The sequence below is a fragment of the Rhinatrema bivittatum genome, chromosome 7, assembly GCF_901001135.1.
Source record: "Rhinatrema bivittatum chromosome 7, aRhiBiv1.1, whole genome shotgun sequence".
In the NCBI taxonomy this organism is placed as follows: Eukaryota; Metazoa; Chordata; class Amphibia; order Gymnophiona; family Rhinatrematidae; genus Rhinatrema; species Rhinatrema bivittatum.
The window spans coordinates 269,413,794-270,567,226 of record NC_042621.1 but is presented as its reverse complement, the minus strand read 5'-3'; the positions used below and the strand labels follow the sequence as shown (position 1 = coordinate 270,567,226).

Sequence of the window (1,153,433 nt, the reverse complement as noted above, 5' to 3'; positions counted from 1 at the left end):
TCCATTGAGCATAGACTTTTATGTGCATCCGTACACTGCTGTGGATATCCAGCAGCATATTAGAAATGATTATTAGTGGTAGCAGGACATACTCAGCCTAGCCTAACATTTGGAAAGTGGAGTATTACCTCTTCAAAGTGAAAAGGGTATTCTGCCAGCTGAGCTGCCAGTGTTACACCTTTATGGGCAGGAGAACTGCTCATCAGTTATACTACTCACAAGGAAAAAGGGCTTGATTAGATTTTCCATACATGCTGCCTTTCCATAAGTGCATTTTTTTTTTTCATGTTTTGTACCATCCTACGGCATTGTGTTTTTGGCTGACAAATTTACTTTCCCTGTGTGTCTCTTGATGTTGATTTTACCCCCATTATTTCTTTCGGACCTGGGCTATGTGAGCATTTCAAAAGATATTTAAACGAGGCAGTTGAAGCGTAGGCAGCTGTTTTTGGGCTTCTTGCCCTTAGATCGATGCAGAGGTCACTCTCGGGGAGGGGGGGGGGCAGGGATCAAACTGTCCGGCGACGTTTCAGGGTCACAGTTGTTTTGTGCTTGCAGGCCTGAATGCTCAGTTTCAAAGGGGCAACCCCCTCCCACCGCGGAGAATCCCTGTGAAAATCTGGGCCAGTGCACGGGTCGCGGGTACAAAGAACCTGTGGGCTTTGCACCTGCATTGAAACAAGTGCAAAGTCCAGAGTACCCAGGAGGATTTTAAAATGAAACCACCGCCCACAGATGCTTTCCCTCCCTCACCTAATCCCATCCACTTTTTAATGCAGGTAAAACTGGAGCTGCTAGGAGAGGGGGAGGGCAATACTCCGACCATGGTTTCATGCGGGCAAGCAAAATGTTTACCTGCATCAAAATCTTTTGATTATCGGCCTCTCCGTGTGCCTGCTCCAGGCACCTCTTCTGCCCTATTCCAGATGTTAGTCACATCAGGAGCACAATTTTATATACCTGAAAAGGGGTAATGAGCTTCATGTGCACTGAAATGAAGTTGGCAGTAAGCTATGTTGCCAGGGAACAGGGACCAGACTAGAACCCCGCAGAAAGGAGAATTATTTGTCTTTCAGTGCTACATGGGACCTCTCAGCAGCCTGTTCAACACAAAGGATGCAGTCGTGTTTATACATCTGAGTGAATAGATTTTCACCAGAAACATTTCCAAGTCCCCAGGGGAGCAAAAGGGAGGTGTATCGGCCCCATATTTCTCAAGTATATGTCAATGTAAAGTTTGGTACCGGTGCTGTAAGTACAGGTTGTTGGGGTTTTTTTGCTTATGTCTGTTTAAAATTAGAAGCCTAGCTCCTTCTCAGGCTGTGACACCTTTGGGGAAGGGCAATTTTGAAAAGCCATTTAGCCATGTCAATGCCTGCTTACCCAGGTAAGAGGGATGTGCAAATATTGCCTACCCTACATGCGAGTAAACATACGTGCAGGGATCAATAACACGGGTAACTTTCACCCGTGCGAAAGGTAGATGGAATTGGAGGTGGGGCCAGGTCAAGGGAGACAGAAACGTACGCAGTGGTTCAGGGGAAAAGCATAGACACAAAAAGGAAGATGCAAATCTCAGTGGGTGCTTTTGCCATAGGTAATTTTCAAGGGGAAAGAACGTGTTTATTTTCCCTTAATGAACTGGTACAAAGTCCACGGGGAGGGGGGAGGGGGGAGGGGCGGAAGCACCCATGAGCTTTGCAATTACCCACCTAGTTTGGAAGCTTGCCCCCCCTCCCCCCCTAAATAGACCAACGTGAGAATTTTCCAAAGATGTGGGTATGCCTGAGCTGCAGAAACCACCTGGGACCCTTCTTCGGATGCCAAGATGATGATTCTGGCTCCCAAGCAGGGGGAACTCTCGAGTCATCGGCAAAGGCTCCATGTTCTGGCGTAGCTTGAATAGACTTGCTGACAAATTCATGTGGAAAAAAAACCCTCAAGAAATGTCTCCCAGTATCTGAACCCCCTACAAAATACTGTGCATAAAACGAAGGCCTTCATTTTAACCAGTCAGCCAATTCGATCTCTAAGCATCGTGCATTTAATGCGGTTGGTGAGAGCAGTCTTACAGAATGGCAGCAATGAGAGACATGCCATGCTGGGTCAGACCAAGGGTCCATCAAGCCCAGCATCCTGTATCCAACAGAGGCCAATCCAGGCCACAAGAACCTGGCAATTATCCAAACACTAAGAAGATCTTATGTTACTGATGCAATTAATAGCAGTGGCTATTCCCTAAGTAAACTTGATTAATAGCCGTTAATGGACTTCTCCTCCAAGAACTTATCCAAACCTTTTTTGAACCCAGCTACTCATCATTGAAGAAAACCTTCTGTCTTAGTGGGCGCATTTAGTGACAAAGTACACACTGGTACTTTTATACCCATGTACCCAGCTAGTTGTCCCTTGAAAATCTGCTAACATTGATATGGGTACAAAAGTAGCACATACTTTCCCCTGCCAGTATCTGTGAATGGGGTTAGGAGAGGAAAACTATGACCATCTGTTTAAATATAAAATAGGCAGGCATGCCTTTCTCCCCCAGCCGAGTTACATTTCTGCCAGTGGCTACGTTTAGAGTAGCTAAATCTGGGTTGCTTAGTAGTACTGGGCAGCTAGATTAAAGCTGCTCCGTGTAGTGCAATTTTCAGCTCAGGGGATCCAGCCAGTTACCTCCTTAGTTAGCCAGCTAGACCCCTTTGGAAACCGCACTCTGTTGGATTAATTTTCAAAAGTGCCCCTATCGATGCAAAGTCTGCCAGTACTGTATACCTCAAGGTTTCCCACCGGTTCTCAAAGCGAAAACTTCCCTGGGGAAAATGTCCCCGCATGTACCTGCTTTTATCTGCATGCACTTTATCCAGACAAATAAATACACAGAGATCTGAAAATGTCATCTACATGCGTTATTTCCCTCCTCCAATCTAACACCCCCCCCAGCTACAAGCACATGCATTGTTCATCCCGGGCCTACTTGTAGCTAGGAACTGGGTAGCCAACTGTCAGACAACCAAGTGACCTGAGCATTTTCCCAGGTAAATGGCTTCTGAAAATTGCTTTTTTCCATTCTTAGAAGGCAGGAACCTTGCACCAAATCTGATAAGGATAGTCCAAATTCATCTTGCATGTTGAGCGCAGTGGGCTTGGTTTATGAAGGAGACTGCCCCCTGGATAAAGTGGGTCCAGTGTTGTCAACCTACATGACCTAGCCAAGTATTTTTTTTTCCCTCCAGTTTTGGCCATATTAACATCTATTTTCATTATTCTTGTCCAGTTATTTATATAAGCACATTAAAAATAAAACTAGTCCGTAGCTAGTTATGGGCCTTCTTTACTAAGCATTGTTCCCATAGACGCTGAATGGGAGTAAAAGCTTTGTAAAATAGGCCCTATACATTTAAAGCTATAGGGAACTTTGCATGCACAGCAAACAGATGTTTAAACTGGTTGCAAGGATTTATAATATCAGATAAGAAACATTTACAACTGTGACCTGAAAAAGCACCCACACACACAAAAAAAGATTTAAACTGATATTATGATTATTATGTTTGCCCCTCTGGAGACGGGGATGAGATATTGGATGCAGAGGTAGGCACAATTGATACTGGAAGGGTGTAGGAGTGGACTGGGGGTACTGGTGGACAGTGGCTGCAGTGTGGAAGAGAGGAGGGGAAGGGTTAACACGATCAGGTGTGTGAGTTACTTTTACGGGAAAGCCTGGCGCTGTCACCGCTCCAGCTTGGAAGCCTCATCTTTCTGTAATTTATCAAACTGATGTTATTCGTCAGCAGACGAAACTGCAGTGTGCGCCAAAAGATGACCTCCAGCGGGATGGGGAGGGGGGGGATTGTGTCTGTTCTTTTGCTTTTGTTTATTACTGCAAAAAATCTGAATGTTTTCATTAAATTCAAACTTGTTGGAGATTTGTCAGAGCACAGCAGCATTTCCTCTCCCCCCCCCCCAGTCCGTCCCCCCCCCAGTCCCAACCTACCCCAGTCATTCTCTGTGATCAAGATATATCTTGGATATAAAAAGTGCTGCCTACAATAGGTGAATCTAAAGCCTAAATAGCTTTGATGTCCAACACAAGAATTCCTCCATCACAAATACTGCACGGTTATATTTAAAAGGCACAGTGGGAGAGGGGAAAGCTGTTCTTGGCTGAGTTCTCTGATATTTTGCCAAGGTTTCTGATAAAAAGGTCAGATAGCACCAGATCCCATTCCACACCCAAGAACAGGCCGTTCCGCTTGTCCCATCTCCAGCGATGATAGAGTTAGGTATCTCCTTCACCCTTCACTGCCCCCCACCCCCCCAGTTCCCTCGTTCCTTCATCGTCCTTCTTTAACACTTGCCCATTCATTTATTTTGTTGAGTGAAGACGGAGGCATATCCCCTCCACCACCATCACCACCACCACCCCCACACTTGAAATGAATCAGCTACCAATAAGATAACTATCAAAACCGCTATATTTTCACCTCCAAATGGAGATCTGTCTCTTGCACGTGTTGCACTCGCCAAGGATCCAATATAGCCTCACCAGCAAAGCCGCGGGCCGATTTTTTTTGTAATCTGTTTTGTTTTTTTCTGTGACATAAGTGAGTCAGAAGAAATGGGGGTCAGGCAGATTTAAAAATGTTCAAATCCTTTAAGTGTCTGTACCCTGTTACTGGCTGGTATAATGCTATATCTAATGCCCAAGCCACCATGAACTGCTAGAAAGCTTTGAGGAACAGCAACATGCCTTCAATTAAAAATGGACCATCAAATACGCTTTGCGTCTGCAACAGCTTCTCATGTGGACCTCACTAGGATCTTGCACTGGAGCAGCAGTTTGACAGTTTTGGGAAGTTCCAGCTTTCCACGCCATTCCAAATCTGAGAACTGTGATGGGTCGGAAAACCAAAGCCAAACTAAGCATCGGCGCCTCCAGCTCGACATTCATCTGCTCTTCTGCTCTTTTTGGATAGATTTCTTCACTCAAACTCCAAACCGAATTTCATAAACAAAGTAATCCCTAAAGAAGAAGGGGTTGAGGGAGATGGTCCATAGAGAAATAAAGTATGGGCAAAGGAGAGAAAATGAGTGAATGTAAAAAGACAAGACAAAAAACAACCAACACCTGATGCCATCGTGTTTCGACAAAAGAGGGTCTGTTTCTGGAGAACTTCCTGCAATAATGTAAGAAATAAGGAGCACTGATAACATTAAGGGAGACACATGATATAGTCCAAAAATAATAGTAAATCATAGAGCATGTGATCCACCTTTGCTATGCTTTAGGCAGTTGGCCTTCAGCATGAAAATGATATCATAGCCCCTTCAATTTTTTTTTTATCTCTTTCGCTTCTCAAATGTCATCCTATTCAGCATACAGATTACTTTTTTCTACATATTCTTTTCTCTCTCTCAAAATAAAAGGTGCACACCTTTTATTTCTTCCCCCACCCCCCCCCCCCCAAAAAAAAGTATTGAAATATTAAGCACTAATTTGTGACAATAACAGACCTAGATCCAAGATCAAAGGTGGAGACGCATGCTTACTCCATGTTTTTCTACCTCAATAGTATTTATTTCATTTTTCACTTTTGTACTCACATTTTCTTTCAATTTTTTTCCATACCTTGTTCTCTCTATGCAATAGTCCTGACAAGTGGCTAGCATAAGGCATGACTCTTTTTTGTAAATATAGATTTGAATAGATTTTTGCATACAAATACAAGAACATATTTAAGAGGTGGGTACAACCAGAACAAAATATATTCATTGAAAGTAAAATAGCAAGCAGACCACACTGCACACCTTTTTAAACACAACTCTCCTGTGATGGCGCCAGACGGGATACATCCAAGGGAACATAGTCTTTTCAGGCATCTTTAGAGTCTGGCTGGACTCCAGAGGACTGGTGTTGGGTGGATGCGATTCCTCTTCACAAAAATGGAAGTAAGGAGGAAGCTGAGAAGTACAGGCCAATCAGTCTGACCTCTGTGGTGAGTAAATTAATGGAATCGCTGCCAAAACAGAGCACGGTGCAGACTCTGGAATGCAGCAAATTACAAGATCCAAGGCAGCATTCTTTTATCAGAGGTAGGGCTTGTCAGACAAATCCGATCAAGGTGACCAGGGAATTGGATGGGGGACAGTGTTAGATGTATTATACTTGGAATTCAGTAAATAAACTGAATCCCCTTGGTATGGGCCCTAAAGTGACTGATTGGATTAGAAAGTGGTTGCAGGGGAGGCAACAAAGAGTAGTGGTAAATGGAGTTCACTCCGAGGAGAGGAGGTGTCACTAATGGTGAGCCACAGGGATCAGTCCCTGGACTGCTTCTGTTCAACATTTTCGTAAGTGATATTGCGGAAGCACTATAGGGCAGTGGATCCCAACCTGTGGTCGATGGCCACTTAGTAGTCCGCCAAACCATAACAGGGGGTCTGTGGGAAGTGAGAAGAAATAGAAGAAAGTCTGTGCCACGAAAGAAGAGGCCTGATAGGCTGCCAGTGCACCGCAGCCAGAGAAGACTGAAGGAGGCAGCAGGGCCGCTGGCACACCCATCCCACCGGCGGCTGAAGATTAAGAGAAGCCCGACAGGCCACCAGCTCACCCATCCCGCCATCGGTTGAAGATTAAAGGAGGCCCACAGACTGCCAGAACACTCATCCTGCTGATGGCTGAAGTTTAAAGGAGGCCAACAGGCCGCTGGCACACCCATCCCATTGGCGGCTGAAGATTAAAGGAGGCCCACAGGCCACCCAGTTTGAAGGAGGCCAACAAGCCGCTGGCACACCCATCTTGCCAGTGGCTGAAGATTTAAAGAGGCCCACAGGCCGCCGGTGCACCCATCCTGCTAGCGGCTGAACACTGAAAAATGGTATGGGGCTGCTGCCACTGCATCCCAACCTGCTGGCAACCTGAGAGAGGAAGAGGCCACGGGTCACCCCTCACCACCCTACCCAGGAAATAAAGAGGAAGAGGCCCAGGTGAGAGTGAGGATGTTAGAGCCTATATGGATGAGAGAGAAGAAGCATGTGTGTCTGTGAGAGCAGGTATATATGAGAGAGAGGGATCATGTATGTGTGTGAGAGAGGGACTATGTGTATATGAGTGAAATTGAATGTGAGCATGTATGTGTGTGTGTGTATATGAGAGAGAGAAATCATGTGTGTATGAGTGAGAATAAATGTGAGTATGTGTGTGTGTGTATGTATGAGACAGAGGGAGCATGTGTGTGTGTGTGTGTGAGTGTGTGTATGAGAGAGAGGAACCATGTGTGTATGAGTGAGAATGAATGTGAGCATGTGTGTGTATGTATGAGACAGAGGGAGCATGTGTGTGTGTGTGTGTGTGTGTGTGTGTGTCTGTCTGTCTGTGTGTCTGTGAGAGAGAGAGGGACCATGTGTGTATGAGTGAGAATGAATGTGAGCAAGTGTGTGTGTGTGTATGAGAGAGAGAGGGATCATGTATGTTTGTGAGAGAGAGACCATATGGGTGAAGGTAAGAATGAACATGAACATGTGTGTATGAGTGAGAATGAATGTGAGCATGTGTGTGTATGTATGAGACAGAGGGAGCATGTGTGTGTGTGTGTGAGAGAGAGAGAGAGAGGGACCACGTATGTATCAGTGAGAATGAATGTGAGTAAGTGTGTGTGTATGAGAGAGAGGGATCATGTATGTTTATGAAAGAGGGCCCATGTGAGTGAGAGTAAGAATGAACATGAGCATGTGTGTATGAGTGAGAATGAATTTGTGTATGTGTGTATATGAGAGAGAGAGGAGAAAGACTGTGTGCCTCCTTCCTAATCAACAGGAATCTCAGGGTGACTAGAAATCAAAAGTTCCCAGGTAGGGAGAGTAGAGATTTTTTAATCCTATAGGTTTTAATTGTTGGCTATTATTTGATGTATCTGATTTTTGAAATATTTTATTAGTACTTGGGAAATTTAAAAATAATTTATTAGTTTTAATTATTGGATGTTTTATATATGAGTTGTTTTTAAATATTATTTTTATTACGATGGTTTTACTATTATTGAAATTTTATATTTCTTGATTGTATTGTTTGATGTTTTATGAAGAATGTGATATTTTTGTTTTTCCATTGTTGCACTGCAGTTTGCAGTTCAGTTTTTGTCTGCGTGTTTATGTTTATACTTTATGGTCTCCTTATTTTGTATTTGGCAAGGGTCTGTCTGTGTTTTGCATGTGTGACTTAGGTGAGGTATTCTGCTAGCATGTAATTTTTATATAGGGACCTAAAGCAGCTGGACTTTATTTGTTTTCCTAACAGAAGATATATTGCTGTTTTATTGTCTGTTGTAATATTTGCAGTATTGCCTTTTCATAAGAACATAAGAACATGCCATACTGGATCAGACCAAGGGTCCATCAAGCCCAGCATCCTGTCTCCAACAGTGGCCAATCCAGGCCATAAGAACCTGGCCAGTACCCAAAAACTAAGTCTATTCCATGTTACAATTGCTAGTAATAGCAGTGGCTATTTTCTAAGTCAACTTAATTAATACCAGGTAATGGACTTCTTCAAGAACTTATCCAATCCTCTTTTAAACACAGTATACTAACTGCACTAACCACATCCTCTGGCAACAGATTCCAGAGTTTAATTGTGCTTTGAGTAAAAAAGAACTTTCTCTGATTAGTTTTAAATGTGCCACATGCTAACTTCATGGAGTGCCCCCTAGTCTTTCTATTATCCGAAAGAGTAAATAACTGATTCACATCTACCCGTTCTAGACCTCTCATGATTTTAAACACCTCTATCATATCTCCCCTCAGCCGTCTCTTCTCCAAGCTGAAAAGTCCTAACCTCTTTAGTCTTTCCTCATAGGGGAGCTGTTACTATTTGTTACTATTTGAGTCAGATAGTGAGGTTGTTATGGTATTGCAGGCTTCCTATTGGTCCCAAGTACACTTTTTGCAGGATTTTGTATTATACAGTGTTCCTGGTAGTGGAGGGAGTTTGAGTTGCTGTTAATGAGGTGACACCAGAATTTGATTTTTTTTTTTATGGTGAGTGATAAGGGAAAGTGCCTTTCTTCTGCTCTGCACCCTTTGTTGGGGGAGTTTCCATGAATGCAGGGTATTGTAGAACTTGAAGTGCAGGTTTTATATCAGGATTCTGTCCCACTCCTATACAGAAGAATTTTTATTGATTAATGCACTTGAATAAGTTTGGTGGTAGTTTTCTTAGATGGTGGAAACTGGAAAGGGGTTTGTTTGTTACTTAGAAGGTTCTTCTGTCTAGAGATGCCCTGCACTTTGTGACAATGGTGCATAATGTTTGTAGTGATGTCTCTTGCTTTAGACATGGGGGTGTCCTGTTTCTGCATGTATGGAATTTTGCTAACAGGCAGATGTGGAGAGAGCACTGGACCCTCACCAAGATCGAACTAACAGCATGGTTTCCCTGGCACAGATGATTTTCTTTAAAAATAAAAAATAGCATGTGGGGGTGGGGTTTTGGGAGGGAAATATGTGCACCAAATTTCTCTCCACATCTCCCTTTTAGTGATATGCGTCTGTTTCAAACATCCCTCCTTCCCCCTTCCCCACCAGTCTCTCACTCTGTCTCTGCTCCACAGGCCAACCCAACCAGACTCCCTCTCTCCCTCCACCTGTCCATCCTGCAAATCTCTCTCACTCCACCAGTCCAGCCCACAAGTCACTCTCTCTCGCTTTCTCTCGCTCCACCAGTCCAGCCCACAAGTCACTCTCTCTTGCTTTCTCTCGCTCCACCAGTCCAGCCCACAAGCCACTCTCTCTCTCTTTCTCTCACTTCACCAGATCATCCCTGCCAGTTGCTCTCTTTCTCCCATCAGTCCATCCCCACTACTCTCTCTCTCCCCCTTTACCAGTGCATCACTACCAGTCTCTTCACCCCCTCCACCAGTCCATCCTCATCAATCTCTCTCCTTCTCTACCAGTCCATCCCCACCAATCTTTCTTTCTCTCCCTCCACCAGTCTCTCTCTGTCTCCTTCCACCTGTCCATCTCCTCCAATGTGTCTCTCTCTCTCCCCTTCCATCAGTCCCTCTTTCTATCTGCATCCATCAGTTTATCTCCCTCCATCAGTCCCTCTTTCTATCTGCATCCATCAGTTTATCTCCCTCCACCAGTCCATCCCCACCAATTTGTCCTTCTCTCTCTCCTTCCCTCTGCCAGGCCATTTCCACCAAGCTTCTATTTCTCTCTTTGTACATTTCTACCAGTCTATCTTTCTCTCCCTTCACCAGTCTTTCTCCTTCCACCAGTCCATCCCCACCAGTCTCTCACTCTCTGTCTCTGCTCCATAGTCCAAACCAACCAGACTCCCTCTCTCCCTCCAACTGTCCATCCTGCAAGTCTCTCTCTCAATCCACCAGTCCAACCCACCAGTCACTCTCTCTCTCTCCTTCCACCATCCCTGCCAGTTTCTCTCTCTCTTTTCACTCCACTTTCCATCCCCACCCATCTATCTCTGCTCCCTTCACCAGTCCATTGCCAGCAGTCTCTTTATCCCCCTCCACCAGTCCATCCCCACCAATCTCTGTCTCTCCCTCCACCAGTCTCTCCCTATCTCCTTCCACGAGTCCATCCCCACCAGTTTCTCACTCTCTCTCTCCACCAGGCCATTTCCACAAAGTTTGTCTCTCTCTCTCTCAGTACATTTCTACCAGTCTATCTTTCTTTTCTTTTACCAGTTTCTCCTTCCACCTGTCCAGCTCCATCAGTCTCTCACTCTTTTCTTCCACCAATCTCTTTCTTGCTAATCTCTCATTCTCTCTCTCCAACAGTCCATCCTGGTCAGTCTCTCAAACCCCCTCCACCAGTCCATCCCCATCAATCTCTCTTCCTCTCCTCCAGTCTATCTCGCTAGTCTGTCTCTCTCCCTCCCACCCTGCCAATCTCTCCCTTCCCCAGTCCACTCCCCCCAGCTGATCCAGATCCAGCTGTGTGGTGCTTGTAGTTTCACTACGTAAGTTATTGAATATAAGTACATTCTTGCCCATTTACCGCTGTGCTTTGCAATTATATGTATTTCATTTATATCAGTGAGCATTATTTAATATTTTATATATTATGAATAAGTCTGGTGTGCATATAATTATTTCTTTATTACATTAATAATTTTTCTACATATGGCATATAACTGAAGGTAAAAATGAAAGGGAAGCATGTGGGTGGGGGGTCTACAAAAGGTTTGGAGGTTGGAAAGGGGTTCATGATCTCAAAAAGGTTGGGAATCCCTGCTACAGGGAAAGATTTGTCTTTTTACAGATGATTCCAAAATCTACAACTGTGTAGACAACCAGGAAGGTGTGGAAAACATAAGGTGTGATCCAGCAAACTATAGGAATGGTTTAGAGTCTGGCAGCTAAGATTTAATGCTAAAAAATGCAGTGGTGCAAAAACCCAATGTTGCGTCCGTCGTTCTCAGATGGCTTCGAACTTTGTGCCTCACCTTTTTCTCTGCTCTCCCCACTAGCCTTGGGAAGATAGCTACTGCCGTGTCTGCATGACGCTCTCTCCGGCGTCCCTGGAACAGCTATGGCAAAGCCTCACGCCATGTTTCTCCTAAGAGCCTCCTAGGGTGTGCACCCGCACACCACCCACATCTTTATCCATGTTATGGCGGGAACCTCGGGGGCGTCCCCTACGAGTGACGTCATGCCATCCGGGTATTTAGCCTGCCCATGTTTGCTAGTTCATTGAGTTAGCAAGGATCAGTCTGCCCTGGTCTGAGCTACTCTGCCACTTCCTTGCTGCCACTGGAAGCTCTCTTTGCCCTTCGGGGTAATTCACTAACCTTGGGTACCCGCTCCTCGGGGGCCTTTGCTCTCTTTCAGGTGCCTATCTGGGATCAGGTACTCGCTCCTCGAGGGCCTGCTCTCCTTGGTACAGTGCCTTTATTCAACTACTTCTGCCTGCTGGAATCTTCACCCATACAGCCACCAACTAGTGAGTAATCTAACTTCTCAGTCTGTCTCATCTTATAGCTCTGCTGTGCTGGGAACCTACACCTGGATTTCCCTATACCATCTCATGAGATGGGTCCCTCCTGCCGAGGGTCCCTGGACTGCTACCTCTGGATCACCTTATTACTGCCATATCTGGTGGTATACCTCAGCTGTACAATAAAAGACATAACTCTGTGTTTGTGCGTCTCGAGTCTAGCCTAGTACTGTGGCTTCTCATGGGGCTCCTCCCCATGGGCGTAGTCATCCCCACAGTACCCAAGAATCCACTCAAACACCTCAGAACCATAACAGATTGCTAACTCATGGATTCAGCTCAGCTCACCGCATTGCAGGCCATTCCAGGCCTGGCCCAGCAAATCTCCGAACAGCAGAACGCGCTGGAGAACTTGACTGATGCATTTAACCAGCTGCACACACAGATGAATTCACCAACCACTACAGGTAAAGAAATTACACCGTGAGAAGTGACGGTCAAAACAATTGTACCTCTATCTGCTCCAACACGCTTTGCAGGGGAAGTTTGGAAATGTAGAGGATTTATCAACCAATGTTGCATGCACCTTTCTCTGCAATCTAATCATTTTCCTACTTCCTATGCCAAGACCACCTATATCTTGTCTTATCTGGATGGAGGAGCGTTGGCTTGGGCCTCTTCACTGTGGGAGCGCGATGATCCTATCCTACAGGATCTTGCCGGGTTCCTTGAACTGTTCAGGTCAGTTTTTTATGACCCTGCCCGGCACACGACTGCAGGATCTTCGTTGGTTCACCTGAAGCAAGGTAATAAATCTTTATCAGACTTCGCCATAGAATTCAAGACCCTGGCATCAGAATTACATTGGGACTCTAAATGCCTGAGGACCCTCTTCTTTGAAGGACTGAACTCTCGTTTGAAAGACGAACTGGCAGCTTTTGAGATGCCTGAGACCTTGGTGAACTGGTAAAGTTGGCAACAAGGATTGATTGCCGACTTCGTGACAAGGTTCAAGAGACCAAGACTCCCAGAAGACCCCTTCAGGGTGAAACTCAAGTTAAGTCAACACCCAGGCTTGTTCCCACGGGTCCAGTTGTGGGCAAAGAAGATCCAATGCAATTAGGCCGCAGTCACCTGACTTCAAAAGAGAGAAGACCACGAAAAGGTTGGGAATATGCATGTATTGTGGACAAGCTGGTCATGCAGTACAAACATGCCCTATATGTCCGGGAAACTGGCAGACCTAATTCCTGCAGGAGGTCTAACTGCACCCTCTCCTCCACTCTCTCTCCCTATATCTTTAATCTGCGGACCCTTAGAGTACCAGACTGTTGCCCTAGTGGACTCTGGGGCAGGAAGTAACTTCATTTTGAAACGATTAGTGGAGCACTTGCAGATCCGCACCACAACCATGACGTCTCCACTACTCCTATCTTCTATTCATGGGGAGCCCTTACTAGGCGAAGTAACCCAGCTCACCGAATTAGTGAGTTTACGAACCGGTGCTCTCCATTCAGAGACTATTTCCTTCTTTGTACTAGAGAAGGCCATGCACCCATTAGTACTGGGGCTACCGTGGCTGCAGCAGCATATGCCTAAATTCAGTTGGGCCACTCTGGAACTTTCATGGGGTCCAGATTGCCCTGGTAAATGTCTGATGGAGGTTTCTCCAATACCCTGCATGCCAATTACCCTGTTGATGCCTGGGTTGCTGCCTCAGTATGCATCTTTTCAAGATGTATTTTCCAAAGGTGCCGTGGACGTTCTACCTCCACACAGATCCTACGACTACGCCATCAATTTAAAGCTTAACACTGAACCACGCAAAGGAAGGATTTACCCTCTCTCCGTAGTAGAAAATAAAACTATGTGTGAGTACATACAGGAGAACCTTCAGAAAGGCTTCATAAGACCCTCCAAGTCTCCTTCCGGTGCAGGCTTCTTCTTTGTGGGGAAGAAGGATGGAACTTTGCATCCATGCATTGACTACAGAGATCTAAATGAGATCACTGTGAAAGACCGCTATCCCTTACCACTCATCTTGGAGCTATTCGATAGACTACAGGGAGCCAAGATATTCTCCAAGCTTGATCTCAAGGGAGCCTACAACCTAGTTCGCATCCGCTCTGGCGATGAATGGAAGACAGCCTTCAACACCCGGGATGGGCACTTTGAATATCTAGTGAAGCCCTTCGGTTTGTGCAACTCCCCGGCTGTCTTCCAAAACATGATGAAAGACAATCTGCGTGATCTACTCTACAAATGTCTTGATATTTTCCCAGGACATGAACACTCATCTGGAAGATGTCAAATGAGTGCTGCAAAGACTCCGTGAAAATCGCCTATACGACAAGTTGTCTAAATGCAAGTTCCACAAGGAATCAGTGCCTTTCTTAGGGTACACTGTTTCCAACCAAGGTTTCCAGATGGACCCACAGAAGCTGGAGAGCATTCAAAAATGGACACAACTCACAGGTCTAAAGGCTCTTAGACCATTTCTGGGATTTACCAACTACTACAGAACATTCATCAAGAATTACTCCTCACTAACTATTCCACTAACAGCAATGACTAAGAAAAGTGCCAATGTCTCCAATTGGTCTACGGAAGCTGTGACAGCATTTCAGAAACTGAAAGACACCTTCTCAAGTTAGCCATGCCTTTGACATCCGGATCCGACCCGTCCCTTCATCGTTGAGGTCGATGCCTCGGACGTAGGCGGAGGGGCCGTATTAAGCCAGTCCAGTGACACTAAGATCTTGCATCCATGTTCCTTTTTCTCCTGGCGCTTCTCACAAGTGGAGAAGAACTACGGCATTGGGGATAAAGAGCTACTGGCGATAAAGATGGCGTTCGAAGAGTGGTGCCCCTGGCTTGAAGGTGCCCAACATCAGATCACTGTTTTCACGGATCACAAAAATCTGGAGTACCTCCATCACGCTTAGCGCCTAAACCATAGGCAGGTGAGATGGTCCCTGTTCTTCAACAGATTTGACTTTGTACTGAAATACCGCCCTGGAGATAAGAATGTTAGAGCAGATGCCCTATCTTGCTCATTTCTCTCTGAGGACATACCAGCTCGTTTTGATCCACGCTTTGATGGACCCTTTTCCATTCTCCGACAATTGGGTACTGTCACGTCTAGCAGCGATGAAGATTCATAATGCGTTCCATGTCTGACTTCTGAAACCGCTAGTCCTTAACGAGTTCTTCACCAAGACACCTGAACCTACACCTATTGATGCAGAAGAAGACATTGAATACAAGGTAGATGCTATCCTTGATGTGAGAAAGAGAGGCAAAGTAAGGGAATACCTCCTGTCATGGGAGGGTTACAGACCTGAAGAAAACTCTTGGGAACCTTTGGCTAATATCATGGATAAAAAGATGCTTCAGCAATGCCACAGAATGTATCCTCAGAAACCAAGACCAGGTAGGAGGTCTGGAGAGGGCCCTTTGAAGGGGGGGTACCTTTGCGTCCGTCAATCTCAGATGGCTTCGACCTTTGTGCCTCACCTTTTTCTCTGCTCTTCTCGCTAGCCTTGGGAAGATGGCTACTGCCGCGTCCGCATGCTGCTCTCTCCGGCGTCCCTGGAATGGCTATGGCAAAGCCTCATGCCATGTTTCTCCTAAGAGCCTCCTAGGGTGCGCACACGCACACCACCCACGTCTTTATCCATGTTATGGCGGGAACCTCGGGGGCGTCCCCTACGAGTGACGTCACGCCATCTGAGTATTTAGCCTGCCCGTGTTTGCTAGTTCATTGAGTTAGCAAGGATCAGTCTGTCCTGGTCTGAGCTACTCTGCCACTTCCTTGCTGCCACTGGAAGCTCTCTCTGCCCTTCGGGGTAATTCACTAACCTTGGGTACCCGCTCCTCGGGGGCCTTTGCTCTCTTTCAGGTGCCTATCTGGGATCAGTTACTCACTCCTAAGGGCCTGCTCTCCCTGGTACAGTGCCTTTATTCAACTACTTCTACCTACTGGAATCTTCACCCATACAGCCACCAACTTAGTGAGTAATCTAACTTCTCAGTCTGTCTCATCTTATAGTTCTGCTGAGCTGGGAACCTACTCCTGGATTTCCCTATACCATCTCGTGAGACGGGTCCCTCCTGGCGAGGGTCAATGGACTGCTAATTCTGGATCTCCTCACTACTGCCACCTCTGGTGGTATACATCAGCTGTACAATAAAAGACATAACTCTGTGTTTGTGCGTCTCGAGTCTAGCCTAGAACTATGGCTCCTCACGGGGCTCCTCCCTGTGGGTGTGGTCATCCCCACAGTACTCAAGAATCCATTCAAACACCTCAAAACCATAACACCCAAAGGAGCAGAATAGTATAGGAGGAGAAACTCTTCTATGCAGGGCTTGGGGATGATCATATGTGATGATAAAAGTGGCCAAATGGTGGATAAGGCAATGGCAAAAAAACAAAAAGATGCTCGGGTGTATAGGGAAAGGAAAGGTCAGTAGAAAAAAAGAAGGAGGTGATATTTCCTCTTTATAAGACTCTGGTGAGACCTCATGTGGTATACTCTGTACAGGGTACAGGTGTGGAAACCACACCTTCAAAGGATATAAATTGGATGAAGTCGGTCTGGGGAGAGCTAGTAAAATGGTCAGTGGTCTTCACTGCAAAGTGTATGGGGACAGCCTTAAAGATCTCAACACATTTGACAAATTTCCTCATGAGAGGCTTCTAGGAAAAGTAAAAAGTCATGGGATAGGTGGTGATGTCCTTTCGTGGATTACAAACTGGCTAAAAGATAGGAAACAGAGAGTAGAATTAAATGGACAATTTTCTCAGTGGAAGGGAGTGGGCAGTGGAGTGCCTCAGGGAGCTGTATTGGGACCCTTACTTTTCAATATATTTATAAATGATCTGGAAAGAAATACGACGAGTGAGGTAATCAAATTTGCAGATGATACAAAATTGTTCAGAGTAGTTAAATCACAAGCAGATTGTGGTAAATTGCAGGAGGACCTTGTGAGACTGGAAAATTGGGCATCGAAATGGCAGATGAAATTTAATGTGGATAAGTGCAAAGTGATGCATATAGGGAAAAATAATCCATGCTATAGTTACACAATGTTAGTTTCCTTATTAGGAGCTACCAACGAAGAAAGAGATCTAGGCATCATAGTGGATAACACATTGAAATCATCAGTTCAGTGTGCTGTAGCAGTCAAAAAAGCAAACAGAATGTTGGGCATTATTAGAAAGGGAAAGGTGAATAAAACGGAAAATGTTATAATGCCTCTGTATCACTTCATGGTGAGACTGCAGCTTGAATACTGTGTACAATTCTGGTCGCCACATCTCAAAAAAGATATAGTTGCGATGGAGAAGGTACAGAGAAGGGCGACCAAAATGATAAAGGGAATGGAACAGCTCCCCTGTGAGGAAAGACTGAAGAGGTTAGGACTTTTCAGCTTGGAGAAGAGACGGCTGAGGGGAGATATGATAGAGGTGTTTAAAATCATGAGAGGTCTAGAACGGGTAAATGTGAATCGGTTATTTACTCTTTCGGATAATAGAAAGACTAGGGGGCACTCCATGAAGTTAGCATGTGGCACATTTAAAACTAATCGGAGAAAGTTCTTTTTCACTCAATGCACAATTAAACTCTGGAATGTGTTGCCAGAGGATGTGGTTAGTGCAGTTAGTGTAGCTGTGTTTAAGAAAGGATTGGATAAGTTCTTGGAGGAGAAGCCCATTACCTGCTATTATTTAAGTAGACTTAGAAAATAGCCACTGCTATTACTAGCAACGGTAACATGGAATAGACTTAGTTTTTGGGTTCTTGACAGGTTCTTGTGGCCTGGTTTGGCCTCAGTTGGAAACAGGATGCTGGGCTTGATGGACCTTTGGTCTGACCCAGTATGGCATGTTCTTATGTTGTTATGTATACCCTAGAAAAAGGAGGGATAGGGCAATATGATAGAGATATTTAAATACATCCAACAGGAGGCAGGCTTCTTTCAGTGGAAAGGAGGTTCTGGAACAAGGGGTCATGGGATGACAGTGAAAAGGGGTGGACTAAGGAGTAATCTAAGAATACATTACTTTACAGAAAAGGTGGTGGATGTATGCAACAGCCTCCCAGTGGAGGAAGTGGACAGTATCTGATTTCAAGAAAGTATGGGGAAAGTGGTGACAATTGTAGAGCTGAGTCTTTGGTGTGAGTGAGCAAACTAGATAGTTTACATGGTCTGTTTCTATGTTTCTACCAATATTGTATCCAATAGGACACTTAAATGGCTGGTTGCTAGGCCAAAACAAACGTTTTACAATCCTACCCTACTGCTCCCCCTCTCTGCCCGCTAATCCTCACACAAGAGATAGGAGCTGTCCACTGTAGTCCAAGTAAAGGGAAGTAAATGTAGCACAGTGCACAGTTAAGACAGTTTTCATTAAGACTTAATTCGGATCTAGTTCAAGACTGGGTCAGAAGGGCAAAACTACGATATAGAGCAATTGGCATCAGAAAGCTCCTCTCTCACTGCTGAGTTTAAATAATAATAGAAAAAAAAGTATTTCATATGAAATTAAATTTTTGTCAGGAACTGGCATTTTCCATTAAGATGTGACTTATTCAAACTCAGTCTTCTAAATTCGACAGGCATTGGTTAATTAGTGAAGCAGTTGATTGTTCCATGCTCCAAAACAAAACTGTGTGAAATGATGATTTATTTTAATATTCTAAACCTCTGATTTGTGTATAGATGGTGAAGCCTAACACCACCACCACATACATAAGTAGGAAACTCAAGTTAGGGTCTTCGCTACTTAAATTTATGATGCAAAATGTTATTTATAGAGGCTGAAGCTAGCAGCTCCCAACGCATGTCGCCCTGTCCCGGGACTCCTCATGGCAGCAGGGCCGCTGCCGACCTTCATGTCTCCTCTGGGCCTTCCCAGGCGCAAGCGCGCGCGCTACTCGGCCCACCTTTAAGGACGCTAGGGCGGGAACCTCAGGGGCGTCTCCTCTTGATGACATCATTAGCCCTGGACTCTTAAGCCTGGCTCTAATCACCAGGGCCTGGTTCTAATCGACTTGGCAATGAGATCCCTCATTGCTGATTCCTGCTGCAGTCTCCTCGAATCCGTGGTTCCCGTAACCTGTACTTCCAGGCGTGAGACACTCTCTGGGTACCTGCTCCTCGGGGGGTAACTTCTATCTCTGGCTATCCCGCTCCTCGGGAAGGCCTTGCGCCTCTGAAGCCCTGCCTGCTGGCTTCCCCGCTCCTCTGGGTTGCTCCTGGAACTACACTGCTTCTTTGGAGACTCAGCGTTGGTGTACCCTGCTCTGCAGGCCATTGCCTTCTGCTTCAGTGACTGTGCCATGCTCACCCACTCCTCGGGGCAGCGCCTTGTGTTCTTCAGTGACTGTGCCACGCTCCCCTGCTCCTCGGGGCAGCGCCTTGTGTTCTTCAGTGACTGTGCCACGCTCCCCTGCTCCTCGGGGCAGCTCCTTGTGTTCTTCAGTGACTGTGCCACGCTCCCCCGCTTCTCAGGGCAGCGCCTTGTGTGTTTCAGTGACTGTGCCACGCTCCCCTGCTCCTCGGGCCAGCGCCTTGTGTTCTTCAGTGACTGTGCCATGCTCCCCTGCTCCTCGGGGCAGCGCCTTGTGTACTTTAGTGACTATGCCACGCTCTTCCGCTCCTCGGGTAAACCTACGTCATTTCTCCTGTGCTGACTCACCACGTGGCTCCACTCCTCGGGGTCTGCTCTGCACTCCACTACAGTTAGTTCATACTCTGGCACTTGCACCCACATCCCAGGCTCTCTCTCTCCATACTTTCTGGGCTGTGTCATCTGCTGCTACAGACCTCGCCTCCTGACGGTGAGGCCCAGTGGGACTCCTCCCCGCGGGCAGTACCAAATCTCACCTTGGGGCAAGGGCCCACTAACCCACGGATCCTAACACTATGGGGTCAATTTTCAGACTCCCTGTGCATCTTGCAGGCCCTTAGGACCTGCAAGCTCATTTTCAAGGGGAAGATTCACGGGCATCTACTATGCACCTGCTATAATGCAGATGCCAAGACCACAGATACTTTTGTACCCATTAGGTGTGAAAGTTGTGGAGTTTCCCTTTGCAAATCCACTGATCAAAGACATCAAAAAGATGGGGAAGAAGGGAGAAGTGTTGCTCGATGGAGATTTTAATCAGCTGGATGTAGACTGGAGTATCCCTTCTGCGGAACCTATGAGAAGCAGAGAGATAGTGGATGACCTGCAAGGGGCTCTGCTCAAACAAATGGTAATGGAACCCATGAGGGAGAGTGTGATACTTGAGCTAGTGCTCACAAATGGGGATATTGTCTCTAATGTCCAAACAGGTGCCCACCTGAGTACAAGTAATCATCAGATATTATGATTTGATGCAATAAGATGCAAAGAAGTCATACGAAGACCTGGGTTTTGAATTTCAAAAACACGGACTTTGACAAAATGGGGATGTACCTGGAGGAAGAACTAGAAGACTGGGAGAAAATGGGCATGGTGGAACAACAGTGGGCCAAATTAAAAGGAGCTATTACAAAGGCAAGAAATCTACATGTTAGAAAAGTAAACAAAAGTACAAGTAAAAAGAAACCAGTTTGGAGATGGCTGCAAAAATAAAGGCAAAAAGATCAGCGTTCAAGAGGTATAAAGGATCCCAAAAAGAAGAACACAGGGAACAATACCTGGTGAAACTGAGGGAGATGAAGAAAGAAATCAGAAAAGCAAAAGGTCAAGCAGAAGAAAGGATTGCCAAAGAGATAAAGAGAGGTGACAAAACATTTTTCAGATAAATAAGAGAAAGAAGGAAAGCCAAGAGTGCTATAGTGAAAATGAAAGGTGACAAAGAGCAGTGTCGAGAGAGACAAGGAAATGCGGAAATATTAAACAAATACTTCAGTTCGGTGTTCACTAAAGAATATCTGGAAGAAGGACTATTGCTGGTTGACAAGACCATAGAAGGAAATGGGCTAGATACAACTCCTTTTGCAGAAGATTATGTATGGGAAGAGCTAGGAAAGCTGAATGTGGAAACGTCCATAGGGCCAGATGAAGTACATCCCAGGATACTACGAGAACTCAGAGATGTCCTGGCGGGTCTGCTAAATGACCTGTTCAGCAGGTCCCTGGAAACGGGACTGGTGCCATGAGATTGGAGAAGAGTGGTTGTGGTCCCGCTTCATAAGAATGATAGCAGAGAGGAGGCTGGAAACTACAGGCTATTTAGCCTCACCTTGGTAGCATGAAAATTAATGGAGATGCTGCTGAAAGAAAGGATACAGAAATATCTACAAACCAGTAAGTTGCTGGACCCGAAGCAGCATGGATTCACCAGAGGAAGGTCCTGTTAGACAAATGTCTTCGATTTTTTGATTAGGTGACTAGAGAATTGGATCGAGGAAGAGCGCTCGATGACATCTACTTGGATTTCAGCAAACCTTTTGATACCGACCCACATAGGAGGCTTGTGAACAAAATGAGAAGTTTGGGAGTGTGTGCCAAGGTGGTGGCATTGATCACACATTGATTGACTGATAGAAGAAACATGCAATGGTAAATCGAACTTACTCTGAAGAGAGAGCGTGTTAAATGGAGTGCCAAAGGGATTGGTATTGGGAACAGTTCTGTTTAGTATCTTTGTGAGCAACATTGCAGAAGGGATAGAAGGTAAAGTTTGTCTATTTGCAGATGATACCAAGATCTGCAACAGAGTGGACATGCCTGAAGGAGTAGAGAGCATGAAAAACTGATTTACGAAAGCTTGAAGAGTGGTCAAAGATTTGGCAGCTGGGATTCAATGCCAAGAAGTGCAGAGTCATGCATCTGGGATGTGGTAATCCAAAAGAGCTGCATGGGATGAGGGGAAAGACTGATGCGCACAGACCAAGAGGGGGATCTTGGGGTGATAGTGTCTGGCGATCTGAAGATAGTGAAGTAATGTGACAAGGCAATAGCTAAAGCCAGAAGAATGCTGGGCTGCACAGAAGAAGAACCAGTAAAAAAAAGGAGGTGGTGATGCCCTTGAACAGGTCCTTGGTGAGGCCTCACTGGAGTATTATGTTTAGTTATGGAACCCTTATCTCAAAAGACAGGATGGAGGCAGTCCAGAGAAGAGCTACCAAAATGGTGTGAGGTCAGTATCAGAAAACCTATGAAGAGAGACTGAAGGATATGAATATGTATACCCTGGATGAGAGGAGGCGTAGAACTGATATGATACAGGCCTTCAGATACATGAAAGGTTTTAATGATGTACAAACATCAAACCTTTTCCATTGGAAAGAAATTAGTATAACTAGGGGGTCACGAAATGAAACTCCAGGGAGGACATCTCAGAATCAGTGTTAAAAAATATTTCTTCACAGAGAGAGTGGTAGATGCTTGGAATGCCCTTCTGGAGGAGGTCTTGAAAAACAAATCAGTGAAAGAATTCAAAGGGGCATGGAATAAATACTGTGGATCCCTAAAGGCTAGAGGACGGAAATGAAGAAAAGAGTGTATGGGGTAACTTGCTGGTGCGGTGGTTACTACCCTTAACCAATAAACCTGATACTTTGATGCAACTCCAACATTGCTCTCTGCTTCATCGGCAAAACGTTAATGGGGAATTGGATTCAAACAGCTACCAACGAGGGCCCTGACTTTTACAGTGTGAGAAACTGATAAGCATGGGGGTAACAGAGAACTGGATTCAAACAGCTACCATTGAGGGCTCTGACTTTTATGGTCTGGGAAACTGATAAGCATGGGGTTAACCTGCATGGTGCGGCAGTTACTACCGTAAGAAATATACTGGGCAGACTGGATAGACCATTTGGTTCTTTTCTGCCGTCATTTTTATGTTTCTATGGATATTGCCCCTAAATTGTAGCAGGTACCAAGTAGGAGCTATAAAGTGCATCCAATGACTTCAAAATGAAATGACCCTGCTTGCTTTCCCTGCCCTGGCCTATCACTGCCCCCTTTTCTCCATTTGTACTTTTATAGGCACCAGAAGAGGGCAGTTTGGAAAAGACCATGTTATATGGCGGCTAAACATGTAAAAATCTCTGGCAATTGTCCTTCATCTGTACTAAATTTATAATTGTGATTTCCAATGGCAACCTTCAGCTTTTTATTTGTCTTCCTTTTTTTTTGAAACTTTATGAATCTTAGGGACCTTGAAATTGAGTACCTCAACATGCCAGGCATAGTACAGGCTAGCACTGTGCAATAATTAAAGACATTTCCATAGGTAATAACATTTTTTACTGGTGGAACCAGTCTCTTTGAATGTTGCCCACTCTCAATGTGGGTAAAACTCCTCAAGTTGTCCAACAATGCCCCTGATCTTACTCAGATGTGCTTCTAAGGGTGGGTTAGATCAGAGATGTTATGTTTGGCGGTCCACGGGCTAACCCCAAGAATCACCACCCTCACTTCTCGGGTCAGGCCCCGGTCACGGCAATGCACTATTGCGTCAGGACGCTGCTCCTCTCCATGGCAGGCCCTGCTCCTCTTCACTCAATGCACAATTAAACTCTGGAATTTGTTGCCAGAGGATGTGGTTAGTGCAGTTAGTATAGCTGTGTTTAAAAAAGGATTGGATAGGTTTTGGACGAGAAGTCAATTACCTGCTATTAATTAAGTTGACTTAGAAAATAGCCACTGCTTTACTAGCAAGAGTAACATGGAATAGACTTAGTTTTTTTGTACTTGCCAGGTTCTTATGGCCTGAATTGGCCACTGTTGGAAACAGGATGCTGGGCTTGATGGACCCTTGGTCTGACTCAGTATGGCATGTTCTTATGTTCTTATGTTCTCTTCGCGGCAATGTGCCGCCAGCCTGCCACATGATCAAATGCAGTTGATGCCCTGCTTCCATGCTTCCCCTTAGGTGCACGTACAACCGACAGTACTGAATTTAAAGAGCCCACAGTGGGAAAAGCCCCATGGCGCGGCTTGATGACCTCATGCAGTTAGGCCTATAACAGGCCCTCCAGACCTTCACACCCTTGCCTCAGCAACAGATCTCCCTACTCTTGCAGTAGTGTCCTGTCTCCTGTTTCAGTGTTCCTGTCTTCAGTTCCAGCATCTTTGTCTTCCTTTCCTCAGTTCTCTATGTCTCCCCCGCTGCCCACCTGTTCCTCTTCTCCTTGCCTTCCTGCCCTGCCTATCTGTCCCGCCGTTCCCTTTGCGCTGATACCTGGTATTGACCTCGGCCTAACTTCTGGATACACTTGACCGCCACCTGCCATTGACCACCACTACCTGCCTCTGGATACTCTTGACCTCTGCCTGTCACTAGATACGCTTTACCTACGTCTACTCTGACCCAGCTACAGCAATGGATCTCTCTGCCATCAGCAGAGGCTCCCACCTAAGATCTGCCGGCCCTGGCACTCAAAGGCTCAACCCAAGGGGAATGTGGGCTGGTAAAGGTGAAGCTCCAGCTGGGCCTGCGCTTCATTCAAATCAGCCTGCCGATGATGGGGACCTGTAGGACTCAACCCTGCCTCAGCCTAAGGGTCCACGAACACAAGAGGGGGAAACGACACACTTAGTTTTGAAGTTTCAGAACTATGTGCACTGTTTTGGACGGAAAAATGATCCCCATTAATAATAGCAGGCACAAATCTCTGCGTGTGCTATATCCCTTGGCAATAATCAAATCTGAACTGCTTATTGATGCAAATCCCACAGGTAAAAAAAACTGTCCACAGAGTTTTGCACCCATGTGAGTTTGATTTTTGTCCCCCTATACCTTCTGTTCAAGCCCTAATCTTTCCTAAAGCACTGCTGAATTGCATTTTCACCCTAAGCCGCTCTCATTTCTGCTATGGTCCATGGCGCCTCCCAAACACAAGGACATGCGATTGTGTCCTGAGAACGCCGCCCGTGGCTGAGGCACGCATCTTCTGCTGTTGGGACGCATCTCCTGGCACTGCCTGCTGCAGAGACATGTCTCCTGATTAGTCTGCTTCTGAGATACATGTGGTGAACAGGGCCCTGCTGCAGAGACACATCTACTGAACGCTGCCTACTGCTTCAACACATTTCCCGAATACTGCCCGCTGCCGAGATGCATCTCATGAATATTACTTGCTACTCAGACACGTCTCCAGAATCCTGCCTGGCGCTGAGACACATTTCCTGCATGCTGTCTGCTACTGAAACACGTTTCTCCATTACTGCATGCTTCTGAGACGCATCTACCGAATGCCATCTGCTGCTAAGACATCTCCTGAACATTTCCTGCTGCTGTGGTATGCATTACATGTATTCTATATGGTTCTGATATGCTGATATTTAATGTTTCGTGCTGACACTCTTATTTCCTGATCATGGTTTGCTGCTAACACATGCAGTACCTTTACTGGCATGCCTACTGCTGCCTGCATGTTTCTTAAATGTGCTCTGCTGTTGCCTGCTCTCTAGTTCACTCTGGGTTTCTTCGAGTACTTCCCTGGCCTAGACAATTGGTAAAGGAAAATGTAATAAATTGGCTTAAAGGGATATTTTTTTTTTGTACCTCTTAGCAACTACAAATTTGAAAACACTAAGATCTACTGCAAAACTCTGAGTGGAAGAGAGCTGAACAATTGCACTTTGCTGGTCTTTCTTGGACACAATAAAATTCCTATGCTTTCTATAATCCACACAATATTATTTGGCTTTTGCTATAAAAATAAGCTCCAAATCATCTATGAAAATACACTGTACTCCTATTATATATATATATATATATATATATATATATATACTTGAAGAAGCCCATCAAAAATGATGGGAGAGAAGCTTGCTCCTCTCGCTCCTCCCCCTCTCAGGACTGCATTTCAATAACACCCCCCCACCACCACCACCATCAGTTGCCAGAAAGCACTGCGATCCCACATCAGCTCCCAGTGGCCTTTCAAATCCCTCTGAGCTGCCCTCCCCCTCTTTACCCTAGTGCATGGCACTGCTCAGGGGCAGGAGCAATGCCTAATCGATCCTACCCCTCTAGCTTGTTCTCCTCGATGTACAAACTGCATAGCCCAGCTTTGATGAAACATACAAACATCAAAGCCAGGACACCCAATTTATCTATTTTACATAAATATATATATATATATATATAGAGAGAGAGAGAGAGAGAGAGAGAGAGAGAGAGAGACAGACAAAGAGAGATAGAGAGAGAGTGTGTGTCTATGTATGTATGTATGTACCTACAAATGCATATATTGAGATATAAATATATGGATATCTATCTTTGGGAGCCAAGTATCCTGAGTGTTTCAAACAGGTGCTGATGCTGAAAAGTGTAATTACAGAGAGCCTTCATGTAATTGAGAGCTAAGCTAGTGGTTTTCTCTCAGAAAGAGAATGAGGGAGGTGATGCAATCAGAAGCCCAGGAAATAAACTGAGTTTGTTTTTTTTTAAATTTCTGTAAAGTCTTCTGCGGTGCCAGGTGCCGGCGAGCAGCTTTGGGCCACTCAGTGTGGCATGGCACCAGGGTGTCACGCACAGGCTCCGGGTGAAGAGCAGTGGGGCCCAGCTGACTGTAGATTGGCCGGGACACTCAGGAACAGGGGCCAATCCACGGGAGGAGCGAGAAGAGGGGGGCAGCCATCCCAATCCCTTGCACGCTCTTGGCGAGCATGGAAACTTCTCCCGCAAAGCGGCGCCGTCAGTTGCATCCCAGCATCGCTACCCAAAGTCAGACCGGTGCGCAGTTGCACCCTGCAAGCGGTGTGCCTCCCCTCCCCCCCCCCCCCCGCGCCCCCAGTGACAGACCCACCCCCGCGCAGTCATATTCCAGCTACGAGCGGCGCAGGCGGCAAACCACTCATAAATCTAGTGGGGTTGCCTGTACGCTAGCAAGAACTTAGTGCTTTGGCCCCCCACCCCTGTCTTGTTTTATTTTTCCAAGTTAGATCGGTTGCACTGAGATATAATCCTTAGCAGGGGGTGAACCTGATCCTAGCTCTCGGCATAATGAAGTACGGATCTAGGAAATAATGATAAATGACTCCCCTCCCTTCCCATGGTCTGCTTCTCCAGAATCAAAGAATTCTTGAACTGATCAAATTTAGCAAAAGTAACACACACATATGGCTCTTCCGTGGCAACAGCTGGGAACAGAGCTAAATATGATTAATTAACACAGTAAAAAAAATCCATGGACGCAATTAAGATTTATGTGCGCAAGAGGGTGGGAAGGATTCAGGGTGGAGGAAGAGGGGCCTGGATTAGAAGCTAATGCTACTTTGTGCTAAAGGGGGATAAACAAAAGGCTTTTGCCAACCGCGTTCAGGCTGGAGGAAGGGGGGGGGGGGGATGCCTTGCACTGTTTGGGATCGCACGTTGAGCACGGAGCTTTCTGAAATTCACGGACATGATTTACGGCGGAGAGTTTGCCTGACAGGCTGCAGGCATGCAAACACTGTCATTTATTTCAATACCAGCCTCCAACAGGGCAGGGAAGCATTGAAGAGAGATAGATGGATGGTGTTATACCTTTATGATTATTTTATTTCGGTATGGCTGGGACTTAACCTGTTACTGGATTGAAAAGATTATTCCACTGGCTACATCTTTCCCCCCCTCCCACCTCGCAGATGCAGAGTGGATAAATGGGTCACCTTCAGTAAGTGCAGCGGGGAGTGAATAACGCCCTCTGGCCTACAGAGCGAACACGTTTCTTGGTAAACAGCAAATGTCTAATCCCCACTGGTTACTTGGGGTGGGGCTGAAGTAGGGACAACAAGGCTCCCCTTAAATCTGAAACTGTTTGGCCAGCCTGGGCAGAATTGCAATATAGTTTTAACCAATTTGATTAGTAACTTGAGATTAACATTATGCCTTTTACTGAACCAGCATTGCAGTCACTACGAATAAATCTGGCTCTCCCTGATCATAGCCTTGTTGATTTTAGTCCTGTTTTCTGTAATAAATACATTTCCGGAAGTTTTCGTTCCTCAGAAAATCTAAAATGAAATTATTTCTCATTTCTTTAGTGCTGCTAGATGCATGCAGCGCTGTGCACATATACATAAGAGAGAGTCATTGCTGCATGGAGCTTACAGACAAGATAAATGTAATGATTCACCGGCTGCAGTGCTTATGCTGCGGCCGGTGCCCCCCTTACCGCTCCTGCGCAGGCCCACATGGCTCCGGAGCTTCACACGCCATCCAGCATCTGACGACGGTGTGCTTCCCTAGGCGCGCGCGTGCGTCTGATCCTGGCACTTGTAAAAGACCCAACCGTGGAACGACTTTCCCTGGCGCACACCAACGGCATCACCAACTCCACGTATTTAAGAACCAGCTCTGCGGTTGTTCTCCAATGCCTCAGCAACAGGTCTTCCAGCATTTAGTCATCGGTGTTGGTTGCTTTATTCCTGTATTTCCAGCCTTATCTTGCCTTGCTCCTGTACCTGCGAGCTTGCCTTGCCTCCCTGCCTTTCCTCTGCGGACTGACTCCTCTGTTGCTGACCCAGATTGCCTGGATTCTGACCTAGCTCTAGCCACCCGGCCAGATCATTGTCTGGATGCTGGCCTTGCCTCTAGCCACCCGGCCTGATCATTGTCTGGATGCTGGCCTTGCCTCTAGCCACCCGGCCTGATCATTGTCTGGATGCTGGCCTTGCCTCTAGCCACCCGACCTGATCACTGTCTGGATGCTGACCTTGCCTCTAGCCACCCGGCCTGGACTCCTGTCTCTGCCTGCCGCCCACTTCGTCCTTGGCCAGGGTCCCTCCAAGTCCTGCTGGCCCTGAGAACCCAAAGGCTCAACCTGCAAGGAAGGGGGTTAGTACAGGTGAAGACCCCAGACTCCTGGATCTTGCTGTGGGTGCGTCTGCCACCACCTGCTGGGGGCCTGAGCCATGTGCTCAGGGCTCAGGTTGTACCAACTCAACAGAGGCCTAAGGGCTCACATTCCCTGGATCATGACAATAAATAAAATACTTCAAGAAATTTATTTATTACACAATAGGAATACAGTTGAATTAGTTGGCATTAACCTCCTTGCAGCTTATGAGTGCTCTACATGGAGCTGGGTCCTTCTGGAGCTGCATTCTAGAGAGAGAAATCTTGCCTGAGCTAAAGATGGAGCATGCTCAGATAAAACAATCACAAAATATTAACAATATTAGCACAAAGGGGTGCTAGAGTACCATTCTAATTAGTAATCTCTGCATTACAAAATCAACAAGGCAAGGATCAGGGAAAGCCAGGGTTAAAAATTTAAAAGCAGCTTCGAAAAGATGGGATTTTAGGTGGGATTTGAATATGGCCAGGGAGGGATCAGGAAACACCAAGTCAGGAAAGCTATTCCAGACCTTCAGCGCCACAAGGTGGAAAGAGCAAGAGATAGGAGTTGACAATGGAGGAGAAAGGCACAGATAGGAGCAGCTAATGCAGGGCGTCCCAAATCTGTCCTGGGGACCCCACGGCCAGTCGGGTTTTCAGGATATCCACAACGAATATGCAAGAGAGAAATCTGCATATACCGAGTCTTTGTGGCATGCAAATTTATCTCATGCATATTCGTTGTGGATATCCTGAAAACCCGACTGGCCATGGGGTCCCCAGGAACAGGGTTTGGGAAGCTCTGAGCTAAGGAATGGAATTCACAAGGGCAGATAAGAGAGGTAATGGGGAGCTGCAGAATGTGTGCACTTGTGGGTAAGAAGGAAAAGCTTGAAATGCATGTGGAAGTGGATGAGGAACTGATGTAGTGATATGAGCTGAGGCAGGGCTGACCTTAGGAAGGTGCAGGGCTTGGGGGTGAATCAACTGCAGTGGGGCCCCGGCATGCGGATGGGGACCGGAAATTATAGTGTTGGGAATGGGTTACCAAGGCAGTGTGGAGGCCCCTCCCACAGTGCAGGGCCTATGATGGTCGCCCCTTTTTGCCCCCCCCCCCCCCCCCCCCCCCCCCAATACGAACGGCCCTGAGAAGTGGGGTTAGGTGTTTGCAGAGGTGACTCGAGGCAATCTGCTCTCCGAGGCGAGGAATAAGACGGCGCTCTCCCCCCCAAGGTGCAGCACATGTCAAATCACAGAAATGGCCGGGGGGGGGGGGGGGGCAGTTGCCCTTGGAGTTTTTCTGACCAGAAATCCCTTGGAATTTGGCTCTTTAGGTGATTTCAAATGCTAGGGTAGGAGGAAGGCAGGGGACAGGGTTCCCAGAGAAGTGGCAGATAGAGTGTCAGTGATAATATTTCTAGGAAGCTGGACACCCTGCCACCCTCCCAGGAGCCCTACCACCTGCCTCCATCCGTTCCCCAGCATCAGAGCCCTTGAGAAATGCTGGGGGTCTGCGTGTGGTGCTCACTCTCTCACTCACGCACCCCCGTACAGTCCTGCTCCCTCTCTACTTATGTTTACGTTTAGTAAAAAATTTACCAATCGCCTGCATGCAATGGAGTAAGTAATGTGCATTTTCAACACACATAAAATAAAACACATAGCGTCAAAGACGAAGTTCTTGATTCCAAGTCTATCTCAGGAAAAAGGGAACTGAACTCCAATGTTGGACACTCTTAGATGGAAAAATAGGCTTGAGGGAAAAGAAATGTTTTGAGGGCTGCCTTAAATGATTTGGTACTTCCTTTCCTTTTACCTCTATCACTCTCCCTTTTCCTCTCACCCTGCCCCCTTCTACCTCACACCCCATTCCCTTCTCCTTTCCTTCCCTCCCCCTCACATCCTCTTCCCTTTCCTTTTCTTCCCTCTCACTCAAATTCCCCTCCTTCCCTACACACTCATACTCTCCCTTCCTTTCTTCTTTTCTCCCCTCCCATCTCACTCATACTCCTCTTTCCCTTCCCTTCACACTCCCCCTTTCCCTTCCACTTTCCTGACCTCCTCACTCTTCCCCCTTCCCTTTTCTTGCCTCCCCTCTCACTCCCCTCTCCCCTTTCCCTTCCCCTCTTTCTCAATGACCACCCTTCTCACCCCCTTCCCTCCACCCCCCTTTCACTCATACACCCCTCATCCTCTTCCTCCTGCCAGTGAAGGGTTAAGAACCCTACCAGCATATTGCTTACCATGTTGCTGCTCAGGGTTATCCTCCTGCCAGCGGAGATGGAAACCCCACCAGCACTTTACTATACCATGCCACTGTGCAGGCCTTCCTCCTGCTGGCAAGAGGTGGGAACCCCCCTCAGGTATGTCCTTAAACCATGCTTCCATGTGCACCTTTCTCCTATGAGCGACAGACTGGAACATGAGGCATCCGCTGCAGGGATGTTTTAGGGAACTTGCTGCCACCTGAGGTGAATGCCTCATTCTGCTTAATGATAGAATTGCCCCTGTGTGGTTGTAATGACTCTGAAGCAAGCTGAAATTAGACTGTAGTGGAGAAAGATTGTTCAATGGTATCCCTCTAAGCCTGGAGTAGGTTACTGTGGTCTAAGTGGGAGGTGGTGTGAGAGTGGATAAGGACTTTGCTACTGTAAGCCCTGGGTGGGACGGATCCCTCAGACTGCACCTACGGGGAACATAGGAAGAGAGATGAACCCTCTCTGCTCTCAGTGTCTTTCAGTTTCTCCATGGAGAGCCTTTTACATCTGAGTCCCAGGACTCCCTGTGGGGAGAAGGGTAGTGCCAAGCCCCTTTTCCTTCTCTGTAAACAGCACTGATAATAGTCACAGTCTTTGCAGCCAAAAATCACACCAAGAAGGCATGTGGGGCCTATATTGAACGTGCTGGCTAGCCGGATAAGTAGGACTTATTCAGCTATATAGCAGGCCAATTTGTGGGCAGGCAGTGAGCAAATCTGGGCAGCACTACTTATCTGGTTAACTTACGCTGAACTAACCTAGCTGGATTTAACTTATCCAGCTAAGTAGTGACTTGAATGTAGATATTCAATGGCATAGCCATGTCGCTGAATATCCCTTGTAACTTAGCCAGATAAGTCATATCTGGCTATGGGCCTCATTTTCCAAGCCGCTCGCACATGATAAGGGACCTTTCGCATGCAAAACGTCCCTTATCACGTGCGATACCAGGATGGGGGCGGAGTCGCCCCGGAAGAGGAGGAGTCGGGGCGTCACCGGGGCCGACTCTGCGCCGACGCCGCGGACAGCGAAAAGGTAAGTGCCTTTTCGCTGCCTATTTCGCTCCCAATAGCTACACCTCCTATGGTGGCGCTATTGGGTGCGAAACCGGCAGCGATCGCTGCCGGCTAGCTCAGGCTCGCCCCCCCCCCCGTTTCGGCCCCCCGCCCCTCATCTTCTAAAGTATCTTAGGCCTGCGATACTTTAGAAAATGAGGCCTTAAGTTACTTGAACGGCCAGTGCTGAATACTGAACTTGTGGTTTCCAACTTTTTTACTGATAGTGGATGAGATGACTGAAGAATATTTACATTCAGATTTTTAATAAAGTCAACGATTACCTAGTCAGAAGAAAGCTTAATAAATTTGTGACCTCACTCTTTTAGTAAAGACAATTCCTTAGAAATCATACTCTGCTTACGAAGAAAGCTTACTCCTCCTTCCAACTTCCCATTTTATCCCAGCTTTTACCCACCGTGGAGTGGTTAGAATAAAACCCCAATCTTTATCAGAACATAAATTCCAATTTTCATACCTTTTCTGAAGTCTTCTTACTTATTTTAGATCTCCTTTTGATGCTACCATTGAGCACAATCCTCTCAAGTGCAACTCCCTTGAATCAGCAGTGAACACAGTTCTCAAACACCTTCAGCTCCTTCCCTGCAGCAAGGGACAGGCTCTTCCTAGGTGAAAAACACCTCGACCCCAATAGAATGGAAACTGATTCCCTGGTACCTAGGGCATTCAGTTCCAGGTGGAAAAAAAAACCAATGACGGGGGAATTTTAAATCTCTGGTGCGTGGAAATCCCAGGAGATATGCACATGGCCGGACCACACATGTGCCGAGCACATTTTCAAAACAGTCCGGCCTTGTGTGTATCTCTCGGTACACCTGGAAGTGCTGGGGAGGGCCAGGGGTGGGGTCTGGGTGGGGCAGGCTGGGACAGGGCCATTCTGTTAGTTAGGGTGCCCCTCCCCTGCGCGTGTGAGGGGGCACCCGTGCGCAGACGCTCACGCCAATGCAGAATCAGGTGCACGTGTGCGGACAGGCATCGGATTTTATAACATGCCTGCGGCGTTTACCCATAATCTTTTACTCCAAAAACAGGGAAAATAAACCCGAGATAAGAAGGGGGTGGAAAAAACTTCCTTGCCTCAAAATGAGGAAATGGTTACTGATAGAATCGAAACTCCTCTGCATCGGGTCACTGACAGGCCTGTACACCGGAGGAGTCTTAGATCACTGCCAGAGCCTTCTCTACCCCTTGATCGAACCTCACACAGGGATGCCCCAGTCCTCTATAAAGGGGTACCGAGGCTGTCACAGGGAAAGTCTCAAAACACAGCTTCAAATAAGTCAGTCTGTCTGACTGGCTTTAAAGGGAAAGACCCATTAGCTTCTCTCTTCATGAAGTTACAAAAATTAAAAGACAGAAGGCAGAGAGCTCCTGCCTCCAGGAAATCCAACTACAATTCCATGCTCCTTGGATGGTGCCTGGCGGTGAAAAAGGATAAGGCTACACCATATCAGTCTCAGATATGGGGGGAGTAAAATCCATCCCCTCTTCAATAAATCTCTCTGCAGCTCCCCAGGAGGTTAGTATACTCCTTCTGGTAAGGGAACCAGAGGATTCTTATCCCAGTATATCCAGAAAGGGAGGGACAGAATTTGGTGGTGTTATAAACCACCCGGGAGGGAGCTTCACTTTTTACTCACTGTCACATTTATGGTAGATGGCTAGGACTTCTGGATTTCCAATTATTGTACACAGAAATTCCCAGGTGGCATAACCCAGAAAGGATTTACATCAGTGAAATAAACACTTATCTGCTATAAAGAATATGATTTTATTCAAATGAGAATTTAAGCTGGCAAAAGAGATTAGATTACTGTGGTCAATAAGGAATAGCATTCAGTTCTTATTAAAGTTTGCTTATAAGCTCATTAGATTTAACAAATTATTGCTTCTGCACTCCTTCAAAAGTGAAGTTATCATTCTTACATAAAGCAAACGCTAGAATATCTGTAATCTGTATAATATATAAACTACGATCTTTTGTTTCCCCCTTAGAATGAACAAGTACTGAAAACAGCTTCACTGTGGAAATGGCCAAATGTCAGTAAGTATTTCTACAAAATTGTCTTTACTAACTTCAAAATTCCAAAAAATGAGATAAACCTTTGGAATTGATTCTTTGCAGATAAGTCCAATGTATTCAATTAAGTGGTTGCCAGCTATACCACATATCCGGATAAGTCACTTATCCAGCTAAATAGTTAGCCGGATAGTCAGTAAGCAGGCAGTGGGCATAATTGGGCAGTGCTACCTATCTGGCTAACTTAGGGGGTCATTTTCATAGCGTATCGCATGCGTAAGAATCCTTTTCGCTGCCAGTAGCGCGCCCAATAGCGCCACCTTTTACGATGGCGCTATTGGATGCGAAAGCCGGCAGCGATCGCACCGCGGAGGTGCGATCGCTGCCGGCTTTCGCAGGCCCGCCCCCCGCTTCCCCCCCCCCCCCCCGCCCCCCATTACCACCGGATTCTCTACGGTCTGCGACCTTAGAAAATCCAGGCTTTAGGGGGTTATTTTCTAAACGTTTATCGCGTGCGTTAGGGCCTTATCAATAAGGCCCTAACGCACGCGATAAACCCCTATCGCATGTGAAAAGGGCCTTTTCGCATGTGATAGGATGCAAATAAGCTGGAGGGGAGGAGTCGGGGAGGGGGAGGAGTCGGCTGCGGCAGCTTTGCCGGCAATAATGTGAAGGACATTATCGCTGGCAGTAGCGCAGCGAATAGCATCACCTTTTACGGTGGCGCTATTTGTGTGAAAGGCTGCAGCCAGCCGCACCGCGGCCGACGAAATTGCATCACTGTGGTGCGAACGGCTGCGGCCTTTCGCAGGCCTGCCCCCCCTTCGCCCCGCCCCCTTTTTTGCTGGATTCATCATTCTGCAAAGAATGATGAATCTAGCCCTTAGATAACAATATTCAGCCTTATCGGGTTAAATTAACCTGATAAGTTAGATGTGGCCCATAGCCGGTCTAAAGTTAACCAGAAAAGCTTATCCGGCTAACTTTAATACTTATCCGGACATTTCCGTGCCTCTGAATATCTCACATTAGCCAGATAAGTCTTATCCAGCTAGTTGAATATATTTTTCACATTGTCCCCTTTGTGTATTTTTTATTTTTTAGAAGCTTCAATTAGGAAGTCATTCTGGTAAGTGAAATTTCCAATTACTTTATGTGTGTATTTCCTTGCACTTTTCCTTCCTCTCTCTCTCTCTCTCTCCTTGTGACTCTGTATTATATTCTTTTCTCTCTTTTGTATCTGTATTTTTCTGTGAAGTGATGGGTTTTGACATTGTCTCTCTCCTTTTGATCTGTAGCTGGGAATGCTGGTGTGTGCATAAACCTAGCTCAATTTATTAGAGGTTTGTGAAAGCTCTTGGGGTTCAAAGCTAGCTTTTGATGACTGGAGTTCTGGCCACAAAGGCCTATCTTCCTCTTACTCCTTATCTTTAAAAGCTCAGAAAGAGAGACTAACTACCTGTCACCATAAATCTTCTCTTATCTAAAATGTTCCCTCAGTGTTGTCTAGACATCTTATTGAACTCAGATAACTAGCTATAAGAAAAGAAAGGATAATTGACACACCCCTAACATTTTGAGAAGAGAAGCAGTAGCCATTATGGGAAAGAATTACAACCATATAGTAATAGGTTCATCACTCTTTTCTGAATATCTTATCTTGGGTGATGCTAATGATAGCTTTGTTTTCTTAATTGTTTGCTCAATACTGTTTTACTCTAATATGAGCTCCTGAACCTCTGATTGGCAGTCTAATTGCTATACAATAATGAGGAAGAACTTGGATTTTTATTATAGACACCTCTAAAAGAAATTTCTATGGAGCTTTTCTTAGGCCACTATAAGCTGTTGCACTGCCAGTGCCTGAAAATAGCACTGTGCCTTGATACCTTACAAGAAGCATTTAGGGATCACAAAAATGAAGTGTTAGCCCAAAAAGACGCAAGAACCTCCTCAGACTCCGATAAGTTCATTGATGCCTACTTCTTAAAGGTTTTAATTTTATTTAACATCATCAACTTTGTGTATTTTGTTGCTTTAGAGGTTTATTTTTAAAGAATTTTATGGAATTTTTTTTTTCCAAAAGTTTTTTCCAAATTAACACAAGAGAAAATCTTGTAGAAATAATAGTGCAAAATAGGTATTCCAAATACAGGTAATACAAATTTTCAGTTTTCAAATAAACATGCACTAAAATAAAGGAAAAGTGGGAGGACTCAGAAATGTGAGCGAATTATCAATCAAGAAAGCATTACAAAAAGAAAAAGCAGAGCGAGGGTCACGACAGCTATACCCTTATACCAAACCAGCTAGGGGTGCCTCTAGGTGTGTGTATCTAAGAATGTCCTGAGTTGTAAAGGCTCAAAAAAGATATAATTTACATTTTGATACCTAACATATCATTTGCATGGATATCGAAGCGTGAACTGTGCTCCTCTTTGAAGTACATCCGGACGCATGGATAGAAACTTTTTTCTGTGAGTTTGGGTAATTTTAGTAAGGTCTGGATAAATCCAGACCTTTTGTCCATAGAATAGAGACTGTCTATTACGAAAGAAGAACCTGAAAATATTGTTCCTGTCCAAAAGAAAGGTGAAGGAAACCAAGAGTGCTCTTCTTCTAACTATCTCAGTCTCTTGGGACATTTCAAGGATCCCTGAGATATCCAGCAAAGGTGATTGTCTAGGCACATTAGCTCCGCGCTCAAAGGCTTGGGGTAGATAGTATGGGGTAGATTTTAAAAGGAGCATGTGCGGTGTTCATGTGCACATGCTACCCGGCGTGCACACATGTACACCCGATTTTCTAACTTGCGCGCACAAGTTATAAAATCAGGGGTCAGCACATGCAAAGGGGTGCACAATTGTGCACCTTGCGTGCACCGAGCCGAGCTGCCTTCCCCATTCCCTCCCCCTAACCTAACCTTCCCACCCTTTCCCCTAACCTTCCCCCCCTAGCCCTACTCTAACCTCCCCAAATTCTTATCTTACCTTTTGCGCCTGCCGGCAGCCTGCCAACACACAATCCTTTGACACAGCGGCAATGGCCGCTGTATTCGGAGGCCTCTGGCCCCGCCCCATCCCCGGACCGCCCTTTTAGTAAAGCCCCAGGACTTACATGCGTACCGGGGCTTTACGCGGATCACCGGGCCTTTTTAAAATAGGCCCAGTGCGCGTAACCCCCCCTACAGAGGTATGGAGCCAATCTCCATACCTCTGTAGATGGAAAAACAACATCCGAGGGATCTGCCACTCCAAGGGATCCTTGGCCCTCATTGCCATTCCGGCTCCCGGGCATAGTACTCTCGGCGGCTGAAATCATCTGAGCCACCATTAAAACTTCTCGCCATTGCTCTGCTCCCGCGTCTCCTCGGCATATCTCAGAGGAGATCGTTGCAGGGACCAGATTGCCAGGAGGTTCATGGTAGGGTGGGGAAGGCATGTTCAGAGCGCCGGGACCCAATGAGATGTTGGTGGTCAAAGGGGATGGTGTTTTCAGCTTGGAGAAAAGACGGCTGAGGGGGGATATGATAGAGGTCTTTAAGATCATGAGAGGTCTTGAACGAGTAGATGTGACTCGGTTATTTACACTTTCGAATAATAGAAGGACTAGGGGGCATTCCATGAAGTTAGCAAGTAGCACATTTAAGACTAATCGGAGAAAATTCTTTTTCACTCAACGCACAATAAAGCTCTGGAATTTGTTGCCAGAGAATGTGGTTAGTGCAGTTAGTGTAGCTGGGTTCAAAAAAGGTTTGGATAAGTTCTTGGAGGAGAAGTCCATTAATGGCTATTAATCAATTTTACTTAGGGAATAGCCACTGCTATTAATTGCATCAGTAGCATGGGATCTTCTAGGTGTTTGGGTAATTGCCAGGTTCTTGTGGCCTGGTTTGGCCTCTGTTGGAAACAGGATACTGGGCTGGATGGACCCTTGGTCTGACCCAGCATGGCAATTTCTTATGTTCTTATGTTTTTATGTGTTTGCTCCCCCATCGGCCCCACAGTAACCAAAACTCCGGGCGTTGCTGTCGGAATTCTGAAAAAGCCCTCAATACGAGGCTGAGATGTTTCCAGAGAGATATAATCCCTCTCAGTTTAGCCTTTCTTTTGGTATGAGGCATTTTAAAGCGAGGAAATTTGAGGGAAAAGGTAATCGAGTTGAGAGCCCTCTAACAGCGTTCCTCACTCGGCGGTCATCTTGGGGTCCTCCATCATGGACCCAAATTTTATGGTGTTTTATTGTACCTCGGCCCAATCTTTGCAGAGTACAAATAATAAGTAATTTAAATAAATACAGTAAATAAATAGCTCTCTCTTGACTTTGCACTCCTTTCACCCAATGGCACATGTACAGCACAACGTTCTTACTTGTAGAAAGGGCCTCTCCTCTAGGCTGGAACTCAGGGCCTTGCATTAGTGAGGGAGCATCTCGCTTTCTTAAGCAGTTTATTGGTGAATTCACAATTCCTTTCTCATTCAGCATTCGCTCACAAAATCTAACTACAAAAGCTGACATTTGCTATTCCATGGGTCACCTAAAAATAAATTAACCTTGACAAAGCTATATCCTGCTTGCTTTCAGGGTTTTCTTCCCTTGAAACAACTCACAGTCATATCCACAAACACTCTTTTTTTGTGTGTTTTACTACTGCTTTCTTTTCATAATTCAGTTTATTTTCTTCTAAAGATCCTCAGAGAGGAGTCAACTAATAACTCTCCCTCTCTGTTTACTTTTCCGCTCTGCTCTATTCTGTGTTCTCAAATTGTCGCACATTCTCCAGTGTACAAGAGATCCTTGAGCTAGGGTTAACTCGTGCAAGGTTCCCGTCTTGACTGAGACAGTACGCGAGGAACTCAAGATCAGCTTTCTTTCCCTTTTGCCATTACTGTACTGAACAGTAAAAGAATTTTAAAAACCTAATCGAAAGATTTCTGAGTCTTTATCAGGCCAAATGAAATTGTGCTTTGACTAAATTTTTGTAACACTACCCGTCCCCATCCCCATGCTTCTGAGTTTCCATGGTGATGGCTTCAAAACGTTGCAGTTTTGAAACTTGTCCTCAACTGACGAAGCTTATTTTTAACAGTTAAAAATTACAGTAAATTTTAAATCCAAAATTATTCCTAATTTATTCCCGCAGTAATAAAATACTGCTCAATAGTGTCTAATGTCATTTTGGGATTTATTTAACACCCCAACCCCTCCCCCCCCCTCCCCAGGTATCCTGAAGTCAATATTCAAAAGTCATTTAGACGGATAATTTACTAGTTATCTGTCTAAATTGCAAATATGGCATATTCAGCTGCTCATCCAATTAAACTATAGCTTGATAACTACTTATCCATCTATAATTTAGCTGGATTAAAAGAAGGGCGTTCTGGGGAGGAACCGAGTTTTCCAGCTAACGTAGGTAAGTATAGCGTATATCTGCCTACGTTAGCTGAATAACTTCAGACCTGCTTCCTACCCTTATAGCGCTGGAAGCATAAACTGAGTGTAGGTTACGCTTCCAGTGCAGCTCTGACAGAGGCTGCGCTGGACATCTCCGGGAGTGGGCACGTTCAGACCCCGCTCCTGGTAGGGCTTTTACGGGCTTGGGGGATGGTCTGGGGTAGGGGTGCGATGGGGAGTTTATCAAGGTGCTGGGGGGAGGGGGAGGGTCTGGTGGAGTACTTACAAATCCCGGGGGGGTGGGGGGGGAGAGGCTTACAGAGGGAAAGGTTAACTTGATAAATATAGGAGGCGTTGTGGGGTGGAGATTGCAAAGCAGCTATGGCCTCTTTGCTGTTTGATGATGGGGGTGGGAGGAAATCAGGCCACTGGGCCATGTACTTCTTTATTTATTTATTTATTTACATTTCCTGCACAGCTCCGCCCTCCCTCGTTCTCATCTGGCCCTTTCCAGGCGCTCCTGTGGCTGCCACAGCATCGTGGCTCACAGCCGCTTTGGCCCCACACTGCTCCTGTATGCCTCATTAATGCCCCGGGTAGCTTCTCACTGCTCCCGTGGTTCTCCCCGCCAACTACGGCATCATCTCCCCGCCTACATCTGTGCTGGAGCAGCTCCTGCCACCCCGGGACTCAGGTAATTATCAATAGCATGGCTGTGACACTATAGGCGAAACATGAACAATTTCTAAATAAAATAAATAAATAAAAATTTATCTCCCCCTCCCCCTATTCACAGTGTTAAAGAGAAAGGAATGATGTGTTTTTTCCCAGTGCTTTCTTTTTCCAGAAAGAAAGGAGCCAGTATTCAAATGTAGCACCATCCTGGGCAAACACCTTACTCCCTGGAACCGGATGCATGGTAAAGTCACAGCATGCTAGCCCCTTCCTCATCTTTCTCCACTTACTGCTTTTACTGTGCTTTTGATTTGCTAGTGCTGCCTCTGCCACTGTGATGATATGGGAATCAGTGGAGGAAGGAGGTTAAAAGACAGAGAGGCACCGCTGTTGCTTTTCTCTCTCTCTATCCTCTCCTTCCCCCTTCGGGTGTTTTCCTCAGCTTTAATAACATACCTAACATAGTAACATAGTAAGGAGGGCAGAAAAACACCAAAAAGTCCATCCAGTCTGCCCAGCAAGTTTCTTATGGTAGTAACTGCTGCTTCGTGCAGGTTACCTCCATGTCAGGACTAGGGGGCACTCCATGAAGTTAGCATGTAGCACATTTAAAACTAATCAGAGATTGTTCTTTTTCACTCAACGCACAATTAACTCTGGAATTTGTTGCCAAGGGATGTGGTTAGTGCAGTTAATGTAGCTGGGTTTAAAAAAGGATTGGATAAGTTCTTGGAGGAGAAGTCCATTAATGGCTATTAATCAAGATGACTTAGGGAATAGCCACTGCTATTAATTGCATCAGTAGCATGGGATCTTCTTAGTGTTTGGGTAATTGCCTGGTTCTTGTGGCCTGGTTTTGGCCTCTGTTGGAAACAGGATGCTGGGCTTGATGGACCCTTGGTCTGACCCAGTATGGCATGTTCTTAAGTTCAGTAACTGCTGCTCCTTGCAGGTTATGTTAAGGGTAGTTATATTTACAATCAAAACCATCAATTTTCAAACCCATAACAAAATCACCGCTAACAACATTTTTATGGGTTGCACAGCCTTCTTGATATGTTAGACAATGCTGCTTGAACATGCTCTGCTTTTGGACTTGGCCGTAGAAGCATCCCTGGGCTTTTTTCCTAATGTTTGTCTATCAGTAGCCTGGAACATAAAAGTCGGGACCCAGCGTTGGCTGTCATCTGAATCCAATTCCCCTTTTGCCCCCGCCATCAAAGTAGAGAGCAATGTTGCAGTTGCATCAAGCATCAAGACTAATTGGTTAAGGGTAGTTAGCCCCATGCCTTCTGTTAAGGATAGCAACTGCCGCTCTGTGCGGTTTTACCCCCATGCACTTTTTATTGTCATGTCAAAATTTCTACATGTGTTGCCAAAGTGATATATAAAGTAGTTAAAGGGAGAAAAAGAATTAAAAATTCATAGCTTGCTAATAACAATATTTAAAATTCTAGAGTACAGAATGATTAATAGTATGGGCAGTTACCAAGTTCTGGGGCTGGTCAGGGTGAACAGTGCTGGTATCCTAACTCTACTGGCTGGCCAGTATCCTGCAGAAAACAGTGCTCTGCTTCCTGCTCTACCCAATCCCTCCTATCCTAGGCAGCAGCCTGCAGAGATCAGAGGGGAGGGTTGAGCCTGGTGCAGACAGAACACAGCAGAGAGAAGCTACTGTGCTCTCTAAATCAGCCCTTCCCTCCTACCACTTCTCAGAGGCTGATGCAGAGAGAAAATAAAGATACCAGTACTAAGTGCCAGCAAAAAATAAAAGCCCTGGTTTTATCACTGTTTTGGATATGTGCAAAGGAGAGAAAGGAAGCAAAGACTTAATGTTATCTACAAAGATAGAAAAAGAGAGGGAGGTGGCTAAGTGGGTTTTGGTGGAACGATAGGTATTGTTTTCGCTATGTTAAGTTTAGTGTAGCAGTGGCACAAACAGGCAGCAATATCAGACAAACAGAGTGAGATTTGGAAATGGATTATTTGTGAAGTTTTTGGTGAAGAACAGAAGATCCTGAAGTCATCAGCATAAAGATGATACTGAAAGCCATCATAGGAGATGAAAGCACCAAGGAAAGGAGGGTAGAGAGAGAAGAAACCCCAGGGACAGGACTCTAAGGTACACTAACTGATAATTGGATAGCGAGAGAAAAGGGTACACCAGAGGATACATTAAAAGTGCAAAAGGAGAAGTAAGGAAGAGCAAAATTACTTGACTTTCTGAAAACACTTCAAGGCATGGCTGCTCCCATCAGATACCTAAAACTGATCATTTGGTTGAGCCTCAAAAGTCTTTCTGTTTTATGGGTCTCCTGTAACCTATGCTCAGTAAGATGCTTATTTCCAGCTTTTGTTTATTTGTACTGTTGAACTAGTGATTTTATTGCTCACCACTTTGGGTGAACCGTACAGGTCAGGGGGGTGGCCTAGAAATGTTTTAAATAAACAAATAGCAGAAACAGGATAGAATGAAGTCCTGAAATCCAAGTGAGAACAGAGTGTCAAGGAATAGGTGGTGGTGATCAATCGTGTCTGATACGGAGAATAGATCAAGGAGGATAAAGCTAAATGGCCTGGCCCTGGCCATGAAATCGTCACTAGAGACTCTGGCAAGTTCTCTCTCCATGGAATATGGTGGGTGAAAGCCAGGTCGGAGGGGATCAAGAATGGCTTAAGACGCATGGGAGCCAAGGCAGTGGAGGTAAATGGCTGTAAAAGTGAAGGGGGGAATGGGTAGGGTGCAGAAAAGGATTTTTGAGAAGTCATGTCAACTCAAGACATTTGAAGGCCAGTGGAAATGTTAGCAATAGAAAGTGATAGATTGAGGATACGACACATGAAAGATAGAGATGACTGCAGTGACTGAAGATACAACTGAGGAGCTGTTATGATCGGTGAAGTGGACCCTTAGTCCAACAATGACTGATTAGGCCACCGTCGGTAGGCGAGGCCGGTCCTCGGAGTTGCAGGTAGAAACAATGAAGATCTGGATGCAGGCGCCTCCTGCAGGTCGTGTAATCCAGATGCTGGCGCCTCCAGCAGGTCGAGGAGCAAACCCCAAGGATCTCTTAAGGAAGTTCAGTCCAATAGTCGAGAGCCAGAGGTGTCCGCAGCCAGTCCCAGGGTCAAGTGCCAGAGACGTCCGCAGCCTTGGCCAAGGGTCGAGAGCCAGAGGTGTCCACAGCCAGTCCAAGGGTCGAAAGCCAGAAGGGTTCACAGCCAGTCCAGGGGTCAAGAGCCAGAGGTATCCGCAGCCAGTCCAAGGGTTGAAAGCCAGAAGGGTTCACAGCCAGTCCAGGGGTCAAGAGCCAGAGAAGGTACGTTGCCAAGCCAGGGATCGAGGAACCAGGAGGAACGTCAGCCGGTCCAGGAATCAGCGCAGACAGACGAACAGGAATCAGGAACCAAGCAACTCAGGAGCCAAGAAGTCAAGGCAAGGTCTGAGGGCACAGACCTTGCTTAAATAGTCCCAGCCAATCAGGAAGCCGCAGGAAGACGCTGACTCACATCCTGTGAGTATCCCTTTAAGGCAGAGCCAGAGCCGCCCGCGCGGCCCTAGCAGCAGGTCAGGGGGCGGAGCCAAGCCGCGCGGAGAAGACGCCGCGGCCATGTTGGGGAAGCTGCTGCTGACGAGCCCCGTCAGTGTCGATGCTCCGTTCGGCCCCTGGGGACAGCGGTAGGTCCCGGTCGCGGCGAGCCGCGGCCGGTATTCATAACAGGAGCTGAGTGGAAATGGGGGGGCGGGGGGGTCAAAAGAACAAGAATTGAGTTTGGAAGCGGAAAGAAGATGGGCAGTTTTCTCATCTGTGATTTTAGAAAAGGAAGAACGGGACTAAAGGAAGGAAAGAGAGAACTGATGTGGGAAAGGTGAAGAGGACCTGGAAGAGGAATCAAGATTAGTTATGGGAAACTTGTCATGGAAGAAATCAGCCATATATTCTGGGTATAGGGTAAAGGAGGGAGTGGAAAACAGAGGAAGCTAGAGAAGGGAGATGATGACAAACAAGGGTGTCTGGGGCTTTCTATTTTGTAAGGGGATCTAAGGATCCATTACCAGTGATATGTATATCCTCACAGACGTTAAAGGTCATAGAGGAGGCGCAGTGGTCTTTCAGATACTCCCCAGTGGAAGGTGTCGAGGGTTGAGGAGATTTAACATAGTGAAGGAGACAATAATTCTTTGTGTTCCTTCTCCTTAGGCAGTCCAGGACTCGGGTTTGGAGTCTCTGGAGCTGCAGGAGAGACAGAAGCATCCATGAAGGGCTCAAAGCAGGAATCTGGTGTCGATTCTCCATACTCCTTGTTCCAGTGGAAATTGCTCCCCAAATCTTTGAGAAAAGTGGATTTTTATTCCAGGCAGAAGAAACTCCCATGACGTTTCATCTGCAGCTCAGGGAGTTGCACTAGGAGTTTTTCTAGGGTGACTTGCCGGAGGTTTTCAGTGAAGAGCTGCAGGAGTGAGAAGGATCTCATTCTTGTGCAAAGGATCTACCCTGTGATTTCAGAGGAGGATGAAAAAGCTACAAGCTTGATTCAGGTGCAAAAGAGGAAGTCCCACAGCCTGGGAGGTTTCCAGGGGTTATCCCGAGAGGGATTTTAGGAATCAGAGGAAGCCCTTACCTTTATGTTCATGTATTTTGTGACCGTTTGGATTTTTATTCTGAATGTAACACGCAGGAAGATTATTTTGTGCTAATTGACCACCCTTCACAAATATTTTCTGTAAACATTTAACTTTTGGAACAGCACTTGGTGGTGTGGACAGTGGATGTTTTCCTACATGGTTTATTTGTGCTAATGCTGTGTGCTCTGAAGCTATTTCTTCTTCCTTCTGAAGAACCCCAGGGACTACAGCAAGCTAGCTGATACCTTGAAGCACCAAAAGTGACCCTACATCGTAGAAAAGGAGGACAAGGGGATTACAAGGATTACATACAAAAAAAAACCAAAAAAGAGCTATTAATATCATAATATTGGTAACCCGAAATCTCATACTACATTAAAACAGTTCATCAGGGGGGCGCTAGCGAGCAGCGCTGCAAGATGGTCGCCTGATCCGCCTGCTCCGCTCCCGATATTCATCAAAGTGGCATTTTATAATTATAAAACTTGCCCGGTGCTATAAAGCAGCCAAATATATCTGGGGGAAAGCAGCAAGATGGCTTCCCGCAAACGAGTAACCGACTTGAAGCAATTCTCTTTCAGTAAAGCTGCAGAGGAGCTCTCTCCCACGAGTGAGGAGCAGGCCGAGGAGCCCCACGAGGCTGCTGATAATGCTGGCGAATTGATTAATGCTTCTGACTCCGGGGAACCACATACACCAGGCCCCGACCTGGATTTCCCAACCCGGATTTCCCAACCCGGGCTGAAATTCGAAATTGGATCCTGGAGCTGCGGACCGATCTTAAAGCCCAAGGTCGAACTGCTGGCATCTATCTCTGAAATGTGGGAAGATCTGACCGCGATGGGCCATCGCGTAGGTGAAATCGACCTGAGAGCTGACAATCACAGTGCAGCCATTGATGCCCTGGTCTTACAAAATAAATCACTTTCTACTGAACTTGAAGCCCTGGCGGAAAAATTAGAAGATCAGGAGAACCGCTCGCGACGTGCAAATCTCCGCCTGTGGGGAATTCCAGAAATGGAGAACTATCAAGACTGTATGCGGACAGCAGAGGACATTTGCAAATCTATACTCATTAGCAGCGACTCCCAGCTGCATGCTGGAGACGGTGCACGAGAGGTTGATTTGGAGCAGGCACATCGGGCGTTGGGCCCCCGCCGGGACAATCAGCCACGGGACATAATTATCAAATTTCATCACTATCGGGTCAAAGAGGAAATACTTAAATTTGCCAGATCTCACCCCCAGTGGAAGTGGCAAGATCATGAAATCTCAATTTATAATGACCTGGCTCCATCAACTTTACAAAAAAGATTCAAGCTGAGAGAAGTAACTATTGCTCTGCGAAATGAGGAGATCCGCTACCGGTGGGCATTTCCTTTTGCCCTCATATTCCAGCGCAAGGGAGTCACTTACAAGATGAAAACGTTGGAAGAAGCAGCTGACTGCTTCCGACAAGCAGGTCTTGATGTCACTTTCAAAGCTGACTCTTCGCAGCAACGTGTTCCACCTGCAGATAACACTCCAAGATGGCAGAGACCAGGCCCAGGCCATGGCCGTCTTCACAGGCAGCAAACATGGAAGGGCGACCTGCCAGCTGAGAAGGGATGATGGACTAGAAACAGGGAATGGACCTTCCTTCTGCATTAGTATGGAAGACTGGTATATTAGCTCTGGCTTACTATGTTTAATATTGTAAAGCAGATGTTCTTTAGCTTCTGTTACTTTAAAGAGCCTTAATTGCTTTCTAATGTGAATAACTGGGCAGTCACGTTATATGCAAATGAATGCCTATTAGCTATATTACATTACTGTTTTTCAGGGATGGGGAGCGGTTGATTGGAGGCTTCAAGCGTTGCACACCATGCACCCCCAGGGAGACGATTCGAGAAGGGTGGTTAGCGAATCCAGTATATATGGGGATGGGATTGGGGTTAAGTTAGAAATCATCTTTCTTGCCATTCTACAGATTCTTGCCAGTATGTTATGCCTTTATGTTCACGAAAGTGATATCTTTTCAATGCCTTTGTCTCCATCTCTCCTACTAGAAATAAGCAAGTCTCACAGTGGGGAAATCCTTCTCTTTTCTGTACACCATGGCTACATTAGAAGTAAGCGGGTCTCACAGTGGGGAAATCCTTTTCTCTTCTGAACACTATGGTTAATCGATTCTTGTTAAATGTTAAAGGTCTAAATACCTTTAGGAAGCGCTTCTTACTTAGAAAAGAATTACAACAACATAAAGCTTATATACTGTTTATCCGGGAGACCCACTTAAAGAGGAAGCATGAGCACGTTGTAGCCTGCTGGGAATACCCTCATGTTTATCTAGAGGCAGGCGGGACTCACACTAAGTATGCAGGCACCGGTATTTTGATCTCATCCCAACTAGTGTTTGAGTGCTTATCTCACTTGTTGGACCCCTCCGGGAGGTATGTTTTGTTAAAACTTCGGATGAACTCTCATGTCTATACATTAGTCTCACTTTATGCCCCTAACAGGGACCAAGAAGCTTTCTTGAAGGGGATCCAAGACCTATTGCTGAAACATGCTGAGGACTCAATAATTCTAGGCGGGGATTTTAATATCACACTTTGCTGGGAATTGGATAACTCTACTGTCTCAGCGACCGTCTCACCCAGTGCTAAGGGTTATTTAAAGAGGCTTATGGAGGCCTGGTGCCTCGTTGACATCTGGCGGAACCAGATCCCGCTCCTACACCTTTTACTCTACACCCCATAATAGTTACTCCTGTATTGATTATTTCCTGATAGACAGTTTGATGAGTAATCAGGTCCGTGCAGCCGAAATAGAGACCATCACTTGGTCCGATCATGCTCCCATCAGGCTGGAGATAAATATGGGTAATAGATACGCGGGAGAACGATTTTGGAAATTGAATGAGTCTTTACTGCAAGATGTTCACTTTGTCAGGGAATTAGACATGCAACTTCAGGAATATTTTTCATTAAACACACACCCTACTATTACTCCTGGTACTCTTTGGGAGTGTTCAAAGGCCATAGCACGTGGATTATTGATTTCTAGAGCAGCGCTGTGCAAGCGTAAACGGCTACAGGCTAGAACAGATTTACTGACTCAGATTAACCAGCTAACTAAAGATCATATGTGAACCCAATCACAACGAAGCTACCAAAAGTTATTAGCGCTGAAAACTATTTTAAACCAGTTGGATAATACCCAAGTGCTGCATGCATTGGACATCACTAAGCAGGCGCATTATGAGGGAGGAGACAAGGCTGGCCACCTATTGGTGAGGCAATTGAAAACTAAAATGTCCCACAATAATATTTCTAAAATTAAAGACAATAAAGGGAAAATTTTTACAAAATCCTTGGAGATTAGGGAGATTTTTTCTGACTTTTATCGCACGCTATATAGCGCCCAGACGAATATCCAGCAGTCTGATATCACAGATTATCTGCGAGATCTGGCCTTGCCTTCCCTAACCTCAGAACAACAATAGTCTTTGGAGGCCCCTATTACAGCAGAGGAAGTAGCCTCTGTTATCAAATCACTTAAGCTAGGTAAAGCACCAGGCCTCGATGGGTTCTCAGGGGCTTATTACAAAAAATGCGCTACCACGATGGCAGAACCGCTTGCTCAATATTACAATAGCCTTACGGAAGATGGGAATATCGGATTGCAGGCAACTGTGGCTGGTATTACAGTGCTTGCAAAGCCTGGGAGGGACCCTACACTATGTAGCTCCTTTAGGCCAATATCCCTCATTAATGTTGATCTTAAGATCTTGGCTCGGCTTCTAGCTTTACGACTTAATAAATACCTACCTTGTCTGGTGCATTACGACCAAGTAGGTTTTGTGCCACAGCGCATGGTGGCAGATAATATCCGCAAGGTAATTGACTTAATCTGGTGGGTCCGCAGGGAGCGGGAACCGACGGTATTACTAGCCATTGATGCTGAAAAAGCGTTTGACTTAGTTCATTGGCCATTCTTGTTCCTTACACTGCAAAAACTGGCATTTGTGCCCTACTTCATTAACTGGATACAAAAGTTATATAACCATCCCAAAGCGAGGGTTAAAGTAAACAATGGGTACAGTTCAGCATTTGACATTGGTCGTGGCACCAGACAGGGGTGTCCCCTTTCACCCTTTCTCTTTGCTTTGTATCTCGAACCCCTGACTACCAGGATTAGACTTTCCACTGATATTCTGGGGGGTCAATCTTGGAGGGACTCATTATAAACTGTCATTATTCGCTGATGATGTGTTGCTAACCTTAACGGACCACATTCAATCGCTACAGGGAGTAATGCGGGAGCTAAAGCAGTTCAGCAAGGTTACAGATCTCAAAGTGAACTTTGATAAATCGGAGCTACTTAACATTAACCTGGATTCCACCTTAGTTCAGACTTTAAAAGAGCTCTATCCATTTAAGTGGGCCAAATCTCATATCAAATAACTGGGAGTACAATTATCAGATAAGCTGCCGGACCTATACTCTTTAAACCATCTTCCCCTTATTGATAAACTAACTCTGGACATGAGCAGATGGAATAAGAGAAGCTTTTCATGGTTGGGCATGATTGCAATTGCCAAAATGAATATTCTACCGAAATTGCTTTATCTTTTCTCATCTCTACCACTGTATATCCCTTCCCCGATTCTGCTCAATTGGCAGAAAAAAATCTTTGATTTCATTTGGAGACGTCGCCCACCTTGATTAACGTGCCAGGTATTGTACCTACCAAAATCACAGGGGGGCTTGGGTGTCCCCAATTTATTAGGATATTATGCAGCTTCGCAACTACAAGCTGTCCTAGATATACACCGCCAGATAGCTCCAAAGCAGTGGGCGCTCATGGAACAGCAGGTAGTGGGACCTATGGCACTGTCTGCAATGCCATGGCAACCTCGAGCTACCTGGAGGTCAGTACGGGCTATCCCCTGGTCGTTAGCTGTTACCCTACATGTTTGGGCTAACAACCATCGCTGCTTAGTTGGGGACCACAAATATTTCTATCAGACATCTCTACTACATAACATCTGTTTGCCTATAGGTTACCAAACTCAACACCTACAATGTTGGCGAGAGTTAGGGATCACCACAATTGGTCACCTATTATCCCAAGGTTCCATTATTCCCAGGGACAGATTCTTTGTTCAATTTCAGCTTGACATCACGATTGTCTGGCGTATGCACAAGAGTAGCAAAGTACACACAGTGCAGAGAAATGTTCAATCCTGCTAGTGAATCTAAGATTCACTAGCAGGGTAGGCTGGTCCATGTTACTGTTACGGTGCACTACAGAAATGGGAACCAATGAATGGAGTCGTTTGACTCACGTGGTTGATTCTCCTGTAGGTTTTGGCGCCTCTGTCTCCTTTAAATACCTGTCAACTATGAAGGGCATTGCGCTCCAGAATAAATTCTGCTGTCAGGTATGTTATACTGTTTGTACTTTATTCTGGTCGGTTGTAAGTCCTTTCACAATCCTGATATTTGTTAATTTCTTTATGTTACAGCTTTTCTGTGAATTCCTGCGGTGGCGATCCCCCCTGATGCAGCCCGCGGCGAAACACGGGACCGTGTCGGGGGACGCCATTAAGCCGGTGCTTGTATAAACTTGTGGAGTTGCCATATTGAAATAATAAAACACTTCATGTTTTACATGATTTTCAGAGCATTCTATCAGGATTGAACATTTCTCTGCACTGTGTGTACTTTGCGATATTGCCTGAGGTGCAGTACTTGCTCATATTGGTTTCTTGGTCTTGGTATGCACAAGTGTCCCATTATGTGCTGGGTTTACAAAGGGACGGATCCCTACGTGTGGGACGGTCGCAGCTGGAGACTTATTGCTTATACCGTGATAGGATCCCGGGCTCGATATCTAAATTATGTCAATTGTTCTTTCCTACCTTGCCAGAACCATGTAAGTTTATTTCACGTTGGAAGTCTGATTTGGGCAGACAATTGGGAATGAAGACCTGGGGTGAGGTTTTTAACAATGCTCGGAAGTGTTCTATATCTGCCCGCGTGCAAGAAAATTGCTACAAGATAATATACAGATGGTACCTTACTCCAGATAAGCTTCACCGATTCTACCCCTCAGTCCCGGATTCCTGCTGGCGGGCTTGTGGGGAACAGGGCACGTTGCTGCATATATGGTGGGCGTGCCTTTTGATTAAGAAGTTGTGGGATGAAGTGTTTGCTTGGTTGAATACCATTTTGGGAACGCTATTGGTATCCTCTGTTGACGCAGCACTTTTGCAAATATTCCCTGACAATGTCAATAAATATCAACAACAGTTTTGTATCCAAATGTTTATTGCTGTACGTAGTCCGATAGCTCTTCGATGGAAATCGTCTCAGATCCCACGACTCCAGGATATTATTGACACACTACATCACTACCATAAGTTGGCATCTTTAACAGCAACCAAATACAACAGACTGACATAATTTACGAAGGTTGGAGACCCTTCATGGATTATGTCGCAGGCTTATAATCTTTATGACTTGGCACCTGTGGGGCCCACCTGTAGGGGTTCCTATTTCATATTTCCCTAGGTCTAATATAATGGGAACCTAGGAACAGTACCTGTCAGACTTGTGTATCCATGATCAACTGTGGGAGATCTAAGGATATGAAAGGCAGCACTGCTGTGCTGTACTGGCTTCTATCTTGAGATTCTGTGGACTATATATGGATATACCTGAATCTGAACTGATACTTTTCTACCAAGAGGGGGGGAGGGAGGAAGGGTGGGGAAGGGACATGTACCCTACCTTATGTCGACTGTTTATTTGTATTTTCACATGCTTACAAAGTCTGTTCTGTTTAAAACCATAATAAAAATGTAAATTTGAAAAAAAACAGTTCATCAAAGCATTTATCCAGTTTTCAGTAATAATAATAAAGAGATCCAATCTCAATGATTTATCTCACAAAGTAGTGTAAGGATAATAAATACAGCCACTCTACTGTCAACATATTTTTATGAGCTACCAACAGAATTCAACCCTTCCACTATGATGTTGTTGGAAACTTCTATATGGTCCATATTAGGTGGGACAGCCCTGCGAGCCGCATCTTTTACCTTTGCCGCAGATCTGAGGGTGCAGCTCATGATATTGCTGTCTCCTCCTCATGGTGGGATGCCGCCATCAACATTGCTCCTTGGTCCCTCCTAGGCATGCGTGCACCTGACACCCCCAGCCTTAAAGGGCCTGCGGCAGGAAGGAGCCACAATGCCCACCGATGATGTCATGGACCTTTGGACTCCACTGCCTTGTCTCAGCAACAGGTGCCCTGGCATTCCGTGTGGTCCCAGTGCGTGGTGCTTCTGTGCCTTCCTTGTTTTGTCCCTTCCTGCCTTGTCTGTTCTCGCCTCCTTTGTTCTGTATTCTCTGCTCCCTTTGGACTGACTTTCTGGTGCTGACCCTGGCCTGCTTCTCATCTCTTCTGCCTGCCCCGACCACTGGCCTGCTTCTTGTCTCTGCTGTCTGCCCTGACCACTGGCCTGCTTCTTGTCGCTGCCATTTGCTGCCTGCCCTAACCCTAGCATGAACTCTGACACTTATACTTCTGGTAACTACAACAGGGGTACTCTACCTGTCCTTAACCCAAAACTATCTATCAACACATAAGGACATACATATGTTTATTCTCACAAATATCTCATATCCTCTTGTACTAATTATTTTTTCATTTTTTATATAATTAGTTATATTTATGGAATTACTTAATCCTATTTCTTAATGCATCATATTCAATTCTCAAAATAGCATAAATTAATTTAAACAATATTCCAAAAATTGTAACTGCAATAGCCATTGAACACAGCGGGATTTTTTAACACTCAATGTGTTATAAAAAGATAATAACATTGAAAATGTATGAAATTGATGTCTGAAGTTGTATTTTTGTAATACTCGTGTACTATATTTTCTCATTATAAATGTATATGGGAAATGTGCAATATGATGGGTGGGTATTTTAAGTGAGTGTGTATGGTATGAATGAATGGATACATGTATTTTATGGGTATATGTCATGTATATTTAAAAATGTTTTTTGGGGATGTTTAGGGTATCCACATGTTAAGATAGTTGCTTGCAAATGAAGATAAATAAATTTGAAATTATTTAATTCAAATGGTTAATATATCATTTTTTAGCAAACATTATTTTTGGAATATTGTTTAAATTAATTTATGCTATTTTGAGAATTGAATATGATGCATTAAGAAATAGGATTAAGTAATTCCATAAATATAACTAATTATATAAAAAATGAAAAAATAATTAGTACAAGAGGATATGAGATATTTGTGAGAATAAACATATGTATGTCCTTATGTGTTGATAGATACTTATACTTCTGGGCCACCCCAGGGACCCACCTAAGACCTGCCAGCTGCTAGACCCCAAGGGCTCAACCTGCGGGCGAGGCAGCTGGTATAGAATAAGCTTCAGCCGGTCCCTCCCAAGGACGTCTCTGCCAGCTGTTGGCGCAAGCCCGGTGGGTTCACTCACTAGGCAGCACCAATTGCACCACAGCACAAAGGGTCCACAACCCTGGGCAGTGTTACATAAAGTATCTAGAATGGTCTTCTTTTCTAGTAAAGCCTCTAGCTGATCAGGTGACACAAAAATATATTGGTTTCCATGCAATGTGATCAAGCATTTACAGGGGATTTCAAGAAAAACTTCCCAACCAGAGATAGCACTTTTAAGCTTACTATACTAAGCTTGAGTAACTTGATGCATGCCTGAAACATCCAAGCATAACATCCAAGAAGAATCTAAGTTCTGAGATGAAAAACATTTTCAGAATCAGTTCCTTGTCAGACTGTAATACATATGTCACCAGAAGAGTAACCTTCCTAAATTCCTCCTCTATAGCTATTTCCAAAAACTGGGTCTGATCCAGGCTATCTATTGTTCCTTGTCATTCTTCCCCCCTACCTGATACTACAAGCAGCATTTATCTACTCCAGATTTCGGTAAATGGAGGAATACCTTCCTCTGAGAGGCCCAAGAACAATCTCCCTTGAAGAAATAAGTGAAATTTTGGTAAAGTTAATCAAAAGCAGGTTATTCCTCCTACTAATATTCTCGGATTACTCAGCTTTAGCAGGCAAAACATTGATGTCATGGAAAAAAAAAAAGATACTTCATCAACCATAGAAACATAGAAATGACGGCAGAAGAAGACCAAACGGCCCATTTTCATTTCATTTCATTTTTCATTTATTAAAATTTATTAATCGCCTAATACTGAAAGGCCTAGGCGATATACATAATTTACATACATAATAAAAACAAAATTAACAAAATACTAACAATACATTTGGTTTCACAGAAACTAAATAGCAAAATACCATAAGTAATGGTAATTACATGTCATAATAATATCCAAGTACCATGAACAATAATTAAAGTTTTTAGACATCATAACATTTTCTCCATCCAGTCTGCCCAGCAAGCTTCGCACTTTTTTTTTTCTCATACTTATCTGTTACTCTTGGCTCTTAGTAACCTTTTGGTTCTATTTCCCTTCCACCCCCACCATTAATGTAGAGAGCAGTGTTGGAACTGCATCTAAGTGAAATATCTAGCTTAGTTAGGGGTAGTAACCGCCGCAATAAGCAAGCTACGCCCATGCTTATTTGTTTACCCAGACTATGTAATTCAGTCCTTGTTGGTTGTTGTCTGTTTTTAGATCCACTTTTCTTCATTCCCCCTACTGTTGAAGCAGAGAGCTATGCTGGATATGCATTGAAAGTGAAGTATCAGACTTTCTCACCTGCCGTTGAAGCAGAGAGTTATGCTGGATATGCATTGATAGTGAAGTATCTGGCTTATTTGGTTTGGGGTAGTAACCGCTGTAACAAGCAAGCTACTCCCCGCTTTCTTGTGAATGCAAATCCTTTTTTCCACATTTCCAGGGAGAACATGTCTGCAATGGACTCTATATTAGTTCTGGGAAAACCTAACTTCTACAACACACCCGTTAAAAAACCAAAGTCTGTACTAACTGATGATACAGCAAAGTTGCACACTTCACACACAATCCAAGGAAGGCAACATTCATTGCAGAGTGAAAGTACAACCAAAACAAGCATAAATGATATTGGCTGTTCACACAGATTTTTGTGCTTATGGGGTGTTTTAGCAGAAGGTTTAATAGTTTTGATTTGTCAATAGTCCTAATGTTATCACCTCCCTGGTGGGGTTGGGTAGCCAATCATTAACCGCCCCCCCACCCTTATTGTACAAGTTTTCAATAATAGCAAAAAGGCCAAGGAACCATTCTCATGTCGTGGCTTGGACATAGGCTTGGATCTTAGCCAAAACGTTATGAAGTCAAGTTACACAGGATAAATAAAGCTGTCAAGGGGACTGGAAGGTAATCAACATAATGACAATTTTTTAAAAGCGCTCTGGGGCTATCCCAGAAACTACAGACAAGTGAACTTGATATCAGTGCTGGACAAATTGGTGGAATCTATTGTTAAGAATAGGGATGTGCAGTGAAAATGTTTTCATTTTGTTTTTTGCTGTTTATTATTTTTATTTTCTGTTTTTATTTTGTTTCGTTTTTCATTTAGCGTGCACTAAACCATTTAATGTGCTAATTTAACGCACGTGTGTACCATTGCTTTGTTTTAATTTTTCTGCAGCAAAGTTTTTACAAACATGGTGTTCTTTTTAGCACATGCTAAAACAAGACACGAAATGACATTTATTTGTTTTTTTGTGTTGCTTCAGAATAGAACTTACACAAAATGAAACAGAAAATTTCATTGTGTTTTTGTATGTTGATTTTTAAATGACAACACAGCACTAGTTAAGAACAGAATTGCTGGGCATACGGATAAATATAGCTTAATGGCAATGAGCCAGGATGGATTCAACCAAGTGAAGTCCTTCCTTACTAATCTATTAGAATTCTTTGAGATTGTAAATAAGCACATAGATAAGGGTGAGCCCGTCCATATGGTATATTTGGATTTTCAGAAAACATTTGATAAGATTCCTCATGAGAGACCCCTCAGGAAATTAAAGTCATGGAATATGAAGTTATGTCCTATAGTGGATGGTTCTCTGTTTTTAAATTGTGACCAGTCGGTTTGGAGCATAATGTAGAAGACCAGTCAAGATAGTACAAGAAAGAAATACTATAAATAACTAATTATAGGGTAGTAAACAAATAGTCACTTTTACAAAGGGAGACAAATGAATAGTGGAATGCAACAGGAATCTATACTGTTTAACATATTCATAAATAATCTTGAAAAGGAAGCAAGCTGTGAAGTGATCAAACCTACAAGTAACATACAACTATTCAAAGTAGTTACAACATGAGCAGACTATGAGGAATTGCAGGAGGACCTTGCAAGACAGGGAAACTGGATTTCTAAATAAATGTAATTTAATGTGGGCAAGTGCAAAACGATGCACATAGGAAAAAAATCCTAATTATACGTATACAATGTTTCACCTTAGGAATTATTACTCAGGGACTGTCTTTTTGTATGTTTGTACAGTGCTGTGTATGTCGTGTAGCACTATAGATATGTTAAGTAGTAGTAGCAGTAGTAAGAAATGGACCATGGAGTCATTGTGGCAAATATATGGAAATTCTCAGCTCAGTGTGCAGAAGTAGTCAGAGAAAGCAAATAGAATGTCAGGAATTATTTGGGGGGAAAAATTAACATGTGATAACGGCCCATGCTAATCACATATAAGTGACTTTGGAGACAATTTAAGTGTGTTAAAATCCTTGCAATAATGCTGTGATTTGAATAATGTGACCCTGTCAGCTCAGGGCAACACAGGAGTTCCCCACTTGTCATGGTGCCAAGGAGTAAGATATTAATAGTGATGTAACTGGTCCTCTGTGAACCTGAGATAACCTGGACACGATAGACGAAAGGCCTTCCCAGCTTTCCCTGCAATCCCCCTGCCCCTGCAGGGTAAATTAAATAATGGGTAATCCTACCCTGCCAAAGCATCTCCCACAGGTAGAGGTTGGAGGACCGATATGAGAAAATCATCCTCCAGCCCAGACTGCAAGGGGTTAACGTTCCCCAGCTGTGTCACCTGATCCGATATGGGAAGGGGTGGAGCTACAAGGGCATCCAGATAGGCTCTAACTGGTACTAATGACTTAGAGTCTTCATCTTCCTCCCTGTCTATTGTGCTGGTCACACCAGCGCCATCACCTGTGCGGAAGTGTGTAATGGTGTCTAGAACGTTTATTATTTTTCTATTCCAGTTTGCCCACAGAAGAGCTCTGAGTCATTTTTGCCACACAGTAGGTGTCTCTCCTGGAGATATAGCGAGGTCCCTGCTGCATACACCAGGTTCTGACACTGAACAAATAGATTGGGTCACAATGGTGCCAGAGGAGGAGAAAATTCTGTCAGAGAGGAGGGGCCAGGACATGTAAACAAAAAAAAATGTTCTCCCTTGTAGGTAGGAAGATAATATATGTTGCCATGTGCTACTCCTCTCAGGGTCGTGGTGTCCGGTAGTTCCTTTTTCCTAGATGAAAAATTCTGGAAAGTACAAATGCTTTGTCCAGCTTGGACTTCTGATAAAATCACCTCAAAGCTTTCAAGGTAAAGATTTATTACTTCCAAAGATTCCAGTTCAAATTCAAGCACCATAGGATAAATGTAGACTTTATCCAACCTAAGTCCAATCCCAGGGGTATCCCATCCCTGTCAAACTGGTTAACAAGGAAAACCCGCTTCCACATCCTTTGCTCAATTTGATATAACCGAATTGACGTGCAAGGCTTGTCTTCTCTTTAAACAAACTCTCAAGTGTATACTTTGTGATTAACAGACTTTTTCCAAAAAGTTCAATGCACAGATCCAGCAATGATATAATACAATGCTGAGCTCTATTATATTTGCATAGATCTGTTTTCTGCATTATTTCAAACTGGGCGCTCTGCTAGAAAACACCACCTCCCATGGTAGCACAACACATCACAGTGTGTATTTCTATCAAGAACCAGACACTAAAGTAAATACGACAATTTTATTGCTGGAAGAATGGAATGGATTGACAGGAAGAAGAAAGCTTAAAACAAATAACAGAAAAATTATTATTTTTTCTTCTTACTTAGTAATATTTCACAGCAATGCTCTCAGTCAGCACCATTTTCCTTTTTGCAGGTAACAATTCAGACTCTGAATTAAATACCGTAGCAGGTAAGTAATGAACTTTCCCAGCACTTTTATCCCCAGAAATACCTTATTCCTTCTGTCTTCCGAAAGCGCAAAATACACAATGAGAAAAAAGAATTACACATAAAGCCTTTTCAAAACTTAGCAGAATTTTACTGTCCGTAAGTTCTGATCCTTCTACCTTCGTGTTCCTGCCTGTTCTTCTTCCTGGATTCCTGGTGTACTCCAGTTCCTCACTTTGGGGTAGATATTTAAAAAATATACGTGTGCGCATGTTATAAAATCGGGGGCGGTGTGCGCAAGGTGGAAGGGGTCGAATTTGGAAACTTTCACGCAGCGATGCACTAGTGCCTTCCCCAGTTCCCTCCCAGCCCGCTCCAAGCGGACTGGGAGAGAACTTTCCTACCCCCTAACCTCCCTTCTCCTTCCCTCCCTACCCTCTAACCCCCCCCCCTTTTTTTTTTTAACCTTTTAAATCAGCAAGTTACTTCAGGCCCCTTCACAGAGGCCTAGCTCTTGGGCGCATAATGAGGGTTACGCGCGCGGCTGGCCCTCTTCTAAAATGCACATAAGGCCCAGCCGCGCCCATAACCCCCATTTTTTATGCGAAGGGGGTTTTTAAAGTCCGTCCGTTTGATTCTAGGCTTCACACTCTTTGCTGGAGTTGGGGGCTACCCGTGTTTCTCATGCCGCACTTGCCTCTAGCACCTGAGGACTCAACTCAAGGGGAAGATGATTGGCCTAGGGGGGGAAGATACCTAGGTTTCCTGCTTTCACTGTCCTTGGCCAGGATTTGCCTCTCCAAATGCTAGGCCACCTATTCCTGGGCCAACCCATAGACAATAACTGTCCCAGGTTCTCTCACAAGAGTGTCAAAATAGTGAGGTTTCTCCGTGAGTTACCATATCACATATGGCGTTATAATCTCTGTTCAGATTCACAGTCAGGTGCTAACAGAACAATGTCTGTGTCTCCGCCCAGTCAGTTCCTCCTCTCAGCTCAGCCTCCTGATGCTCCTAGCTTTTCCCAGCTGTTTGCTTTGTCACCTTGCTGGCTCTGCACCTGTGCTCGGTTTACTGTCCCCATGCAGCAATCCAGGGAGGGGAACCATTGTGCCTGCCTAAGTATTTCTTTCAGGGATTATTTCCTGTAAATACCAGGTTCTTCTACAGCAGCAACAGGAGCTGCCACCCTAGGAAAAGAGGCAGGGGGGGTAAGTAATTAGTAGTCACAGGCTACAATAAATATGTATCTTATTACCTGATTTTGCACCAATATTTATATTAGCTACATAGCATGCATATAAAATGACAAATAATGCACACATGTTATTTTCCATTTTAGCACACATTAACGCACTTTAGTACATCGGCCTGTAGGTATATTGTGGGGATATAAAATAGGGGAAAAAAATCACTGGGTAGCTGCAAATGAAGGCTTATGGCACTGGGATCTCAGTTCTGGTCCAAAGGAGCAGGAGGCCCAAAGAAGCAAGAGGAAACTGCCAGGTAAAAAGCATAATAGGGATGTGCATTCATTTCTGAAGTTTTATATTTTACACCCATTTATTACATACATAAAATTTGATTTTATGCACATAAGTAAAACTTGCAAGCATAAAATTAAATTATATGCACCTAAAATGGAATGTACACACACAAACTACCGAAATAAATAAAACAAACTGAACAAACATTTTTTTGAACACTTTCTTAATGATAGTCATTTTAAAGGGGGCCTTTGTTAAGTGGCATTGTAGTTAAAAGGGAGCAGTTTCAGGAATAAACATTTAAATAAGATTTAAACCTTAGACAAAAAGACTGAACTACTGGGATTTTGCCCTTTTTTTTTTTTTTTTTACATTTTGCAAAGATTGCAGTTTGATAACTCTAAAAGCAAATTTGTATATTTTCAATTTGTATGCTTTCACTAAGACCATGTCTCGGAACCGATATTGACACAGACACATGCTTTAGTTTTTTTGTTTATAGGTTGATGGGTTTTGAAGGAGAAAAAATAATACTCTGATTTCAGTGTATCTTACTGTTAGATTTGTCTACATAAGAGTAGGTTTTTAAACATACAACTATTTTAGTATCCTCTAGGAAAAGGGTCCCCAAATGTGGCCCACAGACCCAGTTTTTTCTGTCCTGCAGAGTCCCTGCACATTTGATGACATTTGTGGCTTGAATGGACTTGCTTCCTGCTTCCTCCCAGTACTGCCAATCCTCCTGCCTCCTCTTCCTGGCCCCTTTGCCAGTGCCTCTTCAGGTCCTCACTAATGAGCCAGCAAGGGGTGGGGGAGAGAGTAGAGATGAGGAGATGTACAGCAGGGCTGAGGGATCCAGGCCTTTTTATCATCTGCTGCTAGGGGCCTCTTAATCTGGCCCTCTGCAACCAGAATCGTCCTCAGAGGCCCGGACTAGGATCCTCATCTGAGGCCCAGAGCCTTCATAGCCACTGCAGCCAGGCACAATTCTCACTGGAGGCCCAGAGCCTGCTTTGCCAGGAGCCTCTTCCACTACAGCCCCAGGGAGGAATCGCCTCTGAATAAAAGGAAGGGGGAAGGGAAAAGAAACAGTACAGTGGGGACCCTGTGGTGGACCAGCAGCAGAAACTACCTGTAGAGAAGTAGAGGCAGCCTCGGAAGAGGCAGCCACTGGAGGGAGGAGCAGGGTAAAAATCTGCCTGCCTGGGAAAGGAGGAGGCATGAAAAGGGGGACTGCTACTGCTGCCGGGCATGGGCGGATACCAACAGGAGAAGTACATTATTTTAAAAAATATTAAAGAGTTTCCTTTCTCCCGCTGATACTCATTCCTGCCCTGTATCGCCCTCTCTGGCCAACCTTCCCACCTATGTCCAGCAGCGGTAGTAAAACTAAGTAGGCAAAATAAATTGGCCAGTGGCTATTTTGTTTGATTTATTCATCCCCTGGTTCTGGAAACTCCTTGCCCCCCCCCCCCCCCCCCCCCCCGCCTTCAGTAGTTCAAAAGGTCCAATATGGCCCTCATTTCGAAAAGTTTGGGAACCCCTGCTCTGGAATAATGGAAATGCAGAAGATAAATAAATTTGAGTTTTTTTGTTCATGTTTTCAATTTAAAAGACGGTTATTACTGCTGTTACGTTATTATCACTGTGGAGACTATTTAGAAACTCCAAATTCACAACTAACATGTGGGTCATCACTAAAAAAAAAAACAATCTTAATGATGAATGGGAAACGATTGTATATATAAAATAAATTTCCAAAACCCTAAGCTGGAACTGCTGAAAATGCCAAGAAGAAAAAAAAAAAAAAAGATTATATCCCAAGATCATGTCGTCAGGGCTAAATCTGCAGATGTTTAGATAAGTTTTGCCCAGCAAAAATAAATCAATCCACCTAAGTCAGCCACCGCCAGCAGGTAGCATGCACTGACCTTTGGCTGCATGGATAAGGAGATGTTTGGGGAGGGTAGAGAGGCAGGAGAGGAGGACATTTGATAACCATGCACGTACGTTTCATTTTCAAAACTATACCCATGGAGTAGGACATGCCGCAGACATGCGCACTTTACGCCGCCTCTTAAAACTCCTGTTAAATGTAGGCGCTGATTTTCTCCGCACCACAAGCCGGTGATCAAAGACAGTGCAGCTGGGAATCTTGTGCTTGAAAACCAGCCGGGTTTGTGTGTGCTGAAAAGTGCATGTGGGCCTTGCCAGAGGACTCCCTGGTGAACATTTACCCCTACATGGGTTGCATTGGTTTGTCTTAATATTTCTGCTGCAAACTTTTATACAGATCTGGGATTCTTCTTCTTCCAGACTTAATTTTTGTGCCTATTTTTTTTTTTTAATTCATTGTTCCTACAAATTACTCAGATTTTTGTTTTTGGGGGGAGGCAGTTTGTATTATGGGGATTTTTTTTCTTCCCAAATCTTAAATGTAGCTCTCAAAGCATTATAACGGGCTCCATGTCTTTCTTAGAAGCTAACTGTGTCTTGTGGGCCTGGTATGGGCCAAAATGGTTTAGTCCAGCAAGTAGGAAAAAACCCTAGAGCAAAGGAGGTTGTTGGTGTACTTTTTATCTGTGAAAAAAAGAACAGAGATGAAATCTGTTTTACTCTCTAAAGAGCAAAGCTGAAGACAAGAAACTCCCTCTGGGAGCCAAAAGGGAGGGTAAAAAAAATGTCCTTATAGTCACAGGAGAGCGAGAAGTGCAGTCCAGGAGTTCCCTGAATTGATCTGGCTGAGAAACCACTGTCAGAGCAGATTCTCAGTGAGGAGCAAGGGGTGTTCTCTCGGACAGAGATGGTCAAATTATGGGCCTGCAGTGGCTTTCTGTCCAGCCTATTGTACTTAGTTGAGTCTTGGCCTGAGTCAGTGAAGAGAGAAGGCGAGCAGTGAGAGTAGAAGGTGAACACTGTTTTGCATCAGGACACACCATCCAGAGAATGTGGCTCCCAAGCCAAAAGGTTTGCCCAGCTGCTCAAGGGGTTTCTTAGAGAGCTAAGCTGAGAGAACATTGCAAAGCAGAAATGTCGAGGAGGATATTGATTAGTAAAACACTAACTCCTGAATTTCAAGTTGAGAGTAAGATTCCATGGGATATCTGGGGTATTTCCTGCTAGAGTCCTAAGAAACTGAATAAAAAGTGGAGAGATGCATTTGTAATCAAGGCAGCAAGCCAGCTGCTCTGTATGGATACCCAGGCCATCTTATTTTTAATGTGACATCTTTTGTTGGAAAGCATTAGAAGGGGGGTTGTGCAAGTAAGAAGTTCATGTATTATTATCCAGTTCTTACATCACCTACCAGAAGGCAAAATCTTCGATCCCCGAGTTGCCTTCCACTTCATGGATCAGCTGGGGCTGGGAATGCTGTGGAGTCGGGGGTCACTGCTGAAGGTGACACCTGGTGGCTCGATTCACAGCCCATGATTTTGCAAAGTTCTCGAAGGAGCCCTGGTACATGGCCCCCAGCCCAGGACCGTCACTGCAATGACCAGACAGGGAGAAGGGAGAGAGTATAAAATAGGAGAAAAATCCCCAGGTAGTTGCAAATGAAGGCTCATGGTGCCAGATCCCAACCCCGAATCTGAGTGAGCTGGAAATACAAAGGAGCCAGGGGAAACCGCTGGATCCAAAAAGCACTCCAAACTGTTAACGATATTTTTCTGTTTTGGGAATTGTCCTATTCTATGATTTCATCTACTGCAGCCTCATTGCCATTGTTCATTTAACAGTAAAGAAGGTATCTGGGAACACAGCGATTCCTCAGTGTTTTGATTTGCACGTGGAACCTTGAGGTAACATGTAACCACCCAAAAGAAGCCTTACAGAGGCTCTCTCCGTGACCCTGGGAGCTAACGTGTTGCGCTAAGGGAAAAAAATCTTTACCGAATAATGCGCCAAGTCTTTCAAGAATAACCTTCTTCACGTACACTTTTCATGACATCTTCTACATGGAATGCAATGGAGAAAATGTAAAGTGCTAGCTGTTAAATGGCCCAGAAGTACATTAATTTTTGGAATGCATAGGGTGCTTGGCCCAGCTTCCTGCTCCTTCACCGCAGCTGAGTTTTCAATGTCCCATAAGATCACTTTGCTAAAAAATGCACCATGTTTGGATTCTGTCAAATTCGTTTGCTGTTTCTGCACCAATCTGTATTGTATTGCTCCCATCATATTCAAATTCCATGCTGGCAGAAACATTTTCCGCCTTGCTGTTAATCCTTCAGTGTCATATGTACATTAGTATGTCTTCTAACACCATCTCTAACCCTATTATAAAGCCTAAAATTAAGATGATATCATTTTGACCCATCTATAAGTATCCAATTGTCTCTTCCACTACCGCCTCTAATAAATATTTACCTTTTTAACGCATCTAATGAATATTTCAGTCATTCTCTTCATACCTCATTAAGGCAGGGTTTCTCAAACCTGGCCTGGTGACTCCACAGCCAGTCAAAGTTTCAGGTTATCCATGAGGAATATGTATAAGATAAATCTGCATATTCTAGGTCTATACTCGTAAATTATCTCATGCATATTCATTGTGAATATCCTGAAAAGCCATCAAGCTGTAGGTTCACCTGAACAGGTTTTATTAGCCCTGGATTAAATCATTCATTCTATTGTCCAATTCTCTTATTTTCTCAGCTCATTTTGTGATGATGATCAGTCCATATTTTCCATTTTTTAGGAGTGTTTATGAAGTGCCAACAGGCCTATTGTCAACAGCCCTCACATGTTGCAACAGGTGAAGTGCTGAACTGATTTCATTGAAACTCTTGGAGTTTGGTCTATTTTAGGGACCAAATGATGGCCACTCACTTGTCACGCGGGGTTTAAAAGGCCCGCGGCCACCCGAGTATCTCCCAGTACGCGCATAGAATTGTTTGGCAAAAGGGCATGGGGTCACGGGGCACGAGTGGGTTGGGACTGCACCCATGAAGTTGGTTGCGCGCTCTAGCCCGTGCCGAGATCCCACAAGTGCGTCACTTGCTTCTGCTATGGCCAGTGTGTTAAGTAATGAAATTTAAAAAAAGGGTAGTCAGCAGGGTTTTAAGGGTCAGGGCTAGTAGGGTAAAAGAGAGGCAAGTTAGGTTGGGGGTTTAGGAAGTCCATGCCTTTACTGGGGCGAACTGTGAGGGAACTGGGAAATAGGCCTATTGCTTCGCTGTACATACACACTAAAATTCCCCTCCCCTTACGCGCGGCTAGCTGATTTTAGAACAAGCGCGCGCATGTTATAAAATCGGCACTTCCATGTGCTCGTGCCATCAAACGTGTGCACGTTGGCGCTCGCTCCCGGCTCTTAAAATCTACCTTTTAGGTGTTACACAATGCGTCACTTTATCCAGCTTCTGCCTCTCTGTGGCCGTCTCTTTTCCATAGGATACTACTGCTGTCAAGTACTTGCAGATCATTTTCTATGAGCTGTCTGTCATCACCATGTAACCCAAGACCATGGGGAATGTAAAGTCCTGGCTCCACTGTTGTTCATGACCATCACACTTCCCAGGAAGTTTCTGGAAATGTTAAATAAGTTCTGAAATGGTGCCCGGATGGGATTCCCCTATCAGAAGTGTCAGGCATTTAATATCATTGAGAAGATGTCACAGGCCTGAAAGAAAAGAAAAGCTTTACTTAAATACAGCATTTCCTTTGCGGTGGGAGAGTGGGAATGAGAGAACTGTGTAAATCCTGATTACTGCTCTGCTATAATTAATCCCCCTTTTCACAGTCTGTAAGCCTTCTGTGGTTGCAGCTGCTTTTTTGTTTCTTAAAGTGTGGCAGGTCACCCATCCCCCATTCAGTACGACCGACCGGGGTGGGGGGATCAGTGAGAAAAACTAGAAGCAATTCATTTTGCTGCAGAGCTCTGAAATGAATAGTTCAGAGGAAAAGAAAAAAATGCATATATTTCTTTAAAAAAAAAAAAAAAATCAAACCAAAATTGTGTGCCAAACTATAAAGTTAAATAAGCTGCTTGATCAGAAGGTACTGGTGAGGAATTTATTGTGCAAGCTATCTGCACAGAGCAGAAAAACTTTGTGAAGTATCACACAAACGTACCTGAGGGATCCTGAAATAGCACTTGGGGGACTGAGTGGAGTGAATTCTTAAGGGGATGCCAAAGGGACTAGTATAAGTGATTATTCAGAGAGCTTTGTTTGGCTCTATACTCATAGGATAGAGCCAATACAACAAAAACAAACTATGAGACGGGCCTAGTAGCTCAGTAGAAGGTGCTGCTACAGCCACGCGGAAGCATTGGGTTTGATTCCCAGTCCCTGCTTCCTCTCCAGCTGGGGCTAGAAATGCCGTAGAAGGAATCAGAAATGGCCATGGGGATTGGACGATAAGAGGGAGAGGACCCGAGAAGAGACCATGGGAGCAGGGGATGTGGATAGATACTGGCACCCAGGCCTTATAATCCCACTTACATGTGCCAGGGTCTCGAATGTTGCTGTTCTCATGCCAGCCTGTGAGCCCCTGTGCTCTTAGGGGGATCTGATATGCCACTCTCCTTCTTTGAAGGTGCGGGGGTCTGGTGGGCCGGCTCCTCTTTCAAAGGGTATTTCCCTCCCTGCTCCCCTGGGAAGCCACGGGAGCTTCTCTGGGCTTGGGGGACCCAGCATTTGGTCGCAGCAACGATTGGGGTAAGTGAGTTGGAAGGGGGGATATAAAACAGAAGGGGAAAAATGAACCCCCCCCCTCCCCAGGTAAGCTGCACCACAGCCCAGCAAATTCTAGTCCCAGTTGATCTGAAAGACTAAAGGAGCCAGAAGAAAAGCTGCCCGGCCAAAAAATATGAACACATGTAAAAAGTATGAAAAAATAGTAAAGGTTTTGGGCCTTTGGGAGCAATGAATAAGATTTTGAGAAGCACCCTGTAATTTAGAGGAGCTGAAAAGAGATCTTTAACCACGTGAGAGCTATCCTAGCCATACAGCTCCCAGAATCCCCAGTAAGGGCTATCATAGGATACAATTCACAATAGCTGAGCGCTAACAAATATCAGCAAGGACTGGGCCAGGCCATACTGTCTGCACGCAGGATCACCTTACTTAACACGGTGGAGGTCAAGTATGGTCTGTTTACAGAAAGAATAGTGGGATTTAATGTCACAAGCAGATACCTTTGGAAATGTTTGCAGGGCTGCCAAACGTCAGTCCCCCCTGGGCAACGAGCGGGTCTGGTTTTCAGGATATCCATAGCAAATATTTTTGAGATTTATTAATGTTCACTAGCTCCTAGCTATCACTAATTTACACATTTTGGCTGTCCTGTAAACCAGACCTGCTTGTGCCATTTGCAGACTGGAGTTTGATCCCGCTGTCCACCAGAGATGAACATGTGAAGACATTTGAAAAAACCTGGAGCCCCCTCAGGGAACAAAATATAAATGGTGGCAATGGATAGGTTTTTCACTAGTGATTTGTGGCTGTAAACTTCTGGTCATTCCAAATATAGGCCTGGATTTATCAAAATGCACTAAATACCGCATGCGATAGAAAAAGGGGCATGTTTTATGGTAATAGGCAGTTTTATCACAATTTGCACTATTACCTATGCGAGGATCTAAGTTACCGCAAATTGCAATAACTTTTTTGCACTTTGAGATAAGTGCCATTTCCTATATATGACCACTGGGGGGACCATGTTTACTACCAGGGCCACTGAGGGGGGGGGGGGGGGGGGAGAGAGAGAGATAGAACTTAGCCATAATGTCCTCACCCTAGATACGTATTTATATCTCTATGGGAGGCCCACCTAGTAACTCGAGGTGAGGTTTAGGTATTAGTATAGCGGGTTAGGGGCCACTTTGACATTCAATGTGAGACGTACGAACAGAACAGTGCTCTCTTGTGAAGATTTGATGACCCTCGGAGTGAGGAAACTCACAGAAAGATGAGATTTGTGCAATGTTCTCTCAACCTAGCTTGATGGACTCTCTACCTGGGTAGAGAGTCTCTCTCTCCCCCCTACCTACTGAAAAAGGTGTTGCTAAAATTGGGTTTTTCATATTGCATTGCACCATACAATATAGTGCGATCACGTGCTTTTCGCATGCAAAAATGCCTTATAGCATTTTGATAAATGACCCCCATAATGCTAGAAATTTAGTGACGCTTTCTTACTTTGTTAGATAATGTTGTATTGATACTAAAAATTGGGCAAGATTGCCTCTGCATTAGTGTGCTGAACTAGGACTTTCATTAGCTTCTTCTTGCTGTTGGTTTTCAATTCCAGATAGCACCTGCTTCATCCCTATTCACAGCATGATGGGCAGTGCTCCGCAACTGAGGTGTCGGAGGCATTTGTTTGTCGTAGCTGCCTTTTTCTTTCCATTTTAAACCTGCTCCTCTCAGCCGCCCAAGCAGCCCAAGGGCCCTGCTCTGACAGAAGAACAAATCCCTTTGGAAACTCATACAGGTGCATCCTAAGCCATTCTCTAGTGGGTGTTGCTGTAGGGTAGCCAGGCCTGTTGATATTCCTATTTTATAATAGTTTAGCTCAGCAGATTACACTAATTTATATTAAAAAAAACCAAACAAACATCAGTACAAATTTAGTTTGTTACTTATACATAATTGCTGAATCTTCATTGATTACAAAGCTTATTTCTTAAGCTTTCCCTCGGTGATTTATTCCTAAACAAAAGTCATTGTATATTTTTAATTGACACTCGGTCCTACCTATATTTATTTCAATCAGGCTGGAATCCAGAAAACTAAATTATTATGAAGACAGTTTGAAATAGGAGAATTTGACGACAGTAGCGGACAAAGCCTTCCATTTTGAAGAGGAATCATTGTTCTAAAGTAGCAATGCTGCTACATAATCGACCTCTCTCAGGCTCTGCACGTCTGGTAAATGTGCTGTTGTTTAGTTTTGGGGGAAAATGCTAAGCCAGCCAGTTTTGCAGCTGGATTGAGGAGGGCCTGGTGTGCTAGCAATCATAGTTTTCTGTTCTACTGCTAACTTGTGCTGTGGTCAGCAGCTTTGTGAAAACCCAGGAGAGATCCTTGTAACAAGTTAAAGGAATAATTTCTTCTTTAAAAAGCAATCAGACACAGTAGTCTTGCAAAGACAAATGTACACACAACCTTTTTTTCAGCTCAACCTCATCTCAAGGGTGGAACCCCTCATTAGGAGTCAGCCATCATCATTCCAATCAATAAACTTCAGTGGAAAAATCGTACTCATCCATAGAAAAAGTGTTACATTCTAACTTCAAAACAGACAAGATAACAGGCAGAGAAAAAACATTTTGCATCATTTTTTCGTTTCATTATTTTTTTCCCAGTTTGTTTTGTTTTTAGTGCGCACAAATTCACATTCATGCGCGGTAAAAATGAAATGAAAAAAATGTTGTACGTCCTTACAAAATAAATCTTGTTTGTTAATCAGTAGGAGTTAAGGTGTGCTGTTTATGGCTGTTAGTGCTGTTAGGGAAAAGAGAGGCAGAGAGAGAGAGATAAATAGATACAAACATAACATATATATAGACTGATGTCTGTGTGGGAGCCCCTACAGAACTTTCAGCAGTACATAGTGTGCAGCCTTGAACAAGTTACTTGACCTATTTCGCCGATTCTTTCTCCATCACAGGCAGAGATGAATTAAGCCTGGGCTGGCTCATGGAAAGCTGAAGTCTATATATTAACCAACTATCCCAGGGACCAGACTTTTTACGAGTGTTAATAGGAACAGTGGTTCCCAAATGTTTTCATTCAGGGACTGCTTAGAGACGATAACAAAATCAAGATACTTCCCCGAAATATGAAATGTGTGCAGAATTCAAGCCAAAAGCTGGTGCCTTACGGAGCTCCAGCGTTATAAACGTTGTGCCGATTGCTTAAAAAAAAGAATAGAAACTGCAGTCTTGCTGTTCGCATTTGTACTTTTGACTCTTCTGGTTGAGTGCCCATACTGAAGCAGTAGCTCAAGATGCAACTGCATGGCCTCTAGAAACCCACTAGCAGGTCAAGAACCACAGCTTGGGAAGCAATGATCTAGAAAGATAATGCGAAGAGCACGTGCGATCTTACAGAGACCGTTGTGGAGCTTTTAGCAAATGACCATGAGGCAATGTCATTTATGTCCACGTTTACTAATGTCCGATGAGAACAGACTGCAGTGGTATCCCTTAGCCAGCTGATTCAATAAGAAAAACTTTATGATTTTCATGGTACTGATGAAGCAGGGGGTTTTTTTGGTTTTTTTTTACACTTTCAGTCTGGCTTGGCCCAACAGGGGCTGGGTAGTCTCAGCCGGAAGGCCAAGAAGGGACAACCATCAGGCTCACAGCTCGGAGTTTTATGTTACTCTTGAGAGTTTACCTTTATATTGTATGTTCTGCTAACTTTATTATAAGAACCTCACCTCTTACACTATTTAACTTGTATCACATGAACTAACCCATATCCACAATTTGACCACATTACCTATACAAAATCGTTAAAACATGTCAACCAAATGAAAAATTGTGAACCGTTGTGATGGCAAAACCGAACGACGGCACATAAAACTATTTAAATAAATTCTGCACTTGTTTCTTATTGAAAAGGAGGCTGAGCAATTATTTTGTTCTTCTTCTTAGAGGTTTAGTTCTCCGGCTTGGGTCCTGGTTCTAACTCTTTCATCTCTCCCATGGAGTCAGGTAGCAGGACATGAAGTCCCTCATATTGTACAAGTTCTTAATTTTGGTGAAAAGGCCAAGAAGGGGAGCCTCCCCCATTCATGGCTCAGACTTTACCTTTGATCTTAGCAATAAAGAGGCCGAGGAGTGAGAAACTTTAAAAGTTATACGATATTAAAGCCTGGCTAATGGAAATTATGTGGGGAAAGGAAATTGTTGCCAGAGGAGAGCGTCACCCTTCAGATTAGGGTGAGTTGTGAGGCTTGGGGGGGGGGGGGGGGGGCGGGGGTCTGCTTACTTTATAATTATTTGCCCATACTTCTCCCTTAATACAGATTCTGACACTAAATTGCTATTTTATTTGCCTGCCTTAGCTCCCTGTTTAATAATATCAAAGCCCAAGTGGAAGATTTACGGGCGACCCCCATTTGTATCAAAGGATGAGATGCCTGGTTCAACAACGATTTTAGGCACAGGATAGAAACAATGTTCCCTATGAATGAAGCCCAGTTTCTCGGGATACTCATCTGGAGAAATTACAAACCCTGCACTCGTTCTACTTCTCTGTTTTCTAGCGTCATAAGAGCCTGTTTTGATCTAATTACTGTAGGTTAGTAATCTCGTTCAGCCCTCTCATTCAGATACCCTTTTAGCTTCTGTTTTGGTATTTACTAACTTGGGATAGTGCCTTTTACTTTGCTTTCATTTTTTTCTTACCCTCCTCTTGTATATGGTGTTGATTTAATGTTAGGCTGCTCTAGACTTTTGGGAACAGTAAATTTTAGAATTTGTTTAGTGTTCCAATATTTGAAATATTTTTTTTTTATGTGTTGTAAGGCAATGCTATTCTTCACAGTGGGTGGCAAACAGCCTAAGCCATTCAAGAGGAGAGAGAGAGAGAGAGAGTCTTCCATTTCTCTGTCTCCCAGAAGAAGGCTGTTTTTATGTAGGATAAAAAGAAACGAAAAAAACACAACAAAAACCATGGCACATGGTCACCTAAAATAAAGGTTTGCCTTTTTATGTAAAACGTACACCTGTGCTGAGGCACAGAATGCTTCCTGAATGCTGGAGATACCTGTGTCCCATATCATATCATTTAACCAAAGACAAGTGATTTCATCCGTTTTCTGTAGAACTTAGAAAAAGCAGCATGCCTTGCCCTAAATCTTTTCTAATCAATAATCTGCACACCTTCCCTCAAACAACAGATTTAAGGTCCAGGTTTAAAGTTTTAGGCCAAAAAAAAAAACCCAAGTGCAAAATAGTCTGTGAACTTTCCTTCCATGATTTCGTAAGCCTTTACATTTTCCCTATTTATTTGTCATAGAAGGGTTGTCTCAAAAGTCCACATCAGAGTTCATAAGTATTCGCACCAGAAGCTTGTCCAGTTATAAAAACACGTCGTGTGTGTTTTTTTTTATTGTACAGCACGCACACACAGTGCTGATAATTAGATGCTGCTCTTCCCCCCCCCACCCCCCCCTTGCCATCAGAACCGGGTATCCTTACAGATAAGGACACGTTCCATCAGTTCCACCGAAGTCATGCCAAGGGTGCAGGATGTGTGCGCACCCCACTTGCTTTCTTATGGCTCGCACTCCTGGAGAAGTCCCTGGAACACAAGTCTGCGATGCTTGGCCCTACGCCCAGCTCATTCTAAGCAAAGCACCCTTGTTATAACAACGCCTCTGTACGACACTAAAAACGTATATGGTTCCCAGTCATCTTCCTTAGAAAAACGTATCATGCATATCGTGCTCTTCCCAAAGTTCGGCATTAATAATCCTTTTGAGTGCTGAACCCAGAGAGTTAACTAAAAATATTCTAAGGGCTTACTGTTTCATTTTTCTTTCCAGGTGATGAAGAGAGTGCCTGTAATCATTTAGTTTCTTTTTTTTTTAACCCTGATTATGCAGTGTGCAGAAAAAGCCTTTACCAAAAGAGAGAAGGAAAAAAAAGGCAAACAAGATGTGCTCGTACAACAGCAGTGTACCCAAGGGAGCCTTGCTCCAGCTGCACTGGCTGCTCCTCAGCCATAAGCGGAGCACTGAGCGAAGCTCCTCCACTCAACTTCTGCCTGTTTAATCACACATCTGTGGGTTAAAACAGATTTAGTGAACATGACTAAAAACAGGTAGCAGCAGGTGACAGAAGCTGCTGATTCTGGTTAAACCCCAGAAAAGTGACTCCAGAGAGAGCTGCCGCTAACTCCAAACAGAAGGGAGGGGGAGGGGAGGCAGGCGTTGGAAAGGTAAGCTTTCAAAATGCCTGGGCAGGAGCGGAAACTAAGGATGCAGACAAAGGGGGAGAAAAAAAAAGCAGAGTGGAACCTGAGAATATTTGCATAAAATTTGCACCGAGTCAGGACGTTCATTAGGAGTGCTCCACTCGGCAGTTCTGTCGCCCAACCACTGTCCCCGCCTGACACTGCTTCTGTTACCCAGAGGGCTGTAAAAATCTCGTGGAGTTTTTCTGGGAGCGAGAGGTTTCAGAACCACTGTGAGTTTGTAAAACGGCAGCGCTCCTGGAAGGAAGTGACCGGCAGCGCTCAGGTCGGATTAATATCCCCTCAGGAGGTAGTGAGCAAACCTGATTGCCACCTTCCTACCTCAAGACTGGCTTCTGCCACAGTAACTGTGCCTGTACAAAGTAGATGACTATTGCAATCACAGAAGCAGGGGCCGGAAAATCTTCTGAAAACTTAGGCGCCCTTCAAAATCTTTGGACCAAAGGATTAAAAAAAAAAAAAAAAAAAAAAAAAGGGGGGGGGGGTTCTTATTTTTTTTACTTTGATTCTTTTTCTAAATCTTTTGCATTGTATCTTGTATCATTTGTATTGTTTTGAGTTAGTTATTTTAGTCATGTTTTCACCTTTTGCTTTCATTCTCCTCCTTCCCCCTCCTCCCTCATCACCCCAGCTACTGCGCATTTGAACCCCAAACTCTTTCCGGCTTCAGCAGGACCCCTCTCCTTCCAGGCCCAGACCCATGGGGTACTTTGAGTTTATTTTGCCACCCTTACACGTTGCAAAGCGATGGAGCAAGCTAGGTGCTTTAATTTTCAGAAACGCTTCCAAATCGATTCCACTCCCTGAACACTTTTTTCGATGGCATTATGAAAGTACACCTTACTTTCAAGTGGCTACAAATCCACTTACCTGGATATGGCTGACTTAGGTGAATTAACGCTGTTTTTATCTGCGCAAAAGGCACCTAAAGGGCCTGATGAATAAACTTTAATATGCACATTAATGTCCTCTTCTGCATGCTAAATATAGCATGCTGTGCAATAAGGCCTTGACATTCATAATAAAGTGGTCCATAAAACACTGTTCCCTGCAAGCTGGCTCACGGTCCTGAAGCACAATAATAAAAGCTCAAAAAATCAAGTGAAAACAATGTTCTAAAATGATAGGTAATCCATTTTTGGTAAAGTATATCTTTTTCGGTAAAGGCACTGGGCGCACAATTAAGCTCTGGAATTCATTGCCAGAGGATGTGGTTAAGGCAGTTAGTGTAGCTGGGTTTAAAAAAGGTTTGGTTAGGTTCCTGGAGGAGAAGTCCATAAACTGCTATTAAACAATAGGGAATAGCCACTGCTTGTTGCCGGAATTAGTAGGATGGGATCTATTTAATGTTTGGGTACTTGTAACTTTACTTGGTCACTGTTGGAGACAGGATGCTGGTCTGACCCAGTATGGCATATCTTATGTTCTTATGCATAGCTTATTTCCCTCCTGTGCAGAGCCCCGGATTCTCTACGCACTTGCCTGATGTCTGGAGGGAAGAAGAAAGAGTCTGGCAATTGAGCACTTGCCAGAGGTGTAGCTATGGCTATGGCAGTAGGCCATGTCCCATCTGACTCTGCCTCAGGTGCTAGAGTTTAGAAGGCTTGGAGGCGCTGGAATCCCTGCCAGATAATCCCCTGCGTTTTTAAGGAAGCTAATTTGGAGGGATGTGCATTCGTTCTGAATGAAGCGAACCAAAAATGGGCTCTGATAAAAAGAAAAGTTTTTTTCTGGTATTTTCGTGTAACCCCACTCACTGGGTACATAAAATAACAGGAGGATCTATCCCCATATAGTGAGGGTCAGTCTCTCTAATTTATTTTGTGGGTTCAACAATGTGGCTCCTGCCGACGGTGAAGTGTGGGTTGTTAGAAGCAGAGAGGCAGAATACTGTTTGCTGGCTGGTACAGGGAAAGCGTTGCCTATCCTGGTCCCTTATAATTCTCTATTAGTGTTAGCATTCATAAAGCTTTGTATTCAAAATCACACTACACGCAGACTTAAGCAAATTTCTAACTTTATTTTTGTGGATTTTCCAGCCAGCAGCTATGAATAATTTAGAAGACAGTCTGTGCTGAATTCTCAGAGTTCATGGGTTACACAGTCAGAGTAAAACTAAACTATATCAAAAACCATCTGGTACCCCTAAGGTTTGGAATACCGCACTCCCAGTACACACATGAACAGAATTAGGATCCTTCACTCCCAGAATCTCTTCTCCATCCTCCAAGTTTCTCTCTCATGGAACTCCATATTCCTAATTCCCTACTGAGGACATTTGCACCCAGACCCATGAACTGGTCACAACCTCTTGACCTCAGGCACCCCTCTCCCACCATGCAGGGCCTGACCCTCTGGCAATGCACAGGGTTCGCTGGTTTCCATCACACTCCATTGCTCCTTGGATATTTCTCGTTGTGGATCACTCTTCACCTCCTGGTCCAGGTCTTTTTGTTTTTCCTCAGGGGGAGGAAACTGCCTGCTCTCCTTTCCTTAGGCTTGAGGGGAAAAGCCCCTTCAGGACTTATTCCATACTGGAAGGGTTCCCGGGCCCCAGCAGCCCATGGGCAGGCTACTCCAGGACCCTATATCTGGAAGGTTCCTCTCTTCCAAAACTCCAGCTTAGCAAGGGCACTCCTGCCAATTTGACCCAGGATTTATACCTTCCTGGGCCACTTCCCCACCAATCATGTCCTCCTAGCACTCTTAAGAGGTCAATCTCCTTAATTTACATTGTCTTATAGTATCCAAGAAACCACATCCCAAGGATCCATATCACACAAATTACCATCCAGGAGATATTTAGTATGTTCTGCAGGTTCAAACATTTTCAAAGCATTTCAAACAATAACAAATCCCTGGGTCTCCCCCACCCAAAATATCTTGTCCTACTAAACAAGAAAGTCTTTCTACTATCCGAAAGAGTAAATAACCGATTCACATCTACCCGTTCTAGACCTCTCATGATTTTAAACATCTCTATCATATCCCCCCTCAGCCGTCTCTTCTCCAAGCTGAAAAGTCCTAACCTCTTTAGTCTTTCCTCATAGGGGAGCTGTTCCATTCCCCTTATTTTGGTAGCCCTTCTCTGTACCTTCTCCATTGCATTTATATCTTTTTTGAGATGCGGCGACCAGAATTGTACACAGTATTCAAGGTGCGGTCTCACCATGGAGCGATACAGAGGCATTATGACATTCTCCGTTTTATTCACCATTCCCTTCCTAATAATTCCCAACATTCTGTTTGCTTTTTTGACTGCCGCAGCACACTGAACCGACGATTTCAATGTGTTATCCACTATGACGCCTAGAACTCTTTCTTGGGTTGTAGCACCTAATATGGAACCCAACATTGTGCAGTTATAGCATGGGTTATTTTTCACACATTTGTTTTTGTGCAAAAAGTAATGGGCTTCCTGGAGGCCCTATAACTCCCATCCTGCAGGTAAAGTGAAGTCTAGGCTTAAGCCTACCACCTGTGCCTCCATTAACCCTCTGACGCCCCTCCAACCCCCAGTTTCTTTTAATGGCCATACAAGAAAATGGCACTGGCACTGACATGTATGCCAACGTGACAGCTCACTTGCCACCCAGTGGGCCCTGGACCTTATTTCTCTAGTGCTGAGAGCAGGAGCAAATGGGCTTCACTCCAGCCCTTCATGACTGCAGGGCACCAGGAATAAGGTAAGTTGGGGGCCAAAGAGGTTCCCAGCCCCTATAAAAATTCAGTGGGCAGGCGTAGGAGTCGGACAAGTTCAGAGGGGGCCCCAGCTAGCCCAGGGAAACCTGGGTTCTGGGCTAAAGTTTGAACCAGCAGGTTTGGAGTTGGCCTGGTCAGGCCCCAGCTGGACTCAAGCCCCGGGCATCTCTTTCCTGAGCAGGAGAGGGGTTAGAGAACCCCCAGTTGGTCCATTTTGCTTATTTTTTGTTTTGTTGGGGGGGACGGGGGGACGGTGTTGGGCATTTTAATATTTTTTTTTTGTTTGGGAAATGATCCAGCCCTTGTTTGAGTCCAGACTCCAAGTTTCCACCTGTAATACTTGTGCCAAGTTCTAGTTCTAGTTTCAGCTCAGACTTCAGTTTCTGCTCTGACTTCTGGTTCCAGGACAGTTCCCAACTCCACTTCTTGTTCCTGCTCCAGAAAGCTTGACCTCTCTCTCTCTCTCTGCTGCAACTCCAAATTTCTACCCATGAGTTCCAGCATGTCCCATTTAGCGTGCACAAAACCATTTATTGTGTGTTAAAAGATTTTAATATATGCTAAATGGTTTTAGTGAATGTTAAACCCTGAAAATGACCCAAAATAAATAAATTAATAACACAAATCAATATCTTTTTATAAACTTTTAACAGTTTGCAGATATAAACACTAGGGACACTTCCCAAATACAATAATAGCAATCATATTTTTCCCTTTTCCTTCTCAAACATCCGTCAATGCAAGAAATAAGGAAGAAACTCAACCCCATGTTCTGAGTATATAAAATCAGTTAAAACATTTTCATTGCTATCATACTTCAATGTTTATTTCAGATAAAAAGATAACTCTTTTCTGTATATCCTTCCATAATGTTTTAATGTATTCACATCCCACATACTTTAAAGAATTACATTTTCAATTTTATATCTTTCAGCATCTTTGATCTTTACTCCATACACAATAAATTCAACATTTGCACTTTCCATTGCACCTCAATTTCTGTCACATCTTTTTCTAACCAGGACACATCTTTTGACAGTAAGGCACACTTTGTCATAAGAATATCAGAAGTTGCCATACTAGGTCAGACCAGGGGTCTGTCAAGCCCAGCATCTTGTTTCCAACAGTGGCCAATCCAGGTTACAAGTACCTGGCAAGTACCCAAACATTAAATAGATCCCATGCTACTAATGCTAGTAATAGCATGATTAATAGAAGTTTATGGACTTCACCTCCAGGAACTTATCCAAGCCTTTTTTAAATCCAGCTACACTATCTTCCCTAACCACATCCTCCAGCAAAGAATTCTAGAGTTTAATTATGCATTGAGTGAAAAAGAATTTTCTCTGATTTGTTTTAAATATGCTACTTGCTAATTTCATTGAGTGCCCCCCTACTCCTTCTATTATCTGAAACAATAAATAACCCATTCACATTTATCCATTCTAGTCCTCTCATGAATTTATAGACCTCTATCATATCCCCCCTCATTCGTCTTTTCTCCAAGCTGAACAGCCCTAACCTCTTTAGCCTTTCCTCATAGGAGATTAATTTCATCCCCTTTATCATTTTGGTTGCCCTTCTCTGACCATTCTTCAGTTCAACTATATCTTTTTTGAGATTTAGACCAGAGAATTGTACACAGAACTCAAGGTGCGGTCTCACTATGGAGCGATACAGAGGCATTATGACATTTTCTGTTTTATTAACCATTCCTTTCCTAATATTTCCCAACATTCTGTTTGCTTTATTGACCACCACAGCACACTGAGCCGACGATTTCAATGTATTATCCACTATGACGCCTAGATCTCTTTCCTGGGTGGTAACTCCTAATATGGAACCTAACATTTATTTACTTATTTATTTAATTAATTCTTTTTTATACCAGTATTAGTGGTTACATCATACCGGTTTACATCTGAACTGAAGGTAGAAAGTACATCAAACAGCGACAGGGGGTGGGACTACAAGGAACAGGAGAGAAGGGTAGCCGGGAACTGGCAAACAAGAAGTCAGAATAAAGAAATAACATGTTAAACAATGTAACATAACTTAACAAATAAGTTCAAGTAACGTACTGATGCAGCAGCGGGTTAAGGCGCAGGGGATCTAATCTGGGTAAGCCTGTTTGAAAAGCCAGGACTTTAACTTATTTTTGAATTTGATGGTGCAAGGCTCAAGTCGGAGGTTTGTGGGTAGTGAGTTCCAGCGGGTGGGACCAGCAATGGGGAAGGCTCGGTCCCTTGTGGAGGTGAGGTGTGTTTCTTGAGGGATGGGATATGGAGAGTTCCTATATTGTTTGCTCTGGTGGGGTGGTCTGAGAGTGTGAGATGGAACAGCTCATCAAGCCAGTTGGAGTTGTCTGTAGATGGATTTGTGAATAATAGTAAGGGTTTTATAGAGGATACGCGAAGGGATCGGGAGCCAATGTAAATCTTTAAGGATAGGGATGATATGGTCATATTTACGGGCATTTGTGATAGTTCTCGTGACCGCATTCTGGAGCATTTGAAGCGGTTTTATGGTGGAATAGGAGAGGCCTAGGAGTAGGGAGTTGCAGTAGTCCATCTTGGATGAGAGGGTGGCTTGAATGACGGTACGGAAATCATAGGTATGGAGAAAAGGTTTTAGTATTTTCAGGACATTAAGCTTATAGAAACCTTCCTTGACGATAGAATTGATTTATTTTTTCAGGTTCAATTGCTGGTCAATCAGGACACCAAGGTCTCGTACGACGTGCTGAGAGGAGATGGAGCTATATGCCGGGTCGCTTGCAAGGGAGGGTTTAAGGATATGGTGTTGGGAGACGAAGAGCAGTTCAGTTTTAGAGGTATTTAGGGTGATGTGGAGATTCGTGAGTAGGGTGTTAATGGAAGCGAGACATTTCTCCCAGAATTTTAGAGAATCGGAGATTGAGTCGTGAATTGGTATGATGATTTGGACATCATCAGCATATAGGTAGAATTTGAGACGAAAGTCAGATAGGAGCTGGCAGAGGGGGGTGAGGTAAATATTGAATAGGGTGGATGAGAGGGAGGAACCTTGAGGAACTCCTTGGGAGAGGGAGTAATGACTGCATTCGGCATTGCCTATTTTGACAGAGAATTGTCTATTGGACAGGAACGATTTAAACCGAAGAAGGGCTGAGCCTGAGATGCCAGTGTCAGGTGGGAGATGAGGTGATTGTGGCTTATTGTGTCGAACACCGAGGAGATGTCAAGTGGGGCGAGAAAGTAGCAGTGACCTTGGTCCATGCCTCTGATGAGGTGGTCAGAGAGGGTGAGTAGGAGAGTTTCAGTATTAAAGTACTTACAAAAACCGAATTGTGAAGGGTGTAGGATATTGTTGCTTTCGAGGTAATCCATGAGTTGGGAATTTACTACCTTTTCCATGATTTTGGCAATAAAAGGGAGGTTTGAGATAGGACGAAAATTGGTTGGGTCGTTGGGGTCTAGGGAGGGTTTTTTGAGCAGGGGTTTGACAACTGCATGTTTGAGTGTGTCTGGAACTGTGCCAGAGGAGAGGGGGCAATTGATGATGTTGGATAGGGGTTTGGCGATAGTGTTAGGAATGGTGAGGAGTGCTTTGGTGGGGATGGTGTCTGTAGGATGGGATGCAGGTTTAATCTTTTTAAGAATGGATTCAATTTCCTTGGAAGAGGTAAGGTCAAGGGTGGCAGTGGTTGAGCTTGGACCAGGAGGCGTGGGATGTGGGGTGAGGGGGAATCTGAGGAGGATGTTTGCTATTTTTTTGTGGAAGTAGAGTGCTAGTTCTTTACATTTGTTACTAGCTTCATTGTCAGGGATGGGGGGAGTGGAGGATTTAGTGAGATCCGCAACATAGGAGAAAAGGGCTTTGGGGTTGTACTTGTATTCATGTATTTTAGATGCATAAGAGTCACGTTTGGATTTAAGTGAGGAGAGTCTGTAGGAGTGCAGGGCAGATTTGAAGATGGAAGCATGTTGGGGTGAGGGGTTTTTACGCCAGATGCTCTCACTCCGTCTGAGATTATTTTTCATTATTTTTAACTCAGCGGTGACCCTTGCTTTTTATTTTTTGATGCTGGGTGCAAGTCTCGGCTGGTGACTGGTCATAAATCGTTTGCAATGTTATGGGTGAGGTTGCTCCACGAGGCAAGTGCAGCTTCAGGATTGGTACAGTCGAGTTTGGACAGAGAGGTGGAGAAAGCTGAGATTAGGCCCTCGCTGTAGCAGGATTTTCTGAAGACAATGGTGGCACTTTGTGCAGGGTTGCACAAGGTTGGGGCATTTATGGAGAGTAGGGTTTCGATAAGGAAATGGTCTGACCAGGGAACAGGGGTACATGAGGGTGTGTTAGGTGAATGGATGCAGGAATTAATGAAAATAAGGTCTAGAGTGTGCCTGGCTTTATGGGTGGGGGAAGAGATGAGTTGTTTAAAGCCAATGGTGAGGAGTGAATTAAGAAAGGTTTCACAGGACGATGAGAGGGGGGAGGAGTCTACATGGAGATTGAAGTCTCCTAGTATAATGGTCGGGATTTCGATATTGATGTTGTCAGAAAAGAATTCAATCAGGGGGGAAGGGTTGAGGTCTAGAAGGCCAGGAGGGTATAGACAAGGCAGATTTGGAGTTCAGGGGATTTGAACAGGCCAATTTCAAATCTGGGAAAGGTATCAATGTTCACAGGTTTGAGTTTTAGATGCTTTTTAACTACTAAAAGGAGGCCACCGCCTCTTTTCTTAGGGTCTAGGGATGGTGAAAATATCATAGGAGAGCATGGGGAGCTGATTAAGGAGGACAATGTCGGAATCCTTGAGCCAGGTTTCTGTGATGGCGCAGATTTCAAGCTTGCAGTCAAGTTGTAGATCGTTAAGGATTGGGTTTTTTTTTTTTTAGAGAGAGTTTGTGCGTTGAAAAGAACTATGTATAGGGTTCTATGTCCTAGTAGCTGTGTCAGGGGAGAGATGAGGATGGGGAGAAGTGATTTGCGATGAGCGGGTGGGATGATATGAGGGAGGAATGGGGGTCTGTAGGAAGGGTAGTGAATGTGGGGGATTGGATAGGTTGTCATGATAGGACCCGGGAGAGTGAGCAAGGAAACAACTGAGAGCAGAGATAGCAATGAACTACAGCCGAGGGGAAGGGGGGGGGGGGGGGGGGACAGAGGAAGGGCAACGTGATGGGGAGGGTTGGCTTAATAGTGGTCCGGTTAACAATAATTAGCTAGATTACCATAGTGGGGGCAAATACAGTAGTAAAATAGGGGTACAATTAACACTGAGGCTAAGATAAATGTACAGTTAACAAAAGCGGTGCAACAATAGTAAACAGACAACAGTGGTACAGTTAACAATGGATAGCTGGATTAGCTTAGGGATGGCGAATACTGTAGTGAGATAGAGGTAAACAATGGTGGTGCTGTACTTCAGTGAGGGTATATCTGCAGGGGCAGCGAGTTAAAGCAACGGTTCTAGTTACAATGGTTTAATCAGAAAGGCGATGGGAGGTTATAGGGACAGGGAAGGGGGGAGGGAAGGGACTGGGCGATAGGGCATGTGGGGTAGGAGGGAGCAGGAAGGGGAGTACAAAGGGGCAGGCCCCTTGGTCGCGCTCCTTAAGCGCGACGCCTGCGGTCAGGGCCTTCCCTTAAAGGAGCGAGGTAGGCCGGAAAGAGCGTCTGCAGGGGGGCGGTCCTCTCGTGGAGAGAGGGCCGGCCTTGCCTGATGCTGGTCTCGGGTCTGGGCGGTCGCAGTGGATGGATGCAATTTATGAAATTTTACAATAAAAATAACATCCTCTAGTTACCCCAATATGCAGAAGGCTACAGTTGACACTTCTGTATTACTCCACTAACAGAGGATAACTTTTCAAACTGTGTGCAATGGCATACATGCACATTTATGACTGCAATTGCTTTTAACGTAGTATTTTATAACCTGTGCGTATCACATATGTGCATATTATAAAGCACGCTTATCTTTATTCCGAAACATACGCACATATGTATGCTTATGTGCAAATACATGCAATGCATGGAAAACGAGTATTTCAATGCATTGATCACACATACTTTTCCTGTTTTAAAAATGTAGCACATATATTTTACGTGTGAAAATAAAGTGGGACATACTCATGAAAATCAGGATTTAAGCATGTAAGTCGGTATATTTTAAAATACACACACATAAGTCAGTTATCTCTTTTACCAATTACTCCACCAGTTCACCCAGTCGTTCTCCAGGTTATCGAGATCCTCCTGGTTCTCCAGCCTAAGCACTCCCCAGTTCACTCAGACCTACCACTTGGCCAGCAGTACACAATAAACACGTTTAATATCACTTATGCAAAATAATTAGCAGGTGTAAAATTATATGAGTAAGTTGGCAAATTTACGTGCGTGACTTTTAAAATAGCAATTTACGCACATAAATGTTGCTGGCCCCCAGAACACCTTACACTGCCCCAATTTTACGCACCTACATATGCGTGCAAAAGCAAAAATACACATGCATGTTTGAGATTTTTAAAATAGCATGCACGCAGGTAGATGCTACTTATGCACATATATGCTAATATTTACACACCTAAGTAAAACCGTTGAATGTTATTACATGCCCACAAGTGGCGTAGCATTAGATTCATTACACTTAAGCAGCTTCCAGAAGATACAATATGCAAACTGTCCTATGAAGAATTCTTAATTGCAGATATCTTAGGACAACATTCTCTGTAATGCACTTATGCAGATCATTTTCCTGTAATTCCACATTCACTTATTTTCCCCACATGCAGGTTAATGATGCCAGTATCGAGTGTGACTTTAACGTATTAAACAATTTATAAAGGGTAGGTGGGGCTGATCAAGATTTATAAAGGGTAGGTGGGGCTGATCAAGATTTATAGGAACAATAGAAGCTTCTATTGTTCCTATAAATCTTGATCAGCCTCTGAAAACCATATGACATACTGTTTTGTCCTAAACTAATGTCATTGTAACATAATGCTTTATTTGAAAAGAAGCAAAATAATTGCTGTTTTGAAATCCCAAAGTATTCTTACAATACTCCATGAACTGCATACGAACAGTGTTATTGACATGTAAATCATTGCAATATTGTAATTCCCTTAAATCCAATAATCTAAAAATTAGATACAAAGCAATATTTTTTTCCTTGCGCATGCCTAATATTTAGCTTCCCATCAGTAAATAACTTTGTCACACCGTTCAGCTAATGCATTTCCAGAAATTTGTGCATGATAATAGCAGGAGCATGCTAGCAGACATTTTTTGTACCTGGCTCATGCTAATTCTTATTGCATCAATCTTTAAGTGGCATTTTAACAAGCACATTCAAAGGTGAATTTGTAAGCTTGTGCACAGGCGTCTGTGTGCGCGTGGGTCCCGGCGCGCACATGGACGCGCCAGCTTTATGACATGAGCGCATCAACATGCGCATGTTATAAAATCCGCTACCCACGTGCACATGCACTCCCACTTTCATATCGGCATGCGCGTACAAGTGCCAACTCGAGCGTGCAAGGGGGGGGGGGAATTGTAAAGCAAGTGCGCAGTGACACGATAGGGTCTTTCCACAGTTCCCTCCCAGTCCACTCCAATAAACGAGCGGACTGGGAGGGAACTGCTTAAACCCCCCCACCTACCCTTCCTGCCTTTTCCCCATCCTCCCCGACCCCTATTGTTTCAATACCTACCTGACCTCCGGAGCAGTAGTAGGTTGCGCGGGCCGGCCGGCTGCCCCCGGCCCACCCTTTTTTAATTGAGCCGGGCTTCAGCGCATACCAGGAGATACGCACGTAGCTGGGGCCCTCTGAAGATGTGAGCGGCGCACGGCCCAGCCAGGCGCGGATTTCCTGGTTTTAACACGCGCCAGCCTTTTAAACTTTGGCCCTCAATGTTTACCAGCTCACATGCTAAGCCTTTTGTAGCACAAGTTTAATTGCATATGCCTCTGAATCTATGAAAATGCAGAGCTGTAGCTAGCCTATGGCCATAGGCGCCATCCATCCTAAGATGCCACTGCTTGCACACAGTGTTACGGAAAAGCCGCTTCCCCTCCTCCTGATACCGCCGGGAGGGAGAGAATGAAATGCTGCGCCTGTTCTTGTTGTCCCACCCTCCCCTCAGAGCTGTCCTTGAAGGGTGAGGGTGGAAATCGGGACAAAAATATAAACACTGCCGCCCAAAGGAGGCGGCTTGAGCAGGATCCCTTCCCTCTGCAGTCTGGAGCACTGTGGTCCACAGATAGCGAGATGAATCATGGAAGCAGGAAAAGCTCACCGGCTTGAAGATGATGCTTTGGCCTCCCTCCCCCCCCCCTCCCCCTTCCCTATGGTAGTTAGAGCAGTGCGGCCCATAGGGTCGCAAGAAACAGCCTCTTTTGCCCTGGGTACTCAGGAGCAGCACAGCCTGCAGAAAAAGAATCATCTTCCATTCTTTTCCTAGCAGTCAGGCGCAGGAGGAGCAGCACTGCCCACTGGCTAGAAGATACAGCATTGGCCTTCTCTAAGTCTGGAGCAGGAGCAGGTACAGTAGGACCCTGTTACTAGAAAGAGGAGTCTAGTGACCCCTGGGGCCGAAGGAGGAAGCTCCTGCTCCTGCTTCTAGAGGGGGAAACAAGTGAGAGAGAGCGTGTGGGTGTGATTCTGATTGAGCATAGCAGAGAGTGTGGGTGTGGGTGTAATTGAGATGGCAAAGAGTGTGGGTATGAATATAAGAACATGCCATATTGGGTCAGACCAAGGGTCCATCAAGCCCAGCATCCTGTTTCCAACAGTGGCCAATCCAGGCCATAAGAACCTGGCAAGTACCCAAAAACTAAGTCAATTCCATGTTACCGTTGCTAGTAATAGCAGTGGCTATTCTCTAAGTGAACTTAATTAATAGCAGGTAATGGACTTCTCCAAGAACTTATCCAATCCTTTTTTAAACACAGCTATACTTACTGCACTAACCACAATCTCTGGCAACAAATTCCAGAATTTAATTGTGCGTTGAGTAAAAAAGAACTTTCTCCGATTAGTTTTAAATGTGCCACATGCTAACTTCATGGAGTGCCCCCTAGTCTTTCTATTATCCGAAAGAGTAAATAACCGATTCACATCTACCCGTTCTAGACCTCTCATGATTTTAAACACCTCTATCATATCCCCCCTCAGTCGTCTCTTCTCCAAGCTGAAAAGTCCTAACCTCTTTAGTCTTTCCTCATGAGGGAGCTGTTCCATTCCCCTTATCATTTTGGTAGCCCTTCTCTGTACCTTCTCCATCGCAATTATATCTTTTTTGAGATGCGGCAACCAGAATTGTACACAGTATTCAAGGTGCAGTCTCACCATGGAGCGATACAGAGGCATTATGACATTTTCCGTTTTATTCAGCATTCCCTTTCTAATAATTCCCATTTTGTTTGCTTTTTTGACTGCCGCAGCACACTGAATTGACGATTTCAATGTGTTATCCACTATGACGCCTAGCTCTCTTTCTTGGGTTGTAGCACCTAATATGGAACCTAACATTGTGTAACTATAGCATGGGTTATTTTTCCCTATATGCATCACCTTGCACTTATTCACATTAAATTTCATCTGCCATTTGGATGCCCAATTTTCCAGTCTCACAAGGTCTTCCTGCAATTTATCACAATCTGCTTGTGATTTAACTACTCTGAACAATTTTGTATCATCTGCAAATTTGATTATCTCACTCGTATTTCTTTCCAGATCATTTATAAATATATTGAAAAGTAAGGGTCCCAATATAGATCCCTGAGACACTCCACTGCCCACTCCCTTCAATTGAAAAAATTGTCCATTTAATCCTACTCACTGTTTCCTGTCTTTTTGCCAGTTTGCAATCCACGAAAGGACATCGCCACCTATCCCATGACTTTTTACTTTTCCTAGAAGCCTCTCATGAGGAACTTTGTCAAATGCCTTCTGAAAATCCAAGTATACTACATCTACCGGTTCACCTTTATCCACATGTTTATTAAGTCCTTCAAAAAAGTGAAGCAGATTTGTGAGGCAAGACTTGCCTTGGGTAAAGCCATGCTGACTTTGTTCCATTAAACCATGTCTTTCTATGTGTTCTGTGATTTTGATGTTTAGAACAGTTTCCACTATTTTTCCTGGCACTGAAGTCAGGCTAACCGGTCTGTAATTTCCCGGATCGCCCCTGGAGCCCTTTTTAAATATTGGGGTTACATTAGCTATCCTCCAGTCTTCAGGTACAATAGATGATTTTAATGATAGGTTACATATTTTTACTAATAGGTGTGAAATTTCAGTTTTTTAGTTCCTTCAGAACTCTGGGGTGTATACCATCCGGTCCAGGTGATTTACTATTCTTCAGTTTGTCAATCAGGTCTACCACATCTTCTAAGTTCATCGTGATTTGATTCAGTCCATCTGAATCATTACCCATGAGAACCTTCTCCAGTACGGGTACCTCCCCAACATCCTCTTCAGTAAACAACGAAGCAAAGAAATAATTTAATCTTTCTGCGATGGCCTTATCTTCTCTAAGTGCCCCTTTAACCCCTCGATCATCTAACGGTCCAACTGACCCCCTCACAGGCTTTCTGCTTCGGATATATTTTAAAAAGTTTTTACTGTGAGTTTTTGCCTCTACGGCCAACTTCTTTTCAAATTCTCTCTTAGCCTGTCATATCAATGTCTTACATTTAACTTGCCAATGTTTATGCATTATCCTATTTTCTTCTGTTGGATCCTTCTTCCAATTTTTGAATGAAGATCTTTTGGCTAAAATAGCTTCTTTCACCTCCCCTTTTAACCATGTCGGTAATTGTTTTGCCTTCTTTCCACCTTTCTTAATGTGTGGAATACATCTGGACTCTGCTTCTAGAATGGTATTTTTTTAAGAATGACCATGCCTCTTGCACATTTTTTACTTTTGTAGCTGCTCCTTTCAGTTTTTTCTAACAATTTTTCTCATTTTATCAAAGTTTCCCTTTTGAAAGTTTAGCATGAAAGCTGTGGATTTGCATACTGTTCCTCTTCCAGTCATTAATTCAAATTTGATCATATTATGATCACTATTGCAGAGAGTGAGTGTGGCTGAGCATGGCAGAGTATGTGGATGTGATTGAGCATGGCAGAGAGCGTGTTTGTGGGTGTGACTGAGAATTGCAAAGAGCAGATGTGTGGGTGTGATTGAGCATGGGAGAGAGCGAGGATGTGGATGAGATTGACAAAGAATGTGTGCGTAGGTTTGAACATAGAAGATAACAAGGGCAGCGGAAAGTGTGTGTGAGTATGTGTGTGATTGAATATGGGAGAGGAGAAAGTTTGTGCCCAACAATCCCCCTACTCTCCCCCTGTTAATCCACGACAATCTCAGGGCATCTGGAAATCAAAACTTGCCAGGTATGGAAATTAAGGGATTTTTTAAAAATCCTGATTAGTTTTTATTATTGGATGTTATTTGATGAGTCTGCTGTTTTGAAATATTGTATTGGCATCTATTTATTTATTTGTTTAAAGGCATTTATTACCTACCCTTCTTATGTTCAGAGTGGGGTACAACTTGGAAAGTATATAGACAATAGAGAGGAGGGAAGGGAATGCAAAATCTTTGGGGGGGGGAGGACAGGCATCAGGGGATTGAGATCAGTTGTGACAAGGAGTCATCAGAAAGGGGAGTAGAAGGCTAGGTAGCATCCTCTGCTAGGGGACAGGTTGAGGGTTGTCCGTTGTCATCTTGGTTTGGGAATGCTCTCTTGAAGAGGAAAGGTTTTAGGGTTTTTTTGAAGAGTGTTCTTTCTCGGAGACATCTTATTGTCTTTGGTAGGTTGTTCCATAGGGGTGGTCCAGCAGAGAAGAAAGCACGTTCTCTGGTTTCCACTAGGTGTGTGAGTTTTGAGGGTGGAGTATCTAGTAGCATCTGATTAGATGATCTTAGCTTTCTGGTGGGGGTGTGGATTTTTATTCTTGAGAGCCATGGGGAGTTTAAGTTGTGAATCGAGGAGTGGATAATCATTGCCAGTTTATATTGTATACGGAAGGAGATAGGGAGCCAGTGTAGAGATTTTAGAATAGGAGAGAAGTGCTCTTGCATGTGAGTGCCAGTAAGGAGTCTTGCTGTCGCGTTTTGTAGTGGACAAGTGGCATATAAGGGTAGGACTGTCAGGAGAGAGTTGCAGTAATCTGTTCCTGAGGATAGTAGGGATTGGAGGACGGACCTGAAATCTGAGTATTCGAGGAGAGGTTTAAGATGACGTAGTAAGCGCAGTTTGTAGAAGGAGGAGTTGATGATATTTCTTATATGGTTACACATGGAGAGGGAGGGTTCAAAAGTGACTCCTAAGTTCTGTACCCTTTGGGCAAAGGGGATGGGTATCAAAAGTGATATGGTTCGGAGTATTGACGACTGGATGACATGATAGAATGATGATTTCTGTTTTGGATGCGTTGAGCGCTAATTTATTACAGTGTAACCATTTTTGGATTGTTGTAAGGCAGTTGTTGAGGAAAGATTCAGTCATGTTTCCTTGAGTGGGAAAAAAGAATTGAATATCGTCTGCATAGATTTTATAGCGCACTCCAAGATCATTGAGAGTGCGGCATACTGGAGTAGGTAAAGGTTAAAGAGGGCAGCAGAGAAAGCTGATCCTTGGGGCACTCCAGAGCTCAGAGGTATCAATGAGGAGGTTAAAGAGTCAATTTGGACTTGCTGTATCCTGTTGCTAAGGCAAGACGAGAACCAGTTCAGCAGTGTTCCAGTTATTCCGAAGATGCATAACCTTGAGAGTAGGATGGAGTGATTAACTGTGTCGAATGCAGCGGAGATGTCAAGTAGACATAGGAGGAATGAGGAGCCAGGGTCAAATCCACTTCTCACTGTATCAAAGCTAGATAGCAGTAGGAGTTCAGTGCTGTGGTATATCCTGAAAGTGAACTGGTATTAATCAATGAAGTCACAGAGTTGGTGGAGAACTGCAGTTTCTAGTCCTTTGGCTATGAAGGATAAGGTGGATATCGGACGGTAAGTGGAAGTAATAGTTGGATCCACTGTTGGTTTTTTGATTATGAGTTAGACTGAGGCTTGTTTTAGGGTATTTGGAATGGTGCCTTTTTGTAGTGATGAGTTTATGAATTTAGTGATGAACGGAGCAATATCCTAGCTTGATCAGTTTGAGTAAGGATGTATGGCATGGATTAAGAGGGTTGGATGAGGGTTTCAGGTTGTCAATGATTTTTGTGATCTCCAATGTAGTGATGTCTTCAAAATGTTCCCAGGTTGAGCCTTAAAATTTTGGATCGCTATCGGCTTCATTGGGGTTGGGATTATTGACAGTGCCGATGACAGATGCAATTTTGCTAGAAAAGTGGGTGGCAAATGTTTCCAGGGTAGTGGGAGGAAGAGTGGAGAAGTTTGAGCTTGGGTTGATTATATTCTTGACAGAAGTATATAGTTTTCTGGGGTTCCGTGAGGCTTACAGTTTTTTGTAGATGTAGGATTTCCTTGCAGCAGTGATGGTCCGTGTATCATTGTAGAGAGTTTTGTTTGTCTGAGATGGGTCTCTCCTCCATTGTCTTTTATATTTTCTTAGCTCATGTTTTTGGGTTTGGAGTGTAGTGTTTGTTATACCATTGTGCGGCGTTTGTTCTTTTTGTTGAGTGTGGTTTCAGAGCGGCAAGTTTGTAGATATAGGGTGGAATTCCAGTGTATTAAATAGTTCTTCAGGTGAGTTAGAGGAGGTGTTGTCTAGAGTCGGGGTGAGGTTGGACGCAAGTGATATTGGGTCATGGTTGTGGGTAGTGTTGCCATGGGAGATTTGGTTGCAAGATTTGGGTTTGTAGGCTGGCTGCCCTCCCACCTTCGTTATGATCCTAAGTCAGGTAAAAGACAATGTGTATTCTACTCAGAAATAGACTTTTATTTATCAGATTTGGCAGGACATAGCATTAACAAATAAGTCCTATCTTTAACATTCTAGCTAATAAGCATCAGTTTTCTCTAAAGAAAGTGCTATATTATGGGAGGTAACAAAACAAAATTATATATAAGTACATACTGATGAAAAGTCTGAATTATAAGTAGTTAAGATTATTTATTTTGGAGTTTCCTTTTTCTTGGGTCTGGTAACAAAACATGCCATAAACGTTAGCCTGCTTAACATACTACTACTTATGACTAACTTTCAGGCGATTCCTCTGTTCACCTCTGAAGCAGGTTCCAGCTGGAGTGTGGGCAGGGGATAGGCTTGCTTCCAGGATTGGTTGGCAGAGCGGGCAGGGCTGGTTCTCACCCTTCGTGATGGCAGGGAGATCAGGTCGGCTTCAGACCTTGATTTCGCTTCCAGGGACATCTCAGCACAGGTTCTCGCTCTCAGGGTTTTCTCCTCGGTTTAGTGTTTAGGATTTGGGACTCCTCTTCCTCTGGGGGTCCATGCCTGGCCTCACTGCTCCCTTTTTGGCTTCCAGGTCATTCTGCCAGGAGGTTCTTTTCTTTTCTGGAACCGAACCCCCCTCAGACTCCTTGCCCCCCCGCCTTATAATTCTCTGCTAATAAATATGCATAAGCTCATGCATAACCTTGTGATGGGTGGAGGGTCTCTTGCCGCATTGCAGGTCTTTTTTCCCCCTTTTCATTACTTCGGGAGGGGTACTGCCACACTGGCAGGTCCTTCACCCCCTCCCCCCGTTTCATAAGAATATAAGAAATTGCCATGCTGGGTCAGACCAAGGGTCCATCAAGCCCAGCATCCTGTTTCCAACAGAGGCCAAACCAGGCCACAAGATCCTGGCAATTACCCAAACACCATGCAGATCCCATGCTACTGATGCAATTAATAGCAGTGTCTATTCCCTAAGTAAACTTTGATTAATAGCAGTTAATGGACTTCTTTTCCAAAAACCTATCCAAACCTTTTTTTAACCCAGCTACACTAACTGCACTAACCACATCCTCTGGCTACAAATTCCAGAGCTTAATTGTGCATTGAGTGAAATAGAATTTTCCCCGATTAGTCTTAAATGTGCTATTTGCTAACTTCAAGGAATGCCCCCTAGTCTTTCTATTATCCAAAAGTGTAAATAACCCATTCACATCTACTCGTTCAAGTCATCTCATGATCTTAAAGACCTTTATCATATCCCCCCTCAGCCGTCTCTTCTCCAAGCTGAACAGCCCTAACCTCTTCAGCCTTTCCTCATAGGGGAGCTTTTCCATCCCCTTTATCATTTTGGTTGCCCTTCTCTGTACCTTCTCCATCACAACTATATCTTTTTTGAGTTGCAGCGACCAGAATTGTACACAGTATTCAATAGAGATGTGAATCGTGTCCTCGATCGTCTTAACAATCGATTTCGGCTGGGAGGGGGAGGGAATCATATTGTTGCCGTTTGGGTGTTTAAAGTATCGTGAGTATCGTGAAAATCGTGAGCCGGCACACTAAAACCCCCTAAAACCCACCCCCGACCCTTTAAATTAAATCCCCCACCCTCCCGAACCCCCCCCCAAATGCCTTAAATTACCTGGGGGTCCAGCGGCGGTCCGGAACGGCAGCGGTCCGGAACGGCCTCCTGCAATTGAATCGTGTTGTCTTCAGCCGGCGCCATTTTTCAAAATGGCGGCGCAAAATGGCGGCGGCCATAGACCAACACAATTCGACTGCAGGAGGTCGTTCCGGACCCCCGCTGGACTTTTGGCAAGTCTTGTGGGGGTCAGGAGGCCCCCCCAAGCTGGCCAAAAGTCCCTGGGGGTCCAGCGGGGGTCCGGAAAACGATCTCCTGCCGCGAATCGTTTTCCGTATGGAAAATGGCGCCGGCAGGAGATCGACTGCAGGAGGTCGTTCAGCAGGGGTTCCGGACCCCCGCTGAACGACCTCCTGCAGTCGATCTCCTGCCGGAAAATGGCGCCGGCAGGAGATCGACTGCAGGAGGTCGTTCAGCAGGGGTTCCGGACCCCCGCTGAACGACCTCCTGCGGTCGATCTCCTGCCGGCGCCATTTTCCGTACGGAAAACGATTCGCGGCAGGAGAGTTATTACAAAACAAGAGCAGAGGGAGGAGGGACCACCTGCAACAACAACAAAAATGCACAAATCCTTTTGCTTCTGACTTAAAGGAGGCCTCTAAAGACACAAGTCACCCTGGTAAACTGAGATCTGATGGTGTGGACTTTTCTGTGGCTTACAGCTGAAATCTGCACTAGTTAAAAATCTACTTTTTAGTTTTCGTTACGAGTTTAAAGGTGAATTTTAAAAGCCCAACGTGCACATCAGTTAGGGGATCCACGAATATGTCAGGCTGGCATGTGGTGAGTGGATTTTAAAAGCTGCCCGGAAACACGCGTATCTCCCGCAGCATGCACCCTTCGCAAAAAAGGGGTGGGGAATGTGGGTGGTCTGGGCAGAGCATGGGCAGTTCAAGACAAATCAGAAATCTGAGTGAAAATACTTACACGATCCGACGTCTGCCGAGGTCCCCCTGCTGTGTAACGTTACTGCTGCTATGGATGGCGTGTAAGTTAAAAAAAAAAAAAATATATATATATATATATATATGTAACAAGCTATTTCTGAGGGGTGTAAGGGGTCTGGGGTAACGAGGGGGGTGTACAGGCTATCAAACCAGTGGGGTTTGACGGACCTAGCTGATAACTGGGCGAACTGGGGAGGAACTGGTAAAACAGGCAATCCCTTTTAAAATTTCCCCACTTGGGTGGTAGAAGCGGCTTATATGCGAACAGGCGTGTATCTGCTTAAAATTGGGCGCACCTGTGCGCGCAGCCAGGCTATTTTGTAACGTGTGCATACACGCGCTTATGTTATAAAATTGCTGCGCTCTTGGGCGCAGGCTGACGAATGCGTGCAAATGTGCGCCTGCACACCGCTTTGAAAGTTACTGGCCTTGTTTGCAGACACAACTTAGGTATCATGATGATTGCCTTAGTCGGGAGCAGACATGGTTACGTCATTTTTCCGTGGTCTGCTGATGCCAGGGGCTTCTGAAAGAATCACACAGAACTTGGCATTGCATTGCTGTTGTTTTTGTCCACTAGAGGGCCATACTAAGACAGATTCTGACCCAGAGATCCATCAGAGAAACCTTCTATGTAAGAATACACGGCACCAGGTCCAGCACTTCACTGAGATTTTGACGCGCATTAAGACACCGTAATTATTCACTCATCGCGTTTTCTTTCTCTCATATCCAAGCAGTTTGTAGCACCTGATGTTATTACATGACAAGGAGGCTTCACAAAGTCTGTCCTTACTACTACAAAGGAGATTCATCAGCTGAGCTTTCTAATATCACTCTGCGGAGTTTTTGTTTTTGTTTTTTTTTTAAATCTGCTTATCATAGGTTTGCATTTGGTTCCTTCAGTGGGAATTCAATAATGTAATACCAGTGCGAGGAAATGGATGTTGTGTTAATAGCATCTGTTGACTTTTCATCTCAATACATTATAGTTCTGTGCTTTTAACATCGGCGTCTCAGCCGCTGTGGAAAAGGAATGCCATTTAGTCTTTAACTAGCCATCAGGTATTTGTGCCACTCATTTATGCCATTCTGCTTATGATATATATACCTGCATCGTGCGCCCCTCGCATTTGCCCCATATCCACTTTTAACTCCCCGTTATTCACGTCTGGTGCAAAGGGCTTCGGTAGCCAGAGCAAAAATGTCTTCTTGGAATGTTTTTTTTTCTGACCACCTTCCCATGCAGTCACCAACAAGGGGCCAGATGGTGGAAAAGGTGTTCGCTCATTCTATGCCAAGGGCAACCTTCTTCTTCTGGAAGCAGGTCCCATAGGGCCAAATTTCAAAAGCTTGGGGGGTTATTTTCTAAGCACTTATCGCGTGCGTTGGGGCCTAACGCACACGAAAAGGCCCTTACTGCATGCAAAAAGGGCCTTTTCGCGGCGGTAACATTAAAATTAGGGGGAGGGGAGGAGTCGGGGTGGACTTAGGGAGGAGTCGGCGGCACCACTGCCAGCGATAACATTTCGAACATTATCGCCAGCAGTAGCGCGGGGAATAGCACCACCTTTTACGGTGGTGCTATTCCCCGCCCCCTTTAGCGCAGGCTTCATTATTCCGCACGGAATGATGAATCCTGGCCTTGGTTTGGGATGTATGTGTGAAGAATGAGCTACACACATCGCTTGCTTAAGTGGATTTTCAGCTGCGCAAAAACATGTGTGTAACTCCATAATGCCCATCAATTTGGCTACATAAAAAAGGCATTTTGAAGGAATGTTTGTAATTTATGCGCATAATTTAAATGTTCAAACATTAGCTGTAGATCCCTCCCTGATTTGCGGCCTGATCTTTAAATAGTTGCGGCCGAGTAGCCAAGACAAACAAAACTGTAGAAAACAGCTGACCCAGTGGCCTGGCAGGAGGAAACAGCACATCAGCAAGGCCCCACTTACATTATAATTTTGTGGAAACTGCAGAGGCCGCAATGCACAGTAGGGCCTTCTGTATAGCACGAAGGCATTGAATTGGTTTCACCCTTTTCCACCATGGTGTCCAAGTTAAGGTACAGCATTCACATAAAGGTGTAAGCTGTAACAAGATCAGAGTTAAAACCAGAACATATAATAACCATTCAGAAATAAAACACAAGCCATCAATTAAAAAATATAGAATAAGGTATATGAGTTAAAAATCAAGACTTGACCCACAGATTAGAAAAAGTTTAAATATTAATATCTAAAATAAAACCAGAAATATATCAGTTATAGCTCAATTGCCAAAATCCTGATGAAATAACCATGCTTTGATTAGCATGAGTATAATTTAATGCCCCATTTTACATCTGAAAAAATTACGCTTTTATATTTGCCATGTAACAACATGATATTCATATCCAATTTCTGTGAGGCCCTTATGTTTGAAAATTAAGTTGTTTGCAGTTAGGTGCACAAGTGACAAAGTACCACCACCTGCCCCCTTCCAAAAAAAAAAAAAAAAATTCAGAAGTCATTGGAAATTTCTGTTATTGCTTTCAATTAAGTTTTACTTCCCCTCACCCCTGAGACCCTTCTACAATTCTAAAACAGAAACCGTCATTAGATTACAACTGACGCCAACCATTTCTTTCTTTAGAAGGATAAGATAAGCGACGTGATGTTTTGAACTGCAGGCTCGGACTCCAAAAGGGAAGTTCACTGTCTCTGCCAGCATCGCATCACCCTCCCCAGATGGACGTGGCTGGGTGGCCAGGAACGCTTTGCTGTCTCCAGGGGTCCTGTTTGCTGTCAGTAAATACACTGACAGGAAAATAAAAATAAAACATGCAAAAGACAATAATAGGGATTTGCTTTTGTTTCAGACTGCAAGACTATGACAATAGCTTAAATCGTTTCATTTAATTTTTTAAATATGACAATAAAAATCACAAAATTTCATTTTTATTTTCTTTCATTTTAAGTACACATTGTTTCTGAATGGTGTACACTGTTTGCTTTCACAAATACTGCACACTATTTGCAAACAAATAAAACAGTAAAACAAAAGAAACCTCCAATAAAAATAGAAGCTAAATGAAACAAAACAATTTTTGGCCCGCACATCCCTCCAAAACAACAATTATTTATTTATTTCTGAAATTTATTACCCACACTATGATGATTTCTAGGCGATTCACAAAAGTAAACATAATAGCAAAATAAAAGCAGTCAAAGTAAAATAAAACACAAATAATTTTATGTCAGTAAAATTGTCATGAGTGAGGGGGGCCTATCTTCAGTGCTGTGGGCTCAGGCTTTGTGAGCCAGCATTACTCACGAGTCGGGAGCTATATCTCAATACACGGGGAAGATAACTTTCAAAACTGCTTGCATGCATCCACTTACGTGTGTATATAGGTGCACGCTAAGTTGCTACTGTATTTTATAACTTATGTGAATACATTATGTACAGGTTATAAAATACGAGTACATATGCGCTCACAAATGATCGTGTATGTAAAACCCATGAGCCAAGCAAGATCAGATTTATTCAGACAAATAGCGGCATTTATTTCAATAAGTTCTGATTTATCCGGCTAAGTAGTAACACTTACAGGGTTATTCTTCAAAATGCGTTCTGTCATAAACGCCTGCTATAATACCATAACACACGCGATAGTTATCGCAGTGCGGATGTAAATTTGGCAAATTTATTCAAAGGTGTGGGATTAATGAAAATAAGGGGCGCTATTGCATGCTTTTAATGCTGGAAATAACTACACCTTTTTCCCAAGTGTTAAGCTGTGCAGTGTACACCATTCGAAACTCAATTTGTGATAAATATTGCAAATTCCGTTTTGGGCATTTTTGGGGAGAGGGAGTGGAGTGGAATGGAGTGCAGACAGAGAGAGAGAGAGTCCCTGGAATGGCACACATAGTAGTCACCTCTTTATACCACTATAGGAGGGCCAGCCAGTAACTCAAGATGAGATTTTGGTGGGGGTCTAGGGTTTTGGGACCAGTTTTACACACAGAGTGAGACACACAAACAGCATAGTAGACCTAACATTTTTTGTTTGTTTTAATGATTCCTTTTATAAAATTGTTTTTCTGAAAAAAATTTTTGTGGAAAAGGTTGTTTGGCTTCATTAAAAAAAACCAAACAGAAAACCCCCTATAAAATAGATGTTAGGTAGGAAAGTGGTGAGTTTTCTGGTACTATTTAGAGGTATCACCTTTTTGTGGTAGATTTTTTGGGTTTGGTGTATTACGTAAAACATAATTAAGCTATTACTTAGGATGCAGATTTTGTTCTAGCTTACTTGAGAGTCAACTTTATAAATTATGGAGATGAATCTCAGTATTAATAGGAACCATTCAATTAGGTAAATCAGACAAGTGATATTTGGAGAATCTTGGGGGCACTGGCAGACAGCAACTGCTTTGAAAATGATCCCAAAACCAAATATAATATTCAATTTTCATACATAAAATACATCATAAAAAACGATCACAACCACCCTTACCCAAAAAGGATTCACCCACACCATACATATACATTCAAACCCATGCAAACCATCAACATCCATACTTAATTAAAAATAACAATATCCCAACATGTTTAAATGTACAAAGCTTCTTCAGGGGAATACAATATATTTATAAATCTGAGGTGACATCCAAAATCATCTCAATTGTAGAATACAGATTGGCATTGCATACATATATTTTTAAATCAGAGGATCAAGATACAGTCATTGCGCCACTCACATATCGGCTGTATTTCGTCTCTTCACAATTTCTCAGGCACTTCAAAATATCCACCTTAAAAAGTAGAAAAGGAGGACTTTTCACTACATGAGAAATTTACATCTAATCCTTTATATGCAATCAAAGCAATAATCCTTATTATCCACCAAATAAATACATTACAGCATTTCCAGGGACAATCCCTTATATTCTGAACATTCGACTACTGCAACTCACTACTAATAGGCCTACCCAAATCTTGCACCCGCCCCCTTCGACTACTACAGAACGCCACAGCGAGAATACCAATCACAAAAAATCGGAATACATCACCCCAGTATTAAAGGATCTACACTGGCTGCCCATAGCGAAACATGCGGAATACAAATGTGTCCGTCGCTGTCAGACGTCTCTGCTCCACCCACCTTACCTCATTGGCGACTCCCTTTGGGGTTGATGGAAGGCTAGCTGCTGCAGTGTCTCCAGGCCGTACTCCTCCGGCGTTCCCGGACTGGCTCGACGCTGCATGTGCGTGGCCCGACTGATGTACCAGCATTGGTGCGAACCTCAGGGACGTCCCCCTGAGATGACGTCACCAGCTCCAGATATTTAAGGTCTCAGTTTTCGCTAACAAGATGAGTTAGCAAAAGATTGGTTACCTAGCTTCCTCCTGGTCGCTGCGGATGGGATTCGCTCTCCGCAACCCTAGCTACTCTGCCTCCTTGGACTTCACTAGAGGTACCCGCTCCTCAGGGGCCTCGCTCTCTCTTTTTCTTTTCAGGTCGCAGCCGGATCCGGTACTCGCTCCTCGAGGGCCCACGTCCCGGACTTGCTCCTGAATACCACTTCTGCTAAGAAGTCATCGCTGCTTACAACATTGTGAGTTTCCATCTATCTCTCGGAGCTTTCCCTAGGTCCAGGTACTCGCTCCTCGAGGGCCTAATGTATACCATCTCCTGGGCTGCCTTAAGAGACTATTATTGTGAGTGTTACCAAGGACTTGTTCCAGAACTCTGCATATCCTATCTACTCACTGTCTTAGTTTCTCTATAGCCTAGCCACCCTGGGATCGCTGTTCCAATACCTGAGGGACTACAGCCCAGCCGGGAGCTTCCAGCTCACTACTGCCACCTCTGGTGGTTTACTATATTGTCTACTAAAAGAACTAGTGTGTGTCTGTCTCCTACACTAAGCCTGACCAGTGGGCCCTCTCGGAATTTCCCCCGAGGAAGTGGTCACCTGCCACTGGTCCAAGGATCCACCCACAACTATTCTAAATAACTACAGATTGCTTAATACCAGCTTTAACAACAGAGCTTTCTGACAACAAACTACTCACCATAATACACAAAAACATAAACAATGAAAAAGAATGCCTAAACTCTATATTCCAAAAGCATTTATCACAGCACAACACCAGACCTACCAATAAAGCCCTGCTGCTCACCATACCATCAGTATCAACAGCTAACCTTACCACAACTAGAGATAGAGCAGCCTCCATACCAGGCCCTCACCTCTGGAACTCCCTTCCAGAAAAGCTCAGGCTACAACACAACTTGAAATTATTCAAAAAACAACTTAAAACATTCCTATTTAAACAAACTTACAAAGACGGCATCGGTTAACACCACCACCATCCAATTAACACCATCGCAAGAAACCATCACAGTGTAATTTACTTAGACAACTAAATTTGACTCTTACTTCAGCAGAACAAAATTACCTAATCTGCCAATAAATCTACTCCTGCAACTAACCCCCCTTCAAATTTAAATATACAGAATCCACCCCATACAAACTGATATTTAGCTATGTCAATTATAATAAATTGAAATGCTTATCTAAAAGACCTCCTCAAACTTGAGATAACCCTGCTCAATTATGAGGTAACTAGTGGACATGTTTAGCTGTTAGACAACGGACATAATAGAACAGGCACGATACACTTAGTTTAAAGTCGCTTTATTTTCCTATTTATTTTGTTGCTGTTTTCAGTTAATTAATGCATTATTGCTGCTGTTAGTGTTACGAAAATCACTGTATCTAACAACCCTTTCATAATAACGTATTGTTATGAAATTCTTCGTTATTGCATTATTGCCAAAAGTCCCTGGTGGTCCAGCTGGGGTCCTGGAGCGATCTCCTGCACTCGGGCCGTCGGCTGCCAGTATTCAAAATGGCACCGCTAGCCTTTCCCTTACTATGTCACAGGGGCTACCGCTGCCATTGGTCAGCCCCTGTCATATGGTAGGAGCACAAGATGGCGCCGGCCATCCAGTGCTCCTACCACGTGACAGGGGCCTGCCAATGGCACAGATACCCTGTCACATGTTAAGGGCAAAGGGGCATCGGTGCCATTTTCTTTTTAGAACAGCTGATGCCTGGGAACGGGAAATCTTTCCCCGAGGCCCCCCTGGTTCTCTCCCCTCCCCGAGGCCCCCCTGGATCTCTCCCCGAGGCCCCCCTGGACCACCAGGTAACTTTAAAAGGTTTTGGGGGGGTCGGGAGGGGGGGGGGGTCGATTTAAAGGGTCGGGTGGGTTGTTTTTTTTTAGCGGCGCGGGCCTCCCTAAAACAAAAATTAGCGATGTGAATTGGAATCGGAAACGATTCCAATTCACATATCTTAATGATCAGATTCGGGGCCCCCCCCTCCCCCCCCCTCCCCCCCCCCTCCCCAGCCGAATCTGATCGTTAAGACGATCTGGCACACGATTCACATCTCTACTATTTAATGCTCTGGCTGGATTTAGTGTCCATTTGCATAATAGTAGTAAAAAGGTTAATAACTGTTTTATTCTGGTGTGATGTTGTACTCCCCATAATCTGGTCCAGACTATGATTTACCTTATGCTTTGGGTGGGGAGTACCACACGAGAAATTATATTTGCTAATATTATTTATCTTCAGGTTCGTAGCGTGAGTGGGGTATGAGACAGAGTCCTGGTCACCTTGACACCACAATTCTGTGCCCTTTCCAAACAATCTGGCACCACAGACCAGATGAAATCATCACACCAGAATAAAACAATAATTAACCTTTTTACTTGTTAATATCCCTATGAGGCTTTTGGCTATTTTTAAAGGGCGCAATGCAAAAATAATCCCGATTATATATCTCTATCTATCAAAATGTGCCTTTTTCTTTTCTGAGATGCAACTTTTCATTACAGCCTGCATCCCCTGTCTCAGGCACAAGAGAATATGTTTGGCCCTTATTTTAGAGTCTATATGCTCAAATTCACCGTTTCCCCCATAATGTAAAAATGAAGACAAAATATTTGTAAACGGAACCCTACAACTCAAAGCTTTGCTCCAGGGCAAATATTGTTCCAGTTTTGTGCCAGGGTTTTCTGCGGTGTGCTTTCATTGAGAAATCTAGAGCAATTGTTGTATTGGAAGAAGACTGAAGCAAAACTTTGATTCTGTGTTTTTCGCTTTCATGTCATCTCCTGAATTTCTCTTTTCTGGGTGATAACCTTAATTTCATTACTTCCTGTTGATCTATATTACTGTGCACGCTGAAAAGCATCAACTGAACGGTCCATTTTATCCCCCTTCCATCCCACTTTCTCAGAAGTCTTCCTTCCTAGCTCGCTTCCTCTGTGCCTTTTATGTTTCACGGATCCTCCCAGTTTCTCCCTAGTGAAGAATCATGTAGCATGAAGCAGTCTGAGCCAGCCACCATCTTGAACTGACAATGAACTTTGCTTTCTACATATAAATACAGATAGCAATCACACCCCAATCAGCGTGCAGGCTTCAGGGCATCATCTTAGCAACTCTAACTTTCCCATTACGATAATGCGATTTTCCCTCAGTCTATAATATCACCAGCCATGAATAAAAGAACTGCCTATCTCTCTGTCTCACACTCACACTCTCTCTCTCTCCCTCCCTCCAGATCCCATTCTTTCTATGCTAATAACTGCAGACTGTTGCTACTAGGCTGAAAGAGAAGTGGGCGGGAGGAGGGAGTCTCTGTCACAGCCTGCCTTTAGATCCTATACGCCTCTTCCTCTTCACATTGCACATGCTGGACTTTCAGAATTCCTGTAGGGTGTAGACAGGGAAGGTAATTTTCAAAAGGCATTTCCCCTGCTGAAAGCTGCGCTCCTCAAATGCGACGAGAGGTCCGCACGGGTTCCACAGCGCGTGCCTTATCAATCCAGACCGACCTTAAGTTCTTCCCAAGGCTTTAATTTGTCAGTTCCATCATTGAAGGATGCATGCCTTGTGATCACAAGAGAAAGGGCTTTTTTACAGTCTCCTTGGTCCTAGACTATGGAATAGACTTCCGATAGAAATTTGCAGTACGCAGGACTATTAAAGATTTCGTAATGAAGTGAAGACTCATCTTTTCACCGCTGCTTTTAAATAATGGTGACTATTTTTATGGTTTTATCCTCTCCTGAAGACTGGTTACTTACTTACTTACTTATTTATTTAACGTTACACATTTCTTTTATGACGTGGATACAAGTTATTTTATAGTACAGAATGTTTATTTTATTCTGTGCCTTGCTCAGAGCATGTAATAACATTTAAATAAATAAATTAACTTGGAGGGGCCAGTTTTCAAAATAAATGCATTTCCCTGCGGAAAACACTGTTGTATGAAATTGCCGACATGTGCAGGTAAACGTATGTGCATATGTTATGTTCGCACATAACTTTAACAGGATGGTCTGGAGATGTTCCCAGGTCTGGATTTTTCATTTTTGCCCGTATTTTGATTTATTTAATTATGTGCATATTGCATAAGTTTACATGGGAAATTCGTGTACTCCAGATAGCAGGTGTAACTTATGGGGGGGTACTTTTGGAGGGATAAGTTTCAAAGTGAACATACATGTGCATGTATCCTTGGTAATTTGGTATAACTTATGTGCATGTTTGCTGCATCAGTTACCCACGATGTTACAAAATTACTCCCTCTCTTATCAGAAATGTTAGCTAAACAAAGAAATGCCAATCCATATCCAGGGTAATATAGAAATACAACAGCATTGTGCAGTTGGCTACCCTACAGGTTTGACTAAATAAGCACGTATTAAAAAGAGAGAGAGAGAGAAGAATCCTTGGTGAATCAGAAGACGTGATACGCGGTAGTTGATCCCAGTGGAAAGTCGGATACCACAGCACTTGTAATCTCATGAGACAAGTAACACATTTCAGCAGAACGTATATAAGAGGCACTTCCACAAGCCCACACTTCTTTTGCTGCTGCTCTCTGGAATGAACCAAATAACTGGAGGCTGTAAACCAAGACCCCATGGCCAGGGAGACCGAGCAGGCTGCAGCAACCTTGACTTTGGAAGAGCAGCTCATTACATGCATTAACCAAGACCACAGCTAGCCCTGGGGCTCTAGGGGAACAAAAGGATACTATGGCTTCAAAGACCACCAGCAATCCTACTGGCCAAGGACAGAAAGGAGAAGGTGGCCCAGGAGCCCAACTGTCATCCCAGAAATGAGAAGGTTTTGGTGGAATAAGTGGTCTCCTCCTTCCGACAGAAACTTTGAGCAGACTTTTGATTGAAAAGGCAGGGTATAAAACTAATGGGAAATGGAAATATGAGGAGTACTCTTGGACTGATGATAATGCTACCAAACAACCACTATGGAGTTAAATTCATACTGCTGTTAAAAGCACTGCAGGAAATGCAAGGAGGGGGAGGATCTCAAACATAAGTAGAGAGTAGAGATGCACATTCATTTGAAATGTTTGTGTAAAATGGGCCAAATGAGTCTGTTTGTGGTTCATTTCAATGGCACCATAATTGAGGGACAAGAAATTAAAAATTTTCATTTTCATTCATTTTTAGCAAATAGTGCCTGCTATTTGCCAAAAATGAATGAAAAAAAAAAAGAATAATAAACCCACAAAAATGAAAACAACAAAAAACAACAAAAAAAACCTAATAAGCAAATAAAACAACATTTTTGACTGTGCACTTCCTAGTAGAGAGGTGTGAAAGAAGAGGTGGTCCATAAGCTCTGCAAGATCAGAAGAAATGCCAGAGGCCTCAGCGGGGCTGCCCCTCTCCCTGCAACTCATGGAGGAATTAAAGATGGTAAGATTAGAACTAGGGCTGTTCCAGTGCAAAAGGAATTCTGCCCTTTATATAACAGATACTGGAATTCTATTTCAGAAAAATAATTGTATAAATGGGAATTATTATCCTACCTTGTAGACAATCCCATGTAGTTGAATTTCTCAGTCAGAAAATACCATACTGAGTTTGTTTGTATCTATTAGTAAGCCAAGCGAAAACAAAAAGCCTTGGGTGGGAGTGAACATTAGGATTGCCAACAGACTCCATTTTTTTTCGGGATAGTGTGATGCAGTCCTTGGGTTTGCAGGAGAAATTTTTACATATCATTTATGTTTGATTTCATTTCTGGCCTGGTTTTGTTTTTTCTCTGTGTCTTTTTGCTTTCATTTTGTTTAGCTTTAGGGTGTGCTATGTTAAAATAGTGCACACTAAAACCATACTCTGCACATCATTTTTAAAAAGCCCCACTCTGGGACCCCTCAGACTCTCCCTTAATGACCCTTAAAGGATATCTTACTCTGAGGCAGGAGTGATGCCCAGTCACTCTGGCCCTGCCAATTCTGTTTCTCATAATGGCATCAGCCATTCACCATTCAATAAAATGCAGAGAATAAGAAGAGACATGGCAAGGTACAAGAGAAGGGAGGCAACTGCCCCTCCACATTTCATATCCCTCTCTTTTTCATCCTTTATCACCTCTGAGGCAAGAGACAATGTATAAGAAATGTCCCTTCCCCTAGCAATAAAACAGACACCAGCTATGGACTCTGGGGCTGATCTCACCCAGGGTGGCTCTTGTTGAATTGAGATCCTCTGTGGAAGCCTTAAAAGGACTTGGTACCATCTATGTCATGTGTATCCAATCATGATACCTCTGAAGCATCAGCTAGGTGTCATTCCACCTGATGCCTACATCCTGGTGCAGAGGTGCTTCTGCCACATCCTGCTTCTCGTGCCTCTGCTGCACACACCCTTCATGCTGCAGTGGAAATGCCCCCATAATTTTCCTACAACTTACTAACAGTTTCAGCAAGTGTGTTAAGCATCGGATCTCCTCATAGCCCCCATCTTCCACTGCCTGCTCCTACCTCATCCAGCTGCTAACAGTGTGCCATTAGGGAGAGGTAGGCTGGTTCAGATATTGCTGGCGAAATAGATGGTACTCTCCTCCATCTTGGTCAGCTCTACCTGCATCCAAATTTGGCACTGAGTGTACAGGGAGGGGATCACTTGCCTACTAAAAGTTGTCCTGGAGAGGGCACTTTGTAATTGGTGTACTAGAGGTGTAGCGGGCGCTTAAATCCCACATTCTCTTCCACCTGAAGGGGCAAACATTCCCCCAGTGTCACTACTTCCGATGCTGCCTGCATCTTATCCCAGAACAGTGATGTGGATCACCACCCATCTGTTCTGTTCTACGGTGGCTCGCTGCTGAGATGAGCATGGAGGCTGCTTGCTTGTCACCATGGCTTCAGCCTGGGATGTGGAATTCCCCTTTTCTGTGGATTTCCTGTTTCTGCTGATTTGAGTGAAAAAAAACACAGACCCCCAGATTAGTATCGGCAGCCTCTCCTGAAACCAACACTAATGGGTGTTGCAGATTTATGTTACATACCTCTGTTGGTAAGGTGACCCAGTACCTTCCTTCTACTGATGACCTTCTGACAGTGAATGCATTCTGCAAAATGATGATCCTCCAGAACGGTAAAGTGCCTTCACACCTCTGATGTCTTGTAGGATCCCTGCTCCCTCTCTGGATCCTTCGGTACTGCTGCTGAGGCTAAGATTGAGTATGGACCAGTTGGGAAAGGGCCAGGAGTACCTCTCCCACTCTCTACTATCTGCTCTTTCTGGGGGTGGGTGGGTGCTCTTGGATACAGAAATAACACTTGTTGCCTCCTGCGGCTGTTTACTGGATTCCCCAAACCTTCCTTATCTACTCGAAGTTCAATAGTCTAAATGAATAGTTCCACCAATAGTGTTTATATCGTCTCCAAGTTATTATGTAAAAAATAAGAAACTGTCTTATTTAATCGATTGTTCACTGTAAACTGATGTGATATATCTGATCGAATGTCAGTATATAAAAACAAATAAACAAATAAATAAATAATAGTCTCAGAGTCTAAAAATCCCTCACATGATTCCTCTGAATCAGTAGTTTTCCTAAATATTTTTATTTATTTATTTATTTATTTATTTATTTATTTAAGGTTTTTATATACCGGCAATCATGAGCACATATCTTGCTGGTTTACATGAAACGGGAGTGCATTAAATACATCAACTAGAACTGTGGTGATCGAAGGAGCAGTTACAAATAACAAGGGTAGCAGAACTTGGATAAGAAGGAAGAGATAGGAAAGAATAAACGGTTGAACGGTATACAAATAAATTAAATGCTATGTAAAAATGGCATGATTAATGGCTGAATATTTGAAGTCCTTGGTTTGTATCTATGACGTGATATTAGATTGTGTCTGGGAAAGCTTGCTTGAATAACCAAGTCTTAAGTCCTTTCCTGAAAGTTAAGAGGCAAGGTTCCAGTCTGAGATCTGTGGGAATGGAATTCCACAGAGAAGGGCCAGCAGTGGAGGTGGCACGATCTCTTAGAGTGATGTGTTTGGTCATTTTCGAAGGGGGAACTTTGAGGGCGCCTTGGTAGACATTTCTGGTAGGTCTTGTTGAGTTGTATACTTGGAGGGGGATTTGTAGATCGAGGGAGATGCGTTGATGAATAGTTTTGAAGATGACACAAATGGCTTTGTACATGATACGGAAGTGGACGGGTAGCCAATGTAACTCTTTCAGAATGGGGGATATGTGGTCTCTCTTTCTTGCGCCTGTTAGTAATCGAGCTGCTGAATTTTGAACCATCTGTAGTGGTTTGGAGTAGGAAGAGGGCAGACCTAGCAATAGGGAATTGCAGTAGTCTAATTTTGCAAAAATGACTGCTTGGATGATCGTTCTGAAGTCTTGGGCTTGGAAAAGAGGTCTTATCCTCTTCAGAACCTGGAGTTTATAGAAGCAGTCTTTGGTTGTTTTGTTGATATGGGCCTTGAAGTTTAGCCGGTTGTCTATTATCACTCCTAAGTCTCGAACTTGTGTGGTAGGTAGGTTGGTGGGAAGAGTAGTGTTGGAGATGTTGGTTTCCGGAGAAATGAGAAGGATTTCTGTCTTAGAAGAGTTTAAGATGAGGTGTAGGTTGTTTAGTAGTTGTTTGATTTTCAGGTGGCATGATTCCCAGTAGTCAAGAGTTTCAGAATATGTATCTTTGATGGGGATGATGATTTGGATATCGTCTGCATAAAGGAAGTACTTTAGATTGAGGTTGGTGAGAAGTTGGCAGAGAGGAAGAAGATAGATATTAAATAGGGTCGGAGATAATGAAGAACCTTGAGGGACTCCTATGACAGAGTCAAATCTAGAGGATTCCTTGTTTTGGATTTTAACTTTGTAACCTCTGTTATTGAGAAAGGTTTTGAACCAGGATAGGACGGTGCCGCTGATTCCTATAGACGAGAGTTGGTTTAGGAGGATGGCGTGGTTGACCGTGTCGAACGCTGCTGAGAGGTCTAACAAGATCAATAGGAATGAGTTTCCTTTGTCAAGGCCCATTAAGATATAATCTGTCAACGAGGAGAGGAGGGATTCTGTGCCTCGATTTTTTCTGAAGCCGTGTTGTGGGGTGAAGAGAAGATTGTTGTCTTCGATGAAATCTGAGAGTTGAGAGTTCACTAGTTTTTCCATGATCTTGGCGATGAATGGGAGGTTAGCTATGGGGCGGAAGTTGTTGGGTTCCTTCGGGTCAAGGTTAGGTTTCTTTAAGAGCGGTGAGATTGAGGCCATTTTGAGGTCATCAGGGCAGATTCCTTGGGCTAGAGAGCAGTTGATGATATTTGTCAAAGATGTGGCTATTGTGTCTGGAATAGATAGAAGTAATTTGGAGGGGATGTGGTCTGCAGGATGAGATGAAGGTTTCATTTTTCTCAGGATGGCTTGTATCTCAGTGGAGGCTACAGGTTCAAAGGTGTTTAAGCTGGCATTTTTGTGTGCAGGTTGTTGATATGTCTGGAGGGCTGCTGTGTCGGGAGGCAGTTGTGTTAGGAGATTGGAAATTTTATTTTGGAAAAACTGAGCGAGTTCTTCGGCTTTGGACTGAGCCATATTGCCGGGGATTTCTCGCGGTATGGTTTGAGTGAGGCTGGAGACATAGGCGAAGAGGGCTTTAGCGTCAAAGACCAGGTTGTAAATCTTGGATGCGTAAAAATCTTTTTTTGATTTTGAGGTGAGGGATTTGTACTGGTAAAGTGTGGATTTGTATGATGAGATGGTGGTGTCGCAAGGGGTTTTACGCCAGGTCGCTTCTTTTTTTCTTAAAGTTTGTTTAAGTTTTCTGAGTTCGTTGGTGAACCAAGGTTGTCTGTTGGCTGCATTGGTGTGAGATTTTTTTGTAATTGAAGGACAGAGCTTGAAGGAAATATCTGCTGCCAGCCCTTCTTAGAAGGAAACAGTGGGGTGCGCTATGCTGATTTCGGGTGCTCCAAGTGTCCCCCCCCCATTGCCGATGCTATCCCTCCATTAACTCTGCTTTCTAGCCCTGCTCCATGGTACCAGTGGAGATAGGCGCAGGTCGCTGCTGTTCCAGCTTCTAACCCAACCCTGCCTCTGTAGATGGTTTCCCTTTCTTAAAAAAAAAAAAAAAAAAGCTCTCCTCATATCTCGGTCCTATCACTACTATCATTCTTCCCTAGTTGGTTCCATGTCTTCCTTTTGATAGCAGTAGCCTGATGGAATCTGAAACTCTCGGATAACTACCAGTAAGGGGGTGGGGGGTTAGTGTTACAATGTACTATACTGTCCACTTGCTATTAATGTGGACACACACAGAGACAGAAGAACAGTCGCTGTCACTTTTCTTGCAAACAATGCACGCCATGCGCAGCTGTCCGCTTGCTAACTATGTAGACTCACACTGGTAACTGTTAGCGACCCGGTTTGTGGAAGAGTCCACACATACGGTACACTGACTCCGCTTTCCACACACAAAGAAAAAGCTGCTGTACCCGCTGAGAGTCACAGCTGTAAACCACTGCTCACTGTCAAACACTGATCTCTTTCCACCGCGCCACAGAGTGAAGGCAGGCAAAGGCACGCTCTTACCCCTGACGAACGATACAGTAACCCTGTAAAGGTCAACAGAAAGAGATTACAGTGACTCCTCCTAATACAGCGACACTGTGACAACAGGCAACAGCCCACCTTTGCTCTCTCTTTCCTGTATAAATCGTTTTGTAAACCATTTCTTTCACTCTGAGAAAGAGCTTCAGAATCAGAGCCTCTATGACTAACTGACTGAACAAATTAATGAGTGCTCAAAGTTAAGTTTTTCTTTCATTTTCAAGTTAAAAAAAAAAAAAAGAGGAAGTCACTCTGGGATAGGCTGGTTGAAAATGTGCTTCACCTTCATTGGTCTTCATCCTTCTTTGTCCCTTCCCACCCCACCCCAGCTCTGCTCCGTTTGCCTTGAAAAGAAAAAAAAATGCTGTTATCTTTGCACTATAAGCTATAATATGTCTGAAAACAAATGAAGCAAATATTTTCAGAGGCACCGTATATTCATTTTGGAAACAACAAACTGAATTAAAAAGGGACCCACTTATCGTGTTCTCCCCATTTTGTTGTACGACCTCAGATCCAGTCGGCACCTTTTTCAAACCAGAAGCCAGCAGGGCAGGAGCAACTGGGGATCACTCCTGCTCCTTTCTACATGGGAGACCCCTGCGGAAGGGGTAAGCATGCTCTAAGGGACCGGGAAGACATGTTCTTTTTGTTTTAATTTCTTTTGGGGGATTTGATTTAATGTTTATTTCAATTCAGTAAATGAAATGAGCCAAAACAAACATTAAGGGGTAGATTTTAAAAGCCCTACGCACACCAAATTAGGGAGATACGCACGTCTCTCAGCCCGGCAAGTGGCACGCATATTTAAAGAAGCGTCCATGGACGTGCGTAACTCCCGGGACACTCGCAAAAGAAAAAGTCCAAAAAAAGAGGCAGGGCCAGGGGCATTCTGGGAATTTACATGGAAAACCAGCGCATAAGTATTTACACTCACAAGCACGTGCCAGGTCCCCTACCACGTAACTCTACTTCTGCTGTAGATGGCATGTAAGTTATAAAACAAACAAAAAAAAAAGGCTAGTGATTATTTTTAACTTGCATAATAGATTTTACATGAAAAATTATAATTGCGTGTGGGAACGGCGTGACATGGGGGTGGGTGGGTGCAAGACTGTAAGATTTATCTGGGACGCTTAATAGCCCTGCACCAGCCTTAGGCGTTACTGTACACAGAACAGCAGTGAAGGGCCAGAAGCATATTCACTACTGCCCTTCTGCACTTTCTCTCTGTGCCAGCACACCCACCAGCCGATTGAAACCCGGCTGGCCAGCACTTCCCGGTGCTGATCTCGGGATGCACGAGATCAGCAGCAGGGCATGCTTGCCTCCAAGGTCTGAATCCGCTACTTGCTGTGCTGCCGCAGCAGGGGTGCTGCCACATAAATTTAATGAAGGCATGTGAGCAGGACTAGGCAGGGAAGGTGCTAGTGAAGGAGGGAGAGGCAAGGGGTACATTTGAAAAAAGAGGGAGGAGAGACGCAGGGAGCATATACTGTTGAAGGAGGGGGAAGGCAGGCAAGGGTCATATGCTGGAGAAGCAAGGGATAATGCGAAGTGGACAGAGGATTGGGGTGAATGCTGGGGAAGGGGATGAGGCAGGGATCAGATGGGGCAGAGAGGGAGAGAAATGGAGAGTTGGTGGAGGAAAGGGGTAAGAAATGTAGAGGGATATGATGTGTGGTGGAGATGGGATTATATGAGGAAGAGTGCTGGGGAACAGACAGCACGGGAGAGGGTACTAATATAACCCCTGTGATAGCTGAATCCAGATAACAGTTCCAGAGGCCATATCTCACATTTCTATTAAAGGTGGAACACTGTTATTATGCCATAAGATACAGGGTTTCCTGCACAGGGGGGAAGTTTCCTTTCAAGGCTCTCACATTGCTTGGTTTTAAATCCCAATTTTAAGATCCTGTATACAGCACTGATAATCAAAGCATTAGATAATAATGACATCACTGCTCGATGACACAGATGAGAAGATATTTGCTGGTTTCCAACATTTCTCTTTTACTGATCATGTGCAAATGATGATGTAAAGTCTTTACACTTGTGTACTTCATTTTCAGGATGGTACAGATGCTTTTAGTAAGTTTGTAACTTCTGACGACAGTCTTTTGATAAATCAGATGGTAAAGCCAATTGACGTAGTTCCTTAAATAAATGACTTCTCATAGTCTTTCTTAAGATATTGATGTTAAAGCAATTTAAGTTACTACTAATGTTGATTTATATGTTCCCTCCCATTGGATATAGGGCAAGTTAATGGCTTCCCTCCCAATTTAGGCAACGCATCATTTTATGGAATTTATATTACAACATCATCTTATCTCCTACCGCCTTCTTGTAGTATCAAGGGTGATTCCTTTCTCTCCTCATCTCCCAATCTTCAGTAGACGTTCATGGGCCATTGAGATGGTTCATCTCCTCTCCTTTCTCCCTCCTCCTCTCACATAGGATGGATGGAAGTCATCCTCTCTTTGGATCTTGGTGACCTCAGATTCCTCTTGCTGGAAGGGAAACCTCTCTCCCACTGAACTGAAGAACAAACTTAAATAAGCATAAGTGAGTCCAAAAGTATTTAGCACTTCAAACTCAAATACTTAATCAAAGATTAAAGGATGGAATGAGAAGGTGGAAAGAAACTCTCATTCAAAACAAAGAACTCCGTGTAGGTTTAAGTTAAGTCAGAGCTCAGGACCAGACATGCTGTCTCCTCCAAAGCAAAACAGATCCATGTGGGTAAAATGGTGATCTCTCAGCATAACCAACAGGACAGTTCCACTGCAAGCACTCCATAAGGGGGAGCTGCAAAATACTTTATCCCTAAACTGTCTCTCCCAACACCAAATGGTATAACCCTGGGGACTAAGGAAAAGAGTGCTGATGCTGGGAGATAATGGGAGCCTGATGGGATGAGGGAGTGCTGGGATCCAGCAGAAAGGGAGAGAACACTGGAGAGGGAAGGGGAAGTGTTGTAATAATCTGACCTGGAGGGAAAGGGAAGGGGAGAGTGCGGGGAATATCATGCAGAGGAGAGTGGGGAGAGTGCTGGGCTCTTTCTTCCCACTAGTCCATAGGAGGGCGACCAGAACCTTAAAAGGCCCCAGATATGCTGCTTCTGTTTCTAATGTATGGTCCCTTATTCTGTATTTGGTGAGAATCTGTCCATGTTCTGTGTGTGTGACAGAAATGAAGGATTTTGCTGGTGTTTGTTTCTGTGTAGGGACCTCTAGTTCCGCTTGGCCTGTTTTCCCAGTAGAAGGTGTATTACATCTATACAGAGATAAGGGGCATTCTTTTGTGACCAGGATCATACTTATGTCTACTATATATAATATAAAGAATAAGTATGTTTTAAATTGAAAAATCAAACCTTTAACAGAGTCTCCCAACTCATGGTGTTGTGTAATAGGTGAGGGTGAGGGTGCAGTTTTTCACCCACATTGCTTGGCTATAGCTCTAGGGAAGTCTTTTTTTGCCTTCCAGGTGTCTCAGCTTGCAAGGACCGGCAGAAAATCTAAAGATTAGCAAGAGAAATGAGAAAGGGAGATGAACTATACAAATGGTCTAGCAAATGAAGAGTTAGTAAGCATCCAAAAACAGTTAAGGAGTTGGGGAGGGGTGCAGGATAGGTTTCCAAATCTGTGATCTTCACAAAAGTAGTACCTGCCGACAAGGAAATGTCCTCACAAAGATTTCCAATTCATGGCTGAAGAATCGGTGCAAGGAGGAAGGATTTGGGAACACTGGGTGACGAGGGATCTGTACAAATGGGATGGGTTACATCCCTCCAAGAAAGGTATTATGCTCTTAACCTGTCATTTCAACACCTGTTTAGACAGGTGTAACCCCACCCTAGGGTGCATAAAATGACGAGAGGGTTTTCCCTATTGGAGTAATGGTCTCTCCCAAATTTATTTAGTGGGTTCAAATTAATGGCTCTTGCAGATGATGAAGTGGACCTGAATAGAGACAGCAGGGGTAGCTTACAATCTCTGAACTGGTCAGAGAGAATCACTACCATTCTCCCCTGCATGAACTCTGGCCCCTAAAGCTAGTGCTGGCAACAATAAAACATTAATAAGAATCACATCACTTTTAGATAAACACAAACTCTTAACTTTATTTCTGGTTGTAAGTCAGCCACTATGCATAGGAAGACATCTCAAAAAGGATAAGGTTGGAATGGAAGCGGTCCAGAGAAACGCAACCAAAATTGGTGTGGGGTCTGCATGGAAAGGCTTATGAGATGAGACTGATGGACCTTAATATGTATATATACTGGAAGAGAGGAGAGACAGGGGAGATATGATGCACAAAAAACAAATCTCTCCCAATGGAAAGGAATATGTAAAACCAGAGGTCACAATATGAAACTCCAAGGAGACGATTCAGGAACAAGGTCAGGAAATATTTCTTCACGGAAAGGGTGGTGGATGCATGGAATGTCCTCCCGGAAAAAGTGGTGAAGAAAAGAACAGTAATGGAAAAAAAAAAGGGTGTGGGACAAACACAGGGGCTTAAGAATGGAAATTAAGAATTGAGGTAAATTTTCAGCTACACATATATGAGTCAATTTTAAAAGCATTGCTTGCACCATAAAGCCCATATACGTGGGTATTTGGATCACGCGTGAGCAATGCGTATTTTAAAAGCCAGAAATTATGTGCGCATACACGTTTGCATGAGTTTTAAAAAAATGGGGGTGGGGAAGGGGTGGAGTTAGGGGCGGAGCATGGGTGTGCTGGGCAGGGCCAACAGCACAACTTGTTAGCTGCTTATATTTACTGCTATTCCTGATGATCAAGTCTGCAGAAATCATGTTTTAGGGCTTACATGACAGGATAAGGGGGCTGGGTCAACTGGGGGGGGGCATGCAGGATGAAGAACCAGAGGGGTCTGTAGGACCTCGACTGGGCAAGTTGGTGGACAAATTGGGAATGTCCTCACGTGAGCATGTTTTAAAATCTGCTAAAATATGCATGATAAAGTCAGCAAGGTCCTACGGAAGGTATGCAAAGTATATTTGCTTGAGTAACGGCTTAAAATTAGAAGCATACTTTCACGCGGTGGGCTTATTTTAAATCATACATGCACACCTGCATGCATGATTTAAAATTCCAGCGTATCTCCGCTCGCGCCCCGTTATACATGTGTACGGGCACCCGCGCACTCTTTTCAAATTAGTCTGATAGTCTACATATAGGTTTGCCTGCATGGAGCAGCAGTTACTACTATCCTTAACAGAAAGCAAATTCGCTCTCCACGTTGATGGCGGTGGGGTAAAAGGAAATTGGATTCAGATGACAGCCAACACTGGGCCCTGACTTTTACAGAGTGCAGTACTAATAGACAGACGGTTCAAGCAGCATTGTCTGAGTTATCAGGAAGGCTGCACCCACTCCGTAAAAATGTTGCTAGCAGTAATTCTGTTATGGGTTTGACAGTTGCTTTTTTTTTTAATGTAAATATTACTACCCTTAATATAAGACTTGGGGTATTCTGCATGAAGCGGCAGTTACTACCCTTAACAGAAGACATGGAGGTAACCTACACGAAGAGGCAGTTACTACCTTTAACAGAAAGCAATAAGAAGCTTGCTGGGCAGAATGGATGGACTATTTGGTTTCTTTCTGCCGTCATTACTATGTTACAAATAGAATAGGGTAGACATATAAATACTAAATACTCAGAATTCATGGGATACACACAGTCAGTGTAAATCTTCCCCAGAAGTATACCATATGGTACCCGACAGGATAAGAGTATCAATCTCTCAGCCTTCACTTGAATAACAACTAGATCTCTCATTCCAAGCATTTTACAGGAATATAAAGGTTGCATTCCCCACATTACAGATCTCCCATTTTCACACCAGTAGATACTCAGTCTTTTCTCTCCTTATCTCAAATCCCCCACCACATACATTGAGAAGTAAGTTACTCCCAGATTCCTCTTCATTTTAAACTCCAGACTCAAACCCTTGTGGGAAGTGAGGTTCACCCCTTTAAGATTTACTCATGACTCCCTCTTCATTTGACCCTCCACTTGAATCACTTCACCTCTCCCATACTCCACTCAAATCTCTCCACCTTTCCCATCCAGAAGCGTGCAGGCTTCTCACATATCTTTCATATCCTGGATCCTTTTGGGCACTCCTCATCTCAGAAGAACCCCTCATTCCTTCCTGCTGGCCATTTCCTCAAGGGCATGAAATGCCTCTTCACCACCCTTAACTTTGACATTTCCTGGGGGGGAGGAAAGCCTTCTTCTACTCTACAGCCTCAGGTCACTGCCCATGAGGGGAAAAGGCCTTGCAGGGCCCCACTCCATACTGTGGTGGTGCCCGGGTCCACCAACCCGCAGGCTGGCCACTGCAAGCAACTACATCCTGAAGGTCCCTCTCACACCAACTCCAATTTAGGAAAAAAGCAGGCTCCCGCCAACTCCTCCAGGATTTATACCTCCTGTGGACACAGTTTCCATCGGTCATCTATGGTGAATCAGTGTTATTGCACACTGAAAACATTTTAGATTATTGTAACCAGTGAAAATCCCTGGGTCTCCCCCACACAGAATATCTTGTATGACTAGAATGGAAAAGGGAACACAAATTTGGGCTCTCCACATTCTCTCTCATACAAATGTGGTTCTAGTCCTCCAGACCATCAGGTTTATGATGACATAATTAGTATTCATGATCAAGCATTACCTTCAGATACACATCAACAACTGGTCAGAGGTGGCTGGTATGAAATACACAAACCACTACAACCAAGGGACCAGGTCTCCTCCTAGGCCAACCCAATAGCATTTCATCTTGGGCCTCCTTTTCTCCAAAGCCTTGTCAGGGATTCAGGAACTCCTTTAGACCTGTAAGACACCAATAAAAAACAACACTTTCTTTTCCCCAACATTCCCTGAGACATACATCATCTCTCCCCATCTATTAGCAGCAACAACCATAATTATACAAAAATCCATTTCCACATTAGGAAGGAATAACACCCTAAATGCCTTTAATCTATGGAGATACTAGTTTTCTGAGTACTGCATGAGAAACTGTTCTGAAGACTAGGCCATTGGCTCAGTTAAAATCCTTCCTACAGAAGAGTCAGTACTGAAGACTCTTTGAAAAGATCTTGAAGTTCAAATGAACCTGAAGAGGAAACATAGACCATCAGTTTTAAAGGCATCAGCCCAACTGAAGAAGCTGTCATAACTCAGATTTGTTCCATTGGGTCACATGAAGCATGTAATCCTCGAGGTTTCCATTAAAAACAAAACAACAGGCCACAACATTGACCTCAAACAAGGTGTAAAGGAGTCTATAGGAAACTCCCTCAGACTACCTTAAGGGACCGGGCACAGCTGCCTCGCCCAGTCTTCCTTAAGATCCAGACCCATAAGGAATCCTGGGTGAAAGGAGGAGCCCCTCACCAGAGTATAAGAACTCAAGGTCTAGAAGGGTTAAACAGGCCTCAGGGAGAAGGCAGGAAGCCATTGCATGAGAAAACCTGCTATCTGTGATGTCTCTGTGTTACCTGAAATTTAAGGTGAGCTGCATCGTTTGTTTTGCTTTGTACTTCATTTTTCACTGGAAATAAATTGCACAAAAGGAAACAGAGTCTGCCACCTTATTCCTTCTGGCTGTTTCCAAGCCACTATTGCCCAAGTTACCACACAAGAGTAACCAAATTTAAACAATAATAAAAAAAAAAAAAAAAAAATCCACGTGGTGGGAATTATGTCTCTTTTCTGATTAGAAAAGGAGAATGGTGGATCTATCGATTACATTCTGTGCATTTCTATGGTCTCAATAAAGAGATTGATTGGTTTTCATGTTAAGCTCAGTGAGAGCTTCCCTTTTTTTGTTTAGGAATAGACAGCATTATTAATTTTGTATTGTTAGTCTGACCCCTTTATTTTAGTAGTGTTGGCTGGAGCTTTGTGGGATGCTGCATGCAGTTTTTGATTGGTTGCCTCTCTGTTTTAAGGGGTGGGCCAGAGCTTTTCAATTTTTGTTAGTGTCTGCGCTTAAGCTAACTTGGTGGCCATTTTTAAATGTCCTTCGTAGCAGCATTTAGTAGTACGGGAGTATTCAGCTGGCTAGAGAGATGCTAGAAATTATTTTTGATTGGTTAAAAATCAGATTTGTGGGGTGTGTGTACACATAATCTCCTGCAGCGGCATTTTAACAGAGCTGACGTTATGTTTAAATGTTCTTTACAGCAGTAATGGTTATGTAGAGTTTAAATTAAGCTTAACAGCAAGCGCAATAAGGGACTGGCTAGAGCCCTTTGATTTTATTTATTGTTAGCATTTTAGCTGCTTTGGCAGCCATTTTTAAATGTCCTGTGTAGCAGCATTTGGTAACGTGAGTGTATCCCTCTGGTTGGTGGGATGCTGGAAATCCATTCTGATTGATTAAAAATTAGCTTTGTGGGTGGTGTTCTGTATATTTAAACTTCCTGCAGCGGCAGAGTTCTAGTAGAGCCGGTGGCCATTTTTAAATGCCCTTCGGGGCAGCAGTGGTATTGCATTGTTTATATTAAGCTGAGTAGTATAAGTACTTGTTCTGTGGATTGCACTTTATTCTTTTTAATGAGTTATGTGTTCTGTTTATTTTTTAGATTAACTAGTTCCCTACAGGCCGATACAGTACAGTGCGCTCCAGTGGAGCACACTGTTAACCCGCATTTGGACGTGCGTTTTCGACGCGCTAGCTTTACCCCTTATTCAGTAAGGGGTAATAGCGCATCAAAAAAGCGCGTCCAACCCCCTCCCCCCCCCCTCCCGAAATTAATAGCGCCCGCAACATGCAAGTGCATGTTGATGGCCCTATTAGTTATTCCCGTTCGATACAGAAAGTAAAATGTGCATCCAAGCCGCACATTTTACTTTCAGAAATTAACGCCTACCGGCGCCGGGAAAGTGTACATAAAAAGCAGTAAAAACTGCTTTTCTGTGCACCCTCCAACTTAATATCATGGTGATATTAAGTTGGAGGCCCCAAAAGTAAAAAAAAAAAAAAAATGTAAAAAAATCGGCCTGCGGGTCAGAAGACGGACGCTCAATTATGTCGGCGTCCATTTTCAGAACCCGTGGCTGTCAGCGGGTTTGAGAACTGATGCTGGCAAAATTGAGCTTCGGCTCTCAAACCTGCTGACAGCCGTCGCTCCTGTCAAAAAGGCGCTAGGGATGCGCTAGTGTCCCTAGCGCCTCCTTTTACCCGCGGGCCCTAATTTGCATAGGCCACCCTCCTGAATCGTGTGCCCAGGAGAGTGGCCTGTGTGCGCGCCGTTAGAGCGGGCGCTTGCCCCCTCTCCTGCGCGTTTTTCTGAATCGGCCTGATTATGCAGGCGTTGTAATGCCGAAACATGGGCCCATGTTGGTGATTGGGTTCCCTGCATTTAACACAGCGTTTTATATGACTGTGTCACTTCAGCTAAGTATTTTTAGTCTTGGAGATGGGTTTATTTTTTGGAACAGTATTTTTGAGTGATTAAAGTTTTTGTATATCTTTTAGTGTTATTAGTGAATACATGAGGGTTGCACAATTTCCTCTTTGGAGAAAGACCAGCAGATGAATGAAACTTTGGAGCACATATTATCTGATACCATTTTTAGCCCATTGCTTTGCAAGAGACGGTAGATTGCACTTTAGCACTTGTATATGATCTGATGCTGTGTTTTACAAGGTTTTGATAATAATTAATATTCCCATTGTTCATCTGTTATAAATGATGGAAGATATAGTGTCCTGAACCTGTTAGTTGTTTTTTGTGATTATCATTGAGGTTCTTGCTCTATTGGTATAGAGATATACCCATGCCAGAAATTATATTCAAAGTGATGATTCAGAACTGAAACATATACCAGTGAACCTGTAATATAGACTAGGGCAAATTGACAAGCTAAAGAATAGCAAATCACCTGACCAGATGGTATACATCCCAGAGTGCTGAAAGAACTGAGAAATGAAATTGAGGACCTGCTATGGAAATTTGTAAATTATCAACATCATCATCTATGGTACCTGAAGACTGGAAGGTTGCCATTGTAACGCCAATTTTTAAAAAGGGATCATCCAGGAAATTACAGACTACTGAGTCTGATGTCTGTGCCAGGCAAAATAGTAGAAACTATCATGAAGAACAAAAATGTTGAACATATAGATAAGCATGGGACAAAGCCAACATGGATTTAGCCAAGGGAAGTCTTGCCTCACAAATCTGCTACAATTTTTAAGGTGTAAATAAACATGTGAATAAAGGTGAGTCACTTATATAGTGTATGTGGATTTCCAGAAAGCTTTTGACAAATTCCCTCATGAGAGACTTCGTAGAAAATTAGAAAGTCATGGGATAGATGGCAGTGTTCTATTGTGGATTGCCAACTGGTTAAAAGAAAACAGAGAGTAAAGCTAAATGGTAAATTTTCCAAATGGAAAAAGGTGAATAATAGAATGCCCCAGGGATCTGTTCTGGAACTGATGCTTTTTAATATATTTATAAATGTCCTAGAAATGGGAACAACAAATGAGGTGATCAAATTTGCCAATGACACAAAATTAGTCAAAGTTGTCAAATCACTATAGGATTGTGAGAAATTGCAAGAGGACATTGCAAAACTGGGAGACTGGGCATGCAAAAAGCAAATGAAATTGAATGTAGTCAAATGATAAGTGATGCACTTAGGGAAAAGTAACCCAAATTATAGCCTCAAAATGCAAGGTTCCACATTAGGAGTCACCTCTCAGGAAAAGAATCTAGGTGACATCATTGAAAATACGTTGAAATCTTCTGCTCAGTGTGCAGCAGGAATGGAAACTAAAACAGAGAATATCATAATGCCTCTGTATTGCTCCATGGTGTGATCTCATCTTGAGCACTGTGTTCAGTTCTGGTCACTACATCTCAAAAAAGATATAGCAGACTTAGAAAATGTACAGAGAAGGGTGACCAAAATGATAAAGGGGATGGAATAATTCCCCTATGAAGAAAGGCTAAAGAGGTTAGGACTCTTCAGCTTGGGGAAGAGACGGCTGAGGGGAGATATGATAGAGGTCTATAAAATAATGAGTGAAATGGAACGAGTATATGTTAAAAAGTTGTTTACTCTTATGAAAAGTACAAAAGCCAGGGGACATTCAGTGAAATTACTGGGTAATACATTTAAAACTAATAAGAAAAAATGTTTTTTTACTCAGCGCATAATTAAGCTCTGGAATTCGTTGCCAGAGGGTGTGGTGAAAGCTATTAGCATAGCTGCATTTAAAAAAGATTTGGACAAGTTCCTGGAGCAAAAGTCCATTAACAATTATTAATGGAGAGTTGCAGGAATCCACTGCTTATTCTTGGGATAAGCAGCTTGGAATCTATCCAGGTACTTGTGACCTGGCTTGGCCACTGTTGGAAACAGGATACTGGGCTTGATGGACCCTTGGTCTGACCCAGTATGGCAAGCCTTATGTTCTTATGACTCTGTATTAGTATTTTCACACTCCCAAAGAGATTTATTGAAGCAAGTCCAGATTGACTATGACAGAGTAATGACCCTGGCATGCATTCATGGGGCCCAACAGCAGTATCCAACAAGCCGGATACAACTAAAGACCCCGGTCAGCCAAGACAAATTGAGGTGGCATTTCTTCCTTGGCTACCCTACCTCATGGTGAAAGGACGGGACTGTCCAAACTTTTTTTTTTTTTTTTAATTTTATTTTTATAGTAACATAGTCATGATGGCAGAAAAAAGACCAAATGGTCCATCCAGTCTGCCCAGGAAACTTCCCAAGGTAGTAACTGCCGCTCCATGCAGGTTACCCCCAAGCTTTTTTTATTTATTCCCATCCTCTATCCTTTAGGGATCCACGGTGTTTATCCCATGCCCCTTTGAAATCCTTCACAGTTTTAGTCTTGTTAAATTTCAACAATTTAAAGCAAGAATTTAACCTTACTTATAGAAAAAAATGATAATTAGTCTATTACATAAAAAGATAATGAGAAGGGAATACATCCGATAACAAATCATCTTTACAGGAAAATCAATACACAAGTGGGGCAGAAATAATTGGGAGAACAAAGGAAAAAAGAAATTGGAAACTAGCATAATGTGTATCATAACAGCAATAAATTTATGGGATCAATACAGGCCTGTTAATTCCCAGGAGAAGAGGATGAAATACTTTTGGAGTTAATAAAGGATTTAAGTTGTTCAGGCAAGAAGAACACAAAACATTCACTACAAAATCACATCACACATTTCCAGGGATATCTAAGCACAAAAGAACACCCCAAAGATATAGCCTAAGACCTGAGAGCAAGAAAATCTTTCCGCCTCTCTTGGAACGAGCAAAGTCAAGAAAAATACGAATCATCTGACTGTAAAGGAGAGAAGAGATATTCCTAAACTATCTTTTCATCACCTCACTTAACTCTTGTTCAGATATATATCTCTTGGAATCTTCCAAAAACTCAGTTAAATTTCCAAAACCATCAAGCAGTTGAACAGATTGAGCTTCAGGAGATCTTGCTTTATAAACCACCGGAAGAAAAAACATCTTGTTTATTGAAGGAACGTTGTCAGCATCAAACTAAAGAATTTCAAGGAAATATTTCCTCAGGGTAAGATAGGGATCCTCCCCCACTACCTTTGGGAAATTCAGGAAACGAAGATTTAGATGCCGAGTATAGTTCTCAAGAAATTCCAGACTGTGAGTGAAATTATTTGTATCTTTAACTACCTTCGCGTTAAAGAACTAAATTTTGGCAATGTCTCAGAAGCCATAACCTGGGATTTTAAATCACTAAGCTGTTCATCGTACTTATTATCCATAGTGTCAACTTTAGTTGAAAGACAGTCAATTTTTGCATTACATTCCTTCATAGAACAACCAAAGCTTACAATCAGGTACCATATTGCTTCTAAGGTTACCATGGCCGGCTTAGTTGGTAATGTGAAAGACTCACCAAAAGAGCCAGGAAGCAAAGTACCTGGGGCTACACTCACCAATGATACAACAACCTCCAGTGGCTTCTCCTGGGGCTGCGAGCAGGGGAAGAAGTGGCCAAGCACAAAGCCAGGCCAGCATTCCCTGAGTCCTCGAACACAGGAGGAGACAGTGGGAGTTGAAGCAGCGAAGCTTCACTCTGATTCCCCCTCCCCCCTGCCCCCCCCCCCCCCCCGGAGCCAACAAGATGACAAGATGTCATCACATAGCGCCAGGGTCAGCGGTGGAGAAACTGTGGTTCCAGGAGCCAAAGATCCAAGGGACTCAAGGTGACTTCCCCAGGCAAAACAGGTGCTCCTTCACCCGATAACGCAGTGGGGCTAGCTACCCCTACTGTTGCTGCCAGTCCGGACATAAAAGATGGAATTAACTGCTGCCTGGGAAGGAGGTGAGTGTTGGGTGGGAAAACACACACCTTCTCCTTTCGTTTAAAAGGCATAATTCAAGGGGAAAAAAATGAAAACAGAGAGCAGTTTCTAGGATCCGGTTCATGCCACCACTTTGCCCCCTTGGAGAAGCATCCAAGTTGACATGAGATCTATCCAAACTTTAAGAGCCTCTGGAACCAGCTAACAATGGGTTTATCCAGCCACAACAATGAAAAATTGGGGTTTCCAGAACTCTTTCCCTTGGATGATCCAGATTTGAATCATAAAGACTCTAAGACTCCTAAGTACCGGAGCAAACAGGACAAATACAGCTATTAGAGCCAGTTGAGGAGGACGGATTGGAGTCAGGGGAAGAACAGCAGTCCACCCAAATTGTCTTACCTGACCCCTTTGAGTGGGAAAAGGGAGATGACCTGGGAAGCTTCCAGCAGGCCCAGAAGGAGGATGAGTCCTTTAAGTGGGCCCAGGAACATATTCAGAAGGAAAGCTAGTCCCTGGAGCTCAGGTTACAGACCCTATTCTAGGGGTGTGCATTGGTTTTCGCCGTATTGACGATCCGCAACGTATACTGCACTATTCGTAGTATTCGTGGGGAAGCGAAACGTATCGCGATTCCCCACGAATACACGAATCGTCCCCGAATTATACGGCCACCTAAATAAAAATTTAAACAAACCCCCCACCCTCCTGAACCCCCCCAAGACTTACCAAAACTCCCTGGTGGTCCAGCGGGAGGTCCAGAAGCCATCCCCTGCACTCATACCCTCAGTGCCGGTTTCATCATGGCGCCGATAGCCTTTGTCACAGGGGCTACCGGTGCCATTGGTCAGTCCCTGTCACATGGCCATCGGCGCCATCTTGTGCTCCTACCATGTGACAGTGGCTGACCAATGGCACCGGTAACCCCTGTGACATAGTATGGGCAAAGGCTATCGGCGCCATTTTGAGTACTGGCATCGGACGGCCGGAGTGCAGGAGGTCGCTTCGGGACCCTTTGGCCCCTGTGACATAGTGAGGGCAAAGGCGATCGGCGCCATTTTGAGTATTGGCATCGGACGGCTGGCATGCAGGAGGTCACTCCCGGACCCCCGCTGGACTTTTGGCAAGTCTTGTGGGGGTCAGGAGGTCCCCCCAAAGCTGGCCAAAAGTCCCTGAGGGTCCAACGGGGGTCCCGGAGCGACCTCCTGCACTCTGGCCGTCCGATGCCAGTACTCAAAATGGCACCGATAGCCTTTGCCCATACTATGTCACAGGGGCTACCGGTGCCATTGGTCAGCCCCTGTCACATGGTAGGAGCACAAGTTGGCGCCGATGACCATGTGACAGGGGCTGACCAATGGCACCGGTAGCCCCTGTGACAAAGGCTATCGGCGCCATGATGAAACCGGCACCGAGGGTGGGAGAGTGCAGGGGATGGTTCTCGGCCTCCCCGCTGGACCACCAGGGAGTTTTGGTAAGTCTTGGGGGAGTCAGGAGGGTGGGGGGTTGTAGTTAATTTTAGCTGGGACACGAATAGAAATTGCCGTATTAACGCATCGGGGCACCATACGGCCGAATGCAACATATCTGCTGCCCGACGAATCTGAATCACGAATGCAACGTATGGCGTCCCTCTGCACATCCCTACCCTATTCCTCCTTATTTTGTGATGAAAGGGGACCTATTTTACTGAGTCACAAAGGGAAGTGTGGAGGGGGAATTGATTGAATAACTCCTAGTTCTCAACCTTATTGCCAGAAGGCCATGTAATTATCCCACAGCCACCTTCTAGGGGTCACATGGGGGAGGAAAAGACACGAGAGAAAATATTGCACAGTTCTATTGGCCAGACCTATATAAACAGGTCCAGTTGTATTGCCAGTCCTGCTTTACAAAGCCTGCCAGCGTACGAGTGGCACTTCTCATACCCATGCCCATAATCGAGCCCCCTTTGAAAGAGTGGCATGGACCTTGTGGGACCACTAGAGAGAACTACTTAAGGAAATAAGTACATTCTTATCATTCTGGACTATGCCAGAAGATATCCAGAGGCAGTACTGCTACGGAATATGAAGACCCCGACAGTGGCGACCAACCTAATGGAAGTTTTTTCATGACTTGGGCTGCCCAGGAAGATCCTGAAAGATCAGGGAATCCCATTTATGTCCAAGGTATTGAAACAACTCTGCACCTTGCTCAAGGTAAAAACTCTTCATACCTCAGTGTATCACCTGCAGACCAATGGCCTTGTTGAGCGCTTCAATCAGAAGCTCAAACAAATGTTGAGGACATTTGTGGATGAAGATGGCAAGAACTGGGATGAATTGCTAACCTACCTGCTGTTCACAATCTATGAAGTACCACAGAGCTTGATGGGGTTTTACCCTTTTGAGTTACTATATGGAAAAAGACCAAGAGGAATTTTGGACATAGTCGCAAGACTTGGGAAGATGAAGGCAATCCCGGGTAGAATCTCATTGGCTACATTCTCTAAGTGCAGGATTTCCTTAAAAAGTCTGGGGAGGTGGCTCGCCTATGCCTAGAGAAGGCTCAGGCTAACCAAGCCCAAGGTTACAACAGTCTATGATCCAAAGAGTGTTCCAGCCAGGTGACCATACACTTGTCCTCCTCCCATCTTCGGAAAGCAAACTGCTTACCGTTGGTAAGGACCCTATGAAGTTTTGGAGAGAACAGGGCTCATGGATGACAAAATAGCCCAGGCAGGTAAACAAAAGAAAACTCAAATCTACCACGTAAATCTCCTGAAGTAGTGGGTTGCACAGGAGTCCAAAGGTCAGTCCTGAAGTGGACCGAACCAGATTTCTTTTAGAGAGCAGCTATCCATCTCACTGACAGCTGACTTAAAGCAGCTGGTGGAGCAAAACAAGGAGGTCTTCTCAAACCTACCAGATTATACCAACCTTGTGCAGCATGACATCTTAATGTCTCATGAAGTTATGGTACAGAAATGACTTTATCAGATTGCCGAGGCCAGGCGCTGCATCATTGAGACCGAAGTGAAGGAGATGCTCCAGCTTGGACTTATAAATGAGTCGAACAGTTATTGGTTCTCATCCATAATGTTGGTGCCAAAGGTTCATGGGAGCATAAGGTTCTGCATTGATTTTAACAAGCTTAATGAGATCTCAAAACTCGACATGAACCCGATGCCACGAATGGATGAACTGATTGAATGTCTGGGATCTTCCTGGTTCATCTCTTCCCTGGACCTTACAAAATGCTATTGGCTGGTACCTCTCATGCAAGTGGTGAAGGAGAAGACTGCATCCTCAAAGCCAATTGTACTTTTCCAATTCACCGTCCTCCCTTTTGGACTCCATGGCACCCTGGCAACATTTCAATGCTTGTTCAACTATCTCCTCTGCTCACATAAAGGGTATGCAGCTGCTTACTTGGATGACATTGTGGTGTACAGCCCAGATTAGAAGACACATTTGAGTAAAATTTAGGCCATGCTAACCAGTCTGAGGAAAGAAGAAGAAATTAGCCGGAAGCTGATGCAACAGGACAGGTGTAATTCAACAACTGAGAAGGAGGCCTTGGCAGTCAAGTGGGCCTTAGAAGCCTTGCGCTATTATCTGCTGGGATGACAGTTCACACTCAACAGACCACCAACTGCTCCTATGGATGAATAGAAAAAAGGAGTCCAATGCGAGGGTGATGAGATGGTTCTTGGCCCTATAGCCCTTCAACTATAAAATACGACCTAGGGCAGGCAGGGAAAATACAAATGCAGATTTCCTGTCTAGAGAGGTGTCCCTAGTACAGACAGGCACTCACTCCAACAAAGCTGAGCTGAAGGGTAAGGTATTTGAGGGAGTACTCTCTCAAGACTACCTTAAGGGACTGGGCACAGCTGTCTTACTCATTCTTCCTTAAGATCCAGACCCACAAGGAATCCTGGGTGAAGGGAGGGGTCCCTCACCAGAGTATAAGAACTCAAGGCCTAGAAGGGTTAAGCAGGCCCTAGGGAGCAGGCAGGAAACCACTGCATGAGAAAATTTGCTGTGTGTGATGTCTCTATGTTACCTGAACTTTAAAGTGAGCTGCATCATTTGTTTGTTTATTTTGTATTTCACTTTTCACTGGAAATAAATTGCACAAAAGGAAACAGCCAGAGTCTGCCACCTTATTCCTTCTGGCTATTTCCAAGCTGCTATTGCCCAAGTTACCACACAAGTGTAACCAGACTTGGATAAAATGTTAGCTCAATCTTGTTAATCCAGTCAGTCATAATAATCACCTGATGCTGGATGTCTGAAAATCATCCATGTAACTCTCGCTCAGGTGAAGGTGCAAACACCCAACTGAGGTCCACTTCTGCTGTATATAGGATCACTTGCAATAAGTTCCATCATTTTCTTTACATTTACTCTGTAGGCTCCACACTCGATATGAGCATACACTGAAGTGTGTCTCCTATGTCACCCCTTCAGCTCCAAGCCATCAAATAATGGTGTAAATGCCTCCAATTCCCTCAAATAAGAGGACACTTGGAGGGCATGTTGACATTTAGCCTGATGCTCCCACTTACTTAACTCGAGGGTGACCTCTGGCAGCTCCCTTACCAATCAGAGAGCCCACTGCCCACTAATCTTAAGTGGGGTATTCGGTGACTAGTCTCTCTCTCCTGTATGTACCCGGTGGTGCAGCTGTTTGCTCAGCTTCAAGGAGTTCATCTTCCCTTACATCTACATTCCAAACTCCCACCACAGGAGAACAGTAGCCACCTTAAGATCCAAAGACTCCACTAATGAGGCTCCTAGAATTGCTGACGAGGTTGAAGACGTCAACAGGGAGTGGCACCATGTGGTTGTTGGTGGTCAATCCAATTGATGAGTCAATAAGTCCATCACCTCATCCTCCACATCCTTGGTCAACTTCTTCATTGCAACCATGGGCAATGCTCCAGCTCTAGGCCTCAACATGGTCTCTCCTCCAACACTCTCTGCTTGCTCCTGGGTCTGTATCTCTACCCTAGTCACGCCACTTGGAGTATTCACCAGCTCCCATAGGCCTCACTTCTGAAGATGCTAATTTGACCTCTGCTTTCTGCTATACATGGGCCCCGCACACATCTTCATAAGGCGGGGGCCCCTCTGTGGCTCCTCTTGCCAGTACAACTCCAGCTGTCCTCAAACAGCTTGCCTCTGCTGCTTTCAGTGATTTTCATTGCTCAGTCTTCTAGATGTATGTTTCAATGTACTGGCTGCAAGCTAAACCATGGCCAGGAGAGGGACTACATTAACTGCAGTGCCTGCATTGTATCCGAATGGCTCCGCTTCCTCCTTTGACACTAATCACCAATTTACTCCACAGCTCCAGCTCCATGTTCCACTCTTCTTCCATTCAACCAAAGCTGATTGGGGAATCCAAACCTTGGATTCATGCCTGATACTCCAATCGTCATACAGGTAACTCTCCTCAGAATAGGAAACCTGTGAATTCTCCACTCCTTTCTCTAACTCCAGAGGCAACTTTCCAAAGAAGTGCTTTCTTTGAAAACCTCTGCCTTGCTTGCAGTGAGCACCTCCCACTCCTGTCACCAAAACCGCTCACCACACACTCGTCAACACCCACTCCACAAGGACAGATGGTTTTCCCTCCTTTTATGACATTTTCACTCCTCATGCTCTTGACTCATCGATTGGATTGGCCACCAATAACCGCATGGTGCCACTCCTTGGTGACATCTTCAACCACATCAGCAAAGAAGCTCCTCCTTCACTTTCTCCCACCAGGCCTCCAATCTCCGCAAGCCCAGAAGTTCTTCTACTCTTCTTCTGGTGCGAAAGTCTTTGGCATCAAACACCCCAGCCGCCATCTTATTTTCATTTTACACTATGGGAGCTCATACTTCCATGGTGCAAAAAATAACATACACTCTTCAAACTCCACAACAATTCAAAACCATTTCTATTCAAGTACCCATCCTTCCACATTGTCTCCAATGCCCCATATTCCAGCATCAATTTTATATATGTTGCGCTTCCCGGCCGCGTTGGTACCGGGACCGGGCCTGCTCACCTGGCGCACCCGTCTACCAGCTCCTCTTTCAGTCCCAGCGCTGCTTGTCCGCGGCTTCCACGAGTGTCCCCAGGCCCATCGGGGCCTTCCACCTCACAGCGCTCCTCGCGCCGGGGCTCGGCGTCCTCCTCAGCATCGGTCCCACCCCCTAGCGTGTGCACGCGGAGCTCTCTCCACTTTAAAGGGCCAAGCACGGGAAACTCACGGCTAGTGCCCGACTGTGACGTCACCTGAGCCCTGTATAAATAGCAGGGCTCAGCCACTAGCTCATTGCCTTGGCAATCGGGGCATACGGTGTATTTTAGTTTGTCTGTTCCAGTGTCTCCTGGTCCAGCATCTCCTGTTCCTTCGTCTCCTGTTCCTGGTAGTATCCTTTGGACTGATCTCACGGTACTGACCTTTGCTTGCTTTGACCACATCTGACTGCTGCCTGGAACCGACCTCTGCCTGTCCACTGACCACATCTGACCGCTGCATGGAACTGACCTCTGCCTGTCCACTGACCATGTCTGACCGCTGCCTGGAACCGACCTCTGCTTGTCTGCTGACCACGCCTGACCGCTGCCTGGAACTTGACCTTTGCCTGATCTGACTATGCCCGGACTGACTACAGGTACTGACCCCTGCTTCGGCTGACCATTCTGGACTGATACTCTGGCTTTGATCCTTGCTATCCACTCGGACACTCTATTCTGGCCTCCTGAGACCTCTGGACATTCTTGCTTGGACATTGACCACGCACCCTTGTTCATGGTGGGCACTCTCCTGGGCTTCCTCTCTAGGAGACCCTGCGAGGCCCACCTAAGATCAGGCGGCCCGGGTACCCAAGGGCTCAACCTGCGGAAACCCCGGGTTGCTATTGGCGAAGCTCCAGCTAGCCTCTGTCTCCTCCTGTGCTCCGCCTCCTGGTGGCAGGTGCTCTCTGGGTCCGACCAGAGGGCCATACCAATTCTGCACCAGGCCAAGGGTCCACCTCCAGCGCAACAATATAACCCTATTCAAGGGGACATAAAATGATGGACTGTTACTTCAATAGGAAATCCCTCCATCTCCCAAATTCATTTAGTGGGTTTAATTTAATGGCTCATGCAGATGGCAGAGTGGACCCAAATAGAGACCGCAGGGGTAGCTTACAATCTCTGGACTGGTCAAGACCCATCACCATTCTCTTCTCTATGAATTCTGTCCCTAAAGCTATCTCATAGTGATGGTAAGAATAAAAATTTAATCAGTCGCACCACTTTTAAATAAACACAAACTCTTAACTTTATTTCTGATTGTAATCCAGCCATTATGTACACAAATAGAGTAGGGTAGACATATAAAAACTAACTACTCAGAATTCATGAGATACAAACAGTCAGAGTAAATCCTCCCATAAGTTTGCCATATGCTATCACACAGGATAAGAGTATCAATCTCTCAGCATTCACTTGAACATCAACTAGATCTCTCAAATCCACATTCCATCCATTTTACAGTTCTTCCATTTTCATACCAGTAGGTTCTCTTTTCTCTCCTTATCTCACACCCCTTACTACATACCTGATAGGTAAGTTACTCTCAGACTCCTCTTCATTTTAAACTCCAGACTCAAACCCTTGTGGGAAATGAGGTTCACCCCTTAGAATTCTGTTGCGCGGGAGGTGGACCCTTGGGCCGAGGTGGGGTTGAAGCTACCCGTAGGAGGGATCCTACAGGTCCCCACCGTCGGCAGGCAGAGTGGGCTGGCTGATGGAGGCCGGCTGGAGCTTTGCCAATACCAGCCCTCGTCCCCCGCGGATTGAGCCTTTGGGTACCGAGGCCGGCTGGAGTTAGGTGGGCCTCCATGTGTCTTTGAAGAGGAGATGAAGAGGTCAGCCCAGGAGCAGCAACTATGGAACTGAAGAGTCTGTACTGGACGAGGCGGAGTCCCGGGCATCAATAGGAACCAAAGTCTGACAGGGGGCGCCCAAGCAAGAACAGGCCGAAGCCTGAGAGGACCAGTCCAGGATGAAGACAAGGGGTGCGTTGTAGAACAAGCTGAAGTCAGGGCAGGTGGCCATCAAGGAGCGTTGGCAAGGCAAGGCTGAAGTTAAGTCCAGGAGAAAGGCAATAGCATGGTCGGACAAAGCAGAGGTCTGGACTAGGAGATGATCAGTAGCATGGTCAGGCGAAACAGTGGTCGGGTCCAGGAGAAGATCAATAGCGCAGTCAGGCAATGCAGTAGTTGGGTCCAGGAGATCAGTTCGTAAGGAAAGCCAAGTAGCAGGAACACTGGAACGAAGATGACAAACCAGGAACAGGAACTTGCAGATTGGGAACCAGAAACACGAAGGAAACACCAGGAGGCAACGAAGTACACGACCAGTGTTGAGACCTGTTGCAAAGGTGACTAACAGGAGCTGAGCCCAGCCTTATAAACCGGAGCTTCAGCAATGTCATCATCCGGGTCTGCGGCCAAGTTCCCACCGCGGGCCCTTTAAAGGAAGCAGCGATGCGCGTGCGCCTAGGGAGGGGCGTGGCGCTGGATGGCAGCGCCTCTCTGTGGATCATGCGGAGAGGCCCACCACGGAGCACAGGAGTCAGTAGCAGAACCAGGAGTGCCAGGGATGACCCGAGGACGGAGCTGGCGGCCTGCAGCCATGAAGGAAGTGGAGCCAGACGCTGGATTAGGCAGCAGAGGGTAAGAGGGCCTAGCCGCGGGCCTGCTGCGGCCAGCACATGCAACAGATTCATTCAATTCTCCACGCGAATCTCTCCACCTTTTCCATCTAGCAATGTGCAGGTCTCCCACGTATCCTTCATGCCCAGGATCCTTCATTAGCACTCCTTATCTAGACTCAGAATGATCCCTCACTCCTGGCCATTTTCCCAAGGGGAGGAAGCACCTCTTCTCCACCCTTAGTCTTGTGACATTTCCTTGGGAGAAAGGAAGCCTTCTTCCACTCCATGGCCTCAGACCTCTTCCTTTAAGGGGAAGAGGCCCTGCAGGGCCCCAATCCATATTGGGGGTGCTCCCCGGGCCCAACAACCCACAGGCTAGCCACCTCTAACCTAGGAAACAGCAAACTCCCGCCAAATCACCTGGATTTATACCTCCCACGGACACAGTTTCCACCAGTCACCTAAACCCAAAATCTTAAGGGGACCAACACACCACCACATTAAGAAATCATATAGACCCTCCCCCCAACAAATGCCATCCTGTGGTCATTTAGTGGTATTACATACTCAAACCGTTAACATTTTAGATTGCTGAAACCAATGAAAATCCCAGGGTTCCCCCATCCACCCTATTATACAGGGTTAGAACAGAAAAGTGAACACAAATTTGGGTGTCTCCCCATCCAAGCATTTAAACTAAGAGGGCAAAAGCACAGGCTGCTGTCTCCCATAAGCAAAAACAGGTGAGATAAACATGGTCAATCTTAAAGAGATGAAAGTTCAAAATAAATTAGAGAACGTACAGGGGACCACAAACAAAAGTAGAGGAGAGCTAGCTGCCAACATAGCTAAAGGTGAGAGGTAACTAGAGAGGAAGTATAACAGGGTAGAAACTAAAACTACCCTGCATGGAAACTGCATATGTTTTATCCAAGCCGCGATTTGCACCCCTCCTGCTTCTCAGGAGAAAGGTCTGGCGAGAAAGTAAGCAGGCTGCGAGGGAACAGGCTCCCCAGGTACAGATAAACATCATCAGGGGAACCTGAAAGTTCTTGCTAGCAGGTTACGTTTTCAGAGGTTGTCAGGCTCCTGAAGAGCTGCAGGTGCTATGTTAGGGGCCCCAAACTATGGCCTGTGGGCCAGACCCAGCCTGCATAGCTCATTATGGCAGTTGGCCATGCTTTTTCCTTCACATGGCCAGATCCACCCAGCCTCTGTAGGAACTGGATTTGTATGTGCAGCAGCAGAAAGGCTAATGGGGTTTCCCAGGTCCTGCCAGGAAAAAAAGAATCAGCCAGACACTTCTCACTTACCCTTCCCTCCCTCACCCTCTTCATATTCATTCCCCTTCCTTCCTTTCCATTCACCCCCTTCATTTCATCCCCTATCCTCCCTCCACTCACCCTTTCCTCCTCACCCAACCCCTCCCTCTCATTCCCTTCACTCTCTCTGTCTCACTCCTCTCATTCCCTCCCTCCCCTCTCTCATCCTCTCTCCTCCTTTCACTTACACCTCTCATCTCCTACCCTCACTTCCCTTCCCCCTCCTTCCCTTGCCTCCTCCATCACCTGGCATACCTTGGCTGGCTGTTCTGCTGGTGCAGCCTGTCATCCCCGCTGTGATATTTACTGCTGGATCCGGCCAGCCTTTCTTCTGTTGGTGGGTCTAGCTGGCCCTTTTCTTACTGGCAGGGCCCGGGAAACCCCACCAGGCTTTTACCCCATCACATGATAGGACAATTTTCAAAGTAAAAGAACATGCATACTTTTACTCTGAAAACTGGTGTAAAGAGCACAGATAAAGAGTACCCACGGTCTTAGCATCTATGTGTGTAGTATGGAAATTCTCCCCTTAAAGACTGACCAAGGGGTGTCTTGCCCACTCTCAAGACCTCTGGTCTTATGAGGATTAAGTAGAGAAAAGTTGGGTGGGGGAAAGAATAGCCCCTTTGTATCAGAAACATTAGTAGCATCCTCTGAAATAAAGGGGAAGACATAAGAAACTGAATTACCCTGAGAGAAATTCTATGTTCATGAAAGTATTTTACCAGCTTCCAACATAGGGGAAGGAGATGGATTCAGACATGATTAGAAGCATCACCAGGAGAGAGAAGGTCCTTCTTGCCTGTGACTTCAGTCTATCAGATACAGGCTGGAGGAAGGCTGCCCGATGTGATGATAGGTAGGTGTGGAAAAGTCCTGGATGCTACGCAAGGGGTGTTCCTCGGGCAACGAGTGGAAAGGGTCACTCAAAGGAAGGTTACATTAGAACTCTTACTAACAAATAGAGACAATGGCACTGATCTCTTGGTAAAGAAAAACGTAAGCTCTAATGACCACTGTATTGTGTGGTTCAATGTTAAACTCAGACCGGAACTGAGTCATACTGGCACTAGGATTTTGGATTTCAGGAGGGCTGACGTCAAAATGATGAGTCACGGTATCAGCACTGTGCCTGTACCTAGGCAGTAACATTTAGGGGAAGCAGGCTGGCTAAGATTTGCTGCTTTCCAGCTCTGATGACTCTTCATTCAGCAGAAAACAGCTCTCTGCAGCTCTGTAACAAACCCTTACAGGAAGTGTTGGGGAACAGGGAGAAACACCAAAAATGCCTAGGGACAGCAAAATCCTAAATCCATCCCTGGATATCGTTGAGGTTCTATTGAGATTCTTTGAGCTGAAAGATATGGAGGAACTGTGGTTGGCAATAAAAGGGAATACTTGGAAGGCAAGGTAGAGCAGAAAGTGGAATTGCTTAACAAATATTTCTCTTCTATGTTCGTTGAGGAAGGGCTTTGAGCAGGATCAAAGAAAACTGTCATAAATAGGAATTGAAGTAAGGTTGACCTCAAACAATTTTCAGTCCTACCAGTGGTTTGCTTAGAAATGGCACCAGCAGACTGAATCCAAAGCCATGGTTATTTTTCGTGGTACAAAATGGCATTGGCCAGGTGCAGACCCAGACTGAAGCCATTTTGTATGGAAGAAATTAACAATGGTGTCAGCCTCAGCCTGTCGGCACCATTTTTAAGCAGACTACTGGCAGACTACTGGCAGGGAGGATTGCTCCTACCCCATGAAAAAAGAAAACTATGACAGATCGGAGAAGTGGCCCAGGAGGGCTTTTTTGTTGTTGTTGTTGTTGTTGTTATTATAAGGCAGATTAATAAAGGTGAAAGGAGAAAGAGACCAATATGGTTCTCTAAGGAAGGGGTTCTCAAACCAGTCCTCAGGACACTCCTAGTTGGTCAGGTTTTCAGGTTATTCACAATGAATATGCGTGAGTTAGGCCTGCATACACTGCTTCCACTGTATGCAAATCTATCTCATGCATATTTGTGGCAGACCCTTGCCGTCTGGCCACTAAATGCCACTATTCCCTGTCCTTAGAGCACATTTAGAAAAGGGGCCATCCATAGCCTTCAGCCCCACTTAACTAGAGGTTCGGACTGGATGACCCTGTGCTATTTAGCCCAGACATTTTAACAATCGTGGGGGTTCAGTTTGAGGAAGCAGTCAGACAGTAAAGACGTATTTTTCCCACACTCTAGTAGGGCTTCCCGGCTTTGCCCTAAGGAGTTTTCCATCAGAGGAGAGACCTCCTTGTACAATTCCTGCCAGAGGGTCCTTCTTATTTTGAGTCACAGAAAGACAAGAGGGTTGAGCCTTTAGAGGCAAAAGGGCTCTCACCAGAGGACCCAAAGACCTGTGAGCCTGCTCTAAACTCTAGGTAGGCAAGCACCAGTGATGGATCCTGCCGCGAGAGACGGTGAAGACTAGAGGAGTCCTATTTTTGGAAGGAACTGAGTTCACCCTGCTTCTTTGGGGAAAGTCATCCTCGCTGGCCGTACTCAAAGTACAGGGGGCTGAAGACCAGTGAGCCCCTTCACACCCTGAATGTAGCAAGCACCTGCGACAGCATGAACACCAGTTTAGGAAGAAGTATCCAGTTAAACCTTTAGTGTTTTGGACTTTGAGTTAGTGGGGAGGTTTCTGGATCCCCTTCCCCACTGGGATCATAGTGCTGAGGAGTAGCTTGACCCCCTGAGTTTTCCACAACAGAAATCCCCAGATGAAGGAACATCTGAATCAAAGGAAGAAAGCACAAGAGGAGGAGACTCCATCCGGATCTCTGCACATCAAGAGAGGACAGGCTGGGTGTCTAAGGGGAAGGGGATTTTTGCAGTTAATCCTCTCACAAGGATTCCTCGGCACAGCCACTGGGAGAGTGCGCGCATTGAAAATCACCATTGGCTCTACCCAGATGTCTGTAGGAAAGGGCTCCTGCATACTCAAAAGAAACTCTTGTACCATCAGTCAAACGTAATCTCACACTTCTGAATAACAGACTTTGTCTAACCTTATGAATCAGTAAATTATCATTTAACACCCAGTTCCCGGTCCTGCCTGTTCTTTTGCAGCATCTCCCTCCCGGGGATGCCACAGCTTATCATCACACCCCATTGTCTGGGCCATAGACTAGAGCCTCCCCCATAGAAAGAATTCCCACCCCTCCCCGCACGGATCAAGAGTCGAGCTGGGAAGGAGTCGGAGCAGCCCCTGAGGTTATAAATGAGATTGACTGCCCTTGGGACTAAACCCCCCCCCGGGTAAGGCTTACATATTCATTGTGGATATCCTGAACACCTGTCTGGTTCGCTGTTTCCCCGAGGACTGGGCTGAGAACCTCTGCTCTAAGGAGGTAACAGAAATGGTAAGAGCAAAGAGGTTAGCACTAAAAAAAAAAAAAATGTTTTTAAAAACACAGGCCGTGGAAGACAAGCAGAATTATCAGGAAAGCAGCGAGAATGGTTAGAACAGCAAAAGCCCAAAAGGAGGAAAAAAAATTGCTCAATCAATAACAAGACGAGGTAAATGCTTCTTTAAAAATATGAGAGAGAAGCAAATAGGAAAGCGGCAATAGGAACAATAAAGTGGGATTTGGAAAGAAAAGGACCAGCAAAATGTAAAAACTGTAAACAGATTCTTTTACTCGGTATTTACAGAAGAAGGGGAAGGTGATGGATGTAAGAGAGAGGACAGCATTGATAAATGTGAAATGATTACAAACCAAATTACAGATGGAGAGGTGCTTGAAGTACTTACTCAGATGAAAGTGGGTAAGACCATGGGACCAGATGGTGCACAATTCAGGACACTAGAGAAGTTCACGCGGGTGCTGACAGCAGCCCTCCCCTTCGCATTCAACTTGTCCTTGAATGCCAGGGACTCTAAGAAAGCAGATAATAGGTGATGGCAGGAAAAGACTAAGCAAACTATGAGGGAGGACTGGGTAGGAAGAAAGAGAGGAAGGAGGGATGCTATATATATATATAAAAAATAAAAGTAAAGCAATGGAACTGCAGGGCTTATGAGGCAAGGAAGAGGCAGAGGGTTAATCTGGAAAGAGGGAAAGGAACATCTGTTTCTGTGGGTGCAGTAAACAGATCTCCGTAGGAATAAATGGATAGAGATTTAAATTTGAAGACATTCGCAAACTTGTGATGAAAGGGGAGGCGCTATTGCTAAGTGATTTCCATCAGCTAGATGTCGACTGGGCCATCCCAGCTGCAGTGCCACCCAGAAGCGGGGAGATCCTGGAACTGTCTGCAAGGAGAACTTTTCCAGCAACTGGCAGCAGGTTCAACATGTCCTACTGACTTGGTGCTTACAAATGGGAAGAGTGTGTCCAGTGTAACCTGGGATCCAGGGGTCAGCAGATGGTGGGTTTCATTATTAGAGTGCAGGCAGTGGTGCTTCGCTTAGAAGCCAGGGTCCTGAGCTTTGGGAAATCTGTAACTCAAGGAGTCATTAACTGCCTGGGATAAGCTAGGGGACAAAGAAAACTAGTGGGCTGAAGGAAAAAAAAGATTTTTTTCGGAAAGTAAAAGAGACCACTAGGGTTTTCTAAAGAAACGTGTGGAAAGGTGGGGGGGGGGGGGGGGGGGGAAGGTGAGCGTTCACAGGCAACAATATCTGGAAGAGTTAAGAGAAGCTGAGAAAGCAGTCAAGACAGCAAAGGCACAAATGGACGAAAAAATATCTAATACTGTAAAAAGAAAAATATGCTAAAAGAGTTGGAGGGGGTGGGGGAGATCGGAGGGGTGGCCCAGGAGGAGTTTGTTGGCCGCAGTGGTGAAAATGGTTTTATAACAAAACACGAGGGGTTTTTTTCCTTCTTCCACGTAGCTGACATTTTCCTTTGTTTTTTTTTTTTCCCTTCGTTTTTTAAGTTTCATTTGCATGTTATTGTTTTAAATGAGCAGAAAGAAGGAAAACAAAATAAAAGACAAAACGTCCACATCCCTACCGGTTATGGGGAGTCACTAGACTCGGGAAACCCTGGCCAAGAGGAACTTGCTTTCCGCATAAAAGAAACAGAGGTGTGGAAAACCCTGAGAAGAGAGCTCGTGGCCTTATTTAAAGATCATCAATAAATAATTTCACAATTATTCTTTTCCTATTAAATCTGAGCTGCGTGGACGTTAAAGAACCACCCAGACAGCTTAATCATATGGGCAGAAAATCACTGCCTGATTCACTCAGAACAGAGTGTGTATGTGGCACCGTTTATTCTTCACACACACACACACATACATACATACATACACACACATACATACACACATACAAACATACATACACACACATACACACACTCACACATACATACATACATACACATACACATACATACACACTCACATACATACACACACATTCACACACTCACACATACATACATACACACATACATACATACATACACACACACTCACACATACATACATACACACACACACATACAAACATACACACACACACATACACACACTCACACTTACATACATACACACACACACACACACACACACACACACACACACACACAGACAGACAACACGCACATACAGACACACACAGGACACACAGCACACAGACAGACAGAACACAGACAGACACAGACACACACCGCACACAGACAGACAGAACACACACAAGACACAACAGACACACACACACACACACACGCACACACAGACAGACACACACACACACCACACATACACACACACATCAACAACAAACAGGCAAAACACACAGACACACACACTCACACAGACACAGACACACACAGACACCACACACACACATACAGACACATACAGACACACAGACAGACACACACAGACATACAAACAGGCAGAAACACACACACACACACACACTCACACACACATACACACACACACACACACACACACATACACACACACACACACACATACACACACACACACTCACACATACATACATACACACACATTCACACATACATACATACACACACATACATACACACACACACACTCACACATACATACATACACACACATTCACACACTCACACATACATACATACATACATACACACTCACACATACATACATACACACACATTCACACATACATACACACACATACATACAAACATACATACACACACATACACATGTACATACACACATACATACATACATACATACACACACTCACACTGTACATACACACACACTCATACGTACATACACACACACATACACACACACATACATACATACAAACATACAGACACATACATATATACACACACATACATGCACATACACACACACACAGTGAGATCCGGCTTAAGGTCTGCACTGTCACAGGTAAGGAAAACAGTGGGGCACATTTAAAATGAGGCAAATCCCTGCATACCCATTCCTTCCAGGCAGTTTTCCTGACCAGTGTGCTATCTCCTTAAGAATATCTTGCTATAGTGATTGCACATAACAATTGTGTAAAGCAAGCAGGAATCCCATTGAAAGGACCACAACCTCTCCTTTATAATATATTACAAACAAAGAGGTTGGAGGGGGGAGGAGGAGGGGGCTCAAAAGACCAGGCAGCCTTTTTTTTTCACAGCAGCTTTATCTTTTTATCCTTCAGAATGTGCCATTAAAATATGAGTGGAGATTGTCTATTATTTCTTTTTTTAAATGATTGTTAAAGTGCAGCATCATTTTCGCTGGCCTGTCAGCCTATCGGAAACGTCATATATAACCTTCACTGTTTGCAGTTTAATCTCCCCTGCATCCCTGCGGGCTGTGTTTTGACATTTTAAACCCATAAATGACAGCAGCACTATAAGCCATTTTGAAAAAAAACAAAACAAAACAAAACCCAAAGTCAAGTTCTCGGAGGGGCGATCCACAGATGCGCACGTGCACGAACACGCACACGCTGCGAGGATTTTATTTTTCCCCTTGTAAAGTCCAAGCGTTGCAGCTAATGGGAGAGACCTGAATGTGTTCTGCCCGTCTGTACTCTCTCCATATTCTTCACTTTCCTTAACCGTAGAGAGTTGCTTGCACCTTTCAAAATGGGGGGTCATCAAAGGTTTTCTTATTTATTTATTTTTTTGGAACGGCTTTGCCTCTCCCGTTGACGTGCAGGTCAACCGCTCTGCTCTGTTTTTTGGGTTTCTCTTTTGAATTTTTAGATGTAATTTACTCGCTTTTGGCAAATCGGAGCGCAAGGCGCATTACCGTTCGGGTACCGTAATCACTTCCCCGCCCAAGAGGACTTACAATCCAAGGTGCAACCTGGGCCAATTGAGGGTGAGCCCAGCTCCCCCCCCCCAGACTCTCGTCTTCTTCAGACATTTTCTTTCGGAGATGGCGGGCATCTGTGTCCCGAGATTCCATCTCTCCTAATGACATTTCTGCTAATAAGGGACTCGAACCTTCCTGGCCTTGGACGTCTCCATGGTTTTCCTTTCTCCTTCTCCCTTAGTCTTAAGGGATCTCAGCTTGCATCCCTCATGGACAATTATCACGCCCTTTGCAATACCAGCTCTAGCATCCGACCAGGCGCAAACACCTTTCTGGCTATTTTAAAAGGAAAAGTAATTTGCTGGTACATCAGCTTCTCCATTGCTGGGTACAGCCATTTGTCTTGCCCTACAGCAGATGCAGTAGGTGAGGTCTGTTTGTCTAACCCTAGCCTCATTCAATGCCCTTACTGCTAGGCAGAACATAAATACACCCAGCAGCCAAGCTGTAGGATTTTGACATTAATTTGCCAACAGATTCCTATTTTTTAAACTAGCCAGAATGGCACTTACACCTGCTTGAATACTAAGCCCGCGCTAGTATATGGGACATATAAGTTGTCCTTTACACTACCATTAATTTAATGGTAGCCCTAGCCTACAGTCATGACAGATTTGCTCCTTGGCAAATGCTATAAAAAAGACAATTTTTGCTGCTAAATCCATTTGAAAAACCAGCTTCTTAGCTGCTGGGTGCCCAGCACTTGGAGCAGTCAGTGTAGATTACCATCTGACTCTAGACCATCAGGGACTGGCTGAGCCAAACCTGGTTTTGTCTCATGCAACTTATGCATTTGGAGCCCTGCTCAGAGAGATCAGCCCTAGAAGTCTGTAAGGCATACTATGAACATCACGACTGGCTCATTTGTCCTCCATGACTGGGAGTTAAAGTAATGAATATAAATGGCAGCAGCACTCTACCATTAAAATGATCAATAACAGAATTCATTTCACCTTGCCTATTCTGTCTCCTTCTTGTCTTCTGCAGACCGAGCATCAGCAGTGCTTGGAAGTGTCCACGCAGTGGTATCACCAAAGGCAAAGTCATCGCTGGCTGACATTAGAAAAACCCTTGTGTTTTCCTTACAAGTGCAGGAAAAGAGTGGCCTGTCTTTAAAAATACCATGAATGCTAAAAAACGGCCAGTGCTTCAAGTTCAGACACTGGCACCTGATCCAAAAGCAACCAAAGAAGACAAAGCGATTAAGGTATTCAGTAATAAAGGAGACATTCAATCTGAATCACTTTTCTGACTGTAGCACAAAAGGAGTTGTATACAGTGCATTATCGGGACGCGTTACCTTCCAGGGCATAATTTTGGAACTGCCCGCATGTGGGTAATTTCTACCCCCCAAACATTCCACCAGTTTTCAAAAGGAAAATTATCAGCTGAATTTTCAAATGCTGGCGCGCGCAAATCCTGGCAGATATGTGCGTGGCCGAGCCCAGCGCATTTTCTAAATGGCGCGACCACGCGCATATCTGCCGGTTCTGCACGGACGAGCCGGGGTTTAGAAAAGGGGCGGGCCAGAGGGGTGGGGTGGGGGCCAGCCAGGAGAGCGCCATTTTGTTCTGTCCCAGGAAAGCACGCGCTGAACTTACATCATCGCTTCAGATGAAGTGAGGTCGAAAACAAAATAAAAAAGATAAGAAGAGGGATTTTAAGGGTCAGGAAGGAAAGGTTAAAAAGGGAGGCAGAGTAGGGAAGGGGATAGGGAAGTTCCCTCCCAATCCGCTCCTTTAATTTGAGCAGACTGGGAGGGAACTGGGAAGGGGCCGATCACGTCGCCGCGAGTATTTTTTTGAAATTCCCCCCCCTTGCATACGTGAGTCGCGAGCCACCCGCACATGCACTCATCGATATAAAATTAGGCACGCATGTGCATTTGGGTACTGTATTTTATAACATGTGTGCGGCGATGTGTGCCTGTTATAAAATCGGCACGTGTCTTTGAAAATTTTAAGGGCGTTCTTTCCCTTTGAAAATTATCCTAGAAAAAAATTTACCGCATACAGATAGCATTTTATATTTTTTATTGACTTTTTTATTTCCACATATTAGAACGTAAGAAATGCCATTCTGGGTCAGACCAAGGGTCCATCAAGCCAAGTATCCTGTTTCCAACAGTGGCCAATCCAAGTCACAAGTACCAAACATTAGATAGATCACAAGCTACTATTGCTTATTAATTATCATCAGAGCAGTTTATGGATTTATCCTCTAGGAACTTATCCAAACCTTTTTTAAACCCAGTTACACTAACTGCTGTAACCACATCCTCTGGCAATGAATTCCAGAGCTTAACTATGCGCTGAGTGAAAAAGAATTTTCTTCGATTTGTTTTAAATGAGCTACTTGCTAATTTCATGGACTGCCCCCTGGTCCTTCTATTATCTGAGAAAATAAATAACCGATTTACATTCACTTTTTTCAATTCCTTTCATAATTTTGTAGACTTCTATCATATCCCCCCTCAGCCGTCTCTTCTCCAAGCTGAACAGCCCTAGCTTCTTTAGCCTTTCCTCATAGGGGAGTTGTTCCATGCCCCTTATCATTTTGGTCGCCCTTCTCTGCACTCTCTCTAGTGCAGCTATATCATTTTTGAGATGCGGTAACCAGAATTGCTCACAATATTCAAGGTGTGGTCTCACCATGGAGCGCTGCAGAGGCATTATGACATCCTTCGTTTTATTTTCCATTCCCTTCCTAATAATTCCTAACTTGTTTGCTTTTTTGATTGCCACAGCACACTGAGCTGACGATTTCAATGTATTATCCACTATGATGCCTAGATCTTTTTCCTGGGTGGTAGCTCCTAATATGGAACCTAACATCGTGTAACTACAGCAAGGGTTATTTTTCCCTATATGCATCATCTTGCACTTTTCCACATTAAATTTCATCTGCCATTTGGAAGCCCAATCTTCCAGACTTGCAAGATCCTCCTGCAATTCATCACAATCTGCATAATTTTGAGTGATACGCAAATTTGATCACCTCACGTATTGTGGACTAACATGGTGACCAGGCTATTTTAGCCATGTCTTATAAGAGAATAATGGTGCTGATGATTTTTAGGGATGTTTCTATTTCAAATAACAATTCATTCATTTTTCTATTCCTTTACAAAACATACCCCTCCCACCTTGGCTAAATGCACCAAAAACCTAAAAAAAAATATCTCCTTCCCCCTGCCTATCCCCAGCACTCCACCAGTCCCCAACTCCCTAATCCAGTTCCCCCTATCTTCCCTCCATCCTCTGGGATCCTCACAGGACAGGCGCCATCCCCGGTCACTCCTGCCCCACCAGTGCCATATCCAAAATGGTGCTGGCTGCCCTGAGGTCCGTGCCACTTTGGGGTACGGTAATGTCAAAGCAGAAGCAATGGGGATCACTCCTGCTCTGGGAACACACCAGGGGGAGGGAGCTGAAGGGATCTTATTTGGGATGAAGAAATGGGGCAAGTCTGGGTGGGAAAGGGACTTTTTAAAAAGATTTTGGCCTTGTCTACTTGGCAGGGGGGCGGAATGGGCTGGCATGCTAAAAAATAAAAATTCATGAAATGATTGGAGGAGGGGTCTAGTGGTTAGAGCAGCGGCCTACGAACCCAAGGTTCATAAACCCACTACTGCTCCTTGTGACCTTGGATAATCACTTCCCCCACCCATTGCCTCAGGCACAAATTTAGATTTAAAATCTTCTGAGGACAGGGAAATACCTATAGTACCTGCATGTAATCTGCTTTGACATGGCGGGAAACAAAAAATCCATCCAAGCCCAGCCCACCCCTAATGATTCTGAAGTATGAGCAATGGGAGCATTTGTGGTTGAACATTCAGGAAGGCAATGGAGATGTGCTGTTACTACAATGTGAATTATTTTGGAGCCACAAAATGAATTTTCTCCATCTGAGGGGCTTACATATGGCTAGGAGCATCACCATTTCTTTTGAAAGGAGGGGTAAGGCCTGATTTAACTTTTTTTTTTTATAAATCTCCATTCTTAGACCACAGATTGAGCAATGCTGGTCATTAATCAATGGAGAAACATCTTTTTCCACATTGTCATTTCTGGGTGAACAGACTATTTATAGCAAGTTGTGCAGATGCTCTGCTTGCAGCAGTGGGGTTTATTCATTATGCCCAGAAATTGTGCTCTTGGTAAAGCAAGATTGTCGAACTGCAACTCACACTGAGTGCATTTCCATGGACTAAAGTGGGATCCTAACTGAAGTCGTAACAGAAGGGGGCCACCAGAGACTTTTGGGAGGGTGCATTTTACCCTCCCTTGCAGCCCCTTTAACATGGCAGCCCGGGAGTATCTCCAGGCACCTTCAGCCGGATGGTACTCTCTGGGAAAATTCAGCTCCATCTCATGAGGTGTAGCTAACTTTTTCACACTGTGCTACTACTCCTGAGCGTACCAATGAGCTGCTTTGCATGCGTGTGCATGCAAAAGAGCTCATTAGCATATCTGCACTGCACCCGATTTGGGGGCCGGCAAATAAAGAATGGAAGTCTGCAAATTTCCATTTTTCCTGCAATAATGCTGTTTACTGCTTGCAAACATGTTATCGCAGCAAAGAGATGAACTTTCAAAGGATGTACATGTAACATACTATTGTAACAATTTTCAAAAGCCCATTTACATGGGGAAAGTGTATTTACACATGTAAATTCCCCGTTTTTAAGTGTGTAGGTGCTTTTGAAAATCGGGCCCTAAGTGAATAGGCCGCTTTGTGATGCATTTGAAATAGTTCCATGTTGCTTGTAAAACTGTACAAACATTTTCCTAGAACTGGACTGTCCTCTTGTCTCAGGCTTTCTGGTGTACCTTGGGACCTATTTGGCCATAATTAGAACAGTGCAAGGTGTATGAGTTTTGCACCTGTTTGGCTTCCTTCCACCACAGCCTCAGGCATTAGATGGCCTACTCACATATGTCTTTAGTCTGCATAACAGATACGGCTGAAGTGAGAAAGCTGACTACCCTCATCTTCCAGCTCTTTATCGAAATGCACGAGCTGACACTGGGCATGTTCAGTACTCTTCAAAACTAGCACACTCGGTGGCACAACTGCTGCTTTGAACCTCCAGGACACACAACGCTACACGGTTCAAAGCAGTCAGGTCATGAGTGGCAAAGGAAGAGGACACGACCCGAGGCTTCACCGCTGCTCTCCTCCTCCTGCTGGCTCAGATCAGCAGCAGTGATGGGGGGATGAGATGGGAATCAGCTGCGTCGGAGGATGCATGCCGGCAGGCTGCCGACGCGCGCAACCTGCGCCTGCCTCCAGGCAGGCGCAAAAGGTTTGACAAAGGTCGGGGGGGGGGGGGGTTAGAGTAGGGCTAGGGGGGGAAAGGTTAGGGGAAGGGGGGGGAAGGTTAGGTTAGGGGGAAGGGAACGGGGGAAGGCAGTGCGCGCTGACCCCTGATTTTATAACTTGCGTAAATGTGTGCGTGCCGGGTAGCTTTGAAAATCTACCCCTTAATCTTTTCTGCCCCCTTTTTCTCTATCCTTCCAATTGCTCTTTTATATTTTCTAATCCTTTTATTGCCCCCCTTCTGTCTAACCCCATCTCAATCTATCCCTCACCTACTCTACCACTTTTATTATCTCTCCCCTCTCCTACCTTCCATTTCCACCTATCACCTCTCATCAGTATCTGTCTTTCCCCACTGCCCCTTCTCACATAGAAACATTTAAATGTGATGGCAGAAAAAGATCATATGGCTTGTCTAGTTTACCCATCCACCCAACTAATTCATCTTTACAATCCCTATCACTCCCTTAGAAATACCGTACCATGTTTATTCCATACTTTCTTGAATTTAGATATCGTTCTCTCCACCACCTGCATGAGGAGGCAGTTCCATGAGTCCACCTAGACTCTGTAAAAAATAAATATATATATATATATTTCTTTAGATTACTGCTGACTACCCACTTTCACCCTCATCCCATGACCTCTTGTTCTAGAGACTCCTTTCCTTTGAAAGAGGTCTGCCTCCTGTGCATGGAAACTTTGGATGGATTTAAATGTCTCTGTCATATCACCCCTAGCTCGCCTTTCCTCTAGGTTATACATGTTTAGCTTGTTAAAACTGCCCCCCTATGCTTTAAAATGAAGACAACTGTCCAATTTAGTAGTCATGATCTGGAGTGACTCAACTAGCTTATATCCTTTTGAAGGTACAGTTTCTAATATTGTATGCAGTATTCCAAATGAGGTGTCATTAGGGACCTATACAGCGGCAATATCAGTTCCCTTTTTCTGTTGACCATTCCTCTCCCTATGCAGCCAAGCCTCTTTCTGGCTTTTGTTGTCCTCTTATCCACTGTTTGACTACCTTAAAATCATCAGATATGATCATCCCCAGATCATCGTTCTTCTTTCATACTTGGAATTTCACCCCCAATACTGTACCTCTCACTTGCCCCCTCTCCCCCTTGCAGTGAACTCCATTTACCATTAGCCTTTGTTGTCTCCCACCCCTCTGGTTTCTAACCCAGTCAGTCAATTTAGAGCCCATACCAATGCTGCTAAATTTATTTATAAATTGCCTATGCAGAACCATGTCAAAATCCTTAATGAAATACAAGTACACTCATCTAGTATTCTTCCCTGATCCAAATATCTGGTCACCCAATGAAGAAATTAATCAGATTCATCTGACAACACCTACCTCTGGTAAAACCAATACTGCCTCAGATCTTGCTATGCATTGGACTCCAAAAACTGCACTATCCACTGTTTTTGTTGCGGTCCCGGTCGCAACCGGGACCTTACCTCTCCGTTCAGAGTCCCGGCGCCGGGAGGTTCGCTGCAGTCCGTCGGCCCTGGTCCCTGGCGGCAGCCTCTGTGCACGGGCAGGCCGGTATGGCCTGTTTCGCAGCGGCGTCTCCACGAGGGAGACGCCGCCGAACTCAGCCCCTCCCCTCCTAGGCGCGCGCGTGCGCAAGGAGGGTAAATTTAAAGGGACTTTCCCGCCACACCGCGGGCCATCCCCCCCTTATGATGTCAGACGCCGGCAAATACTTAAGGCCGGCGTCTGCACCTGTTAGGTGCCTTGCAACAAGGTTGCTTCGGTGATCCTAGTTGCTGTGTGCCTCAGGAATTCTCGCCTGCTGTGGTTCCAGTCTTGGTTCCTGTTCCAGTTGCCTGCTTCAGTTCCAGCCTTGGTTCTTGGTTCCGGTATCCATTTCCTACTTCAGTTCCGGTCCTGGTTCATGGGATTTGCCTTCGGTTCCAGCCCTGCTCTCGTTCTAGGCTTCCCTGCCTGTCCTGGTTTGCTTCTTCGGTTCCAACCTCTGCCTGCCCCCGACGCCTCCTGACTGCTGCCTGCCTTGACATCGGATCGTCTCTTCAGATTTTGTCCTTTCGCCTAAGTCCCAGCGGTCCGGACTCCTACGGGCGCCTCCCGGGGGAGTCTCGGGCTTCCAGGGTGAAGTCGTCTTTTCTTCTCGCCTAAGTCCCAGCAGCCCGGCTCCTACAGGCTCCTCCTGGGGGAGTGCGGGCTTCCAGGGTGAAGATTCTTCTCCTCGCTCTGCTAGTATCCGCCTCCCGGCCTGTATTCTCTTCACGGAGACTTCTCTTCTACCTTCTACGCTCTCCGTCAGGCCGGTCTAAGGGTCCACCAAAACCCGCACAACAGTTTTAGCAGCAATTCCATTAATTTGTTTACAATAAAGATCAGACCAATTGGCCTGTAGTTCCCTCCTTACTTCCACATTTGTGACTAGAAACCACATTTGCACATCTCCAGTACTCCAAAACTTACTCCTGATTAAAGACACATTGAAAAAGTCAGCCAGTGGAACTGCTAAAATTTGTCTAGGTTCCTTAATATCCTTGGATGTATCCCATTTGGCTTCATTACTTTATCTATTTTAAGTTTAGTCAACTTCTCATGAACACATTTTTCTGAAAATTGATTGAGGTTTACCTCACTTCCAATCTTATTTATTTTCATTTTATGTGGTCCTGCTCCTGGCCCTTCCACAATGAACACCAAACATAAATATTTGTTGAGCAAATTTGTTTTTTCCTCATCAGCCTCTGCATATTTCTCCTCTTCACCCTCTCACAATGTCACTTTTGCACTTCCATCACTAGCTTAAAAAATACTGTACTCCTGTTTTAACCATATTTGCTTTTTTTCCCATTTGAATTTTTGCCTTCCTGACTGCTTTCCCAGCTTTTCCACATTGTCACCTGTCTTCCTCTTTCTGCAATCTCTTTTAGTTATGAATACTAACTTTTTCTCCCTTACCTTTTCAGCTACTTCTTTAGAAAATCATAGTGGCCTCTTTTTCCTCTTTCCTTTATTTACTTTCCTAATAAAAAGGTTAGTTGCTCTTATAATATCTCCTTTTACTTTTCTCCACTGCTCTTCTACTTCCCCTAGATTTTCTTATCCAGCTAATGACTCCTATTGTTACTCCCCCATTTTAACAAAGTTAGTTTTCCAGAAGTCTAGGACCCATACCTTGGAATGAACCTTCTTCACCAGTGCTATAATACTGAACCATACCACCAAGTGATCATTGGATCTCAGATGATCATCCATAACATCAGAAACACTGTCCCTGTTGATAAGTACCAGGTCTAGTATCCTATCTGGGTTCCATTACCAGCTGACAGAACAATTCTCTCTGTGGAGAATCCAGGATTTTTCTGCTTCTAGAAGACACTGCAGCTGGGATGTCCCAATTAACATCCAACAGATTGAAATCCCCTAGCAATAGCACTTCCGCTTTCTTAGCAATTTTGTGAATATCCTCCATTAAATCTCTATTCATTTCTTCTCTTTGTGATGGAGGTCTGTAAATTACACCAATATAAATACTGTATATATTCCATTCCCTCTTTCCTCTTCCTTACATAAAGTGCCATGCATCCTCCCTTCCTTCCTGCTTAGTCCTTCCTGAAAGTTTGTAGCCAGTATAACTATATCCCAGTTATGGTTTTCTGTGTACCACATCTCTATGACAGCCACTACATCCAAAATCAGCTTCTTCCATGGCTGCCTCTAGATCCAGGACTTTATCTCCCATATTATGAGCATTAGTGTACTTAGCTTTCCAGATGTTGACCTTTTTTCCCATTTCTACGCGTGTTTGTTTTACTTACCTTAGGCTTTTGTTCACCCTTCTATCCTATCGCTCCACATCCTCCCCTTCCCATTTCAACCTCTCCTGCACTATACTGCCTCCCTCTCACATTTTCTCCTTCTCCTCCATCTCCCCTTTATTCTCACTTTTCTATCTCCTTTTCTTTCTCCCCACTGTTCCCTCTCACCCCTTCTGTCTCTGTCCCATTAACACCTCCACTTCAATTGCCCTATCTACCCTATAATACTTTCATTCCCTAATGTCCCTCCTTTATGCATCTAACCAACTGCTAAATCATATCTGTATTCCCTCCCCCCCCCCTCAAAAAAAATGTTAACTACAATAGAATCTTCTAAATACTGAGGGGTCAATTTTAAAAGTGTTGCTCATGCAAAAATGCCCACATACGTGTGAGGAACGCGGATATTAAAAGTCGCAATTTACGTGTACGTGCCAAAAATAAGAGAGTAGAAAGGGGCTGGGCATGAGCAGAGCATGGGCATTCCGAGTTATGGCCAATATTTACGCACACAACTCCATATTTTAAAACTAGAAACTGCAGTTTGTGTTGTCTTGTTAGCCACATAACTTTACTGCTGCTCCTGATCAGGAGCAAGTCTGTAGATCTTGTATTTTAGGACTTTCATGACAGGGTGAGGAGTCCGGGTTAACTGGCTAGCATGAAGGATGAAGAACCAGAGAGGTTGACCTCAAGATTGACTGGGCAAACTGGAGGACTAATTGGAAATACCAGTTTAGGGATCCCTTGATTTCCCTCACTACAAGGAATATACCATTTGAATGGGGAGGTTCAGTGTAGGAATTAATGAAGAGAGGTTTGGGTTTTGCTCCCCCATATGGAAGCTGCAGGTGGTGTAACCTAGTTGTTTATCATCCCCAAGCATCATCTTAGGATCCCCTTGGTTCTTAAAAGACTCTCACTCCTGGGTTACCCGAGAGCAACTGTCTTGAGCCTCAGCACGCTCCTAGGACAAAAGATGGAGAGAAGAACACAAGCCAAAGTGGCATTGCAAGTTTTGTTTAATCAGGCTTCTTGACAAGACCCCTCCCACTGGGGAGTGTCCAAGAACCACTGCACTCCACCTTCTGACCTCACGCTCCCAGTGTCTGTAGGGATACTGATGCATACTTGTAAGAGACACGTTGGGGTCACCCTTACATATTTATTAAGCATTCTTTTAATTGTCTTCCTGTTAAGCGTCCAAAGCAATGCACAATATGTATACATCATCTCTCCTCCCTCCCCCAACCAATTTGAGACTTATTCAGTTCAGAAGGTGACAAATAGCTCCAAGCCCTAATGGATAGGCTGATTATGGGTCTGACTGGCCTACACTACATGCACGGAGATGTAGTTCTGCTTTTCCTAAGGAGAATCAAACTATCTCCTGGCATGCAATGGGGTAAAATCAGGACTGACTCCTCCTGTCCTTTTATAACATAAGATCTATCTAGTGACTTTACTAATTCACTAAAGTGAATGCGATGTCACTTGTACTAAACAAATCAGACAGCAGGAGAAACAAACCTGTAGAGTAGATAATTGAGTAATGTCTCTCTTAAATTGCTCCCAAAGATCTTTGGTAATCAGGAAAAACAGTAACAGAATTACAGAAAAGGTACCCAAAAAGCTGAATGGACATTTGATAAGAATTTAAATACACTTGCAGCGATGTCTCCATAAAATAAAATAAACTGAACAAAAAAAATCTGAGGCAGGTATCCAGACACAGGACAAGAACAGGATAAAACACACCCTTGCAAAAGGCTCAAGCCTTCGGTCTCCTCTCCTTTATATGTACGGACACACACACACACACACACACGTCACAATAAGATTAAAAAAAAAAAAAAAGACCTGCCTGAGTTAAGCCAGGCATTTCTAACTGCTGCTCTCCCTGACAGATGCCTCAGAGCCTGGGGCCGCAGTTAAGGTGACGAGATGCGGCAATTCTTCCTGAGCATTCCATTCCCGCTCTCTACACGACGTAAATTAGATGGTTGTGTTACATTCGCGCAGTAAGAGAGATATGTCACCGTCGTGCTGGCCCATTGGATAGGGAAGGGTAATCCTGCCGCGAATTTCATTGCTGCCTCTGATGGAGAGAGAATTAGCTGTTTGACGGTGATTGTGATTGTCTTTCGCTAGGGGTTTTTTTTTTTTGGCTAGGAGCTGGGAGGATCTCCTACTGCTGGAAAGGCTTTACTGCGGAGTAGCCCCTGCACGTGGTGGTCTTCTGATTGCTCGGCCCCCCCTTCAGCATACACCCCCTCCCCACCATAGAGGCCTTTTCACCGTGGCTTTAGTTTTTGTATATCATTACAACGCAATGCTGTGGTGTCATTGATCCTGGATGTCTGGCTCTCTTTTAAGCACTCTTTAATGTACTTCAAAGTTTTTATAATCTGCTTCTATTAGTGTAGTGACACCATCCTAAGTGGAGAACATATTAAAACACATACAATCAGGCAGGGTAACTTTCAAACAGCTGCATGCGCCCCCATATATGCGTATACATGGGCGCGTGAAAATCTACTATATTTTATAACCTGCGCGTATATGATATAAACAGGTTACAAAATATGTGCACATGTAGCCTGTAATCTGCACGCATATTTTATTTATTATTTATTTAGAGATTTTTTATATAGCGCGGCACGTGCAGCACATCACCTCGGTTTACAGCAAACGGTAATGCAGCAACAGGCTTTACAATATGTAAAATATACACATAAATACATATTGCAATTATTCGGATAAGCTCCAATTTATCAAGCTAAGTAGCGGCACATATATCTGGACAAGTTCTGATTTCTCCAGCTAAGTAGCACAAAAGTAAGATAGATGACTTATCCAACTAAGTAGCATTTTTTTCAGACTTATCCAACTGACTTAGCTGGATGAGTAGCGCTTTTAAGACTTATCTGGCTATATAGTGGCTTTGCTGCTACTTAGCCGGATATGTCAGAATTTATCTGGATAAATACTGCTTTCAAGATTTATCCAACTAAGTAGCAGCAAAGCCATTACTTAGCCAGATAAATTGGAATTTGTCCAGATAAGGTGCGTGCAATGCTAAAGTCATGTAGTTTTACATCTAATTTAAAAAAATACCAAAGAAAATGTACTTGTGGAGATTTATCTGCATAATTTACACGTTTTTACCCACCGCAAGTTGGGTTTTCCACATGTAAATTGGGAGATTTGTTTAACATGCGCGCAGCAAAGAAATGACCAGATTTACCAAATAGTCTACCAGTTCGTCTAGACCATCTGCAGATCCTCAAGACTCTCCTGGCTCTTCAGCCTTAAACTCCCCCCATTTCACCCAGACCCTCCATCCAGTCAGTATTTCAAGATGTTTACGATCATTTACTCCAGGTATAGGGCAGGTGTAAATATACATGCATAAGCTGCCTAATCTACAATTGCAAATTGCTTATAAAATAGCAATTTACACAAGTGAATGTTGGCCCCAACCCTTTTTACGTGCGCAAAACTATTTGCGGACCCCTTACTTACACGGATTTTGAGGTTTATAAAATAGCATCAACGTGAATCTTTGAAGATATTCGCATAAGTAGCGAGTTATCCGGCCACATGAGGCCGGATAACTTTAGGCCTGCTGTGAAGCAGGGATTGCAAAGCAGGCCTAAAGTTATCTGGCTAACCTAGCTGGATATGCCCAATATTTAGCTAGGTTGGCTGGATAACTCAATCCCTGCCCAGAATGCTCCTGAAACACCCTTTTTTATCTGGCTAAATTCTAGCCGGATAACTAGATATCCAGCTAGAATTTAGCTAAGTCACTTAGATGAATACCTATTATGTTATCTGCTAAATAACTTTTGACTATGGATCATCTTACACCTTTATTTGGTTTGGTGTCACATTAGCCACCTGAAATTAAATTTTGGTTGAGGATTGAAACTTTTAGAGATAGTAAGGATTTATTTCAATATAAATATAGGGGGTTCATATTCAGCCTCTATGCAGCTGTGCTAATTAGCCGGTTAACTTATCAAGCTAACTCCGCTCCTCTGTAAAATGCCTCCTACCCACCCATGGAACGCCCCAACTCATTATCTGGCTAGAATTTAGCCGGATAAGTCTTTCAGTATTGCAGTTGCCATTTAGATGGATAACTTTTCAGTTATCTGTCTAAATGGTTTTGGAATATCAACCTCTTAGCTTTTATTAAGCCAATGATTAAACCATTAAAGCTGGATAATTACACTTTTACTAGTGCTTTCTGAAGTCTTTCCTCTCCTTTTCTAAGATTATCATTTGTTAGGGAAAGCAGCATGGGGACTGCAAGGCAGGACTCGTGACGGAACATGGGCCAGTCTCCTGCCTAGACAGTCCCCTTCCCCGCAGATTGGGCTCTTGGGTTCTGGGGGCCAGTAGTTCTCCGCGGTGGTAGTACATCATGGTTGTGAGTCCATACAAGCTGGAACCAGACTAGACAGACAAGACCAGACAGGCAAGACTGAAGACAAGGCCAGACAAACACAGCTGAAGGCAAGGCTTGGACAAGACAGACAAGGCAGGCAGGACTTGGCAAGCTGGAAAAGTGAGGCAGGGCTGGACAAGGCAGACGAGGCTTGGCAGGCTGGACAAGGCAGGACAGGCTGGTATTGTGTCTGTCGGTCTTCGACGGCTTCGCCCCGCCTACTTCTCTCTACTTTTGGCTCCTCCTGCTCACCTTGGACTGATGGCCGCCGCGGCATCTGCTTGCCGTTCTCTCTGGCGTCCTCGGACCGGCTTTGGTTCTGCCTCCTGCCATTCTCCTTCGAGGTACCTCTAGGGCGCGTGCACGCCACCCTCAACTTTAACTACGTTGGCGCGAACTTCAGAGGTGTCTCCCTGTCTGACGTCATGTCTTCTGGGTATATCTGCCTACAGTATTTGCTAGCTCGTTGAGTTAGCAACAGGATTCTTACGGATGGGATTCGCTCTCCGTTCCTAAGCTACTCTGCCACTCCAGCACTATCTGGAACTCTTACTACCCTTCGGGGTCTCTAACGGGGTACCCGCTCCTCGGGAGCCTCTCTGCTTCTTTCAGGTGCTATCAGGAAACTGGTATTCGCTCCTTGAGGGCCCATGTTTCCTGAGTCGCTGTCTGCAACCTCTACCCTTCTACTTGGAAGAACTAACTACAGTCATCTGTGAGTACAGAAACATCTCTCTCTACAGTACAGCTTTTCCGGAATCAGGTACTCGCTCCTCGAGGTCCTGCTCTCTGCTCCGGTGCCAGACCTATTGTCTAGTGGAATCTCTGTTACTGCTAAGTGAGTACAATGCTATCGAGTCTCTCTGCTCTAAGGGATCAGGTATTCGCTCCTCGAGGGCCTGCTCTCCCTGTCTTGGAGCTTCTCCTATTTCTACATTGGGACTCTGAATGTTAATCTTATTGTGTGCTCATAACTCTGTCTCTTTCCACTACAACACTGCCTTGCAGAGGATCCACTGTTCCTGCGTTCTGTGGGAGACGCGCCCTGCCGGGATCAACAACCACTACTCACTACTGTCACCTCTGGTGGTCACTTAAACTGTCTAATAAAATATTCAAATCTGTGTTTGTCTGTCCGGAGTCTAGCCTGACACCGTGGTCCCTCACGGGACTGCCCCCCGTGGGCGTGGTCAGCTGCCACAGTGTCTAAGGATCCACCCAAACACCATTAACCATAACAGATTGCTCAGCTTAATGCCTTGCAGGCCATTCCAGGCCTGGTCCGGGATGTTGCTGAACAACAAGACGCATTGGAGAATCTAACTACTGCATTTCATCAGCTGCACGCACAGAAGAATCAAGGTTCTATATCCAGTAATAAAGGTCAGTTACCTGAAGTAACTATAAAGACTATTGTGCCTCTTGCTGCTCCAGTACGTTTCTCTGGGGAGATTCAGAGAACTAGAGGATTCTTAAACCAGTGTTGTATGCATTTTGCATTGCAACCCACTCATTTCCCCACAGCCTACGCCAAGACTACTTATATTCTATCCTATCTGGATGGAAGAGCTTTGACTTGGGCTTCCGCGCTGTGGGAATGCAAAGACCCCATACTTTAGGATATTGATGGATTTATGGACTTGTTTAAATCCGTTTTTGATGATCCCGCCCGGTACACTGTTGCTGGTTCTACATTGGTGGACCTGAAGCAAGGCAACCGACCACTGGCTGATTTCGCTATAGAGTTCAAAACTCTTGCGGCTGAATTATATTGGGACCCTAGATGCCTGAAAACTCTCTTCTTCAAAGGTTTGGATTCCCGCTTGAAGGACGAGCTGGCTGCTCGCGAAACACCTGACTTACTGGATGAACTCCAACACATTCAAAAAATTGGCGCCACCGCGTCCTTTTAGACAAACCTTGCTTTTACCATTTAAATCTTGCCACATCTGCATACGTCAAAATCCCGTTGGACGTATGCAGATGTGGCAAGATTTAAATGGTAAAAGCAAGGTTTGTCTAAAAGGACGCGGTGGCGCCAATTTTTTGAATGTGTTGGAGGAGACGGGGTGTGCTGTCCAGGACTAGAGAATATTGGCCTTTAAAGAAAATTTAAGAGAACCCCCTGAAGAAGATTGTGTATCAATCGAAACATGAATTATGTCGGGAAGAATGAAAAATTTTGAACTGCACTTCATGAGCCTTTTTGGCTACATCTTATTCAGTGGCTAAGTATTCATTTTTCAATGTGGAAATTTTAATGTTTTTGAGGTAGTTTAAATGTGGGAATTATAGCACTTTCTCAAGAGTTTTTTTGGAAAACTTTTTGTGGTGGTTTAAATAATAGGTTAATAATTGGTTTATATAAAAAAACTTTTTGCGATAAATAAAAATTTAGTAAGTATTTCTAGCAATATGACAATAAATGATTAAACATAACACACCACTTTATAGGCTGATTACAGCTTGCGGCCCATTGTGCAGCGAGAGGCTGCAGACTGAAATTTCAAAGCGATCATTTATGATATTGTTATATAATTGGATAGTTATACTTTTCCCTCTCTTTTTGGTTTGTGATATATATTAGAGAGGTGGTTTGCTTTTTCATTTTTTGACTACTTATCATTTGTGCGAAGACACTAATGGATGCCATGACAGCACTAGGGTTTTCACTAATAACCAATAAACCAACACACAGAGCCGGACACTCACTTGATCTAACATTCATAAATAGCAACTATCTAGAACACTTAGCAACAAGCTACACACAAATTCCTTGGTCTGACCTCCTCCTTATGCAGTCCAATATTAATATTCTCAATCCTCAGACCATACAAACTCATAATCCCATAGAATTTAAATATTGACCACCCTATAACAACGATGAACTAACGGACAAATTAAAAGAAGAATTAAAAGACATAACACTTATTGATTGTAACTCAGCCTCGGAACTCTGGTTAGACTCAACCAAAAAAATAGCCGATGAAATAAACCCCATCAAAACAATAACTATCAAAGAAACAAAACAAAATAACCACTGGCATAATGCAAAAATAAAAGATGCAAAAAGAAAGCTCAGAAAATTTGAAAAAAACTGGAGAAAACACAAAATAAATGAAAACCTAACCAAATTCAGGAAACATCTAGCTTTCTACAAACAACTGATCCTTAATACTAAAAAAGAATACTATTCCAATAAAATAGAAAAGTTTTCCAATAACCCAAGAACCTTATTCTCCATAGTAACGAATCTCACAAATGACAAACAAGAATCACCTCAAAGTCTTCCTGAATCAAAATGCAATGAATTAGCTAAATTTTTTACTGACAAAATACCAAACCTAAGAAACAAACTCCCAAAAAACAGCAAACAAGCAATCGTAATGCAAAAAAGAGATGTTAACATATGGTCCTCATTTATAGAAATATCAGAACAAGAAGTTGAATCAATGATAAAAAATATAAACCCTACTCCACACAAAATCGATACAATACCAACAACTGAGATAAAAAAAGATTACCAATGTAGTAACCCCAAACCTATCCCTAACTGAAGGATTAATGCCAGATACACTAAAAGGGGCAATCATTAAGCCAATCATCAAAAAGAAAAACAGTGACCCACTAATCCTCATTAACTACCGCCCAGTCTCAAACCTCCCATTATTAGCTAAATTAATAGAGAAAACAGTACAGAAACAGCTAGCTGAACACCTAGACAATAATAACATACTGTACCCTTCACAACACGGCTTCCGAAAACACTACAGCACTGAGACATTACTTCTCTCACTAACAGACAACATACTAAGAGGTTTTGATAACAGTAAACATTACATCCTTATAATGCTCGACTTATCTGCAGCCTTTGATACAGTAAACCACAAAATACTACTAAAAAGACTTGAAGAAATTGGATTATGTGACAAAACAATAAACTGGTTCAGATCCTACCTAAACAACAGGTTCTTTCAAGTCCAGATAAAAAAACACATTATCAGAAAAATTTAAACTTGAAACAGGAGTACCTCAGGGTTCAGCGCTGTCTGCTACCCTCTTTAACATATATATGCTACCCCTATGTCATCTGCTGGCAGGCCTAGGGATAATACATTACATTTACGCAGACGACATTCAATTAATTCTACCAATAGACGACACAATTGAAAAAACATTAAGTCTAGCTAACATGTTCCTAGACATAATTAAACAACTACTAAACCAAATGGAACTGGTTATCAACATTGACAAAACTGAATTCCTTCACCTTGAGAGAAAACATACTGAAATCATTCATACACCGATAACCCTAAGAAATAACTAAAAAATTGAGCTAGCCGAAAAAGTAAGGAATCTGGGAGTAATAATGGACCCAGAAATCAACCTGAATCAACACATATCTATAAAAGTAAGAGAAGGCTATGCAAAACTTATGGTCCTCAGAAGATTGAAACCATTACTCACACCTGCCCACTTCAGAATAGTATTGCAAACACTTATCTTTTCTAGCACTGACTACTGCAATGCACTCTTACTAGGACTCCCAAGCACATCAATAAGACCACTCCAGATACTTCAAAATACTGCAGCCAGAATACTGACGGGAAAAAAGAGGAGGGACCATATAACCAAAACTCTAGCAGACTTACATTGGTTACCCATCGAATACAGGATAAAATACAAAGCCTTATGCACCATACACAAACTAATATATGATAAAGAAGCAGACTGGCTAAACACAGCCTTACGAGTACACGTTGCACAAAAAAACCTCCGCTCAGCAAACAAAGCACTACTAACAATCCCTTCAGTAAAGTCAGCAAAATTAACCCAAGTGAGAGAAAGGCCTTTATCATTGGCTGGGCCCATACTATGGAACACGATGCCCCCTGTACTCAGATTACAGAATAATCTCAAAACTTTTTAAAGAAAAATTTAAAAACATGGCTCTTTAAAAAAGCCTTCACTAAAGAGTGTGGAGGGTAGAGAATGAAAATACAGGGTAATGCAGATGAGAATGAATTTACTCAATCCTACATTTAAGAAGTAATATCTCAAAGCGATAGTAACTCAATAATATACCTGGACTTGACCAACATTACTCAAATAATGATTTTATTTATGAAATTGTAACCGAACTTTATTGGCACCTGTTAGAATGTACGATATCCTACATTTACTTACCTTAGTCTATGTGCCTATTTGTAAACCGTTGCGATGGTATATAACTTAGCGACGGTATAGAAAAGTTTTAAAATATATAAATAAATAAATAAAAGGGCTAACGCTTCAAAGTGGTCTGCGGAGGTCATTTCCCCATTTGAGAAATTAAAGACTACCGTTTCCACTGAGCCATGTTTGTGTCACCAGGACCCCAACAGACCCTTCATCGTGGAGGTTGACGCTTCAGATGTTGGAGTAGGGGCCATGTTGAGCCAAACTGGAGATTCTAAAGCCTTACATCCCTGCACCTTTTTCTCGTGGTGCTTTTCTCCTGCAGAGAAGAACTATGGGATCGGAGATAAAGAGCTCCTGGCTATTAAGATGGCATTCGAGGAATGGCGGCTTTGGCTCAAAGGCACCCAACATCAAATTACCATATTCTCGGACCACAAGAATCTAGAGTATCTCCGTCATGCGCAACGTCTTAACCACAGACAAGCCAGCTGATCCTTGTTTTTCAATTGCTTTGACTCCGTGCTCAAATACTGTCCCGGAGACAAGAATACCAGAGCAGATGCCCTGTCTCGCTCTTTCCTCTCTGAGGATGTTCCTGAAGAACCTCAGCATATCATCGACCCGAAGAAAGTCATCTTGGCGGCTACCCATTCTGTGCCTGCCGGTAAAATGATTGTACTGAATAACCTCAGAAAGAAACTACTACACTGGGCTCATGATTCCAAGCTGGCTGGCCATCCTGGTCAATGCTGTACCCTGCTGAAATTACAGAAGTACTATTGCTGGCCTACAATCAAGGAAGACATGTACTCCTATGTAGCGTCATGCTCCAACTGTGCTAAACATAAGCCTACTTCTGGTCAGCCTTGGGGATTGCTGCAAACGCTGCCGGTTCCGGAGGAGCCGTGGACTTACATCGCTACAGACTTTGTAGTTGATCTGCCTCTTTCTGGAGGTATGAATACTATCTGGGTGACGGCTGACCGTTTCAGTAAGATGGCCCATTTTGTGGTGCTGCCTGGCTTACCCTCAGCCTTGGAGCTTGCTAAGCTCTTCATCGTACACATCTTTCGCCTACATGGCCTACCGAAGCACATTGTCTCTGATAGAGGATCTCAAGTCACAGCAAAATTCTGGAAGGCTTTGTGCAAGCTATTTGACATCTCTCTGGATTATACATCTGCCTACCATCCTCAATCTAATGGCCAAACTGAGAGGATGAATAGGACCCTAAAACAGATCATTCGTGCCTATGTGAGTTGCCGTCAGAATAACTGGGCCGAACTGCCATGGGCAGAATTCGCCATTAACTCACATCCAGCGTCATCCACTGGATCAACACCATTTGAAATGGTTTATGGATGACTAACTTCACCGCCACTTCCACTGACTCTCTCAGTGTCATCCCCAGCAGCTCAATCCACTGCTGATGATATCCATCAATTATGGACTCAGACTAAAGAAATGCTAATCAAAGCGGGTGAATGAGCAAAGAAATCATACGATGCTCATCACTCTAAAGCGCAGGTATTTCAACCTGGTGACAAAGTCTGGCTGTCAACTAAGCACTTGAGACTAAAGTTACCTTCTACTCGATTTGCTCCATGCTATGTTGGACCATTTCCAATTCTCCGACGTCTTGGCAACATTACATACTGTCTGAAGCTACCACCTAGATTGAAAATCCACAACGCATTCCACGTTTCACTTTTGAAACCACTCATTCTCAGTGAGTTCTCATCCAAGTCTCCAGAACCAACTTCTATTACCACAGAAGAAGACTTCGACTATAAGGATCCACCCAAACACCATTAACCATAAAAGCTGGACAATGATTGGTACTGGACCAGACCTAGAACTAGACTAAACAAGGGTGAGACAAGGCAAAGGCAGAACTCTGATACAGGCAGGTCTGGACAGGATTCAGAAAAAACAAGACTAAGCAAGTATAAGACCAGACAAGGCAGTCTAGGGCAGGGTTTAAACAAGACAGACAAGGATAGCAAGAAACTGAGAACATATAAGCCCGAAGGTCACATGGCAGGATACAGGCAGAGTAGGCCTGAAGGCTTCAAGGCAGGTACAGAGAGAACAGGCCAGAAGGCCTCAAGGCAGGACGCCAGGTAGAATACAAGCTAGAAGGCCTGAAGGCCACAAGGCAGGAAAGTCCAAAGGCCACAAGGTGAGACAGGAAGGCCCATAGGCCACAAGGCAGACAGGAAGGCCCATAGGCCCCAAGGCAAAATAGGAAGGCTCGTAGGCCACAAGGCAGAGCAAAGAAAGAGAGGCAAATGGCGGAGCCAGAAGTAACACCATGAGAAGCCAAGGAGCTTCTGGCAAGGCAGGGTTACATAGGGCTGAGGCTAGGGTGTGACAAGGGCAGAGAGGAGGAGCTTGGATAAGGATAAGGCTGCAAACCAATGGTATTTCAATAGTTATGGAGTAATGTGATAATAAGATGGAATTCATTCTATTATTCTCATGGCAAAATTCTGCACATATTGTAGAGCTCGTATGGCATTTTTTGGAATACCCAGATAAAGGGCACTACAATAATCGAGAGTGGACAGGGCTATTGAATGAATCACCACTTTAAAGTACAGAAACATACAAAAAGGGCTGAATTCTCCTAAGTATCTATAGCTTAAAGTATGAAGTTTGCACTATCTTTTAAATCTGGGGACGAAGCAATAACTTGGTATCCATTATAAAACCCAAATGTCCTTATCATCCTGTGTTATGTCCTCTGGCCAGCAGATGAAGGCAGAGATCAAAAGCTCAACACTGACCTCACTCCCCAGGTAAGGGTCTGGTGCTGCCTTAGCCCCTCAGTATTTTCCTCTGCCTCAGCAGATGTACAGACGTATGGATCGGTGCTGTAGCTACACAGAGCAAACATGGAAAAGTGGCTCCAGGGCAACGGCCTTCCTAGGATAGCCAGGGCCAGGAGGGGCAGTCCTGATTTTCCCTTCCCCAGAGCAACCAGGAGGGTTGGCTCACCAGGGACTCATGGAGCTTATTCACTGAAAAAGGAGAGCTGCACTGATGGCTGCCTCTCCATCCCCTCCCGTGGAACCTACCCGGTGGAGTTCGAGTTTCAGTGCCCAGGAGCAAGCACTGGAAGGGAGTTCCAGATGCTCCCAAGGCGACAGGCCTCAAGTGGCTCTGGTTTCCTTGGTGGAGTGGGACGACAGGGTCAGTTAAAGCACTGTTGCCCTGGTAAGGCAGGAGCCGAAGAGGGATAAGGAAATCCCTGCAGGTAAATCTACCCAACTCCTGTTGCTGCTCCTGTGTCTGGGTGCAAGGCACTTCACCCTCTACTAGCATGATGCATGCATTATACTTTATGTTACGAGCGTGCGCGGGCGCGGTCGTCGTAAGCGGGTGGTGAGCCCTTGGGCCACGGTAGGACTCAAGGAGGAGCCCCAAGCCACACCGTGGGAGGTGAGCTGAGCAGGCATGGTGAGCCAGGCAGGCAGGAACAGAAGCAGGGAGTCCGACCCTCAGCCGGACCTGCATGCCCATGGTAGCCAACACGGGGAAGTTGACTAATGAACGGTCCTCCGACTGTTCCCGGCCCTTTCGGACCTGCCGCTGGGTACGGCAATGGGCAGCAGGCCGGACAGAGGCGAGGGCAGACAGAGTCCTTACACTGAGGACGTGAGACGAGGGCTGAAGCAGACATCCAAGAGAGGCTGAAGCAAGACGTTGGAGACATCAGGGCAAGGGCTGAAGCGAGACATAGGAAAGATCCAGGCGAGCAGGAACTCCGATGCTGGGATACTGACATCCGAAGCCCCTCGGCTGGCAGGAACAGAAGCTCAAGAGCCCGTGGGACGAATCCCTCCTGTTGGCCACTCCAGAGCCCAACAGGACAGAAGGCTCAGGAACCAGACGAGGACGTAGGTCAAGGCAGAGACACGAAGACATCAGGGCACGGTCAGAAACAGACATCGAGACAAGGTACCATCTAGACACGGCAGACCACGGAGGACCTGGATCGGGAAGGGCCACAGACAACTGTGTAACCCAATCCGAAGGCAAACAGGAACTAACAAGCAAGTCCTTATATACTGGAGGTTGTAGGCAACTCCCTGGGAGGAGTTAGACAGGACCGCCCCTTGTTGGCCCTACAACTGGGGAAGAGAGCCGCGGGCCAGCCCCTAGAGAAACGGGCGTGGCTGGAAGCAGGAAGTCCAAACACAGGCACGACGCCACAGGAACAGCTAGGCCTCTCAGGCCCTGGAGCAAGTCCCGGACGGAACACAGGCGAGGCCCTGGCTTCAAAGCGGCCTCTGGAGGAAGGTAAGATACCTCCTGTAGCGCAGCAACAGGGGGGATCGCAACACTTTAAGCAAGGTTGGGTGAGCTCCCCAGTTCATGCTGGAATGAGCAGGGCAGTGGCTAGTTGTGTAAAGCACTAGCCCTAATAGACAGGAGATCCTGGGTTCAGATCCCAGTAGTGTCTATTGCTAAAAAAAAAAAAAAACCCTGAAAAAAGAGGCTCATTGTAGGGTCTGAAGCCATTGATTGGCACCGCTGTGAGAATCTCCTTGATGAGTGCATCACAGCAACAGCAGGCAAGCCCAATTAAGGGTGGAGCAAGTGAATAGCAACCCTAATTATTGGGCTTTGCAACTGGGGGCAAGGGACGCTACCTGCCTTGCAGTCCTGAACAGGTAACTGGAGCCTTGGCTACAACTGATTTTTGGGAACCTGGCTTGGCTTCAAGTCTAGTGCCTTATAGAACGCCAGCCCCCCCCCCCCCCCCCCCCACTAGGGTTCCCAAGGACAGGGAGACATCTGAGGTTCAACAGAGAGCCAAATCTCCAAACCCCTGGCAGGTATATATACACCCAGTTTAACCAGGCTCAACAGTTTCTGTATTGTTTCGTTGAGGCTAACAATAAATACGTGGAGATATGTATATATGTGTGTGGATGTATATATGTATGTATATAATCTACAAAGAATTATATAGAGGTTGTAAGTATGTATTTTCAGGCAATCATTGCACATTCCCTAACTCCCTATTCCCTCCCACACTCTATTGGAGAGGTGCCATCGGGAGGGCGCCAGTCTGGTCTATAAGGACGGAAGCCCTACGGCTCACAGCTGGCGGATGCCAGGCACAAGCGCTCCTCTTACTCTCCTAGTGAAGGAAGCAATTGAGGGAGCTGCCGGTGGAAATTAGCGGTTTATCCCGCTATTTGATGGGGGACTTCCTAAAGGGGCTTATTTCAAGAGCTGTAAAATTAAAGTTGGTTAGGAAATGTGGCAATCCACGTGGAGGGGAGGTTGGTAATTGTGTAAAAAAAAAAAAGTGCACAAATTATGATGAACTTTACTTCAGCAAGGTGACTGAGGGTTTCTTTTTTTCTGACTTTACCGAACTGTTCACCTATGTCTAGCAAGCTAGTATTCTTATTCCCACAGGGAGAAAGTTCCCCAGGGTGAGAAACTGGAGTCAATAAATGAGCAAGGACCTGGAATGGCTGCCTTCAGCTAGGAAGGTAATAGCTGTCAGAGAAGGGTGGAATGCTCATGGATGCCCAGGCCAGATAGGAGACTCCGCTTAACCTGTCTTCCCCCCTCTTATTCTCTCCCCAGGCTACTATGGAGGAGAGTCTTGTGTCATAAATCCTCCTGTATTGGGTCCAACATCCCTCAGGGAAAGCCACAATGAACTTTCCCACAGGTGTTGTTTGACAGAGAGGGGCAGGTTTGGAACCTCTTTATGCAAAGACCCGGATGGGAAGTCTGACAAAGGAGAGGTAAGTGGGGGGGCTTTCCCCTTATCAGATTTTGACAGGCAAAAAAAAGAGTGACCATATTACAGGAACACTTGCTGAACTCCACTGGCTTCCAATGGAACAAAGAATACAATATAAAGCACTTTGTATAATCCATAAACTAATCCACGATGATAAAGCTGACTGGCTTAACACAGCACTGCGCGTGCATGTACCACAAAGAAACCTGAGATCTGCAAATAAAGCTCTACTAACTGTCCCCTCTGTCAAATCAGCACATCTCACGCAAGTAAGGGAAAGAGCACTGTCACTGGCTGGTCCTGTATTCTGGAATACCATGCCACTCGAAATAAGACTACAGACAAATCTGAAATTATTCAAAACTAATCTGAAAACCTGGCTTTTTAAACAAGCATTTTATAAAGATAAAGAAAAGGAGAAAAATAGTTGAGCGATAAGGATGCACCAAGCTAGAAGTTTTTAGTAACCTACATAAGCATATTAATGTTAAAATCAAACTGCCTAATTTGTTCCTAGCAATCAGGTTTAATTTACACACCTAGTTTATTATTTTACATTGTTACTGTACTAGGATGGCACACGAGTAATTTGTAATCTATACCACCCATATTTCTCTTTATCATGCCCTTCTGTAAACCGTTGTGATGGTATTTAACTTAACGACGGTACAGAAACATTTTTAAATAAAAAAATAATAATCAGGGTCCCCCCATCTCTCTCGGTCAGTGGGGACCTCCCTCACTGGGAGACCATTGCTGGTTTTCATGAGAAATGAAAATCCTAGGGTTTGAACCTAAGTAGATGGGGCCCTTATTGGCTGCTCCCTCTGCTTCCCCCAACAACCAAATCCTGGTTGGGGAGAAGAGGGCTGGTCCAAAAGTATTATTTTTTTCTCTTTCTCTCTTCCTTGGAAATTAAGGCATGACATGAGATGGGGCAGGCATCCATCGCCCTTAGCTAGTAAAGATTCTCAGGAACCAGGATATTCAATCACAGAAGCTCAGGGAGCCTTCCCTCTGGGTGAGAGAACACCATAGGGGGAATTCCAGTACCAGGAGAGCCCTATGACAAATGGGGTTCAGATGCCCACTCCTGGAGCTCTCAAGGATAGCAACAAGGGGTAGATGGGACTCCAGATACCTGAGGGGCAAGAAGCAGAGAAGCCTTCCAATAACTGGAGGAAAAATAGTTCTTCATTTAAGTGTCTTAGACTATTTGTTTAAAAGCACTTATAAATTACTTATCTGGAAAATTCAATGCTAAGCAGTGTATAAAATAGGGCTCCATTACAAACAGGGATGAGTGAAGCCCTATGCTTTCAGGTGAGGATCTCAAGAGTAACGAGTTCTTCCTGAGTGTCTGGTTATAGAAGTCCGCACTATTACCTCTAGGAGGGAGTGTATAGAAACTCCCCTTCAGAGTATGGTGGTACCTCAGATATAAATAGAACTAGTCTGGCAGAAGCAGGAATAGCAACACTAGGGGAGAACTGAGGTGGTCGGGTCCAAGGATGGATGAGCCATCCAGAGTTTCCCCCGAAAGACGAAAAAGCCAAAAAAAAATAAAAATAAAAAAAAATATATATATATAGACATAGAAACGATGGCAGAAGAAGACCAACGGCCCATCCAGTCTGCCCAGCAACCATTCACACTCTTTTTTTTCTTTTTCTCATACTTATCTGTTACTCTTGGCCCTTAGTAACCTTTTGGTTCTGTTTCCCTTCCCCCCTCCATTAATGTAGAGAGCAGTATTGGAACTGCTTCTAAGTGAAATAGCTAGCTTAAGTAGTTAGGAATAGTAACCGCCACAATAAGCAAGCTACACCCATGCTTGTTTACCCCGACTATGTAATTCAGTCCTTGTTGGTTGTTGTCTGTATATAGATCCACTTTTCTTCATTCCCTCCTGCCACTGAAGCAGAGAGTAATATGCATTGAAAATGAAGTATCAGACTTTCTCCCCTGCCGTTGAAGCAGAGAGCTGTGCTGGATATGCATGAAGTATGAGTCCTTCTCCCTTGCCATTGAAGCAGAGAGTAATATGCATTGAAAGTGAAGTATCAGGCTTATTTGGTTTGGAGTAGTATCCACTGTAACAAGCAAGCTACTCCCTGCTTTTTTGTGATTGCAAAACCTTCCCCCCCCCCCCCCAACACACACACATTACCTCTTGCCGTTGAAGCTTAGAGCAATGTTGGAGTCACATTACCTTTGTATGTTTATTGAATAAGGGTATTATCTCCGGTAGTAACCGTCATTCCCACGAGCCACCCACTCTTCATACACATCCACTAGACTTTATGGATCCACAGTGTTTATCCCACGCCCCTTTGAAGTCCTTCACAGTTCTGGTCTTCACCACTTCCTCCAGAAGGGCATTCCAGGCATCCACCACCCTTCTCTGTGAAGAAATACTTCCTGACATTGGTTCTGAGTCTTCCTCCCTGGAGTTTTAAATTGTGACCCTTGGTTCTGCTGATTTTTTTCTGACGGAAAAGGTTTGTCGTTATCTTTGGATCATTAAAACCTTTCAAGCATCTGAAAGTCTGTATCATATCACCTCTGCTTTTCCTTTCCTCCAGGGTGTACATATTTAGATTCTTCAATCTCTCCTCATAAGACATTCGATGAAGACCCTCCACCTTTTTGGTCACCCTTCTCTGGACCGCCTCCATCCTGTCTCTGTCCCTTTGTAGATACAGTCTCCAGAACTGAGCACAGTACTCCAGGTGAGGCCTCACCAAAGACTTGTACAAGGGGATAATCACTTCCCTTTTCTTACTCGATATTCCTCTCTCTATGCAGCCCAGCATTCTTCTGGCTTTAGCTATCACCTTGTCACATTGTTTCGCCGACTTCAGATCATTAGACACTATAACCCCTAGGTCTCTCTCCTGCTCTGTGGACATCAGCCCTTCACCCCCCATTGAATACAGTTCTTTTGGATTTCCACACCCCCATATGCATGACTTTGCACTTCTTGGCATTGAATCTCAGCTCAACAATAACTCACGTGAAACCCAAATGTAGCAGATTAAAGTACAGTGGCAGAATACAAATATGACAGAACAGAATGCCAGAAGTACTATGCAATTATAGAAAAGACGCTTATGATATTATTGACCAGTCATAATAGTCTTCATCTTGTAAGCAAGATTGCTGGATGGTAAGCCTTATTTTTAATCATCAGTCAAAGTCCCAAATCATAAATCAATTTTTTTATATTTTCATTTGCTGTGTGTATAGTTCATGCAATTCATGTAATTCCAATAACTTAGCTTGTAAGCATTGCTGAAGCCATGGGTAGTCAACACGCCCTGACATGGGTCCATGTTTTGAACACTCATCGTTCTTTATCAAGGGCTAGAGTTCAGCATCTAAGAAATCAAATCAATGTTATCTCAAAAGGTATGAAAGATTACATAAATCAATTAAAAAATTAACTACAGTGAGCAACACGTCAATGTTCGGTCAAACAGCTTGGCACTTACTGTATTTGTAGTCTGTCTGGATTCAAGAATTCAACAATGGCATTTCCGCGTACATTTCCTGTGCTATCACCGGAAATGTTGTCATTAATATATGCAAGGATGATGTGGAATCGCAATCAGTTGATGACGTAAAAATCATCAAATGAGTGTATACCATTCCACCGCAAGGTTTAGCCCATTAGGGTGAACTGAATTCAATTTAAAAATCCGGCCCTGTGTGCACTAAAATTTGTAAATAACACTCTCTATTTGTCATTGTTTTGCAAGTGCTATCATGTTCACAAAGCCATTCATAATTTAGTACATCAGCCCCAAAAAGAGTGTTATCTTTTTGCTTGAATCTAACTAGCCTAGAAGGCACTAAGATGTAAGTCCATAAACCAGGGCTTCCCAAACCTGTCCTGGAGACCCCACAGCCAGTCGGATTGTCAGGATATCCACAATGAATATGCATGAGATAAATTTTCATATACAGTCTCCATGGTATGCAAATTTATCTCATGCATATTCATTGTGGATATCCTGAAAACCAGACTGGCTGTAGGGTCCCCAGGACAGATTTGGGAAGCCCTGCCATAAACCATTATTAAGGTGGAGTTGCAGAAATCTACTGCTTATTCATGAGATAAGCAAACTGGAATCCTTCCAGGATTGGCCACTGTTGGAAGCAGGATACTGGGCTTGATGGACCTTTGGTATGACGCAGTATGGCATATCTTGTGCTCTTATGAAATGAATGCTTGTTCATTCATAAGATATCTGCACATTTCATGATGTCTGGTTTCCTTCATTGGCACAAAAATTTGCATATGATTACTACTAACCAAAGACAGGGCAGTTTTCAAAAAGCTCAATGACATGACAATGTGCTCTGACCTACCTACAATTTCAAATGAGCTGAGCTGGCCTATTTTGCTACAGGAAACAAAAAGAAGAAATTTTACATGTTGGAGGCATTGAAGGCACATGGTCCATGTGATCCAGGGGTCAAGGGATGTTTTACTATCAGTGGTAGAAATTTGAATGAAATTGGATGAAGAGTTCAAAAGTTTTTAGAGGGGAGCCCTCAGACAGACAGATAGAAAGACACACACACACACATGATGTTTATAAGACCAGTTTCCCTGTAGGAAACTAGGCTAAAAGGGGAATTTGGCAGCTCTGCATGAGCTTCAAAGATCCTGCAAACCATGTCTAGCAACATTAAATGATCACATTCTTTGTATTATATTGTTTGCAGGACCTCAGAGAAATAAAGTCCTTTAAAAAATTGCTTCATTGCCATCTTTTTTTTTTTTTTCAAAATAGGAATAGGTCCTTTCCTGGCACATGTGTGTGATAAAAAGATTGGCTGTCAACTGAAGGATTGTATTTTTTTTTCTCCTATACTCCCTAACACAAACCTTCTCATTTATATGTAAAGCAGCCATTAGTCATAGCTCTGTTCCCTCACACTGCCTGCTGTACAATCACTTTGAACAGAGGATGAATCTTTCAGCACAGCTGCTCTGCTATGAATAATCCGTTCCCTGTCCTATAAATCAGAAAAAAAATCATACACCTCATTTTCTTGATTCTTACATAAAGTCATATATTTTAAATGAGGATGAGATAAATATTCATGAGGCTTTAAAAAGGTTTTGCAGGCATTTGCTTTTATTTTGTGGAGTTTTTTTTTTAATGTTTCTAAAGAAAAGATCCTTTTTTTAGTGATGCTTAGATGCAACTTCCCCTTATCCAATGTGTCTATTTAAATAAAGGGAGGATTATATACTGAGAAGACTTTTATTAAATTGCATTTTCTGGACAACATTATAATCACCTAACATTAAAGGATCTGATCCTGGTATAACATCAAATAACTGAGTTCCCTTTGCATTTACTACAAACATCCTTGTTATATTCTCCTTCCTATAATATGCAATAAAAATAAACTCCAAAATGGTTAAAGGGTTATTGGCAATGGATAGAAATTCAGTGCATACAAGATGAACTGTATTAGAATGCTTTTCCTTAGGGTACAATTTTAATCTCTCTGTGGAGGATACACAGAATAACCCAGAAGTCGTACTTGTACTGGTAGTTCCATAGGAACACCATGGGAGGGTATGAAAAAGGGTAGAATACTTATTTGAAGCAGACATATCATAAAATGAGCTAGTAAAGTAGTACAAATTTCTTCATTTAACTCAAAAAAAAGTTTTCTGTTTTTCATTCTTCAATTTCTTTTTACGGTAATGTGGTTTGGTATCGTCATTGGAGCTCTATGGTGAAAGCTGGGAGTAGCAATCTGTCATCAAAGCTCTGCTGAGAGTTAGCAATATGATGTTACTTAGAATAGTTGTGGGTGGATCCTTAGACCAGTGGCAGGTGACCACGACCTCGGGGGAAATCCTGAGAGGGACCACTGGTCAGGCTTAGTGTAGTAGACAGACACACACTAGTTCTTTTATTAGACAATATAGTAAACCACCAAAGGTGGCAGTAGTGAGCTGGAAGTGCCCGGCTGGGCTGTAGTCCCTCAGGTACTGGAACAGCGATCCCCAGGTGGCTGAGCTGTAGAGAAACTAAGAAAGTGAGTAGGCAGGGTAAGCAGAGTTCTGGAACAAGTCTTTGATGGTAACACTCACACAATAGTCTCTTGAGGCAGCCCAGGAGTTGGTATGCATTAGACCCTTGAGGAGCAAGTACCTGGTTCCAGGGAAAGCTCTGAGAGATAGATAAGCCACACTGATGTTAAGCAACAAGACTTCTTAGAAGCAATATATTAAACCACTAAAGATGGCAGTAGTGAGCTGGAAGCGCCCGGCTGGGCTGTAGTCCCTCAGGTATTGGAACAGCGATCCCAGTGTGGCTGAGCTGTAGAGAAACTAAGAAAGTGCGTAGGTAGTATATGCAAAGTTCTGGAACAAGTCCTTGATGGTAACACTCACACAATAGTCTCTTGAGGCAGCCCAGGAGATGGTATGCACCAGGCCCTCGAGGAGCGAGTACCTGATCCCAGGGAAAGCTCTGAGAGATAGATGGAAACTCACTGATGTTGTAAGCAGCGATGACTTCTTAGCAGAAGTGGTATTCAGGAGCAAGTCCGGGACGTAGGCCCTCAAGAAGCGAGTACCGGTTCCGGACTGCGACCTGAAAAGAGAAAGAGAGAGCGAGGCCCCCGAGGAACGGGTACCTCTAGTGAAGTCCGAGGAGGCGGAATAGCTAGGGTTGCGGAGAGCGAATCCCATCTGCAGCAACCAGGGGAAAGCTAGGTAATCCAATCCCTTGCTAACTCGTCTTGTTAGCGAAAACTGAGACCTTAAATATCTGGAGCTGGTGACGTCATCTCAGGGGGTCGCCCCTGAGGTTCGCGCCAACGCTGGTACATCAGTCGGGCCACGCGCGCCCTTAGGCATCTGGTCAACATGGCCGCTTGCAGCATCGAGCCGGTCTGGGAAAGCCGGAGGAGGACGGCCTGGAGACGCCGCAGCAGCTAGCCTTCCATCAACCCCGAAGGGAGTCGCCAACGAGGTAAGGTGGGCGGAGCAGAGACATCGGACAGCGACGGACACAACATTTGCCTCTTCTTGGTCAATGTTTCTTAGAAATGAGGTTACCATATTTGTTGCTCAAGGATCTGCCCACTGAATGTGAAATTCTGAAATCCTACTTCTGTTTGTTTAGGCCAGTGACATCTGCACATTCCATAATGTGGGAGAAACAATACAGTTACAAATGGGGGAAATCAGAGAAATTAATGTGTGTCTTTGCAGAGAAATTAATGTGAGTCTTTGTAGGGCAGAGGCATTCCCAGGGGTGGGGCTGGAAAGGGATTTCCACTTACACGTACACATTTGCATTTTCAAAAGTATGTTCTGATTTTTCCCAGAAAAAACTATGAGGATAACTTTAAAACAAGCGCGGGTATGCCCATATACGCAGCTATATGGATGCCTGCGCATGCACATGTATTTTATATTGTGTCTGTGCAAATGCATGCACACAATAGAAATACACTTAATTTTACCCAACAACGTTTGTATATATTTTAGATACGCGGCATGTATTTTCAACATAGCCGGATACATTTTGACTTACTGGATAAGTAGCGCTATTTAAGCCTTATCCGGATAAGTAAAGAAAAGTGCTACTTAGCCGGATAAATAAGATAGACAGATAACTAGCATTTGAAGACTTATCTGGCTCTCTTACTTTTATGGCTAAGTAGCGCTTTTGAAGACTTATTCTTAGCCAGATAAGTCAAAATTTATCCAGATAAGTGACAGACATCTGCTATATCTGTGTAATTGTGCTCCTAATTTTAATTATTTGCATGAGAAAATGTAATTTGTATATTTTCCTTAGCACTTGTCAGTTTTCACGCATCTAAATTATCAAATTATATAACATGTGGGCGTGAAGGAAGTTACCAGTTTTACAAATTACTCCTACGGTTCGCCCAGTCTATCTCTAGATCATCAAACTCCTCTGGTTCTTCAGCCTGCACTCCCCCCAGTTCACCCAGACCCCGAAACTGTCAACATTTGGCAATAATGAATTCAATTCTGATTTACACCAGTTAATTAGAAGGTGTAAATATGCACAGGTAACAGCTGTACTTGCGTCACATTCACAGGTTATAAAATAGCACCTTATACGTGTAAATGTTAGCCTGCCCTGGAACATCTCTCTCCCAACCCACTCCTAGCCGGCCCCTTTTTTACATGACCAAATTATTCGCGCACCATTAATTGTGCATGTACGGCCCAATTTTAAATCCCCTGCGCTCGCAAAAACCAGGGATGGTGCACGTGGCCAGGACTTGTGCGCGCCGCGCGCATCTTCAAAGGGGTCCGGCCGCACGCGTAACCCCCGTTACACGCCGAAGTGCCAGGCCCAGTTAAAGGGGCAGTCTGAGGGATGGGGAGGGGGCCATCTGCTGCTGGGCCGGGGAAGGGACGGAAGGCGCGCGCAAGTTGCTACTGCTCCGTTGAAGCAGCAAGCAACAAAATAAAAAAAAAAACTACAAGTAGGAAAAAGGGTTTAGAGGGCAGGGAGGAGAGGGAGGAGAGGGGGAAGGGGAAAGGAGGTTAGGGTAGGTGGTAGGGAAGTTCCCTCCCAGTCCGCGCGCATGTTATAAAATCGGGAAGCGCGCGCGCACACATGGACGCGCGCAGCTTTTAAAATGTACCCCGTATGTTTTAGGTGTATAAAATAGCACTTGCACAAATTATGCACTATGTGATGGTAACTTTTAAACCGGTGCACAGATTTGTCGGCCCACATACAGGGATGCAGCCATTTTATAACATATAAGGAAATATGTTATACGCGCCTGACTGCGCGAACATGTGCATGCAATTTTAGGTGGATGCGTGCCCAAGCACGCAAATGTCGCTTCTACCACCTAAGGGGGTGGATTTTAAAACACATGCTCGCTGATGCCATTGCTAGTTTTCCTAGTACGTTCCCAGTTCAGCCAGGTAAGGGATAGGACTTCCAAACCCTCCCCTCTGCCCTGTTAGCCCTGACCTTTAAAACCCCAGGCTGCCCGGAATTTTTTTTTTTGTTTTGCAACTCACATGTCATCCATTGCAGAAGTAAAAGTTATGCGGCCAGGGACCCTTGTGCGCATTAATTTCAAGTTAAAATCCAGGAGCTCCCATGCCCTGTCCGGGTCACGCCCACCTCCCACCTTTTCTTAAACTTTTCATTTGTGCGCACAGTGGAAGGTACACGCGGGATGTGGTTGGTTTTTAAAATCCTCTCGGCGCGCACCGGCCCGACTTGCGCGTGTATCTCCCGGTTGTGGCACAGGCCGGGCTTTTAAAATTCACCTTTATACGTGTGCATGAGCAGGTATACCCGTGTGCAGGTAGTTTTGGTGGGGTAATTTTCATAGGAAAAGTACCCATCTATTTTCAGTTTGAAAATTGCTATAAAGTCTGGGATTAAAAAGTACCCAGAGACTTTACAGCAATTCAAGTAGTTACAAAATGACCCTCAAAATGTTAATAATGCTGAGTTTCACATTAGAATTTACCATGCGGAGAAAGGACCTTGGACTCATGGTGGACAATACAGTGAAATCCTTAGCTCTGTGTGCAGCAGTGGTCCAAAAAGCAAATAAAACATTAGGATTCATTTAGAAATAAATAGAAAATACAACTGTAAATATAATTTTGTTAACCATTTTGAATCCATGGCATTTGTAGAGAGTGGTCCACTAAAAACTTTTAAATAAATAAATAAATTAATTCAGTCTGAATGGATCCATGGTGTAAGTGACCACACCTTAATATGCTAGTCACCCCATTAAAAAAAAGGATAAAGCAGAACTAGAAAAGCTACGGAAAAGAGAAACAAAAATGATACAGGGTATGAAATTACTCCTTTATTTGTTTGTTTGTTATTCCATCCTTCCAAGATTGTTCAAGGTGGATTCCAGGTTTAACAGGTCAGGACTAAGAATATACGAGCATAAGATAGGTCATGCTGATAGACCACTGGTCCATTGAGCCCAGCAACCTGTCTCCGAGAGTGGCCATAGATCCCAAAGAGCAGATTCAAATCTTTGTTGCTCACTCCCAGGGATAAGAAGCAGTTTTCCTTAAGTACATCTGGCTAATAACTGTTTATGGATTTTTCCTCCAGGAACTTGTCCAAACCCCTTTTAAATGCAGCTATGCTAGATGCCTTGACCACATCCACCAGCAAAAAAATTGTTAGAGTGTTGTGGCACAACGGAGATGTGGCACAACGGAGTTAGTTTAGATGAGAATGCCTTCTAAAAAGACAAACAAGCCAGGGAGGTTTCTTCTTTGCAATAGCAGTAAACAGCACCACCTCAGCCAGCAATTCATCTCACTCAGAAACTCAAAGCAAATGAGGAATCCAAGATGGCACCTGGCTGTTAGATGCCTCTTTTTCTGCTCCCATCCCTTTGTAAAAATATAGTTTTTTTTCCCCTTTACTTTGTTATGGGGAGGAAGAGGAAGGCTAAGGCAAGAGTCAATCCTCCTGAGTCAAGCATCTCTTCATAACCCTGCTCAGTCCTTGTTATGGTTATTGATGTTTGGTTGGATCCTTAGACACTGTGGCAGCTGACTGCGCCCATGGGAGGCAGTCCCGTGAGGGACCACGGTGTCAGGCTAGACTCTGGACACACAAACACTGATTGAATCTTTATTTAAACATTTTTGAAAACCACCAGAGGTGGCAGTAGTGAGTAGTAGATGTTGAGCCCGGCTGGGCGAGTATCCCACAGGACGCTGGAACAGCGAATCCTCTGCTTGGCTGTGCTGTAGTGGAAAGAGACTGAGAGTTATGAGTACACAGTGAAACATACAGAGTCCCAGGTAGAATAGGAGAAGCTCTGAGATAGGGAGAGCAGGCCCTCGAGGAGCAAGTACCTGATCACTTAGAGCAGAGAGACTCAGTGGTATTGTACTCACACAGCAATTTCACTAGACGAGAGGGTAGGCCCTCGAGGAGCGAGTACCTGGTTCCAGGGAAGCAGTACTGTGGAATAGATGGTAGTTGTACTCACAGATGGAAACTGTTAGTGAAGTCTTCCAAGTAGAAAGGGTTGTAGATGCAGGCAACGACTCAGGGAACATGGGCCCTCGAGGAGCAAGTACCGGTTTCCTGATAGCACCTGAAAGAAGCAGAAGAGGCCTCTGAGGAGCGGGTACCCTGTTAGCGATAAGAGTTCCAGATCAACGCTGGAGTGGCAGAGTAGCTTTGGTACGGAGAGCGAATCCCATCCATAGTATTCCGAGAAGTTGCTAACTTGATTAGCTAGCAAAAGTGGTAGGCTTAAATATCCGGGCAGCATGACATCATCTCAGGGGGACGCCCCTGAGTTTCGCACCAACGAGGAAATAAAGATGAGGGCGGCGTGCGCGCGCGTGCCCTATGGTACCTTGGAGGAGCACGGCAGGAAGCAGCACCAAAGCCAGTCTGGCGACGCCGGAGAGGTCGGCAGACAAATGATGCGGCAGCCAGTAGTCCGAGGTGAGTGGGAGGAGCTGCAAGAAGAGTAAGGTAGGCGGGGCGAAGCCATCGCAGACCGGTAGCAACAGTCCTGCCCTTCATGTGGAGCAATGGTGGTTTGTTCTAGGATGGGTTAACTGCTGAAGGCTCAGGAATGGAGCTGGAAAAAGTTTCATTAAGCCCCAAGGAATGGATACATTAACCATCCCCCTTCTGAGCTCTGACATCTGAGCCTGAGAACCTCTTGACAATTTTGATGGTGGTGGCATCCGAGACGCCAGAGGATGAACAGGCTTAGCACTGCTGGAACAAACCCTGGTTGGATCCCAGCCTATGGAGATACCAGGAGGGAAGAAAAGCTGTTGGGAGACCCACAGGGACCTCTGAGTTCAGCTGGGGCCCCTGAGGAAAGTGATCTCGGTAGTGCAATTCGTGTGACGAGGCTACAGTGTTTCTGTGAATGAGATTCTAACTTGGTAAGACCACATGAATTATCCTTGGAGCTAATCTGAATGACAATTGCCTCACTGGAGGAATCTGTAGTTAACAGCACTAAGGATTTAGCTAATTTTTACTTGGACTTGCAGGACAACGTGTGTGATTAATGGGTGAATTTGGACTCTCACACAAGATTGCTGAGTTAGAACAGCAGACGGAAATCTATGAAGTTGATTAACACAGCAACAATTAAGGACTCGGTAGTTGCTCAGGTTAAATTGGAAATGTTAATCATTCAAGGAGACTGAATTTGAGATTTTTTTTAATTTTCCTAAATCATCAACAATCTCTCCTGTCAAGATGTTACAAATTATTTTCTTTAAATTTTGAAGATGTCTGTTGAACTGACTCCTCTCACAGGTTTATTTTCTGCCTTGGAGAAAGCGGAATGAAGAAGGAAAGGGCAGAAGGGAAAGGAAACTTGAGTATGGACAGCCTCAACACTTTCAGTAGTTTTTGGAAGAGGAAGTTACTGGTTTCATTTGCACAGGAGGCAGATTGCAATTAGATTGGTAGACTATTTTTTATTTATTTTTTTAAATTTTATCTTTATTGAATTTTACAATATTAAACAAAGTGATACTTTGTACAGCAATAGAGAGTACAAATTAGGAAAATAAATTCCATAATAAGTAAATTAGAATAAGAAAAAGCAAATCAATCTCTCATCCATCATAGAAGAAATCAAAGGGGGGGAGGAAGGAAATAGAAGAGGAGAATAAAGGTAACATATTACCAGGTAAATCAAATGCAGCGTAAGAAATCCCACCAAATATAACAAAATCCTCTGATACTATTAATTAATAGCAGGAACTGGAACTCTTAACATTCAAAAACTCCCGCAGCTGCTCGGGAATGAAAAAAAATATAGGCATTATCCTGTAACTTCATTATACATTTACAGGGATAACACAAAGAGAAACTAGCGCCTAATGAGAGAAATTCAGGACGCATAGTCAAAAAGGCTTTCTGAGGTTGCTGAAGAACCCGGGTAAGGTCAGGATATACCCGAACTGTACCACCCACAAAGGAAACATTTAAGTTCCTAAAGTAACTTCTCATAACCAAACTTAAATCTTGCTCAGAAAAAAAAAAAAAAGACACTAGCAGAGTAATTCTATCGGAGACTCCAGCGTTAGAGTTTTCTAAATATTCAGTCAAACTAGAACTGTTTCCTTCATTACTAGATTTTTGTTATTAGAATCTTTTTTTTTTGTTTTGGGTCAAAAAATGTGGGTATTTCCTGATGTTGCTCATGCAACACAAAGTAGGAGGAAGACATTTTTGGAGATGTGCCAGGAAGTTTGTGCTGTTAAACATTGACGTTTTGTGTTTTTGTGGGGTTTTTTTTTCATTATCAATGTCAATGCTTCATCAAAAGTGAAGATGCTAGATATAAGAACATAAGATAAGCCATAATGGGTCAGACCCAAGGGTTCCTCAAGCCCAGTATCCTGTTTCCAGCAGTGACCAATCCAAGTCACAAGTACCTGGCAAGTACCCAAACATTAAATAGATCTCAAGCTACTATTGCTTAATAATTAATAGCACTTTATGGATTTTTCCTCTAGGAACTTATCCAAACCTTTTTTAAACCCAGTTATACTAATACCGTAATCACATCCTCTGGAAATGAATTCCAGAGCTTAACTATGCGCTGAGTAAGAGAGAATTTTCTTTGATTTGTTTTAAATGAGCTACTTACTAACCTCATGGGGTGGGCCCTAGTTCTTCTATTATCTGAGAGAGTAAATAACCAATTCACATTAACCTGTTCAAGTCCTTTTATGATTTTGTAGACTTCTGTCATATCCCCCCTCAGTTGTCTCTTCTCCAAACTGAACAGTCCTAACCTCGTTAGCCTTTCCTCATAGGGGAGCCGTTCCCTGCCACTTATCATTTTGGTCACCCTTCTCTGCAGTTTCTCCAGTGCAGCTATATCTTTTTTGAGATGTGGCGACCAGAACTGCACACAGTATTCAAGGTGTGGTCTCACCCAGGGCCGGTGGAAGCACTAGGCGAACTAGGCCTGGGCCTAGGGTGCCGAGCATTAGGGGGCGCCAAGCAGTGGTATACCGAGGGGAGGTCAGGGGGAGCCAATGCGGCCGCTGGTGGACCTCATTCCACTGGTGGCTGAGCAGTGAACTACCGCTGTGCTGTGCTGTGTGCCGGACACACACAGCAGGAAGATCGGCAGGGCCGTGGTGGAGCTCATGTCACCACAGCCCGAAGAAAAAGGTCACGTCCAAACCTGCAGGTGTTCCTCCTCCTTCCTGCCCATGCGGCCCTGGAAGAAAATGTTGCCGGAGCCGCATGGGCAGGAAGGAGGAGGAGCATCAGCCACGTGCAGAAGAGCAGCGTTTATAGTCATCCACGAATCCCAAGTTGTAGCGGGCTGAGAAGATGAGGAGGCCCAGTAGCAGGGCCACCGCTGCAGATCCCACATTGTGGACAGTCTGAGAAGATCAGGGCCGCTGCAGAGCCCATCTTGCGGCGACCCATGAAGCGGAGGCCCAGAGCCAAGAGAGAGGCTGAGGGCCTGTAGAGTGTGTATGTGTATGAGATGAGTTGAGATTGTGTGTGTGTGTGAGTGAATTGAGAGACTGTGTATGGGAGTGAGGACCTAAATGTTTGCAGAGACAGCATGTGAGAGCCTCTGTGTGTGTGAGAGAGACAACATGTGATAGTGAGAGCCTGTGCTTGAGCAAGACAGCATGTGGGAGGGAGAGAGAGCCTGTGTGAGTGAGAGTCAGACAGCATGTGCCAGTGAGAGACTCTGTGTATGAATGATTGTATGAGAGAGAGCATGTGAGAGTGAGAAAGCATGTGAGAATGAGAACCTGACTGAGTGTTTGAGGGAAGAAGATAGATGGATAAAAAAGAAATAGAAAAAAAAAGACAATATAAAAGGAATTGGCAAAAAAATAAGAAAGGGAAGGTGGAAAAAAAAAAAGCCTGTGACCAACCAATTAGAAAACTAAGATCAGACAGCAAAGGTAAAAAAAAATAAATTACTTTTTACTGATTGGCACATGTAATCTTTGGGAATGTGCAAGAGTAGCACTTTCTCTATGCGGATCTCACAATGTACGTGTTGCATCCGTTGGTCTCAGACGGCTTCGCCAGACATGCCTCACCTCTATTTCAGCCTTCTCCACCAGCCTCGGGAGAATGGCGTCCGTAACGTCTCCTTGCTGCATCCTCCGGCTTCCCCGGAGTGGCTCTGGTGCGGCGTTCTGCCGTGTTGACCAAAGGCTTCCTAGGGCGTGCACGCACGCACGCCTCACATCTTGTAGCAGTGCTGGCGCGAACCTCAGGGGCGTCCCCCTCGAGTGATGTCACTGCTTCCGTATTCAAAAGGTTTCCCATTTACTGACTCTCGCTGAGTTAGCAACAGATTGGATTCGCTCCCATCTGAAGCTGCTCTGCTGCTTCTACTCTTCTGGAAGCCACCTTCACCCTCCGGGGTTCTACTAACCTGGGTACCCGCTCCTCGGGGGCCCTTTGCTTATTTCCAGGTGCCTATCCTGAATCCAGGTACTCGCTCCTCGAGAGCCTGTGTGTCTATCCTGGTGCCTGCTACCAATTCTTCAACTTGCTGGAACACTGCCTATCAGCTACAGAGAGTGAGTACACTTTTCCAGCCTACCTACAGCTCCTCGCTGCCATCTGCATCGGGCCCTACACCACCTTTGTGGAACGGGTCTCCTCTGCCGAGGATTACAGACTCTTAATACCTATCCTCTCTCCTCAGCTACCAGGGAGTGTATTATAACATCTGTCAGTCTGTCTCTCCTACAGTGCCTTACTGGACATTTGCATCGGGGCCTTACGCCACCATTGTGGGACGGGTCTCCTACGCCAAGGATCACAGACTGTTGCTATCTAATCTACTCTCTACTGCCACCTCTGGAGATCACACTAGCTGTGTAATAAAAGATATATTCTCTGTGTTTGTGCATCTGAGTCTAGCCCGGTGCTTCAGTTCCCTACGGGGCTCCTCCCTTTAGGAGATACCATCACTGTTGCCCTTGAGAATCCACCAAACACCTTGATATCATAACTGTACGAGAGCAGCATGGAGGAAGTGGAAACCCACTGGGCCTGCACAGAGGAGGCAACAGAATGGGCTTCAGTGCCAGTAGCAGCAATCAGTAGGGATGTGCATCGTTTTTCTGATGGATGAAAATATCTAATCCGTCAAGTATCGGGGGGTCCCCAAAAACGATAGGAAAACCCCACTAAATTTTCGTGTGATTTTCTTATCATTTCGGGGGGGGGGGGGGGGGGAAGAAAGAGCACAGAGAAAAAAAAACCCCCAAACCCACCCTGACCCTTTAAATCTAATTATTTAGAATCCCCCACTCTCCCGACCCCCCAAAAACTTTCCTAAAGTACCTGGTGGTCCAGCAGGGGTCCCGGGAGCGATCTCCTGCTCTCGGGCCGTCGGCTGCCACTAATCAAAATGGCACCGATGGCCCTTTGCCCTTACCATGTGACAGGGGCTATCGATGCCATTGGCCAGCCCCTATCACATGGAGCAATGGATGGCCCGTGCCATTTTTTAAGATGGCGCCGGCTGTCCATTGCTTCTACCATGTGACAAGGGCTGGCCAATGGCACCGATTGCCCCTGTCACATGGTAAGGGCAAAGGGCCATCAGCGCCATTTTGTTTACTGGCAGCCAATGGCCCGAGAGCGGGAGATCGCTCCCGGGAATCCTGCTAGACCACCAGGTACTTTAGGAAAGTTTTTTTTTTGGGGGGGGTCGGGAGGGTGGGGGATTCTAAATAATTAGATTAAAAGGGTCGGGGTGGGGTTTGTTTTTTTTTGGCTCAAGACAGCTGAAAAAAACCAAAAACGGTCAGAACCGCGGGAAACGAAGATTTCCCGCGGTTCTACGAACATGATACCGGAAACGATTCCAGAGCAGATTCACATCTCTAGCAACCAGCGCCTCCCCAATAGCCATGCGGCAGCAGTGACAGTGGCAGCAGAGGAATAAGAGAGGCTCCGAGGTTGCTGGCAAAAGAAAGAGAGGGGGTCTGCCTTTAGTGTGTGCATGTGTATGAATGGGACTCTGCCTGGGGGTGTATGTGTGTGTTGCGACCGTCTGTCTGTGACGGCTTCGCCCTGCCTACATCACACTTCTTGCGGCTCCTCCTGCTCACCTCGGACTACTGGCTGCCGCGGCGTCTGTCTGCCAACCTCTCCGGCATCCCCGGACCGGCTTTGGTGCTGCTTCTCGCCATGCTCCTCCAAGGTACCATAGGGCGTGCGCATGCATGCCGCCCTCATCTTTATTCTCACGTTGGCGCGAACCTCATGGGCGTCCCCCTGAGATGATGTCACGCTGCCTGGATATTTAAGCCTACAACGTTTGCTAGCTAATCGAGTTAGCAACCCGGAATTCTACGAATGGGATTCGCTCTCCATACCGAAGCTGCTCTGCCACTCCAGCCTTGTCTGGAACTCTTATTGCTAACGGGGTACCCACTCCTCGGGGTCCTCTTCTGCTTCTTTCAGGTACTATCAGGAAACCGGTACTCGCTCCTCGAGGGCCCATGTTCCCTGAGTCGCTGCCTGCATCTTCAAACCCTTCTACTTGGAAAACTTCACTAACAGTTTACATCTGTGAGTACAACTACCATCTATTCCACAGTACTGCTACCCTGGAACCAGGTACTCGCTCCTCGAGGGCCTGCCCTCTGTTCCGTTGCCAGACCTCTCGTCTAGTGGAATCACTGTTACTGCTGTGTGAACACAAAACCACTGAGTCTCTCTGCTCTAAGGGATCAGGTACTCACTCCTCGAGGGCCTGCTCTCCCTGTCTCGGAGCTTCTCCTAATTCTACCTGGGGCTCTGAATGTTTCTCTTTGTGTACTTATAACTCTCAGTCTCTTTCCACTACAGCACAGCAGAGCAGAGGATTCTCTGTTCCAGCGTTCTGTGGGAGACCTGCCCAGCTGTGCTCAACATCTACTACTCACTACTGCCACTTCTGGTTTCCAAAACTGTCTAATAAAAGATTAAAATCTGTGTTTGTGTGTCCAGAGTCTAGCCTGACATCGTGGTCCCTCACGGGACTGCCCCCCGTGGGCGTGGTCAGCTGCCACAGTGTCCAAGGATCCACCCGGTAGCCCCTGTGACGTTGTAAGGGCAAAGGGCCATCGGCGCCATTTTGATTCGTAGCAGGCCTGACGGCCTGGAGGGAGAGATCGCTCGCGGGACCCCGCGGGACCACCAGGGCTTTTAGTAAGTCTTGGGGAGGAATCGGGATGGTGTGGGGATTGTAATACAGTAAATCTGAAGAGTTGGGGGTGGGTTTTTTTTTTTTTGATTCGTTTTTCCGGGTTCGGGTTTCAGCTTAGTTTTTGCTGGAAAACGATCCGTGGGAAAACAAGTTTTCTCACGAAGTGCCCGAACTGAAACCCGACCCGACCCAGAACAAATTAAACCCATCTCTATTTGATATATGTGCTGTTTTGAAATATTTTATTGGTGTTTGGAAATTGTAAAAAATGTATATGATTTTAATTAATAGAAATTCTATTTATCAGTAGTTTTAAAATATTCTTTTATTAGTATGGTTTTACTATTATAACTGATGCTTTATGTTTCTTGATTTTATTTGTTTTATGAGGAATAGTGGTTCTGTTTTTCCATTGTTAATACACAGAGGGGTAGATTTTCAGAGCCCTGCTCGCCTAAATCCGCCCAAAACCGGGCGGATTTAGGCGAGCAGGGCCCTGCGCGCCGGGAAGCCTATTTTACATAGGCCTCCCGGCGCGCGCAGAGCCCCGGGACTCGCGTAAGTCCCGGGGTTCTCGGAGGGGGGCGTGTCGGGGGCGTGTCGGGGGCGGGCCCGGTCGTCGCGGCGTTCCGGGGGCATGTCGGCAGCGTTTTGGGGGCGGGTACGGGGCATGGCTACGGCCCGGGGGCGTGGCCGCGCCCTCCGTACCCGCCCCCAGGTCGCGGCCCGGCGCACAGCAGCCCCGCTGGCGCGCGGGGATTTACGTCTCCCTCCGGGAGGCGTAAATCCCCCGACAAAGGTAAGGGGGGGGTCTAGACAGGGCCGGGCGGGTGGGTTAGGTAGGGGAAGGGAGGGGAAGGTGAGGGGAGGGCAAAGGAAAGTTCCCTCCAAGGCCGCTCCGATTTCGGAGCGGCCTTGGAGGGAATGGGGGGAGGCAGCGCGGCTCGGCGCGCGCAGGCTATACAAAATCGATAGCCTTGCGCGCGCCGATCCAGGATTTTAGTGGATACGCGCGGCTCCGCGCGTATCTACTAAAATCCAGCGTACTTTTGCTTGAGTCTGATTCGCAAGCAAAAGTAGGCTGATCGCGCTTCTTTTAAAATCTACCCCAGAGTCTGGCTTCTTGGGGTTTCCATTTCAGTTTTTTTTAATTTGTGCTCCTTTATTTTGTATTCTGTATTTGGTGAGGGTCTGTCTCTGCTCTGTGTGTGTGACCATGATGAGAGATTCTGCTAGCATGTAGTGTCTGTATAGGGATCTATAGCAATCGGGTTTGTTTTGTTTCCTCAGTAGGTGGTGTATTGGTATTCTAGGACCCAGTGTAATATTTACCCTTGCTTTTTCACAGGTAGGGTTATTGTTGTTTGAGTCCTTGGTGTTATTACTGTTATGTTATGATGGGATTGCAGTATAGATTTTGAGTGTCTTTTTTGCGAGGCTTTGTGTTAGTTCACAATGTGCCTGGCAGTGGAAGGTGTTTGTGCTGCTGTTACTGTGAGGTGACACCAGAATTTGAAAATATCTTTTACTATGATGAGCTGTAAGGGAAACATCCAGCTCCATTGTTTGGGGGAATTTCAGTGGATGCACAGAGTTAGAGAACTGGAGGTGCAGGATTTATATTGACATTCTGTCCCTTCCTATATATTCCAGACTTCACTCTCATAGCCATATAGAATTAGTTGAATGAGGCTAACAAATAATTTTATAGTAGTTTTACTAGAAGTGTGAAATTGGCCATCTTTTTTAAATTACGCAGAAGACCCTTTGGACTTTTTTTTATTAACACTTTCTTTTATAACCAATTTTAAAGCAGGATCCATGCTATAGAGGTGGGTGTGATGAAGAAATGTCATGTTGGTTCCCCCCTCCCCCCCCCCAAGAATTCTGTCTAGAGACGCCACTGATTTTCTGTGACCTTAAGCATTAGTACAAGAAGGATTAAGGGGGAGATGCTGGAGAGGCGCACAAATGCATTGGCCCCCGGGTGCCGGAGACCCTTGGTGCGCCACTGGGTGCGAGCCATATGGGGCCAAGAGGAATGGAGATTTGGCGACCCAGAAAACTACACAGTCGGCGGGCGTGATCGAGAATGAGGTAGGAGTCGGGGCTGAGACCGGGGGTTGGGGGCGCGACCCGGTGGGGGGGCGCAAGGGAGAAGGCTCGCCTAGGGCGCCAAATCTCCTTGCACCTGCCCTGGTCTCACCATGGAGCGATACAGAGGCATTATGACTTCCATCATTTTATTTGCCATCCCCTTCTTAATAATTCCTAACATTCTGTTTGCTTTTTGACTGACACAGCACACTGAGCTGACGATTTCCTGGATTGTAACTCTTAAGATAGAACTTAACATTGTGTAACTACAGCACTGGGTATTTTTCCCTGTATGTATCACCTTGCACTTGTCCATATTAAATTTCATCTGCCATTTGGAAGCTCAATCTTCCAGTCTCACAATAACCTCCTGCAATTTATAACAATCCGCTTGAAATTTAACTCTCTGCATAATTTTGTGTCATCTGCAAAATCTGGTCAGCTCACTTGTTGTACCCCTTTCCAGATCATTTATAAATATATATAAAAGCATTGGTCTAAGTTCAGATCCCTGAGGCACTCCACTGTGAAAACAGACCATTTAAGTCTGCTCTCTGTTTCCTGCCTTTTAACCAGTTTGCAATACACAAAAGGACATCGCCTCCTATCCCTTGACTTTTTAGTTTTCTTAGAAGCTTCTCATAAGGGACTTTGTTGAATGCCTTCTGAAAATCCAAATACACCACATCTACTGGTTCACCTTTGTCCACGTTTATTCACCCCTTCAAAAAAATATAGGAGATTTGTGAGGCAACATTTCCCTTGGGTAAATCCATGCTGGCTGTGTCACATTAAAATGTCTATCTAAATGTTTTGTGATTTTATTTTTTTATAAAAGTTTCCACAATTTTTCTCTGCACTGAAGTCAGGCTCACCGGTCTATAGTTTCCCGGATCAACCCTGGAGCCCTTTTTAAATATCAGGCTTACACTAGCCAGCTTCCAGTCTTTAGGTACAGCGGATGATTTTAATGATATGTTACAAATTAATTGAAATAGATCTGAAATTTCATTTTTTAGTTCTTTCAAAACCATTGGGTGTGTACCATCTGGTTCAGGTGATTTACTACTCTTCAGATTGTCAATCTGGCCTACCACATCTTCCAGGTTCACTGTTATTTGGTTCAGTTCATCTGAATCATCAGCCTTGAAAACTGTCAAAGGAACGGGTATCTCCCCAACATCCTCTTCAGTAAACACCAAAGCAAAGAATTCATTTAGTCTTTCCTCCATGGCCTTATCTTCCCTAAGTGCCCCTTTAACCCCTTGATCATCGAACAGTCCAAATGACTCCCTTGCAGGCTTACCGCTTCGAATATATTTGAAAAAGTTTTTATTATGAGTTTTTGCCCCTATGGCCAACTTCTTTTCAAATTCTCTCTTAGCCTGTCTTATCCATGTCTTATGTTTAACTTGCCAATATTTATGCTTTATCCTATTTTCTTCTCATGGATCCTTCTTCCAATTTTTGAATGAAGCTCTTTTGGCTAAAATAGCTTCTTTCACCTCACTTTTTAGCCATGCTGGCAATCGTTTGATCTTCCTTTCACCTTTATTACTGTGTGGAATACTTCTGGACTGCGCTTCTACGATGGTATTTTTTTACAATGTCCATGCCTGTTGCACAATCTTAGGGGTAAATTTTAAAACGTATGCGTGGGGGAGATCACGTGACATCTTGACGGGAGAGGATGTGATCCCCTGTCGCGGAGCTCGGGCCCTTGCTTTCACCCCCCATCCAGCCACATCAGAGGTCTCGTTTACATTGGCTTACCCCAGAAGTGAACGTCTGCAGTCTTAGTTTGCTGGCGGGACCCTGATGGCGGCGCGGGCCGGGAAAAAGGAGAAGGATCGCGAGAAGGCCCGCCCACCGGACACGAACCCGGAAGTGGTGGCAGGGATGTCGGAGCCTGGCGCGGCCGCACAGAGCCCAACAGCCGAATTGACGGCAGTGGTCCTTGCCGCACTTACCCCGGAACTCCAAAAAATTTTGGAACAGCTCAAAGAGCTGAATGCGGGAATGGCAGCCATTGATCGCCGCTTCGATGCCTTGGAAACCCGGGTCTCTGAGAACCAAGATGGCCTCTGATATTGCGGCACTGAAGGCAGAACTCGGGAAGCAGGCCCTCAAAATAGAAGATCTGGAGAACCGTTCGCGGAGGGCCAACATAAGGTTAGTAGGGCTGCCGGAGAGTTTGCCAATTTCAACTGCCCAGCTTTCTTGAGGGCTGGCTCCCGCATGCTCTGAAGCTCACAGGGCTGTCGGGCCCTCTCCGCATGGAGCGGGCCCACCGTCTAGGCCCAAAGCGAGAAGGCCAGGCTAAATCCCGAGTGGTTATCGCCAAAATCTTAAATTATTCCCACAAGGCGGCGATCATCAGGGCCTTCCAACAGGGGAATAAGCTGAGCTATGAAAATCATCCTGTCTTGATATTCCAGGACTTTTCTCAGGCAGTCTCTCAACAACAAATCAGACAGTTTATCCTTAACACGTAAACGTGCTTTCTCAGTAGCTGGACCTACTTTATGGAACTTCCTTCCAGACAATATCCGTTTGACATCAAACCAAAGAGAATTTAAAAAACTGCTAAAAACTTACCTATTCACGCACGCATATAACCTACAATAATGTTTCTACATAACGTACTATATTTCCATCAACAAACATTGCAATGTATTTAATTCTTGTATGCTTTTGTGTATGGTGTATTGTTTTAATTATGAATGTTTTATTTTGTAAATCGCCTAGACGGATAGACTTCTACCCCACTGTGCGGTATATAAAACTTTTAAATAAATATAAAATCACAAAATTTACAAATGGCAGTACTGAATATACTAGAATTAATCTAAGTAACTGTATAACATGTATTAAACTAACTAACTTACTTAAAGAGACCCCTGACACTTATATTGAAGTTTATGCTTCCAGCGCTGCCGTTGTCAGAGCAGTGCTGGAAGCACTGGGGGCAGCGCAGAGGGTCCCTCACTCCAGGCACATATTAAAAAAATATATTGGCTGGGATGGGGAGGGCAGGTGAGATGATTCTTCATTGTGGGTGGGGGAAGGTGAGGAGGCAGCCGGAGTGTCCAGGGACCAGGGGCACTCTTTCAAGTTTTGAAAAAATTTTGGGAGAGGGGATGGGGTAGGAGACTACGAGTTGGAAAGACTTTATTATCTCTCTTTCATGGCGGAGGGAGGGGACTGGCCACCCTCTAGGCTTACCTTTATTTTGTAGGGTCATGGTAGCACTACTTTGCCGGATATCTTTTAAAGATAATCCAGTTAAGTAGCGTGCTATCCAGCACAAGAAGGGAGATAACTTTAGACCTGCTCAGAAGCAGGTCCTAAGTTATCTGGCTAACCTAGCCGGATATACCGGCGATTCAGCTAGGTTAGCTGCATAACTCAACCTCTCCCTGGAATTCCCCTGAAACGCCTCTTTTTTAACCCGCTAAATTCTAGCCAGCCAGGGAACCATTGCCCGGCTAGCTAGAATTAGCTGTATAAGAGCTTCACATATCCTTCCCCTCAGCTCAAACTTCTTAGGTTGAGCACTTGCCCTTGCTAAGGGTATACACCTAACAAGACCTCTGTTTCTCTCTTCATTCCCTGCCCCTTGCTAGGGTTGCTTAATTCATTTAATTTTTCCCCTCCCCAGGTAATTTGGGAAATCACTCCAGGGTTCATGGAGTGCCCTCTGTTCCAAATTGGCTCCACTGCCTATCAGCTAACCCCACAGGGTTTTTAACTGGAGACAATCATGCCCTAAAACTACTGGATAAGGGAGTTCAGGAAGTATCCCTGCTTGTCTTGATAGCGTTGTCAGCAGGATCTGACTGGAAAGGTACTGCTGCCTTGTTCCCATGTACGCAGATCAGCATTGCCTTCTTTTCCTCATTGACATTCTCTGTCTTCATCAAGTCCTTACAAACCAGTGTCTTACTACACCCTGTGTCTACCAGGGCTTAGGTGTGAACTTCACCCAGCTCCACCTGGATCACAGATTCCTTCAGTTCTTGATGTGGGATATCCACCAGGTTCCAGTTCAGAAGTTTTGCAAAAGTGACTGCCCATACACTTTTCCACTTTTTGTTCTCATTCTGGGAGCTGTCCTCCACAATTGGCTCCTTATGCTTTTCCGCCAGATTGTGCTCCCACACTATGTCCTCAAGCCATGGGCATTCTTTGATCCTGTGGCCCTCTACTGTGCATTAGGAGCATGCCTGCAAGGGGGTTCCTGTTTAATTTTCCCTATTCCTCCTACATGCTCTACACTTTTTTCCTTTTCCATTTGGGCAGCTTTCTTCCACATGTCCACTCCCTGGTCAATGGGCCGGAAGGAGAAAGGATCTAAACCCTCATTGCTGGGATGTACAAGTTCCTCCACAATCCCCTTTTTCTTTCAACCTGAGAGTCAACCTTGCTTAGGAGACTTTCCTTTGACCTTATGGACTCGTCTTTAATGCTGGCTGTGTCACCATGTTGAAGTTCGTTTCTTCATTGCATTCATACTGACACTCCCTGGTCAAGTGACCTCTCCTTCCACAGTTGAAGCAAGCAGAAGAGGCTGTAGCCTGTGGCCAGTGCATAAAGCCTGAGCTGGCCACTTCTGGGGACCATGGCTGGGTTTCTCCACCCTCATTGTTGCGCAATGGAGCCTATGCAAGCTGTCTTTCCAGCCTCTGCACCATGTTGGCATTAACTGAGACTGGTAGAAGGCTCTTGTTACCGCTTCCCATGCCGGCGGGGCTGTCCTCCGGGGTCGGCGGGGTTCTGCTTCTGTCCCCGTTGTTCCCGTGGCGCCGGCGGCGCAACTTCCTCCTGCACGGCCCCGACGTTCCCCGAGGACTTCCGTGCTCAGGACCGCCGCCGCGGGCAAATCTCGCGCTAAAGCGCGCCGTGGACACGCCCCCTGACGTCAGACGCCGACCAGCCGCGGTTTGCGCGGGAAAGGATTGACATTTAAACGGAGCTTCCTGCTGAGCTCCTCGCTTCGGCCACAGTGCGCTTGGTGAGTGTTTTGTTTGCTTCCCTGCCTGTCGCTCAGCTCTAGACCCGGACTGAACTTTGATTATTCTGCCTGCTGCCTGCCCAGACCTCGGCCTGCCTCTCTGGATTTCTGTTTGCTGCCTGCTTGAACCCGGACTGACCCAGTGGATTATTTCTGTTTGCTGCCTGCCCTGACCTTGGCCTGCCCCTCTGGATTTCTGTTTGCTGCCTGCCTGGACCCGGACTGAACTTTGATTATTCTGCCTGCTGCCTGCCCAGACCTCGGCCTGCCTCTCTGGATTTCTGTTTGCTGCCTGCCTGAACCCGGACTGACCCAGTGGATTATTTCTGTTTGCTGCCTGCCCTGATCTGGACTCCTTCCCTGGATTATCCTGTTTGCTGCCTGCCTTGACCCGGACCACGGCATTGGATTCTTTTGCCGCCGGTCCCGACCTGGACTGTCGTTTTGGATTCTACTGATCACTGTCTCAGGGGTGTCTCTTCTACATCCAGGAGAGGAGGACTTTCCGTTCCGGTGCTTCCCAGACTCAAGGTAAGCGGTGTCGACCCAGGTTCCACTTAACGAACGTTACAGTTGGCCGAAGCCATGGAACCAGTCGACTTGGCCGCACTCCAGGCAATTCCCGGGATGGCCAATCGAATTCAACAGCAGCAAGGGGTTCTGGACCAAGTCACAGGGGTCTTGGATCGTTTGGTTGCCCGAATGGATGCGTTAGCCCATACCCCGGCTATTCCCATAACCAGTTCTGCCGCAAGTCCTACACCTATTCGGATTCCTCCTCCGCCTCGATTTAATGGAACTGCCACACTGTGTAGAGGATTCATTAATCAGTGTCGAATGCACTTCTCGTTACAGCCCACTTCCTTTCCCAATGACAAGACCAGGACTACCTTTATTCTTTCCTTGTTGGAGGGACCCGCCCTGGCTTGGGCTTCTCCTCTTTGGGAGAGGGATGATCCCCTTCTCTCTAACCTGGACCGATTCTTAAAAGAATTTCGCCTTATTTTTGACGAACCTGGACGTTCTAATTCAGCAGCTACTGAATTACTTCACATTAGGCAGGGATCCCGATCCGTGGGTGAATACGCCATCCAGTTCCGGACATTAGCCTCTGAACTTGCTTGGGGAGAGGATAGTTTGTTGGCAATTTTTCGACAAGGTCTAGCAGAGAACATTAAGGATGAACTTGCTGGCAGAGATCCTCCTGAAACTCTGGAGGGATTAATTCGACTGGCTATCCGCTTAGATTTACGTTTCCAGGAAAGAACACGTGAGCGAGCTGCTTCCCGAAGGATCTTTCGCCTAGCCCCCACTTTTCAGCAGCCTCTTTCGGTTCAATCTGCTGCAGAAGCTTCGAGTGGTACTGATGAACCCATGCAGATTGATAGGGTTCGTCTAACGCCGGAGGAACGTCACAGAAGGAGAACCAAGAATCTCTGTTTATATTGTGCGGGCGCCGGTCATTTCGTCAATAAATGTCCCAACAAGGCGGGAAACTCTCGGACCTAGGACGGGTAGGAGAGGCCTCCCTGGGTCCCACTGGTTCCTCTCCACAACTACTCCTTCCTGTTACCATTTCATTTAAGGAGCAAGTACATTCGGCCCAGGCTTTCATTGATTCAGGCGCTGCCGGTAATTTTATTCAGGAGCAACTGGTTAAGTCATACCAGATTCCGGTCAAACCTCTAGACATTTCCCTCTCTGTTACTTCAGTGTCCGGACATTCTGTAGGTATGCGAATCTGCTACGTCACCGAACCCATCTTGCTTACCACTGGAGTTTTGCACCAAGAACTCATCCAGCTCTATGTGCTTCCATCTTCGGTCAATCAAATCATTTTAGGTCTACCCTGGTTACGGATTCATCAACCCCGGTTGGACTGGGCTTCATTGCAACTCACCTCTTGGAGTCCTTTTTGCTTTCAGAACTGTTTAACGTCTATCCACAGGACCTCCATCCAGTCTACTCAACTCTCTCCTAGTATTCCGGTTCCCTATCAAGACTTCCAGGATGTTTTCAGTAAACAGCGTGCTGAAACCCTGCCACCCCACAGACCGTATGATTGTACTATAGATCTTCTTCCGGACACGATTCCACCCAGGGGGAGGATTTATGCGTTGTCAGAGCCTGAATCCGAGGCGTTACGGCAATACATCAAGGAGAATTTAGCGAATGGGTTTATTCGACCGTCTACATCTCCTGCTGGAGCAGGGTTCTTTTTTGTCAAGAAGAAGGATGGGTCGTTACGACCCTGCATCGACTACCGAGGTCTCAATAGTATCACGAGGAAGAATAAGTACCCCATCCCGCTTATTTCTGAATTGTTCGATCGCATTAAAGGAGCCCAAATCTTTTCTAAACTGGACTTACGCGGAGCTTACAACCTGGTAAGGATCCGGGAAGGGGATGAATGGAAGACGGCGTTTAACACCCATGACGGCCACTACGAATACAGGGTTATGCCGTTTGGCTTATGTAATGCTCCTGCCGTTTTCCAGGATATGATCAATGACATTTTTCGGGATATGTTGTACTCGCATGTCATTGTTTACTTAGATGACATTCTCATTTTTTCGGATACCTTGCCCCAACATTTACTTCATGTTCGACAGGTGCTTCAACGTCTTCGTGAAAACAACTTGTTCGCTAAGTTGGAGAAATGTGTTTTTCATGTATCCAAGTTATCATTTCTGGGATATATTATTTCCGATAAAGGACTATCCATGGATCCCGATAAACTGAAGGCCATTCTGACTTGGCCTCAACCTGTGGGCTTGAAAGCCTTACAACGGTTCTTGGGCTTTTCCAATTATTACAGGCAGTTTATTCCCAACTTTTCTTCGTTGATTGCTCCCCTCACGCTGCTTACCAAAAAGGGAGCCCCGACACATAAATGGCCTGCTGCGGCTGTACAGGCTTTTCTTCAACTCAAGCAAGAATTCACTAAGGATTTATGCCTCCGGCGTCCCGACTCCACCAGGCCCTTCATTCTGGAGGTCGATGCTTCCGCAGTGGGAGTTGGGGCGGTTCTTCTGCAAGAAACAGACGACAACCGCTTGCTGACCTGTGCGTTCTTCTCCAAGAAATTTTCCCCTGCTGAGAAGAACTACACCATCGGAGATCGCGAGCTTCTAGCCATTAAGCTAGCTCTAGAGGAATGGCGTCATCTTCTGGAGGGCGCACGGCACACTGTTACGATCTACACGGATCACAAAAATCTGGCGTATCTGGCTACGGCTCAGCGCCTGAACCCACGACAGGCCAGATGGGCGCTTTTCTTTAGCCGTTTCGATTTTGTACTCCATTTTCGACCAGCTCACAAGAATGTTCGAGCCGACGCCCTCTCCCGCAGTTTTGATCTGGATGAAACTCCGGACCCGCCTCGCTATATCATAGATCCAGCTCGCATTCAGATAGCAGCCACTTTTACAGTTCCGTTGGGGAAAACCGTGGTACCTAAACGCTTGCGTCTCCGGGTTCTTCGCTGGGCTCATGATGCGCGTTTAGCAGGACATCCCGGGATTGCCCGGACCAAGGATCTTCTTTCCAGACGCTATTGGTGGCCCCGCTGGCAACAGGACGTCAAACGGTATGTGGATTCCTGCCCAGTTTGTGCTGCACAGAAGACTCCCCGACGTAAGCCCTTTGGTTTGTTACAACCTCTACCCATTCCTGCTTCCCCGTGGACTCATGTGGCCACGGATTTCATTACGGATCTGCCGCTCTCTGAGGGGAATACCGTTATTTGGGTAGTAGTAGACCGCTTCTCCCGGATGGCACATTTCATTCCTCTACCTGGACTACCCTCTGCCTCCCAGTTAGCCCACCTTTTTATTCAACACATTTTCCGCTTTCACGGTCTCCCCATCAGTATCGTCTCCGACAGGGGGGTCCAGTTTACTGCCTCATTTTGGACTAATTTATGCAAACTTCTTCAGGTCAAGCTTGCCTTTTCATCTGCCTACCATCCTCAATCCAATGGCCTCACTGAAAGGACAAACCAATCTCTAAAGACCTTTCTGCGTACTTACGTTAATCAACGACAGGACAATTGGGCATCTCTTCTGGTTTGGGCCGAAATGTGTCACAACAATCTTCCGTCTCAGGCCACTGGGAAGTCTCCTTTTTTTGTGGTCTTTGGTAGGCATCCTCGTCTTCCCTTGCCAATTGAAGGGTCCTCCAATTGTCCTGCGGTCAATGCCGCTGTTGAATCCATGTCCAGTCTTTGGACGAAGACTAGGGCCTTGTTGCTCCGGAATGCGGCCAAGATGAAGGCTCAAGCGGATAAGGGTCGGTGCATGGCTCCCCTCCTTCGCGCTGGAGATCCTGTCTGGTTGAGCACTCGCAATCTGCGACTACGTTTACCCTCCGCAAAATTTGCTCCTCGCTTCATTGGACCTTTCCCCATTGAGAAACGAATAAACTCTGTCTCCTACAAACTCTGTTTGCCACCCTCCTTACGTATCCACAATGCGTTTCATATCTCTTTATTGAAACCTGCTGTCATGACTTGGCCACATAGGAAGCGTAAGGTCAACTCTACCATAGTTCAGAATGATGATCAATTTGAGGTACAGGACATCCTGGATTCTAGAACAGTGAGGGGGCAGTTACAATATCTAATCTCTTGGAAACACTATGGCCCGGAGGAAAACACGTGGGAATCTGCGACCCATGTGCTTGCCCCCCGATTAATTCAGCGATTTCACCTTCGATTCCCGCTCAAGCCCGGTCCCCAGAGGCGGGGAGGGGGACCTTGCCGGGGGGGTACTGTTACCGCTTCCCATGCCGGCGGGGCTGTCCTCCGGGGTCGGCGGGGTTCTGCTTCTGTCCCCGTTGTTCCCGTGGCGCCGGCGGCGCAACTTCCTCCTGCACGGCCCCGACGTTCCCCGAGGACTTCCGTGCTCAGGACCGCCGCCGCGGGCAAATCTCGCGCTAAAGCGCGCCGTGGACACGCCCCCTGACGTCAGACGCCGACCAGCCGCGGTTTGCGCGGGAAAGGATTGACATTTAAACGGAGCTTCCTGCTGAGCTCCTCGCTTCGGCCACAGTGCGCTTGGTGAGTGTTTTGTTTGCTTCCCTGCCTGTCGCTCAGCTCTAGACCCGGACTGAACTTTGATTATTCTGCCTGCTGCCTGCCCAGACCTCGGCCTGCCTCTCTGGATTTCTGTTTGCTGCCTGCTTGAACCCGGACTGACCCAGTGGATTATTTCTGTTTGCTGCCTGCCCTGACCTTGGCCTGCCCCTCTGGATTTCTGTTTGCTGCCTGCCTGGACCCGGACTGAACTTTGATTATTCTGCCTGCTGCCTGCCCAGACCTCGGCCTGCCTCTCTGGATTTCTGTTTGCTGCCTGCCTGAACCCGGACTGACCCAGTGGATTATTTCTGTTTGCTGCCTGCCCTGATCTGGACTCCTTCCCTGGATTATCCTGTTTGCTGCCTGCCTTGACCCGGACCACGGCATTGGATTCTTTTGCCGCCGGTCCCGACCTGGACTGTCGTTTTGGATTCTACTGATCACTGTCTCAGGGGTGTCTCTTCTACATCCAGGAGAGGAGGACTTTCCGTTCCGGTGCTTCCCAGACTCAAGGTAAGCGGTGTCGACCCAGGTTCCACTTAACGAACGTTACAGCTCTGCCACTTCTAATGCTGTTTCCAAAGTGAGCTAGGTGCTGACAAACCCAACTTCACATGGGCTGGTCGAGCCTATCTAGGAACTGTTCAAGAAATATCTGGTTGGCTACCTGAAGGCTGGTCTTTGTCTCCGGCTGCAGCCACTTCCATCCAGCATCTTTCAATCGATGGAACAGGTTTTGGAGACTTTCCCCTGGCTGTAGAATACCCTTTGGAACTGTATCTTATATGTTTCTGAAGTATGCCCCGCTCTTTTCAAAATAGCAGTTTTCACTTCTACATAGGTGGCCCTTCTCTCTGGACTGAAAGGTCACTTGGCATTTGCCTGTGAGTAAATTTGCCAGATATATGTTACAGTTAGCTTCTGGCCACCCCGTCATGTGGGTAGTCCTTTCAAAGTTTCTTAGAAAAATCTCTGGGTTCTCCCCAACCTTCATCTTAAACAGAATGGGAGGTAGTGGATTCCTCTAGGTTGCATCTGGGTAAGCTGTTCCTACAACCCTTGAACAGCTTTCTGGAGCTGCTGCTGGCCTTCTGCCAGCATTTGTATCATCTGGTCAATGTTGTCATATTGTGCTCCAGTCATGGGTTTTCTTAAAGGATTTGTCCTGTTCCAGAATACTCCAACAAACAAACAAAAATCTGCCTGTTCAGCTCTAACTCACTGACCATAACACTCTGTTTCCAGGCGGAGCTAGCCTCCTTTAAATTATCTCCAGCCGCTGTTGCAGTGCCATCCAAGAAAAGGGGAGAAGAAAAAGATTTTCCTTTTTTTTATTCTGTTGGTATAGTTCCTCTGCATGTGCAAGGCTTAGCGCAAAAATCCACAAACTGACACCATATGTGGAACCATGAGTGGTCTCTGAGTAACCAGAGAACAGATTCAGGCTAGATCTGGTAGAAATCCTTGCATAAACTCTTTTATTAGTGACAAAAATAAAGAAAAGCGGCTCTGCTAGTCTTTGAAGTTTAACACAAAAAGTAGTCTCACAGCTTACAGTTGAGAAATGTGTTCTTTCTTTAGGCTTCTACCTCTCCTGTAGCCCTCCTAGCCTGGCTAGATATATACCTTCCCATGTGCCTCCACCCGGACCAGGATTCCCTGTTACCTGAAGCTTAAGGTGGACCAAGCCAGATCTCTGAATCCGGTCCTTTAAGGTATTCTGGAGTTCTCTTGTGTATATCCCATTACATGCCCACAGTGTTGTGCTACATGGTTGCACTACATGGATAAGTTTACCCACAAGCATTCTTGGGATGGAGTTTGGAAATACGCATGAATGTTTGCAATTTCAAATACATGTGTGTATTTTTAGCTGGAAAAAGTACTTACACAAATAATAGGTGCAGCTAGACTCCCAAGATTGTTCTTGAACCAAGATTATCTACTGTATTCTGGGTACCAAACTCAGCACAAATTAACCTTTTCTGTACACAAAGAGTTTGCTCAAGGTGGGGATGCTCAAGCACCTACTGTACCCATAGAGCTTCGAAGGTCCAACTAGGCAGCTCCACGTGAAATCACTGAGAACTACATCTCCCGTCGGCCCTTGTTTTGGGGGGGGGGGGGGGGGGGTCGGTCCCTTCCAGTGCACATGCGTGCTGATCGGAAAGACGCCGTTTCCCTGTGGCGTCCGTCGGCTTCGCGTTGCTGGGAGGGGGAGGGAGGACGGCGAGCGGCTTGTCCTGTCCGCGCTGGCTGAGGCCTAAAGAGCCGGAGGTGCGGCGGCGAAGACGAGCGGCCCAGGCGGCAGAGCGCGCTCCGAGGGGAGGTGGCTATGGACCCGGAATCGCTGCTGCAGGAGAAAGCGCTGAAGTTTATGGTGAGGGGGCGCTGTGAGGGTGGCTCGGCCTGTCGCTTGCCGGGGATTGGAGGAGGGCCGGAGAAGGAGACGGCGGGAGGTGGGCAGGTTTCCGCGGACGCTTGAGGCCGGTTCCGGGGGGGATTCTCTTGTGGGCGAGGAGCGGGCACCGGCGGCGCCGCCATTATGATGGTTTGGTGCTGTCCGGGGGGTTTAGTGGGCCGCTGACAGTGACGAAGGAGCGGGGCAGACAGATTCCCAGACACCGGCCCCGGTAGAGGGCCGGTGGGACGTGAAGCTCTGCTCATTGCCAGGGGGGCAGCCGCAGAGGACAAGTGTGTCCCCGTAAAACGGCAGTTAGAGATGAAATATTGAGAGACTTATTCTACGTGTGTCGTATTTATAAGATTATAATGCCCGTGTTATTGTGGTGCTTTTGCATGCATAAGGTGCCTCTGTTCATGTTGACATTTTATTTTAATTCCTTTATCTTTATTCTCCCAGGGAGTATGGGGAGGGTAAAAGTAGGCGGGCATTTCTTTGGATGGATGTAAATATTTAATTTTTTTCTCTGCCTTGAAACCAGTTTCTTTGGCATCTTATTATATTATTCTTGGCACTTGTTATAATTACTGTAATATAATTGTAAACATTTTTTGTCATCTTGGATTTTGAGTTGGCCTGTGGCACAGGTAATTTGAAACTCTCAAGCATCAGATTATACCTGCATGTTTTTTCAACATAATTTGTATTCATTGCAGTATCAACAGTTGACCTATAGTTTTTTTTTGAAACTTAATTTGTTTTAGCTAAGATACTAAACAATAGCAAAAAAGTCTAGAAATATATTTAATATTATTTACATTTAATTTTTTGTTTTAAAAAACTTTGAAGTGATGCATAATTAAAACTATCAAGAATATAATTTCTTGCTACACATGGCTAAAATTGAGGTTATTTGCATTCAACTGGATACCTGGAAACATTGTAATTTACTTTAAAAATTAGTTAACATAGTTATATTATTGTGTAATCTGTGCCATTGATCAGTGCTTACTATAAAATGAATTGTATACTACCAGCATTCTCTTTGATAACATATATTTTGGATTAAAGTTAAGGACTTTTGCTGACAAGCTAATAAAACACATGGAGCTGAAAAATATTTTATTAAATGTTTTAGTCGCACAGTTCATAGGAAACAGTTTATTGATATGTATGTTTTAATGACCTTCATAATTGTAGAGGAGGTAACTTTAGGGCAATTTCTATACTTTTATGTCTTTAAGTCTAGCCGGACAAGATGAACTTGTATGTATATATTCACAAAATATCACTGGATATATTGCACAGACTTTGGTTAGATAAGTAATACAAATTGAGGTTGTAAATTCTATAGTTTTCAGAATAGTTTAATTTTTTTTAAGTATAAGAATGTTCTGATCTGTTTAATTACAATGAGAAACCTTTTTATTTAAAGTAACATTCATTTTTATGGTACTGTTACAGTACCATACAGACCTTAAATCTTTCTCAAGTTTGAATATTTTGTTTTTAAGGATCCATTTACATAAAACTGTAATGTTTACACTTAAGAAACTTTTCTTACTAGTTCATCATAGGCACATATTGGGCAGAAAGTAAAATGGATACAGTTAAGAAATAATTGTTGCAAGATTAGTAATGCAATATTGATACCATTTAAGTATAGCTTGCCAATCTGTATTATGCAAGATACAAGGATATGGGTAATGCCAATCAGTAGAAAGGAGAAAACACAGCCAACATTTTCAGTACCAATAGAATTTTATAGTAGAATCCAGAGAAAAGGCAGGACTCTCCTTTATTCATCAGTGCAATTTCTTCACTGACACACAGCTCGATACAGTAAAGTGGGGCCGCGGTTACCCTGCTCCTAACCCACTTTCTACTCACTTTTCGGCCACGTTAGTCCAACCCGCGATACACTATCCCCTTTAACCCATTCTTACCGCCTCTTTAAATCCCCGGGTAACCCCTTCCGCACGCGGCATGTATATCAGATGTAAACGATCAAATTAGCTATTCCCTCCCATACAGTAACGTGCGCCCCGACTATCGCTATTTTACCCTGCCGTGACGTCACGCGCGCCCGTCTATGTGCTTTCATTGGCTGGTGCGCCCAAATTGACGGGCACTCCGGCCAATGAAAGCACGCCCGTCTATGTGCGTTTGGAGGGTATGTGTAGGGGAGGAAATGAATTGCGGGTCTAAAGTACGTTTGGATGATGGAGGTTGAATCGCAGGTGATGGTAGTGTTCGGCGTACTTTGGATAATGGGGACAGTGAGAATTGTTAGATTGGGGTACACTGGGCAGATTTCTAGGTGCTGTGTAGGGGGGGGAGGGCTAGTAAGGTGGGTTTCCAGACTCGTGCTAGATAAATTTTATGGACGCTGTAAGGGGAGGGGAGGCAAGTTGGGTGCCATCTTTTGGCAAAGTCTGGGAGCTGTGCAGAGGTTAGGCTGGAGCGCCCAAATCGACGGGCCGATGGAGCCCTAGCTGTTGCCGAGCCAGGAGAACCGGGACCTGCGCGGGGGGGGACCACTGCGACCCGCTTTCGCCGCCGGCTGCCCCCTCCGGAGGGAAGGGGCTGAAAAGCAACAAAAGGTAAGTTGCCACATGTCAAGCCGCTTCGGGAGGAGGGGATTTTCGGTTTTTAGGTTTTCATGGGTTAAAGTTGGGATCCACTTCCTGGTGCCTGTCATTTTAAATGTCATTTGAAATGACAGGTACCAGCGCACCAAGGATACTGTATAGGCGCTGTATTAAGCGCCTATACAGTAAAATGGGTTGCGTGGGCCTAACGCTTCGCAGACGTGGCTTGCATTTGCAAGCAATTTAAATAGAGTATCGAGCGGTATGTGATCAGAACAGTGCGTGGGGCAAACGAGGGTGCGCCGGGCACTGCCGCACTCTTTGTAACGCGGCCTTACTGTATTGATCTGACAATTAGTTATCACCTTGGTGGGAAAAGGGGAATTTCACACACACAAAATAATCTACTAAAGGTTTTAAACTGGAACCTGTCACCAACTGGATGGGTAAGTATATACCTGCCTTGCATTATTAACAATACAAGGGCAAACATGCTCTTAGTCCATTCGGGCAACCATGTCATTCTGTATATATTCTGCAGTGTGTGGTTGTTTGTATATATTAGTGGAGACTTGGCAGGGCTTGCTTTTCAGACTCAATTACAAAGAGTCGGTGCTGTTTCAAGAATTTACGTGTACGCATTCTACAATGTACTATATCTGATAATTTCTTGATGGTGTCTGACACTGGTGTCTTTATGATGGATTAGAATAACTTTTGCTTAACTTAAACTCTAAGAATTTTAGTACTCTTGCATATCATAACTTTCAAGCTTCACATCTATGTTAAACAGTATCTCCAGATCATTCCTGAACTCAGTTTTTTTTTTCAAATGTATAGTAAGTTTGATTTCTGTTTGTGTGTTAGTCAACTTCTGATGGCAGAGTGATCTTTAAAATAAAAAAAAATATTACTTGAGCTTATTTTCAGTTGGCTATGAATCTTTATCAAAGTCTACATTTGTATTGGGAATGCATCACTAGATGTATTTCCTTACTAGGATTTATCAGGGTTTGACAACAACATAGAAATCTACTTCACCATTCGGCAAGTACCCAACAAATTTTGCCCAGATATCTGTAGCTTCCAAAATATGCCCACATTTGATCCAGTGTAACATATAGGGGCAGATTTTCAAAGGGGTACGCGCGTAACCCCCGAAAAGCTGCCCCTTCCACCCCCTGCTCGCGCCGAGCCTTTGTTGCATAGGCTTGGTGTCGCGCACAAGCCCCGGGGCTTTCCTGGGAGGGGTGTGTGTCGGTGGGCGTGTTGCGGCGGGCGTGTCATTGGGTGGGGGGGGGTGTGGCCACGGCCTCCGGACCGGAACATGGTGCGCCGGCGTAACTTTTGAAATAAAAGTAGGGGAGGAATTAGTTAGGGCTGGGGGGCGGGTTAGTTAAGGGAAGGAAAGGGAAGGTGGGGGGCGCCGGAAAGAAAGTTCCCTCTGAGGCCACTCTGATTTCGGAGCAGCCTCGGAGGGAACGGAGGCAGGCTGTGCGGCTCGGCGTGCGCAGGCTGCCGATTTTGCGCAGTCTTGCGTGCGCCAACCCCGGATTTTAAAAGATACGCGTGGCTACGCGCGTATCTATTAAAATCCGGCGTACTCTTGTTTGCGTGCGCATACTTTTTAAAATCTGTCCCACAATGTAGCTGAAACATTGCAGCAGAGATTGATGGCCTATAGTCCATATCACTATGGCAGAACTGGTACCGCTCAGCCCAGAATCTATAGGGGCCAATTAATAAAAACACATAGAGAACATGATAGTAGATAAAAACCATAGAGGTAGATCTTCAAACATACGCGTGTGCGTACTTGTGTTCGCGCCACCGGTGAGAATAAAAGTACACCAGATTTTATAAGATATGCGCGTATCTTATAAAATCCGGGGTTGGCGCGCGCAAGGCTGCGCAAAATCGGCAGCCTGCGTGTGCCGAGCCGCGCAGCCTGCCTCTGTTCCCTCCGAGGCCGCTCCGATTTCGGAGCGGCCTCGGAGGGAACTTTCTTTCCACGTCCCCCCACCTTCCCCTCCCTTCCCCTATCTACCCCACCCCCCAGCCCTACCTAAATCCCCCCCTACCTTTGTTGGGCAAGTTACGCCTGCTTGAAGCAGGCTTAACTTGCGCGTGCCGCCCCGGCATCCCCCGGCACAGGCTGCAGTGCTGGGGGACTCGGGACCGCCCGCCCCCGGACCCGCCCCAGACTGCCTCCTCCCACCCCTTTTACGAAGCCCCGGAACTTACGCGTGTCCCAGGGCTTTGCGCGCGCCAGCGGCCTATGCAAAATAGACGCGCCGGCGAGCGTAAATCCGGGAGGATTTACGCGTGCAGGGGTTTTAAAATCTGCCCCATATTGCCCATCTAGTCTAACCATCCCCACAGGTTGTTTAGCTTTATAGTCTCTTCCTCTCTCTCTCGGAGATCCTCTGTGCTTGTCTCAACCACCTCCACAAGGAGGCTTTTCCATGCATCCACCACCCTTTTCATAAAGAAATATTTCCTTAGATTATTCCTGAGGCTACCTACCTCTTTTCACCTTCATCTCATCATCCATTTTTCTAGAGTCTCCTTTCTTTTGAAAGAGGCCCATTTTTTTTCTGCATTTATTCCTTGGAGGAATTTAAATATCTCATATTTTCCTTTCCCTTCAGTATATACATGTTTAGATCTTTGTTCCCATATGCCTTATGATGAAGATGTCGCAGTTAATTGTGGTGTGTAATTGTAGCACTAGAAAATTGAGGTGAATGACTGAGTAGACTGGGTGACCACTTGCATATTGCTTCCATCAGACTTACTGACACCTTTTTTAAAGCAAGGCTGTACTACATCTGTGTCCTTTTAAAGTGTTATTAAAAAAACCACAACTTTTGGTTTCTCTTGTTTCACGTTATTTATGAAATTGGTGACCAGAACTGGACTGATTCCTGCAGTACATTATTGGTAACTCCCCTGCCCTCTTTCCTTGGAGTAACTCTGTTTAGCACTACTTTGTTGCTTTCCACTCAACCAGTTTCCATCCCAGTCTGTCACTTTAAGCTCCATATCTAGGACACGCAGTTTATACGTTACCAGTGCAGAACTGTTTCAAAAGCCTTGCTGAAATCCAGCTATACTACATTTAGCACTCTCCCCTGATCTAACTCTCTTTGGTAAAACTATTCTGCCTTGGTCCTGTAATCCATTGTTAGGATAATGGCATAATTAAGTTTACTTGATTTATGAGTTATTGTATTTTTAGTTTTGTGTTGTGCATAGTAGTATTGAATATTTTTATGTTTTTGTTGTAATCCATATTTGGATATGCATGGGCTATAAAATGTTTTTAAATAAATAAAAATAAACTGCACTAGCCTCTGTTTTAGCAGTGATTTCATGAATTTACTCACCACAGAGGTCAGACTATAACCAGCCTGTGCTCAGTCTCCTCTTTCCACTTTGTGAAGAGTTGTCATATCTGCTTGTCTCCAGTCCTACTCCAGACTCTAATAAAGCTTTGAAAATGTCAGAGAGAGGAGCTGCCAGAAGTTCCCTAAGTTCCCTTAAAACTTCGGATGTAATTTTTCCGGCCCCCTTGGTGTATTTACTTTTAGTTTTGCTAGCTCCTTTCAAACACAGTTTTCTCAAATTTGTTTTGAGCTCTTCCTCGCCTCCATTTCTGTTTTACGGCATTTTTGTGATGCCAAGCCTTACCTAAGAGAGCACTGAACAGAAATATTTCTTAAGCAGTGCCACTTTTGCTTCTTTAGCCTCTATATATTCTCCCCTCTTCACCTTTGGGTCATACAATCCCTCTTTTGCATTTCCTCCTGTCACTAAGATACAGTAAAAGAAGAAGAAAAGACTTTTTTATTAGCTATTTTTTTCTTCCATTTGCGCCTCAGCTTTCCCTTCATCTCTTAAATTTTTCAGATATTGTTGCTTTTCATCCTAGTTCTGTAATCTTTAGTAATTGATGAATGCTGATTTTTTTCCTCCTTACTTTTCAGCCACTTCTTTAGAAAACCACAGTGACTGCTTCTTCCTCTACTTTTATTTACTTTCCTAAGTAAAAGTTTTGTTGCCTTCGCAATATTCCAGATGTCTGCGTATCAGGACCTCGGACTGTACTGATAGGCAGACATTAGGGAAAAAGCCCAGAACTGCTTCTATGGCCAAGTCAAAAGCAAAGCAAGTTCAAGCAGCATTGTCTGAATTATTAAGAAGGCTGCTCACCCTGTAAAAATGTTGCTAGCGGTACTTTTCTTATGGGTTTGACAGTTGCTTAGTTCTGATTATAAATATTTCTACCTTTAACCTAAGGCTTGGGGGTAACTGGCATGGAGCAACATTTACTAGCATAAGAAACTTGCTGGGCAGACTGGATGGACCACTATCGCGGCACAGACTGTCTCCGCTCTGATCGCAAGGATTTTAAGGGGACAAGGAGCATGGAGAGGGAGAAGTTTTTATCACCAGTGCAATCAGAGTGGAGACAGTCTGTGCCACGATAGTGATACAAGGAAAGACTATCAGATGTAATTTGGCATACGAGACTGATCCTTAAGATTGACTATTTACAGCCCCTGAGGCAGCCCCAATGTGGGGGCGAAACTCGGCCTGAGTCGGGCTTGCTAGAAAGAAAGACGTCTCCATAAAATAAAAGTTTCCGATGGGGCATTTTGGCTTCTAATCCACTTTGTTGCCCTCACGGCTTTTTTTTTTTTTTAGACAGCCTTCCTTGTTGTTTTGTTGGACCATTTTTAAAAGGGCTTGTGGAGGGGCAGAAAAGAACGGGCATCGCCCCTGCCCTGTGTTTCATCATCTTTCCCCATAGAAAGGGGTAAGTGGGAGCCAGGGAATTCCGGAGTGGGGTCAGAGGGGGGCCAAGGATGCTGTAACTCGGCCCAGCCAAGTAGGCACTAGCTCTGTGGTTCTCTTTGAGGGATGGGAGGGAGGGGTCTGGAGAATTAGCAGGAGGGTTTGGGGGGGGGGGCTGGGGAGGCCAATTTTTACAAAACGAAAGTACCCAAAAATGTTAAGATATTTTCATGCAAGATTAAATTATTGTTGTAAGGACCCAACTATACCTTATGTAAACATGTAATTAACATCTATATACTGTATCTATCACACATGACAAATGTATATAGACCCAAAATTATGAATCAAACATCTTTTATTGAATCATAATATATTTAAAAAAAATAATTAAAATGAGCCTATAACCCAAAACAATATGGGTAGTGCTAGACAAAACCACTCATAACTCCTAAAGATTCTAGTAGTACATGCTAACATAGATCTGCTATCCAGTTTTTAATAAACAGCTGTATAGACATTTACATAACTTACATATAATTAGGAACAGTAAAGATGTAATCTGTCCTTCTAAATTATACTTATATAATAATTAACACTATACTAATTAATCAAAATTCCCCAAACTTCAGGGAAATAGTAACATAGTAATATTGGTAAAAAAGGACCAAATGGTTCATCCAGTCTGCCCAGCAAGCTTCTTATGGTAGTATCTGCCGTGCCTTGCAGCCCACTCCCATGTTTCTCTCAAGGATAGCAACTGCCACTCCGTGCAGTTATTCCCAAGCCTTAGGATAACCCATAAAAAATGTACTGCTAGTAACATTTATTTAAGACCTTTTTTTATACCGATATTAGTAGCGACATCGGTTTACAGCAGAACTACAGGTTGGAAATTATAATAAATATATCTATTGTTTGGATCACACAAATAAAAAAAAAAAAAAAAAAAAGCAAACCTGAAAGGAGATATCTCTACCCCTATAAGGGCCACTTGTTTCATCACAAAAGTGCCTTCTTCGGAGAGTAAAGAGTGGTTTTAAACAATATAACATCTATGTTGTATCATGTCTTGTAATAAAACGCTCATGCTTTATTAAATGAAATAGCGTGTGTCCTGAAATATATTCTACAAAACAATTTTAAGTAATGTCTATATTTTGTCATGTTATGAGATTTTTAATCTAGTTTAATAATAAAATGGCATCTCTACTACAATATAGGCTTTGGTGGAATAATCTTTCCCACTTCACAGTCCCTGACTTCAATCATTGGTTTTAAACATTTGCTTGACAAATCAGTATCTCTCCCTTTACATGTAACTGAGAGAAACTTTCAAATCCTCAAACTGTGACTTCATATACTCTACTGGGTGCAGATCAACCAAATTGTTCGCTAGCTTGATTGCATAATGATGCCATCACATTGCCAGCTACGAAATTTGCACATAAATCAAACCATTATACACCCTAAATATGAGAGCAATGCAGCTTTCTAATAAACCAAAAATATATCCAAAACCACTGCACATGACAATAAGATTATTGAATCACATGTACTATAGAATGGATGGCTTTCTGCGATTTGCATCTCTTCTGATATTAGTCTTAAAGTACTTATGAGAATACATTTAACATTTACAACTTAAAGAGCTACCATGCTCTCTTTCATTTCATATTTACCATTAGTTTAAACTGACCACAATCAGCATAATACTGAACTATCAAAGCTGGACTCAAAAAAGATGTGGTGCATGTGCACTGCCAAAAAACCTACTTGTATATAGGGTAGACAATCTCATGACTCCAATGCTCCAATCAAAGTTATCACTAAGAAAATTTGTATGGCAGAACGCCAACCTATCCAAATTGTAAGAGTAAGACCTCAAATACAAATTATACCTATCAGCATGTTACACATTTTTACATATGGTATAGTTGGGTTCTTACAACAATAATTTAGTGTAGAATTTTGGTACCCTATATTTATTCCTTCGATTGTTTATTTTCGTGCAAGGCCATTTTTGGTTCCGATGTGCATTTGTTTTAAATATAGTAAATCTCTATTACTCTGTTCTTCCTGATTAGATCATAACCTGGTATAACTATACCTGAGTCATGGTTCTCTGTATAGCATCTCTGTGACTGCATTTATATTTGTCGGCCTCTTCCTTGACTGTAGATCAGGAACTTTATTTCCCATATATTATAGTTGCGTGGTAGGTGACAGAGGATAGTGGTAAATGGAGTTCAGTCTGAGGAGGGAGGGACATTATTAGTGGTGTGCCGCAGGGATTGGTCCTTGGACCGTTCTTTTCAACATTTTGTGAGCGACATTGCAGAAGGATTGCAGGAAAGGTTTGTCTTTGCAGATGATTCCAAAATCTGCAATAGGGCAGATGGCCAGGAAAGTGTGAAAAACACATGGGAGAGATCTAGCAAAGTTCAAGGAATGGTGTTGGGTCTGGCAGCTAAGATTTAATGCTAAAAAATGCAGATTTATGCACTTAGGTTGCAAAAATCCAAGGGAGAGGTACAGTATATGAGGCAAAATTCTTCTAAGCATGAAAGAAGAGTGGGATCTGTGGGTGGTAGTATCTGGTGATCTTAAGATGGCCAAACAGGTGGATAAGGTAATAGCAAAAGCCATAAAGAAGCTTGGGTGGTTAGGGAAAGGAATGGTCAGCAGAAAAAGGAAGGTGATATTGCTCTTAAATAGGTTCCTGGTGAGATCTCATTTGGAATAATATGTACAATTCTGGAGGAACAGTTTTAAAAGGAAATAAACAGGTTGGAGTTGGTCCAGAGAGTGGCTACTAAAATGATCAATGGTCTATGTTCTAAAGCATATTGTGACAGACTTAAAGATGTGAACATGTCTACCCTAGACAAAAGATGAGAGAAGGGAGATTTGAGACATACTTTTAAATACCTCCAAGGTGCCTATGCTCAGCAACTCCTTAAGGACCTCATGCTTCGGGACCACCGCAATCTCCTTAGGAAGCTCCACAAACTGGAGGATCTCAAACATTTTGTGCTTGGCATCCTCCTTCATCTACAGCTGGAATGGGATGGCCTCCGCCATCACCCTCACAACACCTGCATAGGTTAAGTCCTCAGACGGAGACTTCCTTTGCTCATCAGAAGGAGAAGGCTTTGTCAGGAGACCATCCAAATTCTCAGAGGAGGACTCTGTCTGATCATCCCCCCATGGGACATAGGGACCCTCATCCTCACTGTATGCCATAGGGGAAGGGGCCCTATGTGCTTAGCCTATGTCCAGAGGTGCAGGCACTGATGGAACTGGACGGGGGACTGTAGGCCTTGGCTTCTCCGGCTTCAGCGGAGCTTCCTTGGAGGAGGAACCAGCAATAACCATATTGGAAGAGGAAGGGCCTCTGTGCCCTGCTGGGCACCGGTGCCATCCCGGAAACTGATGCCAGCTGGGTCGGTCATGCACCAATAAACACATTGAGCTTCTCCAGAAGTGGTACGAGGACAGGCAGTACCAGTTTCGGTGCCACAGGACAGAAGCTCTGCTCCACCCATTCCACCGCCAGCTGGACTTGATGCTCTAGCTCCTCCTCTAACATTGCCGATGCCAGCACCGACTGGGAGGAAGGAGGGGTGGCCAGATCTTACTCAGACCTGTGAGGGGGGGATCGGTGTCTGGTACCAGGCCTGGTGGAGACCATCACAGACTCCAGGCATCGATGGAGGATGAGTGCTCCTTGCCACGGGATCGCTTTGGTGGCATTGCGGCAAAAGCCAGTGCATTCCCATGCCTGGCACCATGCATCAATGGGGACCGGAGCTGATGCTTCTTATGTTTCCATCTATGCTCGGCCCAGTCCTTGCACTTGAGCTTTCGGGTGTTGGAGTCATTAGGATTCATTCTTAGCTACCCAAAGTCCCATCTCATTTCGCCACCTCAATTGAACATTGGAGCCCTGCTGGGGCTGAGGCCTTTGTCACACCAGAGGGCTGTCGCCTTGGCAACTGTTGCGACAGATGTTCAACAGACTCAGCAGGTATCAGCTCGGCACATGTTCAGGCATTTGGGCCACATGGCTGCGACCACCCATGTCACTCCCTTGGCATGCTTGCACATGTGCAGAGCCCAATGGAACCTGAGGTCACAGTGGTGCCAAGCCACTCAGAGCCTCCAGGATTGCATCTGAGTCACCCTGACTCTTAGGGATTCCTTGTCCTGGTGGTGGGTACTTTCCAGTCTTGGACGGGGGATTTCCTTTCAGAGTCCCCCCCCTACTCAAATTGTGCTAACCACAGATGCATCTGCTCGGGGGTTGGGAGCTCATGTAGATAGGCTTGGCACCCAGGGTCTGTGGTCCGCTCAGGAATGTACTTGTTATATCAGCTTCCTGGAGCTCTGGGTGATCAGATATGCGCTATGGGCTTTCAGACAGCTGTCCAACAAAGTTGGCCTGATCCAGACTGACAACCAAGTGGTCATGTAGTATGTCATCAAGCAGGGAGCACGGGATTGTACCTCTTGTGTCAGGAAGCACCCAAGATCTGATTGTGGGTCCTGTCTCAAAGGATGGTGCTCAGTGCCATGTACCTGGCTGAGATGGAGAACGTGGTGGCGGACAGAATGAGTCGAGCCTTCAGACCCCACAAGTGGTTCCTGGATCCAGGGAGTAGCGAATCGGATATTCCATCTCTGGGGAAGCCCCGGAAGTAGATCTGTTTGCATTCCCCTGCAACAGGAAGGTACCTTGGGTTTGCTCTCTGTCCAGGTCAGATGGCAAACCAGCCTCAGATGTCCTGTATCCTCTGATTCCTTTAGTGGCAAAGACTCTCTTGATGTTTTGCAGGACAGTGGGACTGTGATCCTCATAGCCCCTCATTGGTCGAGACAGGACTGGTTTCTACTCCTACGGCAGTTGACATTCTGGAGACTTCCCCAGATCTCATCATGCAAGATCAAGACAGGCTGTGGCATCCCAACCTCCAGGCCCTGTCGCTCACAGCCTGGATGTTGAGAGATTAATCCTGCAGTCATTTGATCTTTCTGAGAATGTGTCTCGGGTCCTAGTAGCTTAGAAAGTAATATGGACTGAAGTGGAGGAGGTTTTCCGTGTGCTGTGAGCAGAAGGCCCTAGGTTCATTATCTTGCCCCCCTATAAAAACTGCTTGATTACCTTCTACACCTTTCGGAGGCTGGCTTAAAACCAATTCCGTCAGAGTTCATCTTAGTGCAGTTGGCACATCCATCTCTGTACAGCCTTTAGTCGTATGTTTCATGCCTGGCCTGTTTCATTTGAACCTCCCCTAAGGTCGCCTGCTGTATCTTGTGACCTCAACATGGTGTTAGCTCAGCTGATGAAAGCTCCATTTGAGCCACTGCACACCTGTGACCTGAAGTACTTGACCTGGAAGATCATATTTTTGTGGTGGTCACTTCAGCGTGCAGGGTCAACGAGCTCCAGACCTTAGTGACTTATCCACCTTATACTAAATTTTATCATGACAGAGTTGTCTTGCAAACACACCCTAAGTTCCTGCCTGCCTAAGTTAATCGTCCTGCTAGTATTCTTTCTCAGACCCCATTTACACCTAGGCGAACAAACACTGCACAGTTCGGCCTGCAAGCTAGGCTTAGCCTTCTATCTGGACTGGACAGAAGCCCAAAGTCAGTCCACCCATTTTTTGTTTCTTTTCATAAGAATAGGTTGGGTGTTGCCATTGCCAAACAAGACAGTATCCAGTTGGCTAACAGATTGCATCTCCTTCTGTTATGCCCAGGCAGAACTGCTTCTTGGGGGTCATGTCAAGGCTCATTTTGTCAGAGCCATGGCAGCGTCGGTGGCCCACTTATGAGTAGTTTCTGTGGAGGAGGTCTGCAATGCTATGACATGGACTTCTCTCTTCACATTCACATCAGGTTACTGTCTGGATAGGGATGGCTGGGACAGTAGGTTTGGTCACTCTGTCCTCTGGAACTTGCTTGAAATGAAGAACCCAACTATCCCAACCTAGGGCCCATTGTTTGGGTTCAGGCTGTTTCCCCCCTCTGTTACCAACAGCACTGGTGGTGTTGTGCCCCTTGGCACCTGCTTCGGTGTCTGTCAGTCCCCTTTTGTGTTAGGGAGTTGCCTGTAGCTAGGGATTCACCCATATGTGAGGACTACCATCCTGCTTGTGCTCTGAGAAAGCAGAGTTGATTACCTGTAACAGGTGTTCTTCGGGGACAGTAGGATTTAGTCCTCATGAAACCGGCCTGCCTCCCTACGGAATTGGGTTTCTCCTATTTTTTTATTTTATCGTAATTCTGTGTTATGATACTGGAGAGGGGACCCCGCATGGACGCATGGTATGGGGCATGCTGGACATGCTCATTGTGCCTAGTCAAAGTTTCCAGTAGTAAAATATACAATCAGAGGTCCTATACAAAATATTATATTCTACAAATAAGTCTTTTTTTATTAAACACATTTCATATGAATCATCCTCCTCTAATACATAGGAACTCCTAGCTAGACAATCTGTAGTAAAAACCACTCACTCATTCGTTACCCCCATTCATACTCATCATACACATGCAGTTTACTAACATAAAAAATACCTCAACATGATTAATATATCAATAAATTTCTTATGACCATTTCATATAGTATACAACGCACTCCCTCTCAGTGTATAACACATATAAAATTGAAATATATTTATATGTTCAATCACCCGACGACGATCTCGTTTCGTCCGCCGTAGCAGACTTCCTCAGGGATATGTTCATGAACGTATTAATTAATCACGTTGAAGTTGGTTATTGCACCTCCCGATCACCATACTCATAATAATCACCCTAATTCTTCTTGTAACCCTACTCCTTAATATGCCTTCCCACGTCTAGCCGAAACTCCTGAATCAATACATAAATAAAACAATTTTATCAATTCAAGCGTATTCATATTTTATAACATAAACTATACAGAGTCAGTAAAACTCCCCCGCCGTACTAAAACATTGACTGACCACATCCGCTAGCAAAATAATCAAATGCTCCGTTCACTTTTGTCTTTTTACATTCCGTCAAAGCTGTTGGTATTCACGGCATTACCAATCTTCTTTACATGTATCTTCCCTTCATCTTCTGTGAACATATAGTGCCATAATATATATTATAAATATCCCTCTACCACAACAACCTTAAAATTTAATACATCTCGACAGGATATGGATATCATCTACCAACTACGGGAGGACACTGATATTATTATACAAGGGGCTGATAAGGGGGGTGCGTTAGTCATAATGGACACCCAGGATTATGAAGCTGAAGCCTGGTCACAGTTGAATAACACGGAGTTTTATAATAAGATAACAGGAGATCCAGGACACGATATTATGAGTAATATCAATCAGATCGTCACTAGAGCGAAGGAACAGAGTGTGATTTCACACAAAGAAGCAAAATATTTACATATCGAGTCATTTACTACTCCATATATATATTTTGTTCCAAAGATACACAAATCTTTAGCGAAACCCCCTGGACGGCCTATTGTTTCAGGCAGAGGTTCCGTGTTTGAAAATGCAGCAAAATTTATTGACCAAATACTTCAACCTTTGGTTAAAGATATTAAGTCTTATGTCAGAGATACTACAGATTTTATAGGCAGTTCAGGTTATATAAGCGAGATTAAATGTGGGTCTAAGATGGTGACAGCTGACATCACGGCACTCTATACAAATATACCCCAACAGGAAGCTCTTTCTATAATCAACATCTCACTAAGTAAAACAGGTATAAGAGCATCTAGAAAAGTAGTGATCAGTCAGTTAGCAGAGATCATTATTACTCAATTCTATTTTCATTTCAAGGAGCATTTGTTTACACAAATCAAAGGGATTCCAATGGGTTCTCCCTTAGCCCCCTCAGTAGCATGTCTCTATGTAGGGATCTTTGAAGACAAATTCATCTATTCATCTCAATATTTCACATATATTCCATTTTTTAAAAGATACATCGACGATGTGTTTTTTATTTGGGAAGGCCTTGAAGAAGTCCTCGGTCAATTCATTCAATATGTAAATCAGTGTGACCCACATTTGCAGTTCACTTTTCAATCAAGTGTAGTGCAGTTGCCATTTTTGGATATGATGATTACAGTAAAGGATGGTATTCTGGTTTTTTCAGTGTATACTAAACCCACGGATCGCAATACTACACTGCATTTCCAGAGCTTTCATCCCAAGAAATTAAAGGAAAGTATACCGATTAGTCAGTTTCTCAGGTACAGACGGATTTGTTCGTCTGTACAGGAATATAAAGTGATGGCTAAAAGGTTAATGAAGAAATTTGAAGAAAGAGGCTACCCACATAAATGCATTAGAGGGGCTTACAAACGAGCATTATATGCCAACCGAGATAATTTATTACAGCCTAGCCCCCGTAGTACAGTGATGAGACCAATTTGCACGTTACCTTTTTCCACCAAGGTATATCAAATTAAAAAGTGCATATTGAAGCATTGGCAGTTGGTGAGAGCATTACCAGGGTTTGAAGAGCCACCGATTTTTGCTATGAAACGCGGTACTAACATCAGATCGTTGTTATCTAGAATGCATTTGACTGAGCCTACATTACAATGGGGTCAACATAAATGTACAGGGTGCTCGGTGTGCGAAAATGTTTTGGAAATCCAAACATTTAAGCCAGCTCTATGGAAACATTCTTTTGTATTGAGAGGGAATTTTTCTTGTGACTCAGCTATGGTAATCTATGGGATAGTGTGCCCATGTGGACTTGTATATATCGGTTATACTACACGAAAAATTAGGTTGCGAATCATAGAACATAAAAGCAGAATAAGAACTGTCAAAGAAGGTGCCCCTTTGGTGGCACATTGGATTGAGGCAGGGCACACCGTAGACCAGGTACGTTATTTCGTGATACAACAATGTGAAATTAAGACTCAGGGAGAAGTGACACAGATTATGCATAAAATTGAACAAAAATACATTTTTCAGTGGAATACTGTACGTCCAGGGGGGCTAAATGATTCATTGGAATGGGAGGCATTTTATTAACAGATGTGGAGATGGTTTTTCATTTTAATTAAACTTCAGGCAAGTGTTGGATAAATATATGTGGTATTTGATGATTGGTTACATTCAAAGAATAGATATTTGAGGATACCCTCCGTTATGTGACATCTGAAGAATCGGGTATATTTTGAATACCGTATTGTACCGGTTTAAAAGGTCTAGTTTGATAGAAGTAGAATCGGTGTAGATATTTCTTATTCTTGTTATACCAGAGAGAGACGGTTCCCGGATGTGGGGAGTGGATGTCAGTTCACAGGTCCAAATAAAGTTGTAGACATTTAAAACGGACTTACAGCGTACGGCTCTGATTGGTAGAGTGATATTTAAAAGAACGTGGCTACTTCCTGGTAGCAGTCCGTTTAAGCAGAGCGTGCTGATGCGGAACAAGTCAAGCCGTCGCTTTTAAGTGATATGTAAGAAGAAGGTCTGCTTGTTGGTCCAAGTATAAGGTATGTTAATTCTAAGGTTGCAGACATGGGGTTGAAGAGCTGAACTTTGATAATCTTAATAAGGTTGTTGTGGTAGAGGGATATTTATAATATATATTATGGCACTATATGTTCACAGAAGATGAAGGGAAGATACATGTAAAGAAGATTGGTAATGCCGTGAATACCAACAGCTTTGACGGAATGTAAGAAGACAAAAGTGAACGGAGCATTTGATTATTTTGCTAGCGGATGTGGTCAGTCAATGTTTTAGTACGGCGGGGGAGTTTTACTGACTCTGTATAGTTTATGTTATAAAATATGAATACGCTTGAATTGATAAAATTGTTTTATTTATGTATTGATTCAGGAGTTTCGGCTAGACGTGGGAAGGCATATTAAGGAGTAGGGTTACAAGAAGAATTAGGGTGATTATTATGAGTATGGTGATCGGGAGGTGCAATAACCAACTTCAACGTGATTAATTAATACGTTCATGAACATATCCCTGAGGAAGTCTGCTACGGCGGACGAAACGAGATCGTCGTCGGGTGATTGAACATATAAATATATTTCAATTTTATATGTGTTATACACTGAGAGGGAGTGCGTTGTATACTATATGAAATGGTCATAAGAAATTTATTGATATATTAATCATGTTGAGGTATTTTTTATGTTAGTAAACTGCATGTGTATGATGAGTATGAATGGGGGTAACGAATGAGTGAGTGGTTTTTACTACAGATTGTCTAGCTAGGAGTTCCTATGTATTAGAGGAGGATGATTCATATGAAATGTGTTTAATAAAAAAAGACTTATTTGTAGAATATAATATTTTGTATAGGACCTCTGATTGTATATTTTACTTCTGACTTAGACAGAGGCACTGCACTATTTTAGTGTACCTATTTAGTCAAAGTTTCCAGCATCGGGGCTCCATCTGATGTCAGTCATGTATGAGGACTAACATCCTGCTGTCCACAGAGAACACCTGTTACAGGTAAGCAACTCTGCGCTCTCCCTTGTGCTTGTCATTTTTCCAAGCATCTTATCCGATGCCAACAATAGATTTGAGATGCAGACACTCATCCCGCATGGCTTAATAAGGAAATTGAGTGGTCTGTTTTTCTATAATGTAATCCCCGTAATCAACATTTTTTTTTTCTGATGCCACTCTTTTTGCTCTGCCCCTTTCCTGTCATTAGTCAATTTTTTGGTGTACATTTTTGTTTTGTTTTAAAACACTTTGCCAACCCGCAGCTCTGCGCTGAAAAGCCATTTCAGCATACAAAGGTTCATCATAATGAATAGTTTGTCATCTCTTGGTTTTTCCTGCTATACTATATCCTCTGCCTTGCATATCTTTACGATCTGTTTTCTTCACTTCTGATTTGCCACATTTTTGCCTAGATTGGAAAACCTTGCCTGGTTAAAAGCCGTCCCTCCGATGCAGCCTTGGGGAAACACGGTCCCTTGTCTAGGGACAGAGTTAAACTTATAACCCGTGTTTGATTACAATTTTCACTGAACATAGTGAGTAAAGTGCTCTGCTGACAAAAGAAAGGCCGTCTGGTCTTTTGTTTATATCTTTACATGACTTTTGTCAAAAACAAATCGCCTAAGTGTTTTTGCAATACATTTCCCTTTTGATAATAAGTGTAGAATCATAATGTTTATCCACAAGCTTTTAAGTAGCACCATCCCATAGATTAATGCCATTCTCCTTGTTTGTTATCCCTGGAGCCTTGCGGTCAGTGGATTGCAGCCTTTAACAGATATACTCTTTTTAAGTGGTTCATTTGGCAGAAGCATGTGAAAAGGCCTTTTCTGTAAGAGGTCCACTTTTATGGAATACATTGCCAGAGTATGCAGGCAAACTTAAAAAAAACCCCAAAATCCAAAACTTTAAAAGCCAGTTTATTTAAAATGACTTTTTGCAGTGATTGAGTCAGGCTCATTATTACTGTAGCTTTGTTATGGATGATTAAATACTGTTAAGCTTGCAGCAGTCCTTTTTAAGTTATTCAAATGTTTTTATTTGTTGTTTTCTTTTTATGTTATGATGCATTGTTCTTATTGTGCTTTTATGATTTGTATGTTGAATATTATGTATGCTTTTTTAAATTATCCATGCACTACGAATATGAGTGTAGTATAAATATTTTAATTTTTCTGAATTATATACAAGCTTACCTTCTATAAAATAATTTTTCAATACTTTCTCAGTGCTCTAATAGTTTTGAAATGGTATTTTTATGGAAGAGAGCATCAGCGTGATGGTATGGTTTATAAATGAAAACTGACATGTTTTATGTTACGTAAAAATAAACAACCGTGGTGCATTATTTTTGTATTCTGTTGAAACTTAATACATTTATGGTAAGTGTTGGTCCTTCTGCTGTTAGTGATTCCCTTTATGGCCAGTCTTGCTTGTTTGTAATTTAGTAGCCCTGATTTCCAAACATTTAGTTTCAGTCACTTGGCTCCATTAAACATATACAATTATCCAATGCAAACAACAGATTTGCTTTTGTCTTATTTTGCTTCCTAGACTAGCCTTTTTGAGAGAAGAATTTTCATCCTCCCCCTCAGCATACAATAAACATCAGAAAGAGTAGGTTGACCTTGGTGTTTCCTTCCTCTCTAAATTACCACCTTGCAGCAGTTATTTCGTACTGAAGAAAAAGTTTAATTTCACGCCCTGATTAGTGCAAGTGTGCAGGTGGATATTTATTTTATACAACTAAACTGATGTGCCTTTGCAAATTACTTGCTAGGCAAGTAAGTGGAGCTGTAATTCCTTATGACTAGTTTGTACTGAATCAGTTATTGTTATTAAAGCAAATAAAAAAGCAACATAGTCACAAAGCTTGGTGTTTTCAACTGGGTTTTAGGAAACAATGGGAGTTAACCATTACGTAGCCCATACATGTAAAAGGCATCAAGTGCCATACAGTAATCATAACAAATGCTTGAAGCCTATCAAATAGTGAAATTGGGAAGAACCTCAAGAATCTCAATTTTAGCTAAACACCTGCAATGTAAAACTGCTGTGTTGTGGGGTTTTTTTTAACCATTTTCCTATGAAAAGCAAAGCAGAATATTTTTTTTAAACCCTAAGAAAAAGCTGAATTAACGTTTAGATTAAATCTGAGGTTGAATCAAATGAGTTGCAGGTAAAAGTCGACATGAGTTACAAATATTTGTGGTGGTAGGGTAAATCCAGTATGTAATAGGCTTGGGTCTCAGTAAATGGCAGTCTCCTGTAGTCGCACAGGCGGGAAGGAGGCTCAGGGATTGGTCTCCAGCTTGTGCAGCCAGAAGAAGGCAGGCAATTAATTAACAGTGAGGGCTGGTGGATACAACAAACAGTTGTGATGGCCGGATTGACCCATGTGAGCTAGAGGAGGAAAGAGCTGACAGGGGGAATAAGGGGCACTAGAGTGGTGACCTCAGGTGGACTGACTGCTGGGAGTTTACAAGGGGAAACAATTGCTCGTTCCCCTCATGTTTTCCAATATATTTACAAGGTTGGAAACACATTGAGAACTTGAGCATCTGCCATCAGCCAACAAGTTTTAGAAGCCAGAGAGCCTTTTCCTTATTGTGTGTTTGCTTTTTCTTTTTCTTTGCTCTTTCCTCCCACTTCCTCTCTCCAGGCGCTCCCCCCCCTCCCCCTTCTTTCAGCACACTAAGTATACTTTACCCTCCATTGCCTCAGGTACAAACTTAGAATATGAGCCCTCTGGGGATAGGGAAATACCTACAGTGCCTGAATGTAATCCTCTCTGAACTACTGAAAAGTAGAATATAAAAAAGTAAGCAAAATCAGTACAGAGTCTAAAAATAAGGGGCAGCTCTGTGCTGCAGCATCTTGTTCAGTGCTCTACTAGTGGCAGCAGATTTTTATCCAGGGCTCCAATGTCATTGGCTTCTTGGACTGGGTCTCAATATTGGCAGAATCTTCTCTACCCAGCTTCAGTGGCATCTAACCAGGATGGTAGCGAAATGCTGGGATAATCTACATGAAACACTGGTTACAACTTAAATAGCAGTGATATGGCTGCATTGGACTTCCAATAAGGCTTGGGTAATCTGCATGGAATGATCATAGATAAAATCCTGACTGTGGCCTGAGAAGTTGGATGTTTTAGATAATAGCTTCATTAATGTTGGTGCCTGTGTGGATTATTACAAAACTTAGTATGAAGACATAAGAGAGGACCTGGGTATTAGATTAAGTTTTGATCTACCAGTGGTGGTATTAGAGGCCTGCACTGTGTCAAAGTTGGCACAGATATGGAGGATAGTGGTGGGAGGAGGGTTGAGAGGTCAGGTGGAAGACATGGGTGGGGGGGATAGTATTGATTTGTGTAAGGGAATTTCATATGTTCATTTCAAGATGGTCGAAACTAGGGAAGAATCTCATTGGGAAGACTGGATGAGTCGCTTGGTCTTCATATGAAGTAACTTACTATATTACCAACGGGCCGATTCAGTAAAAGTCGCGGGAGAGCGGGCGCGCTCATAGGCCACTGTCCTGTGCATGCGATTCAGGGGGGAAGAAGATGCAAATTAGGGCCTGCGGTAAAAAGAGGCGCTAGAGACACTATCACGTCCCTAGCGGCACCGGTTCTCAAGCCTGTTGACAGCCACGGGTTTGGAAAACGGATGCTGGCTAAATTGAGCATCCGTCTTCCGACCCGCGGGCAGCTGACCAATTTAAAATTTAAAAAATTTTTTTTTTTTTTTTTTTTTTTTAAATTTTGGGGCCTCCGACTTAATATCGCTATGATATTAAGTCGGGGGGTGTACAGAAAAGCAGTTTTTTCTTCTTTTCTGTACACTTTCCCGGTGCCGGCAGAAATTAATGCCAGCCTCTGGGCACACGTTAATTTCTGAAAGTAAAATGTGCGGCTTGGCTGCACATTTTACTTTCTGTATCGTGCGGGAATAACTAATAGGGCCATCAACATGCATTTGCATGTTGCGGGCGCTATTAGTTTCGGGGGGGTTGGACGCGCGTTTTCGACGTGCTATTACCCCTTACTGTATAAGGGGTAAAGCTAGCGCGTCAAGAATGCGTGTCCAAACCCGGGCTAACAGTGCGCTCCACTGGAGCGCACTGTACTGTATCAGCCCGCTTGTTAGAAGTCATGGGATGGTCTCCCTCCTTCTAGAAGTCATGGGAAGGTCTACCATCTGGTTCACCACTCATCCCTAAATGAACTGCGAAAAGGCTTACCTTTCACCTTCTTCAGCTCCACCCCGAGGAGCCAACAGGCAGAGACCTATCCTCTCTCGTTCACACTGCCCTATAGAACTGCAGACATTTTTGGCCTTCTTCCTATCCTTCCCTTTCTCTGATACACTGCAGCCAGGAACCCAACTAGCCATGAGTTTATCCATTTACTTTTCTTCCTGTTAGATCAGTCCTCACGTATGGGATTTCCCTCCTCTACAGCTGTTGGAGAGACAGATGGCTCACCTCTTTTGTCTTCGCTCTGGTCTATAAGGAAGGTGGGGTCTGAAGCCATTGCTAGTAGTCTCTTTTTCTGGCAACTGCAAACACATGAAGACTGTACTACTTCCAGAGCTTGTTTTTGACCCTGGCCTGGTTGAGCCTTTGTTGCTCCTGGAACAGCTGCCTTTAAGGACTGATTTCCAGTCAGAGCACTATTTCCAGTGGGAGCTCTGGTTGAGTCCCCTGATTTTAATTAATGTACCCCAAGGAATCTGAGGATTGCCCAGGGAAGGAATCCCAAGCTCCAGGGTGAACTAGAAAAAGAGATCCCTTTAAAATAAAGTGTGTGTGTGTGGGGTGGGTGGAGAAGAAGCAGAGCTGCAAGATTGGTCTCTCTCTCCTTCCTTCTTCCCCTCCCTTTCGTGGTGCCTCTTGCCTGTAAGGTATAGCAATGCCAGAAAAACAGAGGTGGGCCTGCAGAAGCAGACATCAACATGGGCCCTGCAGGTGATGAGTACTGGTTTACAGGGAGGAAAGGGAGTGCTGCTGCAGTTTTCAGGGATGTATAGTTGCTTCTTGGGCAGGCAGACTGAGGGAGAGACGTTTTCACTGCGACCATAAGGAAGAGTTTGTAGCAGCACATGCATGATGGCAAATCCCATGTGTGTTATTGAAGAGTATAGCACTAGGAGTATACTACTGTTCACCTAGCCAAAATAACAAGATGGATGATGAAATGCTAAGAGAAATTAGGGAAGCTAACTAAATTAGTAGGGAGGTAATAATGGGAGATTTCAATTACCCCAGTATTGACTGGGTAAATGTAACACCAGGACATGCTAGTGAGATAACGTTCCTGGATGGAATAATTGCCAGCTTTATGGAGCAGCTGGTTCAGGAACCAACGAGAGAGGGAGGTATATTAAATCTAAATCTTTTTTTTTTTTTTTTTTTTTTACATTTTTATTTACACAATTTTCATAATACCTACAAGCATAAACTTGTACAGAAAAAACAATTGAGAGATTAAAGATAATTTGTCAACTCAAAATCTTAGGTTGCAAGAAGTGTGAGTGAGGATGGGCGGGGTGGGGAGAGAAAATCCAAAAAATATTTTGAGCAGAATTTCCCTAGAAACTCACTGTAAGAGTGTTTCTTCAACCCTCTCTCCCTACTCCCCTGGCCACTTTTGTCCTCTCAGGCCCCAACTCCTCCACCCGCCTCTGTCTCAGTAGTGCCCGTCACATAGACTTCCTTTGTCCCTTTCTTTCTCTTGCACATACACACCCCCTCAAACAGCCTCCCTCTCTTTTTTGCACACTTAGGAAGACATATTCTTCTTTGGTTTTCTCAACAACCTTGGTGTATGTTTCAGTGGGGAATCTTTTTTTTTTTTTTTTTTTTTATAATTTCTGTAAAAAGCTGGGAATATTCCCGTTGATGGCTGACACTGCTTCTATATTGGCCTTTTTTTCAGAGAGTCCTAGATAAGGGTCTAGCACTTAATTCTCTGAAGGTTCAGATTGTGGCTAATTTTTTTTTTTTTTTTGCAACAGAGCCCAAGTTAGAGGGGCTTCCACAGCAGCGTATCCAGATGTTTCTTGTTTTCTTTGGGGCATTAAGTGTATTTGCCCCTCTTTTAGCAACTTGGTTTCTCAGTACTACCTTAATTTGATTTTTAAGGCTCTGAGTTCTCCCTTCGAACCAGTAAAACAGACTTCTCTACAGGATTGTGCCTTGAAAACTTTTTTCTGGTAGCTATTTGTTCACCAGATGTATTATGGAGTTGAAGATGGTATGTTGCAGGGGACCCCTGCCTGGCTTTCCATACTGAACCAGCTACCTTTCGTTCAGTTCCATCAATTTAGTTAAGGTAATAGACTGATTCAAATAAAGGGGTTATATCTCGCTTCCCACTTTTCAGGGAAGCAGATGTGACAGTAAGGATAGCAGCCTCCATCTTTTGCATGTTCACGTGCTTCTCCGATATCTGAAGGTGATAAGTACCTTTGGTAAATGCAGACTATTTGTGTTGTTTGGTGGCTCTTGTAAGTGCAAAGCAGCCTATAAGGCTTCCCTGGCCAGATGGATTAAGGAGGCGATTGTTCGGCGTATTTTCTGAAGGACTGGCGGGTACCAGAGGTGCTTCCTGCTCATTCCACAAGGACCCAGGAATCATTGTCGGCATCATCCCTTGCACTAGCCTCAGAGGATAGCTGTAAGGCAGCTAATTAGTCATCCTTGTGTTCCTTTGTTAAATATTACAGATTGAACATGCAAGCCAAGGCAGAAGCTGTGTTTGGAGCAGGTATTCTCAGAGCAGCCCTTTCAGCTTGGACTCGTTTTGCATGGGTAATTCTTACTTGGCTGGACTAGTCTAACAGGATGATAAGGAAGTAGAAATTTAATTTTACATGGAAATTTCCTTTTCATGAGTTCTAGTAGACCAATTCAGCACTCTCCTGGAAACACAGCAGCTGCTAAATCATACCTCTTTTCTCTCCCGGGCTAAGCTGCCTTAGGGAGGTATAATGATTCTTTGCTCATCCATATGGATGGAGCAGATTTTGCTCTGTCAATTGTCCTATTTTCTTCTCCTTACTCCTTTATCTCTCCACTCTTTAAGGCTTACTGTTAGAGGTGTTCCTCCTTGGTGATATCTATGTGTAGTGCTGAATCCCTACAGTAACTTCAGAAACCAAGTTCCTGCTTTCAGCATATATTATGTTAAAAATATGAAAAGGACATTTTTTCAAATAGATACGGTTTCTAGATTAAGAGCCCCTTGGGTTTAATGTTTGTTTATATTGTTCTTAACAAAATGTTTGTCAGGCCCCTATTAATCATGCACACAAATCCAGTCTAGGGTGGAAAAATGTACTGATGTGACATTTACTCTTTCAATACTGGGTTAATTGAAATCACCTTTTACTGCGTTGCTAATTTAGTTATCTTCCCTAATTTCTGTTAGCATTTCATCCGTTGTCCTTCCATTCTGGCCAGGGTGGACAGTGGTACACCCCCATTGTTATTTTTTTTTCCTTTCTTGCATAGAATTTCTATTCATAAAGATTCTACACTGTATTTAATTTCCTGTTGAATTTTTTTTCTGATTCTCTGTCCTCTTTGACATATAGCATAATCCTTCTACCATTTTAATCCATTCTATCATTGCAATACTATTTTTATCCTGGTATCGCATTGTCACATTTGCTAACTACCTTCCACCAGGTCTCATACCTACCTTTCATTCCGTGCTATGCATTCTAATTCCCCATCTTATTTTTCAGACTTCTAGCATTTGTGTACAGCATATTCATTGTGGATATCCTTAAAATCATGCTTTTTGGAAGATTCCCAAGCAATGAGAGGAGGATCATTGCTTTAGAAGGAAAAGATATTGTAGCAGTTGGCTTTTGCCAGTAGCTAGTGTGAACTGTCTACCATACCATTCACTCTGTAGGGAAATTAGTCTCCAATTAAACCCTTTCATAGTAACATCCATGGTTGCCCAAATCTATGCGTTTGCAATTGTCATGCAAATAAATTCTATATATTAAGGAATATACAGTATGCTATGATATTTGAAAATAATTATGGTCTGTAAAACAGCGGTTCTCAACTGGTGTGTCGCCAAGCACCGGCAGGTGTGTTGCGGCTCCCGGTATCCCACTGCCCCGCTTGTGCTTCCCTTCTCCTTAGGGGCGGGGCTGAAGAATGGAGAGATCTGTGCACCACCGCTGGAGGCTAGCCCGGCGGGGCCAAAGAATGGAGAGATGCTGCGTGCCACCGCCGGAGGCCAGGCCGGTGGCGGCTGAAGAGTGGAGAAACCTGTGTGCCGCCGCCAGTGGCCAGGCCGGCAGGGCCAAAGAGCAGCGAGACCCTGCGCACCGCTGGAGGTCAGGTCAGCGGCGGCTGATAAGTGGAGGCCAGGCTTATTGGGCCAAACAATGAGAAGAGGATCCATGTGAGCTTGTATATGGTAGAATGAGTGGCAGCTTTGTGTGTGTGTGGTAGAATGGGTGCCTGGGTGGTGAGTGGCAGCTTTGTGTGTGTGTGTGGTAGAATGGGTGCCTGGGTGGTGAGTGGCAGCTTTGTGTGTGTGTGTGTGTGTGGTAGAATGGGTGCCTGGGTGGTGAGTGGCAGCTTTGTGTGTGTGTGTGGTAGAATGGGTGCCTGGGTGGTGAGTGGCAGCTTTGTGTTTGTGTGTGTGGTAGAATGGGTGCCTGGGTGGTGAGTGGCAGCTTTGTGTGTGTGTGTGTGTGTGTGTGTGTGTGTGTGTGGTAGAATGGGTGCCTGGGTGCGTGAGTGGCAGCTTTGTGTTTGTGTGTGTGGTAGAATGGGTGCCTGGGTGCGTGAGTGGCAGCTTTGTGTGTGTGTGTGTGTGTGGTAGAATGGGTGCCTGGGTGCGTGAGTGGCAGCTTTGTGTGTGTGTGTGTGTGGTAGAATGGGTGCCTGGGTGCGTGAGTGGCAGCTTTGTGTGTGTGTGTGGTAGAATGGGTGCCTGGGTGCGTGAGTGGCAGCTTTGTGTGTGTGTGTGTGTGGTAGAATGGGTGCCTGGGTGCGTGAGTGGCAGCTTTGTGTGTGTGTGGTAGAATGGGTGCCTGTGTACGTGAGTGGCAGCTGTGTGTGTGTGTGGTAGAATGGGTGCCTGGATGCATGAGTGGCAGCTGTGTGTGTGTGTGTGGTAGAATGGGTGCGTGAGTGGCAGCTTTATGTGTGTGGTAGAATGGGTGCCTGGGTGCGTGAGTGGCAGCTTTGTGTGTGTGTGTGTGTAGTAGAATGGGTGCCTGGGTGCGTGAGTGGCAGCTTTGTGTGTGTGTGTGTGGTAGAATGGGTGCCTGGGTGCGTGAGTGACAGCTTTGTGTGTGTGTGTGAGTGGCAGCTTTGTGTGTGTGTGGTAGAATGTGTGCCTGGGTGCGTGAGTGGCAACTTTGTGTGTGTGTGTGTGTGTGGTAGAATGTGTGCCTGGGTGCGTGAGTGGCAACTTTGTGTGTGTGTGTGGTAGAATGTGTGCCTGGGTGCGTGAGTGGCAACTTTGTGTGTGTGTGTGGTAGAATGTGTGCCTGGGTGCGTGAGTGGCAACTTTGTGTGTGTGTGTGTGGTAGAATGGGTGCCTGGGTGCGTGAGTGGCAGCTTTGTGTGTGGTAGAATGGGTGCCTGGGTGCGTGAGTGGCAGCTGTGTGTGTGTGTGTGGTAGAATGGGTGCCTGGGTGCGTGAGTGGCAGCTGTGTGTGTGTGTGTGGTAGAATGGGTGCCTGGGTGCATGAGTGGCAGCTGTGTGTGTGTGTGTGAGTGGCAGCTTTATGTGTGTGTGTGTGGTAGAATGGGTGCCTGGGTGCGTGAGTGGCAGCTTTGTGTGTGTGTGTGGTAGAATGGGTGCCTGGGTGCGTGAGTGGCAGCTGTGTGTGTGTGTGTGTGTGGTAGAATGGGTGCCTGGGTGCGTGAGTGGCAGCTGTGTGTGTGTGTGTGAGTGGCAGCTTTATGTGTGTGTGTGTGGTAGAATGGGTGCCTGGGTGCGTGAATGGCAGCGCTGTGTGTGTGTGTGGTAGAATGGGTGCTTGGGTGGTGAGTGGCAGCTTTGTGTGTGTGTGTGTGTGTGGTAGAATGGGTGCATGAGTGGCAGCTTTGTGGGTTGTGGTAGAATGGGAGAGAGAGCATTTGTGTGTGATTGAGAGCTTTGTATGTAAGTGACAGAGCATGTGTGTGATTGAGAAAGAGACTGGTCAGAGGTGATGTGTTTCTGTGAGAGACAGACAGACTGGTCAGGAAGATGACGTGTGTGTGTGTGAGAGAGAGAGAGAGAGAGACAGACAGACTGGTCAGCGAGGTGACTGTGTGTGTAAGAGGAAGAGATACTAGTTAGGGAAGTTACAGGTCTGTGTGAGACAGAGACTGGTTGTGACTGATTGTGGGCCCTAAGGAAGAGGACTGTGAGGACAGAGCTTCAGCAGCCACTGCTGCTTCTGGTGAGTGCTATTGGCTGGAAGGGAAAGGAGTAGGAGAGTTGCTGGAGAGGGTAAGTAAAGGCGGCTTTTTAAGTTCATTTTTCTTGATTGACTGCCATTTTAATTATTGGATATTATGTGATGTCTGCTGTTTTGAAATATTTTATTGATATTTGGACAATTTTTAATTTTTATGAGTTTTTAATTGTTGGATGTTATTCTGTTAAGCTGTTTTATAACATTTATTAGTATAGTTTTACAATTAATTCTAAGTGGGTATCTGTCTATGGCAGCTTGGCTTGCTCTGTTTTCCTTATAGGAAGTGTATTAGAGTTTATGGGCTGGTTAAATATTTGTAGTGGTAAATTACTGTCTTTTCATAAGGAAGGCTATTGTGCCTGCCAGTAAAGAGAGTTTGTTTTGCTTTTACGGAGATGTCAGAACCAGAATATCTTTTTTGTATGGTGAGCTGTACGGGTAATGCCCTAGTTCTGCATCCATTTTTGGGGGTTGAGGGGGTTCCTGAGGATGCAGAATGTATATTTACATTTTGCTCCGTGACGGTCACATGTTCAGTGTGTCACACATGTGAGAACCATCTGTCAGGTGTGTCCCGGCCGAAAAAAGGTTGCGAACCACTGCTGTAAAACCAAGAGAGAGGCTACTTTTGCTAGCCTTGATTCTTTTATCACAAATATTTGACAAATTCTGTTGCATGCTAATCAATATGTGATCAGATGTAACATTTAAATTTGAGGTCCCCCTCAGTGTTGCTTTTAAATAAGAAAAAAAAAAAATTACATAGAATCAGTATCGTCAGTTTTTACATTTTAAGATTGAGGCCATTGTATTTTGGTGTGGTGCCTTGTTCCTCTGCTTCTTGCTAATGTGTCTCACTAAGCGATAGAAGTCAAATATAACTGGTATAGCAACTTCCTAATAGGACCTTTTTATGTATTTCCCATTCATTTAGGCAGCTTATTGGAGAAAATTGCTGCAGTTTTATTGACAATATATATTTCTGAAAATTAACACATTTAGATCTGTCATTCTTCCTACAAGTTTATAGTTATACTAGTATTGCTGGCTATTTACTTTATTTATTTATTTATTTATTTGAAACTTTTATATACCGGCATTAGTATGCAGACATCATACCGGTTTACAATGTAACTAATAGGCTGAAAATACAATCAACAGGAAGGGGAAACGAGAGGGATTAAATACATAGTGCAGAAGGCATTGAAAAATACAAGCATTAAATTTAAACTGTAACAGGCTATTTACAAAGGTCTGTATATAAAGTGTTGAGTAGTAACAGGCTAATTACAAGAGTCTATATACAATTGGGTTCCATTTAAGTAGGGGCTGTTGGTGGAATTGAAGGAGGGGAAAAGGGGGATAGTTAATCTTGGTAGGCTTGTCGGAAGAGCCACGTCTTTAGTTTCTTTCTGAACTTAGAGTAGCATGGCTCAAGTCTGAGTGTGGTCGGGATGGAGTTCCATTGTTTAGGGCCTGCAATGGAGAGTGCGCGATCCCTTGTGGCGGAGAGGTGGGCTTTTTTTGTAGGAGGTATTGAGAGGGTGCCTTTGTTGACAGAACGAATGGGTCGTTCAGAGCGTATGGGGCAAAAGGGTTCATCAAGCCAGTTAGAGTTGTAGGAGTAGATGGATTTGTGTACTATGGTAAGGATTTTAAAGAGAATACGGGATGCGATGGGGAGCCAGTGGAGGTCTTTGAGTATGGGGGGTAATGTGATCAGCTTTCCGTGAGTTGGTAATGACCCTGGCGATAGCATTTTGGAACATTTGTAAGGGTTTTGTAGTAGAGGAGGGTAGTCCGAGGAGGAGGGCATTGCAGTAGTCTAGCTTTGAGGATAGGGTAGCTTGGATGACTGTGCGGAAATCATGATAGTGGAGGAGGGGTCTGAGTTTCTTAAGAATACTGAGCTTGAAGAAACCTTCTTTGAGGATGGAGTTGATCTGTTTTTTTAGATTGAGTTGTTGATCTAGAATTACCCCAAGGTCTCTTACAGAGGGTTGGGACGATATGGTGTTGAAAGCAGGGTTGTTGGAGATCAGGGGTTTGGGAGGTAGGTGTGGAGAAAGAAGGAGCAGCTCTGTTTTGGAGGAGTTTAGGGCAAGGTGGATGTTAGTAAGGAAGTCATTTATAGTGGCAAGACATGTGTTCCAGAATGCGAGGGCATCAGTAAGAGAGTTGTGAATGGGTATGAGGATTGATTTGCACATCGTCTGCGTAAAGGTAGAATTTGAGGCCAAGATCTGTGAGGAGTTGACAGAGCTTTGTGGTTAGACATGAGAGAGGTTGAGTGTTGGAAGGGAACTAAAAGGTGATCATGTGAAGTGCAAGGACGAAGACAAAAATGATTAGATTTTTTTTTTTTAATTTATATTCCACCTTTCTACACCTCAAAGCAGATTATGCTCAGGGTTCTGTAGGAGAGGTATCTGTCTTTTCCTGCTGTCAACCACTACATTATCTTATATATTAGTTAAAAGTTTTATTTTAAGCTGTAATTGCTTTTTTTTGATGATTTTAGTAAAAATCCAATGAAGTCTACTTATTTGACCAAATTAGGCATGGAGTATGTAGATTTTATTTTGGTTTCTACAGCGCTGTACCATGTAGAAGGTTAAAATGCAATGATTGTATTCAAATTATGAATTGCTTTTGACAATTTACAGTCATCCACGCTTGATATTCGTATCTTTGTCAGTAAAGCTGAGATTGCAGATATTATGTTAAGTACCTTCCTTATGTAAACACTGCTCCTACTCAGAACTTAATTAGCAGTTCTTGTTTGTGACATTAAAGTTACAAGGCATCTGATCTGTTTTTAAAACAACTTGTGCAATGAAGTGATTGATATTTATCATGTAACTATAGCTCCAGCTGTTCTAACACAGGCTTAAAGATTACAGCCTTTAGGGGTTCATTTGCTTATGATGATCATGAACTTGGCACTGTAATTTTAATGTCCTTTTGTAATTCTGAGCTTGAAAAATACTGTATTATTCCAAAATACAGTCTCTAATTTTGAATTATTTTCATGGTTTTCCTGAACTTCTGTGTTTGAAACTTGGACAGCATCTTGTGTGTTTTAAATATCCTATTTTATACCACAGTGGAAAGAAATGACCGCTGTAATGGTTAAAAAAACCTACAGGAACTTCTACAGTTTCTTCAAATTACTACATATGTAGTTAAATTGCAAATTCTATCATGACCATTGAACTTGTGCTGCAGTTGGAGATAGTTCATATAGGCCTGTATGAGGGGGTGTAAGGAATTTGTCTTATATGATTATCTGACTTATTTAAATCAGATAAAATATGGACCAAGTTCATGTGAGGAGAGTGTAATGTCTACACCTCTCTTGAGGTAGAAAATTTATTATAGTAACATTATTTCTCTTAGGTTAAGCAGGTTGGTGGTACTTGCACGTAGGTGACATCATCGGATGGAGCCCGGCACGGAAAACTTATGTCAAATTTTCTGGAACTTTAACTAGGCACACTGAGCATGCCCAGCACGTCCTATACCATGCATCCATGCATGGTCCCTCTTTAGCCTCTTTTTTTCCGTGGGGCTTTTGCCTTGCCCCACGGTTAAGTGAGCTTGTGGCTTTTCCCTTGGAAATTGCCTTGCAAAACCTTTTTACCGATTTAATTTCAGTTTTTTTCACATTCTTCCGATGCCAGGTCTCTCTCTGCACCTCCCCATAGGCTCCTTAGTATTTTCGGCATTTCCGTAAGTTTATTTTTGCTTCATTTCCCCCCCATGGCGGTGGTGCCTCTGTGCCAGCCGACTTTGACTGCCCGCTGTCACAACTATCGTTTATCCCCTTCTGTTCGTTCATCATGGCCTCATCTTATTTTCATCAGTGCCCCCAGTGCCCGAGGAGCATGTCTATTATGAACTTTCATGAGGTATGTGTCCTTTGCCTGGGGACATCGCATGATGTCTGGGGTTGCTACTTGTGCGCCCAGATGACACCCAAAGGATGTCATGCTTAACTCCATAAGATGGAGAAACTCTTTGGGTCGAAGAAATTAGAGCCATCGACATCTGCATTGGCGGTATTGGCACTGATGGATCATGGAGCCACCCCAATGGACACTGCGCCATCGATATCAGCAGGGCCATCAGTCCCATCATTGCTGCTGGTGGATAGGGGCTCCGAGGACCAGCCCCTGTCTGCTTTTCTAGGTCAAGGATGTCTGGTTCGTCATCATTGACTTCTGCACTGGGGAAAGAAAATGGGCTGAGCACAGAGGGAAGCCGAGGAAGCTTTGGCACTGGCCACTTTTGATGCTTAGTTCCGGGCTTGGGGAGGCGCTGGCGCCTGCAATGATGCCACCGTGACCCCGCGGCGAGGACTGCCAGTCGATTGATGACAAAGGTCCACAATGGTCTCCACCAGTCCTGGTGCCAGTCGCCGATCCACCTTGGGGATCCAAGGAAGATCTAGCCATCCTTCCTGCTTCCCAGTCGGTGTTGGCATCAGCAACTTTCGGGGAGTAGCTGGCATGAAGAGTCCAACTGGCAGTGGAATGAACACTGCAGGGCATCATGCCTGTGGCACTGACTGTACCGATGCCCTCGCTTTCCATTCTGGAACTGCTGCTGGAAGTCTGTGTGCTCATTGGTGCGTTACCGACCCAGCTGGCATCTGTTCTCAGGAGGCTGATGCTTCCCTTGACCGATTTGGTGCTCGTTGCCGGTTCCTCCAAGGAGGAAGCTGCATCGAGGTAAGCAGGGACACCGAGGCCTGCAGCGCCTCCCCCCCCCCCCCCCCCCCCCCCCCACCACAGGGCAGATGAAGTACGCAACCTGGAGATCATCGTATGTGTCACCTTTTGCATTTCCTTTATCACCATTCCAAGCTGGATTATCACTGAGGTTCGGTTCAATTACATTCTGGGGTAATACAAACACAGTGGTCCATAATCAAAGGGGTTGGTCGGGTTTAGTTTGGGACTTAGCCAAACAAATTCCACGTTTTCAATTTCTCGACACTCACGGCAGATAAGTTTTAGCTGGGTAAGTCATTTACCAAGAACACAAACATATAAAAAAAAAAAAAAAGGGCTGAGTTGAGGCTCTCCAGGGGTGTGGCTTAAGTCAGCCAGATAACATCAGTATTCAGTAACTGGTCATGGTGCAGAGCAGGTCTAAACATATCCAGGTTATTTTATACGGTTAATTTTAATCCTATCTAACTTCCCACTGCCCACAACACTCAATACTGACCTCTTAACTTTTACTTTATTTTTAGTCTGGATATCTTGAGCATCCAAGAGATGCAAAGATTTCAGTGAAGTGAGGCAGAAAAATAAGTTCTGGCCCAGTAAAGTTCTCATTGTTGTGCGCAGGGCTTCAGTTCACCTTCATCTGGATTTTTTTTTTCCTCTTGGGAGGAAAGTATTCCAGGGAGCCATGCTTATTGCCCGCATTGCCTCCTACCAGCTGTACGTGAGCTAGTACTCGTGGAACCTCTAGAAGCAAGTGCAGGAGGCGTCCGAACGGCTGCCTCAGCAGCAGCAAGACACCATCATGTCGCTGGTGCAAAAGGGCCTAGAGTGCGGAAAACACAAGGTTTGTATAACCTATGATGTTTTCAAAACTGCATCAAGAGTCGCTGCAGCGGGAATCGGTACCCACAGAATGGCATGGTTGTGGGCCTCAGATCACCAACTAGAGGTACAGGAAAGACTTGCTAACTTGCCATGTACAGGAGAGAATCTCTTTGGAGATAAGGTGAGGGATACAGTAGCCCAGTTGCGGGACCACCATGAAACCCTCCAGCAACTCTCCGTCAGCACTTCAGATCTGCCCTCCTCAGCGAGGAGGACGGCAAGTCAGGGTCAGAGGAAGTATGATCCTCCAGCTCCTTGCTCCTGTTTGCAGAGGGTGAGCTCCCATGGCAGTCCCAGGCAGCAGAGAGCTCCCAAGCCGGCACCCCAGTCAAATCCCGGGACGAAGTTTTGACTGGATGGTAGGGAGCATAAGCCAGCCACCTGTACCTGAGTCTCTGGATTCCCCAGTTGGGGGCAGGCTACAGTTCTTCGTGGATCAGTGGCCTAGTATAACCTCGCACTTGTGGGTTCTGTTAGTCATCTGTCAAGGGTACCAATTAAATCTATTGGGTGTCCTGCCAAATTGTCCTCCGTGTTTATTTTGGGGGCCAGTAGTGCATCAGGAGGTACTGATATGGGAGTTCTCTGCCCTCTTAACGGCCAGAGTGGTCAAGCCTCTTCCACCAAGCAAAGAGGGCAGAGATTCTACTCCAGGTACTTCCTGATTCCAAAGAGAATGGGGGACTCCATCCCATCCTAGATCTGAAGGCCTCTTTATCATCTTACTAGATCAGTCCAGATAAGTAGGTTTACTGCTTGATCCTGGATTTGCTGCTTTTCCCACAGGTAGAGGGAAGAGGGCAATGTGGAGTGGGGTGGTACCTGCTTAGAGGCTCCTCTCCTGCTACTATATGCCCTCCCTCCTAGGGTTTGACTAGGCCAGGGATTTGGGAACTGCCTACAAGAGACAATCAACCATAGCCTCTAGGGAACCTGGGATTAATTTTGAGACCTGCTCCACCAGGGAAAATTTAACCCTGGGAACCAGCACTGCTTGACAAGAAGAATTTATCTATGAGGTCTTTTGTCGAAGGAACAGAACCAGCTCAGCCAGGCCAAGGTCCAAAGCCAAGCTCTGGAAACCTAGAGCTTTGCTGTTCTAATCCAGCACTGGTCCACTATCAGCTGGAGATGGGGACCACTGGCAAGTGACTGGACTGCACCTCTCTCTTTTAAGCAGTGATGTCTCGAAAAAAGGTGTCTCCTCTGTCTCCATCAGCTTAAAAAGTGAAATAAACCCACTGGTCTGCACTAGTCTAGCAGGACTAAGGAAATTAACAGGTAAAATTTCTCTTTCTCTGCCTATAGTTGTACTCATTTTCTGGGACATTGTTACTATACAGTAACAGGAATTTTGGAATGTCACTCAACTATGCTGTGGCCTCTGTGATTGGTTTTACTGATTACTGGCTTTGGCTTATCCTTTGTTCTTTGTTTAATGACTGACAGATTATAGAACAGTGTGAGTCTAATCAGGTTGTGGCTATTGCCTTGGTTTTATAGACTTGCAGTTCAGATGCCTTATATCTAGCATTCTTTACCTACTCCACCCTCAGGGACCAGACATGTTAACTGCTTTTGGAGAGGTCACAACCTTATAGATCTAAACATAGCATGAAAAGTACACACATGATTTACATACTACTGAACAGTGCTAAGTAATTCAGTCCATTTTATAAAATAAGCGCTCATATTTTGTTTGTCCATCTGTCAGTGATGTGGATGTCAGAGGCAGGGAGTAGCTGTGGGCAGGCAGGTAAAGGAAAAGATAAGCACTGATGGGGGGGGAGGGAAGTCTATTGGATGGACGCAGTGAAGCTGTCAGGATTTCCCAGAATCTGCTAGCCAGAAATGACAAAAGCCAACAGTGCATGAAATAGTAGGGTTTGCTGGGATCCCAGGCCCTACCAGTCAACAAAGAAACAGAGCCATCAGCCGTCAGAGTAGTGGAGCTGGGAGGATTTCCCAAGCTCTGCAAACTTAAGAAAGGAAGGAGCTGAGGCCTACCAGATCAGCAGAGCTGTTGGGTTTTCCTAGGCTCTGGCTGCTGAAAATGTTTTGGATCCTTTCGTGCATGAAGCATTGGGGTTGGTGGGGATAATTGGTCTCACCTGCCAAAGATAAACTAGAGCTGCGGGAGAGTTAAGCAGCAGTGCTTTTGAGGTTCCCAGGCCCACCAACTGAAAATGAGGCACAGCTAGCAACTAAAATGGGGAAAGCTAAGGAAGAGAGGAGTTGGGTGAGGAGGGAGGGAAGTATGATAATGGCCCCTACCAAACTCCATCCCAAATAATTACAAGGCGCACATCTAGACCAACTGTGACACACATGTTTTTTTAAATTGCTGTGTAATTCTAAACTTGTTACCAGAAGACTTTGAAAACATGTAAAATGTTTCCTGGCTTTGAAATTTTATAATGAATGTTGATTTTAAAAAAGTTTAAAGATTACCAGTTTATAGAGAATTGCTTTTTTTTGGATTTTGTTACTGTAAAATGATTTTATTTTTTTTAAATTGTGTATGCATATACTATACAATACCTTGCAAAAATCTTCATACCTTTTGTATATACTCTTTCATCATGAAAGAGCCAGTATAGAAATATTCCAAAAATTAAGAATAAAAAACCAGAGTATATAATGGCAGACTGATTTATATTCTGCTTTTTCAGGCACTTCAAAGCAGATTACATTCAGGCACTTAGGGTATGTAGTAGGAACCAGTTAGTATTTCAGATAAGTTCAAAATAAACTCTTACTCAAACTTGGTATGTAGAGTACTGCCCGTTTAGGGTTTTGGAAAATAAATTTATGCATGATAGTAATCAGCTAGTAGCCTCATAAATAAATGCAAAATTAACTGACTGAAATTAAAAGAAGTACTGTAATTATCTTATTATAGATTATAGGAAAACAGATTAAGAAGAATTACTTGTCATTGATGGGGAAAATACTTCTTTGTACCAGGAAAGGGAGAGTAAGGGAGTGATGTAAGTTAGTTTTGTTCTCTGCAAACAGAAAATTAAGTAAATTTATGGGGAACTTGATTGGTAGCAGATCTTGTGGCAATTATTTCTAGCTGGTTTGATTTACCCTAAACAACAAGATTCTTCAAAAGTAACCACACTAAACTACACCTCATAAATATAGCATGCTAAAAGGATAAAATAAACCACTTTGATACTTCAAACCAACGAGTGAGCAAACATGGCTTGTCAGTATAGAGATAGATATAATAAACCAATAGTACTACAAAATTGAAAATAATACAAATGTGAAATAAAAATTAACATAAAATGGTATTTTTTTTTTACAGAAGTAAATGAGGGAAAAAATTATACATAACATAAAATACCAAGAAAAATAATTTAAACACCAAATATGTAAGTAGTGAAGCATACCACTTAGCTAAGTGGAGAAGAGGCTGGCCATTGGACCATAAATGGGATGTTAAAACACAAACTTAAAAACTAAAATACAATAAAATATTTTAAAAATGTACATATCAATATATAAAAATATAGAGAGTTTAAAAGATAATTGAAACAAGGTAATAAAAATATTAATGAAATAACATACCATCTGTGTGAAAAAAAACCAAGGCCCCCATAGAAGGTATCAGATAGAAAAATGAATAAAAATACATACAAATCCAAAGCAAAAACACATTCACAGATGAGGGGAAAAGTGAAAGGGGGTGGGGAACCAGGAAGGAAAAAAAAGTGCAGGGAAGGGAAAGAGGGAAAACAAGGAAAATAAGGGGGACTTGAGAGGCAGGGAAGAGAGGAAAAAAGCAGGGAAGGGGAGGATGAAAAAAAAGGAAATAGAAACAGGACTAAGGAACAAATAAAACACAAGGGAAAACTTTAAAACATTTTAAAAAAGTTATTTAAAAAAAAAATTAAAGATTAAGATGCACTTTGTATGACTACAAAAAGCAAACAAGCAAAATAAACCTCATTAAAACATTTTGTAATTACCTTATTTATAAACAGAAACAGAGCTCTCAATGGACAGCCTGTGTACCACTGCACCATAGAATGAATCAGTGTTACAGATGCAAACCCAGACTGCCCTTTTTAAAGGAGATTTTCCTTCCAAAATCAACTGCTAAAAGTTTTAAACTTTATTTAGACTATTAGAGCTAAATCAGGACAGTATATCTATTCAAATTTACAACTAGACTACATAGAAACATAGAAATTAAGGCAGAAGAAGACCAAACGGCCCATCCAGTCTGCCCAGCAAGCTTTCACACTTATTTTTCTCATTCTTATCTGTTACTCTGACCACTGAGGTTAGGGCCCTTATTGGTAACTTTTGATTCTAATTTCCTTCCACCCCCGCCATTGATGTAGAGAGCAGTGCTGGAGCTTCATCAAAGTGAAGTAACAAGCCTAATTGGTTTGGGGTAGTAACCATCGCAATAAGCAAGCTACTCCCACGTTTATTTGTTTACCCAGCCTGTGCAATTTAGTCCTTGTTGATTGTTGTCTGAATATAAATCCTGTTTTCTTTTTCCCTTGCTATTGAAGCAGAGAGCTGCTTGGATATGCATTGAAAGTGAAGTATCAGGCTTATTTGGTTTGGGGTAGTAACCGCCGCAACAAGCAAGCTACTCCCACACTTTTTTGTGAATGCATATCCTTTTTCCCACATTTCCTCTTGCCGTTGAAGCATAGAGAATGTTGGAGTCGTATTAACTGTGAGAATGTTTATTGAATAATGGTATTAATCACCAGGTAGTAGCTGTCATTCCCGCAAGCCACCTCCATGCCTCTTCTCTTCATTCACATCCTCAAGACTTTATGGATCCACAGTGTTTATCCCACACCCCTTTGAAATCCTTCACAGTTTTGATCTTCACCACTTCCCCCAGAAGGGCATTCCAGGCATCCACCGCCCTCTCCGTGAAGAAATACTTCCTGACATTGATTCTGAGTCTTCCTCCCTGAATTTTTAAATCGTAACACCTGGTTCTGTTGATTTTTTTCCAACTGAAAAGGTTTGTCATTGACCTGTATCATATCACCCCTGCTCCTCCTTTCCTCCTGGTATACATATTTAGATTCTTCAATCTCTCCTAATAAGTCATTCGATGAAGATCCTCCACCTTTTTGTTCGCCCTTCTCTGGACCGACTCCATCCTGTCACTGTCCCTTTGGCGATATGGTCTCCAGATAGCTCAACAGCTATATCAAGTGCACCAAGTGCTGGTAACTAGTGGTTCAAGAGCCACCAGGGCCAGAAAATCAGAAAGCCAAAATAAATAAAACAAAAATTTATATATCTATTTTTTTATAAAGACAAATTTTAATAAAAATAACACCATGTAAAATGTTAAAAATACCTAAAAAAACCAAACCCCCCCCCCCCAAATTGTGAATAAAGTAATAAAGTAAAAAATAATTTAACATTTTAATAGCCAGATAGATGCATGGGTGCATAGGAAGAGGAATAGCCAGGAGGAAACGGAGGTGATAATGTCTTTGTATGTAGTAAGCCTCTAGCGAAGACCACATTTGGTTTACTCTGTTCAGTTTTGGAGACTGTATCTTCAAAAGGATATAAATTGAATAAAGTTATACTTTAGTGCAGCTTCTTGTAAGGTCAGTGGTCTTAATCATCAAGCATATGGGAATGTACTTAAAGATCTAAAAATGTATTCCCTAGCAGAGATGAGGGAAAGGGACATATGATTGAGAAACAAGGCTCTGAAATGAGTTATCAATTGTAGCGCCTTGGACTTCTTGCAATTTGCAGTTGATTATCTTCTGTTTTAATGCGTTGTCTAGATCAGTGGTTCTCAACCTTTTTTCTGTCGGGACACACCTGACAGATGGTTCTCACATGCGTGACACACTGACCCATGATCGTCACAGGGCTAGATGTAAATGTACAGTTTGCATCCACGGGAACCCCCCTGATCCACAATAATGGATGTAAAGCAGAATTATGACATTCCCCGTTCAACTCACTCTACAAAAAAGATATTCTGGTTTTGGTGTCATCTCAGTAACAGCAACTCAAACTCTTTCTACTTTCAGGCTCAATAGCCCTACTTATGAAAAGACAGCAGTTTACCACCAATGCATGTCCTCTTGAGAAAACGCAACAAATAAGACTGATAAAACACTTACATGCTAGTAAAATATCTCTGTAACAGACACAGAACCGACCTAACATACTCCCAGGATCTGTAGTAATGCACATAAACTAATCCACACACAGTTACACCTGTATTATGGAATACACTCAAACAGGAGCAACCCTATCTATGAAAAGGCAACACTACAAATATTAAATCAGGCCCTAAAAACCAATACACCTCTTATTAGGAAAACAGAACTAGCAAGCAGCTATAGATCCCCACACAGAAATAATTGTAAAACTATACTAATAAGCAGAATAAATGTTTCACAACAACTATGAACAGAATAACATCCAACAATTAAAAACTCATAAAAACTATTAAAAATTCTCCAAACACCAATAAAATATTTCAAAAAAAGCAGACACATCACATAATATTAAATAATTAAAATAGCAGTCAATCAAGAAAAATAAACTTAAAAAGCCACCTTTACTTACCCCCTCCAGCAGCTTTCCTACTCCTCTTCCATGCAGGCTGTAGCACACACCAGAAGCAGCAGTAGTGGCTAAGCTCTATACTCATGGTCCTCTTCCTTAGGGCCCATGTCTCTCAGACACACACACACCATACCAGTCATGCCCCCATGACCAGTTTCTGTCTCTCACACACCAATCATCTCCCAGTCTTTGACAAACACACCAGTCACCTTCCTGAACAGTTTCTCTCATGCCATACACACACACACAGGCTTCCCACTCCCGTGTTCACTTACATATATGGGCTTCTCACTCTCATAATCACTTTCTCTTTCTCACATACACTCACCAGTCTCTCACTCCCATGCTTGTTCTCTCCACATGCACAGGCTTCTCATTCCCATAATCACTTTCTTTCTCTCTCTCACATACACGCAAACACACACCAGTCACCTGATCTCTCTCATGCATATACACAAACACATAGGCTTCCCACTCTCATGTTCTCTTTCAGATATACAGGCTTCTCACTCCCATGCTGTGTCTCACACACTCCCAGCTTTCTCACTCCCATGCTCACTCTTCACATGTACAGGCTTCTTATTCCCATAATCACTTTCTTTCTCTCTCTCACATACACGCAAACACACACCAGTCACCTGATCTCTCTCATGCATATACACACACACAGGCTTCCCACTTTCATGTTCTGTCTTACATACACAGGCTTCTCCCTCCCATGCTGTGTCTCACACACACCCAGGTTCTCACTCCCATGCTCACTCTCTTCACATGCACAGACTTCTCATTCCCATAATCACTTTCTCTGTTACACACACACACACACCCAGTCTCTCTCTCATTTCCATGCTCGCTCTCCACGTGCACAGGCTTCTCATTCCCTGAATCACATTCTCTCTCTCACATTCACATACACACCAGTCACACCGTCACCTTACCAACCAGTCTCTCTCATATACATGCACTCACACAGGCTTCCCACTCCCATGCTCTCTCTCACATAATCAGGCTTCTCACTCCCATGCTTTCTTTCACATACACCCCCACAACACCAGGCTTCTTACTCCCATGCTTTCTCACATACCCAGATTTCTCACTTCCATGCTTTTTCTCTCTCTCTCTCTCTCTCTCACACACATCCCTGACTGTCTCACACTCTCACATACACATCAGTCATCTCCTTGAGCAGCCACTTTCATTGTCTCTCACATATACACATACATCAGCTCTCTGACCAGTTTCTCTCAATCACACACATACTCTCGATCAAATACATTCTCTCACTTACACACAGGCTCTCAATCACACACATTCTCTCACTTACACACTGGCTGGCTGGCTGCTTCTCTCTCTTTCTGTCACTCACTTCCTCCCCCCCCCCCCCCCCCCCAGCACAAACGGTAGCTGCTCCTCCAGCCCCCGCAGGCCAAGAAGGAAGAATTCCATCGATCGCGGGAGGCTCATGCTGCTCTCTCCTTTCCCTTCCGCTTTCTCCCCCAGAGCAGGAAGATCAGCTGCCTCTCCTGCTGCCACCGGACTCCTGCTATCTTCGGGCGTCCGAACTTCCTGTCGGGGGGGGGGTAGCGGAAGCGCAGCGCACAACGTCCGCTTCCTCCCTCCCTCCCCCCCCCCCCCCCCAGCAGGAAGATCGGCGGACCATACGGCCCGACGCCCGAAGATAGCAGGAGGCCGGTGGCAACAGGAGAGGCAGCTTATCTTCCTGCATTGGGGGGAGGAAGCGGAAGCTGCACGCGGCGCTTCCGCTCCCCCCCCCCGAACAGGAAGACCGGTTGCCATACGGCCGCAGCAGCGCTTCCCCATGTGTGCCGTGATGGCGCGCGAGGCGTGGGTTCTCTTGCGGCACGGCCTTTCTTCTTCCCGCGCACCACTTCCTGTTCCGGGTCCGGGGGGGGGGGGGGGGGGGGGAATGCAGGCGCGGGAAGAAGAAAAGGCCAGCCGCGGATGCCACAGCTTTTTTTTTTTTTTGCACTGCTGCCGTTCCTGCTGGGCTTGAACGTGCTGATAGCCCAGCGGCAACAGCAGCAGGGAAGGAGGAGCAGCGGGAGGGACCGGGAGCCACGCGACACACCTGCCGGTGCTTGGTGACACACTAGTGTGTCGCGACGCACCGGTTGAGAACCGCTGGTCTAGATGATTGTATTATTGTTGTTGTTTCATTTGTTATATTTTATTATCTTGAAATCAGCTTAGAACAGGTCCTGGTAATTGGCGGAATAGAAATGATTATAAACAAGGTTCATGGGATGAGGGTAAAAGGGGGTAGACTTGGAAGTAATCTAAGGAAATATTTGTTTACAGAAAGGCTGGTGGAGGCATGAAATGGTCTTCCTGTGGAGGTGGTAGAGATGAGAACTGTATCAGAATTAAAAAAAAAAAAAAAAAGAAGGAACAAGTTCAGAGGATTTCTGAGGGGAGAGAAAGGACTATAAAGATGGGCAGACTGGATAGGCTATATGACAGTAACTTTTAAACTGGTGGACAGGCGTACAAGTTCACACGTTTGTCGGCCCAGACCCAGGGATGCAGCCATTTTATAACATATTTATTTATATTTTTCTATACTGATGTTCATCGGACATATCTCACCGGTTTACAGTGTAACAGAGGAGTCTATTAATGTAGACTTCTTGTTTTACATTGAAACATTATAACATTTAGCATTGAACTTCGTAGCATATGCCTGTATATACATACATGTTATAAAATAGCCTGACCATGTGCACGCAATTTTAAGTGGATGCGCTCCTATGCTTGCAAATGCCGCTTCTACTGTGTAAGTGGGGGGATTTTAAAAGACATGCATGCTGACGCCATTACCTGGTTTCCCAGTTTATTCACCCAGGTAGGGAATAGGACTTCCAAAACCCCCTGGTTTACTCGCCTCCCTTCTCCCCTTTTAAAACCCCGCTAATCTGCCAAGAAGTTTTTGTTTTCCAACTTACACATCATCTATAGTAGAAGTAAAGTTATGCGGCGTGCGCCTGTGTGTATAAGTATTTACGTGCTAATTTCAGGTTAAAATCCAGGAATGCCCATGCCCTGCCCCTTTTTTGAACTTTTAATTTGTGCACACAGCGGCAATCATGCACAGACCTGTGTGGCTTTTAAAATCCGCTTGGTGCGTGCCGGCTCAACTTGTGCGCATATTTCTGGGTTTTGGCACGCACTAGGCTTTTAAAATTCACCTTTAAGGTTTTTATCTACTGTCATTTTCCCTGTTTCTATATTTATATTGAGGAGGAAAAGATTTATTTCAGTCGGCACAGAAGCAAAATTAATTTGTATTATTGAGTAGAAAATGTTTTATTCCACAGCAGATAATGTCAGAGAAATTTAAAAGCACCATTCAAAAGAGTTTGTCATTGCATCTAGAGAGGTTTACACTGCTGAATTGGCATACATTTAGTAAATACTGATTATGGTAACACATTTAGTACTAATAAAGGAGTTGGTGTCAAAACATTTTTTTTAAATTATAGAAACTGTAAATTAACTATGTAAATAATTTGAATACAATCCCCCTTTAAATTTAGTATGCCATATCTGAACTGGCACAGAACAGATTCAAGTGGAAAGTGAATATGGGGCCGATGCAATACAGTGTGCTCAGCTGTGCGCACTGTTTAACCCACTGTTGGACACGGGTTAAATAGGCGCTAATCCACCCCCTAATGCAATAGGGGGATTAGTGCCTATTTAACGGGCGTCGCAGAGTGAATGAGTTAGCGCTCATCACATGCCTGGAGCAGGCGTTAGTAGCTGAGCGCACTGAAAAAAGTACAGAAAAGCAGAAAAAACTGGTTTTCTGTACTTTTTTAAAAGTGAAAAAAAAAAGGGAGAAAAATCTCTGCCGGCCGCTTTGAAGACCGATATCTTGGCATCTGTTTCCATGGCTGGCTGCAGTAATGAAAACTGACGCAGAGTTTATCGGTGTTCATAACCGGCAGACCGCTGGTAACCGCGTGACCCGCTAATTTGCGTATTGAATGGCATCCCCCTTGCAGGCGCCATGCTTGCATTAAGAAAGCGGGCGCTGAAAAGTCAGCGCCTGCTTTCCGCGAATAATATTGTATCGACCCCTATACTAGTGACTGTAGAAATAATACAGATCTGTTCATTGTGGTTGTAGATAAGACGCATGTCACGGACAATGTATTTAAATTGGTCCAAAAGCATTTTGTTATAAATAATGTGGAGGAAGGAGTTCTGCAAGACTGGACACTATCCCATAAATATTCATAAACATTACAATTTTATCTGAAAACTTCCATATTTTATACATACTTAATAGAGCACTAGAGATAATAATTGTACATTACCCAACCATGGATCGCCCACATAAAGCCATTACCCTTTGCTCTTTAATAGCAAGTTTTTATATTTTGTGTTGCTGCATTGTACCGTAATTGAAAGCTAAAATATGCCCTGAGTGACTCTGGAAATATGACTGAGCAAATACATATTGATTTTAATTTCAGTCTTTTAAATTAGGAACTACAATTTTATATTAAAAACTTCTAAATACATCTATATGGGCGTAAGGAGTAGATATTTCTTCCTCCCCTGAATATGGTTCTCATTATTTAATACCTGTTGAAATATCCATTTAGATGTTGAGATTAGGTTGCTATTCTGTTACAGTTCTTAGTGATCAGAAATTGTGGGTTACTACTGCTTGGGGAGAGTAGTTGAAACCAGCAGCCAAAATGTAAGCTGCATCAAAATACTTCTATCCCTCCTCCTCCTACAGTGGTTCTTGTTGTCCAGTCCTCTGCCGGTCTCAGGAAAAACTGCAGCAACATAACCTTGAACACTGGTCAGATACGTGGTACTCCCAACAGCAAAAATCCAGCATGTGGGTCCCTAAGGCAACCATCTCAATTGCTCATATGTTGGGGCCTGTGGGTGCTAATTTGTAGCTATTTGTATAATCTATAAAACTGTAAGAAAGGTCCCCGATTCTTTGAATGTAAGTGTTTTAAATCTGTAAATCTTTTGAGCTTTGGATTCTGCCTCAAGTGATCTAGGGCTGTGGAAAAAAAAAATAACTCCAAAGGAGGTTAAATATTTAGACAAACATAGACTATGGTTCTTAATTTAGGCGTTAGTGGGGATATTCCCTCCTTAAACTAGATTCTGTCCAGATCACTCTTTAGGTATGACAGGACACTTGATTTAGGCCCCTCTCATATCCCCCACCATAAACTTGGTACTAGGGGTGTGCATTCGTTTTTGCCGTATTGGCGATCTGCAACGTATATTGCACTATTCGTAGTATTCGTGGGGAAGCGAAACGTATCGCGATTCCCCACGAATACACGAATCTTCGAATTATACGGCCACCTAAATAAAAATTTAAACAAACCCCCCACCCTCCTGAATCCCCCCAAGACTTACCAAAACTCCCTGGTGGTCCAGCAAGGGGTCCAGAAGCCATCCCCTGCACTCACACCCTCGGTGCCGGTTTCATCATGGCGCCGATAGCCTTTGTCATTACCATGTGCGGGCATCGGACGGCCGGAGTGCAGGAGGTCGCTGGACTTTTGGCAAGTCTTGTGGGGGTGAGGAGGCCCCCCCAAGCTGGCCAAAAGTCCCTGGGGGTCCAACAGGGGTCCCGAAGCGACCTCCTGCACTCCGGCCGTCCGATGCCAGTACTCAAAATGGCGCCGATAGCCTTTGCCCATACTATGTCACAGGGGCTACCGGTGCCATTGGTCAGCCCCCGCACATGGTAGGAGCACAAGATGGCGCCGATGGCCATGTGACAGGGGCTGACCAATGGCACCGGTAGCCCCTGTGACAAAGGCTATCGGCACCATGATGAAACCGGCACCGAGGGTGGGAGGGTGCAGGAAATGGTTCTCGGACTCCCCGCTGGACCACCAGGGAGTTTTGGTAAGTTTTGGGGGGTCAGGAGGGTGGGGAGTTGTAGTTAATTTTAATTTTAGCTGGGACACGAATAGAAATCACCGTATTAACGCATCAGGGCGCCATACGGCCGAATGCAACATATCTGCTGCCCGATGAATCCGAATCACGAGTGCAACGTATGGCGTCCCTCTGCACATCCCTACTTGGTACTCTACAGCATAACTCTTTTAATTGAGCCTGGAAGCTGCCTAGGTATTCCAGGACAGGAACTCATCCAGGTTGCACTCTTGTGTATCATCAGACGTTTCCTTACACACAGCTGTCACTTGGGACCAGGAACTGATATAACAATACAATTGATTCATCGGAGGGAGACTGGGCAATGGTTGTAGGCCCAGGATATGAAAAACAGATCTTTTTTTTGCCTGCCTTATGTGATGGGTGATGGGGCACCTGCAAGGTCCACAAAAGCTTACAAACTTAAATGTAATGGATGCAGAGCCAGAATTTTTAGGACCTTCTAATGTCCCTATACGGATACCTTTTGATACTCCTAAAGAATCTTAATATTTTAAAGGTGTCTGCTGGTGAAGCAGGAAAGTGTTTCAAGAAAAGTAACTTGGTTGCCATTTTAATCTATTTGAATGCATGGAAATAAAGGTTAACAAAGCAAATATTTGGTGATACCTTTTTATTGTACTAACATAATGCATTTCTTGACTAACTTTCAGGTGTCCAAATAGAATGATCAATTCTCTTTGATCTGCTTATTTGTTGAACATGAGAAAAGGGGTGTTAACCCCCAAAAGCTAGTAAAGAAATGTATTGTTAGTCCAGTAATAAAGGTATCAACATATATTTATTTTGTTAACATTTTTTCTATGCATTCAATAGCGTAGAGATACTAATGGGTCCACACTTGCCTTCAGCATCAGAAGCACTGAGGAAGCTGATGGAGTCCTCTTTCCTTAGGATTCCTTTGATGACATGGCGTATGAGCCTATGCAGCTATTCACAAAAAGAATTTGACACTTTGAGTCCTGCATGAGTTCCCTCATGAGGTATATTGAAAAGCCACTAACCAATAGCCTCGGTGCTGTGCAGAGGCTCCATAGGGGGATAAGGCATGTAAGGCACTGTCAGTGCTCACTTAATAAATATTGGGCTTTCCTGGATAAAAAAAAACCTGTTGTGCCCAAAGCATTGGCCAAGCTGAACAGGCTTCATAGCGAAAATGGAAAACTGGGTAGAAGCAAACCAATTGATCCTGATTCGTGACCCCAAGATTCTTCAGCAATGGATGCTGAAAATGTCACCTTTATTAGCAACATTACAGCACTATGCTGCAAGATGGTCATGGATCCAGTTCCATATCCCAGTTCTGCTCTATTGCCATCCAGTTGTGACATTTGACAGTATTGTCTCATCTTCTTAAATGCTAATGAATTTTTCTGCATACATTTATAAAGAGGTGGTAGACATAAAACCTAACCCAAAAAACTACAAACAATTCAGCAATTGTTGATGCAATGCACTGCTAGAAAATACATCTCAAAAGGGTACAGAACAAACTGTACACCAGAACTCATGGCTGACCTGACCACCATATGACAATTGCATTTGAATGTATGAAATTGATCCTTTAACAGATGATATCACCATAACAAGAGAAGAGCTTGCTAATAGATTAGCAGATGAATGCAAGTCATGGTAGGAACATATTGAAAACACATATGTGACCCATAGTAGTGATACTTTGGTCCACAGTCAAGAAACAGTGCAATGATCAATGGAAGGCATTACAGATAGCACACTTTTTGAAACAAACTGCATCAACAAGAACACCAAGAAAAGAATAACTTAAGTGACCAGTTCACAGTAGCAGAAATGGAAAAAGTCATGAAGAATAGGAAGATTAGCAAAGTCAAAGGCCTTGACAACATCCTCAATGAACAGATTAAAACATTTGGACCACCAACAAGGGACTGGCTTCTGAAACAATCTCGTTTATTAGAAAGAATAGACCACATAGCCATGGTCTGGAGACATACATTTTTGTGCATTTGAAACTGGGTAAGCACCTCTTGGATCCAATGAGCCATTTTTCTTGCATTTCCACCTCTACAAACTGAGTACCTCCTCTTGAATCAGTTAGTCCCCATATTGGAAAATCAACTGATCCCCGAAGAAGCTGGCTTTTTGGTTGGACATGTCATCTGTAGGTTAGGCTCCGAATCTCACCCAGTATATGAAGATGTTGAGAAATGCCAAATCACTGGCGGCGTTTTTGTCAACCTCTCTGTGTTGTATGTTGAATCTGTATTTAAAAAAAAAAAAAGATTCTCAGGGCCTTTCTTCCTTGCTCCCTTGACCAGCGGCCCCATAGGACTGCATCAGGGGCCGAGATTGCCATGGAGCACCCTGGTCACCCTTGACGCCATCGAGGTGCATGATCACCCTCGATACTGTAAGGGTTAAATGCACCAGAAGCAGACTCCTTGCGCCCCGAGATGGTGGAGCACACCAACTCTAGTGGTGGGGACCAGGTCTGCCATCAAGCGTCATGGTCACTCTTAATGCCGTCGAGGTGCGGGGACACCCTTGATGCCGTAGAGGCCTTCTGAGCCATTGGCATTGGTGGAAGTGAAGTCTCACTGCACCAGCTTGGTCATTGAGGTGGCGAAGCAGCAGCACAAGTCAACATCCTCAATGCCATTGATGCCTCGAGGACACACTGTCCTCTGTGCTCTTGGTGTCCTTGATGCCATGGTGCCCAGGGTACCATTGATGCTGCGTGCCCTTGATGCTTGTGGTACTCGATGCCTGCAGGGCCCTTGACACCTCTGGTGCCATCTATGCCCTTGATCCCATCAAAGTACATGCGTAGCTACCCTTGAGACTGTCGAGGTTGAAGCAGTGGCAGACCCTCGATGCTGTCAAGGTGCGTACCTTTGATGCCGCGGCCATCTACTAGGTCATCGCAGAGCGTGGCCTCTGTAGGTGCAGAACTTGGCCTCAGTGCCATCTCGATGGGGTGCTTCCCTGATACCACTGATGCCCTCGAGGCCATTGAGGTGCGGGGCCACTGATGCCTTTCGTTACCGCCTCGATTACATCGAGCACCACCGTCCAGGCACTGGGCTCACCATTGAGTGCCCTGTTCGTTCCTGGGACTATCGACCACTGGGACGTTTTAAGACCCCCACTTGACCCTGCAGCCCTCGGGTTGCAGGGGTTTTTGGCCTTGAACGGATTGAACGCAGGGGTCACCATCTGCTCGAGACACCCTGATACGCTGGGGAATCCTAGCGCTGTGGTCCCATACCCTCGAGGCTCTTTGGTGTCCTCTATGAGGCACTGAGGAGCTCTGTGCTGTCTTCATGGCTTATGGCTATTGGACCATAGCATTGGAGGCCCCACCAGTATACATATACCATTGGTGTTAATGGGCGCAAGTGATGCTCTCATCAGCCTTAGTACTTGAGAGGCCATCGAGCTCGCAGCATCGACTCCCTCGGGTGAATAAGTGAGCCAGGAGGAATAGTTGATGGCGCTGGCAGTCATTGGCTCCTTTGGGCCACCGGGCGGTCATTGTATATGGGTGTCTGTGGCGTCAGGGATGGCGCTATATGCCATCAAACTGATTATGGTTCGATCAAGTGCCATTGAATCTCTGGGTGCAGAGTCGTTGGGTGCCCTTATTGTGGCTTTGCATGATGTGTGAAAGTGCCATGGGCTAGATGGGCACCGTCGCCACTCTGGGCACCACTGGCTGTGGTTGGAAGCTGCAGGACATGACCGCAAAATCCCATGGGCACCTTTGGTCGCCAGGGACTTCGCTGCTGTCATTCCCTGAGAGAATCGAATGTGAACCATTCCTGATACAGCTTCAAGGGCCCACTTCTTGAAGCGTTATCAGGTGCTGGAGGGAGCGAAACCATAAATCGCCACCCTCCACCATACCTTACCCAGAGTACCAGTGGTTCTGGGAATGCAGTTGTTGCACTGTTCTTGACTCCATTGGGAATTACTGTGACGATGTGCAGCATACGTGGTCAGGGAAGACTAGGCATCTACTCAGAGTGCCTTGGACAATAGTAGGTAGAATTCTCCTTGTCTGTGTAGTCCTTAGCCATGCTGGAGTTGTGCCATCATCCCATCATACAAAGAGCAAAGCGGTAACCGATCCAGTGAGCTGTGTAACAGTGACGACAAGGAGAATCGGATGATAGCAAGCCCTTTATTAAAATGCCCGACTCTGGCCGAGTTTCGCTCCCTTGCACAGAGCTGCCTCAGGGGCAACTAAAAATGGACATACAAATAATTAAAACACATACATATAAAAAATATTACATGTATAAAAAACTGACAATAATCATACATTCACTTAAAATATGTCTCATAAAATAATTTTGTTTAAAAGACATAAAAACAAAATAAATACATATATATGTGTATAAGAATATGTATATACTTATGGATGCAATAAATTAAATGACAACATGAATGTATGACAAACATAAAATTAATATAGAACTAAATGACGAGGTAATACTCAGAAAAATGGAGGTGGTGACTGTGTCATATATATATGAAAATATAAACAATGGAGTCAATATTGGTTGTGAGTTGAATTGCAAAATCATATGTGATGCTTACTTCATTTATCCAGGACTTGATTTGATCAATGTGGAAGATATCAAATTGATTATGCCTAATTGAAAAACAGGTGAGAGAAAAAATGGGTATTCGAACAAAAAATGAAAAAATAAAAAACAAAAAATAAGGAAAATGATACATCCTGAAAGGATACAGATATAAAAAGAAATTAAAGAAAATTAAAAAATAAATGACAAATAAACAAGAAATCAACAATAAAATAAACAATAAAAAATATATAGGGATGACTAATGGGAATGGTATGTGTGTAAAGATAGTATATGGAAACCTTAATGAGGTCTACCTTCGTCGCAGATGAATTCTTTCTCAGACTAATAGACTTTCTCTTATCAACATAGCATTGCTACGTGATACCAGCGTTGGAGTAAAAAATGTTCCGTATATAGCAACTATATTGAACAAGAAATACAATGGTGTTAATAGTCAAGGTTCAGCGCTCTCAAACTGTTTGAAATAATGTCCTGCTATTGCACACGTCAATGTATGTAATGTCACTCATAAGAGACTAGCATACTATGGATGATCGCAATGAACGGCTTATTTCTGTTTTATAACTAATGACTGTGGTTGCAGGTAACTCTCAATACAAAAATACTGACTTACTATGAACTCAATATTTGCAGAGCTGTACAGATGACTTAAAGACTATGACTAGCATAATATGGATGAACACAATGAATGGCTTATTACTGTGTTTTAACTAATGACTGTGGTTGCAGGTAACTCTCAATACAAAATTACTGACTCGCTATGAACTGAAAAATTATAGAGCTGTATAGATGACTTAAAGATTCTTACTGTGGAGAAAACCGCTAATTTTGAAATTGCTGACTCGCTGAAGGCAAAATGTTTGCAGAACTGCATAACTAACTTAAAAGTGCATACTGTGAACAAAAGAAGGGGGTGACTGCAAAAATACATTAAGGAGCTAACTGATTGTGATGTGCAGAAGCGGTACTTACATTCAAACGAACGAGCCGTCTTTCAGCTAGTCAAGAAGAACAGACGCCGCAAATAGCGGTATTTATACAAAATCTCGCGATGTTTAAGCGATTTTTCGCGCCAAAATCGTAACAATCAAACCACTCCCATTTATTTAATTTTAAGCCAAGGATCTGCAAATAAACTGATGTTTGTAAATAATGTGATGCATACTGTATTCACTATTAAGACCAAAAGGTGTCATCATTTATGAATTTAACACGATGACACCTTTTGGTCTTAATAGTGAATTAGATTTGGGAGTGTATCTGTAAGAACTTTGTGTCATTACCTTTATTATTTTTTTATTTTTTTAATTAGGAGTCAATATGGTTATTAACAATCAATTTACAAATTATATTATCTTGATCTATTATCTTTTATCCCTTCATCTTTTAATGTTTTTGTCATTTTTATTTATTTTTTTACAGTTTTGTATCTTGATTTTTTAGTTTTCCATTATATATTGTTGACCAGTTTATATTTATCTATTTATGTAATTATCCATTTTTTCTTAGGGATGACACCATATATTGGTGATTAGTTCACATTTATTTATGTATCTATTTATTTTCAAACATACTGTTATTTTTAAGTCATACATTCTGAGATCATGTTATAAAACACATCGGGATATAATAGAACTCTTGATAGGGTCAGAGCTTCTTTCAACTTCCTTTAGTTTTCTTTAGAAGGTTGTAGTTATTAGTTTTTATTCTTTGTTATGATCGCATTCTTGAACTAAAAATACAGTATGCATCACATTATTTACAAACATCAGTTTATTTGCAGATCCTTGGCTTAAAATTAAATAAATGGGAGTGGTTTGATTGTTACGATTTTGGCGCGAAAAATCGCTTAAACATCGCGAGATTTTGTATAAATACCGCTATTTGCGGCGTCCGTTCTTCTTGACTAGCTGAAAGACGGCTCGTTCGTTTGAATGTAAGTACCGCTTCTGCACATCACAATCAGTTAGCTCCTTAATGTATTTTTGCAGTCACCCCCTTCTTTTGTTCACAGTATGCACTTTTAAGTCAGTTATGCAGTTCTGCAAACATTTTGCCTTCAGCGAGTCAGCAATTTCAAAATTAGCGGTTTTCTCCACAGTAAGAATCTTTAAGTCATCTATACAGCTCTATAATTTTTCAGTTCATAGCGAGTCAGTAATTTTGTATTGAGAGTTACCTGCAACCACAGTCATTAGTTAAAACACAGTAATAAGCCATTCATTGTGTTCATCCATATTATGCTAGTCATAGTCTTTAAGTCATCTGTACAGCTCTGCAAATATTGAGTTCATAGTAAGTCAGTATTTTTGTATTGAGAGTTACCTGCAACCACAGTCATTAGTTATAAAACAGAAATAAGCCGTTCATTGCGATCATCCATAGTATGCTAGTCTCTTATGAGTGACATTACATACATTGACGTGTGCAATAGCAGGACATTATTTCAAACAGTTTGAGAGCGCTGAACCTTGACTATTAACACCATTGTATTTCTTGTTCAATATAGTTGCTATATACGGAACATTTTTTACTCCAACGCTGGTATCACGTAGCAATGCTATGTTGATAAGAGAAAGTCTATTAGTCTGAGAGAGAATTCATCTGCGACGAAGGTAGACCTCATTAAGGTTTCCATATACTATCTTTACACACATACCATTCCCATTAGTCATCCCTATATATTTTTTATTTTTTATTGTTTATTTTATTGTTGATTTCTTGTTTATTTGTCATTTATTTTTTAATTTTCTTTAATTTCTTTTTATATCTGTATCCTTTCAGGATGTATCATTTTCCTTATTTTTTGTTTTTTATTTTTTCATTTTTTGTTCGAATACCCATTTTTTCTCTCACCTGTTTTTCAATTAGGCATAATCAATTTGATATCTTCCACATTGATCAAATCAAGTCCTGGATAAATGAAGTAAGCATCACATATGATTTTGCAATTCAACTCACAACCAATATTGACTCCATTGTTTATATTTTCATATATATATGACACAGTCACCACCTCCATTTTTCTGAGTATTACCTCGTCATTTAGTTCTATATTAATTTTATGTTTGTCATACATTCATGTTGTCATTTAATTTATTGCATCCATAAGTATATACATATTCTTATACACATATATATGTATTTATTTTGTTTTTATGTCTTTTAAACAAAATTATTTTATGAGACATATTTTAAGTGAATGTATGATTATTGTCAGTTTTTTATACATGTAATATTTTTTATATGTATGTGTTTTAATTATTTGTATGTCCATTTTTAGTTGCCCCTGAGGCAGCTCTGTGCAAGGGAGCGAAACTCAGCCAGAGTCGGGCATTTTAATAAAGGGCTTGCTATCATTCGATTCTCCTTGTCGTCACTATCATCCCTTCATAGCCTCAACCTCCTCGTCAGTTCGGAGGAGCATTGGCGGGGGAGGTGTCATACACTCCGTGCTTTGTCATGGGGCAGGGTGTAGCCGCTAACTCTGGCATGTGGTGCTCTTTCCTCGCTGGGGCGTGGGATTCTATCCACAGGCACAGCACATGGTATCATAGGTGTGCCGCTGTCCACAGGATGGGATACCACTGCATGCGTACCGCTAAGCATGCATTTTCAGCAGAGGGCTTGTTCCTCCAGTTGCCATCTGGGCATCTGTGTGCACATGTTTCCCTTTGGGCAGACACAGCAGGTTGTGTTCCGTAGCCATTGGACTGACCTAGGACTACATTCCTGGTCGGACCCTGAGGGGAGTAGACTTCGGGAGAGTGGTCGGGAGTCTTCTTTTTTTCCCTCAGCAGAGGAATGTCTCTTTTGACCCCCTTCCGTATCCAAAACCCCTTCTTTGTGTGGAAGCCTCTGAGGCTCCATCCCTGGCAAGATTTCCTCTGAACCGGGGCCTTGGTTCTTTGAATCGGTGCGTCGTCTTGGAGGCCAGCACTGGGGAAAAACAGCAGCGGTCATTGGACTGTTTTCGCTAGGGCCCCTCTGTGGATTACGGTGCCGACCTCCCCCATCTGAGGCTGGCTGCCTGTGGAGGGTTGGTCGCTTTGGCACCTCAGTGATCAGTGATTGTGCCTCATCTCGGTGCAGCCCTGGTTAAAATACACAAGGGTTTCTCAAGAACTAAGAAACTCATTGACAATTTATACACAGACAGTAATTACAATCAAACAAGACATATTTGTGGATACCTACCCTGCACTGCCATCTCAACCTGTGTGTGTCAACTTGAGTGATGTTAGCTCAAACATTCAAGGATATGTAAACTTTCGCATAGCACCATTTTATCCTTTATTGCTATGGCTTGATTACTGATTGCGCTGTTCTGAGATGCATAATAGTTTGATTTGAACACATTAAAAATAACAGATGTGTGTTTTCTGACCACTCCTGTTTTCTTAAAATGCTGCACATCTTACAAATACTGCCAGGGGTCTGTAAACTTCTAAGCCCATTGTATTTAGTGAATGGAATTTTCTTAAGATTCTTCATTGATAAACCTTTTCATCTTTGTATCCTACGAGTCTGAATGTTTTCATTAGCTGGATTACAATCTCCTAAGATTGATGTGGAATAACTAGGGAAAAGAACTGTTCTTCTAGTAGAAGGTCTGCATCTAAGATCCAGTGTGCACAAGGAATTGATTATACATTGGAGAAAAAATGTTTAAAGTTGCTGGAATGTTGCTGAATGCAATAATTTTTTCTGTCTTGCTCTTGAAAAAAACATACAATCCAGGCTCATTAGTTTCAGTCCATCTCTCCAGAACCAACATTGAAATGATTGTGTTTGCAATCACATCTTACAACTAAGACTTCCAAAATCTAAACTGTTGAAAATGCTTCTAATGATTGTGACCACCAATTACCTAGTTGTAATGCAACTTTGGATTTTACAGCCTTATTAGCAAGATCAAGCACTGCATTTGTGGCAGCCTAAAGAATGGTTAGAATTGGCTGCTGATACTTCCTCGAAGGCACATTTAATTAATATGTCATTCAAAGGAGATTTGTTATTTAGAGGAAATTTAGAGTAATTGGTTAAGAAGCTTGATTTAAAAAATTCCACTTCCCCAGGATAGAAGGTTGATTTTTTTTTCTCTTTATTCAAATTTAGATTTACATGTCAAAATTCACTTGACATTTAAGCAATACACATTCAGTATTCGCCCCAAACATTTTAAGTAAACAACCCAAGAATTAAATTTTACTGCTCAATATACAATTCTAGATTTCTAATTAATAGCTAATAGCAATTCTCTATCTAAAAGAATACCTTCTAACTAGCTATTGTCAAAAAACACAGATTTTTTTTCATTCCATTTAACTTGACATTTACAGGGAAACTTCAAGGCAAAAGTTGCGCCCCGTACTAGCACTCTGTCACAAAGCAAGAAACTTCTTTACATCTAAGTTGAGTGGATCTGGCAATGTCAGGAAAAATAGAATTTTTTTTAGCCTAAAAATAAACAGGAATTTGAATGAAAGTACATTAACTTCCACTCTTTATCAGCTTCTAAAACAAAAACAAGAGTTTGAACTAACTTCAAGCTGTAAATTCTGTGAAACAGCAGTTAAATCTACACTGTCACCTGCATTATATACAGCAATATTATATTCAATATCAACATCTTTATCTTTAGTTTTATTAAGGAGATGATAAACCCTTGACACAGATGGAAAAGGTTCAGTGGGTATTTTGAAAATATCTAGATAAATTTTTTTTTTTTTTTAGCATTTTAAGAGGAGACAAACTTTAGGAAAATTTAAAAATCTTAAGTTAAATTTCCTAGAGTGATTGTCCAGATTTTCAAATTGACAACAAGACCACTCCTGATCTCTTATCAGGGAAACTTGATCAGATCCGAGTTTTTCTCATCATGATTCTTACGTTTTGGATCGTGCACTACTACCTGGTTGTGTATTTTGCCAACCATAATGAGCCCATAGTAATTACTGCAGGCTTTGTAAAATTAAAGTCAGGACAAGTGACCAAAGGCAAAGAGGTAGAGGTGGAAATATTACCAAAATTGCATGGCCCATCCTGACCCCCCCCCCCCAGGTTTTCCCAACACTGGGAGTAGATACAATAATCTCATAGGGTAAAAAAAAAAAAAGACTCTCACTCCCAATCTGGGTGGTCATTTGAGGTCCACGAGGAGTTTTAGCATCTGGGCTGAGGGAGATGGAATCCCCCTTGCTATAAGCACCAAACGTGCTAAGCTGAGAGTCCCCAGATTGCTGGGCATTCTTGGGTATCATACATTCAGAAATGAATGGTTGAGCTGTAAAGGAAGGAGCGCCAGATCCAGATGGGAGACGTCAAAGAATCCCTTTACTTTTCTTTCCCATAGACAGCCAATAAAGAAATCAAACGAGGAGAGGGGCATTAAACCAGCAAGAAGAAAACATTCTATAAGGGGTGCACCCCTTTGGCATGCGGCTTTGGCGACACACACTGGCAGCTACGCACCACAGGCCCAGGTGTTATATGGTCTGGTCAGACGTTGCTGTATGACGTCACCAGCAGCAGCTCTGGAAGACGGAAGGAAGGCTCCCAAATAGGAGCAGATGACATAAACTTCTCGTCTCTCTCCCCCTAGGATAGAAGGTTTTGAAGGGAAATTTTTCCCAGGGAAAAAATTTCTTTCATGACTATCAGGAGTTAAGATTTCTTAGAAAGTGCCACTGCCCCCTCCTTCTCATACTCTTTCCTTTGTCTGTAAGCAAGAGACTCAAGAATGCTATGCAGGAAGAAGTCTTCTGTCTGTGATAGTAGGTGAAGAATTATCCTGTAAGTAGGAAAGGGAGAGTGCAGAGCAGAGGGTATACTAGTCCTAGGTAGATAGTGAGGAAAATGTGTATGTGTATTGGAGAAAAGGTACACCTTGCTAAAGCCATTGCTGCAGGAAGTAATTCTGTGCCAGAGCTGCTGTCGGGAGATGGGGAGGTGCCAATTTGTGTTTGAACAGGGCACCAGTTAGCCTAGAGTTGGTCCTGCTTAGTGCTTTCATCTCTGGTTGAAAAGAAGAAAAGAGTAAAAATGAAAAAAAATACCTGCAGTTTACCTTTAAGAGCTGCTATTTCAATTCTAGATTTAGAGAAAAGGAAAAGTGTATTTCACTCTAGTCCTTGTACCAAAAAGATAACAGAGCAGTTTTGCACTTCTAATTTCTAAACCAGTTTGTGTGCATGTTTCACATTTCAAGGTGGAAATCTTACTCTGTACTGGCTTTAGCAAAATAAATTTTATGACAAAAAAAAATCTAAAAGATACATTTTTATTGTTTGATGGGGGTGGCACATCGGAAATCTTTGATTTGCTAAGACCACCTTTATCAATGTACAGCTTTATTTGCCAGTATTACCCAAGATGTTTACCAGACTAGTAGTAGTATTGACAGCCGTCATAAGAAAAGGAGCGGATATCATCTAGATTAGGCAATTGGTTTAAAGTCATGTTTCAGGGACCTTACAAAATGCCACAAAGTCTTACTGCTGTTGAACAATCATGGTTAATGAATGTGGAAATGCATTTTTTTGGAGATAAGTTTGGTTACACAAATGGCAAAAGCTTATATCATGGAAGCAAGGATACAAAAATCTTGTGAAACAAAAGGGTGGAGAAAGAAAACGATTAGTGATTCAGTGGCCTCAGTAAGTTTACTGAAATTTAGTGTCTGAAATTTAGTGGAATAGATTTCAGTATGAGACAATTTGAAAATTCATTTCTGCTGTTTTGGAACAAAAAGAAGTAACCTAAATCGTTTTCTGTTAAAGCCAGGGGTCACTCAAATGGTGATAGAGCAGAAACAAATTAGCTCAAGAATTATGTTCTCAGCATTGGATATTCTTATTCAGATACTAATCTTGATGGTTAGAGAGCTTGACTTGAGGATCTGTCACTTCAAGAGACAGTCTCTGACAGTCTACAAAAATGAATATAAATAATTGGAAATGAACCTATAAAGTTCTTTCTTACTTCAAAAAGTATATTCTACTGACTCTTAAGAATCAGCACGGATAGCTTGGTTTCAGTAATTTATATAATCAAATAAGTTGGCTCAAAAAGATGGTAGGCTTGATCTGAAAGTTTCACCTTTATATGTTTAAGGAGTGGAAGTAAGGCAAAACGATTACAATAATGGTTAAAAGGTGAGGTGAAAGAGGCTATTTTAGCCAAAAACAATCCTTCAAAAACTGGAAGAAGGATCCATCTGAAGAAAATAGGATAAAATATAAGCATTGTCAAGTTAAGTGTAAAACATTGATAAGACAGGCGAAGAGAGAATTTGAAATGAAGTTGGCCATAGAGGCAAAAACTCAAAATAAAAACTTTTTAAAATATATCTGAAGCAAGAAACCTGTGAGGGAGTCTGTTAGACCATTAGATGACAGTGGGGTTAAAGGGGCTCTTAGGGAAGATAAGGCCATTGCAGAAAGACTAAATTAATTCTTTGCATCCGTGTTTACTAATGAGGATGTTGGGGAGATACCAGTTCCGGAGATGGTTTTCAGGGGTGATGAGTCAGACGAACTGAACAAAATCACTGTGAACCTGGAAGATTTAGTAGGCCAGATTGACAAACTAAAGAGTAGCAAATCACCTGGCCCGGATGGTATGCATCCTAGGGTACGGAAGGAACTCAAAAATGAAATTTCTTATCTATTAGTTAAAATTTGTAACCTATCATTAAAATCATCCATTGTACCTGAAGACTGGAGGGTGGCCAATGTAACCCCAATATTTAAAAAAGGCTCCAGGGGCGATCCGGGTAACTATAGATCAGTGAGCCTGACTTCAGTGCCGGGAAAAATAGTGGAAACTATTCTCAAGATCAAAATCGTAGAGCATATAGAAAGACATGGTTTAATGGAACACAGTCAACATGGATTTACCCAAGAGAAGTCTTGCCTAACAAATCTTCATTTTTCTGAAGGGGTTAGTAAACATGTGGATAAAGGTGAACCGGTAGATGTAGTGTATTTGGATTTTCAGAAGGCGTTTGACAAAGGCCCTCATGAGAGGCTTCTAAGAAAACTAAAAAGTCATGGGATAGGAGGTGATGTCCTTTTGTGGATTACAAACTGGTTAAAAGACAGGAAACAGAGAGTAGGATTAAATGGTCAATTTTCTCAGTGGAAAAGGGTAAACAGTGGAGTGCCTCAGGGATCTGTACTTGGACCGGTGCTTTTCTATATATATATGAATGATCTGGAAAGGAATAAGATGAGTGAGGTTATCAAATTTGTGGATGATGCAAAATTATTCAGAGTAGTTAAATCACAAGCAGACTGTGATACATTACAGGAGGACCTTGCAAGACTGGAAGATTGGGCATCCAAATGGCAGATGAAATTTAATGTGAACAAGTGCAAGGTGTTGCATATAGAGAAAAATAACCCTTGCTGTAGTTACACGATGTTAGGTTCCATATTAGGAGCTACCACCCAGGAAAAAGATCTAGGCATCATAGTGGATAATACTTTAAAATCATCGGCTCAGTGTGCTGCAGCAGTCAAAAAAGCAAACAATGTTAGGAATTATTAGGAAGGGAATAGTTAATAAAACAGAAAATGTGATAATGCCTCTATATCGCTCCATGGTGAGACCACACCTGGAACACTGTGTACAATTCTGGTCGCTGCATCTCAAAAAAGATATAGTTGCGATGGAGAAGGTACAGAGAAGGGTAACCAAAATGATAAAGGAGATGGAAGAGCTCCCCTATGAGGAAAGGCTGAAGAGGTTAGGGCTGTTCAGCTTGGAGAAGAGACGGCTGAGGGGGGATATGATAGAGGTCTTGAACGAGTAGATGTGAATCGGTTATTTACACTTTCAAATAATAGGACAGGGGCATTCCATGAAGTTAGCAAGTAGCACATTTAAGACTAATAGGAGAAAATTCTTTTTCACTCAACACACAATAAAGCTGTGGAATTTGTTGCCAGAGGATGTGGTTAGTGCAGTTAGTGTAGCTGGGTTCAAAAAAGGATTCGGCTAAGTTCTTGGAGGAGAAGTCCATTAACGGCTATTAATCAAGTTTTCTTAGGGAATAGCCATTGATACTAATTGCATCAGTAGCATGGGATTTTCTTAGTGTTTGGGTAATTGCCAGGTTCTTGTGGCCTGGTTTGGCCTCTGTTGGAAACAGGATGCTGGGCTTGATGGGACCCTTGGTCTGACCCAGCATGGCATGTTCTTATGTTCTTATACCTTGTGACTAGACCTTTGTGACTCCTTAGATATCAGGGATAAACACGCATTTCATACTTTGTTTCTTTAAATTGGTTTATTCCAAGGAAACAGGAAAAACAATGGGGGGGGGGGGGGGGGGAAACCCAAAGAGGAAACAAAATAGGTACAATAAAAACAAAATAATAAAAAGAAAACCTGGCTCTCCCCATGTATACTTTTGGCAGTTCTCTTTTTTCAAGAAGGCAAGCTAAGCTAGTTAACTGAAAAAAGAAGACTCAGCATAATTTTAAATTCCCTTCACCTTTCTTTGCTTTATCTTGCAGACATCTCTCTGGTTTCTTCCTTCCAGCCTAATTCTGCCACTTCCCCTTCCTGGTCCATTCTTTATGGTGAATTATAAGTGAGCCCTCTGGTGGTCAGCTACCATTGTCTCATAGACCATATACTTTCTCACAGTTGACAATTCATATATTGGCACTTTAAAAATTAAAGCCAAGTATTTGAGAAGGGACAGAGACTGACCTAGAGAGTGGGCTTTTCCTTCAGAAATATTAATTTGGAGGAGTACCAGAAATAGATGTAATAGAACTAAACACATCTGTTATTTCTTATAACAGATTTCAAGATTCTTGAGCTCGAGCGGTAGATGAATTGGCAGAAAGCTTGTAGTTTCAGTTGGCATATATTCTTTAGTGTATTCCACCAGCTTTGACAGTGTTAAGTTACTTTAGTTTATAATAATGCTATCAAACTGGCCATACATATGCTCCTTCATGACTTGTCATTCAAACGCATGTGGACCCACCTGAAGCCTCTACCAGCATAAACAGACAGGATATATAAGAGCCCCATATTGTACCAGAATCACAAGACATTATTACTGATAGCATTTTGGTTGAAAAATAGAAAATAATGAGCAAGAGATTTTTGGGAAAAGTCATGCAAATATTGCTGTCCATGATTTGAAGAAGATCTTTGTCTTCATGCTTTGATAGATTTCAGATATGCCCTTTTTCAGTTAATATTTCAAATTTTATAAATTTCTTACAGGAACAGTTGTACAATGTCCTGTGCTTATCTATGCTAGGAGTTCAGGTGTCTGCTATTGGATCAAACCTGAGAGAAATTGAAGTTTACCTAAGCTCCCACCCTGGTGTGTTTTGAGTTTCTGAAAACAACATTTAAAACTAATACTCTTTACCTCATATCCACTTTTGGGATTTTAAGTAGTGTGTGAGATGTTATTTAAATAGCTCAATGAAAATTCAATTAAGTGCTTGAGAAGTTATTTCTATGGAATCTTTCCTGTTATAGAAATTACTTTCACTAGAAGGTTCGCTGTGTTAGATCCTCCGTGTTGACAACCATTCTTATTTTTTTATTCTTCTAAAGCTCCTTATTTCCTGCCAGTTTGCAGCTGCTTTTCATATTAATCAGGAAGCTGTTTTATCTTCATTTTACCTGAATCCATTTACAGACAGGGTTGGGAAACTTCATGGTTTATATGCCAGAAAGTCTGTAGAGTAGCAATTAGAATATCATTATATACTACTATAGCTACTCGGCATTTCTCTAATGCCTACTATATGACTTCTTTAGAAACTACAAATTAGCTATAGAAGTATTTGTTGCTAAAACTTACAGAAGGAGGGGTAAGTCTTGTGTTTTACAATAGTAGGTGAACCGTACACTATTTCCTTCTGTAAGAGAAGTGCTTTGGCATATTCCAGAGGTCTGGTCTATTGCAGGTGGAATGTTCAAGCAAGGGGAATTTTCTATGTGCTTTTTGGGTTTCTAGGAGTTGTACTTTAGATAGTCCAGATGAAACCACCCTAATTGTACTTTTTTGTAAAGTTATGGAATAGGTGTTTTAAATCTCTGATAGTCATTAAACCAGAGGTTTGCAACCTTGTCTTCAGGACACACCCAGCCAGTTTGATTTTCAGGATATCCGCAATTAATATGCATGAGATACATTTTCATGCACTGCCTTCATTATATTCATATCTATCCCATGCATATTCATTGCAGATATCATGAAAAAATCGACCGAATTGGTGTGTCTGAAGACTGGATTGAGAACCACCACTATTTCTTTTATTTTAAAAATGTATATGCCGCATCATCCAATATCCTGATCAGCTTCTAAATAAACATTCATTAAATGCAAACTGTTAAAACAATACCAACAAAAACTTACTCAGCTTAGTTACTGTTAGTCATCACATTCTCAGACTAGATAGAATGCCATCTCAAACAAATGAGTTTTTAGCTGTTTTTTAAAAGCTTTACTACACACCTCTTACACAGCGTAGCAGGTAGCTTATTCCACAAGGCTGCTCAAGCAACTGATAGCAATCTCTCATGTGTATCTGCCAGTCTAATCGGAGAATGACTAGGCATATCTAAAAGGCATTGGCCTTCGGACCTCGAGCTTCCCAGAGGGAAATGAATTTTCAAATGAGAATTAATACAGAGTAAATTGTCTTATTTAGGGCATTGTGGATAAGAACAAGTTTTGATTTGAATTCATAATTCCGACAGCCAATGCAAGAATTTTAAAATGGGCAAAATATGGGCATATCTAGTTGTCCCAGTTAAATCCTGGCCATAGAATTTCGAATCATTTGTATGTATTTGAGGATATACTCAGGCAGGTCTAAAAATAAAGAAATGCAGTAATCGATATTTGAAACCACCAGAGTCTAAAACACTGTCCAAAAGTTAGCTATTTCAAGTTAGGATTTCAGCCTGTGAAGCATGTGCAGTTTCCTTTAATATTTCTGAACCAGTTGTTTAATATAAGATCTGAAGGATAAATTGGATTCACTGATGACACCAGGATTCTTAACTTCATGAACTATGGGAATATCATGGCCTTGAAAAGAAAAATTCCATGGAAAATGATTGGATGCCTACTTATATGGAATTTTCTCAGTTTTATCAAGATTTAAAGAGACAGTCTTCACCAATTCCTCCGGAAGGGCATTCCAGGCATCCACCACCCTCTCAGTGAAGAAATATTTCCTGACATTGATTCTAAGTCTTCCTCCCTGGAGTTTCAAATTGTGACCCCTAGTTCCACTAAATTGTTTCCAATGGAAAAGGTTTGTTGACGACCATGGATCATTCAAACCTTTTAAGTATCTGAAGGTCTGTATCATATCTCCCCTGCTTCTCCTCTCCTCCAGGGTATACATATTCAGGTTCTTCAACCTCTCCTCATAAGTCATTCGATGGAGACCACCCACCATTTTAGTCACCCTTCTCTGAACCGCCTCCATCCTGTCTGTCTCCTTTGAGATATGGTCTCCAGAATTGAACACAGTACTCCAGGTGAGGCCTCACCAAGGACCTGTACAAGGGGATTATTACTTCCCTTTTCTTACTAGATATTCCTCTCTCAATGCAGCCCAGCATTCTTCTGGCTTTGGCTATAGTGGTGTCACACTGCTTCGTCGACTTCAGGTCATTAGACACTATCACCCAAAGATCTCTCTCCTGCTCTATGCACATCAGCCCTTCACCCCCCGACACATATAGTTCTTTTGGATTACTACACCCCAGATGCATGACCCTGCATTTCTTGGCATTGAATCCAAGCTGCCATATGTTCGACCACTCTTCCAGCTTCCTTAAATACCGTCTCATTCTCTGTACTCCTTCTGGAGTGTCCACTCTGTTGTAGTGCCTACGGGGTGCTTAGTTGTGCGCACACACTTATTTGTGTCCATATTTGAGAATCCTGGTGGGAGCTCAGTTTGTGTGCTTATCTCAAGACACAGTGATGTGTGCCCGAATTTTGGGGGCCTAGTTTTTTGCATCATGAACACAGCTGAGCACACTATTATTAGACGCTTGTTAAGGTGTATTGACAGAAAGGTGCCCATTGTAAAGAAGCCTAAGCGCCTTGCCATATGTGTTGCTTGTCATATTAGGACATCCCAGCCTGGTGTTCCCTCAAACTTGTGTCAGCACTGCTTGGAGGCTCAGGGAGCGTTGCCTCCGTGTGATTTTACTAAGCCCAGTTCTTCCCAGCCTGGTGTGGAAATGGAGAAAGAGCTTCCAGCGGTGTCGCCTGATTTAAGGACTCCCCTAACTGGTTTGTCAGAGGGGGAGAGTAGTTCATTGGGCGCAGTTCTGATGCCCCCTGGTTTTGGCATGGATCCTTCTGCCTTTTCTTGGGAAGAATTTTTTTCAAGGATTGTGGTCCTTTCTTCAGGCGCAGTCCCCGGCCCCGGTCAATCTGGAAAAGTCAGGATCGCAGGCTGCAGATTCCTGCATGCCTGGTGATGTGGATAAGAGTTGGATTAAGCCTAGATTTGCTGCGAGCCTCCCCAACTGGGGACCTAGATGGCACGGATGATGAAGCTGATCCTTCCTTCCTGGAAGATGGGGAATTTCCTCTGGGTTTAGAGCCGTCTAGAACTATGTTGCGTTTCTTTCATAGAGATGTTACCAGCTCTGATTTCCCAGACATTGAAGGTGATGGGAGTTCCGGGGGCTGAATCTGTCTTAAGCCAATGAGAGATCCCATTTTGATTTTTTTGCATAAAACCTCTTGTTTCTTCTCTATTATGGAAGCCATTCAAGAATTGATTGATCTTGAATGGGGCATCCCAGAAGCTAATTTTAAAGGGGGAATGAATCTTGGAAGGACTGTACACCCTGGATCCAGTTGTGAGAGAGCAAATGCATTTTCTGAAGGTGGATGTGCTTGTGTGTGCTGTTACCAAGCGGATGACTATCTCCGTAGAATGGGGAGCGGCCTTGAAGGATGCACAGGATAGGAGACTTGAGCCTATCCTTACGCAGGCTTTTGAAGCAATAGCAGTGAATTTGCAGATAAATTCCTGTTGTTCCCTGGTGGCTTGCTCTTGTTTATTGCTCTCTCAGGAAATCAATGAATCTGGAGTGAATTCCAGGGCAGTGATGGAAACAGCAGCCGCCATTTTGGCAGAAGCAAGCTGCAATTTGGTCTGTGCTTCAGCCAGAGAGGTGACTTTGGTAATAGCGCTAGGTGTCAGCTATGGCTGAGAAATTGGTCGGCTGATACAACCTTGAAGTCTAACCTTACGAAATTGCCCTTGAAAGGCCCACCCTTGTTGGAGAGTGAGCTGGAGAAAATGACCAATAAGTGGGGTGATTCCCAGGTTCCTTGACTACCAGAGGATAAGAAACAGGCACCATGCTTCAGCACAGCAGGTCGTACTAGGAGGGTTCAAACGTTTTTGACCCTCAGAGGAGTGGCTTTTCAGAAGACTCGACCGTTGGTTGGGTCTTAGTCCTTTCGTCTCAGGGAGCCCAGACATGACACAGGCTCGGGTAGTGGTGTACCGAGCCTCCCAACGAGGGTGTGCCAACCCACCCCCGGGAACAGGAGATAGGTCACCTCTCTCTTTTATTGGAGGAAGGTCAAGATCACGTCAGACTAGAGGGTTCTGGAGGTGATAAAAGATGGCTCTGCGCTGGAGTTTCACAGTGTTTCATGTGACATGTTCATGGTGTCTCCCTGCAACTCTCTGCAGGAGAGAGAGGCAGTGGAGTGTACATTGTCAAGACTCCTCAGCCTGCGGGCTGTGGTTCCAGTGTCCACATGTCAAGAAAATATGGGCTGATATTCCATTTATTTCATTGTGCCCAAGAAGGAGGGCTCTTTTCGTCCCATCCTGGTCTCAAAGGGGTCAACTGTCATTTGCATGTTACTCATTTTCACATGGAAACCTTGCACTCATTGATAATGGCAGTACAGTTGGGGGAGTTTGACGACTCAGGGATTTGTCTGAGGTATACCTGCATATTCCCTTCTGGCTAGAGCACCAACAAATTCTGTGTTTCACGGTTTTGGGGCATCATCAGTTTTGAGCACTACCTTTTGGTTTGGCCACTGCATCCCAGAGCTTTTTCCAAGGTTGAGGTGATACCAGTGGTGGAGTTGAGAGATGATGGGATCCTAGTACACCTGTACTTGGACGACTGGCTGATTCGGGCCAAGAGTCTGGAAGATAGTCTTTGGGTCTCGCGCAAGGTGTTCTCCTTGTTGCAAGAGCTAGACTGGGTGCTGAACCTGGCCAAGAGCAATTTTCAGCCATCACAGTCGCTAGAGTATGTTGGTGTTAAGTTCAACATGAATCAGGGGTGTTCCTGCCAGAGGGCCGTATTCAGAAACTGATCACACAGGTGCATCTATTGACGAACACAATACACACCTGACAGTGTGGTCCTATCTACAGGTGCGAGGATTGATGGCGGTGACCTTAGAGGTGGTACTGTGAGCGAGGGCACATTTGCGTCCTCTTCATCAGTGTACTCTGCTGTCTCAGGACTATTTGATTCTGCTTTACCTGCCAGTGGAGGTCTGCACTTAATTATAGTGGTGATTAAAAGCGGATCATCTAAGAAAGGGGGTTTCCCTAAGATCACCAGACTGGCAAGTACTCACGACAGATGTGAGCCTCCAGGGTTGGGGAGCTCACTGTTAGGAGGTGACAGTGCAAGGATGCTGGAGTGCAGAAGAGTCTCTCTGGGACATCAGACGGCTGGAAGCCTGTGCGATCTGGTTGGCATGCTTGCGGTTCAGCGACAGATTGCAGGGTGGAGAGGTCTGGATAATGACGGACAATGCAACGACAGTGGCTTACATCAATTGGCAGGGAGGAACCAAGAGCCAGCAAGTGTTGCAGGAGATAGCCCAACCTTATGGAATTAGTGGAAGTGCATCTTCAGGAGATCTCGGTCTTGCACATTGCAGGAAAAGACAATGTAAGAGCAGACTTTCTCAGCAGACAGGGTCTGGATCCAGGAGAATGGGAATTGTCAAATGTGGCGTTTCAGATAATAGTGGATCGCTGTGGGCTTCCTTTTATGGACCTACTGGCGACTGATTGCTTGGAGTGCGAAAATTCCTTGCTTCATCAGTCACAGGAGAGATCCAAAGTCTTTTGGGCATCGATGCCCTTGTGCTGGAGTGGCCGGAGGACAAGCTGCTGTATGCCTTTCCCCTGTGGTCCATATTGGGCAGAATGATTTGTAAGATCTAGAGTCACTGGGGGATGGTGCTTCTGCTGGCACCAGATTGGCCCAGAAGACCGTGTTATGCAGATTTGCAAAGGCTCCTGGTGGTCAATCCCGTCTGGTTTCCGGTGCACAGGGATCTATTTCGGTAGGGAACTGTTCTTCATGAAGATCAGACTTGATTTTGTCTTACGATATTGCCCTTGAGAGGGCTCGGTTGCTGAAGCATGGATATTCTACTGCGGTGATTGCCACTTTGCTATGAGTGAGAAAGTTCTTCATGTCCTTAGCCTATGTGTGGGTTTGGCAAGTGAGGCTTGGTATGAAGATCAAGGGGGTTCTTCCTCGTTCAGTTAAGATCCCGTTCATTTTGGAATTTTTGCAGGATGGATTGTGTAAAGGGTTGACCCTTAATTTGTAAAAGGTACAGGTGGTGGCTCTTGCCTGTTTCCAAGGTCAGATGAACGGTGGACCCTTGTCGGCTCATCCAGATGTGGCCTATTTCTTGAAAGGAATGAAGCATCTTCATTCTTCCTTGCGGTTACTAGTGCCCTTGTGGAGTCTTAATCTAGTTTTGGATTTTTTAGCGGGCTCTACTTTTTAGCCGATGTGAAACGTTTCCTTGAGGTTAATGGCCTTGCAAATTGTGTTTCTTTTGGCAATTTGTTCTGCTCATTGAGTATCTGAACTACAGGCCTTGTTTTGCCGGGAGTCCATTTCTACTAGTGACTCTGGGGGCGATACAGCTGTGTGATGTTCCTTCCTTTTTTCCAAAAGTGGCCTCGGATTTTCACTTGAATCAATCCATTTCCTTGCTGTTTCTGGACAGGGAAAAAGATGTAGAGGAATATTTCCTGTTACAGCCCTTGGATGTCAAGAGGCATATCTTGAGGTATTTGGAGATTATTAAAACTCTCAGGAAGATAGATCGCCTGTTTCTTGTCCATGGTGGAAGTAAACAGGGTGAGCCGGTGTTGCCGGCTACAATAGCCGCCCGCTGGATAAGGAGTTAGTCATAGCTGCGTATGTGGATGCTGAGCTGCCTCTGCCTAGTCAGGTTGGGGCTCATTCCACTAGGGCTCAGTCAGTGTCATGGATGGAGATCAGATTGTCTCCCATTGACGCTTGTCGAGCTGTGATGTGGTCCTCTATACCACATCACCTCTTTTCCAGGCATTATCACCTGGATATGCAGGCCCAGGGGAACATAGCCTTTGCATGTGCATTTTGACTGGACCGCAGGCAGCCGCCCGTTTTGTTCGGGAATAGCTTTGGTATATCCCACTGGTTCTGGATTCACCTATCTGAACGCTAAGAGAAGAAATTACTACTTACCTGATAATTTCCATTTCTTTAATACAGACAGATGAATCCACCTTCCTGCCCTTGGCTGCTGACCAGTTGTGCTATGGTCCTTCTGCGTGGCTGCGTGTTCCAGAGAGTACTGGTAAGTATCAATCTATTCCCTAGACTAGTGTTATTGCTTTTCCTGTCTGAGTTCAGTGGTTTCCTGTTAGCTGAGTGCTGGAGTAGTTGCCTGTTAATAATCAAGTTTTTGTTAGTTTGTCCACAGTTGGCTTTTGCAGAGAATACTGCAGGCTAATGTCACTACAGGCGTATTTATACTGTGATGTCAGCTTTGCTCCGTCTCCATCTACTGGTAGAAGTGCATAACCCACTGGTTCTGGATCCACCAGTCTGTACTAAAGAAAAGGAAATTATCAGGTAAGTAGTAATTTCTCCTTATTAATGTACTGCTGATTTTATTAGTTTCCCTAATTTCTTTCTGCATTTTATTGTTTGTTCATTCTGGCTAGGTGGATGTTATGCACCCCACTACTAATTTATTCCCTTTTTCACATTGAATTTCTAAGCATAAAGATTCAATATTGCATTTTGTTTCCTGCAGAACTTTTATACTGTATGACTCAATGCTCTCTTTAACATATAATGCCACCCCTCCACTAATTTGATCCATCCTATCATTTCGATATAATTTCACCCTGGTATCACAGTGACCCATTGGTTATCCTCCTTCCATTTAGGTCTCTAGATGGCAATTATATCTTCCTCTTCATCTAATGCTATACACTGATTCTCCCATCTTATTTTTTAGACTTCCAGCATTTCTATACAGACATTCCAAAGTAAATTTTTTGTTTGTATTAATCTGTTGACAGGGTTAATTTGGAATCTTTCTGCGATTTACTTAGACACCTGATCCACTTTGGCATTTATTGTAACCTCTCTACTGGGATGCCCTATTTTCCCTGTTCTCAAAGATACATAATTCTGAACCATGTGCTTCTGAGCCACTGTTGGCTTTCCCCCATCATCTAGTTTAAAAGCAATGCTATCTCCTTTTTAAAGGTTATTGCCAGCAGCCTGGTTCTACTCTGCTTAAGGTAGAGCCCATCCTTTTGGAAAAGGCTCTTCCCTTTCCCAAAATGAAGCCCAATTCCTAACAAATCTAAAACCCTCTTCCCTGCACCATCATCTCATTCACGCATTGACACTCTTGAGCTCTGCCTGCCTCTGGGGTCCTGCACATGGAACAGGGAACATTTCTGGGAATGCTAACCTGGAGGTTCTGGATTTCAGCTTTCTTCCTAAAACCCTGAATTTGGCTTCCAGAACCTCCCTCCTGCACTTTGCTATGTCATTGGTACCCACGTGTACCAAGATAGCCAGCTCCTTTCCAGCACTATTTAAAGTCCTATCCTCACGTCCACCAGCCATCCAGGTAGCAACCTTCCTAATAATTGAATCACCAATTCAATTGTCCTAATCCTTCCCTCTTGGGCACATGCCCCTGAAGACCTATTCATCTTGAAGGCAGGTCCTAGCTACAGGATTGCGTCTTACGTCATCAAGGTGAAACTCTCTCCTTCTAGGTGACCTTTCTCCTCCAAGGCAGCCCAGGGGCTACTAGATTGGAAGTGGGATTTCTCTACTATGTCCCTAAAGGTTGTCTCTATATACCTCTGGGTCTCCCTTAGCTCCTCCAAATCTGCCACGCTCGCCTCCAGAGATTGGACTCGTTCTCTGAGGGCCAGTAGCTCTTTGCACACAGTGCGCACACAAACCTCTCGCCAGCTGGGAGATAATGGCACTCGGTGCAAAAGACTGGTTAACCTCCCTCTCACTTCTGGACTTCTGTGTCATAATTTTGTTGACTTTTTATCGAGTTAAAATTTCTAAGAGATGTAAAGGTATCCTAAAGTACTTTTAGTCTACAGATTTATTTTATATCTGTCTGGCAATGACCGTCAAACATGAGAATTAATCTACCTGTATCTTCCTAGTTACCTTATTGAATCTTGTTTTGAATTTAATTCTTTCTGTAGCAAATTACTACTACCAAACACAATTACCATGCAAAATTTAAAACATAAAACCAAATAAAAACATATAAGGCATAATAAACAGATAGGTAAACGAATAGAATATAGTAAGGAGGTTTGAGTTGCTTCCGGTCCTCTTCGCTGCAAGGGATGTCTGAGGCTTCTGGAAGCTGTGACCTCTGGAGTCCTCTCCTGGAAGCTGCTGGAAATGATATACTGTTAGTTAACCTAGTGATTATGTAAAAAAGTTCCTTTGTATTATTACATGCAGCTTGAAGAAAATTAGAAATGTGGACCACCTTAGCATTGGTGACAGCAGTCCAATAATTATCCAAGGCTAGATTTTATTTCCTTAGATCATGATCATGGTGGCTCTTGCACCATCAGTTTTCAAGTTTCCAGAGCTCTGATTTATTTATTTATATTCTGCATTTTTCAAAAGATTGTCCAATGCAGATTTCAGGATATATTTATTTGTTTATTTATTTTTATATACCGTCATTCAGTTCAGCCATCATAACGGTTTACAAAGTCAAACAAAAACAGATAAATTATACATAGTTACAAAAAAGTAACAATGGGGGGCGGGGGGGGGGGGAATGGAAGGAAGGGGAAGATGGTATATATACAACCAGAATTAAAAACATACAATAAACATTCAAAAGCATTCACTTATTCATACATTGAAATGTCCCTTTAAAATATTATGTCACTTAAAAGCCTCAGAAAAATAAAAAGTTTTAATCTTCTTTTGAAATATCTTCAACTCCTTTTCCTCCCGAATCTCAACATATGGAGAGCATGCCGAAGAACAGTTCCTATAAATGAAAATATCGGATCCTCTGTAGATTGCAACAAGAGAGAATAGTGAGATTTGTTCCCTCGGAATTTAAAGGCCAAGGTGGCATATAAAACAATATCTTTATCCATCAATGAGTAAGTAGACTAAGCATAAAGAAGCTTGTGGATTAGCACCAACAACTTAAACTAAATCTTCATCTTATTGGTAGCTAGTGAAGTCCTGTCAATATAGAGGTTATGAAGATGATATGCTCAGAAGCCCAGACTCCCATTAATAATCTAGCAGCAGAATATTGGATCAATTGTAACACCCAAGTACACATTTTAGGAAAAACCACATACAAGCTGTTAAAGTAATTGAGCTGTCCAAATAATAAAGCTTGTAATACAGATCTAAACAGCTGCTGAGACAAATAATTCCTTATAGGTGCAGTAATTTTAATTTATAATATGCTGCTTTAACAAGTGACTTTATCTGTGGTTTCCAAGCTAACTGTTAATCTAATATCACACCAAGATTTCTTACCTTTGAAACAACTGAGAGTGACATGCCGTTATACAAAACAGATACCACACCATTCTGAGGACCTTGCTTTCCCACCCACAACAATGAAGTTTTAGCAATATTTAGGCATAGTACATTACTATGCAACCTCCACAAAATCATTCAAAAAGAGCCTGAAAACTTGGCTATTCCAAAAAGCCTACCAACACACAGACTCCACCCATCCCCCACAGCAGATATAAGTATTCTATCCTCCCAGCAATCAACATCATCAACTTACACGTTTTCAACATTTCAGTGCTACCATACTCCGATTGCTTCAATGTTACCATGTATTTTTCCCATTTTTCAAAGTTACCATGTATCATTACTAAGATACCTCAATCTTAAGTTAAATGCCTATATTTTATAATGTATTAATAAGTCTCCTTAGTTTTATGTTATTAAGTTATTTATGTTTTCTCAATGTTACAATGTATCAATAGTAAGACATCTTAGTCTTACTATTTCTCACAGTTATAATGTAAACCGATGTGATATACTCCAATGAATGTCAGTATATAAAAACAACAAATAAAATAAAAATTCATTTATAGTTCATATATGGTTCTGAAAATGAGTGCCTGGAGAGCCCCCTTGCTTATCACAGGGGATTAGAAAAACTGTTGTTGGCATAAATATAATAATTGTCAAAAGGCTTAATTTTTTTGCAATGAGTGAAAGTAAATATTAAATCCACAGAGTGTGCCATATTACCTTCAAGGAATCTCCAGCACATTGCCTTAGCAGAATCTTTTGACCACATGAATGGTCTGTGCAGCAGTTAACTTCCAACAAATTGTTCAGTTTGTGGAGTCTCCCAGTGATAGACCTTTTCGCATCAGAACAAAACATAAAACTTTAAAAGTTTTGTTTGCGTCTTCCCAGCGAATTTAGGACAGCTCAGGGTGCATTTCTGCTTGACTAGAATGCAGGTCTCATGTATGCTTTTCCACCAATCCCTCTGATATACAGGCACGTCTCCTGTGTGGCCTTGACAAGTTTGTTTCTATATCTAATGTAACTATCCAGAAGTCCTCTGATCCATCTTGGATCAGATCAATCATTGTTAACCCAAGAAGGAGGATGCTTGTTTCATCAAAACCTGCCATCCCTCAATCTGAAGTTGAACACTCAGTAATCGCTGGATTGTCCTTAACAAAGGAAATACCGGTAGTTTCTTTGCAGATATGTCCTCTATGAACTAGAAGAGCATATGGTTTTAAATGGAAAAAGGTTTTCTGCATGGTGTCAGCAAAATGCCTTGGATTCATTCTAATGAAAACCCAAATATTTGCTTAGCTACTTGCTTTCTCTATCTGCTTCAGGAAAACGAGAGTATGTTTCAGCGCTGTAGCTGCTTACCATACTCAGATCAAGAGAAAATCCATTAGTGTCCAGATTCATGAAAGGTTTATGGCAGATAAACAAACCTCCAGTCACAAAACCACCTGTTCATGGGATCTAAACGTGATCCTAGCACAACTCCTGAATCAATCATTTGAGCCACTGGAATCAGCTTCTCTAAAGTTCCTAACATAGAAAGTACTGTTTCTAATAGCAATAACATCAGCTTGAAGGGTCATGAACTTCAAGCTCTAGTTCATTACTCACCCGACATGTAATTCTTCTGCAACAGGGTAAAGCTCCATACCCACCCAAAATTCCTACTGAAAGTAGTATTAGCTTTCCATATTAATCAAGCCATCATACTCCCTATGTTCTTCCCAAGGCAATGTGCACATGAAGGTGAAAAAGCCTTCCACACTGTGGACTGTAAGAGGGTATTATCTTATTACAAAAAAAGAACTCTGTCATATGTCAAGCTTTCCAGTTCTTTGTCTTTTTCGATCCTAATCAACTAGGCATAGTAGTGACCAAACAAACATTATCCATTTGGCTTGCTCTATACCCTAGTAGGCATCCCAATTACTGAGACTATCAAGGCTCATTAGATGAGTCGTGTCTGCATCAGTGGCTCATCTACACGCTGTATCTCTCAAAGACATCTGTAAAGCTGCAGCTTGGTCATCAGTACACATCTTTGTCTTATTACTGTCTGAGAGAATGACAGTCAATTTGGACAGGCAGTTTTGAGTAGCCTGTTCATCTAATAGTCCTCCATGATGGGGTCTGGGTTGCTTTTTTTTTTTTTGCAACCCTCAGCTTGGGACTCCCCAAATGTCATGGCTAATTTAGCCCAGCTTATTGATGGAAAATGTTTACTCACTGAAAACGGTGTTATTTTGTAGATAGAATGAATTGGAATGCTAAATACTGGCCTTCCTCCCTGGAAGGTACTGCCTAGCTAGATTTAGCTCTCAAATTGACTGAGGGGGGCCTATGAGGCAATGCCAGAGCAGAAATTCCCTCACGTGCTCAGTAGAACAAAAGCTGTACTAGCTTGGAGAGGGAGGTCTGTTTGGTGCCGCTGGATGACATCACCCACGTCATGGCTAATTCATCCTAATTATGGAAAACTCTATTTACAGTAAGCAAACTTGCTACATATGTAATATTATTTTTTTTTAATAAAAATGAAAATTTTGTTTGGAGGTTATGGCTTTGCTCCCTGCCTACAATATGTGCTCTTATGCTATGTTATGGTAATTCTAGAGGCTGTACTATTGGAACTGATTTAAATTGTAGCTTTCATATGGTGCTGATCATGCATATTTAAGCATTTAAAACTCTTTTTATGTGGAAGTGTACAGTAGGACTGCGATATGTACGGATTTAAACTTTAAAACAAAAGTATGATTGATGTGAGCAATATTAAACATAAAATCACTGTGTATTGCCATTAATGTAAGAATGGAAAGAGGTGTTTTTCCCTTTGCTTTAGCATGCAGGGTTCCTGAAAAGAGAACCATAATTTTGCAAAACTTTAAAGAGATTGTACTCATCATTATGCCTAGAAAAAAAGAAAGGATAGGAAGTATACATTTTTGAAAGAAGATAAATATTTGACACAGGTGCAGATTGGCATACATAGAATTTAGACAAATAGCAACATTGCTGTTTCCATGAAAATGAAATGTGGACCTAAGAAGCCACCTCCTATCTGCCCTTATAAGGCCTGGTCACTTGATCAGCATATAAAATTACTGCAGGAAAACCCCCCTGAATTCCCAGAGCTGCACCAAAATGATGGCAGAGGAGACAGCTGCCCCATCACTCCCATTCATCTGTCCCTTATTTTTTTTTATTTCTCCAATTTTCTTTCCTCTTTTGCACAATCGGTATTTGAAAACTGGCGTGAGGGTTGGAGGGAGAGGAAAGGGGTATAAACTATTATGTTAAGAACATTAGCATACATTCTACATTTGTAAAAATCTTCTTGGAATTGAACATAAAGCAGCTGTAGTACAAAAAGTACTGCAATAAAGGGACCATTTTGATCATATAAGTCAGATGGACTATCTGTCCTTTTAAATCGTTGACGTGCATGAGTTATGAGATCTAGGCACAATGTCAGAGAGCCTGTCAGGAGATTGTTACTGTTGCTTTCCAAAATAATTACTACCCATCAGCAAATATGAATTTAAATTTAAAAAATACACTGAATATTTAAAGAGAGAGAACCCACTTAATCTGTTGGTGGTGGTCACTTGTTAAAACAGCTGGAATAGGAATCCAGTTCTATTACCAGCTTTATCTATCTATGCACAGATTATGTTTCCTTCTTGTGCCTTAGTAATCTTGCTGATTTTGGGTAGTAGTATTGTTTCTTTTTCTGTTTCTGCTTTATAGGCTCTCATGCACCCTATCACTATAGGGGGAAAAACTATTATGGCCATTCTTCCAGGAGATAAGTGCATGTATAATTGTAAAGTGCCACAGTTGTAAAGCTCATGACAATTGTTTAAAGGAAAAACACAATAGAAAACCCCCAAAATTCTTTTTTTTTTTTTGTTTGCCCCAAACCATGTTTTTTTCAGTGGATAATCCCAATAATAAAACCCCATATTATTTAGGGAGCTCATTCTGGACCATATAAAATGTATTGGATTCTAATAACAGAAATGAAAAATTTTCACAGGGGAGAAAATTGTTTTCTTCTCTTATGTGACTATCAGATTGAAACGTTTTGGTGACTAGTTTTCTTAGGATTGGGCCTTCTGTGTCACCAGTTGAGACTGATTTCTATTGTACTCTTATTATCATTTGTATCCTTCGATATAAGGACAAGATGCCAAGCAGCTTTTTTAAATTTAAGACATTTCAGTCAGTAAGGCCATCTGAAATTGTATTTCTACAGTTGAGTTAACCTTAAAAATGTTCCTATAATCTGTATCATTCTGTCTCATACTATCCCATCTCATAGATGTCCTCTCTCTGCAGTGCTCTATGCCCAGGTCTCTGTGGCTGGGCTGTTCCAGCCTGGCGGACAGCATGCCCTCGCGATGCCTGTATAATCCAGGGACTGGCACATTTACAGCTTTCCAGGTACTTTATCTGTCTCTCTCGCTTACTAGGATCCATTTATTCTTCTTCACTCTGTGTTCTCATTTTCATGTCATTCAGCAATTCTGCCAGTGTCTAACATTAGCATTACTTCATACACATTCAGTCTTCTCTGTTGGGAAAACACTTGCCTTCTTGTGGTGTGCTGAACTGACTGGGTAGATCAATTTGGTTTCAACATCTGTGGAACTAATTCTGACATATTCTTATTGAATTTTTAAGAGACACAGTCACTGCTCTCATGTATACCCATTGTGTTAGTTTTAAGCTAAAATTCAGTCTTGATAATGTTTTGCAATGTACAGTCATCACTCATTATGCAATAGTGTCTGTGTCAGTCTGTTTATGTACACTTAACACGTTACTGATTTAAATAATATATATGCAAAAGATTGCTGGTTAGCACACTTGGTCTTTTAAAAAATCTTTTTACATGCAAAGGCTTGTGTAAAAGTAATTTCCTAATGTTGTATGAAAATGATTAAATAGGGATGAAAAAATATTTAGAACATTTTGGTGCTATTCCAAAATATTTTAAAGCCAGGATCTTTTTTTCTTAAATTATTTTTGCATTTTTGCTTGTTTGGAGCTTTTTGGACTTATTTTAATGTTTTTAACAATTTTCCCTTTTTTTGCTATTTTTTTTAATTTTCTTTACTCCTCCTCTTGTGGCTTCTTTTCTTCTGCTTTCCTCCCTCCAGCTACACTCCTTCTCCTTTCATATGTTTTCTATCCCCACTCCGAGCAAAATCTCTTCTTAAGGCCAAAGCCTATTGCAGTGTCGGTGGTCTCGTTCCTTGGGCCTGCCACAGTGCCTCTCTCTTTCAGTTTAGCTAGTAACAGGCACCTGATTTTAGGTGATCTGGTGCTGGGGGTTTGTTCAGCTCTGTACTTGAATATTTAGTGATTTACAAAAGGGTTTAATTTTGTGTTTTGCTGTTGCAGAGTTTGTTTTGTGTGACTTTGACTGATAGCTCTTCTGCTAGCAGGCTGCTTTGATACATTGAAATAAATGTTTTTCTTTTATATTAACTGTTCAGTAAAGATATGCTTTACTTGAATATGTTTATCAAAATGGAATTTGTGCATTTTATCACAACAATGAAATTGACAAGCAATATAAAACTGAATGTGGCTTTCAAATACTTCCAACAGGAAACTTCAGAGGTTGTCCATTTGTATGCAAGTGTATTCAGAAATTATTTAACATCTGAATCTGAAAAGTAAATGCCTAGAAGTTTCTTTTGAAAGATGTTAGTATAAATAAACATACTGTTAATTACTAACAGTACATTTGTAAACAGTTTGGTTTTCAGTGGAGCAAAGAATTCTAAACTTTACTGCCATCACACTAATTTTTGTGCAGTTTTGCTACTGCAGAATTTTAGTTCCTGCTAGAAATTACACAGATCAATTGATTTTTCATTTGTCAATAAGCATTTGATTTAGGATGGGAATGGGATCCAACCATGACAAAATGTATGCTGCATATGGTCATTCTGCCCTGAATGTGCTGATCTTGTCTCATCTTGGAAGCTAAGCAGGGTTAGGCCTGGTTAGTACTTGAATGAGAGACCAGGTGGGTATAACAGGAGCTGTAAGTTATAAATTGTACTTATATCTGAGACTGTTGTAGATTTTGTTCATACAGAGAGCAATTTACAAAGGTAAAATGTTTTACCTGCATACATCGGCTGGCTGAAAATTGGCCTCCCTCAATGCAGCTAAAAGTATGGCTCAGCAAAACCTGCACTGTTAGACACATCGAGAGTACGCTTGGCGGCGTGTTCAGATTGGGAGAGGTAAAATACATGTGTAGATGTTTTTTTCAGATCTTTTCATTTTTCAAGCAGAAATCTGTGTACAAAAAAGCAGGTGAAAGTGACCATGTACATATTTTTGCTTTGAAACTGGTGCAAAACCTATAGGAAAAAGCCCACTTGCTCTTTGTTTCAGTGCAGATAGTTTGAAAATGTGCAGATTAAATCTTTGTTCTCTTTTTAAAAATGTATTGCAGAATATAGCATTTAGACAGTATGTTGAACAAAAGACTTTGTGCATTATTTTTCATGTATACACTGGATTCGCATAGTAATAAGTTCAAGATTTTAGTTTGACTTGGAAGTGCAACTTGTTGATGTTATATAGAAAACAAACTTGAGTATCATCTCCAACTTCACTGTAATCAAACATAGTTTTTTAGTAGTGTTAAGTTTAGGATTGTGGCACCCTCTTGGGACCCTTCTAAATTCATGTTATAATCTTATTTTAGGTCTTAGGTTAATGTACTGTGAAATTATGTTTTGAACTTGTGGTCTCCCAGCTGTTTCAAGATGATGTCCACATATGTTGGAAAACTGAAAAATTGTGCTAGGTGGAAGATAGCTACAGCATTTTATCATGTTTTAAGGTTTGTACTGTTAATATAAAGGCACATATACCTGTTCTGTTTTTTCACAGTTGGAATGGTTCATTTATATTTATGCAACTCTTCCTCCTGATGAAGCCATTGATTGGCGAAACAGAGGTCCTTTGTCAAGGAGAGACTAAGCTAACAGCTGGCTTTCAAGTGCATTGAAAGCATGTGTTAAGGATCTCACCACCCTTTTAGTGCAAATACATTCAGGTTACTTTACAAACATTTGTTGAAGCATTTTGCATCTGGAGCATCTAAAGATGCTTTCTGGAGAGATATTTAAAGACTGCACTGCTATATGGACTTACGAAAATCTCAAATCTTTCTTTTTTTTTTTTTAATAGTAAGCTCAAGTGTGTATATGTTGACAACTGATATTTAACATTTTCTATTTTTTTCTATTTAAATAAGAATAAAAATGTTTCTAAAAATGTAATTAAATGTGTTGGGATTTTATATGTATATTGTATATAATATGTATATACAAATAAAACAAATTATAGAACATTAATGTAAATTTCAATATACAAAATATTTTTAAAAGTGTAATACAAACACCTTTTTTAAAATTATATTTGATAAACACTTATACAAAAATTATATGGCACAATCATGAATAACTTCACACACAAATTTTAACAAAATAACAGGTCTATCCAGTACCGAGCGGTAGGAAGAGCTGCGTTAGTGCCCGGCGCACCCGCGGTTGCCGCACGCACAGTGCAGCTCACCTACTGCTCAATCCTGAACTATAATGTCATGCAAATGTAAACCGCGTCTAAGAAGGGTCCGTGAAGCGTTAGGCCCGCGCAACCCATTTTACTGGATAGAGCGCCTATACAGTATCCTGGGTGCGCGGGCCTAACGCTTCACGCCACGCTGGTATCTGTCATTTCAAATGTCATTTGAAATGATAGATACCAGGAAGTCGGGACTGCCAGTCCCCCCTCCCCTCCTCCCGAAGCAGGGCGCAAAAAGCAGCCTTGCTCCGGGAGGAGGGGAGAAGGGACTGGCAGTACGAAGCGGCGAAGCGACTTACTTTTTGCAGCCCCCTCCGGACATCGGACGACCTCTCCTGCCTCCAGCTGCTCGCGAAGATGGACGCCTGCAAAAAGTAAGTTGCTTCGCCGCTTCACACTGTCAGTGTCTCTTCTTCCCTCCTCCCGGAGCAAGGCTGCTTTTCGCGCCCTGCTTCGGGAGGAGGGAAGAAGAGACACTGACAGTGTGAAGCGGCAAAGCAACTTACTTTTTGCAGCCCCCTCTGGACATCGGACCTCTCCTGCCTCCCGCTGCGCGACTTACTTTTTTTTGCAGCCCTCCGGCCATCAGCAGGAATGGATCGTGGCTCCCCTGCCTCCCGGCGAAGATGGACGCCTGCACGGGGGAAAGCGGCCCCTGTGCGTGCAATTGGTCGCTCAAGACGTGACGTCACATGCCGTGACGCCAAACGTCGTGACGTCACGTCTTGAGCGGCCAATTGCACGCATAGGGGCCGCTTTCCCCCCGTGCAGGCGTCCATCTTCGCCAGGAGGCAGGGGAGCCACGATCTGTTCCTGCTGATGGCCGGAGGGCTGCAAAAAAAAGTAAGTCGTGCAGCGGGAGGCAGGAGAGGTCCGATGTCCGGAGGGGGCTGCAAAAAGTAAGTTGCTTTGCCGCTTCACACTGTCAGTGTCTCTTCTTCCCTCCTCCCGAAGCAGGGCGCGAAAAGCAGCCTTGCTCCGGGAGGAGGGAAGAAGGGGCTGGCAGTACGAAGCGACTTACTTTTTGCAGCCCCCTCCGGACATCGGAGGGGGCTGCAACGTTTTTTTCGCTTTTTTTTTTTTTTTTTTTGCTTTGGGAGGAGGGGGGAGGACTGAGGCTGCCCCGGAGACCGGCACCCATGATTGCGGCCGGGGCAGGTGAGCGGGGGCTGGGGGAAAGCTTGCCGCCTACCCTTACCTCTGCCTCTACCACAGGGGTAAGGGTAGGCGGTAAGTTAGCAGGTTAAACGCGCGACAAAACGGCAGGGAAAAATAGCGATAGTCGGGGCGTGGGTTACGGGATGCTAGGGAATAGCTAATTCGCTCATTTGCATGCAATATACATGCCGCGTGCGGAAGGGGTTGCCCGGGGATTTTAGGACGCGGTAGGAGTAGGTTAAAGGGGATTCGGGATCGCAGGAAGTGCTAACGCGGCCGGAAAGTGAGTAGAATGCGGGTTAGGAGCGGGGTAAACGCGGCCGCACTTTACTGGATAGACCTGTATATTAGTACATTAAAATCATCATGGGGGCATAACTCATGCTGAAGCGTGCACAGAATTATAGCAGTTTACAAGAATACATTTATTTAAATAACTTGCATGTACATCCACAAGAGTCCTCACTGTATCCCAAGGTGTAATCCTCTATATTCCCTGCTATACTTTGGTATAAAAAAGAACCTAAATAAAATAAATAAATTATATAAAAGACTTTATTTTATTTATTTATTTAGCATTTTTCTATACCGACTTTCCAATAACAGAATTACTGATCAATTCGGTTTACATTCTAAACAATAACAACAATGACAAGTAAATGTCTTACAATGAACAGGTCGAATTAACTTGGATTAAGATATATGGGGGTAATAACTTTGTTAAACAGCCACTCTCTCTCCTGCAGTGCAGTCCTCTATATTTCTCAGCACAAGGTCTTTATTTCACCGGACTGGCTTCCTCCAGGGGAAGAGACTGTATGATGTCAATTTCAAAACATGAGAGGACTTCAAGAAATGTAATATTGCAATAGCTTACATTCTTTTTAAACCTTAAACATGACTCCCATGATTGCTTTCACAACTTGGGGACTTCAAAAGATGAAGTATCATAGTAACCTCTGTTCCTTTTAAACCTCAATCATGGGTTCCATAGCTGCTTTCATATTTTCTCAGCCTTCCTGTTTCTAGTTTTGTTTTGTATATGTTATTTAATATAATAATTTTGCACTGTTTTTGCACACATAAACGTACATGTAAAGAGTATTCACCGCCAGCCGGTGGCTAAAAGCCCCCATTTTATTTATCTTCAAGTTGCTGAAAGCAGTAAGCTCACACACATATATGGGCACAGACAGGCAAACACCCTGTATCCAGACAGAGAAACAGATACCTCATACCTAGACAGACACCCCACACCTAGACTGACAGAGAGCAAAACAGCTACCCAGGCATAGAGAGACCTCATACCTAGACAGACAGAGAGACAATCACCCCACACGTACACACAGACCACACCCACACAGAGACAAAAACATGACACCCAGACAGGCACAGAGATAGACATATCACATGTGGATAGAAAAACAGACACACTATCCCCAGACAGATGCATACCAGATAAACATAGAGACAGATACTCCTCATCACACCCAGACCCACAGGCCACACACCACAATGAAAGGGGAAGAACATCATTTTTTGTTGATTTTTGCCACGCCTCCTCTGTTTTTGACTACTTGACTCTGTATTTGTGGGGCCCTGGAGATGTTTACTACCATTTTGGAAAAGCTTAGTTGATTTAACATGTAGTTCGGAGATGCCAAGCTCTATTAGTTTCTTATTATATTGTCATCAACTAGTTTTGGGATTTTGTCCCTCCCACCAGAGCTGGCGTGGCAAAACACAGTCTGTGTCGGGGGACTGACTTCTGTTTGTTATACAAAATTGACCTATTAAAAGCTGGCATTGCTTGGCATCTTTTGCAGTGATTGAATCGTCTATTTGAACTTTAAAGATCCTTATGCGCTTTATGCTACACCTTATTATTGATTTTGGCTTTACCATTGTGTGTACCGCTCTTCTTCGCCACTCTTAATTTTGATGATTACAATGATGTCTTTGGTGTATTTGGATTTTCAGAAGGCGTTTGACAAAGTCCCTCATGAGAGGCTTCTACGAAAATTAAAAAGTCATGGGATAGGAGGCGATGTCCTTTCGTGGATTACAAACTGGTTAAAAGACAGGAAACAGAGAGTAGGATTAAATGGTCAATATTCTCAGTGGAAAAGGGTAAACAGTGGAGTACCTCAGGGATCTGTATTGGGACCGGTGCTTTTCAATATATATATAAATGATCTGGAAAGGAATACGACTAGTGAGGTCATCAAATTTGCGGATGATACAAAATTATTCAGAGTAGTTAAATCACAGGCAGACTGTGATACATTACAGGAGGACCTTGCAAGACTGGAAGATTGGGCATCCAAATGGCAGATGAAATTCAATGTGGACAAGTGCAAGGTGTTGCACATAGGGAAAAATAACCCTTGCTGTAGTTACACGATGTTAGGTTCCATATTAGGAGCTACCACCCAGGAAAAAGATCTAGGCATCATAGTGGATAATACTTTAAAATCATCGGCTCAGTGTGCTGCAGCAGTCAAAAAAGCAAATAGAATGTTAGGAATTATTAGGAAGGGAATGGTTAATAGAACGGAAAATGTCATAATGCCTCTGTATCGCTCCTTGGTGAGACTGCACCTTGAATACTGTGTACAATACTGGTCACCGCATCTTAAAAAAGATATAGTTGCGATGGAGAAGGTACAGAGAAAGGCAACCAAAATGATAAAGGGGATGGAACAGCTCCCCTATGAGGAAAGGCTGAAGAGGTTAGGGCTGTTCAGCTTGGAGAAGAGACGGCTGAGGGGGGATATGATAGAGGTCTTTAAGATCATGAAAGGTCTTGAACGAGTAGATGTGACTCGGTTATTTACACTTTCAAATAATAGAAGGACTAGGGGGCATTCCATGAAGTTAGCAAGTAACACATTTAAGACTAATCGGAGAAAATTCTTTTTCACTCAACGCACAATAAAGCTCTGGAATTTGTTGCCAGAGGATGTGGTTAGTGCAGTTAGTGTAGCTGGGTTTAAAAAAGGTTTGGATAAGTTCTTGGAGGAGAAGTCCATTAATGGCTATTAATCAATTATACTTAGGCATTAGCCACTGCTATTAATTGCATCAGTAGCATGGGTTCTTCTTAGTGTTTGGGTAATTGCCAGGTTCTTGTGGCCTGGTTTTTGGCCTCTGTTGGAAACAGGATGCTGGGCTTGATGGACCCTTGGTCTGTCCCAGCATGGCAATTTCTTATGTTCTTATGTTCTGGCAGATCCCTCCCTCCTGAGCATGCAGTGCCTCCATGGCACCAAGACTCAACAACACATCCATTTTCTTCTTTCTTGATTGGGGAACCAGTGTGCTCTGCTTCAGGACTGTTCAAGCCCCTCCTGTAGGGTTTGCCCCCCAGTTTGCTCACCCCAGCTATATACCATTGTAATATTTTTTTCAAGTAGGATAATCAAATCAGTCTTCTCCTGAATGACATCTAATGGGAATTCTTCTTGGATAGTGTCATCCTTTCTGACTTTCCACAGGTTGAGAGTAGGTTGTAATATTCCTCAACACAGCCAATGCTTCAATAAACAATTCTCCTGTGCAGGATTATTCTATGTAGCGTGTCAACTTACAGCCCATGATGGAACAGATGCTTTAATCCTGCAGGGAGCTTAAAGACCGGGAGTAAAACACGTCCATCTACCATAGCATTCCAGTTCGTAGCAGGCTTTAAGAAAAGAGGTCAAATTGCAATTCTTGGAGTGAACCGCCTAATGATCAGTCTCTTGCTTTTGCTACCAGGTTTAACCCTGTCTGTTTTAAGCACAGTCTCTGGCTTCTGCCACTGGGTTTAACCCTGTTTTAAGCACAGTCTCTGGCTAAGACCAGAAGAGTCTTTTCAAGCACAGCTTCTAGTGCATGTGGGATTGGTTTGAGGGAAATCAAGCCCTAACTGCCACCACCCAGCGTAGCTTGTAGAGGGAGACATTCACTTTGTCTTGCCCAACTACAGTTACTACCACCCACAGCAGTTCCTTCTACCGGAATATAACCTGTATGGCGTTAGCATCCAGGACTCATTGAGGGGGTTTCTACCATTCATCTCCCACCTCCATCAGCATTGGCTCTGGCCCTGCCTCTGGCTTTGGCTCTGGATTCTCCAATATGTCCACCTCTTTCTCCTCCATGTCTCCCTCTGCCTCTAGTAGTCATCCTTCCTGTTCCTGTCTGGCCACCTCTGCAGGCCACCTCCCCGTCTCCTCCCAGTCCACCTTGGTATTCCTTCCCCCTTGCTGAGGTGAAGGCTATGAATTCCCTTCCTCTTTATTCTCCGACCCTCCCCTCCTCCAATGCTTCTTAATGAAAGAGATTTTCTCCTAACCTGGGGCTTCTTTGGTTCTGAAGGTTCCCCCCAGGTTTACTTTCTTGCTCAGATTCCTCCACTGGTTTCCTCACACAACCTCTCTTAGGGTATATAGTAACCATCACAGTAGTTAAAATCTTATCTTCAAAATGGCAAAACTGTTTGGAATTAAGTATATCAAATTTGGTAAACTTTACATTCATCTTTACAGTCAGAGAGGAAGCAATCTTAAACAGTTTTTTGGCTTATTTTCAGTTTTTTAAAATTGTTTAGGAAAAAAAAATTCTCTTTTAGTCAGTTTAAAGACAGATTTGTAATTTACAATATTGGTTTTCTCAGCCAAAATATTGACGTGATTTTACCTTTTGCCATTTCCTCTTCAAATGAGTACCATTAGCCTTGAATATTCTGCCTTCTTTGTTCTGTACAGAGTGTTTGCTATCATAAAATATCTTTTTCTAGCCTAGCAAATGTTCTAATGTTAGGTTACCAAAAGCATGCTAGAAAGGATCATGAGGAGAATACCATAATTCTTTGCTTGTGGCTATAGGGAGGATGCCATCTGGAAGACCACTTAGTCACTGTTAATTTTGTTTAGTTATTTGCATGCTTAACACTCAAGTTCAAATAAAAATCATGGAACATGAACATTTTGAATTGTTTCATTGTGTTGGAATTTTTAGCTAGAGGAATAAAATTAATCTCCGAACAATCCTAAAATATTTGCCAAAAGGGGAATTCCAAGCTTAAAACTCACAAGAGATAATACATATATCTATTATAGTGCTTTATTTAAAATAAATGATAGCCAATAGCATTTTATTTACTATTAAATTAAATGTTTCTTGCTTGTCACAACACATTAACCACTTGCTGCTTTAAGTTGGGGTTCTGTTCTCAAGATTATATGTTACAGAGCTCACATATGAACAAATATTACAGTACAAGTAGTACTAATAGTTTGCCTGTATCCTGATGTACATTCAGTATTTACATGTCTAGAAAGTGATTCTTCTGAAAACTTATTTTTGAAATGGGAATCAGGTACAAAATGTCAGCCATCCAAATCTAGTTATTTTTCAATTTAGGAAGTTCCTTAATACGATTGCTTTGAGGTGGATGTATTTTGCAGTACCTTGTTCTGTTAGTGTTGCAGCAGTGCCCATTCTGCTCGGTTCAGTGCATCATGAGCCTGGAGTTTTAAACTTTTGTTTTACTTGTAATGATCTGTACTGATCTCTCTGGTAATATTAAATTGGTATAAACAATGGATATCAATCTGGGGAGAGAGAAAATGGGGATGAGGGTATGAAAAAGTCAGTATTATTTTATTGCCATCTGAATGTGGAGGGCAGTGGTGGGAGAGAGTTTGGTAGTTCAGATGGTTGACCAGCTGGGGAGGGGAGTTGCTGTTAGATTACATATGGGGATTTGTGTGCTCATCCTACCCCATATGGAAGAATCTCAACTGGTAGACTGGTTGGGCCAATTTGGTCTTTTTCTGCAATATTTTACTATGTAACTGTGGTTCCCTGTACATACCAGGATCATTCCAGATGGTGGGTTATGTTCCATGTCCAGCAGATGGAGTCAGAACACAAAATTCCCAGGGGAGGACCCATATAACCACGCCTCCCCTGTAACAGCTCTCGTAACGTTCTGACTCCAGCAGATGTGAGCAGGGGACTTGTGGTCCCCATCTTGTTAGCTTAGGGCTACCTCCTCAGGGGGATCAAGTTTAAAAAAAAAAAAATAGGAAGTTTTAAATTTACAGTTTAGGTCACTTTGCTATGGCTCCTCTTACAGCAGGGGGAGAGCTCTCCGCTGGTGCTGGCTCATCGCTCTCTAGCCTGGTGACTTGCTGACAGGCTGTTGCCTGTTTTCTTTCTTTTCTCATTTTCCTCACTGAGGGCTCAGTTGGGGTAAGTGTATTTTTGTTTCATCTTCTTTTTCAGCAGAAGACTGCAATTTTTTGGACTCCATTCGGCTCTCTGAGGTGAAAGTCGGTAGCGCCGGCCTCTCCCTCCTGACCCAGGTTTTCCCCCTCCCTTTTGGGGAGCGACCGACGTCCTGACCTGCGGCCCCGCGAAGCACCATTCCCTGGGGCCGCCTGCTGTCGGGAGGGTAATTCCCCGTCAGTTCTTCTTCAGGTCGGTGGGCAAGTGTCCGTTGCCAGGTCGGCGCTCATTTTAGGCGCGAGCCACCTGTAGAACCTCCCCCCCCCCCCCTCCCTGCGGCGATGCAGTTCGCGGCGCCTTGTGAGGGCTCCGACAGGGCCGGATTATTTTCTGAAGAGGGTCTCTGCTCAGGTTGTTTCCCCGAGGGGGAATGTGCGCCAGCTACTAACAAGGACGTTCGAGCTGCAGACCACGTGGGAAGGAAGCGCCAGGCCCCTTTCCCTCTCAACGCGGGAACGGTGGCTATTTTGTTGCAAGATTCTGATGCCGCGCTTTCTGAGGAGGACACGGATAATCCGTTCCCCACTTCTAGGCCCGTTTTGGACCCTTACTCCGAGTCTAATCCTGGTAGGCAGAGGGGGGATCCCCCGGTGGGTGACCCCTCAGGATGCCAGGCCTTTTCCCCTGAATTCACAGGGCTTTTCTTCAGAGCAGAGACACGACCTTCGGGACCTGGGGACCCTCTCCCCCCAAGATACCATGTCCTGCCCCCTCCTGGGTGGGACCCTCCCTCAGGCTCGCCCCCTTTTAGTAGGTGGGGGAGCGGGGACATCTCGTGGCCCTACCGGGACACCATCAATAATACAGACTTCGTCGGGGGAAGGACAATCCCAGGACCGTGACGTGGACGACTCCACCTTGGCGGCCCAGGTGGAGGGCGTCGACCCTAGGGTCCTCCGCATCTTCCAAGCGGCGGAGTTAGATGACCTCATTCCCTACATCCTCCAGGAAATGGATATTGATCCCCCTCCAGAACCGGTGGGGCCTGACCCGGCTCTCAAGAAGGGGGACCCCCTCCTAGCAGGACTGCGGCCTCTAGCCAAGTCTTTTCCCACTCATCACAAGATCTTGCAGTTGATCACTCTGGAATGGGATTCCCCGGAGGCCAACCTTAGGGTCGGTAGAGCCATGGAAAAATTGTATCCTCTGCCAGCCGATTTTTTGGAAATTCTCAAAGTTCCCGCCGTAGATTCTGTGGTATCAGCGGTCACAAATCATACCACTATTCCTGTCACTGGAGGGACAGCGTTGAAGGATATGCAGGATCGGAAGCTGGAGGTTTACCTCAAGCGTATCTTTGAGGTCTCGGCCTTAGGGATGCGGGCGGCTATCTGCAGTTCCCTCGCACAGCGAGCGGGTCTTCGGTGGGTGCAGCAGCTTCTCACCTCCCAGTCCTTACCAGACGCTGAGGCTCACCAGGCGGACAGACTGGAAGCCGTGGTTGCCTTTGGAGCGGATGCTTTATATGATCTTTTAAGGGTCTTAGCCCGAACCATGGTGGCGGCGGTCTCAGCGCGTCGACTCCTTTGGCTTCGCAATTGGTCGGCTGATGCCTCTTCCAAGACACGTTTGGGGTCCCTTCCTTTTAAGGGAAGGTATCTTTTTGGTGAAGACTTGGATCAGATCATCAAGTCCCTTAATGAGAACGCAGTGCACAAGTTGCCTGAAGATCGACCCCGTTCGTCAAGATCATATAATTACTCCAGAAACCGTTATCGTAACCAGCGGAGAGCGCGTCCTCAGAGGCAACAGCCACCTCGAGCTCCCTCTTCTCGTTCGCACTCCTGGAACCGGCCCTTTCGTGGGCGCCGCCAGGGTAAGGAAGCGCAGGGTGCTGGTACATCCGCTAAATCTACCCAATGATGCCAGACGGACCCGCGAGGTGGTCCCTCAACTGGGGGGTCGCCATGCTCTCTTCTATGAAGTGTGGGTCCAAATCACGTCGGATCAATGGGTTCTGGATATTCTAAGACGCGGTTACGCTTTGGATTTTGTTTGTGCTCCTCTGGACCGGTTCCTGTTTTCCCCTTGCGGGTCCTTAATCAAACAGGGAGCCGTGCGGCAGACCCTCGATCGTCTCCTTCAATTGGGGGCCATAGTGCCAGTGCCAGCCGCCGAACTGGGCCGGGGGCATTATTCAATCTACTTTGTGGTTCCCAAGAAGGAAGGTACTTTTTGTCCTATCCTGGACCTCAAGCAGGTCAACCGGTCCCTCAGAGTCCCTCGTTTCCGCATGGAGACACTCCGTTCAGTGTTAGCGGCAGTTCATCCGGGAGAATTCTTGGCTTCGTTGGATCTCACGGAGGCGTATCTCCACATACCAATTTGTCAAGCTCATCAGCGTTACCCTACGCTTCAAAATTTTGGGTCGACACTTCCAATTTCGCGCTCTTCCCTTTGGCCTGGCCACAGCTCCACGTGTTTTCATGAAGATCATGGTGGTAGTGGCGGCAACCTTGCGCAAGGAAGGCATCCTTGTGCATCCTTACCTAGACGATTGGCTCATCCGTGCAGTCACGAGCACAGTGTATCCTCGCAGTCGACACAGTGGTACAACTTCTCCAATCTCTGCGGTGGAATGTCAACTTCACCAAGAGCAGCCTGGTCCCGTCCCAGTTGTTGGATTTTCTGGGAGCTCACTTTGACACCAAGAATGCCAGGGTTTTTCTGCATCCGGACAGAGCTCATTCTCTGCGTCAGCAGATTCAAGGATTTTTGGCGCTTGAGACACCCACTGCCTGGGATTACCTGTAGGTACTGGGGACCATGGCCTCGACCATCGATCTGGTTCCTTGGGCATTTGCGTATCTGAGGCCTCTGCAGAGATCCCTACTCTCCCGGTGGCAGCCGGTGTCGAGAGATTTCCAGGCAATCCTTCCGATTCAGAGAGGAACCTTCATCAGTCTCCATTGGTGGCTGGAACCGCGGCACCTAGCTCAGGGGGTGTCGCTGGAGGACCCGGATTGGGTGATTATCACCACGGACGCCAGCCTGACAGGCTGGGGAGCGGTCTATCGGGACAGCTCAATCCAGGGTTGATGGACGGAGGAACAGTCGAAGTGGCCCATCAACCGCTTGGAGACCAGGGCGGTCCGTCTGGCGTTACAGGGTTTCTTCCCCATAGTACGCCATCAAGCAGTCAGGGTGCTATCGGACAATGCGACTACAGTGGCGTACATCAATCGCCAGGGAGGCACGAGAAGTCGGTTGGTCTCTCTGGAAACCGACAAATTGATGGAGTGTGCAGAGCTTCACCTCCAACGACTAGCGGCCTCGCATATAGCGGGAGTGGACAACGTACAGGCGGACTTTCTCAGCCGACAAAACTTGGATCCCGGAGAGTTTGAGCTCTCGCAGCAGGCGATGCGGATAATAGTACGGCGATGGGGGACACCGCACGTAGACCTAATGGCAACCGCCGGAAATGCAAAGGCCGCCCGCTTCTTCAGCCGCAGGCGGGAGCGCGGCGCCAAGGGCGTGGACGCGCTGGTCCTGCCCTAGCCGTGCCACTGTCTCTTATATGTTTTCCCACCGTGGCCCCTCGTGGGCAAGGTCATCCGCAGGATAGAGGCACACCAAGGGCCAGTGATCCCTGTGGCGCCAGAGTGGCCCCGAAGACCATGGTTCGCGGATCTGCACAATTTGACGGTGGAGGGTCCCCTTCATCTCGGTCAGCTGCCACGTCTTCTACGCCAGGGACCAATATTTTTCAAGGAGGCAGATCGCTTCTGTCTTGCGGCCTGGCTTTTGAGAGGCGTCAGTTGAGGAGGCGCGGTTATCCGGAGCCGGTTATTTCAATGCTACTGAAAGCACGTAAGATGTCCACCTCTGTTACCTATGTTCGAGTCTGGAAGGTCTTTGAGGATTGGTGTGGCGCGAATGACATTCTTCCCATGCAGGCCTCAGTGCCACAAGTCCTTTCCTTCTTGCAGGCAGGTTTGGATTTGGGTCTTGCTTACAATTCTCTTCGGGTTCAGGTGGCGGCCTTGGGGGCTTTTATTTGCAGTGGAAATAAGGAGTTTCTGTCCTCGCATCCGGACGTCTCCCGTTTCCTTAAAGGAGTGAAACACTTGAAGCCTCCGATTCGCCCACCTTGTCCGTCGTAGAATCTGAATCTGGTGCTCCGAGTCCTCTGTGGCTCGCCGTTCGAACCTCTAAGCTCGGCTACCATCAAGGACGTCACTCTCAAGACCATTTTTCTCGTGGCAATCAGTTCAGCAAGACGTATTTCCGAGCTGCAGGCCCTATCCTGTCGTGAGCCATACCTTCGTTTCACGCCTGAAGGGGTTTCGCTGAGGACGGTTCCTTCTTTTCTCCCCAAAGTGGTTTCGGCATTCCACCTCAACCAATCGGTGGAATTACCATCTTTTTGCCTCTTCTGAGTCTGGAGACCTGGGTAGACTGGATGTATGGCGGTCTCTGCTACGCTATCTGGAGGTGACTAATGATTTTTGGCTCTCCGATCATCTGTTTATCCTCTGGTCCGGACCCCGGAAGGGTTGCATGGCCTCCAAACAATCTATAGCGTGGTGGTTGAAGGGAGCGATCATAGCGGCGTACCTTGGCGTAGGTAAGTCCCCTCCGCTGGTTGTCAAGGCTCATTCTCTTCGAGCCCAGGCGACATCTTGGGCGGAGAGCTCCTCCGTCTCCACTCAGGAGATTTGTAGGGCGGCCACCTGGAAGTCGATCCATACTTTTGCGAGACATTATCGCCTGGACGTTAGTGCTCCGTCGGGCGGTCAGCTTGGAGACAAGGAAATACAAGCAGGGCTGTCTGCGGCCCACCCTTGATGGGAAAGCTTTGGTACATCCCACCATCTGGAATGATCCTGGTATGTACAGGGAAAAGAAAATTATTCCTTACCTGCTAATTTTTGTTCCTGTAATACCATGGATCATTCCAGACACCCTCCCTTGGTTTGGGGGTTTGCTTGTGGGACATCCCTGCCTACCTGTCTTAACAATCTTTTACTCTGTATTTCGAATACTGCGCGTCTTTTTTGTTCACGCACTGCTGTTCGCAAATTCACTGTTCAGAATTTAGTTGCTGTTTATTTGGACAGTGGTTATTTCAATTCCTTCTTTGATTACTTGATCCCTCTGTTTTTAGTCTCTCTCTTTTGGGCTTTGTTAGTCTAGTTACTGAGAGCTGTTACAGGGGAGGCGTGGTTATATGGGTCCTCCCCTGGGAATTTTGTGTTCTGACTCCATCTGCTGGACATGGAACATAACCCACCGTCTGGAATGATCCATGGTATTACAGGAACGAAAATTAGCAGGTAAGGAATAATTTTCTTGTGGTAAACGGGCTCATTGACCATGTGACACTATGGATTGGGTTGGTGAAGGCCTAAGTGTATAGGGTGGGAACCACATATAAACATGCTAAGGATTATTTATTTTAAAAGTTTATAGACAGCACTATCTCAAATACGAGGCAGTTTCCAAAAAACATACATAATATACATAAAACATCAAATAAGCGTTAAAAACATATATCATAAATATGATATAAACACACAATACAATCATAAATAAGAATTCATGTAAATGTCACAAAAACATACTATAAAATCATAAATTGTGTGCTTCCATAATATATATTTTGATGAACATATGTATGCGTTATTGGTATCCATGCTGATGTTCATAACACTGTACTACAAGCAGCATCATTATAGCTTAATGTTTATTCTGATGATAATGTTATTAACATGCAAGCTGTCTTCTAACCACGAAAGACTTAGGCAGCATTTGCTGTTCTGTCTTTGAGGAGTTTGCTTCTTACCAAGAGAACAAAGACTTGTGTGTTTCGCTGATTGCTATTTCTGTTGTTCATATCTAAGGATAACAGAAATATGTATGTGCCATTATAGGCGGAATGTAAATATTTTAAATACATAAAAATAAGATGAGAAATATTTTTATTGGCAATAAAATCTGTTGTTATGGACATGTTCTATATCCATTTTTGCTAATCCTTTCTGAACATGGACATTTTAAATCCCACATTCTTGAAACTTAAGAGATTTTTAAATACTAAAGTTACTATATTATGGCACCTTTTATTGGCATGGGAAAATTAGGCTTTACCATCACTGCTACGACTACTACTGCGACAGCTTACTACTATTACTACTAACCTTTATGGCATTACTAGACGTATGCATCTCCCTCAACTCTCCATCCTTTTTTAATGTCTGACACTAATGCCTTGGAAGAACTGACATATTTAGTGAACTATTCACACCATTCCTCTGTGTTCCAGAAATGAACCAAAAATATCTATAACAAATTGCTTTAGAACAATATTTCAAATTGTCAAATATATATGAAGAGATTGGTAAAATATATATGAAGAGGTTGGTGGTTTCATATAGAAATGAAACTGGTACCGACCCGGTAACCAGTGTCATGCTGTTTTTGTAATCATAAACCACCAACCACCTTCATACTGGAAGGGGCAGTAAGATGAAATGTTCTGATGCCATATAAAAATCCTCACTAGTTTGATGTTTAGAAAGAGATTGATATTGAGCACAGGCAACAGTTAACATTGTAGTATTAAATTTGAAAGAAAAGAAACTTATTTCACTATTGGAATTTTGATTTAAAAAAAAAAATAATAATATGGACAATTCAGGGAAGATGGTGGTTGGTGGTTTATGATTATAAAAACATCATGACACTGGTTACCGGTCAGTACCAGTTTAATTTCTATATGAAACCACCAATCTCTTCATATATATTTGACAATTTGCAATATTGTTCTAAAGCAATTTGTTATAGGTATCATTTTTGGTTCATTTCTGGAACATTGAGGAAGTATGAATAGTTGGTAAGTGAGATTTAACAGTACACCTTCTTGTGGTGAATTTAGTTATTGATTTATAATATTTAGTGAGCCATGGAACCTGTTTCTCCTCAGATCCTATGCAGTTTTGGGCATTTTTCTTCTTCCTACCTACATGTGATAGGTTTTATGAGTGAAAAAAAAAAATTAAAACATTTTTTGCGACACTTGTGTCCTTCCATGTTAGTCAGTGGGGAAAAATGAAAGTATTGCCTACCTATGGTAGATGTGATTTCTTAGACTCCCAAGTATACCAACCTGAAATCAGTTCCAAGCAAACCATTCTGGTCTTTTCCTTTACATGTTATCAGAGTATGAGGGGGCAACCAGATGGTATTTGTTTAGTTGGTATGTCGGTTGTGATTTTTTTTCCTAGTGAAAAGTTATCTGAAAGGATATTGGGTCAGTTAGACTACAAAATGCTTGAACAGGTTTTCTAGTATGAATTTGTTTTTAGCGCTTTTCAACTTCAGGCTGGAAAGCACTAATGTGATAATTCAGTCCATCCAGAGGCATGAAAGTCTGCCTCCAGTGAACTAATCGGGGTGAAATTTGGAGGGGAGGCAGGAAGATTGACCATGAGCTTAGCATTTACTTCATTAAAAATGACCTTGACCTGACAAGTATGAGACCATTTTTAACAAGGCATAAGTTAAATGCTCCAATTCCATGTATATGCATGATTTGATCTTCCTTTGTTTTGATACAGCAATTATAACAATGTAGTATGAATCTTTCAATACTTAGTTTTTTTTCATCATATGGTTAGTGATTCTTATTTTGGAGAAAAAGCATCTGTTGCAATCTGGTTTGTTTACTTTGTGCATAAGCAGTATTATCCAGTATGTTCAATTTATTGGAAGATATGTCAGACTGATGTTCTGGGATTACAGAGTTTTGAGGCTTACTCAGCCAGCAAGAACAGGTGTTCAGTGTGGTAATTTCATGTTGTCAGTACTCATGGATAGTCTAGAGTAAAGGTAAATTTCCTGTCAGTCACTGCCTGGGTCCATCTTGTTCTGGCTAACAGAAATATACCCCGACACTCTTCTCTAATTTATGGTTTAGTATGCTTCTTAGTCTGAGCTAAATGTCTGTCAGACCAATTTCCATTCATCCACTAGTTGATCCTGTTTTGTTTCTGGCCAACACATGCACACTCTGACTAACCAATATCATGTATTTATTTATTAACTCAATTATTATTTATAGCCTGTTTCCTTTAAGGCTTAAGATAGGGTACAACATCATAAAATAGCAACATAACCAGAAAATATACAAAATATACATGGCATAAAAAATCCATCAAAACAGTCAAATAGAATATAAAATAATCTTAAAACAGGAGCAAAGTGTGTTGACTGGGAAAGCCTGATTAAAACAGAAACCTTGGTCTTAATTAGTTCCATCAATTTTAGTGGCACAGAAAATATAAATATCCAAACTTGTGCCTGAAAGTTCTACTTCCTACTGGACTTTTCCTTGGGTAATATTACCAGAAAGGCTGTGTCAGAGGTGGAGCTATATAGAAGTTTTACACATGGTACAGATTCTGACTGAGGATAATTGTTTGCTTTGTATTTTGCCTATTAGAATGTTGCTGCATTTATTTTTTTTATTTGTACTTAGTAACAGTAAATGGCAGCAAATATCAGTTGACCCATCCAGTTTGCCCATTTGCCTTCCTTTAGTGCTCTACCACTTTATGTGGATGAGCATATAAATTCCTATAGTTAAACATGTCAGCTTCCCTTGCATCCCCGTGCCTTTTATCCATCCCAAGCATGTCCGAATACTAGTAGTTATGGCTTTAGCCTACCAGTGGAGGTAGTAATTCCAGGCCTTATCTTTCTTTCATGTTTACAAGAGTGTTGTAAACATGAAAGAAAGCCATGTAGGCCTGTAGGCCTGTTCCATCTTTCTATCAAGTTTTGTAATAATTCACATAGCCACCAAAATTTGAGACTATTGTATAGAAACATTTGGCCTAGCCATTGTCATTGATGTTGGGTTTTAACTATGTTTGCCCCATTTAGGTTACTTCAGTCTTCTTGGAAACCTGATGCGGTCATATCACTACTCTTTGCCCATTGGCTTGTATTTTCCCTTCTTTGGCCCTATCAAGTTTCATATGATTGAGCAAATACTCAAGCTCCCTCCATTTATGTTACCTGTTTCCTCCTCCCTATCTGTACTCTTTCCCAAACATTTTTAAATTATGTCACAGTTTTGGTTTCTACTACCATTCGTATAGTATGCTACTTTTATATGATGAGTTTGAGCTAAGGTCAGTTAGACTTCTTTTCAGTTAGGGGTAGATTTTAAAAGGAGTGAGCGGCCGTCCATGTGCGTGCGATTCCTGGCGCATGTACATGGATGCGCCGATTTTATAACATGCGAGTGCCAGCACGTGCATGCTATAAAATCCGATGGCTGCCCACACATGCGTGCCGGATTTTAAAATCCATGCGCGTGTAAGGGGGCGAATTTTCAGTAAATATGCACGGTAATGTAATCGGGCCTCCCCCAGTTCCCTACCCCCCCCCCCGCCTAATCTTCTATCCCTAATCCTGCCTACCACAAATTTTTTTATTTCACTATGTACTGCTCCTCCGGAGCAGAAGTAGTTTCCTCATGCCGGCAGCCAGCCAGCGCGCACTTCCCCGGAACAGCAGCCGGCCAGCCTCTGTTCCGCCACGCCCCCGCCCGGTCCCTTTTCGGGGCCCGGCCCTTTTGTGCGCACGGGGGTTTACGTGCATGGTCGGGCCTATTTTAAAATGTGCGCAGCACGTGCAAGGCCCAGCCACGTGCGTAAACCCTGGTTTTTACGTACGTGGGCCTTTGCAAATCCAGGCTTTAGTGCTTCTTTAAGGTTATGTTAACAGTTTAATAAGTTTGGAGTTCTATTCATATAATTCATTTGATTTTGAATGTATTTCTTCAAATTTTTGTACAGTAAGTTACTGTAATACCAATTCAAAAATAGCGTGAGTTTTCTTGTGGGAGATAGAGGGTTGAACTAGATGAGTGGAGGAAAAAAAAACCTTTACTTTTAATTTTGATGTGCCATTCCTTAACTCCAGTAGTGCTCCTTTGCCATCATAATCTTATTTTGTAAGTATTTATGGTAATTTTCATTGAGGATTTATGTGAGAATCTTTTGCATGCACATGTTGCATATATTTTTTGATTGATGCTGTGTATGTTTTCTGTATTGATTGTGTTGTATATACAATTGTATTTGATATGTATTATAAATCTGCTATGATGCCTACAGGAATGGTGGTAAATAAAAAATATAAACCTATTTCATATTCCAGTTTTTAAAATAGTTCTTGTACTTGTTCCTACTTCACTGAGATTTTGGGGAACTGAGGTTTACAATTGTGTTGAAAATTCCAATCATTTAACTTAGATTTTTTGGATCTGCTCAAAAGTTTGATGAGAGAAATGTGAATTATACATGCATGAAAACAGCTTCTGTAATGTATCCATTTATATAAGATATAGAGAATAAAAGGAAACAGAACCATGTAGGAAGCACTTAGCAGAAGTGTATTTCATATTGATTCTCTGGTTGCTTTCCAGTGATACTGGAAACGTGTCTGTGTTGTGCTTGACTTGCATGCTCATACCTGCAAGACTGAACACATTTCTATGAATGTTCAGGAGCATGTGGCTGGAGCACCCCATCTTGTATTAAGTCCTCCCCATTTATTAATGTAGTTAGATAGTCCTCAACTGTGTACAAGACAGCAGAGGTGAGATATTTGATTGACAAGTCAGAAATGCATTAGATCATTCCCTCTGCCAGAGTCTCTAGTTCATGCTGTTAAAAATGTCAGCCTCTCCAAGTTTGAATGGCAGCCCGAGGGCCTCAGAAGCCTTTTGTTTTCTGAAATGGAAACACAAATTGGATGTGTGCCTGGAAAGCTTCATCCTGGGCTGTAATTTCATCTTTTAGCTAAGAACCACAGGTACATGAACAAAGTAGCCTGTAAACAATAATACAGAAAAAAAATAAACAAGGTCGTGTTTCTGGTGCGTTGATCCAGAGTGTCCTGACCTCTATCACACTGAACATCTCTGCTCTGATTGCTGTTCCCTTTGGCATCACAATGAGCGGTAGAAGGACTGATATAAGGGGGAGAGATTTAAAGTTAGTCATTGCGCATTCTTTCTATTAGCTATGAAAAATTGCACTGCTAGTATCTTTTTAGTGGCACTAGTTCTTGAGTAAGGTAGGGGTTTTTTTTCTTTGATATATCCATATGAATGAAGCATTCACCTTAAAATAATATAGAGTCCAGGAAAGCCAAATTACATAGAAACAGTACTTTGTAAGGAAGTAAAGCATCAATATCTTACTAAGAAAAGTGTAACAAAATTGAGTATGATGGGCAGTTGACATTTTGTCATGAATAGAAATGAAAGAGAACTATGGATCTTTTATCTAGATTTTGCTAAACAGATGAGGTCTACTAAGAGTGTATTTAGAATTTGTTTTGGTTTGCTTTAGTAGAGATTTCTTTATCAGCTTGTTTTTCCAATATCAAAAAACATGTCAAAACCACAAGTTACCATATTGAATTAATAAGACTAGATATACATCAGATTTTGAAATATTTATTGTCATAAAGCTGCTGCGCCTGAAACCTGCTTTTGGTGTGTCATGCTCCCCTCTCTGGCCATATTCAAATCCAGTCTAAACACTCATCTTTTTTTAGTCTTTTAAATCTTAAACCCTGGTTCCCCATGATTAATCTGTGATTCAGTGTCAGCATGTCTCCAGAGCAGAGTATGCATCTTTGTATATGATCTATTTTAGTTAAGTTTGTTTTGGGTTAATGTATTTTTATGAGTGTTTTATTGTACATCACCTCTGCCTCCAGTGTGAAGTAATTAATGCATTTTATTATTACATGAAATGAAATTAAAATAATCATAGCCTTGTTGATTTTAATCATTTTTCTATAATACATTTCTCTATCAACAAGCAGGATTAAATCAGCCCTAATTAATGGGTGGTGATGTCTGAGGGCGCCTACACAGACCCAGCTCTCAGAGCTCGGAAGTCTTTCTCAGCATGCACAGGAGTTCCCTCACATGGATTGTCTTGTGAGCCCTTTAGTCTTCCTTTGTCCCAGCTGTTGCATGGATGATTTTTCCAGTTTCTCTAAAAATCTTACTACATTTTTTTGTTGTTAATATTTTATTGAGTTTATACAGAACATGACAAAAAAAACAACCATTCTGTGACTTGTAAACTACACAGACAACTGGTATATAAGCGCACTGTTACAATGCTCATTGTCCATACAGTGATAATCAGGCATGTGAATAAATGACATGTTCCTTAGATATCCCAACATTCTATTTGTACCCCCCGCCCCCTCCCTTTTTCCCAGGTATCCCGGTACATTACAGTTTTCAGCAAAGTAAATGCGGACAGCGTGCAAAATACTGTCATAATTAAGCTATGGAATCTACCAAACCAACTAGAAAACTCTGGAAGGACGGTCTATGTGAAATTAGAGTGGGTAGGGCCAGCCCAGGCCACACTGTTAGAAAAGGCAGGATAAGGAACGAGTCCAAAATCACGCATAGTTTGCAGCGTCATAGGGGGGAGAAGAAAGTGCGTAGGTTGTGAAGGGTACCCGTTCATCCGCGAACTACAAGGTAGCAACTAAACGGAGCTGTTAAATTGCTAGTAGGTAGCTCTAGGTTTTCCGGAAGGAATGGAGGTGATTGTGGCGCACCACTGTGAGATAGTCGAGGCGCCTGTGATGCCATAAAAGAGTAATGACTTCTTCCACTGTGGGCAGCTTTTCCAATGCTGAGCTATCAAGAGCCGAGAGGCTATCCTCACGTGCCGACTAAACCTCTGTTGATCCTTGTCAAGCCCCTGGAGGGGTCCATTGAGAAGTACCGCTTTAACGGTCAACCGAAGAGGCGTATGAAGTAACTTAGAGAGCCAGCATTCCACCGCCGTCCAAAGACGTGCCACACTTGGGCACGACCACCAAATATGTAAGAATGTGTCCACTGATCCACACTCTCGCCAGCAGAGGGGGGAGTATTCAGTAGAGATGATATGAAGGCATTCCGGGACCAGATGCCACCTATAGAGCAACTTATAGCAGTTCTCCTGAAGTCGTGCTGTTATGGAGCATCGGCCCACCATCTGAAAATATATCCCTACTCTTTGGGCGGTAAGGATTCTCCCAAGTCATGTTCCCATTTACTGATATGTGGCAGGGGCAGTGGATCAAGGTTGTTTAGTAAGCCATATATCTTGGAGGTGACCTTGGTAAGCTTGTCTGCTCCCACGCAGAAATTTTCAAAGAGGGATCATGTGGGCCTCAGTTCTTGCCTCCTAATGAGAGAATGTATGAAGTGGTGGTCTGTGCATAAGGGAGATAGTTGGTCACTGAAACGTCATATTGAAGGGCAACTTGCGCTAAAGACAGCACTTGTCCCCCTTGGTAAATATGCCTGATAGTCATAATACCAGCTTGAGCCCAAGATGTGAAGGAGGACGAACAATGACCTGCTGGAAAGTGGGATGTTTGGTACAAGGAAGAATGGTAGAAATAGGAATAGTGTCCCAACAGCTTAGTCTTCCAAGTGTTCCATACCAGCAATGTTGTTCGAAGAGCCCAAGGTATGCACGAAGTGGGCCTCCACGTATGACGCGGTTGCCAAAATAAGGCACTAATAGCCATAGGCCTCAGCATAGCTTGTTCTGTTTGGACCCACTGTTTGGGTGTTTCCTGTTTGTTGATATCTACAATGGCTTTCAACTGGGAGGCGACATAGTAGTGAAGAAGATTCGGTACCCCCAAGCCTCCGGCTATTTTCGGCAAGTACATTGTCCGGGCGACACGAGGGGGCCGGCGTCTCCAGATGAAGTCAAAGATTTTTTTTTGTAGCTTTTTCAGCATTGAGGATGTCAAGTAAATTGGTAGTGTAGTAAATAAGTAGAAAAGTCGAGGTAAAATATTCATCTTTATGATGGCAATCCTGCCCAGCCAGGAAAACAGTTTTTGATGCCATTGAAGAACGTCTCGATCGAAAGCTTTTAGGAGAGGAACATAGTTGAGTTGGTAGAGGTCTTCCAGAGAGGAGTTTAGATAAACTCCTAAATATTTAAGAGCCTTCTTTGCCCATTTAAAAGGGAAAGTGCCTCTGATAGTAGCGACGTCTGCCGGGCTGAGAGTAATGTTGAGAAGTTCAGACTTTTCGAGATTCACCTTGAATCCAGAGACTCGGCTAAAGGCTGCCATCTCCTGCTGCACCTCCAACAGGGAGTTCATGGGATCAGCCAGGGTGAACATGATATAATCCGCAAATGAGATGGTATACTGTCGGTCCTGTAGTTCGATGCCCTGAATGTCCTTCGAGTGCCGATTGCGCGTAGCAAAAGACTCTAGGAAGTTGGCAAAAAGCAGGGGTGACAGGGGGCAGCCCTGTCTGGTGCCCCTTCCAATTTCAAAGCTTGGGCCAAATCTCTTGTTAACCTTTACCGTTGCTTTCGGGGAGTTGTAAAGTTGCCGTAATCACTGGAGAAAAGAATCCCCAAAATTCATAGCTGCCAGGGTCTGGAACAAAAAAGGCCAGTGCACAAGGTCAAAGGCCTTTTCCGCATCAACGGCTAATAAGACTGCAGGGATTTGTTCACTCTTCACCCACCACATGAGGTCTAGAATCTTGCGAACGTTGTCTGCCGCCATGCGCTGAGGGATAAAATCCACCTGTCATAGCATATGAATCCGGATAAGTATCGATTCAACCGTAGAGCCAAGACTCGAGCCAGTATCTTCAGATCTTGATTAATGAGCGATATGGGCCGATATGACCCGCAGATGGTGGGGTCTCTTCCCGGTTTAGGAATGATGGCGATACCAGCTGTGTTAGAGTGCGCATGAAAGGAACCACCCTCTCGAATGTGATTGAAGAGGGATACCAGGTGACCCACCAGCTCGTTTGAGAGTGCTTTGTAATATTCACTGGAGAGACCAGTCCTGGTGATTTCCCGTTTTGAAGGTGTTTGATGACATCCCTTACTTCCACTTCTGTGATTGGTGAATTGAGATATTCTTTCTGTTCCACAGTTAATGATGGGAGTGTCACATCTGCTAAGTAGCCTTTTATGTCAGTCTTGTATATTCCCATCTTTGCTGTACAATTGGGCATAAAAATCTACAAAGCTCCTCCGAATCTCTACCGGGTCAGTGGTGAGATTTCCTGTTGAGTCTTTTATCTTCGCGATCATGCTTTGTATTGTTCGGATCTTCAACTGACATGCTAACAGTTTGCCCGCCTTGTCGCTGCCCTCAAAGTAAGTCTGTCTGGTTCTTTCTAGCTGAAAAGCCGGCCTATCCGCATGTAATTGCAGTAATCTTTGACAAGCATCGACTAGTTTGGAGTAAGTTTTAGTTGAAAGGTTCTGCACGTGCAATTTAGCCAGGTGCTCTATCTCGGCCTGTAATATTTTGCTTTTAGCTTCCCGTTCCCTTTTGAGAGCCACCACCCTTGCGATGCATAAGCCTCGTACCACAGCCTTCGAGCACTCCCAGACTGTGCTAACGGGAACTGCAGGATCGCTGTTTAGCTGGAAATATTCTCTCACTTGCGAAGTAAGTCGTTCTTTAAAATTGCCGTCTTTTAGAAGTGAGGAATTCAGCTTACAATATGCCTGGCCCCCTGTTGCGTCCCCATCCGCTAAGTCCAGAGTCACGGTGCCATGGTCAGACCATGTGATAGGATGTAAATCCGTGCCGGTGACTCTAGGGAGGAGGCATTGGTCCAATAAGAAGAGGTCAATTTGCGAGTAAGAACCATGAGGGTTGGAGTAAAATGTGAACAGCGGTGCTGTCGGATTGTGATGCCTCCAGATGTTGGACAACTTCCAGCTGCTCATAATGTGGCGGAGGAGAGATCTCACTTTTAGTCCTGTGCGATGGGAGTGTTGACTGTGATGATGGGAGTTGTCTTTCTCCGGGCATAGTGTGATATTAAAGTCCCCGCCAATGATTAGAAAGCCTTCTACCTCAGTGGTCAATAAGGTTTGAATCTGCCTCCAAAACGCTGATTGCTCCTGGAGTGGTGCATATATAGAAAGCAGTGTGAGTATGGTATTACCCAGTTTGAGCTTAATAAGGACATATCTTTCCAGGGTATCTCGTCTCTGGGCTAACAGTTCGAAGGTGACAGAGGCCGCTATCAAATTCACGTCCCCACATATCTGGAAGAATTATTCGCCGCAGCCAGGAAGGTCTCAGGGTATTCCTTGTATCTCATCAAATGCTCATGCCTCTTGCGGATGTGGGTTTCCTGTATGAAGGCAAAGGAAGCTTTTCTGGCTACTAGTTCCCGGAGTAACATGTCCTTCTTCCTCTGGGTGTTTAGGCCCTTCACATTAAGAGAGAGAAATCTAATCATAGTAGACTAGAATAGAGAGAAATTCATCCTCATCCCCCAAAACATAGAAAATATCAGAGCATAGTGTGACCTGAGAAAAGCCCCAACCCGTGACCATAAAAACCCGTCCAGAGTTGCAAAAGGGGAAAAGTCCGCAAAAGGTTGTTGGACCAGGATAATCGACCCCAAGTTCCGAATCCATACATTCTCCCCTTCGGATTCCCTCCTGTGGGGTGTGATCCCACATACCAAAAAGCCACATGCCCCCCCCTCCCGTTTGAGCATGTCTAACAGTAGTACAGTAACATAGAAAACAGATTATAGCTAAACATGGTACAGCTGCAGGCTCTACAAACAAGTTTCAGAATTAGCAGGTCAGAATATTTCGGTCATACACCACCCCCTATGAGTAAAGGATATTGAAGAGATTTCCTGATCGACAAGTCCAGCAGGGTCACTCCTGATCTGAGAGAGCATCAGTGAGGGGCGCCACGTGGGAGCGGGGCCTGTGGCTCCGCTTCCCTGCCGGCTGCCATTGTGGTCGACTGTCCAGATGAGGAGGTTTCGCTGGTTGTGAGATGGGAAGATGGAGTTCCAAACCCGCTTGGGCAAAGATCTTTACTGCCTCCTCTGCTGTTTTCAGCCGGTGGGTGATGCCTCGATGTTGGAAAGATAGCGCAAAGGGAAATTGCCATCGGTATCTGACATCTGCGTTGCGTAGGGCCTGGGTAACTGCCCGGAGCTCATATCTCTTCTTCAATGTGCTGGGGGCAAGATCTTGATAGAGTGCAATTTTTCCAGGCCCTTCCACGACCAAAACCGTTTATTCCTGGCAATCGCCATTACTTTTTCCTTCTGAGAGAAGCGCTGAAAGTTAATGATAATGTCCCCGGGGCCATTAGGGCGGCGTGGACCGAGGGATCTATGCACCCTTTCTGTTTGGATGTCTGTGTCCGCTACGCTGCATGCCGGTGAATTGTTCCCCGCTTCTTGTGCCAGGATGAAAATACAGATCTCCCTGGTGGTATTCAGTCAGCAAAATAGATAGTCTCTGGTATTCCCTTTATTCTGATATTAGACCTCCGGTTATGGTTCTCTAGATCCTCTATTTTGTCATTCAAAGTGTTCATGTCTTGTTGTACCTCCCGGCTGGATCGGGAGAAGTCTTGAATCGCCATCGCGTGTCCTTCTACTGTGGTGTCTATCTCATCCACTCGTTGTCCTAGGGCTCTCATCTCTTCTCTGGTTTCTGCAAAGGATTTGAGCAATTCATCCTTGTGTTGCTTCATTTCGGCCCTGATTTCCATGAACCAGTCTCTTAACAGGGCTTTAGTGGGAAATTCAGTATCTTTTGGCAGTTTTTCAGTGGTGTGGGGGGGGCGAAAGAATCGGGGCCTCCGTCTCGGAACCATCAGTCTCGTCCGCCATGCTGTCTGTCCGAGGAGGCCCCAGCGCCTGTAGTTCTTGTGCCGCTTTAACAAAGGAGAATCTCTGTAACTTGCCACTTTTTTCTTTAGCCGCCATCCGGTCTGCGTAGCAAGTCCTATAGGTGCACTTAGGGGTGAAACGAGCGCTGAAACTGTGTAAATTTAGTAAACGGGAGAAGGGTGGTCCAGGAGCTCTAAGCACGTGCAGCCATCTTGGATTGCGGTGAAACCACGCCCCCCACTACATTTTTTATTTGCTCAATTTTGTAAATCGCAATTTTATTTTTAGTCATTGCCTTGATAGCCCCTCAACAGAATTTTGTTTAAAAAAAACCAAAACATATAAAGATTGAAGATGAAAAAACTAGAGGTGAAGAAACCTGTGGTTTGTGGGTTCAAGCCCTGCAGGTGAGGGGCTATCAAGGCAATGACAAAAAATAAAATTGTGATTTACAAAATTGAGCAAATAAAAAATGTAGTGGGGTGGCGTGGTATCGTAGACATCCATGTTCTGTGATACCACTACTTGGGCCCTGACCACAGTGTTCCAAATTGTTCTAATTGCAGCTGGATGTCTCCACGGGCTTTTCAGACCCATGCCTGGAAGGTCTCCAAAAGTCTGTTTCGGGTAAGGCCCTAAAGATCTACTCTACTTCTCGCGACAAGGGCTCTTTGGGCTCTTGGCAATGTAAGAAGCATTGGTTGTGCTGGGAGTTGGACTTCACTTTGTCCCTTAATTTGGCAGGGAAGGCTTTCTCTTCTTCTTGTTACCGATATCCAGAGCTGTCACAGGTCAGGGTATGAGCATGACTTGGAACTTCAAGATGTAGGAGATATCAAAAAGAGCTCCTAAGCAATGCAAAGGATCCCCTCCAGGACCACTGTACTTGTGGCAAAGAAAATAGCATCATTGGTATAAAGCTCCGCTGAGGCAGGCTCCATCTTGACACTGAGATTATTCCCTTCAGTCTCCTCAATGAGTTTTTTCTGCAAGTGGCATAGTCTTGCACAGCATAGGAAATCTCTTTGGCACTAGTAGCCTATTCTTCCCAGTTGCTCAAGCCCCCTAGTGTGCAGTTCCTTTGCTGCAGAGCACCAAGGCGTGGGCAGTTTCTTTGCCATAGAGCAAGTTGGCATCCAGAGGTGGTCATTCATTTATGAAGGAAAATAGAGCATTGGCGTGAAGGGAAGGAATACTAGCACTGATGCTGTAGCCTGACTCCAACCAGCAGAGCGCATCTGTGCAGAGTGTCCCATATCCTGGTGCCTGTCACACTGAGCTCTTCTTCAGTGTTGCCTGCTATGGGTATCAGAAGAGGATGAGTCTGAGATGGTGAAGAATTTGTTCCTTACTGCCTGAAGGATGGAGCCTCTCTTGTGCAAGATTTTTCCTACACAGGATTTTAGAAAGTCCCAGAGACATCAAAGTGTTCCCTCGAGAAGCTTTACCATTGGGTGTGAGTCCATTGGATATCATAGCTAGTTTCCTTTCTCTCAGGGTCTCTCTTACTGAGGATTCAGAGGGAGAAGAGGAAGGGTCAGTTTCTTTAGAGTTACTGCCAGTTCTTTCTCCATTGGACTTATGTAGATCCCCTCCTCAGTCATCATCCTCCTCTTTGGAGGCATGGATGTGTACCACTGTATCCTGACAATGAAGGGGACCACAGGCGTGCCTTCTGACCAATCTCTGATCCATCACGATCCTGTCAGGTTGGGAGATTCCCTATCTCTGATCAATAAGATCAGGGACTCTGCTACATTGTCCCAGCATTGTATTCTGCAAAGGCCTTAGCTTCTTTCTCCCTTTTCACATGAAAGCTGCTTGAGTACCTTCTACATATCGCTGAGTCAGTTTGATATCTGACGCAGTTAAGTTTCATCTTGGCGAAACTGGCGCTTTTGCCACCATGTAGAGGTAGATCCATTTTCATATAATTTTGCATTGTATGTCTTTCTGTAGAACTGGATTCACTTCATGGCCCCTATCATGCCTCCCACTGTCAGAATTTCAGCGTGGTGCTCATCTAGTTACTAAAACGTCTTTCAAGCTTCTGGTCTCTTGTAAGTTGAAGCACCTGGCCTACAATGTCATATTTTAGTAGCGGTCACTTTGGCATGCATAGTCTGAGTTCCAGGGCATTAGTGACTACACATATTCCTTAAATTTTTGCCTATGGTTTTGTCTTAAGTCCATGAAGAAGAACTGATCTGGCAATTTGAAATATAAGTGATCTACAGCCTTCTGTCTGGAATGGGCCGAAGCCCTCAGTCACTCATTTTTTTGTTTCGTTTATACCAGTAAACTTGAAATTCTTGTAAACAAGAACTCTACAGCTCCTGACTAGTGAATTGTGTCCCTTTTGTTATGCTCAGTGAGGCATGAGTTTGTTGGAGCAAGTCAAGGCTCACGATGGTGATAAAGCTGCAGCATGAGTTTTTTTTCTTCACAAGTTCATATCTCACTACTCTTTTGAAAAGAACTACCGATACAACAGTACGTTTTTGGGCAATCTTTTTGGGCTGTCATTGTTACGATGGCTTCTGTTTGGAACTTCATGTGGGTGAGACGCAATTTTTTGAAGACTGAATTCGTCATGATAAGAGAGGAGTTTGGAAGAGTTTTATCGGAACATAGATGTTGTGGTACGGTATTCGATCATCTGTTCATTTGAGAGTACTTTTGAGATGGAGCTGTAATTTACCTGTAGGTGTTGGTGTATGCCGTTGACAACAGCGATCTTTTTGGTGTTATGCCAGTTTATGCTTCTCCTGACGAAGCCATTGTGGTGAAACGAGGGTCTCTTGTTGGGAAAGGCAAGGTACTCATTCAGCGTGTTTACTGGGAAGAGCATTGATTTAGTGTGTCCATCATAGGAGGAAGAATATTTGATCTATGGAAGACATCTCATAGCAGATTGGATTTTGTCTGCAGGAGGATGTACATTTAATTAAGTGATTGTAGACACACATGCCATCTTTAGTCTGAGGACTAGGTAGTAGTGCAATTTTGGCCCATTGATTATCATAGGTAATCTGGAATGAATTCACACATCAGATACGATGAAGAAGAGTATGTGAAGCATTGGGTATGCTATGTGATGGTTATGAAGAAGAAAAGAGGTACATTCATGTATAGATTGTATACAAGGGTATAGGGTTCTGTTTGATTGTTATTATCTGTATGGATTTTCTTTGGACCGCAGCACAATAGATAAAAAAAAAAATGGTTAGCCTTTGATTATTGATGTAATATGGTATTTATACAATATTGATGTTACTTGAACTGTTACTTTAGTTTAATAAATATACTCTCATTAATTTTGTTTGTGTTCTGTTTGGAACTGTTAGGAGAAAACTAAAAAAAAATTCAAAATGTTTTGGTAAATAATCTAGCATCAGAAAAATTGTTAATATAGGAAGCTACAAAAATAATTGGTTTCAAGATTTGAAAGATACCAAAAGAAAATAAAACCATCATGAAAGCAGTTCATCGGTTATAAATTCAGACCATGTTTCAATTCCTCATTGCAGATTGTTTCAAAGGACTTACTCCAACATTATCTGAGGTATCTAGGGTTTTAGAAGGTACTTGTACTTGTACCTTGATCAAGAAACCTTGTACATGAAATTACTAAGATACATAATTTGGATCATAAAATCCATAGGGTGTGTTCTGTCCTCTAGATCTTTTTTTTTTTTTTTTTTTTTTTTTAATCTACACAGCCCAGTCCCAATTAAGAATTAGCATTACCAGAATCGGACAATGCCAGTCGCTCTTTTTAGCTAAGTGTGTTTCAAATGTACTAATGATACTGCTTACAAAACAGAAAATATTCACATTTACTCACTTAAATAACATTTTAAGCAGAGCCCTGTCCTTCAATGTGGGCAGTAATATCAATGCAGGTAATATCTATACTGGAAAAACATAAATGCATCTTTAATTGGGCCAAGAGTTGAATCACTCCTTCCTGAGATTTCTGCCATTTGTAAATGAGATTTTTGACCAACGATGGGTGAAATCAATTTGCTTAATGACAAAATATCTAGTTTACTGTAAGTAATAAACAATTTTATGTCAGACAGTGTAGTCATTTTTTTTTGACCTGGTGACAGTCTCAAAAATGGTGCCTTAGGTTTATTCAAAATAAGAACTCTTAAGATCTGATTAATCAAGAATTGCCTCTCCTCAAACAGGTCTTCTATATTTACATTTGCCATCAGAAATGAAAATTTCACTTCACTGCTGGCAAAATGGAAAGAACTTGATAAGAGAATAGTAGAAAATATCCTATGCAACTGGTTCCCAAACCTGTCCTGGAGGACCCTAGCCAGTCGGGTTTTCAGGATATCCACAATGAATATTCATGAGATAAATTTGTGTGCACTGCCTCCATAGCAATCAAATATTCTCATGCATATTATTTGTGGATGTCCTGAAAACCTGACTGGATGAGGGGTCCTCCAGGACGGGTTTGGAAACCTCCGTCCTATGGTTCTATATAACTAGAGATACCAGCCAAAATTATTATAGTCCACAGACCGCCAACACCAATGCTAACTTTAGCACCTTTGAGACTACTACTTCCACAGAAATTGAATCCATTCTAAAAAGAATGAGACCCTCCACCCATTCATCAGACACGATCCCCTCCAAAGTTCTCCTATCTATCCCCAACACAATATCCCAACCCATAGCTGACATCGTTAATAAATCCATGACCCTTGGAAATGTACCCAACCCACTTAAACAAGCTATTGTAAAACCTATACTCAAGAGACCAAAACTTGATCCCTTGGATCTAGCCAACTACTGCCCCATATCTAACTTATTTCTCTTAGCAAAGATTCTTGAAAAGACTGTCAATACTCAACTAACCGACTACCTGGAATAGCACAACCTTCTCTTTTCATCCCAACATGGCTTCCGAAAACATTTCAGTACAGAGACACTCTTGACCTCACTCTCTGACTACATCCTCAAAGGCTTAGACAAGGGCCAAACATTCATATTAGCTCTACTGGATATATCCGCAGCCTTCAATACCATTAGCCACAAGATCCTTATCAACAGGCTATCTGAAATTGGCATCTCAGGGATCCCCCTCCTCTGGTTTAAATCTTATTTCTCACATAGACATTTCAAAGTTAAAATAGCCCTGGATTCATAATTTCCTATCAGCATAACACGAGGTGTCCTGCAAGGCTCCTTGCTATCTTCCACACTTTTTAACATTTACTTCCTGCCTCTCTGCCATCTCCTGTCAGATCTTGGCTTCCCTCACTTCATATACGCCGACGATGTGCAAATCCTCATACCCATTACCAACACCCTCTCCAACGCTATAAAAACATGGGATAGCGCCCTCTTCTCCATCAACAACCTACTTACAAAATTCAACCTAGCTCTAAACACCAACAAAATAGAACTCATCATCGCACCCCCACCCTCTAACACACTGCCCTCCCTTCCTTCCGTCTCACAACAAGTACGGGATTTAGGCGTTACCATTGACACCGAATTTAACTTAAAAAAATTCATTAATTCCACCTTGAGAGATTGCTACTTCAAACTGCATGCACTAAAAGAAACTAAAGCCCCTCCTCCACCTCAACGACTTCGGATCAGTATTGCAGTCCCTCATTCTGTCCAAATTAGACTACTCAAACGCCCTACTCCTAGGCCTTCCTAAAAACTCTATTGCCCCTCTACAACTGCTACAAAATGCCGCAGCAACGCATTTTGACAAGCACCAGAAAAAAAGAGCATATCACACCTATTCTTAAACAACTCCACTGGCTTCCCATAGCCTCCATGATCCACTTCAAGAAACTCTCACTCATACACAAAGCCATCCACAACCCAAATATGTACTGGTTCAATGACTCCTTACGGTTTTGCTCCTCCACCAGACTCACCCAAACGCAGTATCTTGCCACTTTACAAACACCCTCCCCCAAACTCACTCAACTCACTTCCACCAAGGAGCGCTCACTATCCATAGCAGGACCTGAGCTGTGGAACTCCATGCTAACCAACTTACTCCAAGAACTCTGTCCAAAAAAATTTAAGCAGAAACTCAAAACCTGGTTGTTCAAGCAAGCTTACTCCTGAGACCTCCTCAACTGCACATTCCTCTTCCCCTCTTTATCATCCTGTTCCAAGCAAATTCTCTCAACCCACTGATTTAAATGTATAATGCATATTCTCCCTTAAGTAATATGTTTATCCCAGGACAAGCAGGATGCTAGTCCTCACATATGGGTGACGTCACTGACGGAGCCCTAAAGCGGGAAAGCTTTCTGTCAAAGTTTCTAGAAACTTTTGACTGGCCCTGTGAGGGCACTGAGCATGCCCAGCATGCCATGATATTCTCTGCCACAGGTGTCTCTCTTCAGTCTTCGTCTTTCCGCACTGCAGTTCGCATCGCAGTGTAGGAACCATTGAGAACTTCTCAATACTTTGGTGACTTAAAAGTCATATATTCTCAGATATTCTCTATCACAATTCTCTCAAGGGGTTTTTCTTCACCGGCTGGTGAGTACCTCGGTCTCATTTTATTCTCCTTAGGAGAAAATGTTTTCCTCATAAATTCCCGTTTTTGCCTCGACGGCCGTCGATCACAATATGGCTACCGGTTTTAAAAAATGCCCGGTATGCGCCCGTAAGATGTTGCTTACCGATCTGCATCTCGAGTGCGTGATATGTCTCGGAGAAAATCACGACGTAAAATATTGCCCGCAATGTGCCGAGATGACGCCGAAAACAAGAAAGTCTCGACTGGAAAAGATGGAACATTTGTTCCATCTTCAGTTAATACCATTGTCTCCGGCCGGAGCGACAAAGCGCTTGCTGCTTAAAAAATCCACCCCGGGACCGGCTGGGGATCACTCATCGTCCTTGTCCACATCGACGACATCCGTTGACCCGCAAAAGTCAAAACATAGGCATCGACATCAAAGGTCATCGACGACTGAATCCGCGTCCCAGGATCCGTCGACGGCAAAGCGGCCACGCTCGGAGGAAACCTCTGGGTCTGGGCCTCATCCTCCGATCTCGACACCTGATCCCCTGCAGGGCCCTGCAGCGGATCCAACGCCTCAGCCTTCGCCACCGCTTACAACTGCTCTGGTACCATCAGTTGTAACGCCGGAATTGTCTGATATCATCAGACAAGCGATATCACAGGCTTTGAGGGAACAGCTAATTCCGACGGGCTCGTCGATGCCGATGCTTCCAGCATCGATGCCGGCAACCTTGCCGATGCCGGTGGGACCACCGATGCCGGTGTCCGCATTGACACCGAGAACACTAGAGCAATCGACGTCGACACCAAGAATAATAACCACGTCGATGTCCATATATGCACAACTGCCATCGACTACTCCCGTGTCGATGCCTATGCTGCCGCCAATGACAAGGCCACTCTCGACGTCGACGTCGAGACCAATTTCAATTCCATCGAGGCCAACACCGATAGAAGATACTGAAGTTCATGACCTACCATCCTTCCAACTTCTGCTTCAAAGGTACCAAGATGTCATAGACACTTTACCTAAAAAGCCTGAGGAGCATATTTTTCCATCTGCTCCTATTGATGACCCATTACCAGGTCCATCAGGACTACATTTTCCACCGAGATCCACAACAAAACATACTCACAGACAGGAAGAAGAGGATTCCTGGGATAGCCAAGATACAGAATCCTCTTCTGAGGACTTCTTGTCGGATCCCTCACCTCCAGAACCCAGAAAGAAGTCCCCACCTGAAGACCTGTCTTTCTCAAATTTCATCCAAGATATGGCAGACACCATTCCTTTTAAATTGGAAGCAGAACAGGACTCAAGACAACACACTTTAGAAGTCCTGCAGTTTATGGATCCACCCAAACAAGTTTTGGCCATCCCAATACACGAGGTACTCTTAGACCTGCAACACCGTATCTGGGAGCATCCATCCACAGTGTCATCTGTAAACAAAAGGGTGGATTCATCTTACTTGGTACAATCAGCTCCAGGGTACCAAAAGGCACAACTACCACATCAATCTGTGGTAGTTGAATCTGCCCAGAAAAAGTCAAAAAGGATCCGCCCTCATTCCTCCACCCCACCTGGCAAGGATCATCGCTTCCTTGATTCTTTGGGAAGAAAGATCTATCAATCTTCAATGCTAAATTCCAGAATCTCTGCATACCAGCTGTACATGACAAAGTATCAGAGAAATTTATGGAAGCAGATGGAGGAATTTACAAAATCTTTACCTGAACAGCTCCAAGAACCTGACAAGCCATTATACATAAAGGCCTGGAAGCAGGTAAACACGAAGTAAGAGCGGCCTACGACAGTTTCGATACTGCCTCCAGGACTGCAGCTGTGGGCATCGCTGCACACAGATATGCATGGCTCAAGGCCTCTGACCTCAGGCCTGAGGTCCAAGAAAAACTTGTTTATCTTCCATGCAAGGGAGATAACCTATTTGGGGAAAAAGTTCAAGAGACAGTCCAACAACTGAAGGATCACACAGAGACTTTGCGTCAATTGCCCAAATACCTCAGGATCCTTCCACACAGCCTCCTCGTCGACTTCCCCGCAGAGAAACAAGGAGGCCTTACTATAGGCCACGCAGATACTACTCCCAAACATCTAGGGGTAGATCCACTAGGCCTCAACAGCAACGTGCCCAAACTAGACAACCCAGGGCACCTCGTACTCAACCTCCACCTCAGACAAGCCCTGCGTCTGGGTTTTGAGATACAGCCCAGAGAACAAGCCACTCCTTTAAACCCTCACACACAACTTCCAGTGGGCGGAAGAGTATCCCATTTTTACACTCACTGGAAAACAATAACAACAGACCAATGGGTGCTCTCTATAGTTGCTCAAGGATACAAACTAAATTTCCTGTCAATTCCACCAGAATTTCCACCGAGAGCCTTCCCACAACAAGAGTCTCAACTAATTCCTCTACAAGCAGAATTATCCACCCTTCTGAAAATCAGGGCAATACAGTTAGTGCCCCAATCTTAGAAGGGAAGAGGATTCTACTCCCGTTACTTCCTCATTCCAAAGAAAACAGGAGGCCTAAGGCCCATCCTAGACCTAAGAAATCTCAACAAATTTCTAAAGAAAGAAAAATTCAGGATGGCTTCCCTAGGCACCATGCTTCCTCTTCTTCAACAAGGAGATTGGCTTTGTTCTCTGGATCTTCAGGATGCTTATACTCACATCCCAATATACCCTCCTCATCGCAAGTACCTGCACTTCATAGTGGGTCATCAACATTTCCAATACAGAGTACTCCCTTTCGGACTCGCCTCTGCACCCAGAGTGTTCACAAAATGTCTAGCAGTCATAGCAGCACATCTACATAAACAAGGTGCTCATGTCTTCCCATACCTAGACGACTGGCTCATCAGAAGTCAGTCTCTACAAGGAGCTCTCGATTCTCTCAATCAAACAATTGCAACACTACATTCAGTGGGTTTCCTGATCAATTATCAAAAATCCCATCTCACACCATTACAACTGCTTCAATTCATAGGAGCAGATTTGAACACCAACCTTGCAAGAGCTTTTCTACCAGAAGATCGTGCAGAAACAATCTCACTGCTAGCAACATGGCTCAGCCACAGCTCACCAATTTCTAACTTTACTAGGCCACATGGCCTCTACAGTTCACGTTACACCCATGGCACGTTTAGCCATGAGAATAACACAATGGACTTTAAGATCACAATGGATCCAAGCCATTCAACCACTGCATACTCAAATTCAAGTAACCCACCAACTACGTTCTTCTCTACTATGGTGGATGAACAAGGACAATTTGCGCAAGGGCCTACCTTTTCAACAACCAGTTCCACAAGTAACTGTAACTACAGATGCATCCACCTTGGGTTGGGGAGCTCATATAGACAATCTCCAAACACAAGGAACTTGGACAAAACTCGAAGCAACATTTCAAATCAATTTCCTGGAACTTCAAGCTATACGTTATGCTCTACATGCCTTCAAGGACTGCCTTACACACAAGACTGTTCTGATCCAAATGGACAACACAGTAGCCATGTGGTACATAAACAAACAAGGAGGGACAGGCTCGTACCTCCTTTGTCAAGAGGCAGCTCAGATATGGGGTTGGGCCCTGAACAACTCCATGTTTCTCAAGGCCACTTATCTGGCAGGCATTCACAATGTAGTGGCGGACAGACTCAGTCGTCAATTCCAACCACACGAATGGTCCCTGGATCCCTCAGTAGTGACCAGGATATTTCAACGTTGGGGACAGCCAACAGTAGACCTCTTTGCATCACATCTGAATCACAAAGTGGACAACTACTGTTTCCTATACAACTTGAACAACAGGCCAACCAAGGACGCCTTTGCTCGCCCTTGGAACTCAGGCCTACTCTTCGCGTATCCTCCAATACCGCTCATAACCAAAACTCTAGTGAAGCTGCAACAGGACAAGGGGACCATGATACTCATAGCCCCATATTGGCCTCGACAAGTATGGTTTCCCACACTCCTAGACCTCTCAGTCAGGGATCCAATTCGTCTGGGAGTAGCTCCCACTCTCATAACTCAAGATCAGGGTCGATTGCGCCATCCCAACCTCCAATCCCTATCCCTGACAGCATGGATGTTGAAAGCTTGATCTTACAACCACTCAATCTTTCATCCAATATATCTCAAGTGCTTATAGCTTCACGTAAACCTTCCACACGGAAGAACTATGCTTCCAAATGGAAAAGATTCACTTTGTGGTGCAAGCAAAACAACATAAATCCTTTCACTTGCCCTACAAATTCTTTACTAGACTACTTATACCATTTTTCAGAATCTGGTCTCCAGACTTCATCTGTAAGAGTACATTTAAGTGCAATCTCCGCTTACCATAACCAGGTAGCAGATGCACCTATCTCTACACAACCTCTTGTCAGCAGGTTTATGAGAGGTTTAACTCACCTCAAACCACCAATTAGACATCCAGCCACACAATGGGATCTCAATTTGGTTTTATCAAGACTTATGCGTTCTCCTTTTGAACCCATACATTCCAGTGAGCTAAAATTTCTTACATGGAAGACTATTTTCCTCATAGCCATTACATCAGCTAGAAGGGTTAGTGAGTTGCAAGCACTTGTCACATATGAACCTTACACTAAGTTCTTACATGATAGAGTGGTTCTCCATACTCATCCTAAATTCCTCCCCAAGATAGTCACGGAATTCCACTTAAACCAATCCATAGTTTTACCCACATTCTTTCCAAGGCCTCACTCTCATCAAGGAGAAAGGGCCTGCACACCTTGGACTGTAAGCGTGCTTTATCCTTTTATCTCAACCGCACTGCAGCCCACAGGAAATCCAATCAACTCTTTGTTTCCTATGACCCAAACAAACCAGGTAAACCAGTGGGAAAACATACTCTATCCAACTGGCTAGCAGATTGCATACAGTTTTGTTATGAACAAGCAGGCCTTCCTCTCCAAGGGCGAGTAAAAGCACACTCAGTAAGAGCAATGTCAACTTCAGTAGCACACTATCGTTCAGTGCCAATACTTGACATATGTAAAGCAGCAACATGGACTTCTCTTCATACCTTTGCAGCTCATTACTGTTTGGACAAGCAAGGAAGACAAGATTCATCCTATGGACAATCTGTCCTAAAGAACTTGTTCCCAGTCTAATCCCAACTCCTTCTACAACCTACTATGATCTTCGGCTGACTCATTTCAACAACAGTACTTCACTGTTGCCTCAATACAAAATGACTCAGCCTCTAGCTTGCTAATCACCCATATGTGAGGACTAGCATCCTGCTTGTCCTGGGATAAAGCAAAATTGCTTTACCTTGTAATAGGTGTTATCCCAGGACAGCAGGATGTAGTCCTCACAGAACCCACCCGCCTCCCCGCGGAGTTGGGCCTCATACCTTTTATTGTTTTATTTTTGCTAACGCATTTGCTACATACGAGACTGAAGAGAGACACCTGTGGCAGAGAATATCATGGCATGCTGGGCATGCTCAGTGCCCTCACAGGGCCAGTCAAAAGTTTCTAGAAACTTTGACAGAAAGCTTTCCCGCTTTAGGGCTCCGTCAGTGACGTCACCCATATGTGAGGACTACATCCTGCTGTCCTGGGATAACACCTATTACAAGGTAAGCAATTTTGCTTTCTACCTTTCCATCTCTGATCTTGCAGAATTAACTATAAAATGTAACTACTCCCACTTTTATGTCTAATTATGCCAACTAATAATGTACTATAACTTTGTACTATTTCCCTTGTATGTTACCAACGTCTTTAATATCACATATTTATTGAATGTACATAAGTTATAGAAGATTATTGTAATATCCCCATTTTTAAATATAGCACCCCTTCCTAGACCCTGTTAATTATTACGCCCTGTTGCTTAGTATCTCTCCTCCCCAGTTCAAAATCAGTTTGACTGTAAAGCCATTGTCGCTGCATTTATATTCTATGGAAACCGATGTGATGTTATTAACGAATGTTGGTATATAAGAAACGTTAAATAAAAAAATAATAAATAAACTTGAAAGAACTTGAGCAATTTTTGCCAAGAAGAATGGCAAATTGCACCATCCTGCTATGCAAAGTTGGACACTTATCCTTAATGGCTCAGTGGCTGTTCTTGCTACAAAAGGTGCTTCCATCAAGAATTTAGTTTCAAGGAATGTGAAGACTTATGCAGTCAAGATGTCTTATTTTGTTTGTGGTTTTTAAATTAATTTTGAATTATTTCTAGAATTCTTTCATGATAAAAGTGTAGAGTATGTTGTGTAGATCAGTGAAATGAACTACTTTAACGCATGTTGAATTTTATTTTTTAGACAGTAAAATGTGAAAAATGTACAAGGGTATGAAGACTTTTTACAAGGCACTATAGATTATCTTTTCAGTAAGGGTATAGAAAAAGTTGATTTCAAATTCTGATCAATTGCTAGTAAGTGGGTTAAGAAAAACAATAGAATACATTTAGGTATCTGTATGCAAGTGCTAGAAGTCTAAAAAAAAAAAAAAAATTAGAATGTATGGCACTAGATGAAGATATTGATATAATAGGCATCTCAGAGACTTGGTGGATAAAGGGCAATCAATGGGACACGGTAATATGAAGGTACAAAATATATTGAGATGTAAGAGTAGAGAGAAATGAATGGTGGTGATAGCACTACATGTTAGGGATGTGCGGAGGGACGGCATACGTTGCATTCGGTATTCGTCGGGGGCAGATACGTTGCATTCGGCAAGGGGGGCCCCCGATACGTTCATAGCGTTCATTCTTATTTCGTTTCCCGGCTAAAATTGAATTAACTACAACCCCCCCCGTCAAGACTTACCCAAACTGCCTGGTGGTCCAGCGGGAGGACCGGATAACCATGATCAAGTCTGTCTTGAATGAAACTCTAACGCAAGACGCAGACATTTTACAAGCTTTTAGAGATTTCTATGCAAAATTATATCAAACAGAAGTCCACGCATCACCTGATGAGGTCCAATCCTTTCTCTCTACACTATCACATCCCTCACTCACTACTCAACAATATAAGGATCTAGAAGAGCCCATCACTCTCCAAGAAATTGAGTCAGCGATTAAAGCTCTCCCTACTGAAAAGCTCCCGGACCTGACAGATTACTACGGACGTTTACAGAGCTTTCAGCAAGGAACTAATACCTCACTTGAAGGACTATTATACTGCAGCTCCGATTCAACCGCATCTTTATTCCTCTTTCTCTGCAGCCTGTCTTGTAGTGCTTCCAAAGCCTGGCAAAGATGAGACGCAAGTTAGTAATTACAGACCCATATCTCTGTTAAATACGGATTATAAAATTTTTACCAAAATTTTGGCCACTAGATTATCCAGTATATTACCCACATTAATACATCCAGATCAATCTGGTTTTATCAAAAACAGGCTTAATTGCTAACAACACTAGATTATTCCTTCAACATCCATGAAAACATTTTTTCTGCCTCTTACCCAGCAATAGCGGCTCTCTAGACGCAGAAAAAGCTTTTGACCGAGTAGAATGGCCATTCCTCTTCTCTACTCTCCACAAGTTTGGATTTGGCCCCAAATTTATTTCCTGGATTAAGCTCCTATATCACTCTCCATCTGCTTCCTGTATATTAATAATTGTAAATCCTCGACTTTCAACTATACAGAGGAACTCGTCAAGGATGCCCTCTCTCCCCTCTCTTCTTCAACCTGGCTTGGAACCCCTACTTCTAGCGATTCATCAAAATTCTTTGGTTACAGGTGTCGAATTTGGTTCTGAAGAATATAAATTGTCAGCCTATGCGGATGACGTGCTGCTTTTTCTTTCGAATCCAGATATCTCCCTTCCTCATCTTCTCCGTCAGATTAATCTTTACTCCTCCCTCTCTGGGTACAAAATCAATTGGCACAAAACAGAGCTTCTACCCCTTAATTCCATGGGGGCCTTGGTAGATCTCTCCAATACTACTATTAAGAAGGTTTCCCAAGGCCTTAAATATTTAGGCATCCTTCTCTTCTCTGACCCCCAGTTAACTATTACCCATGCTGAATCTCATCTCCTGCAATCCGTCAGAACTTTAATTCTTAATTGGTCCCCACTACATCTTTCATGGTGGGGCAGGCTTGACACTATCAAAATGGTTGTGGCCCTTAAAATTACATATGTATTGTCTATGCTTCCCATATTTTTCTCAAATTCATTTTACCAGCAGATGGATAGAATTCTCTCTGCCTTTCTTTGGAAAAATAAAACCCAAGAATTGCTTTATCCAAACTAAAACGTAACAAAGCAGATGGAGGTGTTAATTTCCCTAACTTCTACGCTTATCATCAAGCATTTATCCTCCAACAAGCTTATCACCTCATTTCAGAGGGGGATTCATGGGAATCTGCTTGGTTAAACTTGGAGTGTTCCCTAGTATCTCCATTTCCTTTATCTTGTCTCCCTGGTATGAAGTTGTCTCCCAAGCAAGCCGCTAATCCGATACTAAAATCCCTGCATAAAGCATACATTCTATTTGACTCAACTCGTCCAAGGCTCCTATGTTCCTGGAATAATTCTAGCCTTTCTCCTCTATGGCACAACCCTTTGATAACTATAAATGGGCACTCTCTAAATTGGCCTATCTGGCAAAAGCAAGGGATTTGGTTTCTATCCTCAGTATTGAAAGATTCTAAATTATTAATCTTTTCACAGCTGCGAGAGCAGTTTGGCCTGCCCCATAGTCAGTTCTATTTCTTGGTTACAATTACGAAGTGCCCCTCTCCTCTAATCCAATTACTACTAAATATGTCAATACTTCCCCCATATCTTCTCCAATTATTCCAGGAATATGGCCTCCAAAGGCCACTTGGCCTCGAGATTGTATAAGATAACTTATTTGCTGCTACCACATGTAAACTTACTACTAACTATATCCTAAATGGGTTAAAGAAACGGATTTACTTTAACATCTGTGGAATGGAAATATTTATGGTCTGTATCCACTCGCATATTGCTATCCTCCAGTTTGACACAATCGTCCTATTTTCTTATGCATAGAGCCCTATGGACCCCATGGAAGTTGCACTGTGCGGGACTCCTCCCCTCTCATAATTGTTGGACATGCTCCGAGAGCAAAGCAACGTTAGAACACATGGTTTTTGCATGCCCTTATATTCATTCATTCTGGCAACAAGTCTGGCACACTATCTCTTCTATTTTATCACTCACACACCCATTGACTTTTTCACTGATATTTCTTAGAGGAGCCAACCCTTCCCTTTCCATGTCCGTCCCTCACAGGAAGTTATTGGATTTCCTCATTGCGGTTGCACTTCACAATATTGTGTCTAACTGGAAGCGTAGTGATCTGCTATCATATTTTCTATGGTGGAACTCTACCTGAATGTATTATAGGTATGAAAAATCCATGGCTGTTAAATTCCATAGACTAGCTTCCTGGGCACAAGTTTGGAAGCCTCTTGAGGATTACGTATCTCATACATTATAAGTAACTCTTAGTGTTTATGCAAGTTTCCACTAATTAAAATTTTGCACACTTTACTCCACCCCCTAATCTCCTTTTTCTCTTTACACGACTCCCAACTCTTCTTACCCTTCTCTTCCTTTTACTTCTTGTTTCTCTCCTCTCTTTCTTTTCTCTTTCTTCCTCTTTTTTCCTTTCTCTCTGCTTCTTCCTTTTTTTTTTTTTTTTTTTGTATTTGCATAAAAAGATAAACACATGATTTATTTCTTTTTCGATGATTCCTCATCCCACACTTGGTTTAGGCAAGGTCAACGATTGTTGATTGCTTTTCACTGGTTATATAACATTTAGTTTGAATGACAAAGAAAGTGTATATTTTTACTCACTTCATGTAAGCTATGTTTTCCAATCTGTTCTATTATGTTTTATTATGTACTAATTTTGCCATTGTGGGATGACTGTTTGGATGTTTAATAAACAAAATTAAAAAAAAAAAAAAGAAGAATAGGTTGGGCATTGCCATTGCCAAACAGACAATATCCAGTTGGCTTCCTTTAGGTCCAGGAGGGACTGTAACTTGGGGGTCCCTGTCAAGACTCATTCTGGCAGTTGAGGCAGTGTCAGTGGCCCACTTGTGAGCAGTTCCTGTGGAGGAGATCTGCAAGGCTGCTATATGGAGTTCTCTCCACACATTCAAATCCCATTACTGTCTGGATAGGGAAGGCCGACATTCAAATCCCATTACTGTCTGGATAGGGAAGGCCGACAGGACAGTAGGTCTTTCCCAGAACACAACTCTCCCAACCTAGAGCCCGTTGTTTGGGTTCAGGCTGTCTCCCCCTCTGTTACCTACAGCACGTGGTTGGTTTCTGTTAGTCCCCTTTTGTGTTGGGGAGCAGCCTGTAGCTAGGGATTCACCCATGTTTTGAGAACTGCCATCCTGCTTTTCCTAGGAGAAAGCAGAGATGCTTACCTGTATCAGATATTCTCCAAGGACAAGCATGATGTTAGTCCTCACATATGGGTGGATCATCAGATGGAGCCTGGCATGAAAAACATATGTCAGAGTTTCCAGAAACTTTGACTAAGAATACTGGGCAAGGCCCTAGCATGCTCTATACTATGAGTCCATGCAGAGTCCCTCTTCAGTCTCTCTTTTTTGCGGAGATTTTGCCTTGTGGGTACTGAACTCGTGCTCTTTCTTGTGTAGAAAGTTTTGGAAAACTTTTTTCTGATCTTTCGGGGTTTTGCTCGTGTGTTTTTGGTGCAGGTCCCTCTCCCGGTTCCCTCTTGAGTTTTAGGTTTTTCGGTGGCTTCGGTAAGTTATCTTTCACTTCCATCCCCCATGGTGGCGGTGCCTCAATGCCCTCTGGTGTCAGTCACCCGCTGCCTCCATTGTCGTCTTTGCCCCTTTCAGTTCGTCTCGTCATGGCCTCCTTGGGTTTTCGTCAATGCCCTCACTGTTTGAGGACAATGTCCATCACAGACTCACACTAGGTGTGTATCCTCTGCCTGGGGGCATTGGAAGATGGGGGGGGGGGGCCCCGCCTGTGTGACCAAATGACCGCAAAGGGACGTTGCGCTTGCCTCAACTAGATGGAGAAGCTCTTTGCGTGAGAAAGTCTGAGCCATCGGCATCGTCGACACCGAAGGACCATAGAGCCACACCGATGGATACCAAGCCACCGACATCAGGCAAGCTGTCCGTTCCATCGATGCCGTCGGCAGATAGGGGCACCAGGGACCAGCCCTTGTCTCCCTTCTAGGTCAAGGACATCAGGTTCATCCTCTTCGACCTGAGCACAGAGGGAAGCCAAGGAAGCATCGGCACCATTCATCTTCTATGCATGGTGCTGGGCTCAGATTAGCACTGGCACTTGCCGTGATGCCCTGAAGCGAATCCATGGAAGGAGTGCCTATCCTCCATCGATGCCGGATGTCCGTGATGGTCTCCACTGCTCCTGGTGTCAGTCACCGATTCACCTCAGGGATCCGAGGAAGATCTGGCCACCCCTCCTGTCTCCCAGTCTGTTTTGGCATCAGCAACTTTTGAGTAGGAGTTGGAGCATAGAGTCCAAGTTGGCGGTCGATCGGGCACTGCAGGGCATTAAGCTGGCTGCACCACCAGTATTGGTGTCTCTGTTCTCCCTGCTGGAACGTCTGTGTGCTCATCGGTGTTTTATTGACTCAGCCGGAGCCAGTTCCTAGGAACCCATTGTTGCCCGAAGGGGCACCGATGCTTCCCTGACCAATGCAGTGCTCATTGTCAGTTCCATTGAGGAGAAAGCTCCATCGAGGTCAGTGGTGCCAACACGGTCTTCAGCCCCCCCATCCAGCTTTCCTGGGGCCAGCACTGGTACCACCTGTGCCTAGATCTCTAGACCAAGGCCAAGCACCCAGAGCCTTATCCCCTGTGGATTTCAGTGAGGATGAAGCCCCTTATGTCCCCTGGGTGGAGGACACTACAGAATCCTTCTCAGAGGACTTAGATGTTCTCCCTTCAGAACAGTCTCCTCCAGAGGAACGAAGCAAGTCTCTGCCTGAGGACTTGACCTCGCAGGGTTGTATGGGTGATGGCAGAAGCCATCCGGTTTCAGTTGGAGTAGGAGGATGCCAGGCACAAGATGCTGAAATCCTCCAGTTTATGGAGGCTTCTAAAGAGATCAAGGTGGTCCCAGTACACGAGATCTTTAAGGAGTTGCTGTTGAGGATTTGGGAGCACCCCCTCACTGTACCTCCTGTTAATAGGAAGGCAGATGGGGTTTACCCTCGTCCAACAGGCTACTGGATTCGGAAGGTGTCAACTGGCACACCAATCAATGGTGATTGAATCCACTTTCAAGATGGCCAAGCACTCTCTGACCCATGCCTTGACGCCTCCAGGGAAGGATCACAGAGCACTGGACGCTCTTGAGGAGGAAAGTCTTTCAGGGCGCTATGCTCATTGCCCACATTCCCTCCTACCAGCTCTATATGAGCCAATATTCTTGCAGCCTCTGGAAGCAGGTCAGGAAGCAGCCGAGCGGCTGCCTCAAGAGCAGCAAGACACCTTTCTGTGGCTGGTGTGTCGGAGCCTGGAGTATGAAAAACACAAGGTGCGCTCCACCTACGATGTTTTCGAAATGGCAGCAAGAGTCTCTGCAGCAGGAATCGGTGCCTACCAGAATGGCATGGCTGCTGGCCTTGGATCTCCGATCAGAGGTGCAGGATAAACTTGCTGACCTGCTGTGCACAGGAGAGAATCTCTTTGGAGACAAGGTGAGGGACGCGGTGGCCCAGCTGCTGGGATCATCAAGAGACATCAAGCATCTCTCCGCCAGCACTTCAGACCCACCCTCCTCAGCCAGGAGGTCTGCGAGGCTGGGTCAGAGGAGGTCTTTCTTTCACAGAGGAAGTATTATCCTCCGGCCCCTCGCTCCCGTTCGCAGAGACTGAGCTCTAGCAGCCAACCCAGGCAAAAGCGAGCTCCCATGCACCAACCGGCGCCCCAGCCAAATCCTGGGATGGGGTATTGTCTGGATCGTAGGGAGCATAAGCCAGCCTCCCATACCCGAAACACTGGCTATGGTTCTTTGCGAAATAAGTGGCCCAGTATAGCTCAGACCAGTGAGTTATGTCCATCATCATCAGGGATACCGATTTAATCTATTGGGTGTCCCGCTAAATTGCTCCCCCCGTACCTATTTTGGGGGACGATTCACATCAGGAGGTACTACGATGGAGCTCTCCTCCCTCTTAACGACCAGAGCGATTGAGCCCGTACCACCAGGGCAAAGAGGGCGGAGATTCTAATCCAGGTACTTCCTGATTCTAAAGAGAGCAGGGGGACTCCGTCCCATCCTAGACCTGAGGGCCTTGAACAGGTTTCCTAAAAAAAAAAAATATAAAAAATTTCAAGTATTTTCCCTGGGCATCCTTATTCCTCTCTTGCAAAAAGGGGACTGGCTATGCCCCCTCAATTTAAAGGACACGTACACCCACATCAAAATCTTTCCAGGTCACAGGAAGTTTCTTAGATTTGTGGTGGGAAAACAGCACTTCCAGTTCAGAATGTTGCCGTTCGGGCTATCGTTGGTACAGCGTGTCTTTGAAAAGTGCCTGGCCATGGTGGGAGCGCACCTCTACAGGCTTGGGAATGCATGTTTTGCCCTATCTGGACAATTGGCTGATCAGGAGCGCCTCTCAGGCAGGGGCAAAACGGTCCCTGCACTTGACCATCTGGGTGTTGGAGTCACTAGGGTTCATCATCAGTTACCCTAAGTCCCATCTCAGCATGTCACCTCAGTTGGACTTAATAAGAGCCATGCTAGACATGGCTCAGGAAAAAGCCTTTCTGCCGCGCACCGAGGCTCTCACCTTGGCATCCATAGCAGAGGTGATTCAACAGAGCCTGCAGGTATCAGCTCGACCAATGTTGAGGTTGTTGGGCCACATGGCCGAAACCGTCCATGTGGGGTGCTCATGTAGAAGGCTTTGCATGCAGGGTAACTGGTTCACCCAAGAAGCACAATATCAAATCAACTTCCTGGAGGTCTAGGCAATCAGATACACACTATGGGCTTTCAGAGATAGACTGGCCAACAAAATCATCCTGATTCAGACAGACAACCAAGTAGCAATGTGGTATGTCAACAAGCAGGAAGGCACAGGAAGTGGCCCAGGTCTGGTCCTGGGCTCTGTCCCCACGGGGTGGTGTTCCGGGCCATGTATCTGGCTGGAATGGAGAACGTGATAGCAGAGTTGAGCCTTCAGGCCCCATGAATGGTCCCTGGACTGGGGTGGTGAATCGGCTCTTCTGTCTCTGGGGAAGTCCAGATGTGGATTTGTTTACATCTTCCTGCAACAGGAAGGTGACTCAGTTTTGCTCCCTATACAGGTCAGATGGCAAGCCAGCCTTGGACACCTTTGCCCACCATTGAGGCAAGGACCATCTGTACAGGTTTCATCAGATTTCTCTAGTAATGAAGACTCTCCTGAAGCTTTGACAGGATCGAGGGACTATGATTCTCATAGACCCTCATTGGCGATTCTCATAGACCCTCATTGGCCAAGACAGGTCTTGATTCCACTCCTTTGGGAGTTGTCTTTCTGGAAACCAGTCACTTTGGGGTCTTCTTCAGACCTCATTATGCAAGATAATGGCAGGCTGCGGCATCCCAATCTCCAGGCCCTATCGTTCACAGCCTGGATGTTGAGAGGTTAATTCTGCAGTCGCTTGATATTTCCAAAGATGTGATAAGGGTCCTTGTAGCTTCTAGAAAGCCTTCCACTAGAAAGTCCTATGGACTGATGTGGAGGAGGTTTTCCCTAGAACCTTTCTCCTGCCCCACACAAAAACTGCTTGATTACCTTCTGCTGGCCTAAACACCACTTCCATTAGAGTTCATCTGAGTGCAATTGGCGCATACCACCAAAGTGTAGATGGTACGCCTATCTCTGTACAGCCTATAGTTGTAAGCTTAATGCGGGGTCTGCTTTGGTTGAAGCCTCCTGCTGTCTTGGGACCTCAATGTGGTACTAGCTCAGCTGATGAAAGCTCCTTTTGAGCCACTGCATACCTGTGACCTAAAGTACCTGACATGGAAGGTCATATTTTTGGTGGTGGTCACTTCAGCGTGCAGGGTCACAGAGCTCCAGGCCTTTGTGACTATCCACCTTATACCAAACTTTATCATGACAAGGTGATCTTGCATATGCACCCTAAGTTCCTGCCTAAGGTGGTGACAGATTTCCATGTAAACCAATCAATCATCCTGCCAACATTCCAGGCCCCATTTGCACCAAGGCGATGAGCATTGCACAGTTTGGATTGCAAGTGAGCCTTTATCTTCTATCTGGAGTGGACAGAAGCCCATAACAGTCCACCCAACTTTTCATTTCTTTTGGCAGGAATAGATTGGGAGTTGCCATTACCAAACAGATATTATTCAGTTGCCTAGCAGATTGCATCTCCTCCTGTTATGCCCAGTCAGGACTGCATCTTGGGGGTAATGACAAGGATCATTATGTCAGAGCCATGGCAATGTTGGTGACTCACTTGCGAGCAGTTCCTGTGGAGGAGATCTGCAAAGCTGCGACATGGAGTTCTCGCCACACATTCACATCTCACTACTGTCTGGATAGGGATAGCAGTCATGACAGTAGGTTCGGCCAGTCTGTCTTCTGGAACCTGTTTGAGATGTAGAACCCAACTCTCCCTACCTAAGGTCTGTTGTTTGGGTTTAGGCTGTCTCTCCCTCTGTTACCAACAGTATGGTGGTTGTTGTACCCGTTGGCAGCTGGTTGATTTCTGTTGGTCCCCTTTTGTGTTGGGGAGCAGCCTGTAGCTAGGGATTCACCCATGTGTGAGGACTACTAACCTGCTTGTCCTAGGAGAAAGAGTTGCTTACTTGTAACAGGTGTTCTCCTAGGACAGTAGGATGGTATTCCTCACAAAATCCACTCACCACCCTGCAGAGTTGGGTTTCTTCTATTTTTATTATTTTATTTTTATTGTAATTGTATGTTACAAGACTGAAGAGGACCCTGCCTGGACGTATGGTATAGAGCAGGGGTCAGGAACCTTTTTGGCTGAGAGAGCCATGAACGCCACATATTTTAAAATGTAATTCCATGAGAGCCATACAATATGTTTAAAACTAAATACAAGTAAATGTGTGTATTTTATGTAAGATCACACTTTTAAAGTTCAATAAGTCTCTGAAAATATTACACCAGGCCTTAAGACACCAATACATCTCCTATTAGGAAAACGGACCAAGTCAGGCTGCTATAGAGCCCTACACAGAAACTACACGCCAGCAGAAAACCTCACCTGAATCACGTGCTGACCCTCACCTAACATAGAATAAAGAGACCAAAACGCATAACTAGAAGCATGTAGAAAAAACTGAATTGGAAACTGCAACAAGCCAGAGTCTCTGTATGCAGTGTAACAAAGGAAAAAAGAAACATCACCCATCCTTATAAAACAAATCAAGAAATATAAAATCATCAGCAGTAAAACTGTACTAACAAAAAGAACATATTTCGAAACAGCTGATGAGTGGAATATCCAATAATTAAAAACTCATATAAAACATTTCCAGATACCAACAAAATATTTCAAAATAGCAGACACAAAGACCCAGTAATGAAAAATAATAAGGATACAAAAAATGTTTTGCTCTGCATATCTGGGAATGTTTGATATCCAGGTGTCCTGAGATTGTTCTGAATTAGCAGGAGGAGGGGTGGTTTGCTTGGAACTTTCTCCTCTCTCAGTCACATACCAGCGCTCTCTCTCACACTGGCTGTCAATTACACACCTATACACACAAGCTCTCAGTCACTCACATATACACATGCTTTTTCTCTCTCACTTATATAGGCTCTTAATTACACATTTACACACATGATGTCTATCTTTTCACGCTTACACACACAGGCTTTCAATCACATAAATACATGCTGTCTTTTTCTCTCACACACAGACTCTCATTCACATGCTTACAAACATGTCCTCTCTTTCTCTCATTTACACACAGGCTCTCAATCACATACTCACATGCTCCATCACCTAAACCAGCTCTCAATCACACACAGACACACATGCTCTCTCTTACTTATACACACAGGCTCTTAATCATACTTACACATGATCTCTCTCACACACAAAGGATCTCAATCATGCACACATACTCTTTCACACAAACAGGTTTTCAATCACAAACTTACACATACAGGTTCCCATTCGTAAACTTACATTCATGCTCTCTCTCTCACAGGCAGGCTCTCAATCACAGACATACTCTCTTTCACATATACAGGCTCTCAATCATTCACATACATGCAATCTCTCACTCACACACACAGGATCTCAAACACACATGCATGCTCGCTCATTCACTCTCTCTCCCCCACCCCGGGAACTCGTGGCAGCAGCAGTCTCCTCCCAACACTAACCTCCTTCATTTTCAGCCCTCGCGGAGGAGTCCCATCGGCCGCGGTTGAAGCTCTTCTTTATTTTCCTCCGAGCCGCGCTGCAGAGTCTTCTTTTCGTCGGACCGACGCTGACCACACTAGCGTGGTCCCTTCTTCCCGCGCACGCACCCGATGCTCACCACTTCCTCTTCCGGGCCGCGGTGGGGGGGGGGGGGGGCGGGAAGAAGAGAGCATGCCGGTGCCACCGACTCCAGCTATTCTGCCGCGTTCCGCCCGGGCTGACAGCATTTTAAGCCCGGGCGGAGGAGGACCGGGGAGCAGCTGGGTCAGCGGGGGACTGGAAAGTGTGGCGACACACTGATTTAGTAGATTTGTCTGCGAGCCAGATGCAGCCATCAAAAGAGCCATATCTGGCTCGTGAGCCATGGGTTCCCGACCCCTGGTATAGAGCATGCTAGGCATGCTCAGTATGCCTAGTCAAAGTTCTGGAAGCTTTGACATAAATTTTCTGTGCCGGGCTCCATCCGATGATGTCACCCATGTGTGAGGACTAACATCCTGCTGTCCTAGGAACACCTGTTACAGGTAAGCAACTCTGCTAAACGCAGAAAGAGACATTTTATGGCTAATTTTAATTCTGAGCAATATGTATTAGCTGCACACCTCTGTCTGAGAACCCTTCTCTTGAGAAATATTCAGTTACTTTTTAAACAAGTTTTCGGATTATATTCATGCAGTGCTCTTTTTCAGTTCTAATAAAACAAGCTTTTAACCTATCTGTTTTCAGATAGGTTAAAAGCTTTTTGACAGTTTGGTTTTGTTGAGTGATTTTGGGATTTGGTAGCTTTAGTTTTACAACTTAAAATGTTTACAATCTGATGAAAACACATTTAAAAATAAGGCACATACGTTTTTCTTCAAATAGCAATTCATGGGTATAAGTTTTAAACATTTTTGTGATCCTGATCTGTTAGTAATTTTTAAATCATAAGCATAAGAACATAAGTGCCATGGTGGGTCAGGCCAAGGTCCATTGTTCTAGCCTTCTGTCTCTGACAGTGGCCAGTCGGGATCACAAGTTCCTATCAGATCCCTAATAGTTGATTTGTTTCTTATATTTCGCTCCCAGGGCTAAATGCTGCGTTTCCCCCTATGTAGCTGTAACTGATTATGGACTTTTCCTTCAGAAACTTGTCCAATACTATTTTGAACCTCACTATTTTTAGCTGCTTTCACCACGTCCTTTGACTTGATTGTGCGCTGAGTGAAAAAATACTCCCTATGATTTGCTTTAAACTTTTTGATTGCTAGTTTCATGGAATGTCCTATTCCTACTGTTTGAAAGGATAAATAACCATTCCCTATTTACCTGTTCACCCTACTCATGATTTTATAAATTTCAATCCTATCCCCTCTGTCTTCTTTTCCAAGCTAAAGTGCTCTAATCTGTTTAACCTTTCTCCATAATGAAGCTTTTCCATTCCCTCTATATCATTTTGTCACCATTCTCTGTACCATTTCCACGTCTGCTTTGTCTTTTTTGAGTTGGAGTGACCAGAACTGCACATAATACTCAGGGTATTTTCGCACCATGGATCTTTACAAGGGCATTATGCTATTGTTTTGTTCCCTATTCCTTTCCAAATAATTCCTAACATTCTATTTGTTTTTTTGACTGCCACTGCACATGGAGCCGAAGATTTCAAAGTATTATCCACAAATGATTCTGAGGTCATTTTCCTGGGTGCTGACTCCTAACACAGAAACCAGCATTGTGTACTTGTAATTGGGATTATTTTTCCTCTACGTTCATTACTTTGCACTTGTCCAGAAAAATTGCATCAGCCATTTAGAAGCCCAGTTTTGTGGGCTCATAATGTCCTTTTGCAGTTCTTTGCAATCCTTTGCTGCTATAATGACTCAAAACAATTTTGTGTCATCTGCAAATTTAAGAACATAAGAAATTGCCATGCCGGGTCAGACCAAGGGTCCATCAAGCCCAGCATCCTGTTTCCAACAGAGGCCAAACCAGGCCACAAGAACCTGGCAATTACCCAAACACTAAGAAGATCCCATGCTACTAATGCAATTAATAGCAGTGGCTATTCCCTAAGTAAAGTTGAATAATAGCTGTCATCTCGCTCATCATTCCTTTCTCTAGATCATTTATAAATATGCTAAATAACACAGGTCCTGATACAGACCCCTGGGGCACTTCACTAACAAACTTTCTCCTTTCAGAAAACTGACCATTTAGTCCTACCCTCTGTTTCCTGTCTTTTATCCAGTTACCAATCCACAACAGGACAGTACCTCCTGTTCTATTGTATGACCTTCCAATTTCCTGAGGAGTCTTTGTGAAATGCCTTCTGAAAATCCAAATATACTATATAAACTGACTCACCTTTGTCTGCATTTTTATTTGCACCCTCAAAAAAAATCTAATTAGTAAGACAAGACTTCCCTTTGCAAAAACCATGTTGTCTCCCCCCCCCCCCCCCGCATCCCCATTAAACTATATCTATTAATGTGATCAGTAATTTTATTTTTAAGAGTAGTTTCAATCATTTTTCCTGGCACTGAAGTCAGGCTTGTTGGTCTACAATTTCCCAGATCATCCCTGGAACTCTGTTTAAAAATTGGTGACATGTCGGCCACTCTCCAGTCTTCTCTTACCATAGCTATTTTAAATGATAGATTGCAAATCACCATAAGCATGTCTGCAGTTTCATTTTGAGTTCCTTCAGAACTCTGGGGTGAATACCATCCAGTTCTGGTGATTTGTTAATCTTTAGTCCATCAATTTGAGTTAATACATCTTCCAGTTTCAAAGTGATTCCATCTAGTCTTTCAGAGTCATCACCATCAAAAAGTATTTCCAGTTGGGTATGACCTCAACGTCCTCCTCAGTAAAGACCGAGGCAAAGAATTAATCTTAGTTTTTCAGCTATTTCCTTGTCCTCCCTGACTACACCTTTTACCCTTCGGTAATTTAGCAGCCCAACTGACTCCCTCACAGACTTTTTACCTCAAATTACTTGAAAAAGCTTTTATTACTTATTTTTATCTTAACAAGCTTCTTTTCAAATTCTTTCCTAGCCTGCTTAGTTACGTTTTTACACCTAACTTGCCACTGCCTATGTTCCTCCCTACTTTCCTCATTTGGGTCTGCTTTCCATTTTTGGAATGATGCCCTTTTGGCTTTAATTGTCTTTCACCTCACTATTAAGCTACACTGGCAATTGTTTGGTTTTCCTTAAACCTTTTGTAATGCATGGAATATATTTTGTCCAGGCCTCAAGTATGGTAATTTTAGACATCCATGCCTCATGCAAGTTTTTAACCTTCTGGATTGCTCCTTTCTATTTCTTTTTAACAAATTTCCTCATTTTATCATAGTCTTCCTTTTTATGGTTAAATGCTAATACAGTCATTTTCGTTAGTATTTACCCTCCAGTGATTGTCAAATTGTTTTATTATGATCACTGTTGCCAAACAGATCCATCAGCTTTATCTCTTGCACCAGGTCCTGTGTGCTGCTGAGAACTAAATCTGATAAGGTTCCCCATCTCATTGGTTCCATGACCAACTGCTGCATGGACCAGTCATTGATGTCATCTAGGAACTTTACCTCCCTGCATATCCTGATGTGACATTTACTCAAACAATATTCAGGCAATTGAAGTCTCCCATTATTATTGTGTTGCTAATTTTATTAGCCTGTCTAATTTTTGTTAAAATTTTGTATTTTGTTTCTTCATCCTGGCCAGGGGGGGCGGTATTATATCCCCACTACTATACTCTTCATTTTTACCCTTGGAATTTCTATCCATACGGATTCCAGAATGCAGTATGTTTTATGTAAAACTTTTATCCTTGACTCTGTCATTCTTCACATATAGTGCTACCCTCCACCAATTTCATGTGCTTTATCATGTTGATATAATTTGTACCCTAGTATCACAGCGTCCCATTGCTTATCCTCCTTCCACCAGGTCTCCGAGATGCCTTTTGAGTTTATATCTTCCGTTATCACCATTCTAACTTTCCAGTCTTAATTTTTAGACTTCTGGCATTTGTACACAGACATTTTAAAGTAGTTTTATTTGTATTTCTATGTTTATATGTACCCACAACCTGTTATCAGATGATACAGGTTGTTTGGAGTCATTTTTATTTGTGTACTCTTTAAATACATCTGAGGGTTTTCAGCTTTTATAACCACGTCTCTATCAGGATATTCTGACTGACTTGGTTTGCCAGTATTCTTAGAAAATACCTCCCTCTGAACCATGTGTTTTTGAACAACTGTTGGCATTTCCCCATGTTCTAGTTTAAAAGCTGCTCTATCACCTTTTTAAAAGTGAGCAGCAGCAGTCTGGTTTCACTCTGATTAAGATGAACTTAAGATATGCTATACTGGGTCAAACTAAGGGTCCATCAAGCCCAGCATCCTGTTTCCAACAGTGGCCAATCCAAGTCACAAGTACCTGGCAAGTACCCAAATATTAAATATATCTCAGGTTACTGTTGTTTATTAATTAATAGCAGTTTATAGATTTTCCTCTAGGAACTTATCCAAACCTTTCTTAAACCCAGTTACAGTCACTGCTGTAACCACATCCTCTGACAATGAATTCCAGAGCTTAACTATGCGCTGAGTGAAAAATAATTTTTTATTTGTTTTAAATGAGCTACTTGCAAACTTCATAGAGTGCCCCCATTCCTTCTATTATCTGAGATAGAAAATAACTGATTTACATTAACCTGTTCAAGTCCTTTCATGATTTTGTAGATCTCTCTGTTGTCTTTTCTCCAAACTGAACAGCCCTAACTTCTTTAGCCTTTCCTCAAAGGGGAGCTGTTCCATGCTCCTTATCATTTTGGTCGCTTTTCTCTGCACTTTTTCCAGTGCAGCTATATCTTTTTGAGATGTAGTGACCAGAATTGCACACAGTATTCAAGGCGTGGTCTCACCATGGAGTGATACAGAGGCATTAGGACATCCACCATTTTATTTTCCACTCCCTTCCTAATAATTCCTAACATTCTCTTTGCTTTTTTTTACTGCCACAGCACATTGAGCTGACTATTTCAATGTATTATCCACTATAATGCCTCAGATAGAACCTAAAATTATGTAACTACCGAGAGTAATTTTTCCCTATATGCATCACCTTGCACTTGTCCACATTAAATTTCATCTGCCATTTGGAAGCCCAATCTTCCAGTCTCACAAGGTCCTTCTGCAATTTATCACAACCCACTTCTAATTTAGCTACGCTGAATAATTTTGTCATCCACAAATTTGATCACCTCACTTATTGTATCCCTTTCCGGATTATTTATAGATACATTAAAAAGCATTTGTCCAAGTACAGATCCCTGAGGCACTCCACTGTTTAGCTTTTTCCATTGTTAAAACAGACTATTTAATCCTACTCTGTTTCCTGTCTTAACCAGTTTGCAGTCCACAAAAGGACCTTGCCTCCTATCCCATTACTTTTTAGCTTTCTTAGAAGCCTCTCATGCGGGACTTTGTCAGACACCTTTTGAAGATCCAAGTACACAACTTCTACCAGTTCACCTTTGTCCACATATTTATTCACCCCTTCAAAAAAATGTAAATTTGTGAGGCAAGACTTCCCTTGGGTAAATCCATGCTGGCTGTTTTCCATTAAACCATGTCTATCTAAATGTTTTATGATTTTATTCTTTATAACATATAGAAACATAGAAATATAGAAGTGACGGCAGAAGAAGACCAAACAGCCCATCCAGTCTGCCCAGCAAGCTTTCACACCTATTTTTCATACTTATCTGTTACTCTGACCGCTGAGGTCAGGGCCCTTATTGGTAACTTTTTGGTTCCAATTCCCTTCCATCCCCACCATCGATGCAGACAGCAGTGCTGGAGCTGCATCGAAGTGAAGTATCTAGCTAATTGGTTTGGGGTAGTAACCGCCGTAATAAACAAGCTACACCCATGCTTATTTGTTTACCCAGACTATGTAATTCATTGCTTGTTGGTTGATGCTGAATATAAATCATCTTTTCTTCATTTTCCCCGCCGTTGAAGCAGAGAGCTATGCTGGATGTGCATTGAAAGTGAAGTATCAGGCTTATTTGGTTTGGGGTAGAAACCACCGTAACAAGCAAGCTACTCCCCTGCTTTTTTGTGGATGCAAATCCTTTATTCCACATTTCCTCTTGCCGTTGAAGCATAGAGCAATATTGAAGTCGCATTAACTGTGTGTATGTTTATTGAATAAGGATATTAATCTCCAGCTAGTAGCCGTCATTCCCGCAAGCAAGCCACCCCCTTGCCTCTTCTCTTTATTCACATCCTCTACACTTTATGGATCCACACGGGTAGATTTTCAAAGCTGTACGCGCAAAAACGGGCACTTATGCGCATAAACGGGAGTGGCGCGCACAACCCGAATTTTGCATAGCGGCATTTGTGCGTGTAAGTGGCCCTGCGCGAGCAACATTACGCAAATACAAAAGGGGCGTGTCGGGGGCGTGTCTGGGGGGAGACCGAACATATGCGCGTAAAACGTATTTTATAAGCGACAAGCATAACTCCACCGGCACGTGCTTCCTAGTTCATGCGCGTATATTTACTACTGCTTTTTGTGTGCGCAAGGTATGAGTGAAGGCTCTGCGGCTGCTGTCTGACATCGCTACAGTTCCAGACATCCGGCAGAAGGCCAGAAGGTGGAAAGGAGAGGCCATGGGGGAGTAACCGCTGTAAACTGGGATAGTGGAACCGTTTTCCATAGACGTTAATGTGCGTATGACCGTAGAAGAGAGAGCCTCAGGAGCGTCTAAAGACAGCCATTCATTGCTCATTCCCTGTCTACACATGTTTACAGCAGCAATATGGCTGCTGCAATCCCTAAGGCTCAGAAGGGAAAGAGAGAGGAGAAGGAGGAGAAGGCAGCTGAGACGGAGGCGGTACTCGTTACACCGAGTCTACAGGACTCGCACCCAATTTCTCGATCTGTCGGAGGAGGAAGTAATGACTCGTTACAGATTTGATAAGGAGACCATACTGTCCCTCTGCCGAATGTTAGAGGGTGACCTGCAACCCCGCACGCAAAGGGCCCATGCCTTGCCTGTACACATCAAGGTGACAACCTTCCTTGCATTTCTGGCTACCGGAACCTTCCAAACCCCGCTGGGCCTGACGTCTGGAATCACTCAGGGTGCCACCTCAAGATGTCTGGAGCAGGCCCTGGCTGCCCTGCTGCGACACACACACAACTTTATCTCCTTCCCCATCGGAAGAGAGGAACAGCATGAAACCATGAGAGACTTCTACCAAATAGCACGCTTCCCCTCGGTCTTGGGAGCTATTGATTGCACCCAAGTGCCCCTAAGGGCACCAGGAGGAGATGAGGCCATCTACCGCAATCGCAAGGGTTTCCACGCACTAAACATGCAGATGGTGTGCAACGCCAGGGACCTCATCACGAATGTGGTGCCTCGCTTTCCTGGATCCAGCCACGATGCCTACATTCTCACCCAATCCAGGATCTATGAAGAATTCCAGCTGCGTCACATCACTGGGGGCTGGCTCCCAGTGATGTGACGCAGCTGGAATTGATAGGTGGGTGCTGCTGTTGGTAGAGCAACCAACAACAGCACCCACCTATTTTAGTACAATCACTAGATATAGGGTGCCACAGTATGCACCCTATATCTAGTGATTGTACTAGTGTAGTTTGTAAGCCCTGTGAGCTGTACCCCAGTGATGCACAGACATTATCTAACCTTCTGGTTTACTCTTATGCTACAGGTGACAGAGGCTATCCCCTCAAATCGTGGCTCATAATTCCCATGGCCTGCCCCAACACTACAGCAGAGACTCTCTACAACAGGGCACACCGTAGGACCAGGGCTGTCATCGAGAGAACATTTGGCATCCTGAAATCACGCTTCCGCTGTCTGGACAGATCCGGTGGGTACCTCTTGTACTCCCCCTCTAAGGTGTGTGAGATTTTCCTAGCCTGCTGTATTCTTCATAATCTGGCACTTAACAGACACATCCCTGTACCTGAGGATGCCCCTGAAGCAAATGAGGAGGATGAGGACATACAGCTGTCTATGGAGGAATTGGAGGAAATACATCGCCTGAGCCAAAGGAACAGTCTCATAGAAAGCCATTTCCGTAGGTGATAAATGTGCATTTATTTACAAGTGTGAAAAATGTGATAATTAAATAAAAGTAATAAGGAACAACTGAACACTTGTCACAGTTCACTTTCTTGCCCGTCCTCTCCTACAAGCCTCAGAAAGCCTAGACTTGCCCCACCCGGGTACTCCGGCGCAGGGGACTCCTCCCACTGCTTACACTACCCTCAGAGGGCAGAGTGCCTGGGGCACATCCGGGGCATGGCTACAGGAAGGAATAGCCAGGGGCAACAGCTCTTCTGGTGCTGGTGGTGGAAGAGGAGGTGGTGGAACAGGAGGTGGGGGTGGGGGTGCCATCCACGGATAGCCTGCAAGAGGCTGAGGCGCTGGTGGCACAGGTGGAGGTACCACCCCAGGCGCCTCTGCACGGGCAGGTGGCATCCATGGGTATGGAGGCCCATAAGGTGGAGGGTAAGGCATGAAAGGCCATGGAGCCACTGGTGGCTGCGGCTGCACGGGAGGCATCCGCTGCAGCAGCTCCCTCCAAACCTCCGTCTGCTGCTCAGTAGCCCGGCAAAGGTCTTGGAGGCGCCCCTGAAGCCGCTCATACCCCTCCCTGACAGTAAGACTGAGGGAAGTGCTTTCCTGCTGCACCACTTCAGACAGGCCAGAGATGGCGTCCAAGAGGCCGGCGCCCTGCTGTAAGAGTCTCTCTGCCTGCTTGGTATACGGGTCGGGCTCGGGCTCAGGCTGGTCGGACGCACTGTTGTCCTGCTGCCGATCAGGTTCCATTTCAGCGAATGGGTCCTCCGGTTCCTCTCCCTGCCGCTGCTGCTCCTCCTCCTCCGCAGGCTGTTCCATGTGTTCACGGGCTTCCCCCTCCTCCTCTTCCGATGAGACACGGACCTCCCGCAGACGCCGGTACAGCCGTTGGGGTCATCTAGGTGCAGGTCCGGGTTGCTCATCATCTGGCTCCCCTAAATTTAAAAGCATATGGTAATTAGCACACTGACAATAGGGGTGTGATGTACTTCGCTCCATATGTGATACATGCTACAGTTGCAGACCTGACTAATACTCCAGTGGTAGTCACACAGGACTTGTCATGACACCCCTGGGGTATCATGTGTGGAATAGTGTGGCTGTCAACCACACCATGTAGCACCTGCCCTACAACCCCTTCTGGACACCAGAGGGTTGTCAGTGTGCTGCATGGAATGTGGTAACTTTCCAGCCAGACCTAGAACAGAGAGCCCTCAATCGGGGCCAGCTGATTAGCAGCTGGCCCCGATTGAGTTGGCCTTCTCAGTAGGCTGCAGAGCTCCCAAGTCTCTGCACATACTACTCGATTGCTGCGGATGGCGGATCCAGAGGGGGAAAATTGTAGGTAAGGTCGCTTTACTGCAGCATTGGAAGGGGTCTTCAGTTTTTATTCGGGGATACTTCACTATACTGTCTGATAACTGGTCACCAGTGTTTGATATGAAGGGGGACCTTCGCTGTCTAACATGTGTAGTCGGCTTCTCAGCAGCCTCTCGGAGGTGCAATGCACTGGCTTTATAGCTGTTCAGGATTGTATGTCAGTGCATTGTGCGCCCACTATAGCAGCCCACCGAACAGCTTGCAGAACCGTCTCATAGACTGTAGCGGCGATGTGCGCTCCACGTTGGCTTCAGTAAAGTGTATGGGCGAGGCGGCCATCTTGAGTACCGTCTATGGGCCCTGCGCACATGTCCGCTAGAGTCTACGGCCCATGCGCACATGTCCGCTAGAGTCTATGGGCTGGCTCTCCAGGCGATTTGGTGTACTGCTAAAGTGGGACTGGATCCTAGTTCTTTCACTATAATGTTGCCTCGCCCATCGACTGTACTGGAGATGGCCGCCTGGCCCATACACTTTACTGAAGCCGATGTGGCACGCACATATCCTCTACAGTGTCTAAGATGGTTCTCCAAGCTGTTCGGTGGGCTGCTCTGCTGGGACTTCAACGTTGCCTCATCCATACTCTCTTCCTTCCCTCCTTTCCCACCTTCCTTCCTTCCCTCCTTCCCTCCTTTCCCACCTTCCCTCCCTCCCTCCCTCCCTCTCCCACCTTCCCTCCCTCCCTCCAACACTCGGACAATACATGGACCCCTTCCACCTGTCCCTGAAATGACCACACCGTTTTGTGTTAGAAAAATTGTATTTGAAACCAAACATATTTGCAATATATACCAAACAAAAAAAGGATGGGGAGGGGCAGTCTAGGGAGCAAAACTATGTACAGAAAACAAAACTCCCGTGAGGTTAGGGAGGCAGGGACCAGAGAATGATCAGCGACGACGGATCAGATCCCCCAGGACCCGTACTGCTGCACCAAGCAGCAGTTAGACCCCTGGTGATCCGATCCGTCGCCCGGATCATCCTCTCCTGGTAGGCATTCATAGCCCTCATGCCCTCTTGGACCCCCCTCACGAAGGCCAGGAATTGACCATATGTAAGAGGCTCATCCTCGGGGGAGCATGCCCCCGGGGATGGGCCTCTTCGCTGGTGCAGTGAGGGGGGCCGATGAGGCACAAGAGGGCCATGAATGCCTCCCTGGGCCAGCAAAGGTTGGCCCCTGCTTGCCCCCGCGTCCCTAACCCCACAGGCAAAATGGGGAGGTTGCCCTACGGGGGGGGAGGGGGGGCGCTAGGGGAAGGCCTGGGGCGCCTCTGTGCCCGGGGAGGGCTCTGCGGCAGGTGAAGTCGTCTTCTCCTCGGGGGTGGGGGGGGGGGGGGAGAATCTGCCTCCCCCACTGGAGCGGCTGCAGCTCCTTCTCCTGCAGCTGGGCCTGGCATGGCCTCCTCAGCATCTGTGAAACAAAAGGAGACGTCTAAATACACTGTACTGGATGAGGGAGGGAAGGTGGGAGAGGAAGGGGGAGGAAAGGTGAGGGGGGGGGGAAGGAGGGAGGGAAGGTGGGAGAGGGAGGGAAGGTGGTTCAGATGGGGATACCACATTCCAGTAGCTTGGAGGGGTCACTTACCGCCAGGCCCAGCCCGCTGTGCCCGCAGCCGCTCCAGCCACCTTGGCCTATGAAGACGCAGCCACCGGGCTTTCTTCTTCAGATCCTCTATCTATTAGAAAGAAAGGAGGGAGAACCATTACTGTACTCTGATAGTCAGAATAGTAACAGGATACTTGGATGTGGGTGTGACAACATTAATGACTGACGACCATGATATTCTTCAGTAATCATAATATTAGTTATCAGCATTGACAATTGAGGCAAAACACAACACAATCCAAACCAGTGTTAAGCACCAGCATGAAAGAACCCACTTTCTACAGTGCAGATAAATATCAGACTACAATAATCTGATTCCTCCGGTGAGGCCTAACCTGACATTGACACTCCCACATTCACCACATCAACTGTTGTACAGTCTACTTACTCCACGGGGGTGGGAAGCTTGCTGGTTAAAGACACGTTGCAGCCTCCTCCAGGACTGCCGGAGCTGCCGGAAGTCCGTTCTCCGTCCCTGCACCGGGAACAGCCACCGTTCTCGCCTCACCACCAGGGACGCCAGCAGTTCGATGTCCCTGGTGGTGAAGTTGGGCTGCCTACCACGCCCTGCCATTTTGTGCTGTGTGCAGAACGGGAGGTCATGCCCTCACGTTTGCATGCGCACGGGCACGCCCGCGCGATTTCGCCACACACACAAAGATCGGCGCGCACAAGTGCGCGTACCACATGCGCACAGTTAATAGAGGTACGCGCACAACTCATCCTCCATATATGCGCGTATTTTGAGTAGCGCGCGCAGATGTGCGCACGCTACACAAAATTACTAACATCCGCTGTATGCGCAGGAACGCGCGCTGTTCTACCGCCGCGCGCGCTCCTTTTAAAATCTACCCCCACAGTGTTTATCCCACGCCCCTTTGAAATCCTTCACAGTTTTGGTCTTCACCACTTCCTCCGGAAGGGCATTCCAGGCATCCACCACCCTCTCCGTGAAGAAATACTTCCTGACATTGGTTCTGAGTCTTCCTCCCTGGAGTTTTAAATCATGACCCCTGGTTCTGCTGATTTTTTTGCAACAGATAAGGTTTGTCATTGCCTTTGGATCATTAAAACCTTTCAAGTATCTGAAAGTTTGAATCATATCACCCCTGCTCCTCCTTTCCTCCAGGGTGTACATATTTAGATTCTTCAATCTCCACAATTTCTCCCAGCACTGAAGTCAGGCTCACAGGTCTACAGTTTCCCGGATCACCCCTGGAGCCCTTTTTAAATATCGGGGTAATATTGGCCATCTTTCAGTCTTCAGGTACAATGGATGATTTTAATGATAGGTTATAAATGAATTGAAATAGGTTCAAAAAAAATGTTTTTAGTTCATTCAGGACTTGAGGGTGTATACCATCCAATCCAGGTGATTTTAGAACACTTCAGTTTGTCAGTCTGGGCTACGACATCTTCTAGGTTCACCGTGATTTGGTTCAGTTCATCCGAATCGTCACCCCATGTCTGGAACAGGTATCTCCCCAACATCCTTTCAGTAAACACCAAAGCAAAGAATTAGTTTAGTCTTTCTGCGATGGCCTTATCTTCCCTAAGTGCCCCTTTAACCCCTCAATCATCTAATGGTCCTGTACCGTTAGATGATAGAGGAGCTCAACCTAGCAGAATAGGCTCCCTCTTCCTCAGAATGTTCCCCAGTTCCTAACAAACCTAAAACCTTCTTCCCTGCACTATTGTCTCATCCATACATTGAGATTGGAGCTTAGTCTGTCTATTACAACTAACAATCCTTCCTTCAAAAGCGGTCTTGATATTTTGTCATAGTAGAATTATTGGTACTGAAACAACATAAACAGATCCAGCTCTTAGTCTAGAAAAGCATTTTGTTCTTATAGGAAGAACAACAATCTTTTATTACAGAAGCAAGGGTGCTAGATTCTAAGCAGAAGCACTTCATTCAGTTCTGGATGTATGAGAAAAATGTGCTTTTGGTATCATTGGGTAATACTATTATATTGATTTAGAAGTAAGATTATAAATCAGGCCAAACAATTTAGTTTGCTCATCCCATAATATGATTGAGTGTAAAGAGCTAATTTAAACTTTTGCAGAAATGCTGTTATTTAATTTATTTATTTACATAGATTTCCATACCACTACTTCCACAACAAGAGTTCAGTGCAGTTCACAATTCAAACATTCATAATACATACAAAACACGATAAAAACATTAACATTAAAATTATCTTTTTAAAGTAGACAAGCATCTTCCACATTACAAAATGTGTTTTGAAACTTACTGGCCCTCACTCGTGAAATGTTTGATCTGATTTTCAAATTCTTCTTTGCATTTTGAATGCATAGCCAGGTGTTGTCTGTCTTGAGGCAAGCTCATTGGTTTTGATGCATAATAGAGCTCTATGTAGCCATGACAAACTTAGCTATGGCAACCCATGCTCTCTTTAAAGTACAGGACATTCCAAAGACATTGTGACCAGCTAGATATATATTCTAGTACCTTCAAGACTTATTATCTGATGTAACCTGCATTATAAAGTTTGCATACATTTCATTTGAACTTGCCATTGATAGGTTAAAAGGAGCTTTATATAGTCCTTTTTGATGTACTACAAGAGATTTTGATACATTTTAGCTAAAAACATTTAAATACACATTGTTTTCATTTATGATACTTCTTTCTGTAATGAAAAATCATGCTAATAAAAAATAAAATGAGAACAGTGAAATGGTGCTTATGGAAAATTTTAGATAGCTTGAAAATATCCACTTTTGCCTTCCATAGTATAATATTGTGATCATTAACAGGAAACCTATGCGGCCCATTGGCTTGCACTACTTCATTTCAGCATTAGCCATTGTCATATCAAATAGCACAGAGAGCAGGAGAGTGAGATCTGTAGCACTGTTTAATCAGTTTGAAAGCATACAGAATTCCTACCTCCTGAATCTTATTCCTGACATACAAATGTTTTAATTTTGAGGTAAGTGAGTAAATTTGTATTTTAATACACTTCTCCCCCCTCCTCCCTGGTCCCCCCAAAAGTAAAGAGGTTACGTTTGATTTGACTTGAAATATTTGATTCAAAGCTGTGTCTAACTTGATGTGGCTTGAAAAAAGTTTCTCTGTGATCCGGTTTGCCAAATTTAAGCCAGTGGCAAATCAACTTATAATTTTTTTTAATTCTCATCAAGCCAGAAAAAATGGTGAGTGATATGGATAATGACATGACAACTCATTGGCGTAAGACTGCTGATAAATGTTACAGGTGAGTGAGCTACTTAGATAGTGAGAGATCTTCCTGTCCTTTCCCTCTTGCATGTACTTAAAATATTCTTGCCCGCACCATCTAGGTTTAGTTATGATATTCAAATAATCATCATACATAGCAAAGCCAAATTAACTTAAACCAAAACTAAAAGTAAAATCTAATTTTGAGAGAAATCTGGACAAATCCATCTGAGTCAGAACTGAAACTTATAGTTGATTTGTCCCTTCCTAATTTCAACTGATGGTGTCAGCAGTGCATATAAAAACTATCCAGGTACTGATCTTTTAAAACCAGCTTTAGCTTCTGATGATTGTGAACATCTGCTTAGAGATATAGTAGAGCCCCACAATGCACTAATTAAATTAGACTTTTTTCTGGAGTTGTGAACTGCACTAATTGAATTAGAATCAGCTGTGTAAGAGTGTATATGTATTGAAATTAGTAGAGCTGAAGCCTTATGGGAGTGAAAGTAGTGAGACATGACTGATCAAGTGTACTGTGCTGCTATCTAATGGTTATAGATGGTATTGCATGGTCTCTAGGGAAGAGAGTCTTGCAGTTTATTCATATTATATAGTACTATATAACCAGGAACTAACTCCATTTAATTTTGTTGTGCTTGTATCAAGACACACAACTGTAAGCAAAGTTAAGAAACATATATTTTGGCAGCAGGAAATTGCATATTTCCTCTTATTACCTGCATCTAAAGATGTTGATAATACAAAGAAAAGTAGAGAGGGTGTTTATTGCATTAGTCTACTGTAAATATTCATTGAAAGAAAACTGGCAAAGTAGTTGGATAGAGATGTTGCCTTTACAGTGCTAATATTTAGAGATGCAAGCTTTTGGTATTACTTCAGTCCGTCTGCTGAGTTACTTCAAAGAAACTAATTACAATTTTAGGAAATCTTAAGATTATTGTAGGCATGAAAACTTAACTCCTGAAAGCCTAAATGGATGTTTCTATGTCATGCCTCAATGACATTTTGCAATGTATATCAACTGGCCATTTTACAGCAAACCACTGCCTTAAATTTCAATAAGAATGGTAGAAGATTTAGATAGATTAGTGAGACTGCATTACATAATTTGGTGTAAAGGGTATTTGTGTATAATTTTTTTTACTTAACCTGCATGTCCAGAGAAGACTACATAAAAATTTAGTGGGCTGCTAATTTATATCTGGAAAATATCAGGAGAGTCTCATAAGATGTAACCTCAGTTATCAAATGGTATATTTGAAAGTGAGACATTGATAACTTTTAACTTCAGTGTATGAGAAAGTGGATAAAGCTTGAGTTGAATTTTATGTTGGTGAAATTAAGAGGCCCCATTCATGGAGTCAAAACTAACATGGGGGAAATGCTCACTTCTCCATCTCCTCTCCCTTTGCCCCTCTTCCTTTGTGTAGTTCATGGTGAGAATGCTACGTGCCACTGAGCATTGAGCCAATGGCATTATGTCTCTGCATGGTGGTAGTATTTGGGGGGAGGTAGAAATGTTGTGACTGTGGGGTTTAAGATAGGCCAAATAAATGGCACATGGCCTCATTTTTTCTATGTCTTGCCACAAGTTCTTCTACCTGGTGGCAACAAAACAATATCTCCTTTTTCTTAGGCTCTGGTGACTTCACTGCACTTCTCTGGAGCAAGTATCACAGCGGCCATTGGACAAATAGGAAGTTGAAGCACATTCTGAACTTTGTTTTTGGCACATGTATTATGTACAGCAAGGAGAAGTTGTTCCGTACCTAATTTTCACCCCAAATTATGCTACTATCTAACTTTTAGCATGAAGGTAATTGGGGATGTAGACCTAACAACAAACAAAACTCAGACAAAATAAGGTAAAAAGCAAACCACAATCCTTGAACTGAAAATTTGCAGCTGAAGCAAGTCATTTACATCATCCAGCAGGCTTAATTGCTCGGCACAGTGATGCCTAAGCATCAATATAGAGGACAGCACTGATCCCATGGCCGTATCTTCAATAGCAGTTACAGCATAGGGAGACATCAATACACATAAGATGCAGGAGGGCGCAACCAAGACACGGCCCCAGTGAGAGAAGCACTGCAAGCCTTAGTCTTGACTGGTGCATCATGATGATGGGAAGGAGAGGGCACTGATGGGCAAAAAAAGAGGGGGGGCAGTGGATAAGTGACCTACGTTCACCTGTTCTACAATATAATAGCATCGCTTTAGTCCATAGCAGTTGTCTTCACTTAGATGGTCCATAGCCAGAGGCAGGACAAGCAGAGCAGATTCCTCTCAGGTGCCTGTGTGGCTGTAAGCATGGACTCCATAGTGGGATCTCCCAGCCAGTCCTAGTATCTCTTATCATGGACAATACACCAGTCTCATGATCCTAGCAGCATAACCTGGGGCCTTAGAGTTGGGTTGACGAAACAATGACTAAGCTATACCCATCTCTGGATCAAACTGCAAAAAGGAGATAGAGCAACTTTTAAACTAGAACAAAGGAGAAAGCAGACAGTCGCTCAGCAGCGCATGGTTTGGAGAGAGGTATCTTCAAAGGATACTAATGATGCAATAGAATTAGGGTATCCCAACAGTGAGGTTCCAATAATAAGAAAAGTAGTCCAAGTGCCTGTAACTAAAAACTCACCTGAGTTAAAAAAAATTCTAACATCCCTATCAATTAAAAAGCAGAAGGAAAATACAAACAAAAAACAAACTTTGAAATGTTTGAATGCTAATGCCAGAAGTCTAAGAAGTAATATGGGAGAATGTATAGCAGTGAATGATGACATAGATTTAATTGGCGTCTCAGAGACATGGTGGAAGGAGGACAACCAATGAGACAGTGCTATACCGGGGTACAAATTATATCACAATGACAGAGGGGAGCACCCGGAAGGCGGTGTGGCGCTTTATGTCCGGGATGGCATAGAGTCCAACAGGATAAACATCCTGCATGAGACTAAATGCACAATTGAATCTTTATGGGTAGAAATCCTTTGTGTGTCGGGGAAGACTATAGTGATAGGAGTATACTATCGTCCACCTGGTCAAGATGGTGAGACTGACAGTGAAATGCTAAGAGAAATTAGGGAAGCTAACCAAATTGGTAGTGCAGTAATAATGGGAGACTTCAGTTACCCCAATATTGACTGGGTAATGTATCTTCGGGACATGCTAGAGAGAGAAAGTTCCTGGATGGAATAAATGATATCTTTGTGGAGTAATTGGTTCAGGAACCGAGGAGAGAGGCAGCAATTTTAGATCTAATACTCAGTGGAGCACAGGATTTGGTGAGAGAGGTAACGGTGGTGGTGGCGCTTGGCAATAGTGATCATAATATGATCAAATTTGAATTAATGACTGGAAGGGGGACAGTAAGCAAATCCATGGCTCTCGTGGTAAACTTTCAAAAGGGAAACTTTGATAAAATGAGAAAAATAGTTAGAAAAAAACTGAAAGGAGCAGCTACAAATGTAAAAAGTGTGCAAGAGGCATGGTCATTGTTAAAAAAAATATCATCCTAGAAGCACAGTCCAGATGTATTCCACACATTAAGAAAGGTGGAAAGAAGGTAAAACGATTACTGGCATGGTTAAAAGGGGAGGTGAAAGAAGCTACTTTAGCCAAAAGATCTTCATTCAAAAATTGGAAGAATTATTCAACAGAAGAAATTAGGATAATGCATAAACGTTGGCAAGTTAAATGTAAGACATTGATAAGACGGGCTAAGAGAGAATTTGAAAAGAAGTTGGCTGTAGAGGCAAAAACTCACAGTAAAAACTTTAAAAAAAATATATCTGAAGCAGAAAGCCTGTGAGGGAGTCAGTTGGACCGTTAGATGGTCAAGGGGTTAAAGGGGCACTTAGAGAAGATAAGGCCATCGTGGAAAGATTAAATGATTCCTTTGCTTCTGTGTTTACTGAAGAGGATGTTGGAGAGGTACCCGTACTGGAGAAGGTTTCATGGGTAATGATTCAGATGGACTGAACCAAATCACGGTGAACCTAGAAGATGTGGTGTAGGACCTGATTGACAAACTGAAGAGTAGTAAATCACCTGGACCGGATGGTATACACCCCAGAGTTCTGAAGGAACTAAAAAATGAAATTTCAGACCTATTAGCAAAAATTTGTAACATCATTAAAATCATCCATTGTACCTGAAGACTGGAGGGATAGCTAATATAATCCCAATATTTAAAAAGGACTCCAGGGGCGATCCGGGAAACTACAGACCGGTTAGCCTGACTTCAGTGCCAGGAAAAATAGTGGAAAGTGTTCTAAGCATCAAAATCACAGAACATATAGAAAGACATGGTTTAATGGAACGAAGTCAGCATGGCTTTACCCAAGCTGTGTCTTGCCTCACAAATCTGCTTCACTTTTTTGAAGGAGTTAATAAACATGTGGATAAAGGTGAATCGGTAGATGTAGTGTACTTGGATTTTCAGAAGGCGTTTGACAAAGTTCCTCATGAGAGGCTTCTAGGAAAAGTAAAAAGTCATGGGATAGGTGGCGATGTCCTTTCGTGGATTGCAAACTGGCTAAAAGACAGGAAACAGAGAGTAGGATTAAATGGACAATTTTCTCAGTGGAAGGGAATGGGCAGTGGAGTGCCTCAGGGAATCTGTATTGGGACCCTTACTTTTCAATATATTTATAAATGATTTGGAAAGAAATATGACGAGTGAGGTAATCAGATTTGCAGATGATACAAAATTGTTCAGAGTAGTTAAATCACAAGCAGATTGTGATAAATTGCAGGAAGACCTTGTGAGACTAGAACATTGGGCATCAAAATGGCAGATGAAATTTAATGTGGATATGTGCAAGGTGATGCATATAGGGAAAAATAACCCATGCCATAGTTACACAATGTTAGGTTCCATATTAGGTGCTACTACCCAAGAAAGAGATCTAGGCGACATAGTGGATAACACATTGAAATCGTCGGTTCAGTGTGCTGCAGCAGTCAAAAAAGCAAAGAGAATGTTGGGAATTATTAGAAAGGGAATGGTGAATAAAACAGAAAATGTCATAATGCCTCTATCGCTCCATGGTGAGACCGCACCTTGAATACTGAGTACAATTCTGGTCACCGCATCTCAAAAAAGATATAATTGCAATGGAGAAGGTACAGAGAAGGGCTACCAAAATAAGGGGAATGGAACAGCTCCCCTATGAGAAAAGAGTAAAGAGGTTAGGACTTTTCAGCTTGGAGACGAGACGGCTAAGGGGGGGATATGATAGAGGTGTTTAAAATCATGAGAGGTCTAGAACGGGTAGATGTGAATCGGTTATTTACGCTTTCGGATAATAGACTAGGGGGCACTCCATGAAGTTGGCATGTGGCACATTTAAAACTAATCGGAGAAAGTTCTTTTTCACTCAACACACAATTAAACTCTGGAATTTGTTGCCAGAGGATGTGGTTAGTGCAGTTAGTATAGCTGTGTTTAAAAAAGTATTGGATAAGTTCTTGGAGGAGAAGTCCATTACCTGCTATTAATTAAGTTGACTTAGAAATCAGCCACTGCTATTACTAGCAACAATAGCATGGAATAGACTTAGTTTTTGGGTACTTGCCAGGTTCTTATGGCCTGGATTGGCCATTGTTTGGAACAGGATGCTGGGCTTGATGGACCCTTGGTCTGACCCAGTTTGGCATGTTCTTATGTTCTTAATTCTGATGGAAATATTGATGTGGTTAGGATGATGCGAATAGGTCAACTAAGCTCTAAGAAAACACACAGAGGGTACGAAAAGGGGTATTAATGGCGGTCAATTCCAATTTTGAAGGTTAGTCTAGTGATCACTGAGTCTCATACTAGATTGAATCCAGAATTTAGCTATATTGGTGGAACTTTGGGATGCTCTACCAAGATCTCATAGGAAGAAAGTTTTGAAGCATAAATGCGTGGAAGGCTTCACTTTGACTTTTGTCACTTGTACTATGTGTCTATAGAAACCTGTACTTACAAACCTATACAGACCATGTCTCATTTTAGTGAAATTAAACAAAAGTTTGACAGAATTGTTGGGCTATATGGCCGTATTTGCAAAACGCCTGTTCTAGTGAATGATTTCCCTTAAGGTAGTGTTTCTCAAGGAGGAATCAAGTACGTTTTTGCTCATCCAAAACTTGTTTCCACCCCATGGGTACCTCTGTTAATAGTCCATCCTCAGAAGAGCGCTTTGTACAATATGCTACTTTTGATTCTTATCAGGGACTGTGGCACAATGCATTCATGATCTAAGGAGACACAGAATATGATTTTCACCTTCTGACCATACATTCCAATAGCGTCCCATTGTTTGGGTTTATATATCTCAATTTTAATTAGACAAGAGCATAACCCACTGGCATGCAATTTTAGATGCTTGATTTATGATGTTGAGCTCATTTTTCCAGTGGATCACCTTCAAGGGGTCATGGGGGGGGGAATATAGATAGATATAGATATCTATATTTATACACACACCTCTGGAGCATACCATAACAATGTGGCATGGATTTCAGTTAGTGATTGATAGCTTAGGAGTTCCTTTAGCACAAAACAAAATAGAAGGCCTATCTACAACACTGTCTTTTCTGGGTATTGAGCTGGATTCAGTAAATATGGTCTATTTACTTGAGTCCAAACTGGAAAAGTTGAGTTACTTTCTGTTGGGCAAAGATGCTATGTAGTAACCTTGTCGGGCAGTCATTGATTGGCAGCCTCAGTTTTGCATGTTTTGGTGACATTAGTCTTCTTACATAAGCTCATTGCCTCTTCAGTTGGCATATGCAAGCCCAATTATCACATACATTCTCCTAGGACAAGCAGGATAGTAGTCCTCACACATGGTGACATCATCCGATGGGACCCTACATGGAAATCTTATGCTGAGCATGCCATTATCCACGCAGGGACCCTCTTCAGTCTCTTCTTTTCCGCGAAGCTGTTGTCTCGTGGTTGTGGAGCTCATGCTATTTTTTTTGCTCGGAAAATGTTTTGTTTTTTTTCCTGCACCAGGTCCCTCTCCATTCGTCCTGGGTTTTAGTTAGCAGACGGCACGATAAGTTTCTGCGTTCTGTGTGGTTGATTCCTGGTGATGCCGTCCCTCAGTGTCCGCTAGCCTTTTTTGCATTATAGCATCAGGTTTTCGTCGATGCCCCCAGTGCCCTCGGACTATGGCTCTCATGGATCCGCACAAAGTGTGTATCCTTTGCCTGGGGGTGTCACACATTCGGGGCTGTGGTTTTTTTGCAACCAGGTGACCTCCAAGGACTGGCATACCTGCCTGGACAAAATGGAGAAGCTGTTTGGGTTCAGGAAGTCCAAACCCTTGACACTGGCATTGGGAACATCGACGCTGAAGGGACGAGGGGAAACAATGGACTGTGATTCTTCAGAGTCCACCCCTCTGGTGAAGAGGGGTGCCAGAGAACGCCTTTCATCGGTCTCCTCTCGCTCAAGGACTTCTGGATAGTCTTCTTCATCTTCAGCGCCAGGGAAAGACCGGGCCAAGCACCATGGGAAGTTCCGGAAACATTGCCATTGGTCTCAGTCTTCTCATGATATCAGGCTTGGGCTGGCACCGGCTTCTGCTGTGATGCCTCTGAAGTAACCCCGCGGCGAGGAGGTATCTCTCTCCATCGAGGCTGGGGGTCCGAGGCATTCTCCACCAATTCCGGTGCTGGGTACCAATTCCTCTTGGGGCCCCAAGGGGGATCTGGCTATGCCGCCTCCTCCTCAGGCTGCCCTGTCATTGGCTGCCTTCAAGGAGGAGCTTGAACATAGAATGCAGTTGGTTGATTGAACCCTGCATGGCATTGAGCCGCTGGTGCCTCCACCAGTGCCGGAACCTACATCCTCAATGTTGCCACTGCTGCTGGAGCACCTTGACGTTTTGCTCTGTGTTCTCCCCACACAGCTGATGCTGGTGGCCAGGGAGCCATGGATGCCCCAGCGGCCACCGGTGCCACCTCCTCCCGACGCTCTCCCCATTGTGGTGTCCTCCGAGGAGGAGGGGCTGTCAAGGTCCTGTGTTCCGCGGCTAATACTGCCCTGTCCGGCTTCGGGTCCTTCAAGGCCATCAGTGCCCTCTATGCCCAAGCCATTGGGCCTGGGAAGGCCCCCCCCCCTCTCCTGTCGCCTCCGGGCAATCTTCGCGATGATGGCGCCCCTTTCAACCTCTTGAGTCTTCTTCCAATGACTCTGGTGACCTTCCCTTGGACCCGTCTCCTCTGGATAAGCGCTGCTGGACCCCACCTGAGGACTTAACCTTTGCTGGTTTCGTGTGGGCCATGGCTGAAGACATTCTGTTCCAGCTTCTTACGGAGGAAGATGCCAGACATAAGATGCTGGAGGTTCTCCAATTTGTAGATGCCCCAAAAGGAGGTAGTGGCAGTTCCTGTCCATGAGATTTTCAAGGAGTTGCCCCTTCAGATTTGGGAAAACCTCATCTCCTTGCCTCTGGTGAACAGGAAGGCCGACGCAGTGTACTTAGTCCAGCATGCTATGGAGTTTGAGAAGCATCAATTCTCACACCAGTCTGTGGTGGTGGAGTTTGCCCTTAAGCAGGCCAAGTGCTCTTGCAACCCATGCCTCCACCCCTCCAGAACGGGAGCACAGGGCACTGGATGCGTTGGGAAGGAAGGTGTTTCATGGCGCTTTGTTGATTGCCCAGATCGTTTCCTACCAGCTTTAAATGACGCAGTATTCTCAGAACCTCTGGAAGCATATCCAAGAGCTGACCGAGCACCTGCCTCAGCAGCAGCAGGATGCTTTTTCAGCGGTTGTCCAGCAGGGACTGGAATGCAGCAAGCATGAGGTGCATTCTACCTATGACGATTTTGCAAGGGTGGTGGCCGCAGGGTTTGGTGCCCACTGGATGGCCTGGCTTAGGGACTCTGATACAGGTAAACAGGTACAGGAGAGGCTCGTAGATCTACCCTGTACTGGCGATAACCTCTTTGGTGACAATGTGAGGGATGCTGTGGCTCAGCTAAAGCACTGGTCCCCAACCCTGTCCTGGGGGCCCACCAGCCAGTCAGGTTTTCAGGATATCCACAATGAATATGCAGGAGAGAAAATTTGCATGTTATGGAGGCAGTGCATGCAAATTTTCTCTCATGCATATTCATTGTGAATATCTTGAAAACCCGACTGGCTGGTAGGCCCCCAGGACAGGGTTGGGGACCACTGAGCTAAAGGATCACCATGAGACCCACCCTGCAGCATCTCTTGGCCAGTAGGTCAGACCCGCCGTCCTCTGCCAGGAAGCCCTCGCATCAGGGCCCGAGAAGGCCCTTCTACCACCAGAGGGAATACTACCCTCCTGCTTTCCACGGCTGAGCCCAACGGTTAGGATCCAGGGGCTGCTCTAGACAGAGTTGGACACCCAGACAAGTCCCGGTATGGGGTTTTGACTGGCTGCGAAGGAGCATAAATCAACCGCCTGTACCCTTGATGCAGGACCCTCTGGTCAGTGGCCAGTTACGGTTCTTTCTGGACTGATGGTCCTGCATTACATTGGACCAGTGGGTTCTGTCCAATGTGTGTCAAAGTTACCGGCTGAACTTTCTGGGTGTCCCTCCGGATTCCCCCCGTGCCCCTCTTGGGGTCAGACCTCGCATCAGGAATACTGTGGGTGGAGCTTGCCGCCTTGGTAAGAGCCAGGGCCATAGAGTCCGTTCCGCTGAGACAGCAGGGGCAAGGGTTCTACTCCCACTATTTCCTGATTCAAAAGAGAACAGGGAGACTCTGTCCCATTCAAGTCTTGAGAGCCTTGAACAAGTTTCTAAAATAGAGAAGTTCAAGATGGTCTCTCTGGGCACCCTGATTCCCCTCCTACAAAGAGGAGATTGGCTTTATTCCCTCAATTTAAAAGTCACCTACACCTATATTGCGAACTTCCAAGGTCACAGGAAGTATCTGCAGTTTGGTGGTCAAGCAACATTTTCAGTATAGGGTATTGCCATTCAACCTGGCCTCAGCCCCCTCGTGTCTTCAAGTGCCTGGCCATAGGGGGGGCATACCTCCACAGGTTGGGGGTACATGTGTTCCCCTACCTGGATGATTGTGTCATCAAGAGCCCCACCCAGGAGGGAGCGGCGTGGTCTCTGCCATTCAGGTGTTAGAGTCCCTAGGGTTTATCATCAATTACTCGAAGTCCTATCTCGATCAGTCACTTCAGTTGAACTTCATTGGCATCAGGTTGGACATGGCTCAGGCCTGAGCATATGTTCCCCACGACCAGGCAATCACGTTGGAGCCCATTGTGGGAGTGGTCCACCAGAGCCAGCAGATTTCGGCTCACCGCATGTTGTGACTCTCTTAAGATTCATGGCCACGACCATCCATGTTACTCCCTTAGCTCGCTTACATATGTGCAGAGCTCAATGGGCCACCCAGGACCTCCACGTCCGCATCCGCATTGCTCCGCCTCTCCGGGACTCCCTGTCTCTGTGGCAGAGTCTGGGCAACTTGGAGCAGGTGGTGCCCTTTCAAAATCCCCTTACACAGATATTGCGCATTACGGATGCGCCTAACCTGAGGTGGGGTGCACATGTGGAAAGGCTCTGCATACAGGGCTTATGGTTCGCCCAGGAAACTCAGTGTCGGATCAATTTCCTGGAGCTTTGTGCAATCTGGTATGTGCTCTGGGCATTCAGGGATCAGCTGATCAACAAAGTGGTTCTGATCCAGACCGACAACCAGGTGGCAATATGGTGCCTCAATAAACAGGGAGGTATGAGGTTGTTCTTCCTGAACCAAGAAACCATTCAGGTCTGGTCTTGGGCTCTGTCGCAGGGTGTAGTGCTCCGAGCCGGCCGGGACAGAGAATGTGGTAGCAGACAGGCTGAGTTGAGCCTTCCGATCCCATGAGTGTTCCCTGAATTAGGAAGTGGCAGATCGGATCTTCCGCATCTGGGGGACCCCAGATGTGGTTCTGTTCGCTTCCCCCCTGCAGCAGGAAGGTGGATCATTTCTGCTCCCTGTACAGGAGGGATGGCAAACCAGCCTCAGATACCTTTGCCTGCCACTGGGGCAAGGACCTCCTTGTTACCCACTGGACCGATGTAACGCTGTGCCACTGGTCCAGAAAGAACCATAACTGGCCACAGACCTGAGGGTCCTGCGTCAAGGGAACGGGCAGTTGGCTTATGCTTCTTCCCTCCCCCTGGTGGTGATGATTCTCCTGAAGCTTTGTCAGGACATGGGAACTATGATCCTCATAGCACCTCATTGACAGAGGCAGATCTGGTTCCTGCTCTTGCGGGATATGTCCCCCCGGGAACTGATCAGTCTGGGGACCTCCCCACACATCATCACACAGGATCAGGGGGCGCTGTGCCATCCCAGCGACTGGGCCTTGTCCCTGGCATCCTGGATGTTGAGAGGTTGGTTTCTGCAGCCCCTCAACCTCTGATGATGTCTCAGGTCCTGGTGGCTTCCAGGAAGCCTTCCACTAAGAAGACTTATAACCTGAAGTGGAAGAGGTTTTCCTTGTGGTATGAACACCGCAGCCTGGATAGGTTCTCTTGTTCTACATCGAAGCTGCTGCATTACCTCCTGCACCTTTCGGACATTGGCTTAAAGGCCAACTCAGGGTCCACCTGAGTGCAATCTGTGCTTACCACCAGGGAGTGGATGGTTCACCTATCTCTGTGCAACTCTCTTGTGGGATGCTTTATGAGGGTTCTGCTTCAGCTGAAGCCTCCCCTGCGGCCTCCTGCCATGTCATGGGACCTCAATGTGGTGCTAGCTCAGCTCATGAAAGCTCTTTTTGAGCTGCTATTTTCTTGTGACCTCAAGTACTTGACCTGGAAGGTCATGTTTTTGGTTGCGGTCACCTCAGCACGCAGTCAGTGACGTACCTACCCTACACAAAGTTCTTTCATGATATGGTGGTACTGCACACACACCCTAAGTTCCTGCCTAAGGTGGTGACAGATTTCCATCTTAACCAGTCAATTGTCCTTCCCACCTTTTTTCCCAAGCCTCACTCGCACCAGGGCAAACAAGCTCTGCACAGTCTGGATTGCAAAAGAGCCTTATCCTTCTATTTGGAGCGTACAGTAGGCCATAGGCAGTTTACGCAACTCTTCATCTCTTTTGACAGGAATAAATTAGGAGTTGCGGTTGCTAAGCAGACCCTGTCCAACTGGGTGGCAGATTGGATCTCCTTCTGCTATTCTCAGGCGAGACTGCAGCTTGGGGACCATATGAAGGCTCATTCTGTCAGAGCCATAGCAACTTCAGTGGCTCACTTGAGGGCAATATCTGTGGACGAGATCTGCAAGGCTGCAGTGTGGAGTTCCCTCCACACTTTTGCGCCTCACCTCTGCATGGACAGGGATGGCCGACGTGACAGCAACTTTGGTCAGTCTGTCCTCCGGAATCTTTTAGCTGTGAAACCCAACACTTCCAACCTGTGGCCCCTTTTTCGGGTTCAGTCTGTTCCCCTCTTACCAACAGCATCACTGTTGTGCTTGTTGGCACGTGGTTAGGTGCCTGTTGGTTGCTTTGTCTTTAGGTACAGCCCATAGTTAGGGATTCACCCATATATGAGGACTACCATCTTGCTTGTCCTAGGAGAAAGCAGAGTTGCTTACCTGTAACAGGTGTTCTCCTAGGACTGCAGGATGTTAGTCCTTACGAAACCCGCCCACCACCACATGGAATTGGGTTTCTCCTAAGTTTATCTTATATTTTTCATAATTCTATGTTATGAGATTGAAGAGGGACCCCGCGTGGATAGTGGCATGCTGGGCATGCTCAGTGTGCGAGTCAAAGTTTCTAGAAACTTTTTTACTTAAGTTTTTTGTTCTGGGCTCCATCAGGTGATGATATACATGTGTGAGGACTAACACCCTGCTGTCCTAGGAGAACACCTGTTACAGGTAAGCAATTCTGCTTCTTACCAAGTGGCTGATGGAGGACCTGGTCACATGGCAGATATTTCAGCATGAGTATAATGGCATGGCAGGCACCCTCATTTTTAAGTTGTGACCTTGATGTTCTTTCAGATGCTTCAGGGAATGTAGGCTTTGGGTTGTATTGCCACAAGTCATGACACGAGGTGCCTTAGCCAGATGACTGAGTGCAAGCTGGACTCACTAGAATTATAACATTTCTTGTAGCTGGTTTTCTAGTTGAACTTTATATATAGGGCTCATGTCTTTGGGACAGGTGAGCAATATTTTGGTGTGATAATCTTGCGGTAGTAGAGGCAATCAACCATCAATTCAGCTGCGTGCCCCAGGTTGTCTGAGTTACTGAGGGTGTTAGTGTTGCATTGCCTTCAACTAAACATGACAGTGTAGGGAAAATATCACCGATTTTCTCAATACCAGTGTTCTTGTTTCAAGAGACTGGTATCTGGAATGGATAAATTCGGCACAGATTTGGGTTTTCTTGAAAATTTTAATTGAAACATTTTCCCATTAAATTTTTCTCATTTGTATAAAGAATTTTCTCAATATATGTTACTATACTGATTTTCCTGATGCCTTGATTAGATTTGTGAACTGATTTGGCATGTTATATGATCTGCATATTAAGTTAGAACAATAAGTAACCCATCACATTTCTCATTCTGTATCTCATTTTTTCCAGTAGTCAACTAGTTGAACTGAAATATTTGAATGTGGGTCTGGGGGCAATCATTGGTAATGTGGTTTAAATGTTAAACTGAAACAGATCTAAAGCTTCAAATTGCCAGGCCTGCGCAATATTATAATATCCATTAATTGTTACTAATGAATGTTTAGAAATGAAACATTTTTCACAGAAAAATAAAGCATGTGAAACCACACCATTAGAACTGGGGAACCTGTGGCAGCCGGTCACATGAGAATTCAATCAGCAGTTTGTTTCTGCAGCCTAAAGGAATAATTACATAAAGCAAAGGCAGTTTCTCATATAGAGGAAAGAATTCCAGGTCTTTTGTTGGTACACTTAATCTCAGAATATAACATTTGGGCTAAAGCAGTAGGCGTAACATGGGAATGGTGGTCTAGCCAATTTTTCCTTTGTCTTGCAAAATTATACAGGGAGACATGTGAACATTTGTGGTCAAACATCTGTTGCTAGGTTGGGGCAGGGCATTTGAGCAATTGCTCGATTTAAGGTACTCATGGACCTGCACACCATACAATACCCGTTTGGCCACGTGGCTGCGTGTTTTCTAGGGGCATCTATTAACCCTTATACTGTAAAAGTTAAACGCACCTTGAAATGCACGGCCAAACCCCCTGAAAACTATCACATGCAAATGCATCTTGATGAGCCTATTAGTCATTTACCTGGAATTCAAAAAGTAAAATGTGTGTCCAATCCACAGGCGTTAATTTATGAGCAGCCCGGAAAAGTGTACAGAAAAGCAGAAAATACTGCTTTTCTGGACACCCTCCGACTTAATATCCTAGTGATATTAATTTGGAGGAACCAAAAATATATATAAAAAAAAATTTTAAACAATGTGCTGGCCCGGTGTGGTTAGGAGAACGGACGCTCAGTTTTACCGGCATCCATTTTCCTAACCAATTGCTGTCAGTGGGTTCGAAAACCGATGCACCTAAAATTGAGCGTCTTTTTCCTGAACCCGCTGACAGCGGGTGACAGTGCCACCTCTCCTGGGCCAAGGAGCTAGGGACGCGTAATCATCCCTAGCACCTCCTTTTAGCACAATCCCTTATTTAAATATAGTATCCCGCGCCAGGAGAGGTGGCTGGGCGCGTGTCGGGAGAGCAGGCGCTCAACTCAGAGCGCCCATTCTCCCGCGATATTTATTGAATTGGCCTGTCAGTGACTCGTGCAACACTCTGTAGCATTCCTTTTCATTTGTAATTTGAAGTGAAACTCTTTAGCATGGAATACACACTTGCCACCTTCGGGGCCTTTCAAGTCTTTGAATTAGTCTCTCCTTTGAAGGCATCAGATAACTGGCAATAGGAAAGGAGATGACCATTATTTGAAAAAAGGAAGTAATACCTTGAAATTTAAGGAATAGCACGCATGACAACTTTTCTGCATAACAAAGTATAGCAGGAATGGCCAATTCCAGTCCCCAAGAATCACAAATAGGTCTGGCATTCAGGATATTCACAATGAATATGCATGTGAGAGATTTGTATGCACTGTGTGCAGATGTATCTCATGCATCTTCATTATCGCTATCTTGAAAACCAGGCCTGTTTGTGGCTTTTAAGGACTGAGGTTGGCCACCTTGGAAGTTCCCGTCATATAAACAGAATGCATTTCTCTAAGGACAAGCAGAATGACCAGTGATCTGCAGTGCCGACACAAGGCATCTCCCAGAGTCTGCTGCAAAAGCTTTTCTGAACACATATGGGAATTTTTTTGAAGTCTTTTCAGTCTGTTTTTGTCCTTGGTATGTTTGGATGCATCTCCTTTTGCGGATGGTCTTTTACATGATTGGGCAGGCTCAATCATTTTTTCTACTCCTGTATTAGTTTCTTAAGGATACTTTTTTGGCTCTTGAAAATTTATTTATTTTTTGGCACAAATTCTAGGGCCCAAGTTTTCCTTAGTGAGGCCTTGTTGATTGGCCTCTGCTACCCTTTTTTTTCATACAAATTTTCTTGATTTTGCTTTGGCAGCAACGATCATTGGTGTGCCATCATTGGCACAGAAGACGTTGACTCTGAAGGACCAAGGAGCCCCACCAAGTGCTGGCAGTCTGTGCAAAGGGAACGCCTGATCCTCTGAGTTGAGATCGAAGTATAGGCCTAGGAGCAGGGAAAAACCTCCCTTCTAATCAACTAGAAGGATTCTTTGGGTGTGAAGCCCAGATGTGAAGAATAAGCACTGAATATTGCGCAAAGAAATGCAGCTCAGAGAGCAAGGAAATTGTGGCACTTTTTGTATACGTTCCCAAAAAGCTTCATATGGAGGTGCGCTCAGCCACTCAAATTGATATTCATCTGCAGAGGTATCTAGGGTTCCGAATCACAGCTACTTTCAAGTCGAAACCAAACAATTTTGGAGTGGGAAACCTTTCCAGAAATTCTCAGTCCTGATGTCTGAGGAACCTTCCTTGTGATTGTCTGGTACAATTCTGGGATCCTTTTGAACTCTGATCCACATAATAAATAGTACATATTAACTCTGGAAAAAACATGCTTTATTTTGTTAACATTAAGTTTATTTAGATATAAAAATGTGTTTAATGGGAAATGAGGGTGGTTTTGTTTTTTAATAAATCTAAGAGGACAAAGATTTTCCTCAGGAATACATTTTTTTTTTCAGTGACTCATATAGAAAGTATTAAGTAGTAAGATATATACACACATCAATATGATTTTTTTTTCATTTAATACAGTCAGAACACAGTTTTATAGTAGTTATGTGCTCTCTGCACACAAACCTTTTGCATTCCTCACAACATATTCGTGATTTGCAGTCTGCTGCACTGGGGCAGATAGCACAGTGAGCCTGTGTTCCTGCAGCAAGTACAGTGATGGATACCAGGATTTTGTATCCAATGCTATCAATTCAGTTTTGATTGCCCTATTTAGATTATCGGGGTTTTGTAGACTTGATTTTATCAGTCCATCAATCAGCTGTTCTCCTTAGCTGAGTAAGGAACAGGTGCTATCTTTCTCAAGGTAATCTGCTGTTCCAAACAAGATGATTTTCCATCCAAACAGCAATTGCACCAGAATCAATCAAATTGAAAAACATTGTCATTGGCCACATGTTTGTTTTGCGTTTGCAAATAGTCTTTCATACTAAGTGATCCAGGATGTCCACTCCACCTTTTGATTTTGTTACAGTCCATAATAAGTGGTTTTCTTTCCTGTTAAACTACTGTCATGTCAGTGCGTTGTTGATCTCAAAATTTTTGCTTTAGAGTTCTGGGCACATAAGGTGTGATAGGTGAAATCCCTATCAAAAGCAAAGATGGATGAGAATTCCTCTGTTTTGGGATCGGGCTGCATTTCATTTGCAATGTCAGCTTGGCTTCTCCCGATGGTGATTAGATAGGTCGTTTTCACATAGCAATTTTTTTTTTTTTTTTTTTGCTAGGTCTGTGCTGGTGAAAAAGTTATCATTCAAAACATTACTTCTTTATTTGTTTCAGTACTGAACAAGATTTTGTACTGTTTCAGGTTTTCTCTAACTTGTTTGCTCAAGTAGATATCCCCATTCAGGAGGTACAAGGTTGCCTTGCCATAGAACCACTGAATCATGATGATGAATTTTGAGTGTTTGCAGGGCATATAGAGGTCCGTATTCAGTAAGATGGTGAGCAACAAAGTTATCCATGTAAAGTTACCTGTGTAACTTTAGTTGAAAAAAATTCCCCACGGACTAGCAGCATTCTTATATCCCTGCCCAAAAAAATAATGGGACCTCTATGGCCCTAAAACCTCACCAGCCCAAGCTTTTTAAAAATAAAGTTTCTTCCATTGCCCAAATCCCCCTTTCCCTTTCTTAAAAAGCAAAGGTAAGGCACCTATCTCCTCTCTACCCTGAGCCCCCAAAAGCTTTCCAGTATCCCCTGTGGGAGGAGGAGAAGCTGATACCTCCTCCTGCAGGGTGAATACCTAAATGCTGGTACGACTGAAAGATACCGACATTTTAGATATTCATTTATTCATTTCACTGTGTTTGGGATTGGTCAGCTTCACTTCCCATTCAGAGACTTTTGGGGAGGTAGGGGTACCTCCATTTTTGTAAGAAGGGGCAGGAGTAATCAGACCACAGAGGCAACTTTACTTTTAAAACTGGAGTGGGGGTGACAGGGCCACAGAAGTGCCAAGATTTTTATTTTACAAATTTGGAGGAGGGAGCTACTACAGGCCTGTGAGGGATTTTTTATTTTTTTTTTTAATTTACCAGAAGGCATTAGACCTGCTGGCCACCATCCAGCTAAACTTAGCCAGGTAACACTGAATATCAGTGCTAGCTGGATAAATTTAAGCCCTTCCTCTCCATAATGCTAGGTGTTGCTTTTTTTTTTTTAATCCAGGCAATGGCTAACTTGGCTAGATCTTAGCCAGTCAGCAGGGGTGGATATTTAAAATTCAGGGTTTCTCCGGCTAAGTTATGAACATAGCTGGACAAACCCTTTTGAAAATCTATTTAGAACATAAGATATGCCAACTGTGTCAGACAGTCGCCAATACAAGTCACAAGTACCTGGCAAGTATCCAAACATTAAATAGATCCCAAGCTACTAATCCTTATTGATTAATAGCAGTTTATGGACTTCCTCTATAGCAACTTATCCAAACCATTTTTAAACCCAGTTACCACATCATCTGGCAATGAATTCCAAAGCTTAACTATGCATTGAGAGAAATAATTTTCTACTATTGTTCTGGGTTCAGACTGTGTACACTGGTATTCTGCCCAGGGGCTCTGACCTGGGGGGCTAATCTCACTGAAGTCTACACTGGGAGCTACCTGAGGGGCTTACCCAATATAAACACACACAATTATTGGGATTATACCTGGGGCTTGAACCTAGGAGCTTATTCTCTATACAAAGAATCACACACAAACTTTGATTCAGTACATCATGGTTCCAGGTACTTATTTTTTTTTTAATTTTTTAATTTAGATTTATATTCCACTTTTCGCACTTTTTTCAGCACTATTTCCCTATCCCCAGGGGGCTTACAATCTAACAGGTCAATACAGTAAAGTGCGGCCGCGGTTACCCTGCTTCTAACCCGCCTTCTACTCACAATTTGGCCGCGTTAGTCCAACCCGCGATTCACTATCCCCTTTAACCCATTCTTACCGCCTCTTTAAATCAACGAGTAACCCCTTCCGCCCGCGGCATGTATATGAGATGTAAACGATCGGATTAGCTATTCCCCCCCATTCAGTAACGTGCGCCCCGACTATCGCCTTTTTAACCTGCAGTTTCTGCTAATTTACCGCCTACCCCTACCCCTGCGTTAGAGGCAGGGGTAAGGATAGACGGCAAACTTTCCCCCAAAAGAAAACCTAAAAACCTAAAATCCCCTCCTCCTGAAGCGACTGGACATGTAAAATATGTAAAACCTAAAATCCCTTCCTCCCGAAGCGACTGGACATGTAAAATATGTGAATAAGTGTAACCAACTTACTTTTTGTTTCTTTTTCAGCCCTTTCAGCCTTCTCTGCCGTCCTCCGGAGGGGGCAGCCGGTGGCGAAAGCGGCTTCCAGCGGCCCCTGCCGGCGAAGACGGACGAACGCACGCCCGTAGTGCACGGGCGCTCAAGCTAACGAAAGCACATGGACGGGCGTGCGTGACGTACGCTGTGACGTCACGCACGCGCGTTCATGTGCTTTCGTTGGCTTGAGCGCCCGTCAATTTGGGCGCTCTAGCCAGCGAAGCGCATGACGTCATGCGCTTTGCTGGCTCTAGCCAGCGAAGCGTACGCTGTGACGTCATGCACTTGAAATGACATTTGAAATGACAGCTACCAGCGCACCCAGGATACTGTATAAGCGCTGTATAAAGCGCCTATACAGTAAAATGGGTTGCGCGGGCCTAACGCTTCACGGACGCTTCTTGGACACGGCTTGCATTTGCATGCGATTTTAATACAGTATCGAGCGGTAGGTGAGCCGGACTGTGCATGCGACAAACGCGGGTGCGCCCGGCACTAACGCAGCTGTTCCTACCGCTCCTTACTGTATCGGCCTGTAAGTTTGTACTTAGGAAAGTAAGTTTATTTGAGCAATAGGAGGATAGAACAAATAAAATCAGATCATACAGAAATAGTAATGGTACAAAAGCTTACATGTTTCCAGAGGATCAGCCTGTGCTATCACATCCGGGAACTAGCTCTCCCCCCTTGCTCTCTTTCTCTTATTTCTCCTTACACACTAAAAATGCTTGTGAAAGCAATGATATTCCCTCCCTATGATTTCTTATCAAATTTCATGTGCAGCTGTGTGGCCTTTATTTTCTATTCTTTAGTATAAGTTAATTGCTTGCTTTCTCATCATAGACTGAGTGGAATAACTAAATAGACTCTTGCCTGTTCGTAAACATTTCACAGTGCAAGACAGTAAATAGGAGTTCACTTAGAGGTTGGCCTGTGGCCTTCAAACTAGTCTGTGTCTGGGTGAAAACTCCAAATCTATACAGCCTACCCTCTATATGCATTCTCAGCAAAAGTAACAAAAAATGACTCCCAACACCTATTTGTTTTAAATGAGCTACTTACTAACTTCATGGAGTGCCCTCTAATCCTACTTTCTACTTTTACTTTCTCTTTTTCCTTGTTACATATCCTTGATAATATATCCTTGATACTTGTTCAATTTTCCCATACACCTCCTAGATCCTATTCAATGTTCCCATACATTTCCTAGATCCTATTTTCTTGATACGTATTCAACTTCCCCAAATTCCTCAGTATAATGCAAGCAACCTTGCAAGTATTTGATAACCTTCCCCTAGTATACCTGAAGAATCTTTGTATACATGAAGCTATCTTGTTACTAATTTTTGTGCTGTGTATATAGCTCCCACCTCATGTATTATATTTCCATCTTTAATTAATCTTCCCAACTGAAGGTTTCCCTGTACCTTATATTTCCATGTATAGTTAACTTGAACCTTCACATATCCTTTTATAGTTAATCATTATGTCATATACTTTATTCATGGCACTGCATATATTTGTTCTCCTGTTTCTTGTCAAATGCAACTTGTGTAGTTTGTTTACTGTTAACCGTTGTGATATCATTGATGAATGTTGGTATATAAAACCATTAAATAAATATCTGAGAAAGTAAATAACCAATTTATATTAACCTGTTCAAGTCCTTCCACGATTTTATAGACCTCTCTCATATCCATTCTGTCGACTCTTTTCCAAACTGAACAATCCTAACTTTTTAGCGTTTCCTCATAGGGGGAGCCGTTCCTGACTAAAGGAACAATGACCCATGAAAACTACCTGCTGCTTGTCCACAGTTGGGTGTGTTCATGCCAATATGTCCACTGCGCTAGCAAGGGAAAAACCAAGGATTACCTCAAATCTACATTGCAGGCCATCTAGAACTCTGGGACTCCTTTACATGTGCATATCTCTCCAACTCTAGCAGAGCTTCACTGGTTGCCCATATGCTGGTGTATTATATTTAAAATCCTGACAGTATTTAAATCTATTAAAGGCCTTGTACCTAGTGGTTTTCCCAAACCTGTCATCTACTGCGCCACCTGTTCCTTACATCAGTCTGCTGGTTGTCCCTGATTTTAAAAAGTTTTGATTAGCCCAGTGTCATGATCATGTATTTAGTGTTTCTGGCAATCAACTATGGAATGAATTCCTAAATGATGATAAGGCAGAAAATGACGTATTGCAGTTCAGAAAACTTCTGAAATCCCATCCGTTTTCTTCTGCATTTCCAGTCTCATTTACTCTTTTGGTCACTTCCATGCTTGGCCATTGTGATACATGTGGTTGAGAATAAGCCACCGTGCCTTGTATGTATTTTTTTGTCCTGTCTGTTTAAATGTTACATCTCTATATTGTACTGAGTTATGTTTCTTTTAATACTGTGGTATGCTTATTGCAACCCACCGAGATCTGTGGATTGGTGGAATATAAATGTTATAAATAAATCTTCCAAGGTGTTCAAACATCTAAGGAGAGGTGATAAAAATTTCTGAGCGCAGGGACCGGAGCGAGGAGGGAGGGAGGGAGGAGGTAGGGAATGGGAAGGGAGGTGAGAGAGTCAATATTGGTTAATGGAGGCTCCTTCAACGGTAAGCTTGAGCGAATAGCCAGGCTTTCAGTTTCTTTCTGAAGGATAGATGGCATTGTTCCTGGCATATATCTGGGGGAAGAGAATTCCAATGGAGTGGACCCGCTGTCGAAAGTGCTCGTTTATGAATGGTCTTGTGGACTGAGGATTTGTTCGGGGGAGCCTGGAGAGAGCCTTTGTATGCGGATCTGATCGGCCTTGTGAAAGCATGAAGTTCGAGAGGGATGGAGAGTTGGAGAGAGGATTGCTGGTAGACGGATTTGTGAATGATAGTAAGAGTCTTGAAGAGTATTCGGTAGTGGATGGGTAGCCAGTGTAGGATTTTTAGGATTGGTGTAATGTGGTACTTCCGACGTGTGTTTGTAAGAATCCTGGCCGTTGCGTTTTGCAGCATCTGTAGAGGTTTAGTAGATGAGGCGGGGAGACCGAGTAGTAGTGCGTTGCAGTAGTCAATCTTTGAAAACAGTATGGCTTGAAGAACTGAACGGAAATCGTGGAAGTGTAGGAGTGGTCTTAGCTGTTTTAGGACCTGTAGCTTAAAGAAACATTCTTTTGTTGTGGTATTGATGAACCTTTTGAAGTTCAATCTGGAGTCTAGGGTGGCCCCAAGGTCTCTCACCTGGTTTACTAGTGGTATAGTTGCATTGTTGTCAACGGGGTTATTGTCGCTGGGGGAGATGACGAGGAGTTCTGTTTTGGATGTATTAAGAACCAGGTTGAGACTCGAGAGAAGGAGGTTGATGGAGTGCAGGCAATTGTTCCAGAAGTTTAGTGTAGTGGAGATGGGGTCCGAGATGGGGATTAGTATCTGCACGTCATCAGCTTATACATAGTGGGTGAGGTTGAGGCTATTGAGTAATTGGGTATTGAGTAGTTAGCCAGGGAGTGGCAAAATTAACTTGATAAGTTCCATTTAATATTTAGCTAAAGTTATCTTCTGCTGAACATACTCTGCGCTAAAGTTACTCAGATAAAGTTATCTGGGTAACGTTGCTGCTCACTGGCTTGCTCAATATTGGTTAAACAAATAAATTAGAAGCAGCACATCACAACCCCCTACACTGCTTAATCATTTAAAAAAAGTAGTGTTGCGAGAAAGGCTGGTGTCCCGTCCTTCTCATCACTTCAGGTGATGCTGTGAGTGTGGCCGGTGCCGTGCCCTTCCCTGACTTGACGTGTTTGCGAAAATCCTTATACCTGAACCCACAGAAGGTTTCTCGGTGTGGAGCAGGAGGGATAGACTTTTACTTCCTCCTGCTGGCTTACTTTGTAAGTGCTGTGAACTCTGTCGGCTCCTGGCGCCTTTGTGTTGATTTGTTCACGTCTTACCTGATTGGCCCTCCACTCCTCTACTTGTTCTCAATGGGGAGTGGCCCTTCAACCACATCGCTAATTTTTTTTAAGTGGTTTTGGGGAGGTGGGGGGAAGTGGATCAGGCAGTACAACCTCTACATTTTTTAAATTTATTTAAGGGTAGCGTATGACCACTGCTGGCATGTAAGCATTTTTTTTTTTAAAACCTTCTCGGCTGTATGCTGAATATAGCCGGTTAGGTTTAACACTATCCAGGTAAACATACCCGAATAACTTTAGACCTGCACTGCACGATGACCAGACTTTCCTCGATGAATTTATCAGCGTAGCCCTAAATATTGGTGCTTCCCAACTAAATTTAAGTGCTATTCCCAGAATACCTCTGCATCACTTTTTTTTTTTTTTATTTGTTTGGATAAGTTTTAGCTGAGTAATACATTTTATCCAGGGACAGGAAATTCAAAACCCCAGGATTTATACGGCTGTTCTGAAGTTAGCTGAACAAATCTGTTGAATATTAATTTCTTAACGTTTATTTCATTTTTTAAGGTCATAGCTAGCTCTTTCATAGGCTGTCCTTTGTGCATCTCATATTTTCTCTAGAAAGATCATGACCATATTTTAAATTATTTTTACTCTGTTAATACTGTATGCATCAGCTTCCTTCAGAGACTGATGGTTACACAATTGACCTTGAATTGCCCTTTTTCAATTCTATTAATGACCACTTGTGGTCAGCAATGATCTCATTGCTACAAAAAACTGCAAAAATAAAAAATCTATAGCATATAATAAAGTGTTCCTAATAAACAATCTATTTCTAAATTTTTAATTGTCCTGGGACAAGTTAAGGTTTTAAAATTCATAGAAACCTGTATATTCACATAATGTGGCAACTCCTTTATGTAGTGCTGTAGTGTAACATTCACGTTGGCCAGGTTGTTCTGTAAATTAAACACTGACAGCTACCCTGAGGGGAGCAGCCAATGTATTTATGATGATGTGCTGATTACACAAAATACACTGCAAGAAGAAAACAGCTGCAGAGAACAAACCTCTTAAAAAGAATACAATTACAAATAGCACCCTCAGTATTTCCAGTGGCAAGTGTGAGATACAGCATGCTAATGCAGGTTTGCTATTCTGCTTCCTAGAAAGACAGATTTTTAAGGAGATTTTAACTTACTGTGTGCTGATATTCATATGGTGTCCATACAGAAATACTAAGAGCTGATGTTTGAAGGCAAGGTGCTGACATACACCTTTGGGTACACAAGACTACATTCATCTATGGATAGATTTGTTTTTATTTTTGTCATGATCTGTTCATTACTTTAGTGAACATGGTACATAAACATAGTATATTTAGAACCTCTTTAACCTAAAAGATGTAAGAATTTGATTGGTAGCTGTAGCTAAGTAAGTACGAGAATGGCATTAATGATTTGCATAACAGTATTTGAAATGTATAGTGCTTTATGAATGGTCTTCTACTCCCCACACCTCTACCCCTTCTTACACATTGTTGCTCTTCCTTATTTTGAACCCTGACCACCACCCATAATTTAGCACTTTTATTACTTTGTATTTTACATTTTCTTTCTGCACCAGAAGTGTGATGGTATTATCATATGGGATACTTTAACAAGTTTTTCAAATTAGAGCTTTTGAATGGTCTGTGAGCTACAGTGGTGAACATGCTGTTTGGGCCTTTCATATGACATAAGTAACTACAAAGCCATGTGGAAGGATGTCACCTTGAGCACTATGATTCAGGGAATCAAAACTGGAGAACAAGGTTTCTCCTCCTGAAGGAAAAAGAGCCAAATCTTCAGACAGACCAGTACCTCAGAAAAAGGACGAGGTCTGAGTCACCAAAGTAGCAAAGATACGGTTCTTTATCTTCTTCTTCTGATAATCTGAGCAGGACTAAAGATTGCTCATTCTTGACCCATAAATCAGACCACTGCACTCATAAATCAGTGCAAAAAGCCAGTGTTGAAAAACATCACAAGTCCACGCCATTGTCTTGCTCCTCAGCATGGAAGTAGTCGGTGCTGTCTGCTTCAGATACTTTGGCTCCAATCCTTTCTGTACTGTTATGATTGTCTGCACAGAAAGTAGTGCCAAAACCATTGGTGCTGAAGAAACAAAAATTGCATTTGTCATCGTTTTGTGCTTTTGCAGCCAGAGCATACAAGGCATGTTACAAATGATACAGAAGTACAGTAGTGTAAACATATAATAGATTTATTGTTCGATATGTTCCATGTAAACCGCCATCCCGGCGATAGTTATCTCTGTTATCTGTGAACCGGAGTGATATGTATATTATACAGGAACTTCCGGTATATAAAAACCAAAAATAAATAAATAAATATTTATTATTGGTCAATTGAAATACAGTGGTATAGTGAACGACGGTATATAAAACTCGATAAATAAAAATAAATAAAATATTAGAAGTTATTGATATAGAGGTTATTATGATTAGATGTTAACCTTGGAGCGCCAAACACTTTTTATGTAAACAATAGGAACTGAGAATATAGGCAGTAACTGTGGCTGCCTGATTGGGATGTATAGTTCCATGCCCAGTGATATGAATAAAGTGGTGCCTAAACAGAATTTGCTAGATGAAGTACTTGCTATATGAAGATAGATTAAAATATTGTATACTTGTTGCATCTGTCATGGTCCCTCCTTTTTGTAGAGTATTGAATTTAGGATTCAACAATTAAGGGGCTGTTTACACTGTAAGGAACCATCTACAAAGTTATCAGGAAGAAAATGCAAGATTTGACATGATCTTTTAGCAATACTGTTATGAGTTATAAGTGAAGATTTAATACAATTCCTATCATTTCTATATTGTCAACAGTTCTTGCAGGGTTGTTTAAAGATCTGATCCTAAACTTTAGTAGAGCATTTGTTATTGGCAATGCTTCAAAGAGCAAGGTTTATATTAGCTTCCGGAAGCATAAGAGATCTGGAGCATGTTTGATGTAGAGTGGAAAGTAGTTCCATAGTGTTGGGGCAATGCCAGCAAAGATTTTTTTCCTAGTTCTGGTAAGGCTCATAGTTTTGGGTGATGGCACTATTAGATAGAAACATAGATATAGGAACATAGAAATGATGGCAAAAATTGCAAAATGATCTGATTTATGATTACTGGTACTTAGGTGGGCACCCATCTGGACATTAGAGACATCCCCATTAGTGAGCAATTGGTCAAGTATAATTCCCTTCTTCATTGGTTCCATTACCATTTGTTTGAACAGAGCCCCCTTGCAGAGCATCCACTATCTCTTTACTTCTGGTAGATTCCGCAGAAGGGATTCTACAGTTTACATCCAACAGATTAAAATATCCACAAGCAGCACTTCTCCCTTCTTTCCCACCTTTTAGATCTCTTCAACCAGATCTATCTAGCTCTTCTTTTTGAGTCTGAGGCCTGTAGGCCACTCAGGTAACAATGGATGCACCATAATCTTTTTTTTTTTTTTTTTAAGGACAGCCCATAATGCTTCTTCTCTACCCCACGTTCCATGAAGTTCAGTTGCATGGATACTGTTTTTTACTTTAAGAGCTACTCCTCCCCTTTTTCTGTGCTTTCTGTTCTTGCTTAACAAGTTATAGCCTGGTATGGCCATATCCCAATCATGAGAATCTGTGAACCATGTCTCTGTCACAACAACAATGTTAAAGTCCGCCTCTACCATTAGTGCTTGCAGGTCTGGGATTTTATTGCCCAAACTACGAGCATTTGTGGCCATAGCTTTCCAGTTTTTCTCCTTTGATTTGTTGCACTTCCTAATCACCTTTTCTGCTTTTCTGAGCTGATTTTATTTTCTCTTCCCATTTCTGTATTACTTGGGGGTGACATGCCAATTTCATTGGCCATCTCCTGCCAACCCATTCTTTAGTTTAAATGTCTTGATATATATGATCTGAATTTCTCACTTAGCATCCTCCTTCCTGCTAGAGGCCATCCTTACCATATAGCCTTTTACTGCGCCAATGTATCCAAAACCACTTTCTGTACACCAGGTTTTGAGCCAGGAGTTGAAATTATTTATATGGCTTAGTCTTTTGCCCCTTTCCAGAAAAGGCAATAGTCTTTGCCATGTGGCTTACTTTCTTTCCTAGATTTTTGAAATCTTTCTGTACTTCATGGAAACCATTTCTATTGAAGTCATCTGTCCCCAAATGGATGATACATTGATATCAATACATTGATGATACATTGATTTCAGTTGTCCACTGTTCATTACATCCTACCCTTATGCCTGCTCCCAACTTGGTTCCCACTTGTTTATATTCCTTTTGTTACACTTCTAATATTCCACTGTACTAGTTGCACTTGTTACACCAGCTTCTCCAGTTGTACCAGTTTTTAGTTTTTCTACTATTTTTACCACTGTTCCATGTACTGCCTTTGAGCGAAGTTTTACTGTTTGCTGTAAACCGAGGTGATCTGTATCTCATACAGGAACCGCGGTATATAAAAACTAAAAATAAATAAAATAAATATCAAGGGTGGGACAGTATGTAAGAGGGTTCAGTGATTTCTCAAGATAGGTTGGTGCCATGCCTTTGAGTTCTTTGTGGGTTAGAACTTAAAGCTTGAATTTTGTGTGGTACTGACAACACACCACAAGAGGACTTCTTATTCAGGTTTCATACAAAAAAATGATAGAACCATACTATTTCCATTACAGGAAGAAACAGAGACAGCAAAAGATTTTCTAGGAGTTCTAAAATATATAAAAAGCACCAAAGCAACCTTGCACTGTTCCAGTTCATAACACTTCAAAACCTTCAGTCCAAAATGTATCTTGCCTCTCTATTTTAACAGTAATCAAAAGAATAGAGTTAAAATACAAAGTGAAAAATTGCCCACATCATGAGGTGCAAATACCTCATGATTCAGTGGTGGAATTAACACTAAAAAGTACAAAGAAATTTGATTTGCTCACACTCCTCCAGGAAAGGTGCCTAGGATCCTGGAAAATATGAACAAGATTTTCCAATCCGCCATGCTTCACAACAGAATATCTGCACACCAGTTTCAAATGATGTAGTATTTGTACAGAATTCTATTGAAAAGGTATGTCCACTCGTCTTCCAGTGGACCTTCAAGACAAATTTACGCCACATCTTTTTGAGGCAGATGTATGCTGAAAACATTTAATAAGATCTATTTATGACAGTTTTGATATATCTTCACGACGACCTGCTTTTGCCATAGGGGTAAGAAGATTAGCTTGGTTGAAACTATCAGACTTAAGAGAAGATGCTCTTGACAAATTAGCAGATACTCCATGTTCAGGAGATAATTTGTTCAGAGACAAAATAAAAGAAATGGTCAGTGTTACAAGGGAACATTACTCAATTTTACAAATTTTAATTACAGCAGCCTCGGATCAAATGTATGAAGAACGAAGATATCAAGCACAATCCTATAAGAAATAATTTTATCCTCGCAGCCTCATCTGTATCAAAGGCAGTACTTTCAACAGATTCAATCTCAGCAGCAGCCACCACAGAATAGGCCTTGTCTTAGAGAAAGTGCCTAGCAAAAAGTGCTCCAACAGCAGTTTCAAAAGTCAACACCAAATTTTTTACTCTATATATTCTATTCCACCAGAAATCCTTCCAGTACGAAAAGACATCAGGATTTTCACAACCAATGATCACTTATCACCACAGACTGTTGGGTGTTATACATTATTCTCAAGGGGTAAAACCTAAATTTCCAAACTTTTTTCCCATTGCACACATCAATGGAGCAGCTTCAAATCCTACAGGGCGAACTAACCATTTTCCCCTCATCACCTGTGGTAGAAAAAGTCAAGGAATTTTTCTCAAGATACTAACTAATACCAAAAGTGTCAGGGGATCTATGCCCCATCTTGGACTTGAGTTTAAATACTCAAAGTGAAGTTCAGAATGAATGCACTTAACCATCCTGCCTCATTTAGAAACTGATGATTGGTTAACCACCAGACTTAAAGGATTGGTACACACACAATCTGGATTTCAGTTTTCTACCTAAGAGCCAAAATTTAGCTTCCAGAACTTCCCTCCAACACCTTCTTATGTCATTGGTACCCACATGTACCATGACAATCAGCTGCTGTCCATCACTTTCTAAAATCTGGTGGTATGTGAGGGCTGCTACCTTTGCACCAGGCAGTCAAGTTATCAAGCAATCCTAAGAACATAAGAAAATGCCATACTGGGTCAGACCAAGGGTCCATCAAGCCCAGCATCCTGTTTCCAACAGTGGCCAATCCAGGCCATAAGAACCTGGCAAGTACCCAAAAACTAAGTCTATTCCATGTTACCATTGCTAATGGCAGTGGCTATTCTCTAAGTGAACTTAATAGCAGGTAATGGACTTCTCCAAGAACTTATCCAATCCTTTTTTAAACACAGCTATACTAACTGCACTAACCACATCCTCTGGCAACAAATTCCAGAGTTTAATTGTGCGTAGAGTAAAAAAAGAACTTTCTCTGATTAGTTTTAAATGTGCCCCATGCTAACTTCATGGAATGCCCCCTAATCTTTCTATTATCCGAAAGAGTAAATAACCGATTCACATCTACCCGTTCTAGACCTCTCATGATTTTAAACACCTCTATCATATCCCCCCTCAGTCGTCTCTTCTCCAAGCTGAAAAGTCCTAACCTCTTTAGTCTTTCCTCATAGGGGAGCTGTTCCATTCCCCTTATCATTTTGGTAGCCCTTCTCTGTACCTTCTCCATCGCAATTATATCTTTTTTGAGATGTGGCGACCAGAATTGTACACAGTATTCAAGGTGTGGTCTCACCATGGAGCGATACAGAGGCATTATGATATTTTCCATTTTATTCACCATTCCCTTTCTAATAATTCCCAACATTCTGTTTGCTTTTTTGACTGCCGCAGCACACTGAACCGACGATTTCAATGTGTTATCCACTATGATGCCTAGATCTTTCTTGGGTTGTAGCACCTAATATGGAACCCAACATTGTGTAATTATAGCATGGGTTATTTTTCCCTATATGCATCACCTTGCACTTATCCACATTAAATTTCATCTGCCATTTGGATGCCCAGTTTTCCAGTCTCACAAGGTCTTCCTGCAATTTATCACAATCTGCTTATGATTTAACTACTCTGAACAATTTTGTGTCATCTGCAAATTTGATTCTCACTCGTCGTATTTCTTTCTAGATCATTTATAAATATATTGAAAAGTAAGGGTCACAATACAGATCCCTGAGGCACTCCACTGTCCACTCCCTTCCACTGAGAAAATTGTCCATTTAATCCTACTCTGTTTCCTGTCTTTTAGCCAGTTTGTAATCCCAAAAGGACATTGCCACCTATCCTCATGCCCACCATCTGGAATCACCCATTATAATGGCTGTCCTAACCCTCCCCCCCCCCTTCCCGGCACACAGCCCTGGAGAGATATCATTGATGCATTTTCTTTTCTATTCCTTTCCAGATAATTCTTAACATTTTGTTTTGTGATTGCTGATGTACAGTAAGCTGAAGATTTCAAGGTATAGTCTACAATGAATTCAAGATCCTTTTCCTGAATAGTAATTTCTTTAGTAAAACCCAGGGCATCAAAAGCATCGACATCGAGGGCGGCTCCGATGGCTTCAAGATGGACCATGGCACTTGATGGCAGACCTGGTTCCCGACACTAGAGGTCAGTGCCGCTACTCCGCTACATCGAGGCCCAAGGCACTCGATGACTCTGGAGCATCGAGACTCCACATCCACAGATGCCTATGGCACAGAAGGTCTTTACGGCATTGAGGGTGGTCATACACCTCAGTGGCATCGAGAGTGCACCAGCACCTCAACGGCATCAAGGGTGACCATGGCGCTCAGTGGCATTCTAGGTACCTGACGCGGTCCTGACATTGATTCATCAGATCAGTGGTGCGTTGGTCACAGATGTGCACGGGCAGCCTTTACTGAGCTTGTCCAGGCTCCTTCTCACCCTCTCTCTCAAGCAGACTGCACTACCATCATTGGCAAGCAGGAGGGGAGGAGACGTCATTCAGGGCTTCTGCTCATGGAGACTAGTTCCTTTGAATGTGGGGAGGATGAGCTCCCCCCCCCCCCCCCCCCCCCCCACAGGAACAGTGTAGTCCTCGATCTCTGCACTGTCTGAACTTCCATAAATGCCGTTCGATCGGTGAAACGACATGGAGCTCCTGCCTGGATGGAACTCTTATTGAGTCTCCAGGCTCAGCGGACTACACAGGTCACCCAAGGACTGCATTCAGTCAATCCTGCCAGCACCTGACAAAGATACAAAAAGAGACAGCGCAAGAAGATGGTGCAGATACTAAACTGCCAGTACAGTATTTTTTTTTTTTTTTAAATAAAGGATAGAAATAGACTCTGCCAGACTGCACAGCGACTAAGGCCTGCCATGCGGCTGGCAGACAAAGTAAAGAAGAAGAAAAAGGAAAAGAAATAAAACTACCTTAAGGTAAAGGAAAGAAAACAGATGCAGCTCTAGAAAAAATCACTTAAAACAAATGTGAGAAGAGAGCAAAGCTGAACACCGTGAGGCACACGGCTCCAAGGAAATAAAGAGGCTGAGGGACTCTGCCTAGAAGCAGATTGATTACTGCAGGTGCACGTGCTCAGTAGGGCATGTTTGAAAGTTCTAGATTCTTTGAGATCAAGGTTCCATGCCGGGATCCATCAGATGTCACCCATGTGTGAGGACTACCATTCTGCTTGTCCTCTAAGAACACCTGTTACAGGTAAGCAACTCTGCTTTCCTTAAGTGAATCCCAGCATGCTCTTCTGTATATTAGGATTGTTTTTCCCAGTATGCATCAGTTTACACTTGTCCACATTGCATTCATCTGCCACATAATTGCCTAGTTCCCCAGTCTGGCATGCTTCTCCTGCAATTCCTATCAGTCTGCTCGTGTTCTAACCTCATTGAATAATTTTGATTAACATACAGATTTGATCACCTTTTCCAGATCATTAGCAAATAAGTTAAATATTGGTCCCAATACAAATCCCTGGGGCACACCTTGACCATTTAGACCTACTCCTCAGAGGATGATGGTCCTCATGTATGCGTGATGTCATTAGATGAAGCCCAGTGTGAAAATTTTATGTCAAAGCTTTTAGAAGCTTTGTGCATATCCCACTGGGCATGTGCAGGACTGACAACGCGCCCCCCCCCCCCCCCCCCCCCCAAATGCCTTGCAAGGCACCTTAGCCTCATCTTTTCTGCAAAGCCTGCAGGCCGTGATTCATCTCTTTCACAGCTTCTGTAGTTAAAATTATTCTAGTGCCAATCCTCACAGGCCCCTGAGGGTTGTTTTTATCTCCTAGTACTCTTGGTAGTTTATCTTGTACAGTTTTAAATTCTTACTTTTCTGTTGGCTGCATGGTGCATCGGTTTTGGTGGTCTATGCTGGCATTGCTGGGGATTTTTTGTTTCACCATTGAGTAACATTTTCAACTTACTTTACATCTAATGCCTCAGAAGACCTGTGCCTCCTGTGCATTTGGGTTTGGTCTGTCATGTCCCATAATTGATAGGTGCTTTGCCTGGGAGGCTGACCATGTCTTCTCAGGCTGCTCCCTCAGGTAGGCTATGACTCTTAGAGGACATTGCTACCGGCAGAAACTTCTAAAATTCAGGAGACTAGCCCAGCTAATAGGCATCGGCATCAGTAACATTAAGATCAAGTGACCCAGGAGCTGCACTGGCCATAGATGGTGCATCTACATGGTTGCATAGATGGTGTCAACATTTTGGCTTGCTAGTCTATGGCATGATGTTTTAAGGACTGCTGAGCAGAGATAGGGTTTACCTCTCGCAAAAGATGGGCAGCATCTTCCAACACAGATGGCAAAATTACTGATGAGGGCTTTAAACTAGGATCATCGGGGATGGGTAAACAAAACCCCTAAAGTAAGTAAAACAAATACTTGTTTGAAAATGGGGGAAAAAGGGCAACATCTGGAAAACTATGTACACTAATGCTCATAGTATGGGAAATAAAGTCCTGGATCTGGAAGCAGTCATCGAAACTGATTTGGATGTAGTGTCTGTCATGGAGATATAGTACATAGAAAACCATGACTGGAATATAGTAGCAGGCTACAATCTATTCAGGAAGAGAGCAGGTGTGGCACCACATAAAAAATATTAAATTAACAGAATTGTAAGGCTTCCAAGGTAAGGAGAAAGTGTTATGGGTTAATCTATAAAGCAGAAATAGGATATCTGTTTATATTGTGTAATATATAGACATCACATCCAAAATAAATGGATAGAGATTTAATGGAGGATATTCACAAAATTGCTATGAAAAGGGAAGGGCTATTGCTTGGAGATTTCAATTTGTTGAATACTGATTGGGACATCCTAACTGCAGTATCTTCTAGAAGCAGGGAGATCCTGGATTCTCTGTAAGGAGAACGGTTCTGTCAACTGGTAATAGAACCCACATAGGAGGAGGCAATACTGGACCTGGTGCTTAAGAACATGCCATACTGGGTCAGACCAAGGGTCCATCAAGCCCAGCATCCTGTTTCCAACAGAGGCCAAAACCAGGCCACAAGAGCCTGGCAAGTACCCAAAAACTGTCTATTTCATGTTACCGTTGCTAGTGGACAATCATTTAGGATTCAGCAATCACTGGATAGTGTATTTCAGTATTAGAGTGCAGGAGATGAAGGTTCAGTCCAAGGTAAGAATCCTGGACTTCAGAAAAACTAACTTTGTTTAGAATGAGGAGAGTACCTCAAGGAGTCATTAGCTGAATGATAAAATCTAGGGGAAGAAGAAGAGCAGCAGGCAAAACTAAAAGATGATATAAGGCCAGCTAACCTTTTTGTTAGCAAAGTAAATAGCTGTCTGTTCTCCAAGCTGAACAGCCCTAACCTCTTTAGCCTTTCCTCATGGAGGAACCGTTCCATGCCCCTTTATCATTTTGGTCACCTTTCTCTGTACTTTCTCCAGTGCAACTAAATCTTTTTTGAGATGCAGTGACCAGAACTGCTCACAGTAATCAAGGTGTGGTCTCACCATGGAGCGATACAGAGGCGCATTATGATCTCTAACATTTTGTCAAGCACAACCTTCTAGCTGTTCATGCTGTCTGTTACTGTGCAGCACCTCACGACCTCTCATCTCTCTACTCGCTTCCTCGTGCACTCCGCTCATCAAACAAGTTGCTCTTATCTGTGCCCTTCTCCTCTACTGCCAATTTCCGATTCCATGCTTTCTACCTGGCTGCACCATGTACTTGGAATAGTCTTCCTGAACTGGTGCGTCAAGCTCCCTCTCTTGCTATGTTTAAATTCCATCTAAAGACCAATCTTTTTGAGGCTACTTTAAAATTTTAGGCCTGATTATCTGCTTTTAGCCTCATTTAACTTTCTTTTTCTTTTTAACCATTGTCTTGCTTTATGAAATGCTCCAAGTATGTTTCTCTTACTAGATTGTAAGCTCTATTATGTCATGTAGCATAATAGAAATGTTTCTGGGTAATAGATCCCATTACACTTATTCATGTCATCTTTCATGGGATTAGCATAGGCCACTCTCCTCCCAAAATAATTACAGAGCCTTGAGAGTTCTAATTTAGAGCCTGATTTACTCAGTTTTCCCATAGACACAATAAGAAAAAAAGCCCTAGTAAATCAGATCACTTGTTTGTTTTTGTATCTCTTGTCAATGATCATTGAGGGGAAAACTAAAAAAAAATCCCTAAATCTTATTACTTATGGTATCAGTTTTATTTAGGATCAGACTCTGAATTAGGAAGCTCCTTGAGTTGTCTAAAGTCAGTAATTTCTTTATTAAAGGTTTTCATCAATTAAACATGATTAGGTATTACACATTTCAAATGAATAACACTTCAAACAGTTAATCAGTTATTTCACAATATCTGAATTGACTTAATAGATCAATAAGATAAGTATACATAGATTTCACAAATTTTGCTGGCTAAGTAATCCCGGATTACATAGGACCAATTGTTTAAGTTTCTAAAGTATTATGGCTTAGACATGCTTTTTGTTAGCCTTCTTTGATATGTGTTCTTTTATTAAAGAACTTCCACATAACTGACCCAAAGAGTGACTGCAGTTTGTTGTTTGATGTGTTTGCTATTAATTGTGTGATTTGTGTTTTTACATTGTCCACCATTTTGATAAGTCTTTTGGAATTAGGAAGATGGTCTAAAAGAATGCTAAAGTAAAATACTAAATGCAGACATTTAAATGGAATTTAGAGATTAAAATACCTGAAAGATATTAAAAATGCATAAGAGACAAACCTTTTCTAATGGAAAGAAAGCTATAGAATTAGAGATCATGATATGAAACTTGAGGAGCAGCAACATCAGGAAATGTTTTTCCACAGAAGGGTGGTGGATGCCTGGAATGCCTTCTCATAGGAGGTGGAAAAGACAGAAACTGACGGATTTCAAAAGAGCATCAGATAAACAGAGGATCCCTACTAACAAGAAGATAGAAATGAGGCACTGGGGTAAACTGTGGTATATTTTCTATATGGGATAAATTGCATAGAGCGGCAGTTACAATCCTGAACATCTTACTGGGTAAACTGGATTGACCATTTCAGTCTTTTTCTGTCACTGTTGTAATGAATTTTGGTTTAAAGAACTAGATCATTTGGTTTTATCAAGATATAAATATATGTTGCCAGTCAAATAAGGACTATTTTCCATGGATAAGCAGGTTGAATTAGCCCTTACATTTATGTGACGTCATTCAGCAACACTGACAGCTTCTCCAAGCTGTAGAGCTTTGAGCTCTACTAAGCATGTGCAGAAGTTGTCTCGTGAGCCTCCTCAGCCATTTTTTTCTGAGCTAAAGCACAGATATGAACTTCATCTCTCCTCTATTTTTGTCACTTCAGCTTGTTATAGTCAGAAACCTTTTTTCTGTGTTGCCTTGCTGCTTCTGCAGCCCCACAAAAGCACTTTTAAGTGCTGGCAAAAAAAAGGAAAGAAATTGTTCTGTCTCACAAAAAAAAAGCCTATAGCATGGGGAGCACCCATGTGTGAGGATTGCCATCCTGCTTGTCCTTGGAGAAAGCAGAATTGCTTACCATTAACAGGTGTTCTCCAACCCCCGCCACTCCAAAGAAGTCTGTACAAATCTCGATGATATGGGCAGCTTTTATAGAGTATCTGACCCCGAGAGTGTGAACCTATCCTGATCCTTGGCACCAGGATGACCAAACCCAACCTTGAGCATGACAGGACCACACCAGCAAAAGGACCGTGTTACACGTCGTCTGACCGCCGGAGGCACATTATGATATCTTCTATCCCTTTCGGATGAAATGTCCAGAGGACAAGGAACCAGGGACTGTGGGGGGGGACGGGGACTCCGGGGACGGAAGGTTTTCTAGGGAAATAGACAAAAAACGTTCTCAACCTTCCATGGGGGTAAAGTTGTTACATGGTTCTGGTTCTATGATTGTTCTGTTCTGTTGTGTTTCTAAATGCCAATAAACATATTTTCAAAAAAACAAAACAGGTGTTCTCCAATGATAGCAGTACGTCGGTCCTCACGAAACATGCTCGCCTCCTCTGTGAGTTGGCTGTCCATGTATTAGCTTTATTATGGATGAGGGACTCTGCCTAGGGGACAGGGTAACAACTACAGCTGCACGTGCTTGGTTAGAGCATGTTTGAAAGCTCTAGAATCTTTGAGATCAAAATTCCAGGCCGGGCTCCATCCGATGTCACCCATGTGTGAGGACTGACATCTGTTGTCCTCGGAGAACACTTGTTAAAGGTAAACAACGCTGCTTTCTCCTTCAGTGCAGCCTTGTTTGCCTTCTTAGGAAAAACACTTGAGTCACAGTTGCTCAAAAACTCCCTTATCCACTCAAGCCGAGACTGCAGAGTCAAGTTCAGCTGGCTGTGCACCATCAAAACAAAAAAATCAGCATTATTCCCTAGAGCTGGCCTCACCTGCGTTGAAGAAACAAACATTCCAAGTGAGATGCATTGGCACTGATGCCGTCGGCATGTCTTTTTGGTACCGATGCAGGCATTGATTCATTTGAAGTATGGTGCATTAAAGCACTAGAAGACCAATGCACTTGAAGCACAGCACACTAATGCACTGTGCACTGGTGCATCATACACTAATGCATAGTGCATCTCTTGATACCTAATGCACCAATGCAAACTCTGCTGATGCACTCTATGCACACTGCTATGATGATTTATGACGCAATGATGCTTTCTTGACACAATGCACTGGTGCACCCAATGCACGCCACAAAGCATTCAACACTCGATTCACTCCAGGATATACCTGCACCATACTTGAGCTTTTATACAGAGTAAAATATCAAGAGGAAGTCACGATCCTCTAGAATGCCCATGCATTCCACTTCTCCTTCATGGGACCCAGTGGGATTGTCCATTTAGCAGTATCTATAGGAGAAGGCATTAGGTTACCTTTACCTCCTTCAATAATTAGAACAGCTAGTAACAGTGGATCCTATCAGTTCAATAGTTCAGCTGTTCTCGAATAAACCACCTATTAGAATGCAAGAATCTATACTAGTCTTAGAAAATGTGCCTCTACCTACTTTACACACCCATTTTGCCAGGGGATACAAGTTTTCCCATACCTGGATGATTAGTTGATCACTGAACATTCTTGAGAAGCAGTTCTCCATTCTCTATATGTAATATGTCGTCTTCAGAGCTTAGGGCTTCTCATCAATTTCAAGAAGTCAAATCTAAAACCCACTCAGAGCCTCCAGTTCATAGGGGCATGTATAGACTCCTTGCTTCAGAAGGCATTATTGCTCATGAACAGATATTAACCATGATCTTGCTCATCCAAACGCAGCTATCCAATCCAAGTTCTGCATCCAGGAAACTCCTTGAAGGTTGGGTCATATGGTGGCATACATCCAGGTAGTTCCACTATCCTGCCTTCACATCAATTATGCCCAGTGGGATCTGCAATTTTGGTGGGATCAACTCACTCAGCCCCTCTTTTCAATAGCGCAATTCACACCACCAGTGGCCAAGTGAGTTGCAGTGGTGGTTACATCCCCATGTTGTCTTAAGATGTTGTACTCATCAGCTCATCCTCACAACAGAAGCCCCCAATGGATATTAGGGAGTCCATGTTCAATTATCCATTGTACCTGAAGACCAGAGAGTGGCCAATGTAATGCTGATATTTAAAAAGGGCTCCGGGATGTTATGGGAAACTATAGACCGGTGAGCTTGATTTCAGTGCTGGGAAAAATGAAGGAAACTATTTTAAAGAACAAAACAGAACATATAGATAAATATGGTTTAATGGGACACAGCCAGAATGGATTTACCCAAGGGAAGTCTTGCATCACAAATCTGCTACATTTTTTTGAAGGGGTTAATAATCATGTGGATAAAGGTGAGTCAGTCGAATTAGTGTTTTTGGATTTTCTTGAGCAAGGCTTTTGACAGTCCCCCATGAGAGATTTCTAAGAAAATTAAAAAGTCATGGTATAAGAGGCAATGTCCTTTTGTGGATTGCAAACTGGCTAAAAGATCGGAAACAAAGAGTAGGATTTCTCAGTAAAGGAAGGTAAATAGTGGAATGCTTCACTATTTACTATCTTCACTATCTGTACTGGTACCAGTGCTTTTTAATATATTTATAAATGATCTAGAAAAGGGAATGAGAGAGGTGATCAAATTTGCAGGTAGCACAAAATTATTTAGAGCTGTTAAAACACAAGTGATTGTGATAAATTGATGGAGAACCTTATGAGACTTGGAAGACTAAGTATCCACATGGCAAATTAAATTTAATGTTGACAAGTGCAAACAATTGTGTTGCCAGGGACTATATCAACAAGCAGGGAGGAAAAGGATCACGATTGCTCTGCCAGGAAGCATTAAAAATCTGGAACTTAGCAGAATGACATCAAGCAACCCTGCTTGCAACATATTTATCGAGTGTCTCCAACATCCTAGTAGATTGTGTCAGCTGAGTGTATTGACTTCATGAGTGGTTTCAGTAGCAATCAGTAAACAAACTGTTCTACTTCTGGGGTCTATTGACAGTGGACCTGTTTGCATCAGAGCAAAATACAAAACTAAATCCATTTTGCTCTGTTCTACCAAGCAATCACTGATTAGGACAAGATTCATTCCTTCTTGATTGGGGACAAAGATTTATATAAACTTTTACACAGATACCTCTCATTCCCAAAACAATTCAAAAAGTTCTGCAAGATTGTGCCTGATCCTTATAGTACTAGTGTGGCCCAGATAAATGTATGTGTATCTTCTCAAGCTTTCCAGCAATCCTCCCATACCTCTGGAGTCAGACTCTCACATGTCTGACTCTGGATGTCATGACTCTGGATGTCGAGTGCTCAGTGATTTCAGATCTCCATTTGCCATCAGAGATTGAAGACATACTGGATTTGTCTAGAAAACCTTCAACCAGAAAAAACTATGCCTTCAAATGGAAAAGATTTTTCATCTAGTGCCAGCAGCATGGCTGCACCTTTTACCATCACAGCATACCACAGCTTCTTGGACAACAAACTAATCTTCCTGCATCTACTTATGTCTTGTTTTATGAAAGAACTCTGGCATTTCAAATTCCCGATACAGAAGCCTCCTGTTCTGTGAGATCTCAATGTGGTTCTCTCTCATTTGATGAAGCTTGGAATCTGTTCCTTTAAGGTTTTAGACTTGGAAAGTGATTTTCCTCGTTGAGGTCACCTTAGAAAGAACTTCACGCTCTCATCCACTCCTCCATATCTGAGTTCTATCACAACAGGGTGGTTCTTTGAACTGAACCACAGTTTCTACTGAAAGTAGTCTCAACTTTCCATGTGCATGAATCTGTTGTACTTACCTACCTTCTTCCCAAGGCCCCATACACATGAGGGGCAAAAAAGCCCTTTAAGCAGGCCTTGGCATAATACAAAAGATGTGCTTAGCTTCATTATCAAACTAACCAGCTTTTCATCTCGTTTTACCCTAACCGCCTTGGAATAGCAGTCACCAAATTAATATTATCCAATCGGATAGCCATTTGCATGCATCTCTACTATGACTTATGGGAACTTCAGCTCACCAACTCAGTCAAGACTCATTAGGTATAAGCTTTGACTTCACTATTGCTTATTTTTGAGAAGTACCCAGAGAAGATATCTGCAGAGCTGAGATGTGGTCTTCAGTTTACTCATTCATGACTCATTACTGTTGATTACACGAAACTCACACCAACTGCACATAAAATATTTTCTGAATGAATTTCACTTCAAATATTATGAGTACTTTCACAGTGAGGAAAAATAAACATCACCCGACGCTGGCAGCGTTTCGAGAGCGTACTTCACTGCTTTCTGCTTCAGGAGAACTCGCCGTCTTGACCAATTGATTGTTTGTTAATCGATTGGTCAAGACGACGAGTTCCCCTGAAGCAGAGAGCAGTGACGTACGCTCTCGAAACGCTCCCAGCGTCGGGTGATGTTTATTTTTCCTCACTGTGAAAGTTAAGTACTCATAATATTTGAAGTGAAATTCATTCAGAAAATATTTTATGTGCAGTAAAAAAAACTCTTGAAAAAGTACAATGTTTTAAATAACACAATTCCTGTGATTGTAGTGTTTCCCCGCAGCAACATCAGCTGTTGAGGTGTAATATTTGAGGAATTGTGTTTTGAATTTAGATTGAAGGCTTCTATGCTGTCGTGTTGACAACTTAAAGGATTCATTACTGTTGATAGCATTTCAAAGATTGACTATAGATTTTGACAAACAGTGGAATCTGGGTTGCTTACACTCTGCTGCAATCCTCAGCTTGGGACTCTCCACATGTAATGGCTAATTCAGCCTGCTTATTGATGGAAAAAGCATGTTTGCTTACCATAAATGGTGTTTTCTGTAGATAACAGGATGAATTAGCCATGGAATACCTGCCCACCTCCCTGGAGATTTGACTACATAGCTAAATTCACCTCTTTTACTGAGGCAACACCTGTTCAGGAATTCCCACACATGCTCAATAAAGCTCAGAGCTCTACAGCTTGGGGAGGCAAGCCCAGTGCCATCAGATGATGTCACCCACATGTAATGGATACAACCCTGGTGTTCAAACTTTGTATATAACCTTTGTATATAGTCCCCTTGTTATATAACCACTGTATAAAAATCCACCGTATGTTAAAACCAACGCTTGAACTAACCTCCCTCTCCCTCTAAGTAACCGACTAAATATGGCCCTTAATGACCTTGGGCAAGTCACTTTACCCTCCATTGCCTCAGGTACAAACTTACAGGCCGATTCAGAAAAACGCGCGGGAGAGCTGGCGAGCGCCCGCTCAGGCCACTCTCCTGGGCGCGCGATTCAGGAGAGTGGCCTATGCAAATTAGGGCCCACGGTAAAAGGAGGCACTAGGGACACTAGCGCGTCCCTAGCGCCTCCTTTTTGACAAGAGCGGTGGCTGTCAGCGGGTTTGACAGCCGAAGCTCAATTTTTGCCGGCGTCTGTTCTCAAACCCGCTGACAGCCACGGGTTCGCAAAACTGATGCCGGCAAAATTGAGCGTCTGTTTTCCAACCTGCGGGCCGATTTTTTTTTTTAATTTTTACCTTTTTTTTTTACTTTTGGGGCCTCAGACTTAATATCGCCAAAATATTAAGTCGGAGGGTGCACAGAAAAGCCGTTTTTACTGCTTTTCTGTGCACTTCGTCAGAAATTAAAATGTGCGGATTGGCTGCACATTTTACTTTCTGTATCGCGCGGGAATAACTAATAGGGCCATCAACATGCATTTGCATGTTGTGGGTGCTATTAGTTTCGGGGGGCGGGGGGGGGGGGGTTGGACGTGCGTTTTAGACACACTATTACCCCTTACTGAATAAGGGGTAAAGCTAGCGCGTCAAAAACGCGCATTCAAATGCGGGTTAACAGTTCACTCTACCAGATCGCACTGTACTGTATCGGCCTGTTAGATTGTAAGCCCTCTGGGGATAGGAAAAGACCCACAGTACCTGAATGTAAACCGATGTGATATCTCTGATCGAATGTCTGTATATAAAAATAATAAATTTCATTTTGCTGTCCGTAGAAAACACTGTTTATGGTAAGCAAAGATGTTAATGGTCAGTAATCCAAAGAATTTCAGTTCATCTTCCTAAACTAAATCAGCTATTATGTATGTGGATTACTCTCATGAAACAGTCAAATATTATTGGTCTGCTGGGTCTTAAATCAAGGGAATATTCCTGATTTGTTGGCCAATATTTAACATTTATCCTATGTGACAAAAATAGAATTCTGTATAATCACCCCACTCTAATCAATAGAATAATTGATAAACCAGATAAGATTTAAATTGATTGCTAGCCAGGAGAACTCCCCGAAGGCCTTGGATGCTCTTAATTTTGACATGTATGTAGTATACCCTGCGGATGAAGTGCACTTTGAATTATCTGTTTTTATTTGCTTAATGATGGGGAGGGTGTTAGAGTCAAGTGTTTAATTAACCCAGCAATGGGCTGCGCTGTCACTTACACACACATAGAGCTGATTGAGATATCTTACCAAGAATAGTGAATAGAAATGATAATGTGCCACTGAGACGGAAGATTGCTTTTTCAATCCATTTACAGGGTCACTGCTTTGAATCTCTTATTGGATGAAAGGCATTCAACCTATAGGGGAAAGACAAACAGCTTTTAAATAAATTATTTTCATACCCATAAGGTAACTAAAACATATACACTGTAGACTTAGTAAACCATTAATGCTTTTAAAATACAAAATAAAAACATTGTGAGCAGCCTATGGTTTCAGATGTGGAGTGATGGTTACTAGAAAAGTGTCAAGAGCCACAGAACAGGCAAAACCCAAGCCAATGGCACACCCTCATTGGGATAAGACAAAAGAAAAACGAAAGCCAGCTACAAAGTAATATTGACTACCCACTTGGAAGAGCCACTAAGTAATTATTATTGCAGTGCTTAATTACCTGGCATTTTTTAAGGTGTTTCAGATTTATATGGCTAGCTCATTGTTTCATTTTTTTTTTTGTAATAGAAACTTACATGGAAGCCACTGAATAATAAAATATTTTATTCAGACTCCTAGCTAAGGTGTGCTTTTAAGAAGAGCCATCCAGTCTTTTTAAAACACTACTTCTAAATGCAATTTGATGTAAGTTAGCTGTCAAAAACAGAAATCAGACTATAAATATTAACACATTGTAGCACTGGTGAGCTCTGTTCAAGAAATGCTTTAATGTCTTTGACTAAACAGAATCTTGACAATACAATTGCCATGTAGGATATAAAATTGATAATTTTAGTACAATTGGATGCATATCTTTAGGGTAATTGCATAAAAATGTAGGTGGCATGCATATAATTAGGTTATTTTATTAGACACAAGCTACAACTAAATAAGCTTATTTTTTAAATCCTTTAAATGTTATAGTTTTGTTAATCTCAACATATGCCCTTTCTATCTTGTTTCAGTTTTTCAAGTAAATGCTTTCACTGCTTAATTGAACTCAGTTCTTTTCATAAACCAGAATCTGTTGCACTGATTTCATGCTTGAGCATGCTCAGAATTATTTGGGATACTATACCTTTATACCACATATAAATAGCGCACCCATTTAAAATAACTAGCTATATTGAATTTAAGAAAATGTCAAAAAATAAAAAATAACTTTAATGTAAGGCTTTAGACTTAATTTTTAATATAGCTTTGAAATGATAAAAATTCTGATGGTTGCTTTGATTTGCTTTTTTTTTATTGAAGAAAGATAAGTTAAAAAGTCACTTTTTTTAGTGCAATGGAAAATTCTGGATCCTGATTTACTAATCTGCTTTCCTATAGATAAAGGATAGAAGAAAAGCCTTAGTGAAGCAGACCCTAAATTTTACCAAAAGAAAGAAAAGAGAGTTCATTTTTAGTATGTGTACCTGATTATAAGAAAGAAATGTTAGATCATTTTTAGTGTGTGCGCCTGACTAAAAAAAGGAGGAAAGGTAGGACATTTCTAGTGTATGTGCTTAACTAAAAGAAAAGAAAGTTAGTGTCTCTCTTTTCTTCCTTCCCACCCCAACTCCTACCTATCCCTAAATACATTCTTTGAATTTATAGACTCTTATCCCATTTAAAAGAACAAGAGACATTTTCATACCAAAAATCAATTGTGGATTTATTTAACACAAGGGAGTGACCCAACCCTTATCAATAGATTAATTATTATCCATTTGTAAGTCATTGCTAAATTAACATTAAATACCCCATATACATTTAAAGAACTTTAATTTATACATCCCTACTCCCATAGCAGCCTAAATTAGCTAAGGCTTCAACAACATTAAGATGCAGACAGCAGTCTAGCCTTCCTGTCTTTTGCACTGTGTCACATATATGATAACCTCTCACCAAATGGAAGATAATGTGTGTGTGTGTGTGTGTGTGTGTCTCTGATGCAAAAAGCTCCTGAGTCTCAGAATGGAAACTAGAGTGGCAGACCTGGAGGATTTGAGGCAGACAGAGGTATATGGAGGTAACAAAGTCCCAACTCCAGTCTGGCAGCCACTGAGCTGCCTTGGAAGAGCAAAATCACCTGGACGGAGACCATCACTTTGTTATAGCAAGAAGTGGTCCTGTAGGTAGGACCTGCTCTCCAGGTAATGCATTATCCTCTCACACAGAGGATGGGTCTCCAAGGATTAGTACCCAGACAGGAAAGGTTAGGATGACTATCAAGTTCGTGGTTCGATCATTAGGAATGTAGATAGCTGGGTGGATGGTGGACGAAAGGATCGCTTGGTAACTTGCCTTCTTGTAATAAGGTGTAGCAAAACTCACATATCACCTAGATAGGATTTTAGACAGTGCTGGGGGGGGGGGAGCTGGCTATCGTGGTACATGTGGGATCCAGTGGCATGGGAATGTGTGGGAGGGAGATTCTGGAAGCCAAATTTAGGCTATTAGGTAGAAAATTTAAATCCAGAATTTCCAGGATAGCATTCTCTAAAATGCTTCCTATTCCAAGTGCAGGACCCCAGAGGCAGGACAGAACTCCAGAATCTCAATATGTGAATAACACGATGATGTAGGGAAGAAAACTTTAGTTTTGTAAGGAACTGGGCAATGTTTTGGAGAAGGGGGGGACCCTATTCCAAAAGGATGAGCTCCACCTTAACCACGGTGTAACCAGATTGCAGGCACTAACCTTTAAAAAGGAGACAGAGCAGCTTTTAAATTAGAACAAGGGGGAAAGACAACAATCGCTGAGCAGCAGGTCTTTCGAAAGGAGGTATCTTTTGAAGAGTACTAAAGAAATAGGTAGTTGGCATGTCCTAATAGATTCTAATAAAAGCAAAAGTAGTCCATACATCTATAAGTAAAGAACAGAATGTGTTAAAAGATTTCTAATTATCCCTATTGACTGCTAGGAAAGTTTATATACAAAAAAAAAAAGTGCCTTGAAATGCTAATGCTAGAAGTATAAAAAGTAAGGTAGGACATTTAGAATGTATAATTCTGAATGAAGAAGTATACTTAATTGGCATCTCAAGAGACCTGATGAAAGAAGAATAACCACTGGGATATTGCTAGACCAGAGTACAAATTATATTACAATGATAGGTTGGATCAACTTGGTGGAGTAGGTTGGTGGTTTGTTAGGGATGGCATAAAGTCCAAGATCCTTCAGGAGACTAAATGCACAATAGAATCTTTATGGGTGAAAATTCCATGTGTGATAGGAAGAGTATATTGGCGGAGGTTTTCTACCATCCATCTGGCCAAAATGAACTGATGGGCTATGAAAAGCTAACAGAAACTAGGGAAGCTAACAAATTTGGCAGCACAGTAATAATGGGAGATTTCAGTTTACCCGAATGTTGACCCTGGTAAATGTTACATCAGGACATACTAGGGGAGGTAAAGTTTCTAGGTGAAATAAATGACTGCTTCATAGAGTAGTTGACCTGTGGAATTGACGAGAGGGGGAGCAATTTTAGACCTTAATGGAACATAGGATTTGCTGCGAGAAGTAACTGTAGTGGGGCTGCTCAGCAACAGTGATTATAAAGTGATCAAATTTGACTTAATGACTGGAAAGAGGACATTAAATAAATTTACTGCTTTAGCATTTAACTTTCAAAAGAGGGAGACTTTGATAAAATGAGGAAAATACCTAGGAAAAATCAAAAAGATTCAAATACAAAGGTTAAGAGTTTACATCAAGTGTGGATATTGTTTAAAAATACCATCTTGTAAGCCCAGATCAGATTTATTACATGTATTTTAAAAGGTGGAAAAAAGGCCAAATGAATGCAAGCATGGTTAAAATGTGAGGTGAAAGAAGTTGTTTTAGCCAAAAGAACTTTTCAAAATTTGGAAAAAGGATCCATCTGAAGAAAATAGGAAAAAGCATAAACATTGTCAAGTTAGATGTAAAACATTGATAAGGTAGGCAAAAAGAGAATCTGAAAAGAACCTGGCTGTAGAGGCAAAAACTCATAATAAAAACTTTAAAAAATATATTGGGAGGAAGTCTCTGAGGGAGTCGAGGGGTTAACGAAGCACTTAGAAAAGACAAGGCTATAGACTAAAAACTAAATGAATTCTTTACTTCAGTGTTTACTGAAGAGGATGTTGGGAAATACCCATGCCAGAAATGGTATTCAATTGAGATGTTATGGAAGAACTGAAACAAATCACGGTAAACTGGAAATATATAGTATGGCAAATTGACAAACTAAGGAGTTGCAATCCGCCTGGACCCAGATGGCTTACACACCAGAGTTCTGAAAGAACTAAAAAATGAAATTGCAGATGTGTTACTAATAATTTGTAACCTACTGTTAAAATCATCTATTGAACCTGAAGACTGGAGGGTGGCTAATGTAACATGAATCATTAAAAAGGGCTCTAGGGATGATCCGGGAACCTATAGTCTTGCTTCCGTACTGGGAAAAATCGTAGAAACTATTCTGAAAAACAAAATCATGGAACATGTAAAAAGATATAGCTTAATGGAACATAGCCAGCATGGATTTACACAAGGGAAGTCTTACTTCACCAATATGATACCGGTTTTTTTTGAAGGGGTTAATAAATATGAGGATAATGGTGAGCTGGTGGCTATAGTATATTTGGATTTTCTGAAGTCGTTTGACAAGTCCTCCAAGAGGGAGTCCTGTGAAAGTTAAAAAGTCACGAAATAGGAGGCAATGTCCTTTTGTAGATTGCAAGTTGTTGAAAAGATAGGAAACAGAGTAGGACTAAATGGTCAGCTTTCTCAGTGGAAAAAGATAAACAGTGAAATGCTTCGGAGATCTGTACTCAGACTGGTGTGTTTAATATAATGATCTCAAAAACGGAACAATGAGTGAGATGATCAAATTTGCAGATGACAAATTATTCCGAGTTGTTAAATCACAAGCACATTGTGAGAAATTGCAGGAAGACATCCAAATGGTAGATGAAGTTTAATATGGACAAGTGCAAAGTCAGACCCATTGTGAAAAGTAACCCGCACTGTAATTACATATTAGGTTTCATATTATAAATTACCACCCAGGAAAAGGATCTGGACATCATTGTGGGCAATACTTTGAAATCCTTGGCTCAGTGTGTGGCGGCGGTCAAAAAAGCGAACAATGTTAGGGATTATTAGGAAAGGAATAGAGAATAAAATAGAGGATGTCATAATACCTCTATCTCTCTGTGAAGAGATTGCACCTAGAATATTGTGTGTAATTCTGGTCACTATGTCTCAAAAAAGAATATGTAGTTGAACTGGAAAAGGTACAGTGAAGAGTGACCAAACTGATAAAGGTGATGGAATGGCTATAGAGGTTAGGGCTGTTCAACTTGTTGAAGAGACAACTGAAGGGGCCATGATAGAGGCCTATAAAATCATGAGTAGAATAGAATGGGTAAATATGAATCGGTTATTTACTCTTCAAAAATTACAAAGACTAGGGGACACACCATGAAGTTAGTAGCACATTTAAAACTGGAGTAAATTACTCACTCAACACATAGTTAAGCTCTGTAGTTCATTGTCTGTATTTAGCATTGCTAGGTTTGGACAAGTTCCTGAAAGAGAAGTCCATAAACTGTTATTAACCAGGTAGAAAGCCACCTCTTATCTCTGGGCATTAGCAGCATGGAATCTGTATACTGTTTGGGATCTTTCCAGGTATATATGTTCTGGATTGGCCACGGTTGGAAATAGGGTACTGGGCTTGATGGACCCTCAGTCTGACCCAGTATGGCAGTTCTTATATTCTTGTGCTTGTATAGTTTACTTATGAAATTCGGTTGACATCGCGTATAAATACAAATTTGCAAAATTAGTGTCCCATTTTAAAACTATAAATTTGCAAATTTTGCTCACTTATTGAACATATTTAAATATGTTGTCATAAGTTAGCTTATGTTAATTATCTGTAAACCAATAACTCCAGTTTTGTGCAAATAGCCATGAGACAATATGCTGTCTACGTTATGTTGTGATAGGTGGGCATTTCATTACTACTAAATAGAATATATTTGAATGAATGGTCAAACACATGTTCATATGGAGAGACCCAAGATGGCATCTTAGTGGGAAGACGTGTCGAGTGGAGCTCCAAACACTGAAAGTTTTCCTTGTTTCTCAGTGTGTTGCTTACTGAGCGAAAGGTTAGGGTAAGGGAAGGTTCCTTGGCTCCTTACCCACTCGGTAAGGTACCATAGTGTATCGATGGCTTCCTCATTCCAGGAGATGTTATACCACCGGGAGATGTGTTCGCTGTAGCGGAAGGAGGTGAGCATTCTCCTGCACTCATGGAGTGTCAAACATCTTTGAGTCCCGGTGCATCAGTAATCCTTCCCCTCCTTCTCGCATCATGATCTTGGGACTGGGTCACCCATTATGACGGTCAGGATTGGCGTTGGATACGACGGCAGCTGGGGCTGATTCCATTTCACAAGATGCGAATGTTGAAGAAGGATGTGCCGCAGGTTTCCTGTTACTGTCAATGAGTCAACAAATCTCTCAGTAGAAACAGTAAATTGGGACTTTCTTCCCCTTGCTTCTACTCCTTCAGGAAGGGAAGAACCAGCTTAGTATCATGATGGCATGACAATTAACCGCCAGGAGGATTCAGTAAGCACCATCTTCAGAGCTGAATTGATTAATTCATCAGAAATGACTTTGGATTCTGTCTGGAATGCCATTGTATCTCTAGAAAAATCTATAGCTACATTAGTTTCAATAACAGATATATATCATCGTACTTAGATTTTGGATCCTCTAGTTTCCTCTCACAAATCAAAGATAGAAGACTTAGATCAAAAGATATATCAGTTACAATTGGTTCAGAATGACCAGGTTCAAGGAGAGACAGTTAAAATTGAAAAGTTGGAGAACCTGGAAAATGCTCTCAAATATTTGAATTTGAGAGTCCTGAAATTTCCTAGAATTAACCTTGTATCTCCATGGGACCAGTTTAGGAAATATCTTACTGATGTTTTGAAAATTACCTCTGAAACTTTGCCACCTATTTCTAAGATTTATTTTACTTCCTTTGAAAAGAAAGAAGACACTGGTCAGGGCAACCAAGCCCCAATTGCAATACGTTCAGATATTTCAGCAATCTTGGAGACGTCAGAAGATGACCAGGTAACAGACCGTGGAACGTTTAGTTAATTTTGTTTTTTCTTCTGATCGAGATATGGTTCTTAGATTATTTCTTCAAAATAGAGAGATTTTGTATTTTGGCCAAAAGATTTGGATATATCCCGACATTGCTAGAGCCACTTAACAATGTAGAAAGAAATTTTTAGCTCTGGATCAAGAAGTTATGCAACTAGGGGCACAGATGATAATTCGTTATCCCTGTAAATGTATTATGAAATTTAACACTGTAAGATTTTTTTTTTTTGAACCTTTACAATTGAGAATATTTCTAGACTCTCATAATACATCTGCAGATGCTGCTCGCTGGTATTGTTACCAAATATGAGAAATAGTCTGTTCTCTTCTTTCCCCTTAGATTTTCCTTTTACCATTGCCTGTTAAGTATGCGCTTTGACCCTTGGATCTCCCCTATTACTTTGTATTTGGGTCTAAGGTAATTTTTTCTGTTTTTCCTTATTGACTTTGAAAATGTTACTTTTCAGTGATCCCTGTAAATTAGCATTGCTGTCTAATTTTTGGAAATTTAATAATAAAAAAACCCCATTTATCTCACATATATTGTGGAGAAATTAGGAGAAAATATGATTCTTTGCAGAGGATGCTAAGATCTGCAATGTAATGGACATGCCTGAGGGAATAGATGGAATGATTTAAGAAAGCTTGAAGAGTGGTCAACTGCTTGGCAGCTGAGTTTAATTAATATGATGATTATTTAATAATTATTTACGCTCTCCATTGTTCAAGGTGCTTTATGTAAAACCATACATAAATTAAAATCATGTCATCACACAAAATAACACAAATGATCAGATCAGCCACAGCTAGCACAACAGAAACTAATGTCATTATATTACTGCCCAAATGCTTGTTTAAAGAGAGAACAGATCTTCCTTCCAATTTTTGATGGATTTGTTTTGACTAAAATAGCCTCTTTCACCTCACCTTTTAACCATGGCGATAATTGTTTTACTTTCTACCTTTCTTTATGCATGGAATACATCTGGACTGTGCTTCTAAGACTGTATTTTAAACAGTGTCCATGCCTCTTGTACACTTTTAACCTTTGCAGCTGCAATTTTCAGTTTTTTTCTATTTTCCTCATTTTATCAAAGTTTCCCTTTTGAAAATTTAGTGTTAGAGCTGTAGATTTACATATTGTCCCCCTTCCAGGCCTTTAATTGTTTTTTAAAGATTTTGTGATATGGAATGGAATTGTTACTCTGGGTTTTATGGTCCACACAAGAGTTCCAGAAATCACTTAATATATGTCTGTGCCTTTCCTGCAGGCTAGTGCCGCTAAGAGGTCTCTTCACGTGTCCTTTCATCTACCTCATTTTTGGCATATGTTTGCATGAAAGACACTTTGGTACCTATGTGGAAATTTCTGTTGCTATCTTGAGTACTAAAAATTGGGCAGTGAATTTCTGTTCCCTTCCTGCTAATCTCATAGCAAGCAGTATCATATAACTATGATAGAATGAACAAATTAGTTAGAAAATAACTAAAAGGGAAAGTGGTGAAGGTAAAAAGTTTGCATGAGGCATGCACATTGTTTAAAAATACCATCTTGGAAGCCCAGATAAAATGTATTATATGCATTAAAGTTTGAAGGAATATCCAATGACTATCTGCATGGTTTAATGGTGAAGTGAAAAAAACCAGTTAGTCAAAAGAGCATTGTTCAAAAAATGGATAGCAGACCCAAATGAACAAAATAGGTAAAAACATAAACACTGACAAGTTAAATGTGAAAGAATAGTAAGACAAGCCAAGAGAGAATTTGAGAACAAGCTTACTAGAGAGGCAAAAACTAATAAAAACTTTCAAGTGCTTTTGAAGCAAAAAGTCAGTTAAGGAGACACTTGGGCCACTAGATGACTGAGGTGTAAAAAAGTGCTCAGGGAGTACAAACAAATAGCAGAAAAACAGAATGAATTCTTTGCATCAATCTTTATTGAGGAGGATGTTGGGAACATACCCACGTCTGAAACATTTGCTGATGGTGATGATTCTAGGCATGTAAAACAAATCTCTGTGATAATGGGGGATGTTATAGATCCAACTGATGAATAACAAATCACCAGGACTGGATGGCATCCACCCCATGGTCCTAAAAAAATTAAAATATGCAATTACAATTCTATTACTAGTAATCTGTAACCTATCATTTAAAACGGCTACAATAAGTCTGGAGGATGGCCAATGTGATGCCAATTTTTTAAAAGGGCTCCAGGGGTGATCTGTGAAACTTTAGACCAGTGAGCTTGATGTCTGTACTAAGCAAAATGGTGGAAGCTATTCTTAAAAACAAAATCACCTGCCATATAATAAACATGGCTTAATGGAGAAGAGTCAATGTTTCGGCAAAGGGAAGTCTTGTCTTGCCAGTCTTTTAGATATTTTTGAAAGTGTAAATAAGCATTAAAATAAAAGTGAGCTAGTTGGTATAGTGTATTTGGATTTTCAGAAGGTATTTGACAAAGTCCCCCATAAAGGATGTGTTAGGAAATTAAAAAGTCATGGGATAGGAGGCAGTGTCTTATTACGGATTGGTAACTGGTTAAAAGACAGGAAACAGATGGCAGGAATAAATGGTCAGTTTTCCAAACGGAGAAAGGTAATTAGGGGAGTGCCACAGAAATTGGTACTGGGACCGGTGGTGTTTAATATTCACAAATGACAAGTGAGGTGATCAAATTTGCAGATGGAAAATTAATCAAAGTTGTTAAAACAGTAGAATGCAAGGAACTACTGAAGGACCTTGTGAGACTAGTAGACTGGGCATCTGAAGTGGCAGATGAAATTAATGTGGAAAAATGCAAATGCACATAGGGAATAATAATCCCAACTTCAGGTACACAGTGCTAGGTTCTGTATTGGAAGTCACCACCCAGGAAAAGAACCTTGGAGTCCTTGTTGACAATACTTTGAAATCCTCAGCTCGGTGTGTGGCGCCAGTCAAAATAGCAAATAGAATGTTAGGAATGATCTGAAAAAGAATGGAGAATAAAATGGAGAATATCATATTGCCTCTGTATTCATCTATGGTGCGACCGCACCTTGAATATTGTGTGCAGTTCTGGTTGCCCCATCTCATGAAAGACAAGAAGAAAAGGTGAAAAGCGAGGTCAACAGAAATGATAAATGAGATGGAATGGCTCACTTATGAGATGCTATGCAGGTAGGCCTCTTTAGCTTGCAAAACAAACAACTTAGAAAGGACACGATAAAAGTTTATAAAATCATGAGCTGGGTGAGACAGGTAAATAAAGGACAGTTATTTAACGTTTTGAATAATAGTAAATCAAGGGACACTCCATGAAAGTAACAGCCAGCAGATTAAAAACAAATAGTAGAAAGTACTTTTTCACTCTGCACACAATCAAGCTGTGGAATCTGATGTCAGATGACATGGTCAAGGCAATTAGTGGATTAAAAAAAGTTTGGACAAATTTCCAGAGGAACGGTCCATAAAACATTAGCCCAGGTAGACTAAAGAAAGCTATTGCTATCCCTGGAAGTAATAGGGACTCGATCTGCTCTTTGGAATCTGCTGGGTACTTGCAATCTGGACTGATCATTGTCTAAGACATGATGCTAGGCTTGATTGACCTTGGTCTGACCTAGCATGGCATTTCTCATGCTTTTATGAGCAAACCTCTAAATGTCCCAGGTATAATAGTATGCAAGACTGATAGAAATTGTGATTTACTGATGGTGGTGATGGGATGTGTGTGTATGGGCAGGATGCAGTGCACATGAGAGAGAAAAATCTAGCTTGCTTTTTTTTCTTAAATCGAGTAAAAGAAATAGCTATGTAATGAGGCTGTGTGCATGCTTAGCTATATGAGGGCATCTTTGAGTTTAGGCCATGTGGAGGCTTAAATGGCTGCATGCGTCTGGTTCCCTAGGAAGGCTGTTTGTGACCAAGTTTTGACTTTGTAAGTTTGTCTGCAAGAAAGAGAATACACATTAAAAGAAAAAAATTGAAAGATAATGTAAAATTGATAAGACAACCCCCCTCCCCCCCAATGCTTCACAAAATATCACAGACACAAGAAAGGAATTTAGATGTGCCATGCTGAGTCAGGTCATTAGTCATCGAGCGCAGTTTCCTGTCTTCAACAGTGGCCAGTCCAGTCTCTTGGACGTACCTGGCATATCTTAATAGGAATGGAAGTAAATGAGCCTAACTGCAATACACATCTGATATACTTTATTTGCATGATTAAGTGATGGTGTCTTCAATGTACAGTGCTGACTATGCTTTTGTGGCATATATGTGTGTGTATATATATACAATCATACACAGTATATGTTAAATGCAATTGTGTTGTGTTCACTGCCATAGAATTCATGGTCCAGGAGTTAGTTATATTCTGTGAAAAATTTTCAAAACCACATTTCTGTCCTTGACTGGTAAAATTTGAATATTTCATACAGTAGATTATATCAGCTGTTTTTACCTCGTATCTTTTTTGTTTTTATTTGTTAACCTTTATGATTTTATTTATTTATTTATTTATTTTTATATACCGGTGTTTGGTTTTACACATCACATCGGTTTACATTCCAACAAAAAATGCAGGAAATCAAGCCTTTCCTTTGTCAATACATTGAACAATAATAAACATGGAAATTAACAAGGGAGATAAAAACATGGGAAAGGTTAACAGTAAGGGTTGTGTATTAACATAATTGTAAAGTTTCTTTAATTTCTTTTAATTATCAAATTCATATTCAGACCTTTAACTAAGACATGGCAAAGCTGACTATGTGCAGCCAGCTGGGTAATATATCTGTTAGCTTACAGATCAAGACAGTAAAAGAGAATGCCAGCTCTTCCTGTCCTTCCTTTCTTGTGCTATCAGGGAAATGAGTAACATCAGAGTTTAATCTTTACTTCTGTAGCATGACTGAAAGGAGAGGGGGATGAAGCTGGCTTGTATTCTTTTTGTTTAAAACATTATTTTGTGATCCACTGTTATCCCAGAAATAACTTGTCACTTATGCTGTCTTTTTCTTTCCCCACTTCCTTCACACAACAGCAATTCTCCTATGCCCTAGTAATTTTAAATCTTTCTCATCTTTTCTCTATCAAGAAATATACACAAGTGCTGTATTTCTCTGCTTCATACGTCCTAAGTCTAGGCATTGCTTTCTTTTATTTATTATTTATATATTTCAATTTGATATCCTCTTTATCAGTCCACTCAAAGTTGGTTTCAATTTATAAATCTATAAATTTAATACAGAAGTACAAAGAACCCTCTACACCCAAACTTCATAACCTAGTACCTAATTTTCTATTCATGCTTATTGGTACAAATAGCAAATCCAATACTATTTTTGTCCTTAATGATATACATTGTGTGTGTGTGTATAAATATATGTGTGTGTGTGTGTGTGTATATATATATATATATATATATATATATATATATATACACACACACGCCATAATTTAGACTTGAGTGTAAAAATAACTGTTACCAGGGGAATATACTTACAGCATTGGATGGATTGATGAAATTAGTCTAGTTTTTTAAGATTAAAAAATAGACATTGACTGCAGGTGTTAAAGCAATATGTTATAATGACTTGAGCTTTTGCAGATTACAGTGAATGATGGTGATAAATGTTTTCCCTGCATAGACAATGTAGCCTGGCTGTGTGTGTATATGTATATACAGATATGCAAAATATATATTTCTATATTCTTTCTAAGGTTCACATACCTAGTTTCCCTAGAGCTCATCATCTCTGTCAGGTTAATCAATAGGCACCGTATGGCAGAGGGTCAGTAATCAGTGTCATCATGCCTTTAAATCGTGTTGGAAATTTGCTTAAAGCCTGGGCCAATTAACATCGAGATGATGAATGGATGGGTAGATGAGAAGAGCCTGACGCTCAGGGGCTTTGTGAAAAGGAGATGCTCAGCTGTTGAGCAGCAGACACCAGCGAATAAAATCAGCCATTCATGTGAGTTTAGTCCACCCACTCTTAATGATAATGTCAATCTAGCAAAATATACACACATTGGAGTTGTCATGAGTTAATAAATCAAAGGAGTTTGTCAAAGGCATTCAGATAGATTAACGAGGCAGCAGCAATAACAAGTCAAATTTGCATAGAGAATTGCCCGAATCTCAGTAAATTATGATCGTGTTTTTCATTTGATTATTTGCTAATGTCTCAAGAGGGAGAATGATTATATTAGCATGCAAAATCTACTCTAGCAGTAGAAATTTGAGGTATAGAGGGCCTGGCACACTGTGACAATCAATCAGTTTCTGCGTACTAGCATAAAAACAAGGCTTAGAAATGAACTTTTTTTTTTTTATTTTTGCCCCTTGCTACTCAGCCAAATGGTTCAGCTCGACAGAGATTTTATATCGCTGTAACAGAGTACTGAATTGTGCCTTCAGGCTGAATATAGTTATGCTGCTATAACCAACCTATCCATCTGCCAACCAGATTGGAATTCTTCTATCCAAGGCTTCTATTAACCCCCACTGACAACTCCAAACAGGATTAAGGATTTTGAAGCATGAAAATATTTGTGCAATCAGCATGTGTAGTACCCTGTGTTTTGAAAATGCTGCCGCTGTACTGTTTTCCAGTGTTGGATGAGAGCACGAGAGAGAAAATATTTCTTTATTACCTCTGTAAAGGGAGTGAAAGAAGGTGAGAGAATGTAGAGGGATTAGTGTGCTGCTTTTGTGAATGCTATAAGAAGCCTTGTTCACTGTAACAGTTCAGTTCGTTATTGTTTCTCAGACTATTTGAATCTGTTTGAGATAAATATATTGTCATTTAGTTGATATGTTTTAGCAGTTGGACCATTACGATTAGAAATTAAAGAGCCACTTTAACTTTGCTAAATAAAAAAAAAAAACCCAAAACATATTTAGTGCCATAAAATCTTTCGGAGCATTTTAACTTTTCCAGCTTTTTTGGTCAGGAAAATCGAAATATGGTTTTAAACAGAGATTACCTCAATATGTACTTGATAAATGGGACAGATATGACAAAATAGCAAAAATTGCACTGAATTAAAATTTGCAGAGATGTTTTTCACAGAATAAAATGTATGGGGTAAAAACAGAATTGTTTGTAAGGTCCTTGTAGCTTTGGATGAAATGTTACTACAATATGAAAGGTACAGGGTACGGATGTACTTAGCACTGGTATGTAACTTTTGTTAAGGGATAAGGGCTAAAATTTCATCAAGTGCAACAGTCACACGAGTCAGGTAGCTCATCTGTATAGCTTGCTGCACTGCTATCAGATAACACTGCAAACAGTCAATTTAACTTTCTCTAGTTACAAATAAAAATCCTGAGAATTTACAAAGCATGGATATCAATCTGCAAGTGTGAACTGGGAGAGAGTATGACTTTTGTTTCAGACTTTTTGTTGGGGGGAGGGTGAAAAGTAGCATAGAAACATGGAAAGGTGGTTTGGTGATGAGGCTGTAGTTACTTCAACATGGACTCCTCTGCTATTACACAGAATTCTCCTACCATGCTATCAATCTGTGATATAGTAAATGTCAAAGAATAGCCATAACTCTATTTTATTGACTGTGTTTGGAAAAGGAATTTATCCTCTCAAAAGCTCATGAATTGGATTGGCCCGATGACTTAATGATAGTACTGCGTGTGCTGCCTTGCAGAAGACCTGGTTGGATTCCTAGGTCAGGTCTTCAGTTCCCCAGGACAGATAGAGCTGAGGGTATGGTGTAGGCAGTGTTCACATTCATTGGGGGATGTGAATCTCTGCCATTGGTTAATGGTGACATCTACCAGCTGGATTTCTGGTGAAGGCATAGGTTCTGGAGGGAACCATGATCGGTGGCCCCCAGCCAAGGATTTAGTTTGGCTTGGTGACGGTTATAAAATAAATACCCTAGATAGTTTTAAACAAAGGCTCATGGTGCCATAGAGGCCAATTCAGGTTGAAGTCTATTGTATAGTCACAGTTAGAAACACAAGTTATAAACTATCATTTTGCTCTGGGCAGGGATATTTTTATATTTTATATATCTCTAGCTTTATCATTATCATAGAAACCCTCTCTGCCCCCCTTTCCTGGATGTTATGTTTGGGTAGCCCTGGGGCCCCTCACCATCCCTTAGGGCTGAAAAGACAACATCTCAATAGTATCCCATGAATAAGGTGGTAAAGGTAGTATTGGGCCAACAAGACAGGAGACTTGAACCAACCTGAGCCATGAGCATGGCCGTAGGGAAAATATTTTGACATACTTATGCAATTTCCGATTCAGTTGGATTTTTGGTACTAGCCACTAGCATAAGCATGACCTGGGTAGCAGCGACCATTTGTCACTAAATGGGGGTGGAAGTAGAGGCAGCATTCATGCATTTCAAAGTACCATAGAGACCAGATGTGGGGTGAAATTGGCCATAACTTTTATAACAATATACAACCATAACCATGTCCCAGAGCCATAACATAGAGCTGCCAAAGTATCCCTTTCTTGCAGTTAGCACATCACCTCTGGCCCGGGGCCCATTGCAAACAAGCAAGGCCCTGCCCTCCAGGAGGTAATTATCCTCAGGACATACCCATTTATCTACCTCACCCAAGCAAAGTGACTTCCCAGTCGCAGGCTGGGGGCATGTGGTCTGTTGCCGCTCCAGGGCCAGCGTGCTCTGGCGACAAGCAGCCCCCATCACACCAAAGTAGGGTATACCACGTGCTGTGCACTGCCTCCAACTGGTGACCACCCTCCTGCCTCGGGTACCTCATGCTTGGTGTGTCTGCCATCCTCTCTCTGAAATGCTCGTCATAGTTTAACCAAGCAAATCCCTCTTATTTGGAGTGAGTACTTACACATGTGTCCAGGTACGACCTCATTGCCAAGTGCTGTGAGGGGTCAGCCTGCGCTAGCAGCAGTGGTGTTCCTTGATCCCTCTACTACCAACAACCCTTGCAAACCAGAGGAGGATACTGACGAGGAACTTCTACCGCCCAAAGACTCAGAGCGGCGGGAGTGTCTCCTACTTTTCATTTTATGCCTCTGCTCCACGGCATTATTGCCCTCTACTATTATTATTGCTGCTGCCTCCAACCCTGGCGGTTGAGTAGCATTCTCCCCAGCACCAACCACAGGAATAGCAACGGTAGACTCGCTTTCAGCAGACATGGGCCACACAGGGATCAGAGCGGAATCCACATTGATGGCATTCCGGAGATCCGGCAAGTCAGATGGATTGGCACTCTTGCTGGAAGCTGATACACAGGCAGCAGCTGGGGCTAAGCATCTGCACTGGTGGGCACATAGCGTATCTGGAAGCCCATTGCCCCGTGCCAGGGGGTGCCCCAGGTGGCCATTGTGATTGGGTTCCCTGATGATTAAAAAAAAAAAACCAAAACCCCAGGGGGGCCAGAGTATGGTCACACAGGCCAGGAAGGAGCTACAGCCTCTGTAGCCCTCCAAGCCAACATCTGCACCAATTGTGCGCTGTACAGAACATAAGAACTTGCCATGCTGGGTCAGACCAAGGGTCCATCAAGCCCAGCATCCTGTTTCCAACAGAGGCCAAACCAGGCCACAAGAACCTGGCAATTACCCAAACACTAAGAAGATCCCATGCTACTGATGCAATTAATAGCAGTGGCTATTCCCTAAGTAAATTTCATTAATAGCCGTTAATGGACTTCTCCAAGAACTTATCCAAACCTTTTTTAAACCCAGCTACACTAACTGCACTAACCATATCCTCTGGCAACAAATTCCAGTGCTTTGAGTGAAAAAGCAGGATAGTTGCACGACTGGGCTCCCCCAGCTGAATACCAACCTGTTCCCGAGGGGGTGAAACCGCCTGGATGGCTGGCTGCATAGTCCCCACTCCCACTGGCTGGAGGGCCAATGGGGAGGACTGAGGGATTCAACTACCTCCAGCAGGGTAACTACTCCCAGGAAGCCTCGATTCTATCCCCTTCACTGCGCTGCTGTCTACCGAATTGCTCAAATCGGCAGGTGGGTCCCTAGTAGGGAATTGGGACCTCTGTCTGACTACTCCCCGAGGTGTCTTGCGGCCTCTTGGCCCTGTGCTCCCCCAGAGGTTTTTGGAAGGCAGCACACCCAGAGATTCCTATTCAGGTGGGGCTGCGCTGTTGAGATCCCCCCCCTGTGGGGCTAAGTGGTGAGCAGGGGCTCTCTACTTGCAGCCACGCAGCATGAATACAAAAGAGATTAAATGTTCCTCTTCCTCCTATTTTTTTTTTTAAATTAGCCAAATAGATCTCATCAGGACAGCTGGGGAGAAGATGATCTACTAGAATGGCAGCGAAGGCAGCAGTGTGGGGAGCAGGAGCCGAAAGGGAGGGAGCCAGGGCGTGCTGCCCAGGTAACCCCCCATGCTGCTGCCTCCGCCCCCGTGTTTCAGATGGCCGAATGGGCAGTCCCCGGGTGACCCGACCCGCCCACAAGGCCTCGGGCCATCATCATGCCTTTCTCTCACACTCAACGGCGTCTCTGCGCTCATATGTGAAATCGCACATGGTCGGGATGACGCCAGCATGTCGGAGATATCATCGCGCATCGCCGACACCGCACATTCCTGCAACGATGACTCTGACACTCTGTCCTCCCCCTTCCGCTCCAAGCACGGTGCACCGACCCGGCGCCGTGCCTATAGTGATGTGTTTATGCAACAGTTTGTCTTATTTAAATTACTTACCCACTTATTTAAGCTTATGCTCTTCCATACACATTTCTTGTCCTGGCAATTATCTTTCACCAATAGGAGGTATTCACAGTACTGTCATCAGTCATTGATGAGATATCTATGTGACACTAATGATTTTTATTGCTTCATGTTAAATTAGTGTGGTATTTCTATAAACATTTATTATGCACATGTATAGTATTTCAAAACCATTTGAATTTTTCTAAGCTATGGTTTTGCAATCCTAGAGTGCTGTTTATTTTTAAGAGCAAAAGGTCTAGATGTAAACATCCTTCTGATTAAAGAGGAAATGTGACTTCCAGCTATCCTGTCCTTAGCAAGTTTAACCCAATTGCTAACAGTGGGACATGTGCAGGATACCTTGTAATAGCATGCTATTGACGCTGTTGTTGGTGCTGTATTGGTTTTTCTCAAGCTGTGCAAGACAAAATGCACTTTGCATTTTTCAAATTTGGTTTTTTTCCAGCAACCTTGTCTTCACCACCTCCCTGTCCTTCTCTCTCACCTACATACTTCCAAGAACATATACGGTATAAAAATCATTTCCCATGTTTTCTAAAGTTATTCTTAAAGAGCTTGCCTAATCTTATTTTAACCTTTGGGTAGCTGTTTGTGATTTTCTCAGTGGCCCATTGTATGTGATCAATAGTGTCTTGCTGCCACCTAAGCCTACTTTAATTGAAGTATGTAAGTAATTCTGTCCCTTGATTTCAGTGGTCTGCAAAAATCAGAAACTTTAGCAAGTTTGTTTTTGTTCATGAAAAGATTTTGATGAGCAAAACATTCAGTTAAATCTTTTCTTATTCACAGAATTCTTCAGAGAGAGAAGACTGTATAAATGATGAGCCCCCTAGGAAAATTATACCAGAGAAGAATGCACTTAGACAGGTACTATATTCATTTCTTGGGTTTCTTAATTCTAGTAATACTGAAGCTTTAAAAACAAACACAACTGTAAGGGGCCATTCCTGGTGGCTCAGTGGCAATGAGCAGCAGGACCATGTGAAAGACCGAGGTTTAATTCCCAAGTTAGGTCTCTCCTTGCCAGATGAACTGGGAGTTGCTGCAAAGGGCCTTGTTCACAGCTCCTGGGAGAGAGGGAGGGAGAGGCATCATGTAATGGTGACATCTAGTGGCCAGATTTAGAGTCCATGTTACCTGGGTTCTGGAGGGAACTGTGATTTGTGATCCTGGCCAAGGTGTATCACTACGATAACTGTGCTTGATTGAGGGAGGAGGGAGGTGTGTGGGGAAATTAAAAAAATATGCATGAAAATATCTCCAGGTAATTGCAAATGGAGGCTCTTGGCACCAGTTTGCAGCCTGATTCTGATTGAGCTGGAAGTACAAAATCATACTGTTGGGTCAAAAAAATAAAACAGAAAACAGCTTTGAGTTGTGAAAGATTGTGTTTAGATTTAAACTATTAACCTTATCCTGCCTAAATGGTTTTGCAGAATGTTGCTGCCTAGGTTTCTTTGATTTGGCATTTATCAGAAAAATGTTCTTATGAAATAAGCAATACTCCTTAAATTGATTTTAAAAAATAGTATTTTGTTTCAGTTGTGGCACTTTTATTTATTTTCTAGATGTTCTATATTTATGGATTGTTTTTTAGATTTTCTGTGTATTCATTTTACAATTATACATATTACAGAAAAAAACCTTAAAGAACAGCAAGGATTTAACAAAATAAATAGTACTAGGAAATCTGTGCTTACCCTGCAACAGAAAGTCTCCAGTATTATAGAGGGATCCAAAATGAGGTTAAAAAGATCACAGCTCCTCTGCTCATCAAGTTTCCAAAGACAAAGAATAGAAAAGAAAAAGAAGAGGAGAAATATTTGCATAACAAGTCCATGGATTCTAAATGAATATTAATTCAGGCTAACAGAAAAAGCATCTGAAACCATGTTCTCAACAGGGAGAGATCTGCTACTTTGTGTACACAGGAAAACAACTGATCAGAAAAAAAAATATAATTTAGTAGAAAAGCATAATAAAAATGCACCTCTTTACACAAAGTAAGAAATTTCTGCCTGCAGACTTGGGAGGGTCTAAAAACATTAGGGAACATTTGTACTTTTAACCCTAAAAATATATATATATTTTTTTTTTACTGAAAATTTTTTTCAAAATCCAATCTGTCAGACTGGAAAACTAATTCAACCAGCAGGGTAGCTTTGGGAGAATTTAGTTAAAACTGATTGTCATGTTTAGTTTGTAAATTTGGATTTCTGTTTTCCAAAATACAGCAATATTGCATCACAATTTGTAAAACTGAAAATAAAATTATATATCCCTACAATTTTATTACCTTCAGTAAGAAATTCCAAATACAACTAACTCAGTTTGAGAGTTGTCAACTTGAATGGAGAAAAGAAAAAAAACATAAAATAAGGGAAAGAACAAACTGCCTAAGAAACAGTTTTAACTAAAAAAAAAAAAAAAAAAAAAAAGTAAATATAACATGTGCATTGCTTACATTCAGGCCCATTCAGTACACAAAAAGATACTTAAGGTTGTCTGCAGAATTTTCCCCACTGACTATTTATCCTAAGACAACATTGTTTCCATGGGTGTAAGGCAATTCTATCTCTCCTGACTAGATCTGCTAACCTCTTCAGTTTTCTCCAGAAGTCCAGTTAGTTTTTGATCAGATCTTACTCAGGCTTTATTTTGCCAATATTGTGTAACATTGCATTTTCCTCAGTTGTAGATTCCAGTAGCTTGCTTACAAAACTCCATTTGTTTAAAACTGTAGCTATCTCCAGCTTTAAGATCATAATATCTTTCTTTACTGTATCAGACAATGTAGCAAAGGATTTTAATTTGAATACAGTTAAATCAAATTTTTGATTAATGCTTCTTTCCAATGTCTTTATAGCTAGCAACGTCACTTGGTTTTACACTTTAGAAAATCTCTGTCTCTGCTTAAAACAGAGTCAGCAGACCTGGTGGTTACTCTTTTGAGGCTTGGCCACAACCTCTGCTGAGTGGCTTCCATACATTCAGTGTTTAGGCATATCAGTGTGCTACAATATTGAGTGTGTCTGTGGGTGGAATAGGAAATTTTTATTTAAAAAAATAAAAATAAAAAAATCTTATATTTGGGCATTTGAAAAACATACTTGTTTTTGTTAGTCTTCTTTGATATAAGTACATAATACTTTGTATTAAATGACTTTTACACAACTGATATAGAACATGACTCAATTGAAATGCTGTTTACTTGTTTTTTGATATGCTTGTTATTACTTGTATGATTATTATTTTTTTTTTTACATTGTACACTGCTTTGGATGGTCATTTTGAGATCAGGAAGGCAGTTTATGTTGTGACGGGTGTTTTTGTGTGCCCATGGGCCTCAGCCCGACCCCACATGGATCCAGGACCGAACCGAGGGTTGATGGCGTGTTCCACCTTGGCTAACTGTCTGACCCTCTGCCAGGCCTGCAAGCTCCCAAGGCCAACAACAGATGATGTTGGAATGTGAATGGTCCTCTGACCATTCCGAGCCCTTTCGGACCTGCTGCATGGAACAGCATGGAGCAGCAGTCCTGGCCTGAGGTCAAGGGCAGACGGGCCTTGACACGAAGACATGACAGCATGATCGATGCAACGGCATCGCAGACGAAGACATGACACCAGGATCGATGCAACGGCATCGCGGACGAAGACTTGACACCAAAGCTGATGCGAAGACATCCCGGACCAGTGGTTGATGCGACGGCATACCGGACCAGGGTCGATGCGACGACATCAGGAACAAGACATGATACCAAGAGTGATGCAATGGCATCCAGGACAAGACGAGGAACTGACGAAGTCCAGACGAGATAAGAAGCTGGGCGGAAGGACATTGGCACTGTCTCTCAGGGCACCCTACTCAGGCCACCCATGGGACTGAGTCGCGGACCACCCTTTCCCACTGTGCGCCCTACACAGCCCGAGAAGGCTGGTCACGGACTACGCTGGGAGTGGGATAAGCGCAGGGAAGGATCCAGTCGAAGTAGAACTCCGGAGCCGATGTCGTCCGAAGCTCCACCAACAGCTGGCAGGACATGAAGGCTTAGGAGCACAGGACACCAGTCCACCTGTAGGCTAGTCCACACTAGGGCAACACATCATCTGAGGGACCCCCGGCCTAACAGGTACCAGAAGGCTCAAGAGCGCTGAAGACGAAGACACAGGAGCAGGACATCAAGGAACCTGGAACATCAGGAAACGGAGGATCAAAGCAAGACACCAGGACACCTGGACAGGGACCTCAGGCATGAACATGACTTTGCATGACGAGATGAAGCAACAAGAACTCCATGGAGAAGACAAGGAAGACCTGATGGAGCTCTGGCAGGCAGGAGCCTCCAGAGAGAAGTAACTCCGATGAAAGGCAAAGACTGAATGACGGAGCAGCCCTTTTATAGGGCTGAGCAGGAAGTCTACTCCCTAGGTGGGGCCAGCACACTTCCTGTGCCTGGCCCTTTAAATCTTGCAGAGAGGCACGCGCCGGCGCCTAAGGAGCAGGAAGCAGGGCTGTGCAGAACCAAGGACAGCGGCCTGCACAGCGTCATCACGTACAGCAGGGGTCAGGAACCTATGGCTCGGGAGCCAGATATGGCTCTTTTGATGGCTGCATCTGGCTCGCAGACAAATCTTTAATAAAAAAGTAAAAATCTAACAAAATCCCCCACCCTCCTGACGCCCCCCAAGACCTGCCAAAAGTCCCTGGTGGTCCAGCGGGGGTCCAGGAGCAGTCCGGGAGCGAGTCAAAATGGCGCCGATGGCTCTTTGCCCTCACTATGTCACTGGGGTCGACCAATGGCGGCGGTAGCCCCTGTGACATAGTAAGGGCAAAGGGCCGTCGGCTGCCAGTAATCAAAATGGCATCAACGGCCCTTTGCCCTTACTATGTCACAGGGGCTACCGCCGCCATTGGTCGACCCCAGTGACATAGTGAGGGCAAAGGGCCGTTGGCGCCATTTTGACTACTGGCAGCCGACAGCCCAAGTCCCGGAGATCGTTCCCGGACCCCCGCTGGACCACCAAGGGCTTTTTTGCAGGTCTTGGGGGGGGGGGGGGTCAGGAGGGTGGGGGTTGTAGTAAATTAATTTTGGAGGTCTTGGGGGCGTCAGGAGAGTAAGGGGTTGTCATAAATTAATTTGGTAGGTCTTGGGGGAGTCAGGAGGGTGGGGGGTTGTAGTTAGTATGGCTCTCACGGAATTACATTTTAAAATATGTGGCGTTCATGGCTCTCTCAGCCAAAAAGGTTCCCGACCCCTGACGTACAGTGTTAGAATCGCAGGGCTGGGCCTGAGGAGCAGGCCCGAAGACGGCAGCGGCTCCAGCCGCTGCAGGAAACCCCGGGGGTGGCTCCAGCCGCTACTCTAGCCCGGGGGTGCGGCCTCCAGGCCGCAAAGATCACAAGGACGCTGGCGGCGGCACCCAGCCACGAAAAAGTCAAGCAAAGTCCGCGGTGAAGACAAGACTCCAGGGCGGCCTCCGGGCTGCAGGAGAGATTACAGTCCGCGGCTCCGGCCGCGTGGACAGGCCCGACAGCGGCGTCCATGCCGCGTCAGGTGAAGAAAACAGCATGGTGAGTGAGCCTGCTCGCGGGGAAACCCGCAGGCAGCAGGATTCATAACAGTTTAAAAGAACTTTTAAATAAATACATGCTCAAATATAGTACTAGATACAGACATTTAAATATCTGAAAGGTATTAAAAATGCCTGAAACACAAACCTTTTCTAATGGAAAAGGAAACTCCTGGAATTTCATGACATTCCAGGGCATTAAACTCTGGAGCAATATCAGGGAATATTTGTTCATGGAAAGACTGGTGGATGCCTGGAATGCACTCTCAGAGAAAGTGGTAAAGACAAAAACAGTGACAGAATTCAAACGTCCATGGAATAAACACAGAGGCTCTCTAGTGACAAGAGGATGGAAAATGAAGCACCGGGGTAACATGTGGTCACTTTTCTGCACTGGGGCATTATGATCAGAGTAGCACTTATAATCCTAAATAAGAAGGCGGGGAGGTAACCTGCATGTGAAACAGCAGTTAGGACCCTGAATGTCTTGCTGGGCAGAATGGATGGACTGTTTAGTCTTTATCTGAAGTCAGTGCTCTGGAGCTAGTTAAAGAAAGAAGCTAGGTCAACTGGTAGTCAGCAAATAATAAAGCACCCTATTGTAGCTGGGGCTGAAAGCTGGGATGTTGACATTTTCTGAGGAACCAAAGCCAAGGCATCTCTCAATGTTCAGCAGCCTTTGAGACATCACCAAGGAACAGCCCAAGCATAATAAACAAAACTAAATAATCCAATAATAGTTGCCGTCATGACTGTTACTGTTATCTACTGAACCAGCTGGAACTAAAAAACTTGGCCTGCAGACATAGGGCCTCATTTTCCAAGCACTTTACCGCGTGCGAGAGAGAGAGAGAGAGAGAGCCTTACTATAGTGCCTATGCCCTAGACAGGTATTTTAATCCCTATGGGAGGGCCACCTACTAACTCGGGGTGGGGATTAGGTATCAGCGTCGGGGGTTGGGGGCCACTTTCGCATTCCACATGAGACCTACAGAAAGAACAGTGGTCTCTAGTGAAGATTTGCTGGCCGTCGGAGTGAGGAAACTCACTCCAAGAGGAGATTTGGGCAACGTTCTCTCCACCTAGCTTGCTGGACACTCTACCTGGGCAACAACAAGCTAGGTGGAGAGAACGTTGCCCAAATAGGCACTATAGTAAGTCTCTCTCTCTCTGTCTCTCTCTCACTCTCACTCTCACTCTCACTCTCTCCCCCCCTGAAACGGGCTGTCCGGGACTGCACTGCGATGAAACACCGAAAGAATCATCGCGTGCGGTGCTAATGTTTTCGCGAATGGCAAAAACATCGCCGCACGCGATGTTTCCCCACTGCACGAAAGAAGCCTCATTTGCATTGGTAACGCCCCCTAATGCGTTACCAATGCGATATTGGAAAATGAGGCCCATAGTTAGAAATGTTCAGCATTAAAGGCAGAACATTCAGCAGGAACACCTAGCCACTACAGCAATCGTGACACCTACTTGTATTTATTTTTAAATGACGGTTGTGTTTATCAGATGTTTTGAGTATCAACATTCTTCCCCCTCCTTTTGTCATTTCTGTTATCAGACCGACAGCATGTGCTACCCTCCAGTACTTTGGTTTCTCTCCCACATCCATCTCCTATAAATTAACCAAGTACTACAGTGAGTGGCCAAGAGATTATGATCTAGTTCTTTTGGGTGACTACTACTGTTTTGTTGGCCAGTAATATATAGCTCTCTAAAATGCTAATCTGAACTGCAGAGAATTAAAATGAGAGCTCCTGCTTGGCAATGGAGAGAACTAAGAACTCTAGGTAAACTAGTTTGAATATTTTTTTTCATGTAAACTATTTTATTTAATAAATTAAATCAGAAATGCAGTTTGCAATTAAGAAAATAAAATTCATGCATATTCATGATTGTTATGAATTTGTGTTCTTGGTTCAGTAAAGTGGAAATAATTGCATATGATAAATGGCAGTAGTGATTTTGGCTATTTCACATGCATGGCTTGTAGACCAAATACAGAAATCATTAGCAAAGCAGAATTTGGCTTGGTCAGTGGTAGCTTAAAAACTGGAAAAGATTTTAAATGGCTTAGTAAAAGAATACCCTGGGGTATGTTATGGATATAATATGAATAAAAGCAAAGAAAACAATTATGCATATGCTGCTCATTCCCATACATTGCAAACATGACATCATAAAGAGGCTGATTTACTAAAGTGCACCCCATTAGAATTAATGAGAGCTGAGGTAAATAATGTGCATTATCATACATTGAAACTGTTTGCGGCCATTATATAAATGATGTGAGAGTATATTGCCAAAAGCTCAGTCCAAATCCAGTAAGCTTCCTTGTATGCAAAAAAAGCTTTGCTGTGAGGTCCCTCACATTGTTGTTTGGATATGTGATTTAGAAGATATTCCGATTTGATATTAAAGATTTTTGCATATAAGGAAGCTTAGTGGATTTGGGCTGATCTTTTGGCAATATTGCTCTCACGCCGTTTTTATTTATTTTGTACACAACATGTGTGTTTGTGACTTGTCCACCTTTATTTTTGCGATCATTATATAAAGCCATATTACATTTGAAAGTAAGTTTAATACTATGACAGTTTGGGACCGTTTTTATAAAACGGTCAGAAGGTGGGTTCACTTTAAGAAAAATGGCCCATTCTCAAATATATTAACAGGATTTTTATATTAAGGCCACTTTGGAATTTGATGGCTGAGAATTATGCACTTTGCAGGAAAACTAGATGTCCTCATCCCCCCTCCCTGTTTTCACAAGATGGCATGTCCAGGTGCCACAGGATTCTTTGGCTGAGGACTGGAAGAAAATCCCTGTGAGGTACTAACCATAGGCACCATTTTTGCCCAAGCAAGGATTTAGCAGCATCCTCCATAACATCAACTATGTGCTTTGTTTCACAGTACTCTGGTCAAGCTAAGAGACTGGCCCAGGAGTTAAAATTTGAAGTGAAAAACTAGCTTATGTTAACAACCCTTGAAAACAATGAGAAGCTTTGGCAATTTTAGGCTAACAAACACATTTTTGTAATGTAAGGTCATAAATTAATTTTAATAGGCTAATCCAGATGGTTCATTTGGAAAATGGATTGGTGGATCTGTTGAAAATTAAACTAAATTTATCTATCTCGTACTTCAAAACTGAAGCAGGAGAGAATGGTGCATATTAAGTCCAGCATATACAGATAGAGCAGCATGTCACATGGGACTAATTGGATTCATTTAAAAAATGAATGCATAAGTTATTGGATCAGTTTACAGTTTCAGGTCCTGTTCCGATATGAGATTAGCTGGGACTTGGTGTTGGGCTTTCTCAAATGTTGCCTCTCACCTTTGGAACGCCATTCTGAGAAGAAACTTGTTTAGTAGATAACTGTTTGAGCTCTAGGAAACTGGTTAAAGTCTTATTCTTCCAACAGACTTTTAAATGATGGTATTAGACAATTTTGTCAAATTATTCTTATGTTCCTGTTTTAAATTATTTTATATTCTGTTTATTTTAGATTGTCTTGCTGGTTCTTTTATGCTTTGAATTGTTTGTATATTTTCCAGTTATGTTACTGTTTTGTGGTATTGTAGACCACCTTAAATTTTAAAGGGAAAACAGGCTATAAATAAAATGTGTGCATTCACAGACTTATATCTCCTCACAGAGCATTTCAAATGACTCATTGAGAGTCCAGGATGTCAATGATGCCCAGAGCCCCAGGCCACGTTAAGTCATGGTCTTTGGGACTATGTACCTATATGGAGGTTCTGGACGGAGATTAGGGAATTTTTCCATGATAAGCTGCAAATATCAATCCCAGAGACGGCATCCGTATGTGTCTTAGGAGTAGTGTGTGAGGCTGCAGTTCTGGCTAAGGGGCTTTGTATTGTGAGGGGGGGTGCATCTTGGCCAGATGGGTTAAGGGTGATACTCCCATGCTCTTTTTCTGGGATGTTGAGATGCTAGATCTTTTTTTAATGGATTTTAAAACTTGGTGCATGGGAGTTGGTGGCAAGAGGAGCAGGCGGTTTCCTAGTATTTGGGGTGCGTTCATTATGCAGTTACCTCCTCCTCTCAGGGCTCGCTGTCCCCTGGCTGACTGATCTGCTTCCTTAAGATTCCTCTAACCATGTCACTACAGGGATTACTTCAGTGTAAAGCAACTCCTTTGGTGCTCTTTCTAAGTGGGTTGTTTAGCTTTGGCGTGGATGGCTGGGTAGGGAGGGATTTAGGGGGGTAGGGTAGGGGTGGTAATGTTTTGATGTGACTGTATTATGATTTCTTTCCTTATCTACTTGCATTTAAGAGGGTATTGGTCAGTGGTATTCTACCCTTTTTCTGTGCAGTTGTCTTTTTTAAGAACCTGGTTTGTCTGTATTACCATGCCTGTTTGGTTATATAAAATGAATAAAGATATCATACCCAAAAAAATGGTGTGCAGAATTTTCACTAGGATAGTGCTTTTTTTGTCTTTTTTTTTTTTAACTTAAACCTAGCAGAAATCTGTTTCTCAGTGCAATATTTCATGTAATGTAATGGTCAAGCTGAAAGCTAGATGTATTGAAATGTTTTCTGGTTGGTAAAAAGTCATTTTCCTGTATAATTTCAAAGTCTGTTATATCCTCTGTGGTTTCCTTCCTTCTGGTCTTTGACCTCTGTTGGACCTTATCCCCTAGATGTGCAGGGAACACAGAGTACTTGTTGGAGTATAACAAGGATTGGGGCAAAATAAACAATGCATGTTGTTCAAACTACACAGAAAATATCTTTTAAATTTAGTGGCATATACTTGTATAAATGTATTTTCACATAGATGACTTTTAAGTCAGTTATATTGAGTTGTGACTTTAAGCCTTTTGGAAAGAGTCAGACTTTTTAGACAATTGGTTGGTACCAAAGAGATAAGTGTATGTGTGTTGTAACTTGAAAAATGTGGGTATCTGTCTTAAAGACATAATGGTCTTTAAAAATTGGGAAAATCGTCCTGGGATCTTGGAAACTTTTTGCTATTGAATCTTTATCTACATCATGAACACTGAATTTTAAATTTATTGAAGGGCCACCATCTTTTTATCCTTCAAAAACAAATTATTGTTGGTTTGTATTTACATATTATGGTGGTCACTCCCCAGGAACTTGTCGTCCTAGTCATCTGAAAGGTGATGGATAGTGTGGGTCATCTTGAATAGGTCACAGGGAAGCTATCTGGAGCTGCTCTGAACTTGATTGCTCTGCTTTCTTAAAAAAGGCAATGACAATAAAGGTTGTATAAATCCCTGTTCCTTTATCTCAGAGGAGTAATAAGGAAATTCTTTTTGTCTGTTCTGTTGAAAGGCTGTGTGCTTGAAAGGATGTATCGGGGTATTTGAGAGGAGATGCTGGTGTTACTAGACTTTGTATCACAGGTGGCGCTAGACTGCTGAGGGTGCTGTCAGTTAAAGGTGAGAGTGACACTTGTCCTGGGTGTCAGGAATACATTTTATGTTGTAGAGTGCTTTAACATCTCTTATAAGAAATTCCATGTGAAGCATTCAAGAGTGAGAGGTGCTCAAAGTGAAGTCAGCTGTTTGTCATGCTCAAAATGCAAAAAAATCTTTCATTAAGATATCAGGTTGCATGAACATATGGGTTAATTTTTTATTTTTTTTTTAGCTTTTATACTGTGAAATATGAAATTACTTAAATCACTATACATTTCCTGTTGATTGTGATGCCATGGTTTACATAAGAGGTATTTTCAGATTCTTTCTGTTCAAAATTAGTGAGATGTATCTGACTAATGTTAAAACTTATAGTAGAGACTAATATATTGCTTCCTCTCCAAATATTTGGCGATCTCTTAAATTTCATTGCACCCTCAAATAATTTGCTTATACTATAGCACTATCAGCTGAGTTCACTACTAACAATCTGCCATCCTGCTGAATTTCTGCATTCCCCTGCAATTGAGTAAATGGCAACCTTTGTCTATTCTCCCTGTCCTTTTGTTTCTGTCCACTTACCATCCTAACAGCGTGAGATGCAGTACATAAAGCCTTGAACAGAGCTATCTCATGTCTTTTGAAACAGCATGATCCCGCCCCCACTTCTATTTCTTTATGTTAGTTAAGGTTTTCAGTATTCTTTCTTTTGAGGTTGGAACCCTGGAGATCCAAAGGCATGAGAGAGGCCAAGAAACTAACAAAGTATCTGCCCATTGTTATCTGTTCTGCTCTTAAAAACAAGATGGAAACAATCTGGCCAAGGACATTATATTTTCTTCCCCCCCCCCCATGCACCTCTATAGAGGAAAAGTTCACCTGCCATGATGGGTTCCATTGATTGAGAGGAAGATGTATCTTCAAGCTTTCATTCTCTTTATTGGTACTCTGCAGCCATTAAAGGTGCTGATCCAGATTTGCAAACCAGTGAAGCAACAAATGTAAATTTAACTTGTGATTGATTTTTCTTAATGGTATCACAAAAGTTATATTGTAATTTATTGTGCTAGATGTATAAATAGTACAGATTTAGGTCTCTGGGCTTAACAGCCTCATGGTAAGACATGGATATGGTTCCCTCTTTTTATGGTTTTATTGAAAAATCTAGGATTTAATAAAGTTATAGCCAAGAAGGTTCTGTTTCTATTTCTCCTACTAGACCAGTCCTTTTAATTGTATTGAGTAATTAGAAGGTATACACAGCTAGGGGACCTTTATTGCATTAATTGCTCAATATGGCAACTCACCTTCTTACCTTTTCTTATCTGCCATTATTGCGTGTTGAGATGCTTCCTTCCTCTAGTGGCCACTATAAGGACACTGACTTGGCAGAAGGCAGAGTATAATTATAATATGACAAAGCATGCTTTAGGGAATGCTCTATAAATAGTGTAGCTTCAGTTTTGTTTTTCTCAGAAGCTAATATAGAGATTGTCAGGTGCATTGTGCTTTGGATACATGGAATTTATAGTACTAACCTTTTTAAAAAAAAAAAAAAACAAAAAACCTCTGTACCTCATGGCTGCTGATATATGCTTGATGTAATCAGCTTTAATGACTTAAGTATTTCTAAAGTGTAAATGTCGAACTACAGAAGTCTTGATGAAGCATCATTTGAGTACTAAGGCTATTTTAAGCTGCATCAGAGAAGTAACCATACAAAATTTAACTGTGAATTGTTTTGGAAACCTGTTCGATTTCAGTCTGACATGTATATTTGGCTAGTTTTTCTTTCTATTTTACTCTCCAACAGTCAGAATGTGTAAATTGTTATATCTCAGAAAGCATAATAGATGAGTAGCCAGATAGGGTTCTGCTTTCTTTTCTTTCTCTTTCAGTCATTTCCACTAGTTTATTTGCTGGTCTAGGTGGGAAAGAATCACAATACCATTTGGATCAGACTAGTGTTCTTTCAGAAGTTTTCTGAGTAATTACTTTTAGCCTTCTAGGATTTGTGTGAGTGCTGTTTTTAACTACTTTTGGTTGTGCCTTTATGGGACAAGCTTTTTTTGGCATAGCTTTAGCCAGGGTGTTGTGATCTTAGGGCCATGAATCCATTTGGGTTAGGACCCAAATGGATTCATAGTGAACATCTTCTCATTGGTTCCCTTTGGGTTTGGAAGGTCAGCTAACACTTCAAAGAGGACCTTTGTCAAGCTAGGAGTTCGGAGTTCTGCAGGCCACTGGACACCCAGGTCAGACCCATACCAAATTATTGAACTGTTCTAGTTGTTTCTTCGAGGACAAGCAGGATGGAAGTCCTCTCACATGGCTGACATCATCTGATTGAGCCCAGTACAGAAAACTTACATCAAAATTTCTAGAATTTTGACTTGGCTTCACTGAGCATTCCCACAACATGCAGTACTCCGTGCATCAATGTGGGGTCCTGCCAGTCTCTCTTTTTCTACAGAACCTGTAAGTCATGATCTGAGCCAGCCTCTCTTTTTTTCTATCTGAGAAGTTCTGCACTTTTTTCATGTGGTTTTTCTCTCAATTTTGGGCTGTCCATCACGAGGTCCCATAGTCTTTCCCTCTTAGTCTTAGATAAGGCTTTTTGTCATTTTGTCTTTTTATTTGCATTCATTTCTCCAGGCAGTGGGGCACTCTGTGCTCACCAGCTATTGACTGTCCTCTGCCATCAAGTTCAATTTTGCGTCCCTCTTATTTCGCTTTGACATGTCAGGGTTCCAGTGGTGCCCTCGATACTGGAGGAACATATTTATCACAGATCCTCATGATAGGTGCGTCCTCTGCTTGGGGGCATTGCATGACGTCCAAGTGCACACAGATGACTCCTAAAGGATGCTGGTCCCACTTGGATCCTGTGGAACATGGAACATCTATTTAGACTCCCGAAGACTAATGCATTGGAGGCATAGTCACTGATGCACCATGGAGCCATATCAGTGGTGGAAAAACCATTGACATCAGGGATGCCATCATTCTCCTTGGTGTGGGTGGCACATAGAAAACCCAGAGAAAGACCATGATCTTGCTCCTCCTATTCGAAGAAGGTGTCTAGTTCCACTTCTTTGACCTCTGCATCAAGGAACACCTATGTCAAGCATTGAGGGAAGCTGAAGAAGCATTAGCATTTGCCCCTATCAATGCACTGTGCCAAGAGCAGATGTGGTCTAGCACATGCTGAGGACCCTGTGGTGAGGAGAGCTCATCCTCTAGAAATCCCAGTGGCTTGCTGTAGTCTCCTTCAGTCCAGGTGTCTGTTATTGATCCTCCTCATGGTTCCAAAGAGGATGTGGCCACCACTCCTGCTTCCCAGTCAGTGTTAGCAATGATAGTCTTTGAGGAAGAACTGGAGAGATGTATTCAGAAAGCTGTGGATAAAGGCGCTGCAGAGCCTCTGTGCTGAGATGCCAAGGGCAGCATCTATTATCCGTGAACCACTGCTTGACTCTCTGCAGGTGTCTTTGCCAGTACCTGTTCTGTCACTAGTGACCAGCGGGGCATCCAGGTCGATGGCTGCTGGCCTTGTAGTGATCTCCAGCTCATCAGGAGAGGAAGCTTCCCTGAGGGGCTGCGATTCCATGGGGTCCAGGCCCCAGTGACCAACTGCACTAGTCTGTGACCTGCTGATTGAGGACAGAGTGCCGAGAGACCCTTTCCCTACAGCATGCGGTGACTCAGGTTCTCAGTATTATTGGGGATATGGCTACAACTCAGGAGACGTCTCCAATGAGGAGATGTTTATGGGTTCCCCACCACTGATCCCTCTCCTTTACCAGAAAGAAGAAGTCTCATCCAAAGGACCTCTCCTTTGTAAGCTTTATTAGAGAAATGGCTAAAGCCATTCCATTTACTTTACTTTACTGATGGAGGAGGAATTCAGGAATAAAATGCTGGATATCTTCCAGTCCATGGAGACTCATAAGGAAATCATGGCAATCCCAGTACATGAGATCCTCCTGGAGGTACTAATGAGTATGTGGGAGAACCCCCCTCTCAGTGGCTCTCATTAACAAGAAGGCAGATGCAATCTGTCTAAAAGGCTTCCGGATTTAACAAGCATCAGCTTCCATACCAGTCTGTGGGAGTCAAATCTCTCAGAAAGGCCAAGCGGTTCAGAACCCATTCCTCTGTGCCCCAGGGAGGGATTCTAGAGTTATGAATACTGTTGGGAGGAAAAACTTTCAAGGTGCTATGCTTATTACCCGCATAGCTGCCTGCCAGCTTTTAATGAGCCAATATATGTAAAACATCCTGAACCAGGTGCAGGAAGTGGCTGAGCAGCTCCCTCAAAAGCATTACAACTTCTTCCAGTCACTGGTGAGCAAAAAATTGAAGTGTGGGAAACATGGGTCCGTTCGACCTGTGATGTTTTCAAGGTAGCATTGAGAGTCTATGCCATAGCAATCGGGCCCAACAGACTCACCTGACTACATACCTCTGATCTCCATCCTGGAAGTGCAGGAAAGCCTTGCTGATGTGTTGTGCTCTGAAGAGAATGTCTTCGGAATTAGGGTCAAGTGTTCCCTGAACACTGTGGAAACTCCAATAGCTCTATGGCATCACTTTGCACTTGTCGAAATGACATTCATCTGCTATTTAGATTCCCAATTCTCCAGTCTCATAAGATCTTCCTATAATTCTTCACAGTCTTGGTTTGACAACGTTGAATAATCTTATCTTCAAATTTGACCACCTTGATCTTTGATCCTTTTTACAAGTCTTTAATGAATATATTAAGCAATACTGGTCCCAACAGAGGTCCCTAGGGCACTCACTCTCACAGCCAGATTACACCGCCCCCCCCCCCCCCCCTCAAGGACATCGGCGGCGTCATCCTTGGTGCGGAGAAAGACCGGGCCAAGCGTCGAGGGAAACAACAACACTGGCATGAGTCCCCGACCGTTGCCGGCACAGAGGATGCCTATGAAGAAACTGGGGAAAGGAGCCCCCATCCTCCTCTAGACCCAGGTCACAGAGGCATTCCCCACCAATATCGGTGCTGGGTTCTGAGCCTCCACAGATCCCTGTCGAAGAGTCAGCAATGCCTAGCCTGCCTCCTACCCCCAGGCACAGAGCTAGCTATGCCAGTCTCAAAGGGGGAATTGGACGAAATGGTCCAAGAGGCAGTGCTAAAAGCCCTTCGGGACATCCATTCGCCACCAGTGCCAGCCCCCATACCAGCATCGCAATTGGTGCCCTCGATGTTTGCACCGCTCTTCGAGCGCCTAGATATGCTCATCAGTGCCATATCAACTCATCTATGATGCCTGATTCGCAGACGGGTTATCCATCAAGGCCTCCGCAGGTCCCGATCCCTATACCGGGTTTCTCGGAGGAAGATGATTCCCGGCCAGATCCCTCCTTGGGATCCACCGATGCCGGAACCTACACCAGGACCATCGGGGATATCGAGGCCTAAGAGTAGTACTTCATTTGCTTCCATGCCATCGATGCCTACACCAGTTCCGTCTGTGCTATTTCAGCCTCCATCGAAGCCATTCTACCGTCCATCGAGACCTTCCCGACCTCTTGGATTTGATGTGCTTCCTCCCTCGGGAGGTCCATAGGGAGAAGGGGAAGCCCCATACAATCCTTGGGAAGATGAATCCTCCGATGACTCTTCCCATACTTCCGAGGAATTGCTCTCAGAGGCCTCACCCCTGGAAGAGAGGTGGCGTTCTCCTCCAGAAGACCTCTCCTTTGCCAGTTTTATAAAGGAGATGTCTGAAACAATCCCTTTTCCAATGGTTACGGAGGCAGACGCTCGCCACCAGATGTTGGTTCTACAATTTGTGGATCCTCCAAAAGAAATAATGGTGATACCAGTACAGGAAGTACTACTTGATCTTCTACATAGACTCTGGGACCACCCATGTACTGTACCACTAGTCAATAGAAAGACTAATGCGCGACGTACCTGGTGCAACAAGCCCCAGGCTTTCAGAAGAATCAACTGCCCCACCACTCTAGTGGTAGAGTTGGCACAGAATAAAGCCAAACGGTTGCTTCCACATTCCTCTGCTCCTCCTAGAAAGGACCAAAAAGCATTGGATGCATTAAGACGCAGAGCCTTTCAGGGGTCAATGTTGATAGCCCGAATAGCAGCATATCAATTGTATATGATCCAATACAACAAAAATCTGTGGAAAAAAGTGCAGGAAATTGCCGACACTTTACCTCAGCAGCAACAAGACTCATTGATTTCCATCCTACAGAGAGGACTGGAAGCAGGTAAGCATGAAGTCAGGGCTGCTTATTACTCATTTGAAACAACTTCTCGAGTCTCAGCAGCAGGCATAAGTACTAGATGCTGGGCCTGGCTTAAAGCTTCAGACCTATGCCCTGAGGTGCATGATAAACTTGTGGATCTTCCCTGTGCAGAAGACAACCTGTTCGGGGACAAGATCCAAGACGCAGTGGCTCAATTAAGACTATCATGACACCCTGCATCAGTTGTCTGCTGTTTCCCCAGATGTACCCTCTGCCCACAGGGGAGCACAAAGGGATGTCAGGAGACAATTTTACAGACCACACAGGTACTATCCCCCTGCGTCCCGTACTCAAGGAACTAGAGCTCCTCCGAGAAGAATTATGCAACAAGCAAGGACACCTAGAGCGCAGCCAGCTCCTCAGGCTGCTTCTCCGACTACATTTTAAATTATTCCAGCAAACAGATCCTTTTCTCACTTGAATTCAGTAGGACACCGACAAACATTAATACCTATACCCCGGACTCACCCTTTCATTGTGAAGCCGTGAGTACTGTACCTACGATATCCCAGAACCATAATCTTTTTCCCTAACTGGGGTTATTTCTGCTAAAAAAAAAAAAAAAGACAGTCGGATCAGACTTCTTTCCACCGGTATGCCCTATACACATTTCCTTGCCATGACAAGCTTATGATGGTGTCACTGGCCACCAGGCTTCCTTTCTATATCAGTGAGACTGGATCTGATCTATGGATATGCATACATGCTACTGCTTGTTGGTGTCTCCTCAGGAACCGACCAGTAGTGACTGCACAATTACTCCGAAGTGTTCCCTTCTTCTCCGTATCTGGACAGCTATCTTTTCAAAGCTAGTCCAGATGTATACCTTTCACTCATTAGAGTTCTCTCATAAGGATACTATGCTCAGAGGAGTTTCTACTTATTTATCCGAAATCCCTCTCTGCTCCTCATCTCCTCTTTCGGAGCTGAATTACACCTTATATTACCCAAAGAATTCTCTGGAATAATTGTGCAGTCACACTATCTTCGCCAGCTACTCGCAATTGAATGACAACCTCGATTCAACTATTGCTCTACCTAGAGCATATAATCTCAACAGTTCATGTCACCACACTGGCATAAATGGCCAGCAACTTGACATGTTGAGCTTTCAGTCTGTGTCCTCATTTGTGGACACAAGACAAAGCTGATTGCAAATTTACCATTCAGGCATATAGCACTAAGGTGACCTACACTATGGACATCTCTGGAGTGCCCAGATCGCAAGTTTTCAAACTCCAGACTTATATATAGCCCTCAGTGCCGTATTACGGCTATTTCCTGGAGTTTTCTGAAGAGTCGATACATTCTCTAGACTTTTAAGAACTGCCTTTCCAACCAGCTGGTCTTATTCATAGACCACCAGGTTACATGTTAATACTCGAACAAATATGGCTGTTCAATCTCTTTCCACCTCTGCCAGAAAAGGCAAAGGTTTTACCCTAGTCCATATGGTACTCCATTGTGCTCCGCACCAATCTTGGTAAGCGTATGGAATGTATTAATGTCTCGACTCAGCCGACAATTCCAGCCCCTCTGGTGGTGCTTGGATCTCCTGTTGCGAGCAGAACCATCCACTAGCAGACTTCATCAACCATCCATTCTTGCGTCTCATCTGCACCGCAAGAGGGATGCTTCTACTCCAAACAAACGAACATATGAGCACCATCCAGGGATGCCTTAGCTCTTCTTCGAAATATAGGTCTGCTATAGCTGTCCCATCAGATACCACTTATAGCAAGACTTTCATGAATCTGCAACATAATGCAGACTCCATGATACTCATGGCCCCTTTAGACGGTGCCACTTCTATTCCATCTTTCTGGTACCATTCCTCCACTCCTTGTAGTTTCACAGACGCTTCCATGTGGAATCCTATGTGGCAGAGGTCTGCCTGGTAGTGTACGTGGACAGCTTTATACACCATCCACTTTGTACACTTTATATGGCAATTCTTCAACTCTGGTCTCCAGACTTCCTCTGCCCAATGTTCCTTCAGTGCCATTGCCATACCTCATACAGGTATGAGGGATGTTCCGCATTGGCTCAATCCCTGGTGAGTTGCTTCCAGGCAAGCTTATTTTCACCTCATGCTCTCTACAGCCATCAGTCATGGCATACTACAGTACTGTAGTCTTTGCATTACGACCCTGCAAGTATAGATATCATCCTATGAAATTCTTTCCTAGTAATCATAACATCTACTCGCATTGGTAACTCGAGCCCCTCGTGGCATTCTAGCCATGATCTGATCATTCTCCGCACTCACCTACATACCATCTTCAGGTGATTACTGATTTTCCATGAACTCAGTCCATGCTCTTGAAGGTTCTTACACTCACTCGAGGGCTCAACCTTTACATATCTTGGACTATAGCATACAGCTTGCACGTTTTCTACAAGATCTGCAGTCCAACATGACATCCACCCGACTCAAGTATCTTTACTAAACTAAACTCGAGTTACAATGGATATAACACCCTTCTTTGCCTACTTCAACGAATGCATTGCATTCTGCTATCAGCAAGGGACCTTCCACTTCTAAGATACGTGAAGGCATTCAGAAAGACCATAGCAACAAGAGTAACATACAACTGTATAAAACTGACTACCAACGCTTATGAGACTGCGACATGGACTTACCTCCACTCCTTTGCACTCAGCTAGCTAGTGCCTAGACAAAGCCGAATGACACCATTCTGGCTTTACCCTATAGTTACTTTCTCCCATCTGTACAACCCAACTCGTCCTACCACGACCCGTTGTGAATTTCAGGCTGACTCATAGTTGCCAGCAGCACCCTGTTGTTGTGCCTGTGGCACATATTTGTTGCTGCTTGGCCCTATACATACGACTTCCATCCTGCTTGTCCTGAGAGAAAGCAGAGTTGCTTACCTGTAACAGGTGTTCTCCCAGGACAGCAGGATATAGTCCTCACGAAACCCGCCCGCCACCCTGCGGAGTTGGGTTCAGTTACATTTTATTATTTTATTTTTCCTCGTACTTTTGCTACAAACGAGACTGAGGGGGGACCCCTGGTGTCTGCAGGGTTAGTGGCATGCTGGGCATGCTGAATGTGCCAGTCAGTTCTAGAAACTGACAAAAGTGTTCCGTGACAGGGCTCCATCTGATGATGTCACCCATATGTGAGGACTACATCCTGCTTGTCCTGAGAGAACACCTGTTACAGGTAAGCAACTCTGCTTTCTCCATTTGGAAAACTGATCTGCCCTCTGTTTCCTCTCTTTTAACCAGTTACCAGTCCACAATAGCACATTGTCTTCTACCCCATGACTTTGTTTTCCATTTTCAACTTCTATTAGATTTAAGTAGAAGAGAGATATATAACAAGTAATTACAGAGTAAAAACTACAAAAGGCAAAAGATCTAAGTAGCAATAATATAGAACAAATCAATTTCAACAGCATCAAAATTAACCTCAACAAGATAAAGACCCCCCATCTCCCCCATTTAACAAATAAAACGTCATTTAAAAAAAAGTATCAAAGACTAAACATTATATACCACCTGGAAAACAAATGTTGCAAAGAGAAAAACCAAGGAATACAAGGTAAGAAAAAAAAATCCCACCTACAGAATCATCCCTTTCTATCCAACTGAGCCAGAAAGTCTTCCAAATTTTGGAGACAACAGGATATAAATCTCTAACCTGATGCTTTAACTGTTCCATAGTATAAATAGGTCATAGATTTTGGAACTACAAGGACAAAAGCTTAAGGTGAATTCCAGTGTAACGCAATAAGGTGCCTTGCTGCCAGTAACATATGAACAATCAGCACATTTTGCCTGTTTACATCAGTACAATGGACCTTTAAATTTAGATTGAAGTGCTACCGCTGATCCAGGTAATCTCATGAATCTATGAGATCATTTCTGACCAAAATGTAGGGATAACAGGGCAGTCCCACCAGACATGGAAAAAGGAACCCTGTTCCCCACATCCTCTCCAACACACAATCATTTTTAAATTCCATCTTACACAGTCTGAGGGGTGTGCAATATCAGTGTTTAAAAAAAAAAAGTATCTATTTTTCTGAATACACACACATAGAATTCCCTTTTTGTAGCCTAGGAAAGATGTCTTCCCAATCTTTCTCCAACACACCACACCCCAACTTACCGATTTCTTTTCCCATACTCCCTTAAGATTATCCAGTGCTTTAAAATCTGCTGACAGTATTTGGTAAATAAATTAAACATTTATTTCTTAAAGTATTTAAGACCAGTTTTTCAAAAATTTTTAGTCCTCTATCATAGTGGTCCCCAACCTTTTTTGCACCAGGGACCGGCTTCAAGCAAGACCATTTTTCCATGGCCCGGCAGGGCGGGGTGGGGTAGGGGCGGGGCTTTGGTCATTTGGGGGCAGGGTTATGGAGGGGGTTGGATTTTTAGTGCACAGTTATCATTTAATTGTGACATTTATAATGTGAATGTGACTCAACTCACCATAGGTTCTCACATGCGTGACACACTGACCCATGATCGTCTCGGGGCTAGATGTAAAAGTACAGTTTGTATCCACGGGAACCCCCCCTGACCCACAATAATGGATGTAAAGCAGAATTATGACATTCCCCATACAACTCACCCTACAAAAAAGATGTTCTGGTGACATCTCAGTAACAGCAACTCAAACTCCTTCTACTTCCAGGCTCAATAGCCCTACTTATGAAAAGACAGCAGTTTACCACCAATGCATGACCTCTGAGAAAACACAACAAATAAGACCAATACAAACGCTTACATGCTAGCAAAATATCTCATCTCGGTAACAGACACAGAACCGACCTAACATACTCCCAGGATCTGTAGTAATGCACATAAACTAATCTGCACACAGTTACACCTGTATTATGGAATACACTCAAACAGGAGCAACCCTATCTATGAAAAGGCAACACTACAAATATTAAATCAGGTACTAAAAACCAATACACCTCTTATTAGGAAAACAGAACTAGCAAGCAGCTATAGATCCCCACACAGAAATAATTGTAAAACTATACTAATAAGCAGAATAAATGTTTCAAAACAGCTATGAACAGAATAACATCCAACAATTAAAAACTCATAAAAACTATTAAACATTCTCCAAACACCAATAAAATATTTCAAAAAAGCAGACATCACACAATTAAAATGGCAGTCAAGAAAAATAAACTTAAAAAGCAACCTTTACTTACCCCCTTCAGCAGCTCTCCTACTCCCCTTCCCTGCAGGCCATGGCACACACCAGAAGCAGCAGTAGAAGCTAAGCTCTATACTTATGGTCCTCTTCCTTAGTGCCCATGTCTCTCACACACACACCATAACAGTCATGCCCCCATGACCAGTTTCTGTCTCTCACACACCAATCATCTCCCAAACAGTCTTTGGCGCACACACACCAGTCACCTTCCTGAACAGTTTCTCTCATGCCATACACACACACAGGCTTCCCACTCCCGTGTTCTACTTACATATATGGGCTTCTCACTCTCATAATCACTTTCTTTGTCTCTCTCTCTCTCTCTCACACACACCCCCACACACTCACTCACCAGTCTCTCACTCCCATGCTTGTTCTCTCCACATGCACAGGCTTCTCATTCCCATGATCACTTTCTTTCTCTCTCTCTCACACACACACACTCACACACTCACCAGTCTCTCACTCCCATGTTCTCTTTCAGATATACAGGCTTCTCCCTCCCATGATGTGTCTCACACACACCCAGGTTTCTCACTCCCATGCTCACTCTTCACATGCACAGGCTTCTCATTCCCATAATCACTATTTCTCTCTCTCTCTCTCTCACACACACACACCAGTCACCTGATCTCGCTCATGCATACACACACAGGCTTCCCACTCCCATGTTCTCTTTCAAATATACAGGCTTCTCCCTCCCATGCTGTGTCTCACACACACCCAGATTTCTCACTCTCATGCTCACTCTCTTCACATGCACAGGTTTCTCATTCCCATAATCACTTTCTCTCTGTTACACACACACCAGTCTCTCTCATTTCCATGCTCACTCTCCACGTGCACAGGCTTCTCATTCCCTGAATCACATTCTCTCACATTCACACACACCAGAAAGAAGAATCCCATCGGCCGCGGGAGGCTCATGCTGCTGTCTCGATTACCGGCTGCTTCAATTGCTCGGGGACCGACGCTGCAGCCGCCGCTGCTACTTTATCACGCGGCACGGCTCTTTCTCCTTCCCGCGCACCACTCCGTGTATCACTTCCTGTTCCTGGTCACGGGAGGGGGGGGCAGGCGCGGGAAGAAGAAAAGGCCCAGCCACGGGTGCCACAGCTTCTTCTAGCACCGCTGCCGTTCCCACTGGGCTTGAACGTGCTGACAGCCCGGCGGCAACGGCAGCGGGAGAGACCGGGAGCGCGCGACACACCTGCCTGTGCTTGGCGGCGCCGCGGACCGGCAAAAAGCTCCCATGGCCCGGTCCCGGTCCACGGACCAGTGGTTGGGGACCCCTGCTCTATCATACCTAAATTTTACTGGATTTTTAAGGACTCACCCCTTACGCTGCAAATATTGAAACATGGGAATATTAATAAGATGATATTTCTCCTGAATAGTTTATATTGAAAGAAAAGAGATAATTCTAAAAAGTTGACCAACTCTACATAGGCCACCTGCATACCACAATGGGAAATTAGCCTTGGAAAAACTGACTTGGAAAATCAGGGTTATTCCAAAGTGAGGAGAAAGGAGAGGGAAAGGATGATGAGCTTCTTAGAGACTGAAACACTATACCAAACATCCATTGTAGTAGGGCCAAGCTTATTCAGTTCTTTGCCACCAGATTTAAGGTTTCTTACTGATCTGATTAATTTTCATAAACAGTTAAAGACCTGTCTATTTTGTGAAGCATTTACCTAATTTTCCAAAGTGCTCTGTGTTGTAACAGTGAATTAAACAAATTGATTGAATATTTTATAGTTTGATGTTAAATTGTCTTTTAGGATATGTTCAATATTTTTTTTATTATAAATGTTTTAGTTGTACTCTGTGCAGCACAGATAGTTTCTGCTATGGGTAGAATATAAATATCTTAAGTAAATAAGATAAAATTGGAAAAATAAAAGGGTGAGTGACTCAAGTTGATTTTTTCAACTTTAGTAAAGCCCAAAGAGAAATGGCCGCTTTTGTCAAGGGCAAGCTTCTTGTCTATCAGGATCCAATACTTATCAGGGAAATTATTAAACTAAAAAGCACTCTTCAACAATGTAGCCCAGTAATATGTTCTGAATTATGGGAGCGCAAGTCCATTTTTGTCCCTCAGACCTCTCAGAACCTGAGAACAGACTGTTTTTTTTTTTTAAACCTTGCCATATGCAACCGGAAATCAAGTATTTAAGCTTCTGGATATAAAAAACAAACTGGAGCATGGATTGGCAACATATCAAAAAGAAAAATAAACCTAGAGAGAATATTTAATTTTAAAAGTAGTAATCCTGCCAAACTAGAAGATTTGGAGGGAAGAACAGAATTTTAGCTCATTCCTAACTTTACTGAGCAGAAGTAAATCATTTATCTCATAAAGCTACTCCAAGCTGTTCAGAATAATTACCCCTAAGTATGTAAATGTATTATTGCTTCATTTAAGATTATGCAGCCTCAACTTTCATGCAAATAACTGTACATATCTCAATTCCCAATATCTCCATTTTACCCTCATTTACCTTGTAACCGGACACTCTGTTAAACTGTTTTAATAGTGTGTATGATAACGTGTAGTGTTTGAAAGGGCTTTTAACATAAAGAACATTATCAGCAAATAGCGCTATACTGTTGTCACTGCCATCAGCCCCTGTGATACCCGAGTAGTCAGTACTGCTGAATCTAAACCGCCAATAGTTCCATTGCAAGGGCAGATGAGATGTGAAAGGGGGGCAACCCTGTCTCAAACCCCTGTAAATTGGGAAGCACTAGGACATCATACCATTCATTTTTATCTAGGGCTTCAGATTTCAATAAAGACTTTGAACCCATTTTAAAAAGTTCTCCCTCCAAAACTAAACTTACAAAGAGATAAATACAAATATGACCACTCAACCCTGTCAAGTGCTTTCTCAGCATACAATAATAGTGCATCATCTCCTGAACTCCTGGCATGATGTATCAGATTCAAAGTACATCTTACATTATCCACCCTTTGTCTATCTTTAAAAAAAGCAGTCTGATCCCAATGTATTAATAAAGGCAGCACCCAGTCTACTCTACAAGCCAGAACTTTAGCTAAAATCTTGTTATAATTTCAAAGGGAAATTGGCCTGTAGGAACTACATTCAGCAGTCTTCGTCCTTCTTATATATAACAGAACTAGAGGCTAAGAGAGATGAATAAGAAAGGGAGCCCCCCCCCTCATGCAAGACACTATTATATAATGCTAATGTAGGAGTAAGCGAATCAGAAAAAAGTGTTACAGAGCAGAAAAGAGAAAATATCTTCATCAGGGCACTTACCTGTGTTCAGGATTCCATTCTGAACCTCCTGAATGGAAATTAGGGTATCCAGACCCTCGAAAACTTCTCTTGATAACGTTAGTATGGAAAGATCATTCAAAAAAACATTGATCTCAACTTTGCTATCTGCAAGTTCAGATGAAAACAGGGACATGTAATATTCCCTAAATGCATCACAGATTTCACCATTTAAAGTTCTCTAACCAAATTCGAATTACAAGCAGCATTCGACTTATGGCCAATAGCCTTTCCGCCTTGATGCCTTTATCATAAAATACCTGCTTAACCCTTTTAAGGGTCCTGCCTACTTTTTGAATAACAATAGATTTTAAATAAACTCTCAAGCAGTTCAACCTCCTTGAGAGAACTGGAACAATACCTCTTATTTACACACTGTTTTATGTAACTCAGCTTCCATCTTCTCTTCAAGAGCCCTAATAAAGCGAGTTCTAGTGGCACCCAAAACAATTGGCTTCCCCTTAAGAGTCGCCTTAGCAGCATCACACAAAATGGTGCTAGATACTTCAGTTTTCGTTGATCTCAATAAAATCTCTCTATAGCCTCAACCATAATCATGCATATTAATTGATAACAATCATTTAGTTTCCACTGTCTAGAAGCTTGATCCCAAATGTCTAATGAATATTTTTGCTTGATAGGTGTATGATCACACCATTCAATAAGCCCCACCTCAGCAGAGCATGCAGTCTCCAACTTAATTTTATCAAAAAGAAAGTCTGTTCTCAAATATGAATGGGGAGGAGGAGAATAAAAAGTGAAACATTTTTTGCTCAGGTATAGATAACATTTTACAACTGTTTAAACAGTCAAGCTTTACGTCTCAAGTCCTTAAGAGATCAGGCCAGTTTTATTCAGTGCAGAGGAGAGAACCAAATTTATTTATTTATTTATTTAAGTTTTTTATATACCAATATTCAAGACAATAGTCCCATCATGCTGGTTCACATGAAACAGGAGTGCAAAATAAACTTAAACTTGAACAATAGTGCGGAAATAGCAATTAAAGTGCCTACTAACAAACACTCTGACAAAAGGATCTTGGCATCGTGGATAATATGTTGAAATCCTCTGCTCAGTGTGCAGTAGCACCAAGAAAGCAAATAGAAAGCTAGGAATTTTTAGGAAAGGAATGAGGAATAAAACAGAGAATATCATAATGCCTCTGTATTGCTCTATGATGCGACCGCACCTTGAGTATTATGTGCATTTCTGGTCATCGATTCTCAAAAAGATACATCAAAATTAGAAAATGTACAGAGAACGGCAAACAAAATGATAAAGGGGATGGAATGATTCCCCTATGAGGAAAGGCTAAAAAGGTTAGGGCACTTCAGCTTGAAGAAAAGACGGTGTATAAAATAGAGTGGAGTAAAATGGGTAAATGCAAATCAACTGTTTACTCTTTCAAAGTGCACAAAGATTAGGGGACACACAATGAAATTACTAGATAACATTTAAGACAAACAGAAAATATTTTTTTACTGAACGCATAATTAAACTCTGTTGTTCATTGCCGGAGGATGTGGTAAAAGCTATTAGTATAGCTGGGTTTAAAATAGGTTTGGACAAGTTCCTAGAAGAAAAGTCAATAAACCATCATTAAGGTGGACTTTGAGAAATCTATTGCTTATACCTGGGATAAGCAGCATGGAACCTATCAACCTTTTAGGATCCTGCCAGGTATTTGTGACTTGGAGTAGCTACTATTGGAAAAGGGATAGTGGGCTTGATGGACCTTTGGTCTTACCCAGTATGGCAAATCTTATGTAAAGAATGAAGGATGGAGGAACAAGAAATAAACTCAAGTTGATTAACATTCATGGAGGCAGTGGTCAGAGTAATAGTACACCCAAGCTACCTTACCTCTAATAAAAAAATATAGCATCCACGGGGATCTTTTCGAACTTATAGCAAATTGAAAGTTCCTTGCCAGTAATATTCCTAGCAACCCCCCCCCCCCTTAACTTTAGCTTGAAGCAAAATAAGACAAATCTATATGTTAGTTTTTCCACTAAAACCAATCAATTTTATAATGCGTCTTATATAAAATACACCAAGACCCTTTATTAAAGTGTTTCTCTGAGGACAAGCAGGATGGTAGTCTTCTCACATGGGTGACATCATCAGATGGAGCCTGATGCGGAAAAATGTCAAAGTTTCTAGAACTTTGACTAGGCACACTGAACATGCCCAGCATACCCTATACCACACATCCACATGGGGTCCCTCTTCAGTCTTTTTTTTTTTTTATGTGAAGTTGTGAGCATCAAGATTTGATTGAGCTCTAAAAACTTGGCCTTTTGCCTTATGGAAAACTTTGTTTTTCTCATTTTTTTCGTGATTCTTTTTCTTCAGACCATCACCGGGACCCTATTTGTGCCTCTCAGTAGTATCCCCAGTCAGGGTTTTTGACATTTCAGGTAAGTTTCTTTTCATGGTCAATTTCCCTCCATGTAGGCAGTGCCTTGGTGCCTGCTGGCCATAAATGCCCACCGCTATTGTTCCGGCTTTCGGCTCTTTTATTTTGCCCTGTCATGGCCATGTCTGGTTTTTGCCAATGCTCCCAGTGTTCGAGAACCCTGTCAATAACTGATCCTCATGAGGTATGCATCCTCTGTCTGAGGGCATCACATGATGTCCGGGTTTCATGCTTGTGCACCCAGACGAAGCCCAAAGGGATGTCTACGTAGATTCGACAAGATGGATCAGCTCTTCAGGGCAAGGAAGTTTGAGCCATCTGCATCAAAGAACCTCGGAGCCGCACCGATGGAAACCATGCCATTGACATCGGTGGGACAATAGTTTCCGGACCGAGGATGCTGGGTTCATTGTCTTTGACCTCTGTATGGGGAAAGACCGGCCAAGCTTCAAGGGAAGCAGTCGATGCATTATGTGGGCTGAGAATGAACCAGCTTTTGCCATGATCCCCCCGAAGCAACCCTTTGGCGAGGAGCACCCATCCTCCATCGATGCCCAAGGTCTGCAACAGTCTCCACCAGTCTTGGTGCCAGTTGCCGATCTTCCTCGCGGGTCCAAGGAAGATCTGGCCACCCCTCCTTCCTCCTAGTTGGTGTTGGCATTGGCAACATTTGAGGAGGAGCTGGAGAATAGAGTCCAGCTGGCGGTGGAATGAGCACTGCAGAGCTTTGGTCCTGTGGCACAGGAGCCGGTGCCGCTGTTCCTTGAACCTCTTCTGGAGAAGCTCAATATGCTGATTGATGCATTACTGATCCAGCTGTAGTCTGTTCCCGGTACGGCACTGGTGCCCGGCAGGACAATGAGGCCTCCCTCTACCAATACAGTAGTCGTCTCCGGTTCCTCCAAAGAGGAAGCTCCACCAAGGCCGGCACGTCTAGTTCCATTGGTGCCTGCCCCTCTGGACATCGACCGAGCACCTAGGCCCCCATACCCTGTGGTATACAGTGAGGATGTTGGATCTCTATGACCCCTAGGGGGATGATCAAACTGAATCCTCCAAGTGCTCGGATGGTCTTTCGCAGGGTTTGTGAGGGTGATGGCGGAGGCCATCCCATTGCAGCTTATGACAGAGGAGGATGCCAGGCACAAAATGCTTGAGATCGTGGTGGGCCCCGTGCAACTCCTTAAGGAGTTGCTGCTGAGGTTTTGGGAATACACCCACACAGTGTCTCCCATTAATAAGAAGATGGACGGGGTTAACTCGTCTAAAAGGTTGCCGGATTCGATAAGCATCAGCTGCCTCAGCAGTCGGTGGTGGTCGAATCTGCCCTTGAGGGCCAAGTGCTCTGACTCATTCCTCAGTACCCCCGAGGATGGACCACAGAGTGATGGACACTCTTGGGAGGAAGGTGTTCCAAGGTGCCATGCATTTTGCCCGTATCACTGCTTACCAGTTCTACATGAGCCAATACTCGCGGGACATCTAGAAGCAGTTGCAGGAGGTAGCTGAGCAGTTGTCTCAACAGCAGCAAGCCACCCTCATGTCACTGGTGCACAAGGGTCTGGAGTGCAGGAAACACGAGGTCCATGCAACCTATGATGTTTGAGACAGCAAACGGGAATCAGCACCCACAAAATGGCATGACTGCAGGCCTCTGATCTCCAACTGGAGGTACAAGAACGACTCATTGACTTGCCGTGTATGGCAGAGAATCTTGCATTGTGGTTTTACACTTGTTGACAAGTAACTCAACAAAGACAATATCAGATGTTGTTTGAGACTTGGTATCGAATTTATATATTGAGGAATCTGATGTGTGAATTTATTTTTCCTGATTGTCATTCGAAGTTTTAATTCTGTGAACATTTTTTGGCCTTTATACTAATGAAAATCTAACCAAGTAATTGTCTGACCATAGTACTGGTATTATAAATATGTTTTCATCCATTATACAATCCATGCTTTTGAAGATCAAATCAAGGGTATATGAGTAAGATGCTTAACTAGCTAGCAAAGGCCTAAATCACCTAAATGATGTAAAAAGTTAGCTGGTGCACCATACCCTGGTGCCTCAAGTTTGTATAATAAAATCACCTACCATCAGTAGATTACACTTTGAAATAGTGAATGATGAAATAAAATCATTAGCAAAAAAAAAAAAAAAAGCACTAGTTGTTGACAGGTGATAAATTACTAATAGTCATGGTCTCCTGGCCTCCAAGGCTGTCTATGAGTTGAGAGTTCTGAATCTCCAGTCTGGACAGTACTCGCATATTCTACATAATCTAAAACAATGGTATCTTGGTAAATTATAGCAACTTCTCTGTCCAGACTGTTAGATCACGATTTATGATTGGAAGAGTAAACTTTTAGACAAACTTGATGTAAAAAATTCTCACTCTGTAAAAGCCAGGGCTCAGTAACACACATGAGCTGCATTTTGAGATCATCAACAAAATCATGTATTAAATTCTCTTATTTCTCATAGATTTCACATTTAATAACCCCGCACTTGGCCTTGAGCATTAAGCTTTGAACTATGAACTCTCACAGCGGACCGAGTAGAAGTTAATGAGACATTTAGTGGCAATAAACTTGTACTCCTGGACAAGTCACTCTACCCACTATTGCCTCATGTACAAATTTAGATGGTAACTTTTAAACAGGCACAAAGAAGCACATGTGTGCGCGTTTGTTGGCTCGCGTCCCGTTTATAACATACGCTTGTATATGCTCACATGTTATAAAATAGCCTGGATGCGTGTTCATGTGCACCCAATTTTAAATGAACGCGCACTTATGCACACAAATGCCGCTTCTACCGTATAAATTGGGGAATTTTATAAGGGATGCGCGACGACACCATTCGCCATTTTCCCAGTTTGCCCAGTTAAGGGATATGACTTCCAAAACCCCATAATTTAATAATCGCCCTTCCCATTTGTTAGCCCCATCCCGTAAAACCCCACTAACTAGACTAGATTTTTTTGTTTTATTACTTACATACTATCCATAGCAGTAGTAAAGTTACAAGGCAGGGGACCCTGGTGCGTACCTGTGCGCGTAAGTATTTACGCGCATATCTCTTGGCCTTCCTCCAACATGCCCACTCCCCACCCCTTTTTGCAAATTGTTCTTTGTGCGTGCAGCGGGAGATATGCATGTCCTTGCGCAGCTTTTAAAATCCGCGTGGCATGCGCTGGTCTGATTTGTATGTGTATCTCTCACTTTTGGCATGCACAGCGCTTTTAAAATTCTCCTGTTAAATGTTAAGCCTTCTGGGGACATGGAAAATAACTGCAGTACCTGAATGTAATCTGCTTTGAAGTATCATGAAAGGCGGATTGTAAAAAAAAAAAAAAAAAAAAGCTGTTTTTTTCAATTTGGGGGAAACAATATTGTCTTGGCTCAATAAATCTAATAATGGTACCCCAATATATTATAATTTAATATTCAAACACTTTACAATCAACTGTTACCTCAGGCCCTTAAACATTATTAAACATTGGGATTTAAATTAATAAATCAAATGCATACACAACACCCTCTAACCCTAATAAAAAAAAATACCCATCTAATACCCATCCAATAAAAAAATTGTTCAGTAACCACTCATGGGTCTTATAAACCTACAAAAATGTTGTAAGCACACAATGACATAGTAGACAGGATTCCTTGGATAAAGTAACCATCAATGAAATATAATCCCATACAGAAATCCAAATATCTCACCCAGCTCCCTAATAGTGACTCTTTTGGCTCAACAAGAGGTGATAGACTTTTAAAAAATTAAAAACACCAAGCCTAGCGATAGTAAACTATGATCTCCCAAAAAGAGAATAGGACATATTGTCATTTACTTAAATTCCATAATCCAAAAATGGTTGCACACAAAGCCCATCTCGCTTAAATGTTCCCAGATAAAATAAATACAATTTAAATAGACCAAGCAACAATAAAACATACATACAGAAAACATTTAAAAGCCCTGCTATCCCATACCTCTTCCTTCCACAAGCGCAAAAGTTAGTCAAGGGGGTAACCATATAATAAAAGCCATATACAGTACTGCTGTCCCACCAAAAAAAGGACTAACCACGCTATAGGAATCGCATGAAGAGTCAGTGCAAATAGGTGGCACTACTGACCCTTTGGCGCTGCTTCCTTTGCAGCTGCAGTTGCTTGAAGTACAGTGAAGGGCGAGGGAATAGGCCCAGGATGATGTCAGGCTGGACCCATATCTCCTACTCACTGTACACAGGTCTGGGCTCTCCAGAGCAGGTATGCAAAAAGAAGAAACTTGGAGGAGGGCAAACCAGCAAGGAAACACCCACTCCTCTGTCATTTGCAAAAGGAAGTCTTTGAGCCCTGAAATAGGGGAGTGAAGTGGGATAAGCTCGGGCTGACACCAGGCTGGATCCCACCCCCTATGTCCTGAATGCCTGTCCTCGCTCCCCCAGAGCAGGTTTGTAAAAGCAAAATGGCTCAATACATGACATGGCAGCATTGTGGCTTCAACCGCTGCCATTAGTTTTACTTTTCATGAAGCACATTCTGAAATAGTTTTGTTGAATTTTTCAAGCCTTAGTGTGTTGCATCTTATTATGCTCTTTGTGTATCGCTTTCTAGTTCACGATAAGATTTGATGCACATGGAGGGGGGGAGGGCATGTTTGTTTTTTGATTTTGTTTTTTTTGCCTGAAGGGTTATTTAAGACACTTTCCATGGGACTTTTTTCACGTTAAAAGAATGCAACTTGATAGCAAATTTTTGTCATTTTAAATATATACCTTGTAGAAAATAAGAGGATTTCAACAATCAATCCCTTTTAGTGTGTTATATGTTTCACCTGACAAGTAAACCCTCTATTGATTAGCCATTACTTTGTTAGATAATCTTGTGTCATTGAATCCATTGTAAAAATTAAACTCTTTAAAATGTTCTACCCTAGCAGCAGTGTGAAAATTGAAAACTTGTTCAGAATTATAGCTAGCTTTCAATGTGATGGTTGTTTTCAACAAATAGGCATCTGATGACTTTGTTAGCATACTTGGAATTTTTTTGCACAGGTCTGAAACTAGCATACAAAGGAAATGCAACCTGCTTTTAGTAGATAATGATGCTGTTTATCAAATTACCTATAATGTTTATTTACAAATGTGCTTTTAAAGTGTTATCAACCTTCAATTAAAATCTGAATTTGTGAAATTCACAAATACAGCATATGTTTAAAAAAATCATTAAAACTATGAAAGTATTAATCTGAAAAAAAGCATAAAAGCATGATGCATGGGGATAATTTTCAAAAGGATTTGCATGTGTAAAACTAGGTTTTAAACGTGTAAATGTGCTTTATGCTGGTAAGTGGACTTCTGAAATTTGCTACAATATATACCATTGATTTTTCAGTAGGTTATATAGGTGTACATGCACTTAACATGGGTAAATGGGCTTTTGAAAATTATTTGGATAGTATTTTACATTTACACTAGTAATTCCTTTGAAAATTGTCTTCCCTGGAGGTAATTTTCAAAGGAAAATGTAACATACTATCAGAGCAATTTTCAAAAGCCCATTTACCCATGTTAAGTACACTTAATGCAGGTAAAATCTATTGACAATTCACTAGCATATAGTGTAGCAGTTTTCAAAGGCTTTTGAAAATTGCTACACTATATGCTATTGAGTTGTCAGTTTCATCACTTTACTTATCATTAGCATGCAAGATTCAGGTTAAAATCTCCTGTCTGACAAAGTTAATTGAAGTAATAAACTTGGACTGCAGGTGGGAGAGAACATGATAGAAACATGGTGGAAGAAACAAATCCATATGGCCTATCTAGTCTGCCCATTCACATCAACTGTTCTGCTTAAAAGTCACATGTAGAATGCAATTCTTGGAGAAGGTACGCACCTACCTCCAAAACATCATTAGCGTGCTATTACCAATGGAGGTGGGTTCCTTTTTGTTTGACCTTCGTGAGTATCCGTTTCTGAACATATATGTTAAGAAATGGAGTAGAAAAGTTTTATTGCTAGCTGAAAAAGCTATATTACAGAAATAGTTGGTACTGGAACCGCCTTCGCTAATGCAATTAAGAAACGCAGTGCATCATTTGTGTATTATGGAAAAATATGTGGAAAAGATGGCCATTTTAAAAGAGGTCAGGATTTCATGAGAATATGGGACAGATATATCCAGGCATAGCCACACAGAGTGCAGAGCTTAGTATTGAATGACATAACTTTTATGTGAGGAAACGATAAGGAGAAGATGGAGCAGGTTGTCTCCGTTTTCATATAAGGCTAGCTGGTCTCTGAGGGGAGGGGAGGAGAATTATGTTTCTTGTTTAACATAAAATGTTCTCAGAAGGTACTGGGTAAGGCATAAAATCCCTACCACTTTCTTAGAGAGATCCTTTGTGTTTTCCCCATGCTTTCTTAAATTCAGATACTGGCCTGGTCTCTACCACCTCCACAGGGAAGCTGTTCCATGCATCCACCACCCTGTTCATTACTACAGTGTGATACTGGCTAGTTGGTGGAAGAGGAGGACCTGAGGTTCAGTCTCAGAGAATACCACCTCATTCTGTTGACCAACAAGGCTGTCTTCTGCTGCAAGATGTATAGATGAAGAAGATAATATAGGAATAAAAACAAAATTGCAAGTTGATATTGGCTTATTAAGAAAAAGATTTTAAAAGGGCTATGTGCGCGCCCAGAAACGCAAGTATCTCACCGTGCACAAAACACTTATAAGATTAAAATTCTTTAACAAGGTCAATTTTTCAATGGATACCTCAGTGCCTATGGCAACACCCCCCTAACCCCAACCCACTTACCGAAAACTCACCCCAAATCAAAGTGCCCATGTGTGTTGTGTGCCGGCTGAGGAAAATTAAAGGCTATGCACGTCGGTGCTGGCTCCGCCTGTGGAACGCCCATGCCCTGCCCCTTTTCCACCCACATCGATGTACGCGTGCCCTTCCAGCCCTTCCACATCGATGTACGCGTGCCCTTCCAGCCATTTATGCCTGTAAGTGGCTCAGGCCACTTACAGGCATAAATGGCCATTTTTGCACGTGCAAGGCTTTTAAAATCTACCTTAAAATATTTTACACCAGTGTTTGGTGGGAAAAAATATTCTGAACTTATTTCAGAAATTGATTTTGTTCTCTTGGTTCTAAAGTAAAAACTTCTAGATTACCATCCCTAATTTCATGGAAACATAGTACAAGATTATAAATCTGAAATTACTAGTCTTTTATAGGCCTTTTTTCCAAAGTTCAGTTCAGACACAGTTCACAATTATGAAGAACTTTTTTTTAACTATATCATAAAAAATATTTTAAGGGAGATCTCCCGTTTAACCTACATCAATATGTAGTCTCAGGTCATAATGAAATTGAAATGAAATTAGTTTAATCTGAAAGTTTTCATATTACATTTTATTACCCTTTGCACATGAAAAGGAGTGCCTTTTTGTATGCAGTAGTGTTATCTATCATTTATATCTTCATTTATAAGAAAGAGGAGGGGTCGAGAAGAGAGGCCTGGTCATTGTTCTTCTTGGGGGGAGGGCTTCCTCCTGCCCCCCCTCCTCCTTTCACCCCCCCTCCTTTCACCCTTCCTATCCTTACACATACCCTGACACCTCCCTCCTCAAGAAAAACAACAAAGGCTCAGTAGAGCCGACATAATTTATGGTACTATGTTGTGGCCGCAGAGCCTTCATTGCTTTTCTTGGGGACAGACCTCTCTTCCTGGCCCCCACGCCTCTCGTCTTTCTTTCCTGTTTCCCCTTCAGACCCCTCCTCTTTCTCATCAGCATCCTACCTTTATCCCTGTCCCCCTTCTCTTTAAGCATCCCACCTCTCTCCTTATCCCCACTCCTCCTTGCTTTCTCCCCATTTCCCTCTTCAGCACCCTGTATACTTTATCTTCCCCCATCCTCCCCTCCCCCTTCAGCACCCCACATCCCTCTCCCATCTCCACTCCCTCTTGCTCTCTCCCCTTGTCCCATCCTTCTCTTCTTTTCCCTGCTTCCACTCCCTTCCTCTTGCTCTCCTATCCCTGCTCCCACTCCTGTTCTCTCTGTCCTTCCTGTCCTTACCTCTACGCACTTCCCACAAGACAAATGACAAAGGCTCAGTCACCCTTACTTTCTCAGAAAACCCAAATCATCATAAAAAATAAGCTAGCACAAATTTTAAAACTTAAATTGTTTAGAAGAGGGACAGTCATATGTGAAAAACTCTATGGAAACACCTATAGAGTTTTTCCACATATGATTGTCCCTCTTCTAAACAATTTAAATTTTAAGAAATATAGTGCTTCAGAATTTTTTCCCCCCTGTCCTCACTTTTGTCCACCACACAAAGCTCTGATAGTCATCTGGAAAAATGAGTAATTTTTTTTTCCACTGATCTTCTCTCAGAAAAATTACTTTTTGCCACTGATTTTATTTTCCTATTTTTATTCTTGTGAAAATAAACCCTGATAGATTCCTGGGAAAAATAATTTAAAATAATGAAAATGCAGGTCCTTACTTATAAGCCATTATTTTTTCCCCAACTTTTTTCTTTGCATGTAATTACCACAACCAAGTGAGTCAGCAGATAAACCTTTCCAGAAGCCAGGTTTATACTTATCTTCTCAATGTGTCCCTCTTTTGCTGGCAACCTTGAATGCCGAAAGCATACTGCCATCTACATGTCTTCAATTCACTTTCTGGATTATGCTTCTTTGAGGCATCTGTGTGGTTGAGTAGCAGCAGGAAACTGTGTAGCCCTATTGCTGCTACTTGCTGGAGGTGCCTGCTGTTTCCTCTCTATCATCCTGCTCTTGATGTTCTGATCAGCAGTAGTAATCCTGCCCATCAAGGTGCTTGGTGGTTTCTGCTGCTGATCTTTTCTTCTAGCCTTCAGTTTGTATCCCATCACTAGTATGCATTTTTTGCACCAGGTGACTGGAAGATACCAAATGCTGCTGCTTGATCAAATGGTTGATCAAATGGTATCGAGGATATGTTTTTTTATGCAACTCTATTTGGTGTGGTATTTGCCCCTTCGTTATAAACACTGTGAAATAGCTATATTTTACTTGGTCTTGATTGTGTTACTTCCTTTGAACTATGGGGCTGCTGCAGTATCAAGAGTGAAAAAACATGCGTCCAAACTGAGTGCACATTTTTTCAGTGCACACACATCCCCCTCTCCTGGGCACCCAGTGCAATAGGCAAAGGAGCTGCCACGCCAAAAAGGACGTGCTAGGGATAAATTGTGAGTCCATAGCCGTCCATGGCATTAGGCACCCAGAAGATGTGGCTGTGCACGAGTTAGGAAAACGAACACTTGTAAATTGAGCGTCCGTTTTCCTAATCTGACCGCCGTCAAGATGTTTTTTTCATGCTGCTTCCTGTGGTTCCCCCTAATTTTACACGCATTAATTCTTGGGTGTAAAAACATGCATGTCAGGCGCGCGATGATTTTTTGCATCAAGGGCAACAGTTAACAGTCTCATTTACATGTGATAAGTGCAGTTAGCTAGGAGCCTGTTTGGATGTGCTAATCCCCTTTTTGCATTGGGTGTTAGCCTAGCACCTCCAATCATGTGCTAGCCTGGGCACACGTTATTGCATCGGCCCCCTCGGTGCTGCTCTTTCAATTGGCTTATGCATAAGCAAGAGAAATGCCATCACTGTTGAACAGAAAGCTTTTCTCCATCTTAGTTGACCTATATATTTAACAAATTTTAAACCTTTAAATATGTTTTTAGTTTTATTGCACATTAGTTGATTTTGCCTTCTGCAGCATACATTATTACAGCCTAAGTGGCAGGCAAGTCTACTTTAACCATAAAAAAGCTTTCAAATCTTGAGCATTTGAAAGACTTTTTTCTTTTTTTTAAATATCCAGTCCTAAACTATGGATGTGCATTCATTTGAAATGAAAGTGTAAACATGACAAATAAGCCCATTTTTTTGTTTCATTTCAAGCAAACCAAAAACACTTTTTTTTTTTTGTGATCTAGAGCATCATAGTTCCCAAAATGAAAAAACAAAAGCAAACCTACCCTAAACAAAAAAAACAAACAAAATCTCCAAAAGACATAACTAAGATGTATAAAATTAGTTCGCACATCCCTATCAACATTATACAAATTGCTTGTATCCAAAATAAGCAGTTGGGGAAAAAGGAATGTGAAGGTACCACATTGGAGAGGAAAAAGTCGACATTTTGTTTGATAGATGAAATTAGTAAAATGCATATATAGAAACTTAATTTTGAAATTAAAAAGTAATGAAACCTTGGAAAATTGAAATCTTCATGAGACATGATCATTTTCAAATCTGTTCTCTTTACAGACCTATAACAGTTGTGCAAGATTATGCTTAAACCAGGAAACTATATGTCTAGGAAGCACTGCTATGAAGACTGAAAGTTGTGTGTCCAAAGTATGTACCATCATGGATCAACTTGAAAGTACAGTGATTTACCAACTGCTGTGATTTGAGATATTTTGTGTCAGTTTTGACTTTGGTACCATTAACTATCTACCTGAAAAATGCTGATTCATCAAATCATTTTCCCATAGACATAAAGGGAGAAATGCCTTAGTGAATCCCTTAATTTGTCCAGTTTAGAAATATTTTTCCTAGCATGTAGACAGATGGACTCAAGACCAGTGGGTTATGCACCTCTACAAGCAGATGGAGACGGAGCAAACTGACTTCACAATATATATATACTCCTTCAGTAACATCAGCCTGCCAGTATTCTCCGTCTCCAGCAGATGGTGGACGTGCTTCTCCATTCTGGGGATTGCTTCAGCTTTTAGAAGGAGAATTTTGAAAGGGAAATTGCCCTGCTCTCCTGTGGTGATACCAGATTGTCCCTCCCCCAATTGAAAATTCCTGAAGTGATTTCCGTGGTCTCTCAGATGTATGCCTTGGGTCTGGTAGCTGATTGGCATGGACTTAGCTGATTGTACAGCGTAAAGGCAGTGGGTGCAGGAAGCCAAGCGAGGTGGTGATGGTATATGCCCTCTCCCCCTGCAGCCAGAGACAGTCTCTGTACTCAGCCAGGAAGGGCTGAGCTCACGTAAGTGTTACAAAAAAAAAACTTAGAGACAGTGAAGTTGGGTTGATTTCAGGGATTCCCCTTCTCTGGTCTCCAAGTTCGTTTTGACCCGAGGGATGTTCAGGGATGGGGGGCAGCATGGCGGGTTGAACAGCTTCTTTTGGCTAGGCCCCCACTCTGAGGCTTTTCCACTGTGCTGCGACTGTTTTTGCACACTGTTGCATGTGCATTCGGCTGCCCTCTTCTGGACTTGGTTCAGCGATGTTTCTGGTGCTGTGTGTACAAGTTGTGCATCCAGGTTTCTGGACGCTTAAGTTGGGCGTCCAGGTTGTAGTGACGAACGGTTTGGAGGCACATTTCTTCTGGGTGCACTAATTGGCTTCGTTTGTGTGTGCTTAGGTTGGGACCTAATCTTTGGATGCCCAAAAAAAAAAAAAATGGTATGGCGCCTATAGCTAAGAAACCTAAGCACCTTGCCCTGTGCGCTGGCTATCATATACGGGTATCTCAGCCTGGTGTGCTCTCTAACTTGTGCCAGAACTGTTTCAAGGATCAGGGAGAATTACCTTCCTCTGATTTTACTAAGCCTGGTTCTTCCCAGTCTGATGAGGTTATGGGTATAGATGTGTCAGGAGGAACGCCTAATATTGGAACTTCTTCACTGGTTCCTCAGCAGGGGATGGCAGCTCAGTGGGTGCTGCACAAGTGTCTCCTGGCTTTAGTTTAGATCCTTCTACCTTTTTCTTGGATATCATTTTTTCAGGGACTACGATCCTTCCTTCAGGTGCAGTCCTCAGCCCTATCCAATCCTGTCAGACCAGCTCCTCAGACGGTGACTTCTCCCTTCTCCGGAACTACATTTAAGTGCCGAAGGACCCATCAAGCTTCAGGTATTCCTGACAGGAATCCAGAGGGCACCAATGATAAGGCAGATCCTGACTCTCTGGATGATGGGGAAATCCCCACAGGATTGGAACCATATAGGAATATAAGGTGGTTCTTTCATATAGATGAACTGTTCGCCCCAATCTCCCAGACATTGAAGAATCTGGGAATCCCTGCGGTGGATTCCATGTCTGAACCAAAGTAAAATCCCATTTTGGTTTCTTTGCGTAAAGCCTCTTGTTTTTTCCCTAGTTATGGAGGCCATTCAAGAATTGACTGATCTGAGTGGGACTCCCCGGAAGCAAATTTTAAAGGGGATCAAACCTTGGAAGGGCCTATACCCTCTGGTTCCAGTGGTGAGAGAGCACATGAGTTTTCCGAAAGTGGATGCGCTTGTCTGTGCTGTCTTTAAACGGACTACTATCCCTGTGAAGGGAGCGGCTTTGAAGAATGTGCATGATAGGAGAATTGAGGCCATCCTTAAACAAGCATTTGAAGCAGTGGTAATGACACTGTAGAAAGCTTCCTGTTGTTCCCTGGTGGCTCGCTCTTGTTTGCTTCTCTTTTAGGAGGTTGATGACTCTGGAGTGAATTCCAGGGCAGTTATGGAACCCACCGCCACCTTTTTAGAAGATGCGGGCTGCGATTTGGTCCACACCTCACCAGAAGAATGGCTTCGGTAATAGCGGCCAGATACCAGTTAGGGCTGAGGAATTGGAAGGCCAGTATGATCTCCCAGGCAAATCTAACGAAATTGCCCTTTAAAGACTTGCTCTTTTTTTGAAAACAAGTTAGAGAAGTTGGCCTGAAAGTGTGGCAAATCTCGGTTGCCAGACGATAAGAAACAGTTACAGTGCCCCTTTGGTATGAGGGGTCATCTAAGAGGTTCAAAGCCTTCGTCTCTACAGAGGGAACCACCTTTCAGAGGATTCAGTCTTTTGGCAGGTCTCAGTCCTTTTACCCTAGACAGCACAAGCAAGGCAGGGGCTTGGGTAGCGGAACCTCCCAAGACTCCCAATGAAGGCTTGCTGAACCACCCCCATGAACAGGAGATAGGGGCATGCCTCTTTCTCTTGTATCAGAGGTGGGTCGAGATCACATCGGACCAGTGGCACCTGGAAGTGATATGAGAAAGATCTGCACTGTAATTTCACAGTGCTCCTCTGGATGGGTTCATGGTGTCTCTCTGCCACTCCCTGTAGAAGTTTTTCTGCCAGAAGCTCATATTCATAAGCTAATGTCCCAAGTGCATTTTTTGGTGAACACTATATGCCTGATAGTATGGTCCTGTCCACAGGAAGTGGACAGGACCCTGGAAGTGGTGCTGTGGGTGAGAGCACATATGCGTCCACTTCAATGCTTCCTACTGTCTCGTTGGAACCTGCAGTCTCAGGACCATTTGATTCGGCTTCACCTGCTGGTGGAAGTCTGCTCTCACCTCCAGTGGTGGTTGTAAGTGGATCACCTGAGAAAGGGAGTCTTCCTGACATCGCTGGACTGGTTGATACTCATGACAGATGCGAGCCTCCAAGGTTGGGGAGCTCACTGTCAGGAACTGTCTGCGCAAAGGCGCTGGAATTCAAAGGAGTCTTTCTGGAACATCAATCGCCTGGAAGCCCGGCTGGTCCGGCTGGCATGCTTGCAGCTCAGCGACAGACTGCAGGGTTGAGCGATCTGGGTAATGTTGGATAAAGCAATGACAGTGGCTTACATCAGTTGATAGGGGGGAACCAAGAGCCAGCAAGTGTCGCAAGAAATAAACCAGCTAATGGAATGGGCAGAAATGCATCTTCAGGACATTTTAGCATCTCGCATTGCAGGAAAAGACAATATAAGAGCAGACTTTCTCAACTGAGAATTGGTATTGTCGGAAGAGGCATTTCAGTTGATAATGAATTGCTGGGGCCTTCCCTTTCTAGACCTGCTGGTGACTTCTCGCAATTCGAAAGTTCATCAATTCTTCAGTCGCAGCAGAGATCTGAAGTCCCTGGGTATTGATCCTCTTGTGCAGGCCTGGCCGGAAGACAAGCTGCTGTATGCCTTTCCCTTGTGGCCCACATTGGACAGAATAGTTCGGAGGGTTGAAGGTCACAGGGGGATGGTGCTCTTGGGGGTACCAGATTGGTCTAGGAGACCATAATATGTAGATCTGCGAAGACTCCTGTTGGACTGCCCCCTCCGTCTTCAGCCGCACAGGAATCTGTTGCAGCAGGGTCCTGTCCTTCATGAAGATCTGACTTGGTTTTGTCTTACAGTATGGCCCTTGAGAGAGCTTGCCTGTTGAAGCATGGATATTCTGCTGCAGTGATTGCCACCTTGCTTCGAGCACGAAAATTCTTCACTTCCTTAGCCTGTGTGTGGGTTTGGCGTGTGTTTGAGGCTTGGTGTGAAGATGGAGGTGTGCTTCCTTGTTCAGTTAAGGGCCCGCTCATTTTGGAATTCCTACAGGATGGGTTGAATAAAGGATTGGCCCTTAATTCCTTGAAGGTACAGATAGCGGCTCTTGCCTGGTGAATGGTGAATCCTTGTTGTCTCATCCTGATGTGGCCCGCTTCTTGAGGGGAGTGAAACATCTTTATCCTCCCCTGTGGTTATTGGTTCCTTTATGGAGACTTAATCTGGTGTTGGATTTCTTGGCAGGTCTTACATTTCAGCCACTGGTGAGGCCTTTCATTGTGGCTACTGACCTTGAAAACGTTTTTTCTTATGGCGATATGTTCTGCGTGTCGAATTTCTGAGCTGCAGGCCTTGTCTTGCTGGGAGCTGTTCTTTTGGGTGATTCCAGGAGTAATACAGCTGCGTACTGTTTCATCTTTTTTGCCTAAGGTGGTCTCCGATTTTCACTTGAATCAATCCATTTCCTTGATGTCCTTGGATAAGAAAGAGATGCAGAGGAATATCGCCTGTTGCATTCCTTGGGTGTCAAGAGACATGTCGTGAGGTATCTGGAGGTTTCTAAACCTTTCTGAAAGATAGATTGCCTGTTTGTCCTTCATGGTGGAGGAAAACAGGGTGAACCAACTTCATGGGCTACAATAGCTCACTGGATTAAGGAGGTGATCCAGCCGTGTATGTAGCTGCTAAAAAGCCATTGCCTACTCAGGTTAGGGCTCATTCCACTGGGGCTCAGGCAATGTCATGGGTGGAGCTTAGATTGTTCTCGCCCATCGACATTTGCTGAGCTGCGACGTGGTCTTCCTTACACACCCTTTCTGGGTTTTATCATCTAGATGTTAAGGCCTAGGAGGATGCAGCCTTTTGCACATGCAGTGTTGACTGGACTGTGGGCAGCCTCCCATCCTGTTCGGGAGTAGCTTGGGTACATCCCATTGGTCCTGAGTCCTTGATGTACACAGATGGACTCAGCTTCCCGCCAGTGGCTGCTGAATCGTTGTGTTATGGTCCTCCTGTGTGGTTTCGGGGATTACTGGTAAGAGGTCATCCAGTCCCTAGACTAGACTCACCTAAGATATGACTTGACCGCCTAACCGACTGCCCACCTGACCCTCGCCCTTTCTTTTTTCTCTCCCTACCCAATTGACCCTCACCCTCGCTATCTTCTCTCCCCCCCTCCCAACCTCTTGAGGTCTTCTCCTCATCTTCCCCTTCCATCGTTCACTTCACCCTGCTGATTTTCCTGATTGCTTTATATAACTTTATTGTTGAAACTAACATGTACATTTGTATATATATCTCGTATTATCATCCCCTGCCCTATTAACCGCTACCTGTTAATGTTATTATTGTAAAGCTTGTTCCTAAGTTATTATTATTATTATTATTATTATTGTAAAGCTTGTTGCTAAGTTATGTTACATTGTGAACCGAGGTGATGTTTTGCAAACGTGCCTTGGTATATAAGAAACCATTAAATAAATAAAATAAAATAAATAATAGTATTCATACGTTCTTGCCTGAGTTCAGTGTTTCTTGTTGGTTGAGTACAGAAATGGATGTCTGTTTTTAATCAAGTTTTTGTTAGTCTGTCCACAGTTGCTTTTGAAGAGAATACTGGCAGGCTGATTTCACTGCAGGAGTATATATACTGTGATGTCAGCTTGCTTTGTCTCCATCTGCTGGTAGAGGTGTATAACCCACTGGTCCTGAGTCCATCTGTCTATATTAAGGAAAATGAAATTATCAGGGAAATAGTAATTTCTCCTTTTTTTTAAGTGAACTGTTTGAGACATTCATTGCATCCTGTGGCTAAGCTTCTGTTATATTTCTGTACTTTAAAAGAAGAGTTCATATATGTTAAACTGACACTTCTGCTACATTGACTTCCCGAACATTTGAGCAAATTGTTGCATCTCTGCTAAGCATCAACAGATAAGTAGTGTTATTTAAACAATCTCCTTGAAGAAACTAATATTTGACAAAACAGGTCCTTTGTTGGGCTGCTGTGTTTGAACTATGGCAAACATATTTGAGCTCTTTTTTTCATTAGGAAGCTTATGTTGAAGAATAAGGTTTTTATTTTATTTTGCCTGGGAATTTCAATGCTACAACAAAAGAAAAATCAGTGGAAAACTGACTTTTCCACTGATTTTGTTCCTGTGCATTATCAGTGGAAAAATGACTTATGTTTTTTTTTTGTTATTGTTATAACATTGAAATTCCCAAAACAAAACAAAAAAAAACTGAAAGCACTTACACATCCTTTCTTTTTTTATTTAATTGTTACAAGTGTCGAATTAAAAATTAAAGTTTGAGTTTAGAATGGTTTATTTTTGATATTTTATGATTACAATCTTTATTATACACGAGTGTGGATTTAATGTTATAAGTATGAACACATTTATTTATATTTTGCTTGATTTTTCACTCAGTTTTTTAAATTTAGTTTGTGAAATTTTAAAATTGGTTTGCGTGGTCTGCATCAAGTTTTCTACTTATGTACTTTAAGCTTCAACTTTAAAACTTTATAATGCTTTTTTGTTTAATTTGTCTAACCATAAAGCTTTCTAATGATCTTAATACCTGTCAATACTGGCAAAGACATTTCCCAAACATATGGCCTCCTAGGTCCCTTTCATGGTCTGCTCTGAAGGCCTGGATGGGCTGGATGGTCTTCAGCTTACAACAGCCTCTATTCCCCCTGAGATGAGCCCATGGGTTCAGGCAGCCACCAGGACTTCCAATGGTGGCAGGAGCAAGACTGGGCTAAGTGCGGGATTGGAAATAGGAACAGGCAGTAGCTGAAGACGGAAACAGGCAAAGAAGTGGTTCCAAGAGCAAGAACTGTGATACGAGTTTGGCAAGGGAACACAATGATGGTCAGAGATCAACAGCTAAACAGCTAAGACAGACGCCATTGGACCAGCAGAGGTGTGGTAGATAAGACTTCCTTATATACTACAGTCTATTAGGGCCACACCTATTGCTGGTCCAATAGGGAGTAGACATGGGCAGTTCTTCCTGTCTTTTCTTCTTCTGAACTTAACCATGAGGTCTTTGCAGACTCAGAATCCCTGTGGCCTGTTATCATCCTCCAGCTCTGAACTCCTGAGGCCACAGGTTTGTATCCCGCTGCCCCTGACAGTCCCTTGCAAGGTCTGCCAGGGAGACCCAGTTATTTGAGCACCTGTTTTCTCATTAGGACTTCTGGTTTTTACTGGAATTGTAGCCTACCAGACAGACTCAGCAACTAGTTGAATTCAATCATCCCAGCCTGGTTGGGCTGCTGTCTGAACATATGGCTGCCTAGGGTCCCTTTATAACCTTCCAGGCAAACCAGACAGTGTGAACACACGTGTTTGTTACAGATTCTAATTATTATGATGAGCATACAAGATTCTCTGTTTAATCCAGTGCTTAACTCTCACACTCCACCATGTCTTTCTACTAAGCTTAGTAATATAACTTCTGGGCTATCATCCCATCACAGGACCCCCAAAGACCACACCTTATAAGAACATAAGATATGCCATACTGGGTCAGACCAAGGGTCCAACAAGCCCAGTATCTTGTCTCCAAGAATAGCTAGTCCAAGTCACAAATACCTGGCAAGTACCCAAACATTAAATAGATCCCATGCTACTGATGTCAGCAATAAGCAGTGGCTAGTCCCTCTTGATTAATAGAAGTTTATGGACTTCTTTTCCAAGAACTTATCTAAACCTTTTTTAAACCCAGCTACACTAGCTGCCTTAACCACATCCTCTGGCAACAAATTCCAGAGCTTAATTGTGCATTGAATAAAAAAGAATTTTCTCTGATTAGTTTTAAATGTGCTGCTTGCTAACTTCATGGAGTGCCCCCTAGTCCTTCTGTTATCCGAAAGAGTAAATAACCAATTCACATTTACCCGTTCAAGTCTTTTCATGATTTTGTAGACCTCTATCATATCCCCTCTCATCTGTCTCTTATCCAAGCTGAACAGCCCTAGCTTTTTTAACCTTTCCTCATAGGGGAGCCAACTTTCTCCAGTGCAACTATATCTTTTTTGAGATGTGGCAACCAGAACTGCACACAGTATTCAAAATGCGGTTTCACCATGGAGCAATACAGAGGCATTATCTATCTTGAAGGAATGCTACTTTAAACTGCAAACGATAAAAAAACTTAGACCCCCTTCTACACTTCTCGGATTTTCGTACTGTGCTCCAGTCTATTATATTGTCAAAAATAGACTACTGTAATGCACTCCTCCTTGGCATCCCCACATCACACATCAAGCCGTTACAGCTGCTACAAAACGCCGCCGCCCGGATACTGTCAAATTCTAAAAAAAGAGACCATATTACTCCCACCCTCATCCAATTACACTGGCTCCCAATTCGCTCAAGAATACTTTATAAAGTACTCTCCCTCATACACAAAAGTCTGCTACACTCCAATCTCAATTGGATCAACCCCCCCCCCTCCTCCCACGCACCTCCAACAGACCCACCCGCCCTGCCCTGCAAGGAACCTTACGCACACAACCCATCAAATCTCTCAAACTATCCTCCACCATAAGCAGAGCCTTCTCCCTTGCCGGACCCAAGGTATGGAACTCATTGCCCTATGACATACACATGGAGTCCTACACCCCCAAGTTCAAAAAAAAATTGAAAACCTGGCTTTTCCAGCAAGCCTACCCCCTGACACCATCCAACTCATAATTATTCAGCAACCTACGATTAAGTATGCTCCACGACTTCGACCAAGAATGCCCACGACCACCGATTTATGCCTTGACGTATTTGATGACGACTGATGCTTTGTATATAGTTTTATGTATGTTACATTTATAGTTTCTCCCTATTTATTGACCTATTAATTTGCATTGCCTCCTCCCCCGGTTATTTGTATTGTTATCTGTTATTTGTAAGGGCGCTGCCCATAAGTTTTTTGTTCTTTGTGAACCGATACGATGTGCGAACGGCTATCGGTATATAAGAGACGTTAAATAAATAAATAAAATAAATTATGACATCTAAAATGTTATTCCCTATTCCATTCTTAATAAGAACATAAGAATATGCCATACTGGGTCAGACCAAGGGTCCATCAAGCCCAGCATCCTGTTTCCAACAGTGGCCAATCCAGGCCATAAGAACCTGGCAAGTACCCAAAACCTGTCTATGTCCAGCCCGCTGTCCGAAACCTCGGTGTCCTAATCGACCCCCTCCTGAACCTTAAAACTCACATCAGCTCCGTCCTAAAAGGAGGTTTTTACAAACTTAACATCATCAAAAAGCTCAAGCCACTACTTCACACTCATGATCTTAAAACAGTTGTCCAAGCTACCCTCACATCCCAGCTGGACTACTGCAACTCCCTATTCCTTGGACTCCCTCACTCCTCCATCAAACCCCTCCAGATACTTCAAAATGCCACGGCGAGATTCCTCAGCAACACGTGCAGAACAGACCACATGACCTGCACTGGCTCCCTATCTCATTCTGTATCCTGTTCAAAACCCTCACCATCGTTCATAAATCCATTTACAAGAGTGACTCCTCATGGCTCAGCAAACCACTCCGACTCTCCCAATCAGCACGCCCTACCAGAGCAAACCTTGCCTGCACTTTGCAAGTCCCACCCCTCAAGAAGGCCCGCCTCTCCGCAACCAGGGACCGTGCCCTATCTATCGCCGGTCCAACCCAATGGAATGCCCTACCTGCCCACATCCGTCTTGAGCCATGCCCCATGAAGTTCAGAAAAATGCTCAAAACATGGCTCTTCCACCAGGCCTTCCCGGACTAGCGCCCCCCCCCCCCCCCCCCTATTTTCCCCGACCCTCTTCATTGTTAATATGTTCATTCTCATACACACCCTGAATTTTTGTAAATGTTATGTATTATCTTTTTCAATTTTTGTAAATATGTTCATTTCCTCCTCCTTCCCCCCACCCCCCCTCCTCTCATTGCTTGATTCCTGGCTCCTCGTCATAGCCCCTTTTCTGCTGTTTATTGTTCTCCTGTTTCCCCCCCTCCCCGTTCAATGTAATTTCAACCTTTCGTTATGATGTAAACCGATATGATGTGTATTTTAATGTCGGTATAAAAAAGCTGTTAAATAAATAAATATTCCATGTTACCGTTGCTAATAGTGGTGGTTATTATATAAGTCAACTTAATTAATAGCAGGTAATGGACTTCTCCTCCAAGAACTTATCCAATCCTTTTTTAAATACAGCTATACTAACTGCACTAACCACATCCTCTGGCAACAAATTCCAGAGTTTAATTGTGCATTGAGTGAAAAAGAACTTTCTCCGATTAGTTTTAAATGTGCCACATGCTAACTTCATGGAGTGCCCCCTAGTCTTTCTATTATCTGAAAGAGTAAAAAACCGATTCACATCTACCCGTTCTAGACCTCTCATGATTTTAAACACCCCTATCATATCCCCCCTCAGCCGTCTCTTCTCCAAGCTGAAAAGTCCTAACCTCTTTAGTCTTTCCTCATAGGGGAGCTGTTCCATTCCCTTTATCATTTTGGTAGCCCTTCTCTGAATCTTCTCCATCGCAATTATATCTTTTTTGAGATGCGGTGACCAGAATTGTACACAATATTCAAGGTGCGGTCTCACCATGGAGCGATACAGCGGCATTATGACACTTTCCATTTTATTCACCATTCCCTTTCTAATAGTTCCCAATATTCTGTTTGCTTTTTTGACTGCCGCAGCACACTGAACAGACTGTTTCAATGTGTTATCCACTATGACGCCTAGATCTCTTTCTTGGGTAGTAGCACCTAATATGGAACCTAACATTGTGTAACTATAGCATGGGTTATTTTTCCCTATATGCATCACCTTGCACTTGTCCACATTAAATTTCATCTGCCATTTAGATGCCCAATTTTCCAGCCTCACAAGGTCTTCCTGCAATTTATCACAATCTGCTTGTGATTTAACTACTCTGAATAATTTTGTATCATCTGCAAATTTGATTACCTCACTGGTCGTATTTCTTTCCAGATCATTTATAAATATATTGAAAAGTAAGGGTCCCAATACAGATTTATTTATTTATTTATTTATTTGAGGTTTCTTATATACCGAGGCACGTTTGAAACAAACATCACCTCGGTTCACAATATAACATAACTTAGCAACCAGCTTTACAATATTAACATTAACAGGGAGAGGGTTAACAGGGGACAATACATGAATTATATACAGGAATAATATACAAATGTACATGTTAATTTTAACAAATGAGTTAGATAAGGCAGTGACGGTATTTGGGGGAAAGTAATGGAGGGAGGGGAAGAGGAGGAGAATCCTACAGGGGTGGGGGTAGGGAAGGGGGGGAGAGGTCGGGGATTGGTCAGGCGGTCAAGAAGTATCTTTGGTGAGAGATAGTTCGTTAGTCAGGGAACGCTAGTTTGAAAAGCCATGTTTTAAGGTTGTGTTTAAATTTTTTGTGGCAGTGTTCCTGGCGTAGTTGGGAAGGCATTTTGTTCCAGTGGGCGATTCCTGTGATGATGAAAGATCGATCTCTAAAGGTGGAATGCTTCATGAGTTTAGGAGAGGGTATTTGGAGTTTGGCCTGGTGATGTGTTCTTGTGGGTCTTGTTGGAGTGTGGAGCAGGAGATGTTCTGGGAACCATTGCATGTCTTGGTTATGGATGGCTTTGTGTATGAGCGTGAGTACTTTATATATAATCCTAGAGGCTACGGGGAGCCAGTGTAATGATTGAAGGACGGGTGTGATGTGGTCATGACGGTGAGTGTTTGTAAGGATACGAGCGGCAGCATTTTGTAATAGCTGTAGGGGTTGTAGGGTGCTTTTTGGTAATCCTAAGAGGATGGCGTTACAGTAATCAAGTTTGGATAGCATCATAGCTTGCAGCACTGTGCGGAAGTCAGAGGTGTGAAGGAGAGGTTTGATTCTCTTCAAGGTGTGGAGTTTGAAGAATCCGCTTTTTATGGTCCCTGAAATGAATTTTTTGAGGTTGAATTGGTTGTCTATCATAATGCCTAGGTTGCGGGCTTGTGGGGTGGTAGGGTAACTGTGTAGTGCAGTGGTAGGGGGTGGGGGGGGAGGGTAGTTGGGTAGTGTAGGGGAGAGACTGCCTGCGGGGTTGTTAGGGGGGGAAAGAATGAGTATCTCTGTTTTGTTGGTGTTGAGTGCTAGGAAGTTATCGGAGAGCAACTTATTTATCTCAGAAAGTGCAGATCCCTGAGGCACTCCACTGCCCACTCCCTTCCACTGAGAAAATTGTCCATTTAATCCTACTCTCTGTTTCCTGTCTTTTAGCCAGTTTGTAATCCACGAAAGGACATCGCCACCTATCCCATGACTTTTTACTTTTCCTAGAAGCCTCTCAAGAGGAACCTTGTCAAATGCCTTCTGAAAATCCAAGTACACTACATCTACCGGTTCACCTTTAGCCACATGTTTATTAACTCCTTCAAAAAAGTGAAGCAGATTTGTGAGGCAAGACTTGCCTTGGGTAAAGCCATGCTGACTTTGTTCCATTAAACCATGTCTTTCTATATGTTTTGTGAGTGTGATGTTTAGAACACTTTGCATTATTTTTCCTGGCACTGAAGTCAGGCTAATGGGTCTGTAATTTCCCGGATCTCCCCTGGAGCCCTTTTTAAATATGGGGGTTACATTAGCTATCCTCCAGTCTTCAGGTACAATGGATGATTTTAATGATAGGTTACAAACTTTTACTAATAGGTCTGAAATTTCATTTTTTAGTTCTTTCAGAACTCTGGGGTGTATACCATCCGGTCCAGGTGATTTACTACTCTTCAATTTATCAATCAGGTCTACCACATCTTCTAGGTTCACCGTGTTTTGGTTCAGTCCATCTGAATCATTACCCATGAAAACTTTCTCCAGTACGGGTACCTCCCCAACATCCTCTTCAGTAAACACTGAAGAAAAGAAATCGTAACTTTCTCACATCCAAAATATTGTTATAATATTTGTTAAGTTTCATACTATATTTGTTCTTGTATTGGGAAATGTTCTTTACTTTGTTACTCTCTGCCTTTACTCACATTGTTAATTGTAAACCGGGTTGATGTGATTCCTATCATGAAACTCGGTATAATAAAAATAACAAATAAATAAATAAAATAAATAAATTTAATCTTTCCGCGATGGCCTTATCTTCTCTAAGTGCCCCTTTAACCCCTCGATCATCTAATGGTCCAACTGACACCCTCACAGGCTTTCTGCTTCGGATATATTTTTAAAAGTTTTTACTGTGAGTTTTTGCCTCTACGGCCAACTTCTTTACAAATTCTCTCTTAGCCTGTCTTATCAATGTCTTACATTTAACTTGCCAACGTTTATTATTATTTAACATTTTTATATACCGCAATTCATGTAGCAATGTTACATATCATTTCAGTTTACATTATAACATTAAACACGCATGAAAGAATGCGATTACATCGAACAGGTAGATGAACTTGGATCAAGAAAAAAACTTGATTTATGCATTATCCTATTTTCTTCTGTTGGATCCTTCTTCCAATTTTTGAATGAAGATCTTTTGGCTAAAATAGCTTCTTTCATCTCCCCTTTTAACCATGCCAGTAATTGTTTTGCCTGCTTTCCACCTTTCTTAATGTGTGGAATACATCTGGATTGTGCTTCTTGGATGGTATTTTTTAACAGTAACCACGCCTCTTGCACACTTTTTACTTTTGTAGCTGCTCCTTTCAGTTTTTTTCTATTTTTCTCATTTTATCAAAGTTTCCCTTTTGAAAGTTTAGCACGAGAACCGTGGATTTGCTTACTTTACCCCGTCCAGTCATTAATTCAAATTTGATCATATTATGATCACTATTGCCAAGCAGCCCCACCACTGTTACCTCTCTCATCAAATCCTGTGCTCCACTGAGAATTAGGTCTAAAATTGCTCCCTCTCTCGTCTGTTCCTGAACCAATTGCTCCATAAAGCTATCATTTATTCCATCCAGGAACTTTATCTCTGTAGAGTGTCCCGATGATACATTTACCCAGTCAATATTGGGGTAATTGAAGTCTCGTAATCCAAACTGAGAAGGAGCAGAAAACCTTGCACGTAAGCAAGTATCACAATACACTGGTGCAGGATAATGAATCTTTAATCACCACAATTTCAATAATAGTCATAATCAGTTCCAATGGATAAAGGATCTCAATGTTAATGATGGCGACTCCAAACCGTTCAAAATGACAGCGTTTAAATTGATCCCCCGACACGGTCCCGTGTTTCGCCAGGCTGCGTCGGGGGGGGACCAAGGGTATATTTAAATCTAAGATATAAAAACACAGATATCAGTCAGTATAAAAAAAGGTGAAGAGGGCTACATAGTACTAACCTTTACTGATGTACATACCTTTACAGAGATACCCGGAGCGCGCAAGCCCACACAGGTGTGAACCATTTAAACAAAAAGAGGCGCGAACCCTGGCAGCTCTCGCGAGAGCTGTCAGAGCTAACAGCTGGTCTCGGTGGATCCGTACAGTTAATAGAATAGATTCCACTCAATTTCTTTGTTAAGTCCAGAGGGAGCTACAGTGTCCAAAGTAAAGATCCACCGCTGCTCCCTCCGACCCAGGATCTCGGGGTAGTTACCGCCCCGGGAGGGGCGGCGCACCACCTCGATCACCAGGAAGGAGAGGTCAGCGATGGAATGCTCACACGCCAGCCAGTGGGACACTAGAGGTTCATCAAGTCTATGTAAACGGATATTAGAACAATGTTCTATAATCCGAGTTTTCAACATACGGGTGGTCTTACCTACATAAAGAAGAGGGCATGGGCATTTCACTATGTATACAACCCCTTTAGTAAGACAGTCCGAGGGAGAACGGAGTTTAAATACCCGTCCAGAATTGGGGTGCAAAAACTCAGATATGGTTGTGGTGTGACTGCACATAGTGCAGTGACCACAGAGTCCATGCATGCCTAGACTCTCGGGTTGGTGGCTGGCTGTGTCAGTGTGAACTAACGTGTCACGTAAGTTCCTGCCACGCCTGAAAGTAAAGCGCAGCGGACTGTGTAACAAGTCTGTGAGGGACAGAGGGGACCAGTGTCTCCGTATCGTCTCAGCAACGGATCTACCCATAATCGAGAAAGGCAAAATACAATTGTTGGACTCATCAGAAGGATTGTGGGATGGTAAAAACAGCCATTCCCGATTCGTGTATAGTGCTCTTTTAAAAGCTCTCTTAATTACCCGATACGGATAGCCACGGGCCAAAAACCGGCTCACCATCGCTGACCTCTCCTTCCTGGTGATCGAGGTGGTGCGCCGCCCCTCCCGGGGCGGTAACTACCCCGAGATCCTGGGTCGGAGGGAGCAGCGGTGGATCTTTACTTTGGACACTGTAGCTCCCTCTGGACTTAACAAAGAAATTGAGTGGAATCTATTCTATTAACTGTACGGATCCACCGAGACCAGCTGTTAGCTCTGACAGCTCTCGCGAGAGCTGCCAGGGTTCGCGCCTCTTTTTGTTTAAATGGTTCACACCTGTGTGGGCTTGCGCGCTCCGGGTATCTCTGTAAAGGTATGTACATCAGTAAAGGTTAGTACTATGTAGCCCTCTTCACCTTTTTTTATACTGACTGATATCTGTGTTTTTATATCTTAGATTTAAATATACCCTTGGTCCCCCCCGACGCAGCCTGGCGAAACACGGGACCGTGTCGGGGGATCAATTTAAACGCTGTCATTTTGAACGGTTTGGAGTCGCCATCATTAACATTGAGATCCTTTATCCATTGGAACTGATTATGACTATTATTGAAATTGTGGTGATTAAAGATTCATTATCCTGCACCAGTGTATTGTGGTAATTGAAGTCTCCCATTATTACCACACTACCAATTTGGTTAGCTTCCCTAATTTCTCTTAGCATTTCACTGTCAGTCTCACCATCTTGACCAGGTGGACGGTAGTATACTCCTATTACTATAGTCTTCCCCGACACACAAGGGATTTCTACCCATAAAGATTCAATTGTGCCTTTAGTCTCATGCAGGATGTTTATCCTGTTGGACTCTATGCCATCCCGGACATAAAGTGCCACACCGCCTCCCGGGTGCTCCTCTCTATCATTGCGATATAATTTGTACCCCGGTATAGCACTGTCCCATTGGTTGTCCTCCTTCCTAACATTGTTTTTTTGACTGCCACAGCACACTGAGCCGACAGTTTCAATTTAATATCAACTATGATGCCCAGATCTTTTTTCTGAATGGTAACTCCTAAAATGGAACCTAATATTGTGTAGCTACAGCATGGGTTATTTTTACCTATTTGCATTACCTTGCACTTGTCCAATTAAATTTCTTCTGCCATAGGGGACGCCCAATTTTCCAGTCTCACAAGCTCCTCCTGTAATTATCACAATCCATTTGTTATTTAACTACTCTGAATAATTTTGTATCATCTGCAAATGTGATCACCTCAATCATCAGACCTCTTTCTAGATCATTTATAAATATATGAAAAAGCACCAGTGCAAGTACAGTTTCCTGAGGCATTCCACTGTTTAACTTTTTCCACTGTGAAGACAGACTATTTAATCCTACTCTGTTTCCTGTCTTTTAATCAGATTACAATCCACAAAAGGACATTGCCTCCTATCCCATGACTTTTTAGTTTTCTTAGAAGCCTCTGATAACGGACTTTTTCAAACGCCTTCTGAAAATCCGAATACACCACATTACCAGTTCACATTTATCCATATGCTTTAGTCCTGGGGGAATTCTGCTGTACTTCGCAGCGCAGAATTTGTGCAGAATTCCCCCCCCCCTGCACAGAATTGCCATTTTCTGTGCAAAATAGCCAAATTCTGCGCAGAAAATAGCAGAGATCATCCCGACATGCCGCAAACGGAGCGATCCTGCATGTGCCACAGGATGCGCTCTGTTTGCGGCAAAGATGAAGGCCTCAGTGTGCTGTTCGCGGCGAAGATGGAAGGCCCCCGTGTGCCACAAATGGAGTGTGCTCTGCTCGTGACAAAGATGGAAGGCCCTGGGGAGAGTGAATGTGTGTATGTGAGAGAGGAGAGGGGGAGGGGAGGGTGAGAGAGAGCAGGAGGGTGTGAGAGAGCGCATGGAAGATAAGAGAGTGGGGGGGATGCTCGATTATGGGTTTCAGAGAGAGGGAGCCTATATGAGGAGATTGTGAAGGAGTGTGTGTGTGTGTGAGATTGGGAGCTCTTGTGTATGAAAAAGAGATCGTGTGTATGTGAGGGTGCTAGCCTGTGTGAAAGGATTGTGTATATGTGAGACAGAGCCTGTGTGAACGGGTGTGTGAGAGAGAGACATAGGCAGCCTGTGTGAAGATGTATGTGTGAGAGAGAAAGGGAGCTTGTGTGGGTGTGTATGCAAGAAAGAGGGCCCTGTATGAGGGGATATGTGTGTGTGTGTGCGCGCGAGAGAGTGAGGTAGCCTGTATGAGGGTGTGTGTATGTGTATTATTTATTTATTTATGGTTTTTATATATCGATCTTCTTACATTATATGTAAATCAAATCGGTTTACAGAGAACAGTTGAATAAGCTTGCTTGTGGGCAATTACATATAACAAAGAACTTTTTTGAGTAACATATTGTATAACTTTTTTGAATAACTTTTTTGAGTAACATTTAAAAACATAACATTTAAAACATAAGAGCAAAATATACATGGCACAACAAAGTCTTATATGTCTAAATCTTAATGTTTTAGATTGAGCTTTTCTAAATAGCATTTAAAGGAGAAATAAAAAGCCAAAAAAGACAATGTCTAAAATATGGTATTATGGAATATTCCTAGTTCCTAATTCTACAGATGTCTTACAGGAGTTTGTTAACAGTAGTCTAAGATAATTTACTTCTGCATTGGTAATTCGAAGCGATCAGGGAGGAATGGGGATGGGTAGAGTAAGGGTGAGGGGTCGGGATGGGTGGGCAGGGAGCATGTATGTGAGAGAGGAAGGGACAGAGGGAGCCTGTGTGAGAGGAAGTACTGAGAACGGTGTCAAACTCTGGGACTGGCAATAGAGTGGAAGGGGTTGAGACTAGAGGTGGAGGGGAGAGATACTGGCAGGTGGAGGAGTTGGGGCCTGAGAGGGCAAAGTGGCCAGGGGAGTAGGGAGAGCGAGTGGAAGGGACACTCTTACAGTGAATTTCTAGGGAAATTCTGTTCAAAATATTTAAAATTCTGCATCTTGAAGTAATAACTTTTTTCTGTATTAATTTAATATGTAATTACTTAGACTGTCATGTAAATTGTGTTATTTTGACCAATATAAAGTTTGCAGAATTTTAAGTTTTTGTGCGCATAATTTTACATTTATTTGCGCAGAATTCCCCCAGGAGTAATACTTATTCACCCGTCCAACAAAATGTAACCGATGTGATGCAAGACTTCCCTTGGGTATATCCTTGCTGGCTGTGTTTCATTAAATTATGACTGTCTATATATTGTATGATTTTATTTTTTATAATAGTTTCCACGATTTTTCTCAGCACTGAAGTCTGGCTCACCGGTCTATAGTTTCCCAGATCACCTCTGGAGCCCTTTTTGTATATTGGGGTTACATTGGCCACCTTCCAGTCATCATGTACAATAGATGATTTTAATGATAGATTACAAATTACTTGTAATAGTCTGAAATTTCATTTTTGAATTCTTTCAGAACCCTGGGATGAATACCATCCAGTCTAGGTGATTTGCTACTCTTCAGTTTGTCCGTCTGGCCTATTAGATCTTCCTGGTTCACTGTGATTTGGTTCAGTTTATCTGAATTGTCACCCTTAAAAACTGTCTCTGGAATGAGTATCACCCCACATCCTATTTAGGAAACACCGAAGCAAAGAATTCATTTATTCTTTCAGTGATGGTCTTTTCTTCCTTGAGTGCCCTTTAATCCCTCTATCATCCAACTGTCCAACCTATTTCCTTCGCAGGTTTCCTGCATCGGTTATATTTTTAAAAGTTTTTATTATGAGTTTTTGCATCTATGGCCAACTTTTTTTCAAATTCACTTTTAGCCTATCTTATCAATGTTTTACATTGAACATGCCAATGCTTATGATTTTCCTATTTTCTTCAGGCTATTACCTCTCCTTTACTGATGTTTAGCCAATCTAAAACTCCAAGTTCCCTGTCAAGAGGAAGATTATCTTCTAGGCCCCGAGCATTTGAGAACTGTCAATATTTAAAGTCTAATCTATTCAGCAGTTAATGATTCCAACTGATTAAAGATGTAAATTGATGAAATGGTTCCTTATGGCTGATTATTCACATGTTCAGTTTTATACTTTATATCTTCAATAAATTGGTGACCTTATACTTCCAATACATTTACTCTGATGTTATTCAGTTATTGTCTTTAGTTTAAGCATTGGGATAATTTCTGAGCTTACTCCCAATAGCTAGTGAATAGGAAGATATCATAATTTGGATATGTTGTTAAAATATCCCAATCTTTATACCTTTAATCCAGGTGTTCAGCATTTTTTTCACGTCCTCTTTTGTACCTGGATGGTATGCCCGAACTCCGTTCTACATCCTAGTGATGTGAAAGATACAACTGATAGGTGCCACTAATCTCCTTCCAGCTTCCAGTACCACTCCTCCCTAGGAATTAATGAGATCATTCTGCCACAAGGACATCAGTGGTCCATTGGTTCTTTCAAAATGGTAAAAAAAAAGAGTCCCTGAGCCCTAGGTTACTCAAACACATGACAAAAAGAAAATTATTAGGTAAAAGGGGAAACCAAAATCAGAGGAAGGAAGGATAGAAGAACTTCCTCCTCCAAACACACGTTTTCTGAAAACATGGTAAATTAGGGAAAAGGCACCCTTTCCTCTCTACTCCTCCTAGGTCTCATCCCTAGAGACCCAAGGGACCTTTCCTAAATAAATAAACAAAAAGACATAGCAATGAGACATGCTGCCTATACAAGGAATAATTGAGAAATCCATAACCTAAGATGGTAGCAGGAGTTTATATACTCAGAGCTCACTAACTGAGAGTCCCACATAGGGGAGTTAAAACCCACAATAATACCATTTTTTCCCTCCTAATAATAGACTATTTTCCTCTTAATAGGAACCCACAGGATTCTTTATAGTAACAATCTAAACAGCTACCAAAACTAGTGAGACTGTTGCCCGATCCTCCAGCATTCTAGGTCCCCATGGCCTTGCTGTCTAGTTCCTGGCAGCACTCATCACATTGATTTCTGGAGAGGTGTAGCCTGTTGATACTAATCCATCTACCCCATGGGTTACAGAATCATTAGGTTGTGTTTCCTTTCTCACAGGACAAGCAGGATGGTAGTCCTCACATATGGGTGACATCATCAGGATAGAGCCCAATCACAGAACACTTTTGTCAAAGTTTCTAGAACTTTGACTGGCACCTACTGGGCATGCCCAGCAATGCACTGACCCTGCATCCAGCAGGGGTCCCCCTTCAGTCTTCTTTTTCCGCACAGGAGTAGCCACGCGGGTTAAGGAGCTCTCTGGAGATTCCTGACAGGAATTTTCCTCACGGAACTTCATTCAAAAATTTTCAAAAAATTCTACCCCATAGGGGTCCCCCTATCGATATCCATACTCCACGGTCGAAAGGTAAGGTTTTACCCTTGTTACGGTCGATTCCCGTCGAGTCCTGTCTTTGGGGCCTACCGGCCATGGACCGCACCGCGGCTACATTTTTGTTGCAGCCATGGTGTCGGGTTTTCGTCAGTGCCCTGACTGTTCTCGGACAATGTCCCTCACTGACCCGCATGGGGTCTGTGTCATGTGTTTGGGGTCCGACCACAATGTCCTAACTTGCACCAAATGTGCTCAAATGACACCGAAGGGTCGCAAGGCTCGTTTAGAGAAAATGAACTTTCTTTTTCAGTTAAAAACCCCGACTCCATCGATAGTTTTGACGTCATCAGAGCTGGTGCCATCGACCTCTCACCAGCATCGGGATACCGCTGCTTTTCAATTGGTGTTGACAATTCCAAAAGTTTCGATAGCCTACTTGCCTCCTCAGGAAAAGGACCGAGGAGAACATCGTGAAAAGTGTCGACACCGGCATCGGAAGGCTGTCCGTCGATCCAGGCAAGGCCTCGGCATCGACGTCTATAGAGCCACGGACAAAAAGGCCCCATCCTCTTCTGAGACCGGGTCACCGAGGTGTTCTCCACCTTCAGTGGTGCAGGGATCCGCGATTCCACCTTCACCGGTGGACCCTCCGGCTACGCCAGTGCTGCCTCCTACTCCGGAGCCAGGGCTCCATGCCCCAGGCTTCCAGGAGGAATTGGATCAGATGATCCAAGAGGCCATCGGTAAAGCACTTCAGGGCTTCCATCCTCCATCGACGCCGGTACCGGTCCCTGAGCCGACCACCGATCTGATTCCCATAGCGCTCGCACCGCTACTCGGTAGGCTGGAGGCGTTGATCGGTGCCCTGCCTCCGTTGGAACCGAGACCACCAGTGGTTCCAGTGCCTTCTACACCGATTCCATTGTCATCGGATGATGAAGAAACACCGATTCCCAACCCACCGTCAGATCTTACCACCAACTCGTCCATCGGAATGTCACCGATTCCGTCAGAGCCTCCCTCAATGCCATCGGTGCCGCTTCCAATGCCATCGATGCCTAGGCCTGGTCCTTCAGGATTAGCACCCTTTCTCCCTGCTGGAGACCCACTAGGTGCTAGAGATCAGCCTTATGATCCTTGGACCGATGATACGTCCCAAGATACAGATGATCTACCATCAGAGCCTTCTCCCCCAGATGAAAGACTATGTTCTCCACCTGAAGAACTCTTTTATCAATTTTATCAAGGAAATGTCTGAAACCATTCCTTTCCAACTCCAGACAGAAGAGGACTCTAGGCACAAGAAGCTGGAAGTACTCCATTTTCTTGATGCCCCTAAGGAAATCATGTCCATACCTATTCATGAAATCCTGCTTGATCTCCTGAAAAGAACCTGGAAACACCCAGGTTCAGTTCCTTCTGTCAACTACAATACAGATGCCACCTATCTGGTACAGTCAGCCCCTGGTTTCCAGAAGTCTCAGTTGGATCATCATTCTGTGGTTGTCAGCCCAGAAGAAGGCACGACGCTCAAAACCTCATTCCTCCATACCTCCAGGGAAAGAGCAAAAATCCCTGGATGCTTTTGGTAGGCATGTCTTCCATGGCTCTATGCTCATATCTCACATAGCCTCTTACCAGTTATACATGACCCAGTATAACAGAGACCTCTTTAAAAGGATCCAGGACTTCTCTGATTCATTACCAGAGCAACTCCAGACTCAGCTTCATACTCTAGCTCAGAAGGATCTAGATGCTGGAAAACACGAGGGCCACGCTGCTTATGATATCTTAGATACTGCCTCTAGAATGTCTGCAGTGGGGATTAGTACACGAAGATGGGCCCGGCTTAAATCCTCGGACTTAAGACCAGAAGTCCAAGACAGGTTAGCAGACCTATCCTATGTGGGAGATAATCTCTTCGGGGGAAAAGATCCGAGACACGGTGGCGCTGTTGAAGGACCCAAAACAAATAAAGAACCCAAAATGCACAGTCCTCTTAATAGTAATCCAAACACAACAAAAGGACACTGTATAATATTTCAAATACTGTGACAGATGTTTACAGCCTAAAAAAAAATTTTATGGCGATAGAACCGCATCAGCAAGCCTGGCAACGACAGTATAACAAACTGCCATCCGGTCTGTTCGTCACTTGCGGTATTTTTCATCTCAAAGGTCTTTCACATTTTAGTGTCAAAAGGACTTTCAAATAACAGTTCAAGATTCTGATGATAAATTTTAGTTCGTCTGTTCCCGTCAGCAATATGAACAAGGACCCAACAGCGGCCGGTGTTTCACAACTAACAGTCGCTTCTTCAGGAGTATGTTCTACAGAACAGAAGTTATAAAGAGCATATATATATTGTGAATTTATATCAGAAGCCAAAATAAAATACTTAGCTCATTTTGTCACAGCAAATCCAACCTTTATTCTGGACTCAAGCATCTCATATGATTCCACTGTAATCGGGACAGAGGCAGCCCTGAACCAGTTGTCCCTTTAAAAAGCCCGCGTTTTTCGGCCGTGATGACGTCACACATATTGAGAGAGCTACTGAAACCAAAACAAGGCGTCTCATTACTATGGTAACAATTAAGAAATTGTTCACAAAAAAACTTGTAATTCAAGCGCCAAATTTAAGCCAGCAGGTTCCACCATTCCTAGCCGGTGGATACATCTTTGTTGTGCTTGTAATAGGCGGGTGTTGAAATCGCCACCCCGCCAATTGGTGGTCAATTGTTCCAAAACGCATGCTCTTAAATCGTCGTATGTATGTTGAAATTGAATACAATGAGATGGTAATGATGCTGTGAGAAGACTTGTGGAAATACAAGATCGTCGAATGTATGTTGAAATTGAATACAATGAGATGTTAATGGTGCTGTGAGAAGACTTGTGGAAATACAAGATCGATGTTCAATCAGCCTGGTTTTAAAAGCTCTCTGGGTCTTGCCTATGTACCAAAGATTACATGGTCATTGTATTAAATAGATGACTCCTTCTGAGCGACAATCGGTGAATTTCCTCAAGATGAAGGTAAAATCGTGCCTTGAAAAATATATGGATGAAGTGTGAATCATTACATGGCACACTGTACATGCACCACATGCTGTATGTGCTCCAATGTTGGTTAAAGGAGTGATCTTGGATGTATCTGAATGTACAAGATAATCTTTCAAATTAGAACTCCGTGTAAAGGCAAATCTCGGTTTCTCTTTGAATTCATTATGAATTTGTAGAATGTGCCAATTCCGATAAATAATTTGTTTCATCGTGTGAACCATAGATGTAAAAGTTAAAACACATGTCAGACTTTCAGTAGATTCTGCAGAACGTGGCAGAAACAGCCAGTCTCTGTGTGTAAATTTTGCACGGGTAAAGGCTTGTTTAATACATCGTTTAGGGTAGCCTCTCTTGATGAACCGGTCACTTAAAGTAATAGCTTGATGAGTGAATTCTTCAGAAGATGTACACAGTCATCTCAGCCGGAAAAACTGGCTAACTGGAAGATTTTCTTTAAGTGCACGCGGATGTGCACTGGAGAAATGTAAAAAGGTGTTGGAGGCAACTGCTTCACGGTAGATGGTCATCTCAAAACCATCAGATTTTTTGAGGATCATAATATCCAAAAAATGTATAACTGTAGTATTGATCACAGATGTAAACCGGAGATGGGAGTTACGCCCATTTAGCCAGACCAAAAAATCTTGCAAAACTGTCATGGGGCCAGTCCAAAACATCAGTATATCATTGGTATACCGTTTCCACACTGTTATATGTTGATGAAAGGGATTATTGGCATAAATCCAGTTGTCTTCAAAAAATGCCATATATAAATTGGCCAGATCTGGTGTCATAGTGGCACCCATGGCGGTGCCACAAATTTGTTGATAGAAACATCCTTCGAATGCAAAAAAGTTTTTTGTTAGAGCTATTTCCAACAAGGATAGCAAAAAAGTAGAAGGAATTCTCTGTGGATGCGGTCTGTCTTCAAAAAACTTTACCGCTATCTGTAGCATTTCGTCTTGGGGGATGCTCGTATACAGAGCCTCAACGTCAAGCGTTGCCAAAATAAGTTGAGAAGTATCATCATGTAAAGTATCCAAAAATTGAATAATCTGTTGCGAATCTCTCACATAAGACTGCTGCTTAGGAACAAAGGGAGCAAGAAAAAAATCAATGAATCTGGACAATGGTTCTAGAAGGGATCCTTTGCTAGAAACAATCTGCCTACCTGGCAGATTCAAGATATTTTTCTGTATTTTAGGAAGATGATAAAAAACAGGAACAGTAGGATGTTTGTTTAATAAAAACTATTACAAGCAGAACAAAGATGGATCTACTGGCTAGGAACGGTGGAACCTGCTGGCTTAAATTTGGCGCTTGAATTACAAGTTTTTTTGTGAACAAGTTCTTAATTGTTACCATAGTAATGAGACGCCTTGTTTTGGTTTCAGTAGCTCTCTCAATACGTGACACGTCATCACGGCCGAAAAATGCGGGCTTTTTAAAGGGACAACTAGTTCAGGGCTGCCTCTGTCCCGATTACAGTGGAATCATATGAGACGCTTGAGTCCGGAATAAAGGTTGGATTTGCTGTGACCAAATGAGCTAAGTATTTTGTTATTTTGGCTTCTGATATAAATTCACAATATATATATATATGTTCTTTATAGCTTCTGTTCTGTAGAACATACTCCTGAAGAAGCGACTGTTAGTCGCGAAACACCGGCTGCTGTCGGGTCCTTGTTCAAATTGGTGATGGGAACAGACGAACTAAAATTTAACATCAGAATCTTGAACTGTTACTTGAAAACCCTTTTGACACTAAAATGTGAAAGAACTTTGAGATAAAAAATACCGCAAGTGACGAACAGATCGGACGGCAGTTTGTTATACTGCTGTTGCCAGGCTTGCTGATGCGGTTCTATCGCCATAAAAATATTTTTTAGGCTGTAAACATTGTCACAGTATTTGAAATATTATACAGTGTCCTTTTGTTGTGTTTGGATTACTATTAAGAGGACTGTGCATTTTGGGTTCTTTATTTGTTTTGTGTCATATTTTTGGGAACCATGGCGGGGACGGATGCCCTGAAAACGCTAAGCTTTTCTGAAGCTGAGATACAAGCATTGCTACCGAAACCATCATTTTTCTCCAACACTGCAGGACAATTAGATTTAGATGGCTGGACAACATTTAATAAATTAAGTCGCCATTCCATACGTTCTACATTGGATGCAGACACTCTGCTTGAATATTGTTGATTTCAGAGGATGCCACGGGGATTACGGATTTTAAAAGAACCCCATTTATATAGAGAAGACTCTAATTTTTTGGCCATTGGAATGCAATTCTGAACAAATGTAGTCTAGACCTGATGATTTTGATCATCAAAACTGCACAATCTAAAGATTTAGAAATCCAAGTAGAGTTGCAGTCGCTTAAGGATAAATTCAGTGGCTTCAGATGTGGAAACATATACTGAAAAACTTAAAACCTTTAATGACTCTCTGGATAAATTTAAAGAGGATCTGAAAAAAATGAAATTTGAAAAGCTTCAGAGGGACGAACGTGATTACACTCAAGGCTACGTTTATCCCTGGATGAATGAGAATGCGAAAAACCGGCCCAATAAAGTTACATTTGATTCTGGGAGTGATGACTCCTCAGGGGATGAGCTGCTCCCTGCTGTTCATACAGCACTTCAAAAAGATCTGACCACTAATAATCGTTTTTTAGGCCATGGTCAGGGTCACGGCTACAGGCACCCTACACGGACTCGAGGAGGAAGCTGGACAGAAGGACCCATGTACTCCAAACAGACCCAATCGCAGACTCAGCAGAATCTTTGATTTTGAATCTTTCGTCCCATTCATTGACATCAACACAGAAGCAACTTCTTGAAAAAGGTCTGACATTTATACAGACACCGAAAGCTGATCTATTTCAATTGGAGATTGCTTTATTTAAATTTATTCGGAAATTGTACATTAAACATTTTTTTGTAGATACACCATCTGGCTTTGATCTCTCTATCTTAAGAAATAAATCGAAATGGCTGCCACCGGGCCCTGTGGATCCTGTCATCTATACTTTTTATCAGACAACACTACGGGATTTAAGAAATTCATTCACTTCTGATCGTTCTTTCACTAATTTAACCAGGTCTGAGAGATCAGCCCTTAAATATTTACAAGTGAATCAGGAGTTGATTATAAAACCAGCTGATAAAGGGGGTAAAATTGTACTAATGAACAGGGCCCAATATACAACTGAGATTCATCGTCAACTTTCTGATCATCAATTTTACAAACTTCTTTCAACAGATCCTACAGAAGAGATTTTTCAAATCATTGAACAGACAGTCCAAGTAGGAGCAAATCAAGGGTTTTGACGACACATGAAATTGCTTTTTTTATTAAACAAACATCTTACTGTTCCTGTTTTTTATCATCTTCCTAAAATACACAAAAATATCTTGTATCTGCCAGGTAGGCCGATTGTTTCTAGCAAAGGATCCCTTCTAGAACCATTGTCCAGATTCATTGATTTTTTTCTTGCTCCCTTTGTTCCTATGCAGCAGTCTTATGTGAGAGATTCGCAACAGATTATTCAATTTTTGGATACTTTACATGATGATACTTCTCAACTTATTTTGGCAACGCTTGACGTTGAGGCTCTGTATATGAGCATCCCCCAAGACGAAATGCTACAGATAGCGTTTAAGTTTTTTGAAGACAGACTGCATCCACAGAGAATTCCTTCTACCTTTTTGCTATCCTTGTTGGAGATAGCTCTAACAAAACGTTTTTGCATTCGAAGGATGTTTCTATCAACAAATTTGTGGCAACGCCATGGGTGCCACTATGGCACCAGATCTGGCCAATTTATATATGGCATTTTTTTGAAGACAACTGGATTTATGCCAATAATCCCTTTCATCAACATATAATAGTGTGGAAACGGTATATCGATGATATACTGATGTTTTGGACTGGCCCCATGACAGTTTTGCAAAATTTTTTGGTCTGGCTAAATGGGCGTAACTCCCATCTCCGGTTTACATCTGTGATCAATACTACAGTTATACATTTTTTGGATATTATGATCCTCAAAAAATCTGATGGTTTTGAGACGACCATCTACCGTGAAGCAGTTGCCTCCAACACCTTTTTACATTTCTCCAGTGCACATCCGTGTGCACGTAAAGAAAATCTTCCAGTTAGCCAGTTTTTCCGGCTGAGACGACTGTGTACATCTTCTGAAGAATTCACTCATCAAGCTATTACTTTAAGTGACCGGTTCATCAAGAGAGGCTACCCTAAACGATGTATTAAACAAGCCTTTACCCATGCAAAATTTACACACAGAGTGTTACGACTATCCAATCCGGGAAGTGGATCCTTGGGCCGGCCGGCCAGGAAGGACGACCGGGAGGCAGAACACACACTGGGCTGACGAGCTTCACCTGGAAACCCGTGATTCCTCCAGAGGAGCTGTAGGAACCCGGGTCGCTAGGGCTTAGGCGTCTTCACCCTGGAAGTCCGAGGTCCCCCCAGGAGGAGCCCGTAGGGACCTGGACCGCTGGGACTTAGGCGAAGTACTGATGAACCCAGGAAGAGTGTGAACCGGAGTCAGGACTGGCTGCAAACAGGCAAAGTGAAGTCACGGAGCTGAGTCAGGACTGGAGGCTGGCAGCGGAGTCACGGACCAGAGTCGAGGCGGGCGGCAGTCAAGCAGGGTCGGAGTCACAGGCAGAAATCAGGGCAGGCGGCAAACTGGCAAAGTCAAAGTCACGAGCTGGAATCAAGGCAGGCGGCAAACAGGAACCAACGATTAAGCAAGCAGAATACAAGGCAGGCAGGCAGGAATCAGGAACAGACAGGAGGCAACTAGCACTTCAGAAAGTGACCTGGTTGCTAGGCAAAGATAGAATCCCCGGGCTCGGTTTAAATCCCCCTTACTGGCGTCTGACATCATCAGGAGGCGGATTCTGACATCCGGGGCTGCACCAATAAAACGGCGGTCCTCGCGCGCGCGTGGCACTCCAAGGGGGCGGAGTCTTCGGCGGCGTCTCCCTCGTGGAGACGCCGCTGCCATGCGGATTGGGAGGCCCAGGAACCGGCGGTTTTCAGCCGCTGCCACGTGGCTCGAGAGGCTCGGGGACCGGCGAATCGCGGCGCCTCAGAAGGAGGTAAGGGCCAGTGACCGGAATCGCAACACAGAGACTGGCTGTTTCTGCCACGTTCTGCAGAATCTACTGAAACTCTGACATGTGTTTTACCTTTTACATCTATGGTTCACACGATGAAACAAATTATTTATCGGAATTGGCACATTCTACAAATTCATAATGAATTCAATGAGACACAGAGATTGCCTTTACACGGAGTTCTAATTTGAAAGATTATCTTGTACATTCAGATACATCCAAGATCACTCCTTTAACCAACATTGGAGCACATACAGCATGTGATGCATGTACAGTGTGCCATGTAATGATTCACACTTCATCCATATATTTTTCAAGGCACGATTTTACCTTCATCTTGAGGAAATTCACTGATTGTCGCTCAGAAGGAGTCATCTATTTAATACAATGCCCATGTAATCTTTGGTACATAGGCAAGACCCAGAGAGCTTTTAAAACCAGGCTGATTGAACATCGATCTTATATTTCCACAAGTCTTCTCACAGCACCATTAACATCTCATTGTATTCAATTTCAACATACATTCGACGATTTAAGAGCATGCGTTTTGGAACAATTGACCCCCAATTGGCGGGGTGGCGATTTCAACACCTGCCTATTACAAGCAGAACAAAGAGGATCTACTGGCTAGGAACGGTGGAACCTGCTGGCTTAAATTCGGCGATTGAATTACAAGTTTTTTTGTGAACAAGTTCTTAATTGATACCATAGTAATGAGACGCTTTGTTTTGATTTCAGTAGCTCTCTCAATACGTGTGACGTCATCATGCCCGAAAAACGCGGGCTTTTTAAAGGGACAACTAGTTCAGGGCTCCTCTGTCCCAATTACACTGGAATCATATGAGATGCTTCAGTCCGGAATAAAGGTTGGATTAGCTGTGACAAAATGAGCTAAGTATTTTGTTATTTTGGCTTCTGATATAAATTCACAATATATATATATGTTCTTTATAGCTTCTGTTCTGTAGAACATACTCCTGAAGAAGCGATTGTTAGTCGCGAAACACCGGCCGCTGTCGGGTCCTTGTTCAAATTGCTGTTGAAGGACTACCATGAAACGCTGCGCCAGCTTTCTTCTGTGCCATCTGAGTTCCCTTCCGTACCTAAGAGGACTTTTAGACTAGATTCTAAGAGGCCAACCTACAAGCCAAGAAAATTTTATCCTCTGGCTTCTAGAGGACGCCCTTCTAGACCTTACCAAAAAGGTCAATCCAGGCAGTCTCAGCCAGCTTCTCAGTCGGGACCAGCAACAGGCTTTTGACTCCTTCCTAGAAGGGTGTAAGCCAACCTCCTCTTCCATCCATACCAGTCGGAGGTCGACTATGCCACTTCAACAGCAGTTGGCACACAGTCACCACAGACTAGTGGGTTCTTGCAGTGGTCACCCAAGGTTACCACCTAAATTTCCTGACTGTTCCAGCAAACTCTCCACCTTGGCCGATGTGGGGAAAGTCCGATCACTCCCTCCTGCTCGAGCAGGAGGTCTCATTCCTCCTCCTATCCCGAGCAATAGAACCGGTATCCCTCTCCCAGCAAGGGCAGGGATTTTATTCCTGGTTTTTCCTAATATCAAAAAAGTCAGGTGGCGTACGCCAGATACTGGACCTCCATGCATTAAACAAATTTATTCACAGAGAAAAATTCAAGATGATAATCTTGGGTTCTCTACTTCCTCTTCTGCAAAGAGGAGATTGACTATGCTCTCTAGATCTTCAGGACGCATACATACACATCTCAATCACACCATCTCATCGCAAATTCCTGCGATTCCTGGTCGGCCCTCATCATTTTCAATACCGTGTACTACCATTCAGCCTGGTGTCTGCTCCATGAGTATTCACTAAGTGCCTGGTGGTGGTCGCGGCCTTCCTCAGGAATCAGGGTGTTCATGTCTACCCTTATCTCGACAATTGGCTAATAAGGGCTGCGACTCAGCAGGGCGCGCTAACCTCTCTGCGTCTCACTATCAACACCCTGATCTCCTTAGGGTTTCTAATCAACTATCCGTAATCCGAGATAGCTCCATCCCAAACCCTATCCTTTATAGGGTCCGACCTAAACACTATATTGGCGAAAGCCTTCCTCCCCCAGGATCGAGCTTTCACCATTACATCTCTGGCACATCAACTGCAGTCTTGAGCATCTTCAACTGCTCGGCACTTCCTCATACTGTTGGGTCACATGGCGTCCTCCATGCATGTCACTCCGATGGCTCACCTAGCCATGAGAGTGATACAGTGGACCCTAAAATATCAGTGGATTTAAGCTTGTCAGCCAATGTCCAGCAGTGTCCAGGTTACCAAACAGTTCCATCTATCACTAGCCTGGTGGATGCACCACTCCAATCTCATTCAAGGCCTTCCTTTTCAGACTCCAGATCCTCAAATCACCTTAATAGACACATCCAACCTTGGATGGGGGTGCACATGTAGGCGACCTGCAGACTCAGGGAACCTGGTCTCCAGAGGAAGCCAAACTCCAAATAAATTTCCTGGAGCTCAGATATGCCCTCAAGGCCTTTCAGGATTGCCTATCAAACAAAGCCATCCTGATTCAAACCGACAATCAGGTTGCAATGTGGTACATCAACAAACAAGGGGGAACGGGCTCCTACCCTCCTGTGTCAGGAAGCTGCACAGATATGGGCATGGGCCCTTTCCAGCTCGATGTGCCTCAAAGCAACCTACTTGCTGGGAGTGGACAATGTGTTAGCGGACAAGCTGAGTTGCACTTTCCTTCCACACGAGTGGTCTCTCAACCCCATGGTAGCAGATGCGATATTCCAACACTGGGGTTACCCTCTCATAGACCTCTTTGCGTCGGTACACAACCACAAAGTAGACAACTTCTGCTCTCTCATTCGCAGTCACCACTTCCAACCAAGAGATGCCTTCGCCCTCTCCTGGGCCAGCGGTCTCCTTTATGCGTACCCTCCACTTCCTCTCATTTCAAAGACTCTTGTGAAGCTCCGGCAGGACAGAGGATTAATGATTCTGATAGCTCCCCATTGGCCACGCCACGTGTGGTTTCCAATCCTTCAGGACCTATCGGTACGCTGACACATTCCTCTGAGGAAGGATCCCCTTCTAATCACTCAGAACGAAGGGTATCTCCATCATCCTAACCTCCAAGTTCTGTCTCTGATGGCCTGGATGTTGAAAGGTTAATACTCCGACCTCTTAACCTTTCAGAGTCTGTATCCCGAGTCCTAGTGGCTTCACGAAAGCCTTCAACAAGAAGGTCTTATCGCTCTAAATGGAAGAGGTTTATGGTCTGGTGTACTTCCATGTCTATAGACCCCTTCACTTGTTCCACTGCAATGTTCCTGGACTACCTCTGGCACCTGTCAGAGTTAGACCTAAAAACTTCCTCTATCAGGGTGCATGTTAGTACAGTGTCTGCATACCATAAGGGTGTAGGTAATGTCTCCATTTCAACCCAACCCTTAGTATCACGGTTTATGAGAGGCTTGCTCCATTTAAAACTTCCACTGCGCCCTCCTGCCCCTGCTTGGGACCTTAATGTGGTTTTGGGACAGCTCATGAAACCTCCGTTTGAGCCTCTCCACTCCTATGATCTCCGCTATCTCACCTGGAAGGTACTTTTTCTTCTGGCGATCACGTCCGCTTGCAGAGTTAGTGAATTTACAAGCATTAGTTGCTTACCCGCCTTACACTAAAATTCTGCATGACAGGGTAGTGCTCCGCACTCACCCTAAATTTTTGCCAAAGGTAGTATCGGAATTTCATATTAACCAATCTATTATCCTGCCTACCTTTTTTTCCCAGGCCCCATTCGAACCCAGGAGAACAGGCTCTGCATTCTTTGGACTGCAAACATGCTCTAGCTTTCTATCTGGACCGCATGTCAGCCCACAGGAAATCCACTCAATTGTTTCTTTTGATACCATCAAATTGGGAAATCCTGTGGGAAAGCAGACCCTCTCCTCTTGGTTGGCGGAATGCATTTCTTTTTGCTACTGGCAAGCAGGCATTCCGCTACCAGACCATGTAAAAGCACACTCTGTCAGGACCATGGCGACATCAGTAGCGCACCTTCGTTCGGTGCCGCTTCCTGATATTTGTAAGGCTGCTACCTGGACCTCTCTCCATACTTTTGCAGCCTATTATTGCTTGGATAAGGCTGGCACACAGGATTCCATCTTTGGCCGGTCTGTTCTACGCAATTTGTTTGCTGTTTAACTTCCCAGCATCCTTCCACCAACCCATTAAGGGTTTCAGGATGCCCTCCTAGCCAAATTCCCACCCCTGTTGTGCCTGTTGCACGTCTTTGGGTGCATTTGGTGTATTGCTGAGGCATCCTCAGCTCGGTACTCACCCATATGTGAGGACTATCATCCTGCTTGTCCTGTGAGAAAGCAGAGTTGCTTACCTGTAACAGGTGTTCTCACGGGATAGCAGGATGTTAGTCCTCATGAAACCTACTCACCACCCCGTGGAGTTGGGTTCGTTACATTTTCTTATTTTATTTTTCATACATTTTTTACTATATAAACAGACTGAAGGGGGACCCCTGCTGGATGCAGGGTTAGTGCTATGCTGGGCATGCCCAGTAGGTGCCAGTCAAAGTTCTAGAAACTTTGACAAAAGTGTTCCATGATTGGGCTCCATCCTAATGATGTCATCCATATGTGAGGACTAACATCCTGCTGTCCTGTGAGAACACCTGTTACAGGTAAGCAACTCTGCTTTCTCTGCACTTTTTTTCTTCATCACCTCTCCCCTTGCTTCAATGCTTGAGGAAATGAAGGGTGGGTTGTTTGCAGAACTGCAACTTCCAACTCAGGTCATACAATTTTCAGAGGATATGACAGCAGATAAGGACCATTAGACCTATCTAGTGTGCCCACCCTAACCCCTGATGCAGTGCCACAGACACTAGTGAATCTCTAAAGTCCCCTCACTTCTTTGCCAGCAGGGATCCTCTGTACTAATCTCATTGTTTTATAAAATTGTTAGTTTTTTCTCTCTGTCACCTCCACTGGAAATCCATTACATGTATCCACCACCCTTTCAGTAAACAAACATTTTCTGAATGTGCTCCTGAATCTTAACCCCTTGAACCTTATCTCATGCTCTCTTGTTCTAATGCCTGCTTCTGAAAGATTTACTGTTTGTGTGAGATTTATAATTTTGTGATACATGCTAGTATTCCCAACTAATTTGCTTGGCCACACAATATTTAAATACATAGAAGGCATATTATCTGACCAGAAAGTTGGTTAATTTCATTTTACTTCACAACACAAGTTGAAATCTGTGCATCCTGAAAAAAGCTTTGTCTTAAGGTAGGAAAATAAAATCAACTTAATAGTGCATGATTGTTTGATAGTAATCTGGAATATCCACATTCTGTAGGACTAAACTTCTCATCAGTGAAACCTATCTGACAACTTAACTTCACAGAAATTTCAGCTGTTTTGTATTAAATGTTCTTTTTTCTTGCTGCATGGAAATGACAGTTTGGACATGTTTTAAAAATCATAATATATCTTTAAAGGATATCACTAAATCTATTTGTTGTACCTTATAAATATAAAAGAAAGAATGTAGTAGTCCATGCACTTGAATAACAATATCTTTATACCATTGCTTAAGGAATTATTTTATGAGGGTAATATTTGGTTATACTTTCTGATTTTTGAAAAGTCATGTCTATACCAGAGCATTGCAGACTAGTGAAACACTTGGTTTCAGCTAATGCAAGGTAGTGCAATAGATAGAGTAAGGCAGCCCTCTGGCTGTATGCTACAAAAATTGGAGCTGTAGCAGTATAAACTTATGCTATGACTTAATCAGTCATAAATTAGGTTACAAACCCATCACATTTGAGCATAATTCATTGAGGGAACATATTATAAAAAGAGTTCTCCAGCTGCATCTCTATTCCCCTACTCATCATTATTTCTATAAACTCTCTTCCCTTACCTCCCTTAAAGCACCACTGCTTACATCATTTATCGCCATAGCATCAACATCCTGGTCTTCCCTCCATAGGATTATTTTAAGGAGCACCCAGAAGTGAATGACTCGGAACTGCCTTGTCACATTTGTATACAAAATCCAAAAGTAGAAACACAAAAAATAGGCAACACAATAAAATTCCACCCACTCTTCTTAAAACTCTTTATGAATCTATATGTTTCTATTGTGCCCTATTAACCATAATATATTAACTGTATCAGACAATCAAATATGTAAAGGACCTTACTATAAAGGGCTAATTGTACTGCAAGGTTCATAGCGCAACTAAATTGTTGCCATGCCCACTTGACAGTTGCCTTTGTCCGTCTGTTAATTTTTATATTGAATCCAACAATGATCAACTGGCATAACCAGCATATCCCATACTTTTATAATGGAATAAAGGTAACATCGTGGACCACTGAAAGAAAAGCTTACTTTATTTACATTTAAAAAAATGTATTTGCATAGAAACATTTTATAGAAAGTTAATGAATGTTTATATGAATTAGAGGACCAATGATTATATATAAATGGGCATAGCAACAATTTAGCTGTTCTTTGAGCTTTGTGATACAATTAACCTGTTATATCAAGGTCCTTCAAATGTTTGGTGGTCAGATACAGTGTATATATTCTGATTAAGTTGTTATACATTTATAGATTCATAAAGAGTTTCAAGAAGAGTGGGTGGAATTTTATTGTGTTTCCTAAACTGCCTTTATCATTTGCTAACAATGTCCATATGCAAAATACAGAAGTCTGCGGTATGATAGGTGAGTTAGAATATATGGCATTATTCGAGGATATAAACATTATAGGATTTCAGAGATGTGGTGGAAGGAAAATAACCAATGGGATACTGTGATACCAGGTTATACATTATATCAATGAGATAGGACAAATCGAATTGGATGGGTGGCACTATATATAAAAGCTTGCATAGAGTCAAGCATGATATAAATCCTGGTACCATACAACACCTCTTGGACTCATACAGTGTCCTTAGTATCTCTATACCTCAACCATAGACACCTGGCTCTCTCACAACCGATTGAAATTAAATTAAAAAAAAACAGAAATAGTTCATCTCTCAGCGATTACCGACTCATCTATAGGCCCTCCACCCCAACTTATATTCAATGGAATTACTATTCCTATCTCCAAGGCAGCAAAAAATTTGGGTATAACTATCAATTCAGATCTTTCATTAAAGCAACATATATCCACGATTACTAGAAATTCATTCTACAAACTTCAACTTCTGAAACGTCTCCGTCCTCTACTTTTCTTTCACGATTTCCAGACTATACTCCAATCACTCATCTTTTCAGGACTTGATTACTGTAATTCCTTATACATAGGTCTCCCAGATAACACACTTCATTCACTCCAACTGATCCAAAATGCAGCAGCACTTATTTTAACAAACTCTTCAATAAAAAAGCACATTACTCCAATACTTCAATCATTACACTGGTTACCAGTTAAATATAGAATACAATTCAAGATCCTGACCATCATACATTCTCTCATTCATACCTCTAACTCTGTTACTTTATGTTCCATTCTTTGAATATACAAATCTTCTAGACACCTAAGGTCACTGAATAAAAATCTCCTAGACATCCCATCACCCCGATAGGCTCGTCTTGAAATTTCCAAGAAAAGAGCATTCTCAGTTATTGGTCCGATCCTATGGAACGCATTACCAGACTCATTAAGATCCATATCCAATTCTTTTGTTTTTAGAGATTTCAAAAAATCTCTAAAAACATACTTATTTCAAACTGCATTCAAAACTCCACTTACTAAATAACATAATCTTACCTCTCCCTTTTCTCAAATTTCATGGCACTCTATTATACATTAATATTGGTTTGAGTTATATTAATAATTTTTATTTTTTAATTGTTTTTTATTTTCTATATTTCTTTTTGTAATTTTGTGCTTCATTTTAATTTTATGCTTTTATGAATTTAGTTGTTTTTTTTTAATACATTTATGTAAACCGTTTTGATTAAACATTGTTTGTAAAAGCGGTATACAAACATTTTTAAATAAATAAATAGGAAACGAAATGCACTGTGGAATCCTTATGGATAGAAAATCCATAAGAGTTGAGCAGTGAATATATACTGTCACCTGGCCAAAATGAAGAAATAGACTGTGAAATGCTAGCTAAAATTACATCAAATAAATTTGGCAATGCTAATAATGGGAGATTGCAGTTACCCAGGTATTCATTGGGTCAGTGTCTCATCAGAACATGCTAGAGAAGTTAAGTTTCTAGATGCCATAAATGATTGGTTCATGGAGCAGCTGGTCCTAGAACCAATGAGAGGTGCAACTATTTTAGATCTAGTCCTTAGTGGAACATGCATCCTGATGCAAAGGTTTACTGTGGTGTGGCTACTAAGCAATAAGGATCATAATGTGATCACATTTGACTTAATCACTGGAGGAAAGACAATAAGTAAAACTGCTACAGTAGCATATAACTTTAAAAAGGACTATGATAGAATGAGAAAAGTAGTTACAAAAAACTAAAATGAGTGTTTGCATGAGGCATGGACATTTTATAAAAATACCATTTTGGAAGCCCAGATAAAATGTATTCTATGCATGAAAGATATCTGAAGGAAGACTAAATGATTGCCAGCATAGTTCAGTGGTAAGGTAAAGAAGGCAGTTAAAGCTAAAGGGGTATCATTCAAAAAATGGAAAGCAGACACAATTTCAAAACAGATCTTAGAAAGTACTTTTTCACTTGGTGCACTACCAGTCTGTGGAATCTATTGACAGAGGATGTGATCAAGGTGACTAACATAGTGGGGTTTAAAAGAGATTTGGACAACTTCCTAGAGGAAAAGTCCATAACACATTATTAGCTAGGTAAGACAAAAGAAAGCTATTTATTTATTTATTTTATTTATTTAACACTTTTATACACCAAGGTTCTGGTAACAATGTTACTAATCACTTCGGTTTACATACAACATTGAAATGACTTAATAGTGTCTTACAGAGAACAAGGAATGAAGAACTAGGGTACAACTCATTTTAAATAACTCATTTTGAATAACTCGTTTTAGATAACAGAAATCTAAGATATACGAGACTAGGATCAAACATGTAAACAAGCGAGCTAGAGTTGGTAAGAGAAAATTGTTATTGAATTTAAACTTATTCTGCGGTGGGAGACATAATGAATTGTCCAGGGAGGAAACGTGTGAGTAAAATCAAACTCAGGCGTAAGCTTGGTTGAACAGCCAGGTCTTGAGTCTTTTTTTGAAGGTGATTGGGCATTGTTCGAGCCTAAGGTCTGAAGGGAGAGAGTTCCATAAGAACATAAGAAATTGCCATGCTGGGTCAGTCCAAGGGTCCATCAAGCCCAGCATCCTGTTTCCAACAGAGGCCAAACCAGGCCACAAGAACCTGGCAATTACCCAAATACCTAGAAGATCCCATGCTACTGATGCAATTAATAGCAGTGGCTATTCCCTAAGTAAACTTGATTAATAGCAGTTAATGGACTTCTCTTCCAAGAACTTATCCAAACCTTTTTTGAACCCAGCTACACTAACTGCACTAACCACATCCTCTGGCAACAAATTCCAGAGCTTTATTGTGCGTTGAGTGAAAAAGAATTTTCTCCGATTAGTCTTAAATGTGCTACTTGCTAACTTCATGGAAGTTGTCCAAATCTCTTTTAAACCCCACTATGTTAGTCACCTTGATCACATCCTCTGTCAACAGATTCCACAGACTGGTAGTGCACCAAGTGAAAAAGTACTTTCTAAGATCTGTTTTGAAATTGGGTCTGCTTTCCATTTTTTGAATGATACCCCTTTAGCTTTAACTGCCTTCTGTACCTCACCACTGAACTATGCTGGCAGTCATTTAGTCTTCCTTCAAATATCTTTCATGCATAGAATACATTTTATCTGGGCTTCCAAAATGGTATTTTTACAAAATGTCCATGCCTCATGCAAACTTTTAACCCTTGCAAATACTCATTTTAGTTTTTTGTAACTAATTTTCTCATTCTATCATAGTCCTTTTTAAAGTTATATGCTACTGTAGCAGTTTTACTTATTGTCTTTCCTCCAGTGATTAAGTCAAATGTGATCACATTATGATCCTTATTGCTTAGTAGCCACACCACAGTAAACCTTTGCATCAGGATGCATGCTCCACTAAGAACTAGATCTAAAATAGTTGTACCTCTCATTGGTTCTAGGACTAGCTGCTCCATGAACCAATCATTTATGGCATCTAGAAACTTAACTTCTCTAGCATGTTCTGATGAGACACTGACCCAATGAATACCTGGGTAACTGCAATCTCCGATTATTAGCATTGCCAAATTTATTTGATGTAATTTTAGCTAGCATTTCACAGTCTATTTCTTCATTTTGGCCAGGTGACAGTATATATTCACTGCTCAACTCTTATGGATTTTCTATCCATAAGGATTCCACAGTGCATTTCGTTTCCTATTTATTTATTTAAAAATGTTTGTATACTGCTTTTACAAACAATGTTTAATCAAAACGGTTTACATAAATGAATTTAAAAAAAAGAAACTAAAGTCATAAAAGCATAAAATTAAAATGAAGCACAAAATTACAAAAAAATATAGAAAAAAAAAACAATTAAAAAATAAAAATTATTAATATAACTCAAACCAATATTAATGTATAATAGAGTGCCATGAAATTTGAGAAAACAGAGAGGTAAGATTATGTTATTTAGTAAGTGGAGTTTTGAATGCAGTTTGAAATAAGTATGTTTTTAGAGATTTTTTGAAATGCTTAGAATTGGATATGGATCTTAATGAGTCTGGTAATGCGTTCCATTGGATAGGGCCCGCTGTGGAGAAGGCTCTTTTGCTTGAAGATGTTTTGATTGGAGGGGTTTTTAGAGAGCCTTTTTGTGCAGATCTGATAGGACGGGAGGAGGAATGCAGCTGCAATGGGATCCTGAGGTCAAAAGGAGAGGTGTTGTAGATAGATTTGTGGATGATTGAAAAAGTTTTATAGAGGATTCTATATTTTATAGGGAGCCAGTGGAGATTCTTTAAAATTGGAGTAATGTGGTCCCTTTTGTTTGCTTTAGTTAGAATCCTAGCTGTGGCATTTTGTATATTTTTATTTTTTATATTTTATTTTTTTTTTTATATTTTATTTTTTATTTATATTATATTTATTATATTATATTATATTTATATTTTATATTTTATTTTGCATATTGTTATCCTTGGGATTGATTAAAGGAATTAGATCTTCTTTGAGATATACCAGACACTTCTGACTCTGCTTGGCCACTGTCTGAGACAGGATGACTTGATGGACCTTGATCTGACCCAGCATGGCAGTTTATTTGTTCTTATGTTCCTTTGTGTTCCTGGAATATAATACCAGAATTAATACTTCCCTTCTATTTACCACAGCAACAACACTATAATTTCTGCCTGCACCACTACAGAGTACCATCATCATGACCCCTTTTTCCAAAATGGTAATGTTCCTTCTGTCCCCCGTTTTCTTTCTTTTATTATTTATAATATTTCTAGAACAGATTCACCACAATGAATCAAGAAAGCTTCAGTCTAATAACAGTATTCTCAAAAAAAACAAATCATTAGAAAGTCAGCATGGCTTCAGTCTAATAACAGTATTCTCAAAAAAAACAAATCATTAGAAAGTCAGCATGGCTTTACCCAAGGCAAGTCTTGCCTCACAAATCTGCTTCACTTTTTTGAAGGAGTTAATAAACATGTGGATAAAGGTGAACCGGTAGATATAGTATACTTGGATTTTCAGAAGGCGTTTGACAAAGTTCCTCATGAGAGGCTTCTAGGAAAAGTAAAAGTCATGGGATAGGTGGCGATGTCCTTTCGTGGATTGCAAACTGGCTAAAAGACAGGAAACAGAGAGTAGGATTAAATGGACAATTTTCTCAGTGGAAGGGAGTGGACAGTGGAGTGCCTCAGGGATCTGTATTGGGACCCTTACTTTTCAATATATTTATAAATGATCTGGAAAGAAATACGACGAGTGAGATAATCAGATTTGCAGATGACACAAAATTGTTCAGAGTAGTTAAAGCACAAGCAGATTGTGATAAATTGCAGGAAGACCTTGTGAGGCTGGAAAATTGGGCATCCAAATGGCAGATGAAATTTAATGTGGATAAGTGCAAGGTAATGCATATAGGGAAAAATAACCCATGCTATAATTACACAATGTTAGGTTCCATATTAGGTGCTACAACCCAAGAAAGAGATCTAGGTGTCATAGTGGATAACACATTGAAATCGTCGGTTCAGTGTGCTGCGGCAGTCAAAAAAGCAAACAGAATGTTGGGAATTATTAGAAAAGGAATGGTGAATAAAACGGAAAATGTCATAATGCCTCTGTATCGCTCCATGGTGAGACCACACCTTGAATACTGTGTACAGTTCTGGTCGCCGCATCTCAAAAAAGATATAATTGCGATGGAGAAGGTACAGAGAAGGGCTACCAAAATGATAAGGGGAATGGAACAGCTTCCCTACGAGGAAAGACTAAAGAGGTTAGGACTTTTCAGCTTGGAGAAGAGACGACTGAGGGGGGATATGATAGAGGTGTTTAAAATCATGAGAGGTCTAGAACGGGTAGATGTGAATCGGTTATTTACTCTTTCGGATAGTAGAAAGACTAGGGGGCACTCCATGAAGTTAGCATGGGGCACATTTAAAACTAATCGGAGAAAGTTCTTTTTTACTCAACGCACAATTAAACTCTGGAATTTGTTACCAGGGGATGTGGTCAGTGCAGTTAGTATAGCTGTGTTTAAAAAAGGATTGGATAAGTTCTTGGAGGAGAAGTCCATTACCTGCTATTAAGTTCACTTAGAGAATAGCCACTGCCATTAGCAACAGTAACATGAAATAGACTTAGTTTTTGGTACTTGCCAGGTTCTTATGACCTGGATTGGCCACTGATGGAAACAGGATGCTGGGCTTGATGGACCCTTGGTCTGACCCAGTATGGCATTTTCTTATGTTCTTATGTTCTTATGCCACAATGTGATGGGTGAGAAGAGAACTAGTAAATCACAAAAATAGCCAAAAGGAAAAATAATTAAGTGCCTGTTACATCAGACCTGAATGACCCATTATAAGCTCTTACAAGGACATAGCAACTTAAATATTTCTGTTTTTATCCTGAAGAAATTGTTCTAATTAATGGATGTACAAAATTAAGCTTATTACCTTTAAAGTTAACACACGAAGGAAAATTGTAAATAGACAGTGGTCCCAAGAGTCACCATCTGCTGATGCAGGCCAGGAAAGGCCTTCCTGCACAGCTGGATAGCTCTGGCCAAATTAGGAAACATTCTGATTGTATACCCTCAAAATAGCATTCCGATTAATTTTTTTTTTTTTTTTAGTCTTAGCCTATTCTTGTCTGACTCAAGATATAGAGTGACAGGAGGGTTCATTTTATATATATATATCTCATCTATAGAGCTTTCCAAGAATGCTGATAGATTTAGGATGCCTGGAGATGATATAATATCCAACCCCCTTCCACAGGTTTCTCATGTGTCCCTTTTGGTAGTACATTCGGGAAACATATAGCAATTCCCCCCCCCCACCACCTATGATTTGCATTGCCTTTCCTTCCCCTCTATTGTCTGTAAATGTTTCATATTGTGCCCCACTCTGAATGTAGGAAGGTGGGTAATAAATGCTTTTAAATAAATAAAATCCCCCATTGGAATATGTTTTTTTTTAAAGATATTTTTTTAAAAGCTCCTGCAACATCAACATTCTAGTAAATGGAAAATTTAGCAGCCAGAGATGGTAAGTTTTAAAGTGGCGTGTGGGTGCACAGATACATGCATTTGTTGGCTGGCGCCCAGGAACACAACTGTTTCATAACATACGTGTGTATATGCATGCATGTTATAAAATAGCCTGGCCATGTGCTAAATTTTTAAGTGGGTGCATGCAATTCTTTATTCTACCGTGTAAGTGGAAAGATTTTACCAGTTTGTTCCCTGTTCACTCAGTTAACAGGTCCTCCAACTCTACCCCCAGAAAGCCTGTACAACCCCTAGTTACCCCAGACCCTTTAAACCCGTTGGAAATGGCCCACAATTTTTTTTTTTTTTTTTTGCTTAAATGCCATCCACAGCAGAAGTAAAGTTGCTCAGCAAGGGTCCTTGGTGCACGCCAAATCACGTACATATTTATGCACAGATTTCTGGTTAAAATCCCAAAACGCACATGTACCACCCAGACCATGCCCAAGCCCCACCCCTTTTTGAGAAGTCCTGAGATGTGTGCACAGAGGCATTTACGCATGTATCTGGGTGGCTTTTAAAATCCGCTCAGCATACACGAGCCCGACATATTCGTGCATCCCCTAATTTTGACATGCATTGGGCTTTTAAAATTCAACTTTAAGGGGCAGATTTTAAAACATTGCGCGAGCGCGTACTTTTGTTCGCTGGATTTTATAAGATACGCGCGTAGCCTAAAAAATCCGGGGTCGGCGCACGCAAGGGGGTGCACATTTGTGCAACCTGCGTGCGCCAAGCCCAGCGTGCGCTGCCTATTCCCTCCGAGGCCGCTCCGAAATCGGAGCGGCCTCGGAGGGAACTTTCTTTTGCCCTCCCCCCACCTTCCCCTCCCTTCCCCTCCCTAACCCCCCCCCCCAGCCCTATCTAAACCCCCCCCTTACCTTTGTCGGCAAAGTTACGCCTGCTAAAAGCAGGCGTAACTTTGCGCGCGTTGCCGGCAGCCCAGCTCCATCCTCCGGTCCCAGGGGCGTGGTCCGGAGGCCTCGACCATGCCCCTGGGCCGGCGCCACGCCCCCGGGCCCGCCCCCGAAACGCCGGGGCCCGCCCCGGACACGCCCCTCCCGCCCCTTTTCAAAAGCCCCGGGACTTACGCGCGCCGGCGGCCTATGCAAAATAGGCGCGCGAGGGCCCTGCGCGCGTAAATCCTGAAGGATTTACACGCGCAGCCCTTTTAAAATCCGCCCCTAAGGTTTTTAGTTCTCATATTGTTCTCCAAAGCTTCTATTTTGCCACATAAAGCCAGATTCTTTCATAAAGGCCAATTTGTTTGACTAGCCCAACAACCTGACTCTCCATATTAGCAATATTCCCCTCCACTCTGTCCATCCTCCCATCTTAAGTGTTGACCTTGGCTGTAACATCTGTAAATTTACATAAATCAGAAACAATAGATGAAAAAGTACCTTTCATCTTTGTAATAGTAGCCAAAATGTTTTGCAGGGTAATCTTTCTACCTAACTCACAATCTCCCACTGCCTCTTCCTTCCTGATATCACACATGAATATCATTGTTAATATCAGAGATCCCAAGAAGTGGTCTCATGTTCCTCTAACCCAAGAGCAGCTACCATTCTCTGGAGGCAAGGGGGGAAGACTTGCAGCACAGCATTTCTTCATCCAAACTTTGAGTCCTTGATACAGAATTTGAACCCTGCTCCTGCATCTCTTCTCCCTTTTCTCCTCCATCTAAAGAGGAGGGTGAAAATGCCAGCTCACCTGGAGGCTGTGGTAGAGTCCTGTCGGTAGAGCTGGGAATGATATCCAGCTCTGCATTGGTTCCCCGACTCAATCATGGCTTTTCCAGTATGCCAGTTGACTGGGCAAAGGAATCCATTGGCTCTAGAGGATGAACCAGGTGAGCCCGTGGTTTACTCTTCCTCTTCTCAGGCATTGCATTGTAAATACAGGATCTCAAAATCCATTGTCCTGTCTATACCAGCACCATTTTGACGACGACTCCTCTTGTTTTTTTGACACACAATTATCATAAATGCTGACTAGCCTTCCAGAATATACAAATCAGCCTAAGCTCAGAGTTCGGTCATTCTAATCAGAAAGTGCTGGTGCCCTAAAGATGTTGATTCTCACTCTATTTCAGCTACTAGAACCCAGGACTAAAGCTCTAGAGAGTTAATTCTAAAATAGCTTTTGGGCTTCATATACTAAATATCAGAGTATATGTACTCTTGGACTAATTGTATTTTCTCTCATGGATGTAATAGTTAAAGCAGTAGTAAAAACATTATAGACCTAGAATACTAGAGTACTGTGTAAATACAGATGCATCTCATGGGAGGATGACTTTAGGATCATGGTAACAGGAAAATCAAAAAGAGTGTAATGGGCAAGTAAATTGTTTTATTTGTAAGTATCAATAACTAGTAAACTAATATTAGGTGGCCTATTTATGCATTCATTTATTGAAGTCCTTTTATTTTTTATTCAAGGTAGAAAATAGTTATACTGCATAGAAGGTATTCATTAAAAAACTTAGATTTCAGCACCCTATTTTTTATATTTGATTTGTTAGCTGTAAAATGTACAACTTTTAATTTGTGACATGGAAATTTCAATGCAGCAAGACATGAAAAAGTAAATTTCTAGTTTTCATAAATAGCTGTGTAATCCTGAAGACATTAAACAGCAAGCTAAGGGGGTGATTTACTAAGCAGCATTAGGAATTTACCACAGGTAAATGCCTTAATGCTGAAATAATGCACAATATTTTAAATATTGTGAGTTATTTCACCCCTGATATCACAGGTATGATCTGCTTGCATGCAAAGCAGCTCATTACTAGCCCAAAACATGTAAATCAAGTTAACTTTTCCTCTCATACAATGGAATGCTAACACACATCTGATGCCCCTGGGGCCATAGTTTAAAGGCATGAGCAGCCCAAAAATGTGCCCCCATCCCACCCACCCGCTGCCCCTTGAGGTGACCTCAATGGTGAAACAGCCAAAAAATAAATTAATTAAATTAAAATAAAAAAAATAAATAAATAAAAAATTTTTCCTGGAACCTCCCTGGCCTACAGCCCCCGCTCCCCCTTAACATTGTTAGTGGGTAACTGGGGTCTGGAGTGCCCTTAGGATTCTGGCCCAGTGATGACATTGTCAAAATGGCACCTATTAGCCTCTTTATTTCTTATGCCTCTAACATGATAGGAGAGGAAGGACCAGAGGCCCAGAGGGAATGGATGACATGGAGTGAGGTTTGGTAAGAAGGGGAGGAGCCTGCTCAAAATGCTTCCATTTTTCTTTTTTTTTTCTCTATTTCAGCACTAGGGCTACCTAGGGGGATGGTGTGTCTTTCTACTTTGGAATGGAGGGCACTTTATTGGGCCCTTTAACAAAATGGCCCTGGGCTTTGGGTTTGCCATTGCATGGAACTTAAAGGGGGCAGCCAAGCTGTGATACTTTTCCCAGTGGTATTTTACCATTGGAGAAAATATCACAAGGTTTACTAAGCAGCGTTACGGAGTTAGTAAACCTCACAGTACTGGGGAAAATACCACAGTTTAGAAAATGATCCCCTCTGTCTTTAAGTTTAACTTATGTGGAACACATCTGAGCAGTTTTTGGATATCCCACCGTACATTTAACATTTGTCCATTTCAGCCATAATTTTACATTCAAATTTGTCAAAATTAGAATTTTGCTTAAAGAAAGTACAACTACATACTATTCTAAAATGAAAATGTAGTCTCATTTTTTATCTGCATATATGTATATATATATTTTTTTTTCTTCTTGAACTTGAAAGTTGGATTATCTAAAGATCTAAACCTCGTGTCTGGTAGGATGCTATTCATTTTTATATAATTTGTATATTTCCCTGATAAAATCAATAAAAGTTCATATTAGCCAGGTCGCAGAGATAGTAAACAAATTGTAAATTGGACAAATATATCTTCGCATTTTAGTACCCTAGCACCTGAAGTGATGCCAGAGAATCTATTTTAGATGGATCTAGATTTTTATGAGACCAGTGTGCGTCTTATTAGAAAATATGAAACCACGTTTTTCCAGAATTGACTGCAGCAGCAACTACTGATGCGTGTCAGATCACCCGTACAGAGAAGATCACATGCTTTCTTCAAAAGTCAAACGATCAATTCGCCTCGTTTTGGCACTGTACTTAATGCACAAACAGTGCGATCTGCAGGGCTGTAATTGCATTGTTAGGGCCAAGGAACAAGCCTGTGCCTTTTCAGCAGACAGCTGGCAGGGAGAGAGGCATGTTGTTAGGAAAAAGAGAGGCAAGGCAAATAAAATTACTGCTAACGCTCAGAGATCGGCAGGAGCCCTACTTGCCTAATCTTACCGGTGGGAGCAAGCGGCTGTTGTAATCCAATTATAGCAGCATAAGCAATTTGTTAGACACTCCGCATAATGTAACAATTTCCCAATAAACTCTGACTTGTAATAACGTCGGCAAGAGCCTGCATAAATCTACCCGAATGGTGGGGGCTGAAGTGTTCAGCTGGGGGCTTGTAATTGGCACCATCAGCACATTTTGTGAAGTGCAGTATAGTGCAGTCTTTTAGTGTAGGAATTTTAAGTAGAAAAGTATGGCACATACAGTTAAAAAGAATTTAAAATCGGCTTAGAAGACAACAAAAAAACCACCTGAAAGAATGTATTTTAAAAATGTGATGGAAATGTTTTAGGCTTTGGAAAATAAAAGGAACACTTAGTATTTGTTCCAAGCTGTGTAAGAGAAAAATCGCCTTCAGTTAAAAATACATCCATTTACTGCCCTTGCTTTTTCACACTTTTTTTTTGTAACGAATTCCTATTGTAAAAGTCTGACTAGAAAATATGACCTCTTTTGTGTTTCTGGAAAATACAGGTAAGTTTATGAATGTAGATTTCTTTTCTCATTTTACCTTTAAAATCTATTAAATATTCCCTGCCATCCATTTTGATGGAATAGGTATTGCAACATCAGTTTAGTGTTTTTGTTCAGGATTCTTGAGCTACATCATTTGTTTATGAAATTTTTCATTTTCCTGTTGCCTTGAGGGCATTACTCGTGATACCTTCAGGGCTATCTTTTGTAGCAAACTTTTTTTGTTATTGTAACTATGTTCACTAAAATGTAATAGACTTGTCACTTATTCTCTACTATTACACATGTTCATTCAGAGTCTTTGACTTAATGATGAGAATCAGCTGGACTGTGTATGTGTACTTGGCAAGAAAATGGATGTTGGAAAAGGGCTAGGTTCTAATTTGCAGCAACACAGGTATTCATTTCTGAAGACTGACAGTCGCGCACAATTTTTGTTATCTTGATTAATTTACTGTCTAACTACCATATTTGTATCTTCCAACCACAAATAGAATCATCCGGTGGTTCTTATGTTGCATTAAGTTCTTGGGTGAATAGAAATTCAAGATTAACAAATAAAAACAAAAAAAATATATGTAAGGGGATATCTTTTTATTGCCTAATTAATACATTTCTTGATTAGCTTTCGAGAGCTGCTAATCTCAGTTCAGAATTCAAATGATCAAAAGATAAAGGTAAAGTAAAAGAATACAAAGGTGTAAAAAGATTCCATTCTGAAGATTATTCCAATATTTTCTTTATGCATGAGTTTTTCTGTAACAGAAAGCAAATATTCTCCCAGTTTACATTAAATAAATACATCAATAAACCATGGTGCCCCTAATAAAACCTCTCGCGGTCTGTGTTTAACTAATGGCTGATTTTCATTGCTGTGACAGTGAGCTGTGTGCTTTATTTTCTCCCAATATTGTAATAATAATGAGAGCAAATTAGAACAATCAGTTTACACAGAGAGTTCCTGATTGGAGACGATGGACAATATGGCAGCAGGCAATCCATCTTCAGACTCCTGTCACATTAACTTCACCAGTGTGAAAAGATCAGGCGGGGCAGCAGGATCTTGCCCAATCGAAACACTAAAATTAATGAGAAGACTATTGTTCTGTGATCAACCTTTTAATTAGCAAGACTGGAGATGGAAGGAGTGCTGAATACGGAACCGCAGCTGCTGAATGATTCTGAATTCTCTCTGTTCTAGTATTGTTTGATTTTAATCTGTTTTATGGAATTACTGAACAATGGTTTATCAAGGGGTTTCTTCCAGTCTATGCCTATGGAGAACAGATTTGATAAATCGGGCCTGGTGTAAGCTTTCTGATCAAAATCATAAATATAGTTGGTACTTGTGAGTAGAGTGCTTTATAGCATGAGACATTCAGAGATATTTTTATATCTGCTTAGAAATTCTGGGTTGCATACTGGGTTTGAAGTATCATGTTTCTAATCAGAAAGAAAGATATTTCGATAAATTCTAAAGCAGATCCATGTACTTTAGCTGCTTTTTCCAACTGCTCGTTTCTTAAAAGATCTCAATTCCTGATAAGTTTTGAAAGCCATTTACCCTGATAAATTGGCTGTCTGAAAATTGCTCTTACTCATTCTGGCTAAAAGTGCACACAAGGTTCCATAGCACCTCTACTTTTAACTGGATTTAGATGAGGCATTTCTGGAGACATATTTAGGATGGGATTGGAAACCCCATATAAAGTGATTTTTCAAAATTATGCTCACTATTTTTCAGCAAAAGTCAGCCCGCACAAAAAACTGTTGCGAAGTCCACGAGTGGTCATACCATTAGCTATTTTCATGTGTACTTTCCATTTGAAAATTAGGTACAAGGTCTGTGGGTTCAAAGTGTACACAAACTCTGCACTTAGGGGGGCTGTTGGAAAATTGCCTTCAAAGTGTGCTTTTTCATGCTGCTACTATTTTAATAGCAGAATAAAAATTGATTTAAACTGGGAGTGAGGCAAGGAGAAGTGCTAGACATTGCGTTTTGGACATGCTTCATGTGTGTTAATTTACTTAACATTTTTCTGTTCACGTTTTCATTACAAGTATAAATTGCTAACCCTTTTATCTGACTGAACATGTGCACAATTAACTTGTCTAGAGCCTGCTGACATTTTCATTAAATAATGGTCCACACTGTTTTTTATTTTCTTTTAACAGCTATCATCTCTTTATATTTTTAAGCACATAAATTAGTTGTGTTACTACTTTAAGAGATCTGTTCAGAAATATTTCAGTACATGACTGATTACTAAGCTGTTTAATTTGTTTGAATCAACTAAAAAGTAAAAGGATGTAATCTTCATTGATTCTAAGGCTTTTTGATTCACTCAGAATAAATGTAATTTGTGGAAGGCAAATATCGGGGCCAAAAAAAAAAGCCAAAAAGCAACTGTCATAAAAGCAAACATTCAGTAGATATTCAGCGAACAAAGAAGCTACTTGAAGTGATGGTGAAGAACCACCATAGAAACTGCACTCCATTCACAGACCTGCCTACAAAGACTTATCATGCCTTTTCTTATTTTCTGGGAGCCCTTTGGACTAAATATATTTACTCCCGATTAAGCAGGAGTAACCAAACCAGAGATCTGCCATGAAAGTGTGATGCCCATTTATGTCACTGGTAGTGTGTCACAGTATAATTTTTTTATATTTTTAGTTTAGGGACAAATAGGCGATCTTTCTCACTTGGACTCTTAACTTGGACTCTAGCCAAAAAATGAAATGTCAAAACACAATTTTTTTCTATTTTTGAAAGCTGTCTATGCAAATGATGCTTTTAAAAGAGCAGTATTGCTTTTTTTTGCCAAGGAAAGGGGCACTCATCTTTTAAAAAATACTTTTGTTCTTAATATCTATAAAATGTAATCGAGTCACACCATCTTTTCTTTTGTAATTTAAGGTTACTTTGCCACCTATTCACAATTCTCTTGTCATGCCTATCGCTGTCACATTTGCACACACTACACTTTATACATGAATGCAGACATTTTACATGAGTGAGATATTTGAAATTCAAACATAATCTCATGGGACTGTATATTTCCAGTATACAATATATTAAAATTGCACTACTTTAATACTATGTAGCTGTATTCTCATGATTAACCCACACAGTACTTACAATATTGTTTTCTAGTTTTTTATTTTTTCTGGCTGTACTTCGAAATGTGTTTGGAGAGTATATTTAACAAATTAGGGAGTGGGATTATACCTGTAATTAGTGACAAGGATAAATAGATTATCTGAATTTTTGAAAATCAAAGAAAGAAGAGAATAGATAAAAATCATATGTTATCCCAATAATAGAGAACTTCAGATGATCGATGGAGGAGGAAGGTCTTGACCCTTCTTTGGAGATACTAATAATTTGACATCAGTTAATCAGACATGACATATATTACATGATTTGTTAATAGATCATCAAGCTGATTTTTAATTTATATTTTTTCATCATTTAAATCAGTACCAATGAGATAAAGCACAGTTTATTCATGATTTATTTTGTATGACCAATATATGACTGTATGAAGTAGTGTGTGTAGATCTGACAATGGATCCCACAGGGTTTTTCTGTTTCTTTTCTCCATCGATAAGCAGGATGAATTAGCCATTACATGTGAGTGATGTCATCTGATGGCACCAAACAGACTCATCTCCCCAAGCTTGTTAAAGCTTTGAGCTCCACTGAGCATGTGCAGGTGTTACCACATACCGTAGGTTTTGCCTTGTGAAACTTCTCAGCCAATTTTTTGTCTGAGCAAAGCATGGATGTGAACTCAGTCTCTCCTAATAATTTTTCTTTAAAAATCCTTAATTTTGATATTTTGTTCTTCAGTCTCTTAAGTTGCTTTGCTGCCTGTACAGCTCCACAACAGCACTGTTCAGTGCAACCAAAAAAAAAGAAAAATGACTTTTCGTTCCATCATATCCAGCCAGTAGTAGTAGTCAACAACAGTGAGTGGTGTTAAAAGTTGTATCTGAGGAAAAGATTGTTTCTCACTGATGCATATGAACTGTTACCTATGCCTCTGCCCAGAATATGACCAGCAAACTTCCTATGCCTGTGGATGGATGTTCCCACACTCGCAGAGTTCATGGGTGCTTTGCATTGAGGAACTGTGTAAATCTCTTCAGAATCACAGTAGGTCCTTGTTGTGCAGTACAGCTTTGCTTTTGCCAGGGAATGAGTTGAGCAGGAGCTTCTCTAAAACTCCCTCATCCGCTCAGACCAAAGCCGTGGGATCTAGTTCCACCAGCCACCCTGTGTCAAAAACAAAGTGGTATCAATCATTGGAGCCATCTCAGCCTGCGTTGAAGATGCACAGATTGAGTTCTTCATTGTCTATCACAGCAGATTCTACTAGGTCAGAGGTTTTAGACCAGTCCATGTCTCCTCAGAATATACTGGAAGCCCCTTCACCCTCTTAGTCATTGGAGTCCTGGATATGTATATTTTTTACTATTTACAGTGCATTGAGAAAGTATTCAGGCCCTTTTACTTTTTACATTTTGTTATATTACAGCCTTATTCTAAAATAGATATTAGGCATTTTTCCCTCCTCAGTCTACACACAATGCCCTATAATGACAAAGCAAAATCGGGTTCATAGATATTTATGCAAATTAAAAAAATAATAAAAACTGAAATATCACATTTACATAAGTATTCAGACCCTTTAAAATGAAACTCAAAGTTGAGCTCAGGTGCACACTGCTTCCATTGATCATCCTTTAAATATTTCTCCAACTTGATTGGAGTCCACATGTGGTAAATTCGATTGATTGGACATGATTTGGAAAGGCACATACCTCTCTGTATAAGGTTTCAGTTGTGAGGGCATGTCAGAGCAAAATCAAAGCAATAAAGTCGAAGGAACTGTATATAGATCTCCGGAGCAGGACTGTGTCGAGGCACAGATCTGGGAAAGGGTACAAAAAAATTGCTGCAGCATTGAAAGTTCCAAAGAACACAGTGGCCTCCATCATTCTTAAATGGAAGTTCAGAACCACCAGGACTCTTCCTAGAGCTGGCCTCCTGCCCAAACTGAGCAATTTGGGGAGAAGGTCCTTGGTCAAGGAGGTGACCAAGAACCCAATGGTCACTCTGACAGAGCTCCAGAGTTCTGCTGTAGAGATGAGAGAACCTTCCAGAAGGACAGCTTTCTCTGCAGCACTCCACCAATCAAGCCTTTATGTAGAGTGACCAGACGGAAACCACGCCTCAGTAAAAGGCACATGACAGCCCACTTGGAGTTTGCCAAAAGGCATTTAAATGATTCTCAGATCATAGGAAACAAGATTCTCTAGTCTGATGAAGCAAAGATTGCACTCTGGCCTGAATGCCAAGTGTCATGTCTGGCGGAAACCAGGCACCGCTCACCACCAAGCAAATATCCCTACGGTGAAGCATAATGCTGGCAGCATCATGCTGTGAGGATGTTTTTTAGCTGTAGGAATTAGGAGACTAGTCAGGATTGAGGTATTGATGAATGGAGTAAAGTACAGAGAGATCCTTGATGAAATCCTGCTCCAGAGCACTCTGGACTGGGGTGACAATTCACCGTCCAACATGGCAATGACCCTAAGTACACAGGGAAAACAATGCAAGAGTGGCTTTGGGACAAGTCTGTGGATGTCCTTGAGTGGCCCAACCAGAGTCTGGACTTGAACTCAATCAAACATCTCTGGAGAGACCTGAAAATAGCTGTGCAACAATGTTCCTCATCCAATCTGACAGAGCTTGAAAGGATATGCAGAGAAGAATGGGGGGAAATCCTCAAAACCACGTGTGCCAAGATTGTAGCGTCAAACACAAGAAGACTTGAAGCTATAATCGCTGCAAAAGGTGCCTCAACAAAGTACTGAGTAAAGGGTCTGAATACTTATGTAAATATATTTCAGTTTTGTTTTTAATTAATTTGCATAAATTTCTACAAACCCGGTTTTGCTTTGTCGGGTATTATGTATAGATTGAGGAGGGAAATGCATATTCAATTTAGAATAAGGCTGTAATGTAAAAAAATGTGCAAAAAATGCAGGGGTCTGAATACTTTCTGAATGCACTGTATTTGATTTATATTTTGCTTTTTCAGGCACTTCAAAGCATATTGCATTCAGGTACTATAGATATTTTCCTGTCCCCAGGATAAGGGTACCAGGTACCATTAGGCTCAGATGGAGACTCTACTGGCATACTCTGACCCACTTCCAGATCCTCCAGACCACATCTCACCACCAGAGGATCTTACCTATTCTGTGGAAAAGATGGGTACAGCACAGATTATCCACATCTGCAAAGACAAAGACTCCTGTTCTGAGCTCTTTGGCTTTCTTCAAATATTGGATACTCCAGCTGAACCAGCAGCCTTTCCAATTCACAATGTGCTTAATGTTCTACAGATCACCTTCTCTTCATTGCACGATAGATTAAACCAGTGTCTGAACTCAGCCAGCAACACTGGTTTAATTTATGGTTAATGTTGCTGGCTGAGTTCACATGGTTAATGTGTTCAGAGAGCTTTATCCCTGTGTTTTCAAAAAAGTTATACCATTATTGGAATGCTTGGAAACAATTCTTCTAGTTTAGTAATGGAGAGAAGGTGATCACTTACTGAGAGTTTTGGCAGTTCCTGAAGCACTGAGGAATTCCTTTAAAATTTCCACTTATTTGAGGCTAGTCCACACATTTTATCACTACTGTATCCGATGTTGAATTATATCCCCTGAAGCAGGCATTGCCAAAATATGATCGTCAGCTTTTTTATCTTTAATTTTTTTGACTCTTGTATTTACTGTATTTTTCGCTCAATAAGACGCACCTGTCTATAAAACGCACCTAGGGTTCAGAGGGGGAAAACTTAAAAAATTTTTAAGATGGCGCCAGCCATCCATTTCTCCTATCATGTGACAGGGGCCGACCAATGGCACCATTAGCTCCTGTTACATAGTAAGGGCAAAGTGCCACAGGCGCCATTTTGATTACTGGCAGCCGAATGCCCGAGAGGGGGAGATAGCTCCCAGGATCCCCGCTGGACCACCAGGGACTTTTGACAAATCTTGGGGGGATCAGGAGGGTGGGGGGGTTGTAGTTAATTACATTTTTTAATATTCGCTCCATAAGACGCACAGACATTTTCCTCCCACTTTTGAGGGAAAAAAGTGTCTTATGGAGCGAAAAATACGGTATATATTTTATTAACATTAATTTTACTAAGTGTAGTATTGCATTTATTTGGTGGATGGTTATTTTAATAAGTATGTCTTTTCATTTACTTGAATTCATTCATTTACAGTAGTGTTTATTATTGGTATTCCTAGTTCAATTTTTTATATGTCTTTGAAGTGTGCCAGATTCTTCCCACTACCAGTACAAACTATTCCACATGGCCTCTCATCAGGCCCGAGGGTCTTTTCGAAATACCTTGCAGTAGTGGCAGCTCATCTCTGTCAACAGGGACTACAGCTCTTTCCGTACCAGGACAGTGAAATCACAGCTCCACTCCCTGAGCTCAAAGATAGGACTTCAAAACTCTTAGGTCTTCTGGCCAACTTTGAGAAGTCGAGCATGTAGCCCACTCAGAGACTCAAATGCATCGGGACTTAGAAAAACTCGCTGCAAGAAAAAACATTCTTGTCTCCTGGTCGAGTGAACACCATGATGTCGCTCATTAGCAACCTTATCTCTTCTCGTGCTAGTCAGCCAGAAGTCTTCTCATAGTACTCGATCACATGGGAGCTGCCACCCATGTAATCCCACTGACCCATCTTCATATTTGTTACTTCCAGTGGGAGACCTATGTACCCAGTGGGATCAACTAACTCAACTGCTTTAGTCTTCAGTGCATATCACAGCGACTATGAAATTGGAGTTGCAATGGTACTGCACTCCCCATTTCTCAAAGAAGGAGCCTCTCTTTGCTCATTCCACTATCTTGTGGTACTGGTGACAGATATCTCCACCAAAGGGTGGAGAGCATACACTGGGGACCATTCAAACACAGGCATCTGAATTCTTCAAGGGAACCGCTATCAAATCAGTATACTAAAGTTGTAAGCAATTGGATATGCTCTATCAACCTTTGCACAACTTCAGGGGAAAAGCATCTTGCTTTGAACTGACAATCAGGTTGCCTTGTTTTCTGTCAAAAGGTAAGGAGGAATGGGTTCAAGGCCTCTCTGATAGGAAGCCTTAAAAATCTGGAGTTGGGTGGAAAGAAATTGAGCTTTTCTACAAGCCACCTATCTGCTGGGCATCTCCAACATGTTGGCAGATCAACTTGGTAGAGTGCTTCAACCAAATGAGTGGTGTCTACATCAATCAGTGGCCAGTGAACTCTTCAGTTTATGGGGTTTACCATCGGTGAACCTATTCACATCACAACAAAACACAAAGCTAAATCAGTTTTGCTCAGTTCTCCCAAACAGTCACAAACTAGCTCAAGATGCTTTCCTCCTCGATTGGGGACAAAGCCTCATGTATGTTTTTCTGCCATTACCACTTATCAGAACAATGCACAGGGTTCTTCAGGCCTGCATTCAGTTGACAAGAGAAATAAGGGATATAACTAGTATACAATAAATACAACAAAATTCAACTAGTTAGTGATTGTGATCAGCACCTTATTGAGTCATAAATTCTTGATGTTGCTATTTCTGATAAAATTCTAATTTTATTTAAATCTCAATTTTATTTTTATTTTATTCAAAATTCTATAACATGTTTTTTATCAATTTTTATAAGGAAAGGAGTAGACCTCAGCACCGGCCCAATAATTCTGTTAATTAACAGAAAAGATTTTTTGAAAGCTGTGTTGGTACAGTCACTGGTCTACAACTATCCTATTTTTTTAATTTTTATAAAATTGTAATGCTACTTTTTGAACTAAAATTGTGATGTAACTTTTTCAACTGAAAGTCCTATTTGTATTGGAGATTTCAATACTATAGCGCCAGTTGAATATATTCTGACAGAGAATCAAAGATTCTTAATGCCGCTGATGTGAGACAGACCCGACTATAGAGACGATATTGTCCAACATTAAGCTCGCCCTGATGCAGGTTCCGAAACGTTGCCAACGTCGGCGGCTTCTGTAAAGAAATCGAAGCAGTTGCGGCAGCTTCAGTTAAGGATTTGAAGCGGTCCGTTTAGCCAAAAGACACCTGGGCTACAAGTTTTGAAGATGTTATTGTCAGGACATGAAAGGTTGTTTGCCATCTTATAAACAGGTCTCTGTTTCAATTTCTGTCGGGTGGCACCACTAAAAACTATTGCAGTTTATTGAAGCTACACTTCCGGAAGCCAGTCAGGTTCTGAGTTCAAGTCAACATAATTCAGAAGTTGCTTACCTGAAGTGCTTGTGGTTAGAGTTCGAGTTAAATTCATTGAGAATCAGTAATGATGTTCTTTACCTCTCACCAGAATGCCTTCGGTTAGGAGTTGATGTCATCGCAACGGAAAAGTCAAAATGGAGGTTCAAATCTACATTTAAATCAAGATACTATAGCCTCGGCAATTACCTAGTGTTTTCACATCAGCGGCATTAAGAATCTTTGATTCTCTGTCAGAATATATTCAACTGGCGCTATAGTATTGAAATCTCCAATACAAATAGGACTTTCAGTTGAAAAAGTTACATCACAATTTTAGTTCAAAAAGTAGCATTACAATTTTATAAAAATTAAAAAAATAGAATAGGTTGTAGACTAGTGACTGTACCAACATGGCTTTCAAAAAATCTTTTCTGTTAATTAACAGAATTATTGGGCCAGTGCTGAGGTCTACTCCTTTCCTTATAAAAATTGATAAAAAACATGTTATAGAATCTTGAATAAAATAAAAATAAAATTAATTGAGATTTAAATAAAATTAGAATTTTATCAGAAATAGCAACATCAAGAATTTATGACTCAATAAGGTGCTGATCACAATCACTAACTAGTTGAATTTTGCTGCATTCAGTTAATCCTCATAGCTCTGGTGTGGCCCAGACAAGTGGTATGCATATCTTGTACAGCTTTCCAGCATTCCTCCCATATATCTGGTAACAGATGATGATCCTTGTGTTATTATTCCTTGATCAGACCATGGATTCGTGAGTACTTTGCATTTTCAGAAGGTTAAAGATTACAATTTCTGAGGACTTTTCACATTCTCACCCCCTGCTACCTCCCCCCCCCCCCCCCCCCGCCCCAAGAAAATATCCTCACCAAAATCAAGATTTATTGAAAAAGAAGTCAGCTATAATTGAGAGAAAAGGCATTGAGTATTTTCCATTTCACAAATGAGGGAGTCAATTTTATTCCAAATACTTACTAAACTCAAAGAAAACTAGGTGACTTTATCTTATTTTCGACCTCAGTCCCCTAAACAAATGTATTTTCAAGGTAAAATTCAAGATAGCCACATTATCCTTTTGGACAAGAGAAGACTGATGGCGTTCTCAAGATCTGAAATATGTCAATGATATTTCCAGACTACAGGCAATTTCTCAGATTTGTCTTGGGATTTCTTCACCTTCAGTGTGGGGTACTACCTTTCAACCTGTCGTCAGTTTCACAGGTGCCTAATGCTAATTGCAGTACAGCTCAGAAAACGCCAAATCCATCTCTTTCCATACCTGGATAATTGGATTATCAATAGCAATTTGCTCCGCAAAAAAGTGTAGGCCTTAAAGTTGGTAGTACAGTTCTTAGAACATATAGGATTCATCATCAACTAACAAAAATCCAATGTGGACCAAAGATTACAGTTGAAATTTATAGATGCCCTAATCAGTTCTCAAAAAAGCAACCATTTTTTTCTTTTTTCAGAACTTCTCACAGCCTCCAAGAGTAACATATTCAACATCGAATAGCCACAGCTCAAGATTCCCCAAAATGCTAGACTATATGGCATCAACAGTTCACATTCTCCCTATGGTTAGAATCCACATAAAACAGCTTCAATGGACATTATATTCACAATAGAATCCGTCCTTACAAAATTTACATCACCAGATGTTGGTGGACCCAAGAGCTCAGAACATCCCTGTTTTTGTGACTTTTGAGGAAAAATCTCACAACTAGCCATCCTTTTCAGAGACAAAGAGCTATTGCTTCTCTCCTAGGATGAGGAGCCATGTACCCAAGGCCTTCAAACTCAGGGTCATTGATCTCCCCAAAAGATGCACTACCACATCAACCCGTTATAACTATGAGCTATAAGACTTGCTCTTGTAGCTTTCTATCACCTTATATCCTACAAGATCACTTTAATTCAAATCGGCAGTTAGTTTACAGGATTCAGTATCAACAAATAGTGGTATTGAGTCTTATCCTCTGTGACTAGCAACAATCAGGATATGGAATTGGGCAATAGCTCACTCATCTATCTTCCAAGTCACATATTTCTCAGGCAAAGAGAATATAATATTATACAAACTCAGCCAAGTCCTAGATCTTCAAAAATGGTTTCTGGACCTTTAGGTAGCAAAAATATATTTCTCTGGAGAACCCCAGACATAGACTGATTTGCTACCCATCTCCAAAAGGTTCAGTGGAACAGAGAAGGGAGATCTAATTGATAAAATGGTTGGAACAGCTCCCTTATGAAGAAAGATATTAAACAGGTTAGGGCTCTTCAGCCTGGAGAAAACAGCTGATAGGAGTCCATTAGTCAACAAGTAAGGCTGAATTAGCTGTGACATCTGATACCACCGAATGGACTCTTCTCTCCTAGCTCAAGGAGCTTTTGCTCTACTGAGCATGCACAGGAGTTTCTGCACATGTATTACTGCAGTCTTTTTTTTTTTTTTGTCCTAACTTCTGCAACAGATGTGTACCCTCTCTAAGTTGTTTTGTACTTGGTTTCAGTTTTTTTATCTTAACCTGCTTTGAGCTGCCCCGGCAGCCCCTCAACATGTCCAGCTCCATAAAGGCCCCCTCTAGTGACTTCTAGGATTGTGTGTGGCCAGAAGATGTTGTATCACTGATAGCCATGATATTTGTTATGAATGTTTGGGGCCAGACATTGACACAGCTAATTGTTGTGATTGTGACCAGATGTCACTGAGGTCCCAGAGGAGCAGGGCCTGGAAGATGGAAGAACTTTACAGGTTTCTGAAAAGTCAGTCATTCTTCCTCTTGGAGCAGGGCTTCCTTGGGCTTCCTCTGTGCTAAGTTGAGCAGGAGTTCCTCGAGCAAAGCTCCCCCTTCTGCGGGGCTGGTTTCTAGATCTGCTATTCTGCTGGAGTCAAGCAAAGCATGGAAGCACCATGAACAAGGGACTGTGATTGTGGCTCATCAGTATATAAGAAAAAGAAGTGCCATGTATCAGAGACAGCAGCACAGTTGGCACTGCAGAGGTCAGGATCAATCCCATCAATGCATCAGGCCTGATTAGCTATTTGCTCCATCAACACACATAGTGCTTCGGTGCAATTGGAGCACCAGTCCCCAACTCCATCGATGCACTGAATGAATTCAAAGCAGGAACAATCATTAAGAGATCTTGAGGATGAGTCACTACCCTTGCCTTCTCTATTTTGACATCCTTATCTTTGTTTTGTCTCCTCAAGCAAAGATGCCAAACCCAAAATGCTCCACGGTGCCTCTTGTCTCCATGCATCCACTAATTCAGTTTGCTCAGAAGGAGGCTTTCTTCTGGAGTCCATTAAGAGTTTTCAAGAGGACGAACCTATACTGGTCTCAAGAGGATGTCTCTTCCCCCAACTCCTGGTCAGAGAACGCAACAGCCCATAGACCAGTTGATGGAATTAGTGAAGAATGTATTTGCCTCACTGGCAGAAAGTGACAAGGAGGGCACCTTTCAACTTCTCCTGTCCAGATTGATGGATTTGTTCCCTCAAAGAGGCATCCCTCTTCTTTCCATGCTTCAGAGTCCCTAGCTGAAGTCCCAGTGGCATGATCTAGCCCCCAACCATCCTTTTCTGTAAAGGAATCTAGAGTGGTAGCATGGGATACCACAATCTTGAGCATGCCCTTGGAATATTTGCTTCAGAAGCAACCGAGGGAACCCTCCCTGAATGCCTTCATCATCATTGGGGTTGTGGGTTAGTGTCTCTTTACTTCTCAGTTATGAAGAAGAGTCTATGAGATTCCCTTTGAACTCCTGTCTGATCTGCCAGAGCATTCTGTGCCACCAGAAGACCTCTTTTACCCAAAATTCTTGGACCAGCTGAGTAAGATAATGGTACTCAGTCTGTAAGGACAAGAAGTCGCTACTAATTTGGGATTGGGCTTGCAGCCACAGAGCCTTCCTATAAGTAATCTACCTTCCCAGGATCTCCAACACATTGGCAAATTGCCTCAGCAAAGTATTTCATCTCTGAGTTGTCTCTAGATCAAGCACTGGCAAAGAGGATGTTCAGTATTTGGGAGTTACCTGTCAATCAATTTGTTTGCATCAAAGGCCAACAGTATAGTGCAAAAACTCTGCTCCATTCTTCAAAGCAAGTTCAGATCCACTCCGGATGCTTTTCATCTCAAGTGGGATGCAGATCTGCTGTACCACTTATCCACCAATTCCATTGGTAGTGAGAACAGTGCAAAAAGCACTTAACAACCAAGCTCATCTTATCCTCTTTGCTCCAGCATGGCCCAGACAAGTATGGTTCTATTAACTCATCAAATTACTGATAATCCCTCTGGGATCCAATCTGACTTTGTTCGATATATGAAATGTAAAACAATACCTAATCAAAGCCCTACCCACCCAATAGCCTGTTCAACAACCCCTACCCCCCCCCCCCCCCCCCCACTGAAGAACTGAGCAATAGTTACCTCATGAACCATCCAACCAATTAATTCTCTTCTCTTCACTGCCCTTTGTAAAATCCAAAGTCCCAAAAAACATATAAAACATAACCCACTAAAGCCTCAGCAATTACACGGTAAAACAACCCATAAAGCCTGCTCAAAGGTGAGAACACTTCTGGGTCGCCCCTTCAACTGCAACTTGTCCCCATAACAGGGACAGCTGTTTATCTCATGGATGGCTCAGAAGTCATGGATGGGGTGACATCGTTTGGATACTGCTTTGTGCAAGGGAAATGGCCAGAGATGGAAACAGGCCTTCCTGCTGCTGACTGCCACAACTGATGAACAGGGCCAGTTTTTTAACCCATCAACTGGCTCTAATGTCATAGAGTTTTATAAAATTGTGTGGTAGGGAACAGTTATTTACACTATAGGACTAGGGCTAGTGGATGCTCTCTGAAATTTACAAGTGAGAGATTTAAAACAAATTTGAGAGTATTTTTTCAGTCAACACATAATTAAGGCTAGTAGTATAAGTGAGTTTAAAAAATATTTGGAAAAGTTCTAGAGGACAGATCCATAAATAATTAGCAGCCATCAAACTTTGGTTTCTCAGTCTCTTAATTCTTGAATTCTTGGGCATGAGCATCATGAAACAAACCTTCATATTGGGATTTGCCGGGTACTTCCAGGTAACCCAGACTGGCCTCTGTCTAAGACAGGATGCAGGGCTCAATGGATCATTGTTGTGACCCAGCATTGCACTTCTTATATACTTATAACATCAAATAGAGTTTATGCAATGGAGTGGAAATTACTGCTCTTCGTCCCTATCTTTAATGACTAAAATTTAAGATTAGGCAAAAAGAAAAAAATTAATGGAGTACTGATTTAATGTGCACTGAAATGGGAATTGCACATAAAAGGAATTTACACAGTGTTCTTTGCCACATCTTGAAGCTTCATCTCTTCCATCTATGCTGCTTTTACAGAATTGTTAATATGAGATGAGAGGGTAGAGTTCATGATACTGAGGTACAATGCTTTGGCCATGTCGTATGTCAGGTCATGCTAGTAGCAACTTAACTTTAATGGGTTGACTGTGTTGCAAGTAAAGATACCACTTATTCATGGCTTTGAAAGAAGTGTGCTGAAATTGACAGAACTACAGAATCTCTGAGGATGAAGTGGGGCCCTATATGAGCATTAGAACCACAGAGTATTATAATTTGAAGAGTACTTGATTAGTAATGGTGTGGTGGGGTGAGTGTACAAGCATAACAGAAGCTCTATATCAGAATTAAGATGCATTATCAGAGCTTTATAGTAAGTTTAAGCAGCTGTTTGCATAATGCTTGGCTCTAACTAATGCTTTTAATCTCATTTTCATTCAGCAAATTAACTTGCAATGAAAAAAATGCCACAATTAACTTTTTAAAACATTTTTGGTTGCTTTTGTTAATTGAAAGAGGCTTGGAATTTCTTAGAGGAATTGTCTGATAAAGCTTCTTTTGAGGCTTTGATTGTAAGTAATAAAACCATTCCTTAATTAATGTCAGTATTTTTAAGCTTCTAAGTTTTAGGAAATTGAGGGAAATGTACCATCTGAGGCCCTGAATCCAATTGCTTTTTTATCTTGTTAATTTAGGTCTGTCATTCCCATTTTAAATCATGATTTATAACTCCAGGTAGTTATCAGGTGGATTGTAATGTAAAAGAATTGCTCACATTGAAATTCTTTCTGAGGAAACAATATACTTAGAAGAGTAAGCTGTGTTAATGCATTACTGTACCTTTCAGATCTTGGATTCATATTTGTCCTAGGTCATATAAAATGCATAAGGCAATCTCAGTTGTGTTTTCAATTAACATTTCTATATGGCACAACTGCCAAATGATTTATTATCTCTGTATAGGAATTTTCTCAAGTAGAATAGGAATTTTATTGGACCTCAAGGTGAGAATGCATTGTTAAGAGCTGTCTAGGGAAGATTATGATAGTCATCTGTGGAATAATGCCTAGATCTTACATTCATGAACACATTACTGTTCTTAAATGTTTTGCTGCCACACTGCCACTTTCACAAGTGTTAAAAGTTAAAGCAGTTTTGCTTTGTCTCACCTAGATTGGATAGGATGAGTACAGTGCTGCTTGCACTGGAGAACTTGTTAGCTCCCCTTTCCCTCCTGCCTTAATGTAGATATTTCTTCCTCTGTACCAGTTCAACTGATTTACAAAGAAGCCCTTATCTAGAAGGAAATGTTAAACACTCTGGCAGGTAAGGCTGCTGCTCTAAACTGGTGTAATGCTAATAGAAAGGAGGTATCAAGTATGTAACACTTTATTGACAGAAAATAGTGGCCACTTTATTTTCCATAGTCTGACCTTCTCTACAACAGTTGGAAGCAACATTGGGAAAATATTTAGAAAAATTAAATGCTAGATGAAAACTTTTCAGTCTGTAACATTTTTTCCCCCTGTAGATAAGCAGCATGAATTAGCCATGCTGTCTAAGACGTCCTCCATGCCACTAAGTGGTGGAGCTCTCAAAGCTGAAAACAGATCTTTGCCAGTGGGGAGCGCCTGCTTGCATGATCCCGTGCTGCCCCAAATCTCCCCAGTCCGTTTTTTTTCCACACGACTGAGTGCGCGGAGCTCTCTTTCTCCTCAACATTTTTCAAAAAATAAATAGAGATAAAGAAGACAATATCTTCAAATAAAGGCGACAGAACATCCTCTGCAAGTAAAAGGGATGGAATCAAGAACTGCCCTTGAGAGAAGTAAATAGATCTTCTCCTCAGTGTTTTTAAAAAAGAAAAAAAGCATGAAGAGAAATAAAAGAAAAAGAACATCCCCTGAAAATGACAGGGATAGAATCAAGCACTGCCCTTGGGAGAAGTAAATAGATCTTTTCCGCCCCCCCCCCCCCCCCACGGCTGCTACGGGATCCTTACCATTGGGCCTCCTCAGTAGACCTCCCGGTTCGTCCGGGCTGGCACCAGTGAGAGATCCGGGGGGCAACGACACAGATTCGGAAATTGCATCAACATTGTCAACGCAACGTATTCGTCGACACATGATCGATTCACCACCACATCGGTGCGAAGCATCGAGGCGCCGACACAAAGACTCATCAGCGCAAAGAAGCGCTGAGGCATCCGCTGTCCAGCGCCAATGTTCTGACGTGCCCTCCGGCTGACCGGCGCATTGGGGCGTGCTGGCGAGAGCGCACCGGCGTTGAGCGAATGTCCCCGCGGCGCGATGCCAACATGAGTGCGTCGGAATGCGGGGCCTACTCAATGCCGGTTGCTGATGTATCATTTTCTCGATACCTCTGGACACCCGCGGTGCATGGACACCCACAGGTCCTTCCATCCCCTGGATTGATTAAAAAATTAATTAATTTAAAAAAAAAAAAAAAAAAGGAAAAACCTTCTCTTCAGCCACTGACATGGGTTACGGCTCAACCCGTCCATGAAGGCCAAGTATAGCCTCCAGAACACATCCTATTCCCAGAGGACAGGGACAACGATGTGCCGCTGGCTTCAGTGCACCGGGGGGCTCTACGCCTCGGCCACAATGTAACCTCCAGCGAGTAGGGTACCCCATGCAATGTCTCCAACCACCGGACGTCATGCCTTCTCCAGCCACTACGGGCACTCCTTATCCGCGAGAACTGGGTACCCCTCAGGCTTTGTTGACCTACTAAGTGTCCTGTCTATTCATCGGGAGATCCTTCTCATGAACATCCTGAAGAACTAGGCACACATTCTCGAGGTAGGGACTCGGAAGGTCCATACCCACTCAATGGATGTTTGAGATCCTTAAAAAAAAAAAAATAATAATAATTTCTTTCCGACACTCCAGTGGAACCTACTGTGCGGTACAAGTCCTGGGAATCCCTTCTGAGGGCCGTGGCCTTCCCTTCACATGGATCTCACATTCCATCCACAGAGATTTGATGCTCCAGAGTCCAATTCCCTCAGACATCGGTCGTCAGGGACAAGCAATTAAAAAAAAAAAAAAAAAAAAAAGCACGGAAATCTAGCCTCCATGCAATACACCACTCGGCAAGGGGGGTATATATCTTGACACTTTTGATTGGCGGATACTCCAATCTGCAATATTACACCTTGAAGTTAGAACAGCACATGATTTGTGAGGTATAGCCTTCCATAAATGTTCCCACTCTCTAGAGCCTCTGTCCCAGAACACTCGGCCCTGTGGGCACTGAAGGGCATGAAGAAGCTTCATGATACTTTCTTCGTTTTTATCTATAGAGCCTTGGGCATTACAACAGAATCCACTGCCAATGTGCTTACAGCTAGTCACTAAGCTTCCTTCACTGACATTTGTGACGTTGATAAGCAAACCATCCTTGTCCTCATGACAGGTGGAAAGTGGGGGACATGTCTTGTCAGCCCCCTCAGCGAATGTTTCATCAAAATCATATTTCCAGATGACCTTTTCCTGTCCATGTTATCTTTAACGGCCATTTTTCAGTCCGTAATTCCAACAGGGTCGTCTTCAACCTTCACATTTGAAAGGAAAAGCGGTGGCGTTCCTGCCCCCCCTTGCCATCCTAGCAGCACACAGATCTTTGTCTCTCCTCAGTGACAGGTTTAATCAGAAAATCTCTGTAGTTCAGGTTCTTTACATCTAAACCTGCTACTACATCGAGATTACCTGACACGCCATGACCACCAGGTATTTTCTACCAGTGTGGTAAGATCAAGTCGGTTACAGACAGGCGTACCCAATATTACCTCTACTGGAGTCCCACCCACATCCATGCAGCTGGCAAAGAGCGTCAAAACTCCAAAATTTGAAAGAGACATTTGCCCCCTCAGAGGAGTAGTCACGATCCTCCCAGGGCCCTCCTGAGGCCTCCCACTTCATCCATGTTGACTCCCTCAGCTTCCTTTGTTCCCGCACCTGATATGCCTACACATCTGATCTGCACTACAGACTGCTGTTATGGGAGATCAACCATCTCCTCCCACAATGGTACATTCGGTGCTTCCCCACCCCCTCGCCAGGGGTTGCTCCTCTCACTTCTTCATTCACTTGAAGTACGATAGCCTCCGTCCAACCTTCAATCAATCAGCAGATACCTAACGTAGAATGGATTCTCTGCACCAGGGTTTCTGTGTCACCAGAAGTTCCGCAGTAGAACTGGCATACCTTTGTCGACATGGGATCCAGTTATACTTTCCTTACCTGAACGACTACTTGCGGGTGGCCACTAACCAATCCACCCTGCCAATCAATCCCTCCCATAACCTTATTCTTGACTAGTCAATCTAGGCCTACTAATCACTTACGAAGAATCCCATATGCAATCCACCCAGGTCTTGCAGCTCATCGGGGCTCCTATCGCCCATTCAGGACAGGGCCTGCCTTCTGAACCGCATGCCCGTACAACATGTGCTGGTCGAACCCAAGTGACCACCACTGACTTGAACCCGACAAATCCTCTCCATTCTCAGTCACAGGGCATCCTCAATCTATGTCATACCTCACTCGCGACTACATGTGCATCATCCACAATGGAGCTTAAGGACCCAATAGAGTCAGTTCTTCCATCCTTCCTCCGCTCCTGTCTCACTTCCGCAGGCACAAAGATTGGAGTACTAGCCGGCCACATTGGTGTTACCTGCAGGCTTGCCTCTCCGACCCCCTCTATCCCATATGGTACACTTCTACCAGAGAGTGGAGTTCCCCTTTTTCACCCAACTATGGTTTCAGTGTCTGTCGTCCGCTTGGAAATCAGAGCAATACGTGACTCGCCCGGATCTTCAAGCCCCCCCGACATGCTCTTCGGACATTCGAGCACATCCCACGTGGACATGCTCTAATGGTCCACCCCGACAGCCATATTCCCATGCTCTACTTCACCAATGGAGGTCGGTCAGGTTCCTAGTGCCCTGCAGATCACCTGTAGGAGTCCTCGAATGAGTAGGAAGCAGATCCATCTCCCTGCGCCCTGCTTCCTGGCCATAATTAATAACTTCAGGGCATACAAAAAAAAAAGATTATATATATATATATATTAGCACATGAAATCTTGTTCTCTTCGCAACTGAGCGGGACAGTATACTCGACCTTTTTTGCAAGCAGTGCCTCACTGCACGCCAGCTACCACAGGTCGCATTCCTCATAGACTGAAGGGAAGTCTACTCCCATAAATAGCCTTCCCCACACAGTCCAGTGCTACATCGCAGATAGCTCGAACCTAATTTTCATCGCTCTGGTGTCAGGCCTGGCAGTCGTGGTACACCTCCCTAATTTAGTTATCGATAGCCAACCGATACCCCTGTGAAACAACCCATGTCTCCTCACCCAAGTGCTGATTTCCTGCTCCACCCGCTCACTCATCTCTGAATTGCACGGCTCAGATCCCAGGTCCGAGATTTTCTCCTCAGCTTGGGATTCTTCTGGTTTCATTCCAGTATACACTCCGCTCACATCAACTGCTGGCGGAACGAGAAGTGCTACACCTTCGAGTGCCTCCATCTTCTTTGCCAGAAACCTCTGGCTGGCTCCAGTTCAAGCACACCTCAGGGCCATATCCCTACCATTCTCCTTTCAATCTGGAGCCAATCTCTAGGCCCCCGCTCGCCTCTGGATTCATGTCCGGAGTCCTACGTCTCCGGTCCTGGCCCGAAAGCTATTTCCAAGGCATATAAACAAAGTGCTGGAGCAATTCATGCTCCCATCAGAAGTACCGCTAGACACTTGTCATCCAATGTTCCTCGCCTGGAAGCTGCACGTTTCAGTCGCACTCACCTCCTTCAGATGCAACAGCGAACTACAAGACCTAGCGTGCTATCTGCCCTATCTGGAATTTCACTATGACAAGGTTAAGCTGCGTACGCATCCTGCCTTCTTCACACAAATACCTTTCGGCTTCCACATCAGCCAATCCATCACCCTCCTGTTTTTTTACAAAAACCTCAATTCTACCGAAACAAGCTTAAGCTCCATATGCTGGGTGTAACTGAACACTCGCTTCTTAACGACATCACACTCCTTCTGACTACAGAGCCCTATGGTGCTTGGTCTCCTTTAACCCGAATGCCCAGGACTCCCTGCCTTCAATTGCACGCTCTTGTTCTGGATCTCGAGTTGCATTCTTTTCTGCTACCGACAGTGTTCACAGACCCTGTCCACTGCCTATAACACACTCCATATCCGTACTGTGTCTACTTCACTAGATAATCTCCATGAAGGACCTATCCTGGCACTTTGCAACACAGCCCCAGGGTCCTAGCTATATCTGCTCACCTCCTGCTACTTCTTACACCGGCAGACAGTGGGTGACGCACACATGAGAAACACAATTATCGGGTAACACATCACACGCTCACAACGACAGCAACGTCATAAAAACTGTCCGCCTATTGTCTGTCTTGAGCACATTTCCTCGTTTTTATTATGAACACATGATATGGGCTATATGCGCTCAATACTTTAGCTGGGGACTCCCAGACAGCATGGCTAATTCATGCTGCTTATCTATGGGAAAAGAGCAAGTTTGCTCACCATAAACGGTGTTTTCCGTAGATAGCAGATGAATTAGCCATGCTGACCCTCCCGCCTCCCCGGACAGGTCTTTCATCTTTGCATCTCGTCTTGCTTTGATATGGACTGAGGAGATTTGGGGCAGCGTGGGATCATGCAAGCAAGCGCTCCTCCCTAGCAAAGATCTGTTTTCAGCTTTGAGAGCTTTGCCACCTAGTGGCACGGAGGACGTCCCAGACAGCATGTCTAATTCATCTGCTATCTACAGAATACACCGTTTACGGTGAGCAAACTTCTTTTTTTTTTTTTGAGTACTTTTTGCTTTTTCTTTTATTTGTACTTTAATTAAATTTAAATAATTTTTATTTCACTTTTTCTAGCAATTGCCTGGTACAAGATAGATTACAAATCAAATACGAAAACAATTACTGTTGTGCTCATAAGTTTTTACCCTTGGCAGAATTTGTAAGATGTATAGCATTTTAAGAAAGGAGAAATTACTACTTATCTGATAATGTCCTTTTCTTTAATAAGTATTGGTAGATCCAGAACCCATGGGTTATGCATCTCTACCAGTAGATGGAGATGGGCGCAAAGCTAACATCACAATATATATATATATACCCCTGCAGTGACATCAACCACCAGTATTCTCTGCAAAATCCAACTGTGGACAAACTAACAAAACTTGATAACTAACAGGTAACCATTTCAGCAATCAGCCAACAGGAAAACACTGAACTCAGACAAGGATAGTAATAACACTAGGCTAGATACTGGAGTAACACTTACCTGTAACCCCTGGAACATGCAGCCATGCAGGAGGACAATAATACAACCATCCGGCAACCAAGGGAGGGAAGGTGGAACCACCTGACCTTATTAAAGAAAAGGAAATTATCAGGTAAGTAGTAATTTTCCCATTCTTAGCGTACAAACAGGTGGATCCAGAACCAGTGAGATGTACCAAAGCTACTCTCGAACAGGGCGGGAGGTTGCCCAATCAACACTGCATGCGCAAAGGTTGTGACCTCCCAGGCCTGCACATCTAATGCATGGAAAAGGTCGCGATCTAACCTCTACCCATGACACTTCCTGAGCCCTAGTGGAACGAGGCCTAACCTGACTAGGCAACAGCTGCTCAGCATCTAATATGCTGCTGTGACTATCTCCTTAATCCAGCAGGCTATCGTAACCCGCAATGCCGGCTCGCTTTGTTTACTTCCCCCATGGAGAACAAACAGACTATCTGTCTTCCTAAGAGGTGTAGAAACCTCCAAATACCTCAAGATACGTCTCTTTACATCCAAGGGACATAACAGGCAATATTCCTCTACATCTCCTTCCCTGTCCAGAGACAGGGAAATTGACTGATTCAAATGAAAATCCAAGACCACTTTTGGCAAAAACGAAGGAGCAATACACAGCTGTATCGTCCCCAGAGTAACCCATAGAAAGGGCTCCCAGCAAGGCAAGGCCTGCAGTTTGGAAAACCCTATGTGCCAGACAAATTGCCACAAGAAACACCATTTTCAAGGTCAGTAAATTCAAGGAAAAGCTACGCATCAGTCAAAAAGTAGGGCCTACCAAAAAATCCAAAACTAGATTGACTCAACAAAGGCACCGGCAACCACAAAGGGGAACGAAAATGCTTCACTCCTTTTAAGAAATGGGCCACATCTGGATGAGCTGACAAGGGTCCACCATTCACTTGACCTCAAAAACAAGCAAAGGCGCCACCTGTACCTTTGATGAATTAAGGGCCAACTCTTTACTCAATCCATCCTGCAAAAATTCCAAAATGAGCAGGATGTTAACCGAATGAGAATGAACACCTCAATCTTCACACCAAGCCTCAAACACTCGCCAAACCCACACATAGCCTAAGGAAGCGGAGAATTTTCTAGCTCGTAGCAAGATGGCCTAACCAAAAACCTGTGCAAGGGCATTATCACCTCTTTTTTCTTACTGGCTATTCCTCTCTCTATGCAGCCTAGCATTCTTCTGGCTTTAGCTATCGCCTTGTCACATTGCTTTGCCACCTTCAGATCATCGGACATAATCACCCCAAGGTCCCTCTCCCAGTCTGTGTGCATTAGTCTTTCACCGCCCATCACATACAGCTCTTTTGGATGTCCGCACCCCAGAGGCATGACTCTGCACTTCTTGACATTGAATCCCAACTGCGAAATCTTACACCACTCTTCAAGCTTTCTTATCACTTTTCATTCTCTCTACTCCTTCAGGCAGATCCACTCTGTTGCAGATCTTCGTATCATCCGCAAATAGACAAACTTTACCTTCTTTCCCTTCTGCCAGGTCGCTCACTAAGATATTGAACAGAATCGATCCCAACACTGATCCCTGTGGTACTCCACTTAACACCGTTCTTTTTTCAGAGTAGGTTCCATTCACCATTACATGCTGTCTCCTGACAGTCAACCAGTTTGCAATCCATGCTACTACCTTGGCACCCATTCCCAAGCTTCTCATTTTGTTCACGAGTCTCCTATATGGGGACCATATCAAAAGCTTTACTAAAATCCAAGTAAATCACATCCAGCTTTCTTCCCTGATCAGTTCTCATCACCCAATCAAAAAAATCAGATTTGTCTGATAGGACCTTCCCCTGATGAATACATGCTGCCTCAGGTTGAGCAACCCACTAGATTGTAGATAGTTCACTATCCTTTCCTTCAGAAGAGTCTTCATTAATTTTCCCACCACCAAGGTGAGGCCAGCTGGCCTGTAGTTTCTAGCCTCCTCTCTGCTCCCACTCTTGTGAAGCGGGACCACCACTGCTCTTCTCCAATCTTGTGGCACCACGCCTGTTACCAGGTATCTATTGAACAGGTCATGCAGCGGACCAGCCAGCATATTTCTGAGCTTTCTCAGTATCCTGGGGTGTATCTCATCCGGCCCTATGGCCTTGTCCACTTTGTTTTCCTAGCCTTTCCCATACATTCTCTTCTTTAAATAGAGTATCGTCTGCTCCACCCCCCATCCACAGTCTTGTCAACTAGCGACAGTCCTTCTCCAGGGTCTTCTTTAGTGAACACCGAGCTGAAGTATTTGGTTAATATTTTGGCCATTTCTTCCTCTCTCTTCACACATTGATATTTGTCTCCTTTCAATTTCAGTATACCACTTTCGACCTTTCTTTAATATATCTGAAAAGTGTTTTGACACTTCATTTTACCTCTTTGGCAATCCTTTCTTCTGCTTGACCTTTTGCTTTCTTGATTTCTTTCTTCATCTTTCTGTTTCACCAAATATTCTTCCCTGCGTTCCTCTTTTTGGGATCCTTTTATTTTTTGAATGTTGCTTTTTTTGCCTTTATTTTATCAGCCATGTCCTTTGAGAACTAGATCGGTTTCTTATTTCTTTTACATTTGTTTACTTTTCTAACATATGGATTTGTTGCCTTTGTAATTGCTCTTTTTAGTTTGGCCCACTGTTGTTCCACCTCTCTCATTTTCTCCCAGTCTTCTAGTTCTACCTCCAGATATATCCCCATTTCGACAAAGTCCGTATTTTTGAAATTCAAAGCTTGGGTCTTTGTGTGACCTCTCTGTATCCTATTTGTAGTATCAAACCATACTGTTAGGTGGGCACCCACCCGGACATTAGAGACATTATCCCCATTAGTGAGCACTAGGTTGAGTATAACTCCCTCCCGCTTTCCATTACAATTTGTTTGAACTGAGCCCCTTGAAGGGCATTCACTATGTCTCTACTTCTGCTAGATTCTGTGGAAGGGATTCTCCAGTTTACGTCCAGCAGATTAAAATCTCCAACAATCAACACTTTTTCATTCTTTCCCACCTTATGGATGTCTTCAACCAGACCTCTGTCTAGTTCTTCCATTTGAGTAGGAGACCTGTAAACCACTCCAGTAAAAATGGATGCACCATCTTTTTTTTTTTTTTTTTAGGAAGGCCAATAATGCTTCTTCTCTACCCCACATTCCTTGCAGTTTAGTTGCTTGGATATTGTTTTTGACATAAAGAACTCCTCCCCCTTTTCTGTCCTCTCTGTCCTTCTTAACAAGTTATAGCCCAGTATGGCCGTATCCCAATCATGAGACTCTGAACTAGGTCTCTAACAGCAATTATGTCCATGTCTGCTTCCATCATTAAGGCCTGCAGGTCTGGGATTTTATTGCCCAAACTACGAGCATTTGTAATCATAGCTTTCCAGCTCGTATCCCTAGGATTGCTGCTCTTCTTAGTCATCTTTTCTGCTATTTTGAGTTGATTGTTTTCTTCTCCCAATTCTTGTTTTGCTGGGGGTGACTTGGCAATTTCATTGGGCACCTCCTGCCACCCCCGCCTTCTAGTTTAAATGCCTCAAGGTATATGCTCTGAATTTCTCACTTAATATACTCTTTCTGGCCAAGGAGAAATGTAGGAGAATCCAAAATACTACTGCTGGAGCTAGTATTGCACTCAGCAAATATCAGCACATACACAACAAGCGCAGAAATGTTTCTTGATGGTCAGTTTTTAATTTAAATTAAGCATTTCATATATGGCAACTCCACTGTATATAAAGGGGGACCCTTTAAAAAGGACTGATTTATATACAGTGGCATTGCCATATATGAAATGCTTAATTTAAATTAAAAACTGACCATCAAGAAACTTTTCTGTGCTTGTTGTGTATGTACAAGGAGAAATGTAGACCATATTTACAATATAAACTTTTTCTGTTCCATACTGTTCCAGTGTAACCAAAACCACTTGATTTACACCATGCTTTGAGGCAAACATTGAAGTTATTTATTTATTTATTTAGACATTTTATATGCCGTCGTTCCAAATAAAGATCACAGCGGTTTACAAAAGTAACATTCATACTATACATCAGCAAAACAGGATTAATATAAATCTACTGATATGTTCTTATACATTTTAGCTAAAGTTCTAAGGCATAAGGCTATTAGTTCAGGAATTATAATTTAATAGTTTTTCACATAGAGGGCAGTATGTTGTCTTACATTACTTCCATTCTCTAATTAGTTTTAGTCATTCATAAATTAGTATCCTTTGTCATTCTTGTTATTGTATTTCTCTGCATTCTGATGTTCTCTGTATTCTGATGTTTTAGATTAGGTTATATGCATTTTTTTAATTTTTATTTTAAGCATTTTCAGATATAACAGCAAGAAAATACTTGTACAAATACAGATAAACAGCAAAAGGTCAAATGACATACTAATAATTAGCATTTACAATATTTATCTGATACAGAAACATAGAAATGACGGCAGAAGAAGATCAAATGGCCCATCCAGTCTGTCCAGCAAGCTTTAACAGTTATTTTTCTCATACTTACCTTTTACTCTGACCGCTGAGGTCAGGGCCCTTATTGGTAACGTTTTGGTTCTAATTTCCTTCCACCCCTGCTATTGATGTAGAGAGCAGTGCTGTGGAGCTGCATAAAAGTGAAGTATCAAGCCTAATTGGTTAGGGGTAGTAACCGCCGCAATAAGCAAGCTACTACCATGCTTATTTGTTTACCCAGCCTGTGCAATTTAGTCCTTGTTGGTTGTCTTAATATAAATCCTCTTATCTTCATTCCCCCCCTGCTGTTGAAGCAGTGAGCTGCGCGCTATATGTATTCAAAGAGAAGTATCAGGCTTAATTGGTTCGGGGTAGTATCCGCCGCAACAAGCAAGCTACTCCCACGCTTATTTGTGAATGCAAATCCTTTGTCCCACATTTCCTCTTGCTGTTGAAGCATAGAACAATGTTGGAGTCGCATTAACCGTGTGTATGTTGATTGAATAAGGGTATTAATCACCAGGTAGTAGCAGTCATTCCCGCAAGCCACCCCCATGCCTCTTCCCTTCATTCACATCCTCAAGACTTTTTGGATCCTCAGTGTTTATCCCATGCCCCATTTGAAATCCTTCACAGTTTTAGTCTTCACCACTTCCTCCGGAAGACCATTCCAGGCATCCACCACCCTCTCCGTGAAGAAATACTGACATTGGTTCTGAGTCTTCCTCCCTGGAGTTTTAAATCGTGACCCCTGGTTCTGCTGATTTTTTTGCAACGGAAAAGGTTTGTCGTTGACTTTGGATCGTTAAAACCTTTCAAGTATCTGAAGGTCTGTAACATGAATAAAATGTGAATAAAACGGAAAATGCCATAATGCCTCTGTATCGCTCCATGGTGAGACCGCACCTTGAATACTGTGTACAATTCTGGTCGCCGCATCTCAAAAAAGATATAATTGCGATGGAGAAGATACAGAGAAGGGCTACCAAAATGATATGGGGAATAGAATAACTCCCTGTGAGGAAAGACTAAAGAGGTTAGGACTTTTTAGTTTGGAGAAGAGACAGCTGAGGGGGGATATGATAGAGATGTTTAAAATTATGAGAGGTCTAGAACGGGTAGATGTGAATCGGTTATTTACTCTTTCGGATAGTAGAAAGACTAGGGGGCACTCCATGAAGTTAGCATGGGGCACATTTAAAACTAATCGTAGAAAGTTCTTTTTTACTCAACGCACAATTAAACTCTGGAATGTGTTGCCAGAGGATGTGGTTAGTGCAGTTAATATAGCGGTGTTTAAAAAAGGATTGGATGAGTTCTTGGAGGAGAAGTCCATTACCTGCTATTAAGTTCACTTAGAGAATAGCCACTACCATTAGCAATGGTAACATGGAATAGACTTAGTTTTTGGGTACTTGCCAGGTTCTTATGGCCTGGATTGGCCACTGTTGGAAACAGGATGCTGGGCTTGATGGACCCTTGGTCTGACCCAATATGGCATTTTCTTATGTATCACCCCTGCTCCTCCTTTCCTCCAGGGTATACATATTTAGATTCTTCAATCTCTCCTCATAAGGCATTCGATGAAGACCATACACCTTTTTGGTCGCCCTTTTCAGGACCACAGCCATCCTGTCTCTGTCCCTTTGGAGATACGGTCTCCATAACTGAGCACAGTACTCCAGGTGAGGCCTCACCAAGGACCTGTACAAGGGGATAATCACTTCCCTTTTCTTACTTGATATTTCTCTCTCTATGCAGCCCAGCATTCTTCTGGTTTTAGCTATCGCCTTGTCACATTGTTTCGCTGACTTCAGATCATTAGACACCATCACCCCCAAGGTCTCTCTCGTGCTCCGGGCACATCAGCCCTTCACCCCCCATGAATACATTTCTTTTGGAATAAAGACGTATGTGATAGTTAAGTAAATGTGATAGTTAAATAATGTGGGGAAATGTATAACAAAGTGATATAAAAGGAAAAATATATCAGTTAGAGAATCTACCAGAGAACATAATTAATCCCCCAAACCTACTACAGGAGATTCTTGGGTATGAGTGTCCAGAAAAGCACGGAATTGCGATGGCTCAAAAGAAATGTACTTGAAATTAGAATGATTCACTATACACTTGCATGGATATTTCAGAAGAAACTTATCCCCCTCTGGATAATACCTCTGGACGCATACTCAGAAATGTCTTCCTTCTTTCTTGAGAAACTCTAGATATATCTGGATTCATCCAAACTTTATCACCATGAAACAATAATAAACTATTACACATAAAAAGTCGTAATACCATATCTCTATCTGTTGGAATAGCAAAAGATACTAGAAGAGTTGCCCTTTTTGTTATTGTAGTCTCTATAGATTCCAATATTTCTGTCAGATTTAATGAGACATTCACTGGTTGCTCCCCAGTGCCAATATCCTCCTTAAAAGGAAGGTAATATATCTTAGATATCACAGGTAGCACTTCAGTGGTTATTTTCAGATTGTGTATAAGATAGGTTTTGTAATATCAAACTGATGAATATGATGTGAAAAAATCTTCAATTAAAAAAATAACATCATATGTTTGGAAACTAGATTTATATATTGTTGTGAACGGGAATCTCATAAGTCGCTCACTCGTAGCACCTATAGCTTATTTAAAGCTTTCAACAGTCTTACTCTTTTAGACTGTGAATATACAAATTTTTAATCATTGATTCCTGTTCCTCAAAAGAATATGGGACACAGTGAAAATGTTTTTGAAAATTTTTTTTTGAAGAAATCAGCTGTGTCTGCGTTTATTGCCGCTCCGTTTTATTTTTTCAAGCGATGTTTCGTATGAGAATCGCTGTTTATTCTTATAACAAATTTTGTATGAGAATCGCTGTTTATTCTTATAACAGGTGAAATAAAGGACGGGGTTGTCACTCTCTATTAGAGCTGCCGCCGCTCTGTTTATTGTGCAAGTTGCCGCCGCTCTGTTTAACTTAAGCTGGCAGGTTTTTAAGATAGGTTTTGAACATCTCATAAGGTGATATCAACTTCACATAGGGAAAATTAAGAACCCGTAAATTCAAAGATTTCAGAGAATTTTCAATATTTTCCAATTATTTGCATTCACAACGTCCGAATGAACAAATTTGTGCTGAAGGGACTCTACAGTATCCACTCGAGATTCCAATTGTTCCAACTTGTCGTTTGTGAAGTAATTGTACTTTCAATATTTAAAAAGCGATGAGTTGAATCCAAAGTAATCTTAGTCAAATTGGATATTGCAGTTTCCAAAGACATCAAAGCAGACCATAAAGAATCCATAGTAATCACAGCAGGCTTTACAGAGGGGAACGAACAACTGGGCCTTTCCTGGGCAGTGGAGACTTAACATTCCTCGCTGTGTCTATCCTGCTTCCTTCACCGAGGTTTTCAGTCTGCAGCTCTTCAATTCCCTCCTCTTGGGGTCCGGGGGGGGGGGGGGGGGGCTGCAGAGATGGTCGAGAAAATAGCTTGAGGTAGAGAGGGAGTTCTCGGGGCGCCGGGACTCAAAGATATCCCTTCAGCCAGCAGCGCTGACATCTGCTCCATGTCAGCATCTGCAGTGGCCCTCTCTACTGGCGCAGATTCTGATGGCATCATGAAAAAGGACTCAATCCTAGGTTGATACGATTCTGGTAAGGGAGAAGTAGAGATCTCCCTCACCCTCGCTTTACGCTTAGGATGAGGCATTTTTTGTATCGAGGCAGAGAATAAGAATTGCAATTGGAGAGAGCCTCTTCAGCGTGCGTCTCTAACAGCTGCCATCTCCCCCCCCCCCCCCCAATATGCATTTTTGAATAGCCATGTTTTCAGCTCACGTTTAAATCTCTTTATTTCAGGTATCAAACGTAACGTTTCAGGTAGGGAGTTCCAAAGCTTTGGGCCCGCTATGGAAAAAAAACCGATCTCTTATTTGTGACAGATATGTACTCCATATTGTAGGCGCAGTCAGTAGTCCTTTGTTTTGAGATCTTAGTGTTCGTTGGGGTATGTATGGTTGTAATGTCATGCCTATCAGGCTGGTGTTACTGGCATGAATGATTTTTAATATTAATGTAATACTTTATAATAGATTTGGGATTGCACTGGCATCCAGTGTAGTGATATCAGCGAGGATGTGATGTGATCAAATGTCCTTGACCCTAATAAAAATCTTGCGGAGGCATTTTGTAGTAACTGTAATGGTTTTAAGATACAAGTGGGAAGGCAGAGTAGTAGGGAGTTACAGTAGTCTATGTTTGAGAAAATTAAAGTTTTGCAAAACAATATAGAAGTCCTCGGAAGTTAGTAAAGGTTTCACCAATATACTATATGCTCGCAGCTTGTCATAGCCTGCATTAATTAATTTGTGTTTTTTCATATTGCGGTTTTCATCTATCTGGATACCTAAGTCCCGTACTTGTTCTGAGGGAGTAATGTGAAAATTACCCAGGTCTAGTGGCGGGGATTTAACTGTAGAAGGGTTTCTACTTAACCAAATGATCTGGGGTTTTTTGTATTTAATGTTAGTTTAAGTAGAAATAGTTCTTGTTGTAATGCTTTCATGTAGGTTGAGAGTGTTGCCGAATTTTCAAATGATTTGGGGAATGGGATGTAAAACTGTATATCTTCAGCATAAATGAAGAAAGTAATTCCTAAATCTACTAGTAATTTACAGAGGGAGCATATAAATATTGAATAGTGTTGCTGAGAGTGCTGAACCTTGGGGACACCTGTATCAGATATGTTATTTCCCAGTTTGACTTGGAATGTTATATTAGATAGAAAGTAAGACAACCATCTGAGAATGCTACAGTCAATCCCAATATTGATCCAGCTGTTGGCATAACAGGGTAAGGTCCACAGTGTTGAAGGGGGCTATTAAATCAATTAGTACAAGAAAATAAGATTCTTCAGTATCAAATGCACATAGAACAGGGTCCATTAATGAGATGAGTAAAGTCTTAGTTGAGTGATGTTTCCTAAATCCAAATTGGTTTGAGTAGAGAATATCGTGGACTTCCAAATAGTTTACAAGTTGAGATAACACTGCTTTTTCAAGTATTTTTGAGATAAAACACAAATTTGAAATTGGATGATAGTTGTCCTAGTCATTGATTCTATCAGTTTAATTTTTTTAGGATTGGTTTTATAACAGTTTGTTTTGCCCCATGTGGAACAAATCCTTCTGAGAGAGAATGATTAATTATGGTTGCAATTGTAGGAGTGATCACACTGTGTATTTGTTTCAAGGAGCTAACTGGAATTTGGTCATGTGAGTGTATAGCAGGCTTAATTTTATTGTAGATACCAACCTTTTTTAAATTAGCAAACGCAGATACTTAATTCAGACTAGCAATATCAGTCACCTGATCCAAAGGAGAAAAGCCCAATACTTTTTTGGTTTTTTTGTCTGTCTGTTTTTAAATAAACAGCTACTTAATACAGACTAGCAATATCAAAACTTGGAAAAATAGGAGAGAGATTTCAAAGCATGCAATACAGAAATTCAGAAGAATTATCACGAGGAAAGCAATCTATAATATGACTAACTTTACATTTTTCAACTTAACTGGCCACAAGAAAAGGTAGCAATGTGTGTCTCCTTGCAATCAATTATGACTAAGGTTTAGTGTGCCACATGGATCAAGCAAACTTGAGTGTGCCATAAAAAAAAAGCACTGCATTAGAAGGCTGTTCCATGTGACTACCACACTATCTGGTAAGAAATACTTCTTTACATTACTTTGGAGTCTTTCTTCTTCTGACTTTGTCATGGTACCTTATTCTGGAACTTTTCCACCAAACCCCATTCTAATGGCCTGAGCCATCCAGTTTCTAGTGACACTTAACTTGTCACTACTTTCACATACTAAAAGGCATCTAAATTCCTTCCATATTATCTAATCTAATTTATCATTTGTCTGAGGCCACATTAAAACAGAAGAACACTTTATTTTTAACTATGGAGATTACAGATTTGTCAGGACTCTTGAGCTTTCCAGAACAAGATTGTTGAAATTTTGTAGATAGAATGCTACTGCAGGAGTTCATATTCAGAAAAACTGCAATTGATGAAAGGGTTCATTTTGTGAGCTTAGTGGATGGGAATGTACTCTCATTCTATCCAGAACATAAATTATTCATGCATTTGTTCTCAGCTGAAAATGTTACATTACAGAACTTTATTTTCATGGTGGTGGTTTGTTGTACATGAAATATACACATAAAAAGGGTTGAATTAGCATGTTTGAAACTTGGGAGCAGTAATACCAATCATCACGGTTTCAACTATGGTTACTGTCCATTCGTGCATTTTTTATATAAATTCACAATGGTAAATAAAATGAAAAGAATGGCAGGTATCCCATTAAGATAAATTCTAAAATAGCTGTTTCCTAGCGTGTAGCAGATGGACTCAGGACCAATGGGTATACTGTACTCCTGATAGCAGTTGGAGTCAGATTTCAATCTGACGTCAGCCTACATATACCTGTGCGGGAAGCTCTGCTCTTCAGTATTACTCCATCTCCTTAGCAGTTTGGGACACTACACACGCTTGCACAGCGTTAGAAAATCCAAACCAAAAGAAGAAATAAAATCTTACCTCTACAAGACGAGCCCTGCTTTCCTGCAATGATACCTAAGGGTCCCACCCCCAGTCGAGAATTCCTGAGTTGATTTCCGAGATCCCTCAGAGGTAAGCCTCAGTCTGATAGCTGGTTCCCGGCGTCTACTTAGTCCCCTGAGTGACTAAGAGGCAGCGGGTGCAATACCGAGCACGGCGGTGAAGGTATTCCCCTCTCCCCCTGCAGCCGGAGACCACCAGGCACAAGACCGGGCAATGCCGAGACAAGGTAAGGAAGAAAACTTTGTCTCCGGTCTCCAAGGCTCGGTGAGCCGCACAGATCGCCATCTGGCATCTGTGCCATCAGGTTGAGCAGCCACATCCAGGCTAGGCCCTGATCCGGTGCGAGGGTCCTTCCACACGGAGACCCTCCGGGGGGCTCGCCATCTTGCCCGCGTGGTCGTCGGCGCCATTTCCCCCCCCCACCCAATCGCCGTATTGTCTGCACATCTGAGCCATGCACAAACTACTTGTGCACACACCGGCGTGCGCATCTGTGCTGTGCGCATAGCGACGCGCACAACGGTGCTGGGCGCGCACCAGCATGTTCAACAGTGCCAGGCGCGCGCATCTCCCTAAGCACAGGCCTGCATGCATATCTTCTGCATCTTGCACGCACAGCATCGGCGCACCCGGAACGCACAAATAAGCCTTCCGGTGCACGCACATACGCGCATAGACGAGTTTTGAATCACTCCACGCACACAAATCATGGCACCGCTGGCCCAGAAAGCCAAGGGACAAGCCCTCTGCCCAGCCTGCCACTGGAGAGCTGCGCAACACGAAGTGGCCTCTGCCCTGTGCCTACAGTGCGAAAAGGCTTTGGGGGAACCGAGGCAAGGCCCCCCTCAGCCAGTAGAGGAATCCGGTTCCACCAATGACAGTACACCGAACCTCTCTATCCCCGGCTCAGGCCCTCCTCAGATGGGCTCCTCGCGGAACATCGCTGGATTCAATATAGACCCAGTGACCTTTTTCTGGGTGGAATTCTTCAAAGGACTGCAAACCTTCGTCCAGGCGCAATTGGTGCCACCTGAGACACAGCCACAGTCTCCACTGGAAGAACAAAACCTTACAGGCCAGGCAAAAGCCTCCCCTTAGGGGACACAGACACCTCAGAGGAAGAGCCAGACTCCCTGGACGAAGGGGAAATTCATCTAGGAACGGAACCATACCGAACCAGCTTCAGAGGAGGACGGGCCCTAGAAGCCCAATACCCCCTGGAACCCTCAGCCAAAGAACTCCTGGTGTTCCCCAAAGTGGACGCCATGGTCTGTGCTGTCTCAAAGCGCACTACCATTCCAGTCGAAGGAGGAGCTGCACTCAAGGATGATCAGGACAGATGTCTGGAATCCATCCTTAAACAGTCATTTGATGTCACAGCTATGTCCCTGCAAGATCGCTGCCTGCTGTGCCGTGGTGACCCGTGCCTGCTTATCGCTGTCCAGGGACGCAACCACATCCGTCAAAACATTAGAACCGGCGATATCTTTCCTCACAGATGCGACCTCCGACCTGTGCGCACCTCAGCCAGGGGCGTCTCATCCATAGTGGCAGCCAGAAGGCAACTCTGGCTCTGACGTTGGTCAGCCGACGTGACTTCCAAGATGAAACTCATTAGAATGCCCTTTAAAGGAGCCCTCCTGTTCAGAAGCAAACTGGAGAAATTAGCCGGCAAATGCGGCAAATCCCCAGTACCTCAGTTACCAGAGGACAGGAACAAAAGAAACCAACGCCCCTCTCCCCGAAGATCCAATGGCAGAGGATCCCAGCGTTTTAGACCGTACAAAAACACATACCAAGCACCTCATCCGCAGGCAGGGGCCAGCCCTTTCGGAAGAGACACAAGAGGGAAGCCGGCTCAGGTGCAGGCCCCAGCCGCACCCCACAATGAGAATCAACAGACCCACCCACAGGAAGAAGCCATAGGGGGCAGGCTTGCCCTATTCTACCAAATATGGGTCGAGATAACGTCTGACAAGTGGGTCCTAACCATCATTCGAGAGGGATACTACCTAAACTTCCACAGCATCCCTCCAGACAAATTTGTGAAATCACCGTGCCACTCCCCCTCCAAGCAGATGGCAGTGGACACCACACTGGGGAAACTACTCACCCTGAGGGCGATAACACCAGCGCCCATGCACCAACAAAATACTGGATACTATTCCATCTATTTTATCATCCCTAAGAAAGAGGGAACGTTCCGGCCCATCCTGGACCTCAAGTCTGTCAATCACTACTTGAGGGTACCACACTTCCGCATGGAAACCCTACGCTTGGTCATAAGGGCAGTACAGCCGGGAGAATTTCTGACCTCTCTGGATCTCTCAGAATCCTATCTCCACATCCCAGTCCATCACGACCATCAGCGCTTTCTACGCTGCGCTATACTGGACCATCACTACCAGTTCCGGGTGCTAACCTTCAGACTAGCTACTGCCCATGATTGTAGTGGCAGCGACACTGAGGAAAGAAGGAATCCTCGTACATCCGTATCTGGATGATTGGCTGATCAGGGCAAAATCTCCAAAGGAAAGTCACCAGGTGACCACCAGAATCAAGAATCTACTGCAGAATCTCAGGTGGGTCGTCAACACAACTGCCTGCAGCCCTCCCAATCTCTAGAATACCTGGGAGTCCGGTTCGATACCAAACAAGACAAGGTCATTCTTCCCCCTACAAAGAGAAGGAAACTGGACCAGTTGTGAAACCTTTTGACCTGTTTTTGCCCCAAGGTATGGGACTACCTCCAAGTCCTCGGTCTCATGACATCAACACTAGAAGTCGTCCCATGGGCAAGGGCCCACATGCGACCACTCCAATGTTCCCTACTGTTGCGATGAAACCTGATGTCCCAGAACTACTCCGTTTGCCTCCAGCTACCGGCAGTGGCGCGGACCCAGCTCCAATGGTGGCTACGAGAAGATCATATGAGCAAGGAAGTAAGGCTATCCCTACTGACCTGGGTCTTGCTCACCTCGGATGCGAGCCTAAGAGGATGAGGAGCCCACTGCCAGGAACTGACGGCCCAGGGGCAATGGGACAAGGAAGAGTCGGAATGGAACATCAACCGACTGGAAGCCTGGGCAGTCAGACTAGCCTGCCTTCGATTCAGTCACAGACTCCGGGACAAATCTGTCAGTCATGTGGGACAACACCATAACAGTTGCCTACATCACCGCCAGGGAGGAACCAGAAGCCAACAGGTGTCTCTGGAAATAGACCCCCTAATGGTGTGGGTGGAAGCAAACCCTCAAGGGATCTCAGCCGCCCACATAGGGGGTAAAGACAACTTCATTGCGGATTACCTCAGCAGAGAGAGTATAGATCCAGGGGAATAGATGCTGTTTACCACAGCCTTCCAGTTGATAGTAAACCCTGGGGAACACCAGCCATTGATCTTCTAGCAACCCGGTCCAATACCCAAGTTCCCAGGTTCTTTAGCCGCAGATGAGAACCACAATCCTAGGGAATCAATGCCCTCATCCAGACCTGGCCACAGGAAGACCTGCTGTACGCTTTTCCCCATGGCCACTACTAGGCGGGATCATCTGCAAGATAGAACCCCACAGGGGATAGTACATCTAGTGGCCCCGGTCTGGCCAAGAAGGCCATGATACGCAGACATGCGAAGACTTCTGGTAGGGAACCCTCTGTGTCTACCCCCACACAGGAACCTGCTCCAGCAAGGACCAATCCTCCACGAAGACCCAACTCTATTACGGTCTGGACATTGAGAGGACTCGCCTGAAGAAGAGCGGATACTCAGGGGCAGTGATTGACACCTTGCTCCGAGCACGCAAGTTTCCACGTCTCTAACTTACTTACGAATATGGAGAATATTCGAAGCCTGGTGTGAGGACCGCGACATCCTTCCGCGGACAGTCAAAATCCCCATGATCCTGGAATTTCTGCAAGACGGCTTGAAGAAGGGGTTGTCTCTCAACTCCATCAAGGTTCAGGTGGCTGCGCTGGCCTGCTTCAGAGCCAAAGTGGACGGCATCAGTCTATCATCCCATCCAGACGTTTCCCGTTTCCTGAGAAGGGGTCAAGCAAATCCGGCCACCACTAAAGTGGCTGGTGCCCCTATGGAATCTCAGTCTAGTACTAGACTTCCTGGCGGGAGCTTCCTTCAGACCTACACGTGGTCTGTCACTTCGGCTCCTGACCTTGAAGACTGCATTCCTATTGGCAATATGTTCAGCCTGTCGCATCTCCGAACTTCAAGCACTATACTGTCGGGAACCGTTCCTTAGATTCACACTGGGGTCCATACAACTCTGCACTGTCCCCTCCTTTCTTCCAAAGGTGGCTTCTCATTTCCATCTAAACCAAACCATCTCGCTCCCATCTCCAGACGAGCATAAAGACTCTGAAGACTCACGCCTTCTACGCCATCTTAATGTCGGCAGTCTCCTAATCCCATACCTGGAAAGATCGGAATCCCTACGAAAGACGGACCACCTATTCGTCCTTCACAGCAGAAGAAACGAGGGGAAGCGGCCTCACGGGCAACCATAGCCCACTGGATCAAAGAAGTAATCAAGGTGGCCTACGTATAGGCAGGCAAGCCTCCACCTCTACAAGTCAGGGTCCATTCCACAAGGGCCCAGGCAGTATCCTGGGCAGAAACCAAGATGCTATCACCCGCCGAGATCTGTCGGGCGGCGACGTGGTCCTCCATTCACACCTTCTTGAGGTTCTACCACCTGGATGTTCAGGCCCAGGAGGACACAGCATTTGCAAGGGCAGTTCTAAGTAGGCCACGGGCAGCCTCGCACCCTGTTCGGGAGTAGCTTTTGTATATCCCATTGGTCCTGAGTCCATCTGCTACACGCTAGGAAATGGAGAAATTACTTACCTGATAATTTCGTTTTCCTTAGTGTAGACAGATGGACTCAGCATCCCGCCCACGGCTGCCCCAAAATCTGGAAACCTCGGGTGACAATCCCCAAGAGCAAGACAAGCACGGGTAAGCCAGGCTTTACCTCTAGTTAAGAAACCCATAGTTGCCGGGTGTCGGTGTTTTTCAGTTGCGTGTACTGGCGGTCTCCAGTTGGAAATAAATTCAACCAGTCCAAGTTAATCAAGTTAGCCAAATTAATCAAGTTATTAAAACACACATATATCCACAATTGCTTTTCAAGGAAAATACTGAAGAGCAGAGCTTCCTGCACGGGTATATGTAGGCAGTCTCCCAACTGCTTTCAGGAGTACACTATACCCATTAGTCCTGAGTCCATCCGTCTACACTAAGGAAAACGAAATTATCAGGTAAGTAATTTCTCCAATTTGTTTGCTTAAAAACAAAACTAAAGAAAAGCATTCAACAAAAGAAACATTCCCTCAGTTGAGCAAAAAAACAAATTTTCCCCCAATCTTGTGTTGACAAGCAAAAAAAAAAAAAAAAAACCCAGTGAAATCATTCAGAATTTAGACTACCATGGCAGAGCTTCATTTTGCAACTTCATTCAAATTCGACACCCCAGGGGCATCATATGGGGGATGTTAATAAACAAGGTCAAGATTTCTTGAAAATCTATATCTAATATACATAGTTGAACGCTGGAAAAACCAGGATTAGCGACTCGTAGTATCAAAAGTGCTTCAGAATTGAGTGATACAGGTGAAAAAACAATTTATTTTATTTATTTATTTATTTTAATTCCTTTTCTATACCGACGTTCATGACAAGTCATATCACATCGGTTTACATCGAAACATGGGGGAATTACATCGAACAAGGGGTAAAAACAACCTGGCCAATAAATGGGAAATGATCAGGGTAGGATACCTTGAACGAGTAATAACAAGTGTATAACATGGGTAAAACATGAGCGAAATTCATAGAAACAAGGGGTAAACAAGTTAACTTATACCTTAAGCAGGGAAAAGAAACTAGGTACTTGGTACCTAGAAGTGGTACTTGGATTGTTGTGCCAAGCTTTTCAGCGTGTTCCAGGTATTTCATAACATTTGCCTCCCCCCCCCCCCCCCCCCCCCAAAAAAAAAAAAAAAAGAGCCCCACTGGATTATCCTACTAAAATTTTTGTATCATTTTGTAGGCCATTTAATTTAGAATTTAACAGAACCTTACACATTACTTAAATTTATTTATGGCCAGAACGTATGATAGCAAAAATGTCAGATTGACCTTATTAAGTGTTTGCATTTCATGAGGTGCATGATGCTGGCGCAACCATTACTATGAAAAAGTAGATTGCTAAAAAATTGTCGAAGTGAAAGCTGGGTTCAGAGGACACAGCCAATGAGTATTTTACTGAATTTGGTGATGGGCAACCTCTAAAATGTTTTCAAGAAAGCCAAAAATTATTGAAAATTCCAGCAAAAAGCTGTTACCAGGTGGCACCAACTATTTTGGATGAGAGGAGGAAGACAGTTGTAGAGAACCAGTTTATCATTAGAAAGTCAGGGTGGGTATCCAGGCATTTCATGTTTCAAAACCATTGAAAACCGAAATACATATCCGACATGCTGTGGCTGGCAAATTGGAATGAAGAGGATTTCCTTCTTTTAGCATCTTCCGATGAATTTTTTCATTTGGTCGATTTGAAAACAAGATTTTCAAAATGATCGATTTTGGTCAAAAACTTTGAATGAAATTAGCAACAAAGAACATTATCGCCAAATTGTCAGACTCCGCTTTCATTATTTATTTATTTATTTATTTATTTATTTATTTAAATGCTTTTAAAATATACCGACATTCATAGGACATATCATGCCGGTTCACAATCAACATTGTAAAGGAGGAAGAGGAAATTACAAATAACAGGGAAGGGGGGAGGTGGAGCAGTGAAGGAAAAAGGAGAGGATGGGGGTCAGGTGACAGTAAGCGCAGAAGTTGCGGGAAGGAGAAAGGTAGTGAAGTGCTAGGGGAGAGAGAAATTGATAGGAACTGTTAAAAAAAAAACTGAGAATAAAAAATTAACAAATTTACAAAATCAGGAATTCCCTAGGATGCATCAACGGATTAGAAGGGGTAAGGGAATTGGAAGTGGCAGTGGAGGGGGTTTAGGTCTGATTGGAGTCAGGGTATGCTTGTAAGAAAAGCCAGGTTTTGATGCCTTTTTTGAAGTTGGGTAAGGAAGGTTCAAGGCGGAGATACGTGGGAAGAGAATTCCAGAGGGAAGGGCCGGCTATGGTAAAGGCTCTCTCTCTGGTAGTTGGTATTTATTTATTTAATGAGTTTTATATACCGTCATTCGGAATCGTCAAAATAACACCACCATAACGGTTTACAAAATACAATGTTACAGGGATAAAGGGGGCTAAACAGGGTTTCCAAAGGTTCAAACTGTTGTTAAACATAGGGGATATCATATGCAAGGTTACTGTTCAGTTTTATGTTTCACTTCTTGTTTTATAATACATAGTTGTAATGAATTTCATTTATTCTTCAGGATGGCATGGAAGGCGATGTTGTTGTGGTGTTCATTGGGTGAGTTGGTATGCTTTGTTGAACAAACATGTTTTTAGATCTTTTTTGAAGGTTTTTAGGTTTTCTTGAGTTCTGAGTTCAGTTGGTAGGGAGTTCCAGAGTTTTGGGTTACCAAGGGAGATTGTTCTCTTTTGGGTTGAGGTGAGTTGATCTGAATGCGTTGGAGGTGTTTTTAGAAGTCCCTTATTTGCTGATCCAAGGTTTCTGTTTAGGGTACGCAGTTTTATAGAGGGGCTTCGCCAATTTTCTTGTTTTTCATATATAATTTTATGTAGGATGGATAGTACTTTGTATTCAATCCTGTATCTGATTGGTAGCCAATGAAGTGAAATAAGTGTTGGAGTGATGTGGTCGTGCTTTTTCAATCCAGTGAGGATTCTTGCAGCTGCGTTCTGCAGGATCTGGAGTTTAGTTTATGTTCGCTGTGAAGAAAATGTGAGTAATCAAAGAACATGAAGAATATTTGGATGGTGCCTATTTTCTGAATCTGATTTTAGCTGAAAATGTTATCCCATTTTTGAATGATCTGGAAAACATTTTGGTAGTAGGCAAAGCTACTTTTGTCCATGATAAGGTGCCATGTATGCGAGTCAATGCCACATAACAGCTGCTTAAAGAAAATGGCAATGATTTTTGGGGTAACAATTGGGCCAATTCAGTAAAGTCCACGGGAGAGCGGGCGAACGCCCACTCTCCCGGCGCGCGCAAAGGCCACTTGCCTGTGCGCATGATTCAGTATTTAAATTAGGTCCGGCGGTAGAAACGGGCAAAAGGAGGCGCTAGGGACACTAGCACGTCCCTAGCGCCTCCTTTTGGCCCAGAGCAGCAGCTGTCAGCGGGTTTGACAGCCGACGCTCAATTTTGCCGGCATCGGTTCTCGAGCCCGCTGACAACCATGGACTCGGAAACCGGACGCCGGCAAAATTGAGCATCCGGTTTTCGACCTGACAGCAGCCGGCCGACTTCAAAATTTTTTTTTCTTTTTTACCCTTCGGGACCTCCGACGTAATATCACCATGATATTACGTCGGAGGGTGAGCAGAAAAGCAGTTTTTACTGCTTTTCTGTGCATTTTCCCGGTGCCCAAAGAAATTAGCGTCTACCTTTGGGTAGGCGCTAATTTCTGAAAGTAAAATGTGCGGCTTGGCTGCCCATTTTACTTACTGAATCGCGCGCAAATACCTAATAGGGCCATCAACATGCATTTGCATGTTGATGGCCCTATTAGGTTCGGCGGGTTGGACGCACGTTTTCTGCCCCTTACTGAATAAGGGGTAAGGGAAAATGCGCGTCCAATGGCAGGTTAACAGTGCGCTCCATTGGCACGCACTGTACTGTATCGCCCCGAATGTTTGGCCAGGAAAATCTCCAGACTTGAATACTGCCAAAAACATAGGTGCCATTATTAAGGATGAGGTGGAGAGTTTAATGTTGAAGGAAAGTGGTCAGGGACATTACTCCACCGAAACGCTGCTTCGAAATGGAGATATTACTTACCTGATAATTTCGTTTTCCTTGGTGTAGACAGATGGACTCAGGACCAATGGATATTGTGCTCTCCTGATAGCAGATGGGAGACGGAGTCAGATTTCAAAGCTGACGTAAGTTTACATATACTCGTGCAGCATGCTTAGATCTTCAGTATTCTCTTCGAAAAGCCAGTGTGGATATATGTTGCTTAATACTTGATTACACTTGATTAACCTTGAACTGATTCAACTGATTATATATATATAAAACTTTTGGACCTGGAGACCGCCAGTGCACTCAAACAATAAACGCCGACACCTGTGGGTGTCTTGAACTAGAGGTAGGCTGTGGCTTACCCGTACTTGCTAAGTCTCGAGATTTGATATCCAAGATTCTTGATTTCTGGAGCAGCCATGGGCGAGATGCTGAGTCCATCTGTCTACACTAAGGAAAACGAAATTATCAGGTAAGTAATTTCTCCATTTCCTAGCATGTAGCCAGATGGACTCAGGACCAATGGGATGTACAAAAGCTACTCCCCTACAGGGTGGGAGGCTGCCCATGGCCCACTTAGGACTGTCCTTGCAAAGGCTGTATCCTCCCTGGCCTGAACATCCAGGCGGTAGAACCTGGAGAAGGTGTGTAGGGAGGACCAAGTCACCGCCCGACAGATCTCGGCTGGTGAAAGCAGCTTGGTTTCAGCCCAGGAGACTGCCTTGGCTCTTGTAGAATGCACCCTGACCTGTAGAGGTAATGGTTTTCCTGCCTCGATGTAGGCTGCATTAATTACTTCTTTGAGCCAGCAGGCTATAGTCGCCCGCGGTGCTGTTTCCCCTTGTTTCTTCCGCTGTGCAGGACGAACAGATGATCAGTTTTGCACAAGGGTTCCGATCTTTTCAGGTATCGGACTAGGATTCTGCCGACATTCAGGTGGCAAAGGAGGCGTGAGTCTTCCGAATCCCTGTGCTCATCTGGTGAGGTATGGATATGGTTTGGTTCATATGGAACTGGGAAACCACTTTCGGTAGGATGAATGGTACCGTACTGTTAAGCGCAACCTACGCTTATATCCAAGGATACAAGAACACTTATACTGATCAATAAAAATTATACTTTCTACAAAGTCTAAGTATTCTTGGGAGATGCTGGATGATAGATGCCCTTTCTCTGACAAACTGACCAGCATCTCCCTGTATACAGGAAGTGATCCTTCTTTTATAGATATCATACAGTATCATACTAGGTTAGAAGATTCTAGAGTGCGTGACTACCCAAAGAATAATTTACATTGGTTGACATGTCAACAGCATGATGTGATTATCCCTAAACTGTCCTGATTACTTCTCCTAGGTGGGGCCCATTTACCATCACTCTCTAGATAGTCCTTTGTTCTGTTATTATCTTGTTGGTCAGGGCAATTAACACATCTGAAGTTGTGTTTACAGGTACTCCTGAGAATAGTGCTTCTTATTGTGACAGTATAGCCTGAAGTTCCCTCCGTTGACTTTTCCTTTTATGACCCTATAATTAGGCATCATAACTTGGCGTCAGCTTCAAATGCTGTCCAGGTGTCCCTGGAATGTTTGCAAGTCAGGCTCAATAAGTCACTTAGAGTTCATATAGCCAGGACAGGCTAAGAAAGCAGAGGATTCTGGGTCAGTTGCCTTTCTCCATGTTGGTTTTCTGTTCAGGCACACTCATCAGTACACAGCTGTATGGTGCCCGTGGTGAACCTGAGGAACGGTTCCCGACAAGATAGTGCTTGAGGTTTGGAGATGCGCTGAGCTGAGCATATTGCAATCAAAAAAGCTCTCTTTTAGGTCAAGAGGCATAGAGACAGGCCGCTTGTCGGTCTGAAGGACTCCTCTGCTAGGAAGTCTAGTACTAGATTGAGGTTCCATAGCGGCACTGGCCATTTTATTGGTGGTCGGAGTTGTTTAACTCCTTTCAGGAAGCGAGACGACACAGGATGAGTTGATAGTCTGATACCATCCACTTCAGACCAGAAACAGGCCTGTGCTGAGACTTGGACCTTGAGGGAGTTGAGAGACAACCCCTTCTTCATGCCGTCCTGTAGGAATTCTAGGATCGTGGGAATCTTGGCTGTCCTCTGGAGGAGACCGCGGTCTTCACACCAGGCTTCGAATACACTCCAGATCCATATGTAAGACAGATATGTGGAGAACTTGCATGCCCGGAGCAGGGTGTCAGTCACAGCTTTTGAGTAGCCACGCTTCTTTAGGTTAGTCCTCTCAAGGGCCATACCATAAGAGAGAATCGAGCCGGGTCTTCGTGGAAGATCGGTCCCTGCTGGAGAAGGTCCCTGTATGGCGGTATACGCAGAGGATTCCTCACCAGTAGTCTTCGCATGTCCGCATACCAAGGTCTTCTTGGCCAATCCGGGGCGACTAGTAGAACTAGTCCCCTGTGGTGCTCTATCTTGTGGTTGACCCTGCCCAGTAGTGGCCAGGATGGGAAGGCGTACAGGAAGCCTTCCTCTGGCCAGCTCTGGAAAGAGCATCGATTCTCTGAGATTGTGGTTCTCGTCTGTGGCTGAAGAATCTGGGGACTTGGGCATTGCGACGAGTTGCTAGTAGGTCCATGGCTGGAGGACCCCATCGATTTACTATCAGCTGGAAGGCTGTGTCTGCCAGCAACCATTCTCCCGGGTCTAGGTTCTCTTTGCTGAGGTAGTTCGCTGAGATGTTGTCTTTTCCCGCGATGTGGGAGGCCAAAATCCCTTGCAGGCTTGTTTTCACCCACTCCATGAGGGGGTCTATTTCCAAAGACACCTGCTGGCTCTTGGTTCCTCCCTGGCGGTTGATGTAGGCAACGGTTGTTGCGTTGTCTGACATGCCTCTGACAAACTCGCCTCGGAGTCTATGGCTGAATCGTAGGCAGGCTAGTCTGACCGCTCGAGCTTCCAGATGGTTTATGTTCCATCCCACCTCTTCCTTTTTCCATTGTCCCTGGGCCGTCAGTTCTTGGCAGTGGGCTCCCCACCCTCGCAGGCTCGCGTCCGTGGTGAGCAAGATCCAATTCGGTGGAGATAGGTTTACACCTCTGCCTAGGTGTTCTTCCTGTAGGCACCATTGAAGCTGATCCTAAACCTCTGTTGGTAGCTGGGGGTGAACTGAGTAGTTCTGGGATGCTGGGTTCCATCGTGACAGAGAATGTTGTAGCAGTCGCTTATGGGCCCTTGCCCACAGGACAACTTCCAGAGTTGATGTCATAGGCCGAGGACATGAAGGTAGTCCCATACCTTGGGATGAGCCGAGGTCAACAGTTTTTGTAATTGACCCATCAGCTTCCGTCTCCTTGGAGAAGGGAGGTAGACTTTGTTCTGTTTGGTATCGAACCGGACTACCAGGTATTCTAGTGACTAGGAGGGCTGTAGACAGCTCTTGGCTGTGTTCACGACCCACCTGAGTTCTTGTAGTAGGCTCCTGACTGGTGGTTGCATGGCAACTCTCCTCTGGAGACTTTGCCCTGATCAGCCAATCATCCAAATAAGAATGTACCAGGACTCATTCTTTCCTCAGTGCTGCCGCCACTACCTCCATAATTTTGGTGAAGGTTCTGGGGGTGGTGGCTAGTCCGAAGGGTAATGCTCAGAATTGATAATGCTGGCCCAGTATCGCGAAGCGCTGGTGGTCCTGATGGACCGGGATGTGAAGGTAGGCTTCGGATAGGTCCAGGGAGGTTAGGAATTCTCCAGGTTGTACTGCCATTATAACGGAGTGTAGGGGATATCCATGCGGAAGTGTGGTACCTTTAGGTAACGGTTCATGGCCTTGAGGTCCAGGATGGGCCGAAATCTTCCTTCTTTCTTGGGAATGATAAAGTAGATGGAATAGTGGCCAGTATTTTGTTGAAGCGTAGGCACTGGGGCTACTGCCTTCAGGCTGAGGAGTCTTGCTAGTGTGGTTTCCACTGCCAGTCTCTTGGCATGGGAGTGGCAAGGTGATTTCATAAATTTGTCTGGAGGGAAGCTTTGGAATTCCAGAGAGTACCCCTCTCAAATGAGTTAGGACCCACTTGTCCGATGTTATCTCGACCCATCTTTGGTAGAAGAGGGCAAGCCTGCCCCCTATGTCGTCTTCCTGTGGATGGGTCTGCATCTTCTCATTGTGGGGTACGGCCTAAGCCTGCGCCTGCTCCTCTCTTAATGTGCTTGTTAAGAAAGGGATGAGACCTTCCTGAAGGGCGAGGTGCTTGGGACTGTGTGTGTTCCTGTAAGATTTAAAATGCTGCAATCTTCTACCCTTGGTGGTTCTGAGGGAGGGGCGCTGATATGTTCTTTTGAACCTGTCTTCAGGTAATCGGGATACTGGGGATTCACCCCATTTATTGGCTAACTTCTCCAGTTCACTCCCAAACAGGAGAGATCCTTTAAAGGACATTTTTGTGAGGTTCGCTTTGGACGTTGCATCAGCTGACCAATTCTGGAGCCATAATTGTCTTCTGGCCGACACTGCGGCAGTGGCGACACCCCTGGTTGAGATACGCACGAGGTCTGCGGTAGCATTGGTGAGGAAGGAGACCGCAAGTTCCATCTCTTCTCTGGGCGTGGTTGCGTCTCTGGAGAGGATCAAACAGGAACATGCCAGTAATGTGCAGCAGGAAGCAATTTGTAGCGTCATTGCTGATACATCAAAAGACTGCTTAAGGATGGCTTCCAGCTTTCTGTCCAGGATGTCCTTCAGTGCCGCTCCTCCCTCCACAGGGATCGTAGTGTGTTTTGAGACTGCTCAGATCATAGCGTCCACTTTAGGGAAGCGTAGGAGTTCCTTAGCCGAGGGTTCCAGCGGGTATAAATTCTCTAGGGACCGCCTCCCTTTGAAATTGACCTCTGGAGCATTCCATTCCAGGTCAATCAGTTCCTTTATGTGCTCCAACATAGGAAAGTAGCAGGAGGCCTTATGGAAGTACACCAACAAGAGGTTCTTCTTTGGTTCCGATATAGGCTCTGTGCCTGGAAGACCCAGTGTCTTCCTAGTCTGGGACACAAGGGCTGGTAATTTGTCCTTGTGGAAGAATCAGAGCTTGGTCCAGTATGGCTCCATCCCTGTGAGAATTTCTCCTTCTTCCAGGCAGTCATTTTCCTCATCTGAGGTGTCTGGATCCTCATCAGGGACACTCTTGGTTAGGAGAGGCATGTCTCAAGGAACTCGGGAGGGGCCAGGAAGGGCTTGAGCTTCTGGCAGGGTTTGAGTTAGTGAGTAGTAGGGGCTGGTTGTGCCTGGACAAATGTTTGCAGCCCTTTAAAAAATTCCACCCAGGAGAAGGTTCCTGGGTCTATGTTGATTCCAGGAGGGGACTGTAGTGGGGGCCCCGGAGGTACTTTCCTGTGGGGGTGCCGAGTTGGAAATGCTTAGGTCTGGGGTGCCATCAGTGGTTCTGGATCCCTCTCCTGGCTGCAGGAGGTCTTGTTTCGGTTCTCCCTGAGACTGCGCACACTGTAGGCACAGGAGGGATTCCAATTCAAACTGCGCGGCTCTTAAATGGCAGGCTGCGCAAAGGAAGGTTTCCTTGGCTGTCTTGGATGGCGATGCCATTGTTTTTGTGCGTGAAGGGCTTAAAAACTCGTCCGTGCGTGGAATTATGCGCGCAGATGCGCTTAGTTGTGCGCGTCGGAGACACAGATGTTATGTGCACGACGTGCGCACAAGTTGTGCTTGCGGACAATGGATTTTGTGTGAGTGGCACAGTTGTGTGCGCAGTTAAGCGTATGCCTTTACTGGCGCGCTCAAGTTAGGCGCCTCTGCCTCCGGCCTGCCCCGCTCATACCGTCGGTCGAGGGAGGAAAATGGTGCCGATGGCGACACTCCCTCCCCCCCCCCCCCCCCCCCGGAGGGTCTCCACTTGTGTGGACCCTCGCACCGAATTTTAAACCTCTTCAGAAGAAAGATCGGTACGGCTATTCGAGCCATGAAGACCCGAGACTTAAAAGTAAAGGTTTCTACCTTACCCGGTCTCGGCGCTTACCGGTCACGCGCCGGGCGGTTTCCAGCTGCGGGGGATGAGAGGAATACCTTCACTGCCGCGCTCTAATCTGTACCCGCTGCCTTTCAGCCAGCCTGGGGGCTAAATCCGTGCCTGGAATCGGCTGCCGGACCAAGGCTCACTTCTGAGGGATATCGAAATCACCTCAGGAAAGTCTCGACTGTGGGAGGGACCGTTAGATTTCACCGCAGGAGAAGCGGGGCTCTCTTCTTAACAGGTACATTTTCTTTTCTTTATTGAAAATGATACACTATTCTCTTTTGGATAGTGTCCGCTATGGAAACGGAGAAATACTGAAGAGCTAAGCACACTGCACGGGTATATGTAGGCTGACGTCAGCTTTGAAATCTGACTCCGTCTCCCATCTGCTATCAGGAGAGCACAATACCCATTGGTCCTGAATCCATCTGGCTACATGCTAGGAAATTTGGAATTAGTCTTTTTAAATTTGGAAAATGGTACAGATTGATTTCAAAATTCGTTGTGTTCATACCCTACTCATTTTAAAGCCGTTTTGCAAGCTAACAGTGGGCCCATCAACTATTAATTATATATTTAACTCCATTTTGAATGCTGATTAAAATTGTATATTGCATGTTTCTATCAGATTTCTGGTTGCTGCTGCAATGGGGGAGGCAAAGGTTATGCAACACCAGATAGTATATGCTTTTTCTTTGATAAGTTCTGATGGTGTTATAAACGCTCTGTTCATGGAAATCCTGGTGATTGGATGCAACCTCCCACCACCGCAGGTTTATAACATACAGAGTGAGTTGTGGTATACTTCACTTATTTGTGATTCCAACTCTCCTATCTCATCATTCATTTTTTTTTTGTCCACTGATCTGGCTGAGTTATCCTCTGTTCATACTCTTCAGTTATTTGTGATCCCACTCTCCAGTTGCTTTTACTTTTGCTAACTTCATTATAGATCAGCTTAAGATTAGTTCTGTATTCTTCCCCTCTAGTGTTTTAGTTTAGAAACCAGAATTGTAAGTTTTAATTTGAAATATTTTAAATGTAGAAAAAATGCTTAATGCATTTACAGTGTATAATAAATTGCAGTGTGGCACTAACTTTGTTTTTCTTTCTTTTTTTTTATTACTTCAAAACTTTTCTTACAAATAGAAAATGGGGAAAGTTGCAAACTTCAAAATGTACCAAACAAAAATGATCCTAGGATAGAGATCACTGTCCTTGTTTAATTGTACATTATTTCAACTGTTAAAACAACTTAAGCCTGATTTTTAAAAACACAGGTAAACTGTTTTCTAGTTAATGCTGTTCTTTCTGCATTATTTCCTGCTTATTCACAGCTAAAAAAAATTTCTGGAAAAAGTAATAGCAAAGATCCAAAGTTTGAAGAGTTTTAACTGCCTCAAGTCTGTTAAATATAAGTGACACGTATCCAGTAATAAGCTGTCGGTAGTTTGCTGCCTACAAAGAAACATAAACACAGTGCTCATTTCTGGCAGGTTTTTACTGTCAGAGTTTCTCCTATTATATTTATCTTACAATTTGCCAGGGGGTGAAGTTATTAAGTTTTAGCAGCAACCATCGATCAAGTTCGCAAGTTAACACGATAAAGGCTCTGTGCCGCTCCGAACCGGGAAATGATGAGCCTCACACGGTAATTAACTAAATGAGAAAGTTAAATCTTACTTGAGAGCTCAGAGAGATGGAAGAGAGGTGTTTGTCAGTTTCTCTGTGGAAATTAGAAGCAGTTTTGTGCAATTCCCACTGCTGCTGCTCTGTCATATTTTACATAACCACTGGGAAAACGTCTTGTAATTAGTGCTGTCATGGAGGATTTTTTTTGCTGAAAGATGTTGGAATAATTCATTAGATTATCAAGAAAGGCTTGTGTCCTGAAATGATTAGCATAGTGAAATTCAAACCATTAAGGATAACAAGTTTAGAGCTCGCTGCAGTGCAGAGGCACTGAGGTTTGCGTCTGCCCATTTCAATAATTTCTTATAATTAAACATTGTTCTTTTTCCCTTGCTCCCCTTTGCAGAGATGTAACCGAAAGCTGCTAGATCTTAAGGTAGTCCACCTTAAGATCAGAGAACCATAAGCAGTTGACTGATTTCAGCAATGCTGCTGTAACATAGTCACAAATTATTATGTGCATCATTATGTGGTTAGTTGTGTTGAAAAAGGACCAGAAGGTCCATCAAGTCTAGCTTCCTTTGGATAGCCTTATCTTTGTTGTGATACAGAGAATAATAAAAAAAAAATTGAAAGGCTATATGCTTGGAACATCATGTCTGAAAAGTGAAAGTCTTTATGAACCCTAATTTCCTAGCGTGTAGCAGATGGACTCAGGACCAATGGGGATAGTGTACTCCTGATAGCAGTTGGCGATGGATCAGATTTCAATCTGATGTCAGCTCTAGTACATATACCCCTGCAGAAAGTGCAGCTCTTCAGTATTTTCCATCTCCATAGCAGTTAGGGACTCTATGCACGCTAGCACAGCATTAGAGTAAATTTTACCAAAGAAATCCAAATTTTACCAAAGAAATTCAAGAGTAAGAAGAAATCTTATTCTTCAGACGAGCCCCGCTCTCCTGCAGTGACTCCCGTTGGGTCCCTCCCCCAGTCGAGATTCCCGAGGTGATTTCCGCGATCCCTCGGAGGTAAGCCTTGCTCCGGCGGCCGACCCTCGGTGGAGACCTAGCCCCTGACATCGGGTGAGGCTGAGAGGCAGTGGGTGCAACCTCGAGCACGGCGGTGAAGGTATTTTCCCTCTCCCCCTGCAGCCGGAAACCACCCGGAACGAAACCGGGAAGCGCCGAGACAAGGTAAGGTAGAAATCTATTTAAAAGTCTTCGGTCTCTGAAGCTCGAGGAGACACAGAGGTTGCCAGCCGGGACCAGTGCCACCGGGTTGATCTGCCTTAGCAGGACTAGACCCCGGTCAGATCCGAGGGTCCTCCCACGTGGAGACCCTCCGAGATGGTCGCCATATTGTCCGCGTGGTCACCGTCACTATTTTGGCCCTGTTCGCCGCCCTGTCCGCCATCTCGAGCCATGTGCACAAATCCCTTGTGCGCCAAGTGCTGGGCGCACAAGCGAAGCGCGTAGCCATGCGCTCACTGTGCTGGGCGCATAATTTTGACCCGTGCGCACAACTGCGCGCACATCGCTCTGCATGCGTGCACCAAACCTACGCGCGCATCTTCGCACACCGGAGCGCACAATTGTATTGTATGCGCACAACTTGGTTAACTTGAACCGCCTAAAAATAAGCTCAAAGCTCAGGGCCTTTGCCCAGCATGCCACATAGAGCTGCACAGCATGAGGAGGCCACGGCCCTGTGTATACAGTGTGAAGAAGCCCTAGGGGACCCATCTCATGGCCCTCCCCAGCCGGTACCGGACCCCAGCCTCTCGAGCGGTATGCCGGACCTAGCATCACACAGCAGGACCCCCCCTCAAACGGGGCTCCCCAGGGACATGGCGCCCCCTAGTCTAGACCCAGCTTCTATCTCCTGGGTGGAATTCTTCAAAGGTCTGCATACCTTCGTCCACACGCAACTGGGGCCTCCTACAATGCGGTCACAGGCCCCACCAGAGGACCTTAACATGCCAGGACCCTCTATGCCCAGGGAAGTGATCCCACCACCCAGAAGCCCCACCTTTGGGGACACAGACATCTCAAGATGAGGAGTCAGAACCCCTGGAGGAAGGGGAACTCCCTCCCGGGACAGAACCCCATCGAACCATGAGATGCTTCTTCTCCAAGGATGAACTTCCAGACCTGGTCACACACAGCTTAAAAGAGCTTGCCATCCTGGGCACAAGTGCCTCGGGGGAACCTAAGCTGAACCCACTTTTGGAGGGACTGCGTCAGACCTCCCGCCATTTCCCACTATTACAAGCCATCCAGCAACTAATTGACCTGGAATGGGATGCCCCAGAAACCAAGTTCAAAGGGGGCCGGGCTCAAAGCGCACTACTATCCCGGTGGAAGGAGGAGCAGCACTCAAGGATGCTCAAGACAGACATCTGGAATCTATCCTCAAACAGTCCTTTGACGTCTCCGCTATGTCCGTACAGATCGCGGCCTGCTGTGCCGTAGTGACACACGCCTGCTTAGCACAGACAAGGAAGAACACTCCTGGGGAAGCCCTGGAACCAGCCGTATCAATCTTCGTGGACACCACTTCGGATCTGGTACTCACAGCAGCTAGAGGAGTCTCATCTGCCATGGCAGCCAAAAGACAAATCTGGCTCCGAAACTGGTCAGCCGACGCATCCTCCAAAACGAGATTCACAAGGATGCCTTTCAAGGGAACACTCCTGTTTGGAAGCGAACTAGAGAAACTAGCCAACAAGTGGGGCGAAACCCCACTGCCGCGGTTACCGGAGGACAGGAATAAGAGAAACCAACGATGCTTCCCCCGGACCTCCAGGGGCAGAGGATCACAGCGCTTCAACTCATATAGAAGCTGATATCAAGCGGCCCGCCCCGCAGGCCGGAGCCAGTCCTTTTGGCACAAGCACAATAAAAGGAGAGCCAGCTCAGGCCCCAGCCGCGCCCCACAATGAAGATCAGCCGACACATCAAAAGGAAGAAGCCATAGGGGGCAGACTGGCCCTATTCTACCAAAGATGGGTCGACATAACTTCAGACAAGTGGGTCTTATCCATCATTCGAGAGGGATATTACCTGGATTTCCACCACCTCCCTCCGAACAAGTTTGTGGAATCTCCCTGCCACGACCCTTCCAAGAGAATGGCAGTGGAAACTACACTGACCAGATTACTAGCCTTAGAGGCTATAACACCGGTGCCTCCACAACAAATAAATACTGGCCATTATTCAATCTATTTTATTGTTCCCAAGAAGGAAGGAACGTTCAGACCTTTCCTGGACCTCAAGGTGGTCAACCGTCACCTGAAGATTCCTCACTTCCGCATGGAAACCCTACGCTCGGTAATAAGGGCGATACAACCGGGAGAGTTCGTTACATCCCTAGATCTGTCGGAAGCCTACCTACACATTCCGATCCATCAAGAGCATCAGCGTTTTCTACACTTCTCGATCCTGGACCGTCACTACCAGTTCCGGGCACTACCTTTCGGGTTAGCCCCTGCACCCTAGACGTTCACCAAGATCATAGTGGTGGTGGCAGCAACATTGAGGAAGGAAGGAATCTGCGTGCACCCTTATCTAGACGATTGGCTGATCAGAGTGAAATCCCCAGAGGAAAGCCACCAGGCTACCAACAGAGTCAACTCTACTGGAGAGCCTTGGGTGGGTGGTCAACACAAACAAGAGATGCCTGCAGCCCTCCCAATCTCTAGAATACTTGGGAGTCCGGTTCGACACCAAACAAGACAAGGTCATCCTGACACCAACAAGGAGATCAAAATTGATGACCCAGTTACAAACCCTGTTGAGCGAACTTTGCCCCACAGCATGGGATTACCTACAAGTTCTCAGCCTCATGGTATCCACTCTGGAAGTAATCCCATGGGCATGGGCTCACATGAGACCCCTACAACGCTCTCTACTATTACGATGGGAATCCACTGTCCCAGAACTACACCGTACGGCTTCCGCTCCCGGACAGTGTTCGGGCCCAACTATGATGGTGGCTACAAGAAGCCCGTCTGAGCCAGGGAACAAGACTATCCTCCCCAACCTGGATCCTACTCACCACGTATGCCAGCCTACGAGGATGGGGAGCACACTGCCAGGAGCTAACCGCCCAAGGGCAATGGAACAAAGAAGAGTCGGAATGGAATATCAATCGCCTAGAAGCCCAGGCAGTCAGACCAGCCTGCCTAAGGTTCAGTCACAGACTCCAAGACAAAGCGGTCAGAGTAATGTCGGACAACGCCACAACAGTGGCCTACATCAACCGTCAGGGAGGAACCAGAAGCCAACAGGTGTCTCTGGAAATAGACCCCCTAATGTCATGGGCGGAAGTGAATCTTCAAGAGATCTCGGCCGTCCACATTGCCGGGAAAGACAATGTTGCAGCGGACTACCTCAGCAGAGAAAGTCTAGATCCAGGAGAATGGAAACTGTCAACCACAGCATTCCAATTGATAGTAAACCATTGGGGAAAACTAACCATGGACCTTCTGGCAAACCGGTCCAACACCCAGGTACCCAGTTTCTTCAGCCGCAGGCGGGAACCCCAGTCCTGGTACAGACCTGGCCACAGGAGGCTCTGTTATACGCCTTCCCGCCGTGGCCCCTGTTGGGCGCGATCATCCACAAGATAGAACACCACAGGGGGCCAGTACTTCTAGTGCAGACATGCGAAGACTGCTGGCAGGGAACCCCCCTGCCGCTACCTCCACACAGAGACCTGCTCCAACAGGAACTGATCCTCCATGAGGATCCAGCTAGATTCTCACTTACGGTCTGGCCATTGAGAGGACTCGCCTAAGGAGGAGAGGATACTCGGGGGCAGTAATTGACACCCTACTCCGAGCACGCAAGTTCTCCACATCCCTAACATACATAAGGATTTGGAGAGTATTCGAATCCTGTTGCGAGGACCATGACATCATACCACACTCAGTCAAAATTCCTGCGATTTTGGAATTCCTACAGAACGAACTACAGAAGGGATTGTCCCTCAGCTCCATCAAGGTACAGGTGGCGGCCTTGTCATGCTACGGAACCAAGAGTGAGAGCGGCAGCATAGCCTCTCACCCGGATGTCTCCCGCTTCCTGAAAGGAGTCAAGCACATCCGACCACCTCTAAAGTGGCCGGTGCCTCTTTGGAACCTTAACCTGGTCCTAGATTTCTTAGCAGGAACCTCCTTCAGACCTCTCCGCTACCTGTCTCTCCGACTATTAACACTGAAGACAGCCTTGCTGCTGGCAGTCTGTTCAGCCCATCGTATATCCGGGCTACAAGCACTGTCCTGCTGAGAGCCATTCCTCAAACTCACCCCAAGAACCATCCAGTTACGCACAGTTCCGTCGTTCCTCCCCAAAGTGGTGTCCCACTTCCATCTCAACCAAACCATCTCGCTGCCATCGCCAGATGAGCATAAGAATTCGGAAGAGGCTCGAAGTGTACGCCATCTCAACATCGGCAGACTCCTAGTCTGATACCTGGAAAGGTCGGAATCCGTACGAAAGACGGACCATCTAGTCGACCTTCACAGCGGGAAGAAGCAGGGGGAAACGGCCTTGCGAGCAACCATAGCCCGCTGGATCAAAGAAGTCATCAAGGCGGCCTACGTAGAAGCAGGCAAACTACCTCCTTTACAAGTCAAGGCCCATTCTACAAGAGCCCAGGCAGTGTCTTGGGCGGAAACCAAGATGCTGTCACCCATCGAGATCTCCAGGGCGGCGACATGGTCCTCCATCCACACCTTCTCCAGGTTTTACCGCCTGGATGTTCAGGCTAGGGAGGACACAGCATTTGCAAGGGCAGTACTAAGTGGGTCACGGACAGCCTCCCACTCAGTTCGGGAGTAGCTTTTATACATCCCATTGGTCCTGTGTCAATCTGCTACACGCTAGGAAATGGAGAAATTACTTACCTGATAATTTAGTTTTCCTTAGTGTAGACAGATGGACTCAGCATCCCGTCCACGGCTGCCATTACTCATGGAATTCTCGGGGGACATCCCTGGGAGCGAGTGATTCAAGGGTAAGCCATGCTTTCCTTCATCTAGGACACCCATCCTGCCAGGTGTCGACGTTTCCCAGTTGAGGGCACTGGAGGTCTCCTGCTATAGCCAATTCAACCAGGCCAAGTTAATCAAGTTAACCAAGTTATAAAGTTAATCAAGTTATTCAAATTAGTCAGTCATACATATATCAACAATGCTTTTCGAAGAGAATACTGAAGAGCTGCACTTCCTGCAGGGGTATATGTACTAGGGCTGACGTCAGATTGAAATCTGATCCATCTCCAACTGCTATCAGGAGTACACTATACCCATTGGTCCTGAGTCCATCTGTCTATACTAAGGAAAACGAAATTATCAGGTAAGTAATTTCTCCATTATAAGATGATTAAGATCTTTTAAGACAGTGCTATAGGATTTAGGATAAGAAAGTTGAACTGTAGGAAACAATCTTTTTTCCGTATTAATTTTCTTTTGATGCATTTCTCAGAAGTCCATTAACTGAAAGGTGATGCTTCCTGGATATTTCAATCTCTACCGCCCTATCTGTAGGCATTCCAAAATTTCCTCTTAAAAATATTTAAGTAAACCTCTAGTGCCTTTTACATGAGGCCTAATTGAAAAAAAGAAAAAAGCCAAAAAGGAAGAGGAGAGGGCAGGGACAAGAAAAAAACCCCGACGCCACGCGGTGAGTCAAGCCGCGCCCCCGGAACGGCACTAGGCCTATCAGAGGGCAGCTAGAAGCTCTTTAAATCCCGAATCCTCACGGTGGCGTCCCTCTCTGCGCCCGGAATCGATCCGCTCCCCCCTTCTCCTCTGCTGGGGCTCGCACGGCCGGCGCGGCCCACTCGGGGCAAGAGCCCGCTCACCTTGAACGGTGAGCCGTGCAGAGGAGGCACCAGCGGCAACGCTAAACAAACATTAAAAAAAAAGAAAAAAGCCAAAAAGGAAGAGGAGAGGGCAGGGACAAGAAAAAACCCCGACGCCACGCAGTGAGTCAAGCCGCGCCCCCGGAACGGCACTAGGCCTATCAGAGGGCAGCTAGAAGCCCTTTAAATCCCGAATCCTCACGGCGGCGTCGCGCGCCCGAAGGAGCGCAACCTAAGGGGCCTGCCCCTTAGCGCGCCCCTTGGAGTGCCCCAGGTCCAGGGCCCACCCTTTTAAAATTGGAACAACTTAATATCTTCTTCCTCCGTCGAACCCACCGGCCTTTCACGCGGCGTTACCACTGAAGGATGACCCGCTAAGGGAGCTGAGGGGAAGAGCTTCGCAGCCGACGCTAGGCACATCGGGGTAAGGCGCTCTCACTAGGCTCTTCTACTTTCACCCCAACCCCGACGGGCCACGTTAGCCCCCCTTCTTGCTCCCCAGAAGTACACACACCCTACAACCGACGACCCAGACAACCACTGACTCTGACATCTTACCAGGACTCCAGCATTTCACTCAACTACAGACTCAGACAATCAAACTTCACAGACGACTCCACACTCTGACAAATCACCCGGACTCCAGCATCCACCCAACAACTCCAAACTCACCCGGACTCCTGCATCCATTCAACAACTCCAAACTCACCCGGACTCCAGCATCCACCCAACAACTCCAAACTCACCCGGACTCTTGCATCCTTTCAACAACTCCAAACTCACCCGGACTCCTGCATCCATTCAACAACTCCAAACTCACCCGGACTCTTGCATCCTTTCAACAACCCCAGACTCAGACAATCAAACTTCACAGACGACTCCACATCCTGACAACTCACCCGGACTCCAGCATCCACTCAACAACTCCACACTCAGACAATCAAACTTCTCAGACAAATACAGCATCCTCTCTGATGACGCCAACATTTAAAATTGACCAAGCCTCTAAAATGCTTCCAACCTTCCCAATCCCAATCCTACACCACTGCTTCTCACAGAAAAGAAATCTAACCAGACAAGCATACCATCGCAATCTAAAAACACTCACACCAATCCTAATAGCTCCGATAACCCAGCTACTAGGCCTCACCCTATTTACCCTATCGCTATTCAATGCGCAATCTATAACCAAAAAATCACTAATCCTTAATGACTACCTCTCTGACGCTAAACCAGACATCTGCGCAATAACAGAAACCTGGCTGAAACCCTCAGATTCCGCAATTATAAACCAATTACCGACGACAACTTACGACATCTTCTCCCTTCCTAGACTGAAAAAGAGGGGAGGGGGAATCCTCCTTGCAACGAAAAAAGACCTCAGATTCTCACACCATCCAGTCCAGTCCGATACCAAACTTGAAATTGGCTTCTTCACATCACACCAACTTCAAATCCTTCTCGTCTATGCCCCCCCGGGACTCATAGAATCTGATGTCTCACCCATCATTGAAATAACCACAACTCTCCTCAACCTGGACACACCAGCGATAATATTAGGAGATTTCAATCTACACATAGACAACCCTTCTCTCTCCCCCAGCTGCCAGACACTACTCCTAGCCTTCTCAGCGATGGGTTTCTCCCAAATAGTCAATAATCCTACACATAAAGCAGGTCATACGCTGGACTTGATCTTTATCAACAAAGGCATAAAATTGCCTTCCCCACCGAAAAATATGAAGGTACCCTGGTCGGATCACTCCCTGATCTCCACCTCATTCTCGTTGGAAAAATCTAGTGCCCCTCATACACCCTCTCCTTCCTTTCCCTACAGGAAATCTTGCCACCCGGATGACCTCACCGATCATTTGATCAAACACCTCCCCGCTATAGTTCTCACCGACCCCAATACTGCCATCCGCTTCTGGAATACAATCACAGAAATCATAGCCAACAAGCTCTGCCCTTTAACAACAAAAAAATCCCACCCAGACGCCTCCAAAAAACAACCCTGGTTCACCGACGATCTTAGAAGGCTCAAACAAAATTTAAGACAAAAGGAATCTAACTGGCAGAAAACTCCAAGTGCCAGCACACTCTCAGCCTACAAACTAACGCTACAACACTACAAGGCCTGCACCTCCAAATCAAAAAGAGACTTTTTTGCCTCCAGAATTCACAACTTGGTCTTTGACGCGAAAGCTCTATTCACCTGTTTCCACCCTCACCCAAGTACCCTCACCAGAATGCCCTAGTAATCAAGCCCAAGCTAAAGCAGAAGAACTCGCTACATTTTTTCAAAACAAAATCACGAATCTTCTTACTCAACTTCCCTCTAAGAACGCCCCCCTACCATCGGCTCTAATGCCTCACATCAAAAACACTCACCTCGAAATGTTTGAACCTACCTCCTCCGAAATCCAAACCATCCTTAGAAGAATGAAACCATCTTCACACCCAGCGGACCATATTCCCACAAAACTTCTCCTCTCAATCCCAGACACCATCTCCAAAACATTGGCGGACATCATCAACTGTTCGCTCTCACACGGTTCCTTCCCAGAAGACCTCAAACAGGCCTCACTCAAACCACTTTTAAAAAAACCCAATTTGGAACTAAAAGACCCCAATAATTACCGTCCAATAGCCAATCTCCCTTTCATAGCTAAGATTATGGAAAGGCTTGTGAACTCCCAACTATCGGACTACATTGAAGAAAACAAACTTCTATCCGCCTCACAACATGGATTCCGCAAAAATCTGGGCACAGAATCCCTACTTACCTCCCTAACAGACCTCCTCATCCTAGGTACAGACAAAGGCCAATCCTTTCTATTGGTCCTTCTGGATCTTTCAGCAGCCTTCGATACCGTCAATCACTCTATCCTCATCAACCAATTAGCTGCAATAGGAATCTCTGGACTGGCGCTCTCCTGGTTCAAATCGTTTCTAACCAACAGAGGTTATAAGGTAAAAATCCAGAATAAAGAATCTTCACGCCACGACTCGGTCATTGGAGTCCCACAAGGTTCCTCTTTATCCCCTACACTCTTTAATATTTACCTTCTACCACTCTGCCAACTCCTTAATAACCTCAAATTAATACACTTTCTCTATGCAGACGACATCCAGATCCTGATCCCCATCAAAGAATCATACTCAAAAACCCTCGAATACTGGGAATCCTGTCACCTAGAAATCAAAAATCTCCTCAACAGCCTAAATCTGGTACTAAACTCCTCCAAAACTGAAGTTTTACTCATAACTCCTGACAACAATCTCACTTCTTGTCTTCCAACCAACCTACAAACCACTCATGTGAGGGATCTAGGTGTGCTAATCGACAATAAATGAACTTCAAAGCCCACATCAATAAAACTACCAAAGACTGCTTCTATAAACTGCAAGTTTTAAAAAGGATAAGACCACTCTTCCATGCCAAAGACTTCAGAACCATCCTCCAAGCCCTCATTTTCTCTAAATTAGACTACTGCAACTCTACCTTGCTTGGCCTCCCTTCCTCATATATAAAACCGCTCCAAATGGTTCAAAACTCAGCAGCCCGTCTACTAACAAACTCCAGGAAAAGAGACCACATCTCCCCGGTCCTAAAAGACCTCCACTGGCTACCAATTCATTTGAGTCATTTACAAAGCCATCACCTTGATATACAAAATCATTCACCAACATACCATAATTGACCTACAAATTCCTCTTTGCTTACACAAATCCACAAGACCAACCAGAGAAGCCTACAGAGGATGCCTCCTTGTTCCATCCACCAAAACCACTAAGCACAGCACCTTAAGAGACCGAGCACTTTCCACAGCAGGCCCACAGTTATGGAACACCATCCCCCCAGATCTCAGAAATGAGCCATGCCTCCTAACCTTTAGGAAAAGACTCAAGACATGGCTGTTCAGGCAAGCCTTCCCGAACTCCACCTAACACGCACCACAAATAAATTCTCTACACAGAAGCTGTATATTTTGGACTCCATATATATATTGTACTCTTGTATTTAATTAACCTATCTCTTTTTATTTCCTCCTATCCCAGTTCATCAGCCCTGTTAATTGTAACTGCATCTCTTCATCACGTTTATTTATGTGCTTGGTTGTATTCTTCACACCCCTGTTTTTTATGTAAACCGACATGATGTGAACGAGTTTATGAATGCCGGTATAGAAAAACCTTAAATAAATAAATAAAATAAATAAAATAATTAATGCAAATTATATTTACATTTATTTAGCCATTTTATATACCATCATTCCAAATAAAAGATCACAGCGGTTTACAACATCACTTACATATCATAAATTGACATGTACATTGACTGGAAGAGGTCAGAAACATAAATTTTAAATGACTTTGTCCTTGAGGGTGCATGCTCTGAGTTCAGATGACTTTAAGTTAGGTTATAGGCATTTTACTTAATGAAATAACCATGTTTTTCGGTCACGTTTGAATTTCTGTGTCTGGAGTCAGTCGTAGAGATTTAGGCAGAGAGTTCCATAATTTTGGGCCTGCTATTTAGAACATACTGTCTCTTATTTTAGTTAGGTGAGTGTTCTCTAATGATGTCACAGCTAGTAATCAGCGGCGGATTCCGGAGGAAGACCGGCCCAGGGATTCGCCGCCCAGGACACATCACGTGGTCTGCCGAGTGCGGCTCCATCACGGCAGCACACGGCAGACCACGTGACTGGAGCGACTGGCCACCGGGGGATGCCCGATCCCCTGATAGGCCAATCCGCCTCTGCTAGTAATCCTTCGTTTTGAGATCTTAATGATCTCTTTGGCTTGTATGATTGTAGAGCTACACCTATCAAGCCAGAGTTGTTAGAGTGGATAATGGAGTGTATTAATTGTAGGATTTTGTAGTTAATATGGGATTGAACAGGTATCCAGTGAAGAGCTATCAGAGAATGTGAGATGTGATGGAATTTCCTTGATCCTGTGAAGTCTAACAACGGCTTTTTGTAATTGTAGGTTGGTGGGTTTTTTGGGGGGTTTTGTTGTTTTTTTTTAAGACAGTTGGGTACTCCAAGTAACAGAGTTACAGTAGTCTGTTTGAGAAGATGAGGGTTTGCAGGACCATGCGGAAGTCTGTCAGTTAAGGTTTCAGTCTTTGTAGTAAGCGCAGTTTGGCATAGCCAGTTTTGATTAATTTATTTACATGCTTATCCATTGTTAGGAACACGTCAATCTGAATACAGAAAAAGGCAACCAAAATGATAAAGAGGATGGAACAACTCCCCTATGAGAAAAGGCTGAAGAGGTTAGGGCTGTTCAGCTTGGAGAAGCAACGGCTGAGGGGGGATATAATAGAGGTTTTAAAATCATGAGAGGTCTTGAATGAGTAGATGTGAATTGGTTATTTACACTTTCAGATAATAGAAGGACTAGGGGGCATTCCATGAAGTTAGCAAGTAGCACATTTAAGACTAATTGGAGAAAATTCTTTTTCACTCAACGCACAATTAAGCTCTAGAATTTGTTGCCAGAGGATGTGGTTAGTGCAGTTAGTGTAGCTGGGTTCAAAAAAAGGTTTGGATAAGTTCTTGGAGGAGAAGTCCATTAACTGTTATTAATAAAGTTGACTTAGAAAATAGCCACTGCTATTACTAGCAACAGTAACATGGAATAGACTGTTTTGGGGTACTTGCCAGGTTCTTGTGGCCTGGTTTGGCCACTGTTGGAAACAGGATGCTGGGCTTGATGGACCCTTGGTCTGACACCCAGTATGGCATGTTCTTATGACTTAGGCAATGGCCTCTGCTATTACTGGCATCAGTTCTCCAACATTTGCTGTTTTAAGGGAAAACCTTGCCCGGTGATTTTTGTAGGGAGGTGTGTACCCGCAGTAGGTATAAAAATAGCCAGAATAGATAGGACGCCAAGACAAGAACGGAAGGCGTTGCTCACTTGATACATGGCACATAAAAAAGTAAGTAATTATCTCTTGAGAAGGTGGGAACAGGATTAAATTGAAAGTAAAACTGAAGAAATAATGTGTTTTAAATTAAACACCGTACATTTAAAAATTTTTATTTATTCAAGGCGATACTGACACTGTGAACCCGGTATTGGACACAGTGACAAATTCTCCCGCAGTCCCTGAAGCAGGCAAGCAGTGCCGAAACATGGCCAATGTCGGACCCATGATCCGCACCCATGAAAACCATTAAAGGCGGCGACCTTGATAAGTATACAATAAAAAAAATATAATGGGTCGGATAAGCAGCCGGGGAGAAGGGATTTTAAGAAAAAAGAAAAAATATTAGAAAATTAATAATAAAAAAAGGCAGACACTTTCAGAAATAATAAAGAATAATAGACGGGGGCGAACAAAAAGGATAACTGCAAATCGGTTACCCTTACATTAAACCCCCGTACAAAAACCACCGGGCAAGGTTTTCCCTTAAAACAGCAAATGTTGGAGAATTGAGTAAGAAGGGAAAGAGGTTTGTTGGTGATTACTGGCATCAGTAGCATGGGATCTTGTGGCCTGGTTTGGCCTCTGTTGGAAACAGGATGCTGGGCTTGATGGACCTTTGGTCTGACCCAGCATGGCAATTTCTTATGTTCTTAACTAAGTCTCGTGTTTGGTCTGAGGGTATAACATCGAAGTTACTTAGATCAAGTGTTTGAGGAGTCGCTATAGGTAGATTTCTTAACAGAATGACTTCAGTTATTTTAGTGTTTAGAGTTAGTTTGAGTTTAGACATTTCATGCTGTATAGTCTTCATGTTTGTTTATTTATTTATTTATGTTAAAGTGTTCTTATACCGCTTTTTCAAACAGAATTTAGTCAAAATGGTTTACATAGATATAAAAAAAAACCATAAACATAATAAAATAGCTAAAAAAAATTATACAAATCATATAATAAAAATAAAAGTTAATAAGAATTATAAATAATGTAGTTAAATCAAAACCAAAAATCAAACTGCCATCTTATAACCTCTAAATATATAGAGAAAATTGAGGTAAGGGATGATTTTTTATACAAAATATATACAGAAACTATTGTGTGACGCGAGAGTCAGCCTTGCGTTTTCAACGGATTTGTGGCATTGGATATAAAACTGAATATCATCGGTGTATAGGTAGAAGGCAATACCTGAGTCAGTAATTTACACAGGGGGAGAATGCCCCTCTTTCCAAATATTCAAATATACGAAGTCCCTTCTCAAAAGAGCTTACAATCTCACATTATCTGGGCATTACTATCTCTCATAATTTGGGCTTTAAGAAACTGTACACTGGTTTTTATCTCACATTTTTAACGCCAAGATAACTTAACTCCTGCATCAGGAGTTTAAAAAAATTAACTGGATAAGTAGCGCTGCCAGATCCGCACACTGCCTCCCCACAAATTGGCCGGCTATCTAGTGGCCCCTGATTTTCAGTGGACCGCTGGATAAATTCTATTTATCCGGCTATCCAGTGCTAAACGCACTTTCAATATTGGGCCCTAGGAGTTTAAAAAAAATAACACTTTTAAAAGTAAAATGTGCATTTGGCACAGGTCCAACACACTTTAACTCAGGAAGGGGGGAGGCATCTCTGACAGGTCATAAGTGACGGTGGCAGCCACCGCCACTTAGCTAAATCAATACTGATTTATTGAGCTATTTGGCAGCGGGTAGCTGTCACCAGTATCACTAGATAAATCAGTACTTATTTGGCGTGGGTGAGCGCTACTTAGCCAGAGTTAAATTTCCAGCGCTAAAAAAGTGCACTGTCCAGATGCAGTATCTTTGCAACAGGGAGTACTGCTTAATGCCCTCATTTGCATGGGATTTCCAGGCAAGGACACTAAGCAGTACTCCCATTTAGAAACATGCATTTTCTGTGCGCGAAATTCCTTGCTGAATTGACAGTAAGTTTCACGCACAGAAAATGTGCACTGAAGTACAGGCAGAAAGGTGCGTTTAGCTGAATGCACCTTTCTGCATCAGCCTGTAAGTGGGTATGTGAGGCAACTGGAGATAGTGACTTGCTCAAGGTCACAAGGCATTGTAGGATACTCCTTAAAGTTAGAGGAAGAAAAGGGTCTTTTTTTTCTAAAATGGAATAATAGAGACTACAAATTTTAATTTAATTAACTGGAACTAAGAAAATAGCTTGCAGGATTTCTGGTGGGCTGGAAAATTTCTGGATGTCAGGATAACTGTTCACTTAAAAGTCTGCCCGAGGAGAGAGAATGCTGCTGACAGCAATGAAACTCGAGACAATGCAGCTGTTGACACCTGGGAGAGACATGCTGCCATCAACGGTGAAGCCCAGGAAAGAGATGTTGTGGCTTAGCCATGTAGGAGGGGGGAGGGAAAGATGACTGCTTAGAGGAGATGTGAAAGCATGAGGGAAGTAAAGGGTGAGGGATGAATAGAAGATTGGGGGAGAAAGTGCCTAGAGGAGAAGGGAGAGCAAAAATAAGTAAAAAGAAAAATAATGGAAATTTCATAGCTTCCTCAATATTTTGGACTGGTGCCTAACTCTGTCTTCCTCTGCTGCCTCTTGTGGCCCTTTGCCACCAGTTGAGTACTGTTTCATAAACACCTAATTAGCAATCAAAGGAATGAAGGAGGAGGAGATTGTGGAGGGAGACAGAGCCAGCAGGCCATTTTCATGGTTTTCAGCTCATGCAGCTTATTCTGCTTTTCTTCAAATTGGAGCTGTCTTACAAGAAAATGGACTCAGCCGTTACTCTTATCCAGGCATATTTTAAATTGTGCTGGAAGTAAGCATTTTTGCTTTGAGTGCCATGAGTCAGGGCAGAGACTGTTTTACTGAGTTTTGTTCTCATATGTTTCCTTCCACAAGATCTTAAATACCAAATAGAGATCTTAAAGTAAATACTTATGTCATTGTAAAATTTAAATTAACTGCTAAGGGACTGGTTGGGATTATATATTATATCAAGTCAGATGATGATAGGAGATGGAACTACACAGTAACATATTATAAATATAATTTGCTTGTCCACTTGTGCTAGCTTTTCTCTTAAAATCATCTCTTTAAATATAGATTTTTTTTTTTACTTTGCTTTTTTTAAATGTGCTTCTGATCTGTGTTTCAGTTTACATGCACTGCACACCTGTTTTGGGATTTAAAAGGTATGCAGTGGCACAGTGAATATAGTACTTCAGTAACAAGCTACATTTGTGAATAATCCATATCAAGGTTTCTCAGCTGTCTTTGCAGCCCACCCATCAGGTCTTTTTTTTTTCAGGATATCCACAACAAATATGCACAAGAGAGATTTACATACCTTGAAGACCCATTATATGAAATTGTTTGTTCCTTCACTATAAGGAATGACATTCCTCAGCTTCAGGGTAGCAGTGTAGTAACCTGTAAAGTTAAAAAAGTTTGTGTTCTTTTGTTGAGCTTTTATGGCAAATTGTAATGTGAATTTTAGTGCTTGTGAAAAATGATAGATTGACAACATTGAAAACTGAGATTTTCCATGTAGCCATAGAACAGGTATAGGATGGACAGCAACAGTGCAAGCTTCTTCACACTGCTCTACCAGCATGCCTCAACTCAGCTCCGGAGAGCAGAGAGTTAAGTCCTGTAAGAGTGAATAGATAAGTCAGTCTCCATACCTGTGCAATCGTTGGCTTCTATAGCAAGACTACTAAAACTGGCACCAAACTATAATGGTAGTTTTACTGATGTGAACACATAGAAACATAGAAACATAGAAATGACGGCAGAAGAAGACCGAATGGCCCATCCAGTCTGCCCAGCAAGCCTCACACATTTTTTCTCTCATTCTTATCTGTTACTCTTAGCTCCTTGTTCTATTCCCCTTCCACCCCCACCATTAATGTAGAGAGCAGTGATGGAGCTGCATGCAAGTGAAATATCTAGCTTGATTAGTTAGGGGTAGTAGGGGCAGTAACCGCCGCGATAAGCAAGCTACACCCATGCTTATTTGTTTTACCTAGACTATGTTGTACAGCTCTTGTTGGTTTTTTTTTTTTTTCTTCTCCCCTGCTGTAGAAGCAGAGCGCCATGCTGGATATGCATTGAAAGTGAAGTATCAGGCACATTTGGTTGGGGTAGTAACCGCCGTAACAAGCCAGCTACTCCTCGCTTTGTGATTGCGAATCCCTTTTTTTCTTCACCCCTGTCGTTGAAGCTATGCAGGATATGCGTGAAGCATCAGGTTTTTTTTGTTTGTTTTTTTTCCCCCCTGCCCTTGAAGCAGAGAGCTATGCTGGAAATGCGTGATGTATCAGTCTTTCTCCCATGCCGATGCAGGAGAGAACCATGCTGGATATGCATGGAAAGTGAAGTATCAGGCACATTTGGTTTGGGGTAGTAACTGCCGTAACAAGCCAGCTACTCCCCGCGTTTTGAGTGCGAACCCTTTTTCTTCTCCTTTGCCGTTGTAGCAGAGAGCTCTGCTGGATGTGTGAAGTATCAGTTATTCTTCTCCCCTGTCATTGAAGCAGAGAGCTATGCTGTATATGCATTGAAAGTGAAGTATCAGGCATATTTGGTTTGGGGTAGTAACCGCCGTAACAAGCCAGCTACTCCCCTCTTTATGAGTGCAAATCCTTTTTTCCATTACCTCTTGCTGTTGAAGCTTAGAGCGATGTAGGAGTCACAGTAAGCATGTGTATGTTTATTTAGTAAGGGTATTGTGTCAATAGCCATCATTCTGGCGAGTCACCCACTCTTCATTGGTGGCCTCTTGACTTTATGGATCCGCAGTGTTTATCCCACGCCCCTTTGAAGTCTTTCACAGTTCTGGTCTTCACCACTTCCTCCGGAAGGGCATTCCAGGCATCCACCACCCTCTCCGTGAAGAAATACTTCCTGACATTGGTTCTGAATCTTCCTCCCTGGAGCCTCAAATCGTGACCCCTGGTTCTGCTGATTATTTTCCTACGGAAGAGGTTTGTCGTTGTTTTTGGATCATTAAAACCTTTCAAGTATCTGAAAGTCTGTATCATATCACCTCTGCTCCTCCTCTCCTCCAGGGTGTACATATTTAGATTCTTCAATCTCTCCTCGTACGTCATCCTATGAAGATCCTCCACCTTCCTGGTCGCCCTTCTCTGTACCGCTTCCATCTTGTCTTTGTCTTTTTGTAGATACGGTCTCCAGAACTGAACACAGTACTCCAGGTGAGGCCTCACCAAGGACCTGTACAAGGGAATAATCACTTCCCTTTTCTTACTTGATATTCCTCTCTCTATGCAGCCCAGCATTCTTCTGGCTTTTGCTATCGCCTTGTCGCATTGTTTCGCTGTCTTCACATCATTAGACACTATCACCCCAAGGTCCCTCTCCTGCTCCGTGCTCATCAGCCTTTCCCCCCCCCATCGAGTACAGTTCATTCGGATTTCCACTCCCCATATGCATGACTTTGCACTTCTTGGCATTGAATCTCAGCTGCCATATCTTCGACCACTCTTCCAGTTTCCTTAGATCCCGTCTCATTCTCTCCACTCCTTCCGGCGTGTCCACTCTGTTGCAGATCTTAGTGTCATCCGCAAAAAGACAAACCTTACCTTCTATCCCGTCTGCAATGTCGCTCACAAAGATATTGAACAGGACCGGTCCCAACACCGATCCTTGCGGCACACCACTTAAAACCGCTCTCTCTTCAGAGAAGGCTCCATTTACCATCACACATTGTTTTCTGTCCGTCAACCAATTTGCAATCCAGGTCACCACATCGGCACTCACTCCCAAGCTTCTCGTTTTATTCACCAGTCTCCTGTGCGGAAACCGTATCAAAAGCTTTGCTGAAATCCAAGTAGATGACATCTAGTGCTCTTCCTTGATCCAATTCCTTGGTTACCCAGTCAAAAAAAGTCAATCAAATTTGTCTGACAGGATCTTCCCCTGGTGAATCCATGCTGCCTCTGGTCCATCAATTCTCCAGACTGTAGATAGTTGACTATTCTCTCTTTCAGCAGTGACTCCATTACTTTTCCCACCACCGAAGTGAGGCTAACCGGTCTGTAGTTGCCTGCCTCTTCCCTGTTCCCACTCTTGTGAAGCGGGACCACCACCGCTCTTCTCCAATCACTCGGCACCACTCCCGTTTCTAGGGATCTATTGAACAGGTCACACAGCGGACCCGCCAGAACATCTCTGAGCTCCCTCAATATCCTTGGATGAATCCCATCAGGCCCCATGGCTTTGTCCACTTTCAGGTTCTTTAGTTCTTCCCACACATTTTCTACTGTAAAAGGATTTTCATCTATTCCCCTTCCCTCCAGTTTCTTGTTGTTTAGAGATGGTCCTTCTCCAGGGTCTTCTTTAGTGAACACAGAGCTGAAGTATTCGTTTAATATTTCTGCCATTTCTTCGTCTCTCTCTACACATTGATCATTACCACCTTTCAATTTCACTATACCACTTTGGACCTTTCTCTTTTCGCTGATGTATCTGAAAAATGTTTTGTCACCATTTTTTATCTCCTTGGCAATCCTCTCTTCCGCTTGACTCTTTGCCAACTTGATTAATTTCTTTGTCTCCCTCAGTTGATACAAATATTCTTCTTTGTGCTCCTCTCTTTGGGATCCTTTATATTTCTTGAATGCTGTTCTTTTAGCTTTAATTTTGTCAGCCACCTCCATTGAGAACCAGATAGGTTTCAGTTTTCTTTTGCTTTTCTTTACATTTCTAACATATAGAGCAGTTGCCTTGGTGATTGCTCCTTTTAGATTGGTCCACTGCTGATCCACATCTCTCTCGTTCTCCCATCCTTTAAGTTCTTCCTCCAGGTAGTTCCCCATTTCCTCAAAGTCTGTGTTTTTGAACTGTAAAACTCGGGTCTTTGTGGTTCTTTTCCCTATTATTTTAGTGATATTAAACCATACCATTTGATGATCACTGCTGCTGAGGTGGGCGCCCACCTGGACATCTGAGACATTATCTGCATTAGTGAGCACTAAGTCGAGTATAGCTCCTTCTCTCGTGGGTTCCAACACCATTTGTTTGAACAAAGATACTTGCATGGCATCCACTATCGCTCTACTATTTTTAGTTTCTGCAGATGGGATTTTCCAGTCTACATCTGGCATATTAAAGTCACCCACGATCACCACTTCTCCCTTCTTACCTGTGGTAACTGGCAAAGATCACCATCTCATATCATAGGCTACCTTTTTAAGTCTTTAATGACCTTAAACTAGATTTGAACCAGTGACCTACAGGTGAAAGACTTCATAATACTATGGCAATTCTCTTGAATCATCCAGTCCATCTCAGGTGGTTATTGTTGAGAAGCTAATATAAATGATGAGAATCAATATATTCAAATATCTCATTCCAATTTGTTTTTATTATACTGAAAATCAGACTTACTAGCTAGGATTGGGTTAGGAATCTCTAATCCTTACCATATTACATATCTTTGGGAAGAAAACACTAGAAGCACAATATTCAGCTGGCCATGTGCAGATAAAGTTAACTGAACAACTTTGTCAGGTTAATTTTATCCATATATTCACCCTGAATATGTTGGGGATGAATATCAGGTCTAAAGTTACCGTAACTTGTTCAAATAAACTTTGACCTGTCTACACTGAAAATTGGTGCTGACTGGCCAAACTTTAGCCATGCTGCTCATGGCTGCTGCTTTTTGTTCGGCTAAATTTTGTGAAAGCTAAAGTTTGCCCAGACAGTGTTTAGCGGGTCAGCAGGTGTGAGATGGGGAGGGGTAATTTCAAATAGCAAGGTTTATCTGCCTAACTCCAAAAAATAGCTGGACAAAATCTTTTGATATTGAGTCTCAGGTTTCCTTACTTCTCCTCATTATATTTTGGCCTCAGAGCTAGCATACAGAATTTCATAAGTGTATCAATGAACTGCTTTGTATGAAGCTACATTGGGGGCCAATGCAATACAGTGCGCTCAGTCGAGCGCACTGTTAACCCGCAGTTGGATGTGGGTTGTAGAGGCGCTAACTAATCCCCTTATGCAATAAGGATATTAGCACCTCTACAATGCTTGTCCAACATTGAGCGAATCTAACAGCGCTCATCACATGCAAATGCATGTGAATAAGGCTATTAGCTATTCACTCCCTATGCAATAAAAAAAAAAAATGTGCGTCTAGAACGCGCATTTAGCGATCAGAAATTAACGCCCGTCTGGAGTAGGCACTAATAGCTGAGCACTCCTTAAACTAAAAAGCAGAAAAAAACTGCTTTTCTGTACTGCCTCCTACTTAATATCGTTGCAGTGTTAAGTAGGAGGAAAAACTAAAGTAATTTAACAAAAAAAAAAAAGTTTAAAAAAGTGCCACCAGTCGGGTGCAGGAAATGGACGCTTAATTGAGAAGCGTCAACTTCCTGAACCCCTGGCTGTGTGGTGTTTAGGAAAACCAACACCGATAAACTCTGTGTCTGTTTTCCTAACAGGCGGACGGCCGACGCACTCGGACTCTCCTTGCTAGCGCAACCCCCTAATTTAAATATTGCATGGCACCCCCATGGCGCATTAAGAAAGCGGGCGCTAACTATTCAGCACCTGCTTTCTGTGCCAAAATATTGCATCAGCCCCTTGGGGAGCTAGTTCCAGAGTATGTTGTTCTTTTGGTCAGTAATCAGTTGTAATAAATTGCAAATTCTGATGAAGGCATTTAGACAGATACATACAGTACATTGGCCAAAGTTACATGAAGGACATCATCATTGCTTGTCTTGGGAAAGAGGGATAAATGCTTGTGTATTTCTAATAATTTAATGCCAGAAATAAATACTTTTTTCTCATTACCATAACATACAATATAATCTTCTACATAGAGCAGTCATTTCATTTACCTTCTGAGAGAATGTGAGGCACGATTTCACTTGACAGTTTTCACATCCAAAGAACATAAGTGAAATCACAAGCATAAATTGCTCTTCATGCTTCATTAATGTATAGAAGGAAATTCATCAGTGTAGACTTGAGCCCATCATTTCAGAAAATAGAAAGCATGCTTATGGTTCTTTGCAACATTTAAATTCATACTTCACTAAACTAATTTTCTTTATCAAAATATCAGAATATTCTGTATAAGCATGTTCCTTTGTTATGACTAAATATATTCTATATTCCTGTGTTATTGTCATATAATTACTTGTCCTTAAATGTTACAACAAATAAGGTACCTGCTGAATTTGCATGCTGTGCCAATTTGATATTTATGCAAGTGACCTGAACTGGGGATTTGCATCTCAGGTTGGTTGACATAGTTGTGTTGCATATTTGCTTGAGGTACCTGCAGTAATGTGAAAATGACTGCATATGGCACACGTTTTGTGACTCAGACATAGCAAATTGTATAGAAACATAGTAGATGATGTCAGAAAAAGACAAATGTCTGGGTTTAGCCAAGATGGTAGCTTGCTAGGCAGCAACGCTGTTAGTGTTTTCTTGCTGTTATTTAATTTCCCCATACAATGGCTAGGAAACAAAAAGGGAGGCCCGGACAGTACCCCTCCTCACCTGAACTTCCCTTTGGCCAGCAGACATTGGATTCGATCGTTTGCCAATTGTTGGATTATGGAGATATTTATTTATGTATTTATTTATAACTTTTTCTATACCGAAGTTCAAAAAACAGAGTTAATTATCACTCCGGTTTACATATCAACCTTGAACAAACAGTGACAAAATTGTCTTACATAGAACAGGGGGAGAAACTTGGATACAACATAAGTAAAGGGAAATATAACAAATCGAACTGTTAAGAGCTAAATGAATTGTCTAGATGGGGTGAAAAGGAGAAATCAAAGGGAAAAAGGAGAAATCTAAGGGAAGGGGTGAAGAGATGGGGGATGGAAGGAATGTGGGTTAACACTCCAAGTTAAGGCTTCCTTGTTATAATGTAACTGTATGCTCTGTATCTCTTGTTGATTGGTTAATTGTATATTCTACTTAGTTCATTGTAAACCGAATTGATTTGATTTGTATCAAGAAAGTCGGTATATAAAAGCCTTAATAAATAAAAATAAATAAATTGCTTTAATGAGACAAATGAGATATGAGGTCCATTGTGGAGCCTGCTGAGGGAGTGCAGGCACAGTTGGATGTTAGTCTCAGTCCCCTAGGATAATCTCCTCCTCCTCCTCAGCCAGGCATTTCTGAAGAGGCAACGCTGGAGCCGATGCAGGGAAATGACACAACAGGCTGTCCGGCAGAAGGGGGCTGCAGCAGTTCAGCCCAGCATATATGTCAGCTTACTAGCATGGAATGGAGAGACGCCATTTGCTGGAATTTCCATCTCTGATGCTGTGGATGGTAAAGCTTGTCTGCTTCTCTTCTAAAACCGTTCTTCCCAGCCTCTTGTAAGAGCAACTCCTGTCTCCTTTGACTTATTATGGTCAATTTTCTTCTGTGAGGACTCGGCCATCAGTGGCTGTGCTTCATATATTGGCCTATTAGTGAAATCTATCTGTGAGTTCTGGGAAGTTCATTAGAACATAAGGACATGCCATACTGGGTCAGACCCCAAGGGTCCATCAAGTCCAGCATTCTGTTTCCAACAGTGGCCAATCCAGGCCATAAGAACCTGGCAAGTACCCAAAAACTAAGTCTATTTCATTTTACCTTCGCTAGTAATAGCAGTGGCTATTTTCTAAGTCAACTTAATTAATAGCAGGTAATGGACTTCGTCTCCAAGAACTTATCCAATCCTTTTTTTAAACACAGCTACACTAACTGTACTAACCACATCCTCTGGCAACAAATTCCAGAGTTTACTTGTGTGTTGAGTGAAAAAGAACTTTCTCCGATTAGTTTTAAATGTGCCACATGCTAACTTCATGGAGTGCCCCCTAGTCTTTCTATTATCCGAAAGAGTAAATAACCGATTCACATCTACCCATTCTAGACCTCTCATGATTTTAAACACCTCTATCATATCCCCCCTCAGCCATCTCTTCTCCAAGCTGAAAAGTCCTAACCTCTTTAGTCTTTCCTCATAGGGGAGCTGTTCCATTCCCCTTATCATTTTGGTAGCCCTTCTCTGTACCTCCTCCATCGCAATTATATCTTTTTTGAGATGCGGCGACCAGAATTGTACACAATATTCAAGGTGCGGTCTCACCATGGAGCGATACACAGGCATTATGACATTTTCCGTTTTATTCACCATTCCCTTTCTAATAATTCCCAACATTCTGTTTGCTTTTTTGACTGCCGCAGCACACTGAACCGATGATTTCAATGTGTTATCCACTATGACGCCTAGATCTCTTTCTTGGGTAGTAGCACCTAATATGGAACCTAACATTGTGTAACTATAGCATGGGTTATTTTTCCCTATATGCATCACCTTGCACTTGTCCACATTAAATTTCATCTGCCATTTTGATGCCCAATGTTCTAGTCTCACAAGGTCTTCCTGCAATTTATCACAATCTGCTTGTGATTTAACTACTCTGAACAATTTTGTATCATCTGCAAATTTGATTACCTCACTCGTATTTCTTTCCAGATCATTTATAAATATATTGAAAAGTAAGGGTCCCAGTACAGATCCCTGAGGCACTCCACTGTCCACTCCCTTCCACTGAGAAAATTGGCCATTTAATCCTACTCTCTGTTTCTTGTCTTTTAGCCAGTTTGCAATCCACGAAAGGACATCGCCACCTATCCCATGACTTTTTACTTTTCCTAGAAGCCTCTCAAGAGGAACCTTGTCAAATGCCTTCTGAAAATCCAAGTACACTACATCTACCGGTTCACCTTTATCCATATGTTTATTAACTCCTTCAAAAAAGTGAAGCAGATTTGTGAAGCAAGACTTGCCTTGGGTAAAGCCATGCTGACTTTGTTCCATTAAACCATGTCTTTCTATATGTTCTGTGATTTTGATGTTTAGAACACTTTCCACTATTTTTCCTGGCACTGAAGTCAGGCTAACCGGTCTGTAATTTCCCGGATCTCCCCTGGAGCCCTTTTTAAATATGGGGGTTACATTAGCTATCCTCCAGTCTTCAGGTACAATGGATGATTTTAATGATAGGTTACAAATTTTTACTAATAGGTCTGAAATTTCATTTTTTATTTCCTTCAGAACGCTGGGGTGTATGCTATCCAGTCCAGGGGACTTACTACTCTTCAGTTTGTCAATCAGGTCCTACCACATCTTCTAGGTTCACCGTGATTTGGTTCAGTCCATCAGAGTCATTACCCATGAAAACCTTCTCCAGTACGAGTACCTCCCCAACATCCTCTTCAGTAAACACCGAAGAAAAGAAATCATTTAATCTTTCTGCAATGGCCTTATCTTCTCTAAGTGCCCCTTTAACCCCTCGATCATCTAACGGTCCAACTGACTCCCTCACAGGCTTTCTGCTTCGGATATATTTAAAAATGTTTTTACTGTGAGTTTTTGCTTCTATGGCCAACTTCTTTTCAAATTCTCTCTTAGCTTGTCTTATCTATGTCTTACATTTAATTTGCCAATGTTTATGCATTTTCCTATTTTCATCTGTTGGATCCTTCTTCCAATTTTTGAATGAAGATCTTTTGGCTAAAATAGCTTCTTTCACCTCCCCTTTTAACCATGCCGGTAATCGTTTTGCCTGCTTTCCACCTTTCTTAATGTGTGGAATACATCCGGATTGTGTTTCTAGGATGGTATTTTTTAACAATGACCATGCCTCTTGTACACTTTTTACCTTTGTAGCTGCTCCTTTCAGTTTTTTCTATTTTTCTCATTTTATCAAAGTTTCCCTTTTGAAAGTTTAGCATGAGAGCCGTGGATTTGCTTACTGTCCCCCTTCCAGTCGTTAATTCAAATTTGATCATATTATGATCACTATTGCCAAGCAGCCCCACTACAGTTACCTCTCTCATCAAATCTTGTGCTCCACTGAGAATTAGATCTAAAATTGCTCCCTCTATCATCGGTTCCTGAACCAATTGCTCCATAAAGCTATCATTTATTCCATCCAGGAACTTTATCTCTGTAGCGTGTCCCGATAATACATTTACCCAGTCAATATTGGGGTAATTAAAGTCTCCCATTATTACCGCACTACCAATTTGGTTAGCTTCCCTAATTTCTCTTAGCATTTCACTGTCAGTCTCACCATCTTGACCAGGTGGACGATAGTATACTCCTATCACCTGCCTATAAATTAAAGGATGAGCTAGGGGTGGGTAGGTGAGGGATGGGAAGGTTGGACATGGAAAATAAAGTTCAAGAAATTCAAAAGATGAATACGGCCTTAATTCAAAATAAAAATACCCACAGGAAAATAGAACTGGAAATCTTTTCAAGACATTTGAATTTAAGATTGTTTTCCTAAAAGTCCTGCAATCCCCATTAATTATACATTAAAAAAGTACTTCATTGAAGTTCTGGGTTTGCCTGCTGAAGCCTGTCCAACAATTAATAAGATCTTCTTTCTTCCTACACGTGATGGAAGGGTAAATGGTTGCCCTATTTCTCCTGAGGCATCCTTGGATGTTTCCGCTCTACTTGAGAGTCCTCTTGAAGAGGTTGTTGATAGAGAGATTCTTTTAGTTTCTTTTGTGTTTGAGCTGGACTTAAATATTTTAAGATTAAATTTTTGAAAAGCTCAAAGTTTGTTCTATGGAAATCGGATTTGGATTTATCTAGATATGGTTAGGGCCACCCAAGACAGAAGGAAATTGTTTCTTGTAATGAATAAGGAAGTCCTTTCCTTAGGTGCAACCCAAACTCAGTCTCATCTACCTTCACTGATGCTCGTATTGTAGTGATTCCAAAGGCTGGCCATGATCCTACCTCACCAGCCAATTACAGGCCCATTTCACTCCTCAATGTGGACTATAAAATCTTTACCAAAATCCTGGCTAATCGCTTATCCAAGATTTTGGGATCTCTCATCCACGCTGACCAATCTGGGTTCATTAAGAACCGACTTATTGCTAATAATACGCGGATGTTTCTCCATATTCAAGAATCTCTATTCCCCACCTCGGAACCAGCTATTGCTGTTTCCTTAGACGCTGAGAAAGCTTTCGACCGCATAGAGTGGTCTTTCCTTTTTGAGACCATGTCCAGGTTTGGGATTGGTCCTAAATTCACCAACTGGATCAGATTACTCTATTGCGCGCCTACGGCTTCTCTATATGTCAGTAGTCAGATATCCCCATCCTTCCACCTGTTTAGAGGAACCCGATAAGGTTGCCCTATATCTCCCCTTTTATTTAACCTGGCTTTGGAACCATTACTTATTGCTATCCGTCAGTCTCAAGCAATAACCGGAGTAACCATTGGTTTGGAGGAGTACAAACTCTCCGCATATGCGGACGATGTTTTGCTTTTTATTACCAATCCTGAAAACTCACTTACTCAGCTGTTTGCTTTAATTGATGTATATTCTTCACTATCAGGATATAAAGTGAATTGGAGCAAAACCGAATTTTTACCCTTAAACACCCTCTTTCAAACGTTAGATTTCTCCTCTTTCTCAATTCAAAAAGCCAAGCTTGTTTTAAAATATCTAGGAATTCGATTTTTTTCTGACCCCCAAATTACTCTTAATAGATGTGAACGATCCACATTACAGCAGATTAAAGATATCACCCTTCAGTGGTCCCCATTACACCTCACCTGGTTGGGTAGACTGGATACCATCAAGATGGTCCTCGCTCCAAAAATCACTTTTATACTATCCATGATCCCAATCATTTTTTCTAATGACTTTTACCGCCACATGGACCGTATTTTAACTAAGTTCCTCTGGAATATTAAAGTCCCCAGAATCGCTTTGCGTAAGCTGAAAGCTGCGAAGTCTCAAGGAGGTGTAAACTTTCCTGATTTCCGCTCATATCATCTTGCTTTCATCCTTCAACAAAGTTTCCACTTATTTGGCTCGGAAGTTCATACGGCTGATAAACCTAGCTGGCTTCCCATTGAGCACTCTCTCATTCGCCCATTTCCAATTTTTACCTTTCCGGGTATGCTCCTTTCTACTCACCACTCACGGAACAGAATACTGAGTTCCTTACACAAAGCATTGAAGGAATTTGACGCTTAATGTTACCGTGATAAACCTACTTGGTCAAACTTCCAGTCGTTCCCTATATGGAATAATAATAAGATTAGAATAGATGGCCATCCTATTAACTGGCCTATATGGCAAGCCAGAGGAATTTGGTTTCTCTTCTCCATTATCTCGGATGGCGCCATAATTCCATTCTCCTCCCTACGATCCCGTTTCCAACTCCCCTCCACACAATTTTATGCCTGGCTGCAGCTTCAGGAAGCAATTAAGGCTCTGAGCTTACCAAATCTGAGACTTGACCATCCACCCCTACCTTATCTCATTCTTTGAGGAAGTGGGAACCCGAGGGCACCTCGCCTCTAAACTATATAAGCTTATTAATGGTTTTTCTATCTCCTCTTTCTGTCTCAGCGTTGCTAAAGGTATGGTCCTTTGACCTCCAGTTGCAACTTTCCACTGAGGTATGGACCTATGTCTGGTCTTCCTCAGTGTGCATCTCTTTATCCACCAGCATGTCCCAGACTTCTTTTTTTATTCTACACAGAGCTCTCTGGACCCCTTGGAAACTTCATAGAGCTAAACTCCTCCCCTCCCACACATTTTGGTCCTGCATGACGGAGAAAGCTACTCTAGGTCATATGCTCTTCTTCTGCCCACTGAGTTCTAACTTTTGGCAGCAAATTTGGTCAAAAATATCCTCCATGCTCTCACTTCACATACCTATTTCATATGCCTTGATAATACTAAAAGGGGCCCATCCTGAGCTAAACCTGTCACTCCCACATCGGCGGTTGTTAGATTTTCTTCTCCTTGTAGCCTTACATAATATTACCTCTAACTGGAAGAGAAGTGAATTGCTTTCAGAGCCTTTGTGATGGAACACGGTTTGCTTATTTAGCAAGTACGAAAGAGCAATGGCCATCAAATACAACCGGCTGGCTAAATGGAATCTGATGTGGAAACCCCTTGACAATTACACTTCATAATCCTTACAGTAACATTGCTATCTCTGCACTGTCACTACTGGGGATAACAGCTTTGATGCTCCTCTTTTTCTGACCTTCTCTTTCTCTTTCCCTCCCCTTCTTAGTACTTTCCACCTTTCTCCCTTCTTTCTTTTCTCTAACCTCTCCCTATTTCACATTCTGCCTTTATAATTTTCTTTCTTGTGTCCTCGATTATTCTGGTTAACGATTTGTTGCTCTTTCAAATATAATGTACAGTATCTATGTCAATGATACTTTGTATGTTATTTTATTATGACATGCACTTGATATGCTTAACTGTTTTGTTGTGCAACTTCACTAATAAAAATATTACAACATAAAAAGAAATAGCTTACACTCAGTATGTAAATATTTTTATGACTTATTATTTAAGACAGGATTTCTCAACCCAGTCCTCGGAACACACCAAGCCAGTCAGATTTGCAGCATATCTATAATGGATATGCATGAGATAAATTTGCATACAATGAAGGCTGTGCATGTAAATCTGTCATGCATATTCATTGTGGATATCCTGAAAACCTCACTAACTAGGTGTGTCCCAGTTCAGAGCCGTTAGTTTAAGGTGTGTGTGTAGAAATAGATCATTGCATCCACTTCAACTTCTTATACAAAATTCTACTTCTAGCCGCCTTCTGCCTGGTACTCTAATCAGGAGTGGTGTAAACATTAGCTGGGACTAAGCGGCCGCCTAGCCTGCTAGAAGTGGTTGGGATGCCATCAGTGGATGTGAGGGCACTATTTTTGAAATGCATGAAGGAGACCAGAGATGTGAGTGAGGTCACTGTGCGAAAGGTTTGTCAAGTGGGAGAGAGAGAACCGCCTAGGGTGGCTGCAGAACCTTGCACCAGCACTAACTCTAATGTTGCCAGAACAGGACTTATATAATCAAATTTGTTTACCTTCACAAACTTTTCTAGTTCTGCTTTATCTTTTTCAGATGGGGGCAATCAGAATTGCACACAACAGCCTTTCTCCCCAACTCCCCATTAGGTTTTGTGCTCCGTTTTCAATGCAAATATGGCTTGAAACCTCCCATCCACTCAACTTTCTGCTTTCATCTCTGCTTCTTCTTTTCCTTGCTTATGGTTCTCGCTCACATACCCTCTGCAGTATCCCTCACGCCATCCAAGCTATATCCCATTTCCATGCCTTATCCCTAATTGCATCCTACGTGTAGAATAAATTGCCCTCCTGAAATCTTAAGCTCTCCTCTTCTAATCTTCCAGTCTAGGCTTAAAACCAATTTTTTCATACTTATCTTTCTTGAGCTCTAAATTTTATGCTTCGTGCCCCAGCCCATGCTTTATAATTATGTATCATTTAGCATTTACCATTCTAATTGATTTCTTTTTTAAGGTTCTCTGGTTAGGATGCCAAATATCAAAATAATGTGATTTATAATTTTTAATTAAATGTCTTAGGGCTGGATTTTCTTTCTTTGCATGCCTTACTGAATCGCACGATAACGGGGGGCGAAGCAGGGGGCAGGCCTGCGAAAGCTGGCAGCGATCGCACCACCATGGGGTTATCGCTGCCGGTTTTCACACTCAATAGCGCCATTGTAAAAGGTGGTGCTATTTGGCCCTCTACTGGCAGCGATAAGGGATCTTACCTTATCGCCACCAGCGAAGTTTCTGCAGCGGCTGCCCCGAAGCCGCCCTGACTCCTCCTCTTCCGGTGCCGATGCCGCCCCGATCTAGCTATCACACGCGAAAATAACCCCCTTAGTTTTTAGGAATACTGTGTACCCACACAAAAATCAGATAGCTGTGTATTATAGTCTTAAAGTTACTACAGACTACTAAATTTGATATTTTTCTTCAATAAGTCTGCTGGTTTTAAGCAAGTGTAACATTAGTTTGATGGTAATGATGGTCTTTCAAAATCTACTCCTTTCATTACAGTCCAAGTACTGCCTCCAAGAGAATCTGACTGAACTGCCAGTCGATGTAAGGATGTTTGATGTCAAGGAAGGATGGGGTCATATCAATGCAAGTACTGACTTTTTTTCATGGCAAGGAAAATCTCTGCGGTGCTGACTCACCTATTCTACCTGTGTAAGGATCTGTTCTCTATTTGTGCCGCTTTTCATGCCTTACTGGCCACCAGCTCTGGAGGTCTCAACCCGAAAGAAAGGTAGCTGGTCTAGGCGTGAGTCTGTCTGTGGTGGCCTGGATTTATTTATTTATTTATTTAAAGGCTTTTATATACCGGAGTTCATGTACTAGTACATACCACTTCGGTTTACACAGAACCAATATTGGAAAATTACATCAAACAAGTGGGTATAAAATAACAAGGCTAACTTTGTAGGAACTTAGAACTTGAGGTAAAGGAGAGAGATTTGACTCCTCTGACACTCAGCTACTCATTCCTGGGGCAACTCACAGATGTCAATTGTCACATCAAGTTCTGGCCAATATTGGGCTTCACTGAGCTGACTGTGCATTTTGCAGACTATAATAGGTGTCTGGAGATGATCTGGAAAGAAATACGATGAGTGAGGTAATCAAATTTACAGATGATACAAAATTGTTCAGAGTAATTAAACCACAAGCAGATTATGATAAATTGCAGGAAGACCTTGTGAGACTGGAAAATTGGGCATCGAAATGACAGATGAAATTTAATGTGGGTAAGTGCAAGGTGATGCATATAGGGAAAAATAACCCATGCTATAGTTACACAATGTTAGTTTCCATATTAGGTGCAACCACCCAACAAAGAGATCTGGGCGTCATAGTGGATAACCCATTGAAATTGTCGGTTCAGTGTGCTGCGGCAGTCAAAAAAGCAGACAGAATGTTGGGAATTATTAGAAAGGGAATGGTGAATAAAACGGAAAATGTCATAATGCCTCTGTATCGCTCCATGGTGAGACCGCACCTTGAATATTGTGAACAATTCTGGTTGCCGCATCTCAAAAAAGAAATAATTGCGATGGAGAAGGGCAACCAAAATGATAAGGGGAATGGAACAGCTCCCCTATGAGGAAAGACTAAAGAGGTTAGGGCTTTTCAGCTTGGAGAAGAGACGGCTGAGGGGGGATATGATAGAGGTGTTTAAAATCATGAGAGGTCTAGAAAAGGTAGATATGAATCGGTTATTTACTCTTTCAGATAATAGAAAGACTAGGGGGCACTCCATGAAGTTAGCATGTGGCACATTTAAAACTAATCGGAGAAAGTTCTTTCTCACTCAACGCACAATTAAATTCTGGAATTTGTTGCCAGATGATGTGGTTAGTGCAGTTAGTGTAGCTGTGTTTAAAAAAGGATTGGATAAGTTCTTGGAGGAGAAGTCCATTACCTGCTATTAAGTTCACTTAGAGAATAGCCACTGCCATTAGCAATGGTAACATGGAATAGACTTAGTTTTGGGGTACTTGCCAGGTTCTTATGGCCTGGATTGGCCACTGTTGGAAACGGGATGCTGGGCTTGATGGACCCTTGGTCTGACGCAGTATGGCATTTTCTTATGATATGTTCTTATGGCCTGGATTGGCCATTGTTGGATACAGGATGCTGGGCTTGATGGACCCTTGATCTGACCTAGTATGGCATGTTCTTAATGCCTGGCAAACCTCTAAGGACATGTTGATGTCCTTCTTCAAAATCATCTCCTGGGGCCCTCTGGATCACTATCGCAGCAAATACCGCCTTCAGTTCCTCTATACTATTTGCATCTATTGAATGTATGTACAAGGAATCCTGGGTGGGAACTCTACCACATTTATCTGGAAACCCAAAAGCCTGCCAACGTTTTTTGAATCAGTGCTTCATTGACTTCACCCTGCAGACCTCCCATTTCCCTGACCATAAGTCAAAGGTGGCATATTTATTTATTTTATTTATATTCCGCTTCTCATGCTCTTCAAGGCAGATTACATTCAGGTATTATAGATATTTCCTGATCACCAGTAGGTTTACAATCTGTTTGTGCCTGAAGCAATGGAGGGTAACGTGTCTTGCCCAAGGTCACAAGGAGCAGCAGTGGGATATGAACCCTGACTTTCCTGGTTTGCAGCCTGGCAGCTGTAACCACAGGGCACTCCCTACTACTGACTGGGGAGGCTCTGGCTTGAACTACCCCATTCTGGGAAAAGCACAACCCCTTAATCTCAGATTGTGATGCCTTTGTCTCAGCATTTAAAAGCATTTTTGATGATGCTGGCTATTTAATTTCAGCCTCTATCTCCCTTTTCCGTATGAGGCAAGGGACCTGTGGGGTGGTACGATGTAGAATTCCGCATGGTTGCAGCAGAAACGGGCTGGAATAACGAGGGCCTTGTCATGGTCTTCTTGAATTGATTAGCAGATTGGATCAAGGATGAATTGACCTGCCAGAAATTGCCTTCAGTGTTGGATGCCTTGATCTCCTTGTGCCCTTGTGTGGATGCCTATATTCATAAATGACAGAGCACCAGTTTCCACCATGAGCCCTATGCCCCATGCAGCTCCACAGGCTAATCCTGTTCCACCACCTGTGGAACTGGGCATTCTTTATTTATTTATTTAGAGTTTTTTCTATACCGGCATTCGTGATTAAAAATCAACATCATGCTGGTTTACATATAACAAGGGGGTGTGAACAATAAAACGAAACATTAACAAGTGCAAAGAGTTCATAAAGTTACATTACAACAAGGTTAATATAACTGGGGAGAGAATTAGAGTAAGATAACTGAGCAGTTAGGATTAACTATTTATATTGTGATTATTGGCATTTTTTATATTGTGATTATTGTACATTATTGGCACTTGCCTTTCCCAAATGAAGAAAGAATGAAGAGCGTGGCTGTGCCTTTGCCTCTATTGTGCTGACCCCGGAATTTTAGCCAGAAATTGCCTACGTAAACCCAAGTCTTGTCCACGTTCATCACCAGTCTCAAAGAAACAGATTCCCTTGGACCTTGTTGAGATGTCCCTCAGTCATGTGGCTTAGCATGTCTCAGTTTACTTGTTAGCCTTTCAGGATCAGCAGAGACCCTCACTCTTGTCAACTCCGGGGCAGTGTACAATTTCATTAGCCTGGGTTTTGTCGCCAGCACGAAATTCCTATCCAGCCCAATCCTATATCAAGGAGAAGCACAGTGGGTCATAGTGGATCTGAATCTTCTAGTGGGTATGTAGTACCGTTTCCTTTTGGGTTCTTGAATCACCTTCCTATACAGTGCTTCTAGAGTTACCTTGGCTTCAGTTACATAATCCACTCAGACTGGCTTTCAGTACAGATTGTCTCTTGGTCTCCTTCTTGCTTCTCTTGTGTTCTGGACCTGAAGCTATAGTTCCCACTTTGTGGCCTCTATATAGAAATTCCCCCCAGGCTTTTTTATGCAGTACCATGCTTTTGCAGATGTCTTTAGCAAGATGCAAATGGAGACGTTTCCAAGGCATGGAGCAGCAGCTACCACCCTTAACAAAAGGCATGGGGATTAACTTTCATGATTTGACCAACTGCATCATCACTCTCTACTTTGACAGTGGTGGAAGGAAAAAGGGGAATTGGAGTCAGACTATAGCCAACGCTGGGTCCTGACTTTTACGGTGTAGGATACTGATATGCAGAAAATAGGGAAAAAGCCCAGGACTGCTTCTATGACCAAGTCCAAAAGCAAAGCATGTTCAAGCAGCATTGTCTGAATTATCAAGAAAGCTGCTCACCCTGTCAAATGTTGCTAGCAGTAATTTTGTTATGGGCTTGACAGTAGCTTGATTTTGATTAGTATTACGACCCTTAACATAATGCTTGGGGATAATCTGCATGGAGCAGCAGTTACTACCATAATAAACTTGCTGGGCAGACTGGATGGACCATTTGGGTTTTTTTTCAGCCACCATTACTAAGTCTGTGCCATTGAACTGCTTCCTGGAATTATGCCCTCACATTTCTAGACATATCCCTTTACCCACATACATGTAAGGGTAATTTAAACAGGTATTATCATTACATAGATAATTATCAACAATATACCCGTATGATATCCTTAAAATTTTATTTGTAAGAAACTTTAAAACTATTAATATAGCTTATACATACATTACACCATATTACAAATCTCAAACATTCATACTCCACATTCACACAGACAATGTTAATACCTGTAACAACAAATATTGTACATCAATTAAAATACAAAAAAATAATTACTTTATTATATTTATCAATATTGCACTTCTATATATTGAAGAAATCACTTTATATGTTTCTCTTTATAGAAAAACTTTTTATCTATTACTAGCTGTTATTAGTTGTTGATATAATTATTTGTGCACATTTTTATGAAAAGAATAGGTGGTGAAGATTGGTGTATCCATTGAGAGGTGAAGTTGGAGATTCCCTATATGTGAGAAGAAAGAATAATACAACAGTTTGAACCCCTGGTGAAACCTTCGGGTGAAACAAGAGCTTCTTGTCGGGAGCATAAGAACATGTTGAATTTATAAGCATTGGAAGTGAGAGAATATAGGAGTAGGTTGAATAAATAGTACTCTAAATTAGTCATTTTTTGGAATGAATATAAGGGGAAGTTCTATCAACAACTAATAACAGCTAGTAATAGATAAAAAGTTTTTCTATAAAGAGTAACATATAAAGTGATTTCTTCAATATATAGAAGTGCAATATTGATAAATATAATAAAGTAATTATTTTTTTGTATTTTAATTGATGTACAATATTTGTTGTTACATGTATTAACATTGTCTGTGTGAATGTGGAGTATGAATGTTTGAGATTTGTAATATGGTGTAATGTATGTATAAGCTATATTAATAGTTTTAAAGTTTGTTACAAATAAAATTTTGAGGATATCATACGGGTATGTTGATAATTATCTTAGACATATCCCTTGTCAGGTCCAGAAACTAAGGCCATATCAGAATATATTCAAGAAAACCTAGGTCAAGGCTTCATTTGACCGTTAAAGTCCCCTGCCAGCACAGGATTATTCTTCATGCAAAAGAAGGATAGATCCCTTAGGCCTTGTATCGATTACAGTGGTCTCAATAAGGTCACAGTTAAGATCGAAATCCCCTACTACTAATCTCTGAACTCAATGTCTCTGATGTTCGGGTAATGGCTCACTTGAGCAGTAGTAATCATCGGATAGTATGGTTCAGTATTGCAAATAGGATACAGAAAAGTCACACAAAGAGCCAAGTTTTGAATTTCACAAATATGGACTTTGTCAAAATGGGGATGTACCTGGAGGAAGAACTGTAAGAATGAGAGAAAATGGATGAGGTGGAACAGTGGGCCAAAGTAAAAGGAGCTATTACAAAGGCAACAAATCTATTTGTTAGGAAAGTAAAGAAGAGTAAGAGGAAAAATAAACCAATCTGGTTCTCTAAGGAGATGGCTGAAAAAATTAAGGCAAAAACAGCATTCGAGAAGTATAACTGATCTCAAAAAAAGGAACGGAAGGAAGAATATCTATTAAAAATAAGAGAGACGAAGAAAGAAATCAGGAAAGCAAAAAGTCAAGCGAAAGAAAGAATTGCCAAGGAGGCAAAGAGAGGAGACAAAACATTTTTTAGATATATCAGAGAAAGAAGGGAGGCCTGAAGTGGTATAGTAAAATTGAAAGGTGATAAGGAGCACTGTGTGGAGAGAGATGAAGAAATGGCAGAAATATTAAACAAATACTTCAGTTCGGTGTTAACTAAAGAAGACCCTGGGGAAGGACCGTTGCTGGTTGACAAGCCCATAGATGGAAATGGGGTAGATGAAACTCCGTTTACAGAAAATGTATGGAAAGAGCTAGGAAAACTGAAAATGAACAAGGCCATGGGGTCAGATGAGGTTTATCCCAGGATACTGAGGGAGCTCAGAGATGGTACTGGCAGGTCCACTGCATGACCTGTTCAATAGATCCCTGGAAACGGGTGTGGAGCCAAGTGATTGGAGAAGAGTGGTGGTAGTCCTGCTTCTCAAGAGTGACAGAGAAGATGCTGGAAACTATAGGCTGGTTAGCCTCACCTCAGTGGTGGGAAAATTAATGGGATTCTGCTGAAGGAAAGGATAGTGAACTGTCTATAGTCAAGAGGGTTGCTGGAAACGAGGCAGCATGGATTCACTAGGGAGAGTCCTGTCAGACAATTCTGATTTTGTTGATTGGGTGACTAAAGAATTGGATAGAAGAATAGTGCTTAATGTGATCTACTTGGATTTCAGCAAAGCTTTTGATAAAGTCCCGCATAAGAGGCTTGTGAATAAAATCAGAAGCTTGAGAGTGAGCGCCAAGGTGGTTGCTTGGATTACAGACTTGTTGACGGACAGAAGACAGCATGTAATGATAAATGGAACCTACTCTGACGAGAGAACAGTGTTAAGTGGAATGCCACAAGGATCAGTTTTGGGACCCATTCTGTTCAATATCTTTGTGAGCAACATTGTGAAAGGGATAGAAGGTAAAGTTTGTCTATTTGCAGCTGATACTAAGATCTGCAACAGAGTGTACATGCCGGAAGGAGTAGAGAGAATGACGTGATGTAAGGAAGTTTGAACAATGGTCGAAGATATGGCAGCTGGGATTCAATGCCAAGAAATGCAGTCATGCTTTTGGGGTGTGGTAATCCAAAAGAGCTGTATGTGATGGGGAGTGAAGCGCTGTTGTGCAGGGAACAAGAGAGGGACCTTGGGGTGATAGTGTCTAGCGATCTGAAGACAATGAAATAATGTGACAAGGAGATAACTAAACCAGAAAAATCACTAGTTAATATAACCTGTATTGGCACAGAATTAATTCCCAATATTTGAAGTTGTATAGTAAAATTAAAATATTCTTTTTATTATCATGTAATTAAAATTATCACATTTTACATAGTTTATAGTAATGACTGTAGAAACATTTTTTTATATTGAAAGATAAGATCTCAGCACCGGCATAGAATCTGATATTTAACAGAAACTAATTGACCGGTCGGTACAATCACTGGTCTATTATCTTCCTTTTGTTTTTTTCTTTTTTTGTAAAACCCATCTCTCAATTTTCCATTAAAGTGCTGAAACATGCATTATAGCTGTATATTAAACACATTGCAACTTCAAAATGTTAGACTTGAGCTTTAAACCATGGAGGTTTTGAGCTATCGAACTTGAAGTTAAACTGTAGTAGTTCTATACTGTTCCACCCGACTAAGCATTTGCAAAGCGAGCAAAATTACTTTTAATTTTCTTGTACTCCCACATGGAGGGTTACTGTCCCGACTAGAGTGTACTTATCTTAGCAACTTATTCTATTGCTCATAAATTGGTTGTGTACTGTTAAGCCCAAGTGTGTTTCTTCGGCTAACACAACCGCTAAGTTTTTTCTTTTTAGAACCACCAAACTGCCGATGTTGTCAACGTTTCGTAACCTGCATCAGGGTGGGCATTTTTTGAAATGGACTTGCCGTCTCAATAGTAGGGTTAAAGCGGTAATCCAAAAGAGTTGTATGTGATGGGGAGTGAAGGGCTGTTGTGCATGGAACAAGAGAGGGACCTTGGGGTGATAGTGTCTAGCAATCTGAAGACAATGAAATAATGTGACAAGGAGATAACTAAAACCAGAAGAATGTTGGGCTGCATAGAGAGAGGGATAACCAGTAAGAAAAAGGAGATGATAATCCCCTTGTACAGGTCATTGGTGAAGCCTCACCTGGAGTACTGTGTTCAGTTCTGGAGACCATATGTCAAAACTGCAGAGACAGGATGGAGGCAGTCAAGAGAAGAGCGACCAAAATGGTGGGTGGTCTCCATCAAATGACTTAAGAGGAGAGGTTGAAGGACCTAAATATGTATACCCTGGAGGAGAGGAGGTGCAGGGGAGATAAGATACAGACCTTCAGGTACCTGAAAGGTTTTAATGATGCACAATCAACAACAGACCTTTGCTGTTGGAAAGAAATCAGTAGAACTAGGGGTCACGAAATGAAACTCCAAGGAGGCGACTCAGAACCAACTTCAGGAAATATTTCTTCACGGAGCGGGTGGTGGATGCCTGGAATACCCTTTTAGAGGAGATGAAGACAAAAACAGTGAAAGATTTCAAAGGGGCATGGGATAAACACTGTGGATCCCTAAAGGCTAGATGATGGAAATGAAGAAAAGAGTGCATGGGGGTAACTTGCTGGTGTGGCGGTTTCTACCCTTAACCAATTATCCTTCATACTGTTGATGCAACGCCATCATTGCTCTATGCTTCAACAGCAGGAGGAAAAGGGGAATTAGATTCAGACAGCAACCAACAAGGACATTGAATTTTAAGGTCTGGGAAAACAAGCACGAGGGTAACTAGCAGATGCGGCTGTAACCACCCTTAACCATTAAGCCTGATACTTTTGATGCAACTCCAACATTGCTATCTGCTTCAGTGGCAAGAGGTAACAGGGAATTGGACTCAGACAGCAACCAATAAATGCCCTGACTTTGACGGTCTGGGAAACTAAGTATAGGGGTGTCTTGTACGGCATGGCAGATACTACCATAAACTTGCTGGGCAGACTGAATGGATCGTTTCGTCCTTTTCTGCCATCATTTCTCTGTTTCTATGCTGCCATCTTCATCACTGAGGTCATGACTTAGCATCCCCCCTTACTCAAGTGTAGGGGAGAATTCTAAGGGAATTCCATCAGATCCTTACTTGACTTGCTGCCTCATATTGCCTGAAGACTTCTTCTACTCCAACTTCCTGAACAAGCTAGCGAAAGAATTTAACATAAATGTCTGGAAGGAGACTTACCCAAGGACTGATGTCTTTGGCTGTTGCAGATCATACAACTACCAGCGGACTTTGCAGCGATTCTGGTACACACATTGCTTCAGGATCTCTAAACAAGGAAATGGCAGTCTCCCATCTCGTGTCTGCTGGTGGCCCATAAGCTCGATTTAAGTGCAAGTTACAAGCTGTCCCTGGTTTTGGAGTAGTCCAGCTTCCTCACCACTCAGCTATTAAGAGGGCCAAGAGATCTCAGAATTACTCAAATATGCCCCCAGGGAAAGGCCAAAACTTCCAGATACCTTTTGGCAGGAAAGTATTTCCGAGTTCCATGTTAAGCAACCCAGATTGCAGCCCACTAGTTGTATGTGGTGGTGTATCTACATGAATGCTTTAAGAAGTAAAAGCCCTTGATAGTCATTTGACCCAGAGTAGGCTGACGTTTATAGAATGGTGGAGGATGCAGAAAAGCATGGAAAACACATGATCTGCTTGGTCAATGAAGCATTTGATGCTGCGGCCAGTACTTCAGCAGCAACTGTTGGGGCACAAAGACTGGTGTGGTTATGAGTTAGCAATATGGGTGAAGATGTTTAAGGCGGTCTCGCAGATGTCGTGTGTGCCAGAGACAATTTGGGGACAAAGTCAAGGAGATGGCTCAAATTAAGAAGCACCCAGTCAATGATAGTCATCTGCCAGAAGAAGAGACTAGCCACCTCTGGCCAGATGTCAGTTCTAAGCTTCTGTTCTTTCAGATACTTCCCTTCTTAGCATCATGCCTCCCCACCCCACCACCCCACTCTGCAGCTGCACCTTGTTAGTTGGCTTCAGAGGGAAGAAAGGATTCAAGAGAAGACTCCATAGCTGATGCATTGAAAGCCAGAGCCATGTTTTGACAGAGCTCAAATCAATCCCTTGCTTCCACTGATGGGGGTGGCCTAATCCTTCTTTCTGGAGAAGGGGAAGATTACCAAGGCATGGGGTGCCCTAAAAAAGGGGCAGTGTGGCTACTGCTTGCATTTTTTCTTGTCTCCCTCCAATTCACCATTTTTCAGCCTTCATTTCAGACCCATGTCATTCTGCCCAGCTACTGCTGGAAGTTGAGTCGCTTCCCCTGTAGAGGGCAATTGAACTGATACTTTTCCAAGAGCTTGGTTAGAGATTTTATTACCAGTATTTCCTCATTCCTAAGAAAATGGGGTCATACATTTGCTTATCCCCATTTATCCATCTTACAGGATTTTCCTCAATTTATGGTAAAGGATGTATATTATCAGTAAAGAGTGCTCACCTTTGACCTGTCAGCAGCCCTTTTGGTGTTCATGAAATGCGGTGCATTTTTGACAACCGAGTGTCCATGTATTTCCTTACCTGACAATTGGCTAGTGATGGGCCCAACCCTGTTGAGGATCTGGAGTTCTTTGAGAAGCCCATCCAACTCCTCCATTCCCTGAGTTTTTTGGTTGAGTTTGGTACATATGTAGAGAGGTGTGTAACTTTGCCAGGTCAAGCCAGTTCAGAGGATTCAGTTCATAGGAGCATGGATAGACTCTGTACAAGAGCGAGCATTACCCCCAGGTGAGAGGGCCAAAGACACCAGACTTCAGCAAGAGAGCAATCTTGGTCATCCTTGGTCACATGGTAGTTGCAGTGTGTATACTTTCCACAACTCAGTTGAACATGAGAAACCTTCAGCAGGATCTCCAGTGTCAATGGGACCAATTAATCAACCATTGTCCCATCTGATAATCGCAATTATTGCATGTTCGCGATTATTGCTTGTTTGAAAAAATCTGCTTCCTATTACAGTTAGCTGCTTTGTATGCATAGAATCACATAATGCATATAAAGCAACTAATGCTTAGTAATTTCTAGTAAACTAAATAATGTGGCTGACTTAGAAAATTTTCAGCCATGTTATTTTATCTACATCTTTTCTGACAGTAACTTTGAGCAAGTGGTTTTATGCAGCAGGTTTTCCCGGTAATCCATGCACCACTGGTGGGGCCGGGTTGTTTTTTTCAGTAATTGCTGTACCGTGCAACCACAGCTTAGGACTCCCCTAATTGTTGATGGAGAAAGCAAGCTTGCTCATCTATAAACAGGGTTCTCCATAGACAGCAGGATGAATTAGCCATGCTTATTTACCCACCCATCTCCCTAGAGGGTTGACTACCTAGGTAAAGCTTATGCTCTGCAAATGACTGTGGGGCTCATGAGGCCGTGCACGCAGGAACGCACACACATGCTAAGTTTTGCTGAGCTATAGTAGATAGGTCTGTTCGCCACCATTAAATGACATCACCTACAAGTCATTGCTATTTCATCCTCCTGTCTGTGGAAAACCTTGTTTTCAGGTAAGAAAACTTGCTTTTCGGCTTTGTTAAAAAGGTTACCTGTTGTGATAGCAAATAAATGCACAATCAGTAGGAAATGCAAGAGAGTTGGACTCTATACAGGCCACTTTTTTTTTTTTTTGTATCTGTGATGGGTGCTGTAGGTTATGTAACAGACAGTGATAGATTGTACATGTCTAGAAATTCAGGGACTAGCTATTAATTTATCTACATTTGATGCAATACATATAGTTCTATTTCATACTTATATACCACCCTTTTCTCAAAAAATGGGACCTAAAACAATTTACAACATAAAAACAATCAAATGTATTTAAAAGAACGTTACCCACACATTTACTTCACTGTTCAAGGTAGGTTAAAACATTCATATATCAATACAGCGTAATATAACACATACAATAACAATTAAAAATTCCTAATACAGAGCTACCCGCTCCCATCCCCTCCACTATAGTTCCTGTCTTTGGGAGCGACCCACCTCCATTGACAATCCTGATCTTAATTGGGCTGAATGATGATGTTGCGAAGGAGCATTGAAGAGCCACCCTTATTCAGAAAATAAACAGCAAAAGCATGCAGAGGTGTAGTTTCAGGAATGCTTTATAACATAGATTTGCAGAAGGAGGGCAAAGGGTAGTGGGCTTCTTAGATACTGAGTACATAATCAATATGTGTCTGTGTTTGTAATGCACTTTTCCTTGCTTGCTTTCAAATGTTGAATTTACACCAGAATGGTTTGTGGTAACCTAGCTTCTCCAAGGACAAACAGGATATTCTGTCCTCACAGGTGGGGTGATGTCATTCTGTGGAGCCTAGGTCAGTGCAATGATTGCATAACTCCTAGAGCTTTCATCATGCTCTACTGAATGTGTGTGGGCCATCCTGCAGGCCCCTTCCCTGCAATTTCACTTTTTCATGGAGGCTAATGGGCATGGTTCTAGATGAATACATATTTTGAGTAACTCGCTTCAAAACTACATTTTTCTATATGGCTTCCATCAGTTCAGCCTCTCTCCTACTGACTTAGATCCTTAGGTAGGTTTTTTTTTTCATCGAATTAAAAGTTTGTTTGGAATGTTTTTTTGTTTTCTTTTTTTTTCTTTTTGCATGTCTGGTTGTTGCAAGACATCATCAATGCATTGAGCCACATTGATCAGATTTTTTGTTCAAAATGTAGTCATTTGATTTTGAGGTGGCTATTTTTCACACAATGTCCAGGAGCTTTGCAAGATGCCCCCAGTGCGAACATACCATGTCTGTCAGGGATCCCCATGATAGATGTGTGATTTGCCTGGGAGCCAACTATAATATCTCAGAAAGGTCCACATGCAAAATGATTATTCCCAGAGACTGTTGGTTCTCCTTAGAGCTCATGAAAATCTCTTTTGGACAGATATCAGGGCCATCAGCATCGGAGGCTTTGACATCGAAGGGCCCAAGAGTTGCATCATCAATATTAAGGAAGCATCACTCTTCATTAAGGTCGAGCATCAACTGAAACCATGGAAGTAGGTTATCCTCTAACAACACCTGTACAAGAGAAGTGAACAATTCCATTTCAGAGGCATCAACATTGAGGGAAACTAATGGAGAGCATCAAGAAAAGGCAAAATGCATCGACATTTGTCCTGATCAGTGCACTATGTCGAGACCAGAGAGATACTCTGGCTCCCAGTAACCTCCAGGATAATCTATAAATCCCTCACCCTCATACACAAAGCCATTCACAACCAAGACATGCACTGGTTCCCTGAACATCTCCATCTCCACAACACAACCAGACCAACTAGAAAACAGCACCAAGCCAAACTCCTGACTCCCTCCCCCAAAGTCATCAAACATGCCACGATCAGAGAAAGATCATTCATTATAGCAGGCACTTCCCACTGGAACAAAATGCCACCCCACCTACGCCAGGAACCTTGCCATAAAAAATTCAAACAGAATCTTAAAACCTGGCTCTTCAAACTAGCATACCCCAACTAACCGACTACTCCCAAAGCTACATACCCGACCCTCACGCCCCTCCCGACTGACACGCATCTATTGAACTTAACAACCATGACCCCCCCTCATCCCCGCCCCCTCCTACATCCCTATTCCCCTTCCTCCCACCCTCCCCTCATCCTCCTCCCCTCTCACCCTCCCCTTCATCCTTCTACCTTTCTCTAACCGCCTATATACCCTATCACCTTGTGAATAGTTAAAAAACCTAGTTCTTCTACTCTCCTAAGAGTTAATTATGTAACCACCTGTCTCAAGTTGAATTAGTTGTCTCAATGTTTTTTCCTATTCTAAATTATTGTAAAGCCTGTTGCTATGTTACGTTACATTGTGAACCGGGGTGATGTTTTTTAACGTGCCCCGGTATATAAAAAATCCTTAAATAAATAAATAATACTGACAATAGCCATACAGGCTCCCAAACATCCCTACAGAGAGGGTTGCTCACACTTGATACAATCTGAGAGATTGTAACAGCCTCTCAGGACCCAAATCACAGTTGCTGATTCATCTTAGGTGACCCAGGAAGATGTGACCTCACCTCCTGCTTCCCAAATCGTTAGCATTGGCAGTTTTTGAGGAGGAATTCAGAAAAAAATCAGGAGGTAGTGGACCTCTCTTTGGCTCACATCGATGCAGATGGATGTCCAACCCATTCACTGCTTTGAAAGACCTCATTTGAGGCCAGGAATGTGGTCTAGAAATTTGATAAATAAAATTATAAAAAATTTTGGAGCACTAGCAGCAGTTTCATTAATGCTGTTGCCTGGAGAGTTATCAACATGATACAATCCACCCTAATGTCAATTTTCAGTGCATCAGGAGAGGAAGCTTCCTTAAGGCATTGGGATACATCAAAGTCAAATGAGGGCCTCTCCGAGGTCTTGGCTACCAGACAGATGCAGACTTTGGCTATCTCTCCAACCCAAAGGTGGAAATCAGAGTCAGCATTCAGAGGGTATGAACCACTCTCCTCCACAAGAAAGAAAGTTCCCACCAGAGACTTCTCCTTTGTTGACTTTATTAAAAGAATGTCTGTGAATATTGCTTTTCAGTTAGAGAAGGAAGAATCTAGGGCAAAAGTGTTGGATATCCTCCCATTACTCAGTCCCCTGAAGGTTGTTGTGGCAGTGCCAGTCAGTTATCCTTAAGGATGTTTAAATAATGTAGGAGACACCTCTCCCCATCTCCATCAACAAGGAGATAGACTCAATGTGTACTGTGTTCAGAAGGTTCAGAAGACTTGATTTGACAAACAAAAGCATCCTCATCAGTCTGAGTCAGCTCTCAAGAAGTCTAGGACTCATTCCTTAGTGTCCCTTGGGGAAAGGGGTCCTGCACACTTGACACTCTTGAGAGAGAGATTTATCAAAATGCTCTGCTCACTTCTCACAAGGTATCCTACTAGCTCTTCATGGACTAATATTTGCATAACATTCTGTAAAAAGTTAAGGATATTCTGACTTTCTCTCTCAAGAGAAGTTGGATGATCTGATGTCACTAGGGGGTTAAGGTAAGAAGTGTGGAAAATGGTCAGATCGACCTATGATGTGTTTGAGATAGCATCAAGAGCCACTGCCATACAAATTGGTGCTTGTAGACTTTCATGACCCATTCTAGACCTGAGAGTGTTGAGCAAATTCTTTATAAGAGAAAAGTTCAAGATGGATTTCCTGAGCCCCTTAATTCCCTTCCTTTAAAAATGAGACTAGCTAAGTTCCTTGTTATTAAAGGATACTTACATAACAGAACAGAACATCCAAGCCATAGGAAGTATCTCAGTTTTGCAATAAGGAAGTATCACCTCCAGTATCGCATACTAGCTTTTGGTGTAGTCAGCATTACATGTGTTCAAGTTGTTTCACATTGGTGGCTGCACATCTGTGCACATTGGGGGTACACATATTTCCTTACCTGGATGATTGGCTGGTCAAGAGCATATCTAAGGAGGTGCCATGAGAATCAGTGAGCAAAGCCATCCAGGCATTTAGATTTGCTAGAGCTTGTCATAAATTATCCCAAATCTCATTTGAGCCTATGATCTCAACTGGAATTTATAGGAGCTCTGCTAGACACAAGTAGAAGCCTTTTATCTGCAGTGAAGCATCATCACCTTGAGGTTCACAGTAGAAGAAATAGCAGACATCAGCATGGGACATGTTGAGAATATTGGGCCACATTTTGTGCAGTTTATGCAATTTATTTGGTTTATATTCCACCTTTCAGATACTTCAAAGTGCATTATCTAAGGGTACTGTAGGTATTTTCCTATATCCAAACAGTACACATAACACTCTTGGCAAGTCTCCACATGAAACAAGCCCTACTGGACCTTACAATCACAGTGAACGCAGGCCACTCAGGATCTACAAGATAGCATCCAAATCACTCAAGGACTCACTGTCCTGGTGGCTAATTCAGTCAAACTTGGCAAATGGAATCCCCTTCCAAATTTTGCCAACTAAAACTATCCTCAGATGCTTCCAGTCTGAGTTGGGGAGCCCATGTAGAGCAGCTCTATATCCAGAGCATTTGGTCTGCTCCAGAAAAGTTTCATTAGATAGGCTTTCTAGATCTAAGTGCAATATTGTATGCTGTAAAGGATTTCAGAGAACAGTTGGCCAACAAAATTGTTCTCATCCAGACAGTGAGGTAGCAATGTTCTACATGAACAAGCAGGGAGGCTCAGGATTGTATGTCCTGTGTCAGGAAGCTGTTCAGATGTGCGACTGGGCCATCTTTCAAGGGATGATTCAAAGGCCCATGAACCGGCAGGCAAGGAGAATATCCTGATGCACCGAGTCAAGTCCTGGAACTTCACAAATGGTCCTTAGACAGGGAATTAGCAAGCCAGATATTCTGGGAGTGGGGAACACTAATGATAGATCTTTTTGTGTCTCCTCTGAGCAGAAAGTTCCCAAACCTCTGCTCCAGAAGAGAAATTCAAGGCAAAATAGCCTCAGATGTCTTCTCCCTAGATCAGGGAATGGGTCTTCTCAATGCTTATCCTCCAATTCCTCTAGTGGCAAAAGCCTTGCAAAAACTCAGAAGAGATTCAAAGAGCATGATTCTCATAGCCCCTATTGGCTGAGGCAGATCTGGTTTCACCTTCTCCAGGAGTTATCTATCGGAAAGCCAATCATTCAAAATCAGGAAACACTGCATCATCCTAACATCAGATCCCTAGCCTTCACAGCCTGGATGTTGATAGAGTAGAATTAAATTACCTTAACCTTTTCTGAGGATGCATGTCGGATTCTTCTGGCTTCTAGAAAGAATTACACAAGGAATTCAGATGGTTTCACATGAAGAGGGTTTGTCTTCTGGTCTGAGGGAAAGGTCCTAGATCCTTTCTCTTGCTCCACACAGAATCTGAATACCTTCTACATCTTTCAGAATCTGGACCCACTATGGTTCATCTTAGTTCAGCTGGAGCTTATCACCACTATGAAGAAGATAAACCTATTTCTGTATAGCCTTTAGTTGTCAGATTCATGTGGGGTGTGCTACAGTTGAAGCCTCCCACAGCCTCCTGCTTTGTTTGGAGACCTTCAGTGTGTGCTAAAGTATTTGACCTGGAAGGCAATATTTGGTGAATGAATGCCAGAAGTTTAAAAAATAAGAGTAGAGAAGTTAGAATGTATGGCACTGAATGAAGATACAGATTTAATAGGCATTCCTGACACCTGGTAGAAGATGATAACCAATGGGACAATGTGAAGACCATATTCAGTCACTGGCCAGCTTTCAAAGTTAGCCATATAAACTTATCCAGCTTACTTTAGAGGGATATTCAGTAGTGCAGCTGCACTATTGAATATACACGGCTATCTTAAAAGATAGCCCAGATACATTTATGTGGCTAACATTAGGACAGCTCTACAGCACAACCATAGTTAGCCGAATATGTTATCTGGTAACTCTGAATATCAGTTAGCCAGATAATTTAGCTGGCTAACCTAACTTCTCTCAGAAAAGCCCCCAAAATGCCCTTAAGTTATCCTGCTAAATTTTATCCAGATAGTGAGATAGCCAGCTAAGTGGGGGAAATATTCAAAGTTGGTATTTAGCAGGATAGCTTGTGAGTTATCCAGTTAAATGCCTCTGAATATGGGCCTCCGTGATACCGGAGTACAAATTATATTGAAACCATAGCCTGAGTCAAATTGATGGAGTGGTGCTATTTGCTAAGGATAGCGTAGAATTATATAGGATAAATGTCCTACAGGAAAAAAATGCAATGTGGAATCTTTATGGATAGAATTTCCGTTTGTGATAGGGAAAAGTAGCTCTCTGGAGATATACTGTTGTCTGCCTAGCCATGATAAAGAGACAAACAGTGAAATGCTAACAGACATTAGAAAAGCTAACAAAATAGACAACCCTATAATAATGGGAGATTTCAATTACCTCAATATTGTGTGAGTAAATGTCTCATCAGGACATGCTAAGGAGGTAAAGTTTATAGATGCTATCAAGTATTGGTCCCCAACCCTGTCCTGGGGACCCACCAGTCGGGTTTTCAGGATATCCACAATGAATATGCATGAGAGAAAATTTGCATGTTATGGAGGCAGTGCATGCAAATTTTCTCTCATGCATATTCATTGTGGATATCCTGAAAAACCGACTGGCTGGTGGGCCCCCAGAACAGGGTTGGGGACCACTGCTATAAATGACTTTTTCATTGGAGCAGATGGTCCTGGAACTGATGAGTGAGGAAAATACACTAGATCTGGTACGAGAAGTAACCATATTTTTGTGCTTCAATGAGCCATAAATTGTGCTGCTTTACAAGAGTTTCTTCCAAGTAAATGCTATTGCTTGTAACCTGGTATTGGTCAATTTGTCTGAATTCCTTTTTTCCTGTTGAGCAGCAGATAGCTTCCTAAAATTTAGAAGGCTGCTAGAGATGAATTTCATGTTCTTGTCTTTTTTTCTTTTCTTTTCTTTCCCCAGACGAAACTTGCCAATGGCACCTCAAGTATGATTGTGCCCAAACAGAGGAAACTGTCTGCAAACTATGAGAAGGAAAAGGAATTGTGTGTAAAGTACTTTGAACAGTGGTCAGAGTCTGACCAAGTGGAGTTTGTAGAACATCTCATCTCCCGAATGTGCCATTATCAGCACGGACACATAAACTTGTACCTCAAGCCCATGCTACAGAGAGACTTTATTACTGCACTTCCAGGTATTTTATGGTAACATGAGCAACAGGTTCTTCTGTAAAATGTAAAACACTTGCTGGATGGTTGGAAAGGACTCACAGCAGTTTGGTCAGGCACTAGGCATGCTTATAATTAAGAATGTCTTTGTATGTAAGGTTATTGTAAGTTATAAGAATGCACAGGCAGAATTTTAGCCCATAACTTGAAGAACTCAGAGGATGACCAAAACACATTATCAGGGATGCAGTTCCCCACCAGCAATCCTCCGTACACTCCAGCAGATCATCACTCTCAGCCTCCACCCTAATTAGTCCTCTCTCAATCCCCACTGCCTCCAGAGAACCTCCTTTCTTAACTAACACCGCTCCAGCTGATCCCCTCTTAGATCCCCCAGCTCCTTTCACCTCCCCAGTCCATCCTTTCTCTCTCACCCCTTTAGCGCTTTTTCTGTCTTCCCAGCTGATCTTCTCTTGCCCCCCCCCAACTGATCCTTTGTCATTTTCTCCCCACCACCTCTCTCTCACCTCCCAGCCTCACCACCTCCTCTCACATCCCCTAGTTAATCTTCTTTTATTCACCCTCTCTCACACTCCACAGCCAATCCCTCTCTAGCTGATCCAACCCTCAAACCACTCCTGCATCCAGCTCTCCCCACTTCAAGCAATCCCTTCCTAAACATCGCCCTGGCAAAGGACCAGGAACAAAAAGAGGCAGGCCGATGACAGGGGCGACATTTTTCTCTTGGGTAGGTTCAATGATAGGAGAGGAGAAAGGAGCCATGGCAATCTTCACTGGTCTGTGCACACTGAGCCTTCTTTTTCTCTCATCACTAGTCCCAAGTCAGACAGTGATTTTCAAGTGGTGCAGCCTTAGTAATGAAAGTCAGCATGGGGTTTGTGAGCCAGTGCAAGCACACATGCCCAGCAGTGGCCCCCAAGCCACCTTCCTGCACGGCTTTGTGTTGTCACAGAAACTGTTTGGATGGCTCCCCTGCAGGCCCTATGAGTATATGCTGGCTCGCTGGTGCCATATTGCCTTCCATTGCTAATGCTGCAGCTTCTGGAGCCTGAAGAGCACTACCATTTGAGGCACTCGTGACCCCCTATTTGGTGTCCAAACCCACAGTTTGGGAAGCCCTGACTTGAAGTAAAACCTAGATATGAAAATATCATCTTGTGATAGGTTGCTACGTGATCAAATAGCTACCCTATTTATATTATAGGTTATTTTCCTTCCTCTCATTCTTGGTGGGCCAGAGTACTTGGTTCCTGTTTGAACTCTCTGCTGTGCTTCATAATCAGTATTTAAGTGCTGTCATACTAAAGCCAGTATATAAGAAACTTTCCTGAAAAAGGGAGCTCCACAAAATTGCAGCTTAGTTATCTGAAAGTGTTTAAATATAATTCTGAGCACACAGCGGGATTTCTTAGCATGAGAAATAGAGCCCTTAAAGTTAGTGGATTATTCTTGGAAACTTGAATTTTACAACTGGGCCAGGAATTTGGCTATTCCTGGCCCAGTAGAGAAAGGAGACATGAATGACTACTTTAGTTTTGAGCATAACAAAAAATCAGAGTAGCCCAGTATTATGTGATTGGGTGAAGGTTTGAATGTAGTGGGGATATCTTCTTGTCTTCAGGTTGAAGCTGAAATAATTCAATTGTAAATTTTTTTATTTTTTTTTTATATGCTAGTAGCCAACATCACCAAAGTGGTTGATAACAAGTATCTGTACTGTTTATTTATTATTTTATTTATTTATTATTTTTATATACCGACATTCGATCTCAATTGAGATATCACATTGGTTTACATTCAGGTACTGTAGGTATTTCTCTATCCCCAGAGGGCTTACAATCTAAGTTTTTGTACCTGAGGCAATGGAGGGTAAAGTGACTTGCCCAAGGTCACAAGGAGCAACAGGAGGACTCGAACCCTGGTCTGCTGGTTCATAGCCCACTGCTCTAACCACTAGGCTATTCCTCCCTCCCTGAACTGAAAATAGTTAAAATACCTGCATGCAACCTTGACATTATATCAAGGAGCTGCTTACACAATTTTACTAGTAAACAAGTTCTTAGGCTCTAGGAAAAAATGTAATTTATTTTAATTTATTTACAGATATAAAACTGCTTTGTCTTTTAAGCCCAAGGCAAAATACAGTATAAACATTAGACCTAACGCAAACAAATCAACAGCAATGACAAAACAATGTCTAAACATCCAACTTCAAGTACAATAACATAGATCACAAACAGGATAAAACAAATCATCATAGAATATTTTTTAAAGCTCTTAAACAGAAAGTTAAGCGTAAAGACATATTTAAATATACGGCTCATTTTATTTATTTTAGTCCATTTCACACGTCACATGGTCTGACTGGAAATATGAGATTTTTCATTTATCTTCCATGACCTCTTTAACAGTTCTCATAAAGCTATGGTTTACGAGTTAAAATAAATCAATCACATTTTCTGTTAAGCCATATGATATCCCACAGTTATTAAGTACCTTAGAGAAACTGAGCACAGACCACAAATTGATTTCATTTGACACACAAAACTAATGTGTATGAGCAATGATTAAAGGTTTCAGGAAATTTATAATTACAATGACAGTGTGAGTGGTTTTTTTTTTGTGTTGGGTTTTTTTTTACACTCCCAAGAATGCAAGCGGTAAAATCTCACTTGCTTATTCTCTACTCCCTTTGAATATGTAACACTGAGTTGGGTGCAAGATGTATTATATTATAATTGCTTTCCTTTACTTTTACTTTCATCAATAAAATGCACAGACTTGATTTGTAGAATATGTTGTGAGATGATATTAATGTAGTAATATAGTAGTTGATGGAAAATAAGGAACTTTTAGGTCACATCCTTGTTTAAGGTTTGGACTGTCAAGATTTCCATAGTCATCTGTCCCTTAAACTGCAACAAGCATTACTTTCAGCTCAGTTGTTGCTTATTTCTTTTATTAAATTTGTACCCTCGGGTTCCTAACTGAACTCCCCAAGTGAGGTACATAGTAAAAAGAGAATAAAACAACCCATTCAGTTATGTTAAAAACCAATAAAATATAACAATTGACAACTTCATAACAAAATATGTAACCAAAAGTAAAGTAAAATACGTAATTTCTAAGTTTTCTGTAAGACGACTAATAAAAAGCATATTATTGTATCCTTGGTTCTCGATTACCTTTCATTGTCCTGCTTTCTGGTATTGCGACATAGGTGCCCATGATTAAAAGATCAGTGTTTTTTTTATTCAAGCTACCAATCATACGTTTCTAATCTTTAAGAATTTTTTGATCATGTTACTTTGGCTTTGTATTGTTGCATCAAGTTTGCAGTCTGCAAATCTATCACTATCTCAGCAACCCCTCAAAAGAAATTTTCAGTTCTATTTAAAAAAGAAAAATGAAGTCCAAGGCCAAAAACCTGTAGGTGTGGGCATCACATGTCCATCAGTGACACCCATTCAGTTTTGTATTGCTGCCTGGATTCAGATCATGATCCCCCCACCCCAACTCAAAATTGCCCTCATAAAATCATGCTTAATTTTTTAATATAAATTGCCATGATACAGTGTTATTTATTCTTAGAGTTAGCCTCCAGTTTTTTGTTTGTTTTTTTTTTTTGCTGTGCTTTTGACAGAATTCATGTTTGGTGATCTAGAAAAGTTAGTCCTGAGGTGCACCTATTTATTTGCCAATGCTGCAAATATTTTTGCTGCTGTTCTAATCTGCAATTTACCCTTACTTATTGTAAAGCTGCAAATGACCCCTGTTCATGTGCTGCTATTCTAACTTGTAAACCGCTTTGAGCAAATTTTTGTATTCGTAAAAGTGGATAGTAAATTCAAATAATAAAATTAATGCATAAAGTTCATTAACATAAATTAGCTGGCAGTTAGATTCAAACATGTGACTCTAAATAGACAGGATCCAAGTCCTAAAACTTGTATACTTTGCTCTGATAAATGTGATAAAGTCTTGAGACTACTATAGTGGGATTAAAAAGTTTTTTAAATATGCAGAATATACATATATAATTTTTTATTTTTTTGTGAAAGACATGAGATGCAATTTCCAGAGTGCTTGCTCTTTGGTTTGTAGAACTTTGTTGCCTGAGGAAGGACTCTATTGAACTACAGCTGTGTTAAAAGCATCTAAAATGTGACTAGAAGAGAAATAACCTCCTGACTATTGCTGTCTCACTTGTGAATTAGAACTGCAGCAACAGAGAGGTTATTAGTGCAACCATCTTATTTTATAGGCATCTATTCCTCAGAGGCCTCTGCGTAGATTAGGCTTGAGTGGGTGGTTGAGAATTTTAATGGAAAAGCCCATCTAGTTTAAACAATGTAGAAAGTACCCCCTACTGTAATCTTATGTATATCCAGTAATATATCCACCAGGGTGTTAACCAGGTTATTGGTCCACTGCCCTTTCATTTTTAGCTATCATCTTTTACATTTTCCTGCAGCGCTATTGAAATGCAAGGCAACTGTTCTTGCTATTTACAAACTACATTTTATAACCACTTCACAGCCTAAGCAAACTACTTATAAGAACATTTTCATCATTTTGATTGTCTTTGTTTCTGTTTTGTCCCTTAGTGGATTCTCACATCCAAACATGGAGTCCTTTTGAATATTTACTTTGTTTTTCCTCCATTAAAAGTAGAAGATAGTTGTTTTGCTGCATTGAAAGCGAGGCTGCAGCATTGTTTTTTAACCCTGTACAACTATATTTGTAAGCATAAAGAGCAAGTTAACATTTCTTGGCCTCTTTTTGGTTCAGATCAAATGTAAGGTCTGAGCCAGAAACTGAGGGCAGTTCCTTTTTGGCTGAGATTGTTACTAACTAGCAAATGAGATCAGGGTAATAGTTCCTAAACTAGTCTAGTCTGCCCATTTTCCCTAGCTCCTATAGTAATGCAGACCTAGATTTAATACTTCACTGTTGCTTTCCTTCCTATGCTACTTTGAAATTTGATAACATTTTTGCTTCTACTACTTCTGTTATGAGGCTAATTTTTGCATCTATCACCCTTTGTATCAAGAAATACTTCCTTTTATCACGTCTAGCCTCAGATCATGACCCTTTGCTCTAGAACTTCTGCTCCAAATTGCCGTTTTTGTATATTTATAATTTTCAGGACTTTGCATGTCTTTCATATCCCTTTCTAAAACTCCAGAGGATTCCTATTTAGATTCCTAAGTGTTGGTGTTTGAGGTAGTTGTGGCTGGATCCTTGGGCCGGTGGCAGATGACCACGCCCCCAGGGGAAGATCCCGAGAGGGACCACCGGTCAGGCTCAGAGTATGGAGACAGACACACACTAATTCTTTTATTAAACAGTATATTGAACCACCAGAGGTGGCAGTAGTGAGCTGGAAGTGCCCGGCAGGGCTGTAGTCCCTCAGGTACTGGAACAGCGATCCTGGATAACTGAGCTGTAGAGAAACTGAATATAGTGAGTAGGTAGAGTGTGCAGAGTTCAGGAACAGAACCTTGATGGTAACACTCACACAATAGTCTCTAGAAGTAGTCCAGGTGTTGGAATGAGTTAGGCCCTCGAGGAGCGAGTACCTGATTCCAGGGAAAGCTCTGAGAGAGAGAGAGTAACTCACTGGTGTGTAGTAGGCAGCGATGACTTCCAGGCAGAATAAGTATTCAGCAACCAGTCCGGGAACATGGGCCCTCGAGGAGCGAGTGCCGGTTCCTGACTGTGACCTGAAAAACAAAGAGAGAGTGAGGCCCCCGAGGAGCGGGTACCCCTGGTAAGTCCGAGGAGGCAGAGCAGCTTAGGTAGTGTAACCCTTCCCTGCTAACTCCATTAGTTAGCGATTTCTAAGACCTTATATATCCGGTACTGCTGATGTCATCTCAGGGGGACGCCCCTGAGGTTCGCACCATTGCTGGTACATCAGTCGGGGCCGCGCGCGCGCCCTTAGGCCCTTGTGAAACATGGCAGATTGCAGCGTCGAGCCGCTCCGGAGACACCGGAGAAAGACGGCAGAATGACGCCGCAGCAGCCAACCTTCCACTTGAGCAAGAGGGAGTCGCCTAGGAGGTGAGGATGGCGGAGTGGAGACATCGAGCAGCGATGGTCACAACACTAAGTCTCACTTCATATAGATTATTGGCACCCTTCTGGTAGCCCTCCTCTGGATTGCCTATATTCTCTGTATACCTCCAGAGATGTAACTAAAAAATTTGATACAAATGTTAAGTAGTAATAGGTTTCATCTGTGATTTTATTACCCCTGCTTTTTTCTTTCACCTGTTTCTTTCCTTATATACCCTAGCATTCCACTGACTCACCTCAATATCTTATCACATTGTTTGACAACTTTGAGGTTTCCTGGAATGATTACCCTGATCCTTCTCATCCTTGCTGATTAGTACCTTATCCCCCATTGACTACTACTGTTCTCTAAATGACCGGCTGTACTTTTTTTTCAGTAAATCTTAGCTGCTATATATTTGGCCATTCCTCAGGCTTTCTAAGATCTCTTCTTTTTTCCATGCCCCCTGGATTGTCAACCATATTTCAATTATTAGTATTGTCTGCAAAAAGATATAGCTTCCCTTCTAGAACATTTGATATCACTTATGACAAGAATGAATTGAATCAGTCATAAGATTTATCAACTTCCCTCCTTACAGTGAACTGTTTATAATCAGCCTTTCTTGCCCACCATCTTGTTTCTAATCCAGTCTGCCAACTTGGGATCAACCCCTAGGCTGCTACCTTGTTTGAGTTTCTTGTGTGGCTTTATAATGCCTCTGTATCGCTTCATAGTGAGACTGCACCTTGAATACTGTGTACAGTTCTGGTCGCTGCATCGCAAAAAAGATATAGTTGCACTAGAGAAGATACAGGGAAGGATAACCAAAATGATAAAGGGGATGGAAAGGCTAAAGAGGTTAGCTCTGTTCAACTTGGGGAAGATAGCTGAGGTGAGATATGATAGGTCTATAAAATTATGAAAGGACTTGAATGGGTAAATGTGGTTAGGTTATTTACTCTTTCAAACAATACAAGGAGTAGGGGCACTCCATGAAGTTAGCAAGTAGCACATTTAAAATAAATCAGAGAAAATTCTTTTTCACTCAGTACACAATTAAGTTCTGGAATTCATTACCAGAGATTGTGTTTAAGACAGTGTAACTGGGTTTAAAAAAAGATTTGGACAAGTTCCTAGAGGAGAAGTCTATAAACTGCTATTAATCAAGTTGATTTAGGGAATAGCCACTGCTTATTAACTACATTAGAAGCGTGGAATATATTTAATGTTTAGGTACTTGCCAAGTACCATATATACTTGTGTATAAGTCGAGGGTATTTTTTGGGCCCCAAATCAAGATTTATCTGTCATCTGTGGATAAGTTGAGGGTAAAACCTAGGGGACTTATGAAATGGTGAAATCTTACTAAGAAACAAACCGGTAACTTAAGAAAATCACTTTTATTTATTTTTTAAAAGCAGAATAAAGTTTCTCATAAGAAACATTATCATTTAACAACTTAAGAAAATGTCCCTGCTGTATGAATCCTTGCCTCCCTCCCCCATGGCTGTCCCTGCCGTTTGAAACCTTCTCTTTTATTCAAATCTTTCTAAGTCTGAATCTTTATCATTGGAATGTCTGAATAAATCGTGGAACTGTTCTTTGGTAATGCCATCAGCGTAAATGTCTTCGCTGTCTCCATCTGTTTACTCATCATCCAAAGCTGATTTGTCTTTGTCGTCATAGATGGCATCATCTTCTGATCCATCCATAGCATTGCTAATTCCACATTTCAGGAATGACTTCTTGACGAGTTCTGGTGGAATTGACTCCCATGCATCCTTTACCCATTTTGCTACCAAATCATTGTCTGTTATCAGGTTCCCTCCTTCCGTTAACTTTGGTTGACCAGAGCACATCCATTGTTGCCACAAATGCCGCAATTTGTCCTTGAAAGGCTTGTTAAGACAGACATCTAACCGCTGGAGCATTGATTTCAGACCTCCTGCAATCACTGCTAATGTGGTGACCATTTTCTTTGCATTGTCCTTCACATCCTCTGGTGTGCGTGGAACATGTCCCACACCAATAATTATGGTCGTTTTCTTAGCCCGGCATTTGGTCGCCTACTCCACACATCGCACAAACACCATTTCATTCCCTCCTCATCCATCCAGCCTTTAGGATGAACCCGAACAGTTATGCCTGCTAGAATTTTTAGGTTCTTCGGCATTGTTTTCCTCTTGAATATTACCACCGGACACAGTTTTGTGTCATCTGCCAGGTAAGACAGGACCATCATGAAATGGTTCTTTTCATGACCAGTTGTTTTTACAAGTATGGTCTTCTCACCAATGCCAGCTACAGTGCGATTGCCAAGCATATCAAATGCCATTGGCATTTCATCCATTCGAAATTATTCTTTATTCTCTGCCAAATAATGAATTTGTGTAATGACAGATCTTTTCATCAAGCTGTTTAGGCAGTTTCTGTGACATCTTTGTGCAGTGATAGACATAATCCATATCAGTTCATGAACCATGAACACCAACCAGCCGAAGCTGTGAATTCTTTCAGATCTTCGATCGCTGAATATTTTTCTTCTTTTGCCATTTGAAAGGCACGAATCCTAATGCTTGAGCGAGTCACAATGTAGCCATTCTGTGTGCATTCCATTATCCAATCATTCAAATCCTTTTCCATTCCTTCAGAAGGCGTAATTTTGAAACGAAAGACTTTCTTTGACTTTGGCATTTCTGTCAGCTTTTTTTCATGTATTTCTCCAATCTCTGAGTTTTTCACTAATGTCAAAATCTCTTGCAGCTACATAATTATTGGCCTCCTTTGCACATTCTATAACCTTCAGTTTCAGCAATGCGGAATAAGATTCTCTCTTTTTCTTCTCAGCACTCATTTTCCTGAGGGTAAGATGTCATTATTTTAATGGCTGTCCCTGCTTTCTGAATGCTTCCCTCATGTCAGAATCTTTCCCTCCCTCCTCCATGGCTGCCCCCACTATTTGAATGCTGCCCTCCCTGTTTGAGTCCTTTCCTCCCTCCCCCCTGGCTGCCCTCCTGTCAGTCCTTCCCTCCCTCCCCCATGGCTGCCCCTCCGGTTTGAATCCTTCCCCCCTCCTTATTCTTTAACTCACCCACTGCTATCCAGAAAACGATGGCACTTGCATTTGCTCAGAAACGTCCTTCCTCCTCCCCCACGATGTCCCAGTGTAGCGGTAGGACAGCTTCTATCCCCAAAACTCCTCCGGATCCCTTAACTTGAATGCTCACTCCTGCTATGAGGACAACAAAGAACTTGTGGTCACTCAGGCGTGTCCTCCCCCTTTCCCCACAGGGTCCCAGTGGTGCACTTTGAACCACATGGTTCTAAGTACGCCAATTACATCCTGATTTGGAAAGGGGGTAGGATGTGCTTGTGCATCTGCAAGGGCCAACATTGTCCTCCTAGCAGCAAGTGAGTTAAGGGATCAGGAGGAGGAGCGTGCGAATGATTCAGTTGTGCATCTTGAATTACGATACTGGCATTAATGTGGATTGACCCGTGGATAAGATGACAATGATTTTAAGGATCTATTTTTGGGGTAAAATCTTTCATCTTATACACAAATATATACACAGTACTTGTGACCCAGATTTGCCACTGTTGGAAACAGGATGCTGGGCTTGATGGGAACCTCAGTCTGATGCAGTATGGCAACTTTTTATGTTATATACTGAAATCTGTCACACAGTCGACAAAATCCATCAGATATGTTTGACATGATCTTTTGATCATTCTGCCCCAGAAGTGCTGGATTCAAGATACTTCACAATTTTCCTTTAATTAAGCACATTTTTGCCTCAGAAATTAGGCTAATTGGCTTCTAGGTGTTGGGCTGCTATCTGCTACCACTTTTGTGAACAGATATGTCCCTCTCCTATGTTCTGGAACCCCCTTTGTCTCCAGCAAGTAATTTAAACAGTCTTAGCATTGTTGCTAGAGGCACCTCTGTAAGTTCTTTTAATATATCATGATGTTTCCTAACTTGTATGCCTTATCTATTTTGGCCAGTTCATCCAAACTATTGTCTTCCATAAATGGACCCGGGTCCATTTTGCTTTCATTTGTGCTCCTGTCTCTCAAGTGTAGTCCCTCACAATTTCCTCTTTTAAATACTTTTCAGCTACCTCTTTTGAAAATCATACCAGTCTGTTTTCTTGCATTTTTTTCCTTATATTAAAAGCTTCTTACCTTTTCAGTGGCTCAGTTTAGTTTTGCCTACAGATCTGCTCCCCCTGTGGTTTTGCACTACTGTATCCAGCAACAGTTCCCATTTATACCAGGTCCAACATCAACCCATCATATTTGGATTCTGATTCTAGTTGTCTTTAGACCACCTCTTGAAGGGAGCCCAAAATCTTCCAGCTTCCAATTATAGCTGCTGCTGTGATATTTTAGTCAACATCTTGAGAGTTAAACCAGTTGCATCTTTCTCCTAATTGTTACCTTATAGGTTTGAAAATAAATTGTTGAGTGTTTTTCCTTGTGTTGTTGTTCTGTAGATGACTGTCATTCAGAGATGTTTGTGTGTTCATAATGAATAACAATTACAGAGAGCAGTCATTCTCAAATTAGGGGTATGTGTAAGGTTGGGAGTACTTGGAAGCCTATCATGGGGTAGAGAATCAGTCCACTCACACTTCATAAGAGAGAAGCTCAAACTGCAAGAGACAGCCATTTGCCACTGCTGCAGGAAGAGCCAACTTCATTGTCCTCGGTTATTCATTGCCAGCACCGATCTACTCCCCCCTCCCTCCTGCACCACTACCTATATAACCTACAGTATCACTAAGTCTTGCAGCAGCTAGGGACTAGTATGAGAAGCAGCTGGTCCCAGAACAAAAGCATAGGTAACTGGCAATTCAGGGGACAATGAAATCAATGCTTTTCTTGTCCTCATGGCTGCTGTCTTCACCATCTCTTACCTTTTGCATGGGTTTTCTGATTAGAAATGAAGCTTACACAGGGATAGAAGGAAGTGGAAGCAGCTGTGGAAACAGGAAATGCACTGATTTCACTGAACCCCCATGGTACCTATTGTGTCCCCTGAGACCTTACTCCCCTCCCCTTGCCACAGCACAGTCTGTTCCTCCATGGAATGTCATAAGAACATAAGATTTTCCATACTGGGTCAGACCAAAGGTCTATCGAGTCCAGAATCCTGTTTCCAACGGTGGCCAATCCAGGTCACAAATACCTGGCAGAATCTCTAAAGGTCAATAGATTCCATTCTGCTTTTCCCAGGAATAAGCAGTGGATTTCCCCAAGTTCACGTAAATAATGGTTTATGGATTTAGGAACTTGTCCAAACTTTTTTAAAACCCAGCTATACTAACAGCTTTCACCACATCCTCAGGCAATAAATTCCAAGGTTTCATTATGTGTTGAGTAAAACAATATTTTCTCTTATTTGTCTTAAATATTCCTCCTATTGACTTCATTGAATGTCCCCTAGTCTTTGTACTTTTTGAAAGAGTAAGCAACCGATTCACAGTAGAACATTGCCTCCTATTCCACCTTTTAATTTCCTCAGGAGTCTCTCATGAGGTACTTTGTCAAATGCTTTCAGAAAATCCAGATACACTGTTTCAACTGACTCGCTTTATCCACATGTTTATTCATGCCTTCAAAAACATCTAGCAAATTAGTGAGGCAAAAATTCCCTTGGCTAAATCCATGTTGGCTTTGTCCCATTAAACTTTGTTTATCTATAATGTTCAGTAATTTTGTTCTTTAGAATAGTTTCAACCATTTTTTACAGCACTGATGGTCAGGCTCATCAGTCTGTAGTTTCCCGGATTACCAGTGTTACATTGGCCACTCTCCAATCTTCAGATAACGTAGCAGATTACTAACTGTAGGTTGTCATTTTATTTTTCAGTTCTTTCAGTTCTCTGGGATGTATATTATCTGGTCCAGGAGATTTAATACTCTTTAATTTGTCAGTTTGCGCTAATACATCTTCTGGCATGGGTATCTGATGATTAAATCAATTCTTTGCTTCGGTCTTTACTGAGGAAGTAATCTCTCTGCTATGGCATTGTCCTGCCTTAATGCCCCTCATCATCCAATGATCCAACTAACTTAATGCCCCCTCATCATCCAATGATCCAACTAACAGCCTCACAGGCTTTTTCCATTGAATGTACCTGAAAAAGTTTTTATCAGTTTTTGATTCCACAGCAAGCTTCTTTTCTAAATTCTGTCTTTGCCTTCCTCATCAATGCTTTGCATCTAACTTGCTAGTGCTTATGCTGTTTTCTTCATTCGGATCACTTTTCCATGAAAGATATTCTTTTGGTTCAAATAGCCTGTCTCACCAACAGTTATCACAGGAGATTTCCTTAGTGTCCACCCTCCAGTTATCAAGTTATATTTGATCATGTTATGATCACCATTTCCAATAGCCCTAACACATGATTTGGTGCAAGAGGTAATGGTGTTCCACTAAGAATTAAGTTTAAAATAGCTCCTCCCTTTGTTGGCTCTAGTACCAGCTGCTCCATGAAGCAGTCATTTATTTCATCTAGAAATTTTACCTCCATAGTATGTCCTGATGTGACATTTACAATACTGGAATAATTGAATTTGATCATTATTAGTGTGTTGCTAATTTTGTTAGCATTCCCTAATTTCTGTTCATTCTGGCCAGGTGAATGGTGGTACACCCTCACTGCTAGTCAATTCCCCTTCTCACATGGAATTTCTAACAATAAAGATTCTACAGTGTGTGTTTATTTCCTGTACAACTTTTATCCTGTTTGATTATATGCCCTCTGTAACATATAGCGACACCCCTCCACCACTTTAATCCAACCTCTCATTGTAATATAAGTTGTACCCTGGTATCACAGTGTCCCATTGGTTATTCCCTTTCCACCAGGTCTCTGAGATGTCAATTATATCCACCTCTTCATTCAGTACCATGCATTCTAATCCTCCCATCTTATTTTTTAAACTTCTAGCATTTGTATACAGACATTTTGAAGTATGTAGTTTGTGTTAACCTGCTTATCGGTTGACAAGAGTAACTAGGGATCTTTCTGTTCTCTCTGCTCTTTACTTAAAGGCACCTGGGCTATTTTAGCATTTATTACAACCTCTATTGGGATAAACTCACTTCCCTGTTTTGTTAGTATCTTTCAAGGATACAAAATTCTGAATCATGCATTTCTGAATGACTGTTAGCCACCCCCCCCCCCCCCCCCCATTACCTAGTTTAAAAGCTGCGCTATCTCCTTTACAGTGGTTAGGGCTAGCAGCCTGGTGCTACTCTAGTTAAGGTATAGCCCATCCCACCGGAATAGACTGTCTTCCCCAGAATGTTGCCCAATTCCTAATAAATCTAACACCCTCTTCCCTGCACCATCGTTTCAACCATGCATTGAGACTCTGGAGCTCAGCCTGCCTCTAGGGTCCTGGACATGGAATGAGGAGCATTTCTGAGAAATGTCAAATTGGATTCAATTTGTTAGGAATTAATAATATAGCATTATAAGTAATGTACCCTGCTGCTACCTCAGCAACACTACAACGTCACTGCCTTCTAGACTCTGTTTGAATTTAGCAATATCAATGTCTGGTGTGTGTACTTTTGAAATCCAAATGGACAAGAATGAAAGAAACATTTTAGTGCATGTTTCTGTTCTTTTCAGTGCTATTTAAGGTAGAATCCAAATATTACTCTTGTAACTTCATAGAAAATTAGGTAGCCAGTTAGTTAATCCATGTAAAATTGTAATTCATCTACATTAAAATCATATTCAGGAGATCGATGTCACATAAATTTAGAAGATTGGTTTACACTTAAGTGAGTAATGTATAGCCAGGCATCAGTAATAAAGTATAGGATCTACCTCAGTTTTTCTTTTTGTTGGGTGGCTGTAATTTTTTGTATCCGGAATTAGCATTGCATCTTTAATAATGTACATTTATAACAATTCTAGCAGATTTTACATACATTGAAATGTCACAGTACTCGCGTGTGCTAGGCAATGCTGAAAATATTAGGAAAATGGTGGTGTTGGGTGATGCAGTGCTCTTTGATCTTGTATTTAAAAATATAAATTTGGGAGAGAATGCACCATTTTCTGTAGCCAGTTAAGGGATATGTACTGTAATCATAATCTGTAGCATTGTCGATAGTATATGATATGATATATATCTTTAAGGCAGGGATTAAAAGTCCTTCCTCATTTCCCAGTTCACAAATGCATTTCTTTTCTATCAGCTCGAGGTTTGGACCACATTGCCGAGAACATTCTGTCCTACCTCGATGCCAATTCATTGTGCTCAGCAGAGCTAGTATGCAAGGAGTGGTACCGGGTGACGTCGGATGGCATGTTGTGGAAAAAGCTCATCGAGAGGATGGTCAGGACAGATTCTCTCTGGAGGGGGCTGGCAGAGCGAAGAGGATGGTGAGGAAGCCTGTTTAGCTCTTTCTTGCTGTTCTGGCGCCATCGGCGCTGAATGTTTAGTGCCACTTCAATAGTGGAGATTTGTTGAAATGACCTGCTGAATCAGCCAGTTGGACAGTTCATTATCCTGAAGTATAATTATCTGTGTAGAAGCCTAATAACCCTCAAGGCGAGAGGTTTTACCAGCAAGTTTCAAGTTGCTCTGTTAACATAAAGGTTTCAATTTATTAGAACTTTTTTTGCTCCTCTGGGATAAGTCCTTTTATATGTAATTTTGTTTCTCTTAGTCTCCCAGAGACTGTGCCTTCCAGAAAGCCTTATATGAATATTTCATAAACAAGATTAAGGTGATATCTTGTGCCTTCTAGTTTAGTTGAATGGCTATATTGCTGTTAAAATAAAGATATTCTGTCATAAGAGTGAAAAGCATAGCTATTTGAGTAGCTGAGTTCATCTTAAAATATATGAAACTAATGAACTACATGTGATCAAATTTAAAACCAACAATCGAATTATTTTGTTTTTATTTGTGCTTCAGGATGAATTTAATTGCAATAAATATATGCAAGTGTATTTTGTGTTTTTCTTTGACAAAATAAATTTTACTGTTGAATAAAGGTAAATCACTTATTGCATTAATTTAATTGAAAAAATATTTTGACATAGATTTCAGCAAATCACTTCATAATTGTGTATATCTATATTTTTTCATAATTACAAAGCCACCACAGAATTGAGCAAGGTTGAGACTGTTCCAGAGACACCTAGGATTTTCATAACTGTGAATGGTGATGGTCAGGATTAAGATGCATTCATTAATTAATGGTGTGGGGAATAGCTTTTATCATATTGGCACAGTTTAATCACCTATGCTGTTAGTCCCTTACTGCTGTGGGCAATGAAATGCTGCCAGTGTTTGAAAAGAATTGATAAAAGGTAAATCTATAAATGAGTCTTCACAAACAAACACAGAGAAGAAGAATAAAAATAGTGGCTTACTTGAGTTTGCCTTGGAGGACAAACCATTTTGATCAACATGGAAATTTTCAACTTTAGATACCATATTCTTTTTGTGTGTGCAAATAAAACCTTAGTGTATGAAGACAGGCATTCCATTTCAATAAATATGAATTGGGGAGGACTAGCTAATTTTGACTGAGTGCTTTCAGTGAATGATGGTTACAAGACTATATTCCTCCCTAGAATAATGAACTTCATATTTCTCTATTTCATTAATATTTGTCAAGATTTAAAGCACACATTAAACACCCATGTTATGCTTTTTTTTTTGCAGTTTGATGCATCCTTTAACAATTAATCATTGGGCTTTCACCTATTTTCAGCTTTTTTAAAATGTAGGATGCAGCTTAACTACTTGAATATGAATACAGAATATGCGTAGCATTACATTTCTAATGGAACCTCCTCAAAATTTAGTATGAAGATATACAAAGGAAATCACGTTCATAGACTTTGGGACATTAATTATATTGTAATCAAGAGCTGTGGGAGAAGAGGGAAGAGACGAAAAATATTTCTGATGCCAGGATTGCACTCAAAAGCATTTTCTGCCTGTCTCCAGTTGTCAAGGCAGGTTGCCAGTCAGAATGGTAATTAGTGCACCCATGGTGGGGTTTACTAGCTTACACACCGTGTTGGGTGGTTTCTTAACTTCAGCATGAGGAATTAATTTTTTTACGCAGCATTAAGTGATTGTCATTTACTCAGTTTTGTAGGAAAATATCTAACTTGGGAAATGAATATTTTAACGATGTATTAACCACTTGAAAGTGTTTATCAAAAATGCTTATCCTTGAATTAGCAAAATGATTTATAAAGTCATGTATATTAAATGTTCGGTTGCCGCTGACTTAAAATAAAGCGCTATGCATTGTGTATTTCATAAAGCGCTATGCATTGTGTATACCATAAGCAGTAATGCTTGCCCTTTGGCCTAGAAGTTTTATCACTAAATCATCATTTTGGAAACTATTTAAGCAGCTTCCAATAATTCATCCACCATCCTTGGTATCAGCCAGAACCACAAATTCCTTCACAAGAAAGGGGATCTGATTGGTGCATACAGTAGATGTGATATTCTTTGTGATATCATAGCCAATATGGATCAATCAGATACAGCGAGTATGAAGTAATGTTTTTTAACACGACTGCACCTAGAATTTCTAGGGAATGGCAAGGAGGGTTTCTCAGAGTGACTTGATAGCACGGGGTGCATGTTTTTTACATACATATGTTTTTGAAATATTGAACAATCATGGCATTTATATTTAAATAAGACTAAAAAAGGACCTTAGTTTTCAAGTTTAATTTTCCCTATTTATCAGTCTTTATTACAAGAACAAAAATATTTACCTATAAAAAATAAGTCATTTATTTCAACTAAATTATCCTGTTTTTGTTCCTATTGTCAGACTGAAAACTAAGCTTCCTAAGCATATAGACCATAGGGTTAAATTAATATAGACAGGGAATGAGAAGCCATGCTGAAGTAGATAGGATTCTCCTACTAGCTCAACTAGAGAATCTTCTCCTTTACTCTGGTGTTAGATTGTATGGTTTGGAGCCAGTTCATTGTAGGTTCAGATTTAAAGATTTCTACTTGATGTTGCACCATGGATTTGCATTTCTACAGCTATAAATCATGTGATTCAATGTTTATCCATCCCTCTTTTTTCCTTATGCCACAGCCTGCAGCTCTCCTCCTTTTATAGATTAGGTTCTAGCTAGCTCACTCTTCAACTGCCCTTCCAAGCTAATTGACATCTGCCCTAACCCCACTGTCGCTTAAGATGGAAGAGGGAAGGTCAGAAACTGAAGCAATAAGAATTTTCATTTATCACCAGAGAATTTTCCTTAGCTCCACCATTCCATAACTCAGCTATCACAGTGGCATTCCTGAGTAAGAGGCCACTTACCCTGGCTTCCTTGGGAATTTTATACATACATATTGGAGTTGTGCAATGGCTGGGAGTCTCTCCCAACCAAAAAAGAAACAAAAAATCACCACACTAACCCGAGGAGAGCAGAGGTGTATACCTCCAAAGATGCAAATGGTAAGAGCTAGGTGAGATGAAAGGGATGCTCATAAAATACTGTACAAGTGTACAAAACACTGTAGTGCTCAGTTTTAATTATGGAAAATAGTGTAGCACTCTCTGTTCTCCATGGGAGTCTGTTCCTTCCAAATCCTGTAAATACTGCCTCCATAATATAGGGGTAGATTTTCAAAGGGGTACGCACGTACCCCCCGAAAACCTACCCCAAACCCCCCCTGCGTGCGCCGAGCCTATTTTGCATAGGCTCGGTGGCGCACGCAAGCCCCGGGACGTGTCAGGGGGCGTGACGCGGCCTTTCAGGGGCGGGCCCGGGGGCATGGTCGAGGCCTCCGGACCAGCCCCTGAGTCGGGTGATGGCGCGCGCAGATTTACGCCTGCTTTCCGCAGGCGTAAATCTGCCAACAAAGGTGGGGGGGGGGGGGTTTACAGAGAGCTGGGGGGTGGGTTAGGGAGGGGAAGGTGAGGGGAGGCGGAAGGAAAGTTCCCTCCGAGGCCGCTCCGATTTCGGAGCGGCCTCAGAGGGAACAGGCAGCGCGCGCCAGGCTCAGCGCACGCAGGTTGCACAAGTGTGCACCCCCTTGCGCGCCGACCCCGGATTTTATAAGATACTCCCAGTCTTATAATTAGCCTTTCACACCCCCCCCCCACCCCAAATCACATACAGCGCTTTTGGATTACCACACCCCAGATGCATGATCTTAGTATCATCTGCAAATAAGCAAACTTTACCTTCTATCCCTTCTGCAATATCACTAACAAAAGATATTGAACAGAACTGGTCCCAAAACCAGTCCCTATGCCACTCCACTAAACACCGTTCTCCTAGGACAAGCAGGATGGTAGTCCTCACACATGGGTGATGACATCAGATGGAGCCTGGCATGAAAAACTCAGTTTCTAGAACTTTGACTCGCATACTGAGCATGCCACGATCTGAGTGGCAACAGAGGGTCCCCCTTCAGTCTTTCTTTCCATAGTGCAATTGCCTCATAGTAATGGAGCTTTGCTCTGTTCTTGTTTCGAGGGCTATCCGGTGGGGCCTCCTCCTCCTCCACTCGCCCAACCCGCAACCTCCTTCAAGGAGGAGTTGGATCGGAGGGTTCAATTGGCAATGCTTCGAGCCCTCAGTGGTATCGAACCGCAGGCCCTGTTGGTGCCTCCACAGACGCCGGAACCCACACCCTGTATCCTATAACTGCTGCTGGAGTGCGTCAACATGCTTCTGGGCATGCTCCCTACGCAGCCACTGTCTAGGGGTTCCTCAGTCCCCCGGGGACTATACCTATTGCTGGTTCCTCTGAGGAGGAAGGCTTGGCGTTTCCAGGGCCATCTGTGCCTCTGGAGCCTACGCTGCCATCTTCCGGCTCCAGCATCAGGTTCCTTCGGTGGCCTCTGTGCCATAGATGCCCCGATGCTTCTGGGGCCCGAGCCATGGGCATTCAGCACAGGTCCCCCTACTGACCTCTCCAGGGGATTTCAGTGAGGAGGAAGCCCCAAACAACCCATGGTGGGACGATACTTCTGAGTCGTCCTCAGATCTCTGAGGATGTCCTCTTGGAACCGTACCGTTTCTCCCCCACCACCACCACCACCAAGGAACGGCGACTGTCTCCTCCAGAGGATTTGACCTTCACCGGCTTCGTCCATACCATGGCAGAGTCTATCCCTTTCCAGCTCCTGACAGAAGAGGATGCTAGGCACCTCGTGCTGGAAGTGCTCCAGTTTTTGGATGCACCAAAAGAGGTGGTAGCTGTACCCGTGCATGATATCTTCATGGAGTTGCTCCTGCGTATTTGGGAGCATCCTGTGTCCATGTCTCAAGAAGACTGACTCCATCTACCTCGTTCAGAAGTCCCTCAGGTTTGAGCTGTACCAGCTCCCCCACCAGTCAATGGTGGTAGAATCCGCCCTCAAACAGGCAAAGTGGTAGCGGACCCATGCTTCCGCGCCTCTAGGTCGGAAGAATAGGGAATGGGATGCACTGGGTAGGAAGGTGTTCCAGGGGGCAATGTTGATAGCCCGTATCGCCTCCTTCCAGTTTTATATGGCCCAACATTCCCGGAACCTCTGGAAGAAGGTTCAGGAATTGGTGGAATGCCTCCCTCAGCAGCAGGATGCGTTCCTGGCGCTGGTCCAGCAGGGCTTCGAGTGCAGTTGAGCATGAGGTGCATTCCACATACAATTTCTTTGAGACGTCAGCTCGCGTGGCTACAGCAGGCATCAGAGCCCATACGATGGCCTGGCTCAGAGCTTCAGCTCTCCAGCTGGAGGTCCAGGAGAAACTGATGGACCTCCCTTATACGGAGGATAACCTTTTTGGGGATAAAGTCCTGGATACTGTGGCTCAGCTCAAGGATTATGATGAGACCCTCCCCCACCCTCCCCCGTTGGCCAGAAGGTTGGCGAGGCAAGGGGCACGTAGGTCCTTCTGCCATCAGCAGGAATATTACCCCCCGCCTTCCCACGGGTGTTCTCAGCAGGTGTCCTCTAGAGGCCGCTCCAAGCAGCCACAGACACCTAGACCCCAGTCAGCGCCTCAGCCGAGCCCTGCCATGGGGTTTTGACTGGCAGAGAGGGAGTACAATTCCAGTCACCATGCCCTCTGGCACTGGATCCGCCAGTGGGAGGCTGCCTGTGCCTCTTGCAGGATCGCTGGTTAGCGATCACGTCAGATCGGTGGGTCCTGTCCATCGTTCGCCAAGGGTATCATTTAAACTTCCTGAGTGCGCCCTGGGTTGCTCACCCGTGCCTCTCATGGGGTCAGTCTCACCATCAGAAAATACTGTTGTATTTCCTGATGGTGCTCTTTCGGGCCAGAGCAGTCGAGCCAGTTCCTCTGTAGCGGCAGGGAATAGGATTTTACTCCTGTTATTTCCTGAACCCCAAGAGGACTGGGGTACTCCGTCCCATCCTAGACCTCATAGTTCTGAATCATTTTCTCAAACGAGAGAAGTTTATTTATTTTATTTTATTTTTAACTTTTATATACCGACATTCTTGCATTAAATGCAAATCATGCCGGTTTACAGTGAAACAGAAAAAGCAGGAAAAAATTCCTTAGTCGAATACAATGAAACAGCTTAGTTAACAAAGGAAACATAAAAATAAATTTTTACATATACACAAAGGTTTGCACGAAGGGGTGCACAAAGGGGAGAGCCCCTTTGTCGCGCGACTCCCGGCACGCGACGCCTGGTGTTGAGGCTGTCTTAACTGTCCGATGTTAGTGACGTCATGGGGGGGCGGGTCTAATGATCGCAGCATTCAAGATAGTCTCCCTGGGCACTCTGATTCCTCTCTTGCAGAGGTGGGGGACGGGCTTTGTTCCCTAGATGTCAAGGATGCATATGCTCGCATCGAGATCTCCCGCAGTCACCGCAGATATCTCCGCTTTCTGATGGGCACCAGGCATTATCAGGATAGGGTACTGCCATTTGGCCTCGCTTTGGTGCCTCATGTCTTCACCAAATACCTAGCACCGATGGCAGCACACCTGCGCCGTCTGGGGCGCAAGTGTTCCCTTACCTGGACAACTGGTTAATCAAGAGCAGTTCTCAGGAGGGGTTGCTACGGTCCCTTTGCTTAACCATTCAGGTGTTGGAGTCTCTCGGGCTTGTCATCAACTACCCGAAGTCCCATCTGACTCCGTCACTGCGCCTGGGTTTTATCTGTGCCTGCCTGGACGCGGCAGAGGGAAAGGCCTATCTTCCTCGTGACTGAGCACTCACCCTCACGGCCTTGGCGGGCTTGGTGTGCCAGAGCTGGTGGGTCACGGCCCATCTCATGCTCCTCTTTCTGGGTCACATGGCAGCCGTGGTCCATGTCACACCCTTTGCCCGCCTCCCAGAACCTCAGTGTACAGATATGTCACTCCACCACTCCAGATTTTCATGTCCTGGTGGGAGGACTTAGCCAATCTGGAACAAAGGGTTCTTTTTTCAGTCCCCTTCCTTCCAGGTTGTCCTCACCAACGATGCATCCACATTGGAGTGGGATGCCCACGTGGAAGGGCTCCGCACCCAGGGCCTGTGGTCGGCTCAGAAAGCTCAGTACCATATCAACTTCCTGGAGATCCGAGCGATCCGTTACAGCCTGTGGGCATTCTGGGACTGCTTGGTGACCAAATCGGTCCTCATCCAGACCGATAGGTAGCGATGTGGTACATGATCATTCCTCCTGTGCCAGGAGGCAGTTCAGATTTGGTCCTGGGCCCACTCTCAGAATATTTCACTTTGGGCCGTGTACCTGGCGGGGCAGAGAATGTGGTGGCAGACCATCTAAGTCAGGCTTTTCAGCCCCACGAGTGGTCCCTGGACCCGGTGGTGGCGAACATGATCTTCCATCTGTGGGACATCCCAGACGTGGATCTGTTTGACTCCCCCTGCAACAACAAGATGGTGTCCTTTTGCTCCCTCTACGGGGAGGACGGCAAACTAGCCTCTGATGCCTTTGCACGCCATTGGGGCAAGGGGCTTCTGTATGCATATCCTCTGCTCCCACTGGTGATGAAGACACTCCTGAAGCTCCAGCAGGACAGGGGAACCATGATCCTCATAGCCCCCTATTGGCCACAGCTGCCTTGGGTCCCGCTCCTGCAGGAGCTCTCGGTCCGGAACCCAGTCTGGGCACCTCCCTGCCTCTAGTCTCACAGGACCAAGGCAGGATGCGCCATCCAAACCTCAGTGCATTGTCTCTAATGGCCTGGATAGTGAAAGGCCAGTCTTGCAGCCCCTGGCATTGTCTGACAATGTATCCCGGGTTCTGGTTGCCTTCAGGAAGCCTTTAAATAGAAAGTGGTACAGCCTGAAGTGGAGGAGGTTTGCTGCCTGGTGTGAGTAGCATGTACTTGCTCCACTCCAAAGCTCTTGGACTACCTGTTGTACCTGTCAGAAATTGCTTTAAAGATCAACTCCGTCAGAGTGCATCTCAGTGCCATTGGGGCATATCATCACTGGGTGAATGGTACACCTATCTCAGTGCAAACCTTGGTTGGGCGTTTCATGCGTGGTCTACTTCAGTTAAAGCTTACTCTGCTTCCTCAGCCTGTATCCTGAGACCTTAATGTGGTCTTGGCTCACCTCATGAAGAATCCCTTTGAACCTATGTGCTTGTGTGACCTGAAATATCTGACCTGAAAGGTCATATTCTTGGTTGTGATCACCTCAGCGTGTCGGGTCAGCAAACCTCAAGCATTGGTGATGTTCCCACAATATATGAAGTTCTTCCATGGTAGGGAAGTTATCCTTACTCACCCTAAGTTCTTACCTAAGGAGGTATCGGACTTCCATCTGAACCAATCTTTCGTCTTCCCTACCTTCTTCCTGAAACCTCATTCACACCCAGGCAAACAGGCCTTGCATACTTTGGATTGTAAGAGGGCCTTAGCATTCTACCTTGAGAGGATGGCAGAGCACACAACTCTTCATCTCATTTGATAAGGACAGAATGGGGGGTTGCTGTGGCCAAGCACACCTTGTCTACCTGGCTAGCGGACTGCATATCATTCTGCTGTGCGCAAGCAGGATTGCAGTTTGAGAGCCATATTAAGGCTCACTCCATCCTGGCCATGACAACTTCGGTGGCTAACTTGAAAGCAGTTCCCGTGAAGGAGATCTGCAGAGCTGTGATGTTGAGTTCTCTCCATACATTTGCAGCTCACTATTGCTTGGACAGAGACAGCCACCAGGACAGTAGCTTCAGCCAATGTGTCCTCCATAACTTTTTTCGGGTCTAAACCCAACTCTTCTGCCTAGGGCCCTGTTTTTCGGGTTCAGGCTATCGTCCTCCATTTCCAACAGCACCTAGGTTGTTGTGCCCGATGGCTCCTGTTTTGGTGTCTGTTGGTCCGCTCCGTTCGGAAACAGCCTGCAGCTGGGTATACACCCATATGTGAGGATTACCATCCTGCTTGTCCTAGGAGAAAGCAGAGTTGCTTACCTGTAACCTGAAGTTCCTCAAGAAACCTGCCCGCCACCCTGCGGAGTTGGGTTTCACTTACATTTGTTGTTTTATTTTTGTAATTCTCTGTAACAAGACTGAAAGGGGGGACCCCGCATGGCCGCACAGATAATGACAGACGTTTTTGATGCCGGGCTCCATCTGATGATGTCACCCACGTGTGAGGACTAACATCCTGCTGTCCTAGGAAAACACCTGTTACAGGTAAGCAACTCTGCTTTCTCTCTTCAGAGTAAGTTCCATTTATTACATGCTGTCTCCTGTCAGTCAATTTATAGTCCACTCACTACCCTGGCTCCAAGTCCCAACTTTCTTATTTTATTCATGATCCTCTTATGTGGGACTGTATCAGAAGCTTTGCTGAAAACCAAGTAAATCACATCAAGCAATCTTCCTTGATCCAATTCTCTAGTCACCTAATCAAAAAAAAAAAAAAATCAATCAGATTTGTTTGACAGGACCTTCCCAATGAATCCATGCTGCCCTCAGGTCCAACAGCTCACCGGATTGTAGGTAGTTCACAATGTCAGCGTGAAATCAATCTATATTAAGGCTAGCAAATTAAAATTGAACATCTGGACAGATGGTCAGTGGATATGTGTCTATAGAGGCACCTTTAAATAGTTCTTGATGACCTCCTGGAGTGCCCTGTGACTGGCCCAGAGAACAGCAGCCTTTTTTTTTTTTTTTTTAAATTAACAAACACAATAACTTAAATGCACACTAACAAGGATTCAAAAGACACTATCAAGCTAAGGCAGAGTTCCCATCTCCTGCTGGCCTGAGCATAGAAGCCAATTATCAAATCGAACCCAGGTCACTTACAAAGCAGCACACAGCACTGCCAATAAGTCCTCAGGCTGCCCTCCTGTTTTTATCCTAAAAGGTGAATTAATAATTTTAAACTCCATTAATGAAGAGGCTTTCGCTTGGCTTCTCAGATTTGCATTCAGTAAAATAAATAACTGTTTTTATGTATGTTTAGTGACACTTTCTTTTTTTTGTAGATGAAAGGACGCCCCCTGCTTGACTATGAAATAGGTTGTTTTAGTTTCTTAATATATTCTTAGTTTGGGTAGGATTGGTGAAAATTAACCAGGCCATTAGTTTTCTCTTGTGTAAAATGTCATGACATGTTTCATGCAGCTTTCACAATGGTTGGATTCAGATAAAAACCCCTGCTGCTAGAATTTCAAATGCAAAAACTGATTATAGTCATAAATTCCACATTTATGTGGCATATCAGCACTGCTGTATGTCAATTATTTCATATCTGTAAGTGCTGCAAAAACAAAAAAAAAGCACCTAGACCACAAGTCCCATCAAACAGCCTACCATCGTTTGCATTTCAGCTTTTCCAGTGCATGTCTTCAATGAGCACAAAATAGTAGACATATATCTAACAGTATTACTTCACAGTATTGCATTCTCCATCCTGCTGTGGAAATTGATCTCATTGTCTTCTGTTTTATAGGCAAGGGAGCTGACAACTGATCCTTGCTGACATTAGCTTGCATTGGGGAATAGTTAGGGCAAGGTTTGGTAACTCTGGTCCTCAAACAGGTCTAATTTTTAAGATATCCAGAATATGCATACTAATGGGACTTTTACTCCAAATAATATGTAGGTACAGCTGATAAATATTGTGTGTGAATGTTTGGGAAAATCAAACTTGTTTGTAGCTCTCAGTGACTGCATTTAGTTAGTCTCAAGTTAGGATTTAAGTGGTTGTATGACCAAAACCTGGTAAATTTAATTTTCCTGTCATAGTTCTGAAGCTCCATTTTGTAAAATCTGCCAAAACAAGGGCTGTACTTGATTTCAGTAAAGGCTACATAAGTCACATTTGTTATTTGGTGTAGTTGTAGCATGTTTGGGTGCCATTCCCAACTCACCAAATGCCTATCCTCAGAGACAGAGCAGTGCTAATAGTAAAAGGTTTCTTTTTGAAAATAAGTCCATAGTAGACACCTTTGGTGACATGAAAAACAGTTAATGTACGGCATTGATTTTTAAAAGTGTACTCTTTACTAGCCTGATGGCTCAGTGGCAAGTGCTGTACTTTTCCTTGTAGAAGGTTACTGGTTTGATTCCTGGACTGGGTCTTCCACAACCTAGGATGACTTGGAACAAAGTGGAGGCAACATTAACAGCCAGGGGGAAAGAGAGTCATGGTCATCAAAAAGGGTGACACTTGATAGCTGGATTTAGAGCCTATAATTCAAGAATCTGGAAGGAGCCTTGGTTCATGGCTCCCAGCCTCAGGACCATTGCTGCAATGACCAAACTAAGAACAATGGGAGGGTCTATTAAAATAGGGGGAAAATCCCCATGTAGTTGTGAATGAAGGCTTATAAATAATTTTCTCCTAGGGACAAGCAGGATGGTAGTCCTCACGCATTGGTGACATCATCAGATGGAGCCCAGCACAGAAAACTTCTGTCAAAGTTTCTAGAACTGTGACACACCGAGCATGCCCAGTATGCCACTATCCACGCGTCCATGTGTCCACGTGGGGTGCCTCTTCAGTCTCTCTTTTTCTGTGAGGCTTTTGCATCGCTGCTGTGGAGCTCACAACTAATTTTGCGGAAAACTACTACTTTCCATTTTTCCTGTTCATGCCAGGGCCCTCTGTCTCCTGGGGTTAGTGGCTAGGCGTTGCGGTAAGTTTTTACGTTGTTTGCGGTTGATTACCGATGGGGCTGATTCTCAGTATCCTCTGGCCATCAACCACGCGCCGGAGTTCTTTTTCCCATGGCATCGTCTAGTTTCCGCTGATGTCCCCAGTGCACCCGGACTATCTGTATCACAAACCCCCACGAGGTCTGTATTTTGTGCCTGGGGCATCACATGATGTCTGGGCCTTCTGTGCCCGAATGACTCCGAAGGGCTATCACGTGTCTCGACAAAATGGATAAACTTTTCAGTGCCAAAAAGTCAGGGCTCTCAACTTCAGCATCAGGGGCATCGATGCCCAAGGGACATGAGTTGGTGACCCCTGCTCCCGTGTTGTCTTCTCTACTGCCGAGTTCACTGTTGGAACTGGGTACAGGGGATCATCTGCTTTATATTTCTTCTCATTCCAGGTCTGGATCTTCACTGTCACCCTCTGCTCCAGGGAAGGACCGGGCCGAGCATCAGGAGAAGTCAAGAAAACATCACTATCTTCCCATGGCTCCAAGCTGGGGAAGGCATCCGGCACTGTCCGAGTCACCCCTGAAGCGACCCTGGTCCGAGGAGGCTCCATCCTTTATCGAGACTGAAGGCCCGAGGCGAATCTCCATCAGTTTCGGTGGTGGTCACCGATCCCCAATGAGAATTTGGTTCCAACTCCTTCTCCTCAAGCTGTCCTCTCATTAGCATTTGAGGCGGAGTTGGAGCGCTGTATATGGTTAGCAGTCGGTTGAGCCCTACAAGGCCTTGAATCTCCGGTTCTTTCAGGGCCACCGCCAGAGCCGGCTCCATTGATGCTCACACCATTGCTAGAACGACTGGTTTTACTGCTCAGTGCCTTACCGACGCAGCCAATCCCGGTACCCTGGCCACCCTTGATGCCGCACAGGGCACAGAAGTGGCCTCTACCGGAGGCTATTCCAGTGGCCGATTCCTCTGATGAGGAACGACCAGGTTCGGTGCCAGTGGGCCCTCGATTCCCTTGGTGCTTCTGGTGCCCATGGTGCCACCAATGCCGGCACACCCTTTGGTGCCCGCGGGACCATCGATCCCGGCAACCATACCTTTGGGGCTCCTGGTGCCTTCAGGGTCTAGACCTAAGTCCAGCATAGGGGCTCCACCTCCGGGGTCCCCAGGCACTTTGAGTGAGATGTCCCCAATGACCCTTAGGAGGGGGAGGCATCGCCATCCTTGTCAGAAGACTCCGAGGACCTTCCCTCAGAGCCCTCACTTCCAGAGGAAAGGTATAAGTCTCCACCAGAAGACCTGATGTTTGCCAGTTTTGTGAGGGCTGTCAGAATCAGTGCCCTTCCAGTTTTAGACCGAACAAAACTCCAGGCTCAAAATGCTGGAGATACTGCAATTTGTGGATGCCCCTAAGGAGGTGGTAGCAGTACTGGTGCACAACATTTTCAAGGATCTGTTCGTCCAGTTGTGGGAGGACCCATTTCGGTTCCCCCAGTGAAACGAAAAACTGATGCAGTTTACTTGGTGCAATCTACCATGGGCTTTGAGTGCCGCTATCTTCCACATCAGTCTGTGGTGATGAAATCCACTCTGAAGAAAGCTAAGAGGACACAGACCCATGCTTCGGCTCCTCCAGGTCGCGATCACAGGACCCTGGATGCTCTAGGATGGAAAATCTTCCAAGGGTCCATGCTGATGAGCTCAGATTGCATGCTACCAGTTGTATATGGGTCAGTACTACAGGAATCTCGGGAAACAGGTTCAAGATCTGGTGGAACGCCTCCCGCAACAGCTTCAAGAAGACTTCCTGAAGGTGATTAGCAGAGATTGTAGTGTGACAAGTACGAGGACTGTCCCGCTTATGATGATTTTGAAACGGTGGTGAGGGTGGCTGCTGCAGGCATAGGCGCCTGCCGCATGGACTGGCTTCGGGCCTCGGATCTCCGGCCAGAAGTGCAGAAGTGTATTGCGGACCTCCCTTGTACTGGTGACAATCTCTTTGGAGATAAAATCAAGGAAGCAGTGGCATAGCTGAAGGATTATCACGAAATCTGCCACCAACTCCAACCCTCAGTCCTCTGGCAAGAAGCCATTAAGACAGAGTTCGAGGCGTCCCTTTTACCGCCCAAGAAAATATTCTCCAGCAGGTAGAGGACACACATGCGACAACTGCGCGTCCCTCAGCCACAGCCAGCCCCGCAGCAGAGCCCCACTACAGAGTTTTGACTGGTTGAGAAGGAGTTTAGTCCAGCAGCCTGTCCCCACAATGAAAGACCCTCCGGTCAGAGGCCATCTGCAGTCCTTTGCCAGACTGCTGGTGGGCAATCACTTCAGATCAGTGGGTCCTATCCATCGTTCATCAGGAATACAGACCGAACTTCCGCAGGGTGCCCCTGAAATCACCTCTGTGTCCCTCATGGGGGTTTTCGGCAAACCAGCAAATAGTGCAAGTAGAGCTCTCCATCCTTTTAATGCCTCGAGCTGAGTCTGTACCGCTAAGTCATCGAGGCACTGGATTCTACTCCAGGTATTTTCTAATTCCCAAGAAAACAGGAGGCCTCTGTCCTATCCTGGATCTGAGGGCTTTGAACAGATTCCTTGCAAGGGAACAGTTCAAAATGTTTTTGTTGTGGTCCCTGATCACTCTCCTATGGAAGGGGGAGTAGATTTGCTCCCTCGACTTAAAGAATGCCTACACTCACATTGCCATCTCTCCCAACCATCGGAGGTACCTCCGATTCTTGGTGAGAGATGAACATTTCCAGTATTGGGTACTGCCCTTCGGCTTAGCGTCCGCACCCCATGTTTTCACAAAGTGCGGTGGTGAGTGCTTACCTTAGAAAGCAGCGGGTGCAGGTCTTCCCCTACCTAGATGACTGGCTTACCAAGAGTGACACCAGGCCCGGGACCTTGTAGTCTCTCCAATCCTCCATCCAGATTTTGGAGACCATAGGGTCTTTGATCAACTACCCAAAGTCCCAACTGGTTCCATCCCTACAACTGGACTTCATTGGGGCCAGGTTTGACACGTACCGAGTCAGGGCGTTTTTGCCCTGGGACCCAGGTGCTAACTCTGGTGTCCCTGGCAAGGGCAATCTCTCGGAGCCAGCAGATCTCTGTGCACAAGATGCTGTGCTTGCTGGGCTACATAGTGGTGACAGTACATGTTATGCCCTTTGCTTGGCTGCACATGCACATGGTGTGGTGGACCTTATGGTCCCAGTAGCATCAGGCCACCCAGGACCTTCAGGTATGCATCAGCATCACATCGCCACTTTTGGGAGTCCTTATCGTGGTGGGAGGCCCAATCCAATCTACAGGTGGGGATACCTTTTCAGTCCTGTCCCTGTAGATCACCCTCATTACCAATGCCTCCCACCTGGGTTGGGGAGCTCATGTTGCAGATCTCTGCACCCCAGGGTCAGTGGTTCGCGCAGGAAGGGAAATGTCAGATGAACTTCCTGGAGCTCTGTGTGATCCGGTACACAGTGTGGGCCTTCTGGAATCACCTCACCAACAAGGTAGTTTTGATTCATCCAGACAACCAGGTGGTGATGTGGTACCTTAACAAGCAGGGAGGCATGGGTTCATTCCTCCTCTGTCAGGAAGTGGTCCAGATCTGGTCCTGGACGCTGTCCCAGGGCATAATTCAACTATTTGTTCCCTATAAATCATCTTGGTCTGAGACTTTCTATTTGATTCAACTTTACATCAAAACTATAGAACCAATGGATGGCTCATAATCGTTTAAAATTGAATACAAAAAAACCAGAAATACTATTTCTCAGTTATATAGATAACCCTAGCAACGCCCCTCCTGCAAACATAACTTTAGGCAAAGACGTTATTCCAATTACTAAACTAGCACGAAACTTAGGTGTTTGGATTGATACCAACTTAACATTAACTCAACACATATCTAAAACAGTAAAAAATTTGTTTTTTCAAACTACATGTACTAAAGCGACTTCGCCCTCTTCTGTTCTTTTGCAATTACAGATTAGTATTACAGACACTGATTTTTTCAGGTTTAGACTACTGCAACGGGTTTTATCTGGGTTTACCCGAAATTGTAATCAGACCTCTTCAGCTGATCCAGAACTCGGCAGCAAGGCTTCTTACGGCTACTCCCATGAGACACCACATTTACCCTATTTTATAAAAATTGCATTGGTTACCTGTCAGATTCAGAATCCAGTTCAAAATTCTCATGACAATACACTCTCTATTAAATAACTCAGATTCTATTTGGCTATGTTCTACACTAAGAGTATATAAACCTACCAGAGAACTTAGCGGCAAAAAACTTATTAGAAATTCCATCAATTAAAAAGGCTGCTTTAAGTATTACCAGGCAAAGAGCCTTTTCAGTGGCCGGCCTCATTCTGTGGAATTCATTGCCTGACCCCCTAAGACAAATTTCCAGCAGAAATGAATTTAAGAAAGCACTAAAAAACCTATTTATTTACAGAAGCATTCGGGAAGATCGATCCCACTCAGTAGTTACTAGCCCAGCTTCATTCATGGGTACTTAAACTTCAATTAATATCATGAGACTACCATCTTGATAGCTATGTTTCTGTATTTCTTCTTTTCTTTCTATACTTTTATTTAAAATAATAGTAAATTTTTTTAATGTGCTTCTTTTTTATAATTTTTAAAATGTTTATTTATATTGATCACGAAGTAGATTGTATTTTTATTCTAACTTTGTTTTATTATTTTTATCTTATTTGAATTTTTTTTGTTACTATCATTGTAAACCGCTTTGGTCAATCTTGTATTGGTAAAACGGTATATAAATATTTTAAATAAATAAATAATTCTCTGTGTCATGTACTTGCCGGGAGCAGAGAATGTGACGGTGGATGTTCTGAGTCTCTCGTTTCGCCCCCATGAATGGTCCCTCAAGTAGGAGGTTGCAGATTGAATCTTCTATGTCTGGGGAATCCCAGATTTCAATCTCTTTGCTTCCCCTTGCAATGCAAATGTGGATCGCTTTTGTTCCCTGGTCAAGGGGGACACTGGACCAACATTGATACCTTCACCTACCATTGGGATACCTGCCTCCTGTGTGCGTACCCACCGCTTCCACTACTGTCGAAGAATCTCCTGAAGCTCCAACGGGGTCGGAGAACCATGATCCTAATCGTGCACTATTAGCCGCGGCAGATCTGGTTCCCCCTTCTACAGGATCTCTCCTTCTGGGCACTGATCAGCCTGGGGACCTCCCCAGGCCTGATCATGCAGGATCAGGGCAGGCTACGCCATCCCAGCCTCCGGGCCTTAACTCTCACGGCTGGGATGTTGAAAGGATGACCTTGCAGGCCCTGGACCTTTCAGAAGGGGTATCTCTGATCCTGGTGGAGTCCAGGAAACCTTCCACTAGAAAATCTTACATTCTGAAGTGGAAGTGGTTCTCAGTCTGGTGTGAGGGACATGGGTTTAACCCGTTCTCCTGTTTCACCTCAAAGCTCCTGGTCTCCTGGTCTTCCTGTTGCATCTCTCTGAGACTGGCTTGAAGACTACCTCCGTGAGGGTCCTCTTTAGTGCTATTGGGACCTACCACCGCGGGGTGGATGGCTCACCCATCTCAACATAGCCGCTTGATGGGGCATTTAATGTGAGGCCTATTACATGTCAAGCCTATAATCAGGCCACCAGCTGTATCATGGGCCCTCAATTTGGTCTTGGCCCACTTGATGAGAGCCCCATTTGAGCCCCTGCGATGTTGTGACCTGAAGTATCTGTCCTGGAAGGTTATTTTCTTAGTTGCGGTCATCTCTGCATGCAGGGGCAACGAACTTAAGGCTCTGGTGTCATACCCACCTTATACAAAATATTTTTATAAGGTGGTTCTGCACACGCATCCTAAATTCCTTCCTAAGGTGGTGACGGACTTCCATCTCAATTAGTTTGTAGCTTTTTTTCCAAAGCTGCATTCACAACAGGGCGAGCGGGCTCTGCACACTCTGGACTGCAAGAGGGCCCTAGCCTTTTATCTAGAGCATACGGCGGGTCATAGGCAATCCACACAACTCTTTTTGTCTTGTTTGACAAAAATAGACTCAGAGTTGTAGTGTCCAAGCAGACCTTATCGAATTGGTTGGAGATTGTATTTTTTGTTACGCACAGGCGGGACTGCAGCTTGGCAGCCATGTTAAGGCTCATTCTGTACGAGCCATGGCAGCGTCCGTTGCCCACTTGTGTGCGGTGCCCGTGGGTGAGATCTACAGGGCTGCGACCTGGAGTTTTCTCCATACTTTTGCTGCACACTACTGCCTGGATAAGGATGTTCGACGTAACAGCAGTTTTGGTTAGTCTGTCCTCAATAATCTTTTTCAATTGTGAAACCAAACTCTGCCTACCTAAGGCCCTGGGGTTGGGTTCAGGCTGTCTTCCAGGCTGTAGCAGCACAGCTTGTTGTGCACGTTGGCACCTATTAAGTGCTGGCTCCTTTTAGTTGGGAGCAGCCTGTAGCTTCATATTCACCCATGTGTAAGGACTACCATCCTGCTTGTCCTAGGAGAAAGCAGAGTTGCTTACCTGTAACAGGTTCTCCTAGGACAACAGGATGATAGTCCTCACGAAACCCACCCTCCATCCCGCAGAGTTGGGTTTCTTCGCTGTTTGTTTTATTTTATTTTTCGGGAATTCTATGTTATGAGACTGAAGAGAGCCCCGCGTGGACCCATGGATAGTGGCATGCTCAGTGTGCCAGTAAAGTTCTAGAAACTTTGACAGAAGTGAGGACTAACATCCTACTGTCTTAGGAGAACACCTGTTACAGGTACGCAACTCTATCTCAGCATTGATTTCCAATTGAGATGGATGAGAAAGGAGGAACTAAATAGCCAGAAAAATATGGTACTGTTTATTTTAAGTACTTAAGAGACGTTGATCAGATCCCAAGATTAAATAACAATTCATAATTTTCTCTTGAATAAATAAAGGTGATCTGCACAGTATCTTTGTAATATGCAACCTATCCTTCGTATCTAGTTTCCAATGTTTATTTTAAAACACATTAAATATATATCTGCTCCTTGTATGTATAGACAATTGAGATAGCTTTTTGCTGAACTGTCAAAACACTGACAACAGAGATATTTCCTGCTTTACAGGGGTCAGTATCTATTTAAAAACAAGCCTCCAGATGGGACCAGCCCACCAAATTCCTTTTACAGAGCACTTTATCCTAAAATTATACAAGATATTGAGGTAAGACACAAACATTAATTTTCCATTTTATAGACAACTATTTTTGGCTTTAGAAAATAACTTTTTTTTAACCAGTACCCTATACAAAAATGCTGAACAGAAGCACCCGCATCCATACATGCATCTTCTAGACTAGTTGTATTTTGTTCTCGCCCAATAACCCTAGAATCTGAATTTTTCATTCATAGAACTGTGTAATATTCCTCACATTTCTCCATTGACAAGGCATGAATTAGTAGCCATTATGCATAGGTGACTTCATCCAATGGCACTGACATGGCAGACCCAGCTCTCAGAGCTCAGTAAAGACTTTACTGAGCATGTGTAGGAGTTGCCATGTATGTGTGCTGCCTTGTGAGCCCTCCGTCTTTTTTCTTCCAAGCAACACACGGGCATGTCCCAGTTTCTCTCTCAAATCTTAGGAACTTGTGCCTTGTTTCTTCCTCATTTTTCTGCTTTTTACCGCTGATATCCTGAAAACCTACTGGCTGTGGGGCAACCAGGACGCTTTTTGGGAAGTCCAAGGCTACAGGATGTCTGTCACATTTGTTCATAATTGACCTGGACTAAATTTAAACTGAGACAAAAATACCTGATTTGGGATCACAATTTTAAATTCCCTATACTGTCACAGTATTACTGTGTAGGTGTATTTTTGTAACCACTTTCTCAAATTTCGAAAATATGATGCAAAATTGTCACTACAAAATTTATAAAAAGTTCTAAGAATAAGACATTTTTGGTGATTTTCCTGAATCATATTTTTGTAATTTGAAATGGTGATACAAGTCCCACTCAGGGCTTAATTTGAGGCAGAGCAGCAGGAGATGTGGTGTTCTAGCTCCTCCTCCATCAGGCAGGAAAGAGGAGGAGAGGTGATCTGGAGCTCTCTAATTCAACCTCTCCCTTCTTGTTCTACAGGGAACAGGAGGGGAAGGGATGTTACTGATGCAGAAACTGCAGAGGAAAAAATAGGTTTGAATTAACACAAGTTTGAAACTTATCAGCAATAGTGCCAGTCATCGAGGCTTCAACTGTGGCTTTGGTGATTAGCACAATAGCTCGCAAGTTTCTAATTTGTCCTAATTCAACCCATTTTTGTTTCTGCCACCTTCATTCTGAGATCCAAGGAAAACAAGTAGAGTCAGCAGTGTAATTCAGTTCTGGCTACCTGCAGAAACGGAGCAGAGGTGACTGTGTAAATCAGTTCTCCCCTGCAGAAACGGAGCAAAGCTGGTGATGGCATATATCATTTCTGGCACCCCTCCCCCAGGCTCCAGAGGAATCAGAGCAGAGTGTGTTGGAGCTGCTTACCGTGAGATGGAACAGCCACATGGCCTTGATTGTTGTGCAATTTGCTGTAAAGCAATGGGAGCAGCCCGCAGTATGGGGAGTGTGCTGGAAAACAGAGGGAGTCCCTTCACCAAACTTTTATTAATTCTAACACAAACAAGCAAAAAGGTCTTATTTCAAAAAGTATTTGAAATAAGGATGTAGCAGTTAAACATAAGCAATTTTCTCATAGCTCTTGTGTCCTCTTCCTCTCTGGGGCCTCCTTGTTTCTTCCTGAGCCTGCCTACTTATCCCCCTGCTAAGGGACGCACCCTAGGACAAGGATTCCCTTCCTGTGGGTGGGTTAATGTGGACCAGGCCATTTACCTATAGCTGGATGTTCTGAGGTTCCCTATTTATAATCTTTCACACATCCTCTCTGTAAGCTCAACTTTCTTTGAACACCTGCTTGTACCAGGGACACCTCCCTGGAAAGAAAGTTGGCATTAGCATTTACCTTTTCTGCTCTTTGAAGTTAAACGGGTGAAGTAACAAGAACCACCTCATCACTTGACCATTGGATTCATTGTTCTGTGCAGTCCACATAAGGGGTTGTTGGTCTGTCACCAGTATAAACTTGCACTCCAGCAGGTAGTGTCGAAAAGCCTCTAATGCCTACTTAACAGCTTGAGCCTCTTTCTCGATTGTGGAATACTGTCTCTCTCTGGGCATTGGCTCTCTGCTAATGAAGGCTACCAGGTGTACCTGGCCTTCTTTTGCTTGCACAAGTAGTACTTTCAACCCTATCTCTTATGGCTCAGCAGAACTGGTTCCAAGTAATTTTAGACTCTGGAAAGCCTCTTCAGCTTCTGTGCACTAGTTGTCCTTTTCTGGGGCCTTCTTCAATAGCAGACATCTGAGGAATTCAGCCTTCTCTGAAAAGTTTGGTATGAAATGTCATTAGTATTCAGTGAAGCCTAAAAGGTTTCTCACTTTGCCTTCATCAGTGGAACTGGTACTTAGGTGATCGCTATTATTTTCTGCACCTGGGAGTGGTCCTTTCCTTTCTCAAGTGAGAGACTCAGGTATTGTTCCTCTTGACCTTCTGTTGTGCACTTCTTGGGATTGGCCATAAACCCTGTCTTTCATAGGCTTGTAAGTATTGCCTGTAGCTGGTTTAGATGTGTTTCCCAGTCTCCACTGTAATTGACAGTTGTCAAGATAGGCCAAAGAATAGCCCTGGTGTAGAAGGACTGTGAAGTGGAAGTGCCCTTCTGGTGTAGAGAACACTGTCTTCAATTTGTGACCAGCGTAAGAGAGACTTGCCAGTATTTGTGAAATCAAGTATGGTGATAAACTGGGCCGTTTCCAAGCATTCAAGGAGTTTATCCATACGAGGCATGGGGATAGGCAGCTTTGAGGCCTCATTGACTTTCCTGAAATCGAAACAGAATTGGATGCTACCATCAGATTTAGGCACCAGTACAATAAACAAGGACCAGTCACTATTAGACTCCTCTATTTTACCGAGTTGGAGCATTTTCCTCACCTCAGCCTCTATAGCATGGCATCCATCTTCTGAAATCCAGTATGGCTGCTGTCAAACCATCATCTCTGGAGGGATAATAATGTCATGGCAAGTTTTTCTAGGCATACTAGAAAAGACATCCTTATTCTGGTTTACTAATTATCTAGGTCTGCTTTCTGCATTGCAGAGAGTTGGTTTCTGAATGGGACTGTCAATGGTCTGGAGGCTTGCGTGTCGTCTGGACAAATTCATCTTCTTGGACTAGGCCACAAGTTGGCGCAACCCACTTTTTACACAGGTTCACATGGAAGATCAGGACTGCCTTCCTTTTATCCATTTGTAATTCATGGAACCTATCTTCTCTATTACCTCATACAGACTTTGCCAGTGGGGCAATAACTTAATTTCTGAAGATGATAGTATTACAAAGACCTGGTCTCAAGACTGGAATATCCATTGAACAGCAGATCAGTTATATTCCGAGCTTGGGTAACTGGGCCTTCTCCAGAAACAGTCATGCAGCTTTTTCTGCCCTCCTTAGTCACTTCTGCATCTTGATCACACAGTCGACCAGATTTCATCTGGAGCTGGGTTTCTCCCAGGTCTCTCAAATTGTATCCAGGATCCACTTTGGCCTTTTCACGTACAATAATTTGAACAAGGAAAATCCGGTTGAGCTTTGGAGAACTTCTCAAACAGCAAACAATATATAGGGCAAGAATAAGTCCCAATTCTTACTGTCTTCTGAAATGAACTTCCTCAACATCTGTTTGAGGGTTTTGTTAATGCACTCCACTAGCCCAGTAATTTATGGATGGTAGACTGAGGTTTGCAGGGTTTTCACTTGCAATAAGGCACAAACTTGATTCATCCGTTGAAAGACAAATGAGGTCCCTTGATCAGTTAATATCTCCTTAGATAGCCCAACCTAGGAGAAGATCTCCATAAAGGCCATGGCTACCATTTGAGTCTTCATGTTCTACAAAGGTACAGCTTCTGGATATCTGGTCACATGGTCAAGGATGACTAAAATGTATTTGTTCCCTCAGCTAGACTTCTCCAGGGGTCCTACTGAGTCCATAGAAATTCTTTTGAAGGGGGTTTCTATTATAGGCATTGACACAAGGAGAGCTGCTCTAACTGCCACAGATTTGGTTAACTGACAAGTAGGGCAGGATTGGCAGTAGTCCTGGACTTGCCGGTACAAGCCAGACCAATAGAATTGGACCAATATCTTTTCTTGAGTTTCCTCTTCCCTTATGTCACCCCCTAGGAGGTGGCTGTGGGCTATTTAGAGTACTTGTCGGCAGGACTGCTGGAGCACTAGACACTAATAATCGTTCAAAGGTTTTGCCCTCTATATTCCCCTTTGCTAATCAGTATACTAGAAACGTATTCATTATGAAGGAGGAGGGGCATTGAGTTCCAACTCTCAACTCCAGGGACTAACTCCCCATCTACCATTTATATACATTGTCGGGCAAATTTAAGGGTTTCATCTTCTCTTTGGGTCTGTCTAAAATTACTGTTGTTTCCCTCACTGTCCCACTATAAGGGAACTACTATGGGATCCTGCAGGATTTGGGAACCCTCCTCTAATTTAGGGACATGATACGAGTAGTTAAGTTTTTCTTGTTGGCATTGCCTACGAGGCTTGGGAATCTTCAGGTTTCTAATATACAAGTCTGGGTTTTCTAAAGGGAAGACCTCCAGGAAGGATATCTCATCATTAACAGAGCTAGTCGGACTAGTCTTGGGCTGGTTCCAGAGAGTCCCAAAGTCCGGATAGTCCCATCCCAGTCGATGGGCTATGAAATCCAGGGGAGTACTCGTACTTCTATTTTAACTTGTCCGATAAAGGTCTTCAATAAGACTTGACTGGTTAGATATTGTGGCTGAGTCTGTAAATACATGTGAGAGTCACTGTGTTCTTATAATTTATCTGTATTCTTTTGATCAGTTCCCTCCGAATGAGGGTCTTTACGCTGCCTGAATCCACTACTGCCTGGATAGGGAAATCATCCAGTTCCACAGGACCACAAAAGTTCAAAACTGAGCAAGGAATGTCCATGAAGGCCATCAGGTTCATCCCTGACATGGTAACAGTCATGGGTGAAGTAGCCCCCACTCTCCACAGTTGAAGCAGGCTCCTTGGGGTGACAGTACTTCCATAAGCTTGTTCCTTCTATCCTGATGCCCTACTAGTGAGAGATCAGGGTTTCGGAGGATAGGGGGTTCATCCACTGTTAGGCCACAGAGCTTGTTACGGTCCTGCTCCTCTGGTCTCTCCTCCCCCCCCCCCCCTCTCCTTTTCCATCTGGAATTCTTTGCTAGAGATGACCTGGGGCCTGTGTCCACAGCACTCAAGTAATGCTCTGCTAGGAATACTACTTCCTTCAGGCTCATACCTGGCTATCTTTGCACCCATTCTTGCACTCTGGAGGGGAGGGTTGCTACAACCTGTTCCACCATGACTATCTCCACTCCTTCTAGTCCCGTTTTGCTATTGGGTGCTAGACACTGCCAGCATCTGTCCTTTCTATGAGGACAAGGAGGATGGCAGTCCTCACACATGGGTCACATCATTCGATGGAGCTGGGCATGCCGGGTATTGACAGCACCACTGCCTGGAAGGGAACTAAAAAGGAAACCTGAAGAAACGCTTGAAAAACCTTCCTAGGGAGATTGTATCAGAAAGACCATGGGACCCTGTGACAAATGTGAAGAGAGAAGAAAGAAACAACGGAAAACTGCAAAAATAGAAAAATAAAAAATCCTGCTGAAATGAGACCCTAACTGTGAAAATTTGGCTCTGCGGGAAAAAAAGACTGAAATGACCCTGTGTGGATATGTAGTATAATGCATGCCATGGGCATGCTCAGTGAGTGACAATGTATTACAGCAACAAGCAGGGAGGTACAGGCTCGTACCTCATGTGTCACGAGGCGGTCCAGTTGTGGGCTTGGGCCATCTCTCGGGGAATGGTGCTCAAGGCCATCTATCTAGCTGGTGTAGAGAACAGGTTGGCGAACAGACTGAGTCTGTCCTTAAAACCCCTACACATGGTCCCTGGACAAAACAGTTGCGAATCGGATCTTCTGCCCTTGGGGTACCCCCGGAGTTGGATCTGTTTGCAGCTCCTTGAAACAGAAAAGTCCCACTCTTCTGCTCCACACACACGGCGCACAGCAAGTAAGACTCAGATAATTTCATCCTTCACTGGGGCCAGCAACCTCTGTAAGCATATCCTACAATTCCAATGGTAGCGAATGCTTTGTTGAAGCTCAGGGAAAACAGGGGGACCATGATCCTCGTAGTCCTCCATTGGCCAAACAGACCTGATTTCCACTCCTACGAGAAATGTCCATTCGTAAACTGATCAAAGTGGGAGTTTTCCCTTATCTCATCTCTCAGGTTCAGGGCAGTTGTGCCATCGCAACTTCAAGTCCCTCTTGCTCACCACGTGGATGTTGATTATGCAACCCCTTGACCTTTCAGAGCATGCATCTCAGGTTTTCCTGGCTTCTCCAAGGACAAGCAGGATGGTAGTCTTCACACATGGGTGATATCATCAGATTGGAGCCTGGCATGGAAAACTTTTGTCAAAGGTTCTAGAAACTTTGACAGACATACTGAGCATACCCAGCATGCCACTAACCACGCATCAATGCGGGGGTCCCTTTTCAGTCTTTTTTTCCACAAAGCTGAAGCCTCATGGTTGTGGAGCTCACGTGGTTTTTTTTTCGGTATAATTCACTTCCAGCGTAGGGTCCTTCTGCGTTTTGGACTTTTTCCTTCTTCGCTTTCAGTAAGTTTTTCTTTCAAACTCGCGGTCGATTCCTGACTGTGTCATCCCCAGTGGCCACCAGCCATTGATCGTGCACTGCATGCTTTTCAAGACGGCATCGCTCAGCTTTCGCCAGTGCCCCCAGACTATGTCTATCACAGACCCCCACGAGGTTTGTGTCCTTTGCCTATGGGCATCACACGACATCTGTGGTTGTGATCTTTGCACCCAGATGATCCCTAAGGGCTGTCTGGCACAATTAGACAAAATGTGAAGCTATTCAGCTCTTAAAAAAAAAAAAAAAAAATTGGATCTGTCGTCAGCATCCGGGACTTCTATCTCGTAAGGGAAAGGAGTCTCGATATTAACCCACTCATCTCCCCTCCATTACCGCTCCTCGATCCCAAGGTGGGAACAGGGGCCGAGCGAGATCCACATCCTCTTGGTCAGGTTCCTCGATGTTGCTGGCGGTCCCAGGTAAGGACCAGGGCGAGCACAGACACCACTTGTCCTTGTCAAAGTCTGAATACGGGAAGGGATCAACCATTTCTGTGCCTCCCCCAAGTGGTCTCATCCAGAGGAAGGGATTCCCTCTGATCCTTTTGAGGATGTTCGACTGTCCCTACCGATGTTGGTGGAAGGTTCGGTTCCAACCACTGCCAATGGAATCAATCCAATTCCATTGCTGCCTCCACCTCCTGCTGTTCTATCCTAGGCAGCTTTTGAGGAGGAATTAGAGAGGCGCTTGCGGTTGATGGTCAGCTGGGTCCTGCAGAGCATCGAGCTTCTGATTCCACCGGGACCACCACCGCTGCCCAAGCCGACTCAATTGGTGCTTGCACCTCTGCTGGAGTAACTGGACTTACTGCTCGGTGTCTTACTGACGCAGCCAACTCCAATGCCCTAAGCCCCTTTGTGGCCAAGGGAAGCATCGCTGCTGCCGCCACCGGTTCCCATTCCGGTGAGCAACTCCTCAGATAAGGAGAGTCCTTCAGGGTTTACGGCGCCTCCATTGCGCACGACGCCCCAACAACCTCTGGCTCTTCTGGAGCCTCCGGGGTCGATGCCCTCGGTGCCATCCATGCCACCTGCGCTTCCGAAGCCAAGGGATCTGCCAGTGCCCTCACAGGGCCCAGACCCCACCTGTGCCCTCTGTTCCATTGTCGGTTCCTCTGATGCCTTCGCAGCCCGCTGGTTCAAGGCCTTAAGGCCCAGGTGGTTTATTTATTTATTTGTTGAGTTTTATATACCGTCATTCGGTGAAGCCATCACAACGGTTTACAAGATTCAAAGTGTAATTTTCTTAACAATTGTGAATTAAGGTATAACAGGATACATATTAAACAAAAAGTTACTTTTATAGTCCAGAAGAAAATCATTTTTGAGTGAGGAGGGTTTGTTTGGTGCTGGTTGGAGACAAGTTATTTTTGTGGATTTGGTTGGTAGTTCCTTTGGGTATTAGGATGTTGTGAAGTTTGAATGTTAATGTAGACTTTGTAAAACAACCACGTTTTTAGATCTTTTTTGAAAGTTTTGAGGTTAGGTTGGGTTCTCAAATCTTTTGGGAGGGATTTTTGGTTGCTCCGTGCCCCACGTCTCCGGGTGTTCACAGCGAAGTGGAAGCCCCCTATGATCTCTGGGAGGGTGAAGCGTCCTTTTCCTACACCGGGGAATCAGAGGACTTGCTGTTGGAACTCTCTCCACCAGAGGAGAGGCAAAAATCTACTCCAGAGGATCTTTCTTTAGCAGTATTTGTTAAAGCCATGGTGGAGTCAATGCCATTCCAGCACTTGACAGAACAGGGTTCTCGCCACAAGATGCTGGAAATTCTGCAGTTTCTGGATGCTCCTAAGGAGGTGGTGGCTGTTCCAGTCCATGACATCTTTAAGGAATTGGTCACCCAACTCTGGGAACACCCCATCTCTGTTCCTGCTGTGAACCGAAAGATGGATGCAGTCTATCTGGTCCTATCCACCACGAGGTTTGAGCACCATCAATTCCCTCATCAGTCGGTGATAGTAGAATTGGCCTTTAAGGCAAAGAGGCTTAGGACTCATGCCTCCTCACCCCCGGGTCAGGATCACAGGGCTTTGGACGCTTTTGGTCGCCGAGTGTTCCAGGGTTCAATGTTAACAGCCAGGATTGCTTGTTGTCAGCGCTATATGGGGCAGTACTCCAGGAATCTCTGAAAACAAGCCCAGAAAATGGGAGTCCAGGCCTTGCTGGACTATTTTTTGGATGTTCTCCTGGATTTGCTGTGGAACGTCTTCCACAGCAAATCCAGGAGAACATCCAAAAAATAGTCCAGCAAGGCCTGGACTGTGATAAACACGAGGTCCGTTCTGTGTATGACGTTTTTGAGATAGCTTTGAGGGTTTCCGCCATGGGCATTGGGGTTTCGCTGTATGGCTTGGCTATGCACCTCTGACTTGTGCCCTGAGCTTCAGGACAGTCTGTCAGACCTGCCTTGTGTGCGCAAGAACCTTTGCAAGGCAGTGGCTCAATTGAAGAGCTATCATGAAACCCTTCAACCATTGTCAGCCAGAACTTCAGATACTCAGCCTTCCAGCAAAAAGCCTCCCAGGCAATATCAGAGATGGCTTTTTATCGACCATGGAAGTACTACGCACCGGCCTCTAGATCGAGACCTCAATGGGCCCCGGCGAGACCGAGGGAACGTCAACCTCGTTCAACCCGACTACCAACCACCCCATCGCAAAACCTTCTTGCGGGATTCTGACTGGAGGCCAGGGAGTTTGAGCCAGCCATCCCTGCCCCAGAAGACCGACCCCCCCCCCCGTGGGGGGCCGCCTGTAACTGTTCACAGATCGATGGACGGCAGTCACCTCGAACCACTGGGTCCTGTCCGTCGTAAAGCAGGGATACAAATTGCATTTCCAACAAACTCCACCTCCTTCTCCATGTCCCTGGTGGAGAAACGTAGAGAACCAGCAGATACTACGATTAGAGCTCTCCGCCCTCTTAATGGCTCGAGCGGTTGAACCAGTCCCACCAGGCCAACAAGGAGGCAGGTTCTACCCCAGGTATTTCCTGATTCCCAAGAAAACTGGTGGCCTTCGCCCCATTCTAGATCTGAGATCCTTGAACCGGTTTCTTTTCAGAGAAAAGTTTAAAATGGTCTCGTTGGGTACTTTGATTCCCCTCCTCAGGGCTGGGGGCTGGCTCTGCTCCCTCAGTCTCAGATGTATACGCCCATATCCCCATTTCTGCAGTGGATCGGAGGTACCTACAATTTCTGGTGGAAGAGGACCACTACCAATACCGTGTACTGCCCTTCGGCCTAGCATCAGCACCTTGAGTCTTCACCAAATGCCTGGTGGTAGTGGGGGCCTATCTTCGGAGGCGAGGGGTTCACGTCTTCCCTTATCTTGACGATTGGTTTATCAAGAGCAACTCCAGGCAGGGAGCGCTGTGTTCCCTACAATTCACCATTTGTATCCTGGAAAATCTGGGATTTCTGATCAACTATCCAAAATCCCATCTCCAGCCATTAACTGGACTTTATCGGGGCCAGGCTGGAATCCTCAAGATAGGGCAGAGACTTTGCTGCTCTGACTCGGGTAGTCTCCAGTTGCTTTCATGTCTCGGCACTCCAGTTTCTATGACTTGGGGCATATGGCTGCGACTGCATGTTACCCCGTTTGCTCGGCTTCACATACGCAGGGCTCAGTGGACATTACGGTCCCAATGGTGTCAAGCCACCCAGGATCTTCGGGCATGTCCTGATCACTACTCCCCTCCAGCAATCCCTCGTTTGGTGGGAAACCCTGTCCAATCTAGAGCAAGGGATGCCCTTTATCCTCATCACAGATGCATCTTACACGGGTTGGGGACCCTATGTTGCAGACCTCCACACTCTCAGGGTCTTTGGTCCTTGCAGGAGAAGCAGTCCCAGATAAATTTCCTGGAGTTATGAGCGATCTGTTATGCCCTGAGAGTATTCAGAGACTATCTGTCCAACAGAGTAGTCCTGGTTCAGATCTACAATCAGGTGGCAATATGGTATCTGAACAAACAGGGAGGAACAGGGTCATACGCCCTTTGTCAGGAAGCAGTCCTGATCTGGTTGTGGGCCCTCAAGAACGGCATTCTCCTCCAAGCTGTGAATCTCCCCAGATTGGACAATGTCCTGGCGGACTCCTTGAGTTGGGTCTTCCAACCCCACAAGTAGTCCCTGAATCAAGAGGTAGTGAACTGCCTCTTTCGCTCGTGAGGGACCCCAGACATGGATCTCTTTGCTTCCCCAGAAAACAGGAAAGTGGATTGAATCTGCTCACTGGGAAGGGCAAGCAGGGGATCGGTGTTGGATGACTTTTCACTTCACTGGGGCACCGGTCTGCAGTACGCTTATCCTCCCCTTCCGCTGATCTCAAAAACACTCCAAAAGCTCCAATAGGACAGAGGCACCATGATCCTGGTCGCACCCTTTTGGGCCTCACTGGGTCTGGTTCCTGTTTCTACAGGAGCTAGCCTCGCGCCCTTCGATCTGGTTGGGGACAGATCTAGACCTGATCTCTCAGGACCGAGGCAGGCTTTGCCACCCCAACCTCCAAGCTCTGTCTCAAGTCCTCTTGGAGTCCAGGAAACCGTCCACAAGGAAGTCTTACAATCTCAAGTGGAAGAGGTTTTTGGTGTGGTGTGTTGAGCATGGTCTGGATCCCTTTTCTTGTTCCCCATTGCAGCTTTTGGACTTACCTATTGCACCTCTCCAATTCTGGTCTTCAGACCACTTCGGTGAGAGTTTACCTTACTGCCATCTGAGCACACTATCAGGGGTCAGATGGTGCTTCAATTTCCACCCATCCACTCATGTGGCTTTTCTTGCAAGGTTTGTTGTAGCTGAAGCCGCCTACTGGGGCCCCAGCGGTCTCCTGGGACCTCAACGTGGGCCTGTCCCAGCTCATGAAGGCTCCTTTTGAGCCCTTGCGGTCTTGTAATCTGAAGTACCTATCCTAGAAGGTAATCTTCTTGGTAGCAGTTACTTCAGCACACAGACTCACTGAGCTGCAGGCTCTGGTGTCGTACCCCTCTTATACAAAATTTTGTCATAAGGTGGTTTTATGTACGCACCTGAGATTCCTTCCTATGGTGGTCACGGAGTTCCATCTCAATGAGTCCGTTATGTTGCCCTCTTTTTTCCAAAGCTGCATGCTCACAGGGTGAACAGGCACTGCACACTCTGGATTATAAAAGGGCTCTGGCCTTTTATCTGGAACGGATGGCTCCTCACAGTCTGTCCACTCAGCTTTTTGTCTTCTTCAACAAAAACAGGTTGGGTGTTGCAATCTCTAAAAAGACTTATCCCACTGGCTAGCAGACTGTATTTCCTTTTGTTACGCTCAAGCGGGTCTGTGGCTTGATGGCCACATCAAGGCTGATTCTGTCCAGGCCATGTCTGTTTTGATGGCTGACTTGTGTGCTGTCCCCATTCACGAGATATGCAGGGCGGCAACCTGAAGCTCCCTCCACACGTTCGCCTCTCATTATTGTCTGGACAAGGATGGACAACATGACAGTCATTTTGGTCAGTCGGTCCTCTGTAATCATTTTCAGCCATGAAAACCCATCTCTTCCATCCTTGGATGCAGGCTTCCTCCCCTGGTTCTAGCAGCTCTAATTGTTTTGCATGTTGGCACCATGTATGGCATGTTCTTATGTTCTATGCTGCCTATGTTGGGAGCAGCCTGTAACTATATAATCACCCATGTGTGAGCACTATCATCATGCTTGTCCTTAGAGAAAGCAGAGTTGCTTACCTGTAACAGGTGTTCTCCAATGACAGCAAGATGTTAGTCCTCACGAAACCCGCCCGCCACCCTGCAGAGTTGGGTTTCTTCCGCTTTACTTTATTTTTCGAGAACTCTGTTATAAGACTGAAGAGGGACCCCGCGTGGACGCGTGGTTAGCAGCATACTGGGTATGCTCAGTGTGTCTGTCAAAGTTTCTAGAAACTTTGACAAAAGTTTTCCGTGCTGGGCTCCATCTGATGATGTCACCCATGTGTGAGGACTAACATCCTGCTGTCCTTGGAGAACACCTGTTACAGGTAAGCAACTCTGCTTTTCAGACAGCCTTCCACTAGAGAGTCCTATGGACAGAAGTGGAGGAGGTTTGCTGTGTGGTGAGAGTTCAAGGCCCTTTCTTGCTCCACATAAATGGTTGACTACCTTTTACACCTCTCGGAAGCTGGTTTTAAGACCAACTCTGTTAGGGTTCACCTTTGTGCAATTGGTGCATATCATCACCATGTCAAAGGTAAGCCCATCTCTGCACAGCCTTTAGTTGTATATTTCATGCAGGGTCTGCTTCATTTGAAAACTCCCTTTGAACTGCTACATTCCTGTGACCTAAAATACCTGACTTGGAAGGTCACGTTTTTGGTGGCAGTTAATTTAGTATGCAGAGTAGTGAGCTTCAGGACTTAGTGCTTATCTACCTTACGCTAAGTTTTTTTTATGATAGGGTTCTTGATACGCACCTTAGGTTCCTGCCCATGGTTATGTCGGAATTCCATCTAAACCAGTCAATTGTCATTCAAACCTTTTTCCCCAGGCCTTATTCTCATTAAGGTGAACAAGCTCTGCACAATTTGGACTGTAAGAGAGCCTTTAACTTCTATCTGGAATGGACAGGAACCCATAGAAAGTCTATCCAGCTTTTTGTTTCCTTTGATTAGAACAAGTTGGGGATCCCTATTGCCAAACAGACATATTCCAGTTGGCTGGCAGATTCTATTTCCAAAGTCAAGCCGGGCAGGCTTGACTCTGGTGGGCCATGTCAAGGCTCGCTCTGTTCCGGCCATGGCAGCATTGGTGGCTCATTTACAATCAGTCCCCATAAAGGAGATCTTGAAAGGCTGCGACTTGGAGTTCTCTCCATTCACATCACACTCCTGTTTAGAAAGAGATGGCTGACGTGACAGCAGCTTTTGTCAGTCTGTCCTCTGGAACTTGTTTGAGGTATAGAACCAACTCTGTTCCCACCTAGGGCCCATTTTTGTTCCAGCCTGCCTCCCTTAGGGTATATACATATAAAAAGGCCTGTTGCCAACAAAAAATATTGTTGTGGTTGTGCTCAATGGCATAGTTTTTGTTGTTGCCCCCTTTTTTGTTGGGGTCTAACTGTAGCTAGGGTTTCACCCATATGTGAGGACTGCCATCCTGCATGCCTTCGGATAAAGCAGAGTTGCTTACCTGTAACAAATGTTCTCTGAGGACAGCAGGATGTCGGTCCTCATGAGACCCGTCCACCTCCCCATAGAGGTGGGCCTCCACTTCATGGATTTTCTGTAGCTAAATTATTAGACTGAAGGGGACCCTATGTGGATGCTTGGTATAATGCATGCCGTGGACATGCTCAGTGAGGTTAAGTCATAGTTCTAGAAACTTTGACTTAAGTTTTCCATGCTGGGCTCCATCAGATGACATCACCCATGTGAGGACTAACATCCTGCTGTCTTTGGAGAACACCAGTTACAAGCAAGTGACTCTGCTTTAACTTTTTGGTCAGAACTCATGGCCTTTCACCTGTTGTATATGTTAGGCCCCTAAAATCTTTCCAGTATCACTCCTTGGATAGCTCATGTTTATCAAGTATGGCAGCCTTGATCTCCTGATAGTCTTGGACTTGTTGGTGGTTAAGAGCCTGTTAGGCTGCATGGGCCTCATCAGTTAAATAAAGGGCTAACCACATGGCCGATTGGGACCTGGGCCAGGCCATTGCCTTCGTCACTGTCACAAAGGTAATCAAAAAGGCCTCTGGATCATCCTCTGATCCCATCTTCAGCAACTGTATTTCCAATCTCAGTGGGGGCAGACCCCACTTATTCTCAGTCCCTGCTCCTGTGGTTCTTACAACTTGCGGTTGTTGTATTAACTGGCAGGTGATCTGTGCTTGGGCTTGCAACTGCTGTTATAATTGTGCTGCAATCGCTGGTGTTTGGGACAACTGCTGCAGTATTGCTGGTGGAATTAGTGCTGCCACCATTACTGTTTGGCCATACATGTAAAAAGTTTATCTGCATCTATTCCATCTTCGGGCACTTTGGTATTACAGGAGCTTCTTTAAGGCCCTACCTTGCTCCAGAGCACAAAACAAAATTCTTTCCTTTTTGCCTCAGGGAGAGGAAGGAAAAAAACCCTAACCTGTCCAGCTCTAACTGATTATAACATCCTCTCTTGTCCAGGTGGGGCAAGCCCCCGTTGGCCTTCTGTAGTTTAACTCCGGGTTGCTGCTGCAGCCAGGCCCCAGGAAAAACAAAATTGTCTCACTTTATTTTTTTTTTTTTATCTCTGGCATGGGACCCTATGGGGCCCTGCCTGTGCAGGCGCTTTAGAACAGATATCCCACCACTACCACCATATGTAAAGATGTGGGAGTAGTCCATGGTGTGGGGAATGTGCTGGAGGAAGAAGTCTGAACGCCAACCATTTCTTTACCAAATTTTTATTAATTCCAACTCAAAACAAGCAAAAAGGCCTGCTTACCTCAGCAGTATTTGAAATAAGGTTGTAGCAGTTAAACATAAGCAGTTTTCTCATTGTTTTTGCTTCCTTTTCTTCTCTGAGGCCTCCTTGTTCTTTCCTGGGCATGCCTACTTATCCCCCTGCTAAGGGAAGCACAAGGATTCTCTTCCTTTGGGTGGCTTAAGGTGGACCGGGCCAGAGACCTATTGAATACGTTTTCACAGAGGCCCTGAGGGATAATGGCCAGTCAGACACAAGACCTGTCAGCCCTACTGCTTCTGGCTCTATTGGATGTATCATCTTCCTGGTCAGGTTGCAGCTTTCCATGCTGGTTTCTTGGGCCCTGCTGCCTATGCTGTTAGAGATCACATTAGGGGAAGAGGAAGAAAGTGAGTAAGGGGATGGTGGGGGTGGGGAAAGTGAATGAAAGGATCAAAGGAAAGCAGAATGGGTAGGGGAAAAAGCAAGAACATGAATAAGGAAATGTGTGGGGGAGAGTGAGGAGGTTGGAAGGAGGGGGATTCTGTGGAGGGGGAGACAGTGAGTGATCAACATTGTGGGGTAGAGTGAGGGGATTGGAGGGTCTGTGAGGTATGAGTGAGAAACTAGTTGGTAGTCTGTAAATGAGGTGATTGGAGGATGCAGGGAAAAAGTGAATGAGGGGAGGGAAAGGGATAGGAAGATGTGCGGTAGGGGGAGAGATTGAATGAGAAACAGCCCTTCGTCCTGTGAGGAGGCAAAGTAAAGGATGCACTTTTGAATTACAAACCCTCCCCCACCCTTTCTGAGGAAGCAGAGAAGAGCAGGTGGTACATGCTAGTCTGCCCCCCTCCCCCCCCCCCAAGGCAAAGGATAGCCAGCTGATTCTGGGTTAGAAAGGAGGCTTGTACCTTACTAGCCAAGGAGGCAGAGGAGGGGAGGCAACACTGCTCTCTACATTAATGGCGGGGGTGGAAGGGAAATAGAACCAAAAGGTTACTAAGGGCCAAGAGTAACAGATAAGTATGAGAAAAAAAAAAGTGTGAAAGCTTGCTGGGCAGACTGGATGGGCCGTTTGGTCTTCTTCTGCTGTTTATACTGAAGAAGGATAATTTTCCTGGGAGGAGGGGTGGGGTTTGAAAACCATCAGGGATTAGGGGTGAGATTTAGGAGCTCTAGGACTACTGAGGGGAGATGACTACTGGATGAATCATGGGGGGTTGGGGCAGCATGGGATAGAGAGCCAGAATCACCAGGGAAGAGAGGAGAGTAGACAAAATGGGCTCCATTCTCTCTACAATCCTCTTCCTTACTTCAGTGGCCCTTCATCCGCAACCTTCCAACAGTGTTCAACCCTGAGTTGTCCTTCACGCACCAGTGTTTACTGAGTATTGATGGGTAAAGAAAGGCTAAGGGGTTGAGTTCTAGTGGGGGCTGGGGATGAAGGATTAGATGGAAGAAGGTATGTTTACATATATGTGTACGAGAGTGTTTATGGGGTTAGGAGAGAGAGTTCTCACCTGTTCCTGGCCCCCTCCCCTCCCCTCCCCTCCCCATACAGGTCACATGCTACCCTTCCCATTCTGCCTCCCCCTCCTCTGCTCCATAGTTTCACTTCCAAGTTAAGCCCTGGTTCCACCTATCTATTAACATTGGAAAAATTATCAGAGTTTACCATCTTCATTTGAAATAATCATTCTTCAGCCCATCTCTAATTTAAAATACCAAATTAAGTAATTGGAAGTTCTGTACCTTAGTGGCAGTTCAATAAGCATTAATTTTAATACACTTAGGGGGACCTTTAGTGGACCTACCTGAAGCCATGATAACACTTAAAATGTATTTCTCCATGACATTGTGTGGGTGTATAATTTATTGCAACTAGGCCATGGCATATGTTGCATAATTTAATATAACGAAAGGATGTATTGCTTCCCGATATTCCTGAAATAGAGTTTCTAAAAATAAACGATCCTGTGTTTCCTTTTTGGCCACATACAGACCTTAGAGTGCCTAATCAAGAACAAATTGTCACCCAGTTTTTCTTGTTTATCCCCAATGACAGACAATAGAATCCAACTGGCGATGTGGAAGGCACAGTTTACAGCGAATCCACTGCCGGAGTGAAACCAGCAAAGGTGTTTACTGTTTACAGTATGATGATCAGAAAATAGTAAGTGGCCTCAGAGACAACACTATCAAGGTGAGGAGCAGAGCATTTATTCTTACTGTAATTTAAAGATTGGAAATGGTGCCCCACCTTTGCTCTGTAGAACAGTGCTTCTCAGCTCAGTCCTTGAGGCACACCTAGCCTATAAGGATTTCAGAATATCCTCAGTGAATATGCATGATTTAGATTTGCATACACTGCTTCCATTGCATGCAAATCTATCTCATGTATATTCATTGTAGATATCCTAAAAGCCTGACTGCCTAGGTGTTTTAAAGTTTGGTTTGATGACATTTTAAAGTTTGTGTTAAATGACATGACATCAAAGGTTGTTACATTACCTTTCTCCAGAGACAAGCAGGGCAAATATGGGCCACACAAATAGGTGACATCATCTGATGACACAGAGACTGATAGTGCTGTCAGAGCTCAGAAAGACCAAGAAGGGTTTTCTGAGCATGTGCAAGTGTTCAAATGCAACCACTGCATGAGTCTTCTCAGTTTTTTTCCATTCGTACAAAAAGACATGTTTACTCTGAAAAACTATAGCCACTCCAGCCCTCTCGTAGTCATTTTTTCCCTCAAGGACATTTTCTTTATAGTTTCCGATAATTCTATTATTTTAATTTGTAAATATCCTCAAAAAAGAAAATAAAAAGTAAATGTTTTTCTACAAGATTGAGTTTGAGCATCACTCTTCTTAAAAATGGCGGACACCAAAATGGCGTTCAGAAGATGTCATCGTTGTTTATCTGAAATGACTCTCTTGGATCAGCATAATTGTCTAGTGTCTCTGTCCTTCCCTCAATGTTCCTAGCTACATGACCTGTCTGCATGGATGTCATTAAGGGCCATATGGTTGAAGGAACTTTTAAAATCTTCTTAGGCTTCCATCTCAGCAGTTAAGATGCAGCATTCGTCAGTGCTGAGACCATCATATAAATCAAAAAAGATACAATCCTCTCATGACTGGCACCATCAGGCTGAAGAGTCTCAGAGCAGAAAAGGTGCTGACTAGCACAGTGGTTCTCAATCTTTTTCCCCATCGTGACACACCTGGCAGGCCACGCTCACATCTGTGACACACTGCTCATCACAATTCACGGCGGAAATAAAAAGTAAAGGTCCGGTAATTATTTTTATTGTTTAAAATGACAAGGAAAAGATAAGTATTCTGTCTGAACAGAAACTGCATAAATAGTAAACATCCCACACCAAAACAGCACCAATTTCCAGCACTTAAACAGTAACCATCTTACCTAAGAAAAGGCAACACTGAAAATATTACACCAGGCCTTAAGACACCAATACATCTCCTATTAGGAAAACGGACCAAGTCAGGCTGCTATAGAGCCCTACACAGAAACTACACGTCAGCAGAAAACCTCACCTAAATCACATGTGCTGACCCTCACCTAACAAGGAATAAAGAGACCAAAACGCATAACTAGAAGCATGCAGAAAAAAGTGGAAACTGCAACAAGCCAGAGTCTCTGTTTGCAGTGCAACAAAGGAAAAAAAGAAGCATCACCCATCCTTATAAAACAAATCAAGAAATATAAAATCAGTAGCAGTAAAACCATACTAACTAAAAGAACAGATTATTTCGAAACAGCTGATGAGTGGAATATCCAATAATTAAAAACTCATATAAAAAATTCTAGATACCAATAAAATATTTCAAAATAGCAGACACAAAGACCAAGAAATGAAAAATAAGGATACAATTTTTTTCCTCTGCATACCTGGGAACGTTTGATATCCAGGTCTCCTGAGATTGTTTTGAATTAGCAGGAGGAGGGGTGATTTGCTTGGAACTTTCTCCTCTCTCTCAGTCACATACCAGCGCTCTCTCTCACACTGGCTCTCAATTACACACCTATACACACATGCTCTCAGTCACTCACATATAAACATGTTTTTTCGCTCATTTATATAGGCTCTTAATTACACATTTACACACATGCTATCTTTTCACGCTTACACACACAGGCTTTCAATCACACACATACATGCTGTCTTTTTATCTCACACACAGATTCTCATTCACATGCTTACAAACATGCTCTCTCTCTTTCTCTCATTTACACACAGGCTCTCAATCACATACTAACATGCTCTCTCGCCTAAACCAGCTCTCAATCACACACAGACACACATGCTCTCTCTCTTACTTGTACACACAAGCTCTTAATCATACATAAACATGATCTCTCTCACACACAAAGGATCTCAATCATACACACATACTCTTTCACACAAACAGATTTTCAATCACAAACTTACACATACAGGTTCCCAATCGTAAACTTACATTCATGCTGTCTCTCTCACAGGCAGGCTCTCAATCACAGACATGCTCTCTTTCACATATACAGGCTCTCAATCATTCACATACATGCTGTCTCACTCACACACATACACACACAGGATCCCAAACACACATGCTTGCTTGCTCATTCACTCGCTCTCCCTCCCTCCCTCCCCGGAACTAGCAGCAGCCTCCTCCCAACCCTAGCCTCCTTCATTTTCAGCCCTGGCGGAGCAAGGAGTCCCATCGGCCGCGGGAGTTGACGTTCTTCTTCATTTTTCTGCGCGCCGCATTGCTCATTCCTGAGGCCGTGCCTCTCTTCTGTTCTTCGGGCCGACGCTGACCACACTAGCATGGTCTCTTCTTCACGCACCCGCTGCTCACAACTTCCTCTTCTGGGCTGCGGGGGGGGGCGGGACAATTTTAGATATGTACTTCAGGTGATGTTATTTACAGGTATTGACTACTGCAATTCTACTATGTTAGGCCTACCTAAATCATCGATTCATCCACTACAGATATTACAGAAAGCTGCGGCGCGGGTATTGACTAATACCAAACGGAGAGAACATATTTCTCCTGTCCTTCAAAGTCTGCATTAGTTACCAGTTGAATTTAGAATAAAGCATAAAATGTTGTGCATTATTCATAAAATCTTATACGGAGAAAAGACCGATTGGCTAAATTCAAGTATAATACTACATATCCCCCAACGTGAATTAAGATCTGCCAACAAAGGTCTTCTTACTGTTCCTACAGTAAGATCAGCACATCTCAGCGAGGTTAGAGACCGTGCGATATCTATTGCCGGTCCAAAACTATGGAACACCTTACCACCAGATTTAAGACTGCAGTCAAATTTGAAAACTTTCAAAAAGGATCTAAAACCCTGGTGCTTCAGGCAAGCTTTTTGTGAGTAACACAGAGGATGCAGCATGAATTTTAGATGGAAAGCTACTAACTTGATTTCATTAACTTGATTTTATTTTCTTTTATAGTTTTATTCTTTCTTTTCATAATTTTTTAATGAAAATTTTATTTACTTTTCTAAGTTTTTATTTGTATTAGTCGATTTATTGTAATTTTTATTCTACACTGAGATTTTAGTAATTTATTGTTTTTTCTTAATATGTTGTAAACCGTAGAGATAGAGACATAGTCTCTCAACAACGGTATAAAAAAGCTGTACAAATAAATAAATAAATGCCGGTGCCGCTGACTCCAGCTGTCCTGCCACGTTCCGCCCGGGCAGAGGAGGACTGGGGAGCAGCTGGGTCAGCAGGGGACCAGGAAGTTTGGCGACACACCTGCGTGTTCTTGGCGAGACACCGGTTGAGAACCACTGGTCTAGCATGTCAGTGCCAAAATGCATATGCATCACGCCTTAGTCTCTTATTTTATTTTATATTTTTATATTTCGCTCTTCGGTACTTCAAAGTGGATTACATTCAGGTACTGAGGGTATTTCCTTATCCCCAGAGGGCTTACAATCTTAAGTTTGTATCTGAGGCAAAGGAGGGTAAAGTGACTTGCCCAAGGTCACACGGAGCAACAGTAGAACTTTTGAACCCTTGTCTCCCCGGTTCGTAGCCCCTCTTAATCAGCGCGGGTGATCTCCTTCAGTGTAATCTCTCCTTGACACTAAAAAAATTATCACCACCATCCACAAGCAAAGCTATGGTGCCATCTTCTGCACAGAGACATTGGTGTGGAGAATCTTTTCTTGATGGAGAAAAATCTAAACTAGACCAAAATTCTCCAATCCTTATTTTGCTTCCTGAATCACTGTTCTTCCACTGTTTTTCCTACATCTGACCAACATTCCATAGTTAGGAAGATGTGGATTGAAGTCATAAAAAATTATTTTAATATACCATGGCCTCCTCTTGGAGCAGATGTCGCCATTTTAGAATCAGTGATGCCTAAGATGGAAAGCCAGTCTACTATTCCACCTTTTCGAGCTAGAGAAAGCATATAGTAACATAATGACGGCAGAAAAAGACCAAAATGGTCCATCTAGTTTGCCCAGCAAGCTTCCCAGGGTAGTAACTGCCGCTCCGTGCAGGTTACCCCCATGTTTCTCTTAAGGGTAGTAACTGCCGCTCCGGGCCAGTTAAGCTTTTTTATTTATTCATTTATTTATTTATCAAAAGGGATTTTGTTGTTTCTCTCTGTCAACCTTGTCCTGATTCTCATCTTTGATTATTTGATTTTTAAACAAGGTCCATGCCTAATATAACCAACTTTTGCAGAGCAAAGATGTGATAAGGAAGCTGCTGTAGCCCTGACTCAATGAGCTTTTAAATGAAGAACCCTGTTCCTGTGTACTACACAATGGGCATTTACTTCTTCTCTAGGCACAAGTAGTTTATCCAGCCTAAGTCTCATGATTCACCCTCATCTAGGGAGAGGATGATGACAAAAGAACGGACTATAATACTCTGATTAACAGGAAGACTCTGAATCTTCTATTTCTCCACTGTACATTGAGAAGATGAAGACTCCTTTGGTCTTTCATTGGATCCCTCTCCGTAACCTAGGAGTATGTCTTCTCCTGTGGTGGCTCGTATCAGGTACTAGTTGAAGGCGAGCACCTATTTGTAAGCCCCTTTGTGGTCCTGGGGGCAGTTTTCCTGGTACTAAGAGTGGGTTAAAATTGTATTGTTTTTACATCATATGTTGGGGAAATTGATTAGTATATGGTCAAAACTACCTGTGCCTAGAGAAGAAGTAAATGTCCATTGTGTAGTACACAGGAACAGGTTTCTTCATTTAAAAGCTCATTGAGTAAGGGCTTCAGCAGCTTCCTTATCACATCTTTGCTCTGCAAAAGTTGGTTATATTAGGCATGGACCTTGTTTAAAAATCAAATAGTCAAAGATGAGAATCAGGACAAGTTTGACTGAGAGAGAAACAACAAAAGTACCTTTTGATAAATATTAAGCCATCAACAGTGGCTAGTCATAATAGGCACTTCCAGTAACAGATTAAACCTTAATTTACCTTATGCTTAATCATAGGCCAGCAGATCATAAGTTTTTCTTTTTTTTTTTTTTTTCTTTTTTTTAGATGCAAATAAAATGCACTTATGTGCAGTGGCAACATAATCCCAGACTCGGAGTCGTGTTTCAAAACCTGCATCAGAGGATCATTTCTCTCAATTGGTTAACATGTTCAGTACGAATGTTTTACTGCAGTGCCGAGATTCTGGTGCGAAAATACAAAACTGGGAGACTGGGCATGCAAATGGAATTTAATGTGGACAAGTGCAAAGTGAATCACTTAGAAAAGAGTAATCCAAAATATAGTTACACAATGCAAAGTTCCACATTATTTGTTATTTATTTATTTATTTAGGATTTTTATATACCGCCATTCTCGATACAAATATCGAATCAGGTCTGTTTCCATAGAACAAAACAGTCGCGGTTAAGGCGTTACATTAAACAGAGTTTCTGAACATAAGAACATAAATATTAAATATTAAATAGACAACAATAACTCATCAAAATAACGTGAATAAATGTAGGGAATAGCTAAAAAAGAGGGTAGGCTAAATTGTGATATACAGGTAACAGAGAACAGTGTTGATGGGCATAAACATGAGTAATGCATGAGCTAAAGAACTAATGCATCAACAAAGGAGTCTTTCAAAACAAGTGGGCTGTCCAGATAAGGCGTAGTCGGGCCTTGAGGGGATATGGGCGGTCATGGAACTTATAGTGGACTATTTTGCTCTTTGACCGGTGTCGGAGTGTTCCTGCGATTCTGGATAGGCTTGCCGGAAGAGCCACGTTTTTAGGTTTTTCTTAAAAGTTAGACGACATGTCTCTTGGCGTAGATCCGGCGGTAATGAGTTCCAGAGGGTGGGCCCGGCTGTGGAGAGTGCTCGTTTAGTTAGAGAAGTTTTGATCGGGGGAGCATATAAGGAACCATTAGTAGTAGTTATTCAGGAAAAGGATCTAGGTGTCATTGTTAACAAGTTGAAATCTTCTGCCTAGTGTGCAGCAGCAGCCAAGAATGCAAATAGAATTTATTAGGAAAGAAATGGAGAATAAAACAGAGAATATCATAATGCCTCTGTTTTGCTCTATGGTGTGACGACATCTTGAGTTTTGTTTGCAGTTCTGGTCACATCTCAAAAAAGATATAACAGAATTAGAAAAGGTACAGAGAAGGGTGATCAAAATGATAAAGGAGATGGAACGATTCCCCAATGAGGAAAGGCTAAAGAGGTTAGGACTCTCCAGCTTGGAGAAGAGACTACTGAGGGGGAGATATGATAGAGTAGAGTGGAACGAGTATACATAACTCCATTGTTTACACTTTCAAAAGGTACAAAGACTATGAGATATACACAGTGTTACTAAGTTGTATATTTAAAACTAATAAGATGAAATATTTTTTCTCAAAGCATAATTAAGATCTGGAATTCATTGCCAGAGGATATGATAAAAGCTTTTAGTGTGGCTGCACTTAAAGGTTTGAACAAGTTCCTAGAGGAAAAGTCCATTATTAAGGTGTGGAGCTGCAGAAATCCACTGCTTATCTGTTAGCCCCCCTTTTGGATCCTACCAGGTACTTGTGACCAGGATTGGCCACTGTTGGAAATGGATATTGGGCTTGATGGACACAGTATGTAAATCTTATGTAAAGACTGGGGAGACTCGCACGGCAGTGGCTGCACGAGAACAGCTGCACATACTCAGACTACCTCAGTCTTTCTGAGCTCATAGAGAACTATCAATCTCTGTGCAATGAATGATCTTCCACTTGGAAGCTGATTTGTCCTGCAGTCTATGGAGAACACCTGTTGCATGTGAGCAGCTTTGCTTTCTAGTCAAAAGTGCACAAACTGCAGCACTTTTGAGGATGCGATTGTGAAATACATTAAAGACTCTGGCACTCTTTAGTCACTATGAACAGATAACCTGCTTCGTTCCAGTTATGGTCTTATTGATTTTAACCCCAAAACTTTAATTTTCTTGTCTTTCTTGACTAAATTGTAAGCTGAATGGAAAAGGAACTATTATGTGTTTCTGTACAATACTGCATAGATCTTATAGAGCAGATTACATGTATTAGTAGTAGATACGTGTTTATTTTTCTGCCTTGCCTTTTTGAATTGCTTATCAGGTTGAGTGCATTTTTTTCTCCTCTTTTTTTTTTAACTTAGCAGTTTCCACCTCCTCCTTTGTGTTACCAGCTGATTCAGAATTTAGGACTAGGATCTGGCACCACAAGCCTTTATTTGCAGCTATCCAGGGAATTATTTCCTACTTATATCCCCTCCCAACTTACTTAATCCAATCATTGCATTGACAGTCCTCGGACAGGGGCAGAGGTGGGCAAACTTTTTTACATGGGGCCACATTAGTGGGCCGTACTTGCACTGGGGGCCAGGGAAGGTCCCTCCTTGGAGCTCAAGTTGAGTAATTGGGGGGTCCTCCCATTGTAAACACAACCCACTCAGAGACAAATAGGGCGTGACTGGTAGAAGTGTGGGGTTTTTTTGGTTTTTTTTTTGTAGGCAGTGACAGTTCTCTGGGTACATTAAAAAAAAAAAAGGATTTGTAATGCATAAAAATATTATATTATATATAGCAATACAAACCCTTCCGCCACCCTGTATTTCTCCCAGAACAATCCAAGAACTGAGAAATCTTCCTTATTAAAAAAAACCAAACACTTCTTTCAGGACCCCATTACCATAAAGAAAAATCTCTTATATGGCAATAAATTAGAAATGTGTTTTTCTAACGCATGGAAGCATCAATAGTGATATCTGGTTCACATGTATGACTATCTGCCAGATGGTGAGAAGTTGTATGTGTGCACCCAGTGCAAAGAGCTTCTGGCTCTCAGAGAATAAGTCTGCTATCTGGAGGTTAGAATGACAGACCTGAGGCAGACAGAGGTATGTAGAGGAAACTTCAGAGACATAGTAGCCAAATCACTTCTGTCTGGCAGCCCCAGTGCTGTCTTGGAGGAAGGAGGTCACCTGATCGGAGAGCATCACCCTGCTCTCCAGGTGATGCATTATTTTTTCACACCAAGGACAAGTCTCCTAGGTTGGTGATTCGACTATTAGGAATGTAGATAGCTGGGTGGCTGGTGAAAGTGAGAATTGCTTGGTAACTTGCCTTTCTGGACTGAAGGTGGTGGACCTCACACGTCATCTAAATAGGATTTTAGACATGGTAGGGAGGAGCTGGCTATTGTGGTACATTTGGGCACCAATGACATAGGGTGGCATGGGAGGGCGGTTCTGGAAGCAAAATTTAGGATTGTAGGTAGAAAGTTAAAATCCAGAACCTCTAGAGTACCTTTCTCTGAAATTCTCCCTGTTCTATGTGCAGGAAATCAAAGGCAAGCAGAACTCGAGTATCAATGCGTGGATGAAACAATGGTACAAAGAAGAGGGATTTAGTTTTGTAAGAAATCGGGCAACCGTTTGGGAAAGGCATTCTTTTACAAAAGGATTGGCTCCACCTTAACCAGGGTAGAGCCAGGCTGCAGACACTAACCTTTAAAAAGGAGATAGAGCAGCTTTTAAACTAGAACAAGGGGGAAAGCTGACAGTCTCTCAGCAGCGCCATGGTTCAGAAGGAAGTATGTTTGAAAGGTATAATGAAACAGGAGGATTAGAGCATCCCAACAGAGGTGCCAATAAAAGTAAAAGTAGTCCATGTGCCTATAAGTAAAGAATCACCTGAGTTAAAAGTTCTATATTATCCCTGTCAACTGATAAGCAGGTTGTTAATACAAACAAAAAACACACTTTGAAATGTCTGTATGCCAATGCCAGAAGTCTAAGAAGTCAGATGGGAGAGTTACAATGTATAGCACTGAAAGAAGGGGTAGACATACAGTAATTGTCATCTCAGAGACCTGATGGAAAGAGGATAACCAATGGAACAGAGCTATACCAGGGTAAAATTATATCATAATGATAGGGTGGATCAACTTAGTGGGGGGATGGCACTTGATGTTAGGGATGGCATAGAGTCCAACAGGATAAAGATCCTGTAGGAGACTAAATACAGATTAGAATCTTTTAGGGTAGAAATCCCTTGTGTGATGGCCAAGTGGATGGTAGTATTCCCCCAAAATGACAGATGATGAAACGCTAAGAGAAATTAGGGAAACTAACAAATTTGGCAGCACAATAATAATGGGAGATTTCAATTACCCTAATATTGTCTGAGTAAATATAACATCAAGACTTGCAATGGAGGGCAAGTTCCTAGATGGAATAAATGGCTGCTTCATGGAGCAATTGGTTTAGGAACTGATGAGAGGGGGAACCATTTTAGATCTAATTCTTAATGGAGTGCAAGATTTGCTGCAAGTGGTAATTGTGAGCATAGTGCGATCAAATTTGACTTAATGACCGGAAGGGAGACATTAAGTAAATATACAGCTATAGCATTAAACTTTCAAATGGGACCCTGATAAAATGAGGAAAATAATTTAGAAAAAAACTGAAATGTGCAGCTACAAAAGTTGTGTACAACAGGCGTGGACATTGTTTAAAAATACCATCTTAGAAGTCCAGATCAGATGTATTCCATGCATTAAAAAAGGTGGAAGGAAGACCAAACGACTGCTGGCTTGGTTAAAAGGTAGTATGAAAGACACTATTTTAACCAAAAGAACTTTTTCAAAAACTGGAATAAGGATCCACCTGAAGAAAATAGGAAAAAGCATAAGCATTGGCAAGTTAAAATGTAAAACATTGATAAGACAGGCCAAGAGAGAATTTGAAAAGAGCTGGCTATAGAGGCAAAAAATTATAATAAAAACTTTAAAAATATATTTGAAGCAGGAAGCCTGTGAAGGGAGTCTGTAGGACTGATAGATGATAGCGGGGTTAAACAAACATTTAGAGAAGATAAGGCTATCACAGAAAGATTAAATGAATTCTTTGCTTTGGTCTTTATTAATGAGGATGTTAGAGAAATACCCATCCAGGAAACAATTTTCAAGGGTGAAGATTCTGATGAACTGAACCAAATCACGGTTAAGCTTAGCAATCTGAAGAGTAGCAAATCACCCGGACCAGATGGTATATGCCCCAGGGTTCTAAAAGAACTCAAAATTGAAATTTCAGATCTATTACTAGTAATTTGTAACCTATCATTAAAATCGTCCATTTTACCTGAAGACTGGAAGGTGGCCAATGTAACCCTGAGATTTAAAAAGGACTCCAGGGATGATCCAAGAAACTATAGACTAATGAGCCTGTCGTCCATGCCAAGAAAAATCATGGAAACTATTCTAAAGAACAAAATCACAGAGCATATAGATAGACATGGTTTAATGGTACACAGCCAGCAGGGATTTACACAAGGGAAGTCTTACCTCACAAATCTGCTACATTTTTTTGAGGGGGTTAATAAACGTGGATAAAGGTGAATTGCTAGATACACAATGTATTTGGATTTTCAGAAGGCATTTGACAAATTCCCCCCATGAAAGACTCCTGAGAAAATTAAAAAGTTGTGGATTGCAAACTGGTTAAAAGAAAGGAAACAGAGGGGGGCGTGGCCTGACGCCAATGTGAGCGGACGTGCGGCGACTCGCCTCCTCTCCCCACGGACTCCACAACCCCTAATTTCAGCTATTTTTTGCTCGTTTTTGGACGTAAATTGCCTCCTTACCGTCCGTTTACACAGCGGTGAATCCGGCTATGGCTAATAAAAGAAAACCCACGGATCTTCGCCAGTTCTCGTACAGCAAAACGGCCCTGGAGGGGGAACAAGATGGCGCCGCTGGAGAGAGCCCGGAGCGGGCCGACCTAGAGGACGCTGGCGAAGCTATTCCCGTGCCGGATAACTCGGAGGGGCCAGACGCAGCCCCCCTCCTTACTAGGGAGGAGGCTCGGCGCTGGTTCAGCGAACTTCGAAGCGATTTGAAACAATACAAGGCGGACATTATGGCCTCTGTGGCAGATCTTAGAGAGGACTTAGCAGCCATGGGCAATCGCGTTGATGACGCAGAAAACAGGATCGACGCCCATGGGGACGCGATAAATACGCTGGTGACTCGTCAAGATGCAACAAATACAGATATTAAAGCTTTGCAGGACAAAATCGAGGACATGGACAATAGAAGTAGGAGGAATAATCTAAGAATCAGAGGGGTTCCTGAGTCCTCTGAATTCACTGACGCTAAACAAGTGGCTGTGCAAGTGTGCAGTTTTCTCCTACAAAATGGTGGTGAGGACGGCTCTACAGGGGAGGAGGCACCACTAACAGTGAGTCTGGAATGAGCACATCGTGCCCTGGGCCCACGCAGGGACAATTTCCCTAGGGACATAGTGCTGTGCCTCACCAGTTTCCCAGTGAAGGAACGCATATATGCTAGGGCCCGCCAGTTGAAATCCATCCTATGGCAAAATCATCAGATTTCTATTTTCCAAGATCTGGCGCCCTCCACGTTAAAAAAAACGCTATGAACTGCGAGAGGTCACCGCGGCCCTGCGGGCCAAAGACATTCGGTACCGGTGGACATATCCCTTTGGTCTTATGTTTCAACACCAAGGGGTCTCTCATAGGATCACGTCCGTGGCCGAGGCTGGGGAAGTTCTCGCCAAGGCTCAAATCCCGGTTTCTCTCTCCAGTACGCCAGCGGTGGCCGCAGCTCCACTCCGGGATCAGACACCTCGATGGGAAAGAGCCGGCAAAGGAGGGAAGAGGCTTCGCCGTCAAACTGAAGACAACAGGCCACAAGCGCAGGGCCAGGGCTGATATCCAGACAGCGCTTAGCTCCCCTTACTTTAGCCGGGATGGCCCGGTTTGATCCTGACTCACAAGACGGGTCTGATTGCTTTCCAGGGCAATTACCTGGTTTTCAGGATTTCTCCTTTGTTTGATTGGATGCAGTTTTGGTGTTATATTACTGTTTATGGTTTCTATGCACTTACTATGTTATATAACTCGTTGCATAGGGGGTTTTACACTCATGTTTTCTCTCTCTGATGTTCATGGGGTCCGTGGGGGGGGGGAAGGGGGTTGAAGTCGGATGTGCTTGTCTCGGATTGGGCAGCCACGTGCTCCCTGGCGAGCATTATCCCACAGCGAGTCTGGGGATACCGTAGGACTTCAGGGGATGGGGACTGACCAATTGGGGGTAACTGGGGAAGAGGACATATGGAAGTCTTACACCACATTATATTATGGGGATTATGGCCAACAGAGGACCGGGAACAACGGGTATACTCGCATATGGGAGGGAGAGTGTATCTGGCATCTCTTTCTGATTAACCATGGCGTCTAAATTGTTGTCCCTTAATGTTAAGGGCCTTAACACTCCCAGAAAGCGCCTTTTGCTCAAGAGGGAGCTTCAGCGGCAATCCGCAGGAATTGTTTTCGTTCAAGAAACGCATGTCCGAAAGCATCATGAGCGCCTTCTCCAATTCCAACAGTATCCCACTTCTTATTGGGCAGCCAGTACAGCAGCACATAAATATGCTGGAGTTGGAATCCTGATTTCCTCTTCCTGCATTCATGAGCTGCTCTCCGTTGTGAGTGACCCTAATGGTAGATATCTATTGCTTAAAATCAAACAAGACAAGCGTATTTGTACATTATTAAATGTTTATTTTCCCAATAGTAATCAGGTGCCGTTTATAGATCACCTGCATACCCTCTTGCAGACACATGCGGAGGGGGATTTGATAGTAGGTGGCGATTTTAATTTTGTTCTGGATCCTGTTAGGGACTCTAGTTCGGGCAAGACAACCCAGTCAGCCACACGACAAGCCTGGCGGCACCTTATGGAAGCCTGGTGTCTAGTTGATATCTGGAGGGAGAGACATTTACACTCGAGATCTTACACGTTCTACTCCTGCCCGCATCACTCATATACACGCATTGATTATGTTTTCATCTCCACCACCATGCAAAACAGGGTTCAGAAGGCTGATATAGACCACATTACTTGGTCTGACCATGCGCCAGTTTGGCTACTGTACGGTATGGGAGATGCGAGTGCGGGTCATCGGCCGTGGCGACTTAATGATACCCTCCTTAAAGACCCTTCTTTTGTCTCTATTGTTGACAAGCACTTACGGGATTTTTTTATTGAAAATCAGACGGAGGGTATGTCACCATTGACAGTATGGGAATGCTCTAAGGCGGTCATACGGGGGGTCTGTATCTCCAGGGCGGCCTACTGTAATAGGGAGCGAGAGGCCAGCAGAACCCAATTGCTTTTAGATCTCACTTCTCTCACCCAGCGGCATAGCAGATCCCACTCGGAGAAATTGTACCAGAAGATAATTGCCGTGCGCGGCCAATTACGGTCCCTCGAGGACGTGGCTATTAGCCATCACTTAACCATTTTGAAACAAAACCATTTTGAGGGAGGTAACAAAGCGGGCAAATACTTAGCTCGTCAATTGAGGGTTGCCCACGCCCAAACGGTGGTTGCTAAAGTTACCAATGCTGGTGGTACGCTGGTCACCTCTTCAGAAGAGATACGGCATGCTTTCACTGATTTTTACGCGCATTTATATGCCCAGGGTGGTAGTGCCCCCGTGGAGGCCATACAGGCTTATTTGGAGACTACTGACTTGCCCCATCTGTCCTCCCTCCAGCAACAGTTGTTGGACAAGCCCATCACTCAGATGGAAGTTGAGGCGGCCATCAAAAAAATGAAACCTGGAAAAGCCCCGGGGCTGGATGGCTTTACGGGGTTATATTATAAAAAATTCACTTCCACGTTAGCCAGTCCCCTCACGCAAGCGTTTAACTCTCTACTGGACGGCTCAAAGTTCACCCTTGACGCTAATACTGCAGGGATAACCGTGCTCGCCAAACCGGGTCGTGATCCCACACAATACAGTTCCTATAGGCCTATATCTTTGATTAATTTAGATTTAAAGATATTGGCTAGGGTTTTAGCTGCACGGCTGAATGGGGTGCTTCCAGAACTCATTCATAATGATCAAGTGGGCTTCATACCCGGCCGCTTAGCCGCAGATAATGTCCGCCGTATCGTGGATATTATCGATTTAGTGCACCATGAAGGCTTGCCGGCGATACTTTTAGCATTGGATGCCGAAAAGGCGTTTGACCTGGTGAGGTGGGAGTTCCTATTCCAGGTGCTTCATAAAATTGGATTTGGGGATTCTTTTATCTCTTGGGTTCGCCAAATGTATGCCCGCCCTCGTGCTAGGGTTAAGGTTAATGGTGGGTATGGTCCCTCGTTTGAGATCCAGAGGGGAACTAGACAGGGGTGTCCTTTGTCCCCACTTTTATTTGCCTTATTTTTGGAACCCCTGGCGCAAAGTATTAGACACTCAGATACTGTTCAAGGGGTGGTGAAGGGACACACTCAGTTTAAAATATCTCTTTTCGCGGATGATATCCTTTTTACCCTTACCGATTCCGGCAGGTCCCTTCGGGGAGTGATGGAGGAGCTGGGACGCTTTACGGCTCTCTCCGATATGAAAATTAATTTTGATAAGTCAGAAATACTCAACCTCACCCTCCCTGTCCCTGATGCCACTGCACTGCAGGCGGATTTTCCATTTAAATGGGCCTCTAACTCACTTAAGTATTTGGGGGTACGGCTGGGAGCCCGCACTGACTCCTTGTATGATCTAAACTATAAACCTCTTGCGGATACCATCCAGGCAGATTTAGACAAATGGGCGGAGCTTAGTCACTCCTGGTTGGGCAGGCTGGCAATCGTCAAAATGAATGTCCTTCCCCGTTTTCTGTATTTTTTCACCACTATACCTCTCTTTCTACCAACCAAATTACTTAAAAATTGGCAACAGATGTTGGGTTACTTTATTTGGAGACTGCGTCCTCCTAGGATTGCTCGAGTTATGCTATTTCAGCCTAAAATTAGAGGTGGCCTACAGTTCCCGAACCTGATGTGGTACTATGGGGCAGCGCAATTGCGGGCACTAGTGGCGTTTCATGGTACTAGGGATGTGCCCCAGTGGGTCCATTTGGAACAAGCTTTATTGGGGTCCTTCCCTATTTCTGCTCTCCCCTGGCAGCCCCGTTCCTCATGGGGGGGGATAGTTTACGAACCTTTTGCCTTGCGCACCACTTTGCGCATCTGGAGGCTGTGGGGGCCATTGTTGGTGGGCAGGGAGCACTTCTCTATGATGACTCATGTATTCTCTAATCTTATTTTGCCTCTTCGGGATTGCTCCAAGGCTCACCTGCAATGGTTTCAGGCTGGTGTGCGTACTTTGGGGCATGTTTATAAGCAGGATGCTGTGGTAACACAAGACTATTTACGGCAAGCTCATGCTTTGGATCCTCTTGACTTTCTCCTCTATGCAAAGGTATCTCATTTTTTGAGAAAGGGGGTGCGGGAGGGATCTATCCGGACTAGAGGTACTCTCTTTGAAACAATGTGTAAAAATGAGGGGAGTGATCTCCAAAATTTACGCTCTTATCAATGGCAGAAAATTGGACCGGGTAAGGCACCGGACTTTGTGGGAATTGGACTTTAATCAGACCTTGGACGACGAGGATTGGGAACAGATTTACACCTCCGCCTATAAGTGCTCGATCTCCACAGGTCTACAGGAAAATTGCTACAAAATGATTTATAGGTGGCATTTTACTCCGGTTGCGCTACACAAATTTGCTCCTGACATACCTGACACTTGCTGGCGTGGGTGCACGGATAAAGGCACTTACTTCCATATCTGGTGGACATGTCATAAGATTCGCAAGTGCTGGGGAGCGGTGCTTGATTGGGTGGCCCAGCTCATCAATGTGCGCCTTCCTGTTGAACCCTGGCATGCTCTATTGGGCGCTCCGCTTCCGGATGTCCCCCCTTCTACTCATCGGCTAGTCTTACAAGTGTTTATTGCCACGAGATCCGAAATTGCGCTTCACTGGAAATGGGTGGACGCTCCATCGTTGGCTACCATCCAGCAGCGTCTGTACTCCTATTATCAGTTGTATCGTCTCACGGCTCTCCATCAGGACCGTCTTCTACACTTCCGGAAAATTTGGGACCCTTATACTCGCTGGCTGGAGCAGTTGGGTGACTCCGGGACATAAGTGGTTCGTTTCTGAACTATTAAATGGGGTCCTCCATACGGGGGCCCAGGGCAATCAGGTGCTTGGGTCAAGCTGTCTGGTTCATTATGGGTTAATCTTCCGTTCCATGAAGGTCTCCTTTGGTGGTCTATTGTGAATGTGCTTTCTGGTGACCCCATTAATCCATTATCTTCTCTTTTTGTACCCTTGGCTGTGAGCCCTTTTTCCACATATTTCTGTTAATCTGATTTCTATGTTCCTTTTTTTTTTTTGGTGTTACAGTGGTGTATTACATCCTCTATATTATGCTTTTTGCAGAATTGGTCAGGGGGGTGTGGGGGGGCGGGGGGTTGTGATGTTGGGGTATATCATGGAGCCAATTGATGCTTTTTCTTTCTGTTCCAATGTTACTTGAGGTTTGCCTCACATTATGTTTTTCATTTTGCTCACCATGTATTCTGTTTCATACCTGGTACTGCTTTTTCATGGTTCCTAATAAAAATCGTTTAAATATAAAAAAAAAAAAAAAGAAAGGAAACAGAGAAGAGGATTAAATGGTCATTTTTCTCCAAAGAGAAAGGTAAACAATTGAGTCCCTCAGGGATCTGTACTGGGACTGGTGCTTTTTAATATTTATAAATGATCTGGAAAAGGGAATGACAAGTAAAGTGATCAAAATTGCAGTTGACCCAAAATTATTCAGTTGTTAAATCACAAGTGGATTGTGATAAGTTCCAGGAGGACCTTGCAAGACTGGAAGACTGGGCATCCAAATGACAGATGAAATTTAATGTGGTCAAGTTCAAAGTGATACACATAGGGAAAAGTAACCCATGCTGTAGTTTCATGATGATAGGTTCCATATTAGGAGTTACCACACAAGAAAAAGGTCTAGGCATATTAGTGAACAATACATTGAAATCCTCAGCTCAGTGTGTGGTAGCAGTCAAAAAAACAAGAAGAAGGTTAGAAATTATTAGAAAAGGAATGGTAAATAAAATGGAAAATGACATAATACCTCTGTTTCGCTGTAGGGTGAGACTGCAATTTGATTACTGTGTGCAGTTTTGGTCACCACATCTCAAAAAAGATAAAGTTGCACTGGAAAAGGTACAGAGAAGGGCAACCAGAATGATAAAGGGGATGTAACAGCTCCCCTAGGAGGAAAGACTATAAAGAGGTTAGGGCTGTTAAGTTTGGAGAAGAGACAGCTGAGGGAGGAAAATGATGGAGATCTAGAAAATCATGAAAGGACTAGAACAGTTAAATGTGGATCGGTTATTTCTCCCAGGACAAGAAGGATGTTAGTCCTCTCAGATGGGTGACATCATCAGATGGAGCCCTGTCACGGAATATTTTTGTCAAAGTTTCTAGAACTTTGACTGGCACACTGAGGAAGCCCAGCATGCCACTAACCCTGTGGCCACACGGGGTCCTCCTTCAGTCTCCTTTTTTCCGCGCAGCAGTTGCCTTGTGGTTTTTAGGAGCTCTGTGAGAAATTTCCTCACGTAAAAATGTGAAGTTTATCTTCGTTTCTTCCCCTCACCGGGATCCCCCATCTGCTCAGACACTCGGTAAGTGCGTTCCGCGTTTTGCAGTGGCATACCCTTTGAGGTCCGACAGCCATCGACTGCGCGCCGCTTTTTTCCAACATGGCGACTGGGTTTAGGAAGTGCCCTGAGTGTCCGCAGACTATGTCCTTAAAGGACCTGCACGATGTCTGTGTTTTGTGCCTCGGGCCTTCCCATGACGTCCGTCGCTGTCCGACTGGAAAAGATGGAGCATTTGTTTGCCTCAAAACGCTCTGCTGTATCGACCCCGGTGTAGGGCGCGCCGAGACAAGGAGGCCCATATACCATGGAGTCGACCCGCCAGGAAGACTGTGGAGTGGGTGACCGTCCGTCACCTACGTCGACCCATTCCAAAACCTCTGCGTCCTCATCCTCTGTGCCGGAGAAAGACTGGGCCAAGCACTGTGGGAAACATCGTCAATGGCACCAACGTGCATCCCAGTCCGGTGCCGACACCGCACCAGCATTGGCTTCAACCAAGCCGCCCCCGAAAAGGGCCCGGGGAGAGGAGTCTCCATCCTCCTCTGGACCTGGGACCCTAAGGCGTTCCCCACAGATATTGGTGCCGGGTACCGAGCCTCCACAGACTCCTGTGGAGGCTCTGGTAATACCTAGCCTGTCTCCTACCCCAGGCACAGAGTTATCCACACCAGCCTTTGGGGAGGAATTGGACCAATTACTCCAACAGGCAGTGCTGAATGCTCTTCGGGGCTTCCAATCGCCACTGGTGCTGGCCCCTATACTGGCACCAGAACCGGCGCCCTCGATGTTGGCACCGCTCCTCGAGTGTTTGGACACCCTCATCAGTGCCCTACTGACTCATCCCGCTCCATCGGATCTGCTTGCACTGAGTCAACCACTGATGCCTCCCCGATTCCAATTCTGGGTTCCACGGAGGAGGAAGAGGCAGTCTCTGGCCCAGCCCCTGCCCGGGATCCTCCGATGTCGGAACCTGTTCCTGGGCCATCAGATCTACCGATGCCTCGGCGCACCTCACTAGCCTCTCTGCCCTCGGTGCCGGCACCGCCTCCCTCGATGCCACCTCACCATCCATTGGTGCCGCCTTCCCGCCCTCTCAGGTTTGGTGTTTTCCCTCCATCTGGAGGGCCCGGTTGGTGAAGGGGAGACTCCCTAGGATCCATGGGACGATGCATCCTCTGACCACTCCTCACAAGCTTCTGAGGAATTTCTCTCGGAGCCTTCACCCCCGGAAGAAAGGAGTCGTTCTCCTCTGGAGGACCTCTCCTTTGCCAGTTTTGTCAAAGAGATGTCTGAAACTATTCTATTCCAACTTGTAACGGAGGAGGACGCTCAACATAAAATGTTGGAGGTTTTACAATTTGTAGATGCTCCAAAAGAGGTAATGGCAATACCAGTTCACTAAGTTCTTCTTGACCTCTTGCACAACCTCTGGGAACACCCAGGTACTGTGCCTCCAGTCAATAGAAAAACTGATGCCATGTACTTGGTACAACAAGCCCCGGGATTTCAAAAGAGCCAATTGCCCCACCATTCTGTGGTTGTGGAATCAACCAAAAGAAGGCTAAAAGATCCCATCCACACTCCTCTGCCCCTCCTGGAAAGGAACAGAAAGCGTTGGATGCTTTAGGGCGCAGAGTGTTTCAAGTGTCTATGATAATTGCTTGCATAGCAGCTTACCAACTGTACATGACCCAATATAATAGGAATCTTTGGAAGCAGGTCCAGGAGTTCTCAGAAACCCTACCACAGCAATTCCAAGAGTCCTTAGCATCCATCCTCCAGAGAGGACTGGAGGCGGGAAAACATGAGGTCAGATCAGCCTATGACTACTTCGAGATAGGTCCAGAGTCTCGGCAGCCAGAATTAGTGCCAGACGCTGGGCCTGGCTGAAAGCCTTGGACCTACGCACAGAGGTGCAGGACAAATAGCTGATCTCCCCTGTACAGGAGAAAACCTGTTTGGGGACAAGATCCAGGACGCAGTGGCCCAGCTTAAGGATCATCATGAAACCCTGCGTCAACTATCCACTACCACCTCAGATGCCCCTTCCGGAGCCTGCAGATGCCATTGTAGGGACACCAGGAAACAATTTTACAGGGCACGTAGGTACTACCCTCCTGCATCCCGGGCTCGGATGGCTCAGCCCCTCAGAGAGGCCAGAGAGCAGCAGTCACACCCCCCCCTCCCCCCGAACCCACAGCCCAACTTACCAGTGGGAGGCCGCCTCTGCCACTTTGCCGCCAATTGTCACCCAATTACCACCGTCCGATGGGTATTGTCCATCGTAACCCACAGCTACCGCCTAAATTTTCCGACTGTGCCCCCGGATTCCCCGCCCGTCCCGGCGTGGAGCCTGGACGATCACATAGTATTCTTGAGACAGAACTCTGTGTGCGAGAGCCATAGAACCGGTTCCCTGGACTCAGCGAGGAAGGAGGGTTCTACTCCCGATACTTTCTAATCCCAAAAAAGACTGGCGGCCTCCAACCTATCCTCGACCTTCTGGCATTAAACAAGTTCCTCCTCAAAGAACGGTTCAGAATGGTGTCCTTGGGCATCATGCTCCCTCTCCTACAACAGGGGGGATTAGCTCTGCTCTCTTGATCTATAGGATGCTTATGCCCACATTGCAATCTTTCCTCCTCATCGCAAATACTTGCGATTTGTAATGTGACTCCGGCACTTTCAGTACAGTGTACTGCCATTCGGCCTTGCCTCGGCGCCCCGAGTATTCACCAAGTGCCTGGCAGTCGTGGCAGCACAGTTACGCCACACGAGCGTCCATGTCTTCCCGTATCTGGACGACTTGCTACTCAGAAACCCGTCCAGAGAAGGAGTTCGCCACTCCCTCCACCTCGCTATACGGCTTCTCCAGTCGCTGGGTTTTCTGTTAAATTACCCAAAATCCCACCTGATTCCGTTGCATCAACTGTCCTTTATCGGAGCGGACTTAGACACCACTGTGGCCAGGGCGTTCCTCCCCAATAAACGCATAACCACACTGTCCAACCTAGCCAGCTCGATCCGCTGCCGGCAAACAGCCTCTGCTCACCTGCTGCTCATGTTGCTGGGTCATATGACGTCAACGATCCACTTCACTCCAATGACCCGCCTAGCCATGAGAATCACGCAATGGACCCTGAGATCTCAGTGGAACCAAGCCACTCAGCTTTTCTCATTGATTGTCCGAATAACCAACCAACTTCGTTTATCCCTCACCTGGTGGACACACAAAGCCAACTTTATTTTTATTTATTGTTTTTTTATACTGTCGTTTAGACAAGCCTTCACAATGGTTTACAAGCTTTACATAAAAACAGTAACATTGTTATCTTATAAAATAGTATTAAGATATTAATAAAAACGCATATTAAATCTAAAATAACAAATGTAATACATGTAACTAAAATATCAATCTGAAATTGCAATTTAAATAAAAATATACAAAACTTGTGCAAAGGACTCCCCTTCCAGCCACCGGCTGCTCAGATGACCTTAACCACGGACGCCTCCAACCTAGGTTGAGGAGCCCATGTCAATGGCCTGCAAACCCAAGGAGTTTGGACCAAAGCCGAAGCAGCCTGCCAGATCAATTTCCTGGAGCTCTGGGCGATGGGCTAAGCCCTTTACGCATTCCAGGACTGCCTGTTCAACAAGGTTGTCTTGATTCAAACAGGCAACCAAGTAGCAATGTGGAACCTAAACAAACAGGGGGGCACAGGCTCTTACCTGCTTTGCCAAGAGGCAGCGCAGATTTGGGCCTGGCCCTGTCGGATTCCATACTACTGCGAGCCACTTATCTGGCAGGCACACAGAATGCAGTCGTGGACCGCCTCAGCCAGACTTTCCAGCCCCATGAGTGGTCTCTGGATCCCTCAGTTGCAAGCAGAATCTTCCACGGGTGGGGTCAGCCAGACATCGGCCTCTTTGCATCCAAAAATAACTGCAAAGTGGAACGGTTCTGCTCCCTGCACAGGGACCGAAGAGCACCAACCATGGATGCCTTCACCTACCCCTGGAACACAGGCCTGCTATATGCGTACCCTCCGATTCCGCTAATAAGCAAGACACTTGTGAAGCTACAGCAGGACCGAGGCTCAATAATACTCATAGCCCCCTATTGGCCACACCAAGTCTGATTTCCCATTCTTCATGACCTCTCTGTCCAGGAACCCATTCACCTGGACACATCGCCCAACCTCATTACACAGAATCACAGCAAATTGCGCCACCCGAACCTCCAGACCCTGTCCCCTGACAGCCTGGATGTTGAAAGGTTGATTGATACTGCAACCCCTCGACCTTTCTTCTAATGTCTCGCAAGTCCTAGAAGCTTCGCGAAAGCCTTCTACGCGGAAGTCTTATCGGTCTAAGTGGAAGAGATTCTCCTTGTGGTGCACAAAGAAGGGTTTTGATTCCTTCTCTTGCCCTATGCCGAGACTCCTAGACTACCTCTGGCATCTCTCGGAATCTGGCCTCCAGACTTCTTCCATCCGAGTACACCTGAGTGCCATCTCTGCATACCATCGAGGTGTTGGGGACACCCCGACATTGGCGCAACCCCTTGTAGGGTGCTTCATGAGAAGCTTGCTATAGCTTAAGCCTTCACTACGTCCACCGGTTGTGGCCTGGGACCTCAACGTAGTGCTAGCACGGCTCATGCATCCTCCAGTTGAGCTCCTGCGAACTCAGACACTTCACTTGCGGGCCAATACAGTACAGTGCGCTCCGACGGCGCGCACTGTTAGCCAGCATTTGGACGAGCATTTTCGACATGCTAGCTTTACCCCTTATTCAGTAAGGGGTAATAGCGCGTCCAAAACTCGCGTCCAACCCCCCCCCCCCCCCCCCCGAACCTAATAGCGCCCGCAACATGCAAATGCATGTTGATGGCCCTATTAGGTATTCCCGCGCGATTCAGTAAGTAAAATGTGCAGCCAAGCCGCACATTTTACTTTCAGAAATTAGCGCCTACCCAAAGGTAGGCGCTAATTTCTCCAGGCACCGGGAAAGTGCACAGAAAAGCAGTAAAAACTGCTTTTCTGTGCACCCTCCGACTTAATATCATGGCGATATTAAGTCGGAGGTCCCGAAAGTTTAAAAAAGTAAAAAAAAAAAAAAAAAAATTGAAATAGGCCCGCGCCTCGTGAGTTGAAAACTGGACGCTCAATTTTGCCGGCATCCGGTTTCCGAACCCGTGGCTGTCAGCGGGCTCGAGAACCAATGCCAGCAAAATCGAGCGTCTGCTGTCAAACCCGTTGACAGCAGTCACTTCTGTCTGAAAAGAGGTACTAGGGACGCGATAGTGTCCCTAGCGCCTCTTTTTACCGCCGGGCCTAATTTAAATACATTTTTTTACTGTATCGCGCGCACAGGAGAGTGTCCTGTGCGCGTGCTGGGAGAGCGGGCACTCGCCCGCTCTCCCGCGTTTTTTACTGTATCAGCCCGTTGGAAAGTTATTTTCCTAATGGCAATTACATCTGCTCGCAAGGTCAGTGAGCTCTGCAGGCCCTGGTGACCTATCCACCCTACACAAGATTCCTCCCACCCTAAATTCCTACCTAAGGTGATAACTGACTTCCACTTAAATCAGTCCATCGTGTTGCCCACTTTCTTTCCAAGGCCTCATACTCCACCAGGTGAGCAGCCTTTGCATACGTTGGACTGTAAGCGTGCGCTCACCTTTTTCTTGGACCGCACCGCAGCCCACAAGCCGTCCACCCAGCTCTTCATTTCCTTTGACAAGAACAGACTTGGAGTTGAGGTGGGCAAACAGACCCTATCTAATTGGTTAGCAGACTATATTGCTTTCTGCTACCAGCAAGCAGGCCTTCCGCTTGAGGGACGAGTGAAAGCGCACTCAGTCAGGGCCATGGCAACGTCAATAGCACACTTCCGTTCTGTATCTATTGCCAGTATCTGCAAGGCCACGACGTGGAGCTCTCTCCACACTTTCGCAGCCCATTACTGTCTGGACAAGGCTGGTTGACAAGACAGCATCTTTGGCCAGTCTATCCTACGAAATTTGTTTCCAGTGTAAACCCACTGTGAATTTCAGGCTGCCCCTTCGTTGCCAACAGCACCCCCGTTGCGTCTATTGCGCATTTTTGGGTGCTGGTTGGCCCGCTATGTTCCAAGGCAGCCTGTAGCTTGCTATTCACCTATCTGTGAGGACTACATCCTGCTTGTCCTGGGAGAAAGCAGAGTTGCTTACCCTGTAACAGGTGTTCTTCCAGGAGAGCAGGATGTTAGTCCTCACGAAACCTGCCCGCCATCCCACAGAGTTGGGTTCGATTAAGTTTTCTTATTTTATTTTTTTGCTCATACGTTTTGCTGTAAAACGAGACTGAAGGGGGACCCCGTGTGGCCACAGGGTTAGTGGTATGCTGGGCATGCTTAGTGTGCCAGTCAAAGTTCTAGAAACTTTGACAAAAGTATTCCGTGACAGGGCTCCATCTGATGATGTCACCCTTCTGTGAGGACTAACATCCTGCTGTCCTGGGAGAGCACCTGTTACAGGTAAGCAACTCTGCTTTACTCTTTCAGATAATACAAGGATTAGGGGGCAATCCATGAAGTTAACATATAGCACATTTAAAACAAATCAAAGAAAATTCTTTTTAACTGAATGCACAATTAGGTTCTATACTTCATTGCCAGCAGATGTGGTTAAGGCAGTTAGTGTAGCTGGGTTTAAAGAAAGTTCCTAGAGGAGAAGTCCATAAACTCCTATTAACCAAGTAGACTTAGGAGGTAATTTTCAAAGGAGGTAACACATGTAAAGTGCACTTAGACAAGTAAATCCTATGGACAATTCAGTGGCATATATTGTAGCAATTTTCAAAAGCCCACTTACTTGAGTAAATGCTTTTTAAAATCAGGCCCTTAGGGAATAGCTTCTATTTACCACTTGGTACTATTTCTCTCCTTTACCTCAAACTCTAAGTTCCTACTAAGTTAGCCATGTTATTTATACCCAATCGTTGGATGTAATTGTATATTTGTTTAATTGTTCAATCTGTTTGATGTAATTTTCTGTTCCTTGTTCTGTGTAAACCGAAGTGGTATGCACTAGTGCATGAACTCCGGTATATAAAAGCCTTTAAATAAATAAAATATTTATTACCTGCATAGTAGCAAGGGATTTACTTACTGTTTGGGTACTTGCCAGGAACTTGTAACCTAGATTGGCCACTGTTGGAAACAGGTGCTGGACTTGATGAACCCTCTATCTGACCCAGTATTGCAATTTCGTATGTTCTTAGCAGTAGGGACAGTCTTCGGATGTCCTGATCAGCAGTTGCCTTTTGCTGGCTTGGCATGGTTGGTGGCAAAAGTAGGCAATGAGCCTTGAAGAGCAGGAAACTAAGGATACACTTACTCCACGGTTTTCCCTGTGGATGTCATCATCAAAGACCCGAAATTTTTGCTGTTTGTCACACTGAGAGGCATACAGCGTTAAGTCTTTGATGATGGTGTCAACATGCAAAATCATGAAACTCATCAAGTTTCACTAACGCAGGTTTTTGATTAAGCACCAATGTGGTTGACATGGGTGGCATTTCTTAAACTCTTTCTGATGATGTAAGCAAAGAGCAGAGGATGATCTCAGAGTGTTGATGGGCCAGTAATTAAGCATTTTCAGAAATGCAAAAGGAGCCGGATTTAGTGCACTGGCCGTAGTTTGCCCACCTCTGCACTAGGGCTTTTATTGGGAGCTTTCATTCGTGATCCCTAAATCTGGCCACAAGATGCCACTGTTATACTTTGATGGTGACACTCTCCTGTGGGCTGGGAACACTGCCTCCACAGTATTTCCAGACTTGAACCATCAATCAAAGCCAGGTCCTTCTGTATGGCAGTGGACAGCTCGGACATAGAGCCGCAAGGACAGTCCTATTTTTAACTGTTTTCCATTCTATCTGCTAGCACTTCCGATGTTTTTTTGCTCTATTGCAGTTTTGTTCCTTTGGTTACATTTTTGATAAAATCAGAATACATTTAATTGTACATTAGATTTTTGGGGCTCATAGATTCCCTCTTAAAGTACCTTCAAAAATGTGGTAGAATAGATAGATTTAATAAAACAAAATATACTTTATTTGCCTCCCCCTTTTTTTCAACCTCCATCTTTGAACACTTCTCTCGACATCATACTCATGGCAGCTCTGGGGACCCTCCAGCCCAAGAGCTGAAGGGGTAACTCCTCCTCCAAAGCAGACCATCAATGACATACTTTGGCTGGCAGAGGATGCTACAGCAGCAGCCATCTTCCCTTCTCTCCCTGAGCCTTGACACAGGAGATCCGACCAGCTCCAAAGGACAGGGAATCAAGAATCCCTTGTGTTGCAACCACAGTGCTACAACTTAAGCTATGGTATCAGCCTTAAATATCAGTTTCTAGTTGTCATAAATCTCATGTCTTGGTTTGAGTTCTTTTAAAACTCTTGTTAATGGCACTGATTAGTCTGAGACGTAGTGGTGCAATTTTATTTTTAGTGCTATGCAGTTGGTAAGCACAAATAGTGGTGAAATTGCTCCCAATTTGTTTTTCAGCTAAGTTGTTGCATTAGTTAAGATTGTAATATATTTCAGCTATGTTTCAATTACAATACATGTCTAAAAACTATTGATTATTTTGCTTAAATCCTAGATCTGGGACAAAAATACTTTGGAGTGTAAACGAGTTCTGACTGGACATACAGGTTCAGTTTTATGTCTACAGTATGATGAGAGAGTTATAATTACAGGGTCCTCAGACTCTACAGTCAGGTACATTTGTATATTTTTCAAAAATATGCCATTAAAATATTATAAGAAAACACTGGGCGATAACATACAATAGGAGTCTAGTAGCTACAGTAAATCATTGCTCTCCCTCATCAAGCAGGAATGAATTAGCCATGACATGTGGGTGACATCATCCAGCACAGAACGGACTCATCTCTCTAGCTCAGTAAAGTTTTCCAACTGAGCATGCACTGGAGTTCCCATGTGCATGCTGCCTCATGAGCCCCTCGGTCTCCAAGCTTCCGCAAGGATGTGTACTTTTTTTCTTTTCTCATTTCTTTAAAAGTTTCTTCTCAATCTCACTTCAGGTTGTCTCACTGCCTAGGCAGCCCCTCAAATGCATTTTTTAGTGCTACACAAACAAAAAAATTAATGATCATTATTTCTGCTCCAAGAAGGCTGCCTCTAGTGACTTCAAGGATTTTGTGTGTGGCTACAAGATGTCCATCTCCGATGGCTATATCATCTGCTACAGATGCCTGGGACCAGACTACAACTTAGCCAATTGCTACATCTCTGGTCAATGTCTCTGAGATCCCAGAGGAACAGAGTCTAGAATATGGAAGAACTTCATAGATAGGTAAAGTCAGTTATTTCTCCTCCCTGAGCAGGGCGTCATTGGCTCTCTCTGCGTCAAGTCATGCCGGAGCTCCTAAGTTCCCACAACTGCGGCGGTGGGCAGCAAATCTGCAGTAGTGCAGGGGTTGAGCAAGACATGAAAGCATTGAGAGCAGGGGTCAGCAAGACCTTTGATTCACCTGCAGGCCACTTCTCCCACCTTGTGGGCCTTGTTCAACACAGAAAAAGATGAAGTGCCGTGTGTCAGACCCAACAGGGCAGACGATACCATTGAAGCATGCATTGTTGACTCACCAGGCCTCAGTGAACCAGCAATCTGTGCAATCGATGCCCTCAAGGAAGGAAAAAGCTTTGGGAGACCCAGGAGGAGACTTCTTACACTTAGCTCCCTCCATGTTGGTGTCCTCATTTCCATCTCACTTCCTTGATTATGGATTTCTTTTGGAGACTCCAGATCCAATATACTCCATTGTACCTTTGGTCTCTCTGTGGCCATCAGTGCAGTTAACCCAGTAGGCGGGTCCCCTCCTGGAATCCAGCAGATGGTTTGCAGGAGATTGACACTATACTGGTATCAGAGGAGGATTTCTCTTCCCCAACTCCATGTCAAAGGACACAAAAGTCCATTGACTAGGTGATTGAATTGATGAAGACTTTCTTTACTTTGATGGCGGTGAGTGACAAGGAGGGCACCCTTCAACCTCTTCTGTCCAGAAATTCAGATTTTTTTCCCCAAAGGGAGTCATCCTCATCTCTGTGTCTTGGGAGCTCCCATCAGAGGTTCATATAGTGGGACCTAGCTCTTAGCCTTCCCTCTCTGCAAAGGAATCTGGCCAGTTTGAGGAGAGAGTATAGGACACCACTGTCTGGACTGGAGCATACAATGGGAGTAGTCCCCTCCAAAATGACCAAGGACTTCCCCCACCACCACCACCCCCGCCCCCCGATTGCCTTCATCTTCATTGGGTCGAGGGTTAGTGTCCCTGCATCTCTTTGTTCTGAGGAATGGTCTACAAGGATTCCCTTAGACCCATTACCAGACCTGCCAGATAGGGTTGCCAACTTTTCCACAGACCAGGAATGAACACTCAAGGATTGAGGGGGCGGGGTCCTCCCCTCATTTGCATAAATTTGCATAAAATAAAAATATATAAAACCGTGTGCATGGACTTCTCTGTCTCTCTCTCTCACACACACACACACTCTCTCTTTCTCTAAAACAGGGGTCTCCACACTCAGTCAATCAAGGGCCTTAATCCAGTCAGGTTTTTAGGATTGCCACAATGAATATGCATGAAATCTGCATATACTGCTGCCATTGTATGCAGTAGACCTTATGCCTATTTATTGTGGAAATCCTAAAAATCTTACTGAATTCATCTGAGGATAAAGTTTGGAGACCTCTACTCTCGCACATGATTAATTAGGAAATGCTCACACACATACTTACTGAGACTCTCACACATGTATGCAGACCAACAGGCTGGAAAGGGATGACTTGCTCTAGATGGAGAGGGTGAGAGATAGGTTGCATGCCAAATAGGGGATGGAATTGCTCTAGAGTGTGTGCCTGCCTATAAGATGAAGCCTAGGGAGAGAGGGAGATGGGAGGGAGGGGCATCACGCAAGGGATGTGTGTGCATGAGTTGCTTGAGATGGGGACTTTTTCTGGAATAAGTGGGTTGTTGTAGTACTTGCCCTTGGCAAAATGAAGGAGCAAAGTAAATGATGCTAGTAGAGAGGTGTATGGCAGAGAGGAGACCAAAGGGATGCCAGGAAGAAAGGGATGGAAAGAAGAGCCAGGCAGACAATTATCCAGGATGCACCATGCAAGGCCTAGGGTGGTACCATCAATGTGCCTCATCTGGACACAAGTAAGGGGATGGTGGAAAGGGGGGATAGGTGAGAGAGGTGAAAGCTGATAGGGAGAAATGGCTGGTGTCAAGTGAGAAGGGGGCTGAGGAAAAAGGACAGGGAAGGGGGGGTGTCGAGAGCAAAGGGCAGTGGGAATAAGAGACAGAAGAGGATGGGAAGAGGAGGAGGAGGCTGGAGGGGGGGGGGAATCCCTCAACAGCTGCTTCCTCCTTCAGCAAAATCCTCTTCTCCCTTCAGCCCCTCCCACCCCCATTGCGTTTACCCCATTCTCCTAGGACAAGCAGGATGGTAGTGCTCACATGTGGGTGACATAATCTGATGGAGCCCGGCACGGGAAAACTTTTGTCAAAGTTTCTAGAAGCTTTGACCACACTGAGCATGCCCAGCATGCCGCTATCTGTGCATCCACGAGAGGTTCCCCCCTACAGTCTCTTCTTTTCCGTGGTTTGTGGAGCTCTTACATTTTCTTGTTTTCTCAACAAGTATCTGGTCTTTTCCCGGGTTTTTCCTCATCGGGTCCCCCTTCGCGGTTAGTGCCGTCTCGGTGTGATCGGTGTGATAGGTTTATCACCTTTTTCCAATTTTGCAGTCTATTCCCAACTATTCATCGTGCGCTGGCCGCCAGTCATCGACCGCATGCCGGGATTTTTTCATGGCGACCGGTTTTCGGCAGTGCCCGCAGACCATGTCCATTATAGATCTGCAAGAGGTCTGTATCCTCTGCCTGGGGTCCTCGCACAATGTCCATGGGTGTCCTCTTTGAGACCAAATGACCCCCAAGGGCCATCAGGCGCATCTCGATAAGATGGAGAAACTTTTTGGGGCACCCAAGTCTGCTCCTTCTACTTCTGCTTCGGATCCCTCGATTCCAAGAGGTTGCGGAGAGCCTCTCAGCACGCTTCCCCTTGTTATCCCTCTCCCTGGTCCTTCAAAGGATCGCAGGGATTGTGAGAGAACTTTGATGATCTCACCTCTCTCCCGTACTTCGGGATCCTCTGCTTCCTCGACACCAGGGAAAGACCGGTCCGAGCACTGAGGGAGATCACGTAAGCATCATCACCAATTGCTGTCGACACATGGTTCTGGTGTGGCGCCAGTGGTTGCTGGGCCACCATCAAAGTGACACCAGCCATCGGAGGCCCATCCTCCAGTGTCCCCCGGTAGTCCTATGTGTTCCCCACTGATATTGGTACCGGGCACTGTGCCGCCTCAGGGATCCGAGGAACTGCCGGTGATGCCTTGTCCCCTTTCTTCAGTCCTGGCTACACCAGACTTTCAGGAGGAGTTGGAACGCAGGGTGCAGTCTGCGGTGCTCAAGGCACTTCTAAGTGTTGAGCTGCCGGTGCCCGAGCCCCCGCTGTCAGTTTTAGCACCCCTGCTAGAGCGTCTGGACGTCCTTTTATGCCCCCTACCAACACAACCGGTGCCCGAGGAACCCTCGATTCCTCAACTGCCACTGATGCCCTCCACCTGAGCGATCCCGGTCCTCGAGTCCTCTGAGGAGGAAGAGACAGGTGATGCCGTGATTCCAAGACCACGATTTCCTGAGCCTCTGCCAGGCCCGTCCGGTCTTCTGCAACCAGTCCCCTCAATGCCCGTTGATACCCATGGTTCCTTTGTGGCCTCAGAGGCCATCTGAGCCCAAGATTGATGCCCCTCACGGGCCTTATCCATGTCATGCAGGCCCTAGTGAGGAGGAAGGGCCTTATGACCCTTGGGGAGTTGATTCTACAGAGTTGTCCTCTGAATATTCAGATGACCCCCCCCCCCCCTCCCTGCCATAAGAACGGCATCGTTCACCCCCTGAGGACCTGTCCTTCGTTGGGTTTGTAAGGGCCATGGCTGAAGCCATCCCCTTTCAATTATTCATGGAGGAGGATGCGTGCCACAAAATACTGGAAGTGCTCCAGTTTGTCAGGCAGGCGTTTATTTCTGAGTGCAAAAATGTGCATCTTAGATGCACATTTTTTTTTGCATGCAAAGTGAATAGCTAATAGCCTCATTCACCTGCAATTGCATGTGATGAGCACTGTTAGTTTCACTTCGGTTTGGACGCACGTTGCGGAGATGCTAATCCCCTTATTGCATAAGGGGATTACCTAGCGCCTATACAACCCGCGTCCAACTGCAGGTTGTACAGTGTGCTTGGCCCCTATGAGAGCATCCTGTAACCAATCGTGCTGACATTCTGTACCACTTGCGGTCTGTATGTGAGTCTCTCAGGACGATCCACACATAGGCCATTGCAGTAATCCAGATGACACTTGATTCGCAGTTTTAAATGCTTGAGATTCTCTAGCTACAGTTTTAACACAACAGAGTGGTGCTCTCATTCATTCCAAGTTTCAGCCATTGAATCAAGTCATTGTTTTGCCCATGTTCTTTCCAAAACCTAATGCACATAAAATGTGACGGCCCTCCATTCACTAGACTTGCCATATTATTTAAAGAGAATTCGACTGTGTCTTCAGACTTCTCAACTTGCCATATCTTATGATTCTAACAGATTGGGAATAATTGTTGCCAACCGCACGTTGTCTAACTGGCTAGTAGAGTGTTTCACTCATTGCTATGCTCTGGCTGGCCTCTAGATCTTAGACTCTGCCAAAGCTTATTAAATAAGAGTCATGGCTCTCTCAGTGGCTCACCTAAGAGCCATGTCTATTGAAGACAGCTCCAAAGCTGCAGCTTGGTCATCAGTTCACACCTTCACATCCATTACTACTTTAGACAATCTATCTAGAAGTGTTAGTAACTATGAGCAAGCAGTTTTGCACAGCCTGTTAACCCAGTAGTCTACTCTCCACGAGGGGGGGGGGGGCATCCAAGTTGCTTTTTCAGTAAGTGCTCTGCCATATAACCTTCAGCTAGGGACTTTCTACGTGTTCAATATAAAATGGCATTCCTTGTATTCTCATTATTGAAACTGGACTCTTTCCCATGGGTAAATGTCATGCTGAAAATATATAATCCAATACATCAACTAAGATCTGTGCAGCATGTATTGCTAGATGTTCCCTTCTTGAGACTTGCGCAATTGGGAGAAACAAGAGAGAGCTTTTTCAATTGCTGCATCTGAGGTATGGAATACTTTTCCTGAGAAAATGAGGTTGGAATGCCCAAAGATGTTTAAGACATCACTGAAAACATTTTTATTTAAAAAGGCATTCCCAGATTACTCATTTTAATACTTTTATCTACCGTTTTTATTTTTTTTTTAGTGTTCAAGATCTTCTTAAAATATTTTTACTGAATAAGATACTTTCAGATTGAATAATATTTTTTACTCAGTTTTATTGTTTTATTATTTTAGATTTTTGATTAGTTTCCAATTTTTATGATGTCTATTATGATAAAAGTTATTAGAATTTGATCAAAATGTGGCAAGTCTCATGAATGTTATGCTGTCATTTGTTTTGATTGTGAATGTATAAATTGTAAATCGCCTAGAGCTTTGGCAGTTGGGCAATAAATAAATAAATCCCTGCTCGTTGACTGAAAAAGTAGGTTTGCTTACCATAAGCAGGGTTTCCATAGATAAAAGGATGAATTAGCTATGCTTAATATCTGCCCTGACAATGAAAGGCAGATATTACAGGCAGAATGACAGGCAATTGACTTCCCTGGAAAGTCAATTGACTTCCCTGGAAAGTCAATTGACTTCCCTGGAAAGTCAATTGCCTAACTAAAGCTAAGCTCTATAGAGAGGCTCACAAGGTAGCATATGCATGGGAACTTCTGCACATGCTCAGTAATTAAACTTTACTGAGCTAGAGAGATATATCAATTCGGCGTCATCAGATTGTCACCCACGTGTTAAGCTGGGTAAAATGGACTTGAATTCCATTTTTTCATTTTGGTGTTGTGTATACCAAAAGCCTCGCCCTAGTTCCATGTCATGGACACTGGCCCACAGCATATTGCCTGATTTAAATGAGGGAGCATTAAAAATAACAAACTTTGCCATATCTTGGTTCTTGCCAAATTTTCCATGGTGAATCACTTGCATGGGTAGATTGTTTTACTTTAAATAATTTTACATAATTCTAGTTCTAAATGCCCAAATAATCTCTCAACCAAGGCCAGTGTTAGCTCCAGTGGAACCCTGTGTGGATGAGAGGAATGGCACACTGTCTACCCTGGAAACTAAAGATCCAAGGGGGAGGAGGTGGAGAAAATATCTCCTTTGGTACCCTCCCCAATCCCAAAGTGCCACAGCAGCAGCATTAAGGCCAGCCCTGCCAACACTATGGCAGAAAGAGGCCCTCAGATTTGGCAACAGTATGAAAGACCACAGCACAGGAGAAATGGCCTATTTCACCTTTACTTGCACTGTAAATTTTGAGACTTTCATAATTTCTCCGTAAAATCCCAAAATACAGATTTTTCAGTCTTTATCTGAAGTAAACTGAAGAATCTGACAGTGCAAACCACTATTTTGAAAAGCACACTGGGAACTATTGCAGCTCATGCATTTTGAATAGAAGTGGTACGCCAATAAATTTCTCATATATTCACCTTCTTGTTTCTGCTCTTTGGAAGTTAAACATGCTGCTATTCACTTAACATTCAGAGAGATAAGAGTATCAAGTCCTGTTGCAGCCCCAGCACATAGAGATTACTCTCTGTTGGAATGGGAGGGTTTGAAGCAGTCATCATTCCAAAAAGAAGAAAATATTATGAAGACTTAAACATGCTTTTCATGTATCAGTACCTTTCATCAACATGGTCCATCTGTAGTAAATTTCATAGTTCTGCTATATCTTTTTTGAGATGGAGCAACCAGAGCTACACTCAGTATTCAAGGTGTAGTCATACAGTAGAAATATATTCTTTGTTCCTGGGTCTTCCAGCAAAATGTTTGTTCCCTTATAGTTAATTCAAAATACAGCTGCTGGATTGGTTTTCGGCAGTCCTTTCTAGGAACATATCTCCACAGTTCTGTCTGGCCTACGCTGGTTTCCCATTTCATTCAAAACACAGTTTAAAGTCCTTTGTATAATTTTTAAAGCTCTGCATGATATAGGAGCAGGTTATCTAGTGGATAAATATTGTATAGGCAGGTACATATGAGAGTTCAGACTGTGACAGTTGCTCTCCATTGCTTTGGAACTCTCTTCCAAGAGATATTTGTTTAGAGAATGATTACCTAAGTTTTGCAGATCTTTGAAGATTTCTTTATCACAGGACAAGCAGGATGGTAGTCCTCACATATGGGTGACATCATCCGGATGGAGCCCTCACGGAACTCTCTTTTGTCAAAGTTTCTAGAACTTTGACTTGGCACACTGTGCATGCCCAGCATGCCACCAACCCTGCATCCAGCAGGGGTCCCCCTTCAGTCTTTTTTGTTTTCCGCACAGCAGTAGCCACGCGGTTTGAGGAGCTCTCACAACTATTCCTGACAGGAATTTTTCTCACGGAAATTTTTTCAAAAATTTGACAAACTTCACCCCATCTGGGGTCCCCCTATCGACACTCTCTGTTAGGTAAGGCTTTACCTTGTTTTCGCGGTCGGTTACCGAAGGTTCCCTTTTCAGGCCTGATGGCCACCGACCACACCGCAGTTACATTTTTCCTTAGTAAGCATGGCGATGGGTTTTTGACAGTGCCCCGACTGTCCAAGGACAATATCCATCATGGACCCGCATCAGTTATGTGTCCTGTGCTTGGGGGTTACCCGTGACATGGCAACTTGTACCAAATGCGCCCAAATGACACCTAAGGGCCACCGGGCCCGCTTAGAGAAAATGGAGTTTCTGTTCCAGAACAGCCAACTCCATCTAAAACCTTGATGTCATTGATGCCGTCGCCTTCAACTCCTCGGCACTGACCGGCCACCGGCAAGTCTCGGCCCGCTGGATCTCTGCCGAAGAAGTCCACCTCTTCGTCCTCGGCGCTGGAGAAGGACCAGGCCGAGCACCGGAAAAAGCATCGGCATCGGAAGTCTTCGTCCGCAGATCCAGGCAAGGCAATCGAGTGAGCCACCGAAGAAGACCCGCGCTGAGGAGCCCCCATCCTTCTCCATGTCCAGGTCACCAAGGCGTTCCCTACCTTCAGTGGTGCCAGGAGCTGAGACTCCACTTTCACCGGTGGACCCTCCGGTGATGCCTGTGCAGCCTCCAACTCCAGAACTGGTTTTCCAAACACCAGCTTTCCGTGAGGAATTGAACCGGATGGTTCAAGAAGCAGTCATCCAAGCACTGCAAGGTCTTCCGCCTCCATCGGCACCGACTCCGATTCCGGTCCGATCCAATGCCGACGGTGCTGGCTTCATTACTGGACAGGTTGGACACCCTTATCGGGGCGCTTCCATCGGTGCCCCCGAAGACACAGATATATCCATCGACACAGATTCCCCTGTCATCGGAAGATGAGGAATCATCTATGCCAGATCCGGTTCCAGGACCATCGGGAGTTCTTCCACCGAAGAGTTCATCGATGTCACCGATTCCATTGGTGCCTGTCCCGTCTTCGGTGCCGCATCGACCCTTATCGGTGCCTCCTCCAATTTCCTCAGTGCCACGATCGGATCCAGCTGGAATAGGCCTTTTCCTACCATCCGGAGGCCCACCAGATGCAGGAGATCAACCATACCAGCCCTGGTCTGATGATACCTCAGATACCTGGATACGGATGACATTCCCTCAGAGCCTTCTCCTCCTGATGAGAGAAGACGTTCACCTCCAGAGGATCTGTTCTTCATTAGCTTTATAAAGGGAATGTTAGAAACTATTCCCTTTAAGCTACAGACAGATGAAGACTCCAGACACAAGATGCTTGAAGTCCTCCAGTTTGTAGATGCCCCCAAGGAGGTGATGTCTATACCGGTTCATGAAGTCCTTCTGGAGCTTCTACAACAAACCTGGGAACATCCAGGTACGGTGCCACCAGTGAATCGTAAGACAGATGCTATCTACTTGATTCAAGCAGCTCCTGGGTTCCAAAAGACCCAGCTGTCTCACCATTCTGTCGTGGTGGTCTGCTCAGAAGAAGGCACGAAGACCTAGGCCACATTCTTCTACACCTCCTGGGAAGGAACATAGGTTTCTTGATGCCCTGGGATGCAGAGTATTTCATGGCTCCATGCTAATTTCATGTATTGCAGCTTACCAACTTTACATGACACAATACACAAGGAACCTTTTTAAACTTCTTCAAGACTTCTCGGAGTCCCTTCCAGAAGAATTCCAGGACCAACTCAACTCAATCCTCAAGAAGGGCCTCGATGCTGGAAAGCACGAGGTCCGTGCTGCATACAACATCTTTGACACAGCTTCTAGAGTGTCTGCAGCGGGGATAAGTGCCAGAAGATGAGCATGGCTGAAATCATCAGATTTACAGCTGGAAGTTCAGGAAAGGTTGGCGGACCTCCCCTGTACCAGGTAATAATCTCTTCGGAGATAAGATTCAGGAAACTGTTACGCAGCTCAAGGACCACCACGTGACATTGCGCCAGCTCTCGTCTGTACCATCTAATCTTCCCTCTATTTCAAAACGTCTGTTCAGAAGAGAGGCTAAGAGGTCAACCTATAAAGCTCGTAGGTATTATCCTCCCCCATCTCACAGCTGCCCAACCAGACCATACCAAAAGGGTCAAGCTTGTCAGTCCAGGCCTCAGAAAGCCCAACCAGCTCCACAGCCTGGCCCTGCTTCGGGGTTTTGACTCCCAGCTAGAGAGCAAGTGTCAACCTCCACTACCATCTCTGCCAGTGGGCGGCCGCTTGTGCCACTTTACCGCCATTTGGCACACAATCACTACGGATCAATTGGTCCTCTCGGTAGATTCTCAAGGTTACCATCTCATTCCTTTCAGTGCCATTGGACTCCCCACCTCAGCTGTTGTGGGGTTTATCCGACCACTCCTGGAGAAGGAACTAACCACCCTCCTCCGATCCAACACCATAGAATCAGTACCCCCTTTACAGTGGGGAGAAGGGTTCTATTCTCGATATTTCCTAATATCAAAAAAATCAGGAGGCATTCGTCCAATTTTGGCCTTCGTGCCTTAAACAAACATCTACAAAAGGAAAAGTTTAGAATGGTAACCTTGGGCTCCCTACTCCCTCTTCTCCAAACGGGAGATTGGCTTTGCTCTCTAGACCTACAAGTCTCATACACGCATATAGCAATCACCCCGTCTCATCGAAAATGCCTCAGTTTCCTAGTCGGAGGCCAACACTTCAAGTACCGGGTACTATCTTTCGGCCTAGCTTCCGTACCTCAAGTCTTTACGAAGTGACTGGCAGTAGTAGCAGCATACCTAAGATGGCAGAGCATCCATGTCTACCTCCTACCTAGACAATTGGTTACTAAGGGCTCCTCCATCCGAGAAGGACGTCCTAAACTCCCTCCATCGAACCCTACAGCTACTACTGTCACTGGGATTTCTAGTAAACTACCCAAAATCCAATCTGGTTCCATCACAGATCCTCTCCTTCATTGGAGCGGACTTAGACACCATACAGGCAAAAGCTTTTCTCCCGAGGGATCATGTGCACAATCTTACGACACTAGTGCTGATCCGTCGATCTACGACGACTCGTCACTTACTAACCTTGTTGGGTCACATGGCGTCCTTGGTTCATGTGACTCTAATGGCTCGTCTAGCCATGAGGGTAACACAATGGACCCTAAAGTCCCAGTGGTCTCAGGCCTATCATCCAATGTCCAGCATTGTCCACATCACCAGGCAGCTCTGGCTGTTGCTAACCTGGTAGATTCAAGAGTCCAATCTTCTCAGAGGACTGCCTCTTCAGTCTCCAGAACCTCAAATAACACTGACAACGGATGCTTCCAACCTCGGTTGGGGAACCCATGTCAACAACCTGCAAACTCAGGGAACCTGGTCTGCAGCAGAATCACAACATCAGATAAATTTTCTGGAGCTCAGGGCAATAAGGTATGCCCTAATGGCTTTCCGGGATTGCCTATCCAACAAGTCAGTCCTAGTCCAAACAGACAACCAGGTAGCGATGTGGTACATCAACAAACAGGGTGGAACGGGCTCATACCTGCTATGTCAGGAAGTAGCGCAGATATGGGCCTGGTCTCTCTCTCACTACATATTTCTCAGAGCAACCTACCTGGCAGGCGTGGACAATGTACTTGCTAACAAGTTGAGTCGGACCTTTCATCTCCATGAATGGTCCCTAAATCCCACTGTAGCAGAGAAAATCTTCCAGCATTGAGGCTATCTGCACATAAACCTGTTAGCATCAATTCACAACTGCAAAGTGAAAAACTTCTGCTCTCTACATCACAGTTACAGGACACCACCAAGGGATGCTTTCGCCCTCTCGTGGTCACAGGGTCTCCTATATGAGTACCCTCCACTTCCACTCATCAGCAAGACTCTCGTGAATTTACGGCAGGACAAGGGCTTAATGATTCTCATAGCCCCTTACTGGCCGCATCAAGTGTGGTTTCCCATCCTTCGCGATCTCTCAGTCCATCCTTACATTTGCCTGGGAGTAGATCAGTCTCTGATAACACAGAACAATGGACAGCTGCGTCATCCGAACCTCCAGGCCCTGTTGCTGACTGAATGGATGTTGAAAGGCTAATTCTACAACCTTTAAACCTCTCAGACACTGTATCCCAAGTCCTCATAGCGTCACGAAAGTCTTCTACTAGGAAATCTTATCGTTCCAAATGGAAAAGGTTTTCCTCATGGTGCATATCAAAGGAAATAGATCCCTTTACCTGCCCTACAGTGAAGTTCCTAGACTACCTCTGGTACCTCTCGGAATCTGGTCTACAAACTTCCACCATCAGAGTCCATGTCAGTGCCGTAGCTGCTTACCATAACGGCATAGGGAATATCTCAATATCGACACAACCCTTAGTAGCGTACTTCATGAGGGGCTTACTACATCTAAAGCCCCCGCTACGTCCTCCGGCCGCTGCTTGGGACCTCAATATGGTATTAGCACAGCTCATGGAACCTCCGATTGAGCCTCTCCACTCATGCAAATTACGTTATCTCACGTGGAAAATACTATTTCTCCTAGCTATAACGTCGGCTCGCAGAGTTAGTGAGCTACAGGCGCTGGTAACATACCCACCTTACACACAAATTCTCCATGATCGAGTGGTGCCTCGCACTCATCCTAAAGTTTTACCAAAGGTAGTATCTGAATTTCACTTAAATCAATCCATTATTCTGCCTACTTTCTTTCCAAGACCCCACTCACACCCAGGTGAGTGAGCGCTGCATTCCTTGGACTGCAAACGGGCCCTAGCCTTTTATTTGGAATGCACTGCAGCCCATAGGAAGTCCACCCAGCTGTTTCTCTCCTTCGATAAAACCAAACTGGGAGTTCCAGTGGGCAAACAGACCCTATCCTCCTGGCTAGTGGACTGTATTTCCTTCTGCTACCAGCAAGCAGGTCTTCCGCTACAGGAACACATGAAAGCGCACTCTATAAGAGCTATGGCAACATCAGTAGCTCACCTCCATTTGGTGCCTTTTACTGACATCTGTGAGGCTGCCACATGGAGTTCTCGCCATATCTTTGCAGCTCATTATTGCCTTGATAAGGCTGGCAAGCAAGATTCCATTTTTGGCCAGTCTGTTCTGTGCAATTTATTCTCAGCTTAATAACCCAACTTCCTTCCAGTGACCCACTGGATTTTCAGGATGCCCTCCTAACCAAACCCATCCCCGTTGTTGTGCCTGTTGTACTTCTTTGGGTGCTTTTGGTACATATACTCTGGCATCCTTAGCTCGCTATTCACCCATATGTGAGGACTACCATTCTGCTTGTCCTGTGAGAAAGCAGAGTTGCTTACCTATAACAGGTGTTCTCACAGGACAGCAGGAACCCGCCCGCCATCCCGCAGAGTTGGGTTCGCTTGCGATGTATTATTTTATTTTTCGCTCGTATTTTTACTATAAACGAGACTGAAGGGGAACCTCTGCTGGATGCAGGGTTGGTGGCATGCTGGGCATGCTCAGTGTGCCAAGTCAAAGTTCTAGAAACTTTGACAAAAGTGTTCCGTGATTGGGCTCCATCCTGATGATGTCACCCATCTGTGAGGACTAACATCCTGCTGTCCTAATTAGTACACCTGTTACAGGTAAGCAACTCTGCTTTTTAGTCAGGCCTTTTCATAGCTTTTGATTTAAGTTCTATTAAACGTGATTTGGTAATTAGTGTTGTATGTATTGAATGACTAATATTTATTGGATTTGTTATAGTTTTCCAATTTTAATTTTTAGATTACTTATTCTAGTACTTTGTGACCTGATATTTTAGCCTGAAATGGTAGTGGTTGTTTTGTTTATATATACTTATTAAATGAAATAACAATGAAATGGTTCCAAGTTGGTGACCATCTGAGATGCTAGAGCATGAAAACTTCTCTAAAGAAGTCCACCCCCATTCCAGTAAGGAGGGGGGGCCACAACAGTGGAGGTGCTCCCCCTCTGAGGAGGAGCTGTGAGGTTGGTGAGAATGCCAGTGAGCTTAATTTAAACTGGGTGCCGTCCTCCCACCAGCATCTTCTTCCTGCAGTATTTTTCTTCAGTAAGATCTTGCTCCCTATGAATCCTTTACCCTGTTCATCCTCTCCTCTTCACTTTTGCAGCCTACCAAGGCTTCTCAGCCTTGAGATCACAGTTCTGGAAGGTGTTTCCCAAGAGCAAGGGGCTGGCATGCTTTTCCTTGCGGTGGGACAGGTATGGTAGGCTGTGATCCATGCAATGTGGAGTGCCCCTTTCAGTTGCAGAAAGCACCATGCTGGTCCCTGGTTACTGAGGCCGGTAGCCTCTGCAGGGTGGAGCGGGAAGGCTGCGGCTCCTTTTGGTAGAGCAGAAGCCTGGCTGCGATCCTGTGATAATGTCTTATTTCCCGGCTCTTCCAGGGAATCGACTGGTTGGTCCTCCCTCCCCCATCTCCAATTGGTGGTGATGCAGGGCAGCCACAAGGTTGAGCCACCAGTCGTTTCCGCTCCCCTACTTGAGTGTAGCGCTGGGGAAGCAGGCCTCAGTGCAAACTGGCTTCCAAGAGGCACATTGGGCAGGTGAGTCGGGGAGGGGCATCCATGTGGGGCAGGCAGGTCTGCAAAGGCCAAGTTTGGCCGATGGCTGGCTGGAGGAAGTTTCCGTGTGGATGGTTCGAGCAGGATAACCATAGATAGGACAAGCAACAGGAGCGGCAATATGAAGCGTTTGGTTTGGGATGTGTGGTGCTCTTTTTGCGGGAGACTTGTGGGGTGGCTGTGCGGGGTAGGTATGATGGATGTACCTGATGGAGATGCAATGTTTAAAAATAAAAAAAAAATGTGGTTGCTCACAGGGATGGAGTGCAGCTCCAGGAACGAGAGGAAGTTTGACCAGGTATACAGTTCACTTTTTCTCGAATTCCCCTTCCTCCCAGCAAAGGTAGCAGATGGTTTAGGCCTCAGATTCCCATGGCAGGATTGAGGCCTGATCAGAAAGCCACAGAGAAACCGGCGCACCTGTAGGCTCAAAGGGACCTCGAGTATCTCTCCTGCGGGTCTCCAGGTTTGGTAGGTAGTGGCCACAGCTCAGATAGTGCTCCCAGGGTCAGGAAAAGGGCTCCTTGTTCCAAGCAGATGTGCAAGTAGCAGCACTCCTATTGTCTTGAATCCTGCACTTAAGTTTCTCCTTTCTTGCGTGAGATTGGCTGCTGACGCCTGCAGCCTCTTCAAGACATGGGGCCCTATATAGCATGGTGATTGGGAGCTAGGGTGGTGATAGCCAATTTTTGGTGGGGCAGAAGGGTTGGCTTGTCTTGAGTGGCACATTTGGGTTGCAAAACCCAAGGGAGAGATGTAGTATTTAATTAAAAAAAAAAAAAATATTCTAAGTAAAAAGATACAGCCTGGCAGTGATTGTATCTAATGACCTTGGGGTGACCTAACAGGTGTAAAGAGTAATGGCACAAGCCAGAGAGTTGACATGGGGTTTGGAATAGTTAGCAGAAAAAAGGAAGCAATATTCCCCTCTGCTTATTTCCCTGGTGAGACCTAATGTGGAAAGCTGAGTACAATGCGTCATTACCGCTGGATTTTGTAGGCCAGTTGCCTTTGGGGTTATAGCTGAAAAGAGAAGTGCACACAGGTTTCTCCTCTCTTCTCCATGCCTTGGGTTTACTTAGCTGCATAGGCTCAGATCCAGCCAGCTGCTTTGGTGTTTGGCAAGGAAAACAGAATGCCTTTGTGTGCCAATAGGCCCTGTGGGTGGTAGGGATTCCCTGGACAGGGTCTCGGGGGGGGGGGGGGGGGAGAGAAGGGCAGTTATGGGCCCAGTGGGTCTTTCCAGACCTTGTTATTCCCCAGTGGTGCAAATTTCAATTCAGTTGCAATTTTGTGTGTTGGTAGCTATTAACATTGCACAGGTGGGGCGGTACAGGCTAAGTCCACAGTTCACTGCAATACAGAACTGATGATTTTGTATTTTACATAGTAATGGTGGCAGAAAAAGACCAATGGTCTATCCAGTCTGTCTAGCAAGCTTCTAATGGTAGTGACTGCTCCATGCAGGTTACTCCCAAGCCTTATTTTAAGGGTAGTAACTGCGCAGGCTACCTCCGTGCCCTCCATTAAGGGCAGCTTCTGCTGTGCCATGCAGACCACCCAATGCTCTTATCTTTATTGCCATCTTCTAGCCACCAGAGATCCTCTGTTTATTGCAAGCCCTTCTGACTTTTTTTTACAGCTCTCATCTTAAGTACCTCTACCGTGAGATTAGACCTTATGATCTTTAGGGTCAAAACAGAGGATAGAGTGATGGAATAAGTCATAAGATCCTTAGCCGCCTAGAAAAAGGAATTGTCAGTGGAAATATGGAGGTTATATACTCCTCCTGGGTGAGACCTCATTTGAAATGGGTACAGCCCTGGAGACTCCATATTCAGAGTATATAAACTGGCGGTAGCCTGTTCAGAGCATCGATTAAAAAATAAAAAGGCAGTGGCAGCTGCCAATAGGGAGTAGTACATGTGATCCTTTATGGAAGTCGCAATATTAAGAGGCATCGTTACGGCAGGCATGCCACTGAAATCACCGTTCACCGATGCGCAGATACAGGCCAGCACCCAAGAGCCACAAGAGGATGTGTGTAATCATTAAGGGCTTTTCCTAGTTACAGCATGAGCACTGGCGTGTGGTAATTTCTGGGTGGCATTCATGGCTTGGACAACTAGGGCCCATCTAGCACAACACATCTTCAACAAGTCCTCTCAGCCTCCATCTTATACCTAGGCTAAAAAAGACAAGGGCAATGCCCAGGATGTGGCAAAGCCAGGGTGTGGCTCACATTGAATTTTGAGCTCAGGCAACCATATGTAGCAGCCAAGGTAACTAATTGAACCAGCTGCCTGCACCACTGCAGCTTCCCCCCATCTCCTTTATTTGTATGTAGTCTGTTTGTATATGGTCTTATTTTCAGATTTATAGCATTTGCGTTCAGACGGATTAAGTATGTTTATTAGTTTGTATTTTATATGTATCCACCCCCTGCTTTTCTGTTGATACAGGTGGTTTGGAATTAGACGTACCCAATTGTCTTATTTCACATGGCAGCCAACAGTGATGAGACGAGTTAAAACAGCTACTATTCACCGAACAATTCTTTGCATACTGTCTTGCCTTGCACAGATGATTAAGTTATTATTTGGACTTCAGTACCGGAGGCCCAGAGTTTTATTAGCACAGCAGGCAGTACATCAGTCTCATAACCTGAAGGTCCTGAATCAATACTCTGAGAAAGCAGCGGTCAGCTTTTATCACCCCTAGCATTTGCTTGTCTGCATTTTTTGAGTGTCTTCCTTTTCTCTTACTTTAGTGGACATTTATGATATCCAGGCCTTCATCACCTTTGGGGATTCCCCCTCCCCTCCCCCCAAGCTGGGTAGCACATGTGTTCCTCTGCCTCAGGCAGCACGCACAGGTCGGGTCTCATTGCACTGAGATTTGGAAATTTACTGTCAGCTTTTATAAGTTATGTGCCATCAAGTTGACTGGCTACAAGGCTTATCATATCTTCAAAGAAGATTGCTGAATCCGCTTGCACCTCAGTTTGTGTAGGTATTCCTATGAATGAGGACTGTGAATGGCTAGCCTGTCAGATGTGTCTATTGATACTTTCTACTAGTTCAAGGCCGTTACATATAACAGACCTCTGTAGGTGTGTTCTGGGGTGGCCCACAGTTGCCCATTTCAGTTACCTTTCTATGAGCTGTCATCTCAAACAATGGCAGTTAATTTTAAGAAACGACAATTCTTCAAGTGTTCGACAAGGCAAAATTATAGCTTACGCGATATTGGTGAACTATGGTGGTTAATTTCCCTTCTGGCCAGAAAATTTTAAGCGTGATTTGTACCCATGCCAAGTCTAGTCTATATGTGCAGGTAGGCAAGCTTTAGAGGAACCTGGCGAAGTGACCCTGTAGTCATGAGATGTCACCATCTCTGTTTCCAGCGCATTTCAATCTCACTGAGTTTGCCAATATGGCTATGAGTTCTTTGCAAGATCCTGTGGCTCTTACAACCTGGAACTATATACTAGTTGTTAATTCTTACTGCAATACTGCAGACCCATCCCTATGTGATTTGACAGATCTGTTTGTGAGAACTGCTTAACCTAGGAATCTCGCACTTCCTTACCCAAATGGATTTTGTTCCCATTCCAAATGCCTATGCCAGGCTGGAATAGATAATTACTAAAGTGGTTCTGTCAGCGACAGAGGCTTCTATTCACATGCCAGTGAAGGGATGGTAAAGGTACTATTTCGCTGGGGGATGATTCCCTGGAGCATTGTTGCTTCTTTCTGTCCCTATGCCATATTGTTCATGCCTTGCTGTGTCCAGGTATCTGGGGGTGCCAGTCTCAAATATGAATCTCTCTCACATTCAGTTTTAAGAGTGATTTTATCAGGTACCTGGAGCAGGAGGGGCAAGCCTTGGAAATTGTAAAGAAGCAATGCAGGAATATGGCAGCCATGCCACCGTATCTTTGGCCTGCCATCAGGCAGTACAGACCCTCTGCTGAGGGTATCATAAGCTGGTCTCATAACTCTGCACTCAGGGAGGTGGACATGCTATCACATAGTGTATGGATCCATTGTTTTCTGCATGAGTTCCTAATTTCATATCTCCGTGCTTATATATCCTCTTCTCTGAACTTGTTCTGTTAATGTGGGCGCTATTTCTGCATGTAGTTTGCACAAGTTTGCTTCCCCTTATGTGTGTTGTGTTCATCTGTGTTTGAGAAAGTTACATGTTTGGACCCATCGGCATCAGGTAATTCGTAAGAACATAACATACCATATTCTCCTTCTGTTATTACAGCATGTAACACACCCAGATAATAACCCTCATGGGGTTTTTTGGAATGGGGTTTTGACAGGTGCTTTCATTACATAGATTGTGCCAACCTGCAAGATCCTCCTTTGGCTTTGAACAGCAATGTGCAGTATGTTTACAGCATTACTTGTGGCTGGTGGCCTACCAAGTTGAATGGACATAATTGCATCTGTGGGTGCCCGCCTGCAATATCCTCTTTGAATTGCAGAAGAGCTGTGCTAGCTAAGCAGAAATATGCAGTATCATGTGGAATTGTCATGGTATACCAAGTTGTGAACAAGAGCCTCAATGGAAGTGGTAGTTGAAGGCATTGTTAGTGATGCAGTGGGCTCTGCCTTGTTGGGACATTGGATTAGAAAATGTTTCTTGCTCTTCAGCAGCATTGAAGCTATTGGAATATGGCTGTAGCTAGGTTGGTGGGGAGCCCACAGCAAGAAAGGTGTTGCTACCATGGACTTGTGGTGGGGTTTAACCACACCCTAAGGGTGCACAGCAAGTGCTATTTTAAAGATTGTTTAGGCAGAGAATACCAAGTGGGTACTCCTGCTACGTTGCGCATGGCATGTACGATGTGAAAGCTGGTCAGGCAGTGGATACCAAGCAGTTATCGCCTGCCAATGTGGCAGATGGGTGGGTGAAAGTGTAGACGAGCTGCCTGTCAAGTCTTTGGCTTTGACGGCAAAGATTGGCCTGATCACCCCCCAATACTTCTGCTGAACCAAGTGAGTCCTGCACTTGCTACGGACCAAGACATCATTGGAGGGGCAAGGCTTCAATGGCCCTGCACCTCCAACACCAGAATATTGCATTAGCACAATATGTGATGAGTTTTTATGAATTGCAACTCAGGCAAGGGCATGGTCACCCTATAGGGATTGCTAATTAATGGTTGCAGTTTGACCTATGCTGCGGCCATATTTATCCAATAAAGATCTTTGTTTTTGGATAATGTTGTGCCAGAGATTCATTCACAGTTAAACTAACTGAAATTAGAAAGATATGACAAAGCCGGTGCTAGCTGTTTTGCTGCCCTGTGCAAACTATTATTGTGCTGCCCCTCCCTCCCCAATCCCCCCACCACACTTCATTCTCTGTCTCGGGCCTGCCAAACAAAAGCCCAGCTCCTTCCAGCAATCTAAACTTTAAAAACTGTCACCCTCTTCCCTCCGGATCTTCACCCCCCTCCCCCAGAATCCATTGCTGGTGAAAGAGTAAAGCTCTGTTACGCTGCATAACCTGTTCTCTGGAAACCGATGTGGTGTTCCCAATGAATGTCGGTATATAAAGATGTTAAATAAGAGTATTAGGTGCCCTAAGCAAATCTTATAGCCTTGCACCCCCACCTCCTGCTCTCTGCATGTACAGTTAAAAATTATGCATTTATAATAGTTTGCATGAAAAACAAAGGACAGCTTTGTGAGGTAAAAAAAAAAAAAAAGTATTTGCAATCACTTCTTTGGGGCCAACCAGAAAATCCTGCAAAGAAAACACTCTTGGAACCATATGACATTGAGGCTACTGTAATGCATGTTCGGTGTGAGTTTGACCCTTAGAAAGCAATGAGTAAATTACAATATAATAAACCTCCCACACCAAAACAGCACTTGACCTGTGCTGCGGCCATATTTATCCAATAAAGATCTTTGTTTTTGGATAATGTTGTGCCAGTCTCTCAGCCCGTAACCTCGGCGTTATTTTCGATGCCTCTTTCCCTATGCACATTCAAAACACTGTTAAAGTATGTCTGTTTTTCCTCTATAACATCGCTAAAACCCATCCCTTCATTTCTCATCCACTCTCTTATCACTTCCCACTTAGACTACTGCAATTAAAGTAACAACCCTACACCAGTCTCTAAAACACCAATATATCTCCTATTAGGAAAATAGAAGAAACCAAGCTGCTATAGATTCCTACACACTAGCAGAATACCCCTCCACATCACACATGCAGAACACAGGCAGACCCTCACCAAATACAGGAAAAAGAAACCAGAAAATATAATTAGAAACATGCAGGCAAAAACTGAATAGGAAAACTGCAACAAGTCAGAGTCTATGCAATGCAGCAATGGAAAAACAGAAATCACCAATCCTCAGCCATTAAACATTAAAATCAAGAAATATAGGGTCAGATATTCAAACCTACGCCCGATTTTATAACATGCGCACGCGCAGCCGTGCGCATGTTATAAAATCCGGAGTCGGTGTGCACAAGGGGGTGCACACTTGTGCACCTTGCGCGCGCTGAGCCCTAGGGGAGCCCCGAAGGCTTTCCCCATTCCCTCCGCTCCCCCCCCCCCACCTTCCCCTCCCTTCCCCTATCTAACCCGCCTCCCAGCCCTACCTAAATCCCCCCACCTTTGTTTTCGATTTTACGCCTGCCGGCCACTGTACCAGAGGCCTTGGTCCCGCCCCTGGGCCGCCCCAGATCACCACGCCCATGACCCCACCCCCTTCCCGCCCCTTTTTCAAAGCCCTGGGACATAATGCGCGATGCGGGGCTTGCGCGCACCACCGAGCCTATGCAAAATAGGCTCGGCACACGCAGGGGCAGGTTTTCAGGGTTACACATGTAATTGAAAATCTACCCCATAATAAATACATTAATCATAGTAGCATAAACATACTAATAAAAATAATATTCCAAAACAGCTGGTGAATGGAAGATGCAATAAGTCAAAACTCAAACAATTTGATTTAAATTTCTCAAACACCAATAAAATATTTCAGAACAGCAGACATATCAAACAGCATTCAAAAATGAAAACTATTAAGGATAAAATAATTCACACTCGCCATATCTGGAAACTTTTGATTTCTAGTCACTTGGATTGACGTGGATTAGTGAGAGAGAGATACATAAACTTTCTCCTCTCTCTCTCTGTCTCATAGATATAAATCTATACATACACATGCTCTCTCCCTCATACACACACATGTTCCGTCTTATATACACATGCTCACATGCACATGCTTCCTCTCTCTCTAACACATTCTCACAGATGCTCCCTCCTTACATATACATGTTCACACACTCACACGTTCCCTCTTACATACACACAAGATCCCTCTCGCATAGACATGCTCAGACACACACATTCACAAATGCACACATGCTCACACATGAAGAGAACACCCTATGCTTCAATACCTCAACCTTTCCTGATATAAACTGAAGAATTTCCTGCTCAAAAAGAACTTACTACTATTTAGACCATCATCCCTAGAGCTTGCATCTGTCTCAGTGTTCTCTCTCTCACACATACACACATGCTCCTTCTTTCACACACATGCCTCCTCTCACATGCTCAGACACCCACACACGCACGCTTAGATACACACAGGTTTCCTCCTGCTCATACATACACTGAAGAACCAAGGCCTCTCCCAGCAGCCCTGGCCTTTCACTTCTTCAGCGGGGGCAGGTTGGGAGCTGCCTTGTGGCTTGTTTTTTCCTTCTGGCCGCCTAGCACATGGTCCTGCAGCTCATCCTGACTTTGCAGCCCTGCAGCTCTTCACCATGTGGCAGGTTGAGAACTGCCACGTGGCCCTATGGCTCCTGCTGTTCTTCGCAACATGGCAGGTTGGGAACTGCCATGCGGCCCTATGGCTCCTCCTTTTCTTTGCCACCCAGCAGGTTGGGAACCGCCGTGCAGTCCTAGAGCTCCTCTTGTTCATCATGTGGCACCACGGCTCCTCCTCTGCTTCACCGCACAGCCCTGCAAATCGCTCATCTTTGCCGCACGGCGAGTTGCAAACCACCGCGCAGGCCTAGGGTGGTTCATCACCATGCAGCAAAGAAGAGGAGGAGCTGTAGGCGCCACACAATCCTCTGCCACCACCTCATCTTCACTGCATCGTGGGTTGGGAACTGCCATGGGGCCCTGCAAGTTCCTCCTCTTCGCCACTGTGGTCTGCAGCTCCTCCTTTTCTTTGCAAGCTGGCAGCGCCAGCGGCTGACTCAACTTGGTCCCAGCCCTGAGGCTACCGCCCTGTTCAAGTGCACGGCTTGCACATTGGATTGCACCAGCCCTGGGTATGGGGCGTGGAACGGGAGGGGGAAGTTGGAGATCATATGGAGTTGTAGGAAGAGGCGAGTACGCACCTGACACAATTGTGCATTGCTGTGATGTAACTTCAGAGCTAAAGAGAGCACAGTTGACTTCCATTCCCAGAATGGAGCAGCACTAGAGACACTAATTGTTTTGGTGCAGTAATTATAGGAAAGGCTGAAATCTTAGACATTGATGACTGTAGCTGCCTAGTAAGAATGGAAATAGTTTACAAAGCTGAGAAATACTGTGATGATGTATGTTTATTCTATATTGCAGCTAGTGAGAATAGTAATTGCCTTGAAATATGCAGAGTCACATCAAATAGCTCTCCAGTCATCATGTGTGGGATTGATTGTTGTTGGATACTCAAGGTTAAGATTTTCTGTAAAAGCAGATTAATGTTTTATATCAAAATGCAAAATATAAGGGACAATTTTTCAAACTATGCATTTTGGGACAAATTCCATGAGGTAATTGTTACCTGCAGACTTTTCAAAGCAAAAGTACGCTATAATTTGCTGTGGTAATAAAGTGCCCATGCTTTTTCTGTAGGTACCTTTTCCTTGGGAAAACAACATACACAGATTTGAAAATGCAATTTGTGTTATTTTCCTCCGCTAACCAAAACACATCCCCAGGAATGCTGCCCTTAAATGTAGCTATAATTACATGTGTTGTGGAACAACGTGTACACTTTTTAAGCGCATTGAGGGAGAGCCATATTCAGATAGCCAATTTGCACCTGTAAATCACTATTACTCATGCAAATGGTTTTGAAAATTGTCTTTGGCGTGTTTTTAGCATGCATAGTAGAGGCATGGATTTTACAAAGTAACTGTTTAACTCTTTCTTTCCAAATCCAATTTTCCAGAGTGTGGGATATAAATACAGGTGAAATGCTAAACACACTAATTCACCACTGCGAAGCAGTACTACATTTGCGCTTTAATAACGGGATGATGGTGACCTGTTCCAAAGACCGTTCCATTGCAGTGTGGGACATGGCTTCTCCTACAGACATCACTCTGCGAAGGGTGTTGGTTGGGCATAGAGCCGCTGTCAATGTAGTGGATTTTGATGACAAATACATTGTTTCAGCATCAGGTGATAGAACTATAAAGGTGAGAAACGGTAAGGGTCATAATTTTAGGTTAGTAGGCATTATTGTATTTTATGGAAAATCATCACTCCCTCACTGTTGAAGGACTGGAGCAACATTTTCTTGCCAGCAAGGTTTACTTAAATTAGCAGCTGTTGCCATCCTTGTCATTGATTGATAGACTGAGTGCATTGTTTTGTTTATTTAATTTAACTAACATATCCTGCACTACTCCAATGTTCAAGGTGGGGGGTACAAAGAAAATGGTCACAAAAATTCAGAAACATAAAAACCTCAAAAACAATGTTTTTAAAAAATCCAGTATCGAGACAAACTGAATGATTTCCCTAAATCGATCATAATCCATAAAATATATAAATCCTATTTAGAACTCTGCAGTCAAACACAGAAAATTGCATACATCAGATTAATATAGGACCAGGGGTGACTGGCAATACTACATTGCTCTTAAGAATGCTGACTTGCCTGAGTCCCATCATTTAGCATTATGACCAAATTACTGGGCCATCCTAGAACCAGATTATGTAGGTCTTTTTCAAGTTAATTGTTAGCACTTGAAATGAATAAGATCCTACTCTTTTCTTCTGAGATTTATATTAATTCCTAAGGGCATATTGGTGTTTGAAGATTTTGAAAGCTCCTTCTACTTACCTATTCCTACTATTATGAATCTAAATAAACTGGAATGCAGGATAGTGCAGAACACTAATTCTTGTAAACCATTAATAAGTCATAAATAGCATAAGTTTAACAAGTGGTCTTGCATTGATAAATTGTATATACCTTTTATTCACAAAATATGTAAAAATATTAGTCACATAGTAGAAAGGAAAGGAGGCCTAGAACTCTTATCTTAAAGGGAAAGCTAAAGAGCAAAGAAACAGGCAGTTGATATTTTAGAAGAATTTCACTTGTAAAATGGCTTTATTAAAACCAAGAACCGAATCACATGCACATTTCAAATCTTTTCATCTGAGAACTTTTCTTAATAATATAGCAACATTAACCTCCTTTCTCACTCCTTCCCGTTTCCAAATAACAGGTATGGAACACTAGCACATGTGAGTTTGTACGGACCTTAAATGGCCATAAACGGGGCATTGCTTGCCTGCAATACAGAGATAGACTGGTGGTGAGTGGTTCTTCAGATAACACTATCAGGTGAGAAGCGCATTTTGTTTGTGGGGACCTGAACCAACTCCAGACATTCAGGTTGTTTTCAGGATTGACACAGTATGCAAGTTGCATGTGAATTAATCTATTTCAGTAAATACAATGATGGGCTTTTATTTCAAAAATCTAAGTTTCTGTCAAAATTGTATGGTTATTGTAGAATTAGGTTTTCTCTGGGTTTTTGTTTTTTTAAGATATTTTGTTAATGTAGCTCAAGCAATAATACTTTATTTTTACTTTGTGAATTTATTTTCTTTGGTTGATTTTTAGCTATTTTGTTATATATCCTATTTATAGCCCAAGTATTTTATTGCATGATAATGCATTTTCCTTTTTATTTTAGCTGTTTTATTTTGTGCTTTTTAAATCACATACTTTTATATGTTTATCTGGTTTGTTTTTTATGGTAATTTATTATTTTAATATATTGTGGTATTTTACATTGTAACAGACTTGTTTTATTGTATTTTTCACTTTGAGCTTATGGAAATGCAGATTAAAAATCAATTAAATTACTATTTGTTCTAGAGGTTTTGAAATACAGACCTGTTTACAGCCCCCACTGCATCAGTGTTGTCCCTATTTCAGTGCAATCCTTTAATCTGTAAAAGGGTGTAAAAAGAACTAGCCAGTGTCCACACCTTTTTGGGTGTTTTCTGAGGTAGAAAGTGCTTCATATATTACATTTCCTAAAGAAATATTTTCTCTAACCAAGAAGAATCTGTTGACAAGATACCAGAAGAAGTTACTAATCAACTAAAACAGACACCAAGTATCTTACCAAAGCTGATAGAACCAGTCTGTGTGGCTAAGCATTTAGCAGAACACAAGTCTTCCTTAGCCCATACTTGATTACAATTATACAGATTAGACATAGGTATATAAATTAAAATATTTACAAATCTTTTCAAAATTTAAAAAGCAACCAGAAACAAAGCTAACTTAATGTGTCCATGCTATAAGCATCTTATTCCAAAAAATATTTCAAATGACAGGAAGATAGGTGGTTCAGATTACACCAAAAGATATCTTACCCGTGCTTCCATAGTTCAGAGCGGGGTACAATAAAACATATATATTGTTACATTCAGGAAGACAAAAATACAGGTAAAAACAGATACATTTAACAGCTGTCAATGCAATACACAATTTTAAATTGGAATAACAAATGGCATTAAATGATCATGACTTAGTTCTGCATTATCATTTGGGTACATATGGTGGTGATGTCACAGTAAGCAAAATGTTGTTTTTTTTATATTGTAAATGTACATAATGTTGGAATATGCAAAATAATTTTAAACTCGTGTTTAAAACCTGTCAAGTCAAGGTTGAAATGGCCATTTCAGATATGTAAAATCTACTGCTAGTGTTAAATTAAGCCAGATGCAACAAGGTTATTTAAAAGCCATGACTTCACTGGAAAACTGGTGCTTTGTGAGCTTACAGTATCCTAACTTAAAAATGTCATCTTCAGTTTGTCGAAACTATTTTTTACAAAGTCATGTCTTCTTCATCCTTATGTAGATACTCATGGATGTTTATAAAAAATGGAGGAAAAAAGACCTCAGGACCTCGTATTATGTTCTACATAGAACTTATATCGTGGATGAGGTAATTTATAATCATTGGTCTTTTAAAAAATAACCTCCAACCTCCAAAACCTTTTTTTATTTCAATACAAAAAATTTTTCTTCTTTATTCATTTTTTCACAATTTTCTTAAAAAATATGCTTAAATATTGCATGAAAATTGACAATTCAAAAATTGGCAATGAACGTTGCTCAATGTTGAAAACGTTTTTGAAACATAAATTGCTTCCGGACATGATAAAGATTCAACTTATCTGTGTAGTGCATTGAAACAATGCTATCATTCTGCCGGGTGCATATTTATTCTGTTCATTGTTCTTAAACCAACATTAGCTGATGTTTCACCATGAGGCTTCTTCAAGGCAGTTACTGTATAAACAGAAAATCCATGTTGAACAACACAGATTCATGACAACTTGCTCAAATATTGCTTTTTAAATCTTTACATACCTCCTAGATCACGACATTTTCAACATTGAGCAACATTCATTGCCAATTTTTGAATTGTCAATTTTCATGCAATATTTAAGCATATTTTTAAAGAAAATTTTGAAAAAATGAATAAAGAGAGAATTTTTGGATTGAAATAAAAAGTTTGAGGTTTTTTTTAAAAGACCAATGATTATAAATTACCTCTTCCACGATATAAGTTCTATGTAGAACATAATACGAGCTCCTGAGGTCTTTTTTTTCCTCCATTTTTTATAAACATCCATGAGTATCTACATAATAAGGATGAAGAAGACATGACTTTGTGAAGTTTTATGTCTTTTTGTTGGTTTTCAATTGCTTCACCTAAATACCTTGTCATTTGGAGAAACTATTTTTTTAAAAATTTCTATGTTTCTTAATTCTCGTTTATATGAAGCTTTGTAGGTGGTTTTATATTTAAAAAAAAATTTTTTAATTTTTTTTGTTTTTACAGTCAAGGTCAAATTTCTTTAAATAAATTGGCCCTCATTTTTCTTATTCATCATCCTTTCCAGGTTATGGGATATAGAATGTGGGGCATGCCTACGAGTTCTGGAAGGTCATGAAGAATTGGTACGATGTATACGCTTCGATAACAAGAGAATAGTCAGCGGGGCATATGATGGGTGAGGTTTTGATAAGACGCATATCCTTTTTCTTGTTTGTAAAACACCAAAATTCTTGCATTTTGCAGATCAAGCTCATGGCGTAGATGATATGCATATATCTTTCCCTTTGGAGTTGGGTCATTTTGTCTTTTCCCCATTTTTTTTTCCACTGATTACTTTCCATATCCCTGCTTAAACCATAAACATAACTTAAATCTATGAGATGTGCTTTCCGTGATGTATTGGAGAGAGGAGGCTTCTCCAATATCTAAGCCTATGTAACTCTTTTGTGCTGCAAGGAATTAAGACAGGATTACGAAACAAGTTATACAGTGTGTTTCAATATCAAATCATACAGTTTCATCTCAACTAAGAGGGTTTTCCAAGTTTTGTTCTTGAGGTCCTCATCTATGTCTTGTTTTCAGGAGAACCAAAATGTGCCAATCAATCTGTTTCTTACACCAGACCAAACCAGATTTAGTTTCTGTCTTCCACAGAGGCTAATGGTATTGCAATTCTTGTAATAATACAAGAACAAAGCAAGAGGTCATGGTACAAAACAGTAGGTTGGGGCTCCAGGATGGTGCCCCAAAGTAGCCATTTAACATAAAGGCCAAGTATAACTATATAAATGAAACCAAAGTACTTATAATTGGATCCAAAATAAGCTTCTACTGAAGAAACTTATATGAAATATACATCATTTTTATTTTATACCACCTGTAATGTATGTCCATGAAAACATCTTGATTTTCATTTTATGTGAAGCTCTCCTGTTTTGATATGAAGAAATAGTAGAAGAAGCTCCCTATCCCCATTAAACCTCACTTTTTGTCCTTTGAGGGTATTGAACATTTAGTCTGTCATAGAAACTGCTGCTAAGCCCAGGACACATCAAGATAATGGGCTGCTGCCAAGCCATGGAGACAGCCAAATATCAGAATTGTCTAACAGGACCAATGATTGTTCTAACACTGTAGATTTAAAATAATTCAGGAAGAAAAATCTGTAGCAAACAGTGAGAATAATACAGTGTCTGAGTATACTATCTTAAAAAATAAACTTTGTAGAGAAAACCCATTTTTATTTCTGTTGGCCATTCCACCAGAAACCAAAAGTTTTAAACCTTCTTTCACCTGGGTTTTTTTTTATGTAATTCATTTTTGTTAACCATATACTTTTTCCCCATTAAGATCTGCAAGCTCTACACAAGAGAAAATGCGAGAGCCAAGTCTCAAGAGCATAAAGGTTTATATATTTTTCCATGAACTGGTTTTATAATATAAAGTTGTCTTACAGTTGTTTTGTAAACTTTATAAATCTCCTCTGGTCTTTCTCTCTAAGGAATGCTGTCTCTGTGTTTCTTAGAAAAATTAAAGTATGGGATCTAGTTGCTGCGCTCGACCCTCGTGCACCAGCAGGAACCCTGTGTTTGCGAACCTTGGTGGTAAGTGCTTTTAATAATACAACCATGACTAACAGAATCTTGACATTTTGTATTTTGGTCTACTGAGTTCATTATATAAATTTAAAAACAATCTGCCTTGCTTCTTCCTGAACTTAAGGGAAAGTTTCAGTCCCACATTTTAGAAGCAGTTGAATGTTTAAAACACCTTATAAAATCATATATGGTAATTTTGACACTTCTTCTACATCCTCAACTGGCCTATGAGAAGATATCCATGATAAATTAGCAGATACTTCATGTACAAGGTAGTCTCTGGAGCTATGTGAAAGAGATGGTTAACATTATAGAGGAACAATGCACGATTCTACAAACTCTAATCACAGCTACTACAGATCCGGCAGCCTCCCAAAGAAAGTACTAACCTTACAGGAAATAGTACTATTATACTCACAGGCGATATACTCCTTACTCATTCCAAAGGCCATTTTACCAGCAACAACAGCAGCCATCATCTAGACCACTTGATAGAGATAGACCTCAGTCCAAGTCAGCTCAACAGTCAACCCAAAAACAGGCACCAGATGTTTTACTACAATTAACTTCAAGTGGGGGAAAGCTTCAGTTCTTCTACCACCAGTTTGTGCCTTATCAACATAGACTGGGTTCTCAATATCATAAAAAAAAAAAAAGTTAAAAATTAAATTTTAAAACTCCTCTACCAATGTCGTCTCACTTGTCACATCACATTACCAAGGAATAGTTGCCCATGGTAAGATGACAGCCAACATCTTTCTTCTCATGCAATAGAGCTAGTTCCATTAACAGAAAGGGGAAAGAGAGCTAGGCATCATAGTGGATAATACATTGAAATTGTCAACTCTGTGCTGCGGCGGTCAAAAAAGCAAACAAAATGTTAGAAATTATTAAGAAGGGAATGGCAAATAAAACATTGGATGTCATAGTAACTCTGTATAGCTCCAAGGTGAGACTGCACCTAGAATATTGTGTGTAGTTCTGGTCGCCGTATCTCAAAAAAAGATATAGTTGCACTGGAAAAAGTGCAGCAAAGGGCGACGAAAATAAGGAGCATGGAACGGCTCCCCTATGAGGAAAGGCTAAAGAAGTTAGGGCTGTTCAGTTTGGAGAAGAGACAACTGAGGTGGGATATGATAAAGGTTTACAAAATCACAAAAGGACTTGAACAGGTAAATGTAAATCTATTTAATCTCAGATAAAAGGACTAGGGGACACTCCATGAAGTTAGCAAGTAGCTCATTTAAAACAAACTGAAGAAAATTCTTTTTAAGTCAGTGCAGGGTTAAGCTCTGGAATTCATTGCCAGAGGATGTAGTTATGGCAGTTAGTGTAACTAGGTTTAAAAAAAAAGGTTTGGATAAGTTCCTAGAGGAAAAATCCATAAACTGCTATTAATTAATAAACAATAGTAGCTTGAGATCTATTTAATGTTTGGGTACTTGCCAGGTACTTGTGACTTGGATTGGCCACTGTTGGAAACAGAATGCTGGGCTTGATGGATCCTTGGTCTGACCCAGTATGGCATATCTTATGTACCCTAAAAGGGTAAAAGCTGATCAGAAATATGCAACTACAGCTTCAGTAGCTTTTCTTTAATCCACTTCTGTTCAAAACATTTTTGTAACCTAGTCCTTGGTTTTACACCTTTGTCAAGCATTATTGTCTGAAACAGGACTTTCACACTAATAGTGCCTTTAGTCAAGCAGTGGTCAAAAATCTCTTCAGATAATATCTTCAGCTCCCCTCACCTTTCAATTTTTTTCCCTGGGTTGCATATTTTGAACAAAATAAGGGAGCTTTATGCAACCCTCAGCTTGGGAGTCCTCAGTTTTATGGCTGTATTGTACATGGAGAAAACAAGGTTGCTGACCTGTTACAGCTGTTCTCCATAGAAAACAGGACAAATTGGCCACATGCTCCCATCCTCTTCCCCTTAGAGTTGAAGCTTAGCTAAGGAAAGGTTGAGGAGACTTGCGCGGGCTGGTACATGGGAACTCCCGCCCATACTCATAAAGACTTTCTTTCTAAGCTCTGAGAGCAGGTCCGTAATGGCAGATGATGTCACCCTACGTGTGCAGCCAATTTGTCCTGCTGTCTATGGAGAACATCTCTTATAGGTACACAACTTAGTTTTCTCTGGGGTACATTCTGCAGCAAGAATTATAAAATTCTGATGCACATTTGCAAACATTTCCATCTTTTATATTACATTCTAAAAATAGTTTTCCAAACTTGCTTGGGTCATATAATTTATTTTGGCTTTATTTAAAGGGCGCTGAAGTATTAGTACAGGGAAGAGATTTGGGGATGAGGAGGGCTAAGGATGGAAGGAGAGGACAGTAAGAAGAGAGGGATGGGGAAAATAAGAGGAGAATCAGAAATCTGGGTTAAGGGGAAGAAGAGGAAGGAAGATTTGGGGATTGAGAGAGGGCAGGAAATAGGGGGGGGATCAGAGAAGGGAGGATCTGGAATCAGGATTTGGGGTTGGATTGGATTGGATAGGAAAGAAGGAAGGTTCCAGGATCTGGGGGATTGACCTTGGATTCTAAGGAGAGAAAATCCAAATTGTGGGGGAAGGGATATGTCCCTAGCCTGCTACAGTCAAGTTCTGTCTTGCATCACATTCCCTTTTCTAATCCCACCCATTCTGGTGCATACACACAAACACTGTCCTCCAGCCCTTCTTCCCTGCACTTATCTATGGTAATAAGATACAAGAAATAGATTAACTATTTGGGATCCGCCAGGTACTTGTGAGCTGGACTGGCCACTGTTGGAGACAGGATGCTTAGACTTGATGGGCCTTGGTCTGACCCAGCATGTCACTAATTGTCATGTGTCCAACGTGGGCTGAGTAGCTCAAGTACAGAGGCTCAACACTCAGGTCCTTTGGTCTGCTCAGGAAAAATTTCACATACATTTCCCAGAGCTAAGAGGAATCCTGAGCACTCTAAAAGCTTTCAGAGATCAGCTGGCAAACAAAATTGTCCTAGTCCTTGATAAGGTTACTTGGTTTTATTTTTCCTGATATGCCAATGGATTCACCCAGGGGACTTGAGTTAGAAAATTGTTTTTTTCTGATTGTATTACTATATGGTTGCTTTTTTTCCTCTTTTTATAGTACCACCTATTTGATTTTCTGTAATATTTTCTAACTTTTTTTTAATTGCATGGACTTTGTCATTGAAAAAAAATGTGCTTATAAATTTAAAAAAAATCATCCTAGTCCAAATGGACAAGCAGGTATTTGTGTTCTACCTAAATCAGTAGGGAGGATCAGAATCATACCTTATGTGTCAGGAAGCGGTAAGGATATAGAATGGCCATCTCTCAAAGGATGACCCTCAGACTGGCATACCTGCTAGGAAAGGAGAATGTCCTTGTGGATAAACTGAGCAAGTACCTGGCACCAGATTTTCCGTGAGTGATTAACTGCCAACGTAGATCTGTTTGGGTCTCTGCTAAATAAGAAAGTCCTTCATTATTGTTCAATAAGAGGATTGAAAGGCAAACTAGCCTTGGATACCTTTTCCTTCGATTGGGGAGGGGGACTTTTGTATGCATATCCTCCAGTGCCTCTAGTGACAGACTCTCCTGAAACTCAGAAGGGACAGAGCAGCCAAGATCCTCATGACCCCTTATTGACTGAAACAGGTTTGGTTCTCGCTTCTTTGTGACTTGTTGTCATGCCGCCTCTGGTCGATAGACTCCAAACCTCAGCCTCTCCGGGGTCCACTCTTGGAGAGGGCTCTCTTGGACACTTGGAAACTCAAGTAGAAATTATTTACAAATGTTTTCCCACAAGTCCCCAGACAGGATTTGAACTGGCTTGGACCTGGGTGTAAGGCAGATGCCCTCCCTGTTGAGCCAGCCACCCCAACCAGCAAAGGTTGGCTTCGAAAGTGAACCTTAAGTCTCTAGCTTTTGCCTGCCAGTTCTCTGTGACAATGCAAAACAAAAACTAATTTCAATCAGTTCTCCAAAGTCAAAAGTCTGGCCCAATGGGCCTAACTGCCACCTCTCACTGTATCTCTGGGATATTCAGCTTGTCCCAATAGATACAACCACGCAGTTTTCCTGAAAAATGTCCTTTAAGTATGTAAATCCAAACAACAAAAGAAAGTCTTTATCCAACGGCTCACCTTCTTTGAAAATCACAATGGCCGTCCTTCTTTCCACAATAGCAGGAGCATCCAGAGTCCAAGTCTTTTAGAGCAACCGGCAGCAAGGTCCTTCTTCCTCAGTCCCCAACAGGAGACTGAGACTGTTCTGTTATGGAGTCCTTTTTATACTCGGTCAGCTCCTCCTCCTCTAGTAAGAGATTGGCTCGTGCAGTCCCACCCTCGATCTGGCCATCCTCCTGAGGCCAAGGAATGGCTTCTGGAGCTCCACCCTTTGTTTCCCACACCTGTGGTTTTTCTGTCTCTATAGTTAACGGAAGAATGAACCAGGGTACTTCCTTGGCTTGGTGTCGCTGTGTTTTCCTTCCCCCCTTTTCTATGACTTTTGGTTCCGGGGTTTTTAGCCTATATCTCTGGGTTGGGACATAGACCCCGTCACACTTGTCTGTTTAGTTGGAGAATTCTCCCACACTCACCGCATAGAATCAAGGAAGGTTACTCCATTCCAACATGGAGTAACCTTCACTCCATGGATGTTGAGAGGATTATATTCAGTACCCTGAATCTATTGAATGAGCTATTTGTGTTTTTTTTAGTTTCAAGAAGAAACTCCACTAGAAGGTCTTATGGTTTTAAATAGAGGAGGTTTACCCTTTGTGAGGAAAAGGCCCTAAATCCTTTCTCCTGGTACACACAAAAATTGCTTGAATACTCTGTATCTCTCTCAGCTCTGGTCTCAAGAATTCTTTGTCAGAATTCACCTCAATACAATTGGCACTTATTACTACTATGTAGAAAGTAAATCCATTTCTTTGCAGCCTTTGTTATCAGGGTCATATGATGTTTGCTTCTATTAAAGCCCTCCTATCAAACCTCCTGCTGTATCTTGTACCCTTCAGTGTGGTACTGCACCAGCGCTGAAAGCTTCCTTTGAGCCTTTAGACTCCTGTGAGCTGACGTACCTGACCTTGAAGGTCATAATTTTGGAGGTGATCACTTGGGCGTGCAGTGTTAGTGAGTCCAAGGTCCTAGTAACTTATATACTTTATACAAAGTTTTTTTTCACAATAGATTGGTTCTGTGCATGCATCCCAAGTTCCTACCTAAGGTAGTGTCTGTCTTCCACTTTAATCAATCAGTTGTACTTCCATTACTTTTTCCCAAGCCACATGTCCCCAAAAGTGAACAGGCCTTACATAGTTGGACTGCAAGAGAGCATTAGTGTTCTGTCTGGAGCAAACTAAAGACCTTAGAAAGTCTATCCAACTTTTTATTTCTTTCACTTATCTCAGGCAGGCTTGACTTTGGGAAGGGTATGTTAAGGCTCATAATGTTAGTCATGGCTGCATTGTGGCCCACCTAAAATCAGCCTCCATGGGAGTAATTTGCAAAGCTGCAACAGGGAATTCAGTCCACTCATTCAAATCTTGTTTCTGTTTGGGCAGGGATTCTGATGCTGTAGTAGGATTGAGCAGTCTGTCTTCAAAGGTTTATTTGAGTTTTAGAATCCAACTCTGTCTCCCCCCTGAGACCTATTCTTTTATTTCTGGGTTTCTTTTAAAAATAAATAAATAATAATAAAATATTTTCAAAATGGCCTTTTGCCAACAAACAAATTTCTGTGCCCGTTGGTACTTTTCATCTTGCATTTTCCCTTTTCTCTGAGTACAAGCCAGATGACACTCCTCATAATTTGATGACATCATCCAATGGAGCCAGACCAGGAACTTTTATGTCAAAGTTTCTAGAACTTCAGCTGTGCCTCACTGGGCATGTACAACATGCCATTATGCCACATGTCCATGTGGCATAATGGTATGTTACACATGCATAGTGTGGAGGCCCCTGCAGCTTCTTCTCTTCCACGGAGCCCACCAGTTGCGGATCTTCACTCTCCTGCATTTTATTATTTTGTTTATGGCTATGGTTTGTTTAATGATTGTGCTATTCTGTGATGTATATTAAAAATAACACTTGTTTTATCTGATCACTCATGTTTTCTTAAAATGCTACACATTTTACAAATTCTGCCAGGTGTATGTAAAATTATGAGCACAACTGTACTGTATCAACTAGTTCACCTTTATCCATAAGTTTAGTCATACCTTCAAAAAAATATAGCAAATTGGTGAGGCAAGACTTCCCTTGGCTAAATCCTTGTTGACTTTGACCCATATCTATATGTTCAGTAATCTTGTCTTTATGATAGTTTCAGTCATTTTATCTATTCAGGGTCAATGACATCTGCACTGATGGTGATCTCCAGTCTGTTGGGGAAGGAAACTTCCCCAAGGCGCAGGAGCTCTAGTCCCCAACATATAAGCACTCCCCTCTCTGAGGCCTTGTCTGCGGTACAGGTACCATCTGGGTCTTCACCAGTAGTTTCTGACTCTGAGTACTCATGGGGGTGCAGCTACAGATCTGGTGATGTCTCTGAAGAAGATACCTTTCCTCCACCAGAGAAAAGGGAATTCTCTCCAGAGAACATTTCTTTTGCTGGGTTAGTGCAGAGAATAGTGGAGGCCATTCCATTTCCTTCATTGAAGGTTGAGACCAGAAACAAGATGGACATTCTTCAATTCATGGAGCTTCCTAAGTAGATCAGGAAGTCCCGTGGTGCAGATGAGGATATGGGAAAACCCCCTCTCTGTGACTAGAAAGCAGAAGCAATTTATCTCATCCCACAGGCTCTCAGATTTGAAAAGAGGCAGCTACTGTGCCAATCTGTGGTTGTTGAATCTGCTCTCAAGAGCCATGAGGACTATAACCTATTCCTTGATGCCTCCGGTGAAAAGGCAGGGGAAGGATTCCAGAACCCTGGGCATTCTTGGGAGGTAAGTATTTCAGGGAGTTATGCTGAATGCCTGCATAGTCTCTTACCAGCTCTTTATGGGCCAATAAATATAGGACCTGCTAAAGCAAATGGTGGAGGTGGCCAAGTAGCTTTCTCAGAAGCAGCATAACAACTTCTGTCACTGATGCAGAAGGGAATGGAGTATGGAAAATACATGGTTCAATCAACCTTTGTTGTTTTCAAGATCATATCAAGCATCTCTGCTGTAGGGATTGAAGCTCATAGACTCACCTGGATCAGACCTCTGCCTGGAAAGACTCACTGATATGCCGAGCACTGGAGAGAATCTCTTCAGAGATAGGGTGAAGGAAACAGTGGCACAAATCTGTGACCACTGTAGAACACTTCATTAGCTCTCCACAGCCATTCCAGATCTGCCATCCTCTGTCAGCAGGTATCAGAGTATAGTACTGAGGAGGCACTTCTTCCAGCCTAGGAGATGTTATCCTCAGTCCCATGTAAAACAAGCCACCTTGTATCTACCCAAGGCAACAGAAGTCCTTTAAGCCACAGTTAAAATCTGGGATGGGGTTTTGACTGGATTGCAGAATGAAGCCCAGATCCTGGTACCCATGCTGGTGGACCTCCTGTCCAAGGCAGGCTGAAGTTTTACATAAACCGTTGGCCCAATGTAATGTCAGACTTGTGAGTTCTCAGCATAATAAAAAAAGGGTACAAATTGTCTATCAGGTGGCCCTTCAAATTGGCCTCCAGTCATCGCTTGGGAGGGAAGTCTCCACATCAAGAATTTCTTCAGAAGGAGCTCTCATCCCTCTTGGAGACCAATGCGGTCGAGCCTATGCTACCAAGGAAAAGAAGGCAGGGATTTTTCTCCAAGTACTTGATCCAAAGTAAACAGGGGAACTTCATCTTATCCTAGATCTAAAGGCCTTAAACACATTTTAAAAAAAAGTTTAAGATGGTATCCCTGGAACCCTTAATTCCCTTCTTGCAAAAAGGAGACTGGCTATGCTTTCTTGATTCCAAGGATGCTTACACCCACATAAATATATTTCCAGGTCACAGAAAATATTTCAGATTTGTAGGAGCAGACTGTCCTTTCCAGTATCACATGCTGCCTTTCAGTATAGTGTCAGCTCCATGTGTCTTTACCAAATATTTCGCCATAGTGGTGGTGCATCTATGCAATCTGGGGGTGGATGTGTTCCCCTATCTAGATGATTAGATAGTCAAGAGCACATCTCAGGTGGATGCCACAGAGCCAGTGTGCAAAACCATCCAGATACTGGAGTTACTAGGATTGTCAACTACGCCAAGTCCTAGTTGAGCCTGTCATCTCAATTGGAATTTATTGGAGCACTGCTGTACACAACTCTGGCAAGAGCCTTCCTTCTACAACAGAAAGGTTGTCATGTTGATATCTGCAGTAGAAAGATTCCAAATGAGTCATCAGATGACAGCAATGGACATATTGAGGATGTTGAGCCACATGGCATCAATAGTCTGTTACTCCCTTAGCACATCTTCATATGAGGAGAGCCCAATGGACCCTCAGTTCACAGTGGCTACAGCTCACTCAGGATCTTAGAGACAGCATCCACATTAGGCGGCCGCATAGTGGCCTAGTGTCCTAGTGGCAGTGCAATTCCAATATGACCAGAGGCATACCTTTCCAAATTCCTCCAGTCTAAATTGTCCTGGCCATGGATGTGGTAGCCCTGGAGTGGAGAGCTCATGTAGAGGGGCTCCACATTCAAGGCTCTTGGTCTGTTAGGGAAAAGCTTCATCAGCTATACTTCCTGGAGCTAAAGGCAATTTGGTACGCTTTGAAGGCTTTCAGAGATCAGTTGTCCTATAAAGTGATCCTGGTCCATATGGACAACCAAGTAGGAATGCATTACATCAACAAGCAAGGAGGCATATAATTGTGCTTCCTGTGTAAGGATACTTTCTAGATCTGGAACTGGGCCATAAGAACATAAGAAATTGCCATACTGGGTCAAACCAAGAGTCCATCAAGCCCAGCATTCTGTTTTCAAAAGTGGCCAATCCAGGCTACAAGTACCTGCCAAGTACCAAAACACTAAGTAGATCCCATTCTACTGATGTTAGTAATAGCAGTGGCTATTCTCTAAGACAACTTGATTAATAGCAGTTAATGGACTTCACCTCCAAGAACTTATCCAAACCTTTTTAAAACCCAGCTAAACTAACTGCATCCTCTGGCAACAAATTCAAGAGCTTAATTATGCGTTGAGTGAAAAATATTTTTTTCCAATTAGTTTTAAATGTGCTACTTGCTGACTTAATGGAGTGCCCCCTAGTCCTCCTATTATCCGAAAGAGTAAATAACCGATTCACATTTACCCATTTTAGACCTCTCATGATTTTAAAGATCTCCATCATATCCCCCCTCAGCCGTCTCACATTTGATGGTCCTCGGGGTCATGATTGGAAGGTGAAGAGTATGCCTTGTGGACAAATTGAGTTGGGTCGGGTCCTGGAACCCTACAAAATAATCCCTGGATTGGGGGGGGGGGGGGAATTAGTAAACCAGATATTCTGTGAGTGGGGCATACCTGTTGGTAGATCTGTTTGTTTCTCTCAGAACAGGAAAGTCCTGCTGTTCTGTTCCTGGAAATGGATGCAAGGCAAACTAGCCTTGGACGCCTTTGCTCTTGATTGGAGTAAGGGCCTGCTGTACGCATATCCTCTGATTCCACTCATTGTGAAGACTTTGTTGAAGCTAAGAAGGGAACCATGATTCTCATCACCTCCTTTTGGCCAAGACCGATTTTATTCCTACTCCTGCATGAGTGTCTGTCAGGGTTCCAGTCAGGCTGGGGAATTCCTCAACTCTCATTACTCAGGATCGGGGGGCAATTGCACTAGGCCAGTGTCAGGTCCCTGGATTTCTCAGCCTGGATATTGAGAGAGTAACTCTGCAACCTCCCTGGATCTTTCAGGGGATGAGTCTTGTGTTCTGTTAGCTTCAAGGAAAGAATTCATGAGGAAGTCCTATGGACTAAAATGAAGGAGGTTTCCCGTGTAGTGTGGGTGAAAGGCTTTAGATCTTTTTCCTCTTTACAGAAATACTTCTACATTTGTCTTTACCTTTTACCTTTGTCCAAATCGGGACTTAAGACTCAGTAAAAGTGCATTTCAGTGCAATTGGCACCTATCACCAGCACCTCTGTACAGCCTTTAGTTATCTGATTGAAGCTGAACTTGCTTTATTTGAAGACTCCCATCAGTCTCTCACTATGTCTTAGGACCACAACCTGGTACTGACCCAACTGACGAAAGCGCCCTTTGAGCCACTGTGCTGTTGCAACCTGAAGTACCTGACCTGGAAGGTCAAATTTTTTGTGGCAGTGACTTCAGCACATAGTCAGTGAGCTCCAGGCTCTTGGAACTTATCCAACTTACACTAAGTTTTATCATGATAGGGTGGTTCTGTGTACCCATCCTAAGTTTCTGCCTAAGCTGGTGTCTGAATTTTATTAACTAGTCAGTTGTCCTTCCAACATTTTTTCCCAATCCACATGTCCACCCAGGTGAGTGAGCAGTAAAAGGTTTGGACTACAAGAGCCTCTTGGCCTTCTACCTGGAGCAGATTGAAGCCCATAGAAGGCCCACCCAGCTTTTTGTTTCTTTTGATACCAACAAACTGAGGATTACCATCACCAAATGCACTTTATCCTATTGGCTGGCAGATTTCATCTCCTATAATGCCCAGGTGGGTCTAAATCTGGTGGGCCATGTCAGTGCTCATAAGGACAGCGCCTTGGCAGCTTTCATAGCCCACCCAAGATGAATCTTCATGGAGAAAATCTGCAAACAGTGATGTGGAATTCTTGCCACACATTCACATCTCAATACTGTTTGGACAGGGGCTTCTAACATGACAGGTTCAGCCAGTCTGTCCTGTGGAATCTCTCTGAAGTACAAAACCCAACTCCATTCCCTCCTAGGGTCTGTTATTTTTGTTGCAATCTGTCCCTCATATAAGAAAAATGTAGAAGATAAAAGGGTAGTAATATTTACAATCAAAGCCAATCAATTATAAAACCCATAAAGAAATTTCTGCTAGCAACATTTATACTGAATGATGAACCTTCTTGAAAATTCAGATGATGCTACTTGAATATTCTTTGCTTTTGGGCCTTACCGTAGAAGCAGTCTTGTGCTTTTCCTCTAATGTTGCATATCAGTACTCTAGACCATAAAAGTCAGGGCCCGTATTGATTATTGCCTAAATCCAATTCTCGTTTTCCCCCACTGGTAAATTTGGGGAAGACTTGTAAATATTAAATTGATTAGCAAAGGTGTTGCTTTTGAATTTAGCATTTAGGGATGCGGTTTCTGTAGCCTTTTAAACTGAGGATTAGCAGTCTGTTCTGCCACTCCTGCATAAATCCTGAACTTTCTCTGCTTATAACTGCACTTCCTAGTGCTTTGTTTTGGTTATTCTTTTGAGTTAGTAGATGACTGCAGGCCAATTGGCCAACATGACAGCATGTTTGTGCTGAGTTCCTTTTCCCTTAGACTTTGCAAAGGTAATCAGACCTAGAACTCTGTGCTGGAATATAGCAAAACCCAAACTAAAAAAAAAAAAAAGCTGTTCCTGCTGACCAGTAGCCATATTGCCTATATTGCTTACATATGCCTATATTGTTGCGTCTTGGACTTTTGAAATAGGCTGTGAAGGAACCTGTTGGTTGCACACAGGGGTTCTGGTTCCTCAGGGCTTTGAATGACATCTCCCTTACAGAAAAAAGCTTCCTTGCCTTGGACACTGTATAGTGGGCTAGCATTTGTGGGAAATCTGAGGCCTAAGTCCAGATTCTGCAGATATGAAACAATTCTGTTTTACAGAAAATGTTGAATAGCTGGAACTAAGTGATGTCTTATTATAATCAGAACTGCTTCTAGCCCTCATTTTATAGTTCAAGTTGTACATGGAGGCTTTTGAAATTTTTTTTAACGTAATTTTTATTGAAGCAACACATTAGGAAGCTTTTGAAATTTTGATGCACGGATATCAAATATGAAATATTTGTGTGAATTAGACTACTTATTTATTGAACTTAATATACCTTGAGGCAGTCCAGTAGTAGTTTCAGGCCCTTGAGAATACTCATTATTAAACTCAATGCACTGATAGTGGTTTACCTCTTGCGTGAACCATTAACACAGTTCCAGAGCTACCACATTCATGAAGGTGATGTAATAAAAGCCTTCACAGTCCTCCCCTATTTAATTTCCTTGCTTTTCGCCCAAGTTATACAAACCCTATTCTCTATACTTGCTTCACCCATTTTATGTTTTCCAGGTTATTTCTTCCCTGTTCTTTGTTTTATCCAGGTTATTATTCCCTGTTCATTGTAAAACAAAACTTTGTCTATGTTATTTTGCTGGTTGTAATGTAAACCGAAGTGATAATTAATCTTGTTAATTGAACCTCGGTATATAAAAGTTATAAATAAATAAATAAAATAAATATACCGCCTGTAAAAACATATCCAAGTAGTTTTCAATAAAAATAATTACAGTACATCAGAACAGGCATAATTAAACATATAGCAAACGGCAAACAATATTTTGTTCTTATGTTCAATATTTTGTTCTTATGTTCAATATTATGTTCTTATGTTCAATATTATGTTCTTATTAGGCTCTTTAGAAGCTTTTGTCACATATAGAAATATAGACATAACACCAAAAAATGGAATTATGGATGTCTAGATTGTGGATGTCACAATGCTTGCTTTATTCTTCCACATGTTTATTTTAGAAATATGCCAAAACGTGCTGTTTAGGGATGTAAATGGATTCTGCAAAACTTCTCCCATTGTATAGTTTTCTGTGATTTAATTAGTGGCACATTATCAGGCCCATGTAATAATCTTGGCTAATAAAACGCATGCTAGTTTTCAGCACACATCTTTAATGCCAAGACTATAATATTTTTTTTAAACTTCCGATGCTAATGCATTGGGAGTTAAAAAAATAAAAAAAGTGAAATCCTGTAAAATGTACAAAAACATTTGTACCTGTTAGCACTGTGGTGTTCCCCCTTTTTCATTTGGGCATTCTGTAGGTAGGGATGCCCCTCTTGCGGGACTGCCATCCTGGTTGTTCTGGGAGAAAGCATCCTTGTTACAGATAGTTTTTGAGGACAGCAGGATGTCAGTCCTCATAAAACCCACCTGATTTACTTTGGAGTTGGCTTCTCCTTAGATAAGGAGAGCCTCTTCAGCCTAATTTTTTAGCTTAAATGCTGAAGGGAGGGCCCCCCCCCCCCTTGTTGGACACCTGGCATGCTGCACATACCAGTGAGACAACCAAAGTTCTAGAAACTTTTCACATTAAAGTTCTGGGCTAGGCTTCATCAGATTTCATCACCCACTTGTGAGCACTGACATATTGCTATCCTCAGAGAACACTTGTTACAAGTAAGCAACTCAGCATTTTGTTAAAGGTAGCCTATAGTTAGGGATTTCCTCACCTTTGACAACTTAACATCCTGTTTCTTTGGAAAAAGCATAAGTTACTTACCTGTTTCAAGTGTTCTCAACTGGATGTAAAGCCTTATAGTACCTAGGAGATGGCTTCTATTAACTAAATTAAAGAGTTGAGTAGAGTCCTGTGTAACAGCTGCAATTTGGGATAGTCCCACACATGTTTGGAAGAGCTTTTAAAATCTCTAGAAGCTGTGAACTCAAGCTATCGAATGTTGCTCTGCCCGATGACACCTGCTAAAGGTAAGTAACTGCTGCTTTACTGCATCATGGATGTTTGCATGTGTGTGATTGTGAAATGCTTTAGTAGAGCTCTGTAGTGGCAGAAAAAGTTACCATACATTTTCTGTAATGATCATACCCTCTACTCACACTTACATAGGCTATAGGATACATAGAAATAGTGCAGAAAGTAAACATCTGGTATCAGTCTCCTATGCAGGGGTTTTCAATATCATTTAGTGATCAGAAGCAGTATTTCCCCACGTTTTCCTGCCTTCAGAAAGTTTCCATTAGCACCTGTTTGTGTTGGCAATTAGAATGGTTTCCTTCTCCCTTGTTTTTATTCTTATATTTAAAACAGCAAATTAAAGATTTGTGGAGGTTTAATGAACCGGAAACACAATCCCTTATATATATATTTGTGTTATATATTTATTTTTCCAATTTAGAACTTCTTTCCATTGATGTGTTCAAAGTGAGAAACAGATAAAATAAATTAAGAATTATCAAAACAATCCCAAGATGGCATAGGATAAAAGAAAAATATCAAAGATAGATTAAAATCATGCAGCATAATGTTACCTTAGTATTCTTGACTATCCTCAGAGTCAACTCTTATATATCATCTCCATCTATATTCTCCAAATACTTGCTGTTAGCTGAACCCTTTACTTAGTATGTGCGCCTAAAAGTTATTATGTCCAAAGTGGATGCTACATTTTTGGTTTTCTGGAGTGTAAGGTAAATGGCATGTGTTGAAGAGCATGCCGTGCTATTGAACTACCTCCTAATTTGCATATGACATTCCATCATTTACATGCTAGTATGCTCTAATTTAGTGCCTACTTGCTATCATATTCTGACCCCAGCTCGACACATTTGCTTGGGCTTTAATGCATATCCCTCTGTTGTGGGTGCATAATATATGGCCTTAGCATGCACACTAAACTTTAGAGTATAGGCCCCCAAATCTTGAAAATAGGAAATATTTAGTTTACATAGTTATATCAGTATTGCTCTCCAAATCCCACATTACCATCTGAGTTTATGGCAGTTCTCCTTGAGCACTCGCTGTATTAATAATTCAAGCTTTGTACTACTACTCTATTTGTCTAATTTCTTTCCATGTCAGCATCGTTGATTTTAGATACACTGGGCCCAGGACTGAAACTGGGTCTCTCCCACCCCACTTTTTATGGATTCTCTCTCCTCCGTTCTCCTCCCTACCCCATCCCCACGGCCAATTCCAGAGTCATCTTCCTCTAGGGATCTAGATTCTGAAAAAGAAAAACAGTGACCTAACAGTCTTAAGTAACTATAGACCTGTTTCAAACTTGCCCATGATCTGCTTCGATGACAAAGAAATGCACCACACTGAAGGTGGAAGGAGGAGAAAAGAGAAATCAGGACAGGTTAGGTACTTTGCTGTTAGATGCACTATGCTTCTAAGACAAATTAATTATATATTCATTTCTTGCATTTTACTAATAAATATTATTCATTAAGATAAGAAGTTGTGAGTTATTACAGAAGGGCAGGCCTTCTGCCCGATCCTTTGAAATCCCGGAGTATGGCAGCGCTCTGGTAATGAACAGATCGCAAAATTAATAGAAAAAGCAGTACAAAAGCAACTAGCAGAACATCTAGACAACAATAACATACTCTTCCCATCACAACATGGCTTCAGAAAACACTATAGCACCGAAACGTTACTAATCTCTCTAACAGATACCGTACTTTGTGGATTTGACAGCGGAAAACACTACATCATGATACTGCTAGATCTGTCCGCAGCATTTGACACAGTAAACCATGACATACTATTGAAAAGACTAGAAGAAATTGGATTACAAAACAAAACAATTAAATGGTTCACATCCTACCTTAACAATAGATCTTATCAGGTACAGATAAAAAAACTCAATATCAGACAAAATCACACTAAAGACAGGAGTTCCCCAGGGTTCAGCACTCTCAGCAACTCTATTTAACATTTACATGCTCTCCCTCTGCCACCTACTGGTTGGGCTAGGGATCATACACTACATATATGCTGATGACATTCAATTCTACCAGTTGAAGAATCAATTGAAAAAACACTAAACTTTGCAATGTTATACCTAGACATAATTAAACAACTATTAAACCAAATGGAACTAGTAATCAACATTGAAAAAACAGAATTTATACATCTTGAATGAAAAAACATCGAAAGAATTCAAAATTTCATTCGATTTAAAAATGACAAATCAGTAGAGTTAACTGATAAAGCTAGAAACCTAGGAGTAATTATAGACACGGAACTGAGCCTTAAGCAACACATATCAATAAAAGCAAGAGAAGGCTACGCCAAACTAATGGTCCTTAAAAGACTAAAACCCTTATTAAATCAGGAACATTTTCATACAGTACTACAAGCATTAATATTTGCCAGCACGGACTACTGTAACACACTTTTCCTAGGATTACCATACACCGCTGCAAATACTACAGAACTCGGCTGCCAGAATACTTACTGGTAAAGGCAGAAGAGATCATATCACCCAGACACTTGCAGATTTACACTGGCTCCCAATAGAACAAAGAGTACAATTTAAAACACTATGCACAGTGCATAAACTAATAAATGACGAACATGCTGACTGGCTAAACACCGCATTACGATTACACGTTCCTCAAAGAAATCTCAGATCGGCCAATAAAGCTCTGCTAACCATACCCTCAGTCAAAACAGCAAAGTTGACCCAAGTTAGAGAAAGAGCACTATCTTTGGCAGGACCATTATTATGGAACTCATTACCCCTGGAATTAAGACTAATGAAGGAATTAAAACTCTTCAAAAAAGGCTTAAAAACATGGCTCTTCAAAAAAGCATTTCACAGTAAGGTAGCGGAATAACACATACACAAAGCAGGAAGTCACCAAGAAAAAGCTGAACTGCTTATTTTTTATTATTTTCTCACAATTAAGTATTAAATTAGAAAGACAGTTAATCGTAAATGGTAACCACACCCATTCCCCATTTAGAGTATATTATTGAACTATGTAACTGTATAATAATGGCACCCTATGGATAATTGAGAAACCACATATTTGTGCCTAACTGTAAACCGTTGTGATGGTGCACTACTAAACGACGGTATAGAAAAGTTTTAAATAAATAAATAAATCTTCATTTTCCATTTTTATTTTATTTTTCATGGAAATTTATCAGTTTATTATATCAATTGTTTGCCCATAAAAATGAGTCATTTATTTCCACTGATTTCTTCCGTTTTTGTTCTTGTTGTAATAAAGACTGATACATTCCTGGGAAAAATAAAGTAAAAAGTGAAAACAAAGGTCCCTGTCTTCAGCCTGCCTACTCCATGTCTACAGTCCTTGGGGTTTGTCTCCCTCCTACACCTCCCTTTCCAGTACTTTTCTCCCCACATCCATGACTTCATCCTCCTAACTTTTCCCATGGCCCCATGTACATTTACAGTATAACATTTTGTATACTCTGGGAATTTGTAAAAGATTTCATTCGAGGGATGCTTGCATTCCATTCTTGATGTTTAATACAGCTTTGACACAATTTGCTTGTAACTTGTAGACACATTTTAATAATGCAGTTTCACTTGCATTTGTACATTAATGGAGTATTCAGAGGTGACATTAACTAAATTTGTTTGATGGCAGTAGATTGTGCAGGAAGGGAGTTAGTCATATAGCAAGGTGAATATATACAAATGTGAATTAAATAAAAGCCTGCTACAAAGTTACTGGGAACATCGCTTGTGGGTCTGTTTTATAGATGTAACTACGGGATGTCAAATATCAGCTTGCCACACTGCTCTGTTACCATTGTTGTCCAAAATTAAACCTTGCTCAGCATTAGAGATAAGTAACCTCCTGCTGCTTGTCTTCAATTTGCAAGCAGTAGGAGAAAGTTCACAGATAGTAAATGTTCACTGCAGGCCAGTGTACTTCCATTTTGCAGTTGGCAAAGCAGCTACATGAATTGACAGCAGTTTTCTAAGCAGAAAAATAAATATAGCACAGCTTTACAATTTTGTCAACAGGGAGCATCATTAACACTTGACACTGCAGAGTCAGAATTTTCTGGGTTCTACATGTAAAACACATTAATGTTCAAAACAAGAGTTCTAAACCTTGCCGGTCTTATATACAACAAAGATATATCATGTTGCCATGTCCATAACAGAGAAAGGCTAAATGATATGCCAATTTCTCATAAACCTTCAGGTGATCACCATGGCCTCAGTCTTAGCTTTCACCAAGGTGCCATCTACTTTGACGTGTTTGTCTTATCATTTCCTACCCATATATACATGGTATAAAGCTTTTACAATGAAGCACATAAAATGTTTTTTTAAACACTATTGTACTAATTCCTGTTATGCAGTTACTTCTGATTTGACTTCTCTATATTTCTTGAATGTTTCCTTTCGTACACTAGAATGAGCTTGTTTACTTTCCTTTTTTTTTTTGGAAGGGTCATGTGTGTACTTGTGGATCAGATCACAAGCCTTGTATTTTTTCTAAAGCTAAACAGATGTTTAGGGAGATTAACACTCAACCCCTTCTTCCTACCCTGACTATTAGCTTCCAGAGTTAGTACTTAATCCTTTCAGTAACCATTTTTTTTTCACTTTGGTAGTATCCATATTGGAATTCCAGAAAAGATACCACATCATAATAAAGGAATTGTTTTAATTCTTGCTATCTAGTAAACCACCATCCCTTGTTAGTAACACAGTGTCCCAATTAAGGAACCCACTGAAATGTATTGTATGGAATTGTTTCCTAAAGAAGTATTTGTATGTTTTGTTTGTTTTTGTTTTGTTTTTTTTAAATCATTTTTATTGTGCAAGACAGAACACTGCCATAATCAGAATAGGAGAACACAATATGCAATCCAGTCATTTACAGACAATTGAAAACCATATTCAACATAAACACAAAATAAAAGTAAAATATTCCTCGGTCGCAGGTTAAAGACATATTGTATCATAGATCCCTTACAACCTTGCAGCTTCCCATGTGACCATGCTGAGTTTTAATATAAATGTCTACCATATCAGCATATCAACATTACCCCTCTTCCTCTATACTATCTGTCTCCAAACCCCTAGGGGTTTCTCCATCCCTGGACATCCACTCACCAACACATTATACATACCTGTGTCAACCTACACTTTCACACCTCCATGCATATTGCATCTCTCTCATTCCCCACCCCCCAACATTGTATCCAAAAGCATTGCCCCTTCCCAGTTAAGTATCAACAAGTACACCCATCTTTATGTCCATGTGCCAAAACTGAGTCTTTCAATTTAGCTGGCAAATATTTGAGAAAATTGGACTATGAGCATTTATGTTCCTCAGAAATCTTAAGTTTATCAAATTTTACATTAATCCAGTCCACCATTTTACATTACCATGTGTAGATGGTAAGCAGAAGATCCTTAATCCAGGTTACCAAAATACTTTTGCATGCTACCACCAATGCTAAAGCGATGAAGCACTCCATCCCTACTGTCATTCCTGGTATCTTAGAAATATTTCCCAAAAGCATTATTTCAGCTCTTAGTGGTAATGAGCATGAATGACCTGCCGAATCTGATCCCAAAATTGTTGGATCTTATAACAGAAAAAGAAACTATGCAGCATAGTCTCATTATAATGACATCTAGAACAAATAGATGAGGAGACCAGTTTCATATATCATCTCCATAATTCTCCCCAATATATATTATGCAAGATCTTGAGCTGCATTTCCCACAAAGTCATCTCAGTATATACTTTGTGTAGCCCCTGACAAATCTTTCCCATCTCCTCCGGAGCAATGACAGTTCACAACTCTGTACTCCAAAAACTGCTCAGTTAATATCATTTGTTCATTTGGCATTGTTGCTTACATAGCAATGTCCATTGAGAGATTTAATTTTTGGATTCTCCTATACTTTGTATCGTGTCTGCTAACACAGTTTCATATTGAAAATCTTCTAAGAACCATTTACATGAATCCTAATAGTGTCACACTTGAAGAAATGCAAAATGTTGAGTATGGGGAATCCCAAATCAAGTCTGCAGATCTTGAAAGGAGCACCAGACCAATTGATCATCATCTGTTTTGTGCACCAGCACACAGTACAGCTTGCTGCTGCCCATTTCTGAAAGATAGCTTTATATTCTATTCCCAGCTGGAAAGCCTTATTACCTTAGCAAAAATTTTGATTCAAATTTTGTCCCCCACTTTCTAAACCATCACCATGCTTTGACTGCCCACATTAAGACATTATGACTTCCAAGCTTTTTCATTGATAGCATCTTATCATAAGGAATATACAGTGGTGCCTATGGGGTCATCAAAGAAGTAATCATACCTTTTTCACAAAATTTGTATTTATTAGTAAGCCATTCCCCAATAAAGTGCAACTGGTGTGCTGCATTACAAAGTTGAAAATTAGGGAAATCAATCCCTCCATTCTCCTTGTTATGCATCAGCTTCTGAAAGCCAATTCTGGCCCTTTTACCCCACCATATATAGAAACATAGAAATGACGGCAGAAAAAGACCAATCGGCCCATCCACACATAATTTTCCATACTTAGCTGTTTCACCGACCACCAAGTTCAGGGCCTTTGTTGGTAACTGATTCAAATTTCCTGCCACCCCCTGCCATTGATGCAGAGAGAGTAATGTTGGAGTTGCATCAAAGGTGAGATAAGGCTTAATGGTTAAGGGTAGTAACCGCCACATCAAGCAAGTTACCCCGATGTTTGTTATTTGTCATATATTTGTCATATATATAAAATGTATAATTGCTGATTTGATAATCGCTAAATCTTTCGAGTGAAGCCAGCATGGCACCATATGCAGTCTATACAGTATTTTCGGTAAAATCATCATCTTTAGGAGTGCCATAAGAAAAAGAGGCAAATCCTTCCAAGTTTGCAGTTGAGTATGCATTGCCACAATAGCCTCAGACTTTTCACAAGTGATTTTTAGCTCAGCAATTTTTTGAAATTGTTGAAATATTTCTCTAATTTTGGGAATACTCATATATATCATTGCCAATCAGCAAAATATCATCTGCAAACATTGTAATTTTCATCTCTATCTCTGCGACCCATAAACCTCAAAAGATGGTTTCCTTATGTAATGCGGGGAAAGGTAGCCTTGCCAAATACCCCTCCCCACCTGAAAACTCCTGGACATAGAGCCATTAATAAGTATTCTAGCTGATGAATTGCTGTAAAGTGCTCTAAGCCAGTGCACAATAAGCCCATGAAAACCCATGTTTCCCAAAGCCCAAAACATATAATACCATATTAAGGAATCAAAGGCCTCCTTTGTATCTAGACTTAAAACTATATCTTTCTTATTGTGACTCTGTGACAATGCTGCTTTCAGCCTACATACATTTTTTTATACCATCTACCACGTACAAAACTGTTTGATCCTCCACTACAAGCAGCGGGAGCACCTCACTAATACATGATGCTAAAATAGAGGCTAGCCACTTACGATTCTCATTAATTAAGGAGATGGGTCTATACGATTTAACCTCAGATGGGTCTTTACCTTTTTTTTGGAAGGACAGTTATCAAAGACTGATTCATATCAGCCACTATTGTTCCTGTCTCCAGTATTGAATTATAAAATCTTGCCAAGATTTTTAGAAGTCCATACTGCAGGATTTTATAGTACTCAGAACCCAGGCCATCCATGCCAGCAGTTTTCCCTAGTTTTAACGTACTAATCGCCCCAGCAACTTCAAAGCCCATAATAGATCTAGTCAAGGCTTCCAGATGTAGCTGTGAAAGTGCTGGCCAGTCAAATGCTTCGAAAAATGCCTACCTGGCCTGCAAATCCAGCTCCTGCTAACTATCGGGCCAATACAGTAAAAATCGCGGGAGAGCGGACGCTCGCCCACTCTCCTGTGCACGCGATTTAGTAAATTAATTCATTTAAATTAGGGCCCAAGGTAAAAAGAGGCGCTAGGGACACTAGCACGTCCCTAGCGCCTCTTTTTGGACAGGAGCAGCGGCTGTCAGCGGGTTTGACTGCCAATGCTCAATTTTGCCGGCGTCTGTTCTCAAACCCGCTGACAGCCACGAGTTCGGAAACCGGACACCGGCAAAATTGAGCGTCTGGTTTTCAAGCCGTGGACCCATTTAAAATTTTTTTTTTTTTAAATTTTTAACTGCTTGTAACTTTTGGGACCTCCGACTTAATATCGCCATGATATTAAGTCGGAGGGTGTACAGAAATGTACACTTTCCCGGTGCCGAGAGAAATTAATGCTAATTTCTGAAAGTAAAATGTGTGGCTTGGCTGCACATTTTACTTTCTGAATCGCACGGACATAACTAATAGGGCCATCATCATGCATTTGCATGTTGCGGGCGCTTTTAGTTACGGGGGGGGTTGGACGCGCATTTTCGGCGCGCTATTACCCCTTACTGAATAAGGGGTAAAGCTAGCGCGTCGAAAACGCGGATTAAAGTGCGCTCCGCCAGAGCGCACTGTACTGTATCGGCATGTTTATAATGACTGAAAAAAGAATAGGAAACATCCTTCTATATCTTTAGCAGTGCACTTTTGCTGACCTGCATCATCCTTTACACCTGCAATTTTCACCAAGTTGACAAGAGATTTACTAGCTTTGTCGTATTTGTACAACTTGTATTAGAAAAATGTAAGAGATTTCCTTGCTCTCTGAAATAAATTATTCAAAGCGTCACGAGTTTGCACCCACACTTGATTGTCGTCTTCGAGTAAGGAATTGGCAAATTTACCCTGAGCTACCTGAACAAGACGTGATAAGCGAAGAATTTCTGCAACCCTAATTTTATTTTTCTTGGCAACATTTATTTATTTATTTATTTAGAATTTTTATATACCGACATTCTTGATACAATATCAAATCAAATCGGTTTCCAATATAACAAAAACAGTCGCTGTTGAGGCGTTACATTTAACATAAGCTATACTATGTCCTCTTATGACTGCCTTATTAGCTTCCCACACTATGGCAGGCCTTTTTTGGTCATTATTTTATTTATTTATTTATTTAAAGCTTTTCTATACCGGCATTCATGATGCAATCATATCATGCCGGTTTACATATAACAAGGGGTGCAATAACTTTCTTTTAACCAGTGTCGAGGAAGTAAAAAGTTACAATATAACAAGGTTGTTGAAACTGGGAAGGAAAGAGACAGGGAAAGACAAGAATTATATAATCTTTACAGAGGTAGCTTATTTACATTGTGCCGTAATGTCCCTTAATGGAAATTATTTACATTGTGCAGAAGTGTCTCTCAATTGTGCAGTAAGGTCTCTCCATGGGTGTTACCGTAGGTTCTCTCCTTGCCGTAGGATCTCCCCCTGGCTATTATCATTATCATTAAAAGCTAATATATTATCATTAAAATATTAAAATATTAAATATAAATATTAAAATATATTATCATTAAAAGCTACATAATCTGCCCAGTTAGCATGCAAATAGTCATGGAAATTTTGATCCTGAAATAAACCAGGACTCATTCTCCAATTCCTTGCCCTACCATCCCTATCCCCTATCTTCAGACCCAGCATTATGGAAGCATGATCAATATGGAAATTGCCTCAATTACCACTGAAAAAGAGTCTTCTGAGATCAATAGGTAATCCAATAGTTAAAAACATTAATGGGGATTTGAATAAAACATAAATCATACTCCCCACGATGTAGGGTTTATGAGATACCCACTAACCCCAGTTCCGCATTCATAAAATTAACATCCATTTTTCCTTAGGTAAGTTTGTACTCCTTTGGAGGTTTACAATCTATCTTGCGATTTGCAACTGTATTGGAATCCCCTCCCACAATCAGTTTATAGACAGAAAAACGCAGCAATGCAGTCACCAATTCTTAAAAAAACAAAAAACCATGAGAATAGGCATTAGATAGATATTACAGAAACCCAATTTTTGTCCAGAGTTCCAGAAATCATATCATCTGCCTCCTTATTCTATAAGTTGATGATCTAATTGAAAATGTCTGTCTCTGGATAAAAATTGCTACCCCCCTTTGCCTGTGTGTGTATGATGAAAAATAACACTGCCCCACCCAATCTCTCTTTAATTTAGTGTGTTTCTGAAGCATGACCACGTGTGATTTTTGCCTTTTAAACATATCCAGCAATTTTTTCTAATTAATTGGGGAATGGATCCCATCTAAGTTTAAAGTATATACATTCACATTAACCATAATCACCTGGACTCCAAAAAATATGACATCTCCGTTAACACGGAACCGAGTGAATAGCAAAATAGAATACCCGAGTACTGCATAAACCGTCCAAACCTAAGTTTCCAGTGGCCTGTACTGTGAGCAATACCTGGGAATGCATATTCAACTCTCAGTCCCCCTCAAGATCCACAACACCCACAGAAGCATATTGACTCATAAACGCCATTCACAACTCCCCCCCCCCCCCCCCCAATCATATCTCATATTCCCCCTTGCTCTCCAAGGGATCACACCCCCAACCACTCTCTTGCCTGTTCAGGGGTATATCTGTGCTAATTCCCTCCATTATAGTACAGTGCAATTATTTTTTCCAGTTATAACTGACATGAAGCCATAATCCTGTACCTCCAGGCACTGCGAGTGATCTTGTAAAAACTATAACTGTTATTGCCAAGTTGTTGAGCCATGGCGCTGAGAGAGAAAAAAAAACCTCACAGAAAATAACATAACTCTCAAACAAAGAATAATAATCAGCCAACAGCTTAAAGACTCAGATCCATTTCAGTCTTCATGATAACATTGGTATGATATAAAACTACATCAAAAGAGCCACTCGGCTTGTTAATGTGCCCCTTCGTCACATCGTTGTCCAATATTGCCCTGTAGCTAAAAGATGAAAAGAAAAAAAATCAGAGGCAAAAATATCAGAAAATCCTTAACTTTCACAGCATTAACTAACATCCAACACTGCAGAACTTGAACAGTGTCCTCTATCGACCTGGCAGTCATCCTCCATGTCCCATGTTCATCCGGCCACGTTAATTTGCTGCAAAAACTCCAGCACTGCTGCTATCTCCGTGGAAAAACTGTGTGACACCTTCATGATGGACCCTCAATTTTGCTGGTTATAATAAATCAAATCATATGCTCTTTTGATGACATACAGAGCAAACTTGTGCCATACTTTTGTGCAGCGAATACTACATGCTGTGAGAAATCATTAAACAGCAGTAACCTATGGCCATTATATTCCAGGACACCTCACTTATGATATGCCTGCAGCAGTCGGACCTTACGTGTCCAATTGAGGATACGCCCGATAACCAGCCTTGGCATTGCATTTTGATCTCTCTGCAGGCCGATTCTATGAGCATATTCACACTAAAGAGAAATCATGGCCACTGAGGCTTAATTCACGTAGCAACCACACTTCAAAAATATCAGTGAGCTCCGACTCCTTTATTGTCTCTGGCAGCCCAAGTACATGGAGATTATTTCTGCAGCCACGATTCTCTTACTCCTCTATTTGCTCTGTCAGGTGACAATTATGAGTCTGTAGTGCTGCAACTTGCTGTTCCATCTGTGCCATCCGATCCTCATGGTCAGATAGTGTCTGCTCAGCCACATCCAGCTGCCGAACTTGAGTCTCAATATTCCTTTTAATCTCATCCATTTCAGACTGCAGCTTAACTAACCTCTCCGCTAGGGCCACAGATATTGTGTTAGAAATTTTCAACAGCATGTCTTCCTACATCACCACCACCGGTTTCTCACTGTTGTTTGGAGTGGCCTGTGTCACTTCTCCCACGCGTGGCTTTTCTCGGATGTTGCGCTGCAGTTTATTTTTTTTATTTAAAAATTTTTCTATACCGTCGTTTAGTAATATACCATCACAAAGGTTTACATTTCGGCACGAAATAGGTTGGTTTGGTTTCTGTTATCCATGGTGTGCCAATATTTTACGGTTACATAGTTCAGTTTGGATCTCATAGCCTTGTAAATACTCTTACAAGAATAATGAAATCCCCTTCTTCAAAAGCTCACATCAAGTCACCACTTGCTGCACTTTAAAATTTAGAACCCCAGTTAAATGTTTAGAATGGAGGGAATCAGCCAGGAGCGCTCTCCCTGTGCGACCAGTCAGCCGGCGGCCATAACCGGAAATCAGACATATTTGTATTGAGCAGCAATTAAAATGAATTATTAAGCAGAGTATATTCCATATAAATACAGATCCAATGCAAGGTTATTAGGAGCTGTAGGTGAACCTTACAGGTTTGTGCCTCCCCAATGACCCTCACCACACACAATTAAACATTATGCATTTACAATAACAGATTTTGTATGAAAAGGACATTAAAAGGACAGTCTTCTGAGATATAAATATCACTTACAGCATGATATATACTTATATTTACATGCACTGCTGTGGTGCCAACCAGAAAATCCTACAAAACAGCACTTGAAACTTAGATGGTATTAGGCCCATTGTAATGTGTGGTGTATGTAGGCTTGGTCCTCAGAAAGCAATGAGTAATCTGAATTGCAACTACAATATAGTAAACCTCTTATACCAAAACAGCATTAACTGCCAACACTCAAATAACAACAGCCCTGCCTATGAAAAGACAACTCTGCAAATATTACACCAGGCCCTAAAATAATAATACATCTCCTGTTAGGAAAACAGAACAAGCCAGGTTACTGTGATGACGGTCATCCATAGATTGAATCTTCTGCCTATACCAGCCATCCTCCCCTTGGGTTGAGCCCTCAGGAACTGTTGGCCAGGGTAATGGGTAACAAGGGGCTGAAGTACACCAGGAAACTAGGAACAAGAAAGTAGTCAAGAAATGCTGAAGGTAAGGCCAGAAAGTAGTGATGTCTTCTGAAGAAAAGGAACTGGAAAAGAGCCAGAATAAGAGGACCACAAATTAGGACCATGCTCTGGCAATGACTGACACAAACTTGAGTACAAAAGCATATCTAGGCAGATAATAAGATGGCCATTGGAAGGAAGTGACTGAATAGATACTCCATGTGGCAAGCTACCCTACGAATGTAAGACCATACAGGTCCGCAAACCATGTTCTAAAGATGACCTCACTAATGCCCTCAATAGAGAACTGCACAACCTCGATCTGTCAGACACTAACAAAGCAATCGCATCTTGGAACTCACTAACCAACAACATTGCCAGCGAAATATGCCCATTACGCACAAAGAAAATCAACCACCACAGCTTAACAAAAAAACCATGGTACACACCTGAATTGAAAATGATGAAACGTGCCCTCAGAAAATTAGAGAGGGAATGGCGCAATGACCCCTCACTCACACGTCTCAATGCTTATAGAGTATCCCTTTGCAAATACCGTGAGCAAACCCACAACACAAAAAAAAGACTATCATGCAAAAAGAATACATGACCTACAATTTAACTCAAACGCTGTCTTTGCATATGTAGCTGAAATGACTAAAATCAATACCTCACCCAATAATGACAATGACGCCGGAAATAAAAGTGACGAACTAGCCAAATACTTTCATGAAAAAATAGCTAAAATCATGACACGTTTCCCATGCAACAACCTTCCAACTAAACCCATTCCTCAAAACCCACTTGCTACCTTCAACTCTTTTGAACCCACTGCCTCCTTAGAAATTGAAAATACTATTAAGAAAATGAAACCTGCCAAACACCCCAGTGACACCATACCTACAAAACATCTATTGTCTATCCCAGAAATTATAGCACCTCACATTGCTAACATTCAGGTCGATACTCTAAGGCCGCGGTAGAAACAGTGCGGCAGTGCCGGGTGCACCCGCGGTTGCCGCACGCACAGTGCAGCTCGCCTACCGCTCGATCCCGTATGCAAATAGCTTGCAAATGCAAGCTGCGTCTAGGAAGCATCCCTGAAGCGTTAGACCCGCGCAACCCATTTTACTGTATAGAGCGCCTATACAGTGTCCTGGGTGCGCGGGCCTAACGCTTCACGGCCACGCTGGTATCTGTCATTTCAAATGACATCTGAAATGACAGGTACCAGGAAGTGGACGGTTCTTCTACGCTCGGGATTGCCAGTTCTATCTCCCCTCCTCCTGAATCAAGGCGCGTAAAGCAGCCTTGCTTCGGGAGGAGGAGAGAGAGAACTGGCAATGTAAATGTATGTATTTATTTATTTAACAGTTTTATATACCGACCTTCATAGTAAATAACCATATCGGATCGGTTTACAATTAACAAGAATAAAACTGGGGTAACTATTCAAGTAAACGAAAGATAAACAGTAGGTAGGAATGAGTCAAAGCTACAATCAACAGGGAAGAGAACTTGGAAGCTTGCAACAAGCTGGAAAGAAGATAAGGCAGGAAATAAATATGAAGTGATACCATAGGGCGTACGGGTTAAAGCTTAATGGTGCTTTAACCTGGGAGAGTCAGAGTCCATTCGTGAGTATAATCACCGTAACGGGTAAGCGTGAAGGACAACTAGTGATTGTCTGGTGGGTCGGCGAAGGCTTGGTGAAAGAGCCAGGTTTTAAGTCTTTTTCTAAAAGTTAACAGGCAAGGCTCCACTCTGAGACTTGAAGGGATGCTATTCCAGATAGATGGGCCAGCTATCGAAAAAGCTCTGTCTTTGGTCATCGAGAGGCGTGAAGCTTTAGTAGGGGGAAATTTCAGGGTGCCTTTGAGAATATCTCTATTTATTTTATTTATTTAAAAACTTTTATATACCGGTATTAGTATGCATACATCATACCGGTTTACAATGTAACTTTAAAGGTAGAAATTACAATGAACAGGGAGGGCGAACAAGGAGGAGTATACAAAGAGCAGGAGGTGGAGGAATTAAAGCAATAAATAAAAACTGCAACGGACTATTTACAGGAATATACAAGGCGTAGGCAAGATACTTGCAGAAGTCTGTGTACTCTCTAGTTGGTCTGTTAGAGGAATGGAGTTTGAATGGGATTTCCAGGTCGAGTTGAAGATGATGATGGATAGTTTTATGAATTACGGTGATTGATTTGTATAGAATTCTGAAATTAACTGGTAACCAGTGTAGGTTCCTGAGGATGGGAGAGATGTGTTCGCTGCGGCTGGTACTGGTCAGCAATCTCGCAGCCGCATTTTGTAACATCTGCAGTGGTTTGGTAGTGGATTTGTGAAGGCCTAGGAAAAGGGCACTGCAGTAGTCTATTTTGGCGAACAGTAGCACTTGGAGGATTGTCCTGAAGTCGTGGAAGAATGAGTGGTTTAAGTCATTTTAGAATCTGTAATCTGAAGAAACAGTCTTTGGAGGTTGTGTTGACCATTTTCTTAAGGTTTAGACGATTGTCTAGTATTACCCCAAGGTCTCTAACCTGCTTGCAAGTAATGTGAGAGATGTGTGGAGATGGTGGGGAGATATTGATTTCGTTTGAGGATATGTGGAGCAGCTCTGTCTTGGAGGCATTAAGAACCAGGTTTAAACTGTTGAGTAGATTAGTGATGGATAGAAGGCAGTTGTTCCAATGGGCGAGCGCTTTTGAGATGTAAAGCATCGGCGAGACGAACTGCGGCCCCCCATCTTCTTGCAGCCCCCCTTCGGCAGCCCCCCTTCGTCCCCCCATCGGCGGAGACGGCAGTGTAAAACGAGACGGACCGCGACGCAAGGAGAGGAGGAGAGAGAATGCGCAACTTACTCCAGCCAGCCCTCCTCCGGACAGAGACTCCTCTGCCTCCCAACTGCCGACGAAGATGGACGCCTGAATGGGTAGGCCCCTTGTGCAATTTGACCTCAAGGCGTGACGTCACGACGTTTGGCGTCACGGCATGCGATGTCACGCCTTGAGGTCAAATTGCACGAGGGGCCTACCCGTTCGGGCGTCCATCTTCGCCGGCAGCTGAGAGGCAGAGGAGCCGCTGTCCGGAGGAGGGCTGGCTGGAGTAAGTTGCATCTTCTCTCCTCCTCTCCTTGCGCCGCGGTCCGTCTCGCTTACAGTGCCGTCTCCGCCGAAGGTCCGCCGCTGTCAAATTGCACGAGGGGCCTACCCGTTCGGGCGTCCATCTTCGGAGGCAGCTGGGAGGCAGAGGAGCCGCTGTCCTGAGGAGGGCTGGCTGGAGTAAATTGCGTCTTCTCTCCTCCTCTCCTTGCGCCGCGGTCCGTCTCGCTTTACACTGCCGTCTCCGCCGAAGGGGGGCTGCCAAAGTGGGGCCGCATTGGATTTTTTTTTTCGCTTTTTTTTGCTTCGGGAGGAGAGAGAGGACTGGGGCTACCCCGGAGACCGGCACCCATGGACGCGGCCAGGGCAGGTGAGCGGGGGTTGGGGGAAAGTTTGCCGCCTACCCTTACTCCTGCCTCTAACGCAGGGGTAGGGGTAGGCGGTAAACTAACAGGTTAAACGCGCGGCAAATCGGCAGGGTAAAAAAGCAATAGTCGGGGCACGCGTTACTGTATGGGGAGGGAATAGCTAATCAATCGTTTGCATGTAATATACATGCCGTGTGCGGAAGGGGTTACCCAGTGAGTTAAGAATGGGTTAAAGGGGGATACTGTATCGCGGGAAGGGCTAACGCAGCCGAAAAGTAAGTAGAAAGCGGGTTAGGAGCAGGGTAACCGTGGCCGCACTTTACTGTATCGACCTGTTAGTCAACTGCTTCCTTGCCGCTGGTGAAGTCCCAACAGTGCTTAAACAAGCCATCATCAAACCTATCCTAAAAAAGCCCAAAGCCGATGCCAATAACCTGGCCAACTACCGACCCATTTCCAACCTACCTTTCTTGGCAAAAATTCTTGAAAAAATTGTCAACACGCAGCTCACTGACCATTTAGAAAAACATGAATTCCTCTTACCTGCACAATTTGGTTTTCGTAAGCACTGAAACCCTACTTATCTCCCTCACTAATCACTTCCTCACTGGGATTGACAAAGGACAATCTTACCTCCTAGCCATGCTTGACATATCGGCCGCATTTGACACCATTAATCACAATATTCTCATCACCAGACTTAAAGAAATAGGCATAACTGATACCCCTCTACATTGGTTTGAATCTTACCTGCATGGTAGACAATATAAAGTCAACTTTGGAAATAATGATTCACAACTATATAATATAAGCCACAGAGTACCGCAAGGATCCGCCCTGTCCTCCACACTCTTTAATATATACATCCTTCCCCTCTGTCACCTCCTGACGGAACTTGGCCTCATGTACTTCATTTACGCTGATGATGTATAAATCATCATCCCCATCGCTGACACCCTTAGCAATGCCCTCAAGATATGGGACACAGCTCTTGCAACTATCAGCTCATTCCTTACAAGCATCAACCTTGCCATAAACCCTGATAAAACGGAAATCATTTATTTATTTTTTATTTATTTTAATTTTTTCTATACCAGCATTCGTGATAATATCACATCAAGCCGGTTTACAATAAACAATGGGTGATAACCGGAACAGAGAACGAAATAATATGAACTATAAATAATATAGATGCAGTTACAATAAACAAGGAGACGTACAACTAGGAGCAAGAAGAAGACAAGATAGAAACTTTAACAAAGTGTATAAACCTGTAGAATGGAGGAATTTCCAAAAATGGATGTTTGAGATTTACAATGAATTGTTCAGTACAAGTATGTAGTTTAACAATAAAGACGAAATCATAAGTAATGAAGATTCTGGATGATTATAATGCTTAGGGGTAGGATACCAGGATGGTTATAATAATAAAAGATGTTGATTGGAGGTTGAATATCGGATAGAATAGTTTTTAATCTGCGTCTGGGAAGGCTTGTTTGAAAAGCCATGTTTTAAGTCTTTTTCTGAATGTCAGTAAGCAGGGTTCCTGTCTAAGTTCCGTTGGTATGGAGTTCCAAAGCGTGGGTCCTGCTGTGGAGAAAGCCCTATCTCTGTAAGTTATGTGGAGGGAAGTTTTGGAAGGCGGTACTTGCAGAGACTCTTTGTAGTACTCTCTTATGGGTCTGGAGGAAGTATGCTTTATGAAAGGGATTTGTAGGTTGAGAGGAGCGATTTGTTGGATGGATTTGTAGATTATGGTGATTGACTTATAAAGAATTCTGAAATGAATTGGTAGCCAGTGTAATTCTTTAAGGATTGGGGAAATGTGCTCTCTTCTCTTTGTATTAAATCAGGATCATCTCCCCCCAGAAAGGCAATAACCCCAACTCCTCTGATCACACGCTATTCCCTACAGTTGCCTCTATGCAAAACGTTAAAAATCTCGGAGTCAATCCCTTGCGGAGGAACTAAGATGGCCGCGGGTGTGGTCGCATATTGAGCAACTCCGTGCCCTCGTTCCCTAAAAATTTCCTTTAAGCCTTTTTTCTTCGATTTTTTACAATGCCACATAAGAGAAAAGGGAAAATCCGGATATATCCTCCCTTACCGGATAATTTGGAAGGGCAGCGGCTGATCTATCAGTATGCAACCCCGACATCAGTAACGAGGACGTCTACCCCCATTGGTGAGTCAGGGGAAGGAGCCCAGTACTCACCCGGGGAACTATCGCTGACGCCTCCGGATCCCAAAACGCTGGTTCAAGCAGCTCTACTGCTCGACTCTGTGCCTGCTGAGACGCCGGCAGGAACTTCCTTCGAGCATGCTCAGTTGGGAGGCAAGCCCAGGGACGAAGCAGACGTGGGGGGTGCAGCCAGTGCTCGTGTCTCCGCTGAGGCTACAGGAGGGGAGGAGTATGAAGCCAGCGGAGAAGGAACAGCAGAGCCGGTTTCTCCACTTATCCCACAGAGATTAACAAAACCAGCGATTGTAACGCTCGACGCCCTTTGGGATCTGGTAGCAGGGAACGCTGCGAAGCTCGACAGACAGGCTTGTAAACTAGAGGAAGTTTCCAAGAGAATGACTAAGATCGAAACTGACCACACGAATCTGGAAAAGGCTTTGACAAAGGTAACTGTGGATGTAAAAAAATTGCAAGATTTAAGTGCAGTTTCTGTTAATGAAAGACTATTGTCTTTGAGAAGATTGGAGTCAGTAGAGAATTACTTAAGGCACTTAAATATAAGACTCTTGAATTTCCCCAAAGTTATGGGTGAGTTGCCTTTGCAGACTTTCAAGAAATTTGCTATTGAAATTCTAAAGATACCACCAGAGAATGTTCCGCCTGTTAAAAAAATATTCTTTTTAAGACAGAGAGGAGCCTTAATATCGCCTGGTATGGGGATAGATATGGAAAATCTAACCAATTTTCTGGAAACAACAACGGAAGAAATTACAGAAAGGTCTGCCTTGTTTGTGACTCTTTATTCAGAAATTGATGTTGGAATAATTATGAAGAATTATTTCAAAAATTTAAATGTTTCTTTTATGGGTGGTCAAGTTCGTATCTTTCCAGATTTGGCAAAACCAACGCAAATGCGAAGGAAAAAGTTTATTTCACTGCGCCCAAAAGTGCTTGCACTAGGAGGTACCTATATTTTAAGGTACCCCTGTAGGTGCATAGTCAAACTTTTGGGGAATACTTATGTGTTCTTTAGTCCGGAACAACTTCAAGCCTTTCTAGAGGCACGAGAACAGACCCCGCAGCCCATAGAGCTGGATCCAGTAAATGAATCTGATGTTTAAACCCAGCCTTACTTCTAAATTGTTTCTTATGTTCTCCTTTTATTCTTTTCCTCCTCAGTTACCTACGAAAGGTAGAGATTGTGAAATTTTGTCATGTTTCAATATTTAATTTTTAAATTTCAAATAAGAATTTCATGTAAAGAACAATTTCTCAATCTCTTGTGATTCTATGCAAATTACTTTGTATTTTGTTTTGAAAAGTTGATAAATAAAGAATAAAAAAAAAAAAAAAAAAAAAAATCTCGGAGTCACAATTGACAACCACCTTAACTTTAAAAAACACATTAATAACACTATAAAAGATGGTTATTTTAAATTGCACACCCTAAAAAAATTAAAACCCCTTCTATACCAATGTGACTTCCGTACCGTACTGCAATCCCTCATTTCTGCAAAAGTGGACTACTGTAACGCCCTTCTTCTAGGCCTACCCAAATCCACCATCCTGCCATTACAAATGCTGCAAAATGCAGCAGCACGCATACTCACCAACACACGTAAGTCTGAACACATCACACCCATTCTCAAAGATCTGCACTGGCTACCCATTGCGCAAAGGATTATGTACAAAACACTATCTCTGATACATAAGACCCTTCACACTGAAGATATGACCTGGCTTAACAATGCCCTGCACTTCTACAAACACTCCAGACCCCCTAGAACTCAGCATGCTGCCATGCTATTCACACCCTCCCACAAAGCAACTCTACTCCACGCAACCAAAAAGCGTGCCATGACCATAGCTGGGCCTTCATACTGGAACAGCATGCCACCCGATCTCCGTCAAGAAATATGCCCAAAGAAATTCAAACAAAAACTCAAAACTTGGCTTTTCATACAAGCCTTTACATAAAATAGTCGCAGCCAACCTTCATCACTGCTAACCTCCTCTGATCTCTCATCCCCCTTCACGTATCTTGCATCTCTGCACCCTCCTCACAGATGCGCCCCTTCATTCCTTTCGTGTCTTCCCCCCCCCCAGTGCTTTACCCTCCACGCCCCCCCCCTGCTTTCTGTAGGCTCTTCCCTGAATTTCACCCCTTAGACAGGGATATATTCTTGCAAGCAATTATACATATTAGTTTAATTATTCCACTCTTCCTGAGGTACCCCTCTCCTCAATTCGCAGATAACAGGTTTTCAAGTTCTGAGTACCGCAGTCCTTCTGTTATGCCCTCTTGATGTACAATTATCTATTCCCCTAGAGATGTACCTAGAGATATTAGTCCATTAATGCAATCTCATCTCATAAGAATTTTTACGCTGGTTAATATATCACTGCCTTTTATTTGGCAGATTTCTTGTATATAGCTTTCTTGTATAAAGTTACCTTCCGCATTGTTTTCCCCTTGCATTTATATGGATTTGCCATTGTTTTATTAAGTTTAAATGTTTTAAGTAAAACACTGCTGCTAATATCTATATTTATATAGCGCTGTTGTGAATTATTGTTTAATGTGACCCGATGTGATGTTACTAAACGAATGTCGGTATATAAAAACCACAAATAAATAAATAAAAATAGAAATAAGCTGGAGATGAATTCGACAATGGATCCTCACAGTGCACATTGTTATGCGCCACGCCATTTTTTATGACGCTTATAGGTTATGAAAGTACATCCCCCTTCCTTTTCAGGGAAGAAATGTCTTCAAAAGATGGGGCACATGGAAGTCAAATGCAGCAACCCAAGATCTTTCTTCAAGATCTTCCAATGGACCAAGTACTGTACTGTCTTATGGGAAAATCTAGAGTTCAAAACCTCCTCAGCCTCGAACTCAGGCTGGCCATCAACCAGAAACCAAATATGGAGGCATTCCTTGCCTATTGAAAAGATCAGGCATACTTGGCTTCAACAAGGAAACAAGAAATTAGGGCAGTATCTTGAGAAAATTGGGAAACTGATGCTGCATGGTTGCTGGATTCATTTTCTCAATAATGGGATTTGACCCAATGTCCTTGGGACCAAATTTAGTTCAGGGAAGCTTCAAAGTTGATTCTTTGTAGACAGCCAGACTTTATCACTAACCTAAAACTGGGGTTCACACATCACAATGATGGTTAGTGAATTTCTTATTTTGCATAAATGTTTGTGATCGGTAAGGATTATAATTGGGAAGATAGTTCCTTCCAACAGGTTTCTCCACTCTTCCAAACCCTACTTAGATGGCAAAGAGTTCTATGTTTCCCAATTCATAATTCAATTCAGCAGGTGAGAACAGTCATTAAAGGTGATCACAAGGATCACAAGGATAGAGTTATGTCTTTTTGACATAACTGCACCTGCATCAACCTTGGAGGCATCCATTTCTATGATGAAAGAGTTGGCTGCATCAGGGTGACACAGGATTGGAGCTGACAAAATGTGTTGCTTCAGTTCTTCAAAAGCCTAGTGACCTTGGGAATTCTAAGAATTCATTTGTGTCCTCTTGCATGTAAGTGCCATAAGTGAAGCAGCCACCCTGGAAAATTTCTGGATAAAGTACAGATAATAGCGAAACCTAGAAAATGTTGGAGCACCTTGAGCTTCAAACATACCAGTCAATTAAGTACTGCAGTCATATTTTCTGGGTCCATCTCAAAACCCTGAGTCGAGATTGCATATCCAAAGAAGTGGGTAATTGCCAGGTTCTTGTGGCCTGGTTTGGCCTCTGTTGGAAACAGCATGCTGGGCTTGATGGACCCTTGGTCTGACCCAGCATGGCAATTTCTTATGTTCTTATGGATTAGCTTCTTAGACTTGGTGAAAAGCTAGTGCTGGCAATGACAAGAATGTATCTCCATTAAATGCTGCCTGTGGGGGAGAAGATCAAGATATATCATTAAGGTTGGTTACTACATACTGAGAAAGGAAGTCTCGAAAAACATCATTGACAAAGACTTGGAATATGGTAGGAGCATTACAGAGTCCAAAGAGCATGATCATATACTCATAGTGACCATCTCTGGTATTGAAGGCATATGTCAGTCATTTCCCGGTCGGATCCAAATGAAGTTATAGGTGCCACTCACAAGCCCAGCTTGGTAAAACTCTGGGCACCTGGAAGTCTATTGAAGAGTTCAGAGATTAGCAGCAGGGGATAATCCTTAGTTATGATCTTATTAAGACCCTGATAGTCAATACTGAGCCTAAGGGAGCCCCTCCTTTTTTTGGACAGAAAAAATACTGTGCCAACAGAGAACTTTGATAGTTGAATGAAACCTCGAACCAGATTATCCTGAATATTCAGAAATGGTCTTTTTTTCTGGGCCTGACAAGGGGTATGTCTGGCCACATGGCGGCATGATTCCAGGAAGAGATTTGATGGCATAATCATACTCCTGATGTCTAGGGAGCGTATCCACTTGCTTTTTGCTGAAAACATCTACAAAAACATGGTATTGTGTCAGACATCCTAGGTATATTTCCATTATGGAAGCCACAAAGGTAGAAAATGTAGCTCCCCAGTCCAGAACACAGGAAGAGAAGCAAGGAGATCAAGATATGATCTGTCCTAACCTCTAGTCGAGTGGGTTATGTAGTTGAAATCATTGTAACACCTGGACAATTGTACAGGAAGATGATTCAAGGACTCAATAAAATAGCTTAAGTGCCATATATCCACTAGTAAATTCAGGTCCATTGCACCCTCCCTCCCCCTTTATTCAAGGGTAGACCATCAATAACTGTAGGATTAGTTCAGGTAAGACTTCCATGCAGATAGATAAAATCCAGGCTGATGAAATTGCCCGGTAACCTGGAGTCAATGAGGGTAAGGGTCTCTGCCAAGCTTGATGGCCAATGCAAGGACACTGAGATGCTGGGCCATGTAATTGAGAGAAACTCTAACAAGGTCCAAAGGAACCTGCTCCTGTGACACCTATAATGAATGTTGACCAGACCTGAGATTACATGGACAATTTTTAACCAAGTGTCCGAGGCCAGCACAATAGAAACAAAGTCCCAGCCACTTCCTACTGTCTTTCTCCATTTGAGAAAGGTAACTGCAATAAGATCCAGTTCCATAGGCTCCTTGAGTTGGCAGAGCAAGGTTGACCTTCAGAACTGCATGGGACGGAAGGCTGGCCCTCCAATTGTCATTCTCAGATGCAGGCATTCAGGCACAGTCACAAGACAAGGCAACTATTTTTAAAGGCAATTCCTGGCAGACTGGCTCATCTTTGTTCCAATATACTAATCCATTGCAGAAGGCCTCAACAAGGGCTTCATTATTCCAGCACGCCTCTGCTGCAACAAAGACAAATTCTGCAGTGTAATGCCCAACAGTATTGGGTCACTTGTTTCATACAGAGAAGGGAGATAGAGACTGAAGTCAAGCAGCCTGAGTCATTAAAAACATGTTTAAATGCTGAGACAAAAGCATCACAGTCTAAAATCAAGGGGTCCTGTTTTTCCCAGAGTAGGAAAGTCCAGGCCAGAGCCTCCCCAGTTAGTGGTGAAATTATGTACGCCATTCTTGATTTGTGATCAGGAAAATGGAAGACCTGCAATATAAAGACTCAGCAGGATTTTCAATCTCCAGTGAATTTCAGGGGGGTTTCTACCTGGGGTACCGTAAGTGGATTCTCCACAACTTAGGAGGTATGGAATGGAAAGAGGCACTTGCTGTGACTGCAGTCCCGAGACCCCAGGTTGGAGGTTCTGGGCAATCGCATTGACTTGATCCTGAAGGCTTACCAAGTATTGATTCATCTCTCCCAGGAACTTAACTTGGGTTGCCAAACCCATGGCCAACTCTGTAGGCTCCATATTGGTGAGAGCTTGATGTGACAGTTGTCTGTGGTTTGCCCCAGAAATAAGCGCCCAGACATCTAGAGTGTCAAAACCAGACAAATGTTTAAAATAGAGAAACCTGAGTATCTTCTTCCTATACCAGCCATCTTTCCCTCAGGTTGAATGCTCATATGCTGGAGGCCAGTGAGATATGGGTAACAGGGTTAGCCGCCCCCCTCCCCCCCAAGGCAAGGCACAGAGCTAAGAGTCAGGAAATAAGCAAGAGGTTAGAACTTATCAGGAAACCAGGAATATGAAAGGGGTCAAGCAGGAATACCCTAAGGCAAGGCTAGGAAGCAATGAAGTCTTCTGAGGCCAAGTAACCAGAAGAGAGCCAGATTAAGGACCAAGCTCTGTCAAGTGACTGAAAAACACTGGAGTATAAATGTATAGGCAGGAAACAAAATGGCCACTGGAGGAAGTGAGGGGCGCACAGCTGAGAGGACTGGATAGTCCATGTGGCTCACAGCACCACCTGCAGGCCGGAGGTGAATTCAGCAATGGACATGCTAGCAGAATATTTCACCTCGGTCAGACATGCAGAACACAGACCAGTCCCCACCAAATCTAAAATAAAGAGACCATAAAGTATAAATAGAAATTTGCAAATACTGAACTGGAAACTGCAACAAGCAAGATTCTGTATGTAATGCATCTGTGGAAAAATAGAATCACCATTCCTCTTAAAACATCAAAATTAATTATAATTGTAATACCATGCTAATAAAATGAATCAATATTTCAAAACAGCTGACAAGTAGAACATCCAATAATTAAAAAAAAAAATATATTTTTTTTTTGAGTGGAGACAAGATGGCGCTTGAATGAAAGAGATTACGAGGAACGCTCTGGTTTTCAGTTTGAAATTTTCATTTCTTCTTGCTTACCGGACAGAATGCCACATACCAAAAGGAAAGCCAAGCTCCGGGAGAGCTTGGCGGTTTCTGAAGCAACTTTTTCTCCGGGTCAGACAATACCAAGCTTCTTTGCCTCAACTCCGACTTTGCCGGGAGCGAGCGCCAAGAACGGAGGTGACGCGGAGCGAACGCCGCCACCTTCACTGGCCGAGATATTGCTAGCCCCAGTGCGCCTAAGACTCCGTCCCCCCCTCATGGGAATATTGCTGCGGATTTTCTACAACTTGTTGATTCACCTGACGGTTTGAAAGGGGAACAAGAAAAAGTTACCTCTTTAGAATTCCCAAGAGGAGTGTCCACTGAGATGAAGGGAACCACTGGTGAGAACCTGGCTCTTCAGCTAGAAGAAAAACAGGTTTCTTATCAACAGCCTGCCGCGGAGGCCGCCCTAGTGGAAAGGATTTGAGACACCGACGGAGCAGCTGAAAGTCTGGATGAGCAGGAAATGAACTTAAAGCCTTTTCATGTTAAACCTCCTATAATAACTCTTGAATCGCTATGGGAAGCTTCGGCTTCAATTGAAAACGCTATACTTACCTTAGCAAATATTGTACTGGCTACGAATAAACGGAGTATGGCTTTGGAGAAAAAGACCGTGGAACAAGATCTGAAGATTAAGGAAGTTGAAAGTAGGCTTGAAAATGTAGAGAAGATTCAGCAAAGATTGATATTATCTGAGCAAACTCAAGCAAAGAAAATGGAATATATATGGAGAACTCTTTAAGAAATCTGAATATACGTGTTCTGAATTTTCCTGTGGTAAAACTAATGCCTCCAGTAGATTTGTTCAAAAAGTATTTAACTGAAGTGTTAAAAATGCCAAATGAAATTATGCCTGTTATAACTAAAGCACATTTCCTATTTCAGAATACTATAAATAAAGGTTCAGATAAAGATAAAGAAAAACAAGAATCTCAATTAAATATTACAGAAATGCTAGAGCTATCTCAGGAAAATGAAATATCTGTGAGAGGGATACTCCTTGTGAGAGCTTTGCATTCCTACAGGATAAAAACACCGTCCTCAGATTCTTTTTTAGGGATAGGAATCTTCTGTACTATGGCCAGAAATTATGGCTTTTTCCTGACATAATATGCATAACTCAGGAAAGGAGGAAGAAATTCTTCTTAATGAGGACAGAAGCTTTGGGAATATGTTCAAAATTCACACTCCGTTATCCCTGCAAGTGTGTATTAAAATATCAGAATTCTACATTTGTATTTGTTGAACCAGTACAATTAAGGGCATTTTTGGACGCTCATCCTAGATAAACAGCTATGTACTCTCTCGGTAGGCATATGATTAAGGAGTTCTATCTCTGATATTTTATATTATATTACATAGTAATTTTGCTTCAGTTAGGTTACTGGTCTCTTGTCTCCTTATTTTCCAAAAATTAGGAGGATTGCCTATTATAATGTATAATTCAAGATGTGTAAATTGTAATTAGTATATTTTTTTTGAGAGAATCTCTTATTTCTGTCACAAGTATTTATTTGTGTTTATGTAAAATTATATAAAAATAAAAAATATTTTTTTTATTTTACTTTCCCAAACACCAATAAAATATTTCAAAACAGGTACATTAAATAACACCCAATAATTAAAATTAATCAGGATAAAAAAAATCCCCTTCTCCATATCTAGGAACTTTTGATTTCCAGATACCCTGAGATTATCGTGTTTTAGTGGGCATAGGGGTGCACATAAACTTTGCCCTCTCTGATATATACACTCTCAAAACATGTTCATTCTCTCACACACACACACTGTCACACTTTCACACACTCCCTTGCTCATGCCGGGCCTCTCCCTCTCTTCTTTGGCTGCCAGCAGGATGGGCTTTGCTGGTGTCCCCACCGGACCTCTCCCTGTCATGTTCAATCATTGGCAGGATGGACTCCACTGGCAGCCAGGGTCTCATGCTATTTTTCTGCTTCCCCTCCTCCCAAGTTTGGACACTTTAGGGAACTGCCTTGTTTGCCTAATGGATGCACCAGCCCTGTAGAAGTAGCATTTATCTGCAATGGAGGCATCACATTCCATTTTGGTGTTAAATATCAAACTAGTGGCACTGCTTGGCGCATCCTCCTAGTTCTGCAGCATTTCCTGTCTCTTCCAGCTTAGGAAGCTAGATCTTGAGATCAAAACTAAATGCATTTGGCTTCAAACAGTACTGATCACTGGGTCACTAGACTAGTTCCTGGCATACATTTGTATGGTTTGTTAATGTGCATGTTTACTTATCTAAGAAAATCACAACCATTCTGAAAAATCACACACAAATATCTTCATACTCAATTTACCAAGGGACTGATTAAGACACAGGTTTGCAGCTATGCAGTTGAAAATTCATTATTGCCAAACCGAATGGTTTAGGTATTAGTTGTTATAGACAGAGATATATAGCCCATGGGTTGTCTATATTTCATAGGCACATTATGGCCTGAAAACTTTGGAAAACAGGCTCATAGTAATTGAAGATGATGGTAATAAAAATATTTCTTAACCACCCTAACACAGGATATATTTATAATAAATTGGTATACCCAAGCTCTCCAGTATCCCATGTTTCCATGGTTGTGGTAAGGGTTGTAGGATCTAGCTCTTGCTATTTGTTAGGATTTGTGTGTATGTGGGCCCTGGGCCGAGGTGAGAGATGGTACCGCCCATGGGGAGGAGCCCCATGAGCCTCATTGTCGGGTGGCGAGGTCTCAGCTGAATGAAGTGTAGAGCAACAAGTGCTGGAGAGAGAGGGCAGAGACGAGGCAGAGGAAGCTAGAGAAAGTGACCCCTGGTGGTGAAGTCACGGAATGTCAGCGCAGGGAGTTGACACTAGTTCTAGCTAGAGAGTCCTTGAATCTTTATTAGAGAAGTAGAGTAACACTGCCCGTGGAGCGGGGCGTGTGAGAGAAGATACACAGGCGCTGGGGAGCCCCCAGGGTCTGTGAAGTGGGGTACACCCACGGAGTAGTCCTCTGTAGATGATGGTACGGCAATGGTCCACAGAGCGGGGTACACCGGTGAGGTTCCTTGGCAGCAATGGTATGGCAAGGGTCCGCGGAGCGGGGTACACCGATGAGGGTTCCTCAGTAGCAGTGGTACGGCAATGGTCTGCAGAGTGGGGTACACCGACGAGGGTTCCTCAGCAGCAATGGTACGGCAATGGTCCACAGAGCGGGGTACACGATGAGGGTTCCTCAGCAGCAATGGTACGGCAATGGTCTGCAGAGCGGGGTACATGATGAGGGTTCCTCAGCAGCAATGGTCCACAGAGCAGGGTACACCGATGAGGGTTCCTCAGTAGCAATGATACGGCAGTGGTCTGCAGAACGGGGGGGTACTCACTGTAGCAGAGTGAAAGTTCCAGAGAAGGCCCAGGGGAACGGAGCAGGCAGAAGCCCTAGGCGGAAGGCCATCCGAGGAGCGGATAGCCAGAGACAGGAAGGGCCCCCGAGAACAGGTACCCAGAACGTCTAACGCCACAGAAGCAGGAGCTGGAACAAGAGTCTGTAGCGAGCGAAGCGGATTCAGCAGTGAGGGAAGTCGTTGCCAAGTCGTAGGTAGGCAGGGCCAGCCGGCTTCAGAGTCTTTGAGGAATGACATCATCCGAGGGGGATGCCCCCGAGGTTCCCGCCATGACGTGCATAAGACTGGCCAGGTAGCGTGCGTTCGCGCCTAAGGGACTCCGAGGACAAGATGGCAATCGGCAGCGTCCACGCCGTCCAGGTGGGCCTGGGAACCAAAGCGTGTAGGTCGGCGACAGCTGGCGGAGGCCGCGAGTCGACCCAGAGGAGTCAGTGTAGTCAAGCAAGAGGTGAGCAACAGCGGTCGCAGCCATCTGCGACAGATGGGTGTAACACTATTGAATTGTGGAAAATGGTCAATCTGCTTCTGCTGGCCCTCCTTTGGGTAGCCTCCATCTCTGTCGTGCTGCTGCCGCACATTTGTCTGCTGCCATACACATAAGGCCTGCCGCATCTTCCAGGCCACCTACATCTTCTTACATAGAACAAAAAGGGAGGGTGGGAATGGGGTAAGGATGATGGGGTGAGAAGGAAGCAGAAGTAGGGACCATGAGAGAAAGAGGGAAGCAGGTGAGAAGTGACTGCATGGAAGGGAGGTAAGAGGAGGTACAATGAAGGAAAAGAATGTGTGTGGAGGATTAAAACTTGCAAATGGGAAGGAGGAGATATGCCAAAAAGGAGATGGGGTAGCAGAGGCATCAGAAAAAGAAAACCAAATGGAGAAAAAACGTAAAAGTAAATTAACAAGATGTATACAAGATAGATTCAAAAGCATTATTTTTAAACAATTGAAATGTGTTTCACTAAAAATATCCACTTTATAATTATGTAAATTATATGCAAATGTTTGTAAAATTGCCACAGAATTTTGTTACCTTTACTGCACAATCTATGCCATGCTAGCAAAAAAAAAAAAAAAAAAACTGTGGACAGTGGTTATACTTAATATCTAACTGATGTATTTCTGTACTATTCAGTGGTCTTTGAGAGCATAATAAAGCCATTCATAGAGTCTTTCTGTTTCCTTTTATCAGGAGCATTCTGGCAGAGTCTTCCGCCTTCAGTTCGATGAGTTCCAGATTGTAAGCAGTTCACATGATGACACAATTCTCATCTGGGATTTCCTCAATGATCCAAGTGGGCAAGCAGAATCAACCCGTTCACCATCCAGGACATACACTTATATCTCAAGATAAATAACACTACATTGTACCTCAGAATTGCACAGGTAAACTGCACAAAATCTGTACAGAATTCCTGTCTGTGTTGAATCTTCCACCGCATTTGACCATTTTATCAGTTTCACTATATTCTGCAAGGTCTTTTCACTAAGTATCTTCAAACAGCAGACGTCTCAGTAGGTGCTGCAGTGCCTGGGATTTGATGCCATCATTGCAAATAGTTAAATTAATGATATAGCCCCACTTCTACATTGATTCCTTGTGGCAGTCAAGACTTTTACTAAAAATGTATTGTATGAGAGTGTACAATAAGCACCCTAAAACCCAGTTCCCTGACTTTGCTATAAACAATACAGTTGGATGTATTGAAGGTGGGTACTTTCTAACTTGGTGGTATTCCAGTCCTCAAGGGCTGCAGACTGATCAGGTTTTCAGGATATCCCAAATAAATATTCATGAGATAGACTTGCATACAACTGAGGCAGTGCCCTTGCACATCTCATGCATATTCATTAGAGAGATCCTGAAAACCAAACTGGACTGGAAGTGAATACCACTGCCCTAATTCATTAGTTGCCATTACTTAATTTTTAATGGGGTGTTTAAAGAGAAGTAAATGTGAAAGAGACCCTAGACAACGTTTGCATTATGTTTCAGTTAAAACTTGGTATTTGTTCTTTCTTTTCTTGCAGGACTCATTAAAGCTATGGTATTTAACTTATTTGCCAATGCCAGAAAAAGTATTTACTCAACCAGTAATTGCTGAGAAGATGAGCATTGTGACCCATTTTGCAACAAAGTTGGCAGGCGATGGAACTTGAACAGGGTCTAGTCAGCTAATCGGACTGTTGAACTGCTGCTATCGGAAGATGTCTTTTACCTTTTAACGGACCATAGAAAAGTGGTATAAGGCAAAAACGCTCCTTTTGTCCCAGTCAGAGATGAGATATAAATATTTTTCAGTGTGTTACCAGAATTTCAGTTGGTTTGCCGTTAACAAGAACTATTTCTACTGTGCACTGTGCTGAGAAATCACTTAAAAGTGGGACTACTGCAAGCAGAATGACAGCCGGACCATTCTGGTAGTGTTTATAATGTCAGATTATTATGGGATGGAGGAGACATTTAGGTACAAGCCTACTGCCCTTGGCTGTTTTGAAGAAAATGTGTTTGTGTCGAACTACTGTGTAACATGGGAAGTGAATGGTTTTCCTCCCTTTTGTTTTTTTTTAATTTTTTGCAATTTCTCTCTACCAATCTCCTATCAAGTATAGTATTGCTAATTTTCATGTCCTCCGGGAATCATTAAAACAAAAAGCCCACACTGTTAAACAGATTGCCAACAGTACGTACCGTCGACTCACCAAACGTACGCTGCATGTATGTAGGTGATGTACGTGTGGGTTTGCCCTTTATTCCACCTTTGAAATGGTAGCTGGATTCTTAAGGTCCACTATACCTGGCTAGTGGATGAAGAGACATATTTTTTTATGAGTACTTTATTCATGTCACCTTTGTTGTTAGTCGTTATTTACATTGTATTAACTTTAAAAAGCAGGAAAAACGTTACAGCTAAAAACTAGACTTCTTTCCTTCCATGGTTTTTCAGTGTCCCTCACCCTCCCTTGCTAATTCACACTGGAAAAAGCCAGCAAGTGACTCCCCAACGGTTATAGAGGTTCTTGATATTTAGCCAAGTCTTTAAGATACAGCATGACAAATTCGCCTTGTAAATAATGAGATGAAGAAGCAAATAGTTTGTTGTAGACCTTAATAGCAAGCTTTATAATATCCAACCTGCAGCTTGCCAGCCATTCCAATATAATATTTGCATCAGTTCATCTGTAAGGGGTCTGCTATTATAGGCTTCTATTCCAAGCCTGTTGCTACTGTCCAGATTTTATATTGTGCCACTAATATGTGACCAGGATGATAAAAAGAAGTTTGAAAATTGCAAGTAACTGCTACAATCCTTTTTATATATGGTTGAGCTGTTTGGGTTTTAAGTAGAATTTGCTTGGCAAATAAATACATAGGACTGTATTAAGCAAAAAAACAAACAAATGTTGAGGTGATTGAATAATGAAATAAGAAAAGGAGGGTTAAACTTGCAAATAATCTCAAGTGGTTTTCATTTAAAACCTGTTGGAAAATATATTGAAGATTTAAATGGAAAAGACTGACCAAATTCCTAGTCAAGTCCCAAGAAAGGAATTTTGTTAGCAGCAATGTTTTTCTGAACTGAAAGAAAAGCAAAAATTGAGTTCTGTAATTGCTTCTTACTTAGAGGAATATATGAGCAGTTGTGGACTTCAGTGCTTTGCCATGTATTGAGTTGCTATACCCCCTTGGCGATTAATCAAACCCAACTAAACTTTTGCACAAATATCTTTCATCATCTCTCATACAGTTGGCAGCTTGATACAGTACATGAGATTCTGAGCATGACTGAGAAAAATTGAGAATGCTGGTATTCTGATTGAAATGCTGCACAGTCTTTTAAATCATACTCCAGATCCCTTGTTGCATGTATGCATTTTTTATGCGCAACCAGTTCCCTTGAAATATGCAACTAGACTGGGTGACAGATTGTGAAAGGGTAAAACTTTGCATCTGTCTTTGAAGGAGCTCTTTCTAATGTGTCTCTACTTCACGGACAAACTCTGGAAACTGACATTTTTAACAGGAAATATTAAGTCTGTGACCAGTGTCAAGTAAAGTGTTTTTAATTTTGTGAACTGGAAAAACAGTGCATCATCTCATTCCTCAAGATGGTTCATATTGTTTTATTAGGATTTCATTTTTTAATTTGCGCGGTTGAAAAATTGGAAAGAGAGCACTCACTTTTCCCTCTGTCTGAACAGAAAGTACAACTGAGCTGAAGTAGAAACTGTTTCTCCTTGCTGGCTGATACGTCTTCTGCTTAGCATCCTTGTACGTGCACATTGTTTTAGAATGCAAAAAGATGTCTTTCTACTTTTGCTGAAATATAAAAGCTTTAAAAAAAAAAAATCAGCTCTCTGAATGAATACTTGATTTGAGAGAGAGACGTTTGCCACTAAATCAGTTTGAAAGTTTAGGCTATGCATGTTGTACCCACCAGACGAAGTAGTCTGAGGTCAGCTCATGCTCCATTCTGGTGAATGGGGCAAAAGAACTTGGCAGGCTGTTCCAACTGCTAAGCACAGCCTGGATGCATCCAACAGCTCCAGAGCTGGTCTTTAAGCAGGTTTACCAGAGAGCTGCCCTTTTTGTTTTGTTTTTTAAGCATTCATTCCTTTCTAAAGCACAATTTTGTTTAAAGTCAAGTATAAGAAAATGAGCAGCATAAAGCATTCTACATCTTAAACCAGCAAGACAGACAGACAAGGGGGTTGCACTTCAGATCCATTTAAGAGAAGTAAACTTTTTGCTTTGTATTACTCGTAAGAAAGCACAGACCTCCTCCTAAGTTAACTATGACATTTGTTTCAAAATGAATGAATCTGTTCACTGGATCCTGTGCTATAAAACTAACTTCAGCCAACGTAAAGGTTTTAAGTTTTCCTTTCCACAAGTTGCTGTGAACTTTCATTGAAAACTTCAGAGTATATTTTACTGTGGGATTTTCTAACTCCACAAAATATCTGATCTGTCTGATCTTATCTAGAAAGCACATATAAATAAATAAATAATTAGACCTACAACACCTAAATGGGCATTTCTTCACATACATATATATTCCAATTTTATTTATCACTTTCAAATTACCACAGCAATAACATTATATATTTTTCCTTTTATTGGCCCTAGATGTAAATCAAAGCTTTGAAAATATTTTTTAAGAAAACTCTGCCCCATGGTCTAAAAGTATTAATTAATTAAAAAAATATGCATTAATTTGGATATCCACATTCTTTATCTGCACCTGTATTAATAACTAGCGAAGTGATCAAAGCAACAGAACCCTATGATTATAGAGAAACTTAATTAGCTATTTTGAACAATAAGTGACTGCATAACCTAAGTTTTTCAGTCTGCTTCCAGCTTATGAGAGAATCGTCCTAAACATGGAAGGGTGGGAAATAAAGTTGAATAATTTCATCAGTGAACAAGCACAAATGGTTTAAAACATCACTGAGCTTTATATCTATTACCCTTTTATCTCCAAGAGAGAAAGCAAAGGGGCCGAGATGTACCTGAAATGAAAATGTATCCAGAATACCACACCTCTGACAGTTCTATAATCCTGGTGCTCTTCTGCTAGTTTGTAAACTAAGAGCAGCATTGATTTTTATATACAATACAAAAATGTTACTGATTTAAAAATGTAGCCCCATTTTGTCTTTTGCTGTATTTGCTTTACAACTTTTGAACTGTTCAAAGAGCCTTGTTTGAATTGAGAAACCTCTGCGGTCAGAGCTGCACATGTACAAGGCAATAGTTTTTCATCACCTGCTACCTCTATATATATGTGTGTGTGTGTATGTGTATGCATGCAGACGCATATACATATATAAACACACAGCTGCATGCATATATTGGTTCATGTTTGTGTTTAATTCTGACTAGGAATCTTCGTGAATTACCAATAGGAAATATCAAAACACATTTGTGAGCAGGCTCAATTTTCTTAGTAAGAAGTGGAAAAAATGCACGTTTGCCCTGATCCTATAAAATACTTAGCAATTCAGCATCATTCAACGATTCAGCTCAAGTTGTATACGAAAATTGTTCAGACGGGAGAAAGTGTGTGCTGTCTCAAGTATTTTGTCCATTCCTCTGCTCTGTTCGTTCTCTAGAACCTTAAGTAACAAGTGCTTGGAATCTTGTGATTACATTACCGTGATGTGTAGTAAATGTACTAATATGTTCACTTGAACTCCAATCATGGTATTACTGTGGTTTTCTTTTTTCTTTTTTTTTTAAACTGTTCAGAAAATAGCTTAAATACAAATATAAGATTAAACTGTGTATCATCTGAGTGGTGTATTTATTTATATTTATTTGATTTTACAATACATATGCAATATACAATGAAGATACAAAGTATACCTGACCAAAAGCCAGACTCAAACCACAACAAATACTAAGAGAAAAGAAAATATAAAGAAAGGAATAATCAATTATCCAAATCCATTAAATTCTGGCAAGTGTAAGCCCCTCAAAAATAAAAGGAGAGAGCAAGGTATTTCTCAGTTTTATATTCTGCAAAATCCAATTTCATGATCAATGCGGATCAAAATTGTACACATGTAATTATTAAAAACATCACAATACAAATCAAAGGTGACCTGCAAAAATGTTTGTCCAAGAAGTTCAACTACAGACGGCCACAAATGAATGCAAAAGAAATCCAGAAAATATTGTTTAAAATTTTCTTTTCTTCCTGGAGTAAAGCAGACAATTGCTCTAGGTCCCATAATGATTAAGATACATCTTGAATTTTAATTTTACATTTGCAAGGATAATTCAAAGATAAATTTGCACCTAGCAATGTCACCTCTTGCTTCAAAGGAAGGCCACAATCGTGGAGGTGCTCTGCCTCCAGGTGGGGGAAAGGTGCAGAGACTGGTGGGGAGCCAGTAAACTCAATTTAAACCAGGGCTGGTCTGCCCACCAGCTCCTCCTTTCGGTGGTTTTAATTCCACATCATCTTCACCGTCCCCTGCTTGCAGCCTACCTGGTTCCAGCCACCCATCTTTTTTTGAAGGGCTGGCTGCAGCCTTGCAGGTCCTATTTCTGGGGGCTTCCTTCTAGTGGGATGCCTCTTCTGTGCTTGGCTGGTAATCCTAGTTTCAAAAAAAAAAAAAAAAGAAGCTATAGCATGTTTCTCTTTTAAGATGGCCTTCTGAAACAGCTCAGATCCGGAGGGGAGCACAGCCGCTTTTCAGCAGTAAGTTGGCACCCGGGCCAGGAGAGCATATTATTGGGAGTTGGTTGAACAGTGCACGCAGGCGATTGCAACCAGGACCAGTCTGAAAAATTCCCCTCCTATTTGGCGGGCTGCCTGTGAGTGCCTGACATGTTTAAAAAGAAAAAAAAAAGTGTTGAGTACGTGGGCATGGGATGGCATAGCTTGTGGTCGAGGGGTCTGGGAATTGTGCTTTTTGTTAGCCAGTCACTGCATGCCTCATGTGCAGCTCTGGTTGCTGCGTCTAGAGGAGCTGAAATCGGTGGTGGGGGGGGGGGGGGGTTGGCAACGTGTGCAATGTCTGGCAACTTGAAGGCCGGGGTAATCAGGCAGCTTCTGTTCCTCCCCCCTCCCCCCTCCCCCCTCCCCCCACCTTCACCCCCAGAGTGGTCTCCAGTTTTTCAAGATCTTCCCTCACCTCCCTGCTTCTGGCAGCCGTTGTGGCAGCATATAGCAACTGCACATACGAGAGGGCAGGAAGGCAGCCTGCTTAGCTTGTGCGTATGGTGATGGGATGGATGGCGTCTCAAGAGAACTGGATCATTTAGAGGTGGCCTGGACCTGCGGACAGCGATTTGGGGAGGGGGCCGGCTCCCTGGAGGTGATCCCATGTGGGCCACTATCAAATGGTCTCCAGCTTCATCCATGCACTGAGCCTCCAAGATAGAAGTGGAGTAGCAGCACTCCTCCCTTATCAAGACTGCCGGGCCAAGCTCCTGTGCTTCCAAAGTGAGGGGACAAGCTCATGCGGCAAGGTTGGACAGGCTAGGACCTCTACTGGGACATGCTGCCTGTCTGCCACTAGGGCCATGCAGGTGAGTCAAAAGAGAGGCATTCTTGTGGGACAGGCAGGTATGTGGCTCTCCCACTAAGGGAGAGCCAGCTGGCTCGGCATTTTGTCCAAGGCTCTACTGGTGCCGGGCTAGTCCTTGTGTATTATACAAACAAAAGGCTTGAGTGGCGAGGGGGTCCTCAACCAGAGGTTTATAGGCCATCAGCCTTCTGTGGTATTGGCTGCAGGGGAGTTTGTAGGCCATGCATTTTTCCTGGCTGGTGAAGTGATTGACAGTGGCAGTACTGACTATGGCAGTTGTGCAGAGTGCAAAAGGGGTCTTTTGCTTGTGCCTGATCACTATATAAAAAAAACATGGCATGGCCATGGCTTCTATATGGGCTCAAGGCAGAGAGCCAACAACACTCCTGTTAGGAGGCCAGGTCACCATACTGGATGCCTGAGCAGTAATCAGTTCAGGTATGGCTACCAGATCATGATCAGGACATGTGAAGGCTGTCGAAAGCTATGGTTTTTGGAAGAACCAGTGCCCGATTCTAGTGGTGAGAGGCACAAACTTCTCTCCCTTGCTCTAAAAGTATCGACTGCCATTCCAAACAGGGCTACCCCTTGCCATCCTGGCAGCAAAATGGTCAGCCTTGTTGATGACGGGCATGTATGCTCGATAAGGAAGTGGACAGGTTAATGAAGGGTAGCCAGCATTGTTTGGCAGGCTGTTTTTTCTAGGGCACCTTCTGAAGGAGGGTGCTTATAACATAACCCTGTGTTGCCAATTCCTGATTCCACCTCTGATTTGGTGGATAACAGAAGCAAGATGTGACTGTTCCATCGCTTCAGTATTGCGGGTGCTAGGGAGGGCATCCAGGAGGAAGCATTGTGCTTATGAAATTTAATGACAAAAGAGGCATATTTTATTTCTTTTTATTTTATTTTAGAGTCTTTTTTTATACCGAAGTATAACATATTGCCTTCACTCCGGTTTACATTATAAACAACTTAGTACATATAACACTTCCGTTTGCTAACATATTGACAAGTTTACAAAAACTAGATACATTTTGGCCTCAGTTAAAAGATTATGAACAGGTATACAAGAATATAACGTAAGTTATATGTCCTGCCAATCCTTCTTTCCTCAGATGCAAACCTGTTGCTCCTCAGGCATATATCCAAATTATATCTGTGATCCAGTCTTAGGGAGGGGGGAGGCATTAGCAGCTGTGGTCCTCCATGTGGGTAAATATGCAAGTTTGACATCAGCTTTTCCATATTAGTTTGCGTGTCAGGAGTGAGTTGGTCAACTAACTCTAGCTCTTCCTCCTTTACCAGAGGCTCTTGCATCTCTCTATCCCAGCGAACTTGCCCCATCCCGAGTTATGCCAGAATTCTTGCAGAAGGGTATAGTATAGTCCTAGCTGGTCTGCTGTCGCTGACAGCACAATTCTTGTCCATAACTATCGGTGGTTAGCATATCTTTAACAGGTATTTAGATGATGGCCTCCAGCAATAATAGCTTACACAAGCCTTTTCTTTTCACATCATGGTACATGCTTACATTGCAAAATGTGGGTGGAATTACACAGGACTCTCATATGTTACTAAATACCGAATCACATGAATGAGTCAATTTTTATTTACCAAAATATCACTTAAAAAATACACCAACAAATCACCTCATACACACAACACTCATACCCACTCATACATTAAAAACATCCCATCACCAATAAAAGTGAAACAGTAATCATCATATACATTATAAGTCACACAGTTTTGTGCAATATTCAACATGTAATAAATGGTTAATGACACTGCTCCAACAAATGGTTCTCCCAAATATTTTTCATAGAATGTTTTTTTACATAATTTTCACATTCAAAAAGTCCATTCCTTCACTATCATTTTATAACAATATGTTGATCAATTAGCAGTTTCATATTGTCATCATTGCACAGCTTAAATATCCCATCACTTGAAAGATCCACTTTTTCACGATTCTTCTATAATAGTGAAGACATCAATTGGCAATGATGACAGGAGTCTCCAGGTATGGTAGTTCAATATCTCAGCCTGGGTGGCAACAGCACTACTTGTGGTTAACTCTCTTAAGTGGAACTCTTTTCTCATTCCTTCAATTACTGATCTTCGCTTCAGTCCCTTAAGTGACATGCATTATTCATTTATGCTTGAGAAATGTACTTAGTGAATCCCTTGTTGGTCAGGTAATTCAGGGATGGCATATTTCCCCTTGGTTATTACTGCATACCACATAATAAATCCCATGGGTGTTTTGGGGAGGGGGGCCTTGAAGGAGCACATGACAATTTCCAAATGGAGGCAATAACATATTTTGATACCAATTTGCAATACCGCCCCCCCCCCCTACCCCCTGGGGTCGCAATATCTCTGCAGCAATATGCAGTATGTTTACAGCATTTTTATTGCTTGACTAAGTTGAACAAGGGACTCAATAGTCCTTGCAGGAATGGAGCAATGACATATGTTGACATATCTGCTTCCTTCTCCTAGGGCTTGGGGGAACTCTGCTAGCTCTGCAGCAATTATGCAGTATGTTTACAGTATTACTTTAACAATCGGAATAGGGGCCTCAACGGCCTTTACAGCTTTATGCAGCATTAGGGGTTAGAATATGGTTGTAGGTGGGGGAGCTCATTAATTTATTTATTTTTAATTTTTTTTCTATACCGATGTTCCTGTATACAATACATATTGGCAAACAAGGTGTCACTAACTTAATTAAACTTGCACAGGACGACCAAATCTTGTAGCGATGAAACGATTGACCTGCCAATTATAAATATCAACAATATCCCCAACAATCTTGACAATCAACTAGACGCAATAAAGATTGAATTTTAGCATGTTGACCTTCATAATAGGCATCATTGTATAGTACTTTTGACTTTAGTACTCTGCCTTATATATAATCATTGGTCAATAGAAACTTTTTTTTAGACCTTTACATTGCTATAAGTGAAAGTCCAACACCATTTAAAATGTATATGCTGTTATTATATCAATACATTTGTGTAATTATACTCAAATGTTTGACTCATCTTAAACTCGTGAAAATCAATTCATGCCTGAAAATTTTCAAGGTAAGATTACCAACGCCCGACACGGGGCCGTGTTTCGGACAGCAAAAGTCCTTTGTCAAGGGCTCATACACTGCGTCAAAAAGAAACAACAATCCTTGTTAGATATCTTTTCAAACGAGTCTGAAGTCAGATCGCGGGAGAAAAATATAAAGATAGCCAGTTGGATATCGAGCTGATGGAACGCTGTAAAGACTCTAAAACAAATTCCCACTGAAGCAGGACCTGTCGGTTCGAAACATGATCATGTCGGGGCTGGACTATTGTAGATATACAGAGATGAGTACTTTTCCAGTTGCAAATGAAAATTGATATCTAAATAGGGTTGGATTTATTGTTAGTAGTACTTCTATGAGTATTCACCTAATTGCATATGAAGATTGATATTGAAGTTTGTCAGCGTAAGAAAGATATTTAAAATATTTTTAAGAAAATTCAGAAAAAAATTGAAATATAAAAATATGTTGAAAATAAAGTAAAGAGACCTATTACCATTTTGAGTTTGATTGATACACAAACTCTGAGAGTGTGGGTCCTACATAAACAATACATTATATATATTTATATTTCGAATGTGGCTATTTGAAATGTTTTGAAAGATACACCAGTAAATCAATTGAGTTGTGCTTGAGTTAATATTGACACATCCAGATACAAGCATACTTTAACAGCTGATCAACTACCTTGACAAACTCAACCTTGCTATCATAATCCACATGGTATCACTACACAAATTAACTCCTCCAACGCTTACAGAATACTGTAGCCAGAATTCTGGTAGAGAACAAAATAATAGATTACAAAAGCCCCATCCTATGCCAGCTGCAGTGGCTCCCAGTTGAAGCCAAAATAAATTCTAAACCCTTTGCTTCATTTTTAAATGTGTGAATAAACAAGCCCCTGAGAATCTCTTCCTCCTTTTTGCCTCCTTCATCTCCAGATAACTCCTATCCTCTTTTGACCCTTCTTTCGACCTCTCCTCTGTCTTCTGCAAAATTGACCAGTGAAAGATGCTGAGCATTCAACTGCTTTGCACCTATCATCTAGAACGAGATACCCTTCCTCCTTGAGACATCCTATCTCATATTCTGAAAAAATGCAAAAGTTTGGCTGTTCAACAAGGGGCTTTCCCTAGATTCTTCCCAAGAGAAGTAGAAGAAAGAACCACTTTAACTGGACACATGCTTCACTATTAACTACATATGACTTCCAACAAAAAATTGTTATCCAGTGGAATCACTGAGAAGAGAGGATCACCTTGCTGGTGGCTGGAAAGAATTATTAAATTCTGCTTGGAGAAATTTTAAAACTTAAAAGTATTGGAGAAGTAAACTATTGGGGTATATTATTTAGTGTGTTTTGTTTTAAATAGGTAGTCACAAAGTCAGGCAACAAACAAGTTTGTGTGTTTGATTTTAAATAGGTAGTCACAAAGTCAGGCAACAAACAGACATTTGTGTGTTTTAAATAGAAAGGCAACAAACGGAAGTTTGTGTGTTTGTATTTCCCAACCCTCTCCCACCCACCCCAACTCATCCTTCAATTTATAGGCAGGTATCACTTTCTCACTTAAAAAAAAAAAACAGCCTTTTAACTTACTCAGAATTTCTCCACACCTTATCAAGAGTTTGATCATTCCCTACCAGATATATAGTGAATACACTAATACATTTAAAGGACCCTAATTTGTATGTAATCCTACACCCATAGCAACCTAAAACTTAACTAGAAACTGAACAAATTTAAGATGAAGTCAGCAGTACAGCAGCAAGAGGGGGCCCTCCCAGTCTTTTGCATCGAGTGTCACATGTATGATTTTTTTACCTGACAGTGAGAAATTGTAAGTGTGCGTCCGATGCAAAGAGCTCCTGTCTCTCAGAGAACATGTCTGAACTCTGGAGGCTAGAGTGGCAGATCTGGATGTACTGAGGCAGACAGAGAGTTATATAGATGAGACCTTCAGGGACATAGTAGCCAAGTCCCAACTGCAGTCTGGCATTCCTGGTGCTGCCTTGGAGGAGGAAGGTCTCATGGGTCAGAGAGCAACAACCTGGTACAGCAGGAAATAATCCTGTAGCAAGGACCTGCTCTCCAGATGGTGCATTATCCTCTTGCACAGAGGATGTCTCCCCCAGGGCTTCTGCTAAGGAAGGAAGGGTCAGGTCGGCTGTCATAGTTGGTGATTCGATTATTAGGAATGTAGACAGCTGGGTGACTTGTGGGCGTGAGGATCACCTGGTATCATGCCTACCTGGTGCGAAGGTGGCGGACCTCACGCGTCACCTAGATAGGATTTTAGACAGTGCTGGGGAGGAGCCGGCTGTCGTGGTACATGTAGGCACCAATGACATAGGAAAATGTGGGAGGGAGGTTCTGGAAGCCAAATTTAGGCTCTTAGGTAGAAAGCTGAAATCCAGAAGCTCCAGGGTGACATTCTCTGAAATGCTCTCTGTTCCATGCGCAGGTCCCCAGAGGCAGGCAGAGCTCCGGAGTCTCAATGCGTGGATGAGACAATGGTGCAAGGAAGAGGGATTCAGTTTTGTAAGGAACTGAGGAACCTTTTGAGGAAGGGGGTGTCTTATCAGAAGGGATGGGCTCCACCTAAACTAGGGTGGAATCAGGCTGCTGGCACTAACCTTTAAAAAGGAGATAGAGCAGCTTTTAAACTAGAACAAAGGGGAAAACCGACAGTCACTCAGCAGCACATGGTTCAGAAGGAGGTATCTTTGAAAGATACTAATGAAGCATTAGAGTTAGGGCATCCCAACAGAGAGCTTCCAATAATAAGAAAAGAAGTCCAAGTGTCTTTAATTAAAAATTCACCTGAGCTAAAAGATTCCAATTTATCCGTCAACTGAAAAGCAGAATGAAAATACAAAACAAAAAACAAACTTTGAAATGTTTGTATGCTAATGCCAAAAGTCTACGAAGTACAATGGGAGAATTAGAATGTATAGCAGTGAATGATGACATAGACTTAATTGGCATCTCAAAGACATGGTAGAAGGAGGATAACCAACGGGTCAGTGCTAAACTGGGGTACAAATTTATATCACAGTGACAGAGGAGCATCTTGGTGGTGGGGTGGAACTTTATGTCCGGGATACCATAGAGTCCAACAGGATAAAGATCCTGCATGAGATTAAATGTACAATCGAATCTTTATGGGTAGAAGTCCCTTGTGTGTTGGGGAAGAGTATAGTGATAGGAGTTTACTACCATCCACCTGGCCAAAATGATGAGACACAGTGAAATGCTAGGAGAAATTAGGGAAGCTAACCAAACTGGTAGTGCAGTAATAATGGGAGATTTCAATTACCCCAATATTGACTGGGTAAGTGAAACATTAGGGCATGCTAGAGAGATAAAGTTCCTGGATGGAATAAAAGACAGTTTGATGGGGCAATTGGTTCAGGAACCAATGAGAGAGGGAGCAATTTTAGATCTAATTCTCAGTGGAGCACAGGATTTGGTGAGAGAGGTAATAGTGGTGGGTCCACTTGGCAATAGTGATCATAACACTCAACCTTTATATTTAGCAGCTAATGCTATGTTTTTTACCCTGGTTTAAGTTTTAATGTTCTTTTCATCCTTTAGGGCCCGTTTACGCCCGATTTGGATGGTTCACAGGTTCTTAGCGATACCATATTAGACGCTTTATTTTTATGTAACGCCTATTAACTCTGTTTTGCTGTTCTATTTATTTTTATTTTTTCAGACGCCTTGTTTAATGTAACGCCATAGCCGCGATTGTTCTGTTATTATGGAAACCGATATGATTTGATTTTTTTTCAAGAATGTCGGTATATAAAAATTCTAAATAAATAAATAAATAATATGATCAAATTTGAATTAATGACTGGAAGGGGGACAGTATGTAAGTCCAAGGCTCTAGCGCTAAACTTTCAAAAGGGAAACTTTGATAAAATGAGAAAAATAGTTAGAAAAAAAGAGAGAGGTGCAGCTACAAAGGTAAAAAGTGTGCAACCGGCGTGGACATTGTTAAAAAAAAAAAAAAAAAAATACCATCCTACAAGCACAGACTAGATGTATTCCATGCAAAGAAAGGTGGAAGAAAGGAAAACGATTACTGGCATGGTTAAAAGGTGAGGTGAAAGAGGCTATTTTAGCCAAAAGATCTACATTCAAAAACTGGAAGAAGGATCCTTGAGAAGAAAATAAGATAAAGCATTATCACTGGCAAGTTAAATGTAAGACATTGATAAGACAAGCTAAGAGAAAATTTGAAAAGAAGTTGGCCATAGAGGCAAAATCTCACAATAAAAACATTATTAAAATATATCTGAAGCAGAAAGACCTACAAGGAAGTCTGTTGGACCATTGGATGATCAAGGGGTTAAAGAGGCACTTAGAGAAGATAAGGCCTTCGTGGAAAGATTAAATGATTTCTTTGCTTCAGTGTTTACTGAAGAGGATGTTGGAAAGATACCTGTTGCAGAGAAGATTTTCATGAGTGATGATTCAGATCAACTGAACCAAATCACGGTGAACCTGGAAGATGTGTTAGACCTGATTGACAAACTGAAGAGTAGTAAATCACCTGGACCGGATGGTATACACTCCAGAGTTCTGAAAGAACTAAAAAATGAAATTTCAGTTCTATTAGTAAAAATGTGTAACCTATCATTAAAATTGTCAATGTACCTGAAGATTGGAAGATGGCCAATGTAACCCCTATATTTAAAAAGGGATTCAGGGGTGATCCAGGAAACTATAGACTGGTGAACCTGATTTCAGTGCTGGGAAAAATCGTGGAAACTGTTATAAAAATAAAATCACAAAACATTTAGATAGAAATGGTTTGATGGGACCCAGCCAACATGAATTTACCCAAGGGAAGTCTTGCCTCACAAATCTACATTTTTTTGAAGGTGTGAATAAACATGTGGACAAAGGTGAACCGTTAGATGTAGTATATTTGGATTTTCAGAAGACATTTGACAAAGTCCCACATGAGAGGCTTCTAAAAAAAACCTAAAAATTCATGGGATAGGAGGCAATGTCCTTTTGTGGATTGCAAGTTGGTTAAAAGACAGAAAACAGAGTAGAATTAAATGGTCAGTTTTCACAGAGGAAAAAGGTGAAAAGTGGAGTGCCTCAGGGATCTGTACTTGGATCGGTGCTTTTTAATATAGTGATAAATGATCTGGAAAGGGGTACGACAAGTGAGGTGATCAAATTTTCAGATGACACAAAATTATGCAGAGTAGTTAAATCTCAAGTGCATTGTGATGAATTGCAGGATGACCTTGTGAGACTGGAAGATTGGGCTTCCAAATTGCAGATGAAATTTAATGTGGACAAGTACAAAGTGATGCATATAAGGAAAAATAACCCTTGCTGTAGTTACACAATGTTAGGTTCTATCTTAGGAGTTGCCACCCAGGAAAGAGATCTAGGCGTCATAGTGGATAATACATTGAAATCGTCAGCACAGTGTGCTATGGCGATCAAAAAAGCAAACAGAATGTTAGGAATTATTAGGAAGGGAATGGAAAATAAAACAAAGGATATCATAAGACATCCATATCGCTCCACGGTGAGACCACACCTTGAATACTGTGTGCAATTCTAGTCACTGCATCTCAAAAAAGATATAGTTGCACTGGAGAAAGTACAGAGAAGGGTGACGAAAATAAAGGGCATGGAACAGCATCCCTATGAGGAAAGGCTAAAGAAGTTAGAGCTGTTCAGTTTGGAGAAAAGATGACTGAGGGTGGGATATGATAGAGGACTCTAAAATCATGAAAGGACTTGAACAGGTTAATGTAAATTGGTTATTTACTTTCTCAGGTAATAGGAGGACCAGGAGGCACTCCATGAAGTTAGCAATTAGCTCATTTAAAACAAATCGAAGAAAATGTTTTCACTCACACCCAAATTTTAAAAACCCCTGCGCATGTAAAATTTGGGGGTTGCGCGCAGGACCGGGCCCTGTGCATAACCCCTGATATGCGAAGTGCCAGCCAGCTAACAGGGGCAGGCCAGAGGGTGAAAAAAGGTAGGGAAAGGAGGTTTTTTTAGGGGTCAGGGGAAAAAGGCAGGGTAGGAAGGGGTATAGGGAACTGGGAATCAGCCAATTGCATCGCTGTGTTCATTTTTCGAAAATACACCCCCCCCCCCCCCCCCCCATGCACGTGCGCACGAAGACATTCAAATCTGGTGCGCATGTGCCGTGCGGGAGCCATATTTTTAACATGCCTGCGCCAACTCGCACATGTTATAATAGCGCGGCCATATATTTTAAAATCGACCCCTTTTAGTGCATAGTTAAGCTCTGCAATTCGTTGCCAGAGGATATGGTTATGGCAGCTATTGTAACTGGGTTTAAAAAAGGTTTGGATAAGATCCTAAAGGAAAAATCTGTAAACTGCTATTAATTAATAAGCAATAGTAGTTTGAGTTCTATTTAATGCTTGGGTACTTGTGACTTGGATTGGAAACAGGATGCTGGGCTTGATGGATCCTTGGTCTGACCTAGCATGGCTTTTCATAACTAATCCTAGATCTTCCACCTCTCCATAAGAATCGAGTGAGCATTGATTTTAACAGCACCAATTCTTTACCAGGTAACCAGCTAGGTATCATCTGTAGCCTACACAATAGTTTTGGGAGGAGAATAATTTTGAAAAGTGTTTCTACCCAGGAAAGACACTGGCAGCTCGTGCCATACCTTCAATTGCACCTGAAAGCCCTCAAGTAGGTCCTTAAAATTTTGTATAAAGCATTTAAATCACATGGCATCCATTCTCTCAAATATTTTAACAGGAGATTGTTTAAAGGGAAAAGTCACTGTCCACCTTTCCATCGGTGAAGAATGCAACGGCATAGTCTCAGGTTTCTCAGAACTGATCTTCAAACCTGCAAAAGTTTCAAAGGCAGCAAATGTCTGCAAAACATAAGGGATATCATGTTTCGTATCTGCCAAGAAGAGCAAGATGTCATCTGCAAACATACATAATTTAAGTGGGTAATTTCTAGGGATGTGAATCGTTTTTTGACGATTTAAAATATCGTCCGATATATTTTAAATCGTCAAAAATCGTTAGAGGCAATATACACTAGGAATTCCCCCGATTTATCGTCAAAAATCATAAATCGGGGGGAGGGGGAGGGGAAGGGCGGGAAAACCGGCACACTAAAACAACCCTAAAACCCACCCGACCCTTTAAAATAAATCCCCCACCCTCCCGAACCCCCCCAAATGTCTTAAATTACCTGGGGTCCAGTGGGGGGGTCCCGCTGTGATCTTCCACTCTCGGGCCACGGCTGCGTTAATAGAAATGGCCATTTTGGTTCCTGTCCCCCCGACGTCACGAGCGCAGGAGATCGCTCCCGGACCCCCCGCTGGACCCCCAGGGACTTTTGGCCAGCTTGGGGGGGCCTCCTGACCCCCACAAGACTTGCCAAAAGTCCAGCGGGGGTCCGGGAGCGATCTCCTGCGCTCGTGACGTCGGGGGACAGGAACCAAAATGGCCATTTCTATTAACGCAGCCGTGGCCCGAGAGTGGAAGATCACAGCGGGACCCCCCCACTGGACCCCAGGTAATTTAAGACATTTGGGGGGGTTCGGGAGGGTGGGGGATTTATTTTAAAGAGTCGGGGTGGGTTTTAGGGATGTTTTAGTGTGCCGGTTTTCCCGCCCTCCCCCGATTTACAATTTACACGATATTTAAAAAAACAAAACCGCGACGATCCGATTCCCTCCCCCCCCCCCCCCCCAGCCAAAATTGATTGTTAAGACGATCGATCACACGATTCACATCTCTAGTAATTTCTACTCTTTATTGCTTGTAATGGAATCCGTCTCCCTGATTTTAATTGCTAGAGGTTCTAACATTAACAAATGTAACAGTGGAGCCCTGGCGTGTACCACCTTCAGGTGAAAATGGGAAGACATTGTTCCATTTATAACCAGTCTGGCTCTGGACTTATGATATAAAAGTTGAATCCAGGTTACAAATGCTCCATGGAGTCCCCACTTAGCCAACACCCAAAACATGATCCCAAATTACCTTGTCAAAAGCTTTTTCTCACAGGACAAGCAGGATGGTTGTCCTCACAAATGGGTGACATCGAGGATGGAGCCCACCACGGAAAACTTCTGTCAAAGTTTAACAGAACTTTGACTGGCCCCTACTGGGCATGCCCAGCAAGGCACTGACCCTGCAGCCAGCAGGGGTCTCCCTTCAGTCTTCTTTTTTCCGCGCAGCAGTTGCCACGCGGTGAAAGGAGCTCTCTAACCACGTTCCTGACAGGAATTTGGAAATTAATTTCCTAAGAAAATTTGCCCCTCAGGGGTCTCCCTTCGACAAATTTTTTAGTCATCTTTCGGAACCCGGTAAGTTTTTTGCCTTCTTCCATCGACTGCCGTCGATTTTGGCCCTTGAGGCCTGTTGGCACTTACCGATCCCCAGCCTAAATTTTGGCTTCCAGCCATGGCAACGGGGTTCCGCCGTTGTCCGGATTGTACCCGGACTATGTCCATCACAGACCCCCATAGGGTTTGTGTAATGTGTTTGGGTAGTGAGCATGATGTCCTGACTTGCACCAAATGTGCCTTAATGACACCCAAGGGTCGCAAAGCCAGGATGGAGAAGATGGGGCTCCTCTTCCATGCACCCACCCCAACGCCATCGATAGCATCGACGTCATCGGAACCGGCACCGTCGAAGTTGTACCATCATCGCCAACCCTCCGGTGACCGTCCGCCATCGATTGCTTCTCGGCCATCGACTCCCGTTCCTTCCCTGGATGGGCGAGGGGACCGGACAGAAAAGCATCGCCATCGACGGCACAAGTCTCGGCCTGTCGAGGATCCACAGCCATCGACCTCTGTTCAAGCCGAGCCACCGACAAAGAAGCCGTGAACAGACCGGACATCCTCCACGTCTTGTTCGTTGGCATCGAGGAAACCCTCACCCTCCCGGGGTGCGGGGGCCGTGATCCCACCGGTTACGGTGGTACTTCCGGCCCTGCCTCAGCCTCCCTCTCCCGTCGAGCCGGGTATGGTTACCCCTGGTCTCCGGGCAGAACTGGACCGACTGGTCCAGGAGGCCATCGAGAAAGCGATGAAGAAATTACAACCTCCATCGGCACCGTCTCCGGCACCGGTTCCAGTGCCGCCCCCAGCACCGACACCGGCACCGGCTTCGCCACCGAGGAGGGAACCGACCACCGAGCCGTTGATACAAGCGTTAGCACCGCTACTCAGCCGTATGGAGGCGCTCATGATGGCCCTTCCATCGGTGATTCCAGTGCCATCGACAACACCACCGTCTCCGACTGGATTCTCATCGGCAGGAGAAACACCGTTTCGGATTCCCCCTTCCGGGGTGGTTCCATCGGTACCTCCTGGCATATCTCCACCGATATATCCTTCGGCTCCATCGATTCCGCGCCAGACACCGATTCCATCGGCAGCACCGAAGCCATCGATGCCATTTCTGATTCCACCTATGGCACCGATTCCACCTCGGTTTCCATCGGTGCCCTCAGAACCTCAGCCAGGTCCATCAGGGCTACAAGCCCCACATGATCCCTACGATACCTGGGGTGATGATGATGATACATCTTCTGACACAGATTTGCCGTCGCCGCCATCTCCTACAGAGAGTAGAAAAAGATCTCCTCCTGAGGATCTCTCTTTTATTAATTTTGTAAAAGAGATGTCAGAAGTTGTACCTTTTCAGTTACAATCTGAAGCCGATGATAGACACCAAATGATGGAACTCCTTCAATTTCTGGATGCGCCAAAAATCATCGCTTCCATCCCTATACACCAGGTGTTTTTGGATCTGCTCAAGAAAAACTGGGAATCTCCTTCATCGGTGTCTCCAGTTAATAAGAAAGCTGACTCCACATACCTTGTCCAGTCAGCACCAGGTTTCCAAAAGCCTCAACTGGATCATCGCTCTGTTGTAGTTGAGTCTGCACAAAAGAAGGCCAAGCGTCTTAAGCCGCACTCTTCTACCCCACCTACCAGGGACAACAAATTCCTGGATAGTGTGGGACGAAAAGTGTACCATGGAGCTATGTTGATTTCACGCATAGCTTCATATCAACTCTATATGACTCAATACAACAGAGCTATCCTTAAGCAGATGCAAGACTACGCTGACACGTTGCCGGACCAGTACCAACCGCAACTTCAAGCCCTTCTTCACAAGGGATTTGAGGCAGGGAAGCACGAGATTAGGATTGCCTACGATATATTCGATGCTTCCACGAAGGTTTCAGCCACAGCCATCTCAGCTAGACGTTGGGCTTGGTTAAAGTCATCCAACCTTCGCCCAGAGGTCCAAGATCGTCTTGCTGATTTACCCTGCTTAGGCGACAATTTGTTTGGAGAACAAATTCAACAGATTGTGGCAGAGTTAAAAGACCACCACGAGACGTTGAAACAACTCTCGTCTATCCCACCTGAGGTGATCTCCAAGCAACCGCAAAAGAAGGACTCTAAAAAGTCGTTCTTTCGACCACGCCGCTACTACCCTCCGTCAACTAGGGCTCGTCCTGCACGGTCCTTTAACAGGCCTCAGACTCGTCAGCCGAGAAAGCAAAGGCCTACTGTAGCCCCACCTCCTGGGCCTGCGGCGGGCCTTTGACTTCCCTGTATTGAGCACAAGCCAACTCCCTCTTCCACACATCCCTGTGGGAGGTCGTCTGTACCACTTCTTACACCGTTGGAAACAGATCACCTCAGATCAGTGGGTGCTAGCAATTATCGCACAGGGTTACCACCTCAACTTTATAACACTTCCGCCAGACTCCCCGCCTCTTCAGGCATGGAGTCTAACCAGCCATTTGACTCAATTACAACAAGAAGTATTCCTTCTTCTACAATCAAATGCTATAGAACCCGTCCCTCCTTGTCAACAAGGGAAAGGATTCTATTCCAGGTACTTCCTAATACCAAAGAAATCAGGGGGGCTTCGTCCAATTCTGGACCTTCGGGCCCTCAACAAGTATCTGCAAAAAGAAAAGTTCAAGATGGTAACCCTGGGCGCCTTGCTCCCTCTGTTGCAAAAGGGGGATTGGCTGTGCTCTCTCGACCTCAAGGACGCTTATACCCACATTGCGATAACACAATCTCATCGCAAGTATCTGCGTTTTCTGATAGGCCACGACCATTATCAATACCGGGTACTACCTTTCGGTCTGGCATCTGCTCCACGAGTCTTTACCAAGTGTCTCATAGTAGTAGCAGCATTTCTCAGGAAGGAAGGTGTCCACGTCTACCCCTATCTGGACGATTGGCTCATCAGGGCCTCTACCCCTCAGTTTGCTCAATCCTCCCTAAAATTAACAATTCACACACTCCTTTCCTTAGGGTTTCTTGTCAATTACGAGAAATCCTGCTTGGTCCCATCTCAGACCTTATCCTTCATTGGGGCAGACTTGGACACCTTACAGGCAAAAGCCTACCTTCCAATTCAACGAGTCCACACTCTCATGTCCTTAGCTCGCCAGCTCCAGTCGCAACACACTGCCACGGCTCGCCAGTTCCTCATTCTCCTAGGACACATGGCATCCTCGGTTCAAGTCACTCCCATGACCCGACTAGCCATGAGAGTAACACAATGGACTCTACGACACCAATGGATTCAAGCTTTTCAGCCTCTGTCCTCCATTATCACAGTCACACAGGCGCTACGCCTATCCTTAACCTGGTGGACGACTCAGGTCAACCTCCTTCAGGGCTTACCCTTTCTTCCACCGGATCCGCAAGTAATCCTAACCACCGACGCTTCTCACATCGGTTGGGGAGCCCATGTGGACGACTTCCAAACCCAAGGCTTATGGTCCAAAGAGGAAGCCGAACACCAGATCAATTTCCTGGAACTTCGAGCAATCTGCTATGCGCTCCGAACTTTCAAAGATCATCTATTCCATCAGATAATCTTAATCCAGACGGACAACCAAGTGGCCATGTGGTACATAAACAAGCAGGGAGGCACAGGCTCCTTCCTTCTGTGTCAGGAAGCTGCGCAGATCTGGGCGGAAGCCCTCTCCCACTCCATGTACCTCAGGGCCACTTACCTGCCGGGAGTAGACAATGTATTGGCAGACCAGCTGAGCCGTGTCTTCCAACCACACGAGTGGTCACTCGATCCTCTGGTAGCGACCACTCTGTTTCACAAGTGGGGTTCTCCCCGCATAGACCTCTTTGCGTCCCCTCAGAACCACAAAGTGGACAATTACTGCTCTCTCATTCGGAGCCAGCACTCTCGGCCGAGGGATGCATTCTCCCTCAAGTGGACAACCGGTCTGCTCTATGCATTCCCTCCACTTCCTCTTGTGTCAAAGACTCTCGTGAAGCTACGCCAGGACGGAGGAACCATGATCCTGATAGCACCTTACTGGCCACGCCAAGTATGGTTTCCAATACTCCAGGATCTCTCCATCCGCAGGCACATTCCTCTGGGAATGGACCCGCATCTTCTCACTCAAAACGACGGATGCCTCCTCCATCCCAACCTCCAAGCCTTGTCCCTGACGGCATGGATGTTGAAAGGTTAGTCCTTCAACCATTTAACCTTTCAGATTCAGTTTCTCGGGTCCTGATAGCTTCACGAAAGCCTTCCACAAGAAAGTCTTACTCATACAAATGGAAAAGGTACACATCATGGTGCACTTCTCAGTCCCTTGATCCCCTTTCCTGTCCAATCTCTAAGTTCTTGGACTATTTATGGCACCTATCAGAATCCGGTCTAAAGACCTCTTCCATTAGGATGCATGTCAGTGCGGTAGCCGCCTTCCATAAAGGTATAGAGGGTGTCCCTATTTCAGTACAACCCCTGGTGACACGCTTTCTTAAAGGCTTGCTCCATCTGAAGCCACCCTTACGTCCTCCGGCCCCATCTTGGGACCTTAATCTGGTTCTTGGTCGTCTTATGAAACCTCCTTTCGAACCTCTGCACTCCTGTGAATTGAAGTATCTCACATGGAAAGTATTATTCCTGTTGGCTATTACTTCAGCTCGCAGGGTTAGTGAGTTACAGGCCTTAGTCACCTATCCGCCTTACACTAAACTCCTGCAGGACAGGGCGGTACTCCGCACTCACCCTAAATTTTTACCCAAGGTAGTTTCTGAATTTCATATCAATCAATCCATCATACTACCTATCTTTTTTCCCAGGCCCCATTCCAACTCTGGGGAACAGACTCTGCATACCCTAGACTGTAAACGAGCTCTAGCGTTTTATCTAGACCGTACAGTTGCTCACAGAAAGAGTACTCAATTGTTTGTCAGCTTCCATCCTAACAAGTTAGGACAACCTGTGGGTAAGCAGGCTCTTTCCTCCTGGTTGGCGGACTGCATTTCCTTCTGTTATCAGCAAGCTGGCATTCCTTTCCAAGACCGTGTCAAAGCACACTCTGTGAGGGCCATGGCGACTTCAGTAGCACACCTTCGATCGGTGCCGCTTCCTGACATCTGTAAGGCTGCAACCTGGAGTTCTCTCCATACCTTTGCAGCCCACTATTGTTTGGACAAAGCTGGAAGACAAGACTCCATCTTCGGCCAATCTGTCTTGCGTAACCTTTTTCCAACATGATGTACCAACACCCTTCCACCTTCCCAGTAGGGTGCGGATGCCCTTTCCCAAATTCCACCCCAGTTGTTGTGCCTGTTGCACATCGTTGGGTACATTTGGTGCAGGTCAGGACATCCTCAGCTCGGTACTCACCCATTTGTGAGGACAACCATCCTGCTTGTCCTGTGAGAAAGCAAATGTTGCTTACCTGATGTAACAGGTGTTCTCACAGGACAGCAGGATGTTAGTCCTCACGAAACCCGCCCGCCACCCCGCGGTGTTGGGTTCGTTTTCTTTTTACTTTCTAGGCACTGCCTGTAGCTTTGAAAATCAGACTGAAGGGAGACCCCTGCTGGCTGCAGGGTCAGTGCCTTGCTGGGCATGCCCAGTAGGGGCCAGTCAAAGTTCTGTTAAACTTTGACAGAAGTTTTCCGTGGTGGGCTCCATCCTCGATGTCACCCATTTGTGAGGACTAACATCCTGCTGTCCTGTGAGAACACCTGTTACATCAGGTAAGCAACATTTGCTTTCTGCATCTAAGCTTGGGACGAGACTTCCTTTCTGTCTAGAAGGTGTATGTCCCAAAATAGTTAGTAGTTTGCACCCATTGGTAACTCCATATCTTCCATTCACAAATCCAGTTTGATCTGGTGCCACCAAGTCTAGAATGACTTTACTTAATCGGGCCGTCAGTATAGAGGCTAATAACTTGGCATCTACATTCAAAAGAGGAACTGGGCAGTATGAGGATTGTAAAATCATCTTGAGGTCATTTTTGGAAAAAGGCAGAATATCAAATGTTTGGAAATAAATAATGTGGGAACCTAACTTCTTAAAAACAAATTTCAGTATCCAATCCCTGTCAAAATGTGTGTAAAAAAAAAAAAAAAAAAGTCACCAAAAAGATTCTCTTGTTCAACACCTGGAATTCAGCTAATTCTAACACTTTGGGCAAATGTAAAGCAGCTTCTGCATCATTCACCTTCGCCTGCACTTCTTTGATTGAAAGATAATAAATTTTTAATATAGGCAGAAATGCTCCTTTAGAGATTTGCAAGCATTCATTCATATATTTCCTAAATAAGTCCAAAGATGAAATATTCCTAACAGGGAAATTTATAGCTCTAATATTATGACACTTTAATGTATTTTTCATGTTTTCCAACCTCCTCCTGATTCCCAAATTACCTTGCACCAATCTCAAGTTAATTTCTTTAATAGCCTCAGTCTGTTTCTTAAGCTCCAAACAGTCTTGTTGATTTTTCTCCCCCACCATACTCTGTGCTGACACCTGTCCCTTTAAATCATCAACAATCTCTTCCAAAGCCTTCGCGTTAGGCAGCAAGGCTTACTTTAATTTTTAATATAGCATGCAAAATTACAATGTTACTTCATCAGCTAATGTTGAGGCCTGGCCCCATTGCCCAGAATAGTCAGGAAGACTTCCAGGATCTCAGCTCCTAATATTCTCCCATTATTTCTTTAAGCAAACTTTGTCCGACAGAAAGTGTATGTGTGTCCCCGTACTATTTTACCATTCAAAACAGTACAGAACAAGTGACACCAAAAGCCGCATGGAAGCAGCGCAGCTCCTATGTGGCACAGAAAATTGCATCTTTTTATATATTTAAAAGTCATTTCTCTCCTGCTTCTAAAAATGCCGGCAAAGCTGCTCACGTTAAATTCAGTCCATTGCTACTCTAATGCATCAGTTTCTATCAGTGCTCCAGCAGGTATAGCTGGTTGCAGTCACGTTTCAGGACGTTAAGTAAGCTGCCTTACATTAACGGGCAAGCTTTTCAAATCTTTAAACTACAATCAGAAAAATGAAATAAAAAGCAAAGATTTGCTGCTGTAAATGGAAGTAACGTGCAGTTAGTCTTTGGGATGGAAGCTTAATTCATAGGAGAAAAAGTGTAAAATATTAGACGGTAACATTCAAAGTGCCGCAGCGTTTGCCAGCTCACGCCCAGGGACACGGCTATTTTTTATAACACATGCGCGTATATGAGTGCATGTTATAAAGCAGCCTGACCGCGCACAGATGTGCACTCAATTTTAAGTGGGCGCGAGCTTGTGCACACAAATCCCGCTTCTACCGCGTAAGTGGGGGAATTTTAAAAGATGCGCTGACATCATTGCTCATTTTCCCAGTTATAGGTTAAGATTTCCAAACACACCCCCCCCCCCCAATTTAATAGCCCTCCTTATCCCCTGTTTGCCCCGACCCGTAAAACTCTGCTGATCTGTTAGTTTATTTTGTTTGTTTGTTTTATGACTGACTTCTGCTATGGATGGTGTGTTAAGTTACATGGCAGGGGGACATCGGCACAAGCCTGGGTATATTAGTATTTATGTGCGACCCCGCCTTGACCATGCACATGCCCTGTCTCTCTTCACAAACTTTTCATTTGTGCGTATGGTGGGAGATGCGCGTATATTCAGGTGGCTTTTAAAATCTGCTCGGTGCATGCCAGCCCAACGCATTCATGCATTCTTAATTGATGCGCGCATTTGGGCTTCTAAATTTCACCTATTAGTGCACAAACATTATATTACTGATATGCCATACATTAGCAGTCACTGTGCAACTTTTAAGTCAACAGCACATGCCACTCTGTCTACTTGCTGCTGTGATCTCCTCTGTTTCTATCCCAAAGTCTATTACAAATTACTTCTTCCATTCTTCCTTAGGCTTGAAATAACTGCAAAAGTTTCCTGTTCTGTCCATTGTTACCTCTAAGCTGTGCATGCACACACAAGTCATGAACCCTGTGCTCAAGAAATACCAAAATTATTGGCATTATACTGGCATGTAGCGTACAAATTTGAACTCAGCTTATAAAAAGTTGCACAAAAGAAAATTTTGCACGTGTAGCCTTTTTAAAAATTAGAAGGAACATTGGTTCTGTCCTCTACAGAATCCTCAATGATAAGATTATTTTGTTTGGGCTTAAGAATGGCAGAGAAAAATATACTATGTGCCAAGCTGTGTTGTGCCATATCATGTAGTTTAAGTGAAAACCAATAATAAAATGGAATGGGGAGAGAATGAGAAACTTAAAAAATGAGAAATGTGACATAGAGATCCCCTTGACCATTATATATTGTTTGTTTTTGAGAACTGCACTCTGGACAAAGGTATTTTTATAAATTTAATAAATGAAATAAATGTACAACACAAGCATTGAAATAACTGTGACTCAGATTAATGCATAAGGCCATTCTCCCAGCTTCACAAACCCATTCATGGAGGATTTTATTACAGTAACTTAAACATCCATTTTTAGCCTACTCTTTGATGGAAAAGAAGGCTTATGAAATTGCTATTTCCATGTTGTGTCCCTTAATTTTTTTTTTGTCTGGTGTCCTATCCATACCAAATTTTCAAGTCGTGTCATATGTGACTTGAGGATTCTAACAGGTGGGGTTTGTTTTTTTTTCCCAGGATAAGCAGGATGTAGTCCTCACATGTGGGTGATGTCACTGGACTGAGCCCTATCATGGAAACTTTTCTGTCAAAGTTTCTAGAACTTTTGACTGGCACACTGAGTATGCCCAGCATGCCATGATCCCTGCAGCCACAGGGGGTCTCCCTTCAGTCACTTTTTTTCCGTGCTGCAGTTTGCCTCGCGGTTAGGAGCTCTATGATAATTTCTCACACAATTTTCCTCACGGAATAAACTTAAATTTTACTTCAAAAAAGATTCCCTCATAGGGGTCTCCCATCGTGATAGTGTTTTCCATCGCTCGGTGAGTAACGTTCTCTATCCCCGGTCGGTTCCCGCTCCCATCTCTTTCGGTGTTCGCAGGCCATCGACTGTTTTTGGGCCTCAACCTCTGCCATTATGGCAACAGGTTTCAGAAAATGTCCGGAGTGCCCCCAAACCATGTTGATTATAATTACTGACCCACATGATGTCTGTGTGCTGTGCCTCGGCTCATCACACGACGTGTCTCACTGCCCAAAGTTGTGCCCAGATGACTCAAGGGTAGGCGGGCTCACCTCAACAAGATGGAGACTCTGTTTAAAATCAAGTTGACTCCATCGACGTCCACCCAATTGTCACCGGAAGGAGCATTGAAGAAATTAGTCATCAAACCTCGCCGGGAGCACCAGGGCAGCAGTGACCATCCTTCTAAGGTATCTATATCATCTAACTTGGTGCTGGAGAAAGACCGGACCGAGCACCGAGGGAAACACCGGCACTGATGCGAGTCGACTCCCGGTGCCAGTACAGACACCGCATCGGCCTCGATGGCTATCAAGCCACTTGCGAAGAAGACACAGGTAGAGGAGCCCTTAACACCCTCTCCACCCGAAAAACCAAGGCGATCCCCACCAATATCAATGCCAGGTACTGAGCCCCCACAAGTTCCTGTGGAGGTGCCAGTAGCACCTAGCCTGCCACCCCCTATAGCTGCGATATCTACACCAGCTTTCAGGGAGGAACTGGACGATTTCATCCGCCAGGCAGTGCTCGATGCTCTCTGAGACCTACAGCCATTGACGCCGGCCCCCATACCAACAACGGAGCCATTAATATTTGCACTGATGCTAACCAGGCTGGATACACTCATTGGTGCCCTTCCAACACAACCCGGGCCACTGATGCCAAAGCAACCCGCAAAGCCTCTGAAAGCCCCAATTCCGGGGTCCTCAGATGTCGAAGGCATGGATTCCAGTCCTCTGTCACCGATGCCTGGTCCATCAGGGCTCTCAGGACCAAGAGGCCCTCGTTTTCCACCGAAACTCGCATCAGTGCCACCGCATCTTCCATTGAGGCCATCGAAGGATACATCGGTGCCAACCCGTCCTACCGTACCAACCTTCTTCCCTCCTTCAGGATCTCGACAAAAGACCTTTTCTGACACATGGGGAGATGTTGACACCGACACATCCACGGAGGATATCTTATCAGAACCATCTCCTCCAGAAAAAAGAAGAAAATCTCCCTGAGGATCTCTCCTTTACAATTTTGTTAGGGAAACGTCAGACACAATTCCCTTTGAACTCATTTCAGAGGAGGACACACGCCACAAAACAGAGGTTCTCCAGTTTGTGGATGCACCAAAAGAAGTGATGGCTATCCCAGAACATTAGTAGATCTGCAACATTGTCTCTGGGAGCATCCTTGTGCTGTTCAGCCAGTGAATAAGAGGACAGATGCAACTTATCTGGTCCAACATATTCCTGGATTCCAAAAACCACAACTGCTCTATCAGTCAGTGGTAGTTGAGTCTGCACAAAAGAAGGCCAGAAGACACCTCCTGGCAAGGACCAAAAATTCCTTGATATCTTGGGTCGCAAGATGTTTCAAGGTTCTATGCTAGTGTCACGCATAGCTGCATACCAACTTTACATGACACAGTATCAAGGGAATCTTTGGAAGCAGGTTCAGGGAATAGCCGACTCTCTTCCCCAACAGCAGCAAGATAGTCTCAACACCATACTATAAAAAGGCCTTGAGGCTGGGAAATAAGAGGTTCGTGCTGCTTACGACTCCTTTGAAACAGGTTCTCGCATGTCAGCGACAAGAATCGGCACCAGGAGTGCTAAAAGCCTTTGATCTGAGATCTGAAATCCAAGACAAACTTGCCGATTTGCCTTGCACCGGTGAAAACCTATTCAGCGACAAGATACAAGACACAGTGGCTCAATTAAAAGACCACAATGAGACCTTGCGGCAATTATGAATGGTAGCTACCAAGGCCCCTTCTGCAAGAAGATCCACTAGAAGGGACCTTAGGAAAAAATGTTATTGCCCACACAGATACTATACACCTGTATATCGCGTGAGACCAACTAGGCCGTCTCAGAGAGCACATCCTCGACAGCCCAAGACATCCAGGCCTCAGCCACCACCACCACGAACAGGCCAAGCCTCTGGATTTTGAAATATCCAGAGAACAGCATCCGTTCCACAAATCCAGATCCACTTTTGCCAGTAGGAGGTCGAATTCACCATTTTATAACCAACTGGCTCAACATTACCACAGACCATTGGTTGATATCCATCATAACCCACGGATACCATCTAAATTTTCTCATGGTACCCCCAGATTCACCACCCAATCCGCTGTGGATACACAAAGATCACATAAGTCTTCTAGAGTCAGAACTGTCCACCCTTCTGGACGCCAGAGCTGTGGAACCTGTGCCCCAGGCACAGCAGGGCAGAGGGTTCTACTCCCACTATTTTCTCATTCCAAAGAAATCAGGCGGCCTCCGCCCCATCTTAGACCTCCACAATCTCAACAAATTTCTACAAAAAGAAAAGTTCAGGATGGTGTCCTTGGGCACCATGCTTCCCCTTCTGCAAAAAGGAGATTGGCTCTGTTCTCTGAATCTTCAAAATGCTTACGCTCACATTCCAGTATCCCCACATCACCGCAAGTACTTGCGTTTCCTCATGGGAAATCAACACTTTCAGTACCGGGTCCTGCCTTTCGGACTTGCCTCGGCACCCCGTGTATTTACGAAGTGCCTAGCAGTGGCTGCAGCCCATCTACGCAAGAAAAGCATACACGTGTTTCCTTACCTGGATGACTGGCTCATCAAGAGCCTCCAAGCAAGGAGCTTTCGACATTCTCAAGCTCACTATCAATCTGCTACACTCTCTGGGATTTCTCATCAACTACCAAAAATCCCAGCTGATTCCATCTCACCTCCTGACTTTCATCGGAGCAGATTTGGACACCACAGTAGCAAAGGCCTTCCTGCCCAATGACCACGCAGACACACTCTCCAGACTAGCTGTATCTCTGCGCACAAAGAAAACAGCAACAGCCCATCAATTCTTAAAGTTGCTGGGACACATTGCTTCCACAATCCACGTCACTCCTATGGCCAGCCTGGCCATGAGAATAACTCAATGGACTTTGAAATCTCAATGGCTCCAAGCCATTCAACCACTTTCATTCCAGATTCAATTAAACCACCAGTTACGTTTGTTGCTTCTCCGGTGGACGAACAAAGTCAACTTGCTAACAGGTCTACCCTTTCAGCAACCAGTTCCGCAAATAACTTAGATTACAGACGCATCCAACTTGGGGGTGGGGAGCTCATATAAACAATCTTCAAACTTAAGGTACTTGGACACAGCCCGAAGCAACGTTTCAGATCAACTTCCTAGAGCTTCGAGCTATGCGCTATGCTCTATATGCGTTCAAGGACTGCCTTTCACACAAGACTGTACTCATACAAACAGACAACACAGTTGCAATGTAGTACTTGAACAAGCAGGGAGGCACAGGCTCTTATCTCTTCTGCCAAGAAGCCATGCAAAGCTGGGCCAGGACCCTTGCACACTCCATATATCTACGGACCACTTATCTGGCAGGTATGCAGAATGTAGTAGTAGATCGCATTAGCCAACAGTTTCGTCCCCACGAGTGGTCTCTGGATCCTATGGTAACGACCAGAATCTTCCAACACTGGGGTCAACCAACACTGAATCACAAAGTGGACAGATTCTGCTCCCTGCACAGGCAACAAAACAAGTTATCCATGGACGCCTTTGCTCGCCCCTGGAACACAGGCCTCCTATATGCATATCCCCCGATACCGCTGATAGCCAAAACTCTTGTGAAGCTACAACAGGACAAAAGGTCACTGAATCTCATAGCCCCGTATTGGCCTTGACAAGTATGGTTTCCCATGCTTCTCGACCTCTCGATCAGAGAACTCAATTGCCTGGGCACAGCACCCACTCTCATAACTCAGAACCAAGGCATGTTGTGCCATCCGAACCTTCAGACCCTATCCCTCATAGCCTGGACGTTGAAAGCTTGATCCTACAACCACTCAACCTTTCAAGTGCTTGTAGCCTCATGAAAGCCTTCCACACAAAAATCCTATTGTTCTAAGTGGAAAAGATTCACCACGTGGTGCAAGCAAAAAGGTATCGACCCCTTTTACTGCCCCACACTATCTCTGGCACCTTTCAGACTCTGGTCACCAGACGTCTTCAGTGAGGATACACCTGAGTGCTATATCAGCGTACCACAAAGGAGTTGGGGATGCCCCGGTAACAGTGCAACCCCTTGTGAGTAGATTTATGAGGGGCCTCTACAGTACTTACAAGGCTCATGTGCTCCCCATTTGAGACTTTGCATGCCTGCGATGTTAGATTTCTTACATGGAAAGTTCTCTTCCTAGTAGCCATTACATCTGCTTGAAGGGTTAGTGAGTTACAAGCACTTGTCACATACTCACCCTATACAAGGTTCCTACATGACCAAGTGGTCCTACGAACTCATCCTAAATTCCTTCCCACGGTGGTTACTGATTTCCAGATGAATCAGTCTATAGTCTTGCCCACCTTTTTCCCAAAGCCTCACTCTCACCAGGGCGAGAGAGTTTTGCACACCTTGGATTGTAAACGTGCACTTGCATTTTACCTAGACCGCACTGCAGTCCACAGGAAATCCACCCAGCTTTTTGTTTCCTTTGACAAAAACAGACTAGGAATTGCAGTGGGCAAACAAACTCTCTCCAACTGGCTAGCAGACAATTGAATTCTGCTATGAAAAAGCAGGCCTTCCTCTCCAGGGATAAGTGAAGGCGCACTCAGTAAGAGCCATGGCAGCCTCAGTAGCACACTTATCTTTCAGTACCGATTGCTGACATCTGCAAAGCTGCAACATGGAGCTCTCTTCAAACATTTGCAGCACATTACTGCCTGGACAAGGAAGGATGTCAAGACTCTGCATTTGGCCAATCTATCTTGAAGATCTTATTTCCAGTATAATCCCAACTCCTTCCACATCCAATCTGCTGTGGTTTTCAGGCTGCCTCATTTTTACCACCAGAACACAAGTTGTATGCTGTTGGTCCACACAAATATGAGTCAGCCTGTAGCTTGCTAATCACCCACATGTGAGGACTACCATCCTGCTTGACCTGGGAGAAAGCAGAGTTGCTTACCTGTAACAGGTGTTCTCCCAGGACAGCAAGATGTAGTCCTCAGGAAACCCACCCGCTACCCCATGGAGTTGGGTCTGAAACGTTTTATTATTTTATTTTTTCACTCGCACCTTTTGCTACAAACGAGACCGAAGGGAGACCCCTGTGACTGCAGGGATCATGGCATACTTGGCATGCTCAGTGTGCCAGTCAAAAGTTCTAGAAACTGACAAAGTTTTCCGTGATAGGGCTCCGTCCAGTGACATCACCCACATGTGAGGACACTACATCCTGCTGTCCTGGGAGAACACCTGTTACAGGTAAGCCACTCTGCTTTTTCAGAACCACATATGCATGCATGGGACAGGGATCCCTACATTCCCTTTTCCTGGAAAGTAGCTCCTTTAGTTCAGGGTGGAACGTCTTGGATTCTATTGACCCAGCAGTTTCCTCCTGCTCCTTTGGACCCCCAGTCGGCTGGGATCTTGGACCGTGAGCCTTCATTAGCAGATATCCAGAGATTTTTTTCCCTCTATTTTATAATTCCTCTCCTCCCAAAATACTTAGTCCGGTCATGACAGTCCTTCTGCCAGGAGTCATTCACTTAGGCTCCTTCCAGAACCATGCAAACATGGGTCCTGAGTCTGGCCACTAGGTGCCAACATTAAGCAGAAGTCCTGACTCTGGGATCAAACCGGGGGCTTCACATATGGCAGTGGACAGCACTGCCACTGAGCCAGCAGGCAGGCTCAAAACATCTTGTCTAGAATAATTTAGGCACTGAGGTATGCTAAAGCAGATTTGAAAAGATGAATTCTATGATTCCATGCAGGAAAGGTGGCACGGGTCCTTGAAAAGCAGCTTGTCTATGGGAATAATTGTTAGGCCATGACAAATATTTTCTTTTCTTTTTGGCCAAGTGTTACTGAACATTTACTTTTGACACTTACTAGTCAGCAAAACCCAAACATTTTTCACTATTCACACTGCAAAGGGCCAAGCTGAATTTGTGTAACTCAAGCTTCTTGCTTCATACCTATAAGTGTAGGACTTTGCTGCACATTCCAGTAACGATACAACAACATGCTGAGCATTTAAAACCATTCCACTGCTGACTGTTATACTCCACAATACACAAGTGGGAAGGAGAAAACCTGAAATATGTAAATTGTTCAGATTACTTCAGTGATTCAGAAGGCTGTTACCACTACTACTACTACTACTACTACTACTACTACTACTACTAATTTCTATAGCGCTACTAGACATATGCAGCACTCTAATTATCTGCTAGTTGTCTCTTACAATGTAAAGCGTATACTGTTTTGCATCCTAAACTGCTCGTTTGGCTTTGCCATCCAAGTTGCTTGGCATGCCCTCATGCTACAACTGACACTCTACCTAACTTATCTTCTGATTGGTTCCTTCTCAAGAAGCAAGTAGGTTTAAAACCTGCATCTCAAATGGCGGATCCTGCTGTCCGGCGATAGCTATACCCTGGTAGCAGAAGCAACCTTCGCACAGACGGTGAAATCGTATGTATAACATTGTATAACAGGTCTTGTGAAGTCAGCTCCTGGCAACATCAAGGTAAACTTTGTCTCTTTAAATTTAGACTTGGCAACTGCTGGCCCCTGAGGAAGCATAACAGAAACACGAATCGTGTCGGGCCGTGGCCGTTTTCAGAGCTGTCCTTTTCCTGCTACACTAGCTCACCGCACTACCTGGACATTGCAAACACAATTCTCGCAGAGTAACCAATGATTACAAACTCTTGGTGACGAATGTATGTACCACCTCTATACTGATGGCATAAAGGCTTAATAACATGAGCCCGCCATAAAATGATATGAGGTTAACTCTGTAAGAGAAAATTTCAGACTACATGGGACTAGCGCGTTTATTCCGTTCTCACATATGATGTTGTTTTGAATACACATCTGACACCTCAGCATAATATTGCATAGTGTCTGGAGTGCAGTTGATCCATCGGGATTGCATTCCTTCCTCTCCCTCCTCCCCCACAAGGATTAGTGAAATACTGTGCAGTACCTAGCCTGTAATCTCATTTATGGAAAACAAACTTATGGAACTCATTCTTCTCTGTTCTTTTTTCATTCTTACATCTGCCAAGCCTGTGATTGATCAAAGGGTCAGACAGTCAAATGCATTAGTTACGGTGAGTCAGTTTTACTTTGTTGCCTTATCGTTCTATTACTTACAGGTCTGAGAAAAAAATTGTGAACCCCAAAATCTGAGAATTACAAGTTCTTATCATGATATCCTTGTTTAATTCAAACCAGTCTTTTCTAATGCAATGAAAGGGGTATGAATTAAACAATCCCATGTTTCTTGATACTCAATGAACAAAATAGGAACAACCAAACTAATTCAGAATCAGTGTGTGTGAAATAGTTTCCTTAGCACAATTAATTGACAAATTAGAATCAAGTGCTTAAATGGGTAACAAATAAACCACCCTGCAGAGTAAATCTGCACAATTTGAGTTTGGGCATCTTGTCCTATGTAAAAGTTCAAAAGGTACTGAGTTTGGTCTTCACCATAAAAGCTATGGACATTTATCATGCATGATCAATAGAAATTTCAGAGGACCTGTGAAAGAGTAGTTGATGTTCATCTATCTGGACAGAGTTATAAGACTATATCCAAACATTTAAGGCTCCATCTATCCACTGTCAGACACTGTCAGCAGCTCCACTCAGGAACAGTCATCCTGCCAAGGTCACCTCAATAGCAAACTAGAAAATCATCCATGAAATCACAAAGAACCCCAGAATAACATCTAAAGATCTGCAAGTCTTTCTCAGTGCGACTGAAGTGAGGTTTCATCTGTCAACAGTCAGGAATTACATGGGAGGATAGTTAGGAAAAAACGCACTGCTTTAAAAAAAAAAAAATTACTACCCACTTCAGCTTTGCCAAAGAGTATCTGGATGATTTAGATTTATATTCTGCTTTTCGCACTTTTTCAGCGCTTCAGAGTGGCTAACATTTAGATAGGGAAATACCTCTGTCCCCAGAGGGCTTACAATCTAATAGGGTCATTTATCAAAATTCTATAAGGTGTTTTCGCATGCGTTAAGGGCTTATCGCATGCGAAAACCCCTTAACACATGTGATAGCACCATTAACGTATGGTGCGATGCAAATCAGAAAAAGAGGAGGAGTTAGGGGCGGGAGTGGGCTGGATTTACCGTTTTGTGAAGCCCTATCGCATGGCTTTAATGCCGATGTTAGCTACACCTTTTTCAGTAGCGTTAAGCCGTGTGATAGCTTGTGTTAAAGCTTTATTGCATGTTACAATGTTTTTGCCCATGCCGGTTTTAGTTGTTTTGAAGCTCCTGGCGAGCCAGCCGAGCTATCAGAGAGAGAGAGCACATGCCTAGCCATAATGCCCTCACCCTAGATAGGTATTTATATCTCTATGGGAGGCCTACCTAGCAATTTGAGGTGAGGTTTAGGTATTAGTGTAGGGGGTTAGGGGCCACTTTGACATTCAAAGTGAGACATACGAACAGAACAGTGCTCTGTTGTGAAGATTTGATGACCTTCGGAGTGAGGAAACTCACTCCAACATGAGATTTGGGCAATGTTCTCTCAACCTAGCTTGATGTACTCTCTACCTGGGTAACATCAAGCTAGGTTGCGAGAACATTGCACAAATCTCATCTTGGAGTGAGTTTCCTCACTCCGAAGGTCATCAAATCTTCACAAGAGAGCACTGTTCTGTTCATACTTCTCACTTTGAATGTCAAAGTGGCCCCTAACCCCCTACACTAATACCTAAACCTCACCTCGAGTTACTAAGTGGGCTTCCCATAGAGGTAGGTATTTATAGCTAGGGTGAGGGCATTATGGCTACTCTCTCTCTCTCTCTGTCTGATACTAAACATGGTCCCCCCAGTGATTGTATGTAGGAAATACATCAATTCTGGCACTTATCTCAAAGTGCAAAAATGTTATTGCAATTTGTGGTGACTTAGCTCTTCACATACGGGCTGATACAGTACAGTGCGCTCCGACAGAGTGCACTGTTAATCCGCCATTGAAGGTGCGTTTTCGATGCACTAGTGTTACCTCTTATTCAGTAAGGGGCCAAAAACACGCATCCAAACCCCTGAACTTAATAGCGCCCGCAACATGCAAATGCATGTTGATTGGCCCTATTAGGTGTTCCCGTGCGATTCAGAAAATAAAATGTGCAGCCAAGCTGCACATTTTGGGGTAGATTTTAAAAGAAGCGCGATCAGCCTACTTTTGCTTGCGCATCAGACTCAAGCAAAAGTACGCTGGATTTTAGTAGATACGCGCGGAGCCGCGCGTATCCACTAAAATCCTGGATCGGCGCGCGCAAGGCTATCGATTTTGTATAGCCTGCGCGCGCCGAGCCGCGCTGCCTCCCCCCGTTCCCTCCAAGGCCGCTCCGAAATCGGAGCGGCCTTGGAGGGAACTTTCCTTTGCCCTCCCCTCACCTTCCCCTCCCTTCCCCTACCTAACCCACCCGCCCGGCCCTGTCTACACCCCCCCCTTACCTTTGTCGGGGGATTTACGCCTCCCGGAGGGAGACGTAAATCCCCGCGCGCCAGCGGGCCTGCTGCGCGCCGGGCCGCGACCTGGGGGCGGGTACGGAGGGCGCGGCCACGCCCCCGGGCCGTAGCCACGCCCCGTACCCGCCCCCAAAACGCTGCCGACACGCCCCCGGAACGCCGCGACGACCGGGCCCGCCCCCCGACACGCCCCCGACACGCCCCCCTCCGAGAACCCCGGGACTTACGCGAGTCCCGGGGCTCTGCGCGCGCCGGGAGGCCTATGTAAAATAGGCTTCCCGGCGCGCAGGGCCCTGCTCGCCTAAATCCGCCCGGTTTTGGGCGGATTTAGGCGAGCAGGGCTCTGAAAATCTACCCCTTTGCTTTCAGAAATTAGCGCCTACCCAAAGGTAGGCGCTAATTTCTTCGGGTACCGGGAAAGTGCACAGAAAAGCAGTAAAAACTGTTTTTATGTGCACCCTCCAACTTAATATCATGGTGATATTAAGTCGGAGATCCCGAAGCGTAAAAAAAAAGAAAAAAAAAATTGAAGTCGGCCCGCGGCTGTCTGGTCGAAAACCGGATGCTCAATTTTGGCAGCGTCCGTTTCCAAGCCCGTGGCTGTCAGCGGGCTTGAGAACAGATGCCGGCAAAATTGAGCTTCGGCTGTCAAACCCGCTGACAGCTGCCACTCCGATCCAAAAGGAGGTGCTAGGGATGCACTAATGTCCCTAGCGCCTCCTTTTGCCTGTTTTTACCGCCGGGCCTCATTTAAATACAGAATCGTGCGCACAGGAGAGTGGCCTGTGCGCCCGCTCTCCCACAGACTTTACTGTATCAGCCCGATAGGTATTAGTGCAAATTGCGATAAACTGCCTACTACCATAAAACACACCCCTTTTTCTATCGCATGCGAAGTTTAGTGCATTTTCATAAATCCAGGCCTAAGTTTGTACCTGAGGCAATGGATGGTAAAGTGACTTGCCCAATGTCACAAAGTGTGACAGCAGGACTCAAACCCTGGTCTACTGGTTCATAGCCCACTGCTCTAACCACTAGGTACTCTTCCACTCCAAGACTTTTGGAATAATGTTCTCTGGAGAGATGAGTAAAATATTGAACTTTTCGGTCGCAGTAACAAACATTTGTCAAAAACCAAACACTGTCTACCAAAGTATGAACCGCATGAAGTATGGTATCGGAGATATCAATGCATGGGACTGCTTTGCTCCATCAGGACTTGAATATCTTACCATCATTAATGGAACCACGATTTCTGCTTGATATCAGAAAAATGAAGAGGAGAACATTGGCCATCGTCCATGAGCTGAAGATGAGGCAAAAGTGGATCATGCAGCATGTAAATTTATGGGACAATTTTCAAACAAAACCCCAAAAGTATAATATCATCAATCAAAATAATATGCAAATTTCACTTAAATTATCTAGATGTGTGAAAAAAGTGACATCTATTAGAGAAGAATGACCATCATATGATACTACTAGAAGCACAATATGCAGTCTATAGTCCATTATTCCCCCTTTTTTTGAAAACTATTTTGTATTGCAAATAAAATATGAATTCTCTTATGCAGTCTATAATAAATAATAAACTCATCTTAAAGGTTATCACATCAGGACAGCGAATTTCTCTCCAAGTAAAGGCCTCATAAAGAGAAGAGGGACGCTGTGTTGCAGCAGTTCTAAAATGTATGATGAATGCCTGACATTGCAATGTTTTGGAAGTAAATGTTTCTTCCTTCTTCAGGGGGGTAACTGTAACATTACCAAAGATGGAGGTAGCAGAGCCCAAAAATCTAAAACATAATACAAAAAAATTATGGGGAAATGTGTATATGAGGAGAGAATACAGGAGATTATATTCAGGAGATCAATAGCCAGTTGGCCGATGAAAGATTTTATACCAAAATAGATATGGATCCTACAACAGAAATACAACATAAAATGTCAACATTGCTTCAAATGACCAAACAATCTGGCTTTTTAACATCAAAAGAGATCTCTTTTTTACAAGTTATCTCTCAATGCATTCCTGTTATTTATGGGGTTCCTAAAATCCATAAGACTCTGATCAGCCCACCACTTAGGCCAATTGTTGCAGCCGATGGATCTCTTCTTGAAACCTTAGCCCATTTTGTGGATCTATTTCTACAACCATTTGTTAATCAAGCCATGTCATATATTCAGGAGATTGCACACATGTTGAAGAAACTTTCAAATTGTGATCATCTTACATCAGACATGTTCTTAGTCAGTTTGGACATAGAAGCATTGTACCCAAATATTTCCCAACAATCAGCTATGCAGATCATATCGTATATGTTGATATCACGGGAACGTCCAGAGCGAGTTCCTTCTGGCTTTCTCATCGCATTAACAGAGATAGTTTTGTGCAACAATTTTTTCCAATTTGGAACAGATTTTTACCTACAAATACGCAGGGTAGCTATGGGTTCCCCAGTTCCACCTGATGTCGCCAACTTGTTTATTATTAAATTTGAAGAAATGTATGTTGATACATCTACATTTTTTCAGCATGTCAGACTATGGTCAAGATACATAAATGATATTTTCTTCATTTAGGATCATATTGAGGAACAGCTCATTCAGTTTCATCATTGGTTAAATCAGCAAGATCCGAACTTGCAATTTACTATTACATGTGATTAATCTCAGTTATCTTTTTTGTATATTTTGATTTCTAAATCTGGTATGTCCTTACATACCATCTGATAGAAATAACGGGTTGCGTTTTAAAAACTTTCATCCGCAACCCTTCAAGTGTGGTTTACCTGTGGGACAATTTTTCCGTTTATGATGTCTCTGCTCTGAAAATGAAGAGTTTCAGAAACAATCGTCTGATTTAATGTCCCGATTTCGTGCTCAAGATTATCCTAACAAGGCCTTAAAAAGAGCTTTTACCTGAGCCTGTTTTTCGGATAGACAGCAGTTATTGGAATATAAAGTAAAATCTAAATTTGAACAATTGGTTTGTGTTCTAAGATATTCCAACATGGCAGACACAATTATAAAGATCATTAATAAGAACATAAGAGCATGCCATACTGGGTCAGACCAAGGGTCAATCAAGCCCAGCATCCTGTTTCCAACAGTGGCCAATCCAGGCCATAAGAACCTGGCAAGTACCCAAAAACTAAGTCTATCCCATGTTAACATTGCTAGTAATAGCAGTGGCTAATTTCTAAGTCAACTTAATTAATAGCAGATAATGGACTTCTCCTCCAAGAATTTATCCAATCCTTTTTTAAACACAGCTATACTACTAACTGCACTAACCACATCCTCTGGCAACAAATTCCAGAGTTTGTGCGTTGAGTGAAAAAGAACTTTCTCCAATTAGTTTTAAATGTGCCACATACTAACTTCATGGAGTGCCCCCTAGTCTTTCTACTATCAGAAAGATTAAATAACCGATTCAGATCTTCTAGAAGGCTCATATGAGGGTCACATTTTTCACACATCTAGATAGTTTAAGTCAGATTTGCATATTATTTTGAAAGTAAATTTATTAAGAGAATGGCTGGAGAAGAGGTTTCAGGTTTTGGATGGATCAAGTCAAAGTCCCAATCTAAATCCTACTGAAATGTTGTGGGAAGACCTGAAGCAATCTCTTCATGCAAGGAAGTCCTCAAATGTCCCGGAAGTCTGCATGGAGGAATAGGCCAAAATTCCTCCCAGGCAATTTAAGAGATTGCCAATAAAAAAAAAACTGAGGCTAGTGAAGGGATGATGAACAATACCACAAGGAAACCTTTACCCAAAAAATGAGTTGTTTCCGAAAACAAAAAAATGGCTAATAGCAAAAGGAAGAAAAACCTCAGAGGTCGGGTGTGCATGTGATAAACACTTATAGCTTACTGACTTTATTCAATCATGAATCAAAAAACCTCCACTTCCCTTTTTTTTTTTTTTTTAAATCTAATGAACATTTTTTAAAGGATTTTTTTTTTGTTTTGCTTTCTTTAAAATTCATATATGAATGATCACATGCATACCCAACATCTGAGGGTTTTTTTTTCCTTATTTTGCTATAAGCCATTTTTTTGTTTTTGAAAAAAATTGTAACTTTTTGGGTGAATTACCAGTTAATTCCATTATCTTTATTTATAAAACCTGTTACTGTTAAATGTAAAACCTGTTCTGATATTTGTTATGCTATAATATCTGTTATCTGTAAAGCCTGTTGCTAATTTATTGTTTCCCTGTAAACCGAAGTGATGTATAACTATACGTACCTCGGTATAGAAGAATCTATAAATAAAATAAATAAAATAAACAGTTACAGTTTAGTTGAAGTATTGCTGCTCAAGGAGTTACTGAATGAAGGATTCACATACTTTTTCACATGATATTTATTGCTGAATCTCTTTGTTGAAGAAATAATCAAAATATATCCTATTTGTCTGACTTATTTATTAAATGGGGTTATCATTCTCTCTTATCTGGGTTTAGATTCACATCTAATCATGCTTTAAGTATACATTTTGCTACAATACAGACCATGTTAGAGGGTTTGTGAACTCTCAACACTGTAAGTAGTGAACATAATGTTTTATGCAAGCATTAGTTAGTTTCATGCTACATATATGTGATGAGCTTTAAACATCAATTTCATGACTGCTGCTAAAAGAAACCTCCCCAAACTACAAAATGTCTGAAGGGATGGATTTACTGTTCCCACTTTTGGAAACCAAACAAATGCTTGACACCTGAAGGTGTCAAGGGGGATGGTTTCCTACTATTGGGGCTGAAAATAAGGTAAAAGTACCCTAGATAAAGAAATGTTGAAAGTTTTGACAAAACTCCCTTAAATGCCAAACTTAGTCACAGCAGTATTACTGTTTCCACAGGGAAAGTATCATGCATAAAACTTGAGGGAACAGTCTAGTAATGAATACGCATGCCATACTTAGAATCAAATCCTGTCAAAATAGCAACTGATAACATTTCAGTGTGATGATTTCTGAATAAAATATTTGAAGAAAATGAGATTAGCAGTGATGAAGATGGCTGCTTTGTGTATCTGAAGCTGTGCTTCCTTCAGCACTGGTTGTGTGCTGCCTTAAAAGTTAAGTAGGATTAGGCATTCTTGCCTTGGATGCGAGGAGATTGGCAAATGCTGGGCGTTGCTAGAAAAGTGTGCCACAGCATTGTGTTAAGAAGTAAAATGTACTTTGGATAAGGCCTAAAAGTAAAGTTTGATGGAAGTCATAAACCATCCTGTTCCTTTAAGCTCATCCAAGATCCCGTGGTGTGGTTTCCCTGTCGAGTTCTGAAAGAAAAGCAGGACTGCATCTTTCTGCATTCAATGGAGTAAAACCAGGGCTGGCTCAGCTTATCCTCTGGATTTTTTTTTTTCAGTTGTTAAGCACTGAATGCACAGAGTGTGGTTAAGTTTAGTGGCTCCAACAGTATTTACAACCATGAAGCTATAAAGTCACTTTGCACATAAAGCATGTCTACGACACAGACCACTGAAGAATGCACTTGGTACTTTATAAAAGCGTGTCAAACGAAAACACATCTTTTGGACAAAAGTGTAAAAATACAAGAAATAAAATGTGTGAAAGATATCTAAAAGAAGCAAGAAACAGGCAAGTTAATATTCCAAGATGTTAAGATAGTATTGTTGCTTTAACGAGCAGACTTTATCAAAATCTATATACAGAGATAACGTGCTTAAGAGGAAATGGCATCTGTCTGCAGCAGAAGATTCATCTACATACGTCTCCCGACAAAGGACACTGTGAGCCATTTAGGTTTTATCTTTCACAGTTCCCACACTGTTTCCAACACCAGAGGACTTGAAGGCTCATTTGCATACTTTACCCAGTAGCTCCAAATAGGACTCCAGAGGACACTGCAAGACTTCTAGGTTCAGCCTTCACAGCCTCTGCAGTCTAATAGTAGAGGATCTGAAGCCTCATTTGCATAGTTCTCCCAGCAGCCCTACCAGAGGGCTCAGCTTCCTCACTGTTTCTAGTACCAGAGAACTGGAAGGCTCATTTGCATACTTCAGCAGAGGACACTGTGAGCATCTAAGGTTTGAGCAGGGTTTGAGCAGGGTCAGTGCAAGCGTATTTGGCATCCTAGGTGAACCTTCGGTCGTGCACCCCCTCTCCAACTTACCTAATGGTCAGGCCGATACAGTAAGGACGCGGTAGAAAAAGTACGGCAGTGCCGGGTGCCCGCTCGTTTGCCGCGCGCACAGTTCGGATCACATACTGCTCGATACAGTATTTAAATGGCATGCAAATGCAAGCCGCGTCCAAGAAGCGTCCATGAAGCGCAATCCATTTTACTGTATAGGCGCTATACAGCGCCTATACAGTATCCTGGGTGCGCTGGTACCTGTCATTTCAAATGTCATTTGAAATGACAGGTACCAGGAAGTGGATCCCAACTTTAAGCAAAAGAAAAGGATCAGAGAAGTATCAGCGGCCATTAACAGCAAGGGTCATGATTTAGCAAGACAATTTCCTTAGGGGAAAAAAAATACAATCAAATCAGACCAAAAGAAAAACTTATTAGGAAGGACCTGTTGTTTCCAAGCAAAACCTAAACTCTTGCCTGCCCAACCTAAAATCCAACGCACCGGGAAAGCCACTCTTCAGATCGCGACTAATCCCATCACTGGAAGTACGAAAGATTTTTTTTTAAGCGTCCCAGTTCCTCTCTCCGCTATATCAATGCATTCTCCTTTCCACTGCAATGCGAACAGTATTCTGAAAAATAACTTTCAAACCCAGGGTGGTGGAGCATTGTTGTGCTTGATAAAACCTGCACTCAACAGGATCGGGCAAACTTTCCCCCAGCCCCCGCTCACCTGCCCTGGCCGCGTCCATGGGTGCCGGTCTCCCGTGCGGGCACGCTGACAGCTCCATCACGGATTGTCTTCTGTCCGTCAACCAGTTTTGAATCCAGGTCACCACCTCGGCATTCACTCCTAAGCTTCTCGTTTTATTCACCAGTCTCCTGTGCGGAACCGTATCAAAAGCTTTGCTGAAATCCAAGTAGATGACATCGAGCGCTCTTCCTCGATCCAATTCCTTGGTTACCCAGTCAAAAAAGTCAATCAGATTTGTCTGACAGGATCTTCCCCTGGTGAATCCATGCTGCCTCTGGTCCATCAGTTCTCTGGACTGTAGATAGTTCACTATTCTCTCTTTCAACAGTGACTCCATTACTTTTCCCACCACCAAAGTGAGGCTAAATATAAAGTTAAAAAAGTGGGAATGTAAATAATGATGTGAGGTGATGTTCAGAGATGTTTAGGCATCAAATGGAAGAGGGAGGGATGTTGGTAGACCTCTAGACACAGTGCACTCTGGAAAGAAAATATTCTTTATACATCTCTGCGCTTGATTTCTACTCACTTATTGATTTGATATATGAGAGTAAACATTTTAATGTAGCAGTTCAGTCAGCAAGAACAGGACTTATATAACATTGGATCATGAACATAAGAACATGCCATACTGGGTCAGACAAGGGTCCATGAAGCCCAGTATCCTGTTTCCAACAGTGGCCAATCCAAGTCACAAGTACCTGGCTATTCCCTATTGATTAATAGCAGTTTATGGACTTCTCCTCCAGGAACTTATGCAGACCCAGCTACACAAAATGCCTTAAACACATCCTCTGTCAATGAATTCCAGAGCTTAATTCTGCATAGAGTGAAATAGAATTTTCTCCAATTAATTTTAAATGTGCTACTTGCTAACTTTAAGGTGTGCCCCTAATTATTTGAAAGACTAAATAACTGATTCACCTTTCATGATTTTGTAGAACTCTCATATCGATCCTCAGCTATTTCTTCCCCAAGCTGAAAAGCCCTAACTACTTTAGCCTTTCCTAATAAGGGAGCCATTCCATGCCCTTTATCATTTTGATCACCCTTCTCTGTACTTTCTCCAATGGAACTATATCTTTTTTTGAAATGTGGCAACCAGAATTGCCCACAGTATTCTCACCATGGAGTGATACAGAGGCATTATGGCATTCTCCATTTTATTCACCATTCCCTTCCTAATAATTCCTAACATTCTGTTTTTTTGACTGCCACAGCACACTGAGCCAACAATTTCAATGTAATTACTACGACACCCAGATCATTTTGCTGGGTGGTAACTACTAAAATGGAACCTAACATCGGATAACTCCAGCATGGGTTATTTTTCCCTATATGCATCACCTTACACTTGTCCACATTATATCTCATCTGCCATATGGTTGCCTATCTTCCAGGTGGGTCTTTGCTTAAGAATTTGCTTTACTTTAAGGAATTCAATTCTTAATATAACTGAATATTTCAAGCATAACGAAGGAACTGAGGTACCAGTTGGAACGGTTTGGGACACAGCTAATCAGTAATAAAAGGGCAGTTCGAATCCTTAAAGGCAGTATATAAATCAATAGGAAAGCAAGAGACCAAATTAAGGCAAATTTGTATATTTGGGAAGCAAAAAAAACCAAAAAACCACACCCCTCAGAAGCCTTAAAAGATAAAGTATTTCATAAGCAATTTTAGACATATGTTGTGTAATCTGAGGAGAACACGGCAAAAATGTAATGACAAAGGGGAATAAATTGGGTAAACTCTTTGCCCACAAACTTAAATCTCTTCAGTGTAATACTATTATAATAGCTATAAAGACAGGGCAAGGGAAAGTGATTTCAGGTTCTAGTGAAATCTGTGAGACACTTACTGTATACTAAAATAAATTATACAACTTCAAATCAGAAAACCAACTAAACGTAATAGTGTAACTCTGCTGACTTTAACACCTGAGGATACCCACTTCTTAGCTGCAAGAATGACACATCAAGAGGTCCTGAAGGCTATGGCCTTCACTTAACTTGAGGAGGAGCCTGGGAAAGGTGGCCGCACGCTAGTACTTTACAGAACATTCTCTCATGTAGGGACCTCAAAACTGGTAGAGGTTTACAGCAATGTATTGGAGGGCGAATCCTTACCCAAAACAATGATGTTCCCTACTATCATAGATGTGTACCAATGGAGGGAAAAGACCTGGCAAAATGTGGCTCCTTTCAACTTCTTTATTAAATGGGGACATAAAATATTACCTAGAATTCTGGGAAAGAGGTTGGAGGTTGACAGGCTAAAGCTGATCCATAACTTGGTATAATCAGCCAGAGGGGGAAGAGTGAGAGCTGATTCTGCTTGCTTTGGATGCTGAAAATGCATTTAACTGGAGAGGAGATACTTCTTTGTAGTGTCAGAAGTGACAGTCTTGGCTGGGAAACTTTCTGAGGTGGAATCAGAAGTGGTGAAGTAACTGAAGGAAAGCTGAGTGGTGGTTAATAATCAAAAAGCAGAAGTTCGGTGCATGGGAAAGCTGGACTGGCAGATTCTACAGGAGAAGCAAAGGATGTTGGCGCCTACCTTTTCATTAGCCTCCCAGATTTTGTTGGTAGTAGAGGGAGAATACTTGAAGCTGAAACTAGTGAGGTAAATGAGGTCATTTTTTAGAACCTTCCCCAGTAAGAGAGGTGATGCATGTTTTGCTAATGAGCACAGACGACTACTATATAATGCTCTCCATGCTGGACTGCCCGGGAAGTTGGTGCACAGGTTACAAATCCTGCAAAATATCATGGCGAGAGAGCGGTAGTTGGAAGTGGGAGGAAAGCAAGTGTGCGACTGTTATTCCACAGGCTGCCAATAGCAGACGGGACAGAATTCAAGTTTCTTGATCCTGCATTTTGGGTTATGAGGGTGTAGGGAGCAGTCTACTGCTAGAACCGTTTCAGCTGACAGCTACCCCCAAGCCAAGGATATCTGCTTCACGTTCTCAGGTTATGAGACTGGCCTACAGCAGGGGTTGCCAACCTTTCTGGGAGCATGGACTTCTTTTCAGCTTCTAAAGGTTTAGCAGATCCCCACACACTTCTTTTAAATTTTTGCATGCAGTTGTATGCCACAACAAAAGAATAGATATTATGATTGATTCGGAGTGCATATCATTAAATTAAATAATGCTTATTCATCTCTACTGAATACATATGGAGGGCAGTTTCCAAAGCTGTTTCAAATTTGCCTTCATAAATGCCAGCAGTGACATCCACCTTTCACTCCAGCTGCAGTGGGGAAAAGGAAGAAACTTGCTGCAGGTCCAAAAGGTCCTGTGCTGAGAACCCGGTCCGAAAATGAATATTTTTCTTTTGCACATTCCTACTGGACTGAGGTTTACTCAGTTTTGCATTCCTGTATATCTGTGCTTCTAAAGCAATTATTTCATACAAAAGTACTACATAAGACAATCTCCTCTAAGGGATTCATACTGCAAGCAGATTAACATTTGGCCTTTGTACCTAATCTCCCTCTCTTTTTCTAATAACACTTCTCTTTACCAGCTTTACTATCCAGTGGGCTGAGTCAAACCCAACCAGGACCTCCCTGGGCCCTTCTGATTTCCCCCAACTCCCATCCTCTGGTGGTCTTTAAGGAAGAAAGAAAAAGGAGCAATCCCCACTTGTTCCTGCTCCAGTACATTGATGTCATTTTGGATCTGGTTTCAAGGTGATACCATTTTTTTTTAAGAGACTTGGCAGGCAGGAGGCAAGTGGGGATTGCTTTTGCCTCTTTCTTCCTTCAAGACCCTCATGGAATGGGTAAGTAGAGGCTTGGGAGATTCCCATCTCTGGCTCATTTGTGGAGAGATTCCCATCTCTGGCTCATTTGTGGAGAGCAGGAGGTGGGGAGGATTTTGACTGGGTTTGGCTCAGCCCAGCTTGGTAGGCCCTGGTCCTAGCTTACTGGTAGGGGAGTCCAGGGGAGGTCTTGGAAAAGTGGCAGCAGTGGTCCAGAGGGACCCAAGAAGGCCCTATTTTGTTTTGGGGGGGCTTGTTATTTCAGTTCATTAAACAAACATGAAAACCAATTGAAAAATTAATACTCTACTCCCCCTCTCAAAACAAAAAAAATGAGGCAAAACAAAAGTTTGAGGCTGTACTTTTTTATTTATTTATGCATTCTATATACAATCATTCCAAAAGATCACAATGGTTTACAAAAGCAACATTCACATCAAAGGTCCACACAACATAAGAACATATGGTATTGGGAGTAGAGGAGTAGCCTAGTGGTTAGAGCAGTGGTCTACAACCCAGGAGACCAGGGATCAAATCCCACTGTCACTCCTTGTGACCTTAGGCAAGTCACTTTACCCTCCATTGCCTCAGGTATATTTACAGTCATCAGAACATGTTAGCTGTATTGTTAATAAATAGTAACTCATGATGATTTTGTTCCTTTTAGGTAATCTTCTAGAGGTAGTCAGTGAGATGTCTGCACATTCATTAGGTTTCTTAGTAACTGTCAATTGTTCACCAGTCCATATCTATGTAATTTACTACAGTTGTTAATTTTTTATGATAGATCATAAAGAAGTAAAATATCATCTGTCTGATCCTGATGGTGAAACAAACTGAGCAATACTGAGAGAATAGGCAAGCTAATAACTTTGGTAACACAGTAATAATGGGGGATTTCAATTACCCTGGATGAACATCTCATCAGGGCATACAAGGGAGGTAAAACATTTAGATGCCATAAACGACTACTTAACGAAGCAGCTTATCCTGCAACCAACGAGAGGGAGAACTACTTTAGACTTAGTTTTCAGTGGATAACAGATCTGATATAAGGGGCAATGGTGTTGAAGCTGCTTGAAAAACGTATGTTAAGAACACGTACAACTTCAGTTCCCTTGAGGGATATATTAAATACTTCCTGGGAGAAACATAGTTGTATACTGTATTACTTTCCTTTAATATTCATAACATTTCACATCAAAAAGTGTGTACTCCCATATTGAAGCAATCTTCTTCATCTTCTATCATCGTCAGTCCAACAGCAACAAGACCCAGAGTTCAGGTGCTGCAAGACAAAACAAAAAACTCTTAAAATACCAATTACAAAAAAAAAAACAAAAAAACTCTTCCTCTAACCAGTATTTTTGTGAGAAATAATTTTATTTATTTGAATTAAATGAATTATACATCATTAAGGGTCATTGACCATTACTATCTTCTTCACACTTTCCTCTATTGCATTCTTAGTTGATTTGCTATACTGAAGCATTCGAAGTAGCCTAATTTTTCCATTTCTCTCTGAGTATTCATTCTTGGTAGGCATGATACCTTCAAGAACCCATCACAATAATCTCCCATCTCCAAGGTGGAAACTCCTGTGGAGTAACACTAAATTACCAAACCCACATTACCCTTAAAGGTTAGTTATCCCTTAGTAGCTCTACTCAAGTTAAACTATAACCATTTACAAGTACATTCCCACTTTAGGAAGAGTATCTGGGTCCCAAGTTACAACCCAATCACTTTTATGAGGAAATGTTTTCATGTCCATCATAGGCGAAATAGAAAAAAATGCCAGTAAATAAATAAAGGCTGCTTTTGCAGGTATGCATTCTCTGAAGATCTAGTTGCTGGCTCAGTTCAGATCCAAGGCCTGCAACAGGTTCAGTTCTGAAGAAATATTTGCTTTAGAAAACCTGAAAGAGAAACACAGAACATAGGGTTTTACAGGCTTGAACCCAATTGAGGTTGCTGGCATTACTCAGATTTCAGCCATCAGGTCCCATGAGGTAGGTGGGCCTTAGGGTCTCAAGCTCTCATCAGACATAGGGCCAGATTTTAAATCTTATGCCCGGGCGTAGATTTGTTCGTGCAACCCACCGCGAACAAATCTATGCCCAATTTTATAACATGCACACACATGTTACAAAATCCGGAGTCGGCGCACGCAAGGGGGTGCACATATGTGCACCTTGCGTGCGCCGAGCCCGAGGGGAGCCTCGATGGCTTTCCCTGTTCCCCATTCCCTCCTTGGAGGGAACCTTTTTTCCACCCCCCCCCCACCTTCCCCTCCCTTCCCCTATCTAACCCACCCCCCATCCCTAACTAAATCCCCCCCCCTACCTTTGCAGCAAAAGTTACACCTACCGGCCGGTTGCCAGCACACTGTTCTGGAGCACTCAACCCCGCCCCGGGACATACACGCGTCCCGGGGCTTGCGCGCACCGCCGAGCCTATGCAAAATAGGCTTGGCGCGCGCAGGGGCAGATTTTCTCAGGTTACGTGCATAGCCTTTGAAAATTTGCCCCTTAACTTCTTACTCCTCAATCACAATATTCAGTAGTAACTGTTAATATTAGTCAGGATTAGGCTTTTTAACCACCTCCCGTGAAGCAGGATGTCTCAGGTCAGATGGCTGTACTCTACATAATGCATCCAGAAGTTCTGACCATAGGTCCATTTCTGTATCACAACATCCATGGCTGTTTTAACAGAACATCCTCTGCATCCAGGTGCTGATATTTAGGGTCCTTTTTTAGTATGGAAACTACTTCTTTCCTCATCCATTCATCCAGGCTCCACTTGACAATTTCCAGTACCAAATGGCTGCATATGGATAATGGACTTTTCAGCTCTCCTACTCTAATCTCCTTATGATGCATTTGACCTTGCGGATCTTTGTGATGCCTTCCTCCTAGACAACCAACCTGGCAGAACCAACAGTTTTGTCCCAGATGTCACTCAGGTATTCATTGCTGAACAGGTCATCAATGTACTGGTCGTCCCCAGCATCAATGAAAACACCAATGATTGAATCTTCCTTAAGGGGTTTTCCTCGACTTCTTTCCCCCACAAGCAAAACAGGACCAGGTAGTCTCCAGGCTGTCTTCTGCAACTAGTCAATAGAATTATCTCTGAAAAACCTGGTTCCTTAGAAGGTACTTCCATTGAGCTTCCTCTTAAAATGTCCAACAACACTGGTGCGACCTCAGTAGCATACAGCAACAGCTGTATGACCTCTTGGTGAAACCACTTCACAGGCATAAACATATGACCCATTTGAAGATAATGGGTCTTTAGCAATTGCTTTACTTGTCCTGGAGAGCTTCCCATGCCTTCTTGGTGTTTGGATCACAATGGCCCATTGCCATTGGCACACCAGTAATCACCATTATGACAACATAGACCACTCATCAGGATGCAGTGGCGCACTCCTCCCTTCTAGCATGCTTGCTGGCCATCACCCCACTTTAGGCTGTACTCACATGCTCTCAACTGTCCCTATGTCAGCTATTGGCTTCATCACAAAGTAAGGCCAAACCTAAGACCTTTCAAACGACTCCACTGTAGGCCTCACTCTTAGGCCTTCCAGAATACCTTCTCCTCTTAACTAGGCTCTGATCCCATCCTTGATTTTTCCCCGCTGGCCGACCGGAATCCTGTGATGGTCTGATGGTGGCAGAATGATAAGCAGAGTCAGCTCCAGCATGGGTGACAACTCCAGAAGGATCAAGGATCTGGTGGAGAACTGGAGTAGCTGACTCACTGAAAGGAGATCCAGGAGCCCCTACCCTCAGCATGGCTGCCTCTCTTCTCTGGAGCAGCAGGGCCCCAAGAGCCGGAAAGAAGCAATGTTGAACTGCTGTTGCTCCTACCCCTCCCATAGCTGGTTGATTGATTTCCTGGAGCCCAATGAGTTAATCGGCTGCAAAACTTGAGGAAGCAGCAGTTACATCCTGGCTTTCTAGCTGTAACAAGATAGATGAGACAGCCAGAAAGAGAGAGTGTGAGAGTTGTGAGAGCTAAATGCAAGAAAGAGTGTAAAAGGAAGAGGTGAAAGCAAGGAAGTAATGGTGGGGATGGGGTGAGATGCATACCTGCTATAGTAAGGAAATTAGGGGCCCTGAATTTCCTTACTGTACCAGGCCCCAATTTAGCTTCATGTCAGCTCTGGGTAACAGTTGGAGAGAGAGGTGTAGGGTGACTACTGAAGTTGGTGGTGCATCAGAAAATTTGATGCTGCAGATGCCCTAGAATAGATAGAGTATACCCTCCTACATTACCTTGTGAGCACTACTTTCTTTGATGCAAAAAGTCTATTGACTTTATGCTCACAGCAACCCAATCCTTAGAGGGAAAATGTTTCTAAGTCCAACCCTTAAAATAATTGCCTAATCTACTAAAAGCAGTTACAATAAAATAATGAATGAAAAAATATTTTCTGCAAGAATATTTAAAAGCACTTTCTGCATGCAAATGAAACTAATAAAAAGCAAACTTCTGTTTAAAATAGAAATGGGGAAGAGAGGACCATAATCCCGTAAAAGCCATTGATGATAAGTACCATCATTTTCACAGCAAGAATTCAAGTTACATAAGAGCTGGATCTTTAAAATACAGACAAACCCTCACCAAATACAAAATAGAAACATGCCAACTAAAACTGTACTGGAAACCATAAGCCCAACTGATTTATGCAGTGCAACAGTGGAAAAACAGAAACGTCATCATTCCTTGCAAAACATCAAACAAAATCAAGAGATATAAAATATCATAATATTAAAACCATACTAATAAAAAGAATAAATGTCAAAACAGCGGACAAACATCCAATAATTTTATAAAAAACTTGCATAAATTTGTTCTAATATTTACCAGACAACAAAATATTTCAAAACATCTGATGAATAAAACATCCAATAATTACAAAATGCTCTATTTTCCCCCAAAAGATATTTCAAAACAGAAATATCAAATTACACCCAATAATTAAAACGAAGGATTAAAAAATCTCCTGCTCTCCATACCTGAGATCTTTTGATTTTCACTCACCCTTGGATTATAGTAGATTGGGGGAGGCAGGACCACACAAACTATGTCTTCTGTCTCTCATTCACTCACACACACACACACACACACAAAAACATTCTTTCACACACTCCCTCTCTCATATACATGCCAATGCTCTCAAACACACACTCCTCCTCTCTCTCACACACACAGTCTCTCTCTCTCTCTCCCACATATACACATTATGCATGTGAGCGTGTACACTTAGGGGTAGATTTTCAAATAGCGCGAATTGGCCTACTTTTGCTGGCGCATCAGGCGCAAGCAAAAGTAAGCTGGATTTTAGTAGATATGCGCGGAGCCGCGCGTATCTGCTAAAAACCTGGATCGGCGCGCGCAAGGCTATTGATTTTGTATAGCCGGCGCGCGCCGAGCCGCGCAGCCTACCCCCGTTCCCTCCGAGGCCGCTCCGAAATCGGAGCGGCCTCGGAGGGAACTTCCTTTTGCCCTCCCCTCACCTTCCCCTCCCTTCCTCTACCTAACCCACCCACCCGGCCCTGTCTAAGCCCCCCCCTTACCTTTGTCGGGGGATTTACGCCTCCCAGAGGGAGGCGTAAATCCCAGCGCGCCAGCGGGCCTCTTGCGCGCCGGGACGCGACCTGGGGGCGGGTACGGAGGGCGCGGCCACGCCCCCGGACCGCCCTGGGCCGTAGCCATGCCCCCGTACCCTCCCCAAAACGCTGCCAACACGCCCCCTAAACGCCGCGATGATCGGGCCCGCCCCCGACACGCCCCCCTCGGAGAACCCCGGGACTTACGCGAGTCCCGGGGCTCTGCGCGCGCCGGTAGGCCTATGTAAAATAGGCTCACCGGCGCGCAGGGCCCTGCTCGCCTAAATCCGCCCGGATTTGGGCGGATTTAGGCGAGCAGGGCTCTGAAAATCCGCCCCTTACTGTGTGTGACGCATCAGGCCGTAGAACACTAATACACCACCTACTGGACAAACAGAACACGTCAAACTGCTACAAATCTCTTCAGAGAAACGACATGCTAATCAAAATACTGTAACTTTGTCACACATGTGCATCACAGACAGACCCTTACATAATACAGAATAAGGGACTACAAATTAGAAACAGAAACATGCAGGTAAAACTGAAATGGAAAGCCAGAGAAACAGACTCTGTGAAAAAGCAAAATACAAATATGTAAGAAATGCACATTCCCAAAGAATGGCATATTCCAATTGCTGAAAGGCAAAATATTTTTCTTTTATCTTTGTTGTCTGATCTTATTTTTCTAATCGATTGGTCCCAGTCTCGTTTTTTCCCCTTGTCTGTCTTTTACTTATTCCTTTTTCAGGGTCTCTCTTATTCTTTGTTTCTTCTCTCTCCAACTGTCTTCATTCCTTCTTCCTTCATACACACACAGGCTCTCTCACATGCACAGTCTCAGACTTTCTCTCACACAGGATTCCATTATAGCATGCTCTCTCTCACTCTCCCACTGGCATACATACATACATACATAGACTCTCCCTTTCACATGCAGACTGCCACTTTCTCACAGACACATACAGGCTCCCACTCTCGCATGTTTTCTTTCACTCCCACACACACATCCTTCACTCTCACACACATACAGATTCTCATACCCAGATGAGTTCTCTCTCTCTCTCACATACATACACACACCCAGGCAGGCTACCATTCTCACACACACACACACACACACACACACACACACACTCAGGCAGGCTACCATTTTCACACACACACAATACACACACGCACAACACACACCCAGGCAGGCTATCATTCACACAAACACACACAACACACACCCAGGCAGGCTATCATTCACACAAACACACACACACACAACACACACCCAGGCAGGCTATCATTCACACAAACACACACACACACAACACACACCCAGGCAGGCTATCATTCACACACACACCCACGCAGGCTATCATTCACACACCCACACAGGCAATCTCCCCATTGGTAGCAGAAGAGGGAACCTGTTCTGCTGCTGTTCCTCATGTGCTTGCCCGTGGTATTCAAAACTTGCGGGGTTAGCATTTTCTCTATGCTGATCTCACGATGCACGGGATCAGCATAGAACACCTATTGGCCACATGTGGTTTGAATGCCAGAGAGCAGGCACACTTAGATACTCCTAGGGAATTCTGTGTACAAAAATTAAAAATTCTGCACCAAAAATGTAAAATTCTGCAAAATTTATATTGGTCAAAATAACATAATATATAATCACAGGGGTAGATTTTCAAATAGCGCGAATTGGCCTACTTTTGCTGGCGCATCAGGCGCAAGCAAAAGTAAGCTGGATTTTAGTAGATACGCGCGGAGCCGCACATATCTGCTAAAAACCTGGATCGGCGCGCGCAAGGCTATTGATTTTGTATAGCCGGCGCGCGCCGAGCCGCGCAGCCTACCCCCGTTCCCTCCGAGGCCGCTCTGAAATCGGAGCGGCCTCGGAGGGAACTTCCTTTTGCCCTCCCCTCACCTTCCCCTCCCTTCCCCTACCTAACCCACCCACCCGGCCCTGTCTAAGCCCCCCACTTACCTTTGTCGGGGGATTTACGCCTCCCTCTGGGAGGCGTAAATCCCCGCGCGCCAGCGGGCCTCTTGCACGCCGGGACGCGACCTGGGGACGGGTACGGAGGGCGCGGCCACGCCCCCGGACCGCCCCGGGCCGTAGCCACGCCCCCGTACCCGCCCCCAAAATGCTGCCGACACGCCCCCTAAACGCCGCAACGACCAGGCCCGCCCCCGACACGCCCCCTCTGAGAACCCCGGGACTTACGCGAGTCCCGGGGCTCTGCGCGCGCCGGTAGGCCTATGTAAAATAGGCTCACCGGCGCGCAGGGCCCTGCTCGCCTAAATCCGCCCGGATTTGGGCGGATTTAGGCGAGCAGGGCTCTGAAAATCCGCCCCACAGTGTTTAAATAATTAATTTAAAATGTAATACAGAAAAGTTATTATTCAAGGATACAGAGTTTTAAATATTTTGATCAGAATTCCCCTAGAAGTGCAGTTTCTTTTTACTCCCCTGACCAGACTTCTTTCACTCTGCCCTCTTAGACCCCAATTCCTCTGCTCTCCACTATCTCTCCCCTCCCCCTCCAGGCTCAACTCCTTACAATCTATTTCCACTCCCCCCCCCCCCCCCCCAGCCCTTCACTTCCACAGTTTGATGGCTATCTCATACAGCCCTTCACACCAGCTCCCATTGACCTCATAAACCCACACACCCTCTCACACAGGCTTCCTCTGTACCTCTGTCAAACACAACATCACATAAGCTCCCTCTCTCTGTCACACACACACACCATCACACAAGTAGCTTCTCTCTATCCCACTATCTCACACAAACTCCCTCACACGGCTCTCTCTCTCTCAAACACACACACTCCATAACACATGTTCCTTCTCTCTCCCGCACACATACACTGTACACTATGGACACAATGCCCATGGCTGGACATAATGTAACCTACAACTGGAATTCCCGAAGCAAAACATGGATAGCAGCTTGGTTTCAGTATGTTTGGTGTGCCTATCCAATGGAAATTTTCATGTATTATTTGAGACCAATATCATTATGTGAAAAAGAGAGATCTGGAGGCAGTTTAGAAATAAAGTAGAGAGAGAAAATGTGTACCCAACTGTAAGGATGCTCAGACCAGTGACTCGATTTATTAAATTCCCCGTCTAAATGAGTTATATGCAGTGTACACACAATAGGAAGTGCCTACTATATCTGGTTATATGGAAAAAAAATTAGGCTTTTGATGTTTGATGATGAAAAAATGCAAAGACTATCCGTCACAACTTATAAAAAAAAATTCATTGTATTTTAATTTTTCTATCTATAAAAAATAAGGTGATACAAATCCTACACATCATAGATGACATGAGTTGTAATTGTAATATCATGAAAAACACTTACTAATTAATTTTTTTGTATTTTGCAACTTCCAATAACATTTTTAATATACTGTATAGAAAATTTATTTTGTTGCTATAGATCCATAAGGAGCTCAGATGTGCCGGCGGGCGCTCTGCATGACCTGGAAATGGTAGTGGTTTCGTGAGATTGGAGAAGAGTGGAGGTGGTCCCGCTTCACAAGAGTGGGAGCAGAGAGGAGGCTGGAAACTACAGACCGGTTAGCCTCAACTCGCTGGTGGGAAAATTAATGGGGTCCCTGCTGAAGGAAAGGTTAATGAACTATCTACAATCCAGTGGGTTGCTGGACCCGAAGCAGCATGGATTCACCAGAGGAAGGTCCTGTCAGACAAATCTGGTAAATGGAACCTATTCTGAATAGAAAATGGTGTTAAGTGGTGAACCACAGAGATCTGTTTTGGGACCAGTTCTGTTCAATATCTTTATAATCAACACTGCAGAAGAGATAGAAGGTAAAGGTTTCTCTATTTGCGGATGGTACTAAGATCTGCAACAGTTTCTGGTGATCTGAAGATGGCAAAGCAGTGTGACAAGGTAATAGCTAAAGCCAGGAGAAAGCTGGGCTGCATAGAGAGAGGAATAACCAGTAAGAAAAAGGAGGTGATAATTCCCTTGTACAGGTCCTTGGTGAGGCCTCATCTGGAGTACTGTGTTCAGTTCTACAACCCTTATCTCAAAAAGGATAGAGACAGGACAGAGGTGGTCTAGAGAGAGGCAACCAAAGTGGTGTGGGATCTGTATCCAAAGACTTATGAGGAGAGGCTGAAGGATCTGAATATGTACACCCTGCAAGAGAGGAGGTGCAGGGGAGATGTGATACAGACCTTCAGATACCTGAAAGGTTTTAATGATGCTCGATCTTCAAATGTTTTCTGTTGGAAAGGAAACTGTAGAACTAGAGGTCATGAAATGAAACTCCAGGGGTGACAACTCAGAATCAACATCCAGGGCCGGTGCAAGAGTATAAGGCACCCTAGGTGCCTTCTGCCTTGAACCAGCAGACCCCCCCCCCCCCGTAATTGTGCCATCTCACCCCGCCTCACCCCGCCTTGCATACTCTCTCCCACTCCTCCATGTGGAGGAAGCTGGAGCAGGATGGCAGGAGGCGATGCGATGTGAGCTGGGGTCCAGCCTGAGGGAGCCGCCGCACAGCTGAGAGAAGCACTGGGTTGGGTGAGGACAGACGGGTTGCAGGCTCTTGCTGCCGTGGCTGCTGCCCCTGGGACCCTGGTGCCCTACATCCCCGCCTAGTTTGCCTAGTGGTTCCGCTGGTCCTGCCAACATAAAAAAAAATACTTCTTCACGGAGAGGGTTGTGGATTCCTGGAATGTCCTTCTAAAAGAGGTGGTGAAGACAAAAGCAGTAAGTAAATTCAAAAGGGCATGGGATAAACACTGTGGATCCCTAAAGACGAGAGGTTGGAAATGAAGAAAAGGATATAGGGGGGTAACCTGCATGGAGCGGCAGATACTACCCTAAACAGAAGGCACAGTGATTATTAATTTAAGCAAGTAGCCTAATGTTTGTTACACAACTGCATAATTACTCTCTGCTTCGATAGCAGGAGGAAAAAGTGGAAATTAGATTCAGCCAACGCTAGGTCCTGACTTTTACAGTCTGGATTTACTGATAAGAACATAAGAAATTGCCATGCTGGGTCAGACCAAGTGTCCATCAAGCCCAGCATCCTATTTCCAACAGAGGCCAAACCAGGCCACAAGAACCTGGCAATTACCCAAACACTAAGAAGATCCCATGCTGCTGATGCAATTAATAGCAGTGGCTATTCCTTAAGTAAACTTGATTAATAGCCGTTAATGGACTTCTCATCCAAGAACTTATCCAAACCTATTTTAAACCCAGCTACACTAACTGCACTAACCACATCCTTTGGCAACAAATTCCAGAGCTTTATTGTGTGTTGAGTGAAAAAGAATTTTCTCCGATTAGTCTTAAATGTGCTACTTGCTAACTTCATGGAATGCCCCCTAGTCCTTCTATTATTTGAAAGTGTAAATAACCGATTCGCATCTACTCGTTCAAGACCTCTCATGATCTTAAAGACCTCTATCATATCCCTTCTCAACCGTTTCTTCTCCAAGCTGAACAGCCCTAACCTCTTCAGCCTTTCCTCATAGGGGAGTTGTTCCATCCCCTTTATCATTTTGGTTGCCCTTCTCTGTATCTTCTCCATCACAACTATATCTTTTTTTGAGATGCGGCGACCAGAATTGTACACAGTATTCAAGGTGCGGTCTCACCATGGAGCGATATAGAGGTATTATGACATTTTCTGTTTTATTAACCTTTCCCTTCCTAATAATTCCTAACATTCTGTTTGCTTTTTTGACTGCTGCAGCACACTGAGCCGACGATTTTAAAGTATTATCCACTATGATGCCTAGATCTTTTTCCTGAGTGGGTAGCTCCTAATATGGAACCTAACATTGTGTAACTACAGCAAAGGTTATTTTTCCCTATATGCAACACCTTGTACTTGTCCACATTAAATTTCATCTGCCATTTGGATGCCCAATCTTCCAGTCTTGCAAGGTCCTCCTGAATTGTATCACAATCCGCTTGTGATTTAACTACTCTGAATAATTTTGTATCATCCGCAAATTTGATAACCTCACTCGTCGTATTCCTTTCCAGATCATTTATATATATATATATACGTATATATATATATATTGAAAAGCACCGGTCCAAGTACAGATCCCTGAGGCACTCCACTGTTTACCCTTTTCCACTGAGAAAATTGACCATTTAATCCTACTCTCTGTTTTCTGTCTTTTAACCAGTTTGTAATCCATGAAAGGACATCGCCTCCTATCCCATGACTTTTTAGTTTTCTTAGAAGCCTCTCATGATGGACTTTGTCAAACGCCTTCTGAAAATCCAAATACACTACATCTACCGGTTCACCTTTATCCACATGTTTATTAACCCCTTCAAAAAAATGAAGCAGATTTGTTAGGCAAGACTTCCCTTGGGTAAATCCATGTTGACTGTGTTCCATTAAACCATGTCTTTCTATATGCTCTACGATTTTGATCTTGAGAATAGTTTCCATTATTTTTCCCGGCACTGAAGTCAGACTCACTGGTCTATAGTTATGCAGACACAGTAGGGATAAAGCACAGGACTGCTTCTGCAGCCAAGTCTAAAAAGCAAAGCATTTTCAAGCAGCATTGTCTGAATTATCAAGAAGGCTGTTCACCCTGGAACAAACAATTTTGTAATGGGTTTGACATTTGCTTGGCTTGACTGTAAATATTGTTCTCACAGGACAAGCAGGATGGTAGTCCTCACGTATGGGTGACATCACAGGATGGAGCCCAATCATGGAACACTTTTGTCAAAGTTTCTAGAACTTTGACTGACTCCTCCCCTTCCGGTGCAGACGCCACCCAGAACCTGCCCCGATCTAGGTATCGCACGTAGGACTTTTCGCGTGCGATCCCTTTAGAAAATGACCCCCTTAGTTGGGGATGCTTGCTAGGGTAGCAGAAATATTTTGATTTTTTCTTGACCTAAAGTCTCTTCCAAGTTCTTGAACACACATACAGTTAAAGGAAAAAAAAAACCCTCCAAAAAACCCCAGTAACTGAAAAAACAATATCCTAAATATTTTATGCCATAATACACTGAAATGCTAAATTCTCCAATTTCCTATATGTGCAAACAGATGCAAATGCCTTGTTGAAGGACTTGTTCACTGTATCTGTCCACAGAGTGAATAGGGCAAAAGGACAACAGTACCTCAGTGGAAATGACCCCCTTCTAAGATTCTCTCGTGCCCCTTTTTAGCTTCAGGTGCCATGCACAAGCTGCTAGGGTCAGGACTTTCGAGTGACCACAGAACTCGCAGCAGACTCAAATGAAGCCATCTGCATAAATTTGCCAGATGAGCAGAGGAGAAGGCAAAAGAATGCTCATGTGTGCAAGCACTGCCCCGCACACACACACACACACACACACACACACACACACACCTGCTTGTCGCACACCTACTTGCCTCGGGTTTATAAAACCTTGTTATGTGGCTGGGGTTCTGAATAGGAGTTGCTCGGGGCTGTAACTTTTTATCTTATTTACATGACCTGTAATCACAGCCGACAACATTATCCTTCTTCTCCAGGTGAAAAATGGATGCACTTAAGATGTAGAAAAGATAAAGTAAGAGAACTGTCCAAGACCTCTGGGGACTTTCTGTAACTTAGGAGCTTCAGCTGAAATAATGCATCTTTGCTCTCCTGGAAAGAAAACATCTATCAGTTTCAGCAAAGGGACAGACAGTCATCTTACCCTCCAAAGCTGAATTAGTACTTGTGTGGTGCCAGCAGAGAGAAAATCATATCATGTTAAAAAAAAAAAGCATTTCCATGGACGATGGGGGGAAGGAGGCTGCCAAGAAAAACGATCAATAAAACCCCTTTGATTTCCTGCCATGTGCTGAGGGCGCTTTTGTGCCTTTCCCTTAGAAATCTTTCCAAAACGGCAGGATCTGCTAAATGTATTCCAAAATGTGAACTTTCCTACTATTTTTAATACTTTTGTTCTTTTCATCCCGTTTCTTTTCTTGTTTCACCCAATATCTTTTATTGTTCCTCCCCCCTGGAGATAGTTCTTCAGTCAAATATTCATCTGTCAGCGGAGACAGCAGGGAAATGTTCCTATATTTACTGAAAGGAGAATTATAAGAGCTGTGCGAGCACACGTTGGCAGATGCGCGCGCAGATGGCCCGCGCGCGTTTCCGTCCTCTTGCAAACCTTGCACACATGCGCTCAAGTACTGGAGAAGCGAATCAATTGTCACGCTTCAATAATGGGCGGGTTGGGGGCGAGGCCAGCAGTTACACGCATAAATTGCTATTTTATAACCAGCACGAGCGGCTGTTACCTGCACCCATTTACTACTTCTTATCAGGAGTAAGTCAGAATAACACTACCAATAACCAATTAGTGACTGGGGGGCGTGCTGGCTGAATAACCAGGGGAGGGGGGGGGGGGGTTTGATGACCTAGAGAGAGACTGGGAAAACTGGTGGACTAATTACTAATTGGCTTAAGTGCTAATTTCTAGGGATGTGGGTTCGTCCAGAACGAATTAGGCAATTTCAACAAAATTTCCTAATTCGCCCTGGTTTGGCCACCCCGAAAAAAGAAGCGGATTTTCCCGAAATTTCAGGAAAATTCGTTTTTTCGGGACGGCCGAAAAAAAATCGGCCCGAACCGTGGGAAAATGAAATTTCCCACGGCGGGCCGATAACGAAGGCCAAACCTGCGAATCACATCTCTACTAATTCCCTGCATGCGCGCATGTTAACAAAAAAAAAACTTGCTCACTCGCGCTTGTAAAAGCCAACAAATGCTAAGGAACATACACAAATATCTTTCCCTCGTGCAGCTGCTTAAAATTAGCAGCACACATTCGCACGACGAGGTGTGTTGTGTATAATGTTGCATGCATTTGTGCAAACGATACAAAATACTAATGCGTGTGCACTAGGGCCATGTATGCGTACATATGGGCGTGCAAGCACTCATTTTAGAGTTAGCCTACCTGCCTTTAATGTGCCCAAGCATGCTCAGGAACGTAATACCTTATCATTAATTGCTAAAGCATAAAAATAGGTGGAATCCAAAACAGTTTGATACATGTGATAATATCTATCTTCTCTATTTTCGGTTTCCCACTTTGAGCGATGTAGGAAAACAGGCTATAAATATTTTATTTATTTATTTATTTATTTATTTATTTAAGGACTCTTTTATACCGGTATTAGTGTGGACATCATACCGGTTTACATACAACAAAAGGTTTGAGAAAATACATATCAGGGGCTGCATAACGGGAAGGGATCAAACCAAGAAAGCGAGGAAATACAGCGCAAATGCAACGTGTCGAGTAAATAACTTAGTTCAAAAAAAGGGTGACAAAAGTCAAAGTAAAAAACTGTGTCAGGAATATACAGGTCAATAATACTATGTTAAATAAACAGAAGGAAATGGTTGCATTTATTCAAGGCAGAAAACGACCCCTCCCTCTCCCCCACCAAATAAAATTCTGATGGTGTTCTCTGCCCCTCCTCTTCCTCCCAAATAGGACTAGGCACGTAATGTCATTGGGGCATCCAGCCTTACAGCTTCAGCATCAGGGCTTTTAGCCTTATAACTTCTGGGAATGTAGCCAAGCGGCTGAACGTTTGAGCTGATATGTTGTGACAACAAGATAAGTCTTTTTTGAAAATGTATATCTGTGCTTCAATATTCAACATTCAGCCTTTACAGCATCAGGCTAACCAGCTACATAAGTTAGTTTCACAAGCTAAATTTGAGAACATACACAATGACCTTATAATAATTGATTTTATATGTAAAACATTTTTTATTAATAGTAAAAATGAAAAAAATATTTTTTATGTTTTTGAATTACAATAAAAGAATTAAAAATGGAGGTTTTCTAAGACTTGTGATTGAATTACCTATTGATAAGCGTATGTGTTCCACAAAGAACTTTGCATATGTGGTTCTGAGGTCTTTTTCCTCCTCATGTGAAGTATTCTTTCATTAACGTTGGTTAATTTTTTTGCAAAATTTAGTATAAACATTTTTGTGAACGCTCATTCTGATTTTGACTTTCTGTTTCATGCTTTCACTTACCTGTTATTGTTGGGGTTCATTTATATGCCATGTTTGATAGAGCATGGCTTAGAAATGTCACTTAAATTAAAATCTTCTAAGTCAGAGGCTTTATGTGCAAGCACAAGAGAGGAGCTGCTTACAGCTTCACCACTTTCAGCTAAAAGTATGGTTTCCAGCTTAGGTGTCAAATTGAACTATCAACTCACCATGAAAGCTCAATTGTCTACAGTAATTATACTACTTTCTGCTACCTATGCCAAATGCACGTTCCTGGATAAGAGAGATCTGGCCACACTAGTTCATTCAATGATACTGAGTCAGTTGGACTAATATAATGCCCTGTATCGGGATCTTACTAATATACCCATATGTCGCTTACAATTACTTCAAAATAAGACTACAACATTGCTGACGGGGGCAAATGGATGGGACCATGTTATGTCAATGTTAGCTGATTTACATTGGCTCCCTATAGAATTGAAAGTCCAATTCAAAGTACTAATAATGGTCTATAGCTGCTTAAAATTAGGCTGCCTATATACCTGTCCAATTGCATACCCCTGAGCTCCATGCGCTGGTCACAGCTGGATCTGTTATCAAGTAACATGGCTCTCAACCTTTAGTTATAAACTTCCCCATGAAATTCGGAGTAAAACTATCAGTAGTTGTGGAACAGAGTCAATGTGTGGCTCTGCAAGCAGACTTTTGTATCTTGATCAGGAACGGACTAGGTTAGGGTAGTGGGGGTCAACAGATGCTGAGGGGAAAGGAAAAAGAATATATTAAGTTGGAATTGTAATGTTTTATTTTGTATATCTTTTTATAGATTCTGTGCTTTTTAAAATTGTAATCCATCTTGTGGGCAATGAAAGGCAGAGAATCATATTTAAATAAATGTTTATGATTTCTGCATCTACATTGTGTTCCCTGGGTTCAGCTAGCGTTATCATTCTGGTATTTATCTAGCAGTTTATATGGGGGCTCTTAACAGCAAATTACATACAGGTGCAGAGAGTCCCTGCCTCAGAGAGCTAAGTGGGGGGTACCTGAGGCAATGGGAGATAAAATGACTTGCATATGTGAGTTCACAAGTGTAACTGTCAACTGGCATTTCCATCCAGGTCTCCTGGTTTTAGTTCATTTCCCTAACACTAAGCCACCCACACTTGAAAGGGACTTATGTTCTGGTTGGTTGATGCATCTGAAATCCATTGAATTCAGGAGCTATTATGAACATTTTTCTGTTTGGGGGCAAGGAGTATTAACTTTGCCTTCAGGAAGGAAGATTCTGTATTGATTAAAATCTCTTTAAGGGGCAACCTGTCACCAGTATAGCAAAACATGTTTCTGGGGACTACCAGATAGCTCTCTATTCCATATATCTTCTTAAAAAGTATATAATGTTCTTAGCACATTTTTCTGTCTGTCAGCACTGAGGGGGTACGCATATGATCCCCTGTCGTTCCTGCCCCACTGCTCTGGTTCTATGGAAACATGCTTGTTCATCCATGCCTTTACTAGTGATGTTTATGTAGCTCAGGCACCCACCAAATCTAGGGCAGCCCTGCAGCATCTGAAAAAAAGCATTGCATGAATCTCCACTCTAGATCATTCAGAAGTGTACATCCATATTCCCATTAGGGAAGAACAAGCAAAAGTTTCTCCATTTCTGCATACTGAAGAAACATTTTCAATTCAGAGCACTGCCTTTCAATCTCACTATAGCTCCAAGAACCTTCACAAAGATAATGGTAGCAATGGCAGCCTTTTTACGGAAGAAAGGAATTATGGTTCATCCTTATCTCAACAACTGGTTAATTAGGACCAGATCCCACCAGGAAGGTCGTTCAGTGCCCAACAGAGTTGGGACAAGATTGAGCATCAGGTGCAGAACTGCTCTCTACATTTAATGGTGGGGGTGAAAGGGAAATAGAACCAAAGGTTACTAAGAGCCAAGAGAAACAGATAAGTATGAGAAAAAAGAAGTGTGAAGCTTGCTGGGCAGACTGGATGGACCGTTTGGTCTTCTTCTGCCGTCATTTCTATATATGTTTCTATTTCATTCTCAGGAGCTCCCAGAGCTTGGCATTAATATCTACAGCTTCTTGGTTCAATGGAAACTACTCTAGAACTGGTTCTGTGGGACAAAGCCCACATTGCCTACTTTAGGTTTCTCTTCTCTCTCATTGGTCCCATTAATCTCAAGACTACGAAGCTCACCCGTTTCTCCCAAACTCTATGAGACAGTCTCTCACATGGTGGTTGTTGCCTCTGAACCTGCGGAAGGATGTAAGTCCAGAACCATCTCTGTAGGTACTCCTCATGACAGTTGTGAGTTTGACAGGTGGGGAGCTCACTGCCATGACCAGGTAGTGCAGGGTCTTTGTTTTCGGGATGGGCCTCATGGGCCATCAACAGATTGGAAACTAGGGCCAGCAGATTAGCATTGATTTATTTTCTGTCTTTGTTGAAAGGAGTGCAGTCCAGTTTCTCTCCTACAATGCCACTGTGGTAGCATATGTAATCAGGAAAGGAGGGACCCAAAGTCAAAGGTTGTTCAAGAAAATGAGTCTCCTTTTTTTTTTTCTTCTTCTCGACTAGTAGGCCAGAGGTAAAGATGCTGACCATACCTATTCCGCAGACAAAGCCTCAGAGCGGGGTAGACTAGTCTGCTTGGGCCTGTAACCTGAGGCACGTCAGTGCCTCAGGGAAGCTTCCTCTCCTGATGGACTGAAGATCACCATCTGGGAGGCCTGCATCAACTGTTTCCCCTCCAGGAACTGGAACAGGCATTTGCACTGATGCTAGTGCTAGGCAGCTGGAGGGACACATGCAGCAGCTCAATTTTGGTCTGCGCTAGTCCCAATGCTGAAGCACCGAGGTCTCACAGTGCATAGTCCAAGGCTTGCTGGATTTTTTTGTTCAACTCCTGTTCAAAGATAGCTAATGCCAAAACCAGATGGGAGGCAGGAGGGATGGCCACATCTTCCTGGAAACTGAAAAGTGTATTGGTAGCTGACACCTGGATCTCTGGAGACTGAAGTGATTCCTGGGCCATCAGTAAGGAAAAGGTTTCCTCTCCACAGGAGCACTTTGGTAGGTTCTTGGCTACTGCCAGACCATCCCCAATCCTGGCATCAAGCACCAACAGAGACCAATGCTGGTGTTTTAGTCTTCACTCGATGTCCAGCATCAAAACTCCTTGATGCTGGTGTCATAGTGGTGGAACCCATCGCCTTCTTCAATCAGAAAAAATCAGGCAAGGGCCTGGCCCTCGGGTCCAGGGGCGGATTAGTCTATTGGGGCTTCAGGCATGCCCCAGTGGGCCGGTCAGGCCAGTCACATGACTAGTGTTGATCGCAGAAGCCCATACCTGCGGAGCCGCTGCGATCAATATCAATCCCTGCAGTTCTTCTGATAGAAAGGGAGTCTACTCTGAGGCTCTATACTCAGTACTTTACTTTTGTGTTTTGTGTGGCTGGAGCCATGGCTCAATGGGCCTGTACCTCTGATTTTTTTTTTTTCCCCCGCAGCTACATTGGCCTACTCTTTTTTTTTAATCCCATGGCTCACCAGTGTAGTATGTGACTGATCCCCTCCTCCCCTCATCATCGAGGTGGCGGGAAATGCTCCTTCCACCTTCCTTCACACCAGCCTTACCCCTGTCTATGACTCAGCTATGGGAGGCTTCTCCTTGATCTCTGCCGCTGGCTGGGCCAGCCCCCTTTACATAGGGGCTGTTGCAAAACATAATAACCTTTCCCCAACCCCCTCCCTGCATTGGGGTCTTCCTGTCCACCTCTTCCCATACCATGACCATCAGCAGGCATCCCTGCCTAGATTCCCCTTGACCACCAATGTAATTTAAAATGTTTTGTTATATATTTAGAAGCAGCGGGGGGGGGGGGGGGGGAGAGTGAGTGTGTATGTGTGTGTGCACATGTGCATGTGTAAATGAGAGAGCCATGTGTGCGTGGGAGCATGAATGTGTGCTAGGGAGCATGTGTGTCACCATCAATGTGTGTGAAGGAGCATGTGTGTGTGTGTTAACCAGTGTGTGTGAGGGAGAGTGTATGTGTATCAGCATGTGCAAGGGAATTTGTGTCAACGTGTGAATGAAGCGTATCTGTGTTTCAGCTGGATGTGTGTGTCAGCTTGTGCAATTGACTCATGTATATGTGTTTCAGCTGGGTGTACATATCAGTATGAGTGAGTGAGCATGTTTGTGTCAGCATGTGTAATGGGAGTGTGTTTGTTTCAGCTGGGTGTGTGTGTGTTAGAGACCCTGAGGAAGGGTGTGTGTGCCAGAACATGCATGTCAGAGACTGTATGTGAGGGAGAAGAAAGTTTGTGCACCCTCTACCTCTAGTAATAGAGTACAATCTCAGAATAATTGAAATTAAAAGTTCCCAATTATATAAAGAGGAGGATTTTTAATTGTTATTGATTTTAATTATTAGGAGTTACTTGATGTGTCTGCTGTTTTAAAATATGTTGTTTTTGTTTTGGGAAATTTAAATTGTTTTGTATTATTGGATATTCTATTCGTCAGCTGTTTTGAAATATTTGTTTTTATTATTATGGTTTCACTATTACTGATAATTTATATTTCTTGATTTCATTGTTTGATGTTTTATAAGGAATGGTGATATTTTTGGTTTTCCATTGGGTACAACATATGGAGTCTGACTTGTTGAGGTCTCCAGTTCAGTTTTTGTCTACACATTTCTATTTATATTTTCTGGTCTCTTTATTCTGTATTTAGTGAAGGTCTACCTGTGTTTTGCATGTGTGACCAAGGTGAGGTATTCTGATTAGCATGGTGATTCTATATAGGGATTTATAAAAGCCTGACTTGTTCTGTTTTCCAAATAGGAGGTGTATTAGTGTTTTAGGGCCTTGTGTAATATTTGCAATGTTGCCTTTACATAGGTAGGGTTATCACTTTTTGAATTTTGGCATTCAGTGCTGGGTTGGTATGGGAGGTTTACTATATTATAATTGTAATTCAGTTTACCCAAGAGTTTGTGAGAGCTGAGCTCACACCCAACATGTTACAATAGACCTAATGCAAGTTTTATTTTTATTTATTTATTTTTTTACAGGTTTTTCTGGTTGACTCTACAACAGTTCATGTATACATGGTGAATGTTATAAATGATATTTCTTTTCCTGTAACTTTTATCACTCCCCCTGTTTATTGTAAACCGGCATGATGTGATACTCTCACGAATGCTGGTATAGAAAAAACTAAAATAAATAAATACATATTTCTTCCTCCTAAGGCTGTATTTTGAATGTCCTTTTTGATATAAACTCTGTTGTCATAAATGCATAATATTAAATTATGTGTGGGGAGAGAGGGGCTGGGGGAGGTATGAGGCTGTAAGGGTTCACCTATGGCACCTAATATCTTTGCATCAGCCCTGGCTGCAGTGGATCCATGTGGGGAAGGCAGGGTTCTGGAGCTGTGCTGCTTTGGGTCCCGTGGCTATTCCCAGTGTCGACCCATGACTTAATTTATTCTCTCTTTTTTAAGCCCTGGAGGAACGGCATGAATCATTTCTGGTTCCCCTTCCCCAAGAGTAGGTGGGCAGTGCAGAGCTGCAGCAGCCTCTGTACCACACAGTCAATGGGAATATGATGAAATGGAGGCAAGCAACCGAAAGGGATGGAGGTGAGCCAAGAGGAAGTGCCTGTGCAGTTTTGGGGAGGCTTCTGGCAGCAAAACCAGTGAGTCTCTCCTGGAGAGAGTGGGGTTGCCAAGAAAGCATGGGAATTGGAAAGGGAGAGGGCTGCTACAGTCTAGGGAAGAGCTGACAACAAGCAAAAAACTTGACATAATGATATGGCAGACACTCAATGAGTGGAGGCACTCACTGTGTAAACATGAGCAGCAGCAGCAGAGTGACAGAATGTGTATGTCTGAGAGAAGGTGTGGGCGGGTGTCTTTCTGACACAGGCACCCACACACTCACTCACTCAGTGTGTAGATGTGCCTTTCCTGTGTCACAGAGAGAGTGTTTGTGTGGGTGCCTGCTCAGGTCCCTATTGATGCCTGATATCGACAGAATGAATTGCCCCCTCAATGCCGATGCATCACCTTCGTCCAATATAGCTCCACGATCCATAGATGTCAGTCCAATATAACTCCACGGTCCATAGATGTCAGTGTCCATGAGTTCTAGTCCATAGATGTCAGTGTCCACGAGTTCTAGTCAGGACCACCATTCCCTCGAGGTCATGGTCATGCAATGCCCCCAGGCAAAGGATGCATCTATCATGGAGGTCTGTGTCAGAGAAAAAGACACCGGCACACAAAATGGGTATCTGAAAGAATATGTGTGAGTGTATCTGACACTAGATGGCAGTATGTTTGTCTCATTACTTGGCAACTGGTTCAAGAGCTGATTGGTTGGCAAAAGACTTTAATACTAAACAAGGAATCCAGGAGATATAAATGTACATATATACACACTGTATGTATATATATATATATATATATATATATATATATATATATATATATAATATGAGAGATGTAACCAAACTGGAGGGAGGAAGGGCAGTACCGTAGCTGATTGCTTGGAAGGAAGGGGGCCTGTAGCAATGTTGGCTCACTCCTGGTTTGGGATGTGCTCTCCTATTTAGTTATTTAGACATATGTGAAATTTATGTTGGAGTTTTTCTTGGCTGAGTTCTGCCAGGTGCCAGGTCACATGATATACCTCTGAAGGGTCAGCTTGGCATGCTTTTTGGAACTGTTGAAACACATGCTGCAGGGTACACAAGGGACTTAGATACCTCAAGGGCTAGTTTTAAAAAAAAAAAATCCCCCAGGAAATTTTCCTGCAATCCACCCCTGCTCGGGTCCCTATCGATGCCTGATATCGACAGAATGAATTGCCCCCTCAATACCAATGCATCACCTTCATCCAATATAACTCCACGGTCCCTAGATGTCAATGCATCAGTCTTCCAGTACCTGAAATGCTTTTCCATGAGTTCTAGTCAGGACCACCATTCCCTCTAGGTCATGGTCATGCAATGCCCCCAGGCAAAGGATGCATCTATCATGGAGGTCTGTGACAGACACCACCTTGATGCACGGAGGCATTGCTGGAAACTGCTAGACATTGCCAACTGGAAAACAAGCGAGGCAAAGTCAAACTCAATGGCTTGGTGAAGGAAGGAAGCAAAAAGTAAACCTCTGGTTGCCTCTTAATATCTGTAAACCAAAGTACACCACTTCAAAGACTGCGCAAGCCCATCTCATTTCTCTCCCTCTTCCCCAACACACATACAATCTCACAAATATTCACTCATTATCTCTCACTCATTCCTTTCACCAGTACAACAACTTCCTCCTTCAGGTCCTTGTGGTAGACACGACTCCTTCTCCTCCTCCTCCTCCATCTTCTGGCTGCATGGAGCAATGGGACTCTTCTTTGTTCTTCCTGCCCATGTGGCGGACAGGACTTCTCCTCCTTTCTGTTTGTGCAGCTGGCATCCCTTCATCTTTCTGTCTGCACAGGCCCAGGTAATTTCCTTTCCAAGGTCCAACCAGGCACTTCCCTGCCACACCCAGAGTTTTCTGATGTTGACCTGGAGATCCAGAAATTTCTTTAGAATTCCGGAGTCTCCAGACCAAATCTTGAGAGTTCCCAGGTTAAGGGCATTTGCTTAAGCAGATTTTCTGGTCGGGGAGAGGGTGTGCTTTCATTTATTTTGTTTCTGCAAGGTATTTTTGTGCTTATTTTGTTGTGCTAATAGGAGTTTGCTAGGGTCAGGCTGGGGGGAGCAGAGGGCCCTGTGATTGGCTTGGGGAGGGAAATCAGAATTGTGCTCTCATTAGGCAAATGAAGAAGGAGTGTTAGGATTGGTCTAGGGCAGGGGAGCAAAGTGTGCTGGGGTCAGGATGGAGCGAAGGTCAGAGTCTGTAGGAGTCATGCTGGGGCAGGATGGAGATGTGGGGGGGGTGGGTCAAGGTCTGCTGAGTCAAGCTAGGGCAGGGGGGTCAGGATGTGCTGGGGGCAGGCTGGACAGAGTGTGCCTGGGATGGGCCGAGGAGAAGGGAAAAAAGTGCTGGGGTAAAGCTGAGGAAGGTAGAAGGGAGTTCTGGCCTTGGACTGACAAAAAGGAGACTGAATATGGGTTTCCAAGGCTTCAGCTAGTACAAGAACAATATGCTATATAGCACTCATAATAAATTAAATGAAACAACATTTAAAAAAAAAATAATCCAGTGCTAAAAACCTAAATAACCCCACCAGAATAATCAACAAAATAAAATACACACTAACTTTAAATTCCAGAAATAAAAACTTAGAACAGTTGTACATCCCGAACGAGAACAATCTCCACAAAAACTTGCATAAACTCCGACCATCCTGGCTGCAGGCAGTAAAAGTATAATTAAAGTACATTAATTAAAAGCCTGATTACAAAGCCAGGATTTAATCAATTTACAGAAACACAACCAGGATTCTATCATGCACATAGTTCAGGCGTGCAGTTCCAGAGAGCACAAGCTAAACAACAAAGAGAGGCTGTTTTCCTGGGTACTGTAAGTATAACTGCAGATAAAGCCACAGATTTTACATGCAGACACTGTCCATGCACATGAAAAAGGACGCACAGGTGGACACCACTGGCAGGAGCACAAGGCGTCCCTACAGTCAGGAATATAGCCAGGGTAAACAGAGCCCTGAAGAGCTGGGGCGAGGAAGGTCTCCCTTCAATGTTGCGGTCTCCAAGGGCGGGTCCTCCTGTTTCAGAAGCTCAATTCCCTTCTGATAGTTGTAGGCAGAAAATTCAGATCCTGATTCAGGGAAAGAACCTACACAAGGGATCCCATGGGCCCCCAAGGACCTATGGTGGTGGCAGCAGGAGGGGCGCCAATTTTAATACTGGCTATGTTAAAAATAAGTCACAGCGGCCCAAATCACGCTTTACTGGCGATTCAGTGTCTAGAGTGAGGCTCTGGATGCTTGTCAAGGGAACTCGTGTCTCTGGGCCCATGGTAACATATTTTGCACAGGCCTACATTCAAAGAGACAGAAAATGGTAGGGAAGAAAGCTAGTGCTGATCCACGTTTTAGTTACAATGAATCTCCCAACCCCTGGAAAACACTTCCCAGAAACAAGCGAAACACTCAAAGCTGTGCTGGCCTCTTTAAGACATCGAAAATTTTAATACTGGCTATGTTAAAAATATCCAAAGACAATGACAAAATGATCCAAAGACAATGACAAACCTTTTCCGTCAGAAAAAAATCAGCAGCACCAGAGGTCACGAGCTGAGGCTCCAGGGAGGAAGACTAAGAACCAATGTCAGGAAATATTTCTTCACGGAGAGAGTGGTGGATGCCTGGAATGCCCTTCCGGAGGAAGTGGTGAAGTCCAAAACTGTGAAGGACTTCAAAGGGGCGTGGGATAAACACTGTGGATCCATCAGGTCTAGAGGACGTGTATAAAGAGGAGGCAGCAAAACACTGCACGGAGCAGCAGTAGCCAAAGAGGCATTCACGGAGCGGGATGCTAGTGGCCAGTGGTTGGTGTTCCACCTACACGGAGCGGAAGGATGGAGGCCTGCCATCTCCATATTTTAAAAAAACAAAACAAAAATCAGGGGTGGGCAAGAGTATGTAAAATAAACGAAGAGTTCATAAGCTATAGGTATTACCAATTATTAGGCTTATTCAATATTTGTTGATAGATAATGTGGCTTTCAATGCATACTTCACTTTCAATACATATCCAACATAGCTCTCTGCTTCAACAGCAGGGGAGAAGTAAAACTAATAGTTCACGCATATCCAGCACAGCTCTCTGCTTCAACGGCAGGTGAGAAGAAAAACTGATACTCCATGCATATCCAGCATAGCTCTCTGCTACAATGGCAGGGGAGAAGAAAAACTGATACTTCACGCATATCCAGCATAGCTCTCTGCTTCAACGGCAGGGGAGAAGAAAAACTGATACTTCACGCATATCCAGCATAGCTCTCTGCTTCAATGGCAGGGGAGAAGAAAAACTGATACTTCACGCATATCCAGCATAGCTCTCTGCTTCAACGGCAGGGGAGAAGAAAAACTGATACTTCACGCATATCCAGCATAGCTCTCTGCTTCAACGGCAGGAGAGAAGAAAAACTGATACTTCACGCATATCCAGCATAGCTCTCTGCTTCAACGGCAGGGGAGAAGAAAAACTGATACTTCACGCATATCCAGCATAGCTCTCTGCTTCAACGGCAGGGGAGAAGAAAAACTGATACTTCACGCATATCCAGCATAGCTCTCTGCTTCAACGGCAGGGGAGAAGAAAAACTGATACTTCACGCATATCCAGCATAGCTCTCTGCTTCAACGGCAGGAGAGAAGAAAAACTGATACTTCACGCATATCCAGCATAGCTCTCTGCTTCAACGGCAGGGGAGAAGAAAAACTGATACTTCACGCATATCCAGCACAGCTCTCTGCTTCAGCGGCAGGGGAGAAGAAAAACTGATACTTCACGCATATCCAGCATAGCTCCCTGCTACAACGGCAGGGGAGAAGAAAAACAACCAATAAGGGCTGAATAACATAGTCTGGGTAAATAAATATGTGTGTAGCTTGCTTATTGCGGTGGTTACTACCCCTAACTAATCAAGCTAGATATTTCACTTGGATGCAGCTCCATCACCGCTCTCTGCATAATGGTGGGGGTGAAAGGGAAATAGAACCAAAGAGCTAAGAGAAACAGATAAGTATGAGAAAAAAAGAAGTGTGAGGCTTGCTGGGCAGACTGGATGGGCCGATTGGTCGTCTTCTGCCGTCATTTCTATGTTTCTATGTTTCATTTCTATGAAAACGCCCTTTGCAATGACTTTAGTGGCTGTTTGGCTTCTGATTGGCTGTTTTAGCATTATCAGGATTACCGAGTAAAAGTTGATTGCTTGGTTAGAAAAACCTCTCCTTCGTTGCTATAAAGGGAGGCTGCATTCTGATGCAGTAAACCAGACACAGATGCAGCTTTTCAGGATAAATGTTAAAACTGCATTCACCACTCATCCAATGTTTTAATTCCTCTGGATTCTGTTGAATATGAAAGGCTATTGTGGACGGATATTCTGTCGTTTTGTTGCATCTTTATGTTCAGTGGAGTATTGCTGTTTGGCCAGTTGGCTTGGAATATTTGATTTATTTAATTTAGACTTTCTGCAGTGAGGACGGCCAATTTTCAGATCTGGGTAAAACTTGTTAAACTGTTGTAGACCCCGATGCAGTGAAAGATGTTGAGCTAAATTTTAACTCGCATTTTCCTTACTCCTACAGTAAAAAACCTGGGTCAATTCCCAATACAGTGTGTTAATGGTATGCTAATGTATCAGGAGAATTTAAAAAAGCACATCAGTTAAAAACTGTGCACATAAAATATGATGCATGTGCATAAAACATTTTCTGCACATTTTTTTGGGCACAAAACTCCTTAAAGCGCGAATAACGTTTGTGCAGAACCCAGCACTAACAGGTGCTCGCATTTTAGCGCACCTTATTGCATCAAAGTGGAAAATTGCTTTGAAAATTGCCTTCTAATCGGCCAAGAGGGGAAGTGCACTCCTTTTAAAAGTCCACGAGTTGTCCCAGTCTGCGGTGGTGGAGAGGAGTCCCCAGCCTGTTCAGACTTTGCTGTCAGTCTGTGTACCATCGCCAGGACTCGGATTGCAAGTCGGCCTGTGCAGGATCCTCAGGAGTTAAACACGAACAATCTGGGACTATCTTGTGACTCCCAAGGCACATCTGTCTTGTGATCTTTGGCTACATCAAGCTGTTCCATAGTCGAAATAATGCCAGTTTGGAGGTGGTATAAATATGTACTATTTTATAAAGCAAGCCTGTTAACAACTTTGTAAACAAAAGCAGTAAAGTGGGAACACCAACTCAGAGCGCTTGAGCCATCCTTGAAAATAATATAACGGGTTTTACATGCAATTTATGCCTACGGAAACTGCCAACTGAATTATCATAGCCAGCCAAGGTACACTATATCATCTGATCAAATTAATAATAATAGAACGTGCATAGCCGTGTCCAAAGTTTCTACAGATGGGTGGCTACACTTACTTATCTGAGTCCCCCTATCCATGCCATCTCGATGAAAAGCATTGTGATCACAATAAGAAAGAGGAGAATTCAGTAAACTAATGCTGCTCCCACTGCCTTATCATTCCAGTCCACCATTTCCCTAAACGCAAAAGTCACAGTCATATAAAACACTGAACTCTGTAAGCTGGTTCACGCATTGGGGAAAATCCATGTGACTGTCTTGAGTGGAGAAGGCTTAACTTAGACTTTAGTTCTGTTCTACCCCCTCTGGAACTGTGAAAACTACTAACAGTACTAATCCTTGTGTTACTGCTTCGGTCTAGCAACAAGATATTAGCAGGGTAATGCAAGAGAGAGAGAGAGAATTAGAAATCTCGAAAACAACATGGCCAAACCGACAGGCCGATGTAATGAGGTGCACCGTTTTACCTACGGTGGTGCGCAAACATGCAGCAAGGAATTTTGTGCACCAAAAATGGTGCGTAGAAAACTCTGCATCCCGCTTAGCACCCTCGCATGGAAATCCCCTGCAAATGAAGGCAATATCCATTACCCTCCCCAATGCAGAGAGCTGCACCGGCTTACCTTAGGTTTTACTCCGAGTCTGAAGTGGGGTAAGGGTTTTCAGGGCTAATTTAGTCTATGGGCAGAAGCAGGACCTCCGGTGCTAGGACCTGTGGTCAGGATTTATGTTCGGAAAACGTGCTTTGTGCACACAAGCTTGTTTTCCACGCATAAATATGATTTATGTGCACAAAAAATGTTTCCTGTGCTGAAAGCATTTTTGCGCACATAAATCATATTTTATGTGCACAAAACAAGCAGAAAATATTCCAGACAATCTTTCTATAAAAATAAACTGTCTAGAAGTGCCTCTTACTCAGATTTATTAGCTGACTCAATGTCGTCTAGGATGGCAAGCTCTAGGTAAATCCCAACACACCTGAGTATAGAGAGCAGGCTCCTAGTGGGGCTCGGATCTCCTCTCTCGTTCTTTGATGATAAAAGCTGAATTTCCGGTGGTAGAAAGTCCAAAAAAACCTCTCCTCTTTCTCAATGGACAGGAACTGGTGGCAAAAATTCCTCCCAAAACAAACAGGAAGAAAGCTCTGCTTTCTTCTTCTCTGTCAGGTCACTGCGGAAGGAATCCCAGCACCTTATCCTGACCTCTCAAGGCAGGGGTGACAACCCTCCTCGGGCAGGAGCAGGGTCTCCAATGAAACACTCAGGAAAAACAAACCAACAGCTCCTCTCAAAAAAAACTCCTCTTCCACTCCTCCAAGACGCAATCCCTTCCAGACCACGGGCTACTGGCCAGGGCAGAGACCCTTCCCCATGTTCCAGGCTGAGGGCACCCGGTATGGGAAAAAAATCTCTTGCCAAACTCTCCTTCCCTCTAACAAAACACCACTTCCCCCTGCATCAGGTCGCGGGGCCCAGCTGATGGGGAGAACTCCAAAACTGCAACTCAAAGCCAAGCCAAAACCTCCAGAAAGTCACACACTGCTCCTCGTGCACCGCTGACCAGTCCAGACAAGACTCTGTGGAGGTGCCTGCAGGGATGATAGGAGAATGCTAAATCCTAGCCTAGGTCTTACGCTAGGGACAATTTTAGTTAGGGCCGGATTTTAAAAGCCCTATGCTTACGGACCTATTTTTTTTATAAAGGCCCGGCGACGCACGTAAAGCCCCGGGACACGTCTAAGTCCCAGGGCTTTAAAAAAGGGGAGTGGGCGGGGCAGTCCAGGGGGGATGACAGCAGCAGAGCTGGGGCTAGGGGGAGCGGCTGCCCTGGGTGACGAGCCCAGAGGGGCATCATCAGCGAGGCTGCTTTTTACCTATGGGCATAAGCACACAAGGCTGTGCCCTGATGTCTCTACTGCCCAGTCCCTGAAATCTCAGGCAGCAGAGATCAGCCCTCTGCTTTACCCCAGCCTCCCCCCTCCCAGGCAGCATGCAGGGAACAGGGTGTGGGAATGGTTGTGAGGCTGGAGTAGACCGCGTACAGTGCAAAGCAGAGAAGAACCATTCCTAATCCAGCCCCTTCTCCTCTCTAGTCTCCCCCCCCCGGCCTTCCTTTCTGTAAGGAACAGGAAAGGGGGGAGGTGAACTGGAAAGGGATAGCAGAACAAAGAAGAATTCAGTTATCTGCATATTTCTACATCTAATTTGAGATCCCTTATTCTGTATTTGGTGAGAGTCTGCCTCTATTCTATATGAGTGATGTCTGTGAAATATTCTGCTAGCATGAAGGTTCTGCGTAGGGATCTATCTGTATTAGTCCAGCTTGGTCTATTTTCCCACTGGAGGGTGTTTTAGACCCAGGTGGAATAGTTACGGTGTTCAGCCTTTTCTTGAAACGCTGCTGCTGTTGTTGTTTGGGTTCTGGGTGTTAATGCTGTGTTGGTGCGGCAGGCTTGCTATACAGGTTCTGAGTGGTTTTTGCAGGGTATGTGTCTGTTACTTCACAAAGTGCCCGGTAATGGAGGGACTTTGTTTCACTGTAACTGAACTGACACAATAATTTGAATGTTTTTCCTAAGGTGAGTAGAAAAGGGAAAAAATTCCATTCAGCAGTAGTTAAACAGATACATTTATCCGGTTAACTAATAGAACCGCACAACGATTGAATATATGGACCTCTTAATTGATAAATTTAGGTATTCCTTGGGATTTTTGTTTTTTTGCAGTCTGTTTCCAAATATCACAGAACACACATTCATCAGACACTGTGACATGATTTCTGAAACATATATTTTGCAGAATGAAGCTGAATGTAATATATTATGTAAACACCCTGAGCTGAGCTCTACACACACGTGGTGGGGATTAAGCTAAAAGTGCCAAGAAAATAGTAACTTCAGCCGGATGCCCTTGAAGCAGCCATGAGCGAAACATAGTGCTACGTCGGGCCGGCATTCTGTCTGTGTGAAGTGAAGAGTTTGTAAAAACATCAACTAAGAATCAGGACCTAAAGGGGAGAGTATTACTCTCTCTATTTTTATTTGCAGACCTCAAAAATTTAAAAAAAATATAGGGCATGGAGGGGTGGAAAGAACCATAATGATTATAATCGACCCAAGGCAAAACAAGTCAAGTAAAGCACAGGCATTATGAATGGTTCTACCTCCGTTTACAAATATTTCATATATTTTGCATATTGAGGATTGTAGATCTCAGCTCAAGTTGTTTAAGCAATAAATTACATTTAGAAGACATTGTTGAAATTGGATGTGTGAATGCTATCTGCTTGTATTGTTAATTGTTGCACTTTGATTTTTTGACCCCCATACATTGCGTAATTACACAGTTGTGTGATTTTACAGGATTGTTCTGGGAAGGGTTGTGGTGGGGCCATAATGATAGCAGTTTAAAACACTCAGGGGGAGCCTAAGAGACTGAAAATTAATTGAAGAGGGGTCGCAAGGCTGAAGGATCTAGGAAGTAGTTCCCAAATTTGTTCTGGGGATCCCCCAGCCACTCCTGTTTTCAGGTACTGCAATGAACAAGCTTGTGTAGGAGAAAGCTAGGGGCTGCCTCATGGCTCACTGGCCCTGTGTTGATTTTAAGTTTCTTCAGCTATTGCTGCTGCCACTGCGGAAAGATGGACAGCATTGCAGCCCAAAGAGCATAGGAGGGAGGAGAGACAGGAAGAGGGGAGGGGGCTGCCACTTGGCAGGGGTAAACAGCGGAGCCAAAGAAAGGACTGCTGGGGGAGAAAAAGAGAGAGGGGGCTGTTGTGCAGGAGACTGGGGGAGAAAAAGAGAGAGGAGGCTGCTGTGCAGGAGACTGGGGGAGAAAAAGAGAGAGGGGGCGGCTGTGCAGGAGACTGGGGGAGAAAAAGAGAGAGGGGGCTGTTGTGCAGGAGACTGGGGGAGAAAAAGAGAGAGGAGGCTGCTGTGCAGGAGACTGGGGGAGAAAAAGAGAGAGGGGGCGGCTGTGCAGGAGACTGGGGGAGAAAAAGAGAGAGGGGGCTGCTGTGTAGGAGACTGGGGGAGAAAAAGAGAGAGGGGGCGGCTGTGCAGGAGACTGGGGGAGAAAAAGAGAGAGGGGGCGGCTGTGCAGGAGACTGGGGGAGAAAAAGAGAGAGGGGGCTGCTGTGCAGGAGACTGGGGGAGAAAAAGAGAGGGGGGGCTGCTGTGCAGGAGACTGGGGGAGAAAAAGAGAGGGGGGGCTGCTGTGCAGGAGACTGGGGGAGAAAAAGAGAGTGGGGGCTGCTGTGCAGGAGACTGGGGGAGAAAAAGAGAGGGGGGGGCTGCTGTGCAGGAGACTGGGGGAGAAAAAGAGAGAGGGGGCGGCTGTGCAGGAGACTGGGGGAGAAAAAGAGAGGGGGGGCTGCTGTGCAGGAGACTGGGGGAGAAAAAGAGAGAGGGGGCTGCTGTGCAGGAGACTGGGGGAGAAAAAGAGAGAGGGGGCTGCTGTGCAGGAGACTGGGGGAGAAAAAGAGAGAGGGGGCGGCTGTGCAGGAGACTGGGGGAGAAAAAGAGAGAGGGGGCGGCTGTGCAGGAGACTGGGGGAGAAAAAGAGAGGGGGGGCTGCTGTGCAGGAGACTGGGGGGAGAAAAAGAGAGGGGGGGCTGCTGTGCAGGAGACTGGGGGAGAAAAAGAGAGAGGGGGCTGTTGCCGGCCCAAATGCTGGAGGAGAGGGGGGGGGCTGCTGCCGGGCCCGAGAGATGGAGGAGAGGGGGCTGCTGCTGGGCCCAAATGCTGGAGGAGAGGGGGGGGCTGCTGCTGGGCCCAAGAGATGGAGGAGAGGGGGGGGCTGCTGCTGGGCCCAAGAGATGGAGGAGAGGGGGCTGCTACTGCCGGGCCGAGTGCTGGAGGAGAGGGGGCTGCTGCCAGGCCCGAGTGCTGGAGGAGAGGGGGCTGCTGCTGCCGGGGCCGAGAGGTGGGGCAGAGGGGGCTGCTGCTGCCAGGCCCGAGTGCTGGAGGAGAGGGGGCTGCTACTGCCGGGCCGAGTGGTGGAGGAGAGGGGGCTGCTGCTGCCAGGCCCGAGTGCTGGAGGAGAGGGGGCTGCTGCCAGGCCCGAGTGCTGGAGGAGAGGGGGCTGCTGCTGCCGGGGCCGAGAGGTGGGGCAGAGGGGGCTGCTGCTGCCGGGCCCGAGTGCTGGAGGAGAGGGGGCTGCTGCTGCCGGGCCCGAGAGATGGAGGAGAGGGGGCTGCTGCTGCCAGGCCCGAGTGCTGGAGGAGAGGGGGCTACTGCCGGGCCGAGTGGTGGAGGAGAGGGGGCTGCTGCTGCCAGGCCCGAGTGCTGGAGGAGAGGGGGCTGCTGCTGCCGGGCCCGACTGCTGGAGGAGAGGGGGCTGCTACTGCCAGGCCCGAGTGCTGGAGGAGAGGGGGCTGCTGCTGCTGGGCCCGAGTGCTGGAGGAGAGGGGGCTGCTGCTGCTGGGCCCGAGTGCTGGAGGAGAGGGGGCTACTGCCGGGCCGAGTGCTGGAGGAGAGGGGGCTGCTGCTGCCAGGCCCGAGTGCTGGAGGAGAGGGGGCTGCTGCCAGGCCCGAGTGCTGGAGGAGAGGGGGCTGCTACTGCCAGGCCCGAGTGCTGGAGGAGAGAGGGCTGCTGCTGCCAGGCCCGAGTGCTGGAGGAGAGGGGGCTGCTGCTGCCAGGCCCGAGAGGTGGAGGAGAGAGGGCTGCTGCTGCCAGGCCCGAGTGCTGGAGGAGAGGGGGCTGCTGCTGCCAGGCCCGAGTGCTGGAGGATAGGGGGCTGCTGCTGCCAGGCCCGAGTGCTGGAGGAGAGGGGGCTACTGCCGGGCCGAGTGGTGGAGGAGAGGGGGCTGCTGCTGCCAGGCCCGAGTGCTGGAGGATAGGGGGCTGCTGCTGCCAGGCCCGAGTGCTGGAGGAGAGGGGGCTACTGCCGGCCCGAGTGCTGGAGGAGAGGGGGCTGCTGCTGCCAGGCCCGAGTGCTGGAGGAGAGGGGGCTGCTGCTGCCAGGCCCGAGTGGTGGAGGAGAGGGGGCTGCTGCTGCTGGGCCGAGAGGTGGGGCAGAGGGGGCTGCTGCTGCCGGGCCCGAGAGGTGGAGGAGAGGGGGCTGCTGCTGGGCTGAGTGGTGGGGGAGAAGGTACGCCTACTGCTGGGAGAGGGTGAAATGGGGATGCAAGACAAGTAGTGGGTGGGGGAGAAAGAGGAAGACCCAGGGCACGTGGTGGGGGGGATGCAGGGTAAGAAGTGGATGGAGAAGGAGGGCGACTCAGGGCACAGAGTGGATTCAGGGGATTCAGGGCAAGAAGTGGGAGAGAAATAGTTGGATTCAGGGCACTGAGTGGAGTAGGGGTAGGGAGGATATAGGGGAAGGAGGAAAGGGGAACAGAGAGGGATTGCTGGGCATGGGATAGGGGAAGAGGAGGGACGCTAGGTAGGAGGAGAGAGAGAGGGGGGTGCTTTGCTGAAGCTGCCACCACTATAAGGACACTGCTGCTAAAGGAGAAAGCCGTGTGCCAGAGCAGACACTGGTAAGTGAAAGGGGAGGGAGAGGCATAGGCATGTAATTCTGTATATTTGCTTCCGGTGTAGGAAAAGCCGGGCCCAGCTCTGGGCAGCAGTATGAGCGCCTCAGCTGAAGGAAGAGAGTATTTGGGCTTGCAGACCTCTGGGAAGAAAGTGGGATTGCTGATTGTATTTGATACCACCCTTTAGCCCTATGTCTTCAGGACATTCAAGCTGGACCCCCTCCCCAAATTAGGGATCAGCCCGGTCCGTTTATCACTGCCTCAGTTTCTCGGGGGCTCTAACCTGCAAATGTGATTAAGGGCAACACGCTCCTTTTTTCCGCGAGACTCTGCCATTTTCTTTCTGCTTGGCTTTTTCCTGGGGTGTCTAGCACTTTAAAACAGTGCAGAAATAGAGCTACAGCAAGGGGCTAAGAGGCAGCAGGAAGCTGCTTGTGTAGAAAGCGCCAATGGCAGATACATCGGCGGTGGGGAGGGTGTATATTTATTTTGAGAGGATGCAATTTCTCTTTTCACCTCTAAAATGTACATCCATACAGTTTCAGTGAGAACTTTTGCAATGCATACTAGAAATTTTATTCCGCCTCTGATAAAAAGTAAAGTTTCCAGCATTAAGGAAAATGTGAGCTAAGCCGCTCTGCACATTGGGAGGAAATAGCTAATGCCCTCTTTTGCATGGAGTTTCCATGCGAAGGGCACTAAGCTGACTGCACATTTCTGAACGCACATTATGTGAGTGTTAAACTCCTTCCTGCATTGGCAGTAAGGTTTACTTGCATAAAATGTGCGTTCAAGTGCAGGTAAAATTGGGCATTCTGCTGAATGCATCTTATTGCATCGTTCTGAGAAGGCAGCCTGTGTGTTTTTTAATTAATTGCTTGCTGACCTGTAGAGCCTGCTGCAGGAAGGAAATGTAAACACTTAGTAACTTTCAAAGTGGTGCGTGGGTGCACGTGCGCACATTCGGACTGCGCCCAGGGACGCGGCTATTTTATAACATATGTACGAATATGCTAAGGATATGCATTCATTAGTTTTCGAAAGCGCATATATAACGAACGGATGAGTATAAAAATAAAATGAATGGTACGCACGTCCATCTAAAGTACGTCCATTAGGTGCCCACCATTCATTGTACGTACATTCGTTCATTCATTAGATATGCAATAGGTGTCCAAACGAATGGATGCACAAATACACATCCCTAGTATATGTACGCATGTTATAAAATATCCTGGCTGTGTGCACATGTGCGCTTAATTTTAAGTGGGCGTGTGCTTGGGCTCGCTAATCCCACTTCTACTGCATAAGTTTTTTGTTTTTTTTTTAAAGGATGCGTGGCAATGCAATTGCCACTAAAACCAGTTTGTTCCCAATTTGCCCAGTTAAGGGATAGCTCTTCCAAACCCCACTAATTTAATAGCCTTCCCTTTCCCCTGTTAGCCCTGACATTTAAAACCCTACTGATCTGTTTAGATTTTTCGGTTTTATCACTCACACGTTATCCATAGGAGAAGTACAGTCACATGGCAGGGGACCTCGGCATGCAGCAGTGCGTGTAAGTATTTACATGAAAATTTCATATTAAAATATCAGAATGCCCACACCACACCCCTTTTTTGAAAACTTTTCACACACATCCAGGCGGCTTTTATAATCCACTCGGCATGCACCACCACCCCAACATATTCATGCATCTCCTGACTGATGCGTGTGTCAAGCTTTTAAAATTCACCTCAAAGACCACTTGGATAGGAAAGAAAAGTAACTAAGCTGAGCAATGCTTGCATTTATTGCTTCTGCACAAGGGAAAAGAAACAATTTGGAACCAGACTGCAGAGAGTTGAAGAGGATCAGAAGCTGCAGCTAGTGAGGGAAAAAAAAGTAATTATTTTTGGGTTAGAGAGCAAAAGAAATTGGCCCAATTTTTCCTGCAACAGTGGGAGAGGAGGGCAAATAATGCACTCACATAAAGAATGCACTGTGGCTGAAGAAGCAGGAAGAAAAAAGAAAATGAGTGCATCTGTGAGCCTGTCTATGAACTGTTTTGTGCTCAGGCCCTGCTGTGATCCTGTTCCCAAAAGATTTCCTAGATAATAGAAAACCTCATCACATTTTATTTATTTTTATTTATATTCTACCTTTCAGCCACTTCAAAGAGGATTATATTCAGATGGAGGGTGAAGGTCTGCAGCAGGGCCTCCTCCTCCAGTCCCAGGCTTCTCCTGGATCAGTCAACCAGGTGAGAGGCAACAAATCCTTATACATTTTTATTCAAATACATTCAAAGCAGGAAGCTTGTGAAGGAATAAGTTGGACTGTTAGATGAGTGAGGGGTATAAAGTGGCACTTAGAGAAGGCAAGGCCTTCGTGGAAAGACTAAATTAATTCTGTGCTTCAGTGTTTACAGAAGAGGATGTTGGGGAGATACCCATACCAGAAATGGTATTTAATGGTGATGATTCAGAGAAAGTGAAACAAATCATAGTGAACCTGGAAGATGTAATAAGGCAAATTGACAAATTAAAAAGTAGCAAATCATCTGAACCAGATGGTAACACTTCAGAGTTCTCAAAGAACTAAAAAATGAAATTTCAGACCTATTACTACTAATTTCTAACCTATTATTATAATTGTCTACTATACCTGAAGCCTAGAGGGTGACCAATGTAATGGCAATCTTTAAAAAAAAAAAAAAAAAAGGTTCCAGGGGTGTTCTGGGAAACAATAGACCATTGAGCCTATTGTCGGTGCTGGTAAAAATCATAGAAACTATCTAAAGAACAAAATTACAGAATATATAGCTAGACATGGTTTAATGGGATACAGCTAACATGGATTTACCCAAGGGAAGTCTTGCCTCACCAATCTGCTACATATTTTGAAGGGGTTAATAAACATGTGGATATGGTGTGTCTTGGTTTTCAGAAGATGTGTGACAAAGTCCCTTATGAGAGACTCCTGAGAAAATTAAAAAGTAATGGATTAAGAGGCAATGTTCTAGTGTGGATTGCAAACTCATTCAAAGAAAGAAAACAGAAAGTAGATCAGTTTTCTCAATGAAGGAAGGTAAATAGTGGAGAGCCCCAGAGATCGGCACTTGGACTGGTGCTTTTTATTATATTTATAAATAATCTGGAAAAGGGAACAATGAGTAATTTAGGGAATAGCCACTGCTATTACTGGCATCGGTTGCATGGGATCTACCTATTGTTGGGGTACTTGGCAGGTTCTTATGGCCTGGTTTGGCCTCTGTTGGAAACAGGATGCTGGGCTTGATGGACCCTTGGTCTGACCCAGTATGGCAATTTTTTATGTTCTTAGTGAGGTGATCGTTTGCAGAGGACACCAAATTATTCAGAGTTGTTAAATCACAAGTGAACTGTGATAAATTGCAGGAGGATCTTTCCAGACTGGGCATCCAAACGGCAGATTAAATAAAATGTGGCAAGTACAAAGGGATAAACATAGGGAAAAGTAATGCAAACTGTAGCTACATGATGTTAGGTTCCATACTAGGAGTTTTCCATCCAGGAAAAAGATCTGGGCATCATCATAGACAATACATTGAAATATTCAGCTCAGTGTGCAGCAGCACTCAAAAAAGCAAACAGAATGTTAGGAATTATTTGGAAAGGAATGTAAAATAATATGAAGGATATCATAATACCTCTCTATCGCTCCATGGTGTGACCACATCTTGAGTATTATGTGCAATTCTGTTCACCATAACTCTAAAAGGATATAGTGGAACCCGCAAAGGTTCAGATAAGAGTGGCCAAAAAATAAAGGGAATGGAACGGTTCTGCTATGAGGAAGGGCTAAAGAGGTTAAGACCAGCTTGGAGAAGAGATGGCTGAGAGGAATGTGATAGGTATAAAATCATGAGAGGATTAGAATGGGTAAATGTGAATCAATTCTTGATAATACAAGGACTAGGGGCACACCATGAAGTTACTAAGTAGCACATTTAAAACAAATTGGAAAAAAAATATTTTTTCACTCAACACACAATTAAGCTCTGGAATTCATTGCCAGAGGATGTGGTAAAGACAGTTGGCATAGCTGGATTTAAAAAAGATTTGGACAAGTTCCTGGAAGAAAAGTCCATAAACCATTATTAATCAGGTAGACTTGAGGAAAGCCACTACTTATCCCTGGGTATACGTAACATAGAATCTATCTATTATCCAGGCTCCTTCCAGTTACTTGGGCCCTGGATTGGCTACTTTTGGAAACAGGATACTGGGCTTAATGGACCCTTGTTGTGAACCCAGTTTGGCAGTTCTTATGCTTTTATGTAGAAAGGACACTTTGATGGGGCCATGAAGATGTGGTGAAGAGAGTGAGGGGAGATGCTGAAGGAGGAAGGAGGCCAAGAATGATGGGGAGATGCTGGGCAGGGGGGACAGAGGGAAGGAGACTACTGGGCAGGAGATGGGATAATGGAGGAAGATACGTGAGGAAGGGAGAGAATGGAATGCAAGGCATGGGGAGAAAGAGGGGTATCTATATCCCAAAGCTTCATAACACCTTCCAAAAGAGCCAGTGAATTTCCCCTATCTCCACTCCAATCTAGGCATTCCCTCTTTTTGCAAGTCCCATTTCTTAACAAGGTCAAGATTACTAAGCAGTTAAGTAGGAGCTGTGGATCACATCCATACAGACATAATAGTCATTCTTGTAGGACCAAGGTCACACTTCTGTCTACTGATAGATTATAAATAATAAGTGTCATGTTTAATATTTTTAAAATGTATGAATTTCACAGCTTGTGGTGTCATGTGTTGGGTACAGGGTGAGGACACGCCTTCTCACACTGCCTGGCTATGACTGTGTGACTTCCTTGCCTTTCACTCTAGCAGCCTGAGTAAAATTGGAGTCGGACTTACAGTAGCTGCCAATATGAAATGAAGTGTTCTAGTCTTATCCAAAGGAGAGAGTTTTTCACCCTATCCATTCTCAAATAAAATTCAAAGCAAGGAGATTGGGTTGTACATTTTGGAAACTGTTGTTTGATGTGCTATTGTAAAACAGCAGCCATGATCCAACCCAGAGGTGGCTACATTTCAGGATGAAAAGTGCCATGGAAAAGGCAACTTTTATTCATTTAACTTTCCATCAGCCTCAAGCTGAAAAAACCAAGTGCTTCCAAATTCTGCGTCTGTGGCATAGTGACAGAAAGAGCTACTGCTGTATTACCAGACTGCCCTCTTCTCTTAAATTGATTGACATTTCATGTGATGCTGACAAGCTGCAGTAAATCCTTCAAAGGTTATAGCACCATAATACAAAACAGCCATTCATCCTGTTTAAGGTTGAATGAACGGGGCATAGCAGTTCAGTTCTCCTGCTTAGTATAACTCTGTATGTCTGTTGTTTTACAGGAAGGACACAATTTTGAAGAGTGCACCCTTGGTCTTCCTAGCGGGTGGCCTAATAGGGCTCAATCGGATTCTACAATCTCCAGAGATGGTCATCATTGGGAAGTTCATCACTAGTATTCATTTTGATAGGACGTCTCAATGTTTTGAAGGACATATAAAGTGTACACCTGTAGATGATAACCTGATACATTACTATGTCTCACATTTCATATTTCCTATAAATTAATCTGGCGCAATTGTTAGAATTCTTCAAAGGAGAAGTCCAATGGTCTCTTCTGTGATAAGTCGCCTTATATCCCAAGAAAAAGAAGGTCATTGCTATTTATGGGAGGGGTACCAACTTCAACTGAAGGTGATATGAGTCCTGGTGAAGTTCCTACTGCTGTTTGAAAGAGCCAAAAGTGTTTATACCTTATCAAAAAGTGAAGACACTAAATTCTAGTTGCTGCATATCAAATTGAGGTTGAGGACATATTTATCTATACATTCTTATAACTTGCCTATCTGAGCACACAGCCACGTAAACATAATTAAAATACAAATAAACAAAACAGTTTCACCCAGCTAATCATGAATATCTTGCAAGCATTTTAACAATCTTTCAATTCAATTATTAGCACCCTTAGGCACCTGATAGATAATCTGTGTCATCTGTGTAAATCCATTTCAAATTTTATTTGCCATAATATGTCTACTTTTATATATTTTTTTTTACATATGTGTGAAACTGTTTATGCATGTGATACATATAAATAAATACAATCTTGTAGAGGGAGTGGGGTCACCTGGTATAAAGAGGAGTGCATAAGATTTTGACTGTTTTTTTGGTTGCCAACATGGATTAGGAAAGTCAGTGAAAGAAACCCATCTGGGGAGTGGGTTCAGCTCAAGATGGCCTCTAATAGGAGACGGCCCTGTGGGGGTTTTTCCCCCTTCAAGGGCTGAAAGGCTTGGAGAAACTAAAGGAGAGAGATTTGGATATGTGATCTGAGTCCTGAAAGAGGAGTTCCAGGGAGAAGTCTTCGGAGAGAGAAGAGTTTGAAGTAGAAGGATCAGAGCCTGGGCAGCAGGGAAGTTCATAACTATGGACTGGACAGGAGCTGGAGAAAGACTCTGAGTTTTTCTGGCCTCAGGAGAAGAGATGCTGTGGGAGAAGTAGCAAGAGTTTGTTGATGTATATTTAGAGGTTGGGGGCTATGATGTTCATGGCCTCTCAGAAAAAAGGGAGAATAGTGGAGGTTGAGAAATGATGAGAATTGTGAAAATGTGGTATCTTGCTGCTAATACTTCAAGCTATGGCATGGCGGAGTGGAGAAGGAAACACTATAAAGGATTCCCCTAGCATATCTATTTCCTGCATATTTTCTGTGGATATCCTGAAAGCCAGAACAGTTTGTGGCTCTTGAGGACCAGAGTTGGTCTTAACCAGACCTGGATTTGTCAATAGGCACACTAGCCTATGCCTAGGGCAGCAGAAATCTGGGGGGGGGCAGCAGACTGTCTGAATATTTGCTGCCTTTCAGCTGTGCTGAATCTCATTCAGCAGAGAACAGCTTTCGGTTTCCTGATCCAGCCTCTCCCCTCCAGGCAGCATGCAGAGAACTGGAGCGCCTGTAGCAGAAAGAGCAAAGGGAGATCAATTTGGGGAGATTAGGAGGGGCTGAGTAGAGATCATTGGAGGGCGGGAAGAAAGGCTAGAGGATGAGAGGAGGATCGGCTTGGGGGGGGGGGGACAAGGATAGGGGGCAGTATGTGTGAGACAGAATGGATTGGTGCCAAATGTGTGTGTGTATGTATATGTCATATTGAGTAGGATGTTGGAGAGGGGATGCAAGGAGGAGCAGGACCAGAGCATGGTAGGGATACCTCCCTCTTCTCCCCACCCAATGCAATCCAAATCTTCCCTCCCTTGACCTTGGATTCTATCCACTAGATCCTGGAACCTCTTTTCCTTGCTTCCTACCTCTCCCTTATCCACAGATCCTGGAACCTCTTTTCCTTGCTTCCTACCTCTCCCTTCTCCACAGATCCTGGAACCCACTCCCCAATCCTTCCTACTCCCTTCCTTCCACATCCCAGATTCCTTATCTTCCCCATATCCCATCCTCTCCATCCCTAGTCCTCTTTCATTCTCGCTCTCCTCCCCCTTTCTCCTCACTCCATTCCTGATCCTCCTCCCTTCCTCTACCCATCCATGAGGCTTCCTTGCTGTTCTGATACTTGAGATCACTTTTTTTTACCCAATAAAAATAAAATAATTATAGTTTGACAATTTTTTAATTTAATGTAAAAGATGGAAATGTTTGCTAATTTGCTTCAAAATGTTTTAATTTTTTCCACAGGATCTACCTCTGAGCTGCCACAGAAAACTAGGGGACTGACCCTTAGACCAGTGGTCCCCAACCCTGTCCTGAGGACCCACCAGCCATTCGGGTTTTCAGGATATCCACAATTAATATGCATGAGAGAAAATTTGCATGTTATGGAGGCAGTGCATGCAAATTTTCTCTCATGCATATTCATTGTGGATATCTTGAAAACCCGACTGGCTGGTGGGCCCCCAGGACAGGGTTGGAGACCACTGCCTTAGACCTTCTGCTCCCTGTTGCCCAGTTTCAGGGGGTGGGAGAAGAGAAGAGGGGGGCAGCAAAATCCTATATCCATCATTGGTCCTAACTATCTATATCTTCACCCAGTGCTGTACATTCTAACTCTCCAATCTTATTTTTTTAAACTTCTAGAGTTGACTATAGACACTTAAGAGTGGTCAAAGATTTGGAAGCTGGGATTCAATGCCAAGAAGTACAGAGTCATGCATCTGGGATATGGTAATTCAAAAGAAGTGATGAGGAGTGAAAGACTAATGTGCACGGACTGGGAGAGAGAACTTGGAGTGATAGTGTTTGGCGATCTGAAGATGGTGAAGCAATGTGATAAGACAATAGCTAAAGCCAGAAGAATGCTGGGCTGCATAGAGAAATGAATATCCAGTAAGAAAAAGGAGATGATTATGCCCTTGTACAGATCCTTGATGAGGCCTCATCTGGTGTACTGTGTTCAGTTCTGGAGACCTTATCTCAAAAAAGAGAGAGACAGGATAGAGATGGTCCAGAGAAGGGTGACTAAAATGGTGTGGGGCCAGCATGGGAAGACTTATGAAGAGAGGCTGAATGATCTAAATATGTATACCCTGGAAGAGAGGTGAATCAGGGGAGATATAATACAGACCTTCAGATACCTGAAAGGTTTTAATGATGCACAAAATTTGAACCTTTTCTATTGGAAAGGAAACTGTAGAACTAGGGGTCATGAAATGAAACCCCAGAGGGGACAGCTCAGAACCAACATCAGGAATATTTCTTCAGGGAGAGGAGGGTGGATGCCAGGAATGCCCTTCTGGAAGAGGTGGTGGGGATAAACACTGTGGATCCCTAAAGGCTAGAGCATGGAAATGAAGAAAAGGGTGCATGGGGTTAACCTATAGCAAGTTTACAACACTTACTTTATGACAGTGATTTCTTGACAGTGGTACGGGCGATCATATTCCCGCATATTGACTATTGCAATAGCCTTTATATTGGTTTACCTAAAGGTTTGATTCATTCAATACAGCTTTTATTGAATTCAGCCGCCAGGTTAGTTTCTCATTCTAAGCATTTCGAGCGGATCTCTCCTACTTTATGTAGGCTTAATTGGCTGCCAGTTACTGAGCGGATTGTGTTTAAAATTGGCATGATAGTTTATAAGCTTCTTGCCTCAGATTCTTCATACTGGCTTAATGCATTATTATGGATTTATAAACCTGTAAGATGTTTGAGATCTTCTCAACTGAATCTTTTAGAGATCCCTTCAGTTCGACATGCTCAGTTATTTAGTACAAGGGAGACCTATTTTCCATAGCAGCTCCTACTCAGTGGAATCTCATTCCTGTGGAATTGAGGTCTTTGGATGATGTTAAAAGATTTAAATTAGAATTTAAAGAGTTTTTTAACAGCCTGAAGTATGTGTAATTCAGTTATCTGAGAAAAGAATGTGAGAACATGGTTATTAGAAAAATGAGAATAATGTGAGTAGAGTAATTGCTATAAGTTCTCATTAATGTCAACTGACAAATAATAAATAACATGATCTAGGGACATAGATACCAGTATTTGGTAGAACTTTTCTCCAGTTTCTGTGAAACAAAAATTTTTGTTTTTACTATGTATATATTTTTGTTCATCGCCTAGGCCTACTTTGTGTTAGGCGATCAATAAATTTTATGAAATGAAATGAAAATGAAATGAAATGTACATTTGTTTAAAACTAATGGCCAATCCACGATGAATATGCACCATGTGTTTGATTCATTGGCCCCCAAAAATTAATGAGCATGTCCCAAGAATGAAACATTTGTCATTAGTTTCATTAGTTTTTGTTTTTCCATAGAAAACCATTGGCTGCATTGTAAAGAATAGAGTGTGCCTTTCTGAGGATCAGGCTGGTCATGTGGGAGTCTCCATAGTGACAAGCTATAATGCCTATGACTCGTGTGAAGTCAGAGAATAGTGAATTGTGAAATCAATTAAGGGAACCACTGGTTTACAATAAAGCAACTCGAATAATTAACCAGTGCTCTTCTCAAGGCTTACTTCTGCCAATAGAAACACCAATTCTATAAATTATGTATATCGAAGTTTATTTTGAGAGGAAAAGAACTCAGTATTGATGAGAACCGGGATCTGTTGTCAAGGAAAACAGACTCACAAAGTAAGGGAACATATCAGAGTGAAGCATTTTTCTAAAAAAGTGAATCACTGCTCTGTCTATTCTTCTTTTAGTATGCGCAGACTGTTTCATCTTGCATTTGAATCTGTCTTTTGTGGGAGAGACACTTTATGCTCTTAGCTGTTGAACTGAGCTCTGTGTATTACATTGAGTGTTCTGAATCAACAGTGTGCCTTTGTTCAAGATTAGAAACATTCCATCCTTTCTAATCATTTTGGCTGCTGTCAGCTGTGTTCATTGGTACAGGTTTTTCATTTTTATTTAACATCTCATTGTCACATCCACTGACCAAGAGGGAAGGTTTGTGTTTTCTAGCCCCTTCTCCTCTCCTGGGGAAAGGCAAGCTGCTGGCTGGAATGATTTAATTTAATTTTAAACCTTTTGCTGTGAACCAGTGTAGTATCAGTGTTAGTAGCTAGCTGGGCCACAGTAACCAAGATAGAGAGGCAGTTTTCAGCTCTCTCTGCCTGGGTCTGTGTGTATCAATCAGAGTAAGTGCATCCTTAAAGAAAGCAGTCTGTGCCAGTCACCACCATAGGTACTGCCAGCCACTTTATAGATTTAATTTTGTTACTGTGTTTAATGAATGGCTGTGCTATATACTACTCATGCACATAATCATATTAAAGCATTATGCCATTCTTTGCTTTTTCTGTGTTTGTGTGTGTGTGCACTATGCAATGCACTAGTCAGCAGATCAAAACATTAAAATAGTACTGTAGTGCATTCTCTGTGTTGTTCAATGTTATACACAGAATGATCACTTTAGTCAGTGTTACACACACATCTACTTCATTGAAAATAATAAAGATAAAAACATCTTTTGTCCATCATTTCAATCCTAATAAGCAGGTACTACAGCTGATAAAATCCCATCATGTCAGGGAAAAGTACTAGAGGCCATGGCAAGTCTGCAGTTGTTGGTAGGGGATTTGTTTGCAAGACAACAGTGAGTCCCCAACCGAAATAAAGAGGGATTTTTCAAATCCACAATGTCAGCAGGATAGGCAGGCATGTCAAGCCACAAGAAATTGAAATTTGGGGAGGATATGCTAGCACCAGCTGTGGTACCAGTGCTTTTGGAAGTAGGAGTGCAAGTGGTAAAATCTAAAGCACCAGCAGTGCCAATCCATTAGTACAGCAGAGGCCATAAAAGCAGCTTTGTCATCCTCTTCTTCTGAATCAGAGTGTGAAGAATCTCACCTGAAAGGATTTCCTGAATCAAAGATGGGAGAGGCATTAGCTGAAGACCCTGCATTAGGAGGATTAGTCAGTATCATGCTAGCCTCCACTTCACTGATGGAGGAGAGAGAGAGGCAGGAGCTGATATTGGTGAGGGAGAGCAGGCCACAATGATGGTGCAGGAACAGAGGATGAGTGAATCGTCTGCCCCAGTTTCTCAGGCTCCATCTGCCTCCAGTGCCAGCATTATCCACTTCCAAGGATGCAAACAGAGGCAAAGGATCACAAAATAAATCTGTGATCTGGAGTTATTTTCAAATGAGGGAGGACCCACGCTTTGCGCGTTGTAACTATTGCACAAAGGACATCAGCTGAGGGAGATAACTGGCCATTTTTAGTAATTCTGGGTTGGAGGATCACCTGAAGAAGCAGCATCCCCTTCAATATGCACCTGGGGATGGTAGCAGCAGTATGCAGGGGGGCCCTTTGTGCAAGCCATGGGACACTTTTTGAAAAAGGGAAGAGTATTCCTCAAGCTGCTTACATAACTTCGGCTCTTCTATCAGCCAGGTGGCAGGCCAGCTGCAGCTGACTCCAGCTATACCTAAGAAGCGATAGCCCACATTGGAGAAAATGGGGTGGTGTTTGGTGGCAATGTCACGGGGAAAGAGGCAGGCAGCATCCAAAGTGGTGACTAGTACTATTGGTGAGATGATCACATTATACGATCAGCTCCTGCAGGTAGTACAGAACGTGGGTCTCAGGCATTTGCTGCAGCTGCTAGCACCAAACTATAAAGTGCCCTCCAGGACTACTTTCAGCAGAAAGGTCATCGCCAGTTTGTACAAGCATTGCCATAGTCGCCTGCAGGCGCTGCTGGCGAAGGCACAGAGGAGCAGTGTGCATTTCAGAAGCAACATCTGGACATCCACAAATGCCTCACACTCCTTCCTCTCTCTCTGACAGCACATTAGTGGGACCAGGCTGAGGTAGTGGCAAGCAGCAGCTCCACAGGAGCAGAAGCAACAGGACGCAGGTGGGCTTTGCTGCACCCTCACCTAGTGGACGGTGCCCATATCTCTGCCAATATTTTAGCAGCTCTTAGAGAAATGCTGGAACTGGCAACTGGATGAGAGAGCTAGAAGTCTTAATGCACGGTTCTTTGTCACCAACAATGGCTCTAATATGGTAGAGGCAGTATCTGATGGGGGATATCAGGGTGTACAATGCATTGCTCACAACCTGCACCTAACAGTGAAGGAGGCCCTGGGGCTGGGATTCAGGGACCCAGAGCATGTGTACCTGCATGGTTTACTAGAGAAGTGTAGGAAAATAGCTGGTCATTTGCACCAAAGTGTGAAGGCAGGGGACCTTCTCTGTGAAAAGCAGGTGAATTAGAGATGCCTCACAAGCATCTAATTCAAGATGTGAGCACTCACTGGAATTCTACCTACATGAAGCTGTGGAGGCTAGTGGAGCAGCAGACACTAGGGATGTGCAGAGGGACGCCATACGTTGCATTCGTGATTCGGATTCATCGGGGAGCAGATACGTTGCATTCAGCCGTATGGCGCCCCGATGCGTTAATATGGTGATTTCTATTCGTGTCCCAGCTAAAATTAAAATTAACTACAACCCCCCACCCTCCTGACCCCCCCAAGACTTACCAAAACTCCCTGGTGGTCCAGCGGGAAGTCCAGGAACAATCCCCTGCACTTACACACCCTCGGTGCCGGTTTCATCATGGCGCCAATAGCCTTTGTCACAGAGGCTACCGGTGCCATTGGTCAGCCCCTGTCACATGGTCATTGGCGCCATCTTGTGCTCCTACCATGTGACAGAGGCTGACCAATGGCACCGGTAGCCCCTGTGACATAGTATGGGCAAAGGCTATCAGCGCCATTTTGAGTACTGGCATCGGACGGCCGGAGTGCAGGAGGTCGCTCCGGGACCCCCGTTGGACCCCTAGGGACTTTTGGCCAGCTTGGGGGGGGCCTCCTGACCCCCACAAGGCTTGCCAAAAGTCCAGCGGGGGTCCGGGAGTGACCTCCTGCACGCCGGCCGTCCGATGCCAGTACTCAAAATGGCGCCAATCACCTTTGCCCTCACTATGTGACAGGTACCGACGGTCGGCCCCTGTGACATAGTGAGGGCAAAGGCGATCTGCTGCCAGTATTCAAAATGGCCCCACCAACCTTAGAACATAAGAAGTTGCCATACTGGGTCAAAAGAATCCATCAAGCCAAGCATCCTGTTTCCAACAATGACCAATCCAAGTCATAAATACCTGGCAAGTACCCAAACATTAGATAGATCACAAGCTATTATTCCTTACTGATTAATAGCAGTTTATGGACTTCTCCTTTAGGAACTTATCCAAACCTTTTTTAAACCCAGTTACCACATCCTCTGGCAATGAATTCCAGAGCTTAACTCTGTGCTGAGTGAAAAAGAATTGTCTCCAATTTGTTTTAAATGAGCTGCTTGCTTCATGGAGTGCTCCCTAGTCCTTCTATTATCTGAGAGAGTAAATAACCGATTTACATTAACCTGTTTAAGTCCTTTCATAATTTAGTAGACCTATGTCATATCCCCCCTCAGCCGTCTCTTCTCCAAGCTGAACAGCCCTAATCTACCATTTCAGTTCTTAAGATACACCAGAACCATTGCTGCTGCTGCCATTCCAGCTGTGTTCAAAAGTTCTTGCCAAATCCCCCTTTCCTATTGTACCTGCCCACTTTTCATTGTGCCCTAAACATATGTTGCTTTGCAAACTTACCGAAACACTCCTAAGGATTTTTATACAATTCTTCATCTATGGAACTCACATTCTTGCCATCTCCTTGCCCCATCTCCTTCAAGAAAAAACTAAAAACTTGGTTATTCAACCTTACCTTCCCAGAACCCTCTTTTTAGCTAACATATGCTTTCCATTTCTCGCAACATATCCCCCCTAATTTCTCTTCACAATTATGATATTGTTTGTTATAAGTTCTCTTTCATTTTTCACTTTTTCTCTAACTCATGCTACCTTGAAGAGACCCTCAGATACCCTTTAGTCTTTTTCTTCCTGATGATCCATGCACAATCAATGGATCGACCGTTTATTGTGACCTATATTACTATGTAATGCTAATTGTTTTCCTGGTCAGTTTACTTTCTGACTATGTTACCCAGAGTTTTTTTTTTTTTCTTTTCTTAATACGTTCATGGTTCCATGTATCACCTAAAGGCAAGTTCTTTGTTCTTTGTAAACCGGTTTGATTTGTATCTAATGCAAGAAGATTGGTATATAAAAACTAAAAATAAATAAATAAAATAAATAAATAAATCTCTTGCCACAGCTATCCATTCTTTTGCATACTTGCTACACCACTTCATGAACCATAATTGATTTCATGGCCCTCTCACAGTTCCACTTTACTGCGCACTTGGGTACCTACCTATCTGTGACAGTGCGTGGCTTACTCCATGACACGAACTATCCTACTAGTCTGGTGGATCAGCCAGCCCATACTTCGACAGGGAGCGGCATCCTCCTCTACGGTTATCTGTATGATCCATCTGAATGACTGGCATCTCCCATGCCACTCTGCCTTAATGCTATGCCCCTCATCCTACACTTTCGGATCCTTGAGTCGCTCGGCCTTGCTGCCATGCACAAATTTTACACCTTAGGGTTCTTAACTTCTTTCTGCTACTGTACCCTTCCTGCCATACTCCAGCTCTTACACTTGAGATGTCTTCTTGCCAATCTGAGGTGCTGCCGTGTACCTCTCCTATGCTTTTGAAATCTTGATATCACTCTTTCTGTTTCTTGATCCCTTTATCTGTACCTTGGGATTTTTCCTGCCATGTTTTCTGCTTCGTTCCCCCTTCTTGGTGCCTTAGGCTGCCGATGCCACTTTTGGTGCCACTTTGCCTATTGTAATGCCATCAAGTGTTCATGTCACTATTGCTGGTGACCTCTTTTTGCACCGTCTATGCTCCTTTCACGGTGCTTTGGAGAACTCCTGCCAATGCTGGAAGCCTGGTACATCTTTGCCCCTTTGCGGAGCCTCAGGCTAGCATATTTGTGCCACTTTGCCACAGTCTATCTTACAGTTCTTTCCCCCTTCTGATGATTTCTTCTCACAAGTTTCATTAGAATTGATAGGGAAAACACTATTCTTGAGCCCAGAACAGACTACAAAGCTTCCCCCATAGCTTTTAATGGCAAACAAATTAACTTAATGGAACGAATAAAAACATTTTTTTTTATTTGTTTGGAAACTAATGAAATGAAATTGGGTACCAATGAAACGAATTAACGAACCAAAACCAAATTTTTTTCTTCTGCACATCCCTAGTAACCTGCATGGAACGGCAGTTACTACCCTTAGCAGAGGGCATGGGTATTACCAACCTTAACCAATTAGCCTTGATTCTTTTGACGCAACTGCAGCATCACTCTCCACTTCGACAGAGGTGGAAGGAAAAAGGGGAATTGGATTTACTCAGCCGAGGCCAGACCAAGACTTTTACAGTCCGGGGTACTAGGACATAGACATTAGGAAAAAAAAAGCTCAGGACTGCTTCTACGGTCAAGTCCAAAAGCAAAGCACATTCAAGCAGCATTGTCTCAATTATCAGGAAAGCTGTTCATCCCGTAAAAATATTGCTAGCAGTAATTATGTTATGGGTTTCACAGTTGCTTGGTTTTTCATTGTAAATATTTCTATCCTTAATATAAGGCTTGGGGGTAATCGGCACGGAGCAGCAGTTACTACTGAAACATGGGGGTGACCTGCACGGTGCAGCGGTTACTACCATGAGAAGCTTGCTGGGAAAACTGGATACACCATTTGGTCTTTTCTGCTGTCATTACTATGTGTTATGTTTGTGTATTATTAGCATTTCATTCAGGTAATTTGTACTCATTCATATGTGACTGCTCTTAATTTAAATACACCTGAGCTACCTTAGAGGGTTTTTTTCCACATCTTATCAAGATATTTCTCATTTTCCTGTTTTAAGAAGATACTGAAAAATCTAACGTGAACTTTCATTCCAAAATTATTATTTGGAAATCAGTTGTAATAGTGGAAGATATTTCTGCCCATAACAAGAAACTGATAAATATTTTACTATCCTTGGCCTTAAAACTCATCCTTAACATATAGAAAGGTATTTCCTTCCTAGAGATCCATACTTGGTGGAATATAAGAATGCTTGACTTACAGACACATAGCTGAAAAATAGAACAGATCTGGAACATTTCAGGAAATCTGGAAAGCTGTAGACCATGATACTTCCTTTTTTGTTGCATCATTAAATAGACTGTGTCGTACAGTAGGGTAACGGTAACCTCCCAGGCGAGCTAATGTTATGTTCACTAAATGGCAATTATGTATAAAAAGCCTTATGAATTCATTAAAAATATATGAACAAAAAACATAATGAAGGCAGGCGCTTCTCTGGCTTTACCATGTTTTAATATATAAACTACTTATCTGAATCTTTACACTCTTAGCACTTTCTTTTGTCCTGTTTTCATCTTTGTTCCTGTCCTCTGCCAGCCTTACCCTGCTCCCTGTTCATTTGTAGTCTCCTCCTTTGTGCTCTCTCTCATGCAGGCCGAAGCAATACTGTGCACTACAGCTACTGTACTGGTGAACCTGCAGTTGGACGTGCATTTTGGATGCACGTCCATAACCCCTTATGCAATAAGGGGATTAGCGCATCCAAACCAGTATGCAGCTAATAGCGCTCATCACATGTACATAATGCTATTAGCTATTACACTACTTACATACAAAAAAAATAACCGTGCAACTGACGCGTATATTTTTACTCTCAAAAATTAACGTCTGCCTCGGCGCAGATGTTAAGTCTTGAGGAGCCCCTAAAATTAACAGAAAAGCAGAAAATACTGTTTTTCTGTAGTTCCTCTGACTTAATATTGTGGCGATATTAAGTCAAAGGAACCGAAAAAAAGAGTAAGATAAAAAAATAAAAAGTCTTGCCGGCAGTCAGGTTAGGAAAACGGACGCTCAATTAACATGCGTCCCTTTTCCTAACCCGTGGCTGTGCACAGGTTAGGAAAAACGAGCACTTGTAAGATTGCGCATCTGTTTTCCTAACCAGCGCACATCCATTTCTCCTGAGTGCCCGATGGCGAGGAGGTGCTAGGGACGCATAATTTCCCCTAGCGCCTCCTTTTTAACGCAGCGGCTCATTTGCCTACTGCATCGCGTGCCTGGGAGAGGTGGATAGGCGCGCGTTAGGAAAGCCGGCCCTCAATCATGAGCACCCGTATTTCGCGCGCCGTTATTGCATCGGCCCTGATGGCGTGTGATTTACCTCGTGGGCATTTTTCTCGGTGCAGCCCATGCGCGGCTTCTTGGGCTTTGATGCCGAGTATCTTCATCTACCTTGGAGTGTTTGCAGCCCAAGTGCTGGGACCCCCCCTGAACTGCTAGGAGAGGTGAGAAATCCACCCTGAGAAGCAGAAGGGGGGTAGGGAATGGACCAAAACTTAAGAAGAAATGGTATCCTGGTGGCACAACTACTGGGGTAAAGTGTCAGGGAGGGAACAGGGAGTCGTCAACAGTGAGAGCCACCTTTTTAAAAATCTCATTTGAACCTTATTGAATTCAGAGGTCTTGGAGAATCGTGTGAAGGGAAAGACAGACAAACGGACAGAGTCATTGAAATTATGCATAGGCTTGTGCTTTCATTTCATTTCATTTTGTTTTAGAAACAAAGTGAAGGAAAAACAAAATGTAGTTTGTGTTTCATTAAAGGGCCCTCCCAGCTGATGAAATGTGCCACCATTTTTAAAAGAGCGAACCGCCTGCTTAAAAGAAAATCCCACGGGCTTTCTCCCCACTGCCCAACTTACCTGTGATTTTCATGGTCCAACGATGGGCCTCATGGGCAGGAGAGATCCCCAGTCATTCCTGCCTCGCTGGTGCGAGGCCAGCACCATTTTGAAGTCTGGCCATACTTCAAGATAGCACCGGCCCTGGGCCAACCAACGTCACTTTGAAATACGGGACTGGAGTGACCGGGGATCTCTCCTGCCCTTCTCTGGACCCCAGGACATTGTGGGCAAGTTGTGGGAGAAGGTCGGGTGGGGATGGGGGGGACTCCAGGAGGGGAGGAGGAGAAAGCTCAGTGGGGGCCGGAGGACTTGGGATTTAAAAAATGGCAGCCCTTTGCACTGGCTGAGGAGGGGAAGGGGCCTTCATCGAAACAAAACTTAAACATAACAAAGCCAAAATGGGAATGAAATGAAAACCCTCACACCAATAAAATGTAAAAAAAACCCAACAACCCCTGTGCACACCCTGTTAATGTGGCTTTCTCCGTATCCCTGTCTTTGAGATGCTCCTGCTCTTTAACGCATGGTAAAAACTATAAAGCAGATAAATTTAGGCTTAATACATTTATGATATTCTGCATTCTTCTCATTATGGTTAGAGCATCTCATTATGAGTCAAAAATGATTCAATTTTATACATACTGTGCATATCCTTTATATAGCTAGATAGATATAGATATATGTGACTTGTAGAAAGGGAGCACCATGTAGCCTCAAAAATAAACCAACAAAGTAGTTAGGTAAGCATCATACTTTCATAAGAACATAAGAAATTGCCATACTGGGTCAGACCAGGAGTCCATCAAGCCCAGCATCCTGTTTCCAACAGTGGCCAAACCAGGCTACAAGTAGCCGGCATGTACCCAAAGTTTAAATAGATCCCATGCTACTAATGCTGGCAACAAGCAGTGGCTAGGGATGTGAATCGTTTTTTGACGATTTAAAATATCGTCCGATATATTTTAAATCGTCAAAAATCGTTAGAGGCGATATTTAATAGGAATTCCCCGATTTATCGTCAAAAATCGTAAATCGGGGGAAGGGGGAGGGCGGGAAAACCGGCACACTAAAAAATCCCTAAAACCCACCCCGACCCTTTAAAATAAATCCCCCACCCTCCCGAACCCCCCCAAAATGTCTTAAATTACCTGGGGTCCAGTGGGGGGGTCCCATTGTGATCTTCCACTCTCGGGCGTCGGGTGCGTTGATAGAAAATGGCGCCGGCGCCATTTTGGTTCCTGTTCCCCGACGTCACGAGCGTAGGAGATCGCTCCCGGACCCCCGCTGGACCCCCAGGGACTTTTGGCCAGCTTGGGGGGGCCTCCTGACCCCCACAAGATTTTGCCAAAAGTCCAGCGGGGGTCCGGGAACGACCTCCTGCACTCGAATCGTGTTGCAGTACGGCCGGCGCCATTTTGCTGTACGGCAATTTGGCCGGCGCCATTTAAGCATTTTAAGCATTTTCTATCAACGCGCCCGACGCCCGAGAGTGGAAGATCACAACGGGACCCCCCCACTGGACCCCAGGTAATTTAAGACATTTTGGGGGGGTTCGGGAGGGTGGAGGATTTATTTTAAAGGGTCGGGGTGGGTTTTAGGGATGTTTTAGTGTGCCGGTTTTCCCGCCCTCCCCGGATTTACGATTTACACGATATTTAAAAACACAAAACCGCGACGATCCGATTCCCTCCCCCCCGAGCCGAAATCGATCGTTAAGACGATCGATCACACGATACACATCTCTAGTGGCTATTCCCGATTGATTAATGGCAGTTTATGGACTTCTCCTTAGTAACATAGTATTGTCAGCAGAAAAAGACTAAATGGTCCATCCAGTCTGCCCAGCAAGCTTCCCACAGCTACAACTGCTGCTCTCTGCAGGTTACCACCAAGTGTCTGCCAAGGGAGGGGGGGGGTGGTCCACCCTGGGTGGCAACAGGGGGAGGGGTGCCATTGCCGCCAGCAGGAAGGGCCTGTGGCAGCGCAAACAGTGATGTGGTGGGGGAAACCCACCAGCAGAACAAGGAGCTGCCGGCTTTTCTTGGAGCTGGCGCAACGACGCTCTGGGAGCTGGCGGCAGAAGAAGAGGCCCAGCGTTGCCGCCGGTGGCCAAAAAAGGGAGAGACTGTCCATGTGAGAGTAGGTGCCAGTGTATGAGGGTGGAGGGTGGGGGGGGGGGGGGGTGTGCACGTGTATGAGGGGTGTGTGTGTGTGTGTGCATCTATGAGGGTGTGTGTGTGGATGAGGGTGTCTGGTTATGTGTGTGAGGGTGTGTGTGTGTGAGGGTGGGTGTGGGTGTGTATTATCTGAAAGAGTAAAAAACCGATTCACATTTACCTGTTCAAGACCTCTCATGATCTTAAAGACCTCTATCATATCCCCCCTCAGCCCTCTCTTCTCCAAGCTGAAAAGCCCTAATCTCTCTAGTCTTTCCTCATAGGGGAGCTGTTTCATCCCCTTTATCATTTTGGTCGCCCTTCTCTGTACCTTCTCCATAGGGCTAACAAAAGTTTAACAAATGCATTAGAGATGCGTTTAAACATCTTTAACTTAATGAAAGCATAGTCTCTAGTCAGTTGCTTTGTTTTTTTCTTTTAAATAATTTTATAGACAAATTGAGACACATTGCAATAGCTATGATCATCTATCTCGTTCTCGCTCCTGTTCTCTTTTTCCCTTTCATATTATCCTAATTCTAACCCTGCGGAGCTCTCTGCTTTTTGATCTGTTAGATCCTCTTTTCTGCTTTCTCTTTCAGCTCAATCGGAACCAAGGCTCAGATTGTATAACTTAATTTGCAACTTCTTGGGGATTTTCCCCTTATTTTAATAGATCCATCTTTCCACTCTCCCTGGTCTGACCATTGCAGGAGAGCGGAGAGTGGAAGAACGAGGGTGATTGCCCTGCATGTTCAAGGGCCTCCTGCTGCTGTCTTAGCCGTTCCCTCCCCCCCCCCCCCCCCACACACACACACATACACACAAACACATCAATATCACATCCTCAGGCTGTGCACACTTCCTTGCAGCTGAAGGCTGCTACTGCTGCTCCTACTCTCTGCATAGCCCGTGCTGGACAAGGAACTGCTAAGTGCACTGCACTGGGGTCCAGGAGGTGAAGAGATATGCCCTTCTGCAGCCCAGCCAGGACACTGGGGGCCAACATTGCTTCAAACCTTCTGCTGCTTCTACTGGTTTATCTCCTCCCCCCACCACTCAATCAGCTCATCTGACTGGCGGGAGAGGGAGAGGAGTGGTCAGGAGCAGGAGTGGCCTCACCCTCTCGCTGTCAGGGCCATGGTGATGGGAGGGAGGTGAGGGAGGGAGAAGACCCTGGGAGGCGGAGGAACAGCAATCAACCAAGGGATTAGGTGTATGATGGGGGGGGGGGGAGGGGGGAGGAGATGGGACTCAGGAATGTGCCATGGTGTATGCACTAAGAAATGATTCAGGAGAGGGGGTTGAGGGAATTTTAGCCAAGCCTTAATCACTGGGCAAAGAAGGTATTGTAAGTATGGAAAGGATCCCCTTCTTCTATCTCCTCTTATAGAGCAGCTTTAACCCTTTACCCCTTCCCAGAGATTGAGATAGGGGGGGGGCTCTCCATACCCACAATACCTCCCTCCCCCCTGCTCTTCAAGCTCAAGGTGGGGGGCTCTGACCCCTGCCCTCCCCATTTCCAAGGTCAGCCCTGCATTGCACCAGCAGGAGTCCTGTACCATGAGCTCTAAGTTCGGCTACCATAGATGACCATGGCTCCCTCCCAGGGCCTGTGAACACTGCCTTTGTAGAATCTCCAACCCCAGGCAACCCACAGCTCAGAAGACCTAATCAGGGAATCCAAACAGGAACACACAAAGCTGGCCCCAACATAGAGCTTTAATAGATCTAGTCATCTCGCAGAAACCCACAGTCTCTGAAACTTTTGATACCTTTTCTTGAACCATCGAAAAAGGTGGTAAATGAGCTATCGAGACCTTGCTAACCTCTTCTCCAGAGGATATCGGAAGAAGAATCCTTTCTTCCAGAAAGTGTTTTCAACTCAGTTTGCAATCTAATGATTTGTAAAACAATTTTTTAGACTGATCACAAACTAGAAGATGATTAGCAGTCCAAATTGCTTGTTAAATTGCAATTTTTTTAAATTTCCCATTGCGAAAAGTGGATCAGCCCATTTCTTATAGAGAAAGGGTTTGAAAACCAACAGAGCTGTGAGAAGACGGGCATATGGATCATGATTAGGGAGAATATGGACAGGGTACTTGAGCTGCTATAATAAATAGTTTAGCTTTTTTTTTTTTTATCAAGTATCAGACACATTTAGGAATGAAGAGCATTGATAAGTGTCCAATAATTCAACAATAAAGATAGGAAAGCATGGCAGGGACCTTGATGAGATGAGTAAAAATTAAATTTATCTCAATACAAATAAACAAAAAGCTAATCTTTAATAAGTGAATAAAATGTAATATTTTCTGTTTCATGTAATCTAGACATAGCTATTCGTGCACATTCAGTGTCTGAAGATAATGAAACATAATCGTTAGGACTGTGGACCCTTGTGTTTGGGTGAGGTTGACATAACCTGTAGGTTTTCACCACTAATTGGTGGTGCAGAGACTGAACAGGAGCTTCACCTATACCAGTCCCTTTCCCCTTGGGTTGAGCCTTTGAGTTCTGGGGGCTGGCAAGTCTTAGAGGCAGTTTCTGGGGCATAGGGAGAAGAGTAGATCTAGGGATAGGCCAAGGTCGGAGTCGGGCAGCAAGCACGAATAATGAGAGTCCAGACTGAGGTCAGTCCAAAGGGGAGAATATGGACTGGGCAAGGTGGAGAGACAAAGGCTTGGGCAAGGCATCAACTTGCACTACCAGCATAGTTGACCTGTTGCTGAGGTGAAGAGGAAGTTTCCGAAGAGCCCTTTTATAGGACAGCCAAGGTTGACGTCATCTATGGGCGCCGCAGCCTTTTCCCACTATGGGTCTTTTAAATGTGGTCAAGTTCAGCGAATATGCGCCTAAGAAGAAAGATGGCGGTGGTCTCTGGCAGTGTCTTGCCACACTTATGAACATAGTGGTGGCCGTGAGAGATGGATATGGGCCTCGGCGTCGTGGTGAGTGTGCCGGCTCGCAGGGGTAGCCCGCAAGCCAGTAAGCGTAACAAAAATGAGGGCAATTTTCATCTTACTATGAGAGCTAGCTGGTTAGACCTCTACTTTTAAAGATTATCCCCCAATGAGTGCCTAAATTTAACCTTCTAAATTCACTAAACAGGTAAATGTGGCCAGTTGAAAAATGGGTGGCTCCAGAGGCATTTGCTGGCACAAATGTATGACATAGCCAGTTAATGCTGATTTTTAGCTCTAGCCTGCTAAATTTAGGGATCCATCCCCAGGGAAACAAATAGCATTCCTAAATCTAACATGACAAATTTTGATTGGCTATGTTTAGGGAAAAAACCCAAATATATTCAGCCATAAACTGTTGCAGCTTAAAAAGTGTGTAAGATCACCCGTTAATGTCAGCAATTGCTCTGCAGGTGCAGGGAGCAGTTTTAAATAGCCAGCTCTGTTTTCATGCTGTGCATGTACACTGCGGCCAAGTTTTGGTCCCTCTGAAATTTAGCAGTTGCCGAATTTGCGTGCTAAAAGCACCCGCATGCTTTGCATCCGTTTTTTGTGCAAACAGGCAGAGTGGGGTCAAAAGAGCAAGTCCACATTAGAAGATCAAATGTTCATGCTCTGTTATAGTGGCTGACTGCCTGGGGAGATCTCTTTTTAACCCAGTTAGAAAGTGCATGAGCAATGGAAAAACCACCCGTGCTTTTACCAGGCCGATGAGGGCAGACGGGTCATTTTACCCAGAAAAATAGCTACTTATCCAAGTAACAGGCTTTGAAAATTGCCCTCCCTAGGGTAGATTTGTAGACAGGCTGGGAGCACCCGAGATTACCAGCTAAAAATAGTGATTTTCCTTGAATGAACTGGCCTGTCTAAACATTGCCCACCTCTGTCTGGCTAAAAGCGCATGTGGGTTTCCGTAGTATTCCCTATGGCTTGTGTAGGTCAGGGAAGTAAATTGGAACACGTACAATTCAATTTTGCCCCCAACTGGCCTTCCAAACAAATAGCAGGTGAAAAGTAAAGGGGTGCTTTTAGGGTGAATATTCTGGGTGGTTTCCCTTTGAAAATTTGACTGTAATGTATGTACCTAAAAGTGTCCACCTACTTTGCAAACAAATTGGGCTATTCAAAATTGCCCTCCCACCGAAGAACTGCAGGACAATTGTTGTCAACGTAGGCGCATCTTGCAGCTCTAATGAATGGGGAGAGAGCTTGAGATAGAGTAGAGCCCTGTAAAAGTCTGCTTGGACCAGCTAGTGTTACACTCCAGATAAATAAAACCTTAAAATAAAGAGATCCATATTGAGTAAGCCAACAAGTTATCTGGCTAAAGTTAGCCGTATAACCTGACCCAGATATGCAGTGGGATAAATGTCCTTCTGAATATATTCACCTCAAGTTATCTGGCTGCATGTAGCCGGATGACTAGAAAACCTAACCAGCTATCGGTTAGATTTTTAGTTATCCAGCCTTATGTGGCCAGATAACTTGCTGCTTATCGGTATCTTCAAAAGATATTCGGTTAAATAGCTCTGTTTAGACAAATAAAAAAAATAGAGATATAAACAGGCCTCTGGCCCAATCCCCTCCCTCCCAATCAGGCCTTGCACCCTCCACCATCCAAACCCCTCCAATATTTCCCAATCATGTTCCAAGTCCAGAGGTCGGGCCCCTTCCCTTTTCCGGTTCTGTAAATCAATTTAAAAACATGCCGCTCCCCCTGCCTCTCACCCACCCGCAGTGCCAGTCCCAGCTATAGAGTTCGTCTTGTTCCTTATTTAGGTGCAGAACTACAAAGGGAACAAAAAATAGCTCCATGTGAACCTGTTGTGCTGAATATGTTTCTTACCGTATAGCTGTAATGTGACGGGACCGTATGATATCTTTTGTCTTGAAGGATGAAGACTGCCCTCCCTTCCTTTAGTTTGCTCTTGCTGTCGCCCTGGTTCCCAGGGAGCCCCCAGTACCTGCTCATAGAAAAGGACAATATTAATGTAACAATCAATGGTGAGGGGTGAAACTGGAGGTAAACTGTTGCACAAGGAAGCAATATAGGGAAGGTAACTCTAGAGAGATATCATGAAAAAGCATTTTAGCACATTTCATAATCTATGAGAGCTCTTATTAGTTTCAGTTCTTTATCTGTCTCTCTGTCCATTCTTAGCCATGGTTGTGGTCATTCTGCTTCAATAGATTACACCCATTTTTGTAAGATAAACCACCAGGGAAGTGGGAAACCAATATGAGACCGTTCATTTTAACGAAAATGTATCTGAAACAATTATTTACCCGTTTATATTTTGCCTATTATAGAGGAGTGTTTTGTACACCGTCATTCGTTTCGCCATCATAACGGTTTACATGGACATGCAACAGATTACAATATCATCATTACGGAGACTTGACTTGTAGAAATGACTTGTTGATGTCAGAGTGCTGTTAGATCTTCCCACTGTCAGCTGTAGTTATGCAGATTTCTCTCATGCATATTGATTGTGGATATCCTGAAACCCCAACTAGTTATGGGGTCCACAGGGCAGGTTTGGGAAACCATGGCCTATACTTTCCACTTTCGAGCTCTTCTCCATCTCTGCTGTCACCCACAATTAGCATTTCACCCTTTGGATGCACAGGTTTTATTTGCCTCACAGAATTTTTACTCCCATACAGAATCATGGGAGCCAGTCACACTATTTGTTTCTTTACTCAGTTCCATTGGAATGAAAGACAAAAAAAAGGTTTGGAAAAATTGAAAAATAAGACCCATTTTCAGTCCTTTTTGGTTGCTTTTTAAGAGATAATATCATGATCTCTAAAGCACCTAGCCTAGTATTGATCTGAGAGGGCCAGCTGGAGGAAGGGAGTAGACACTTGGCACAGCTGAAATGCATCCCATATTCAGTTGTAGATATACATTCATTTTTTTTCCATTTCCTTTTGATTTAGTGCACACTAATTTCCGTAGTGTGCATTGAATCGAAATATGAGATTTAGTGCATAATAAATCAAAATAAAATGAAAAAAACACAATGAATCAAAAACAAAATGTAAAATAAAATGTTTTGGCTGCACACTTCTTCTGTAGTCTCAGGAATAACAGTAGTCTGTTTAAAGGAGGTACAAAGAGGGGGGGTGCTTCCCTTCCACTTGGTATAAGATGGATATGCAATTGAGACACATATCAGGAGCTCTATGAGTGCATCTATTCTTTTAAATCCATTGCAGGAGATGCCAGCCTTCCCACAGCAGAATTATTTCATCCCAGAGTGGATTAAGAGGAGCTAACAAAGAGAGTAGACTCTGGCTGACCAAAGCTTCATCTCCCAGCTCTATGAGATTTTTCATGGTTATATTGACTCCCTTGAAGGCCACCCTCATAGTTTTCTCTTGAGATGAAAGTGATTCTGCTCTGAGCTATTTAGTTAATGGCTACTTCCAGAAGATCGCAGGTGACACAAAGAGCATCAGTCAGTGCTCTGTCTCCAGACAGGTCAACTCTTTTCTGGAAGCCATGCTTACCTACATACTATTTGTTTATTGATTTATTAACTGCCATTCCAGAGATCATGGTGATGTACAATATCACTTTCATAATTCTAAATTACAACATATTATATAAAATAATGAAAAAAAAATGTTTTCATTGTCCCGGTACTGAGCAGGAGAGGAGGGAGTTACAAAGGGGCTTCTTTGACATTGTTCACTTCCTGAATATCATCAGGTTTCTTATTTGAATGAATATGAGTTTGGTTCCGCCAAAGAGTCAGAAAGACATCTACCAGAATAAAAAGCCTTAAGGCACTCTGAATATCTAGGTCTACTGTGGCCATCACTTACTGGTGATGGATGTGTTTGCCAAGTTTCTTTGCTTCTGCCATGATGCCAACACATCCAGGCAGAGTCTCTTCTATTACTACATGTGTGATTGGAATCCGAGAGAGGGAATTCTACTGGGTAGATCATCAGAGAATGCTTACTTGACTTGAGATGAGTGGTATGGATACCTATCTTTGTCTCCCTCCTCCTCGTCCCACTTTGATTATTTAATGCAGATCATTTCCATCAGGTTCCAAACTGAAGACTTAGGTGCTGCTGTCTTGTCTGCATAAGTTCCCTTGATAGGACTGGCATTATTTCTGGCTTTGCAGAGGCTCACACCAGGAGCCTGGAAGAAGCACATTGAAAGATAAATGGGTAGTTTCTCCAGCAGTCTTGTTCTTCACCTTGATTGTCTCCTTCAGGGAGAAAACCACTGCCAGAGCCCAGCATTCAACTTTTCCCAGCCTCCCTTCTCTCCTTTCTGTCTACTTGTTGAATTACCCTGTGCTTTCAAAGCAATGATCATTTAATATCGAGACACTGCTCTTGCCCTTTGCCAGGACTCATAATTGAAAGACTAAAGAAAAGAAAAGGGGAACAGGGTGATAGATATGTAGTCTGTCTGCTAGAACTGGATATAATACATGGGATCAGAAAAGCAGATTATCTTGAGTCAGCGAAAGGAGGTGAATCAGAAGCCAAGGGCATGCTGTCTGAATTGAACCTATTTCCCACAACTTTCTAAAAAATCTGTTATTTTTCTTAACTATTCGTGACCGATGTCAAAATGTTTAGACTGATGAAATATGTTTGAATTAATAGTAAAAAAAACCCAAACCTTAGAATCCAGAGATTCCAAATCCAGGAATCTCACAGCAGATTGAGCACCCCACTTAGCTGTCTTAAGTTATTTTCCAACTGCAATTCATTTGGCTGGCTTGTAGTGCTGCTTTCTGGTCAGATATATTTATGCCAGCTATCCCTGTGCAAGGGAATAGCCACTTAACTTAGCTGGCCAGCACTGCAAATTAACACCAGCCGACTAAGTTCACTCCCATGACTTCACCCCACTCGGGAACACTCACAAATTGAGTGGCTAAATGTAGCCACCTACTGAAAACATAGGAGACTAAATCCCTTTGAACATCTACCTCTCAGTCACTATTAGAAAGTATAACTTTAAATTGTTTATCTTTGCTGACCTCTTATGATCTGCGTTTCCTGATTTGATAGGTTTTCAGAATAGCATCCAAGCAGCAACATGTACATAGGGGTTACATTTTCAAAACCTTAGATGGGACCTGCACATAAAAAAAATATGGTGATGTGTGTAGGCTGGCCAAATGAATATTTAGGTGCCGAAAACTATGCACATAAGTTCATTGTGGGGTTAATTTTCAAAATGTTTCCATGCAAAAAAATCAGCTTACTCACGTGTCTGTAGTGGGTATGCGCATACATGAAATATTGGAAGCATCATGGGTAGGCGTGTACTTGCGGTGTCAGGCGTTAATGTTAAAGGGGAGAAAGGAGCAGTTTAAGGTTGTTCTGGGGAGGGATTCAGAAGTACACGCAGAGGTTGCTATTTTGCAAGCAGCAAACGAGCATACATTAACAAACTTGTCCATGCACTTCTACACCTGCTATGTATGCTTTCCCTTTGAAAATTATTCCATCAAAACTACCTGCATACAATTACACCTGCTAACAAATTTCCCATGTATACTTATGAACATGCTTTTGAAAATCCAAAATAATGCACGTAAATGCAAACCTCTCTTCAACCCCACCCCTGGGAATGGCTCAGCAAAGTCTGGGTAACGTTACGCGCTGGTCATTTTCAGAGAAATGCTTTGAAAATTACCCATCCTATTCAAACAATCACAGTGAGCTCCCCCCTTCCCTGAACGATCCAGTAAAAACACAGGACACTAGGGTTGCTGAGATTCTGCCAGCATTATGGGAGCAGTTTCAAAATTCATCAACTACACTGGAAGAGCCAAGGGGATACACCGTTTTGATTGAGTTTCACACTGTCAGTGTTGAGCTGCCAGTTTATCATCAAGGGGTTCTCACCTGCTCTGTTCCACTTGGTGAGACACTCCTTACTATTTAATTCTCTACCACAGCTCTCCATAGAGCAAACAATAAATTGCAGATTGAAAATGCAGGGGCCAATTTTCAAAATACCTACTAAGGTTAGCCAGATAAGTTATCAGGGATATTCAGTAGGATAAACATCCCACTGAATATTCTTGAACAAATTATTTGGATGTACTTTCCTGGATAACTCTGAAACCTCAGAAGAAGGGCGGAGCAGACAGCACACACATATAGAGAAATTGCAACAAAAATAATGTGTGGCAAATAATATGCTGGTTAATAACAGTTGACAGCGGAAACTTTTTATTTTGCATATGCACACATCAGTTGTGCATAATACTCAACTCATAAATAAATTGTAATATGTATTCAAAGGACCCCGACATGATCGTGTTTCGCATCAGGGCTGCGTCAAGGGGACCATAGTATCCACATCTATAATAACAAAATTATTACTAGGTTATTGCACAGGTAGGCAAGCACAAAGGTAAAATAGTACATAAAACTGGGAGGGAAGGAGAACTAGGATAATGCATAAAAGAAAGAGCATATAGAGAGCATATAAATAATATATACATAAATATAGTTAACCACCAGAGGAGGTAGAGAAATAAGTAGGTATCCAGATATGGGACCCCTTAATGCCAAATTACTGGGTAAAGCAAGAAACCATGATGATGAGAAAGTTCACAAAGTGATTGTAGTGTATAAACAACCCTGTATCGATGGACGATTGAATACATGAGTGAATATGTGGCAGAAAGTTTAACAGACAAGACTAAGAAGACGGCAAAAGCCCCAAGGCTAAGGACACTTACCTAATATGGAACCTAACATTGTGTAATTATAGCATGGGTTATTTTTCTCTATATGCATCACCTTGCACTTATCCACATTAAATTTCATCTGCCATTTCGATGCCCAATTTTCCAGTCTCACAAGTTCTTCCTGCAATTTATCACAATCTGCTTGGGATTTAACTACTCTGAACAATTTTGTGTCATCTGCAAATTTGATTACCTCACTCGTTGTATTTCTTTCCAGCTCATTTATAAATATATTGAAAAGTAAGAGTCCCAATACAGATCCCTGAGGCACTCTACTGCCCACTCCCTTCCACTGAGAAAATTGTCCATTTAATCCTACTCTCTGTTTCCTGTCTTTTAACCAGTTTGTAATCCACGAAAGGACATCGCCACCTATCCCATGACTTTTTACTTTTCCTAGAAGCCTCTCATGAGGAACTTTGTCAAACACCTTCTGAAAATCCAAGTACACTACATCTACCGGTTCACCTTTATCCACATGTTTATTAACTCCTTCAAAAAAGTGAAGCAGATTTGTGAGGCAAGACTTGCCTTGGGTAAAGCCATGTTGATTTTGTTCCATTAAACCATGTCTTTCTATATGTTCTGAGATTTTGATATTTAGAACACTTTACACTATTTTTCCTGGCACTGAAGTCAGGCTACCGGTCTGTAGTTTCCTGGATCGCCCCTGGAGCCCTTTTTAAATATTGGGACTACATTATTCACTCTTGAACCTCCACTCTTCAGGTACAATGGATGATTTTAATGATAGGTTACAAATTTTTACTAATAGGTCTGAAATTTCATTTTTGAGTTCCTTCAGAACTCTGGGGTGTATACCATCCGGTCCAGGTGATTTACTACTCTTCAGTTTGTCAATCAGGCCTACCACATTTTCTAGGTTCACCGTGATTTGGTTCAGTCCATCCGAATCATTACCCATGAAAACCTTCTCCAGTACGGTTACCTCCCCAACATCCTCTTCAGTAAACACCGAAGCAAAGAAATCATTTAATCTTTCCGCAATTATCTTCTCTAAGTGCCCCTTTAACCCCTCGATCATCTAACGGTCCAACTGACTCCCTCACAGTCTTTCTGCTTCGGATATATTTTAAAACGTTTTTACTGTGAGTTTTTGCCTCTATGGCCAACTTCATTTCAAATTCTCTATTAGCCTGTCTTATCCATGTCTTACATTTAACTTGCCAACGCTTATGCATTATCCTATTTTCTCCTGTTGGATCCTTCTTCCAATTTTTGAATGAAGATCTTTTGGCTAAAATAGCTTCTTTCACCTCCCATTTTAACCATGCCGGAAAACGTTTTGCCTTTTTTCCACCTTTCTTAATGTGTGGAATACATCTGGACTGTGCTTCTAGGATGGTATTTTTTTAATAATGACCATCTTCGCACCAGGTAGGCATGTTACCAGGCGATCCTTACGCCCACCAGCCACCCAGCTGTCTACATTCCTAATAATCGAATCGCCAGCTATGATGGCCAACCTAACCCTTCCCTCCTGGGCAGTAGGCCTTGGGGAGATATCCTCAGTGCGAAAGGACAATGCATCACCTGGAGAGCAGGTCCTTGCTACAGGATCCTTTCCTGCTTCACCTGGTTGGTGCTCTCCCATCATGAGACCTTCTTCTTCCAAGGCAGTACCAGGGCTGCCAGTCTGAAGTTGGGACTTGACTACTATGTCCCTGAAGGTCTCATCTATATACCTCTCTGTCTTCCTCAGCTCCTCCAGGTCTGCCACTCTAGCCTCCAGAGATCGGACTCGTTCTCTGAGAGCCAGGAGCTCTTTGCATCACATGCACATGTACAATTTCTCACCGGCGGATAAAAAATCATACATGTGACACTCGATGCAAAAGACTGGGAAGCCCCCTCTTGCTGCTGGACTGCTGCTTTCATCTCAAATTTGTTCAGATCATACTTAAGTTTTAGGTTGCTATAGGAGTAGGATTGTGTCTAATTAATGTCCTCAAAATGTATTAGTGAATTCACTATGGGGCGGATTTTCAGAGCCCTGCTCGCCTAAATCCGCCCAAAACCGGGCGGATTTAGGCGAGCAGGGCCCTGTGCGCCGGTAAGCCTATTTTACATAGGCCTACCGGCGCGTGCAGAGCCCCAGGACTCGCGTAAGTCCCGGGGTTCTCCGAGGGGGGCGTGTCGGGGGCGTGTCGGGGGCGGTCCCGGTCGTCGCGGCGTTTTCGGGGCGTGTCAGCAGCGTTTTGGGGGCGGGTACGGGGGCGTGGCTACGGCCCGGGGCGGTCCGGGGGCATGGCCGCGCCCTCCGTACCCGCCCCCAGGTTGCGGCCCAGCGCGCAGGAGGCCCGCTGGCGCGCGGGGATTTACGCCTCCCTCCGGGAGGCGTAAATCCCCCAACAAAGGTAAGGGGGGGGTATAGACAGGGCCGGGCGGGTGGGTTAGGGAGGGGAAGGTGAGGGGAGGGTGTTAGAGGATTCCCTCCGAGGCCGCTTCGATTTCGGAGCGGCCTCTGAGGGAACAGGGGTAGGCTGCGCGGCTCGGCGCGCGCCGGCTATACAAAATCCATAGCCTTGCGCGCGCCGATCCAGGTTTTTTAGTAGATACGTGCGGCTCCGCGCGTATCTACTAAAATCCAGCGTACTTTTGTTTGCGCCTGAGCGCAAACAAAAGTAGGCCTATTCGCGCTCCTTTTAAAATCCGCCCCTATATGTCTAGCAGTGGCCTAAAGGGAAATGATCAAACTCTCGATAAGGGTTATTTTTTTTTGGGGTTTTTTTTTAAGTGGCACCTGCCCAGCAAGCTTCCATGGTAGTATCTGCTATGCCGTGCAGGTTACTCCCATGTATCAGTCAATGCTGCTTCATATGATTTTCTTATGGACTTGACCTTAGAAGCAGACTTTTGTTAGTGTAGCTGGGTTAAAAAAAGGTTTGGATAAGTTCTTGGAGGAGAAGTTCATTAACTACTATTAATCAAGTTTACTTAGGGAATAGCCACTGCTATTAATTGCATCAGTAGCATGGGATCTTTTTGGTGTTTGGGTAATTGTCAGGTTCTTGTGGCCTGGTTTGACCTCTGTTGGAAACAGGATGCTGGCTTGATGGACCCGTGGTCTGACCTAGCATGGAAATTTCTTATGTTCTTATTATGTTCTTATGTCTGCGCATCAGTACCCTAGACTGTAAACAAAATCATGGCTCATGTTGGTTGCCTCTGAATCCAAATTCCTCGTTTTCTCTATTTCCCCCCCCCCCCCCCCCCTTCGAAGCAAAGAGCGATGTTGTGGTTGCATCAAAAACAACAAGGCTTATTGGTTAAGGGCAGTAATTTCATGCCTTCTGTTAAAGGAAGTAACTGCTGCTTTGTGCAGGTTACCCCCATGCTCATCAGTTTCCCAGAACGTAAAAGTCGGAGCCCTTGTTGGTTGCTGTTTATATCCAATTCCTCTTTTCTCTTGCTGTTGAAGAAGAGAGCAGTATTGGAGTTGCATCAAAAGTATCAAGGATTATTGATTAAAGGTGGTAACCACCACACCAGCAAGTTATCCCCATGCACACTTTCTTTAGTTCCTTTAGGACTTGGCCGAAGAAGCAGTCCTGTGCTTTTTCTCTTATGTCTACATATCAGTATCCCAGACTTTGAAAGTCGGGGCCCTCAGTTGTTATCTGAATCCAATTCCTCTTTTCCCCCCTGCCAATTAAGCAGAGAGCAATGTTGCAGTTGTATTGAAAGCATCAAAGCATATTGATTAAGGGTAGTAATCTCCATGCCTTTTGCTAAGGGCAGTAACCACCGTACGAGCAAGTTACCCCCATGCATGCTCTCTTTATTTCCGTCCTCTAGCCTTTAGAGATCCACAGTGTTTATCCCATGCCCCTTTGAATTCTTTGATTGTTTTTTTTCTCCACCACCTCCTTCAGAAGGGCAATCCAGGCCTCCACTACCCTCTCCATGAAGAAATATTTCCTGACATTGGTTCTGAGTCTTCCCCCTGAAGTTTCATTTCGTGACCCCCTAGTTCTATTGTTTTCTTTTCAATGGAAAGAAACCTTTTAAGTATCTGAAGGTCTGTATCATATCTCCCCTGTACCTCCTCTCTTCCAAGGTATACATATTCAGATCCTTCAGTCTCTCCTCATAGATCTTCTCATGCAGACCCCACACCATTTTCATCGCTCTTCTCTGAACCACCTCCATCCTGTCTCTATCCTTTTTGAGAAATGGGCTCTAGAACCAAACACAATACTTCAGGTGAGGCCTCACCAAGGATCTGTACAAGGGCATCATCACCTCCTTTTTCTTACTGGTTAGTTATTCCTCTCTCTATGCAGCCCAGCATTCTTCTGGCTTTAGCTATTGCCTTGTCACATTGCTTTGCCATCTTCAGATCCCCAGACACTATCACCCCAAGTTCCCTCTCTTGGGGAAGAGATGGCTGAGGGGGGATGTGATAGAGGTCTTTAAGATCATGAGAGGTCTTGAACGAGTAGATGTGACTCGGTTATTTACACTTTCAAATAATAGAAGAACTAGGGGGCATTCCATGAAGTTAGCAAGTAACACATTTAAGACTAATCGGAGAAAATTCTTTTTCACTCAACGCACAATAAAGCTCTGGAATTTGTTGCCTGAGGAGGTGGTTAGTGCAGTTAGTGTAGCTGGGTTCAAAAAAGGTTTGGATAAGTTCTTGGAGGAGAAGTCCATTAATGGCTATTAATCAAGTTTGCTTAGGGAATAGCCACTGCTATTAATTGCATCAGTAGCATGGGTTTTTCTTAGTGTTTGGGTAATTGCCAGGTTCTTGTGGCCTGGTTTTGGCCTCTGTTGGAAACAGGATGCTGGGCTTGGTGGACCCTTGGTTTGACCCAGCATGGCAATTTCTTATGTTCTTATGGTCTGTGCACATCAGTTTTTCATCCTCCATCACATACAGCTCTTTTGGATTACCACATCCCAGATGCAGGACTCTGCACTTCTTGACACTGAATCCCAGCTGCCAAATCTTTGACCACTATTCAAGCTTTCTTAAATCACTTTTCATTCTTTCTATTCCTTCAGGTGTGTCCATGCTGTTGCAGATCTTAGATTTATCCACAAATAAACAAACTTTACCTTCTATCCTTTCCGCAATGTCGCTCACAAAAATATTGAACATTAACCGGTCCCAGTACTGATCCTTGTGGCACTGGGCTTAACACGGCTCTCTCTTCAGGGTAGGTTCCATTTTCCATTACACGCTGTCTCCTATCGGTCACCGTTAAGCCACCTTTAGAGGAGTCGTTCCCTGGGAGATTCTCTAGCAAATCACTACTTTTTCTCCCGGATACATTACCACACATTGCTTTGCAAAACGCACAAAGATCTTTCTAAGAATCCCTGTGACTGCTTTCCCTTTGGTTTTTGCCATGTCTTTCAAACGTTGACTCTTTCTATCTCTGATTTTCCTCCACTTGTTTTGAGGTGCCTTCATTATCTTTTCCAATATCCAGACCATAAAAAATAAAATTGTTCTTTGCTATGGTGTGTGACTTAGGGGAAAAATAGTGCTTTATCAGGATAATCTGCAGACTAGCGAGCCCTGTGCTATGAAGCACCTTCGACTACATAGTTTCTCTCTCCTGGCAAATGAACAAAAAAAACAGCAAGGCCCTTGGACCCATTAAAAATTACTTTTGTATTCTTTATTAGACATTCATTATTCAAAGATTGTGATGGTATGTAATTACTGACATAAAATGGGCTGAGCATCGCCTGCAGTCATAGTTGTCAGACCTGCTTCCAAATCAGATATATTTGGCATTATCAAATTCTGAGGTAGTGCTAAGATATTAAAGCAAATTTCATCTCTAGTCTGTACCATACAGCATAGGACTATAATAATTCAGTTTTGATTATTATTTCAAGTTCTTATCTGCCTTCTCTGCTCTACCTACCCTCTAATTTAAAATCTGTAGTTCCTTTCATCTATCATCCAGCTTTAAATGCTGAATTCATTGAATAAGTTGCTTGTAATTCACATCTGTAATCTATTGTACCAACATTCTACAATGCATGCAGTCGGTCTGTATTGTAATGCTTTCTATTTCTAATGCTTCCTAATCCATGTAATGCTCTAATCTGACTTAGCCATCCATTATGAAGTGGCTGTCCAGCCACGAAAGGCAGAATAAAATGACTAAATTAAATGAAATGCCTAACCAGATTTGTTTCCTTCACAGTCTTTCCTGTCCTTCACTCACAAACATATGTGCACGCACACACACACACGCACCTCCTTCCAGCATATACATCTACCAACAGCCGAAGAGTTAAACTGAGCTCTGAGAGTTTTATGCCCACACAATTGGTTTTCTTATAGAAGGGTATTTCTCTGTTAAATGGATCAGAAGGCCTTGACTGCAGGCAGTCCATTCTTCTTTTTTTTGTTGTTGTCTTGTCTTTCTATAAACCAGTATTTCAACTTAGCTGACCCACAAGTCAACAATGATGAAATGCTTCTCACAGTTGTATAGCACTATTTGACAATAATTTACACTTTTTGGAAGAAAAATGAATGTTTAAAGAAAGCCATGTCATTCCTTGTTCATAACGTAGCACATCTGAGGTATTATTAATTCCTTTCCTGGTAGTGATGTCAAAATACTGGGGGTTTTTCTGCATATCAGTCCATACCTTCTTGCAGAATGGGAGAAGATAAGATGCGCTCTGCCTTTCTAACAAAGAGCTGCACCTAGCCCCTCTATGCTAATGTACTAACTCAAAGAGTCCCCCGTATTACCAGAATGTAACAACAAGGGAGGAGGAAGAAGAGAATCTATGTGGGAAAATAAGCAGGCAAGCGTCCCACAGTTGTCACTTGAGTCATTCACTAATTATTTATCTCATTGTACTTATGTGAAATCATCGATGGTGTTTTCTGTTTACACTGTGCTCAGCGTCAAGACTGAACTCTTCTAACAGCAGGGCTGTGCCTTCATTTTGAATCAATGTGAAAAACACTAGAAGAAAACCTTTCATTGCATGTCATTCTGAAACAAAACGAAACGGAAACCCCAAAGAAATTTGTTGCATTTTTCGTTTCATTTAAAATATACCAGGTACCCATCCTGACCCGGTCTCCTGCCACTGCCACAAATAAAAATCTGCATTGCTGAAATTTAAAATTTAAATTCCTCTCCCCCTTTCTCCCCAACCTTTCTGTATGCCCCCCCCCCCCCATCAGTCTGCACCTGGAAGCTTCTTACCCCTTCTGTGGGGTCTCTGAAGTCCAAACGGTGCAGAAACGGCCTCAGGACCAGCTGGTGCCATTTTCAAATTGGGACCTGGTAGGGCAGGAGCAATGGGGGATCATTTCTGCCCCATTTGATTTTCAGAGAGCCCATGGAAGGGGCAAGAAGGCTCCTGTGGAGTAAGGAGGCATAGGTAAGTCTGGGAAGAGTTTTTAAATTTCAGAAGAGCAGAGTTTTGTTTCACTTGGGGGAGGGGAAACCCCTGGCCTTTATTTTTTTCTTTTGTTTTTCTGTTAGATTTTTCTGTTTTTATTGTTTTGGCTGTTCCTTTTTGATATTTGTTTTATTTCAAAGAAACAAACATCAAATGAAACAAAAAAAAACAAAACCCTGCAAAAACAAGTATGAAAGAAAGCAAAAATTTGAGTGCATGCCCCTATCCATTAGTCGTCTTTGTACCATTTGCTCCATGAATGTAATTTACTTACTTGTAATCTTGCAGATTTGGTTTTATATGAATGTCATCTTTACAAATGCTGGAGTTGCTCCATCAGAGATTCTATACGCAATGGTGAGAACTGGTTCCATCGAAATCAGCACAGGGTTGCTTGGTATAAGTATAAGTTATTCCTAAATATGTTCAGAAAAGAGGTGAACTGAGTTGGTTGTCCCTGATGACATGATATATTGATAGAATAAACTATGCTACAGAGAAGGAAGTTCCTATACTGGAAAATAAATGTCTTTAGCTTCTGGGCACAAAAAAGACAAGCTACCTTGTCAGTAAGTATCAAGAAAGAAGTATTTATAGCATGATTCCCTTTTTTAGTTTCCATAATTAGATTTCCTCATGTCTGATTGTGAATAGCATAAGTATGCATCTCCTGCATCATCAGGGTTGATGCAATGTTTCTTGTGGTAAGGTTTTCCTGCCCAAATAGACATGTGCAGAAGGAGGGGGAAGGAGTCACTCATGGGCTGTGAGCAAGCTCCAGCTCACAGCCCCCCACATTCAGATATTTTGTGATGCGGCTGCAGCCCATCTCAGGCGCATCCAATGTAGTAAGACCTCTTCAAGAAAAGGTTGCTAAGGAGGTAGGGAGTGAGATGAGCAGAGCTCAGGGAGTAGGATGTGGCAGAGGATCAATTGGGGGCCTGGCACTCACACTGACCACCGGCCCTACACTCAGAAGCCTCCTTTAGCGCTGGACTTGATTTTCAGGGTAGAAGAAAGGGGAAGGAGTGGGTGGCAGCTGTGGTCTTGAGGCCTTGAAGCCTAGGCTTCAAACAAGGCTAGTCTAATACATGAGGTGCTGTCCCTTTGAGTTTTCCACTATAGGTAGTTGCCTACTTTACCTATGCCTTGAATTAGTCCATATTATCAAAGCACAAAGATAGGGAGACCAATATCCAAAAAAAAAAAAAATCATCCAATGGATAACTTATCCATCTAAAGATAGCTGGATAAGTTATTCTAGATAGTCAATGGTTAAAACATTTCTCTGAATATCCCTGATTAAAGTTATCCTGCTACCTATAGCCGGACAACTTTAAACCTAACGGTCTTTTGAATATTGCTAGTTAGGTTTAAGGTTACCCAGCCTCCTGTGGCATAGCAATTCTGAAAGTGCTGCTCGCTCGGGATCGCAGTAACAGTGTGCCGGGAGCCCAGCTGAAGAGAGACAGTAGAAGATGTGCCAGGAGGGTGGAAAGGTTAGAGCTGGGTTAGAGGGAGGAAGTAGGAACAGGAGGGCTCATTCAGGAAACAGTTTTGCAAAACCAGGGAGCAAGCAGGGGGAGGCTAGCAGCAGCCCTTGACATTTTGTATTAAAAGTCCTTTGAAGGGTTTGGGGGGGGATAGGAGCTCAGCAGCAAGATACGTTTTGCCATTGAGTGGAGGGCTTGGGAATAGGGACGTCAGGCTCACAATAAACTCATTTTTTTACTTATACAACCGGTTAGGTCTAAAGTTATCCAGCCACAGGAGACTAGATAGTAGGGATGTGCAGCAGAAAAAAAATGTTTTGGTTTGTTCATTCATTTCATTGGGACCCAAATTTGTTTCATTAGTTTCAAAACACACACACAAAAAATTGTTTCATTAGTTAATTCGTTCTGTATTAAAATCAATGGCAGAAGAGTCTATTTTGTGCTCTACAATTTTGGTTTTCTTATCAATTCTCATGAAACTTGTGGGGAAAAAAAATCATCAGAAGAGGAAGGTACCTAGACTGTGGCAAAGTGGCACCAAAAGTGGCATGAATAGCCTAAGGCTCCACAAAGGGACAAAGGGGTACCAGCATTGGCAGGAGTTCTCCAAGGCACCGTGAGAGCAGCAAAGAAGCTGCGAGAAGGGGAAGATAACACTCCGAGTCTCCAAAAGAGGGCACCAACAACAGTGGCATGAATGCTTGATGGCATCTCGAGTGGCAACTTGGCATGAAAAGTGTCATCTGCATCCAAAGGCATCATGGAAGGGAAATGAAGCAGAAAAGGTGGCAGAGAAAAAAAAAACTGAGGCAGGCCCTGGTAAACGGGCCAAGCAGCACAAAGAGTGGCTTCAAGACTCCAAAGCAACATGAGAGGTGCAAAACAGCTCCCCCAGACTGGCAAGAACAACGCAAGGTGCAATGTCTGGGATACAACAGCAAGGCACAGTAGCAAAGAGTGTAAGGTCTGGGCACAGAAGCAAGAGTCCTCAAAGTGCTAGGTAGCATTTTGAATTTCTTGTAAAATTGGCTTTCCGAATAAAAATATCATCACATTCTCAGCATATAAATGATTTTACAAATTATTGTAAGTAGATTTTATAGTAAATTGTGAGGCTTGTATTTTTAGAGAATGTTTCCTATATTCTGTAGCTCAACTCTGGATGTTCCTTTTCCTGATTTCTGGTTTTGCATGAGTTTCCTCTGCCTGACTTGTACTTTTAAGACACCCAGAATTTGTAAATAGCTATTCTAATGAATTTAATTAGGTTTTATAGAAAGTTGTGACATTTTTCTTTTAGAAACTTGTTCCCATATTCTGGATCTAAACTCTGGCTGTTCCATTTTCTGACTTTCTAGTTTTGCATGAGTTCCCACTGCTTGACTGCCTATATAAAAGGTTTCTCTCATTTATGTTTTCTGTTCTGCAGGTACGTCTTCCTTAATTCTGAGGGCTTTTATGCACAAACCACCCCTGTATCATCAACAAGCAAACAGGGTGAGAGAACCAGGCTGGGATCATTGCAGAGGGTTTAGAACAAATCAAAGAACCGAAAAATAGGTAGAAGGAGGAGAATGTTTTGTTTCTAAATTTTTCACTTTTTTTTTCTGAGAAAAAGCAAAAAACCTAGTACAATAAAGAAACAAGCAACTGCAAACAACATGGAGACTCCAAAATTCCAATGCCAATACATATTAGGCAGGCATAGCAGATAGGTGGAACAGTAGTACTAAGACCTTTGTGGTGGTCTAAGGGGCATGGCAGGCAGATAAGTGGTAACAATCAGCCCCTATGGTAGTATAAGGGGCATGACAAGTAGGCTTGTGGCAGCAAGTCTCCAATTATGGCATAAAGGACATGGCAAGTAGACATGTGTTAGCACATCCTCTATGGTAGAATTAGGGAAATGGCAGCTAGGCAACAGGCAGCAAGTCCCCTATAGTGGTTCTATAGAGGTATGGCAGCTGGGCATCGGGCAGTAAGCCCCTTATGCTGCTACTAGAGGCATGGCAGTCCAGAAAGACATCAGGCAGCAAGTCTGCTATGGTGGAACTAGGGAATGTGGCTAACAAGTTCCCTATGGAGGAATTAGGGGCATGGTAGATAGGCTTGTGCCACTGACAGCAAGTCCTTTATAGTGGAATTAAGGTATGGCAGGTAAACATGTGCCACCAAGTCCCCCATAGTTGTATTAGGGGTGTGGCAGCTAAACATGAGGCAGCAATTCCCCTATGGTACTACTAATGTTATGGCAGGTAGGCATCAAGCAACAAGCTCCCTGTGGTGGTACTAGGGGTATGGCAGCTGGGCATGAAGCAGCAGACAGTCATGTCAAAGACTACAGAAGGAATGCACACATTGCACAGTACATCTCAGACATGTTCAAACTTCAAGATCAGTGTCCTTGGATCCGCAGAGCAGTGATAGGTTGGTTTAGAAAAATGATTCACCGCAATACTTTGTCTCTGTGACAACATGTCCTGCCATGCCAGCAAGGCACACATGACTCACTGGGCTGGCTGATAATAGCTATACCATAACAATTCCTAATTGACTGTATTGTACCCTTTTCTTCTCCATACACTATAATGGCCATTGAAATAAATGGGGGGGGGGGGGAATAAAACAAATGAAACAAATAGGATTCTTTTAATTCAGGGGTCCCTCTCAATTAATTTCAAGGACCCACGAAAGAAATAAATTAGACCTAATTAATTTCAGAATGTCCATTCATTCTAAACAAATGCACATCCCTTTCAGATAACTTAAAATATGCTCTCAACCACACCTGAAGTTAGGTGATTAACTTAATTGATTAACTCCAAATATCAGAATTAGCTGAATGAGTCATTCAGCTAACTCAACCCCACACTGGAATGCCCCAAAACACCTCATACTTATTCAGTTAAATGTTAGCTAGATAATGTCTTATCTGGCTAACATTTATTTGGATAAGTTGCGAGGATATTCAGAACTCAACATTTAGCTGGCTAACGTAGATATTATCCAGCTAAATTATTTTGAATATTGGCCTCATAGAGTATAACCCAATTATAAGTAACAGAAAGCTAGATAGCTAGATGTACTAAGCATTTTTCCTTTGGTAAGTAAAGAGAGACCACTCAAAATAAGACTGTGGAGATATTTAAGATTCCTGACCTGTTCCAACAACAGAGCATGCTGTTTAAACAATCAGCATTAGAGTGAATCTTAAAGGACAAGAGATGGGGATTTTTGCTCTATTGGTTGAAATTAGTCACCTTTTAGGAATTTGATCATTAAGTAGAATACTTTATAATAAGGAATTCATCCTACCAATGTGAAAACAGGTACCTACAAAGTCACACAATGGCTCCCAAAACACAAAACCAAATCATTCTAAATGTGGAGCTTTTAAATTTTATTTCCCCACAATGTCCTATTTTTAATATTTTACCAGACTTCCCCTGCTTCTAAAATCTGAGCTGCTGAATTCTTGCCCAGGCATAGGGCGATTTTAAAAAGAATGCGCATGCAGAGAGACAATTCAGTTTTAAATTGTGCTCGTAAGTAGGCGCATGTCATTTAAAGTACCCCTCCCGTGCGTATTTTGGGTAGGGCTTTAGCGGCTTTTTTGTGCGTATGCAGGCGGATTTTAAAATTTGCTTACAGGAGGGAAAAGGTTTTTCAAAGTAGACCATCAGTTTGCCTAGTTCATATTGAGGCCTTCAGGACCCCTCTGGTTCTTCATCCTGCAAGGCGCTCACTGACCCTGAACCCTCATGCCCTAAAGCTCGAGATCTCCAGTCTTGCTCCTCATCAGGACCAGAAGTAAGGTTACATGGATAACAAGCTGGCGCACACCATGGGCTGCTTTTTCAAAATGCCTACTTACGCACGTAAGCCTTGGTCCTGCCCCGGAACGCCCATGCCTCTCCCGTTTTCTGCCGCCACCTTCTTGACGCACGCATGGGTTTGCACATGTGTACTCTGCGGCTTCTCAAAATGCTTGTGCGAGGCCCGCACACTCACATTGTGAGGCTGTTTTATTGTGAGCAATGCTTTTAAAATCGACCTGAAAGGAAAGCTTTCACTCGCAGGTTGAAAAACCACAAATGAGGTAAATCTCAAATTTAGAAAAGGGTAGCTCTTTTATTGCAGTGATAAAGAATGGAACAATAAATAACTATAAGCTCCCCTGGGCCACTGCCTCTTCCAGATCTCCTTCACCACTCTGAAAACACAGTCCACAGCTCTCAGTAGGTATTGTGTTCGTGCCTCTTCTCGCCCCTCGCTCCACCCTCTCTACCTTGGGAGTGACTGCCTTCGGCTCTGATGGACAGATGCAGCCATGGCTTCTCTCTGCCTCTTGGTCCCGGTGTCCCTAGGCTGGCTTGACGCTACGGATCCGCCATGTTCCTGATGATATAAGGGCGCGTGCTCCAGACTTTGTACCAGCAAGGGCGCAAACCTCGGGGGCGTCCCTCCAAGTGACGTCATCCATTTCCACTTTAAAAGGTCTTTGTTTGCTAACCTCTAATAAGTTAGCAAGGAACTCCAACAGGACTTGCTTCGGCAGTCCACAATACTTGCAACAACGATCTGAGTCAGCTAGGGGAATCCTTCTCCACTGCTCGGCCTTTTCAAACTTACCAGGAGTACCCGCTCCACAGGGGCTCCATTCTCTCTTCTTGATTTCAGATTGCCAAGACAGGATCCGGTACTCGCTCCTCGAGGGCCTGAGTCCCTGAATACTCAAAAGACTCCTCATTGCCTGGAAGCGATCGCAGACGTGAACACAGTGAGTTCTATTGTAGATAGGAATCGGTTCTCGCTCCACGAGGGCCTACATTCCTATACCTCTGAAGACTCCCTTCCGTCCAAGACGTTATCTCAGGTAACGGAGATCGAGAGTTCTATTGGCAAGATTGCAGATAGGAACCGGTACTCGCTCCATGAGGGCCCATGTTCCTAGAATCCTTTACAGACTCTCTTCTACTCTAGAAGCCATTCCATATACAACTATTGTGAGTTCTTATTACAGACTGTTTGCAGGAACCAATGCTCGCCTACGGCTCCTGTTGCTAAATATACTGAAGACTCTCTGTGGCATAGAGACCATTGCAGACATCTATTATTGTGAGTGTACCATCTTGTATCCAGTATACCCTGTCTACTCACTACTTCGAGTCTCTGTCTACAACTCAGCGACCCAGAGATTATATTCCAGTATCAGAGGGACTTCAGCCCTGCCGAACACATCGACTCACTACTGCCACCTCTGGTGATCCAGCTTCCAGCCTAATAAAGAACTATTGTGTTTATCTCATATTCTAGCCTAGCCGGTGGTTCCTCTCAGGATCTCCTCCTGGAGGCGCTGTCATCTGCCATCGGCCCAGAGATTCACCATTTCCTCCAAGTGGTCATTCCTTACATTACTATCACTCTGTGGGAGCCAACCACTATCGACCACTAACCCCGCTTATGGAAGTATTATATAGATAGTTACCTTCTCTTTCAATGGGACTTACCAGCAGCCTATATATAACAGATTGCTTCTCCGTAGCGGAGGCATGATAGATTGCTATCTTTGTAGTGAAGTACAATATATCTAATGTTAGCTCCTCTCCTCAGAAGAGTATCATTAAACAGATTGCCAACTCCTCTTTCTGGGGAGTTGATCCATAACAGATTGCCATCTCCTTCCTTACAGGAGCATCTAACAGCAGTTCGCTAACAGATTACTAATTCCGCCCTCCTGGCAGGGTAAGCATTACAGATAGCTAACTCCTCCCTTCTGGAGGAGCAGATCACGACATATTGCTAACTCCTCCTCCTTTCAGGAGAAAAGCAGAATAGATTGCTAACTCCGCCCTCCTGGCGGGGTGAGCGATAACAGATTGTTACTTCCTCCCCTCTGGAGTAGGAGAGCGTAATAGTAGGCCACTGGGGTGCAAGGGGTTCTTCCGGCGGGAAGGAGGATAAACCTCTGGAGCCTTAGGCTCACAGGGTGGGAGGGAGCTTTGAACAGTCTCTCACACTCCCCTCAGTTGCACCCATAGTAGGTACTCACTCACTGCTGAGCTTCTCTGTGCAAAAAAACAACAACAAAAAACCCAAGTTAGACCCAGGAAGTTGGTGTTCAAAATAATAAAGTTTTGCTGCAGCCAAAGAAAAAAAAATGTTTCAAAGTCCAATTCACAAAAAATAAACTCTAAATAATCTTGATACAAAACAAAACAAAATCCCAGGTGCCTTTTCTTCTCTGGCTGCAGTTACACTGAGTCAGAGTCCCTTTCTAGTGGCAGACACTCCAGAACTCCCCTCCTTCCTTAGGTGGATAGGAATGTGATGGCAAAATATTCCTCCCAAAACAAGTGGAAAAATAATCTTCAGAAATAAGTTTTTCTTCTGTACAGGACACTGCTGACAAATGTTCTCTTTAATTTTGGAAAGGCTACGTGGGCAAAAATTGTCTTTTGTGCAGTTTTTTATAAGCGGAGTCTAAATTTGTGCAATACCGAGCCAGGATAATGCAGATATCATCAGGATTTCTTCTGGACGCCGTGCTTTGCCGTATGTACAGGGTTCACAACCTGCGTGCACACGGATACCCACACGGCATAGAGGGAACAAGTGCTGCCTGGGGTGAGGTTTGCAGCAGGGGAAAACTGTTGCTTATCCTGCCCTTCTTCAGGCAGGGGCGACTTTCCTGCTGAGTAGTAACAGATCTCATATATAAACTCAGTCCTAAAGGGCAGAACTCTTTCAAGATCTCTTCTTGTTCTTCCTCCAAAAAACAGTCCCTCCCAGGTCCATGAGGGCAATGGCAAGAGCAAAACCCCAACCCACTGAATAGGCCGTGACATCTAATGGGTCCGCTGGTCCTCTCTCCTTCTCTTCCACAGCTAAAAAACAACCACCCCTACACCCAGGCACGTCCCACATTTATAGAGAAGGGCTGACCAATCCACACTATCCTCTTCAGAAGGAGTCCTTAGGGATGATCTGCCAAGTCCTGAAATTCAGCCCCTAACCTTAACAAAGGGCAGTCCTATAAGTAAGGGATCGGAGCATCCCACATTCAAACTACAGCTCCTCAGAATGAGCACAATTTTGAAATCATCTTACAGGTAAATTTTCAAAAATGTTACACACACAAAGGTAACAAACTACCATAGCAATGTTCAAAAGCCATTTATGTGTGTAAAGTGCACGACGTGGGGTACATCCTACGGACAATTCAATGGCGCACATTGCAGCAATTTTCAAAAGCCTACTTACTTGGGTAAATTGCACTTACACATGTAAAACCCAATTTTAAGCGTGTAAATGCTTTATAAAACCAGGCTCTTGGTTATTTTTACAGAAGATGCACCCCACAATCTTACACAACCGTCTGCTCGACTGGTGAGCTAGTCTCTCCTCAGAAATGTGGTTTGCTGTCACCTGGTTCTAGGGTTCGCTTCTCCTCTTGGCTACAAACTCCTTGCCTATTTTCTAGTGTGAAACTCTGTTCCTCAGAGTCGTAATTCCTGGTGTCCTAAAACCACCTTGGGTTCTTTCCCCTAACCCTATATGCCAGACTGTAAGTCATGGGGGGTCCCCCATTCCTATTTTCTAAACACTTCTTTGGGCCTACTTGGGTCCTCAAGTTTAGTACTGGCGCTCTGAAATGGTCTACCCACCCCCACCTGCAACCCCACCGCACACACACACACACACACACACACACACACACAAACCACCTGTGCCAGATCCAGAGTATTGAAATGGCTCCTCCTTTCTTGCCGCTCATGCTGTAACTCATCACTGATTTCGCTCTTCCTCTCAACTCTTACTTCCTAATTTCGGATGACAAACTCCTCCCTCCCACTTTGGCCTTAAAACATTTTTTTTTTTTTTTTGCAGAGCCAAGAAAGTGTGGACAGTACTGAGGGCCAGAATAGCCCATCTCATCAGACAGTTGGTTTGCCAGCCTAGCCAGCAGAGATCTCGCAATCAGCCTTTCACCTGATTATTAGCGTTCCATTGGTCCGCAAAGGACACATGGAGTCCACTACAACAATGTAAAAACAAAACTCCTTAGATTTTTAGGTATTCTGAAGAGCAGAGTCTCTTCTGATTTTAAACAGAATACCTGGACATGCTATCCGTCATCTCACTTTTGATTGGAGCAGGATATAAAATTCTGCTCTTCACTTAACCTCTGCCAGGACTTTAACCTCTTCTTGCATTGTGCAAGACCCACTGCTGGAATAGGAAGAAAGGGAGGTGACCCTAAATGGACTGAGGAAACTGTCCCTTATTCGGATTTGGGATGCCAGCTATTAGGACAAGTCTATTAAAATATATCATAAATGAGGCTGCCTTGGGTTTGGATGTACTGTGTTTGTGTGCTTGAAATATGTCTGCTCCAGGACGGAAGAAAACCAGCACACACAAGGTTAGTTTGCTAAAGGGCCGGTGATGCAATACAAACTCAGCATGCTGCAGTTTTGGTACTCCTGTTGGACCAATGGAAGCACCAATAGGAAGTGTACTTTCTGGTTCTGTTGTCCCTCTGGAGTTGTAAGTTAATTACAACTTTTGCACCAAAAAAGTTAATTTAGGAAGCTCAACCGTTTGGAGAGAGACCAGGGGTTGCTATCTTCTGATAGAAGGACCAGAAGAACAGAGAAGCCAAGCAGCAGCAGTGAACGGAGAGGTCTCTTTGATCCAAGGGTTGGACAGTGTTTGCTTCCAGGAAACATCAGCTCCCAGAGAGAGAGAGAGAGAATTTGAGCTCTAGCAGTGCTTCAGCAGTGCTTCAGCTACCCAGAGAAGGAGAGGATCTGCACATCAAAGTGCAGAGAGATTCCAGTACAGCTCACTTACAAGAAGCAGTGAGTTTGGGGGCCTTCTGAGGTCCTTTTTTTTTTTCTTTTGGAAAGAAAGTAAAACTGCTACATAAACTCACAGACTAATCTTTCTTGGGGTTCTACTGCCAGTTCGTTTTGGAAAAACAGATCCTGCTGCTTCCCCCTACAGTTCTGCCAGGAGTTAATCCATTCGGTTATCTACTAGAAGGATATTTATCTCCACGGCACAGCGCATACTATGTTTTTTTTTATTTGTGAGCATGGCTGAACACAGTCCTTATTTTGAATTCTTCCTATGTTGAAGATTAAAGTTTTTCTACAACCTACTATTTTACCTTTCCTGAGAAGGATGAAAGTTTTGCATGGCAAACTATTCTGAGTGCTGACTGGACTATGGGTCTTCATTTATTGATACTTAGAACTATCGGCTTTCTGAAGCAAGCAAATTGGTAGAGGGAAGGGGTGTGTGTGTGTGTGTTTAAATATCTCCTTATCTGTTCCATTCTATCTTTAATTTCCACATCACTTGGGGAGGATTTTACGTGGGTTGGTTAGGTTAAGTACTTTGCTTACTACACAATTTGTAAATAAATATTCTTTCTTTTTTGCCAATTAACTGTGAGACCTTACTGTTATAGATCTATATATCCTGTTTATCTGTTTTCTGCTGATTTTATTTCCATTTAAATAAAATACAACACCCCCCCCCCCCCCCCCCCACTGTGTGCAATTTGGTGTTCTCAAATAATAGGAGTGGGGTTCGGGGGCTGAGGTTATTTGGAACATTCCAGAAAGAAGCTAAGAATCTGCCCCCCCCAAGCGTGGCATCTGGGTTCATTTATTTATTTACTTATTTACTTGCAGGCTTTTCTATACCACCTAAAGCAGAATAATCTGTGCTAAGCGGTGAGCAAAAACTTTCTAACAATACATTACCATGTTGAAACAAAAACACATTTCATAATACAACATCAAGTAAAAGCCATAGGAAAAGGATACACTTTCTCTTGTTTCCTGAAAGATTTATTATCAGAAAGCGTTCTCAGGTCGCTGCTGCCCTCATCTCCCTCCTCGACAGGTAAAGTGAATCTGCAGCTTATCCATTTTGTTCCCTGTTTAGTGACACCGGGGGACCTGGGTGGTTGTTTTCTTCTAGCGTCTTGCCCCCTCCCTGGGGTGGGGGGTGTTAAGACTCCTAAAACCCAAAAGCAGCGTCACCTGACTTTCCTGATAGGCCTTGATCCTGTGACCCACTTACAAGTTGCTCATGATTTAATTTTGGATCTCGATTCTGTGCTGATGTTTACCGATGGTTAGCGAAGAGCTCCAGCGGAGCGGGTTCGGCTAAAATGTGCGGGCACCGCTGATCACTCTGGTCTCACTGGAGTCAGCGGTTATTATGGTTTCTGATTTAGAACCTGCAATTAAACGTTTTTTTTTTTTGTTGTTGTTGTTTTGTTTTCCAACAGCAAAAAAAAAAAAAACCCATAAAGGAATAGAAAATGTATCTTTATTATAGAGAAAAATATGACGCTTTCTCTCCCATAAACACTAATAAAGATTGCACTTTAATCAGCAGGTTCTCTCCAATCCCCCGCTGTCCTCCCCCCTCCATGCCATCCCAGACCGACCCCCCCTACTTTAACAGCTCTCACAGACTCACTTAGCTGGAGAGTTACCACAGTGGAGCATAGATTTATAACCCAACGTAGCTTCCATATTTTTAACCCAGGGCTGGCCTGAGCTATATAACACTAAATTAGATTTTTGACAATTAGAGAGACTAATGTGAGCCATCGGATCCCAGGAGCAAAATTTCACAGCACGGCCTTTCTTTAATAAACATAACAGACTGCAGACACGAGAACTTGTGCTCTCTCTCTCTCTCTCTCTCTCACTTACTGGACCAACCCCCCCCCCCCCCCACCTCTCTCCTTCTTTCTCTACCTCACTCACTCTCCCTGATCCAGCCTGTTAAGTGGGCCATAGCTTTAGCTACCTCCTTGCTAGAAGCAATAAGACTGTTTGAAATGGTGGAGAAGGGAAGATTTTTACAGCAAGCGGCTCACATTCACTCAGGCAGACTCATAGCTCTGTCAGTCTGATTGGTCCTGAGTGGAGGCAGGAATGGCACCCAATGGACACCATGAGATTGGTTATAAAATTACAAGCATTTGTTCTGCTGTCAATATTTTTTGCTGCTTTTGCTCAAAGCTTTTTTTTTTTTTTTTTTTTTTTTTTTTCCAGTGGGGGAAGAAAAGTTAGTGCTAAACTAGTGCTTTTTTCCCTTATGCTCCCTTCCCGATGCACTTCCTGAATTCTTATTTTACTGAATCTGCTATTATATTTGCAGGGTTAATGGGACATTGCCTTACCCCCTTGTAGTCTCAAAACCTATTGCCTGTTAGAGCAATTGAGAAAAAAAATATGGGTATGTTTTGAAGGTGATGAGAAAGGAAGAGTAACAGCGATCAATGCAATACCTTCTGGATATGAAATTCTTTTTGCACAGTTTATTGGGAGATACTATAAAAAGCATTAAACCTTCAGATGCTACAAAGAGAGGTCAAATTTCAAATTACTCAGTCTTTTTTTTTTTTTTTTTTACAAAATAATCTTCTTATATTCATAAGGTCTTGATTTAAATTTTTCTCACCAAAGGGTTAAATGTTGACAATGTTCCAAAGTAAGTCATTGAAAGAATATCCTAGTGTTTCCCAACCTTCTCCTGGAGGCACATCCAGCCCGTCGGGTTTTCAAGGGATCTGTAATGAATATGCATGAGAGAGATTTGTGGCTTTCCTGAAAACCCGATGGGCTGGGGTGTCTCCTGGAGAAGGTTGGGAAACACTTAAATATACAATAAAGAGAATCTAGCCTTCCAGAGCATAGAACTGTAGGAGGAGAGATCATGAAGAGCATTACTTTCATACAAGTTTTATTTTAAGTCTATGGAAGATGTACAAAAGCATATTTCTCAGCTGGTGGTTTCTAGTTGAAGAACACTATTCTTCCAACTAAATGTTCTTAGAGCTGTATCTTGTTATGCATCAGCCACTGGAAAGGATTTGCTATATATTCCTCAGGCTTTAACAAGTACTCTACTCAAGCATTCACACTCTCACCATCTGTGCGCATAATTCCTATTTTTGCACATCTGTTTGAGGTTTTGTAGAACAAACTGAGTATGATTCCACCTCAGTGCAACTGAGCATCCAGGCAGTATTCTGGGCAGGATTAGGACTCGTAATCTTTGGCTCACAAGGAGCTGCCCTCATTAAACTCACAGAAACATAGAAACTCCGGCTCATTAGAAATTGGTGAGACTAGTTTTACAGGCTAAAAACTGGTGCCCTTATGTTTCTATTTGAACCAACCAAAATAAACTGGATAGTAGAGGATGAAATATTCTGCCTATCCTAGTATCCATCAGGTCAATACAGCAAAGACAACGGGCATAATTTATCTAGTGCTTCCTTAGCGTTTGGGTAGGTCACTCCCAACGAGTGTGTTATGCATCTCTGCCAGCAGATAGAGATGGAGCAAAAGCTGGGGGTCATGGCCATATAGTCCCGTCCTGACATCAGCTTGCCAGTATTCTCCGTCTCCAGCAGATGGTGAACATACATTTCCCTTCGGGGGATTGCCTGTGAGTAAAAAAAAAAAGAGAAGAAAAGAAGAAAGCAGTTGGAAAGGAAATATCTATGTAGCACCACTTGCCTCTTGAAGTGATACCATGCAGTCCCTCCCTCAGTAGAGTGCCTTCAGTCCTAAAGTCTTAACTGGCATGGACCTAAATTTCCAATTAGCGGTTGCAGTCTGAGAGAGTCTCAGCACTGAAGGCTTTAGCCCTCTCCCCACTAGCCGGGTCCCATTCTTGCTCTCAGGGAGGGCTGAGCTTAGGTAAAAAATTTTAACTTTAAAATAATAAAAAGAGTCAATGACAGGAAGACAGCAGAAAAAGGACCTGTTTCCTCAGTGTTCAGCTACCCCACTCATGACTGGGGAGTTCTGTGAGGTGAGGAGAGAGTGCAAGCATGGCAGGCCCCACTCCTAGGCTTCTCCCATTTTGGCGATTGGAGGCCATGGGGCACTTTCACGTGCTTTTTGCTGCAGGCTGTCAGCCCATACTTGTGCATCCATACGCACATCCATTCTCATTTGTGCGTTCAGTTTGAGTGTTTTTCCTTTTGGACACATATCTTGTGCATCCAGTTTAGGCATCGGTTCTGGGCATCCAGTCTGGGAATTTAGTTGGATGATTGGCCTAGGTGCATGGGCTTGGATGCACATTTTTTGTGGGTCCATTTTGGGTGCGCTTGTAAGCGCGGGAAAGCTAGGCATTGGGCTGTATGCTTAAAGCATGGCACTGTAAGACGTGTGGTGAAGAAACCTAAGTGCCTATCTATCTGTGCTGCATGGCACATCATGGCCATTCAGCTGGAGCTTTCTTTAAGCCTGTGTCAGCGCTGCCTGGATTTTCGAGGAGATTTGCCTCCTTCCAGTTTTGCCAATGATGGTCCATCTCCTCTGTCTGAGGGGAGTGAGACCGAGGGAGACACTGCAGGGGTGTCCCCTCCCATGATTGGTCCATGGGTTGAATCCTCAGGGGACACTGACTCGCAGGAAGTCAGGTTCGGGCATATGGGGCCTGGAATGGACCTCGCCTCCTTTTCCTGGGTGGAATTCTTTCAGGGATTGCAGACATTTTTACAGGGCTGTTCTGCTGAAGCAGCAGTTCCTACTAAGGTAAATCTGGGCACTCCAAGTGCTCCCCCACCTGTCTCCATGATCAAGCACCGAGGCACAGTGCGGTCTGACAGAGCTTGAATGCAGGTGGATCAGGATGATACCAATGATGATGGTGGTGGCTCTCCTGGTGAGGAAGGGGACATTCCCCCAGATTTGAAGCCATATAGAACTTTTCTACATTTCTTTCAGAGAGATGAGTTGCCAGGTCTGATATCTCAAACCCTGAAGACACTTGGGGTAAATGGGCCTGACTCTTTTGGTCAAGGATCCTATTTTGGTCACTGTGCGCAAGGCTTGTTGTTTGTTTCACCTCTTGGACGCCATCCAGGAATTGATTGATCTGGAATAGAGTGTACCAGAGGTATCTTTTAGGTGCGGCTCTGAAGAATGCTCAGGATAGGAGGATTGAGGCTATCCTGAATTAAGACTTTGAGGCAGTGACAATGAAGAGAAGAGATGGCTGAGGTCTTTAAAATCATGAGAGGTCTTGAATGAGTGGATGTGAATCGGTTATTTACACTTTCAGATAATAGAAAGACTAGAGAGCACTCCATGAAGTTAGCAAGTAGCACATTCTAGACTAATCGGAGAACATTCTTTTTCACTCAATCCACAATTAAGCTCTGGAATTTGTTGCCAGAGGATGTGGTTAGTGCAGTTAGTGTAGCTGGGTTTAAAAAAGGGTTGGATAATTTCTTGGAGGAGAAGTCCATTAACTGCTATTAATCAAGTTGACTTAGGGAATAGCCTCTCCTATTACTGTCATCAGTAGCATGGGATCTTCTTAGTGTTTGGGTACTTGCCAGGTTCTTGTAGCCTGTTTGGCCTCAGTTAGAAACAGGATGTTGGGCTTGATGGACCCTTGGTCTGATCCGGCAGGGCAATTTCTTATGTTCTTATGTTCTTTACTTACAAATTCCATCTTGTTGTGCCTTGGTAGCTTGGGCTATCTTTCATCTTTGTCAAGAATCTGGTGGTGCTGGGTCTGATCTGGAACCTATGGTAGAACCGGGAGCTGCTTTCTTGGCTGATGTGCACTGTGACTTGGTACACACAGCTGCCAGAGGAGCTGCTTCAGTTCTTGCGGCCAGGTGGCAGTTGTGGCTATGCAACTGGTCTGCAGATACAATTTCAAAGTCCAATCTGACTAAGCTGCTCTTCAAAGGCTCACTTTTGTTTGGCAGTGAATTGGAAAAAATGGCAAGTAAATGGGGAGAGACCCAGGTCCTTCATTTTCTGGAAGATGATAAGCCAGTTTCCCAGATTTTTCAGACAATGGCCGCTCTCGAGACTACTAGTGTTTTCAGCCTTATAGGAGAGGTTCTTTCCAGAGATCCCATTGCTTCCACAAGTCTCAGTCCTTTCACTCCCAAGGTCCTTGAAAGGATGTCTGCTCCTGATGCAGAGCCCCTTGGACTTCCCAATGAAGGTTTGTGAGCTCACCTGATCGTGCAGGAGATAGGTGGTCATCTATCTGGTTTTATTATAGGTGGGTCCAAATTACTTCAGATCAATGGGTTCTCAAAGTGGTTCGGAATGGATATGCTCTAGAATTTCTTCTCATTCCTCCAGATGCCTTCATGGTCTCTCCATGCAACTGCCCTCAGAAGAGGGTAGAAGTGGAAGTGACATTACAAAGGCTGTTGAATCCGAAAGCAGTGATTCCTGTTCCCAAATTGTAGCAAAATATGGGCCAATATTCCATTTATTTTGTCATGTCCAAGAAGGAAGGGTCATTTCATCCCATACTGGATCTCAAAGGCTTCTACCAACATCTATGAATCATGCATTTCAGGATGGAAACAGTGCACTCTGTCATGATGGCGGTTCAAGTAGGGCAGTACCTCATGTCTCTGGATCTCACAGAGGCGTATCTGCATATTCCCATCTGGCAGAAACTTCAGTAGTTCCTCTGATTTGCCATCCTGGATCATCATTACGAGTTTCAGACCTTGCCTTTAGGACTAGCCACAGTGCCCAGGACCTTTTCCAAGGCCATGGTAATGGTAGCAGTGGCTCTTTGCAAAGAGAGCATTCTAGTTCATCCCATCTGAATGACTGGTTGATTCATGCCAAGACATTGAAAGAGAGTCTTCGTGCTTCCCGCAGGGTCATTTCCTTGCTACAGGAGCTAGGCTGGGTGGTGAATCTGGCCAAGAGCAATTTGTAGTGATCTCAGAAAATGGAGTATCTCAGGGTTCGTTTTGATACAAGCCATGGCAGAGTGTTCTCAGATCCACACATTGATGCTGTGAGTTTGGTCCCTCCGGAACTCTGTTCATCCAACAGTGTGGTCTTATCTTCAGGTCCTGGGGTGGATGGTGCCATATTAGAAGTGGCTCCCTGGGCAAGGGAACATATGCGCCCTCTTCAGCACACCTTGCTCTCCTGATAGAATCTGCAGTTGCAGAACTATGCGGTGAGGCTGCTCCTTCCTGTTTCGTCCGTCAGTGCTAGACGGCTTCGCCCCATTTTCCTCACCTTATTCACGGGTCCTCCCGCTTACCTAGGAAAGATGGCTACCACCATGTCTACAAGCCGACCTCTCCGGCGTCCCCAGAGTGGCTATGGTGCTGCCTCCGCCATGCTCCTCCCAGGTACCTACTAGGGTGCGCACACGCGTGTGTCACCCACGTCTTTATGCAACCCTTGGCACGAACCTCGGGGGCATTCCCTCTTACTGACGTCACGCCATCCGGGTATATAACATCTACTATTTTGCTAGCTCATTGAGTTAGCAAGGACTTGGACTTGACTCCGGATATGTTCCGTTCCTGTCTACGCTACTCTGCTGCTTCCGTACTGCCACTGGAAGCTCTCTCTCTGCCCTTCGGGGTAACTGCTAACCTGGGTACCAGCTCCTCGGGGGCCCTCTGCTTTATTTCAGGTGTCTTACAGGGAACAGGTACTCGCTCCTTGAGAGCCTGCTCTCCCTGCCTCAGTGCCTGCACTTACTTCTACAACCTGGTGGAATCACCTGTCTACGGCAAATACTCTCAGTCTATCTCATCCACAGTACTTCCTTGCTGGGAAACCTACTTCGGAACCTCCCATTACTAATGGGTGGGAAAGGCTCCCTCTGCCAAGGTCCCTGAGACTGCAACTACCAGACTGCCTCATTACTGCCACCTCTGGTGGTACTCTTCAAAGTTGTTTAATAAAGAACTAACTGTGTTTGTGAGTTCTGAGTCTAGCCTAGTATTGTGGCTCCTCACGGGGCTCCTCCCCATGGGTGTGGTCATCTGCCACAGTACCCAAGGATCCACTCAAACACCGCTCATTCATAACACTTCCATTAGAGGTGAGAACCCAGTTGAACTGGTGGTTACACGCAGACCATCTCAGGAAGGGAATTTCCCTGATTATACTGGATTAGTTGATACTCACAACAGATGTGAGCATCCGGGGTTGGGGGGCTCACTGTCAGGAGATAGTGATGCAAGAGTGCTGAAATGAAGCAGACCGGCAGTGGAACATCAACAGATTGGAGGCATGAGCGGTTCGGTTGGCATGCCTGTGGTTCGCAGAGTGATTAAAGGCTTGGGTGGTCCAGGTAATGTCCAACAATGCAACAACAGTGGCTTACATCAATCATCAGGGTAGAATCAAGAGTCGACAGATGTCGGGGGAGATAGATGCGCTCATGGTAAGGGCAGAGCAGCATCTCCTAAGCATCTCCACCTCTCACAATGCCGGAAAGGACAATATCAGAGTCAATTTCCTCAGCAGGAGAAGCTTGGACCCAGGAGATTGGAAATTGGAGGACAAGGATTTTTAGTTCCTGGTGAACTGCTGGGGCCTACCAGATCTAGACCTGTTGGCAAACTTCAACAACGTTAAGGTCCCACACTTCTTCAGCCTTGGGTGAGACCCAGAAGCGATGGGCATAGACACTGTCATTCAGGAATGGCCATATGCGCCCTGCTGTATGCATTCCGGCCCTGGCCTTTGTTAGGCAGGCTGGTACAGAAGATTGCAAGTTAAACCAACACCGTCCTTTTGGTGGCTCCAGATTGAGCTTGAAGGCTGTGGTATGCAATCTCCAGAGACTTCTGGTGGGCAGTCCCCTCCAGCTACCATCTTGGACAGATCTGTTACGTCAGGGGCCCATTCTGCATGAGGATCCAGGTTGGTTCTTTCTTATTGTTTGGCCATTGAAAGAGCTTGGTTGTTGGAGCACAGTTATTCACCTGCTGTAATTTACACTCTTCTGTAGGCCTGGAAATTTTCTACTCCTCTAGCTTATTTTAGAGTTTGGAGAGTCTTTGAGGCCTGGTGATCTGAGTGAGGTACTCAACTGCTCAAGGTTGATATTCCTTTGATTTTGGACAGGACAGCTTGCTTAAGGGTTTGGCCCTTAACATCTTGAAGGTTCAAGTTGCAGCATTGGTTTGTTACAGGGGAAGAGTCAATAGATGGCCTTGGTTTTCCCATCCGGACGTGTCCATTTCTTGCAGGGAGTTAATCATCTTTGCCCCCTTTGTGGCTTCCGGTGCCTTTGTGGGATCTTAACTTGGTCCTAGAGTTCTTGGCAGGTCCGACTTTTTAACTGCTGCTTACTCTTTTCTTGTAGCTGCTTATCTTGAAGACAGTTTTCTGGTAACAATCTGTTCAGCACATCGCGTCTCTGAGCTGCAGGCTCCTTTCTGCCCGGAGCCTTTTCTCTATATGACTCCGGGTGCAGTTCAGCCTTGGATTGTGCCCTCTTTTTTGCTCAAAGTGGTTTTGGACTTTCATTTGAATCAGTCCATTTCTCTGCTTGCCTTGGACAGGACAGAAATGAAGCTGAGTACCGCCTTTTGCGTTCCTTGGATATCGAGTGTCATTTACTGTGGTACTTGAAGATTAATAAGATTGTTCGGAAGTCTGATCGCCTGTTTGTGCTCCATGGTGGAGGTAAGCAGGGAGCACTAGCGACGCGGGCAACAATTGCCCACTGGTTGAGGGAAGTCATTACAGCAGCCTATGTTGCTGCTGAGGTTGCCTTCCTGAAACAAATTAGACCCCATTCCATGAGGGCTCAGGCAGTATCATGGGTGGAACTTTGTTTGTTGTTGCATGCTAAAATTTGCTGAGTGGGGATATGGTCATCTTTGCACACCTTCTCCAAACATTACCGCTTGGATGTTAGGGCTAGGAAGGATGCCGCTTTTGCGCTGGCAGTTTTGACTGGACCGCTGGCAGCCTCCCACCCTTTTCATGATTAACTTTTGTAAATCCCACTCTTTGGGATTGACCTACCCAAACACTAAGGAAGGAGAAATTACTACTTACCTGATAATTTAGTTTCCTTTAGTGAAAGGTAGGTCAATCTCAGACCCGCCCTCGGCTGCCGGAGTTTGAATTTGTGGTTAGCCTTCTTAGGGCGAGCTATGCAGAGTATGATTCCTGCTCTTCTTTGATGCTTAGTAAGTGGCTTCTCTAACTCTTAGTTTGCTAAATATGTTCCTTCTTTTGGTTGAGCTCAGTGTTCCTGTTGGTTGAAAAAATGAATGGTTGTCTGCTGCTAATAATGTTCAAGTATAATCAGTTTTGTTCACAGTTTGGCTTTTCCAGAGAATACTGGTGGGCTGATGTCAGGATGGGACCATATGGCCATGACATCAGCTTTTGCTCCATCTCCATCTGCTGGCAGAGGTGCATAACCCACTCATTAGGACTGAATTACCCTTCACTAAAGGAAAGGAAATTATCAGATAAGTAGTCATTTCTCCTTTCCTCGTAGGCACCAAATGACAAAAAAACATTTAATCAATGAAACCCAAAGTGTCAGAGGACTTTATAGCAAGGACTTTATTTCTCTTTACAATGCCTTTCTATTGAGAGGTTGGGAAGATGTCCCCTAATAATTGTTGGATTCACCATCATGGGCAAATGCTGTGCTGGAATCACATTAGCTTTGGAATTACAGGTATGCCCTTCATCCTTTACATGGGTCACACTCTTTTTTTGCATGCAGTTCAACTTCTGGCGCAGAGCATTGAAAACAATCATAGTCCAAACAGAAATGTAACCAAAGCAGGAATGGCAGTGAAGCACAAATCACTGTTAATCTGGAAACACTATTCAGTTCCCCTAATCCATCACTCTCTCATTTTGAGCAAGTCACTTAATCTCCCAGGGTTAAAACTTAGGAGTTCGTTTACTAAGTCATGGTATTTTTCCTAAAGAAAAAATTATCATGGAATTCACTAATCAGCAACTCAATACCTCAGGTTAGTGAATCCTGCTGGATTTTTTCCTGGCGGTAAAATACTGCAGTGAAGAGGCCCTACATACCGGGTTCACCATCTTTTAAAAAGCCCATGTATCCTGTAGAATTCCCAACCCAGTCATAGCACCAAAATCAGTTGAGATCTGGTGTGACTCCTCTCCCATCCCTCCTTTGTCCCTCCTGAAGTGGCCAAAATGTTCCAAAATGATAATTTTGGCCCATACCCAACCCACAGTTCCAAACTCCATCCCCTATGTGAGCACAAAGTGATCTCTCCACATCCCTCCAGACCTCCTCTTCCTCCAACAGCACATCCAATTCCTCCAGACTATCTCTTTCCAATCCCTGGTGGTCCAGTGAATCCCAAATTCCCGCTGGTCTTGACCTTCCAATCCTTGCAGGTCAGCCAGAGCGATGGTCAAAATGGCACCAGCTAATTGCAGTCTCACTTTTGCCCAATCACATGATCAGGGCAAAAATGAGGCTGAGTCTGGCCAGCACCATGTTCAAGATGGAGCTAGATGATCAGTAGCCCGAGGGGACTATTGGGGAGCTATTGGACCACCAGGAATTGGAAAATAATATTCCAGACGGGTCAAGTGAGTTAGGGGGAAGAGGAGGTCTGAGTTGGGCGGAAGGTAACTTTGTGCTCACATAGGGCAGGTTTTGGAACTGGGGATGGAGCCAGGTCAAAAGTATCTTTTTTTAACATTTTGGCTGCCTCATGGGGTGGCATGAGAGGATGGGAGAGGGGATCTCACCAATTTCGGCACTATGACTTAAGAGAGGAAGTAGATGTAGCTAACTTTTCATAAAAAAGCATAGTTGTGGACTTTGCAGCAAGCTGCCTTATTTTGTTACCATATTAATAAGCTGATTTGCATGTATTTGCATGCATAAGAACATAAGACTTGCCATACTGGGTCAGTCCAAGGTCAATTAAGCCCAGTATCCTGTTTCCAATAGTGGCAAATTCAGATCACAAGCATCTGGCAGGATCCTAAGGGGTAGATAGATTTCAAGCTGTTTATCCCAAGAATAAGCAGTAGATCTGGTATATGGACTTTTCCTCCAGTAAATTGTCCAAACAATTTTTAAAAATAACTATATACTTATAGCTTTCACCACATCCTCTGGCAACGTATTCCAGAGCTTAATTATGTGTTGAGTAAAAATATATTTTCTCTTATTAGTTTTAACTAACTTCATTGTCTGTCCCCTGGTCTTTGTACTTTTTGAAAGAGCAAACAACATATTAACGCTTATTCATTCCATTCCACTCATTATTTTATAAATCTTTATCATATCTCCCCTCAACCATCTTTTCTCCAAGAGGAAGAGTCCTAACCTCGTCAGCCTTTCCTCATAGGGGAATTGTTCCATTTTGGTTACCCTTCTCGCTACCTTTTCCTAACTCTGCTATATCTTTTTTGAGATGTGGTGACCAGAACTGCACATGATACTCAAGATGAAGTCACACCATGGACTGATACAGAAGCATTGTGATATTCTCTATTTTATTCTCCATTCCTCTCCTAATAATCCCTAGCATTCAATTTACTTTGTGGCTGTTGCTACTCACTGAGCAGAAGATTTTAATGTATTATTATCAATGATGACGCCTAGATCCTTTTCCTGAATAGTGATTCCTAATGTGCAACCTTGCACTGTATAGTGATAATTTGAGTTACTATTCCCTAAGTGCATCAATTTGCACTTGTCTACATTAAATTTCATTTGCCATTTGCATGCCCAGTCTCCCAGTTTTACAAGGTCCTCTTGCAATCTCTCACAATCCTCTTGTGATTTAACAACTTTAAATAATTTTGTGTCATCAGCAAATTTGATCAACTCACTTGTTGTCCCCATTTCCAGGTCGTTTATAAATATATTAAAAAGCAGTGGTCCCAGAACAGATCCCTGGAGCACTCCACTGTTCACCTTTCTCTATTGGGAAAATTTACTATTTGGGAAAATCAGCTCATTTTAATACCCACATTGCTCCATCTTTTTGGGGGATGGATTATTTATTTATTTATTTATTTATTTATTTATTTAAAGGCTTTTATATACCGGAGTTCATGCACTAGTGCATACCACTTCGGTTTACACAGAACAAGGAACAGAAAGTTACATCAAACAGACTGAACAATTAAACAAATATACAATTACATCCAACGATTGGGTATAAATAACATGGCTAACTTAGTAGGAACTTAGAGTTTGAGGTAAAGGAGAGAAATAGTACCAAGTGGTAACAGAACAATGTTAATAGCTAAATAATAAATATAAATAGTAAATACAAATTCTTATAATAAATACAGGTGCTTACAGATTACAGTCTTCATGAAAAGTTTACGTCTACAGAATAGGGTTAAGTAAATAAGAACTGGCGGTTATTTCTATAGGAGTGAAAAATTATATGCAAAAAAATTTCTATAGGAGTGAAAAATTATATGCAAAATTTATAATTCCATGTGTTATCCCTACAGTAATGCATTTACCATGCAGTAAACACTATTTATCACGCTGTAAAACCTTAACCAAGCTTAGTAAATGAATCCCATAGGTTGTAGGCTCCATCAGGGAGAAACACTGAATTCATATGAATTATATTATCCTGTGCTGTAGGCAGTGAGGGCAGTGTATAATAAATAATGTTAAATATTTGACATTTACAGATTTTAGCACCTAAAGATAACCAATATTTTTATTTTTGTTATGTTTGTTTTCATTCCAAGTTTAGTATGATGAGGATGAACAGATGACACCATATTATTATGGACAGGCAGAGTCAGTCCTGATTCTTTCCCACTGTTTATGGGTGCAGACTCGCAGCTCCAGTTTATCTGAGAAAAGTTGGATTTTAAATCCATAGATGCAGTGGGGCAAAATGAAAACTAATTTATTCTGTCCTTGTTAACCTGAAACCATCTGGTAACTCTAGTTGCAGTACTGCTAATTCTGAATCATTTTCATGAAAATGGCTTGTTTCTCCCACATGAACTAAAAAAGTAACATTTATTTTTCAGCATGCCATATGGTTGCCAATGAGACTTCTTACTAGTGCACACCAGTTTGAAAAGGCCAAAGCAGGGGTGAAGCTAGTGATCTGGAACATACATACCGAAATTTGCTTTCTTGATCGTACTGTGCTTCCAATTGAGTATGATGCAGTGTAAATACTTAGGGGCAGATTTTAAAACCTGCACGTGGGCGCAGATTTGTTCGCGCAACCCAGCGTGAACAAATCTATGCCCGATTTTCTGCGCGCGCATGTTATAAAATCCAGGGTCGGCGCGCGCAAGGGGGTGCACAATTATGCAACTTGTGAGCGCCGAGCCGCGCAACCTGCCTCGGAGGGAACTTTCCTTCTGCCCTCCCCCCCCCCCCCCCCGCACCTTCCCCTCATTTCCCCTACCTAACCCGCCCCCCAGCCCTACCTAGAACCCCCCCTTACCTTTGTTTAAGAAGTTACGCCGGCCTCCTGGCCAGCACAATTTATGCTCGCCGGCCAATGGCAGGCCCGCGATCCCGGGCACAGCAGCAAATGGCCGCTGCGCCTGGAGGCTCAGGCCACGCCCCACTGCCCTGGAATGCCCACGCTCCGCCCCTTTTTGCAAGCTCCGGGACATACGCGCATCCAGGGGCTTGCTCAGCGCGCACAGGTGCAGGCAGGGGCAGCTTTTCGGGGGTTACGCACGTAACCCTTTGAAAATCTGCCCCTTATTGTCCTGCAACTTTATGAAGTCAAAGCTAGACTCTTTTTGTTTTTGTTTGTTTTTTGTTTTTTAAACTCAGATGAAGTTTGGTTTATGAACGCCACCATACGTTTCAATTAATATAAGCAGTTCCATTAAAAAAAAACAATCCACACACACACACACACACTCACATTTTAGCTCATCTCTACTACTGCTACTACTCTGCAGTAGCTCCAGGGTAGCAATTTTTTTCTGAAAGTTGAATAGAACCTCCTGGAAATTCTTAGAATGAGTTTGTGCATTCCCTGAAAATTTTGACTTCTCCTCTATGCTTCTGTAACACAAAGGCAAAAAATAAGGTATTGTGCTGTTCTCACAAACACGTTCTGCCATCCTTTGTGATGCTAAAGAGCCAGTCAAACTTTTCCCCAGCTTCAGATACCAAATAAACTCAGTTCTTGATTACTCTTGGTGCACTTTTCATTCACAGTGCATGTTGAAGAACAATTCAACATGCACTGTGAATGAAAAGGCACCAAGAGTAACTGCATAGATTGAAGAGACTGAAACAACTGTGAGAAGTTCTGTCTGGAAGCCAGAAGTCTGAGGAGGAGAACTGCAACTGAAGCAGAAGCTGTGAGTTAATAAGTGGTGAAAAAATGATGCTTCTTAGGAACTTGTAGAAGGATCCAGGAAGAGCTCATAGCTTTCCACGTCCTTTTCTTACTGAAAGTCCCGTCTAGGCAATAAACTGTCCAAACCTGCTTTTGGAGGAAGGGGAGAGGAACCCAGAGCGAGAGAGAGAGCAAAACAGGAACAGACCCAATAGGAAGTTCAGAAACATTCAAACACTAACCAATCAGGGTAAAGAATGTAAACCCTACAAAACTCTCAACTACACTATATCACAAGATGACACAAGGTGGCAGTATAATAAAGAAACAGAACAGGTATAGTTTGGAACAAAGTTGAACTTTTGTTACATCTCTAAATCCTCACCATCCATAGACTTTATTGTTAATGCAATTCTACTGTTCTGGTAGATTCTGCATATGACATAGATTTTACTGAGTCACTTTCTTTCATTCATTTTTAAAATGTCTGCTTATTATCTACCTCCCCTACTACATTATCCATAAACATTAGTTCTGGCAGATGTTGCAGGGAGGCCCAGGTGTGCTCAACAAGAGAATGGAAAATTTTATTTATATCAACCCTGTATCCTGATAGTACTATTAGCCCAAAAGCTCTGCTAACAGAAGTGATAGCACATATGACTAGATTATTTATGTGCAGTGAACAAAATTGCCTGAAATTTAACAGGATGTTTGAGATGGGATAACTACATCGAATTGGATAGAAACCATTATCCCCTTCAGTTCCTCTACCTTAAACTTCATGGTAAAGCTTTATTCACTCTATACCTAATTTAATTTAGATCATTCCTTCAATGCACATTTTAAATGTTGAAACTCCAACTGGAGAGAGTAGAGAGGTACAAACAATTCAAAGTCAAATTCAAGCCAAGCGGATTTTCTGCTTGGTTTCAGTTTGGCAGGAAAATCAGATTTTCCCTGGATCCTCTTTATTTCCTGGTGGATGTAAAGAAAATCCAAAGTGCATCTGCAAATATCTAAAACATCAAAAATAGATCTCAAAATTAGTACTAATCTACTTGTAATTTTCTGAAAATTTGACTAAAAAAATGCATTCAAATTCACCAGCCATTTCAAAATCTGATCAAATTTGGGTCAGATGCACTAAAGAAGTTTTTCCATTTTGTATACATGGGGAAAATACTTGGCACACCTGGGCCTTAAATAGCTAATTTGAAAATTTGAGAATTTTTTTCAGATGTATGGGAAGTTCATGGATTTTCCATCAAGCCTACTTTTTGAGAACTTGCACATCTCCACTGGAGAAAACCCATTTTCAGTAAAAGAGATTTTAGTCCTGCAGCTTATTTTAATATATTTCTTGTCTTTCCTTTGGATGAGCTATGCTAATGCTGCCTGTGTCATTGGAATAATTCCAGGTTTTTGTATTAGACCAGGTGAGGCTACTTCCTTTTCCTTTTTGAGAAACACCAAGATTTTATTTCCAGCTGTACTAAGACCATTCCTGCAGAATTAAAACCGCAGAAAGCCGAAATAAAGCCTGTCCTGCCTGAGGCAGAGATTCACTGAGCAGGAATACAGACAGAACTAGTTTTGAGGGAGGTGAGGACCAAGCAAGGCAGTGGCCCAAGGCTCCAGCACCACAAGGGACCCTTCTTGGCAACGGAAATGATGTGGGCGAAGCAAAGCTTCAGCATGCCTAGCATTGGCTGGGCCCACTCCTTAGCTTCATGCCCTGGGGCCCCCCAGTGTCTCTAAGACTGGCCCTAAATACAGAGAAAAGTGAGAGCCCCAAATCCATGAGCAGCTGGGCAGGACTGACAGAGGGCAAAATGCCATTCTGGTCAAGAGTTGCTTTCAGCACAGCCCTTCTCTTTTGGGCTTGCATCCTTGTAGACAGACTGAAAAGGGTGACATGGCGCTCCCCTCTCTGGCTGGGTTCCCAGAGCAATCACCCTGCTTTCCCACTGCTATTACTGGCATCAGTAGCCTGGGATCTTCTTAGTGTTTGGGTGTTTGCCAGGTGCTTCTAACCTGGATTGGCCACTGTTGGAAACAGGATGTTGGGCTTGACGGACCCTTGGTCTGACCCAGTATGGCATGTTCTTATTTTCTTATTTGTAATCTTGCATCTGAGGGACAGGGGGCACTGTTGTGAGATGGCTTCTGTCAATGCTAAGACTGTAGGTTTTGAGTTCTGTAGAGACGATAATTAAGAAAGAGGATAGGGCAACGTTCTAGCGGAAGGAGACGTGTAAGAATGTCATGCTGCTATTGTTGTGCCTCGGGCCCAAGGTTTTCTTTGAAGCAGACTAAGGACTTTTATTCTTTAAGGTTTTAGAGTGTGTGTGAGCTGTGGCTGGGGACTCACTTCAAATACAGTAATAGTCCGGTTTTATATGCAGTCACATCCTTCATCCAAACAGGATTGCCATGCGCTTTAAAGTCGTAACACTGCAGAAAGTGGAATTCAGCCACCTCTAGAGTAGACGCTGCGCTAAACTTTTCAGTGTTTGGAAACAGCCTGACATCTTCCAAAGAGGAGAAAGAATGATCCACTTTGTGACTATGGAAACTGAACATCAACAGTTCAAGCAAGGAATCGTGACAACATTCCTATACAAAACAACCAGTGCACAGGCTAACAAACAACACAGAATTGTACTGGTACTTCAGCCATTTAAACAAAATAGCATGTGAGCCAAACCGGTGACTCAATGGTAAGTGCTTGCACTGTCATGTGGAGGACCTGGATTTGGTTCCCCAGGCCGGCCGGGGTTGGGGATGCACCAGTGGTAGCGCGCACAGACCCTGGGGAGGAAGGGAGGAGCATTTCGGCCATTGCACAGTGGTGACACCTAGTGGTCTGAATTAAGGTTCCCATTACCCAGGTTCTGGAGGGAGGCCTGGTTCATGGGCCTCTGTGTGAGGACCCCTGCTGCGACTGCTGGGCTGAGTTAATATAAAATCAGGGAAGTGGGGAAACTCCAGGTAATTGCAAATAAGGCTCATGGCAACGTAGCGCAATAGAAAATGGTTCCGGCTGAGCTGGAAACCCAGAAAAAACTGTCAGGCCAAAACAAAAAAAAAATTACATGCCATGAATTAAATAAGTGAAATTTTGGCTTAGCTCGGTACAGATTTTTGAATGCCTTTTTTTTTTGTGGGTGTGTTTGTGACTACTTTATGACTTCCAGAAATTGTAGCTGGATGTAAAGTGTAAAGACAGAACCCAGGAAATCTTAGGTGCTGTCCACTGGATTGCCCATCCTTCCTATGCCAGGATCCAGTTCTAGGACACTGGACTCGGAAAGAGATACTGAATGAGCAAGCAGAGAGAGGGGAACGTGGAAATGCCAAGAGCACTGAAGATGTTCCTGTGGCCCGCTGCACCTGTTTAGACTTTTTAGGGGAGGAAGGTTACGCCGAGCTCGGGCAGGGTCAGAATGTCAGTTCATCCCACTAAAACGTGCGGTTTCTTCCTCCCTCATCCCTTGTGCTTGCAAGTTGCATCATCATCATCTGATAGCTTGAAAAGCAATTGTTGCCATCCTGCCGAGAAAAGCTAAATACCAGAACAGCAGTTTTAGAAGAATGGGGGGAGAAAATATTAACAGAAGATTAAAAAAAAAAAAAGAAGAAGAAGAAGAAGACATATAATTCAGCATAGACCAAGGGATAAATATATTAAGGCTCCACCAGTAGCAACAGAAACTTTTCACATTTCTCTTCTAGTCCTTTAATGTCCTTTTGCTAAAATGAGCTCGGCAGCTTCAGGACAATTGGATCTAATGAATCTTTTAACAGCTAATTGGCTTAATTCTATCTTCTTCCCCTCTACTCCCCCTTTTAGCTTTATCCGGAAAGGAAGAGCCTAAGAGAGGAATAAGGTGGGAGGAGGAGAAGGGGGGGGAGGGGGCTGAGAAGAGCTCTACCTGCTGAGGTTGTTTTGCAGGAAGGATTAGGGTGGGGAGATCTGGGAGGAGGGGCCCAGTGATGGCTCGAGATCTGATGGTAAAAACCCCACTGAAATTACAGCTGTATTGCTAGCTTTGCCAACTCCATCTAAAAATGATGGATGAGGGCCAGAGTGGTTTATCCAATTGATGTATTAGCAGCGCCTCCAACAAATCTATAATTCATTTTCAGCCGAGAATTTATTCAGTGTAATTACATCTTTAATTAGGATTTTTATGGCTCATTGTTCATAAACAATGATGAATATGACTTTTAAAGCAACTAGGAAAAAAAAAAATTTCTGGGTGAACTGTGAACACCATTTCATATTTTGTTCTGCATGAATTTTTCTGCATTAAGTGTCCTCTCTCTGGCGTGATGTGGAAATAATGAACTGCTGCCTTAACTTCCTTCTAAACTCATTAAATTTGTTACATTGAAACAAAGAGAAGAAATAAAGAGCCCCTCTGTATTTTAGTTCAAACAACTGGCAATCTCGGCTGGAGTCACTTGAAGACCCATGCGCACTAGAAATGGGTTACTAGAGGGCTGTGGGGTCACCAGGGACTGACTGGACCGGACTGTGGGCTCAGTCCTGCTTTTCTTACACAAACTGGAACTCCAGGTACTTCCATACAACTGGACCATAGTAAAGTCTTTCTGGTGGCCTGGAGTCGTCTGGTAAACCTATTCCAGTGCTGCTATAGTGGATTGCAGGATAGTATTGATAACAGTGTAAAGGGTGCATGGTTCCTTTCACTAAGGTCTACTCTTTTCTCAGCGGAGGACGCATTGTGGTTGTCAGAGAAGCGGCTGCAAATGAAGCGTCTGCAATGGCCCTGCCCTCTAGGAGTGGCCACCATGGTGCAGTCCAGGGTGTTGGTCAGTGAAGCCCAAGAATGTTCTGGACAGAAGGGTTTGGACGAGAGAGAGAGAGGTCCAATCTCTCTGCAGGATTTTGGAGTTTGTGGAAAAAGGTAATCCTGCCACTGTCCTACAGTGGGTCTAGAAAAACCACACAGAAAAGTCCTTGTGGTGATGTTGCCGATAATTTACCCTAGGTGACTATTCCCGAGGGATCCTGCAGCGACGTTGGAGAGAATCATCACCGGCTCTGAGGGAGCAGATCTCTTGCACCGAGGAAAAGAAGACCCTGGTGAACAAAGATCTATGCAGGAGGAGGAGAGAGAAATGCCAAGGTGCCTGCCCAGAAGTACTCAGCAGTGTGGAAAGGAGAAGAGGAGAGAACTGCCCATCTAGTGCTCTGATCCAGGAGGCCAAAGGTGTCCAGAGGAGGATGGAGAGGAGAGTAACAGAAGAGATTCAGGTACCAAAAAGGGTCCTTGGGAGTAGGGGAGCCCAACATCTGTCCAAGGAAGCCTTAAACGCCAGGAAAAAAAGAGTGAGGGCATCCCAGGCGTCTGCAACAGCAAAGCTTAGCAAACCCCTTTCCAAATCTCAGTACTCAGTGGATATTTCCTGCTGAAGAGCTGTAGCTGGAGTTCTGTTTTGAACTTGCTTGGTAAAGGCTTTAGATTTTGGAATGCCACAGCGTTGTGTCGAGTGTTTCCTTGGTGCTAAACCATCTGAACTCCTTGGGCCTTTGGATGTAATCCTTCCCTCTGTCAGAAGATTCATGCCAGGGTTTGCAGGACTGAGTGAGGACTAAGCCCTGGTATCAAGTGTGCTCCCCAGCTTAAAGGTGTAACCAAAGGAGGGGGGAGGGGGCTATGGTAGCAACCAATGGATGCCGCTGAATTTAATGTTTTCTTGTTTTTTATTTGCTAAACTCCCACGCGACTGTATAGCGGTGCAGTGAAATGTGTGCCTAAAAAGCGCCCTGCCAATCAGGAGAATCCAGTGGCGTAGCCACGGGTGGGCCTGGGTGGGCAGGTGCCCACCCAACTTAGACCCAGGCCCACCCAACTGGAACCGGAACTGCAAGGCTGTCGCGGGATCCCATCCCCGCGACAGCGAACAAGAGAACCCACGCCTCGCGCGCCATCACGGCACACATGGGGAAGCGCGGCTGCGGCCATATGGCCAACCGATCTTCCTGTTCGGGGGTGGGGGGGAAGCGCCGCGCGCAGCTTCCGCTTCCTCCCCCCCAATGCAGGAAGATCAGCTGCCTCTCCTGCTGCCACGGCCTCCTGCTATCTTCGGGCGTCGGGCCGTACTGCCCGCCGATCTTCCTGCTTGGGGGGGAGGGAGGAAGCGGACGTTGTGCGCTGCGCTTCCGCTCCCCCCCCCCTCCGACAGGAAGTTCGGCGGGCAGTACGGCCCGACGCCCGAAGATAGCAGGAGGCCGTGGCAGCAGGAGAGGCAGCTGATCTTCCTGCTCTGGGGGAGAAAGCGGAAGCTGTGCACGTGCTTGAATGTGTATGTGTGGATGAGAATGGGAGTGTGTGTGGGTGAAAACTGGAGCCTGGGTGTGTATGTGGGTGAGAATGGAAGCTTGAATATGTGGGTGAATGGGAGCTCGAATGTGTGTATGTGTGGTTGAGAATGGGAGCCTGGGTTTGTGGGTGGGTGAGAATGGGAGCTTGAATGTGTGTATATATGGGTGAGAATGAGAGCCTGGGTTTGTGTGGGTGGGTGAGAATGGAAGCTTGAATATGTGGATAAGAATGGGTGCTTGAATGTGTGTATGTGTGGGTGAGAATAGTACCTTAAATGTGTATATGTATGGATGAGAATGGGAGCTTGAATATGTGTGGGTGAGACTGGGAGCATGGGTTTGTGGGTGAGAATGGGTGCCTGGATGTGCGTCTGTGTGTGCATAAGAATATAAGCCTGGGGAGGGGTGAGAAAGTGAGAACTTGAATGTGAGCTTGGGGGGGGGGAGAGCATATGAGAGTGACAGCTTGAGTGTGTGAGAGGGAGTCTGTGAGAGAAAGCGTGTGTGTGTGTGGAAGGGAAGAAGACAGTAATAGAAGAAAGACACTGAAAAGGAATTAGGAAATGAGCTATAAGGGAAAAAATGGGAAAAAGAGACCAGGACCAACTGATTAGAAAAATACAAAGATCAGACAACAAAGGTAAAAATATATATCTATATTTTGAGATATTAGCAATTTAAATATAAGCAACACAACCGCTCTCTCAAAATTTATGGACAGGTAGGAGCCGTGTATAAAATCGTAATAATAAGAAGGCTAAAGTACCACAAATCACCGTGAATTATGTTTGTATTATTAAGTAAACCTCATACTTAGGCGTAGATGTGAATGCTATGCTGCATAATTTGGCATTATTTATCAGTAAAAAAACAACTAGTAGATCTGCATGCCTACAGCCCACCCATGTTAACCTTGTGCCCACCCAAAAAATCAATTCTGGCTACGCCACTGGGAGAATCACGCAGGGATTCCAAGATAGACCTTGGTTTGAACCAGAATGGGCCTGATGGACCTTGGCTTGTCTTATGTTCTTGTGACTTTCTTCCAAACGACTCGTCTTGCTTTGGAAACATCCACGCAGCCACCCCTGTCGTAGATGTCACAGCACGCTTATTTTATTCTGTTTTTAGCTCTTGGAAAGCACGCAAGAGAGAGCAATATTAGGGACTTTCATTATTACCCGATTGCAGTTAGGAAAAGGCAAGCTGCAAGAAGCAACTTGCTTAAGACGACACCCCCAGCTGCTGGCAGAGAAGGACTCCGACTGGTGACTTTAGCCGCATGCATGAGAAAAGAGCTGCAGGTGCTGTCGGAATCACCTGACACACCGGTGATCACCTGACGCACGGCTCCTGTCCCACCACACTAGTACCACTTTCACTTCTCAGCCTTGCCAAACATGACACATTGTCAATATTTTCTTTATTTTATCCCCCGTTCTCTATTTTGTAACATTTTATTTTTCTAAGTGGAAATTCCTTAACTGGAATCCTAAAAATATTCTTGTTTCTGACCTGCGAACTGTAGATTATTTTTCCTTTAAGCTTTTAGAATGTCTCTCCCTCGTGTCCATAAATTCTTTCCTCAGCCTCTGTTCGAATAATTGTTTCTGTTCCCTGCCCAGATGTGTCTTGTGCTGTGTGTACTGCAGCCCTAATCTGAGTAACCCATTATCCTACGACTATTTTTAGAGACTTGGAGCTGAGAACACTAGCTAAGTCTGAATATGGCTTTTTGGCTAAGATCAAACGTGCTGTCTGAGCCATGAGCTAAGGGCAGTCCTTGTTTGGCCTTTTGGCTGAGACTGAGAACCTGTACAACACAGGAGTTAATGTCCTGCCACTGCACCCCATTGGAGACACTCCCACATTATGACCCTGGTCCAAAGAAGGAAGATTAAACTTTTTAAAACAAAAAAACACCTAATTATCCTACACTTGGAAGGGGCATCTCACATTTTGGTTAAAAATGGCCAATTTGTTTTTTGGTTGTGCCTTGTCTCGATGTATTACCTCCAGACTCAGGCACCCTCTGCCAGTTCCAGTCTGCAGTACAGGACTCCAGAGCACCTCCTACTGGCTTCTTCTGGTGTAATCCTGTAAGCCTGTAGTATCCCCAGTATCCTCCCAGCGGTAGTAGGGACTCCCAGAAGCCTCTCTCTTCTGGGTTGCGCTGGTGTTAGTCTGAGGACTCCTCCAAGGCAGCACATTCAATTCCATTTCCTCTGGCATTCCTGTAAGATCTGCGTGTGGTTTGAACTCCTCACTGACAGAGTGTAGCTCTTCCTGGTCCACCTGCATTTCCCCGTCCCTGACCTCCCTTGATTCCCATTGGTCACTGCCTGCCTCTAGCCACCTGGGAGATGTAGTCTCCTCCTGATCCTCTCTGCCCTAGGAACTCTTAGCCTGTATCTGGCTGTCTCCTTAACAAGCTGTTTCTTGTTTTAAGACAAAAGTGAGGTCTTGTCTCAATCCAGTCTCATATAAAAGAGATATAATAGATCCAGCTGAATCTGTGCCAGTGGGGCTTTGATATCTTTCTCTTTTCTTTATCACACACACGGTGTATTCCAAAATAATATTTGAAAGTTTGCCAGAGGGTGTGAGGTCTTTGGTTCCTCTCGGAACATTTACAGTGGTCCGTGACTGTGTTCTGACGCTTCTCCACACCAATTGCAATTGGCCTATGATTCCACCTCTGTGCTAGCAGACTCATGTTCTTATACAAAAGCTGAAAAGGTAGGGACGAAGAGAGATTTTTATAAGTATTTTACTGGTATTAAGTAGTTCTGTAATCTGCACATAGCTGAACGTGTTAATGTTCCCAGAACAAAGTTATCCTGACCATAAAGCCCTGAAAAGACTTCATAGCTTCCATATGTCCACTGTCAGTCACTGGGAGGTTTGTTTGGTTTTTTTTTCTTGACTTTTGTTCTGGTGAAAGTTGAAAAAGTCAAGAGGTGCCTGCCATCTCCTGGCCAAGAGAAATATAGGAGCATAGACTCCAGGAACTAAAGCAGAGAGAATTGAAAGGAAGAGTGCCAGCGTTTGCAATGTAGAAGGTGAGGGTTCTCAGTTCCTCGCTGTTGGTAGTTTAGCAGACAAGCTTGCTGAGTTTCAGCTAGCCAAGACCTACTGGCAGGGATAAAGTCCCCTGAAGCATAAAATAGAAACTTGTCACACAACAAGAAGTAATACAGGAAGAAATCTGCAATGAGATTTTCATCATTCTTGTAGTGATACATTTTTCATAACCTCCATAGTGTGCTTATTGAACTCATCCAAAACCCTATCATACTCAAAAACAACCAAACAATTAAACTCTCAGAAAAAGTGAGAAACCTCGGAGTAATAATTGACACTGAACTTAACCTAAAACAACACATATCGCTAAAAGTACGTGAAGGATACGCCAAACTCATGACCCTTAGAAGACTAAAACCCTTACTTACAACAAACAATTTCCGATCAGTGTTACAGGCTCTAATTTTCGCTAGCACTGACTACTGTAACTCCCTCCTACTTGGATTACCACACACAACGACTAGACCACTCCAAATAATGCAGAACACGGCTGCCAGAATTCTGACTGGTAAAAATAAAAGAGACCACATCACCGAAACCCTAATAGAATTGCACTGGTTACCCATCGAGCAAAGAATACATTACAAAACCCTATGTACCATATATAAATTAATACATGACGAAAAAGCCGAATGGCTGAATACAGCCCTTCGCCTACACGTCCCTAACAGGAACCTAAGATCAGCAAATAAAGCCTTACTGACCATCCCCTCAGTTAAAACAGCTAAACTAACCCAAGTAAGGGAAAGAGCGCTTTCCTTAGCAGGTCCTATGCTATGGAATGCCATGCCTGTCGAGATCCGCTTACAAACAGACATCAAAACCTTCAGAAAACACTTGAAAACATGGTTATTTAAACAAGCCTACAGCATTGAGAAAGGAGAGTAGTATACAGGGATAAAGAGAAAAACAAGAAACGATCTGCAGAACACTCTTGCACACTACCCCAACCTAAACGGGTAGATATTCCACTTTTATTTTTAAATACGTTTGCTCACATTTGAAATATGAGACAATAAAGAATGGACATGATAGAACATGATAACACTTACAATTATGAGTAATTATAAACGAACTATGTTACCGTATATTCGTGGCACTTGTTTAGTGATAGATTTTATCTGTTTTCCAATATTAATATTGGTGCCTTCCTGTAAACCGTTATGATGGTACTTAACTTAATGACGGTATAAAAAAGTTTTTAAATAAATAAATCAATAAAAAGAAGTTAACAGTCTGTGTGGGAAGATGGGTTAATTTGGATTCCGAATGAAGACATTTCTTCTCCTAATTGTTAAGTGATATTTTTGTCCTGGTAATGTTACAGAATTGTTTTATTTATATATACAGTGTATCTGTAATGTGGCATGTGATCCCTTCACTAAGAACTATGCTCCTTCCACCAGAGGACATTTTGAGATTGTCAGGGTAGTGAGTGGATTAAACCATTTGCTATGGCTTTGCCCTCTAGCTGTGGCCCCAGTGGTGCATCCAAGGTGTTGGTCAGTGCAGTCCAGAATATTTTAGTCAGAAGGTTGGTGGGTGGTGGCGTTTTATGTTAGGGATGACATAGAATCTAAGATAAAGATCCGGCAGGAGACTAAATGCACAGTAGAATCCTTGTGGGTGGAAATTCTATGTATGGTGGGAGCAAGATCCCAAACAGTAAATAGATACCATGCTGTTATCGTGCAGTGATAAGTAGTGGCTATTTCTTAATTCTCCAAGGACGAGCAGGATGGGTGACATCATCAGATAGAGCCCGATGCGGAAAACGTAGGCACACTGAGCATGTCCAGCATGGCCTATACCACACGTCCACGAGGGGTCCCTCTTCAGTCTCTTTTTTTTCCATAGAGCTGTGAGCCTCGCAGTTTGATTGAGCTCTAAAAACTTGTCTTTTGCCTCGTAGAGAACTTTGTTTTTTCATGGTTTTCACAATCCTTTTCTTCGGTCCATCGCTGAGTCCCTTTCGGTGCCTCCCTGTAGTGACCCCAGTTAGGGTTTTCAGTGTTTTGGGTACTTTTATTTTCGCAGTCATTCCCCCCATCCCCCTGTGGTGGGGTTGCCTTGGTGCCTGCTGACCATCTGTTCCCACCACCATCGTTCCGTCCTTCTGCCCTTTTGTTTCGCCCCGTCATGGCCATGTCCGGTTTTCGCTGATGCCCCCAATGCCTGAAGACCACGTCGATCACTGATGTTCATGACATATGCATCCTCTGTCTGGGGGCATCGCATGACAAATGGGGTTGCCAATTGTGCGCCCAGATGACCCCAAAGGGATGTCAGCTTCAACTTGACAAGGTGGATCAGCTCTTTGGGTCGAAGAAGTCCGAGCCATTGGGATTAGCTTTGGCAACATCGGCATCGAAGGACCTTGGAGCCGCACCAATGGATACCTCACCATCGACATCGTCGAGACCGTAGGTTCCATTGAGGTCGCCAGTGGATAGGGGTACCAGAGAGAGACCATTGTCGATCTCTTGCAGGCCAAGGACACCGGGTTCGTCGTCCTCGGCACTGGGGAAGGAGCGAGCTGAGCATCGAGGGAAGCGTAAGAAGCATTGGCACTTGTCCTCAGTGGTGCATGGTACTGGGCACAGGAATGCACTAGCTTTTGCCATGATGCCCCCAAAGTGACCCCGTGGTGAGGAGCACCCATCCTCCATAGATGCTCAGTGTCTGCTACAGTCTCCACTGGTCCTGGTGCCAGTCGCCGATCCGCCTCATGGGTCCAAGGAAGATCTGGCTACCCCTCCTTCCTCCCAGTCAGTGTTGGCATTGGCAACATTCAAGGAGGAGCTAGAGCATTGAGTCCAGCTGGCGGTGGAGCAGGTGCTGCAGGGCTTCGGTCCTGTGGCACCAATGGCACCAGAGCTGATGCCGCCCATCTTCATACCGCTTCTGGAGAAGCTCAATGTGCTCATTGGTACGTTACTGACCCAGTTGGTGTCGGTTCCTGGGGTCCGATATGGCACCAAGGCCTCCCCCTACCGATACGGAGGTCATCTCCGGTTCCTCCTCCGAGGAAGCTCAGCTAAGGCTGGTGGAGATGCTGAGGCCTATAGTACCCCATCCAGTTTCATTGGTGCCTGCACCTCTAGATGTAGGCCGAGCACCTAGAGCCCATCCCCTGTGGCATACAGTGAGGATGAGGTCCCTATGACCCAGGCTGGGATGATCAAACGGAGTCCACCTCTGAGGATTCAGATGGTATCCCATCAGATCCTTCTCCTCCAGATGAGTAAAGGAAGTCTTCACCTGAGGACTTAACATTCTCATGATTTGTGAGGCTGATGGTGAAGGCAATGCCATTCCAGCTTTTGACAGAGGAGGATGCCAGGCACAAAAATGCTTGAGATCCTTCAGTTTGTAGAGTCTCCTAAGGAGATCATGGCAATCCCAGTACACGAGATCCTTAAGGAGTTGCTGCTGAGGATTTGGGAACACCCCCTGATAGTGCCTCCCATTAATAAGATGGCAGAAGGGGTTTGCCTCGTCCATAAGGCTGCCAGATTCGATAAGCATCAGTTGCCTCACCAGTTGCTGGTGGTCAAATCTGATCTCAAGATGGCCAAGCACCATTGGACCTATTCCTTGGTGCCCCTGGGGAAGGATCACACAGTGATGGTCACTCTTGGGAGGAAGATATTCCAAGGAGCCATGCTTATTGCTTGTATTGCTGCCTACCAACTCTACATGATCCATTACTGTGGGACATCTGGAAGCAGGTGCAGGAGGTGCTCAGCAGCTGCTTCAACATCAGCAAAACACCTTCATGTCACTGGTGCACAAGGGTTTGGAATGCGGGAAACATGAGGTCCGTGCGACCTACAATGTTTTTGAGATGGCATGGAGGGTATCTGCAGAGGGAATTGGCACCCACAAAATGGCATGGCTGCAGGCCTCGGATCTCCGACCAGAGATACAGGGTCGACTCGCTGATGTGTCGTGTACTGGAGAGGATTTCTTTGGAGAAAGGGTGAGGGATGCTGTGGCCCAACTCCAAGACCATCATGAAACCCTCAAACAATCCTCCACCAGTACTCCAGACCTGTATGCCTCCTCTAGGAGGCTGTTGAGGCCAGGGCCAAGGAAATCTTTCTTTCACCAGAGGAAGTACTATCCTCCACCTCCTTGATCCTGTCCACACTATCCGAGCTTGTGCGGCCATCTGAGACAGCAGAGCACTCCCAAGCCCAGCCAGCTCCTCAGTCAACTCCAGAGATGGGGTTTTGACTGGGCTATAGAAAGTGTAAGCCAGTTGCATGTACCCAGGACAATGGACTCTCCAGTTAGGGACAGGCTGTGGTTCTTTGTGAACCAGTGGCCCAGTGTAACCTCGGACCAGTGGGTTTTGTCCATCATCTGCCAAGGGAACCAATTAAATCTATTGGGTGTGTCACCAAATTGCCCTTCATGCCTCTTTTGGGGGCCAGTAGCACATCTTAATGGCCAGAGTGGTTGAGCCCGTACCACCAGGGCAAAAAGGTGGGGATTCTACCATGCTGAGTCAGAGCAAGCAAACTCTGTCAAGCCCAGCATACTGTCTCCAACAATGGCCAATCCAGGTCTCAAGTACCTGGCAGATCCCATAAAATAGATATAATTTCAGTTATTCACTCCCAGGTGTTGCATCTGTGGACCCTTGAGTCGAGGTGGGATCAAGGCAACCTGCAGAGAAGAGCCCTGCAGGCCCTCACAGATGGCAGGCAGATCCAGGCGAAGAAAAGACCCAGTGGGAGCTTCGCCTATACCAGCCTTCCTTCCCCTCGGGCTGAGCCTTTGGGTGCCAGGGCCAGTAGATCTTAGGTGGGGTCTCTCCTGAAGGCAGAAGTAGTGATCCTTGGATAATGTGGGTCATGGGTATGTGGAGGTCAGATGGGTCCAAGGTCCGGGCAATGGTCAGAGCCGGGCAATGGTCAAGCATGTCAGAGATCAAGCTGAAGTCAAAACCAGGTATCTGTCTGAGGGAGAAAACAAGGGATGGATCGGCAGAGAGGTTAGGCAAGGATCACCGCATCTCAAAAAAGATATAGTTGTGATGGAGAAGGTACAGAGAAGGGCCATCAAAATGATAAAGGGGATGGAACAGCTCTCCTATAAGAAAAGACTAAAGAGGTTAGGGCTGTTCAGCTTGGAGAAGAGATGGCTGAGGGGGGATATGATAGAGGTGTTTAAAATCATGAGAGGTCTAGAATGGGTAAATGTGAATTGGTTATTTACTCTTTCAGATAATAGAAGGAATAGGGGGCACTCCATGAAGTTAGCATGTAGCACATTTAAAACTAATCGGAGAAAGTTCTTTTTCACTCAATGCACAATTAAATTCTGGAATTTGTTGCCAGGGGATGTGGTTAGTACAGTTAGTGTAGCTGGGTTTAAAAAAAGATTGGATAAGTTCTTGGAGAAGTCCATTACCTGCTATTAATCAAGTTGACTTTGAAAATAGCCACTACTATTACTAGCATCAGTAGCATGGGATAACCTTAGGGGTAGATTTTAAAAGGATGTGTGCGGGTGTACATGTGCACAGCAAATGGCTGCTGTGCCTGGAGCCTCTGCCCCGTCCCCGCCCCCGCCCCCGGACCGCCCCTTTTTGCAAGCCCCAGGACTTACACGCGTCCTGGGGCTTTACGCACGTCACCAGGCCTTTTGAAAATAGGCCCGGCACGCATAACCCTTTGAAAATCCAGCCCTTAGTGTTTGGGTACTTGCCAGGTACATGTAGCCTGGATTGGCCACTGTTGGAAACAGGATGCTGGGCTTGATGGACCCTTGGTCTGACCCAGTATGGAAATTTCTTATGTTCTCATGAGATGAACAGGCGGGCAATGAAGAAAGATGAAGACAGAAGGCAAAACGGAGACTACTGGACAAAGACTGAAGACAAGGCTCTAACTTAAGACAAGGCAGGGATGAAGACAAAATGCTGGAGCAACACGCACTAAGTCAAGTTGCTGGACTTGTTGCTGAGGTAAGTTGTATCTGGAGTGTTGCCCTTTTATAGAACCTTGGTGTTGATGTCATCAAGAGTGACTGCAGGGGATTTCTTGCCACAGTCCCTTTAAATATTTGCAAGAGGTGCGGAACTCAGAGGCCAGCAACGTCCTGCCGCATGGATGATTATCGGCGGTCTCTGCCCATGAGGCGGGAGGCTGGGGGAAAGTTTGCCGCCTACCCTTACCCCTGCCTCTAACGTAGAGGTAAGGGTAGGCGGTAAGTTAGCAGGTTAAACGCGCAGCAAAACAGCAGGGTAAAAAAGCGATAATCGGGGCGCACGTTACTGTATGGGAGGGAATAGCTAATTCGATCGTTTACATGTAATATACATGCCACGGGCGGAAGGGGTTACCCGGTGATTTAAGGACGTGGTAAGAGTAGGTTAAAGGGGATTGTGTATCGCAGGAAGGGCTAACGCGGCCGAAAAGTGAGTAGGAAGCGGGTTAGGAGCAAGGTAACCGCGGCCGCACTTTACTGTATTGACCTGTTAGTAAGGAGATTAGCGCTTCCAAAACGCATGCTCTAACAAATAGCATCCATCACATGTAAATTCCATGTAGATGAGGACATTAACTATTACCTCCCAATGCAGGAAAGTGCGTCCAATGTACGCTTTTTAATGCGGGGAATTTAACTCCAGCTCCAGAGGTGGAGTAAAGTTAACTCTCAGTCAAGGGCTCATGAGAAGTATTTAAAAATATGGTCCTCTGTGTTGCAATAAATGTGACCTCCTCCTTCTTAGCATCTTGACTCTTGAATTTACTGCGTGTGGTGGAGAAAAATATGTGTATATTGATTTGATCAAAAAGAAACCACTTTTCTTAAGAGCACACAATTTAGAAGCCCCTAGCAATAGCAGCAGATATATTGTAATACACTTCAGCAACCTCAGCAAAATAACCAAAAAGAAGCGCGATCAAAATGGACACTCGTATTGAGTGCCTGTTGCAGTTGTGGGCGCCTGATGCAATAAACTACTTTGAGTGTTATAGACACTAGAAACTCACAATTCTCCCTTAGCGCACCCTTTTTTACGCTGGCCCAATTTCCCTCTCATTTAAATACTGCATCAGGCGCACAGGAGATATGGATGTGCATGCGATAGGACAATGGAAGCTCAATTTTATTTATTTATTTATTTAGATATTTTATATACCGTCGTTCCATTTGTAGATCACAATGGTTTACAACGAGACATTCATAATTATAACACATTAACAGATAAATATGGATTGGTTACAGAGGTGGTATACAAAGGATGGCAATTTATCTATCAAATCTATCAAATCCAATTTTTTAGTACATATTCACGTTGATCTAGTACAAAAAGCACAGAGTTTGGATAGTGAAAATATGAAGTTATGGTTTTCATATCTTCATCAGTGAGTTTTTTTGAGGATCTTACATTCTGTTGTGTGATTTATACTTCATGGTTCGATTAATACCTTTTTTTGTCCTTCTTATTTTGTGGTTCTGCATATTCTGATGTCTCTAGGTTAAATTATATGTGTTCCTAAACAGCCACGTTTTTAGTTCATTTTTTAAACTCTTTCTGTCTGGCAAAATACGCAATGCCTCAGGCAGAGAATTCCAGAGCTTTGGACCCATTATGGAAAACACTTGATCTCTTATTTGCATCAGATGTGTGTGCCGCATTGTGGGAATGGACAATAGTCCTTTACTTTGAGATCTTAGTGTTAGTTGAGGATTGTAAGGTTGTAGTGTCACTCCTAATAATCCAGTGAATGATGTTGAATATTATCGTTAATACTTTAAAGTAGATTCTGGAATTTACTGGTAGCCAATGCAGTGATAGTGAAAATATGAAGTTATGGTTTTCATATCTTCGTCAGTGAGTTGTTTTGAGGATTTTACATTCTGTTGTGTGATTTATACTTCATGGTTCGATTAATACATTTTTTTGTCCTTCTTATTTTGTGATTCTGCATATTAACTATTACTGCCCAATGCAGGAAAGTGCGTCCAACATACGCTTTTTAATGCGGGGAATTTAACTCCAGCTCCAGAGGTGGAATAAAGTTAACTCGCAGTCAGGGGCTCATGAGAAGTATTTAAAAACATGGTCCTCTCTGTTGCAAAAAAAATGCGTCCTTCTCCTTATTAGCATCCTGACATCCTGGTGTAATGTGATCACATTTCCTAGTTCCTATTAATAGTCTTGTTGCAGCATTTTGCAATAGTTGTAGTGGTTTTAAGTGACTTGATGGAAGATCTAGTAGTAGGGAGTTGCAGTAGTCAAGGTTTGAGAAGATTAGAGTTTGCAGTACAGTAAGGAAGTCTACAAGCGTTAATAGTGGTTTCAACTGATGTAGAGTACGTAACTTGGAACATCTGTCTTGATTAATTTCTTAATGTGCATTTTCATTGTGAGGTTCTCATCTAACTGTTTACCTTAATCCCATACTTGTTCTGAGGGATTCATTTGAAAATTACCCAGGTCTAGGGCAGGCGGTTTAACTGTCTATGAGGTTCTGCCCAGCCAGATGATTTCTGTCTTTTTTTGGGTTTAATGTCAGTCAGTTTAAGTTGCGCTAGTTCTTGTTGTATAGGTTTCATATATGTAGAGAGTATTGAGGCTGTGTATTCAAAAGATCTAGAGAATGGGTATGTAAAATTGTAAGTCGTCAGCACATAAGAAGACATTTATTCCTAGATTTGTTAGTAATTTACACAGTGTAGATGTTGAACAGTGTTGCTGAGAGGGCTGAGCCTTGAGGGACTCCTGTATCACACTGGAAGATGTTAGATTGTGATTGCCAGTTTGACTTGGAAAGTTCTGTTGGATAAAAATGAGGTGAACCATGCCATCAATCCCTATGTTCCTCATCTGATGGCATAGCAGGGTATGGTCTACAGTGTCAAATGAGGCTGTTAAGTCAATTAGCACAAGGCAAGAGGATTCATCTGTTTCAAGCCCTTTTAATACTGAGTCTATTAAGGAGAGTAGTAATACGAGCGCCCATTGTGAGAACGCGTCATACTGCATTGGCCTGTCTATGAAGTATTAACACTACCACAAGAACTGTGTGTATGGCTCTCTATACTCACTCTAGAAGAAGACCCTGGAGACAGAAAGGTGGCTTTTCCAACTCCAAACTCCTGCAGAGAGAATTTATTTATTTATTTGAAAACTCTTCTATACCGTCATTAATTCACCATCACAACAGTTTACAGAAAGGCACAATAAGAAAAAAAAACTGTAATTGGTATAGATTACAAATTAAACATGTGCCAACATAGAATGGTAACATCTTTTAATAATAGAAACTGTGTGTTAAATAAAGCTTATATGTCGGTTAGGAAACTGTAAAGTGGTTCAAATCTACGTTAATATGTATTTGGAGATGTAAAAGAAAAAAAGCTGATTGCTTGGTGCGTCCTTAAGAGGCTGGACTTCTCGCTCAGTTACAAATACTTCTGACCAGAATATTCTTGGGCTTCTTTAATCAAACTCTGGATGCACAACTGTGGCTGCTCCTAGAAGGAAGTGACCTAGAAAATGGTTCAGTCCACTCACTACACTGACAGGCACAATATGACCCCAGCTGGGAGAAGCATAAACCTTAGTGAAGGAACCACAGGCCCATTTTGACAGATCTGCATCTCATTGACTCATTAGCATAGTGCTTACATTTAAACTCTCACAAGCTGTTAATGCACGTTCACACTTGCACTTTGGTAGATTGGCCCTTCAATAATGTCTACTATTCTCAAAATGAAATTTGTGTCTTTCTTGCTTGTTAGTTCAGATGACAGCATTAAAAAAGGAACCATATTCATCAGAAACCAAGTTAAATGTAAGTGAGGATTCTGCTCTCCTCCTAAGGGTTTGTTTTTCAGTAGCTGCTGTTGGGTTCATGTTTTCTCTATAGTTGGCGTTCCATTCATACTAACCACAAGCTCTTTAAGCAATCCCACCAGCCTGCTGCATACATTGTGGGTGGGTCTCTCATCTGGCTGTCCAACTTTACAGTAGGGCTCATCTTCCCCTTTCTTCAAGTAAATGCCCTCCTACCTGCCTACACACATGCACATGTCTGCTTGTGTGCATAACTCTTATTGATTTCATGGTCTTAACAGCATCCTGGAATGTCAAATTCACACACATTCTTTTTGTATTAGAAGGGACTAACACGACAACCACACTATGTTGTATTAGTAGGGAGGAGGAAAGTAGAATGAGACTACTTTAGCCTTTAGAATGAAAGTTGCTGGAGCAGAAGCAGCAATATGAAAGTCCACTTGAAACGGAGCCGGTGAGAATTCCCCCCTCCCCCACTCAAATGCCTAAAAATGTGGCTGTGCCTGTGCTTTTCGTAGAAGAAAATAATTTTTTGAAGATAAAGTTATTTTCTGACAGAATGATAAAGTTAACATGTGTGGGAAACTATTTACAAAGTCTATGACATCCTTTAAATTTAATTCATTAAATTAAATTCATTAAATGTGATTTAATTCATTGTTGGTACCATTTGATTGTTAAAGCTAAATTTTATTCCTCATTTATACTAAATTCCTTTGTTTCTATTCCTATGCTAATCTAAATTTACCTTCTAAGTTGTCCCAAATTCATCACCTTTGTTATATGTAACTTATTTATTCTCTTTCTCTCTGGTTTTCCCCCTGGTTTGATGTAAACCGTTACGATAAGACCTGTGTCTTGAGTATCGGTATAGTAAAAAGAAGTAAAGTCTGATAGTAAACTGACGTAAATTCCATAACATTGTAAATAAATGCTCTTTCTGTTAAATTCCTATCACCTTTTTCTTTTTCTGCTCCCAGTTGTGTACATCCTTGTTTTATTGTAACTGCAACATTTTTAGCTCCGCACTTGTTAAAGTTTTATTGTATTTTCTCATTTTTTTATCCCTTGTTAAATGTAAACCAGCATGATGAGATGCCTATCGTGAATGCCGGTATAAAAAAACACTAAATAAATAAAATAAATAAATTTAAGTAAAAAAAACGTTGCAGGGGATTTCCTTTATACTTTAAGAATTTAACCAACAATAATGAGAGAGAATACCTCAACATATATGTTGGACCATCATAACACCCCGCGGTTGCTGAATTTTTTCATTCAGTATTTTCACCACTGCGGGTCATATATAATCATCGGTCCTCGAGGGTTAATCCCTTTTATTAAGCAATTCAATTTTTTTTTTTTTTAACATTTTTTTTTGTATACACAGACAAGGACTGCTTTATGGCTAGCAGCGGCTGCCACAGTAGCTGTCTACCCTCCCTAGGCTCAAGCATGCCGGCATCCTAGCAGCTATCCTGACAAATACAAGCCTTGTAAATGCAGGACTACTGTAATTAAAAATGCAGCGACTTCTTCCAAACAAAGAATCCAAAAAACATGTGTACTTAGCTGAACACGATTAATTTTCCAAACCGACACTATGTGCTAATTTCACATCATCACAATATCAAAACATTAACTGGCACAGGCCCATGTTTCGGCAACTGCTGCCTGCCTCAGGGGTCCTTTATTAATTAATATTAAGTGCCAAAGAGATTGTTTGACTATCATGGAGGTGCTCCGGTAAGTCATGCTTTTAAGACCCAAAAAGGGTACATTCAGCAGATAACTACTATCATACACCATTGAAGTACATACGATCTAGCCTTGCTAACCTATAAGCCCTTGACACTAGGGATGTGAATCGTTTTTCAACGATTAAAATTATCGTCCGATAATTTTAATATCGTCTTAAATCGTTATAGAACACAATACAATAGAAATTCTAACGATTTATCGTTAAAAATCGTTAAATCGTGTTAGTGCGCACTAACTCCCGTTAGTGCGCACTAACAGAAAATGATACAAATTGACACTTTCCAGGTCAGTAAAGGTCAGTTAGGAATGAATATGTATTCCTATTGGCTGGCTGCCCTCTTATCTATTGATGTTACCAAGGTTCCCACTGAGGTGATGGTTGGGGGGATGGGAAATGGAAATGGAAACTCAGGAACACTAACAGAAAATGATACAAATTATTGACACTTTCCAAGTCAGTAAAGGTCAGTTAGGAATGAATATGTATTCCTATTGGCTGGCTGCCCTCTTATCTATTGATGTTACCAAGGTTCCAACTGAGGTGATGGTTGGGGGGATGGGAAATGGAAACTGTTGGTAGTTGGCAAAAAAAGTAATGTGATCAGTCAATATGACTAGAACTTGTGCCCTATTCCTGATACCAGGGGTGTTGTGATCTTCCTGCACTCAGTGCCCTATCCCTGATACCAGGGGTGTTGTGATCTTCCTGCACACAGTGCCCTAACCCTGACACCAGGGGTGTTGTGATCTTCCTGAACACAGTGCCCTATCCCTATTAATACCAGGAGTGTTGTGATCTTCCTGCACACAGTGCCCTATCCCTATTAATACCAGGAGTGTTGTGATCTTCCTGCACACAGTGCCCTAACCCTGATGCCAGGGGTGTTGTGATCTTCCTGCACACAGTGCCCTATCCCTATTAATACCAGGAGTGTTGTGATCTTCCTTCACACAGTGCCCTAACCCTGATACCAGGGGTGTTGTGGTCTTCCTGCACACAGTGCCCTAACCCTGATACCAGGGGTGTTGTGATCTTCCTGCATGCAGTGCCCTATCCCACCTGCATTACTAGTGTGTGCAGAAAGATCACAACACCCCTGGTATCAGGGTTAGGGCACTGTGTGCAGGAAGATCACAACACTCCTGGTATTAATAGGGATAGGGCACTGTGTGCAGGAAGATCACAACACCCCTGGTATCAGGGTTAGGGCACTGTGTGCAGGAAGATCACAACACCCCTGGTATCAGGGTTAGGGCACTGTGTGCAGGAAGATCACAACACTCCTGGTATTAATAGAGATAGGGCACTGTGTACAGGAAGATCACAACACCCCTGGTATCAGGGTTAGGGCACTGTGTGCAGGAAGATCACAACACCCCTGGTATCAGGGTTAGGGCACTGTGTGCAGGAAGATCACAACACCCCTGGTATCAGGGTTAGGGCACAAGTTCTAGTCACATTGACTGATCACATTACTTTTTTTGTCAAGCTACCAACTGTTTCCATTTCCCATCCCCCATATATTGTCAGTGGGAACCTTGGTAACATGAATAAATAAGAGGGCAGCCAATAGGAATACATATTCATTCCTAAACTGACCTTAACTGACCTGAAAAGTGTCAAATTGTATCATTTTCTGTTAGTGCGCACTAACGGGAGTTAGTGCGCACTAACTCCCGTTAGTGTGCACTAATCGGAAAAAACGATTTTTTAACTAAAAAATCGTGCCAAACACGATTTTCTTCTCCTGCTAGACGATTTCAATCGTTAAGACGATAGGGCACATGATTCACATCCCTACTTGACACAGCCTTTTTTAGGGTAAAACTCGGCCAGAGTCAGGTGTTTTATGGGCATCTTATCCCTGTATTATAAATAAAGGATTCCCCTCACCTTTGGTGACTCGTTCTCTTCCAGGGTATACATATTTAAGTCTTTCAGCCTCTCCTCATATAGTACTTTTCAAGATTCCAGCCTAAGAACAAGATGCCAGCCTACATTTTAACTTAGGACCCAGCAGCTAATTTTTCAAAATGACTGGGATTGCTAAATGCAACACAAAGACAGTGAAGGAGTTTGCTCAATACTGGGGGTGATCCAGCACCTACTGCACCCACAGAGCTGGTACCTATGATTTAGGATGTCAAGAACATAAATTTTATTTTATTTAGGTCATGTATAGATCACTTACCCTGTATTTTCTATAAAAATTGCTCACGGCAGTTGTACAATATAAAGAATGAACATACAAAATAGCAATGTACAATATCAGAATATGCATCCACAATAAAAATAAACTACAAAAACAAACACAAAACAATTAAGATCAAACTAGCAAAAAGAACATCAGCAGACCCTACCATACTCAAAGCAGGCAAGAACTAGCAACTCCAGTAAGCCAAGTTAATACGTCTATCAGCCCAAAAATCTTTCCTCACCATCTCTCAACTGGCTCCCATAATTCCCAACAATCTCAAATATCACCCTTAGGAAACAGAAAATAGCAATGTCTTCATTTTTTCCTTAAAACTGAAGTAATTTAACTTAGCCCTAATCTCTGCTGGGAGACAATTTCACAGCAAAAGAGTTGTCAAGGAAAATGCTCTGACTCTAACCCTAGAACCCTAGCCTTTCATATTTCCCATTGATAGGGAACCTGTGAAAGGGCACCCTGGCTAGAATGTAATGGGCAGCCCAGTGTATATCATTTTAATGTATTAATCAGCTAATGGGGGGCCATTCCCCCTCATGGCCTTGAAAGTAAAAGTCTAAAGTTTAAACTTAATTGCAGTTGAATAGGGAGCCAGTGTGAAATGTGCACTGGTTCTCCTTGAGTACTCTAAAACCATCCTGGCTATCCTGTTCTGTACTGCTACATGCACCTCGGGCATCAGTCGTCTGATAGCATATATCTGACGTCTGAACTGTGCCGCAAAGTTTTCAAAGGGATTAGGGAACAAAAACCTATGTTATTTCTCATGTACAGTTGAATACATTTTGGTTCAGAGAAATAAAGTGTCCTGTCCAAGGTCATACAAAAAGTATCTCAAGAGCCAACTCTGCTCATTGCTTCAGTTAGTTAGGTAGGAAAGATCTGTATATGAGATCCATTCCAGTCTCTTCCTCCCATGTCGCCTTCCAAGCCCTTGGGAATATATTAACTCTTGCTGTTTTATGTGTCACAGATGTCAGCAGGAGCCTTTGGCCATCTAGTGTTCTCTGGGTTTTGCCTGCTGGTAGCAATGTATGTTTACTTAATTGTCCCAGAAACCAAGAACAAGGCTTTCATGGAGATCAGTCTAAAGTTTGCTTCTCATGAGCCACACACCAGCTTCTGCTTCCCCACCGATGAAATGAAAATAAATATTGTTCTCTGCAAATCAACTCAATAGAGATTTCCAAAGCTGGTTGATAAAATGCATGGCGTGTGCCAACATGGTGCACTGCATCCGAGACTCCCAAGAAAGTGAAGAATATGCTTGATCAGACAACCAATATTGAGAAGGAAAATACCCAGACGCCTCTGCTGTTCTGTGGCCTGTCAGAGCTGAATGAATTCTGAGTGACTTGAGCATGACTTGCAAAATGTCTCTGAGCAGGTAGACATACTGGCACCAACAAGGGAGGCCTATTCAATGGCAATGTTTAACTCATACTACAAGGAAGCTTGGTTCTCACGACAAGCTTGTGTCTCATAGATGACTATCTCAACTGCAGGAGCCAGGTGAACAAAGACAGCTTTAATTAAAGTTCTTGCACCAGCAACAGAATTCAGGCCTACTGTCTATTCAGAACACAGACCTACTACCTGTTTACACAACACAGAAGATCAAAGGAAGATCAGAAGAAACCAACAGCGGTAGCTTCAGGCACTATTCTGTTGAACCCTCACTGGACAAGATCATCTACAGGACAGAAGGAGTATCTGGAAAGTGATGGCAAATGAGCTACACCTGAAAAACCTGTCAGGGCAGTTCAGGGATAGGTTGTCATGTGAACAGCATGATGTGTCTCTTGTAAATGAGTCTTTGGGCAGTCACGTAATTCTAGAAGGTTCGGCAATACTGTATGTTTAACTATAAAAGAAGGTTCACTTCCTGTATTAGATGAGATGCTGGTGATTTTGAAAGACAAAGGGCACCGGCACCCAATATACAGCATCTCCCAAGAACACTTTTATAATGCCAAATAAAATTTACTTTATACCTTTTACTGAGTCTAAGTGTTCTTGTTGCCCTGGCCCTGAGTACAGAAATTATGTACAAAAGAGAGTGAACTGCTTGCTAAGAATAATTATCTGGTGGCCACCAGGATGTGAGGCTGGAGGAGAGAGTGCAGCACAGAGAGACTATCCTGCAGAAAAAGGCGAATTAAAAAGTCTAGCAACGTCTTGTATTAATGATAAATTATTAAGGTCAAAAGGCAGGTCAGCCAGTGTTGTTATCCCATGAAACCAACAGCAGCCACTTTTTAGTGCTCTTCCAAGGATGCTAAGTCTTTATTTCTGTATGCATAAGGATTTACATGTGTAAAATATGAGTGTGCGACAGTATACATTCATTTCTCAAATTTACTGATTCCCCTACATTTTTTAAACAATGTGAAGATATCTGAAAAAAAATGCAAACTCTTCTTGTTTCTGATGTCTGTGATAGTGCAAAAAGTAGAAATGATGTCTTTATGGGGACGCCAAACTTGGACTCACAGCTACAATGCCTGCATAATCCAAAAATGCAGTACATGATCCCACGGTCCCATCTTCAGCTGGCATCAATAGAAGAGACCTATAGAAAGCTCTTGCATGACAACGCCTTTGGATAATTCTTAAATTGGCCCAATACAAGGCATCACAATCCACAGATATTCCTGTTCTCCAGAGCCAATATGCTGACTAAAACATATCTTTTTATTTTTCTGTTGCTATTTAGTCTCTTCCTTTGTTGTCATTTTCCTTCAGAACTAAATATTGTAATTAAGAACATAAGAACATGCCATACTGGGTGAAACCAAGGGTCCATAAAGCCCAGTATCCCCATAAATCCAATCCAGGCCATAAGAACCTGGCAAGTACCCAAAAACTAAGTCTATTCCATGTTACCGTTGCTAGTAATAGCAGTGGCTATTTTCTAAGTCAACTTAATTAGCAGGTAATGGACTTCTCCTCCAAGAACTTAACTAATCCTTTTTTAAACACAGCTATACTAACTGCACTAACCACATCCTCTAGCAACAAATTCCAGAGTTTAATTGTGCGTTGAGTGAAAAAGCACATTCTCCGATTAGTTTTAAATGTGCCACATGCTAACTTTATGGAGTGCCCCCTAGTCTTTCTATTATCTGAAAGAGTAAATAACCGATTCACATCTACCCGTTCCAGACATCTCATGATTTTAAACACCTTTATCATATCCCCCCTCAGCCATCTCTTCTCCAAGCTGAAAAGTCCTAACCTCTTTAGTCTTTCCTCATAGGGGAGCTGTTCCATTCCCCTTATCATTTTGGTAGCCCTTCTCTGTACCTTCTCCATTGCAATTATATCTTTTTTGATATTCGGCGACCAGAATTGTACACAGTATTCAAGGTGCGGTCTCACCATGGAGCGATACAGAGGCATTATGACATTTTCGTTTTATTCACCATTCCTTTCTAATAATTCCCAACATTCTGTTTGCTTTCTTGACTGCCGCAGCACATTGAACCGACCATTTCAATGTGTTATCCACTATGACGCCTAGATCTCTTTCTTGGGTAGTAGCACCTAATATGGAACCTAACTTTGTGTAACTATGGCATAGGTTATTTTTCCCTATATGCATCACCTTGCACTTATCCACATTAAATTTCATCTGCCATTTCGATGCCCAATTTTCCAGTCTTCCTACATTTTATCACAATCTGCTTGTGATTTAACTACTCTGAACAATTTTGTATCATCTGCAAATTTGATTACTCACTCGTTGTATTTCTTTCCAGATCATTTATAAATATATTGAAAAGTAAGGGTCCCAATACAGATCCCTGAAGCACTCCACTGCTCACTCCCTTCCACTGAGAAAATTGTCCATTTAATCCTACTCTCTGTTTCCTGTCTTTTAGTCAGTTTGTAATCCACAAAAGGACATTGCCACCTATCCCATGACTTTTTACTTTTCCTAGAAGCCTCTCATGAGGAACTTTGTCAAACGCCTTCTGAAAATCCAAGTACACTACATCTACCAGTTCACCTTTATCCACATGTTTATTAACTCATTCAAAAAAGTGTTGGATCCTTCTTCCAATTTTTGAATGAAGATCTTTTGGCTAAAATAGCTTCTTTCACCTCCCCTTTTAACCATGCCGGTAATCGTTTTGCCTTCTTTCCACCTTTTTTAATGTGTGGAATACATCTGGACTGTGCCTCTAGGATGGTATTTTTAAAAAATGACCATGCCTCTTGTACACATTTTACCTTTGTAGCTACTCCTTTCAGTTTTTTCCTAACAATTTTTCTCATTTTATCAAAGTTTCTCTTTTGAAAGTTTAGCACGAGAGCCGTGGATTTGCTTACTGTCCCCCTTCCAGTCATTAATTCGAATTTGATCATATTATGATCACTATTGCCAAGCGGTCCCACTATCGTTACCTCTCTCACCAAATCCTGTGCTCCACTGAGAATTAGATCTAAAATGGCTCCCTCTCTTGTTGGTTCCTGAACCAATTGCTCCATAAAAATGTCATTTATTCCATCCAAGAACTTTATATCTCTAGCATGTACCAATGATACATTTACCCAGTCAATATTGGGATAATTGAAATCTCCCATTATTACCACACTACCAATTTGGTTAGCTTCCCTAATTTCTCTTATCAGAAGAGTATAGACGGTAGACGGTAGTATACTCCTATCACTATACTCTTCCCCAATACACAAGGGATTTCTACCCTTACAGATTCAATTGTGCATTTAGTCTCATGCAGGATGTCTCTCTCCTGCTTCAGTACTTTGTTCTTTTTCTCTGTCTCTTCTTCCTATGTTCTGTCTACTCTCCTTTCCCCATTTTTCCTCCTTTTTTTTCTCCTTTCCTCACCCACTCCCTCCTACATCATCTTCCTGAATTCCTTTTCCCACCCCCTCTCTCCCAAATTTAGGGTCCTGTCTCTTTCACACACCCCTTCATTCTCTCTCACTTATCTTTAGATGTCTCTGCTTCCCCACTGGAAGAGAAGATCTGGACTTCCTGGAACTGGAGACAGGTCCCATGTCCAGTGTCTACCAGCACTCCTGATATCTCATTTTAGAACTTTCTTCCAACTAAACATGGCTTGCTTTTTGTGCATTATTCATAACTTTGAGGTATTTAAATGATTCTATCATAAACCCTCCTCTCTTCTAGGGTAAAATTATGTAGATCCTTAAGCCTCATTTGAAAAGGATTTGCTGCAGCTTGTTGTAATTAGTTTCAATAGCCAATCAGTCTTTGGTCTATCTGTTGGCTGCTAATTGTGATGGGAGTTTTTATGAAATATACCCGTCCATTCCCACCCCTAGCTCCTCAAGTCAATTGAGAACTCAGGCCATCAAATATTTAGGTAAGGTTCAGGAACTCAGTGCTAGGGATCCCTTCAGTTATCTGGTGTCTGTTTAATCATCTTGACTTTTTAATAAGTGATTTTTCTAGTTTCATAATAGCAAATGCAGGGGAATAAAAGAAAACTGAAGTATATTGTGAGCAGACGATGCTGTTCTTAAAAGGAAGGTCTATTGGGAAGCAGGAGTAATGCAGGAAAATATTCTTCAGAAGCTCCATTATCCTGTGAGATTGGACAGAGGATAGTTTTATCAGAAATATTGTGGTGGGGGAGGGGGGAAGGGGTTTCCTATGGAATCTTAGGACACTAATCAATATGTTGGAGTTATTCTCGAATATGTGAAAATGTGACTATTTCTTCATGATAAGATGAGAGCCAATTGGAGTGGACTGGGAGGGAACTGGGGAAGGCCCGATTATGTCGCTGCGCATACTTTGCAAAAATTCGCGCCCCCCCCCCCCTTGCGCCCGCCGCCCGCACATGCGTGTGTGGATTATAAAATCCGGTGACCATGTGCGCACATCCAACAGATTTTCTAACGTGCGCGCACATGTGCACAGTTGTGCTTTGTGGCTGGAAGAGGGTGTGGCCCAAGCAGAAAGTGAAACTGCTAGCAAGTACAGCTACCAGAGGTCTGGGCAGTACCTCGGAAAAACTGGTCTGGATCCAGTGGGCATTACTGCATTGCAAGTGAAAGAAGGGGAAGCCAGTGGGCTTATTTCAAGTGAGTAACCATGTGCTTCTGCGTAGTGGAAATCTCCCAGTGCCAAGAGCCAGCTGAAAGGGAGAACCTGAGACGGGCGGTCTGGAGCCAGCAGAGCCACTCCCAGATGGCATAGATACCCAAAGATGGAAGGCAGAATTAAATGGCGGCAGCTGGTCACTGAAGAACAAGAAATTGCAGCAGAGGTGTCCCAAATGGAGAGGGAGCTAAGGCAACTCGCTATAGAGAAGACTATGCTAGTGAACGACTTCAGAAAAACTCCCAGAAATGGAGCCAGGCAAGGCGGAAGGGTTCCTGGAAGCTGAATAAGCACAGCAGCTGTTTGTAGCAGGAAGTCGTTAAGCACCCGCTTTAAATTGAATATTATTTTGTAGATCACATTTGCCTTCCCCGCAAGTAAGGTAACATCTATTAAACCACGGATGTCATTGAAATTATTGGGACTTTAATGTTAATACATTGCAAAAAAATTATTTTTTTTTTAAACTTGCTTTTGGAGGTGGTAGGAGGTTGATGATTATAACCAACAGTATATTGGTGCTGGGACACCTATACTATATATGAAACCTTCTACTCTTCCTATAAAAATATTTTTTCTTTAGGTTTTTTTCAATAATTAGAAAACCAATAGATCCACAGGGTGTAGGTACATTGAGTAATAATTGAGATCATACAAAGAAAACTCCTTGAGCAATTCAATTTAAAAAAAAAAAATTCTTTCACACAGCGATAGAGCAGTTTTTCTGCTTTTGATTTGTTCTAACTCAGAAGTTAGACAGCTAAATGAATATTTGGGTACTTATCAGACTAAATTGTAGCTGCCGTGTTAGTTTTATTGTGAGTTATCATCCTGTGGCTAGTGATACTTATTTTATCTTGTTTTATTATGTTTATTTTCCTATGTTTTATTGTGCATGTTTTGTTCTGAGCTGCCCCAGATAGGGGTGGCATACAAATACATTTTAACCATAAGGGCATTTCGGGGATGTAACTGGGAGGAGCTGATTTAGCTGGATATGTTAACCATCTAAGTCTGATATTCAGAGTCTGGTCGAGCCAAAAAGCTTTCCTAAACTCGCCAGTATATTTAGCTGGCTTATTTTAAAATAGCCGATTATATATTATTCAATAGTGCAGCTGCACTACTGAATACTTCCAAAGTTAGCCAGCTAAGTTTATCAGGCTAACTTTGCTATCCGGACTGTGTCTGCATATGAACCTCCTAGACCTCTCTCATATCACCCCTGAGCTGTCTCTTCTTCAAGTTGAACAGCCCTAACATCTTTAGCCTTTACTCATAGAAGAGCCATTCTATCCTCTTTACCATTTTGGTCACTCTTCTCTGTACTTTTTCCAGTTCAGCTATATCTTTTATGAGATGCAGTGCCCAGAATTGCACACATAGTACTATAGGTGCAGTCACACTATGGAGCAGAGCCGGTGCAAGGGTATTTGGTGCCCTAGGCAAACCTTCTGCCTTGCACCCCCTCCCCCCGATCCAGGCACCAACCTCATTCACTCAGACAGGCCCCCTCTCTTACACACACTTAGGTTCCTTGTCTCATTCATACATGCACCGTTACACAGGATGCCTCCCTCTCTCTCTCTAACACCATTGAGTATCTACTCCTCTTGGCCATGAGTGGGATGGGCTCTGCTTGCAGCCCCATATGGCTGCTCTTTGCCACCCCCTAATGGCCCTAGTTCGCCTATTGGGATGCGCCGGCCCTGCTATAGAGCGATACGGAGATATGATGACATTCTCCATTTTATTCTCCATTCCTTTCCTAATAATTCCTATCATTGTTTGCTTTTTTGACCACTGCCGCACACTGAAATGAGGATTTAAAACTATTGTCCACAATGACGCCTAGATCCTTTTCCTGGGTGGTAACTCCTAAAATGGATCTGACATCATGTAATTATAGTGGTGGGTTACTTTTCCCTATGTGCTTGCACTTGTCCACATTAAATTTCATCAGCCATTTGTATGTCCAGTCTCCTAATCTTGCAAGGTCTTCTTGCAATTTCTCACAATCCACTTGCGATTTCACTACTCAGAATAATTTTGTGTAATCTGCAAACTTGATCATCTCACTCACCATTCCCTTTTCCAGCTCATTTAAAAATTAAAAAGCACTGGTCCCATTAGAGATCCCTGAGACACTCCACTGTTTTACATTCCTAATGATCATTTCATGGACTATGACGGCCAACCTAACCCTTCCCTCCTGGGCACATGCCCTTGGAGATCCATCCTCATTGCAAGAGGATAATGTATCTATCTGCAGGATCACTTCATGCTACACCAAGTTGATGCTCTCCATCCAGGTGACCATGCTCTCCTTCAAGGCAGCACCAGAGCTGCCAGACTGGAGTTGGGACTCTGCAGGCCTCTATATACTAGGGTGTACAGGAAGAAAAATTGTGTTTATTTTTTGTTTTATTTTTCTTTTGTTTAATGTTTATTTCTTTTAAAATATGAAATAAACATTTAAAAAAATGGGGGAAAAAAATAGAGATCCTCTTAAGCCACCAGCAAAATCTTCTGCTGTCAATGTTCCCTCAGGATAGAGAGTTACTGAGCTCTTACCCTGCTATATTTCTTGAGTTTCAAAGACAAATTACTATTACTACATTTCAAGTAGTTTGCCAGAATGACCCCCTGCTGTTGTACCTGTTTAACAACTTTGGCACCCAATCAAGTCAATCACATTTCACTCACACCTTTTCAAAGCAAGTTACCTATCTTTCTCATCCTTTTTATCAAGCAACACACTTAAAATTATCTACCTTTCTTTTCCTTTTATCAAGCAAACAGAAACACATTTCCACATGTAAAATCCAGTTTTAAGTGTGTAAATGCTTTTGAAAATCAGGCCCTTAGAACCACCTACCTTTCTTTTCTTTTTATCAAGCAAACACTCTTAGAATTACCTACCTTTCCTTTTTAATGAAGTACATAATAATTAGTTTATCCCACTGTCTCAATCTCATACTTTAAGTCCCAAAATTACCCAGTAAAGTGATACCCATCGATCCTTTGAAGCCCACCAGCAAAACCTTCTGCTCTCAATGCTCCCTCAGGAGTGGAATAGGAAAACAACATGCACAAATTGTATTTTCAAATCTACTTGCATTATTTTCCTTGCAAAACAAAAAGCAGGTGCAAAATTCCATGGCTACATTGAATCCATGGCAAGTTTGAAAAGGAAAGCATGTGGGCACTTTCTCTTTGACACTTGGTGTAAAGGTTTTGGATAAAAGTACCTAAGGACCTTGACCCAAAGCAGTCTAAAACTTGCTTGTTTTGTGCTACATTTGGAAAAGTGGTTGATAAATCTAAGAATAGATAATAATGAATTCCACAAATTATCTATGCATTGTATGAAACATACTTTTGCTTGTTTAAATCCTCCTGGCTAATAATTTCATTAGGTGTCTCCTAATTCTTCTACTTTGAGACATTTATTTATTTTTTTATTTTATTTTTTTTTAATTTAACGTATTTATATACCGTTTACCAATACAAATATCGATCAAAACGGTTTACAACAATGTACTTATAATCAAGGATATCTAAAAATAAAATTGAAATAAAATAAACTAAATAAAATATAAAATAAAATAAAAATAAAGTAAAGTGAACATCTAAACAAAATTTGAATAAAAATAAAATTAATGACATGATCAATAACCTAAATTTTTTTTTTTTTTATGAACTAGGATAGTAATTAATTGGCTGCTACGTTACAAAACTAAAAGAAAGAAAAAGAAGCAACTATGGTATTAAGGGTAGTAATTAGGAAGAGCTAATTTCATGGCTATAAGATTATTAATTCATAGTTTCTATGCTCACAAATGCTTCCGTAGATGACATAGATGACAATCGATTACTCTAGGAGTATTATCGGTTTTTCTGCACCACTAATGATTTCACTTATCTCTATATTATCATATCCCCTTACTCCTCCTTGTTCCAAGCTGAAGAGACCTAGTCTCCAGTCTCTTCTCATGTTAAAACTGTTTCATACACATAATCGTCTTTATTACTTTTCTGTATACATTTCCTAGGTCCCCTGGCTTCATGAGTCTCTGCTTTGTCCCAGTTAACAGTTTGCAGCCTTTGGACAGTGGGGAGGCAGTATCAAATGGAAGAGTAGTGTCCGCAAAACGTTAGTGTCTTGGGCAGTATTAGATCCCTGGAGAGTCTGTACCAGGTTCAGTGTGGCGTCAGTATCAGAAGATATCATTGACGAAAGAAAGGTGGCTTACTGAAGAAAGTAAAGGTACATAGGGAGCAAGCATGTCCGAAATTAGGGGTGTGCAGACCAAAAAAAAAACAAAAACTGGTTTCATTTCCTCAGGGAAAGGGTGGGCTTTTTTTTTTTTTTTAATTTTTGGGGGGTTTTGGCATATATTGCATGCTCTTTCAAAATAATGTACACAATTTACAAAAAACACTGTTTCTTGAAACAAAAAAAATGTGAATTTTGGACCTGATTTTTTTTACATTTTATATGAAAACTAAACCAAACAAGGATATTTCATTGTGTTTTTCATCTACTTTTCAATCGAAAGCTTATCTCTATCAGACATTTACAGGATCAGTAGGAAGACAATCTCTACGAGTGCTACTAGTTTCTGAGGAGGAATTAGTGATAACAGTGCTAAGAAGACTTATAAATTAAACCAAATAATTCTTGAAGACCTGTAAGTCATGCAAATAAACTAAATTATTAAATTACTACTGTAAACACAAACTATCTTGGGCACTGTCACGTGGGTAGCCAGATGGTAAGGCAATTGGGGTTTCTGCTTTTAAAGATGGTATGGGGATAGTTCACACACCCATAATATCTGCCTCAGAAAATAAATCAAAATAGAAAAATGATTTCAGAAGCACTTTTTAATAATGAAATGAAAGGATCTTATTTTGCTGGCAATTGGATAATTTTCTAAGTTCTTCACCTCTAGAAACAAGTGTAATTATTGAACAAACAAACCTTTCAATAATGTCAATAATTTCAATGAGAAATAATTTACTTTGGTGCACAAAAACCAATTTTTCTTATGTGACTTTCATTCCAATTCTTAACACAGTTTGGAATAGAAACCGGTTCCTGTACAAAGATTACTTCTTAAGGAGGACAAATGTTGAATTTCAACTTCAATTTAAAAAAAATCTGATTCTTTGTGTTAACTTGTTATTACAAGCTCTTTAGGAAATTCTGGAAATCTTCATGTAACAACTTTTATCTTTAACCTGTTTTAACTCAATGACTTCTTGTATGTCCATGTGTGTTGCACTAGTGCAATTTACCAAAATTGTTTCATTGGTGTGCACTTATCTTTGATTTCTGGGTAATAATTTTTGAGAGCACTGCTTGTGAACGCTGGGTAGAGAGCGCTGACCCAGGAATGATGTGAAGCGTTGGTGGCTTGTGAACGAGGAATAGCTCACGCTGCTTGATGGCACAGACTGGACCTGATCTACCACTCTTGACCATGAAGTCTCAGGATATAGTGGTTCATCTACTACGCTATCTCATACCAAATCAATAACAAAGACTAACTGCCTCACACTACCAATCTTCTGCAGTCTATAACGATGCTGCCGCGTGTGTGTGTAAATAACACTGGAGTTCTTGCTAATAGAAATCAAAAAACTAATTATTTCAACCCTGTCTAAGGATGCTTGATTTGAGAGAACACACAAAGTAAAGAAAAAATGTAATCACGCTCTCTTTCACATTCCACGCTTATTTGCCAATAAAGACAGGAACAAGTTGTAGGGCTTCTATATTCCAAGTTATATCAAAAGATTTTTTTTTCCCTCTAAGAAAACAACTCGGATACCTTTATTTACAAGTCCTGTGATTAAACTCTGCAGCATCTTTATCTACAGGTGGAGCGTACACAAACTAAAGTCTGTAGGACTTAATGACAATTTTTCTTTCTGAGGCAGTATGCACTTCAAATAAATCAGCTCAGAATCAGACCATCAATCGTCCATTTTTCTCAATCCACTTATCTTTCAAAGCTGGCAAAAAAAAAAAAAATACCATGGACCAGCTATAGGAAGTTATCCTTAATTTTAACTAATTTCCTACCTCAGAAAGGATTAGAATTACAATAATTACCACTTTCACACACAGCCACAAACAGCTCTGCTTGCCTGCAGCTTGTAACACACAACTTTCTCTGCTTCAGGCTCCAGCCAGCTCTCTCAGCAGTTTCCACGTGCTTTTTCTCTGCAGCTTCAAACACAGCCTCTCTGCCTCTGTCTCCACATGCATTCTGAAAAAATCCTCAGAAGAGATCCTTACTCCTCTGAAGTCTCTCAAGAAATAGTTCTCATCTACTTTAACAAACTTTCTTATCCACCAAGAAACCTTTTAAAAACACCTTGACTAAGGAACACAGCTTTCAAAATAATTTTAAGTATGTTCAGGACATTCTTTTAAGGCAAATAACTTCTTAAATTTTTTTGTGCTTTGCCTCAATTTGCTATTATTATGCAGACCTAATCACCCAGCTGCCTTGCATAGGCCCTGGAGTGGGCTAGCATTACCATGGCGATACCATGTCTATGCACATTTTGTTTGTCCATTTGGACTTTAACTGATGACATTATTACTGTGTTAACTCTTTTGTGTGCACGCATTCAAGTTTCTATTTTAAAATCAGCAAGCTGAGAGTCCATGGAACATAAATGGAGGTGACCTTGTAGGCTGACTTTATGTTCTTGTTGGGGGGGTGTTGTCCTAACATATTACACACGACCCCTTAAGCTTTTGATTAAGCTAGTTTGTTATCCATGTTGGTGAGTGATTTGTGGGTGTTGTCTGGTACAGAGGGGGAGATGGGGGGGGGGAGGATCTTGAGAGGGAGAAGGGAGGGATGGAAAGGCTTCACGATAGGGTCTGGGTTCAGGGTTTTGGGGACCGGTACATTGTGGTGGAATGGTTGGAACCTAGGCTGGGGGTCCTGACCAGCTGTAAGAGTCCCACCATGGCGTCTTGCTTTCTATCAATCGATGTATTGCAATGACTAATATAGATATCGTTGTATGACTTGGAATGATGGGGGCCTGTGCTGTGTTACTGTGTATGCTATAGATGCGGGGTGGGGTGCGCATGCTGCAATGTTGCAAGGAATGCGTCTAGATATGATTGCAACCATCGCAAACCGAAGCGGCAGTGGGTGGGCACAGGGCACTCCTCCCAGCAGGGTACAAGGAAAGCAGGTGCCATTCCAGGAATTGGAGGTGGTTACTGATGTGCGTCTTGGAAAAATACGTTGAAAAAGTGGATTTCCTGAAGACGAGAGAGACTTTCCTACGAACTTTGGGACCTTTATTTTCAGTCGTTACCCCACGAAGTTCGAATTGAGATTTTGAACGTTCTTTTAAGGGGGCGCTCTGAACCCTTTCCTACGTAGGTTAACGTGCGTATTTTTTTTTTAGGGGGTCTTGTGGTGGATGGGGGGAGGGCTGCTGTTGGGGGAATGGGAAAGACACTTACAAGGTAATAGGGTCACTGGTAAGAGTCCATCAGTGTTCCCGAGTTGTACATTTTGACTCTGGTTGTGTCTCTTTATCTGTTTATTTGAAAACTAATTAAAAACGATTTAAATATATAAAACCACTTAGGAGCAGACCAAAACTGACAGTCCGTAAGAATAAGAGCAGACTGGCTAGCCACGGCCCATGCATGTGGGAGCTATCCATTCGCCAGAGGGTCAGCGTTTCCACCCCATCTTTCAACGAGCGAGAACATGGACGAGCCCAAATTTTGAAACACTTATTTTTTGAGGATGTACTTTCTTCTCCTGTGAAAGATGTACTTTTCTTTCTCTCGCGTTTACCATTTACCCTGTAACTTTAATTGTAATTCATGAATTGATGCTTATTAGCATCGAGCTGTTTATTTAACATTCCCTTTGTATTCTTCCCCGTTTACCAGTTCCCCGCCCCCCCTCCACGTGTGAATGTCACCACTTGCACCACAGTCCAACAAAGGGGGAAAACGAACACCCCCTCTCCTACCAGGTGACACGAGGGCACTACTGGAGAAGCACAACATGAAGGGGTGCCTGGTTCACACTCATCCACTGCAGAAGGGTGAGCACAGTTTTGTGCATCTACCCGCATCAGAAGACTCCCCTGCTACATACTCCCTGTGCACTAGGTCACCTGCGCATGTGTTCCTCTACCTTGGAAACCCAATTGTGGGGATGGTGGAATTATGCACAGAGTCAGCCTACTGCAGTCCCAGAGGAACTCTTGAATTTCCTGTACTTCACTGGCAATATGGTATGAGTGCATATTACACATGTATAATGGAATGTAAATAACCAAAAAAGTCTGTTGTAAATAGACTCCAAGTTTATCCTTTATTAATGAGGCACTGAGTGCCCTGCTGTTTTAGAGCAGTGAGAGCTTCATAATATCCAGACCTAAATTACACTTGTGTTTCTTTGGAAAAGCCCAGGGAATATAAGAGAATAATTTAATTCAGGGGTTTGTGTGTGTGCTTTTTTTCTTTATCAATATATAGTTAAACATCTTGCTTCTTCCTTCCACAATGCAGTGCTTCTCACAATAATGCAGCACCATAACATGTGCACAATAATCGCTACCTTGCTAGCACATTAAAATTGCAAGACATTGCACTATACTTATAAGCGCAAAGTAGTTACACGTACTTAAGAATTTATTATTTGCTAAGTATGTAAAGTATTTCTTGCATGTGTATTAGATGATTATTGCATTTCCATATCAAATGTATGGAAGATTACACATGTGCCGAACCATGAGAGTGAATAGGTAACAATCACACTGACATATCTACAGCAATATAAGATATTACTAAGTTAACCAATGGCAGCTACTGCCATTTGCATAATGTATATAATCCTTAGGAAGCAAAGCAACTAAACCAGTCCTGACATTAAGGAAATCCCTGCACTAGGGGATACATTTTGGATTAGATGACTCTGCGGAAGGTAGAAGTTCAGCAGATGAAAGTCACGGGAGGTTGTATGAGGATTTCGAATGGGCTGACAACAAAGTGCATCGCTTGCTTAAGCCCCAGCAGTGGCCCTTCCCAGAATGCCCACCTCTTTCTGCTTTGGTTCACACATGCTAAGCGCTTGTCAATTGCTGGAGGGAGTAGTGTCAGCAGTTGCCCTTAAATCTCTGATGGAAGGGTATTTACATAAAAGAATTGCCTTTGCTGCATCCCCAAGGTTGTGTACCAGCAGACGGCATTAAAAAATTTATTGCTACAGCAAGCTGCCTCTCGGAGCTCACTCATGTAGTGGATGTCCTATTATATGGACAGTTGAGTTTAATAGTCATTGTGTACTTAAGCACAGCAAAACAACAGTGGGGAAAAAAAAAATCCTACACTCCACTTTGAAGGCCTTTTCCCCAGCCTGCCAGTCTATTTGTACAGTAAATTAAAAATATGAATCACATCTTTGTAGCCTCCCAAAACACTCATGTTGTCAAGCTCTGTGTTGTCTTCATTTGTATTACCTTAATTTAATGTTAATTATGTTCTTCATTTACAAAGAACAAGCATTAAATTCCATGTCTAGGGATTTTCCCTCTCTTTCTCTCTCTCTCTCTCTCTCTCTTTGCACAGACATAAGGGGTGATGCAGGGCCTGGGGGCTCATTAGTAAAACGTCAGTCATGGACATAAAAGCAGAGCATTTAAAGATTATAGTGCACGATACAGTCCCAACAAACCAGCTTTGAAAGTCCAGTGGCCACATACAATGCGTTCCCCCTTCCTTTCTTTCTTTAACGTGCCTTTTGTAAATATCAGCCTTAACAAACACCAATGGTAAAATTCATTGCTTGATTGGGCTTTTAATAAATGTCACCTCTCTGTGTAAAACGTTTCTTAGGAAGGAAAATAATGTTACTTTAATCGCAGTATCGTTTTTTACAGCTGCTGGGAATAGCTGTATTGAACCCCTCACTCCACCTCAATAAAAGCCATTGACAATATTCCACGGTATTTACACGTTTACAAATCCCCCTTTTCCAGCAGGATTTATCCGGAGTATAAATGACAGGATGTTGCTATCCGTGCCATGCATTTTGTCACCCTCAAGGTCAAAACCCATAAGTGCACAAACTGGTGATTCACATGCCTGGGGGACTCATTCTCCTACGGAGCACAGCTTGAACCAATACCCAGATAGTAAGGGATGTGCATTGAAGTGCGGGGGAGGAGAGAATATGCCAGCGATTTAAGGGTAAGAATAGCCATTCCTCCTGCCCTGCTATTTCTGAGAGGATGAAAAAAATTAATCACCATACATAAAAATTAAACACCATACATAAAAAAAAAAAAATTGTAGTTGAATATCCCAAGAAACTTTAGCTGTGGAGAATGAAGTAAAGCCAGAGATCAAGCAGAGTTTGCAGAACCGGACCCTGGGCTTGATGGACCTTTGGTCTGACCCAGCGTGGCACTTCTTATGTTCTTATTTATTTAGGAACCGTTGATATTCTTCCTTTTCTCAAAGTTGGACTCAAGGTGTATTACAAGAAATGTAAATGAACAGAGGCAATAGAACAACTTAGGGTCAAATCAGAATTTGCAATTAATGAAACATTGAGATCCAGTATAGGAAATCCCATCTGTAAATAATTTCAAGACCCAGTTGTGTCTCTGCTGTGTATGGCACAACGTTTCATCATGTCAGTAAGGGGACATGTGCAAACTGGTTAAACCTCATGATCTTTATCTTCAGTCATATTTTCTGTTTCTATGCAAAATGCTGAAAGAGATGGAAATAGGTAAGAAAAATTTGATAAGGTCAAAATAAAAGCTCTTATTTCATCAGTTAACTATTATAAGCAAAGCAGAATGGGCCGGATTTTAAGAGGTATGCGCGGGCGTACATTTGTGCGCGCAATCCGGCGTGCACAAATGTACGCCCGATTTTATAACATGCGTGCAACCACGTGCATGTTATAAAATCCGGGGTGAGCATGCGCTGAGCCCTAGGAGAGGCCCGATGGCTTTCCCCGTTCCCTCCAAGGCTGCTCCACCTTCCCCTCCCTTCCCCTACCTAACCCGCCCCCCAGCCCTATCTAAAAAAAAACCCCTCACCTTTGTTTAATAAGTTGCGCCTGCCTCTGGGCAAGCTTAGGTTGTGCGCGCCGGCCGAGTGCCAGCGCACGATCCCCCGGCTGTGCCGGAGGCCTCGGTCCCGCCCCGCCCCTTTCACAAAGCCCCAGGACATACGCGCATCGCCGAGCCTATGCAAAATAGGCTCGGCGTGCGCAGGAGCGGTTACGAGCGTAAATCCCATGTACGCGCATATCTCCCGGTCCACGCACAAGTGAGAAAGCCCCAAAAATGGGTGGGGCAAGGGCAGGACATGGGCAATACCAGGTCTTTGACATGAAATGTGCGCGTAAGTCTCCCGCTGTGCAACTTTACTACTGCTACGGAGGGCGTGTAAGTAATAAAACAAAAAAAAAAACCTGGGCTAATCAGCGGGGTTTTAAGGGTTGGGGGCTAAGATGGGGAAAGGGAAGCTAATAACCTAAGGAGGTTTGGAAGTCCTATCCCTTAACTGGGAAAACTAGCAATGGTGTCAGTGCACATCCGATATAAAATTCCCTCACAGGGTAGAGGCATCATTTGCATGCCCATGCGTGCATCCATATAAAATCGTGCACATGTATGTGGGTTCAGCCTGTTTTATACCATGCACGCATATACACATCTTTGTTATAAAATGCCCATGTCCTTTGGCGTTAGCCGGCATACGTGTGTATATGTGTGCCCGCGCAGCAGCTTAAAAGTTACAGTTCCTGAGAATAAGGTTATAGAGAGAAGAGGCAACAGGCTATTAAAACGAGACTGTGTCAAACCATTGAGAGACTATTTGTATTGCATCTGTTGCGCTTGGAGGTGAACCCTTGTTCTGGAGCAGTGTAGGGCGGCTCCCTGGTCGGACCCAGGAAGCACCTGCCCCCAGGAGGCGGAGCACAGGAGGAGACAGAGGCTAGGATGAGCTTCACCACTGGAAGCCCGAGGTCCCCCCGGGTGGAGCCCTTGGGGACCCGACCGCTTGGACTTAGGTGGGCCTCGCAGGGTCTCCCAGAAAGGAAGTTCAAAGGTGTACCCACCAGGATCAAGGGTGCGCGGTCGATGTCTGGACTGGAGGCCTGAGGAATCAAGGAAGGCCTGAGGAATCAGTGTCTGTGATGACAAGGCTAGGAGCAGGGCCAGAATCCAGGAGGTGTGGTCAGTAGTCGCAGAGGTCAAGTTCCAAAGATCAGTCCGAGAGTAGTCAGTCAAAGCAGGGGTCAGGTTCCAGAGATCAGACGTGATCGAGGAGGCAGGCAGAGATCAGTATCCGAGCAGCGATCAGCATGGTCAAGAGCAGGCAGAGGTCAGTATCCGGGCAGTGATCAGCGTGGTCAAGAGCAGGCAGAAGTCAGTACCAGAGAGATAGTCCAAAAGGTACTACCTGGGGGAACGCAGGAACAGACAGACGCTGGAACAGGAAGACGCTAGAACAGAAGGACGCTGGAACAGGACTGGAACAAGACTGGAACAGGCGATGAGACACGGAGGCAAACTAGTACACACACGGTATCGACTCAATTGCCAAGGCAAGGAAGTGCAGGCAGGCACTTCCTCTTGTACTACGTTCAATCAGGGCGCGCCGCAGAGCTTGGACCCGCCCCTGGCCCTAAAAGGGACCGTGTGGTCCACGCACACGCGCCTAGGGGACAGGGCCAACGCCACAGAGGACGCCGAGCCCTGCCGTGAGGCCTGGCACTCTGAGGAAGGCCCGGTGACCGCCGTCGCAGGACGCTGAGGCCTGGAGGAGCTTGCGGCTGCTGCTGGGGAGGCCAAGCCGGGACCTGCAGAGGTGTTGGAGAGGTGAGCAGGCCTGTGTGCGGGCAGAGCGCAGACGGGGCACGCAACAGCATCCCTATTAATAATTCTTAACCTAACCTCTAAGATCACACAGTCTAGTATTTATGGGATTTAAAGTTTTGTTAAGTATTCCCCACTCCTTTTAATAACTATATATTAAGAAAGAGAATAGATGCAGGCAGCAGATGGGCTATCACATCTTTTTGAGTGAATTCTACCTGTATGATTAACTGCCTTATGGGAAGAGGTCATGTGTGTGCACCTACTGCAAAGAGCTCCTAGCTCACAGAGAACAAGTACAGTCTCTAGAGGCTCCTGCGACAGGCCTGGAGAAGTTGAGTCAGAAAGAGAGGTATATTGAGGAAACCTTAAGAAACATAGTAGAACTCTGTGCTGTTTGGCAGGAGTAAGGTCCCAGGAAGGAAATAATCACCCTGGACTGGCAGGGACATATCTTTGGGACAGATGATGTCTTGAGGGGGGCGTGCCCAGAAGGGAAGGGATAGGACTGCCATTGTTATTGGTGATTTGATCATTAGGAATGCAGGTAACTGGGTGCTGGTGGCCTAGCTGTTTCACCAATAGTCTTTGACTGAGGAGTATGGGCCATCATTCCCTTTAGAACCCAGAACAAGTATACTCTATATCAGCCAGAAGGTGTCACTGTCAAGTAACAGGCAGGCACCTTTCCCTTCTGGGGCCTGAAACTGATGCCTTTGCAGTATCTTGTGGCGCCCCCTAACTGTAACTGGTGGAAATGGCAACTCTCTTCCACTACAGTGGTTTGAGTTTCCGAGTGGCAGTGGGGTAGGTCGATGGTACTGGAGTCAATTTGCAAATAAAAGGGTTCCACACGTCCTCTTCCCAATTGGATAATTTAAAAGAAATGGGAAATCCCACTCAGCCAATGGAGCTCCCAAAGGTTGGGAGGGGAAGCAGGGAGTAAGAAAAATATTATGTAGGAAAGAATTGTTTAAAATTAACAAAAGCTTTATTGTGGTAACAATTATGAAATGCCAATAAAAAAATTTAACCAGCTGGCAATGATGTTAAAAACCAGGTTCAACAGCTATTGTGTACCAGCAGTAAATGCAATTCACTTTAAATCTTTTGCAATTGAGATATCAGAATAGTTATCAGAATAATCTTTACCAACTATGGGGCAGATTTTCAAAGGGGTACGCGCATAAGATACGGGCGTAACCCCCAAAAAGCTGCCCCTTCCACCCCCTGCGTGCGCCGAGCCTATGTTGCATAGGCTCGGCGGCGCGCGCAAGCCCTGGGATGCGCGTAAGTCCTGGGGCTTTCCTGGGGGGACATGTCAGGGGGGCGTGTCGCGGCCGGCGCGTCATCGGGGGCGTTCCTGGGGCATGGCCGGGGCGTGGCCCGTGCACACGCAAGTTACGCCTGCCTTGGGCAGGCGTAACTTTTGAAATAAAGGTAGGGGGGGAATTAGTTAGGGTCGGGGGGCGGGTTAGTTAGGGGAAGGAAAGGGAAGGTGGGGGGCGCTGGAATGGAGGCAGGCTGCGTGGCTCGGTGCGCGCAGGCTGCCGATTTTGCGCAGCCTTGCGTGCGCCGACCCCGGATTTTAAAAGATATGCGCAGCTACGCGCGTATCTATTAATTCCGGCATACTCTTGTTTGTGCCGGGTGCGCGAACAAAAGTATGCGCGCGCGTACTTTTTTAAAATCTGCCCCTAAGTCACTATGGTAATTAGCATTTCCTTCTAAGACTCTCTCAAAAGAAGTAAGATGCATTCAAACAGTTATTTAGACAAGTCACAATATTGTCCACTCTTGTTCTTTATACTGTATTTTACTTAACACCAATGCATTCTTTGAAATTGATACTGCTCTCTAACTTGCAGTATCTTTGAACATTTTCTCTTATTTAAGTATAATTTTCTTCCTGTAATTCTGTTATGTATTTATTTTGCTTTTGAATGAATGTCACTAGTATCTAGCCAGACCTAGGCTGTTGTGAGAGTGCAAACTTAGCTGTAGGATGCAGGATGTCGCTGATGCTCCAAATAGGTGCTCATAGCACTGATTGAGAGTAAAGCACTCCTGGTTTTGTGACTCTGGTCCTCTTCTCTTTGGTCGCCATCCAAGAACCACAGGAACAACCTATTGGACTGACTTTAAAAAAATCAAAAAGAGAAACTATCTGTCTATCTTCTCACAATCTAACAATGTGGCCTTATTATGTGTGCAACAGGAGCAGGATATTGCGTCGGGCTGTGCTTATACGGGGAAGTATCTCAATTTTATTTTATAATTAAAAAATTACTAAAAACTACTAAAAATATTATGTTGATGTGAAAATAAGGACCGATGATTAAAGGAGACCCTGGAGTGAACTAAATGGGTATCCAATGAAAGTGGCCCCACGATTTGCAGAGGGTGGTATGATGGTCCATTAAGATATGCTTAAAATATACATTTTCTCTTTGCGCATTATTAATACTTAAAAACAAATATTGCGGCTATGTCTAATTGTTTATATAGAAGAATCATCTGCACAATCTAGACTGGTTTTTGTGAGCAACAGGAGCCTACCATGTACTGGAATTCTAACTAATAAAATAAAAGGATAAACAACTGTCCATAACTACTGGTACTTTCTCTTCCTTGACAGTGGATTTTCTTATTTTCACAATCTCCTCCACTCTTTGACTTGCTCAGGTTTTAACAATGATAGATTTTTCTCTCTCTGTTCCCACTATTTCAGTCTCAAACAAACAGGGTATTCTCCTTTTTCCCTGATCCAAGGCAGAGCTCCAGCGGTAAGCCCCTGCCTCTGAACAAGACCAGTCTCTTTCTGCAGGTGGTGTTTTTTTTTTCCACAAGGAGGGTTACTGCCCTGGGTGATATCACAATAGTTCCTTACACAGCGTTAATATATCATTAAACACTTCTTACTGGACTCCTTTATAACCTCCTTAAGACAGAAGAAGTCTGACAATTAAAATCATCCAGTTAGAACTTTTGTTAAACACAATCAGCTCACAGCACCTTGATTTCTTCCACAGCCTTTTTACAAAAAAAAAAACTAAGCATAAGGCTTTCCTGCAGCTAACGTCATCATCTATGCAAATTAGCCTGTCACAGGGGAACTAATGATACACGGAACCTTATGGTGCCAGCTGAACGGTGCAGCTCCTTGTCTCCAACTGCTTCCTGTGAAACACCATCCAACTTTATCTTCTAAACCTTTTCAAAGTTTTGTTTTGAAATAAAAAATTATATGAAGGGATTTCTCAATGCTTGCTCACATCTAGGCTGGCACTGGTTTTAATACTTTTGTTCTGGTTTTCTCAAACTGATTCACATTACTGAAGGTCTATGCTGGTGTCGGTCACTTCCTTTCTCCCTTCCCTGCAGACCCGGCTGATTCAAAAGGTACAACTGCAACATCCTCAGTGCACTTTTTGTGGTTGGTTGTTTTTCTGTGAGTCCTGCTTCCTCTGTAATAACAGGATCTGAAGCCTTTCTGTTCTGACTTCTGACATGGCTGAAGCCTAATTTTTGCTGTCCTTTCAGGACCATAGGAGGTAATCACACATGGATGAGATAAAAACACAGGCTGGCTCTCTCAGCCTGCCTTTCCCTGTTTTTAACCACTGCAGCATTTCTGGGATTTCTTTCAACCAGGCATACACAATGCAAGTATTTTTTTTTTCCACTTATTTACAATCCTAAACCTCAGCTAGTCTGAGATCTGGTTCAGACCTGGGAATCAAACCCGGATATCCTATGCCGTAGCACACACTGCTGCCCCTGGACCACTGGGCTATCTCTATTGGACTGATAGTAAAGAGCATTACAAATCTCCTGATGACGATTCTATGCTTAGCAACACAACTAATAAGATTCAGCATATCATTTTGTTAATAAATGTAATTTTTTTTCATATTATTAAGGTTTGCATATATACTGCACTCTTACGTCCATTTTTCGAAGTCCGGCATGTAAAATCCGGGAGATACGCGCATGGCCAGGCCGTGTGCATGCTGAGAGCATTTTAAAAACATCCCGGCCAGGTGTGTATCTCCTGATACGTGCAGAAGTGCCAGGCTCTATGAAAGAGGCGGGGCGAGGCGGGGCGAGGCGGGGCGAGGCAGAGGCCAGCGGAGGCAGCAGCCATTAGGCCTTGTCCCGGGGAAGTGCGCACCGGCAGCCGGCTGGTGTGCACAACTTACACCTGCTGGGAGAAGCAGGTAAGTTTTAAAACAAAAAATGTTTAGGATAGGTAAGGTTAGTTTTAGGGGTTGGGGAGAAGAGGGTAGGTAGGGGGAAAGGGAAATTCCCTCCCAGCCGCTCCTGAATTGGACACCTGCCCGCGCATGCACGCGCAAATATTAAAATCCAGGGGGGACACTGAAAAGTCGCTTTGCCGTTGCAGTCTCCGTGGCAGCCCCAGTCCGGACATCGGAGGGGGGCTGCAACGTTTTTTTTCGCTTTTTTTTTTTTTTTTGGCTTCGGGAGCAGGGGAGAGGCCTGGGGCTGCCACGGAGACCGGCACCCATGATCGCGGCGGGGGCAGGTGAGCGGGGGCTGGGGGAAAGCTTTCCACCTACCCTTACCCATGCCTCTACCGCCCGGGTCAGGGTAGGCGGTAAGTTTGCAGGTTAAACGCGCGACAAAACGGCAGGGAAAGGTAGCGTTAGTCGGGGCGTGGGTTACGGGATGCTAGGTGAATAGCTAATTCGCTCGTTTGCATGCAATATCGCGCTAATTCGCTCATTTGCATGCAATATGCATGCCGCGGGCGGAAGGGGTTGCCCAGGGAATTTAGGCCGTGGTAGGAGTAGGTTAAAGGGGATTCGGGATCGCAGGAAGGGCTAACGCGGCCGAAAACGAAGTTAAAAACGGCTTAGGAGCAGGGTAAACGCGGCCGCACTTTACAGGATAGGCCTGAGTGTTAGGCATGCATCAGGTTGTAGGCAATTTACCTCCGCAGGTAACCCCTGAAAAGAATCGGGGCAGTGTCACTTGGATCCAGGTGCCTGAGGAGCTCCACTCTAATGATGTCATATTCAGCAGCAGTGCCTGACTTCATGTTTTGTTTAGGGCAAGGTCTGAAATGTTGCTGCTTTTGGAAGGGTTTCCCTTTGCATCAGTTTTATTTATTCATGTCTTTGTATCCGCCCAGAACAGACAGACAGTCTAGTAAGTGGGCGGAACAGAAATTTCTATAGATAAATAAGTAATTTGACCCAGCAGATTCCTCCTGTTCTTTTGGGCTTCCAGCTCAATCGGAACAGGGACTGAAACCTGGTACTGTAAGCCTTCGTTCACAAATAACTGGGGAACTTTTCCCATATTTTATATCCTCTCCCAGTTTACCTTGGTCCAGTTATCGAAGTGGCAGTCCTCAGCTGGGGCCATGCCCCAAGGCTCCTTCAGGAATTCTGCACTTCTGGACCCTGAATCTGGCTACCGGGAATGACCACCGTGTGAGGACAACCCAAGGGTCGTGAATGCTACATCACAGCATCTGCAGTTCCTGCTGACCTAGGAAGTGAACCCAAGTCCATTGTACATTACTGCCACTGAACCGCAGGGATGACCCACTTCTTTAACTATGGGTGCCTTGTCCAGCTGGTTGGCAGCAGGAGATGAATGGGGTTGAATAGGTGGTCCCTGCTTTGCTCCAAGGTGGGGGTAGTAGTTCCAGCATTTCCAACTCGTGTGGGTGAAGGCTTTGTGGTCTCTTCACATATAATTCGGCAAGCATCGTTCAGAAATTTGATTAAGTGATCTGCCACATCTCGGTGGCCAGTTGGCTGGTATTGTTGAAGGAGGAAGGCATTCCCAAGTTCAAGGCAGGATATATACATGGAGTGGTGACAACCCCGTGGATTAGTCCTGTTTGCTGCTTTGTAAATGGCTCAGCAAACGTAGCTGTATGGATGCTGTATTGGAATATTGTAAGAGTTCATCATTATGCCACTTTGGTCCAGCATCTCACTGAATTTCTCCCAGATGGCTTTCCACAGGATCCATCATTTCTTCTTTGAACTTTGTGACAGGTGGTAGTTGATGGCCAGCATGGACCACAAATGGTCCGTGCTGCCTGTGTGGAATTTTGCATCCCATGGCTCGGCAGGAAGAAACACAGGAATGCAGAGCGCTCCTCCCCTGAGGTGCGGCCTGGGGCCTTGCCGTTTGACACCAGCTAAAGCTGGACAAAGGGAAACAGACAAACTTCTTTTACAGGCAGTTCAGCTGTGCTTTAACAAATGGGTTTTCATCCTTGTCCCCTGGTCTTCATTTGGTGATATGTCAGTAGCCCTGCCAACGCCAGATTTTCTATTTGGTTAAAGACTATGGCATGCCTTGATTGCCCCAGCGTTACATTACGCATGCTAAGAAGCATGAAAGACTTCTTGTTAGTGCATTACATCTGCGTTGTCTTTCCATATGTTTCTAAGGCAGGGCTTCCCAAACCTGTCCTGGGGACCCCACGGCCAGTCGGGTTTTCAGGATAGCCACAAGGAATATGCATGCGATAAATTTGCATATACTGAGGCTCCATGGCAAGCCAATGTATCTCACGCATATTCATTGTGGCTATCCTGAAAACCCGACTGGCTGAGGGGTCCCCCAGGACAGGTTTGGGAAACCCTGCTCTAAGGATTTCTCTTACATTGCATGATTTTCCTTCCAGGTTCAAACCTGCACAATTCTGTGACACAATACATCAATCCAGATAACTGGGAAAAAGGACCAGGAGGAGGGATTATTGTGGAATGGATAAGAGGGAATCTTAACTGCTGTTTTTTGCAACAGATAATGAGCCATGAAAAGCAGACAAGGCTTTTCTTTCAGTGGGTCATAAGCAGGCAGCCAATAAACCTAAACAGCAATACATTTTTTTCTAAAATACTATTGCTTAGAACACCATGCTCATCCCTTTCCCATGCCCTTTTACAAAGTTATTTAAAGTAGTCTTATGAACAGCATACAACACAAGGGGAAGTTGAAATATTAACACATTCTGTACCTTGCTGGATGATGTGTTGGTCCTGCAGGAAATGCAAATTGAAATTTGTGATAATTAGTATGGATAACCCTCAATTCCCTCTTCTCCCCTCCCTCCCCCCTAAAGTTTGATCCAAATTGTGGTTAGAAGGGGTCTCAAATAATAATACTGAGAGGTTTGTTCCATCCCTGCATAGAACTTTGGAAATTGTTAAGGACAAGGTAAGCAGGGTAGTAAAAAAAAGTGCCAAAAGTACAAATAATAAGGGCAATTTTCAAAAGCCATTTATCTGGCTCAGTAGTGATTTACCTGGCTAAGGGCCACCCCTAACCCGCCTATAGCACGTGCAAGTTTCTACAACATTAGGCGGAGGCATAGCTGTGGGTGTCTTTAGTTTGGGGGAGGGAAAATAACGCACATGAAAAAAGCACCCGCAGAATAAGCAGGTGCATGTGCCCAGAGGTATACTCTGTAGCCACAGCAATTTTCAAAGCAAAAGGAAGTGTGCACTTTAGCTTTGAAAATTGGTGCAAAGAACTGAGGGTAAAAAGTACCCGCAGACATAGCAGCAATGCGGGCAGATTGGAAACTGCTCCCCCCCCCCCCCCCCCAAAAGTGAAAAGAGAACATTGAAAATCTTTCAGGTTCTACTCTCGGAACAGCAAAGGCTGCAGCCGTCACACGGTCCTGTTGTGCGGGGCTGTGCCATGCTAAGTGGGGCGTTACCGACCGACAGCAATATCTATTTCAAGGTGAATCGCTGTTCACCGTGTGAATAAATGCCCCTAAAGCAGTTCCGAGCTAGCTCTGCCTTCCACGCGCCTTGTAACTTTCTTCTTCCGTGCTCCCTCTCAGTCCCACACAAGCGCAAACACAATCATGCGCCCTGCCACCTGCAGAGGGTGGAGTGCCACGTTCAGCCCTGGGCAGATTGGGCACGGGGTGGCCCACTGGTTTCTTTTCTGCTGATCCACCCGGTCCAGTCCTTGTTTAGCCCATAGTGTGGGAAGTTGTAGCTCTGATTGCTGCAGGAAGGATTGTGAGTGCGTAAAATACTGGATTCATCAGGGCAGCAGAAATAGTGCCAGGAAGTAACCATGGAGTGGCACCTAAATTGGGCTCAGTAATACTTTATTTATTTATTTAGCATTTGTTTATATACCGATGTACAGCTGACATAGCCTTCACTCCGGTTTACATTATAACAAACCAGTTACATTTAAATTCATAACAGTATGACAGAGAATGAATCAGAACATTAACTTAAAAATTCAAAATACATTGAACAATACATTGAACAATAGTTATGAGTGTAAGCAACACTTGAAGTAGACGGTTGAAACCGTTAAAGAGACAAAAGGTTTCTGCAAAACAGGACGAAAGACAGAAGGAGGGGATTGCTGGCATAAAAAGGAACGTGAAGGTGGATATGAAAGACATTATGTTCAGTTGTCATTGGGATAAAGATAAAGAGGCCATAACATTTGTCTGCATATATATATATAGTACCCTCCCCCCCCCCCCCCAAAAAAAAATAAAACTAAAAGCCAAAGAGATCTGCAGAGATGCAAACTATAATGGGAAATCCTGAATTGTTACACTTTTATCCATTGTTACAAAAGTTGCTTTGCAAAAGTAAGGTGAGAATTATTAAATGTAACTTGATATGCTGACAAAGTACTGAGAACACAAAGCTACAATCACCGTTTGGCTTGATACAGGTTCACTTGAAAATTAATTTTTGTTACCCCCCCAGGTCAGTCCTTTTATCCAAAGACCAAAATTTACCACACAAACAAAACATGCTTCAGGCATTCTGCACCCGTAAAATAAAGAAACATGCACCCAGTATTCTCATTAACAGATTGGGATGTGCGAGACGTCTTTAAAAAGGCCAACTCGCATTTTTGTAAACAAAAACAAAACCCTGACACATTGGATATGTATATGCGATCCCCTCTCTGGCGGAGGGTCCATGAGGCAGAGGTGCAGTTTAAGTCCCAGAGATGCCTCTACTCTCCCAGCCTTCTATCGCTCTCAGACACCAGACTTCAGCCCTGGGGACCTGGCTTCTCAGGCAGGCAGGAGGCCTAAGTCTCCGGGACATTAGGTGCTGCAGTGGGGTAACCAGGCCGCACAGTTGCTCAGAATTCAACAGTTAATCACTGATCCAAAAGGGCACATTTGAATAACGGCTCAGAGTCCAATGTTGATGTTCAAATAATTAAAAAAAAAAGTTTACGTATGCTTGAAAAATAATATCCAGGCAATGATTCCCAAAAATCATGAATAAAATGAGTAAAAGACAAATCAAGAAATAATAAGATTTCTCTGTCCCTAGAGCCTCTTTTGATGACCCTACTTCTCTCAACTGTACTGGTCCAAAACGCCTTCCCCAATAAGCAGGCCGATACAGAAAAACGGGCGGGAGAGCGGGCGAGCGCCCGCTCTCCCGGCGCGCGCACAGGCCACTCAACTGGGCGCGCGATTCAGGAGGGTGGCCTATGCAAATTAGGGCCCGCAGTAAAAGGAGGCGCTAGGGACACTAGCACGTCCCTAGCGCCTCCTTTTTAACAGGAGCGGCGGCTGTCAGCGGGTTTGACAGCCGATGCTTAATTTTGCCGGCGTCGGTTCTCAAACCCGCTGACAGCCACGGGTTTGGAAAATGGACGCCAGCATAATTGAGCATCTGTCTTCCGACCCAGGGGCTGCGGGCACATTTAAAATTTTTTTTTTAATTTTTACTTCTTTTTTTTTACTTTTGGGGCCTCCAACTTAATATCACCATGATATTAAGTCGGAGGGTGCACAGAAAAGCAGAATAACATAGGGCCATCAACATGCATTTGCATGTTGCATGCGCTATTAGTTTTGAGGGGGTTTGGACGCACTTTTTGACGCTCTATTACCCCTTACTGAATAATGGGTAAAGCTAGCGCGTCGAAAACACGCGTCCAAATGCAGGTTAACAGTGCGCTTCACCGGAGCGCACTGTACTGTATCGGCCTGAAGGGTAGGTAAGTTCTCCTCTAGTTCCAACATGTACAGTGGTAATAGGAAAATCTTTCCCTAGCCTTAAAAACAGAGGAATCTCCAAAGTACTTCTCAGAATTCTCAAAAGCCCTCAAACATCCAATCTGTCTTCTGTTATGTTGTTAACTGGATGCAAGATGCAAAAACAGGGATCCTGTCCTTCCTTCCCAGGCAGTCCTCACTTCCAGAAGGGAGGGAGGAAAAAATTCTACATCCTGCTTCTCTGGTGTCTGCTCTAAAATGAAACTAGCCCCGGTGTCCTAAAATGGCTGGGCTAAATAGCAATGAGTCATCCAATCCAAACCTCCATGTGAGAGGGACTGAAGGGTATGGATGGCTCCCTTTCTAAGGGCCTGATTTTAAAAAGCATTTACTCGAGCAAAACTGGTTTTTGCTCGAGTAAATACACTTTACTCAAGTAAGTGGGCTTTTCAAAATTGCTACAATATATGCCATTGAATTGTCCATAGGATTTACTCAAGTAAGTGCACTTTACTCGAGTAAATAGCTTTTGAAAATTGCTACGATAGTATGTCACATTTACATGCGTAACTCCTTTGAAAATTACCCCCTAAGTGTATTATAAGGACAGGAATAGTGGCATCTAGTGGCCAGACTGGGAGGGTCTGCCACATTTAACTATTTAGATTCCTCAAAATCTGAAATCTTTTCAATGTGTTCTGTCCTCCCTGAGATTACAGCCGAATTGAACTGGCCTGTTTCTCGGAAATAAAAAAAAAAAGAGAAGAGATTCCAAAAATCAGTGGTACAAGAGACCTGTGTGCCAGTGGTCCCCAGGCACTCTACTATCTGTGGCATAAATGTACATGAAATTGAAAGAATGGTGCAAAATTTATTAGGGGAGACATACATACTGATCTTATAAGGCAGTACCCCTGGATTCTGCAGCCACAGGAAAAAAAACACATAATTAGCTGGTGCTGCATAATTTAAAACCTGCCACACAATCGACAAACCTGCAACTCTCTCATTTCTTAATTCAGTCAACTGAAGAAAGTGAAATGATGTCTGCTTTCTGTCTCAGCTTCCTGCTTCAGCATCTCCCCTCACAAGCAGTTGCAGGAAACAGGAAGAGAAACATGTGAGACGGAGACTGGAGCAAATGGAACAGACAGAAGAAGCACTGTACTCCAGTCCTTCTCCCTCCTGTCCTGAAAAGAACAGGAGGAGAGGGGTGAAGTTGGACATAAGAATATAAGAAAATGCGATACTGGGTCAGACCAAGGGTCCATCAAGCCCAGCATCCTGTTTCCAACAGTGACCAATCCAGGCCATAAGAACCTGGCAAGTACCCAAAAACTAAGTCTATTCCATGTTACCATTGCTAATGACAGTGGCTATTCTCTAAGTGAACTTAATAGCAGGTAATGGACTTCTCCTCCAAGAACTTATCCAATCCTTTTTTAAACACAATTATACTAACTGCACTAACCACATCCTCTGGCAACAAATTCCAGAGTTTAATTGTGCACTGAGTAAAAAAGAACTTTCTCCAATTAGTTTTAAATGTGCCACATGCTAACTTCACGGAGTGCCCCCTAGTCTTTCTACTATCCGAAAGAGTAAATAACCGATTCACATCTACCCGTTCTAGACCTCTCATGATTTTAAACATCTCTATCATAATCCCCCCTCAGTCGTCTCTTCTCCAAGCTGAAAAGTCCTAACCTCTTTAGTCTTTCCTCATAGGGGAGCTGTTCCATTCCCCTTATCATTTTGGTAGCCCTTCTCTGTACCTTCTCCATCGCAATTAGGACAGAGAAAGTTTACAAAATACCTATTCCCACAAAGATCTCTTAAATCAAACCAAAGATGATTTTGGTATAATTCCTGGATGGAGTGAGGAAATTCTTCTAAAGCAGTGGTTCTCAACCCTGTCCTGGGGACCCCCCCCAGCCAGTCAGGTTTTCAGGATATCCACAATGAATATGCATGAGAGAAAATTTGCATACACTGTCTCCATAACATGCAAATTTTCTCTCATGCATATTCATTGTGGATATCATGAAAACCCGATTGGCTGGGGGGGTCCCCAGGACAGGGTTGAGAACCACTGTTCTAAAGGGACATCTTTATTTAAATGTTCTTGTACCTGAATGTGCGGCCAACTATTCACCAGCTGTGTTCTACAGCTGGCAGAGCGGGCATTAGTTTTTAGGGATGTGCAGCAAAAAAAAAGTTTGTTTCATTTTTTATTTCATTTTTTGGAGATTTTCTTCCCACAGACTGAGATTCATTTAATGTTTATTTCATTGTCTGAAGTTTACAAGAATGAAATAAACAATTAAAAACAAAAAAAATCCAAAAAAAGATTAAAATAAGAAAAGAAAAGAGGCCTCCCAAGGCTACCCTGCACCCATCCCTCCCACCCTGCAAAACCTGCCAGGGCCAGGCTTCTCCCCGGCCCCTACCTACCCGATCCAGGGGCAAATCGGATATAGAACCCTAGACCTAGGCCAAAGCCTTGGCTTTGCATAGGCCTAGCCCTGGGAGAACGCCGTAATTTCAGCCTAGGCCCAGGACTGATGCCAAGGCCTGGCCAGGAGGCCTATTCCCAAATCCTAGGCCAAGGCCCAGACTCTATTTCGGGACCTTGGCCTAGGCCCTGGCCAGATGATGGGGCTCAGCCGGGAGGCCGGGTCCTGATACCTAGGCGTTGACCTATGCCAAGGCCCAGACCCAATGCCGTATGCCAAAGACCAGATACCTGGCTGCAGAGCTCATCCTCTGTCTTCTGTCTTCTTAAAATGAAGTCCTCCGCTTGAGGAATACACGTTTCTTATGGTAGTAACTGCCGCTCTGTGCAGGTTACCCCAAGCCTTATGTTAAGGGTAGTAATATTTACAATCCAAACTGTCAAACCCATAACAGAATTACTGCTAGCAACATTTTTATGGGGTGAGCAGCCACCTTGATTATTCAAACGATCCTGCTTGAAAACAAGTGGCGAGGCCAGAATTGATTTTGTGGGTGGGCACAAGGTTAACATGGGTGGGCTGTAGGCATGCAGGTCTACTAGTTGTTTTCTTACTGATAAATAATGTCATACACTGCACCCTAGAATGGCTTTCTAAGTAATCTGCAACAGCCATTATGCATCATGTATGAAACTTTAAAATAATTTACTTCAATTATTTCAAGCACTTACCAGCATTAAAAATTCCTTATTAATCAGAATTTATTTTATATTTATTGCAGTTTATAAATTCACAAGTATAGAAAACAATCAGATCCAATCATGTAATAAAACAAAAATTAATGTATTCTTTCATGAACCATCTTTGCAGAAAACCAGAAATCTTCCTAAATACAATAAAATATAATTAATCATCAGAACAAGTGCAGCACAGAGCTAGGGCAACTCACATTACAACTAACATGAAACAAAATTTCAAATTCTGGTGTCACCTCAGCAAAAAATAACCCTCCACTGCTATTTTGTGAAGTAACACAAACTCTTGCAAAGAAAGAGGCATCTAGAACCTTGCCATACAGTCACAGCACTGACTCTCAGGATTCAAATAACAGCAACCTTATGAAAAAGCAGCAGTGCAAATACTACACCAGGCCCTAGAACATTAATACATCACCTACGGGAATAGCAGAACAAGCTGGACTACTACAGAGAAACTACACGCTAGCAGAAAATACTACACTTTAGTCACACACACAGGCAAAACAGAATCCAACCCTTACCTAATATAGAAATAAAAGACTATAAATAAATTAGAAACAGAAACATGCAGATAAAACCAAAATAGAAAACCTGAGAAACTAAAATTTCTGAACAGTGGAATACTTAAGAAAGACAAAAATATAAGAAATGCACATTCCCAAAGATGACATATTTAAATTGCTCATAATAATAAGGCTAAAGTACCACAGATTATCAACAAAACAAATCACCGTGAATTATGTTTTTTTGTATCATTAAGTAGTCCTCATACATAGGCGTAGATGTGAATGCTATTCAGCATAATGTTTTACACCAGTAGTATAATCATGGGTCAGAAAAGAATTTTATATGCTGAGGGGTAGATTTTCAAATACCGCGAATAGGCGTACTTTTGCTGGCACATCAGGCGCCAGCAAAAGTACGCGGGATTTTAGTAGATACGCGCGTAGCCGCGCGTATCCACTAAAATCCTGGATCGGCGCGCGCAAGGCTATCGATTTCGTATAGCCAGCGCGCGCCGAGCCGCGCAGCATACCCCCGTTCCCTCCAAGGCCGCTCCGAAATCGGAGCAGCCTCGGAGGGAATCCTCTAACGCCCTCCCCTCACCTTCCCCTCCCTTCCTCTACCTAACCCACCCGCCCGGCCCTGTCTAAACCTCCCCCTTACCTTTGTCGGGGGATTTACGCCTCCCAGAGGGAGGCGTAAATCCCCGCGCGCCAGCAGGCCTCTTGCGCGCCGGGACGCGACCTGGGGGCGGGTACGGAGGGCGCGGCCATGCCCCCGGACCGCCCCGGGCTGTAACCACGCCCCCGGGCCCGCCCCCGGAACGCTCCGGACACGCCCCGAAAACACCACGCGGTTCGGGCCCACCCCCGACACGCCCCCCTCAGAAAACCCCGGGACTTACGCGAGTCCCGGGGCTCTGCGCGCGCCGGTAGGCCTATGTAAAATAGGCTCACCGGCGAGCAGGGCTCTTAAAATCCGCCCCTTAGTGAGTCCAAAGTGAAAAGAATTCAAAGTTGATGTAGCATGACATTTCTTAACGCAGAATTTCTTAACACATCATAGTATTGACTACATTCAATTTCTTAAGATAATGTAGAAATGTGAGGAAACGCATTACTTCCATGTTGGTGAAAATGCTGCGAAAATCATCTCACATACATTTGGCCCCTTGATGAAGGCAGACGCCGAAACACGGTCCATGTCGGGCTAGTACACCTCGAGCCTTGTAACATCTTTAACTCTCAGGCATTTCTTCACATGCAAAAAAAGCTAAGTAGCTACATTATCTTAAGAAATTGAATGTTGTCAATACTATGATGAGTTAAGAAATTCTGCAACAATGAATACAATGGGAAATGTAATGCTACATCAACTTTGAATTCTTTTCACTTTGGACTCACTAAGCATATAAAATTATTTTCTGACCCATGATTATACTACTAGTGTAAAACTTTATGCTGAATAGCATTCACATCTACGCCTATGTATGAGGTCTACTTAATGATACAAAAAAAAACATAATTCACAGTGATTTGTGGTACTTTAGCCTTCTTATTATTACAATTTTATACACAGCTACACCTGTCCATAAATTTTGAGAGAGCGGTTGTGTTGCTTATATTTAAATTGCTAACATCTCAAAATAATTTTTTTTTTTTCCTTTGTTATCTGATCTTTGTATTTTTCTAATCAGTTGGTCCTGGTCTCTTTTTCCCATTTTTTCCCTTGTCGCTCATTTCCTAATTCCTTTTCAGTGTCTTTCTTCTATTACTGTCTTCTTTCCTTCCACACACACACATGCTTTCTCTCACAGACTCCCCCTCACACACTCACGCTCTCACTCTCATATGCTCGCCCACCCCCCGACCCCCCCACACACACACGCAAGCTCACATTCTCTGCAGACACACATACAAGCTCTCACTTTCTCACCCCTCCCCAGGCTTACATTCTTATGCACACACATAAACCCAGACTCCCATTCTCACCCACAAACCCATGCTCCCAGTCTCACCCATACATACACATATTCAAGCTCCCATTCTCACCCATACATACACACATTTAAGATCCCATTCTCACCCACACATACACACATTCAAGCACCCATTCTTTTTTTTTTTTTTTAATTCTTTATTTATCATTTTTCAATACAATAAGAAGGCATTTCTTTAGGTATAGTTACAACCCTCTGGATATAAAGTAAAATACATTGAAATTAACTCAATTATCCATTACAAGAAACAAGATTTAATATCCAGTTTCCTCTATTGAAACTTTATATATAGAAGGAAATATGTGATGTAATTTCTACCTGTTGATTATTTAAATACAGTTTACAAGATATTCAAGCAACAACAATTAAAGGGCAATGGAAAACAAAGTGAGAGCTTCTTAAGAATCAAATAATCGCAGTACTGACATTAACATAGGACTTGCTGGAACTATTCCTTAAATGACCCTTACTAGTCAGCTGGGGAAGATGTGGTAGGTCTACGAGCATCTAAGAATTGACGAAGCTGATCTATTTGGAAAAAAATAAAAGATTCATCTCCTTTTCTCAAACTACACTTACACGGGTAACGAAGTATAAAGGCATATCCTAGGGATACAACATCCTGCCTTAAAGAAAGAAATTCTCTCCTTCTAATTTGTGTAATCTGGGCCAGATCCGGATAGATTCTAATTGCTTGACCATAAAACATTAAGGGAAATTTTCTAAAGAAATTACGCATCACACCATTTAGATCTTGCACAGTAATAAACGCAACAAGTAAAGTATTCCGTTCTAATACATCCATTTTGGAATTTTCTAGAAAGCTGGTCAGATTCATTGGAATAGATGAAACTGGAACAGTCCCCGTAGTGGAAGGTCTGTTATTCAAAAATCTACAGAAATTTATAGACGGCATATTTTCATCAGTGTATCCCAGACCTTCCCTAAAGAGTCTCTTCAATGTAATGAAAAGAATTTCTCCAGCTACTTTGGGAAAGTTCAAAAAACGTAGGTTAAGATGCCTTATGTTGTTCTCTAGGATTTCCAAACGTCTAGAACAGGCCACCTGTTCTCTCACAACTGCGGCATTTACAGCCTGAAGAGACTGAATTTTACTTTCAGCCTCTGAAACCTTATTAATAGTCTCTGTGGCCTGTTCTTGAATGCCAAGTATTTTTTGCTGGAAATTATAATTTAAGGAGTCCATTTTTCTTTCCAGTCTTTTCATAGGCTGTCCCTGACCTGCCATCAGGTCCCACAGTGACTCAAGTGTCACTGCCTCCGGTCTAATAGGTGGATTTGGGGACTCACCGTTGACGCTGGATGCTGTTATCGCTGGGACTCCATCCACCAGAGCCTCCTCCTCTCCCTCTCCTAAGGAGGCCTCCAGACTCGAAATCCCCGAGGCTCCCGGACCGGCACCACTCACTCCTGCCCGGGGGGGCTCCTCTGTTCTCAGCATTCTTCCCGAGTCACCTTCCACCACCCCCCCCCCTTCGCGCAGGCCACGTCATCAGCCTGCTGCCTAGGGAGTGACTCGGTCGGGGTCACGCTGTGCCAGAGGCGGTCTGACATCAGGGCTGAGAGACGCCTCGTCCATTGGAGCTCCCTGCTCTCCCCCGCAGGGGCTCAGATTGGGTTCATCGGTTCCCTCCTCCAATTCCAGCTGGCGCATGAACCGCACGATGTCAAGTTTGCCCTGGGGAAGGTAAGGAATCCGGTGGAAAAATCCTTACCTTTCCTTTTCTTTTAGAAGGCATAGCTGCTGTGGGAAAGTCCAAAATAGGAAAAACTCGGAGGAACAGTGTTCAGCAACCTGCCTGTGCCGCCATCTTGCCCTCAGCACCCATTCTTACCCACATATTCAAGCTTCCATTCTCACCCACACACACAAACCCAGACTCCCATTCTCACCCACACACCCAGGGCTCCCATTCTCACCCATATATACACACATTCAAGCTCCCATTCTCACCCATACACAAACCCAGACTCCCATTCTCACCCACACATACACATATTCAAGCTCCCATTTTCACCCACACACAAACCCAGGCTCCCATTCTCACCCATATATACATACATTCAAGCTCCCATTCTCACCCACACACACACATTCAAGATTCCAATCTCACTCCCACACACACCCAGGCTCCAATTTTCACCCACACACACACACTCAGGCTCCCATTCTCATCCACACATACACATTCAAGCGCGTGCACAGCTTCTGCTTCCTCCCCCCAAAGCAGGAAGATCAGCTGACCTCTCCAGCTGCCGCTGGCCTCCTGCTATCTTCGGGCCATATGGCCCAGCGATCTTCCTGCTTGGGGGGGGAGGGGGAGGAAGCACAAGTTTTGCGCTGCGCTTCCGCTCCCCCCTCCAAACAGGAAGATCGGTAGGCCGTATGCCCAAAGATAGCAGGAGGCCAGCGGCAGCAGGAGAGGCCAGCGATCTTCCTGCTTTGGGAGGAGGAAGCAGAAGCTGTGTGCGGCGCTTCCCCTCCCCCCCAAACAGGAAGATCAGTCGGCCATATGGTTGCAGCACCGCTTCCCAATCTGTGCCGTGATGGCGCGCCAGGCGTGGGTCCTCCTGTTCGCTGTCGCGGGGATGGGATCCCGCGACAGCCTTGCAGTTCTGGTGCCAGTTGGGTGGCCCTGGGTCTAAATTGGGTGGGCAGCTGCCCACCCAGGCCCACCCGTGGCTACCCCACTGCTTGAAACTGCTTTGCTTTTGGACTTGGCCCTAGAAGCAGTCCTGCTCTTTTTCCATTATGTCTGTGTAACAGTGCCCCGGATGATAAAAGTCAGGGCCTAGCTTTGGCTGTCATCTGAATCCAATTCCTCTTTTTTCCTCCTATGCTGTCAAAGCAGAGAGCGATGCTGCAGTTGTGTCAAAATCATATAAGCTAATTGATTAAGGGTAATAATCCCCATGCCTTCTATTAGGGTAATAGCTGCCGTTCCATTCTGGTTACCTCCCATCTACCCTTTTCTTAATTTCCAACTCTAGCCTTTAGGGATGCACATCCCTATTAGCTTCAGTTCACAGAAGCCTAGATGACTGGAACCACCACTGACAAGTTTCAAACTTGTGCTAATTAATTCAGCGTAGCCCCTTCATTTATTATTTATTTGTTTTTAAATCTTTGATTCTGCCTCCTCCAAATGGCTCCGTTCAGCACTTGTTTCTGTTACCATGTGTTCACTATATGTGCACATATCTTTTTGTGTAATTAACAGCCTGATAAACTGCTGATACTGAAGGCATTTTCAGCATTCATAAGCTCATATACTCAGAAAGACAAAGGCTTTCTCATGAAAATATGAAAAGGATGGTTGCTCTGCATTTCATTTAAAATCAAAAGTAACATTTCACAGTTACAAGTCTTACTTATATGTCGTGTGCTCGTTGCTCGTCCTCGTTCCTGGTTCCTGTTCCTGACTTTGTTCCTGGTTCCTGTTCCTGGGCCCAGTTCCTGAATCCTTTCATGGTTCCTCCCTAGCCTTGCTTGGACTGACTATTGGCTTTGACTCCTGCTCCATTTGGACCACGCTCAGGACTGATTACTGGCTTTGACCCTTGCTTCATTGGAATGACGCTCAAAACTGATTACTGGCTTTCACCCTTGCTTCGTCGGAACTACGCTCAGGACTGATTACTGGCTTTGACCCTTGCTTCATTGGAACGACGCTCAAGACTGATTACTGGCTTTGACCCTTGCTTCGTCGGAACTACGCTCAGGACTGATTACTGGCTTTGACCCTTGCTTCGTCAGAACTATGCTCAGGACTGATTACTGGCTTTGACCCTTGCTTCGACGGAACTACACTCAGGACTGATTATTGGCTTTGACCCTCACTTCATTGGAACTACGTGCTGGACTGATTCCAATCATTGGCCCTCGTCTTGACTAGCTCTGCCGCCTGCCTCGACTCCAGCCTGTTCCCGACTATGCCTGCAGTATCTCTTTGGACTTGACCCTCTCAGGCTCCAGCCTTCTGATGTCTGGGCATCATCTGCTCCTCCGTTTGGCCCTCCTTTGGTGCCCGGGCCTCTGGACCCCTGCCTCGTCTGGACCTGCTTCGGTCCCTCTGATACCTCTGCTGGACTTCCACTGGGAGTCGTCTCTCAGAGGTCCGCCTAAGACCAGCTGGCCCCAGCATCCAAGGGCTCAACCTGCGGGGAACGTGGTATGGTATTGGCGAAGCTCCAGTCTCCTAGTCTGCTCCGCCTCCCGATGGTGGGGACCCGTGGGGCTTACCCTACGGGTAGCATCAACCCCACCTCAGCCCAAGGGTCCACTAATAGCACAACAGAAACATTCTCCTAGGTTTACCCCGCCCACTGCCTGTCGAGGCAGCCCACAATAAAACAAAATGAAATGTAAAAGATGACACCCTGCCCCCTACCTAAACATCTCCCCTTTAAAAGAAAAACCTTCTCTGGGGTTGTACCCCCCCCCCCCCCCCTCCACATCATCCAAACTCCCTTTCCCAAGACCACCACCAATACAGAAAACCCAGTCCCCTCAACTTCTCTTCCATGAAATAAATCTCTGGTGGTCTAGGGTGGTGCCCCCTGCACCCTAGCCCAATCCCTCAGACCATCATTCCTTAACTTGCAATCTCTGGTGATCCAGGGGTGGCCTGTGTTTCTCCCTAGGCCCCAAGCAAGTTGATGCCATATTTCAAAATGGCGCTGACCAGACTTTGTTCCTATCATGTGATAGGAGCAAAGGCTGATTGTCTCCAGACTGCCACTGGACCACCAAAGACTTGAAGGGATGGGGGCACTGACCCTAGGGACTAGATAATGTTCTTTACATGGGGGCAGAGAGGTCAGATGATGGGAGGGTTAGAACCATAAAGGGTTTTTTCTTTAAAGGGAAGGGGTTTTGCTGGGGGTGGGGCTTCACTGTGCATCACTGCCATCATTTCTCTTTCACTTTTTTTGTTTTAATGTGGGCCGTCTTGACAGGTGGTGGGAGTCTCCCAAGACCCCCAGGAGATGATTTTGTCACTTTGAATTGGGGGGGGTTCATTTTGGGCCACTGCAGACCCTTTAAGATGATGACGGCCCATGCGAAGGGGGGCCATCATCACACATTTTTCACATTTCCTGCAATATTTTCTCTTGTGGAGTATTTCATGGCCAAAAATCATTACAGGAAACCCACTACAATATTTTCTCCTGGGAGGGGTGAAATAGCACAGCAATGTCCCATGCATACACATGATATTTTGCTCCTTCCGCAATAAAATATTGTCGCTTAGTAAATAGACCCCTAAACTTGCAGGTGCAGTTATAGTTATCTAGACTGAAAAGTTATTAGTTACATTACTTAGGGCCAGTTGTAAACACATAGGGGGTCTATACACTCAAGGTTAGCATAAAGAATAAGACCATTTAGCATGCACAAAAAAATAGTGTACTATGCAGTAAGGCCCTAGTGTGCACATTAAAGCAGGGTCAGATAGATGCTAAAATTAGTTCTTAATCACATGTAAATAAAGGAATATCACATGCAAATCACAATTTAGCGGCCACATGGGAAATATCATGGCATGTTCTCCTCCATGTGTTATTTGGAGAAATCCCACTAAGGTACAAATATGAATACCTGATCTGGTCTGAGGCAAATGTTATCTTGTCACCATGTGCACTATTGAAAGGGATCAATTATCAGCATGCATTGTGGTTGAAAGATGAAGGTAATGTACAAGAAAGGACACTGTAAAGTTTAACCTCAGGCCTTTCAGCTATAACATATCTTCTCACACGCATACTTCTGTTTATATATTCTTAGGGGAAAAAAATACATTTATTTACAGCATGAAAATGTCTTTCCAAACAAATGGTTAATACATGATAACTATCGTTCAAGCATTGTTGCACACACACCACTGGGTACAAGTCCACTTTGAAAATTCCTAGCTAGTGCCAGCATATTCAAGGACGTATGGACAACAAGTTATTCCTGTTCCTGAGCAGGTAATAACTCGCCACTTGTACATTTACATGCAGACTTGCAAATATCGCTACGTATGTGGGTAAATGTTCTCCCCCATCTAAACTCCACTCCTCGAACACCTTTTGCTAATCCAGGGAAAAGTACACATGAAATTGTGCTCCGCACAGACTTTTCCCTAGACTGCCCCCCTGGATAAGTTTCAAAATCAAATTTATGCAAGCAACCCAAGGTTTGGGCATGTAAATTCTTTGAAACTTAGCCCTTCACTGTCTTCGATAAAGGGCCATGCCATAATTGACTGGTATGGGTGTCAGGGGCCAGTGCAAAGTTTCTGGCTGCCCTGAGTGAGTTCACAATGGGTGCGCTCCCCTGCCCCCCCCCCCCCAACTCCTGATGGGGTCTTATATGCTGCTGCCCCATCCCCTCGACCCCCTGCAGCTGATGGTTTCCTGCCAAACCTCCAACCCTGCTCACAAACCTGCTCAGCTCCTCAGATAGGCACAGAGCAGATGCACAGGAGCCTGCATGTCAGGATTCTGAGCTGCTGCATGCTCACCGTTCCTGTGATGGTGTGGTCCCACCTCCTCCTCTTACTTAACATAGCAACATAGTGCAGATGGCAGAAAAAGACCAAATGATCCATCTAGTCTGCCCAGCAAGTTTCCTATGATAGCAACTGCCACTCCATGTAGGTTACCACCATGTTCCTGTTAAGGATAACAACTGCCACTCCGTGTAGGTTACCACCATGTTCCTGTTAAGGATAACAACTGCCGCTCCGTGTAGGTTACCACCATGTTCCTGTTAAGGATAACAACTGCCGCTCCGTGTAGGTTACCAGTAGGTTACCATCATGTTCCTTTTAAGGATAGTAACTGCCGCTCCGTGTAGGTTACCACCATGTTCCTGTTAAGGATAGTAACTGCCGCTCCATGTAGGTTACCATCATGTTCCTTTTAAGGATAGTAACTGCCACTCCGTGTAGGTTACCACCATGTTCCTGTTAAGGATAGCAACTGCCGCTCCGTGTAGGTTACTACCATGTTCCTGTTAAGGATAGTAACTGCCACTCCGTGCAGTTTACCCCCAAGCCTTATATATTAACAAAGCAACATTTTTACTGGGTGAGGAGCTGTCTTGAAAATTCAGATAATGCTGCTTGTCGGGCTTTGGTTTTGAACTTGGCCGTAGAAGCAGTCCTGTTCTTTTTCCTTTATGTCTGCATATTAGTATCTCAGAGTGTAAAAGTCGGGGCCTATGTTGGTTGTCCTCTGAATCCAATTCCCCGTTTCCCCCACACCATCAAAGCAGAGAGCAGTTGATTCAAAAGCATCAAGGCTTATTAGTTAAGGTTAATAATCACCATACATATTGTTAAGGGTAGTAACAACAAGGTAACAACAAGTAACAACAAGGGTTGTAACAAAGCCGCCATTTTCATCCCCTTCTCACCCCTTTAACCAACCCCGCCATACCGGTTTTTTCACCCTTCGAGTACATCTCACCACGCTTTCACTTCAACTTCTCCCATATGTTGTTTTTACAAGTTTTATCTCCACTCTGTTCAATGTAATTCAAAACACTTTCACTGTTTTATCCCAAGTTATGTTTATCCAGGTTTCTCCACCTTGTTCAATGTAAGACAAGACTATGTCATTGTTGTCGTTTGCTGGTTGTAATGTAAACCGAAGTGATAATTAATTCTGTTAATTGAACCTCGGTATATAAAAGTTATAAATAAATAAATAAATAAATAAATAAATAGTAACCGCTACCGAACATGTTATCTCCATCCACCCTTTTCTTCATTTCCTTCCTTCAGCCTTTAGGGATCCACAGTATTTATCCCATGCCCCTGTGACTGTTTGTGTGTTCACCACCTCGTCCTCCACCACCCTGTCCATGAAGGAGTATTTCCTGTCATTGATTCTGGGTCTCCCCCCCTAGCAGTTTCATTTCGTGACCCCTAGTTCTACTGTTTCCTTCCCAATGGAAAAGTTTGAAGGACGTGCATCATTAAAACCTTTCAGGTATCTGAAGGTCTGTATCATATCTCCTCTGCACCTCCTCTCTTCCAGGGTATACATATTCAGATCCTTAAGCCTTTCTCAACAGTCTTCCAAAACAGATTCCACAGCATTTTGGTCACCCTTCTCTAGACCGTCTTTATCCTGTCTCTATCCTTTTTGAGATACGGGCTCGAGAACTGTTGCAGATGTGGACCCTTAGACTGAGGGGGTTACATAAGAACATAAGAACATGCATACTGGGTCAGACCAAGGGTCAATCAAGCCCAGCATCCTGTTTCCAACAGTGGCCAATCCCGGCCATAAGAACCTGGCAAGTACCCAAAAAATAAGTCTATTTAACGCTACTGTTGCTAGTAATAGCAGTGGCTATTTTCTAAGTCAACTTAATTAATAGCAGGTAATGGACATCTCCTCCAGGAACGTATCCAATCTTTTTTTAAACACAGCTACACTAACTGCACTAACCACATCTTCTGGCAACAAATTCCAGAGTTTAATTGTGCCTTGAGTAAAAAAGAACTTTCTCTGATTAGTTTTAAATGTGCCACAGGCCAACTTCATGGAGTGCCCCCTAGTCTTTCTATTATCCGAAAGAGTAAATAACTGATTCACATTAACCCGTTCTAGACCTCTCATGATTTTAAACACCTCTATCATATCCCCCCCCCCTCAGCCATCTCTTCTCCAAGCTGAAAAGTCCTAACCTCTTTAGTCTTTCCTCATAGGGGAGCTGTTCTATTTCCCTTATCATTTTGGTCGCCCTTCGCTGTACCTTCTCCATCGCAACTATATCTTTTTTGAGATGTGGCAAACAGAATTGTACATAATATTCAAGGTGCAGTCTCACCATGGAGCGATACAGAGGCATTATGACATTTTCGTTTTATTCACCATTCCCTTTCTAATAATTCCCAACATTCTGTTTGCTTTCTTGACTGCCGCAGCACACTGAACCGATGATTTCAATGTGTTATCCACTATGACGCCTAGATCTTTCTTGGATGGTAGCTCCTAATATGGAACCTAACATTGTGTAACTATAGCATGGGTTATTTTTCCCTATATGCATCACCTTGCACTTATCCACATTAAATTTCATTTGCCATTTGGATGCCCAATTTTCCAATCTCACAAGGTCTTCCTGCAATTTATCACAATCCCCTTGTGATTTAACTACTCTGAACAATTTTGTATCATCTGCAAATTTGATTACCTCACTTGTCGTATTCCTTTCCAGATCATTTATAAATATATTGAAAAGTACGGGTCCCAATACAGATCCCTGAGGCACTCCACTGTCCACTCCCTTTCACTGAGAAAATTGTCCATTTAATCCTACTCTGTTTCCTGATTGTTAATCAGTTTGTAATCCACAAAAGGACATCGTCACCTATCCCATGACTTTTTACTTTTCCTAGAAGCTTCTCATGAGGAACTTTGTCAAGCGCCTTCTGAAAATCCAAGTACACTACATCTACAGGTTCACCTTTATCTACATGTTTATTAACTCCTTCAAAAAAGTGAAGCAGATTTGTGAGGCAAGACTTGCCTTGGGTAAAGCCATGCTGACGTTGTTCCATTAAACCATGTCTTTCTATATGTTCTGTGATTTTGATATTTACCTGTGGAAAGGAACTTCGCGGGTCCCCACCTTTGGCAGGCGATGCTGGCAGGAGCAGAGACCAAATTGAAGCTTCAAAAATACCACCACACTTTCCCCTTAGGTTGAGCCCTCGGATGCCGGGGTTGGCTGGTCTTAGGTGCAGGCCAGCACATAGGAAGAAGTGGCGATGGGAAAAGCCGCGGACACCCAGACCAGGTTCAGGCTGTGATTTGAGGCAGACAGCGTTCGATCAGGCGGAGGACGAGCAACTTTGAGGTCCAAACCAAGATAAAGCCAGAAGTTCAATCCAAATACTGCAGAACTCCAAGGTCAAGCCAGAAATCAAATCCAAGGAGACAAGGGACCAGGATGAGGAGGAGGAGTAGAATGAGGAACCACCAGGGCAAGATGAGACACTGAAAGTAGAAGACGGAGAGTCTGACCATGAAGACACAAACTCGGGAGATGACCAGCTTGCCAGGTGACTATGAACAGGACACAGGAACAACACTCAGTGGATACCAGGAAGCAGGGAATAGGAACACAGGCAAAGCATTTCTCCAGGAGGAATTGACCTATTGCCGAGGCACTGGATGGGAGTCAGGATCAGCCCTTTATAGGGGTGGCTAGGTGATGTCATCAAGGAATGCCTCCGGCATTTTCCTGCTACTGGCCCTTTAAGTAAAGGGCAGTCACTGGGCGTGCACCCTGTGGAAGGGACTGTTCCTGAGATCTAGTGGCATCCTGCTGCGCTAAGGAGGAGTGGCTGCGGCATGGCTCTTTGCTGCACACGGGAGGGTACTTCACGTTGGGGAGCCAAGAGAGGAGATGGCAGACATGGAGGATGACTGTGCCTGACCAGAAGGCTGCAGCAGTGGGTGGAGGCACAGACAGGACCGATCTGGAGGTAAAAGCAACGGGCAGCAGTACCCTCTCCTTTAAACTCCTCCCTGAGGGTTTAGGTTTCTGAGGTTACCTGGCATGAAACTCTCTTAGAACATTCTTATCCAAGATATTTGAGATAGGCTCCCACGTGTTCTCTTCTGGGCTGTATCCTTCCCAGGAATATAGGAATTCCAATTTTTTACCCCTCTGCCTGACATTCAGGACTTCTTTTAATTGGTAGGTAATGTCCTCCTCTGAGGTAATCTCTTCACGTTCCAGGGTTTTCCTGGAAGGCCATGAGAGGATTAAAGGTTTTAGGAGGGAGACGTGGAAGATGTTGTGGATTCCTAAAAATGTGGGCAACCGTAGCTGATAGGTTACTAGTCCGAGTTGTTGAATAACTGCAAATAGCCTGATGTACTGGGGGCGAGTTGCATAGAAGGAACCCGAAGTCTAATGTGGCAGGTACTCAACCATACCTTCTCCCCTGCTTTAAATTGTGGTCCGGGTCTCCGATGAAAGTCTGTGAATTATTTGGCCCCCTGGCCTGCCTTCAGGAGCATTTGTTGAGTATAAATCTACAGTTCTTGGAGCTCCTGTGCAGAGAGTTGAGCTTCCGGTGAAGGGACTGTTAAGGGCAGAGATAGAGAAGACAGAGACTGTCTTCCGTACACAAATTGTAAGGGTGATGAGCCTGTGACAGCACGTGTGTGAGTTGTGGGAGAACTCTGCCCAGGGCAAGAGATAGGCCCAATTATCCTGTTGCTCATTGGCATATGCCCTCAGAAACGTTTTGAGGGTATAGTTGGTCCATTTGGATTGGTTATTCCCCTGGGGGTGATATGCCATCGTGAAGTTCGGGGAAACGCCAAATTTTTTGCATAAGTCATGCCAGTATCTGGCAGTGAATTCAGTTCCTCAGTCTGAGACGATATGTTTGGGCAGACCATGCAGACGAAAAATGTGGTGCGTGAAGGAGGCCAGGCAGAGGAACAAAGTGAGCCTTCTTAGAGAAACAGTCACTTACAACCCAATAATGGTGCAGCCATTAGAGAGAGAGAGGTCCACTATGAAATCAGTGGACAAATGGGTCCAGGGTTCCTGGGACACTGGCACGGCTGTAACAGCCCCCAGGGTTGTCCTGACAAAGATTTCTGCTGTGCGCAGGTAGAACAGGAGTCCACGTATGTTGTATTTATAGAGGAGTCTGCCCAAGGAGGAGTTGACGCTACCTGCGAGAGCGGACCCCTGCAGGTCCCTACTGTTGGGAGGCAAGGCTGAACTGATGTAGGGGCCAGCTGGAGCTTCACCAATACCAACGCTGTTCCCCGCAGTTTGAGCCTTTGGGTGCATGGGGCTGGCTGGACTTAGGTGGGCACCTGTGAGGACGGTGGAACCACGGTCGGAAGAATTGATGATAGTCAGTCCAGGGTCAGAAGCCAGAGATTCATCGCCAGTCCAGAGTCAGAAGCCAGAGAGTCACCGATAGCCGGTCCAGAGTCGAAAGCCAGAGATCCAGCCGTGAGAACCAAGGGCAGGAAGCAGGAACAGGAACAGAGGAATGAAGGCTGGAATAGGACTCGGAAGGCAGGAACAGGACTCGGAAGGCAGGAACAGGAACCGAAGCACCAAGAAGCACAGAAGACCTCACTGAAGTGAAGCAGACTCGTTGCCATGTCAAGGAACAGAAAGAGGAGGCTCCAATAAATAGTTCCTGGCTCCTGACGTCATCCAGGAGGCTGAGCTGCAGCAATTGGTGCTGGCTCCTTTAAAGGAGGGCCCTGCCTGACGTGGGCTGCTGGGAGAGGAGACCTGCAGCCTGGTGCCGCGAAGAGGGCCCGGGAATCTCCGCGGAGTGCAGCATAGATCCCGTAGCGGGGTCCGCAGGAGTGTGAAGGAGGCCCGAGGTTTGCGATGGAAGAGACTCCCTGCCGCCGCGAGGGTGCCGACGCCCGGAGCGGAGATAAGGAGGGCCGGCTGCGGCTACCCACGGCATCTAACAACGTAGACTCTGACGTCTCATTGCATTTGAGGCCACCGGTAGTATTGTTGGAGGAGGGCAAGTGTCTGAGCCCGACAAGGATGTCCTGCTGCACGGGAGTCATGGGACCACTTTAATAGCTTTTTGCAGAGTCTGTGTGGGACGACTGTCTTCCCTACTGGAACGAAAGGAGGGTGGACAAGAGGACTCTGGCCGGATCAATGATGTGCTTGAGAGGTTCTGGGGTGTCCTCTGTCTGGAAGAAACAGGAAATGGCATCTGCCTGAGTATTCTTGAGTGCCGGATAATACCTCAGCTCGAAATCAAAACAGGGAAAGAATAGAGACCAGCGAGCTTGTCAAGCGTTCAAACATTGGGCTTGCTGGAGGTGCTCCAGATTTTTATGATCAGTGTAAATGGTTATGCGTTGTTGAGCACCCTCAAGCCAGTGGCACCATTCCTCTAAGGCTAACTTAATTGTGAGGAGTTTTCTAATGCCAATTCCATAATTGCATTCGGTGGGGGTGAATTTTTTCGAGAAGAAGAAACATGGGTACAGGGTGCCTTTGGTAGAGTGCTAACTTAAGATGGCCTCTACTCCCATTTAGGAGACATCCATTTCAATCATGAAGAGGTGTGTAGATGATGGAGACATGGTTCTCACAGGAAGGGTCTTTTAGGTTTTGGAAGGCAATGACGGCCTCAGGTAGCCAGATCTTGGAGTTAGCCTCTTTTCACATGAGAGCAATGTAGAGAACGGAGATCTTGAAGTAGTTAGCGATAAAATGACTGTAATAGTGGCCCTGTCACCTTTGTAGGGCTCATAATCCACTTGGCTAGGGCCAATCACGGATGCTTTTGAGTTATCTGGGTCCATGGTGAACCCTTTACTGGTGACAATGTACCCTAGGAAGGGAAGGCTCTCATTCTCAAACACTTCTCCAGTTTGGTGTATAACTGGTTGGACATCACGGCAATGGGGGATGAGATCATTAGAAAAATGCGGATGTCATTGAGGTACACCATGACACAGGTGTATAGAAGGTCTTTGAAGATTTTGTTCATCATCTTTTGGATCACTGCCAGGGCATTACACAATCCAAATGGCTTCACGAGGTACTCGTAATGCCCATCTCTCATGTTGAAGGCCATCTCCCATTTGTCATTGGCAGGGATGTGGATTAGATTGTAAGATTCTCAAAGATCCAACTTAGTAAAAATTCTCACCCCTTGCAGGCTATCGAACAATTTTGAGATTAAGGGCAGTGGGTAGCAGTCCTTTTTGGTAACTGCATTGAGGCCCCGATAATCAATGCAGAGGTGGAGTGTCCCATCTTTTTTTGGAGATGAATAAGAATCCTCCATCGGCTGTAGATGTGGAGCGGTGGATGAACCCCCTGTCAAGATTCTCACTGATGTACTCCATCGACTTCATCTCTGGAAGTGACAATGGGTATACCCTGCCATGAGGTGGGTTGGCTTTGGGTAACAGCTGAATTGCACAATCAAACTCGCTAGGAGGGGATGGAGACTCTGCCTTCTTCTTGGAGAAGACGTCCGAGAAATCAGCAAATGGCGGAGGAATGCCGGGCACCGTGACTGCCATAGGAAGATATGGTGGAACCTCGACTTTTTCTTAGCAAGAACTGTGGCAGTCGGGGCCCCATTTGGAGAGCTGCAGTGAGGTCCAATCAAACTGTGGGGAATGGAGTTGAAGCCAAGGTAGCCCCAGAACCATGGAGTGAATTGCTTTGTCAGTGATGTGGAACATGATATGCTCAACGTGTACAGCAATAATGCATAGGGTCACCGGTACTGGAGTAAGTGTAATTCTACCAGGTAACGGGTCTCCATGAATGGAGTAAAATACTAGTGGAATCTTTTTGGGGATGGTCGGAATGTGCAGGTGGTCCACCAAGGCCTTCATAAGGAAGTTCCCACTTGCATTGGAGTCCACAAGAGCCAGGTTGGAGAAACTCAGATCAACCATGGAGATAGTTATGGGGAAAATCAATCGGGGAGCCAGAGTCGTGAAGCCTAGGGTCAGTTCCCCACTGGACCCTACACTTGGAAGTTTACCAGTCTGATCAGGCACTGTGCTATATGGTGCCCGGGCCATCACAGTAGAGGCATAGTACTGACTGACAGTGCCATAGGCATTTCCTCCAGGGTTAGGCGTCCTTGACCTTGTTGCATAGGTTTCTCAGTGCGCACCACTGGATGCGGGTTTGCAGTGGGTGGAGAAGGTGGTAGTGGTGACTGGAAGACTGCGGTGATGGGCCTCCAAGGTGGATGGAGCTCCTGAGTATGCTGCTGGAGGCGGCAATCTATCCTGCTGGCCAGGTGAAATGAGACCCTCCAAGGATTCCAGGAAGTCCCAAGCTTCCAGCTCATCCTTTATTCAAGACGAAAGCCCCTCGAGGAAGATGGGGCACAGGCAGTCCTCCCTCCAATTGATTTCCATCGCCAAGGTCTGGAATTCTATTACATAGTCTGTTCGGGACAGGTTCCCCTGACATAGATGGAAGAGATCTGTGCTGGGTGTAGCCTGACAGCCAGGGTCATCAAAGACCATTTTGAAGGTGGTGACAAATTCCTGGAGATCTTGGAGAATCAGGTTGGAATGTTCCCAGAGTGGAGATGCCCATGCGAGGGCCTTCCCATCAAGACGGGAGAGAATGAAGGTGGTGTTGATAGCGTCTTCTTGAAACAGAGCTGGCTGGAGTGAGAAATGCATGTAGCACTGATTAATAAAGCTTCCACATTGCTTTAGGTCCCTTGCATAATGGGAGGTGCCAGTAGAGGAATAGAGGGACAACTTGGAGCCACTGGAGTGGCTGGAATTGCCGCAGACAGTGGCGGTGTGGTGGGAATCTCCATAGACTCTAGATGAGCATTGAGATGCTCCATGGAAGTTCCCAGGACCTCGAAGAAGTGCTGTTGTTCCTGGATCTTGTGGGCCAAGCCTGAAATGGCCTGAAGGGCAGTGGCCGCTGCCGGGTCCATGGCCTCAGCAATCTGTTGCAGATATGGACCCTTAGGCCGAGGAGGAGTTGGTGCTACCTACAGGAAGAGCTCTGCAAGTCCCCACCATCAATAGATGGAGCTGGTGGGAGCAGAGGCCCAACTGGATCTTTGCCAATACCAGCCCACTTTCCCCTTAGGTTGAGCCCTCAGGTGCTGGGGCAGGCTGGTCTTAGGTGCGGACCTCTGTGGAGACGAAGATCTGTTGGGTGGAAATTGTTGCAGGCCAGCATGAGGGAAGAAGTAGCAACAGGACAGCCATGGACAACCGGATCAGGTTCAAGCTGTGGTGCACACTCAGATGATGGGGAAGAGCTTTACCTCAATCAGTATCCTAGATGTGGTCAGGGGATTGTGGAGGGATGAGAAGGCTAGGGAGACAGGAATATTCCTATTTTTCATTAGGAAAATGGCAGCAACATGATCAGGGCAATAGTCAATGGGGCTACAAGGAGATCCAATCCTTTACATTTGCTGCTCCTGAGATGTTTTTGCCTCAATAACAAATCCATAAACAAAAAGAAATGAAAAGAACAAATGACTTCTTCCAAGCAAAGAACAAACTTCTCCTCCCCTACCCCTCTCTAAAAGTCTTTGGGATTTGTCACCACTGCTACTGCTTCTGCCCTGCCTCTTGGTTCAATGCCTTGCTGTGTTGATGCCTCTGTATTTTCCTGCCTCTCTTTGCACTCATCACCTTGGGGTGCTGATGCCACTGTACTTGCCGCTTTACCCCTCATTTAATGTCTGAAAGTGTTGATGCCATTGTTTGTACTGCTTTTGTCCCCTTCACCGTGCCTTGGGGTGTTCCTGCCATCACTGTTTGGATTGCTTTGCTCCTCGTAGTACGTTGGAGGTGTTCATGCCACTGTTCATGCTGCTTTACCCTTGTCTTGGTGCCTTGGGGTGCTGTTGCCTCCTCTGCTGCCTGCCTGCAAGTTTCGTACAACTGGGATGGAAAACCTAATGTTGCTTCCCCCGTAGACTTTAATGGAAACAAAATAAATCACTTCACTTGTGAAACAAAATGAACAAAATGAAAAATAAAACAAAATATTGTTCCATGCACACCCCTATTTTTCAGTCTGCAGTGTTCCCCTTCTAATTTTTGAAACACTGTATTAATTTTCTCAGAATTACAGACAATAGGATTAAAGCCTTTGCCTTTGTTTAAATAAAGAGAACAGAAAAAAAAGGGGGTTCTCAATCTGTTTTGTAGTATCACCACCTCCCAAGGAAGTTTAGAAGGGGTTCTGTGCTTTAAATAATTACATTTTGACACACTAACCTAAGCCACAAATGAAAATGTAAAAGAAAATTCTTATATTCATAGTACTCAACCCTCTGGAGAGGGAGTATCTTATTCCCGTCATTGCAAGAGAGATATCTACTCTAGATTTATGTCAGTCCATATGGTAGAGAGGGTTGGTGCATGATAAAAGAGCAAATGCGAGTTAGAAAATGCTATATGAAATCTAAATTTATATTAAGAAAAGGCCAATTATTGAATTTTTTGCCTTTCCTTTTCCACCATTAAGAACTCTCTCCTTCATAATTACTGCTTGACCTGTAAAGAATTACTGATAGAATCACTGCTACAACTTTAGTACAGAAATATTAATATATGATTATTGTTAAAGCTTTACAAGTTTCTAAGAGCATTTTTGTACAATGTATTATATTTTACACTGCTTATCCAAGGGAATGTACCATAGGCAGTTGTCCTAGTGTTGCGCTGGAGGAGGACCCTTGGCCTGGTGCAGGATTGGCCTGGTGCAGGTCGGACCCAGAGAGCACCTGCCACCAGGAGGCAGAGCACACAAGGAAACAGAGGCTTGCTGGAGTTTCACCAATAGCAATCCGGGTTTCCGCAGGTTGAGCCCTTGGGTACCCGGACCATCTTGACTTAGGTGGGCCTCCGAGGGTCTCCCGCAGAGGTAGCGGAGAGGTGTGCCCACCACGAGCAAAGGTGCGCAGCTGGTGAAGAAAGGAGAGACTAGACCTGAACTAGGATCACCAGAGACCTCAGGAAGGCAACATGAAATGAAAGTCCTCCGGGCAAGATAGGCAGCGCCTATTGGTCTAGTCTGAGGTAGGCCGCGGGCAGCGTCCAAGCAGGCTAGTCTGGTGGTCACAGGAGCAAATAGAGTATCCGAGTGAAGCAGAAGGGTCAAAGCCAGGATATCCATCTGAGGGTGGTCAGCCAAAGCAAGGGTCAGTTCCGAGATCAGTCCGAGGGTAGTCAAGGCGAGCAGAGGTCAGTTCCAGGTGGCGGTCAACATAGTCAGGCAAGCAGAGGTCAGTTCCAGGTGGCAGTCAAACATGGTCAAAGGCAGGCAGTGGTCAGTTCCAGGCAACGGTCAAATGTGCTCAAGCAAGCAGAGGTCAGTACCGTGAATCAGTCCGAGAAGGTACGACAAGAGGAGGAACGTGGAGCAGGAATCAGGACAGACACTGGAACACAGAGAGGACCACGGGAACACAGGAATGCAGGAGCACTGGAACAAGACAGAAACACAGGAACACTGGAACAGAGACTGGATCAAGGAAGCAGGAAGAACATAGGAACGTAGGACAGCAAACTAGCTACACTGAAGGTGTCGACCCGATTGCCAAGGCGAGGTTCTGGGGACAGAGCCTCGCCTTAAGTAGGAGCCTTATGTGATGTCATCGGGCGTCTGAGACGAACTTCCCGCCCTGGGCCCTTTAAATGTACTGATGTTGGCCACGCGTGCTCCTACAGGCGGGGCCAAGGAGGCCGAAGACACAGAGCCCCTACAGGAGCTCCACTGAGAGGCCTGTGGCGTAGAGGAAGCCGGAGAGGCCCGAGGAGAGCGTTGGGGACATTGGGAGCTGGCAGCCGCGGCAAGGGAAGAGGAGCCGGAGCTAGTGGAAGGAAGTGAGAGGTGAGCAGGCCCGGTTGCGGCACCAATGCGGCCGGGACACGCCGGGACATCACCTTCTAGAAGATGAATAGAATTCATCTTCTAGAATAAAATTATGGAAAACCAGGAGAAAATTGAATGTTGTGCCAAGAGAACTCCAGCCAAACTAACAGGGGTTAAACTAGAGTAATAGGATTTCTCAAATTGGGAAATGTAGGATAGATCAGAGTTGATAATGGCAAGACCCTGACAGGGACAGTCCATGGAGGTAAAGAGGAGCCTTAACCAACAGGGCCGGTGCTAGCTTTCTTGCTGCCCTGTGCAAACAATTACTGTGCTGCCCCCCCTCCCCCCCCCCCATTCATTCAGTCTTTATCCCGGGCCCATTAAAAAAAAAAGCCCAGCTTCCTCTAGCGATAATTACAAAGGCAACCATCTATATGTTAGAAAAGTAAACAAAAGTTCAAGGAAAAAGAAACCAATTTGATTCTCAAAGGAGGTGGCTGCAAAAGTAAAGGCAAAAAGATCAGCGTTCAAGAGGTATAAAGAATCCCAAAAAGAGGAAAACAGGGATCAATACCTGGTAAAAATGAGGGCAATGAAGAAAGAAGTTAGAAAAGCAAAAGGTCAAGCGGAAGAAAGGATTGCCCTCGAGATAAAAAGAGGTGACAAACCATTTTTCAGACATATAAGAGAAAGAAGGAAAGCCCAGAGTGCTATAGTGAAATTGAAAGGTGACGAGGAGCAATGGGTCGAGAGAGACGAGGAAATGGTGGAAATATTAAACACATTCTTCAGTTCTGTGTTCACTAAAGAAGACCCTGAAGAAGGACCGTTGGTGGTTGATAAGACAAGGCCGTAAAAGGGAATGGGCTAGACACAACTCCTTTTATGGAAGAGTATGTATGGAAGAGCTAGGAAAGCTGAATGTGGACAAGTGTTTTGTTTTGTTTTGTTTTGTTTTAAAGTAATTAATTTACTTTAGTTTTTCTTTTCAAATGTTTCATGGGGTGGTTGGGTTTGGGACTTATATTGGAAAATTTTGGGATGACTGTTCACTACTGTCTTTGGCTATTGTATTAATTTTATATTGATATCCAATAAAAAAAAACCTTTCAATATAAAAAAAAGGGATAGAGACAGGATGGAGGTGGTCCAGAGAAGAGCTACCAAAATGGTGTGGGGTCAGTATCAGAAAACCTATGAAGAGAGACTGAAGGATACGAATATGTATACACTGGATGAGAGGAGGCATAGAACTGATATGATACAGATCTTCAGATACCTAAAAGGTTTTAATGATGTGCAAATATCAAACCTTTTCTGTTGGCAAGAAATCAGTAGAACTAGAAGTCATGAATTGAAACTCCAAGGAGTAGGCCTCAGAACCATCATCAAAAACTATTTCTTCACGGAGAGTTTAGTGGATGCCCGGAATGCCCATCCGGAGGAGGTGGTGAAAACCAAAACAGTGAAAGAATTCAAAAGGGCATGGGATAAACACTGTGGATCCCTAAAGGCTAGAGCAGTGGTTCTCAACCTTTTTTCTGTCGGGACACACCTGACAGATGGTTCTCACATGCATGACACACTGAACCCATGATCATCATGGGGCTAGATGTAAAAGTACAGTTTGCATCCACTGGAACCCCTCCTGACCCACAATAATGGATGTAAAGCAGAATTATGACATTCCCCATACAACTCACCCTACAAAAAAGATATTCTGGTTCTGGTGTGTCATCTCAGTAACAGCAACTCAAACTCCTTCTACTTCCAGGCTCAATAGCCCTACTTATGAAAAGACAGCAGTTTACCACCAATGCATGTCCTCTGAGAAAACACAACAAATAAGACTGATACAAACTTTACATGCTAGTAAAATATCTCACCTCAGTAACACACACAGAACCAACCTAACATATTCCTAGGATCTGCAGTTATGTACATAAACTAATCCGCACACAGTTACACCTGCATTATGGAATGCACTCAACCAGAAACAACCCTATCTATGAAAAGGCAACACTACAAATATTAAATCAGGCCCTAAACAACAATACACCTCCTATTAGGAAAACAGAACTAGCAAGCAGCTATAGATCCCCACACAGAAATAATTGTAAAACTATACTAATAAGCAGAATAAATGTTTCAAAACAGCTATGAACAGAATAACATCCAACAATTAAAAACTCATAAAACTATTACAAATTCTCCAAACACCAATAAAATATTTCAAAAAAGCAGACATATCACATAATATTAAATAATTAAAATGGCAGTCAATCAAGAAAGATAAACTTAAAAAGCCACCTTTACTTACCCCTTCCAGCAGCTCTCCTACTCTTGTCCTCTTCCATGCAGGTCGTAGCACACACCAGAAGCAGCAGAAGTGGCTAAGCTCAATACTCATGGTCTTCTTCCTTAGGGCCCATGACCAGTCTCTCTGACTCTCACATACACACCATACCATAATGGGTTCAGTGTGTCATGCATGTGAGAACCATCTGTCAGGTGTGTCCTGACAGAAAAAAGGTTGATTAGTTTCTGTCTCTCACACACCAATCATCTCCTAGCCAGTCTTTGACACACACATCAGTCACCTTCCTGAACAGTTCCTCTCATGCCATACACACACATAGGCTTCCCACTCCCGTGTTCTATCTTACATATATGGGCTTCTCACTCCTATACTGTATCTCACACACACCCAGGTTTCTCACTCCCATGCTCACTCTCTCCACATGCACAGGCTTCTCATTCCCATAATCACTTTCTCTCTTTTACACACACACGCACAGTCTCTCTCTCATTCCCATGCTCGCTCTCTCTACATGCACAGGCTTCTCATTCCCTTAATCAATTTCTTTCACATACACACACCCCAGTCTCTCTCTCTCACACACCGTCACCTTATCAACCAGTCTCTCTCTCATGCATGCACACACACACAGGCTTCTCACTCCCATGCTCTCCCTCACATATACAGGCTTCTCAGTCCCATGCTCTCTTTCACACACACACCCACAACACCAGGCTTCTTACTCCTATGCTTTCTCACATACCCAGATTTCTCTCTCACACACACACACACATCAGTCACCTCCCTGACCACTCTCACACACACTTCAGTCATCTCCCTGACCAGTCACTTTTATTGTCTCTCATATATACACACATCACCTCTCTGACCAGTTTCTCTCAATCACACACATGCTCTCTCTCACACACTTACACACATGCTCTCAATCAAATGCATGCTCTCAATCACACACAGGCTGGCTGTCTTCTCTCTCTCTCTCTCACTCACTTCCTCCCCCCCACCCCCCCGAGGCACAAATGGTAGCTGCAGCAGCCTCCTCCAGCCCCTGCAGGCCAAGAAAGAAGAATCCCATCGGCCGCAGGAGGCTTATACTGCTGTCTCCTTTGCCGATTGCCGGCTGCTTCAATTGCTCCGGGCCACGCTACTGCTCGGGGGCCGATACTGCTGCCGCCGCCGCCACTACTTTTCCACGCAGCACGGCTCTTTCTCCTTCCTGCACACTGCACTGCGTATCACTTCCTGTTCCGGGGCAGGTGCGGAAAAAAGAAAAGGCCAGCCGTGGGTGCCACAGCTTCCTCTAACAACGCTGCTGTTCCCATTGGGCTTGAACGTGCTATTAGCCCGGTGGCAACGGCATCAGGGAAGGAAGAGCAGTGGGAGAGACCAAGAGCATGCGACACACCTGCCGGTGCTTGGCGACACACTGGTGTGTCACGACACACCGGTTGAGAAGCGCTGGGCTAGAGGATAGAAATGAAAAAAAGAGTGCATGGAGTAACATGATGGTGTGGCGGTTATTACACTTAACCAATAAGCCTTGATACTGTTGTTGCACCTCTATCATTGCTCTCTGCTTCAATGGCAGCAGGAAAAGGGGAATTGGATTTGTTCAGCAACCGATGGCTCTGACTTTTATAGTCTGGGGAAACAAGTTTTCGGGTAACTTGCTGATGCAGTGGTTACTACTCTTAACCATTAAGACTGTTACTTTGATGCAACTCAAACATTGCTCTCTGCTTCAACAGCAAGGCATATCAGGGAATTGGATTCAACAGCAATCAACGAGGGCTAGTATGGGGGGAGGGATAACGGGGGATAACGGGGGATAACGGGGAACTGGATTCAAACAGCAACCAGTCTGGGAAACATATAAACATGTGGTAACCTACACAGCACGGCACAAATTACCATAATTACCATATTACTGGGAAAACTGGATGGACCATTTGGTCCTTTTCTGCTGTTATTTATTTATTTATTTATTTACAAGTTTTGTATACCGTCATTCGGAAAAGGATCCATCACAACAGTTTACAACAAATTATAAAAAACTAATACAATATCAATTCCTACAAGATATAACTTATCAGCAATAAAATTTAATATAGCTAAAATAACATAATCATCTATTCTCAGTACATAATTAAAATACTAAAATGAAATAAACAAAGAGTAAAATATCATAATTCCTAGAACATGAATAAACTAAAAATATGGTAAAATCATTTTAACAGAAATTATGGGAGTAAAACTGAATAAAAGAGTAGAGATGTGAATCGGAACTGGAATCGGTTTCGGTTTCGTGGACCATCAGGAAATTCTGTTTCCCGCGGTCCTAACGTTTTTTTTTTTTTAATTGGCTGCGCCCAAGCCAATAAACAAAAAACCCACCCCGACCCTTTAAATCTAATTCTTTAGAATCCCCCACCCTCCCAACCCCCCAAAAACTTTCTTAAAGTATCTGGTGGTCCAGCAGGGGTCCCGGGAGCGATCTCCTGCTCTCGGGCCGTTGGCTGCCAGTAAACAAAATGGCACTGATGGCCCTTTGCCCTTACCATGTGACAGGGGCTATCGGTGCCATTGGCCGGCCCCTCTCACATGGTAGGAGCAATGGATGGCCGGCTCCAAAATGGCACCGATAGCCCCTGTTACATGGTAAGGGAAAAGGGCCATCGGCGCCATTTTGATTAGTGGCAGCCGACGGCCCGAGAGCAGGAGATCGCTCCCGGGACCCCCGCTGGACCACCAGATACTTTAAGAAAGTTTGGGGGGGTCGGGAGGGTGGGGGATTCTAAAGAATTAGATTTAAAGGGTCGGGTGGGTTTGGGGGTTGTTTTTGTGTGCCCTTTCTTCCCCCCCCCCCCCCCCAAAATGATAAGAGAAACCCACAAAACTTTCGTGGGGTTTTCCTATCGCTTTCGGGGACCCCCCAATTTTTGACGAGTTTGAAAATATCGTACGATATTTTCAATCATCAGAAAAACGATTCACATCCCTATAAAAGAGTAGTAAAATAAAAGTTACTGTGTTTTGTCAAACGCTTGCCTGAAAAGCCAAGTTTTAAGTTCTTTTTTGAATGTTCTTAAGTTTTATTGTAGCCTTATTTCTGTTGATAATGAGTTCCATAAATTGGCACTTGCTAATGATATAGCTCTTTCTCTTACCTGGTCAAATGGGCTGTTTTTTAATGATGGGATAGGGAGAAGTCCTTTATTTGTCGATCTGAAGTTTCGCTGCGGAGTATGTAATTTTATTGCTGTATTGAACCAGTCTGTTTTTTCTCCATAAAGAATTTTATGCACTGTAGTTAGAATTTTGTAATTGACTCTGTATTTTATCTGTAGCCAATGTAATGATATAAGAACTGGTGTAATAGGATCCTATTTTTTTGGTGTCCATAAGAATCCTAGCTGCTGTGTTCTGTAGAAGTTGTAGTGGCCGTACTGTTGTTTGAGGTAATCCTAATAATAATCCGTTGCAATAATCTAAGTTCGCAAAGATAAGCAGTTGTAGTCCTGAAATGATTTCGAGTAAGATAAGGTTTCTGTTTCTATGTCATGGATGAGATTGTCTCTTCTCTTTCTTATATACTATATAGGCACACACATGTTCACACACATGCGTGTCCTCTCTCACATACACTTAGGTGTCTCCAGATGTTCTTTGATTGAGATCTGCCAGCAGCCCTGGGCCCTCCTCTTCATTTCGCCTGCTGGCAGGTTGGGATCCACCTGCAGCCCCAATCTCTCTCTCTCTCTGTCTCTCACACACACACACACACACACACACATGCAAAACTCTGGCAAGCTCCCATTCACAGCTATAACCCCAGTCAGGCTCCCAATCATAACCCTTCACCATTCAAATTCCAGGCAGAGTCCCATTCACATACACTTAAATCCCAGCCAGGCTCCCATTCAGAGACACTCACTCATCTCAGGCAGTCTCCCATTCTCACACACACACCCCACCCACCCCCAGGAAGGCTCCCATGCATGCATACACACACAACCATCCCAGGCAGGCTCCCATTCACATCCACCCATCCATCCCAGGCAGGCTTTCATTCACACACACCCACCCATCCCAGGCATTCACACACACCCACCCATCCCAGGCAGCTTCCCATTCTTACACACACCTCACCCATCCCAGGAAGGCTCCCAGGCATGCATGCACCTGCACGCACACACACACACACACATGCGCGCGTGCCGTGCACCAACCTATACATCCCAGACTCCCATTCATATACACATATATGCATCAATTTGATCTTTATTTGCAACCTTTCTTGCAACTGATTCCCGATCATAAAATAAAGTGTTTTTCTACTTTCCCATCTTCACTTTTGATTGTTTCTGAATTATTCAGAACAATGTCAATCTCACATTGACATTGTTCTGAATAACCCCCCAAAAAATTCATCTTGTGTCTTTTCCCCAGGTAGGCAGAGTCCATGGGGTCTCTTATTCTTCCTCCGCTGCTGCATGGAGATGTATCTCATTCATTAGGGAGAGCAACTATTCAGTGTCTTGTCCTGCATGCCAGCACCACAGTATTCAACACTCGCTGTGCTAGCACTTCCTCTATGCTCATCTCGTGCATCGCGAGATGAGCATAGAGTAAGTGATAGTACCACAAGTGTTGAATGCCGGAGGGGCTGGCACATGAGAAGTTGCAGGACAGGCTTCTTCTTGTGCACTGGGATGTGTTGTGCGAACCTCCTGGTTTTTCTGCTGCTGGTGGGATGGGATTCACCAGCGGCCGTTGCAGGCCTTCTGCTTCTGTCACTGGTGGGATCGGGTTCACCAGCAGCTATACAAGTCTCTCCCTGCTCCTGACACACACACACACACACCCCGGGGTGTGCTGCCCTGTGCATTTGCACAGTTTGCACAACCGGTGGCGCCGGGCCTGTTAACCAATGGTCTAGCCAGCAGTTTAAGTGGAGCTGGGGCAACTGGAAAAAAAAAGACTGACTTGGGTGACTTTGTTGCCTTACCTCTGGGCACCAGAATTGACTGGGACTCAGTTCAAAGAAGTTGCTGGAAACCAGAAAGCTGTTCCCAGCAATTTGAAAGCTGCCTAGATTTTGAGGGATGGAATCTGAACCTGGTTTACCTGAACCGGGACCTATCTGTTGGATTTTGATCCTTACTGACTTAACTGTTGGAGATCTATATGTAAGCCCTTCTTGATTTAGAGGTCCCTTGGTTTAAGGGTCACAACAGATGTCCCTGGGGCCACTGTCTCCTGGATTATTCTTCTCTCACCCACACAGTCCACAACACTACAGTAAGCCACCAAGGGGCCTGGGGTTCAATCAGTGGGGAGGCCTCCAGGGTCCTAAGCTCCTGGGGATAGGTACCTTTTATGGTCTCTCACAGCCAAACAATATCTCTGCAATTTGTACTCACATAGACTAACTTCTTCAGTTCAGCAGGCTGGTTCTTGGGGTGGCAAAAACAACAGGCAGAGGCTTGGCGTAGTTTTCAAATAAAAATAGATTACTGCAGATTCTAAAAATGGATTCTAGGCAAAACGATGAAATTATCAAATGAAAAACACAGAAAGGTAGCTCCAAGCCACAAAGTCTCTCCCTTCAGGCTCAGCCTCTAAATTGTGTCCAAGTCTCCACAGCTCTTTCCAGTGATGGGAAAGAAAACTTTCTTCTCAAAATTCTATTCAGGGAGATGGTGGTGAAAAAAAACCCCCAATCTCCCACCTTCATAAAGATGGCACAGCCGCGGCGTCCCCAACGTGTCAGGACCGCCGAGGGGGAAGCAGTGCGGAAGCCGTTCCCTCCACATCGCAGAGGACCCGGCTCATGCTCCAGCAATGGCAGCAGGAAGCGGTAAGGATGGCCAGTTGCGGGTCCTGCGGCCGGCCGCCGCAACAGGTCAATTTTGGGATGATGAATAGTACATTGAACCGTTGACATCGGACAAGTCATGACTTGAGTTTCAGTATGGTGGATTTCGCTAGCAACGTATATTTGAGATACGCTTTCATGATTGTGGTTAGTGTAAGTCTCTTTTTCTTTTAATTTTGAGAATTATTTTGGATTTCTCTAAATATTTTTATCTTATATTATAGAGATGCCATTTGAGTAATCACTGGATTGTGATGGAACCAGTGTGAGAACTTGGGCTTACCGATAATTTAAAATGAATGTGCACCATAGGAAGAATAGATTTAAAAATGGTGTTGTGAGATTCATTAGTTAATCATATTGGGGGTGGTTCATTTCCAAGTGAATAACTTATTCCAGAGAAAACTGAATAATTTACTCAAGAGACAATGGGGTAGATCATTCCGTGTGAATAATAAAGTCCAGAGAAAATACATACATGGAGGAAATTTTCAAGAAGAACCATTTGAATATGTGAAGACACACTGTATATGAATATTCATAGAAACTTTTGTAGAGATGCATGATATTTATTTTATTTATTTATTTTATTTAGAATTTTTATATACCGGCAATCATGAAAACATATCTTGCTGGTTTACATAAAACAGGGGTGCATTATATACATAAAAACTAGAACTGTGGTGACCGAAGGTACAGTTACATTTAACAAGGGTAGCCGAACTTGGAGAGGAAGAAATAGGAGAGAATAGAAATAGTTAAACAATATACAATTTAAGTATAGTATACAAAATAAATGAGATAGTATGTTAGTACTTCATTGATGTGGGTGTCTTTATCAACATGTGAGTTTGTATGGAGATATGTTGCTATATTGTCCACTCTGTATGTAATTTTTATTGTATTTGGTAATATTGTCCATTGGGTTTTACTATTGAACTCATATTTGATGGCATATATGCTTATGTATTGGTAATGAACTTATACAATTTTGTATGGTGTAAAGATTTTCAGTGATTACCATGTTTTTGTAAAAACTGAGTATTCATATTAGCAATAATATACATTTTTTGTATAAAGAATTTGATAAATTGTATGTATATAAATCATCCTCTCATCTGGAGAGAGTTAGTTTTCCTTCTTTTGTTCACATATCATTAAAAACATTACAGAAAAAAAAGTGACAGACAGATTTCTAATGTGACTCAAATTCAGTCAAGAACCCAGCTAAGCAACCATCCATTTTACTGAAAGAAATGCTTGCCGAAAAAAAGAATGTCTTTGCCATGGTCTTAAAAGTTTTGGTACATTCCACCAGTTGTAATTGCCATGGTAGAAGTATTCCCCAATGAGGGAGTGGCAATGGGAAAGGCTCGTTCTCTAGTATCCATCAATCTTGCATGACAGATCGAAGGTACATCAAGCAGGCCTTTACACAGAACGAAGGGGTCTGCTGGGATTATAGATCCAAAGATGGGCATTAATCCAGAGCAGGGCATCGAAGGCCAACAGTTTATACACCAGGAGAGCAGTTTTATATTGTATCCTCCATTGTACAGGCAACCAGTTGAGGTCAGCCAAAACTGGTGTTATAATGGGCCCTCATGAAGTGAACATAAATCAGGTGAACAGCTGCGTTCTGTAGTAGCTTTTATCATTGATATCGGTATTCCTAAGTAAAGTGAATTTCAGTAGTGCACTATGGGTACTATCATGGCTTGGACAACTGAACAGAAGTCAGCAGGCTATAACAAAGGTTTAATACCATGCAATAGACGTAGTTTATAAAAGCCAGCTCTGATCATGGATTTGACATGAGGAGCCATCCCCTCTGCCAGTCTTAATCTGAAGGGGGAGAGAAAGTTTGTGCTCCACCTTCTTCTCTCCCTCCACTAAGCTATGCTAATCTTAGGGTAACTGAACTCAAAAGGCTCCAAGTATGCTGCATCAGCTTTGGGGAGCCCAGGCCCTGGAAGAGCCACCACCATTGTAGAAGGCCCAGGCCTAGGAGGAGCCACTGCAGCCCAGGGTAGCTCCCTTCAAACATAGGAAAGAGAATAATATAAAAACAAATTTAGGTAAGCAAAAAAAAAAAACCCCAAAACTAAACAAAACCAAAACACAAAGAAATCCAAGCAAAAAAATAAATACAAAAAGACTGAAAAGGTGTACTTTATAGACTACTCAAATTGCTCTTTATATTCAACCTGTATATTCAAGGTTATCAACTGTCAATAAATTTTACTGACACTCAATAAAAAAAATTGACATGTACAAGTAATTTCATGTAAGTAAAAATATGAGTGACTAGGCCTGTCTCCAATGCTGTGGGCTCAGGTTCTGTGAGGCTGCATTACTCTGGAGCAAGGGACCACACCTTTCTGCATTAATAAAATGACTCTCAGCACAATCCAGTTGCGCACAAAATAAAGAAGGTAAAACATGCAGCCATAAAAACAGGCATTTATTTATTTATTTACAGGACTTTTCTCCCGCACAATCCAAAGTTCTTAGTGGACTATGGAAGGGTACATAAATAGGAAACCTTAATATACATAAAATACAATACTACAAAAGTACTACACTTTAAAAGTATTCCAAACTAAATTAAAATCAAACATACATACACCACGCTGTCAGTAAAATTCTGGCATACTTTTTGCCTTGGCAAAAGTGAAAGCACTTCTTGTCGAGATTGTGTCCATCTGTCCCTCCGTCCCTACATACACACGGAAGGACAAATGGACACAATCTCGACAAGAAGTGCTTTCACTTTTGCCAAGGCCAAAGGAAGAAAGTTTATAAGTAAAGCTAAATTTTTGCCCTGGGCCCAAAATCATTTCAGCTGGTGTGCTCCACATGCCATAAAAGAATTATATTTTGCTTAAATAGTTCATTTAAAGTGTAGACATAATTAACCTTTTTGCAAATCAGCAAGATGCACGTCATATAATTTCATAAGAAAATGCTTTCTGACAAAACCTGAATTCTACCATTTACAATCCTGTAAAGCCTCTAAAAAAAATTCCCTTTCTTCCTATGAATGTCTGTTAACATCAAAATCAGTTTCTTGGATGCATGAGGTGTGCTAGGTAATAATACTCACTTCCAGTCTGCTCTGGTTCTCTTCCAATCAGGGCCAGTGCTAGCTTCTTTGTTACCCTGTAAGAAAAATTACTGTTCTCCCACCTCCGCCCCAATTCATTCAGTGCCTGTCCTGGGTCCATCAAATAAAGCCCAGCTCCCTCCTACAATCTATGTTTTTAAAAACTGACACACACCCCCACCCCAGAATCCATGGATAGGGAAGGGTATTAGGTACCCTACACAAACCTTACAGCCTTGCACACAAGCCAACTCCCCACCCACACACACACAGACACACACACCCTTTACAGACACACATAATTTCATGATTAATTATTAATTAATTTTACGTGAAAAAGAACATTCAAAAGTACAGTCTGAGGCAAAAATAACACGTATAATATGAATTGGGGAAATTACTAACTTGATAATTTCATTTTCCTTAGTGTAGACAGATGGACTCAGAAGAGTGGCTTTATGCTCCCCTGCCAGCAGATAGAGATGGAGCAAGCTGACTCCACAGTATACATAACACGGCAGTGACCCCCAGCCTACCAATATTCTCTTAAAAAGTAACTTTGGACAGACTAGCAAAAAACTTGATTAAAAACATGGGGGTAGATTTTCAGACGAGCGCGAACAGCCTACTTTTGTTTGCGCTCCAGGCGCAAACAAAAGTACGCTGGATTTTAGTAGATACGCGCGTAGTCGCGCGTATCGGCTAAAATCCTGGATCGGCGCGCGCGCGGCTATCGATTTCGTATAGCCTGCGCGCGCCGAGCCGCACAGCCTACCCCCGTTCCCTCCTAGGCCGCTCCGAAATCGGAGCGGCCTAGAAGGGAACTTTCCTTTGCCCTCCCCTCACCTTCCCCTCCCTTCCCCTACCTAACCCACCCGCCCGGCCCTGTCTAAACCCCCATCCTACCTTTGTCGGGGGATTTACGCCTCCCGGAGGGAGGCGTAAATCCCCGCGCGCCAGCGGGCCTCCTGCGCGCCGGGCCGCGACCTGGGGGCGGGTACGGAGGGCGCGGCCACGCCCTCGGGCCGTAGCCACGCCCCCGTACCCGCCCCCAAAACGCTGCCGACACGCCCCCGCAACGCCGCGCGCTCCGGCCCCGCCCCCCGACACGCCTCCCGACACGCCCACTCCGAAAACCCCGGGACTTACGCGAGTCCCGGGGTTCTGCGCGCGCCGGTGAGCCTATGTAAAATAGGCTCACCGGCGCGCAGGGCCCTGATCGCGTAAATCCACCCGGTTTTGGGCGGATTTACGCGAGCAGGGTTCTGAAAATCCGCCCCATGATTAATAACAGGTAACCGGAACTGTACTCAACCAACCATAAACACTGAACTCATATTAGACTATAGGTACCCCAAGCTAGGGACTGGATGAACCCTTACCAGTAATCCCTTGGGACCCAGAGCCCCTCAGAAGGACTATTTACATACTCAAGCAGCAGCCGAGGGCGGAAAGCTGAGTCCATCTGGCTACACTAAGGAAAATGAAATTATCAGGTAAGTAATTTCTCCATTTCCTAGCATGTAGACAGATGGACTCAGGACCAGTGGGATGTACCAAAGGTACTCACCAACAGGGTGGGAGGCTGTCCGCACGTGCAAAGGCTGCATCCTCCCAGGCCTATACATCCAGACAATAAAACCTGGAAAAGGTGTGTAAGGAGGACCATGTCGCAGCTTGGCATATATCGACTGGAGACAACAGACTAACCTCCGCCCATGACAACACCTGAGCCCTAGTGGAATGAGCCCTAACCTGAGTAGGCAACAGCTTTCTAGCATCTACATATGTGGCCAAGACAATCTCCTTAATTTAGCAAGCTATGGTAGCCCGCAAAGCTGGAGCACCCTGCTTACTCCCACCATGGAGAACAAACAAGTGATCCTTCTGTCGAAAAGACTCAGAGACCTCCAGATACCGCACGACAAGACGCTTAAAGTCTAAGGAGTAAAGTGGAAATCACCACAGAGGAATAAGCAGATAAGATCTCACCACTAGGGTGCAACAAGAAGCCATCTGTAAATTCATCACCACTGCTTCAAAGGCTTGCTTAAGAATAACCTCAATCCTTCTATCATGTACATCCTTCAAGGCCACTCCTCCCTCTATGGGGAGAGTTGTCCACTTAGACATGGCACATACCAGAGCATCTACTTTGGGAAAATGCAAACGCTCTCTCACAGCCAGATCCAGGGGGTACAGGCCTTCCAATGTCCAATGTCCAACCTCCTTTAAAATTTGCCTCTGGGGCATCCCATTCTAGATCAATCAATTCCTGGATGGCATCTATTTCCGGGAAAAAACAAGAGGCTTTACATAAGGAAACCAAATTGGGATTCTTCCTCAGCTCTGACATAGCATCTGAACCAGGAACATCCAGCTGTTTCAAGGTCTGGGAAATCAGGGTCGGCAGTTCATCTCTATGAAAGAACCACAACATGGTTCCAGCCCTGGAGGAATTTCCCCATCTCAACCTCATCATCAGTGCCATTCAAATTTCTGTCAGGAATACCCGCAGGGAGCTGGGGTGAGCCCAGCGCTTAAGCATAGGACTGGAAGAGGGAAGAGCCACCGGCTGATGGGGGAAGCGGAGGACTGTGCCTGAAGAAAGGGTTGTAAGCCTTGAAAAAATTCCACCCAAGAAAAAGCAGCTGGGTCTAGACCAAGCCCAGAAGGAACTGGAGCTGGTCCCACAGAACTACCCTCGCCAGCAGAGGAGCCAGTCAAGGGAGAACCAAAACCTGGCGTCCCCCAGTCAAGGCCATGACCAACCCATCATCAAGATGGGAAGAGCCAGGCTTAGCAAAATCTGAGGAAGACAACTCTCCCTGAGCATCTGAACAGCGCTGACACAGGTTAAAAGCCAGGTCAGGCTGAGAAGCCCTAATATGACAGGCAACACAAATAGGAAGATGTTTAGGCTTCTTGCTTACCGGCACCATCACTGCGGTAAACGTGCGTTGGAATAGCTTGCACTAAAAAATGAAATGCGTCCAAAAAATAAGCGCCTACAAGAAAGCCTGGCAAGGCACACCCACAACCTGTGCACCAAGTTAAGCACATAAAAAAGTTTGTGCACATAAAAATCACGTCCAAAAACCAAGCATACTCAGAGCTGACACACTGCACACACGGATGGCCTATAGAGAGCAGCAGAACATGCACAAAAGCGCATGAAAATGGTCACCACGGCCTACCAAGTGGCGTGCAAGAAATATTCCTAGCCCACAGGGGGCCGCTCAACCTGCCAGGCTGCTCAGGTCCCCAATGCCAACAGGAGTGGGAATGAACATCGGCACGGCACACCGAGAAAAGAGACCGCAGGAAGTCCTGAAACCCCTCTGTCTCTGATTCAGGTAAAACTTTCTCTTTTTTTCTTTTTTTTCAAACCTTACCTGAGCTGAGCGCTTACCAGCTGAGTACAGAGATGGTCTCCGGCTGTAGGGGGGGGGGGGGGGGAGAAGGCATCTGTCATCACCGTGCACTCGGCCTCCTGTACCCGCTGCCTTTCAACTCGAACTAGCAGCTAAGTCCATGCCAGGAAACCCAGCTATTGGATCAAGGTACACCTCTGAAGGACCATGGAAATCGCCTCAGAAATTCTCAACTGGAGGAGAGACCTTTAGGTATCACCACAGGACAGCGGGGCTTTCTTTTCCTGAATTTAGAATTTCAAATTTCTCCTTTCAAAAAGCTCAAAGCAATCCCCATAGGGAGATGCACATCCACCATCTGCTGGAGACAGAGAATACTGGCAGGCTGGGGTCACTGCAGGATTATGTATACTGTGATGTCGGCTTATTCCATCTCCATCTGCTGGTAGGGGAGCATAAACCCATTGGTCCTGAGTCGACCTGTCTACATGCTGTTACGTAGGGAATGTTTTAGTGTGCCCTTGGGCCTCAGCCTGCCCCCAGCGGATCCAGGACCGAACCGAGGGTTGACGGCATGTTCCAGCACGGCGGGACTACGGTCTTACCCTCTGCCAGGCCTGCAAGCTCCCAGCGCCAACAACAAGATGATGTTGGTAGGGGAACGGTCCTCCGACCATTCCAAGCCCTTTCGGACCTGCCGCTTGGATCGGCATGGAGCAGCAGGCCGGCCTGAGGATGAGGGCAGACGGAAGCCTTGACATGAAGACATGACACCAAGGTTGATGTGAGTTGAAGACAGGACACCAGGACTGATGCAACAGCATCAGGGATGAGGGTTGACATGAAGACATGACACCAGGGCTGTTGAACACACATGACACCAAGGCTGTTGAAGACATGACACCAAGGCTGATGCAACAGCATCAGAGATGGGGAACTTGACGAAGTCCAGACGAGATGAGAAGCTGGGCAGGAGGACATTGGCACTGTCTCTCAGGGCGCCCTACTCAGCCCACCTTCACAGGCAGACCCAATGGGATTGTCATGGACCACCCTGTCCCACTGCACGCCCTACACAGTCTGAGGAGGCTGGTCACGGACCACACGAAGTGCAGGACAAGCGCAGGGAAGAATCCAGTCGAGGTGGGACTCCGACGATGAAGCCAGATGTCATCCGGAGCTCCACAAAGGCTGGCAGGACAAGACGGCTCAGGAGTGCTGAAGACACAGGAGCAGGACACCAAGGAACCAGGAACATCAGGAAGGGGGTCATCCAAAGACAAGACACTAAGACACCTGGACGGGGACCTCAGGCAATCAAGACATGACATGACAAGAAGACCAGACGATGAGGAGCTCCACGAAGAAGACCTGACGGAGCTCTGCCAGGCAGGAGCCTCCAGAGTGAAGTAACTTTGATGCAAGGCAAGGAACAATGGCAAGACCAGCCCTTTTATAGGGCTGCAGCAGGAAATCGTCCATAGGTGGGGCCCAGGGCATATCTGGCCGTAGGCCCTTTAAATTCTGAAGCGAGGCGCGGCCGCGCGCCTAGGAGGAAGGAAGGAAGCTGTGCAGGACCGTGGACAGCGGCCTGCACAGACATCGACGACATGAGGCAGCAGGGCTGGGCCTGAAAGCAGGCCCCGATGACGGCAGCGGCTCCAGCCGCTGTAGGAAGCACCGGGGGCGGCTCCAACCGCCAATCGAGCCTGGGGATGCGGTCTCCTGCCGTGAAGATCATGAAGGTGGCGGCGGCGGTTTCCAGCCGCGAAGAGAACAGAAAGTCCGCGGCTCCAGCCGCGGTGAAGCAGGATACCAAGGGTGGCCTCCAGGCCGTGTGAGGGAGGAAAGTCCACGGCTCCGGCCGTGGAAGAAGGCCCGACTCCGGCGGCAACCAGCCGCATCAGGAACAGCATGGGGGGAAGGTGAGTGCCTGCTCGTGGGGATTAGCTCCACGGGCAGGGTTCATAACACATGCTAGGAAAATATTTATATACATTGCTGTGGTGCCAACCAAAAAACTCTGCAAAAAAAAAAAACAACCCACTTGAAACTCCTATGGAATTAGACATTTTGTAATTGTGCTGTGTGAGGGCTTGGCCCTCAGAAAGCCAAAAACAAACAGAATTACCATTACAATACAGTAAACCTCCCATACCAAAACAACCCTAACAATCTTATCTATGAAAAGGCAACACTGCACATATTACACCAGGCCCTAGAACACCAATAAAACTCTTATTAGGAAAATAGACTGCTATATAGATCCCTACACAGAAATTACATGCCAGCACAATACCTCACCTCGGTTACATATGCAGAACACAGACAGACCCTCACCAAACATAAAATAAAGAGATCAGAAAGTATAAACAGAAATGTACTGTTTACAGCTGTTCTGGGGAAGCTCGTGCCGGCAGGTGGAAATTACTGCTGCTCAAGAGGAGGGGTAAGTAATAAAATAAAAAATGTGGGAAAGATAGGGAGGGAACTGGTGAAGGCCCGATTGCGTTGCCCGCACGTATTTAATGAAAATCCCCCACACACACACACACGCGCACCGCCCGCACAGATTTTAAAATCCGACACACATGTATGTGTACCAGGAACCGTGTGCACATGGACGGCCACGCGCTCCTTTTAAATTTGATCCCTTACAGAATAGCCACTGCTATTACTGGCATCAGTAGCATGGGATCTACTTAGTGTTTGGGTTCTTGCCAGGTACTTTTGACTTGGAAACAGGATGCTGGGCTTGATGGACCCTTGGTCTGACCCAGTATGGCAATTTCTTATGTTCTAAAAGGAGTATTTCAAAACAGTTGACCAAGAGAATAACATCCAATAATTTAAAACTCAAATAAATTTTCCAAAAACCAATAAAATATTTCAAAACAGCAGACACAAACACCACTTAATATTAAAAACTTAAAAAGAATTTTAAAATCCTCTGCTGTCCATACCCGGCATCTTTTGATTTCCAGATGCCCTGGGATTGTTGTGACTTAGCAGGGGAGAGGAGTTGTTATTCACAGTCTTTGTACTCTCTCTCATACATACATACATGCTCAATCACAGAACGTGCTCTCTCTCTCACACACACACACACACAGACATGCTCTCTCTCTCTCACACACACACACAGACAGGCTCATGCACAAACATGCTCTCACAGACAGACACACATAAATTCTCTAACACGTACACACAGACAGGCTCTAACACATACATAGAAAAGCTCTCACAAACACACACACAGAAAAGCCCTCATAGACACACACACAGAAAAGCTCTCAGACATACACACACACACACAGACATGCTTAGATGCTCTCACAGAGAGATACACATAAATGCTCTAACACACACACACACACACACACACACACACTCACAGACAGGCTCCAACACACACATAGAAATGCTCTCACAGACACACACACAGAAAAGCTCTCATAAACAGACATACACACACAGGCTCTAAGACACAGAAAGACGCAGACGTGCTCTTACAGACACACTCCTCACTTCCTCGCCCTCCCCATCAAAAGCACAATGGCAGTCTCCTCCTTTAGCCCCCATGGCAGACAGGCATCTTTTTTTTTTTTGAGGCCGCAGAGGCTGATGCCGCTCTGTTTCCTGTGCCTGCGGACGGGGGGGGGCACTGTTGCTACTGCTGTTCTTAGGAATATTGTGTGGGCCGGGATCGATGCTGCCGCTTCCTGCCGTTTTCCTCCTCCTTCTGGCTGCGACTGCATGGACCCACCACTTCCTCTTCCGGGCTGCGCAGCTGGGAAGGAGGAAAAGCCATGCTGTCGCTCTTCCCAAACCGGTGGCCCTCTAGGTGGCTACTTAGGGGCCGATGCAATACAGTGTACTCAGCCGAGCGCACTGAATAACCCACAGTTGGACACGGGTTGTACAGGCGCTAATTAATCCCCTTATGCGCCTCTACAACAAGCATCCAACGCGGAGTGAAACTAATAAGGCTCATCACATGCAAATGCATTTGAGGTCTGGAAAAAGTTTTACATTTTCGTTCATAAAGGAGGTTGAAAACTTCCTGAAATAGTTTTTCATTATGATTTGAACATCCGCCAATGATATTAATGACACCAGAAGGGTAGCTCTGTCCAGTACCTCTAATGTTGAATTTTCTAATATTTCAGTAAGGTTATCTTGCAAATTTAATCTGTTTGGTACTGCCACAGATTTAGGTAGAAAATAGCACTTATTTATTGCCGGTAAATTCTCTTCTTCAAAACCAAGCACCTCGTGGAGGAACCTTTTCAGGGAAACATAAGGGATTTCTCCCAATATTCTAGGGAAATTGAAAATCCTGATGTTTAAATGTCTAGAGGCATTTTCTAGAGATTCTACTCTTCAGGTGAGAAATTCCTTGTCTTTCACCACTGCTACTTTAAATTTTATATTTTCTCGCTCCTTCCCCTCCAAGGTCAAAACATTCGTAGAAATTTGGTCAATTTTACTTTGTAAGTCATATGAAGTTTGAGTGTTTTGTTGAGCCAAACACTCAACTTTCATATTGAGATTGTTCATTGTGGTAGCCATACCCGCCATTAGATCCCATAATGCAGCCATAGTGACGACCTCAGGGCGTTCTGGAATCATTAGGGGTTTAAACTCTGGGAAAGCCTCTTGTGGTAGTTGTAGGGCATTTCCAATGAGACTAACCCCAGTTGCCCCTTCTACCAGTCCAGTTTCTGCTGTCTCCATGATGATCGTCTCTACCGGGGCGACCACGGTAGCTGGTATTGCCTGAATGGCTGCGGTGAGACTCGGATTCACTGCAAGCAACCCGGAAGTTTTGTCGTTCAGCGCGCTGGGTTGTAACAACAGCCCTGTTCTCTACGTCGGAGCTGGTCTTTGATCGGGACTCAGTGTCGTCTCCTCCGGTGCCGGGACTTCTCTCTCCGTCCCCGGCACCAAGGGCTCCTCGACTCCTGGCGCTGAAACTGGCGAGGTTAGGAAACGGATAATTTCCTGCTGCATAGCTGGCGATGGTGGGGGAATAGAGGGATACACCTAATCTTCCCCTTTCTTTTCGGAGGCATTGAGATTCAGGGAAACAGGTAATTTGCAAACTAGCAGCAGAGTAACACTCCGCTCCTACTCATGGCGTGCCGCCATTTTGGATCCCCTCTGAGCGTATTCTGTTCTCACAAATGCATTTGAATGAGCCTATTAGCTATTCACTCCTGATGCAAGAAAAAAAATGGGCATCCAGGACACACATTTTTGCGATCAGAAATTAATGCCTGCCTGGAGCAGGCGTTAATTGCTGAGCACTCCTTAAACTAGTACAGAAAAACTGAAAAAACTGCTTTTCTGTACTGCCTCCTACTTAATATCGTTGCAAAACTAAATAAACTTAAAAAAAAAGTTTAAAAATAAAACGCCGGCAGTTGGGTGCAGGAAACGGACGCTAAACTGACAAGCGTCCATTTCCAGAACCCCCCTGGCTGTACGGTGTTTAGGAAAACCAGCACCAATAAACTCAGCGCCGGTTTTCCTAACCAGCGGATGACCATTGCGGATCAGGTTCTCATTAGCAAGGAGGCACTAGGGGCGTGCAAGTGACCCTAGCACCTCCTTGCTAACACGACCCCCCTAATTTAAATATCGCATGGTGACCCCAGGGGGGCGCGTTAAGAAAGTGGGAGCTGACTGTTCAGCGCCCTCTTTCTGCGCATAATTATTGCATCGGCCCCTTAGTGCTTCCACCGGCCCGGCCCATGGGCAGGGTTTATCGGATTCCCATTGCCGATCAGGAAAACCAGAATGCAGGGAAATTGTGTGAAAATCCTGGATTGTGTCTAGGCAACTTTTAGGCCAATATTGAAGCCTTGTCTCCTGGGTTTGAATCAAAGTCCAATCAACCACACCCACAAGCAAAACAAGCCCCAATGATGGGAGGAGTTGCCCCCACCTCCAGTTCTGCGTGATCCTGCTCCTCCTGCAAACAAGGCCAGCAGGGCTGTATCCGAGCCTCATGCTCCCCTTCCGGGATGCTTTCCCTCCTCTGCTGCAGCATATGGTGCCTCTGTAACAGGAAACCCGGAAGCTGCCAAACTGGTGCCGCCTATGGTTTCTTCAAACTGTCCGAAAAATGCTTCTCCCCCCCCCCCCCCCCCCCCCCCCATTAGAAGAAAGAGCAGATGCACAGCAAGGAAATTATTGGGCAGGATAGAAGGAAAAAGCCCAGAACACATATCGACTTGGTCTGTAGCCTTCTTTTCCCCAACCCGCCCACCTCTGATTAACAACATTCACCTTTACAACTGCTCTCATTCTGGTCACCTCAGACCCAGGCACCTCTAAATGGATTTTTTTTTAGAAAATGATATTTCAGGCGGAAACCAGCAGGCTTCCTCACACACATTCACACGCACCCACGCCCGCTACACACACACACACATCCAGACGCGTGCTCGCACTAACATTTTAATTAATGACAACAGATCCTTCCCCCTCCCCCCCCCTCCTCCATAAGTGCTTTAATGTGTGTTCATTGCCGCGCCGGTCCCCACAGCCACGGAAATATTATGTTGACGGATGTGCTCTGTCGCCAGTGCTCCCTCGACGGGGCCAGCTGTCAGCCCAAGATGATGACATTAACACGGAGAGAAAGTGATGACAAATGCCCGTTATCAGCGAACGAGGCCGGTGACAAATCGAATCGAGGCTGCCGAGCAGCCCCATTACGCTGTAATAAAAAAAAGATGGATGGCTCTCTTTGGCGGGGCCCCTGCCTTAATGCGATTTCGGCTGGTCTCTCTGGGTTCCAATTAAGGAAGAAAACAGAGAGAGAACAGGAGCTTTAGAAAGAGCAAAAAAAAAAAACAAGAGAAAAAAAACCAAAACCCTTGCCACGCAAGCTACACTAATTGAGTCTGAACAGCCAAAGGCAATCCCTCACCTATAAGCTCCAGTAAAGATGCTCTGTCTAGTAACCTCCCCCCCTTTTCTCCCCCATAACACATTCACACACACACACACACACACACACGCTGTGTGTGTATAATGTATAAATACAGAGAGAGAGAGAGAAAGGGAATCCTTTGATGGGACAGCTAGGGCTGAGACTGTGGTCCATGGGGCAGGGAGCTGCTGCTGCTGCTGCTGCTGCTTCTCATCTCCTCGGTGGATGGAAGGACGAGACAGATGTTAAAAAAAAATAAAAATACAAGCAGAAATCAGCTGTTGCACAAACAGATCTTGTTTGGTGTGGATGGCTCCAGGATTCAGGTGAAAATGTTTAATCTAATTCCCGTTATCTGTGATGCACAGCTAGGAAAGTGACTGCTGGCGGCCGTAGGGTTGATTACAGGTAAATGGCACCGATTTCTCTCAATTTATTGGGCTTAACATATTTTAGAAGTGGGAGGACGAGGCTTCATAAGAAGGATAAGCCGAAAAGCAACTAATTATGAAAAGACTGATTTGATTCGATTTCATAAATCCAGATTTATTCAGATTGGTCTGGAGTTTTTACAAAGATTTGCAGATTCTGTTTTAACTATTCCCAGTCTAGTGTGAATCCTGGACAAGTCTGACCTTAGTGCCTAAACGTGGAATTTCAATAAATAAAACAAATAGGCACATTTAATATTAAACCTGAACAGATATGGAAATATGTTGAGCTAGAAATGATGATTTGTGTTTATCCATTCGATTCATAGCCTGTCCTGTTCATCTAGCGATCCAACACCCCATACCCCACTGTGGTTTCAATGGTGGAAGTTAGATTTAATCCAAACCCACTGGAATAGCCCTAAAACTACATATTCACAGGTTTTTCATCCTAAGCAAAAACAGGATGGCCTGTGTCAAGAAGCAAACTGTAAAAATTCATTTATTCAGTCACATGAAAAGAATTTGACATGATTAGATTCACACTTCCGCAGCATTACTGGAGGCATTACTTCAGTATCTTGGGTACAGTATATTAGGCTGCAGGGAGGGATAAAACTAAATCTCCATCATGTACTGGCCAGCTGAAAGTTACACTGAGGCTAGAAGGAAGCTGGATTGGAATTATTTGTCAGAATTTCTAGTTATTCTTTCACCAAAGTTACTTTAACAGATTCCAAACTTCAGAGGAAAATCCAGAATGGAAGGGGATGGAAGTGTCCCCACCTCAGCTCCAGTCCTCCTCCTTGCATTCCTTCCCCCTGGTCCTATCGCTTTACCTCGCCACCAGGGCCATCTTTACCTATTGGCAAAAGGGACAGTTGACCAGGCCCTGCCTAACACGAGGACCATTGCATGACCAAACAGGGCTCTCCACTGATACCTCTATTGGCCAGTGCCCCACATCTCAGATAGCAGAGAACAGCACTCTGCTTTCTGCTCCAGCACCTCCCAAGCAGTTTACAGGGAATAGGAGGAGAGGGGTGAGCCTGGAGCAGACAGAGTACAAAGCATAGTAAAGAAGAGCCGCTCTGTTCTTAATCCAGCCTCTGTTTTTCTGTCATTCAAGGACAAGAGGAGGGGCAAACCTGAAGCAAACACTGCAGAGGAAATAATAGCTACTCTGCTCCCTAATCCAGCCCTTCATATCCTCCTCCTGTCTGTAGGGAACAGAGTGATGAAGTTAGAGTGGCCAGCAGAGCAAATAATTTAGTTTTTGTCTGCATGTTTCTAGTTCTAATTTGTAGCAGTGCATGCACTTTTTCCTCATGCACATTAAGGGGCGGATTTTAAAAGGAGCGCGAATAGCCTACTTTTGTTTGCGCTCCAGGCGCAAACAAAAGTACGCTGGATTTTAGTAGATACGCGCGGAGCCACGCGTATCTACTAAAAAACCTGGATCGGCGCGCGCAAGGCTATCGATTTTGTATAGCCGGCGCACGCCGAGCCGCGCAGCCTACCCCCGTTCCCTCCGAGGCCGCTCCGAAATCGGAGCGGCCTCGGAGGGAATCCTCTAACACCCTCCCCTCACCTTCCCCTCCCTTCCTCTACCTAACCCACCCGCCCGGCCCTGTCTATACCCCCCCTTACCTTTGTTGGGGGATTTACGCCTCCCTCTGGGAGGCGTAAATCCCCGCGCGCCAGCGGGCCTACTGCGCGCCGGGCCGCGACCTGGGGGCGGGTACGGAGGGCGCGGCCTCGCCCTCGGACCGCCCCGGGCCGTAGCCACGCCCCTGTACCCGCCCCCAAAACGCTGCCGACACGCCCCGAAAACGCCGCGACAACCGGGACCGCCCCCGACACGCCCCCCTCGGAGAACCCCCGGGACTTACGCGAGTCCCGGGGCTCTGCGCGCGCCGGTAGGCCTATGTAAAATAGGCTTCCCGGCGCGCAGGGCCCTGCTCGCCTAAATCCACCCGGTTTTGGGCGGATTTAGGCGAGCAGGGCTCTTAAAATCCGCCCCTAATTGTGTATATCCTGAAAATCTGTCTGGTTGGTGGTCCTCCAGGACAGGTTTGGGAACCACTGATCCAGCACTGCTAATACCCTTGCACCGTTTCTGCCCATAGTGCAAGGCCCTAACTACCATGTTCATGCTAGCCCACATAGGCTGGAAGGAGGAAGATGCATGGCCGGAAGAAGACAGACACATGTTTACAATGGCCCACATAGGCAAGAAGAAGGTAGGGCAGGAATGAGGAGGCAGCATGCAGTTGCCCTCTCATCGGCCTTGAGCAGAGGAGGAAAGCTCCAACAGCAGGTTAGCAGCATCAGATTAACAGAGGGTGGAGCAGTGGGGAGGGGAGGAGCTGGGGTTGGGGAGGCAAGAGAGGGTAGCAGTCAATAATAGCTTAGTGGTTAGAGCAGAGGGGGAGAAACCAGTGTTCAAATCGTTTCTCCCATTGATGCTTCTTGTGACTTTCGGCAAGACACCTAGTTCTCCATTGCCTCAGGTAGAAAGTTAGATTCAAAGCTGTCTGGGGTAGGGAACTACTTACTGTATCTAATTGGGTTTTTTTTAATTCTTTAACATTTTAAATTCAAAATTTACAAGCAAACACTTGTTTAAGAAAAGACTTCAGAATTGAGATTTTCCAATACTTAGAAACAAGATAAACATTCTTTCTTCACCCAAAAGTCCTCCATACGAGGGACAGAGTTCACACATGACAAAGTAAATACTCATGATTTAGGACAAGAAGGCAGCTAACTAGGTTATCATTGCATCCAATATAACATCATCCAAGGGAATCAAAGGACTGGGATCGTGTTTGTCACTAAGCCATGAGGAGGATCAAAAAACATATACTTAATATTTGGATATTGTACAACACACTTGCATGGAAATTTGAGGAAGAACAATGCACCTAATTGTAAAACTTTAGGACGAAGTAACAGAAATTGCCTCCAATGGCTTTCACCACATCAGAGAAGATCCTCACTTTTCAATTCTAAAATAAAACCTGACTATGCTCGAAAAAGACTCTCAAAGTTCAATCCTGATCTGGTTCCAGCAGGAAGCTGACCATTAAAGCTGCCAAAGTAACTAACAGGAAAGGCATCTGAGCTCTCCAAAAAGGCTGAACGATCCATATTGTTAGTCAGAGCAGGAGATGATTCTAAGTTTTCCGCAAGAGTCTCACTTTTGGCAAAGGCAAAGAAAACCTTCTAGCCAATGTGGGCAATACTTCTGATTTAACCTTTCCAATGTCATAGAAACATAGAAACATAGAAACATAGAAATGACGGCAGAAGAAGACCAACCGGTCCATCCAGTCTGCCCAGCAAGCTTCACACATTTGTTCTCATACTTAACTGTTTCTCTTGGCTCTTAGTAACCTTATGTTCTAATTCCCTTTTCACCCCCACCATTAATGTAGAGAGCAGTGCTGGAGCTGCTTCCAAGTGAAATATTAAGTTTGATTAGTTGGGTAAGCGGCAGCATAGCTCTCTGCCATGAAGCAGAGGGCAATGCTGGAAATGTGTGAAGTATCAGTTTTTCTTTTCCCCTGTCATTGAAGCAAGGAGTCATGCCGGACATGCACCGAAAGTGAAGAATGCCTTGAAAGTCACATTAACTATCATCAAATATTGAAAAGCCTAATAATTGGTAATACCTATAAGCCCATGAACCCATCCCTGTTTTTTTTTCTTTTTTTCTTTTCTTTTTTTAATTGGGAGATGGATGCCCTTCATCCTTCTACTCTGTGAAGGTGGACACCTACCACCGGCCACTGGCATCCCGCTCCGTTAATGCCTCTGTGGCTACTGCCGCTCCATGCAGTGTTTTACTACCTGCTCTTTATATGCGTCCTCTAGAACTGATGGATCCCATCCCTGGGTTTTTTTATTATTGATTTAATTGGGAGATGACAGCCCTCCATCCTTCCGCTCCGTGAAGGTGGACACCTACCACTGGCCACTGGCATCCCGCTCCGTGAATGCCTCTGTGGCTACTGCCGCTCTGTGCAGTATTTTACTACCTGCTCTTTATATGGACACCTACCACTGGCCACTGGCATCCCGCTCCGTGAATGCCTCTGTGGCTACTGCCGCTCCGTGCAGTATTTTACTACCTGCTCTTTATATGTGTCCTCTAGACCTGATGGATCCCATCCCTGTTTTGTTTTTTGTTTTTGTTTTTGATTTAATTGGGAGATGACAGCCCTACATCCTTCCGCTCCATGAAGGTGGACACCTACCACTGGCCACTGGCATCCCGCTCCGTGAATGCCTCTGTGGCTACTGCCGCTCCGTGCAGTATTTTACTACCTGCTCTTTATATGCGTCCTCTGGACCTGATGGATCCACAATATTTATCCCATGCCCCTTTGAAGTGCTTCACAGTTTTGGACTTCACCACTTCCTCCGGAAGGGCATTCCAGGCATCCACCACTCTCTCCGTGAAGAAATTCTTCCTGACATTGGTTCTTAGTCTTAAGCAGATACTTCTTAAACATTTCAGTTGATGACATCTTTTCGGACTTTGGGAAATTAATTATTTTTAAATTTTTATTTGTAATAATATTTTCAAAGTTCTCCAACTTATTATGCAAGTACATATTATCGTTCAACAACGAAAACTCTTCTTGTAATTTCCCATTTCCTTCCAAGTCCTCAATTTTCTTAGTATTAATTGAAATAGAGGATTTATGGGCTAGAATTTTGTTGGACAAGAAAACACTTTTTGAGACAAAAGAGAAATATACCAGGTAAGTGTCTTACCCAGCGCTTCTATTGTAAGCCATATTGACTCCAAGGCAACAACTTTAGGTTTCTCTGGAACAAACTGGAAACTCCTTTGAACTTCCACCATCTTATCCTCCATCTCGGGGTGAACCGACATTCCCACCACAATTGCCTTCTTCATCAGGGTTGAGGAAAATTTCGGGATGACTCCCAACTCCACTGACGCTTTGGAGTCACAAGCACATATGGGGCTCTTCCTGACGTCCCATCATTGCAGTTCGACTGTGCCTGCTCATTATCACGGCCCAAACCTGCAGCTAGACCTGACAGGGTCCTTCATTCCTTGGGGCTCAAAGATGCCTCATCAACCAAGAAGGTCTCCTGATCCCATTGCGGCTCTCAGCTTCTGCCCTCTAAGGAAATAGGCATTGGTAAACTCTCGTCAGACAAAATAATCCATCGAGGCAGGGACCAATCCATGTGGGATGGGAAAACCCGGCTTCCTTGGGAATTATTAGAAAGGGAATGGTGAATAAAACGGAAAATGACAAATGTCATAATGCCTCTGTATCGCTCCATGGTGAGACCGCACCTTGAATACTATGTACAATTCTGGTCGCCGCATCTCAAAAAAGATATAATTGCGATGGAGAAGGTACAGAGAAGGGCTACCAAAATGATAAGGGGAATGGAACAACTCCCCTACGAGGAAAGACTAAAGAGGTTAGGACTTTTCAGCTTGAGAAGAGACGACTGAGGGGGGATATGATAGAGGTGTTTAAAATCATGAGAGGTCTAGAACGGGTAGATGTGAATCGGTTATTTACTCTTTCGGATAGTAGAAAGACTAGGGGGCACTCCATGAAGTTAGCATGGGGCACATTTAAAACTAATCGGAGAAAGTTCTTTTTTACTCAATGCACAATTAAACTCTGGAATTTGTTGCCAGAGGATGTGGTTAGTGCAGTTAGTATAGTATATGGTAACATGGAATAGACTTAGTTTTTGGGTACTTGCCAGGTTCTTATGGCCTGGATTGGCCACTGTTGGAAACAGGATCCTGGGCTTGATGGACCCTTGGTCTGACCCAGTATGGCATTTTCTTATGTTCTTCTGTTCTTCTGTTCTCCCTTTCCTCTTCCCCATTCTCAGGTAAATTATTGGCAAGAAATAACAGAGCACTGGGGGAGTCTCAAAGCCTGCCTGCCATCTTGCTCTGCCCCTCTTCTCATTACTACTGTGATTAACTGTAACTTGCCTTGAGCTTGAATTTGGAAAGGCGAGAAATTAAATCTAAAATACAAATATGGAATAAAATAAAAGGGAGGCCATCCACCAAGCTTGCCCAGGGGCTTTTAAATAGTTAAAGTCACATGGCTTGCAACCTCCAACCCTGATGCTCTCTTTCACACACACCTACTCATCACAAGAACGTAAGGAGTGTCACGTTGAGTCAGACCAACGATAATTCAACCCAACATCCTGTTTCTGTAAGTGGCTAGTCTAGGTCACAAGTACCAGCACATCCAAAAAAAGAAAATCTATTTCTTGATGCTTGCCCTTAGGGATAAGTGATGGCTTTCCCAAGTCTACCTGGCTAATAATTGTTTGGGGGCTTTTTCTCTAGGGGCTTGTAGAAACCTCTAGAGCTAGGAGACACTCCAGGAAGCTAATAGGTAACACATCTAAAATAAATCAGAGAAAGCATTTTTTTCACTCACCACACAATTAACAATTGCAAAAGTTGGTGATAAAAGTAGTTGGCATAGCAGGGTTTAAAATGTATTTAGACAAGGTCTTGGAGGGAAAGTCCGTAAACCATTATTAGCCATGCAAACTTGAGAAAGCCATCACTTCTTCCTCATTGTAAGCGAAAAGGATTGGATCAATTCTTTAGGACTCTGCCAGGTACTTGCGACCTGGATAGGCCATTGTCAGAGACAGGATACTGGACTTGATGGACCTTTGGTCTGACTCAGTATGACAACTTCCTATGTTTCTTTTAAACCCCACTATGCTAGTTGCTTGATTGAATGCTGAGTGAAATGCTGAGTGAAAAAAAATATACTTTTACTTTCTATGATTTGTTTTAAATCTGCTTGTTAGTTTCACGGAGTGTCCCCTGGTTTTAATATTATTTGAAAGAGTAAATAACCATCCCCTATTTACCTGTTTCATCCCCCACATAATTTTATACACTTCTATCATATCCCCTCTCCATAGTAGTTTCCTGAAGACACTCCCATCCCTCCCTCTTTCACACTCACACAAACACATGCATAACCTTTCCCCAGCAAATTCCCTTTCTCAAACTCCCCTAACTAATCCCCTTTCTTACCCCCTGAGGCGTCTTTCTGCTGCTGGCACCTGCAGCTGCCAGGGTCTCTGATACCATCCTCATAGCACACTGGCTGTGCTCCCACACTGCATGGTTAGTGCTGCAGCTCTCACCACTGCCACTATGACTCCAAACCCTGCACTGCCATCATTGCCCACTACTGGTACACCTAATATGGCCTGCCTCTGCTAATACCAACATGGCTGCAACCTGTGCAGCCTGCCTCCCCAGTGATGCAGCCTGCCTTGGCATTACTCACTCTCTCCATCGATTATTACCCGTATTTCGGCCTGTGATGCAACCAACACCAGTATCACAACCCCACATCCCGACGTATCTGAAAACCTGACCTTTCATGTATATGCATGTTAAAAATAAACAAAACTGCTTATCTATTAAACTAATACTCATTTCTTGTTTGTACGGGAAACACAAGAGGCTGGGGTACCAGAGGTGGCCACAAGGTGTCAGTATCAATTAGAAGCTGCAGTATGAGTGTTTCCCAGACAGACAGTATTATTATATTTAATCAGTAGATAGATGTAACCCCTGTGGGTTACGGGAAGAGTAAAACGTGTAATATACAGAGAATGTATGATGTTTAAGGGAAATCCTAGAGTGAGTTAGTGGAGCTGGGAAGATTCCAGTAACTAAAGGTTATCTGACAGACAGAATGGTTCATCCCCTAGGGGCAGGGTTTTGGAAAGGGTATATTACCCTGGTTAAAACTCGGGCTGGGACTACCTCAAAATCACCAAGCCGGAAGAAGGAGGCAGCTGTGGCCCTCTCCCCTGGTTACAGGGGAAAGGAAGAGGAGTTGGGCAGAGATACCCCACAGGTGACTCAGGAAGCCTATGTAATGTGAAGGAGTCAAAGGAACAATTTAATATTTGAGTTAAAGAGCAAATAAAGGTACTGTGAGGAAGACCTTCAGGAAGCCTGTGCCTGACTGGAGTTTCTGAGCAGAGGTGGGGAGCTGCACTCCATCTACAGAAGAGGGAATGAGCTGCCTTGCAGACATCCTAAAAGGTGGGATTAATAAATCAGGGTTTAAACTGTTGTGGATGCAAGGAGAGTTTGGGCCTAGTCCAAAGCTGAAGAGAGATTGTATACAGAACTGTGATTTGACTTTATCCTGACATCTTGGGAAAGGACTGAAGGTGAAATCGCTGAGTTTTCTGGAAGTGTGAATTCCACTATTTTTGAACTGATTGACCATGCTTATTTAAATAAATTATCTACTGTTGGAGCACACCCTCGGTAGTGGACAGTGACTTTGTGGAGGTTTTGTGTGAGTGTCCTTGGCTCAGTTTGGCCCTGCAGGTCTGTCTGCCGCCAGCCCCACAACCCAGGAGATCTGATTTTCTCGCTTTGGGTGAGTTATCCCAGGCTCGCCGAAGCTGAAAAGGTGACCCCAAGTGGACAGGGAGTTACATATATATAGACTACAGGATGGTCTCATTGCTTCACTGTCCAACCCGGTGGGAAGTAGGGGATGGGAAGGAAGCTGCTCTATGCTTAGTGGAAAAATGCAGGGAATGGTTGGGTGGAGAAATTATCAGGCTATGTTGTGGATGGGTTGTAGATGTGTAGTGTGATGTGTGTGTGAGCAGTGTGAGTGGTTGTAGGGGCATTTGAATGTAGGGTGTGTGTGAGTTGTGAGGCAGTGTGTGTGGTGGGTCTGAGTGAGGAGTGTTTGGGAGGAGTGGGGTGAAGTAGGGGCTGGGTATATGTGTATATTGGGCATAGAAGAGTGGTGGGATGGCGCAGAAGTGTGTATGTGTCAGTGAGTGGGGGTACTCTTTTCCTCCCCACTCTCCCTCCTTTGCAGTCTTCACTTTCTTACCCTCCCCACTCCGTCCTCTCTTCACCTTACCCTTGAATCCCCCATTTTCCCTCTCCTGCCCCTTCTCCTGCTGTGTAGGTGGGAGCTACATGTTTGTGAGTGTGGGGGGGGGGGGGTGTGAGTAGAAATAGGCATGGGGGATTTTGTGGGGATGAGGGTGTGGTTTGGGGGAGTGTTAGGAAGGTGATTTCCTTCTTTCTTCTGTCATAGAGCCTGGGGGATCCCCACCAGCACTGCAGCTCTTGCCCCAGCTTCTCATGCTTTTATCAGCTCTGGGGCCTGCCTGATTCAAGAGCTCGCTACTCTTCTGTGATGCTGTTGCGCACACATTTGCCGTGAGTGCATGTGCACTTTCAGTGCTCACCCGGAGCCTTAACATTTTTATAATATGGAGGAGTAATTTTCAGGTACACAGCCAGAGAAGGAGACAGACAGATGGGTCTGGCCAATTGGTATTGATGAGTTCCCATCTTCAAACTATGATCTGCAAATCAGTGGGTGAAACTGGAAAATCCAAAATAAAAATGTGGAGGATCAATAGCTGGCAGGTTCATGGAAAATTTGCATTTTTTTTAATAGCCAAAACACCAGCAGTGGTATTTCCATTCCTCCGGCCTTGCACTCTCCATGTATCTGCTATCGATAAATCCCGGAGGCCCACTACTCAGTAAATTACTCTCACAAAATCTTCCAAAATTGATTTATGAATCATGAGCTGCATCATGATTCTTGAATGCCAGGGTGAGAGGTTTGTAGAACATAATTTTTTGCATCAACTCATGTGTCATATAAATCAGCTTAACTTCAGCAGTCATTTTGCTGTTGGATCATACCTCATTGGATCTTGCCACTGATCGACTGGAGAACACATTCTATTGTCGAAATACTAATAGCAAAGAAAAATGAATCGATTACATAGCATACTAGAACACGGGAACAGAGATGAGCCAATTACATGCCACATTAAATGGACATCGCCTTTGATCCACAATCCATGTCACCAAATGATGGCTTAAAGATAAAATAAATGCATGAATTAGGGTTTGTTAATTGGGAGGCTTGTGGATCATAAAATTTGGATTGCACGATATGCATGGAAAAAATTCATGCCCTGGTAACACCTCCACCTGTAGGACATCACAGACGCGCACCCCAAGACATTTAAACCCCACTGCCTGCTTTCATTTGATCAACAGAGATATCTATGAACGGGAAAATAAGCCATATGCTATTAAAAGATGAACCCAACCTAAAGGTTTCATTTTAAAGGGCAAGAGGGGCCTACAAAAAGTGCTTTAATTGCTGAGAATTTAAACAAAAAAACAGGCAAGCCAAGTATCCAACAATTATTTCAGCTTTCTTGGGAGAAGGATGGCCATTAGAATTATGATTATTATTTCAATTTTTATGACCCTGGCACCTTATTAGAATGCTAGTACAAGGTGAGAAACAGCACAAAGTTACGGGACTTATAGAGGTGAATATTGAGAAGCCAGCCAGCTAAGTAACTTAGCCGAATAACACTTATCCAGCTAAGTTACAAGGATATTCAGCGGCATAGCTAAGTGTTATCCGGCTAAGTCTAGACATGCTAGGTAGCCGGATAAGTCCTATTTATCCTGCTATCTGCCAGCTAATATCAGGCCCAGTAAAAAAGAAAGAGAATTAGAGACAGGATGGTAAAGATTTAGGCTATGTTAGAGGAAATAGGTTTTTATCTTAGGAAGGAGAAGAGAGAGAGGGGGCATTAACGACTTCAGGGGGGAGCTTATTCCACAGAGTGGGACCCAGCGTCGAAAGGCACAAAGATAAGATGTCTCACATACACACCATACACACACACACACACACACACACAGAAGTACTCTCCCTCTCTCACGTACATACCACACAAACACACAGAATCACCCTCCCCTCTTACATAAACACCACACACACACATACACAGAAGCACCCTCCCTCTCTCACTTACAGACACACAGAAGCACCCTCTCTCTCACACACACACACACACACACCGGCCCCCAGCTGAGCATCTCCAGTCTTAGGCCCCGCCAGTCTGGTCTCCGGCGGTGGCCAGCAGCTTCAGTCTTCAGCCCTGCTGGCCTGATCTTCATTGGTGGCCAGTGGCTCCAGTCTTCGGCCCCACCGGCCTGATCTCCAGCGGTGGCCAGTGGCTCCAATCTTCAGCCCCGTCGGCCTGGTCTCTGGCTGCAGCCAGCAGCTCCAATCTTTGACCCCACCAGCCTGCTCTCTGGCAGCGGCCAGAAGCTCCAGACTTGTGTTGGTTAAGGAGAAGGGGCGCGAAGGCCCCATGCAGCCGCTACACTGAAAATTAAAAGCAGAGAATTGATCAAGAGAACAGCTGATATGGGGCATGCCCAAAGCCCTGATAGACAAATCCACCCCTGAGTGACAATTTAGAGTGATGTGGGAGGTAGTTACGTAAAAAAGCTACTGAGTTTGAATTGAAGAGGATGGAATGACATGGGACTAGGGTAGGGGGAAGTCCAGGCTGGAGAGGGCAGCTGTTGTGAAATTTCAGTCTGGGGTAAAACCATGAAACAGGATACAATATGCATTGAAAAAGAGAGAAGCATTTGTTTTGTGGCTACTAAACAGTTGAAAGTGGATGGTTTTACACAGATGAGAGATATGATGGAAGAGAGAGGGACAGGCCAGTGGCTTCCCCCATACTTGTTGTAGACTCAGATGTGGAAAGAAAAACTGAGTCAGTAGACAGGAATCAAGAAGGAGGTGAAGAGTAGTAGGGGAAAATGGGAAAGTAAAGAAGTTAAGTCTTGGAAGGACTTAACATACGGAAGGGAAAGCACAGATAGGCCATCAATGAAGAGGGACAGACTGAGAGTTGAGGAGAGACAGAGGATAAGCAGTTATTGAAGAAAAGAAAAATTGGTCAAAAAGAACAAACAAAGCTAATTGGCAAAGGCAGTGATGTAGCCAGAAGTGAATTTTTGGAGGGGCCCAAGGTTAACATGGGTGGGCAGCAGACATACAGGTCTAGGTCCTACTAGCTGTACTCTTATTGATAAATAATGCCTTAGCAGGCACGCTACAATAGGATTCTGAGTAGTCTGCAACAGCCATCATGCATCACGAGTGACATTTTAAAATAATTTAATTCAATTACTTCAAGCACTTACCAACATTAAAAATGCCTTATTAATCTATTTTAATTTATTTTATATTTATTGCATTTTGTAAATAAAATATACCACGTAAAAAATAAACAAAGAACACTTAACAGAACTATCAGATCCAATCACGTAATAAAACAAATATATTCTTTTATGAATCCTCTTTCCGAAAATGCATAAAACTACAATAAAACAGCAATAATCATAATAATCATCATCATAAAAAGATTTGCAACAGTTCTGGAGATGGTTTTCAGGGGTGATGAGTCAGATGAACTGAACCAAATCACCTGGCAGGGAGTGCACAGGCAGGAGTTGGGTTTTTTTTTGTTTTGTTTTTTTCAAAATATCTGTGGTGAAACTGCAAGCCTCACCCAAAGGAAAGGGACCCACTCCAATAGGGCTCCTCTCTCCTCAAACTCTTCTTTCAGCTCGCAATAAATCTTGCCCTAGTCCCTAGTTATATAAAGGATCCACCCATTTTACAGCTCCTCATGGTAAAATGGTTTTCCCTCTAGCAAGTTATTTTTCTACAGGGACTAGGTGACACCTAGTGGTCAACCTGTAGGGGTGCCACACACAAAAAGAATATTCAAATTCCTGTGTCACCTCAGTGATAGCAAACCAAGGCCAGGATTCACCATTCCTTGCGGAATGATGAACGTGGTGGTAAAGGGGGACAGGGAGATGAAGAAGGGGGCGGTCAGGTGATAGCCTGCAGCCGGTCGCACCACGGTGGTGTGGTTTCGCCTGCCGCAGTGCGGCCGTGCTGCACACTAACACGGGCATAGCGCCACCGTAAAAGGTGGTGCTATTTCCCAAGCTAATCCCCTCCCTAACTCCTCCCCGCCACCTAATTTGAATGCTACCACCGCAATAAGGCCTTTCACAGGTTGGAAAATAACCCCCCAAATTCCCTTCACTGCCAAACATTTTGTGAAGTAACACAAACCCCTGCAAAATAAAAAAAAATACCTAGAACCTTACCATACCATAACTGCAGTAACTCTCAGGGCTCAAATAGCAGCAACCTTATTGTGAACAAGTTAAAAAAAAATATTAACTAAAACTTACCTGTGCTACAGAAAGTAGTACTGGGCAAGGCTTGGCAGAGACAAAATGCTGCTCTTTTGTTTTGGTGCTCAGGGCCGGCGCAAACCACTATGCAAGGCGTGCACTTGCAAAGGGTGGCGGCCTGGAGGGGGCAGTGGCCTGAGGCCGAGACCTGGTGAACTGCTGGAGCTACTGTCTAGTGGTTCCCAACCCGCCGCGTGGCGATGATGAGAAGCCGTAGAGCTACGCAGCGGTTCACAATCCCCCCCCCCCACCCACGCAGCGAACATGAGAAAGTTGCAGGGCCGCACGGCGAAGAAGAGGAGGAGCCACAGGGCCACGTGGCAAACAAGAGGAAGTTTCAGGGCCGCGCGGCGAAGAAGAGGAGGAGTCACAAGGCTGCGCAGCAAAGAAGTTCCCAAACCGCTAGGCCATACCAACATTTTGCATCCCTGAAACTTTGTCAGGAAGTGACAACTGAACCTAAGAGCATTGCTTAGTTTGTGGGAAAAGTTACAGCTTTCAATGCTGGGGATGCTATCCAGGGAGATTAATTTCTGGGGCTGCTATTTGGGGACCCTGTCTAGAACGGCTTGATAAAGCAACAGATCAAAGCACTGCAGTTAGGAAAGACTTTAGGAGAGCAGGGAAGAAACAGTCAGACCTGAGAAAGATCTGTGTCACCCGGGGAGAGCAGAGGTGATAAGAATTCGAGCTAATCTTCCCAGGATTGACACCACTGAAAAGATTTTATCAGCTGGTTTTAAATTTGAAGGTGTCCGAGACAAGGAATTTCTGGTAAATATCAGAAGCTTTTGCTCACAAATTGTACTAAAGAATCTTTATAGCAGGATATCCCCTCAAGAAGGACCATTTAATTGTTGGTTTGTTTTTTTTAAAGAGATTGTTTCTCCAGATATTAAGTTCTGCACCTGAGTATTTCTCCTATAGGATCCTACAGGCTGTCCTTGGGCACTCAAGTTGAAAAAAAAAAAGCCACAAGGCAGCTCCTAACCTGCCCCACTGCATGAGATCAGCATAGAGCACTTACTGGCCGCATGCGTTTTGAACGGCACAGGGTCAGCACACATGAAAGAGCAGGAGAAAGGGCACCTTCCGGTGAGGATTCTATTTTCTTCGCCCGCCGGCCCCCCCCCTCCCCCCGGTCCTGCTCCTCCTCTCGGGCCGCCAGTGGGATGGGGTCCGTCGGTGGCCTTGCGCACTTGCTCGGCCAGCAGGCCTCCGCTGCCAGTGGGATGGGGTCGACTGGCTGCCTTGTGGGCCTTTTCCTTTCTCAGTCACTGTTGGGATGAGATCTACTGGTGTCCTCGCAGGCCTGCTCCATTTTTCGGCTGCCAGCCATCCTCCTCTTCTTGGCCGTCAGAGGCCTCCCAGGCCTCTTCCTCTTCTCATCCAACGCTCCCCTGGATGTGCATGCCCGGTGTCTGTTGCAGCCCACTGAAAGGGCCTTTCTTCTTGGGCCGCTGGGCAACGCTGATTGGGAAGGCCTGAGCCCAAAGTGGGTGGGCCACGGCCCACCCAGGCCCACCTGTGGCTATGCCACTGGGCAAAGGCAATGGGAAGGTGGACATGGTTGAAGAGCTGAAGCAGCACAGTTTCTGTGTAGTGAAGTAGTCTGAACCCAGTTTGGCATGGATCCATGGCATAGGTGGAGAAGAGAAAATGTCTAACTTAGCCGGATTTAATTTACCTGGCTAAGTAGCAATTTCATATGGGATATTCAGCTGCTCGGCCGTGCTGATGAATATCCCAAGTAAGCTACCCAAATAAGACTTATCTGGCTAACGTCTTAGATAGCCAGATTTGAATATTGAGGTCTAAATGAATAGAAGCTGGCACAACTTCATAAGAAGATAAGAAGTTGCCATACTGGGTCAGACCGAGGCTCCAGCAAACTCAGCATCCTGTTTTTAGCTGTGGCCAATCCAGGATACAAGTACCTGGCAAATACCCAAACAGTAAATAAATCTCATGCTACAACTTGATTAATAGCAGTTTATGGACTTCTTCTCCAGGAACTTGTCCAAACCCTTTTTAAACCCAGTTACGCTAACTGCCTTCACCACATCCTCTGGCAATGAATTCCAGAGCTTAATTATATCTTGAGTGAAAAATAATTTTCTCAGATTTGTTTTAAATGTGCTACTTCCTATCTTCATGGAGTGCACCCTAGTCCTTGTATTATCTGAAAGAGTAATAACCGATTCACGTTTACCCGTTCTAGTCCTCTCATGATTTTATAAACCTCTATCATTTCCCCCTCAGCCGTCTCTTTTCCAAGTTGAACAGCCCTAACCTCTTTAGCCTTTCCTCATACAGGAGGCGTTCCATCCCCTTTTAACATTTTGGTCACCTTTCTCTCTACCTTTTCCAATGCAGCTATATCTTTTTTGAGATGAGGTAATCAGAATTGCACACAGTACTCAAGGTGCAGTCTCACCATGGAGTGATACAGAGGCATTATGACATTCTCTGTTTCATTCATCATTACCTTCCTAATAATTCCTAACATTCTGTTTTTTGACCACTGCAGCACACTGAGCTGACGATGGTCCAAAGTTAAACATGACATCCTTCTGCCACTTTTAATGCAAAATTACTATTTATTTGCTGATTTTAACAGATTGAAAATAATAAAGCAATGAATATAGCATGTGCTAAAGTCTGGACTTCTTTCCAGTTGATTCATTACTATATTTTTTTTAATGGAGTTAACAAGGTCTTAATTAGTCAAGAAGTCAATTCTATGGTTGAACAAATACTCTGACCCTTCTAAGTTCTAACCTCTTAGGTCATGATTGTTGCTCTGTAGAAGAACTCGTCAGGGATTCTCTCTTTCTCTGCTATTATTTCTCCTGTAACTTGATCCCATTTTGAGGAAAATTCAAGGAAATCCAAATATTGAAGGGATTTATCTGGGAACTCAAGAATATAACATTGCAGTCTTTGCCAATGGTATTTTGGAGCACTTTTGAAATGGACCAATAATTATTTTAAATATTTTAGAATTATCTTAGCAGATTTGACAAGTTTTTATAGGCTTAATGGCTCTTCATTCATGGGACAACTGGAGGCCTGTCTGCAGCAATGTGAATTCCTACCTTTAGGAACGCAGTTACATATCCTAAATGGCTCTATTTGCTTCAAAGTTTGCCTCTATGGTTTGTTGAAAAATAATATAAGGATTTACATGGTTTGATTTCTAAGTCCCTGTGAGAGTCAAAAAGAACCAGAATACCTTTACTCCAATTTATTTATTTAGAGCTTTTTTTATACCGACTTTCTTGATACAAATCAAATCAACTCGGTTTACAGAGAACAAGATCTTAACAATAACAATAAACAAATGATGGGATCTTGGCAGTATGGGGCTAGGGCTTCTTAATTTGGTAATTTATAATATAGCCTGCATCATGCAACATCTAAGGAGCAATTTTATGATACAGCAGTATATTCACTGACTTGAGATGGAAAATCACTTGGCGGATCCTTGGAAGTTAAGGTTATGTCCTACATGCTAAGACTGAAGCATTGCCATCCCATCTCAGGGCTAGGGTATTTTTTGCTTCTGTTAGGATGATGCGGAGGTTTCTTTTTAAATAACTGGATGATAGTCACAAGGCAAACTCATTCTTAACCTTTGCAAGGTAATTGTTACACCCATCGGTTGCAGATGGCTGCAACCGCTGTTGCTCACCTCATGCCTCTCTGCACTAACTTCGATGGGTAGTCTCGCGGCCTCCACCAGCTATCACCAGCCTCCCTGCCCCTGTTCCCGGGCCTCCCTGGACGGTGTGGATCCTGCCGACCGCGATTTTGCCCTCAGAGTTCTTTAGGCACGCGCGCTCTCAGGCCAGTCTTAGGCACGTCATGGCGGGATCCTCGGGGGTGTGTCCGTCCCCCCCCCCCCCCCCGGATGATGTAATTCATCGTGGACTCTTAAGCCAGCTGGCCCTGTCTGCCTACGACTTGGCAACAAGTTCCCTCATTGGTGAATCCGCTTCACTCTCTACGGGCTTCCCGTTCCAGCTCCTGCTTCCTCGGCATGAGACATCCCGGGTACCCGCTCCTTGGGGGCCCTTTCCTCATCCCTGGCTATCCGCTCCTCAGAAGGCCTTGCGCCTAGGACCGCTGCCTGCCCCGTTCCCCGTGGCTTCCTTTGGAACCTTCACTACTTCTACAGTGAGTACTCCGCTTCGCGGACCACTACTGTTACATCTCTACTGAGGAACCCTCATCAGTGTACCCCTCTCTGCGGACCATTGCTGTATCATCTCTACAGAGAACTCCTCTTTGGGTATACCCCACTTCACAGACCTCATGGCACCTCTGTGTCTGTGTGACTTTCATGATACACTCCCCGCTCCGTGGGCAATGTCGCTCTACTGCTCTATAGAGACTCAACGACTTCCGAGCTATATCTGACGTCAGCTCCCAGCGCTGACGCTCCATGGCTCCACCCCTGGGGCCATCCTCTCTAGCTCCTTCTGTCCTCTCAGCTCGCTCTCCCTCTACTCTCTCTCCAGTACCTGCTGTTCCACGCACCCCGCAGCTGAGATCTTGCCTCCTGACGGTGAGGCTCACGGGGCTCCTCCCTGTGGTCGGTACCATCTCTCACCTCAGCCCAGGGCCCACATACCCACAAACCCTAACAGTAATTTTGATTTTCTACCAGAAAATCAATCTAAAATCTTTGTGCTTTGGGCTCAGAAGGGCATAAGACAACGTTTAAGGCTTGTGAACAATGAGAGAACTTTTCATTCAATTCCAGGATTTGCAGCAGCAATATAATTTAGACCAGATGGAGTTTTATGCTTATCTGCAGCTACATCACTAAATGTTGTCATTAAGTAAAGGCAGTTTGTCCAAAGGGTTGAGTCTCAAGTTTGAAGATTTTTTTAAGTTAGATGAGCAAAAAAGAATTTCAGATTCCACACTAAGTCTTTTGGGGAGCTGGATGTGAAAGAAGGTATCAGTGATCTAGCAGATAAATGGAACAGGATATTGCAAGGGGGTCATACAGAACCTCAACTGATAAGGAATTCCAAATAGATTCCTGAATGTACTAGAAATTTTGCTTTGAAAGAAGCTCAATATAAGCTACTCAGAAGAGCGTGTGTTTTAAAACTCAGGCATTTAAAGCTAAAATAACAGAAACTAATATATGTCAGAAGTGTAAGAAGGAGGGAAGTTCCTAGGGCATATGTGTTTTGGTCTTGTCCAGTTCTTCAATTATATTAAGGGAAAACTAAGAGTTTCTTAAGTCAGAAAACAGGTCAATCACTTAAATTTATTTTTGAGGGTTCTTGTTTGACGATGCATCTGCCCTAGAAATCAAAGGGAAACATTAAAGATTGTTCATCAAAAAAGCATGATTAATAGGCAAAATAGGATTCTCTGGGCCTAGAGGGAAGCTGAGTTTCCTTCTTTTTCGCGATGGAGAAATTTTCTGCATAATGTAGTGTAGATGTAGAATTTGGAGTCAATGGAGTCACCTGGAAGGAAGAAAAAAAATCTTGATGACATGGGAAGATTATATTTAGCACTGTCACCCAGAGCTTGACGTGAAGTAGTTAATTACCCTTAATGATGAGAGTCATTATTAGCTTTTGTTCAAGTGGTAGAGCAATCCCTGCTGTAGTGTGTTTTACCCCAGGTTAATTTTCATGAGGATAAGTCTCATTAGCTGTTTGGCTTATGGATGGATCAACGCTATGAATGGTAAAGGGAAGGGGGGGAAGGGGGAGGATGTCTGGTTTGGTTAATTTAGCAATCTTACTATTGGTTATCTGGTGAGGGAAAATAGTAAACAATTTAAATTTGTATTTGGCATGCACCTGTCCAGATAGCTTAACGGACATCGGAAAAAAATGTGCATCAGGTGGTTGTACAATTTACTATTGCAAAAAAATGTTTTAAAGAAAATATTGGATTGACTCTTTTCTCAGAGTAACATCTCTAAATAGGTTAATTTTGTGCAAACCTTGACAGGCATGAACCTTACTCGTAACCCTGGGTTTGTTGAGTACGATCTCAGTCTCTCAAATTTACTGCTAATGCCCTTTTCATTTTGGATTTAAAAAAAAAAAAATTTCTGGTTTTCTTTTTCATTTCTTTTTAGTGCACACTCATTTTCAATAAGTGAGACATATTTCGATTTAGTGTGTATTCATTTTTTTAGTGTGCATTAATTGAAACGAAACAAAAAAAGACAAATGCACATCCCTACTTCCTAATACTTGCATTGTGTCAAAGAGAGCTTTCTTCTGAAGTTCATTGGGGCGTAATATTGACAGGCAACACATCTAGATGTGTCTGGCTGGGACAATTTCTGTATCTTTCTGCCACATTTTCTTGGTCTCTGACTGCATCAGTTGATACTTAAGGATCTTCTCTCTCTCCATATCGTCCGCAGAATAATCTCTTGGTATTGTCATTTCTATCAGCAATGCTGTTCTTGTGCTTTTTCTCCTTTACCACTGTATCCAGTTTTCTTCCATCATGCTTTTTATCAGTTGGGATAGGAATGTCTCAAGTAATCACAACTTCTTCATTCTCTACAGATCACTCAGGGTTGTGATCCCAATGTTTTTCAGGTACAGTGATGTTATAGTGTTTTACACGGTTTCCAGTGAATGAGCCATGTTACCTTATTCTGCCTCTCTGTATACAGGCCTTCTCGTGGCTGAATTTAAGTATATGGCGCCCATAGGCAGAGGATCAGGGATGGGGAGTTTTGCCCCCGGAAATCAGAGAGCAGCAGGGTGAGTCACAGTTTATGGATGCCTTCTGGATTAGGCACCCTAGGCATGTGTCTATGTTGCCTGTGCCTTCTGACAACAGCACTTGACATCCAGTGACACTGTCTGTAACTGTTCCTAGTTCTGTTTTTTACAGAATCTGCATTTATCTGTTTTATCCTGCTTCTCAGCACACTGCTTTAAGCACCAGGAGTTGCCTAGTGGTTAGAACAGTGAGCCGAGAGCCAAGGAAGCCAGCGTTCAAATCCAGCTGATGCTTCTCATGACATAAAGCAAGTCATTTCTGCCTCAGCTTCCCATAGATCAGATAACCAATAGTAAGTACATCAGGCCCTTAGAGTGTCTGGGGCAGGGAAAATACTTATTGTACCCGAATGTAACTTGGCTTGCACCTCCAATGAAAAGGAGGGAATTAAATACAAATAAATAAGCTGATTGTGAAGCATCTTGTCCATAATCCACTGTCCTGGGTGCAATTATCAATTTCTCATCTTCAGGTTTAAGGTCACCTCTTCTTAGCCCTTCCAGAGTCAGGTTTTGATTGGTGTGGGGTTTCTGAAGCAACTCTCTGTATTTCCCACTGTGTTGTGGTTTTCCTTGTTTGCTTGTCAGATTCTTTAAAGATTATTTTTCTTTGATTTGCAAATTCCATTGCTTCTTTCCCTCCTTATACTGGTAGATTCTTACTCATTCCTTCCACTTGCTGAAAATGATTGTCCAAGCTTAAGGACCATTCACTATCATACTTCAGCACTTTTTGAGTACTGGGATCCGTTGACGCTGTTAGGTATGCTTGAAGGCCGATAATGGCAGTTCTATATGTATAATCAATTTCTGTAAAGACCAAATCTCCTTCAGCTCTTGGAATGTGCAATCTCAGCATGCAGTGATACTTATAGATTACTTGATGGGCATGGAGAAGTTTTCTTGCACTTACATTCAACTATTTAAGATCTTTAGCAGACCAGTCCACTATTCCAAAACTATAGGAGAGTGTTGGAATTGCAAGTTGATTGTTAGCTTGTATCTTATTTCATATTAAGGTGCATTTCAAACTAAGTTTCAGTCTTCCTATAGTATTCATTATTGGTCTTTTCTCTTAGTACCTTGTGCTGAATTGTGCCACCTCGATCCACCCCTAGATGTTCAGATATGCCTTCCTGTTCAAGTTCTTTTATACTACAGTCCTCCATCAGAGAGATGTTTTCAGTTTTGTTTGATTTGCCTATACGGGAAGGTCTCCTTAGCACAGTTGCCCAGGCCGACTTTCATTCTGATGTCTTCTGAGAAGCTCTTCACTACTCTGAGTTGTTCTGCTGAATGACAATGACAGAAGCTGTAAAGCTGCAAGTCATCTATAAGTGTTAGGTGTGATTGGTGTCTCTGGAGCTAAGGCAAAATCCATCGCTCAAAGAGTTAATAAAAGTACTAAAGCTTTTTTTAGGTGACATAAATTATAGTAAAATACTCAGTGTTTTCAGTGCCAGGCAAAACAAGAGTGGTGAAAGGGTAACTCACTGAAATATTCCTCACTGGATTCAGATATTAGGCATGACAGAAAGGGTAACTTTCAAATCTATGCGCATGTAAGTTGATGCACAGAGATACATCCTAATATTTTCTAAACTGCTGGGGAAGCCATTCTGCTTCTCTGATATACTCTGCATGATCCTCATATTAATTTCTCCAGAAATGTTCTGTTTCGGATTTGGTCGGTGGTATTTTAACTGCACTAATGTTCTTTCCCAATTCACTATAGAATTGCTTTAGGTTTTGACTAAATATTTTAGTTTGATATCTCCTCTTTCTATTTCCTTCAAATCTCTGCTGCTTTTGTGGTCTCTGGTCTCCTGGGCTGGAATGGTGCATTTCTGCCATGGCTTGGTCTCCGTGCACCTGCATTGGGTACTCTGGGAAAATATTTATTTGTGTATTTATTTAGATATTTTATATACCGTCATTCCATGCATAGATCACAACAGTTTTCAAAGTGACATTCATATTTATAGATTCAGCAAACAAATGACAAAGAATGGTTACGGAGTTGGTATTTGTAGATAAGTATTAATAATATCCATCTAGTAAGAATTTCTAGTACATATGGAATTAAATTAGTACATAAGGCAATGAATATTGATATTTACAAACAAAATGGTAGTTTTCACATCTTAGTCAGTGAGTTGTTTTGAGAAATTTGCATACTTTCATTTATTTATTCTTCATGATACAGTTATTATTTTTGTCCTAGTTTTGTGGTTCTGACTAATCTGATGTTTTTAAGTTAAATTATATGCGTTTTTGAAAAGCCATGTTTTTAATTCACTTTTGAATTTCTTTCTATCTGGTAAAATACGCACTGCCTCAGGCAGAGAATTCCAGAGCTTTGGACCCGCTATGGAGAATACTCGATCTCTTATTTGTGTCAGATGTGTGTTCCGTATTGTTGGAATAGTCAATAGACCTTTATTTTGAGATCTTAGTGTTCTATGAAGATTGTAAGTTTGTAGTGTCATTCCTAACAAGCTGGTGTTGTTGGAATGAATGATGCTGAATATTATCATTAGGATTTTATAGTAGATTCTGGATTGCACTGATAACCAATGCAGTGCCATCAATGAGGGTGTAATGTGATCATGTGCCCTAGATCCTAATAGTGGTCTTGCTGCAGCATTCTGTGATAGTTGCAGTGGTTTTAAGTGACATGCTGGAAGACCTAGAAGAAAGGAGTTACAGTAGTCAATTGAAATCCAATTCCAATCTGACCCACTCCTTCTGGAGCATCTCTTGGGGCACTACCCTTAACTAAAATGACAGTTGTGCACAATCTCTGCAATAGACCAAGAGACACAGGTTCTACGTTACTACAAATTTGCTTTAAAAAAAAACAAACAAAAAAACATACAGAAGGACTGTTTTTCATCTGGCAAGAAGTGTGTCCATAAATTGTTGAAACACTCCTAGTGCAGGTTCCCCTCCAGTGCTTACAGGGTTCAGTCCTGTGTTCTGGGTTATTCAATGTGGGGCGGATTTTAAATGCCCTGCGCGCGTAAATCCGGGCGGATTTACGCGCGCAGGGCCCTCGCTCGCCGGCGCGCCTATTTTGCATAGGCCGCCGGCGCGCGCAGAGCCCCGGGACACGCGTAAGTCCCAGGGTTTTTAAAAAGGGGCGGGAGGGAGCGTGTCGTGGGCGTGGCCGAATGACGCGGCATTTTGGGGGCGTGACGCGGCATTTTGGGGGCGGCAACGCAGGTGTGGTTTCAGCCCGGGGGCGTTTCGGGGGCGTGGCTGCAGCCTCCGGACCAGCCCCCAGGACCGGAACACGGAGCGGGGCAGCCGGCCAATGCGCACAGATTTACGTCTGCTTTTCGCAGGCGTAAATCATGGAATAAAGGTAAGGGGGGGTTTAGATAGAGCCGGAGAGGTGGATTAGGTAGGGGAAGGGAGAAGGAAAGTTCCCTCCGAGGCCGCTCCGAAATCGGAGCGGCCTCGGAGGGAACAGGCAGCGCACGCTGGGCTCGGCGCACGCAGGTTGCACAAATGTACACCCCCTTGCGCGCGCCAACCCCGGATTTTATAAGATACGCGCGGCTACGAGCGTATCTTATAAAATCCAGCGTACTTTTGTTTGCGCCTGGTGTGCAAAGAAAAGTACGCGATCGAGCAATTTTTTTAAATCTACCCGTGTGTTTTCTAATGGTCTGCAATGATAAACTAGGGAATGCACTAACAGTGGTACAGCAGAAAAGATCCCAAGTAAAGATGCTAATACATCAGAGGGCCAAGAAAAGTGTTGTTTATCATAAATATAAACTATATCAAAATAGTTATAAGTGTGGTAAACTTTTGGCTAACCTGGTAAGGGGTAGTGGAGACTTATAGCTTCCCTCAGGAACAAGGAAGGTAAACAAGTTACGGAAAATAAAGAGCTAGCTAATATAACTATTACAAAAACCTGTAGAGCTCTGAGGGCAATGACTTTGCTAAAGGGAAGGAATTTTTGCAAAAGACCATTTCACCACGGATCTCAGATGATCAAGTAGCTTGGTTGAATCATCCAGTCGGTGATGAAGAAGTCAGGGGGCAAATTCGGCAATCTAAACCGTTAAAAGCCCCAGGTCCGGATGGATTCAGTTGTGAACTCTATAAAAATAATATATAAATATAAATAATATATAAATAATATATATATATAAAATTCTGCTGTATCAATAATATGCTTCAGGCCGTAATGGAAAGGGGAGTATATTCTAAAGGAGAAAATTTGCCTCTGATATTTGTCATTCACAAAAAGGGTAAGGAGGAATCCTCCCCATCCTCTTATCAACCCATATCCCTTTTAAAATTTGATCAAAAACTTTTAGCAAATCTTTGGGCAGACAGATTTTCAGTAATTACAGACCAGTTTCTAACCTGCCCCTACTCGCCAAAATTCTTGAAAAACTAGTTAACTCTCGCCTCTCTCTCCACCGTGAACAACATAACATTCTCCCATCTACCCAACATGGTTTCAGGAAGCATTTAAGTACCGAAACCCTGCTACTCTCTCTTTCTGACACTCTTATCAGAGGAACCGACTCAGGATCCTCCTATCTGATTGCCATGCTAGACATTTCTGCTGCGTTTGACACCGTCAACCACTCTATCCTCCTCAACATCCTCAGTAGCATTGGGATTACTGGAATCGCACTATCCTGGATACAATCCTATCTCCAAAATTGCTTCTTCACCGTCCTAGTTGATAACAATGAATCTGAACCCATTAGTCTCCCCCAAGGTGTTCCCCAAGGCTCTTCCCTCTCCTCCACCCTCTTTAATATCTACATGCTTCCCCTTACCACCCTCCTCTCAAAACTTCACATCAAGCACTTCATCTATGCAGACGATGTGCAAATTCTCTTCCCCTTTTCTGACTCCCTTCAAACTGCCCTACAAAACTGGGAATCATGCCTCTCAGCCATAAACCAACTCTTCACAGACATGCACTTGGCACTAAATCCCAACAAAACTGAACTCCTAATCATCTCTAATAAGCACCCTCTCCCAGCTATCCCACCCTCTCACGTATCTACATCTTTCTCTACACACACTCGCAACCTAGGTGTACTCATTGATAACCATCTCACTTTCAAACCATTCATTAACTCTATCATAAAGGACTGCTACTTTAAGCTACAAACTATGAAAAAACTTAGACCATTACTTCACTTTTCCGACTTTCGCACAGTTCTTCAGTCTATTATCCTGTCTAAAATAGACTACTGCAACGCACTCCTCCTTGGCATCCCCTCAACCCATACTAAACCTTTACAACTTTTGCAAAACGCCGCAGCTCGTATTTTGACTAACTCTAGAAAAAGAGACCACATTACCCCCACACTTATCGAGCTACACTGGCTCCCAATACCCTCCCGAATACTTTACAAAGCGCTCTCCCTCATCCATAAAAGTCTGTTGAATGATAACCTTAATTGGATCAACCCCCCCCTCCTCCCCCGCACATCTAATAGACCTACTCGCCCAGCCCTACAAGGAACCCTCTGTAAACAATCTATCAAATCTATCAAACTCTCCTCTACCATGAGCAGAGCATTTTCCCTAGCTGGCCCCACTATATGGAACTCCTTACCGCCTGAACTCCGCATTGAGACCTCTACTCCTAAATTTAAAAAAAACCTCAAAACCTGGCTGTTTCTTCAAGCTTACCCACTTTCCCCCCCTACCACGCAGAAAAATCACCAAAAACAAGCGTGTAACAAGTCGTGTAACTGACCAAGAATGCCTTATCGATGTATGACTAAGGAATGCCTGCTGATTTTGTACTTTGTACTCTCCTATTTATGTATATAGTTGATGGTATCCATTGATGGTTTCATTGATGGTATCCATATGTATATAGTTTATGGTATCCATTTAATTATTTGGAATACCGCCTCACCTAACCAGTATTTTACCCTCCCCTGTTTAATGTATTCTTTTGGTTTTGGTTACATGTAAGGGCCCTGCCCGAAAGTTATTTATATTCTGCTGTTATATGTAAGGGCTCTGCCCAAAAGTTTTTGTTATTTGTGAACCGATGCGATGTGCAAACGAACATCGGTATAAAAGAGACTTTAAATAAATAAATAAATAAATAAATAAATAATTATGCCCAAACTGATTATTTGCGGTCAAGTGGGCTTTGTGTGGGGCAGAGGTGCCTTGACGAATGTCCGCTTGATACTGTCTGCAATGACTAGATGCAGACAACAAGGGGAGCCCTTTCTGGTGGTCAGTTTTGTTGCCAAAAAGGTGTTTGATAGTTGATTGGGCCTATTTGTTTGAAGTCATGGGACATGTGAGTCTGATAGGTCAGTTTCAAAAGGTAGTAGGTCTGCTTTATTCTAACCCGAGGGCATTTGTTGTGGCTAACACCACTTGCTCTGATATCTTTAATATTGGGAGAGGAACGAGGCAGGGTTGCCCGTTATTTCCACTCCTATTCTTGTTGTTTTTGGAGCCCTTATTGCGCACGCTCTAGGAGACAAGGGACATACGGGGATTAAAGTTGGGAAGTTATGTTTTCAAATATGCAGCTTTTGCTGATGATATTTTGATGTTTCTCCCATATCCTACATCCTCCCTAGAAGTATTATGGAAGCTCTTTTTCGGAATTTGGGGTGTTCTCTGGTTTCAAATTAAACACCGACAAATTGGAGGCACTTGCCTTCCCAGTCTCGTTGGGAGGAGATCGTTTTCCTTTAAAGTGGGCAGATAGATTCTTCAGATATTTAGGACTGCTGTTGTGTACAAATCCAGATGAGCTTTGTGATCTGAACATATCCAGACTAATGGAACATATTAGGGGGAGGGGTTTCCTCTCTCCTTAGGAGGGAGCATAAACCTATATAAAAAGGTGATCTTTCCAAAGTGGAAATAGACTTTAGTATCCTGTCCTCCTTCTCCCAAAGTAGCTTTAGCTTCCTACTATGCTAAAAAAAACAAACCAAAAAACCCTCCCAACAGTAGTGATTTTTGCTATAAGTCCAGGGCCACGGCCTGTTCCTCACAAGCCTATGTAACAACAAGGTCCAAAAAAATGTATGGAGGGCAAGGTGTTGCTTATACCCCTTCTTAGATGCCCCAAAAAGAACCTCTGGTCCGACTCAACCTCCTCAGGTTCTGTGCTCCCCGCTTGCACCTCAAGTCATAGAGGAAAATAATTTTGTGTTCATAGGCGAATGTCCTGGTAGTAAGCAGGGAAGCTTGGGCAAGCACTGCTTCCCCTCCCCCAGTCTCTATATGAAAAAAAAAAACTAAGGGCAGCCGGGTTTCTACCCTCCTGCAAGCGGCTCCAAAAAAACCTTGATAAAGACGGCCCCCCCCCCCTTTAGCTGGGAGACTTCCTATGCCTTTTCCCACCAGAGTCCAAACACAACAAAAAAAAACCAGGAAGAGCAACTGTTCTCTGCCTAATGGTAAACATTGCAGTGTAAATTGGCAAACTCTAGTAATTGCGGCTGCTTTCAGTCTTTATTTTTAAAAACCTGCAGGTAACCGGGTCCCTGCTCACTTGTTGAAGCCGTAATTAGCAAACTCAGGGGATTGCTGTCCCTTTCAGTCTCTGGGACCGATGACAAAAAAAAAAAAAAGTGCTAAAAGCAGCCCCCAGGCATCTCTCCTGGGGGCCCCATGCAATATTTAAATTAGTGGTCGCGTTGTCAAGGAGGCGCTAGGGTCAATTGTGCGCCCCCAGCGCCTCCTTGACAACTGGCACCTGCGAGCGGCCGGCTGTCCGTGGCAGTCCGCCGGTTAAGAAAACGGACCCTGAATTTATCTGCGTCCGTTTTCCTAATCGGCGCACAGCCACGGGTTCGGGAAACGGATGCTTGTTAACTGAGCGTCCATTCCCCGAACCTGTCCGCCGGCACTTTTTAAAAACTTTTATTTTTTGAACTTTTCGTTCCTCCTACTTAATATTGCATCGATACTAAGTCGGAGGATGTACAGAAAAGCATACGGTGCGTATTGGATGCACATTTTTTTTTTTTTTAATTCTGGGTGAGTAACAGCCTCATTAACATGTATTTGCATGTGATGCGCGTTGTTAGTTTTGCTGCGCATTGGTCACACATCGTGGAGGCGCTAATCCCCTTATTGCATAAAGGGATTAGGTTGCGCCTACACAACCCACATCCAACTGTGGCTTAAACAGTGTTTCTCGGCTGAGCGCACTGTACTGTGTATTACATGAACAAAAAAATTCCTGACGTGGGCTTTCTCATGGCGTTGTGAGATTGCCAGCAACCTTTTTTTTTCAACATCCAATGACACTACTGTAGCAAACTTCTCCTAGTAGAGAAATGTATTAACAAGGCATTTTTGCACACAAGTCCCCTCCTTCAGCTGTATAATGCTGCTGGGGATATCAACCTCCCTCTCCTCCCACCGAAATCCACTTTCTGTGCAGTCCTCAGCTGGCTGTTTCTTTACTCCTTTTTTTTTTTTTTCCATAAGCAAGATCTTTGTCTTAACCCCAAGCTGGGGCCTACCTCCTTTAGTATTATTCTGATGTATCCATGAACTCAGAACTATCTTGAGGCTCCTCTGTTTCTCCAATCTCCATGGGTTTCGGAGCCTGAATCTGCTGTTTCCCTTCCTGCAAAGGGCTCTCCTTCTGCCATTCGGGTTCCTTCAGGGTCCTGCCTCCCTGGGTCTCCCCTCCCCCGGCTTGCCACCAGCTTGCCCTTGCCTAAGGGACCCTGGGAACTGTAGTTTTTGGGTGTTTTTCTTTTAACCTGGGCATTCTGTGCCGTGGTCTGGCTCTAAGTAGGGACAGAGGGAATCTGCTCTTCTTCGCTACAGTGCTCTTCCCATCCCGCCCGCAAGAAGGGTCCTGCATGAGTACTGGCATCTTTTTTCTAGGAAAAAAAGCACTGTGTTACACCAATCTGATTCTGATGCACTTGTTTCTCATCCCTTATCTCCTACAATCATTCGGACTGTTCCAACACATCTCTTCTGCAGCTCCTTAGCTCTTCCAATGTCTTTCTGTCGGTGATTCTTGACTGTTGAATTTCATCTTTTGCCTGATGTTCCTCGGCTGTTTCCGAGCCTTTCTTCTGGCACTTCTTAGCAGTTCTGGTATCCTTCTTCTTTCACATCACTCAACATCTCTTCTTTTGTTCTCCATTGCTCTTTCTCCATTAGCTCTTACTTGTGTTGAAATATTTTCCATTGCCACATTGGTCAGGGACTCAATCGCCAATTCCCCCAACTTCTGATCTTTCTCCTGCTCTTCCTTTCCCCTCTGCTTCCTGTCCTGACTTCCATTGCTTTCATCCTCATGTATTGCACTATTTTTTTTTAAGTTTATTTATTACTTATGTAAAAGCTTTTCTATACCGCCTGTACAATATGTAGGTCTAAGCGGTTTACAAGGTTTAACATGCATAATTAAAATCTGATGTTTAAAATACAATCGGAAGTTAGAAATAAAAAATACAGAAAATAAAAACTGAGTAGGGTAATAACAAACATACATTAACATATGGAATTGAAAATAAAACAGAAATAAAGTAACTGTCAATGTTGAGGTTCAGTGAAGACTAAAGTAGGTTTTTACGGCCTTTTTGAATTCTTTTGCGTTTGTGAGTAGTCGTGTGGAATTTGGTAATGAGTTCCAAGCTACGGGGCCTGCCACAGAAAAAGCGCGTTTACGGGTAAGGTCTAGCCTTGCTATTTTGATATTTGGTATCGCTAAATAGTTTTTGTCAAGAGAGCACAGATGGCGCGGAGGTTGATAGAGACGCAGGGAAGAACATAACCACACAGCTGATGTATTATGGAGTAGATTGTGAATAATGGATAAAATCTTCTAATGAATGCACTAGGGATATGCATTTGTTTCAAAGAAAATAGACAATGTCAACAACATTGTTTATTTTGTTTCATTTCATTGGAACCACAAAATGAAATAAAAATGCCTACATTTCGGGGAAGGGGGGGTTAGTTTTATTTTAGTTTGCACTTTAAGGTGAATTTTAAAAGCCTGGCACACACATAAATTAGGGGATGCGCGCACAAGTGGGTTTATGAGTGCCACTCAGATCGCACGTATCTCCTGCAGCATGCAATCTCACTCGATTTTAAAAAAGGGGCGTGGTGTGGGTGGAGCCTGGGAGGGGTGGAATTTCAGGGCGTGACCAAGAGATGTGCACTCTGGCACGCGCCCGGATCCACTGCCGTGTAAGCTTACTTCTGCTATGGAGGAGGTATAACTCCAAAAATAAAAAACACTAGCCATTTCTAATGGTTTCAAAGGGTCTCGGGTAAGTGGAGGAGTGCAGGCTAATGAACTAGGGGGGGGTTTGGAGGACCAAGCTCATCACTGGGTGAAGTGGTAGATGAACTGGTGAAACTGGCAATGGGATGGATGAGCGCCCATTTTAAAATACCCTGACTTACATGAAGGAAACGGGATTTACACAGGTAGGCATGTCCCCACTTAAAACTGGGCACACATGCACGCATCCAGTATATTTTATAACATGTGCACGTTTACAAAATCGTTGCGTCCCTGGGCACGCGCCAATACACACACGCGCCAATGTGCGCCCACGCGCCGATTTGAAACTTACTGTCCTGTTAGTGTGCACTAACGGGACTTAATGTGCACTACTTTGTATTTAGTGTGTACTAAGTCCAGTCAGTGTGTGCTAACCACAAAATTAGGGAAAAACAAAAAAACACCCACCAACCATTTTAAAAACAAATCCAAGCAAAAAACGACACGAAACCAAAACCATACAAATAAAGGCCCACTGCACGCCCCTATATTGCACCATTCTCTCTCACTGGCATCTCACCCAATCGCTCCGGCTGTTCCTGCTCTAGCACGTCTCCGCTAGCACGTCTCTCCAGACCTCCTCTTCTAATTCTCTTTCCGCAGCAGTTCTTAATTGCCCTAAGATCATATCACTTACTTCTTTTCTTTAATTTTTCTTATGAAAGACCTGAAATTTGGTGGGTTGGTTATAGTAGCTTTTCCTTGCAGATTATTCCTTTCTTCCCGTTTTTGGTGTGCTTTCTTTGCAAGCCTACTTGATTTAAATATAGGAACTCTGTCCTAAAAACAGCAGTAAATTATCTCCTGTTTGTCTTCAGCGGTCTACATAGTCGTATCTCTTCATCTTAGGTTGTTTTTTTTTTTTTTCCATTAAATTCTGTGGTCTGACAACTGATGCAGCGGATCCATGAACAAGATCCCCACGGCCTATAGCTGTGCCAGGGTCGTCAGCGTCACCGGAAGAGTCTGCACTGTCACTACCACCATCATTAGCCCTAGTGCCGGAGTTAAGAGCGGGCACCTTTTTATCCTGGGCAACGCCGGCCTGAATAAACTTCTCCTTGGTTCCTGTGATTTTTTTTTTAATACAGCGCTCACCTCACTGAGATTTACTCCAGATGTTTTACAGACCCTCAGCAAGAACTTGGTGAGAGAAATGTATTCATTTCAATTTCAGTTTCCCCCTCCCCTTGGACCCCTTTCCCTTCAGGATGTCCGTGGTGATCCTTTGTTATTGACGTCTGCGCTTTCCTTTAATGTCATCACTGTTTTGAAAACTGAACTGCTAAATAGAATTTTTTTTTTTTTTTTTAAAGAGAGGACTTGAAGAGGATGTCCCGAAGAAAAGGAGTTATAGACAGGATAAATGGAAGAAAAAGGCGAAGGGAGGTCAGTGCAGGGTCTAAAGGTGAGATGGCAGACAGAGATTTGCAGTACAAGCAGCCAATTCTGATTAATATTTTAGGGTGCTGATCGTTCCACTGCAACTCTGAACAGAGGAACTTACTAGATTTACCCCCAGAACACAGCATTCATAAAGAAATTTGTGTTAGGAAAGGTCAGACTTGATGGACCTCGGGACTTCCCGCGCCCTATGTCAGGAATCATTCATTTTCGGTCAAATTAAAAAGTGCCAACATAAACGCATGCCCACAGACACCCTGGAAACAAATGGGGGAATTCAGAAGAATGCTAAATAGCAGGAAGGGCCTGTCCTGCTTAATGAAAACTGTGATATGACAGTGTCTGACAGCAGCATTTTTTGCGTTAATGAGGAAATATAGCTTTCCGTCACTTACAGATCAATATGATACCAAACGATAGTAATGTGCAAAGGTCCACTGTTATTTCCCTGGAGGTGGAAACATTTCTAGTGATATCATTAAGACCTGGGGGGAGGGGAGGGGGAGGGATGTCCCTACTGCAGAACTAATGACTGCAAAACCTATTGTTACCCTCCCCTGTCTCTCTTCTCCCCTAGGGTATTTGGGTTCTTGCACCATTTTGATAGATCTATACTGCCCCTATCCTGTCTGAATCCTTTTGGAGCTACAGTCTCCAGAACTGGACACAATATTCTAGCTGAAATTTCGCCGCTGACCTGCACAGAGTCATTATCATCTCCTTTTGTATCACTCGCTAAGCTTCTCCCTGTGTACCCTAACATCCCTTTTCTCACTGCCTCACTACCTTGAGAGCATAAGACGTGAGAATCCCGAGGTCTTATCAGGAACCTGGGGATTTGAATCAGAACACATCAGCATTGGAGGCAAGAGAGATGTGCATTTGTTTTCATTCGTTTTGGTAGTTTATGGGTGTGAATTTTTTTATGTGCATAAAACTGAATTTTATACGTGTAAAATGGCAAGTACTTGCATAAACCACAGAAACAAATGAAACATACTTAAAAACACACACACACAAAAAAAAATGAACCAAGCCAACATTTTTTTTGTGCTGAAATGAACGAAACAAACTGAAAGTTTTTTGTGTGCACATCCCTTCTAAATAGTATAGCAGGGGTGGTCAACTTCAGTTCTCGAGAGCCACAAACAAGCATGGTTTTCAGGCTATTCATAATAAATATGCATGGGCACTGTTTCCTCAAATGTTTGAAAGACTGCGTGAGCAAAAATTTTCTTTTTCTGCAACTTTTTCTAAGCCAAGTTCAAATTTGTGCACTATGAGCCCGTATAATGCAAATAATATGAAATGTGCTTCTGTGCGCTATGTTTTACAGTGTACACAGGGTTCATGACATTTGTGTGCGTGCACACGTACACAGTTGAAAAAGAACAATATGCATGGGGTATATTTGCATACAGTGGAGGCAGTGCATGTAGCTATATCTCATGCATATTCATTGAGGGGCAGATTTTAAAAGGGTTATGTGCGTAATATAAGCGCAAAACCCTTTTAAAAGCCTCCTGCACGCGCCGAGCCTATTTTGCATAGGCTCAGCGATGCATCAAGCCCCGGGATGCGCGTATGTCCCAGGGCTTGAAAAATGGGCAGGGAGTGGGCAGGCCGGAGGCGGAGCCAGGGCCTCCAGCTACAGCAGCCATTTGCCGCTGTGCCCAGGATCGCAGAATGGCCGTCGCCGGTGCGCATAACCTACGCCTACCGGGAGGCAGGCACAACTTAAAAATTAAAGGTAAGGGGGGGTTTTAGGTAGGGCTGGGGGGCAGGTTAGTTAGGGGAAGGGAGGGGAAGGTGAGGGGGCAGAAGGAAAGTTCCCTCTGAGGCCGCAACGATTTTGGAGCGGCCTCGGAGGGAACGGAGGAAGGCTCTGCAGCTCGGCATGCGCAACTTGCATAATTGTGCACCCTTTGTGCGTGCCGACCCTGGATTTTATAACATGCACGCGGTTGCACGCACATGTTTTAAAATTGGGTGTAGATTTGTGCGCGCCAGTTTGCGCACACAAATCTTCGCCCGCGCGTAGTTTTTAAAATCTGGCCCTGAGGATATACTGAAACTCAGACCTGTTTGTGGCTCTTGAGAACCGGAGTTGATCACCCTTGTAGTATAGCCACAGGAACATAAGGAAAGCACACACACATGTACATAGCCTCTCTGGGAGAACTGTTGGACACCCTTCACCCAGGGATCAGTGACTGAAGCAAAAAAGTGGAGTCCTAATGAGGAGCAGGATGTAAAACCAGAAGGAACAGAGAAGCCTTTGCTGGTGCAACAACTCACCTACCTGCTTCTTGACTGCTGGCTTGCCACGCCTATTGTGCCTAGTCCCTGGCTTTGCTCCTAGTGCTCCCAGCCTGTCAATAGCTGTGTCACGCCATTCCATCCTCCTAGCTACCTGTTTCTCCTGAATCCAAGATCTGAACAGCGTCATGGGATGAGAATCAGAAGTAATATAAGGAACATTTCTATTCAGAAAGGGTGGTTGGCACAAAGAAATGCCTCCCATGTAAAATGGGAGGCATTTCTTTGTGGAGGCAGAGGGGTGAGGGGGGGCGGTCCACCCCAGGTGATAACAGGGGGAGGGGTGCAATTTCCACGGTCCCGTGGCAGCATGGAGAAGTAACGTGCTGGCGGGGTTCCTACTCCCCGCCAGCAAAAGTGAGACCCTGTGGTGCCGCCGGCCTTTCCCCTCAGCCAGCCAACAAAGAAGAGGTCCAAAATATGTGTGAGAGAGTGAGAGATTGACCCTGTGAGAGTGAGTGCCTGTGTATGAGAGGGTGGATGTGTGTGTATATGAGAAGATGTGTGTGTGTATGAGAGGGTGTCTGTGTGTGTTTGACGGTGTGTATGAGAGGGTGCCTGTGTGTGTGTATGAGAAGATGTGAGTGTGTGTGTGTGTGTGTATGAGAGGGTGTCTGTGTGTGTTTGACGGTGTGTGTATGAGAGGGTGCCTGTGTGTGTGTGTGTATGAAAGGGTGCACGTGTGTGTGTGTGTGTGTATGAGAGGGTGTCTGTGTGTGTTTGACGGTGTGTGTATGAGAGGGTGCCTGTGTGTGTGTGTGTGTATGAAAGGGTGCACGTGTGTGTGTGTGTGTGTGTGTGTGTGTGTATGAGAGGGTGCCTGTGTGTGTTTGTGAGGGAGGGTGTCTGTGCATGTGTGCCTGTATTTATGTGTGAGAGGGGTTAAAGTTTGTGCACTGTCCTCCAATCCACAATAATCTCAGGATGACTAGAAATCTAAAATTCCCAGGTATGGAGAGCGAGAGCTTTTTTTTTATCCTTGTTAGTTTTAATTATTAGATGTGATGTGTCTGTTTTTTTGAAATATTTTATTAGTGTTTGGTAATTCTATTCATCATCTGTTTTGATATGTATATTTTTTAGTATGGGTTTTACTATTCTGATTGATTTATATTTCTTGAATGTATTAGTTTGAGGAATAGTGATGTTCTGCTTTTCCAGAGAGCGTGCATATTGTGTGTGTGCATGCATGCACCCAGTCTACGACAATCTTAGAATGACAGATATGGAGAGAGGGAGATTTTTGAAATCCTTATTTTAATTATTGGGTGTTATTTGATGTGTCTGCTGTTTTGAAATATTTTATCGATGTTTAGGAAATTTTTAAATTATAGATGGGGGGGGGGTGCCAAAGGAAATAACCGCCCCAGGTGCCAAGTACTTTAGGTATGCTTCTGAGTGGAGATGGTGGAGACAAGGGCAGTATCAGCAAACCTGGAGGATCTCTGAGGGAGAGGAAGGAGTTGTATATCTCCGCGGTCGGTCTCTTTCTGCCTCCACATTCTATGTTTCCGAAGCCTCTTCATGGAAGCCGGGCATTTGGAACCATTTCCTGAGATCACGCATGGCTCAGCCCAACACCAGCCCAAAGAATGAGCAAACCTAATCGTCTTCCATACAACCCACTTTTTAGGTAAAAAATAAAAAACAATACTCATACAGGCCTTTCCCAATATTGGCACTAATACCACCCCCTGCAGCTCTAGCAGAACACTTAAACCCTTTACTGTATTTAACCAGCAACAAAGGAACAAACACAATTATTTATATAGAAATAATACAATTTCAAAATATATGAGCAACTGAAATCAGTATACAGAGTAAAACTCAGTCGATGAGGGGAAGGCAAAAATGGATTCTATCTCTGGCAGTGTTAATTACTTACAGTCTATGCAGGTCCAAACAATGGCATTTAAGGCTCTTTATCTCAGAGAGGTGCTGGAATGTAACACCATGGTGCTTCAAGGAAAGGAAAAGAAACAGAATGAGACGGATTCTAGCTGAAGGTTAAAGCTCTGGTTCAGGCAAACAAATCTTGAGACGCCTGACACAATACTTGCAGTTCTGATCTCCTCATGATAACCTCAGTCCTGGTTCCCTATTTCTGGCAGTAGCATGAGGTGAGTCCCAGCTGGATTCTGCACTCTCTCTGTCTGTCTGTCTGACCGCCTCCTGCTGGAGCTAGGAGGATAGCCAACTTTTCCATGGGCTGTAACTGCACACCCCACCAAACCTGAGGACTGGGGGTGAGGGGAGAAGAGCTGTTACATTTAAAATTCTAAAATCAGTTTAGCATCTCTTTTCTTCTTTTCGTTTCTGTAGAGGCATTGCTAGGTACTAAGCTAAAAATAGCTCCCCACCCTGAAATGATTTTTTTTTTTTTAAATTAAACTCAACAATCAGAGAGCAGACCCCCCCACCCCTTCTCCAATGGATCCTGTAAAAACACAGGACAGAGAGTAACTGAGTTTCCGTTGACCCTATAAATGTGCACCAACCACACTGCAAGAGCCAAGGAGGTGCACCGACCATTTTAGCTGAGTCTTACACAGCCAGTGATGCGCTGCCAGTTTGTTGTCAAGGGGCTCTCACCAGATCTGTTCCGTTTGGTGAGTCGCTCCTTGTTTTCAGAAAACTATTTAATCCTCCACCACCTCTCCAGATAATAAAATACATTTTACATGGAATGTACAGTAATTTAATACTGAAAATTACATTCCTAACATAGGATTCTTGGCAGATTCTGAAACCTTTTACTGGATCAGCATAAGAACTACCTTAAAGTATTACACATGAGCTTTTGAAACTCCCTTCTTCAGATGTCACGTCAAAGACATTCACATTGAAAGATGGGGGCCTGTATTTTCTCAATAGCTCTTGTACAATATTTTTGGATAATAGTTACATAGATCCAATAAAAGCTATCACAAAATCTGCCATATCAAAACAGCACTAGTAATTCCTAGAACTCAAACAGCAGCACCTCCTAACAAAACAAAAATCTAACAAATCAACAGACAAGCCAGGCTGCTACAGACCCCTATACAGAAACTATATACTAATTTACATTTTCATTTATTGAATTTCTTAATCGCCCAACACAATGAAGGCCTGAATGATGAACAAGGAATCCATACATAATCAGGTAAACATAAAACAGAATCCCTCAGCTTGGTCACACATGCAGAACAAAGACAGACATTCACCAAACACAGAATAAGGGATCACAAATTAGAAACAGAGATATGCAGGCAAAAACTAAACTGGAAACTCCAAGAAGTCCGACTCTGTAGTGCAACACTGGAAAAATAAAAACATCGCCACTTGCCTACACTGCTATCCCCTCCTCTGTCATCTCCAGATGCTCCTCATCCTAGGCCAGGATTAGTGCCAAAGATAACTCCTCTCACCCCAGAAGATCCCCTACCTTCTGCTCAGCACCTCCCTGACTGCCCCCCCCCCCCCACCTCTCCTGCCCAGCATCTCCCTGTGGCAAATAGAAAAGAAGGCAGCTCCATGCAGACTGAAGAGCAGCAGTAGCAAATAGAGCAGGCAGCGGCAGCAGCAACAAATGGCAGAAAAGGTGGAGGCAGCTGCGGCAAATAGAGGAGGAGGCAGCTCCATGCAGACTGAGCTACTGCTGCACTCACCTCTCTGCTCTCACCCACGTTCTGATTCTGCATCTGCACGAGAAATTGACTCGGGAGCCCATGGGCCAATCGGAGGTAGCAATGCAGGCTCCACTTCCGAGGCCTTTCCCTACCATGGCTCAGCCCATTACAGTGTCTGATTACTGTTTGTTCCAAAACTGGATAATTGCAAACCCTAAGTGGAATACTCAGACTGAGATACAGGATTAGTTGAGCAACTTACATAAACATAGTAGAAATTAGGTAAGCATAGTAAAAACAATTACATAAATAATACAAAATAAATAGACAGAGACCAAAATTCAGTAAGCCAGTGAGCGGACAAGTTCTCTGGCTATAGTTAGCTAGAGAATTTGTCCGGGATATTCAGCAAGATAAACGTTGCGCTGAATACACTCGCCTAATATTATCCGACTACATATAACTGAATAAGTCTGAATAACTTAAAAACCTAACCAGCTATGCTGAATATAACCAGTTAGGTTTTAACATTATCTGGCCTTGTGTGGCCGGATAACTTATTTATTTGTGAAATTTATAGCTCATTCTCAGCGGATAAAAATTAAGATACATAAAATCAATACATAAAACACAGACGATTACAGATTGACTGATGGCACTTGTGTATACCATACAAGCAAAGCTTTCATCAAATCTTGATGGTGTAAGTTACTAACAGGTGAAATGTCTCATATCATAATACTGGAAATGAACACTGCCAAACTATCTATGGAAATGTGCCTAGCCAAGTCTAATAACATCCACGGGATCGAAAAAGTTGAATCATTATACATATGCCTAAAAAAAGGGGGTTTTTTTGCAATTTTTGGAAATATAAAAGTGATGATTCAGCTTGAAGATCCTCAGGAAGCACGTTGCAAAGGATAGGGCAATGACACTAAACAAGAACTCACGAGACTCAGCAAGCCAAATTACTTTAGGGGATGGATGGCACATGAAGTGCATGTTGGTGTTACGACTGTCGCTGCCCGACGTCTCCACTCTGCCCACCTTACCTTTTTTGCGACTCCTCCCATGGTTGATGGACGTCTGGCTGCCGCGGCGTCTGCCTGCCGTCCTCTCCGGCGTCCCCAGTCCGGCTTGGGCGCTGCATCCCGCCATGTTGTCCAGGTACCATAGGGCGCGCGCGCCGCGCAGCCCTGCTTCTTATTCTCTCTTTGGCGCGAACCTCAGGGGCGTCCCCCTGTGATGACGTCACGCATCCCGGATACAAAAGCCTACACTTTTTGCTAGCTAATCAAGTTAGCAAGGGAACTCCTTATGGATGGGATTCGCTCTCTGTACCTAGCTACTCTGCCTCTCCAACTTTTGGACTTTATCCTAACGGAGTACCCGCTCCTCGAGGGTCTCTCTCATTTCTTTCAGGTCGCTATCAGGAACCGGTACTCGTTCCTCGAGGGCCCATGTTCCCTGACTCGCTGCCTGAACTTATCGCTTCTGCTTGGAAGAAACCGCTGCCTACATCATCAGTGAGTTACCAACTTTATTTCCTCAGAGCTGTTCCCTGGAACCAGGTACTCGCTCCTCGGGGGCCTGCCTCTATTCCAGCTTCTGTGTCACCTTCCGGGAGAAACCGCTGTGTGAGTAACTTTACCAACGAGGCTCCATACCAGAACTCTATGTATGCTCCACTGTACTCACTATCTCAGTTTTCTCCACTACAGCACAGCCATAGCCCAGCCGGGCTTCATCTCTACTCAATACTGCCACCTCCGGTGGCTTCTCAACTCTGTCTAATAAAAGATATAACTCTGTGTTGTGTGTCCCAAAGCTGAGCCTGACCTGGGGCCCCTCACGGACTTCCCCCCATGGGCGTGGTCAGCTGCCACAGTGTCCAAGGGTCCACCCAAAACCTTACAAACAACAACTGTTGGGAAGAGGAACGTAATGTACGAATGGGCCGGCATATCTTCGGAATGGTGTTAAGGCATCAGGGGTCGAGACCTTTGGTAGCTTTCTAAATTAACATGTTGATCTTCAATTTGATCCTCCAAGTAAATAGCAACCAGTGAAGACATTTTAGTATCAGTGTTATGTGTTTGCGTATAGAGGACCAAGTAACAAATCGAGCTGCTGCATTTTGAACTGCTTGCGATATTCTAATGGAATTTTGAAATAGAGCGAAGTAAAAGGCATTGCAATAGTCGATGGTGAACATAACAATGGATTGTTATGTTCACCATTGTCATGTTATGATATGTTAAGTTATACGCTTTGATATGTTACATGTTCTATATGTTCAAGTTATAATACATTCCATGTTCTATGTAACGCTCCTTAGCGAATGTTTTGGTTATATTGTAAACCGGTGTGATTTGTACTTGTACAGGAACTTCGGTATAGAAAAATTAAAAACAAATAAATAAATAAATTGTATAATTGTGAGCGCTAAGGAAAGGCTTTAAGTTGCAAAGCAATAACTGCATTCTCCAGGTTCAGACCTACACAAGTGAGAAGAAGGAAAGCGAGAGAATCGGACAATTTCATTTTTTCTCAGATTTACAGCCAACTTGTTTTCCGAGAACCACAGTTTGATGACAGATAGGCAGCTCATGATGTTAGCCAATGTAATTTGTACCACAAACCTATGATTTTTGAATATAGCCAGTTAAGTGACACTTTCTTTTTTTAAAAAGTGTAGTGCGGGCCTGTGACTCAAGTTCCATCCCCCCTCCAGTATTTCACAAATGGCTCTGCTGGGCTGTGCACCCCCTACCCCCCGGTTCCTCCAAAGTGCATAAAAACAGTCGCGAGGTCCTTAGGTCAGACCAGCCCCCCCCCCCCCCCCCGGCCTTTTCTTTTTTTTTAAGATTCAACTGGCTTCCTCCTGCCACCCACCCGCAACCTCTATGTAACCTGGAACCCCTCCCCAGCTCTCTCCGCTGAATCTCTAATAACCCAGCCGGGATCGACGTATTCCGTCTCCCACGTCCAGCCCTTCCAGTGTCGCAATGACAGTGGCAATGCTGGGATCACAAGCTACCAGCATTGCTGCCGGTTCACAACTCAATACTTCCAGCGCTGCTGCCATCCGAGCAAGGCTGGAATCACAGGGAAGCGGGTTAAGAGAACAACTCACTCCCGGCTGGGATATTAGAGATCCGTGGGAGGCACTGAGGGAGTCCAGGTTACAAAGACTTTACGGGCAGGTGGAGGGTGGGGAGGAATAACAGGAGGGAATTAGGTGAAGGGGGAAAAATGGAGAAGGGAGGGCCAAAGTTATCCAGCCAACTTAGCCAAATACAACTAAAAGTCAGTTAAGTTAGCTGGATAACAGGACTGCCCTGGAACGTCTCTTTTCTATCTGGCCAGATGATTTATCCAGCTCAGATTTAACCAGATAAGTCCCCCAATATTCAAAACATTGCCATTGAGCTGGATAATGTGAGTTATCCGATGAATGGTTTGAATATTGACCCCCTTCATTTTTTCTGTGCACACCCCTACTGCCTGATAATGTTTACCACTTGTAATTATGATGGCCAAAATGGAGCTGTTACCCTGTTCCTTTAAATATCAGACTGAGAGATCCATCTAACCATCACTTTGGGGGAGCCTTTGGCCAGATAACTTATTTAGACTACGCCTCAGACCGTCACATTTCCGTAGATTTTTAAAGCAGAGGCAGCACCTACCTAGAGTATTAATCTGCACTACTTCTTCATGTCTTACTCATTAGGTTTTCTTTCTTTATTGCCTTAATGTTTTTTGTAATATTTTCATGCTTTTTTGGGATAAATGATATTTACCATTTACATAAGAACATAAGAATTGCCATTACTGGGTCAGACCAAGGGTCCAACAAGCCTGGTATCCTGTTTCCAACAGTGGCCAATCCAGGCCATAAGAACCTGGCAAGTACCCAAACATTAAATAGATCTCAAGCTATTATTGCTTAATAATTAATAGCAGTTATGGATTTTTCCTCTAGGAACTTATCCAAACCTTTTTCAAACCCAGTTAAACTGCTGTAACCACATCCTCTGGCAATTAATTCCAGAGCTTAACTATACATTGACTGAACAAGAATTTTCTTTAATTTGTTTTATATGAGCTACTTGCAAACTTCATGGAGTGCCCCCTGGTGCTTCTATTTGATTTACATTAACTTGTTCAAGTCCTCTCATTATTAGGTAGACCTCTATCATATCCCCCCCTCAGTCATCTCCAAACTGAACAGCCCTAACTTCCTTAACCTTACCTTATAGGGGAGCCGTTCCATGCCACTTACCATTATGGTTGTCCTTCTCTGCACTTTCCTCAGTGCAACTATTTCTTTTATTAGATGCGGCGACCAGAATTGTACACAGTATTCAAGATGCAGCCTCTATGGCCAGTTTCTCATCAAATTCTCTAGTTTTGCCCGCCTTATCAAGGTTTTGCATCTTAATTACCAGTTTTTATTAATTTTTCCTATTTTCTTCAATTGATTCTTTTTTCATTTTATTTTTTTTTTAAAGTTCTATTTTCTAAAATAGTCTCTTTCACCTCATCTTTTAACCATGCTGGCAGTCATTTGCCCTTCCTTCTAATTTTTTCAATGCATGGAACATATCTGATCTGGCTTCCAAGATATTATTTTCAGGATCATCATAAACAGTGCCCTGTTTTATTTTTTTATTTTATTTTAGCTTAAACCATTTTCTTTTGCAGCTCAAGGCAAGTTAGATTCAGGTATAGTAGATACTTCATTGAGGGTTTACATTCCAATGGGATCTTTTACTAAACTGCATTAGGGCTTTGCCGTATGATAAACAGTGTTTACCATATGGTCAAAACATTAAAGTACATATAATATGCAGTATTATCTCCCCCCCCCCCAAAAAAAAAAAAAACAAGCCAGTGCAATGTGGGTATTAAAATGAGCTGATTTGATTTTCATGCAAATCAGCTCATTATTAGCAGACCCTATGCAAATCAAAAAACACGACTTTGCTCAAAATTCACAAGGCACATATCTTTTGTATTTCTTAGTAGAGAAGACTACCTGTTATTAAAATTCACATCTTGTCATATGTACTGATACATTCTGGTCGATTTTAAAAGTCCTTCATGCGCCAAAGCTGGGAGATATGTACGTGACTTGGCCTGGCACGCGCCACCTGGATTTTAAAACCCGCGCGGGTACTCGCATATCTTCCGGTACGTGCATAATTTTTTTTTCTCCAAAGTGGCAGGGCATGGGCGGGACATGGGCGGGCCAGAACTGCACCATCAAGTCTGCGCATAACTGTTTACATGCACAAACACACGCTGGGGTCCCCTACCAAGTAACTTTACTTCTGCTATGGATGGCGTGTAAGATGTGTAACAAAAAAAACAAGGCTTGTCAATGAGCTTTTAAAGCTCTGGAATAATAGGGTAAAAGGGAGACAAATTAGCTAAGGGATTTAGGAAGACCTTGCTGGGAACAAACTGGGGAAACAGGTAATTGCGTCGGCGCACATAGCTACTAAAATTCCCCCACTTAAGCGCTCGACTCGCCAGATGAGTGTGTCAATATAAAATCGTGGTACATGTACGCATATATAGCCAATTTTATAACACGCACGTGTGTTATAAAATCGCCGCGTCCATGGTGCGTGCCGTCAAACGCGCATACACGCACGCCCACGCGCGGGTCTTAAATTTTACTTCATTGTTATATTCTGTTATGTGCTATGCTGTTCTTAAAATACAAAGTTATTTAAAAAAAAAAAAAAAAAGTGATTCGAATGCTGGATTATTGTCCTATAGGAAAAGTAGCCAAGCATATTCTGTTCTAAAACTCACCGAAAATAAATCAAATGGAAATGCAGAACCTATTTTATTACATTTTATACATTTCAGCTTTCTTTGGCTAACAAGGCTTGAGAGAAGAGAAATGATAGTGGAAATTGGAATGGCCTTCTCAATGTTGCAGGTAGGATATATCCCTTCCATTCCATAGCTCTGGAATTAACGAGGAATCCACATTCACTTCCTAAAACTATAGGCCCAGGTATATTTCTTCTACCACAGCATTGACTTTTTTTTGTGACTTATCCTAAGTTGGGCATTTTGACAACCCTGATAGGCCCCGGGATGCCCTTGACGTTTCAACCCTTGTTCTCATGAACCCCAGCAACGACAGCAGCTCATGAGGGCTCATCCCCTTCTGTCCTTCATCCTCCCCTCCCCCAGCCAGTTCACTTTCTCTGTAGCATTATTGACCTGCCATTAGTTATAATGCCTGAGCCCAAGTACAAGGTCGGAGCACGTTGGCCCTGCCATAAATCAACTCAATACCAGAGGATGGCAGCGTGGAGGAGGGGGAGGGAGGGGTGGCAGAGACCAAGCTGAACTAGCATTGCAAGGCCATTAAAATGTAGGTGCCTATTTTTTTTTTTTTTCTTTTCAACAAAGAATGTAAAGCAGTGCCACCAATGCAAGCTTCGTTCGGTATTTGTGAGCTGGCTCTAATAAAAGATTTGACGTTTGCTTAGGATATGGGCCTCCGGAAAAAGATTCTGGGTCGTATCCTCATTTTGGCCGATTTCATGATCTTGATGAGTTAGAAGGAAACTGGAGCAATGTGACCTGATGGTCACTCCCGCCCTAAGGTCTGGGGAGTGACCATCTAAGTGTGCGTATATATTATAGAGATGAGGGAGGGGGGTTTCCCTTTTCTCTTGTCCCCCAGTTGGGCTGCTGGTAACGCCACTCGCCTGGCAATAAAGAGTATTACTCAGATTGAGGGTTCAGACACACCTGCTCATGGAGGTTTATATTTTTGGACGACTGCAGGTGGGACTTGCTGACCAGTTTGGAGGTCAGTCACGGGTCAATGCATTGTCTTCCACAGATGCAAAGCAAACCAGAGGACAAGTCTGTCCGCACCATGTCTTGCTCACAGCAGAGATTCCACCAGACAAGAAACGAAAAGAGAAAGGAATCCCAGCCACCAAGGTCTGGGGACCGAGAGGAGAAGATTAATTGCTGCAGTGCAGCAAAGGAAGGATGTGGAAGAACCTTTTTTTTTTTTTTTTTTTTTTTTTAAATAATTAAAAAAGGAATCGCCACCTTTTGCCTTTGCACAGAATATTTTGTTCCTAGGCTTTCGTGCCAGATCCTTTAGGATACATTTTCAGCAGGACACCTAACAGCACACGTGCACACATTGGAGATGTGCATGAGAAAACATTTTGTTCTGTTTCGGAGGGTATTTTTCATTTTTGAATTTTTTTTTTATTCATTGTTCATTTTGTTTGATGCCTATTTTTATTCTTTTCATTTAACCGAAACAAAATAAACATTTCAAAATAATAATAATAATAATAATAATAATAATAAAAAGGGCCTGCATTCACCACAAAAGTCCTCCAGTTCCACCGAATTCCAAATTCCAAAAGTTAACTCTCCCCCTCCCCACCCCAGCACTTCTTCTGTTCTCCCATCCTCCCTGGATGCTTGATCTTACCCCATCCATGGGGTCGAATAAGCCATAATGGGGCAGAAGCAATCCTCAGTTGCTCCTGGCCCGCCGGGTTTTTTTGGTTAAAATGGCAGCAGCGGGCCCTGAGAATACAACGCAGAGCAGCTGCACTCTTTCCTCAGAGAGCAGGAAGTATTAACCCCTTGAATGGCAGCTCACAAATTTCTCCTTCTGTTAACAAGTTTCAATATGTCTCTGAGTAGGGTGATGGCCTTGCATAGGGAGACTCCTGCTGCTGGGCATCTTCGGTTCCTCGTTCGCCTGTGCTGTCTCCTCAGAACATTAGAAAGTGTCAACAGAGCCATGTCAGCTTCAGTGCAAAGGGCCTGCAGTCTGAGAAGCTGACAAACCTGGCTGCATATCCTGTAGAGGACCGGCCAACTCTGAAGTTGCACCAGTTGTCCCAGACAACTCCGTAGCATTCTGCGTAATAAGCCCACAAGCTGACACTAGGCTTGCAAACGAGAAGGGGGGGGAGGGGGGTCCAAGTGCCTGCTTCTGCCTTCCTTTGTCCCCTCAAAAACTGGAAGCGATCCACCAACATCCTTCCAGAAAAAGCACGTGGTACCGGATCCGATGAGCGGGTGATGATGCTCTAACCCCACTAGGGCACGACACCTTCAGGAAAAGGCAGACCCATACCTGAGTCCCAGAGAGCCACTCTGAAGAAGACCGGGAATGGGAAGCTGTGATGGGAGGCACAAATTGTAAGGCAAACATCTGTCTCCGCAGGAAGAGGAGCAGGGGTCCTATGGGAGGAAAGGTATTGCAGCAAAAAGTCATTTTGGTTGCGAGGGAAGTATCTAGCCCATCCCCAAGCGGTCTTAAATGACTGTACCAGTCGCTCCGCAGCACAGTTGGAGGCTGGATGATATTGGGGTGACGTAAAGTAAGGAATCCCATGTGAGTATAGATGGTCTTTCCAGCAGGGCCGGTGCTAGCCTTTTTGCTGCCCTGTGCGAACAATTATTGTTCTCCCCCCCTCCCCCCCTGCATTTTCATTTAGTCTCTGGTCTTGAGCCCACCAAAAACAGCCCAGCTCCTTTCAGCAACCTAAACTTTAAAAACTGTCACCCCCCACTTCCGGGTCTTCACCCCCTCCCCCAGAAACCATGGCCAGTGCAAGAGTATTAAGTGCCCTAGGCGAACCTTATACCCTTGCATCCCACCCCTCCCTCTCTCCACACACTCAGTTAGAAATACGCATTCAGAATAACAGATTTTACATGAAAAAGAATTTTCAATGTACAGTCTTCTGTGAGAAAAGAAATATCAACATGTATATTATATTTACATGCACTGCTATGGCGCCAACCAGAAAACCCTACAAAAAAAAGACACTTAGAACCCATATGGCATTAGGACTACTGTAACATGTGTTGGGTATGGGCTTGACCCTCAGAAAGCCATGAGTGAATTACAATTAAAATATAATAAGCCTCTCATACCAAAACAGCACTAACTGCCAGCACTTAAAAAGTAAGAACCCTATCAATGAGAAGGCAGCACTGCAAAAATTACATCAGGCCCTAAAACACCAATACACCTCCTATTAGGAAAACAGAACAAACCAAGCTGTTATAGATCCCTAAATGCTAACAGAATAATAATAATAATAATAATAATAATAATAATAAAATAATATTATTTTATTAAACCGACATGATGTTTGCATACTAATGCCGGTATATAAAAGCCTTAAATAAATAATAAATAAATAACAGAACACCTCTCCTTCTTCGCACATGCAGAACCTCACCAAATACAGGAAAAAGACACCATAGAGTATAAATAGAAACATGCAGGCAAAAACTGAACTGGAGACCACAAGTCAGACTCTGTATGCAGTGCAACAATGGAAAATCAGAACCATCACCAATCCTCAGCCATTAAGCAAGAAAATCAAGAAATATAATGAATACATAAATCATAATAGTATAAACATACTAAAAAAATAATTTTTCAAAACAGCTGATGAGTGGAAGATCAAATAATTAAAAACTCATATAAAATTTGTTTTAAACTGCCCAAATACCAATAAAATATTTCAAAACAGCAGACACATCAAATAATATCCACAAATTAAAACTAATAACTAATAAGGATAAGGATTCATGCTGTCCATACCTGTGAATTTTTTATTTCCATTCATCCTGGGATTGTGGTAGATTAGTAGATTAGTCCTCAGCAACATGGGAAGTGCCTACAGATCCCTGCACTGGATCTGCAGCTGTTTCCCTGCATACAACAACCCCTGTGCTGCCTGAGTGCCTCCCGCAGCTCGCTGCAGGAGACAGCAAATGTAGAAACGCTTATACAGCCTCACAGGCAAAAATCTGCTCCAGCCATCTCCCAAACTGGTGCCCTTGCAATTGGACCCCACCACCTCTCAATACTCCGAAGCTTGCTTTCCATAAAGAGGACGTATAAAGTTAATGGGGAATTCAATGGGTCCCTACATAGAGACCACCTACCTCATGGCAGCCAAGACTTCATCCAGGGCTTTGGGCTTAAAGGTGCACCTACAGGGCCACAGAAAGTCTGCAAAAAACAAAAAAAAAATCCGTGAGCACAGCCTTTAAATGCATAATGACCTCAGGCCTGAGTCCATAATAGCATCCAATGTACTAAACCAGGGGTCCCCAAATTGCAACCTGTGGGCCACATCTGGCCTACGGCGCTTTTCCGGCCTGCCAAACTTTCCTTGCCCATGACTAGATCTGGTCTCCATGCAGGCTCGCGGTGGCAGTGAAGGACGCAATGCTAACATTGGTTCAGCACAGAGACAGATGAAAAACGCTGGGCAAAAGCGGAATCTCACGAGAACAGAGGGAGGCGTGAATGACGAAATCTCATGAGATTCGTGACCTCCCTGCTTCTGGAGCCTGACCGAGTGGACAGCTGTGGAGTCACCGCTGCTGGAGATTTTGGTGAGGAACTGCCTGTATCCCCGGAGGCTGATTGCTGGTGTTAGGAATTGTGGACCCTCGACCAGAGGTGGGGTTGGCGTAACCTGAGGGGGTTGAGCCCCGCAGGTCACCACCATCGGGAGGCGAGGCTGGCCAGGAACAGAGGCAAACAGGAGCTTCGCCAGTACCAGCCCGCGGTCCCCGCAGGTTGAGCCCTTGGGTGCCGGGGCCGGCTGGTCTTAGGTGGGCCTCTGTGTGACCGGTCCCGGAGAGACAGTCGGATGAGGACAGGGAGAGTCTGAGAGGTTAGGTCCAGTCCGAGGTCGAGGGGCCCTCGAGGAGGGAGAGAAGTAGGCCCCGAAGGACGAGGTGCTACAGCAGTTCCAGAGGCACTGCAGCTGGATCACATGGACCAGACCCCGTGCGGGAGCAGGAGTCAGTGGGATAGAGTGCTGAAGTATTTATTTATTTATTTATTTATTTAAAAGCTCTTCTATACCGTCGTTAAGTTAGATAACCGTCACAACGGCTTACAGCAAGGCACGATAATGAATAAAGTAAGTGGTATAGATTACAATTAATCATGTGCCATCATAGTGCGGTAACAATTCACTTCAATAAACTATGTGTGTACATTAAGCTTGTCTGTAGGGAGCATATTAGACGGAAAGAATTTAACCTTAATGGGCATTGGTAGGTTACAAATAACAATTTCTAGTTTGGTGCATCCTAATCAATCAACTGGTTGTTTTTTTCCTTCTCTTTATCTTTATAAAAAGCTTGTTTAAATAGCCAGGTTTTCAGATTGGATTTGCATATTTTGAAGTAGGCTCTGGAGAGCGGAGTCGCTGTAGCAGGAACTTGTGCAGTATAAGCACAGAGGCAAACCACGAGGAGTGGCAGCTCAGTAGCAGGATCCCGTGATGCGGAAGCGCCGAGGCAGGACCCAAGGGGCAGTGGCGCAGAGGCAGGATCCCGTGATGTAGAAGCGCTGAGGCAGCCCCCGAGGAGCAGGAGCACAGAGACAGGATCCCGTGATGTAGAAGCGCTGAGGCAGCCCCCGAGGAGCAGGAGCACAGAGACAGGATCCCGTGATGTAGAAGCGCTGAGGCAGCCCCCGAGGAGCAGGAGCACAGAGACAGGATCCCGTGATGTAGAAGCGCTGAGGCAGCCCCCGAGGAGCAGGAGCACAGAGACAGGATCCCGTGATGTAGAAGCGCTGAGGCAGCCCCCGAGGAGCAGGAGCACAGAGACAGGATCCCGTGATGTAGAAGTGCTGAGGCAGTCCCCGAGGAGCGAGAGTGCAGAGACAGGATCCCGTGATGTAGAAGCGCTGAGGCAGCCCCCGAGGAGCAGGAGCACAGAGACAGGATCCCGTGATGTAGAAGCGCTGAGGCAGCCCCCGAGGAGCAGGAGCACAGAGACAGGATCCCGTGATGTAGAAGCGCTGAGGCAGCCCCCGAGGAGCAGGAGCACAGAGACAGGATCCCGTGATGTAGAAGTGCTGAGGCAGCCCCCGAGGAGCGAGAGTGCAGAGACAGGATCCCGTGATGTAGAAGCGCTGAGGCAGTCCCCGAGGAGCGAGAGTGCAGAGACAGGATCCCGTGATGTAGAAGCGCTGAGGCAGCCCCCGAGGAGCAGGAGCACAGAGACAGGATCCCGTGATGTAGAAGCGCTGAGGCAGTCCCCGAGGAGCGAGAGTGCAGAGACAGGATCCCGTGATGTAGAAGCGCTGAGGCAGCCCCCGAGGAGCAGGAGCACAGAGACAGGATCCCGTGATGTAGAAGTGCTGAGGCAGTCCCCGAGGAGCGAGAGTGCAGAGACAGGATCCCGTGATGTAGAAGTGCTGAGGCAGTCCCCGAGGAGCGAGAGTGCAGAGACAGGATCCCGTGATGTAGAAGCGCTGAGGCAGTCCCCGAGGAGCAGGAGCACAGAGACAGGATCCCGTTATGTAGAAGCGCTGAGGCAGCCCCCGAGGAGCGAGAGTGCAGAGACAGGATCCCGTGATGTAGAAGCGCTGAGGCAGTCCCCGAGGAGCAGGAGCACAGAGACAGGATCCCGTGATGTAGAAGCGCTGAGGCAGCCCCCGAGGAGCGAGAGTGCAGAGACAGGATCCCGTGATGTAGAAGCGCTGAGGCAGTCCCCGAGGAGCAGGAGTGCAGAGACAGGGTCCTGTGATGTAGAAGCGCTGAAGCAGCCCTCGAGGAGCGAGAGCGCAGAGACAGGGTCCTGTTAGAAGCGCTGAGGCAGGCCCCGAAGAGTGGGAGCACAGAGACAGGATCCTGTGATGTAGAAGCGCTGAGACAGTACCCGAGGAGCGGGAGCATAGAGACAGGATCCCGTGATGTAGAAGCGCTGAGGCAGCCCCCGAGGAGCGAGAGTGCAGAGACAGGATCCCGTGATGTAGAAGCGCTGAGGCAGTCCCCGAGGAGCAGGAGTGCAGAGACAGGGTCCTGTGATGTAGAAGCGCTGAAGCAGCCCCCGAGGAGCGAGAGCGCAGAGACAGGGTCCTGTTAGAAGCGCTGAGGCAGGCCCCGAAGAGTGGGAGCACAGAGACAGGATCCCGTGATGTAGAAGCGCTGAGGAAACCCCCGAGGAGCGGGAGCGCAGAGACAGGGCCCCGTGGTGTAGAAGCGCTGAGGCAGGCCCCGAACAGTGGGAGCGCAGAGACAGGGTCCTGAGATGTATAAGGGCTGAGATACTCCCCGAGGAGTGGGAGCGCAGAGACAGGATCCCATGGTGTAGAAGCGCTGAGGCAGCCCCAAGGAGCGGGAGTGCAGAGACAGGGTCCTGAGATGTAGAAGGGCTGAGATACTCCCCGAGGAGTGGGCGCGCAGAGACAGGATCCCATGGTGTAGAAGTGCTGAGGCAGCCCCTGAGGAGCGGGAGTGCAGAGACAGGTCCTGAGATGCAGAAGGGCTGAGATACTTCCTGAGGAGTGGGCGCGCAGAGACAGGATCCTGTGATGTAGAAGCACAGAGGCAGCCCCCGAGGAGCGGGAGCACAGAGACAGGATCCAATGATGTAGAAGCGCTGAGGCAGGCCCCTGAGGAGCGATAGCGCAGTAGCAGGATTCCGTGGAGCGGGAAGCAAGGCAGGAACCCGCAGAGAAGGAACAACAGGTCCGGAGTACTGGGGCGAAGCGCCGGAGCAGGAACCAAGGAACTCGTTGCCAAGTCAGCTAGTGGAGGTTAGAGGCTGTCCTTAAAGATCCTGGGCTTCTGATGTCATCAGCCGGGGACAACTCTGAAGTTCCCGCTGTTGGCCCTTTAAAAGGAGAGCTGACGGCGCGGGCGTGCGCCTGGGGAGGGCCCGGGTCGGAGCGCTGGTCGGCGTCGTCTCAGCCGCCAGGCGGAGTCCCGGAGGCCCGGCGGAGCGTAGCAGCAGTGGCTGGCGGAGGCCGCGAGCACACCCCAAAGCAAGGCCCAAAGGAAGACATGGGGTGAGTAGTGCCGGCCGCGGGTTGCCCCGGCCGGTGGACGTAACAGCTGGGCAGCTGCTGCCACTAGGACCCACCACCACTGACCCTCTGAGGTCACTGGCAAGGAGCTGGAGCAGAGGAACCTGGCCGGGGAGGGCAGGGCCGAGGCCTGGTTTGCTTCCTGAGCCCTGGCGTTGCCGCCTCATTCCTGGACAAGGCCACAGTGTGAGCTTTGCTTCTTGGCCCGGGGCTCCAGGTGCAGCTGCAGGTGAGGGAGGAGATGGGCTTATGCGCCTTTGAGGCCCTTGGAGATCAGGAAAGGGAAGAGAAGAGGGTGGAGGGGGTAAGCGAAAAGGAAGGCAAGAGAGAGGGATGAGGGAGGGGAAAGAAGGGAGGGGAAGAAGCTGAGTGAGAGAGAATGAGGGGTGAGTGAGAGGAAAGGGAGGGCAGGAAAAGAGGAGAGGGAGGGAGGGAGTGTGCCACATACACAGATACTTCTACACTTCTCTCCACTCCCCAGGGGGAGGGGGCGGATGCAGGGGAAGGGAAAAGACTGGGGGGCAAGGCTCCCAGGGGTGTGAAATCCAGAATTATCCTTACGAAACCTGGCCCCCTGCCTTCCCCCTTGCCCAGAATTTCAAATCATCAAAAGGTCCAGACATAACACCCCCCCCCCCCCCCAGGAAACAAACGCTGAGAGGGAATAAACCCTCCCCTCCCTCTGGCTGCTCTGAAATGTTCGTTGTGGCCATTCTCTCCCAAGGTTTGGAGGCCCCTGCGTTAAAGCCTCGCTGACGCCCGACGGCAGCGGCTGCAGATCTCTGCGTGCCATGCGCGGCCTCCACGTTCTTTCAGTCCCACCTCACTTAGGGGCCCTGTCTGTGTACTGAGCATTTGTTCCACAGACCTCAAAAATGGGGAGGAACCCCCCCCCCCCCCCCCCCCCCGGTAGTCCATCAGGCCATTACTTTGAATTTTCAGCAGACTCCTTACTTCATTATTCCGAAATTTAATCTCACAATTAGCTTTGAAGTGGGACATGCTTTAGGGGGGGTCTGTCTGGTAAAATGTTTCTTCCAGTGGAAAAACTGGTCAGATTTATCAATGAACACGCGCTAGTATTTTCAACAGGGAAAATACGACGCCCCTGCCTTGTCATAAATGAATGAGCTCCGGGCAGTGCCGTATTTTTTTTTTACAGCTGCCTTGATAAATCACTCAAGCTCTGTTACTGGCTCATACGTCAGAAGAGAATTGTGTGCAGACTCCTCTGGTATGAATACATTTTTGAAGTTTGGAGCTCCGTGCGGCATGTCTATTAATATTCCCAGAGAGGAAGTGCCATGCTGGGTCACCAAAATGTTTATTTGGCATTTCTGGCTGCTTTCCCCCCAGACTGCCAGCTTGATGCAACCTCTCAGATATCAGGAAGCCTGTCGGTGAGGATCGAATGAGCAGTGAACCTTCTCAGCACACTGACAGATCCCTTCTTAAAGTCTCTGAAGCACCGAGGTACAGGGCATGAAGTTTAGCAAACAATCATGTGAAGACAATTTAATCTCTTTCCTTCCCGCACAGTGTCCCGTCCCCCCCACCTGCAGGCTCCAGTCTGTGACTGCGGCAATGTCAAGCAAAATCGCCTGGGTAACTTTTCCAGTAAGCAGGCAGCAGCGCCAGATTTTCTGCCCAGCATGGAATATGCGCCATCGGAAACAAATTCAATTCAGCTATTCCGAAGGAAGTCATCTGTGAATCTAGTCTGAGTCAAGACGGTCCAGCAGAGTCAAGACGGTCCCTGCAGCTCTGTGCGAATGTGCTTATTTCTAGTAAGCAGGACAGTGGCTCTGCTGAGCCACCCACATGAATGCTACGGCAGTTAATTAACCCCGCTCGCTTGCTATCTGTCAGTATATATACTGCCTAATCTCATACGTCATAAATTCTGCTCCGGAGCACCTGTATCAATGGTAGTGTCTGTAAAATGGCATCTGGATTATTCCTAATTCAATAAGTCCTAAAGCCACGACTGATTGTTTCATAGGTGTGACACCTGATCTTCTGTTCCTTATTTTCAGTTGCAAGATGAAACCTTGGTGTTGGGAATCGGTGGTCAGAAATGTTTCCATTGTCAGCAGTGATCTGCTGCATCTTTTCTGTACCCTCAAAATATGAAAACAGAGTGGCAGAAAGCTCCTAAGAACATAAGAAATTGCCATGCTGGGTCAGACCAAGGGTCCATCAAGCCCAGCATCCTGTTTCCAACAGAGGCCAAACGAACCTGGCAAGGACCCAAACACCAAGAAGATCCCATGCTACTGATGCAATTAATAGCAGTGGCTATTAATTGCCCCCGCATGGTTTTCTCTTCTGCACACAGAGCAGCTCAGTTGCTCAGTCCTTTAGCACAAGTCTGCTTGAGAAGGAACTGGCTAATGAGCCAGCAGGATGGAAAGGATGTGGTGTTCCTTTCATCAGAACCAGAAGGTTTCCGTTTGCTGCAAAGTATTCAGAATTAGTATTGCGTTGACTTCAATAAATGGCTCATCAGGCTATCGATAACATGTTTCTTTTGGTTTGGGGGTTTGTATGAGGGGGAAAGGTTTGCTGTGCATTGCGCATTGCCTCCTAATTCCCCAACAATATCATACAATGCTTCATCCATCTTTTGCAACTGCTGGACAGTATAATCTGAGAACATGTTTCTTTCTGTCTCAGCAGACTGCGAACCTCAAATTTCCCCCTCGTAACAAAAAAGAAATGAGACTGGACTGCTAAAAAAGAAACATTGTTCTTAACCACGAGGACAATTATTTTATTTTATTTACAAAAGTGCAATGGACAAATGATTAAAGATACTTCAGTCCTTTGCCACGAACCAGCTTATTTCTGATCCCTTACAGAAATCAGAGCTACAGCTTCATGCATGCAGTGGGGCTAAACCAGGTCTGGGTCAGTTTGTCCCTTTTAACACGAAGCTCTACCTCAGAGCTTCCCAAACCTGTCCTGGGGACCCCACAGCTGGTCAGGTGTTTGAGATCTCCACAATGAACATGCAGGAGATGAACTCGCATGTGCCGGATCTCCAGTTTGTGCAGATTAATCTCATGCGTATTCATTGTGGAGATCCAGAAATCCAGACCAGCCGCAGGGCCAGGAGGTCAGATTTGGGAATTTCTGCTCACATTTCAACTTGTCTTCCTTTAGTACAATATAATAATTAACAAAAGCATTAAGCATGTCAATTCAAGCAGAGTTTTATTACGCATTCACAAATGCTGATGTCTGGGCTCACTTTGGATTCTTCATCAGGATGATAATTTACTAAGAAAAATGTGTACAAACCATGCCAAGTGCTTTGGAGTCAGGTTTGATTCCCCGGCCAGATTTGTGATTCCCCGACCAGCTAGGGCTGGGGCTGCTGCGGACGCACTGTTCACAGCCTGGGGGAGGAGAGAGTCTCAGCCATTGCACAATGGTAACACCTGGAGGCCAGACTCATACTGGCAACCTGCAGGAGCCAGAGTCTGTAGCCCCTGGGTGAGCACTGTTGATGCAAGCACTGGCCTAAAATTCAAGGGTAGAGGATATAAAAACGGGGGCAGGGGAGAGAAAGGCAGTTACGAATGAAGGTTTATGGCACTGTAGCCCAAAAGAGGCTGGTTCTGATTCAACTGTCAGCCCAACAGGGAGCAAGGCCCAAAAAAAGAATCTGCAACCTCTTAACGGATAATAGGTGATTGGCCTTATGACAATGTCTACTTTGCATCCCATTTCAGAGTTTCCCAGCCCTTTCCCGTTGGCATGCCTAGCCAGTCAGGTTTCCAGGATGTGCATGAGATAGATTTGCATACGTTGGTGATCCAATGTATGCAAATCTATCTCATGCATATTCATAGTGGTAATCTTGAAAACCTGAGTGGCTGGGTGTGCCTCCAGGGGAGGGTTGAGAAGCACTATCCTAGTGTTCCATTGCCAAGCTCTCCCTTCATCGCCCATTCTTTGGGCAATCACTCTTCTCTGAAGGCAGAGACAGAAGCCTGCTCCTCGTTTCAAGCACCCCTCCTCAGTCTAGTGCTGCACACCTGTCTTGATGGCACCTTAATGTCACCTCGCTTATTTACAATCTGTTTGCCACAGGAACCCGTTGAAAGACATAATCACGAAGCCAGCTTTCTTGTTTCTCATATCAAGACCTTAATTTACACAGGGCGGCTAGATTCATTTTATAAATGCATATCACTGAAGTTAATCAACTGTGTCATGCTAACAGTATTTTCTTCAAATTCTAGTGGTCATTTCTCCATATATACAGAATATAGTGTTTGGTCAGTGGATTGTTCTCAGAATGAATATATTTAATCAAACCCCAGGGGGCCTTTTTGAGGGATTTTTTTTTTTTTTTTTTTTTTTTGCAGGAGGGTTTATTTTGTTATTGTTAGGAGGGCGGAGGGCCTGGCAGTTCTCGCCTGCATTTTTGGGATTTCAGTTTAATCTGACTAGGGTCTGGGATCTCTTGCCCTGAGCCTTCATGTACAACTGCCAGAGGATTCTTTCCTCTGTTTTATATCCCCTCCCAGCTCACCTAGCCCAGTCATTGGGGTGGCAGTCCTTGGCTGGGATCATGTGCCTTAAATCCAGCCACTGGGTTTTGCTGTTGAGTGGTGGCTGGGGCTCTCTTCCCCAGGGACTGGACCAGCGGTGGATTCACGATGTCAGACCGGCCCGGGTATTCACCGCCCAGGCCGGCCCAGGACACATCACATGGTCTGTCGAGTGCGGCTCTGTCATGGCCGCGCACGGCAGACCACGTGACTGGAGCGATCGGCCCACCGGGGGATGCCCGATCCCCCTGGACTGGACGTGCTGCCTTTGTGGCAATCCCAGCTGGCCTGGGGAGCGACGCTCATAACCTGGGAATTGAATCAAGGTCCTATGCATGGCAAGGTGTAGCACTACCAGTGAGCCAGCAGGCTGGCCCCCTTCTACAGGAGGTTTACTCCTCCAGATTTTGCCAGATTTCAAATATTTTTGTGTCCCTAACAGGAGCCTGTGGCGGGACATTAACCCATCCATTTTATACAGCATCACAATCTCAGCTAAAAGATCAAGATGAGACCATCCCCAGCTCATGACTCAAACCTTATGTTTGACCTTAGCCAAAAGACCAAGAAGACATTGCAAAGGATTCACTGCAATATACACAAGGAGGTCATACATTCTGCCAGCTGGATAACTGGGAGCATTTCTGCATCAGAGCTAGACACCCTCTTCTTCAGGGTTTCGACTTCATTCTTATTGTCTCCAGGGATCATTTGAAATACAGGAAACAAACAATTGGGAAAAGAAAGAAAGAGAGAACTTCCTTTAAGCTAGGAATCACCAGAGCAAGGTGCGGAAGAAATGTAAGAAAAGGAAAACTGATCAGGTTTTGATAAATTAGATGCAACCGCGGCCATAAGAAAGAACATCTGCCCTGCAACTCTTTCCTTTCCCAGCAGGAAGAGTAAAGTCAGTGCTCCCCGGCGTTCTCCCAGAAGACTGGGTCAAGCTTGCTGTAACATACGCATGGGAATGCATGAACGGGTAGCCTGGTGGCTAAAGTAATAGACTGGAAACCAGGAGATCTGGATTCAAATTCTATCTCTTCCATTGACACCTGTAGTCACTTTACATGAGATGTACTAAACATTTCCCCATTGATCCAACACGGGGGGGAAAAAACCTTTAATACCTCTGCTTCCTTATCTTTCATTGTATCACATACCCGCTGTAAGCTCTCTGGAGAAGGGACACATAGCTGTATGTTATATTTCTGTAAAGCACCCGGGTTTAGGTTGTTCTTTAAACACTAAAATAACAACAAGAATTCTGGATGCAGGAATGATAAAATGGCCAGGGGCCAGATTTAAGGACTGATTAAAAACCAAAAAGGGTCATGTAACACTCTATGTTTGTATTTGCAGGAACTATGACTTTCCATTGAGAAAATTTAAGGCTTATGGAAAAATATTCCTCTTTTGTGTGAAATATTTATATCATAAATAAATATTCAGATGAAGCAAGGATAGGCTGTTTTCCAGGGCAGATTGCAACTATTCAGTATGTGCATTTTGAGGTGAGTTTTTCAATGTTGTTCTTCTTTTAAGATTTTTAAATGTTTTACATAAGTGTTTTGGGGAAAAATATGTCACTGAAGATTTTTTTTTCTTTTTTTTCTCCCATTATTGTAACTCCCCACAGGTGGATTTCTGTCTCTCTGGAAAAGGCAGGACTCGGGTTTTGGCCAGGTTATGACGCAAGCAGCAGGCAAAATGGTAAGACCAACTAGAGACAAAGAGAGAGAAAAATGGCAGAAGTTAATTCCTCTCTCATTGTAACGAGAGCAGCATACATACCTAAAAGCCAGTACTCAGGATGAGGCCAACCTGGAAGTAGTCATGAATTCCTGCCTGTGAGAGGATGTAGGCATCGTGATAGGACTCCGGAAATCTGGGCACTACATCCATGATGATCCCCTTTGGCATTGCAAACCACCTACATTTTGAGGGAGTGGAAGCCCTTGTATTTCCAAAATGTGGCCTTTTGGACCATATATTTTCTATAAATAGTGGTCCATGTTAAAATTCCCCCTGAAGAAGCCTTTCTGGTGAAAAGCGGATCCTTGTTGGGGTTCTTCAAGTCTGAATTTCAACATTGGGTTTTACGAATAAAACCACTAAAATGTAATCATTTGCCTAGCTTCATTTGATATCAGTTGACTTGGTTAATGAACATATATTAATTCCAGTTTTGTTGGAGTATGAGTGCAGTATGTGTGCCTAGTTTGTGTATTTTTGTATTTTCAATATTTTTTGTAATCTAAGAAGTTTTTTGATTGTATGTATTAAAATCAAATGGTGTATAAAGAATATATACTGTTACTGTTAAAATTACAATCTTTTAGTCACATTCTAAATATTTTTTCAATAAAGATAAAGTTTTGTTTTTACAACAATGTTTTGTAGCGCGGTTTCCCTTGTGGATCAGTATATTTGTATATATATACATCAGAGAACCATAAAATAGAGTAAATAACACCACTAATGTTTTAAATGATTTTAAAGATGCTTAATATTGCAAGCTTTATTACATAATGGCAAAGAATATCAAAACAATTCAAAAAATAATTCAAAAAATAAAACTGGCACAATTTCACACACATATATTTATCGATTGCTCTAGTCAATCATTGCTCATTCACACCGCTTCTAAACTCTCTGTAGTGTTATGTATTTATAACATGTATCAATATCGGCATACAACATTGTCAAAATATATACATGGTGGTTGTAATAAGAACATAAGAAATTGCCATGCTGGGTCAGACCAAGGGTCCATCAAGCCCAGCATCCTGTTTCCAACAGAGGCCAAAACCAGGCCACAAGAACTTGGCAATTACCCAAACACTAAGAAGATCCCATGCTACTGATGCAATTAATAGCAGTGGCTATTCCCTAAGTAAAATTTATTAATAGCCATTAATGGACTTCTCCTCCAAGAACCTATCCAAACCGTTTTTGAACCCAGCTACACTAACTGCACTAACCACATCCTCTGGCAACAAATTCCAGAGCTTTATTGTGTGTTGAGTGAAAAGGAATTTTCTCAGATTAGTCTTAAATGTGCTACTTGCTAACTTCATGGAATGCCCCCTAGTCCTTCTATTATTCAAAAGTGAAAATAACCGAGTCACATCTACTCGTTCAAGACCTCTCATGATCTTAAAGACCTCTATCATATCCCCCCTCAGCCGTCTCTTCTCCAAGCTGAACAGCCCTAATCTCTTCAGCCTATCCTCATAGGGAAGCTGTTCCATCCCCTTTATCATTTTGGTTGCCCTTCTCTGTACCTTCTCCATCGCAACTATATCTTTTTTGAGATGCGGCGACCAGAATTGTACACAGTATTCTAGGTGTGGTCTCACCATGGAGCGATATAGAGGCATTATGACATTTTCTGTTCTATTAACCATTCCATTCCTAATAATTCCTAACATTCTATTTGCTTTTTTGACTGCTGCAGTACACTGAGCTGACGATTTTAAAGTATTATCCACTATGATGCCTAGATCTTTTTCCTGGGTGGTAGCTCCTAATATGGAACCTAACATCGTGTAATTACAGCAACGGTTATTTTTCCCTATATGCAACACCTTGCACTTGTCCACATTAAATTTCATCTGCCATTTGGATGCCCAATCTTCCAGTCTTGCAAGGTCCTCCTGCAAGAAACAACAACACACTTGAAACAGAGCTGGACTTCAAATAAGATATTTTAAGGTAGATTTTAAAAGGAGCGCGAGCGTGTCCATATGCGAGCGGTTCCCGGCATGCACACATAGACATGGCTATTTATTGAAGCGGACTGGGAGAGAACTGGGAATGGGCCGTTTGCGTCGCCATGCGCTTTTTAAAAAAATCACCCCCTTGCTCACGCGAGTCACGACCCGCCCGCACATGTGTGCGCCGATATATAATTGGGTGCGCGTGTGCGCACGGGTATCAAATTTTATAACATACACGAGGTGACGCATGCATGTCATAAAATCAGAGCGTTCATGTGTGCACGCCAGGAACCGCACACATGGACGTGCATTTTTCCTTTAAAATCCACCTTTGTATGCACATATGGTACCATTTTAAAATGGTAAATGTGCATTATTTTCTTATATGTGTGTGTGTGGAGGTGGCCAATATGCTAAATATTTGGTGTAAGGTCAAAGATCTGGCAGCTGAGGTTCAATGCCAAGAAGTGGAGTGAAAACCTAATGTGCACGGACTGGGAGAGGAACTTTGAGGTGATAGTGTCTGACGATCTGAAGGCGGCGAAGCAATGTGACAAGGCGATAGCTAAAGCCAGAAGAATGCTGGGCTGCATAGAGAGAGGAATAACCAGCAGGAAAAAGGAGGTGATAATGCCCTTGGTGAGGCCTGACCTAGAGTACTGTATTCAGTTCTGAGCCCTTATCTCAAAAAGGATAGAGATAGGATGGTGCGTTCCAGAGAAGGGCGACCAAAATGATATGGGTCTCTATTGGAAAACTGATGAGGAGAGGCTGAAAGATCTAAATATGTACACCCTGGAAGAGAGGAGATGCAGGGGAGATATGATACAGATGTCCAGATACCTGAACGAACTTCAAACCTTTTCCATTGGAAAGGAAACAGTAAAACTAGGGATCATATAATAAAACTCCAGGGGGAGATGACTCAGAACCAACATCAGGGACTATTTCTTCACAGAGAAGGTGATGGATGCCTGGAATGGAGGACGTGGTGAGGATGTAAACAGTAAACCAATTCAGAAAGGCATGGGATGAAGCCTGTGGATCCCTAATGGTTAGAGGTTGGAAATGAAGGGGTATCCTGATGGAGCGGCAGTTATTACGCTTAGCAGAGGGCATGGGGATTGCCAATTAACCTTGATTCTTTTGACGCAACTGCAACATTGTTCTCCGCTTCAATGGTGGCAGAAAAAGGGGGATTGGATTCCGACAACAGTCAATGCTGGGTCCCAACTTTATGGTCTGGGGTACTGATACACAGACATTAAGAAAAAAAAAGCACAGGACTGCTTCTATGGCCAAGTCCAAAAGCAAAGCCTGTTCCAGCAGCCTTGTCTGAATTATCAGGAAGGCTGCTCACCCTGTAAAAATGTTGCTAGCAGTAATTTTGTGATGGGTTCGACAATTGCTTGGTTTTGATTGTAAATATTACGGCCCTTAACATAAAGCTTGGCACAGAGCAGCAGTTATTACCCTTAACAGATACATGGGGGTAACCTGCATGGTTATTAGGGACACATAAAGGGAAAAAAAATTGCTTATGTTTACATAACTATCAAATTACAGCACCTTTTCAACAGCACATAAAAAGGGCAGCACAGGGGTTGATCTGCTCTTTACTCAGGTCTTAAATCTTATTGAAATCATTTTTCTAACAAAATTGGCCTAGCATACCCTTCCCTGCCTGCCTTTTCCACCCTCCAGTTTTATTAATTACCATGGCTTCTCCTTGTATTCAGTATTCCCTAGGAAATTGGGCAAAACGCCCCAACTGTCCAATTTTGAAATAGCACAAGTTTTGCCAAAAGCATACATTTGATGCAAGGCAAAAAAAATGCACACAAGAGGGACCTGATTCACTAAGGGCCGGATTTTAAAAGGGTTACACGCATAAGGTACGCGCGTAACCCTTTTAAACCCCCCCTGCGCGCGCCCCGGGACGCGCGTAAGTCCCGGGGCTTGCAAAAAGGGGCGGTCGGGGGCATGGCCAGGGGGTGCGGTTTCGGATCGGGGGCGTGTTCAGGGGCGTGGCCGAGTGCCCCGACACAGCAGCCTGTGTCGGGGCCTGCTGCGCTGGCGCGCATAAGTTGCTACTGCCCGGAGGCAGTAGTAACTTTTCAGATAAAGGTGGGGGGGGTCTAGATAGGGCCTGGGGGGTGGGTTAGGTAGGGGAAGGGAGGGGAAGGGATGGGGGATGGAGGGAACGGGCAGCGCGCGAAGGGCTCGGCGCGCGCAAGTTGCACAAAATGTGTACCCCTTGCGCACACCGACCCTGGATTTTATAAGATACGCGCGGCTACGCGCGTATCTTATAAAATCCAGCGTACTTTTGTTTGTGCCTGTTGCGCGAACAAAAGTACGCGCGTGAGCTGTCTTTTAAAATGTACCCCTAAGCGTTTTTCCCATAGACACAGAATGGGAGAAAAGTCTCAGTGAATCAGGCAGTAAGAGATGTGCAAAATGTTTTATGGACTTTCACCCGGTCCTTAATCTGAGCCTGTCCCTCCAAGTGGTCTTTATCCAGCAGAGCTGGAGCCAATTTTTTTTTTTAATTCTCCAATGGTTTTTAGATATGTCTCATGCATATTCTTTGAAAACCCAACCGCCAGATGTTCCCCAAGGATAGGACTGGAAATCGCTGGATTTACACCTTCCAAGGCCTCCTAACTTTTATAACTTAGGGTAAGGGTAGCCAACTCCGGTCCTCAAGAGCCACGACCGGGTCTGGTTTTCAGGATATCCGCAATGAATAAGCTTGAAACAGATTTGCATTCCGTTGTATTTGCACTGCTTCCGTCACATGCAAATATATATCATGCATATTCATTATGGATATCCTGAAAACCAGGCCTGTTTGTGGCTAGGAGGAGCAGAGCTGGCCACCCCTAACCTAGAGGGACCATGCTGGGAAGAATATAGTTCACTACATCTACCCAGCATCTCCACTGGATTATAGATTACATCTTCTTTCAAGGTAATCAATGGATAATAGATAATTAACAGGTAATTAAGCCTTTAGGTAACACAATTCAACCAACAAATAATTAAACCTACTCAAGATAAGAATCTGTCTTTCTCTTACACACACACACAATCTAATGATAACAGCCAAACTATAGGCTAAGCCTTTTTTCTTTTTTTTTTTTGCATCGTGCTCAGTTACAGATAACTTGTCCAATATATTTTGCTGGATAAACGGCCCGCTGAATATACTTGTTTAAAGTTATCCGACTGTAACTTTAACCCTAACCGGCCATTGGTTGACTATGGTAGGTCAGACCTCGTGTGGCCAAATAACTAGCTACTTGCCCTCTTGTCCTGCCAGGATCCCTGTGCCATGCAATCCCGGCCGCTTCCAGCATTACTTAAGGTAACAGCATTGGAAGCGAACTTCTACACTACACAGGGATGGATGGGAGGGGTGAGTGAATGTTTGAGGGGGACAGAAGGAATAAAGTAAAGATTTTTTTGTGAGGAGAGGGGTGGGACTGGAGCCTCAGGCCAGCGGCTCTCATCTTTTTTAATTTTACATTATGCTTTGTAGATTAGGACACATTTTTTTAGTCAGCGTGGGAGAGGATAGGTAGAGGCATGTGGTGAGGGGGTGGGCATCAGGCCAGGAGGCCTGCAACTTGGTTCTTTTTTTTTTTTTTTTTTTTTTTAAGTTGTGGGGTTTTTTTAAGTTGTGTATCTCTTTTTTTTTTTTTTTTAATTTAAAACATTTTTATTGAGTGTCATAAAAAATGTACAATAAAACAGCAACAAAACTGGTATTGCAAATATAGTGAACAAGAGGAAACATTGAGAGAACTGTTAAATTCCTACAGTAATCCATAACTAGCGTGTGTAAGGTACCAATGCGCCTGGCCTTGTAACCTTAGTGACACTCAGAACATTCTCAGTATCCCCTCCTCAGTTCCCTTCCCACCTCCCCCCCCTCCCCTGCTATAGAACTCGTGGAAGGATAGTAAAGTAGCATAAATCGCATAATTGTGGTCAACGAGTAGTATCCCAGTAGACATAATGTGAAATATTACAGCAAAATAAATGGCCTATGTCTTACTGCCCCCTGTACCATCAGCCGAATGCAGAGCATGAGCCTTCCATGTCTCATACAGCTGCCAACTGGCCTGAAATTTAGACAGGGTGTCATGTTTGTGTGCCGAAATCTTTGTTAATAAATAAATTGACTCAACCCTGTGTTGTATCTCCTTAAGACTCAGAGTAATTTGTGTCGCCCATTTTTTTTTTCGCAATTTCAGTACATACATATTTTCCCAGGGTGTGGACGCTGCTAGGTAGATTTGAAAGCGAGGCCCCAACAGTGCTTGTTTAATGGACAGTGGATCCCGGGTTATCCCCATCACTAGTAGCCAGTCAGTAATCTCACCCCATAGTGTGCTTACTGCAGGACACTCCCACCACATGTGTAAAAAGGATCCTATGGTTTTGCACTTCCTCCAACAGAAGGGGCTAATAGTCCCATTCATAACATGCAGCGTTTGTGGGTATAAGTACCAGCGATAAAGAAGTTTAAAGGCATTTTCCATTAAATGCGCAGCTATAAAGCCCTTGCCCATGGAGCCAAATATCATTTTCCACTCTCTAGGGGACATCTCTAGTCCTAAATCTGCCTCCCATGCTTTAATGTGAGAAGCTTTGGTCCGCTATTTTTGACAGCTTGGCATATATCAAGGATACCACCTTCGTGGCCCTGTCTGCCCTAGAGCAAAGATTTTCAAAGTCAGATTCCTCCTGTGAGAGAGAGGACCCCTAAATGAAGCTCTAGCAGAAAAATGAGCGATTTGGGTATAAGGGAACAGCGCGAATCAGATAGGCCAAACTCTAATTGTAAACTCTGAAATGGTTTAAGTTTGTCTGTCCCCCATAAGTGTCCCCACTTCTGAATCCCTTTACTTTTCCATTCCTGGAAGGCCGGGCTGTCAAACCCAGGAGTAAATGTGTTGTTGGCATATAGATATTCTTTATGCCCCCTCAAATTCTCCCCCTTTCGGAGCCATAAATCTAGAATGAATTGCATCGATGGTGGCAATACAGCCGAGGGGCTTATAAGCCATGTTTTCTTAGGCTGCCAAATGAAGCTAGTGGGAGGAATCTTTCCCAAAAGTTCTTGGCTGAATAACGCCCACGTTTTTGGGGATTGGCGTTTATGCCAGTCCACTATCCTTTTGAATTGAGCCGCCAAATAATAGTGTTCCAGCTCACGGACACTGAGGCCTCCCTGAGCTCTAGGGAGAAATAATACTCTCATGGCTACCCTGGGGTGCTTACCTCTCCATATACAACGCATAACTTTTTTCTGCCAAATCACAAACTGTTTAGGAGGTATCCTAATTGGTAGAGTCTGAAAGGGATACATGAGTTTAGGCAAGACTGTCATCTTCACTGCAGCCATATGTCCCCACCAAGAAATCTGATAGCGACTCCATTCTTCCAATTCTTTAGAGAGTTTTCGCCAGAGAGTATCATAATTTATAGAAAAAAGGTCTTGACTGGCACTAAGATATATCCCTAAATATTTAATTTTGCCATCGGTCCATTTGTAGTGGAAGTCATTCCCAATTTTCCCTGCTTCTGTGGGTTTATCACTAATATTCAGGATTTCGGATTTATCCCAATTTATTTGAAAGCCGGACACACTACTGAAAGTCTCCAACTACCCAGTTAGGGCTTGCAGGGATGCATGGGATCTCGTGAGGATAATCAAGATGTCATTGGCAAAGAGTGATAGTGGTGAGACGCCCCAAATTAATACCCTGGATGTCAGCATTATGACGGACCCTAACTGCAAAGGGTTCTAGGAATAGCGCAAAGAGCAGTGGGGAAAGTGGGCAACCCTGGTGTGTACCCCTCTCAACGGTAAATGTCGGAGAGTATCCCCCATTGACCTTAATACACGCCCTCGGGGAATGGGACAATTGCCCCAACCATTGTAAGAAGTGAGCTCCAAATCCCATATGTTCCAATGTTTGGAATAAGTAAGGCCAGTGCACCATATCGAATGCTTTTTCAGCATCTACTGATAGGGCTCGTGCTAGAGTATTATATTTGTGGACAAACCACATGGCATCTACGATTTTATGCACATTGTCGGCCATACGACCCGGGATGAATCCCGCCTGGTCGGGGTGTATAAGCTGCAATTGAAACAATTGAGTCTGGTGGCTAATATTTTTGCTAGCAATTTAATATCAATATTTATCAGTGAAATAGGCCGGTAAGAGCTGCATAGTGCCAGAACCCTTCCCGGTTTCGCTATGATTGTGACGCCAGCCATATTTGCTTGTGGTGAGAGTACTGCCCCTGTCTTTAGGGAATTGAAGTATCGCTCTAGCAGGGGAGCAATTTGTGGGGCAAAGAATATATAGAACCAGGACATATAACCGTCTATGCCAGGAGACTTGCCTATCTTAAGAGACTTGATGGCCATCTCAATTTCCCCCACCGATATATCCTTGTCCAGAAACGACCTTTGGGAGGAAGTTAGCCCTGGCAAGGGTGTGTCCCGTAAGTACGTGTTATCGTTTGTGCTTGAATGTGTGGATCTGAGCTATATAATTGGGAGTAAAACTGGTGGAACTGTTGCCGAATAGCTTTATGATCGGTAAGCATCTTCCCCGTATGATCTTTGATTTTCACAATTGTGGACTGTGCTTGTCTTTTTTTCAAAGCACGAGCCAAAAGACATCCAGCTTTGTTGCCTCCCTCAAAAAATTGGTGTCGGGCCAATTCCAATTGTTAAATGTATAACGCTCCGGCGTAAGTTCCTGTTCACTGTACACCGACGTGATATCTTTGATGAGCGGCGGTATATAAAAAATTATAAATAAATAATAAATAATAGACAATAACCGCTGTATCTAGGGCTATTATCTGGTTACGAACCTCCTGCAATTGACTTTTGAGGCGTGTAGTCTGATCCCCAGCTTTATGTTTCTGTTCCAGCGTTTAAGGGTTGCTAACAATGATTTCCTCTCGCCCTCCCTCTGTTTCGTAATGAGAGATGCCCGGGCTATAAAGGTGCCTCTTAAAACCGCTTTGAGACAATCCCATAGTGTCCCTGCCTTGATATCATCTATGTCATTCCTCTGCATGCAATCTCTAATTTCCATCTGGATTTGTTTCACAACATATTTATCACGAAGTAGAGAGTCATTGAGTCTCCAATATTTTTGCCCTTGATCATAGTTCCTGCATTTCAATTTAACCCAAATAGGAGCGTGATCTGACCAAAGAACAGGTTCAATATCAAGGGAGCTAACTGCGGGTACTAGTGGCTTGCTAATCAAAAACATATCTATCCTGGAGTGACAGGTATGCGGGTGAGAGAAGAAAATATAATTCCTCGATTTAGGATAATGCACTCTCCATATATCTACCAGTACTTCTTGGTGCATAAAAGTTTTTAAGGCCATCCTCGCACCCTTAGTACCTGCACTATGGCCCGAAGAAGTGTCAATATTGGGATTTAGAGTGAGATTGAAGTCACCTCCAACTATCAAGTTTCCAATCTCCTTTGTCACGGATAAGGAACATACTGATTTGTAAAAGTCTTCCTTATGATGTGTGGGGCCATATAAATTTAATAGCGTGAACCTTTCACCTCCGTGCTGTAAGGTGACCCAAAGAAAACGCGTCTGAGAGTCAGCATCAACCTTTACTAACTCGTGGTGAAAATCTTTGTGCAGCAAGATCCCCACACCAGTATACTTAGCCAATACTGTTGCTGCTGCCCAGAATTGGTGTGGATAGTTAACAGATTTCATCAGGCTTTCGTATCTTTTCCTTAGGTGGGTTTCTTGCAAATAGACTACAGCCGCTTGTAGACGGTCAAGTTCCTTAAATAGAAGCCGTCTCTTATGGGGAGAGTTTAGGCCTTTCACATTTAATGATATAAATTTAAACTCAGCCATGATAAAAGTCTGTTAAATAACTTCTACTTGGATCCCGTATCAACCACACCACATCCCTGTGCTCCCTCGCACAAGTATCCCATCTCAGCGACTGAACCGCAACCCCTGCCCACCCCAATCCCCCTTGTCCATTGTAGCCCCTTATTCCCCCCCCCCCCACCCCAATCCCCTTACCCCTCACCTGGGAAAATACTCCTTCTTCCCAGTGAAATTGGGAGGAGTGTCCCATGTCTGCAGGCCAGTGATTCCCATCCCCCTCTATCTAACCAGCTATTACTTTGAACGTGCTAATAATCAAACTAGAAAACCGTACCACATTTTACTCCCATGGCAAAGTTTCTTCATTTAGAATACTCTCTGGTATAACCAAGTTAGTCTCCATCCCTTAGAATGTAAATCCTCGTTCTCGGTGACCCTTAGTCCTTCAGGTTGGTGCTGTTACTATGGGCTGCAATTCCTGCGTATGCTGTAGTCTTCTCCCTCCTTTCACGACTCTTTGCCGGCGTGTCGGGTCTGCCCTCGGTGGTGAAGCAGCTTTGCTGGCATGTTCTGGAGTAGGGACAGATATGCCAGCTGCTTGTAAGAATCCAGAAGCTTCCTCAATAGAGCGGGCTCTATTGAGGAAGTGTGAACCCCAAACCAAAGGGGAACAGCCATCGATATCGGATTTTCGCCTGCGAAAGGGCATTGGTGATTACTTTAAAATCCAAGCGCTTCCTTAGTGTTATGGCTGACAGACCTGCGTAGATGGAAATATCGTTGCCTTCCCACTTCCATAGCCTCTGTTTCCGGGCTGCAAGTGCAATTTTCTCCTTATATGCGAATGAGTGGAAGCAGACCACTACGTCCCACAGTCTGTTCCCAGTTCTGGGACCCAGAGTCCTATGTGCTCTCTCAATGCTAGAGCACAGTGAAGTACAGGACGGCTCCTCAGCGCTGTTAGCAAGAATATGGGCACAAATTTTTTCAATAGTGCTAACCATGTCAGCATAATCCTCCATATCCGGAATCCTTCTAAACCGTAGGTTGCACCTCCGACTCCGGTTTTCCAGGTCCTCTAGCTTCTCATCGAAGCGAGCCTGAGTGGCCTGAAGGTCAGCGGTGGTAGTTTGCATCTTTTTCCAGTTGTCTTCATGTGCCTCTAGTTTTAAATCAGCCTCATCTGTCTTGCGCCCTAGATCATTAATGTCCTCCCTCAGCTCTGACAGAGAGGGTTAACCTCGGCTTTATAGTTTTTAATATCTTGCCTGAGCTTGATGAACCACTCTCTGAGCTCAGTTCTGGTCGGCCAGTCCGCTCCCTCAGTCAGGAGCACGCTGCACATGGGTTCTCTGTCCTCCTGCGCTCCTGCAGCCACCATCTTGTCTCCCTCCGGGTTGGTCAAATCTCCTCCCTTCTTGTAGGAGTACATTTTGAAATCCACCGCTTTGCGCTTTGACGCCATGCACTGCAGGGGAGCTTAAGATCGCGGTGCTGTGCCGTTTCAGGTGTGTGGCCGGCTCGAAACAGTAAAAATTCAGCGATTCCAGTCAGGGTGGAGGAGAGCCCCGGGCTTAAGCTGCAGACATGGGAAGTGACGTCACTTCCTCCTCCACCCAGATATCTCTGAAGATATCCGGGCAAGTAAATAGTTATCCAGCCACACGAGGCTGGATAACTTTAGACCTGTTTCTGAGCAGGTCTAAAGCTATCTGGCTAACTTAGGGGGGGTCATTTATCAAAATGCTATATGGCGTTTTTGCATGCGAAAAGCACCTTTAACGCATGAGAAAGCACCATAACACATGGTGTGATGCAAATTAGGGGGGAGGGGGGAGAGAGAGAGAGTGAGTGACTAGCTATAAGGCCCTCATACTAGGTAGGTATTTATACCTCTATGCCTCTATGGGAGGCCCACCTAGTTACTCGAGGTGAGGTTTAGGTATTAGTGTAGGTAGGGGTTAGGGGCCACTTTGACATTCAGAGTGCGACGTACGAACAGAACAGTGCTCTCTTGTGAAGATTTGATGACCTTCGGAGTGAGGAAACTCACCCAAAGATGAGATTTGTACAATGTTCTCTCAACCTAGCTTGATGGACTCTCTACCTGGGTAACATGCAGTTTGCGGTAATACCTAAGCAAAGCGCTAAGATAGCGCACTTTGCGATAAACAGCCTATTACCATAAAACACACCCCTTTTCAAAGAAACATAGAAATGACGGCAGAAGAAGACCAAACGGCCCATCAAGTCTGCCCAGCAAGCTACGCACTTTATCCATTTTTTTCCCCTTTTTCTCTCTCCCACCTGTTACTATTGGTTTCCAGTGCCCTCCAGCCCTAATCCCCCTCCACCCAATCTAGAGAGCTGCGGTATTTAGTGCATTTTGATAGATCCAGGCCTTAGCCGGATATATCCGATATTTGGTTAAGTTAGCCAGATAAAGGAACCCCCTCCCCGGAACACCCCCAGAATGCCCCTTTTATATCCGGCTAAATTATAGCCGGATAACAACTTATCTGGCTATAATTTAGCCGGATAACTGGCTGAAATTGCTATATTTGTTACGAGCGCGCGCGGGCGCGGTCGTCTCGGGCGGGTGGCGAGCCCTTGGGCCACGGCAGGACCCCAGGAGGAGCCCAAGGCCACACCGTGGAAGGTGAGCTGAGCAGGCATGGTGAGCCAGGCAGGCAGGAACAGAAGCAGGGAGTCCGACACTCAGCCAGACCTGCATGTCCATGGTAGCCAACACGGGGAAGTTGACTAATGAACGGTCCTCCGACTGTTCCCGGCCCTTTCGGACCTGCCGCTGGGAACGGCAATGGGCAGCAGGCCGGACAGAGGCGAGGGCAGACAGAGTCCTTAAACAGAAGACATCAAACGGGGCAGAAGCAAGACGGAGACATCAGGTCAAGGGCTGAAGCGAGACACAGGAAAGGCCCAGGCAAGCAGGAACTCCGATGCTGGGATACTCACATCCGAAGCCCCCTCGGCTGGCAGAAGCTCAAGAGCCCGTGGGACGAATCCCTCCTGTTGGCCACTCCAGGGCCCAACAGGACAGAAGGCTCAGGAACCAGGTCAAGGCAGAGACAGGTAGACATCCGGACAAGGGCTGAAGCAGACACTGAAGACAAGGCTGGACGGGAACATTGCACTGTCCATCAGGGCGCCCTACTCAGCCCGCCCGTGGGACTGAGTCGCGGACCACCCTGTCCCAGACGCGCCCTACACAGCCCAGGAAGGCTGGTCGCGGACCACGCTGAGAAGGAGGGCGCGGGGAAGACCCAGGCGAACAGGAACTCCGATGCTGGGATACTCACATCCGAAGTCCTTACGGCTGGCAGGCACAGGAACAAACAACTAGGCACACGTCAAGGCAGACATCAGGAAATACGTCTAGGCAGACATCAGGAAACATGGAGGACCTGGACCGGCAAGGTTACAGACAACTGTAATGCACAATCTGCAGGCCGAAGACAAGCAGGAGTCGGAGTCACGGACCGGAGTCAAGGCAGGCTGAAGACAAGCAGGAGTCGGAGTCACGGACCGGAGTCAAGGCAGGCTGACGACAAGCAGGAGTCAGAGTCACGGACCGGAGTCAAGGCAGGCTGAAGACAAGCAGGAGTCGGAGTCACGGACCGGAGTCAAGGCAGGCTGACGACAAGCAGGAGTCAGAGTCACGGACCGGAGTCAAGGCAGGCTGAAGACAAGCAGGAGTCAGAGTCACGGACCGGAGTCAAGGCAGGCTGACGACAAGCAGGAGTCAGAGCCACGGAGGACCTGGATCGGGACAGGCCACAGACAACTGTGTAACCCAATCCGAAGGCCGAAGACAAACAGGAGTCGGAGTCACGGACCGGAGTCAAGGCAGGCTGAAGAAAAGCAGGAGTCGGAGTCACGGACCGGAGTCAAGGCAGGCTGACGACAAGCAGGAGTCGGAGTCACGGACTGGAGTCAAGGCAGGCTGACGACAAGCAGGAGTCGGAGTCACGGACCGGAGTCAAGGCAGGCTGACGACAAGCAGGAGTCAGAGCCACAGAGGACCTGGATCGGGAGAGGCCACAGGCAACTGTGTAACCCAATCCGAAGGCAAGCAGGAGTCGGAGTCACGGACCGGAGTCAAGGCAGGCTGACAACAAGCAGGAGTCAGAGCCACGGAGGACCTGGATCGGGACAGGCCACAGACAACTGTGTAACCCAATCCAAAGGCAAGCAGGAGTCGGAGTCACGGACCGGAGTCAAGGCAGGCTGACGACAAGCAGGAGTCAGAGCCATGGAGGACCTGGATCGGGACAGGCCACAGACAACTGTGTAACCCAATCCGAAGGCCGAAGACAAGCAGGAGTCGGAGTCACGGACCGGAGTCAAGGCAGGCTGAAGACAAGCAGGAGTCGGAGTCACGGACCAGAGTCAAGGCAGGCTGAAGACAAGCAGGAGTCGGAGTCACGGACCAGAGTCAAGGCAGGCTGAAGACAAGCAGGAGTCGGAGTCACGGACCGGAGTCAAGGCAGGCTGACGACAAGCAGGAGTCGTAGTCACGGAGGATCAGGAGAGGCCACAGGCAACTGTGTAACCCAATCCAAAGGCAAAGACACAGTGAACAGAAAGTCCTTAAATACTGGAGGTAGAAGGCAACTCCCTGGGAGGAGCTTGCCAGGACCGCCCACCGCTGGTCCTATAACTAGGGTAGAGAGCTGCGGGCCAGCCCCTAGGAAAGGGCGTCGCCCAACAGGAAGTCCAAACACTGAGGCTGCAAGCCACCGGCATGCCTCAGGAGCAGCTAGGCCTCTCAGGCCCCGGAGCAAGTCCCGGAAGATGCGCAGGCGAAGCCCAGGCTTCAGAGCGGCCTCTGGAGGAAGGTAAGAGACCTCCTGCAGCGCAGCAGCAGGGGGGATCGCAACAATATTAGCCATTTACATGGATAACTTTTCAGTTATCCTTTTAAATGGCTTTTGAATATCTACCCCATTGCTGTTTCAACTGGAAAAAGACCAAAAGGTCCATGGAGCACAACTTTCTTCTGCCTGCCCAACAGCTCTAACTATGCAGAAATTGCTGGGTAAGAGGTAAAATCACTGAGCATCATGTAGCCAGTTCTACAGCAACCCTGAATATGGTGATCAGTCTAGAATCACTGGATCAGCAGCACTTTTACTCTAGTGTGTAGCTATGTCATCAAGGCCACCAATATCTTTCTCCTGTACGGTTTTGTCCAATTTACTTTGGAGTTGATTTAGTGTTATAGCCATGACTGCTTCTGCTGGCAATATGCACCATAATTTCACTGCTCTGAGTAAAAAATGAGTAAAACCTTTGATGGCGTGAAATTAAAATCTATTACCCCCTTCATCTCTGAATATGTTCCCCTTCTCATCCCTTCGTTTGTTTGTAGCTGCTTCAGTAAAAAGATTGCCTGCCAGAAAGCTGACTCCAATTTCGTTCCAGCCTCTTTATAGATGGAGCAGAGGTAGAGGGTAGATAACTCTACTGCCCTGAAAACATTTTTGTCTTACATTTGCAGCCCAAATAAGAAACTAAACCATCTTTTTCAAACCAAACTCCTTTCTCTCCTCAACACACACAAGTCTTATCCCTCAGTGTCTGAAGTCGTCACAAACGTTAACACGAGCTCATGTAACCTCTCAGTATCCAGTAGGGTGTGCATGCACACACATTTTGTTTCAGATCGTTATATTATATTGCTTCCCATTTTATTCATTTCGTTTCTCCATTTACGTCATTTATATTGCTTATGTCATTTCCATTAAAGTCAATAGAAGAAGAAACGCATCATATTTTTGACTATAACATTGGGGTTTTCCATCCAAATTTTATGAAGCTTGTAGCCAGGAATCAGCAGCATAGGCAACAGCATCCCAAGGCACCAACAGGGCAGCAAGGCATCCTGAGCAGCGACATCAATGCCCAAAGACTTCGAAAGAGGGGAAAAGCAGTGGGAGCAGTGGCATCAGTGCCCGAATAAAACGACAGATGGGCAAGGTAGCATCAGGAGTGGCATCAATGCCTTAAGGCACTGAGTATGGGATAAGGCAGGAAGAACAATGGCATCAATGCCCCAAGATTTTGAGGGGGTACTATTGTAACTACCTACATTGGTGCAACATCAGAGGGTATCTTTTACCCATAGGCCTCACATTAATTTTCAAAGAGAAAATATATGCTTCCGTTCCTTTTGGAAATTAGCCCTGGAGATCTATTGGTAACTCATTTGCACCTGCTAATTATTCTGGGCAAATGTACAGGTGTTTGTTTGGCAATGCAAACATATGAGCATTGGTGCAAACCCCTCCCCCAGCGTGTGTTGTCATTGCACGCATAAGTTTACCCGCACACTGGGAGGGCAATTTTCTAAAAGCCCATTTCTATGGTTAAAGCATAAATTAACCTCCGAGTGCGGGATAAGGCAGTCAAAACAGTGGCATTAACATCCCTAAACACTGAGGGCAGGCTTTTAAAAGGGTTACGTGCGCCGAGCCTATTTTAAAAAGGCCCGGCGACGCACATAAAGCCCCGGGTCACGTGTAAGCCCGGGGCTTTACTAAAGGGGCGGTCCGGGGGCGGGGGTGGGGCCAGAGGCCTCCGACAGAGCGGCCATTGCTGCTGTGTCGGAGGATCGCGTGCCAGAAAGCTGCCCAGAGGCAGGCGCAAAAGGTAAGATAATTATGGGGGGATTAGAGTAGGGCTAGAGGGGGAAAGGGTAGGGGAATGGGCGGGAAGGTCAGATTAGGGGGGAGGGAATGGGGGAAGGCAGCGCGGCTCGGCACGCGCAAGGTGCATAATTGTGCACCCCCTTGCGTGCGCCGACCCTCGATTTTATAACATACACGCGCCTGCGTGCGAATGTTATAAATTTGGGCACAAATGTAGGCTGCGTGCGCGTCTTTTAAAATCTGTCCCTGAGTGAGGAGCACGGCAAGAGAAGATTTGCATTTTTTTATTTGTTTATTTTTGCTTTGTTTCTAGGCAAAAACTCCCCAGTAGAACTAAGAAGGAGGCAGGGCAGAGGGAGCAGCACCAATTCCAGGCTTGAGGGCAAGAATATGGGCATTGGTTCAGTGGAGGAGGAACCCCCAAACGTTTGTTCATTGGTGCTCAGTAGACAGGAAACTTCCAAAATATGAGAAATGGAGTCACGTGCTTAGTCCTCCTGCCACTTGCATGGGAATTCAAGGAAACCCAGAAGAGGGAGGTTTATCTAAATGAAGAACAAACGAAGAACCAGAAGCCCAACCTCTGCCGCAAGCAAAGCAAAACTCAAATCCAACAAAGGATGAGAAAAACCACTCTAAGGGCCTGATTCATCAAGGAATTTTCTCATAGACACAGAATGGGAGAAAAGCCTTAGTAAATCAGGCAGTAAGTTATTTAATTGTGTGGTTATTCAACTTTTCATAAAATATCCACCACTAGTGACTAAATTTAATTATAAAGAAGTTGGCATCAAAAATGAGTGCATTGCCAACTGATCTAAATCCTAAAACAATTTTTTAGATTTAAAAAAATGCAAGTAAAAATAGTCTTTTGTCCAAATTCTTCAAACTAGTTCACCACATAGAACAATTCTTAAACTCAGTCCAATGCAGCAAGCATAAAACATTTCACCACCACTCCTTCCAAGGCAGCAGACAAAAACAAAAGCCAGCTTAGCAGTTCTTCCACATAATCTTCAGTCATATGTCTTAAACAAATACTTAGCTCATTTGGCATGGGCAATACCATTCAGATCCGAAATGTCTCTTAAATCAATATTCTTAAATCAAGATGCCTGCACATCCAAGTCTTGAAAGTTTCCAGCCACAAAGACCCAACATTGATGTTTTGGATTCGCTGCCTGACGGGATCTATAAAGAGACTGACATGGTGAGGATATTATGGGCCATATGTAAACTGACATGAAAGAACGTTTCACCCAATTGTGCTGCTATAAGCATTTCACATGATCTTCTGTACTTCAATCAACAAGCAAATCGTCACTTGTAAAAATAACAATCAAATGCCTCTTTTCCAAATATCATTATAGTTATCCACTGGTGGTGGATATTTCATAAAAAGTTGAAGTAGTACACAATTAAATAAATTAAGAGTTAGATTTTTCTTACCACTTGCTGGATTTGAATTATCTTAATGAAGACCAATTGTTCCATCAACTCTGTGGTCAGCTGTGGATGCTGTGGACTCCTGTTGTCCTCCACCATTTAGAATTCCTGCACACCAGGCATGCCGGTTGATGGGTAAGAACATAAGAACATGCCATACTGGGTCAGACCAAGGGTCCATCAAGCCCAGCATCCTGTTTCCAACAGTGGCCAATCAGTACCTGGCAAGTACCCAAACACTAAGTAAATCCCATGTTATTGATGCCAGTAATAGCAGTGGCTATTCCCTAAGGGGCAGATTTTAAAACCTGCGCAAGGGCACAGATTTGTTCGCGCAACCCGGCGCAAACAAATCTACGCCCGATTTTATAAGGTGCATGTGCTACCGCGCGCACCTTATAAAATCCAGAGTTGGCGCACACAAGGGGGTGCACAGCTGTGCAACTTGTGCGCGCCGAGCCACACAGGCTGCCTCCGTTCCCTCTGAGGCCGCTCCGATTTCGGAGCGGCCGCGGAAGGAATTTTTCTACCGCTCCCCCCCCACCTTCCCCTCCCTTCCCCTATCTACCCCACCCCCAGCCCTAACTAGATCCCCCCTACCTTTATTTCAGAAGTTACGCCTGCCCGAGGCAGGCGCAATTTGCATGTGGTGCACCATCCCCCGGCACAGGCCGCTGTGCTGGAGGACTCAGGACCGCCCCTGGACCACTGCCATGCCCCCAGGCCCGCCCCCGGACCACCCATGACCCCTGGACCCGCCCCCGGACCATCACCACATCCCTGGACCCAACCCCTTCCCACCCCTTTTTCGAAGCCCTGGGACATACTCACGTCCTGGGGCTTGTGTGCGCCGCCGAGGCTATGCAAGATAGGCTCGGCGCGCGCAGGGGCAGCTTGGGGCAGCTTTTTGGGGGTTACGTGCTTATGTTACGCGCGTAACCCTTTAAAAATCTTCCCCTAAATCAACTTGATTAATAGCGGTTAATGGATTTCTTCAAGAACTAATCCAAACCTTTTTTAAACCCAGCTACGCTAACGGCACTAACCAAATCCTCTGGCAACAAATTCCAAAGCTTAATTGTGCATTGAGTGAAAAAGAATTTTCTCCAATTAGTTTTCAATGTGCTACTTGCTAATTTCATGAAATGCCCCCTAGTCCTCTATTATCTGAAAGAGTAAATAACCGATTCACATTTACCCATTCTAGACCTCTCATGATCTTAAAGACCTCTATCATATCCCCCCTCAGCCGTCTCTTCTCCAAGCTGAACTTCCCTAACCTCTTCAGCCTTTCCTCATAGGGGAGCTGTTCCATCCCCTTTATCATTTTGGTTGCCCTTCTCTGTACCTTCTCCATCGCAACTATATCTTTTTAGAGATGCGGTGACCAGAATTGTACACAGTATTCAAGGTGTGGTCTCACCATGGAGCGATATAGAGGCATTATGACATTTTCCGTTTTATTAACCTTTCCCTTCCTAATAATGCCTAACATTCTGTTTGCTTTTTTGACTGCTGCAGCACACTGAGCTGATGATTTCAATGTATTATCCATTATGATCCCTAGATCTTTTTCCTGGGTGGTAACTCCTAATATGTGTGTAACTACAGCATAGGTTATTTTTCTCTATATGCATCACCTTGCACTTGTCCACATTAAATTGTATCTGCCCAACTTTCCAATCTCGCAAGGTCCTCCTGCAATCTATCACAATCTGCTTGTGATTTAACTACTCTGGATAATTTTGCCTACCCCTGCTTTAAAGTAGCTCAGATGGTACCTTAAACAGCTTCTGCACACATATGACCACACCAGGCAGGACACAGCAGAGTTTGGTGACAGATTTGGTAAGAGTGCAGTGATAGCAGTATTAATACCAGTAAACCCCAAAACTCCAACTCTCCATTAACAATGGCTAAACCATTATGCTAGGTATTTAGAGGATAATTGTAAAAGGTATAGCAGTGCTTTGCCCACACAAATGCCCTCTTGTAATATTGCCCGGCCCAAAATGTGGGGAAAAATAAGTGCATACAAGATGTATGCATGTATTGAATGTCGGTATATAAAAGTTTTAAATAAATAAATAAATAAATGTATTTTTCCCCACCTATCACAGAGATATTCCAGAGTGCAAAATCTGGATTTACACTTATACTTTTTAATCTTAATCTTAAAAGGTATCAGGCTAATTTTAAAACAAGCACACGTGCACTTATATATGCGCTTATCTGCACGCAAGAGGAGATACACTTGAATTTTAAATCATACGTGCACTTGCATGAGTATGATTTAACATATGTCTACTGCACGTAAGTAGGCTCCTAATTTTAAGGGGTTACATATCTTCCATTGGACTTTGCCGGCTTTAAAGTGCGTATGTAAGTGGATTTTAAAACGTACTCATGTGAGGGACATTGCCAGTTTTTTAAATGAGTCCACCAGTTTGCGCAGTCAATCTCGAGGTCATCCAGATCCTTCTGGTTCTTCATCTTGCTCGCCCGCCCCGCTCCCCCCCCAGTTGACCCAGACCTCTCCCCCTGTCCTGGAAGGCCGAAAACGTGAGATCTGCAGACCTGCTCCTCATTAGGAGCAGCAGTAAAGTTCTGCGGCTAACAAGCCATGCATTGCAGCCTCCAGTTTTAAAATGCAGAGTTAGGTGCATAACAAATGGTCCCACCCTGGAATGCCCATGCCCCATTCCCTAACTCCTCCCTTCTTGCACCCTTCATTTGTTACTCGAGCACGGGTCTATACCTGTGTAACTTCCAGCTTGTAAAATATGCATTACCTACGCGCGGCCTGCATACTCACGTTATATGGGCTTTTTAGCACAAGCAACGCTTTTACAATCGACCCTTATGCATGTAAATTCCGCAGGGGGAACTGATTGCATACTTAGCAGGTGTTAAGTACGTGCAGGTAGTTTTTCCCAAAATCATTTTCAAAATACGTGCACACTTTCGCTTAAAAATTAGTGTAATGTCTGTGGGTAAAATGTACCTGCAGACTTTGCTTCTGCTGAAAATGACTCCTCTTACAGAATCAAATATACCAGATATCCATAGGTGTCAGAAAAATATAATCATTACAGTTCCATCTGTGAACACAAATCCTGTGCAGTTAAAAGCGTAGTACTGGTAGTTAAAGCAAGGGAAATTATTTAGATTCCCCCCACATATCTGATGGAAATGATAGAAGGATATCGCCCCCAATCCCTAAAAACAATCCAGACAAAGAAGACCAGAGAAGCAGCACCAGATCCACGGAATGCACCTCCCCTCTGCCTGCACGAAATGAGCAACTGCTTAGACTTCTGATGTCAACTAAAAACACGGCCCTTCATCCAACGGGCTGACAGCCCTCTGTAAGTCATCTGCCTATACGGCAACAACTAATCAAAAAAAACTGTAATACTCAGAAACCAAGAAACAGACCAATGTGAAGACCTTGATTCTACACACTACACTGCAGTTCAACTTTACCTGCTTGTGTCAGTAATGCCACGCCTCTTATATATTAACCCCCTAACTCTTGTCCTAATCTACTTTACTATAAGGCAGTGGTTCTCAACCCTGTCCTGGGGACCCCCCGCCCAGCCAGTCGGGTTTTCAGGATATCCACAATGAATATGCATGAGAGAAAATGTTGAGATTACTTACCTGATAATCTCCTTTTCCTTAGTGTAGACAGATGGACTCAGAACGAATGGGATAGTATAGAATGTTCTATGTAAGGGCATTCCCAACTAGTTATAAGTTATATGTAAACCGATACGATGTGCAAACGGTTGTCGGTATATAAAATTCTCTAAATAAATAAATAAATAAATAGTATCCGCGTGCTAGCAGTTGGAGACGGATCTGACGTCAGCACGGGGGTATATATATCCCCACAGGAAGCGTAGCAACTTAGTAATCTTCCTTGCAAAAGCTGTTATGGATGTGTGTACTGACGCTCAGTGAAAAGTGAAACAGGATTCCCCTGACCGATTGACAGTAGCTGGAGACCGCCAGCATTCCCAACCGGAAAGCGTTAACACCTGGTATAGTGTACGCTCTTATGTAAACAAATGACATGGTTTACCTTGAATCGGTGAAACCCATGTACACAGGCAGCTGGGCGGGATGCTGAGTCCATCTGTCTACACTAAGGAAAAGGAGATTATCAGATAAGTAATCTCAACATTTCCTGGCGTGTAGCCAGATGGACTCAGAATGAATGGGATGTACAAAAGCTTTACTCCCAGCTTGGGCGGGAGGCTGCCTGAGGGCCATGTAAGACTGCCCTCGCAAATGCTGAGTCCTCCCTAGCCTGGACATCCAGACGGTAGAACCTGGAGAAGGTATGGAGGGAGGACCACGTCGCCGCTTTACAGATTTCTGCAGGCGACAGCATCCTGAATTCCACCCAGGATGCCGCTTGTGCTCTGGTAGAATGAGCCTTGACTTGTAGAGGCGGAGACTTCCCAGCCTTCACGTAAGCTGCTCTGATAACTTCTTTAATCCAGCGGGTGATGGTGGGCCGCGAGGCCGCTTCACCTTGCTTCTTCCCGCTGTGCAGGACGAACAGATGGTCCGTCTGTCGTAGATCTTGTGTCACTTCCAGATATCTGGACAGCAATCTGCCAATGTCGAGATGGCGTAATAAATGCCCTTCTTCAGATTTCTTCAAACCCGCCGTGGTAGGCAAGGATATGGTTTGGTTAAGATGAAACTGTGAAACCACTTTCGGTAGAAAGGAGGGAACAGTGCGAAGATGGATAGCCTCCTGAGTGATTCTGAGAAATGGATCACGGCAGGACAGTGCTTGTAGCTCTGAGATGCGGCGGGCTGAACATACAGCCAGCAAGAACACCATCTTCAAGGTTAGAGACTGGAGAGACAGGCCCCGAAGGGGTCTGAAGGTGGATCCCGCGACGAAATCCAAAACAAGGTTAAGGTTCCATAAGGGCACTGGCCACTTCAGTGGCGGACGAATATGCTTGACTCCTTGCAGGAAGCGAGAAACATCTGGATGCTTGGCGATGGTCTTGCCATCCCTCCTGGGACCATAGCAAGACAGCGCAGCCACCTGAACCTTGATGGAGCTGAGGGAGAGACCCTTCTGAAGTCCATCCTGCAGGAAATCCAACACAACAGGGATTGTGGTCGCATGTGGATTAGTGCCATGAGTGTCGCACCATGCTTCAAATACTCTCCAGATCCTTACGTAGGTGAGGGATGTGGAAAACTTGCAAGCTCGAAGGAGTGTATCTATCACGGGCTCCGAGTAACCTCTTTTCTTCAGTCTAACCCTCTCAATGGCCAGACCGTAAGAGAGAATTGAGCTGGATCCTCGTGGAGGATGGGACCTTGATGTAGAAGGTCCCGGAGAGGAGGCAGGGGAAGAGGCTCCCCTGCCAGTAGTCTTCTCATGTCTGCGTACCAGGGTCTTCTTGGCCAATCTGGTGCCACTAAAAGAACTAGGCCCCGGTGATTCTGAATCTTGTGGATGATGGCGCCCAGCAGAGGCCACGGAGGAAAGGCATATAACAGAGTCCCTGGAGGCCACGGCTGGACCAGGGCATCGATTCCGTGGGAGAACGGGTCGCGCTTGCGGCTGAAGTATCTGGGTACTTGAGCATTGGACCTGTCCACCAGTAAATCCATGTCCGGAATCCCCCAGTGATCCACAATCTTCTGGAAGGCTGTGGGTGACAGCTGCCACTCTCCTGGATTTAGACGTTCTCTGCTGAGGAAGTCTGCCGTGGTGTTGTCCTTCCCGGCAATGTGGACGGCAGAGATGTCCTGAAGATTCGCCTCTGCCCAAACCATCAGTGGGGCGATCTCCAGAGATACTTGTCGGCTTCTGGTTCCGCCCTGACGGTTGATGTATGCCACCATGGTGGCGTTGTCCGACATCACTCTGACTGCTCTGTTCTTCAGTTTGTGAGCAAATCGAAGGCATGCCAATCGGACTGCCCGAGCCTCTAGACGGTTGATGTTTCACGCTGACTCTTCTCCGCACCACCGCCCTTGTGCAGCGAGTCCTTCGCAGTGTGCTCCCCAGCCGCTCAGGCTGGCATCTGTGGTGAGCAGAGTCCACGTGGGAGAGGACATCCTCGACCCCTTGCTCATGTGGTCGGACTGCAGCCACCACCGTAACTGTGTCCGGACTCTGGCAGGCAGAGGTAGGTGCGTGGAATAGTTCCGTAGACGAGGGCTCCAACAAAAGAGCAGGGAGTGTTGTAGAGGTCTCATATGGGCCCTTGCCCAAGGTACCACTTCCAGGGTGGATGCCATGAGACCAAGAACCTGCAGATAGTCCCAAGCTATGGGCCGACTGGCTCCCATCAAGTACTGGATACGCGTCTGAAGTTTCAACCTTCTCTTGGTAGTGAGACTGACTGTGTCTGCCTGCGTGTCGAACTGTACTCCCAGGTATTCCAGTGACTGGGAAGGCTGTAGGCAACTCTTGCTGAGGTTGATTTTCCAGCCCAAGCTTTCCAGAAGGGTGATCACCCTGTCGGTTGTCCGATGACTCTCTTCTCGTGATTTCGCCCTGATCAGCCAATCGTCTAGGTAGGGATGGACCAGAATGCCTTCCCGCCTGAGGGCCGCTGCTACCACGACAACCACCTTGGTGAAGGTCTGCGGTGACGTGGCCAATCCGAAGGGCAGAGCCCGAAATTGAAAGTGTCGACCCAGAACCTTGAAGCGTAGGTAGCGCTGATGATCCGGATGGATCGGGATGTGCAGGTATGCCTCTGATAGGTCTAATGCCGTGAGGAATTCTCCTGGCTGTACTGCGGCCTTGACGGAGCGCAGTCTCCATGCGAAACCTCGGGACCCGTAAGTATCGGTTGACTGACTTGAGGTCCAGTACAGGCCGAAAGGTGCCACCTTTCTTGGGTACCATGAAATAAATGGAATAGTGTCCAGAATTCACTTCCCAGGCAGGTACTGGGATGATGGCTTTCAAGGACAGGAGCCTCGCCAAGGTAGCTTCCAAGGCTGCCTTCTTGTGCATGGGACATGATTCCACAAACTTGTCCGGAGGGAGATGATGAAAGTCCAGATAATATCCCTCTCGGATAATGGCGAGGACCCACTGGTCCGACGTGATCTCGACCCATCTGGGGTAGAAGAGGGTTAACCTGCCCCCTATGGCTCCGTCCCCCAGATGAATCGGCTGATTCTCATTGGGAGGCGCGGCCGGGACCTGAGCCCGGGCCTGCTCCCCTCTTGCGCTGCTTGGTCCGAAAGGACTGATTCCTGGCCTGAGGACGTGGTGCCTGGTAGCGACTCCTGTAAGGAACAAAGCACTGTGAACTCCTGCCCCTGGAGGGCCTTGGAAAGGCACGCTGGCCCCTTCTGAACCGATCTTCCGGTAGTCGAGGTACTAGAGAAGCGCCCCATGTGCTGGCCAGTTTATCAAGGTCGCTGCCAAACAGGAAAGAGCCCTTAAAGGGCAATCTGGTGAGGCGTGTCTTTGAAGGCGCATCAGCCGACCATCTCCGGAGCCAGAGCTGCCTTCTGGCAGCTATGGAGGAAGAGATCCCCTTAGCTGTTGTCCGGACTAGGTCTGATGCAGCATCCGTGAGGAACGAGAGAGCTGACTCCATGTCAGCTGCAGGAGCGTTGTTCCTAACCTGTGACAAACAGGCATGCGTCACCACTGTGCAGCAGGTCGCAATCCGCAAAGATAGAGCTGCCACCTCAAAGGTCTGCTTCAGAATGGCGTCCAGTCGCTGGTCATGAGGCTCCTTGAGGGCCGTCCCCCCCTCGACTGGAATGGTAGTGCGCTTAACCACAGCGCTAATCAAGGCGTCCACCTGAGGGCACGCCAGCAAGTCCTGGATAGCCGGTGCCAATGGGTACATGCCCATCAGGGCCCGGCCTCCCTTGAAGGAAGCCGCTGGTGCCGCCCATTCTAAATCTATCAGTTGTTGTGCTGCTTGCAAGAATGGAAAATGGCGGGCTGTAGGACGCAGACCTTCCAGCAGGGGGTTCTGCGCAGAGGGTACCGTAGTGCTGGGACCTGTAATATCCAACTCTGCCAGACACTGAGACACCAGGTCGAAGAGATCCTCCTTGGGGAAGAACCGCCTCATGGTTCTATATGGCTCAATCCCTGGGGGAAGTTCCCCCTCGTCTGGGAGTTCGGATTCATCCGGTGAAACCTCCTCGTCTGACTGATCCGGACTGTCGAGCGGCAGAAGGACCCGCTCACGATAAGGGCGTGAGGGTCCAGGAACAGGTTCCGCAGGAGCTGCCACCGCAGCGGCAGCCGCATCAGCCGCCACCGTCGCAGCCACCGCAGGAACCGCAGCAACTGCAGGAACAACAGGAACAGCAGGAACCGCAGGGCCTGGATGAGAAGCCGTTTGCATCTGTACAAAGGCATGAATCCCCTTAAAGAGATCCACCCAGGAAATGGAAGCAGCCTCTAATCGCCGGGGTACAAGATCCCCCGGGATTCCCGAGTGGTCGAGACTGCCCACTAAATCCGGGGTAACCCCTGGGGAACTGTCGGCAAATCGTGGCTGAGACGGGTCCTGGCCCGAGGGTCCCACGGCCTCCTCACATTGGGCACATAGGGAGTCTGGCTCTTCACTGTGCGTGGCTCTAAGCTGGCATGCAGAGCAGAGGCCAAGGGCTTTAATGCCTGAGGCAGGCGGCGCCGCCACTGAAGACGCAGCGGCGTTCTGATCCATTGAAAAGTATGCGCTGAATGCGTAATATAACAGGCGCACAATAATAATAATATGCGGCAGCAATAGGCGCTTAATACAACAGGTGCACAATAATAATATGCGGCAGCAATAGGCGCTTAATATAACAGACGCACAATAATGATAATATGCGGCAGCAATATGCGCTTAATACAACAGGCACACAATAATAATATATTCTCAGCAATAGGCGGCCAGGAAAACCGCTCAATTGTATGCAATATGCACTCAGCAATATGCAGTTAGCAATACACGCTCTATGGCTTTCAATAGGCTCTCAGCAATATGCGGTCAGCAATACACGCTCTATGGCTTTCAATGTGCTCTCAGCAATAAGCGGTCAGCAATACACGCTCTATGGCTTTCAATATGCTCTCAGCAATAAGCGGTCAGCAATACACGCTCTATGGCTTTCAATATGCTCTCAGCAATAAGCGGTTAGTAATACACGCTCAAAGGCATTCAATAGGCTCACAGCAGTAAGCGGTTAGCAATACACACTTAATGGCATTCAATATGCTCTCAGCAACAGGCGGTTAGCAATACACGCTCAGTGGCATTCAATATGCTCTCAGCAATAAGGCAATATACGCACAAAGAGGAATAGAGCCGCGCCTATTACGGGCGCTCAATACCTGAACAAGGCCCACAAAATGGCGTCCTCCACGGCGTGCCACGCCGCCGATCCTCTGTTCCTCGGAGACCAGAAATAAGAGATATACGCCTTACCTGATTCGCGGCGCTTCCCGGCTGGAACCCGGGCGGTCTCCGGCTGCGGGGGGAGAGGGCAAGTACCTTCACCGCCGCGTTTGAGGATATGCACCCGCTGCCTCGTCCACGCCGGGACCGAGGCGCCTCGAAAGCCTCACCCGAACCTCGCCCGGGGGCTGTGTCCCTGCCGCGATTCGGCCACCGGACCAAGGACTTACACCTCCGGGGGATCACGGAAATCACCCCGGGAAACTCTACTGGGGGAGGGACCTTAGGGTATCACCGCAGGAGTGCGGGGCTCGATGTTGTAAAAGTTTTAGTAAGTAGAAAAAAGAAAAGAAAAAGTAGATTTGGAAAACACGCTCAGCAAGCGTGCAGGCTCTCCAAACTGCTTTGGAGACGGAAATTACTAAGTTGCTACGCTTCCTGTGGGGATATATATACCCCGTGCTAACGTCAGATCCGTCTCCAACTGCTAGCACGCAGATGCTATCCCATTCGTTCTGAGTCCATCTGGCTACACGCCAGGAAATTTGCATGTTATGAAGGCAGTGTATGCAAATTTTCTCTCATGCATATTCATTGTGGATATCCTGAAACCCCGACTGGCTGGGGGGGGGGGGGGTCCCCCAGGACAGGGTTGAGAACCACTGCTATAAGGTAACTCACTATCAACTACCTCACAGTAATGTAATATAATGTACTTCACGGTAACCTATCTCGTGGAAATGTAACCTCCAACCATGCCCTAATTTATAACCTATTACCCCCAAAATATCCCACCCTATAATATGATAAATTTCTTTTCTTTTTTTTTGAGTAATTTGTTGTAATTTTGATCTTACCCGAACCGGAGATTTTTTTGTAAGATTATTCTAATTTATAACCTTGCAATTTAAAGCAATATAATCCCCCAATCAGCCACGAATGTCAGAATAAATATATTAAATCACATTTTTTATTTATTTCCTGGATAAAGTAGTGTAGTTGCCGTGTTAGTCCACTTGAATGCACGGAAATAAGATTAACAAAGAGCGAAAAATAATATAAGGTGGTACCTTTTAATTAGAACTAACTTAATATCATTTATTTCCTGAAGAGATGTGAGTATGCAAAGAGCTTTTGGAAGCTTCTTCTGCTTGGCCACGGGATCCATTATGGATTGCAGAAAATTGTCGAATCTTACGCGGGCATCCCAGTGACACAGAGGGGCGGATTTTAAGAGCCCTGCTCGCCTAAATCCGCCCAAATCCGGGCGGATTTAGGCAAGCAGGGCCCTGCGCGCCGGTGAGCCTATTTTACATAGGCCTACCGGCGCGCGCAGAGCCCCGGGACTCGCGTAAGTCCCGGGGTTTTCGGAGGGGGGCGTGTCGGGGGCGTGTCGGGGGCGGGACCGAGCGCAGCACCGTTTTGGGGGCGTGTCGGGAGCGTTTCGGGGGTGGGTCCGTGGGGCGTGGTTACGGCCCGGGCGGTCCGGGGGCGTGGCCGTGCCCTCCGGACCCGCCCCCAGGTCGCGTCCCAGCGCGTTAGCGGCCCGCTGGCGCGCGGGGATTTACGCCTCCCAAAGGTAAGGATGGGGTTTAGACAGGGCCGGGCGGGTGGGTTAGGTAGGGGAAGAGAGGGGAAGGTGAGGGGAGGGCAAAAGAAAGTTCCCTCCGAGGCCGCTCCGATTTCGGAGCGGCCTCGGAGGGAACGGAGGTAGGCTGCGTGGCTCGGCGCGCGCCGGCTATACAGAATCCATAGCCTTGCGCGCGCCGATCCTGGATTTTAGCGGATACGCGCGGCTCAGCGCGTATCTACTAAAATCCCGCGTACTTTTGCTTGTGCCTGATGCGCCAGCAAAAGTACACCTATTCGTGCGGTCTGAAAATCTACCCCAGAATGAATATTGTATGAAGCAACGGAAGAGCAAATTCAAGGAAGAAGGACTTTTTAAAATAGGGGACCACTTTCAACCAGGACATTTGTACTTATCCCACTAACTACGTTCTGGTGGATGGTATGATACTGTATTCAAATTCCATAATGAGGCTGGGGGGGGGGGGATCCAGATGTTTTCTCCGTGTTGTGTTCTGCTTTGAAGTGTGGTTACTAAATTAAAAAATCGAAAAATAAAGGATTAAAAAAAAAATAGGGGACGAGGTTATTTAAAAAAAAAAACAAAAACAAAGTGTACACTTTTATTAAAAGAAAAAAGAATAAGCATATAACATAAAGGAAACCTAGGAGGAAGATCAAAAGAGGAATTGGTAAGTTGATGCATTGAAGAATATAGTTAGTAATGTTTCTTTAAACACCACATAAACTTAAGCACATTTTCAAATAAATTTCATTGTCTTGTCCTCCAGCCCCCTCTGCTGGTAACTTAGTGGCAGCAAAATGATTACTGTTTAATTTTAGCACTGTGCTTGTTCTTTCAGCCAAAACCCCCTCAATGTTTTTATCATTTCTTTCCTTGTTTCCTTAGCGTTCAATCAGCTTGCAGCAGAGACTAAAAAAAAAAATACAAATAAAGCCAGAGATTCAAGTTGTTCTCTTCCCAGAGACTGCATGGCTTACTTGGAGTTTAATCGGCATCCTCGCTGAGTCACTAATACCAGGGCCTATGGGCGTGTAGGTCAGGGGGTGGCCAACTCCAGTCTTCAAGAGTCAAAAAATGGGTCTGGGTTTCAGGATATCACAATGAATATACATGAGATAAGTTTGTATACAGTGGAGGCAGTGCATGCTAATCTATCTAATGTGTATTCATTATGGGCCAGATATTCATACCTAAGCACGGGCGTAGATCTGTGCGCACAAATCTACGCCCGACTTTATAACATGCGCGCGCAGCTGTGTGCATGTTTTAAAATCCAGGGTTGGTGCGCGCAAGAGGGTGCACAATTGTGCAACTTGTGCGTGCCGAGCCTCACAGCCTTCCTCCGTTACTCGGAGCCTTCCTCCATTACTTCCTCCATTACTCGGAGCCTTCCTCCGTTACCCGGAGTGGCCTCGGAAGGAACTTTCCTTCCGCCCGCCCACCCCCCCCCATCTTCCCCTCCCTTCCCCTACCTAACCTGCCCCCCAGCCCTACCTAAACCCCCCCTTATCTTTGTCCTATAAGTTGCGCCTGCCTCTCGGCAGGTGTAGATTGCGCACGCCGGCCAACGGCCGGCCCGTGATCCCGGGCACAGCAGCAAATGGCCGCTGTGCCTGGAGCCTCCAGCCCCGCCCTGCCCCCGGACCGCCCCACCCACGCCCCACCCCTTTTTCAAAGGCCCGGGACATACGCGCATCCCGGGGCTTGCACGTATTGCCGAGCCTATGCAAAATAGGCTTGGTGCGTGCAGGAGCAGGTTCTCGGGGTTATGCGCGTAACCCTTTGAAAATTCGCCCCTATGGCTATCCTGATAATTAGGCTTGTTTTTGACTTTTAAAGGCTGGAGTTGGACACCCCTGATTATAGGGAAATTTTAAAAGGATCTAGCTAGCTAAGGATTTATATGTTAATCAGTTGTTGGAACAACACTGTTCAATCACTGTACAATGATAAATTTATATCAACTCATCAAATTTTTCTTATCATTAAAAAATATTTTTGAATTTTTAAAATTTTTGAAAGCCTACACGTATGTGGTATGTGTTCTTTCTAGGTACATTATTTCACAGAAAAACATTTTTTGAACCTTATTTTACAGAGGAGGGTGTGTTTGTAGAGAGCTGTCAAACCAGGGATTATTACAGCGCAGCGAAATATCAGTGAACAGGTGGGCTGACAAGTGAGGGCAGCACATTCACGTATTGGTCCTTTAAATTGTAAAGCCCTCGGATTGGTAAATTCAACACATAGAATTTACTTATATAGGGGATAGGTCCACTTACTGGGTCAGCTGACATTCTGGAGTTGCTTTGAACAATGGAGAGTTGAAAATACAAGACCTAAAGAATATCGGAGGAAATATTGGAGAGATTTGTACCAGGATACGGTTTTTCAACGCAGAACAGTGTGGTAACTACCCATCTGTTGCAGTTTTGTTTTCACAGAGTACAATCCCCTGAGGAAAGATGGTTAGTCTGAAACATGTACATGTCGGGACCTTAATAAATGTTTCAACCAGGAAACCTGCTTCCTGGTTTCCTGGTTCAACCAGGAGCCTGCTTCAGAGGTATCGCCTGAAATTGGAATCAGGGGAATGTAAGTATTAATAGATTAAGCAGGCTAAGGTTTATGGCATGTGTGAAACCACCATGATACAGAACTTTCTGGAGCTTAGTGGCCCGTATGTTAAAGACAGAAATTGTTGTTATTTTCTAAATGCTATAACCTGCCAAATCTGACAAATAAAAGTCTATTTCTGAGTAGAATACACATTGTCTTTTCCTGACTTAAGATCGCAAGTAAGGTGGGAGGGCAGCTGGCAGTGTCCTGTAGCAGAGAGAACCCTGCACTCCTAAACTTGCTTACAGTCGTACCTTTTTTGCTTCATCACTGGGTGCCTTAGTAAAAATTGTCTCCTAAAAGTGTGCTAAAAATTACTTTAATGCAAATGTAATAATAATACATGAACAGGCTAATTTTAAAACGAGCATGTGTGCGCTCATACACGCGTGTAGCAGTGCTCAAACGCAATTATGCTGGAATTTTATATCATGCATACATTTGCACACTTCTGAATTAAAATATGCCTACTGCACATAAGTATGATCCCAATTTTAAGATGCTACTCAAGCAAACCTACTTTGCGCATCTCCCATAGGACTTTTCCAGCTTTAGCATGCATATGTAAGCAGATTTTAAAACATGCTCGAGCGAGAGACATTGCCAGTTTTTTCAGTTAGTTCACCAGTTTTCCCAGACCCCTCTGGTTCTTCATCCTGCATATCCCCCAGTTGACCCAGACCCCTCACCCTGTCCTATAAGGCCTAAAACGCGAGATCTGCAGATCTGATCCTCATCAGGAGCAGCCGTAAAGTTTCACAGATTGCCGCTGAGAGCTGCAGCCTCCAATTTTAAAATACGGAATTCCTTGCCCTGGATCACCCATGCCACGTCCCTTTTTCGCCCCCTTATTTTTGGCGCACGGACGGGTATATGCGCACATAAATTGCGGCTTTTAAAATCCATGTTGCTCTGTATGACCCACATACGTGCATATGTGGGCATTTTTGCACGATCAATGCTTTTAAAATCGACCTCTTAGTGCACATATGCTATGAGAAATGCACTATGAAAAGCACACTAGACACAGTGTTAGTGTACTATGTGCACAACACTTATACATGGGCTAGAAGAGTTTCCCCTGTACTAACCGGCCCAAAGGGTTGGTTAACTTGAGAGGTGGGGGCTCCCCCGATCCAACATATTCAGTATAAAAGTTATCCTCCCACTTCCTTCCATCCTACTAGCCTGGCATCCAGTACCGAGTTTAATCTCCTAGCGGCACCTCAGTGATTCAAAGTTTGAGGCACCAAATCAGCACTATATGCCAGGCCAGCAGAAGGTAAGAAAGTGTCCTCACGCAGGCTGAGCGAAGCCCTTTTATGGAGGTGGAAGGGAGGCTCCGGTAGTGGGGGGTTACTTTTATGTTGGGTCAGGGTCTGGAAGGGAGCTTCAGGAAGCTGCTTTTCTGGATTGGGAATTAGAAGACGGAGTCGGGTGGAGGGATAATTTAAATTTTTGGAATTGGGGTGGGAGAGGGGATCAGGAGTGGGGCAGTTGTTTTTTATACTAGATCAGGGATAGGAGGGGGTATCAGGGTAGTGGGGTAGTGGGGTGACTTTAGTGGGATGCACTATGTTATTGGGGGGGAAGGCAGAACAGCGTCCCCTCAGTGATCAACTGCTAGTGCACCAAATCAGCATGGTAATGCATAGGCAGGGTAATTTTCAAAGGGACTTCAGGCAAAAAGTGGTTTTTATGCACAGAAATGGCCTTTTACAAAATTGCTCCCCCAATATGTGGGTGAACTTATGCACATATGTCATGTTCACAGACAGGGCCGATGCAAGGGTATTAGGCACCCTAGACAAAACTTACAGCCTGCCGCCTCCCTCCCCATCATATCCTCCCAACACACAATTTAAAATTATGCACTTATAATAATAGATTATATTGAACAAGATCATTCAAAGTACAATCTTCTGAGGTAAAAAATATCACTTACAGCATGTATATTATATTTACATGCACTGCTGTAGTGCCAAGCAGAAACCCCTGCGAAAAAGTAAAAAGGACCCTTGGAATTGGTATTAGGCCAATTGTAACATGTGTTGGGTGTGGGCTTGGCCCTCAGAAAGCCATGAGTAAACTGAATTACACTTTCAATAAAGTAAATCTCCTATACCAAAGCAGCAATATCTACCAGCACTCACACACTGACAATACTCCTTATATCAAGGCAACACTGCAATTATTACACCAGGCCCTAAAAGGCCAATACACACACTATTAGGAAAATAGAAAAAGCCAAGCTGCTATAGATCCCTACACACTAGCAGAATACACCACCTCGATCACACATGCAAAACACAAACAGACCCTCACCAAATACAGAATAAAGTAGAAATATAAATGTGCAGACAAAAACTGAACTAGAAACTGCAACAAGCTAGACTGTATGTCTGCGGTGTAATAATGGAAAAACAGAAACATTAAAATTCCTCATAAAATATCAAGCAATAAAATGAGAAAAAATACATCATCAACAAAATTAAAACCATACTAATAAAAAGAAAAATATTTCAAACAGCTCATGAATAGCATAATATCCAATAATTTAAAACTCTTACAAATTTTCCAAAGACCAAAAAAATAGTTCAAAACAGCAGATCCAAATGCCACCCAATACTTAAAACTAATAAAGATAAAAATTCCCTGCTGTCCATACCTGGAATTTTTTTCCTTTCTTTCTATTTAACATGTTCAGTCACAGGAACATGCTCTCACACTCACACTGTTCTCTCACACATGCATACATGCTCTCTCTCTCTCACACATTCATACTTGCTCTCTCACACACAAACACATAAACACACACACACACACACAGACACATGCTCACACACAGACATATGCTCTCACACAGACATATGCTCTCACACATACACACATATACGCTGTCGTACATACACTCTTGCACACATGCATACGTGCTCTCCCACACATATATATACGCACATGCACACACACACACTGAGTCATGCTCTCACTCACTCACACAGACATGCTCTCTCTCTCTCACATTCATACATGCTCTCTCACACACAAACACATAAACACACATAAACACACACACACACATTCTCACACACAGACATATGTTCTCACACATACACACATACACGCTGTCGTACATACACTCTCGCACACATGCATACATGCTCTCCCACACATATATACACGCACATGCACACACACACACACACACACTGAGTCATGCTCTCACTCACTCACACAGACATGCTCTCTCTCACACATTCATACATGCTCTCTCACACAGAAACACAAAAACACATATAAACACACACACACACATTCTCACACACAGACATATGCTCTCACACATACACGTTGTCATACATACACTCTCGCACACATGCTCTCCCACACATATATACACGCATGTGCACACACACACACACACACACACACAGATACACACACTGAGTCATGCTCTCTCTCAAACACACACAGTCATGTTCTCTTTCACTCATTTCCTCCCCTCCCCCTCAGAAGTATAAAGCCAGCAGCAACAGCAGCTTCTTCCTTCAACCCCCACGGCTGACAGAACTCTCCCTCTTTCTTCAGACCTGGGGGCTGAAACTGCTCTGCTTCCCGTGTCTATGGCCCATGACCTTGCTACTCCTCCTGCTCCTATAGGACCCTGCTCCTCTTCCTACTGCTGACCACAGACCGGGGGCAATGCTGCCATTTCCTGGGGCGAGAAGAGGCCACACCGAGGCACCTTCTCCTTCTCTTAATCATCGTGTAGGCCCAGGGATGATACTATCTCTTCATGTGGCGGGGGACACACTGTTCTTCCTCCTGCTTCTGGCAGCATGGCCTCTCCTTCTTTCCACCTGTGTGGACCCACTTCCTCTTCTAGGCCGCAAGAGCGAAAAGAAGGCGAATTCAAGTTGTCAGCACCCCCAGACTAGTGGTACTCTAAGCGGCTGTCTAGTTCGCCTAGTGCTTCCACTGGCCCTATTCACGCATGTTTACCCAGACTGAGTGGAGGCATTCCTGGATGTGGAGCTGGGGAGTAATTTGGACTTACACACAAACCTTTGAATTTTTAAAAAATATGCATATGCATTTTCATGAACTAAATCTGTGCAGATATTTTAGCAGCTGTTAACTTGTACAGACAGATTTGGTGAGATAATTTGTAAATGGGACTTATTCACAGAAGTCCGATTTGAAAATTGGTGCAAATTATGTGCGAATTTGTCAACGTTTTTATTCACGATATCAAAATGTGCTGTTGGTGTCATGTCTGAAGTCAGGGTGAGGTGGCCACAGCATGAATGTTTGGTTTTTTTTTTTTGGGGGGGGGGGGGGGGGACACGTTTTTGCAGTTCTAAGTCTGCCGACTGAGGTGGCCGCCTCACCCTGCCTATTATGCCTTTATTTCAACAAAAGAGATCTACACCAAGTGTATGTCTACTACACAAAAAAAACCCCACCTGGCATGTATGTTTATTTGAGGTATTTTCTGTTGCCTTACTCAAAATTTGTATTCTTAAGCCGGAAATTACCCCGGAAAATTTAATAGGAGGACGGGGGATGGTTTCATATATTTGTTAATAGGCAACCCCCTCGGTGCCTTGCTGTTTAATCATTAACACACCCTCCAACCTCCGTTATTTTTATTCCAAATATATATTTTAAAAAACTTTCAGAGATAGGCTACAGAGAATCCCCTCTTTTTCTTTTTTTCTTTTGAACTTCAAAGTTTGAAGAGGGGATTCTCTGTAGCCTATCTCTGAAAGTTTTTTAAAATATATATTTGGAATAAAAATAACGGAGATTGGAGGGTGTGTTAATGATTAAACAGCAAGGCAGCGAGGGGGTTGCCTATTAACAAATATATGAAACCATCCCCCGTCCTCCTATTAAATTTTCCGGGGTAATTTCCGGCTTAAGAATACAAATTTTGAGTAAGGCAACAGAAAATACCTCAAATAAACATACGTGCCAGGTGGGGGTTTTTTGTGTAATATTATGCCTTGGCATGACATCACAATGGGACCTTTGTACAAAAAGCATGTTAAAATTAAAGCTCACACTAACCCCCTTTAGTGTGCACATCAATTAATGTTCTATGTACTGAAGCCCATGAAAATGGATACCGTTTAGCTTAAATGCAGGTCTTTCAAACTTTACCATATTGAACATGGAAAATATGATTTATAAGTGAGTAAATTGAAAATATAATGTGCTCGCATATGCTAAACAGACACATAGTATGCTATTTATTTATGTTCCACTTTTTGGCATTTCGAAGCGGATTACATTCAGGTACTAAAGGTATTTCCCTGTCCGCAAAGGGCTCACAATCTAACTGGGTGATGCATCAAGCCATGCAGGGCGTTAACATACTTTATTTAGCACATAGCACAAGATAGAGCACTATCGCAGTGATATCGCGTGATATATGCAATAATTTGCATTCGACGAAGGTCATTAATAGGCAATTCTATGTTAATATTTTATCGTGGTTGACCAAGAAAGTGGTCAGCGGCGATAAAATAACACTTTCTGGGATTTCGATAAATGTAACGTGGGAACCCCGAGACTCTAGCACGGGTCTCCAGGCTCCTACATTACATTTAAAGGGCCAGGCAAAGGTTAAAAGAATTGCTGTGGCCCCGACTCCTCAATGTTAAAAAAAAGTGTCCCATTCATGTGCAGCAACGGCCTCCCCCCACCCCCCCAAAGGTTATAAATAAATACATAGTGGTTCAAAGTGACCCCCCCAATCCCAAAATTAAAGTTGTTGGGGTATTACTTCCACATGTAAAAATGTTATTACTAATGTAAATACCTATACCTAATGTTATTCTCTTTCTTTTCTTCTCTCCTCCCAGTTCTATTACCTTGTTATTTGTAACTGCTTCCTTCTACACAAATAGGTTATTGAATTGTTTACTGTACACCCCTGTTATATGTAAACCGGCATGATGTGTTTGCAACATGAATGCCGGTATATAAAAATTTTAAATAAATAAATAATAAATATTGTGCCACCCCTGGACGCCCCCTCCCCCCCAAAAGGTATAAAAATAATCATTGCGGTTCAGTGGAGGTACCCCCCCCCCCTCACCCCAAATGAATCAAAAAAGGTCAAGGTGGGCCCACCCCATACACTCCTAGGCCACCCCCCACCCCCTCCCGCACTCCCCAAAACTTAAAACCTGGGAGCAGATCCCACGATGGAGCCCCTATCACCGTCCTGCTCAACGCCCTTTCTCAAAATGGTGCAGACCTTCTCACTGAATTGAACTGCGTCAGGCCTTGGGGCGAGGGGAGGGGGTGCGTTCTCTACCCTCGCCTCAAGCAGCAGACTGCCTTGAAGCACGAACCCCCGTGCAAGCTTTTACAAGTGAAACAAATACACAAGGGTGTTTCGTGATCACTCACTGTGCTGGCTAATGAGGATCAAAGCACCATAGCTGAGGCCCTCATTCCCACAGGGAGGAGACTGCTGTAATCCACGTCAGTCTACGTCTGTCATCCCTCAATACCAAATGTCTGTCAGGTAGAGATGGAGGGCTCAAAAGTAAAAACAAAGTGATCACATCCTTTTATATTTCAAATATCCATGTAATAGGCACCAAGACTCCATGACCCCTCCTCAGGCAGTTCAGCCTTGGGGCGGATTTTAAATGCCTTCCGCGCGCAGGGCCCTCCCGCGCCGGCGCGCCTATTTTGCATAGGCCGTCGGCGCGCACAGAGCCCCGGGACACACGTAAGTCCCGGGGCTTCGCAAAAGGGGCGGGGAGGGGGCGTGTCAGGGGCGTTTCCGAAATGACGCGGCGTTTCGGGGGCGTGATGCGGCGTTTAGAGGGCAGGCCGGGGGCATGGTCGAGGCCTCCGGACCAGCCCCCAGGTCGGGTGATGGCGCGCCACCAGCCCACTGGCGCGCGCAGATTTACATCTGCTTTTAGCAGGCGTAAATCGTGCAACAGAGGTAAGGGGGGGTTTAGATAGGGCCAGGGGGGTGGGTTAGGTAGGGGAAGGGAGGGGAAGGTGGGGGGGAGGGCGGAGGGAACAGGCAGCGCGCGCTGGGCTCGGCGCACGCAGGTTGCACAAATGTGCACCCTCTTGCGCGCGCCGACCCCAGATTTTATAAGATACATGCGTATCTTATAAAATCCAGCGTACTTTTGTTCGCGCCTGGTGCGCGAACAAAAGTACGCGATCGCGCAAATTTTTTTAATCTACCCCTTAATGTATTATTGCCCCAGGGATTTCCCAGGGATTTCCCTTCGGATAGCATCACCTGTAGAAAGAACCCGTAAGGTCTCAAAAACACATGCACATCATCTCTGGATGATTCTTATATTGGTCCAAAAAGAGGTATCACAACCCAGGAAGAAGTCAGGCTCATCTAGGACTAATATGGCTGCTAGAAATCTGTCCTCCAAAGCAATAAAAAGCCGCTTGTGTATATGCAGCAGGGGGAGCTCTAGTAGTATGGAATGACTGAGTTCTGTGCTAGACACTCTTTTGGCTCTTGCTCCTCTCTTTTATCGCTTCTGGCTGTGTAGATCCCACCTCGGAGAGAGCTGGCATACATAATATGAGTTGGCCAGCATAAAGCGGTGTCTCCCTTAACTTTTGTAAAGTGCTCCTGCCCTTTTAGTTGCTCTGAGTGCCCTCAGTGTGACAGAGGTCTCATCAGACTCTGGCCTTTTTTTTTTTTAATTGTGTGATTTTGTTTTTTTCTCATGAATTAAAACATATTAAAAAATCTACGAAATAACATTCATGGGGAAAAAACTTCCCGAAAACGAAAATGAATTTTTTTCTCCTGCAAATCCCTATGTGGTGGGGTGGGTTATTTTTTGCCACGGTCCCAAAATAAGGGGAGCCATCAGCAAAAATCAATCAGAGGCCTTCAGCAGGAGGTCTGCTGGCTGCTTCGCAAGGCAAAGGGAGCAGCTGGGTGGTGTATGGGAAAGCCTTGGGAGCATTTCCTGCCACTATAGTGATGAGGGGAGGGGCAGGGAGCTGTCCCATAGAGATCAGCAATGCCACGGGAAAGAAAAAAAACCAAAAATGCAGGCCTATAGAATCACGCTGCAGCTGTGGAGATAAATAAAAGTGAAGCCTGGGCCCATGGAACCACGGCTACAGCCGTGGGAAAAGACAAAAAAAAACCCCAGAAATGAGGGAAGAGCTTCACTGGAGGCTCCTTTTCAGCCAGAATAGCTGCTGTGGGACCTGTAGTTAATCGCAGCAGCTCCGTAGACATTGGGCCACTGCAAGCAACACCAGTCAAATGACTGGCCTGACCGAACCACGGAGGCAAGCCAGAAGCTTTGAAAGGCCTATTCGCCCCTGACCCCAAGAGAGGGTCCAGAGAAGCATTGTAGTGAAGAATTTAAGGGTGGCAGTTCCTGGAAATCCAGAAGAGAGATGAAGGCTGTGAAGATTTTGGTGGACCCCAGTGTACTGGGAGGTACTAGGGGAAAGGGCATCCTGCCTGGAAAAGTTCACCAAAATCAGAGATTGATCCTGCCACAAGCAGCCTGAGACTCCACATCAGAGAAAGAGAGAGAGAGAGTGAGAGAGAGAGAAAAGAGCATTGAAGGAGAAGATTAAAGCCACGATACATGTGGAGACCCAGGGTAGAGAAGGTAGCTACCCTGAAGAGTTGAGGTGTTCTTGGAAGTGAAGAGAGACTGTGATCAACCTTTGTGATCTTTTTCTGGATTGAGTTGCAGTTTTAGTGCACTAACTCAAGTGTACTGTTTTGGACTTTGTGTTTTGCCGCCAGTTTCATTTAGTATAGACTTTATTTGGAACAACAGAGCTGGAGTGAAGAGTGGTTTTTGGTGTACTTGACTGGTGTGCAAGAGTCACATAATTCGGAAGTGTTAATAATAGTCCTTCTCAATGGTTTTGAACGCGAAATGGAGATTGACTCTATGCCTCGAGAGTCAGTTATAAGTGAAGATACTCAGAGTTATTTCCTACTCACAGGACTCCCAAGTAGTCCTACAGTACAAATCCCTTGATTACAATGGACAGAAAGGTTGAGTTCTCAGGAAGATGTGTTGTAAGGGCTTGCTACGGCTTTTTCAGGGGATGTTGCCACTCATAGCAAGGTAAATGCGAGAACCTCTTAGGAAGAAACAGATTTGCACCTTTAAGAATCAGTATCCAAAGGGTCCATATCATCACTGATGGGCATCTCAAGGAAATCATGGATGAATTCCCTCGGGTGTTCTTGGAGGAGCCAGGAACTAAAAAGGGACCAGCATTGTCATTCCTCCTGGAACCAGCCATAGCACCTATTCACCTGAAGGCCAGGAATGTGCTTTTTGCATTATGCCCTAATATTGCGGCAGAGTTTGAGCACCTCATAGCACAAGGTATCCTAGAGTCAGTTATACATACAAACTGGGTCACACCCTTTCTACCAGTGCTAAAGCAAAATGGAGATGTGTGGATCGGTGAAGATTGTCAGTGCACTGTTAACAAGACACCCTGTGTCTGCTGTTAAGCAGCTCCTTGCTGCTGCGCTGAATATCTTTACTAAACTTTACCATCCAACTGATTGCGGGTGAAGAAGCTGCAGATGCTCAACCACTTACTCATTGAGGAGCTTTCTGGGTTAAATGTCTCCAATTCAGAATTTCTGTCACACCAGGCATCTTGCAATGCTTTATAAAAAATACTGTTGGCTGGAATTCCGGGACTTGCATCTTATTTTGATGATTCTTGGACATGTGTGCATCAGAGGATGAACTCTCTGGGTGACTTAGGGAAATCCTACACTGATTTGAGAAGTTAGGAATTCGAGTGAAGAAAAATATATGTGAAATTGGGATTACCAGTATCACATTTTTGGGCGACAGGAGTCCATCAATGGAAGACAAGGTAAAGCAATCCATGATGACTCTGAGCTGACTTCTAAAGATGAGCTGAGTTCTTTTTTTGAGAATGCTCAACTTCTACAAAAGACAACTCCCTTTGAGCAGCTACACAGCATTCTTCATAAATGGGTGCCATGGAAGTGGACCTGCCAACATGTAGACACTTTCCGGAACCGAGGTGATGTGTCTTACGTACTGCGGTATATAAAAAAACTATAAATTAATTAATTAATTAATTAATTAAAAAACTCCTGACATCTCTCTGCTCATTCACTGTAATGAATTGGGTCACCTGCAATGCCATATCATATGGTGCTGGGGCTGTGCTGAGCCATGCTTTGCAAGATGGCACAGAGGTACCAATTTCCTGCTATTCTTAAACCTTGTTACATTCTGAATGGAATTATGCTCAGATTGATAGAAAGGCACTCGCTTTGATAGCTGGAGTTAAAAAGTTCCACAACTATCAGGCCGATACAGTACAGTGCACTCCGGTGGAGCGCACTTTTAACCCACGTTTGGACGCGCGTTTTCGACACGCTAGCTTTACCCCTTATTCAGTAAGGGGTAATAGCGTGTCGAAAGCGCGCGTCCAACCCCCCCGAAACTAATAGCACCCGCAACATGCAAATGCATGTTGATGGCCCTATTAGTTATTCCCACGCAATTCAGTAAGTAAAATGTGCAGCCAAGCCGCACATTTTACTTTCAGAAATTAGCGCCTATCCAAAGGCATTCGCCCACTCTCCCGCGAGCTTTACTGTATTGGCCTGTATGTGTATAGCCGGATTTTTGAAATATGCACTGACCACAAGCCCCTGTTGGGCATATTCTCCAAAGACAAGCCTAAACCCTTCAGGACTGGTGTGACCTATTAGGCGAACCAGGCAGTCGCCTATGGGGCCAACCATTAGGGGGCACCAAAGAGCAGCCATGTGGTGCCATGAGCGGAGCCTATCCCGCTCACGGCAAAGAGGAGTAGAGATTTGATAGCTTCAAATGAAGTAGGAGACCAGGGTGCAGAGCAACCGGGGGGGCAGGCGCAAGGCAGAAGGTGCCTAGGGCACCTAATATCCTTGCATCGGCCCTGCACCCCTTATTGTATTGCCACAGATGCCACATTGAAGTATCATACTGAGTGCCTATGACTATACATTGGTTCACAAGTCTGACAAAGCAATTACCCATGCTGATGCCTTGAATTGTCTGCCATTATGGATCCTAGATTTTGTTGTTCCACTTCTGGCCTAAGTTTTGATGCTAGAAACTTTTCCTGGTGCTGCCCTTAAAGCTGCCCAGATTCCTAGCCTGACTGCAAAGGACGCTGTCTAACCTGTATCTTGGACTGGGTATGGAGGGGGCAGTAAAGTGGTAAATTGTCTGAGATCAGACTATTTCCAAGCAGGCAGCATGAACTATCAGCCCATAAGGGACATCTTCTTTGGGAAAACCGTGTTGTTATTCCGAGAAAAGGTATTCAGGTTATTCTAGCCATGTTACATGCTCCACATCCCGGAGTTGTGCATATGAAGGGATTAGTCAGGAGCTGGGAGAGATGATAGACGTTTATAAAATCATGAGTGAGGTGGAATGAGTAAATAAAAGATGGTTATTTACCCTTTCAAATAAAACTGAAACAAGGGGATACTCCATGAAACTGACAACTGGCAGATTTAAAACAAATTGTAGAAAGTACTTTTTCACTCAATGCACAATCGAGTTATGGAATCTGTTGCCAGAGGACGTGGTCAAGGTGACTAGAATAGCTGGTTTAAGAAGAGGTTTGGACAAGTTCCTGGAGAAGAAGTCCATAAAATATTATTAGCCAGACAGGCCTAGAGAAAGCCATTGCTATCACTGTGAGTGAGTAAAAAGAACTAGATCTACTTTTTGGGATCTGTCTGATACTTGTGACCTGGGCTGGCCACTGCTGGAGAGAGGATGCTGGGCTCAATGCATGACATTCCTTACGTTCACCCTTATTTCTATACATATTAATCGGAGGTCCTGGTATAATATGTAGACCAGGCATCTAAGTTCAACAATGACGTTTACTTGTCAGATTCAGAGTTCACATATAACAGATTCTGGAGGGAACTGTGGGCCCTGGCACCCAGCCAAGGACAGTCTCTGCATTGGCTGGATTAGGTAGGGGTATAAAATAGGAAGGGCTCATGGTGTCCGGTTCCATCTGAGTTAGGAGCCCAAAGGTACAGGAAGAAAGTACCAGATTGAAAAAGAAAAAATATCCCCAAAATTTAGAGAGCAGGTATTTGACATTTGTAGAGCCTTTCTTTTCTCTCCTTTCTAACCCTCAACCCTCGTCTCCTACAGGGAAAAGAGAAGGGCAAGCAATGAGTTTTTCGGCATGTATCACTGTTTTCGTGAGGTGCACTGGCACTTTCTGTTTTATAACATTTCGAAACCTAATGAGTAAGTGAGCTGGGTCCCCTGGTTATCGCCCACATTATACAGAAATGGGCTTAGTTTACTATCCTTCCTTGCATATGAGATAAACCTTTGGTAAATAAGGCTGATTGGGGCTGGCTTGGTGGCTCATTTCCTGCATCAGCTCTTCCATCCCCCAGGGTCAGCCGGAGACCGTGCTCATAGCCTGCTGGGGCTGGGATGGAGACCCAGGCATTGCACAGCAGCAATGCCTAGCCATTGGACCTAGGGTCCTTGACTGCGAGGCTCCAGAGGGAGCTCCAGTGTGTGATCCTCAATGGGGGACTTGCTGTGAAAATGAAAGGGCTAAGTGAGATGGGAAGGGAATTTAAAAACAGGGGAAAATCGCCAGGGGATTGCAAATGAAGTCTCATGGTATAGGAGGCCAGAACAGCCCACTTCCAATCAAGCTGGAAGCACAGAAACAGCAGGATTTGTCAACTTGCAATAGGGAAACTTATGAGGGAGGTATCTTTGTACAAATTTTATGCATTGCTTTATTGCTGCTATACTATTTACCCTTATTGATATTTACTGTGATACTATTTGTCTTTTACCAGTTGTGTTGTGTGTTCTATGACATAATATACCACCACTCTGCCCACCATTTACACTGCACCACATTGCTGGTTAAGAGGTATCACCTGAACTCTCAGGCTATCCTGAACCTATATGAAGAACTCCAGGGACCTGAATCCTGTCACAGAAAGGTCCCATGCCATACCCAGCCTAAAAAATGTTTGTGCACCCTGCATTTTATGGCTTCCGGCTCATTCTTAACAACTACTGGGGTCATCAGGGGAATGTCCCAAGCATCATTTTCATGCTGTCAGTGCCAGGTCATAAGAGTTATACACATTCAGATTTATATAATTCCCTCAGGGAAGACAGGACCTGTTGGACTTGAAGAGAGGTTTCTATGGGCTGGTGCAATTTTCACATGTTCTGGGAGTTATAGAATGCACTCATGTAAGCTCTCATCCCACTCCATGATAGGGAGGAGGTCTACCGCAACAGAAAACTCTTTCACTCCATCAGTGTGCAAGTGGTCTGTGATGCTCAATCGCACATCCTCAACGTAGTGGCCAGATACCTGGGAGCTGTAAATGATTCCTATATACTTCGCCAATCTGCACTTTTTGAGGATTTTGAAGACGGCTTTTATGGTGATGGATACTACTGGGTAAGAAATGTGCTTCATTCTATCATACGTCTCGAGCTATGTGTTTACAGCAAATGGTTGGGAGCTGGGAGGTCTATCAGCTCTGTGAATGCACCAGTTTTATGAGAAGTATCTTGCTTAGTTTTGATTACAAAGTCCAGGGGCATGGCAAAGGTTTCCCTCTCTATGAAGTACAGCCCTGTGAATGGCCATAGAATAGAGGTAGTACTATGTCAAAAGCACTACAGTGTTTATGCTAGTCTGAAGTCCTACTATAACAAGTGATTCAAGAATTACAGTCTCTTGTCACTGGTGAAATGTCACTTGCCAATTAAAAAATATTAGGGACAACAAAACAGGGACCTACAAGTCACATGTCTCCTGTTAGTGCTCCCTCAGCTGAAGACCTGAAACCAGCAAAAGCTCTCACCTAGCACAGAGCATAGTACTGTCCAGCCTGCAGACCTTCTGCTCTGCCAGCAGGAAGTGACCAACTAATTGTTCTTTGACAATATTTCCTTTACCATGTCACATGTATGTTGTTTCAAAAGAAGCTGTGGGATGTACATCATATTTATTTTAGGCCATTACTCAGTACTATGTTATGTCTCACAGATGTGTGTCTGTGGATGACATATTGCTGAACAGGCGGAGACATAAACTGTCATTTCACATTTTATACTTCTTTCTGCTATGATTCTTGTTCTAGCTGTGATATTTATCTTCAGTACTAAAGTGTTACGGTTGTGGACCCTTGGGCCGGTTGGGACAGAGAATGGTATGCTATGGAAGACCACAGCAAGCGTCCCAGCCGGGAGGCAGTTCAGAGAGACTCAGAAGAGGCTTCACCACTGGAAGTCTGAGGTCCCCCCAGGAGGAGCCCGTAGGGACCCGGACCTCTTGGACGTAGGTGGAGGCCTATGCGACCAAGGACCCAGGCAGTGGCTGAAGAGATGGACGAGGGCTGGACCCAGGTAGCTGAAGAGTCTTCACCCTCAGAAGCCCATGGCTCCCCCGGGAGGAGTCCGTGAGAGCCTGAGCCGCTGGGACTTAGGAGAATCCTTCTGGGCCAGCAAGTACCGGAACCTGAGGTGAGGAAGAAGCCGAAGTCGGAGTCCAGGAGCAAAGCCGGGTCAGAAGCCAGGAGTCAGAGATCCAAACCAAAGCCAGGGACGAAGCAGAAGACGGAGTTGTGGACGGAGCTGGGTCGGAAGCCAGAAGTCGATACCAAAGCCAAGGGACGGAAGCAGAAGAGAAGTCAGGAAGCAAGCCGGGTCGGAGACAGAAGCAATCCAAAGTATTCGCAGCAACTAGCAAGTCAGGAAACCTGAGGAACCTTGTTGCAAGGCGAGGTATTGCTGCAGCTGCCGGGTTTAAATAGCCCGGCAGCGTCTGACGTTGGCAGAGGAGCTGTCCAAGATTCCCACGCTGGCCCCTTTAAATCTGCAGCCCCAGCACGCGCGCACCTAGGGGGCGGGGCCAGCCACGGATCGGCGACAGCATCTCCCTCGCAGGGAGAACGCCGCGGAGGGCTGCTCCTTGGGCCTAGGAGGCCGAAGCGATGGCGTTCTTGCAGCCGGACCGGGCCGCCCAGTAGGTGCAGGTCCCAGGCCGTGCCCCGGGACCGTAACAGTACCCCCCTCCTACGCCCCCTCCCAGGAGGCCGGGATTTAGCGGGATGATCCAGGTGGAACTGGTGGAGAAGGCCTTTGTCCAAGATGTTAGCGGCTGGCTCCCAGGAATTCTCTTCGGGGCCGTAGCCCTCCCAGGAGAGAAGGTACTCCCAGCGCCTGAGGCGGAACCGTACATCAAGTACCTCTTTCACCTGATAAACGGCGTCTTCCTGTGCCTCGGGAGTGACTGGTGCAGGTGACCCCTTGTGGAAGGGAGAAAGAACCAGAAGCTTCAACAGGGAAACATGGAAGACGTTGTGGACCCTGAGCGTGTGCGGGAGGCGGTAGGAAACAGCCCCTATCCTGTCTTTGACAGCGAAGGGCCCAATGTAGCTTGGAGCTAAACGCATCAAAGGGAGCTGTAAGCGGAGGTGTTTGGTGCTTAACCACACTTTCGCCCCAAGAAGGAACACGGGGGCCGGTCATTGCAAACAGTCTGCAGCCTTTTTCATAATAACCGCCGTGTGCTGGAGTCTCTCGCGAGTGGATTTCCAGTTCTGATATAACTGTCGGGCGCTGGTCTGTACAGCTGGAGATGGTACTTCTAACGGTAGTGGCAAAGGAGGCCATAGACGTCTGCCGTAGACCGTGAAAAAGGGGGACCTTCCGGTGGCGGAGTGCTTATGGTGGTTGTACGAGAACTCTGCCCATGGGAGTAGAGCCACCCAGTCATTTTGCAGGTCTCCCACAAAGGAACGGAGGAACGTCTTCAAGGTCCAGTTTGTGCATTCTACCTGTCTGTTGGCTTGGGGATGAAAGGCGGTAGTGAAGTCGAGCTGGACCCCAAATTTTTTACAGAGCGCCCTCCAATACCTTGCCGTAAACTGGGAGCCCCTGTCCGAGGCAATGTGGAGGGGGAGCCCATGAAGGCGAAAGATATGCTGCGTGAACAAGTTCGCCAATTCAGGTGCCGAGGGGAGTTTGGCAAGGGCCACAAAGTGAGTCATCTTAGAGAATCGGTATATAGTAACCCATATCACTGTTTTTCCCTCTGAAGCAGGCAGATCTACGATGAAGTCCGTGGATAAGTGGGTCCATGGTTCTGTGGGAACAGGCAGAGGCTGGAGAAGACCCCAGGGACGGCCAGTGGGAGTCTTCTGTTGGGCGCAGGTTGGACAGGCGTTAACGTAGAGGCGGACATCCCTCTTAAACTGAGGCCACCAGTAATACTCCGAGAATAACTCCTGGGTCCTGGCTACTCCCGGATGGCCAGTGGTTAGGGAGTCGTGAGCCCAGGAGCGGACCTTCTTCCGCAGTCGTAGGGCACCACAGTCTTCCCCATCGGGACTGCATCGGAGGCCGCAAGGAGCACTTTAGCCGGATCAAGGATGTACTGTGGTGGATTAGGGTTGTCCTCCATCTCCGTTATACGGGAAAGTGTGTCTGCCCGGATGTTCCTGTCTGCCAGTCGGTAGCGGAGGAGGAAATCGAAACGGCAAAAGAAAAGAGACCACCGGGCCTGCCGGGGATTGAGGCGCTGGGCGCGGCCCAGGTATTCTAGGTTCTTATGGTTGGTGTAGATGACCACCGGGTGTTGGGTCCCTTCCAACCACTGGTGCCATTCTTCGAACGCCAGTTTGATGGCCAGCAATTCCTTATCCCCTATGCCGTAGTTCCTTTCTGCAGGTGAGAATTTGCACAAAAAGTAAGAGCAGGGCAGGAGTTTACCTTCAGGGGATAGTTGGCTTAGGACAGTCCCAACAGCCGTGTCGGAGGCGTCGATCTCCACGACGAACTGTCATTGAGGATCCGGATGCCGAAGGCATGTATCCTGGAGAAATGCCTCCTTCAGTTCCTGGAAGGCTCGTATGGCCGTTGCTGGCCAGTTCTTGGCATCTGCCCCCTTCCTGGTGAGTGCCGTCAGTGGTGCCACCATCTGGGAATAATGTGGGATAAACTGCCGGTAGAATTTGGCAAACCCGAGGAACCTCTGAAGCGCCTTGACCCCCACAGGCTGAGGCCAATCTTTGATGGCAGTGATCTTCTCTGGGTCCATATGGAATCCCGTGGAGGATACGATATACCCTAGGAAGGGTAACGATTCCTGTTCGAATAAGCATTTCTCGAACTTGGCATAAAGCCAATTATCTCGTAGCTTCTGTAACTCTTGACGGACTTCATGGCGGTGTGTCTGCAGGTCCTTGGAGTAGATAAGCATGCCATCAAGGTAAACGATTACCGAGGTATGTAACATCTCTCGTAGAACCTCGTTCATGAGGTTCTGAAACACTGCCGAGGCATTGCAGAGCCCGAAGGGCATGACCTGGTATTCGTAGTGGCCATCTCTTGTGTTGAAAGCGGTCTTCCACTCGTCTCCCAGCCGAATTCTCACTAGATTATACGCCCCCATGAAGGTTCAACTTGGTGAACACCTTGGTTCCCTGTACCTGTCCAAAAGTTCCAGGATCAAGGGCAAAGGGTACCGATCCCGCCGAGTAATACTGTTCAAGCCATGGTAGTCTATGCAGGGTCGGAGGGAACTGTCCTTCTTCACCACGAAGAAGAAGCCTGCTCCAGCCGGAGAGTTAGATGGTTGAATGAACCCATGGTCCAGGTTCTCCCGGATGTATGCAGACATGGCTTATGTCTCGGGAAGGGAAAATGTGTAGACCCATCCTCGTGGCGCAGTGGTACCCGGGAGCAAATTGATTGCACAGTCGAACGGGCGGTGCTCCGGGAGAATCTCGGCTCTCTCTTTGGAAAAACATCGCTGTAATCCCGATACTGGGGCAGCAATGCCACTATTATCGACAGAAGGGGTATCTGTGGTCGCGGAACAGCTGTCACGCAAGATCCGAAGCACGATGGCCCCCAGGATGCCACCTGGAGGGTTTCCCAACAGATAATGGGAGAGTGCTTCCGCAGCCAAGGTAGTCCCAGAATAACTGGGTGCATGGACCTCTCCAGGATGAGGAACGAAATCTCCTCTTCATGCAAAATACCAGTGCGTAGCATGAGAGGCCTGGTACAAGTATCTATGGTCCCTGGAAGAAGTCTCCCCTGGATAGAGGAGACACGAAGCAGAGGTCGTTGGGGTTGAACTGCAATCTGGAGTTGCTGGACCAAATCCTTGAGGATAAAGTTTCCTCCGGCTCCTGAGTCAATCAGGACCAGCGTCTCGAACTCTCCCTTGGGAAGGAGTAAGGTCACCGGGACGGTACATGGGGAGGCAGACAGGGTGTGACCTAGGGTTAGCTCCCCGGATGACCCTAGGTCCGAGCGTTTCCCGGACGTTCGTTGCAATGGGCGAGAAAATGGCCCTTGCCAGCGCAATACAGGCATAGGCCCAGGGACCGACATCTTCTCCTTTCCTCCTGAGAGATAGGCCCCTGGCCCACCTGCATGGGTTCGGGATCTGAAGGCCTGGCGGAGCAGGAGAGTGCCCACTTCGAGAAGTAGTGACTCCGGCACTCCCAGGTCTGTGAGCAGTCCTCCTCTCTCAGAACCAACGCTAGATCCGGTGGTCCACACGGCCCGCAAGATCAATGAGCTCGTTCAAGTCGTCCGGGAGATCTCTGGCAGCCAATTCATCCTGGAACCTTGGGGAAAGACTCTCTAAAAAGATACCGTGCAAGCTGTCACTTCCCCAGTTCAACTCGGCGGCAAGAGTCTGGAAGTCCACGGCGTGTTCTGCCAAAAGGCGGTTACCCTGACGCAGCTGGAAAAGTTCTGATGTGGCAGTGGGCTTGCGGGAGGACTCATCAAAGTCTCGTCTGAACGCGGTGACGAATTGCACCAAGTTGTCCAGGCGGGGACTCTGGCGCTCCCAGAGGTTGGAGGCCCACGCCAGGGGTCTCCCGTCCAACAAAGAGATGATGAAGCTTGTTTTGACCCGGTTTGTCGGAAACTGAAGCGGAAGAAGATTAAATCGGATATAACACTGGTTCAGGAACCCTCGGCAAAGTTTTGCATGTCCCGAAAACCGCGAAGGTACTGGAATCTGTATGGGTGCGGTAAGCCCGGAATTAGTTCCAGCACTGGGTATCGGGGAACTGGCAGCCATGGCTCCGTCGACCCGGTCGGCTAATCGCTGTACTGTCACCGTCAGGGTGTCAAGGCAGGTTTGCTGCTGTTGCAGTCTCTGGACAATACCCGGAATGGCTTTTAAGCCTGCAAGATCCACCAGGTCCATGGCCTTGCAAACTGTTACGGTTGTGGACCCTTGGGCTGGTTGGGACAGAGAATGGTATGCTATGGAAGACCACAGCAAGCGTCCCAGCTGGGAGACGGTTTGGAGAGACTCAGAAGAGGCTTCACCACTGGAAGTCCGAGGTCCCCCCAAGAGGAGCCCGTAGGGACCCGGACCTCTTGGACGTAGGTGGAGTCCTATGCGACCAAGGACCCAGGCAGTGGCTGAAGAGATGGACGAGGGCTGGACCCAGGTAGCTGAAGAGTCTTCACCCTCAGAAGCCCGTGGCTCCCCCGGGAGGAGCCCGTGAGAGCCCAAGCCGCTGGGACTTAGGAGAATCCTTCTGGGCCAGCAAGTACCGGAACCTGAGATGAGGAAGAAGCCGAAGTCGGAGTCCAGGAGCGAAGCCAGGTCAGAAGCCAGGAGTCAGAGATCCAAACCAAAGCCAGGGACGAAGCAGAAGACGGAGTCGTGGACGGAGCCGGGTCGGAAGCCAGAAGTCAGACATCGATACCAAAGTCAAGGGACGGAAGCAGAAGAGAAGTCAGGAAGCAAGCCAGGTCAGAGATAGAAGCAATCCAAAGTATTTGCAGCAACTAGCAAGTCAGGAAACCTGAGGAACCTCGTTGCAAGGCGAGGTATTGCTGCAGTTGCCGGGTTTAAATAGCCCGGCAGCGTCTGATGTCGGCAGAGGAGCTGTCCAAAATTCCCGCGCTGGCCCCTTTAAATCTGCAGCCCCGACGTGCGCGCACGCCTAGGGGGCGGGGCCAGTCTCGGATCAGCGTCGGCATCTCCCTCGCAGGGAGAACGCCGCGGAGGGCCACTCCTTGGGCCTAGGAGGCCGAAGCGACGGCGTTCTTGCGGCCGGACCGGGCTGCCTGGTAGGTGCAGGTCCCGGGCCATGCCCCGGGACCGTAACAGTACCCCCCGTCCTACTCCCCCTCCCAGGAGCCCGGAGTTTAGCGGGATGATCCAGGTAGAACTGGTGGAGAAGGCCTTTGTCCAAGATGTTAGCAGCTAGCTCCCAGGAATTTTCTTCGGGGCCGTAGACCTCCCAGGAGAGAAGGTACTCCCAGCTCCTGAGGCAGAACCGTATATCAAGTACCTCTTTCACCTGATAAATGGCATCTTCCTGTGCCTTGGGAGTGACTGGTGCAGGACAGGTGACCTCTTGTGGAAGGGAGAAAGAACCAGAGACTTCAACAGGGAAACATGGAAGACGTTGTGGACCCTGAGCATGTGCGGGAGGCGGAGGCGGTAGGAAACTGCCCCATCCTGTCTTTGACAGCAAAGGGCCCAATGTACCTTGGAGCTAAATGCATCGAAGGGAGCCATAAGCGGAGGTGTTTGGTGCTTAACCACACTTTCGCCCCAGGAAGGAACACTGGGGCCGGTCGTCGCAAATGGTCCGCAGCCTTTTTCATAATAACCGCAGTGCGCTGGAGTCTCTCCTGAGTGGATTTCCAGATCTGATGCAACTGTCGGGCGCTGGTTTGTACAGCTGGAGACGGTTCTTCTAACGGTAGTGGCAAAGGAGGCCGTAGATGTCTGCCATAGACCATGAAAAAGGGGGACCTTCTGGTGGAGGAGTGCTTATGGTGGTTGTAGGAGAACTCTGCCCACGGGAGCAGAGCCATCCAGTCATTTTGCAGGTCTCCCACAAAGGAATGGAGGAACATCTTCAAGGTCCGGTTTGTGCATTCTACCTGTCCGTTGGCTTGGGGATGTAAGGCGGTAGTGAAGTTGAGCTGGAACCCAAATGTTTTACAGAGTGCCCTCCAATACCTTGCCGTAAACTGGGAGCCCCTGTCCGAGGTGATGTGGAGGGGGAGCCCATGAAGGCGAAAGATATGCTGTGTGAACAAGTTCGCCAATTCAGGTGCCGAGGGGAGTTTGGCAAGGGGCACAAAGTGAGCCATCTTAGAGAATCGGTGTATAGTAACCCATATCACTGTTTTTCCCTCTGAATATCTGCTGTAATATTGCTCTCTGCTTTGGCATCCTTGTAGAAATCATTCCAGATCTTCCTCCAGATCCTGGATGTCCCCCCTGCACATCCCAGGGAGACCACAAGTTCTGGCAGCCAGTTATTTTGCCTCTTAGTCATCATGTAGTCCTCTCCATAGCATGCAAGAGAGCACAGCAGAGTGCCTCTTTCTTTTCACACCTGTATTTTTCACTTTGTGACAAGTCCTCTGTCAGTGTCAGTCTGGTACAGAAAACACCTATTAATGGTTTGGCTACATCATGAATGTATGTTGTTAGCTGCTTTAGTAATTGGTATGTAAAGCATAAACAAATTAAAACATTAAGAGAAATATGTAAATAGTGAAGATGTGGCTAAAAGAGGTATATACCACCTTTGGGAGGGCAGGGCTGTTAGGAAGTATGAAGATTTCCTAAACGTCAGAAGCAAAATCAGATCTGTTACAGGATAACAGTGTATTTTCCCACTTTGAAATCCAATATATGATTGTCTTTGACCCAATAAAGTGGTCGTGTAACTCCTTGGTTTAAATGTAGTGAAGTCAAATGTAAGGGATCCAATGAAAGATTTGGTAAGGTCATCTGTGTGACTCCACTTAACACCCAAGAAGAGTTACATGTACACTTTAAGCTCTCTGTGCCTGCCACCTCCTGCTGATTATTACTGCTAATGATAGATGCCGAACAACAAGTGGTAACCTGGAATTTTAAATAGCCTTGTGATGAAACAGTAACTGTACCACAGCGTGATGTGCTAGATCCAGAGAGAGGGCCCATTTTTTAGTGAGAAGTGAGATCATCACAATGTAGGTGGCCAACTGTATAGTACTGCTGTGCTGTGCCTGGTCTTAAAACACTATGACCTACCATGACTGTGAAGTCATAGGTTACTTCACCTCTAGCCAAGCATTTCTACATCAATAAGACTTAATGACACTTCTAGAGGCACATGGAGGTAAACTCTAGGTAGACAGCACCCATCTTGCAAACATACCCATTTACCCAATAGTTAGCAAAGAGTATGCTTTCTGGAGCAGGCAACATGAACCACATAAGAGGCTATGTAGTTACAAGTATACTGGTCAGCTCTCACTGCTTGATCTTGGGAGCATACTCTTTGCTTGCCTTTTCAAGGCTAAGGCCAAATGGTCTTGCATTTGATATATTTGCCAATTCGGAATGGCCAGGGGCACTCTAGCATGCAAGGTCATGAGGTCCCAAACCTACAAACAGCTTTACTGAAGACAAAAAACACCAATAATCTTAGACCACATCATTTTTGGGTTTGAAATAAAATGACCACTTTATTTAAAAACATTTGTAGTCACTAAATGTAATGCAAGAAAACATCTTTGCTAATCACATCATGTAAGGATAAGATTATATAATAGCACATAACACTGTGACATTAAGAAACAGTGAATATTTTAGTATTAAACATCTACATACATAGTCACAAATACCAACACTACATATACAGAAAATGAACCTTATCCTTTGACAAAATGATGATGACTGCAAAGAGCAGTAACAGTGGAAGTGGCAACCCAAAACCTATAGTACAGCTCTAATGTAGAGCTGATGCCACCACATCAATCTGATGGCAAGGAAAGGCCCGGACAGTCTATATTGAAAGAGTGCATTCAAATGGGCCACAGCAACAAAGGTGATGTAGCAGACAGCACTAGATGATGCAAGGTGATGTAGCAGATGTGACTAGATGATGCAACATGAAGGCAGCAGGACCGTGACTCAAGAAGCAGCATGAAGGCAGGAAGAGGAAGAGATGAGATTGGAGCCATGGAGACAGGAGAAGGATGAGATGAAACCAGAGACCTTGCAGGCAGGAGGAGGATGAGATGAATTTGGAGACCATGGAGGCAGGAGGAAGATGAGAAGAGACACCAGCAGCAGCAAGATGATGAGATGAGAAACCAGCAGCAGCAGGATGATGAGATGAGACTCCAGCAGGACCATTACTGGAGATAGCAGCATAGAGACAGGAATACGGGCAGACAATAGAGGAGTGCATATAAAGGCATCTGGAGGGCAATGCTGGCGCATACAAGACCATCCACGTCAGCAGCCCAGCACAGAGACTCTTCAAGCAGGATGGCCCACCACTCCTACAGATAGCCAGGACAGGGACTCTTCAGGTAGGATGGGCCCACCGCTCCTACAGCTAGTGAGCATAGGGACTATTGCAGAAATGGGCCAGGTTGTGTCAAAAGTTGCAACACTGTCAAGGAATTCTGTGAGGCTTCTTGCTAGGTGGTGGTGGCAGCATGTGTTCTTGGCCCCATCCAGGGGCCCGTCCTGAGAGACAGGGACTGCTTCAAGGAGTGATAGATGCCTGCGATGTGGGTGAAGGAATGGGGGCAGCCGGTGAAAGAAGATCAATCATTTAGAGTAAGGGTGCATTTATATTGTGTAGAGGTCCCGGGTTCAAATCCCAGACAAGCCCCCCAAATCTGGGTATAATGTGGGTCAGCAATGCTTTTGCCATACAAGTACCTGTTTCTGCTTTACAGGGTATGGCTTCCAGCCATTGAGTGTATGGACAGACACACATAAGTAAATAGCGATAGCCAGAACAGGATTGGATCATATCAGTATAATCACAATTGTTGAGTGCTGTTGCAATGGTATTGTATCTTGTGGAAATGGCTTCAGTCTGTCATTGCACAGCACATGTGTGGTATGCCTGAGCCCTCCTCAGGTGGATGATCTCTGCCCATATGTGTCGCAGATACACTCCCTGCCTTCTTTTGATCCTGTCCAATGCTGCATGGAACTCTTTACCCTGTTTGGTGCTGCCAGTAGTAGGGCTGGCAAGGCCAGAGAGCTGGGCTATGGCTGCAGTTGTAGCACTGGTGGATTCACATGCGCTGGTGCCTGGGTGAGGGTAATGTCTTGCTGTGACAGAAGTGGGGTGCTAGAGAACCAGATTCCTGCAGGTATTTGGCCTCTGTGAAAAATCCAGCTCAAGGGGATGAGGGTGGATATTAGATTAAACTCTGGAGAAACCTCATAAAGTGCCTCGGGAGGCTACACGCTCTTAAACACAGCTTAGAAGTGCTTCTGAAGGCTGCAAGCTCTAGTGTACTGCTTAAGACTGTTTGCGCATAGGCACGGCTGTGAAAGACGCTGTAATTTTAATCACTGGTGACCCAGAGAGAATGATTCTTCATAAGAAGCTATCTTATATTCAGGTTCAAATCCACTTTATGATTAAGACTGGTAATAAGAAATTCTGTTACCAGTCTGTAGTTCACAATGAAATGATGCCAGGCATATTTATGAAATATCTTATGCTATCTGTATGCTATCCATCCGACATCACAGTGTTTCGGAAGAGAATCCTTCTTCAGGGAGACATGATGTGCATGACGCTGGCAACTTGTGGCTAGTGTGAACCTGGGAAAAATAATATGAAACACCCTTTCAATGATGAATACATCTGAGTGAAAGCGGAACAAATCTTGTTTCGGCACCTACTTGATTTCAAGTCAACAGGTCAATGGAGCGTTGAAGACGAGACTTCGTGGATGCTGGAGGAAAAGATTTAACAGTCTGTTAAGAAACTATTACCGGAAGACCAAGATGTAGAGATCTTGAGCATTCAAACACTTACGCGCGCGATTGAAATCTACTGCGTCTACCGAGTCTGCCACTGACTGTCAGCCACTGTGAAACACTGATATTTAAAGCAAAAAGATCCTGCCGATTTTCAAGGATTGACAAGCGGAACTGACGTGTATACATCTAAATATGATCATATGTGTCATGCGGCGGCCATTTTGAAAAAGCTGGGAAGCCTCAAATTCCAAAAATGGGTGTACATGTCATCAAGGGGCCATTTTGAAACGCTGGGGAAGCCTAAAACCCCAAAAATGGACATCTGTGTCATCAGGAAGCTATAACATGTAGTGTTAAATCAAAGAAAACCACTCAACTTTTTCATTCAATCCGGTTGGTTCAATACATTGCAATCGGAACATCCATTGGTTTTCTTTGAATTTGAGGATGGATTGTCTGTCCAGGGGGAAACATGTTCTATAATAAGCCATTTAAGGTCCTCAAAGGAATGATTGAGAGCGATGCAATGTGATACAATAGGTGCTTTAGGATCTTTGGACTTAATGTTACTCATTACAGAATACACCAAAATCACTTCCGAAGAGATCAAAGCAAAAATAGTAGTAGTTGAGGATGTATATAAAAAAAGCGCCACTATAGACACTATTCAAACATCTTTGGATGACCTTCAACAATCTATAGATACATTTAAAATGGATATCAAATGGAATAAAATTTCCAAATGTAATAGGGACAAAAATGATTACGCGAATGACAATGTATACGCTTGGCTGAACCCTCAGAAAAACCCACCTTCCAAACCCAGGAAAGTCACCTTCACAACATCCGATGATTCCTCGGATGGCTCAGAAGAGCAACCAGACGCCAGACAATCTAAATCTTTTTCAGACAAACGCAGGTATACACCCAGACACACTCGAGGTCGAGGCAAAAAATCCAACCAGTCACGCACATCAGAGGAAGACACACAATGGCACAAACCATTTACCCGGTCTCAGAAACAAAACAGTCACCGATAATAAATTTATCGGATTACACACTAACAGCTGAGGAACAATCCGTACTTAGTAAAGGCCTCTCATATGTTCCCACCAATTTCCATGACCCGTTCAATTGTAGGATCGCATTATATACATTTTTTCGTTCTTTAATGATTAAGCTTTATTTTTCTACACAACAAGACTCCATGCAAGACATATCCATTGTCAAACCAAAATCAAGATGTATATCACCGGGATCGGTGGATTAACAAATCAAGGCCTTTCAAACATTAGTCCTCACGGACATTTCTAACATTGAAACAAGTCAGTCACGGATCTTCAACCTATCATCCAGAGAAAACAAAGCTCTACAATCATTATCCAACAATCAGGACATTACCATCAAGCCCGCAATAAAGGCGGGGTTGTAGTCATCATGAACTCTTTCGATTACCAGAGTGAAATGTCCCGTCAACTTCAGGACACCCATTTTTATCAGATGTTATCTAATGATCCCACTCCTGAACTTCGAGTTAAAATCATCCAGCTTTTACAAGAAGCCATAGGGTTAGGTTTTTTAACAACCAAAGAATTCGATTTTTTGAATATAGAGTTCCCTCGGACTCTGGTTATTTACGGTGTTCCAAAAATTCACAAAACCTTGCTTAATCCCCAATGTAGACCCATTGTGTCCACCAATGGTTCCATCCTCGAACCATTAGCCAAATGTTTGGATATTTTTTTTTACAACCGGCTGTATGACAGGCCTCTTCATATATCCAGGATACATCGGACAAGTTACAAAAATTATCTCGACTGGGACCTTTACCCAAAGAAGCACTATTGTTTAGCTTAGATGTAGAAGCACTCTACACCAACGTCCCACAGAAGGAAGCTTTCAATCTGGTTAAGGAAGTTCTATCCCATAGACAACATCCCCAACGCATTCCATCGGAGTTTCTACTATCGTTGACAGAATTGGTTCTATTTAGTAATTTTTTTGCCTTTGAGCAAAAGTATTTTTTACAAATTCACGGAGTAGCCATGGGGTCCCCAGTTGCCCCAGACGTTGCCAATCTTTTCGTAACAAAATTCGAAGAAACTACTGTATATGCGTCACAGTACTTTTCTCACGTACAACAATGGTCACGGTACATAGATTTTATATTCTTTATCTGGATGAGTACAGAAGATCTATTGCAACAATTTCATACTTGGCTCAATCAATCACACCCACATTTAAAGTTTACCTTGTCCTATCACCAAAATCAATTATCATTTTTTTTATATTCTCATTGTCAAAACACCCATAGGTATTCAGACTACATTATACCGCAAATCCACAGACAGAAATCATTTTCTTAGATTCGAAAGTCTTCATCCCCGACACTTCAAAGAAGGCCTTCATTTAGGACAATTTTTTCAAATCCGCAGAATATGCTCGGAACAACAAGAATTCCTCAATCAGACAAACGCACTTGGACAAAGATTTCATGAGAGGGGCTATCCTGACTATACTATCAAAAGGGCATTTAAGAGAGCCAAGTTTTCAGACCGTGACCAATTGTTGCAATATCAACATAGACCTCAAGCTACCAATTTGATATGTGTTTTACCACATACTGTTTTTACTCAGTCTATCAAACGTATTATTTTACGCAATTGGCATGTCCTAAGTCCATATACCATCTTTCAATCCCCTCCGATGTTCGCCAACTCTAGAGGCATCAACATAAAGCAGCACATAGTAAGGGCTGTTCCTTCAATTAAACAAAAAAAAAAACATAGTAGGGCAAACCCAATGTGGGCAATGCATGTTTTGTGCACAAGCACTTACAGATACGGAATAGACTGATCCAAAAAGTGGCATCATAATACGTAGAAAACAAAATGTTGATTGCAATACGAACTTTGTTGTCTATGGCATAACATGCCCGTGTCAGTTGACATATGTTGGATGCACCACATGCAAAATCCACACTCGCTTAACTGAGCATAAAAGCAGAACCAAAATAAAGATCCTAAAGCATCTATTGTACCACATTGCATTGCTCTCAATCATTCCTTTGAGGACCTTAAATGGTTTTCTTTGATTTAACGCTACACATTATGGCTTCCTGATGATGCAGATGCCCATTTTTGGGGTTTTAGGCTTCCCCAGCGTTTCAAAATGGCCCCTTGATGACATGTACACCCATTTTTGGAATTTGAGGCTTCTCCAGCTTTTTCAAAATGGCCGCCGCATGATGCATATGACCATATTTAGATGTATACACGTCAGTTCCGCTTGTCAATCCTTGAAAATCGGCAGGATCTTTTTGCTTTAAATGTCAGTGTTTCACAGCGGCTGACCGTCAATGTCAGACTCGGTAGACGCAATAGATTTCAATCGTGCATGTGTTTGAATGCTTAAGACCTCTACATCTTGATCTTCCAGTAATAGTTTTCTTAACAGACTGTTAAATCTTTTCCTCCAGCATCCACGAAGTCTCGTCTTCAACGCTCCATTGACCCGTTGACTTGAAATCAAGTAGGTGCCGACACAAGGTTTGTTCCGCCTTCACTCAGATGTATTCATCATTGTAAGGGTGTTGTTTCATATTATTTTTTCCAGGTTCACACTAGTCACAAGTTGCCGGCGTCATGCACATCATGTCTCCCTGAAGAAGGATTCTCTTCCGAAACACTGCGATGTCGGATGGATAGCATATAGACAGCATAAGATATTTCATAAATATGCCTGGCATCATTTCATTGTGAACTACAGACTGGTAACAGAATTTCTTATTACCAGTCTTAATCTTAAAGTGGATTTGAACCTGAATATAAGATAGCTTCTTATGAAGAATCATTCTCTCTGGGTCACCAGTGATTAAAATTACAGCGTCTTTCACAGCCGTGCCTATACGCAAGCAGTCTTAAGCAGTACACTAGAGCTTGCAGCCTTCAGAAGCACTTCTAAGCTGTGTTTAAGAGCGTGTAGTCTCCCGAGGCACTTTATGAGGTTTCTCCAGAGTTTAATCTAATATCCACCCTAACCCCCTTGAGCTGGATTTTTCACAGAGATTGATATTTATCAGTGTCTAGCGATTATTGGATTATTATTCTTGGTATTTGGCCTCTGGCAGGCTGTAAACTCTTCTCTAGCATCCTCTTGTGGTAAAGCACCAGTGGTTTACAGCCTGCCAGAGGCCAAATACATTCAGGAATCAGGCTCTCCTTTGCACAAATCTTTATTCTACACAGTATTTAACTTAATTCCAAATTATTTACCTTGTAGTACTTCAGAAAAAGTCATCAACAAAGCAATATTTAATAGAAGCTGCCTTCTCCTCATCTTCCCAGGGCCTCTCTTGCTCTCCTCTGAGCCTACGCTATATTCCTGGTCAGAGGATCCACACTGCACCCAGAATGCTTTGCCTTGAGCTGGTCCAGGCCCAGAGCTCTGGGACCAGTCCTTTAAGATGTTCTGAGGTTTCTCTGGTACACTCTATCATACCTCTAAACCAGAGCTTTCCAAACTTTTCATGTTGTTGACACACTTTTTAGACAAACATAATTTCGTGAAACAGTAATTCAGTCTACCAGCAAACCAGAAGTTAAAGGTTAAACGAACAAAATGTATTTCAACAATTTATGTATGTTTCCTTAAATATATACATAAATAAAATGTTTCACAACACAACCTATCTCATAATAAATATTTGCAGGCTTCCTCTTCCTCCATGCTGATCTCGTACATTGTGAGATCGGCATAGAGAAAGTGCTACTCTTGCACATTCCCAAAGATTACATGTGCCAATCACTAAAAAGTAATTTTTTTTTTTACCTTTGCTGTCTGATCTTAGTTTTCTAATCGGTTGGTCACAGGCTTTTTTTTCCACCTTTCCTTTCTTGTTTTTTTGCCAATTCCTTTTACAGGGTCTTTTTTTCTATTTCTTTTCTCTCCATCTGTCTTCCCTCAAACACACAATCAGGTTCTCATTCTCACACGCTATCTCACACATTCTCACACACACAGGCTCTCACTCACATGCAATCTCACACATCCACAGCTCTTACTCTCACATGCCTCTCTCTCATACATACATACATACTGTCTCTCTCGTGCACATGCTGTCTCACTCTCACACACACAGGCTCTCTCACTCCTACATGCTCTCTTGCTCAAGCACAGGCTCTCACTGGCACATGCTGTCCCTCTGCACGGGTTGCCGAAGGATGGACTCTTCAGAGGCCTTGATCTTCCCTGGCCGTGACATGGGATCTGCAGCGGCCCTGCTATCGGGTTTCCTCCTCTTCTCGGGCCATCGCGACGTGGGATCCGCAACGGCCCATTAATGCTGCTCTTCTTCTGTACGCAGCAGATGCTCCTCCTCCTTCCTGCCCACGCGGCTCCGGCAACGTTTTTCTTCCAGGGCTGCACAGGCAGGAAGGAGGAGGAGTGAACGTGACCCTTTTCTTCGGGCCGTGGTAATGTAAGCTCCACCACTGCCCGCCGATCTTCCTGCTATAGTTCCCTGCTTCCGCCGGCCCTGTGGACTGGGCGACACACCTCCACACTACAGGCGACACACTAATGTGTCCCGACACACACTTTGGAAAGCTCTGCTCTAAACAGAAAGGGACAGACAGATAAATAAGACAAACTTACAAAAACCTGAACACTTCTTCACACACAGAAAAAAAACAATAGACAAAGGATAAGAAAAACACTGAAGAAACAAGCAAAAGACAAAGAGAAAGCACTCGGGTAATCGAAATATAACTCTTAGATCCACCTACTAACTCCTCACCACTAATGCCTGACACACCGAGGCCTGGAGGAGCTTGCGGCTGCTGCTGGAGAGGCTGACCCGGGACCTGCTACTATATGAAATCGGACTTGTCTTTTGTCTGCAATTTTTGGGTGGGAAGTCTGGGTGAACTTGAGGGGGCTCAGGGTGAAATGCTAGAGATTCTAGGTGAACTGAAGAAGGACTGGGTGAACTGGTGTGCCCAAGTACATTTATTTTATTTATTTTTATTTAGATTCTTCTTTTTGACACTTCAAAGCAGATTATATTCAGGTACTGTAGGGAATAATGCGATAATAATGTGATAATAAAATAGGTGTGGCTAGGCTAATTTAAAAAAACAACATGCCACAAATTAAATTACCGCAATGGGTGATACTATGTCACATCATGATGTTGCATTGTGCTTTGTTTTACGCGTCATGCAATAATTTCTTGGATGTTATATATACTGGTTTCCAGCAGCCAGTAGGCGCTAATTTCTTAAAGTAAAATGTGCGGCTTGGCTGTTACTGTGTTTTGTTTTGGCAAAGAGAAGTGTGGATAAATGTATTCTTCCTCGAGGCCTATGGGTATGGTTTTAGTGTCATCGCCTGTCTGTGACCTTCATGTTTCAAACCCTCTGTTTGCAGCTAGCTGATTCCTCACAACAGAGTGCATAATAGGACGTTATCACCTAGTCTGAGTTAGGTATTAAATAGCGAGCCATTAGCAAGCACTTGGTAAAAACAGCATGGAGGAAGGACACGCCCACGCTAAACCCGCATTTGCTTATGACTTGGTTCCCTCATTTAATTTATGCTTGCTTACACCAACATCTGTCTGGACCACTTTTAGCATGCACATAGGAGACTTATTACATGGCTCAATATTTTTAGCGTGCTAAATTTATTGCACAGGCTGTTTATTAAGAGGCAGGTAACAGATTTCCTAGAAAGGACTGCAGGTTGATTTGGCTACTTTTCCCAGCTAAGGGGAAAAGCTGATATTCTGCTGGCAGTCGAGCCTATATGACTGACAGCTGGAAGATATTCCTAATGTAGTCGTGAGGTTAAGAATAAGGAAAGATGATGGTCACAGCTGGGTCAGCATGATCTTTTCTTAAACACAACTTTTATTGATCAGCACAAAGTATAAAAACGGGGGAGTATTTTTATCATTTTTATTAACACCAGATGGAACTGTACATAGAATCAGAATTGTATAAAGAAAGAAGAATTAGATATACAGAGTTCATCACTTGGAGACACCATCCTTAAGAAGTATTTTCATTTTTCATCACTGCCACTGCCACTTCCACTGTCATTAAAGGTGACTCGCCCCTAGGAGAATTCTCATTGTGAGGTGTCATCAGCTTCACCTGGGGAAGAGCATCTATGGATAGGATTTTAGATCATACAACAGACTTAAACAATATCTCTCCTCCCCAAAGGCCCCTTCCCTTCTTTGCACATAAGAACATAAGACTTGTCACACTGAGTCAGACCAAAGGTCCCATCAAGCCCAGTATCCTGTTTCCAACAGTGGCTAATCCAGGTCACAAGTACCTGGCAGGATCCCAAGGCGGTAGATTCCAAGCTGCTTATCCCAGGGAAAAGCAGTGGATTTCCCTAAATCCACATTAATAATGGTTTAGGGACATTTTCTCTATGGACTTGTCCAAACCTTTTTTTAAACCCAGCTACACTAACAACTTTCACCACATCCTCTGGCAACGAGTTCCAGAGATCAATTATGCATTGAGTAAAAAAGTATTTTCTCCTACTTGTTTTAAATGTACCACTTAGTAGTACACGGGCAGTAACCTGTCCACCATATTTCAGTGGATGACCGCAGACATCAGTCAGTCTAGTTGTCTAAAATTTTCCTCCATTTCATTTTGAAACTGAGAGATGAGAAAAGGCAATGGACGAGTCCAAGAGAAGACAGGGCATCTGGTCATCCAGTGCTGAGCAGCGCAATCCTCGGCCTCCTCCAACCACTGGCATGTTCTGTCCACCACAGACTCCAGCATTAGGTAGTCCTGAAACATACACAAAGCTGAGTAGACAAAATGACTCTTGACATTATGGCTAAGCATACTAGTTTGCGGTACATCTGTATCCCCCACCTAAACTGGTGACAGGGGTGAGTGGATACTTGAGTCAAACCAGGACCTTCCACAAATCACTTCAGATAAGTCCAAGCCATTGAACATGGTTCTTTCACAGTTGGCTTCCAATCTCCACGTTCACCCAGTTTGGATTTTTTTGACATGGTTCAATAATGTATTTGCATTTCTGCTTAAAGTATTTGAAAACTTCTCTGAAAATGTCAAATTTTTATATATTTTATGCCTCAATGTGTGACATTTTCAGTAGCCTGCGCTTCTGCACAGTACAAGGGCGCCTTTATACCCCTGGACCTTAGAGCTAAAGATTGCCTTAGAAAGCTGCCTACAAGGTTCACAGGTGCAAAGTGCCTGCATTCTCTGCAGCTGCTGTTTCTGTGGCCGGGGAATAGTGACAGGACAACAAACGGGCCTTTGAAAATGTGAGTGTAAGTGAGTTGTTTACTCCCCTGACCTAAATACACCACTGCGAACACCTCTTTTTAGCGTGGCTGAAACTACACATGTTGTGAAAACTCTAGCACAGTTTTAGCTTCTCTGATGGGGGATAATTTTCACCCAGGGAAATTTGGCTGAGTAACTCCTTAGTTACTCAGTTAAATCCCTTAAGAACTTTTCTCAGTAAGTGCTGACTCGCACTGCACACAGCATCATCAAGGTGAGCAGATGTTACCGCTGAACATACCTGAAGACTCTTATGACCATTACCACTTACAAGTCTAAGGATGTGTCTTCAGATGTTATTAAGGAAACATTCCTGCTCTAAATTTACAGGTAATTTTCCAGGTACTCTAAGACTTAAGGGGCATACAACAGTTATCTTCTTTTATTCTATTCTTTAACATTTTTTCTTAAAGGGTATATCCTGCTTATTTTTAGATACCTTACTCATAATACCCTCCTATAGCTCAGTCGTCATGGCAGCTATCCTTTAACCAAGGGGCACTGGCCACAATACTCTGCAGAACCTAACACAAGTATGTTTTTAAACCAGCCAGTAGGGGCCGCTATTGAGTGATGGCTGATATTCCATGCCCTCAACCTCTGTGGGTGTGAACGCTGCCTTCCCAGTAATCCCAGTTCCAGCCAGCCTGATGAGCAGAAACTGGTTCTGGAAATCAAAACCTAAATGTCCTGCATAGCAGCGCATCACACTGGCTGCTGGGCCAGTGGGCCCGGCCACTGATCACTAACAAATGTTTACCCCCCTATCTATCCCAAGATGAAGACGGAAGAGTTTTGGAAGCTAGCACCGTAAAAAGACAAAGTAAACAGGAGTGCAGAAGTAATTAGTACAATTCTGGTCAAGTAAGTTGAACAGTTATCCTTAGAAAGGGCAATCATTCTGTCGCACTCTGCTAATTATGCTTACCTGTTGTTGGTTGCGGAGGAGGGATGCGAGGGTGTTTTTTACAATCTTCCTAAAGGCACAAGAGTCTTCTTTGTTGAAAAGACCACTGGGATCAAAGCAAAGCCCCTGGGACAGAAAAGTGCACAAGTTGAGAAGCCATCTTTAGTGCTTGCAAAACAGAGGGGATCGGAAGCTCCTTACCCCCATGCACGCGTCCCTCCCACCCAGAGGGGCTTCACATTACGGTTGGTCACAATCTTCCATATTAATGAAAACCCAGAGGGTGACGGAATTAAATACAATCCCTAATGGGAAAACTGCAGGAAATATGAACCACAAATCACTAGACTGAATTGCTTTTCAATCTCCCTAAACAAGCGGAAAGAAATTGCAGAGCAATTTATGGGAGTGCTTTTTTCTAATAAACCATCTTTTTGATGTTGGACTACATCTAGAACTTTTACAGGAAAATGTTATTTTGGCTTCTAGCTTTTGGATTTGAATTTTATACATCATTACTAAGCTTTCTAAATCCGAGCTCAAGGAAGATTGCAATCAGGTATTTTATATAAATATACCTTTCCTGAAAATGTGGTTGTTGTAGGTTGGATGGTTAGAAGTTAGGTTAGATTAATGTTAGGTTAGAGAGATAATGTTGTACACATTTTTTTTTTTTTAGACATTTTATATACCGATGTTCCATATCATCTCCGGGTGCAGGCCTTTTTGAACTGCGGTGCCGACAGTGCTCCAGACCCGCTGCCTCCCCTACCTGGCCTCTTCCATTGACCAGGCTACTGGCTGGCAACACCAATGACTCTTCGGCCGCCCCCATGTCTCTCTGAAGGAGACTCCCGCATCTCGTGGGCTGGCACCGCCCATCGCTGGCATCATCTCCGGGAAGCAGGCCTTTTTGATCCGCGGCGCTAACGCCAAAGGGGCTTGCGCCGTAGGGCGCGCGCCCTTGGCGTGCACACAAAGGAGCACAACAAAGACATTTGCCCCTTCATGCAGACCCGGAGTGCTGATTTAATTGCACCCTGGTCCTCTTCGTTAAAATAATGGATCAGATTTGCTTCACTTAGCCTATTCTAGGCCGTGGTTGGTATGGGGATCTAAGAAGCATCCCCAGAAAGAAGCGAAGAAAGACTACAAATTTAGTCTTTCCGATGAAAACATCGAGATCTGAAATAAATAAATAAATAAATAAATAAATAAATAAATAAATAAGTAGGAACACTTCTGTTATTTCTTCTTGCTTAATGTTTACCCTGCTCCTATTAAATGTTCAGTCTCTGGCAAAAAAATTTCCTCTGATTAATGACCTGTTAGAGGATTTAAATCCTACTATTTTTTGCATTTCTGAAACCTGGCTTAATGACAAAGATAATGTCTCATAAATCAAATTTCTCATCCTAACTATGATGTATTTCACTTTCCTAGACCTAAATTAAAAGGTGGGGGTTTATTAATAATTAGTAAAAAAGAACTTAAGTTAGTACCCTACAAAATAGAGATTAATCTTCCCTATGACGTGGCAATTCTAAAACCTCCTCAGTTAATCATAGGACTTTTCTACTGTCTACCTTGTACACTACAAAAGATTGCTCACCACTGATAGAATTATTTGCTAAGGATTTTCCATCACTAGACTCTACCTCAACGGTTCTCAACCGGTGTGTCGCGACCCACCAGTGTGTCACCAAGCACATGCAGGTGTGCCGCCACTCTTCCCAGTCCCCCGCTGGCCCAGCTGCTCCCCTTGCCCCAGCGAAATAGGAACTTATCTTCTGCCCGGGCGGAACACGGCAGGAGAGCTGGAGTCAGCGGCACCAACATGGTCTCTTCTTCCCACCCCCCCCGCGGCCCGATAGAGGAAGTGGTATGCAGCAGCCTCGCGTGTGCATGGAAAAAAAGAGACCACGCTAGTGTGGGCAGAACTGGTCCAAAGAAGGGAAGAGAGGCGCGGCCTGAAGAATGAGCAGCGCAGTGCGGAGCACAAGAAGAGCAACGTCAGCCCTCACGGCCGATGGGACTTCTTTCTTGAGGTTCAGAGGGCTAGAAGTGCACGAGGCTGCTGCTGCTGTTAGTTCGGTGGTGCGAGAGAGAGTGAGTGAGTGAGTGAGGAAGCACATGTGTTAGAGATTGTGTGTGTGTGTAAGAGAGAGAGAGAGACAGCATGTATACAAATGAATGATTGAGAGCCTGTGTGTGTGTGATTGAAAACCTGTTTGTGTTAAAGAGAGAATGTGTGTGTGATTGAGAGCCTTGTGTGATTGATATCCTTTGTGTGTGAGAGAAATAGTATGAATGTAAGTGTATGATTGAGAACCTGTATGTGTAAGTGAAAGAGATCATGTGTATGTATGATTAAGATAACGAAGGACCCAAAAAACAAAGCGATAATCGGTCTAGAGTATGTGAGCTAAACAAAAAGCAAGACCGATGCCTTAGAAAGATTATTTATTAATGCAACAATGCCTGCCCGACTCAGGCCGAGTTTCGCCCTTACAGCTGCATCAGGGGCTCTAAAAAACAATAAATAATATTTTAATATTAATATAAAACAACGCAATGTAAATTAAAATAAAACAAATCAAATAAATATTTATTTATCTATTTATTTATTTATTTAAAAAAAGTTTTTATATACCATCATTAAGTTATTTACCATCATAATGGTTTACAATAGGGCACATATATCAAGGAGAATATTTATTTATTTATTTTTAATTTTTAATTTTTATATACCGATGTTCCTGTAAAGTATATATATCACACCGGTTTACAAGAAAGAAACTGTCGCCTCGATGGCGTTTTACATTGAAACATTTAACAATTTACAAATTAACAATAAACCGTTAATATAGATCATACTTTAACTAGAGGGTGCCATTATTATTCGGAAACAATACAACATTAAGTATAGAATGGTTTATGACATGGAATTTTCAATGATGAAATTCTCATGGGGGGGGTTGTATGTATAAATTTGCATATATAAAAAAATAATATAAAATTAATTCAAATAAAGATGAATAGCATCTCCATATACACAGGATAGTATAACACACAAAGGAGACAACATCTCAAGTGTTTAGATTAAGAACAGAGAAACCCAAATTTAAAAATACTAAAACAAATGTTTTTTCAAAAAACGAACAAGTAATGCAACTAGGAAAATTATGGCGGAGAGACTCGATAAATCAGGAAGCACAGTTAGAGAAATGGGAGAATCCGTTTCAAAGAGGATGGGGGAGAGGGAACATTTTTTTACAACCAACAATATCAAACAACATGGTAGAATGTGATAATAGGATTATAAATTTGTCAGATAGGGATTTGAAAAAAGAGGAAATCAGTATTTTAAAGAAAGGGCTACCATTTGTTCCCACACCTGGTTATAATGCCTATCAGACACAAGTGGACATATTCAAATTTATACATAAACTTAAGATTATTGATACTTTCTCGAACAATAAATTTGGGAATTCCACACAATCTGTTGTGAAAAAATCAAGTAAGTGGGTACTGAATGGCCCTACAAATCCAAGTATTCATACATACCAAGTATCAGTGATGAAAGAAACAATCGAAAGAAAGAATCATTATAGTGCGTATTTATTGTTTTTTCAGAGCCCCTGATGCAGCTGTAAGAGCGAAACTCGGCCTGAGTCGGGCGGGTATTGTTCTATTAACAAATAATCTTTCCAAGGCATCGGTCTTGCTTTTTGTTTATCTCACATATGTATGATTGAGAGCCTGTGTGTATAAGAGAGCGAGCATGTGTGTCTGTCATTGAGAGCCGGTGTAGGTGAGAGTATGTGAGTATGTGATTGAGAGCCTATGTGAAAGAGAGAGAAAGAGAGAGAGCATGTGTGTAAGTGTGTGAAAAAGAGTCTATGTATGTGAAAGAGACTTTATTTGAATTTATTTTATTCATTTTAGATTATTTTTTATATATACAAATTATATTTATTTGATTTGTTTTATATTAAGTGTGTGATTGAAAGCCTCTGTGTGTGTATGTGTGAAAAGACAGACAGCAAGTGTGTAAATGTGTGATTAAGAACCTATATAGATGAGAGAAAAAAAACAAGTGAATATGTGTGTGATTCAGAGCCAGTGTGAGAGAAAGAGCTTGTGTGTGACAGAGAGAGGAGAAAGTAGCAAGCAAACCATCCCTCCTCCTACTAATTCAAAACTATCTCAGGGCACCTGGATATCAAATGTTCCCAGGTATGCAGAGCAAAGCATTTTTTTATTTTTATTATTTTTCATCATTGGGTTTTGTGTCTGCTATTTTGAAATATTTTATTGGTATCTAGAAATTTTTGATATGAGTTTTTAATTATTGGATATTCCATTCATCAGCCATTTTGAAATAATCTGTTCTTTTTATTATTATGGTTTTACTGCTATTGATTTTATATTTCTTGATTTGTTTTGAGAACTGGTGATGTTTCTCTTTTTCCTTTGTTACACTGCATACAGTCTCTCTGGCTTGTTGCGGTTTCCAGTTTGGGTTTTGTCTGCATGTTTCTATTTATGCTTTATGATCTCTCTCTATTCGTTATTAGGTGAGGGTCTGCACATGTGACTGAGGTGAGGTATTCTGCTGGCAAGTAGTTTCTGTGTAGGGCTCTATAGCAGCCTGGCTTGGTCCGTTTTCCTAAGAGGAGTATTAGAGTTTTAAGGCCTGGTGTAATATTTTCAGTGTTGCCATGTAAGGTGGTTACTGTTTGACTGCTGGAAATTGGTGCTGTTTTGGTATGGGATGTTTACTATTTATGCAGTTTCTGTTCAGCAGTACTTTTCTTTCCCTTGTGTCATTCTTAACAATTAAAATAATACTGGACCTTTCCTTTATTTCCGCCATGAATGGTAATGAGCAGTGTGTCACACATGTGAGCATGGTCTGTCAGGTGTGACATGATGGGAAAAAGGTTGAGAACCACTGCCCTATCTTAATTGTAGGAGACTTTAACCTTCACGTAGATAAGACTCCTAGAGCCACAGCCTGTGAAATATTCTTAGAGACAATGGATGCTTTGGGGTGGTCTCAATTCGTTTCTAAAGGCACTCAGAAAGCGGGACATATTTTAGAGTTAATATTTGCCAAATACCAGTAACTGTCTAATTAATACTTCTCACACTATATTGCCCTGGTCTGACCACTAATTAATAAAGGCAGAAATAACCTTCCGTAACCCTCCCTCCTAAAAGTACAGATAAAAATCATATTTTTTACTTCAGGAAAAAGTTAAAGGATTTAAAGTGTACTCATTCCAATTACAGTGCCTCGAAAGAGTCTTGTATTGTTATTTTTCGTCACTACCTCCCCCGGGTTGGGAGTGGGTAATTTGCGCGCCTGCTGCCTTCCTTGGATGTGGTGGGCGTTTCTCAGGCTCCCTCTCCGGAATCGAACCCTGATTCCCCATTACCCGTGGTCAGCATGGCAGGCACAGAAAGTACCATTGAAAGTTGACAGGGCAGACATCCGAATGTATCGTCGCCGTCACGGGGACGTGCGATCAGCCCGAGGTTATCTAGAGTCACCAAAGCGGCCGGGAGAGCCCGGATTGGTTTTGATCTGATAAACGCCCAGGTATCCCGTGAGGTCGGCGCTCGTCGGCATGTACCCAGAAAGACAAAGAATATGTAAGCGTTGTTCTTTTTTTTTTCTCTCAATGGCAGCGGGAAGGCCTTTACGCCAAAGTATTTCCTCTGCTTAGGATGAATCTTGCAAACGTGCTTCATACCTGAATTGTGTAGACAACGGTGTTTCCAATGTCTTCAGGATAGAAACCATTCCAGTGGCAGAATCTCAGGAAGCTCAGAACTTCTCCAAGGAGCTTTCTTCTGTCCAGGTAATGGCCTTTTGGTGGGGTCCCCACAGCTGTAAATTGCAGAGAATTAATCTGTGTTCTCTCCTTTGGATGTGCACGGGATTATTCTGGTGCCCAGATCTATTGCATGGAACCACCAGCAGTCTCTGTCCAGAACTAGAGAGTGCGAGTACTTGAGAATCCTAACTCGTTTGTGGACTAAACAGTCACTCTTTATACTTTTTCTAGTGTTTGTTTTATAGCCTGCTACCTCAAAAGGGATGTAAGTTTTAATGGATTCTCAATATTTATGATATATTCAGATCTGGATAAATATTTATTCATCACTGAACCTTACTACTGTAACTCCTCTGAATAGTGAATTATGCTAAAAACTTATTGAGGGCAATATTAAGTGCTATTTAGCTGGAAAAGTTAGGACTCTGGCTAAGTAGCAATTGCTAAATACCTGGCCCCGCTGAGTGGCTGCCACTTAAGTCAGATAACTAGTTATCTGGTTAATTAGCTGAGTGACAGGGGAGGTGAAGAAGTTCTGAGGAGGAGCCAACTTAGCTGGATAAATCATCAGGCCAGCTTGGATATTCAGAGTTAGTCGGATAACTTATCTGGCTAAGTCTGGTCAACCCATAGGGCTGTCCTAAAGTTAGCTGGAGAAATCTATCTGGCTAAGTTGAAGATAACTGGATATCTTCGGCGGTGCAGCCTCGCTGCTGAATATAAGGTCTAAGTTAGCCAGATAAGTTTATCTGCTCAGCTAGCCGAGCTGCACAGTGGAAAATGGTAAACAGTGGAGTGCATCAGGGATCTGTACTTGAACAACTGCTTTTTAATATATTGATAAATGATCTGGAAAGGAATACGACGAGTGAGGAGATCAAATTTGCGGATGACACAAAATTATGCAGAGTAGTTAAAATCTCAAGCAGATAAATTGCAGGAGGACATTTTGAAACTGGAAGATTGGGCATCCAACTGGCAGATGAAATTTAATGTGGACAAGTGCAAAGTGATGCATATAGGGAAAAATAACCCATGCTATAGCTTAGAAGTTACTACCCAGGAAAAGAGATCTAGGCATCATAGTGGATAACACATTGAAAGCGTCTGCTCAGTGTGCTGTGGCGATAAAAAAAGCAGACAGAATGTTAGGAATTATTAGGAAGGGAATGGTTAATAAAATGATGGATGTCATAATGCTTCTTTATCACTCCATGGTGAGACCGCACCTTGAATACTGTGTGCAGTTCTGGTCCCCACATCTCAAAAAAGATATAGTTGCACTGGAGAAAGTGCAGAGAAGGGCGGCCAAAATGATAAGTGGCAGGGAACGGCTCCCCTATGAGGAAAGGCTAACGAGGTTAGGACTGTTCAGCATGGAGAAGAGAAGACTGAGGGGGGATATGATAGAGGTCTACAAAATCTTGAAAGTAGTTGAACAGGTTAATGTAAATCAGTTATTTATTCTCAGATAATAGAAGGACTAGAGGGCACTCCTTGAGGTTAGCAAGAAGCTCATTTAAAACAAATCAAAGAAAATTCTTTTTCACTCAGCACATAGTTAAGCTCTGGAATTCATTGCCAGAGGATGTGGTTATGGCAGTTAGTGTAACTAGGTTTAAAAAAGGTTTGGATAAATTCCTAGAAGAAAAATCCATAAACTGCTATCAATTAAGCAATAGTAGCTTGAGATTTATTTAATATTTGGGTACTTGCCGGGTACTTGTGACTTGGATTGGCCACTGTTGGACACAGGATACTGGACTTGATGGACCCTTGGTCTGACCCAGAATGGCATTTCTTATGTACCTCGAGATGAACTTCCAATTCAACTAAACATATGGAGGCCAATATTCAGTACTACTTAGCCAGATAAGCAGAGGCTTATCCGGCTAAGTGGCAATGACTAAATATCCAGCTATGCTCAGCCAGATAAGTATTTGTCCGGGTAAACAGATAACCAGATATCTTTTGGATGGTCAATGGGCTTTTAGGGGCAGCCCTACTTTTTCGGTTTAATTAGCCAGATAAGTGCTGATATTTGGACTTATCCAGTTAAGTTAACCAGATAAATTAGACCTGCCAGAGAGCAGGTTTAACTTAGCAGGGTATTACTTTTCTAGCTAAGTGGCAGTTTCAGCAGGGATATTCAACAGCATAGCTGTGCTGCTGAATATCTCATGTAAGTTAGCCGGATAAGTCTTATCCGATTACCTTACCTCTTTTGGTTTGAATATTGGACCCATGGATATTACTGGAAGTTTCTTCAGTCACTATGGGGGAGATTTTCAAGCAGTCCACCTAATTTAGGCAGCAAAAATGCACGCAAGTGACACAAATTTTCAAAACAGACTTGCGTACTTAAATCCACTTTGAAAACTATCCCACCAAATTTAGCCACACACAATTACATCTCTTGTTATGTGCATGAAAAATGTTCATGGCAATATCTGTGCCTACTTTTAAAAACCTAAACTACTCCCCAACTCCAACCCCAGGAACGCCTCTGTTTGATCCGGGTACACATACGCATGAATGGGACCATATGCGTGAAAATTCATCTGCATATTGGGCACAGTGGCGGAGCCAGAATAGATTTTTTGAGTGGGCACAAGGTTAACATGGGTGGGCTGTAGGCATGTAGGTCTGAGACCTACTAGTTTATTCTTATTGATAAATAATGCCATATACTGCACCCTACAATGGCTTTCTAAGTAGTTTGCAACAGCCATTATGCATCATGCATGAAATTTTAAAATAGTTTACCTCAATTGTTTCAAGCACTTACCAGCATTACAAATTCCTTATTAATCTGTATTAATTTATTTTATATTTATTGCAGTTTATAAATGGCAAGTATATCATGTAAAAAGCAAAGAAAACAATCAGATCCTATCAATCATGTAATAAAACAAAAATTAATATATTCTGTCTTGAATCCTCTTTGCAGAAAGCCAGAAATCATCATAACTACAACAAAATATCATTAATCATTAGAACAGGTACAGAGCAGAGCTAATACAATTCACATTACAACATGAAAAAAAAAATTTCACATTCTGGTGTCACCTCAGCAAAATATCCCTCCACTGCTATTTTGTGAAGTAACACAAACTCTTGCAAAGAAAGAGGCATCTAGAACCTTGCCATACAGTCACAGCACTGACTCTCAGGATTCAAATAACAGCAACCTTATGAAAAAGCAGCAGTGCAAATACTATACCAAGCCCTAGAACATTAATACATCACCTACTGGAACAACAAATAGAACAAGCTAGACTACTACAAACTACATGCTAGCAGAAATACCGCATTTCAGTCACATGCAGGTAAAACAGAGACCGACCCTTATCTAATATAGAAATAAGAGGCTGTAAATTAGAAACAGAAACATGCAGACAAAACTGAAATAGAAAGCCTGGGAAACTAGATTCTGAACAGTGGAATACTAAAGAGTGAGCAAAATACAAAAATATAAGAAATGCACATTCCCTTTCACATTTTTTTTTTACTTTTGTTGTCATATCTTTGTATTTTTCTAATCAGTTGGTCCCAATCTATTTTTTTCCCACTTTGCCCTTGTCAGTCATTTCCTTATTCCCTTTCAGGGTCTCTCTTCTCCTACTGTCTTCGTCCCTCATACACACACTTTCCTCTCACAAACTCCCTCACACACACACACAATCTCACTCTCATAAGCTCTCCCCCCCACACACACAAGCAAGCTCACATTCTCTACACACACACACACAAGCTCTCATTCTCTCACCACCACACCCCCCCCCCAGGCTCCCATTCTTATGCTCACACAGACCCACACTCAGGATCAGATTCTTATACACACAGAAGACGCATACCCAGGCACCCACTCTCACCCACACGTACACACATTCAGGCTCCCACTCTCACCCACACATACACACATTCAAGCTCCCATTCTCACCCCTCACATACACACATTCAAGCTCCCATTCTCACCCCACACATACACACATTCAAGCTCCCATTCTTACCCCTCACGTACACACATTCAAGCTCCCATTCTTACCCCTCACGTACACACATTCAAGCTCCTATTCTCATCCCACACAAACACACAATCAAGCTCCCATTCTCACCCCACACAAACACACATTAAAGCTCCCATTCTCATCCCACATGTACACACATTGAAGCTCCCATTCTCCCCCCACATGTACACAAATTCAAGCTCCCATTCTCACCCCACACAAACACACATTCAAGCTCCCATTCTCACCCCTCACATTGAAGCTCCCATTCTCACCCCACACGTATACACATTGAAGCTCCCATTCTCACCCCACACGTATACATTTTGAAGTTCTCACCCCACACAAACACACATTAAGCTTCCATTCTCACTCACACAAGACACATTCAAGCTCCCGTTCTCACCCACCCACACACACTTTCAAGCTCCTGTTCTCACCCACCCACACACACTTTCAAGCTCCCATTCTCACCCACCCACACATTCAAGCTCCAATTCTCATCCACCCACACACACAGGTTCTCACACAGAGACACACACGTGCACTCACAAATAGGCTCTCAGACACACACAGGCTCTCACTCATTCACATATACATACAGGTTCACACACATCATGGTCTCCTGTTATCATAGGTGCATGGGCATGTACAGCTTCTGCTCCCTCCCCACCCCCACCAAGCAGGAAGATTGGTGGGCCGTACGGCAGCAGGGGGGGCTGTGGTCTGCCGTCTGAAGAAAGGTGACATGCTGTTTCCCATAGAGATGAGCTTCGTTTTTTACTACCGGGTCATTTTTTGAGTCGGACACTTCGGGGTAAAGTTCGGTTTTCCTCGATTAGTTTTTTTGACAAACGAATAAAAAACTAAGAGGGAAAACCGAAACCGGCTCAAAAAAACGACGCGGGAAAACGAAGCTAAAAAAAAACCACCCCAAGCATTAAAACTTACTATAAAACATTAAATAAACACCCTCCCCACCATCCCGATCCCTCCCCAAGACTTACCAACATCCCTGGTGGTCCAGCGGGGTCCCGCAATCGATTTGTCCCTCCGTGGCCTGGCGTGCCTGCTCGCTCAGAATGGTGCCGATAGCCTCTGAATTACTATGTCACAGGGGCTACCGGTGCCATTGGTCAGCCCCTGTCACATGGCCATCGGCGCCATCTTGTGCTCCTACCATGTGACAGGGGCTGACCAATGGCGCCGGTAGCCCCTGTGACATAGTATGGGCAAAGGCTATTGGCGCCATTTTGATTACTGGCAGCTGACAACAAGATAGCTCCGGGACCCCCACTGGACCCCCAGGGACTTTTGGCAAGTCTTGGGGGGGTCAGGAGGCCCCCCAAGCTGGCCAAAAGTCCCTGGGGGTCCAGCGGGGGTCCCGGAGCGATCTCATTATCGGCTGCCAAGAGGCCCCCCCCAAGCTGGCCAAATGTCCCTGGGGGTCCAGCGGGAGTCCCGGAGTGATCTCGTTGTCGGCTGCCAGTAATCAAAATGGCGCCGATAGCCTTTGCCCATACTATGTCATAGGGGCTACTAGCGCCATTGGTCAGCCCCTGTCACATGGTAGGAGCACAAGATGGTGCCGATGGCCATGTGACAGGGGCTGACCAATGGCACCAGTAGCCCCTGGGACATAGTAATTCAGAGGCTATCGCGCCATTCTGAGCGAGGCAGGCACACCGAGACAATCGATTGCGGGACCCCACTGGACCACCAGGGATGTTAGTAAGTCTTGGGGGGGATCGGGATGGTGGGGGGGGGTGTATTATAGTTAATTGTAATGCTTGGGGTGGTTTTTAATTTAAAAAAATAAAATGTGCCCCTCTCCCCGTACAAACCCGAAAAACAGATTTTCCCCGAAGTTCGAGGAAAATCCGTGTCGGGGTTCGGGGCCCCCAACGAATTAGGCAATTTCGTTGAAATTGCCTAATTCGTGATAAATGAATGCACATCTCTATTTTCCCATGGCCTGTGCTGTTGCTGATACTGTGAGTAACTCTGAAAGTGCTATCCATGAACTTCCCTAGGAAAGGTACTTCCTGTTAGATGGCCAATGACTTTCCTTCGTCTCCACATTCTTGTGACCCTGCTAGGCCTGTCCTCCTCGTTTCCATTCCACTCTATCAGTAAATACATTACCTATGACATTTCTGTCTTCCATCAGATAGTAAATAAAACCACTCCTATCATATATCACGGCATATGGGACCAGCAACAATCGGTGAGAAGGGAGGAACAGAAAGTTTTTCAGCAGCTTCCTCCAATCACAGATCACTGGTACCTGGAGATAAAAAAAGAAACCCAATCCTAGAATGAAACTTTAAGTCTGAGAGTGATAAAGTAGCATTCATACTGGTCCACTACTACACAATACTTGGAAATTACATACAGTTTGCTTTTTGCAAGGTAGAAAGTTAGAATTTGATCATCAAACTCAGCAAATATTCCTGAGCACGCAGGAAATGAACCAAATCATTGGGGATCTCTTTTGTGTTTTGTCCTGCACATTTGGGCATGTGTTTTAACTGGCCTTACAGGCTTTGGTTCAGAAGTGCCCTGGGTTGGGTTTTTTTTTAACCCTCCCATCCCACCTACTCCAATGGCAATCCTAGACCAGGGGTCACAGATTGCAGCTCCCTATGCAACTCAATATATACTGTAGATACCCAAAGTTTGGCCAGCTGTGTGCTCGCTGCATTGTACAAATCTACTCCTTTTCATCACTTATAAGGACTATAATTCTTTACTAATGTCAATTTTACTCTGAATACCTCTGAATGTGTCTGTAACAACACCCACCCCGATTCAAAGTGCCCCTCTACAGTGGAAGCTGTATATAGAGTATCAGACTGATCCTATACAGAGGTGCTCTCTCTCTCTACCCCCCCCCCCCCCCCCCCCCACACACACACACACCATATTAGGACTCCCGCCCCTTTTCCGCCTCCTTATTCTGGACGTGCATACACACGACCTTCCTGGCTTCTTAAAATTTGCGTTGCTTGCACGTATGTGGCCATTTTTGCCCGAGCAGCGCTTTTAAAATCTACCGCTATTGTTTTAAGGATGTTGCCAGAGGAATCACTGAAAATTCTGTAGAAAAGAGAAACATCCATTCTTTCTCAAAAATATCTTTACAAAACAAAATCACATGTGCTTGCAGGTAAAACAGCCAGGTCATACCAACAATTAACTCCGCAGCACAACGGTTTAATCACAGCTGGCAAAAGACACCCGTGGGTGTTTTTTGCTGACTGTGCTTAAACCGTGGCGCTGCCTCTCACAGCAGAGTTAATTTTTGATATGAGCTGGCTTTTTCACCTGCAGGTACGTGTGATTTTTTTTGGCAAGATATTTTGGAGAAATAATGGATGTTTCAGTCTTATAGACAGTGAACCTTCACAGAATCCCTGGACCTACCTGGCGTGGCCTGCAGAATCTACACTTGGGAATGAAACCAGATTTCCCACCTGGCAGCACATGGCACTGCCACAGAACACTTCAGCCAGCCAGATGGAATATGCATTCATGACTCCGGAATAAGATATTGGGAGAAGGATAAATCCACAGATAACGAAGTTGATTCATATATTGATCAACAAGCTAATAGCATGTATATATATCTATCTCAATGTTTATGCTGGCACAATTACTTTAACTCTGTGTTCTTTATTTCCTGTGGCTGCACACACATAGTTACACTGTTATATATTTGCTCTGCCTATATTTTTACTAGTGTGAAGTCAAATTTGACTTGGTCGCCTCTTCTCAAAAAAGATATAGTTGCAATGGAGAAGGTATAGAGAAGGGCGATCAAAATGATAAAGGGAATGGAACAGCTCCCCTATGAGGAAAGACTAAAGAAGTTAGGACTTTTCAGCTTGGAGAAGAGACGGCTGAGGGGGGATATGATAGAGGTGTTTAAAATCATGAGAGGTCTAGAACGGGTAAATGTGAATCGGTTATTTACTCTTTTAGATAATAGAAGGACTAGGGGGAACTCCATGAAGTTAGTATATAGCACATTTAAAACAAATCGGAGAATGTTCTTTTTCACTCAATGCACAATTAAACTATGGAATTTGTTGCCAGGGGATGTGGTTAGTGCAGTTAGGTTTAAAAAAGGTTTGGATAAGTTCTTGGAGGAGAAGTCCATTACTTGCTATTAATTAAGTTGACTTAGAAATAGCCACTGCTATTACTAGCATCAGTAGTGTGGGATAGACTTTATTTTGGGTACTTGCCAGGTTATTATGGCCTGGATTGGCCACTGTTGGAGACAGGATGCTGGGCTTGATGGACCCTTGGTCTGATTCAGTATGGCATGTTCTTATGTTTTTATATCTTTGAGGAATATAATCTGAATGTTTAATGCAGCAGGCTAAGTGTTTGAGTGTTGATTCAGGAAGAAGCTGTTCTGGAGCCATGGAAACAATTCTTCTACTAGGAGCCAGGTCTTTCTTGATCATGCTTATTCCTGCTTTCCCTCAGATTAAAAAAGCTGCAAGAGGAAGTTGAAAAGGATGGACCAGAATAGCCGTCTGGTTTCTCTTCAAACTAGCCTCCCATGCCACTGTGGGCCAGATGTTCTAAAGTGAAGATTAGTGCATCTGGCTCTGTGTTGTCAGACCTCCCAGAGCCCAGATGTTAAGCAAGTGCGCCTAAGTTAAACCGATTGAAGCATCCTCCAGTTCAAATTCTGTCTCAATATTACAGGTTTCTGCAAGTAAATGTGAAATCAGCACAATGCAATGATTCCTTTTCAAGGTGTAATATAAGCTACTGGTAGTAAAAGCCTGTCTAAGGACAGGGAAATATTATGAAGAATAGGCAGTGTGGAATTGAGATGTGTGGTAGTAGAGAGATGAGTTCCTCGTTTCCTATGGCAGAATTTTCAAGATTCTGCGAAAAGAGTGGGCAAATTCTAGGGCAGATTTTTCAATAATCTGTGGCAATTATGTGGCAAATTTACATAATTTTGCATATAGTTGTAATTTAAATAATATGTTTTCTTACTTTTTACAAATAAAGTCAGACATTTCTGTGTCTAGTAAATTTATTTGTTCTTTATTAAAGGAAATGGGATATTAGTGATTTGGGGTGGGAAGACAGGCGAGGAAGGGATCTGGGAATGGGAAGAGAGGAGATTGCAGAAGGAAATGAAGAAGGAATCTTAGGCAGGAGGATAGAGAGGAACGGATGGAGGAGGACAGAGGGAGAGGATGAGGGATTCAGGAAGGATAAGAGAAGGGAATGAGAGGAGACGATGGAGGGAAGGGGGGGGGGGGGGAGATCAGTGGGGGATCAGGAATGGAATGGAAAGCTGGGAAGAAAGAAGTAGGGATGGAGTGGAAGAGGAGGGAAGATTAGAATGACAAAGAAGGGAGAGCTATGGATGAGGGAGGAGAAAGAGGGAATATTGGGATAGGGTAGAGGAGGGAAGGAAGCCTCAGTTCCTTTCACCCGAATTATATCCCCAGCCCTGCTTTCCCTTATCCCCCTCTTCAAAGCTCCTTACTATCCCCCTCTTTCATTCTCTCCCCCCACCCGATCCCCGCACTGACCCTGGTTCACTACTCCCCCACAAACCACTGATTCACCCTGGTTCACTCTCTCCTCCTCCCACACACTTGAAACCATCATTTCCCCCGATTCACTCCCCCATCTCCTGTTCACTCACTCCTCCAGTTCCCATGGTTCATTCACTTCCCCTCCCCCCGATTCCCAGTTGGTTCGTTCCCTTCCCCTACCCTTGATCCCTGGTTCACTCTCTCCTGCATCCCCACCCCCCTCACTTACTGGCTCCTATCAGCTAACAGGAGGAGGATGGTGGCTTTGCAGTGTCTCTGGCACATCCTCCCTCTTCTCCTGCTGGCACCCAAGAGACACTGGAAGGCCGCTGTCCTCCTCCTCCTGTTTGGCCAATAGGAGCCAGTGAGTGAATAGTTCCGGGAAGGAGGGGTGGCATGGGGAGGGCAGATTCTGCTGTGTACTGCCACCAGTGCTTTTCTACTGGGGTGGGCAGGCAAGGAGGAGATGGTAAATCATATATGGGAACTTCTGATTTCCAGTCACCCAGAGATTTTCATGGATTAACGGGCACAGGGTTGGGGTGGGAGGGGGGGAAGGTTAGCACATATACATTTCTCTCATGCACACATTAACACACTCACATTTTCACTCACACATAGATACATGCTCATTCTCCCACACACACATTCCCACAGGCTTGCTCACTCACTTCTCTTCCTGTTCTGCATACCCTTGCACACTCACGCTTTCACTGCTGTCCCTCTCTCACATCCACACACACTCACACACACTCAATCATTCTCTTCCCCCAAACATTAGCAGCTACCTCCTACCCACAACCCAAACCTCCTGCCTCTCTCCCACAGGGCAACAGCCTTCTCCATCGGGCCTGTGCAGCGAATAATTTCCTCCTCTTTCAGCTACTGAGGGCTGACATTGCCTTACTTCCACCAGGCATGTCCCATGCTGCCTGTTTCTTTTTTCGGCTGTGTGGGCCCACTGATTTCTTCTTTTGAGGCCTGCTTCTACCCTCTGGATCAGGCCCCGGAGTTTGGGGGTTTTTTTTTTTATGTTGGCCCAGAGACCCAGTAATCCTTTTCCAATCTTTTCTCTATATAAGGTATGCAAATTGAGCTCTGCCCCCGAATGGGCGGAGCTCTACTTGCATACTGGCGTTGCAGGCACAGGGCAACTTTCCTCTTTGCTATATACAGATTTACTGATAAAAAGCATTCTGCGTCTGTGAATACTAGCAGCAGTCCACCAAGGCATGAGTGAAGAAGCATCGTGTACGTGTGAGCACTGTAATCTGTGCTACATTATCATATTCTCCCATCCCTCTGTACTAAGAGTTGTGCTTATGTGGTGAAAGAAAGAAGAAGCACACTGGGAACATTGTAATGGGTAGGTTTTCCCGCTGACTAAAACGGCCAATGTTTCACATCCAGCAATCCCTATGTACTGTGCTCTAATGTCTGCCCTTAATCAGTATGAAAAAAAAGGGAAGCCATAATCACCACTTACTTCAAGGATCTCAATTTTTAATTACAAATGCCCCCTCCCCCTCATTCTGCCACACTCCTGTTGGGCCTGAGAGTATCTAGGAGTGATGGGCTCTATTAGCCTAGGATTTGTCAGCAGGTTTGCATGTTAATGACCGTGCTTAATATTCATGAGTAAATATTTTAAAGAACTAATCACAGAAAACAGCCAAATGGCTGCTAAGATGAGCAAGTGAGCACAAAACTTCCTTCTGTGAGATATAGCACCAGAGAACAGAAAGGAAAATGAATATTAATTCATCATGATTAAGGAAATACAACAGGGAGAAGTGGTTATAAAGGAAGAGGGTAAAAAAGATGAATTTGAGTAATAAAATTAAATAAAGGAAGCCAAATGCAGTCTTTGGGTCTTTTTTTTTTTTTCCTTTGCCGATTCCTCTCCCTAAAATTTATGAAGCCAGCTATGAAAATTAGGCTGGAAGAGTCTTGCAACTTCAATCTGTTACATGCCCTGCTCCCCACAGTTCTTAGCAAATGAATTGAGTGCTACTGATACACAAGATTCTGAACTCAAACAGCAACAGTGGTCAAGGTACGTGGATTAGACCGTCCTTAAATAACACCTACACAGGTTTCATAACCTCGTGGCGTCCAGCCTCGTGACCTTGGGGATAGTTCTGCACTCAGTCACGCGGATATTGTGCATTATCTTCAAGTGCTTGGAGCAGCTTGGTCCTAGCTACCCTGAGCAAGGTATTAGGCCATTATACCCCAGTAAGCTCCCTCTGCTTTTCACAGCAGGGCTTGCTTTGCGTTCCTAACTTGGAGGTGACTCGATGTTCTGCATGTTCATATATAGGAATGAAGCTCTGGAATGTAATTCCAGCGGATTTACGCATCGAAAAGCATTACCTGACTTTTAGGAAGAACCTGAGGACATGGCTATTTTCACAAACTAATTAGTATTTTTGAATTGTATTCATTATTTAATTTCTGGTCATTTAGAACATAAGACCTACCATACTGGGTCGGACCAAAAGTCCATCAAGCCCAGTATTCTGTTCCCAATCCAGGTCACAAGCACCTGGCAGGATCCCAGAAAGTTGGTAGATTCCATGCTGCTTATCCCAGGGATAAGCAGTGGTTTTCCCCAAGTCCACCTTAATAATGGTTTATGGACTTTCCTTCCAAGAACTTGTCCAAACCTTTTTTCAATCCAGCTACACTAACAGCTTTTACCACATCTTCCAACAACGAATTCCAGAGTTTAAGTATGTGCCGAGTAAAAAAAAAAATAATTTCTCCTATTTGTCTATATTACATAGTAACTTCATTGCATGTCCCCTAGACTTTGTACTTTTTCAAAGAGTAAACACCCAATCTGTGCTTTTCTGTTCCACTCCACTATTTATTTCCCCTCGGTTGTCTCTTCTTCAAGATAAAGAGCCCTGACTTCTTTAGTCTTTCCTTCTACGGGAATCATTCCAGCCCCTTTATCATTTTAGTTGCCCATCAAAGGATACTAATGATGCATTAGAATTAGGGCATCCCAACAGTGAGGGTCCAATAATAAGAAAAGTAGTCCAAATGCCTGTAACTGAAAACTCACCTGAGCTAAAAGATTCCAATTTATCCCTATCAATTAAAAAAGCAGAATGAAAATACAAACAAAAAACACACTTTGAAATGTCTGTATTCCAATGCCAGAAGTCTAAGAAGTAAGATGGGAGAATTAGAATGTAAAGCAGTGAATGATGACATAGACTTAATTGGCATCTCAGAGACATGGTGGAAGAAGGACAACCAATGGGATAGTGCTATACCAGGGTACAAACTATATCGCAATGACAGAGAGGAGCACCCGGGAGGCAGGGTGGCGCTTTATATCTGGGATGGCATAGAGTTCAATAGGATAAACATCCTGCATGAGTCTTAATGCACAATTGAATCTTTATGGGTAGAAATCCCTTGTGTGTTGGGGAAAAATTTAGTGATAGGAGTATACTACCATCCACCTGGCCAAAATGGTGAGACTGACAGTGAAATGCTAAGAGAAATCAGGGAAGCTAACCAAACTGATAGTGCGGTAATAATGGGAGACTTCAATTACCACACAAAATCAATATCAATGGAGTCAAATAGTTACCCAGGGGAGATAACCAATCAAATGAATGGGAACTATAATCAAATTATAATTATAGCCTAAATGAAGGTGTCAGCAAGCCTGACATTTACCCAGTCACCTTCACCTTTGAAGGTAAATGATCGAGAAGACCGGTTGGTTATGGTAAGAAACATAACATCAGGCTTGCTGACACCGTCATTTAGGCTATAATTATAATTTGATTATAGTTCCCATTCATTTGATTAGATTTCAATTACCCTAATATTGACTGGATAAATGTAACACCAGGACATGCTAGAGAGATAACGTTCCTGGATGGAATAAATGACAGTTTTATGGAGCAATTGGTTCAGGAACCGACGAGAGAGGGAGCAATTTTAGATCTAATTCTCAGTGGAACACAGGATTTGGTGAGAGAGGTAACGGTGGTGGGGCCGCTTGGCAATAGTGATCATAATATGATCAAATTTGAATTAATGACAGGAAGGGGGACAATAAGTAAATCCACCTTCTAGTGCTAAACTTTCAAAAGGGAAACTTTGAGAAAATGAGAAAAATTGTTAGAAAAAAACTGAAAGGAGCAGCTACAAAGGTAAAAAAAAAAGTGTGCAAGAGGCATGGACATTGTTAAAAAAATACCATCCTAGAAGCACAGTCCAGATGTATTCCACACATTAAGAAAGGTGGAAGAAAGGCAAAACAATTACTGGCATGGTTAAAAGGTGAGGTGAAAGAGGCTATTTTAGCCAAAAGATCTTCATTCAAAAATTGGAGGGATCCAACAGAAGAAAACAGGATACAGCATAAGCATTGGCAAGTTAAATGTAAGACATTGATAAGACAGGCTAAGAGAGAATTTGAAAAGTTGGTCCAAGAGGCAAAAACTCACAGTAAGAACTTTTTAAAATATATCAGAAGCAAAAAGCCTGTGAGGGAGTCAGTTGGACCATTAGATGATCGAGGGGTTAAAGGTGCACTTAGAGAAGATAAGGCCATCGTGGAAAGATTAAACAATTTCTTTGCTTCGGTGTTTACTGAAGAGGATATTGGTGAGATACCCATTCTGGAGAAGGTGTTATGGGTAATGATTCAGATGAACTGAACCAAATTATGGTGAACCTAGAAGATGTGGTAGGCCTGATTGACAAACTGAAGAGTAGTAAATCACATGGACCGGATGGTATACACCCCAGGGTCTAGTGTTGGGTCCGCATTTTCACCGGCTTTGCCGGTCTGTGCGTCGGTCGGAGGGTTCCACAGGCGTTGCTTCAATCTCGCAACAGACGTCTCGTGCACGAGCGCGTTTGTGTGCCTGACGTCAGCTTGCCAGCGTGCGCTTTGGATAGGGGGTTGGTCGCGGCGCGCGCGAGTGTTTGGTGGGGGAACTGTTTGGGAACGAGGGATGGCCTCGTGTGCAGGGGCTTAAGCGTGTGCCTTCATTAGGGAGTGTAAGGGAGTCTGTGCCGGGACGTGGGACCTTGACGAGTTATGGGGCTCGAGCTGATTCCTATGCTGACTACAAAAGATACGTCACAACTTTATTTTTATAACTGTAATGAGAAGGAACATAAGAACATGGCATACTGGGTCAGACCAAGGGTCCATCAAGCCCAGCATCCTGTTTCCAACAGTGGCCTTGGCAACCTAACAGCAACCCTGAATGCAGCTTCTCAGTTTGTCTCTGCATAAGTTTTTTCTTTATTTTTGTTTGATGCCTTGAATTAATATATTTATTGACTGCTAGTTAAATATTTACTTGATCCGATGTTCCTGTTTGAAAAATAAATTATTCTACAATGGTTTATGAATAAATATTTCTTCTGAACTTCCTCTGAACTCAGTTCCATTCATCAACTCAAGGTCAGTTCTCTGAAAGACTGTTTTAATTTTAAAGATCCAGTTTTTGATTTCTAAGATCATTAATCAAACAAGAGTCCACAAAATAAGCTAGTAACAGAATTGGCACCAGTTTGAAACTTGTGAGCAGTAGCTCCAATCATCAGGGCTTCAACCCTGACTACTGACCATTTGCACATCTGTCATACACACTCATAATTAAATTCCCTCAGATACGTAAAAGAAAATATGTAAAATACAAATTTTACATCCATCTCACTCACTAAAGGCTGGATTTTCTAACGCTTTTCTCCCATTCTGTGTCTATTGAAAAATGCTTAGTAAACGACCCCCCATGTTTGGATAAAAAGCACTGGCTTGGAGTTTCTAAAGACCACGGTTAGAAAGTTTAAATATCAGTGGCTTGGAGAATGAAGCTAAAAATCACAAAAATACTTAAGTGCATGCATTTCCATTCATCCTGCCATGATCCCCCATCCTATATTTCTAAACTTGTCGGATTATATTTTAGGCTTTATAGACGGTTCAATTTAGTTAAAATGACATTACCTAGGCATTTTCGCAGTCACGTGCTCAGTGACCAGCATGAATGTACAATATTGTAAAATTGGGTTCAGTGCGTCACGAGGATCAAGCAAACCTGAAAGCGTGCCCGGATACAAAAAAGGTTGAAAAGCTCTGCTCTAGCCTACTGCATGCCGCATATGCTCTCCTGAGTCTTACTGAACTCATTATGCCTTGCAGTTTCGTCACTGTACTTCTTTCTGTAACCACTGTAAATTCTGATCTTCCACACTATGTATCTTCTCCCAGTATTTATTGTAATTTCATACTGAGCTTCTGGACCTATGACACCAGTGAACTCTATTACAGCACCGTTCTCTGATATGTCCTTTGACACCACCATGCCCATGACACCATGGGTTTTCCACCTTGATGGCATGGATTTGCAATCTTAATTCCAAATTTGTACTACCACTCCCTCTAACTATTGTAACTACTCTAATTCACTTTTGTAGCCCCACCTCAAGTCATTACAGTCAATAACTACTGGGATCCACATTACTCTCCGCATCTACTGTAATAATTGTGATCTGCTCTGAGTTACCGGAAACATACAAGTCCAATACAAAAGAATGGAACATGATGGTGACTCTTTCAGACCGAAGACTAAAGTGGATCTCTGAGAGACACAGGTTGAATATCACTGATCTATCTCAACACTTACATAATGCTTAAATGGCATGTTATTACCTTTTTCATCAACATGCTTAACTGAGTCACCCAGTCTTTGACACGGAACCACTCTGCATTCAGCTGCTCGGTGATGTGAAAATGGATATCCAAACGATAGTACAGGAACAGCTTAGGCCTTGAGATTGTCATTCCTAGCCTCTCCCCATTTTGCTGGAACAAAACAGAGGGGGCAATGAGCAGCAGTACAGACTTTTTCATATAATTTCTGCTCGCCTTCACCGTGACTTTCTCTGTTCTCGTTCCCATCCCAACATCGCCAGACTCCAGAACAGATTTAGCAATGAACTGGGAGGACTGAAAAGGAGGGAGAAGGGATTTCTTAATATGTGCCAAGCCACAAATTAAGGAAACCGTAACTTTTTAGCTTTCTTAGGAAAAGGGGAATGTCTGAAATATATTATTAAGTGAATATGGTCCCTTGTTTGAAACCATCAGGCCTGATTTTCAAAAGCATTTACCTGCTTAAAACTGGGTTTTACAAGAACAAATGCTTTTGAAAATTGTTAAAGTATATGCCATTGAATTGTCAATAGGTTTTACCCATGTTAAGAGCACTTAATGCTGGTAAATGGCTTTTGAAAATTGCTACAACTGTACGTTAGATTTACATGCGTAACCCCTTTGAAAATTCACCTGCATGTGTAGTTAAGAACATAATGCAACAAACGTCCATCAAGCCTAGCATCCTGTCTCTTACAGTGGCCAAGCTGGGCAAAGTACCAAACAGATCCTCATGAGGAAATGCATTCCCTGTTGCTCACTCCCAGTTTCTGGCAGTAAACAGGGGCATGCCCCAAGCACACCTGCCCATTAGCTGCTGATGGCTCTGTCCTCCAGAAACGTATCCAAACCTTTCTCAAAGCCAGGCATATAATGCTGGCAAGTTCTGAACCTCTGAAGTACTCGAATGCCTCAGGAAATGGAGGCAACCCGATACGGCCCAGCAGGATTTAGCAGATTGCAAGGAAAAGAACAGAGAATGTTTGATGTGCGCCAACCCTAAAAATTACAATGCTATTTACTCCTTACATTAGCTAGTAGTGCTACAATTTGAATTGACAGAAATGGCATGCTTCATTTAGTTCCCAAACTATTAAAAAAAAAAAAAAAAAAAGCAACACTCCTCCCAAAACCCAAACCAAATGAATTCCAAACATATTTATTTTTGTAATTTATAACCCGCTCGATCCCCAGGTACCTGGCGACTAACAGATTATATACATCATAAAAATTCCGAGAAGGGTATAACCGGCCCCTTTGAAAATTGTCTCTGCCCCCACTCCATCCCAACCCAACGTGCACGCAGCTATAGTGTGTTAGTGTGTGTGTGTGTTAGTGTGTGTGTTTGTGTGTGTGTGTGTGTGTGTGTGTTAGTGTGTGTTTGTGTGTGTGTGTTAGTGTGTGTGTGTGTGTGGACTCGCTTGCACACCAGGAAAGGTGGTCCGGAGGGGAACATACTGAAGATTTAGGAAAATGCTTTCTGCTGTCCAAAAGAATACACATGAATTCTGCCGGAAAGAGTGCTCGCACAAAAAGCAGGTGCCCGTCTGTGCGCACACTTTTTCCAAACCAGTTTTCAAAAGGAACCTGCTCCCTTTGGAAATCAGCATACATTCTGGTGCGGATTATAAAAGAGTTACGCGCGCATCCCTTTAAAACACCCCCCCCCCCCGCGCGCGCCGAGCCTATTTTGCCTAGGCTCGGTGGTGCGCGCAAGCCGCAAGACTCACGTATGTCCTGGGGCTTGCAAAAATGGGCGGGGGTGTGTCCGAGTGCCCCGACACAGCGGCCTGGTGTCAGCACTCGCAAGTTGCGTAACTCAACAAAATAAGGTGGGGGGGGATTTAGGTAGGGCTGGGGGGTGGGTTACATAGGGGAAGAGAGGGAAAGGTGGGGGGGGGGGGGAACGGGGAAAGCCATCGGGCCTCCCCTAGGGCTCGGCGCGCGCAAGATGCACAAGTGTGCACCCCCTTGCGCGCGCCGACCCCGGATTTTATAACATGCGCACGGCTGCGCGTGCATGTTATAAAATCAGCTGTACATTTGTGCGTGCCTGGTAGCGCGCACAAATGTACCCCTCCCCCCCGCGCGTAGTTTTAAAAATCTGCCCCTCTGTGAATAAAAAAAACTACCCACAGCCTTTAGCCTTCTGTGCATAGTCTGAAAGCTGCCCTCGTAGAGGATCATTTTCAAAACCATTCCCAGTGCTAAAATCGTACTCTACCCATAGGATTGGGCTTTTTAAAAACTGCCCTTCCTATATATGGGCAAGCTTATGTGTATAGGGCTTCTTTGAATTTAAGTTTACTTGCTGTGACAGGAGGCGTAGGGGTTTGGGACCACGCACGTGCTTTTTCATTTTCAAAAGTATGCATGGATGGTTTTTCTCCAGAAAACTAGCTGTACAAATTAGCATACTTTCACTTCTGTACACTGCTGCAAAGCCAACTCGTAAAAACGTAGCCGCAGACTTTGCGCTTAGAAGGCTAGTCTTAAAATTTGCCCCCCAAACTGCTCCTCGTACACATAAGCAGGGTCATTTTCAAAAGGGACTTCTGCAGATAAAGCATTGCTTTACCCAGGGAAATGGCCCATCTGAAAATTGCCGAGCCAATATGTGCGTTACCCACACACAGAAATACACCTGGACAGAGGCATTCTGGGAGGCAGAGTCCGGATGGGGTCTGCATTCACATGCATACTTTTCGATTTTGAAAAGTATCCAGCTTTTGTGGGATTATTTTCAAAACGGACTTACATGTATACGTGCTCTTTGAAAGCTGGTGGGACTTATTGCACATAACAGCCAGCAAAACTTATAAAATCACCCCCCTTGCTGTATTACTATATCAGTATACAAAGAGAGATCATGAAATACATGCAGTTAGATTTTGTTCGTACGTTTTATGCATTGTGTGCTGGTGGTTTCTGCGTTGAAATTATGCTGGCGTTCTTTAGGAAAACATTTATTAACCTAGAGCTGCAAGTCTTTCTCAATTTCTTACAGTCCTAGCATAAATCTTTTTTTTTTTATTCTTTTCACTTTAACAACCTCACTGTGATCTTTCAACCTGTAGGGTCAAATATACAAAACAGGTCAGCTAAACAGCAGTTTGAAACTGATTTGACACGAAATCTAATTTATAGCATTAGAACTCTGAAAAACATCAGATTGTGATTTACCAGATTCTGAAATGATTGTATAGTGGTTGGTTTAATAGGACACAGCCTAGCTTGCCTCACCAATCTTCTACATTTTTTGGAAGAGGTTAATATACACGTGGAGAATGGGTGAGCCAGTGGATACAGTGAATCTGGATTTTCAGAAGGAGTCTGAGAAAGTTCCTCATGAGAGACTCCTGAGGAAATTAAAAAGTCATGGGATAGGAGGCAACATACTATTGTGGATTTTGAACTGGTTAAAAGATAGGAAACAGCAGGACTAAATGGTCAAGTTTTCTCAGTGAAGGAAGGTGGAATGCCCCAAGGGCATGGGTGATTCAAGGCATGGCCAAGAGATCTGCACGTAAATACATATGTGCCCTGTCACGTACCCAGGTCCAGTGCCGCCTAAGTTTACTTCTGCTATGGAGGAAGTGTAAGCTGTTACAGAAAAAAATAAATAAACAGCTGTTTTGGAAGAGTGTCTGAGGGGAGTGCAGGCTATCAAGCCAAGGGGGGGGGGGGGAGGAGATTGGATGACCTAGCTCTTAACAGGTCAAACGGGTGGACGAACCGGTGAAACTGGCAATAGCATGGACGTGCGCCCGTTATAAAATACCCTGACTTACACGGCAGAATCGGGATTTGTGCAGCCACTTAAAATGAGGGCCACACATGTGCGTGCTCGGGCTATTTTATAACATGCACGCAAGTTATAAGATCACCAGGTCCCTGGGTGCTCGCCGACACACCGTGCCAATTTGAAAGTTTCTGCCCCTATAAGTATTAAGCCTGAAATCTTCCACTAACTGAGGATGTGCAGAGAACTACTGAAAACATCTTACAGCTTCTATAAAACAGTTTTAAAATGCTTCATTAGTCTCTGCTCTGCTTCCAGAAATATTTCAATATGTCATGTTTCTCTAGCAGGTCCTAGAGTACCTCATAGCCAGGCTGGTTTTCAGGATATTCACAATCAATCTGCAGAGACAGATCTACATGCAATGCAGGCAGTGCATGCAAATCTCTCTCATGCTTGAGAAATATTCTTTTAATCAAGAGCTACATCATAGACTCTCACTCACTTCACTGAAACAAGCAGCTTTCCATTTCTTAAAACGTTGCAATGACTTATACTTACGAGTTCCTGTACTGGGACAGAATTTTCAAAGACAAATCTTATTAGACTCCAAAAACATCAATTCACCATTGGGGGTCAAGAGTCAAATTATCACTACATAAAGAACTGCCATACTGCGTCAGACCAAGGATCCAGCAAGCCCAAAATCCTGATTCCAACAGGAGCCAAACTGGGTCACAAATACCTGGCAAGATCCCAAACAGTAATTAGATTCCACACTGCTTTCGCCCACAGATAAGCAGTGGCTTTCACTAAATCTACTTGGTTAATAATTGTTTATGGACTTTTCCTCCAGGAACTTGTTCAAACCTTTTTTAAACCCTGCTATGCTAACTGCTTTTACCACATCCTCCAGCAATGAATTCCAGAGCCTAATTGTGTGTTGAGTGAAAAAATATTTTTTTCTGATTTGTTTAAAATTTGCTACCTAGTAACTTCATGGAGTGTCTCCTGGTCTTTTTGAAAGAGTAAACAACCAATTTGGATTTACCCGCTCAACTCCACTCATGACTTTATAGACCTCTATCATATCTCCCCTCAGCCATCTCTTCTCCAAGCTGAAGAGCCCTAACCTTTTTAAGCCTTTCCTCATAGAGGAGCGATTCTACGTCCTTTATCATTTGGGTTTCCCCATGCCGAAACCTGCACAGAGTGGCAGTTGCAACCCTAAAGGGGACACAACGGGTTTGGGGGTTAAGTTCCATGTGAAAATTTAATATACTTTGGGCAAGTGCATATAAAATCGCTACTGATCAAACTTTTTCCTGTCTTCATTTACTATGTTACTATGTTCTCTGTATCCTCTTCAATTTCACTACATCTTTTTTGAGATACAGCAACCAGATTGCACACAGTACTCTAGGTGTGGTCACACCATGGAAAAATACTGAGGTACTATGCCATTCTCAGTTTTATTTTCTATTCCTTTTCTAATAGTTTCTAACATTCTATTTGCTTTTTTTGGCCACCATAGCACACTGTGCCAAGGATTCAAGCGTACTGTCCACAATGACACTTATATCCTTTTCCTGGGTGGTGACTTCTAATATGAAACCTAACATCCTACAACTACAGATTAGATTATTTTCCCTATGTGCATCATTTTGCACTTGTCCACATTAAATTTCATCTGCCATTTGGATGCCCAGTCTCTTAAGGTCTTCCTGGAATTTCTCACAATCTGTTTGGGATTTGACAAACTTGGAATACATTTTAGGGCTTATAATGGAATTTATTTTTGGTGCCTGTTTCCTTCCTGATAGATGATATAATCTTCTTGAAATATTGGGGAAAGTCATTTTTTTGTGTCATCTGCAAATTTGATCGCCTCACTCATTATTCCCTTTTTCAGATCATTTATAAATATGTTAAACAGCACCAGTCCCAGTACAGATGCTTGGAGCACTCCACTATTTACCTTCCACCATTGAGAAAATTGACCATTTAGTCCTACTCTCTGTTTTCTATCTTTCAAGCAGTTCATAATCCACACTAGGACATTGCCTATCCCATGACCTTTTGGTTTTGTCAAGAGTGTCTCGCAAGGGACTTTCTCAAACGCCTTCTGAAAATCCAGATGCACTATACCCACCAGCTCACCATTATCCACATGTTTATTAACCCCTTCAAAAAATGTAGCAGATTTGTGAGGAAAGACTTCCCTTAGCTAAATCCATGCTGATTGTGTTCCACTAAACCATGTCTATCTATATGATCAGTAATTTTGTGCTTTAGAAGAGTTTCTTTGATTTTTCCTGGCACGGACATCAGGCTCACTGGTCTATAGTTTTTCTAACTCTTCCAAGGGTTAAACAAAATTAATTTAATCTCGGAAAATCTCGGAAAAGTGCATAAAATGTGAAGTGTTTTGGGGGAGGAGTCAAGATGGCCAACACCAATTGCTGACAGTCAGAACCCCCAATGAATAACTCTGTTCAACAAGCAACGGTCGCTGCAGCTTCCGGCGCTGGGAAGATGCACAAACAGATGGTGCCGAGCATTCTCTCCAGTCCAGAAGCTCCAAAGGAAGGTCCCTCCCGTCCCCGCTGACAAGTGCAGGGGAATCCGGAAGCATCCTGGTACAGTTGCTGCTATCTGACACCATAACCGGTGAGTTCAGAGACCAGCAGCCTTGACGTGGCATTAGCCGCTGGAGCTCCAGAGATGGAAGAGCTATTGGGTTTTGAGGAGAATGAGAGGGTTCAATTAACTTCAGATGGCGAAGCTGGTTTGTCTGCCGGCCTGATGACATACTAACAGCAGAATGTCCTTCTGCAGAGGTACTGGGTACCAGTTTTTTCTTGCCCACCGCTTGCTGTACCTGGAACTTTCTCACTGAAGCAGATATGATGTGCCTTACGAATGTCGGCATAGAAAAGCCTTTAAATAAATAAAAATAAATAAATATGGGCTGAATCTTCCCTAAATGCATGTATTAAAACAACCGATGAACTTTGCTAAACTGGAAAACCAGGACAAACTTGTTAACGACTGTACTTCATACCTGCAGAGTTGTGAAAATAATAATCTCTCCACCCTACAGTCAACACACTTTGCCCTCATAAAGGATTAAGCGGTATATAAGAATTTTTAAATAAATAAATAGACCTGTTTCACAATAAATTTGAATATTTTGTAAATGCTACTAGAAGGAAAGATTTACATTTTGTTAATTTTCCTAGCCCGACAATTATCTCCTCACTGGATATGTTTAAACATATCTTTTTAGAAATATTGAAATTTCCACCTGGGGCTACGGCAGATTCCTCAAGAATATGCTACTCCCCCAGAAGACAATTGAGGTAACTGGTACTCAGGATAGCATGATATCTTGGGGTAGTTTGAATGTTTCTGCTCTTTTGGTAGCAACTCAGGAGGAGAAACAGTTTTAGCTGCTCTTCTGATGACTTTCGTTCTCAAAACCAGATAGGGTCTGGCTACCAAAAGATACATTCGCTTTTATGGTCAAAAGACATGGATTTTCTGATTTGTGCAAGACAACCCAGAAAACTGTAACAACTTTCTAGTACTGCAGCAGCAGGTGGTTTATTTGGGGCAGAATTTTTCCTTTAATTTCCTTCAAAATGTTGATAATTATTAGGGTGTATATTTTCTTTTTTTTATCCTCTACAGTTGGAAGGCTTTTGTAATATTGAGATGAGATCTGTATAGTAGCTTCTGGATGACTGGGATATTCCTTATTCTGATACATTTTAGGACTTATAATGGAATTTATTTTTGGGGCCTTGTTTCCTTCCTGATAGATGATATAATCTGCTTGAAATATTTGAGGAAAGTCATTTTTTTGCCTTTTCATTTTCTACTTGACATCTCTTCCCTTTATCATAGAAAGGATTTATTGGAAATGTTACATTGGCTTCATATTTATCTGCACTGGACATTCTCCCATGGAAGTAGCGGAATACAAGATTTTATAAATAAAATAAAGCAGAGTTGCTTACCTGTAACAGGTGTTCTCCAGGATGTTAGTCCTCACACATGGGTGACATCATCCGATGGAGCCCGGCACGGAAATCTTCTGTCAAAGTTTCACACTGAGAATGCCCAGCATGCCGTTAACCACGTGGGGTCCCTCTTCAGTCTTATAACATAGAGTTTGTGAAAAATAAAACAACAAACTGAAACAACCAAACTCCGTGGGGTGGCGGGCAGGTTTTGTGAGGACTATCATCCTGCTGTCCTTGGAGAACACCTGTTACAGGGAAGCAACTCTGCTTTCTCCAAGCCACATGGGTGACTAAGTAGCTCCAGGCCACTCCAAACATTTGCAGCAAAGAACCAGTGCCAATGTGCATAACAACTAAAGCTGCAACAACCCTAGAAGCAGGCCTGTACCCAAGGAAAGGGCCCACGGAAGGAGAGTTGGGTTTTCATAGCTGGAAGACGTTACGGAGGACAGATTGTCTGAACCGACTGTCTTGCTGGCCATCCTTGACTAGGCAATAATGTGAGGCGAATGTGTGGAGGGAACTCCAGGTCACTGCTCTGCAAATTTTGTGCGCATATGAGCCACTGAGACCGACATGGCACAAATCGAGTGAGCCCTGATGTGACCATCAAGCTGTAGGCCCGCCTGTGTGTAGCAGAAGGCAATGCAGTCCACAAGCCAATGTGATAAATTCTGCTTGGAGACAGGAATCCCTAGTCTGTTCTTGTCAAAGGAGATAAAGATTTGAGTGGAGAAGTGGTGAGGCGCCATCCGCTCTAAGTAAAAAGCTAGTGCTCTCTTGCAATCTAGAGTGTGGAGAGCCCGTTCACCCCGGTGAGTGTGAGGCCTTGGGAAAAAAGAAGGCAATACAATGAACTGGTTGAGATGGAACTCTGAAACCAACTTGGCAAGGAACTTAGAGTGTGCCTGGAGGACCATTCTGTCGTGATAGAATTTCATGTAAGGTGGGTACGAAACTAAGGCTTGCAGTTCACTGACCCTGCGAGGCAATGTCACTGTGACCAAGATGTCCTTCCAGGTACTTCAGGTCACATGAATGTACTGGTTCAAATGGAGATTTCATGAGTTGCGACAGGATAATGAGGAGACCACTGGAGGGTGAGTAGGGGCCTTTAGTTGTAAAAGCCCCTCATAAACCGCCCCACAAGTGGATGTGAGGAGATGGCAGAACCATCCATACCCTGGTGGTAAGCCCCTATGGCGCTGAGGTGAATCCTCACCAAAGTGGTTTGGAGACCGGATTCGGAGAGGGAAAACAGATAGTCTAAGAGCACGGGAGGGGAGCAGGAGAAGAGGCTCAGACCGCGTCCTTCGCACCAAGTGGAAAACCTCCTCCATTTCATATTGTAAGATTATCTGGTAGAAGGTTTTCTGGACGCTCGAATAACTCATGATACTCCTTCTGAAAGGCCAAGGGCCTGCATCGTCACTGTTGCATGGCGTGGCCGCACAGCCGCACAACCGGCTCAGCTTACCAACTCGGCCGGATCCACAGTCGTGCAACGGGGCATCCAGGACATCTCCTCCTGCAGGACCTCCGATGTCGCAGAACGTGGACAGGCCTCCAGGCGCTCGCCCCGCCTCTTAAAGGGGCCAGGGACCAGGAAGTGTCCCAGCCCCAGGAAGTGACATCAGTGACAGCTTCCTTTAAAGCCTGGGACCTGCCTGCCGGTCTTTGCTTTGCAACAGGTCTTCCTGCCTAGCTGTCCCTCTGCTTTTGGTTGTGATTTGGACTCTCTGACTCTGCCTGCTGCCTGCCTCTGACCCGGATTGCCTGACTGTACCTGCCTGCCGCCTGACTCTGACCCGGATTGCCTGCCTGCCTCTGACCCGGATTGCCTGACTCTGCCTGCCTCTGACCCGGATTCCCTGACTCTGCCTGCCTGCCTCCTGCCTCTGACCCGGATCATCTGACTCTGCCTGTCTGCCTGCCACCTGCCTCTGACCCGGATTGCCTGACTTTGGCTGCGTGCCTGCTGCCTGCCCTGATTCGGATTACCTTTTGGACTTTGCCTGCCTGTCTGCTGCCTACCTTTGACTCAGATTGTCTGACCAGCCTGCTTGCCTGCCCTGATCTGGACTACACGGGACTCTGTCTACCTTCTGCCAGTCTCCGACACCAGGCCGCACCCGAATTCCTCCTATCAGGTGAGGGGATTTCCTATTCACTGTTGAGTCTGCCTTCCGACAGTGAGGGTCCGTGGGATCATCTCCTGATAGCCCCATCTCACCTTGGTCTAAGGGTCCACATTACGGCTGGCAACAGCCAACAGTCACCCAGTCAACATCCAAGCTTTGAGGGGCCAGGGCTTGTAGGTTGGGGTGAAGGAGCCTGCCCCGGTCCTGCCTAAGCAGCAGAAGTCGTCCATCTTCCTGTTCTCCAGAGAGGCTTACAGGTCTATGTCCGGGGTCCCCCATAAGTAAAAGATCTTGTTTGCCACCTCTTGACTGAGGGACCACACGTAAGGTTGAAAGGCACGTCTCAGGGAATCCGCTAGGGTGTTGTCCACTCCTGGGAGATACACCGCCCTGAGGAGGATGCTGTTGTCAATGGCCTACGACCAAATGCAAACTGCCTTCTGACAGAGGGTAAAGGATCCCATTCCCCTGTTTGTTCAGATACCACATAGTTAGTTATCTGATTGTCAGTCTGAACAAAAACTACCTTGTTCATGAGCCGCTCTCAAATGCTTGGAGTGCATAGCGAATCGCATGCAGCTCCAGGAAGTTGATTTGAGACTGTGATTCTTGAACAGACCAAAGACCCTGGGTGTGGAGAGCCAAGTGTGCATACCACCCATCCAAGACGCATCTGTGGTGAGAGTGACCTTGGGTGGTGGGCTCCAGAAGAGAACTCCCTTTTCTAGGTTGGCGGGAGTCGCCCATCATGGAAGAGATTGACGTAGCAGTGTGGTGATTAGAACACGTGCACGCAGATCCTGTGAATCCTGGCACCATTGGGAGCGAAGAATCCACTGACCCTCCTGTCCCGAGGTAGGAAAGCCTTCGCCTGGGCAGTGTCCAATTGAGCCCCAATGAAGTCCAGTTGCAAGAACGGCTGGAGATGGGATTTGGGATAGTTGATCAGAAATCCCAGTGTTTCCAAAATTTGGATCGAAGTGCACAGGTCATTCTGCGCTCCCTTTCCTGAAGTGCTTTTGATAAGCCAGTCGTCAAGGTACGGGAAGACATGGATCCCCCGTCTCCGGAGATAAGCACCTACAACTGCTAGACACTTAGTAAAGACACGCGGTGCAGATGCCAGGCCAAAGGGTAGAATGTGATACCGGTAATGAATCCTGTCAACCAGGAATCAAAGGTATTGCCGATCCGCATGAAAGATTGGGATATGGGCATATGCGTCTTTTAAATCTAGGGAGCAGAGCCAGTCTCCTATCTTTAAAAAGGGAATCAAAGTGCCCAATGAGACCATTTTGAACTTTTCTTTTACCAAGAAACAGGTTAGGGCCCTCAGGTCCAAAATGGGCCGGAGTCCTCCGTCTTCTTGTGGATTAGAAAATACCTGGAGTATCACCCCTTGCCATGCTGACTGGGTGGAATGGATTTGACAGCCCAAGCCAGTACGAGGGCAGAGAGCTCTACTCGAAGGATTTGTAGGTCCCCTGATGGTCTCTACTTAGGACACGGAGTTGAATGGGGTGGTACTCGCCAGAAGTACCACCCCATTCATCTCCGTGAATGTTATGGAGGGCCATCGATCCACAAAGAGCTGGAGCTGATCCCTGACTGGGGAGTCAGAGTCCTGCAGTGAGGGCTGGCTCATGCTCCCTGGCTGCCAGTCAAAACCCTGTGGAGAGGTTCTATGGTGGAACTGTGGTTGCTCGGGGTGTCAGGGGCTGCCTGGGCCTCGCTCTGGGAGCAGGCCATTGAGGTCTAGCCCTTGGAGCTGGCGGGTAGTATTTTCTTGGCTGGTAGAAGGACCTCTTTGGATATTGCCAATGGGGCTTCTTGGGCGGTTGGGTGTCAAAGGTACTAGATGACAACTGCTGAAGGGTTTCATGATAGTCCTTCAGTTGCACTACTGCCTCCTTGATTCTGTCCCCAAACAGATTTTCCCCCGTGCAGGGCCAGGCAGTCTTGGACTTCAGGGCGCAAGTCTGAGGCTTGCAGCCACACCATCTGCTGAGCTCCTATGCCCGCTGCAGCGGTTCGTATGGCTGTCTTGAAGACATCATAAGCAGAGCAAACCTCATGTTTATTGCACTCCAGGCCCTGCTGGATGATTTTCTGGAAGTCCTCCTGGAATTGCTGTGGTAGGCCCTCACCAAACTCAAGGGCCTGTTTCCACAGGTTCCTGAAGTACTGCCCCATGTACAATTGATAGCAAGCGATCCGGGCAGTTAACATAGTGCTCTGAAATACCCAGCGTCCAAGGGCATAGAGAGCCCTATGCTCCCGTCCTGTGGAGCCGAGGCATGGATGCAGATCCTCTTTGCTTTCTTCAAGATTGAGTCTACCATCACCGATTGGTGGGAGAGCTGACGGCACTCGAACCCAGTGAACGGCTGGACTAAGTACATTGCCTCCGTCTTCCAGTTAACTGGTGGCACTGAGATGGGATGTTCCCAAAGGCAGGCTACCAACTCTTTGAAAATGTCATGGACAGGCACTGCCACTGCCTCTTTTGGGGTATCCATGAATTGAAGAATCTCAAGCATCTTGTGCCTGGTGTCCTGCTCTGTTAAAAGATGGAAAGGCACCAATTCTGCCATGGCTTTTACGAATCCCGCAAAGGAAAGATCCTCCGGGGGAGAGAGTTCAGAAGGCAGACCCTCCAATTTCTTAGTGGAGGACATGGACGCCTCCCCTTCCCAGGGGTCATAAGGGGCCTCCCCTCACTGCAACTCTTTTGTGGATGCAGGGTGTTGAAGACCCAATGGCGGGTGAGACGTAGGCCTCAAGGGCACCGAGAAAGGAGCCGGAGGCATCGATGGGCCTCGAGGTCGTAGGAGCGCCTAAAGGAGATTGGTGGCACCGAAGGCACCAGTGGAATCGATCCCAATGGCCCTAGGAGCGCTGGGAGGTGGCGAAGCACCATGCATCCCTGAGCCGAGTTGCCGCTCACTGGTATGGGGGCCGGTGGCGGTGGCAGCGGTGCTCCCTTCGGCCGCAAAGGGGCTTGGGGCACTGGAGTCAGCTGCATCAGTAGGACACTGAGTAGCATATAGAGCCTCTCCAATAAAGGCGCAAGCACCAGTGGAGTAGGCTCCTGCAGCAGTGCTGGTCCCGGTGGAACCTGAGGCTCAAAGTACTGCAGGGACCAGCCGATCGCATGCGCCTAACTCCTCCTTGAAGGCTTCAGAGGGGTCAGAGGGAACCACTTCCTCCGCCCGAGACCGCTTCGGAGAAGGCATCGATGCCGATGCCTGTCCGTGGCCTGGCTTCAATGACAAGGACCGATGATAATGTTTCTTTGACTGCTCTCGATGATCACCACAGACCTTTCCCGGGACTGAGGGATACGGTGCGCGGACGTCGTGGATTCCCCCAAGCAGAGGGACACAGACCTAGTGGGGGTCTGTAATGGGCATAGTCTGGGGGCACTGGGGACACTGGCAACAACCAGTCGATGCCATTGGAAAAAGTATGCGGCGTGAGGTCGATGGTTGGCAGACGCCAGGAGATGAAACCGTCAGCGATCAACCACAAAGAAGCGAAAAACTTACCAGGTCGCGGAGAGCAGAACCAACAAAAAATATGAGGGACCCTACATGATGCGGAAGCAAAAACTACTGAAAAAACCATGAAAGCGCGAGCTCACAACCGCAAGGCAGCAGTTTTGCGGAAAGGAAGAAACTGAAGAGGGACCCCGATTGGGCGCGTGGTTAGCGGCATGCTGGGCATTTTCAGTGTGCCAGTAGAAACTTTGACAGACATTTTCCAAGTCGGGCTCCATCGGATGATGTCACCCATGTGTGAGGACTACTATCCATCTTGTCCTTGGAGAAATAGTTTTCTTAATTTGTTTGAAAATTTTTCAAATAATTTTTCCTTCACAAGTATTTTTTTTCTTGGTGATTATTTGTAAACTATATTTTTAAAAAAGTGACCGTTTATGATCTTTTAAGTTCAATATCTCCCTTACAGTTTATGCATACAAAACCCAATACACAACCCATGAATCTGATTTATAAAAGATTTTTTATCTAAGCACAACAGAGAAAAGCAAATGTAAATCAGATCCCCCTAATGTTCGCCACGATGCACAAGTATTTATAGAAATGCTTTACTTCCAGCTGGCAAGATTCTACATAATCTAAAACTAGACTTACCATGGTCATGAAAGCAATTCTTGCATCTTTGTGTTCTACAACTTTTGAAAGCACAAGTCCTGAATCTAACAGTGTAAAACGGTGATCCTCATCATCTAAGAATGTCCTCCTCAGTTCTTCCAGAAAAGAAAGACCATGCTCTTTAATGATTCTTCCATACACATCTTGCACAGATGTTTTGATGAAAATCTCAGAAGTCAACTTGTCCAACTCATTCAAAGCATGTGCTTGGTTCAGTTGTTCTCTTTTGAGAGCATTTCCTTTCTTAACACACAAGCCTGAAGAACAGTTGGCGATCCTCAATGAATCGGCATTCTTAGATCTACCTGGGTCATTACCTTTAGACTTTAGTGCGAATGATTCTCTAATCTTCTCCTGAACTTCACCAACCTCATTTTCTTTTTTCTTATCAAGGCTAATTTCTATTTCATGAAATTCTTTATCAACACTTGTTGAACCTGGAGTCTGATTGCGCATGGCATTCATAAATGGTCTTGGGTTTCTCTGTTCTCCTAGATGAACATCTTCATCTTTACAACTTAGGAAAGAACTATTGGAAAGTGTGCTATCAAACTCAGTATTTTCAGGTCTGCTTTGATGGTCACCATCTTTACACCAGGCTGATTCCTCCTGAGATTCATTAGATTCCAGCTGCAGATCTTCACTCAGAGTTGTTTCAGTGGCATCTATAGAGCTAATTTTACACTCTACAAACTCTTTGCTCTGCAATGCAGGATCTAAAGTTTGGTCATGTAAACTACTGACAGATAATCTTGTTTCTAGTTTTTGTCCTGGCAAAGCATCCTCTCTTTCATTATCCAGGCTGATAGCACTGGTAGTTATCCCAATCAAATTATTGTTCAGATATTTGTATGCTTGTGTATAATGAGAGGAGCTAATTAGATCAGTGCTAGTATTTTGATTTTCTTCTTCATATTCACTTGCTTCCATTTTCTCCTTGTCCTGTCCTGTTTCATTTATATTTTCAAAGCTAATTTCCATTTCCTGTACACTGTTTAGCAGCATTGGATTTAGGATGTCACCGAGTCTGGTGTTCTTGAGTGGCAGTAGTTCAGGAATGTTGTGTACAGTCTGTGGATTAGAATTCTCTAACGTGGAACATGGAACAAGGTCTAACCTTTGAAAGAGTTGTGGTTCATCTGTTTTATTCATCTCTAGATTTAAAGTATGGGTCATAAATGCTGTTCCACTGTCACCTTTGGGAATACACACGTGTGCCTCTTCTGACAAGTGGTGAGTTTCTTTCGTGTCTAAGTGTGGCCCACTCTGTGTCTGCAAATCACTAGACAGTTCTTCCTTCCAAAGAAGGTAAGTCTCAGTAACTTCAGAATAAAGGATTTGTGACTTTGAAAACTCACAGTATACTGTGGGAACCTCCTTATCGTTTAAAACTGATCCGGAACTAAGGTCTGTTTCTGGCGAGTTTGTCTCCTGAGCTCTACTTTGATCCCTCTTCGGCTCCAACAATATTTCTTTGTCTTGACGGATGCCAAACAGAATAGGACCATTTCTCTCCTGTATTTTTTCTACTCTATAATTTTGTGCATCTGAGTTTTCAAGATCTGACTTTTTATAACTGCAGGACCCCAAAGATGGCTCTAGCTGTAGCGCTGCTTGCTTTGAATTAGATCCAAAACTGAAAGGCAAGGGAAAGATTACATAGGGTTTCTGCTTTGAGCTGGGTGGCAAAGGCTTCTGATATATGAACGGCGTAAAGCGATGAGAACCGCAGGCCTCCATCTGGGGCTCTACAGTGCTGAAGCAGCCGTCAGAAAACACAGGCTCACCATTCTGGGGCTGCGGTGCTACTGTCTCACTGACTGCAATCTTTATTGTATGAGGGTGACTCCGGGTTCCTCCGGAAGGCAGCAGGACAGCCGTGATATCGATGTCGGTCTCTGTTGTAATAGGAGACTTTGTTTCTTGTATAATACACTTCAGTTCTTCATTCGCCGCAAGGAGATCACGTTCGTTCAATAACAGGAGCTTGGCTTCATCGCCAAGACCTTTCTGCTGTTCAGGTTTTCCAGTGTCTTGGAAGGTTGTAGATTCGTCATTATTTTCCAGAGAAGCTCTATATGGGGGGGGGGGGGGGACAGGAAAAACAGAGATTCTAGCATTTAATTTAGTTAAGTGTTGGATTTGCATATTTAACAATTATGTTATGCCAACAGGCCAAGGCATGAATGAATGAGTAAATATCACCAACCAAACTCCCAAGTTATTAAAAAAAAAAAAAAAAAAAAGCAAATTTGCTTTCTTACTTTTTTTTTAAAAATTCACTGAGGCTGTGTACTGATACTGAACTATTTCACTTACCAATCTAGGTAGTGACTACTTCTTAAGTATTTTGATCAATTATCCTGCACTGACTCCCTCCTCCCCACTTGTGACTCACAGTGGTGGTCTCTTCCAGTGGAAGCAACTGGCCCCAGTGAAGAGAGCCAGTGCAGATCTGACTGCCCTGAATGCACATGCATAGCTGACAGGTCTCTCACAAGTCTAGCTTGTAGATTTTTCGAGCATGCGTAAGACATGGTGCTAAAGGTCCCCATCACGTTTGTTTTCCCCTCAAACATGCAGGCAAAAAGACAACCATTAGCGATGGCCCCCACAGGGCAGAAAATCCCCCAAATTAACTCACAACCTTCCTGGATCAAAAAGAAGCAGTGGCTGGATCTGGACAGCAGGGAAGGAAAGGGGCACCGCAAAACAGCCATAACTTGATGGTGGCTGGATCGCTTTCATTGTAGTAGTCTAGCAACAGCAGAAGCATCCCCAGGAGCACCAGTCCCGGATCGCGGTGGAAATAAAGGTACAGGGCATTGGGGGGGGGGGGACTCTCAGCGCAAATAAATATTTATTTACATTAAATGGGGCTTTGCAACTGAGAAGGGAGGGAGATGGGAGACAGGCTGCGATGTTTTGTTTTGGGGTTTTTTAAGGAAATTAACTTAACCAGATATATTCTTTTTTGAATATATCTGGTCAAGCCTAAAGCTAAGTTAGCCAAATAACGGGACCCCCTCCCCAGAGCACCCCTTTTATATCTGGCTAAATTATAGCCACATAACATATCTGGCTATAATTTAGCCAGATAAGAGGGTCAATATGCCATTTAAGCCATTTAGATGAATAACTTGTGAGTTAACCGCCTAAGGGGGTCATTTATCAAAGGCTTATCGCATGCAAAAAGGGCCTTTTCACATGCGATATCAAGCAAATTAGGGGGAGGGGAGGAGACAGGGAGGAGGCGGTGTCTTCCCTGCCGGTGATAATGTTGCTAACATTATCGTTGGCAGTAGCGCTCCGAATAGCACCACTTTCGCACTGCCGTGGTGCAAAGGCTGCGGGCTTTCGCAGGCCCTCCCCTCCCCCCCCGTTTTCGCCTAAATGTCCTTTAAATATCTATCCCCTTATTAATAAGGACTAAGATTAGTTGTTATTGATTCTAATTAGCTGAAATCCCATTTGTCAATGGCTATAAAATATGCTCACAGAGGATATTGGTTATCTGTTTTGTTTTTATTTGTTTTCGATTACGTGGGTTAATTTCTATGTTGCCCAGAGCCCGGCATCGGGCGACTAATAAATAAATAAAAATAAACATACTATACTGTGCATAATTCTACCTCTAATGTTGTTTATGCATCTGACATGGGACACACAAGGGGGGGATTGTTCATGGTGATCAGACATTTCATCTTGGTGCTGAAGATTCACAATTCGAGAAAAGCTTACTGAGAAAGGCCCTCAGATGCCTAAGATGTCAACCTACTACAAAGCTCATTTTCAAAATATTTGGGGGAGGGTGTTGTGCTTTAAACATTCAACTGACCGAATCTAATGGTTCATATCCTTTAATTCGAACATTTCAAAACACTGCTTCTAAAAAACAAAGAAAAGCTGCAAAATCACTCCCAGTCAAAACACCATCCTACTCAGATGCTTTAATATTTGGCATAGGATCAGACACTTCACCAGAATTATATTCAGACATACAGGGAGCAATTTCCAAACTACCTACATTGCTGGAAAGTCCGGGGGTACGTAGTACCCACAGTCTGTGAGCCAATTTTCAAAAGGTTAAAGTACGTGCGCACCCTCTTTCTATGGATAATTTTTCTGACCAAACATATGTGGATAGGTTTCTCCCTCAACTTAACCCTGGCCCCAGGAAAGCCTGCACTGCAATGTGGGTAAAAGTGCGTGCATACAAGATGGGCAATTTTCAAAAGAGCCCATTTCCACGGCACTTTACCCTCTGGAAATGGCTTTGAAAATTGGCCACTGAAAAATGACTTATAGACATCTTCAGTAACACCAGATCTCCAGGTCGCTAGTTTAGAGGTCAGCCTGAAGGTCAGTTATCATAGGGCCACATTGGTGCAAGGAGCCTATGACTCAGTTTGCTCGGCCAAATTTGAAAAAAGCACTTTTTTTTTTCTTTTAAAGGATTTAGGGGGCAATTTTCATACTCGCTTTCAAAATCAGGCTGAAGGAGCACAGCGGGCACTTAGTACTAAATATACAGAGGGCTTTCAAAATGAAAGCCTTGTGCATTTTTCGCCCCTGCCGACCTAACCTCACCCCTTTATTTGCTGTGGAGGGGGCAAGGAAATTTTCAAAGACCCCACTTCCATGACAAAACATGGCAATGGCTTTCCAAATTGCCTTCCCTGTTTCTTGTAATATAGGAAAGGGAAAAAAATAGCCCCTGAAAAGATTTTCCAGCAAAATGGTACTGACATCAGGTTTAACATGATTTTATTTCATTTGTTCTACAGAAGTTTTTCCCTCCCAAGAGCTGCAGGAAAATGAAATCCTTGCCCAAAACTGGGCAAACAAACTTGCAGATTTTTTTTGTACTCTTTTTGTCTTACTTTTTGCTCAACTCGTACATTTGGCCCTAGGACACAGAGCTGAGGAGTGTTTGCAGATGTGTTAGTCATTTAATTTACAGGGTCATTCATCAAATCGCATTAGGGCCTTATGACGCGATAAAAGGCTAATGCGTGTTATATCGCATATAACGCGATATACCCGATATTTGGCATGTCTCTGCCCAGACAGCCTCCCTATTACAATGACCTTCTTTGCACGTGATTTAAATGCATGCAAAGAAGGTCATTACTAGGCAAGTGAATGGCTGACCGAGAAGGTGGTCAGCCACGATAAAACACCACCTCCCCGGTAAGCGTTACATGTGCGGCGGTAGGCCCAGGACCCTAACGCGGATCCCGAGACTCCTGCTGCACATTTAAAGCGGCAGGGAAAAGAAAAAATAAAATGCAGCCAAATGGGGAGATTAAGCGGGGTCATTGCTGACCCCCATTTCAAACCAGGGACTCCAAAACAAAAATAAAGTAAAAATTATGCACATGGTGGTGGTGGCAGCGGGGCCCCCTTCCCCCCGGCCCCTCGATAGACAGGCCCCCTACCCCACCCCCATCTCCCTGCCAGAGACCCCCCTTACCTTATAAATCGATCCTGCATCGGGGATGGATGCACCCTCGCACTCATCCAAGTCAGCGCCATTTTCCAAAATAGCGCTGATGTCGCCTTGCCCCAGCCATGTGACCGGGGTAAGGTCTGGGATCAGACTCAGGTCTGAGTCCGATCAGCAATGACCCCCGCTCAACTTCCCCTTTTGGCTGCGGTTTATTTTTTGGGTGGCCAGCAGCCCTTTAAGATGATGGCCGTCCTGTGAGGTTGAGACAGCCATCGCATTAAAGGGCTGCTCGTCGCGGACGTTTGTGTGTCGTGGTGTTTGGCCACGACACAAAATATGCGCCATCGAGCCGTGCTGTGTTTTCCGGGGACGGATCCCAACTTTTGCAGCGACACCCAACCCCCCCCCCCCCCCCCACAATAGTGGGACCCCGTCCTGTGAGAAAACATTGTGGCTTGATGAATCTAGGGCTTAGTGACAGTCATCTAAGCAGGGCTGACTCTAAGGGGATGAAGGGGCCTGGGGTCAAACTGTCTGAGTGGGACCCCACCTAAAACTGAAGAGCTGAGGGATGTTCCCCTCAGAGGCTCAAGAGCAGTGGGGGAGGGGCAGCCCTCTCTGGACCATCTGCCACTGTGCTCCTAGCCCTAAGCTTTCCACTGCCAAGCCACGAGCAGGCCACTGCAATTCCCGTCCCACCAATGCTCAAAAACAAGAAGGGCACAGAAAGAAAAAGGTTACTAGTCACACAAAATTACATTGATCTGAGCAAAATAGATATTAATATTAGATTGCATTTTTTTCCCTAATGAACTTACGCAAAAAAATCAGGCTCCTCTTTGTCCCTGGTACTTTGCTTCAGTCCATCTGTTCCTTTAAATGAAAAACAAATTCATGTGTATATGTATTCATCATAAGTCTGAATAAGCTTTAATAAGCTTTATCATTTCATATTTATTTTTACTTATTTACATTTTTCTCACTTTTCCATAGGATGCCCAAGGTAGAGAACAGCAACAAGTAACAAATAATACAATATTATATGAGCAAAAATTACAAATAAAAGCAAAGAACCAAGCAAAAGACTAAAACCAAAAGTTTTACAATCAGAACAAACAGATCATAAAAAAACAGGCAATCATTGCAAATACAACATAAGTAACCTGTTATCTCCTTTCTCAGTCCTGTGTGGACATTTCTGAATTAATTGACCTTTCAGTAGTGAAGCCATGAGAATAATGCAATTTCCTCCTGTAAAAGTACTCTGGAGTCCAGCCAAAAACTGTCTCATTCAGGTGAATCCTCACAGGATGAATCACTTCTGTGCCTTTGCATGACAAAACCTCAATATAAAAAAAAAAGAATCATAAAACATCAAAAGATTTAAAAAAAAACAAAACCCACAAACAAAAAAGGAATATAAAAATTGTATTATTTAAAGAAAAAGTATCTTGATGAAATCTATACAGCTTCCTGCTAATCTGTTTACGGTTCTGTCATTTAAAGAGCTATGCCTTCAATCTACTGTTCAGAGCCTTTTCGGGTATGGGGCAGATTTTATGGAAGGCCCTGCCACAGGAGCTTTGTGAAACTGAAGACTATAAGCTTTCTCCTAAAAAGCTTAAGGCTCATCTTTTTCAGAGGACCTTCTCCTGATCTTAACTTGGAGTCATACTATGTATTTAAAGATTGCACTGGATTGTTTTATTCAGACCTTGTTAATGTAGCTGTGTTTGTTTTATTTTATTATGGGTGTTTAGTTTATAAATAGCTTAGAATGGATATTCTGTTATAAATGGTGTACAAAAATGTTAAATAACTAAAGACATATTTAACACAAGCACAACTGAGTACAGGATTTCCAAACAGTAAAGTCATCAATGCTTTCTAGGGTCAGGCATGATTTTAAAAAAAAAAAAATCCAAACCAATTTGATTTGAACTATGAATTTTTGCGATTCAAAAACAATTTGCATCACTGAATTTTTAGGTAATTCAACCAATGAATTGCTTTGGTTGATTAGATACGCATAGCCGCGCGTATCTTTTAAAATCCGGGGTCAGCGCGCGCAAGGCTGCGCAAAATCGGCAGCCTGCACACGCCGAGCCATGCAGCCTGCCTCCGTTCCCTCCGAGGCCGCTCCGAAATCGGAGCGGCCTTGGAGAGAACTTTTTTTTTGTCTCTCCCCCCCCCCCACCTTTTCCTCCCTTCCCCTATCTAACCCCCCCACCTTGTTCGATGGAGTTATGCCTGCCACTGGCCACTGGCAAGCATAACTTGCGCGCGCCGGCTGGCCAGGCCCTGACACAGGCCGCTGTGTTGGGGCACTTGGCCACGCCTCCGGACCGCCCTGGATGGCAGACACGCCCCCGGACCGCAGACATGCCCCCAGACAGCCCATTTTAGCAAGCCCCTGGACTTGCGCGCCGGCAGCCTATGCAAAATAGGCTGCCGGTGCGCAGGGCTTTTAAAATCTACCCCAGAGTGTGCAGGGATAGGGAGAAATACTCTCCCTCTCTCTTGGAGAATGAGTCCACTAATTTCTATCATAGTGCTTCCAGCTTGGAAGAAAGCCTCCCCTTCCCTCTCTGGCCCATGTATCACTCAGAAAGAGAGAGGAATCAACATGAGTCCACACACATTTTGTGATCCACAAGACAGTCATTATTTTTAGGGATGATTGCAATCATCAGATTCATGAGTTTTTCCTCATACCAATGTAGTTGTTTTGTTATTTTATGTGATAATGCTGCTATAATGTGTTATTACAAACTGATTTTTTGTTATGGCATGACTACTTTTAAAGATGATATTATGTTAAAGTGTTTTTGTTTATTTTATTATGTATAGTTTAGGTTACATTAATTTTATGTGATACTTTTATTATTTGTTCTTGCCCCACACCTTAAACAGATAGTGGAAAGGAGTGTAACTAAATAAATGATTATGTTACCTGCAGTCTACTAGAGAAATAGACCATGGATTGTAATCCATGAATTGCAAAAACTAAGTTATCCCATGTCCAGTACCTTAAGAATGGTCTCTTATAATTGTCATGGGATGTCAGAATTACCTAGCTTTTCAGCTTTTATACCAAAACACTACCGGTGACCACTTTTACCATCATAAAATGGTTTTCTAACCACCAGCAAACAAAAACATTGGTTTGTAATAGGAGTCATTCATACACAACATCAAACACCACAACTTTTTTATGACCCAAGGAATAGCTTATTCAATTTTCAAGTTTTCATCCATACAGGTTATAGTCTAATTTATCAGTTGGCCATTTTTTACGCATACGTAGGATTTTCTCTACTAAAAAGGATTTTGTAATCTATGCATAAGAACTGAGGGGCGGATTTTAAAAGGCACGCGAATAGCCTACTTTTGTTTGCGCTCCAGGCGCAAACAAAAGTACGCTGGATTTTAGTAGATACGCGCGGAGCCGCGCGTATCTACTAAAAAACCTGGATCGGCGCGCGCAAGGCTATCATTTTGTATAGCCGGCGCGCACCGAGCCGCGCAGCCTACCCCCGTTCCCTCCGAGGCCGCTCCAAAATCGGAGCGGCCTCGGAGGGAATCCTCTAACACCCTCCCCTCACCTTCCCCTCCCTTCCTCTACCTAACCCACCCGCCCGGCCCTGTCTACACCCCCCCCTTACCTTTGTTGGGGGATTTACGCCTCCCAGAGGGAGGCGTAAATCCCCGCGCGCCAGCGGGCCTCCTGCGCACCGGGCCGCGACCTGGGGGCGGGTACGGAGGGCGCGGCCACGCCCCCGGACCGCCCCGGGCCGTAGCCACGCCCCCGTACCCGCCCCCAAAACGCTGCCGACACGCCCCCAAAACGCCGCGACGACCGGGCCCGCCCCCTGACACGCCCCCGACACGCCCCCCTCGGAGAACCCCGGGACTTACGCGAGTCCCGGGGCTCTGCGCGCGCCGGGAGGCCTATGTAAAATAGGCTTCCCGGCGAGCAGGGCTCTGAAAATCCGCCCCTGAGTGTCTGATTATTAGACAAAGGTTACCCCTTTCTGATAGTTAGACCAGCATACCCGAGAGCTTTACATGCAGACAGATCTTGGCTGTTATTGGATCAGGAGCCGCCTTCTAATTCTGGAGTGGTTTGTGTCCTGCACGATACGCAAATATCAGCAGCAATCCATTGTTTATATACACTGGAACATTTTAAGACTTCACTTGGTGCTTGAGCCCCCCCCCCCCCCCCCCATTGTTGCATACACAAATTGGAAAACATAAAAAACGTTATCGTACAATCTATTTTCACTCAGTTACCAACTGATGTCAGTGCTACAGCAGCAGGACGCATGCCATTTGGCAACTGTTTTTTCTGTTCGTAACCGGTGAGCGGTATAAGTTGGCAAGATCCTCAATTGGGCACTGTCATTGAGTTACATCATTCAACAAATGTTGCCACTTCCTTTGTTATTTATTACATTGTTTGCCCTTGCCAGAAAGAATATATTGGTAGAACTAAAAGAAAAATTAAGACTCAATTGGTAGAACATAAAAGCTGTTTGGTAATAAAGATGATACAATGTTTATCTGAAGGATACACATTTGAAAGCCTCCTATGGAGTACTATTGAACATATTCCAACCTTATTCAGAGGCACTGACCGCCATGCACAGTTAAATATTAGAGAACAATTCTGAATTTGTAGGTTGAATTCCACCATTCTGGGTGGATCCCTAAAGGCTAGAGGATGGAAACAAAGAAAAGAGCGCATGGGGGTAACTTATTGGTGCGGTGGTTATTACCCTTAACCAATAAGTCTTTGTTACAACTCCAACACTGCCCTCTGCTTCAACGGCAGGGGGAAAAGGGGAATTGGTTTCAGACAGCAACCAACAATGCCCTGACTTTTATAATCTGGGGAACTAATAAGCATGGGGATAACTTGCTGGTGCGGCTGTTACTACCCTAACCATTAAAACTTGATACTTTTGATGCACTGCTCTCTGCTTCAACAGCAGGGAATTGGATTCAGAAAAAAAAAATGAGGGCCCCAACTTTTAAGGTCTGAGGAACTGATAAACCTGCACGGAGAAACAGGTTCTACCTTAACAGAAGGCATGGGATTCCTACCCTTAACCAATAAGCCTTGATGCAACTGCAACATCGCTCTCTGCTTCAATAGAAGGAGGGGTGGTGGGAAAGAGGAATTGGATTCAGAGACAATCAACATGAGCCCAGACTTTTTTTTTTAGTCTGGGGTACTGATGCAGAGACATAAGGGAAAAATAAGACATAAGGGACTGCTTCTATGGCCAAGTCCGTAAGCAAAGCACATCAAGCAACATTGTCTGAATTTTCAAGGCTAGTCACCCAGTAAAAAATGTTGCGAGCAGTAAATATTTTATGGGTTATCATAAGGCTTGGGGATAACTGTCCAGAGCAGCAGATGCTACAATTAACAGGCCTCGACTTTTACGGTCTGAGGAACTGACAAACATGGGAGGTAACCTGAACCGCGTAGCAGATACTATCATAAGAAGCTTGCTGGGCAGATTGGATGGACCATTTGGTCCTTTTCTGCCATCATTACTATGAAGTTGAGTGGCACTCACTTCTTTAATTTTTTGTTTTTCCTCTGCTTTTCCAATATGAAAGATATGAGTTTTCTGAGTCTTCCTCCGATGTCAATGCTTTCCAGTACACTTCTGGCACCAAGCTAAGTGGAGATGTCGTCAAGCCAGCAAAATTATAACAAAAAGAAGTTAAGGTATTGGTTTTTATGTAGGAAGCCTGTTCTAATTTTATGCAGTTTTACAAGTTATACGTTTTTATTCAGTCAGGCTCAAGAATTTGTATTGAAAGGTTTTTAGGTAAAAATGATTAACTGTTTTGCACTGTTCATAAGATTGGATTTTAACAATTTTGATGGAAGAAGTGCTATGAATTTAGAAGTTCTACATGTCCCCTGGAAGCAGCTCATTTTCGAAGCACAGACCTGTATTGGGGTAGTATAAAAAACAGCAAGAAAATACATTAAGGATAAAGAAAGACAACATAAGTCAGATAAGTGATATATGATAGCCAAAGAGAGGAGACAGAGGTTAGACAAGTGGCTATATTTTATTTGCAAAAAATATATATATAAATAAACTTTTTTTGTTGAATTTACCAATTATGGACTCAACTAGATGATTATTTGGAAGGCAAATAATGGCTTTGTACTGGGAGTGCCTTCAGTCTGCCACTTAAAACAATCGTAATTTCATTACATTGTTTCAATGATGCAAAAATTATCAACAGCCCTTAAAATTTCAGGGGGGGGGGGGGGGAAGAAAAACCCACAACATAGTCTCATGTTTCATCAAATATGTTTCAATGGGTAAAAGCTATTTTACCTGCATGCAAAACAAAACTTAAAAGCACAACTCAAACATGCAAGATAATTGGGCTGGAAAACTTTATTTTGTATGTTTTGATTGAAGCTATATTATTACCATTTTTTTTGTATCCTAGTTTTTATGGATGAATATGCTGCTTATTCCTATACCTACTAGTAGCATAATAAGACATTCCTATCGAACATCATTGGACTCTTTCCAATATCTACCACAAACAGGCGACATCCATGGCTCAAAAGGTTATCATCACACTGGAAATGATTACGAGGAAAAGATTATGGATGAAAGCTTGCGTTTCAGTTGCTACGGTCCCATGCAAACCTTTAGCTTGAAAACTCAGCGCCGCACCTTTTGCTGACATTTTCTTTCCGACTTCTGTGGCAAGTAGGTTGCACGTCTCTGAATCCATTTCCGCTCCGGCTTTTGCTTTGCAGTGAAACCCCAGCAAAACAGAACGCAAATTCTAATAAAAGCTGGCTGGATCAATACAGATTTTTCCCCCCTTCCGTCCTAGCTATACCGCCTACTTTTCCAGACTTTAAATAATATGAATCAGAAACTAAATAAATCTAAAGAGCCAGAGCGGCTACGTTTGATGTAGAAATCCTGCACAAGCTCCGCCAGCTCTCAGCAGGAAGCTCTGACTCAAACAGAAAGTGAAAGTCGCCGTCGCCGGTTGTGCTGCCCTCACTGCGCATGTGTAAGAGTGATAGCCGGCATGAGAAGGCCGTGCCTCCCGACGTCCTTGCTCTTGTGCAGAATGTTATTTAAGGATACTGTAAATCTCTTGCACTAGCAGATTTAAAGCATCAGCTTTGGCCGAACTTAGACAATTCAGTTGGTGGTTCAGTTTAACAATAAAACTATCAAGATTCTCCCCCTTTCACTCGGATTTTTATTGCTAACGAATGGAGATATTTGTCTTTAAAGACTGTGGAAGTGCTTGTTATTTAAGTCGCCGACCATTTTTTCACGTTGATCAATCTGGAAAACTGTGTTGATATTTATTTTTGGTGGGATGGAGGCAGCAGTCTCCTCCTGTTGCTATGGGCTTCCAGCTCAATGAGAATTTAGGCCTATGCCAACAAAGGACATACACTGGTTATGTCCCGGTAACCCTTTCCTTAAGGATTCTACAGAAGCTCTGTGTGGTTTGTCCATGAACAACATCCCAGAGAAATGTTAAGATTACCATGACAAAGTATGATGAATTATCCAAAACAAAGGTTACTGTTGTAAATATTTGGTTAGTTGTGACCTTGGGCAAGTCACTTTCCCTCCATTGCCTCAGGTACAAACTTAGGGGGTCATTTATCAAAATGCGATAGCACCATATAGTAGGGTGCGATGCAAATTCAGAAAATGGGAGGAGTTAGGGGCAGAGAGTGGACTGGGTTAGCCTGTCAAGAGCTATCGCACAGCTGTAATGCTGATTTTAACTACACCTCTTTGAATTGTGTTAGGCTGTGCGATGTCTTCTGCAAGGCCCATTTCAGGAGAGAGAGAGAGAGACCATAATGTAATTCCCATAGGTAGGTATTTGTATCCCTATGGCAGGCCCACCTAGTAACTCGAGGTGGGGTTTAGGTAAGAGTGTAGGGGGTTAGGAGCCACTTTGACATTCTACGTGCCACCTACGAACAGAACAGTGGTCTCATGAAGATTTGATGACCTTTGGAGTGAGGAAACTCACTCTAAGATGAGATTTGGGCAAGGTTCTCTCAACCTAGCTTGATGGACTCTCTACCTGGGTAACATCAAGCTAGGTTGAGAGAACCTTGCTCAAATCTCATCTTGGAGTGAATTTCTTCACTCTGAAGGCCATCAAATCTTCACAAGAGACCACTGTTCTGTTCGTAGGTGTCACGTATAATGTCAAAGTGGCCCCTAACCCCCTACACTCTTACCTAAACCCCACCTCGAGTTACTAGGTGGGCCTACCATAGGGATACAAATACCTACCTATGGTAATGACATTATGGCCAGTCTTTCTCTCTCTCTCTCTCTCTCATGGTCCGCTCTTCGCACAGGTAATTAGCATAAATTGCAATACGCCCCTTTTGCTATCGCATGCAGTACTTACCGCATTTTGATAAATCCAGGCCTAAGATTGTAAGCCCTCTGGGGATAGGGAAATACCTACA

At 43.8% G+C, this 1,153,433-nt stretch overlaps 4 protein-coding genes and 1 long non-coding RNA gene across 16 annotated transcripts; 3 read left to right on the top strand and 2 right to left on the bottom strand.

The window, feature by feature from the left end:
* The first annotated feature begins 196,416 nt into the window (after positions 1-196,416).
* On the top strand, positions 196,417-741,479 carry BTRC (beta-transducin repeat containing E3 ubiquitin protein ligase). Of its 12 annotated transcripts, none has more exons than XR_003857906.1 (16): positions 196,417-196,623; positions 274,016-274,120; positions 402,079-402,156; positions 439,893-439,982; positions 567,939-568,025; positions 586,057-586,288; positions 600,575-600,761; positions 619,561-619,657; positions 636,775-636,912; positions 663,418-663,536; positions 687,272-687,521; positions 688,563-688,681; positions 691,272-691,382; positions 692,558-692,612; positions 692,733-692,811; positions 736,380-736,442. XR_003857906.1 is itself a non-coding variant. In XM_029610224.1 (16 exons), exons 1-15 carry the CDS (start codon positions 196,579-196,581, stop codon positions 736,539-736,541), a joined length of 1,899 nt encoding a protein of 632 aa, XP_029466084.1. In that variant the 5' UTR covers positions 196,417-196,578; the 3' UTR covers positions 736,542-736,573; positions 737,219-741,479. The 12 variants fall into 12 exon arrangements, 10 of the variants coding, with proteins under 10 accessions (XP_029466084.1, XP_029466083.1, XP_029466085.1 ...); XR_003857907.1 differs by lacking the exon at positions 736,380-736,442 and adding an exon at positions 736,356-736,373; XM_029610224.1 differs by lacking the exon at positions 692,558-692,612 and adding an exon at positions 737,219-741,479 and having other exon boundaries at positions 736,380-736,573.
* Positions 336,650-339,895, bottom strand: LOC115095906. The gene is made up of 3 exons (XR_003857908.1): positions 339,788-339,895; positions 337,506-337,596; positions 336,650-337,331 (listed from the first exon to the last, which is right to left on the bottom strand). It is a non-coding gene; the product is annotated as an uncharacterized LOC115095906 (long non-coding RNA).
* Positions 724,622-726,065, top strand: LOC115095905. Its single transcript, XM_029610234.1, has 2 exons — positions 724,622-725,591; positions 725,693-726,065. The coding sequence occupies exons 1-2, from the start codon at positions 724,883-724,885 to the stop codon at positions 725,815-725,817; spliced, it is 834 nt and encodes a 277-aa protein (XP_029466094.1). The 5' UTR covers positions 724,622-724,882; the 3' UTR covers positions 725,818-726,065.
* A 75,053-nt stretch (positions 741,480-816,532) lies between the features above and the next one.
* Positions 816,533-905,725, top strand: LOC115096222 (solute carrier family 2, facilitated glucose transporter member 5-like). The gene is given in 13 exon segments (XM_029610732.1): positions 816,533-816,639; positions 823,583-823,751; positions 835,899-835,919; positions 835,921-835,987; positions 841,667-841,721; positions 843,413-843,522; positions 858,609-858,676; positions 875,544-875,667; positions 876,561-876,682; positions 882,649-882,742; positions 900,642-900,662; positions 900,665-900,768; positions 905,519-905,725. Coding segments are annotated over 13 exon segments (1,269 nt in total).
* A 195,201-nt stretch (positions 905,726-1,100,926) lies between these two features.
* On the bottom strand, positions 1,100,927-1,152,012 carry LOC115095902. Its single transcript, XM_029610222.1, has 8 exons — positions 1,151,638-1,152,012; positions 1,145,731-1,145,785; positions 1,139,440-1,141,534; positions 1,125,372-1,125,524; positions 1,115,241-1,115,382; positions 1,109,002-1,109,138; positions 1,103,261-1,103,365; positions 1,100,927-1,101,801 (listed from the first exon to the last, which is right to left on the bottom strand). Exons 1-8 carry the CDS (start codon positions 1,151,696-1,151,698, stop codon positions 1,101,622-1,101,624), a joined length of 2,928 nt encoding a protein of 975 aa, XP_029466082.1. The 5' UTR covers positions 1,151,699-1,152,012; the 3' UTR covers positions 1,100,927-1,101,621.
* Between the last annotated feature and the right edge of the window lie 1,421 nt (positions 1,152,013-1,153,433).

What these genes read in the sequence shown, in the direction of transcription:
- LOC115095905 (XM_029610234.1), top strand. Translation starts at nt 724,883, where the DNA reads ATGCCACATAAGAGAAAAGGGAAAATCCGGATATATCCTCCCTTACCG. An exon ending in GAATTTCCCCAAAGTTATGG is followed by an intron (nt 725,592 to 725,692) that starts GTGAGTTGCCTT and finishes TTTTTAAGACAG; the next exon opens with AGAGGAGCCTTAATATCGCC.
- LOC115095902 (XM_029610222.1), bottom strand. Translation starts at nt 1,151,698, where the DNA reads ATGGATTCAGAGACGTGCAACCTACTTGCCACAGAAGTCGGAAAGAAA. An exon ending in GGAAGACAGAAATGTCATAG is followed by an intron (nt 1,109,139 to 1,115,240) that starts GTAATGTATTTA and finishes TGCAATTTACAG; the next exon opens with CTGTGGGGACCCCACCAAAA. An exon ending in CCGTTGTCTACACAATTCAG is followed by an intron (nt 1,103,366 to 1,109,001) that starts GTATGAAGCACG and finishes TTTCTGTCCCAG; the next exon opens with GGGCTTTGCTTTGATCCCAG.
- BTRC (XM_029610223.1), top strand. Translation starts at nt 196,579, where the DNA reads ATGGACCCGGAATCGCTGCTGCAGGAGAAAGCGCTGAAGTTTATG. An exon ending in GCACATTTACAGCTTTCCAG is followed by an intron (nt 274,121 to 402,078) that starts GTACTTTATCTG and finishes TCTTATTCACAG; the next exon opens with AATTCTTCAGAGAGAGAAGA. An exon ending in CTGAAAGTTGTGTGTCCAAA is followed by an intron (nt 439,983 to 567,938) that starts GTATGTACCATC and finishes CTTTCATTACAG; the next exon opens with TCCAAGTACTGCCTCCAAGA.